The sequence below is a fragment of the Heterocephalus glaber genome, unplaced genomic scaffold (assembly GCF_053883595.1).
Source record: "Heterocephalus glaber isolate CG9 unplaced genomic scaffold, H.glaber_assembly_v1.0 deba00001531, whole genome shotgun sequence".
NCBI classification, from domain to species: domain Eukaryota; kingdom Metazoa; phylum Chordata; class Mammalia; order Rodentia; family Bathyergidae; genus Heterocephalus; species Heterocephalus glaber.
Window position 1 is genome coordinate 15,433,318 of NW_028258329.1, and position 1,153,433 is coordinate 16,586,750.

Consider the following 1,153,433-nt stretch of genomic DNA (forward strand, 5'->3'; position numbering starts at 1 on the left):
AACTTGTTAAAAGTTACGCACCTAAAATTGGGACCTGGTTATGAACCTAAGTCATCTGATTCCAGAGATTTTGCTCTTAGCTACTATGCTATCATATTATGGATACTTACTACTATAGCACTGTGATTAGTACGTGTACCTGGAGCAGATGATTGAATGAATGTGTCACAAGTTGGAGCGTGCCCTTGTCCTTAGAGCCCCTCCCCAGTGAAGCCACACCCCTCCCTGGTTTAGCATTTGGTTTCTGTAGTTCTGGCTTGCAGTCTTTCTGCCTTCATTGAAACAGAAGGAAGCACCTAAATGGATGGCCGTGATGGCTGTTATCTCTATTCCTCTGCAACCCTACTCGGGAGAGCCTGATCCGAGGAGGAGCCCTTGGGTCAACTTGATTGTGACCTGATACTTAGCTTTGGGGTTCAGAAGCCATGAGTGTCTGGGCTGGCCCTGTTACAAAGGTCTGATGGACATCCTGTACCTGTCAGCACTGTAGCTCAGCCTACTGATGAGACTGGAGTGGGGAGGTTGGTTTGCCTTGGCTTTCCCTAAAGAACTTTGTTGGGTGTCCATGCCTGCAAAGTCCTGAGGAGATGCTGAGTAGAGCTGGCCCTTTGCCTCTCAGGGCTAAGGATATGGTAATCTTTGAGCTGCCTTTTCTGATGAGGTTAGGAACACTGGCCTGCATGCTTGTCCAGAAGCGGGACTTTTGGCTTTCACTGGAGGCCACTGGAACTCAAATATGTGCCTAGAACTGTGCTGGGTGTTATAGTGCTAGAGGGACCCACTGGCCCTTGAAAGGCTTACAGCCTAATGCAGAGGTGACAATATAGACTAATGACTATAATATCTTATAACTACTACTTTCTTATACATGAATGTGCTTTGGAGACATATAAAAGGTGTATTTAATTCTGCCAGTAGACAGAGTGGTGTTAGAGCATGCTGCCAAAAGAAGAAGACATGGTTTCATGTGAAGTAGAGTAAGCACAACTCTTGCACAGTAGCGCACATACAGTAGTTTAAAAATAGCAACTTGGCAAACAGTGGGCATTCAATGAGCAGATGTCATTGTGATCATGTGTCTTCATGATCATGAAGTGGCATCTAGTGGCATCCCTAGATCTAGAAGAATGAATGAAAGATCTTTGGGGCAGAATCAGGAAAGGACTCAGTACTCTTTCTTTAAAAGGACAAAAATATTATTCCCAAGGAATTAGTTTAGGAAAAGTATTTTCAAAATCAGTAAATTAGGAAATTGGAGAGTTGAGAAGACACTGATCTTAGAAGAGATTTGGTTATGGTAATTTATACTAACTATGTGGATTTGATGAATTATTTTCTTCTTCACAAGCTCTTTTAAAAAAATAATTTGTAAATGCAGAAATATGAACTATGTGGTATCCAAATGCCCTTCCTATAACAGAACCTTCAGTCTCTGCAACGTTCCATTCATAATCTCTTGCGATCAATACAATATTATCAGCTATGTGTATAAGTGGAAAATTATTTCAGAGTCAGGAGAAAAAGCAGTCAATATAAACCAACTCTGAGATACTGAAGTCAGTGGACTAGAGCTTTAAAATATCTATTTTAAATATGTTGAAGATGGACGTAATGAACGAACCGTAGATAATAGCAACAGAAGAATACAATGAATATTGTGTAACTAAAAATTGAAATATCTGGAATTTAAAAAATTGGTAAATGGGTATTATATCACATTGGAGATGACAAATAAGTGAACTTGGAAAATGAATAGAAATTGTCAAATCTGAAAAAAACAGAAAAAGTCCCCTAAATAAATAGAACCTTAGGAACTATGTTAAGTGATCTAATATATATTTATTGTAATCCAAGAAAAGGAGGAGAAAAACTGGATCAAAGAACTCGCTGAATCTGCCAAAAGTCAAAGAGAAAGAAAATTAAAAGCAGTGAGGGAAAAACAACATATCACATATTGGGAGCATAAAATATGATATCTAACTTCTGTTTAAAGAAAATGGAGACAAGGGGTTGGGAATGTAGCTCAGTGACAAAACACATGCCTAACACGTGCAAGGCCCTGGGTTTGAGCCCCAGCACAGCTACAGTGAGAGAGGCAGAGAGAGGGAGAGATGAATGAGGGCAGAGAGCAGGGAGGGGAGAAGGCGATAAATAGGATGTCATCTTTAAGGTACTGAAAGACTGTCAATCCCAAATTCTGTAGTCTTTAAAAGGATGGCCAAATGAATACATTTACCAAGAAATAAAAATTGGGAGTATTTGTTGCCAGTAGATTTTGAGTTCAGGGATGCTAAAAGAATTATTTTTTCAGACTGAAGGGAGATGAGTCCTGCTGGTAGAAACATCTTCGGGGAGGGTGACAGGCACTTGTGGCAGTAACTATGAGAGTAGATGTGAAAAATGATATGGTTTTTCTCATAATTTCTTTCATGGGCACATAGCTGTCTTAAGAAAAATCAATATTGTGTGGGGTTTATAACTGTATGTATGTCAATCTCATAAAAAAGGCAGACAGAGAAGGCAAATCAAGCTATTTTGTTATGCGGTTATTATATTATACTTGAAGTTTTACTATATAAACTCCAACTAGACTGTGATAAGTGAGGGATGCATAATGTAATCCTTTGAGCTAGCACTAAAATATAGCATATGGAGGTAGACTGAAAAGTCAGTAGCAGAATTAAAATGGAATACTAAAACAAAATTTGATTAACTCTAAAGAAGACAAAAAAGGAGAAAGAGAGTACCTAAGAGCTGATAAGACAAACAAGGAATCAATACCAAAACCATAAATCTAAACCAGATGTATTAGCAGTCACCTTAAATTTAAATAACTTGACCACTGAAATTAAATAGCAGAGGTTGTCAAACTGGATGAAAACATAAATCTTGGGCCGGGGATTTAGCCCAATGGTTCCGTCGCCTGCCTTGCAAGTGCAAGGACCTGAGTTCGATCCCCGGTACCAAACCCCCCCCCCAAAAAAAACATAAGTCTTCACTAAATTCCTTGCATAAGAAATGACTTTATGTGTAAGACCCAGATAGACTGAAAGTAAGGTGAAAGAAGATGTACCATGTAAACCACAAGCATAATAAAAATAAAAAATTATAAATCTGGAGTGGCTATGTTAATATTAGACAAAATAGACTTTAAGATAAAAGCATTACCAGAGCCAGTGAGGGACATTTCAGTATGACAAAGGAGCAATTCATCAGGAGGACATAGCAATCATAAATGTATATTTGTCTAATAATAGAGCTTAAAAGTACCTGAAGCCAAAATGGACAGAACTAACGGGAGAGATAGATAAATGCAGAATCAAACTATACATACACAACTTGTTTTAGTCTATTCAGGCTGATACAACTGAATACCAGAAATTGGGCGAGCTCAACAGGTACTTATTTCCTATAGTCCTGGAGGGCAGAAGTCCAATATCAAGGAGCTGGGAGGTTCAGGGCCAGCCAAGGCCCTCTTCCTGGTTCACAGACATCTGACTTCTAGCTGTGTCCTTGCAAAACAAAAGGAACTTTAGATGGTAGAGAGGTGGGGAATTGCGTGGTGCCAGTGTGTTTGATATAGGAGCAGGGCAAGCATGATTAAGGGAAGAAGGACATATCAGCTGCCCCAAACCCACCGCAATGGTCTGGGGAGCTGTATCCCTCTCACATGACTTTGCATCCCAGGATTCTCTGTAGGTCCTGAAGGATCTGGACCTTGGTTTGCATCATCAAGGAGGAAGAATATTCCAAGACTGTGGAGGAGAATATCACCAGTGCCCTGTATAATAGACTGAGATTAATAGAAAAGAAAAAGCAGAATGATGAGTGTCTGAACCTCAGACAGGTATGAACTAAAGACTGATCAGTAATTTGGAGCTCAACAGGTAGAATGTATCCTGATGACAGGGGAAGCTATTTTATTACTATTGAACCCCAAATTTATGCCAGAAATGAGTCCCTTGTGACATTCAGCAAGGATTCATACACCTCTTTTGTCCACTCTGAGCCCTAGAATTGAATAGCCAGATTACAGAATGGCCCAGATATGACAATATTTGAATAGTTCTTTGAATGTTTATCAGTTTAAAAATCGACAGCTCATTTTCAAGCAATATAGAATTTAAAAACATACTGATATATAGCACACTATATAGAGAATAAAGTAATTTTGCTCTCTCCTATCTTAATCTATTTAGGTGGCTATAACAAAGTATCTTAGGCTGAGTGGTTTGTAATCAACAGAAATGTATTTCTTACAGCTCAAGAGGCAAGGAAGTCTAAGACTTGGTGTCTGTTGAGGGGCCACTTTCTGGTTCATAAATGGTGCTTTTTATCCGTGTCCTCTGGTGGTGGAAGGAGTGAGGAATCTCTTTGGGGTCGCCTTAATAAGGACACTAATGCCATTCATGCAGACTTCACCCCCATGACCTAATCATCTCCCAAGACCCTACCTCCAGAACCATCACCTTGGGGTTGGGGTTCCACAGGTGAACTTTAGGGGGAGGCAGTCATGCAGACCGCAGCACTCCCCATTCGAGGGTAGCCTCCCCAACTAGTGCAGTTGAGAGAAAGGGCTTGATTTTGGTGCTGCTGAGAGATCCTCTCCCTGCCTCTCTTTTTTTGTGTCCCGTGTTAGTCTTGTTGCAAGCTCTGGCTGTGGTGGAGATAGCTATGCTGCTTCTGGCTCCTCACCTCTAATCCTTGTGTTCATTCTTTCCCAAAGGGCAGAATCCTCAGTGATAGCTAACCTGTGCCTCCTGCAGTGGGGCTCAGCTGCAGCTCCCTGTCCAGCCCCTGCCCTGGGAGGCTATGCTGTGGTTCTGCATCTCCAACCTGAATGAGACTGAACATCTCTTTGCTTTGTCTGGAACCTCAGCTCTGTGGACTTGCAGCTGCTCATGTGCCTTGGTGACAGGCATTTGTTCCAGAGATGCTTGGGAATGACCGGAACTCCAAGGATTTTCCTTGTTGGGCAGAAACACTATGTCACTTTCCCCTCCTACTACATTCTAACACTACTCAGTACTTTCCTACTCACTCATCTCCTTACATCAACCCCTCTCACATTTATAGTCAGATCCCATATCTGAAGATTCAACCAACCACAGATTGAAAATATTTTTAAAAAATTGCTCCTATACTGAACATGTACAGACTTTTCCCCTTGGTATTATTCCCCAAACAATATAGAATAACTACTATTTTCATTATTAAATAGTATTATAAGTTATGTAGAGATGATTTCAACTATATGGGAGGATGTGCATAGGTTCTATTGCAAATACTGTTGTCATTTTATATAAGGAACTTGAGCATCTTTGGTTTTGGTATCTGCAGGGGGTCCTCCAACCAACCTCCCTAGGATATCAAGGGAGGACTGTTTTTGTTCATTTAATCTTCACTTGTTTGAGGTAGATTTTATTGAATCTATAACAGTGGCAATAATAATGGCATAATAATGTCAGTAACAGCTGTGTTTATTAAGTGCTTACTAGGTATCAGGCACTGTGATAAGAGCATCGTGTTTCTTCAGTTAGCCTTCTCTGCAGCTTATAAGTAGACATTATTACTTCCATTCAACAGATGAGAAAATAGAGGCATGGTGAGCAAAAGTTAGAACCTAAGAGAAGAGAAGGACATGTCAGAAGGGCTGGTGCCAGGAGTATTGGCAGAGAAGCTCTATGCTTTCATACCTGCCCTTCGCCAAACATACCTACATTTGTGAGCATTAAGTCACTGCATCCTAGAAAGCCCAGTGAGCATCCCTGGAGGCTACATGCCCCTCCTCCCTGCAGGTCTCTCCCCTGTGATCTGTGAAGATTTCCATTCTCAGGAAAGAAATCTCATTTGGGATTTATGAATCTAAATTTATTGAAAATTTCCATGCCAGGGACATTTGCACCTTCAGTCTTTTCTGTCAATGAGGAGCACAGGCTAAACGGGGTGATGGATCTCAAATTCCTGTGTGACGGCTTCATGTAAATTAACCTTTGTTTTCTCATCTGGACATGGGAATAATGTCTGACCCACAGGACTAGAACAAGGACCAAATTAGATAATGCACACAAAGCAGTAGCTCTCCTACTTTCCATCTACTCTTCTGCTCTGCTTTCCACTCCCTTAGGAACTTCACGCATTAGAGAAAGATGGAGGAACTCTTTGGGGGCAAAGAGACAGTCAGTTAGCTGTGAAGTCATAGAAAGGCAGCCCCACTGTACTTAGTGGGAGGTTTGGGATATGTGTCTCCGGCAAGTATGCGTATTTGTTGCTAGAGATGGACATGGAGAAGACAAGGAAACAAAAGAACTAGAGCAGAAAATGGAAAGGTTATAGTTAGACTGATCACACAAATGTGCTTGGATAAATCTTTCTACTAATCAGCTTAACATGTATATTAGGGAAGGAGATGTTGGGTATTATTAAGTGAGATTTGGTCTCACAATCAAATTAGGGTGAAGATTATCTGAGCCAAATATTAAACAGGAAGCTTGGTGTAATGTGAACCTTCCATAAATTTAGTTGTTAACCTCCGTACCTTGGGATTTTTGCTGTGTCTGGGTGCCATGTGTACTAAGATTCCTTTAATCTTTCCTTAACATCAACCCATCTCTAAACTTTATAGTCCATCATGATAAACAATATCTAGGAAAATATTTAGTTTTTGTTTTTTTTGAGACAAAATACCTATGGCTATGTAGTTTGGGCTGGCCTTGAACTCACTATTTACCCCAGTCTGGCCTCAAACTCATAGCGATCCTCCTCCCTCAGCCTTCCAAGTCCTAGGATTACAGGTGTGTGCCACCACATCCAGCCAAGGAAAACGTATTTTTGGTGCTAATTATATATTTTTCTAGCAAAAGTTGAAATAAAACCTACCTATTCAAATTTTTACAGTGGGAAAAGTGACTTTGTTTCAGCTTTGCCATCGCTTGACTGTGTGGCCTGGGGTAAGTGAGTACCTTTCTCTGTCTCTTCACCTTGTGAATTTGCAGAACTCAGGGCCTATAAGAGTCACCCTGTCTTGGAATACCCCCTGCCACTTTGGACAAAGTGATGTTCGTTCTCGCTGGGCACCACTGATGATGAGCAGTAACCCTGCGTGGCAGCCTAAGCCCAGTGCACTTTGGCGCCTGGCCTAGATCAGGTCCTTTCACTGGGCTTCTCATGGGTGCTGGTTAGACCTTTCGGCCCCATCCTTCCTCCACATGCCTGTCCTATACTGGTGAGTGCTCCAGTGTGTCTCCAGAGGCTGAGCACTGTCGGGCAGGGTGGGGTTCTCCTCTGTTGCAGTTCTGACACTTCCGTGAGTGATGTCCATTGTTACAGTATCAGAGCTCTCGTTGACAGGCGTGTCTTCTGTGCCCCTTCACAGGTGAGACCTTTGTTCAGTCTTGCTGCCCTCTTGGTTACAGAAACAAGATTTATCCCCCTTTGAAAGGTGATGATATGGGATTGGAGTGACACTTTGGGGATATAGGGCCACGGGGGCAACTCATGAGCCTCACCTCAAGCTTTGTCCATGTTTAATACTGTTCGTCAAGGCTCCCAACCTCATTTTCCCACAGTTGGTGTTGAGGACTTGGGGGTAGAACTTCTACTTGGCTTTGTTGTATTTCACCATAGAGGATCTGGTCTGTTACTCAAGGCTGCTGAAATCCTTTTGAATTCCAACTACATCATCTTGCAGAGTTCAATCTTTTCAACTGGTGTCATCAGAAAACCTGATAAGCATGTAGCCTTTATTTTTTATACAAGTCATTGATAAAAATGATGAAAAGGAAAGAGTCAGGGGACTGAATACCCCTGATGCTGTTAGAAAACACTCTCTGCATTAGTGTCAGTTCATTAATTCCCACTCTTTGGGTAGTGGCAGTGGCATGGCTGGGGGAGGGGGTCTGCTCTGGGCAGCACATTTTTCTCTATATCTCATTTTTAAATTTTCTGTTTAAATAGATTAACATACAGTATTCAGAAATGTCGGAGGGTGGCAAATTGAAGGACTTCCCCAAGCTGCACAAACTCCAGCTAAGCCACTGGGTGGTACCATCCTACTAGCTATTAAATCCTCCTAGTATATAGGCTTGCACTTATCTCTGTATCTTTTTTTTCCCTTAAATTCTTTTATTGGTACATTTTAGGTATACAAGATGTTTACATTTATCATTGGGTGCTTGTACCTGTACATGATGTATCTTGGCTCTTATTTTTCCCCCCATTACCTGTGAGCCTTTCCCTATTTACATAGACTTCATTTCCATTTTTTTTTCTTTTCTCATAATTTTTCCTTTCCCTTCTTTCCTTTCCCCTTCCCCTCTCACTACCCCTACACCTTTGGACCTTTTAATATTTCAAATTATCATTATTCATTTTAATCATTTTAACCCTTATTTACACTTTCAGTTTCTCAGACTAGAGAAACTATTCGGTATTTATACACGTGTATCCTATTTATTTCACTTAAGAGTATGGCCTCAAATGCATCCATTTAGCTATAAATGTCTCCAGTTTCTCATTCTTTATGGCTGAGTAGTATTCCATTTTATAAAAAAAACACATCTTCTTTATCCAGTTTCCAGTTGATGGGCACTTGGGCTGTTTCCAAGCTTTAGCTATTACAAACTGTGCTGCTGTAAACATGGGTGCGCATATGGCACTATGGTATGATTCTTTTAATTCTTTTGGGAAGATTCCCAGGAGGGGAATAGCTGGGTCAAATGGGACCTCTAGTCCTAGTTCTTTGAGGTATCTCCATACTGACTTCCACAGTGGTTGCACCAGTCTGCACTCTCACCAACAATGGAGAAGGATTCCTTTCTCCCCACATCCCCGCCAGCATTTGTTATTGGTTGATTTCTTGTTAGCAGCCATTCTTTCTGGGGTGACGTGGAATATTATCTCTGTATCTTATTCACAAGATATAGGAAAGAAAGATTGGCCCTTGCTCCCGTCTCCCTGCCAGTACCCTTCAGCTCTTGGAACATCCTGCCTGATAAGAGCCTGTTTACCTGAGGCCTTGGGCCATGCCAACAGGCTCTTCTAACTGGGATATATGGTAGGTTTCTTGGGCCACATGATATCAACTTGACCTCTGGAGAGGCTGGAGAATAAGGTCTGCCATGTTGGGATCCATCAGATCTGCATGATCCACCCCCAGTATGAACCCTGGATAGGAGCTTCAGGTGAGCTCCCTTCATCAGCAGTGCTCTGCCTGTATCACATACATCATTGCCGAAGAAGTAAGTGTTGTGACCACAACTCTATCAGGAGAGGACAACTGGGAACTCATGCTTGGTCCCTTTTGGACTCTGTTCCACACATCTCTTCACTCCACTGAGTGCTATCCTTTACCCTTCTGCTGTTAACCACCGTAACTGTGAGTACTAAGGCTTTTCAGAGTTCTAGAAGTCGCTCCAGCACATCAGTGAACCAGAGGGTGGTTCTTAGGATGGCTGAACTACAACAGGAATCTCAATGTTACATTAAATGTGTCTTTCTTTGAAATCAGAGTACAGTTCTCTCTGGTTTTCTGCTCTTTGATTTCCTTAAACATCTCCTGGAAAAGATACCCTGTGAAACAAGTAGGTAGTCCTTTCTCTGCCTCACGAAGCAGGCTCCTCCCTGTCCTGCCCAAGAGACTCACCTTCCCCCTTGGCTGCCCATGTGGTTTAACAAGTGCTCATTCCAGTGCACTTTTGGGGAAGATACCATATTATCCAGGAGAATTCCAAGCTTGGGTTTCAGCTCCTACTTTTTAGTGAAGTGTCTTCCAAAACTGAAATGTTATCTGGGGAAGAGCATTCCACCCTACTATCATCCATTTACACATTTATTAGTTTATACATTCATTCACCCAAGTGAATCAGTCCACAAATGGAGCCAGGCTGGCAGTAAGAGTGAAGTTTGGATGAGGGGACTGTTGGGGCTTTCCCTGTGCATGAGGGAGGGTGAAGAAGGTTGTTCCAGACTGGGGATCAGGGATCTATCGAGGCATGAGGGGAACAGTGTTGAAGGTTTGATGGAGAGCTGACAACAAGGCAGATCTGCACCCTGATTTTTGTTAGGAAATCAGAGGGTGAAGACCCACTCTCTATTCCTTGTCTGGTATCCTTGGGACAAGTGGGCAGTGACTTTCCAGAGATGGAGATTCTCCTGGGGTGAAGGGAAGTGCAACCAAGCTGGGCATGTGAGGCAGGAGTGTCCACAAAGAAAGAAGGAGCCCACTCTCTACCTTATTGCACAAGGGGTTTAGGGAAAACCATGTTCTTGGCACTGCAAGGGGAAAGGTGTCACTAAGTAGAAGAGAATTATCCCTTTAAGGATAAGGTTTTATTTTACCTCTGTCCCATATTATTCCTGTGAGTTGAACCAAGACATCATTTAAAGTGGAGACAGTTTTACTTCAGTAAGGGTGATGCCAATGCCTTTGGTTCTCTCCTCAGAGGTCATTTTTGTGACTTCACATGATAAGGGTGTTTTTATCTTTAAATCATTTGTAGGTATATATTGGGAAAGAGGTTTTGTTTTTCCTTCTGACTCTGCTTTTCCTTCATCCTCCACTTGAAGACCAAAGGGTGATCAGACCTTAACATAACGACATGGGACAGTTCAATCTTCCCTGTCCCCACACCTTAGAAGACCACAGAACCCATGCCCCAATAAGCCCCACCCTCTCACAGAAGGCAGAGATCTTAAGGGGATCTATTTGTACCCTCTTGTCACCACAAGTGTTATGAGGTGTAGAGACACAGGAGCCATCAGTTCCCAAATGGGTGATCTTCACATTTAAAGCCACTAAAAATGGAAGTGTCTTGAGGTCAGGAATCACAGGAATGTGTCCTTGAATTGAGATTTTGGCCACACCTGACCTCTGACTCAGGGATTCGGGACACTTAAGCCACATAAGATCTGGAAATGCAAACTCTCTTTTCTCAATGGTGCCATAACTCAACTTGGGCAGCCTTTGGCCTGATGCTTTGTATGCCAGGAAGGCTCCCAGCTCTGCAGAGGGTATTGCCTGGGAGCTCTGTCCCCCGGTACCAGAAGCTCTTTAGCTTTCCGTTACTTTGCCCAATATGTTTGCAGGGCAGTGTAATGGTTAGGGTCTGTGTATGAGCATGAGCTTGACTGTTTAAGTCCTACCACATGCTCTTAAACATTGTGTTCATTGGTTTCCTCCTTTGGAAAGTATCAGTGGTAATAATAAAACCTACTTCTATGGGTTATTATGAAAATGAAAAGATTTTATAAGGGACATGGTCCATAAGAAAATACCCACAGTAGTTATTCTCCTTCTCAGCCACAGCTCCTAACCCTAAGCCTGGATTCTCAGGGGACCGTGGACTCCTGTGCCCCGAACTGCCACAGTTGTGCAAGTACTCTTGAGTCTCCTGTTACAACTCGGAGCCGGCAACAGACCAAAATAAAGGGGTTGGGGGGGGCAGCGGGGAGGGCAGAGCCAGCCTCAGGAGGGAGTCTGACCAGGTCAGCTGGGAATGCCTGTCAGCAGTCCAGGGTGGCTTCTCTTCTGCCTGGCTCCTGCGTGGCCTGAGGTGAGTGAATGACTCATGCCGGTGCCCTCCCCACCCCTGTGCCCAAATGCTCAGCTCTCCCCCGGGCTGGGGCTCACCTAATCCCCACAGTGGGAGTCGGGGGGCATCTGCGCCTGTGCAGAGGTCTAGGGTTGCACAGTGGTGACTTAACACTCTGAAGCATGTGCAGCTGAGGCCTCTGTGCAGCTGAGGCAGGCAGCGAGGTCACACTGGCAGCCGCTCCCTCTCCAGCCCCGATCTGGCCTCAGGCAGCCGGTGCCCTTGGACCGAGAAAGGGATGGCCGAACAAGAAGGCAGTGGGCTGCAGGTCCTGCTGAGTACGCTTCAGGTAGGAAGGGGTAGAGAGGGCACAGGACCTGGTGGGCTGGGTCTTTGCCCAGTTGGCTAGTGTTGGAGTCATGCACACGCTCTCCCCTCCGGCAGCCAGTGTCCCTGTTTGCTAACTAGGCAATTGAACAGGAGTCGGCTTTCACCGTGAAGCTGACCTAAGTGATGCTAAGGTGTTTAAATATTGAACACGACAATGTTGATGATTGCTCTGCTTAAATTATTGAACCCAGTGGGATCAGAGGCTCTGGCTAAAAGATCCAGCTTTGCTAGAGGTGGAAAAGATGGGGATAAAAAAGCTTGTCTGGAAAATGAAGGAGACATATTATAGCCACCCCCAGACAAGGCTACAGATCTGCTGGGAGCTTGTAGAACTATCTGGGAGGAAAGGGAACCTGGGGGAAGGGACTCCCCTGGGCTGCTGCTAAATGGCTCTATTATGGCACTTCCAAAATGTATCTGGGTCAGAATGGCCCAGAATGCTTGCTAACAGTGCACATTCTCAGGTAGAGTCTGGCCAGAAGTCATCTGAATCACCAGGTGGAGGAGCCTGGGAATCTGCATTTCCCTGGTGATTCTATTCACTGCTAATTTTGAGAATCTTTGCTCTAGAGGAGTGTTTTGCAATCTTGTCTGCACTTTGGAATCACCAGGAGAGAGCTAAAAAATCCTGATGCATGGGAGTCACCTCCAAAGATCTGGATTTAGTTGTCCAGGGAACAACCTGAGCATTTGAAGTACGAAAATCCTGAAGGTGTCTTAATGTGTAGCTAAAGTTGAGGACCACTGCCCTACAGACTGGAGAAGATGCTTATCTGCATTCAGAAGATATCAGAGCTCAAAGAGGCCCAAGGGATCTTCTGCTGCAAGATTTCTAAACCTGAAGTTTGTGCATGGGGATCACAAAATGATGGGCTTCATGAACCCTTGCCCCAATTTAGAATGTGAACTTTTTGCACTTATGTTCATTTTTTCCTGTTGTGAAAAGCTTCCTTAATTTTCCTGTATCACAGGATCTCTAAAGAGATCTATTTTTCTAAAAGTTTAAGAACTAATAAACCCAGCTTTCAGGTGTATGGGTATACAGACAAGGAAACGAAGTTTTACAAGTGAAGTAGGTTCCTCAGTGTGATCTGACTGTTTAATAGAGTAACTTGGGCTAGCATTCAAGAACTTCAAAATCCAATTCACTTAGTGTCTTTTCACTCTTTTTATCTGGTGCATGCAAAGAAAGACTGCATCTGAGTCAGGGGTGTTGAAGGTGAGACTACATCTCAAAACAAGTTTGCAAAATACGTCTTCTGGGTGTATGATTTGAGAGTCAGGTGTAACAAGTTAACATTCTGAGTGTCTTTCTAATTTCCGAACAGTTGTGTGGAAACCCTGATTAACTGTGATGAAACAACTGGAAGCTTGTAATAAACAGAATTTCCTTTGAACTAGCTTTTTAGGAAAAGAGTACTGAAGGGCCTGGGATTTAGCTCAGTGGTGCTGCCTCCTGCCTCACAAGCGCAAGGTCCTGAGTTCGATCCCCAGTACCAAAACAAACAAACAAACAAAAACAAACGTACTGCAGAAAGTTGGCAGTAGGGGTTTAGTGAAAATGAATGTCCTGAACTTGGCCTGGAAGTTGCTTCCCACCACAGGGGATTTAGAATGGATATTTAGAATGATCACTCCAGGGTACTGCAAGATTCTCAATTATCAAAGAAAGATTTAATTATGTTCAGCAGGTGCTACTTAGTTCCCAATGAACCAGAATATTAAAATAGCAGCAACATACTTCTTGTGTATACTCCACATGATCAGAATTTGGTTGTAGAATTGACTTAGGTTCCCAGCTTGGTCCCAGCAATGTGCCTCCATGAATCCTATTTCTCTCTCCATAAAAGTCAGAACTCTGAAACACTTCAAAAAACAGAACTCAGAGCATGCATTTTTTGGAATAATCTTTTATGGTGGGGTTGATGCCTTTTTCCCACTCTCACTCCTCGTGGACTTTAAACTGGTGGAGCCCACAGAGCTAAGAGGCACTGGTTGAAACATTCTTCATCGGGGGGGGGGGGCGTGTCTTGAAGATTTTACCAATTCAGACAAGTCACTCTCTCCTTGTGCATAAAGATGAACAGAAAGCTGTGTGCTGGTTTCCAAACCCCAGGGGAAGATGACGGAAAAGTTTGAACAGAATTCCATCTTACAAGTCCTCTACATCGTTGCCCAGGGAGGATGAAAGAGAATAGAGGGCCAGAAAGAGCAAGCTCGGTTGACAAATATCCCTATGACATGATCATAGAAGTCTCCTCCCTTGAGAATGTCATCATTTCTGTCTCTTTGAGAGTCACAAGGAAATAGCAGTTTTTACGCTCATTATCTTCTCCTGCACAGTGGAGGAGGAATGGTTTTTTTCTACCTTATATTTGGCTTGAACATGTAAGAATCAGTTTTCTATCAAGACATTTTCCCTGCTCCTGGCCTTGGCAACTTGGGTTTGAGGCAGAAAATCAGATAGGTTCACAGATGTCTGGGTGAAGGGGTGGCAGCCACAGTATAGGTGTGAGAGGCAGATGGACTAGGTCTAGCCCCATTTCTGCCTCTTGCCAGCTGTTCATCCTTAGGCAAGACCTGCCACTTCCCTAAGCCTCCATTTATATATCTATAAAAAGGGAACAATAAAAGTAGCTTCCTAAGCACTTTGTATGAGGATTAAGAGAATACATTTAAAAAACGCTTGTAAACTATAAATGGCTATTTAAGTGACTGTAGTTTTCATATTTCCCTGGTTGAGCACACAGCAGAAGAACTGGAAACACTTGCCTACACTTTTCATCAGCCTGGCCTGATTTTTTCCTGGGTGGACTCCAATATACTTGGAAAAAAGGAAGGTGTCTCATTCTGTCCTGCTCTCGTCTCTCCATGTGGTTTGAGCTAATGGGGAAGATGGGGAATTGCCAGGGGAGCAGGATATGGGCTCCATGCCACTTCTGACTCTGAGCCCTTATCCAGCAGGATCCCACAAAATGCCAATTAAGTTCCTTATTGAAACATGAAAAATGTATCATTATTAGGTCAGCTTTGGCACTCTCTGGGCTGGGATATGGGCACATTTTTGCTGTTTGCATTCATACTTTATTATTTTATGTTATAACTGCTCAAACTGAATCCCAGCTCTGCATCTTTGCCAAAATGTGCATAGCTGACTCCTTTTCTCAACTTGGGTTCCAATATCATCATCTATTATGGATTGTGAATAAGACTTCAGGATGTGAGGTTTCCTGTCTCGAGTTAACATCGACCTTAGATAATAGAAAACCTGGGCTGTGGCAAGCAGTTCACTTATTCCCTTGGACTTGATCCTCCAAAGATTATTTTCAAGACAAGAAGTGATTTTGGCCCCTGGGTTGCACAAGGGGATGGGTGGAAAAATGACGACTGATATGTTTCATTCATAGCACTTAGGAGTTTTGTTTCCAAAACATGTGCTTGATAATTTCCCGTGTAAAACCCTCCATGGAGGATGTGGGGATGTCCATCTATTGTATGTATCCATAGGCCAGATGGAGCGGAAACTGAACTTTCCCCTTGGACAAATGCAGGGAAGAATTTTCCTTTTAGGTAGCAAACACTACATAAACTTTCCAAAGCTCACTAAGATTCCTCCCTGGTGAAGTTTGAGGCTTTCTGGGTTTGTTGGAGACTCTTATATCAACTGTAACACAAAGATGGACTCTATATTAGTCAGTTTTCTGTCACTGGGAGCAGATACTGGACATACACAACTTCAACCAGAAAAGGTTTGTTTTGGCTCATAGTCGCAGAGGTTTTAGTCCATGGTTGGCTGGCTCCAAGGCAGAAATGACATGGCAGATGGGGATAGTGGAAGAAAGTTGCTCAACTGATGGGACTCAGGAAGCTGAGAGACAAGGAGGGAAAGAGCCGGGGGGGGGGGAAGGGGCCAGGGACAAAAATACATCTTTCTAGGTCACACTCTAGTGACCCGACTGCTCCAATCAGGCCTCATTACCTGACAGCACATTCAGCTATGAACTTATCAATAGATTAATTCACTGATGAGGTCAGTGCCCTCATGATCTAGTTGCCTTCCAAAAGCTCCCCCTTTGAACACATGAGGCTTTGAGGGATGCATTTTTTGATTCAAACTGAAACAGAAGCAGACCGAAATCTGTTTTTAATTTTGAGTCTCAGGAGAAGCAAAAAAAGAAAAACTCATAAGGACAAGCACCAAATTGAAAAAGGAAAAAAAAAAACTATCAAGAAATAACATTTGAGCTGGGTGTTATGGTACACACCTTTAGTCTTAGCTACTTGGGAGGCTGAGTCAGGAGGATTGCAAATTTGAGGCCATCTTGGAAAGTCTCAACCAAAACCAAAACCAAGAAAACCAGTTGGGAATGTAGTTTAGTGTTCGCTGGATTCAACCCCCAGTATTAGAGAAGAAAACAAAACAAAGCAAAGTCCATCAGTACCTAAGGAAAGATTGTGCTAGTCAGACTGGATGGTGAGGGGGGTGATGGTGGTGCCTAGGGGCACACTGAGCTGGAAGTGGGGAGAAGTCTTCACTTAGTACTTTTCCCAAGACTTTGTTGTTTACACAGTTTCTTAAATTCATTGGACTTAAAGATTGGAGAAAATGAACGATTTTTATGGGTGCACTTTTGACCAAACTCATCTCCATTACTTCCTGTTGCTCTGTCTGCCACTTGTGGACAAGATATGGCTGGCTGTCATATGGGTGAGGAGACTGATTGTCAAGGGAAGATTAAGCTGCTCAGGGCTCTGACAGAAACTTGGTAAAGCCCTAGACAGGGGCTGAGAATCAGGTCTTGTCACTAAAAAACCTTTCCAAGAGCCTGTGTTTCTGTGACTGAGAGTATACCTATTTATTTTTTTTTTGAGGGCATTACCTTGATCTTACTGAACCTGAGGATTAGAGGAATATGAATTCTCTACAACAGAGGGAAGCTTATATAGAACTTAGATTGTCTTCTGTGTTGTGATTTTGTGTGTGGGTAAATAACTCCTGGCAAAGAAAGGTAATACTTTTGATTTGGGTCCATTGGATAGTCTCAATATTCATCCATCCATCCATCCATCCACAGCTTTATCTGCACTAGAAGACATTGAGAGGACTATTGTATGAGATGATATGCTGGAAGAGCAGGGTCTCTGGTATAGCTTCTCAAAACTTGTGTGACTCAGGTCACACATCTGCATACTGGGAATTGTAACACTCACAGGTTTATGACAAGAGAAAGTGCATGTGAAGAGGTATGCACAGTGGCACATGCTCAATAAAAAGCAGCAATGATTATAATTTAACACGGTCCTTGCTCAAGAAAACGCAGTGTTAAAGTACAAAGGTAAGAAGATAAAAATATTTGTAAAAGGGCTGGGGATTTAGCTCAGTGGTTCTGCCACTTGCCTCACAAACGCAAGGTCCAGAGTTTGATCCCTGGTACCAAAAAAAAAAAAAAATTTTTAAAAGTAAGTTTGCAAATAATGAATGCTGTGGTTAAAAGCAAACATCAAAAGAGAATTCTATAGAAGAGAGTGGGGCTGGACTGAGTTGAAGTTTAGGGATTGGGAGCAGAGAGTTCTGAAAACTTTCCTTTCTGTTGTTTTAATTTGAAAGAAATACGTGTTATTTTATATGTAGCCTTCAAATATTCTTGCATCAAAGCAGTTCTGATAGAATGGCTGAATTAAAACAATCAGAGCTGGGTCAGAAAGTCCCATCCCCATGTGAGAACAGAGCAGTTGGCATTTCCAACTCCTGAGCTCAGATTCTGCATCTGACTATCTCCCTGAACACCACCTCTGCAGGGCAAAGGGGGAAGCACAAGGGCCAGCACTGCTTTGAGGTGTAATTGGAAATTTGGCACTGCCGATGATGTGCTGAGGCAAATGGCCAGCAGACAGACCCACACCCACAGCAGAAATTGTAACCTGGCAACATTTACTCTGCAATTTACCCAGTTTCTAAAAGTGGAACTGATCTTATGAGAGCCAAAGACAGTTTCAGTTTGAGCCTTGGGAGTTGGGGAGGTATGCTAACAGGAAGAAACCTTGAGCCAGGTTACCTCTTACTGTATCTGCTATCATGGGACAGGCAGTGTGAAACAAATAGACCGGGCACTCTTTCATATTTCAGAAATGGGTGCATGGAAATGCATCCTCTTGGGTATGACTTATATATCCTTCTGCCAGACCTGAAATGAAGGAAGTAGAGGGTTTGTGCGATCTGTGCCTTTTCACCGAACAAATAGTGCATGGTTCTTTCAAAGCGACAGATCTGAAAATCAGGTGCTTGTCAGAGAAAAGTGTGGTGTGAGAAAAGAAAGATGTCAAGAGAAGAGATGTCAGGGATGAAAGAATGAATATAAAAGATGTGAAAGAACGGCATAGAGTATTTACTCAATGTATGGTCTTCTCTCTTTTCCTCCTCCTTTTTTCACTCTCTCTTTTATGGATAGCTTGTCATAAACTGACTACATCCATGTGTCCAGCACCCAGAGGAAGTAATAGTGACCTTTCAGTACCCCTAAGTACTCTCTCCTGTCCACTGCCAGTCCCAACTTCCCCAGTATTACCACTAATCTGATTTCTACTACCGCAATACAGGTCTGCATGTTTTGCATTTCATATAAATACAGTAAGTCCTTTAGCTCCTTTTCCTCAACATTGCGAGATTTTTCCGAGTTTTTAAATGTAGTTGAAGATTTTTTTTTTTGTGGTACCAGGGATCGAACCCAGGACCTTGCACTCACGAGGCAGGCGTGGTGCCACGGAGCTAAATCTCATCACTGAGTAGCAGACCCTTGTGTGATTATACCATGATTTCTTTATCCAATTTAGAGTTGATGATATTTGGGGTGGTTTCCAGTTTGGGGCTATAACAAAATCACACTGCTGTGAACATCCCAGTACACGTCTTTATTAATATATGTGAGCATGTCTGTTGGGCATGTACCTAGTAGTGAATTTCATAGTCATAGGATATTTATTTGCTCAGCTTTAGTAGATAATAACAAGAAGCTTTCAAAAGTGATTGCTATAAAACAAATACCTACTTGCCACATACACATAATTAGTTTGAGAAAAGCTCTGGATGATCCACATCTTTGCCAAAATTTGCTTAATACAAGTGTTGGCTGAATGTGGTTTGAGGTGCTTTGCCTGGAGGGACTCTGCAGGATTCATGTCTTACGTGTTCAGTTCCCCATACTTGGTCCCTTTCATATTCCTGGTTGAACAACAACTCACATTTATTAAACAGTTGCTGCAAGTCAGGAACTGTGCAAACTCCTCTACAGGCATCAGCTCATTTAATCTCTACAGTATTCTTATGAGGCAGGTAATATTATCATCCACAGTTTAAAGTTCTGAAATGGGAGTTTGGAGTGGTTAATGAATTTCCTGAAGTCACAGAGTGAGCAAATGGCATAGCTGGAATCTGAGCAGCAGGAGCCTCATGCCAGCAAAAGTGCCCTCAGCAGCAGGTGTATTAACTCTTCAAGGAAACAGACGAGTGCTGAGAAGATTCTGAATAGATCGCCCCAGGTGCAGGTACCTGTTGGGGCAGATGGAGTCTCCCACTTGGCAGATCTGGGGAGGCTGGCACTGTCCCCACAGGCTGAGAGGACTGGCCCACTGGGTGGAGAAGAGGTGCCCACAGCAGGGACCAGCAAACTCTTTGGGTAAGAGACCAAGGAGCAAGATTTTTAGACTTCACAGTATCTCTGTTGCAGCTAGATCTTGGCACCTCAATCTGCATGCAATTGGATGGGCATAGCTGTAGTTTACTAAAACTTTCTTGATAAAAACAGGCAGTGGGGCTGGGGATTTAGCTCAGTGGTTCCGCCGCCTGCCTCACAAGTGCAAGGTCCCGAGTTCGATCCCTGGTACCAAAAAACAACAACAAAAACAAAAACAGGCTGTGAGTTAGACTTGATCCATGAGCCGTAGTTGCTGACCCAACCTTGGAGCACCAGGCCTGAAGCCTGGTGTAAAGGTGGGAGATGGGGTGGCACACTGGGGGCCAATTGCTGCTGCAGACTGCCAAGTGGGAACTGCCGGGAGTGTCTTCCATCCCAGGCTGCCTTTCTGGCAAAGGAACAGATCACACCATGCCTCTGTGTATCCTGGGTCCTCTCAGACAAAGTCTTGCAGGCCCCGGAATACATAGGTGTGTCAGGGTCTTCTGCTGCCCTTGTGGTCCTGGGTGTCAGTAGAGATGTTACCTGTCCCTGTCAGCTCCCTGGTATGGGCTTTCTGGGCGTTTTAGCAGCATTGACCAGCCTTTTGGGTGACTGGTCTGTAGGTACTGCAGTCTGTGTTAACAGCACCACCAACACAAGAATGTGCTCAAGCCAGCACTTCTGAACTGGGTTCTGAGGAACAGTAGTGTTTCCTAGGATGCCAGTGGAGGTGGTCCACTCAAGAAAAGGTAGAAGGGACGGATAGATTTGAAATGTCAGGGTAGATATATGTATTAGATTTCCTTACTGAAGGATCCTCAGCCTTCTAAAATCTTCAGACATTTATATCTTTCAGCTTTCAGTTTAAGTGTATTTTACTCAGAGTGGACTTCTCTGATAGCATGATTGGCTATCCCATCACTGTATGTCACACCTGTGTCATCTACCTCTGCATATTCCCTAATACTTATTTTGGTGCCACTTCCTTTTTTTTTGTCTTAAATTCTTTTATTGGTACATTGTAGGTATACAACACAATTGCATTTCTCATTGGGAACTTGTACCTTTACATGATGCATCTTGGTTCTTATTTTTTCCCCATTCCTAGCCCTCCCTTTACCCCCTCCACCCTTCTCTATTTACAAAGACTTTATTTCCATTTTTTCCATTTCTCAGCATTTTTCCTTTCTCTTTTTCCTTCCCCCTTCCCTCCCACTTACCCTACCCCTTTGGACCTTTTCTTCCTATTTTGCATTATCAATTATTCATTCTAATCATTGGTACATTTTAGGTATACAACATAATGACATTCATCATTGGAAATTTGCACCTTTACATAATCTCTCTTGGTTCTTATTTTTCACCCTTGCCCAGCTCTCCCTTCAACCCCTCCAATCCTCCCTATTTACAAAGACTTTGTTGCTATTTTTCCATTTTCTCATATTAATTCCATTCCGTTCTTTCCTTTCCCCTACCCCTCCCACTTCCTTCCCCTTTGCCCTTTTTCTTCCTATTTCACATTACCTATTATACATTTTAGTCCTTATTTACACTTTCAGTTTCTCACACCAGAGAAACTATTCAGTATTTATACATGTGTGTCCTATTTATTTCACTTAAGAATATCACCTCAGTGTGCATCCACTTAGCTATAAATGTCTCTAATTTCTCATTTTTTTTATGTCTGAGTAGTACTCCATTTTATAAAAAAACCCACATTTTCTTTATCCAGTCTCCAGTTGATGGACATTTGGGCTGTTTCCAAGTTTTAGCTATCACAAACTGTGCTGCTATGAACATGGGCACACATATATCACTGTGGTATGAGTCTTTTAATTCTATGGGAAAGATCCCCAGCAGTGGAATAGCGGAGTCAAATGGGACTTCCAGTCCTAGTTCTTTGAGGTATCTCCATACTGATTTCCACAGTGGTTGCATCAGTCCCACCAGCAGTGGAGCAGGGTTCCTCTTTCCCCACAGCCCCGCCAGCATTTGTTATTGGTTGATTTCATGATAGCCATTCTTTCTGGAGTGAGGTGGAGTCTCAGCATTGTTTTCATTTGCATCTCTTGAATGACCAGTGATGTTAAACATTTTTTCATGTATTTATTTGCTATTTCTACTTCTTTGTCTGAGAAATGTCTGTTCATTTCAGATGTCCATTTTCGGATTGGGTCTTTAAATTTGGGAGGTCTGATCTTTTTAAGTTCTTTATAGATTTGAGATAGTAGACCTTTGTCTGAGGAAAAGCAGGTGAAGATTTTTTCCCACATTGTGGGTAAAAATGTGGGAAACCCGCATTGTGGGTTGTCTCTTCACACTGCTGGTGGTTTCTCATGCTGTGCAGAAGCCTTTTAATAAGAAGAGATCCCACTTGTTGATTGTTTGTCCTAGTTCATGGGCAACTGAGGTTTTGTTCATAAAATCTTTCCCTACACCAATGTCTTCAAGAGTTCTACCTAATCTCTGTTCCAACTGGTTCAGAGTTTCTATTTTAATATTTAGATCTTTAATAAATTTCGATTTTAGTTTAGTGCATGGCAAGACATATAGGTCTAGTTTTAATCTTTGGCAAGTTGAAACCCAATTTTTCCAGCACCATTTATTAAAGAGGCTATCTTTCCTCCAGTGAGGGTGTTTGGCTCCTTTATCGAACATGAGATGGCTGAGTGTGTCTGCATTGTTTCTGCATCTTCTAAACTGTTCCACTGGCTCTCAGGTCTGTTTCTTTGCCAGTACCATGCTGTTTTTATCACAGTAGCTTTGAAGTATAGTTGCAGGATGGGGATTGTGATACCCCCTGCCACGTCTCTGTTACCTAGAATTGCTTTTGCTATTCTGGGTCTCTTCTTGTTCCAAATGAGTTTTTGGATTGTTTTCTCAAGGTCCATGAAGTATGCTGCTGGGATTTGAATCAGGATTGCATTGAATCTATATAGAAGTTTTGGAATTATGGCCATTTTCACTATGTTGATCCTTCCTACCCAGGAGCAGAGGATGTCTGTTCATTTTTTGATATCATCTTCAATCTCTCCTTTCAAAGTGCTATAGTTTTCAGAGATGAGGTCTTTGATTTCTTTCATTAGGTTGATTCCTAGGTATTTCAGTTTTTTGGATGCTATCGTGAAAGGCATTGTTTGCCCTGTTTCTGTCTCAGTGAGTCTGTCATTCGTGTAGAGGAAAGCTATTAATTTTTGTGTGTTGAACTTGTAACCAGCTACTTGACTGAATTTGGTTATTAAGTCTAGAAGACTTTTGGTGGAGTTCTTGGGGTCTTCTATATAGAGTATCATGTCATCTGCAAATAATGACAATTTGACTTCTTCATTTCCTATCTTTATTCCTTTTATTTCTTTCTCTTGTCTAATTGCCGTGGCTAATGTTTCCAGAACTATATTGAAAAAGAGTGGTGATAGTGGACATCCTTGTCTTATTCTTGATTTTAGTGTGAAGGATTTCAGTTTTTGACCATTTAGTATGCTATTGGCTGTTGGTTTTTCATAGATGGCTTCTATCAGTTTGAGGTAGAGACCATCTATTCCAATTTTTTGTAGGATTTTTATCATAAATGCATGTTGGATTTTGTCAAATGCTTTTTCTGCATCTATGGAGATAATCATATGGTTTTTGTCCTTGGCTCTATTGATATATTGTGTTACATTGATGGATTTGCAAATGGTGAACCATCCCTGCATCCCTGGGATGAATCCCACTTGATCAGGGTGTATGATCTTCTTGATGATCTTCTGCATTCCATTTGCCAGTATCTTATTAAGGATTTTTGCATCTATGTTCATTAGTGAGATTGGCCTATAATTCTCCTTTTCGGTTGGGTCTTTCCCTGCTTTTGGGATCAAGGTGATGCTTGCTTCCAGGAATAAATTTGGGAGTATTGCTTCCTTTTCAATTTCATTGAAGAGTTTCAACAGTAGTGGCAGCAGTTCCTCTCTAAATGTGTTGTAGAATTCAGCAGTGAAGCCATCAGGGCCCGGGCTTTCCTTAGTTGATAAGTTTTCAATTTCATTGGTTGATATTGGGTTGTTTAGAATTTTTAGGTCTTCTTTGCTCAACTTTGGTAATTTATATGTATCTAGGAATCTGTCCATTTCTTCTGTGTTGTCCATCTTATTGGTGTATAGGTTCTGGAAGTAGGTATTGATGATCCTCTGGATTTCTGCTGGGTCTGTTGTGATTTCACCCTTTTGATTCCTAATTGCATGGATTTGGGCCTTTTCTTTCCTTTTTCTGACAAGGTTGGCTAAGGGTTTGTCAATTTTGTTTATTCTTTCAAAGAACCAACTCTTGGCTTCATTGATTTTTTGTATTGTTCTCTTAGTCTCCATTGCATTGATTTCTCCTCTGATCTTTATAATTTCCTCCCTTGTAGGAGCTTTGGGTTTGTCCTGTTCTTCTTTTTCTAGAAGCTTGAGGTTCATCATCAGGTTGTTTAATTGGGCTCATTCTGTTTTCCTAATATGCATGTTCACTGCTATGAATTTCCCTCGTAAGACAGCTCTCACTGTGTCCCATAGATTCTGATATGTTGTACTGTCATTATCATTTAATTGAAGGAACTGTCTGATTTCTTCTTTAATTTTCTCTGTGACCCATTGGTTATTCAGAAATGTGTTGTTCAATTTCCACATGTTTATGAAATTTTTCTAGTTTCTTTTTCTATTAATCTCCAATTTCATCGCACTACAGTCCGATAATATTCAGGGGATAACTTCAATTCCTTTGCACTTACTTAAACATATTCTATGTGTGAGTATGTGGTCTATTTTGGAGAATGAGCCATATGCAGCTCAGAAGAATGTGTATTCTGATTTTGTGGGGTGGAAGACTCTGTAAATATCTGTTAAGTTCATTTGTTCCAGAGTTGGATTGAGTTCTAGTATTTCATTACTTATTTTTAGTCTAGTTGATCTATCTATTTGTTACAGTGGGGTGTTGAGGTCCTCCATTACAATTGTATTAGTGCATATATGACTTTTCATGTCTGTTAGTGTTTGTTTTATATATTTGGGTGCACTAGTGTTTGGTGTATAGATATTTATGATTGTCATCTCTTCCTTTTGGATTGTTCCCTTTACAAGGATGTGGTGTCTTTCTTTGCCTCTCTTTATCAGTGTTGGTTTGAAATCCACTTGATCTGCAAAGAGGATAGCTACTCCTGCTTTTTTTCAGGTTCCTGTCGCATGGAGTATTTTTTTCCACCCTTTAACTTTCAGTCTATGAGTTTCCTTTTGAATTAAGTGTGTTTCTTGTATGCAGCATATTGTTGGATTTTGCTTCTTGACCAATTCTGCCAGTCTCTTTCTTTTGATTGGTGAATTGAGACCATTAACATTGATGGTTATCACTGAAATGTATTGAGCTGTCATTGCCATGACTTTTTCTTTTTGTTGGGTTCTCCCCCTTTACATTTAACTTCTTGTCATGCCAGATGGGTTCATTCTGCTTTGCTTCCTGGGGTTGTGATCCTCAATGTCTGTTCCTAGGATATTGTGTAAAATTCTTTGGAGTGCTGGTTTGGTATTCATGAAGTTCCTAAGGTGCTCTTTGTCACGAAAGTATCTTATTTCTCCATCCATTTTGAAAGATAGTTTTGCAGGGTACATCAATCTGGGTTGGAGGCTGTTTTCTTTTAGGGCTTGGAATATGTCACTCCAAGCTCTTCTTGCCTTGATGGTTTGTGTTGAGAAGTCTGCTGTGATTCTGATGGGCTTTCCTTTGTATATGATTTGTTTCTTTTCTCTAACTGCTTGTAGAACTTTGTTCTTCTGTTGTGTTTCTGGAATCTTCACAATTATATGCCTATGTGTAGATTTTTTTTTGATCAAGGCTATTTGGAGTCCTATATGCCTCACTTATCTGTATGTCAAGTTCTTTTCCCCTACTTGGGAAGTTTTCTGCCATTACTTCTGTGCAGAGTTTTTTTTTATGTCATCTGCACTCTCTCCTATTTCTTCATTGACTCCAATCAGTCTTATGTTATTCTTCTTTGCATCATCTAGCAGCTGCTGGATTGATTTCCCATGTTCCCTTATAATTCTGAAGCAATTTTTCTTTTCCTGGTCATTAATTGCAATCTTATCTTCTATATCTGAAATTCTGTCCTCACATTGGCTCATTCTGCTGTGTAGACTTTCAATGGAGTTTTCATCTCCTGGAAATCTATTTACATTTGTTTTATGGATTTCATTTGTTTCCTATCTTGGGATTCCATCATGTTCCGCAGCTCCTCTCTAGATTTATTAATCATGTCTTGCACTAGGAGCACTATTTCTCCTGTTATCTGAGAAATTATTTCTGATTTCATTTTTTCCAGATCCCCTTTTGTTGCCAGTTTAGTGGGTCCAGGTGGTTGAGTAGCAGAGTGTTCTATCTCCTTTCCCTTTGGGGTTGCTGTAGGTGATCTGGGAGTCTGGTTTTGAGACTTCTTTACTTGTTTTCTCATTTTGACTGGTGGGGCAGGGAGGGTGCTGTTGGTGCCTGTGTGGCTCACCTCCTCTGAGCTGTTAGAGGTGAGACAGGGGCCAGGAGCGGCAGTAAGGATGGTGGCCCGGAAGCCCCTTCCTCTGGTCTGGGAGCGGCATGAGGGATGGTGGCCGGGAAGCCCCTTCCTTCTGACCAGGAGCAGTGGGAGGGCAGCTCAGAAGCCCTTTCCTCTGGACTGGAATGGCAGGATGGATCAGTGCCACTTCCTTTTTGCCCATCAGGGTCAGAAGCTCATCTTTCTTGTTCAATCTTTATTCTCACTATTTAAAACACTAGGACACAGTAGGTGTTTAACAAATGTTTGTTGATTGACCAGTAAAATGTGTAGTATAATAATAAGTTAGGGATATAGTTTTATAGTGTTTCTAAATCATCCTGGAAATAGGATACATTTTGGGACAAAAACCCACCTGGCTATTAGGAATCCTTGAAACACATTTAGAAAACAGTGATTTTAGACTGATGCCACCTTTCATGCCTGTTAGTTTGTGAGGGCTCACTTTCTCTTTGTCTGGAAATGGACCTTGGAATGTCGAAACTGTTCTGATGTGAATCAATTTGAAATCAGTCCTTTGGACAGCTAGGCTCATTCCTCTGCACAGTAAATTCCACCAACTAATGACTCTGTAACCTGTCTGTAGGCCTTGTGTTCTTCCCCTTACTCAACTGGGAGAGAAAATATAAGCAACAGATGTGGAGGTTTAGAGAAAGAGTCTTTTTTGAGGCTTAAGGGAGACACTGATTCTGTTAAGGAAGCCATATAACGAGAAGTCCAGATTTAGCTCCCAGTTTCAGATTAAAGGCAGGGTCAGATTTTAGAGTCAGGGTATCTGATGGACCTTGTCCTAGGAGACTTAGAGAAAGGCAGCTTTGTCAATAGATGGTCAGTAATGAATTTTCCCTCACCCTTACCCACCCCAACTTCCAGCCCCCCAAAACATGTGTCCACATCTCTCTAATCTCCAGGTCTCACCAACCAATGTAAACTCAGTGCCCTACATTTCTGACCCTGGAGCATCCTTATCCCAGCCCTCTAAGGACAGAATTGATCCATGGCAGCTCCTGAAAGGACAGTGCAGATATCTTTTACCTTTCACGATAGCTAGATAGAGGCTATAAGCAAATCTCATTTTCTCCTTGACATTCACTATTCAATCATAAAATATATATTATATGTCCTAAAGGAAAAAAGTGCTGCAGCTGACAGGTGAATGTTTGGAGAGAGGATAAAGGGTAAGATGATAATATCTGAAGGAAGATGGCCATTATGATTCAGGGAGGATTTTTGCCATGAGCCTGTCATATTTGTTGAGCACTTACTGTGCCAGGAAGTATTCTAAGCATTTTCCATGCATCTTTTCTCATGTATTTCCCACAACAATCCTGAGGTAGGAACAACTTTCATTCCCATTTTACAGACAGGGAACACAAAGCACTTGACCAAGGTAGTGCAGCTTTAAGGAGCAGTGTTAAGATTTGAACTCTGGCACAACCTGATTCCAGCTTTTATTATACTCTTCAGGCTGCAGCATCCCTTTTTCATTGAACTGTCCTTTCTCCACTTATCTTAGTTTTCTAATAAAAGTAACACAAGCTCATCATTTAAAAAATTAATATGTAATTATCAATTGTAGGAAGTAAAGATCATTCTTATTAAACTGTACTCCCTAAACCAACTTTATAAGATTTGTTGTTTTAGATGTTCGTTTTAGATGTTCATACCCATATATTTCAGTAACTTATACCTATGTCACTATCATTTCAAAGGACTATTGTGCAGTTAGCTTTTCCTACATATCAATGCGACTGAACATTTTAAAGCCATCACACACAGACCCAGTTCAATCTTTTGTTATATAGTAGCTTAGTATACGGATGTACTATATTTTAAATACATAGAAGTATATTTTCTTCAGCGTGTCAGTTGATTTTGCTGATGTTCCTTATTTTTGGATGTTATGTGTGTTGCATTTTAATAGCTTTATCAACTATTTCTTTCATAGATAATTTTTGGCTGCAAGAATTTTCCCTTGTGATTTAACTCTTATACTTAATAATTAAATTTCCGATGAAATTTTCTTTCTTTTTCTTAAGCCCTGTTGCTTTCATAGAGCTCTAGTATACCACAGTTCTCTAGCATGTATCAACAGTAACAAATTTATAGCCTTTAAATTTCTTTCTCTGGAAGGTGTCATTCCTGTTCCTGCTGTATGATAACATTTTGAAGTTTTATATCTGATCTAAATGTTTATTTAAAGTGAACATATGAAAGTTTCTTGGCTGAGTTTCAAGAGGCCAGAGGTGATTTTGGATACTGCCTTTGACTTTCTGTTTGACTTAAATCTTCTAGGTCAGCGTCTTCTGTGTATTGATGTTTTTCAGACTCTTTCAGTGCTAGGAGATTTGTCCAGTGATATCGTCTATTTCATTGATGTATTGTGAATCTCTTGTTACTGTTTATTCATGTATTGAATGCCTCTATGCGAGATGCTGTACTAGGTAGAGGGTGGCAATTTCTCAGAATCTTATCAGTCAGACACTTTTCTACCAGTATTCTTCCCAGTGTGGATGTGTAGTGTCAGGAATAAAGAGATATAGAATGCTGTGCTCACTCATGGTGCCCTGTACTCCATGGACAGTCTCCACTGCGGTGACCAGCTGAGGACATGGAATCATCCTTTCTCCACACCTGTGGGGAAGATCTGAAGTGCCAACAGCTGTAACACATCCAGTTTAACCTATGGACCTATGTCAATTCTTACATTGTCTTTTTTTAAACTACAAAAGAATGGTTCTTAGTCTTTTAATTCTTCCAGACCCTATGGGGAGGAGGGTCACAGATCTCCTTTGAAAGCTAAAGGCACTTCACCTAGATAAGTATGCACACAAACTTGTGAAAAGTTTTAGGGTTAATAGTGTTTCACTTTCTCCAGGTCTTTACTTGGGTTTTGTCTCATGGAATGAAACTACTCAAGGTTAAAGTTCTAATTAAATAAGGGAAATCTTACTATCCTGTTCAAATGTGATAAATTCCTTATCCCTCTAAACAGGATATGATATTCTTTTTATCTCCACATCCCAACTTGGTCTTGAATAGCTTTCATCTTTGGTGTATACTTACATGAAAATCAAAAGTAGCTTGGATTAATCATCTGAAACATTATATTTCAGAAAAAACCTTTTCTTTTCTTTCTTTTTTTAAATATTTTATTTTATTGGTACATTTAGATTGACCTTTATAGCAAACCTTTGTCTGAGGAATAGTTGGTGAAAATTTTTTCCTACATTGTGGGTTCTCTCTTCACACTGCTGGTGGTTTCTCTTACTATGCAGAAGCTTTTTAATAAGAAGAGATCCCACCTGTTGATTGTTTGTGGTAGTTCATGGGCAACTGAGGTTTTGTTCATAAAATCTTTTCCTGTACCAATGTCTTCAAGAGTTCTACCTAACCTCTCTTCCAGTCAGTTCAGCATTTCTATTTTAATATTTACATCTTTAATCCATTTTGATTTTAATTTAGTGGATGGTGAGAGATATAGTTCTAGCTTTAATCTTTGGCAAGTTGAAACCCAATTTTTCCAGCACCATTTAATAAAGAGGCTATCTTTCCTCCAGTGAGGGTATTTGGCTCCTTTATCAAAGATAAGATGGCTGAGTGTGTCTGTCATTGTTTCTGCATCTTCTAATCTGTTCCACTGGTCCTCAGGTCTGTTTCTTTGCCAGTACCATGCTGTTTTTATCACAGTAGCTTTGAAGTATAGTTGCAGGATGGGGATTGTGATACCCCCTGCCACGTCTCTGTTACCTAGAATTGCTTGTTTTCTCAAGGTCCATGAAGTATGCTGCTGGGATTTGAATCAGGATTGCATTGAATCTATATAGAAGTTTTGGAATTATGGCCATTTTCACTATGTTGATCCTTCCTACCCAGGAGCAGGGGATGTCTGTTCATTTTTTGATATCATCTTCAATCTCTCCTTTCAAAGTGCTATAGTTTTCAGAGATGAGGTCTTTGATTTCTTTCATTAGGTTGATTCCTAGGTATTTCAGTTTTTTGGATGCTATCGTGAAAGGCATTGTTTGCCCTGTTTCTGTCTCAGTGAGTCTGTCATTCGTGTAGAGGAAAGCTATTGATTTTTGTGTGTTGACCTTGTAACCAGCTACTTGACTGAATTTGGTTATTAAGTCTAGAAGACTTTTGGTGGAGTTCTTGGGGTCTTCTATATAGAGTATCATGTCATCTGCAAATAATGACAATTTGACTTCTTCATTTCCTATCTTTATTCCTTTTATTTCTTTCTCTTGTCTAATTGCCGTGGCTAATGTTTCCAGAACTATATTGAAAAAGAGTGGTGATAGTGGACATCCTTGTCTTATTCTTGATTTTAGTGTGAAGGATTTCAGTTTTTGACCATTTAGTATGCTATTGGCTGTTGGTTTTTCATAGATGGCTTCTATCAGTTTGAGGTAGAGACCGTCTATTTCAATATTTTGTTGGGTTTTATCATAAATGAGTGTTAGATTTTGTCAAATGCTTTTTCTGCATCAACTGAGATGATCATGGTTTTTTTTGTGTATATGTTTTAAAGATTAAATTTATTTCAAAAGTATGTATGAATGGGTGAGGCATGACTAAAGCATTTACAGAGAATTTTTCAAATAAATCATTTCAATACCTGCCTCTTTATAGGATAACAGTAGCATTATTATGGTAGTATTTATTTTATTTTTGTTAAAATTAGTTATTTTCAAGATTGATTATTACTAACAAATAATGAGTTTTAGTACAAGTAGAGTATCCTTTATCCAAAAAACTTTTGCCCAGCCAGGCATGGTGGTGCTCACCTTCTAATCCCAGTACTTGGCAGGCTGAGGCAGGAGGATTGCTGAGAGATTGAGGCAAGCCTGATCTACTGTGGAGTGAGTTCAAGGCCATTCTGAACTGCACAACAAGACCCTGTCTCAAAAAACCAAACCAAACAAACAGTAAAAATTTGGGACCAGAAGTATTTTGGAATATGTACATATACAGAATGTGAGTTTTTTGGATGGAACCTCAGTGTAAGCATGAAATTCATTTATGTTTCATAAATACCTTATGTACATAACCCAGAGGCAAAAATATAGTATTTTTCATGATGTTGCACATAAATTATATTTGTGTAGTGTGCAATTTTCCACTTGAATACTCAAAGTACTCAAAGTTTTGGATTTTAGAGCATTTTAGGTTTTTGAATTAGAGATGTTATGCCAGGTGTGGTCCCAGCACTCAGGAGGCTAAGGTAGGAGGACTGCTACAAGTTTGGGGCCAGCCTGAATTACACAGTGAGCTACATAGCTACATAGTGCAAGTTCAAGGCCAGCCTACAATGCGAGACCCTGTCTTTAAAGAAAGAAAGAAAGAAAGAAAAAAAAAAAAGAATTAGAGATAGTAAGTCTGTACTATGTGAAGGCAAGGTAGGAATAGGATTTTTTTTGGTGTATGTATATGTGCTGGGAATTGAATCCAGGGCCTTCACATCGAGGTACATTCTTGGTGTAATTTATAAGAAGCCTTTTCTGATAATCCCAGTGGATGGTGTCCCTCCCTCCTCTGAGTAGCACCCAAACATGTATTCCTCTCAAGTCATCTGTGCCTTGGTTGGTTGTAGATGTAATTGTTCTTCATCTATTCAAACTGTTTTTAGGCATTGAGAGTCCCCAAATAAATGACATGGTCTTTGTCCTCCCAGAGGTGAGAGGGATCAGATGTATTTGAAAAATCTCCTAAAAATTGAAGACTGTCTTCTAGATAAGCATAGGTATGCACTTAAGTATTGAAGTCCCAGAAGATTTGCCTATAGTTTGATTAAGAATCTGTGCCATGTGATTATTTGGGTAAATATATGAATAAATAATTATGAGGTATTATTGTAAGTGAAGACATAAAACAAGCCCAGTATACTTTTGGAAGAAGAGAGATCTCAAACAATTTCTAACCTTTCATGAACTTCTGCTCCTGAGTAGTGACCAATTAGATAATTCAGAGAATTTTTTTGCAATAATTAAAAATACAGATAAAGTATAAATATTTTTTCTAAAAACGTAAGTGTTCTAAGGAGATAATGAGCTTGTAATGGCTTGAGGTCAGAAGAGGTGAGCAACACAGGGAAAAGAGCAAAACTCTGGCACTTTTACCTTTGTCTCAGTCCTTTTTTTTTGTGGTTATAACAATATCAGAGCCTGGGTAACAGAAATTTATTGGCTCTCATTTTTGGAGGCTAGGAAGTTGAAGACAGGGACCAACATGTGGCAAGGAGCTTCTTTTCTTTCCTCTCTCTCTCTCTGTCTCTCTCTCTCTCTCTCTCTGTGTCATAACATGGTGGAAAGCATCATGTGGCAGAGAGAGAGAAAGAGGAAGAAGGGGAGGGGAAGAAGGGGAGGGGAAGCAGGGGAGGGAGGGAAGGATTTATAAGGGAGAGCAGAACTCATCTTTTTATAAGAACTCATCTTTTTATAAGGAACTCACTCCCCCAATGACAATGGCATTAAGCCACTCATGAATTCAAAGCCTTCACAGCCTAATCACCTCTGAGAGAACCACCCTCAGCAATGTTGTGTTGGGGATTAAGTTTCTTTTGTTTTGTTTTGTTTTTCTGGTACTGGGGATCGAACTCGGGGGGATTAAATTTCTAACACATGCTTTTTGAGGCATTTACTGTTTTGGAATGTGGGCTGGAAAGTTTGATTTTTGTATTTGTTGGCCTTTGCACATCTAGAAGAACAAGAGTTAAAATATAGGGGTTGCCAAGAATGGGCTCCTGTTACTCCCGATCCCAGGCTGAGAGGAAGGTCTGCTGGGTAGATGTAAAGGTGGACCATATGTAGAGCTTTATGTAGAGCTGTTCTTCAACCATCGGATTAGCTCCCTACATTTTAAGATTTGAAAAAGTCTTCTCGGTTTCCCAAGGATACTGAGTACCTGGTAATAGCAAATTAAAATCCACGTTGGTGGAAGAAAATATCACATTAGGCCCTATATTAATTCTACAAATAATGTGAAAACTTGGCATCATGGGAAATAAATTCATACAGGTAAACACCAGATGATAGACATGACAGAATTGGATCCACCAGTACTCCAGAAACTGGAATTAACTACTAGTCACAGAAAATAAGAGTTTTGATTACTATAGTTGAAGAGATAAAAGCTAATTTTGAATATTTGGCAGTGACTTATAATCTCTAAAAAGTGATATAGTACATTTGCAAAGGAACTAAATAGGAGTTTTTGAACTGAAAAATTAAATAACCAAAATGAACAACTCAATGGATAAATTTAATTGCAGATTAGACTTGGCTAAAGAAATAATAGATTCATAAGTTTCATAAGAAACTATCCAGAATGAAGCAGATAAAGTTAAAAGTATTGAACATGCTAAAAGGCAGGTTAGATTCATAGAGGACAAAGTGAGAAGGTCTCACTGTGTTTAATTGCAGTTCTGAAAGAAGAGGAAAGAATGAGGCACAACAATATTTGATCCAGAAGTCTGTTTATGAGGCTTGTTTATGTGTCTTCTCATTTCCATGGGGGTGTGTGTGTGCTTCTGGTGCCCACGTGGCTCACCTTCTCTGTCCTAGGAGCTTGGGATGGTGGTGGGGGAGCTTCCTTCCGGGTGCTGGCACAACAATATTTAAAGCAATAATGAGAGCTCTAGCCCTTCAATACATTGTTAATTCTTTAGTAATATCAAAATTTAGCACTCAAGTCTACATTCCCTGAGATACCTAGCAGGACATGGTGAAGTATCTGTTGAATTTGTTATGTGGGGAAACTTCCCTGTTAGGTCCTATTCTGTTTTACATTTTTGGTATTATATCACAGTTCTTTTAGCATAGTATACTTTAAAAACTAATCTTCTAATAGATGTGAATTCCTATCTGATGTGGCTATACATTCAAATATCCAAATCTCTGTATTTGGAGCTGTCATTTCAAAAATTAGATCTAAATCTACAGTTGACAGTATAGAAGTTTAAGCCCTACTTTATAATCTTGATGATTCAGTTTTGATAAAAAAATACATCTCCTTAAACTCATATTTGTTACTTAGGATTACACTCTGTTTTGTTTCTTGATGTGAAAAGTTTTACGGCAGCCTTTTACAGTGACTTACAAAATTCTAATCTGGTCACTGAAAATTAAAATGTTGATATTTATTTGCATTTGGCCCATTTTATTAATGACCTAGTATTCTGATAAATAACTTTATATTTTCCTTTGAAACAGAGAGGAAACATGATATTTTGTAGGTTCCCTGGGAAACAGATCCTAAGACAAATACACAGGGAGTTTAGTGGGGAGTTTAATGGGGAGAGCTGAATTCATACATGGGAAATGGTAGAAGCAGGACCAGGCAGAGGGAGGATTGATCTGAAAAGTAATCACAACAAAGGCTCCAGGTGGCCCCTCAGGGAGCTGTGGCATGGGTTGTCCTTCAGCAAGGGCTCATCGTCCAGCAAGGGAGTTTAAATGATATATTTCCTCCCTGTGACACTGATGACCTTCATGGGGTCAGGTCTGCTTGGGGTATAGGACACGACCACTGTGATTTGTTCTACCCCATTAGCATTTCTAAATGGGTAAGGGTTTTTCCGCACTAACTACCAACTCTCCAGCTCACTAGACAGCAGTGGATGCTCTATAGTTTAATTCAACTCCGATGCTGACTACCTGGAGTTAACATCAGAGGCCACAAGTTAAAGGCTAAGTTCCACAAGTCTGCCCCCATTTCAGATGCCAGTTATAAGTTCCAGACTATAAGAATTTTGGACAGATTGCCTGTAAATTAAGTAGCTCCCACAACCTTCCCTTTCAGGTTTGATAAATTTGCTGGAGTGGCCCACAGAACTCAGGAGAGCACTTTATTTGCATTTGCCAATTTATTATAGAGGCTCTCAACAAAGAGCCAGATAGGAAGTACATAAGGTGAGGTCTGCAAGGGTCCTGAGTGCTGCGCATCTGTCCCGGGGAGTTATGATGTACTACCCTTCCAGCGTGGGGCCGTGTTTGCCAACTGAAAGCTCTCAGACCCCTATCATTTAGGGCCCATCATGTAGACAAGGCTGATTAAATCACTGGCCATTGGTTATTAGCTCAATCCCCAGCCCCTTACTCCCTAGTAATTGGAAGATGAGATTGAAAAATGTCAGTCCACTTATCATGCCATAATCTTTCTGGTAACTAGCCTCCATCCAGAAGCTATCTAGGGGCTGCTACTCATCCCATTAATTTCCAAGGGTCTAAGGAGCTCTTGTGTCAGGAACCAGAGAAAAGACCAAATACAACTAAAACTGTTCCTATTACCTCATGACTCAGGAAATTAAAAGGGTTTAGGAGCTCTGCCAGGAACTTGGGGTGAACAGCAGATATATATTTATTATTATATTACAGTATGACATGACCTTGGAGAATTTCTTTACCTGACAACAGTTCTTTAGAGGGGACACTACTAAGAGCTATTAACCACTAATATTCTTTCTGGATGGAGGGACAAAGGGGAGGCTATGGATGTACACAACTGCATCCACTACACATGTTTACTGATAAGGCTGGCCGTCCTGAGAATTTGGTTCCAATCCTGGCTTCACTGCTAAATGAAACTGTGATGATGCTGGGCAAGCCATATGCCTCTCTTTGTCATGGTGTCCTTGTTCGTGAAATAGGAGTTGTGGTTTAGATCTAGAATGTCCTCCAGAAATCTCATTTGTTCATAGATGGCGGTATGGGAAGGTGAATACATCATGGGGGCACTAAACTCTTCAGTGGGGTGATCCATCGATGAGTTCATAGCTAAATGTGCTGTTAGGAGGTAGGTACTGGCTGAAAGAGGTATGTCACTGGGGTGTGCTCTTGGAGGGTATATCTCCCTTTCCCAGTTCCTTCCTCTACCCTCTGCTTCCTGGATGCCATGGCTTGAACAACTTCTTCTACCATGCCCTTCCACCATGCCATTTCTGCCTTGGTACCACCTGCCTAGGAGCTGAATCCTCCAAAACCATGGGCCAAATTAAATCGTCCTTTAAGTTCTGGGTGTTGCATATTTTGTTCCAGCAGTAGGAAAGCTAACCAATACATACAGGATAGGAATGAGATCAGTTTTTCTTAAACGTTAGTTACTTGCATGGCACTTCATGATTTTTTTTGGTCTTTTTTTTCATCAACTATATGGTTTATTTGATATTATTTTTCCAGGAAATTTATTTTAACTTTATTTAAGGTGAAACTTTATAAAGCTGTAAGTATAGCAACAGCACTTAGCATAAATAGAAAGCAGCTACAAAATAAATGTAATGTAAACAATGTAATGTTATTAATGTCCAGCTAGATACTGTGGCTTATGAGGTCTCCAAGCCTACCTTCTGTTTTCTAAAAAGATTAGCAAATATTATAGAAGCATTGTATAGAAAATATAATAAAACGAAGACTTGAACAGCCATTTCCCAAAAGAAGAATAAACACTTTACTGAGAATAAACATTTTTCTCTATGTGACTCAGTGATATTTAATGCTGTATCTCTTGTGGCATCTAAATCCAGGTCGTATACTCTCTGAAGGAGGTTTCTGACCTTTCAAGAAAATATTGGATTATGTAGTCTTTAGGGTAAAATTATATTGTTCCATGAATCTATCTATCTTTATGTGAGAGAAGTGTTGGGGAGAAGATATGAATTATATATATATTATATAATATATATATCGTATGTCTATTAGTTTGGGTACTAGCCAGAAGCTTGAGGACTTAAATTTATTGGATGGGGTTTTATATTTGAAGTGAGCCATGATGACTAACAGAGCATTTTAATTCTCCCAGTATCACTGGAGGAAGGAGCTTTTCACAGCAGACAGACGTGGTCTGGTCCGAAGGGCATGGACCAGAGGGCATGGTCCTGGCTGGTCCAAAGGGCTTGCTCTATGACAGTGATGGTGAACCTTAGAGACCTCATGGCCAAATTGCAACCCAAACCCACTTATTTATCACAAAGTGCTAACACAGGAATTAAAACTGAATACTGAGGTTTTAGTTTAGAAACAACAACTCAGACACTTGGCTCATGTGAGGACAGAGGGCGCTGTGTGCCCACTGCTGCACACACGCCATAGGTTTGTCACCACTGCTCTATGATCTTATCAGTGCAAGCCTATCACTGTCTTGTCATATGTCTTTTCCTTGCTGAAAAGAGATTAGCCCATGAATCCTGGGACATTCAAACATTAATAGGAGGGACATAGAAAATTCTTCTTTCTTCTCATGATCTTCCTAGAAGACACCAGACCCTGTTCTGATTCATCAGAACCTGCTGGCTTCATGCTGTACTTCTTTTACCTCTGTATAGACATGGTTCACAACCAGGAGCAGAATTTTGTTTCCTTCCTTTTTATTTTATTAAAGAAGTGAACAGATAATATTATATAGCATGATGTTTTCAAGTATACAAACACCATGGAATGGTTAATATAACTAATTAATAAATGTGTCACCTCACACAGTTACTTTTATGAAAAGAGCACAGAATACCCATTTTTATACTTTTCAAAAATATACTGGCATTGTTCTCTATGTACACTAGATCTCTTGAAGTTTATTTCTCCTATCTAACTGTAATTATGTATTCTCTGATCTGTCTCTTTACTCAGACCCAACTACCTCAGCCTCTGATAAGCACCATTATAATCTCTACTTCTTTGAGAATAACTGTTTTTTAGATTCCACATGTAAGTAGAACCATATAATATTAGCTTTTCTGTGCCTGAATTATTTCATTTGACATAATTGTCTTTCAGTTCCATCCATGTTGTCACAAATGACAGGATTTCACTTTTTATGGCCAGATAGTATTCATATATATCACACTTTGGAAATTCATTTATTCATTCATTAGTGAACCCCTAGGTTGATTCTATATATTGGCTATTGTGAATAATGTTGTAATGAACACGGGAATGCTTATCTCTCTTTGATATCTGATTTAATTTATTTGAAGAAATACCCAGTAGTGGGATTGCTGAACTATATAGCAATTCTACTTAGAATTTTTTGAGAAACCTCTATGTTGTTTTTGACAGTGGTTGTACTAATTTACTTTTCCATCAACAGTATGCATATATTTCCTTTATCTCATTACCTCACAAATTCATTATCTGTTGTATTTTTTGATAGTTGTATTGATTAGTGCTCCTGTGGTTGGGACAACATATCTGACACCCGCAATATAAAGCGGGAGAGGCTTATTTTGGTTCATGGTTTCAGAGATTTCAGTACATGGTTGGCTGGCTCCAAGGCAGAGACATCATGCAGAAGGGGAGGGTGGAACAAAGTTATTCGCTTCTTGGTGTTCAGGAAGCAGAGCACCAGACAAGAAGGGTTGCAGGTAGCAGATATAGTCCTCAGGATCACACCCTCAAGATCCACAGATATACTCAGAATCGTGCTTTATTTATCTGTCAAGCCAATAAAGTTGACAACCAAGATTAACCATCACCATAGGGATGAGTTATCTCAAGTGATATCCAATTTTGGTTTGGTTTGGATTTTTCTGATGGTTAGTGATACTGAGAATTTTTCAGATGTCTGTTGGCCATTTGCATATCTTCTTTTGAGAAATGTCTATTCATGCTTTGCCTATTTTTAATTTCCTTTTGCTATTGGATTGTTTGAATTTGTTATATAGTTTAGATATTAACTCCTTGTTAAATCTATAATGAGTGGACCTTGAATCTTCTCTAGAATTTCAGCTCCATTCCAAGCTTTACTAGGGTTATTATATCTGATCATTATTCAGCAATACTGGATACTTCAGCTCAGTCTTGGCATCTTTTAATCCTTCAACGTTAGGACTTTTAGCATGGCATTTCCTGCTAAACTCACTTAATCTAGGTAAGCAGGGGATGACTAGAATTCTATGTCAGTACCAATTTGCTCCCCATTAGTAAATTAGGATGACATACACAAATTTCTATACTTGGGGCTGGCAAGTGTGTGCACTCACCTTCATGGGGATATCATTTCTAATTCAGTTGGATCTGTATTTTGAATATTCCTGAGGAATTGAGACCCTGAGGCAAAACCCTCTATCATAAAACCAGTTGATGTTAATATATACAAAATGATGATAATGTCAATCTAGTAGCAGAAAAAGAAAAAGGTGATGGGGAAGAGGATGTGCAAAAGAGGAGGGGGAAAGGGAGGGCAGGAGGGGGAATAGCCTTTTATTGAGTATTTACCATGTTCCCAGTCCTAGGTAGCTTTTCACAGGGGCAGGGTCAATAGTCTTTATAAATGGTCTCTATGTGATGAGTGGATCCTAAGGTTTAAAGCTGAGGTGGAATTGAATAAGCTAGCATCTCACTTTCTTTCATACTAATCCAACTTCAGTTCTTTTCTGTGGCTCTTTGCATTTTTTCTTGGGGTATAGTTTTTGGGGTCAATTCAACAAGGACTGTGAAAGCGATTTAGTGTTACAGGTATAGTTTTATTTGGTGTTCTTTAAAAGTCACATGGACTATCTAATGTTGCGCTAGCATTTATAGAGTGGCTGCTGTCTTAAGTCTCTTTCTCATCATATCCCATCTGAGAATCATTTTTCTCTTTGCGTCTAAATGTCTTGCTCACCATGCTGTTATGTAATTCTGTAAATGGCACAAGGACAGAATTTACATGAACAATAATGTTCAAATAAATGTGTGCTCAGTCTTATGTGTGACCAGCTTCTCTGGTGTATTATAACCCCGTGTTCTATTTGTTAAGAGCTTGGATATACAGAGAAAATAGAGTGGGTCAACATCCAGTGAATGTGGTGCTTACATTACATGTGCTTGGTTTTGTAAGATTTGATTCATAAAATTGTTGTAAAGAAAGCTACCCCCCTCCATTATTTATAACAGAATTCATAACAGCATTGTATGGACCCAAGGTAGCCATGGTCAAAGCAGTTTTCATGCCTGAGATGCTGAGGGTGCATATTGAAAGTGTCTAGTATAATGCGGACCTTTGCACCTACCTTGAGTCCTGATCATATGTAGGAAACCTGCATCTGATTCTGGAATAATACAACCTCTTTCACTTGAGTCCAATGGTAGTCAACCAGTGGCAAGTCTGTCTCACAGGGGGCATTTGGCAATAACCAGAGACAATGTTGATTGCCTCAGTTTCAGGGGATGTTATTGGCTAAGCATTTCACTGCTTAACACTCTAATGCTGCTAAGTGTCCTACAATATGCAGACCATGTTCCCTCAATAAGGAAGTATCCAGTCTAAAATGTCATAGGCCCAAGGTTGAGAGCTCTGTTGCTATAGTTTGAGACTTATTTGTCCCTAATTGTTCATGCTGGAAGTGTGGTCTCCAGTGTAATGATATTGAAAGATGATGAGACCTTTAACAGGTGAGGCCTACTGGGAGGTGATTAGAGCATGGTCAACCTCATGTCTCAGGGACTGGGGTAGGTCTCACAGAAGCGAATGAGTTCTTGAGACAGTGTGTTGTTGTATATCAAGATTGGTATTTTTGGCTGTCTTGCTTCCTCTCTCACCACTTGACCTCTCTTACACACACTCCCACTACATCGTGTTGCCTACCACGAGGCCCTCACCAGAAGGCAATCATGGTGCCATGCTCTTGGACTTCCAAAACTATGAATTAAATAAACTTCTTTTCCTTACAAAGTTCTCAGTTTTAAGTATTTTGTTATGGCAACACAAAATGGACTAAGACACCTGCTGCATTCAGTCCCCCCTAGGCTGAAATTTAAAATGGCATAATACATGATAGCACAGTATAATTTTGTACAAATACTGTAATATTTTCTCTGAGAAAGATAAGGATGCTGTACTAGCTAATTCTTGGAGTTGGTCCTAGAAGGGTCACACTAGTGGACCTCAGGACAAACATTTTCTCTCCAGAGCCATCTCTTTCTCACTCCCTGCTGGCAGTGTGCTTTTGAGCCCTGAGAACCAATTGGCAGTGATCAATGTGATTTGCTTTGATGTATTCCTGAGGCTAGAGGAATTGTGGAACTATGTGAGTGACACATGCTTGGAAGCAAAGAGTATTATAATTCACAAAAAGGAGAAGGAAACCAATTAGAGTTGATTAAAAAACAAAACACACAGTGGGAAGCATTCAGGGCCCCCAGTCAATCAGCAAGCTGATGTATGCCACCGAGATCCGGGAATTATAAAAATGAAGATGGACGTGACACCCTGCCTTTTACAAGTGCATGGGAGATCAGAGGGCAAGGTGAAAGAGGAGAATTTTACAAACAGCTGTGCTTCTCTATGATTTCTATTTTGTTCTTATTTTTCTGCAACATTGCTAAAGACAGTAGAGCTTAATTTTAATCTGTAGTGGATAAGCTTTGGCTTTAGCTCCAGAGAGAGCTAATTCGAATCCTAGTTCTACTGCATACTAACTATGTACTCTCAGGCAAGTTGCTTAGCCTCTTTTAGTATCTGTGTCCTCATCTGCAAAATGAGGAAATTATATTTACCTGTCCTGCAGTTGTGAGTGTGGTAGCACACCTTGGCACATACTGGAAGCTTGATACTTGTTGGCCTGCCCCTTTTCCTCACTGTGGCTGATGCAAAGTCAAATCTCTCCATCCTCCTGGAATGCTGAGCTTCTCAGAACAGCTTTCTTAGAAGTATTTAGGAAGATCTTCAGATTGCAAGCTATACTCTAAAATTCGTCAGTGGTGACAGAATAATGAACCATTGTCTTCTCACATTTTTACACATTCTGTCCTCTTTCTTCAATGGTAGTGGCAATAAGTGGAGAAATGGGGAGAAAGAAGATGGCAAACACTTGCTCCAATTCTCCTCTATGGGTTAAGATTAAGAATCTCTAGGATCACACTGGCTGCTTTTTTGTTCTTGGGACACTTCAAAGCCTTGTGGGTCCAATATAATAGCACTTCACTTTTTACAACTCATTTCTTTGGGAAGATTGGCTGTCTTAAAGCAGAATTGAGATGCATGGGAAAAGCCCAAATTGCTGCTATGCTGTAAAATCCATAGCACTGTTAAGGAGAGTTCCATGCTACCACAACCAGGTTATCTTCTTGTCTTTTGTATGCAATTAAAGGATCTAATTTTCAGTCCAGTTGTCTCACTGGGATCAGCAGAATAAAGTCCTGGGAAGACACTAAGGGTTAACTCCTTTAACAAAAGCAAGAAGTGGCAGCTCTGCCTGAGCAGGGGCTTAAGTTTACACAATGAACATAATATAATTGTTCATAATAATGAGCATTCATTCTAAGAATGGTGAATGATTTTTCTCTTCAAAAAATCTCTCTCTCTCTCTCTCTCTCTCTCTCTCTCTCTCTACCTACCTATCTACTTAGAGATAGTTTTATTCCTCAAAGACAGCAGCTAGCCTCATCTTTGAGGGGTGATTTGTGCTCCAGCCTGTAGGAGATCAGAATGATCCTATCAGAGCAGGACATCCATGTACCTTAACCTAGGAAACCAGGGGCCCTGAACCTCATTATTAATTTGTTTTATGTGGATACATCTATGTGTTTTAATTTCCCTTCTTGTAAAGGGAAATACATGGAGGTTAAGAGAGATGACTGGAAACTTCTTAGAGATCTTTTGCTAATCAGGAATAGGAGGATGTATAAGTGAGAATGTCGAATTTGGGATCCTTCTTTTTTGATTAAAGATCTTCTGGCTATAATAGGACTGCATGAGAAAATAAAATGAAATGAAAAGAGATAGTTTACCTAACTATAGCTTGCCGGTGTACTTATTGTTACTATTGATACATAATAATATATAAATGATAACCAGAGGTGGACCTAGATTTTGTAGGGCCTGAAGCTTATACAATTTTGAATCTGTCTTTAAGGAAGAGAATATAAAACAGCAAACACAAAATTAAGTATGAGTGGGGATATTTATCGAGAATAAGAAACCTTTAAAAAGTAATGGTTTCTTAAAAGCTAACAAATACCACAAGCTTCACAGAATCAGAAAAATAACATTTTTAAATTGACTTCCTGGCATTTCTTTATAATGTTTTTTTTTGTATCTATGTTAGTTGAATATTCTTTGATTGCCCTATTCATATGACATTTTATAATGCCATTTTCTATAGTAACTATAAGGATAAATCAACCTCCCCTCCAGCATGGTTGATCAAAATTTAATTTTTGCTATTGATAATTAAAGGAAAATTTCTTCCAGGTTTATAACTTGTATTTTAGTAATGTCAGGTAAACATTTAGAATGATTGTCAATTTTGAGAAAACTTGTGTCAAGTTTCTTTTAAAAGAACTTTCGAAGAACATTTCCTAGAGCAGCCTCTGTCTCTTTCCATTGTGTGCCCCATTTCTCCTCTTTTACTCATGTCTAGTGCTGGAACCTGTAGATGTGTCCCCATAACAGTACCTTCATGTCAGAATGTTGGGGAGGTCTCCACAGGTGTAAACACTTCTGAAGCCATGGTTGCAACTGCTGAGGAGCAGTGCCCTTAGGCACTAAACTTCCTGCAAATCATAGAATAAATCCTGCTCAATCCAGGTTAAATGGATCTTTGACTCAACTCTGTCACCCAAATAGGAGTCCTCATTGTGATCAGAATACTTCCCTCTTACAAGTTATACAAAACTATATGTTTATGTAAACACATTTTTGAAGAAAATCCATAGACATGAGGGGCTCCAAGCATTAAGCTGCTTGAAATTCATGGAAAATCTACCTCTGATAGTAATAGATAACACTGAGGAAAGAATTAGTAGGTTTGGGTTATTAGTTTGCTCAGGAACTAGCAGTTTGATCTAAAGTTAGCCAGTTCCTTTGTTATGGAACTGTATTTCTCATCTTCTAAGTGAGAAGTTTGAACTTGGGCATGTGTAAGGTTCTCCTGACACAGCAGTGTGTGTTTCTAAGAACTGGTCAGTGTTGATGGAGAAAGGTAGGAAGACATTGTCATTGCATCAAGGACTGTCCCTCTTCTAAGAGAGGACTGCTAAGCAAAAAAACTCCATGTTTTCCCAACACAGCCAAGCTATGAAAACTCTGCACCACTGAGAATTGCTACAATTACAGATTGTGACAGACCTATCTTTTATTTTCCCAGGAGCGAGACATGACTAGTGAACTGAGCTGTCTGAATGACTTACCCAGACATTCGTCTTCTGCAAGCCATCAGGGAGAGAATTGTTTTAGGGACAGCAGGGCTCAGGCAAATTCCCTAGCTGGTCCTGAGTGCTTCCTGGCTCCCATTTTTGAGGACCCCAAGAAATCAAATCAGGATGTATATTTAGGAGGATTCCTTCTGCATCTCTTGGCCTTTATGTAATCCTTTTCCTTCACTGGATAAATAGGAAGTGGTAGAAAGGTGGATGGTGGACTGGTTGTTCCTGGGCAATATGTACTTTGACTCCTATGCTGGGGAAATCCTGGGAAAAGCCAAAGTTCTGGGGTGTGTGTGTGTGTGTGTGTGTGTGTGTGTGTGTGTGTGTGTACATATGCATATTGCATGTGCAACCAAAAATAAATGAATCTTCTGGGGATAGTTTCTAGAGAGGAAATGTTTTCTGAAAATCTATAGGCAATTTGAACTTGGATGTCAAGATAGAGATGTGAAGGCCTTTTTCCTTTCTAAGCCCAGAGACTGACACATAAGTGAGGAACAAGCATTGTTAAATCCAAAGCCTCATGGTGGCTGGCCTTGGCCAGCTATTTTTAATATGAGAGAGATAGAAGTGTTCAGGAAAGAAATAAACATTTGAATTACATTTTGAATGCCCAGGAGGAGTTTCTAGGAGATCAAATTGGGCAAGGGACTGTGGAAAGGGCAAAAGTTAAGCTTTACGTGTGTCTGCTGACACAGAGATTAAGGATGACAGTAATGTGACCATTCCAGACCATATTCTTTGCCTTTATCCATATATATACATGCTTAAAAAACAAACAAACAAACAAACAAACCTGGGCATGTGATAAATTCTGCACACTTAATAGTATCACATGAATATCTATTAGCATTAATAAAATGTTCTACAACATCATCATTATCAATGATTGAATATTATTCCATTGTGTTATAGCAATTTATTTAATCTTAGACATTTAGAATATTTTCAGTTTCTCACAATTAGCAACAGTGATGAAGTGATAAAGATCCTTGCAAATAGATGTTTGTCTCCATCTCTTGGGAATAATTGCAGTAGAATTGTTGGGTCAAAGGGTCTGTACATTTTAAAGGCTTTTGATTAAGTATTTCTAAATTGCTCATCCAGAAAAGTTGCAGCAATTTACATTCTCTTCAGCAGTGTAGGAGAATGCCCATTTCCTCTCACTCTCACCAGGGCTGAATTTTTATCATGCTTTTAAATCTTTGCCCATTTGAGAGGGGAAAGATGGTAATTCATTATAATTTGCATTTCTTTGATTACTAAAGTGATTGAACATTTTTTATAAGCCTCTTAGCCATTTGGATTTCTGTTTTTGTAAATTGCCTGTTTATTTCTTTTGGGCAAGAGAATCTTTAGGAAATTCTCCTGGAACTTGCTAGGATCAGATTCTCAAATATTATTTTTGTTTTTATACTTCAGAAACATGTCTCTCATTAGAAAAATGCAGAAACAGAAGGAGAAAATGGTGTTTCTGTTAGCAAGAGGTAAGTCTGTCAGCAATGGGGCCAAGGACAGATTTTAGGCTTTTTCCCTCAAATCTAGTTCTAGCCTCAGAAGCTTCTCAATTTCTGTTAATGGCCCTCTAGTACCTCATAACACTTTTTATAGAAAGTTTACCAAAGGCTGTCTTATAGTCCAGATATTTGAGAACCTACATTTCTATGCCGTAGTCCAGGTTTTAAGCTCCTAAGAGGTAAAGAAAGTTTCTTCCTCACCCTTTTAATGTCCTGCTGCACCTAACATGGTAGTTTGTCCATAAAAGGTGCTCACTAATATGGACACAGAAGTAATGTCGGTTCCCAGACATGCCATTTTCTTATGAGATAATTTTGAGTCTTTTAGCCTTGTTCAGCCTTGATGAGTAGTCTTAGAAAACTGACTCAACTTTCCCTTCTCATTCTCCATGCCCCAAAGGAAAAACATAGTATTTGTTTATAAGGCATTATATGTTACCCTGGTTCTTTGAAAACATTGAGAATTATTACAGAGCCAAGGAACAATTAAAAGCATGCCACACACAAGTCATTAGCTACATTTAAAAGAAAAATGTGTGTTACTGCTGACATTTCAAGAACTATAGTTGCTAATAGCTGAGGCTTAACAAATTGAAATTATTTACAAACTTGGTTAGAAGAAAAATCCAGTAACTGTTTCTAGTCTTGTTGAGCAATCCAATTAAGGAACTCTTTATATATAACATGTTTGCCACTTCCCCATTTTAAATATTATAATGGTGCTGTTTTAAATCTTCAAATGGTTATTTGATGATGGTTCTGTATCTTTAGCTTTCACCTCATTGAGGGAGTGCCTTTTACTAAATATTATCAGGGGTCCAGGAGAAAGAGCTTGAAGGCACCATTTTCAACCAAATCTGTGGGAATCTCAGTCTTCCACCCCAGGCTGCTGGTGTGTATTATCAGCAGGAGTCACTTCCTGTTGCTGATTCAGTGTAGCTCCTGGAGCCCTGCATTTGTGACAAATAATAAAACGTAAGTCCTTATGGTTCTAATGTTGACTTGACTCTGAGATGACTTAGGTATCTCACTTCTGTATGGGAGTTCCATTCCAAAGCTTGATCTTTAAAACAAGGAGAAGTTTGGCAGATTCAGGAAAGGCCTTGTCTTTTCACCACTCTCCCACCTGAATCCTGTTGAAGTTGTATACATTGGTGGATTAGGGATTCCATATAATGGAATGTGGACAGCTAAATAACTTTGTGCTAGCTGAGCTTGGTACAAATGATAACTCATACCATACTTAGTCACATCCGAACTGTTTAAATATGTGCCAACTCCTGCTCTGTCTCCTGTGCATACCACTACTGAGGTCTTTAAGCGTGTCAGTTTCACAGTTAGCAGCAATTCAAACTTATACACTTGTGATTTGTTTGCTTACTACTGACCAAACCAAAAGAGGCCATTTATTTTGGTGAAAAGGAGGAAGGCTTTATTTAAAGTTAGCTCCAAGGAGGTAAAGTGTCTCATTTGCTTCAGATCATCATTTTGGCATGTCCAGGTATGCAGGGGTCTTTTATGGCAAGGAGCACAAGGAATGGGGAATATGATGAGACAACAGACATTTCCAGGCTTACTTTATCCATTTCCACCCTCTTTAGCTTCTTCTGTTTCTTGTGGAAAGGCAACCAAGCTCCAGTTTCCTGGGACATCATCTACATATTCTGTCCCTTTCATCTGGGCTGAGGAGAGGACAGAGTGGCATTTGTGCTCAAGGCATGGTAGTTTAGAGAAATTATTTGTCTCTAAAAGATAGCCAAATTTCACTTTGTCATTCCAGTTACAAATTCACTTGGAGCCTAGTTTTAGTGGGAGCTATAACTGAAGTGACTCAAGCTCTCAATTAATTTGGGTCTTTTGTTGGAATGTTTTTATTGATCTCCATGATACTCTTTAATGTGATAAGAATAGGAAAATTGTGGCTGTTTTGAAGTTAAATGTTCACCATTGGGGTACAGATAAACATTTGCCTGGCACATCAAATAAGAAAGACCTAAGGTCACATCTCAATTGTTAAAGAACAGCTACTGCTATCTCAAAATGACACAGTTAGAGTACTTTGGTTTCCTTAAAAGTAGCTTTCTTGAAGAATGTTTAATTCTTTAACTGGTTGTGTGCTGTCCATCTTGCTGCTAATCCCTTGGTCCAGGTGGGCACCAGAAAGTCACGGTGGCAAATTGAGACTGTGAAGATGTAATTTTCACAGTGGACTCTACTCCATCTAGTGTGGACCTGCCTGTTAGACACAGTGCCACTAGGTTGTGCTAGAGTATAAACATAGCACGGATATGCATCTCCTGGTAAATTCTCACTTTATTGGCTATTTCTTTCATTCTTTACTGTTTTTAAAGACATAAATCATTTCTCTGTGGCTTGGAAGGATATATCAGAAACATCACAATGATCACTTTTCTTTGAGGAAAAGGACCTTTGAGTGACACTATTGTGATTTTGTAAAAGGCCTGAAGTGGCGATAAACTGAGATTATTTACACTTCTGCTTAGATATCACTTAATCACCTTGCAACCTCCAGTGCCCTGGGTTGATGACCACTGCTTCTCCCCAGTTTTTCACCAGCTCCTCAATTTCTGCCTTTCAATCCTGGAAAGCTTAAGGGTGCAGCTTGGGTTCCTTTCTCTTCTTTTCTCTGGACACTCTCCTATGGCATCTTTCTCTGCTACATACCATTTGCATACCACGGGGCAATGATGCCCCACCTGTATCTCTAATCCTATTTTTTGTCCATAAAACTCTAAACTTGTTTATTCAGGATGACAAAACATTCCAGAGTTCTGGGACCATTATGATTTATACCTGCTATCCTAATGTAATTACTAGTAACACGCCATTTCTCTCTCAAAAGGTTCGAGTTTTGTCACTATGCCTCTGGCAGTTTGACATCTTCATTTGCATATATTATAGGCATTCCAATTGTTATGCTGGAAACTAAGACCTTGATTTTCTATTTCTATTCTTTCTTCCCGATTAATAGCATCAATATCCACAAGTTGCATAAGCCACTTATCTAGGACTTCATTTTTTATTATTTTATTTCTCTTAGCTGATCAATTAATAAGCCTTATGAGCTCTATATTCAAAATATATTTCAAATTGATCTAATTCTATCTCTTCTATTACAATTCTAGTCCAAGCCACAATCATTTCTTTTTTGAATACACCTTTAAAGTCCCATCTCCACGTATAGTAATCAGGTTGATATTTAAATTAGATCTTGTCTCTCATACCTGAAATCCTCTTACTGGAAAGAAAGCAAATAATTTGGAACAATAATAAAATTAACTACACCACTAAAATGAATGAAGAGCCTAGAATTTATTGTCATTGTGCTGTATTGTTTTCATAGGTTCTCTCATTTAATATAAACTTCACTTGTTTTGTGGGTATTATTCTATATTATTACAACTAAAACAAAACAAAAACCAATGACCAACAACAAAAAAGCAAGGCTCATAAGGGTTAAAATACTTTGCTTGTGAAGCTAGTGTTAGAATTTGATTTGAATCTTAGTTCTCTCTGGCGCTAAATACCACTAAATGTTGGTTTTTTTTCTAGTCATTTTGTTGGTGTGATGGTTAATTTATGTGTCACCTTGATTGGGTTAAGAGATACCCAGAAGTTAGTTAAGCAGCGTTTCTGAGTGTGTTGATGAGAGTCCTTCTGGATGAGATTAGCATTTGAATCAGTAGGCTGAGTAAAGCAAATTCACTTTCTCCAATGTGAGTGGACATCATCCAACCTGTTCAGGCCCTAAATTGAACATAAAGGCCAAGGAAGGGTGAATTTATTCTCTCTTCTTGAACTGGGACATTGAGCTCCTGCTTTGGCCTTTGGACTCTGGGAATGACATCTGTGCAGCTCCTCAAACCTGTGCCCCATGTTCTCAAGCCTTCAGGTTCAGCTGGGAATTACACCATCAGTTCTTGGACTTCACACCTGGATTGAGTTAGGTTACTGGCTCCCCTAGTTCTCTAGCTTGAACATGGCAGCTCATGGGACTTCTTGGCCTTCATAACCTCATGAAACAATTCCCATAATAACATAATCCTTTGTCTGTCTCTATATATTTATAGATAGATATAGATATATAGATATTAGTTCTCATTCTCTGGAGAGTCCTAATAGTTGGCAACCTGTGATCCTTCTTCATCGGATGTCAAGAACACTTTCTTATAGGTTTTTGCGTTACCCGGGCCATTTGCTTAATGATTTATCAATTGTCTTCATTACAGTCTTACTGTAGATGTTCCCTGTGACTGTATTGATTAGAACGATGTGGCAATGGGAAGTGAATTTTTTCTCACCTAAAGAAATCTGGAGGTAAGTCATCCTAGGGCCCCACAGTTGGGACTATGGCTCTCCTTCAGTCCTGACGCTGTGATACATGGTTGCCTTTTAAAAGATCAAGATCACTCTATGTTCCAACACGACTTCTAGGAATCACTACAAAAGCTAATCTATTGCTGAGGAAGAAGGAGAGTAACAAGCAGTTTTTGCCATAGTGACTGGCTTTGTTTTCCATCATTTTTCATTATTTGAGTTTTTTGTGCTAGTGAGAATTTGAGTATATTAAGAACGAAGCATAGAATAAGACTGATTTGGCATCAGATTTATCTAGCTATAATTTACCATTTTATCTGTGACAAAATTTGTTGAGCAATGTGCTAGATATTTTACACAATCATCTTTAAATCTCTCTAACACACTCCTAAAGTAGACATTATTTCTATTTTACAGATGGGGAATCTAAAAGTCAGAATATGTTTTAATACATTTCAAATAATGCATAATGCATAATGATTAAACTTCACATGGCACATGGAAATATTAAAAACTTATTTATTCTATTTTTAATCGAAAGTTTCCTTCTTACCTTTCACATGGGATATGCAGTCCTACATTTTTTCCGTGTCCTCTCTAGATTTATTAATCATGTTTTGCACCATGAGCAAAATCTTTGCTGTTATCTGAGTAATTATTTCTGATTTCATTTTTCCCAGATCCTCTTTTGTTGCCAGTTCAGAGAGTCCAGGTGGTTGAGTATCAGATTGTTCCATCTAGTTTCCTTCTGGCGTTGCTGTAGGTGATCTGGAAGTCCATTTTTGAGGCTTGTTTATGTGTTTTCTCATTTCCACAGGGCGGGGGCATGCTTCTGGCGCCCACGTGGCTCACCTTCTCTGCCCTAGGAGCTTGGGATGGCAGCAGGGGAGCTTCCTTCTGGGTTCTGGGACCGGCTCAGCTTCTCTGCCCTAGGAGCCTGGGATGGAGGCGGGGACCTTCCTTCCGGGTGCTGGGACCGGCTGAGTTTCTCTCAGTCCTAGATTTTTTCCATTACCAAGGTTTTCACAGACAACACAAGCTTCATGAGATCAGAGATGATAGGAGATTATTATGGGGCATTAAGAAGTCATACACAAGGTTCAAATCCAACTCTAGAATCTTCTGATTTAGTGCGTTTGGAAGGGCCTGGGAATTTGTACTTTGGAAAGTTGATGTGTATTTCCATGGGTGAGCTTCTGGCACAAAATTTCTTTCTAGGAATGCCAGCTGTTCTTAATTTGGTATCTTCTTTTTGGATTGAAAAGTCTATGTCTATTCTTATGTTTGTGCTGTCATACTGAACAGCCAACTCCAAATTTCTTGTCATATTGACATTGTTACCACACTCCTGGAGAATGTCAATATAATTTTTATTCTGAAAAACTCTTAAGAATTCTTTCTCTCAGGAACTGGCTCTCCCCTTTTTCTTGGTGTGCTCAGTTGCATTTTTCAAGGTGGCAATTGGGCTTATAGGACTAGCTCTTACTGGAGGTGCTAAGAAGTTCTGGTTCATCTTGCTTTTCCTAAGGCTGGTGGGGAGAATGAAGAGGAAACTACAAAGAGTCCAAATTTGCAGGTTGGATTTCAAAGAATAAAAATAATATTCAGGGCGTAATTCCTCTATGTTTATGCTCACAAAAGGCTGTCTTTGCAAGAACTCTGCAGCTTCCCATACTCTGTTGGCCCTCTACAAATCAGCACCAATGACAACATTGTAATTATGCTTCAAAAACAAAGGCAGTGAGAAGTTGCATCTTGAATATCCTTTATTTGTTTGCTCTAGGAGTGCTGGTTTAAGTTCAGCATTGGAGAATAGATACTCTCCAATAAATATATATAAAAATATATTCATCACAACCTGAAACCCAGTGTCTAACTTTTTTTGTCATATCTATTATGAATGAGAATGCATCCCTGGAGGATTGGACATTAAAGGAAGTGATGGAGCAGGAAATGGGAATGCTCTTGGATCGGTTCACAGTGCAGTTAAGAATGGTTTGGAGGCCTAGCTAGAGCTTTTGTGAGGATAGAAGGCAAATTTACTAACTGTGAACCTCTTAATTTCTCATGTACTCTGTATAAAGCAACTGTTATAAAAAATGGTGGATCTCTTAGTTTTGGCATGATAATAGCAACTCCAAGTTTTAGCACCCCGTATTTGCTAGGCAAGATAACAGGGACTTTATAGTCAAGACACCTGGTTCTCACAGTAAGATTATGAGATGAGTATAGTGTAATAGTCCAAGAGTGTTTGAGAAAGTATACAATGTGTTGCATAGCCAGTAAGTGACAGAACCAAGATCTAAACTTACATGGTGCAGTATCCTTGCTCTTATCTTTAGCTGGCACCACACCTTTGGCTTAATAAAGGTTCATTTGATCGAAAGTAACAGGAGCCTGGTCCTGGATTCTAGAAAACCCAATTTAGACCACACTTTGAGTTTAGTAAAACTAATATAACTCAACCCTAGTTTACACATAATAAAAGAATTTATTATGGAGTTACAAATGCTTCTCACTAGAACCTAAAGTGGGTCCTAAATTAACCGGAATTAGCACTTAGGTTCAGGTAGGACTGATGCAGCTTTTATCATTGCTTTTCTGTTTATCTCAGTTCATTTTTCCTTCTTACTACAGATGAACTTCTTCTGGCTACTTCTGTTAACTCTTGCATATAGTACAACGTATGTTTCTGAGTTTAACATGATACAGTCAGCCACTCAGAGAGAGATGTGAGCCTCAGCAGTCCTAAGAAGTGGAGGCCCAGCTTAAACAAGCTGTCCATCCCTGTACTCATCATTGGGGGCCCATGTGGGCCAATTAAGCTGCTTAAATATGGCTGCACCCACAGTGGCCAGGTTAGAAAAGAAGTTGCCCACAATCTATTCTCAGTGTCAGTTCCAGACATCCATTAACTACTGACAAATCAACTAGATTTTCTGTCATTCATATACACACTTTTTTCATCCACTCATCTATTCATTCAATTACTTTTTTCAGCATACCTAACACAAGATATCAGGCCTTAAATATAGAGGCCTCCCCATTGTCTACAAAATAAAATTTAAACTTCCTATCAAGGCCTTCTTTCTCAGATCATTTTTCGCCTCCTCTGCATATCCTTGAGGCTCTTGGAAACTTGCAATGCTTTTTCACCTTGTTTATTTGATAAATGAATGTCTCCTTGCTTTAAGGCAAAGTTCCAGTATTCTCTCCCCAACCTCTTCTATGTTACTCCCTCCTTGTCCCCAAAGTAAAGGTAAGTAACTCTTCTCTGATATCCCCATAAACCGCAGGGAGTCTATCTTCAGGACGACCATTAACCTACAGGGGATTCTGTGTACTGGTGAGGAAAAGGTGTCCCTCCTGGAGACACTTTGGAAATGCTAGAAAAATATAAGTATGCACATCTACACTTTCTGAGATGATAAATGCACTCTTTCAGACCTGGTGTCACTGAGCAGAGCAAAAGCTGAGTGAGTGAGTGCAGTGCCCGTGAACCACCTCCGCTATAGGACTCTGCGTTTGCCTGTTTGCGTGGCTGCCTTTATGCTGAAGGCACAAATTACATCTCACTAATTGTGTTTTCCTAGTGTCTAGTAGAATTCTCGCTACATTTTTGGTTCTCAATAAATGGGTGTTGAATCAACACAAAAATGAATGAAATATTTGGTGAGGATATTAATTGCTATAGATATCACTTGTATGTATGTGTGTTTTCTACACCAAGGACATTAGAAACTTTTGAGCTCATGTGTTTTCCACTATCCACTTCACTCTCCTCTTACATTCTTGTTTAATTTTATGAGTTTTTATTATAGAAGTCAATGGTCATTTTGAAAAAATTAGAAAATTGAATAAGTGAAAATAATTTGTAATCCTATTTCTCAGGAGTGACAACTATTAACATCTACTTTTCCAGATATTTTTATAAGCAAAAAATGTACATTGATGTGGGTTATTTTAAAAACAAATTTGATCATTCTCCTTAAATAATGGTTAGACAAGTGTATACATTTATAAATTATAAAGGAATAGCCAGGACTACCAAGGACTTGAGTTAAGATTAGAGTTTCACAGCCCAAATGCCCATCAACTGGAGACTGGATAAAGAAAATCTGGTTTTTTAATAAAATGGAGTACTACTCAGCCATAAAAAATGAGAAATTAGAGACATTTATAGCTAAGTGGATGCACATTGAGGCAATACTCTTAAGTGAAATAAATAGGACACACATGTGTAAATACCATATAGTTTCTCTGGTGTGAGAAACTGAAAGTGTAAATAAGGACTAAAATGTATAATAGGTAATGTGAAATAGGAAGAAAAGGGGCAAAGGGGAAGGAAGTGGGAGGGCTAGGGGAAGGGATAGAAGGGAATGGGATTAATATGAGAAAATGGAAAAATAGGAACAAAATCTTTGTAAGTAGGGAGGAATGGAGGGGTTGAAGGGAGGGCTGGGCAAGGGTGAAAAATAAGAACCAAGAGAGACTATGTAAAGGTGCAAATTTCCAATGATGAATGTCATTATATTGTATACCTAAAATGTACCAATGATTAGAATGAATAATCGATAATGTAAAATAGGAAGAAAAGGTCCAAAGGGGTAGAGGTAGTGGGAGGGGCAGGGGAAAGGAAAGAAGGGAAAGGAAAAAATGATGAGAAATGGAAAAAATGGAAATAAAGTCTTTGTAAATAGGGAAGGGTGGACGGCATGAAGGGAGGGCTAGGAATGGGGAAAAAATAAGAACCAAGATACATTATATAAAGGTACAATTCCCAATGAGAAATGTAATTGTGTTGTATACCTACAATGTACCAATAAAAGAATTTAATACAAAAAAAAAAGATTAGAGTTTCAAACAGTGGTGCAAGCTGCTTTGGGAGATGCTGAGTTCTAGGATGTATTAAAAGAAGATTAGAAGATTCCTTATTTACATGTTATATAGGTGAATCATGCACATGACAATAGATTAAGGAGTTAAAGTCTGAGATTCTGATCCATTTGGATTCTCATGAATTTTAAGGGGAGCCCTTGTTTGCAAAAGTGTCTGCTGTGTTGAGAGCCAGGAATATGAAGTGTTCCACAGTCCTGTTTCAAGCAGCATAAAACTCAATGGCATCCTCTCAGAGATTAATCTTGAAACACACTCTTAGGCTTACTTATACTTCTCAAGTTGACAGATGAGTTTTCATTGCACAATGTGTTATAGTCCAGAGATGCCTAATGTAGTCATTGTGTAATTAGCATTAAATTAGTTATGAGATAAAATGAAACAAATTTGGCTTTTTGAAAATGGGGACTTTCAGACAAGGCCAGACTCAAGGGAAAGAAAGCCAGAGAACATTTCAACTAAAAAAGCAACTTGTTTTGCAAAAGGAAGTTGGAAAATTATAGCCCATCATACCTAATTAGTGCACACATTTGTGTTTGAATGCATCCTCTTCTTCCAAGGAACTGTCTCCAAGTTCCTTCCCCTTCACCTCTCAGCAGCCAGAATCCACTGCTGATGGCAAAGCAGTCATTGGAATAACATGATATTGTCCATTTCCTAACACGGTTGCAGGAGGTACTGACAGATTGAGTTTGTACAGCATCCTGTTCCAAGCAAAGTAATGGGTATGTGATTGTGAAAAATAGGATGGAAGAGAACATAGATACTCTCATGAAAGCTGAACGCATTGAACATATTTCTCCCTCAGATTCCAAAATTGCTTTCAAGGATATAAAAAATGTATATAGATGTTACTCCTACAAGAGGAGGAGCTTATTTCCATCCTTTCTCTCTAAGGGTAGGCTAGACTTGCTTCCAAAAGACAGTACAGATAGGGAAAAATAGGAACTTCACACTGAAGAAACATGACAAACATCACTTTATCCAAGTAATAAACCAAGTGATGGCATCATTGTTAACACATGGTTATCATGTACCCTTGATACATGATGGGAAGGATTCATCATTTCTGAAGACCCATAACCACAGTAATAAAAGGAGAAACAAAATTAGACAAATCCAGATTGGGAGCCATTCTACTGGATATCTTTTCACTATTATTCAAAACTGTAATGGTCATGAAAAGAAAATGAATAAGGACCTGTCACAGACCAGAGGAGACTAAGGAGACATAAAAATTGCAGTGCAATGGGTACCCTGGATGAAACATTGGAATAGAATGAGAACATTAGTAGAAAAGCTGGTAAAGCCCAACAAAGTTTAGCCTAGGGTTTAGTTAACAGTAATGTACGTGTGTTGGTTCTTTTTTTCTTGTTGCTGAGACAAAATACCTGGCACCCACAAGTTAAAGGAGGAAAGGTTTATTTAGCTCACAGTTTGTAGAGGTTTCAATTCATAATTGGCTGGCTCCAAAGCAGGGTGGCACATGGCAGAGGGGTGTCACAGCGGAAAAACAGTTCACGACACCCACACGGTAGCAAAAGCAACAAGGGAACCAACAAGCCACTTTAACAGCATCTTTTTGCCCCTTTTATACTCTATCTAGGCTACAGGGATTAGGATGGTGTCAAACTAAATTACTGATTTAGTAATCACACGCCCTTAGTCCCAGCATCATATATTCTAGATTTAGCCACCTCTTATTTTTTTTTTTTGAAAAAAAAAGCTTCACTTCATTTGCATGAGGCTTTGGGGGGACATCTAAACACAAGCCATAACAGTATGAATGTCAGTCTCTTAGCTTTAAAAAAATTTGTTTTGCAAATTTTAGGGGTTGGACCCAGGATTTCATGCATGTGCTCTACCACTGAGCTACACGTCCAGCTCTAGTTTTCTATTTGTGACAAATGCACAAGCCTATTGAAAGATTCAACAATGAGAAAACAGGGTGATGGATGTCTAGGGATTTTTCTGTGCTCTTGATATAACTTTTCTGTCAACTTGAAATTATTTGAAATTAAAAAATTCTCTACAAAATGTCAAAAACTCTTTTTCTCTGTGCAAATTTATCTTCCACTTTCTTTAATGAACTTGGTCCATGCCTCAATACTGACCCATCAGATGATTTCAAGGAAACTGGGCTTTTGAATATATTTCTTCAGAGTAAATGGTTAAAGTGGTAATTCATCATCAAATACTTGACAATTGACCATGGAGACTGAAAATCAGAAGAAGGTCATAATGCTTAACCTAATTATGTATAAAGTTACTCACAAGAGTCTATATAATGACATGGCAAAATAATTACTCGTGGTAGATGGGCATAAAACTGATTGATCTTAAAATGGTAGACTTTATTTTGTGGAGAAATTAATAAAAGGTGCTTCAGAACTAACTTTGCCAAGCAGCCCTCAAAGTGTAATGCAGTCTTTGTAGCATCTCTGATTAATGGCTCTTTGCTTCTGCTTATCTGGCCAACTCATATTTGCCAGGTGAGGGAGAATTTTGGTTTTCAGTCATTTTGAATCTGTGTTGATTTTATATGATTTGTTGACTGCCCTAAAGAGGTTGAGAATCAAAACTTAAGACAGAGCCAGAAATAATCCATACGATTTTTCAAAGAGGTTTTCACCCTGAAATTGGTATAACCATGGCTCACCAAAAGAACTGTTTCAGCCCAGGGATTTAGCTCAGTGGCACTGCACCTGCCTTGCAAGTGCGAGCTCCTGAGTTTGATCCCCGGTACCAAAAAGAACTGTTTCTTCTGTTTGGAAAGAACCTCCTCACTGTCCATCTCTATTAACTGTATTTCTACAGTGAAGTCTTTCAAATTATGTTTTCCTTTCCTCTCACACCTTTCCCTGAATGCCCATTAACCACACTCATACACTGAATCCAGTCTGGACTTGGCTGTGATGACTTATGAATATGTTTGTGTCCCTTTTGGCTTGTTGTGCAGCTGTGTTGAGAATCCCCATACTGATGGCATCCTTAAAGTCCCTCTCATATATGGCTCAGTGTATTAATGATTATGAAATAGTTTACATAAACAACTGAATGCATGGATAGAATGACAGATAAATGGACAGTCTGTCAAACAGTCATGACTCTCCATGATCATACTCCTTGGTGAATTTCTCATCTCATCCTTTTTCAACTTAAGCAAAAAGATGCCACTAGATCTCTGAGTATTGGTGTTGCATCCAAGTCTTGCAGATTTACTGGAAAGATCAATGTCAAAACAACTTCAAGCATCATGAAATATATTTGATAACTCAACATAAAGCTGAATTACAGAAAGGAGAAATGAAACAAAGTTGTCTCCTTCATTGGGAGCACTGAACTGAGAGCTTATTGAGTCCCTCCTTAGTCCTTGGAATTCATCCCTAGCAATTAGGTGAGAGAGTTGCCCAATGTTCTCTTTATGGATTAAGTGATCCTACACAAGCGCAGAAAATTTTCTGTACTATTAAAATTGTGACTTAACTAGCTAATTGCCAAACATTCAGTGACTTAGTTGCTGAATCTTTTAATAGACTATTCCTTCCTGTGTCCTCTTATAATCTTTGACCCTTAAAGCTTTGCTCCATAGTGAAACTTCCACCTCCACCCTTTGATCCTCTTTTTTCTGTCATGATTCTCATTTATTTCACCCTGTACCTCTCATTGATTTTATAACCCAGCCTGACGACATTGATTTTGTGGAATCCTCTCTTTTTTTTGAGTATAGTCTACAGAGAAGACAAAATACATCCGCTTTTATTCAGCATTATCTACATAAAAAAGACCTTATTCTTACCTTTTCCCTCTACTTCATGAAAAATAGTCTGGGTGTTTGAGGAATGTGGTGTGAAACTATCTACAACCAAGAGGAATCTACTTCAAGCAGGCATGGTATCCCTGACAGAGTTCTAGGATGTGTCTTTGTAGCATAGGATAGAATATTCACATTTTCAAAGTGTTATCTAGCATATTCATAAATAGATAATAGCATCTATGTGAAATATTTGGTGAGAAACAAGACTTCTCTGGGACAATGCTTTACAAAACACTCTCATCCATACTTGTTACCTAGTCATGATTAAATTTTAACACTTCATTCACTAAAGAAGGGGCCATTGGAATCTATAATAGATATACAGATGAAAAATATGTTTAACTAATTTTTTGATTCTTGGATGTTCTGGAAGTGAAGTTATAGGGGATTTGGAAAGATGAATAGGATCCTTAATTTATTTCCCAAACTGCTTTCTGTTTAGCTCTTTCATTGTAGTTATAATTAATATAACAAATCTTACAATTGTCATTGCAGCTGGCCACGTAGCACTGAGATTCCTGGATATACTTGGTAGGAAACATTTTGCTTTGAAGATGAGAACTGTTAGGGTGGAAATTACAGTTGAGGTCCCTCAGAAGTGCTTGGTAAGTGTCAGCTGGTCCAGGAAGCTCAGGATATGTCTTGAAATACTTGTGAGATGCACCTTATGAGCTGAGGAGGTCATGCCACACACACAGGATGGGCAATCTCTTTTCATAGAAATTAAAGATGAATACTGACGAATGTTTTACTGAGATACTCACCAGGAATCTGGCTTTCAAACAATGGACTAACTCTAGGAATTTTTCAGGTCTGATCTTGGCACATTTGATCTTAGCAATTAAGATTGTATTTATGAAGGAACTCAGTCAGAAATAAAGGCTTTGTGTTTTCAACCTTGGTCATAAATTGTTCGATAAGCTCACTCTTTCTTGCTACCTTTTGAAGTTTTATATATAATATTTTTCTTATTTCTGAGATTGAGAGTTTTATTCCTCTTGAAAGGTGTGACTGATAGCAGAAGCAATCTCTCATGAAAAAAGTGCCTCCTCAGATAGGAAACAAACTGGAAAATTGTCTTAATGGGAGGATGGGAAATCTAATGTCTCCTGATCTCTCTTGTGTTGATCTACAGATTGATGAGTGCAGACACAAGGGAAGGTGATCCCGGGTGGTAAGGGAAGGATGGACTTTGCCAGAAGGTGGCTGGCCAAGGGCAGGCGGGAAGTCATACGTTTTGGGAAACCCAATGTGGAAAATGAGGAAATTCTACTATGTCAGAGCCAAATCAGCTATCTACCCAACCAATTTCCTCTTCTTTAACACAACAGTGAGGCTACATATTCTAGCCTCTCATTGTTAGGTATGATATGACAATTTTGGTCAGTTAAATGAGATCAGAGATATATATCATTTCTGGACCCAACTTGCAAAACCTGCTATGAGAGATCTTACATGTTTTCTGTTCACTTGAGGCAGATGATCTTGAACTTGGAGGGTATATGGGAAAAAAGGAGCCACAAGACAGAAGGGACATGGGTCCCAGAATAACTGCTTGCAGAAGTGCTGCCAATCCATCAATAAGAACACAGTAATACCCCTGTTCACAAATGCTTTTGTTTTCAAACAATTTGGTCCACAAACAAAAGCATTCAGCCAAAATTTTATTGCAAACTGCATCAGGTGACAAACATGACTATAGCTGTCTTCCCAACACAAACACAAATGCAGCCATCTTCCCCAAAGTCATAAAATAAATTAAGTTCATAAATCAAGGTACTACTGTATATCTTTTGCACTTTACATGAATTGGAAAAATCCTCTTTTTGTTATTGGGATATGTTTTTGTATTTATAGAAGCAATACAGTGAATACTGCTGCTCAGTGCCATTCAACCAAAAGGAAGGCTCCTAGAAACTTTGTGGTTTATTTTTATCCATCTTATTCACTGGATCTGGCATGGTGCAACCCCTGGTCTCAAAGTCAAAATGACCTTAAAAGGTATAACATCTGGAATTAATTTAGGACACTGAGGTAGTTAGAGTATTGCAACTAAAGACAGTCTTGAAAGATGACTTCCAGAACTGCCTCAGAAAGTGGCAAGAACAATGGGATAACTATATTCAAATTGAGCGGGAATGTTGTGAGGGGGATAATGGTAATGTGTCTTTTATTATAATAATTAAAAAATTAAACAGTCACTATATTTTTCAGTCACACCTTGTGTGTGTTATCATGCATTCCAAATTCAGTTTTTATAAATAAAAAATTTAATGCTTTTTATTGATCTACTGTTGAGATTGGTTTGTATCCTACTCATTATTGCTGTTTAAGAAATTATCTCAGGCTCAGTGGCTTAATGAAACAATTTAAGTTTTCGCACAATTTGATGGGTCATGCATTTGGAAAGAACTCAGCAAAGCAGTTCTTGTCTGGTATCTCTATGTGGTTGCTGTCAGAAATTGGCTAACAGTCAATGTGAATGGATCCCATTTCACCTGATGGCTAACTTTGATGTCTACTGCTCTTTCCATGGGGTTTGGGCTTCCTTATTGCATGGCTGACTTAGGTTCATCAGTCCTTTTATGTGGACACTTAGGGCTTCAGATGTCAGTGGCCCTATGCCTATTACTTAGTACTCAAACTCCTCCCTCAAATTGCATTACTTTTTATGACCTACCTTTGAAAGTTCAACTGTGTTACTTCTGTTGCATTGTACTCAGTGATAAGAGAGTTACTAAGGTTGGCCAAGAGTCAGGGTAAGGAGCATAGATCCCACCTTTTGATGGTAGACATGACAAAGCATTTGTAGATGTGTCATAAAATTGCAACACTTTGGATTCCATGTGAAAAAATGTTTCCATCAAAGAAATACTAATTTGGTTATTTTAGAATTTCCTAATGTTTTCCAAACCCGCCAGATTTCAAAACCCAGTTCATAAAATACAAAGAAAGGTTACTCTTGGTCATAAGAAAATTATTCAACTTCTCTTGGTTTCACTTTCCTCATTAATACAATAGGAATAATCATATCTACATTGTAAGGTGAGGATTTTATTTGGAGAAGTAAGTAATACATCATGTCTGAAACGGATTATGTGGGATGACAATTCATATCCTGATGCCTATTTCTTAACCCTCAAATCTTACAGAATATTGATGAAAAACAGCTTTTTCAGATTGTGTTAAGGAAGGCCTTTAGCTGCTAACCTAATGATGGTACCCAGGTGGTAGAGATGACAGGAGACCTTGAAATGGGACCTTTCTGTAGTAACTCAAGGGTTAGACTTTTCCTTCATCATAGTTCTGCTTTAGATCAGCTTGCTAAGAATTGGTTGGATAGAGAACCTAGAAAAGGGGATCTCTCAGTGTTTTTGGAATGGAGGTGCCTGAGAAGAGATTGGTTCAGTGGCCTTCCATAGGCAGGGTTGAGCTTTTCAGTGGTCATTATATTTTAGAGGTGGTGGTTTCAGAGAGGGTCGAGGCAGTGAGCACCAGCTGCTGGTTGAAACAGGTAAGTGGCAACTCACTCCCTCAAGGTTGGTGCTGAGCCTTGGGAGGTAGTCATTTGAAAGTGTTATTTACTTGCTGTGTTTAGAATCCATTCAGACAAGATGAAAACTGTTTGGCATCTCTTTTCAGTAATCCTTAATTCTGACCTGCAAGTTTTGTGTCAACTGTGCTTTGGAGAGACATCACAGCCTTTCTAGAATAGAGAGGGAGCCTGATTTCAAATGAATGTCATTTAAAAGTAATCAGAGAACATTTTAGGGATAGGATGCTGTTGATTGCTGTCATTATTATTATTATTATTATTATTATTATTATTATTACTGGTAGATTTTACTGTTTACCAGGTGACAGCAAGTGTCCTGGGCATTGTTTATGAAGCATAGGATTCCAAATTGGTTCTGCTGGAGGAGGATGTGATCTCACTCTCTTTATGTTTGTTTATTTTTCCTCTGTCTCCTTAAGAGTATTCTGCTAAATTGGGAACATTGTGACCTGAATGGAAAATTGATCCAGGAAAACATATCTCCAGTGACGTTCAGGTCCGTTTTTAGCATATTCACCTTTTGTCTAGGTGGTCATGACACATATTTATTTATCAACATTTTGTTGAATATTTATTCTGACTCAGGGAGTGAGATAAGCACTTCTGCATCTGTTACAGTCTTTCTAACCCATGTATACTTGTTATGGTTGAGATCTAAAATGTCCCCCAAAAGTCTCATGTGTTCAGAGGTGGAGCTTTTGGAAGGGATTGGGTCATAGATTAGTCCATTGATGAGTTCATAACTGAATGTGCTGTTAGGAGGTAGGGCTTGGTTGGAGGATGTGTATCAGTGGAGGCATGACCTGGAAAGGTATATTCTTGTTCCAGGCTTCTTCCTGCTTTTCTCTCTCTTTTTTTTTTTTATTAAATTCTTTTATTGGTACATTGTAGGTATACAACACAATTACATTTCTCATTGGGAATTGTACCTTTATATAATGCATCTTTGTTCTTATTTTTTTCCCCATTCCTAGCCCTCCCTTCACCCCTCCACCTTTCCCTATTTACAAAGACTTTATTTCCATTTCTCATCATTTTTCCTTTCCCTTCTTTCCTTTCCCCTGTCCCTCCCACTACCCCTACCCCTTTGGACCTTTTCTTCCTATTTTGCGTTATCGATTATTCATTCTAATAATTGGTACATTTTAGGTATACAATATAATGACATTCATCATTGGAAATTTGCACCTTTACATAGTCTCTCTTAGTTCTTATTTTTCACCCTTGCCCAGCCCTCCCTTCAACCCCTCCATTCCTCCCTATTTACAGAGATTTTGTTCCTATTTTTCCATTTTCTCATATTAATCCCATTCCCTTCTATTGTTTCCCCAGCCCTCCCACTTCCTTCCCCTTTGTCCCTTTTCTTCCTATTTCACATTACCTATTATACATTTTAGTCCTTATTTACACTTTCAGTTTCTCACAGCAGAGAAACTATTCAGTATTTATACATATGTGTCCTATTTATTTCACCTAAGAGTATCGCCTCAATGTGCATCCACTTAGCTGTAAATGTCTCTAATTTCTCATTTTTTATGGCTGAGTAGTACTCCATTTTATTAAAAAACCACATTTTCTTTATCCAGTCTCCAGTTGATGGGCATTTGGGTTGTTTCCAAGTTTTAGCTATCACAAACTGTGCTGCTGTGAACATGGGTGAACATATATCACTGTGGTATGATTCTTTTAATTCTTTGGGGAAGATCCCCAGCAGTGGAATAGCGGGGTCAAATGGAACTTCCAGTCCTAGTTCTTTGAGGTATCTCCATACTGATTTCCACAGTGGTTGCACCAGTCTACACTCCCACCAGCAGTGGAGCAGGGTTCCTCTTTCCCCACAGCCCTTTTCTCATTCATGTCAAATATATAACTATGTTTTATTCTCAAGTGGAGCAGTAAACCTAGGCATTAATCACCAGATGCAATTTTACATGTGTTTGCCTGCCCAGTTAACTTGGAAGCTCTGTGAGAATAAGGATTGTTTATATTTAAGCAAGCCATGGTAGTCTCAGCACTTAGCACAGTACCTGGGACAAAGTAAATACTAAACAAATACTTGCTAAATAAAAATGGACCACATTCTGTCTTTACCTCATGCTGGACCATGGACTCACTTTTCAACTAGGAGTGAATTACTTAAGAACCATGATATAATTAGGACATTTGTGAAACTCTGGGGCATGAGAATTATGAGTAAATATACTCATGAAGTTGTTCATTTTAAAGGTTCCATCTAAGACACGGTAGCCAAAAAATATTATATATCATTTATTTTATTTTTAAACATTTAGTTGTAAAACTACATTACCCATCACCCTGCTTCTGTAATTATGGCATGGTAAATATTTCTTTGCTCCTATTTCCACTCAACCACATCATATTGAGACAAATGTCATTTCATTTTATTCCTAGATCTTTCAGTTTATATTATTTTCAAACACCTCTTTCTTAAGAACTAACTTCACCCTTGACAGGAGATGCTTTTCCTTCTACCTAAACTAAATTTCTGATAATGTAGTTAGGGCCTGTTTCCTCTTGTGTTAAGAGAGTATGGCTGGTCACCAGTTTTAGTATTATCATTATTTCTAGTAATTGAAACTTGTGATTAGTGCTCCCTTCAGTCATTCATTACTAACTCCAAATTTAATAATGTCTTTTATTTAACCAATGAGTGTGTCCAAACTGCATAACTGGAAGAACAAATTTATTTTGGCAATATGGTTTTCTTGGTCTATGAACTGTGTCCTGTGCTCTTGGCTCATGCATTTGGAAGAGGTTCTGTTCTTCAGAGACAGAATTAAAAATTCATGGGCTACTTCTTTCAATTTGTGGGAACAGAACATTCTATTTGTGTGATACCAGGAGGGCTACTGCAAGTGGGATGGGAATGGATTGTCTTTTCCCAGTCCAGTAAAATTTGGTAAAATGAGGGCTAAATTTGTGGAGAAAATTGAGGAAAGGGGCATAGGAGGTTTCTTTTCCCTCCGCTTGAACACCATGATGATATAGTGTCTCTATTTATAAACACAATGCCTGGCAAATAGTAGGCATTCATTATTTGTTTGCTTAATTACTAGAGTGACAGAATATTGAGCAAGGCATCTTATAAATTTCTATGAAATATTCTCACTGGGACATACTTTAAGGTAAATTTTGGCATCAAGGAAAAGAGGATAGCAATGCTCTGATAGATTGGTTGTTAAGTTTCCATTCCATTCCATTCCACTGCATTCCATCTCATTCTGTCCCATTCTATCCCATCCCATCACATTCTATAGTTTCCTGAATGGCTACTCTGTGCAAGCCCCCATGATAGATTCTGGGATATTAAGAGGAAGGTGTCAAAATTTTTAACCCAAAGGAGCTCATAATCTAAAGGGAATGTGGAACATTAAATATGCTGCAAATTCTTTTCTACTCTGTCAGTTGAGTGGTGGAGTCTAACACCCCTCCAGTTGAATCTAGATGGCACTAGTGACTTGATTAACCAGTAGTGTGCAGGAGGAGAGAAATCAAATGAATCCTTGCAACTTCTATCCAGTTCTTTTAGAATACTTGTTCTGGGGCTGGGGATTTAGCTCAATGGTTTCGCCGCCTGCTGCGCAAGCACAAGGACCCGAGTTCCATCCCCAGTACCAAAAAAAAAAAAAAAAGAATACTTGTTCTAGGGGAAGCCAGCTGTCACACAAGAAGTTCAAGTACCTCAAGACTTTCAGGATGGAAAGGACATGTGTGGGCATTCTGGTTAATAGTATAAGGTGATCCTAGTCCTCGGGCCGTCTCTGCCACACCACAAGACATGTGAGTGAAACCATCGTAGACCCTCTAGACCAGTGCCTTTGTCAGCTGAATGCCACTTCTTGGCCTCACTTGATACCATAGAAAACAGAAGTATATCCCAGTCAAGCCATGCCCTAAATCTCCACCCAGAAAATCAAGAAATATAATGAAAAGGTTATTATTTTAAGCCATTAAGTTTTAGGGCAATTTGTTACCAGTAAACAACCAGAACAAGAGAGTAAGAAAATAACCAGAATCTAAGAAAAATTCTAATAAAAAGTATGTATAAAGTGTTGTTAGAAAACAAATGTAAAGTAAATAATTCTATTGATGGAGAAGCCAGGCATTATACCACATGCAAGGGCCCCATCATGCCACAGTCTGTGTGAATGACACTCTTTGGAGTTATGTGTTCCCCAGGGTCTGCAGATGTACGTGGCTATTGAGTAGTGGGTGCTAGGAGGCAAGTTAGCTGCAAAAACTATATAGAAGGAGAATTGGAACAGGGCATTGAAATACACTTTAAAAAAGGAGGAGAAATTATACTTAAACAGTGGCATCTGTATGAGCAAAGTATTGGCCCAGGCATCCATGATGCCCTTGGGCTCAGTGTAGTTGGTATGTTCAGCACTGGGATGAGAGGAGGGGCTAGAGCTGTACCTCCAAGGCAGAGTGATGTGAAGGATCTTATTTTTATGCCATGTCAGGAGTCAGGAGGAAGGCAACAGGGAGACATAGAAGATTTAAAGCAAGGGAGTGACAAATTTGAAACAGTATATGAGAAAATTGCAATTCAAAACCCCACTATCTGTGAAAGACGCTGTTTGCTCTTCCAACTGCTTGCCTCTCTCTGAAAGCTTGGCAGATCCATTTTTTATAGGAAAGTCTTAAACAACAGGGGATCAGTCAATGATTCATTTAAAAAGATCATTAAAGGAAAATTGAGGAACATCACATCCTGCCTTCTTTAATTGCTCATTTATTATTACTGTGGGTGAGATAACGGCTTTCTGTTAGTCTTCTAAATAGTGTAAAATATTTATTGGAAATATAGCAGTGTATAAATTAATGCCAGTTGAGGCTTTGTGGGGCATTTTTTCTCCATTGATAGCTATAATTTTTACTTAAAAACAATACTGTGCTGATGCATTCTGGCTCCAGGCTGAGTGAGAGCATTACGAACTCAATATCTGTATAAAGACACTATCTCTTCTTTGAAATGACAGGCTTGTCTTGGTGGACTGACTGTATGGTTTGTGAAATCAATTTCTTTTCTGTTAAGACTATAATGCTTTGGAAGAGGGCATGCGATGGTGTCAAATTCCCTTTTTAAAAATCTGTCACACCTAATGTTTTTGGGTTTGCTTTGTGGTTGTGTGTGTGTGTGTGTGTGTGTGTGTGTGTAATTTTTCTGGAGAAAATTTATTTTCAGAATTCCCTAGCACACTTCCACTTAGTTTTTTTCCTGATCTGGACTCACATCCTTCTACACCAATCATAAGAAAGACTTAGAACAGATGGACCATGGTACATTCCCTGGGCAGGGGAGAGGAACTGCACCCTCCATCAGCACTGGCCTGTCAGTCTTTGAAGCAACTGGAGGCAACTACAGAGGAATGGTTAATGTGCGAGCAGCATGTATGGCTGGTCACAGGTCATACTAAGGGCTGGTAATTTAGTGGGTATCATATGGCTGGTTCTGTATCCCATTGACAGATATGAGAGAAGCATGTAAGACAATACTGTTCTCAGAGAATATTAGTGGGCATTGCAATAAAGCAGCAATTCCTTAGGGGAAGAAATTAATTCAGTAAGATATACAGATTGTTTGTTACATCTTAGGAGATGTCAATACAGAGATGAATAAGATCTAGTTCTTTTTTTTCTCATTAAATGTTTTAATGGGTCTCAAAATTCTGTGAGAGATTTTTGGTCAAGTTGTTTCCATTAGAAAGTGTTGATTTAAAAAACTAATAACTTAGGGGGCCGGGGATTTAGCTCAGTGCCCCTGCACCTGCCTCACAAGTGCAAGGTCCTGCATTCAATCCCTGGTACCAGAAAAAAAAAAAACGAGAAAAAAACCCTAATAATTTAAAACTGACACACACACACACACACACACACACACAAAACGGTCCACAAAACATTCTCCTTTCCTTCTGAAGGTTTGATGATGTATTGTTATCATTAACCAGTTTTTCACTAGTAAACTTAAATAGCCAGTTGGGAGAAACAATTCCAAAACCTGACATCCACCACTGGGGTGGCAGCTGTTAGGGCAAATATGCATTCAGCCTTCTGAGCTTTCTGGGCAGACTTGGTGACCTTGCCAGAGTCGGCAGCTTTCTTGTCCACTTCTTTGATGACATCCACAAAGATCTAGTTCTTGCCCACAGGAATTCCCAATTCCTTTCCCCACCTGCTTTCTTCAGTTCAGGGATAATGGATGCAGATTCATCCTCCAGCATCACCATGCTCTGCCATGCATCCCTCTGAGCACACAGGGATGCAGCATTTTAACAACTTTTCCCCCCTTCCTACTGAGGTGGGTTCTTTTTTTTTAAATTTTATTTTATTGGTACAATTAAGGTTTGAAATATAATGACATTCATCATTGGAAATTTGTAGCTTTACATAATCTCTCTTGGTTCTTATTTTTCCCTCTTCCCCTGCCCTCCCTTCAACCCCTCCATCCCTCCCTATTTACAAAGACTTTGTTTCCATTTTTTCATTTTCTCATATTAATTCCATTCCCTTCTTCCCTTTTCCCTACCCTTCCCACTTTGCCTTCCCCTTTGCCCCTTTTCTTCCTATTTCACATTATCTATTATACCATTTAGTCCTTATTGACACTTCAAGTTTCTCACACTAGCGAAACTATTCAGTATTTACACATGTGTGTCCTATTTATTTCACTTAAGAGTATCGCCTCAATGTGCATCCATTTAGCAATAAACATCTCTAATTTATCATTTTTTGTGCCTGAGTAGTACTCCATTTTATTTAAAAAAACACATCTTCTCTATCCAGTCTACAGTTGATGGGCATTTGGGCTGTTTCCAAGTTTTAGCTATTACAAACTGTGCTGCTATGAACATGGGTGCATGTATATCACTGTGGTATGATACTTTTAATTCTTTGGGGAAGATACTGAGCAGGGGAATAGCTGGGTCAAAAGGGACTTCCAGTCCTAGTTCTTTAAGGTATCTCCATACTGATTTCCACAGTGGTTGCACCAGTCTACACTCCCACCCACCAGCAGTGGAGCAGGGTTCCTCTTTCCCCACAGCCCCACCAGCATTTATTATTGGTTGATTTCTTGATAGCAGCCATTCTTTCTGGGGTGAGGTGGAATCTCAGCATTGTTTTCATCTGCATCTCTCAAATGACCAGTGATGTTGAACACTTTTTGATATGTTTATTTGGCATTTCTACTTCTTTGTCTGAGAAATGTCTGTTCATTTCAGATGTCCATTTTCGGATTGGGTCTTTAAATTTGGGAGGTCTGATTTTTTCAAATTCTTTATAGATTCGAGATAGTAGACCTTTGTCTGAGGAAGAGCAGGTGAAGATTTTTTCCCACATTGTGGGTTGTCTCTTCACACTGCTGGTGGTTTCTCTTGCTGTGCAGAAGCCTTTTAATAAGAAGAGATCCCATTTGTTGATTGTTTGTGCTAGTTCACGGGCAACTGAGGTTTTGTTCATAAAATTTTTTCCTACACTGATGTCTTTAAGAGTTCTACCTAACCTCTGTTCCAGGCGATTCAGCTTTTCTATTTTAATATTTAGATCTTTTATCCATTTTGATTTTAGTTTAGTGCATGGTGAGAGATATAGGTCTGGTTTTAATCTTTGGCAAGTTGAAACCCAATTTTTCCAGCACCATTTATTAAAGAGGCTATCTTTCCTCCAGTGAGTGTTTGGCTCCTTCATTGAAGATGAGATGACTGAGTATGTCTGAAGTTGTTTCTGCATCTTTTAATCTGTTCCACTGGTCCTCAGGTCTGTTTCTTTCTCATTACCATGCTCTTTTTATCACATTATCTTTGTAGTATAGTTTAAAGTTTGAGATTTTGATACCTCCTGCCATGTCTTTGTTACCTAGAATTGCTTTTGCTATTCTGGGTCTCTTCTTATTCCAAATGAATTTTTGGATTGTTTTCTCAAGGTCTGAGAAGTAAGCTTCTGGGATTTCAATTGGGATTGCATTGAATCTATATAGCAGTTTTGGAAGTATGGCCATTTTCACTATATTGATCCTTCCTACCCAGGAGCAGGGGATGTCTTTCCATTTTCTGATATCATTTTCAAGCTCTCTTTTCAGAGTGCTATAGTTTTCAGAGAAGGGGTCTTTGATTTCTTTAGTTAGGTTGATTCCTAGGTATTTCAATTTTTTGGATGCTATTGTGAAAGGAATTATTTGCCCTATTTATCTCTCAGTGAGTCTGTTGTTCCTGAAGAGAAAAGCTATTGATTTTTGTGTGCTGATCTTCGATCAAGCTATTCTACTGAATTTGGTTATTACGTCTAGAAGACTTTTTGGTGGAGTTCTTGCGATCTTCTATATATAGAATCATGTCAGCTTCATGACAGTAATGACAAAATAATGACGATTTGACTTCTTCATTTCCTATCTTAATTCCTTTTATTTCTTTCTCTTCTCTAATTGCCATGGCTAATGTTTCCAGAAGTATAATGAACAAGAGTGGTGATAGTGGACGTCCTTGTTTTGTTCCTGATTTTAGTGTGAAGGATTTCAGTTTTTGAGCATTTAATATGATATTGGCTGTTGGTTTTTCATAGATGGCTTTTATCAGATTGAGGTAGAGACTGTCTATTCCAATTTTTTGTAGGGTTTTTATCATAAATGCATGTTGGATTTTGTCAAATGCTTTTTCTGCATCTATTATGGTTTTTGTCCTTGGCTCTATTGATATAGTGTATTATATTGATTGATTTGCATGTGGTAAACCATCCCTTAATTCCTGGGATGAATCCCACTTGATCAGGGTATGTGATCTTCTGCATTCTATTTGTCACTATCTCATTAAGGATTTTTGCATCTTGTTCTTTAGTGAGATTGGCCTATAGTTGTCTTTTTCGGTTGGGTCTTTCTTTGTTTTGGGGATCAAGGTGATGCTTGTTTCCAGGAATGAATTTGGGAGTATTGCTTCCCTTTCAATTTCATTGAAGAGTTTAAACAGTAGTGGCAGTATTTCCTCTCTAAATGTCTTGTAGAATTCAGCAGTGAAGCCATCAGGACCTGGGCTTTTCTTATTTGGTAAGTTTTTAATTACATTTTCAATTTCATTGGTTGATATTGGGTTGTTTAGAACTTTTAGGTCTTCTTTATTCAACTTTGGGAATTCATACCTATCTAGGAATCTGTCTGTTTCTTCTGTGTTTTCCGTCTTATTGGCGTAGAGGTTCTGGAAGTAGGTATTGATGATCCTCTGGATTTCTGCTGGGTCCTTTGTAATTTCACCCTTTTGATTTCTAATTGCTTGGATTTGGGCCTTTTCTTTACTTTTTCTGATAAAGTTGGCTAAGGGTTTGTCAATTTTGTTGATTCTTTCGAAGAACCAACTCTTGGCTTCATTGATTTTTTTGTATCGTTCTCTTAGTCTCCATTGCATTGATTTCTGCTCTGATCTTTATAATTTCCTCCCTTGTATGAGCTTTGGGTTTGACTTGCTCTTCTTTATCTAGAAGCTTGAGGTTAAGCATCAGGTTGTTTAATTGAGCTTGCTCTGTTTTCCTAATATGTGCATTCACTGCTATGAATTTCCCTCGTAAGACTGCTTTCATTGTGTCCCATAGATTCCGATATGTTGTATTGTCATTGTCATTTAATTGAAGGAACTGTCTGATTTCTTCTTTAATTTCCTCTGTGACCCATTGGTTATTCAGACGTGTGTTGTTCAGTTTCCATGTGTTTACGTAATTTTTGCAGTTTCTTTTTCTATGGATCTCCAATTTCATCACACTATGGTCTGATAATATACAGGGGATAACTTCAATTCTTTTGCCCTTACTTAAACACATTCTATGAGTGAGTTTGTGGTCTATTTTGGAGAACAACCCGGGTGCGGCTGAAAAGAATGTGTATTCTGATTTCGTGGGGTGGAACACTCTGTAAACATATGTTAAGTTCTTTTGTTCAAGAGTTGAGTTCCAGTATTTCATTGCTTATTTTTTGTCTAGTTGATCTATCTATTTGTGACAGTGGGGTATTGAAGTCCCCTACTACTATTGTATTAGTGCATATATGACTTTTCATGTCTGTTAGTATCATTTTTATATAGTTGGGCACACTAGTGTTTGGTGCATAGACATTTATGATTGTCATCTCTTCCTTTTGGATTGTTCCCTTTACAAGGATGCAGTGTCCTTCTTTGTCTCTCTTAATCAGTGTTGGTTTGAAATCCACTTGATCTGCAAAGAGGATAGCTACTCCTGCTTTTTTTCAGGTTCCCTTTGCATGACGTATTACTTTCCACCCTCTAACTTTGAGTCTATGAGTTTCTTTTTGAATTAAGTGTGTTTCTTGTATTTAGCATATTGTTGTATTTTGCTTCTTGACCCATTCTGCCAGTCTATTTCTTTTGATTGGTGAATTGAGACCATTAACATTGATGGTTATAACTGTTACGTATTGAGTTATTATTGTCATGACTTTTTCTTTTTGTTGGATTCTCGCCCTTTGCTTTTAATTTCTTGTCATGCCTGGTGGATTCATTCTGCTGTGTTTCCTGGGGTTGTGATCCTCATTGTCTTTTCCTAGGATATTATCTAAAATTTTTTGGAGTGCTGGTTTGGTATTCACAAAGTTCCTAAGGTGCTCTTTGTCATGAAAGTATCTTATTTCTCCTTCAATTTTGAAAGATAGTTTTGCAGGGTACATCAATCTGGGTTGGAGGCTGTTTTCTTTTAGGGCTTGGAATATGTCACTCCAATTTCTTCCTGCCTTGATGGTTTGTGTTGAGAAGTCTGCTGTGATTCTGATGGGCTTTCCTTTTTATGTGATTTTTTTCTTTTCTCGCACTGCTTGTAGAATTTTGTTCTTTGGTTGGGTTTGTGGAATCTTAACAATTATATGCCTATGTGTGGATTTTTTTGACCAAGGCTAGTTGGAGTCCTATATTCCTTACTTATCTGTATGTCAAGTTCTTTCCCCCTGCTTGGGATGTTTTCTGCCATTACTTCTGTGAACATTTTTTTAAAAGTTATCTGCACTCTCTCCTGTTTCTTCTTTGACTCCAAGCAGTCTCATGTTATTTTTCTTTGCATTGTCTAGCAGCTGCTGGATTCATTTCTCATGGTCCCCTACAATTTTGAAGCAATTTTTCTTTTCTTGGTCACTAATTGCAATCATATCTTCTATATCTGAAATTCTGTCCTCACATTGGCTCATTTTGCTGCGTAGACTTTCAATGGAGTTTTTAATCTCCTGGAAGTCTGTTTGTATCTGTTTTATGGTTTCCATTTGTTTCCTATGTTGGGATTCCATCATGTTCCTCAGCTCCTCTATTTTTTTATCTGTTTCTTCTCTAGATTTATTAATCATATCTTACACTATGAGCACAATCTCTGCTGTTATCTGAGAAATTATTTCTGATTTCATTTTTCCCAGAATCCAGGTGATTGAGTATCAGAGTGTTCCATCTCCTTTCCCTTTTGGGTTGCTGTAGGTGATCTGGATGTCTGGTTTTGAGACTTGTTTACATGTCTTCTCATTTTGATGAGGGTGTGTCCTGTTGGCACCCATATGGCTCAACTCCTCTGGGCTGGGAGTGGTGGAACTGTGCCCTGAAAGCCCCTTCCTCTGGCTTGGGAACAGTGGAACACTGGCCCGGAAGCACCTTCCTCTATGCTGGGAGTGGTGGAACCTGGTGGGTTATTTCATCCCTTATGGACTTGGCTGGTTATATTCTCCTTCTGGGATTCTTCCAAGCATCCCTGTTTACCTTTGCTACAGGCCCTCCCGTTTGAGTTCCTACCTGCCTACCAGCTGCCCAGCTCAGCCAGGCCTGGAGCCTCATCACAGCAGATTGTGTTTTAATCAGTTTGTAGCCTTGCAGCTTAGTCTGGTGTCTGGAACACAGATGAATTCCAGTGGATGCTTGCAGGATGTATGCATTAATAATTGAATTAAAGGAAATGAAATCTGGATCTTTTATTCCCCTTCAATCAGTTTCTGTCTTATTAGTATTTCAGTTTCCCCTTTCTCTTTTTCTCACCTCTATCTTATCTCTTATTTTCCTTGCTTTTTTATTTTCCTTTCCTTATTATTCATAATAAGCAAGGGATGAATACAGCATTTTAAAAGTTACACAACATTTACACAGCCTTGCAAAAAGTCTTTTATCTCCTCTCTTCACAGAAAGATGAGATGTATCTGTGAGATGTACCCGGCCATAAATGTCAGTGTTGGCTATGAAAGAAACATTTCAGGGACTGTGTTTTTCTACTGTGTCTCATCTCTGGGGCCACTTTCAAAAGGCTATAGTCTTGCAAACTCAGAATGATAGATCAGTTTCTTGGCCACCCTTGGGTTCCTGTTTCCATCCTTTGGTGGACTAAGGAGTGGAAGGTACCAGCATTGTGTATATGGTGGAGATTGGAGGGAGACATGGATTTGGAAATATGGAGAATAATACTGTACCTTCTGTTAATATTCAGTACAACTCTGATGAGAGGCGTTAGCATAGTGCATGTTGAGATTGGCCTTGTTAGGCCAAAGCTCCTGGTGAAAAAGATGTCAGAGGATATTCAAATCTTCTTCCTCAGTAAGTGCCTAGGGATCTCAACAGAGCTTATCCCACCCAGAATAGAAATTATTGAGTTCCATTTTGATATTAATCTGTCATGAACTTTTTGCATTAGTTTAATATTAAGATATTTATCTTTATTCTTGTCGGATTTTTTTGCAGTTCCCTTACATTTAGTGGTGAGGTAAGTCACCTTGGTGGAATATGTCTTCCTGGAAGATCTTAAGCTCTGGAATGAAGAAGTCTTTCTGGAAAATCTTTTTTTTCTTAAATTCTTTTATTGGTGCATTTTAGGTAAACAGTACATTTACATTTATCACTCAGAACTTGTACCTTTACATAATGTGTCTTAGTTCTTATTTTTTCTTATTCCCCTGCCCTCCCTTCTTCCTGGAAAATCTTAAGCTCCAGAATGAAGAAAGTATATGCACTACTTTGTTTTGTGGGAGCTGTTGGACTTCATGGATCCCTTCATGTTCTTTTTGGTTCAGTTTGGTTCCATTTAACAAACATTTATTGTACATTTTCTCTGGCACATCCCTGTGCCAGGTACCAGATCAGAGATATGCACAAAACTTAGTCCTTTGTTTAAAATTTTTAATCTCCAGTGGGCATGGATTGCATCTTGATTCCAAAAGCAGGTATTAAGTGTGGTGTCAGAGCTACAATCAGAGTGATGGGAAGACAGAAAGGATCCTAGACCCAGCTTGTGGATGGGGTGCAGATCTTGGGGGACATCATACATTTGAAGCATGAACCATCACTGACCTTTGAAGTCTTTGAAGCAGATAAGGAGCATAAATCTTACTAATGGGAAGATTAAGACTTTGCTTGAAATACTATACCACTGTAAAAAGATCTTACCATGCAAGGACCATTGGTATAGGTATTGGGATACTATTGGTCTAGTTCGACTGGCTTTTATTTCTGTCTTTGCTGTATGGATTGACTCAGGGGGTTTGGCAATTCCTCCCACCCTCTGAACTCAGGTTTCCATCTATATAACAAGGGTAGAGTGTCAAGTATTGCACAGATTCCTTAGAACATTACCCTAATATGGTTTGGTGTTACCTGGGGCTTCTCTCAAGAAAATCAAATTTCATCCATTCTGCCAAGCAAGTATTTGCATCAGAACATTTTGGTGAATTTCAGATTTTACCCTGTGCCTTGAATTTAAAGCCAATTCAAGCCTACTTCAATAAAAGATCTGTACCACCTTGTCCCATAAAGCTCCTTTTCTTGCTGTTTCTGTGTTGGTCATTGTGCATCTTGCTGATGTAACTACAGGACTGATCCTCAGAGAGGGGTCCTGAGGGCTAAATATGGAGGAATACCTCCTGAGACCCCTACCTCAGGCATCCCACTCTCTGTTATTACTTAAGAAGAGCTCCCTTTGCCCATCCTTTCACTTAGGGAGTCTTCCTCAGTCGAAGAAAGCATAGCCCTGCTTCTTTGATTCACACCACCTCCTTCCACTTGAGTTCCTTCTTAAAATGGCTACCTGTCTTCTCATTGCAGAGCTCCTCAGACAAAGCATCCATCCTGACCATCCTCCAGCTCCTTGGAAATTTGCTCTCTGTTGGTGAGTAGACTTTACTCTCATCTAATGATATGGTGGCTGTGTCTGTTCCAGGAATCTGTTTGGCTGGGATTGCTGTAGCTCAAGTGTCTGATGAAAGATAAAGTCACCAGCCTATGCTTTCACTTTGAAGGGATGAGATATGGAATATACTTGGGCTCTTCAGTCTTGTCACCTATCCTACAATGACTGAAACTTAGGAAGAAATTAGTGGCTGGGTAGTTATTCTAACAGTTTCTCATCTGTAAGACCAAGGATCTCCAGAGACCTGCATCTACCTTTCAGTGCTCCTCAGAGAGGGCTGCCCCTGAAAGGTTCTGTCTCTCCCCTTCTGTTCCCTTTGGTGGGGATCTAGGGATTGACAGCATCCTTGAATATGGCAGGTGGAAAGAGGAATATGAGGCAGAAATTGGACTTTGAAGTTTGGTAAGTCATAAGGTGACAGAATTGAGTACTTTGGAATCAACTGGGTTAGCTAGAGTAGTCAGCAATATTTGCACAAATGTGGAATAGCAAGAATGAATGATACACCAAAGCTAGAGCCTCAAGGGTCCCATCATGTTGGGTTTTTTTTTTGTCAGCTATGCTGCCCACCACTGGCAGGGCAACTTCCCTGCAAATTTTTTTTACTGAAATACCCTCTGGAGGTGAAGTCACTTATCTCCTGATATAATGCTGTTCCTGGCTTTTCCAAAGGTATCTGAATCTCAGAATTAAACCTTGGAGCTCTTCCTCTGATACAGATGGTAATTCATCCCTCCCTGTCTCCCTGCCTCACTGTCTCCCTGTTTTCCTCCCTCTCTCCCTCCCTCCCTTCCCTCCTTCCTTCCTTCCTTCCTTCCTTCCTTCCTTCCTTCCTTCCTTCCTTCTTCCCTTCCTCCCTCCTTTGCCCCATCTCTCCCTCCCTTCTTTTCATTAGGATGAAAAAAATCAGAGAATCTTCTTTGGTAAGGTTCCACTTTGTTGCCTACCTTGGTTAGGTCAACCAGGACCCTTCCCAAGTTGCGATGTGATCACTACTTTTCAGCTCATCCTTGAGTGAGGGGGAAGTCTCTGTTCAGAATTTTTAGGTAGAAAGAAAGATCAATATTTCAACCTTGGCCCAGATGCTCTTCAAAATTTGTTAGGTAGGACAATCAGACATTCATTTCTTAAGGGATTATTCCAGAGGTTTCCATATTTGCCTTCCATCAGTCACTGAAGGTCAGCATCAGAAAAATCATTATGCCATCAATAAAATTATTCTAAATAAGCTATCATCCCAGTGCCTTCTACTAATGATTCAAACCTACAACAGAAAGACATTAAGCACATGGTGATGTGTAAGCTTATTCATAAACATGTACATACATATGCACAAACATCAGTGAAGACTCAACAGGTTCTTTGAGAAATGGATTCTAGGCTCCACTTCTTACAATGGCCGCAGTTGAATACATCTAGGTTCTTAAATATTGTTTTATTTCTCCATTTTATATTTCCTTCCCCTTACCTGATACTGTAACTTTAACAAAGGTTGCCTCAAGAACTACTTAAATTTGTTTTCTGGTTCTGAACCAATCTTTGCTCAAACTCTTGCTGTTAGGTCCAAGGTCTGTTCTAAGGAAAATGAGGCTTATCACTTATGGTTCATCTGTTCTCTGGTTTTCCCCAGGCACAGACCGGAGGATTCACTACCTGATCAGCAAGGGTGGCAGTGAAGCCCTCCTGCAGACCCTGTTGGATACTGCAAGGACACCTTCTCCTGACTATGAAATTCTCCTGCCTCTCTTCAGGCTGCTGGCCAAAGTTGGCCTCAGAGGTACCCACACTCCAAGACCCAAAGGCAACTGAAAGGGCACTTTTGGAGCTGTCAGCATGAGAGTTATTTGGGAAGCTCTTGTAGGAAGCAGCAGGGAGGCCCTGCTTCCTTGCTAGTGATGAGTAGGCCAGCCCCATAGAGAAGTAAATGTTTTGACCTAGATGTCAGCTACTCCAACGTACGTGGTTTAGGACAGAAGCCAGAGCAGGCATGGACTAGATGGGCGTAGTCACATAAGTGAATAAAAGAGGAGCTACCCCACTGCAGTTTTTAATCATTTTAAAAAATAAGTGAAACATTTTTACAATTGCATCTTATATGAAGTCATATATATATATATATTTTTTTCTAAAATTCTTTTATTGGTACATTTTAGGTATACAGTACATTTACATTTATCATTGGGTGCTTGTACCTGAACATGATGTATCTTGGTTCTTATTTTTTCCCCATTACCTGTGCACCCTTCACCCCCTCAACCCTTTCCTATTTACATAGACTTTGTTTCCTCTTAAGTGAAATAAATAGGACACACATATGTAATACCAAATAGTTTCTCTAGTGTGAGAAACTGAAAGTGTAAATAAGGATTAAAATGAGTAATTGTTAATTTAAAATAGGAAGAAAAGGTCCAAAGGGATAGGGGAAGTGGGAGGGGAAGGGGAAAGGAAAGGAGGGAAAGGAAAAATTATGAGGGAAGAGAAAAATGAAGTTTTATATATGTTGACTCATTGTTCTGGAAGCCAGAAATCCAAAGTCAAGGAACTAGCTTTGTCATTTTTGTTTCTGGAGCCTCTGTGGGAGAGTCTGTTCTATGCTTCTCTCCCAGCTTCTGGTAGTTGCCAGAATCTTTGATGTTTCTTGTGTTGCAGTTGCATCTCTCTAGCCTCTGCCTCCATTTTTCAGGGGGTGCTCTCCTCTGTGTGTCTGTGCATGTTCTTTCCTCTTCATGTAGGGACATCAGAAGTTTAGATTTGGAGCCCATTCTATTCTGTATACCCTCACCTTAACTAATTAAATCTAGAAAGATCCCATTTCCAACTAAGATAAGATTCTGAGGTTCTGAGTGGACCTAAATTTAGGGGAACACTATCCATTCAATCTACTACAAAAGTCACATAGAACTAGAGGTTCCTTAGTTGAGGAGGACTAGGGGGAAGGCTTAGAGCGTTCTCCAGTTATATTCCATGGTCATTTCTCTTTCGCTGTGAAGGCTCCAAAACACCTCTCTAAAGCTCTGGAACTTCTTGGAGTACAGTTAAAAAACCCGGGCACTTAGCTCATGCAAATACTGCAAACTTGTTGTAGCAGTTAAGCTTGTATTGTGTGTTGGGTTCCCCAACAGGTCAGAGAAGCTCAGACACTCTGAAAACCAGACCTCCCGATGTTCACTGTCAGTAGCTGTAGCCAAGAGCCCAAAGGCTCAGGGGCATTCTTTCCTTTTAGTATTGTCTCTACTTTGAGTCCATTCAATATTCTATAGACGTTGACTGAGAAATGAGCATCAGCTCACACCTGCATGAGGATGTCCCAGAAAAAACCAATACGGCCTACCTAGCGAACATTCACCAGCTACTCACTCACTATACATCTACCAAGGCCAAATGCTGTTCTAGGCACTGAGAACACCACAGGAGAGTTAAGGAGCCTTCTCTTACAGAGCTCGCATTCCAAATGGGGCAGCCAACAAGTCAGCAAATAATTACCTGGATGTTAGCAGACTATGATGAGTGGCATAAGGAAGAGAAAGTGAGGCTACACTAAGATGGCATCGTCAGGGACAGGTGACATTTGAGCTGAAAGCTGAAGAACAAGAGAGAGGAAGTCAGCAAAGTAAGAGTAGGTCAAGAAACTCTAGGAAAAGACAGTAGAGATTGATATATGCTCTGGTCATAAACAGTCCAAGCTGGGAAGTCAGATCTATGTTTCAAGTGTAGCTCTGACACTGACTAGCTGTGTGACATTGGCAAGTTTCTTAAACTCTCTGAACCATTATGGCCCATGTATAAAAGGGAGGTACAGGGCCGGGGATTTAACCCAGTGGTGCCGCTGCCTCGCAAGCACAAGGTCCTGAGTTCAATCCCCAGTACCACAAAAAAGGGAGGTACAATATTTAATTGTAGGGTTGCTGTGAAATTAAGGGTGTATTATATGTCATGTGCCAAGCATGTGGGGCCAGAGGTCTGACAAATAAAAGTCATCTAGGTGCTGCAGGAGAGAGATGGTAGATACATCTGGGCAGTGGTTTCCAAGTTGTTGCTCTTGACATTGCTTTAATAATCATGTCACTGCAGTTTCTGCCATCAAGAGGTCATGGTTCTTGGAATTGGTATTAAAACTGCCATGGGCTGACTTGAGCAGAAGAGAAGTAAGTTTGGCTGCTCATGATTACAATTGGGTAGATATTTCTTTTCTCAGAAAGGATGGGTCATGTAAGTTTATTTATAATCTTGTTGCTGATGTCCTTTAGGCCCAGAGGTAAAATTGGTAAAATCATGTTTAGCATATTATCTCTTGCAGTGAATTTTAACTTGCAGTGAATTTTTTAAAGTGAATGTTATTGTGTATGTTTGCGATTTACAACATGACATTTTGGGGTAATGTAGATAGTAAAATCATTACTATAGTGAAGCAGATTAATATATCTGTCATTTTACATAGTTATACATTATATATTTTTAGTTACAAGAGGAGCTAAAATCCACATATTGAACAAAAATCCTTGATACAATACAATTTTATTAACTTTATCCTCATGTTGTATATTATGTTTACACTCGTTCATCCTACATATTTGCTACTTTGTACCTTTGACCTACCCTCCCCATTTTTTCTCCCCAATCCTCCCTCTGTCAATAAGTGTTTAATTCTCTATCTCTGTGTATCTGAGTTATTACCTCACAAGGTTGAGGGTGGCTATTACCAAAAAGACAAGAAGTAACAAATGTTGGTGAGGAGTCAGGTGTGGTGGTGTGTGCCTGTATTCTCAGCTATTCGAAAGTCTGAGGCAGAGGATTGCAAGTTTCAGGCCAGCTTGGATAACTTAGGGAGACCCTGCCTCAGAATAGAAATAGACAGACAGATAGACAGACAGACAGACAGACAGATAAATGAATGGGCTGGAGATGTAGCTTAGAGCTCTTTGATTTCAGTGCTAAATATGGAAAAAGTGTTAGAGGTGTGAAAGGAAAGAAAATCTTGCACATTGTTATTGGAAAGGCAGATTGGTGATTTTTACAGCCATTTTGAAAAACAGTATAGAAAATCCCAAAGAAATTAGAAATAGGACTACCTTCTGACTCAGCAATCATTCTTCCGGGTATACGTACATTCTCAAAGGAGATGAAATCATTAATCACCAATTTATAAAGATATGTGCATTCCCATGTTTGCAGCATTATTTATAATAGCCAAATATGTAAACAACATAAGCATCCACTGATGGATGGATGGATGGATAGGGAGAAAATAGTATATATACATGATGGGGTATTATTCAATTTTAAAAAAGAATGAAATCCCATCATTTGCCACAACATGTATATTATGCTAAACGAAATAAGCAAAACACAGAAAGAGAAATATTGCACTTAATAATAGCAATGCATTTCTGAGAAAATGACCACGATGATATGGGAATCACACTTTGGAAAGGATGCAGTGTGACTGGATACATCACCTAGCATCACAGTGGAAGCAAGGAGCATAGACCAAAGGATGCTTTCCCCCTGTTTTAAAGCTTATTTTTAATTATTAAAATAATGATGACTAATTCACAATACTCAGTGTCAGGTTTTTTGGAGCAATAATTTAGAGATGTATGAGGGAAAACTTTTATTTTCTTAAAATACGTTTTGTTTTTCATTGGGAAAATTCTGTGTCATACGGAAGAATGAGCCCTTATCTACCTAAAACTTCTCTAACTGTTGTTAACATTTTACCTTGGGCTGGGGGTATAGCTCAGCAGTGGAGCACTTGCCCACTATATGTGAGACCCTAGGTTTGTCATATTTTCTTCACCTATTTATTTTTATTTGAAATATTTTAAAGAAAATTACAGCTAATAGTTTGCTCCAAAATCCTTTTGAGTGCACTTCTTTGAAAAGAGCCATTTTCCTACATAAGCACAAACCATTATCTCAAATTTAATAGAATTAACAATACCTAATGTGTGCTTATTCCAGTTTCTCCCAATGTTTCCAACAGTCTTTTACAGATATATTAGAGTCAGAGTTCTAATCAAAGTTCATGCATTACATTTGAATGTTATGTTATTTAAGTGTTCTTAATTCTAGAGTTATTGTGTAGGAAGAAATTGATGCCCAGTTAAACTGGAATTTATGCACGAGGACAACCAGAAACATCTTTAGGTATAAGGACTTGAAAGTCGTACAGTGCACAAGTCTTCATGTAAAATAGGTGTATACAGGATGAGCTCTTCTGATTCATTTGTTCCACTGGGAACATGTTTTGCAGTATTTTTTAGTAGGTCTTTGGCTATGATTAACCTTCCTCTACCATCTTCCTTTTCTGTACTCCAAACATGTTGCAGTCATCAGAATCAATGTGAAATCCAACTAAGAGAGATTTATTTGTGTTCCTAGATAAAAAAATTGGGCAGAAGGCACTGGAATTGGAAGCACTTGATGTGACACTGATCTTGGCCAGGAAAAACCTGTCCCATAGCCACAACCTTCTACACTGTCTTTGGGCTCTGCGTGTGTTTGCCTCCAGTGGTAAGTGACTATTGTGGCCTCTACGGTGGCTTCCAGACCTGGGCTAGAAATTATGTGAGAGTCTGGTGGGAATGACGGTGCTGGTGGGGAATATATGTGGTTCCAGCTAGATAAGTAAAGGAGCTTGACAATCCAGAGGGTGTGGAGGCAAGAAGTTATTTTTTCATTTCCTTAACCTGGTAAAATGCTTGAGCCAGCTCATGGAGATGGACTTTGATGTTGGTTTTCCTTGTGGCCCACATATTACAGCACTCTGGGTTTCTCTGTTAGTACCACCAAGTGAAAAAGACCTACAGCAGGGGAAAGGAAGCTTTTCTTCATTCATTATGATATTGAAGGGACAGTTTTGCTGTGTGTTACACCTGTCAAGAATTACCCTTGCACCATAAATCTTACTAGAGCCCTGAAGCTACTCATTGATAACAACAATTTTACCAATTTTTTCACTTGTTTTTATCTCATTATCCTTCTCAAAAGAGTCTTTGATAACAACAATTTTACCAATTTTTTCACTTGTTTTTATCTCATTATCCTTCTCAAAAGAGTCTTTCAGGTGACTGCTGAGGTACATAGCGGCACATAGGTTGATACTTATTTACCATTTCCTGATTTGGATTATTTCTGATTAACATACCAATCCTGTACTTAGACCCACAATTTTATAGCTAAGAGAAAAAAGCTGCTTGGAAGAGTTAAATAATTGCTTGAATTTATACAGATAAAAATTCATGAAGGCTGAATTTTTAACTCCAAAAGTCATGTTAATTCTAGTCCATATGGAGACATTTTTATTAATAGATTAGATTCTATACCTCCTACCTCACATATAATAAGTACAGAATTTTTCTTCCCTTTCTCTAGCTCCCTTCTTATAGAATGAAAGTGACAATTATTTAGATCTAATATACTCTGTAGGAAAAAGAATCTGAGAAGATCTGAATTTGATTCTATTTTTTATGAGTCACGAAACATGGGTACTTAATTTGTTTAACCTCAGTTTCTTCCCTTGTAAAATTATAGTGGCAATAATTACTACTATTAACCTGCTTGGTATGTCATAACAAAATACTACTATCTGTGGTTTAAACAACAGAAATTAATTTTCTCACAGTACTGAAGGCTGAATGTCCGAGATTCAAGATTTTGGCAGGTTTGGTTTCTTCTGAAGCTTTTCCTCTTGGTCTCAGGAAGATTGTTGTCTTTTCTTTCACATGATCTTTTCTCCCTGCATGTGTGACTTGGTGTCACTTTTTGTGCTCCAAATGTCCTCTTTTGATGAGGGCACAGGTCAGATTAGGTTATGGTCTTCCCCAATGGCCTCATTTTAACTTAGGTAAAAGTGTGGGGTACAATTTAGTCCATTGCAAAGCTCGTAGAGTTGGTTGATGGGATAAATAAGACAACATTTCTGGGTGTGACAACTATATAACAGCTACTCAGTGCTAGTTTTGTTTCCTGCTCTGCTTTCTCTAGTCTTTTGAAGTAATATGAAGCTTACATATTAGGAGAGTAAATAGATGACTATTTTTCTAGCTATCCTAAAGCCTATTAAAATAATCTGATTTTCATTGGTGAATTCTATTTATAAGCATGGAGAGCTCCAGAAAGAGGAAGTCTTTCTAGAGAATAATGAGATAGATTCTTGATTCCTTGTTTACCAGCAAAGCCTTTTCTCACTCATCTCATATGTAGGAACCAGTAAGTCAGAGAATTGGAGAATCTGAATGGATCTGTAAAAATGTATCCCTAATAAAGGAAAAGAGGAACCATGGCTTCGTACAATGGGTAACTCTCATTAAGGAATAGCCAGAAGGTGTGCCACCCCTGTTTGGAGCTTGCCAATAGAACAAGATTTGAAGTGTCTCATAGTTTCCTAGACAATAATGGGGCTAACAGCTTGCCTTCCTTACTATATGATGATTATGGTTATCTAGAATAATACCTTTGGCCAGAACTACAAGAAGTCCTGGGATTTGCCTATAGGTTTGAAAAGGTGGCCATTTGGCTTATATTTCAGACCTACATTTATTATACCAACTGTTTCATAAGGTATTTTTAAAAAATGTAATGTCACTGTCTATACAGGGATTTTACCGATGAGAGGCAAACAGAGTTCAAGAAGCCTGTGGATTTCTGTCTCTTTGGTGAATTGTTAGTCACTGCTGACTGTTCCAGTAAGCTTTCTGAACAGCTCCTATCTTCAGAGGAGTTGGCTGGAACTGTAATGGGCCTAAGATAGACAATGAGCCCTTTTTTAGCAGTGCCCAGATGGCCGATGGGGATGTTTACAGAGTGCCAGTGCCCAACCTTGGATAGCCATCCAGGAAAGGTGAACTCAGTGAAGATATCTTATTGTCATCTTCTCTCAGTTCCAAATATAAAGTCTTCCATGTGAGAATTTGTGCTCTTAAAATGATCCCCTCCTTAACTCTACTTAACATTGAAACTTTGTTAAATTATCTGCCAAGAGTTTGCTCTAGCATGTTTTCCTAATTTAGAAATAAGGACTGAGTCAGTTGCCACAAGAGTGGAAGATTGATGGGCATGACTAGAATGCCAAACCCCACATTTTGATACAGGAAATTACTGTGTGTACCCTCCTCGGGTGGGGCATATGCATAGAGGCTGATCCAGGAACATGTGCTCTTTGTAATGCCTAAGTCCGCAGCCTCAGTCTATCCGGAGGACTGTCCTGGGATGGATTATAGTACAGCCTCCAGATTTCCATTTAGCTTCCTTTTCCAAGGCTCAGAGCAAGCCAGTATAAGCTACCCTTGTTTCTCTCTTTGTGTCTTTAATACCTCTTACACCCACTCACTTTTCCCAGAGCGAGGCTGGCCCAAAGCACAGAGCCTTCCTAGGTTTTCTGTCTCAGAAAGGCCCGCACTGTGGAGGAAACAGTCACCTTGAAAGATAACACTCCTTCCTTCTTCCACTGAACGTTTTGCCCCCACTAGACTGTGGTTTCCTCTTGCTTCTTCTCTCTTTTTTTGCTACTGGGGATTGAACTCGGGACCTTGTGCTTGAGAGGCAGGCCCCAGAATCCTCTTGCTTTTTGATGTGACCCGAGCTTTTCTTAAAGTAAGCTGATCAAAGTGGACTATTGGGGATATTGGAAAGAAGTGAGGGCATTCTTAGAGATAAGAGTGGCCCTGAAGGTTTTATCTGGCAAGATATTCCTTAGAGATTTTTTCTATCATTCAGATCTACAACTTTATTTTTTATTACCATCCAATGGGCAAAAATAGGAATCTTTCCCAGAGGAGTTATCCCTGAGCTGGGCAACTGATTGCCCCTTTGGCTTTCTGACAGAGGCAAAGTCAAATCATTGCCTTGGCCATGGAAGATCTATGAAGTAAAGTTGAAGGGAACTTGCAACCAAGGTGGGAAAGAAAGGCAGGTAATTCTTAGATTGCCCCTTATAGTTATTTGTGTTGGTGTTTTATTTTTAGTGGAATATGATAATCCTCTTAAAGTTTTAAAGAAGTTGGTCCAAGTTTTATTAACCCATCCACTTGTGGCAACTACAACTGCTGTGCTTTTGTTTTTCTCAGTCAAAACAGGAGCCATGTTGGGGATTAATGGAGCGATGGAGCTGCTTTTCAAGGTCATTACTCCTTATACCCGAAAGCGCACACAAACAATCAGGTACAGTCACCTTCATAGTACTTCTACTTCTTTGTAACAGATAGGGAGATGAGATGAGCCCACATGTTTTCATGATATTTCCAGTCTGGTCTGGTGATGACTTCCCTCTTGTTGATATGGCACAATGACTGCATCTCATCTCTGCTTTCATCCATACCCACCCATAAGTCATTTCCTCTCATCTTCATAACGACCCCAAATGAGTGCATTATTATCCTCATTTTCAGATGAGGAAGCTAAAATATGGTGAAGACTTTATCCAAGGTCACACTGCTTGGAAATGGCAGAGTTGAGATTTGAATCCAGATCTCCTAGATTCAACATTCCAGGGTTTTTTATTTGTTTGTTATTTGGAGCCTTCAGGTATATTCTTTCCTTACAACAGTTAATGAGACAGTCTAGAAGTGACAGTGTCACCAAAGAATCAGCCAGTTAAACTTCTCGTATGAGTTCTGGGACTTATAATAGTCCATCATGGGTTGAATGGAGGTCTTGATATGTATTTTTATGACTGGGAAATGAAACAGCCTATTCTCTCTGCTTCTGCTTGCTAGAGTAGAGTGAATCATCAAGTTAAAAAGGGAGATGGTTACACATAAAGGCTTTAGAGATATTCAGAACCATTAAGATCCATCATTTGTGGGAGTGACTCAGTGAGGACCTTGAAAGAATATTAGAAGAAATTCAGCCAATTTCTAAGCTATATGAGGTCATTTGGCAAGCAGCATTTCTATGCCCAGCCCTGATATTCTCTGTGTCCCAGCATCCATCTTAGGCTCATATTCCACCTGATTATTTTTCTCTTGGGTCAGTGCAGTTATGCCATTATCATCCATTCTCACCTGCAGCTTTCTACACCAGTGTTTCCTGGGGTGAAATACATTACATCTCAGCCAAAAATAAATTCCCAAATAAATTGAGAAGTCCTGGGATAAACAAAATTAGGTAGGTTTCTTTTACCATCAAACTCTGCGGGGCCTTTTATGAGACTAACATATTAAGAATATATAAGGTGATCATGTTCCAAATCTTATTTGCCTGGGGGACTACTTATTTTAGAGACCACTTTTTTTTGAGAAGTTTAAATATTTCATTTTAGAAATCTCTCCTCTAAGGTACAAATTTATTACAAAATAGAATTCAGCTAAATCTCACAAAAGACCTCATCTACTAGGTATAAAACTTCAGGGTAACAAATAAAGGGACAAAAACTCACAAACCTTTATTTTTCTCTAGTTATACTTTATTTTTTGTCTTAAATTTATACTTATATCAAAAATATAAATTGATGTTTCAACAGAATGTAAGTCAGATTAGTGATTCTTTGGTTCATTGGGTGTTTTCCCTTCTCTACCCCTCTTCCCAGGGCACACTTATGTTCTAAGAAGCTATGGTGGTTCTAAATATTGATTCAAAAGCACAGTTTGTTCTTAATCATCTTGTGTCTATTTGGATAAGACTTGGATATGTCTCATTTTTATCATGGTGTACAGGCTTTTGTTGCTGACATTTTCAGTCCCGACATGTCTTTTGGTAACAACTCAATGAACTTCGTATTTCTGTACTATTCCTAAGACTTCTTCTAATCTGATGCTGTCATAATGCAGATGTTCAGAAGCTCAAGAATATCTGGTCTCTTTGTTACATTTTATGAAAATCTATATGATGTTTACTGGGCTCATTCCTATATTAGTCTCATTCAGTTATCTCCTTTTTATTACTTGGGTACCATGTTGTTTGGATGGTTTCACTAGAAAGCCCTACCTGGCTCACCTTGGGTATCAAGTTAGTAGGCCCCTTTTTTTCTTGGATTTTGATAATTTTGATTATCTTCCCCTTTCAGGTTAAGTGTGGAGGAACAAAGCAACAAAGCACATGACTTTTCTTCTCAGAGACTCCCACAAGTTATCGTCTCCATCGTTTTCTTTTCTTTCTACAAAGGGAGTCAAATTCAGGCACAGATCTAATCAAGGTGGCACAGAAAAATGGGAGAGAATGCTAGGGAATCCCGGGAGTGGATTGCTTCCCACAAGAAAAGGAACCTTCCAGAGTCTTCAGGTGTATTTCTGCATGGCCAGTTTGTCTTGTAAACTTTGGGCAAGATAATTCTCCTTCTTTAGTCAAATGCCAAATTAAAACCAAACCTTCATAGAGGAAAGGACTTTTCACCAACCACTTCAACATAGCCATCATCACCATGGTATTTATTACCCAGAACAGGTACCCAGAACTGGGCTAAGCTCTTAGCACGCATTCTCTCATTTGAGCCTCTGCTCTCCTCTGTGAGTTAGGTGATATTACTTGTTCCCAAATTTACGGGAAAAAAATTGAAGCTGAGAGAAGTTTAAGTAACCTGCTGCGATTTAAGTGAAAGAGCTAGGATTTAAACCCTGCCTGATACACAAACCTCAGCTTTTAAAGCACCACTAGAGTTTCTTACACAGTCTATTTCCAGCATTTTATTTCTAAAACCACCATATGTAAGACAATCATAAGCAGTTAAAGTTTGCTTAAATTTCTTTCACCGTCTAAATGGCTCATACCCATGGAACAATTTGCTTAATGATAGGGAATCTTTCTCCTCAGTTGAATGGCTATTTCCTCTCAAAGGCTAAATATCTATTCCCTCTGCCTTTGAATTCTTTCCCAAGCTACCTGTCTTCTACCTTACCCCTACTTCCCAACAGAAAGATAAGAACAAAGTTGTTGAATACAACTGCTGTTGGAGCCCCCTCTAGGCAATTCCCTGGACAGTCATTTAACTTTTCTTAACTGAACTTTAACATTTCTCAAAGCATGGTATCAAGTTTCACCCTTTGGTATTGTTGTGGGCATTAAAAAATAATATCTAAAGCTTTGTGAGCTTTGAAATGCTCAAGTATTATCACTCATCATTAATATAGATATTAGATAACTGGCTGCCTGACCCAGATCAGGTAGTAGAAGCTGCAGTAGAATATGGAGATGGGAACTTTCTGTCAGTTTCCATCTCTTCTCATAAGCCCGTGCTCCAGATAGTAATTAAGACGTACCCAAGTGAATTCTGCTCAACTTCACTGGGATGTCAGAATCTGTGGGCTTGAGGGGGTCTTCCAGAAAGAGGATGAAATAACACATCAAGGGATGTGAATAGCCTTATCATCCTCCAAATGCTCCCAAGTTATGAGAAAGTTATTCCAGAATGTCTTTGAAGGAGTGGATGCCCAATGTGATGTCTCTATGACTCCTCCCTCCCATGGAGATTAAACCTGCTCTACTTCTCTAGCATGAATCTAAAATTAGATGTGCAGCTGTCCTCCAATCTCCAGATAGTACTCAGAGTAAGATTTATGACAGAAGGTCTAACCCTATACCTATCAGAAAGGAAGGGCATGTGGCACCATGCCCCTAGTACTCTGAGACACTGTGCCAACCTTCACCCACTGGGGAGGCAGCAATTCCAGGCCTCCTTCATTTCCATGGTGCCCACCATGCTGGTGCACTTTTACCATCATGTGCTCATGGGGGTTTGTGTCTGTTCCTTTCCTTCAGTTCCCCTGTCCACTGATCAGGTCTGAGCAGCTGTGGTCACCCTTGGATTGCTATGACAGCCCTCTAACTGCTGTCCCTTGACTTCAAAGCTGTTAAGAGTATGTGTCAGATGGAGTCTTCTCTCCTCAATGGTTCTCTAGAACTTCATACTTGACACTGTATAGTGTGGGCCTGTTGTATTCTCTCCTCCCTCAATTTTATACTTCCAAAAGGTAGAAATCAGAGTGCGTTTATCTTGCTGTTCTCCATAGAGCCAGGTGCCTAGAATATGATAGACTCTTAATTAAATTCAAAGGAAATATTTTTTTTAAATTGGCACATAATAATTGTACATATTTATAGGCAACAATGTGATAATTTGATACATGTCTACAACGTGTAATGATCAGGTCAGGGTAATTGGCATTTCCATTTCCTAAAACTGGAACATTTTGTGAACTTTGTTTCATGTGTCATCATTTTGTGGAGGCCATTGCTAGTTTTCTCTATATCCTTCCAATTTTATTACACACGTTGCCAAAATGTGCACCAAAATACTTATTTTAATTAAAAATGTTTTTGGAGAGTTAATTATATACTGATTAGTAAAACCCAGCATTTACTGAGTAGGTACTGTACAAGGCACTTCATATTTATTATCTCTTTTTTCCTTGATCTGAAGATGGCTCCACATATGAGGTCGTGCAGTATCTAAATATTTCTAAAAAGTCAGCAGCTCCATGGAGAACTCTATGGTGCAAAGGACTGAGGTGTCTCTGGTAGAAAAGTCATTTAGGAACAGAAAAGCAGCAACCATAATTTGAACGGGCGCGAAGTTTTACTTACTGGAGGGAAGGAAAGCTTCAGGGTCTTTTGTCTTATTTAGAGTTGTCTGGGGAGCCAAAAGAGTGGCAGAAAGGAAAGATCTGAATGTGAAGGGTATGTGGGGGGAAGCATTCACAATAAAACCTTGCCTTCAATTTGAAATTGACTGTCTGTATTTGGTTTGTTAATTGGTTCAGCTGAGGCTTTAGACTTTTCTGGTTGTATTTTTCATAGCAATAGGGAGGAGAGAATGACACTGGGTCAAAGTGTGCCACCTCTTGCTAGCTTGCTCTACTGTGGACAGGCTTGTTTATCTGTATAAAGCTGTCTTTGAGCTGTCCACACTCATTAAGTAGGAAAATTTATTGAGGCAAAGACAGGTGACTTGACTGTGAATGACTTAACTTGTGACTTTAGAAGCACTGTGTTTGCTTTAGGTCTCAACACTCTCTGCTAGGACCTGTCCCCATGTTCCCTTGTATCCAGCATGGGTCTTTGTGTTTTGGCAATAATGGCCATTTCCACTGGCCATCCACTTAAACTTTCCCAAAGCATAGCCACATCCTCTCTGATTCTGTTGGATCCTCACACCATAATATTTAATCCAACTTTAAAGGTGGGTTATCAGATGTTATCAGTGTACAATTTCTCTTGGGACTTTAAACTCTGCTTGCCTTTCCCCCTAAATATCAAAGTCAATCAGAAATGAGTTGGATTTTCCTTGAAAAAGCTCATTGTTGAACTTCATTGTATTCTCTGATCTTTGCAGTACATTCAACTTGGGATATTCCACAGGCTGAGATGGTTCCTCCATCCCTCACCTGCATTGTCTCCAGAGCTTCCCCAGGAACTCAGAAAGTCAGGAAGTGTGTAGTTCAGGGCTGTCCTGGTCTCACTTTGACAGAGGATGGCATCTTTAATACCAACCCTCCATGTCCTCACAGGTAGCCAGCATGGTTTTCATGTGGTGATTTATCTCTCCAGGCTCTGGGGCTACTGGGCCCTAAACTGTGATGGACTTGTGGGGAAAAGAGGCTGTGTGCTCCAGAAAGCCTGGGCTTAAACACCATGGCAACATGAGGAAGTGGATGTGTTTGGTCTCTAGCTGACATCACAGGCAAATTGTTCAGCTCAGTCTCCATTGGCTGTCCCACCAGCTCTCTGTGCTTAGAATAGTGTTAGGTGATCATCTGCCTTCAGAGGTCTGATTTGCCAGGCCTCTCTGGCATTTGAGCTTTCCCTGAGTGAGGATTACTGGGCATTGCTTCATTGGCAGCTATTTATGGTGATTTCATCTTCAATTTATGAGATGGAAAAAATATCCTGCTCCTCTTCTCCTTCTCCCCAAATTACTGTCCTTTTCCAAAGCCAGGGTTCCTGGGATTTCTCTAAACATTACACCGTTCCACTTTATTTGATCATGGTAGCTGATAGATGAGTGAAGACTGCCAGAGCTAATGGTTTCTCTGTGATCATTAGAAATTGGGTAACTTAGCTACATTGTCACCATGACAGTGGCATCCATGTTACAAGAAACAGAGTTTTCTGTTTCTCAAAATAGTTACTGAATCCTTCCCTGAGTGTTCTTTTCCCCCAACCCCTATTAAGGGTGCTGTGATTCTCCCTTCAACAGCTAGACTCTGTGGTCTTCCAAGGTGCCGGTTTGCATTGGGGGTTCAGAAGCTGTGTGCTCCAGACCACCTGGAATAAAACACTTGGAAGAGAAATGATAGCAACAAAAATTCCACCCCAGCTTCATAAGTGGGGTTATTGGGAATGTGCACCATGAACTCAATTTAACTGACAAAGTGACTATGGCATCTGTAACTTGACTCCAAGCCTGTAGCTGATAGTTGAATGAATAGTTTCCAGTATGAATTAAACATTGGCAACTAGGCTTAATGTTTGAAATCCCCTTTATCTTTTTGAGAAGCCAAGGCTGTCTCTCTGATTAAGGCCAATTATTAATATTCAAATCATAGGACCTGAAGTTGGAAGGTTCCAAGGAGTCTTCTTCTATCCATCTATTTCATCTTAAAGTGGAGGTCACTGAAACCCACATGTCTTCAGTCACTTTCCTTATCACTGGGAGAAAATATCCAATACCCACAGCTTAAAGGAGGGAAGGTTTATTTTGGCTCATAGTTTTAGAAGTTTCAGTCCATATTTGGCAGGCCAGAACACAGAAGCAGCATGGTGGAAGGGTCTGGGCAAAAGAAAGCCACTCTTCTCATGGTGGCTAGGAAGCAGAGAGAGAAGTGAGGAGCTAGGAAGGGAGATATACCTCCTTCTAGGTCACTCCTCTAGGGACCCATTTCTGCCAACCAGAACTCACCTCTTTATAGCAAGTCAGCTATATCACCCCCATGATTCAGTCACCCCAAATCTCTGCCTATGAGCACATGAGGCCATTGTGGGACATTCTTGATCTAAGCCATAACAACAGAGAAGCTGAACCAAGTTCTCTATCATAACCTCACAACACTATCCATTACTGTAAGATGCCCTACTGCATAATGCAGAACAGATATGCCTTGGGTTTAGACTTTTGTTTGACAACATCCAATGTACTTGTCCAGTGGTAGGCATTGGAGAGTTTAAAACAACAAAAGGTGGGTCTTGTCCCCAACTTGCCAACAGTCTTTGCAACAATACAATGCTGTGTGATTGGAAGGTTCTCCATTCTGATCCCATCCTGGCCTTGTGAAATGGGCCAGCTTCCTGTCCTGCAGAAATGTCCTCACATTCCTTTTTCAGAAATGCCCTGAGAGCTGTGCAAGCAGGGTATGTGGTTGAAAATCTTCCTTGAAATGTACAAAGTATTCCTTTAGTGCCTGAGAAGGCCTTGGTCTGGCACTACCATCCAGAAAGGGGACTGAGTCCTTATTTCTTCTATTTGAGGTGCACCTGAATGAATTGACATGGACCAGATGTTGTGAGGAGGAGGAGGAGGAGCTCTAGAACTCACATGTCCTGAGATATTCTGGTCAGTCTTTGATATAGACAAAACTGAGAACACAGAACTCCCTGTAGTCCCAGCTCCCAGTCAAGGGCACAGTATATTTCTCAGAGGGTTAGGATATCAGCATTCCCTATTCTGTCTCCCCAGTACATGTTAAAGAGGCTGGATTCTTAAACCTAAGAGAAAGAGGATCCCCTTTTCTACTCATTTCCATTTGTGGTATCAAGGCTCTAACCGGGGGCTGATGTACTGAAAGTACAGGAGCATGGGGCTGGCAATATGGTTCAGTGGAAAAGTACTTCCCTAGCATGCCTGAGGCCTTAGGTTCAAACCTCAGTATGACTAAAATATATATATATATATATATATATATATATATATATATATATATATAAAATGAAAAATGAAAGTACAGGAACAATGTTCAACTCTCTGTCCTGTTCATAACATGGAGGTTCTGTGTCAGGGTAAAGCTTAGAAGACTAGAGGCTAGGCCTACCACTGTCCCACCATTAAGTTGGCCTGGCAAGCAGATCTTTCCCACGGCTGGTATGGTATTTTTGCCCTCAGAATGACGTGTGGTGGGGCAGTGAGAATAAGGAGTGATGTGCTGATATTGGATAGATGAAATGGTTTGCATAGGTGGAAAAGGCAAATCAAACCTTTCTGGATCCTACATATGTTGTGTGGCTTTCTGTGCACCACTTCCTTCTGGTGAGGTTCCTTTACAGAAATTATTTCCATCTTTATCTGCTGAAGTCTGAATTGCCTTGTAGAGTCCCTCCCCGCAAACAACCCCTTTTCTTCTAGAAAAGAGGCAGATTTTTAGCAACTTTCTCTTGGCATAGAAGTTAATCTCTGAGCACAGCCTGACTCAGCTAGGAGCTTTTACAAAGAAGTTTTTAATCTTCCTTTAAATCACACTTTCCTTGCAATATCGTAAATACCCACAAATAACCTTGAGAAGTGTTTGAAAAATTGGAAGGAAGCACAGAAACACTCTTATCAGGAGGCACACTCTTGACCTTCATCCTTTACTTGGAGGGAACTGGTCTTTCTGGTAGGCCATGACTACATTTTTAAAGGGTTGATTCCACACTTAGCCACAACAGATTAAAAAGCAAATGGGGGAAGTCCCTTCCTTGTGGGGCTGTGAATGGGTGTAATTTCTGGAGATGAGCTTGTTTAGCAAAGAAAAGCCAATTCAATTAGCTGGAAAGGAAAAGGCCCCAAGGAAACCATGATGCAGATGTATAGTCATTGAAAGCTAGCTGCTTTTAAGAGTGTAGGCAGAGATGGCAGGAAGAGGACAGGTTGAAGGCTTTCTGCTCAAATTCATTACAGTGCTATTTTTTGTTTGTTTCGTTTTGGTTCTGGGAATTGAACTTGGGTCCTTGAGCTTGCGCAGCAGGTGGCAAAACCACTGAGCTAAATCCCCGGCCCCAGTGCTATGTTAATATTAGATCTCTATGTGATTATTGGTTATAGTCAACTGAGTTAATGAGAAAAATGGCTAGAGAACAGTAGAGGTGGATTATTATTAAATTAGGTAGGAGTTTCTTTCAGATGGTGCATAATAGGTATTCATAAGTGCTAGTTATATTAATAAATATTATTTTGGTTTTCCTGAGATTCACTCTTTTAACTATTCATTTATTCACTCCGTAATATTGCATTTTTTGTTATTACAGAAATGTGTTAGCTTTGAGATGAAAAGATACAGTCCTTGTCCTTGAAGAGCTTATAGACACACACATACACATTGACATGTAAATGAATAAAATAAATGCTATCAGTGGAATATTCAAGATAGAGGATCTCAATCTACTCAGGAAGTGGCAGAGAGGAAGTCACTGGAAAGGCAATGTTTAGTTTGAAATAGGGAGGGGGTTTCCCAGATGCTAAATTTATAAAGGGAGGATCTTCGGTCAGAGGCACAGCAGCTGTGGACACACACACAGTAATTTAATGTATGGTTGGAATATGTTGCAAGGACACGAAGGCAGGAAGCTCATCCATATTGATTTGGAACACTCTGATACCTTGGGAGACAATAAAAGCATGGAAATATATAATTCACAGGAATAAAAAATTTGGTAAACTCATAAAAATATTCAACTTTCCAGTGATCAGGAGAAATACAACTTAGATCAAGACACCAATTTCACGAATCAGAGTATCAAGGATTTTGAAAGATGATAATATTTATTGTTGGTGTGCATTTAATAAGATGGGCACTTATGTGCTATTGGGGTTGTAGATGGATAAAACCATCCAAAAACAATAGAGTGAGATATACCGAGATAAGAAAAAAGTTCTTATATCTTACCTTAATATTTTTCACTTTTTGAATCTGTCCTACAAAATCATTGTGGAAAGTGCATGAAGATTTATATGCAAAAGTATCAATCACAGTGTTATTTATAATTGGAAATATAATCAATCAAACTTCAGTAACAGGGAATGCTTGGCAAAAGTGATATATTTATGCATCATATTATATAGCAGCACACAAAAAATAGACTAGGAATGATGTTTATCATGGGAAATACCTTATGTTAAAATATTGACTAGAAAAAATAAGGTTCAAAATTCATGTAAAAATATGCATGGAACTGCTTCAGGCCGACATGGAAAACCTGGTGTTAGATTTGTCTTTTCTCTTGAAAAAGACAGACTAAGGATGCAATATATGAAACAAAGTTTTTAAAGATATCTAGCAATAATGGATAGTGATTTTTGAAACATGAATCCTACAATTATTTTGATTTATTGTCTTAAGAATTTCTAGGTTGCAGTACCAGGGAGGTGGGGTGGGGAGGGACCCAGGTGCAGCCCAGCTGATTGCCCAGGTTAAGGAAACAGAATTGAGGATACAAGTGTGAGGTCTGGAGAGGTATAGAATTTATAGAGTATTGGAAGTAAAAGAGCTGAATTGTTAGAAGAGAAGAGAGGAGAGGAGAGGAGAGGAAAGGAGAGAAGGGAGAGGAGGGGAGGGAGGCCAGATATAATGAATTGTGGAGATTTTCAGAAATTCTCCCTCAAGTTTCTAGCTGGATTGACCTGTGCATGGTGATGGGCAAAAGACCCAAAGCCAGGTAAAGAAGACCTTAAGAGAATGGAGGGAACCGTGTCTTGCACACACATGGGAATAATGTTTGATTCTCTAAGGTGGACTGGAAAACCTCATGATTCATGAGGCATTGGGTTAGTACATAGAAGGGTCTTGACTCAGTAGTGAGCACTAGTTAGCTCTAGACTGACCTCTGTTCTGGTCCTAAGAATTGTTAAAAACAAGACATGGTAGGATGAGATTGTTGTAAAGTAACAAGTCAAAGCCTCTAAATACTTAGAATAATATAAAAATATTCCACACTCAACACAATAAAAATCACATCTAGAATCCACCAAAAAATTAGTAGGCATGCAAATAAACAGAAAAATACTACTCATACATTATTCAATGAAAACCAGTACAGAATTGATATAGATATAGAATTATCAAGCAAGAACATTAAAAATTATTCTAACTATATTCAGTATGTTCAAAAATTAAGTAAAGGCACAGAAGACATAAAAAAAGACCCAAATTTAACTTCTTGAAATAAGATCTACAGTGTGCAAGAGCTAAGTATACCAGATTGAGTTAAGGAAAATTAGCCATGTGAGAAGAATAGCTCAACATTGCTTCTCGGCCTTTTGGCTAAGATCAAGTGAAGAATAGCTAAACATGAAGATAAAGTAACAGGAAGTTTCCAAAGTGAAACACAGTGGAGAAGGATGAACAGGAAGAGAAGAGAAAATATGGGGCAACCTCAAGCATCCCAATATGCACATAATTAAAGACACTGGAGAAAGGAAAAAGAGGTGAGGACAGAAAAAATTTGTGTTTACAGGAACCAAGGTAGGAGTCCAACAGATTTCTGTTTGGAAACAATGTAAGGGAAAAAATGGTACAGCAGAATTTTTAACGTATGCCATTTCACACTCAATGCAAATAGCTTTCCTGATGGAATATAGATTTTTCAAACATAAAAAGTTAAAAGAATTTATCAACAGAAGACTCATAAAAAGAAATGCTAAAAGAAAACTTTAGGGAAAAGAAAAATGATATCAGTTGGAAAGATGTATCTGCTCAAAAGACTAAGTTGTGCCAGAAATAGTAAGCACTTGAGTAAATATATTTGATTTTTAGTTTATTATGTTAGTCTCTTCGAAAGATAAGTAAAAAAATCACAAATTTAGTCTGGAAGATACATCCCTTGTGAAGTTAAGATATAAAATAATAAAGGCATAAAGGGCAGGCGGAATGAAGCAAAAGCTTTCTCTTGTAATTTTCTCATGTATGAGATGGTATAACCCTCAAAACTGGGTTGTGATGAATTAAAATGTGTACTAAAGCAGCCACTAAAATGAGTAAGGGAAGAGTACAGCTAATAAGTCAACACAATAAATGGAACAAAAACATGCAATTCATCCAAAAGAAGTTAGAAAAGAAGAAAAGATTATTGAGGAACAGATATTACAAATAGATAATAAATAGTTGAGATGATAAACTTCACCCGTGTCCATCAGATGTAAAAAGTTTAAGTACTCCATTTAAATGACAGTGACTACCATATCAGTAAACAAACAACAACCATCTATATGATGCATACAAGAAATACAGTTTAAATATAAAGAAACAAGTAGGTCAAAAGTAAAAAGATGTGCCAAGCTAATACTAATCAAAAGCTAGACTATCTTACTAATATTAGCAAAGAATATTGCCAAGAGTACAGAAAGTAATTTCATAATGATAAAGGGTCAGTTTATCCAGAAGACAAAGAGCTCTGTTTAGGCATCTAATAACAAAGCTTCAAACTAATCAAAGTAAATCTGATACAAGTACCAGGAGAAATAAATATACCCATGATTATAGCTGGAGATTTTTAATAATCCTTTTTCAATAATTGATAGAATAATCAGAGGGAAAATCAGTAAGGATATAGAAGATTTAAATAACATTATCAAGCATAATGATGTAATTAATATTCATAGAATACCCTTTGGCAAAAGAATATGAATTTTTTTCAAGAGCACATTAAATACTTGCTAAGATAAAGAATATTATGGGCCATAAAACCAGTCATGATGAATTTTTAATAATTCAGGTGATATAAAGTGTGTTCTTAGACCACAGTGGAATTAAATCATAAATCAACAACGGAAAGGTTTCTGAAAGAACCCCCCAAATTTTGGAAATTAAATCAACAACAAACAAAATAAGAGAAAAATAGATTTAATCAAAAGCTGATTCTGCCAGATGTGGTAGTGCTAGCTACTTGTGGGTCTGAGCAGAAGGATCTCAGTTTTGAGGCCAGCTTGGGCAATTTAGCCAGTAAATAAAAAGAGATTAGAGTATAACTACATGATAGAGCACTTGCCCATCATGTTTGAAGCCCTGAGTTCAACCCCTAGTACCACAATCACCCCCCCCCAAAAAAAGGCTGATTCTTTTAGATAAATAAAATTTCTAAAATCCCTGTTTTGACTGACAAGGAATAAAGAGAAGGCATAAATTACTAGGAATGAGAGAGAAAATTGCTAAAGTCTTATGGATATACAAAGAATCATTAAGAAATATTATTATCAACTGTGCCAGTGAATTTGACAACTTATTTGAAGTGAAAAATTCTTTGATGGATTTAACTGTCAAAGTTCACTCAGGAAGAAAAAGGCAACCTAAACAGCCCCATAAAGGAAAGCCCGGGATTAGATGGCTTCACTAGCAAATTCTATCAAATATTTAAAGACTAAGTAATTTTATATAAACTCTTACAAAAAATTAAAAAGAAGTGCTCCAAGTTTATTCTAGGAAGCCAGCATTATCCTGATACCAAAAGCAAGCAAAGACTTTACCAGGAAGGAAAACTACCAACTAAAATCTCTTATGAACAGAGATGCAAATATTCTTAATTCAGTTTTAGCAAATTGATATCAACAATGTATTTAAAGATGAAGACAAAGTGGGATTTATCCCAGGAATACAAGATTCCTTTAACATGAAAATTTCATTAGATAAAATTATCATAAAAAATTGATGTGTGACCGGGGATTTAGCTCAGTGGTTCTGGCGCAAGCTCAAGGTCCTGAGTTCAATTCCCAGTACCAAAAAAATTCATATGTCTATCAACAGATGAGTGGATAAATAAAATGTATTTATACACAGTGGAGTACCACTCTGCCATAAAAAGAATAAACTTGAATCATATGTAGGAAAATGGGTGCACCATAAATCCATAATGTCAAGTGAAATAAATCAGGCATACAAGCTTAAAAATAATATAGTTTCTCTTATATGAAAAACCCAAAGTATAAATAAATCACAGGGCAAAATAAAAAAATCAACATTAGGAAATTGGGAGCTAGATCTTTAGCAGATAGAAAGGTTACTAAGAAATGAAGGGAGGGAGAAGAGGTATGGGAAGGGGACATAAAAAGAAATAAAATGTGTCATGTGCATGTACCAACTATCCACAATGCATGTATTCATGATGTACTGCAAATATGCACTAACAAAATAAAATTTAAAAAACTCAGCAACATAGAATTATCTCAGTAAACCCATAAAAAACATTTGACAAAATCCACTGTTTACTGATAAATATTCAACACATTTGAAATAGAAAGGAAATTTCTCAATAAATCACATCTATGAAAAAACCATCCAGTTAAATCATACTCCATTGATGAAAAACTAAATTCTTCTGCACTGAGATCAGAAGCAAACTTAGAATATATACTTTCTCTAATTCTCAAGATTCTGGTCACTGATATTAGGCAGGAAAAATAAAAGACAACAAAATGGGTAAAAAAGATGTCAAACTCTATCTGGAGATAATTGTCTATGCAGAAATGCTGATGGAATCTACAAACATAAAGCCTGCAAGAATAAGTAAGTTAGTGTACCAAGGTTCCAGGATACAAGATTAATATACAAAGGAAGATCATATTCTTACATAGTACAGCAAACTATTGGAAAATAAAAATTAAAAATACAGTTTATAAAAGCATTAAATATATGAATGCTTAAGGATAAGTCTGACAAAAGTTGCAAAAGACCTATAAAATGCAAAATATGTAACATTGCCGAAGCAAATTATATAAAGACTAAGTAGAGATAGAGTTCATGGCTGAGAAAACTCAATATTGTTAAAATGTCAATTTTCCTTAAATTGATCTATAGATTTAATGCTTCAATGCATTCTCAGTCAAAATTGTGAGGGCCTTTTTGGGGGGCAGAATCTATAAATTGGTTTAGAAATTCATTTGGACTTGTAAGTATAAGTGATCTTCCTGCCTCAACTTCACCACGTAGCTGGGATTACAGGTGTAAGGCACCAAGCCTGGCTCTTGGATTGTATTTTTGGATAAAGAGTGAGGTAGAAATCCAACTCTAATATTTTTCCATGTTGCTAGCCAATTATCTCAAAACCCTTTTTCTCTCTAAATTGGTACTGTCACTTTTGTCTTATACTAAATAATCATATTTAGTACTATTTCTGAAGTCTCAGTTCTTTATTGATCTTTATCTTACCATGGATCAATACCAAATTGTTTTAATATATGCTTTTTGTTTATTAGTATTTTATGTTTATCAACATCTATCTTTCTAAATATGATCCAATTTTTAATGCTTCAGGCACAGAAATGAATGTATATGTGCTAGGATACAACAACAACAACAAAAAGAATTTCATTTGAAAATAAAAATATTTAGAATAGCTGAAGCAGTTTTGCAAAAGAAGATCAAAGTTGGAGGAGTAACCTAATTTCAAGACGTATTATAAACATGCAGTAGTCAAGACAGTAATGTTAAGACTGACTAATAGATTAATGGATTAGAAAAGACAGTTCAGAAACACCCACACATATGTGGACAATTAATTTTTGCATAGGTCAGTTCAATAGAGAAGCAATTGCTCAATAGATGGTACTTGGAAAACTGGAAATTCATGTGCAAAAGATAAATTTCAGCTTATACTTTATGCCATAAGATTAACATGAAATGGGTAACAAACATAAATGTGCATCCTATAGTTACAAAATTTCTGGAAGAAAATATAAGGGAAAACCTTTGTGACTTTGGGTAAGCAAAACATCCTAAGCACAGTATATAAAACAAGAAATCTATAAATTGTACTTTGTCAATATTGAAAACTTCTGAACCACAGAAAGACCTATTAAGACAATGAAAATACATGCCATAGGCTCAGGGACAATATTAGTCAATAATGCATCTCATAAAGGAGCTTTATCTTGAATACATAAAGCATTTAAAATTAAATAATAAGAAAACAATCCACTTAAAAGAGTTGAATAGATATGTCACTAAAGGAGATATAGACATGGTAAATATGCATATAAAATATGATCAATGTGATAATTTATTTTATAATATGAAAATTAAAACTAAATGGAAATGGTTGCAGTATTATGTATGCTAAAATTTATTTGGCTCGAGATACATGCATTGAACCTAAAACATTATCATTGATAAGCAGATTGGGCAGTTGTTCATTCAGAAAGGAATTGAAGAGGAGTCTGGACAGATGAAATAGATTTAACTCTTTAGTGTGAAGGATGAAGAATGAAGAGATTGCAACAGAGGAGTGTTATCTGAACAGAGAAAGAAGCAAAGCGTTAGGATATACATAGAAACAAGAAACAGACTGCTTGGGTTGAGAAAATAAATAGTTGGGTATTAATATAAGGCAAAGCTAGAGGTGAATGATAACAGGAGAGAAAAATCATGAACCAATCCGTATCTTATATGTTATCTTCTTTCTATTTTCCTTTCCTACCCTTCCCTTCTCTTTTTCAACTTAGCTTTTTTCTTTTATTTCACATTTTAGGCAAATTTCTTGTGTTTGTTTTTAACCTGAAGAATTCAGTTTGCCTCTACATCCTGTCTGCTGTTGCTTGCCTCCAACAAAGTATCAGACTCATAACTATATATTTCACGTATATATTCAATTTGTTATATTTAGGTTTATGGCCTCATGACAGTGTGCTTTTGTGTCATTAGCATAAATGTCCTCCAGAATATTCCTAAGCATGCAAATTAGGCATTTTGGGAATTAATCTCCTTTTTCTAAGTTACATTTACTTTGCTTCAAATGGAGTTACCCATTGAGTGTTAAAAAGTTGATTAACTCCTTTTTGTGAACTGAAGAATAGTTTTCTTTGCTATTTCAGCCTTACAGAGGCAACTCTGGTTTTTTTTTTTTGGTACTGGGGATCAAACTCAGAACCTTGTGCTGCCAAGGCAGGCACCAGAACCACTGAGCTAAATCCCTGGCTCTGTTTTCTTTCAGTATTAATTTGTAATTAGAAACAGTTCTGTTGGATTATGTTGGACATTGGAACAGGTTTCTACGTAGATATTTTGTAGCAGGATCTTCAGGGGTCAATTTAAAGGAAGACAAAAGGAGACCCTCATAGTTACTATTTTATCAGCTTGCATGTGGCATCCTGGAGAAGGAATATAGAAATAAATGTATAGCCATAGCAACAGATTTGCTATTTTTTCAGCATCCCTGATATGATGCTACCCATCAGAACTAATTCTCTGGAGTCTCAGATGCAGGTGTATGAAAGGGGAAGGTTATGCTTGTCCTGAAGGTTCTCACATCATTTCACCCTGAGTTCTCATTTCTCTGAGGTAAAATGTTTGCCCAAGTGTTTATTAGGGCCTCTGCTCTGCCTCTGTGACTAGAGATTCTCCTAAACATTTTTCTTTGGGATATCCCATTCTATTTCTCAGTGCTGCTAACATTTTTGAAGTTTGAATATTTCTGCAATATGTTGGGATGAACTATTTTAGACACTGTGACATACCAATAAGTTAAAAATATTTTAGGATCTTCAAATGTTTTATGCAGATGGGAAAGTATAGGGTGCTCAACCCAAATCTGCCTTGATAAATAGATGGTGAATCCAAACTAGATTGATTTCCTACTACACAAGAAGTAGGTAGAAGAGCTCAAGTAAGATTCCAGGTCTCTTGTCTTACCAGGTAGTTCATTTCTGCTACACCATTCTGTCGAATGGTAGGTTTCTTCCCCTCAGTATTATTTAAAAACAAATAATTAAATGGCTAGGATAAAACATGTGCAGTGGACAGTTTTACTAGAGCCCAAGGGCTCTAAAGAGGAAAGAGGCAGCCTCAAGCCTCTGTATTGGTGAAGTTGAAATAATTGATCTTTGAAAATGACCCACCCTAATCACAGTAATCATCACACATAATAAAATCTTATTTTCTATGACATGTTTCAGGTCAAATGAATCCCTCCAAAATGCTTTTCAGAGTTAATATCAAGATCCCCCAATTATAGGATGCCATTATGGAGTTAAATAATACAGTTGCAGAACTGAAATTTAAAACGGGAAGAGAAAAAGCAGAAAATGATCGGGAAATAGTAATAGTGGAAAGCAATGTTTCTGAAACAAGATCAGGAGTCAGTGAGGCAAAGAAACATGAAAGGCTGTTCCAGATGGCACCAAGCCACTAACCCTGAGCATGTGTAACCCACCATCATCTCTTGGTAACCATGGGTCTTATGGCTCCAGATTGCCACATCCGCAAGCTGGCACATTTCCTTAAGATGAGTGTTATCACGTCTTATTTATAAACATGCTCTTTCCAAAAAACTCCAACAAAATACCTTTTAAGGATTTCAATTTGCTATTTTTTCTTTCTGTTTTCTGGAGAATTCAAATACTAACTTCTTAAGTTTTATTTCCGAAGAGAAGAAATATTCACTCCAAGTAGTGATATTCTATTAGTGTTCTTTTTCTGATCAGAGTTGCTGGCAAAGGCTGAAGTGAGTTCCTTGACCAATTGGTCATAGGGTCAGTAATGACTGTTTCTTTTAAGGCTCAAAGTTTGGGAGGCAACTGTTCAGAGACTTGATTTTCCATGAAATGTTATACACACTTTAATCTTGTATTTTAAAAATTTGTTTCAAAAGGGCAAATAGCTAACAAAATGGAGTTCCAAAATCATGTCTGGTTTCTCAAAAAGGTGATGCTAAAATAAAAAAAATTTTTTTCTGACTCTGAAACTTATCCTGTAAGGAATGGTTGTAGAGTGGTGCCTCGTGGCAAGAACTGGTTTATTAGTGTCTTGGTCTTGAAAAATTGAATTTACTTAGACATTTGGAAGATGGCACATTTGTCATGCCCCACGATGGGTTTAAAAATATCAGACATTCCAACATAAATCTTTGGCCTTTATGTTATGGTCAATAAAAGGAAAAATGGAGGGACATTAATGACACTATAAAGATTGATCTATTTGCTACTGATACCCCAGGCTTTCCAAGCCACCATTTCAAGTGTAGTGTTAAGTGTGAGGGCAAGCTTGCCATGGACAGTCAAAATGTTTGTGGTGAGAATGATATTTTATTCTCAAAGGCCATCTGACATCGTACTATGTAGTCACTACAAGGGCCTTGCATAAGAAAGTCTCACAGCGGGTATCAGTACTACAGACTTTCAAAAACTTGAATCATCAGTCATAAGAAAAGTGGAACATTAGTTAGGCTCCCAAGATATGACAGCAGTTTTCCTGTACATTATATTATTTAATTTTTACAGTATCACTGTGAGGTTGGCATTTGTGGCAACATTTTACAAATGAGGAATTATAATCTGGAGATATTTAGCAGCATGTCGAAAGTCATGCCAGGATGAAGATTCAAGTTAAAGTATCTGACTTGAAGTACTATACTCTTTTTATTGAATAGTGCAAACAGGTTGTGCTTATGTGTATCTAATTTGAGGATCACTAATCTATTACCAGTACGAATGCTATTTCAAATACTTGTAAAGCTAAAAGACTTGCATTTGCATCTTCCTTTGTGCTTCTAAACAAAAGTATCCAAACTGTTGCAAACTCACACATACATCCACATCTACATATCAGTCAGCAAGATCTTAGGTAGGATTAACAATAAAAAAAGGGTATGGAGGAAAGAAAGACATTGCTATACATGTTTGAAGCCTGATTTCTTCAACACCTTTTCTAAAAACTGGGAGATCCTTTTTTCTTGTTTGCAAATGAATCCTTACACGGAACTCCAAAAGCCAATATAGATAATAAAAGCTACCCTGTTGGAAGGAGTAGTTGACAATCTGCCTTTGCCCTTTTGCTGAGACATCTCTACCTAATCAAATTCTCTGGGACTCTGAGACTTGAATGAACAATATTGAAAGCCCTCTGATATATTAAAAATAATATTACATTAGAAGTCATGAATTTGGATTCATGCATTGAGTTCCATTTTCAAGATAATTTCTTGATGATGCTGACCCTCAATTTCCACATTTCAGAAATAAGTGCAATAATCTTTGTCCTATGGGGCTGTTACAAGATTTGAATGGGACGAGGCATTAAAAGAGCCCCGAACAATGGATTAAATTTAGTAAGTCTCAATAAATAATATTACATTTCATTCCTCATTCTAAATTCCTCAAAGACTTTCTTTAAAATTGTCAGAATTATATGCAGTTCATATGTGACTAAAACTTTCACTGCTCAACAAGTGCCGTCCTGCAAGGCATAGTCAATCTTGTCTTCTGGTTTTCAAATGCACTCATGTTGCCATTATTTCCAATGGTGGGGATCATGTCCAGAGTCTCCCATGTACTAGACAAGCACACTGCCATTGAGTTACACCCCAGGCCCAGATTGCCATTTGTATTTACCATTTCCCCATTTGCTCCAAAAGCGACTGTATTTTAGATTGCACCAGCTCCCTGTCACTTCAACTGGAAATAAAGGGTCATCCATATGCCAGAAGCCTTATGGCATTTCTAATAAAGAGAATACTGCTGAGTCCAGATTGAGGGAAAGATGCAAGGTCCATCTCACCATCCCCATCTTCAGTCCACTAATGTGGGAAGAGAGCTGTTAAAATGAAAGGAGATAAAGGACAGATGGAGATGAAATATTTTTAAAAAAATTATTAATGGTGAAATTTAAGTCACCCCAAAACTGGAGAACTGAGATAGATTGGTAGAATGGAAATTGGTGATAATAAACTCGTCTTATGTGTGGGAGGAATCAATAATTACATTTTAAAAATGTGTTGCAAGTTTCATATTTTCTTTTTAAAAAAGTAATACATATATAATGAATATTTTCTGTAATTCTCCTCTCCTGAGATAACTTCTCTGAATAGTTTCTTGTAATGCTTTCAGATTATTTTATGCATACACCAACATGCACATATTTGTAATATATATTATTACTCCTATTATTTCACAAAAACAGCTCCTAAAACTATTATTATTGTACTGCACTTTTTATTTAATGATACATTCTAAGTACTTTCAGAATGAGGTAATAAACATCTCTTGCTGTCTTTTTAAAAAAAAGTTGAGGTAAAATTCTCATAACATAAAATTAACCATTTTAAAGTGTGCAATTTTGTGGCATTTACTATATTCTCAAACCCACCTCTATCTAGTTTGGAAATGTTCTCATCACCTCAAAAAGAAAACACCATAACGAGTAAGCAGTTATTCCGACCCAAACTTTTCTGGCCCCTGGCAATTACAAATTTGGTTTCTGTCTGTTTACCTATGCTGAATATTTTATATAGGTGAAAACATTTAGCATGTGGCCTTTTTCTATCTAGCTCTTTTCAATTAACACACTCTTTTCATGGTTCATCCATACTGTTGCATGTATTAGCGTTTCATTTCTTCTTATGGCCGAAGGATATTTTTCATTGTATGTATATAACACACTTTGTGTGTCCGTTCAGCAGTTGAATTGATGAACATGGGTTATTTCTACCTTTTGACTATTGTGAGTAGTGTAGCTATGAATATAGGTGTACATGGATTTGTTTGGTGACCTGAGTCCAATACTTTCGGCTATATACCTAGGAGTGAAATTGTTGGGCTAACTTTTTGAAGAACCACCAAACTCTTTCCCACAGTAGTTGTACCCTGTCATATTGATCCCTAGAACTTTGTGAGGGTTCCATCCATTTCTTCACATCTTTGCCAACACTAGCTGTGTTCCGCTTTTTAAATTTAGTTATCCTAATCTATGTAAAGTACATTCCCATTATGGCTAACAGCGTTGAGCAGTTTTTCATGTACTTCCAGGTCTCTTTGTATATTGTCATTGTTTGGAAAAAGCTCTGTTCAATTTCTTTACCCATTTTTATGTAATTATGTTGTTTGTCTTTTTGTTATTGATCCTGCCACCCTTTTAAAATGGGTGTGAAGTATTCAGTGGTGGGCTCTATTTGTATTCCAGTCTAAAATCAAGACTTTTTTTCCATGAAAAAGAGGAATACATGCTGGGAGAATAAGCAACCAATGTTTCACACCAGTAGGAAAATGCATAAGACAAGATTCTCTGAGGAGCCCTAGGGCAAGTTTGTCATGACCCTGCAGAATAATAACTCTGTGGCTCAAACTCATAAGTTTTACCTAATATTTTTCTTTCCCTGAATGGGAAGTCATTACACATAGCTGCTGGAGAGAGGTGAGTGGAAGGGAAAAATGAACTCCCAGGGCTGATGATTTCTGTCAGGTTCCCTCTTTTTTAAGAGCCATGATCTCAAGCTCAAGGTTTTCCCCATGTGACTAGTATATCTTCTTACCCAGGTGAAATGAACTCTGTTAACAGATTTTTAAAATAGATCCCTAAAGAAAGGGGGACTAATCATCCCAGTTTGACTGTGACAATCCTGGTTTTGGCACTGAAAATCTCCTGTCCTAGGAAGTTCCACCATGAGATGTGAATAGCCTTGATTTCTACAAAGGCACGTAGGAAGTTTTGGGGCCAGGAGAGTACAAAATACAATACTGCAAACCTCAAAACAGGGGCTGAAAGCAATCATGTTTTTAGTGTCAAGTGTATATGACATAGATGGATTCATGGATAAATGGATACGATCTGAGGTTGCCACTGTGCCCTTTGACTGCTGATGTTGGCCACATGATTTGTGGTCTACAGCAGTAGGCTTCCCATCATTGCACTACTCTTTGTGATGTGATTTAAGTGTGCAACTTAAGTGCATAGTAAATATGAACACCAACAATCTATCTTTCTAAGTTTACTTTTAAATGTCATATTATGACTAGACTTTCTATGAGTTCATATCATAAAAGGAGAGTGATCACAATACCAATGCTAGCATCATTCAGACATCACTGAAAAAGAAAGCTCAGTGGCTGTATAATTTTAATGACAGATGGAAGGGCACAGACTACTGGATTAGAGTGGTAAATGAAAACCAAACGTACTGCACACTATGCAGAAATGAACAGCATTGTGGGAAAGCTGGAGAAAGCATGGGAAAGCACATGAGGCAACTGAATCTCACAGGTCTGGGATGAGACAGGCAAGTACTGGCAAGATAATTTAAAGCTTTCATCTCCCTAAGGGCACCAGTACTTGATGGGACACAGTGGTCACTGAAATAGTGTGAGCAGACTGCATGAATAAATACACCTTGATCATATTGTTTCTTGGAATATTCTGAGAAACCAAGTAAAGTTATATTTCCTGCTTCAGAGGTTGCAATTGAAATATCTAGCAGTTAAAAAAAGGGAAAATTTTGATAATTGATATGTTAGCCTCTCACATATTAGAGCCAATTCTATTGGTTTTTATTAGTAACCACACTTCCTGCTATGTGAAGTAATGTGGCAGGAATAAAATTTCCCCCACCTTTTAGATTTGAAAAATGGATCTTCAAGCCATCTTGATTTCTAAGATTTTCATAAAGCTACAAAAAGCATAAAACAAAAGATTTTTGATAATTTCATTCAAATATGAACTGGACTTTGCTAATCTATCTCTATATGTTTGGTGCATAAAATGAATGTAAAGTTTGACAAATTTTAGTTAGACTATAAATTTTGTAAATTTTGATAAATTCTAGTTAGTCTATACCTTTTTCTTTTTCTCAATAAAATGCAAATATTTTACTTGTTAAAAGTTCCACATACTCTATATAGGACACTGTACACACAAAAGGGTGTGATTTGTTTAATTATGGTATTGGGGATTTCTTAAGAGTTGTGGTCACGACAGGTCCCAGCACAGATGAGGCCTCTGGGTGGGTGTGTCATGGCTCCCAGCCCAGAGGAGGCTTCTAGGTCAGTGTGCAAAGGCTCCCAGCCAGGAGGAGGCCTCTGGGTAGGCGTGCTGTGGCTCCAAGCCTGGAGGAGGCTTCTGGGTAGGTGTGCCACAGCTCCCAGCACAGAGGAGGCCTCTGGGTTGATGTGCCATGGCTCCCAGCCTAGAGGAGGCTTCCAGGTCAGTGTACCACAGCTCTTAGCCAGGAGGAGGCTTCCAGGTACGTGTGCTGTGGCTCCCAGCCTGGAGGAGGCTTCTGGGTAAGTGTGACATGGCTCCCAGTCAGGATGAGGCTTCTGGGTAGGCATGCCACGGCTCCCTCCCAGCACAGAGGAGGTGAGCCACGTGGGCACCAGGAACACCTTCCCCACCACCACGACCCCACCCCCATAAAAATGAGAAGACACGTAAACAAGCCTCAGAACCAGACTTCCAGATCACCTACAGCAACCCCAAAGGGAAAGGAGATGGAACACTCTGATACTGAACCACCTGGACTCCCTGAACCAGCAAAGAAAGAGGATTTGGAAGTCAGAAATAACTTCACACATAACAGCAAAGATTGTGCCCATAGTGCAAGACATGATTAATGAATCTAGAGCGGATACAGATAAAAAAATAGAGGAGCTGAGGAACATGATGGAATCCTAACACAGGAAACAAATTGAATACATGAAACAGATACAAACAGATTTCCAGGAGATTAAAAACTCCATTGAAAGTCTATGCAGCAGAATGAGCCAATGTGAAGACAGAATTTCAGATATAGAAGATAAGATTGCAACTAGTGATCAGGAAAAGAAAAAATTCTTTAAAATTGTAAGGGACTATGAGGAATCAATCCAGCAGCTGCTAGATGATGCAAAGAAAAATAACATAAGACTGATTGGAGTCAAAGAAGAAACAGGAGAGAGTGCAGATGACATAAAAGCCTTGTTCACAGAAGTGTTGGCAGAAAACTTCTCAAGGAGGGGAAAAGAACTTGACATAAAGATAAGCAAGGCATATAGGACTCCAACTAGCCTTGATAAAAAAAAATCTACACAAAGGCATATAATTGTTAAGATTCCAGAAACCCAACAGAAGAACAAAATTCTACAAGCAGTTAGAGAAAAGAAACAAGTCACATACAAAGGAAAGCCCATTAGAATCACAGCAGACTTCTCAATGTAAGCCCTCAAGGCAAGAAGAGCTTGGAGTGATGTTTCAAGACCCAAAGGAAAACAACCTCCAACCCAGATTGATGTACCCTGCAAAACTATCTTTCAAAATTGATGGAGAAATAAGATACTTTCATGACAAAGAGCACCTTAGGAACTTTGTGAATACCAAACCAACACTCCAAAAAATTTTACACAAAATCCTATGAAAAGACAGCGAGGATCACAACCCCAGGAAGCCCAGCAGAATGAATCCACTGGGCATGACAAGAAAATAAATGCAAAGGGGGAGAGTCTAACAAAAAGAAAAAGTCAAGACAATGGTAACTCAATATGTATCAGTTATAACCATCAATGTTAATGGTCTCAATTCACCAATCAAAAGAAATAGACTGGCAGAATGGGTCAAGAAGCAAGATCCAACAATATGCTGCATATAAGAAACACACTTAATTTAAAAAGAAACTCATAGACTTAAAGTTAAAGGGTGGAAAACAATACTCCATGTGACAGGAACCCGAAACAAAGCAGGACTACCTATCCTCTTTACAGACCAAGTGGGTTTCAAACCCAGACTGATTAAGAGAGACAAAGAAGGATACTATATCCTTGTAAAGGGAACAATCCAAGAGGAAGAGATGACAATCATAAATATCTATGCACCAAACACTAGTGCACCCAAATATATAAAACAAATACTAATGGATATGAAAAACCATATAAGCACTAATGCAATAGTATTTGGGGACTTCAACACCCCACTGTCACAAATAGATAGATCAACTAGAAAAAAAACAAGCAAGGAAATACTAGAAGTCAATCAAACTCTTGAACAAATGAACTTAACAGATGTTTACAGAGTGTTTCACCCCACAAAATCTGAATACACATTCTTTTCAGCTGCACATGGGTCGTTCTCCAAAATAGACCATATACTCACTCATAGAACATATTTAGGTAAGTACAAAGGAATTGAAGTTATCCCCTGTATGTTATCAGACCATAGTGCGATGAAATTGGAGATCCAAAGCAAAAGAAATGCAAAATCTTCATAAACACCTGGAAATCGAACAACACACTTCTGAATAACCACTGCGTCACAGAGGAAATTAAAGAAGAAATCAGACAGGTTCTTCAATTAAATGACAATGGCAGTACAACATATTGGAATCTATGGGATACAATGAAAGCAGTCTTATGAGGGAAATTCACAGCAGTGAATACTCATATTAGGAAAACAGAGCAAGCCCAATTAAACAACCTGATGCTGAACCTCAAGCTTCTAGAAAGAGAAGAGCAGGACAAAACCAAAGCTCATACAAGGGAGGAAATTATAAAGATCAGGGCAGAAATCAACGCAATGGAGACTAAGAGAACGATACAAAAAATCAATGAAGCCAAGAGTTGGTTCTTAGAAAGAATCAACAAAATTGACAAACCCTTAGCCAACCTTATCAGAAAAAGGAAAGGAAAGGCCCAAATCCATGCAATTAGGAATGAAAAGGGTGAAATTACAAAAGACCCAGCAGAAATGCAGAGGATCATCAATACCTACTTCCAGAACCTATACGCCAATAAGATGGGCACCACAGAAGAAATGGACAGTTTCCTAGATACATATGAATTACCAAAGTTGAATGAAGAAGACCTAAAAATTCTAAACAACCCAATATCAATCAATGAAATTGAAAAAGTAATTAAAAACTTACCATCCAAGAAAAGCCCAAGTCCTTATGGCTTCACTGCTGAATTCTACAAGGCATTTAGAGAGGAACTGCTGCCACTACTGTTTAAACTCTTCAATGAAATGGAAAGGGAAGCAATACTCCCAAATTCATTCCTGGAAGCAAGCATCACCTTGATCCCCAAAGCAGAGAAAGACCCAACTGAAAAACAGAACTATAGGTCAACCTCACTAATGAACATAGATGCAAAAATCCTTAATAAGATACTGGCAAACAGAATGCAGAGGATCATCAAGAAGATCATAACACACTGATCAAGTGGAATTCATCCCAGGGATGCAGGGATGGTTCAACATACACAAATCAATCAGTGTAATACACTATATCAATAGAGCCAGGGACAAAAACCATATGATCATCTCAATAGATGCAGAAAAAGCATTTGACAAAATCCAACATGCATTTATGATAAAAACCCTACAAAAAATTGGAATAGATGGTCTCTACCTCAATCTGATAAAAGCCATCTATGAAAAACCAACAGCCAATATCATACTAAATGGTCAAAAACTGAAATCCTTCACATTAAAATCAGGAACAAGACAAGGATGTCCACTATCACCTCTCCTGTTCATTATAGTTTTGGAAATATTAGCCACAGCAATTAGACAAGAGAAAGAAATAAAAGGAATAAAGATAGGAATTGAAGAAGTCTAATTATCAGTATTTGCAGATGACACGATACTCTATATCAAAGACCCCAAGAACTCCACCAAAAATCTTCTAGACTTAATAACCAAATTCAGTAGAGTAACTGGATACAAGGTCAACACACAAAAATCAATAGCTTTCCTCTACATGAACAACGGACTCACTGAGACAGAAATAGGGCAAACAATTCCTTTCACAATAGCATCCAAAAACTGAAATAACTAGGATTCAACCTAATAAAAGAAATCAAAGACCTCTTCTCTGAAAACTATAGCTATATTTTTTTTGAAAAAAGAGATTGAAGGGGATATCAGAAAATGGAAAGACATCCCTTGCTCCTGCGTAGGAAGGATCAATATAGTGAAAATGTCCATACTTCCAAAATTGCTATATAGATTCAGTGCAATCCCAATTGAAATCCCAGCAGCATACTTCATGGACCTTGAAAAAATAATCCAAAAATTCATTTGGAACAAGAAGAGACCCAAAATAGCAATTGCAATTCTAGGTTATAGAGACATGGCAGGGGGTATTACAACCCCCAACTTGAAACTATACTACAAAGCTAGTGTGATAAAAACAGCATGGTACTGGCAATGAAACAGACCTGAGGACCAGTGGAACAGATTAGAAGATGCAGAAACAACTTCAGACACACTCAGCCATCTCATCTTTGACAAAGGAGCCAAACATCCTCATTGGAGGAAAGATAGTCTCTTTAATAAATAGTGCTGGAGAAATTGAGTTTCAAGTTGCCACAGATTAAAACTGGACCTGTATCTCTCACTATGGACTAAACTAAAATAAAAATGGATTAAAAATCTAAATATTGGAACAGAAACACTGAACCAGCTGGAGCAGAGATTAGGTAGAACTCTTGAAGACATTTGGGTAGCAAAAGACTTTATGAACAAAACCTCAGTTGCCCGTGAACTAGCACAAACAATAAACAAGTGGGATCTCTTCTTACTAAAAAGCTTCTGCACAGCAAGAGAAACCACTAGCAGTGTGAAGAGACAACCCACAACATGGGAAAAAATTTTCACCAGTGGTCCCTTACACAAAGGTCTACTATGTTGAATCTATAAAGAACTTAAAAAAATCAGATCCCCCAAATTTAAAGACCCAATCAAAAAATGGGCATCTGAAATGAACAGACATTTCTCAGACAAAGAATCAGAAATGGCAAATAAACATATGAAAAACTGTTCAACATCACTGGTCATTCAAGAGATGCAAATGAAAACAATGCTGAGATTCCACCTCACTCCAGAAAGAATGGCTGCTATCAAGAAGTCAATCAATAACAAATGCAGGCAGGGCTGTGTGGAAAGAGGAACCCTGCTCCACTGCTGGTAGGAGTGTAGACTGGTGCAACCACTGTGGAAATCAGTATGGAGATACCTCAAAGAACTAGGACTGGAAGCCCTATTTGACCCAGCTATTCCCCTGTTGGGTATCTTCCCCAAAGAATTAAAAGAATCATACCACAGTGATAAATGTGCACCCATGTTCATAGCAGCACAATTTGTAAGAGCTAAAACCTGGAAGCCGCCCAAATGCCTATCAACTGGAGATTGGATCAAGAAAATGTGTTTTTTAAATAAAATGGAGTACTACTCAGCCATCAAAATGAGAAAGTAGATCCATTTACTGTTAAATGGATGCACAGTGAGGCGATACTCTTAAGTGAAATAAATAGGACACACATGTGTAAATACCGAATAGTTTCTCTGGTGTGAGAAACTGCAAGTGTAAATAGGGACTAAAAGGTATAAAAGATAAGGTGAAATATGAAGAAAAGGGGCAAAGGGGAAGGGGAAGTGGGAGGAGTAGGGGAAAGGAAAGAAGGGAATGGAATTAATATGAGAAAAGGAAAAAAGGAAACAAAATCTTTGTAAATAGGGAGGAATGGAGGGGTTGAGGGGAGGGCAGGGGAAGTGCGACAAAATAAGAACCAAGAGAGTATGTAAAGGTGCAAATCTCCACTGATAAATGTCATTATATTGTATAACTAAAATGTACCATTAAAAGGATATACAACAACAAAGAAAGAGTTGTGGTCACCTTTAACTTTCCTCAAAAAATGCAGAAGCAACTAATAGAATTTTTTACTTTATAAAAATGGGAGGGGTGCTGAGTGCCAATGCCGTACACCTGTAATCTCAGCTACTTGGAGGCTGAACGAGGAGGATAGCAAGTTCAGGGGCAGTCTGGGCAATTTAGTGACTTAGTGAGACCCCCTCTCAATACAAAATAAAAAAAGGGCTGGAGATGTAGCTCAGTGGGAAGGATCTAGGTTCAGTGTCTAGTTCTGGGAGGAAAAGGGACCGAGCGATAGCGTTGTAGACATTTGCCTCTAAGGCAGTACAACTTGATGACGCTGTTGCTGTTCCTAGAAAAGATATCAAAAACATTGATCTGCTGCAAAGCACTTTCAAAGTGTGAGAAAAGAATCCCCTTTAGGGCCAGGGAATTAGCTCAGTGGTTCTGCTGCCTGCCTTGCAAGCACAAGGTCCTGAGTTTGATCCCTGGAACCAAAACAACAACAACAACAACAACACCACCACCACCACCTTAAAGAATCCCTTTTAATTTTAAACTACATTGAAGATCAGAATTGGGAAAAACATTATTGTAAAGCAGAGATTTACATGCAGTTTAGCCAAGCTGTTCAGTGATCTTTGAAGGGTTATTAAGGATCCAAAAAAAAGGATGAAAGGACCACTGCTGAATCATTTTAGGTTGTGACACTTATATGGCAAAACAAAACAAAATAAAACAAACCAAAACAAAGATTTAGGATATCCTGAAGTTTTAAAAATGGGACTGCTTTAAAATTCAAAAAGAGTCAATTGGGAAGGACAGCTAAATTAATCGTTTTTTCTGTTTCTTCACTTAATGTTACTCATTTGGAATTCAACTTTGATTTCACAAGTTCAGATTATTTCTGTATTTTAAAACCATTTTTGAGATGGGTTTAAATTTGAAATGTTTAAAATCATAGGCATTTTAGACATGAAGAACCTATATATGAATTTCAAAATGCAGAGGACCTGATGGATAGACAACTCACTGGTCCACCACAGCAAGCCTGAGAATACAGAGTGTATTACATTTTTGAATGAAAGCTAATTCCTACAAGTCTACCTGATGTTGTAAATAAATAAAAAGTGATGACCACGGTAACAGCAATAGCATCAACAAAACCCACAAAAAATGGAAGAAATGGTATTAACATCAGATACAATAGAACTAAAGAGAAAAACACATTAAAGGGGACAAGGAATTATTTATATTGAAAATAAAATATACCAAGTATATTAGTACCCTATGACAAAACTGTAAAATATGTGAGGCTAAACTAACAGTCTAACCAGAAGACTATGGCTATTTCTTCAGACTCCTTTTAAAATGCAAGAAATCAAATAGATACAAAATTATTTCAAAAGAGGACTTGAATAATAGAACCAATAAAATGAAAATAAAAGTCACAGAAGGATGATCCTGCTCAAAAAAGTTGAATTATGCATTTTTCACATGTATATAAGTCACAGGAATTTACTCTGTATATAAGTGCCTATGTCACCTTTGATATTGAGCACTGAATATGAATTTCTGTCTCACATATGAGAGAGATAAAATTATTAGAATTAAGGAAAAAATGATCATTTATGGACAACAGTATTATCCACTTGAGAAATCCACATTCATAGTTACTGGACAAGCTATTGCTAATCACCTTTCTGTTATGGTAACAAAATAGAGATAGTTAACTAATAAAGAGAAAAGGTTTGTTTATTTTAACTCACATTTTTGGAGGCTTCAGTTCATGGTTGGTTGAACCCTTTGTTTTGATCCTGTGGCAAGGTGGGACATCAGGATAGTAGCCCATAGTGGAACAAAACTATTCAGCTTCATTAGCAGGGAGCAAAAGAGAGAGAGGATGAGACCATTGTGCCACAAAGCCTTTCATAGACACACCCCTAATAAAGTAAAGATCTTCCAGTATGCCCTGCCTCTCAAGCAGTTCAACACCTCCCAAAAGCACCGCCCTGGGGGCCACACTCTTAACACACACGTCTTTGAGGGACATGAAAGATCTAAACTGCAGTCAATTTGGGGATTTATTTTAGGGCTGCTTTGAGTCATAAGATGAATATATGGAAATTGATTTATCCCATTGAGCAAAAATAATCAATTCAAAAATAATAGTGGAAAAAAGACAGTTTACTTCACCTTGTAATAAAGTGACCAAATACCTGATCTGGTAACCATCTGTATCTACAATGAAGATGCATCCATGCGGTGTGTCTCTCCTTGGTGCAGGATTGTCCTGGCTGTTCACATGGCATCCAGGGGAGTTTTACCACAAAAAGTGTGCTTTTAATGTTTCTGTAATTCTTCTTTTTCTATGGTTCCATTGTAACAAGTTTTCTCCTAAATTTATCAATGTATTCAAGCCATTTACACCCAAATCTTCTTGAGTTAGAAGCCTTTCATTAAAGATCAAATTTGTATCTCTGTTGGAAACTTTTCTGTTACTTTAAAATATATATATATATACATACATATATATGTATATATATGTATGTATATATATGTGTGTGTGTGTATACACACACACACACACACACACACACACACACACATATATATATATATATATATATACACACTCATAAAAAGAAAAGCCCATCAGAATCACAGCAGACTTCTCAACACAAACCATCAAGGCAAGAAGAGCTTGGAGTGACATATTCCAAGCCCTAAAAGAAAACAGCCTCCAACCCAGATTGATGTACCCTGCAAAACTATCTTTCAAAATTGATGGAGAAATAAGATACTTTCATGACAAAGAGAACCTTAGGAACTTCGTGAATGCCAAACCAGCACTCCAAAGAATTTTACACAGTATTCTAGGAACAGACATTGAGGATCATAACCCCAGGAAGCAAAGCAGAATGAACCCATCTGGCATGACAAGAAATTAAATGTAAAGGGGGAGAACCCAACCAAAAGAAAAAGTCATGGCAATAACAAGTCAATACGTTTTAGTTATAACCATCAATGTTAATGGTCTCAATTCACCAATCAAAAGAAATAGACTGGCAGAATGGGTCAAGAAGCAAAATCCAACAATATGCTGCATACAAGAAACACACTTCATTCAAAAGGAAACTCATAGACTGAAAGTTAAAGGGTGGAAAACAATACTCCATGTGACAGGAACCCAAAGAAAAGCAGGAGAAGCTATCTTCTTTGCAGATCAAGTAGATTTCAAACCAACACTGATGAAGAGAGACGAAGAAGGACACTACATCCTTGTAAAGGGAACAATCCAAGAGGAAGAGATGACAATCATAAATATCTATGCACCAAACACTAGTGCGCCCAACTATATGAAATAAATACTAACAGACATGAAAAGTCATATATGCACTAATACAATTGTAGTGGGGGACCTCAACACCCCACTGTCACAAATAGATAGATCAATTAGACTCAAAATAAGTAATGAAATACTAGAACTCAATCGAACTCTTGAACAAATGAACTTAACAGATGTTTACAGAGTTTTCCACCCCACAAAATCAGAATACACATTCTTCTCAGCTGCACATGGGTCATTCTCAAAAATAGACCACATACTCACACATAGAACATGTTTAAGTAAGTGCAAAGGAATTGAAGTTATCCCTTGTATATTATCAGACCATAGTGTGATGAAATTGGAGATCCATAGCAAAAGAAACTGGAAAAATTTCGTAAACACGTGGAAATTGAACAACACACTTCTGAATAACCAATGGATCACAGAGGAAATTAAAGAAGAAATCAGACAGTCCCTTCAAATAAATAACAATGACAGTACAACATATCAGAATCTATGGGACACAATGAAAGCAGTCTTAGGAGGGAAATTCATAGTATTGAATACGCATATTAGGAAAACAGAATGAGCCCAATTAAACAAGCTGATGCTGAACCTCAAGCTTCTAGAAAAACAAGAACAGGACAATGCCAGAGCTCATACAAAGGAGGAAATTATAAAGATCAGAGGAGAAATCAATGCAATGGAAACTAAGAGAATGATACAAAAAATCAATGAAGCCAAGAGTTGGTTCTTCGAAAGAATCAACAAAATTGACAAACCCTTAGCCAACCTTGTCAGAAAAAGGAAAGAAAAGACCCAAATCCTCCAATTAGGAATGAAAAGGGTGAAATGACAACAGACCCAGCAGAAATCCAGAGGATCATCAATACCTACTTCCAGAACCTGTATGACAATAAGATGGAAAACACAGAAGAAATGGACAGCTTCCTAGACACATATGAATTACCAAAGTTGAATGAAGAAGACCTAAAAATTCTGAACAACCCAATATCAGTCAATGAAATTGAAAAGGTAATTAAAAACATATCAACTAAGAAAAGCCTGGGCCCTGATAGCTTCACTGCTGAATTCTACAAGACATTTAGAGAGGAACTACTGCCGCTACTGTTTAAACTCTTCAATGAAATTGAAAGGGAAGCAATACTCCCAAATTCATTCCTGGAAGCAAGCATCACCTTGATCCCCAAAGCAGACAAAGACTCAACCAAAAAGGAGAACTATAGGCCAATCTCACTAATGAACATAGATGCAAAAATCCTTAATAAGATACTGGCAAATAGAATGCAGAAGATCATCAAGAAGATCATACACCCTGATCAAGTGGGATTCATCCCAGGGATGCAGGGATGGTTCAATATGTGAAAATCAATTAATGTAATACACTATATCAATAGAGCCAAGGACAAAAACCATATGATTATCTCCATAGATGCAGAAAAAGCATTGACAAAATCCAACATGCATTTATGATAAAAATCGTACAAAAAATTGGAATAGATGGTCTCTACCTCAAACTGATAGAAGCCATCTATGAAAAACCAACAGCCAATATCATACTAAATGGTCAAAAACTGAAATCCTTCACACTCAAATCAGGAACAAGACAAGGACGTCCACTATCACCACTCTTGTTCAGTATAGTTCTGGAAACATTAGCCATGGCAATTAGACAAGAGAAAGAAATAAAAGGAATAAAGATAAGAAATGAAGAAGTCAAACTGTCATTATTTGCAGATGACATGATACTCTACATAGAAGACCCCAAGAACTCCACCAAAAGTCTTGTAGACTTAATAACCAAATTCAGTCAAGTAGCTGGTTACAAGGTCAACACACAAAAATCAATAGCTTTCCTCTACACAAATGACAGACTCACTGAGAAAGAAATAAGGCAAATAATTCCTTTCACAATAGCATCCAAAAAACTGAAATACCTAGGAATCAACCTAATGAAAGAAATCAAAGACCTCTTCTCTGAAAACTATGGCACTCTGAAAAGAGAGATTAAAGATGATATCAGAAAATGAACAGACATCCCCTGCTCCTGGGTAGGAAGGATTAATATAGTGAAAATGGCCATACTTCCAAAACTGCTATATAGATTTAATGCAATTCCAATTGAGATCCCAGCAGCATACTTCATGGACCTTGAGAAAACAATCCAAAAATTCATTTGGAACAAGAAGAGACCTAGAATAACAAAATCAATTCTAGGTAACAGAGACCTGGCAGGGGGTATCACAATCCCCAACCTGCAACTATATGACAAAGCTACTGTGATAAAAGCAGCATGGTACTGGCAAAGAAACAGACTTGAGGACCAGTGGAACAGATTAGAAGATGCAGAAACAATGCCAGACACACTCAGCCATCTCATCTTCGATAAAGGAGCCAAACACCCTCACTGGAGGAAAGATAGCCTCTTTAATAAATGGTGCTGGAAAAATTGGGCTTCAACTTGCCAAAGATTAAAACTATACCTATATCTCTCACCATGCACTAAATCAAAATCAAAATGAATTAAAGATCTAAATATTAAAATAGAAACTCTGAACCAGTTGGAACAGAGGTTAGGTAGAACCCTTGAAGACATCGGTGTAGGGAAAGATTTTACGAACAAAACCTCAGTTGCCCATGAACTAGGACAAACAATCAACATGTGGGATCTCTTCTTATTAAAAAGCTTCTGCACAGCAAGAGAAACCACCAGCAGTGTGAAGAGACAACCCACAATGTGGGAAAAAATCTTCACCTGCTCTTCCTCAGACAAAGGTCTACTATCTTGAATCTATAAAGAACTTAAAAAGATCAGACCTCCCAAATTTAAAGACCCAATCCAAAAATGGGCATCTGAAATGAACAGACATTTCTCACACAAAGAAGTAGAAATAGCAAATAAATACATGAAAAAATGTTTAACATCACTGGTCATTCGAGAGATGCAAATGAAAACAACACTGAGATTCCACTTCACTCCAGAAAGAATGGCTGCTATCATGAAATCAAGCAGTAACAAATCCTGGCAGGGCTGTGGGGAAAAAGGAACTCTGCTGCACTGCTGGTGGGAATGTAGACTGGTGCAAGCACTGTGGAAATCAGTATGGAGATACCTCAGAGAACTAGGACTGGAAGTCCCATTTGACCCCACTATTCCACTGCTGGGTATCTTCCCCAAAGAATTAAAAGAATCATACCACAGTGATATATGTGTGCCTATGTTCATAGCAGCACAGTTTGTGATAGCTAAAACTTGGAAGCAGCCCAAATGCCCATCAACTGGAGACTGGATAAAGAAAATCTGGTTTTTTAATAAAATGGAGTTCTACTCAGCCATAAAAAATGAGAAATTAGAGACATTTATAGCTAAGTGGATGCACATTGAGGCAATACTCTAAAGTGAAATAAATTGGACACCATGTATAAATTCCTAATATTTTCTCTGGTGTGAGAAACTGAAAGTGTAAATAAGGACTAAAATGTATAATAGGTAATGTGAAATAGGAAGAAAAGGGGCAAAGGGGAAGGAAGTGGGAGGGCTAGGGGAAAGGATAGAAGGGAATGGGATTAATATGAGAAAATGGAAAAATAGGAACAAAATCTTTGTAAATAGGGAAGACTGGAGGGGTTGAAGGGAGGGCTGGGCAAGGGTGAAAAATAAGAACCAAGAGAGACTATGTAGAGGTGCAAATTTCCAGTGATGAATGCCATTATATTGTGTACCTAAGGTGTTCCAATGATTAGAATGAATAATCGATAATGCAAAATAGGAAGAAAAGGTCCAAAGGTGTAGGGGTAGTGGGAGGGGCAGCGAAAGGAAAGAAGGGAAAGGAAAAATGCTAAGAAATGGAAAAAATGGAAATAAAGTCTTTGTAAATAGGGAAGGGAGCACTAGGAATGGGGAAAAAATAAGAACCAAGATGCATTATGTAAAGGTACAATTCCCAATGAGAAATGTAATTGTGTTGTATACCTACAATGTACTAATAAAAGAATTCAATTAAAAAAATATATAGACCAATGTTATCTAATATTGGGGAATTAACTGATTTTATTTATAATAAAATGCAAGTATGAATTTATACTTGATAGCATGTAATTAGATTATTTGTAATAATTATATGTAATAAAGCATTTTATGATTTAATTCATATAATTTCACCTAGAATTAAAATACTCATTCAGTGTGCACACATATGCTTATATCTATATTCATACATTTTATCTGTCACATGAGTTATTTTAACCAAATGCTCATCTGAATTTTGGTAAGGGTGTGATTAAACAGTTCTGATCCTAGTTCAGAGTTGTCAATATGAATTAAAGCCATAAAAGAATTTAATTCCTTTGATCTAAGAATTATATTTTTAAAACCCTTCTTAAATGATTTGAGATTTATATACATGACAAAATTGCTTCTAATAGTAAAATAGTAGAAGTAATTTAAAATTTGAACAGCAGAATACTGAAGTAAATAATGGTATGTACATAACATTTAACATTATGTAGTCATTAAAAAATAGTATTTTAGGAAAATATTTGCAGCACCTAGGATAATGCTAAAATATATTGTTAGGTGAAAAATACAGATATAGCTTATAAAACAGCATATAGAGTATGATACATTATATATACATATGATCTTAGCATTCTATCTGTTATATATCTATTCCAGTCATCTATCTATTGAAAGGTATCATCATAAATACCAGAAATGGATTTTAACTTTAATTTTTTTTCATATTTTCTTTAGTTAAATTTTTTTAGTCTTAATTCTAGTATAGTAGGTTTAGCCACATAATTATGAATATGGAAATAATACCTTGATTCATTAGTATGTGTGATTGTATCAGCTAAGGTGATGGGTGTTGCTGGAAACTTTGTGTCCTCTTTTTCCCCTACATGGAACTTCCCTTCCTAGTTCTATTTAGAAGTGTCCCTGAGAAGAAAGTGGCTTGGTGCCTTATTGTTGCTCTGCTTCCCCACAGCATTCTTTTTACAAGCGAGAAAATGCCCACATGAAAGTCTAACGGGCCTGTTAGAGAAAAGCATCAAAATGGAGGCTTGTGGCCTCTTGAATGAAAAACTTTTCATTTCTCTGGAGATTGGATGATGTAAAAGAGCTCATTTAGCCATTTTTTTTCCCTAATAGTTGGCACACTGAAGGTGTCATTGAAACTCATTTATATCTTTTTCCTGTCTAGACTGTGCAGCCCATTTAGGATGACACTTCCTCTCCATTCTGAGAAGCTTTTACTTAATGCCAGACTTGGTGATCCTGAGGTTTGCTTGTAGGTACAGAGTGGGAGATTGGCTTCATTGGGTCTCTCATTCAGGGCTGTGGAAGACCTGACAAATGGAGAAATGGACAGACATTGGAAGAAGAACCCCTGTTTCTTAACAGTGTGGAGGAGCTCAGTGTGTAGAAAGTGGTGCCTAAAGCAATTTCTTAAGGTTCCCTAGTTCCAGATAATTTTAGCCAGATTTCAAAAGCTATCCAAAACCTTTTAATTTCAGAATATTTTCTGTGTTTATTCTAACTGTTCTCCTATCATAAACACAAAAGCTTTTTGCATTAAACAATCACACTAATTGGAAGTGACACAGCCTATCTGGCTAGCCTGTGAGGCCAAAGGAGAGGCATAAGGGGGAATTCCTGAGTTCAGCTTCCAAGTTTTCTATCTGGGAATGAGACTGTCAGGCACAGGGTAGGATCTTTCAGAGTTACACATTCTCTTGTGAAGAATTCTGTCCTGATACTGGCTCTTGACTTTCCTGTTTTTTATTTCTTCCTTTCACTCCTACTCATATCCTGTTGAAACAACTCATTTTGTTCTTATCCTGCCCTGGGGTTTGCTTATGAGTGCAAATCAGAAGTACATCTGCACTTTCTCAGAAAACTGGTCATTTGGCTGGGCCTCTTTATAATTAGATTTTTCAAAAACCTCTCTCCTCATATATCAATTATTCCACTTCCTTAATCATCTTTTTCAGTGTTCTCCATAATCCTACTCATTTGTCAAGCTGTCTTGGTCTAGGCTTCAGCATTTGCAAAGAAAGAATGGTACATATCCATGGAGCCCAAGTTCTCCTTGACTACAGTCTTGGGACTTTTTTCTCCTATATTTTCCCTTTTGATCCTCACTTGCCTTGCCACATCATAATATTGACTTCAGCACCTGATTCAGAAGATTATTCAATTTGATGTGCTTTTAGATTTCTGTGATGATGATTTTAGAAACAGAGTGTTCTGGAAATAGATGCTTTCTGTCTGTGAACTTGTGTATTGGAAAACATATTTTTGAATCATGAACCAGGTTTACAACTAATTAATCTATAATAACCTCAGTGATGCTCCATACACAAGATAAATCATGGAGTGAATTTTTGATCCTGTGTTGAGTAGTTAGTGTGAGGGGAAGATATGCTGGCATTCAGGCACACAATAGGCAAACTTCTGTTTCAATGGGAGTGTCAGAGAATGGAAATTTACACTCTGGTGACTGAATCATGGTCCCAATCCCATCAAATTCAGCACAAAAGGAAAAAGCTAGCAAGGTCTTAGGTAAAAGACATATACAAGGAAAGATATATTTCTACAATTTGTCATTTAGGTCTTTCTGCAGAATCTGATGGAAATATGTTGTCTTTTGACATGTTCTCTTCACTTGTAGACATTATTTTATGATGAGCATAAATTTATTCTTTTATTATAGTCACTAAGCATGAGAGATTCACTTCTTCAATTGATCTATGAGGGTTTTTAAATGCTTAACTCACTCATATATTCATTCTTTCATCATGCATTTGTTGACAGCTTACTATAGGCCAGGTACTGTGTGGGCACTGGGAATGAAGTGCTGCCTAGAAATGGATAAGGTCTCTGTCTTCTGGTTTTTATAGATTGACAGGAAAGACAGATGTTAATCATAACACCCCACAAATACTTATAGATTCACAGTGGTGGTAACTGCTGACTGAAAGGTACCTTGGCATGTGGGGAGGATGTTTTGGAGTTTAGTTGAGTTTGCTTGTAGTCATTTGGGACCAACGTAGACCCACATGTACAAGTGTGCCCTGTATGTTCTTACAATGCTGTAGTGTTTATTTTTCATAGGGTTTTGGTATGATTTTTTGCACTTAACACATATTTAACATTGTTTAGCGTATGTCAGTGTGAGTGCTCGTGTCACAAGCCAGGAAGCAGAGAATGAGAAAATGGGCTGGGTCCCACAACCTCTTTTTGAGGGCACACTCCCAATGACCTAGAAGACCTCATTTCTTAAAGATCCACAATCCTTCTTAATACTGCCACTCTGGGGACCAAGTTTTTTCATATGTACCTTTGGAGAACAATTATTCAGACTGTAGTAGCCTGCAAACATAATCCCTTTACCAAAATGATGTCTGGAAAGATTTTTAAGAATTATCTGTCTGTCTGTCTGTCTGTCTGTCTGTCTGTCTATCTATCTCAATCCTCTGACTTGCTAGTATCCCACATGTTCAGATTAAAGTGATATTTGACTCTAAATGTGATGGAAAATCTGGCATCCTTTCACTTTCAGTGTTCACCAATTCATGTTCCCATGACAGGTTTTAGTAAAGACCTGGGGCAAAAAGCAGTTGTGATGATAATTACAACATAGAAAAGAGTTATATATAGAAAAGAATTGGTATTGGATAATCAAGACATTAGAAGATTCTCAATTATTTTTTCCTGGAGCCAGGGATGTAGCTCAGTGGTTCTGCCACTTGCCTCAATCATTTCTTCCCGTAGGGAATACTTGGTGTTTTTCCTTCAACTCAGACTGTTATTTTCCAGTATTTCTAAGTCTATCCCAGCTCTGTCCTGGGTGTATCTTTCAACAGATATTCTCTTGTTATAGATAATAGAACTGAGGTGAAGATAAAAGGATTCCATGATTAGATAAATTTTGAGAACTCTTGTCCAAATTCAACAGGATTTTTTTCAACCATAGACTGCATCAGATTCTTTAATACGTTAATACATGTTGGAAATTTCCAAAACAGTGATGTTAAAAGTCTACAAAAGAACTAAAATAAATATTTCTCAGAAATTATATTATTTGTGACTGGCCAACCCAGTATACACTGACTTAAATGATTTGGACAAGAAGAATTCTTTTTTGTTTGCTTTTAAAATTTTTGCTGCTGGAAATCAAACTTAGGGCCTTGCACAATGCAAGTTCTCTACCACTGGGCTACAACCCAGTCCCAAAGTTCTTCTCTTTTTATACTATTGAGTTCTGTTGTAGTGTAGACTTTAAAATTGATTGATTTAGTAACTTTGTTGATGGTGTCTAAGGTCTAGGTTTTTTTCCATCTCTTCCTCTGTTGTGATCAGTGTTGATTTAATACTCTGGCTGCTGGAAAGATGGCTGTAGTAGGTTCACCCCTCAAAGCTAGAATGATAGCATTCTTAAGAAAACAGGTGACCATTTCCTCCTAGAAGTCTTTTTTTAGGTAAGAAGAGACTTGTCCCAAAATCCCTTAACAGATTGTTTCTCATGTATATCTGGCCAGAATTGGGTATTAACCTTATCCCTAAATTAATCAATAGCAAGATAAATGGATGAACTCTTTGTTAAGCATCTGGGTGGTAAGCATAGGGTGGGCAGATACCAGCATAAAATTGAGGTCCTGTTTGGAAGGAGTTTTGGGCAAAAAACTAGGCAGGCTGCTAACAATGTTTTCTAGAGAAACACATTGCTATGGATAGAATTATGTCCCTCCAAAATACATATGTTGAAATCCTGTCTCAGTATTATTAGTATATTTGTAGAGAGGGTCTTAGGTTATTAAGTTTAACTGAAGTTACAAAGGTGGGACACTAATCCTATAGAACTGGTGAGCTTATAAGAAGATGAAGGGATCTCCCCAAACACACTAAGTAAAAGCTAGGTGAAGACATAGCTAGAAGCCAGCTGTTTGCAAGCTAGGAAACCGGTCCTCTCCAGAAATCAACCATGCAGAACTTCCACCCTCCAAATTTGTGAGGAAATCGATTTCTGCTGTTTAAGTCACCCAGTTTTTGATATTTTATTTTGGCAGCCTAAGCATACCACTGTAATAAATACCAAAAATATGGAAGCAACTTTGGAAGTGGGTGATAGAAGGAGGTTGGAGGAGTTTGGAGGTGAATGCTTAAAAAGCCTATGTTGCTGTGAAGGAACAGTTGATACAGATACAGACATTACATATGATTCCAGTGAAGGCTCAGAAAGAAAAGACAATTGGAGAGAAAGCCTCCATCTTCACAGAGAAAACATCACCATGGACAGGATGTTAGTAGAAATGTGAATGTCAACGGCTTTTTCTGTGAGGTCTCAGATAGAAATAAGGAACACATTATTGGAAACTGGGGGCAAGGTGATACTTGTTAAGTGACAAAGAACTTGGCTAAATTGCATTATAGGGGAAGGTAAAACTAGAGGTGATGAATTTAGATAAATTGGCTCAAGAGATTTTTAAAAAATGTGTTGAAGGTGTTACTTGGTTCATCTTGCACAAAATTTAGTACTATATGAGAGGATACAGGTAAAATGACAAAGGAACAGTTAAGCAAAAGGAGTCAGAATTGAAGATCTGATAAATCTTCAGGCTGCTTTCACTTTGGCTTCAAAGGGTGAGTCACCTCTGCTGTCTGGGGTGTCTTACTGTGGTTACACAAGCAGACAAATACACCAGTGTGATAAAAATTTAAGATAATACAGAAATCTCTAGAATAAAAAGATGAAGTGTTCCTCCTCTCTGCCAATTCCAGCCCGAGAGATGCTGTTAAAAACAACTTACAGTGCATGTTTTAGTCTTTTTAATACTTACCAAATATATGCATATGTTTCTCTGTCTGTGTGTCAAACTGTGTGTACACACTTTTTTGTTGTTTACTTTAGAATATTTACAGCAAGATTTTACTTGAAGCAGGTTGTTTCTTTCTTTTTAACACAATACAGAGCCCTGTGTTATTCCTTTTGTGTAGATGCATCAGGCAGATGTGTTACAGTTTTTTCAACCGTTGCAGGATGGGAGGATGTTGTGTGAAGTGGTTCCCACACTTGTCTGAAAAGACCTTATCTTGGGATTTCTTTCTACCTCAATACTCTTTTGGACCTGCTAACCCAGAAGTAATGTTCTCCATGCCTGCTTTTTGTCCTAAAAGAAGACTTAACTTCTTGAGGCTCTTAGAGTTGAGTCTTTGGCCATTGCAGAGTACATCTGGCTGATGGTTCCCAAAGGACATGATAATGTAGGGCATTATTAATAGCCATGCTCCATGCTCTGGGTAGTCATCATCTAGCCCTGTGCATGAAACACCCTGCCTTCTTAGTCTTTTGTGGACCAGGGTCTTTGTTTTTTGCTCATGACCCTGTGCTATTATAGAAACTGTGACATTGCCCAATGGATACATTTTGGGTGAACTCTCCTAACTACATGGATGGCTTGAATAGTGTAAATCTGATTAGTGAATTTATAGGCAGGGTTTTAGCAACACAAAAGATTCTGCCCTCCTTAGGAAAATTTTAAAAATTTGCCTTGTGTTTATAAGGAAAATTGCTTCTCATAATTTATATTACTTGAATCTAATATGTTTATCAACAAACACTCTGCAAATGTACAAAACTCACCCTGGCAAAGCCATTTAATCTTTAATCTCATTTAATCCTATCAATGGGATTGTTAAAATAAACATGGGTGATTCTAACATGCTTGGGAGTTTACACAACTCTCTCATTTGCAAGAGTGTTTATCATAGACAAGTGATGGCCTTCGTTTGAGGTCTGGATTGATTTCCAACAGAAAGATTATTCTGTAAATATAAATCCCATACAAATGTTGTTAATTGGCACACACGTATCTCAAGTTTTATTGACTGAGTTGTTTGAATGTCTAGTTGCTGTATTTTGGAAGATTTGTCAATTCAATTCTTTAAAAGTTAAAACAATTTAATTTTTTATTTCTTCATTTTTAAAAGCATATTTTGGTTTGGATTCATTTTAAGTGACAGTATATATACCTAGAGACAGTGTATATACCAGAGACTTAAGAGTTTTAATGCGCATCTTGTTCTACCATCCTTGGAACATCGTGAATATTCAGTGAATTCCATTGACTCTCAATCCACTGAAAAATTAGGGAAAATCTTCCATTATGTCGGGGGTAACATTCTGGACTCCTTAAAATAGCAAAAGTTCAATGTTCTTATTTCCTACCATGTTTCTGAGAACCCAGGAAACAGGGAAGTATGTGGGCAAGTAGGAATTTGCTAGATGGGAAAGAACAAAGGGAAGAGACCCAGAGGACTTCCCATTGAAGCTGGCAGAGTGGTGCAAGACTGTAATATGTGTGCAAGACTGTGTGTGTGTGTGGGTGTGTGTTGTGGGGTTAGGTAGCACAGTGTATTTGCAGCTCTAAGGGAGATTATGGCTAATGTTGGACTTCATTAATAGTAAATCTCGCCCTTTAAATGAGCAGAGTGGGCATTTTTTCTCAAGTCCTCTTGTTATTTGAATTTAACAAGATCTTAATTTCCAAGGGATAAACTGTTCAAGAATTCTGGGAATTATAGACATAAATTCGGTCAATCTAGGAATGAGCCCCAAGCCACTGTGAGCCTTTGAGATGGACAGAAATGAATAACTGCTCCTCCTGCCTGGAATCTCAGGATCCAGATTAGACAGAGTGCCCCCAGAACTCAAGCATCTCTTTCAATTTTAATTAAGAAAGAGGGATCTTTATGAAATCTTTGTTTGGAGTTCCAGTAGTCATGGCACCACTGAAAAGCATCATTGAGGGTCTTGAGCATTTGGCCTGAAAGAATAATGTCCTAGGAGTCCTTCTATTGTTTCTTCAGGGGAAAGCCCCTTGGTCAAATCTAGGGAGCACTACAGCCTAGGTCAGTGTTTTGCAAGTGCAATTCCTGAACCAGCAGAACCCGGAAGTTGCTAGAAGTTCAGTTTCTCAGGTCTCACCTCCAACCTCCTGAGTCTGACACCATGGGGCTGGGGCCCAGCACCGCATTTTAACAAGCCTTCAGGAATTCTGTGCACACTTACTGTTCTGTGACTGGTGGTGAACTTTCCTGGTGCTTTTCTGTGTGCTGCCAAGTGAAGGAGCACTTTATAGATCTGTCACATCCTCTTCTCTAATGACCTGTGCAATTTTTTTGAAGAGGGATGAATAACTAATCAGAATATCCAATGACAAGTTTTCCTTGATAATTTTTTTTATTGTGGTAGAATACTATATGTAACACACAAAATTGACCATCTGAACCATTTTTAAGCATGCAATTCAGTGGCATTTATTACATCCACAGTGTTGTAGAACCACCACCAGTATTTCCCAAACTTTCTTATTACCCCAAACAAAACTCTGTAACATTAAACAATAATTCCCCACTGCCCTTCCCCTTACCCCCTGGTAACCTTGAATCTACTTTCTTTCTCTTTCCATTTCCCCACTGCAGGTAGCTTACATAAGCGGAATGAGTCACACAATATTTGCCTTTGTGAATGACAACATTTTGATGTGCTGGTTGAACTAGAGCCAGAAGGTGCTAAGCTTTGGTACGATATAGGAGCCCTATTACATCTCAACCAAACAGACCAAATAAGAGTCAGGCTTTCTTTTGCTTTGCTTTTAGCTGGAGCTAAATCAGATACATTTGTATTTATTCAATTAATTGAAAAATGTCTACTGGGTGCCTGTTTTGTCTTGTGCATTGATGCTGGATATCATATCTTTCCCTTTGTGCTGTCAGATGTTTTAAAAGTAGATGATATCATACGTATATCCAACTAATGTGTGATGAAGCAATTATTCTACTATAATCATCTAGCAAAGATTCTGGTAAATATATTTTTCATGTATATGCTTAATTATATACTTTACCCTTACATTTGTATATATGATAGTGTAGAAGTATAGTTGTACCTTCATTTATATTGAATTTTATGAATAATTTAAGGAAGGTAATGTTTATCGTAAGTGTTAATTTGAAAGTCACACCTCTAAGCAGAGAATCCTGTTTGTGAGAGCTTATTGCAATTCCAATCTGTTCCTTTCTTCCCAGACCTTAGCATTTTCTGTTGATACTAGGGATTCTCAAAAGCTTTTGCTTGAGTCTTTATCCTGACGGTGTTGCCTGTGGATTTGGAAGAAATTCAGAACCATTTCCCTCTTTGCAGAATTGCTGCGTATGCCAAGTCAGGCAGGGTGAGGTCCTGGCCTTAATTACAGAGTTTGCTACTGGTCCCCATCACAAGCAGTAGCCATCCTTTCTCCCTGCTGGGTGTTACTAACCAAGCCAGCCTGAGGTTGGGGCTTCAGTTTCTCTTACATCAATTTCTGTGATTGATGGTGGCTCCCACAAGCTGTGTTTGACAGCATCTGCATAGAGCTGGGTATGTGTATGTGTTTCTTTTTCTTTTCCTTTCCAGAAAGAAATGGACAAATTCCATGCTGGGCACAGGATCTGGTTCAACCTTTCTACCGTATGTTCCTGGTATTTCTTTTCTTTCACAACCATGCAGGAGCCATCTCAGTTTCCACTTCTGTTTTTCCCTCTGTCCCTTGATAACACCTTGATAACAGTGATTAGCAAAATCCATGTGTTATCCATTTCCCTTGGCCACCTGGCAGTGTGTGTGTGTGTGTGTGTGTGTGTGTGTGTGTGTACGTTTTGGTGCCCATGCATGTAATTTTATCCATCCTTCTGTTCCCTCTCAAGTCAGGCAGGAGGGTGGGATTATACCAGATGGTATTGTGGGCATCTGTGCTCATGGGCAACATGTCCAATCCCTTGTAAAGGTCCTCTTTCTTTGTGCACCTGCTGTTTAGCTTCTTTCCTTTTCTTTTTGACTTTATGTTTCTGCTGCAATATCCCTGCCTCCCACTGGCCACTGTAGCAAGGTTCTAGGATTAACTTCTAGGGCCACTTTCATATTTATTTTGAAAACTCCCTGAAGAAATTCTCTGACCCTAGTGCTCAATGTGGTCTGGATAGTAGAGATCAAGTACATGACTTTGGGTACAGACAGATGCCAGACAGGTTCTAGCACTGCTTCTTTCTAAATGTGGCATGTTAACTTACCTTTCATGACTGAGTGACTGAGCTAATATTACTTTTCACAGCAATCTTTCATAAAGTCCTGTAAGCTCTATGTGCAAAATATATCCATGTTCTTCTAAAAATCACTCTAGCTGGACCCTAAAGAATAGTTTGAAGAGGGTCTCAAGAAGACAGGGGTACCTCAGCACTGGGACTATTGATTAGGTGAGAGATGATTTCTATTTATTTAAATCTAATTTTTTCAAAAAATAATGTTTTCTAGTTTTCATTTAAAAGCTTTGGATTTCCTTTTTTCAAATTCATTACCAAGAGCTGTGTGTGTTTTGCTACTATGATAAATGGGATTAAAAAATACATTTTGCTAAAGTTTCAAACTATAGCTAATTTTTGCATATTGATCTTTGTTATTGCCAAATTACAAATTTTGTTTATTATTTCTAATAGTTTTTAACAGATTCTTTACAAATTTTCTCTATCTGAAATCATGCCATCTGCAAATAGTTTTACTGCTTTTACATGTCATGTATGTATGTATGTATGTATTATTTATGTTTAAATGCTCTTGTTAGAACCTCGAGTACAATGTTGAACAGAGGTGGTGGAATGGATATTTTTATCCTGTTCCTGATCTTAGGGGAAAAGCATTCTGTCTTTGTTCATTAAATATCATGGCAGATGTGAGTCTTTTGTAACCACTGTTAAGAAAGTGTCCTTTTATTTCAGCTTGCAAAATGATTTTTTTAATGAACATGTGATAGATTTTGTCATTTTTTCCCCTGTATTTATTGAGTTGATCATATAGGGTTTTAAAATTTCTTTGTTCAGTTATTATGGTGGATTATTACATTGGTTGATTTTTAGATGTCAAACCAACCTTGCATTCCTGGACTGAATTCCACTTGGTCATTGCATATAATCCTCTGCATGTGCCCTGTGTTTAGTTTGGTCCACATCTTCACATAACTTTTTACTGGTTTCTGGCTTCTATGCTTGTCCTCTTAGAGACTTTTAAAATAGTATTTTAGCCAGAGTAATTTTCTTCAAACATGTTAGATATTTTCTCAAAATCCAGTAGTGACTCCTTCACGAAGCATGAATAAAAGTCCTTACAAAGCTTATCTGGTCCTATTTAAATGACACCTGCTACTGTTCACCTCAAGTTCTACTGCTGTGCTTGTCCGCTCATCCTCTTGGCCTGGGCATCTCTGTCCAAATTGCTATTCCATGGCTAGGTCAGGCCAATTGTCAACTTACAGTGTCTGCAGTGGCTGTCTTCTCAGCTCAGCATGTGCTTCTTCCTGATATTTGCACAATTCCCTCCTCTTCTTCACATATCTGTTCAGATATTGCCTTCTCAGTGCAGCCTACTTTTAGTAGGCAACCAAGCTTTAAGAACTTGTGCATTCCCTCCACACAGTTCATTTCCTTACCTCATTTTTTTCTTTTTGTCATAGCATTTACTACATTTTAGAATACTAATATAGTATATTTTTCAAAGTGACTATTGTCTATTAACTATTTTATTCATCCCAAATCCCCCAAATAAATAGCTCTTTGAATGCAAGAATATTTGGTCATCATTCTGCCCTGGCAGGTAGTCAATGCTCAATAAATATTTATCAAATTAACAAATAACATATATAAAGTTCTTAGACAATCTCCTAAGTTATGGAAAAGGTTCAGCAAATATTTGATGGCATTATGAGCTCAAAAACAAGTAAGTAGTGGGGATAGAATTATTACAAAATGTGCTTACTGTTTTTCTGGAACTTGCAGACTGCAAGAAGAGACATATTCATAAAACAATCACACAAACTGAGTGAATAATTATGAATAGTGCAATGAGGAAAAGGGGGAAATTAAAAGGATAAATGTAACTGACAAAGGACTAGTGGTCAAGGAACTCTTTCCTGAAGAAGTGACACCTAAGTTAAGATGGAAAGGGTGAGATATGAAGTAAACGAGAAGGGGGTTCCAGAGCATTTGAGGCTGCAACATTATCAAGAACCAAGGATAAATGAAGGGAACATGTTCCAGGCCTTGGAGGAAGGACAGAGAAGCAGAAGGTGAGAGAGCAAGAGAGAGCATTTTGAGATGAGGCTGGAAAGAAAATAGCTGACAGACTTAAGAGGATTTATTGGTCTGTGCTTCAGGTTTGGATTTTTATCCAAGTGCAAGAATGAGTGTGGGGTAGAAATGTGAAGGTATCTTCATCCATTGTTCCTCTTGAGATGATCACTCCAGTTGCCGCCTGAAGTACATTTTATAGGGACTTAGAATTGCTGTGGATTGATTTGTTATGTGGGTGTGGCAGCAGTTAAATAAGAGATATTTGAGTGTCTTTAATTTATTCTACTTTTTTGCTTAACTGTACTTTTAAGTATACCTACAATGATTCTGAGTTAATATGTATTTATTATACAGGAAATTAAAATGTACATTTCAAGACAGTGACCAGTAACTCTAGAAGCCACATTTTCTTTTTCAGTGAAGTGCTAGACATGCTTAGGTGATGACAGTAGTGATCACAAGGAATGGACACCTTAAGAACTCTCTGAAGTTAAAATGGGAGTGTTTGTGTGGAAGGTGATGTCAAGATAGTAAGGGCAAGTAAGGTGGAGGACCCATGCTCCCAGAAAACAGTAGCTCCGTTCTCTGGGAAAGGTTATTAGTTTTTTTAGGAGAAGGTGAGAATCCTGCAGTGGATAACTGATTTGTTTTTTTGGTTTTTTTTGCTTAAATTATTTTATTTGTATGTTTTAGGTATACAGTACGTTTACATTTATCATTGGGTACTTCTACCTGTTCATGATGTATCTTGGTTCTTACTTTTTCTCCATTCCCTGTCATCCCTTCACCCCCTCCACCCTTCCCTATTTACAAAGTCTTTGTTTCCATTTTTTCCTTTTCTCATAATTTTTCCTTTCCCCTCCCCCTCCCACTTCCCCTACACCTTTGGACCTTTTCTTCCTATTTCAAATTATCAATTATTCGTTTTAATAATTTTAATCATTATTTACACTTTCAGTTTCTCACACAAGAGAAACTATTTGGTATTTACACGTGTGTCCTATTTATTTCACTTAAGAGTATGGCCTCAATATGCATCCATTTAGCTATAAATGTCTCTGGTTTCTTGTTCTTTATGGCTGAGTAGTACTGCATTTTATAAAGAAAAACCACATCTTCTTTCTCCAGTTTCCAGTTGATGGGCACTTGGGATGTTTCCAAGCTTTAGCTATTACAAACTGTGCTGCTGTAAACATGGGTGCACATATATCACTGTGGTATGTTTCTTTTAATTCTTTGGGGAAGATCCCCAGCAGGGGAATAGATGGGTCAAATGGGACCGCTAGTTCTAGTTCTTTGAGGTATCTCTATACTGATTTCTACAGTGGTTGCACCAGTCTACACTCTCACCAACATGGAGAAGGGTTCCTTTCTCACCACACCCCCGCCAGCATGTTATTGGTTGATTTCATGATAGCAGCCATTCTTTCTGCATCTCTCGAATGACCAGTGATGTTGAACATTTTTTCATATGTTTATTTGCTGCTTTTACTTCTTTGTGTGAGAAATGTCTGTTCATTTCAGATGCCCAGTTTTGAATTGGGTCTTTAAATTTGAGGGTCTGATTTTCTTCAGTTCTTTATATATTCTTTTTTTAAAATATTATTTTATTGGTACATTTTAGGTATACAATATAATGACATTCATCAGTGGAAATTTGCACCTTTACATAATCTCTCTTGGTTCTTATTTTTCCCCCTTCCCCTGCCCTCCCTTCAATCCCTCCATCCCTCCCTATTTACAAAGATTTTGTTTCCATTTTTTCATTTTCTCATATTAATTCCATTCCCTTCTTTCCTTTCCTCTACCCCTCCCACTTCTCCTTCCCCTCTGCCCCTTTTCTTCCTATTTCACATTATCTATTATAACTTTTAGTCCTTATTTACACTTTCAGTTTCTCACACCAGAGAAACTATTTGGTATTTAAACATGTGTGTCCTGTTTATTTCACTTAAGAGTATCACCTCAATGTGCATCCACTTAGCTATAAATGTCTATAGCTATAAAATTTCTCATTTTTTATGGCTGAGTAGTACTCCATTTTATTAACAAAAACACATTTTCTTTATCCAGTCTCCAGTTGATGGGCTGCTTCCAAGTTATAGCTATTACAGATTGTGCTGCTATGAACATGGGTACACATATATCACTGTGGTATGATTCTTTTCATTCTTTGGGGAAGATCCCCAGCAGGGGAATAGCTGGGTCAAATGGGACTTCCAGTCCTAGTTCTTTGAGGTATCTCCATACTGATTTCCACAGTGGTTTCAACAGTCTACACTCCTACCAGCAGTGGAGCAGGGTTCCTCTTTCCCAACAGCCCCACCAGCATTTATTATTGGTTGATTTCATGATAGCAGCCATTCTTTCTGGAGTGAGATGGAATCTCAGCATTGTTTTCATTTGCATCTCTCAAATGACCAGTGATGTTGAGCATTTTTTCATATGTTTATTTGCTATTTCTACTTCTTTGTCTGAGAAATATCTGTTCATTTGAGATGCCCATTTTTTGATTGGATCTTTAAATTTGGGGGGTCTGATTTTTTTAAGTTCTTTATAGATTCTATAAATAAGTAGACTTTTGTCTGAGGAACAGCAGGTGAAGATTTTTTCCCACATTGTGGGTTGTCTCTTCATACTGTTGGTGGTTTCTCTTGCTTTGCAGAAGCTTTTTTTAATGAAATGAGGTCCCAGTTGTTGATTTTGTTCATGAAGTCTTTTCCTATGCCAATGTCTTCAAGAGTTCTACCTAACTTATCTTCCAGCAAGTTTAGTGTTTCTATTTTAATATTTAGATCTTTAATCCACTTCAATCTTAGTTTAGTGCATGGTGATAGATAGGGGTCTAGTTTTAATCTTTGGCAGGTTGAAATCCAAGTTTTCCAACACCATTTATTAAATAGGTTATCTTTCCTCCAGTGAGGGTGTTTGGCTCCTTTGTCAAAGAGGAGGTGGCTGAATATGTCTGGAGTTGTTTCTACATCTTCTAATCTATTCTACTGATCCTCGGGTCTGTTTCTTTGGCAGTACCATGCTATTTTCATCACATTAGCTTTGTAGTATAGTTTCAAGTTGGGGATTGTGATACCCCCTGCCATATCTCTGTTGCCTTGAATTGCTTTTGCTATTCTAGGTCTCTCCTGGTTCCAAATAAATTTTTGGATTGTTTTCTCTAGTTCTGTGAAATATATTGTTGGAATTTCAATTGGCATTGCATTGAATCTATGTAGCAGTTTTGGAAGTATGGCCTTTTTCACTATATTGGTTCTTTCTACCCAGGAACAAGGGGTGTCTTTCCATTTTCTTATATCCTCTTCAATCTCTTTTTTCAGAGTGCTATAGTTTTTCATGTAGAGGTCTTTTGCTTCCTTTGTTAGATTGATTCCTAGATATTTCATTTTTTTAGATGCTATTGTGAAAGGAATTATTTCCCTAATTTCTCACTCAGTGAATCTGTTATTTGTGTATAAGCAGGCTATTGTTTTTTGAGTGCTGATCTTGTATCCATCTACTCTACTGAATCTGTAAATTAAGTCTAGAAGTCTTTTGGTGGAGTTTTTTGGGTCTTCTATGTAAAATATCTTATCATCAGCCAATAATGACAGTTTAACTTCTTCCTTTCCTATCTTTATTCCTTTTATTTCTTTCTCTTTTCTAAAATTCTGTGGCTAATGTTTCCAGAACCATATTGAACAGGAGTGGTGATAGTGGGCATCCTTGTCTTGTTCCTGATTTTAGAGTGAAAGTTTTCAGTTTTTGACCATTTAGTATTATGTTGGCTATTGGTTTTTCATAAATAGCCTTAATCAGGTTGAGATAAAGACCTTCTATTTCAACTTTCTGTAGGGTTTTTTTTTTTTTTATCATGAATGGGTGTTGGATTTTGTCAAATGCTTTTTCTGCATCTATTGAGATGATCATATGGTTTTTGTCCTTGGCTCTGTTAATACAGTGTATTACATTTATTGATTTATGTATGTTGAGCCATTCTTGCATCCCTGGGAAAAATCGAACTTGGTCAGGGTGTATGATCTTCTTGATGACCCTCTGTATTCTTTTTGCTAGTATCTTGTTGAGGATTTTTACATGTATGTGGATTAAGGTGATTGGCCTATAGTTCTCTTTTTTGGTTGGATCCTTCTCTGCTTTGGGGATCAAGGTGATGCTTGCTTCCAGGAATGAATTTGGGAGTATTGCTTCCCTTTCAATTTCATTGAAGGGTTTAAATAGTAGTGGCAGTAGAATTCAGTAGAATTCTAAATGTCTTGTAGAATTCAGCAGTGAAGCCATCAGGACCTGGGCTTTTCTTAGTTGGTAAGTTTTTAATTACTTTTTCTATTTCATTGATTGATATTGGGTTGTTTAAAATTTTTAGGTCTTCTTCATTCAACTTTGGTGATTCATACATACGTAGGAATCTGTTCATTTCTTCTGTGTTTTCCATTTTGTTAGAGTATGGGTCCCTTTTTTTTTTTTTTGGTTCTGGGGATAGAACTTGGATCCTTGTGCTTGTGCAGCAGGTGGCAAAACCACTGAGCTAAATCCCTGGCCCTGAGTACAGGTTCTTGAAGTAGGTATTGATGACCCTCTGGATTTCTGCTGGATCTGGTGTGACTTCATCCTTTTTGTTCTTAATTGCATGGATTTGAGCCTTTTCTTTCCTTTTTTTGATAAGGTTGGCTAAAGGTTTATCAATTTTATTTATTCTTTTGAAAAACCAACTCTTTGATTCATTACTTTTCTGTATTGCTCTCTTAGTGTCCATTGCATTGATTTCTGCTCTGATCTTTATAATTTCCTCTCTTGTATGAGCTTTGGGTTTGTTATGCTCTTCTTTTTCTAGGAGCTTGAGGTTCAGCTTTAGGTTGTTTATTTGAGCCCTCTCTGTTTTCCTAAAATGGGCATTCACTGCTATGACTTTCCCTCATAGAGCTGCTTTCATTTGTCCCATCAAATCCTGTATGTTGTACTGACATTATCATTTAGTTGTAGAAACTGTCTAATTTCTTTTTTAATTTCCTCTGTGGCCCACTGGTTGTTCAGGAGGGTGTTATTCAATTTCCATGTGTTTGTGGGGATTTTGCAGTTTCTTATGCTATTGACCTCCAATTTTATTGCACTATGGTCTGATCATATACAGGGGGTAAGTTCACTTCTTTTGCATTTACTTAAACATGCCATATAAGCTAGCATGTGGTCTATTTTAGAGAATGACCTGTGTGCAGCCAAAAAGAATGTATATTCTGATTTTGTGGGGTGGAACACTCTGTAAACATCTATTAAATCCATTTGTTCAATAGCTTGGTTCAGTTCTAGAATTTTGTTGTTGATTTTTTTGTCTAGATGATCTGTCTATTTGTGATAGTGGGGTATTGAGGTTCCCCATTACAATTGTATTTGTGCTTATTTGGTTTCTCATGTCCATTAATATTTGTTTTGTATAGTTGGGGACATTGTATTTGGTGCATATATATTTATGATTGTCATGTCTTCCTCTTGGATTGTTCCCTTCACAAAGATGTAGTGTCCTTCTTTGTCTCTCTTAATTAGTTTTGGTTTGAAATCTACTTTGTCTGCAAATAACATTGCTACCCCTGCTTTTTTCTGGGTTCTTGTCATGTGGAGAACTGTTTTCCTTCTTTTTACTTCCAGTCTATGAATTTCTTTTTGAGTTAGGTGTGTTTCTTGTATACAGCATACTGTTGGATTTTGCTTCTGAATCCATTCTGCCAGTCTGTTTCATTTCATTGGTGAATTTAGGCCATTAACATTGATGGTTATAATTGATAGATATCGACTCATCCTTGTCATGATGTTTTACTGTTGTTGGCTCTTTTATTTCTTGTCTCCCCCCACTTTCCCTTTAGTTTCTTGCCTTGCCTTGTGGCTTCCCTCAGTTGGGCTTCATGGAGTTCTGATCTTCATTGCCTTTTTCTAGGATATTGTTTAGAATTGTTTGGAGGGCTGGTTTGGTGTTTATGCAATTTCTCAGGTGTTGTTTGTCATGGACGCATCTAATTTCCCCATCGATTTTGAATGATAATTTTGCAGGATACAACAGTCTAGGCTGGAGGTTATCTTCTTTTAGGGCTTGAAATACTTCACTTCAGGCTCTCCATGACTTGAGGGTTTGTGTTGAGAAGTCTGCTGTGATTCTGATGGGCTTTCCTTTTTAGGCGATTTGTTTCTTTTCTCTAACTCTTTGTAGGATTTTGTTCTTCTGTTGGGTTTCTAGGATCTTGAAAATTATATGTCTAGGTGTAGATTTTTTTTATTGTGGCTAGTTGGAGTTCTATATGCCTCACTTATCTGTATGTCCAATTCTTCACCTCTGTCTGGGAAGTTTTGTACTATTACTTCTGTGAACAATTTTTTATGTCAATTGTACTTTGTCCTGTTTTTTCATGGACTCCTATCAGTGTATGTTATTCTTCTGCATCATCTAGCAGCTGCTGGATTGATTTCTCCTGGTCCCTTACTATTTTTAAGAAGAGCCTGTTTTCATGGTCACTAACCGCAATCTTGTCTTCTATATCTCATATTCTATCTTCACATTCCCTTAATGTGCTGTGAATACTTTCAATGGAGTTATTAATCTCCTGCATATCTGTTTAAATCCATTTTATGGATTCCATTTCTTTCTTATGTTGCATGATCATGGTTTCCATTTCTTTCTTATGCTGGGCATTCATGGCTTCCAACATATTTCTGAACTCATCTGTTTTTTTAATGTTTCTGTTCTAGAGCCTCTAATCATGTCTTTCACTCTGCTCACCATCTCTGTAGTTATCTGGGAGATTATTTGTCTTTTGAATTTTTCTAGAGTCTCATTCATCTGTTTTGTTACTTCCTGTGCTATTGGTTCAGGGTGTCCAGGTGGTTGATTATCAGACTTTTCAACCTCGTTTCCCTCAGAATTTACATTTTGTGGGGTGGAAGTCTGAGTTTGTGCCTTACTTAAATGTCTTCTCATTTTTGTTTTTGCTACTGTCCTTGGTTTAATTCTTGGGTTGATATTTCAAAATTGCTTATTGTACGTATCTTTGTTGCTTGTATTTAGAACTCTTTTGGAATGATTGCTTCTCAGAAGTGTCTTCCGTATATAGCTGGTCTTTAGGTTTTGAGTCTCTAATGACTCTGAGTCTATCTCATTTCATTATACCAGGAAGGACAACTGATTAGATCAATCACAACACCTTTGCCCAGGTGATACAGTCAGCAACACCATAGCATCAAGTCCAGCTTAGAAAATGACAATTTGTGTTAGTTATTAATCTATCCCTTTCACTGTGTGAAGTAAATCAAAATTGAGGACCAACCCAACATATGTTTACAGTGAATAAACTCTTCAATATAGTAAATTTACCGTTTGGAATGGGGAGTTAGAAGGAGTTGGGGAGGAGCGATAGGTAGGTAGAAGGATAGGGAAAGGTTAGCAGTGAGGCCAGAGGACACAGGGAGATCACCCAAACTCTATGAAACTGTTGAAGAGAACAGGAAAAGACGATAAAAGAACAAAGATGAGAACAGAACTACCTAACAGCAATAGGGAGGCTAGAAACTGTGTTTACTTTACTTTAAAATGAATGACAATTGAAAGAAAGAAAAAGAGAAGAAAAGAAAAATAAAGAAGAAATTGGAATTAGGGCCAGAACAGGAACAAAAAGGGAGATGAAGAACAATGTAGGACAGTGAGAGAGCAAGGGAGGGAGGGAGGGAGGGAGGGAGAGAGAGAGAGAGAGAGAGAGAGAGAGAGAGAGAGAAAGAAAATGGAAAAGAAAGAAAAAAGAAGAGAAAAATAAAAATTTGAAAAGAGTAGAAAAAGAAAAACCTAAAAATTAAACTTAAAAATAAGAGCAAAGATATTTTGAAAATGACAAAAAGTAAAAATGAAGGGCCTCCTTCAGGGTATGTCTCTGCTGTCACAATAGACAATGTGGGCAACAGTGTGCAGATATAAGGATATAAGTCAGTGAGTCTCAGGAAAACAGTAGCATAGCTGTGAGATTCAGGCATATTTCTGGCTGCAAGTCTCAAGTTGAGCTCACTGTCCTCCTGCAGGGTTGAACTCTGCAAGATTCTACTGTAGGTTACAGCTGCCCTTCCCCTGAAGATAGTTCAGGTTCCAATGGGAGGTAATGATCTCTCTGACTTACCAAGTATGGTGGTCTGGCGTGCCTTTATTGCTGAGATTCTCTTCACTTTTCCAGTGGGCTTAAGTTTTCATCAAGGAGCATGAGAGAGGCCCTCTTTCTGTTGTTCACTTCTGCTCTATCTTCTGTATCTCAGAACAATGGCCTTTATGACCCCCTGTGCCTCTTTAGTGTGGAACCAGGTAGGGACACAGCCTGGAGGCCAGAGGTGGGGTGGGGGGTAGGTTTACATGGCCAAGGTCCTCACCGTCTGCTGGCTGGTCCTGAATAACTGATATTGGTGACTATTGGTATATCTAAGCCATCTGAGCCATAGAATATTTAAGTCTCATGAGATAGTGTGGCCATTTTGCTTCTCCAGTGTACCCAGGGATAGGAATCCAGTGTTTCCTAGGGACCTCTTCTGAATGGCAGGTGATGACCCTGTAGATTACTGCTTACAACCACATCTACAGATATGAACCTGCTCCCTCATTCAGTTGTTTTTCTACCTTCCACAATACAGTGATGCCATTTAAATTATCACTTTGTTTCAGGGCATAGGGTAGGTTTTTAATTTAATTTTTGCTTTTTCTCATCCTGCGCAACATCCATCAATTGGATCTTATTATATCCACTTTCTGGAGAAAGGACTTCAGAGATTCAGAAAGATCAAGTAAATCTGGAACCCAAGACCATAAAAGAGGCTGCTCTAAGCTTAAAACCTAAGCCTCTTTCTAGCTCAGCAAGTTCAATCTGGCACTCAAAGAGCTTTGTGACTTGCTGCTAATGGAGTTCTCTGTCCTTGTCTCCATCACCACCATTGCAGGTCTACATCCATTCAAATTGCAGCCAAGCTATGCCACATCAAACCCAAAGTCAGGCAGTGAGTTTAAGATGCCCAATTTGGTTCCCTAGCTCTGTGATGTTTTAATCCCATGACCTTGTACCAATCTTGAACTGTATGGCATTAATCTTGAACCTTGAACTGTGTGGCATTAATCTTAAGGGTTAAGAAGTTGCACTGAGAGGTACTTTAGATACCTTCTGGAATTCTGTTGAAAGTGAAGAGGAAGTTAAGAACATTAAATTTAGAGAGAGGCGAAGTAGACTTCTATCTCAGTGCGCCTCTGGCTAGCTGCTGGACCTTGGGTGGGTTATTTATTCTTTGTGAACTTCATTGTTGCCATTTATAAAACAGGACTAGTAATTTTAACTTCTGTTATTCCTATAAAGTTATAATATGATATATAATGCTGTATATAGGACACTTGGTATTTATAGATGGGGGCTCCCTGTTTTCAGTTTCATTAATTGATGACATATATTTGTTCTTGTTTTGATCTTATGTGTGTACTACATCCTAATAACTTTACAAGATTTTTTTTTCTAAAAGAAAGCATTTACAGCACATTCCCAAGTAGCACATATAAATATGCATGCATGTTGAAATAAGTTTCTTATCTCACTGCTAGTCTTTGTGATGTGAAATGACTCTGGTACATCTGATTCCATTCCATTTTATTTTATTTTATTTTATTTTATATTATTTTTGGAGCTGGCCAAAACCTATGAAATTGATTTTACAATCCATTATTAGGTAACAATTTGGTGTTTGGAAAACATTGGGCTAGAAAATCTAGGGACTTTCATTTTTCAGAACTGAGCAGCCCCTAAGGCTACTCTTCCTTTTCTCACTGCATATCTTGCTTCCTCTAGGGTTTTCCTTCTCTCTGATGGTGATGTTTTCTTAGGCCAGCCCATCTCTTGCTCTTGATTGACTTTCTGTATAGGTATCATCTGCATCTACTACCATGGCTACAATGATTATTGCAACTACAGTAATTTGTAAATATGTATCCCCAAGTCTGGGTATCCTCCAGAATTCTGTACAAATGCTTTCAATAGCATCCTGGACACTTTCAAGTGGATTTCATATAGGGGGATTATTGTCTCAGACTAAGCATGTACCAAATAAAAATCTCATTTTCTCCAAACAACACAACTTCCCTCCTTAGTATACTCATGTCTTTCTCATTCTTTTATTTACTTAGTCTGAATATTTCAGGTCATCACTGACTCCTTGTTTTCCTTTGCCCTCCATAACTAATCTTTCATCCAATCTTGTTAATTCTTTACTCAACCTTCCTTTTACTAATCACCTTAGCTTTCCTTCTTTGACATTATATTACCTTGATTAAAAAAATACTGATGTCTTATTACCTAGAGCCTCGAATGTGAACTCTTTAGAATACTAGACTTTGGCCTCAAATCTTATCTTCATCATTGGTCTAAATATGTCCTTTGTTACGCTAAACATTGATCCTCCAATTATGACCTATAAAGAAATATATTTTTCTATTGTCTTAGGAATCAGCTTCTATTATGTGACTAATGTAACACTGAGCATGTCATATAATGCCATGTTATATTTATGTTATATTGTCATATTATTTGGTACTTTCTAGAGGTGGAAGATATAGGAGTCACCTTGTGAGTCCCACTCAACAACTTAAAAGTAATCCAGCCACACTGATGCTGTCTTCTAAACTAGTGGTCTCCAACATTTTTGGCACCAGCGACTGGTTTCCTGGAAGATAGTTTTTCTAGGGATGGGAGTCAGGGGGATGGTTTTGGGATGATTCACATGCATTATATTTATTGTCCACTTTCTTTCTGTTATCATTACATTATGCACTTTGTTTCTATTATTATTACATTAGATTCTCTTAAGGAGCCTCAACCTAGATCCCTCACATGTGCAGTTCACAGTAGGGTTTGTGCTCACTCCTCTGAAAATCTAATTCTGCTGCTGATCTGACAGGAGGCAGAGCTCAGGCAGTGATGCCAGGAAGAGGAGCAGCTGTAAATATAGATGAAGCTTCCTTTGCTTGTGTGTGGCTCACCTCTTGCTGAGCAGCCCAGTTCCTAACAGAGCTTGGACCAGCACTGGTCTGTGGCTGGGGGTTTCATATTCCCAAACTTTAACATGCATATGAATGATATATTAGAATAATAAGAATTCTCATTCAACACTGTAGGAGGGGGGCTTGAGATGTTACATTTCTAGTTGGTTTTCAGGGAATGTGAGCCTCCTGCTAAGAGGCTCTAAGTAGCAAGACTCTAAGCCTCCCTTCAACCCATCTCTTCCCCCTGGCACTGGGTGGGAGCTCTCCTAACTAGTCTGCCTACTGCCTATGCTTCCCACTGTGGATCTGTCTCTCATGAGCCTTACATTTATTGTGCTGTTGGCTGGTGAATGGGCACCTCATCTGTCAGCTTCCCATTTGCAGATGAAAGTCCTTGCAAATCAGGAATACCAGCTTATTAACCATTTCAGACCTGGCTAGTGATTCAAAAATGGGATAGGTGCCTCGCTTGGAGCATCCTCATTCTTTTCTGTTTTCATGGTTGTTTTCTTAATTATTTTCTTAATTAATTTGGCTGTTCTACTTTTTCCCAAAATACTGATTTTCTTTTTATCCCAGCCCCAGCCCCAGCCCCAGCCCCACCTAAGCCCTATATATTGTGGAACTTGGATTTTTCAGATTCTGTTGGATTCCCATCAATGTCTGGATTATATTTCTTCTTAAAGAGAAACAATCTACTGTTGCCAAATATTGATGGGCTTATAAGAGTAGGACTGCAGAAGCTGAAAGTTGCTTAGAGGAAAATGGCTATGAGCAATCAATGAAGTTGTCCCTCAGTTGAAGCTGACCTGGCCTTCACTATGAATGCCTGTGTTGGTTATACCTGGACTGGGGTGTTATCCCAGCTGTGAATTTGCACTGTATTTCTGTTTTCTTTTTATTCATTCATTTGTCTTCTTTTTACTGCTGGCTCTCTTGTTCAGTATTACATAATACAGCACAAAGAGAACCATCTTTCTCTGCCCAAGCAGAGGCAAGTGTAGTGCCAGTTAGAAGTTCTGGGAATAGTGTGTGTGGGGGAAGTAAAGGGGGGCATGAGATTCCTGGTCTTGGGGATATAGTTCTGCTCACCTGACTGTGTAATCTCAGAGGGGACCTGTTTCTCCAATCCTCAGGTGTGGTGGGAACAGATCACTGTTAAATACACTTTAAGGTTGAGTCATGAGGGTCATATATAATGTATCTATTTTTTAAAAAAGCTAACAGAATTCTCCTAAAATCACACCAAATTTCTCTCAAAGCTAGTGAAATTTTCTTCTTACCTCCATGTAAGTGTCCTAGTTCATTTTCTGTTGCTATAGCAAAATACCTGAGAATGATTCATTCGTAAATAATAGAGGTTTATTTAATTCATGGGATTAAAGACTGGGAAATCGAGGAGTATGGCCCTGGCATCTTCCTGGCATTGGATAACAGCTTTGTTCCTGCATCATAAAATGGCCGAAGATATTGATAGTGAGACAGAGTAAGTGTGCTAGCTCCCTCTTCTTACATAGGTCTCTCTCCCTCCTTTTGTACAGCCACTAATGCCATCATGGTGGCCCTCCCTTCATGACCTGATCTAATCTCAGTTACCTCAGAAAGACCCAACCTCTGAATATGATTAGCTTCTGAATTTTGGAACTCAGTTTCCAACTCACAAACTTTTGGAAGAAACATTCAAACCATAGCAGTAAGTCTTTATGTTCCTTCCCATGTTTAGGAAATGACTTAAAGGATCATTTGGAGGTGGGTCAGAAGGTATTTTTATTCCCATTTGCCTCTTTTTGCTGCAAATTATGAGGTTCCTTCATGGGAGAAAGCAATGCGTTTGGAGGAAAATCTCCCACATAACTACTGTAAGGCAACAGCCCCTCTCTCTAGTGTTGTACGTTTTCTAGTGTGTCATAAGGGGCATGAATGTTTCAAGAGGTTGCACTGCACTGCTGCATTTTCTAAGCCTCTAAATCCCACTGCCTTCGAACCTACCCTCCAGAGTTCCCACCTGTTTCTAAGTACAAATCAAGAAACTGACAAGAGCTCTCTCTGAATGGTATGAGCAACAGACAAAGGATGCTGTGCTGGCAAGTTGGTGAAGGTGGGAGGCAAAGGGCAACGGGTTGGGGAGATTTCCAGCAGCAACAGAATGGACCTCTGGGACCCATTTGCAAGATGGACACTTCACTCTCTGCAGTTCCTGCATATCTGCCTCTTTAATGGCCAGTGATGGGATCAATAGAATGCCTGCTACCTGGTTAATAATGGGCCTGTTAGGTGGCACAGATGAGCACCCTGGCTGTGGGATCTATGGGCTGACAAAAAAGACCATTGAACATTGACTTTTCACTTTTCTCTCTCTTTCCCCAGGGCAGCCACAGAAGTTTTGGCAGTATTGCTGAAATCCAGTAAGCATCTCTTTTGAAAAGTGGTTATTTCTTTCTCCTGTGATTTTAGTGAAAGGTGCTCTTTTGTCTCCATGGCTCGTTTCTGACCTAAAAGGAAGCAAAGCCATGTCCTGGATCTTTGGGATGAGATGGAGAATATTACGGTTGTTCCATGTACATGGCTGCAAGGAGAGAGTGCATATCTCTCCATGTGGACATGTCCACACACAATGCCACCAAGACAACTGACTTTAAAGGGGGAATGTTGTTCACTGGGGCCCTGGGGACACCCCAGCTCCTGCTGAGTTAGTCAGCAGCCCTTAAGAATTGTTGAAATAGACTCCAGTTTCCTGTGGTATTGTCCAGGAAAAGAAAAGGTTAGGACTGGATAGGTAGCAGATTTTTGCATTTGTTTCCCAACTCAGCTCATACATTCTTGGGCTGGTAGAGTGCTGAGAATTGCTAGGACAATGTGGATGTTGATAACAAATTTATACTAAAAGTTGGCTTTTTCCTCAGTTACTAGAGTGATTGAAAAAGATTTGCTCTGGGGGTTGGAGCAATTGTGAGGATTTTGGTGTATAGCCCTGCCCTAATTATGTTGGGAGTCAATTTCACCTGTGCAATACAATAGAAGGCACGATGCACTTGGGAGTGGAGATGTGTTATCTTAATGGTCTTATTTTTTCATTTCCCCCATTTCTTCATCTATTTTAATTTGGCATCTTGGAAAAGAGCTGCTTCAATTGTGATATTTATTTCTCTATAGGAAGCCTGAGGCCTGTAGGTAATTGGTGAACTTTAATAAAACTTACAAATAAATAAATATAAACAAATAAAAATAAAAACACCCCCCAGTCACACATCTTTGAGTCTTCCCAGCTCAGCTTTGGCAGGGAAAAACTTGATGATTCACAGGGAGAGAGTCCTGAGAGGTGAGTGAGGCCAACTTACCCTCTATACACGCACTTTGTTTTGGCCTTAAGCTTACAGTTGAGGTTCCTGAAGTAAAGGTATTTAGGATGTGTAAAATTCTGAAAGTAGTCACATGCCACTTAATTGCCTTGCTAACAGACATGCTGTACCGGCCCAGGAGACAATAGCCAGTGTAGATATAGATTGACTCAGGCTTCAGCCACCTAGCCAGGTTTCCAACACACTGGCCATGCTTAGCAAGCTGAGCATGTTGTGCAGGAAGCTCAGCATTTAGAATTTCTAGCTTCTGCTCTCCCTGTAAAGCTTATCTCAGACATTGCCTCCTACAAAAATCCTTTCCCTGGTTTCAAGACTGGGTGGATGAGCCTCCTTCACTCTCCCCTAAGGTTTCCCATCTTAGCCTTGATTGTACTGTATTGAAGTCACTGTTGCTGGGTTTAAATTACAAAGTCTGTCATGGATTTGGGAAGGAGTAGTAATGGCATACCAGGTAGTTACCATGTTTGTGCTATCAGCATATCCACAGTCCTGCCTGGCAAATAGGTTCTGGGAGCAGACAGCAATGTTCCAGGTAGGCTAGGATTGCTGTGGGGATATGAATGTCATGAAGGTTTCTAGTTGCTTTACAGTGTCTACATGTCATGATAGTTAAGACCTGACATGGAATGTCTTTCAATTTGGATCCCTCAGTGAATTCAGATCAGTTGAACATAAATGCAGAAAGTCAGTTTCTGTGTCATATTCAAAACCTCACCATCTGGCTTTGATATCTGGAAAGTTTATGTAAACCTTTAGCTTCTGAAAGCACATTTCTTTCAGCTGGTGATTATTCTGGCCTTGATATTTGCTTGTCCCTTAGTACAGAAGTCAGAGCAATTATAGTAGATATCTGTAGCTACATTGCAAAAGGAGAGCATTCCCCAGGGTAAATAAAGCTAGAACAAAATATCTACTACCTAGGGGGCAGTCAGTGTTCCTGTAGCAGTAAACACTAGGATGGAGTTGGGAAACTGAGGTCAACAAAACCCTATCAATTTGTAACTGGCTGGAGTCAATTCCCAGTTGTGACATAGAAAACAGGACTGAAGGAACGGGGCCACAGTGGTAACAGAAAGAAAGGCAGAGAGCCCTGGACAGCATTAGGAAGGTCTCGTTAGTTTGCTTTGGCTCTCTCTTCTATCAAGCAGAAACTGCATGAACAGCCAGTGGAGTTATGGATGGTAGGAAGCGAGAGATGAACCATAAGACATATCTGATCTGTTTTCCTTCTTGAGCATAGAAGGCAAGATTAGCTTGGATATTCTAGGCCTCTTTTCCAATTGCCTCAGCAATTCGGGACTCTACAAATTGAAACATCATTGCTCATTCAAGGATCTTTTCTGTATCTGTTTTGGATTAGAATGGTCTAATCCCACACCTTTCCTAGGATCAATCCTGTTCTCTCCACTTACACATGCTCAAATCCTACCCTAAATTTCCCTGTACTGATAGCTTGGCTCTTTTGTGCTTCTTTCTTTCCAAACCACTTAACTTTTTATTACCAAAATATAATAAAGCTTTGATTAAGAAATAGTGCTATTTCTATTGCAGGTAATTTTTTTCTCCAATAAATCAGTACAGTCTGTTGTCCTTTGTCTTTGTCTTTCTTGCTTCCTACCCCCCCCATTCATTTTGTTTCTCTTGCCTCTATCAGTATCTCTCTACCTCTTTTTTCTCATCCTTTTCTCCTTTTTAAACTGCCCCTCCACCTCTTCCTTTTTTTCTTGTTCCCTAACTTCCCTTCTACATGAATTAGGCATAAATACATTTTTGAAAGTCTGTGGCCCGGGAAGTGGCATGTAAAGGAGGTGCGACAGCAATGCCTGATTTGTGCTGGCTCCAGGAATGAATCTTGAAACAATGTCGTGGCATTAACCTTGCTGCCTAGATTTCAAAGTCATAGTTTTGCAGCAAGAAAACCTTCGATTCAGGCCTTAAATCTTAATAAAGGAATGATGAGTCTACTTCAGACCACCCTTCAATTTAAGGATTAGCATTTAAAGAAATCTTCAATTTTGCAAAAGTTTGAGCAAGAGGAGAGGGGTGGGGAAAGGAGAGCAAGTTAGCAAAGGAAGGGAGGTGGAGAAGAAAGGAGGAAGGGAGGGATGCAGGGGAGCTAATGGGGAGCTTGGCAGGAAGATGAGACTTCTTGAGGATCCCTAGTTAATTCTTCATCTGGCTCAATCACATGGACACCCAGCAACTGGGAGGGCCTTCGACACATCAAGAGCTGTGATCAGGAGCAGACAGCCTGTGCTCTCCACGGTCATTGGCAGTAGCCTGGCAATCAGCAATTCAGACTGCAGGATGTGTTTGTCAGATGGTTGCTCTACTGCAAAATGTCAAAGGGGCCATTTTTGAAATACACCAAAGCAAGATCTTTATAGGCATCCTGGGAGCTCTGAGGAGGTTTTTTGACTCTGATCTTGTGACTATACACAAGTACCAGTGGATCCGTGCAGCCTTCGTTGGACTTAATGTATGTTCCATGCTCTCCCCAGCTGTCACCTGCCCTCCTAGCTTCAGGGGCTTTAACCTGCCCTGTCAAGGGTGGCACCTTCCAGAGTTCTCCCCACATAGTGTGTTTCCTTTTTTTAGTTTCCAGGTGAGGGCCACAAGTCAGACTATCAGAGCTGCAAAAGATCTTGAGATTTCCTAGTGTGGTGACATTCAAACATTTGTTTTGTTTTTTATGTTTCTTTATTTTTATTTGATAAATTGTACATATTTACAGTGTACACCAGGATGTTTTAAAATATGTTCACACCATAGAATGGCTAAATCAAGCTAATTGGCATGTGCATTTTTTGAGTAGAGAGCAGCCAGCTATGTCCATCTAGCCCCCTTGATTCTTCCCAGGTGGCCTGGGAGCTGCATTGACAGAAACAGGGCTCCTGAGAAGCCAGGAGAGCACTGCTCTTACTTCACCTCTTCTCATCTTCACAGGAGGAAACTGAGGACCAGAGAGAGGAAATGACCTACTCAGATCTCTGAAACTGTGAATGTTCTGTGCCTGGCTGCCACAAAATCTTAGATCAAAGCCAAAATACCTCTTGTCAGGGTATTTGATTAGTATCCCAACCCTACCTCTGCCCAGTGTTGGGTGCCCTGCAAACCTTTTCATAGAAGCCAACATTTATGCTTCAAAGAACTAACCATGCTGTAAGCGATGATCATGTATTTTTGCATATATAATGTTATATATTGTATATAATTATTATATGTATTACATGTAATTATATGTTATAGACAATACATATATATTATATATAATACATATATACACATGCATATTTTTTCTTACTGGGCATACCTCCACAGGTGCTGGGATCCCTACTGTACCCGTCATACCTCACATTGAACTATGCCAAGAGGAGCTACTAACGCATTAATGTTAACTAAAGGAAGATCCTGGTTTTCTGACTTAAGCCTACCTCATTGGCTTTCACTGTGCCTTAGGAAAGAGGGCAGCCTAATTTCCATCCCTAGAAAGAATCAAAATTCTGGTACAAGTATAGATCTGATGTCACTTCTTCCACTATACCTTCCAAAGAAGCCTGCAGTGTATTTCAGTGATGAACCAAAAATCTGTCTCAAATAATATTGATAGATTTTTGCATTTGTCACACTGGGATGGAGTGCTGTGATCAACTTTGTATGAATGCAGCATAGCAAGCTACATTCATCAGACTGTTGGTTTGAAATGACAACACAAATATCTGCCATTTATTGAGTTCTTAGTATGTCAGGCACTATACATACATTTAGCCCATCAAGGAGATATTGTAATCCTATTTTACAGGTGGAGGAACTGAAGTTTGGAAAGATTAAGTACACTTCACAGTGAGTAGGCTGCAGTGCTTACCTGCCAGCCCTTAGATCCTTGGGGCTCTGCCTTGTGCTGTACCAAGAAGAGACTACGTTTATTTAGCCCAAAGAAGACATGACCAAATGTTGCAAGGAAGCTAAACAATACTGTCTAAGTATTAGAAAGATTCTGTTGGAAGGGGTTATCTGTCATTTAGGTTAGAAGAGAGCATTTCACAGACTCTGTGTAAGATTTGAGAGGAACAGCAAAAGATACCCAAACATCATCATGGCTCTGTGAGGAGCCAGTATTTGCTGTGAAGCTGAGCGTCAGGCCAGGCTGATGAATGACGGGGTGAGGAGGAGGAAGGAGCAGGAACAGGAAAGATTACAGACTCCCATTATGTCATATCACAAATCGTTTCTTTTTTGTTCTTGGCTCAGAGTTCAGTCCTCCCTGCCAAATATTTATGTCTTTTGCGTAAGTGCACAAGCGATTTTAAGAAGTTTATACTAAAAGGATGTAACCTATGCCCCATTGTGTCCCTTCTCCTCCCCCTCTGACTAACCCAGTAGATTGAGTGGGCTGACTAGGGAGGACTGGGTTGCAGACAGCAGCATGTGTAGTTCCTATTTCTGCCATGTGGTGGTGCTATTCTTTTAGTTATCTTGGCTCTTCCAGTCCAATATTTATTTTTGGTGAGTAATTTGTTTATTGGGAGGTTATTTTAATCTAATTTTGGCCATATTTGCTATTCCACACTATCTGTGCTTCCCAGCGTTAGCAGCTTGCATTTCTTGAAGGAAATTAGCTGAAGATGGTCTCAGAGGTATTTGCTTAGCCATTATTTAAGGGAGTTGGGAGGAGGCAGGGTGAGTGGAGCCTGGGGTTAGAACAGCCAATGGAATTTGTTGCATTCCCAGTGCTGTTAGCATGATTGAGTGGAATTTACAGAGGGCTGGGAGCATCCAGGGCAGCTTTTTGAGAGTTGGCTCTGGTTAACAGCAGCAAATCTTATAGTTACTTCTCCTCATCTCCTTCTCACCCTGTGATAATAACGTGTCATCTTCCTCACTTGGTCTGGAAGAATGATCATAGCTGATAATTATGGAGCACCAGCACTTGCTGGACACTTTGCGTGCAATATTTCATTGAGTTCTCATTATAACTGTTTATATAGTAATTATATTATCTCCATTTTATATACAAGAAAGATGTAGTTTGGGGTAAGCTAATGACTTGCCAAGTTGCCACAAATGGTAAGTGGAAAATTGTAGGTTGAGGTCAGTTCTGATCATATCCAAGCTGGAAATCTTTGTATTTCAAAGGTTAATCCTGCCCACTAAAGGGAGTCAGGAACATGGACGTTGAGTTCACCCTTTGATTGTGATCTTGAACTAGTCTTTTTGCTATTGCACTTTATTTCAGTTTGGTTTTCCTTAAATGAGGGGGGTATGCTAGATAAGGAATTTGAGCATTCTTTAGTAGCAGAAGTGTTATTTTCTTGGGTGCAGGGTCTTGTTATACAATCTGGGATGGTCTCGAATTCACTCTGTAGCCCAGCTGTGATCCTCCAGCTTCAGCCTCCAAAGAGCTAGAATTACAGGCATGCACCACCATCCCCAGCAGATATTTTTTAAAATCTTGAAATCCTGTATGGAAATTACACCTATATCAGGGAAGTACAATAGGGGCAGAGGAGGGAGATTCCAATTAATGACATCTTAGCTTTTTCCCCTTTCCTTGGCTCTGGATAGACACTGAGAAACTCTCAGGAAAGTTCCTGAGGGGCCAGAAGAAATTAAGTTTGAAAACTTCTGAAAAGGATATTTCCATAGGATCTTTCCAGAGCCCAGTCTGTTGTTTGTTGTTATAATAAAAAAAATAGATTCACCCTGCCTTTGAGAAGTTTGAAGTACTGCATATGCCATATTTTATGATGTAGTAGAATTATGAAAGAGCTAGTGAAGTTTGACCTAGAGAAAGATCGAGAATTCACTGTTCATCCTCAAGCCTTAGAGGAGTAATTTTGGGGTCTCTTGGGACTAGCGAACCTAATTATACAATTGAACTGAATTTGATTAAATGCTGAGGGTCAGATTCCAGGATTATACTGGTGGGCAGTCGAGCAGGGTGGTGAACCACCTTCACAAGCTGGTCAGGTTGTTTAGGGATGCACACACTGTGTTTAAGTGAACTTGTGGATTGTAGTGGTGAATTTTTCCTGCTTTACACAAAACTATGGCTAGAAAAAATATGATCCTCTTGTGATCATAACCAGTGCTGGTTCTTATATCCATACAGGATGCTGTCTTTTATTCAGGTGATGCTGTTAAGACCTAGTTCTGCCTCCAAGTCTTTCTCTTGGTCTAATTATGTGTCTGTAGGTCTGGGCAGTGGCATTCTTTTGATAACAGCGTAAATGTGTCCAAAGAAGCTCAGGCCTAGGTATGAGAGTGGTGTGTGTTTGCTGTAAGCACAAACTCTGAAAGGGCAAGCCTTAGTGGAGAACAGTATTTGCACAGTGGTTACTATGCAGGCTCTCATCAAACTGTGCTGGATCAAATTGTGTCCACCATGGGGAAGGTTCCTTGGTCACCCTGGGCTGCACCTGTCTTATCTGTAATTAAGATAATCAGTAACATCTAATCAAGGTGATGTGCATGGGAGTATTGTGCTGGATCTTAGTTAATCTCTGTAAAGACTTATACTTACCTTAGTCTTGCCACCATTTGAAAATCCTGGGTGTTTCAGGAATTGACACAAGGACATACAGCCTGTTGAAATTTAAATTAGCCTCATAAGAGCTCCTCTGTGTGTTGAATGACACTTGGCTATTTTCAGTGTTTGTCTTTCTCCTAGAAGCTTTTCTGAAAAAGGGCCAGATGATAAATATTTTAGGGTTTATAGACCACACAATTCCTGTTACAGCTACTCACTCTGCCTGAAGTGGGCAAATGCAGCTATACACAGTACATAAAGGAATAGCTATGGCTGTGTTCCCATAAAATTTTACAAAATCAGGCTGTGGGAAGTTTTCTGAACCCATTTTACACTGTGTGAGCCACAACCCCAGAGACTCTGTCCCATTAATCCTTATTTCTTAAACCATTAACTTGAATGTGTTTTATACAGTGGACACTCAGAGGAAGTTAGCTGTATGAACAAAATAATAAGCGATTATATGGAGATTCAGCTCTGTTCAGTTGATCCACATGCACTTATTTTGTTTTAATTCTAGGAAGTCAAAGGTTAACTCTCAGGGCTGCTGAGTAGTAAACCTTACACTTTAGAATTTGTATCATCCTGGCATAATTGATGACTGTCTATGGATTGACAAAGTATCACAAAGATTTAAAGAGATAGACAAAAAGATAAACATCTCTTTGCTCTGAAGGTACACAGTGGCTTCCTTATTGCATTCAGGTTTGACTGGACAATTATTTATTTGTGTCAAGAAGTACATCAGGTGTTTCCTTCAGACTTCTAAAAATAGCAGGTTACAAAGCACCTTCCCATATATTGTCTATTCAGTCTCCACCATAGTCCTGTAATATAGACAAATATTTAACTATTCTATTGCTGTGTTTTTTTCTCATCACAAGTAATTTTGTCTCTAAGGAATTATTTAGCAAGATCTGGGGACATTTTTGGTTGTCCCATCTGTGGCAGAGGTGCTTCTGGCATCTACTGAGTAGAGGCCAGGCTGTTGTTAAACTTCCTACAGTGTCCAGGACACCCTCACAACAAATTATATACAGGGCCAAATGTCTTTAGTGTGAGACTGAAGAAACAGTGTTGTAGAGAGAGGCTACAAAGGTTCAGCATGGCTGGCTCACCTTCCCATGGCTGTGTAATTTGGACTTGATGTATTGAGCTGAAAATCTATCTCTTCATTTCATTCCAGCAGGTTTGCAAGCTCCCCAACCATTTTAAAAAAGAAATAAATTGTTTACTTTTTAATAATATCCTTTGCAGAGTCACTACATATAAATGATGACAGTGAACCTGCTCTGGTGATGGTGAGGGCTACAGACCTCTCTCAACCTCTTCCTTAGCCCCTTTCCCAGGGCACACAGGATGGCAACTCCTTTCTTAATAGAGCAAGACACATAGAACCCCAGACCGCTCTTGGCACCTAGCCTTCTGGATTTCCAGAGGCATTACAATTTTTGAATAGGAATGAAGTATCCAAGTGGTAAGGATCAGGTTGTCCCCAATGTTGTCAAGGTGATAGGAAAGAGCATGGAAAAATCAAGAGCTATAAGAGTCAAGGTGCAAGGTGCATGTACGAGGTTCAAGGTTCTGGGATTTCCTAGTGATGTGCTCTTAGATGACATAAGGCCAAGGCCAGCAGGCTAAGGGTGCAGAAGCTTTTGCTCCTTGCCTCCTTCTTGCACTCTCGGGGCTTGGAGGCAGTGTACAGTATGGACTAATTCAGATGCAGAGTTTTCAATACCATACAGATTTGTTTTCCTGCAGCCCAGATTGCCTGGCTGCAGTCTGGCCTCAGTCAGGTGGTGCCATGACAGACAGGTGCCTCACATATCAATTGACAGCGTAAGGCAGGTGGAGATGTGTCTGTGTTTCTCCTTCCTGGTGTAAATCCTAGCTTTCTTCTTTAAGTGTCATTCTCTGATGAGTTGACAGTGGAAACAGCAGAGTAAAACCCAGCAGAAGGCATTTTTAGGGATCCAGAAGAAACAGTGACTTTTCTTGAGTTTTTGCTTCTTCCTCTACCAAGAGTCTAGGCTCAAAACAAAAGAAAACTCCTATACACATTTCTAGGCAAAAACAATCATTCCAAAGGGGTTTCTTGCACAAATGCCAAAACAAATAAGAGCAAGAGAGTGAGAAAATCTGGGTCTTATGTGTTCCCTCACTTTGCACAACTTACCCCCGGGATAGATCTCAAAGAGTTGAGGTGCCCATTCTGAACCCTGACTGCTTTTCCAGTTGTCTTCTACTGCTTTTGCCTCACTTATGAGACCAGGGTTTTGCTCCTGGACTTTTTATTATTTGCACTCTCTAACTTTTGATGTTTTCATTTACTGTGCCCTCTCGATTTCAAGAATTTCCTGGCTTTCATTTTCTGCTTTTGGTCTCTCAAGTTTCAGCTCCAGTGCCTCATCTGCAAAGGTCTTCCCTGATCACCTAGTCTCAACCAGCCACCCCACTTAGTCACTTCAGCATCACTGTTGTATTTGCACTTGTCACTGTCTGAAATTACCTTGTTTATTTTTCTTTGTGGTGTGCCTGCTTACTCTCTGTATCTCCCAACATCTTCATGGCTGCCACATGCAAGCCTCATAAGAGTTGAGACTTTGATTTGTTTTCTGCTGTATCCTCAGTGCCTGTGCCACTGCCTGGCACACATTGGCACATCATGGAGTCTAAAAAAATGTCTGTTGTTGAATGGATGAATGGTGGCGCCTTGGGTTTGGGTGTGTGAGCATGGTTTCAGTCTGTAATTTACTGTTAGTAGCAGCAAAATCTGACTTTCAGGACAAAGGCCTCTCTTTATTTGCATATACAGTACAAACCTTCTGAGAGGATACTTATTGCTAAGAATCAGCTCATTTTAGAGGATTTTCAAAGTACCAATATTGAAAAACTAATTATATATCCTTTTACCCAAGATACCAGCTGTAAAATGCACTGATTTCAATGTGCCACTAAGAGGGAAACACCATCATTGGTAAAACCTCCTTAATTCTGGGAAAAAATTGCCTTAGAATGAATAAAATATGACACAAGATTGATTCACTGTATGGGATGCAGAATATTGAACTGCAGGGGTATTGAGCCATTCCCTTTGTAAGTGTAGCATTGCTGTCTCAGACCTTGCACTAAATAGTGTACCCTCAAAGGCAGGAGGAAGAGCAGGATGTGTGGATCCTAAGGCTTTCATGAGAGTAGAGAAATTCCTCTGGTTTGGGAATATGTCTGCGGAAGTTCCTAGATGCCGTTGATTTAAAAACAAGTAGATGAGTCTCGATTTAAAACCATACTATGAGGTGTAATCTCTTACTCAGCCACTATTTCTGGAGCTTGGGGAAAAAGCATTTTTAATTTTATAAAGGCAGTCAATGGGAAAACAAGATTTGCTCAAAGGCAGTGTTTACTTTATAGCCAAGTTTACTGAAATGTATCTACTTTACAAAGAGAAAAAAAATACCTGTAAACTAATTGAGTATCGTTATTCTTATTCAAGCTAATGATAATTGGGTATAATTTCCATTTTGGATGACATTAACATTAGTTATGTTTCAGTATGTATCTCTCAGCTCCACTGCTCCTCCTCTGAGTAGGAGCCACTGCAGCAGCTGCTAGGGGAGGCAGAGGGGTGACAGATGACTTGCTCTGTCCTCTCTCCGGGCCTGACTTCTGGGCTGGCCTCCCAGAATCACTGGCTGGATGTTCACAAGGCCCCACATGTGGCCTCTTGTGACCCGAAAGATCATAGGCCATTTATTCGAGTCCAAACCTTCTGAGTTTCCTACTAAAAATCCACATCTCACCACAATTTGGGGTACTGGGAAGAAGCAAGGGAGATGGAGAAAAGGGTTGTCTGAAAGGCACTCATGCCAAGACCCCCAGGCTGTGTCTATTTTGCTAGTTTTATCTCCATAAGCCTTTCAGAAATCTTTTGCAAGCTGGTTTTAGTGGTAAGAGTTAAGTGTGTGTATCTGGATGCAGAAAAACATGAACTATGCTAACTGGCTTCAAGGGCTTTGGGGATAAGATGGGATGTAAGCTTTGAAGTCAGATGGAGGATTCTATCTGAATCCTCGAGTTGTAGTTTTATAAGCTCTGTGGACTTAAATAAGCTGTTTAACTTCTCTTGGTCTGTGCATCTTCATCTGTAAAAGAGAAAAATAATGCTTATCTCAGAGCACTTCTATGAGACAAATGAGATGATCCATGTAAAATAATACAGCCTGGTGCTAGGTACATAGGGCGCATTCAGTAAATAAACACTCACAGTTGTAGCAACTGGCATCATGATGGGAACATAGGCAGTTCCTTGTTCTTGTAATATGATTTAGAAGCCTTGGCAGAAGGTTACCTTGTCCAGAAATATCATTTTATTTTCTCGTAGTTCTAGTTAGGATGTCCAAGATCAAGGTGTTGGAATCTGATGTCTGTGGAGAGCCACCTCTGCTTTCACACGGCAGAAGGCAACAGGGCAAGCTTGCTGAAGCCTCCTGTATAAAGGCCTAATCCTTTTGGTGAGGAGGAGCCTTTGTGGCCAAACCAACTCTTATAGGCTCAACCTATTAATGCTATCGGTAGCACCTGAATTTTGGAGGGGCCCTACTCAAACTATATCTCTAAGTAATTTCATCAAAGTGACATAACTAGTCAATGGTAAAGCCAAAGTTCCAATCAATAGTTACAGAATCCTGCAGCTCCTGTTCTTGCATGAGGCTGCAAAAGGAATTTGTTCCTGTCCCGAGTGTGTGGCATTTTGCGGTGCATAATAATACAGAGGATACTGGAATCATAAACAGATGGTGCTGATCTGAAGGAAGATAATTTTCATGGGCAACAGGTATTGAGTGCTTATTTTGCACTAGGCACTGAGCTTTCTATGCATTATCTCATTTAATCCTCTCATGAGGCCCATGAAGAAGATGTGAATTTTGTATTTGCAGATACAAGATTGAGTAATAGGGGTGTGAAGTACCATGTTCAAGGTAGAGTGTAGTAGAGCCCCTGGCCCTGGGCAAGATTTCAGAAAGGCAGCTGGCAGAAAGCTAAGGGGTCTGTCCACGGATCAGGCCCAGCAGAGCAGGGCAGCGTCCATGCTGTTGGTGAAGATCACTGTAGAGGTCCACTCTAATTTGTATGCCTTGTGCCTGAAGTGGGGCTATTTGTGTCCATCCATTCCTCTGCTGCAGGGTCCCACATTTCCTCTGCTGAAGGTCATCATTTCACCCTAAAAGGAATGATGCAATTTCCAGTTATGGGAAATGAATTGCAGTGATGACAACTTCTTTAGTTTTGCCAAATAAAATGGGCATAGTGGCTAATCACTGGTATAAAAATCTGTGAGAACAAGTATTTCTCCCCACCAGCTGTCACTGTGCCTCAAGTTCCCCAGGAGAAATTCACTCCTTTGAGTTTTGAAGGGTTTCTGGCTTTCCTATTTAGAAGACAAATACTGTATCTCTATAAAGATAGTTCTGTTCTCCAGTGCCTTCAGGGGGTAGGCAGGTAATTCGCTTTTGAAGGAGATGGGGGAAGACAAAAAAATTGAGTTAGTTGCTATAGTAACCTGTGGAGCTGATCACCCAGTCCTTGTGCATAAACACTAACAAAAGGCACAGCCAAAAGTCTAGGGGCCACAAGTCTATGGGCTACTAATTTGTAACTGCAGTCATAGGATCACACCCCTACTTCCTGCTTGATTATGAAGGTGTCTTGTAGAATATGCAGGAAATAAAAATTGTAGAAATCTAAACAAGCAGATAAAATCAATACTCACCTCCTCCATTAAGTGCTATTGATATATTGGCACATACCCTTCCGGTCATTTTAAAAATTTGTTTTTCTTTTTACCTAGTATAAAAATCTGCATCCACAGGGAAGGCTTGAAAGAAGAAAATTTGAACTTCAGTTAGAAATACTTGTGGTTAAAATTAGGCTATCACTAGACCACATTTCAGATTTGGAATTAGCTACATATAAGGCCCTCAGAGGACATAACCTGGGGAGAGAAGACATATAGGAAAGGCTGAACTGGAGGTGAAGAAAAAATAAATTCCCTGTTATTCATGGATTTGCAGAGGAAAGCAGATCAAAGACTTTCGGAGGAGGCTGGCAGTGAGTGCTAGGTGAGGCTTAGGGGTCCCCAGGAAGCAGGGAGAGTGCTATGAGGTGGGGTAGGTGTTAGGGATGAATAGTTAAAATTAGAGGCCCGGGGAACCCATCCTACTCCAGCTTTCAAACAGGTTAGAAAATACCAATCTACTTAGGAAAAAAATTTCCCCAAGAAGTTTTAGGAAGAAGCCATTTACATAGCGTGATTACTGAGGAGCGGGCCTGTTCTGAAGAGGGCTAGGGTACCTGGAGCTCCCCGCAAACTCTGAGCTCCCCCATAACAGGATTCCAAAACTCACGTTTTCACCTTGATATTTCCCTTGCTCTGAGAAGCAGTGTTTTCTTCTCAAGTCTTCCAGAACTCCGCTAGGTTGCCGATCACAGCAACCCTCATTTCATTCTCCACATTTGCTCCTTCTCAGTTTGATGCATCTCTTCTTGGCTGGTGTTAGATCTGTATTGACTTTTACACAACTTCCCGAGCCGTTTGCAGAGGAGGATTGACTGATGTGGGGTCAGGGAGGAAGGGGGTTTAGCAATTTCAGATGTTAGTAAACATGTCAGCTTGGTGGGGATTAACAGGAAAGTCATGAATAAAATCATTGGGATTTGATAAGGGATTTTTTCTCAGACAATTATAGATTATTTTTTCATTACCCCCTTTTCCTCATCCCCCCAAAAAGAGAGAGAGAGAGTGTAATGGATGGTCATTAGGATAACACATTGTCATTCTCATATCCTTAAAATAGATAAAAGACAAAAGTCCTTAACTTGCACTTCCCACAGGGCCCTTGGGCATCATATTTGCCTTTGTGGCTCCTTTTCAGCAGCTGATACTTTCCTTTAATGCCTCCTACTTAATCCTCAATTTTCTTTTAAGCATCAGATATTGGATAGGTTGGAACATCATTTAGACAGTAAAGAATTCTAGTGCTTTGTAGCTGGGACCAGCCAAGAAGAGAAATATTTTTGATACAGAAGAATAATTCATTAAAGGAGGTAATGAAGGCAATTTAAGCCTTCCACAAACACATCACTGAGTGCATAAAGCTCATCACTCTCAGTTCAGGGTCATGGCTGAATGGAATATTGTAAGAAGAAATAGTGTATAAAAATCAGCTACACAATGGGTCAGAAATTTCAGAGGAGCTCAGTGAGGCTCGACAACTTAGAATTTTATAAACAAGCAAAAAATATTTCATTAATATTATGTGAAAATCCCTCTGGAATAAAACATTGAATTTCTATGTGTTTTTTTTCCACTCATGTACACTTACATAGTCTTAAGAGCAAATCTGACTTTGAGGTGAAATTTTGCTTATCTGATTATAGCTCAGGGCTCCTCTCTCACACACATGGTACCAGAAACTCAAATTGTCTCATAAATGTGAATGGTTTGGATAATGGAGAAATGGAGCACTGAGACAGCAGAGCTGAAAGATCTGGGTATTTATGTCCAAACTTAGCCAGTTGGAGCCCTAAAGTGCACTCAGTTTGTGTGAGTCCAGGTGACCTGTTGGATAGGTCTGAACTGGCCAGTCATTCAGGGAGGTGAATCTGAGCAATAGGTATCTTGGGCAGTTCTTGCTCTATATTTCTTCAAAGATAATTTAAACCACATCTTTAAAAAATTAGATCCCTAAGATAGAGTTTCACGGGAGGCCTCCACCAGGAATATTAGTGTGACACAGGGAGATCATGGTGTTCAAGATGTCAAGGGGACCCTGAAAGCTCTTGGTTATGACTTCTCATCAGATATAAAGAAGTTCCGTATGAGATCCCACTGGGTGGACTCCTGACCTCTCCCCACATATTTTCAGTGGAGTCCATCCTCTTGTTGAGTAGCATGATCTGTGGAGACTTCCTTTCCTGGCCTGAGCCAATTCATTCTGTTGTGATTTTTTTCTAATTTGGTCTTATTTGGTCATAAGCCAGGACAGCCACTCTGTAGGAGACTGCTATCCAGGGTGATGTGTCAGGTGAGGCTCAGAGGGAGCAGCACAAACTGATGTACTTTATACTCACAGATTCTAGAGAGAAGAGGGTGCCCATGAAAGTTCATGAAATTCCAACAGGGGTTTAACCAAAGATGGAGAGAAAGAGATCACATGAGACCAGGCCTTTGTTCAGGTCCTTGGGTTTTCCCTATAGTGGTTGTGGGTTGGCTAGTTTAAATTAACATTCATGAAGTGAGGACTTATTTACTGACTCTGACGTTGGCCATTAGATTCCATCCTGGCTGGTGGCTGTGAAATGGGCTGGGCTTTGGTCTGTGGGTCGAGGAGTGAGTAGGTCATATCTCAACAACACCTGGGGAGCAGAAGTTTCCATAAGGCCAAAGGCCATGGTGTACAAAGGATTTCAAGGAATTTAAGTTAGGCAAATGAATGCTGAGGCAGAAAGTATATTAAACAAAATTGTGACACCTGCTGGGTTCAGGTCAGCAAACCCTGTTAGAGAGTGGAATAAAGACCCTAGTGACAAAATGTATTTGTCGGGGAGCCGGGGTTCTTCACTCAGATGGATTGAAGTGAACTGATTCAAACCCTCAGATATATTGAGGAATAACAAAGGCATAGAGTTTTGCTGAGTGCAGATGTTTGTTTCAGGTAGGAAGGCAGGCAGGCAAGGCATGGTGACAGTTTGGCTGAATAATTCACTTTTATCTGATTGTCCTCTTCGGTGCTTTCTTGTTTTTCTAGTAAGGTCTAACTGTGCTCAAACTGGCAAAACATCCTGTTTTCAAGATGTTTGGACTCCTCAGAGTTAGGAGGCTTCAGCCTCCCGTGTCAAGTAGAGCAGATATCAACCTGCGGAGTGTTGCAAGGAACTCCACAGACAGCAACACATCTGAACACAACAGCCTTTCAGATGTTGTGTCTCACTCAATCTTCTTCCCTGAGCCTTGTTTGCTCAGTGGATCTCTAGATCTATTGAGATTCGGGGAAGAAGAGTAGGAATCTAAGGGTAATCTCTCTATGTCTGTGTCTCTGTCCCCTTCCCCAACACTTATTTTTTTCCCAGATAATAATTTACACATATTCACATACTCCTATTTCAAATTTTCTCAAAACAAAGGCATTTTTTACATAACCATAGCTTATCAAAATCTGAAGATAAACATTGACACAATATTAGAAGCTAATCTGCAGACCTTATTCAAATTTTAGCAGTTGTCCCACGAATGCCTTTTATAGCAAGAGGAAAATTTGTTTTCTGGCATGGCACTAAGTTATAATTATATATTGTACTTAGGTGTTATGTCTTTTAGTCTCTTTAGCCCCAATTCCTGTCTTTTTTCCTTGCCTTTTATGACCTTGACATTTGTGAAGAATATAGGTGAGATATTTTGTAGCGTACCCCTCACTTTAGGTTTGCTGATTTGCCTTATAATTTTATTCAGGTTATGCATTTTTGGCAAGAATACCATGGAAATGATGCTATGTCTTTCTCAGTATATCTTTTTGGGGACACATTGCAACTGTCCCATTACTAGTGATGCTGACTTCGATCCATTTGTTAAGATGACATCTGCTAGTATTATATACTGGACAGTTACTTACTATTCTCTTTATAATTTACAAATACTTTGTAGGAGACACTCTGAGACAGGTGTGCCCTGGGGAGCCTGTGATTGACATGGCTTGTTCTCTTTGTCTTCAGGGTCGAACAGCCGGAGGGCAGTGAACAGAGGCTATGTCACCAGCTTGCTCAGGCTGCATCAGAACTGGCACACCCATGACACAACCAACACCTATGTGCTGATCCGCCGGGGGCTCCTGCTGTGCCTCAAGTGCATCACCACCATCTGGTCTGGCAGGGAGGCCTTCCTGGCCGCCCAGGGCATGGAGACCCTCTTCAGCATCACACAGGTAGTCAGCATGGGATCCCTTCTGCAGCTGGGTCTTGACAGCTGGATGATTCCTGAAGGCTGGTGCTCAGGAATTGTCCTGAACAGAGCTAGCAAAACTTCAATACATTTCTTGTTGCTTATGATTGCAGGTATTCTGGACTCAAATCCTCATTCACTGAGGATGAGCCTCATTGATTATGAATTAATTCTTCGTTTATTCCATGAATATTTACTGAACATTCCCAGAAGTGCAGAATAGTGTGTTGATTAAAAGTATGGATACTGGGGCCGGGGATTTAGCTCAGTGGTCCCGGCACCTGCCTCGCAAGCGCAAGGTCCCTAGTTTGATCCTTGTTACCAAAAAAAAAAAAAAAGTATGGATACTAAAGTTAGCCTAGTAGATACAGTTTCCAACCTCAGTGCCCTCAGCTATGAAACTCTTGAGAAGTCATCCCCTAAGCCTGAAGTTTCTTCTTCTGAAAAAGTAGAGATAAAACATCTAGGTTGTTGTGTGAACTAAATAAGTTAATGCACTCAGAAAAGCTTCTGGCATATTTTAACTATTTTTTCTGCATGAACAGTCATTGAGATAATTAGTATTGGGAATCTAGTGATGAATATAACAGACAAGGTTTTTTATCTTATGGGACAAACAGCCTTGCAAGAGATCTAGAGACATTAAGTTAACAAAGAATCTGGGGAAGAAGATAATTTCACATTACTCCATGAGATCCAGTAAGGTAAGGGTGGCTCCCCTAGGTGGAGGGAGAAGATGATCTTCCAGAGAGGTCAAATCCTCTCTGAGCAGGTGGTATCTGAGCTAGAACCTGGATTACTGAAGGAGCTGGTCATGACAAGTTTAAGGGCAAGAGCATCACAGACAAAGGGAGCAGGACCTGCAAGGGCTGCTACTTACCTGCACCTCAGTGAAATATTTATGGTCCAGGGCTACCAGGATTTCAGCTCACATCATGAATTCCTTAATTACACTTATGTGGTGTTAATTTAGATAGCATCATTGAAGGCTACATATACCCTCTCTGTTGACAGGAGTTTCCTAATATCATCCTCTGCTCATTTTCACCTGTGCGGTTTCCTCTTGTCTTCCTGTTTGCCAATCTCTGTTTGCACTGCTCCTCTCTGGACACTCTCCAGTTTTTCTCTGAGTAACTCCGCAGGTAATGAAGCAGCCAGCCAGAGTGCTGCCCCAACCCTGGTGTCTGAGGACTCTTCTTCTCATTTAAAAAATGGCTTTTTTTCCCCTCCTAAACAATGACATAATACTGTGCTGCAAACCAGTATCTAATTTTCTGTGTGCTATCACCTCTGGGTTTCTCTCCATCCTTACAGCTTTCAGAGCTTCTCAGTCATGAAATAGCTGTATTTTACATTCTGTATTTCTCAATGAAGCAGTGCTTTGAATTTTTCTAAGCTTCCCCATGATTTATAAGCATGTGGTCCTGCACGTCTCTAATTTCTCTCAGTCCCTGTGAAATACTCCCCTGTATTGCTAATATTGAGCAACCTTGTTTGGCCTGTCTGCTTCACCCAGTGCCTCTGCCCTTTGCATTATTGGCTGTTTCTTTGTTCTGTGATAAAAGACAATTAAAGGGACAATAAAAGAAGAAGTCAGTGATCTCAGAGGGGCATATCTATGGTACAAATATAATGAAGAAAATATTAAGTGAAGCCTAGGCATTTGAGAAGCTGCAAGCCTATATTCAGGTTCAGAAGCAATTCCTCAGCAGGTCAATGAAGACCTCAAACTGTTAAATTAAGGAAATTTACGAGAAGCTCCCAAGCTCCAGTTACTGTTGGGAATAGAAGCTGGATGTAATTGGAGGCAGAATCTGCATTTTATAGTAAGGTTTGTGCAATTCATGTTATATTCTCTGTTGATATTACATGAAACATAAGCCTAGGAGTGTTGGCTCAGTAAACTGGCCATAATACACTAAGGTTGTCACATGGAGGAGTGTGCAGAAAGTGTGAGTGACAGCTTCAAGGGTTGAATCTCTCACCTTCACTACTCCCCCTTTTGCTTTTAGTCTTGTAAGTAATGTGTTCTCCCAGAGGAGATGTTATCAAGTTCATGTGCAGAGTCTGATATTTGCCATTGTTCATTTTTTTTTTTTTTTTTTGGAAAATGTTCCTTTCAGGTGCAAGATATGCTGCTTTGGCTCAGAAACCAAATGGCCCATTACTGTCTCCTGGCAGAATCACAGCCAGTGCTGAGTAACCTCCTATACCTTGGCAGACTGCTTTGAGACAGAAGCCCTAGCAGTTGTGCTGGAGTTTGAGCTACCCATCATCCCTCCTCCCTCTTTTTCTAGGGAAGGCACGGGAGCCACTGATTGGCCACCTGGGAACCTTGGATCTGGTGATGCTGTTTCAAACTCTTTGCAAATGCTGCTGCTGCTAATGATGATGACAATGATGGTGATGACAATAATAATGAAACAGTAGCAGTAAAAGAAGAGGAGGAGGAAGGAGAGGAGGAAGAGGAGAAGATATTGCTTTATATTAAACTCTTACATGGCCCAAGGCTAATATAGGGATTTATACAGTATTCAGTTTTGACATTCTAAAAAACTTTTGAGGTAGGCTGTATTATCATCCTCATTTTGTAGATGAGGAAACCAATACACAAAAGTGTTTAGTAATTTGTCTAATTTCACAAAGCCAGGCTTCAAATCTGGTGGTCTTAAGCGAGAGTCCATGCTAGGAGTTTTTCAAGTTGAGCACATGTCAGTGTCATCTTCAGGGCTCCTTCAAATGAGCCTGCTGGGCTCCATCCTCACAGTTTCTGCCTCAGAGGGTCTGGGGTGGCACATGAGAACTTGTAGGTCTAACAAGTTCCTTAGTGATGCTGCTGTTGCTGGTCTGGAAATCACAATTTGCCAATCGCTTATGATGTAATTACAAGCCTACTGGGCATGAAATTGAGAAAATCCTGTCTTTCCTACAGCCTTTGTCCATCCTGTTGTTCCTTGTCTTTCTGCTGAGGGCACTGCATACAGCACCTCTCTCTTGATGAGCCCAGCTCTTTGCTCCCTGGCTCATAATTCTTGTAGAGATCCTCTAAACATCCCCTAAACATCCAAAGGCTAGGATTGTTCATAAGACAGTGAGGACACTGTGTTCTGTGTTGAAATCTTGTTGGCACTTTGCATGAAGAAGGAGAAAAGATGATAACTTGAGTGTAAAGTTAAAAGAAAAAAGAGAAACCCTACAGGAATTCCCTGAAATTGCATGAGGTAGTTATCCATTTGGAGAAATAGGTAATCACAGAAGGAATAATCTTATATGAAACATTCAGATAAAGGGACCACTCTTTAGGGCTACAACAGCTTAAGAGACCTAAAAATTGCTCAAATTGGTGGTTTTCAAACTTGAGCAGTCATCAGAATCCCTAAGAAGTTAAAACAGATAGCTACCCCCTTGGTCAGTCAGAGGTGAGGCACAGGATTCTGCATTTCTCATACGAACTTAGGTAACATTGACACTACTGGTGTGGGGACCTCACCTTGAGAATCATTAGCATAAGCAGTCACGTAATCTTTTAAAAGTCACAATAGCCACCATTTGCCCAGAGAGAGGTGCTTCAGGGCAAGCCTCAATTTTAATTCATCTGGATTCTCTTTGCCCACAAGGAGTAGTCTCCACAGTGGGGATGTCACCAACTTGGAATCTGGAGCTACTTACCTGGAGGTCAGGTCAGACTGAGATCATTTATTTACTCAGTAAATCTTTTCTGAGTCTTACTTTTTGAAGGTGTTGGGGCTAAGGTTATATAGATAATTCAGAGCTGAAAGTGATAGAGGAAGCAAACCCCCTTCAGGAAGTTTAGTATCCTATAGGGAAAAGCAGATTAGGATAATGACAGTGAGTGGGATGTAAGTGTAGAACTGGCAAAGCCATGAAGAGAGGAAGGAGAGCCCTGCTTAGTCCTGGCTGAATGGAGAGGCTTCCACAAGGAAGTCCTATTTCAGTGAGGCCAGGAGAATGCCTTTTGGGGTGTACACTGTTCAGGAAAGCAGAAGGAAGTGGTCTTTTGTCACAGATGGAGAGGGAGACAGTGTAATCCTACTGGGACAACTAAGATACTGTGGAGAGTGAAACAGAATGAATGAGAGTGAATCAGAAGGTCCCAAACCAGGAACATTTCCATGGAAGACATTGCTAAATTGGAGCTATACCATTTCTGCCCTGGGCCTTAAACTTTACCCACCTATGTTCAAAGAGACCTGAAAGGAGAAGGGAGAGAAGGTCTGCCCCAGGCTGGGGTCAGAGCACGATTCTTCTGGCCTGAGACCTGAATGATAAAAACGAACCAGTGAAGGGCTGTAGACAAGGGGTCTAGGAAGACAGAAATAAACAAATGCAAAGGCAATCAGGTGTAGGGGGAATCAAGATGGAGAAAACTCATGAAACAGAGAAGTTGGTGTGGCAGAAACTTGATGGATAAAAGGGGGAAGACATGAAATGGAATTGGAGACAGAAATGGGGAGAGCCCATTGAGAGCTTCTTGAAACATGATTAGGCATCAAGTTTTATTTCCATCACATTTCTATGCAGTGACAAAAAGGGAGAAGAGGGAGAGCAAAAGAAGACCAGATTGCCATGAGTTTTCTAGGCCTTGAAAATAAATGTGGATTTTATTTCTACTAGGTTTTAAGCAGAAGAGTGTCCTGATATGATATATGTCTTTTATTTTTGAATTAAGGAATTTTTAAATTGCAGTAAGATACATATTTGTACAGTTAAATAGTTAAGTATATTATTGTACAGCCATCATTACCACTTACCCATCTCCAGAACCCTTCTCATATTGTCAAATTGAAACTCTTTTCCCATTAAATTGATTTATGTTTTAAAAGAACCTTCCTTCTAGAGGAGATGATCAAAGGGCATAAACAGAAAGAGAGAGTATTAAGAGGGTAAGAGGAAGAGTTAGATTATTTGTAGTTGTTCAGGTTGGAGATGCCAATAGTATCAACTACTTAGAAATAGAACTGGAAATCCAGGGCTTCTGACTTCTGACTCTAAGTTGGAATCCTATTCCATTATAATGCCTCACTTTGTCATTGTGAGGATCATTACTAGGACTCTGGCCTGAGTAGCAGTGGATTTGCTTGCATATTCTTATGATACTGTAATGAACCTAATGATGCCTCTGATATCCCACTAACTAACACTTGCTGAGGCCCATTAGACACCTTGCCTACTTTAACACATTTACTTCACATTCAGTTTTATTAGAGAGGCCCTGCTATCATCTCCATTTTGCAGATGAGGAAACTGGGGCACAGCGTTACATAGTTATACCTTCTGCCCATGATTTGAATCCAGGTGGTCAGGCTCCAGGTTCTGAGGTATTTATTGTCTGTTACTTGGTCCTGCCTATGTATTATAGAAGTAGGGTTTTTATGCATGTGTGTTCTATTTATTTCACTTAAGAGTATGGCCTCAATATGCATCCATTTAGCTATAAATGTCTCTAGTTTCTCATTCTTTATGGCTGAGAAGTACTCCATTTTATAAAGAAAAAACCCACATCTTTATTTTTCAGTTTCCAGTTGATGGACACTTGGGCTGTTTCCAAGCTTTAGCTACTATAAACTGTGCCACTATAAACATGGGTGTGCATATATCACTGATTCTTTTAATTCTTTTGGGAAGATACCCAGCAGGGGAATAGCTGGGTCAAATGGGACCTCTAGCCCTAGTTCTTTGAGGTATCTCCATACTGATTTCCACAGTGGCTGTACCAGTCTGCACTCCCACCAACAATGGAGAAGGGTTCCTTTCTCAAGAACAATTGATAGTTTGTAATAGGAAGAAAAGGTCCAAAGGGGTAGGGGAAGTGGGAGGGAAGGGGAAAGGAAAGAAGGGAAAGGAAAAATTATGAGAAAAGGAAAAAATGGAAACAAAGTCTTTGTAAATAGGGAAGGGTGGGCAAGGAATGGGGAAAAGATAAGAACCAAGATGCATCATATAGAGGTACAAGTACCCAGTGATAAATGTAAATGTATTGTATACCTAAAATGTACCAATAAAAGAATTTAAGCGAAAAAAAAAAGACGTAGGGTATTTATTATCCCAAAGCTAATTCAGAGAGGGTAATTGTGAGAAAACACTGAATGTTTTAAGAACTTTCATATTTTATCATCTTTTCCAAGTAATGGATATATGACTGGGTGTAATGGGAGAAAGTAACCTAAAAATCTTTGCCCCCAATTCTGAGACATTTGTCCACAGGGATCCTATTTCTCAGAGATTTTTCATGTTATGATACTTACAACAATATCAACCCTGCAGTTATAGGAGATTTAAAGCAAATGCTCTCTTAAATTTTGCATTCTGGGCACCTCAGTTACCCCATTCTTGTTCTAGTCCTGCACAGCCTCTATACATTCGTCTTGAGAGAATGATGACAAGTAGACCTAAGGATTTCTATTACTTTGTATTTGGTTAGGTTTCCTGTCATCAGCACAATCTACTTGTCACCCACAATTTGAAAGAGAAAAGGTTTGTTTTTAGCTCATGGCTCCAGAGGTTTCCATCCATGGTCAACTGGCTACAGGTAGAATGAACGTGATGAACTGGCTTGGTGATGAAAAAATTCTGAATTCATGGCATCCAGAAATCAGAGAGAATGATAAGAGACAGAAAGAAGCTAGGACCTGATATAGCCCCATGCTCTCATGATCCACTTCTAATAGCTCATTCAGCCATGAACTCATCAATGGGTTAACTCACTGATGAGGTTAGGGTCCTCATAATTCCATCACCTCTCCCAGAGTCTCTTAATCCAGTCAAATTGACAGTCAAGATTAACCAGCATATTTTGTGTTTTTTTCAGCTTTCCATTACTGTGACAGAATACTAGAGAAAATCACCTTATAAGAAGGAAAGTTTGATTTTGGCCCAGAGTTTTATTTTGGTTTCAGAGGTCTTAATCCATGGTTGCTTGACCCTGTTGCTTTTGGGCCTGTGGAAGGGTAGAGCGTTGCAATGCCAGCATATTGCAGAGGACACTTCTCACCTCATGACGGTTGGGAGGCAAAAAGGAGAGAAAGGAAGTGGCCAGGGTCCCAGCATCCCATTCAAGGGCACTTCCCTAATAATCTAACTGTCTTCCACTAGGACCCACCTTGTAGAGATTTCACTTTCTAGCAGGGAGATGAGCTGATGAACAAACCTTCAGTATTCCTTTGGGGAATGTTTAAGATCCAAAACAGTATCTTGTATCATCATTGAATGATGAAAAAGCCGACGACAGAGGATGATTTTAAAGGAGCGTCAAAAGGATATCCTTAATGAATGGTTTGAAAAGAACCCCTATCCTGGTATAGATACCAGAGACTATCTGGCCAAAGTAATTGGCATCTCAGAGTTTCAAATTCTGACTTGGTTTCAGAACCAGAGAACAAGGTGCAAATGACGAGAGTATAAATGTAACTTTGGGAAATCTCAAACCCAGGTACAAGACAAGCCTCACTTCAAGCAGGAAGAAACCAGACAAATCAGGACAAATGTCACAGGATCTCAAATCAAAGCCCTAATTCAAGCCTATGATAAGAATCATTTCCCTGGAATTGCTACCAGGAAAAAACTGGCTAAACAAACAGGCATTCCAGATGAGAAAATTGTGGTCCAAACTTCTGAAAATCCATTTCATCTATTTGCTGGAACCCAATAGCACTGTGTATATATAATCCTCACACCTCCTCAACTAACTCCTGTCAACCAAGGTCATTCAGGAAAAGGCATAATCTTGAATCTGGATCCACAAGTTGGTGATTGTCCATGACCATGACAACTTTTCAGAGAAGGTTTTCAGGTTTTTCCACGTGAATGAAGTTCACCATAGCCTCAAGTTTAGGAAAATCTCATAGCTTTGATCCAGGTCTTCTCTCCATGGATGCAAAATCAGTGTGATACAGAAAGAACAATGAGCACATTGAGTTGTGGAGTGAGCCAAATACAAGAAGCAGCACAAACCAATTGAAACCCAAAGGGAATATTTATTTTTAATTTTATTAAGATGATTGGCCCAGAGTCCCCCAGTGAGGTCCTCTCTTTAGGGATGGTGGAGTTGGAAGAGGCTCCTTTAATCTTCTACGGGGATGAACCCTTTCCAGATGTGGAGAGCTCTCACACAAAGAACCAGAACTCCTGCACCTCTCTGCAATATCCATTCCATCAACTCCACAAAACTAATGGCCAGGACTGAGGCCTCTGAAGGAAGGGGAAAGAAAGTCACATCTGATGTAAGGAGGACTTTCTGTTTGTCACCTTTGTCCTCTTGTAACATTACTATGGATAGGGAGTTAAATGTAAATGGAAGCATGGAGAACACATTGGAGAAGGAGCTGGTGCACTCTGACTACTGCTCTTATTTTGATATGTTCCTCTTGGCAGATATCCAGTTTAAAGTGCTGATCCTTGCAAATGTTGTGTGAAGACAGAGCCACTGGGGGGTAATAACATTGAGGACAGGCTTCCAGGCCAACGTTCCACTGCTCCCAGCCCAGAGGAAGAGGCTTCTGGGCCACCATTCCACCACTCCCAGCCCAGAGGAAGGGGCTTCTGGGTCACTTTTCCACCACTCCCAGCACAGAAGTAGAGGCTTCTGGGCCGCCATTCCACTGATCCCAGCTCAGAGGTAGGGGCTTCTGGGCTGCCTTTCCACCACTCCCAGCCTAGAGGAAGGGGCTTCCGGGCCACCATTCCACCACTCCCAGCCCAGAGCAAGGGGCTTCCAGGCTGCCATTACACTGCTCCCAGTGCAGAGGAGGTGAGCTGTGCAGGCACCAACAGCACCACCCCCCCTGCACTGAAATGAAAAAACACATAAACAAGTCTCAAAATGAGACTTCCAGATCACCTACAGCAACCCCAAAGGGAAAGGAACAGGAGCACTCTGATAGTCAACCACCTAGACTCCCTGAACTGGCAACAAAAGAGGATCTGGAGAAAATGAAATCAGAAATAATTTCTCAGATGACAGCAGAGATTGTGCCCATAGTGCAAAACATGATTAATAAATCTAGTGTGGGGACAGATAAAAAAATAGAGGAGCTGAGGAACAGGATGGAATCCCAGCATAGGAAACAAATGGAATCTGTAAAACAGATACAAACAGATATCCAGGAGATTAAAAACTCCACTGAAAGTCTACACAGCAGAACGAGCCAATGTGAGGACAGAATTTCAGATGTAGAAGATATGATTGCAATTAGTGACCAGGATAAGAAAAATTGTTTCAAAATTGTAAGGGACCATGAGAAATCAATCCAGCACCTGCTAGATGATGCAAAGAAGAATAGCATAAGACTGATTGGAGTCAAAGAAGAAACAGGAGAGAGTGCAGATGACATTAAAAAACTGTTTACAGAAGTAATGGCAGAAAACTTCCCAAGCAGAGGAAAAGAATTTTACATATGGATAAATGAGGCATATAGGACTCCAAATAGCCTTGATCAAAAAAATCTACACATAGGCATATAATTGTTAAGATTCCAGAAACTCAACAGAAGAACAAAGTTCTACAAGCAGTTAGAGAAAAGAAACAAATCATATACAAAGGAAAGCCCATCAGAATCACAGCAGACTTCTCAACACAAACCATCAAGGCAAGAAGAGCTTGGAATGATGGATTCTAACCCCTAAAGGAAAACAGCCTCCAACCCAGATTGATGTACCCTGCAAAACTATCTTTCAAGATTGATGGAGAAATAAGGTACTTTCATGACAAAGAGCACCTTAGGGACTTCATGAATACCAAACCAGCACTCCAAAAAATTTTAGATAATATCCTAGGAACAGCAATGAGGATCACAACCTCACGAAGCACAGCAGAATGAATCCTTTGGGCACGACAAGAAATTAAATGTAAAGGGGGAGATTCCAACAAAAAGAAAAAGTCATGACAATGATAAGTCAACATGTATAAGTTATTACAGTCAATGTTAATGGTCTCAATTCACCAATCAAAAGAAATAGACTGGCAGAATGGGTCAAGAAGCAAAATACAACAATATGCTGCATAGAAGAAACACACTTAATTTAAAAAAAATTCATAGATTGAAAGTTAAAGAGTGGAAAACAATACTTCATGGGATGGGAACCTGAAAAAAATGCAGAAGTAGCTATCCTCTTTTTAGATCAAGTAGATTTCAAACCAACACTGATTAAGAGAGACAAAGAAGGACACTATGTCCTTGTAAAGGGAACAATCCAACAGGAAGAGATGACAATCATAAATATCTATGCACCAAACACTACTGCACCCAATTATATAAAACAAATACTAATGGACATGAAAAGTCATATATGCACTAATACAATAGTAGTGGGGGACCTCAATACCCCACTGTCACAAATAGATAGATCAACTAGATAAAAGGTAATGAAATACTAGAACTCAATCAAACTCTTGAACAAAAGAACTTAACAGATATTTACAGAGTGTTCCACCCCATCAAATCAGAATGCAGATTCTTTTCATCTGCACATGGGTCATTCTCCAAAATAGACCACATACTCATTCATAGAACATGTTTAAGTAAGTGCAAAGGAATTGAAGTTATCCCCTGTATATTATCAGACCATAGTGCGATGAAATTGGAGATCAATAGCAAAAGAAACCACAAAAATTACATAAACACATGGAAATTGAACAACACACTTCTGAATAACCAATTGGTCACAGAGTAAATTAAAGAAATCAGACAGTTCCTACAATTAAATGACAATGAAAGGACAACATATCAGAATCTATGGGACACAATGAAAGCAGTCTTATGAGGGAAATTCATAGCAGTGAATACGCATATTAGGAAAACAGAGCAAGCCCAATTAAACAACATGATGCTGAATCTCAAGTTTCTAGAAAAAGAAGAGCAGCAGAAACCCAAAGGTCACACAAGGGAGGAAATTATAAAGGTCAGAGCAGAAATTAATTCAATGGAGACTAAGAACAATACCAAAAAATTAATGAAGCCAAAAGGTGGTTCTTTGAAAGAATAAACAAAATTGATAAACCCTTAGCCAACCTTATCAGAAAAAGGGAAGAAAAGGTCCAAATCCATGCATTAGGAATGAAAAGTGTGAAATTACAACAGATCCAGCAGAAACCCAGAGGATCGTCAATGCCTACTTTGAGAACCTATGTGCCAATAAGATGGAAAACACAGAAGAAATGGACAGATTCCTAGCTAGGTAACAGAGACATGGCAGGGGGTATCACAATCCCCAACTTGAAACTATACTACAAAGCTACTGTGATAAAAACAGCATGGTACTGGCAAGGAAACAGGCCTGAGGACCAGTGGAATAGATTAGAAGATGCCAAAACAACTCCAGACACAGTCAGTCATCTCATCTTTGATAAAGGAGCCAAACACCCTCACTGGAGGAAAGATAGCCTCTTTAATAAATAGTGCTGGAAAAATTGGGTTTCAGCTTGCCAAAGATTAAGACTAGACCTATATCTCTTGCCATGCACTAAACTAAAATCAAAATGGATTAAAGATCTAAATATTAAAATAGAAACGCTGAACTGGGTGGAACAGAGTTTAGGTAGAACTCTTGAAGACATTGGTGTAGGAAAAGATTTTATGAAGAAAGCCTCAGTTGCCCGTGAACTAGCACAAACAATCAACAAGTGGGATCTCTTCTTATTAAAAAGCTTCTGCCCAGCAAGAGAAACCACCAACAGTGTGAAGAGACAACCCACAATGTGGGAAAAAATCTTCACCTGCTTTTCCCCAGAAAAAGGCCTACTATCTTGAATCTATAAAGAACTTTAAAAGATCAGACCACCCAAATTTAAAGTCCCAATCTAAAAATGGGCATCTGAAATGAACAGACATTTCTCAGACAAGGAAGTAGAAATAGCATATAAACATATGAAAAAGTGTTCAACATCACTGGTCATTTGAGAGATGCAAATGAAAACAACCCTGAGATTCCACCTCACCCCAGAAAGAATGGCTGCTATCATGAAATCAATAACAAATGCTGGCAGGGCTGTGGGGAAAGAGGGATCCTGCTCCACTGCTGGTGGGAGTGTAGACTGGTGCAACCACTGTGGAAATCAGTATGGAGATACTTCAAAGAACTAGGACTAGAGGTCCCATTTGACCCCGCCATTCCCCTGCTGGGTATCTTCCCCAAAGAATTAGAAGAATCATACCATAGTGATATATGTGTACCCATGTTCATAGCATCACATTTTGTAATAGCTAAAACTTGGAAACAGCCCAAATGCCCATTAACTGGAGACTGGCTAAAGAAAATGTGTTTTTTTTATAAAATGGAGTACTACTCAGGCATAAAAAATTGGAAATTAGAGACATTTGTAGCTAAATGGATGCACATTGAGGCGATACTCTTAAGTGAAATAAATAGGACACACATATGTAAATGCCAAATAGTTTCTCTAGTGTGAGAAACTAAAAGTGTAAATAGGACTAAATCGTATAATAGATAATGTGAAATAGGAAGAAAAGGGGCAAAGGGGAAGGGGAAGTGGGAGGGGTAGGGGAAAGAAGGGAATGGAATCAATATGAGAAAATAAAAAAAAATAGAAACAATGTCTTTGTAAATAGGGAGGGATGGAGGGGTTGAAGGGAGGCCAGGGGAAGGGGGAAAAATAAGAACCAAGAGAGATTATGTAAAGGTGCAAATTTCCAATGATGAATGTCATTATATTGTATACCTAAATTGTACCAATAAAATAAAATAAAAACACTGAGAAAGTTGGCTTATGTATATTTTGGAGCCATTTAGGTAGCTTGGATTCATGGTTAAATTTTTATTAAGATTTTTTTCTGTGTTTGTTCATGTGGAGCTACATGTGATATGGGCCTGAAGGTACCATAGTGTGGCAGCATCATAGACATTCATGTGCCTTGTGGTGGGTACTCAGCCTTTGCTACCTCTGCTGCTGTGACTTATTGACCTCTGAGCTTGCTGCACCCTTTAGCAGTATCAAACTGGAGGCTCATACTAGTCAAACTTCTCTACCAACTCAGTACATAAAACATTTCCTAAGAAACTAAAGAAAATGGTAGTCTTTTTGCCAAAGAGATACTGAACTATACTCAACTCTTTCTCTCAATTTAGTAAACTTGTTCTTACACTTTTTACAGTGTCTGAAAAAAGAAGGATCTTGTCATGTTCCATCAGTATCAAAATGTTACATCTGCAAACCCAATTTTTCTTTGTTTTGGCAGATACCAAGAGGGATCAACACTGTGGGCTTTTGAGACAAGGCATGCTATTTAATTTCAGTACAAGGGATTCACCTAGTCTTTTCTTCTGATTTTGTGTTTTATCTTTTTCCTTTTATTTTTCTCTTAAATACAGCTGAACGAGAAAAGCAAGACTTCCATCAATTCAGCTACTCATTCTCCAACTTAGGCAATAATTCACAATGATATATGGATGGATGCAGAAAGGTGTCCCCCTTCCCTTTACCCAGCTGTCCAGGGCAATGTCTTTCCTTGGGTGCAACATCTCTTGAAATAATTTTAACTCTAATAGCAGACTAAATTTCATTTCACTGTCATATGAGCAATGAACGAGAAATAAAAATGCAAATTCTACATTAGACCACGTTCAAATGAGACATTCCACATTAATGCTGTTTACTGTCCATTTAGGTTGTGTGCAGTTCACTACCTGAAATAATTTACAGCCAATGGTCTGTGCACAGATGTCAGTGTCTGATAACATTTTCCCTTTGCTCAGAACTGTCTGGACAATGAGAGCATGGAGCCTGTCATCTCAGCTGTGCTTCAGATCCTGAGGCAATGCTACCCCAAGAGTCCCCTTCCCTTGGTCACAGCCTGCAGTGCCTATGCCTTCCTGGTTCCTGGGAGCATCCCCTCTGCACCCCCCTGTGACCCAGCAGAAGGTAAAATAAGTAGACAGCCTGAGCTTTGAGTTTCACATTTTAAAAATAGGTCAGAAGAATGCACATAAAAGTAGTTTTACAGGTCAACCATGATCGTCTAATAAGCCAATTAGAGACACAAATGAACAAGCAGTTTTCTATAAACAGGGCAAACAAATGCCAAGATCACCTATTTTGTCCTTAATTATTAACTGTTGCCATTTTGCTTGGTAGCTATAGAATGCCTGTACAGTCATCTCAGCCAATTAAAAAAATCTATTCACAATTCTGTGAGCGAGCATCTCTACTGTACTGACTGGTGGTGGAATTAATTTGCCCAAGGATAAAGCTGAAATAAAACTTTTGCTATTTACAACCCCATGTTTCTCATATTAGGATATTTGAAAGTATGACTATTTAACCTCCAGGAAGATCTTAAGGTCAAAAGATTCCAATGCCTATCAGCCCTGTCTTTCTACCATGAAACAGGTTTTCCACAGGAACAATTTTTCCCACAATAGCATTGAATGCTTTATAAAGACACTGGATGACTTTTGTCCCAAATACATTTTTTAATTTAAAAATTGGGGACTCAAGCTAGGTAGTATCTAAGTTATAGAAAATTGGCATACATATAATCTCTAAACTTTGGCAATGTCAGTTGCATAAATACTTCCAAATTCTGTGGGAGGAAAACCAGAGTAACATTTGCATTCAGTGTGACAGTCCATGAGACTTCACGATACAGTGTGCTCAGTACCTGTTTGCACACCCTTTACACGTAGTAGGAGGCATCATCAGAGTGTGTTTGTGTAGGGCTACTGTACACTTAATGTGTTCCTTATTTGTGAGAAAAAAAAATATCCACACCTGTGTGATGAGAGTCTAATTCCCGGGCAAAGAAAACCCTCATTTATTTAATATCCTTTCTTCCCATCCAGAGGATTTTGAAGATGATGGTGATGAGGAGATGGACAAAGACTCAGATTTGGAAGATGCAAAAGAGCAAGTAGGTGCAGCAGCTCTTGCTTGCAATGATCTCCATATTCATACCATGCCAAGGAGAGAGAATAGCACTTCCTGGTTTGCCAAAGCCCAGGGTAAATTTTTAAGGATTTACTTTAGCAGTGTCACTCCAGAGATGTTTAAGAAATGCAACTAGTGCCATTGATTTCCCAGATGACATTTTCATCCTGAAAGATCTAGTACATTGTCTCTGTAAAGTCAGAGCTATCAATTATTAAGACTCTAATATTCCATCAGGATGAGCTTTATGTAGACACTTAATGCTGAAGGTTGGTATACTTAGTAAATGTATGTGAGCCCATGAAAAGATTTTCTAGAAAAATTTCTACTAGAGCTCACCGGTCTTCATAAGTCACTCTTCTTACCTGGCCCTTCTACACAGAGATATGGCATTGTTCTCCTGAGTTGCAAAGTATACAACCTGGCCAATAATGAAAGGATTGTCCTTGGTCCCTATCCCATAATAGCTTGTGTTATAGGACAGAGGTCAGGAAGTTTTCTATAAAAGGTCACCTAACAGTTGTTGTAGGTTTCGTATGCCATGTAGTCTTTGTCATGACTATCCAAATTGCTGTGGAAGCATAAAAGTGGCTACGGACAATGCATGAATGATTGGGTATGGCTGTGTCCCAATGGAATAGGCAGTAGGACATAGTTTGCTCACTGCTTTTCAACATGGGGAGGCTAAAGCTTTTCAACACTATTGGCATTTCTTATTTGCTGGGGGCTGTCTTGTGCACTGTAAGATGTTTAGCAGCACTCCTGACCTCTATCCACTAGCTAATAGTAACATCCACCCATTGTCCTTGATTAGTGAACTAAAAACATCTCCAGGAATTACCAAAATCATCTCTAGTCAAGAACCACTGGCTTTGAATAATGATAATTTGTCTATCCATTATGATTTTGTCTTATTTTTTGTTGATATGCTTGGATTTGGGAAATGTCTTCAAATTATAGTTCCCTGATTTTGTCGTCTGTTAGATGAAACTAAAAAGTAAATCCTACTTTTTATCACTTTGCAGGGGACGAAAAGCAAATTTAAAAACATTTTCCCTTCCATCCTGCCTTCCTTCTTTCCTTCCCTTACTTTCATCTCTCCCTCCTTTCCTCCCTCTTTCTTCCTTCCCTCCCTCCCTAGAGACAAAGAAACTTTTTTTATGTATTTAAACACAATAAATTTCTTCTTTTATGAATTGCTAAAATCTAGTTCAAGCACCATGCTTCTTACCAGGGTCTCTTAGGAGAATTTGTTCTTTGGTTCTTCTGGCTTCTGGTGGTTGCCTCTGTATTTGGGGTTTATGTATAAATTGCTCCAGTTTCCTTCTGTGGTTATGTTGCTTTCTTCATTTCATGTATTCTTCCTATACCTTTCTTTCTCTCTCTCTTTCTTTCTTTCTTTCTTTCTTTCTTTCTTTCTTTCTTTCTTTCTTTCTTTCTTTCTTTCTTTCTTTCTTTCTTTCTTTCTTTCTTTCTTTCTTTCTTTCTTTCTTTCTTCCCCATTAAGTTCATTGGTACATTTTAGGTATAAAATACAGTCACATTCATCACTGGGATCTTGTACCTTTACATGAGCATCTTGGTTCTTATTTTTTTCCCCTTCCCCTGCCCTCCCTTCAGCCCCTCCACCCTTCCCTATTTGCAAAGACTTTGTTTCCATTTTTTTCCTTTTCTCATATTTTTTCTTTTCCCTTCTTTTCTTTCCCCTACCCCTCCCACTTCCCCTGCACCTTTAGACCTTTTCTTCCTATTACACAATATCAATTATACATTTTTAAAATTACAGTATCAAGATCTAGGGGACATTACCAAAGATTTTACAGAATTTAAAAGGATATAGAAAGCATATTACAAAAATTTTTTTGGAAATAAATTTGACATCTTCTAAGAAGTACCTTCGAAGACAAATTAATGAAACTAACTCTGGTGGAAATATAAAATTTGAATAGCACCTATTAAAGAAAGTATATTCCTAGCTTGAAAACCTAACTATATGACAACAACAGGCTCATTACATTTTAACTAATACATTATATCAAACAATTAAAGCAGAAAAAAGAAGGAACACTTCTCCCTTCATTTTAGGAGCTCAACATTGTGCTAATCCTAAAAGTGGATAAAGATAATAGAAGAAAAATGTATGAGCATAGATAGAAATTTGTTTTACAAAACAAACTATTAGAAGTCAGATCTGGCAGTATGCAGAAAGTGGTTTTTTCATAGGGGTGGCAGTGTTGGTTCAGCATTGGAAGATCCATCCCCAAAAGTCATCATTTTAACAGAGGAAAGGAAAAAGCCATATGATCCTGTCCCTAGTTGGAGAAAACGTATTAGACTAAATTCTACAGCTGTTCATGGTAAAAGCTATCAGGAGACTAGAAGTAGAACAGAACCTTCTCAGCAGCTCAGAGACATGAACTCCATACTTCCAGCAAAAACGCCTTGTATGAATGGAGAAGATACAATGCTTTCTCTCTAAGGTGGGGAACAAGGGCAGATATGCCTACTCTTCATCTGTCCATTAAACTTTGAAACATAGGCCTAAACCAAAATAGTCTTGCAATAAAATGACACAATTAGGATAGGATTGGCAAGGTCGAAGCAAAATCTTTATATGTAGATGAAATGATCATCTACAGAGAAAATACTAAGAAATCTCTAGGAGCCTCTAGAACTTGTATTGGAATTTAACAGGATTAGAAAACACAAGGTATATATAAAAATTCAGGTCTATGTATACTTGCTAAAAATGAAGAATTGGATATTGAAATTCAAAAGTTATGTAGGAGTACAAAGGACTTAGAAAAGTAAAAAGAAAAAGAAAATAAACATAGTTGGAAGATGTTTAGTACCTAATTTTAAGACTTCGTCTAAAGCTACAGTAGTCAAGGCAGTGTTGGTGTAAGGAAAGACATATAGATCATCTGAATAAAACGGAGAATCTAGAAATAAAACCACAGATATATGGTCTACTGAGTTTTGACAGATTATTTAACATTAACATTTTATAGACTATAAACTCAATTCAAGAGCAGAGAAAAAGATAGTGTTTTCAGCAAATGGAACTAGAACACCTGGTATCTGTATATAAAAAATTAACCTCAACCCTTTATTTCCATACATAAAAATAACTTGAAGGGATCTATGAACCTAAATATGAAAGCCTAAAAGTATAAAACTTTAAGAAGGAATTATAAGGGAAAATGTTTATGAATTTAGGGTAGGCAAGAACTTCCTAGGATACAAAAACTATGATGTATAAAAGCAAAAAATTGATAAATGAGATTCCATCAAAATTTAGAACTTTAAATGACATCATTAAAATGAAAAGTAGTCCTTAAACAGACCATATTTACAATGCATCTAACCTATGACCAGAATATATAAAGAACTCTTACAGCTCATTAATAAACAACCCAATTAAAAAGTAGACATAAGAAGATGATAAATAGCCAGTATAGCATGAGGAAAGGTGTGCAATTCTAGAATCAGAAAAATACTAATCAGTACAATAAGAAGATTGAATTATACACTCATTAGGGAGATGAAGTTAAAAGTTTTAAAAGCCTTGTCATGACTTTTTCTTTTTGTTGGATTTCCCCCTTTGCATTTAATTTCTCACACCCAATGGATTCATTCTGCTGGCCTTCCTGTGGTTGTGATCCTCATTGTCTTTTCCTAGGATATTGTCTAAAATTTTTTGGAGTGTTGGTTTGGTATTCATGAAGTTCCTGAGGTGCTCTTTATCATGAAAGTATCTTATTTCTTCATCAATTTTGAAAGATAATTTTTCAGGGTACATCAATCTGGGATCGAAGGTATTGTCCTTTAGGGCTTGAAATATGTCACTCCAAGCTCTTCTTGCCTTGAGGGTTTGCATTGAGAAGTCTGCTGTGATTCTGATGGGCTTTCCTTTGTATGTGATTTGTTTTTCTCTCACTGCTTGTAGAATTTTGTTCTTCTGTTGGGTTTCTGGAATCCTAACTATCATATGCCTATGTGTAGATTTTTTTTTGATCAAGGCTAGTTGGAGTCCTATATACCTCACTTATCCATTTGTCAAGTTCTTTTCCCCACTTGGGAAGTTTTCTGCCATCACTTCTGTGAACAGTTTTTTTATGTCATCTGCACTCTCTCCTGTTTCTTCATTGATTCCAATCAGTCTTATGTTATTCTTCTTTGCATCATCTAGCAGCTGCTGGATTGATTTCTTGTGTTCCCTTACAATTTTAAAGCAATTTTTCTTTTCCTGGTCACTAATTGCAATCTTTTCTTCTATATCTGAAATTCTGTCCTCACATTGGTTCATTCTGCTGCGTAAACTTTCGATGGAGTTTTTAATCTCCTGGAAATCTATTTGTATCTGTTTTATGGATTCCATTTGTTTCCTATGTTGGGATTCCATCAGGTTCCTCAGCTCCTCTATTTTTTTTTAATCTGTGTCCTCTGTAGATTTATTAATCACGTCTCGCACTATGGGCACAATCTCTGCTGTTGTGTGAGAAATTATTTCTGATTTCTTTTTTTCCAGATCCTCTTTTGTTGCCAGTTCAGGGAGTCCAGGTGGTTGAGTATCAGATTGTTCCATCTCATTTCCCTTTGGGGTTGCTTTAGGTGATCTGGAAGTCTGTTTTTGAGGCTTGTTTGTGTCTTCTCATTTCCATGGTGGTGGTGAGGGAGTGCTGCTGGCTCCCATGCGGCTCACCTCCTCTGCCCTGGGAGTGGTGGAATGGCAGCCTGGGAACCTCCTCCTGGTTTCTGGGATTGGCTCACCTCCTCTGCCCTGGGAGCAGTGGAATCAAGAAAGAGCCTTTTAAATTCTCTATTGTGATAATCACTCACCTTGCTGCTGGTGGTGGCAGACATTTAAGGACTATCTCTTAGCCATATCTCTGGGCTCAGACTATTGAAAGTTTGGTGCTCTCAGGGTTTTGTTGATAAATAGGATCATTTCTGAAGTCAACAGTAGCAAATTGGTTCTTTGTGGTGGCTAAGTGACACAGGCCTATGGAGTATGTGCCAAATTATTTGAATAATACTGGGCTGCTATAGCCATTCATCACTGCCATTTCCCTTTCCTTTTGCTTGCTTTTTGATAACTGAATGTCTGATGTAGTGACATTCACCTCTTGTATCTGATGTGGAGGGACAAGGCGTATGGCAGTGCCTGACTTCACACAGCGTGGAAAGGAGGCCTCTCCTGATACACTCCTTGGTGCTCACTCCACAGAGGATGGTGGGGCAGGGTGTGATGTAACCTAAGCAGATATACAAACCCAGCTGGAAATGAAGCACAAGACAAATTGGTAAGGACCTGGGAATGATTCATCAAAAGCCTTCAAGCCAGGCAGAGAATGAGAAGTCAGTGTGAGAGAATGATTTGTAGAGAAATCGAGGGACCATCAGAGCCAGGGCTTGACTCTTGGGATGGCAAGAGCAGGGGTATGCGTACTGCAGCACCTTGGCTTTCCCTGGTGAACCCTGGAGCTTTTGCTTCCAGGGATGTGGACCTTCTCACGGAAGGTCACAGAACTAACCTAGGCCTTGAACCACTGGCATTTTCATTTGAAAATCTCAACTAATAATTGGGAGCAACCTCTTAGCAAGAATGACTAAAAGGAATTTTTATCTGTAAAAGAGTCTTAATAATGGAATGCTGAATCCAATGATTTGATTGAAAACTGTCAAGGTCAACATAAGAAAAGACAAATTCATAACAAATAGAGACAAATGAAGGCTATGTTTTTTCTTCATGTACACAAATAGTAGATCTGGGTAAACTGAAGAAGGGTATACACAGTGAATTCAAGCTCTCTCTTCCTTCTGCCTTTCCTTTCTTGCCTCTCTCCCTTCTTTTTACATTTATTCTATCAGTTACTTTCTTGTATATGATCCATGTGCAATACTCTGAGTTCTTGGGGAATATGATACAAAAACAAACATAGTTTTTATCTTCAAAGAGTTCACAGTCTAGTGAATCCAGGAGCTGTCCCTGTTAAAGTTCTAATTAGCACCTTCAGACTTGAACTGAAATATGAGGTGATAAAAGACAATAACGAAGAGGTCCAAACTAAGAAGCAAGGACGAGAAAGCACTCTTTGCATTGGTGGTAGGTATCAAGATCCTAGATGGTGAAGGATTGTCTGGGTTACTGTAAGGACACAGAAGCAGGTCCATCTATAGACAAGTATAAATGTACTTAAAAGAAATACACAAACTCAGCTGAGATCCTAGAGATACTGAAACTAAGCTCCAGACCTCTGAAGACCAGAAACAAGTTTCTGTCACAACTAATCTGCTTTGCTTTGTACCAAGAAAGCAGCCATTGAGAATCTGGAAAAGAAGCACATGACAAATGACTGGGTCTGATCTGTTAGTGTTCCAATAAAACTTTATTTTTAAAAACAAGCATAGAGACATAGTTTGCTAAGCTCTGCTAAATGGGTCACATAGCCACATGTGGAATTAAATAGGCTGCACCTCATGGGTTACTCCTTTGCCCTAGACATACCAGTTGGAATAGTCCCTTACTCTCTGGTGGGGGCACTCTTCCAGTGGCTAGCCATATTGCATTTCAACTGAGACTACCTTGGGCCATGGCTGGAGGAAAGCAGGAACTGATAGGTGAAGCTGGAAAGGACAAGAGTTGTAGCTATGGAGTTTGGATCTGGAGTTTACTGAATCTGAAAATACCATTAAACCATGAGATTTATTTTTCTTTTAATTTGAAATTTGGAGGAATATTATGTAAGATGGATAGAATATTACATTTTCTTTTTTTCCCTTGATCAGAAATAGAAGCATTTATTTTCCACATTTATTTGATATAGGTCTTCAGGACCACCAGGTGTTTCCTTATCTAACCAAATATACTTCTAAAACATAAAGTAGTCTTTCTCCCCTATTTCAGCAAGGGAAATTTATCTGGGGTATGGAAAGATGGAGAGACTTTACTCTGATTCTGGTTGTATTTTCTCTGTAAGACTCTACAGCTCTTAAAAAACACACATATGTTCAGAGGAGAGCCACCAGGATCATTAAACTATTACATGATGATAATGTAGAAGAAAAAAAGAAAAGGACTTGGATTATTTGCCTATGTTGAGAAAAGACTGGTCTTACTTGGTAAATTTTTAAATGTACAGAGATAAAAGTGTAGCAGGAGAATACAAACTATTCCCTAGGACCTGTAAGGATTCTTATAATTTCTCTGCTGCTTCTTCTCAAATCTCTTCTTCTACACTCTTCCTCTTGGGCTCTATGTTTCAGTCAACTTCTTTTTGTAAGCAAATTTAAACTGTTCCTTCTGCTACTGATAATTCTTTCATAGTTGGCTCTTTTTGTCATTTAGGTCTTGTTATGCCAATGTTATCACTGTATGAGGACTTTCAGGTTACCCAGTCCCATACTTCACCCTCAGTCACAATCACACACCCTTTTTCATAATTTCCAGAGCTGTCACTGTTGGAAATGGCCTTATTCATTTGTTTATTATTAACTCTCTTCCTCCTCTCACAAGAAGGCACATTCCATAAGAGCATGCATCTTTGCCTGTTCTGTTGTCACTGATTCCTCAGTATTTAGAAGAATACTTATTCACAGTAGTTGCTCATTAAATGTTTCTGAGAAGAGTGAAGGAACTAAATAGGAAGGGTAGTTAGGTGAACAGGGATGATAATTACAATGAAGTTAATGATAGCAGTGCGTAAGATAAAGAATTTCTTTTATCAAGATTTACTGTTAACATGGTTTATCTCATTTTATATAAATTATTACTTATTTCTGATGAGAGCTGATAAATACTGACATAAATGCTGACAAAAGTAATATATCTTCTTTGTATTTTAAAAATATAATCTAGTATAATAAATTCTCCAGTGGCTAGGCTAGCATTATAATCTGAAGTCAAGAAAACCTGTCCTGTAATTCTGACTAAGCAAATATGAGTAGTGTCTTGATGCCTTCCAGTGGAGATTTTGTGATTGTCAGCTGTTCTTTGAATATTTCATTGTAGGATGATGACTTGGAAATTGACATGGAAAAGCTGAACTTCAGACCTGGTCTTGACCGACCTGAAGAGGAACTAAAGCAATATGAGGCCTTGTGTCATGAGCTCTCCTATGGCTTTGAGGTAGGACCTAGGCTGTGATTCTGCTCCTTGGTGAGGAGGCATGGTGGGTTCTTTGCTGAACCTGGGAGGCCAAACAGAGGTGTCTAGATGGAAAGCATTGTATTGTTAGTAGCATGCTTCTGGGATCCTTCTGAGGGAAAAGCAGAAAGCCAAGAAAAAAGGTGAGAAAAGTGGTCAATCTAGGATGCATTCAGGGGTCCTACAGTCTGACACGTAGGGTGTAATTAGAAGGCGGGTGCACATTACTACATATGGGCTGTTAGGCAAGGTCCCCTGCTCCATGAACTGAAAAGCAAGTGAAAATTTTGACAATTTGATCATTCTCTCACCCAAGTGGGAAAGTTATCATACATAAATTTCTAAAGTTGGTTCTCCTCATTTCAGGCTTTCTTTATTAGTAGAAATAGCCTGGGAACCTTAGACCCAGTGATGGTATTCCAGTGCCTAGTTGCTGCTTGCTGCTGTTGCTACTAACAAGATTTTAGACTTGCTTTTTGATCTCCATTATTTTCTCATGGCCCTTAAGAAGAAATGAGTTCAGTCATATCAAAGGGTAGCTAGTCATGTGTAGAAAGGAGTTGACAAGTATAGTAAAAGCTTCTGTGAAGGAAATTTTAGTTCAGTACAAGGAGGACTTAAAAAACAATTAGAATTATCATAAAGAATAGGAATATCTTAGGGCACAGTGAAGGGTAGGGGTTTCAATGAGGCCCTTGTAAATGTAGATTGAACCAAAGTGTAACTTAGTGAGGGGGGCAAGGGGGGTTTCAGAAAGCATGCATGAACTGTACAGAGTTGTACTAGACCCACCCAAATCCCCTTCCACACACAAGTTTGTGTGATTCTGCCATTAATTTGACTCTTGAAGGTTAGTTAATCTTTACTTGGATGATCATGCAAAAAACTGTCCAGTTCATAGGATTTATGTTTAGCTCTGTGTCCAGAGAGTGAGGACAGGGATCGAATTGTATTCTTTACCTGGAAGGAAACACTGACATATTCTTTTCCACTTTAAACCCAAAGGAACTGGAGTCCAAACTTGGAAATGATTTGAACTTTGAAGGCATTCAATCTGCCAATCACCACCACATTCCAACTGCTGCCTCCCCAAAGCAGCATTGCTTGAATAAGGACCAAAGCTTCCAGGGGAAAGAAAGAGAAGATACAATCCAGACTTCTCTTCTGAGCATGGTGAAGATGGAGAGGTCCACTGCATATCTGACCTCCAAAAAAAGACCTGGCATGAACACATACCACAATACACATCCCAATGGTCTTGGGATAGATGCTCTTGAAAATGGTATCTCTGATATGCAGGATTTTCTGGAAGAGGACATAGAAGCCATTTCTTGCCCAAAGATGAATGCCTCCTTTTCCAATCCTACGAGGCCCAGAGAAACTGTTGAAGTAATAGATAAGCTTCTGCACACACATCCCAAGCATATTCCCTTCCATGACCCTTATCTTTATACTGCCAAAGCCAGAAGAACCAGATCTGTGGTGGATTTCAAGATGATAGCATTTCCTGATTTCTGGGGACACTGTCCACCTCCCTTTTCCCAGTCCATGTTGGAACGCAAACGTGGAGTTCAAAGGTGACAGTGCAGATTTCAGAGCTACCAAAACTACAAACTTACCTCCCTCCTGAGACATTTAAGAATCAAGTGTGGGGTGGTGGTAGGCATTTGTTTTCCAACAAAGATTTCCTTGGATGATTCTGATATAACCCCTTGCCTCATATCCATTGCAAATCACAACAGGGAAAGATCATGTAGTTTTTACAAATACTGGGATCTTTCTTCAAAGGAAGGTTTTCAGAAGAAGCAGGAACTATTTGGGAATCTCTTGGTTGTGACAAATTTGTATCTGAATTTTTGATAACCGAGAGGAGGTGGTGTACTTCCATTCTACAGCCCCAATCTTACAGACCCTGGCTTGATTTACAGAATGGTTTTACTGCATCAGTAAGAAGGGGTCAAGAAAAATTAAACATTTTCTCCAGGGCAGAAATACTGAATGATAGGTTATTTCCAGAATGCAGGAAGGAAAGATCTTGTCTTTGACTCAGCTTAATGAGATTAAAAGGAAAACTAATAAAGCTAAGGAAAAAAGTGTTGCCTGAAGGAAAAAAATGGGTTGCATATACTAAGTCAATAGAACAAAGCATGGAGACCATAAAGTTTCATTAACTTATTCCATATCTTCAGAAAATTGCCCTGTCACTATCAGATACGAAGTCCCAGGAACTGCTCCAACATAGGCACTTGGCTGACATCTCTTTATTCATCCTCTGTACATGAACTACCATGCTCAGATTCCTGAGAAACATATAATACTTCAGAGGTTGTTCTAGCACAGATTTATCCCCACATAGAACATCCTTCCTCCCTGTCCAGGCTTCATATCCACTTCACCATCACCATTCTTCCATCCCACCCTCATGGGCTTGATCAGAAATTCAAGAAGGGTATTGACAGACCTCTTAAGAATCCTTCCTCTCTCTTGTTTAAGTCTCTCAGATATTGTTGTTCCTCAGACAGAAAACTGACCTCAGCCTTTTGGAGCAGATATAGCATAAGGAATATAAATGGAACAAGAGTAAAAAGGCTTATTAGAGCCTTCCAACCCTTCAAGATGCAAATAATCAATAGTCTTAATGTCTCTCTCAAAACTGCCTCAATGCAAAGGACTCTGATATTAATACTACTAGAAAGGTTATAGTACCCTAGCTCAAATGCTCTTGAAAAAACTCATCCAAGCCAGGAATCCTCTAACTAAAAATATAACATCTTTGGTTTCTCTATTTCTACTGCACAGTATAGTTTTATTTCTTAATCAAGAAGAGAAGGAGGAAGGACAATGTTGTTTAAACCCTCTGATCCCAAGATTGGGACATTGTTAAACTCTCAGTTTTGGTATTTCACTGATGACTTCCAAGGCCCTTTTCAGGATATCATAAGATGAGTATGAGGACAGTACTTAAAAGTGTTTCACAGAGAGTGAGGACAACACTTAAAATGTTTCCACTTTTCTTTTTCAGGATCAAGATAATCGAAGATGTCCGGAGGCTCATCCAGCCAAGTGATGTTATAAACAGAGTCGTCTTTAGTTTGGATGAGCCTTGGTAGGTGATGGCGTTCATCCATGCAGTGGGAGGCTTGGAGAATTCTGTCAATGGAACAAAGATGGGAGTGTTTCATCTTAGTAATCCATTCCTACACCTAAAAACAGCATGATGACCATTCAGATTAAAGATTTTTAAGAGAAAGCTTGTCTTTAAGAAAAGTCAAACTGTGTGCAAGAATAGCAATAAGACATGTTCACATGTTCTCTGTTTCATTGTAGGCCTTTGGAAGATACTGCTTCCAATTGCCTAAGGTTCTTCTCCAAGTTTGAGTCAGGAAATCTTCGGAAAGCCATCCAAGTGCATGAGTAAGTAAGGAAAACCACAGGAGGTAGCCCTGGGAGCTGTAGAAAGCAGGTTATGATAATCTCTTCCTCATTTTTTGTTCTGTGAACTCACATTGGTGGCTTGACATCAGCCACAAAGAGAATATATACATCAAGAAAATGGCAAGTGGTACCAATGGAGGCTTTCCCTCTCCAGTCAGTTAAGCATTTATCAGCATACCACTAGGGAACATAATGGCCCAGTCACAGCAAGGTGAACTGTTCACTAGAAGTATAAACACGGCTTATATTCCCACATTTAGATGTGAGTGCACTTTGACCGGGCCATTTATACTTCCACTGATGCCAAGGTTGGTGCTATTGACATAGTAGGTAGGGTACAGTGTTCCCTATTTTACCTCCCATGTCTGTTGATCCTATAGCTGTACACTGAGGTAAAAATAGTCTCAGAGCTTCCATCTTTAATTCCAGGGAATACTCAGTGCTGTGCCTCTTTGGAAAAACCTACCAATGAGTTCTTATTAATAAAAAAGGATTTCGTAGATAAGGAAAAACTAGTGACACACAAACTAAAAGGAAGGAGATAAGTTTTTCCAGTAGCAGAAGAGACTGCAGTTCTCATAAAGTTATACATAATTTGTTTACTTATAGCACAGTGAACTATATTTCCCATACACCAAAAGGCAAGATACACAACGCATCTTTTATAGGTGAACTTCTGATAACCACGCCCAGGACAGTTAATGGGGTAGTAGCCACCCCTTTGTAACCACAAGATTGAGCAAGGTGCCCAACTAACTCCATGCCTTTATTGTCTTACCCATAATATGAAGATAATCATAGCACCTACTTCATCGGTGTTTTATGAAAGTTAAATACCACATAGAAAGTTCTTAGAGTAGTATCTGGCACATAGTAAGCACTCAATCAATGTGAGGTCTACATATTTACCATGACTAGAGCTCAGAACTTTGTATAACTCTGACTTGTTTAATATCCACCCAAGGTGTCATTTTTGAAGTTTTCTTTTTTTGGGGAGGGTGAGAGGTGATTTTTTTTTTGTGTGTGTGCATGAAACCTTTCAAGGAAGCCCAGCATGTAAGACAGAGACAGACACAAATTGAACTTGTTGGGCTAAAGAAGGGAAAGGCAGTCATATCAAAATTCCATTTCATCCCGTTTCTCTTTCTGTTGTCAGTTCATCTTCTACTTCTTCCTATGGATCCTATTTTCATTATTCCTTCTCTTTAGAGTCATGTTCAAAGGATTTGGGAGACAATGCTTGATTAAAAGTCTTCTGCCCAGACACTTATCAGTCCAGGATATGCCTAAGCTGCTGGCCAGTTCACATGTCTTTCTCTCTAAATCTGCATTTGAACAGATAGCCTAAACTAATCAGGTATGGTCAGGGTAACAGAATCAAATGACAGAAAACAAAGCTATTTATTGTTAAAAAAACCTTTATAACCACTTTTTAGAAAGTGTACTGTGGCAATAGTTGATACTTTGAGGGTCACAGACTTTCCAGAATTATTCTTACAAGTGCTTCTCGGTGTGTTATGCTTTATTCATTGCACAGTGAGCTAAATGGTTAGAGTGTGGTCCTTATAGCCAAAGTGTGAAGGTCAGGACTCTGTCAATCAGCTCTATTCTCCTCTTGTCAGTCTTATACCAAGCCCTCTCTTTCCATAGTAAATGACCACATAGACTATAAAAGCTCATTTTTCAGGGCTTTTGAGTGGAGAGTGTTAATGGATTAGGGCAAAAACGTTGCCTTTTTTAGAAGAGCAATTCAAAGAGGATACCAAGAAGATGGGACAATAATATTTGAAAATGAGATTATCTGATAATAATATTTAAGACAAAACTGCCTTGAAAATTGTGTTGCTAGAGCCAGAAAATTAATTACCTTGGAAACATAGCAACTGAGAAGGGACAGACAAGAGCCTCTTGGGGTGCTGGAATTGTTCTCTACTAAATAGTGGTTACAAAGGTGCATCCAGATGCAAATAAATTAATTGAGTTATACATTTACAGTTTGTGCACTTACTGCACATAAGTTGTATCTCACTCAAAAAAAAAAATCAAAACCTACAAACCTTCCATTGCTAGTGTGGTTCATGTTTGTGGCTTTGTTAGGGGATTTATATCACTTATACTGTTTAATCTTTACAAACACAAGTTTAGGCGCTCCACTATACATGTGAGGAAACTGAGGCTCAAAAGTAATGTTCAGAATCAAACAGTAGTGGCATATTCAAACCAGATGTGATTGAACTATCTTGGGATATATCACACCTGCAATCTTCTAGCTGGAAGTTTGATGAAAAGATACCCTTCCATTGTGTCAGTGATTCTTCTAATACTAAGGCCACTCTCTCTTCCCAAATTTCCAAAGCCCGTGTCCAATATTATGAGATGAGAACAATAACTGTACTTTGTCATCCACTGGAGATCCTGCATCTTGGATCTGTAATCCAGAACTTGAGACCCATAGATTCTCATTTGCTCTAAAGTCTTTCCAGATAGCCCTCTTACTTGCTTCTGCCTTTGCAGGTTTGAGTATGACTTGCTGGTCAATGCTGATGTGAACAGTGCCCAGCACCAGCAGTGGTTCTACTTCAAAGTGAGCGGCATGAGGACTGCCATCCCCTACCGCTTCAACATCATCAACTGTGAGAAGCCCAACAGTCAGTTCAATTATGGTATGAACTCATGGGGATTAGGGGCTTTCTGAACAATTACAAGGTGTTATCACTTCTTGACTATCTTACTGTAAGAGTCCTTGCTTGGGATCCCAGAAAGTTTGAAGTTAGACTGACACATTTTGGTTCCACAGTGGCAAGAGAGTGGCCAACTCATACCATGCTGTGCTATGGTGGTGGTGGGGGAGGGAGCTGGGGACTCTCACTCTACCATAGAATGTTAATAGCACACATACCCTCCCACTATGTCCTCATTCCCTTGCTCCACCTCGAACTATTGAGCTTAGTGAGTGCTATCATTTTTTTTTTCTTTTCTCCATGTCTTAAATCTCACACAAGCAAATGTATTGACCAGTTTGTTACAAGATAGGAGAATAGTAAAATCCAACTGGACAACACTGCTTTACACTCTCAGAAAACTCCAGGGAAATTTTAAATTCTCCTCAATACTTGTGATCCATTTTGAAGGAGACATTCCAGAGATAAAGACCGACCAGCAGCCCATATTTACTTCGACTATTTCTATTCCTGGGAAATTCTTGTGTTATTGATAACTCATGTGATAATTTATTGGGTGGCTTTGAATAGGGAATAAGTATTCCCACATATCTAGGTCAGAGTACAAGATACTACCTCTATTTCATACTAAGTAAATTCTTGTTACAGTGGAAAGAGAAAATGTGAACCTTGATTTTTGTATTCACTTTATATGGCTTTGTTGTCACAAACTTGGTGATTTAAAACAAGACAAATTTATTCTTTTACACTGCTGGGGCTTAGCGGTCTAAATCAGTTTCACTGGGATGAAGTTAAGGTGTTAGCAGGGTTCTATTTCCTTGAGATTCCAGGGGAAAATCTATTTGTTTTTCTTTTCCAGTTGCTAGAGTGACATTCTTTGACTCCTGGTTCCTTCCTCCATCCTTGAAGCCAGCAATATAACATCTTCATATCTCTGTCTAACTCAGTCATGTGGCTTCTCCACAGTTCTCAGATCTCCCTTTGCCTTTCCTTTTTAAAGACGTGACTGCAATTGGGGCCAACAGGATAATCTCCTCATCTCAAAATACTAAGCTTAATCACACCTTCAAAGTCTTTTTGGCCATGTACAGTTGACCTTCACAGTTGCCAAGGATTAAGACTTGGATATCTTTGGGGACCATTATTTAGCCTATGACAACTCTCTTTCTGGTTTCTCTTTCCTTCATAGATTAAGTTCTGCTTTGATTTTATATAGGGATGCAACCAACCCTCTATTCCGTGAAGGAGGCCCTCTTTGGCAGATCCACCTGGATACGGACAGGCCATGACATCTGTTATTACAAGTAAGTTACAGCCTTGTTAGTTTCTTTTTCTCTGCCTCATTATTCCTATTCAATTTCTTGCTCTTCTGTATTAAGCATCAGCAATCTGTGTTTGTCCACCATACTTGTTACTCTATCCCAATGGCAAAAGTCTTCCCTTCAGAAGTATAAATGTTAATTGGGACTCACAGAAAACCCCAAGAAATCACTTTTGATTTGATGGAAAATGGCTTCCCTTCATTTATGCACATTAAAACTGTTAGACCTTGTTAAATATTCAAAGTTATATAGGCTCAAGCTCTGATTTATACATCAAGCCTTAATTTTTTACCAGTCTCCATTGGAAACAATGAACAAAAGGTCTGAGATTATCTGGTCTGTTCATATTCACCTGGGGTTCAGTTTTCTAAAGTAGAAGGGAGTGAATATGTGACAAATATACCTAAGTAACTCTTCTACAACAAGATAGTTTTATGGAAAAATTTAAGAAGGAAATGTTGCAATATCCATCTTCAGTCTTCATTTGATCAGTAGCCAATTTTATCAATTTATCCTGCAAATTTCTAATGAAATTTAAATTATCTATATTTTTATGAAACAAATAGATTCCAGAACCATGAATTGCTTATGTGTGCATTTTGCTTCGGTGGAAAATAAAATTCAAATACATAAGAAAAAGGATAGGAATTGTTAGAACAGGTAGAATACATGTAATTCATTATCAGCTCATTGCTAGTTTGCTATAAAAACTAATAGCCTAGTACTTATTTTCTTGGATAAAGTATCCTTATCTGTTTCTAAGATTACAAAAGTCCCCTAAAAAGCTATTATCAGACATTCCAGAATTTAGGATTGTTATCATTATCAAAAAGAAGGAGGGTATGCACACTTAATGCCTCTTGGCTTTTGAGACTGTGAGGATGGTATTGATAGGAAAGGTCAGGGATCTTGTTACTGGCTTAGATAAAAGCAGAAATCACCATAGAGATAATGACAGTCCATAGAACACAGAGCTGGGTTGACTAACAGTCTGTAATAAAAGAGTTGGCAGTCTTTAGTCTTTGATGCGTTAAGATATGAATTCTATCTTAATACTATTTTCATATATTCTTTAGTCAGAGCAAAATAGTACGATTTTGTGGGGTTTCCAGTCACCCAAATGGCAATTCTTCTCTGGCCCTCTTATCTCCAAACTGTTAGGGCTCTCTATATGGTCCAAAGAGATTTAGATTAAAAATTATCACAACATTGTAGAATTCACAATTTCAGGAAAAGAAACTATGCAACCCTAAACATGAACCTGGGTAAGTCAAGAATTTTAACTTTTTGTTTCCTCTGAAAATAGTTACTGTTATAAATGTGAAAGACCCAGCTTTAAATTCCACTTGGATCTGGAATTTAGTAAGAGATTAGACAAACATAGTATTTCACATCCTGTCCTGATAGTTCACAGCTTTCCCTGGAGGGTGCTCCTCTTGGAACTGGGGAATAAGGAGCGACCTCAAGGGGACTAGGTGTCAAGAGAAGGAAGAAACCACACATCCAAAAGCACAGCCCAGGCCTAAGGGAAGCCAATGTTAATAGCTTTTAGATTCATTAACAAGACAATTGTTATGTGATTAAAGAGCAACAGAGGGGTAAAATGAAAACCATGCATGTATAATGTAATTCATTTTTCATATTCCAGCAATGAATACAACTGAGATGAACTGATAAGATTTCTCCATTGTAATGCAGTTTGTTTTACAATACTTCACCACATTATATTAACATATTTCCATATAATATGATGTAAAAACAGGATAGATATGTGTAATCTCTATTCACCCACAAATCAGAACACCTCTTACTTACTATTATAAAATGGCTTTTATTATAAAATACCTTTCTTGCTATGTGCTTACTCATCACAATTATTGAGTTGGCTTTAGGCAGCTTCTTCACTTTATTCCTGGTTTTATATTAATTTGGGAGAACATTACCTCCTTATTTCCTTGTTCCCTATCTGCCAGCAGAAATTCAGAAGCTGTATTGCTATTATGCTGTTACAGTCCCAGGCTTAATGTTATAGGTTAAGGGAGTGATTGGGTGCTCACTGTGGGGAGAAATGTGAATCATGGTACCTGGGTATCAGTATGAAAGATGGCAGGAAAGATGACACTCAGAAGGAAAGGGATTGGAAGTTGACAGCAATGAGGAAGAATTGTAAAGGTGGGCTGATTACTTTGTGGGGCCAACTGTCATCAGTTAGAAGTAGTCCCCAAATTATTTTGATAGTGTGCCACTAGTTGTCAACAAGATACTGTCTGACTTACTATTATAGATTATTTTGTAAACTTTTAAAAATAAATGATTCCTCCATGACCATACTAAAATTATGTAGACTAGAAAACGTGCCCAAAATGAATTTTAAATGATGAAAAATATGAAACAAATAATAGTTTTTGATAGCTCAGGCCACACTATGCCTTTTCAGTGGAGTTCACCATTAAAAATATAGTTATAATGAGTTTTGTGGATAATTTTGAAAAGCTATAGTGAACATCCCGGGTCTAATTAGATTATTTTTACACAAGTGAGTGTTACTGAGAAAAAGCTGGTACTGAAGGTAGGGTACAGGAAGGTACAGCATAGTATTCTCTTTTCTTGGTCATTTGTGCTTATAATTTAATATCCTTATTAATTGATGGCTTCTAAGTAGAATGTTAAAAACACTATCTATATTAAGAGGTTTAGTTTAATTTAATTTTGCTATGAATCCAGCAAAATAAGCTTCTGTAAACTTAAGTACCTTGACAGAAGCTAAATACAAAAGAAGGAAGAAGGGATAAGTTATTCCTGGTCCCCCTAATTAAACCTCCTCTGCATTCATTGAAACTTAACTATCTGACATATGAAAATAGTTGATGCATTTTTTTTTTTTTTTTTTTTTTTTGGTACCAGGGATTGAACTCAGGTCCTTGTGATTGCAAGGCAGGTGGCGTAACCACTGAGCTAAATCCCCGGCCCTAGTTGAAGCATTATTTAATGCATTTTCATAATCCATCCCTGGAATACAGCAGGGAAGAATGGATACAACCGCTGCCCTGTAATCGTGCTTGTTTTGTCATTATTCATCCTGTAAGGTTGATGTGGATTGCATAAAGGCAGTTGTGTTAATCTTAATATTAAATGTGACAATTTAGTTTTTTCTTATTACCTAGATAATTAAAAATGTAAGAGGAAATGCAAATGTTTTCTCCCTGTGCATAACTGACATCCTGCCCCCCTCCTGGAGGATCTCCTACTCCTTCTCTCCTGCCCACATCTTCCACTCAGCTTGAAGACCACTTGGCTAGAAAATAAAAAGCGACCCTCAAATGGAAGAACATAAATGAACAGGCCCATTTTTCCATGCCTTTTATAAAACTAAGCAAGGGCAGATTCTGTTTCTGTTTCATTTGCTTTCCCACTGCCTGCTTCTTCTCCCTCTAACAGACACAGCCTCACACCTTTTTGAATTCTTCCTGGCTCTGATGTAAATTTGGTGATGAAGGGCAGAGGGAGGGAGCCGCACACTCTGAGTGGCCATGTAATACACAGCGGCTGATCTCTTCTGACATTTATCTCTGCTTGTGAGAGGAGATGGAACAGCTCACTCATGAAGATGAATGTCATACAAGAGCTCGGCCATCATGCATCCTTCCGCGAGATCTCAGGAGAGAGATTTGGTGCTGTATAGAATATTAGATGCTGTGACGCAGGGAAACCTGGTGATGCCAGCGCTGCCCTCCCTTATTAGATCTTGTTAAGTGAAATGATGTTAAACAGGTCGTCATCATTGCAAGATTCTCTAATTCACTCTCTGCCTTGGCATTTGCTAATTTCAGGAACACACAGGAAAAAAATGACTCCTCAGCATATTTTAAGGTACAAATGGTAATAGATTGAGTTCATAACTATGTGTTTGTGTACTTTGCTCCTTGCTTCATTGAAGACTTTATGAGCACAAAAGGGCAGATCTTTCCAAAGATAAATGGTTCACAGAAGGGGAACCCATAGGGAACTTCTTAACTGTGGAGCGGCTGGCTCTATCCACCCAGCTTGTCTGTGATCTAAGATGAGTTATTCAGCTTCCAGCCAATCTGAAAGCATACTTTTTTTTTTTTTTTGGCCAATTTTTTTTTTTCATATGGAGAAGTAGATTGAGAAGTGAAAGTTTTTGGAAACAAATTTCCACTAGTCATTCACAGCATGACTTTGGGCAAATCATTCCATCTCCTCTCATCCTTAGATTCTCTGTCTGTAAAATGGACACAGTAATGATGAGTTTACCTAACAGAGCTCTTCTGAAGATCAAATGATAGGAGATGAATCATTGGAAAGCTCAGAATAGTGACTGTGTGTAGCAGGTATTCAATAAATGCTAATGATTATAATTGATAATTAGTAGAAACATCTTAGTGACATTACCAATGATAGAAAGAATAGTAGTCTATCAATTTCACTATCTCTTATTTGAATTATTTCACATTTCTTCTGTTATTTTAGAATCTAAATTTATAGGTAGTCTTGACTTATGAAGACCAAAACTTCAGTTTCTTAGATGCTGAAGTGGGCCAAAAGATTTCTTGTCTTTTGATCCCATTTCTAAAAGGCAGGTGATATGATGAAAAAAAATCTTAATTTCAGAGCTTACCTCATACCCGGGATTGAATCCAGTTTACTATACTTGTGTGAAATTGTTCATGGCACTTAATATTGAGACTTATAATGTTCTTGTCTGTAGAACATGTATAACAATACTGTACTTACCTCGAAAGGATGTCATAAAGATTAGATGTAAAATATGGTAAATATCCTAATTATTATTCTTGGAGTCTTAAATGTGTTTATTCTACAAGCTTTAACTGAATGCTGTTATGTCCAGGCAAGATACAAAAATGCCTAGCATAACAATACACAAATGAATAACCATGATCCTTGCTATAAAGTGTTGGCAGCAAGGGAAACACATAGGTGATAAGAGCTATGTGAAAAGGGAATATCAAGGAAGGCTTCCTGAAAGAGGAAACATTTAAGCCTTGAGGTAACAAGAGGACTCAGCTAAATGAAGAAGAGGGAAATGACTTTCTATGTAAAAGAAGAATATGAGAAGCCTCTAAAATATGAAGGATCAATGTTACTTCTTTGCAGACATCCCTCAGTGTGTTGACCATCATAATTGAGGAAACAAAAAATAACTTGTTGACGGATCTCACTCTGACAAAGACCAATTGATTTGTTATAAGCCAAGTGTTTCCCTTTGGAGATTTAGCAAATGTTTCACCTTAAAGATGATGATATTGGGAAAGGTTGAAGATCTCCAAAGAAGTCAGTTTATCTGGGGATAGAGCCATCTCATGCACAGCTCCTGCTACAATATGGCCACAAGAAGACTCCACTGGGGAAATTCGATGTCTGCTTCAGGTTCAGCTGGAGTTTAGGCCCCAGACTAGGGCTGTAACTGAATCTCTGTTAGTCGAAACTCAGTTTTAATGAGGTGACATCCAATTTCTTAAATTCTAGCGGTGTGCAACCATTCAGCTACAGGGATTCATACACTAGGTATATGGGTGGGCTGGGGTGTGAAAAGGCAGATTTTTCATATAGTCAAAACCACCACACTTGTACACTTACCTTCAATCAGTAGGGCCATGGAAGCTCAAAAGGTAAGAATTAGCCCATTTTATTTCTCTTTATATTTCACTATAGCTCTTCTTTCCTCAGAGTCCAGGTTTGTTTTGAATGTGGAGGGAAGATCAGGATAAATACAGAGATTTTATTGTCTCACTTTTTCTCTCTTTCTTGCTCTCTTCTGTGATTGAGTTTGCATAGGGTGAATCTGCTTAATAGTGTCCTTAATTGTGCAGTGGGGAAGCTAAAATGAAGCAAAGACCACACCAGTAAGATCACCATCACTGGCCCTATGAGCATTGTCTTAGTTACTTTTCTCTCATTGCTGAGACAAAATACCAAAGATCCAAAGTTAAAGGGGGGAAGGATTATTTATTTTACAGTTTGTGGAAGTTTCAGTCCATAATTGGCTGGCTCCAAGGCAGGGTGGCATGGCAGATAGGCATTGAAAAAGAGAAACAGTTCATGGTGGGCAGAAGTTAAAAAAGCAAGCAAGGGAGAAGACAAGCCTCTTTCTGTCTCTTATATTGTATCCAGGGTACTGGAATTAAGGCAGTGGCAAACCAATCTCACACCCTTAATCCCAGCATCACACACTTCAGATTTAGCCACCTCTGAAAAAGCCCCATCTGTGACCATATGAGACTTTGGGGGTACATCTAAACACAAACCATAATAGGCATCTATTATTTCTGAGTCAAAATGCAGATTCTTTCTCCACCATTTGAGGGTGAGGAACCTGGCAATAATGAGGCACTAGATGTGTGTTTCCACCTGCCTTTATATCCACAAATGTTTGTGTGTGCATGTACTCAAATGTATATGCTCACAGATGAAGCACCCTTTCATGCTTTGATTGGCTGTCCCCAGGTCATTTTATTTCATTAGCTTTTCTACTGCAAGGAGCTGTAATGGACTAGAATGTGCGGTTCACCTAGGAATAAACTGAGTATGTCTTTGTGATGGAGCCTTTACAAGTGAAGCCAGAAAGCCAATGAAAGATGGAGTATACGTGTCTTGCATGATTTATAAGCTGTCAAGTGCTTTGCATATTTTCTAATAAGCACAGTCTTGGATTTTGGAAAAACTTCAGAACTTTGAAGAAATTTGTAAAAAGTAGATCCAATTAGGTATCAAGATTTACAAGTGTGATCAAGAAATGCAGTGAATGTTTAACTTTTAAAAAATTAGTACAATAAAAGACACATTGCCATTAATCTCCCTCCAAAAAATTCCCCCTTGGCTTCTCCTGGTTCCTCTCGGAGCAGAGACGGCCAATGGCGGATTTCGATACCTACGACGGGCCTACATCAGCTTCGCGGCGGCAGAGGATCCCGCGGGAGCGCTGGCAGCCACGGTTCCCGTAGCCAGAAGGAGCTGCCCACAGAGCCCCCTACACAGCCTATGTACGAAACCTCCTTTTTAATACAGTTCAGGGTGACATAGACGCTATCTTTAAGGCTATCTTTAAGGATCTCAGCATAAGGAGTGTACAGCTAGTCAGAGACAAAGACACAGACAAGTTCAAAGGATTCTGCTATGTAGAATTCGATGAAGTGGACTCCCTAAAGGAAGCCCTGACCTACGATGGTGCACTGTTTGGTGATCGGTCACTTGGTGTGGACACTGCAGAAGGCAGAAAACAAGATAAAGGTGGCTTTGGATTCAGGAAAGGTGGACCAGATGACAGAGGTTATAGGGATGACTACCGAGGAGGCCAGGCCAAGGAGGCAGCCGCCCAGGGGACCGGCGAGCAGGCCCTCCCATGGGGAGTCGCTTCCGAGACGCCCCCCACTGCGCGCGCGGCTCCAACATGGACTTCCGAGAACCCACAGAAGAGGAACGAGCCAGAGACCAGGGCTCCAGCTCAAACCTCGGACCATGGCAACGCCCCTCAACTGAGCAGCCAACCCCAACTCCGCCATCTTCGGGGGAGCCCGGCCCAGAGAGGAAGTCCTTAACAAGGAACAAGAATGAGCGCGCAGTGGGGAATGGGGTGTGGGGAGTTAGAGCAAGACCCCAGCCTGAGGGCCTTGGACCGGCCGCCCCGCAGTCACCATTCCTGCGCCTGACACTGTCCTTCCTACAGTGGAAACAGAGCTTGTGAATGCATGTCAGCTGTTAACAAGTGGTTTTTAGTACATCCTTGGCTTTGCTGTTTCTAGTGCCTGTTTCGTGCTTTTTTTCCCCTTCTCTGTCCTCATTTTCCTCTGTCCTCCTTCCCTCTTGCTTCCGTGTCTTTGCACCACGAGGTGTCTAGAGGAGGAGTGAGGGCCGCCACGTGGGAGGGGCAGGCCCAGGTGCTGCTTGCTTTGGTTCTTCTCCTTTGCCTTCTCTTTTTATTTTCGACATGGGCCAGACTTGATTTTCTCAGTGCTTCTCTTCTGACCCGCATGCTGAGTTCTGTGCTGCCATGGTTTCTGGGAAAAAGCAGAAGTTGCTGGCAAGTTGGCCAGCTCCTTGTTTGTATCCAGCTGTGATCAGCATGCAGAATTGGAAACACCTCGTATTGGAAATAAGGAAAAATTTCTGTTGAGCCTTGAAGCTTCCTCCCACTTTTGTGGTCCTGCTTCTAGGGTGTCCTGGTGCCATCAGCTGTCCCTGGGGATGGGACAGGCAGAGTAGTTGCAAGGCCCTGGGGAAGAGTGACGATTGTGTTGGTGGTGCTCCTCACCTGTTAACCAGGGGCTGTGTGTTCATACAGCTTGCTGTGCTCTCCCGAGACTGTGTCCAGATAGCTCCCTGCTGCCAAGGCATTAGGGGCTCCCCTGTGCTGACTGGTGTGGCTGCCTAGTGGCTCATGTCATTACCTTGGGGCTTGGGTGCTATGGGGACTGGGTGGTGGTGCTGCTGCACTGGGCTGACACAGTGATGTGGACATGGCCTTCCCCACATCCCTGTTGTCTGCCGGTGTCTTCCTCTGTGCGTCTGTTCTCCCAAAAGTAGCCTGATGAGACTGCTTCCCACTGCCCTGTGAACCCGTAGTGGAAATGGCCTCGAAACTGGCACTTTATTTCCCATGAGTATTGGAAGTTTTCCCATGCTGAGCTGTCTGGACCCTTACTGACTGCAGAGGACCATAGATGTTCAGGCTGGCCACCTTGTCTCTGGAACGGTCTTGCTCATGTGCAGTAGTTGGTGCTCACCTGGGAAGGTGTTGGGCAGCAATTTTTGAGCTCAGATTCCTGTGTGTGAGCAGATGGGAAATCCTTTAGTGCCTGAGTCTCAGTCTGCTGCTAGAGCCCCGGGGAAGGGAGACCCAGTCAGGATGGCTGGAAGGCCAAGGGGACAACAGTGTAGTTGTTTGGCTTGGGGTTCCCCACTAGCTGTCATTCTCGGCCTCTCTGATTTGTCTCCGTTGCAAGGTCTCAGCAACTTACAGAACTGGCACTTCTCCCCTCTGCCTGTCATCTTCTCTGCTTCTGAGATAAGAACCATTTGTGTAACACCAACCCCTAATTTAAGAAAGACATGCATTATGTGGTTGTAACAAACCCGATGCTTTGAGATGACCCATACACATCCTCAATGCAGAAAGATCAAGAGCAAAACAAATCCATCCAAATGGCTGAGCACCCAGCTGGCTTCCAGATTCCAGGGTGGAATTCCAAACACAACACATTCAGCTGTATGACAGAAAGTAAATCTATGGATATGGTATTTTGTGAATGATCTTTTAAATAAAAGAAAAACCTTACATAAAAAAAAAATTCCCCCTTACTTCTAACACACTTACCCTGTCATTCTTGCTACTTTCTAAAGGAGTTTTGGAAATTCTTTTTCATGAGTGTCTTTTATGAGGTATGATCAGAAATACAGTGAGTACTGCCACTAAGTTCCATCCATCAGAAAGTCAGGCTTGCAAAAAATTACAGTGTGACCTCAGCCACTTTATTCACTAGATTTGGCACCATATGACTTCTGGCTTTTCCCCATAGTCAAAATGACCATGAAGGGTAAACATTTTGAATGAATTAAGGACATCAAGGCAGCCATTACAGTGCAAGTAAAGAAACTCATGAAAGAGAATTTCCAGAACTGCTATAGGAAGTGGCAAGAACTACGGAGTAAATGCACTTGAAGTGAAGGCCAGTATTTTGAGGGGTATAATAACAATGTGGCTTTTACTGTAATACATTTTAAAAAATTTAAACATTCCTCATATTTTTAATTTTTATTTCTATAAGCACAAAGGATATTGTTTTTATTAATGTGATGTTGAGAAGTTGGTGGGATAGTTGCTTAGGGCATAGGTTGTCGTGGATATCTTTTTTCCCTAGAATGCCATTGGCTTCAGGTTGCCATGTTGACAAAAGCTGAGGCAGGTGAAACATGTCTCACAGTTGGAGGGATCACTGGCTTCTCTTATTTCTGTCCCTGATTTTATGAAAATTAAAGTCCATTTTCTTTTGGTTCCATTATTATATGCTTTTTTTTTTTTTCTGGTGGGGGAAAGCACAAAGGTAGCAAAAAGGCAGAAAAGAATAACCTATAACCTATGATTTTTATATTTTACAAGATATACACCAGAGTAGCAGTCTATTTCTCTCCTACTTCCACTTTCCCCCTAATAAAACCAAAAGTACAATAGGCTAGTGAGCCAAATCTGTGTGTGTTCAAAGGTGGAATTGCATCGTTCGGTGTCTGGGTATATTTTGCATTATAATGCAGCCTTACTGCTAACATTTCCCTGGAAAGTTTGCACAGCTGTCTCAGTGTCAACAGCCAGGGCAGGAACACAGCTGGCAGCATGTGGAGAAAATATTGTTTGGAATGTTCTTCTGGGTGCAGTTTTCTTTGATACAGTTCTCTTAAGTATCAAGACTGGTCCTTCATCTTTGACAAAAGTCACAGTGCATTATCAAGCTTTAAGATGCTGAACTACATTTGGGTGACAAATACATTCCTTTGGAAAGAAAGTATTGTATAGTAGAAAGAACAAAAGATCTCAGCTTGAGCCCTGTTTCCATCACTTGTCTTTTTTGTTATTAACTTTATTGGTACATTTTAGAAATAGATTATGATCACATTCATTATTGGGAATTTGTACCTGTACATGATATATCTTACCTTAGGCAAAGTAATTTTTCTGTTTTCATTTCTTTATCCACACAGTGGATATTGCAATAATAACATAAGATAACATATATTAAGGATGGAGGTGAGACTCATTGTTTAGTATTGATCACTAGTAAAATCCATTTGGCAGTTGCAGGGAAAGGAAGGAGCTGCATCTTATGTGGCCTGGGACAGACAGGGATCAGAGGAACCCAAATTTGGGTAATGAAGTGATGTCTGCAGTTGAATCCCAGGACACACAGAATTATTTACATTTTCTTCTATATTCTAGCTCAATGACTGCAACCTTCATTTTCAGACATGGAAGGAAGGGCCCATGGCATATTTGCCACAATCGGGAAGCAGGTGGGCCAGGCTTATGGACTGCTGAGCCACCTTGTGACCTCACTGTGAGTTCACTTGCACATTTCTCTGGTTCCTAAATTTCACACACAAAAGTGGTTTGAGTTAAGCCTGCTTTGCTAGTGTACAACACACAGGGTTTATAACATCTAGGACACTGTGTGACTTTCCCCTCATCCCTCCCTTATTCTTTTCTCCTCTTTTCTATAGAAATCATTATCGCCAGAGTGCAGCTGCCATGGGTGGAGCATCTGGGAAGTGCTATTACACTCTCACCTTTGCCGTCACCTTCCCACACAGTGAAGATGTCTGCTACCTGGCTTACCACTATCCCTACACATACACAGCCCTCATGGTAACTTCCCTCTAACACTGTTATCCTAGCTGAACAGGGTGGGGGTGGAGGGTTCCCTCAGGTTTTCCTGAGAATATTCTGGAGACCCTGGCATCCTGGGTGGGTGGGTGGAGGGGAACTATTTCCTTCCTTAAGGGGGCTAGGTTTTGTTGGCACTGACTTGTGTAGCTTTCTTTCTCCTTCCCTGGACAGAGCAGAGGCTGAGTCATGCCCACATTCTTCTGAAGGCCCTGGATATCTACAGGTTTGGTGTGGGAGGCAGGGGGTTTTCTTAGGCGGGGGCTTTTCTTGCCATTAAGAAGTCCTCAAGTTTGGGCTGGGGTTTAGCTTAGTGGTGCTGCGCCTGCTTTGCAAGTGCAAGGGCAAGATCCTGAGTTTGATGCCTGGTGGTGGTGGTTGGGGGAGGTCCTCAAGTTAAGCATGAAGCAGTCAGATCAACTTTGAATTGGGAGCAAACCATGCAGCTAAGCTGCGTTGCAAATTAAAGGGCTCTTCCTGGGGGAAATGGAGCAGAAGACAGGAAGGAGACAGCTGGAAAACTCCCTGGTCTGTGAGCAAGCAACTATTGCAAATTGTCTGGTGGTTTTCCTGGCCAAGGACCAGAGGCTGCTAGAAGGATCCAGGGAGAAAAGGCAGAGAAGAAAAAAAAAATACTGAATTACTGACCTCTTTTGATCTTTTTATGAGAAGTATAGCAGAAGCCAGTCTATACTCACAGTTAGCATTCTTGCATTCTGTAAGGCTCTATTAAAAATTCAGGAGAAAATTTTGAGTAAACAGTCTGCTTAAACCATGTAGTTTTCTATCATTTGAAAAAGTTGGCAAACTATTGCTTTCCCCTAGCTATTTCCTGGGTATCTCAAGGATTAATGAGCTACAGTATCTTCTCCAAAGTATTTTCATCCTCTGTGTTAATGTAAAATGTTATTAGCATATTTATAATAATATGTGTATATGATTATATATATCGCTTAGCCTGAAGGATGAGCATTTTTATTTTAAGACTGTGATATGGAATTGGGAAAAGTAATAACCATGAACATCTTTCCCTTCAAAAGGAATGCTCAGGTACAAGTGGAAGTTTTTCTCATTGAGCAGGCTCGTCTTAAACCACTTGGCTAACCACTCCATGAAAGTGCATCTGTCCTTCTCTCCATATGTTGTCTTGCCTAAAGAAAGTCTTTATTGGTTTCCAGATTGCAAAAGATACCCAATTAGTATTATTTGTGTATCACATGTACAAAGCTTGAGAAGTTAATCCAAGAAATGTGCATCATACGCTACGCTGAAACAAGCAATGTTTGTTACAAAACATTTTTTTTGCCTTTTGGGATGTAGAACAGGCAAGAGTCACGATCTCCTTCCACAGCTGTTTTGACGGTCTCTGTTGTGAAATGCTGTACATGAAAAGTCTACTGGGAAAGGGGATTCTTTTTTGAATATGTGTTTGTCTTTTCCACTGGAGAAAGGGACTGTGGGTCCACGAAACTCTTCTTTTCATTCATTAGAGTATGTTGGACCCTGATGACATTCTTGGTGGCAGCTAATATAAAACACAATTCAAAAGGTTTGAGAAGTTATCTAATTCACCCTTCACATTTATCGATGTAAAAATCTGAAGCCCGAAAGTTCCATATCCAGCTAGCAGCCAAGCAAGGAAAAGCTCGCTGGCCTTTGATGTCAATTCCTGTGGCCTTTCTACTTACTGCGGAAGTGTAGAATAAATTCAGATGAATTTCTGCTCTGCGGTCAGCTCAGTGTCCTCCCTTATAACAACATAGAGTAGCTACTAAAATGCAGTCAAGTTTTATATAAGTACATGTAGCCATAAGTTATTTGATGATACAGACATCTCTGATGGCAGAGTTAAAATCATCACCCATGGTTTTTATGTGAAATGCTGAGTACTATGGTGTGATTCAGCTGAGGGGTATAGATTCTTATCAAACATGGTCAGCTCTTTTTCTATGATGCTCTGATGGGCTCTTGCTAGATGCCTAAAAGCTGGTTCAAAGTCTGTAACCCTTGCAACCTGGCCTCAGCCACACTTGGATGCCCACTTAATTTTTGGAGATTTGGATGGAGCACGGGTCTAAAATTTACAATTGCTGAATAATGCTGTAATAAGTTGATTCAGTGGAATCAATGGGGAAACAATTTCTTCTTGAAAAGAGACAAAAACACAAGGAAAGTGAACCCTCTCAGTCACTTAGTCTCATTGAGACGGTGAGAGAGGTCTTGTTAGTTGATTTTATTGGCTTGGTACTTAGCCTATTGACTATGAAAGTTGGAGTAGAGTTAATGAGAAAGAGAGGCAGGAAAAGAGAAACCTTCTTATTTCTCCTAAGTGAGCAGACCAGGGTTAGAAGGACAATTTGTACTTGAAAGTGAAGGATGCATATCCTCAATTTTAGGTTTTACATTTCCAATAACTCATGGTCATAGTCTTCTCTAGGTTTAAGACAATAATTGATTCTGTGACTTCTCTTGAAGTAGCCTTCCTCTGCCATGGATAGAATGAGTACAATCTGTAATGCATGCTAGTCATTTTATTTTTTTGGATGTGTCCTAAGGAGAAACAGTTTCTCTTCCAAAACATCAGTGATAAATTAAATGTGAATGATACCCCAAGGGCAGAATTAACTGAGGTTATCCTGAGGGGTGGAAAATACATTTCTATGTGGAATTCACAATTTGTAAATCTCTCATTATATGGATTATGTTTAATAATCACAGACATTTTTATAGCAGAGGACTTGTTATGCTGGATGTTTTTCACCGTGAATATAATTTGAAACTTTAAAAATTGTATTATTCTCTTACAATAAGAGAATTACTATTTGGTTCTTTCAAATTGATATCTTCCAGATGCTTGCCAGCAATTCTGTTGGATAATTGTCCAAATTATAGCATTAAAATAAACCTGAAAGAGATACAATATTATTATAATTCTCAAGCAAACAAAAGGAGTTATATTTCAGTCAGCCATATCAGAATATCAGTAATTGTAATGACTGTCAAAGTGTTGTTTGTTTTGCTTGCTAAAGACTGGGATTATGTTTTGGGTTATCTCTAGGTAGCCAGTGGTAGTCTTTTAAAATGGGGCCCCAAGACATTTTCTGATGGATATTGTAGGAGGCAAGGAAACAAGATCTCACTGAAAACTTACAACTGCATACACTGGAAAGAGGCACGAAAAGTGGCTATAAGTAGGGTTGGGAGAACTTAGAGCTTTTAAAGGATAGAGCAGGGCTTTGCACCAGACCCACTGTGGAAGATGTTACCACAGTTATCTTCTGAGATGAGAAATGGAGTGTGGTGTAGGGAAAGAAAGGGAGAGCAGGAGGGAAGAGGAGAGAAGAGGGATGTTATATATTCAATGTCTTACAAAGGACTCAGAATAAACAGAGTTGGAGAAGTGTCAGACGGAAATGTTGACTTGTACGTGGTAGATCAGAGACGCAGTGAGTAATCCATAAATCAGTGTTGTCAGGTAATCAATAGTCAGAGACCCATCCTCGTATGGGTGCAATAGAGGGCCTTGATACTGAGGAGGTGAACTTGAAGACCCATCCTGAAGGAGCCAAGATGTGGATGAATGGTGAAATCTTCCGCCACAAGGACATCCAAATTCCAGGGTCTTGAGTACAATGTAAGAACAAGCTCTGGAGTCAGACAGGCCTGGGTTGGAGCCCTGCCTCTGTGTTTCCTTACTCTGTAGTCGTGGGCAAGGTGTTTAGTTATTTCTCTCTTCCTTGATTCTAACCTGTAGAATGGAACATAAAGATAGTTATTATACAGGCTATTCTAAAGATGAAATGATTAATACATGGAAAGTATTAGTAAAGTGCCCACATCTGTGCCTACATCTAGTAAACAATAGATGATAAACATTAGAGCATTTACTCTTTCCTTTATGATGATGTATGGTAATTTTCTCTGTAAGACTGATTGGATATACATTCCATAATTCACACTAAAATTAATAGTATATAAAAATCCAAATAAAAGACTAAAGAAATAAGAGTTACTGATGATTTCCTTAGGGTGACTGATTATGATTATTTTTTCTTTACACGCTTTTCTAAATAATCAGTAATAAAACTTTATTTTTTAATGGATAAAGGATAATAAGATTCTCTTTTCTTTATAATTGGCAAATCTGTAAGCTGATACTTAGAGATTTACTGTTCCTCTCATTCTTAAAATAAGTCCTAGGTGTTGTAGGATGTACCTCAGTATATAGCACTTTGCTGGTATGCACTAGGTGCTGGGTTGTAGCCCTAGCACTGCCAAAAAGAAAAAGAAAACTCAATCAAACAAAGCTAGTCTTTTTAAGTTAGGGAGAGTGGTATTGTCATTATCAGACTGGAACAGTTAGAGAAAGTTGATTGGAACAAACTTCTAGCATGTTCTGTAGCTTTTATTGCACTTATAGGTGTTTTTGTTATTTGTTCTTCTGTGATGAGACGTCTTCAAATGTCTGAGGAGAGTATTTACGTAACAACTAAGATCAATGTAGCGCACAAATAAAATAGGCCATCTCCTTAGGTTTGGGCTTTCTTTTAAATTAGGGGAACAGAGAGTGCAGTACTTTAGGGGATAACAGTAAGAAATGAATGATTTTGAAGTGTATAGCACTTCCCACTTTTAACAGTAGCCATCCATCAGGGTAACCTGCTGAGGTCTGGGTAAGTCTTTCATGGAAGTTTTAAAGGAGTAGCCGCTAAAGGACAGGGAGACAGAGGACTCCCATGGAGAGACACAGGGTGAGGCTGCAGGCTAAGTTTATCAGCTGGATATCTTTCACAGACAGAATTTTCTTTGAAGAAGTCAACTTCTCCAGGGGTTGCCACAATTGAATTGAACTCATTCCCAGTTTCATAAAGAACCCACCCCTGTGGCTTCCACAGGGCCTTAATTACAATTGCTTGGCACATGCACGCAGAGGCTCTGCTTCTTCCATCAACGATCCTAACAATATCCAATTAGGCAGAGCCTTTCTAAACCAAAGTGGGAGCATTTCACCTGGAGATCATTCCTAGGAAAATAAGATAGTCATTTTTCCAAAAGGAAATCCAACAGAAGTTCATAATTGGTCTACTTCCAGCAGTCTTCTGTGTGAGTGGAGCCCAAATAATGTCCTCAGTGTGGAAGTGTTCTACATTTAGTACAATTTTTGGTGTCAAGTCCAATGGAAGTGAGATTTCAACGTGGGGTTCAGGGAGATGCTACAGGAAAAACTTTGGTTTGCAGAAAATGAGCTTAAGCTAAAAGATATTAAGCATTTATTGAGTTCTAATGCTATTAATCAATTATAAATGTAGCAATAAAACATTAACTGAGAGTTTATGGGGAAGAAGACTTTCAAACCACTTGTTTCTGCATATGTGGCTAGGGAACACATTAAACTTTGCTGGGTTGGACAGCATCCATGGGCACAGTGATGCTTTTGACTTTTTTCTTCTTTTAGTTAGTGGTGCTTGATGACTTCCATAGGCAAACATGCTGCAGGGGTTTTTTGTTTGTTTGTTTGGTTTTTGTTTTTGGTATTGCTCCATAACAGGTACCAAAGAGCTGTGGCCTATTTGTAACATCACAGAATAAAGTGTTTTCTTGTGAAGACTCAATTCTTTTTTTTTCCCATTAAGTTTATTGATACATTTTAGGTATAAAATACAATTACATTCATCATTGGGATCTTGTACCATTACATGAGTATCTTGGTTCTTATTTTATCCCCTTCCCCTGCCCTCCCTTCATCCCCCTCCTTCCCTATTTGCAAAGACTATGTTTCCATTTTTTCCTTTTCTCATATTTTTTCTTTTTCCTTTTTTTCTTTCCCCTACCCCTCCCACTTCCCCTGCTCCTTTAGACCTTTTCTTCTTATTACAAAATATCAATTATACATTTTAAAAATTACAATATCAAGATCTAGGAGACATTACCAAAGATTTTACAGAATTTAAAAGGATATAGAAAGCATATTTCAAAAATCTTTTTTGAAATAAATTTGACAACTTCTAAGAAGTACCTTGGAAGACAAATTAATGAAACTAACTCTGGAGGAAATATAAAATTTGAATAGCACCTATTAAAGAAAGTATATTCCTAGCTTGAAAACCTACCTATATGACAACAGCAGCCTCATATACATTTTAACTGATAAATTATATCAAACAATTAAAGCAGAAAAAAGAAGGAACACTTCTCCCCTCATTTTAGGAAATCAACATTGTACTAATTCTAAAACTGGATAAAGATAATAGAAGAAAAAAGTATGAACAGAGATAGAATTTGTTTAACAAAACAAACTCTTAGAAGTCAGATCTGGCAGTATGTAGAAAGTGGTTTTGTCATAGGGATGGCAGTGTTGGTTCAGCATTGGAAGATCCACCCCCAAAAGTCATCATTTTAACAGAGGAAAGGAAAAAGCCATGTGATCCTGTCCCTGGTTGGAGAAAAAGTATTGGACTAAATTCTACAGCTGTTCATGGTAAAAGCTATCAGGAGACTAGAAGTGAAAAAGAACATTCTCAACAGATTAAAGACATGTACTCCATACTTCCAGTGAGAATGCCTTATATGAATGGAGAAGATACAATGCTTTCTCCTTAAGGTGGGGAACAAAGGCAGATATGCTTACTCTTTATCTGTCCATTAAACTTTGAAACCTAGGCCCAACCAAAATAGTCTGGCAATAAAATGACACAATTTGGATAGGATTGGCAAGGTAGAAGCAAAATCTTTATATGTAGATGAAACGATCACCTACAGAGAAAATATTAAGAAATCTCTAGGAGCCCCTAGAACTTGTATTTGAATTTAGCAGGATTATAAAACATAAGGTATATATAAAATTCAGGCCTGTGTATACTTACTATAAATGAAGAATTGGATATTGAAATTTAAAAGTTATGTAGAAGTACAAAGAACCTAGAAAAGTTAAAAAAAAGACAAAAAACAGTGTTGGAAGATGTTTAGTCCCTAATTTTAAGACTTCTTCTAAAGCTACAGTAATCAAGGCAGTGTTGGTGTAAGGAAAGACATATAGATCATTGGAATAAAACAGAGAATCTAGAAATAGAACCACACATATATGGTCAACTGAGTTATGAAAGATTATTTAACATTAACATTTTATAGACTATAAACTCAATTCAAGAACAGAGAAAAAGATAGTGTTTTCAGCAAATGGAACTAGAACACCTGGTATCTGTATATAAAAAATTAACCTCAACCCTTTATTTCCATACATAAAAATAACTCGAAAGGATCTATGAACCTAAATATGAAAGCCTAAAAGTATAAAACTTTAAGAAGGAATTATAAGGGAAAATGTTTATGAATTTAGGGTAGGCAAGAACTTCCTAGGATACAAAAAACATGATGTATATAAGCAAAAAATTGATAAATGAGATTCCATCAAAATTTAGAACTTTAAATGACATCATTAAAATGAAAAGTAGTCCTTAAACAGACCATATTTACAATGCATATAACCTATGCCCAGAAGATGTAAAGAACTCTTACAGCTCATTAATGGACAACCCAATTAAGAAGTAGACACAAGAAGATGATAAATAGCCAGTATAGCATGAGGAAAGGTGTGCAATTCTAGAATCAGAAAAATACTAATCAGTACAATAAGAAGATTGAATTATACACTCATTAGGGAGATGAAGTTAAAAGTTTTAAAAGCCTTGTTATGACTTTTTCTTTTTGTTGGATTCTCCCCTTTTGTGTTTAATTTGTCATGCCCAATGGATTCATTCTGCTGGGTTTCCTGGGGTTGTGATTCTCATTGTCTTTTCCTAGGGTATTGTCTAAAATTTTTTGGAGTGCCGGTTTGGTATTCAATAAGTTCCTGAGGTGCTCTTTATCCATGGAAGTATCATATTTCTCCATCAATTTTGAAAGATAATTTTGCAGGGTACATCAATCTGTGTTGGAGACTGTTTTCCCTTAGGGCTGGAAATACATCACTCCAAGCTCTTCTTGCCTTGAGAAGTCAGCTGTGATTCTGATGGGCTTTCCTTTGTATGTGATTTGTTTCTTTTCTCTCACTGCTTGTAGAATTTTGTTCTTCTGTTGGATTTCTGGAATCCTAACTATTATATGCCTATATGTAGATTTTTTTTTTATCATGGCTAGTTGGAGTCTTATATGCCTCACTTATCTGTTTGTCAAGTTCTTTCCCCCTGGTTGGGAAGTTTTCTGCCATCACTTCTGTGAATAGTTTTTTTTTATGTCATCTGCACTCTCTCCTCTTTCTTCATTGACTCCAATCAGTCTTATGTTATTCTTCTTTGCATTGTCTAGCAGCTGCTGGATTGATTTCCCGTGTTCCCTTTTAATTTTAAAGCAATTTTTCTTTTCCTGGTCACTAACTGTAATCTTATTTTCTATATCTGAAATTCTATCCTCATATTGGTTCCTTCTGCTGTGCAGACTTTCGATGGAGTTTTTAATCTCCTGGAAATCTGTTTGCATCTGTTTTATGGATTCCATTTGTTTCCTATGTTGGGATTCCATCATGTTCCTCAGCTCATCTATTTTTTTGTCTGTGTCCTCTCTAGATTTATTAATCTTGTCTTGCACTATGAGCACAATCTTTGCTGTTATCTGAGAAATTATTTCTGATTTCATTTTTCCCAGATCCTCTTTTGTTGCCAGTTCAGAGAGTCCAGGTGGTTGAGTATCAGATTGTTCCATCTTGTTTCCCTTTGGAGTTGCTGTAGGTCATCTGGAAGTCTGTTTTTGAGGCTTCTTTACATGTCTTCTCATTTCCATGGGGTGGGAGGGGGATGCTTCTGGTGCCCACGAGGCTCACCTTCTCTGTCCTAGGAGCGTGGGATGGTAGCGGGGGAGCTTCCTTCTGGTTGCTGGGACCAGCTCAGCTTCTCTGCCCTAGGAGCTTGGGATGGTGGTTGGGGAGCTTCCTTCTTGGTGCTAGGACTGGCTCAGCTTCTCTCAGAAGACTCAATTCTTAAGCAGGCTGTCCACCATCACACTAACACCCCCTCAGTATGAACTCTTGTGGCCATAGTAAAATGTGAAATAAATAGCAATGAGCAAGGGGTGACAGTGGGGAGGAGAAAGAAAGAGATTAAGTTCATAGAGGCAAATTTGTAAGGTACTGTTTTCCAAAGCCTGTTCTGTAGCACTCCAGTTTCCAGAGATCTTTAGAGAAAAAGTGTTTAATGGCCATATTAATTCATGAAGCACTGTCTGCTAGTTTTTCTCCTAAGCATTCACAATGTATATTGGCATATTAAAAACTAAGAGAAACCCTACCATCATAATATATCCTCATTTTATTAACTTTCCACTTTCCAAATGGTTTGGTACAGATTTCTTGCCTTCTCTCTCACCCCACCCCTACCCCAGCACTTATTGACATCTTGCAGGATGCCTTTGGAGAATGCTGCATCATTTTTCTTTTTTAATTTTGGAGCCTGAGATCTTGATAGGAGTTATGAAGCAAGATCTACTTAGTCTAGATTTCCATAAAAAGCATCATAACAGCAGATTTCACCAGAAATGTATGAAAGTGATAAAATGTAATTTGTTCATGATCACAATGAATATAATCGAAATCTAACATTATCCATTATCTGTAACTAATTTCTGCTTTCTAAGATGCCTTGGAAACACTACTGGTAGGGTGGAGACATTTCCATTCTTGTTCTGGAACACCCAGGTGCCCTCCTCTTATATGAGTGTTTTAATTAATAATTTAAGATTAATTTTCTCTTCAACTTGTACTAAAATCATTTTTTTTACTTGTCTGGTTTCTTTTATTGTCAGAAAATATGGTTTGTACAACTTCTCCTTTTTAAAAAGCATATAGTGAATTTTTAACAATATATGATAATTTTCGTTATACTTTTATGAGTTTTTGAGGAAAATATAATAAAAGATGCTCTCTTTAAAGACAAAGTTTGACATACATCTAAACAATAGCATTAAAATGTTCTGTGTCATTTTTTTGAGTACTGTGATGCTTTCTTAAAACTTCCCATTCTTACAATAATTTGTCACCTTCTGCTGTTTTGTGTTATGCATTTTAATCCCATGTTATTGGATTCTTAAGATTTATGGGTTTTATATGTTCATTGTGAATCATGCCATTTATCTAAATAAGATTTAAAAATTCCATTTAATGTACTTGATCCTGAATATGACTTTGTCATATATTACTGTTGCCATGCCTGCTTTAATTTATGTTTGCTTATCCTTTTAGTTTCAATATTTCTCCCTTAAAATGCTTGAATAGAGGCAAGTAAAATGAAAAAATAATATAGAAGTGCTTCTCATAGTCAGTAGGCCTCTTTAATCTTATTTCTTAGAGACAACATGCACTGGAATTTAAAAAATGTAATCTGAAGTTTTTTTGTCATTTAATAAGACTCATTAAATTGTTTATACTTTTAGCCATTTTTATTACTCCTGTCCTTTTGCTTTTATGCTCTTTTTGATGCTTTGTTAATGTCTTTCTTTTCTTTCATTTTCTTATGCAACATGGTCTATATTTCTTTGAGTTTTTCCCTCAAGTATTTATTACTCTACTAGTGCCTCCCTTTGGGTTCCTAAAAACAGCATACTTGAACTTATGTTTCTCCATCAACAACAGCAGCTAACATGGAGTGTGTCTTACATGACACATCCTTTCTGCATCCATTATATAACTAAATTATACAACTATGAGTTATGTAATGGTATGTTTATACTCATTTTAAAGGCAAGAAAACTGAGTCATAAAGAGCTTAAATAAAGAATTTCCATAGCCTTCCCAGAATCCACAGCCAGAATGTTACCTCAGGCAGTTTGACAAACATCTCCCCTCTTCCTTAGCCTTCTTGCTCTTCTGCCTTTCTGTTTCCAAGAATTAAGTACTATTATTATATCTTTTCAAGTTGAAACAGTTAACATTTTGTTTCAATTTATCCTTCCTCACATATCTCTCTAATTTCACTTTTAAACTGTGATGACATCAAATTTTGACAATATGTACTTTATTCCTAAATAATTTATGTTTGCTTTATTCAATAACCATATTTTAAATATTCATTTAGACTTAACTGAATTTTTATTAAAATCCTCTTACATTATTCTTTAGCTTGATTTTGGGGCAACTGACATATGTGTCCAAGTCATTATTTTCAATAGAGAAAAGATGATATGTTTTCTGGGCTTTTGCATATCTGAACATGAGTGCTACATTTATTTTTGAATAAAAACTTGGCTAATATAGGTGTATAGGATTATAATCCTTTCTCCTTTCAAACCCTAGGCATTGCTCCCTTTCCTCTGGCATGTAGTGTTGCTGAAGGAAGTGTGAGCCAAGAATGGCTTATTTTTGTGTACAGATATACTTACAGTAGGTGTATTTACAAACACACTCACAGGGCCTCCCCCTTGGGAACATGCAAGCCCTATTCTGCTCAAAGAACAGTGGTGTTGGGTTTAGAATGAATCAGCCGCATAAGCCTAGGCTTTCTTGAGAATGAAATTCATAAAGAATATAGAAAGAATACAGGGATGGCAGAAGCCAGCAACACAGCACGCATACAGAAGGTTTAGTCAAGGTCATTGGACTCCCAAGCACATGTTACTTTGTTCCAGTCACTCTTCCTAAAGGAATTGTGTGGTCATGAGAGATGATACTCTCTAAATGTGGACCATCTCAACCTAGAAAAGCTATCAACCCTGAAGGTCCTTCAGCCCTAGCTACCAGAACCTTTCGTGATGTGTGTTTATGCATGTTCAATTTAGCTACAGTGTCTCCTCACAGGCATGTGGCCACCTCCCAATTTCTAGCATGGGCACATCTGTCAATACTTGGGACTTGTTACTCTGAGAATAATCAAAATGATGCAGTACACAGGTCACACACATAAACATCAGCTAAATTCTCATTTATCTTGAACCTAGGAGAGATAGTCTCCTTATAAGTCTGAAGTTGAAAGCATGGACATCTTTGGGGGATCATAATTCTGCCCACTACGTCTGTAGTAAATCTTTCCCACACGTAAACACTTCCTCTGCCTTTTGAGGGAGCTACACTCTTGTTCATAAGATATTTGTGAATGTTTTATAAATATTTTCGTAAGATTGTATCTGCTTTTGTCGCATTTATGTAGTAGGCTTACTAAGTGCAGAGGAACAAGTTGAGTAGTTTTTCCTTGGCCCCATTAATACCTCGATGAAAACTTTAAATCATGAGCTGGGAGGATAATTTCTGTGTGCTGATGTTCCACTGCAGAAGGATGGCTCTCCCTGCCTGGTTACTGAAGCCAGTGTAAGCAGGTGGCTGTGGCTGGGTGTGCAGAGGCTAAGCAGGGAAATCTCTGCTTGTTTATGACTAGTTCCAGTGTTCAAGTTAGGGAAAATGGCTTAAGAGGTCTGAAGGATTGTTTAACAGATGTCCTGGTTTCAATAGCTATTCCATTTTTCCAATTATTCTGTGTTTCTAATGAGCATTTAAATGGGGAGGTATGGTATGGAAACGTCAGTTGTTGGTAGTTAGCTGCTGTGTTAATTCAGCCATCCCCCAGGGTCAGATGCTTTTGACTTTCTCCAGTGTGATCACAACTCTCCTTTATTGCATGGTCCTGTTGTACTCTGTGCTGGTGAAGCTCTGTCTCAGCTCCCAGTGCTTTGGTTATGCTCTGTCTTCAAGGTAACCACCACACCCTTTATGTGCCTATGTGTGGGAAGTGTGCTTTGTGTCCTTGCTTCTGGCTTTCAATGATGGTTCCTGTTCAACCTTCCTAAACTTCTAGGCAGCAGGAATGGACACTATTTATTTATTTATTTATTTATGGTACTGGAGATTGAATGCAGGGACTTCACAGTGAGCTACATCTCCAGTCCTTTTCTTTTCTTTTCCTTTCTCTTTCTTTCTTTCTTTCTTTCTTTCTTTCTTTCTTTCTTTCTTTCTTTCTTTCTTTCTTTCTCTTTTTAAAATAAATTTTGAGACAAGGTTTTGCGAAGTCCCTAACTTGCATAGGATGGGCTTGAACTTGGGATCTTCCTGTCTCAGCTGCAGAGAGTGCTAGGATTACAGGCATGTGCCACCTTGCCCAGCTATTTTTTTTTTCCCATACCGGGGATTGAACTCAGGTCCTTGTGCTTGCACAGCAGGCAGCAAAACCACTGAGCTAAATCCCCGGCCCCATGCCCAGGTATTAATAGACCCCTTTTAATCACTCAATGCCTAATATCACACAGATCTAAGTACAAAACTACTTATAAACCATAAGGATTTAAGCAATGTGAGCTGTTATTGCTCTTCACTATTATTCTTATATAAAATATTGATAATATACATTCTTGCTTTACTTCTCCTCCAGACTCACCTTGAGATCTTGGAAAAAAGTATCAATCCCAGGAAAATCTACTTCCGGCAGGCCACTCTCTGCCAGACACTGGGTGGGAATCCATGTCCACTGGTGACCATCACAGCCATGCCTGAGTCTAATTGTGCTGACCATCTGGAGCAGTTCCGTGAGTAAAACAGGCATCTTTTATTGGAAGATTTGCTTGGGGGAGGAACCTCTACAATTTTGGGAGCACTCTGTCCCTTTGAGATTGAAGCTCCATGGAGAGTTGGGTACTTATCTGTTTTTTTATAGAAATACAGTCCTAATTCTTCTTGTTATGATACTCAGGATAAATATTAATGTTGCTTTGTTGTTAGAGAGAAAATAAATTGCAAACAATCAGGAAGATGAAATGATGTGCTGGAATAGAAAGCAGATAACTAGTGACATTCACTTCCTTTCTGAAAACAGAACCAGGACTCTGAATCATTTTTTCCAACCTCTAATCCAGGGAATTTTCTCATTATGCTCATTGCTGTTAAATTACTCTCAGTCAGTCAAGGTATGGAAAGAAAGCGGATTCTTTGAGGCGTGCAGAAGAATCCTCTTGATGACCCTAATACTAGGATTTGAAGGGTTGAGGGTGTGAAGGAAGCTCTAGCTATGAACTGTGAAACCAAACTAAAGCCAAACTAAGTACACACACACACACACACACAAGTACAGACACACGCACGCACACACACACAATACAGTGCACAATACAGCATAAGTATGACCTCCTTGTCATCCACAAGCTTTTGTAAATGGCTCTGGACAGAACTCTAGACCTTAGCTAGGTAAGAGAAACTAAAGTGAATGAGGAATGCTTTGCAATGCAAGGAAATTTGGAAGATGGAAGAAAAGACTGGAGAATAAAAACCCAGCTAATTTATCCCCGGAAGATACCGCCTAACTTGATGAGGTGGTAATGGCATTCAAGTGACTCTTTGGTGGCTACAAAATGTAATTTCTTTTTTTTAGTTTGGTACCAGGGATCAAACTCGGGTCTTTGTGCTTGCGTGGCAGGCGGTGAAACCACTGAGCTAAATCCCCGGCCCCAACAAAATGTAATTTCTTACACCCCATCACATCTGACAATGGATGCTTAACAACCTGGCTAATCAACAACCGATTATCCCGTCTGAATTAATGAGGCCCTAAAATACTTTAATGAATAATAAGGGGTTTTTCAAAAATTCTCTTATGTGTTTTATACATTTAAGAGCAATTTCTCTAACAGTCACAGAGCTCCACCTGGCAGATAAAAAACTGCTTGGGAGTTAGAGATAGTAACCCTTCCAGGACTATCTTCCTTGAACAATCATTTATTTAAGACAGTGGATACATATAAATTTGTTTTCCAAGTTCTGCTTCTACGGAGGAGGAGAGAAGAACCCCAATGTGTAATTGTGAGATGGAAGTACTTGTGCTTTTGCATTTTTATTTATTCTGATATTGTTGCTTTTGCTGACATTATAGTTACAGAGATCATTCTTATTTTGAGGAGAGGACTTGAAACACAGGCAAGGCCCATACATAATTTGGTACTCCAAGAAGCAGTTCAGTTAAAAAAAGAGAGACAGAAAGGAAAGTTCCCTTAGTACCCCTTTATATAAATCAAAGGAGGCCAGTGTTTGCTTGCTGTCTGTATGCTTAGTTATAATAAATGTATACTTACACATCATTGTGGGTGTTTGGTTTTTCTCTTTTCTCTTAAACATGTGGTAATATGTCAGCCATTGTTCATCTCTGAAGGTACTGGGGTAGGAGCAGGGACCTGTGGTGGTCAGATGAATGATGTTCATTGTTTTTAATCACTTGCAATGAAACCAAGGCTGTGATCCAGGTGAAAGGACCAATAAGGGCTGTCTTCATAGTTGCGTCACTTGTACAGTTGCACAGGTTCCCTACTTAGAGGAGCAGGCACTTTGTTTAATGTTCTGTGATAGTCACCTTAAAATTATTTTAAAAATTTTTACTAGGTTATTTATGGCAACATGGATAGAACTGGAGGACGTTATGTTAACATGAAATAAGATGGGCACAGAAAGATAAGTATCACAATCACACTTATTGTGAGAAACTAAAAAGGGGATCTAGTAGAAGTAGAGACCAGAATAATACTGCAATTGCCAGGGGCTGGGAAGGGTGGTGTGGGGAGATGGAGAGGAGGTCTAGTGGGTACTTGCGTGCAGTTGAGGAGGAGGAATAGCATCTAATGTTCTGTAGCACAGTAAGATCGAGAGTTTATAATTATTAGTAAGTAAAATGTCAACAATTAATTATATAATTCAAAATAGGTAGTAGGGAGGATTTGGGGCATATTCAGTGATAAATGTCAGAGGCACAGGATATGCCAATTACTGACTTGTATTAGAATTTTATACTGAGCTCCATAAATTAGCTGTCAATTAAAACTTACAGTATTAGATTAAAAAGTAAAAGACTTGAAGAAAAAATAATTTTTTTCCTTAAATCCTTTTATTGGTACATTTTAGGTGTACAGTACATTTACATTTATCATTGGGTGTTTGTACCTGTACATGATGTATCTTGGTTCTTATTTTTTCCCCCATTACCTGTGCGCCCTTCATCCCTCCACCCTTCCCTATTTACATAGATTTCATTTCCATTTTTTTTCTTTTCTCATAATTTTTCCTTTCTTTTCTTTCCTTCCCCTTCCCCTCCCACCACCCCTACCCCTTTGGACCTTTTCCTATTTCAAAGTATCAATTATTTGTTATTAATCCTTGTAATCCTTATTTATACTTTCAGTTTCTCACACTAGAGAAACTAATCAGTATTTACACGTGTGTCCTATTTATTTCACTTAAGAGTATGGCCTCAATATGCATCCATTTAGCTATAAGTGACTAGTTTCTCATTCTTTATGGCTGAATAGTACTCCATTTTATATAAAAAATAAGTTTTTAAAAGGGTCCCTGCATTTTCATTTTGCACTGTTCCCTACCAGTTATGTAGCTGGTCCTGAGAGTGCCTGAAGGTTAGACAGCCAGAACGTGGGAAGCCCGGTGCCCTTCCATACTACCATCCTCTTTCTGAGTCATAGAAGAAGAATTCTAACCCATTTGTCCCCTTCACTGACAATCTTATTTGTGTGGACTATGTGGCTGATAGCTATCTTTTACTATAGCGATTACTTTTAGGAATGCTCATATTATGGTTTAGATCTAGAACGTCTCCCACAAGTCTCAAGTGTTCACAAGGGTTCATGGGGCACTGTATCATCAGGAGATTGAACCATTTATACGTTCACACCTAATGTGCTGTTAAGGGTGGGCCTGCTTGGAAGAAGTATGTCACTGGAGGTATGCCTTTGGAGGGTGTATCTCCCTGTGGGGCTCCTTCCTTCTCTCTCTGTTTCCTGGCCACCGTGACATGAGCAGCTTTCTTCTACCAGGCCCTTCTACTTTGCCTTGAAACCAGCTGACCATCGGCTGGAACCCCAAAACTGTAAGCAAAATTCAACCTCTTCTTTAAGTTGTGGGTGTTGGATATTTTATCCCAGCAGTAGGAAAGTGACTAATAAACTTCATTTTAAGGACAGATAAGTAGGGGCTGAGGGAGGTTAAATACCATAATTGATGGTGGTGCCGGATTCTAAACCTTGTTATTCTAATGTCAGAGTCTACATACACAACAGATGTGCTGATTCCATCACTATGTTCAGCATCAACATTCTGGCTTTACTCTGTGAGCCAGGACTTCCTCTAGTAAGGCTGTGGATTTAGCTCAGTGGTGCCGCACCTGCCTGGCAAGTACAAGGTCCTGAGTTCAATTCTTGGTATCAAAAATCTTCCTCTAGAGCTTACTTGTTAGAGAAGTGCATGTTAAATGGACCACAAATGTCATGTTCTCTTACTGCTCACAATGAAGTTTATTCTCCTTTTTTTATCTATCAGAAGCATTTTCATGGTGGCTATTTCAGGCACTAGGCCAGGAAGGGAGAGAAAAGATTCTTCTGGCCCTAAGGTCTTTCCTAAGACCCTCAGAGGCTTGCAAAAAGCTGGAGATCTGGGGGCACAGCCTCAGCCTGAATATATAATAAAAAATTTACAGAGCAATTTGGAATATATGCAGGAACACATGGCATTGCCCTGTTCCTAAAATAAAGAAGCCAGCATAATATAAACACCACCTACTCTCCAAAGTACAATAGCCATGCCTATAATTTAGAAGTAAAACCATTAACTTCCTTTGAGCCCCAGAACATGATGTGCTGATTTGTGTTGAACTTGACACATGAATTAGCAGCTCAAGATATTCCTAACACCAGGCTGCCCTGTAGATGAGCTTAAATTGTCTTACCTGCATCTTCCTCCTAGGGACTGGCTTAGCTTTGGTCAGGTGTGAGATGTTGAACTGTGATACGGCCAGTTTCTGATTCGTTGGCTGCCAGTCACCTCTCATAAAGAAGGAATGTGGTTCCAAAGGACTTTCCTTCCACTTTGTTGAATTATCACTTGAGCCTTATTTTAGAAACCCATGAAATAAAAGCACGGCCACAGGGCTGAGGGACAATGCCCCTGATCAGGGCTGCTTTCCTTGGTGGTTTGTCTAAAGTCCCAGACCTGGAAATTATGGAGGACAACTTATTGATTACTTTTTGTTCTTCCTAGGGTCTGTGCTGCAGAGAATCTCCCAGAAGCATTTATTTGGTTTGATTTATTTTCCAAAAGCATTTTCATTTAAAAAAGTTATTTTCTCAGAAACATTTAGCTATACTTTGTGATAAATATGTTTCCAGTACAGTAGTCACCAGATTTGCTGGCTATAAACTTTATCATTGCTTGGAAAACTGAGGATGAGGCCTTCTTTGCAGTGCTCCCAAGAGAGAGGGCTCCCTACTTCACACCTGGAGAATTGAGCCCTCAAGGCCAAGATGTTGGACCTTCAGGAGTTACACTACCCTTTTCCTGGGACAAGGAATAGGATGTTCTTGGGCAAAGTGTCACTGAAGCAATTATGAAAGAGCTAGGTTTGAGGGGAAGCTGATAATAAAAGTGAGTGATTACCAAGTGCATGGTGTTGGATGCCTATAATCCCAGCACTCTGGGAAGTGGAAGCAAGAGGATCATAAGTTGGAGCCCAGCCCAGGTAATTTAATGACTTAGCGAGACCCTGTCTCAAAAAACCCCCCCAAACAAACAATAAAACAAAACCCCCAAAACAAGGTGCTGAGGGGTGTAGCTCAATGTGAAGGCCCTGGGTTCAATCCCCAGTACTGAAAAAAAGGATAAACATCTCATTCTATTCTTCATTGGTTACTAGAGTTCTGGCATAATTACCTTAGCATATTTAAATTAATTAACACATTATATGTTATTAATTAGCAGACTCTTTGAATATACAGTTTGATTAGCAGACTCTTTGAATATACAGTTTCCAGGTAGAGTGGAGATGTTATCTGTAGTCTGTCTATTCTTCTGAAATAATGGAAGAGTGAGTGTGTGTGTATGTGTGTGTGTTCTGCTTTCTTGGATTTGAACTGAGAGAAGATGCTAAATTTATAAGCCAAATGAGAAAGCGGTTCAGAGTAGAGAAAGTAAAGAAAGCCTTTGGGGTCATTATTCATCTAAATTCTAGTAAAAGTAGACAGTAATATTGAAGGTCATTATTTTCCCAGGTCTGGAGCGGAGAGTGGGTCTACATTATTGTAGACTCAGCCATTCCTCAAACCATTCTTGCTTTCTGCCTCTTCTTGAACACAATGTGCTGCCTTTGTAGGGAAATTAATCTTAAAACCTTTGGATCTCCCTGTACTAGTTGTGTTTATCTCCATTTTTCAGATGGCCACTTAAGGAAAGTACATCACTGGTCTTGGTGCAGTAAGTGGTCACTGAGGAAGGAGTCTCCAGGTCTCTACCCCACATTCCCATTTATCCTGCACTTCAGGCTGTGCCTCCCCTGAAAATTTCCCCTGAAATACACACAATCAAAACACAATGCTTATCGAAGACCATTGTTTTGTTAACTTTCTCATTTTCTCCACATTTCCCATAAAAAATCACATTATAAGTGGCCATTTCTGCCCAGAGAAAGGTGAGTCTTGTTTCAGTTTGAAGACCTGCATCTCTGTGACAGGTGCTTAATTTTCTTCAGGAGTTTTTTTTTGTTTTTGTTTTGCCAAATTGGACATCCATGTCCTCAACTACTACCGCCATATTGCCTTGATTGTCCTTAAGAGTGATCTGAAAGGAGGAACTAATTTGGGAAAATATTCCGAGGGAAAATGTCATTCTCTTATTAGAAACACACTTATTCTCAAAGTGAATAGTCCCTACCTGCTCATCGAGTGGTGAAAACAACAAAGGTGGATAGGAGGGGGTGGAGCTGCTATTTTTGCAACCTGAGACACCTTCACCCTGCGTTTATTACAACTTAAAAGAGCAGAGCATAACCTTTCTACATCTCTGGAGGTGAGATAATCTCACTCTGCTGCTACAGACTCCCATGGCTCACACACTGTTCTTTCCAGGGGGTCTAAGGTGGGGGAAAGCTAAGGCTGCATTTGTAGTTGTTAAAGAATTCCTTTCTTTTTTCTTTTTCTTAAAAACATTCTTACAAAAGCAATGTTCTATTCAGCCTGCCATTATGCTAAAAGCTTTTCCTTAGGAGACAATAGCTGTTCTCAGAAAAAAGATTTACATGAGGTCCCCAGGGTGTAATGAGCTACCACACAGGCACCTGCCTGGGGTTGGGAGTTGTCACTTGTAAGTGGTATTAAATTAGGATGGAGTGGAAAAATACACAGTTACAGAATTCCCCTTTTGGCTTCTTTGCAAATCATTTTCCATCCTACTGGCCTTTGTCTCTTTTTGAGACACCTGATCAGATGCCAAGAACAGAGCTTTCTGTTGGGGGGAGTTAGTAAGTGACAACCATGGTCCAAGTAAAACAGGAAACTCAAGTGAAGTGAAAACGTCGCACTCTTGGAAACTTCTCCCACAGGCATGTAGGGCCAAGTAATACTATGGGATCACTGAATTTAAGTCCTTAAAAATCCATGAAGTCGGGCTGGGGATTTAGCTCAGAGGTTCCACCTCCTGCCTCGAAAGCACAAGGTCCCAATTTCGAACTCCAGTACCACCCCCTAAAAAAATCCATGAAGTCTATCAAGTTCAAATCTCTGTTACTAGTGGGGGACTGGGCTCAGAGAAAGGAGCTGACTGGTGTGGGTAAGCTAGCCAGCTGGTGGTAGAGGTAGCTACAGACCTCAGGCTTGTGATCTCCTGGTTAAGCCATCTTTTTTTTTCTTTTTCTTTTTTTCACTGGTGCTGACAAATATTTGAGCTAAAAAAAATTAAGTGTAAGAGGATAATGTCATCTCTCCATGGAAATCTTAAAAAAAAAAAGGAGTTGGAATTAGAGAAATTTAACTGTACCCTTTCCTTGCCTTGGGATTTCCATCTCTTCAGGCAACCAGGGCAAGATATCACAGTAGAAATTAGGAATACAAAGATAAATATCACTTAATCCTATCAAATTCTGTCAACAAAGCATTCATGATCTACATTGTGTGTGTGTGTATGTATGTAAGTCATATAAACAGGTTATTATAGTGCAGCAAGTTATCCTATGACAGAGTTCTGAAAACCCTGCAGTGAAAGCACAGAGAAGAGAGGATTTATCTGTGTGGTAAAATCAAAGGGGGATTTCTATCTGTGAAGGTAACCTGCATCAACCCCATATGCATGGAGTTCTCATATTAACAGAGCTTTGCTTTCAAGGCAACCTCAGTTGGGAATCCAAAACCTATTTGAAGAACAATCTGAAATTTTCTTGCGAATTCATGAAAAGAAAGGACTATAAAGCACATCCAAACTATCTTAAATTTGTTTTTCCTCATCTTTCTTACTATTCTAGATTTGTTCACACATGGGTAGTGATTCACAACAATGTCATTATTTCAATATGAACCCCTCAGAACCCCATGACATTTTGATGGGTTGGATATCTCCTTTCTCCTTTATAGTTTGGCTTTGTGACTTTTAAAAGGAAGGCCAAGAATTCTTCCTCCTTCCATGGCTGGTGGTGGTGGTATGGAAATTGTAAAACCTAATAATTTAATAGTTTGCTTTATACTGTGTCACAAAGTATGATATATGATATGTCATGTAAGTACTTTACTCTTACAAAGTTTTACATATTGTTTGGTCCTCATAGTTGCTTTGCAAATTAAGGAAGAAAATAATTATTGTGCCCATATGATGGATTCAGTGCAAATGCCATTGGATCTGCATTTTGAAGTCAGATTTTTATGTTTGGAAAAACAGAGGGACTGTTTTGAGGTAGAAAAACAGTATGAGCTGTACTTGGGCTGGGAAAAGGAGTCTTTCCATGCTCATTGTTATGTATTCAGACAGTCTCTGTGTTCCAGGTAAAAGTAGGAGAAATAATGCCCTTCAAAAATAACACTACCTGATACTAGAAGCTCCCCGAAGTTTAGGTGGAGACAGCTCCTTCTTCATAGCCTACGTAGCATCCACTGGACAATCCATGCCTCCATGGTCCAGATGCTTTCTCTGTCAGGGTCTCCATGAGCAAGACACAAAAACCTAACCCAAACTTTGCATTTGTTTTCTCTGAGGGGTGGACCATTACCAGCCTCCCAGTTCCCCCAAAAGATAAACTCAGAATACAGGGCTGTGCTAAGCAGACGAAGCAATACATATACAGTATTTCTTGTAAGATTCACAATATGACCATGAGTTTGTTTTTAAAACTGTTTTGATTTTAAAACTGTTTTGTCTATTTATTAGATGATTTGGCTTTTTCTAACAGATTTATAAGGAACTATTTGCATATGTGAAGTATTCTTTGTTGAACACCAGTTCACTCATTTAGCCAATATTTGTTGAGTATTGATCATTGGTACTAAACACAGAAGATATTTTCTTCTAGTCAGTTGCTTCTTTTTAAATTTGTCAATTTTGGGGGCTTACATTTTTTTTTTTTGGTACCAGGAATTGAACTCAGGACCTTGTGCTTGCGAGGCAGGCAGTGGAACCACTGAGCTAAATCTTTGGGGGCTTAATTTTCATGGAGTCTAATATAGCAGTTCTTTTCTTAATACTTGTGGGTATAATGTGGTAGAGGACAGATATTATGTCAAAGATAATCCAAATAGGAGTGGATAAAAGTGATTTATGCATGGTTGCATAGCTATTGAATGTGGAGTCAGAAATCAGAGTTCATGTTTTTTCAAATCAGATAAAGAGACTTATTTTGAATATAATACCAAAAATTCATATAAGGTAAAATTTTAGATAAAGGAACAACAAAATTAACATCTGTGTAGATGGTGTCTATGTTAAAAAGTACATCACCTATATATATATTTCAGCCCCCTATAGGAGTTTCTCAATGGTGTCTACTATTATTGCCTTAGAATAACTACCATCCTGAATTCTGAGTTAAATGATCTTTTGTTTTCTTCATATATTTAAATGACATATTTACATATCTCTGACACTTTACTGTTGAGTTTGCCTGTTTGGAGCTATACATGAACAGAAGCACACTGTATAACTATATAAATAAGTTGTTCATTTTGTTACCAATATTTTTTAGATTGAACCATGTTGACATGGTTGGGTTGACATCTGAGTTATTCATTTTCCATTGCTCTATAATTTGATGTATGAATTTAATTCAGTTTTTCTTCCTATAATTCATAACTTGAAGTCCTAACACCAATATGGTTATATTTCAAGTGAAGAAGCAATTAAATTTAAATGAATTTGTCAGGGTGGGGCCTTGATAGGGTTATTATTAATCCTATTAATAATAATTATTAAGAAAGGATAATTAATCTTATAAGAAGGGGCAGCAGAGTTTACTCCTCTCTTTCTGCCAGATGGGGCTACAGAGGAAAGGTAAATTTTGCAAGCAAGAAGAGGCCCTCTAGACCTGATCATGCTGGCACATTGATTTCAGACTGACATCCTCCAGAACTGCAAGAATATGTATTTATTGTTTAAGCTCCCCTGTCTATGGTATTTCTTCTAGGGGTTTTACCTTTCAGTCTTTAATCTGCTTTGAGCTAAATTTTTGCAAAAAGTGTGAAATAAGGGTCTAATTTCATTCTCTTCCATGTGGATATCCAGTTTTGTGAATATCATTTATTGAATAACTGTCCTTTCCTCAGTGTGTGCTCCTGAAAATGTAGTTAAAGATCACTTGACTATAAATTCATAGATTTATTTCTGGGCTTTCATTTGTATTCTGTTGATTTTTGAGTTGGTTCAGTTCTTATGTCAATTCCATGCTGTTTTGACTAATGTAGCTTGGTAGTATACTTTGAAATCAGGTATTTTGATGCCTTCAGTTTTGTTTCTCAAGATTTCCTTTGACAATTTTAGATCTTCTATGGTTCTATATGAATTTTAGACACTTTTTTTATTTCTGTTTGAAATGTCATTGTTTAAAAGAGATTTTACCAAATCTCTAGATTGTTTTGGATAGTATAGACTTTTTGAAAATTATCTTTTAAGTAATGAACATGGCATACTTATTCATTTATCTGAGTCTTACTCAATTTATTTCATTAATATTGTATAGTTTTCAATGTATGGAACTTTCACCTTCTTTGTTAAATCTATTCCTAAGTACTTTATTTATATTTTTTTGATGTTATTGCAAATTGAATTTTTCAATTTGTTTTTCAAACAGTTGTTAGTGTATGGAAATGGTACTGATTTTGTATCTTGTAACTTTATTGAATTTATTAGTTTTAACAGTTTTGGTTGGAATCTTCATGGTTTTCTGTATATACGAACATGTGATCTACAAACAGTGACGGAGCCAGCCATCACTAGACGAACAGTACCTGAGGAGAGGGGTGAGGATTAAGAAAAACAACACAAATTCCGGAGAAAAGAAAAGGAGAGGGGAGGGAGAGCCTTTTCCCTTCCCGCTTTATTGAGCCTTTTATATATCCCTCTTCCTCTCCCACAGCCTCCCTCCCTTCCTCCCCTCATGACCTGGTGACTCATTGTTTTTACTGAGAAAAGGTCAAGTATATCTTTACAATTCCAGGAATGTTACTTCTTGTCTAGCAGACATACAAATTCTTATTATTTTCTTTAACAGTCGACATCCTTGTTTTTGTACCAGTTTCATATCCTGGCTCATTATATTCTTATCTGACTCAAGAATCTCAAGAGGCTCAGGAGTCTTTCAGGGTTGTTTCAACCCTTCGCTCTCCACAAAACAGAGGCAATTTTACTTCTTTCTTTCCAATTTTCATGTGTTTTATTTCTTTTTCTTGCACAATTGCTCTGGCTAGGACTTCCAGTACTGTGCTGAAAAACTTTTCACTTTTGGATATGATGTTAGCTAAGGGCCTGTCATATAGGACCTTTGTTATGTCGATGCACATTCTGTATGTAACTTTTTTTAATCATGAAAGGATGTTAGATCTTGTCAATTGCACTTTCTGCATCTATTGTAATGATAAGATTTTTATTTCCCATTCTTTTAATGTCATGTACCATATTTATTGATGTGTGAGGTATGCTACACTTAGTGTTAATGCTGTGTATCACATTTATTGTAGCACATTGAATCCCACTTGCACATGATGTGATCATTCTAAGGTGCTGTTGAATTCAGTTTGCTAGTATTTTGTTGAGAATATTTGCGTCTATGTTCATCAGGGATGTTGGCCTGAAATTTTGTTTGCTTGTAGAACTCTTGTCTGACTTTGATATCAAGGTAATTCTGGGAGAATTTGAGAAAAACTAGAGTTAATTCTTCTTTCAATATTTGGTAGAGTTCTCTAATGAAGCCTTCAGGTCTTCAGCTTTTCTTTATTGGGGGATTTTTAATTACAGAGTCATTTTCCTTACATGTTATCTGTCTGTTTCAGTTTTTTATTTTATTATTTAGTCTTGTTAGGTTGCTTGTTTCTAGGAATTTATCTGTTTGTTTGAAGTTAACCAGTGTGTTGGTACATAATTATTCAGAGTAGTCTCTTATGATCCCTGAAGTTCTGTGGTATCAAGTAAAAAGCCTCTTGTTTCATTTACGATTTTATGGGGTTCTTATGTTTTTCTTACTCTGCTAATGGTCTATCAGTTTCACAGTTTGAAAAATCAACTCTTTGTTGCATCGATCCAGAAATTTTTGGTGGGCTGTCTGTGATCTGGGGGTAGGCTTGCTGCTGGAGTTCTGGGCAGGTGCCTGGTATGTAGTCAGAAGCATATGCCTCTGGAGGCTGTAATTTTGGGGCACATCTGGAGCTAGGGCCCGGTGGGACAGGCCTGTATCTTAAGTCTGTAGGGACCAGCCTGGTACAGGGGTCTCCTGATGTAACTGTCCGCTGTGTCTCAGGGAACTGGCCCAGAGTCTTAGTCTATGGGAGCAGACTTATTGTCTAGGTCAGTGGTGGCGAACCTGTGGGATGAGCACCACAGTGGGCTGTTTGCATCATTGAAAGTTCTAAAAGGTTTGCCATCCCTGGCCTAGGTCATCTGAGAAAGGCCTAGACCAATAGTGGCAACAATGTGTGCAACAGCGGGCAAGCAGAGTCCTCTCTGTTGGCACATGAGCCAAGTTGCCCCAGAAGCTGTTTTGTTCTTAGCTCAGCATTGAGGTTTAATTGCAGTGTTGATACTTTGCAATAAATAAGTGGGTTTTGGTTGCCATTTGGGGACTCTCCATTGCTGGCTGATACCTTGAGTCTTGTGCTGCCTAGAGTTGTGAGGACTGGCCTGGAGCCTGGGGCTAGAGTCCAACCTGGAAAAACACCTGTACTTTCTCTCAGTAGTCATTTGGAGTGCTATTATATTGGGATGGGTATAGTCCCTACCTCGGATTTGTAAGGACCACATTTGGTGGTGAATTTAAATATATGTGAAGACTTGCATATTTTATAAATTCCTAGGGATTGATATTGAGATAAAATGTTAGTTTTTGCTTTCCCTTCTATGAATCGAGATGGAAGAGCCTTTGAGGTCTCAGCTTCATACATAGGTCTCCCTCCTATTGGATGCCTTGTAATGAACAAGTCCCATTCTTCCCTCCTGGCTCCCTGTGCTCCTAGCAACCTTCAAAGCAGAAGCACAAGGTTTCCAAGATTTTGTTGAAACCCTCAGGGGAACATGTGCTTTAATGCTTCAGTTTTGGGTTGCTTTGGTTTTATTTTGTTTTTGGCATCTACATATTTTTTAAGACCAATTCAGCAATGCATTAAAATGATTTTTTAAAAAATATTTTACTTTGGTAATTTTTTTGTTTCATTTGAAAGATTGTTCAGGTTATTTAGTTTACTATTCTTCATGAAATGGAAGTTCTTATCCCTTGATTTTCTCACTTTACATGCTGCTTCATTCTGTGAGAAAAGAAAAGTCTATTTTAAAATTTTACTATAATGAATAATATGAATTTGAAAGTTTGTTTGCAATTTGAAACTGTATATATACTATTCTATATTTAGAAATAATATTATTCCTGTTGAAAAGAAAACATATTCTCTTATGTTTTTTGGAACAATTCTTTTTTCCCCTAGCAGACAGTAAGAATTGTAGTGAAGAACTATTTTGGAATTTCTCAATTAAGATTACAACCAAGGACTACATTTTATTTAGAGCTTTCTAACTTCTTTGACATGAGGGACACTAGATTAAATGTGGTTTTGTTTTATTTTATTTTTGGTGGGTAATATGAGTGACTTATCCTGAAACACCTTTTGTCTCTGGTTTCAGTCACCCACTGCCATTCTTCCAACATCACCACCAGAAACCTCAAAAGATAGATTATTAATCCCCTCCCCACATTTTGATCTGTGAGGCTTGCTTGAGTTACTTGCTGCTATGGAAGGAGCTTATTCCTTTGTAGCCGGTAGAGATTCTCTTGGTTCCAGGGTAGAGTTTTCTAAATTGTAATTTACAGATTAGATGCACTTAGATAACTGGGACAATGAATGATTCTTGGCATAGCTGATCAGTACTTCTCATACTCTCCAAAGCCAGGGTAGAATAGTGTAGTAGAACCTAAAGATAGCTAGCTATTTTTCTATAAGGAATGTTCGTGACCTAGAAGTATCCTTCATTCTATTCTGTGATGAGTGATTACGCAGCAGACTTCCTCTCACCACACACACACACACACACACACGCACACACACACACACAATACATGCAGTCCCTTTGCAAGCCTGATTTGCAAGATGCTGAGATAAGGGTAGACTTTCACATCTCTCTTTTTCACGCAAGGATTGGACAAAGTAGAAGAAACTCAATATGAAGGAAATGGCAATTATCAGTTGGTTTGCCATGGTTTCCCACTGATGTTCTTTCAAATAAGGTTATAGAGAGGAAGATTTTTGGCCAAATGGGCTTTTGTAAAGAGGAGCCTCTTGAGACCATAGCTGGGAGCTCACATCATTGACTCTAGTTGCAAGAGAGATTCAGGAATACAGGTTGTGAGCCGAGTCATTGTGCAGATTAACTGCCCAAAGTATGATTATTAAAATGTATGCTCATGGTCACCTTGGTAATGATTGAGTGATCAGGTTCTACCCCGACCAGCTGTGTGCAAGTATTCCCTTTCCTGAGCACAAGATGATTACATAAAAAGCTCAAATGCCACAGCTCAGAGGAAATCAATGTTGCCTTGACTGTGTCTTGTGACTCTCCAAGACTCAGTGAGCTTTGAGTCCAGGTGGCAGCTCTGGATTTTTGACATCCCAGAATTTTGTAGGACAAAGGCATCCTCAGCATATAGCAATGCACACCCCATTTAGAAGTTGCTAATGGCGAATATGATGGGGCAAATCCCTAGTTAGAAATACCAGCAGGGCTCCCTGTATCTCAGGATACTTTGACAGAACTGTCACTGCCTCCCCTCAGGCAGGATCATTGGGCTGGAATACTGAGCAAAAACATTTTGTTCCATGTTCAACATAAATAACTCCATCATTAGCAATGTTATAAGTCAAAGGAAGAACTGAATGTCAAAAGATATGGATTTATGCATCTTTGTAAATGATGAGTAATTCTGAAAACTTTCAGCTGCAGGAGAAGCAGCTTTTACCTTCTGGAAGATACTGTTTGAAAATCCCAGAGTTGAAGGGGTATGCTTCTCTGGTTTTTAGTGACTGAAGCTTAATTTGAGGCTTTGAAAACATTTTAGTCTGAGAAAGCGATGGTGGACTCCTGAATTTGAATCATGGTTTATCTTAGTATTTTGCAGGGCTTTTTCATGTTTTTTGAGGCTCAGTTTCTGTCTTTAAAAGTGGAAGATTGAAAGTAACTATTTGTTTAAAGCTATGATGTAGCTGATGTCTATTAAGATTTTCAACTCTTAACAAAAGCAAAGAATTCCTATATACCAAATGGCACTCTGACAACTCTTTATGCAAACAGCATTTATTCCTTATGATTGAAAAGAAATGTCACCAGGTGTCATGGCAGTTTCTTGAGTTGTTATGAAAAGCAAGAATCCTTATCTTAATTTCTTTTCAATCAATAACAATTTCTAATTCACAAGGAATAGAAGAGCAGAGTGAAAACTGTCCTCTTTTGAAGGAAGCTGTGATGTAATGATTGGTGGGCAACTTGGATAGTTTAATTAAGCACTTTGATTAAATCAATAGGTATCCAACAGTTCAGTCTGGCAATCAGCTTAATCTCATTAACTGTTGTTCAGGCCCCAATAATTGATTAATAATACATTATCATTTATGAATTATTGACTTCAAGTTATTATAATTGTGCCTGCTTTGTTCATAGCACCTGCTGCCACGTTAATTATAAAATCCTCAAGCACTTTTCCTGGAATAACTTTAGAGATAAAGCTGATGGGGTTTTTAATAAAGCAAGATTATCTTAGTTCACAGCCAGTCAGAATGAGCAAGGTTTTCTCAATCCTATATTGTTCGTTAAGAGAGTGTAGGCGTTTAGCATTTTTTTTTCAACTGAGGCTGGAAGAATTAAAAAATAGAGTTGGAGTTCAATGGCAAGCCCTAGTAAATGATTTGGGTGATCTGAGTCATAAGCCTCCAACTCTCAATTGTTAGTGGATTTGCTTTATTGAGGTTATCAAGCAAGACTGGTGGGGATGGCATCTTACCTAAAAAGGAAGGGTGATTTTATTGTCAGTTTTCTAGGGAAAGAGTAGCTTCCCAGAAAGGGAAATAGAATTGGTAATGTGAAAGATGATCCTCAGTCTTTAGAGAAGAATATAAAATTATTCCAAGAAAAGCCACCTATTATATGCTATTTTCTGAATCAGGCACAGACTATAGAAACATGGTTCCTGCCTTCTTGATGCTTCTAGGGCAACTGTCTTTGAGGTTTGACTATGTTCCCACCAGTATTTAGGAATTCTAGTAGAGCATCAGAGTTCTCCTGGGTAGATATAGGATGGGTACTATTCAGGAAAATGCCCATTAGAAAGGCCAGGTGGAAGAAGCATAGTCCCCTCCCTCCCCAGCCAGGTTAGGTCCTCTGTATGTTGTTTACCTCATCTAGTTCCATTTAGATATTTTTTTAAGTTTAGTAAAATCTTGCTTCAGAGCCCAAGGTTGGTCTCAGCTGTTCCAGAAGAGCCAAATCAGGAGTTAGGAAAGAGTCCACCTAAAAGGAGGGGATGGTGTCCTAATAAACTCTCATTTGATGGCCAGGGGGAAGGGTAAAATTTAAGTAGCAGAACCCATTTGGAGAAGTCCTACAGACTCTTCTGAGAGAGTGACTCTCTTTTCGTGGCTATTCTTGGAGAACCTGGGCTTGATTATATTGAAGATACCCTGGGAGTGATCTGATCTGCACTCAAATGCTATTTCTCACAGAATCCAGGTAGACTTGTAGAAGTGTTGACTATTGGGAAAACTCTTTGAGCCCCCATTTCTTCATCTGTAGAATGAGACCAGTACTGTTTTTCTTCTATGACTATGGTAAAGGTGAAAAGAATTGGGGCCATTATAAACCAGAGTGCTAGGCACACAGCAAAAGTTCAATAAAAAAAATAGTGGTCTTCCTCTTTTTTACTCATATAATGTGGACACACTGCAGCTAGCATCTACCTTCAAGGGGGCAGTGGTCAAAGAGGAGAAATAACTTTTCTTATTTGTAATCTCAGACAATACCAGTGGACAGGAAGTAGCAAACACTACAAAACATCCCTTCTCAGCCTAAGCTACAGAAGAAGGAAGAGCTTGTCTATATTTAACTCACAGAGTTAAGGACACTTTTCAGCAGAGATTAATGCACTATGTTATTCGTGTTGCCCCAGTGAACCTAATTTTAGCTTGAACAAAGGATTTCCTTCTTTCCTTTACCTATTCCTTCATACCTAGCATCACTACTTCACAAGAATGGATTTATAATGGGTGTCTGAAAGGGTCCCATTATAGTAGTAGAAAGAGTTTAGATGAAATTACAGGGAGAAGTGTCCTGAGGATACTAAGAGATTGGGAAAGCAATCTTTTAATAGATTTGACTACTGTTTTTGAGTTGAAATAAATCCCAACTCATCTTGGAGTGAAAAGCTCCTCCAGAGACGCCATCTAATTCCCTAGAACTTTATTTTAGGAGTTATTTGACAACTTGATTTATTTGGGTTATGCTTGATTTATTTTTTTGCTAGATTTTCTATCTTACTCTCAGAGGACCCACACTCATCCATGCTGAAATGTGGAAGTGTAAGCAGTCACAGGTAAGGAGGAGAGAGTATTCTGAAGCCTGACTGCTCTGATTGTCTCAGCAGCTCTCCCCTTAGTAACTTGGTTCCTCCTCTGAGAAGTACGGAGACTGATCAGAGTGTAGGTGGTCCTGTTGCATATGATTTGGGTATTGCTGGCTTCCCTGACTTTTGGAAGTGTGCGCTTCCTAACTGACTAGATTTTGTCTGTAAAGTTGGGGAGCACATTTCTGGAAAGAAAGAATCAGGTCAGAGAATCTGGAAGTGACAGCATCTTGGTTTTCATTGGATCCCAATTCTTGTTTTTGTCAATTGTGCCGAGCATGCCATCTGAGCTCCACATTGTGAATCTTGACTTTGTCTCCTCACTGTATCCTCCTCCACGACTTCAGTTGGATACTTTGTCTTGATTCTTGGTTCCTGGTCCTTCCATCCTTGTTGGGGTAACGTAGCCCAGTGAGAAGCTGTCTTGTGTAGGATGATAGTGAAAGCTCATACTGGGACTGTTAGGAATATGAGCTGTCCTGAGGACAAACATACGTTAACCTCTGTGACATCATTCAGGGTTGCTATATTCATTCATGACATTTATAAGCATGCATTTTGCTACCTCTTTCCTTGCATTTGTTTCTTGCTTCTTCTCCATTCTTCACTTCCAAAGAGATTTGAATTAATTCGAGATCTCAGTACACAATGGAAATTCCAGAAAAATACTTTAATCAACCTAGTTTCTAGCTCATCTGTTTCCATAACAACCTTTTATTTTTTTCCCCTTAAATTCTTTTATTGGTACATTTTAGCTACACAATACATTTACATTTATAATTAGGGACTTGTACCTTTACATGATGTATCCTGGTTCTTATTTTTTCCCCATTCCCCACCTTCCCTTCACCTCCTCCATCCCTCCCTATTTACAAAGACTTTGTTTCCATTTTTTCCATTTCTGATAATTTTTCCTTTCCCTTCTTTAGTTTCCCCTACCCCTCCCACTTTCCCTACCCCTTTGGACCTTTTCTTCCTATTTTGAATTATCAATTATTCATTTTAATCATTGGTAAATTTTAGGTATACAATATAATGACATTCATCATTCAAAATTTGCACCTTTACGTAATCTCTCTTGGTTCTTATTTTTCCCCCTTCCCCTGCCCTTCCTTCAACCCCTCCATCCCTCCCTATTTACAAAGACTTTGTTTCCATTTTTTTCATTTTCTCATATTAATTCCATTCCCCTCTTTCCTTTCCCCTACCCCTCCCACTTCCCCTTCCCCTTTGCACCTTTTCTTCCTCTTTCACATTATCTATTATAACTTTTAGTCCTTATTTACACTTTCAGTTTCTCACACCAGAGAAAACATTTGGTATTTGCACATGTGTCCTATTTATTTCACTTAAGAGTATCACCTCAATGTGCATCTATTTAGCTATAAATGTCTCTAATTTCTCATTTTTTGTGGCTGAGTAATATTCCATTTTATAAAAAACCCACATTTTTTTAATCCAGTCTCCAGTAGATGGGCATTTGCCCCGCTTCCAAGTTTTAGCTCTTACAAATTGTGCTATGAACATGGGTACACATATATGACTGTGGTATGAGTCTTTTAATTCTTTGGGGAAGATCCTCAGCAGGGGAATAGCTGAGTCAAATGGGACTTCCAGTCCTAGTTCTTTGAGGTATCTCCATACTGATTTTTGCAGTGGTTGCACCAGTCTACACTCCCACCAGCAGTGGAGCAGGGTTCCTCTTTCCCGCCAGCATTTATTATTGGTTGATTTCATGATAGCAGCCATTCTTTCTGGAGTTAGGTAGAATCTCAGCATTGTTTTCATTTGAATCTCTCGAATGACCAGTGATGTTGAACATTTTTTTCATATGTTTATTTGCTATTTCTATGTCTTTGTGTGAGAAATGTCTGTTCATTTCAGATGCCCATTTTCAGATTGGGTCTTTAAATTTGGGAGGTCTGATTTTTTTAAGTTCTTTATAGATATGAGATAGCAGACCTGTGTCTGAGGAATGGCTGGTGAAAATTTTTTCCCACATTGTGGGTTGTCTCTTCACACTGCTGGTGGTTTCTCTTACTGTGCAGAAGCTTTTTAATAAGAAGTGATCCCACTTGTTGATTGTGTTAATTCACGGGCAACTAAGGTTTTGTTCATAAAATCTTTTCCTACACCAGTATCTTCAAGAGTTTTACCTAACCTCTGTTCGAGCCAGTTCAGCGTTTCTATTTTAATATTCAGATATTTAATCCATTTTGATTTTAATTTAGTGCATGGTGAGAGATATAGTTCTAGTTTTAATCTTTGGCAAGTTGAAACCCAATTTTTCCAGCACCATTTATTAAAGAGGCTATCTTTCCTCCAGTGAGGATGTTATGGCTCCTTTGTCAAAGATGAGATGGCTGAGTGTGTCTGGAGTTGTTTCTGCATCTTCTAATCTGTTCCAATGGTCGTCAGATCTGTTTCTTTGCCAGTACCATGCTGTTTTTATCACAGTAGGTTTGTAGTATAGTTTCTAGGTGGGGATTGTGATACCCCCTGCCATGTCTCTGTTACTTAGAATTGCTTTTGCTATTTTGGGTCTCTTCTTGTTCCAAATGAATTTTTGGATTGTTTTCTCAAGGCCCATGAAGTACGCTGCTGGGATTTCAATTGGGATTTCACTGAATCTATATAGTAGCCTTGGAAATATGGCCATTTTCACTCTGTTGATCCTTCCTACCCAGGAACAGGGGATGTCTTTCCATTTTCTGATATCATCTTCAGTGTCTCTTTTCAGAGAGCTATAGTTTTCAGGGAAAAGGTCTTTGATTTCTTTCGTTAGGTTGATTCCTAGGTATTTCAGTTTTTTTGGATGCTATTGTGAAAGGAATTATTTGCCCTGTTTCTGTCTCAGTCAGTCTGTTGTTCATGTAGAGGAAAGCTATTGATTTTTGTGTGTTGACCTTGTATCCAGCTACTCTACTGAATTTGCTTATTAAGTGTAGAACAATTTGGTGGAGTTCTTGGGGTCTTCTATATAGAGTATCATGTCATCTGCAAATACTGACAATTTGACTTCTTCATTTTCTATCTTTATTACTTTAATTTCTTTCTCTTTTCTAACTGCCATGGCTAATGTTTGCAAAACTATATTGAACAGGAGTAGTGGTAGTGGACATCCTTGTCTTGTTCCTGATTTTAGTGTGAAGGATTTCAGTGTTTGACCATTTAGTATGATATTGGCTGTTGGTTTTTCATAGATGGCTTTTATCAGATTGAGGTAGAGACTATCTATTCCAATTTTTGCAGGATTTTTATCATAAATGCGTGTTGGATTTTGTCAAACAGTTTTTTTGCATCTATGGAGACAGTCATATGGTTTTTGTCCTTGGCTCAATTGATATAGTGTATTACATTGATTGCTTTGCATATATTGAACTATATCCCTGCATCCCTGGGATGAATCCCACTTGGTATGATCTTCTTGATGATCTTTTGCATTCTATTTGCCAATATCTTATTAAGGATTTTTGCATCTATGTTCCTTAGTGAGAGTGGCGTATAGTTCTCTTTTTCGTTTGTGTCTTTCTCTGCTTTGGGGATCAAGGTGATGCTTGCTTCCAGGAATGAATTTGGGAGTATTGCTTCCCTTTCAATTTCATTGAGGAATTTAAACAGTAGTGGCAGCAGTTCCTCTCTAAATGTCTTGTAGAATTCAGCCGTGAAGTCATCACGACCCGAGCCTTTCTTAGTTGGTAAGTTTTTAGTTATGTTTTCAATTTCATTGGTTGATATTGGGTTGTTTAGGTCTTCTTCGTTCAACTTTGGTAATTCATATGTATCTAGGAATCTGTCCATTTCTTCTGTGTTTTTCATCTTATTGACATATAGGTTCTGGAAGTAGGTATTGGTGATCCTCTGGATTTCTTCTGGGTCTGTTGTAATTTCACCCTTTTCATTCCTAATTGCATGGATTTGTGCCTTTTCTTTCCTTTTTCTGGTGAGGTTGGCTAAGGGTTTGTCAATTTTTGTTTATTCTTTTGAAGAACCAAGTCTTGGCTTCATTGATTTGTTGTATCATTCTCTTAGTCTCCATTGAATTGATTTCTGCTCTGATCTTCATAATTTCCTCCCCTGTATGAGCTTTGGGTTTGTCCTGCTCTTCTTTTTCTAAAAGCTTGAGGTTCAGCATCAGGTTGTTTAATTGGGCTCTCTCTGTTTTCCTAATATGAGTGTTCACTGCTATGAATTTTCCCGTAAGGACTGCTTTCATTATTTCCCATAGATTCCGATATGTTGTATTGTCATTGTCATTTAATTGGAGGATCTGTCTGATTTCTTCTTTAATTTCCTCTGTGACCCATTGGTTATTCAGAAGTGTGTTGTTCAGTTTCCATGTGTTTATGAAATATTTGCAGTTTCTTTTGCTATGGACCTCCAGTTTCATCACACTATGATCTGATAATATACAGGGGATAACTTCAATTCCTTTGCACTTACTTAAACATGTTCTGTGAGTGAGTATGTTGTCTATTTTGGAGAACAGCCTGTGTGTAGCTGAAAAGAATGTATATTCTGATTTTGTGGGGGTGGAACACTGTAAACATTTGTTAAGTTCATTTGTTCCAGAGTTCGATTGAGTTCTAGTATTTCATTACTTATTTTTTGTCCAGTTGATCTATTTGTGACAGTGGGGTATTGAGGTCCCCCACTACAATTGTATTAGTGCACATATGACTTTTCATGTCCGTTAGTATTTGTTTTATATAGTTGGGCACACTAGTGTTTGGTGCATAGATATTTATGATTGTCATCTCTTCCTGTTGGATTGTTCCCTTTACAAGGACATAGTGTCCTTCTTTGTCTCTCTTAATCAGTGTTGGTTTGAAATCAACTTGATCTGCAAAGAAGATAGCTGCTCCTGCTTTTTTTTGGGTTCCCATCGCATTCAGTATTGTTTTCCACCCTTTAAATTTCAGTCTATGAGTTCCATTTTGAATTAAGTGTGTCTCTTTTATGCAGCATATTGTTGGATTTTGCTTCTTGACCCATTCTGCCAGTCTATTTCTTTTGATTGGTGAATTGAGGCTATTAACATTGATGGTTATAACTGATACATATTGAGTTATCATTGCCATGACTTTTTCTTTTTGTTGGGTTCTCCCCTTTTACATTTAATTTCTTGTCATGCCAGATGGGTTCATTGTGCTCTGCTTCCTGTGGTTGTGATCCTCATTGTTTGTTCCTAGGATATTGTCTAAAATTTTTTGGAGTGCTGGTTTGGTATTCATGAAGTTCCTAAGGTGCTTCTTTGTCATGAAAGTATCTTATTTCTCCATCAATTTTGAAAGATAGTTTTGCAGGGTACATCAATCTGGGTTGGAGGCTGTTTTCCTTTAGTACTTGGAATACATCACTCCAAGCTCTTCTTGCCTTGATGGTTTGCATTGAGAAGTCTGCTGTGATTCTAATGGGCTTTCCTGTGTATGTGATTTGTTTTTCTCTCACTGCCTGTAGAAGTTTGTTCTTCTGTCGGATTTCTGGAATCCTAACTATCATATGCCTATGTGTAGTTTTTTTTTTTGATCAAGGCTAGCTGGAGTCCTATATGCCTCATTTATCTGTATGTCAAGTTCTTTTCCCCTCCTCGGGAAGTTTTCTGCCATCACTTCTGTGAACAATTTTTTTTATGTCATCTGCACTCTCTCCTGTTTCATCAATTCCAATCAGTCTTATGTTATTCATCTTTGCATCGTCTAGCAGCTGCTGGATTGATTTCTCGTGTTCTCTTACAATTTTAAAGCAATTTTTCTTTTCCTGGTCACTAATTTCAATCTTATCTTCTATATCTGAAATTCTATCCTCACATTGGTTTATTCTGCTGTGTAGACTTTCGATGGAGGTTTTAATCTCCTGGATATCTGTTTGTATCTGTTTTATGGATTCCATTTGTTTCCTATATTGGGATTCCATCATATTCCTCAGCTCCTCTCTAGATTTATTAATCATGACTTGCACTAGGAGCGCAATCTCTGCTGATATCTGAGAAATTATTTTTGATTTCATTTTTTTATAGATCCTCTTTTGTTTCTAGTTCAAGGAGTCCAGGTGGTTGAGTATCAGAGTGTTCCATCTCCTTTCCCTTTGAGGTTGCTGTAGGTGATCTGGAAGTCTGGTTTTGAGACTTGTTTACGTGTCTTCTCATTTTGATGGTGGGGGTGCTTTTGGTACCTGCAAGACTCACCTCCTCTGAGCCTGCAGTGGTGGAACAGTGGTTTGGAATCCCCTACCTCTTGGCTTGGAGTGGTGGAATGGCGGCCCAGAAGCCCCTTCCTGTGGGCTGGGAGTGGTAGAATGGTGCTTTGGTAGCCCTCTCCTCTGGGATGGGAGTGGTGGAACCACCAGTGTCCCTCTTCCAAGTTCCAAAATCGTCCTGGGAGATCCGTGTGCTGTCTCTTTTACTCCATGTTTGTCTGACAGATAGGTTCACCTGTGGATCCCATTCATATCCACGTTGAGCAGCAAATGTAGGGAAAGGGAAAGCGTATGTTACTAGAACCTCTACATCAGGTCCTAGTCTCCTGTGAGCCAAAATAGCTCAAGGCAAATTAACTTAATAGACAGAAAAGATAGAAAAAATAAGAGTTAGAGGAGAAGCTGAGCTTTCGGACTGATCAGTGCTGCTCTGGGCAGCAAGGAGCCATAACAACCTTTTATGATGTCACAATCAGATGTGGATGACTTGAGGTGGGAATTAGGTGGCAAGAGAGCAGAGGGACTTTTGGAAAAAAAAGGAAAGCACAAAAATACTCTTTCTACATAGAGATCTCCTTGGTAAAAAGAAAGATGGAGAGATAAATAAAGAAGCATTGAGAATCATTTCCAAACAGCATCAGAGAAATTAGAGATGGCAATTAGCAACATTTGTGAGCAGTGTTTGTTTCCTTTCAGGCGTTATGAATGATGAATCTGCAGGACTCTCTTGGGATGATAAACAACATGCATGATGAGGAAATTAAAACTTGAAGAGGTTAAGGAATTTTCCAGGGACTGTGAAGCAAGCCTGGGAAGTTTTGAGGGGATGATTGAGATGATATTAATAATGCAATAAACAGGCATCAATAAACTTTTTTTGTAAAAGGCAAAATAGTAAATATTTTAGGCTTTGTGGGCCATATGGTCTCTTTCTTAACTAATCAACTCTGATTTTATCACACTAACTCAGCCAAAGACAATATATAAAAAAATGGAGGTACAGTGTTCCAGTAAAGCTTTATTTAAAAAATAGGAGATGGATGAGATTAAATACAAGACATCCTTAAAATAGAGAATGATAGAATGTGCTTTAAATGTAAAAGTGCTTGATGATAGAATTGATACTAGACCCATCTCTGAAACTTACCGGCTCTTCTATTATGGTGTCATGATTGAAAAGATTACATGTGTTCTGAGGTTGCAACTTTTTCATTTATTTAACATTCGCTGTGGATGTACTTCATGAAATAATCTGTTCTGGACTATTGAAGTATAGCAGTGAACAAATCTGTCATCCAGAGTTCTAATTAGCTATGCTAGCTGGGGAAAACAACTAACCAAAGACAGCTCTATTTTCTCTTTTGGAGATCTTAATTTTAATCATGAGCCATATTAAATGTGCACAATAATCTATAATATTTATATGGAGGACATAGAAATAAAGTAAATATCCATTTGCCTGTCATTCATGTTAAGAATAATACATCACTAATACTAAGAAGTTCCATGTGTGTCTATCCAAGGACAGCTTCATAATATTGTTATTTCCCATGGCTTAACCGCATATAAATATTTAAGAAAAATGTATATACATAATTTTTCCTCCTTGATTTTTAAGAATATTTGAGTCATAATATCTTCTGATATGCATCTTTCACTCAATATTTTCTTGCCATTCATCCGTGGAAATGTATGCAGCTATTGATAGAGTCTGAGGCCAAAGATCACGAGGGCCAAGTCTGAAGTCAAGTGTTATGAGATTTCTGAACTGGATGCAGCACAAAATAATGGAGAATCATTGAGCTTTACCAAAGAGGAATTATGGAGGGCATTTATAGGATTTGGAAGGTGGAGTAGGTCATAGATTGTCTTGGCAAGGATTGGTCAGAATTTGTAAGCCAGGGAGTTGATCTTAACTTTAGAAAACATGAGTCCATTTAGAGATTCTGCCAGATCAGGTAGTAGTTTTATTTTGGAATATATGGTTTTGGATAAAGTTGTATTAAAGGAGTTTGAGCTTAGAGGGTGATTGATGATGCATATGGTGGCTCAGCTGGCTACAGTTTTTCTTGTGTGTTAAGGTGCATTTTAAATGGTATATTTTACAAGTTGTTTAAATGATCCATTCTCCCCTTATGCCTTACTGTAAGGAGGGACATTAAAACAAATAAATAATAGTTTATTTTCATTGCTATATAATAGTCTGCTAAATGAGTGTATCACATTTGCTAATTGATTCTTTTGTCAATAATACTTGAATATTTGCTGTTGTAATAGTTGGTTCTGTGCTGTGATTAAATATTTCCCTGAGCCAGCTGTATACCTAGAAGGGAATGACAGGATCTAGGAGTAGGTAGATGCTCAACATTACCAGAAAAACCCAGCCAATTCTGGAGTGGTTATACAAAGTTACCTTCCTGCCAGTTATGGGTGAGAGTAATTTCATATCCTAGCTAACTTTGTAATTCATCAAGGTTTCTAAATTTTGCCAGTCTGATCAGTCTACAGTATGATTGAAAAGTATGGTGTATGTTTAAATTTTTAAAAATAATTACAGTAACAGATGCATGACCATTACTTCTCAGAATACTCACCCTTGCTCTGAAACCCACCCTCCCATTATTCTTTTTTTTAAAATTAATTTTATTGGTACATTTAAGGTATACAGTATAATGACCTTCATCATTAGAGATATGCACCTTTATATAATCTCTCTTGGTTCTTATTTTTCCCCCTTCCCCTGCCCTCCCTTCAACCCCTCCATCCCTCTGCATTTACAAAGACTTTGTTTCCATTTTTTTGTTTTCTCATATAAATTCCATTGCCTTCTTTCCTTTCCCCTACCCCTCCCACTTCCCCTTTCCCTTTTCCCCTTTTCTTCCTATTTCTCATTATCTCTTATAACTTTTAGTCCTCATTTACTTTCAGTTTCTCACACTAGAAAAACTATTCAGTATTTATACGTCCTATTTATTTCACTTAAGAGTATCACCTCAATGTGCATCCACTTAGCTATAAATGTCTCTAATTTTTCATTTTTTATCGCTGAGTAGTACTCCACTTTATAAAAAAAAAGCCTCATTATTCTGGCCACTTTATGAAGCAGTTCTGGAAGATCTGTTTTATATCTTAGTTGTGCTATCATGGCTGCCTTAATGCCCTGAACTGCTTCAAAATGTTTAGCTTTTGTGGTCCTTTTGACTTTGTGGAAGAGCCAGAAGTCGCATGGTGGCAGATCTGGTGAACTAGGTGAATGAGGACACACTGTAATATTTTTATGAGCCCACCTTTCCATTGGATAATTCTTAGCAGCAACATTCATCTTATATTTTGGTCATACCTTGTAGAGATACTCCAGAAAGAGAACTTCCAGAACTGCTTCAGAAAGTGGTAAGAACAATGGGATAAGTGTGTTCAAAGTCAGTGGGACTATTTTCAGCAAAATTAATGGCAATGTGTCTTTATTGTAATAATTTTAAAAATTAGATATTCATTGTATATTTTGATCACACCTTGTAAGCCATTTTTATAGGCGTGTGGGTCCATTTATGGTATCTTAATTCTAATATGTTGTTTTAGTTGTCCATTTGTGCATCCATGTTATGCTAATTTAATTTTTATCACTTTAAATAAATTTTTGGTACCTGATGGGAAAACCTTGTACTTTTTTTGCCTGTTTATAAGTGTTTTTAACTATTCTTGAGCATTTTTATTTCTAAAGAAGTTTTACTATCAGGGATTCAAATCAAAAATATAAAACACCTACTGGGATTTATTTATTGAAAATATATATATATACATGTGGAAAAAATGATATTTCAATGATATGGAGTACTCCTACCTAGGAAAGTTCCAAGAACATGTTATATTTACCTATTTAGGTGTGATATTTTAATATTTTCATAAAGTTTTATGCTTTATGATTTTTGTATAAATAGCTTGCTTACACATCCTAATTTTATTCTTAGATAATCTACATATTCGTGGGCTATCATAAATAATTTATTCTCTTTGAAAATGATACCTACAATGTATAGAGAAAGAAGATTGACTTTTCTATACCAATTTTGTTTTTAGAAAATCATGTATGGTAGTTTTAAAATGTAAATAATTTTCTACACATTATTTTCAGCTTTCCATGTAGATAATAATATCATCTATAAATGGCAGGCTCTTCCCTTTTGTTTCTAAGTGTTATATTACTTATTTTCACTAATTTTTAATACAGTGAGAATAATGTTTAGTTGCAGAAATAGTGACAGTGGGTATCTTTGTACTGACTCTGATCTTAAATACCTTATAATTACTAAGTATGACATTTACTGTAGGGTTTGTGTGTGTGTGTGTGTGTGTGTGTGTCTGTATGTATTCACTTCTGAGGTTAAGAAGGTGTCTTTCAAGTTCCCATTTGCTAAAATATTTTTAATATAAATGGTTATTGAATTTTATTAGATGTTTCTTCCCGTATCTATTATGGTTATCAGAGAGTTTTTCTTCTTTAATCTGTTGTTGAGATAAATCACATTAATTGATTTTCTAATATTAAACACACTTTTGGAATAAACCTATTTGTCATAATATATTGTATTTTTAGCAAGTGCTTGATTAAATTTGTGCTTATTTTGTTTAGGATTTGCATATATGCATGTATATTCATGATTGTAAGAGGCTTGTAATTTTCCTTTTTATTTTTATTATCTTTGTTTGCTATGGGTATTAAGGGTGCAGTTACACCTTAAAATGAGATTGAAGAAATATTTTTTTTCAAGAATATTCCTAGAAAAGTTTATGCTGCTTTAGAATGATCTGTCCCTCATATTTTGGGAGAGGATTTTCCTGTATAGCTCTCTGGTTCTTGTGTTTTCTTGTGAGAAGTTTACAACTTACTGATTCAACTCCTTCAATGATTATTTTTTATGGTTTTCCTACATATATGTGAGACAAGCTTGACAAGCTGTCTTCCCCTCTTTATTTCTAAATAATCATAGTTTTAAAATTGTTCAAATAACATTGACTTTATTTCTTTTCATTCTTTTGGTTTTTCTCAATTTTTAGTTTTTATTACTATATGTTTGCAGTACATATGATTACATTCCTTGTAGGGTGTTTGTACATTTACATAACATATCTTAAGTTTTTTTCATTCCTTTCTCTTTCCCTCTCTCCCTTCCCTCTGTCTCTTCATCCTCCTCCCTCTGGCCAAATATCTATTCCCTATTTCCTACTATCTATCTTTTATTCTCCTCTTTATTTATATTTTGGGTTTCTCAGATGAGAGAAACCATATGATATTTAAGCTAGTGTATCTGATTTATTTCATTTAATCTGTTTTAAGTTCTTCAGTTTGTGTAGTGATGTCTTTACTATCATTATCAATGTTTATACCTTTTCCGATGTAAACATCGAATTCAATCCATTTCCCTTTCGCTTGATACCAATGGCATTTCTGTGTGCTATTTTCATTTTATTTAATTAGCTTTTTCTAATATTCATTATAGTTCATTTTCAACCCATGAATTATTCAGCATCTTCTTTTAAAATTTTCAAATATGTGAAAAGTTTCTAATATCAAATTTTACCTATTTGATGTCTGTTATAAATTAATTTTATTATTAACAAAAAACATTATCTGCTTTTTGCTCATCTTTTGATATTGTTCAGCTTGCTTTTATGGCTTGATGTATGATTGATTTTTGTAAACATCTTATATGCATGGAAGGAACATGAATTCTTCAACTATTGGTTGCATTGCTTTCCACATGTTTTAGACCAAATGTGAATTTGTGATGTTTGAATCTTTTGTGTCTTTGTTGAATTCCTTTTTAAAAATTCATTGTTTATTGGTGCATTTTAGGTATACAATATGATGACATTCATCATTGAGAATTTGTACCTTTACATGATATATCTTGGTTCTTATTTTTTTCCCCATTCCTCTGTCCTCACTTCAACCTTTCCACCCCTCTCTATTTACAAAGGATTTGTTTTCATTTTTTCTTTTCTCATATTTATTCCTTTCCCTTCTTTCCTTTCCCCTCTACTGTCCTCTTTCCCTTCCCCTTTGGACTTTTTCTTTCTATTTCACTTTATCTATTATACATTTTGATCTTTATTTACACTTTCAGAGTGGAACACTCTGTAAACATCTGTTAAGTCCATTTGTTCAAGAGTTTGGTTGAGTTCTAGTATTTCCTTGTTTATTTTTTGTCTAGTTCATCTATTTGTGACAGTGGGTACTGAGGTCCCTCACTACTATTGTATTAGTGCTTATTTGATTTTTCATGTCCATTAATATTTGTTTTAAATAGTACTGTGCACTAGTATTTGGTGCATATATATTTATGATTGTCATCTCTTTCTCTTGCATTGTTCCTTTACAAGGATGTAGTGGCTTTCTTTGTCTCTCTTAATTAGCGTTGGTTTGAAATCCATTTGATCTGCAAATGGAATAGCTAGTCATGTTTTTTTTCGGGTTCCTGCTGCAAGGAGTATTGTTTTCCACCCTTTAACTTTCAGTCTATGAGTTTCTTTTTGAATTAAGTGTGTTTCTTATATGCAGCATATTGTTGGATCTTATTCCATTCCGCCAGTCTGTTTCTTTTGATTGGTGAATTGAGACCATGGTCATTGATGGTCATAACTGATATGTATTGACTTATCCTTTGCATGACCTTTTCCTCTTGTTGGATTCTCGCCCTTTGCATTTAATTTTCTGTCTTGCCTATTGCATTCATTCTGCTGGGCTTTGTAGGGTTGTGACCCTCATTTTCTTCTTCTAGGATACTGTTTAGTTTTTTAGAGTACTGGTTTGGTATTCATTTTTTTCATTTTTTATTCATTTGATATTCATTTTTATAATACTGCTTTGGTATTCTTGAAGTTCCTAAGGTGTTCTTTGTCACGAAAGTATCTTATTTCTCGACTGATTTTGAAAGATAGTTTTGCAGGATACATCAATCTGGATTGAAGGTTGTTCTCTTTGGAGGCTTGAAATACCATACTCTAGGCTCTTCTTGCCTTGAGGGTTAGGGTTGAGAAGTCTGCTGTGATTCTGATGGGCTTTCCTCTGTATATGATTTGTTTCTTTTCTCTAACTGCTTGTAGTATTTTGTTCTTCTGTTGGGTTTCTGGAAACTTGACTATTATTTGCCTAGCTGTAGATATTTTTGATCTTGGCTAATTGGAGTCTGATATGCCTCACTTATCTACATGTCAGTTTCTTTTCCCTTGCTTGGGAAGTTTTCTGCCATTACTTCTGTAAACAGTTTTTTTAAATGTCATTTGCACTGTCACCTATTTCTTCATTGACTCCTATCAGTCCGTCTTATGTTATTCTTCTTTGCATCATCTAGCAGCAGCTGCTGCATTGATTTCTCATGGCTCCTTGCTATTTTTTTCCCCATTAAGTTTATTGGTACATTTTAGGTATAAAATACAATTACATTCATCATTGGGATCTTGTACCATTACATGAGTCTCTTGGTTCTTTTTTTTCCCCCTTCCCTTGCCCTCCCTTCACCCCCTCCACCCTACCCTATTTGCAAAGATTTTGTTTCCATTTTTTTCTTTTCTCCTATTTTTTCTTTACCCTTTTTTTCTTTTCCCCTACCTCTCCCACTTCCTCTGCTCCTTTAGAACTTTTCTTCCTATTACACAATATCAATTATACATTTTTAAAATTACAATACCAAGGTCTAGGAGACATTACCACAGATTTTACAGAATTTAAAAGGATATAGAAAGCATATTTCAAAAATCTTTTTTGAAATAAATTTGACAACTTCTAAGAAATACTTTGGAAGACAAATTAATGAAACTAACTCTGGAGGAAATATAAAATTTGAATAGCACCTATTAAAGAAAGTATAATCCTAGCTTGAAAAACTACCTATATATCAACAGCAGGCTCATATACATTTTAACTGATAAATTATGTCAAACAATTATAGCAGAAAAAAGAAGGAGCACTTCTCCCCTCATTTTAGGAATTCAACATTGTGCTTAATCCTAAAACTGGATAAAGAAAATAGAAGAAAACAGTATGAACAGAGATAGAAATTTGTTTAACAAAACAAACTATTGGAAGTCAGATCTGGCAGTATGTAGAAAGTGGTTTTGTCATAGGGATGGCAGTGTTGGTTCAGCATTGGAAGATCCACCCCCAAAAGTCATCATTTTGACAGAGGAAAGGAAAAAGCCATATGATCCTGTCACTAGTTGGAGAAAATGTATTGGACTAAATTCTACAGCTGTTCATGGTAAGAGCTATCAGGAGACTAGAAGTAGAACAGAACCTTCTCAACAGATTAAGTGAGAACACCTTATATGAATGGAGGAGATACAATGCTTTCTCCTTAAGGTGGGGAACAAGGGCATATATGCTTACTCTTTATTTGTCCATTAAACTTTGAAACCTAGGCCCAACCAAAATAGTCTGGCAATAAAATGACACAATTTGGATAGGATTGGCAAGGTAGAAACAAACTCTTTATCTGTAGATAAAATGATCATCTGCAGAGAAAATATTAAGAAATTTCTAAGAGCCCCTAGAACTTGTATTTGAATTTAGCAGTATTATAAAACACAAGGTATATATAAAAATTCAGGTCTGTATATACTTGCTATAAATGAAGAATTGGATATTGAAATTTATTTATTTATATATTTTTCACTTTATTAAATTCTTTTATTGGTACATTGTAGGTATACAACACAATTACATTTCTCATTGGGAATTGTACCTTTACATAATGCATCTTGTTTCTTATTTTTCTCCGTTCCTAGCCCTCCCTTCACGCCCTCCACCCTTCCATATTTACAAAGACTTTATTTACATTTTTTCCATTTCTCATCATTTTTCCTTTCCCTTCTTTCCTTTCTCCTGCACCTCCCACTATCCCTACCCCTTTGGACCTTTTCTTCCTATTTTGCATTATTGATTATTCATTCTAATAATTGGTACATTTTAGGAATACAATATAATGATATTCATCATTGGAAATTTGCACCTTTACATAGTCTCTCTTGGTTCTTATTTTTCACCCTTGCCCAGCCTTCCCTTCAACTCCTCCATTCCTCCCTATTTACAAAGATTTTGCTCTTATTTTTCCATTTTCTCATATTAATCCCATTCCCTTCTATCCTTTCTGCTAGCCCTCCCACTTCCTTCCCCTTTGCCCCTTTTCTTCCTATTTCACATTACTGACTATACATTTAGTCCTTAGTTACACTTTCAGCTTCTCACACCAGAGAAACTATTCAGTATTATACATGAGTGTCCTATTTATTTCACTTAAGAGTATTGCCTCAATGTGCACCACTTAGCTATAAATGTCTCTAATTTCTCATTTTTTATGGCTGAGTAGTACTCAGTTTTATAAAAAAATCCACACTTTCTTTATCCAGTCTCCAGTTGATGGGCATTTGGGCTGTTTCCAAGTTTTAGCTATCACAAACTGTGCTGCTATGAACATGGGTGCACATATATCACTTTGGTATGATTCTTTTAATTCTTTGGGGAAGATCCCCAGCAGTGGACTAGTGGGATCAAATGGGACTTCCAGTCCTAGTTCTTTGAGGTATCGCCATACTGATTTCCACAGTGCTTGCACCAGTCTACACTCCCACCAGCAGTGGAGCAGGGTTCCTCTTTCCCCAGAGCCCAGCTAGCATTTGTTATTGGTTGATTTCATGATAGCAGCCATTCTTTCTGGAGTGAAGTGGAATCTCAGTGTTGTTTTCATGTGCATCTCTTGAATGACCAGTGATGTTGCATATTTTTTCATGTATTTATTTGCTATTTCTACTTCTTTGTCTGAGAAATGTCTATTCATTTCAGATGCCCATTTTCAGATTGGGTCTTTAAATTTGAGAGGTCTGATCTTTTAAAGTTCTTTATAGATTCAAGATAGTAGACCTTTGTCTGAGGAAGAGCAGGTGAAGATTTTTTCTCACATTGCGGGTTGTCTCTTCACACTGCTGATTGTTTCCCTTTCTGTGCGGAAGCTTTTTAATAAGAAGAGATCCCACTTGTTGATTGTTTGTGCTAGTTCATGGGCAACTGAGGTTTTGTTCATAAAATCTTTTCCTACACTGATGTGTTCAAGAGTTCTACCTAACCTCTGTTCCAACTGGTTCAGCGTTTCTATTTTAATATTTAGATCTTTAATCCGTTTCGATTTTAGTTTAGTGAATGATGAGAGATATAGGTCTAGCTTTAATCTTTGGAAGTTGAAGCACAATTTTTCCAGCACCATTTATTAAAGAGGCTATCTTTCCTCCAGTGAGGGTATTTGGCTCCTTTGTGAAAAATGAGATGGATGAGTGTGTCTGGTGTTGTTTCTGCATCTTCTAATCTGTTCCACTGGTCCTCAGGTCTCTTTGTTTGCCAGTACCATGCTGTTTATATCAAAGTAGCTTTGTAGTATAGTCGGAGGTTGGGGATTGTGATACCCCCTGCCATGTCTCTCTTACCTAGAATTGCTTTTGCTATTCTGGGTCTCTTCTCCTTCCAAATGAATTTTTGGATTGTTTTCTCAAGGTCCATGAAGTATGCTGCTGGGATTTCAATTGGAATTTCATTGACTCTATATAGCAGTTTTGGAAGTATGGCCATTTTCACTATATTAATCCTTCCTACCCAGGAGCAGGGGATGTCTGTCCATTTTCTGATATCATCTTCAATCTCTCTTTTCAGAGTGCCATAGTTTTCAGAGAAGAGGTCTTTGATTTCTTTCATTAGGTTGATTCCTAGGTATTTCAGTTTTTTGGATGCTATTGTGAAAGGAATTATTTGCCCTATTTCTCTCTCAGTGAGTCTGTCATTTGTGTGGAGGAAAGCTATTGATTTTTGTGTGTTGACCTTGTAACCAGCTACTTGACTGAATTTGGTTATTAAGTCTAGAAGACTTTTGGTGGAGTTCTGGGGGTCTTCTATATAGAGTATCATATCATCTGCAAATAATGACAATTTGATTTCTTCATTTCCTATCTTTATTCCTTTAATTTTTTCTCTTGTCTAATTGCCATGGCTAATGTTTCCAGAACTTTATTGAACAAGAGTGGTGATAGTGGACATCCTTGTCTTGTTCCTGATTTGAGTGCGAAGGATTTCAGTTTTTGACCATTTAGTATGCTATTGGCTGTTGGTTTTTCATAGGTGGCTTCTTTCAGTTTGAGGTAGAGACCATCTATTTCAATTTTTTGTAGGATTTATATCATAAATGCATGTTGGATTTTGTCATATGCTTTTTCTGCATCTATGGAGATAATCATATGGTTTTTTTTCCTTGGCTCTATTGATATAGTGTATTACATTGATTGATTTGCGTATATTAAACCATCCTTGCATCCCTGGGATGAATCCCGCTTGATCAGGGTGTGTGATCTTCTTGATGGTCTTCTGCATTCTATTTGCCATTATCTTATTAAGGATTTTTGCATCTATGTTCATTAGAGAGATTGGCCTATAGTTCTCCTTTTCAGTTGGGTCTTTCTCTGCTTTGGGGATCAAGGTAATGCTTGCTTCTAGGAATGAATTTGGGAATATTGCTTCCTTTTCAATTTCATTGAAGAGTTTAAACAGTAGTGGCAGCACTTCCTCTCTAAATGTCTTGTAGAATTCAGCAGTGAAGCCATCAGGGCCCGGGCTTTTCTTAGTTGATATGTTTTTAATTACATTTTCAATTTCATTGGTTGATATTGGGTTGTTTAGAATTTTTAGGTCTTCTTCGTTCAACTTTGGTAATTCATATGTGTCTAGGAATCTTTCCATTTCTTCCGTGTTGTCCATCTTATTGTCATATAGGTTCTGGAAGTAGGTATTGATGATCCTCTGGATTTCTGCTGGGTCCGTTGTAATTTCATCCTATTCACTCCTAATTGCATGGATTTGGGCCTTTTCTTTCCTTTTTCTGATAAGGTTGGCTAAGGGTTTGTCAATTTTGTTGATTGTTTTGAAGAACCAACTCTTGGCTTCATTGATTTTTTGTATCGTTCTCTTAGTCTCCATTGCATTGATTTCTCCCCTGATCTTTATAATTTCCTCCCTTGTATGAGCTCTGGGGTTGTCCTGTTCTTGTTTTTCTAGAAGCTTGAGGTGCAGCATCAGGTTGTTTAATTGGGCTCGTTCTGTTTTCCTAATATGTGTATTCACTGCTCTGAATTTCTCTTATAAGACTGCTTTCATTGTGTCCCATAGATTCCGATATGTTGAATTGTCATTGTCATTTAATTGAAGGAACTCTCTGATTTCTTCTTTAATTTCCTTTGTGACCCACTGGTTATTCAGAAATGTGTTGTTCAATTTCGCGTGTTTATGAAATTTTTCCAGTTTCTTTTGCTATGGATCTCCAATTTCATCACACTATGGTCTGTTAATATACAGGGGATAACTTCAATTCCTTTACACTTACTTAAACATGTTCTATGAGTGAGTATGTGGTCTATTTTTGAGAATGACCCATGTGCAGCTGAAAAGAATGTGTGTTCTGATTTTGTGGGGTGAAAGACTCTGTAAACATCTGTTAAGTTCATTTGTTCCAGAGTTCAATTGAGTTCTAGTATTTCCTTACTTATTTTTTGTCTATTTGATCTATCTATTTGTGACAGTGGAGTGTTGAGGTCCCCCACTACAATTGTATTAGTGCATATATGACTTTTCGTGTCCGTTAGTATTTATTTCATATAGTTGGGCTCACTAGTGTTTGGTGCATGGATATTTATGATTGTCATCTCTTCCTCTTGGATTCTTCCATTTACAAGGATGTAGTGTCCTTCTTCATCTCTCTTAATCAGTGTTGGTTTGAAATCTACTTGATCTGCAAAGAGGATAGCTACTCCTGCTTTTTTTTGGGTTCCTGTCACATGCAGTATTGTTTTCCACCCTTTAACTTTCAGTCTATGAGTTTCCTTTTGAATTAAGTGTGTTTCTTGTATGCAGCATATTGTTGGATTTTGCTTCTTGACCGATTCTGCCAGTCTATTTCTTTTGATTGGTGAATTGAGACCATTAACATTGGTGGTTATAACTGAAACTTATTGCCTTGTCATTGCCATGACTTTTTCTTTTTGTTGGGTTCTCCTCCTTTACATTAATTTCTTGTCATGCCAGATGGGTTCATTCTGCTTTGCTTCCTGGGGTTGTGGTCCTCAATATCTGTTCCTATGATATTGTGTAAAATTCTTTGGAGTGCTGGTTTGGTATTCACGAAGTTCCTAAGGTGGTCTTTGTCATGAAAGTATCTTATTTCTCCATCAATTTTGAAAGATAGTTTTGCAGGGTACATCAATCTGGGTTGGAGGCTGTTTTCTTTAAGGGCTTAGAGTATGTCACTCCAAGCTCTTCTTGCCTTGATGGTTTGTGTTGTGAAGTCTGCTGTGATTCTGGTGGGCTTTCCTTTGTATGTGATTTGTTTCTTTTCTCTAACTGCTTGTAGAACTTTGTTCTTCTGTTGTGTTTCTGGAATCTTCACAATTATATGCCTATGTGTAGATTTTTTTGATCAAGGCTATTTGGAGTCCTATATGCCTCACTTATCTGTATGTTAAGCTCTTTTCCCCTGCTTTGCAAGTTTTCTGGCATTGTTTCTGTGAAGAGATTTTTTATGTCATCTCCATTCTCTCCTGTTTCTTCATTGACTCCAGTCAGTCTTATGGTATTCTTCTTTGCATCATCTAGCAGCTGCTGGATTGATTTCTCATGTTCCCTTATAATTTTGAAGCAATTTTTCTTTTCCTGGTCACTAATTGCAATCTTATCTTCTATATCTGAAATTCTGTCCTCATATTGGCTCATTCTGCTTTGTAGACTTTCAATAAAGTTTTTCATGTCCTGGAAATCTATTTGCATCTGTTTTATGGATTCCATTTGTTTCCTATGTTGGGATTCCATCATGCTCCTGAGCTCCTCTCTAGATTTATTAATCATGTCTTGCACTAGGGGCTCAATTTCTTCTGTTATCTGATAAATTATTTCTGATTTCACTTTTTCCAGATCCCCTTTTGTTGCCAGTTTAGTGGGTCCAGGTGGTTCAGTATCAGAGTGTTCCATCTCATTTCCCTTTGGGGTTGCTGTAGGTGATCTGGGAGTCTGGTTTTGAGACTTATTTACATGTTTTCTCATTTCAACTCTGGGGAGCATTTTGGCACCTGCACGGATTACCTCCTCTGAGTTGGGAGAGGTGTGACAGGACCTGGGAGCAGCGGTAGGGATGGTGGCCCAAAAGCCCTTGCCTGTGGGCTGAGAACAGGCAGAGGCATGGTGACCGGGAAGCCCCTTCCTCTGGTCCAGGAGCAGTGGGATGATGGCTCAGAATCCCCTACCTCTGGGCTGGGAGTGGTGGGCGAGATGGCGTCCTGGAAGCCCCTTCCTCTGGGCCAGGAGTGGCGGGACCGAAGGTGGCCCAAAAGCCCTTTCCTCTGGGCTGGGAGCAGTGGGAGGGATGGTGGCCGGGATGCCCCTTCCTCTGGTCCAGGAGCAGTGGGATGGTATCTCAGAAGCCTGTACCTCTGGTCCGGGAGCAGTGAGACTCAGTACTGTAGTCTGTTCTTCTGATGTCCTCTGGGTCTTTGTAGTTTGGAACCAGGTGTCTGTGCAGAGGAGTGGGGGGTGGGTCCAGTGGATTGTTGCTGGGGCACGGGCTGATTCAGCGTGTTCCATGTGACTCGGGACCTCGTTAGGGCATGTGCAGACCTTCCTGTCTGCAGCGGGCTGACTGGGCATGTTCCACGGGACTCGGGACCTTGGTAGGGTGTGCACAGACCTGCCTGTCTGTCTGCACTGGATACTGAAATTCAAATGTTATGTAGGAATACAAAGGACCTAGAAAAGTTAAAACAAAGACAAAAAACAGTGTTCGAAGATGTTTAGTACCTAATTTTGAGACTTGTTCTAAAGCTGCAGTAGTCAAGGCAGTGTTGATATAAGGAAAAACATATAGATCATTGGAATAAAACAGAGAATCTAGAAATAGAAACACACATATATGGTCCACTGAGTTATGAAAGATTATTTAACATTAACATTTCATAGAATATAAACTCAATTCAAGAGCCGAGGAAGAGATAGTGTTTTCAGCAAACGGCACTAGAACACCTGGTATCCGTATATAAAATTTAACCTCAACCCTTTATTTCCGTACATGAAAATAACTTGAAGGGATTGATCTATGAACCTAAATATGAAAGCCTAAAAGTATAAAATTTTAAGAAGAAATTATAAGGTAAAACGTTTATGAATTCAGGGTAGGCAAGAACTTCCTTGGATACAAAAAACATGGTGTATAAAAGAAAAAAAATTGATAAATGAGATTCCATCAAAATTTAGAACTTTAAATGACATCATTAAAATGAAAAGTAGTCCTTATCAGACCATATTTACAATGCATATAACCTATGCCCAGAAGATATAAAGAACTCTTACAGCTCATTAATAGACAACCCAATTAAAAAGTAGACATAAGAAGATGATAAATAGCTAGTTTAGCACAAGGAAAGGTGTGCAACTCTAGAATCAGAAAAATATTAATCAGTACAATAACAAGATTGAATTATGCACTCATTAGGAAGATGAAGTTAGAAGTTTTAAAAGCCTTGTCATGACTTTTTCTTTTTGTTGGATTCTCCCCCTATGCATTTAATTTGTCATGCCCAATGGATTCATTCTGCTGGGTTTCCTGGGGTTGTGATTCTCATTGTCTTTTCCTAGGGTATGCTCTAAAAGTTTTTGGAGTGTCGGTTTGGTATTCATGAAGTTCCTGAGGTGCTCTTTATCATGAAAGTATCTTATTTCTCCATCAATTTTGAAAGATAGTTTTGCAGGGTACATCAATCTGGGTTGGAGGCTGTTTTCCTTTAGGGCTTGAAATACATCACTCCAAGCTCTTCTTGCCTTGAGAAGTCTGCTGTGATTCTGATGGGCTTTCCTTTGTATGTGATTTGTTTCTTTTCTCTCACTGCTTGTAGAATTTTGTTCTTCTGTTGGATTTCTGGAATCCTAACTATTATATGCCTATGTGAAGTTATTTTTGATCAAGGCTAGCTGGAGTCCTATATGCCTCACTTATCTGTATGTCAAGTTCTTTTCCCCTGCTTGGGAAGTTTACTGCCATCACTTCTGTGAACAGTTTTTTATGTCATCTGCGCTCTCTCCTCTTTCTTCATTGACTCCAATCAGTCTTATGTTATTCTTCTTTGTATCATCTAGCAGCTGCTGGATTGATTTCTCGTGTTCCCTTACAATTTTAAAGCAATTTTTCTTTTCCTGATCTCTAGTTGCAATCTCATTTTCTCTATCTGAAATTCTATCCTCACATTGGTTCATTGTGCTGTGTTGACTTTTGATGGAGTTTTTAATCTTCTGGAAATCTGTTTGCATCTGTTTTATGGATTCCATTTGTTTCCTATGTTGAGATTCCATCATGTTCCTCAGATCCTCTATTTTTTTATCTGTGTCCTCTCTAAATTTATTAATCATGTCTTGCACCATGAGCACAATTTTTGCTGTTATCTGGGTAATTATTTCTGATTTCATTTTTCCCAGATCCTCTTTTGTTGCCAGTTCAGAGAGTCCAGGTTTTTGAGTATCAGATTGTTCCATCTTGTTTCCCTTTGGGGTTGCTGTAGGTGATCAGGACGTCTGTTTTTGAGGCTTGTTTACATGTCTTCTCATTTCCACAGGGGTGGCGGTGCTTCTGGCACCCGCACAGCTCACCTTCTCTGCCCTAGGAGTGTGGGATGGTGGTGGGAGAGCTTCCTTCTGGTTCTGGCACCGACTCATCTTCTCTGCCCTAGGAGCTTGGAATGGTGGTGGGGGAGCTTCCTTCTGGGTGCTGGGACCAGCTCAGCTTCTGTACCCTAGGAGTATGGGATGGCGGTGGTGGAGCTTCCTTCCAGGTTAGTTCCTTGCTATTTTTAAGAAATCTTTCTTTTCTTAGTCACTAATCACACTCCTGTCTTCTACATATCTAATGTTCTGTCTTCACATTGGGTCATTCTGCTGCATGAACTTTCAATGGAACTTTTAATCCCTGGACATCTGTTTGCATCTGCTTTATGGATTCCATTTGTTCCTAGGCTGGGGTGCTGTCATGTTCCTCAGCTCTATTTTTTTTTTTTTAATCTATGTCTGCTCTAGAGTTGTTAATCTTGTCTTTCAGTATGAACACAATCTCTGTTGTTACCTGAGAAATTATTTCAGATTTTATTTTTTCCAGATCCTCTTTCATTGCCAGTTCAGGGAGTCCAGGTGGTTGAGTTTCAGATTTTTCCATCTCATTGTCCCTTGAGTTTGCCTTTGGTGATCTGGAAATTTGGTTTTGAGTCTTTTTTAGATGTCTTCTCATTTCAACCAGTGCAGTCTGCTGCACCTTTATTGAGGTGACTCTGTTGTCCTATTGGGGTTCAATTTTCAACAAGCCTCAGAGAGGCCCTCTCTCTGCTACTCACAACTGTAGCAGTTCCTGGGTTCTGAATGATGGCCTTCTGGATCTCTGCTCTGGGCTGTTTTCTGGGTGGGATTCTGGTTGGGGCCTGCATGTACTTAGGATGGTATCTGGGAGGACCTTTGGCCAGGGCCTGTGTGCCCAATCTACTGATGTCTGGGCAGGGCCCTGGTGGGGGCCTGCACACCCAAGCCACTGTTGTCCAGGTGGGCTTCTGGCTGAGGTCTGCACATACTTATTGATGGTGTCTGGATGGGCCTATTGACTTCTTTTTTGACTGCTTAATCTAATAGTGCAGAGAATTGTGTTAAATTTTTTGTTACAAAATCAAGTGTTAATTTTTCCTTAGTTAATAAATTTTCCTTATGTCTAAACTGTTTTTAGGAGCATTTTCATGTATAATTATTAGATATCTTGATTAATTGAAATACTTGTCATTATGTAGTGATCTTCTTTATATTAAACCCCTGAAAAGTTACTTTGTCTGATATTAATATTTCTTTTTTCTTTTTTTTTTTTTTTTGGTATGGCAGACTGAACTCAACACCTTACATTTGCAAGGCAGATGGCAGAACCACTGAGCTAATATTTCTATTTTAACCTTTGGCATACCAACATTTGCCTGATATATCAATTTTAATAGTGTGGATCTGTGAAAGATTGTAAGGTATGACTGGATGACATAACATGTGTTTAAATTTTAAAAATTACAGTAAAATACACATTTTACTACCAATGTCTCTTAAAATGCTCCCTCTTGCTTCAAACAAATTTATCCCATCATTCTTGTCCCTTTCTGAAAGTCCTTTCTTGAGTGTCTTTAGTTGCTCTTTTGTGGCTTCATTGGTGTTTTGAATCAGTTTAAAATGTTTAGTTTCATGGTCATTTTGTCTTTGAGGAGGAGCCAGAGGTTGGACAGTGCTTTATCTAGTGAATAAGGTGCATGAGGGCATGCTGTAATGTTTCAACTAGCTTGCCTTTCCATTGGATGGCACTCTGAGGCAGCATTTACTTCACTTTTGATCATGCTTCATAAAGACACTCATGGAAGAAGACTTCTAGAACTGCTTCAGACAATTCAGGGTAATGGGATATTTTTGTGTTTTTGTGTCTGTGTGTGTAGAAGGAGAGTATTTTGGGGGCGATTCATGGCAATGTTTCTTTTACTGTTACAAATTAAAAAAAAAATTAAAATATCCACCATATTTTTCAATTATCTTTAGTATTTTTAAATGTTAGTTTCTGCTCATTTTCATTGGTACTATTTTGGTATTAGCACAATTTTTGAATTATTGATTGCTAAGTTGTCAATTTTCTTGTAGTATTTAGGAGAACACTTTATCCCTTGGATTAAGGTTTCTCTTGAGAGAATTTGTTCCACGAGTCACACAGCAGCATGCTTAGCATGAGTATACTTTATACTTTAAGATAAATTCATGACTTGCTGGCTTTCAATCTTCATTGACAGAGTGCATTTGAATTGAAATCCAACTTGAGGTTGTACATAGATACTTTCCCAGAGCAGCACGAAAGTCAAATCAGGTGATATTTTTTGGTGTCCCCTTTGTGAAAGACTTTTGTCCTATATGTATGTATCGGCCTTTTGGGTACCAATTTTTTTTGTGGTTTTCTGTAAAATTTCCTACTTTGACTGTACTTCATGCTTCTTCTCCTATCTCCTTGGTCCTGTGCTGTTGTAAAGCTAAACTCAAGTTCTCTAGGGGTTGGCAGAAAACTCTCAGGGCTAAAGTGGAATTCAATATTCACTTATTTTCAAAGTTTACTAGTTTTACTTTGCTTTGGAGCACAGAACTTTTTTTTTTTTGTACCGGGGGATTGAACTCAGGATCTTGCGCTTCCCAGGCAAGCGGCAGAACCACTGAGCTAAATCCCTGGCCGAGAACATTTTCTTTCTAAAGCTTTCTCGATTATGCCTTGGAATTTATCCGTTCTTTCAGTTGCATTTGTGGGGGAGGTTGAATGAAGATGTACCAACTATCAAATTGCCAGAAATAGCAGAGATTGAAGAATATTTTTCATACTTTACTCTCTGTATGGCTGTGAGGACAAGCAAAGGGATATATGACAAAGAGCATTCAAAATAATAAAGTGCTTGTCTTTTCCATATTTATGTAAACACTTGAATAACATTAGAAATTGATGTAAAGCATGTCAGGTAGTGTCATGCTTGGAAAGAAAATCAAATCAACTTACTTCATTCTAAGGTGGTTGTATGAGCCTTAATGTTGCCCATAGTTATGTTAAAAAACTATGTGTTAAAATTCTATCCACTGTCATGAGAAATAATCATTTGATTGACAGATGATGCTAAAGATGATCTGCATAGAGGCAAAGGTTCTAGAAGTTAGCTGCCAGTGCAACATCCTGTGTGACCCTTTGTGCAGAATGTGTTTAGGTCTTTGGGTTTTATTGTGACAGTCCCCATATCATAGGTATAGAGCTAGACATTAAATGGCTAATTCCTCAGACTCCTTCTTGCTTGGCAATCTTTACATTTAACATCAGAAATATGACCTCAGAAACTATTCCTTTTACACTACTAAAGTTATGGATTAGCGGTGCTCAGTTTTGAACAGTATTTCTCAAACTCAGAGGATCCACTGCTTATCTCTCTTCCTAATCTTTTTCCTTTTCCCTGGGAAGCCTGATATAGCTTTCATTTTGGAAGGGATGTAACTTAGGTATTAATCTCTATGCTGTACCATTGTGCTTCCCAGCACTATATATAATGGCTGTGAAGTGCACAGAGAATATTGTCCAATAATTTCTACAGTAGGATGTTTCTTGTGCTATAAAAATAGAATAAAAAGCATGTCTCATCAAATCATTCATTTACTAATTCAAAAATAATTTAGAGTCAGGCACTAGACTTGTTGGTAGGGATACAGTGATGATTAAGATACAATTCTCATCCTTAAAACATTAATGAGTTTTCTGAAGAAGTACACAGTAGTGTGTTTAAGCATAGTAAACACTATGGTGGAAGTTTATACAAATTAGAGATGAAGTATAAAGAAGGGAAGTGAAAACTATAACTGGGGATAAAGGGAGGAAGTCAAACAAGACTTGAAAGCACTAGTGATGCTGGCAATATGGCATGGAAGTCATGTGGGCCTTCCCTACTGTGGTCATAGGGACAAGGTCCTTTGTAGGTTGAGAGATCAGAATGAGCAAAAGTCCACTAGTATGAGGCAGCTGTGAACATTTCACAGACGACAATCATTAATTCATACATTATTATTTCACTCAAGAATTCATTTTGTATTGACATTTACTAGGTGATGGGTGACTATATCAGGTGTGTGTGTAGTTTCTGTATTTTTGACTTTTTAGGCAGATTCAGACTAAAGGTAGACAGGCACCCAAGAAGTAAACAAACAGTTCAATAAGTGGATACTCACACAATGTGATAATAGCTATAAAGAAGTAGGTTATATTTACACATGTGTGTCCTATTTATTTCTTCTCTGGTGTGAGAAACTGAAAGTGTAAATAAGGATTAAAATGATTAAAACAAATAATTGATAATTTGAAATAGGAAGAAAATGTCCAAAAGGGTAGAGGAAGTGGGAGGGGAAGGGGAAAGGAAGGAAGGGAAAGGAAAAATTATAAGAAAAGGAAAAAATGGAAACAAAGTCTTTGTAAATAGGGAAGGGTGGAGAGGGTGAAGGAAGGACTGGAAATGGGGAAAAATAAGAACCAAGATACATCATGTACAGGTACAAGTACCCAGTGATAAATGTAAATGTATTGTATACCTAAAATGTACCAATAAAAGAATTTAAGGGAAAAAAAAGAAGTAGGTAGTAGTGATGAAGAATAAGGTGAGGTGATGGTGAAAATCATGTAGTCAAGATGACTTCTTTGAAAAGACAATATTTAAGGCAATACCCCAACAATTACAATTTGCCATTTGAGAAGGGGTGTAGTGGAGTGGAATGTGGGCAAGAGGGTGAGAGGATTAGAGGGCAGAGCAACTAGCAGGGGAAAAGGACATGTAGCAGGGATGAATTTTGTGTGTTCCAAGAAGAAAAACGAATCTGAGGTGACTGGAATGAATGATAGAGCGTAGTAGTAAAGGACACTGGAGATATGGGCAAAGGAGAGCTCTTGAAGGCATTGCAGACCAGGTTAAGTAGTTGTTTTGATTTTATCCTATAGTCAGTGGATAACCTGGAAAGGATTTGTGATTTTTAAAAATGTTATTGAGCATTAGAATTTTAATAGCATTACTTTTCCTGTCGGAGGGCAGGGTATATTACAGTGCTTGATGGCTAGAAAAAGACAAAGAGGTAGTGAAGTGATTTTTGTTACAGTGTAAACAGGAAATAATGAGTATACATTATCAGGGGAAGAAATGAGCAGCGTTTGAAAGAGAAAAGAGGAATGTTTGCTGCTAACATGGGTGATAGATTGGTGGCAGTACTTTTTTTTTGAATCTCTTAATTCATAAGAAGGAGCAAGTTTGCACGGGGAGGCAAATGAATTACTCTTAAATGGGTGACCTTGGTAGTCTGGAGAGTGTGGTAGAAAAGCCTGCAGGTGGACAATCAGTTCCATTTGGAGCTTATGAGCGCAATCAGGACTCGAATTAGAGATGAATGCATGTTTGACTCAGCCTCTCCTTTTCCATAATTTGCTAACCTATGTGTTGGGGAATTGGTTTCACACCTGGGGAGTCTATCTATGCTGCCAGACTGGCATTGCTATGTCACTAAGCTGGCCAGTCCCCAGCCCATTGCAGCACAGCCTTCTCCCAGCCTCCTGACAAAATGAGCAGGAACAGCTAATGCTCCTTTTCTTAATACCTCTTGGTTTGTTTTCACTAGGTAACACACTGGAATGCAGTGGAAATGAAAGCTACTCTTTTTCTGATAGGTTGCATAGATCTTGTAGGAGGTGCAGTGCTTGCGTGTGTGTGTGTGTGTGTGTGTGTGTGTGTGTGTGTAAGATGGAAAGGGAGCAGATGCTACTGGTCTATCTGGTTTGGTTGTTCTCTTGCTTCCTCATACTTAACAGCTATAGATTTAAATCTTGGAAAGAATGGTACCTTGCAGGAATGATCCCTTTCTTAGAAACTTCTTAGTTTCTTCCAATTTTTTCCAGAATCTTCTATTCTCAACCTTGCTGGATTGGGATGGCCAATTGGATGTGCTGGTCAATTTTCTTCTATCCCTGAGGAATAGAAGAAAGCTTAAGATCACAAACTGTTTGTATCATGGCATTAGAGACCAGTGAGTTCTTATTTGATGAATTTGTGAGATTCCAAACACTAGGTAATGATCTTGCTCTTACCATATGATAGTTTGACATGTTATTCTTTACTGTGGATGCTGAAAGGTACAGTACTTGGAGTCATTATTATTCTCTAACAATGATGCTTATTCTTAGGATGCAGAAATACTAGTCTGAATGCAAATGTCACTGAGAGTTCAGTTTTGCTTACTTATTTGAAGAAGTGCTAGAAGCACATAAGAGACAATGAATCTTCAGCATATGTGCTCAGAAGTATTTGTATACTTAGTGTGTGCTTATGTTTTCCTTGAGTGTCAGCTGATTTTCTGTACATGAACCATTGAGAGCATATGGCAGTTTGAGGTGAGTCACAGGAAGTTCAGCCAAGTCTGTTAATTGCCAAAAGAGACAGGTATAAAGCTCAGAAAAGAGTCAGAATGCATCTACAAATGAACCATAGACAGGTGTGACTTGCCTAATGACTTGTTCACAGAAAAAGCACAGCCATTCTAACTTATTTACATTCCTTTCTTATGATATGAGGAGCTCAGCAGCTGCCAAATAGGGGGTGAGGTGTGTTCTCCCAAGGAGCTGCAGCCTGTGTGTTTTAAAGGGAAGGATAGGCTTAATCTCTTGCTGTCATAGTTATATGGGATGAAATTAACTATGTGAGCTTAACTGAGTCTTTGTTGTGAAACCTCAGCTATCTCTTTTTGTAAAGATAAGGCTCATAATACATAAATTTCTATTATCGTAAAGACCAAATGAGCCTAAAATTTAAAGCATTGAATTTAAATGGTTCTAGGCATGTGAGATGTAATTGAAATATATGGTGAATGTTTAAATGTAAAAATATTACAGTAAAAGACAGAATGCCATTAGTCCCCCCTCAAAATAATCTACCTCACTTCAAACACATTTATTCTGTCATCCTTGTGACTTTCTGAAGCAGTTCTGAGAGCTCTCTTCCATGAGTTTTAATTGCTGAGGCTGTCTTGGTGTCCTAATCAATTCAGTGTTTATCATTTATGGTCATTTTGACTTTGGGGAAAGGCCAGAAGTTGCACAGTGCCAGATCAAGTGAATAAGGTGGATGAGGACACACTATAAAATTTTTACCAGCTTTCCTTTCTGTTGGTTATCACTCAGCAGCAGCATTCACCGTATATATTTTTTAAATCACGCCTTGTAAAGACACTCATGGAAGAGGACTTCCTGAAGTGCTTCAGAAAGTGGTAAGGACAATGGGATAAGTGTATTTGAAGGGAGAGGGTGTATTTTGAGGGGATTAATGGCAATGTATTGTTGATTACAATAAATTCTTTAAAATTTAAACATTCCTACTGGTTTTTTAAAATCACATTTCCTATTTGTTCTACTTTCCTGCCCCATCCACAGAGCTTTGGGCTTCTGAGCATGGGAGACAACATTAAAACTTATTGTGGTTCTCTCACAACAAAAGCAAACCCTATGGGATCAAAGTATTGCAACTGAACAATTATACGTACATCAAGTGAACACCATGGGAGGGAGGGAGAGAGAAAGGGAGAGAATGACAAAGTAAGTATAAATGTTGAGATGGAGGGGTTCTAGGTGAAAGTACAGAGAAATCCTTTGAACTATTGTGGCAGCTTTTCTGTACATCTGACTTTATTGCAAAACAAAACTTTAAAAAGTTCATAATTTAAAAGGAAACCTATCCAAGAATAAAAGAGAGGGAAATGCCTGGTGTCAGAAATAAAATGGAAATAGCCATCCTGGCTGGTGAACTTGTGAGACATGTAGCTCTAAACACAGACCCATCTGAGGAGACGGTAGGGTGGGCAGTGCCCCTAATGTTTGTTTTCGGCAAGATCAAGGGCAACAGGCTGTGGGGCTGGTAAGAGCGTTTCCTCCAGTGATGGCGAAATTAGAAGCATCTGCCCTCTATCTTAGAGAAGAAAAATGGAAGGTTCTTCTCTCAGACTGGAAAGAAAAAGCTCTCCTGAGAGACACTGAAGAGATCTGCCTGAAGTGCATAAGACTAGCCTTGTATGAAGGAATCACACAAATTAACTTAAAGGTAGGTTCTGGTTTAACTCATCTTCTACTTGGAAGAAGGCACTGTACAGCCCTTCTTCAGCAGTGCTTTCAGGACCAAGGCACCCTGGCTTCTGACTGCTGAACATGAGCTGCTGGTAGAAATTACACCCAACACAAGGAATTAATGTACCACAAGTCACCAAAATCAGGAATATTAGCCTCTACAGAAGGGAGATGACAGAATGGTCTGAGAGATGCTTCAAATTCTGTACATTTACAATCACCAACAAAATGAAGATATGAATAAAAATCATAAAGACAGAATAAGAAATTATAAAAATCAATAGTCATAGAGAAAGAGCTGGACACCAGGAGAGAAAGACTGAGACATGGAAGACACAAGGAAAATATCTAGGCAGCTTCAGAAGGAGAACAGAGGAAATGTCTTAACTATACAGACTGAAAATTTATGAATGAAATGAATCCTTAAATTGAAGATAAGAATAACTTTGCACTTGGACACACTAGATTGAAACTGTGGAACACTAAACACAGAAGGAAATTCTTAGAAGCAACCACAGAGAAAATGCATAAAATGACATTGTACTTGATAATTGTTTTCTCTAAGTCAAAAGATCAGATGTTAAGTTTGAAAAAGCTGCCGGAGGAAAAGGAGAAAAAGAAAGAGAGAGGAAAATGTAAGAAATGAAAGACGGGAGCAGTTATAATGGTGTTCAGTGGGGTGTCACAACACTTAAATTCAGGAGACTCTGCTTCTAGGTCTGTCATTTACTATCTGTGAGACTTCAGCTAAATTACTTACTTTCTCTGATTAAGAACATACATGGGATACTTTCCAGCTTCGTTTTTGTTTCAGTAAGCTTCCACCATCAGCCATTAGCTCATCTTTGTTTTTTCTATATCCTCAGCCCTTTATTTTTTATTTCTAGATAGGGTCTCACTAAGCTTCCCAGATAGTGCTTGAACTTGCAATCCTCCTGCTTCAGCCTCCCAGAGTGCTGGGATTACACCCAGTAGCTCATCTTGCAAAATGATTGTTATTTTCAACCACAAGATCCCAGTGTGCCTAGGTTATGGAAGTAATGACACATAAAGGAAGGGAACATGAGTTCAGCTTGCCATCTAGCAGGGAGGAAGGGTGGAGAAGTCCAAGAGTCTGGAAGAAGCTAAGAAAACGCCTTCATTTGCCATGTCAGAACATCTAAGGTGCTTGGGGCATGATGGAAGCCTTGACACCAGCTCAGGACTGGTTTGCTGAGGGTAGAGGTGTCCAGTTCATCTCTCAGGCCTCTGCTTCTTACTGCAGCTGCTCCAGGCTCCTTCCTTAAAATTACGTTTTGCTCTGTGGGGTTGGATTCTGTTTCTAGAAGTCTTAAACATACTTCCATTTTGAGTTGCTAATCATCACTCTCTGTAACTTGCAAGAGACACCCCAGAGGTTTTGCTGATTCAAGTAGAACAGAATATAAACTTATTATGGGGTATAAAGCATGAGAGAATCCAACTGAAACAAGTTCACAAAATAAATTGCATTTAGAGCTAAATGAATAATCTTTCCCACTTCTTGGGCAGCAGGGACAAGGCACTTGTGTAGAATAACAACTATCTGGTGTCTGCGGCATGGAGAGAGGACAGGGGATTTAGTCTGTGCAGGGCTGCTCGACTGGCTGTATGCTGTCCAACACTGGTCCACGGTTTATACCAAGATGAGAACAGCAAGGCTTTGATGATACATTTTCTGGGCTCTTGATGATAGACACAAAACTATCCCACAATACCCTAAAGCAGGAGAACTCTGAAGAATCCGTTGTCTCAATTCAAGCAAGAAATAGTGATGACTTTGAACAAAACAGTGGAAGTAAGGAGGTGGTTGTATTTTGGACCCAGTTTGAAGGCATAGCAAGAGATTTTCTGGATGGATTGGACAAGGATTTGCAAGAAAGTCATCAAGGGTGCCTTGTGGGATAACAGTTTGGATGGGCTGCCAAGACTGGAGCCAGGGAGAGCAGTGCTGATCCTGTTCTCAGTCATCCTGTATACTAGCGCTTTCAGCACTAAAACTGTTGAGAAGAGGCACCCTTGCCTTGTTCCCAATCTTAGGAGGAAAGCATTGTCCTTCTCTGCTATGGTTTGGATGTGGTCCCTCTAAAATTCAAGTATTGACAATATAATAATATTAAGTGGTGGGGTGTTCAAGAGGTGATTAGGCCATGAGAGTTTGTCTCTTGTGAAGGGATCAGGTGCCATTCTAAAGGGGCTTGAGAGAAGGAGGTCATCTCTTCTTGTCCTATGGCTCCTGCCATGTGAGGACACAATGTTGGAGGAACCATCTTCAAAGCAGATGACATCCTTCACTAGACAACTGAATCTACCAGTGCCTTAATCTTGGATTTCTTAGCACCCAGAACTGTGAGAAAATATATTTCTCTTCTCTGTAAATTACCCAGCCTGTGATATTCTGATGTAGTAGCACAAAGACTAAAACAACCATTATGTATAATGTTAGCCTTAGGTTTGTTTGTAGATGATAACTATCAAGTTGACAGTGTCCTCCTCTATTTCTGTTTCTCTGAACATTTTAAAAACCATGAATAAGTACTGAATTTCATTAAATGCTTTTGTGGCATTAATCGATATGATACGTGATTTTTTTTCTTGAGCTAGTAATATGGTGGATTATATTGCTTGATACTTAATTCTTGAAGGATATTTTCACTAGATATAGGATTTTTGAGTTGAAAGAGCTTTTCTTTTTTTCCCTAAATTCTTTTATTGATACATTTTAAGTATACAATGCATTTACATTCATCACTGGGGACTTGTACCTTTACATAAGGTATCTTGGTTCTTATTTTTTCCCCCTTCCCCTGCCCTCCCTTCAACCCCTCCACTGCTTCCTATTTACAGAGGCTTTGTTTCCATTTTTTTCCTTTTCTCATATTTTTTCCTTTCCCTTCTTTCCTTTCCCCTACCCCTTCCACTTCCCCTTACCCCTTTGGACCTTTTCTTCCTATTTCATATTATCAAATATTCATTTTAATCCTTACTTACACTTTTAGTTTTTCACACCAGGGAAACTATTTGGTATTTACACATGTGTATCCTATTAATGAAAGATCTTTTCTTTCAGCACTTTGGAAAATACTATGCCTTGTCTTTTTATCTCTTTGTTTTTTAGATCCACTATAATTCATATAGTTTTCCCTACAGTTAGAATGTTTGTTGCTTTGAGGAAATCTTTTCTCTTCAGTTTTCATAAGTTTATGTGTGTCTTAATATATGTCTTTTTGTATTTGTCCTATTTGGAATTTGCTTAGCCTCTTAAATCTATAGGTTGGTGTCTTTGTCCAACTTTGGGAAGATTTCAGTCATTATTTTTTGTAAGATTTTTTCAGCCCTGCATTAATTCTCTCTTAATTCTGAGACTCTAATTATAAGATTGTTAGACCTTTAATTGTATCTCACAGTCCTGTGAATGCCTGTTCATTTATTTCAGAGTATTTTTTGTGTTGTTTATACTGGGTAATTTGTATTTTTTTCTATCATCAAGTTAACTGATTCTTTTCTCTATATCTTTCATGCTACTATTTAGATTACTAATTATTTTTTTATTTCAATAAGTTTTATCTTTTAGTTCTGTAATTTCTATTTGGCCCCTTTTTACATCATCTATTTGTTGTGACTTTTTAATTTTGACTTGCTTTAAGTGTGTTCATCATTGCTTATAAAGCATTGTTATACTGGCTGTATAAAAATTTTGTCAGAATTCTGACATCTCTGTCTTCTCATTGTTAGCTTCTATCAACTGTCCTTTTTCAGGACTATCTTTCTGGTTTTTGTATAGTGAGTGATTTTTGATTGAAATCTGGATGTTTTTAGCTTTTGTGTATGACTGTGGATGTTATTTAAACCTTCACTTTTAGGTAGTGTAGTAGGTTGAATATTTTTCCTCCAAAATTTTTCTCCACCTGGAACCTCAGAATTTAACTTTATTTGGAAAAAGTCCCTTTCCAGATGTAATCAGTTATAGGTCTTGAGATAAAATCATCCTGCATTTAGGGTAGATCCTGCATGGTATATGTATACATCAAGAAAAAGCTAAGGAGAGACATACAGAAGCCCTGAAAGCAGAGCCCTGGGTAGGAGCTGTGCTGCTGCAAGCCAAAGAACACCTGGAGGCACCAGATGCTGGGTGAAGCAAGGAAGGATTTTCCCTGGAAACTTCAGAATAACCAAGGTTCTGCCAGCATCTTGATAGAGATATCTAGCTTACAACAGTCTGAAAGGACACATTTCTGTTCATTTAAGCCACCAAATTATTAGAAATTTGTTGCGGTTGACTCCATGATGAGGACTGGGCTTGATACTACTAGGAAGTAGAAGTCCTGATCTCACTGAGACTCCTCTGTTCTCCCCCACCCCCACCCAGCAGGGAGGGTGAGGCAGTGCAAAGCCCTGTCACTGCTGGGGTGGGAAGTAGGGGCCCAGGCTTCTCACATGGTCTCCCCCATGCAGTGGCTGCCCTAGCTGGCCTCTGTGAGCAAACGCTGTGGCCACAACCAGCTGAGATGTCTCACTGGGGCCTGACCAGTGTAGAAGTCTAGATGCCCCAGTTTTAGGGTAGTGCTATTTTGCAAGAGGTTTTTCTCTTGTGAGGCTCTTTAACTAGACACAGCAGGCTTTTGTTGGAGTGTTTTCTCTGTCTGTGACCATTGGTGTTTACAGGTTGCAGACTTGCTCAGTTACAAATTTGGAGAATAGGACTCAGAAAGAAAACTCTGTCCTTACTTGGGTCCTGAAATCCCTAGCTCGTTCATACTCTGATTTCCACTTTTAAGAGCTATCTTACATTTATGGACCAGAAATTCGAGCTGTACTTAGTGAGAAGAATAGGGAAGTGTACAATAACTGTATAGCCCCAGAAGTGGAAATGTTCAGCTGTTTTAAAAAAATTGCTCATAACTTTATTCTTGACAAGTTGTAGGCTTATTGCTCTGTACCTTTTCCTTGTGAGCATTGTTCCCAGGCCCCACAGAAAACTAGGGAATCCCATTAGATTAGACCTCTAATTATGAGGTATAGACCAATCAAGTTGCCTAAACTCAATAGGGCCATGAACCTTAATGGAATTAGGATCAGAAATTTCCTTTGTCCTTCTCCTTTTCTTGTGTGTAGGCCAGTAGAGCCATTTCTTTAAGGACAAAGGGATATTAATACTAATGTTTAAAAAGAGAAGATCCATTTTAAATTTTTTTGGCCATAGAATTTCTCAAAAAGGCCAGTCCTTCCAGTGTGAATATGATATTATTCAACTTACATGAATGCTTTCATGAGCCCAGATATTAACATAAGTAATTACTTCTTGAAATGTTGGCTTGAGATAGGCGGTGGGGTAGGGCCTTCCTCTTCTAAGGCTTTCTCATTCTAATGAAAGTTACTGTAGTCCACAAGCCCCGGCTTGTTCTCCACTGGGTGTGTTTCTCACCTTGTTATCTAATGTCCCTTGTGTAACTGCCACTTCTCTATCTGCCCAGTGCCTGCTGTGTTCATGAGCATTGTCTGGGCTTTTCATAGGGTGGGTGAGTGGGAGATGGCTGGAGTTGTGGTCACTTCTGTATCCACTACACAAAGTTGTTTGACTCAGATCTCAGTTATGTTCCTGGATTTGTGTATGTTGGCACAGCTTCCCCCAGAAGTATATATTGTGAGTCACAAACTATGTATTAAGCCTTTTTTCTATCTTTGAGGATGACTAAGAAAATACTTATCCAATAACTGATTGTGAGATGAATTAAAGAGGAGATCAAGAAAATCTGGCCTAACAGTAATACAGATTGAGAATTATGGTTTCATTCTATTAGGCTACATCTAGCCATCTGTCCACCCATCCCTCCATTCAACAAACACATAGAAGTGTGCTGCATATTAGGTATGTTACTAAGCATAGTAGAGATTTCAAAGTTAAGAATGAGACAGGGTGACATCGTGGTTAAAAATTTAAACTTCAGGATTAGAAAGATCTGAATTTGGATCTCTCTCAGATTGGGCATGTTACTTTGTGAAACTTAGCTTCTCTGAACCTTAATTTCCTCATCTTCATGTTTGCTATGATAATAAAATGAAATAACAAGTGTATATATTATCTAGAGCAAGTAGATACACAAATCATATTTTTCTGCCTCAGGGGAGTTGTATATGTATATATATATATATAGTTATAGTTATAACATAGATATGTTCTATATGTTTTATATATGTTAGAAGTAATTAGAAAAGGATATATATGTTCAAAGTAAATAGAAGATTTTTAGAATTTACTGTAAAAGTAGCATTTTGTGAATTCAGAGGAAGCTTATCAAACTTGCAATTGATTGTGTAATTGAAATTTAGTTGTACCATCATGTACCCATCAGATTCCTGTAACACAGGTAAATGGTCTACACAAAATTAGAGGCAGACTTGAAGATAGAGATAAATTTTAAGAATTTTTTTTGCATACTGAATATTTTAATATTACACATTTCAGTAGTTCATGTCTACTTCCTAGCCATGGAGTGTCTTCTGTGGGAAGGTTAATCTTTATGGTTTATATCAATGGACTGAAGTGGTTTTGTTTGGATTGGACAATTGAAGGTGATGCAGAAGACTGGATCAAGGGAAGAGAGTGATATCAGGTAATTTACTAGTGTCCTCCTTGGCTATGGTTAAACCCTTCCACTGAGGTCATGGCTTTTGAGAAGCTCTCGTCTTCATAGCACTGCCCTCTCTAGGCACCAGTAATGACTTCCTCTCCTTTGTCTTCAGGCAAATAGTGGTTGCAGCTGGCCCCACCAGCTGGATCCTATACCATCCCTTGCTTATTCCCACAGTTTCATGTAATGTTTCCTGCCAGCACTGTGATACCTTGGTCTGCTCAGAAACGATTCTTACTTCTTCATCTCTCTCTTTTTTTTTTTTTTGGTACTGGGGATTGAACTCGGGTCCTTGTGCTTGTGCAGCAGGCGACAAAACCACTGAGCTAAATCCCCGGCCCTCCAACTTCTTCATCTCTTCACAGAATGTGTGCTTCTTGGTAGGTTTGGCCAATCCAGACTCCGGGAGGTCATGGTGTTTCAGCAAAGAGTAAATTAAAGGGGAATTAAAGGCTTTTCATAGAAGAAGAAGAGAAAGGGAAGGGCTTGGAAACTTTTTCTTCTCAAGTGAATTCAGTAGGGAAATCTGCACCAACTTTTCCAGTGCCTGTGGGTTCTTGGTTTCTTTCATTTCACAGAAATCCATCTCCTTCTCTCAAATGTGACCAAAAGGCCCTGCAGTTGCTGCTGCTTGCAGGGCTTTTAATCACCTGTGTGAATGTTTGATAGGGCTATGAAATATGGCTCCTGAAGGCCTCCGAACTGCCTTTTCCCTTCCTCAAATGGTGAATAATCATTGAACTGCTTCACAGTTTCTGATATGAAGTTCAAATCAAGCCATGAAAAAACCCATATTTCACTAGGTAGCATATTTTTGGTTCCTAGCAGTAAATTTTCCTCACTCTCACCGTGCTGTGGGACACATTTGGAAAGGTCAGATTGGCACTGTGTAAATTAACCAGAGGACCATTGCAGTTGAGTGAAATCTATCGTAAATGTGTATTGATGGGCATTACATGGGATTGGGGGCAAGGCTTATGGGCCTGGGTGATTTGGACAAAAAAGGAAAATTGTATCATTGGCCTTAGAATCACTGTTATTGTCATGCTGAGTGATCACTGGAGCGGTGGGATGGGAAAATGACAGTGGCATTCATTTCCCAACTTCCTTTGGGAGGTGAGTATTGACATCCTGCCAAGGATGGAGCTGATAGCTCAGTGTCATGAGCCTGTATCCTTTCAAGTATGAGCAGCACTGCCATATTGCTCCAAACCAAAGAGTACATTTTCCCTTGTCTGTTTGAGTGGAGCCTCCTGGAGTTGTGCAGTTTACAGGGTGTACTATCATAGAGGGTATCCCTGAGTTCCACCACAACAGATCTGGAAGGAGGCAACACGTCCAGTGCTTTAGAATGAGGGCTCTGAGATTAGATGGACCTAGGTTGAATCATAGATTTTCTGCTTGTTAGCTGTATGACCTATGACACATCTTTTAATTTTTCTGAGCCTCTTTGAGTCCTCATTTTAAAAAATAATGATAATAACAATATTTTTATGTGTGATTTTGATTAAGAAATCAGATAATACAAATTAGGCACTTTGCGCAGTGTGATAAACAATTTCCAAATGTTACTTATTAATGTTCTTATTATTTCAAATGTAGGCTCTTAATGGAGCCATAGACCCCAATGAGGCCAAAGATGATAGTGTGGAATGGGAGAGCTTGGAAGGGAACCCAATTTGCCATGCTTTGGTCAGAGTTCTTAGTTCATACTGGACTCATATTCCATCCTTAGTCATATAACACTTTTGGTGCACACAGAACAACATAATTTTCCCAAATGACCTAATCAATTCATTCGTTTATTTCAAGTATGTGAGTTGAATACATTCTCTTTCTTAGACACTGTTTTAGGCTCTGGGAAGCATCAGGGAACAGACAACAACATATCATATCTGAAAGCCTTTACACAGCCCCTACCTACCTGCTTGAGCATTATTATTAATGACCTAGTTTAACTTGCAAGAAATGTATAATTAGGAGAGGAAGAGGAAGAAGGAAGGGACAGAAGAGAGGGCAGAGCGAAGAAAGAGGGAACACTTGGAGATGTTTTTATGGTTAATAAAGTTAGAACCTCTAGTCTGAGGCTTTGACTCTTTGCTCCTTTCGTGGAGACTCTGGTGCTGCCAAGCCATCCCATTGGTGTTTGCCTCCTACAGTTTGTGCCTCCAACAATCAGTCAGTCAGCAACAATTTATTATCCACTTACTGTGTTCTAGGCACTGTACAAGGCACAAGGAATATACCATGGTGAACACAGCAGACATTTACAGTTTAATAATGAGAACAAAAATTAAGGAAGATTCAAAGTGATTACTCAAATCAAAACAAATGTACAAATAAGCACAGAGTTCTCCTGTGCTTATAACTAGGGGGAAACAGTCAAAGGAAGTTTTCCTGTGGGAGTTGAATTTGACTGAGACTTGAGAGATGACCAAGAGTTACAGATGGAGGAAAGGTGGAAGGAAAGCAGCTTCTGATAATTATAACCTTTCCTCAAAGATAGAAATGATTAGCCTTTTCTCAGAGCACTCTTTCCACTCAAGGGGCTGATTGGTCTATAAATGTTTGCTGAGTGACAGAATGAGTAGATGGATACAGCATCATCTTCACTGAGTGAATGAATAAAGTCCTGCATTGGAAAAATTCCTGATAGATGCTCTGGATTAGGGTAACTGGCATCTCAGTGGGTTGAGGAGGGGGTGTTCATCACTATTTTGACCTCATGACCCTCTTCTTCTTGAGCTTTGGTTGATGTAGTTTCTTTCTTGAACCCCTCCTCTTTTACTGGACACAAATAGCTCCTTTTTTTTTTTTTTTTCAAAAATCACTTAAATGATGCAGAATGTAATCTCATTCTTTATGGTCCAGGAAGATTGCCTATCTGGAAATCTTGCACATAGAAGGAAAGGAATGGGGAACTTCTGAAAATGGTGCTTAAATTGGTCATTGCTTAACACCCTACAAGAAGCTTGAGCAAACATTACCTCTATTGGAATCAGTGATAATGATGTGCTATACAGCAAGACTCTGCCTTTGAGTCCAAGTCCTGGGTGTTTTTTGTTTATCTAGCTTAGGCCAAGTTGGAAGGCAATGAAAAATTACCCCATTTGGTGCCTCATTTACACAGTATGGATCTTGGTGGAGCTTAGAGGATTTTATTAATAATAGCATCTGATAGTTTATTGGACATGTGGTACCCAATTACTGGATTTGACAGTACAAGGTATATATTAATGACTTATTAAGGTTGACCTGGCCGGCAGTTGATCACTAATGAGGCAGACTTGCTTGCATCTAGGCAAAATAAGATTTTGAAACTCTTTTAGCCAGCCCTGCATGAGTGCCTTAGGAGAAGTGATCTACTAAATGAGTGATAAATATTTCATGGAGAACATTTTACAGGACCCATTTTACTAATTTTTTTTAAAGAATAACTAGATGATTACTAGAAAATCCCAGTTGGCAGTTGCCTTTGGTGTTCAGTTCTTGATGTGCAGGCTTGGCACAAGCGACTGCAGTCATTAAGAGCTTTATCTTGCTATCTACATCAACGGTGTTGGGAATTTTATCCTGGGATGAGTTCATCACCAGCAAACTTTTTGGGTTCATAGAGAAAAAGCGTATTTTATACATGTGTTTCAAATGTCACAAGAAATGAACTAATTCTGACTACAACTATGATTACTCACTGATGCAAAGGTGAAATAGTTTTCCTTCCTTTTAGCCTTGGATTAAATAAATAATGCTTTCCTAAAGGTATTGCATGTATATTTTCTACAAAAATACTCTGGACCTGTCTTACAAATTTCAATTTTCCATCTGACCCCTTTCCTCGTTATATTAATGGATTTCACCTAATTGAATTGGATGCCACGACTGACAAGTGTTCATTCTGAATTTGAGCTCCATATCCCCAAGAAGGCATTTTCTCAGTAACACTTAGCAAAGTGATCTCTATCAAACCACTGGTGCAGTTAGAATTTAATTTGCTCTATCAGCTGCCATTGTCATGCTACTTAACCTTAAAAAAAGTAATTTTCCTCAAGAGTTCATAATTCCTTTTACATTTCTTCTTTTTCCCCCCTCACTGTATGAATTCAATAAACTCTTAAAAGAGAAAAGACTGGGCAAGAGCCATTCTTCAGAAGGTGACAGGGAAGGAGTAAGCTTGTTTTGTCCTCTTCTTTTTTATCTCACCTCTATATATCTTTCACCCATCAGCTAGAATCTGATCTTTAACCTATCAGCTGTAATGTGATGCTTCCCTCAGCAACTCTCCTGTCCATGGTAGCTGAAGCATGCCTGTATGGAAGAAAGATGAAGAGCAAAGAGCAGCTTTGAAAAGCCAGAGAAACCATTAGCCACTACTACAGAGTTGATATCTTTGCTTAATATGTAGCCCCCACTAATTGTTCCCTGTTCTCTTCTATGTAGAGCACTGGTTCTCAATTATGGATGCTTTTTTTCCCCTCCAGGGTACTTTTTCTGCTGTCTGGAGACAGTTTCGATGATCACCACTTGTGGTGGAAGTGGTGAGGCGGATGATGTAGTGTGTGGAGGCCAGTCCTGGGTTGAATAGTGCCCCCTATTCATGTTCACTCAAAATGTATGCAGGTGAGCTCATTTGGAAACAGAATCTTTGCAGATATGATGAAGTTAGAATGAGGTTATACTGGATTAGCTTAGTTCCTAGTCCCATCACTGGTGTCCTTAGAAGAGGGAAATTGGTGTCGTCTTCTGTGAGAAGAGACAAGTGAAGGGGAGATGGCCATGTGAAGACGCAGGCAGAGACTGGGGTTATACTGCTACAAGCCTTTGAATATCAGAGACTGTCAGGGACCACTCAAAGCTGGAAGAGGCAGGGAAGGCTCTTTCCTAGAGCCTTAGGAGGGAGCATGGCTTGCTGATATATATCTTGCTTTTGGACCTTTAGTCTCTCTGAAACCATGAGAAATAAATTTTGTTATTTTAGATCTCTTGATTTGTGTGGAAACAAATCTCTAGGAAAATAATAAGTCAGGGATAAACAAAACAGAGATACTGCTTACCACTCTACAGTACACAGGACAGCCACGTATGACAAAGAATTACACAATCCAAAATGTGGATGATGATGAGTTTGAGAAGCCCTTTTCAGAGCTTAGGTCTTTAACATTCATTTAACTCTTTATTATACATACTTTATATATACTTGTGATTGCAGTCTTTCACGTGATTCCTATGTATTACTTAACTTTTTGGTTGTTTTGTGTTGACACATCAACTAACTTGTTGACTTTGAGAAGGCAAGGGGCACACGTTTGCTTCTTTGATTCCTCTAAAAATAATCTGTGTACATACACTAAGAACTCAAAACATACCATTGAAAAAATGAACAAAGCTGTCAGCATGTGATTCCCTTACAGCAGACCTATCCCCATTCATGTCTCTGGAGCATATTCTGAAGTATTGAGGTTGTATTTTCCCAAGGTGTGATTGATGCTCCCAAAGTCTGAGAAGTCTTTGTGGGACCTGTTAACTCAGAAGAGAAGGCCGGATGAGACTGAGATGTAGAGAAAGGTGGAAGGTGGAAGAATGGTTCAATTTTCACTTCTTTGGGCAACTCACATTTTTCTCTCTGAACTTCAATTTTCTCTTTTATAAAATGGCAATAGGGACATGGAGTTGTTGTGAAGATCAAGCAGGTTATAACATAAAGAGTCTGACAAAGGCATGCAAAAACTTTACTTTTCTCATATAAAAACTGGGATAAGCATCTTCTTCTGTTTCATGAATGTGTCACATACTCATATTATGCTGTGTGCCTGGGATTTTTTTTGCCAATAGCAGTAGTAAACTATGATGATCTACTGCTTAGTCCCTAGCACACATCTGGAGTGTGTTAGAATTAATAGTGATGTCTACAGCCATAGAATAGAGAGAAGCTGGTGAGCATGGTGTCAGGATTTTCAGATGGAGCTGAGTTAATTGGTCTCAGAAGTATGATTCTCAAAGCTAGAGCATGGAAATGTTAAATTAAATGGGAAATATATTGAAATATGAAATGGCCATCCAGAAGATCTCAAATCCTCCTTTGTTTTGTAAGTTGATTTTTTTTTTTTTTGGAGACAGGGTCTCACGATGTAGCCCAGGCTGGCCTCAAACTCAGCGATCCTCCTGTCTTAGCCTCCTGAGTCCTGGGATTACATATGTGTGCTACCATGCCTGGCTATTTCTCTTTAGTGCTTATATTAGAAATTTATACTCTGCCAGGTTCTATGTAGGACTGTCCATGCCCTCATGTAAATGCTGTGATGGAAAAATATGCTAACCCGTAAAAAAGTTTTCAGTAGAATATTTCAAAGAAAAGAAAATCAAACATTAAGTGCATTTAAGTGATATCCACATGAATAATTCTTTGTATCCAAGATCAGAATTTGGACAAGACAAAGCCAAAATTATAGTTTCCTTATGAGTAAAGCATAATCTTCATATTTATGCCAGGCCTGCCATACAGGGAATTTATGTTGACAGCCCATCTGTAAACATTGTCCACCGTTGCTGGAGGACCAGTGGTACCACTGAAGGTTGAAGACACACAATACAGGAGACTTGCTTTTGGAAAACCTTGATTCGATCACTCAGGTTATGTGGCATCTTATATCTGATCATGTGCGGACATTGAGTGTGCCACTTCCACACTTTTTAAAGGGTTGGTAAAATATAATCTCATCTTATTGGTGGTCATCATTGAGAACTTCTTAAGGGCTTTTCTTTTGCCAAGATGGTATAAGAGCAGATATTTTACCATTAGAGGAATAAAGATAGCTTCCAACTACCCTACCAAATTAATAGATATTTAGAGTCTAATACTTCATGTAAAATTTCACGGTTTTTAGATTTCTGTAATTGTATATGCACAAGAGTCAAATATAAGATATTTCATATGAAGTTTAGTGAAGAGCAAGGCACAAGTGACTTAGGGATCCTTTATTATCCTTTTCTTACCCTTTCTGCCTTATCTCGAAGCTGAGTCCATTTATGATACCAGAGCTATTTTCATATTTTCTTTTTGGTTAATCAGGTTTCAATAAAAAACACAGGAACTGTGTGCTTTGAGTCTTGAATCTCTATTGAAAGTGAATTCCGCTCTATCAGGAACATGCCTTACAGTCCTGTTCAGGTACTCCTACTTCTATAAGAGGCAGTGCCCACCTCGCGGATGATATTGCAACCTCTGGTAGCTGGGCATTCACTTGCCCTGAGAAGCCAGGTCTTCCTTCTTAAGCTGTTCTTGAGAAGCTAAGCTGACCAGCGGAAGACTGAGTTTCTGTTTCTCAAAGCCATTTCTGGACACAGATGAAGGGGCACAATGGAGGTGTGAACTGTGGCACCTCACATCACCAAAGCAAAGATACAGGGGAAGGTTTGATATGCTGGAGGTAAATGCTGACCACCTGCAAACAAGGTACAGGAGGAAGATTTCAAAAAATTGCTTACCACTCCTCCTTTTTGTTGATGACTTGGAGATGTATGGTGGCTCTTTGTACCCTGTTTCTAGAATACCAACATCTTGACTTATTCTTGGAAAACTGTGAGTCAACATGATAAAATAATGTACTCATTGCCTATCATTTTTCCTTGTCTCCTTTTACTTTTTCTTTAGTATTTAGACCCATGGAGGGCAACTTTAAAAATATTAGCACTTTAATTCTTATGTGAAGCTCTATTTACTAAAGACCTCCGGCTAAGATAACCTCTTAAGATGGGGGAAAAAGTAGTCTAGTAGTTCTAAAAGGATCATTCATGGAATTCTGTTCTATCAGCATGTCAGAAAAATGTAAAATTTTTCTTTTAATATAGAAACATTAAAAGAGATATGTTAAAAATTTAACAAAACATGTTAAAAATTAAGAGATATGATAAAAAATAAAAAGATGTTAAAAATGTTAAAAAGTCTGTCATTTTCATGAAGTATCTGTTGAAGAATATATAAGTTGAAAGAAATTCAGAGGGATGAGAAACGGTTAATCAAAAATTTCATTGTGATTTCCAATTACTTCTTTGTTCAACGATATGTTATCCATTGTAGTTTATCCACCATGCTTTGTAGAAAATCTGAGTAGGAAAATTTGGTTGGTTTGGCAGTAGGCTGTTGTAAATACTCAGGGTGTGCCAGAAAAAAGAGTAATACAGAGTTTCATAAGATTTTATTTGTGAAATTAAATTGGCGAAGATCAGGACAGCCTTACAGCTTCAATCTGGTTTTATGCCTATAAACAGGGAACATCAATACAGAGCAACGTTCTTAACTGTGAGGACATATCTTGTTGGTGGCAGCTGAGGTCAGCTCTAGGTCAAGCTTCATTTACTAATGAAAAGATAAGACTGTATAGAACATTAACAAAACCTATCACAATTCTAAAGTAAAAGGTCTTTCTTTGGCAGGAGAATGAAATAAATACCGTTCTTATTTCCTCACATTTAGAAAGCTTTGCCAATTATTTTGGAGTGTGTATTTTTATGATAAAATCATTTGATGAATAAGGGAAATAATGCAAGTGGCAGAGAAATGCAGGTATAAAAGATGTTTATCTTGGAAACTACAAAACTGATCACCTGGATGAGTCATTGGAATTTGATTTTTAAAAAGGAGGGTAAAATACGCAAACAGTCACAGAGGAAAGATTTGATGGGAAAGAGTACTCAACAATGGAATCCAGATTTTGAGGGCAGTATGGGAGTTTAATTAGAAGCATGGACCAGATGTCTGAACAAACATTTGAGAGATGAGAGTCATATGAGAACCAGACCATTGCCTTGTATTGGATGATAAGAAACTATAGCAGTGGTTGTTGCTGTGATGAACTTAATGTATCCTTGATAAAAGCAGCTACTCTTTTCTTTCTTGCTTGGCTCAAGACAGAGTGTACTGATACATCACAGAACAATCCTGCAATTCTACTGAGTGTAGCTCTGTGCAGGACACTAATATGGCAGATGATTTGCACCTAACTTCTCTATTGTGTTGCATGACTAAATGCAGGCACTGAAAAGTATAGCTGTTATGACTTCCCTCTGCTTGAGCAGGGGCTATGCTCAGACCTGGCACCTGTAGAATAGGACCTTTCCTTTCTTCCAGAAGTTGCTCTAGGAGGAGAAGTCAAGCAGACTCACTGTTAAGGTAAAATTGCTCTCAGGTGGGGTTCAGGTAGATGTAGTAGTAATAAAGAGGTTCATTTGATGATTTGGACATTGCAGAGATATAAGGAGAGCTCCATGGAGGGCCAGCACTGTGTGATGATTGACAGTATGATAATCCTACATCTAATGTTAGAAGGTTGAAAGATGGATCCTTATTAATAGATGAGATACAAAGACATGTTTTTAATTTCTTGGGTAATAGATGGACAAAGGAGCATGGTCCACTCATGTTGGTTGGTATATGTGCTGCAGAAGTGAACTCTCATGTTGGTTGGATTGCAGCATTCGTCTTTTATCTTTGTCATTGTCAGAAATTGGTCAGGGACAGAATGTGGATGATGAAGGTTAACTGATGGTTATATAATGTAAAGTTTACAAGGAGGAAAAAGGTGGATAAAAGAGAGACAGACTGTTGTACATAATTCAGAGTCAGTTAATATTCATGACACATCAGTTGAAGTTTAGGATATAAAGATATTCAGGTGATGGTTTGATTGTGGAGGTCAAAGATCTCTCTGTTCTAATTCCTTGCTTTTGAGAATGGGTTTTACTGTACATAGCAGAGGTTATGGACCTTACAGTAGGGAGGTTCTCCTGGATTATTAAAGTGGGTCCGTCTAATCACCTGAGCTTTTAAAGCCAGAGAGTTCTCTGTGACTGAATCAGATGTGGTAGAAAAGGAGGCAGAAGAGGTGTAGCGAGGAGAAGCCAGAAAGACCAGAACCTACAGTTGCTGATCTGAACATGGAGGAAGGAAACTAAGAAGGTCTCAGATGATAGAAGGCAAGGAAATGGCACCTCAGCCCCAAACTAACATGGAACTGAAGTCTGCCAACAACCTGAGTAAGATTGGAAGAAGACTCTACCAGACCCTCCAAATTAGAGCCTTGGACAAGTTATGCTTTTTTTTTTGTTTTTCCTGATGATACCTGTATTTAACTTCTAAACCATAGAACTGTGGCAAAAATGGACATTATTTTTAAGCTTCTAACTGTATAGTAATTGGTAATGACAGGAATACAAAATGAATGCATTCATACATCCATGTTTACATAGATGTATGTATCTGTATTTGTTTTTCTTTTTTAATTAATTTTATTGGTACATTTTAGGTATACAATATAATGACATTCATTATTTGAAATTTGCACCTTTGCATAATCTCTCTTGGTTCTTATTTTTCCTCCTTCCCCTGCCCTCCCTTCAACCCCTCCATCCCCCCTATTTACAAAGACTTTGTTTCCATTTTTTCATCTTCTCATATTATTTCCATTCCCTTCTTTCCTTTCCCCTATCCCTCCCACTTCCCCTTCCCCTTTGCCTCTTTTCTTCCTATTTCACATTATCTATTGTACCTTTTAGACCTTATTTACACTTTCAGTTTCGCACACTAGAGAAACTATTCAGTATTTACACGTGTGTCTTATTTATTTCACTTAAGAGCATCGCCTCAATGTGCATCCATTTAGTTACAGATGTCTCTAATTTCTCATTGTTTCATTTTTTATGGCTGAGTAGTACTTCATTTTAGGGAAAAAAAAACACATTTTCTTTATCCAGTCTCCAGTTGATGGGCAATTGGGCTGCTTCCACGTTTTAGCTATTACAAACTGTGCTGCTATGAACATGGGGGCACATATATCACTGTGGTATGATTCTTTTCATTCTTTGGGGAAGATCTCCAGCAGGGGACTAGCTGGGTCAAATGAGACTTCCAGTCCTAGTTCTTTGAGGTATCTCCATACTGATTTCCACAGTGGTTGCACCAGTCTACACTCCCACCAGCAGTGGAGCAAGGGTCCTCTTCCCCCACAGCCCCGCCAGCATTTGTTGTTGGTTGATTTCTGGAGTGAGGTGGAATCTCAGCATTGTTTTCATTTGCATCTCTTGAATGACCAGTGATGTTGAACATTTTTTTCATATGTTTATTTGCCATTTCTACTAATTTGTCTGAGAAATGTCTGTTCAATTCAGATGCTCATTTTTGGATTGGGTCTTTAAATTTGGGAGGTCTGATTTTTTTAAGTTCTTTATAGATTATAGATAGTAGACCTGTCTGAGGAATAGCAGTTGAAAATTTTTCCCACATTGTGGGTTGTCTCTTTACTCTGTTTGTGGTTTCTTTTACTGTGGAGAAGCTTTTTTAATAAAAAGAGATCCCACTTGTTGATTGTTTGTGCTAGTTACAGGCAACTGAGGTTTTGTTCATAAAATCTTTTCCTACACCAATATCTTCAAGAGTTCTACCTAACCTCTTTTCCAGCTGATTCAGCATTTCTATTTTAATATTTAGATCTTTAACCCACTTTGATTTTAGTTTAGTGCATGGTGAGAGATATAGTTCTAGTTTTAACCTTTGGCAAGTTGAAACCCAGTTATTCCAGCACCATTTATTAAAGAGGCTATCTTTCTTCCAGGGAGGGTTTTTGACTCCTTTGTTGAAGATGAGGTGGCTGAGTGTGTCTGGAGTTCTTTCAGCATCTTCTAATCTGTTCCACGGGTCCTCAGGTCTATTTCTTTTCCAGTACCATGCTGTTTTATCACAGTAGCTTTGTAGTATAGTTTCAAGTTGGGGATTGTGATACCCCCAGGCATGTCTCTTTTGCCTAGGATTGCTTTTGCTATTCTGGGTCTCTTGTTCCAAATGAATTTTGGGATTGTTTTGTCAAGGTCTGTGAAGTATACTGCTGGGATTTCAATTGGGATTGCATTGAATCTATATAGCAGTTTTGAAAGTATGGCCATTTTCACTGTTGATTCTTCCTACTCAGGAGCAAGGGATGTCTTTCCTTTTTCTGATGTCATCTTCAGTCTCTCTTTTCAGAGTGCTATATTTTCAGAGAAGAGGTCGTTGTTTTCTTTTGTTAGGTTGATTCCTAGGTATTTCAGTTTCTTGGATGCTATTGTGAAAGGAATTGTTTGCCCTATTTCTGTCTCAGTGAGTCTGTTGTTCGTGTAGAGGAAAGCTATTGATTTTTGTGTGTTGACATTGTATCCAGCTACTTTACTGAACTTGGTTATTTTTATTTATTTATTTTTTTTGGTACCGGGGATTGAACTCAGGTCCTTGCGTTTGCAAGGCAGGCAGCGGAACTGCTGAGCTAAATCCCCAGGCCCGTGAACTTGGTTATTAAGTCTAGAAGTCTTTTGGTGGAGTTCTTGGGGTCTTCTTTATACAGTATCATGTCATCTGCAAATAATGACAATTTGACTTCTTTGTTTCCTATCTTTATTCCTTTTATTTTTTCTCTTGTCTAATTGCTGTGCCTAATGATTCCAAGAGTATATTGAACAGGAGGGGTGATAGTGGCCATCCTTGTCTTGTTCCTGATTTTAGTGTGAAGGATTTCAGCTTTTGACCATTTAGTATGATATTGGCTGTTGGTTTTTCATAGATGCCTTTTATCAGATTGAGGTAGAGACCATCTATTCTGATTTTTTAAGGATTTTTATCATAAATGTGTGTTGGAGTTTGTCAAATGTTTGTTCTGCATCTATTGAGATAATCATATGGTTTTTGTCCTTGGCTCTATAGATATAAGATATAGTGTATTACATTGATTGATTTGTGTATGTTGGACCATCCCTGCCTCCCTGGGATGAACCCCACTCGGTCTGGGTGAATGATCTTCTTCTTCTTCTTTTTTTTTTTTTTTTTGGTAACGGGGATCAAACTTGGGTCCTTGCGCTTGTGCAGCCGGCAGCAAAACCACTGAGTTAAATCCCCGACCCAGATCTTCTTGATGATCTTCTGCATTCTATTTGCCAATATCTTACTAAGGATTTTTGCATCTATGCTCATTATTGAGATTGGCCTATAGTTCTCTTTTTCAGTTGGGTCTTTCTCTGCTTTGGGGATCAAGGTTATGCTGTCTTCTAGGAATGAATTCAGGAGTATTGCTTCCCTTTCAATTTCATTGAAGATTTTAAATAGCAGTGGCAATAATTCCTCTCTAAATGTCTTGTAGAATTCAGCAGTGAAGCTATCAGGGCCCGGGCTTTTCTTAGTTGGTAAGTTTTTAATTATGTTTTCAATTTCATTGATTGATATTGTGTTGTTTAGAAATTTTAGGTCTTCTTCGTTCAGCTTTGGTAATTCATACGTATTTAGGAATCTGTCCATTTCTTCTGTGTTTTTCATCTTATTGGCGTAGAGGTTCTCAAAGTAAGTATTGATGATCCTCTGGATTTCTGATGGTTCTATTGTAATTTTATCCTTTTCATTCCTAATTGCATGGATTTGGACCTTTTCTTTCCTTTTTCTGATAAGGTTGGCTAAGGGTTTGTCAACTTTGTTTATTCTTTCAAAGAACCAACTCTTGGCTTCATTGTTTTTTTGTGTTATTGTCTTAGTCTCCATTGCATTGATTTCTGCCCTGATCTTTATAATTTCCTCCCTTGTATGAGCTTTGGGTTTGTCCAGCTCTTCTTTTTCTAGAAGCTTGAGGTTGAGCATCAGGTTGTTCTATTGGGATCACTCTGTTTTCCTAAAATAAGTATTCACTTCTATGAATTTCCCTCATATGACTGTTTTCATTGTGTCCTGTATTTTCCGATGTGTTGTATTGTCATTGTCATTTAATTGTGGGAACTGTCTGATTTTCTTTAATTTCCTCTGTGACCCATTGATTATTCAGACATGTGTTGTTCAATTTCCATGTGTTCATGAAATTCTTGTGGTTACTTTTGCTATTGATTTCCAATTTCATTGCATTATGGTCTGATAATATACAGGGGATAACTTCAATTCCTTCGCACTTACTTAAACATGTTCTATGAGTGAGTATGTGGTCTATTTTGGAGAAGGACCTGTGTGCAGCTGAGAAGAATGTGTATTCTGATTTTGTGGGGTGGAACACTTTGTAAACATCTGTTAAGTTCATTTGTTCAAGAGTTTGGTTGAGGTCTGGTATTTTGTTGCTTATTTTTTGTCTACTTGATCTATCTATTTGTGACAGTGGTGTATTGAGGTCCCCCACTACTATTGTCTTAGTGCTTATTTGATTTTTCATGTCTGTTAGTATTTGTTTTATGTACTTTTCACACTAGTGTTTGGTGCATATATGTTTATGATTGTCATCTCTTCCTCTTGGATTGTTCCCTTTACAAGGATGTAGTGTCCTTTTTTGTATCTCTTAATCAGTGTTGGTTTGAAATCCACTTGATCTGCAAAGAGGATAGCCACTCCTGCTTTTTATTGTTTTCTATCCTTTAACTTTCAGTCTATGAGTTTCTTTTTTAATTAAATGTGTTTCTTGTATGCAGCATATTGTTGGTTCTTGCTTCTTGACCCATTTTGCCAGTCTTTTTCTTTTGATTGGTGAATTAAAACTGTTAGCACTGATGGCCATAACTGATAAATATTGACTTATAGTTGTCATGACTTTTTCTTTCTTTTGGATTCTCTCCCTTTGCATTTAATTTCTTGTCATGCCTGATGGATTCATTCTGCTGGGCTTCCTGGGGTTGTTATCCTCTTTGTCTTTTCCTAGGATATTGTCTAAAATTTTGGAGTGTTGGTTTGGTATTCATGAAGTTCCTAAATTGGTTTTTGTCATGAAAGTATCTTATTTCTCCATCAATTTTGAAAGATAGTTTTGCAGGGTACATCAATCTGGGTTGGAGAGTGTTTTCCTTTAGGGCTTGGAATATGTCACTCCAAGCTCTTCTTGCCTTTATGGTTTGTGTTGAGAAGTCTGCTGTGATTCTTATGGGCTTTCCTTTGTATGTGACTTGTTTCTTTTCTCTAATTGCTTGTAGAATTTTGTTTTTCTGTTGGTTTTCTGGAATCTTAACTATTCTATGCCTATGTGTAGAATTTTTTTGATCAAGGCTATTTGGAGTCCTATATGCCTCACTTATCTGTATGTCAAGTTCTTTTCCCTTGCTTGGGAAGTTTTCTGCAATCACTTCTGTGAACATTTTTTTATGTTGTCTGCAATCTCTCCTGTTTCTTCCTTGACTTTGATCAGTCTTACATTATTCCTCTTTGCATCATCTAGCAGCTGCTGGATTGATTTCTTGTGGTCCCTTAGTATTTTAAAGAAATTTTTCTTTTCACAGTCACTGATTGCAATCTTATCTCCTATATCTGAAATTCTTTCCTCACATTGACTCATTCTGCTGTATAAACTTTCAGTGCGGCTTTTACTCTCCTGGAAATCCATTTGCATCTGTTTTATGGATTCCATTTGTTTCCTATGTTGGGATTCCATCACGTTCCTCAGCTCCTCTTTTTTTTAATCTGTGTCCTCTAGACTTATTAATCATGTGTTGCACTATGTGCACAATGTCTGCTGTTATCTGAGAAATTATTTCTGATTTCATTTTTTCCAGATCCTCTTTTGTTGCCAGTCAGGGAGTTCAGGTGTTTGAGTATCAGATTGTTCCATCTTGTTTTCCTTTGGTGTTTCTTTAGGTGATCTGGGAGTGTGGTTTTGAGACTTGTGTACATATCTTCTCATTTCAAAGTGGGGTGTTGGGATGTGTGCTGCTGGTACTGCATGGCTCACCCCCTCAGTGCTGCGGGTAGTGGTACAGCGCCATGGAAGGTTCACCTCCTCTGTGCTGGGGACAGCTCTGATCCTCTGCACTGGGGTGTGGTGGTCCAGTGGCCCAGAAGGTTCACCTCCTCTGCCTATGTATCTATATTTTTAAAAACTGTGTGTACATATGCAGATAAGTATCATAAAATACATAAATCATATTAGAGAAAATAGAGAGTTCAAAGGCCTGATATATGCATCTCTATGGTTAAATGTTCTGCTCTTTGGTCTGCATTTAGACCATGTTTTACTTCTTCCATGTAAATTAGAGAGGAGTGCCACATGGGAGAGTGTCATACAGTATATTTTGGAAAGGAGATGACTCATAAAAATTGTCAGAAATTCAAACTCAGCTTCAGTTTTCACTCACACGTTTACCAAATTTGACAAATGTTCTGGCTAGTATATATGCTTGCATGAGCATTTATTTGCACATAGTGTATATAGATGAAGACATATAATTATCATTTTAAAACAATTTTACAGTGTATTAAGATTAAAACTGGAAATTGGCCCTGCTAGAACACTGTGATCTCCACTTCTTGTGGACTAGGGCATAGTATGTAAAAGACATGAGGCGATGGTTTCTGTGAACACTGGGCCTGTCCTGATCCCATACTGACTTATCTTGGAGATTTTCCTTATTTGTGTGTCCCCATGTTTTGAAAGCTCACCCCTGAGTTTTTCCAGAGAAAACAGCTCCCGTCTTTTGCTTTTCAAACATTCTGATCATAAAAATTTAATGAAGCAGTCATGGGAATGACCATTCTGCCTACTTGGTTTTTTTTCAATCCCAGCCTGGGATAGACAGCCTCCCAGGCAGCTGGGTTATGTGTGTACACTTCTTATGCAGCCAACACAGCTATCTTCTGAGCTTTAAAGCATTGTGTGGGTACTGAAAAATTCTAATTTATGGTAAGCAAGAGCTGGATTGACAGAAAGCCTAGGAGCAGAGGGATGGGCTGATGGGTGAGTCTGGAAGGGGAGATGGAAAAAATAATAAGAATTATAGAAACTGATTGGGAATAGAATCAAAGACATTAAGAAAAACTTTTAGGAGGCAAAGAAGAAAGGACAATGATAGAATAGTTTGGAAAATCTATTTGGATTCTTATCTAGGAAAATAGACTTGATATATTTTTCTTTGTTAGAGAATGAGGAAAAGGAAAGAAAGAAAACAGCCCAGGGAATCAAATGTCTTCCTGCAAGGCAGTAAAAGTCCAAACCTTGAGTTTATGTCTTAAGAAGCAATAAGGATATCCCTAGTTTTTCTAAAGATGAGAGAAAAATAAGAAGTCAGCTTGCTTTTCCCAGAATAGAATCTAGGTGGAATCTAGCTTGAAATCTTAGGGTGGAACATATTTAGATTCAATACACACCCTATGCTGTGTGTTTCCCGTGAGCCTGGCGACTGGCATAACCTTTTGACCCAAGAATTGTACAAGGAGGGATACAATTCCCAAGGTCAGTGTTTTAAAGCAGAGCAAGAGCTAGGGCCAGCTTTACCAAGGGCATATGAGGAGGGATTCCTTTTGGTGATATTCCTGGCATTTAGCTTTGTAGCCTCTCCTGTGAAGAATGATGGTGACTTAAAATGGTGCAGATTCTCATTTTGGGTTTAAGTCAGCTGAATCCCACATAGGTACCACAATTGTCCACACCATTCGACCTATGTACTCTCTATTTTCTCAAGTTTTGAAACCTAATTTCTATTGCATTGTTTCCTGAGGATAACTTTTGTGTGTGTGTGTGTGTGTGTGTTGTGTTGTGTTTGGGGGGACACAGATGTTGAAACTTCCATTTAAATGTTGGAGTGAGAGGATATTTGAATACTCAGAGGATGTTTTAGTTAGAGCCAAGAGGCCAAGTGGGACTCGCTTTATCTTCAGATATATGTTGAAAAGTCAGGTACAAGAAGGATTTTTCTACAATCCTTGCGGTCCCAGAAGGTAGATACAGGATTAAGATACAGTCATCACGGGACTGTTTATTCTTTGCAAGATAAGAAAGAACTTCCTTGCCATTTGAACAGTCCAAACTACTATTAGCTAATTTATGTGATAATTAATGCTAAGTCTTCTGAAATAATTAAGTCAAAGCTGAATGATTATTTGGTTGGGATGCTGTACAGAGAATTATAGAATTGGTGCAAGAGTGGAATGGGTTTGTGCCTGATAACTCCAATATTTTTAAAAACATTTTTAAGAAATATTTTTGAGACGGAATCTCATGTAGTTCAGACAGACTGTCCTTGAACTCACTATGTAGCTCAGGCTGGCTTCAAACTCACAGTGATCCTCCTGCCTTAGCCATCTGAGTGCTGGGATTACAGGTGTGTGCCACTATGTGTGGCTTGATAACCCAAATCTTGAAAATTATTGGTCCCCTCAAAATTAAGAATATTCCACTGTACTTCTTTAGTTTTCATTCACTATTTTTAAAAAATTGTATTTTACTAGTATATATTTGTGATACATACAGATTACATTTGTTTCAGGGGATTAGTTCATGTATATATAATATATCATGTCTGTATATAAAATCTTTTAAAAAATTTATATATTAATTGGTACATTTCAGGTACACAGTACATTTACATTTATCATTGGGTGTTTGTACCAGAACATGATGTACCTTAGTTCTTATTTTTTTCCCCATTACCTGTGCTCCCTTCACCCCTACCACCCTTCCCTATTTACATAGACTTTGTTTCCATTTTTTTTTCTTTCTCATAATTTTTCCTTTCCTTTCTTCCCTTTCCCCTTCCCCTCCAGCCACCCCTCCACCTTTGGACCTTTTCCTATTTCAAATTATCAATTATTTGTTTTAATCATTTTCATCCTTATTTACATATAAAATCTTGATCATTTTTATTTCTTTCCCATCTCTCCCTTCCCCTTTCCCCTCTTCTGCAAATCCCCTTCTCCACCTCCAAAAGGTCTATCCCTCTGTGTCCTATCATCTCCCTTGTAGTTTAGTCTGTATTTATATTCTAGTTTCTCATGTAAAAGAAATCATGTAATATTTAACCTCGCATGTCTGGTTTATTTCACTTAACATTATTATAGTCTCAAGATGTATCCATTTTCTTACAGGTGACTCAGATTTATCCTTCATGGCTATTAGTACTCCACTGTGCATATATACTGTATGTTTTTTATTTTTTTAAAAAATTCTTTTATTGGTACATTGTAGGTATACAATACAATTACATTTCTCACTGGGAATTGTACCTTTACATAATGCATCTTGGTTCTTATTTTTTCCCCATTCCTAGCCCTCTCTTCACCCCCTCCACCCTTCCCTAATTACAAAGACTTTATTTCCATTATTTCCATTTTATATCATTTTTCCTTTCCCTTCTTTCCTTTCCCCTCCACCTCCCACTAGCCTACCCCTTTGGACCTTTTCTTCCTATTTTACATTTTCGATTCTTCATTCAAATCATTGGTACATTTTAGGTATACAATATAATGACATTCATCATTGGAAATTTGCACCTTTACATAGTCTCTCTTGGTTCTTATTTTTCACCCTTGCCCAGCCCTCCCTTCAACCCCTCCATTCCTTCCTATTTACAGAGATTTTGTTCCTATTTTTCCATTTTCTCATATTAATCCCATTCCCTTCTATCCTTTCCCCTAGCCCTCCCACTTCCTTCCCCTTTGCCCCTTTTCTTCCTATTTCACATTACCTATTATACATTTTAGTCCTCATTTACACTTTCAGTTTCTCACACCAGAGAAACTATTCAGTATTTACACATGTGTGTCCTATTTATTTCACTTAAGAGTATTGCCTCAATGTGCATCCACTTAGCTATAAATGTCTCTAATTTCTCATTTTTTATGGCTGAGTAGTACTCCATTTTATAAAAAAACCCACATTTTCTTTATCCAGTCTCCAGTTGATGGGTATTTGGGTTGTTTCTAAGTTTTAGCTATCACAAACTGTGCTGCTTTGAACATGGGTGCACATATATCACTGTGGTATGATTCTTTTAATTCTTTGGGGAAGGTCCCCAGCAGTGGAATAGCAGGGTCAAATGGGACTTCCAGTCCTAGTTCTTTGAGGTATCTCCATATTGATTTCCACAGTGCTTGCACCAGTCTACACTCCCACCAGCAGTGGAGCAGGGTTCCTCTTTCCCCAGAGCCCCGCTAGCATTTGTTATCGGTCGGATGATTTCATGATAGCAGCCATTCTTTCTGGAGTGAAGTATAATCTCAGCTTTGTTTTCATTTGCATCTCTCGAATGACCCGTGATGTTGAACATTTTTTCATGTATTTATTTGCTATTTCTACTTCTTTGTCTGAGAAATGTCTGTTCATTTCAGATGCCCATTTTCAGATTGGGTCTTTAAATTTGGGAGGCCTGATCTTTTTAAGTTCTTTATAGATTCAAAATAGTAGATCTTTGTCTGAGGAATAGCAGGTGAAGATTTTTCCCCACATTGTGGGTTGTCTCTTCACACTGCTGGTGGTTTCTCTTGTTGTGTAGAAGCCTTTTAATAAGAAGAGATCCCACTTGTTGATTGTTTGTGCTAGTTCATGGGCAACTGAGGTTTTGTTCATAAAATCTTTTCCTACACCAATGTCTTCAAGGGTTCTACCTAACCTCTGTTCCAACTGGTCCAGAGTTTCTATTTTAATATTTAGATCTTTAATTCATTTTGATTTTGATTTAGTGCATGGTGAGAGATATAGGTCTAGTTTTAATCTTTGGCAAGTTGAAACCCAATTTTTCCAGCACCATTTATTAAAGAGGCTATCTTTCCTCCAGTGAGGGTGTTTTGGCTCCTTTATCAAAGATGAGATGGCTGAGTGTGTCTGGCATTGCTTTTGCATCTTCTAATCTGTGCCACTGGTCCTCAGGCCTGTTTCTTTGCCAGTACCATGCTGTTACTATCATAGTAGCTTTGTAGTAGAGTTGCAGGTTGGGGATTGTGATAGCCCCTGCCATGTCTCTATTACCTAGAATTGCTTTTGCTATTCTGGGTCTCTTCTTGTTCCAAATGAGTTTTTGGATTGTTTTCTCAAGGTCCATGAAGTATGCTGCTGGGATTTCAATTGGAATTGCATTAAAACTATACAGTAGTTTTGGAAGTATGGCCATTTTCACTATATTAATCCTTCCTACCCAGGAGCAGGGGATGTCTGTCCATTTTCTGATATCATCTTTCATCACTCTTTTCAGAGTGCCATAGTTTTCAGAGAAGAGGTCCTTGATTTCTTTCGTTAGGATGATTCCTAGGTATTTCAATTTTTTGGATGCTATTGTGAAAGGAATTATTTGCCCTATTTCTCTCTCAGTGAGTCTGTCATTTGTGTAGAGGAAAGCTATTGATTTTTGTGTGTTGACCTTGTATCCAGCTACTTGACTGAATTTGGTTATTAAGTCTAGAAGACTTTTGGTGGAGTTCTTGGGGTCTTCTATGTAGAGTATCATGTCATCTGCAAATAATGACAGTTTGACTTCTTCATTACCTATCTTTATTCCTTTTATTTCTTCCTCTTGTCTAATTGCCATGGCTAATGTTTCCAAAAGTATATTGAACAAGAGTGGTGATAGTGGACATCCTTGTCTTGTTCCTGATTTTAGTGTGAAGGATTTCAGTGTTTGACCATTTAGTGTGATATTGGCTGTTGGTTTTTCATAGATGGCTTCTACCAGTTTGAGGTAGAGACCATCTATTCCAATTTTTTGTAGGGTTTTTATCATAAATGCATGTTGGATTTTGTCAATGCTTTTTCTGTGTCTATGGAGATAATCATATGGTTTTTGTCCTTGGCTCTATTGATATAGTGTATTACATTGATTGATTTTCATATATTGAACCATCCCTGCATCCCTGAGATGAATCCCACTTGATCAGGGTGTATGATCTTCTTGATGATCTTCTGCATTCTGTTTGCCATTATCTTATTAAGGATTTTTGCATCTATGTTTATTAGTGAGATTGGCCTATAGTTGTCTTTTTCGGTTGGGTCTTTCTCTGCTTTTGGGATCAAGGTGATGCTTGCTTCCAGGAATGAATTTGGGAGTATTGCTTCCCTTTCAATTTCATTGAAGAGTTTAAACAGTAGTGGCAGCAGTTCCTCTCTAAATGTCTTGTAGAATTCAACAGTGACGCCATCAGGGCCCGGGCTTTTCTTAGTTGATAAGTTTTTAATTACATTTTCAATTTCATTGGTTGATATTGGGTTGTTCAGAATTTTTAGGTCTTCTTTGTTCAACTTTGGTAATTCATATGTATCTAGGAATCTGTCCATTTCTTCTGTGTTGTCCATGTTATTGGCGTATAGGTTCTTGAAGTAGGTATTGATGATCCTCTGGATTTCTGCTGGGTCTGTTGTGATTTCACCCTTTTCATTCCTAATTGTGTGGATTTGGGCATTTTCTTTCCTTTTTCTGACAAGGTTGGCTAAGGGTTTGTCAATTTTGTTGATTGTTTTGAAGAACCAACTCTTGGCTTCATTGATTTTTTTGTATCGTTCTCTTAGTCTCCATTGCATTGATTTCTCCTCTGATCTTTATAATTTCCTCCCTTGTATGAGCTCTGGGGTTGTCCTGTTCTTGTTTTTCTAGAAGCTTGAGGTGCAGCATCAGGTTGTTTAATTGGGCTCATTCTGTTTTCCTAATATGTGTATTCACTGCTATGAATTTCCTTCATAAGACAGCTTTCATTGTGTCCCATAGATTCTGATATGTTGATTTGTCATTGTCATTTAATTGAAGGAATTGTCTGATTTCTTCTTTAATTTCCTCTGTGACCCACTGGTTATTCAGAAGTGTGTTATTCAATTTCCACGTGTTTATGAAATTTTTTATTTCTTTTGCTATGGATCTCCAATTTCATCGCACTATGGTCTGATAATATACAGGGGATAACTTTAATTCCTTTGCACTTAAACATCTTCCATGTATGAGTATGTGATCTATTTTTGAGAATGGACCATGTGCAGCTGAGAAGAATGTGTATTCTGATTTTGTGGGGTGGAAGACTCTGTAAACATCTGTTAAGTTCATTTGTTCCAGAGTTCAATTGAGTTCTAGTATTTCATTACTTATTTTGAGTCTAGTTGATCTATCTATTTGTGACAGTGGGGTGTTGAGGTTCCCCACTACAATTGTATTAGTGCATATATGACTTTTCATGTCCGTCAGTATTTGTTTTATATAGTTGGGTGCACTAGTGTTTGGTGCATAGATATTTATGATTGTCATCTCTTCCTCTTGGATTCTTCCCTTTACAAGGATGTAGTGTCCTTCTTCATCTCTCTTAATCAGTGTTGGTTTGAAATCTACTTGGTCTGCCAAGAGGATAGCTACTCCTGCTTTTTTTCGGGTTCCCGTCGCATGCAGTATTGTTTTCCACCCTTGAACTTTCAGTCTTAGTTTCCTTTTGAATTAAGTGTGTTTCTTGTATGCAGCATATTGTTGGATTTTGCTTCTTGACCCATTCTGCCAGTCTATTTCTTTTGATTGGTGAATTGAGACCATTAACGTTGATGGTTATAACTGAAACATTTTGCCTTGTCATTGCCATGACTTTTTCTTTTTGTTGGGTTCTCGTCCTTTACATTTAATTTCTTGTCATGCCAGATGGGTTCATTCTGCTTTGCTTCCTGGGGTTGTGATCCTCAGTGTCTGTTCCTATGATATTGTGTAAAATTCTTTGGAGTGCTGGTTTGGTATTCACGGAGTTCCTAAGGTGGTCTTTGTCATGAAAGTATCTTATTTCTCCATCCATTTTGAAAGATAGTTTTGCAGGGTACATCAGTCTGGGTTGGAGGCTGTTTTCTTTCAGGGCTTGGAATATGTCACTCCAAGCTCTTCTTGCCTTGATGGTTTGTGTTGTGAAGTCTGCTGTGATTCTGATGGGCTTTCCTTTGTATGTGATTTGTTTCTTTTCTCTAACTGCTTGTAGAACTTTGTTCTTCTGTTGAGTTTCTGGAATCTTCACAATTATATGCCTATGTGTAGATTTTTTTTGATCAAGGCTATTTGGAGTCCTATATGCCTCACTTATCTGTATCTCAAACTCTTTTCCCCTGCTTGGGAAGTTTTCTGCCATTATTTCTGTGAAGAGATTTTTTTTATGTCATCTGCACTCTCTCCTATTTCTTCATTGACTCCAATCAGTCTTATGTTATTCTTCTTTGCATCATCTAGCAGCTGCTGGATTGATTTCTTGTGTTCCCTTATAATTTTGAAGTGATTTTCCTTTTCCTGGTCACTAATTGTAATCTCATCTTCTATATCTGAAATTTTGTCCTCACATTGACTCATTCTGTTGTGTATACTTTCAATGGAGTTTTTCATGTCCTGGAAATCTATTTGCATTTGTTTTATGGATTCTATTTGTTTCCTATTTTGGGATTCCATCATGTTCCTGAGCTCCTCTCTAGATTTATTAATCATGTCTTCCATTAGGGGCACAATTTCTCCTGTTATCTGATAAATTATTTCTGATTTCATTTTTTCCAGATCCCCTTTTGTTGCCAGTTCAGTGGGTTCAGGTGGTTGAGTATCAGAGTGTTCCATCTCATTTCCCCGGGGTTGCTGTAGATGATCTGGAAGTCTGGTTTTGAGACTTATTTACCTGTTTTCTCATTTCGACTGGCGGGAGGCAGGGGGCTGTTGGCACCTGCACATATTACCTCCTCTGAGCTGGGAGAGGTGGGACAGGGGCTGGGAGCAGCAGTAGGGATGGTGGCCGGGAAGCCCCTTCCTCTGGACCAGGAGCAGTGGGAGGGTGGCTCAGAAGCCCCTACCTCTGGACCGGGAGCAGTGGGACTTAGTACCATGGTCTGGTGGTCCAGTGTCCTCTGGCTCTTTGTAGTGTGGAACCAGGTGGGTGTGCAGGAGAGCCGGGCGGGGCGGGTATGTGTGTCCAGTAGATTGTTGCTGGGGCGCGGGCTTATTCGGCATGCTCCAGGTGACTTGGGACCTTGGTAGGGCGTGCACAGACCTGCCTGTCTGCAGCCTGCTGATTCAGCGTGTTCTGCGGGACCGGGGACCCCAGTAGGGCACGCGCAGTCCTGCATGTCTGCAGCGTGCCAACTGGACTCAGCGTGCTCTGTGGGACTTGGGACCTTGGCACGGAGTGCACAGATCTGCCTGTCTGCAGAGGGCTGATTCAGTGTCCTCCACATGAGTCAGGACCTTGGTAGGAGGTGCGCAGACCTGCCTGTCTGCAGTGGGTTGACTGGGCGTCTTCTGCACGACTCAGGACCTCGGTAGGGCGTGCTTATATGTTTTTTATTAATTCATCTATGGATGGGCATCTAGGCTGTTTCCGTAATTGAGCTAGTGTGAAAGGCACTGCTATCTACTCTCGCTTTTACATTTTGGTCTCATTGAAAGAAAAAAACCCAAACCTGTGGTTAATAAAGACTGACCTCCCTGGGCTCAATCACCTATTTTACTTTCCATTTTGATGTACTCATCAATTTAACTCCTTTTCTTCTTTACCTTTCTGACATCTTCTCCAGGAGCACTTTCTTTGCTTTAACATGCCTTGTGCTTTTCTACACTAAAATTCCTTAACTCTGCTATTCCACTCTGAATCATTTCATGAAATAAGAAGTTGTTGAGCCTTGATACTTCCACTTTTCCAACTTATCTCACTCCTTAAACTCAACATCTCTTTTTTTCCTCTAGCATTTTTGGGGTATCCTTAACAAACAAAACTTGAATATAATGTATTTAAGATATCCCATATTTTTGCAGTGCTTAGGATTGAACTCAGGACTTAGGACACAGTAGCCAAATGTTCTACCATTGATATACATCCTTATCCCTCCACATGATGTTTTGACATGTGGATATATTGTGAAAAGCAATTACTATAATCAGTCTAATTAACATATCCATCACATCTCATGGTTATGATTTTTGTGATAACACTTAAAGTGAATATCCTCAGCAAATTTCATATATACAGTATAGTGCAGTATTATTAACTATAGTCACCATGCTTGTACATTAGAGCTCCAAAACTTATTTCTTTCTCTCAATCAAGCATTTGTACCCTTTGATCAACTTCTTATTTTTTCCAAACTCCACCCATGACCACCACCATTTTATTGTCTGCTTCTATGAGTTCAACATTTTAAGATGCCATATGGAGTTGAGACCATTCTGTGTCTTATTTCAGTTAAGATATCCTTTTAGTTCATGCACATTATCACAAAAGGTAGATTTTTATCTTTTTAAGCTGACTAATATTTCTGTTTTATATATGTATCATATTTTCTTTATTTGTTCATCCATCAAGGGACACTTAAGCTGGTTCAATGCCTTGGAAATTATGAATTATCCTGCAGTAATGTGCTGGTGCAAATGAGATACAGATTTCATTTTGCTTGGTTATAAACCCAGAAGTGGATGTGATAGAATATTTAGTAATTTTATTTTTAATTCTTTGAGGAACCATCATGCCATATTTCATAATCACTGTGCCAATTTACACTCCCCAAGAATCTTGTACAAGGGTTTCCTTTTCCTCTACACCCTTGCCAAGATGTATTATCAATGTCATTTTGTTAATACTCATTCTAACAAGTATAAAGGTACACCTCATTGCAGTTTTAATTTGCATTTATCTGATGATTTTTAGTGCTGACTGCTTTTTCACATACCTGTTAAGCATTTGTATGTCTTACTTTGAGAAATAACTTTTCAGGTGTGTAGGCTATTTAGTCAGGTTTTTTTTTTCCTATTGAGTGTTTCATATATATTTTGGATATTAACCACTTATATGATATATAGTTTGGAAATATTTTCTTTCACTCTGCACATATTTTTTTTCATTTTGTTGACTATTCCTTTGTTATGCAGGATATTTCTATTTTGAAGTAATCCCACTTGTCTTATTTTTGCTTTACTTGCCTATGGCCAAAATTCATATGAAACCATAAAAGACCCTGAATAGCCAAATTAATCTTAAGAAGATCAAAGCTGAAGGCATCACCTTTTCAGAGTTCAAAATCTACTATAAATTATAGTTATCAATAAATATGGTACAGTTTTGGTTTTTGGAGGTGTTGTTATGATTCCATACATAGCTGACCATTGAACAACATGGCTTTGAACTTCATAGGACTTCTTACATACAGATTTTTTTATGAGATTTGTGACAATTTGTTAAAACAGATGTACCATGTAGCCTAGAAATACCCCCCAACATGAGAAAATGTTTGGTATGGCATGAATACCTAAAGTAGATGTAGATAGTGGTCTATTTCATAGTTTATTAATATAAAATATACACAAATCTATTATAAAATGTTAAACATTTATCAAAACACATGGGCAAACATTTAAAGAGCATACATGGGCCATTCATAGTCATGAGAGATATAAAAAAATATAAATAATATATATATATAAATCAAATATAAATCATACCTGTGTAAAATTAACTGTAGTCCATATTTAACTATTTTAGTATTTTTATTCCTATTTCCTGTTGCTATTAAGGTGAGCTCATGTGTTGTAAGTGTCTGCTAAAAACATCACATGATGCTAATCATCTCCACATGAACTGTTCATCTTTCCGGGAAATTGTGTATTGCAGGAAAAGCGATCTCTTGCCATTCTTGAATATCTTTAACCACATGTAATTCATACTACATATAAAATATGTGTTAATGTGTTGTTTATCTTTTTGGTAAGTCTTCTGGTCAAGATCAGGCTACTAGTCATTCAGTTTTATACATAGATTTCCAATTATGTGGAGGTCAGCACCTCTAACCCGTATGTTGTTCAAGGTTCAACTGTATTTGTAATCCCTAATTTTCTTATGGTTATTGACTTCTAGTCTCATTGTGTGTAGAAAAGGCAGATGACATAATTTCAATATTGAATTTGTTAAGATTTTTTAAATCTCTTACTCGTATGTGATCTGTCCTACACAACATTCCACGTACAAGTGAGAAGACTTCATACTCTTCTGACTGAGTGTTCTGTTAGACTTATTTGGTCCATAGTGTCGCTCAGTTCTGCTTTTTTCTTTATTGATATTCATTTGGGTGATCTGTTCAGTAGAGACTGTGCAGTATAGAAGTCTCCTATTATACTGGTATCTATTTCCTCCTTCAGATTTGTGAATGTTTGCTTTATATATTTAGATATTTCATGCTGGGTGAATATATCATTGCCATCCTTATAATTTTTCTGTTGCATTCACCCTCTCTTCATTATATAATAAACTTCTCCCTTTTGCATTCTTCAGGACCCTTTTCTGCAGGTGATGCTCTCCCTCAATTGCCTTGACTTCTATGGCAGTACCATCCTGTTCTCTGTTGCCTTACATTTCTGAACTGGTTTCCCAGGGAGCAGTATCCTTTCATTGTCCCTCACTGTATTTTTTCCCCTCAATTATGTTATATGCACACTTAGTTTCAGCCATAAACCTGTATGCAAATGGCTCTCAGAGATATTAACTTAAGCTTTAGCTTCTCTTTCCAATTACTGATTCATATTTCCAAATGCCCGCTGAAGAGCTCTCCTTGGTTCCCACAAGTACCTCGGAGTCAGCATGGTGAAAACACAATGGATAACTGTCCTCCCCACTTCTAATTAGCTTCCCCACTCCCTCTTTAATTGCTCTTCATGATACCATCATTATTCACATGATTCAGACTCAAAATTTTATAATCAGAGTTGATTCTTTCTCTCATTCCATAATCAGTGCCCACCTTTTTATCCTACCTACGATTTCTTTCACATAAATGTCCTCCTTTTGTCTTCCTCCTATCTCTACTTTAGGTCCTCATGTGAGGTTTTACAATTCCCTGATCTATAGTCTGTCTGTCTGGATACTCTGTTCTCTTCACGCATATGGTACTTAGTCTGGAATCATCATTCTCTTTTGTAAGCACCATCAATGGTTTCTCTCACTAAAAAAATTAAATAAATCTGAAATTCAGGGCTCTCTGCAATATAGGACCCAACTCTACATATCTCATCTACCACTAATAACATTACTTAATGTGTGTGACTTTTCTTTGTTTGCTAGACATTGTGCTAATTGACCCTATGAAGTATGTACTATTATAATAACATCGATTATGTACCAAGGTCACAGAGTTAGTAAACATTTGAGCCTACATGGGGTGATTCTTAAACTCATATTCCCTTTGAGTATAAGTTATCCTGTTGACTTACTGCCTACTTTGTATTACAGACAGCTTTAATGTAGAATTTTAATGTATCTTCTGTTGAGAGCTGTTCTATCTTCCTGATTGAAATATATATATATATATATATATATATATATTTTTTTTTTTTTTTAATGTGGTACCAGGGATCGAACTTGGGTCTTTGCGCTTGCGCAGCAGGCAGCGAAACCACTCAGCTAAATCCCTAGCCCTGAAATATAGTTTTTACGGATTTTGTATTTTAAAAATATCTTCTCTCCTACAGACTCTTTACTGATCCCTCCTCACATTTGAAACTCCACATTATTTACTTTGTACTTTTGTATATAACTTCATTAAAATATTTTATAGAAATGTGCATGCCTAGGTTCCCAAATCTGATATTAATTATCTCCTTAAAGTTGGAGATCATTTGTCAATAATCTTTTACTTCAGTTACTTAGAAGACCATGTTGTCTAAAACATGGTTGAATCTTCCTTTAAGTTGAATTGGCTTCTAGCACATTAAATAGATGTAAGATTTTGTCTTAATTTAGCACAGAGTACTTTGTATGCTTTTGTGATGATTTCTTCAAGCATTAGAGTTTAGACAAACTCAATAGAGCTTTGTCTTAGTTACTTTTTTGTGACACAATACTCAATACCTACAACTTAATAAAGGAGGAAAGGTTTACTTTGGCTTAGAGGTTTCAGTCCATAGTCGGCTGGCTTTAAGGCAGGGCAGTATGGCAGAGGGGCATGGCAGAGGTGGCTTGCATATGGCACAGCAGTGGAGCAGAGAGAGATCAGGGAGGAGGGAAAGAGATACACACTTCCAGTCTATGCCCCTAAGGACCTACCTACTCCAACCAGGCTTTGCCTCCCAAATCACATTTAGCTATAAACTCATCAGTGGACTGATCCAATGATGAGCATCTCCACGATCCAGTCACATCTGCAAAGTCCCTCCTGTAAGTGCATGAGGTTTTAGAAGGACATTTAGATATAAACTATAACAAACCTCATTGATTTATACCTGTCATCAATTTACTTACATTTCAAGAGCTGCCATTACAAGTGAAGGGGAAAAAAGAGTCTCATTTCTAGGAGAGATGAGTGATAACTAAAAGAAGTCTATTTTTGGAAAAAAAATCCTTAAAAATTGGCTAATTAAATTTAGCAGCCTAATTTTGACCTCCTAAATCAGACAGAATAGATTCATCTCAACTATTCAAGTCCATGTATAATAGCCTGAGCCTTTTCTATAGAGAAGGTTGTTTTGAAGAAATGATTTCGAGGTTTCTGTTTAAAATTCTCTTGATCCTTAAATGTTGTATTGGGAACATAGACAGTAAGGAGGTGATGAGAACTTGGTTACCTATTGTAGCTCTCCATGTCTCTGTTACCCAACATGCTGGAATGCAGTCTCCTGTCTGCAGCGATGGATGGAAGCCGACTGTCTGGGCAGCCCTGCTTCACGGGGTGGGTGACGGGGTTTCCCCCTCGTAGGTGGAACTTGTTCTTGCACTCTCTTCCCTCTGCATCCATTTTCGTCTTTGTAAAGCTGCCTGAGATTATTCACATTTCTGATATTTTTCTTTATCCTCTTTTCTCACTCAGCGCTTTGATTTTCTCTCAAACATACCTGCTATTTGTCAGTTCTGTTTTCTAAGAGCCTTTAAGTTTGTTTGGTATATGATGAATAAAATTTTTAAAAAATGTTTTGTGGCAGAACATTTCTGGGGCACAGGAGTGATAAATATCAAATCAAGTGCAGGCTAGAAATTTAATTTTCTCTATCAGGGCCAATCTGTGCTTCATTTTATCCTGACAAAAATTGATATTTTATCCCTGTGATAATGGAAGACTCTGATTGCAGTACCTTTTCATAATTTAAAAAAAAATCCCCTTTCTTTCCCTTGAGAAACTTGAATCAAAGCAGAAGAGATTCTGTGCACATTGTACAGAAAGTTACCTTATATTTCTTCACTCCTTTGTGTCCCCAGACCTGGCAGTAAGTATTTCCATAAAGTCGCTCAGGTTCTGGATTTAATGTGTTGCTTTCAGGCTTTTATCTCTGGTTATCCTCGAGAAATTTATCTAGTAAATGCAGTGACACATCTTTCTCCCTGCCTTCTTTATTCGGCCCCATTTCTTAAATGAAGGAGGGCTTGTGATGATGTCTAAAAACTAACCTTTTAAGTTAACTCACTAGACTTTGGTTAAGATTAGAGAGGGACAAAGCAATACTTATTTAACCAATACTCATAAAGGACTTACTCTGAGTCAAGTAGTGTTCCAAGGAATCTTCAGTACCAATTAAAAGTCCTATGATGCCAGTCCTGTTTTTAGATTCACTTCACAGTTGAGGAAACTGAGGCATAGTGAGGTTAATCAATGTGATTAGTTACTAACAAGTGGTAATGCTAGAATAGAATGCAGGCAGCCTACCAGATCTGTGCTCTGCAACAGTCACCATGCTGCTTGTGCATGGAATTATTCAGGTGAGTGTTTACCCATCATAGCATCCTCCATCTCAAGTAGAGTAGGAAATATGTGGGCTTATGAAAATTGAAAGTCCTGGGAAAGGAATTCTTCAGGTCTAAATGACCTCTTCAGTCCAAAGATGGAAACAGGTTCATTAGAATTCAACCTTTTACCTAGGTCAGCCGTACCCCACTGTTTAATGAGACTACTTTTTAGGCATGGCATTTGTACATAGAAATTTTCTTCACCCTTAGAGATCCAGGTTTATATTTTACCATCCAGCAACCCCAGTGTGACGAGAGAGCATCTTTGCTGGGGGATTGAGACAAGTCTTAGAGCTGCCTCTTTGCAGAGTGTTGTAGGGGCCAGTTTTTATTCAGGCACTCTGGTGGGGAGGGATGATGATAGAACATGCAGCTTTTTCAGGCTTGAAACCCAGTTTTCAGGTCCTGTGAACATGTGGACTGGAAATGGGAAGGCAGTGTTTCACCAAAGAAAGTCACATTTTCATTAACAGAAGAAAGAGGATAGATAGGGAGGATCAGACAAAGTCAAGGTAACATTCATGGAATGTTACGTCCAGCCTCCTCTTCCCATATTTAGAAACACTATCTAAGAAAAGGCTTTTAGGACATTTCTTCAGCCTGCAAACAAATGACACTGATAGGTGAAGCGGAAAAAGCAACAGCAAAAGAATGAAAAGAACATAGGCTCCAAAATAAGTGTGGACCACAATGGGTTAGAAGTTCCAATACTGATCTGGACTACATCAGTACCTCCTGAGCTCTGAGGATGAAAGGAGATTTCAGCACTTTATCCCAGGCTAGTTCTACTGAAAGTGCTCTACATGAGTTAGGGTCTACAGCCAGGCTCACTGCTTGATGTCAGAAGCTAGAGCTGGATTCTTTCTGCCTGACACAAAGGAAAGTACCCTAAAAAAAATCACTGCTGACCCGTGCTTGGGGATTAGGCTTTTCTGTTATCTATGGGCTTAGGATGCCAGGAACATAATGATACTATGAGGAAAGCCACAAAGATTCCACAATTCTAGTAGCTCCATGCATCAGAGATTCTCAGAAGGTTCTGGACTGGGGATCTGGAGGTGAAAGGAAACAAATGATGGATAGACAGTCAAGCACAGGGGAAGAGAAGGAGAGAAACACACATAAACACCAAGAAAAACCAAAATGAGTATATAAATACAATTCTAAAATACATGATAAGAAAGATAGCCACCCAAACCAATAATAAAACCAACATACTCAAAGTGATAAATGAAAGAATAATGCCAAATAGGAAGTATAAGAACATATGAAATGTAACAAAATGACAGAAATGGAACAAGACTAGGTGGCTGTGAGAAATAACTAATAAGAAAGCTACACAATGAAAATATATATAGTATGTATATACATTTTTCTTGGAATCTGTCATTGGATTCAGGATCTTGCACTTGCCAGGCAGAAGTGGTGCCACTGAACTACATCCTCACCCCTTACATATGGTATATTTTTAAAAAAGTAAATGAGAGAAATTGAATCCTAGATACAGTTGGAAGGAGACTTAATGAATTGGAAGAAATCTACTCATAAAGCAGCACAAGAAAGAGAAAATACAGTGGACCCTTGACTTACGAACTCGATTGGTTCATGAGGGCTTGTTATAATTCAAGTTAGTTGTAAGTCAAGACTATTTTTCCCATAAGAAATAATGGAAATACCCATAATGTGTTCTGGACCTCCCAAAGCATTCCTTAACTAACCTTTCCATAATAAAAGAGTTGTATAATGTGCATAAATTTACCAGAAACACCAATAATTTTCTTAGTATATTCACCAAAAAGTTATAAAATGACCTAGTTTATCAAAAAGAACAATTTCATACTGTACTCACCATTCAAGTTGACATTTTTGGCTTGCTGGAAAGAAGAATGAAATGGAAGGTTATTGTTTGGAAGGATAATCTCCTTCTTTAAGAACATCAGGAATCTGGCTCTCTGGTGTCTTTTCTCACCATGAGAGAGTCTATAGTCCACTAGGACCTGCTTCTGGCTCAATAGGTCTCAACCTTTTCAGAACTAAAAACTAGTCTAAGGTTGTTTCTGTCATTTCTTTAACACAGTTCAGTAGTATAGATATAGGGGGAAGCGATGTAACTCCCAAACCTGCTAGGTGTCCAAAATGCAAGATGGTGTTCTCTAAAATTGAAGAATAAATTCTAGGCACAATGGAGGTTAACAGTAGGAAAAATTTATTGAGAAAAAGAAAACTTCTGTCTAAGAGAGATAGGAGGGGAACTGGAAAGTGGGTTGCTCAGGACCCTATTTCCCAAGGGGTTTTAATGGAACAAAGCCATGAGGTAAGGCGGGTTCGAGGTGGGACAAAACTATAAGACCTAGTGGAAAATTACAAAGCGGGTATGAGGTGGGACAAAACCATGACCAACCAATAAGATTACAAGTACAGTCACCCATGTAATATTGATTAAATGGGGATCAAATAGCAAAACAAGTCACAAGGAATTTCCCATTTAGAATATCAATCATCACTGCTATCTGTCTCTAAGGGAAGTAGTACCTCTTTTCCTTTTTTATAATGCTAACCAGTAAATGTGCCTTAATTGTTCTCTATGTTGGCTCCTCCTCACTGTGTTGGCTCCTTAAGGGCTGGAGCCTTGAGGGTGACCCTGTCTAACTGCCTATAAGATAATCTAATTAACTTACCTATCTACAATAGCATGACATGACATTGTTATTAACCAAGTGAATGCAACAATTGCCTTTTCTCTGTCTCAATGAGTCTTCTCTACAAATGTTTGTAGCTCAATCCATTTTTTCAGGATTTCCTTTATTTCAGAAGAACTTTGCTGCACTGACTGTTGATACTCCTCTTCCTCTTCAGAAATCTCCTCAGTTGCTATTCTCTGTTGCTCAGCCAGAAGTTGCTGAAGTTCCTCTGTAGACAGTTCCTCTGAGTGTTTCTCCACCAGTTCCTCAACATCACCACCGTCTATTCGCAAGCCTATGGACTTTGCTATAGTGAGTGTCATCAACCATAGAGTCAACTGATGGCTCAGACTGCTGTACACAGCCCTCAAAGTCTCTCTCCTGCATAATTTTAGGCCACACTTTCTTCCAGGCAGATCTCAGTGTCCTTAGAGAGACATTAGCCCAGGATTTTTCAGTTAACCCCACACAGGAAAGGATGTTGTAATATTCCTTCCAGAACTCTTTAAGGATTAAATCTGTGTCTAAGACCATCTGAAAACACTTCACAAACAGTTCCTTGGTGTAGAGCTTCTTAAAGTTAGCTATTTCCTGCTGGTCCATAGACTGTAGTAGAGGAGTTGTATTAGATGGGAGGAACTCCACTGAGAACCATGGGAATTTTTCAGCCAGTTCTTCTTCCAAATCTTGTGGGTGAACAGGAGCATTGTCCATGATGAGGGAAGCCTTGAGTGGTAAACCTGTGTCCTCTAGATATTTCTTTACAGTAGGACAGACAGCCTCCCTGATACACTCAAGAAAAATTATTCTTGTTACCCAGGCTTTTGTGTTAGATCACCACATGACCCCTATCCTATTGTTCATGACTTTATGTTTTCTGAACAGTAGGTGTTTCAGAGTGATAAACTGAGAGAGGCTTTATCTTGAGATCACCACTTGCATTGGCATGTAGCAATAAGGTTAGCCTGTTTTTCATAGGCTTCTGGCCTGGCAGTTTCTTCTCTTCTGGGTAATGTGTGTTTTCCTGGGCATTTTATTCCAGAAAAGGCCAGTTTCATCACAATTGAAAACTTGATTAGAGCAAAAGCCGTTTCTCTGTGTCATCATTTTGAAATGGTGTATGTAATTTTCAGTATCCCTTTTATCAGCACTGGCTACTTTCATCATGCCTAGTTATGCTATGTACCCGAGTTCTCACTTTAAAATGGTGAACCTCCCCCTTTACCCACATGAAATGTTTCACCATTATCACTTGTTGATGGATTAACCTTTATGAGATCTGCATTTATAGCTAGCCCTAGATTTTTCACAAATTATAGTCTCAGGCTATAGCCTGTCATATGCCTTTTGTTTATCCACACTAATCATAGCCTTTCTACCTCATCTAACACTGTTGATTGTGACTTACTAATTTGAGTAACACCTTAAGCAACACTAGTTTCCTTATACAAATCTTTTCTCTGTAAGATTTTCAAGATGGTGGATTTTGACATGCTGTACCTATTAGTGAGATTGGTCAGATGAAAGTCACGTTCATATTTTTCCACAATTTCCTTCTTCTTTTCAATTGTGATTGCTTTACCTTCCCTTCTTTCCTTAGCTTCTTTTCTAGCCTTTTTGGGGCCATTTTGATAGCAATAATTGTAGCAATTATATAAAGCACTGACTGAAATCACATTCACAAACATGCACACCTGGGCTCAGACTGATGCTTATGTATGCTTACATACCCTTTTCTGGCATGGGGAGTCTTTGTTTATGAACACACAAGAGGCTGGCATTTGGGTTGTAACTTGAGACTTTGGTCATAAGTTAAATTCTAGAGGTAACCCAAGTTGTTAATTGTGAGGCCAATTGTAACTCGAGGGTCCACTGTATCTCTCTGCAAGAACAGTTAGAGACAGGGAGGATATTATTGGGAACATTAGTCTATTAGAACTTCCAGCCAGAATGGAGGGAATAGTAGAGAAAAACAAGAAATAATAGCCGAGAATTTGAACAGGCAAAAGGAGACTAGAGTCTTTCTAAAGTGTACTTTGACATCCAAACAGGAGAAATGAAGATTAATCCCCACACAGAAATACTATGTTGAAACAGCAATCTAAAGATGATCACTGAAAAAGACAAAAATGTACACTTTTGATATTAATAGAGAAAAAAGACAGCAGAATATACAAACCTACATCAAGTTAAATATAGATCAGAAATTGGGGGAAAGAAAGAAAGAGTTTTTGGTAAACAAAACAATTTGTTTGAAATTAGTATATATAATTGTCAATAATAGCAATAAGTATAACTGGACTAAAGTAAATTATTTTTGTCTGACATTAAGAGGTTTTTAATGAAATCTATAAGAGAGAATCTTAAGATACTAATAAGAGAAAAACTTAAGACAACCCTTCAAGAAAGTTCTTAAATATAACCTATAGCAAGCTTGTGCAGTAATAATAGTATCAAATGAAAAAAGAGTTTAAAGAAAAACATATTAATAGGGATAAATAGGCTACTACATACCAAAAGCATAACTCTCTCTATATTATAGAACAGAGTCATTTATAAAATGAATTAGACAAATCTATATACACTATGATTAAATATATCATATTAGAACATATGAGTTCTATAATCAAAAAATAGATGTACAAAATCTAGCCATACCTATGGCACATGTGCCTCAGAGGGCTGTTCGTATCATCGAAAGCTCTAAAAGGTTTGCCATCACCGCTCTAGATCACAAAAGAGGAATCCTTAGGCAATTTTTTCAGAATCAATAACAGGTTTTACGAGCAGAAGGCAATTTAATTTCACATCAATCATAAAAATACTTGGAAACTTAATTCTTCATTAGGAAATCACCTTGGAATTTCAAAATGTCATGAACTAAAGGACAATAAAAATACTACCTATGAAAACATATGGAGTGCAGCTAAATTGGTAATTAGAACAATTTTTCTGCACATTAAACTGGTATTGGGCACCCTGGATAATTTCTCATGTGGCTTGGGCTGGAGATTCACTCCAGCAGCTACCTGAATGGTCTCATGAATATTGTTCCATTTTCTAGGCTGCTTCTCATTACTGCACTAGTCCCATTTTGAATGGTGAGATAAGTGGCACTTGCCCAGAATCCAGTCTTTGATCCCCAGCATGACCTGACTTATAGTCTTTTGTTCCTACCTCTCTGCTCATGGCACTGCTCCATCTGCCTTCTCATTAGTTAATGGTGACCTTGCCTAATCCCTTCTCCTTTCTCCACTAGCAATAAACTCTTTTAGGGAATAGGTCTTTATATCCTCCATGCTATGAGAGGGACTGTGTATGCTAGTTGTACAGTAAGCATCGAGTACCAAATTGATCACAGAGGGCACATATGGATTGTCCCTCAGCATGGGCTGTTGGGCCTATGGGTCTGGAATTCAGAGTAGAGCTTAAGGCTGGAGAACTGACTTTGAGAGTCATCGGCATTCAGTAGTCTTTATGGCTTGGTAGTTGGAGAAGATCATTTTGGGCACTGACCAGTGACAAGCACACATGAATGGTGCATAGGGTTAGGAGAAGGGACTAGCAAGGAGTTTTGAGGAAAGCACCTGAAGAGATACAAGGGATGAGCACTGTGGGTATGTGGAAACCTGGAGAAAAGTGTGTTTTAAGGAGAAGTCAGCTGTGCCCCATGCAGCTGGAAGGCAAAGAATAATGAGATTAGCCAGGAGTCTACTAGGATAAAAGCAGTGACAGCCACTGGGGACAAAAGCAGGATCAGTTTCAAGGAAGTGATCAGATACTAGATTGCAGTGAGCTGTGTGCATCTGCATGACTCGGTGCATTGAGTCCCCTCTATCTGGAAGGTCTTTCTCTCTACCCTGAAGTCCTAGCCCACAGTAACCCTTCCTCTGTGTGTATTTTAGTATACAATGGTACCATGGTTCATAAACACTTTTGTTTGTGAACAATTTGGTTCACAAAAAGAAGTGTTTGGCAAAATTTTGTTTTTGTTTGCAAACTCTGCATCTGGTGATGAACACAACCACAGCCATCTTTTTTTGCACAAACACAAAGGTGGCCATTTTCCCAAGAATTGATGAAAGAATTAAGTTTGTGAACTGAGGCACCACTGTATTTATCAGTTTTCCTGTTGCTGGACATAATAATATGCAACACTCACAACTTAAACGAGAAGTTTGATTTGGCTCACAGTTTCAAGGTTTTCAGTGCATGGTTGATTGGCTCTAAGGCAAAAACATGATGGTGGAAGGGTATGGTGAAGCAAGATTACTTAGCTGATGGCAACTGGGAAGCAGAGCAGGGGAAACAGTGCCCAAGAGGAAGGGATGAGAGATCAGATATAGACCCTAAGGTCACACCTCCGTGACTCACCCAGACACACTCAGAAGAGTACTCCACCAATCTCCTGGGTTCCTCCCAAGCCAATTCAGTTGACACAAACAAGCCTGTCTCTCTCCATATATAGAGATACACTATTCAGGTATAAAACCTATCACAGAGCATATACTATGCATAAGATATATGTATATAAAACATACACACAGATATGGATTTTTACTACATATAACACATCATAATTATCTATTTGTTGACCTTCATATCTGTTCTGGTCAGAACTGTGAGTTTTGGAGGTCAAGATCCATATCCCTCACCCCTGCTCCTTTAGGAGGCAGATTCCCACACTATGCAGAAGGCTGTTATTTTCCTTCTAATAGGAAAGCATTCTTGCCAGGTGGGGGTGGCAGAAGGGAGGTGGTTGGTGAGGGGAGTGGCAAAGGCCACTAGTACTGCCTTTTTCACCTTCCCTCATCACAGCATATGGATCTGTTTTGCATAGCTCATTTAGGTGTGGTAGAAAAGCAGAGAGAGTCTTTGTGCCTGAGGGGTCAGCAGAAGGAAGGGGTTACGGAGCTTCATCTGAGTAACTCCAGTCTGTATCTCAGACCACAACTATGTCCACTCTTGGGGAGGGTTCAAGGCATGTTTGGGATATTATTCATGCTCCACTGAAATTTCTCAGCCAAGAGCAATGTGATTGGGTCCATAGCTGTGGGAGCTTTTTAATCCTGATCAAATGTGGCCTGGGGTTGGACAGGGATGGCTGATGGTGCAGGTCCTGACCTTGAGCTACACCTGTGCACCTTGTGAAGTGAGTTCTGTACTGGCTCCATATTGTGCTTTTCTAGAATTTGGGATGAGAATGTCCCAATTCAGTTAAGAGTAGCACCCATCCAATTAGTCTACCTCTTGGTGTCAAATGTAACACTAATTAAGATCTGGTGTAGTTTTTCTTTTTTTGTTCTTTCTTCAATTCCCTCTCCCCTTTATTCTATCCATTTTTTCCCTCCACGTCTTCTCTTTATATAGTAATTGTCTCCCTTTCTGTCTTTTTGCCTGCCTTATTTTTTCTCCCATTCATCCTCTGCATCTCCCCTTCACACATGCACACATATTGATATAAATGCAAATATGTGTCCTTCTGTGCATTCAGGTTTGAAATTCAGACTTTCGGCTCTTTCTCTATTGGTTATAAATTTTCCTTTGCATTGTTAGAGGAATCAACATGTGAGAAACCATCTCCCTAGGGGAGGAGACAGCTCTCTCAGTGGCCCTCACACTCAGTCTGCCTGGATGGAACTTTGCTCCCGCAAAGGTTTCTCTGGAGAAATTTATAATCCGAGGACCAGGGTTCATGGGCCTTGATTCATAAGGAATCAAGCTAGTCATGCTGAGGCATGGGTCTCTCCTGCCCTTGCTGCTCTTGGAGACTGGGGAATCCAGCTGCTACTGGGTGTTGAAGGTAGCATTTGGATTCCAGAAAAGTAAATTTTAGTTAAAGCTTTGGACAGAACTTATCTGATCTCCTAGCCCCTCCTTTCCTTTTGTCTTCCTTCCTTCCTTTCTTTTTCTTTCTTTTCTTTTCCTTTTTACATCCTCTCTGGCATGTAATTAAATGGTCAAAACAATCTGAAAATTTGAAACTGTTCCACATCTCTTTCAAATAGCATGCAGTCTAATGGGCCATTACTTTTACAAATATACCTCATAGACCCTCACCTAATTAACTCATTGTGGTTTAATCAACACATCCTTAGAAAAAGTTTGGTGATATTCTGTTTGAAACTCTGCAGATTACATTTTTATGTGCAATTTGCTGTACAAGTGTATGCTTCTTATAATGTAATTAATTACTTCTCCAGAAAGGCCCTGGCACATTTCCAACATTCAGAAGCTCTGGTCCCCTGAGCAGAGATATCACCTTGACGTGCTGGGGCCATCCAAGCAGTGACATACATGAATGGAAATGAGCAGGAGAGGGATGGAGATTATACTAGGCCAGTACCAGGACTTTGGCTGTCCTGGGCGTGGGTGTTGGAAAGTACTGTATTGTCACAGTCTGCAGATCTGAGAAGGGGAAGGAACAGTAGGCAGGTAGGTGGACAGGAGTCCAGGAAAGCAGGCAGTGCAAGGAGATTCAGGCCAGAAGACCAGGCAAAGGCGAAATGAAGTCCCAGGAGGAGATTCTGGGTATAACAAGGTCAGGGGCCCTTGAACAAAGACAGAGTAACAGAAGAGCTATAGACAAGGAACACCATGCAGGGAACCGCAGGGTTTAAATTTGTGTGTTACTTACAAGGCATTTCTCCACGAGCTTAATTTTTTATTTTAGTACTGGGGACTAAACCCAGAGTCTTTGCGCTGAATTACTTTCTCACTTTTTAATTTTGAGGCAAAGTCTTATAAAATCTCTAAGTTGTCCAGGCTGAGCTCAAACTCAGGTTTCTCCTGCTTCAGCCTCCCAGAGAGAGTGTTGGGATTATAGGTGTGAGCCATCATGCCTGGCTTCCATGAGCATGATTAACATTTGTCAGCAACTTATTTTGCTTAAAGTGGAGCCAGTAAATCCTTTTATTAGGGCAGGATTAAGTGAAATTATGTGTGTAAAGTTCTAGTACAGGGTTGCTGTTAATAACTGAAAATTAACTCCTTCTCAGCCTCAGCAAGGCCCTGTGGCATGAGCTATAGGAATGGAGCTGACTCTCAGCAGGTGGGCAATTTCTATAGGTCTCCTACCTCAGCCTGACTTGGTTTCATGCAGAGACAAATTAAATCCAGAGTGCTCATTTGCCTTGGTGAAGGTCCTAGCAATTGTTAGAAGCAAAACCAGAAATAGAACTCAGCTCTTCTAAATTCTAATTCATAGGCCTCTCCAAGTAAGCATGTAAACAATGAAATCAATTGACAATTTGAATGGAATAAGGCTTGTATCTTGATGAGGAAACATCTGTTAATTTATGACACACCCTATGAAGAAAAGTGTAATTTTGTGTTCCAGGGATGCATTTTTAGGGATGCCCTAGAGATCTGCATGTTTGACTTTAATGATTACATTTATATAAATATCATAAAAGTAATAGAACATGGAAGGCAATGAATAGAGGCAGGCAGCACCTTCTTTAGGGCATGTGGCTTGCTGTGTTTATATACTGGAGGTGATGGATCATTTTGATTTATCCACTTTCCCATCCTAGTGCCCCTGGCAATGACCACAGTGATTGGAGTTAGAAAAAAATTTGAGGGATGGAGTAAGCTATGTTGCCTGTCTTAAACTGTAAGCTTAAGATCACCAGTCACACACTTGCCTTGTGTATCTGGAGGGTGGGAGGAGACTCTTGGAGTCCTTTCGACTGCCAACTTGCTCCTATGTTACTTTGTCCGATGGGACTATCCATTTGGAAACATGACAGGGCTAAATTAAGCAGGCAGTATTTGGTAGGCAGGCTTTCTGAGTTAGAATCTGGCCCTTAGTACTTGCTTTCTGTATGACCTGGGGCCAGGGGCTTAAGTATTCTAAGCTTCTGTTTTCTGATCTGTGAAATGGTATTTACAGGGGCACCTTCATCCTGAGTTAGTTTTAGGATAATTTCTGTTAAAGCAAGCATCAGTGGACACATAGTCAGCAATGGACACAGTAAATGCTTTGCAATGTGTTATCTGGTCCAGAAGTTGCTGATTCTTGGCTTCCCTTTGTGGAATTCACTATATCTTCTCCCTCTTCTGTCACTTTGGACTTCTTCCCTTGTCTTCTGACCAAACTCATAGCAATGTGTCTTTGTAGTTTCATCCCTGTGAAATCATATGTGGGAATAGATTTGCCTTGAAAGATACAAAATTTATGATCCTGAATTGCACCATCACTTTAAATTCCTTGAACTCTACTTTTCTTATGTCTTGTTGGCCTTTTCATCAATCTGAAGTACCTGAACAGTGTCTGACACAAGATTGTGTGTAATATGTGTTGACCACATAAATGAATAGATATGTGTTACTATGCAATGAAGATGAATCTCTGCAATAGCCTTGAGGTAACCCTAAAGCTGATTACTCCAGACTCTATTTCCTTCTCTGTGTTATTCCTCTACTTTATAGTTTATTTGGTAGAAGACTTCAGTGCGGGAGCTACAGATGGAAAAGTAGTGGAACAATGCCATAATCAGCAAGGAACTGTGCTTGTTTCAGCTCTTCCCAGTGGCAGGGCAGGGTGCATGTTGAGAATGAACAGGTGGAATCATATTTGACTCATTCACTTGCTGAGAGTCTATTTAAACCAGGTGGCCACACTGTTCCGGATAAGGAAGCAGTAGGTCCTGATGAAGTTGAATCTGAGCAGGCATTTTTCTAGAGTGGCTTGTGGCTATGTGGGCAGATGAAGAACAGAATTATGCTAAGGAGGGGCCAACTTTTAATTGAGAATGTGGTAAGTGTTTTAACCCTGAATGCTAAATGCAGGGCTCATGAGACAAATGTCAAAATCTTATCAGAAGGAGGTCCTGATATAAGAATCAGGGAAGATTGGCAGCTGAATGAGAACTGGATCAGTGGTTGGGAGATTTGTTACCTAATTAGCTGAATTTCAAAGTCTGGAGGAATAGCCTCACCATTGCTCTCACCCTGAGAAAACCTGCAAGTTAGGAGGTTTTCCTAAACCACCTTTAGATTCAATAATTTGTTGGAGGACTATACAACTCATAGGAATTGATTATATTCTTAGTAATAATTTATGATAGGGAAGAATGCAAATGAGAACCAAGCAAAAGAAGAGACACAGGGCAGAGGGCAAAAGGGGCTGAAATGTGGAGATTCTTCTCATGTTTTTCCTGTGGGATCCTAGATGGCTTTACCCCCTCCCCTCTATGACATGTGATAATATGAACACAGAATTATGAACTGGGTGATGGTACCCAAGACTTCAGTATCCAGAGGTTTTACTGAGGACATTGAGGAGTACTCAGGAGCCCCAGAGGGGCTCAACTCTACACTAGCCATGGAGCTTACTTTCAGTCTCCAGCCCCTTACAGGAGCTGGGCTGATATCTGTAGTCTCCAGTTCCTCTACTCTAAGTTGGGGACTGATGGGGCACAGCCCAAACTCCCATTTTAAATTACGTTGCTAGACAACCTTGTGGCTAAGCCCCCAGGCAAATATACTTCTATCAGGCAGGACATGTTAGGGACTCAGAGATTACTTGCAAGCAACCAAATGCAAAGGCCATACTTCTCTTTGGGAAGGTTTAATTCTTCACTACACAGTTGTTAATTCTTAAATTCCCATTTTCTGAAATCACTCACTGAATGGTGGCACATGGGGATGATATAGATCTAGACCACATTATCTTATGCACTTTTCTATATAGGAAAGCCAGAGAGAGTGGCCAGGATAATATTGGCTGGGGTTTTCTGACTTAACCTAATATGGCAGAATTACCATGGATCCAGCCTAAGCCTTTGTTTTGTAGTTTCCAAAACTATAATCTCATGCATTGATCTGGGCCGACAGAATTATGTAGACCAAGGTAAAAAAGCTGGTTTTAAAAACCACAATCAGGGCCAGGGATTTAGTTTAGTGATTCTGCTGCCTGCCTCACAAGCGCAAGGACCCCAGTTCGATCCCCGGTACCAAAAAAATCAAACAAACCCACAATCATATTAATATATAATGAAATATATACACTCACATAGGCTCATGTCTTTACCAAGGCTCAGAAGGGGTCTTCCATATACGGTGGCCCAGTATATTTAGTTGATCTACTCAGGACACCAAAGTAGACCCTGGAAGACAGCTTGGTCAGTGCAGCTTCAGTAAAAAAGGAGCTAAGTGTTAAAGATGTGGTAATTCTCATGGCTTGATGGACTGGCCTTCCCTAATATTTTGGGCCTAAAATAACTATACCAGACTCCTAAAATGAGCGGACCATTTTTCCTGGTCAGTGTTGACAAGTCCTGATTTTGCAGCACTCCATTTTCATTATTTCTTATCAGGTCCCAAAGGCTTCTCTCATTACATTATTTTATATTACAATTTACAAGCTTATTTTGTATAAGTGATCTCAGCATAACTGGTTCCCGGCATGTTAATCTCACTGAAAAGCTAGCTGTAAATCATCATGCAGAGCACAAGCTGCCTTGTGCTTGTGGGGAGGGGTGTCTGTCATGCTTCCTATTTCCTTGGACCCAGAGGTTCTGTCCTACCCTATACCATGACTCCAGGGCCTGGGCATTTGGGGGCCAACTCTGAGTCCTTTATCCTCATTCTCTGTGGCTGTGTTTGTAGGTGTAATTTCCTGTAGGAGAAACACTCATAAATATATCTCTTGCTACTGCCCTCTCCTTCTTTCCATGGTAGGATAGAGACCATGAAAAGGCAAGAAACAAATAAATAAATAAATTGTTGTTTCTGGAAAGTTCTGGTATAATATGCAGGCATTATAAACTGAGGCTTCATGGTCCACTTTGTCTATGGACCAACTTTGCTCCTTTGGATCACAGGGTAGTATGTGTTTGAATGATACAAATACATAACTCTGCATAATTCAGCAAAAAGAGAGGCACACTTCAGTTTAAAATACAGTATTGTCATCTTTTCAGAGCTGGAGTCACCTTAATGTGCTGTCTGCCTCACTCAGGCAAACTTTAAAATAATATCATATTTCACAAAACCCTATTAAACTGTCACATAAATTTCCCTTATTTCCTTTTTCCATCAATGCTGATTACCATGGAAGATATTTCTGTGTCAGTGGAAGTTTTTTCCTTTCCCATCAGCCTCCTCTTCTTACCTAGTTCTTTTTGGGGTTTGTCCTCAGCAGTGTTTTAGAGAACCATTTGACTCCCTAGAATAGAAGGAAATGCAGCAACCTGCCAAGGTTGGAGTTTCACATAAATGCTGAATAGATTAAACTTACAACTGGGCTATTTTGAGAGAAATGCTGATTTCACAGAACCTTGAAAATAGTTAACATTTATTGAGCACTTACTATGTGTCTGGTCCAGGCTAAGCTCCTTAGGCCATCTCCTTTTGTTCTTATAACCTTTGAGCTCTTGTTCTTAAGCAGCAAGGATACTGCCTCACCAAAAGGGAACAGAATTACTATAATATTATTATCACATCAATTAAAATAGCTACAGTAATAGCTACTCTTCTCAATTCCTATCTTTTTATATTTGTATTTTAGAGAAAACTTTTAAGAGTAGAATTTGAGTGATTCTCCTTTGAACTAGATTTGGCTATACCATTAATTCATTCACTGGATTTATTATAGTCTGAATAATAATATAATTCTTAATAATAACGTCAATAACTATTAAATTAATTGCATTTATTGAGTAATGTGGGCCATATATTTTGTAAAAGGCCTGGCATGCATTATCATATTTAATTTCAATAATGAGATAGATACCATATTTTTTCCCCAGTTTGTAATAAGGCCCAGAACCTCAGAGAACAGTAATCTCCCTTTATCCATACAGGATATGTTCCAAGACCCCTATTAATCCCTGAAACCATGGATAATACTGAATATTATATATACTTACATATGTTTCTTCCAAAACATACATTCTTATGATAAAATTTAGTTTATAAATTAGGCATCGTAAGAGGTTAACAACAACAATATAAGATAATTACAACAATATACTGCAATAAAAATTATATAAATGTGGTTTTTATTCTCTTGGAAGAATCAACACAAATATTTTCATACCACTGTCATTGAAACCGTGGGAAGCAAAACTGGATGGTGTGTGTGTGTGGGGCTGTGCTTCAGTGATTAGTCCTGAGGCAGTGAGGAGCTAAGATTCTAACCCAAGTTTGAATCCAGAGACATCACGGACACAGGACATATTGATTGGAACAGTTTATTTGGTTTGCTTTACAAAACATCAGAGCTATGTTCAAGTGCTTTGCAGCAAAGCTGTCCCCTCTTACCCCCATAGCCGTGTCTCTCTTCAGAAACAACTTCGAGGATTCTGTTTAAAAAGATTCACAGCAGAGTGCTTCCAAATTGAGAGCTCTCAAAGTAAATTTAAGTGATAGCTTGATTTATAAAATATCCATTTACATGCCATCTGTAAGGCCCACCTCTGGCACAATCCTCTGGTACAGCCTAGGGGATTGTTCGAAACCAAGACACTAGTAGGATGTCACTTGGCCTGTATTGAATGGCTTCCTGGGAACTTTTAAATCCATATGCTGCTCCAGAAAAACTCACGACCAAAGAAGCTCCCATGATGGAATCTTAATATTTCTCCCTCCCTTCCTCCCTCCCTTTTATCCACTACTTGTCTGCATCTTTTGCTCTGTTTCTTTGGTGTTGTCTGTCTGTCTTTCTGTCTCTAACCCTTGAAAAAGAAAAGAAGTACTGCATTAATTTCCAAGGCTGGCCATGCACAGGCATGGTTTAGAAGTCTACCTATTAGGCTTCAACTTTGAAACTGTGTCCTTTTTAGACTCGTGTCCTCATGTGAATCCACTATGGAGCCATGTCTCTTAATAGCTACACAAGGGAACTTTTAAAATTCTTGCTTTTATTTCTGGCTTGATTCTAAAACAGGGTGCTATCTCCCTTATTAGTGTCTTATATTCGTCTAAACCACATTATTTATAAAGAGCTTGTTGTACTAGTCATTGTCCTGGTTCTTAATCCCTATGGAGACAAAATTGAATTAAAGGTACATACTCAGGGCCACTTTAAGATCTTTTTAGATTTGAGACACGCTACAGGTTGGAGAACTCATCAGTAAGGTCAAACTATATGGTGAATATTTAAATTAAAAAATTACCACAGAAAAGACACATTGCCACTAATCTCCCATGGCCCCTATCACTTTGAACACACTTATCCCATTGTTCTAGCCACTTTCTGAAGTGGTCCTAGAAGTCCTCTTTCCTGAATGTTATTATAAAGTATGATTAAAATATGGTGGATGAGACTGCCTAGTGCTCTCCAATGGAAATTCAGGGTTGTAAAAGCATTATGTTGTGTCTTCATCCACGTTATTCACTGGACCTAGCACTATGCAACTTCTGGCTCTACCTCAAATTCAAAATGACCATGAAAACTAACTATTTTGAATTGATTGAGGACATTAAGGCAGCCATGACAATGCATCGAAAGACACTCATGAAAGAGCTTCCAGAACTGCTGCAGAATGTGGCAAGATCAAGAGATAAGTGTATTTGAAGTAACGGGGAGTATTTTGAGGGGGAATTAATGGCAGTGTATCTTTTACTGCAATAAATTAAAAAAAACTTAAACATTCACTATTTTTGGTCACATGCTATATGTCATATTAAACACAATAAAATGCAATCACATCCCACTTTGAATGACTTTTTAAATTATTGAATTTGAGTTAGTTTAATATTTGCTTTTCAGTTAGTTGGCTATTAGTGTTCTGCAATTTATAGGTGGCTGTGACTCTAACTTCCATTGTATTCAAGTATTCTTGTGAAGTAAGGAAATGTCACCTACAAATTGCTTTCAAAGGCAATGAAATTTTTATGAATACTAAATTTAACAATTAATGAAGTTGACATAATTTTCTATTTTTCGGACAATTAAACATTTATTTAAATTTGATAATTTCTTTTTGTATTTTGGAGCCTATACATTTTTTTTTTGAGACCTCAAATATTTTTCAGACTCTTATAAAGCATGCTGGCTCCAGGCATTGTGACTTGGGGTGAAGGACTTGGCATGTTCTCCCTACCTTGAGGTTTGTTCTAGCTAGAGACAGATAAGAAAATTAAGAAGTGCAAGGCAGATCTTTGTGTGGTCTTCAAAGATCTAGGCTGTGGCAGAAATCTGATCCAGATGGCATAGAAGAAAGATTTGGAAATATTTAAATCAAATTCTGAAGGAGGTAAGAAGAAAGTCTACCCTGGAATGGATAAATCCTGAGCTGAATTTGAAGTCTACTCAGCCTGGTTAAGAATAGAAGTGGGCCAAGGTATTCTAACAGAAGGAAGAAACAGTGCAAAGACAGAGTACGTTGAACTAGGGGACCACATATTGTATAGTATTTTCCTCTTATCCATGCAGAGTATGTTGCAGGACCCACAGTGCATGCTGGAAACTACAGATAGTGTCAAACCCTATATAGACTGTGTTTTATCCTATGCGTGTTGACCTGTGAATTATATATGATTTTAACATATAAAGTAGGCATAATAAGAGATTAACAACAATAATAAGGTAAGAAAACTATAGCAATCTACTGTAATAGAAGCTATTTGAAACTTATGAATTATTTCTGGAATTTTCTATCTAGTACTTTTGGAGCACGGTTGACCACAGGTATTTGAAGCCGTGGGAAGTGAACTGTGTGGACACATGTGCGATGCCCATGGGTTGCGGCATAGGGAGAGTGACCCCATTGGGAGAGCAGATAATGAAAGGCTTGTGCTTCAACAAGAAGTCTTAATTGTATCTTTGAGCAGCTGAGAGTCACTAAATATTTTGAAAGAGCAGATTGGGAAACATCTAAAAAGGTGTTTGGAGGCAGAAATGATAGGATTTTCCACCTCTGTGCATGTGGGGTGCCTCTGAGATGTGAGACATCCCCTTTATTGGATGATTTCACTGGAGAGATGGTGATGCTATGCACCTTCCCTGTGTCAGGCCCTTTGGGCCCAGGAAGATCTGTCCATGTGCAGGGGAACACACCTCTGGGCTGATGTCTCAGGCCGCTGCTGCTGATGCCCCACAGACCAGCAAAGGAAAAAAAAAACATTAAAGAGAGGTGCCCAGGAAAAAGTCTTTGATCTTGTTAGGAGCCTAGTTTGGAAGCAGCAAAAGTTGTTACCTGTGGGTCTCAATTTCCCATTTTCAGACATAAATGAGTCACTAATATTCTCCACCAGACTCTTGGACCAGACCCGCCATCCATATACTCTGCTGGTTCCACGCATCCTAGGAGCTTTCCACCTGCCAAAGGCTCTTTCTTGTTGCTCAGTCATCTGTGAATATATCTAATTCCGAGGGTGAATACATTTAAATGGCTTAAACATAAAAGGCAGGTTGCCAAGCAACTGGGAATCAGAAATACCCTTGTCAGGTTATGTAAGTGAAGGACTGGCTGCCACCACTAGAGTCATTTTGATTGCAGCAGCAGTAGTAATAACAATCCGTATTCTATTTAAATTTTTTCTCTTACTTCTTTCCTTGCTCCCTCTATCTCTTGTTGTAACTAGTACCTCAGCCTTATTTTAAGATATAATAATTCTGTTTAAAGTAGCATCTGTCTGTCACTGGTCTTAGTTCTAGTCTGTAGTGTAAATAAGCAGTAAGGACTTTCCTTTATTCCTGAAACAACTCTAGGCTCTCCCAAACAACCTGTACTATGATAACCCTTGCAAGAGTAAAAATTTCCACAACCCAGAGCAAGTGACGCAGCTATTGAAATTTCCAGGCACAATTTCAGTTTTAAATTGTTCTGCTCCAGTGTCAGGGAGTGACATATGTTTTGGGGCTTCAGACTCTTAAATTTTCTCCTCCTACTTTATTGGGCCTTATGGCTCAGAACCATAATTTATTCACTGTGCTGTTCTCACTTGTTTTTGCTGCTATATAGATCTCATTTGTGTGAACTAGCTGGGACTGGACAGGGTTTGCAGGGAACTTAAGGTCTCAGAAAGATGCTGCCCTGTTGGAAGAGAAAGAATCATCCTATTTGCTTATTTCAAAGCAATTCATTGCATATGAGTTCATGTGTTCTTCCCCTAAGTCTTTTCATCTTCCTTGTGCCCTTTGTCTTGGTCATTTTCCTAGTTGCTGAGACAAAATACCCTATGCCTGCAACTTAAAGGAGGAGGTTTGTTTTGGAACATGTTTCAGTACATAGCTGGCAGGCTCCAAATCATGAATGCATGGTGGAAAGACCCAGGTGGGGGAAAGGTGCTCACCTCATGCAGCCAGGAAGCAGAGAGTGAGAGTACAGGGAGGAGCTGGAGAAAGCAGGTATACCCATCTAGGTTGTGCCCCTGGTAACCCACCTCTTCTGATCTGACCCCACTTCCTAACACCACGTTAGCTATAATTCCCCCATAATCTAGCCACCCTCCAAAGGCCCCACCTCTGAGTACATAAGGCTCTTGGGAGACATCTAGGTGTAAACTATGACACCCTTGTTCACTGTTGTATCATAACATGCTACAACAGAATTGCTTGTGTAGCCTCTGTGACACTACAGGGTCAGAAACTTTGCTCCTGGAGTAAACTGACTTTGGAATCTGTAGTCTACTCTCTTAATGACTTTGCTTTCTTTTTCTGTTCAAATACTTTTTTTTATCAGATAATGTGAGAAAGAGTGTAGCAATAAACTGTATGTGACTGGAAAACAGAATTATCGATTGATTTCAAAGTTCTCTGAATGATGTCAGTAGTTTTCTCTTTCTTTAAGCTTCTCATCTTTTGGTGTCTTACAATGTACTGAAATCTGGTGAAGTGTAATGGTGGGATGTGCTGGGACCATGCAAAGATTCTCTTCCAGCTCATACTAATTTTATTTCTCACAGTTGCTGTTATACATAGATTCTGTTGACATAGTGCTCAGACCAGGAGCTATAAAAGGAGATTCTATGAGTCTTGGCCATGCCTTCCATAAGGCGCTCCTTCAGAGACAGCCAGTATGGACTCAGCCTCATGCCCAGAGGCCATTAGATGCCTGAGCCTTCCTGAGACCCCTTGGAGGAACCCAGTTAATGCTTTCTTCTGGCAGCACTAACTCTACAAGGGAGCTGTGGGTGCAGAGGAGCCAGTAGTGTGGGACAAGTGAGTCAGTAAGTCTGAGGCACAGTTGCAAACCTCCCTGAGAACAGCTCATAGACTGGTGGGGCGGGCACACAGCATCTGTGTGCAATTTCCCTGATGCAATTACACACTTCTCCCAAGTGACTGTTGTTTCTGTGTGTAGTAAATTCTTAAACCCAATCTAAATACTGTATTATTATGCTGTATATATTATGTATCATTATAGCACAGATGTATTATTTTTATTCCCAACATATTATAATATAACACAATCTCCAGAAAAATCTGTACAGTTTGATGCAGATGAGGAAATGCAGATGAATTTGCTCATATTTATGCAGAATCTAAAATTGTTATCTCAGCCTCGATTATACCACTTCCTCTTGGTTATCTAGAAATTGCCTAGGAATAGATTTGCTGATTTTCTTTTCATTTATGCCCATTATGTAACCCCACTTTCTTACAGTTTAGACAGAAGAGTGTGAAATTACTCTTAGCAAAAAAATGTGAATGTGTAGTATTTGGAAATTGGATTGTTTCATGAGAAGTAAAGTGATAGAACAGAATGTTTTGTTTTTTGGGAAAACACTTTGTTCTTTTATCCATTTTCTCAATGTCTCAACTATATGCCATTGAGGTACAATAAACTTACTATTAAATGTGGTGAAAAGTTACAGTTACAGGGATGGTAGAAGGTCTAGGTTCTCATTGTTCAATATACGCACTAGTGTTATGGTTTACGTATCTAGAATGTCACCCCAGATTCTCATGTGCTCAGAGGCAGAGCTTTTGGAAGGTGATTGGATCATGGAGGGACTAGTTGCTGTGTGTGGTTAGGAGGTGGGTTCTGTTTCGAGGCAGGTCACCTTCCTGCCTGGCTCCTCCCTCTCTCTCTGGTTCCTGGCTGCCAGACGATGAGCAGCTGTCCTCTGCCCAGACCCTCCCACCGTGTCCTTCTTGCTTTGGAGCCAGCCAAACATGGATTTGTGAGTCAAAATAAACTTCTCTTTAAGTTGTGGGTGTTGAGTATTACATCCCAACAAAAGGGAAAGTGATTAAGATGAGTAACCATAAATCACATGAAGCTAATGAGCAATTACAAATGATTAGTCCAAATTGAGATGCGCTGCAAATGTAAAATAAATTCCTGTCTTCTGATGTCTTGAGTACAAAAAAGTGAGAAATATCTCATTAATTGTTTTTCGTATTGTTTGCCTAGTGAAATGGTAATATTTTGTATCTGAGTTAAATACATTGTATTATTAAAATTAATTTCCATTTTTTTTTAATTTTCAAAAATGTAGCTGCAAAAATATACCCAGGTGGCTTGCATTACATCTCTGTTGGACAGCGAGAACTTTGTTTCTCAGAAGTGTAAACTCGTGGATCAATAATGTCACCACCAACTGGGAGCTAGGTAGAGATGCAGAATCTTGGACTGCCTGAGACTTGTTGGAACAGAATTTGCCTTTAATAAGATCTGGAGAGGGTGAACTTGGACACTGCAGTTTGAGAAATACTGTACTAGCTGAGGGGCATTTCTTCAGGCCCTAACTTTTTTTTAACTACCAATTGAGAAAGTTTTCTTCTTAGATACTGACTCCTCCAAGAGCCTTCTTTTCTAAAGTGATGACCCCAGCCCTCCTTTGTCAGTCTCCATTTTTTCCCTTTCCTTTATTTTTCTTCATAACACTTACTGTTTGTCTTTTGTACTAGAAGGTAAACCCCATCACATTGGATGAGACTTTGACTCTGTCACCTCACAGTTCCAGTTATAGTTCTGTTGAACTACAACAGATCAATACCTATCTTTTGAGTGAATGAATGAGTGAATACATTTTGACAAAACTGGGCACAGAGGAGTTAAGTACAATAGCTGATCACAGTTAAGTACACTCATCTACTCAGCAAACAGTTCCTGAATGATGCCATTGTGCACAGCTTTAGGAGCAGAGAAATAAGGTACCAAAAACAGTTGTAGAACTTGAAGAGACCAAATGTGAATATGGATTTTAGGACCACATGGTGAGTTGTGAGTAGCTGTATAGATCATGTGCCATGGGATCTAGGGGAAAGGAGCTGTCCTCCCTGCCAGGAAGAGTTGAGGAAAGCTTCGGAATGAAGGGCTTAAGAGTTTCCTGGGAAGAAAAGTGTGATGAAAAGGAATGAGCATGGTGTATTTTGGAAAGAATAAAAAGCAGAATGAAGAAAACTGGACTCCGGAGTGACAGGAAATGTGACTGTAGACACGGGCTGGGGTTACTCAGTGTGGATTTTCAAGGAGGACTCTATAAGGGGTATAGATTCTACTATGTTTTGTTATGCAGACGGTGATCCAGTCAAGTTTGGGTTTTTGTTTATTAATATTTTTTAAAAAACCATGAAAGCCACTATGTAGCTGGACTGGTGTAAGGAAGAGGTTGTGGGCAGAAAGTAGAAAAGAGCGAGAGTTGCGTGTTTGAGAGAAGAGAAATGAGAGGTGGGCAGGCCCTTGAGGTCCTTGGCATTCTTGAGAAATCAGCTTTATTTCAAGATTTTCTTCCCTGCTGAGTGTATTACTTATAACCTGTGAAGAAGTTTAGAAGGTTTAAGAAAAAGGCTTCTGGATTTCTAATAGGACATTCATGATTCCTTAATCAATTTTCACAGCTCATCAGCTTCAGAGGGCCTGGGTCAGCCTTGGTCTCCATGCCCTCCTCCCAGTAAGGGTAGCAGGGCATGAGAATCTCTTTTCCCCCTCTTCTGTTAGTGCATAAACTCCACATCTCTTTATGAAGAAAATTCTTCACAGAAAAATTTAGAGCTCTTCAGACTCTGACACTTGGGGGGAAACAGAAATCACTTTTCAGACTTTAGGAGAAAATCAGAATGCAAAATTTTGGGAGGGACAGGTCCTCGGTCCACTTGCCACTTGGAGGAGCTTAGGGATAAGGATGGGGAATTTGCCACGAACCTAAAATTTTACTTCAGCATTAGTAGAAACTTGAGAAGTACATTTTGGAAGCCACAAGTTGGTCAATTTCTTATTCTGGTGGCATATGGGTTAGAAAGATAGACCATGCTTAAGAGTTTGTACAAGAGGCCCTATGAGCAGAAGGACCCTGCTCACCTGGGAAGGAATCATGGCCCAGAGGTTAGATGCAAGACAGACCCAGTCTACCCTTGATTTCTCTGGAGTTGATTGATAGCACTGACTATCTATACTTTCTTTTTTTCTGCTATGACCTGACCTTTAACCAGTTCCTTACTCATTAGCATTTACATATAAATATTAGAAAAAGAGAAGAGAGATGTAATTTTGATTCCTGGTTGCAGCTCTATTGAAACAGTACAAAAGACTATAATAGAATTAAAAGGGATGAAACTTTGGGCTAAAAAGCTTAATTTTCATCTACTGTATTTCACATTGCCTTTGATAATCATGAATTTAGTGCTACGAAGACCAAAGAGAGCCTTCTTTATAGAGATTTCAAAAGATTTTAATTTTCTCAAGTTCATTCAATTAGTAACAGGCAGATCCAGACCTTAAACCTTTCTCAAGATTCATAATTTATATGGTGCTTGTTTCCATCCCCACTTATGATGTTTTGTTTCAATAGGATTCATTTTGGCCTTCCTCTTACATATACATGCACAGGATTTTACAAGATAAAATGAAGAGAATATTGGATTTTGAATCACAACACTTGAGTTTTTCTCTTGCTTTCTGTCTTTTCTAGACATATAAACAAGAAGGGGATAATACCTATCTTGCCTACTTCACAGATTTTTTCCTATGTACTAAAGAAATAATGTAGGTGAAAGTGGCTTTAGAGCTGCAAGGTGCAATGGAAATGTCATGAATGGGTTGATATGTAATCCCACACATTTCAATGGAGCTAGCCAAAATTATTTGTTAATCTGTCAGATATCCACCATAACATGACACGGATTTGAAAGACTCTTTTGATTCTGCAGTATTGAAGAAATTCAGCCTCAGACATTAGAAATGCATTAGGAGTGAGTGATACAACCTTTGGAGAGAAGGAAATCGTACTATGTACAAAAAATGAAGTAGGATTGTCTCCCCGAGAATCAATAGAAAATATTCTTTAAAAGAGTGTAAGACAGTTCAATAACTTGGAAATTCTGATGAAAATTATTTTCCCTTCTCTTTGAAAACAAGTATAAAAACCACATATAACAAAAACCAAACAAGTAAATTTTATTATTTTTGGAATATAAGGAGACACATTTCTAGGTACTTTTAAAGTCTGTTAAATTCAGTCAACTTTTAAGATCTGTTAAATGCAGGATTCCAGTGGAAGGAACATGGAGAGAAGTGAAAAATGGAGGTTTGTCAGTAGGAGTGATACAATTCTATGCCTTCCAAAAATATTTTTCAAAACTAAAGATAAAATGAGTTCATTTTCAGACTGGCAAAAAGGGAGAATATTCATTACTAGCACACCTAGAGTCATTTTTAGACAAAAGGAAAATGAAACCTGGTAGAAGTCTGTAGGTGCAATAAGGAGTGAAGAATTAAAAAGATAAAGGTGATTTAATCTAAATTAATATTGACTTTATAACAAAATAGATGCAAATGTTTTGTAGGTTTTAAGATACATTGTGGAAATTATAACATAATAGATTATATTATACTATGAAAAGTCAAGGACGCATTTTATAACCTCTAGGGTAACCAACTACAGAAGAACAAAACGATACATAACGACTAAGCTAATTGAGGAGACAAAGGAACAATGGGATAAAAACTAGCCAATCAATCTAAATGAAGGTAAGAGAGAAAAGAAAATCGATCATGCAATAGTTAGGACAAATGGAGAGCAAATAATAAAATGATAACATTAAACCCATGTATGTCATCAATTACAACAAATGTAAATTGACTGAATGCTCCAATTGAAAGAAAACAAAAGAATGTCAGACTGGATAAAATACCGTATCTAACTACATGGTGCATTGAATAACAAATACTGTACCTGCTGCAAGGTTGGAGTATAGTTGAAAGTAAAGGAATGAAAGAAGATATACATTTCAAATACTAATCAAACAAAAGCCTGCCCAGGCATATTATTTCACAGAAAAGAGACATAAAAGCAAAATGCCTTAGGAGAAGTAGACTTTATAGTGATAAAAAGTTCAGTTAATCAGGGAAATGTTAAGAATTCTAAGTCTGTATACAGTTAACCCTGTAGCCTTAAAATAAAGAACTGACAACAATATAAGAAGAAATAGGCAAATGTACAATAGTCTTTGGAGATTTTTCATACACATTTCTCAGAACAAGTAGACATAGTATCAGTAAGGATAGAGGAAATAGAACAATATGACTAAACAACTTAACTTTTGTAATGACATTGTGTAATGACATTTTGGTAAATGAATGTGCTGCACCAATGAACTCAGTTTCTTCTAAGTTCTTTTTTGTAAAAGGACAAAAATATTAAAACAAAAAAAAGTGCAAGGAAGGAAAAATAAAAATTAGTGACAGAAATTAATGAAAGAAAAAAATAGTTATGAAATAAAAACCCTTTTGATACTGATCAAGAAAAAAAAAACTCTCAGAAAGAAAAATAAAGACTATCACCAGTGACCCTTAAATGGAATAAGGCAAGTTTAAAGATAACTTTGTGCCAAGAAATTAGAAAATTTAAGTTAAAATGCTCAATTTTAGCATAGCATAATTACCAAACTGACAAAAGTAGAACTAGAAAATCTAAATTGTTGAATTTCTTAGTATGCAATTTGAATGTTTTAAAATAATTTGAATTTTTTATTATATAATTGGGTTACTGTTAAATTGTCTGGTGACCTCACCAGAGAATTTTACTGTATATGTAAGGAAGAAATACTTCTAATCTTGAAAAATTTTCCACAGAAAAGTAAAAAAAGTAGTGGTTTCCAACTCGTCATAACACTGATACCTAACTCTGACAAGAATATTGAAAAAAGAAAAATTGTAGGATTATCACTCTTATGAGACTTAGATGCAGACATCCTAAAGAAACAACTGAATCCAGAATTATATAGAAAGATAATATATCAAAATCTAATTGATTTTATTCCAGGAAAGTGATGTTGACATAAACTGAAGAAAAAAATCAGTCAGTGTTGAAACAAAATTATGTCTAAGATTTGTTTCAAAATAATCTTGTGAGAGGTGGAGTGTGAGTGGGAGTATAAATGAAACAGAATGGCTCTGAATTAATAATTGTGTTTTTTGTAACTGAGTGATAAATACATTTGTGTACATTTAAAACTTACATAAAGGAAGTAAAAATAAAAAAATCCATCTGATTTTATTATCTGATTACATTATAAGATAAAGGAGAAACCCTTGTATTCATTTCAGTAGAAACTGAAAATATTCCTTGAAATAATCTGGTATAATTTAAATTTAACACTCTTAGGAAGGGCCTGGGATTGAGCTCTGTGGGTAGAGCATGCATGAAGCCCAGGGCTTGATCCCCAGCACTGAGGAGAAAGTGTCCTCTGAGGAGAGTGATGGAAGGGAACTTTCTTTATCTGATAAAGGATACTTTCAAAAGTCTTAATAGTGAAATGGTTAGTTTTCTTTCTACACTGGGAACAGGAGACAGATTGCCTTACCACCACTTTTGTTCAGTATTGTACTAGAGTCTAGCTTGTGTAACAAGCTGGAGTTTTTTGTCCTTACTATTTTCATATTTTGGGCCACAAAATTTATTCTCTGAGAGACTGCCCCACGCACAGTAGTGTGTTTGGCAGCATCCCTGGCCTCTGCTCAGTAGAGGACAGCAGCATTCTACCCCCTAATGTGACAACCAAAGTCACATTTTACATGGGCAAACTTACCCGGGATGGGGAGGTTAAAATTCTCTCCCACTGAGAACTAAAAAAAAAAAAAAGAAAAAGAAAAACATACTTTAAGATTTGAAAAGGAAAAATGAAACTTACTGTTTGCAGAAAATTGGATGCATTAGAAAATCCTCAAGGATACCATGAGGGGAGAAATATGGATTTTATCCTTTACACCACACCATACGTATAAGACCTAATGTAAGTGATCTAAAGGTTAAAAAGGACTCAAATATTAGAAAGGAAAATCCTTGTCAAATTGAGTTAGATAAAGATTTTAAAATGGGATGAAACTGTCCATACCATAAAAGAAAAGAGATTGGATAAATTTGATGTTTTCAAAATTGAAAAAGAAAAGTTTTGTGCTTCAAAATGCACAGTCAAAATGAAAAGCCAAGTTAAGGAATTGGAGGAAAAACTTGCTAAATGCGTATCTATTAAAGAACTTTATTTAAAAAATATAAAAAGCTCTTCAAATTTAATAATAGGATGAAAACTGATTTTAAAATGGGCAAAAGATATGAACAAACATTTCACTTATGAAGGCACACAAGTGGCTAAAAAGCACACTAAAATGTTCCTGTCATTAGTCATTAGGGAAAAACAAATTAAAAGATTTAGATGCTACTATCTAAGTATTAGGATACCCAAAATTAAAAAGTAAGGATGATATAAAAGGTAAGTCAACATATGGGTCAGTTAGAATTCAATCCCTGAAATAAACAGATTAAAGAAGGAGAAGTTTGTTTTGGCTCATGTTTTTTAGAAATTTTAGTCCATAGTTGGCTGGCTCCGGGCCAGAAGTTGCATGGGTGAAGAGCCTGCCACAAAGGAGACCTGCTCACATCATGGTGAAGGACGAAATCCAGAGGGGAAATACCTCCTAGAGGGTATATAAATACACCCAAGCCACCAGTGACCAGCCTCTTCTTGCAGCCCCACCTCCTAACATCACATTAAGCTACACTGCCCCCATAATTTAATCACCTTTCAAAAGCTCGGCATTAGAGTACATGAGACTCTTGGGGGACTTCTAGACATAAACCATAACGGCTCTCCTGGCCGTTTCTTCTATCTTTTAATTCCAGTCTTTTGCTATTCAGCTCCAGTGCGACTGCCCATCCAATGACACCTTTCACCATGATTCCTGTGGTGCTCCCATAGCTTCCAAGATTGCTTCCAGGTCCTGCTTGTGCCATAAAAGCCTGTAGAAGCAGGTAGAGACTTGGCTTTGTAGCTGCTGCTGCTGCTGCTGCTGCTTCTTCTTCTTCTTCTTCTTCTTCTTCTTCTTCTTCTTCTTCTTCTTCTTCTTCTTCTTCTTCTTCTTCTTCCTCTTCCTCCTCCTCCTCCTCCTCCTCCTCCTCCTCCTCCTCCTCCTCCTCCTCCTCCTCCTCCTCCTCCTCCTCCTCCTCCTCCTCCTCCTCCTCCTCCTCCTCCTCCTCCTCCTCCTCCTCCTCCTCCTCCTCCTCCTCCTCCTCCTCCTCCTCCTTCGATTTTGTACCACATAATCTCTGCAGTTTGCAAATAGAATCTACTTAGGCTTTTTCTTCTACCACTTTCCTTTCTTTTCTTCTCTGGGAAGCACTTATTTAAACAGGACAAACTAGATCAAATGCTATCTCTCATGTGAAAATTCACTTTTCTATGCTTCCTCTTCTTTGGTGCCCTAACTGAAGATATCTCACCTTTATAAAAATTGACAAGTGATTATTATTCACCGAAAAGGTAAATATTTCAGATAGAAGTAAAAAGGACAAAAAATTGCTCTGGCACTGCCACTCATAGGTAGGTCTCTATGTACAGGTACCTTTAAAATAATCTTGTAACTACCTACTTGTGGGGTTCTGCGATCCAGCTCGCTTTCCTTTTTTTGACTATTTTGTCACAGATATATGTTCTTGTGTCAGCAGGAAGAGATGTGTCACTTTTAACAGCTGAATATTATTCTGTTTTATGTATCACTTCTTTAGTTCACTTTCTGTGGATGCGCATTTAAGTCATTTCCAGTTGTGTGCAATATTATAAATAATGCCATAATGGGTATTCCACTGTGATTTGAAAATGTCTTGACAAATGTCTCTCATCACACTGGATGGTAATTATCTATGGGCCTGTCTTTCCCACCAGACAATTATTAGTACCTGGAGGGTGGAAATCATTATTTCTTTTGGAATCTTCACTATCCTGCAGATATTCAGCAGGTGTTCAATATACACTGTAGAAAGAAAGGAGGAATAAAGGAATGGATGTTAATATAATTTGGTGCACATGTATATCATCACATGTCTTTAGTTTTTGCTCAAATTTTCGCTGGCCTATAGTTTGTTATTTTTTAGGCATTATTAAATTCCTTGCTTGTTTCTAATTTCTTTATAGATGTCATTACCACTGACATAAATTCAATGTTATTTTAATATTCAGAATATGGTCAAATCGTGACTCCTTCATAGCTTGTGGTAGTCTCTGGAATAGATTTTTTGAATTGTGGAGAAATAGTCTAAATGCTGGTACCTGGCAGTATTTGCTCATCCCTAAGCAGAGATATGTTACTAGGACTTCAGTTGTCAATTACAAGAAGAGAACCACACGCTATGTGTGTTGCACACTATTTTCAGCTGTTATCTATTGTAAGTTCTCTGGAGCACTGTTTGCTGCTACAACTGAATGGTCTCATAAGTTTAATTCACAAATATGACCACAAAATTGTCTTAAATCACAGAAGGAAAAAGAGTAAAACCAACTCAAAAAGGCTGAAATGCTGCTTATGTCTTCATTAGAACCCACCATTTTTCCCATTTGTTTCTTTGGGATGCTAAAAGAGCCTTTTGGTCTTGCAGTGTGTTGCAAAAGAGCATAACATCAACCTGACTCTCCAAAGGAAAGAAGCACACTGTTGATGTCTCTGTAAGAGCTTGCATTTGGCTTATTGACTAATGTACTGCATTGTGGTTGGCATATAAGGCAGTGGAAGCCAAGTGGCTCAGACAATAACAGTGTTCAGTGGGTGTCAAAAATTTACAAGAGCTTAAGCTATTTTTTATTTCTTCTTATCGGGCCAGAAGCACTTACTATTGTTGTCCAATATGTTGCAAATGTACATAGTTCAAAATGCACAAAGAGAGTGATATGCAATTATAGAACTGAAAATAGGCTACTGATTGGGTACAAATTCATCAAGCCTCTTTCTTTCTCAACAAGCTTTTCTTGGACACAGCTTGGCTTGGAAGGAGTGAAAGCGACTGTTAGCAAATGACACAGTGGAAAAGTTGACCTCTTGCGATTTCAGCTCTGCTCAGTTAGCTGTGTATCTGCTCTACCCCAACATGTGTATTCACAAACTTTCAGTTGGTAAATCGTTAGTCTTACATGAAGAACACCTAATTTTCTATGGAGTGAATATTTATATTCCCTTGAAATTTAAACTCCAAAGTGATGGTATTAGGAAGTGGAGCCTTTTGGAGGTGCCTAGGTCATCAGGATAGAGTCCTCACGAGTGAAATTAGTGTCTGCATAAGAGACCCTGAAGACCTTCCTTGTTCCCTCTGCCATGTGAAGACACAAGCAACTGGGAATCAGAAAGAAGGCTCTCATCAAACACCAAATCTGTCAGTACCTTGATCATGGACTTCTCGGTTTCCAGAACTATAAGCAATATGTTTCTGTTATTTGTAAACCATATAGTCTGTGGTGTTCTATTACAGCAACTTGGATAAATTAAGAAAATCCAGTGCTTAATTTCTTCAGAAACTTACATAATTCATCTCAGGTGGAAAATAGTGAGGCAGGAGTTGGAACCCTGAAAATGTCACTCTAAAAGTTATTCCCTAATCACCATGCCAAACTGTCTCTGATTAGGAAAATATATTATCTACAATAATGTCAGAATTATTTTTCTAAAGCACAAGCATTGGCTTGTCTTTTTCCCAATGAAAAGTTTCATCAAGTCACCTTTTCTTAAAGCAGCAGTCCTCAGCTGTTTTTTTCTGGAACATTCATAACAAATATCATTCCCTTTCACCTCATTGTTTTGTGCCTGTTTCTCACCCATCCAGAGAATGATCCAGTTGCATGTCATGCAAGGTAATGTTATTGTAGGGATGCTTTAAAACCTGACTTCATATGCTAGAGTTTTATAGCATGTAGCAGAAGTATGATCACAGTGGGCTAGAGGTATAACAACTTACTGTGTTCAAATGTCCAGAAGTATTATAGAAGCCAGTAAAGGTGTGTATAATTGCTTAAGAAATTTATCAAGAATCCTGGCTCTTTCTACCTTTATGGTCACCATGCTTAACATACTTAGCAAGACTTCTATTCTTTAGGTGGCTCTCTCACCTGAAGATATCATATCTATAAGCAAGACAGGAAAATGAAATAAAGGAAAAGGACACAAAAAAATAAAACCAAGTAGGCATTTGTAAGGTGATGCCATCCTTTTTAATAAGCTTTAGAGAGACTCACCTTGTTTACCATTTACATCTCATTGGCCTTGTCTACCTACAAGAGGTTCAGTGAAACTGAGTATTTTAATCTGAATAAAGTCCCCACCCAACTCAGGGATCTAGTAGTTTAAGGACTGAAAAAGTGATGGACAGCCAGCCAGCAGTTTGTCCTCTATATAATGTAAGCCAACATTTGCATTTTTATTGACCATTGATGATTCTGAATTGGATTCCACTACTGATCACAGGATACTAGTGACATGCTGACTCCATTGTTGAGGACATCTGAACTACAGGAAATATCTAAATCCCTAAAGAGAATATATAAGGTAGGGGTCTTACCAGTTTGACACCAGCCTTTGTAAATTCCTGTTTCACCATCTCAAGCCCTTTGCTTCAGTCACACATAACTTATCTTTTTTAAATGCATTGATTCTCTTTGCCCTGTATTTTTTGCACATATCTTTTTCTCTGCTTAAAAGATCCTTTTCACCTTCTCTGTCTGGTAAGATGATACTTACTCTGCAAGGCCCAGAATACCATCACAGCTCTGGAAATGTCCTTATCTTTCTCTGTCAGATCTATTTTGGGTGCTGTATATACACCTCCCTAGCTCACTTGTCCTTATTTGCTTGCATATATGTCACTGCTGACAAATGCTATGGCCTCTTAGAAGACAAGGACTATAATTTATTCAATTTTTTTCTACCCAGTGCCTCCTGCAATTCCTGGAATATGTTCAAGATACCTGGTTAAGTAAAACACAACTGAATATTATCTCTGGTATAGAGATGACCTACAAGGAGTTGAAGCGAACTGCTCTCACCATAGAAAAATGCATTGACCAATGTCCCTTAAATCTAGATCTCAGTAAATTAATGACTGTCAGCAAAAATGTGGAAGAAACAGATAGATTTTTTCTTTTGGTCTTGGTGATAATCTTAATATAACTCAGTAATTTAAATGTTCATTATTTATATCTACTATTATCTCTTCTTTAGCTCTCTTATTTATAGTTATTGTGTTTTTCTTTGCACATAATTTGATACACAGTTTGTGTTCTGAGAAATCTATTTTTCAGAGTAGAAAAGAAAAGTTTAATGCAAAAATTTGAACTCTTTGGAAAAATGATTAGCTTATTGACTTTTCAGTTGTTTTAGCAGCTGCAATATTTATACTTTGCAAATACCTAGTGATTGTCATTAGAGCAAGTTTAGGAGTAATAAAGAAACTGCATGAGGATACAGAAGGGAAAGAGTGAGGTGCAAACGCAGAATTGGACAAAGGGTTATGGTAGACATGGTGAATTCCTGTTATGATGCTGCCCTTCTCCCTGCTTCTTCTCTGAGTGTATTGGGGACACATATCATTACTCAATCAAAACACTTTTATACTTGAGCCCAGATATGGTCTTAGATTACATCTCAATGTTATGTTGCTCCAGGTATGTTACATCAACAAAGGCAGGAAGATGAGCATATCCTTCAGTTATCAATGCACCCTCCCTAAGCTGTAGTCAGGTCAATAACTTCTCTCTGATGCTTCCCTTTGCAAAATAAGGAAAGTATTGTGATCTAAGACAGAGTTTGCAGGTACTGTATTTCACTCTTCTGTCATGTGTCTGGGTGAGCAGTGGGGTCTGTATTTTATTATCATAACACTCCTGACACACCACTTCTGTTCCTGCCTAAGGAACAAGAGAGACCATCCTTCTCATAGACTATGAGTGAAGATGAGGTAGCTGATGTATTGAATGACAAAAAAAGTGGTGAGCACTTTATAGTCATATCTTTTTGCTTTTTAACAACCACTTGGTGTTATTATTATTGTCCCCATTTTACAGGTAAGTAAATAGCCTCAGAGAAAATTGCCTAAATTTCACAGCTGGCAAATGATGAGGATATGATTCAATCTCAGATCCGTGACATCCAACATCATGCTTATGGACTCTGGAAAGTTAATTGATTTAAAATCTACTTGCCTTTTTTTTTCTCATGACGCTAAGTGCTTCTACTTTAGATAGAATCCTTTAGCTTTTATTTTATACTCTCTTAGTTTGTAGACTATGAAGGCAGATGGAAAATGAATAAATTCAAATCAGATATGTATTAGAAACAATCAACCTATTTAGATTTTCATGTCCATCAGGTATAATTCTGGCCCTTGGAGTCTATCTTGATGGAAATGGAAATCGTATTTAGGTTTCATCTTCTTTGTCTTCTTTTCTGCAGGACATCGTCCATATCAGGTGATCACTGCCCGAGCTCACCCTGGAGAGAGCAATGCCAGTTGGGTGATGAAGGGCACCTTGGAGTTCCTCGTCAGCAGTGACCCTGTGGCGAGGCTCTTGAGGGAAAACTTCATTTTCAAGATCATCCCTATGCTAAATCCAGATGGAGTCATCAATGGCAAGTATGTTACATACTGGGCTTGACAAGACCAGCATTTATGTTACCATAGTAATACATTGTTCTTTTACCCATGAGGTGTGTTTGGAGAGGCATTGGTACCTGCAAGAATATTTTTTTCCTTGATATTTGATAAAAATATTTTTTGATATTTGGTAAAAATTACAGTGTATTCTCCATAAATATTTATGTCAGTTTCATGATTTCTTTGAATAGAAAGATAAAGGCCATTAGTGGCAGAAAACATGATCTAGTCCAACACTTTTTTTCAGAAGGGGAGAACTGGTGTCCAGGATACTCAAACAACTGCCCAAGTCACATGGTGGGTTAGTGGCAAATTTAGGACTCAAACTGATTTTTTTCGCAGCTAAGACCAATGCATTCATATTTACTTTTTAATGTGTATTGCAGAGAAATCTTTATTCTCAATTGTATTTTACTGGATTCTAGGGTCACCTAAAATAAGGGTGTCACTCTAGCTGAACAGAATATCAACTAAAGAAAAGGTTGGAGTCTTTCTTTTCCTTTCTCAGCCTCTGCATGCCGTTGGAATGTATGATGGGAAGGATGATTGCTTTGTCCAGTGAGGTCTGTTGGAAAGGGTCAGCATTCTCAAAGTTTGGGAGGTAAGGCCCAAATGAGGTCTCCAAGGTCAGAAGGCTAGTGAGTGGGGGTGGCAGGAGTAACATTCACCAATACCTGTCTCAGACCTGCAGAGAGAGTCAAGCCCTTTCCTGTGCTAATACATGGTTCTTTGTACTGTAAAAATAGAGATTGTATCCTATGGAAAAACAAATATTGGAGACACAGAAAATATTGAGAGAAAAACAAATTTCAAAAGCTATAAATTAAAAATTTTATTTAGATTTTAAAACATCAGTAGTAAATAAGCATAAACACAAGTTTAGAAGGTTGAGAAAAGAGCAGTATTAAAATGATAAAATGGAAGAGATAAAATGAGAATTATTAAGAAATACTACCAAGGAAATCAAAACTTTAAAGAGATAAAATGACATAAATGAGAATAATTTAATAAAGATGAAATAGTTAATTTCTTTAAAAAAGAAATTAAATGTTTAACAACTCAGAATAGATTAGTTTCAAAAGATAAGCACAAAATGAAATTAGGTAAATTAAAAAGGTAAAAATTGGGCCGGGGATTTAGCTCAGTGGTTTCGCCACCTGCTGCGCAAGCTCAAGGACCCGAGTTCGATCCCAGGTACCCCCCCCCAAAAAAAGATAAAAATCATAAGTATGATAAAATATAAAGAGAGGAACAGCATAAATTTGAAATGATGAAATATGTTTTCATGGCAAATACAAAGGTGCAGATCATAAAAATAAAGTTATAAAGTATAAAAAAAGTAAGAGCCCGAGATAAGCAAGGCATTATGTCAGTTATTATTTTGTATGAAAATTGAGGGCAAAGTCATGGGAAAGAGAGCAAGATCCCTTCTTGGTGACTGATCTTCAAACAAGTGTGGGGACAGAGAAGCCAAATCTGTCACCACGGAGTATCAGTCAGGCCTCTAGTAGCAGTTAGGCTTCTGGGACCTTAGGCTGGATAAGGCCCTACAGCGGTGTCCTCTCTGATTGCACAGAACTCTTCTGATTCTTGCTGTGTGCCCTTTAACTCTGGAGAACAAATCTAGGACATCAGAGAGTGGCCTCTCCCTGCTGGAGTGGCCAAAGATTTTACTAGTGAGCTTTTCCCATCTAGATGGATGGAAAACAGCTAAGCAAGGCATCTCGAGGGACATGATCCCATTTCGACATTTTCTCATCCAAGTTGGCTCTTTACTGAAGTCTGTCCTTCCAGTGAATTGTCTGGAGTGTAGCAGAGTGTGGAAAGAGCACTGCATTGGGAGTTGTAACTCTAATTGGGAAATCTGGCTCTTCCCCTGACCTTCTCAGTTTTCTCCTCTGTTGGAAGAGGAAGACAATGTGCTCCCTGTTGACCTTTCTGGGAAAAGGTCTCATAAACCCAAGACAATATTAAAGCTCAGGGATTAAGTACTAAAGTTTCTTCCATTTTAAATACTCACACCTCCAGATCAGAGGCTTGCTCCAGGTCTTTGGTTTAAAGGTTAATGTGGTCTCTAGTCACTGAGGATCCTCTTGGCTGGGACACACATTATTTCCAGCTCACAGCTGGTTGCTCTGTGCTCTCAAATGGCAGGCCAGCTTCTTCTCAGTGACACTGGCATTCATCATCATTACTATTATTTATTATGACTCAAATTACCCTTTTCATTTATATAGCATCTTTCATCATGGAGCTCCAGGCACTTTGTAGATCCCTTGGATACTCAAAACAGTTTTGGCTGAAAGGGACTTGGAAATCACAATGTTATTCCACTGATAGGAAAGTTTGCAAGTCGTAGAATATCATTAGGGAAAGACTTGAGGGGGCCATGAATCTGTTGTATTTCACAGTAAAAGTGCTTAAAAGTCTCAATTCTTGAACCTTTCTTAGAAGATACATAACGTGGTTTATCTAACTTCCACTTGAGATATTTTTGTGATTGGAATTCCATTTTAGGGTATGCCCATTCCAGGTGGATTTATGTTGCAATATGCTTTAATCTTTGCCCTTTGAGCCTCACCTATTTTAGGCAGCCTTCTCATGGGGCACCCCATGGGTAAAATCACATTACCCTCATAAAGGCCTGACCTTTCCCCTGTTAAATCCTCTCCAGATTGATGCAGCTCACCTACGTGTTATTTATAGGATGTTATTTCTGATGTTCTCAACTTCACTGATTTTCTCTGGACATACTGTTATTAACAGGCTTCTTAAAAGTGACAAAACTGCCTGTGTACTGTCTGACCAGTAAGAGACATTCGTTACACAAAGACTAGAAAATTTAAAGCTAAACTTGGCACATCACCTACTATAACATATTTTTCTATCACAAGTAATCATAGGCCTCTATTGAACTTGCATGAGTGTGTAAAAGTAGAGTCGTTTCTTTTTGTGGTGATGGTGATGGAGCCTTTGAGGATAGCTGGGAGATTTTCATAACAATGGTCAGGGACACAAAGCCAGGATTTTCTAGCAAAAATACAGTGGGTCTGTCCAAACCCAGGATCTCTTAGCAATGCACAACTGAACAGGAAAACAAAATACAAAGATGGATGATGATGATGTTAACTTCCAAAAGAAACAGTTTACATCTTGCTTACCTGTAATTTGTATTGAATTGGGCTGACTTCTTAGTGAATCAGAAGAACCACTGTAGTGGCTCCTCAACTGTTATAATTCTTCCCGAGGTGAGGTGAAATAGAATGAGGAGTTAACAAATTGGGTTAGAAAAGAAATGATATTGGTGGCTTGTTAAGAGTAGGAAGTGAGGAGAAGGCAGCCGACTTCAGAGCAGCTCCAAATGTAGACATCAAGTGTAAATGGGAACAAGAGAAGGAAAAGAACAAGTCAAACATAATTCCCATTTTTAAATCTTTGGTTATTGGGTGGTGGTGACAACATAATTTTTATAAAGCCAACATACAGCCTAACATTTTATTCACAAGAGAATCAGAACATATTGATTCTTAGAGCATATACAACTCTGCAAACTTGATTATCTTCTTCTAAGGCCGGCATGCACAGACAGAAAAAACCAGCAAAGAGCAAAGGACCTACCACAAGTAAACACATCAAGGTATTAAGAAGTAAGAGCTGAATGCACTAGAGGGAACAAATCAAACTATAAAAATCATATCTACAAGCTTAAGAATCTGGGACCATTTAAAGTTAGTGCCAATAGACTTTTATTCTGGTAAGGGTTGTGAAGGCTTTATATTACTACAAGGAGAAATCCTACAGGCTTTACCTTAAAAAATTATTCAGTGGCTTTCTTTGGGCTGAGAAATAACCTAGTTCTTTTACATATATTGTCATATTTAATTGTCACTATGACACAACAAATGTAGATTTTCTTCTGTGTAATTTATAGATAATAAAACTTGAGCACACAGGGATTAAATCCTGGGTGCAGTTTGAATAGTTGCTGTTCCAGATCTGGAACTAGAACTTGTGTCTGACCTACACTTCTTTGCTGTAGAGAATTAAGGATATTAGAACAAAATAGTCTTCAAATATTCTAGTGTGTTGGGGGGCTTCTATACATTATTTAGTTCTAGTCCTTCAAAGGATAAGGAAATGGAGACAAAATGAGTTATTCAAATAGTATCACTAGTTTAGGGCAGAAATGGCATGAGAAATTGTGTAGATAATTAAAACACACATGCAGACATGAGTATGTACACATGTGCACCTGTGCCCAGGGTTAGGAATAGCTTCTGAGTGAGCTGGGATTTGTACCCAGACTAATTCCAGAAACCTTGTTCATTTTAGTCTACCAGATTTTCCCCACTTTCGATACATGTACAAATAGCGTTTAGGCCCCATCAGCAGATAGGCTCTGAAATCAGTCTTGTTAACCCAGACCTTTATATTCAGGGAGTTCAGGATGAGCCAAGGCATAGCCATCCTCAGTTTTCTGCCTTTTTGGATGGGGATGAATGAATTAGTTCATCTTTGGTTCTCCTTCATGAAATCTGAATTCTGAGTGTGCCTGTGGCCTTGACACCCTACCTGATCCTGCCACCTTTCTCCATTAGAGAATATATCCTTCCCTGTTTCTGCCTGCTTTTGGCTGTGCACACCATCCAGCTGACTGAATATTTATCATCAGGGAGCTCACCTTCCACTGGCTATTATGTGGTATTTTCACATAACTCTTCGGAGTCATAGAGGATTCAGGTCATCCCATTGGGCTCACTTTACCTTTGGACTGGTCATGTCTCTGCCTTCCCATTTGATCTGAACTCTAGTTTTAATGTATTTAGTTTCTACAATATAATAAAATGCAGTAGGGTGTCTCAAATTTTGGGATTTCACAGATCAGTTGCATTTAAATAGGCAGAGGAATGAGTAATACATATATGTGCGGTTTTTAAAAAAAATTCAAACAAGTAAGAATGGAAGATATTCTCTGAGCATCCAAACAACAGACTGGTGAGAAATCAACTTCAGTTTTTGCTTAGGCTGCCTTCTTGCCCACATGGGACAATGAAAGTAACCCAGGGAATGTGATGCTGGGTCATGGCACTGTACCTACTTACTATTTGCTCTATGATACATTATGCTGGTGGCCATAAAGACTTCTGTGGATAGGGAGCAGTATCTAGTCTTCCAGCAGGTTGGTTATTCCTATTGTCAACCATCTTAAGCAGGGAAAATCAGGGAACAGTAAAAGATGCTGAGGCCCTTCAGGCAAAGAGAAGATTCTCCCAAGTTTTAAATTAGAAAGACCTTGATCTAACTAGAGGCTTTGCAGGGGCTATAAAGGGCAGATGGCTTGTGTCATGTGGAAGACTAAAAGAGGCAGTCCCTTAACTGGGCACTTGAAAATAAGCATGGCTGTCCTGATTATCAGGCTTAATTTTCTTTGAGAAGTTATCTTCTAGTATATCATTGACTGTTGTGTGTTAATAAACCTTCCGGTCTTGTTTCAGCTATGCTATTAAGATTTAAAGAAACTACCAGTGCACAAGATCGGTGATAGGAAGAAGTCATACTTGGTGAAATTTCTAAGGGAACATCGAGTAATAAGTGCAAGGTCTAACACATTTTGAGAGTTGTACTCAGTAAAATCGAGGCATTGAAAAGATTAAAAAACTTTATGGTTTTCTAATGATAAGAAATGATATATTCAGGATACCAGGTGTTTCAAAAGCTGAGAGTTAACAAACACAGGAGAGTAACCCACACAGATAGGAGAAGTCTGGTAGTTGAGAAAGGGTCTGTTTAGGAAACGAAGAACTGAAGAAGCAGGTTTCATCTCTAAGGAGGCAGGAAGCAAAGGGAAGAGGTGGAGCTCCCAGAACCAAGGGTCACGGAGGCCTCTACAAGATGGGTGCTTGGAACTCTGAGAAGGGAGCTGACCTGTCTGAGGCTTCTGGGGATGAGGGGGCACAAACTGGAGAGTGCATAAGTCCATGGTGGTCTGTGGTCAGGTGGCAAGAGGATGGCCTGGTCTCTTCTGCAAGCTGTTCCCGCCATACTAACTGGAAACGGGAAACAGAAGGTGGCCCTTTCTCCCTTCTTCCGCCTTTCCATCTTTCTCTAGTGCCTTTCATTGGCAGAACTCACTGAGAAGACAACTGGAAAGGGATTCTGAGCACTGTGATTTGTTGACTTTGACAATAGGGGAAAAGAAGCACAAGGTGTCTAACTACTGAATGTCCAATATGTACTATTTTGGTAATTTGTGTTTTAGAAAAACAAAATGGTTTTATTTTTTCCAATGGAAAAATGTTATATCCTTAAGGTAGAAAATTCAGCATGTATACTTTTAGGAAAAGCTTAAAGAAGAAAGTTAAAAACATTCAAATGTACGACTACTGTGTCACATAATTCCAAGAGGGATCATTCGCATTATAATCTGTTGTCATTATATAATGCTTCAAGAATTTTGCTAATCCAGAGGATCCTCTTGAGTCTCAGAGAAAAACGCTTAGCAATTTGGAGAGGTTTCTTTAGCCATTTGTCTGTAAATTGACAGCTTCAGGTATATCAGCTATTTCTTTGGATATAGCTGTATATCCATATCTATCAGAACTTTTCAAAAGACAGTATATTTGTTGGTGTAATTTTTAAAACATTCAACATCTTCTTATGGCAAAGAATGCAAATGATATCACAAATATAATATTGCAATCTTATAGTACTGATGGACTGTAATTAATTGAAAAAATTCTTCATTATAAATAATAGACAGATGAGCATTCTTGTTATATTCTTAGTGAATTTCTCTGGCTCTTTCCTTAAGATAAATTTCCAAGTTAGTCAGTTGAATCATATGTATTATATAGATCTAGATAGAGTATTTGTTGTTTTTTGTGTGTTTCTAAATTCTTTAGAAAGGGAAATTTTTTATTAGTATATGCTTGTGATACATAGTAATTACATTCATCTTAGGGAATTGGTACATACACATATCACATCTCAGTCATTTTTACTTCCCCTTGCCTTCCCTAACCTGCCATATTCCTTCATCTCCACATCCCTTTCCCATCTTCACAAAATCTACCTCCCTGTTTCCTATCATCTGTGTTTTATTTTGCTCTTTAAATTATTTATATTTTGAGTTTCTCATACAAGACAAACCGTGTGATGTTTAACCTCTGTGTCTGATTTATATATCTTAACATTGTGGTTTCAAGGAATATCTATCTTCCTACAAATGACTCAAATTTATCCTTCTTTATGGCTAAATAACATTCCACTATGTATCTATACTATATTTTTTATCCATTCATCTGCTGATGGGTCCATAGGCTGCTTCAAATATTTAGCTGTTATGCATTGTGCTGCTATAAACATGAGTATGCATTTATCTAAAAAAATACTGGCGAGGTTGTGGAGAAAAAGGAACCCTTCTATGTCATTGTTGTGAATGTAGACTAATACAACCTCCATGGAAATTAGTACACAGACCCTGCTCCCCCCCGCCCCCCCACCAGTTAAAAAATATAAATTCCATTTGACTCAGCTATACCCCTTTCAGCCATATTCCCCCAATGAATTGAAGACATCGTATATTGTGCTTGATGCATGTTATTGCCAGACTTCCCTCTGAAAAATTTACAAATTTATATTCTTCCAACCAATGGGTGATAGTGGTGGCTCCCTATGCCCTTGTTAACACTGCACAGTACCAACCTTTTCATTTTTTGCCAATCTGATAGGATAATCATGCTTTAATTTTTTTTATACTTATAACTTCTGATAACTACATCTACATGAAAAGGTCCATATTTTACTTACATTTTGCAGTAAGAATCAAAACTGAACCAAAAGAAAATTTAGTGTTATGCTCAAGGTCTGTCACATATCTTACAAGTTTCAGAGTCAGAAATTAAATTCAATATTCCCCTTCTTGGAAACATCCTTGGTAAGTTTTAGCATCGAACATGAGAATTGGACAATGGCTAATATCTGTTTGCTAAGTCTCACTCTGGGTACGCCTGATCTTTTTGGACGTCTCTTAAAATGTGTCTCTCAGGTAAGGTCCTTCCAGGCCAGAGGAAGAGCTCTAAAAGGCTTTAAAAGAACTTCTGTTAGATATGAACATACAGTATATTCATCCATCCACTCATTTGATTCATTGAATCATTCATTCATAATTTAAAAAATATTAGTGTGAACAAATTGTATTGATATACTTTCCAATAATGTTTTACTATATATTAAACTTGGAGAGAAAATTTGTATCCAACCCATTAGAAGTACAATCTTCACAGCACCTGTGCAATCAAAATTACTTAGCATTCTCTATCTTCCCCTTTTTTAGTCCTCATTCATGTTATCTGGCATGAGAGAACCTGGTTTTGTGCCCGAGTAGTCTCCTACAGGCTTAATAAGCTTGAGTTCTACAGATTCTTTCAGGCAGAGAAGGCTCATGTGGGGAGTGATTCCCTCTTTTATCAGTTTGCTGGGTCCATATTTGACTTCTGTATGCCTGCTTGCCTGTATGCCTGTGGGTGTGAGTTCTTCAAATCCCCCATTAAAATCTCGAGGGCAGAGAACCAAGGCTGTCTGCAGGAGGAGAGGAGGGACAGGAAGAAGCAGACCAGGCAGGCTGTTAGATGGTCACCCTCACAGAAGGTGGCTCTCTGTCTCTGTCTCCTTCTCCATCTGTAGGTCTCTATCTCCCTGTCTGTTTCTTTTTCCTCTTTCTGTAACTCAGCAAGAGATTATGTCTTCCTCTCTGAAGGCTTAGTTATGAGCTGAAGAGCCTGCAGGAGAATGTTTTACATGCTCTGTGGCCTCTGGGGAGATGTGATGGAGTACATATTTTCTGTAGAAATGATCCTGGGGACATGACATGAGAGTTGTCCTCCCTTCTCGTGGTCCTGCTCCAAGTGTCTTTTGCAGAGGAGCCCAGGACAATTCCAGGTTCAGAGGCTACACAAAGATTGCAGTCTCTTAACTGTGAAAGCTGAACCTGTCCCACTCAACTGCTCCTTCAGTGTAAGACTCAACTGCCCTTCCTGGAAGCAGGAAGTACTGAAATGTGCAATCATGTACTTTTTATTTAGATTTTTGTGTGTGTTATTTTGTACTATCTGGAGCATAGCAGAGTTAGCAATGGATGGAATTTTTTTGCTTTATTTATTTTTAAGAAAAAAGATATTTTGGACATAGAGCAAAAGGTTCAATGTTTGGATGAGAATGTCATTCTGGATTCTGATGCTACCCTGTTTGTGTATCTCTGTTAATGGGCTTTGAAGGGAGGTGGACAAAGATTATGCAATCTCTTTCTTTTTGCTTTACTTTCTTTGTATTTAAAAATTGGAAAAATTGTTATTCTGATCCAGTTGGAGGAAGTATAATTTTCTCCATCTAATTCTCGCCCTCAATGGAAAATAAATGGGGATAGAAATAGCATTCCGTTTTGAATTTTAAGACATTTTCCTAGACAAAAAGTGACCATTTATAGGAACATTTTATCTTACATCTTTTTTTACAATTTTATAAAATGAGAGACAGAGATGTATTTAAATTAAAGGAAAAAGATGCAGACATAACTTGTTTTCTGCTTTTAATTCTTTCTTTGTAAATGCATGTCAGTAATTCTCAAGTAATGGTCCCATGGGAATTTTCAGGATATTTGTGCCATCTCTTCTGGCAGGTGGAAAGAGAAAGAGAACATGGCGTTTGATGGATGCAATGGCCAGATCTCTGTATAGAAAGGACAGGAGAGTGTGGGTGTTAAGACAATTGAGGATCCTCTGGCTCTGGAAGGAAATGCAACTCACTCAATCTTGCTGATGAACTTGTTCATGGAGATCCAAATGGAAATCATTTGCTCTGGGAACCCTCAAGGTCCGGCTGCTAAGTCATTAACAGAGTACTACATGATTGGGGGAGCTGGGGCTGGGTTCTGGGGGTGCATTCCCCACAGCTTCCTCCCTCACTCCCATTCCCACCACTGCTTCATGCAGAGATGAGTCTGGCACTTGAGGACTCCATTTGCCTTCCTCAGATACTGCAGTTCCTAATAAATATTACTATTTATTATTCGCAAATTTAGGGTTATTAATTATATCAGCATAAACCTAATTTATGCCATCATAAACAGCAATAATAAATGCTGCCAAATGCTAATGCCCAATTCTTGCCAACTGTGCCTGTGGTTGATGGGTTCCCCCCTCACTTCCCAGAAGCATTAAATTAAAAATGATTCAATGTTGCAGAATCATCGATCAGCTTGGAGCTGAGGTTCTTGGAAAAATGGGCTTGATTTGTTAAATGCTTTGCTCCTTCATTGGCCTGGCAACTTCTCATGTCTGACTGCATTCCAGCATTTCTCCTTCTCTTTCCTCTCCCCCTTCAGCTCTGCTAGAAGAGGAAGAAATGGGGGCAGGGAAGCAAGGGATGGAGGAAAGAACATGCAAATTTATTCAACTTTCCATTTTTTCCTTAGACATCTCTCTACTTAGTGTTCACATTCCTAGCACTTTCTTTCAACATACACTTAGAAGTCTTTATAAAGCAAACTCTTGGGTACAATATAGATTTGCTATTTCTCAGTTCTCATCACATCTACCGTGTATTTAGTGATGTATGTTACATGGCTCTCTAAAATATATAAAATTCTGTAACTGGAAAATGGGAAGCACAGCCGACAACCCTTGCCAGAACTCAGGATGTCTTTTTTTATTGTTACTTAATCTCAGGGGTCTTCTGCTTTTGTGAAGGGAAAGAAAGCCTGTCCCTTTGTTATCAGAGCTGTAATAAGACCTCATTGCCTTTCTCAAGGGGAACAATTTGTACTTTTCTTTCATTTTCCTGGGTCTTGTTTTCTTTTTGTCAGTGATGCTTGGGATAGTGGTATTGTACAAAGGATTCTGACCAGGTGATTAGAAGATTCTTGTTAAGGTCAAAATTGGCTCCTTTCCGGCTGTGTGGCTTTGGACAAGTTACTTAACCTCTCTTCTGCTGTTTTTTTTAGCTAAGTGAGGAGGTCCTAAGCTCTAGCCACTGTATTATTCTTGATTAGTATCATTGTCAAGTAACAGCACTCTGACACTATTAGCCACTGTATGAGTCCTTCTACTGTGCTCTGATTTCTGAATTTCAGTGGTAGGCCATCAACACTTTTCTCAATGGCCAGGCCAAGCCAGGTTAATGATCTTTTTGCTTTATACGTCTCAGTTTCTCATAGAGATCCAGGATAGGCCATCACAATGGGATAGAAGTTTTGCAGGGGGGTGGTTGAGGTCAAAGGCGAGAAAGGGATGAAAAAAGGGATTGGGATGTGTCCTGCACATGTCCCTAATTCCACACAAGGAATGTAAACATTATGCATGCAAACATGTACACAGAAAGAGAAGGGGATGAGGAGATGGTGGAAGGGCAAGGGAGGGGAGGGACAGGGGAAGAAAAAAGGAATTAAGATGTGTTATGTACATGTACCAACTCCCCACATTAATGTAAACGTTATGTGGTACAAACACATCCTAACAACAACAACAAACAAAAACAAAAACAAAAAACCCAGAGAGGCAGTAGAACTGAATAAATTGTACCAAAACTACAGGAATAAAAAAGGCTTATTTCTGGGAAGTTCAGTAATACCTTTTTTCCCTCTTCGTGCTTACTCTTTAAATAGATTTATAGTAGTGGGCCCACTGAAGTGTACTAAAACCCAGGCTCCTTGCCTTTAGAAGCCAGCATGTAATTAGCCCTTTCCATCAAGGCATATCCAAGAGCTTCCAGGTCCCTGGCAATGAGTTGTAGCTGTGGTCAGCCTGGAGATTGACTCCCAGGTATACCCAAACTTCAGTGAGGGCAAGAGCCCAGGTGACTGGAAAAGTGCGCCCCCGCAGGAGCCAGAAGGAATCGCACCTCCATGACCTGGCAGAGAAACTGTCTAGAGCCTTACACTTTCCAGTTAAGAGACTTTCTGCGTAGCAGCCAGAGTTTACAAGCAGAAAAGCCAACAGCAGCACATAAACTTTGGTAATGCAGATCCATGCTCCTTGCCCTGAAGTCTAGGTTGCCTTTTCCTTGGTTATTTATCTCTTGGAGTCACCTAGCCCTTTTGAATTATTAGGCTTATTCCTTCATGGCCCAGATTCCTTCTTGCAGATAGGCTCTCATACATCTTCACTCCACAGGAAACACTTTTTTCTCTATTTATAGCTTCTCTCTGCTCCCCACCCTTTTCCCTGGCCCAATAATGGCCAAGGAGATAAATAACAAACATAACTCTTTTTGCCTATTATTTTTTGTTACTCTGCAAGTAATATATATAATAACATGGAAACAAATCTTATTACTAAAGTAATTATAATAAAAAATAACTGAGAGTTGAGTTTAAGGAAGGGGGCATGTCACGGGAGTGATTGCAGCAGGGTTTTAGAAATTTAATTTACTAGCGTATGTCTCTGCGGCTCTGTTGATGTTCCGCTTAGGAAATTGTGTCTAATTAGGGAGTCGTTGTTATTGAGCTAAGATGCTTGCTGCTAGCTGACTTATGCCATGGGTATTTAAAGGGGGAAATTGGCCAAGGGATCCCTGGAGAAATCTCCTTATCAGCAGCCCTATGTGGGAAACAGCAGCATTTAGCATGTTAAGTTGGATCATCCTCAAAGCCTGGGAACTGTAAAGAACTACTTGGCATCCTTCCCTCTGTCTGCAGATAAACTTCCCTTTAACTCATCTCTACAGATGTGAATTCAGCCCTTTATCTGCGGTTCTCCAAGTGCAGTTCACAGTGCATGCCTTAGTAAAATATGCCAGTACTGATCAGTCATAGAGTCAAAATATTTTTCCATATAGCCAATTTCATTTTATCCACAAGCAATTTATGTCCATTTGTTCTTGTATGGTCTGCAGTAGAAATGTGGAACAGTAATTTTTTCATAAGTGATTGTTGTCCTATGTATGATAGTCACCTAAGTCCTTTTGCTATTGACTCACTTCTTTTTCTTCTTGATCCTAAATCATGTATACTCTGTTTGATCCTGGCACATGGTATTTTAATTATAGTATAACTGTAATTGTTTGGTTCCCTTAACCTGCTCCAAGTCACTTTTGAGTGTGGAAGGCAGACAAGCCATGACATAATAGCTTAATTTGGCCTCTTAGCATTGTTCATCAACATCAGTATAACATTGTTACGCGCTTGTGTTTAGATGTCCCGCCAAAGCCTCGTTCGGATGAGGTGAAGCTTTCTTTTTCAGAGGTGGCTGAATCTAGAGTGCATGATGCTGGGATTAAGGGTGTGTGATTACTAAACCACTACATCTGAGTGATTGGTTTGGCACCACCCTAATCCCAGTAGTCTGGATGGGATAAAAGGGGCAGAAAGACTCTGTGAAGGTCCTGTGTTGCCATGGAGTGTTGCCCCTCTGCCCCCTGCCTTGGAGCCAGCCGATGGACTAAAATCTCTATGAACCATGAGCTAAATAAACCTTTCCTCTTTAACTCTGGGTGCTGGGTATTTTGTCTCAGCAGTGAGAGAAAAGTAACTAACCCAACATCAAGCACACTTATTAATTTAATGTGTGGCTTTGTGTTCTTCTCAGTTGTAGGAAAGTGCTTTCATCTACATATTTGAAATCTAGGAAAAATACATTGTAGACACAGATACTACAGCACATCTTCCCCCATCACCACTGTCAAGTACAAAAACAAGGCAAATATTAATTGAGCATTCCAATGCCCAAGAATGCTAAAATTTACATATATTATCTTTAATCCTCACAACAGTGCTCTGTGGTATTAATGACATTAATGAGACAACCGGTATTTTAATAGCAAATTGAGTAGCCAGGTACATACAGAATACAGATAATAATTGAGTAAAGAAGTTACTGATTCTTGTTTTCTTTTGTATGTAGATGTGACTCTAGTACTTGCCCATATACGACATTATATTTTATGCAAAACTAGAAGTTATAGAATTCTAGAATGTTAATATTGAAAGGCATCTTATATGTCCACAAATATGATCCTAATCTTTCATTTTGAAGAAAAAAAACCTAGTAAAGCAATTAAGTTCTTAAATCCTCACAGTGAGTTGAATTTAGCAGCTAAGCCCAACAATTTCTGCTGCTAAATGGTTATACATACAAGGATAACATATTTGCAACCTCTGCAGACATTTATGTATATTCTTATGCATAATGTTATGGCATCTGGGCCCATAAAACAAAGATAACTACTTCATTATGGCAGAAAATGTGAGGAACTCTGTGTGAAATGGATCGAATGTCAGAAACTTCATAGCCTGTCCAAGATGGCTTCTCAGAGGGGTCAGTGTCGGATGGATTTTTAAAAGGTGAAGCAGAAGATGCTAGGAAGAAGAGCAACAGTACCTTTAGGCCAGCATTTCCCGAGCCAGTTTTGAGGGATACTAAGAAATGTGCTAATAGGCATTTCACATAAGAGGGTGTTATAGTTGAAAAGGGTCAGGAAATCTTGGTCAATCAGACTTTAAAAAAATTACAGACTATGGCAGTGCTATTGAAATACTAAAATGCTTTCCAAAATGAGGTAAAAGATGTAGGATTTCCCAAATTTATTTGAACAGGATCACACTGGTAGGTCTATGCCTAGAATATAAGTAACCTTAGTGATTCTCCAACTTGGGGACTGTTGCTCCAGCATTTCAACTGAGATACAGACATAGAACAAAGCCTACTCATCAAGAAGCACATTGGCACAGTGCCTAAGAACAGAGACTGGAGCAGAATCGCTGGGGTTTGCCACTTATTAGCCATGTAGCTTTGTACAAGAAACCTGCCGTGGGTTGGATTATTTGGAAAACAGACTCTGAGATGATTTGCTGCCAGACATTAATTGTGTTTTGTTCTTCAGAATGACCCCTGTGAGGGAATGAGAGAAGCTATGTAGGGTACAGTTGATTTGTGATGTAGTTGTCATTATAGAGGCCTAAGATGATCCATGGGGACCTCTGCAAATAAGATGTGGTATCAATGTCCTAATTAAATCAAGAAGACTGAGCCTGTCATTTTTACCTTTTACCAGTAATCAGTCCTTGAATACGGGCTCCTAGAAAGGAATGTAGTCCTAGGCAAGGGAGATCTCTTTGGCTGATGGCGTTTATTAGTATAGGGTTCAGTCACGATTCTCAGTAGCCAATAGAAGCTGAGTTAGATCTGAGTTATTTGGCCTACAGGGTTGTGCTGATGGATATAGCACAGCATCCTCATTGCTTCAGTTTCCCCTTCTGTGAAATGGAGATGATAATATTAGCTTCTTTGCAGGGTCATTATAAATTAAATGAGTTATAATATAATGTGTCTGATATTTAGTAGTGCTCTGTAATTGATAAAGTAATTAAGATAAAATACAAATTGAGATACAGACTAGATATTAATTATGGAATTCATAGGACAGTGAAAACTGGAAGAACAAAGAAAATATGTTCTTCATTCTTAGTGAATTAAAAACAAGTTTAGAGCCTATATATTACCATATTTTTACCCCGGTAGAACTCATCACAGTCTTTATTTAGGCATGCACGAAGAAGCTCCTACTTCTTTTTCTGGTGTGTACTTTTCTTTTTTTTTTTTTGGTATTGGGGTTTGAATTCGGGTCCTTGCGCTTGTGCAGCAGGTGGTGAAATCACTGCGCTAAATCCTCTGCCTGTGTATACTTTTGTTAATAATGTAAATGTCTGTGATGAAAGTGGCCCACTCCTTCAAGAAGATACCTCCTCAAACAGTTCATGGATTTATTAAAACAAGTAAAGAAAATTCAGTCCAGGCCAAAATGTAAGTTGAATAAAGACTACAGATATTGTCAAGTTCCTAAGAAGGTCATTGTGATTTCGACTTGATCAAAAGGGAACTGTATTTGTGGAAGAGATGGGCCATGTTAATATGACATCAGAAGATTTGATGCTAGTGTAATTTGAGATCAAATTTTTCCCTAAGTGCAATGTTAAGATGCCCAAAGCTTGGACCGTATTTTCCAATGTTAAGACAAAGATTTCCAGTGTTTGTGAGTCCTGATTAGGCTGGGCCTCTTTCCAGAAAGAAACTATGGAACATTAATGCTCACCATTTGTGCTAGTAACCATGGAAACTCAGACAGCAAGACTCCCTTCAACAATAATCAAGGCCATTGTAGTCCATCTGATCTAAAGTGAGGAAGACTTTTAAAAATGTAATTCAGCATCTAGCTATTAATCTAGCCATCTTGACACTGAGTTATTGGGTATTCTAATTCAGTGGATTTGACCACTGAGAGAACTAGCCTAATGCATATAATGCAAGGGACTTCCTCTCAAAAATAGTGTATTCTGTTTGGGTAGTTCATTTAAAGGCATTGAATAGCATAAAATAGATTATATATTCAAAAAATTCAGAATAATTTCATTAAACATTGTCTTTCATTGTATGGAAGAAAGGCTTAGAGATTAGGTATTACTCATAAAAATTTACCCAGTTTCCTAGAATTGATGAAATCAAGTCAAAAAATAATTGACATTTTCATCCTACTAATATTTCTATGAATGCTGTTTCTCTTGTACAAGAAATATATGCCTATTATTCCAGAAACAAAAACAGTGTGAGTTACAGATGAATATATTTCTGTTTGCTCAGCAATTTGATTGCATCAAGAGATGCCTAGACAGGTGATTGGATTATAAGAGTGTTGACCTCATCAATGAACTAACCCATTGATGAGTTTGTAGCTGAGTGGGCTATGAGGAGTTGGGGCCTACTTGGAGGAAGTATGTCACTAGGGAGATGCCTTTGAAGTTGTATATTTTTTCAGGATCTTTTCCTTTCTCTATTTCCTGGCTCTGATAAGGTAAGCATCCCTTTTCCACCATGCCTTTCCCCTCAATGTTTCTGTCTGGAATCTGCCAGCCATGGACTGAAGTTTCTGAAACAATGACCCAAGTTTAACTTCTCTTCCTTTAAGTTGTTTTCTTAAGGAATTAGGTCACAGCAATGAAAAAATGACTAATTCACTTAGAGAACTTAGCAGCTAGTCCAGCTTCCCATCCTGTGCCATTTATGCCATGAAACCAAAATGCCTATAGTATAGTATATCCCTGCTATATGGGACTTAATTATTCTCACAGAAACTCATTTCATTATTGAAAGTCCTATTAGGTAGTCATCTCTTGAACCATGTTCAAATGTCTATCCTCCAAGCTTCTACCCTTGTTGCCATATAGAATAAGTTGAATCTCTCCTTTTCAGGCTTTGATATAATTCAAAACTGCCTTCCTGTCACATTTATGAGTTCTTCTTTCTCCAGGTTAAGCATCTTCAACTGCTTATCTTGTGCTACAGTTTTGATTTCTTCTGTTGTGATGTTTATTATCTGAATTATCTCACTCATTAGTTCAATAAGTGTTTGTAGACCATCTCCTATGTGAGAGACATTGGTAAAACTATAGATATAATGGCAAACAGATCAAGCAGTTCACAGAATACAGGTGGAAATATAGAGAATTGAAAACAGTGTAATAGTACTCTTATAAGTGATCTGATGGCTCTTAGTTGTAGACAAGCCTAGAGAAAGGATACTTAATTAGTCCTTAGGTCCAGGAAGGTGTCTTCCCAAGGTGTCTATATTGCATGTAAAGGAAGAGACAGCCAGCAGCAGTGTGTGGGGGGCAATAGAGGCAAGGATGTGTGAGAGCTTTCTTCAGGAGAAGGTAGCAGGTTCAGGAGTCCAGGAATATCCACTTCTTTATTATAGTGGGACTTCTAGATGCCCAGATGAGCACCACTGTTATCATTCTGAAAATGCTAATGCTGTTTCTGAAGCCCAAAGTCATGCTTTCTTCAGCTCTTTTGATGACTTAATCATACTGCAAACTCATTTTCCATTTATTGTCAAGTAAAGTCCCTATGTCTTTTTTATATATTAATTGTCATTAACTTCAGTGTTTCCTGCTGCATCACCACCATGCAGTTGATTTGGGTAGATTAAGTGCTTGAATTCACATTTATCCCAATTTCATCTGATTGTATTCCATTCTTGGGAGAACACTTTGGATCTCTAATCTGCCATCCATTTCATTTGTCTGTCTTCTAATTTACATGGAGTCTTCAGAACTGACATGCGTTTCTTTTTATCTTTTTACCATGTCATTGATACATCTGTTGAACTTGAGTGATCCAAGGACAGTATACTAGAAGACATATCACCCAAAATATTAATCCATTTAGTTACAATCACTCACCCACTTTCTTGTGTATTTTGATGCTGCCATTGAGACCATCTTTCCGTTTATAACTTGCAAGGATATCTTGTGAGACTTTTGCAAATTCCTCAGTGAAGGCCTATTCAACCTTGTCTTTTTATCTAATAATCTGTCAAAGTGTAAAATGAAATGGTGTGGGCACAGCTGGAATGATTCACTATGTCATTCTTGGTGATAGGCACTGATTTCTCTGCTTTCTTTTTCTAAGGGACCCTGAACATCTTTGTTAATATGTTCCAGAATTTTGCTGAAGATCCATGTTGAGCTCACTAGTTTCATCCCCTCTCCCCGCTTTTTTTTTTAAGAAATGGAGGGGCATTAACTCTAACTTTTAGGACTTTGCCAAATGACTGACATTGACTCAAGGTAAGGGTATAGTCAGCTAAAGTCTTGGGAGAGTGGATGACAGATTCCAGCTCCTGACTTAGGATAATTCAGACTCCTGGAGGCACCTGTCATTATTGGGATCTCACAGCCAGTAGTGTTCTTTGATCCCATTCATTCATGCTTGTCAGGATGATTTAGTCTAGGGATGTGAGAAATGCAATTTTTCTGACCTTAGTCCACTGACCTGATTATGTTATACATGGGTCAAAATCATTGTAGCTTAGGTATTTTAATCTAGAAAATTCTTTATGACACTAAGCAAGTCATTTTGTTTCCATTGACTTAATGCTGTGTAATACCAACAGAGTTACCTAATGATTATGAGTAGATATATTATAAAAATAGAATATTTTTGATAGTATGATACATGAAAAATATGTCCTGCATATCTTGGGTACCTTTTAATGTAAAAATGTATCCACATGTGGTAGTGTGAAAGAAATAAATAGCAAAATGTTGGACTATTAATATAACTTCAGAAGCAACTTAGAGCCAATGGTTCCTGTATAGTGTGAGAAACATTTTCAACGAATCATATTTCCTTCTCCAGTTAAAAAGTAGTAATTTATATCACTGATTTTCAAATGTGGTTAATCATCACAATGCCCTAGGAGTGTTCTAAAAGCATAAAGTCTGGGGCCACTCCCTTACAGTTTGTTTTAGATTCATGAGTATGTTAAGGGGCTCGAGAGTTTGTATTATTAAAATAGTATGCAACTTCAAAGCAGTTCAGCTGTATACTACTTATCTACATAATCTTTTGTTAGGTATTGTGAAAAGTTTTCAGTATGGACAAAGGCATATATATGTAAAATATATTACATATAAGCGTTATATAAGTGTTAGCCTGTATAGAAAGGAGAGAGGGAGAGAAAGAGAGAACACATGGAGAGAACTCACCCAAAGAAACAGAGAAAGAAGCCATCCCCATGTGAGAAGCAGAAAACATTCTTTTCAAAGCATCAACTAGAGTAGAGATGATTTCCGTGCATTTCTGTTGCACAGTAGGACATATGTAGCAGAATATGTGTAGTAGAAAATAGGAATTGAGGTAGAAATAAAGCTAGCTAAGGCTATGTTTTTAGAACTTGAATGTTAAAGATTTGTAAACAGAAAGACTGAAAATTTTCTGAAGTTCATGTAAAAGCCCTCATGCAAACAAATGTCAACTGTCACAGGCAGGGGTAGAAAGGTTAATGAGCCATCTAGAACTACACCAAAGAAGTGTTTCTGACAGGTCTATGACAGAGAAAATTTCCTTAGCCAGCTCTGTCAAAGGATGTTACCTTTTCATTTGTGAGTGGGGATGGAAGGTCAATCCAATATGAAGACTGTATTATTGTATATATGGGATATACTTTGTACCATCAGTTTAAGTGAGCCTTAAAGGAAGTATTATGTGGTGCCATAGTGTGGGTTCATTCACACATTAACAACCTGTATAATCCCTTTGCTCCTAACTAAAAGGGTTCCTTCAGTTAATATCAATCTGAGTCAGACAAAACCAGCTGACAACCAAACCTCAAACACGGTGGTTAGAGTGAGAGTGGGAATGCACTGTGCCTGTGCTAAAAGCAGCCTAAGGAGGCCTGTCTGCTCTGAGAATACAGCAGAATACAAATGCCAACCTCTGTGGATTATCTCCCAACACTGCCCAAGTGCGGTTTCCAAGCTATTTATTATGGTTGCTTTGTTAGTATTTTGTGTTTATTTTACTTAGATTGGGTCAGACGGAGATCACTCAAGGAAATGCATTCACTTGATATTTTTTCTCATCACTGAATGACTTTTTGGCTAAATTACTGTGATACACATTGGATAAAAATATTTTTCATGGGCACAAGGAGAAAAAAGGACAGTTCATAGAATGAAATTATAAAAACTTCATTTTATAAGGGTGATGACAAATGTGCTAGACCTTTTTGTAATATCCATAACCAGGGAACAGAAATTGCCCAAGTATGAATATTAGAGTCTTTCATAAGGTATTTTAGTACATACTGGGTGTCATTAATTAGGCAATATTTCTATGAGTTTAAAACTAGGACATCTCCAGAGTCCTAAATGACATTTCCAGCTTTATGCTGCCATTCAGTGTCTTTTATGTTGTCTTATTTTTTCAGTCTGTTTTAAGTGTTGAGACCTATAGTTTATAATAAAAGATGTTCTTCAATTTTAAAATGTTTTTTCTCCCTGGAAAAGCAGCCTCTTGGCATTTAGCAAGAGTAGCCATTCATGAGGTTTTGATCATTCATACCAGTTTTCTCAGGGAAACACTAGTTTTTATCTGGTTTCCTGGTGTAACAATTTGGTTTAATTTCTAAACTCTAGATAATATATTATATGGCAATGTTTAATGTGGTTAATGCAGTTATTGCTTATTTGACTTCAACATTAGTGGTTTTTGTGCATGATTGGGTCTGTTCTTTCCAGTTACTTCTTCTTTAGGAATTAAAACATGTGCGCCCAAACTCATCTTGGGATCCAGACATGGTAATGAAAGTGGGCAAAACATAAGGACAAGTACCTTCCTTTTTTCTTTCATATTCTTGACCATTTAGAGAGAAATAACACAAAATGATATGTAAATTAAGTAGTCCTTCAAGTATCTTTTCCTCCATTTAGTAGATGATGAGACTGAGATTCAGAGCTAGTGTAGTGCTTATAGGCAGGGGATGGCTTGTTTCTTAGACAACATGTTTTCCAGTTTGATCAGTGTTTTTAAAACCCCATTAAATGGGAAGGATCTCAGAAACTAAGCTGAAATGAAGGTGGCATTTTACACAGATCCAAATTAATCTGTGGACATTTGGAACCCTCATCAAGGACAGCTTTGGGTGAAAGACCATAAATCAAAGAGAATACCTGCTGCTCTTAGTGCTACCTGCATTACCTTAGATTGAAGAACCGTTCCCACAATAGCACAGTTAGATATTCAAAAGCAGGAGAAATATATTAAGAAAAAATACCCTAGGCCATACCCAAATCTTCCCTTTGATATTCTCTATTTTGCTTTTAATTTTGTATTCTATACACACTGAGTTCTTTAAGTGCTACATTGGGAAGTAATCTACTTCTTAGTATCCCAGTTGTCTATTGGACAGAATCTAGATGATATATTTTGTGTTTTGTGCTTGTTATTTTGTGAGCTGATATGAGTTCTACTTTTCCCAGTAAGAAAAAAATCCGTAGCAGGGAAGATTATGATTAAAATGAAATAATTAACACATTGACCATTGGGATTCAGTCATGAAGATGAAGTAACAGAGTTCACAGAATAATATTTGAAGGTCATTAGCAGTAACTTGGATTCCCAACTTCTTGGAATTAGAGATGAAGTAAGTCTTCTCGAATGCATAGGGATACATGAGATCTCTTCTGACCTGTGACTGGGTAACATTGCCCCTTTGGAGACTCATGATCTCATCTCTTACAGAAAGAAAATAATGATAATTGATAGGTTCATCACTCAGGAGTTCCTGATTCCGTGATATATTCCTGAAGAGCCCATGTGTTTGAGACTAAGACCATGGACAAATGAGCTCTGAGAGACAGGATAGATACAAGAGTGAAAATGTGGCTGCTGGCTTCATAGAGAATGTACAGAAACATGTAGACAATGCCTTCCCATTCCCTGGCCCCCCACCAAAGGAAACCCATTCCTAAGTTCATTGAGAATCTTAAGTCTGGAATAGAAAGAAGTGTCTGTTTGTTGGAAAGTTCCTGTTATTTTCTGGGTGGTAGGAAGTTAGATAAGCACTTGTATCTCTAAGCACCAGTTTAAACCTTGTCAAATGTAGGAGCTTTGACTCTGCCTTTCTCCAGGGCCAGCCTTGTGGCCAAGTTACGTGGGGTGGGTCTGTTGTATACAAGGAGATTGAGAGACCAAGATTCTGCCTTGGCTACATGTGTGTATGATAAATAGAAAAGAATAGCAAAGCTCTGATTTTTCTTTGAAAGTAAAAGTTTAAAAAAATGCTTTGAGCATAATAGACTGTCAAGCATGTTATCAAACTTAAAAATTATAGCTGGGCCCAGCAGACTCACAGTGTAAATTTGACAGATAGGGCAACAGCCAAGTGCTCCACAAATGCTGCCGAGGATCATAACTTCAATTCACCTCTGAGGAATCACCAGGAAAGGTCTGTTCTCCCAGATATGTGTGGCCCTGTAATTTCAGGCTCTGTTCTCACCATGAGGGTGAAAACAACCTTGAACCATGTCTACATTTTTCATTTTATTTCAAGCAAATGAATTCCTTTCTGGACATGTTTGTGAAATCAGGCATCCTTCTTGCCATTGCCTTTGACCTTTGCTGCTTATAATGTCAAGATAGCCACAGACATAAATAAAAAGGAACCTAATAAAAATTCATTGTTGCAGCAAATAACAGGAATATATTGACTTTGATAACTATTCCTTACCGTGGCTCAATTGCAACATTTTGTACAGAGTTTCTCTTTGACTTAGCCAAACTTTGAATTTCCCAGACATTGCAAATCAAAGCATAATATCAGTGTTATTTTACTACCTTCATATCTGTTTCAGTTGTGATATATAGAATAACACAGGATTTGTTCAGCACCCAGAGGCAGAATTCAGGGATGAACGTGTGTGTGTGTGTGTGTGTGTGTGTGTGTGTGTGTGTGTTTCCCCTTGCTAGTCACTGTTCTAAGTCTTATAGAAGCAGAGACACAGTCTTGTCCTCATAAACACACAATGAGACCTAGTAGAGCTAACTAGGACACACCGGACACATATTTTATTTATTTATTTATTTATTTATTTGGTACTGGGGATCGAACTCGGGACCTTGCACTTGCGAGGCAGGAAGCAGAACCACTGAGCTAAATCCCTGGCCCCAGACACATATTTTAATAGATGCATCAGTAAGTTGTATGGCAACATCGAGACACAAAGAGAATTAACTTTGCTTCAGAGGAACAATGTAAGTATCACAATTTGCAAGTGATAATTGCAGTAGTAATTAAGGACAGCTTTGAAAGAATGAGGACTTCATAGAACTTTCAAGGAAGTAAAGTTGTATTATAGTTTAACTGTGATACACACATACTCACATGATTGATAGGATTGTTAACCTGGGTGTTTACTATGTAACAGGAATGGTGCCAAGCATTTGATATTACAAAATTCCATGTAATTTTTCTGGGAGGGGCCATATTAAGATGTCATATTTAGATAAGGAAACTGGGACTCAGAGAGGTTAAGTAACTTCGGTTTTCATAGCTGTCAAGTGATAGAGCTAAGATTTGAACCTACAGTGCCTAGCTCTGAAATGTCAATATTTTAAAAGGTCTCTTTGCTTGTAATCAAAGTCCTTATAATTAGCTAAGCCTATTAGATAGAGTTCCCACATTGAACTTCACTTTCCAGAACTGAAAGTTACACCACAAGAAAAGAGAGTACTGCCACTCTTGGCATCTGGGGAATCTGCTGTGTTCAGTGTTAACTTCACTATTCAAGTGATCATGGCTAAGTTACATAAAATCAAATAGCCTTTTCTTCTCATTTGTAGATGAATAGAACCATCCCTCCATAGTGAAGTATTTAGCTGAGTGAAAGGAAACGATACATGTGAGTGATCAGCATAGCACAATTTATGGAACATAATATGGTGTCCATGAGAGTATAAATTACTATCTAAGTTTCCCAGTAATTTGTGAGAGAAAAATTCAAGGCATCTCAATTTTTGCATAAAGCTGTTTACAATTTTTGCCCTTGTTTCTGTAGGAGAAAGTAAAAGCACTATGTGTTAAATATTTCTGTAACTCAGACTGACCTTCACACTAATTAATCTTAGTTAATAAGGTCTTATTTTGCTTTATTACTGATGGTGAGTGTTTATGAAATGGCTGACAAGCCATAGGAGTCCACATGCATTTTAAAATACTAAGGGTTACTTGATAGACTCTATCAGTTTTTGGACTGCATTGTGGTCATTTTATAGGAACTCTACTAGAGTGCTAGTGGTGTCATTCCCTCTTTGACTCCCCTGATCCTACCTTCTGTGACTCCCCTCAATTGAGGCTGTCCTTATGCAGGGCAGACAGTTTTAAATAACATCAAATGATTCCGCTCCTTCTAGCAGAACAGAACCTTCCAAGGCTCTTGGGCCGTGTGCTGGTAACTTTGATGGGTCTGAAACTCTTTTCCCACCAGCTAGCCCTTGAGTCCAGGTATTTACCTCCTATCTTCCCGTTCTTTCATCTAGGTAGGGCCCTCATTGATTCAGCCCTGCCAGTTTCCAGAACCAGACTTCACCTTTGAACCTCAGGAATCTGTTTCCTGAAAACATAGCTCACAGGTTTGAGTCCAGCTTGGACCAGAATCCAACTTCTCCAACAAACAACAATGTATGTGTCAAATTGCAGTTGATGTAAACCAGTGTTGATAGCTTCTTCTTAAGCAAAGTTCATCCTTTATTCAGATGTTTTCAGTTTTTAGTGTATTTCCTTTTTCTGCCCCAGGTTTCTACTCATGATCCTAACTCCATTTAGTCATCGTATTTCCTTAGTCTCCTCCAGATGGTAGCAGATTCTTGGACTTTCTTGAACTTTCTTGGACTTTCCTTTTTTTTTTTTTTTAGTTCTTTTATTGGTACATTTTAGGTATACAATTCATTTACATTTATCATTGGGTGTTTGTACCTGTACATGATATATCTTGGTTCTTATTTTTTTTCCCTCATTACCTGTGCACCCTTCACCCCCTCTGCCCTTCCCTATTTACATAGATTTCATTTCCATTTTTTTTCTTTTCTCATAGTTTTTCCTTTCCTTCTTTTCCGTTCCCCTTCCCCTACCTTCACTTCTTCGTCATTGAACCTTTTTTCCTATTTCAAATTATCAATTATTCATTTTAATCATTTTAACTCTTGTTTACACTATCAGTTTCTCACACTAGTGAAACTATTCAGTATTTACACATACGTGTCCTATTTATTTCACTTAAGAGTATGGCCTCTATATGCATCCATTTAGCTATAAATGACTCTAGTTTTTCATTCTTTATGGCTGAGTAGTACTCCATTTTATAAAAAAAAAACACATCTTCTTTATCCAGTTTCCAGTTGATGGGCAGTTGGGCTGCTTCCAAGCTTTAGCTATTACAAACTGTGCTGCTATGAACATGGGTGCATATATATCACTGTGGTATGATTCTTTTAATTCTTTTGGGAAGATAACCATCAGGGGAATAGCTGGGTCAAATGGGACCTCTAGTCCTAGTTCTTTGAGGTATCTTCATACTGACTTCCACAGTGGTTGCACTCCCACCAGTCTGCACTCCCACCAGCAATGGAGAAGGGTTCCTTTCTCCCCACAACCCCACCAGCATTTGTTATTGGTTGATTTCTTGATAGCAGCCATTCTTTCCGGGGTGAGGTGGAATCTCAGTGTTGTTTTCATTTGCATCTCTCGAATGACGAGTGATGTTGAACATTTTTTCATATATTTGTTTGCTGCTTTTACTTCCGTATCTGAGAAATGTCTGTTTATTTCAGATGCCCATTTTTGAATTGGGTATTTGAATTTGGGGGGTCTGATTATTTTCAATTCTTTATATATTCTAGATAGTAGTCCTTTGTCTGAGGTACAGCTACTAAAAATTTTTTCCCATATTGTAGGTTGTCTGTTAGCTCTGTTGGCCGTTTCTTTTGCAGTGCAGAAGCTTTTTAATAAGATGAGATCCCAGTTATTGATTCTTTCTGCTAGTTCCTGTGCTGCTGAGGTTTTGTTCATGAAGCCTTTTCCTATGCCAGTGTCTTCAAGAGTTCTACCTAACTTATCTTCCAGCAAGTTTAGTGTTTCTGTCTTGATATTTATATCTTTAATCCACTTCAATCTTAGTTTAGTGCATGGTAATAGGTATGGGTCTAGTTTTAATCTTTGGCAGGTTGAAATCCAGTTTTTCCAACTCCATTTATTAAATAGGCTGTCTTTCCTCCAATGATGGTGGTTGGCTCCTTTCTCAAAGATGAGGTGACTGAGCATGTCTGGAGTTGTTTCTGCATCTTCTAATCTATTCCACTGATCCTCAGGTCTGTTTCTTTGCCAGTACCATGCTGATTTTATCACAGTAGCTTTGTAGTATAGTTTCAAGTTGGGGATTGTGATACCCCCAGCCATGTCTCTGTTGCTTAGAATTGCTTTAGCTATTCTAAGTCTCTTCTGGTTCCAAGTGAATTTTTGAATTGTTTTCTCTAGTTCTGTGAAGTATATTGTTGAAATTTCAATTGGCATTGCATTGAATCTATATAGTAGTTTTGGAAGTATGGCCATTTTCACTATATTTGTTCTTGCTACCCAGGAGTAGGGGATGTCTTTCCATTTTCTTGTATCCTCTTTGATCTCTTTTTTCAGAGTGCTGTAGTTTTCAGTGTAGAGGTCTTTTCCTTCCTTTGTTAGACTGATTCCTAGATATTTCATTTTTTTGTATGCTATTATAAAAGGAATTGTTTCCCTAATTTCTCTCTCAGTGAGTCTGTTATTTATGTATAAGAAGGCTATTGTTTTTTCAGTGTTGGCCTTCTATCCAGCTACTCTACTGAATCTGTCAATTAAGTCTAGAAGTCTTTTGGCAGAGTTTTTTGGGTCTTCTATGTAAAGTATCATATCATCAGCAAATAATGACAGTTTAACTTCTTCTTTTCCTATCTTTATTCCTTTTATTTCTTTCTCTTTTCTAATTGCTGTGACTAATGTTTCCAGAACTATATCACCACCAAAGGAGTGGTGATAGTGGGCATCCTTGTCTTGTTCCTGATTTTAGTGTGAAAGTTTTCTGTTTTTGACCATTTAGTATGATGTTGGCTGTTGGTTTTTCATAGATAGCCTTAATCAGGTTTATAAAGACCTTCTATTCCAATTTTCTGTAGGGTTTTTATCATGAATGGGTGCTGGATTTTGTCAAATTGTAGTGTGGAACCAGGTGGCTGTAGAGAGGAATGGGGGGGGGCTGGGGTGGTGTCCAGTGGATTGCTGCTGGGGCATGGGATGATTTGTTGGGTTCTGCATGACTGGCGACATTGCTAAGGCTTCCGCAGACCTTCCTGTCTGCAGCAGGCTGATTCGGTGCATTCCGCGCCACTCTCTTGGACTTTCTTGATGACCTTGAAATTTTTGTGGAGGCCTGGTCAGGTGTTTTGTAGAATTTCCCTTAATTGAACTTTGTCTAATGTCTGTCTCATAATTAAGCTTGGCTATTATGCTTTCTAATGGAAAGAACCACGGGGATCATGTGACATTTTCTCCATATTCTATTAAAGGTACATATATCCATGTCACTTGTCACTATTGATGTTGGCCTTGCTGAGGTAGTGTTTTTCAAGTTTCTTCACTATGAAGTTACTCTTTTCTTACCCATTTTATACTGTACTCTCTCTGACCCATTTTTTTCACTTAAATAATGTCGAGTCACCACCCAACATAGTAGAGAGAAGGAAGAGCTTAGACAAAATTCTAAAGCAGGCAGAGAGTCCGAAAACCAGAAGATATTCTGCTGAGTTTAGTTTTTTGCCCCGGGTGTACTGGTATGAAACACTGGTGGAAGTATTCTTCATCTTGAGAACAATGAGGAGCAGCCTCTGGCACATGGTTGGAAGGCAGTGTATATCAGCACAGGGTGGTCACACTCACTGGCGCAGTCCCCGTCCCCAGATTCTACCGAGTTGTAAGGGGCCATTTTAGAGGTATAGGCTTGGTGACCATGTGAGGGGCAGCTTTCATGTTTAATATTCTGGGATCAAAGTGACTAAGGGTGACTCAGGTATGCACAGTCAGCACCTGCTGCTGGGCTAAGGATAATGGTCAGCAACCTGACAGGATGGAGGAGGAGCTGTCCAGCTGGCCTCAGAGAGTTGAGGATTCTTGGTGAATTTCTTCACAGAAGATGAAACTCCTTTTGCTCTTTTTTTGGCCGTTGTCCACCTGTTTAAAAGGTGGGTGGAGAAGATTTGAAAGAATCAGTATAGTGTCTTTCTAAATGAGCTCGTTTAGCTCTTTGTAGAAGGAGAAGATAGCAGCTGCTGTCCAAGGCTGTTCCCTGGATATTAAGTTTGTGTTTATCGTGGAAGGTCAGAATAAAATAGACAAAGGAGCACATCATCTGAAGAAATTAGTCGCTCCAGTTTCTCCTCCCTGACTCAACAGATCAGCAACTGTGTGTGTGATTCACATTTCTTAGAGAGAGCAGTTTAATTGTTGGAACCTCTTCATTTTACACATCATATGAGTGTGTCTCCTGAATATTTTGGCATGTACTGTGCGGTAATTGTCACCTCCAGAAAGGACATCTCTCAGACTAATCTGTTAGTGAAAATACCTACTACTCTCCAAGTTTCAGACTTTTTCTGTTAGATTGGAAAATTCATCAATCTATCCAGTAATACAATCCAGAAACCAAAATCGAGTGAATGAGGGAAAAGAAGTTGGGACTATACAGAAATCTTCCTTGGATAACTATCTTTCTTCACAGTCTGCTAGTAGGGATATGTGTCTAGCGTCCTTTACTCTGAGAAACAGTGGTTTACAGAAACAGAAGTTATTAGGATCCAGTAAGAAAGGTTTTCTTGAATGTATTCATTCTATCTTTCAAAGAAGTGTACCTGCATGGACTTCTAGTTGATCAAGGCAGTGGAAGAATTACAAGAATCTTAAGACCTGTCTACACCTACAATCAGTCCTTTCTTCATGGCTGATACATTTTATCATTCATTTACCTAGTAATTTTGGCTGTAAGAAAATGGAATATAAGTATTTATGTGACCAAACTTACCTTTCTGTTGTCTATACTGACTATCTGTGTTAATCACCATGGTTAAACCAGCTGTCCTCATAAGTAGAGTTTTATGAGTCTCATTTCCTTTGACCTTTAGTCTAACAACCCATTTATTGGACACTGTGTGTCTAAAAAGTGAAAAAAGTCTACTTGCTTTACACCAAATTCAATAATATCTGACCTTGCTCTTCAGCTGTAGAGTATATTGTTTGGATCATGAAATTGATGAGGCGAAGAGAAGAGATGCTCTCAGGAAAATAACTGAAATGCAGAGAGCACAGCAAAAGCTTCATAGAGCAGTACACTTACATTTAAATTAACTGATGCTAATTTATTTACTTATTATATTTATGGGATGCACCCATTGCTTATTAGCCCCTGGATACATTTTAAGAAGATCATAAAAAGAGACACTCCTTGTCATTATGGCTAATTAACATTCAAATTGACTAACTAACATTTAAGCTCTAAGAATAAAATCGGTCATGGGCTGGTCAACATTTTCATCAAATGTCCTTAAATAGAATCCATTAGTTGGTACCCACTCCTCTACTTTTCTACCTGCTGCCAAAATATCTGGCACCAGATAATAACAAAATTGATCAGGGGAACTATATCATTACCGTTTCAGCAATTAATAGCCAATGTGTTTCTGGGCTCATACAAGATGGTATGCAAAACTTGACTGAATGAACATGGCTTCTTGCCAGAAGAAGTTTATAGTCAGCTGTAATCGATGCAAAAGAGGTGAACACATAACACGTAGGGTTTGTATTGTTCTGGATTTGTTTTGCTTACACAGCTACAGCAATTACCAAACCTTATAAATTAGGCTGTGTGTCCAATAGTAAGTTTTCCTGATTGAATATATATGCCCACAGATCCTTGTACTATTGTAAATTCATTCAGTTGAAGCATAAACAGAACAGAGAGAAAAACCGGACAACTCAGATGGTTCTCTTCATAATTTGTAGAAGAATTGCAAGGGAAGGAATTCACTTTTCAGTCATTAACCTACCCAAGTAAATCTCTATATAAACACATATGAGTCCCATATTAAAAATATGTCCACATCACATTCTTTTATTCCTTCTCCATTTATGTTCTTGATTTTTTCCTGTCATATTTTCAGCTCCCTGAGTTGAGGTTATGCTGAGGCAGTTGGGGGCTGTAGAGCCCAAGCAAGGGGGAGATCAGTGGTGAGTTATGAAGATTTCCTACTAAGTAATGTGGGAACCAGAACTATCACTGAATGAGAGTCAGTATTTTCATTTTCAATGGACTTTTGGTAAATTTACATTTTTAAGCAAATTTAAATTTTAATCCTAATCTAAATCCTACATTTTTAATTCATGAAGTGTTCTCCATTTATTTTTCCAATAGTCATTTTCATGTGAATCAGAAGTTAAGCCTCATTGCAGATGTATGGGTCTGTGTCATTTTATGAAGACTCAGTGGGCTTCCTTTAGAATTTGAAACATCTAAAGTTAAATGTCAAGCTAGCCATTAACCTAGTGTAGATAATAGGCAAATGAAACGGGTTCTGAAACCAGAATTCTGAAACTTCCCACTGGTTGACAAATTTGGGCACATTTGTTAAACTCTCTGTGGCTGAGATTCCTTTCAGTAAAGATGTGAAGTCAATGGAACTTATCAACTAAATGACATAATCAAGTAAACACTAATGCTGCACCTAGTGTATAATAATAAATGCTCACCAAATTTAAAGCCATTGTTATGATAGCTAATTATCAATATCATAACAATATAATAATAATGACTTAACAACTATATTGGTTTCTTTTTTAACTAAGATTGATTCTCACACAAAAAACCATCAGTCTAAGGAAACACTGAAATGGAGTTTCCTTACACTAAAATGGCATTTTGGGATAAGAACATTGGAATTTAACTTTCAAGTGCTTTCCTTTGTCCCCTTTGCTAGCCTATTTCTTACTGAACTTCTTAATTCTAAGCCTTGGGTACTTAAGGACAATTACTGGATTATCATCACTCTCCATTATGGCAGAGAGAAAGGGTATAGGGAAGGTTCCAGTAGCATCCTATCGGGACTAAGTTTGGCGAAGTTCTATATTCTGCCCAGACTACTAATTAGTGGCATCAGATGGGTTGATGGGAAATGGAAAGGCTCCTGGAAATGATGTACCAAAGAAGAGATTCAAAATAAGCAACTAGAATAGGTAAATATGGAGAAAGATAAAATTAACCGGAGAAAATAAATGTAACAATGGGAGAAGTGTGTGGGAACAATGTTTTTATTAAGAATGATGGTGTTGTCCAGGATTAGCTTCACGTGTAAGAAGAGTTTGGGGAAATTCTAGCTATTTCCAACAATTCAATGGGTATTTAATGAGTTCCTGCTAACTGACAAGCACTCTGCTCAGTATCATGTGAAGAGTGATGAAGACTAGAACATGACCTTGGCTGCAATGGCAGTTGTACTAAGTTAATGGGAAGAATTATATCAGCAATAATTAATATTAGTTGACAATCATGATCTCAAAAGTATTATTTTACAAATAAGCAGAACAACAGCTTTTAATAAGGCATAGGTATCCAAAGTTAATTAGTTTAATAGATCAGCTAAGGAAAGACTAGAAAAAAGATATGAATAGTTTCTCAGAGAATGCCTGAGGACCTGCTTGTCACTCTGGTAAATAGCTATGGGGGAATAAAGAATAAATATTCACCAAGTTAGGACTTGTAATATTTCTCAAGACTCTACAGCTTATAAAAATAAAACAAATTGGCCCTGCCAGATCTTATAAAAGTATCATCCTGCAGAAGGTCCGAAGAGTTTTTTTTTTTTAAACATCAAACAACTCTGAATTTCTCAGGAATTTTCCATTGAAACCATCTTACAACAGTCTTTGCCCTGGTTACTGTTACCAGAGAGGATAACAGTATTTTTTAATCATTTTATTATTTTTAAAAATAATTTTATAAAGTATTTCAACTTGAGAACAATGAGTGTATGTATTAAGGTATGGATTAGAGAGGCTAAAGAAAAACATTGATAATATATGCTGTTGGCAAGTATTGAATAAAATGCTAAGTGTTTTGGTGCTTTGACTGAAACTCTCCTCCCTAAGGGATACTGTTTATGCCAATTATCCTGGCTTTTGGAGGAGCACTCAGCTAGTGATCTGCTACTTCCTCTCCCCATGGAGGAAGGAGTGAAGGATGTAAATCATTGGGGAGGCATTGCTTCTTCTCTGGGTCTTCACTGTTATCATTAGAAGACACCATGATTATGACTATGTTTATGAGCATCATGATTTCACAAGTGAGAGGGAGATGCAGTTGCTTCTTCAAAGTCTAGTGATCTCAAGGAACTATTGAATCCTGTCCTTATTCCTTATTTTCCCCATGCTCATGTCATCTCTCCAACTCAGCTGGCCCCTGCTACCCATTCTGTCGCAAGCTGAGCTGATCCTCATGCTGGTTAGTGACTAACATGTCTGCCTGTTTTACAAGAGCATCAACAACTTCAGCTCACACCGACTGAACACTTTGGGGTGGAGCTTCGGGGTCTTGTGATAAAAAGCTAAAAAAGTGCAGCTCTTCCTCTGAGGTGCTCTCAATTCTTTATTTGTTACTCTCACCCTTCTGTTCACAGAATGGGCAGCTGTGTAGGTAGTTCAAGCTATCTGAGATCAAATCCAGCCTCTCCCAGTTGCCAATCACATCATTGGAGTACATACATAAATCAGCCAGGCCTCAGGTTCCTTGCTTATACATTGGGAAATACAATAGATGGATTGTGAAAGTAAGCTAACCTAGATAACCTGCTTTGCATAAAATCTGGCACAAAATACTTAATACAACCAAGTTCTTATTATATCATTATTTTCTCTGGGCACATGCTCTGAGCAGATTGGAAGAGTCTTTTGTGTAGGAATTTGCTCTGTCTCTCTCCCTTCCTTTTTTTTTTTTAAATTTATGTTAAATTCTTTCATTGGTACATTTTAGGTATACAACACAATTACATTTCTCATTGGGAATTGTACCTTTACATAATGCATCTTGGTTCTTATTTTTTCCCCATTCCTAGCCCTCCCTTCATGCCCTCCACCCTTCCCTATTTACAAAGACTTTATTTCCATTTTTTCCATTTCTTAGCATGTTTCCTTTCCCTTCTTTCCTTTCCCCTGCCCCTCTCACTACCCCTACCCCTTTGGATCTTTTCTTCCTATCTTGCATTATCGATTATTCATTCTAACCCTTGGTACATTTTAGGTATACAATATAATGACATTCATCATTGGAAATTTGCACCTTTACATAATCTCTCTTGGTTCTTATTTTTCACCCTTGCCCAGCCCTCCCTTCAACCCCTCCATTCCTCCCTATTTACAAAGATTTTGTTCCTATTTTTCCATTTTCTCATATTAATCCCATTCCCTTGTATCCTTTTCCCTATCTCTCCCACTTCCTTCCCCTTTGCCCCTTTTCTTCCTATTTCACATTACCTATTATACATTTTAGTCCTTATTTAAACTTTCAGTTTCTCACACCAGAGAAACTATTTGGTATTTATACATATGTGTCCTATTTATTTCACTTAAGCATATTGCCTCAATGTGCATCCACTTAGCTATCAGGAATGAGCCCACCTCTCCCTTCTACACCATCCATGCTTACCAGATTTAGCAAATAAAAATTCAGGGGATTGAGTTAAATTTGAATTTCAGGTAAACCTATAAATTTTTAGTGTATGTTTCATGTAATCTGTAATAGGATATTCTTATTCTAACAATTTCTTTATTGTTTATCTACAGGTAAAATTTAACTGACAGTGTATTTAAAAAATTTTTTTTTCTAAGTTCTTTTATTGGTACATTTTAGGTACACAATTCATTTACATTTATCATTGGGTGTTTGTCCCTGTACATGATGTATCTTGGTTCTTATTTTTTCTGCATTACCTGTGCACCCTTCACCCCCTCTGCCCTTCCCTATTTACATAGACATCATTTCCATTTTTTTTCTTTTCTCATAGTTTTTCCTTTCCCCTTCCCCTCCCTTCACTCCATCATTGGACTTTTTTTCCTATTTCAAATTATCAATTATTCATTTTAATCATTTTAACCCTTGTTTACACTATCAGTTTCTCACACCAGAGAAACTGTTCAGTCTTTACTCGTGTGTCCTATTTATTTCACTTAAGAGTATTGCCTCTATATGCATCCATTTAGCTATAAATGACTCTAGTTTTTCATTCTCTATGGCTGAGTAGTTCACCATTTTATAAAAAAACCACATCTTCTTTATCCATTTTCCAATTGATGGGCATTTGGGCTGCTTCCAAGCTTTAGCTATTACAAACTGTGCCGCTATGAACATGGGTGCACATATATCACTGTGGTATGATTCTTTTAATTCTTTGGGAAAATACCCATCAGGGGAATAGCTGGGTCAAATGGGACCTCTAGTCCTAGTTCTTTGAGGTATCTCCATACTGATTTCCACAGTGGTCACACCAGTCAACAGTGTGTATTTTATTTAGCCAGTTCTCTTCCATCTCTACTCCCTTTGCCTTCCAAACCCTCTCTGCAATTTAAAATCTTGCTTACAGGTGGCAAACTCAAATGTCTACAGTGGCCAGGGTGGAAGTGCTAGTGTAAGAGTTCCAGTGAGGTGCCACAAGTGCGCTGTGCCCACAGTGTGGCTACAGGTTGGTGATTCCATGTGCTAATGTGAGCTTCATGTTCTCAGATGTTCCCAGACTTCAAGAGTAATTGGAAATTCAAAACATTAAGTATGCATTATGTGTGAAATTTAGCTTGAACCTAGCCAAGCACTTAAAAAATAATTCATGGGTCACAGTTTGAAAACTTTGGCCAGGATAATTACATCCCCCCTCATTGTGACTTTCTCAGATATCCCATGCTAGAGGTGGCATCTTTTACCTGTACTCTGTGGGTGGCTCCATTCTTATGGCATTTCACTGATACTCTGTATGGTAGATGTTGATTTTTTTCCATGTAGACTATAAAGTCTCAGATAGTAGGGACAGTGTTCATTATTTATTCTCTAGAGCTTAGTATTTATCACATTGTCAGTTGAAGGAATGAATGTATAAATGAGTAATTACATCTCATCTTTGCAGGACTCAGTTATTATCAACAGGGTCAATAATAGGAGTAAGAAAAGGACAATACTGAGGAAAGCACAAAATCTCTACTTTTTCAAACCATGACCAGGCATCAGGAGCTTGATCCCATCCTGATGTTTGCTTGTGCTTCTCCTTCCCATATATTTTCTTCAGGTTTCATGAAATGAGTGAATTCCTTCTTATTCCCACAGCAGTCCTTTCTCAGGCCTCATTTACTCAAGCAGCCGACAGACAGCACAGAGGCTATAGAAACAGAAGCATGCCCTGGTTAATAAGGGAAGATCCTATGTCAGCATTCACAGCCCTGTAGATCTTTGAGGAACTTCAGTAGGTGCCCTATCCAGCTTTATCTCTGGAGTTTCAATAGTAAATCTTGCTCTTCGTAGAAATTAATTTTAAGTTCTTCAATATTAATAACAACATTAAGGACCAGTATAATAAAAGTTTATTGACTAATTTTCTACCATAATTTGTCTGTGATTCCTGGGCAGCCATATTATATTTTTATGAAATGGAACCACTATGTTCATAGGCTGCATAATAATGATAATGAAAGAGCAAATGATACTTTGAAAATCATTCACTGGGAGCTGAGTCTTTGGGTTAGGAACTTAATGCTACTTTCATGGAAGATGCATATAATAATTTAAAAAATATAATAAGGGAATCCTCCCAACTGGAGAAATGCTGAGGAGTACATAATATACTCATGATTCATTTGTATAGTATTTGACTGTGCTTAGAAGTAGATATTTTTGTAAAAGTTTTTTAGATCGTAGAAAAGGAGATGTTGAGCTAATGATCAAGGACCTCCTATCAAGAACAATATTGATATGCATGATTTTTCTACCCCTGCCATGGGATGGAGAATAGTAATGATAACAGGAAATCAACAGTGAATGAGACTTAACCACTTTATTTACTTCAGGCACTGTGCTAAGCATTTTATAGATATGATTTTGTTTATTCTTCATAACTTCCCATGAAGTTAGTTTTCAAATTATTTTATTTTATTGTGGTACTGGGGATCAAACTCAGGACCTTGTGCTTGCCAGGCAGGTGCAGTGCCACGAGTTACATCCCCAGCAGTTTTCATATTAGATAAGGAAATGGTTCCACTATTTTCCCCAACACACATAGCTAGAGAATGACATTATTTATTCCCATCCCAAGATGGAGCATTGACCCTCTGGGCATTTAATGTAGTCTTCTGCTATGCAACTGTGGCATGGATGGAATAACAGTGGGAGGCCAGGAGCAGCAGTCAACTCCAAAGCTTTCTCTTAGGTGAGAGTTGAATGAAAGGGGTCTAGTCAGAGTAAAATGCCTTTTATCAGGACAAGAGATGCCAAGAGATAAGTGAAACAGACATCAGAACCAGAATCAGGTGTGGAGAACAAGATCACAAAATGCTAAGATCAAACAAAGTGGCAGGAATGGACATTGAGGTCAAATTCATAAATTAGAGTGAGGATCAGGACAAATGGAATTAAGATCTCATCTTTAAAGTTACAGGTGCAGTTGATGAACGAGGTCAGCACCCATCCATCTGACTATAGGGACTCAAGACAGACAACCTGCTCAGGTCTAGCAGATGAAGCCTTCCGGGCAAAGAACTGTTTCATAAGGGCTATTCAGTGTTGCTACTGTGTCATGTGACTCTGTTTGAAGTAGCCCTGAGAGTGCTGGCTGTTCATATAGCAAATTTGGATGTCTGGATATGATTTCCATTGATCATTGAAGAGCCTTTTACATTGGTGGAGTTCACATCTGACTTTTCATATTGACCTCATCTTTCACCTTTGGAGCTAAATGGTAAACATCTCATACTATGGAAAGGAAAACGAATCTCCTGTGTCTCTATCCAATTTCGGTTCCCACAGGCTTATGGCCTTTTGAACAGGGAAGAACACACACAGAGGACTGCTTCTAAAGGCTAATTCTGTTTAATAAGTGACTCTGAGGGCCATAGAAAATGATGTAAAGGGAGGTGTGCCAACACTGTAGCATTGCTTTTAGGAATCTCTCAAGGATCTGTGCCAATAGGCCCATTCAAGCCTTCCTTATATCCCCTACAGAGACTAAATGATTCATACTTGTACATATAAACATTGTACTCATGTTATTGAAAGGGATTTGGCAGCTTTCCTTCCCAGGAGCTATTGCCAACCAAAGGGTCAGTTCACTGGGATGAATGTAATAATGATGGAGTGGGCGGAGGGAGTGAAATCAATCTTCTATTTGAGATGACCACCGAGAAGAAAGAAGACTGGCATGGACACCAGTGCAGCAGCTCAGTGTCCATTTCCTAGGTTCTGGAGTGAGATCATTCCTGGGACAGATCAGGATCATGACAAGTTAAGGAAATTTTAAGTCATACTTCAAAGGCTTCAAGAATGCCAAAAGGAAAGTGGCTATATCCACAGGGACAGGGGCAGATGGTGACACAACAAATCACTTTTGGTGCATTAAGGTTATAGCACTCTCAAGGACTGAGAAGGGGACACAGATCCAAGGTAGAAGCAGAGCTGGGTCAAGATAACTGTTGTGTACAACCAGGATGTTGTGCCTGTTTTCACTGGGTATCAACCCACAGGGTGTAGTGCTCAGCTAGGTTTAAAGTCACATGGTCAAAAAAAAAAAATCCCTGGTTTTGGATCTGCTGGAGCAGGCTGAGAATGGAGGAGATGATGTTTCCTTCCATCCCAAAGTACACCTAGGGCTACAATATAATTGAATGAGCATGATGTTCAGAATCAGACAGAGGAGGTGTAATGTTCTGATTGTATTCCTTGCCACTGTGCAACTTTGTGCATCTATGCATCCTGCCTAGACATCACTTTATCATTTATAAATGCATACAATCATATTTACTTCACAGAGATTTAAAAAAATTAAATGGTGATGTAAAACACAGAGCCTGACTCAAAGCACATTTTCAGTATGGTTTTTAATAAGAAGAAAGCGGAGAAGGAGGAGGATAAAGAAGGTAAAGGAAAAGGAGAAGAAAGGAAAGGGGAAAAAGAAAGATAAGGAGAAGGAGAAGAGAAGAGAAGGTCATTTTAGATCTTTCATAGTTCCAAGCCACTTTCTCTTCCTTCAGGCCACCATTATGGCCTTAGGAAATACAGCCTGGTAAATGGGACCAGTGCAAGACCAGAGGCTGCCTCCCCTCTCCCCAGGCCTTCATGGTCCCTCTACAGTGAGGTGCCCTCTCGGGGAAAAGAGGGAGGGCAGAAAAAAGCTCTAACAGAAAGTTAAATTCTGAATTGATTCAGTTTTTTTCCCCTCAACCAAATTGTTTTAATCCCTCAAAGCAATTTAAACCAGAAGAAATTGAGATACCTGAAATTGAAAATTTAAGATTTTTCTTAATTGGAATGGGAACTCATGTATAAAAGCCACATTGTCTTTGCATGTGTGAGTTGTACTGTCAGAAAATATGTAAGTCTGCTCTGTGAGTGTTATAATAGGTTAACAAAATACTTATTTTGAAAATTCAAAGTGTTCTCAAGTCCAAAACTTTCTGAGCATGGACATGATGCCTGAAGTGAAAAATCCCACATGTCACCTCATGTGGGAGAGTCATAGGTGAAACACAAGTGCACTAAAAAGATCGAATCAAATTACCTCCTGGCTATAAAGTATATATAACACATAAATTGATTTTGTGTTCAGACACGAGTCCCATTCCCAAGATATCTCATTATGTATCAGTAAATATTTCAAAATCAGAAAAACAATCCAAAATCTGAAACAGTTCTGCTCCTAAGTATTTCAGATACTCAACTTGTTTTACTGTGTCACCCTATTTGCTTCCACGGGAGTGGGTGTTGCCTGAACCAAAGACCTCAGAAGTCACGAACAATCACATTGGTATCAGCCTGACTTGGAATTCATCACCCAGGAGAGTGACCCTTTGGCCAACTGACAGTAGTAGCAAGTTTGTCAGCAGATATATAGAGAAAGAAATCCATAGTGTGTGAACTTCTGATATTCTTTGGTGCTCACAAAGATATGACTTGTTGCTATGGTGTTATTTCTGGGATGATGGGTTGTAATAAAAATACCTTGAAACTCTATTGCTTCAGCTGAAGCAGGAGCAGCCATAAGTGAAGGGTTGGTCTGGGGGACTTCTTCTCGCTGATGCAGTAAATTCTTCTCTTTGGGGACACAGCAAGGCACTCCTGTGTCAGTTTGGATTTATAGAATTTCACTACTGAATGTACCTCGTTGTCAAGCATGGCAGACACTGTACTCTGAAGGAAATAAGCAAATGCCTTCCAGGCAGTGTGGTAATGTAGTGCAGCCTGTATTTTCTATCTCCTACTCCAGACTTACCTTCCCATTATCTTCCAATATGGAGCACAATTCTGTGGTTGATTTTTCCCTCCATTTGACCTCGGATGAGTTCATTCATCCATTTATCAGGAATAGGAACCAGTTGAAACAAATAAATAAGCTGGAAATAAGTGAGACCTCAGCATCCTAAACCCCTCCATTGAGCTGTGACTCATGAACTACAGCACATTGTATTAAACTATTTCTTTTTGATGCACTGGGGCTGCGTAAATCCGACAGTGACATATGGGAAAGGGCCTGTTAGCAGGATTGAGGCTGCTGTGTGATAAATGACACAATATGTCAAAGAACATCTGTTATTCATCATACTGGCTTTCTCAGAATACTTGGAATGGGGGAGTGGAGGAGGAGAGGGCAAAAATAGAGAAAAGAAGGAGCTGGAGGAGCTGGAGGAAAAAAAGGAGTCTGAAGAAGACAGGGGAGAAGAAGAGGAGGAGGAAGAGAAAGATGAGGAGGAGTGAAAAGTAAGAGGAGGAGAAAGAGGTGGAGGAGGAGAAGTGAAGAGGAGGAAGCAGATGAGGAAGAAGAGGTGGAAGAGGAGTGGAAAGGAGGAGAAGGAAGAGGTAGAGGGAAAAGAGGAAGAGATACCGATAGAGTGAAGTTGAAAGGGGGTTGAGGAAGCAAGATCACACACAGATGAAAGAAGGTAAGAAAAGAACCTGTTAAACTTGGGAAAGCAAAAATGATTCAGGAAGATGAGCCAAAGCAAATCCCTCCTGCAACCTGCCATTCTCCTGGCTCTTTCGTTTCTCTTCCCCTTTATGTTACTCTTTTTAATTTAATTGGTTGAGCCTATTAAACCATCATGTAAGCAAGTGAGGATTGGAACTGGTTCTTCCTTTCATTCTCTAGTCACAGGACTGTGGTATTGGGAAAGATTTCTCTAAGGCCAGGAAAACTGAATTAAACTGTCTGCAAATGCCCTGGCATGGCAAGCTGTGAATTGCCCAAGTGAATGTTCTGAAGCCTGTGTTTGAGAGCAGGTTTTGTGCCAGGAAGTAACTTTCACTTTGGATTTCTTAGCATTTTGTCCTTCTAATGTTCCTATCATAGCTTTGCAAATACCTGTCTTCCCTATCTGAGTGAAAAGTTTCTGATTATTTTTTGTCATCAGAGGAAACTTCTGTGTATTGGATTTTTCTTTGTGATATTTGCAACTCTTTCACGTTGGGGCTGGCGAACCCAGGAAGATAAATAGATTCCTGCTCTCTTCAAAGATGCAACTCCCCATCATGCTAAGAGAATAAATCTGTATTAGTGAGTCTGAAAGATCAGAATCAGACATCCCTGGAGTTCAGATGCTTTTATTTCAGACAAACTTGGCAGAAGAAATGCTTATTGAAAATAATTACACTTTCGTATTTACAGTCACTTTCTTTGGCTCTCCTATTTCCAGGTATTACTTTGTATCTTTTTAATGTACATCTGGTTTAGTTTTTCTGTGCTACAGAAGTAGAGAAAGGGATAGAAAGAAGTAAGATACTTTGATTTTCCAACCTGTATCACTTAGATAGGTTTTATAAAATGCAGGTCACAAGCTCAAGAGAACGATTCTTATTTAGAAGTTTTGAGATAGAGGCCACACATCTGATTTTGAAAATAGTTAATTTGTTGAGAGCATTGTGAATGTTTTGATGCATTGGTTTCAGCCTCAACTGTATTTAATACTCTCTGTATATAATACCTGTCCCTTCTCCACTATTACACCATTCAATACAAAACAGTATATCATATTAACTAGAACTACTGCAAAAGACTCTTGAGATGTGAGCCCTTCAATTGCAGTGGATATTATGTTTTCTATAGCCAGGAAAAGCTTTGAGCTGTTAGAAGCTACTGTGTGTAGCCTGAGAGAGAAGCAGAGATCATAGATAGGCGAGTGGACAGACGAAGAGAAATTGGATCTTTGATGAATTGATTGAGCTTCTTGATCAGTTTTGTCTGACTTGAAATCTATGTCTGGATGTTTCAGTAACAGCCAAAGTGTTTAAGCCGAGATTAGTTGGGTTTTAAATCACTCAAAACCAAAACAGCTCCAACTGAAATGAGTAGCCAAGGTTAGGAAACTACTTTAAATCTCCTTCTAAGTAATTAGAAAATAGAAAATTAGCGTCAACTAAACACTAGATATTAATAATACTTATTCAGTACCTGCCAGGGTCATGCACTATTTAAGGCCCAGCACGGAATATGAGCTTTTAAGAAGCCCAGTTCTTATCCCCAAGGAACTTATTGAGAGAAAGAGAGGGCAATATACCTTAAAATGAATCTAAATTTATATATGACAGAATAAAACTATAAAAAATTAAATGCACTCAGTACATGAAAGGATCAGAGGAGAAAAAGGCCAAGCGTACACTAAGCTGGAGAAATTAAAGCTACCTAGAAGAAGTAGCACTTGAATTTCTTTCTTTTGGCTTCTGAGAGCCATCTAGCCATCATCATTTACTAAAATAGGCTCCTATATCCTCTCTTGGGCTATTGCATAACTCCTGTGTCCAAAAAGAAGAAAGGAAAGAGATCATGTCTGTTTGAGTAGTCATCGTTGCTCATGAGTTAAACAAGCTGACACCACTGAGTGAAGAACAATGTGTAAGAGTCTGGTACAAAGAGGAGACTGAATTACTGATATGAAATTCTTGAATTTGAACATCTGACTTCCCATTGTTTGGCAGCTGAGGAACAGTTGTGAATTTTTAACAGTAGCCTATCTGGGAACATTAAAGTGGATGATGCGTCTATGGTGCATTAGAAGAATGGATAGTCTCTCAATTTCCCAGGTTAAAACTTTTCCAGTCTTTGATTAAATGTAGAGGCCCTCGGACTAGTAGGGAGAGCCCTGGGGCCAGGTAATCACAAGGTGACTTAGCAGCTGACGGTCGTGGAGAGTAAAAGAGAGGAGGGATGCAGATGTTGGTGCCATTAAAATTTGCCTCAAAAGAGTTATGGGAGAAGAAATATAATTTCTTGTGGGAGAAGAAAGATAATTTCTTGTAGGAGAAGAAGTGTAATCCTTTAATTTAAAATATTTTGAATTTAATTGGCTGGCAAGTCATCTGTGAGGCGATCGCTCCGGCATGTACATGGGAATATAGGGTATGGTACACCAAAGTGAAACTGAGGCTACAGATGGGGGGTTTAACATAGAAAATTAAAGCTATAAGAAATAGATAAAAGGGGAAGGGGAATTAGGAGGGATAGGGGAAGGGAAAGGAATAATGAGAAAAGGAAAAAACAGAAGCACAGTCTTTGTAAATAGGAGGGGTGGAGGGGTGGAAGGGAGGGCAGGGGAATGGGGGAAAAAATAACCAAGATACATCATGTAAAGATACAAATTCCCAGTGATGAATGTCACCATATTGTATACCTAAAATGTGCCACTAAACTTAATGAATTTAAAAAAAGAAGTAGATAAAACAATAGAATATAATGATGGAAGATGTAAAGATGGATGATAAAGCATGAAGAAATTTCTGGGATGAAGGGAAGAAATGGTACTAAAAATTAAATATAGTTTAGTCACAAATAAAATAGTAATAACAAAAATAACAAGCCACAGTGATAATAACTAAGTAACTAAGTGCTAGGCACTGTGCCGTAAACTCTCCAGAAATAGGTCTTGGAAAGATTAAGGGTAGTTTTCATCTAAGCAAAGAAGAAAGGATCAGAAGACAGAGGTAATTACTGAACAATTGAGGCAACTGACCTGGTTTTCTTTGACATGAGTGTGAGAGAGACCTTCAACTGGCAGTTTAATGGTATGCTTGAGAAACATACTGAACATGGTTGAAAGCTTGTGCTACAGTGATAGAAAGCCTAGAGTCATTAGCTGGGCATTCTTGGTCAAATTGCCCAGTTTTTTTCCCCTGAAAATGTGAATACTTATCTTATCAGCTCATTAGAAGGATTAAATAATGAAGTGTTTATAAAGTATTTAGACCTCCACTGATATAGTGGTCAACATAAGAGGTCTTTGAAGAGCATGGGGAAGGTAGGAGGTCACAGCTGTGAGTAGACAACAAAACTCTTCCAGAAGGCCAGTTAGGGGAGCCTCCTGGTATCACCGAGGTAGACGGTGGGATATTGTGGAAGTGTTCATGAGCAGAGCTGCTAAGAAATGGCATTTTGGAGAACCACACTTTGGTTTGCTGTTATCAGTGACATCTATAACTCTTTATATGGAGAACTAAGCTGCAAATGAATCCCGTATCTCTTTCACTGGCCTATTTTCAAAAATCAACAATGAGATTATGGCATTTCAGCATATCCTTCTGTGTGTCATGTACTCATCAACCCACAGTCCTCCATAACAGCTTATTCCAGAAGCTCACAAATGATCATGTCACCCATGCTCAGTGACTTTGGACTCTGAATGTCAGCATGATGAAAATCAGTTCTCTATATGTCTAAATAAATGGATTGTTCAGCTATTTCCCCAGACACATGGATCATTTCATGATGAATCTGGCTGCTAGAGATCTAATGCAATAGTGTTCATCCTTGGCTATTCAGTAGCTGCTGCCAGAAGAATTTCTTTTTTCTCCACCATTTTCTCCTTTTGTTATATCTCTAACCCGGGTAGAGTGCATTCAAATTTCTAGGAATGAGGGTGAATGTATATATTTATTAAGCCTTCTGGGTGATTAAGGTTTATAGTCAGTGGTAAAAAATCACAAAATTAAGAGGAATAGTCTTCTAAAAGTGGAAGGGATTTGGTTTTCATTTGATTGTTCTAGAACAATCAAATTTGAGGCCATTGCTTCTCATTTCCTAGATTAAGTCTATAAAAAGTTTAAACATTATTCATCCTATTTGTTCACACTAGAGGGATACCTGTTGAATATATAAAGCCTGTTTTATTATTGTGACCTTTATTTGGGAATACAGTAAAATAATAGATTTTGCATCAGAGATACCTACATTCAAATTCTAGTTCAACAGTCTTTCAGGGTCTTATTTCATTTTCTTTAAGCCTCATCTTTAACACGCATGTGATGCCATGTCACATGTCTGTGGTTAGGATTAAAAGGGATACTGCATACAAACTTCTTTGGCTTACTACCCGGGCATGGAATATACTTTCAACAGTATCTGTTATTAATAGCTATTTAATTATACATATTAGTTACTGATTAGCCTATAAATTTTCTTATTGTATTATACTTATAATATTAATAAGTCAAAATTAGTATTTTTCCCTGAGGCTTTTTATTAAATAATAAAATCTATTAAGGTATGTTTTAATGAATAGTCATCATTTATTTGAAATGTCAGTTTACAGACACCCACACAATATGAACAGACATCCACAAAGACATTAGTTATTGATGAATTCTATTTTGAGGTTGATCACTGAATTTTGTCGTGGCTTCAGATCACATTTTTACCATAACTGGACTGGTTGGATCCTTCTGTACCTACCCATTAAACTTTTGGAATATGTGATTTTCTCAGCATGTTTGTGGCATCTGGCATTGCTACTTTGTGCTTTCATTGCTAGTAATGCATGCTAAGGAAAGAAAGGCAACAAATGAGGGCAGAGAAAGAGAAAGGTCTTTGTTACTTTTCCAGTGTGTGAGGATGCAAACTTTCCTTTCACTTCATGTATACCCATCTTAGTTGTTAGAAATAGGTACTTGTGGGCGTGAAATTGTGTTGGGATTCCCCTTCAGCTGATCTCTCTGAAACCAGTTGATTAGGTTTCTGGCTTCTTATTTAGTTAATACTTCGTTACATATGTGGTCACTTGTCTAACCTCTGGCCAAAAAGGGCCTGGACTTCTGATTAAGAGTTATTTAAAATCTGCATACTATGGGGGAGGAGCTAACGCCTCCGAAGGAAAATCCAGTTGCTGCTAGTAAAAAGAGAAATAAGCAGCAGAAGTCTCACATTTACACATGCTGTCTTCCATTACTTATCAAAGACAAATCATCTCAATGTCTTTCACATGTCTCCTATTTTCTCTAGGCTTTGACCACCTTTCTTCTAGCTTTCTTTTCCTTTCAACCTAATATTTTTCACATATATGTAAGATTAAACTCCCTAAAAAAAGCATATTTACCATATTTTAAAAGCTTCAGTGACTTCAAACCTTTACTAGATGTGTTAGCTTTTCTTTGCTGTGACCAAATATCTGAGATAATCAACTTTGAGAAGGAGATATTTACTTCAGCTCATGATGTCAGAAGTTTCAGTCCATAGCTGTCTACCCCTAGGGCCGAAACATCATGGTGGAAAGTCATGGCAACCAGGAAGCAGAGGGCAGGGGAAGAGCCAGAAAGGAAGGAGAAAGGAACCAATGAAGTCCCCAGATTCAGTCCCCCATGATTCACTTCTTCCAAGTAGGTCCCACCTCTCTTAGTAGCCCATTCAGTTTTGAACTCATTAATGGGATAATGGATTGATGAGCTTTGTGCCCTCACAATCCAATCACCTCTCTAAGAATTCTTAATCCAAATTAGTTGACAGTCAAGAGTAACCATCACAACTGGCTGAAGTTTGAACTCCTCTGCCTGGCATTGAGGGCTTTACATTTATCTTTTACTGACATTTATGATTTTGTTGTTAGAAAATTTCTACTTGAATTAGTTTCTCAGTGAATTGGATCTTACATCCTAAAGACAGCCACCTCAGATTGGTGGAAAAGTCTTATTCTGGCCAGAGTGGTTTCTCATGCATACATCCTAAAGACTCATTACAAATTTTAGAAATGATCTGAGCATAATCTTTAGACTCATCTCCTATTATTTCTGGAATTATCCCCACCTCTTATCATGGGTGTGCACTATATGCCTATCATGTTGAAAAACTCACGTGTCTGGGTTGGTCAAGTGGTCACACTCATCTCCATCTGTATACCCTGTTCTCTTCCTACAGTGTTCTTCCACAGTCTCTGTCTAAGATGTACATCTATCATCTGTGTGCATGCCTCAGGGACACTTTCCCTGACCTCTCTTGATGGGTGTAAGATGCCTCTCATTTGTACTCCATAATGCACTGTACACTTTCTTATGACACTGTGATGTGAAGATGCATTTACTGTTCCTGTCTCAGCAACACCGGAATGGTTTCATGGCAGAATCAAGCCTTTATCTCCTGTACCTGGGACACACTTAGTCAATGTGGGAGCTCAAGGGTGGCAGCCGCCTTACCTGTCCTGCTATACCTTCCCACAGCCTAGTGCACAAAGGAAGGTGAGGTACAAACAGGCATTCAGTAAACAAATCCTTCAGTAGCTCCATTTAAGTATTCTTATTGCAACAACCATATTCTTACTGAAAAAATGAAAGTTTCTTTAAGATGTGACCTCTGCCACTTTTCTGCCCTTATCGTCTCTCCCTCTCTCCCTCCCTCTCTCTCTCTCTCTCTCTCTCTCTCTCTCATCCACCCATGCTGTGTCTAAACAGACTGCTGTCTGCCACGTGCCATCCATATCCTAATCTCATTCTCTTTTAGGGGCTGTTCCCTCCGCCTGGAATGCTCTTCTCCTGAGGTTGGAACAGCTCATTCTGCCCAAATATATCTGCTCTAATGCCACCTTATTAGAGAGGCTTCCCCTGATCATTTAACAGTGTGATGTGCTCCCCACACAGCACTCCCTGTATCACTTACACTTGTTACTCATTTCAACAACTTAGTCCTGACGGACATGATCCACGTTTAGTTGTGTTTATTATAGTTTCTCCTCTCTTTTTAAGGTAGTTCCAGGAGGATAGGGACTTTGTCTTCTCTTGCTGTCTTCTCAGCTTCTAGAACAGTGTCTAGCACATGGTAGACACTCAGCCACTACCTGTTACCTAAATTCCTACGTGCTAAAGAAATAGAAGGATGTACGGGGACACAAACCATGCAAAATGACTCTCTTTGGTATTGAATACAGGTAGTTATTCCCTCAGCCATCCATATTCCCTTTTCCACACAGACAGATATCTAAATTAAATATAGATACATCTTCCTGAATCTCCAAATCCAGTAAAGGCACGATGGTATTAATAATATAAAATACATCATGTCTGGCATCATTTTGGGAAGGACACTGGGAGAGGAGAAGTGAGGATCTGAGCACTTCTCCCTACAGCAATCCCATGCCCTGCTTAGTAATATTTTGATATCTTGATAGAGGCATTTTATCCAAGAAAACAGGCTGATGTTTACCTAGGATTGCTTGAATTTACTACTGCAGTTACCAGCAAAAAGCTGTCAGGGTTTAGAGGTTTTTCATCTGTAGAAAGCTGATCAATTTATTTTATTAGTATCTTTTCCAGTGTCTGACCCTAAAATAACTGATTTCGGTGTTTACATTCTTAAAAATGAGCTAATGAAGAGGGCTCAGCAGTTACAGCTGAACCCTGGATGTCTGAGCAAACCCAAGTAAGCACAACAGCAATATCATTTAAAAAAGAAAAACAGCCTAACTCATAGGAAAATCATTTTTGTCTAGTATTTTTCAAACTGTCTTATTAATTTTTGTGATTAGATAATTAGTTGAAATAATTAGGTAATTATTTGGAGTTTCTCTTTCTATTTTACTCTACCTTAGTAGTTAATAGATTTAATTTGCCTTGTAAAGGATAGTTTGCTATCATCACTTTCTTATATTTCTACATTTCCCTCATACATCTGTGATATTTTTTCTCATTTTCTTCAGTCAGTACTGAGGGTTGTTTTTCTGATTTCTGAATCTGTGCAGAAAGCCTTGGAAAAGTTCCTTGACTTGCACAGAGATAAGGGATGTGGTGGCTCCCGAGTCTGGTGCCTGCCTGCATGAAGACCCCTTATCCTTGTCACCAGCACTGCTGTCCAAGAATGAAGCACACTGTTGGCAGGGCTCTAGACCGATCAGAGCTTTCTTTCTCTGTTGCTGAGAGTGTAATAAGGTCCATCCACTCTGGAACACAGCTTTTGAAATTTCTGTAAATCAAAAAGAAAACACTTTTTGGATATTCATTAATCCCACTCTTATTTTAATGTAAACATATGTCTGCATGAATTTTCATAGCAGCTGTACTAATAATCAACCCAAACTGCAATCTCCCTAAATATTTCTTAAAAAGTGAATGAATAACAAATTGTCACATACCCATGCAATGGAATACCAACGAAAAGAAATAAAATATTAATACATGCTACAACATGGATGAATCTCACATATATTGTGCAGAGTGAAAGCAACCACAGAGACAAAGAAACTGTGTACTGAATAATTCTATTTTTGCAAAACTGAATAGGAAAAACTCATTTATGATAGATTGATGTTTTCCTCAAAAATGAGAATATTCGCTACAAAGGGAAATGAAGGAAGCTTTGAGGTGATGAATGTGTTCCATATCTTGATTGTGATGGTGATTACTTGGATGCGTACATGTGAAAATGCATTAAACTGTACCCATTAAATGGGTATGCATAAATTATATATAAATTAAACCTCAATAACATTGATATAAAATAAAAAAATAAAACGGTCATGTTTAAAGTCTGTTTCCATCCATATCCATTACATGTCAAACACTCTGTCCAAAGAGAACTCTTGCCTCCCTGAAATTCTATTGACCTTTTGCTCATCTGGAGATTTTTAGAAAACTTTATTAAATTAGTATGAAAAACAAGCTGTGAGTTCAGGACCCAGTTCTGCTAGATTCTTCCTCAGAGGTCTCAGGAATAGCAACAAATGATGAAGGCAGTGAAAATGGTGAGTATTTGATTGCCTGAAATACCTGGCAGATTAGTTCTTAGCATACTGTTGGTGTATGAGGCACATCATAAATATTTATTTAATAACAGAACAAACAATAGCAGTGTTACAAATGTATCATCATTTTTTCACCATTTTATAGGTAAGGAGGCTGAGGTCAGAGAGGTTAAGTGAGTTTTCAGAATCTCTGAGTTAACAATTGGTAAAACCAGGTTCCAGGCCCAGGTCCCTAGTATTAGGTTTTCCATTAAATTAAATTTTGATTTAATATAAGATATACTACTTTTCAATTGGTTGCTCTTATATAAAATTTTTATGCTTGTATCTAAACCAGAGGCCTATATAAATAATCAAATAATTTAAAATATGTGAATATTCTTTGTAGACTTTTAAGCTTTGCAGAAATGTAAGAAAGTAATATGACTCAGTATAGTATTTTGATTTCTTTTTTTCTATCATACTAAGTGTTAATAGTTTGCTTTTTTGTGTAGTTTTGGGGGGTTGAATCAAGAGTTTATCAGTACTAGGCACGAATTCTACCACTGAGATATACCCTCAGTCTTCCCCATGCACTCTTTTAAGTGTAATATTGTGTCACTTAATTATCACAAAAATTCTGAGGTAGCCATCATCATCATCATTGTCATCTATTTTTTCTTCATCTCCATGTTTAGGTGAGGCTTGAGGTTCATACAGGTTTTCCAAGAGTCATAGAGATAGAACCAGGATTTGAATTATCTAGGTTCAAATCCCTCATATGCATTGCCTTTTATTTTCCCACCCACCATCTATCCATCCATCCATCCATCCATCCATCCATCCATCTATCCATCTTCAGAGCAATAGCTCTCAGAGCTTTTCCTTATAACACATATGATAAATAATGTTTCAGTGATACCTTCACCTCATTATATTTCATGTGGATGGGACCATACAGATGAACATACTATTGCAGATAGGTAAGTTAATTAGATATCTTGTGTGAAGTTAGACAGGACCAGCCCTTCTCCAGGAGCCAACACAGCAAGGAGCCAACATGGAGGACAATCAAGACACATTCACTGAAGGCCAGAACTGTAAAAAGAGAGAAACCACACACCCTTGTGCTTCCCCTGGGGATAAATAGCAGTGATTGATATTCTAAATAGGTATCAATCACCTGGGTGGGGGGGTCAGGGTCTTAACCCAGCCTTTCCAGGAAATATACCTGATCCCCATTCTTACTGAAAATCCTCCTAGGCTTGCTATGTGATTTGCTCCCCCATTTGACCCCCATTTAATCAATATTACCTGGGTGACTTATTGGTTTTAATCTTATTGGTTGGTCATGTTTTTGTCCCACCTCATGCCCACCTTGTAAATTTCCAGTGGGTCTTATAGTTTTGTCCCATTTTGTACCCACCTCACCACATGGCTTTGCTGTATGAAACATCTTTGAAAGGTGGGGTGAGAGGGCAACCCACTTTCCAGTACCCCTTCTGTCTCTCTTAGGCTGAAGCTTTCTTTCTCTCAATAAATTTTTCCCACTCTTAGCCTCCATTGTTCCTAGAATTCATTCTTCAATTTTAGAGAACATGAACTTGTGTTTTGGATATCTAGTAGGTTTGAGAGTTATGTCTCTTCCCCCTATATCAATACTGCAAGTTATGCAAAATTTTCTGAGTCAGTTGAGACTTTAACTCATTTCTTACACAATTTAGTAATTGTTGGTATAGACCAAAATGACAAACAAAACAAAAAATTAATTTGTATTTTACTTTTGCCAACCTGAGTTAGATAGTTTTAACATTAGTAATTCATATCTCACTTAGCTGATTAACTGAAAAAATACAATGAGCTAACTTCTCCAGAGAGACATTTTGTGTCTCATCTATACTGTTTTTTCCTTATTCTATTAAAATTTTTGGGCCAAATTGAGCAAGGGATGGATCATTGTGTTCTGAATGTTCAATGCAGTGTTTAAAGGGTTTATGCCCAGCTGTTCATTAGTGCTCTTCATGAGGAACAAGCAGTGTTGGCATAGTAGATTGTGGTGTCTTTGAGAGCTGCTAAGAAGAACCAGTGAGTAGTATGATATTAAAGGTGAAGGTCTCACGGGCCGGGGATTTAGCTCACTGGTCCCACCACCTGTCTTGCAAGCACAAGGACCCGAGTTCGATTCCCAGTACCATAAAAGGAAAAAAAAAGGTGAAGGTCTCAGAAGTTCAAAGTGGTTTATTCTATGTGTTGACATGCATGTCTGTAGGCTGGATCTCGCATTTCTGTCAAGGCTCCCAAATAATAAGTTCAGAGAAGGGTCTGGTCAAAATCACAGCTTGGTTAAGAGGTTTCAGTGAGGAAACTGTGATTGTGCATTCCTCTAGAGCAAAAAAAAAATGTAATGAGTCTTATGACAGTTTTGTAAGAAGGGAATTGTTGCATTTTTATATGTGTCAGTATTAGTTTTACCTGATTGGTTTTATAAAACAGAGTATGCTTATAATGCTTTCACCTTTAAACTTTATAACCACCACCATTGTGTTAAGCGGGGGTATGGCCAACATGTGGTTGTCAAGGGGTTCCTTGTTCTCTGAAAACTCATGTATTTCTTATTATATATATCATATCATATATGTATATAGTAATGAATATATGAGAGAGATATATAGTAATATATATGAGAGAGATATATAGTAATATATATAAGAATATATACTGTTAAGGAAAATGTAAAATAACTGCTTGTTTTGTTCTGCTTCTGTAACTTGCTTGCTCTGCTTCCCAGAATAACAATACCAGAAGTTTCATCCACCATAAGCTTGCAGGCACGTAGCACTAGATAAGGAAAAGTCTGCAATGTTGTCTAACCACAACCCCCACCTAAGTGAGGCCAGAAGTCCACACCAAGATAACAGTCGCCATGCCTCACGAGCAAAAGTACACGTAAACCCTAAGCTTTCTGTAAATCACATGACTAGACCTAGTTTAAAGTATAAATATAAGCTTCCAATGTAATCCAGGTTCAGTCCTTGAAAGCATGTTCCTGTGGGGCTGGCCTGCTAGCAAATAAATTTTGTTCTTTTACCCCTGCTTCTCTGTCTCCTGTGAGTTTTTCCAGTTACTCCTAGCAAAATCCACAACAATACTATGCTTTATCTTGTTAGCAAATGAAATGGACAAAATCCCTTTAATCATGGAGCCTAGCTAAAGTACCTCATGTGTTTTTATTTGTGGGAAAAAAATTACAAAATGAACAGAAGAAAAATATCCCTTCATTCCATATCTGTGGATTTTCTAAAATATATTTTCACGTGCTTCTCATTATAAATGTAAAAATTCCTTTATTAAAGGGTGAAACCTAGCAAAATTATTTTGTGTATTAGATATATAGCAAGCTATTTTTTTGGTAAGAATTTATCAAAATCTTCTTATTAGTTATTGGGATTCTACAGTTTTGATCTGGAATGTCTCCCAAAGCCCATGTGAGAAAGCCTTGAGATATCAGTTTTATAAATTACATTTCTCTGAATAATTGTATATGAGCAATAATGCTCTTCTTGTACCATTGGAGAGATGAGAACTTTGGCACTATTGGTAAGTGGTGGAACCTTTAAGAGGTGGGGCCTAGTGGGAAGACTTCAGATTATTGGAGGCTGTCCTTGAAGGGGTCAGTGGGACCCAAGCGCCTTCCTTCCCTTTCTTTATTTTCCCTTGGTCATGAAGTGAGCAGTTTTGTTTCATCATACCTTCTGCCACAGTGTGTTACCTTGCACCAGGCCCAAAACAATGAGCATAGCCAGTAGACTGAAACTTTGAAACTGAGCCAACATGAACCTTTTCTCTTTATAAGGTGCTTATCTCAGGTTATTGTTACAGTAACATAAAGCTAACTAACACATAAGCTGTAGTTGACACATTAAGGTCTTTCATTCTGTCAGGTGAAGAAGAGGATTGCTCAACAGATTTCTGGCAGCCTTCTTTCCTAAGACCTTAACCAGGAATAGTACTAACAGCTGATATCTGTCTCTGCTTTCTGAAGAAAGCAAGAAATCCAGGGAATACTCAACATCACAATGATCATCATAAAGTTGTATTAATTTATTCTGGGGAATTCTAGAGTCAGGAAACTATGTTTAGAGTGTCCTGTCTCTAGAGGAAAGTGCTCTCCCCCTGCTTCAAACTTCATCCCTTGTAGAAAGACTTTAGGCCCAATAATCTTGAAATTATACAAGATTAGAAGTGTTTTGGGGAACACTTCCAGAATATGTCTTCCTAATAGTCATATTGTGAAGGATGATGCAGGTTTATTGGCTCAGAGGAAGCCAAAGGATTTTATAAATTATCCACTTTGAAAATAGATTTCAAAATAGAGGTTTATATTCTGCCAGGAGCAAAAAAAGAGCAATGTTAGAAACACATGCTAGAGCCGTTGCATCTCATGAGTACTTAGAGACTGCCCCGGGGCTGCTATTAGTGATGCTCCGGTGCTTCCATGTGAGGTCCTCAGTCTCCTCCATCTTCTAGTGCTTTAATCTCAGGGATAGTCTAGTGTCAAGGGAATAAAAGTGGGAACCATGAGGGTTGGACGGGGAGAAAAAAATAATTCTCCTTTTTTTTTTGAAAATAGGTTGCCCCTTCTTTTGCCACTTTAAAAAATAAGCTAAATCAACACAATAACGCAGTTTAGATAGCATAGTCTGAATTGGTTCAAGTGATGTGGTTACACAACAATCTCAAGAAATGTATGGAACTCCATCCAGGTTTTTCCACATTTGGGAAATGATTTTCTCCATAGAAAGCAAGAAGTAGTCATATCTTCAAGAAGTTGACTACAAAATAAAAATAATTATAATTAATTTTATTATATGAAACATGAAATTATAATTAATACATCATGTCATATATAATATATATATTATGATGTGTTATAATAATTTACATTCATGTACCAATTATTAAAATAATCATTTTGCATGATTTCTAATTCATATTTCTCTTAATAATTGTATGGAACAGTACCTTCATTGTCCTGTTTAAGAGACAAGAACAATGAGGCAGAGAGAGGTCATTCAGCTCACTAAGAGTACACTGTCCTGAAGTGTATTTTTGCAGGGTTACTATCTTAGGTTGCAGACCATGGATAGAATTTTTAGTTTTAAATGGAGTTGTCATATGTATAGGTACTGACGTATGACAAGATACTAAGAAGAAAATGAGACTATAAAAAAACAGAAATTTCATCTGATTTGGAGTGCAGATAAGTAGACATGTTAAGGTCCCTTTGAGCATGGCTCAGTGAAAGTATTTGTGAATTAATTTTACATAATATTATTTGTTAATCACTAATGTAGATCTGTACTCGCCTCTTGCTTAAAAGGTTAGTAAAGTCTCATACATATTCTCAAACAAACCACTACTCCTCAGTGTAGCTGACTACAAATTATAATTTGACCTTAGAGAACTGCAATATCTGCTACTCTCTAGCCTCCCCCGCCTTCTTGGCTTCCCTGGTGTCCATTTGTGTTGGCATGTGGCTTTTGCCCTCTTAGCCTGTGTGAGTATAACAGGCTCCCTTGAATAATGCCTGCCTCAAGTTCAGTAACTGTGTATTGTTATTTCCAGCATCATTTCGTATTTATGGAGCATGTGCTGATTTGGTAAGATGAATAAAATTGCACTTCTGTATTTCTACTTTTTCTCTGGTCTCATTTCATTTTGACCTGGGAATGTAGGCTCCAATATTTGAGAAAATCTGAGGCCACAACCGGTGATGAATGTTCATTTGTCCTCAAGATTGAGACTGTCATAATAGTGCCACTTTCCATAACTTTCACCTTGCCTCAAAACATGCGGCAATGAAATCATTATAATATGCTCATGTCAAAAATTGAAAATAAATTTTCCAATTCTCATGTCCATATGTAGTTTGGGTGAGAGGGAAGATTTAGGGATAAAAATTTGAGATCTGATATAATTTTGTCCAGTTTAAGTCTTCATTCTATTATATAATCTTACTTCCTTTTTAAAAAAGTTTTATTTTATTGGTACATTTTAGGTATACAATATAATGACATTCATCACTGGAAATTTGTACCTTTACATAATCTCTCTTGGTTCTTATTCTCCCCCCTTCCCTTGCCTTCCCTTCAACCCCTCCATCCCTCCCTATTTACAAAGACTTTGTTTCCATTTTTTCATTTTCTCTTATTAATTCCATTCCCTTCTTTCCTTTCCCCTACCCCTCCCACTTCCCCTTTTCCTTTGCCCCTTTTCTTCCTATTTCACATTATCTATTTTTTCTATTATCTATTATCTATTATCTCTTTTAGTCCTTATTTACACTTTCAGTTTCTCACACTAGAGAAACTATTAGGTATTTACACGTTTGTCCTATTTATTTCACTTAAGAGTATCGCCTCAATGTGCATCCATTTAGCTATAAATGTCTCTAATTTCTCATTTTTTATGGCTGAGTAGTACTCCATTTTATTTAAAAACCACATTTTCTTTATCCAGTCTTTAGTTGATGGGCATTTGGGCTGCTTCCAAGTTTTAGCTATTATAAATTGTGCTGCTATGAACATGGATACACATATATCACTATGGTATGATTCTTTTAATTCTTTGGGCTTACTTCCTTCTTTAGAAAGGACTCCTTAAGTGGAATCAGCTTACATAACTGCAGTGCCCAGTGACTGACTTCCTACATGAAGTAAAACTCAGAGAATTTTAAAATGAGGAAAGGATTTAGGATCAAGGGTTTAACATAATAAATGAGAAAATCTTCTTGCTTTAGCTGTAGATAAAGAGCTCAAAAGTTGAACCATTTTTGGGTCAAGGCCAAGTCAGATTCAGGAATAAAGGAGTGTTTATTGGACACTCAATTCAATTCAGTCTCCTGCATTTAGGTGTTAGTTGCAGCTGCTTAAACATTAAGGGACAAAATTGTGCCACTATAAATGTGAAGGGTGCTTGTTAAACACACAGCTTCCCAGGTGTCTCCTCTGAAGACTGAGATTCAGAGTCTGGGAAAGCAGATGGGACTTGGCATGTTCAGAAATCATCCTAAGAAATACTTAACCTTAGGGAAATCTGAGGTGCTCTGTGGAGACAAAAGGTGTCACTGGTAGAGTTCATTGGACTTCTTTCAATTTTTCTGTGGATGCTTGTGTCTTTTTTTTTTTTTTTCAGTCCCTTCTTGCTAGTTCTGCATCATTGATTCTTGATTGTGTACTACCACAACTCCCACCTTTAACAGCTGCTCACCATCCTGCCTTTTGGGTCATGGCCACTCACTAGTTCCTCTCACTAACCTTGCATTTTGACCCATTCTATTAAATTCATATGAGAGAATGGGCAGTTTGACGGTCAGACAGAATGCTTTCCACCCCAGAAGTTGAAGACGACATGTTACATTCTTGTTTGTATTGGATGTATACCGAGCAAGTGTATTCTAGCAAACCTGGGCCAGGATCCTCTAAGGGGCCTCATAAACCAGCCCTGATGATCCTGCTGCAATTGGCCTGAAAGGCATCCTGGGCTTCATGGACTTTAAAGGCCCCAGGTGCCTCCCAGGCATGAGAACCACATTTCTAAGAAGTCCGTGCAGCCACTGTAGTCATCTTCAGGAGAGAGGGCTGAGTTTAGAAGCCATCTTTGAAGTAACCAACCAAAGTAGCATATTGCTCCCCCAAAGTCTCTTTCCTAGGAAAGAAGAATTTGCAGTAAAACCCTTTTATGCCTAGCCACCATTCTTCCTTGAACCCCATCTGAGAAGAGCGCATTACAATATCTCATATTTATATAGCACTTGTCTCCCTGGAGGACGTGTACCATGCAGATCTGTTTAAGATCTTATTAATCCTCACAGACTTTTATTTAAGATTTCACAAGAGTACCACACTAATACATAATTGCTGCTGAAAACACTATTTTAAATATATATATGTGCCATAGGATTTTCCAGCTTAATATTTCTATCCCATAAGTATTCTTGTATATAGGTGTGTATCTGAGCATATATAAAGCACATAGAATACCTATAACATATATAAAATACACTCAAATGTGCTTGCATTTATCAATATTTCTTTTCAACACCTTCTTTTAATCTTTACTGTTTTATTTTTTCTTCTTCTTTCCCTTTGCAAAAATGTTCATCTCTGTTTATTGCGGAAACTCCCGTGCCTACACTTTTGGTTAGTTTGCTTAGCGTGCTTGCTTATTTCTCACATGCTCGTGTTAACAGGTGCCTCATGTGATCAGACTGGTACAGCAGTTCTAGAATGTCTGCCATTCAGCCTCTCCCCACTTTACCCAGGCCATACAAGTCTTCACTCTGCGATCTTCCTTTTTCCTTGACAATTACTTACAATCTCTGAGTATCTCCTGCAGTTGAGCAGTAGAAAATGACAACTTTGCCTCCTCATGTCTATTTCAAAAGGTAGCATCATGCAGGCATTAAGAATGCATGCCTGGGGGAGACAGATCTGGATTCCAATTCTATACTTTCTAAGTATATGAACTTTCTGAGCCTCTGTTGCTCAGGTGTTGTGGGGATTAATTAAGATAAGCATGCACTAAATGTTGGGCATCATCTGGGGCCTGAGTGATCAATAAATGCTGCCCTTTTGCTATCAGCAGTCCTTGTGACACAGCATGCCTGCAAGTCTCAGCCCAAGCTTTCCCTCTTTTAAATTCTTTCCTAAGTACTACAGGTAGACTTCAGGACTGTTCCTTTACTGCATCATTTCTGCTTGTTTATAACTTCTGTACAAACATTCTTTTACTTCCTTTTATTAGCATCTTTCTAACCCTTAGATTATAAATTCTCAAAGACATAGTTGTGACTTGAGTCCTTATGTCTCCAATGCCAGACATGCAAGTATTTTATAAAAGTATGAGGACATTTAAGGAAATCACTACCTATGCGTACTTGAATAATTAGTGTGAGGCCTTAGACAAACACTGGGTTTTTCCATCTGCCACAATAGAAGACAGCATTGGACAAGGCATTCAGGTCCTGAGCTAACTTGTCCTACTGCTTTTAAATTGGACCTTTTAGCAGACCTGCAACATCTGTAGTTTTCAGTGTACAGATATTTGTCTTCTTCGATCTTTAGTTGAATTATTTCTGTTATTTATTGTTTTATGTTTTATTATTTGGATTGTTTTCCTTTTCAAACAGTTCTTCATTAGTATTACTAATGTATGTATGTCTATTTTATATTTTGCAACTTATTCAGTTTATGAGCACTAACATTTTTTGATGGAATCTTCAGGATTTTGTGTACATAAGAACATGTTTTATTCCAACAGGGATATTTTCATTTCTATCTTTCCTATTTGAATGCCTTTTTTTCTTACCAATTAAATTATTAATTATTAATTATTAAATTATTGAGTCCTGTAAACAATGAGCAGCTCAGTTAAGCTCAGCATGCATTTTCTTAGCTGGTACAGCTGGAATCTTCATCACAGGCACTTGGTTCCCTCATTTTGGGTCAGGTTAATTCCAAGAGCCAGTCACCTTCCCCACAGAGGGTCTTGAGACATCTGTTATGGACATGCCTCCAAGTTTGCTTATCATTTCTTTTCTGAGGTGATAATCATTTCATGACTGGTGAAGAGTCTTCAATGAGCTCATTATCAGCACTTGTTGACCAATAATAATGAAGGGCTTCTATTCTGATCAGGTCTGATTTGGGCCAAACACTCACTAATTAGGCTCCTGTGCTTCTTTCAAATTGTAGTGTTCATGTTGATGACATTTTCTTTCATCACCAAGGAATAATGAGCAGGGTTTGTAAATTCCTTAGCTAATAATGTAGTGATTATAGTAATGAAAGAGTACTTTGTTCAATAGATATGAGGGGAGTGTGGAGGAATTAGGGAAGATGAATTATCAGTCTTCAGACTGAATGGAAACAGATCCTTTTGTGTCCCCTCCTTGAGTCTACTTCAGCTAAATGAATTGGGGAAGGCAGCATGGACTGTGATTGATTTTTCCTTTAATGATGTATAATGGACAAATAAACTTTGTATATATTTGTGGTGTACAACACGAGGTCTTGATATATGTGTATAATTTCATTGACAATAATATAATATGTATTTTCTTTGTAAATGAGATCCACAATCAAGCTAATTACATATCCATCACTTCACATGGTTATTTATTAATTTTCCTGGTGAGAACATTTATGATCTACTCTGTAAGCAATTTTTCTGTCATCCAGAGCATTATTAAAAAGCTCCTACTCTGATTTCTTCTAATAATTTGACAGTTTCAAGTCTTTACTTCTTTAATCCATTTTGAGATGATTTTTGTAAATGCTGAGGTCCAGTTTTATTCTTCTGCATGTGGACATCCAGTTTTCCCAACCATGTTTATTGAAGAGACTGTTCTTCCCCCTTTTATGTTCTTGACACTTTCGTTGAAGATCAATTGACTATAACTACATGGATTTATTTCTGGGCATTGTGGTCCATTGATCTGTGTGTCTATTTATACTGTATTCATATCATAAACATAAGACCACGCCATTCTGATTAGTGTAGATTTGTACCTAGGTGTGATGCCTCCAGCTTTGTTCTTTATATGCAACATTATTTGGGATCTTTTGTGTTTCCATATGAATTTTAGACCTTTTTCTATTTTTCTGCAAAATGCCATTGAAATTTTGGTAGGATTACCCTGATCTGTAGATCACTTTGGGTAGTGTAGACATGTTAGTAATATTAATTACTCAATACATGAACAGAGGAAGTCTTTTTACTTATTTGTGTCTTCAGTATCTTTCACCATTTTTTTGTAGTTTTCAGTGTATAGCTATTTTAGTCTTCTTTGATCTTTAGATAAATTATTTCTAAATTTTTTATTTTTTATGTTATTGTTAGATTGTTTTCCTTTTCAAATAGGTCTTCATTAGTATTACTAATGTATGTATGTCTATTTTATATTCTGCAACTTTAGTTTGTGAGCACTAACACTTTTTGGTGGAATCTTTAGAATTTTGTGTATATAAGAACGTATTTTATTTAAACAGAAATATTTTTATTTCTCTCTTTCCTATTTGAGTGCTTTTTTTTGCTTGCCAATTACTCCGATAAGGACCTCCAGTAAATTTTGAAAGAAGTACTGAGAATGAACTTCTGTGTCTTGTCTCTAATCTTAGAGGAAAATCTTTCACCTTTTTACTGTTAGTATGATGTTAACTGTAGGCTTCTCACATGTGGCCTTTATTATGTTGAGATTAATTTCTTCTATAACTCACCTATTGAGAGTTTTTAAAAATTTTTTAAATTTTTTTTTGTTGTTTTTTTTCGCTTACTGGAGACTGTCATTTATTTTTGGTAAATGCTGTCCATGAATACACACACTTACTCCTACAGAACAGTCCATAGCACTTAAGTCTTGGAAACAGGTGACAATTGAAAAAAGAATGTAACAATTCCCAGGTCCTTTAATAATTTAATTCAGATCCCTAAGGCTGTAAGACCTTAAGGTCTCCAGGTCTGGCTGTGTCCCAGCAAGAACTGGGGGCTGTTACACAGTGTAGATCAAACAGAGCAAACCCCAGACAGTCCAAGAACTTCCTTACTTGATCATCCATGCCTCCTTTGTGGCAGGCAGCCTATTTTTCCTATAATGAGTGACTTAAAATAAGGTGGATAAAAATTTCACACTGAGGCACACAACAGTGAAAAAACACTATTCAAACATGCCCCCTGAGCCTCAGTTTCTCCTCTTGTCAAAGGAAAGCACTGCGGGAGAGTTGGTGTCACAGGCAAATCATTCCATGGAGGGCCAGGGAGTGAATTAGTTCTCTCCCACTAACCCCAGCAAGAGGGAGGGTGAGGTGGCAGGGCTGCTGAGGTGACCGAGGGTGGGATGGGGCGGCGGCCAACATGGTTGCCAAGAGGGCATGTTGAAGGTTTTTATCATGAAAGGCTGCTGAATTTTCTAACTGCTTTTTTTGCATATGTTGAGATGACCTTGTGACTTTATCCTTCCTTCTTTTAACATGGTATACCACATTTACTGATTGATTCATGATAAGCAATACTTGAATCCCAGGAATGAATCCCATTGAATCGCAGTGTTTGATACTTTTAATGTGCTGTTGAATTTAGTTTTGTATTTGTTGAGGTTTTCTGTATGTACATTCATCAGGGATATTAGTCTGTAGTTTTCTTTCCTTGAAGTGTTGTATGTGGCTTTGGTACCAGAGTAATGTTGGCCTTGTTAAATGAATTTGGAAGTATTCCCCCCTGTTTATTTTTTAGCATCTGATTCTTTTTGGTAGCACTGTGGATTGAGGCCATGGAGTGCTGGGGTATATCCCCAGCCCTTTTTACAGTTTTATTTTGAGACAAGGTGTCACTAAGTTGTCCTAAGTTGGACATGCAATCTTTCTTCCTTAGTCTCCCAAGCAGCTAGGATTACAGTTGCATACCATGGTGTCCAGCATAATTAATATTTTTAAATCAGGTATTTGGTGAGGATAGACAGTTACAGTGGTGGCGGCTTCTCTTTGTCAATTCTCCCCTCTTTAAGGCATCCCATTGTTTCTATATTCAAAGGAGTATGTTTACCACTGTAGTGTAGAGGGGAAACTGGGGACCAGTTTAAGGACAATGTAGTCAATTGAATGGTGACCCTTCAAAAGATATATGTTTATGTATGTCTCAACTCTAAAAACCAGTGAATGTGATTGTTTTGAAAGTTTTGCAGATGTGATCAAGTTAAGTTCTGAAGATGTGATTATTATAGATTAGCTGAGTGGATTATAAATCCAGTGACAAAAGAGAAGACACACAGGTAAAGACCAGTGGAGACATGCAGAGACCAGAGCAATTCAGCTTTGTGCCAAGGAATGCCTGGGGTCATCAGAGACTAGGTGAAGGCAGGAAGGATCTTTGCTAGAAGCTCTGGAGAGAACACAGCTACTGATACTTTGATCTCAGACTTAGGGCATCAGAATTGGGAGTTTTTGTTGTTTAAGATACCAAGTTTCCAGTAATTTGTCCTGGCAGCCCTAGGATACTAGCACAGGTGACTAGAAGATTTATATCAGGGAGGGAAAGAGGTAGAGTTAAAGTTTAGAATCTATTAACTAGGCTACAATGTCCTTTCTGATATGTGATTGGTTAGCACTGTGGTTTAGATCAACAATGTCCCCACAATGGTCTCATGTGCTTGTAACATGGAGCTTCTGGAAGAGAAGTGAATCACAGGGACACCGTAGCTGACGGCTGCTAAGAGATGGGATCTGGTTGGAAGAAGCGGATCACCTGGGGCATGACATGGAAGGGCTTATCTCCCTTTGTTCTCTCTCTGCTTCCTGGCCTCCATGACAGGAGCAGCTTTCCTCTGCTGGGCCCCTCTGCCATGCCAATTCTTCCTTGGAGCCAGCTGACCATGAACTGTGACCATGACCCCAAATAAACCTCTCCTCTAAGTTTTGGGTGTCCAATATTTTTGTCCAGTGATGAGGAAATTGACTAAGACACTCAGTTGAAAGCTTCACTTATCAGTTATTCAGTAATTTATTAAATAATTATATGCTGACTTCCTTCTATGCTCTAGCCTCCCTGGTAGGCAGATGCATTTTTTAATATTAAACAATTATGATAAAGTCGTTGCATTTTCTAACATTAAACAGTTTCACAGTTAATGGAAGGGGACTATTACAGTATGTTTGTTAAATTTTATCTGACTATACATATTTTAATTGAATAAAATGCTAATTGGTGAACATTTAGAAACTATAGAGAGAAAAAATAATAAAATAAATATAACCCACAACCCAACATCATGATGTAATCACAGTAAATATTTTAATGGATTTCCTTTCACCTGGTTTATAGAGTTGTACTTATGAGAAAATATGAATAATGTATCCAACTCCTCTAATGTTACATTGTTTCCCTACAAAATAAGATGTTTCTTTAGAATACCATTATAACATTTTTACAAGTCCTTTTTGGAGGAAACTTTTCTCAAGTTTTGGAGCACTGAAGTTCCACTTCAATTTCTTGTATACAGTAAGAAAGATCTGCAACCTGGGTGTTTATTTTGGGAGCCCAGGTGAAGGCTCAATTGATGCAACCTGGGAGGCATCAGGGAAGGGATGAATGAGATGAGGATGAGGCCCCTCACAGGACAATTCTGAGTATCCAGGATAATCCAGGTAAACATTTTTAGTTAGGTGCCTAAGAGGATCTATCTATTTTCATTACCTTTACCTATTTATCAGCTTTGATTTTGAACGAATAAAAACAAAAGTAAAAAATGTGCAGAGAACAGCACCAAATGGCCTATAGCTTTACTTTTGTGAGTTAACTACTGCTATTATTTATTTATTTATTTATTTTTGCATGACTTTCATTATTTGGATATTCCCAGTACTTAGGATTGAACCTAGCGCCTTCATGCTGAGCTACATCTGCAGCCCTTTTTTCTTTCTTATTTTGAGAAAGGGCCTTGCTAAGTCACTGAATCACCCAGGCGGGGCTTGTGCTCCTCCTGCCTCAGGCTCTCATGTGTTACCACACACAGCATGTATATTTTTGCTTGCCTTTTTTTCAAAGAACATATAGTACACACTTCATGTTAATCTATTTTCCCTTATATCAAAACTATTCTTCTGAAATATCATTCTAACAGCAATATTGTAAGTATTTTGATGCCAGAATGGAAAATACTTTATTTGATTACAATAGTTTACTGAATTGTGATGTCCATGTTTGTGGCATGATCATATTGTTGGAATTTTGATTGCTTCTAGTTTCTCAATCTTTAGAACGATGCCATGAACACAACTGTGACCAAGAATGATACACATGATTGATTATTACCTCAGCATAAATTTTTATATTAGAATGGCTGGATCAAGTCTCTGGACATTTTTCTTGCTTTTGATAGGTTGTGCTAAAATTCCGTTTGGAATATTGTTTTGATTTGCACTTCTACACGAAATGTGCTAGGATACCTGTGTCCTAGATGACTAATCTGAATTTCATAAGAAAGAATATGTGTTGCTAGACTATAGGTAATAACATTGAACTATAACTGGGATTCATACTAAGTGAGATTTTAGGTGTTTACGCTCCCCCTCTAGCTCCACCACACACAAAGGGTAAGTGTATTCTTCCACTTTCTCTTTGCTGGGACACAATTCCTGACATACACAACTTAGAGGAGAAAATGGATTGCTTGGCTCATGATTTCAGAGGTTCTATTCCATGGTTAAGTGGTTCCATTGCTGTGGCTCTGAGGTGAAACTGACCATCATGGCAGAGGAGTGTGGAGGAGCAAAGCTGTTCATTTCACTGGAGCCCAGAAGCAGAGCACAGGGAAGCAGCACAGAGTGCCAGCAGGAGATCGACTCTCAGAGTCACAGCCCCCATGACCCACTTCCAGTCAGGGCTGGGCTACTCAGGGTGCATTCAGCTGTGAGCACCAGTGGGTTAATCCACCGATGAGTGAAGCAGCCCGATGAACCAGCCACCTCTCCAGGAATCTCTTCAGTCAAGCAGACAATTAAGTCTAACTGGCATGGTAACTATGTGAGATAATGGTATTTTAATTTGTTTCATTCTAGTAACCATTTTTGCTATTGTTACATATTCTATAACATCATGTTCTATGCCATATATATACACAATATTGGTTAAAAACAATAAGAGTATATTGCCAACATTCAGTGACTTCCCCTTTTAATACTGATACCAGAGTTCAGGTTTGTGGCTGTCTTTGTTATGCTAATGGAATTTATGGTGAAAATTTTATTAAGATAATTTGTGCTATAAGTAATTCAGTTAGATTCAATTTTATAAGCATTCATTGAGCAATAGTTGTGAGCATGGTGCTATTTGTGTCTGGTCCTATGCAAAGATGAATGTGATGAGATTCTTTAAAAAATTATGGGTAAAACCTACATAGGCCTATGAATAAATACATATACAGAAGAAAGGGAAGAGACTCACCTAGAGAGGAAGATAAGATCATGTTTTCTTGAAAGGCCTAATGTAGAGACTAGCATACAAGATTAGGCAGGATTTTTAGAGATGGAGATGAGAAGGCAGTAAGATGAGAATGAAGAAACAATATGAGGTCTAAAAGCCTAGGAATATTAAGATAGTGGTAAGCAGTCTAGTGTGGTTGAAGCCTAGGAAGATTGTGAATGGTTTTAACTATTATAATAAGAACTTTGAAGTGTATGCTAATGGAAAATATATTACCTGGATGTTCCTTTTTTTTGTTGTTGTTCATCCTGCCATTTAATGCTGGTGCCTAACTTTTGTAGTAGAATTTATAAGTCAAAAGGGAGGTTACATTATAGAAGAAGAAGAAGAAGAGGAGGAGGAGGAGGAGGAGGAGGAGGAAGAGGAAGGAGGATGAACAAGAGGAGGAGGAGAAAAAGAGGAAAAGGAAGCAGCAGAAAATGGAATAAAATAATTTCTATGAAATGTAAGAAGCATAACATCGAAAGGACACTGAGGACAAAGAAGAAGTCAGTCTTCTCAATCCTTTGACACGTTTAGAGAGCTTCTTGATGGTTTTTTGTCAATAAGGATAACCACTGCTCATGGAGAACCCATGACATGCTGGGAACTTTCCTGATTTTTTGCTTAATGTTTTAACCTTTTCTTCACCCTGTATTAAACAATTTAAGTGGGTATTTTAAACCAAAGTTTATAGATAAAGAAGTCAAGTTCTGGTAAGGTCATGTGACTTTTCCCAGATTACATTAGTTTTTAATTAATAAGCTTGGAATCAATTTCCTTCCGGGTCCCATGTCCTCACTACTCCACTATACTGACTATGTGGACTGTATGAAGAGGACTTTCTAGGTTCCCCTACTAAGTCATATATCTAAGCCCCAGTGCATTTTGAGCTTGAGTTGACATATATAACGAATTCCCACCATCATTACCTGTTTTGCACTTCATTTTCTGCAGATTTTGCTAACCATCATCTTAGAACTAGACAGAACTTTAGATGCCATCTAGTTCATTTTTTACTCTCTTGAGAGCCCAATCCAACATCTCTGATAGATATTTTCCACTTCAAACTTTACTGAAGTAGAGACACTGCCTTAGACTTGAATTTAATATAGCTGAGAAGTGGAATGGAAAACAGAAAGTCATTTTTGTCTCTAGAGAGGTTCATCATTGAATAGGAAAAGTAATGTATAGATGCTGTGAGAGATAAATCCAGTCATTTGTTCTGTTGTTTGCAGGCTTACCCTTCTTCCACAATTTAGAAACCTCTGTGCTAAAGAAGGAGAAGCAGTGTATTCCCGACCCATGATTTAACCTACTTTGGTGATCTATTTATAATCTTTCTGGGCTCCTCGGAGGAAAGAAGCAATATGAATATAAAATAATAACAAGCTAACCTTCAAGCACTTTCTGAATGCCCAGGTGTGGTTTGAGGCCTAATGAATTTGCGTTAGTGAAATATTCCAAGATCCCAGTTGAAGAGAACTGGAGAGTGCAAATGGTTATTAATTATTATTAATATCGACTCTTGCCCAGAGCCATGGAGATTGATGGCTTCTGCTGTGTTTTATTCCCAAGAGTGTAGCTGCAGGTGCCAGTCCAGTGGACAATTAATATCTAATCCCTTAGAAGCATTAGCTCTACATTGGCTAAAAAACCTTTTTCTTCTCCTAGTTTTTTTCTTTTCAGTACTGAGAATCAAACCTAGGACCTTTGCACTGTACTACCTACATTCCCAGTGCTCTCTCTCTCTCTCTCTCTCTCTCTCTCTCTCTTTCTTTCTTTCTTGACATGTTCTTGCTAAATTATACAGGCTGGGATTGAACTTGCAGTTATCTAACCTCAGCCTGCCATAGTGCTGGCATTACAGGCATGCAACACCATGATCAGCTACTCTTGTTTTATATTGAGAAGCAATGCAAACGAACTGCTGAATTTGTGTCACCTACATATAAGAACAGGAAAAGGGGGAAATGTCCTTTTGGTTTATCCAATGCACACCTTGGATACATTGTATCTTATGGGTATGATCTTGCCACCTGGAATGTCCACAGTGGACCTAAATATAATAATGATAAACTACATTTTTTACTTACTTTATTTCATATGATCTTAACTATTACAACAAAAGCTTCATCAGCCAAGCAAAAATATAGTTCTTTTCTGTTTCTTGCTTGCCCCAAGGAGCATGCGGGAAAAGTTGATAGCTGCTTCATTCTGCCTCAACCATTGCCTATTGTCATTGTCTGAGAAGTGCAATGGAAAGATTTGGGCAGATGGAATGGTTCAAGTGCATCCCAACAATGATTACAGAAAAGGTTTATTGGTTTTTGAGATACAAACATCTAGCTGTTAAAGTAAACAAACTTCCACATCCCTACAATTATGGCTTGCCAATGCAGATGTGGCTCAAACAAATCCCAGCTCATCTTGAATGCCGTTATGATCTCTCTAAATGAGGTTTCTTGCTATCTTAGCCAGAAAAGGAGCAATGGGTATTCGGCTGAATGATCTTGTGACAATGTCCTCCCTGCTTTCCAGTCTGTGTTTGAAGGACATTTCCAATTAGGTTAATGAGGACCTGATGATTCAGTGCTGAAATGAGTGTGTTTGCGTCTCACCTTGTGTCTATCCATGAAGACCCATTCTCTTCCTCTGCCAGCCAATCACAGTCTGCCAGCGCAACATCTGGCTTGCACAGCTGCCAAGACAGGAAGCATACTTTCTGTCCCCTTTAGCATGTAACAAGTGTGTGTAATTGAGAACCTGTAATTTCAGGAATGCACAGACTTTGGCAGAAACAGTGAGGGGAAGCCAAGAAAGAAGAAGGAAGCAGAGCAGGCTCTGTGTGACTTTTGAAGGCATTTGAAGTGGTAGAAAGAATTGTGCAGGGAAGAGCACTGAAACATTTTCTGATGTGCATCTGCAGAGGGAGTTATTGTAACATGTGTGCACAAGGTCCCTTGTGTCATTTTTTAATTAGACAAAAGTTAGGAAAATATCTCACCAAAATGAATGTAAGGGTACGTTTATGAATCTGAGAGGCATTGGTTTGATTCTATAACTAAACCTCTCTGGAGCCAAATGTCATTCTAAAGGAGATTGTGCTGATTTAGGATAGAAACCTGGGTTACTTATTCTACATTTTGGTGCAGTCTGGTTTACCCTGAGCCTGAGCGTCATTGTATGCTTCGCACTCTGAAATGCTATCACCCGAGTTGGAGATATTTTAAAGTGGGTGGGAATGGGGACTGCTATCAATCCATTCTGCATTGTTTCAAGAGCTTCCAGAGCTTCTTTCTTTTCTCTTGGGATATATTTACTCAAAAATGTGTATCTGTGTGCAGAGATGGATTCTGTGGAGTTGCTCTTAGACCAAAGTTTTGGGTGAGGCCATATCAGAATCACTGGAAGTGATTGAAAACATTTTACAAAGTTCCCTATATTGCCCTAAATCTGCTTTACTTCCTCCATAATCCCCACCTTATTTAGTACTATTGCATTTGTGATTTTCACCTCCTAATGACTTGTAAAGCTTTTGAGCTGCTTACTAACTTGGACGCTCAAATCTTCTTGGAGAACTCCTTGTGAAGAAAAGCAGAACACATGGAAGGTCAACTGCAAAACAAGAGGAAAAGGGCGCTGCTCGTAAGTGTCACAGCCAAAGCATCTTGAGCAAGGTGCTTGCTGATGATCCTGCAAACATATTGATAATCCTGTCAAATTCTTGCCTAGGCTTGGTGATAACATGCTTGAGCTAAGCACAAGAAAATAGCACTATTCTGGAAAATTGAGACTATGGATTAGTATTTCATAATACATCATTTATAGTATAGCAGTTAGTATCCATCCAACCAGTGTTTACTGAATGTCAACACTTTGTTAGGAAGTAACGCTCTAACAGTGAACAAGACAGACATAGTCCTAGTGGAAAAAATAGTAAGTGTTCTGAAGTTCATAGCAGGGGTTTCTAATGGAGAATAATTGCCCTTTGAGGGGAAATGTATGAGCTAATTCGTGAAGGGTGATGAGAAGGCAGACAGGGCAACATGTGGTCTGGTCAGCTTGTCCAAGGGCCCTGAGGTGGAAGGTAATTTGGCATGTTTAAAGGACTAAAGAAAACAAGAGTAGCAGCAAATATTAGTATGTGCCTTGAGTTGAGTTGTCTGGGAAGCAGAGTCTGAGCAGATTTGTGAGGAGAAAGCCTCCTGGTATGTTCTTGGGCTCCTGTGGAGAGCAAAGAAAGAAGAATTGGGCAGAAGAAGAAGTTCATCTCCGAGGAAGTAGCAACAGGAGCTTCAGCTGATTCCTCAGGGTGCTTTGCCACTGAGATGCCTTTCAGAGCCTGGAGGCATGGGGCCTGCGCCTTTGTTCCTCTGCATAGATAGATGTATCAGTTGCTCACAGGAAACGGGCCTGAACTTGGGTAGGGCAAGTTTTGGGGACTGAAAGTGTTTTCCAGTGAATAACCTAAATAAGAACTCTTGCCATCACCCCTCCTGGCAGCTGGGGGCATGTGGATCTCAGTACCGAAAGGGGGAATCTAGGTGACTTCTGACAGTGTCCACTGTGGCGAGGGACAGAGAAATCATCACGATCTGAGGCTGGGCTGTGGGACAGGGCTGATGTGCAAGAGCTTGCAGGTCATGGGAAGAGGTTCGAGTTTATTTTAAGAGCAACAAAGAGACATTGGAAGGGGTTTGAACAGAGTTTCACTGATTCAGTGTGGCTCGTCAGTGTCAGTTCTCCTTTGATATTTATACAGCAGAGATAAACACATAAGGAAAAGGGAGATCACATCATATACTCATTTGGAGAATAGACAAGTAGGCCTTCTAAGGATTACATTTCTCAAATTTTCACAGTTAATACTTTTGTGGAAGAAATATTCCATTCCAAATATGTTTGAATCTAACATTTAAAAATTTTCTAGCATAATCAACTAAAATGTACTTAATAACAGAAACCATGCAGCATCTATAGATTTTTTTTCCCCTCTCTTTCTTCCTCTCCCTCTCCCTGGTTTAATGATGAACACACACTAGGAAATCACACTTCTAGTCTCCAAGAGAAGGCTAACTTTTCTGATGACAAATTAGCAGGAACACAGGAGTGCAGAGCTCCAGGGGAGAAAGAGTGGTGTCATGCTCAGAGCTTTGAAATCGGTCCCTCCTCTTGTCCAGATCCCAAGGACTATCTCTATTGACTGGTGTCCTTGGGTAGTTTCGAAGTTTGGATTGATTTTAGGTTGGGGTTGGTGAAGGGTTTTCAGAGAAAGGAAGTTTGAGCCAATAGCAGAGAATTCTAGGCTGTAGTAAGGTGAAAATGCTCCTCTCTTTTCCACCACAGAGTGAAAATAAGAATTGACCCATCTAAAAAAGCACAGATAAATGCAGGTTCCTTTCTCTCCATTTTCAGTGAAGGAATCTCTCTAAAGTTCTTAGCTTATGTCCTTTGTGCTCTGTAAAACTACTTGAAGGTATTCTTAAATTACTGGCTATAAAGGTAGATTAAGAATTAGTTTTGAATGAGTGAATGTGCACCACAGAATTAAAATTAGATACAGTTTAATATGTATCAGAATTTGGAAAACTATCTTATGAGATACATGGGGCCCCTCATCTTTGTTTGTGTGTCCTGTGAGCTGAGGATAGCTTTGACATTTAATATTACTGAACAGAAATCAGAAAAAGAACATTTTGTGACACATAAAATTCTAAGCTGGATGTGGTAGCACATGCCAGTAATCCTAGTACTCGGGAGGCTGAGGCAAGAGGATCTCCTTGATTTAGAGGCCAGCCTGGACTACATAGTGTGTTCAAGGCCAACCTGAACTACATAGTTATACCCTTCTCAAAACCTTCCCCCCACAATTCAAATGTCAGTGTCCATTACTATAGTTTTGTTGGAACATGGGCATGCTTATTCATTTACAAATTTTATGTGACTGATTCTGTACTGCAATGCAGAGCTCAAGAGTACAACAGACTGTATAGCAAACAAAATTTATAATTCTTTTTCTCCAGCCCTTTGACAGAGAGTTTCTTTGACCTGTTACATCTACAAAAATATGCAATATAGCATTTGAGTATTGACCATAATGTCTTTTTAAAATTCAGATGTGACTTCCAGCACTAGTCCTCAAACTTTGCATACATATCATTGAGGATTTTGTTAAAATGCAGATATGACTTTAGTAGGTCTGCCATGAGCCCTGAGATTGTGCATTTATAAACAACTCTGGGTGGTGCTGATGCTAGTGGTCCCTAGACCATGCATTGAGTAGCAATAGCTTACAAGATGCTCCATCCCTCTTTTTCTGGACTCTTCAGGGTTTGCTACAGCTTTTGTCCATGCTGGCATTGCTCCAGTCCTTACAGTACAGTGAAGTGATAGAGAAGATGATGTGAGGTACACATGTGGGCTCTACCACCTTCCCTCTGGGTGAATTTGGGAGCATTCCTTGAATTGTTTGTATCTTAGTTCTCTTTGGGAACATTTAGAAAATTAAGTTCTAATACTGTAGTTGTGAGGGTTAAAAGTGTAAAATCCACATAAGTTGATAGTAACAGGCCTGGCACATAAGGGATACTTAATTATTAACTATTGGATACTTGAGCAGTTAGTGCTAAGAAATCTATTACTTTCTTATTCTGCAGTTGCTTATAGTATCTGATGTTTAAGTTAAAGTTGTATTTGGGGAAGATTTTTCTGTCCTTCAGAATGTGCTCTACAAAATTTCTATCATATTGTATTCTTTACAGAATCATATTTCTATTTCTACTGATTACAGCATTCCTCTTTTTGCTTCTCTTTTTCATTGACTTGTTTACCATTTCACCAGAAAGAGTTTATAATTTTGTATTTCATCTAAAAATGTAGCTCTCAGATTCGATCAAAGCTGCAAGAGTATGTCTTGGGCAGCATGCAAAATGATATGATATCCCCTGAGCAACCCCACTAAAGCCAGAGATTTAGATCTCAATGCTTGACACCCATGTTCTTTCTTTTTTAAAATTAATTTTATTGGTATATTTTAGGTATACGATATAATGACATTCATCATTGGAAATTTGCACCTTTACATAATCTCTCTTGGTTCTTATTTTTTCCCCTTCCCCTGCCCTCCCTTCAACCCCTCCACCGCTCCCTATCTACAAAGACTTACACCCATTTTCAAACAACTTTCAAATATTTACAACATTTTAAAGTCCATTATAATGAATGGACAAGAAACATTTATTATTTTTTACACTTCCATGGCCTAAGCCTGTGGTCTTTGCCTTCTTTTTGGCGATGAATCTTTTGAAGAAATCTGATGAAATCATTGATCTCTCCCCAGAAGAATGCACAATGGCGACATTCTGTACAAAGAAATTCTGGAGGCCCTTAACCTATTTAATGTTGAAAGTTCATGGATGTTAAGAATTCTCATCTTTTTAGTGGGTAGGGTTTGAGCTTTGTTTCTTAGCATATATGCATATCTATGCTTTTCACTTCAACCTGGTTGTCTTTCAGCCATTTCTGGTTCAAAGTAACCAGAACTCAAATTCCTTTACTTCCTTAGGGAGCATGGCCCTAGGGGACAGAAAGCACTCCCTGTAATTCAGGTGACATTGAATAAGTGCCATGGGTCTCCATTCCTGCTTTTCTGTAAAGCAGTGGTAATAATGTCTTTTCCAGAAAAATTGTGGGAACCAGGATGTTCTGCCCAGGTTCTGTAAGTCTAATCCTGAACTTGGAAGCAGATTCCCCCACCTTTAGGAGGCTTGGAACAAGATTACAGATCTTTTTCTCCAGAAAGTCTTCCTGAACTTTAAGGCTGGCTCAGTCTTTTTTTCTCTGTTCCCATTGTGCTGTGTATACATCTGTCTTACTTGTTTTATCAGTCTCTTTCCTATCAAACAGTAAAATATTCATGGAAGAGGACTAATGTGATCATTCTTGTATAATCAAATCTTGGTCTTATTCCTGGTTAATAATATGCATTTTTATGAGACAGGCTCTCACTATGTTGCACAGGCTGGCCTCAAGCTCATCGGCTCAGGTGATCTTCCTGCTTCAGCCCATCAGCCTCCCGCGTATTTGAAATACAGGCATATACCACATTGCCCAGCTTATAAAAAATACGGTCATACCTCGGTACTTGTTGGCTTCAGGAGCCTTCAAATCTGATATATTCATTCGCATTTTGACCACAAAAAAAAAATGTTTCAGCACTGGACCTTTGCGTCCGTGTCTTGGCAGCTTGTGAATAGTGCTAAACCCCTACATATTCATTATTACTGTCTTGAACTGATGTGCATTTTGAGTGTTAATCATAGGTCACAAAAAAGTTAAAATGATACTATAAAGTCTAAAAGGCTTATATTAGCCCAGTAAAACTTGAAAATTCTGGGCAACTTTCAGGAATTATTTCTAATTATATTATTTCTTATAGAAAATTTTTGTTTCACATTTGTCAATTCTGGCACTCATCAAGAGTTCCAGAAGAAATTAATGAAAAGTACTGACATCTCATTATATTTGCAAAACATGAGATAGCATTTGCAAAATGCTTCATGCCTCCTGCCCACTAGTGAACAAATGAATACCCTTCTCCTGATGTGTTAACCTGTATTCATGAATACAAACTAAACATGAGAGCCAGTATGAACCAGGGCTATCCATTATCCCTATATCTAATCAATTATCAAATCTTAGAGGTTTTGCCTCTTTAATATCCTTCTTTCATTTCCATTCTTGCTTGATTTAAATGTTCACCATATCTACGTGGATTATAATACTAATCTACTGACCAACTGGGATTTTTTGTTTGTTAGTTTTTCCTCTGGTTTTCCATTTGGTATTTCCACCAGAGATATTTTCTTTTGATTTTAAAACAGATATGAATGTATTAGCCCTTATTTAGTGCTCAGCAACTCAGTTTTATGTGATTATTTCTAAGTCCATATCAAACCCACTTTGCTGACAGAAAGAAGTATTTCTCAATCTTTTCCTCAGATTTGTTCAAATATACATTCCTTTTGCAAAATATTTCGATTTGAAAGACTTAAGGGAGCCAGAGAATCTGCATACAACCCCCTTCTCCAGCAATCCTGAGTAATTCTGTTTCAGGTAGTCTGTAGAACCACTCTGGACAAATCCTGGACTGAAAGTCTTTGGAATCGTATCCTCAGAACATGACTTCACTTTCTTCTTCTCTTTCCCCCTCTCTTTTTCCCCCATATATTAGATCTTTTGGAGGTCATAACTGTGCAGCAGCTATGGAGCTGAGCATTGGCATCACATATGTTTGTGTTAAAATTTAAGTTCTTCCATCTACTTTTATGTGAACCTCAGTCAAGGTGCTTCAGTTCTGTGCACCTTAGTCTCTTCAGCTTAATTTGGAAATAATTATATAAGCCTATCTGACAATTTTGTACTAAATGTTAAATGATCATAAAGCATGCATAGTTCATGGTGCAATGTCTGGCACATTATATGTCTCCCATAAGGACACTTATTGCTTGTCATGACTCCTGCTCTATGCAGCGCATTTTCATTTTTCATTTCTTTGTTTGTACTGTCCCTTTTGCCCAGTTTGCTTTTTTCTTATACTTCTATATTCTCCTCAGTCCAAGGCCATAATGCACTCCTCTTCTAAAACTCTTTTCTAACTCATCACACCCTGCGCATCCTCTACTTAGGCAGAAGCCATCATTCCTTACTTGTGCTTTGTCCATCACACCATCACAACTGTTGTCACATTTCATTATGGCTACCTGTACATTGGCCTTACTGGCAGGAGGGTGAGCTCTGTCTCATGCAGCTTTGGAACCTCTGCAGCAGGTGGAGTCTGCTTCCCAGAGTAGCCTGCGACAGCCGTCTGTTGCAAGACTGAAAGAGAAACACAGGCGCTGTGATGAGAGAAGAACTTGAGCATCACTATGAGACTGCTGATGTTATGTCACATAGACTTACAATTATATATATATATTTACAATTAAATTGTTTTATTCAGTGATATTTGGTAGTATACTCAAATGTAAATGAAGCTATCATCAAGGTCTGTATTTGAAAACAGTTATTACCTCCAAAAGAAACTGTATACTTAAGCTATCAACTCCTCAATCCTAGAGCAAGCACTAATCTACCTTTTGTCTCTATATATGTCTTTTCAGACATTTCCATATACGTGAATCATATAACATGTGGTGTTTTGAAACTGGCTTCTTTCATTTAGCATAATAGTTTCAAGATTCATCCATAGCCATAGTGTAGCACACATGAGTACTTCATTCCTTTTTATGAATGCATAACATTCCATTTTATGGGTGTACCATATGGGTTTGTCCATTCATCAGTTGATGAACATTTGAGATGTTTCTACCTGAGTAACAATGTCACCAACATTCATGTACAAGTTTTATTTTCTTGACCTCATTCCTATAACTGAGATATTTGTCCATATAGTCAGCCCTCAGAATCCCTGGGAGGTTTCTCCAGGACACCTCCCCTCACCCACCCATTGCCCACAGAAGACAAAGTCTGTGGATGTTCAGAATCCCTTATACAGAATGGCATAGTATTTGCATGTAACCTACATATCCCTTCTTGTACACTTTGACTCATCTCTAGATTAATTATAATACCTATTACAATGCTATAGTGTACTGTCTAAGGAATAATCACGGAAAAAAGAAAGAATGTACACATTTGGTACAGATGGAACCATGCTAGGCTTAACTACATAGTACAAAGGTGAGTGAGGACAGAACCCAAACAAGTGCTGGAGAGAGTCAGAACCAATGCAGCCAGAGGCTAGGGCAGGGTGTGCCGCACATCACTGCACTGGTGTGGACTGAGCATAGTGCTTGGTGCGCAGAAAATTCACACTTTGCTTTTGGCAACTTTCTCAAGTTTTCAAAATGTTTTTTATTTGGATTTGGAAGCTGGAAACAAAGGGCTGATTGTAACATTGCTTCCAAGTGTCTTGTGGGATCCAAATGTTCTCTCTCTCTCCCCTATGTCTTCTTGCTTGGGGACATTTGAGTCTCAGTCGTGTCTGTCTGGTTTTACCCTGCTCTTGTCCGTGCACCTTTTAATCAGCTTGGTCTCTGTACATAGATTCCTGCTGATCTTTGGCCATACCTTTCCCTAGTGCCTAGTTCTCAATTCGAGTCTTGCATGCCAATCCTACCTGTATACTTTCCACATTCTCCTATTTACACAACCTGCTTGATACTTATCATCTTTTCAGGACTGAATGGATCTGAAGCTCCCTTGCTATGAAGTTAGCCAGGATCCACAGTCTGTTAGTGTTCTGTGGCTCTAAGAACTGTGCCAACTCTTACTTACTTTGATCTTCAGTTGTTTCTGACCATCCAGACCTGACACAAGAAGAAGTATTGAGAGGTTAGGGCACAAGGGGGTGACTCAGGTGCAACATTTATCCACAAACAAACTCAGTCTACCTGAAATCTCTTTCCTTACTGTAACTCCTTGCTAGATAAAGGCGCTTCCTTTCTCCATGGGCAGCTGGTCCTCAGCTACACAGAAAAGGAAGTAGAGTCCTGACTGGGAGGTGCTGACAGCACAGTTGACAGCATTGCCTGTGCAAAGAATGATGGTGAAAATCGTAAATAAGTGTCATGATGCTACAGACTCATCAGGAACATCTTTATACTGGGTTGGATCAAGGGAGAATATGGGTTTCATAAAGGCACTTCTTAAAACCCAGATGTCCTTGGTAATGAAATGAGCTAAAAATTTGAAAAGGCCTCGTAATTTATTTTTTAAAAGGAAAGTGGCTTCTATCTAAAGAGAAATGAAATCTCAGTTGGCAAGGAGGCCCGGACCTGTGCCAGACAGAAAGCCTAATGCATTTAAGTAGCCCTTCAATTTCATCTATAAAGGATCCAACTGTATGACTGACATTATTTTTCCTGAATTTGTCCAAAAATGCCACCCTAAGTGTTGAATATTGAATTCACCCTTTCTTTAAGAAGCCAAACTTATTTATTGGAAATTAAGTCTCTGAACTGGTGACCTTTGGAACCTAAGGGAGACCAGAGGGCCGCCTTACAGAATACCACATTTAAACCCAAATATTCATGGAGATAATTCTGGTTTGCAGTCTGTTTCACATAAAGGCCACTCAGCAGTATCTGGATGTATTTTAAGTTCTTCTCATTTGCTTTCAGATTTCACCTGACTAGAAAAAACAGTAAGAACACGAAACATCATTAACTCATCCTGGACTTTTTCCTTAGTCCCCAATTTGGTTTCCGGTCATATTGGCACACAATTTTAGTTGTGGTGTTTCAGCTAAACAACAGCTGGGAGTTGACAGCAACCCAGCTGCAGCCTGCTAGCACAAACACTTGAGCTCCTAAATGTACAAAAATGATGAAATGACTAGACATATAGGTTTCTAATTGCAGCCAGGATTCTGCAGCTGGGAAGTCACCTGAAGATATATATTCTGTGTTGTAATCCAGCAATCATGCACTTCACCCCAACTGAAAACATTTCCCTTCCTTCCCACCCCCAAGATTGCTGCCAAAACATGAAGTCCTGTTCCAGCTCCCAAATCGTCGTCCTCTTCTCATTAGAAGCTGACCCTATTCCAGTCTGGTAAATCCGGCCAGGGATTGAGGCAGGGAGATACATCAGTTGAAGTTTGAGGACATGATGATAAGGTAATGCTGGGAAATAGGACTCAGATGCAGCAGGTCTAAGATGGGATTTGTGAGATCACAAAGATGTTCCCCCAATCCAGCACCATCTGCAACACCATACATACAATTCAGGCCAGAGACTCTTGTTTCTGCTCTTTGGCTTTCTGACATGTACCCCTCCATTCCCACTTTACCCTCTCTCCTTTTAACTTTTCTCCCCTCACATACATTCCTTCTTCTCTTCAGACAACTGCTACAACATCCCACCTCTCTGAAGGGCCTCTTGGGCTTCCCTCTTAGCTCCTCTCCCAAGCCTTGAGAGGGCCACCCTCGTAGTTGCAGAAATTTCCCTTATGTCAAACAAACATCCATCCTTCTGTCTCTATAGTTCATCCCCCAAGGATTAGTTTTTGATAGTGGGAAAAACCAAGCATTTGTGTTTTTCTCCTTGAAATCTGGTTTCCAAAAAAGACTTAGCACTGTACTGTGGATTTATAAATTTGAGCAATAGATCTCTTTGTTTTTTCATTTCCTTGGGGTCTTAAAAGCACTGGGGCTGCAGGACCTGGGGAAAATGATGTGTAATAAAAGAGACCAAGAAAGGGAGCTACATCTGGGATGGAGTTAGTCATCATCTGGGTATAGGGCTAGGCCCATGGTGTTACACTGCCTTGCCTCAATGGCTGTTTTGTGCTAAACCAAGTTCTCCTTATGAGAAGGAGTCTTCTATTTATACCTCTAGGTTCTCACACAGTGCCAATTTGATGCACAGGTTAAAAGTGCTTGGACAAAGCACGGTATCATGATGCATATCTGCAGTCACAGCACTCTGGGAGTCTGAGGCAAGAGGATTGCAGTTTCAAGTCCAGCCTGGGCAACTTAGGAAGACACTCTCTTCTCTCTTTCTATCTGTCTCTGTCTCTCTCTCTCTATATAAAATCTTTCTATATAATCTCTATATATGTGTGTATATGTCCTGGAGATATAGCTCAGTGGAAAGGCCTTGGGCTCAATCCCCAGTACTACCAATAGTGATGATGATGATAATAATAATAATAATAGTAATAATAATAAAGTGCTTGGATAATGAACCCTATGAATGGATGTACTCCACTCAAATCTGGTTAGATCTGTTTGTTCTCATGATATCATCTTATATTTGTCAGGTTTTCCAAAGTGTTTCTACAAGTATAGTCTTATTTGACTATTAGTGAGTTGTCATTTTTTCCTGCACTTTCATTAATGAGCCAGAAAGTATAAAATAAACAACTAATTTGAAGCTGAGAATTTAACTAGAAGGAGCAATAGTATATACAATGGGTATATCTCCTTCTTTCTGATGTTTTGGGATCTAGATCAGAGGTTTGTAAACCATGATGCACTAAACCACAGATCATATCCAAATCTGCTCTATGCTCTATTTTGGTAAACAAAGTTTATTGTGCCACAGTCACTACATCTTATCTGTGGCAGCTTTGTCACTATAGCAGTAGAAGTGAGTAGTCAAGAGACATAATCGCACATGCAAAGCTAAAGATTCTTCCTGTCTGCCCTCTGACAGAACAAGTTTGTTGACTGTGGTCTACATTAAGCAGCATTCACCCAGGAGTGGTCATATAGCACTTTTAAGGATGTCAAAGAAACTAGGAAAATTCTATCTGCCTTTGGAACTCCTCTTGATAGCTGGATGATATTTTCTGATCAGTGATCTAAATAATGCTGGTTTAAAAAGAATGATCAGGCATAAAAGGGAGAAAGTACATACAGACCAACACAGTACCATCCTCTCCAGTGAGTGCATGGATGAAGACCACTGGAGCACCCAGGGCTTTCCTTGTGTTATCTCAGAAGGCTCAGCAAGATGCACTTCCAAGCATCCTTTGTTCAGTCAGGCAGCAGCTGTGAGGTCCCACAGTGCCACCCCAGCCTCCCTCCTTATCTCATGCTTTCTGTTAGCTTCACACATGAGAAGTCACTCCAGATGCGACTCTGCTACAAGTAACATAATTAGAATGGGTGTCTGTTGTCATGCTTTCATAATCTGGGGAGTGGGTGCAGGCTGCCTTTGCTGAGAACTTAATTTTTCCCCAGTGGATCCATGAGTAGACTGAACATATGGAACCTCTCACACCTGTAGGCATTTTAGCAATTTCCTCTGATGAATCCATTTGTAACCCTCTGCTCAGTTCCAAAGCGTTCCTTACTTTGTGTGTGTGTGTGTGTGTGTGTGTGTGTGTGTGGTGTGTTTGTAGCCTCTGAAAGATTTTGTCATTCACAGGGCTATCAGGAAGGTTTTGGATTTGGATAATATTTTACTGTGATAAATTGGGATGGATTTTTCTACAGGCATATACTTTTTATTTATTTGCATGGCAACATTAATATTTTAGAACAAGTCCAATGTGAAGATTTACAGCTTGTCTTCATCTTGACAACTGCCATTTAGCTGTACTGTTTTTATCCCTGAGTTGCACATAGGGAAACTGATTGTAAACTGGTTAAATGACATCATGATTCAAGTGAAATCATGCAAATAAAGAAAATGCTGTTTATGAAAACCAACTTGTTTTGATTTATATCTAAACTCATAGGTGGGGCTTTGGGGAAGTGATTAGATCCTGGGTGTGTGATATTCATCACTATGAGGAGTTTATGGCTAAATATGATTTGGGGCGTGTAGCCTGGTCAGAGGAGGTGGGTCACTGGGGGTGTGGCCTACAAGGGTTTATGTCTCCTTCCCTCCTCTCTTGATCACTCTGTTTCCCTATGCCATGTAGTGAGCTGTTCCTCTTCTGCCATGCTCTCTGTCATGGCATCCTGCCTTAGAGTCAGTTGAGACTATGGACTGAAATCTCCACAAACTCTGAGTTAAAATAATCTTCTCTTCCTTTAAATTATGGATATCAGGTATTGTGTCTCAGCAATGAGGTGACAAAGACACACTTTCTACATTAAAACAGCATATACTTTGGAATCACAGGTCTACCACTTCCAGGCTCCAAGTCTCTGGTTGATTTTCTCTGTAACTTCTCTGAGCCTTATCCTTTTCCTCTGGAATATCTGGGTAATGACAGCATTACCATCCTCACTGAATTCACTTTTCTTCTATTCAGTTGGACAGAATTCTACTGTCCAGATTCTTCCCCAGAACTGTGCTTATACAAATGTGGAATCCTTAAGAGGTTATAGTGTGTTGGTCAGGCATATGCAAGGATGCTTTCACTATAGTTTGGTATAGATCATAAAGTGGGTAACCCATGTTCTGCAGGGATCCAAAGAAGGATATTTTGCTCACTCTGTATGTCAGTGAAACTTTCTCCAAAGCATGATACTTGAGCTGTATTTTGTACCAAGGTCATTAAATTAAGGTAGAAGAGAAAGTTTGTTTAAATGGTGGCCATAGTATGAGAGAAAGCAAGAGGGTATAAAACTGTATGTGATACATGTGGAAAATTTGGAAATGTTTAGCAGTAGTTCACCACAGAAATGTGGGCACTGGCACATGTGGCTGAGAATGCATATAGGAACCAGATCATTCAGGGGCTTATGAGCCTGATTTTATCCAAACAGCTCTGGGGATTCCATGAAGCTTTCAACAGGGTTGTGAAACAGCAATCACTGCAGTTTTGTTTAAACACTGGTTATTGTGTGGCAAATGGAAGCATTAGTCCAAGAACGTCACGTTTTAAAGCTAAGAGATCACTCTTGTAGCTTCTTGGGAAAGCTATAGAAAGACCAGATTTGTGACAGAAGAGACAGAGAGAAGGGGTGTACATTGTAGAAATAGTAAATAAATCACTAGGGGTAGAGAGATTGATTGGTTGTAGCGTGTGAAGAGGCATATATATCTGCTGATGATTAAACTAGCATTGTCCAAACTGTAGAACATGAGACATAGTTAAAATATCTTTACTTATGATTAAAATATATTTTATGAGGATATGCTTTAGGCTAAATTCTCTGTGTATATGTGTCGGGGGAATATAGAAAACAGAAGGGAAATCATATTTATTTCAAAAATGATTTTATTTTGGATACTGGCCACATAGTGCATGCTGATTTTTTTTTTTTGGTTCTTACAACAGCTCTTTAAGTTATATTTTAGATTCATTTTGGAAGAGGGATGAAGACTAAGAGATGACAAATTATCTGCCCTCAAAGTGCTCATAGGCTAATGGGGGGAATTTGCATAAATGGGGGAGGATTTGCATAAATAGAATTATAACTTACTATGAAAATACTATAAAGGTCAACAGGGAATGGTGCAAGTATGTAGAAGAAAAGTACCGAGTTGTATTTGGGAAAATCTGCAGAGGATGTAGTATCTGTAAGGTGAGTAGGGATTGTCTGTGAGACAAGAGGGAACAAGCAAAGGAAACACATGTTCAAAACATGAAGGATTATGTGCTGGAAACAGCACATGCTTCAGGGTGGCTGATGAAGCAGGAAGAGGAGAAGCTGAGAATGAAGCTGTAGGACATGCTAAAACAGAGTCTTCTGTTAATGGAAACAGAAAACCATGGATGGCTTTTAAGTAAGTGTGTGTTAAGAGAAAACATGCACATAAGAAAGGCCATTTGGATGGCAATGGCTCTGAGAGAGGGTGAAAAGATTAGGAGAAGGCAATTTTTAGGTCAGAGATGGAAGAAGCTTGGTCTAATATGGCAGAAGTGGAGATGAAGCAGGAAGAACATTTAGGAGGGAGAGGGAGAGTGGGAGGAGGTATAAATGTTGCTCAATTTGTTTTTAGGAGCTGGGTAGATAGTAAACTCAAAGAGACTATAGGAAGTGGAATGTTTGGGGTGGGAGAACTTGAGGGATGCAAATGGAGAGATATTAGGAAGGGGGATGAACTGGCAATGTCAATGGTGAGGGAAAGAAAGAAATTAAGGATGTCCAGATCATGACAAAGGAGGAAGGCATCATTTAAAGAGCAGGCAAGCTTTTGTTAGGTTACAGCCCCATAACAGACAGGTAAGTGTCTTGAACCTACATTTCATTTGTGATGCTAAAGTCTTTTCTAATGTTTCCAAGATGCCTGAGGCTTACGTTCTCATGATCTCCTGTTGCACACTCTTTTGTAATACTGTGGAGTTTCACATAATATTTATCCACATGTGAAACTGTTTCCTTTAGTAATTACTTTGAAACACCCGGAGAAATATTTGTGAACATTTCAGACTCCACCAAAGAGCTCATTTTCACCTTGAATATCATGAAAAAAAGCTCAAAATTTACTTATTTTATAGCGTGTGCTCAAAAATTCCCTTGGCTTTTCCCTTCTCCTAATGGATTTGGCTTTATGTCAGTACTTGACTTCTCATTCCATTCGTTCTCCTTTTTTTAAAAAATCCCAATCATTAATCCCTTTTTCAGAGTCAGATTGGTCCCACCAGCAAGTAGAGTTTTGGTCCCTTTGCAAGCAGAGTATTTTCATCTCTGAATGCTTTATGCTAGCTTTTCTCCCCTTATGACTTTGGAGCAGGGGGTGAGGGGCAGGGGGTGCATTACCCTCCCCTCCAAATATTTATCAGGAGTGTTTTTCTTCAAAGATAATTCAGTTATTGGCTATCAAGGAATTACAGTTTATCCACTTTATTATACGGTATATGCAAGCACAAATGGAGAGGTGTCATGTTTGTAATGGAGGATGTCCTATTTTATTTTAGAAAAATTTCATTTGATATGTCTTTGGGATGTTAAGTTTACTCAAATAATTGTAGCTGATCTCCATCCTCCCAGAAGATTCTGCCTGTAAGACTGGAATTTTGTAGGTGGTTATGTCCTTTTTCTTACGTTCTCACCTAAAGGGAATTGATGCCCTAATGTCATTTGTCCCACTCATTGGTCCTTCCTGTGCTGATTTTGTGTATTCTGCAGGTTAAGATTATACCTGGTTTGTGTGTCAGCCATGGGCTAAGGAGTTCAGTTTGTCCTAGTGGATTATTAGTGAGAATGACACTGTAGGTCTAATATGTAGGTTCCATAGTTCACACAGTTGAAACCCTCATTTCTATCACTGCAGGCTGCCCAGCTCAGAGTTCCATGTCACTGATCACAAAGTTAAACAGGTATGATCCTGAGAAACCTACAACCACCATGGGACTGTCAGCCTGCCTCTGTACCAGTGCATTCATTTGCCATGAAAAATCTTCTTTAGATAGTATTAGAGTTTTTGCCTAATTTGTATGACTGATACAATAATATCAGGACCATTTTATTTGTAATAAAAACTAGCTTATGTCAAAAAGAGAATCAATGTTCACAAATCAGAAAAATTCAAGGGAACACTGAAGTTCTCTCCTCTATTGATTTCTCCCTTTCCACCTCTCCCATTTCTGTTTTCTAGATATGGTTTCCAGATGGTAGAAAAGATAATCATCAGTAGCTTTAGCTTTCAATGTACATAATTTTAGGACAAGTTCACTCCTCTGAGGTATTTTCAATACAAGTTATTGATATCCCAGCAGCATACTTCACAGACCTGTAGAAAACAATCCAAAAATTCATTTGGAAAAGAAGAGACCTAGAATACCAAAAGCAATACTAGGCAATAAAGACAAGGTGGGGGTATCACAATCCCCAACTTGAAACTATACTACAAAGCTACTTTGATAAAAACAGCATGGTACTGAGCAAAGAAACAGACCTGAGGACCAGTGGAACAGATTAGGAGATGCAGAAACAACGCCAGACACACTCAGCCACCTCATCTTCCACAAAGGAGCCAAACACCCTCACTGAAGGAAAGATGGCCTCTTTAATAAATGGTGCTGGAAAAATTGGGTTTCAACTTGCCAAAGATTAAAACTAGAACTATAGCTCTCACCATGCACTAAACTAAAATCGAAATGGATTAAGGATCTAAATATTAAAATAGAAACACTGAATCACCTGGAACAGAGATTAGGTAGGACTCTTGAACACATTGGTGTAGGAAAAGATTTTATGAACAAAACCTCAGTTGCTCATGAACTAGCACAATCAACAAGTGGGGATCTCTTCTTGTTAAAAAGCTTCTGCACTGCAAGAGAAACCACCAACAATGTGAAGAGACAACCCACAATGTGGGAAAAAATCTTCACCTGCTCTTCCTCAGACAAAGGTCTACTATCTCAAATCTATAAAGAATTTAAAAAGATCAGACTTCCCAAATTTAAAGACCCAATCTGAAAATGGGCATCTGAAATGAACAGACATTTCTCAGACAAAGAAGTGGAAATAGCAAATAAACATATGAAAAAATGTTCAACATCACTGGTCATTCGAGAGATGCAAATTAAAACAAGGCTGAGATTCCACCTTACTCCAGAAAGAGTGGCTGCTACCATGAAATCAACCAATAACAAATGCTGGCGGGGCTGTGGGGAAAGAGGAACCCTGCTCCACTGCTGGTGGGAATGTAGATTAGTGCAACCACTGTGGAAATCAGTATGGAGAGATCTCAAAGAACTAGGGCTGGAAGTCCCATTTGACCCAGCTATTCTTCTGCTGGGTATCTTCCCCAAAGAATGAAAAGAATCATACCACAGTGATATATGTGTACCCATGTTAATAGCACAATTTGTAATAGCTAAAACTTGGAAACAGCCCAAATGCCCATCAACTGGAGACTGGATAAAGAAAATGTGGTTTTTAAAAAATAAAATGGAGTACTACTTAGCCTTAAAAATGGGAAATTAGAGACATCTGTAGCTAAATGGATGCATTTTGAGGTGATACTCTGAAGTGAAATAAACAGGACACACATGTGTAAATACCAATAGTTTCTCTAGTGTGGGAAACTGAAAGTGTAAATAAGGACTAAAAGGTATAATAGATAATGTGAAATAGGAAGAAAAGGGGCAAAGGGGAAGGAGAAGTGGGAGGGGTAGAGGAAAGGAAAGAAGGGAATGGAATTAATATGAGAAAATAAAAAAAAGGAAACAAAGTCTTTGTAAATAGGGAGGGATGGAGGGGTTGAAGGGAGGGCAGGGGAAGAGGGAAGAATAAGAACCAAGAGAGATTATGTAAAGGTGAAAATTTCCAAAGATGAATGTCATTATAATGTATACCTAAATTGTACCAATAAAATAAAATTTTTAAAAATGCAAATGTATTCCATCCTTTGGAGCACTAATCTTTGAAAAATAAGCCTCAAGAATTATCATTTTATATAGGTATGCCAACAACAATTACTACTCATCTGTTTATTTAAAAATAATTTAAACATACAGTAATGCACAGTGCTTGATGTAAGGAACATTCTTTTTTTTGCTTAAATTCTTTTATTGGTACATTTTAGGTATACAGTATGTTTACATTTATCATTGGGTGCTTGTACCTGTACATGATGTATCTTGGTTCTTATTTTTTCCCCATTACCTGTACACCCTTCACCCCTCCACCCTTCCCTATTTACATGGACTTCGTTTCCATTTTTTTTTCTTTGCTCATAATTTTTCCTTTCCCTTCTTTCCTTTTCCCATCTACTCCCACCACCCCTACCCCTTTGGACCTTTTCCTATTTCAAAGTATCAATTATTAGTTATTAATCCTTTTAATTACAAGGCAATTCTAAAGGCTTCTTAACCACGTGCACCGGTATTGTCCCAGCAATGAATCCACTTCTCTGTACCAAAATCTGTCTCAGTTAGGGTTTATGATAAGAACAGATTAAAGGTATAGATATACAGATATGGATATATAAAGGATATATGATATATAAGGCATTTACAAAGTCAGCTTACCATGGCCACCTGCAGATCAGGAGTGGAAGAATGCAAAAGGCCAACTGTGTGCCAAAGAGTCAGAGGATCTAGTTAAAATTCGAAGGCCTGTAGCTTATTGCAGAGTCCTGTTGGTGTCTATATTGGGGTAGCCAGAGGGTTTGAGCTTTAAGGCTGGAAGTATGAAGACAGATGTTCAAAAGAGATGGAGAAAACTGGAGCTCCTTTAAAGAAACAAAAAAGATGTGTCTTCCTTCTTTCTTTGCTTTTTTTATTCTATCTAGGTTATAAGCCTTTGTTGGTACCACCCACATGTAGGTTCTATCTTCTCTCCTCAGTAAGTCAGTCATCCAAACACACCCAGAGCTGTGTTAAACTAATCTACTAGGTGTTTCTTATTCAAATTGGCACCACAATGATCAGAAATATACACATAGAAAAGAGCGCATGACAGAAATGAGTTTTCACAAAATGAACATTCATGTAACTCCCGTACAAAACTAAGGCATTTTCAGTCTTTCAGAATTACAAAGCATGAATGCATTCAAAAATACATTTTTCTCCAGCTTTATTGAGACATAGTTGATAAAGAAAATTGAATGTATTTATGGCATACAACAATGATGGCAACATAAAATGATCTTTTGATATACGGAGAAATAAGTATCAAAATATAAAATGAATCTTTAATTTTGTTTCTTATGTTATCTAAAGTCATGTAACATCTCTATACTTTCCTAAATAAAATGAGTACATTTGCAGAACAAAGTTAATAATCACTCTCATTTTCCTTGATATTATTTTAATATCACATATTTGAAACAAACTATTTTGTATCCTGTAGTTACATAAATTTAACATTTGCATCTCACTTCCTTTGCTTTTTTTCTTACTAAAGTACATCTTTTTGTAGTTTTTCATTACCAATTTATGAGAAATAAACTCTAAATTTGTTTTGTCTGAAAACATTTTACTTCATATTCACTTGAACGATACATTATCTGGATACTATATTCTAACTTGACAATTGTTTTCTTCAGCCTTGAGATTTTTCTCCCATCTTCAGTTGTTTTTCTCTTATCTTCATTTTATCTTCAGTTGTTTTTACTAACGTTAAATCTACTCAATGAAGGAAATGTATCTTTCCTATTTGATAATTTTTTAGACCATTTCTTTTCTTTTTACTGTAATATTTCCTCCTGTTTTCAGCACGATACCTCACTCTTTCCCTAGCTGCACCTGGTGCCCTTATGTTTGGAATGTGAATTGGTGAATACATCCTGGTGGCTAGCATTGGAAGCATAACGACATTGCTCAGTTTTAAAAGATGGAGAATGAAATCTGAGAACCTGATTGCTTGTCATACAGATTTTCAGCAAATCCTTCTGTATCTGGAAACTTTCTTTACGTCTCACATTCCTGGTGCACCCAATCCCTGACCTAGTCTCATCTAAATTAGCTTGCCTCCTTTTGGCATTGAAGTTTGGAAGGTATCTCAGCTGCTAAGTCACGTATAGATAGACCATCTGCTTTCAGTCTGCCAGTATTTAGATATTTCTTCTCTATTGTCATCTCCTTTCTTATTTTATTTGTGTTTGAAGGCTTATAAATATTTTTAAATCCTTTACAGTAACTTTCGTGCGGGATCCCTGGAGGTTTAATGGATGAATGCATATATTGAATCTTCTATGTTTAAACAAAAATCCTTTCCATTAAGATTTTACAGACCTTGGAAATTCTATTAACAGAAGATAGAGTCCTTCATTTCATAATTAGAAATATCCCAGGGAGACATAACACATTAACTTATAATTATAAATGGCTGTTACGCTTTCCTTTTTTATAATTGACTCCCAATTCAGAATTAATTGCTTCCATATCCATGCTTTATCTTCTTCACATCTTTATGGGTTTTGGTTGTCAGACCTCAGTTACTAGACTGGATTAATCTGGATTGTGTCTTATGCACTTTTGCATTTGAGGATATTTAGTATCTGTCACAGTGCCTGGTATAAAAAGTTTGCTAAATAAATCCTTCTTCAATAAAATTGAATAGTTTAGAATCTGAATTTACACAGAAATATTCAGTTATGACAAGAGCATTTTTCACCCCTTGATGAGAAATTTGAACCAGATGTTCACTATGTTACCCAACTTTTCTCCTAGATTTATCACATGATTTGATGGATTATTTGGTTTAGAAAATTGGTTGTAAGAAGATTAAAACTTCAAGTAAGGATAAAATAACTCTCATTTTGCATTTATGTAATGCTTTTATTGGTTAAAAAGCTTTCATAACCATGATTACAAAGAAAACCTTTCCCAAATTCTTATACTTATTGAGAATTGCAAAATTTATTTTATTTTTTCTTTATTCTTTCAGAGAATACAAGACTGGAAGGAATAATCATTAATTTGAGAAAATAAAAGAATATTTCTTTACTTAATGTTGTTCTATTTAAAAGTGTAAGGAACAAAGGTTCAAACTTGGACAGGGCTTCTTTGAGGGACAGGAAGACATTCATGGATCACATACCAGTTGCCAAAGTACAGGCTTGAATTTTCCATATTCCTTTGTGCCTAAGGAATACAACCTTGAGGCAGTTAACACATCTCTGTTTTCTGAACAGAAATAGAAAGGGCTTGGGCAAACATATTGTCTTCAGGAATGGCAAATGTGTTGCCTAGAGAGAGACACAACTTTCCACCCAAATTTGTTAGGAAATGACTCCATCTTTAAGCTTATCTCCTCTAAGAAATTAAGTGGTAAAGGGAGCTTTCCTAATACATATCAAACAGTTATTATTTATTAGAAATGGCTGAGCACAATTATGGGTTTCCTAGAACTTTATAGCTACACAGATATTTGAAAAACAAGTTATCAGCACAGGGAGCTGTAATTAATTTTGCCTTGCTATTGTTAAATTCTGAGAATTTTTAGTCTCTCCTCAATGAAGCAGGAAGCCTAGGGATTTGGGCTGGGTTGGGGTTCCAGGAGAGTGGAATGGTATGGGTCTGAAGAAGGGTGGGTTCCGTGCCTATAAAATTCAGAAGAAGGTGAAATAAAACAAGGAAATCTCAGCTTAAATAAGGAAATGTTTTAAAAGGTGAGAAAAATGTTCCAGAGCATGAATCTGATCTATACAAAGGATTACTACAAGGTAATTGCCTGGTTGGAACTTTAGAAAGTGCTGATTCAGACTGAGAAGAATGATTGTACTTTGAATGGAAATTATTTATCGGGAATGTCAACATAGAAGGCACTCTACATTCATTGATATTACAGTTCAATTCTGAACTAGTCCCATAGAATGAGCTTTTAGAGTTGTATTTAGGTAGCAAGAGGTGAGTGTTTTGAATGCATTAAAGGAAGTTAAAGTTGTAAATAAATCATTCTGCCATCTTAAAGTGCCAACAAGGTGTTCAGTGAAAGTAGTGGCCTGGTTAGCAGTCAGCAGACGCAAATTTTAAGTTTGCAGCAGATACCCTCCATTGTGATGTAAATGGAGGGGAGCAGAAGAAAATTACTCCCTCTCAGAGAAATCAAATAAATTATCATCTTATCATAATACTGGGGATGAGACCTGCGAATATTTAGTAGCGTTTCAACAGTGACTTTCTAGGTTGTGGAAAGAGCTTGTCAATGTCTCATCTGAGCTATTTTTACATAAGCTGTAAGACAGAAGAGGCATTTCGGGTTTGTGGCTGTGCGGACTTACCAGATGAAAGAGACAATGGAAGAAAGTGGTTCCTGTTTCCTTCTCTGATGTGTAAAGTGAAAACCCACCAGAAAGCTGGGATTCAGAGTCAGCCCAGGAAACTCCTTTTACACGCATATCTTGGTAGAGGGAGTCTTTGACCATGTCTCAAGGTTTCCTGAAGAACACTAGGTTTTAGAGAACTTACTAACAAATTCTGGTTTACTTCTGGAAATGACAATTGAAGATTCACACAAAAGACTGGGAAGTTAAGAACAGGTTATTCCATTTTCCAGTACTTACACATGGTGAAAGAGTGACATCTTAGCAATTAAGAGGATGATTAATGTAGCATTCCAGAATATGGAACCTACTTTTTACAATTTTTGTGATTTAAAAAATAGGGATATAATTCACTTAACTGTACCATTCAGCCATTTTGAATGTAAAATTAAGTGGTTTTTAATATATTCGCAAAGTGGTATGATCATTCCCATTATCTAATTCCAGTACATTTTCATTACCCCAAAAGAAAGCCATTAGCAATCACTGCCCATTTTCCCCTTCTCTTAGCCCCTGGCAATTGTTAATGTACTTTCTGTCTCTATGGATTTTCCTATTCTGAACATTTTATATAAATACTATCATAAAGTCTATGCTCTTTTATGTCTGCCTTCTTTCACTCAGCATAATATTTTTAAGGTTCATCTTGTTGAATGTGTTAGTACTTTACTCTTTCCCATGGCTCAATAATATTACACCGTGTGGGTATACAGCATTTTTTTATCCTTCCATCAGTCCACAGACATTTGGCTTGTTTCCACTGTTTGGCTCCATGAACAACCATTGACTTTGCTATTGTTTTTCTACTCTCTATTTCATTTATTTCTTTTCTAATCTTTACTTATTCCTCTCTTGCTTTGGGTTTAATTTTCTCTTCATTTCATTTCCTGAAGTGAAAGTTCAGTTTACTGTTTTGAGAGTTTTCTTCTTTTTAAAAAACAGGCACTTGAGAACATGTATTTTTCTTCAAGAGTTGCTTCACTATAGTCTGTAAGTTTTGATATGCTCTGCTTTTATTTTCATTCATGTGAAAGAATTTTCTAGGTTTTCTTTTCATTTCTTCTTCGGCCCATTGATTATTTAGGACTATATTTAATTTTTTGTGTTTGTGAGTTTCCTAAATTTCCTTCTGCTATTTATTCCTAATTTCATTCACTCTTTTTCAAATTATAATTTCCTTTATTCAGATCTTGTGGGTGGTAGCATTATGAGTTTTTCAGTATCTTTTTTTTATTCACTAAGTTTATTGGTACATTAGGTATACAATATGATGGCATTTATCATTGGGAATTTGTACCTGTACATGATGTATCTTGCTTCTTACTTTTTCCTCCTTCCCCTGCCCTCCCTTCAACCCCTTTCCTCCCTATTTACAAAGAATTTATTTCCATTTTTTCCTTTTCTCATATTTTTTCCTTTCCATTCTTTCCTTTCTCCTACCCCTTCCCCACTTCCCCTTCCTCTTCCTCTTTGGACCTTTTCTTCCTATTTCATATTATTTATTATAAATTTTAATCCTCATTTACACTTTCAGTTTCTCACACCAGAGAAATGGTTTGGTATTTATACACGTGTGTTCTATTCATTCTTAATTAAAGAAATGCTTTGCATGATTTAAATTTTTTAAATGAACTCATACTTGTGTTGTGGCTTATCATGTGGTATATCATGAAGAATGCTCTATATGATTAGAGAAGAATATGTCTATCTTACTGTTGTTGGACCAAGGATTCTATAGATATCTAATAATTAAGTTGCTTCATATAGTGTTATGCAAGTCTTATGTTTCCTTTTCATCTTCTGTCTAGTGGCTCTACTCATTACTGAAAGTGGGAAAATTGAAATATCCAACTATTATTGTTGAATTGCTTATTTCTTGATTCACTTCTGTCAGGAGGGTTTCCTTCACATATTACGGTGCATTGTTGTTAGATTCGTATGTGGTCCTAATTATCACAGCTTCTTTAGTTGACCCTTTACCTTTATATGTTTTTCTTTGTCTTTTGTAATAGTTTTGAATTGTATTTTTTCTAATAATAACATGGCCTCTCTCTCTCTCTCTCTTGCTTTCTCTCTCTCTCTCTCTCTCTCTCTCTCTCACACACACACACACACACACACACACACACACTGTTTGCTTGGTATATCTTTCCCTGTACTTTTCTGATTAACTTATTATGTCTTTGAATTCATAGTATATTACTTATAACTACCTTATAATTGAGACATAATTTTTTATTCTTCTAATCTGAATCTTTAGATTAAATGTTAATCCATTTATTTTTCATGTAATTACTGATAAAGAATTTGATATGTCATTTTCTATTTTTCTATATTTCTATGTCTTTTTTGTTGTTTGTCCATTCTTCCATTTCTATTGTCATTTGTATAAATAAATATTATCTTGTGTACTGTTTAAACTTGTTTTCATTCATTTTACGATAAATTGTTAGTTCTTTTCTGTTTGGCCTGGGGGTTATAATTGATATATCTTATATATAAATCTACTTCAGAGTAGTACAATTACAATAACGTAACAATTTGCTTTACATGGGTTTATTCTTTCCCCAACCCTTGTATATTATCAAAATGCATCTTTTTACATTGTATGCATATCAACACAGTTTACAATTATTGAATTGCAATTCTCTTTTAAATCAGAAAAAAAAGTTACAACACAGAACATTTATATTGTGTATTACACTTACCTACGTAGTTACTTTTTTGAGTTATTGCTTTTCTATGTGTATACTTATTACTGTCTGATGTCCTTTCATTTCAACTTGAAAAACCTTCTTTTAGTATTTGTTGTACAGAAAGTCTTTTAGGAATGATATGTAGTTTTGTTTTGTTTTGTTTCCTCATACTATCTAGATTTCTCTTTCCTGTTTTAAAGGCATAAGGATACTACTCTTGCCTAGTTACAGAATTCTTCGTTGGTCTTTTTCCACCACTATGTTGAATATATCATCACACTGACTCTGGTCTCCATTGTTTCTGATGAAAAGATCAGTTATCTATCAGTTATATCTATGTAATATAGCATTAGTTAATTCTCTCTTGCAGTTTTCAAAGTTCTTTTGTCTTTTGGCATTTTGATTTTGATATGGCTATGTGTTCACTGTATTTATTTGTATTGGAGTTTGATGAGTTTCTTGGATTGACAGATTAAAGTTTTTCACAAAATTTGCAAATTTTGGAGGCATTATATCTTCAGATATTCATTGTCTCTTTTTCTTTCTCTTCCTTTCCTCTCCTGAAATTCCTATTGTGTGTGTGTGTATGTATTACTATTTTGTATATATATAAATTCCTATTTTTGATATATATTTCTATTTTGTATATATATACTAAGAATATATTTACATATACATATCTATATACATCTATATACATATAGATATGTATATTTTATATGTATATATATAAAATAGGATGCTTGATAGTGTTCCAGTAGTCTCTTGGTTTATGTTTTTAATTTTATCTCTTTCTGTTTATGAAGCTGGAAATATCAATCAACCTTTCTTAACATCACTGAATAGTTTTTCTTTCTGTTTATCTTTTTTGTTGAGGACCTCCGGTGAATTATTCATTTTAGCTACTTAACACTTTTCAACCTCAGAGTTTCTATTGGTTTATTTTATATATTTTGTATCTCTTCAGTGATAGTCTCTATTTGTTGAGACATCATTCTCATACTTTCCTTTAGTTCTTCGAACCTGTTTTTTTAGGTCTTTGAGTACATATATATAATAAGTGATTTAAGTCTTGGTCATTAGGTCCAACATTTGTGTTTCCACAGGGCTGGATTCTGTTAACTGCTTTATTTCCTGTGTGTAGGCCATATATATATATATATATTTTATGTCTCATTTTTTAATGAAAAGTCAAAATTTTAAATACGTGATATTGCAGTCTTGGAAATCACTTTCTTCCCCTCCTCCAGTTTTCTTTGTTGTTTGCTTACTGACTTATTAAACTAATTCTGTGAAGCCTATGCTCTTTGTCATGTGTGACCCTTGAAGTTTCCGCTTGGCTAGCTTAGTGTTCCTCTAGTGATTCGACAAGTGTTCTTAGTTGCCTGGAAGTGATTAGTCTGGTAGCTTTTGCTGGGCACTTTGTGTGTATTTGAGGACTCTTAACACTGAGTCAGGGAATTTGTAACTCTTCCTTAATCTCCACTTCCTGTTTGTGCACAGCTTTGAGGTTAGTGACAGGTGAGAACGTGGGGCCTTTTCTGGTCTTTCCAGAGCATGCACACAGTGCTATGCATGCATAGTCTTAGAAGTACTTTAGAAACGCCTTGCAGACGTTTCTTTGCTCATGATCAACTTTTAATTCTAAGTTTTGTGGTGTACCCATTATTTGCCCAACTATTATCCACTGCCTCAGCCATGATGTTCAACAGTTACCTCTGATTTTTTTTTTTTTTTTGACAAACGGCTCTGGGATAAAGTCGGTTTTCACTCAGCAAACTTTGAGTTAGGTCAAATAAAGATCAGTGTTGCGATTCTTTTTGCCTGTGAAAAGAGCTAACACTCATCCAGTGACTTCTCAACAAAACAACCTTAATTGAAGAGTCTTGACACAAGTTGCAAGACACCACTAATTGGATTTCACTTGCCATCTGCTACACAATACCTAACAGCCCAGTAAAATATAAATTCAGAACAAATGACAGGGGGAAGGGAGAAAAAAAGACTTAATTGTAGTTATCCAATCTGGACACTTTGAGGATGGGGGAAAATAGTATCTAGAAGATTATTTCTTTTCCTGGGCTAAAAGGATCAAATGTGTATATTTAATTTCATAAAGGTTTATTTTTGGTTTTCTCACCTTGGAAAGATAGAAAGCAGGCATCATCTCATGTAGGATAATTTTACCTATGGAATGTTATTATGACAAATATCTTCTTTGATAAAGATATAAAATTCATATTAACTATGTTTAGATTAAAGTGTACATTTAAGTTTAAAATATTCAGCAGATCAAAGAAAACTTTTTTCTGATCCATTAGACCTCCCTATAAAGATATTTTGATCTCTCATATTGCTAAAATGACTCCCTGAATAAAAGGATGCAACCAAGGTAAGTATGATAAAACCTGATTTTCTCCTTGGAACTTAATAGAAATAAATGAAAATGAAGTATCTTAAAATTTTCTAATGCAATATCTTTGAGAAAGCTAGACCACTGAAAAAGATTGAACAAATTGAGTGTCATCAAGAGATATAGTAAATCTTTAAATTAAAAAAAATTACATTAAAAGGCATATTGCCATTACTGCCCCCTCAGAATAATGGCCCTGGCTTTGAGCACACCTGTCCCATTATTCTTGCCACTTTCTGAGACAGTTCTGGAAGTCCTCTTGTATAAGTGTCTTTTTGTGGCTGGCTTGATGTCCTAAATCAATTCAAATTATTTCCAGCAATTTTTGTCAGATGAAAACATTACAGGGTGTCCTCTTCCACCTTATTCACTGTACCTAGCATTCTGTGACTTTTGGCTTTTCTTCAGTCAAAATGACCATGAAAGGTAAAATTTTGAATTGATTTAGAATATCAAGGCACTCACAATAGTATTACTAAAAACACTCAGGAAAGAAGCCTTCCAAAACTGCTTCAGAAAGTGGCAAGAAATCTGGGATAAGTGTGTTCAAAATGAGAGGGAGTATTCTGTGGGGAATTTATGACAATGTGCCTTTTGTTGTAATAAATTGTTTTTGAATTTAAACATTCACTGTATTTTTGATCATACCATGAATTTGTCATGAGAAAGGTGGGAATCTGATCATTTAAGGGAGGAAGTATTAATACCATTCCCTACTCAGCCATATGTGTCCTAAAAATAAAATATATTCTGACCATAACAACATGCATTTCAGAAACTAAACATTAGACCATTCATTCATTCATTCATTCATTCTCTATGGAAAAATCAGTGCTGTGAGCCATGAATTATTTTTGTTGCTGAGGATACAATTGGTTGCAAAACAGATAAGGTACATGTCATCATTGAGCCTATAACTCTCTAGAGGATGAGAACACATAAAGATAGATACGTAATACAATGATAAATACTGTTAAGTGCAATAAAGAAAATAATATATCTGAGAGAATAGAGGGTAATCAGCAGGGGGAGGCAGGGAAAGAGCCTCCCTGTTAAGATGATATTCAGCAGTACCATGGATATCTAGGGGACGATATTATCAGTTAAATGGAACAATAATACAAATACCCTGGGGCAGAGTGCGCTCTAAAAAAAAATCAGTGAGGATTGAGTGAAGAGACACAGAGAAGGGGAAAACAGTAGTAGATGGTTTAAAGAGGTGCTTGAGACCAGTTCATATAGGACTTTCTAGAATGTATCCCATTCTAGACTGGGTTTGATCAGAGAAATAAGAGCATCTTAGACTACCCTATGTAGACCCTATGTACCCTATGTACACTACATAGACTACCCTATGTAGTCTATGTAGACTAGACCACAATAGCAATATACCACAATAGCTTAGGGATAGGTGGGAATGGAAGCAGTTAAGAGTCCCCTGTAGTGATCCAGTAAGAGATGATGGTGTCAAATGAAAACATTACAGGTTATCCTCATCCACCTTATTCACTGTACCTAGAATTCTGAGACTTTTGAGTAGTAGTGCAAAGGTGCTGAGCTGTAGTTGGTTTTCAAGTATGTTTCAGAGTCTGTAATGTTTGCCTTTGAGTGGGATTAGATGTGTAAGATAAAGATGCATCAAAGAAGAGAAGGCCTTTGACGCAGGCAACCAAATGGATGTGGAGCCATTTACTAGAACAGACAAAAGATAGTATCCAATAGTTTCTTGCCTGTTTATGAAGCCTGAGAATGGTTATTCGGTTTTTAAATTCCTGGATTTATTTGTGAATGTAGGGTTTGCTGAACAGCACAATGGGCTGCTGAAGATTTGGATTAGGTTCAAGCCAATACAAAAGTTTTCCTGCAACAGAATTGTATTGAATTTGTTGAGAAACTAGGCACAAATGATGAGAAAGAACAAGGAATCAGCAGGAAATGATGTTTTAGGTACAGAAATTTCCAGCCTTCCTCCAGGCTACTTATTGTCATTTGATGAAAAATCTGGGTTTGAATTCTTGTTTAAAAATATGACTATAAATAGTTACATAAACCCTCTGAACATATTAAGTTTCTTCAAACATGAAATGAGATGGGTTTGAAGTCCAAATGATAAATACAACCTTTCCCCCCTTATTTTTATTTTATTCTCATGAATGTCTCAAGAAAATCCAATATTGATGATCTAATTTGTCTCTAATCTTTTATATGACAAGTATTTATTGAGATCCATTAAATATAGAGCATGGTAAAGAGCAATTGAGGCAGATTTAATAAACATATTAGATGAAGTACTAGTCACAATGATCTATAATCTAAATCTGTATTGTAGTTAAGTAAAAGCTCAGGACAGTATTTGATGGTGGCGCAAATGTGAATGCTAAGAAGAATTGTTTTTAAAAATGCAAACATTTGTTGGCATTGATTATGTGGCATTTTGCTAAGTGCTTTGCTGTGTTATATAAATTAATTCTAAGAAACAAACAAGCATCATCTCGTGTGTTAGATATTAATATTACCCTTAGAAATTGAACATTAGCAAATTACTACAACACATGTTAGAACCAGATTTGAATGCACATATGCTGACGCTAGTGATACATATGTGAACTTTCTGCCATTTTATTTTCTGAAAGAGTTTAGATATTGGAGAAGTTACTATGCATAATATGGTAATAAAAAAAAATAACACAAAAGCTCCAACAAGTTCCAGGGCTTTAAAAGGTTCCTGAAAGTTTAAGAAAGAAAAACAGCAGAAAAGTATTGAGACTTCAGACATGGCTCTATGATCAGTCGAGAAAATTTGAGGGTTGGGAGATCATAGAATGTCCTGGAAGCAGAGGTAAATCTTTCTGGCTTGTAGGGCTGGGTTTGTTTTGGTCAGTAATAAAAGACTAAGTTGGACTGGTGGGCCCAGACTAGTTTTAGAAAGGCTTTAATTGAGTCACATTACTTTACATGTTCTCCTTAGATGATCGGAAGCTATGGAAGAATTTGAAAATTGGGTTGGGATTATGTCACACTGGTGAAGGAGAAACCTTATGAGAGTTAGGAGATGAGAAAACCAGTAAGGTGAGAAGGTGATTGATGCAGTCCAGACCTGAGGTGACAAGGCTTGTACAATTTTATTTTCTTTATGAATTTGTGTTTCAAAGTATAAACTTTAGAGCCTACTTCCTCTCCCCTTTCTCCCTCTCTCCCTCTCTCTTTCTTCTAGCTTGTCTTTACTTAGAACTACAGAGTTTTGAATGACAAGGACTCCTTATGTAAATATCAAATATTCTAATATTCTTTTCCTTTAAACAAATGGCAACTGTGAGCCAAGCCAAGTTAAGGAACATTCTTAAGATTACATAGAAATAAGAGTCAAAATCAAGACTCAACCTCACTTTGTTTTCTGACTTCTCTGCAGTATCATATAATGTGCTATCATCTGATGGCACTTCAGCTATCAATATTGCCTTTCCACTTTCTCCAGCTAAATCTTCAAGAAGAAGGAGCTTCAGAATTCCAGGATGACTACTTCCATTCTTTTACCTTGAATGGTATTGGCAGCCAGCATTGCTTTCAGGGACATGGTGAATGCTTCTCAGCTACTAAAAGGCCCAATCATCAGAAATTATTTTTTTGTGATGTTCATTGCTCCAAGAGACTCATAGAAATTTTATTATAACCCAGAGTTAAGTACAGTAACATCCTCTGGAGAAAGCAGAAGAATCACCTTCCTACCTTTATAGTTAGCAGGGAAGGGAAGAGTTGTTATTCTCTAGAGACACTCTTTGGTTTGATGAACTCATCAGGGAGATGTAAATGTCCATTCTGCTTTCTGGTCCATAAGGAAACATTATCTTTATATAAGAGAAGCCTCAAAGGCACAGAAAAAGGGAACAAGTAAAGATCTTTGAATTCTTTTCCCCAAGGAAAAGAAATAAGGGGCCTCCTGGGTTACTAAAGGACCCTACTTTCTGAGCTTTTAGGAGGAGGTCTCAGCTATAAATTGTCAATTTTTGCATGATGGCTAGGAGAACAGAACTCTCTTTACAACTTTATACAAAATGTTTATTTTTCTTGGTGATAATGGGTTTGAGCTTTCCATGAAACTTTTCTTTTAAAGGTTTGTCTCCAGCACGGAAAATACAGTGAAGTTTAGTGTAAAGCAGACTACAGCAGCACAGACTAGGTCCCAGCTGAGAGGGAAATGATCAGGAGTAATCAATATACCACAATTAAATCTGTTGAATTGACAGAGGGGGAAAAACTCTACAGTTTTAATTTAGATATTGACTGTCCACAGAAGAAATTTTCTGGCAGCAGTAGAATGGGGAGTTGAATTTCATTTATTCCTTAGATAAAGATGAATTAGTTGCCTGTCACATGGTGATCACTGCTGTGTTGGTGCTGAGAAATGAACAGAGAAGACAGATGTGAGATCTGCCTTGAGCTTCCTCTTGATAATAATTCTGGGAGTATAAATTCCTGGGAATGTCTGTACACTGTCGTCATCCTCAGGATATGAATAGTATCTGGCACGTAGTAGGTGTTTTGGTTGAATGATAATTATTTAGTGGACTAGTGAATAATATGTGCTTTTATATGACATTTGTCTCTTGAGTATCATTTTATACTTTACATCAGCTTGTCAAATATCAAGGGGACTATTAGGGTTACATATAAGCAAACTGGAGACACAGATGTCAAAAGATTTCTAAGGCTCGTGGTCATGTCACAGATTTGGACTCACAGGCCATCAATTTTTAAAATACCAAGCAGTAAAATTCTTTCTTCAAACAAAATTTGACTCCAAAAGTCTAACGTACAAACTCCATAAAAGCTGGGCTGCACGGATCCCTATGGATATGGGAGGCTGAGACTTTCCACTCTGTATTTTTCTTCATCTTTCCTCCCTTGCGGGTGCAAGATTGATCATACTGATAAGGCGATGAATATTTTCGGGCATTTTATAAATCACCCTCATCTGTGTTACGAAGTGTACTTGAACTCAGAAACTAATATGGCTATGTTACCTGAAGCAAGTTATGTAACCTCTCTAAATCTCTATCTCCTCACTTGAAAAATGGGAATTACAAATACAAATGTGTACGAGGTTGTGAAGACAAATGGAGGTAGTCCACAAGAGCAACCAATCAAAGGCATGGTATGACAGCAGAGCTCAGTGATGGGAGCTGGGCAAGAGGAGGTGATGGTGGGAGGAGGAGGAGGAGGAGGAGGACGGGGAGGAGGAGGAGGAGGAGGACCTTTTGCCATGTGGCCTGAAGCCAAAGAATGAAATAAATCTTATTTATTTTCACATGGTGGTAGGAACTTTCAGTATTAAATGAAAAATAATTCTCCATTTTATTTTATATCACAACCATGACGCCTAAGGAAGTAAATGTTGAGAGTGATGAGTTTTTGTGGTTTCAGAAAACATTTATTTTGCATCTCAATTGGTTTTAACAAAAATTTATTGAGTACAATTCATTTAGGGTATTTAAAAGTAGACAATTAAATGCCAGTTTACTCATGATAAAATACACTTATTCTGTAATTTCTGAGGGCCAGGTGCCCTGTCAGGCTCTGAGAGTCAGAAAGGGATGAGCCACTATTTTGTCTTCAAAGGATGAAACTTTGGGGGAAGAATAAATTACAATAATGTAAAATAATTCTGTGGCGGACGTATTCTCAGACTACTTTTATAAAAGTAGAGACTGTCCAGACTTCTAGTTATTTTGCCTGTCTGAGCTTTTGGTTTAGTATATTTCTAAGATCAGGGTCATAGGGAAATAGAACTCCCTGGATTCTTAAATGTTGACTAAAAATTTTTACCATTTTATATAGAAAGACAAATTTTGCTATATATAAAATCTGTGTCTCACATTTTTTCTTTAAATAACATGCTTAATACTTGGAACATTTGTATTCTATTTTCTTCTGAAGCATTTTTTAAAAATATGGATAATCTAAGTTTTCCTTTGTAAGTCACATTCTCTTCTTATCTATACTTTTAATGAATGAGTTTATTTTTGTTAAAATCCAGAAATTTACTGAATTATGTCTCAGTGTTGGTTGTTCTGGATCAGTCTTCTCAGATACAAAAAACACTACTTTATAAACAGTTTTGAATTTAAAATTATGTAATGAGAGTTTCGTTAGCATAGATTTTAGTATTTGTTCTGGTCCTAGGTTTCACTTTTCTTTTTGGGGAATTATTACTATTTGTATGTTGGAAGTTCTTTGCCTATTTTAGATATTTGTCACTTTGTCTCAAAATCTTTCATTTTCTTTGCAAAAAAAGTCTTTCATTTCACATATTTTTCTATCAGGGCATTATTTGTCTTCTTTACTCATTCATGCGTTCTTTCTAGATCAGGTTTACAAAATGATATTTCCTTTTTCTAATTTCTTCAGTTTGGTCACCTCACTTCTGAGTTTTCCTACTGCTAACTTATGAGATATAGTTTTCAAACACTATTGTAAATGTGTAAATTAAAAAACATTCACAATAAGGGACACATTGTCATTAGTGCTCCTCCAAATACTCCTCCCTTACTTTGAGTATGTTTATTTCATCATCTTGCCAATTTCTGAAGCAGTTATGGAAGTATTTTTTTGTGAGTGTCCTTAGTTGCATTGTCTGGCTGCCTTGGTGTCATGATTTGCTTCAGAACATTTGCCTTTTATGGTCATTTTTACTTTGAGGAAGAGCCATAAATCAAACAGAGCCAGAGATCCCATGAATAATACAGATGAGGACTCCCTGTAATGTTTTTATTTGACAAAAGTAGTCAAAATATTTTGAATCATTTCAGGATATTATAGCAGCCTCAGAAGTACAGTCACAAGAGTATTTCCAGAACTGCTTCAGAAGGTGGGATAAGCGTGCTCAGTGTGAGAGTATTTTGGAGGTTAATGGCAGTGTGTCTTTTATTATAATAAATTTTTAAAACTTAAATACTCAACATGTTTTTGTCTACATTTTGCATGTTGTATATTCTTGAATTCTTGAATTCTTTGTTTTTTCAGTTTATGTCTTTTAAAACATTCTTATGAGAAGGGGAACAAGGAAGGTGCAGGGGAGAAAGGAAAGAAGGGACAGGAACAAAAAAGAAAATATAAGGAAAAATGGAAACAAAGCTTTTGTATATAAGGAGGGGAAGAGGAGTTGAAGGGAGGGTGGATGAAAAAAAAAAAGACAAAGCAAGATTTATCAGGTACTGGTAAAATTTCCCTATGATGAATGTTACCATTATGTATATCTTAAATGTACTGATAAATGTTTTACTTTAAAAACTCTTTAATGTGAATTTTGAAGTAATTTATGCTTTTCACAAAAGTTACAAACATAATGCAAAACAATTTTATATCTTTCACCCACTTTCCTCAAATACTATCATCTTAAATATCTGTAGAACAGTGATTTAAACCAGGAAATTAACATCAATATAGTAGTGTTAATTATTCTACGTACATTATTTATATATCCATAATTGTCTCAATAATGTTTTCTTCCAGGATCACAGTATTGTATTAACTCAGGTTTTTTTAATCCCTTCCCAATTTTTTTTTTTTTTTTGGTTGTGAAATAGTTGAAGAGTACTGCTCAGTTATTTGAAGAAAATTCCTTGATTTGGGGGCCATCTGGTGTTCCCTCTTGATAAGGTAGTGGCTCTGTACTTTGGGCAAGAATCCCACCCACCCAGGCCATGTGCCATTCTCAGTAGGTGATTTTAAAACACTGCATCTGCGCATGTCTTACTAAAGGTGGCGCTAACTTTGAGTGCTTGACAAGGGTGGCGTCTGCGAAGCTTCTCCACTGCGAAGTATCTTGTAGGGAAATACTCTGAGTTAATGTAAATGTTCCGTCACTTGTCATACACTGACCCACTAATTTTGGCAACCATTGATGATACTTGTTTGCAACAATATTTACTGTGATGTTTGCCAGATGGTAATTTAAAAAATTTTCCTCACTCCTTCTATATTTTCTAATTGAAATTACACTGAAATGAATATTCCTTTTCTCTACTCATTTATTTATATCAATATAAATTTGGAAAAATTTAATTTATTCTGTGGATTATATTACTATTCCTATTTATTGTCAAATTATTACCCTATTTGTCCACATGATTCTTTGTGTCATTTCAACATGTCCCCATTATATTTGAGTGCTTCCTTACTTTCTGGAAGCACAGTTTTTTCTAGGCTGATATTCTTCTCTCTCTGCCTCACCTCTTGAACCAGCCATTTATCAAAGAAGCCTTGATTCCTTTGATTAGATACGTTTCTTACTACTAAGGTGTTATTGTTTTTAGGTCTTTCCAACAGACTAAGCTAGGAGTTAGATGTGCATACACATACACACACAGCCTATTTCTTTAACTATTTCTGTATACAAAACTGTGAGATCATGTTGATACTCCTGATTACAGTACAACATCACAGATCACAGAATTAATGCTTTATTTGTAACTCCTTTCTATAACAGCAAGAAACCTGGCTGTCATTAATCATAATTGATTTAGTTTTTTTCAATTGGAATACACATAATATAGTTATAGAATTGCTAGCTCAGAATTGCATACTGCCATGAAACCAAATCTATATACTGCTCTTTTGTCTTTAGCTTTACAATTTGGAGCTAAAATTTTGTTTTCTATTGTTGCTTAGGTCAGTTCTCACTTTTGCAATGTTGTTTATTGATTACAGAGTTTTTAAAAAAATTTATAAATGTTTGTAATCTATTTAGGTTCTATTCATGGTTCTCTAATGTTTGACTGTATTTGTTTATTCATATAAATATGTGGAACATTAACAAAATTTTAAAAATTGGAACTGTATAAAGAGGTATGCTGTGAGAAATGTCACTTGCCTTCATCCTTTCTACCCTATCCTATCCATCTATTCTTCTTTTTTTCCCCTTAAATTCTTTTTTTGGGAATATCCATCTATTCTTTACACTTTATTTCCACTCCCCTCCTGTAGAAATCTTATCAGTTTCTGATCGTATATTTTTTTATCTTGTGTTTTTTGTACAAATGGATAGATGCATGCATATTTTCTATCTTTTCATTCTGACATACGTTTTAAAAAAATGACCTAACAATATATCCTGAAAATAACCATTTTATATCAGTTTGTAGAAATCTTTTACTTTAAAAAAAGTTGTTCAATGATACTTTATTTTGTGAATGCACTGACTTTTTCAACTACTTTATCACATGGAAATTTACTTCTATATCTAATGTCTTTCCCTGTTAGCTTCCTGAATTCTCTTATTATTTAATTATTGATTTTTAGGGTTTTCCACATACACTGTCATATTACCTACAAATAAACGTGTCTTCATGTTTTTACCAATTTATATGCATCTAATTGATGTCTCATTTCTGTTTATTAAATAATGCTTCTAGTTACATGTTGCATAATTGTGAAGGTAGTGACTTTCTTTACCTTGTGCTTAATCCTTTGGAAGTTCCACTGGTGATTCTACATTGATCAGGAGGCTTCCCTTAAGACTTGTAGAGCTCCTGTCCCTTGGGGTGTGTGTGTGTGTGTGTGTGTGTGTGTGTGTGTGTGTTTGTCTTTGTGTCACACATACAGTATCCATCAATACTTATTTGCTTCATTGTCTTTATGAAGAATTATTTTTGAATTTTTTCAACTATATTTTTTCTGTTAAGGAAAGAATAATTTGTTCTTGATTTTAAAAATATTTCTTGTATAATTTTTCATTCTGACCACTTTCATGAAGTTTAATAAAATATTAAAAATACCAGAAATCTAGTAAGTCACTCTCACTCATATCTGGTGAATAACGGTAAGTGTTGTGTAATGTCAGCCAGTTGCAATGGATGAAGGTTGGGAGAGTGGCCTCAGAATTGGTGGGACAGCCTAATGTTTCATTGTTCACATACATGTGTCTTTGGCAAACTCTTCACAGATAGCTATTGGTTCTGAGACAGATCTTCAGAAACTTCTACCTCAGAACACTGACAGTTTCAGTGAAAACATGTCTACTTGCATTTCATAAGGGATCAGATGCTGAGTGAAAATGTGAATTGAGTGATTATATATTCTTGACTGATGCAACTGCTATTGCAGGGCTTCTCTATTTGCAGCAGGCTGGCCCACCCCTTAATCTGTCCTGAGCTGCTTTCAGCTGAAATTGTCCCATCTTGTGATCTTTAGAATTGTCCCATTGGATATAGGAATTGGATATAGGACTGATGCTATGAAATAAGACTTGCCAAAATAATGAACAAAATACATTTTAATGATAACTCAGTATTGGTTTTCAGGTTAAAATACACAAGAGACAAACATAATAGTGAAAATAATGGGATGGGGAGGGTGTGTGTGTGTGTGTGTGTGTGTGTGTGTGTGTGTGTGTGTCCAAATGATCCAGAGGGATCTCAGGCCACAAAGAGCAACCACTTTAGATTTTGACTGACCTAGGTTCTTATGTTGGTTTTGGGTAATTTCTTCAACAAAGATGCCAGTAGAAGCTGTAGTCAATTCTTTCAGTCATCTTTTAAAGACTTCAGCTTTCCCATTCCTGGGCTCTGCAGTGATCAGGCTTCTGGAAACTTATTTCTGGGTTCCTGGAGGTGTTGAAGAATACCTGAGTTTGGTCTATTTCTCTGTTCTTGATTTTTGACTCTTGAGCATTTTGAGTGACAAAAATACCCTGAATCTAATAATTTGTCCCTGTCAATCCTGGTTGTGTGAGCTTTAGAACAACTATGGCCTTAAAATGAAGCTGTCTTTTGTTTTTCCTTTCTTCCTTTTGCCCATCTAAGCAACGCTTATTTGGAAAGCTCTGGGTGCACTGTCTAGCCAATAGTGCCCCATGCTGTGCTGTCATGTTTTGTGAAGCTTTCATGAATGCTTTTGCCTTTATAGATATTCTCCCCTTGCACCCGGGCTGCCTCTGGTTCTGTGGATGTGCAGTGAATGGTGAAGCCGTTTGCTAAATCTCAAACACATTGCCTCTCTTCAGGTGCCAGAGCTTGCTGTGCTGGGGAATCTAATATTATCAAGCCTGACTCATTCATTTGGTCTGATGGTACCATTTCTCCATTTTGCAGTCATGGATAGATGGGGGATTTTTGATTTATACTTTTTTTTCTGACTGCAGCTTTATAATTTCCCTTTTAGGAAGTTACTCAATTTCCCTCTCTCTTTCTCCTACTCATGGTGCATTGTTTGCTTCAAGGGCCCTGGTAGTTCAGGGTCAGCTTGGTCCTTAGTTCGAATATTTGGTTCCCTTTCTCTGGGTGATCTCTGTTCTTAGCAGATAAATAAGATCTATAGCTACTGTTAAATGAATAGATTTTTAATGACATTATGACTGTTTGGGCTTTAGTCAGGATATCAGGCATTCAAGCTTATTTGGTGACCTCTCTTAGGGCACAACTGAGTCACTTTTTCACAATTTCAGTTGAGATACTCTTGTTTGGTCAAAAAACAGCCATACTTTTGGATTTTAGGGATGTCCTCATTTAAGAAAAAATATGTGTCACCCAAACCTCAGATTTAAAGGTTACAAGCTTAAGGGGCCGGGGATTTAGCTCAGTGGTTCTGCCCCCTGCCTCGCAAGCACAAGGACCTGAGTTCGATCCCCAGTACCAAAAAAAAAAAAAAAAGATTACAAGCTTCTTAGAAATAGTCTGTAAATGCCCAACAAACAGTGTATGTGAAACTATGGGCAGTGAAGCTGCCTAAGCCTAAGCGGATTGTTCAAGTCTCACCTAAAAACATTCAAACCTAGTGCAAAACATTTAGGCTCACTTTTGGTCAGGGATCCTGGCTCTGTGAAACCTCCCAGAGTTAGGGATCCTGACCAGGGTATCAGATATTGCTTTGCATTTGCTAAGAGGTATCCTGAGATGCAGGAATTTCAAGGCTAAAACTGCAATATCCCTGGACTATATGGTTGGTTGGGCACCCTATGGCGAGCACACTTTGTGAACAAAAGCTTTAACTGAAATAAAACAGTATTTTCTTTGAAGCTTTAAAAGTGAGGAGGATTATTTGATCAAATGACTTCACCTGTGGGGGTAAAAAGACGTGTATTCTTTTTTCCTTGTAAAATACTCTTGTTTGGTCAATATTCAGTGGGGAAAAGAATAATGATCACTACTTATTTTTTCTTATAAGCAAAGCAGGACGTCAAAGTCTATTTGAGGAATGACCCCTTTCCAGAAATTATAGGCACTGAATTTATTGCCAGTCATTTGTCCCTGTCCATCTGCTAATTCTCTCCACATTGAAGGAGCAGCTGTCATTGCAGAAATGTTACAGTAGATAATAAGATGGGATGCATTTCATCTTTAAATCTGTAAAACAAATCCCTGAGAAGCACAGCGGCAGTTCTTCAGACTACACAAATCTATGATATTATTAACATAAAATGCCTAGTGGATTTGGAGATTGGAAGCAAACAAATTTTCTTTAAAAAGAAAAGTTCTCCAGTTGGGGTAGTACGTATTGCAATAATCTGAAACTGCACTGATAGAGGAACTACCAAAGCCATAGGAACACACTTCAAAATCACAGCCACACATAGACTCTTTAATGCAAATATAAACCTATGGGACTTCAAAAATCCACGCAAGCTTTCTATACCAAAGGAGTGATTCATTGCCTCCACCCTTGCAAAAGAACCAACCAAATAAAACTTTCTCAAAACTAACAGCTTCCCTAACTTCCCTATGTCTTTCATTGGCCCAATTTCTCTCCGATTGTACTCGGATAACCTTAAATGTTGTCCTCTCTTTGGCAGTTAATGGCGCAAATTCCAGTCAGCAATTTCTATTGTTTATTTGCTTGAATTTTTTTTCTTTAATGAATTCTTTTCTGCTTAGTTCTACTGGCTGCAACCTTGAACGTGCTGAAGTCACCTCGTGCTTAAAACAGACCATAGCCTCTTCTCTCAGTTCTCTAGCCAGGCATCTTCTCTATTCTATTTAACCTGCATATAACTACTTGGTTGTTCTTCATAGGGAAAAAGATGAGGACAAAGTAAGGAAAGGGTGAACAGTGTTGATATTGTGCTGTGCATCCCAGACCATTATAAACACAGGTGAAGATATAGATACAGATGCTGATGTGGATATGGTCATGAACATAGACATAGGAAGATAGAGAGTTATAAAAATATTTATTAATAAAGCAGATATCATTTCACTTGGCCCTCAAGATGCTCCTGGAAGATAGGCTAAACATACTTACATTTTGCCCATATGAAAATATTGACTCTCAAAGAGGCCCCCAGATCTTATAACTGAAATGAACTGAAAGTTGGAAATAAGGTCTTCTTAACCAGTCTTTTGGTTGTAGCACAATTTTTTTTTTCTGTTTTGAAGAAATGTGATATAGAGTTGTATTTCTCCTGTGTGGTAGCCTATAGGTCTTCCCTATGGAGGTATTACTCTTTAACTTGGACTCTATAAATACAAAGCACAGGGAAATAAGAAGTAAAGAGAGTTTGTGCAGAATTGCTGGCTACTGGACACATATAATGCTTCCATTTTCATTTACACAAACATAAATGGTTTTAAAGGACCTCAAATGATTTCATAACAGGCAGTGTTCCAAAAAAAAAACCAAAAAACAAAAAACAAAACTTCAGTGTTGATGAGAATCCAGGTCACGGCAAAGAGAACATTCAGCAGTTAAAGAGAATCCTGAGTCTTTCAGATATTATGACTGTAAAACACCCTGATCTGAGAAAAAAATAGCTAATCAATTTAAGAACAGTGAACATGCTTAGGAGCAGGTCTGGGTTGCCCACCCCTTTCTATTTCTGTTGACATTAAAGATCTGCTTCATATTTTATCTCCATCCTTGGTCACCAGGCAAAATAGAAAAAAAACCCATGTCTATATGTCATTCCCAGTAAAAATAGGAGAGGAGAAAAAAAGCACAAGAAAAGCCACAGAGGATAATGCACAAAACCTACCATTTCTCTAGTCAAAATATTTTAATGGTGGAACCAAGATAAATGATTAAGGATTTTCCATTTCTCAGGAGTTGTAAGAGGGGGCTAACAAGCAGCAGGAAGCTAATATTTAGAGATAATTTTGGAACATGGAAATGAAAAAGTGATGAAAGGAGGTGGCTAAACCTTCTCTCTTCCTCCCTCCTCCAAGATATATTGAAAATTCTCTGGTTTGCAAATAGGAAATATTATCAGATTCTGCATTTAAATGCTAATGCATTTATTTATTCCAAATTATTGACTCAATACCAAATTTGACAGAGTTCCTATATTAGAGTTTTGATGTTTACCAGGAGGCTGTCTTGGTCCCCAGAAAGCTCCCAGTCCTTTCTGTTTAATGGGAAAGTTGGGGATTGTGATACCTCCAGCCATGTCTCTGTTGCCTAGAATTGCTTTTGCTATTCTAGGTCTCTTCTGGTTCCAAATGAATTTTTGGATTGTTTTCTCTAGTTCTGTGAAGTATATTTTTGGGATTTCAATTGGCATTGCATTAAATCTATATAGTAGTTTTGGAAGTATGTCCATTTTCTATATATTGGTTCTTTCTACCCAGGAACAAGGGATGTCTTTCCATTTTCTTATATTCTCCTAGATCTCCTTTTTCAGAGTGCTGTAGTTTTCAGTGTAGAGTTCTTTTGTTTCCTTTGTTAGGTTGATTCCTAAGTACTTCATCTTTTTGGATGCTATTATAAAAGGAATTGTTTCCCTAATTTCTCTCTCAGTGAGTCTGTTATTTGTGTATAAGAAGGCTATTGCTTTTTGAGTGTTGACCTTGTATCCAGCTACTCTACCGAATCTGTCAATTAGGTTTAGAAGTCTTTTGGTGGAGTTTTTTGTGTCTTCTATGTAAAGTATCGTATCATCAGCAAATAATGACCATGTCTTTATTGGGGTGCCATAATATCAACCATGCAGAGTTATTAGGACAGATGGAAATAATCATAAATAGTATGCTTAATATTGAGCTCACCTTAATTAGTTGTAGAACTGAAGGCCCCAGAGAGTAATGTACTGAGTTTGGTCTTTATGGATGTGTATAGTACAGAACTACACTTCCCAAAGTTTGTCTTAGAACTGTGACCACCCAGTATCACATCAAGCATGGCTTCTAGTTCTTTTTGGAGCTGAGAATAATCATGTCACTTTGGGAGCTTAAAGGACAGATCTGCAGCTTTCTGGACATCTGGAACTAGTGCCAACTGGACAGAAGTCAGAGGGAAGTTGGACTCATTAGTTTAATTGTTTGTCTTGTTGAGTTTTATTTTCTCAAGCTATTTTCTTCAAAATCTGTATTTACTTGCTTATTGTCTGTGGTTGCAGTCACAGATGCTCACTGAGAGGGGAGGATTTGAACAGACAGTGGCTTGCTCCCAAAGCCCATCTCCAGCCAACGATTTACCATGCCAAAGGACTCCTCCACTACCTGAACAGCATTGGCCGGGGGCCTGTGGTGAGTTACTTCCTTCTATTTCCACTCCTTCCTGGCTCCTTCTACCCCAGGAGGCAAATTATCCTCTGTCAAGGCAAGAATACCAGACAAAAACCAAAGACTGATGTCTGACAAGCTGTAATGTGGGTTGTATTTGTTTCTCACCCTGCCATATCAAACTACCACAACCTGGTGGCTTGGAACAACAGAAACTTATTATCTCACATTTCTAGTGGCTAGAAGCCTGAAACCAAAGTGTTGCAAGGCCATTTTCACACAGTGGCTCTAGAGAAGAATCCTTTTTTGCTTCTTTTGCTTGTGATGGTTGCCAACTTCCTTAATGTGCCTTGGTTTGTGGCAACTGAACTCTAATCTCTGCTTCTGCCTTCACAATGCCATCTTCTCCCTGTATTAGTGTCCAAATTTCCCTCTTCTTCAAAGGATACAATCACTGGATAGGGCCCACTCTAATTCACTATGGCTTCTTCCTACCTTTATTACACTTCCAGAGACCTATTTCCAAATAAGGTATTGAGAAGGGCTGGGGATTTAGCTTAGTGGTGCCGTTGCCTGCCTTGCAAGCACAAGGTCCTGAGTTCAATCCCTGGTACTCAAAATAAAAAAATACATGAAGAGGGGAGATGTTAAGTGTTTCCACCTGCCTCACAAGCACAAGGTCTCGAGTTTGATCCCCGGTACCAAAAAAAAAAGCAAAAAAAAAAAACCCCAAGAAAATAATGCTTGCTACCTCTGGGCCAGGGATTTAACTCAGTGGTTCCGCCACCTGCCTCACAAGCGCAAGGTCCCAAGTTCGATCCCCAGTACAAAAACAAAACAAAACAAAAAACCCAACCAAATAAGGATTGAGGATTAGAACTTTAACATATCTTTTTGGGGGACATAATTCATCCTACAGTATAATTAAACTATTGGTTCAATATTCATTCCATTTCCTAGGTCTTAAATTTTGTTTTGTTTTGAACAAGAAGGAAAATGTACATAGCATTAGTGTTTGGAAAAAATCATCTAGATGTTCAAATTCATGTTGAACTAATACTTATCAAATTCAAAAGATGACTCTGGCAATTTTCTAGGTGCTTTTATATCTAGGCTTTTCTTTTGGGCCTCTAGTTTGGGGCAAAGCAGACTATGTGAAGCCAGAGGTCTTGGCTCAAATTAAGAAAGAGGAAATGACAGCCAAGCAACCATATGGAAATGCTTATTCATTAACTACAAACTGTGAAAACACCTGTCTGAAAAGATGTGGAGGGACATATGTCCAAATTTAGAGTCCTTTTCTAACCCAAGAAAATTAACATGGAGTGGAGAAAATTTCAAATTGGCCAATTTAGTCATCTATATCCTTAACCACTTTGTAACCATCTTGTATGTGAACAAATCGAAGTACTTTTAATGCAGGTTTGTTGAAAAGTGAATGAGTTTATAACATAGACTCTTATTTAAATCTCAAAAGAGAACAACAAGGCCAGTGATTTTGCTGAGATCACTTGAAATTGTATGGCAGCATTGGGAATTGGTTTTGATATGTTCTTCTGTCTGGAATGCAGCCTCTCTTCATTATTCACTCATTGAAAGAATGTGTCCATTGTTTCCAGCACTATCCTCAGGTTCAATGATTCTCCAGAAGGGCCTAATTATATACTCATAATTACAGTTTATTCCAGTGGAAAAATACAATCAGCAAAGGCAAAAGGCTTATGGTGGTGTGCAGGTGGGAGCAGTTGGGAGTGTCCAGGCGTCCCCCGCCAGAGGACGTGTGGGGACAGTGCTTCATCTCCAGCAGACTTGTAATGCCAACAGGGACTCTCATCAGAGTCTTGGCGTCCTTTTAAATGATTATCATTTTAATTGTACCTATTTATGTGGGGCAATTGGTAATTTGATACATGTATATAATATGAATAATAATCAAATGAGGGTAGTTAGCATTCCCACCTCCTGAAACATTTATGAAAACACTTTTTTTGGAAATCACATAGACACAGAAAGACAAATGTTACAAGTTTCCTCTCATGTAAATGCCAGGAAAGGCAATCTGGTGTAAAATAGTGATTACTAGAGGCTGGCAAGTTTGGAAGGAGGAGGGATAGAAGAATGCTGAGTAATAGGTAACAAAACACTGCAAGATAGAAATATTAAATTCTAGTATTCTTCATTAGAGTGGGATGACTGCAGTTCATAATAACTTATTATATATTTTATAAATAACTATCCAAAAAGAACTTGTTTTTGCCAAACAGTATAATTATAAAGAGATGAAAATATTAATTACTCTGATTTGATCACTACACATGGTATACATGTAATTGAAACATCATACTCTATAAATAAGTCCACGATTTTACTAGGGGTCAGTGGGTACCTCACATGGCTGATTCTAGTTACACAACCTATAGCCCAATATCTCCACCAGAAATCACATTGTTAACATCAAATATATGGCATGGTCCATGTTCTTAGCTCAAAAAAAGACACACGTATACAATAGATTATTCCAAAGGTGTAAAGTATATCTCTCAGGAGACAGTCAAGGGGCAGAATGTTCTTTGAAATGTGCAAGGTTTGAATATTGCAGACTTGCTGAATTAACTTCTTTTTGCAAAAGAACAAAGCAAAAATTTCCCCTTTATAATCCTGGCTTTATATTGGTTAAAATGTGCAATATTCTTATGTAGACTGTAATGCCTTTCATTCTAGAAAGCACCATAATTCCTGATGTTGATCTCTGGGAGCAAGCCCTGGCCAGTCTCATGGTTGAAAGCTGGAGAAAGGATGTCTCTGAGCAGGAAGATTTAACTGCCAGGCAGAGTGAGAAAAAGAGATTTAGAAGGAAAGATTTCCCTAACTGATACACATTTATACACACACACACACACACACACACACACACACACACACACACTAAACTCACAACAAGACAGGATTCCTTTCTGCTCTGACAATCTAATTGAAGAGCAGAACATTTATTTTAAAGCGTGACAGGTGAAAGGCTTATATAAAAATATAAATAAACATTAATTAGCTGTAAACATGACAGGCACAGACTTGTTTCCTGCTGGGACCATCTGAGAGGTGGGTGAGAAACAGCTGAGTACTAAATGCTATTCACCATGTTACAAAGCTCTCTAATGGGCTCAACATCGCCTTTCAGTTACCTACAAGGCTATGTTTAACTAGCCTCCTGCTGCAGCAGAATCACTGCCACTTCCTCCATACTGGGGCCTGTCCCAGTCCTGGGAAGATTTCCACTAGGTCCAGATTGACTTCTTGGCTATATGGTTGGAGATTAACAGCAACTCTGCCCAGCTGTCAGCTCTTAGGAAAATGTTTGCTGAAGCACGGGGGAGCCAATTGATGGTGGCTGGAAAGTTCTACCTGTTCTACCTGTTATTCAGGCATTTGCATGTTGGAGGATAGATTAATAGGAACTCCAGGACCAATGAGAATGTGGGACAGAGAGCAAGCAGTACCCTGGTACTGTTTGGGTTGCTAAAGACCAGACAAGCTATTCCACTTATAGCAGCATGGCAATATTTCCAATTGTCCATGCGTCCTTTCATCCCTCCATTCATCCACCCCCCCCAACTATCTGGACAATCATCCACTTGACCATTCATTTACAAGGTTTGTGTGTAATCACTGTACTGGATGCCAGGGATGCAAAAGCAACTTTAAAAAAGATGGTCCTTTTCTTTCAGGACAATCTCACTTCATTTTGGTAGAGAGTACCATCAGTTCTACGAAGAAAATAATTTGGTACAGACTAGTTATAACTGTAACAAAGCCTTGTGTGGAACACAAATGGGATTTTGTTGGAACACAAATGAGGAACTGAGTTATTTTATTTCAAGCTTTTGGAAAGGCCAGAGGCTGGAAATCCCATTTCAGCTATATCTGAAGTTTGAGTTAGAATGTCCCTTGTTTTTTTCTCCTAGTAAAGCAGATAAATATTCTTTCCTCCAAGGGTCTACAGACATGATTATGATCTCTTGGGTCTTCTGCATTGTGAAATTGGAGAGCCAATGAAATTTCTGTTCTTGGAGTCACTGGATGGGCAAACAAAAGGAAGCTTTTCAACTGGCATCAGAGAGTTATCTGATGTCACATACTTTCCTATGACCTTTATTCCAATTTTCTTGAACTAGATCTTCTTTGTTAGAGACCAAATGTAGAACTCAAAAGTTCAGACATAGAATAAATGTTAATATATGCATATGGAATATCCATAACCAAACTCAAAACTCAAACAAAACAAAACCTATGAACTACTGAGACCTTCAGTACCATGAATAAATTTCAGAAATATTATATTGAGTGACAGAAATTGAGCATTAAAAATTACATATCCCATGTTCATATGTATGACAGTTCAAGACCAGTAGAGGTAATTTATGACAGTAGAAATTAGAACAGATTTTGCCTCTGGGAAGGTGCATCAATGATAGAAATCAAGAGGGAACTTTTTTGGTTGGTAGAAATATTTTATGTCTTTTTGTAAGTACTGAGGACTGAACCCAGACCTTTTGCACTGAGCTACATCCCTCACCCTTCTATTTTTCATGTTGAGACAAGCACTCACCACCTTCCTCTGATGGGAAGCAAACTTGTGATCCTGCTGCCTCAGCCTTCCAGAGAACTGGGATTACAGATGAGCATCACCTTGCTGGTTTATTCTACATCTTGATTGAAGAGTTAGTCACCACCGAAACTCATTGATCTATAAAATCAGGATCTGTGCTTTTTTATTATAAGTACGCATTTACCTAAATACATAAAATTAAAAATAAATAAACCAAAGCAAGTTTATAGAGTTTTAAAATGCAAGTGAGAATGAAAGGAAGCTGCCTAAAACAAGACTGCCAGCTCAGAAGCATGCGAGTCAAGTGGAAGAGGATATCTTTACCAGGAGGCAGCAGGAAGTGTGGAAGAAGATTGTCTAGGAATCAGAAAGACCCAGCCAGGGAGAAGTCAAGTCAGCAGGGATGCCTAAACAAGCAGACAGGCTCTGCAGTCAAGTTGCAGGCTGCACTGACTTGATTTCTCTTTGTGAGGCTCCCATGGAAGGGCTGGAGGTCAAGGGGTTGCCGGAGAACAGTGCTGCCAGGGGAAGACAGTTCTCTGGCTGCAACAGGCTCTGGGAAGGTGGTGACAGCCTCCTCAGAGCTGCCATACTGCAACTGGCCTGGCTCTCGAGATGCTATGAAGACTTGGGGCCTCAGAATTAGGAGAGCTATCGATTCCCATCCTCTTGGCTCTTGCTATGCGAGTGCATGTTGGTAAAGGGATTCAGTGTGCTTTGAAGAGCTCATTGATTTCCATTTACAACTCTCACAAACAGGGCTGGCTTCTGCCAAGGGACAGGGTGAGCATAGTTTGTTTATTTTTTTTCTTTCTTTTTTCTGGGACCCAATAGAATAGAATTTTTAGCTACTTAAATGATTTTTCTGGTCTCATTCTATCCCTCTGGCATATGTTTTTAGTTAATCGGCTTATTTTAAAAGAAACACAAAAGGATAGGGGAAAAGAAGATGACGTGTCCTTTTCTAAACTTTTGTTTCCCAGGACCTCAGGATGCTCTGCCTACCTGGTTTATGTTATCTGTGCCACATTCCTCAGAAGCGGCAGAAGAACAAATGCTATTTTTCCTTGTTTTCATTGACTTGGGATAAGGTACTAAGTCTAGAACTTTCTTCTTTTGCATATCCTGAGTGGGGAAAAAAAATGTCCAAACTTTCCTATTACATCAGAGAATGCCCATGGAGTCCTAGGTGAAAAAAATTTAAATTTCATTCTGTATTATTTTATTTACAATTCTTTCATTTGTGAGTTGAGATTAAATAATGCTTCTCTAACATATCAAAAGTATGTTTGGGTATATACTTTTACTGATACAGATAATCTACTTTTAAGTGAATGGTTACATTTTCTGGGATAAACTCCAGCTGAAAAGCAAAGGGCATGTTTTGTTTTCTCTTGCTAATGTCTTCAGACTACCTTCTATACACCCCTAGGGCTGCAGATCTGGAGCCCTCCAAATACCACAGGGAGGGCTAGTCTGATTTTTCAAAGAGCTATAAACAAATCCTTTACTTTTAATTTTCATGGGATAGAGTGAAGTGAGCAAATGGGGTGCAGAGAAAATGGGAGGGAAGTTGCCTGGACCAGTTCTTCCCCTTTAGCCTGTGTGAAGGTGCCATTGTTGAGAGCAGGAAGAGATGGCAGGAGGAGAAGGGATGAGGAAGAAGGGGGCAAGAATGGTGTGGAGTCAGGACCAGATGTACTAGTTTTGCTGTGAGGCTGTGCTCTGTGTAGGAAGCTCAGCCATCAAAGCAGGGTCTTCAGATGAAGATCCAGAAAGGACTTGCAAGTGCTTTATCTGTCCAAGGTGTACTTTCAAGGAGAACAGATCTAGGGGGTGATGCAGGGTAGCAATGAGCACGGCCAGAGGTATGAGACACAGGCCTGAATTCTAAAGCCATAAACTAAGGCCACCCAGAGTGAAGCAGCCTGGGGAATAAAAGCACATAGTGATCCTCAAAGATAGCAATGCATATGTGAAAACTGAGGCAAAGCTGAGACAAGTCTCCTCACACTCACAGGAAGGCATCATGGTGGGTGCTCACATTCTTCAGTCTCAGTTTTACTCAGAGAATTTAGAAATCTGGTATAAGTCAAAAAGACTAGTTTTGATCCCACCTTCCACTGAAGAGAGAGGCACCAGTAACCCATCTGTCCTGATAGGACTGGACACACAAAGTGGATGCAGTAATAATTTTTCTTGAGAGCATCTGTACCTGCTGCTGAGTGAGACGAATGGCAAGGGCCTCATTCAGACAAATGGGTTGCAGGGCCTGTGTATGGAGGTGGCATCAAGAGGCTGCTTCTTCTCTACAGTGTCTATAAATAGGAAGAGGGACTGTTCTCCCTCCTGAGGCACCTGCAGGAACTCATCACAGAATTTCCTCTTAGGTCATTGACCTTACTGTTCATAGCTGGCTGGCTGGAGAAAGTGACTAGAAAAGAGCTAAAACAAGACCTCAGGGTGAGCCCGGTAATTCACTCTCAGTTTTACTAATTGCTAGTCTTGCTCCATTGCTTTTCACCATTGGTGGATTCGATGTTTTTTTAATGTTTTATTTTGGAAAATTTGGAACCAGACCAATCAGACGGAATGTGTTGAGAGTGAACATGTTGCTTTGTGAATCAGTAGCCAAGGACAAGTTGCTTAATGTCCTATAACCTTAGTAGAAGTTAAATGTCATCTGTAAAATTTGGAACATCCCTCTTTTAGGACATTTATACTGATTATAGATGTGTGTGAAATCTTAGCATGGTGACTGGCACATATCAGATGTTCAAATAAATAGCAGGCATTATAATTAGTGTGACTTACTAGAAGGGTAATAGATACAAAATAATGCCACATACTAGATTGTCCTTTTTGTATTAATTTATGTGGGCTTTTTCAATTAAATCTTTTAGAGAGACATCATGATACATAATATTGGGATGGCAGAAAATCTCCTCTGGCACTTTAAAGCATACATGTTACAGGTTTCACTAGGAGCAGGCTCATAAACAGTTAATTATTGGCTGAGTTTAATGTGAAAAATTTAACCACACACTTGCTGTTGGGGGGTTTAAAATTCATCCCTAAGTGAAGGCTGCTTTCTAAGGCACCTATGGAACCTTGGCCCATGATGACCCAATTTAAGTGAAGCTGCTTGTCATGGGAAAGAGAAGAGAGTGTTAAAGTGCCTTTCAGGTAGTTACAAGCATAAATTTTGCACATGTCCCCTGTGGTTAACCTTAACTAGATGTTGCTAATATAAATCAGATGAAATCTTTACTAATGTGAAAGTATAGTTGGCCCTCTATATCTGTGGGGTTCTCATCCATAGATTCAACTAAAGATTGAGAATATTTGGAAAAAAGGTAATTTGTACTGCATACGTACAGACATTTTTTCCAGTCATTATTCCCTATACAATTCTGTATAATAACTATTTACAAACCATCTGCATTGTATTAAGTGTTATAAGTAATCTAGAGATGATTTAAGGTATTTGGGAGGATGAGCTTAGGCTATATGCAAACCATATACCATTTTATATGAGTCTTGAATATTCATGGGTTTTGGTACCTGTGGGAGGTTCTGAAACTGACCCTTTGCAGAGAAGGGATGACACTATGTGGCCAATGAAATAACTGGGAAATGCAGTCATGTAATCTTGTAACATGCCACCAGTATCATTTCCCTCATATAGATGTTTGCTCCACTCAGGAAATTAGGCTGAATGCTATCTGCACAATATTGCACACAAGTGGAATCTCCAGGGCTTTCATGAGCCTTGGTTGCTTTAATTGGACGTGTCACTCTTTGGAGTTTCCATCTCATTCTCCAAAATTTGCCTCCTCCTAGCTCCAGACTTGCCTTCATTTTCCTGTGACAATGGTATAAATAATGCAGAGGTCTCACTGTTGGGACGGAGGAATGAGACCCAGATGTCAGGAATGGAAAACACAGCAACTCAAAGCTGGCAAAGCAAGAGCAGTAAACACAATCAGGGATAGGTGAACCGTGAGGAGCTGGGGAATGGTTAAGAGACCTGTGTGTGAAATAGGGGTAACCTCTTGAACAAGGGACCCAATTAGCTTTCTCAGGAACTAGAATGGGACCAAGGGAGGCAGAGGAAAGATGGAGAAGGTGCCTGAGGAGCATAGCAATGATCAGCTTCTTTGCTGAGCAAGAAATGATAGAACTCACGTTTGCATGAATTAAATTCACCTTGCAATTTAGCTCAGACAAGAATTCACTGGAAAAGTTCCTAGGGAGATTCCTAAGTGCTTGATTTCAAAATCACAATTCGATCTACGCCATATACTTGGCTGATGAAGAAACTGAGACACAGAATCACTTTTGCCAAGGGTCAAAAGTTCAAAATTAAACACTCCAACTCCAGCAAAACTAAATGACACCCTGCAAAACCTTCAAATGCACGTCTATTCCTGTGTTCCTTTCCTTGGGGAAAAGCACAATCATTGCCTATTCACTTGCTTCCAAAATTCTTCTTAACCTCTTCTTCCTCTCTAAGCCACCTAGATTGCAAATCACCCTGTCTCTACAGATTTCTATCTGCTGCTTTCAGCTATGCCTTTGTCATCTCTCTTGCCTGGTCTCAGTCTCTCCAATCCTTTCTTAACAAACTTGATGTGATGATCTGATTATGCTTCTTCTCTTCCTTGCTCAAATACTGTGAAGACTCCTTGGCCACCTGCAGGAAAATGTCAAACATCCTGTCATGATCAACAGGTGCATTAATGATCTGCCCACTGCCCCATTTCTATAGGTGTGAAGATCCTTTCTTTTTATAATCTATGCTTTTATTTGGAATTGTTGCAGTTGCTCCAGTGCACAGTTGTTCTTTATTTTACGTTGGTTTGTAAGAGCCATCTTAGGCTTAACCCTCCTTGTGCATCTCAGGACCACAACCTTGCATTCCTTCTGGGTTTCGTTTATTTGAAGCACAGTGGGGCCACTTCACTCTAGAAGTGTGCAACATACCCTTAATTGGGTTCCCAGAGAACTTGTACTTATCTCTACTTTACCTCTCCTCTTAGTGTAATACACTGACCTGTGGGCTTGTGGGACCATTCCAACAAAATAGCTCCTGGATTAGGCTATGCAGAAATGAAAAATGTGTACAAACATTGGCTCTGGATTAGTGCAAGTCAGGGTTCAAATATTTACTCACATACTTAATCGCAGCGCAAACCTGTGCAAGTTACTTGTTTTATCTGAAATTTGAGGTTGCTATGTACAAAATGGGAATAATAATAGTATCTACTTCATTATGACATAATCTGTAGTATTATGTGTGATGCAAGTTTTAGCACACTATCCCATAATTGTATAATTTTTATAATATATATTTTTATGTAAATTTGTAGTAGCACAGTATCTAGAGCTTTGCAAATCCCCCATAAATTAACTGTCCTCATTACTTTTCCTGTTGTTATGGAGAGCAGTACTGTGTTATATTAAGCTTTTAATTTTTCCAGTCACGTAGCAGGCATGCAGCAAATATTTGTTGAATCAATTGATGAATAAGCAAGATAGGGCTGTTTAACCTGTGCACACTGGAGTGCCCTGACAGGACACATTTTCTACCAACCTGATACAGAATTTTACTAGAAGAAAATATCAGTATTAAATCTTCAAGTAAAAATGAAAAGCTTCCTCAACCAAAATAACTTCATAATTTGTCTGGTAATTGCCCCCTGCCGTTGGAAGAAACACATGTTTCTGATAATGAACAGGCATTTATTTTTGGGACATCGTTTGAGCAAGAAGCAGAACAATATCTCCATTCCCTTCACTCTGAATCTTCAGAGGCCACTAGAACTCCTAGGGCTTAGTAGTGTTCATTCCCACAGGCAAATAGGTCTATAATTTGTCATTTACCTCAGCTTTCAGAATCTGTAAGGATCAGGAGGAAATAAAGTCTCTTTTCTCCTGCTGAATTCAGCATTTAAGGGGCATGTCACCAAATAGACATAGTTTCTTGCTTTATTGAGAAATTTGTTGCTAGGACACAGTCTTAATTTGTTTGCACACTTTTCATAGGAATGATGGGTGTTTATTCACCTAGAGAAACCTAGGTGTAAGAGATAAAGGTTGTTGGAAAATTCATGACAGTAGAGAATATCCAAAGTGTCAGAAAGATGGGAATGTGCACTATACAGGAGAGCTCTAAAGACCCACTCTCCTCTAAGGCAGTGAGAAATACACTAGTGAGAGGAGGTCTGTAGCAGACACCACCATTGAGCTGAATTCTTTGATTTTCATAGAGATTATGGAATCTCAGTGTGGCAGAGACCAAGGGGGTAGCACTTAACCACTGCTACGGTTTCTGTTTAAAATGTTCCCCCCAAATATCTTGTGTTTTGAGGTGGGGCCTCATCAGAAGAGGTTGGTCCCAGAGGGTGTGACCTGGAAGGGTGTATTCTTTTCCCTGGCTCTTCCTTTCTCCCTTGTTTCCTGGCTACTATGGGGTGAGCAGTCTTCCTTCACCAGGTCCTTCCACCAGGCCATTTCTCTCTTGGAGACATGCTACAATGGCCCTCTAAAGCATGAGCCAAGATAAACCTCTCCTCCTTTAAGATGTGGATGTCAAGAATTTTGAAAGGAACGGGAAAGCTGACTAATACAACCTCCAAAGGCAAGATTGACACATTCACCTTCATATCTTTCTCTATCCTTGATAATACTGTTGTTCTGATGTCTACTTTGTCTGATGATAGAGCTGTGCCACCTTTCTTTTGTTTAGTATTTGAGTCACATGTATTTTCATGTATTTTTAGTTTTAACCTATGTTTTAGATTTAAAATGAATTTGTTGTAGACAGTATACATTGAATCTCACTTATTTATCCTGATTATCTTTTAATTACTGAGTTTTGACCATTCATATTTAATGAGATTATTTATATGTTTCAGTTGAAATCTGTCGTTTTGCAGGCTATTTCATATTTGTTTCATCTGTTCTTAGATTTTCCTGTCTTTTCTGATTTGTTCATGTATGCTTTAAGGGCTTCACCACAATAGTTCCAATTTATTTATTTCATATTTTGTGCTATTATGTTGATACATTTACTTTTACATATGCTATCATCCTATGTTGCTACTATTAGATTGTCAGCTACATTTTAGAGAAATTAAGATCAAGAAAAAAAGAAAACTATTTCCTTTTACCTTCATGTGTTTCATTTTTATGCTTTTGCAATGCAGTGATTCAAAGAGAGTGTGATGTTTTGAAATCAAACCAATCATTGGGCTTTCAAACTTCTACAACAGGAATCAGCAAGTATAGATTCTTGGCCTTAAAATTGGCCTGCATTTTCGGATTCTCCAATGTCCTTTCCATGTGTGGCGAGAAAGACAATGGAAAAGCAAGCACCTCTCAAGGAAGAGCAAGAGCTATGGGGAAAAAAATATTGGAGAACTGTTGATAGGGAGCAAAACTGGGGCCTAATCAACCAACTGTCCCTACCCTCGGGGTGTAAGAACCCTCAGGTCTATCTGGTAGCACTTCATTATTGTTGTCAACAAGTGACTTCAGTGTACCTCCTATGCATGCCTTCTAAGCTTGAAGTTTATTGGGGATTTTGTTTCCTTTTTCCAGCCTTGGATGTAGGTAAGCTGAAGGCAGAAGGCTTTCCTGTTTTGTTGAGCGGTCCCGAGAAGGCACATACAGAATATAGAAACTATAATGAGATCTTAGCCAGAAAGTCTGATACTGTGACAGGAAAGGACTCTGGCATATTTTTCTTGGGGAGGAGGTTTATGTGTTTTATATGTGCAATGGAGGGAAGCATATCTATTTAGACTAAAGGGACACATGATTTTAGCACTTAGATTTTGTTGGATAACAAGCCACCCTCAAATGAAACTATGTCCTATTTCTATTGATTCTGGATGATTTCTCTGGTCTGTGCCATGTTGGCACAGCAGAGTGGTGTAAAATGTGCCTAGCATCAGCCAAGTTAGTGGCTGGTCTGTGCTTGTTCACATGGCAATTGTTTCAGAGTTCCCAGGGACATTACAACAACAAATCCAGTGGAAGTGCTTTATTAGCCTCAGCTCACATCACATTTGTCTATTCTCATTGACCAAAAGATGTCACATAGTTAAGTTCAGATTCAAACTATGAAGAAATATCTTCCCCCTCTTGATATTGATGGAGCATAGGCCATTGGAAAAGACCTTGCATACGGGGATGTTAAGAATTTGTGGTCAAACGAGTCATTTGTAGCAAATGGATGCATCTTGAAACCATAATGTTATCTGAAATAAATCAGACACTCAAGTTTAAATATCAAATTGCTCTTTTAGAAACCCAGAGTAAAAATGAAGAGCAAAATAAAAGATAGATAATAGAAAGTAGGGAGATAGATGTCTCTCAAAGGGGAAGGGGATCAACAGATGAGTGGGGAGTGGGGACAGGGAAGAGATAAGAGATGAAGAAAAGGAGTTGGGATGTGTTATGTATGTGTACAATCCACACAAGGAATGTAAACATCATGTATTGCAAACATGTCCAAAATGAAAAAGGAAGGAGATCAAGGGATGGGAAGAAGGGAGAGGGAGGGAAGGGGAAGAGGATGAAAAAAGGAGTTAAGATGTGTTACGTACATGCACCAACTTCCTAAAAGGAATGCAAACATGTACTACACACGCACTAATAATCCAAAAAAATAATTTGTAGTCATCTTTTAAATTCTCAGAAATTATTAACAGGTCATTTTGTAGCAATAAGATTTTATATCATTGTCCTTTGTCATGTGATTTACACAGCAAAGTATAGAAGGAATACATCCCCCCTGGCATTGATAAGATTGGCCATTTGACTTTCTTTGACCAATGAATAATGAGCAAATTTGAGGTTTATTTTGCTTCTTTAGTAGCTTTCCAGTCATCCCATAATTCTACCTTTGACATTTTTTTTCTTTGCCACAAAAATGGCATATTCCAAGTTAGTATTCCTTATTTAGTTGGATCATAGAATGAAGTCATGCAAAGCAGCATCACAGGTGGGTGATCTATCACATGAATAAAAAACACAAACCTTTTGGGGGGCAATCCATTGAGTTTTAGGGGTCATTCTTCACCACATCAAAACTTAGGGAGAACTTATAGTGATTTATTAATTTCTCTTTTGTATATTTAATCTATTACTTTAAAATGCATTTTCCTTGTTGACTTTTTAGATTATTCAAACCTCTCATATATATTTTAAAATGTCCTTGTTTCTATTTTCTCTTTCGGCTTTGACCCTTCTCCTCCCAATCACAGTAAATTTCTCAAAAAAGATATTCACGGCTCATATTCCCTCATATTCTGTTCACTCCTCAGATCCCTCCAGTCTATAGTCTTCCCTGATAGCTCTACTAATATAACTCTTGTAGAAATTACCCACCACCCTCATGTAGCTAGCTTTTCTGAGTAAACAGTATCCATCCGAGAAACTGACACTTCAAACATTTGAAAAACCAGCAAATCTGACCTGGATTTTTTTTTCTCCTTTTTTTCTGTTGTAGGTCTTCTGTGATTTTCATGGTCACTCCCAAAAGAAGAATGTGTTCATTTATGGCTGCAGTGTCAAGGAAACCTTATGGCAAGCAAACTGTACCGTGGGTGCACCTGCTCTCTTGGAGGACATCAGCTACAGGGCAAGTTACTGGGGGACCTGATGTGAAGCACTGTGTGACCATAGTATGACCTTTGAGACTGGGTACCACCAGTTTTTTCTAAATAAGCATTTTAAAGATTTTAACAATAGGATAGTAATACAGGCAGGATAAAGACTTGAATGACTTCTTCACAGATTGACTTATTTCCTGGTTGTTTTGCTTTTACTTTGTATATGAATAAAGGGCACAGAAATTGGAGACAGGAAATCTTATTTTAGTGCCTGGCTTTGCAATTAGTAAGAAGAATGTGATGATGAGTCATTAGCATTACCTCTCTCAACTACCATGTTCTCATCTGTAAAATGAAGATAGTAAAAATATTGGAAGGAACACATTAATACTGAATCCAAAATAACTTTAAATAAATATGAAGGGATAAACAAATTTAAGGCCTTAGACTATCCATATCCTTCTATGTGAGTATTCCATAAAAGCAGGGCAGTAATCCATTGACCTAATTCAATTTTTATCTGGATTCCAGTTAGTAGAGCTCCAGTATTGCTTCCTGAACCATGTAGGAAGTTAAGGAACTGTGAAAAAGGGAGGACTTTTTTTTATTAGAATAGATAAGATAAGCTCTTGCTTACTGAACAGAAGGAAGAGGTAGAATAGTCAAAGTTGTCTGAACACAACATGAAAACTGGTCATTGTTTCAGATTTATATAGGAAAGAGGAAAATTAAGATGCCACCTCCCTCTTCTAAATCTTTTATGATTTTAAGTGTATCATTTTACTGTGTACAGAATAGATTCATCTACAAGTTTACTAATACTGTAGTATTAAAAGAGGCAAAAATCCACCAAACTACTGTTTCACCTGGAAATACTGTCCTTGTTTCCTCAGTTTCTCTCCATTCTTCTTTACTATGACCACTGGAAATAGGCTCCTGTGATCAGTACAGCTACCCAGAGACCATTATAGCAGAATTAACAGCTTATCCTCAATGACCTATTTTCTCTAAGGCTTAGCCAGAGTAATAGTAATATATTTCAGAAAGCTTAACTGCCTTTTATTAGGAAACTAGTTAAGTAAACCCAAATATTTATCTGGGAAGCTCATGCTGACTTCTATAAAATTATTTCTTTTATATATAACTTGAACTAAAAAAAAACTCTATTATTTAACCTTAAATATGGAGTCCTTTACTGCTTCTTTGAGATTATTTAATTTTAAATATGTGTTCTTTACTGCTCCTTTCCCAACACAAGGTAACAGTACTCATGGATAATTCTATATCCTGATGGAGCTTAGAAAAAACAGAACCTTAAGAAATCTCTTTACAAAGCTGGCATGGAATAGGGCAGAGCCTAAGCATTACAGTCAATTATAGAATGAGTTCTTATCCTATATTTCAATTTTTGTATATTACTTATGTTGTTTAACTAATAAATTCAACAAATATTTTGAGGTCCAGTTTAGCATCAGGTAAGGTAATGACGGAGGTATATGCATGATAGTTCCTACCTGTGAAAGTAAGCACAGGAGTATTTATTAGAAATGCTGTTAAAAGATTAATCTATCTGGACACTAATATTCACTTATATGATCCATTATTTGAGGTAGACTATTTGCCTAAATCTCAGTTTTCTCCTTTGTGAGATGAGGAAGTCAAAGTTTATGTGTACTTTATGAAATAGAGTTCATTGATGATCTAGGGCTCTTCAGAGGTGGTTCATGGGCTACTCTAAGATATGTGAAAGAAACATCCCTCACTTTCAGCTGAACTTTACTTCTGGTGTTCTGCCTATGTGTAGCGCCTTTTATCACTGTTACTCTAAATCTAGGCACAGTGATCTGTAAATAATGACTTTGATTATGGTGATTTCTCCGAAATGTTTTATCTTTGTACAAATGGATTTTTCCAGAATAGAGAGGACTCATTTATTTTATTGTTGAAGAAATAGACCCAGGTCAGGGTGTTTATTTAAGTTAATGTTATAGTCATAATACATATGTAGAAATATCAACAATACATTTTATTATCTGCATATACACGTAAGTGCTTATGTATAGATGAAATGAATGAAATCAATGATGCAAGAGTCAGGAAGGAGGAATTATGCTTATTTTATTAATTAATAGGTACACTACCTGTAAAGTAGTACACTAATATTTGAAATTAGGCTTAGATTAGTTGCATATATATATTATAAACTTAGGGCAATTACTAGGAATGGGAAAATAGAGTTGATTTTCTAAAAAAAAAAAATAGAATCACAAAATTTTCAATTTAACTTGCAAAAAGCATAAAAAGAGGGCATGACAGAAGTAGGAACCAAAGACAAGGACAACAAATTGAAAATAGCAACAAATATGATAGATATTAACCCAATAATACCAATAATCACTTTGAACCTCAATGGTAACATGCATCAAGTTTAAAACAGACTGTCAAAGCGAATTAAAAAATAAGACCCAACTATATGATGTGGAAGAAACCTGCTTTAAATATGGACATATACATTAAAAGCAATGTATGGAAAAAGATATATGATGCTAGCACTAATTAAAACAAAGTAAGGGTAGTTACATTAATTCAGACAGCAGCAGGAAAATTATCAAAGATAAGAAGGGTACTAATGATAACAAAGCCAATTCTCTAAGAAAACATAACAATCCTTAGTATGTATGTGTCTAATAGTATCAAAATAAATAAGGCAAAAAATTAAAAACCTCCAAAGAGAAGTGGATGAATCCACTATTATCAATGGAAATTTCAAAACCCCTCTGTCAGAAATAGATCCAGCAGGAAGAAAATCCGGATATATTTGAGTTCAACAAATACCGTCAACTAACTAGCCATTATTGACATCTACATACTATCTTATCCAACAACAGAATACACATTCTTCTCCAGCTCACATGAAACATTCAGCAAGGTAGATTGCATTATGGGCCATTAAACACACCTTAAACATAAATAAAAGAAATTAAGTTCTCAAACACAATAGAATTAAGCTAGATATCAGCAGAATGGTAAAGTTTCAAAACACATGGAAATTAAACAACACACTTGTAAATAAGACATAAGGCAGAGGAGAAATCTCAAATTAGAAAATATTTTAGAAAATGTACTTTATCAAAATTGGTGAAGTTTAGAGGACTGAATGATTGTGTTAGAATACTCTAAAACCAGTTATTTGTGTTTGCACCTTAAGAAACTAGAAAGAGAACAAAGTAAACCTCAAGTAAGCAGAAGAAAAGAAAACCTTAAAAGTTAGGACAGTTCCAAACATCATGTTATACACATTAAATATACACAATTTTTACTTGTCAAAAACTTTGGAATATAAATCAATGAAATGGAAAACAGGAAATCTAAAGAGAAGGTGGAACCCAAAGCTACAAAATCTAAAAGAATATTGAAAATATATGTAGGCTAAGTAGGGTAAAAAAGGGAGAGGAAGAGCACACAAATTACTAGTTTTGGGAATGAAACAGATTTCATGGGCATTAAATGGATAATAAAGGAACACTATGAACAATATTATACCCACAAATTTGATAACCTACATGAAATGGACCAACTCCTTGAAGACACAAACTACTAAAGCTCATACAGGAAGAAATAGATAATTGGAACAGGCCTCTATTTATGAAAGGCATTAGATCAATAAATTATTCATAGCTTTGATAAACAATAAACACTAGAGTCAGATGAACTTATTGTTAAATTTTAAAACCATTTAAGGAAGAAATTCTACCACTTCTCTACAGTCTCTTTCAGCATATTGAGATTGAGGAAATACATCCTAACTCATTCTATGAGGTTAGCATTAGCCCATCAACAAAACCAGATATAAGACAATAAGACATTTGAAGGAAAGAAAACAACAAATTAATATCTGTCATGAGCATAGATGCAAAAATCTTCAAGAAAATATTAGTAAATCAGGTCCAACATTGTATAATAAAGAGTTATACATAATGACCTAATTTTACACCCTAATATCGCATTTGAAAATTGATTAAAATAACCCACATTATCAACAAGCTAAAGAAGAAAAATTGCATGATCATATAAAAAGCATTTGATAAAACTCAGTATCCATTCATAATAGAAACCCTCAAAAATGAAGAGTAGATCTCTCTTTCTCAACTTGGTAAACAGCATCTACAAAATTCTACATCATAGTTAATGGTCAGAAACCAGAAGCTTTCTCATTAAATTAGGAACAAAGCAAGGATATTCCCCAACCATTCCTTTTCAACTTCTTTCTAGAAGTTGTAGCAATGAAATAAGACAAGAAAAAGAAATAAAGACATACTGATTGTGAAGAGGAAAATAAAATTGCTTTTGTATTTTTTCTTGGGTTCCTGAATTAACAGTAATGAAAAGGTTGCAGCACAGTAGGATAATATAAAATTAATGTATAATACAAGGATAATATATACATTAATATAGATTTCAATTGCTTTTCTCCACCACCAATGAAAAAGTAGAATTTAAAATTAAAAATGCAGTACTATTTACATTAGTACCCCCTAAAATAAAATACTTTGGTATAAATCTGACAAAGTATACATAAGATCTGAATGAGGAAAAAGTATAATTTGATCAACAAAATCAAAGCTAGAGAGATATTCATTGTTATAGATAGAATGACTCAGTATTGCAAAAATATCAATTCTTCTGAACTTGATCTATAGATTCAATGCAATTCTATTCAAAATTTCAGCAAATTATTTTGTAGGTATCAATAAGCAGATTATGGTGAGACAAATGACTCATAATAGGCAATACAACATAAAAGAGAAAACAGTTTGAAGGACTGATGATACAGTCTGACTTCAAGACTTACTGCATTGTCAAGACAGTATGCATTGGTGTAATAAAAAACAAATAAACCAGTGGAGCACAAGAAAGACATAAGAAACGACCCACATATAAGGAATGATTGAAACATACGATGACCCTTTAAATTAAAATAAAAACTTGTTACAGTAAAAGACACATTGTGGGGCCGGGGATTTAGCTCAGTGGTTCCACTGGCTGCCTTACAAGTGCAAGGTCCCAAGTTCGATCCCTGGTACCAAAAAAAAATAAAAGAAAAAGATACATTGCCAAGAACAATGAGATACCTGGGGTGGGGGTATTTTAAGTTTTTGAAAGAGAATAATAACAATGTATTTTTACTGTAGTAAATTCTTTTATTTGAATGTTCACTGTAGTTTTTGATCTCGCCCCACTGATCAATCTTATGGGAATTTCTGTCAAGTAACACATTACAGTGTCCTTTTCCACTTATTCACAACATCTACTGTTGTGGTACTTCTGACTTCTTCCCCAAAATCAAAATGATCATGAAAGTCAAATGTTTTGAATGGATTCAGGACATCCAGGCAGCTACTACAGTGCAACTGAAGACACAAAATGGCTTTCAGAACTGCTTCTGGAAATGGCAAAAATGATACAATAAGTGTTTTTGAAGTGAGAGGAAATAGTTTGAGAGATATTAATGGCAATATGTCTACTGTAATACTTTGAAAAACTTAATCACTCACCCTACTTTTTGATCACGACTAGTAAGTATATTCCACTGATCTTTGACAAAGGATAAAAGGCAATAAAATTAAACAAATTTAGTCTCTTCAGCAAATGGTGTGGAACAAAACATCCACAACAAAACAAAGAAGAAAAAAACTAGACACAGACTTCATACTGTCATAATAGTTAACTCATAGTAGATCTCAGACCTAAGTGTTCAACAAAAAAACTATAAAATTCCTAGAAGAAAACATAGGAGAAAATCTATGTGACTTTGGGCTTGTCAATGACTTTTTAGATATGGCACCCCACTCACAAATGATATAAAAGAAATAATTGATAACCTGAAATTTATTAAAATCATTTTTTATTTGAAAAAGATATTGTCAAGAAAATGAAAAGATTAGTCACACACAGAAAAATAATATTTGCAAAAGATTTATTAAAGGACTTATCTAGAACTCAGAATTTATATAAAGAATTTTAGAAACTCAACAATAAGAAAACAAGCAACCTGATTAAAAAATATGCTAAAAATCTTAAAGGATACTTCACCAAAGTTGATAGGCAGATGACAAACAAGCATGTGAAAAGATGCTGACATCACACATCAAAAGGAAATGCAGATTAAAATAACAATATGATAGCACTATACAACCACAAAAATCTGAAACACTGACAACAGCAAATTCTGCCCAGGATATGGCACAGTTGAAACTCATTCACTGTTGGTGGGAATGCAAGAAGGTACAGTCTCTTTGGAATCCAGTTTGGTGCTTTCTTACAAAGCTAAACGTGCTCTTACCATACAAACCAGTGATTACACTCCTTGGTATTTACCTAGGGATTGAAAACTTATGTCCACACAAAACCTGCAGAGTTGTTAATAACAGTTTCATTCACAATTGCTAATACTTGGTTGCAATCAAGATAACCTTCAGTATGTGAATGGATAAATAAACTGGAACACATAAAGACAATGAAATATTATTTGATACTAAAAATAAATGAGCTATCAAGAAATGAAAAAGACTGAAGTAATCTTAAAGGATATTAATAAATAATAGAAGGCAATGCGAAAAGTAGTATGATTTCAGTGACATTACAGAAAAGATAAAATCATGAAAAATCAATGGTTTCCGGGGGTGTGGGGGAAAGGAAGGAAGGAGAGTGTGTGGAGGGTGAGGGGCTGGATAGTGGAGCACGGGGGATTTTAGGGCAGCAAAACTATTCTGTCTGATGTTGGAATGGGTTGATGTTACTGCCCTTTTGTCCAACCCCAGGGAATGTACATGCCATGAATGGACCCTGGGCTTTGGACGACAATGACATGTTCATGCACGTTCAGCTATTACAACAAAGGGAACATGCTGCTGTCAGCTGTTGATCCTGGGACAGTTTCATGCAGGAGCATGGGGCATATGGGATATCTCTGTACCTTCTTTCAGTTTTGCTTGAAACCTAACTAGGCCTCCCCTTAGAAAATGAAGTCTTTTTTAAAATATAGAAACCACAAAAGAAATAATCATAGTGTGATGAAAAAGGAGAGTTCATTTAAATCATATGAGTAAACTTTTTGTAAAATACTGATTAATTAAAGCTACTTCCTGGTATTCTCAATCACCTCATTTACAATATATGTAAATAGTTCCCCAAGAATTTGGACTAGCAGATTCTATTCATTTCAGTGAATAATTATGAGGTACCCTCTATAAGCCAAATACTTATCAATGTGCAGAGATTTTCTTGTCAATAAAATACAGAAATGCATTCACGAAACTTCCAAGCTGAAGAGAAGATATTAAACAACTAATAAATATATAATAATTTGTGATTATGATGAACACTTTGAAAGAAAAATGGGGTGAGGGGGAATCACAGGGAATGACATTATTGGCTATGATGAAATTAATTTGGAGACAATTTAGAAACACAACTCAATTTTTTAAATGATCTGTAGGTGTGGAGGCTATGTGGAATTTATAGATCACAGCAAATTATATTAATTATGTCATTGTATAGTAATATATTACATAATCTGCTATATAATTAATGATTATATAATGTTATTAACAGTTATATTAAACATGAAGATAAATACCAGAGAGATTAAGAGATTTGTTCAATATTCTAGAAATTATCAAAATTTCATTGCTTTAAAAACAGCTCATTCATAATGAACTCATACTTCACTCTTTTTTTCCCATAAATTTTTCAAAAGCCTGAAGTTTCACTGTTTTGTTATCTAAGACACATAATTTTCTGTCATGTGCTATTTTGTACATTGTCAATATTGGAGTGAGATACCTCTTGTTAATGTCACAAAAGTTCTGGGTCTGCCTAAGCTCAGAATTTCTGCTGACCGAAGGACCATGTGTCCTATCAACTCTGAGTCATTGCCCCACTGGGGCCAGGTCCAGTGGCTGCAAGCCCTGTCTCTGTCAATCACAGTGCCAAGAGTCTACAGATGTCTTCTACATGGAGATTAAGTGGTCATAAATAAAGCATTTTTACTCCCAGAAAAGGTGGGATATATAAACCCAGAGAGGATGGAGTTTTAGGAGCTTTATAATTGATCCAGCTTCAGATTTATGACTTAGAAAATGAGACTAAAAAATTTATTTTGGCAACTGGATGCTCATAGGAAACAAGAGAGCTTTATGTGGGCTCTTGCTCAAGAATCTTCAGTGGCCCCTATGACCTCCTGAGCTGAGTGAACAACTCAGTCTGACTCTGCTACAAAGCAGTGGAGCTGGATGGAGTCACTGTAAATTTCAGGCCCCTGTGGTTCTGTGACTTTTCATATGCTCAACTCAGCAAAATATGGGGCCAAATGTGTGTGTGCAGCAGAGGTCCACAGTGATGCAGAAAAGTGGAATCAAAAGATGATGGCCTCCGGAGTTGTCCAGGTTGGCATTTGGACCTCATGCTAGCCACTTTGTAGTTGTGGGACTAGAGCTATTTATTCTAAGCCTCTGTTTCTTTATATTCAAAATGATAAAAATGTATCTATTTCTTATGGTTAATATATCATTCTCTGTAGCATATATTAAGTATTTGATATATAGAGATGCTTAATAAATGTCAAGAACCTTTTCATAATGAAAATTCCTAATCACCCACAGCCCATCATAGTTTGATTTTTCTTTTTATCATAGACTCTTCCCAAAATTCTTGATAAGCTAGCACCTGCATTCACAATGAGCAGCTGCAGCTTTCTGGTGGAGAAATCTCGAGCCTCTACTGCCCGGGTGGTGGTGTGGAGAGAGGTGGGTGTGTCTAGAAGCTACACCATGGAGACCAGCTACTGTGGCTGCAATCGGGGCCCCTATAAGGTATGTGAGGTTGCACACCCCACTCCCACCCCCATGGTTCCTGCTCAGGAGACTTACACAGAAATGGGGAGCTATAACAGACCCCTTATCCCTACTTTCTCACTTTGAAGGATAAGAAGGCTCCAAGTAGAATCTAGTCCTGCCCCTTTGCCTTGAAGAGCTGATTCAGTGTTTGCATCTTCTCTGTGTACCCTAGAAGGAATGTGTGCTTGTCTTCCAGTTCAGTTCTTCCATCAGATGGGCCCAAGCAGCAAGCATCAAGGAGCCTCCCTTTGACCTGCATTCCCTACTTTTGCAAAATTTCTTCTTGCCTGACTCTGTGATATGCATGGAAAACTGTTGTCTTTTATAACAAGTGGACTAGTCCCGTATGCACCATGCAGGGCATAGATCATCTATGGATATTGTCAATACATTTATGTGTCATATTTGTCTTGTGTGTCAATCTAAATCAACAGCTCTCTGCGTTACCCTGTTGCCACCAGAGCACAGAAATGTGTACATGGCATAGTCTCCCAGAATGAGTGGGTCTGGAAGTCATGCACTAGTGTTGAGGGAAAGTGCTCTTATATAAATCATGTTCTTTCTACAGCTATATTAACAGCATGAGCAGCTGGATAGCTGCTGTAGCAGGCTGTTCTGGCTGCTCTTCCCATTCCCCCATAGAGAAATATAAATAAGGGACACTGTGACAGTGCCAGGGTAATAGACTCTTTTGAATTTCTTAGGCAAGCTGACAGTCTACTCCTTGGTGATTTCCATTCAGCCCTATGAATACCTGGACCTCACCAGCATTCAAGCTCATTGTGTTGGCTTTGATAGTCTCATGGAGCAGCCAGGAAAGACTTGGAATCTATGCAATCCCTAGCTTGTAGGAATCTGTTAGCTATCAAAGGGAGTGTGGGAGGGACAGGCAATGAACATTTATCTGACTTCCCACCTGGTCAGAGATTTTTGACACTAGGCCACTGAACTGTTCGTTTCGACCACTTAATTCTGACAAAAAGCATCTAAACAGTGCTTCAAATAATTATTTTGTTACTGGATGAATGTTATTAGACTGAATTAATCATATTTATTCACATTAATGCAGATGCAGAAGAACTGAGATCATTAAATAAATATTAAAAGACTTTACCTTTCCACTTAGAATAATGCTGAAAGTGTCTTTGTCCCCTTGAACTTATGAATTTCACATGTCAAATGCAGAGGGTAATTCAGGTTCCTTTCCTTTGTACCACAAAAGAGTTTTTGTAACCATTTACTTGAATGTCCTTGAGATTATTTCATCAGGAGCCTGTTCACTGTTGGCATTCTAAACATTCAAGGCTTCAGAAAGCTAAGCATGGAATATTGTACTGCCAAGGCTTTACAGTTATAGGTTCTGCCTCTCTAGCTTCAAGCCTCTGTTTGGAAAGCAGTGTCAGTCATTTATTTAAAAGACATTCGATGCAACCTTTTACAGATTTATCAGATTGGCGACTTAACATTGACTTTGTTTCTCCAAGTGCCAATTCAGACTAACAGTTTCTAGTCACATAAATATCACTGCCATTCATGATAAATCATCTGGGGACTCCAAGTCCTTTGAATTTTTTGAAAGCTAAATGGCTCATAGGCCAGGCCCGCATCAACTCTCCATCTTCCATACAACACAGATAATGACTACTAGAAATGACTAAGAATAAAAGAGGCCCATCCAGGGCTGGGGATTTAGCTCAGTGGCACCATGCCTGCCTCGCAAGCACAGGATCCTGAGTTCAGTCCCCTGTACCAAAAAAAAAAAAAAAAAAAAAAGAAGAGGCCCACCCAATGGGATGGGTTTCAGATATCAATGCTGCATTTATCTCATGAAATTTTCCACATGGCTTTTGCACGGGGGTCTCTAGAAGGAAGAATGGAGAGAGAACTGGCTAGAGAAAAGCCTAACAGTGCCAGACCTGGTTTTGGTTTAAAAATTCCATTATGTATATGAAACACCTCTCTAAATGGGTTGTTTTCCCCCTTCCCTTTGTTTTCCCTGCCCCGACAAACACTATTGAGGAACTGAGCAGAATTGTAGACAGTGAGTGAAGGGGTGGTGACTAATTTTACATATGAGAGGGTCCACCCTACAAGGGAAAGAAGCGAGCCCAGAATTGGGTGTTTTGGTGATTTTGCTTGAGGTATATAATAAAGTCTATGAGCTATAAAGCAGTATAGAAATTTCCATCCTGAACATATTGCAAATGAGTTTTGTACATTGGGAAGCTGTGTCCCAGTTGGGTCTTGAGGTTATTATTCTAAGGTCATCTTTCCATTTTTTGTTTAGCATTACCATTTATCCAAAAAATGGAGGACACTTAAATACACCCACGAGGGGCATTCCTTCCTTCCTTCATAAGAATATAAATATTTTTGCAGTTTCTCTGGTTAACATGGCTTTAAAGTAGTTCCAATCATTTCTCCCCCAGCACCCTAAGTACCTGATTTGTTAGTAGTGAAATGAAATATCATTTCTTACAGTGACATTTATGTTGGAACTACATTAAAGAACATAAGCTATTACCTTCAAATAATTATTATGAATATGGTATTTTCCCTTCTATTTTCCAGTCTATAGCTGGCTAATTTAAAAAAATTCCTCTGCTTTTATTTCTTTGAGATACAGTCTGTGCTGCTAGTCATACACTGAAATCCATAATTTGTATTTAATGTGGAAGTCCCACCCATTGAGAGATTTACTTTACCTATTAGTGACTGGCCCAGAGTTATTGAGGCTGTTCAGGGGGAAGCCAAAATGGAATGATGCATCGTCTGGGAGTTCATTTTTTAGAGGTGTCCAGTCTTTGTGGACAGCTGTGTGTTTCACACGAGTGATTGTGACCTGGGGTTGCATACATGGTGTGTTTGCACATACAAAGACATGCGATGGGGCCCTGTGTGATGCTAGTGGCTTAGGAGGGTAATGCTAGCACTCCCACCCAAGCAGGCTGTCGGCTCACTTCTTGGCAATGCTACTAACTTGTGGGATGGCAAAGTGGACTTAGTCAGAGGAAGGATGGAAGATGGGTGACTCAGCTGAGGTTCGAGGAGTGATTCAACCAGTATTTAAATCCCCTACCTGCAAACTGCATTCTTTGCATTGGAGACCCCACAAATGATCCATCTTCCTAAACACACACAGAGGGTTATGTCTAGCTAAAATCTAAGTATTTATTATGATGTTAAGGCCCTTTACAATCTATTTTTTTAACACTCAATGCTTAGTGTAGTATAGAGTAGGTATTAGAAATGTATAATGACGGATAAATGAATCAGTAAACGAACAAATTAATGAATGGCCATTTCCAGGCAGTGAAATGTTTATCCTCTATGACCAGGGGTAACTAAAAAGAAAAAAGGATCACTGTGGTCCAAATGTAATCAGGAGTCATTCCAAAGAACAGTTTTTAAGAGTGATTGGACTGCATGGAAATGGGCAACATGTGGGTGAAAGAGGGAAGACATGGAATGCAGTGCTGAGACCCTTCAGATCTGTCACTGTGTGCATGATTTGAGAGCATCTAATGGATTCTTTTCCAGAGTATGGTGTTTCTAACCCAGGTGTGAAATCTCCCATGGCCCCATTCTAGTAACAGATGATGATTGGGCAGAAAGCTTCATCTATACACGTGGTAGATGCTGCTGTTCACCCTCTAGGTTCTCCTTCAGGATCCAGGTTTCCATGGATGCTCACGGCTGTGTCTATCACCAAGCATTGCTCATTGCTCGAGGAAGTCCCTGGCGAGAGCTGGACTTCTCCTACAGAGCTTCCTGCATCCAATAGCTGATTTAGGTGGGGTGCAAAGACCTGGCCTTCTTGCTTCAGGTGGGACAATTCCAAAGGGCCTTTTCAATGCTCAAACTCCCTGCAGTATCAGCTGGGGCCTCTGTTGCAATTGCACTGTTGCTCAATTTCTCCCTCATTCTGTTTTCCTACCACTCACAGGTGTTCCCGTGAGCACTCTCCAAAAGTCTTTCCACATGCAAATCTCAGAGCCTGAGAGGATGCTTTTTGGGGAAAGTATCTTGTAACACTATTTCATAATGGCTTAGATTAGAAGACATAGATGTTGGAACTCGGCACTTAAACTGTTGAAGATGGATTGATAGGGATGAATTTCGTGCAGAAAATTAAGTTATCTGAACTCAGCATTCAAGGCTCCCAGTGTTTGTTCATTCAGACTCTGCTTGGCTTTGTTTTTGGTGAAATGAAGGCCCCATTTGACTAGAGTTTGCAGCTTGGGGAAGGGATTCTGGCACAGATTCAGAATAGAGGCTGGGCATGTTATTTTTGTAGGACCACAAATGACCACAAACTAGTTGGCTTAAAAAACATAAATTTGTTTTCTCACAGGTATAGAGCCTAGAAGGCTGAAAGCCAGGTATTAGCAGGGCTGTGTTCTCTCTAAAGGGTCTAGGGGAAATACTATTGCTTGCTTTTCTTAACTGCTGGTATTGCCAAGGATCCTTGATATCCTTGGGCTTGTAAATGTACAACTCCAACCTCTGCCTTTGATCTCACGTGGACTTCTCCACTGTGTGCCTTGTCCATTTCTTCTTCCCTTCTTAAAAGGATACAAGTCATGTTGCAGTAAGGGTCTATCTTACTCTAGTATGATCTCAACTAATTCCATCTGCTGCAATCCTATTTCAGAATAGATCGAATTTTGAAGTTCTGTGAAAGAGATGAATTTGGGAGAGGCACTATTCAACGTAGATATCTGGGACAAAACACCAAATACAGTACACCTAGGCCCAAGAATTAAGGGAAGAATTTTATTCCTGTCTTTATATTGCCATACTTTGAAGCCCTGCGTTTATCTTTCACAGGTCTTATAGTCTTTCCAACTTATGACCAGGAAAATAAGTTTTCTTGGAGCTTCTTAAAAAACATGTTTGAGAGTCATGACATGTGTGATGAGAGCTGATTAATGCTGCTTGAGTATTATAATACACAATATTTAAGTAGAAAGAATGATAGTAAACACACATGTGCATTAAACCTTTATCATATATTGCATTACTCCTTATCTGATGCTGCGTATTAGAGCACTACCATCAGTTTTACCCTTGTAATCCCTATTTTACAAATGAGCTTACTGAGTCTAAGAGGTTAAATCACTTGCTCATGGTCACTGAGCTAGTAAGTTTTAGAGCTGGGATTTGAAGACAGGTGGGTTGAATACTGGAATATTTGCTTCTGACTGATTGGGGAAAGGAGTCCTGAGCTTCAGCAACAGGAATCTCAGCTTCTGCATTTGCCCACCATTAAGTACAAGGTATAATCACAAAAAGTGTGGATGGTTAACTAAAAATACATTACAGTAAAAGACATATTGCTATTAACCCTTCCTAAAATACTACTCTCCCTCTCTCTTCAAACACACTTATGCCCCCCTATCCCTGCTACTTTCTGAAGCAGTTCTGGAAGTTCTTTTTCCTGAATGTCATTTTGTGGCAGCCTCAATATCCTGATTTGATTCAAAGCGTTTCGAACAATTTCTGTCAAATGAAAACATTACAATGTATCCTCATCCATCTTATTCATTGGATCCATCATTATGAGACTTCTTTCTCTTCCCCAAAGTGAAAATGGCCATGACAGGTAAACATTTTGAATTGATTCAGGATATCAATAATGCATCTAAGGACCCTCAAGAAAGAGGACTTCCGGAACTGCTTCAGAAAGTGGCAAGAATGATAGGATAAGTGAGATAGAAGTGAAAAAAGAGGAATATTTTGAGGGAAATTAATGGTAATGTATCTTTTACTCTCATCACTACATTTTTTGATCATATCTGGTAGATCTGTGGCCATTGATGGATATGGTTTCTGTCAGACTGTGCTTGACAAGAGCTGACTTTACTGGGTATCTGAGAGGTTTATGTATTCACCTATACCAAGGTGATCGAGCACAATGAAAATCTTTGTGACTTGTTATGAGTATGCACATGCATATTTTTTAAAGGAGAAAATTCTCTTCTTCAGTTACCAAATTTGCCAACTGTTAGGTGACTGTCACTGTTTTCTTTCTCCTCCCTTTCATTCTATCCTGGCTGCCCACTCTCCACCTCTCCAGAGTAAAAGAAAAGACAGGGGAAGGAAGAATATAACTCATATGAACTGGAAGCTTTCACAAGCAGAAGATATGAGGGGAGCAGAATATTTATTAAAACCAATTTAAGCTTATAGTACATAACCTCCTATATTGCTTAATATACTCATTTCACTTCCTTGTGACTTTTCTCCTTGTCCCATCAGAGACCCGTTGCTCTCTCACAATTCTTTGAACTTGCACAGGGTGGATGGAAGATTTTCTCTTCCAAAATGTCCTAGAGCTGTAGAATCGTCTTTGTACCAGGTACACTTAAGTACACACATACATACACACACACACACACACACACACACACACAAACATATTGTCTTGGTTACTTTCTCATTGATGAGACAAAATACCCAACACCCACAAGCTAAAAGAGAAAAGGTTCATTTTAGTTCACATTTTGTAGAGGTTTCACTGCATAGTTAGTAGGCTTCAAGGCTGGGAAGCCTGGCAGAGGGGCACAGCATGAAAGAAACAGTCCATGACAGGGCAGGAAAGAGGCAGCAAGCAGCAGCATCAAGCCTTCCTTTTTATTTTAACCAAGCCAGGCTTCAGGCTGAGTGGTGCCACCCACATCCAAGGTGGGCCTTCACATTATCCACACCCAGAATTATACCAAACCAATCAGTGGGCTAATTTAGTTACCACATACCCTAAATGCAGCCACCTCTGAAAAGTCCCACCTATGAGCTCATGAGATTTGGGAGAACATCTAGATACAGGCTATAACATATTACACATATGTTTTATGTTTTATAACATGGTATATATATGATGCATCATATACACATGTATATACCACATATATAACATACATGAGTGATGTATAACATGTTTATATATCAGGTATATCTATATATATATCAATGGTTCTCAATCCTTGATATGTAAGGTGTAGCTTGTTTAGTGTAGGTTTCTGTGATAGATGCAGAGTTCCAAAGAGAGCACTACATTTCAGTCATGACCTTGCAATAGTTCTTGACCTCTGTGAGTTTTAGTGATAAATATGTTGTTCCTAATAGTTCTTATTTTAGGAAGATGTTGTAAAGATAGAATGAGCTACTGCCTGTAAACCATTTATCACCATTTTCATAGTGAATACCCACTACCTGTTAAAACTTAATACCAATTTACCCTTTGCATTATTAGTGATGATAATTATTAATGGTGATTTTCTTTTTCTGCTTGAAATAAAGACACTTAGACTCCAACTTTTAACTGTAATCATCTTATTCAAACCTTTTAAATAAATACCTTTGGGGTTGGAGGTAAGGTATAGAATTTTATAAACTAATTTGTAACCAAAGTTGAATACCACATATTTTGGCTTTTATAGTAACTGATGACCATATATCTATATTTATAAACTTACCTACACCAAAGCAACTTCTGTTTGTATAATTTAGAGACATTTTTATTATTTACCATATGTTCTATCAATGAAACTTCTTATACAGCATAATGTATATTATAGCCAATTCATGTGTGAATCCTGCAAAAAGGTAGGATTTGTGAGGAGAATTTGTGAGCCTCCTTCTAGGCACAGAGAAGGAAGGAGTGAAGAGTGAGAGTCAGGATGGGGAACAGGTTTAAATTTCTCCAAAGTTTGCTGAATTTAAAAGCCTACTGTGATCATGTCCTCAACTGAAGAATATCTCTTGAGTTACTATTCTCAAGTGCCTTTCTTCTTCTGTAGGCAGCCAAGTATGCAGATTTAGCTCATTTTGGCCTTCAAATGAAGAAGGGATATTTTATTTTCCTTAATGTAATCTGAGAAATATTATCCAGTAACCTAATCTGAGGAAATTTTGAGGACCCCCTCTAATTTTAATGTGGACTAGAATCCCCCAAGGAGCTTAACCAGTGCAGATTTCTGAGATGTGTGTCTAGAGATTTCTTGGTTTTGGATATGGCCCAGGTATCTGCATTTCATCAAGTCTTCCTGGACATTCAGAACTTGGTGACCCAGGGGCCCACTTTTCAGAGAGTGACCAGGATGCCCAGAAAAGATGTAAAAGCAATTTGGTTTTGAAATTGGCTTTTATTTTTATTCTCTTGGTTCTGATTCTCTTTAGATTTCAGAGAAATTTTTCTCATAAAGTCTTAAATTTGCCTGTCTCTACTTTTTTTCTTTATCTGTGCTTTTAAGTAACTAGATTAGTTCTTAAAAACTGCCTAATATCCCAATGTGAATTTGTAGATGATTTGGTTTCTTTGTTCATTTTTCCTAGCTTCTGTAACACTCTAGGTCAGGGTTTGTTAAGTTGATGTCTTTGAAAAATTTTCTTATGTGAACTTATATAGTCATACAAAATTATTTTTTTGGCTAAGTGTATGTTTTCCTTGGGAGAGTACCCGTAGCCTTAAAGATATTCTTAAAGGGGTGTGTAACTCAAAAAGAGATTCATAGCTCATGTTTATAGAATCCAAGATCACTTGAAAGCCCTTCACAGCTTTCTAGTTTCTAGAAGTGCTTGGTTTGATTTTGTAAAAATCAAGCAGAGTGTATAAACTGCTGAATATTTCCTCCTACATATCAATTAGTGCAAGAACAATGATAAATCTCCTTGAGTGTGTATTGGGTTAACTTTTGTCTAAATCTTCTCTGATTACATGGGACACTAATGTTCTCAAGAATGCTCTTGTGCACAGTGGAGATTTAGCCCTAGTATTTGTTAGAAAAGCAGAAACTTAGGCCTCACTGCTGGATCAGAATCTTCATTTTAACTCCAAAGTTACTGGGAACTCCAGTAACTTTGAGCAGCTATTGATTTAGAGTACCCCTGGTCATGAGAGTCCAAGGGAGATTAAAAAGGTTCAGGGGGTCAAGTAAAAGAAGTTGGAGTGTGCTGTTTTGATAGGTCAAAGGTAATGCTCCCAGAGTATTCTTTATTATCTAAAGTGAGATGTCATATATGAATATGATTTGAAAGTTGAAAGTAGTCCCAAATATGAGACATTTTGTTGATCTCTACTAACATTTTAATGTTACATGAGCTTTTTGTTTTTTCACCCACATTTTCTAACAGCCTTCCCCTCTCTAAAGCTTAGAAATGAGGACAGTTTTTCAAATGCTTGTTTTGCCATTGGACTGTCACTTCATTCCTTTATAGATAACAAATATGAAATCTCAATGCTAACCCATCATTTTGGTTGAAGATTATTTGAACCATTTATGTCAAGACTCTCCCCTTTGTTTTTAACTGTGCTTCAAGTGTGGCCTCATTCTTTGTTTTAAAAAACTGCTTTCTATGTGCTCTCAAAGCACATCATGAGTAGTTTATTAACTCAACAAAGGCTTGACAATGTAGAGAAATATCATCCTCATTCTGTAGCCCTCAGTTTCACAGTATCTGTCAGCATTTTAATAGAGTATTAAAAGGAATTAAGTAAAAATCAGAAGGCAGAGATGTTAATAAGGTTGTCAGCAGGGGCCTTTCCTGGGATTACTGAAGCACTGGCAGCCTTGAATTTTAAATGTCCATTATAGAAAATAACTCCTTGTATCAAAAATAAGGAAAGAATCTGACACTTGGAATAATCCCATAAGCCTCAAATGACCTCTGATTCGTTAAAAATAATTTGGCTTCAAATGCCCAAGAAGAAGAAAATATGTTTTATCTCTATGAATCTTGCTCTCCCCATGTGATCATTGTAAATGCAATAAGCCAGATACCCTTAAGGAGCAGAAATTTAAAACCAAAGAAAGCACCAGGATAAGCCAGGGTTTTATTTAGGTTGTACCATAGGGAAATAGGATTGGTCCAAATTTGCATGCTTTTCATTGGCCCTTGGTGCATGACTGAGCCCTTGGAGGAGCATCGACATACAGATACGCTGAGAAAGGAAGAGTCCAGATCTGAAGACCTCCACCAGGAGGTCTCGAAAATGGAGTGAACCCTAAGCCACCTTACCTCCTTGAATAGGAGGGGCAGGTGAAGGTTCAAGTCCTCAAGCCAATTCTTTGACATTCTTCACAATATCTTCATTTCAGTAGAACATGGTTAATGATTTCTATCTTTAAAAGAAGTGATTCTTCTTGTATGCCTGTGTTTCTTGAATGTAAATGAATAGTAATACTTTAGTAGACTTTGAACTCTGTTGTTAGAAGGCAGGCATCAGATATATTATATAAATTCATGGTTCATGAAATAAATGGTTTCATCAATCAACATATATGTATTAGGTGTCTACTTTGTTTGACCTGAAGTTAATGACTGCAGATATATAGAAAACTAAAAACACTTAACCGAGGCCAGATATGTGGTCATGGCATCTTTACTCTTCATTCATTCATCATTTAAGAAACAGGTTTTTTAAAATCCACAATATGTTAAGTGCCAAGAATATGACAGAGAGTGGAACTGACAGTTTCCTGAGCTCCCAGAGTTTATAGTTCAGCCAGAGAGGCAGATAATTAAATAAGCAAGAACAGCAGTGAATGGTATGGAAAAATGTAGGTACCGTAAAAGAACACAGAAAAGAGATGATGATTTAGGATTTGAGTAAATGTTGGTTTATTTCAACATAAATTAGCCACAAGTTGTGTGTGTGTGTAAAATTGAATAGATAACATCTGGTAACATAGAAGATAATTGTTTGAAAGTAGGATAGGGTCAGGAAGTTCTTGCTTTTCTTTTGATCCCAGTTTTCTTTCATCCTTCTTCTGTCTCATTTCATATTTCTAAATTTCACAGTAAAAGTCCATACTGGGGGTGTGCATCCCGCTGCATCTGAGAGCGCCTAGGTTCTCAAGCACCTCATGCTGCTCTTTGCTCCAGCGTGCTGTCCTCGAGATCCCACCCCACGTACTGCAGGGATTTCTATGGAACACACAGTTAGCTGTGCCTTGCTGAAGGCAAACAGAATCAGAAAGATAAAAAAAGGTTTCAAAATCCTTCTTAGACTGATAAATAATAGTGAAATTTTAACTAGTTACTAATTACAGTGTTCCAAATGAAATCCTGACTAGATACCCCCAAGTGTTCCTGAAAATAACAGAAATCACAATAATAAAGTACCTTCCCTTTTCACAGTGTTTTATAATTTACAAGACAGTTACATAAACTTTGTTATCCCAAATGAGCTGGAAAACTATCATTGACTAAACTTGGTAGAAGATGGAAATGAAAGGTGAGGAAAATGCATGAGGGACGTGGAATGGAAAGTAATGCAGAATCCAGCGTTGCTACACTGGTTAAAGCTGTCAGAGGTCTGCTCAGCTCTGTGGGATGCTTCTAGAGTGTCACATGCAGGGAAGAAGGAAGAAGGAAAAAGCAGTTACCTGTGTCCTGTGTGCCACATCACCTTCCTGGTTCCTGTAGGCAAGGTGTGTACACAGAGGATTGAAATCGCTTGTTCAGTTTGTACCATCCAACCTGTCCTACTGCTCCTCATCCAAGCTGAGGGTGCTAGAGAAGCCAGACAATCTGGATGTGATGCTGTTTGGGCTGGTTGTACATACAGTAGCGGCACACAAGGAGCTCCTAGCAGGAGTGTGGCTGGCAACGCAGGCCAGAATTCTGAGGCCTAAACAGAGTTGTTGGTGACACCTCAAGCAAAGCTCACCACAAGGAGCCAAGGAACTGACGTCACTGAGAGAATCTGAGGAGGCTCCTAAAATATATTCTCTACAGTTTCCAAGAAAATCTTAATATTTTAATTATAAAAATTACAGCAAAAATTGACAATGTCCAACAAAAATATACATCATCTTTGACCCTGAAGTTTTATTTCCAGAAATTTCATCCCAGTAGTACACAAAACATACATGTACATGGATGTCATTACTTACTAATGCTGAAAAAGTAGAAATAATTTCAAATTCCCTTCTATAGAGGATTAGTGAAATAAATCACTGTCAGTTTGAACAATGGATGACATAGACAGGAAAAGGAAGAATGTAATTGATATTCACATGGCCTTTAGTACTTCTATCCACTAGCTTCATCATTTATTGAGTCCTTTATTGACATTTATTTTGAGTGTATTCTTCTTTAACCTTTAATATAGTCATCAAGAAAGGGCCAATGATTGTATTTCCTCCAGTCAATGTGTGTAAAGCACTTGTTGTTGTATCTGACACAAACAGTAGCTAATCTTCATCTTTACCATCATCTTTACCATCACCTACTCTCTCACTTATGTACTGTTATGCTTAGTCTACTAATATGAAACTCAAGATAGAGAAAATCCCAGTGGCATTCCCTATCCCCGACCACTAGTTAGTGGTATTCCTTAAGTTTACTGCTTTGTTTCATGTTGATGAAATTTTCAGATGTCTCATAGCTGTGACAAGCAGTTATTGCATTACATGGCAAAATTTGTATCTAAAAAGATCTTAGCAAAATGGGAAGTCTGGGAAAAATCTGAAGAAGAGGAACTTATTGTGGATAATTGGGGAGACCTACATTTGTTTAAAACAAAACCACTGAACTTCAAGAAAGTTTATAAAAATATTTAAGGATTTTTACTTGTTTTTACTTATAATGTGAATCAAATGTGAACTATGACTTAACAGTGTGAATATGACATTAGATTATATTAAAATTATCATAATGCCAAAAATGAGAATGCTTTTTTTTACTTTCTCCAATTCGGTATAATTGCACTGAGAAAAATGTCATCTGTTTGGTAATATGATTCAATTTTCAGACACTTGTGGAAGAACTGTGCTATAAGTAAGCAATAGTCAGATTTTTAAAAAACCCTTATGAGTCATCTTAAAGAGGATGGAACTTATTTTAAAGATAACAGGAGTCCACTGATATGATTTAAGGAGAAGAAGATGATAAGGATCATAATTGTCATTTAAACATCCACGTGGTGGGCCAGAGATTTAGCTCAATGGTTCTGCCTCCTGCTTCACAAGCACAAGGTCCTGATTTCAATCCCTGGTATCAAAAAAAAAACCCCACAAAAGACAAAAAACAAACAAAAACAATCCACGAGGTGAATGGGTCAGGTGCAGGGAGACCAGTCAGAAGGCTATTGTAAAGCTCATAGCCAAAAGAAGGGCAGAAAACAGGAGCAACACATCCAAGAGATCCTCAAGAGTTGGAATTTCCTGGATGTGTTAATGAGCTGGTTGAGGTTGTGAGGGATAAAGAAGTAGGAAGTCTACAAGTCTGCAATGGCTTCCACACCTCTGGAATGGATCTGATGTTGGAAATGTAAGAAGGTAAGTTGTTTTAAGGTCATATTTGGATAATCATATGTATCAAGAAGTGAAGTATTCACAGACAAACTGTCAACTTTGAATATTAAGAAAGAAACTAAAGCAGCAAAATGGGCTGCTTGATAGCTAAACTCTGTGGCCAGTTCCTTCTGTGTTATTCTGGAATCTGCAATCAAACCGTGAATGGAAGAGAATGTGAAATTGCTGAGTTAACCTTAGAGAGACTTTCCAACATGCACTCATTACTGCTGGGACACAACTGACCTTATCCTTGCTGCAGCCTAATTTAAATTCTAATGCTTATTCTTCTGTGCACTCCAAAATTCATATTATAGGTTTCCTTTTTGCTAGGAACTTCCTAGAAATGCAAGTCTGTACTTTTGGTATTATTTTGCATTGGAAAAAGGTACTCTGAGCCAAATTGAACCCTCCCTCCCCTAATATATGACAAAGAGTATGGCCCATAAACACATTCATTGTTATTTTGCCATTTTGATGCTTCTTTCTGGACTTTTACACATGCATGTATTTGTAAGACTGGTAACCAATATGTACATACATTTGTAGATCATTAAATTTTTAATTAGCATTGTATAATGAGAATTCTTCATATAGCTCTGAAGATTTCATGCTTAAAATGATTGTATTTTGGTCCAACATTACATTGACTACTCTATAATTTCCTTAAAATTGTTGACATTTTGGTTGCATCAAAACTTTTTACTATACTATGAATCCTTAGGAGGAAGGTCTTCATGTGTACACTTTTATACACTCACTACCAATATTTTCGATTAATGGGATATAGCTCTGAAAGCATAACAGCTAGGTCAAAGTTTTGGAAAAATGATGGAAGCCAAAATTGCAAAATATTATTCATCCAATCAAACCTGGCTTGGCCTTGGCTTCTTGGTCATTGTCAGTATGAGATGTTGGATTTACACTTGAGCTTTTTAGTTTATCCATTGTTATGGCTTATGTCAAAGGATTAGTCCCCAATGCAGCAGTTTTCAGAGAGGGACAATTTGAGAGGTAATTGAATCAAGAGGGCTCTAACTTCATCCATGCTTTAATTCACTGATGGATTCATTGCATAATGGGCTATTAGGAGGTAGTGGAGACTTGAAGAGGTAGCACCTAGTTAGAGGAAGTAGGTCATGGGGCATGCCTTTAAAATTATAATTTGTCCCCAGCCTCTTCCTCTTTATTTGCTTCCTGGCCACCAGGAGATGAACAATTTTCCTCCACCATGCCTTTCTGCCACAAAATTCTGCCTCACCACGGGCCTACAACAACAGAGCCAGTTAACTATGTCCTGAAATCCCTGAAAGCATGATCCAAAATAAGCCTTTCCTCCTTTAAATATATTTTTTCAGATATTTTTATAGCAATCAAAAACTGTCTAACACACTCATCTAGCACATTAAACTAAATGATCAGGCAACTCAATAGAGAGAACAGTGGAGTGACCACTTTTATTTTAAATATTTTTCTCAAATTCTATCATCTCTTATCTTTAATAGGTTCCTTTTTCACTCCCCATCCCCAGATCAGCTAATGTCAAGTTCTAATAGCAACATTTCTTACGTGTTTCCTCATTCAGATTTATACCATAGACATGATTTGGCTTTACCTCTTATGAAATAGTATTCTAAAGAGGCCATTGCAACCACTATCAGATTGACTTCCAAATTACATTGTTGTTTTAGCAGTCATTTGAAATCTCATTTACCACAGGCATCCATTGCCAGTGACCATAACAAATCAATTTCTGCATCCCAACACTCCTCAGACACTCTTCAGTCACCCACCACTGGCTTGAGCACAGCTGTAGTGATCAAACCCCACATAAAACCTGGGAACAAAGTCTTCTTCCACGAATCTCCCTGAAATATCTACTTCCTCACTGGCCCAATACAGGCACAGAAATAAAACCACTTTTAGTCTTGGTCCCGAAATATTACAGAAATTGTCAGGGAAAGTGGTGAAATGGAAAACAACAAGCTTCTTCTCTTTATCAAGGATACATGCAATGAATTTTATTTGGATCACAAAATTCTCATCTAATAACAATGAGTATATAGTTATGCATGATAGTTTGCATGATACACTAAAAGAATTACTGAAACATGATCTCTCTAACTTGGAGTTTGTCAATATCAATCAGTACTATTGACATATTGGACTGATAATTATTTTGTTATTTTGTATTACCCAGCTGTTGACAGAGAATAGTTGGGTAACATGTTCGAGACCATATAGAGAATAAGAAAGTTGGTTTTCATATTGTAGGATGTGTAGTAGTAACCTAACCTTTACCCACAGGACGCCAGTAACACCCCCAGAGTTGTGAGTTAAAACTGTATATTGATAACACCAGTTGTCCTTGTCAAAATCACTATTGAGAACCATTGCTTAGTTATAAATGTTTAGTTTCCCAGGTCCCCATTTGGAGTCTTGATTTCCATATCAGAAAAATCAGCAGATAGAACTGGATAATGCCCAGTTAGAGTTTCCAACTCTAAAGGTATTTTAACATACCTCAACGTGTTTCATAAACTGTAATAGTGGAATCTTTCATGTCCCAGATTCTTGTAGGTTCTGAACTTTAAAAATTATAGTGCTTTGCAACTATTTTTAAGGAGCTTCATGAATTTATGAGCTAGGAAATGTAAACATTTTGGACTATCACGTTCTCTGAGACAGGAAAAAATTTTAGAGATTAAAATTGAAAATTAGATTTCTGCTCATGTCCCAAAGTTTGGAGATTGGAGGCAGACTAAAGTCATGATGGAGATGAGATGAACAGCAGTAAAAGCTAACTAAAGCTAAGAGTAAAATAAAAGAGGCCAAACAAACAGATTTCAAGCCTATATGTATGTGTGTGTGTGTGTGTGTGTGTGTGTGTGTGTGTGTGTATATATATATATATATGTCTTTAAACTGATAAAGATCTATAAATATTCGGAGAGTCCAAGAAATGTTTTTCTCAGAGCCCGTGATTCTTTTGAAAGCCTTTTTTTTTGAGACAGTATCTCACTATGTAGTTCAGGCTGGCCTCCAACTCACGGCAGTCCTCCTGACTCAGGCTCCCAATTTCTGGGATTAGAGGCATGTGCCACCATGCCCAGCAAATTTTTTTCCCTTGTTTCCTTTTTAAAACTTTTTATTTTATCTATTTATTTTTTCCCAGTATCAGCAATCAAACTCAGGACCTTGTGCTTACCAGTCAGGCATAGCTCCACTGAGTTAAATTCCCAGCCCCTGAAAGCCTTTTTTCATCTCCTGGGTACTTACATTTTGCAAATACTGAAGACCAAGTGTGAAATTCATGAATTGCTTTCAGAGTAGATTGAAAGGAATGATTACCAAATCCACAACAATGTTGAGATACTGGGGCTCAGAAATTCTAGGCTGATTATGAGGGTGAGGCAGGAAGAAGGTGGTTAAGAATAGTAAGCCACACTCTGTATTCTGCTATCGTTATGTGGATAAAGTGTTCTAATAGTCCATGTTGGTTTGGACATAGAAAAAATAGGAAAGGCTATTGTCTTTCTTCCTCATTCCTCCTTCCTTCCCTCCTTCCTTCCCCAACCTCTACTTTCTCACTATGTCTCTTTACTCTCCTAATGTGTAATTGTGTAATTCAGAAGTTACTCAAGTAGAACAATTTCTATGGATCATGTAGTAAGCTTTCATGACTGTGAATGACAACAGGCAATGTTTTTTAAATATTTGTCATGAGGTTACTTAACTTGGCCTTGATTATATAAGAAATTAGAATATTTATTAGCACTTGCTATGTGTTTTTTATGTTTGCATGTGTTTGATTAACTTTCAACATAAATCTCTAAAGTAGTTTTAACTTTTGTCATCTACCTTTTTGGATAAGGAAATTATGGCAGAGATCAGTTGGATAACATGTCCCAAATCACACAGAGACTAAGATGAAAGAGGCAGGATTCGAACCCAGACAGACTCATGCCTTGAGTCCTGTTCTTTTACTGCTCTACATACCACTTCATGGAACACACTAGATGTGGGCTCTCAGTTCACTCTCACCACTACCTTATTAATGTAGACATTAATTTTATCTTAATTCTACAGATGAGAAAATTGAGGTACAGAAAAGTTAAATAATTTATCTAAAGTCAAATAGAAATGAAATGAGGAATCAGGGATTCAAACTAAGTTGTATTGCTGGTCATCTTTGTTCTGTCTTGTTCTCTTTTGCCTCCTTGTGAAGAGCTACAAAGATATGATGTACCAGGCAGTGACACCATGAGGTGGATGGAATTAAAGCCACACACATGGCAGTATACTTTATTTGCTTGGAGAAGGAAGATACTATATTTGGCTTCATGGGGATGTTAAAGAAGGTTCATAGAGCGGTGGGATCAAATATAGACCTAAGTTTATAGGCAGAAGTGGAGATTTCCTGAAAGAAGGAACAATACCAGTAAAGGCAGACAGTCCAGCAGTGCGTGATGTGGGCTGGGAATGCTGTTGCTCAGTTAGTCATTGCATTTATGGTCATGAGGGGGCACCTTTTGCTGCAATAGGTGTGCTAAGGATTTTCAGCTGAGGATTTCCTTGGAAGTGCAAACTCAGGAAAACTCAGAAATCAGAAATACATGTTTGAGACAGAAGGAGATATGAACATATTGCCTAAAGTCAGTAGTCATGGACAACCTCAAAAGTGAGCATGAAAGGGAAGATGCTGACAGAACCAGCATGGGAATCTTACAGCAGTAGCTGAGTTGGGAAAAGTGGGGACCCACTGAATAATATTAACAAAGTAAGAATTGATAGTCAGTAAGGAGTGTGTAGCTCTTCTACAGGTCTAGATAGCTCCTGTCCTTTTGACACCATCCTTTAATTGATTTGTCTATATATTTATATAAATCTTTGTCATTCTAAATATGAATCTATCTACTAAATGTAAATATAATGTTTGTTTAATTGCCCAATTATTTACATTTAGAAATAATAAAGTTCATGAAGATAATTTTAAAATTCTGCATTACATCTTCATTAATACATCATGATATTTGACTTCCGAGTGAGCTTGGGTCAGTTGCTTTACCAAAAGGGAGTATAATGTCTTCAATGATGGAGAATAAAGAGTCTGAGCTCCACGGCTCCTGCTGCTTGAGAGTGTTATCAAAGTTGGTCTCTGCCAGTTATCACGGACAGGGGAGTTCCAGCCAATAGAAATCCTGCAGGCCCAAACAATGGGTCTCACTCCTCTCTCGCCCTCCACCAAGAGAAAATTGGCAGCAGTACCCCTAAGAACAGGCCTGCTTGCTGGGCCTGCATGAGAGATATTACCACAGGGAATGCTAGGATCTGTCAGATCAGGCTTTTCAACATTTTTAATAAGCCTAAAGCTCACATACACACAGAACTCATTTGCCTGGGGTCAAACATCACAGCAGTCGCAACCTGATCAAATGCAGCCCCTGGAGCGCGTGTCAGGCCCTCTGAGATGGGCACAGCAGTCTTCCCTCCCAAGCAGAGCTGGATTCCTGCTATCTTCTGTTTGCCCTCCAACTAAGCTTTCCTTTCAGTGCCTCCTCTCAGGCAAGAGTTAAACCCGAGCCTGTGAAGAAGCAGCAAGAACTGAACAAAGACCCATATTTGTTCATAGTGAGTTTCTCTGAGAAGAAGCAAGTGGCTTTTGCTTTTAGTGAAACCTTTTTCATTCTTTTATTGCAAATATGTGTTATCATTGTTCACAGAGAAAACTGAGAATGTGCTATCAAGAAAAGATACAAAAAAGCATCAAACATTCTCCACCCATGTATACACTTTTACTGTTTTCGTATCTTTCCAATTATACACAAACATTTATTTTATATATATATATATATATACACAATTACTGAATATATAGGCATATAAGGAGAAATTCTAAAAAATATGAATAACTTGCAATTGATCTCTTAAAATCTATCATTTTTGGTAATTTTTTACACTAGGATGAATTGCTGATTACCTGAATTTGCAAATAGTTCTCATTTTATGACAGTTATTTTATAATGCTTCCTTTCTAGATCTCCTTACAGTCATTCTGCCTCTTTTTTTGGTCTGTTTTTACCCATTTGTCCATATATTTTTCTGAATCATTTGAAAGTAATTTATAGATACCATGTCCTTTTGGCATGTATTTCTATGTTCATTTTCTAAAATGAAGAACATTTTATTATATACTACCGTAAAATTATCAAAGGCTAAAATAAATATTGCTACAATAATATCATAATGAAATATTTATCAATTATCCCAATTAACTATGTTGTGACTAAATTTTGCTTGTTTTATATGTAATCCAATATTACTCATCACATTTTCTTCAGTCTCTTTAGTTTACTTAAACTAGAACATTTTCTCCTTTACTGATCTCTCTCAAGTTTGACATTTTTGAAAATTTCCCTCAGTTTGACTCTATCTGGTTATTTCCTCTTTGTTAGAGTGAGTTCATGTATGTTTGGCAGATGTACCACAAAGGTAAAGTTGGTTCTTCCTAATGCATCTAATCAAGAGTTCATCCTAATAGTAGAGATGTTAAGTTTGATCATATGACTATGGTGTTGTATGTTAGGTTTCTCAACTATAAAGTTGCTATTGTACCCCATTGTAATAAATAATTTTCCTCTGGGGAAATACTTCAAGACCATGTAAATGTCCTATTTCTTATCAAACCACTAGATTAACATTCCTTTAGCGATTTTTAACTCCATCATTACTTCATGTTTATTACTTAGCCTTCTATGACTAAAAGAAATTCCTCTTCCCCTCCCTTCCTCCATCAATTCATCATTAGCATGGAATAATGAATTGTTCAATAGATTATAGTCTATCAGTGTCACTTATTTCACTCAAATGGCCCCAAATATAGCCAAAGGGAGCCTGTTTCTCCTTTTGACATGTCCCCATCATTCTGTGATGTCTTCTTAAGTTTCTGATAACCACAAAATATGCCTCATTTATTTTGTACTTTCTCACTTCTACCCGTGGAATGAACTTTTAGTCCAAGAAACCTTGGCTCTTTTTATTGGACACAATTATTTAAAGACAAAGATCTGTGTACTAGGTGTGCTCATTGCTACTCATGTGCCTTATCAACACATCCTAGAGATAGGAGGTATATGCAGTACATATACAGTCATAAGAACATAACTCCAACTTACTACTAATCACTACATCCTTATCTTCTTCTTTTTCATATTTTAACTGTCTTTTCCAAAATGAGGAGTGAAACACCTAAAGAGATAATCATTGAGCATTATGTCTTTGCACTGTTCAGTTAACGGGTAAATTGTATTCACCAATATTGAAATCAACTTTATTGATGTTTAAAATGTACCAACTTTACCTGTATTATATGACAAGTTTTGTCAAAGTATATACCATTGAAACAACCAACCATGATCAGAACATAAAATATTTTCAACATCCACAAGATTTTCCTCATTCTACCTTGTAGTCAATCCTCCACGTGAAACTCTAAGCAACCACTGATCTCCTTTTTTTACCACTGTATATTTTATTTCTTTCTAGAATTTCATTCAAATAAATCATAAAATATGCACTTGTATTTCTACCTCTTTTTCTCAGTATGTTTCTGAGATTCTTTGTCTGTGTAATTTGTATTTTGCAATGATAAACCAACCTTGCATTCCTGACATATGCCATATTTTTTTCATAATTTATTATGTTTGTGTATGCTTCTAGAGTCATTTTACAAATATTTTCTTAAAGAGTTTTGCATACAGCTGGAATTATAGCTATATGATACAACACTTGCCACACTTCCCCAAGGACCTGGATTTAATCCCCAGTAACATCTCCCCCTCCTTCCACAAGCCATGTGTGTTTTTGCTATTGAGGTATATTTGGCTATATTTTCCTTTCTGATAATCTTTGTCACTCTTTGTGCTCAGGGTAATGTTGGCTCTGGAAGATGTGGAAAATTTCCCCCTTACATTTCATTAAACAGCTTGGAGAGCACCAGTTCTATTTATTCCTCAAATCATTGATAGATTTCCCCAGTGAAATCACCTGGGCCTGGGACTTTTTAAATGGAAATTATGTTGATAAGGATGTAATATGATTTTTAATCTCTCTCCAGTGCTTTCAAGTATTTTTGTTTTTAATCTATTCACATAATTTAGTCCAATGTTGAAAATTGTTACTTGGAAAAGGTTAGTGTAATACTTACTGCTCCTTCATTACCAGAAGTAGAACAAATTAAAATATTTCTTTAAAATCAAGCATATATTTGAACATACATCTACATCAGTGAAAACATGTGCATGCTGCAGTGTATTTCATTTTATATATGTATGGCAACTTATTTCTATACCTGTATACTTATATTTTTTCTACAGACCCACTCTGTTGCAGACTTTGTCCCTATTGTGATGACATTGGAAGAGTCAAAGTCATTAGCTAACTCCACTTTGGCAAGTGGAGGATTTTGCAAATCTGAAAGAAAGTCCTTATTACTTACTTCCCTGATCCATCAGCAGCATTTGACTAAGTTGATCACTGTTTGCTGCTTTTCTCATTTGGTGTCCAAGACACCACATTGTCTTGATTTTCCCTTATTTCTCTGACAGCTGCTTGCTGATGTCTTTTGCTGATTCCATTTCCTATTTCTAAACCCTTAATATTAAAAGAACCTAGATCTCTGTTCTTGGTCATCTTCTTTATACCCTCAGTTGTGTGGCGCTCTCAAAAGTTTAAGTCCCATCTCTAACTTGTTTATTCCAAATTTATGTTTCTAGCTCAGATCTTTGTTTTATCCCCAGATTCAGTAATATGACAGGCATCTAAAACTTTTCATATTCCACACTGCACTCTCCAAAACTGTCCTCTCTCACAGCCTTTTTAATTTCACTTGGTTTCAATTCTATCTTTCTATTTATGCAGTACAAGATCCTTAGAGTCAACTGATTTCCTCTGTCTTTTACATTTGACTTTCCATTCCTAATAAATTAAGTCTTACCACTTTTTATTATGATATTATATCATCAACTAATCACTACTCATCCTCCAACTCTCATACCTATCTGAGTTAGAGTCACCATAATTTATGGCCTGGATTACTTCAAAAAAAAAAAACAAAAAACACTAAAGCTATTCTCAACTCATTAATAATCGAATCTTTTTTTTCCTTAAATTCTTTTATTGGTACATTTTAGGTATACAATATGTTTACATTAATCACAAGTAATTGATAATTTGAAATAGGAAGAAAAGGTCCAAAGGGGAGAGGTGGTGGGAGGGGAAGGAGAAAGGAAAGAGGGGAAAGGAAAAATTGTGAGAAAAGAAAAAAATAGAATCTTTTCAAAACATAAGTTCCAAGTTTCATTCCTTCACTCAAAATACTGCAGTGTTTCTTCAATTTATTCAGATTAAAATTCCAAGTTCTTATACTAGTAGAGAGTTCCCTACATGGTCTGCCACCTCTAGCGCATCTCTTTTTCATTCACTCTTCCAGCCACTGTATAGTTTTCTTATAATGTCTGGTACACTCCTGCTTTATGGTTTTGCCCTAACCATTCCTCCTTTTGCCAGAGATACAGTTGGCTAACTACTACCTTAAATTCATCACTCAACTCATCCTTTCCAATAGTGTGCCTTGACCAGCTTGTTGAAAAACTGAAACACCTCACCTTCACCTTCAGAGTTCCTAATTCTGTTTACTCTGCTATATTGACTATGGTGGAGTTTTACTTTTGGAGGGGAGTAATTGTACTTCCACTTTATTTTTGTTTAATTTTTATCTGTACTGGCACTGTACATGTTTACAGTACATAATGATTATATTTCTTGTGCCAAGGAGGTTTTAACTTGATTGGCTTTGGGATCTTTTCCAGAGATTGGGGGAGCACATTGCTAGGTGTGTCAAGGTGAGTCATAGAGGCATGGCATTGGACTCTATTTGTAGTCCCTTCCTTATCCTTTCTGTGGCTCTACTTCCCTGCTGCCATAAATGAACCAGCTTTGCTCCACCATGTTCTTCTGAAGTGATTTTTTTTTTTACCATGGACCCAAACAACCATGGAATAAAAACATGACAAATTAAATCTTTTTTCCTTTAGATTGTTGGTATAGGGTATTGTGTCTCAGTAATTAAAAGGTGACTAATACACAAATTTGGTTCTAAAGAAGTGTGGCTGATGCCCTGACAATAACTGACCATGTGGTTTCAAAGGTTTTGGAACTGGTTTGTGGGAGTTTGGAAAGGTTGAGCGATGCAGACTAGAGAAGTCTTAGAATGCTATAAGCAGAATGTAATGGGTGATTCTGGTGAAAGCTCAGAAGACCAGAAGAATGCTTGTAGGAATGCAGACAGTAAAGATCAGAATCAGGGGGTTTCAGCTAGGAATAAGACTGAGTTGGTAGTTGGCTGAGAGGCTGTGTGTGTTCTACTCTACAGGAAATTTGTGTACATTTTTCCCATGTCCTGGGACTTTTCATGAGACTGAGAACAAAGGCAGTTGACTAAGTAATGTAGTGGAGCAAATTTCAAGACAGCCTAACATTCAGGCTGTGGCATAGGGAATAATGGCTGTCTTTAGTCAGATTTAATGAGAATTGGAAACAAAAAGAAGAGCAGAAAAATTTAAATTTTGGGCCAGAATAAACTGTATAAAATTTGGGCCAAATGAGATGTAGCTACTGAAAAGATTAGCACTATTTAAAAGAAACCAAGCACTTTGTACAGGGACAAGAAGAAAGATGCCTTGAAGGCATCTCAGGAATCAGGAAGATCCCACCCATCACAGGTTCAGGAGTGCAAAAGTGTCATTTTTCTTCCGTGAAGAGTCCCTGCGAGCCCTGCTGGAGAAAGACCTCCTAGGTAATTGGTTTCCTGGGGTTTGCTTCACTTTCCTCAGCTCTCCAAATACTCAGAGGTCACCGCACCCATGCCCCAAGGGGGCCTGAGTACTGCTTTCACTGATAATAGACCTTAAAGTTGTCCATGTGGTGCTGGTTTTACTGGCCTACAGGATGCAATATTTGGGGGGGGGGGTAGGCAAGCTTCAACCCAGATTTCAAAGGAAAGCCTCGAAACCCAAACAAAAAGCCTCTGCCAGGGCTTTGGGAGCTTGGAGCTTTGGGAGTGAAGTCAGAGATCAGTGGATATCCCAGGAAGTGTGAGATCCCAGTAATATGGAATATCTGCTGAGGAAAGCTGCAGGCTTTGAATGGAGCTAGCCCAAAGGAGAGGCTATATGGGCTGCAACCAGAAAGGCTGTATGGTTGGGGCTACACAAGCACTTTGAAACTCACATTTTAATACCCTGAGCCCTCGATGCCAAATGCAGTAGTCCTTATTAATATGTACCCTGCTGGTTGTGTGTTTGTGTGTGTGTGTGTGTGTGTGTGTTGAGACAGGGTCTTGCTATGTAGTTTAGGCTGGCCTTGAACTCACTATGTAGCTCAGACTTATCTCAACCTCAGAGTAAACCTCCTGCCTTAGCCTCCCTCATGCTTGGATTACAAGTCTGCACCAACACACCCGGTTTGGGTTTTGGTCTTGTTTTGGCCATTGTACCTTGGGATTATGTGATGTTTTTATTTTTTAGAAAATTTTACAGGTAAGTTTGCCTAGAGTCTCAGAATAGACTTGGATTTGTACTTTTTGAAAAAATGCCAAAACTATTGAGACTTTAGAGAAGCAATTATTGCATTTACTTATAAAGTTGATATTGTCTTTATTTGGAAATTATATGTGGTGTAAGGAGACATTTGGGTAGGAAGTTGAAAAGGAGGTGGAATTTGGCAGTTATGATTGGTTTGCAACTTGATTGACTTTGGGATCTGACCAAGTGATTGGTGGAGCACATTTCTAAGTGTGCCTGTGTAGTTCATGAAAACATAGGCTTGGGATCTATTTCTGGTCCCTCACCCATTCCCCTTTGGCACTTTTCCTCTGCTCTGCTTCTGGCCACTATGAATGAAGCAGCTCTGCTCCTCAGTGCCCTTCCACCATGAAGTCTTTGCCTTGGAGCCAGTCAATCATGGAATGAAACAATGACCAAGTAAACCTCTTCCCCTTTAAATTGTGGGTCTTAAGTATTGTGTCTCAGTGATGAGAAAATTAATGTACTTGCTTTCCTTTTTCCTTTTCCCATATTGCTCATCAACTTCTAAAGCTATAAAATTTGCTTATTATAAGTATTATTTACTGTCTGTATTCTTGCTAAAATTTAATCTTCAACAGTAGGAATCTGTGTTCTTGACTCACTAGTGTATCATACACTTATAGTATGAATGAATGCACAGTAGATGTGCAATAAATTCATATTTATTGAATTGTTTAGACAGCTTGTTCCCAATTTCTACTGCAAGATGGGAACTTGCAGTTCTACTACTATCTATTGTGTGGCCATCTGTTTATTCACCTATCCACCCATGGATCAATTCATCCATCCCTTCATTTATCATAGATTGACATCTGCCTAGCTACTATCTTCTATCTCTCTGTCTTCAAGCACTTACTCCACGTTAGGAAAAATATATTAATTTTAAAAGGCAATTCATGGTGATATGTAGGAGGCACTCTTACCAACTTGAAAAAAACTGGTTCTTAGATCCCAAGCCTATGCTTTCTTAATTTGCAAGTTGATTTTTTTTTTCCCATGAAGTGTATTGGTACATTTTCGGTATAAAATACAGTTACATTCATCATTGGGATCTTGTACCATTACATGGGTTCTTTGGTTCTTTTTTTTCCCCCTCCCCTTGCCCTCCCTTCACCCCCTCCACTCATCCCTATTTGCAAAGACTTTGTTTCCATTTTTTTCCTTTTCTCATATTTTTTCTTTTCCCTTTTTTCCTCTTCCCTACCCCTCCCACTTCCCCTGCTCCTTTAGACCTTTTCTTCCTGTTACACAATATCAATTATACATTTTTAAAATTACAATATCAAGATCTAGGAGACATTACCACAGATTGTACAGAATTTAAAAGGATATAGAAAGCATATTTCAAAAATCTTTTTTGAAATAAATTTGACAACTTCTAAGAAGTACCTTGGAAGACAAATTAATGAAACTAACTCTGGAGGAAATATAAAATTTGAATAGCACCTATTAAAGAAAGTATATTCCTAGCTTGAAAACCTACCTATATGAGAACAGCAGGATCATGTACATTTTAACTGATAAATTATATCAAACAATTAAAGCAGAAAAAAGAAGGAACACTTCTCCCCTCATTTTAGGAACTCAACATCGTGCTAATTCTAAAAGTGGATAAAGATAATAGAAGAAAAAAGTATGAACATAGATAGAAATTTGTTTAACAAAACAAACTATTAGAAGTCAGATCTGGCAGTATGTGGAAAGTGGTTTTGTTATAGGGATGGCAGTGTTGGTTCAGCATTGGAAGATCCATCCCCAAAAGTCATCATTTTAACAGAGGAAAGGAAAAAGGCATACGATCCTGTCACTAGTTGGAGAAAAAGTATTGGACTAAATTCTACAGCTGTTCATGGTAAAAGCTATCAGGAGACCAGAAATAGAACAGGACCTTCTCAACAGATTAAAGACATGTACTTCATACTTCCAGTGAGAATGCTTTATATGAATGGAGAAGATACAATGCTTTCTCCTTAAGGTGGGGAACAAGGGCAGATATGCTTACTCTTTATCTGTGCATTAAACTTTGAAACCTAGGCCCCACCAAAATAGTCTGGCAATAAAATGACACAATTTGAATAGGATTGGCAAGGTAGAAGCAAAATCTTTATATGTAGATGAAATGATCATCTACAGAGAAAATACTAAGAAATCTCAAGGAGCTCCTAGGACTTGTATTTGAATTTAGCAGGATTAGAAAACACAAGGTATATATAAAAATTCAGGTCTGTGTATACTTGCTATAAATGAAGAATTGGATATTGAAATTTAAGTTATGTAGGAGTACAAAGGACCTAGAAAAATTTTAAAAAAACAGTGTTGGAAGATGTTTAGTACCTAATTTTAAGACTTCTTCTAAAGCTACAGTAATCAAGGCAGTGTTGATGAAAGGAAAGACATATAGATAATTGGAATAAAACAGAGAATCTAGAAATAGAACCACACATATATGGTCCACTGAGTTTTGAAAGATTATTTAACATTAGCATTTTTTAGAATATAAACTCAATTCAAGAGCCGAGGAAGAGATAGTGTTTTCAGCAAACAGTACTAGAACACCTGGTATCCGTATATAAAAAATTAACCTCAACCCTTTTTTTCCATACATGAAAATAACTTGAAGGGATCTCTGAACCTAAATAAGAAAGCCTAAAAGTATAAAAGTTTAAGAAGAAATTACAAGGGAAAATGTTTATGAATTCAGGGTAGGCAAGAACTACCTAGGATACAAAAGACATGATGTATAAAAGAAAAAAAATTGATAAATGAGATTCCATCAAAATTTAGAACTTTAAATGACATCATTAAAATGAAAAGTAGTCCTTAAACAGACCATATTTACAATGCATATAACCTATGAACAGAATATATAAAGAATTCTTAGAGCTCATTAATAGACAACCCAATTAAAAAGTAGACCTAAGAAGATGATAAATAGCCAGTATAGCACAAGGAATGGTGTGCAACTCTAGAATCAGAAAAATACTAATCAGTACAATAACAAGATTGAATTATGCACTCATTAGGGAAATGAAGTTCAAAGTTTTAAAAGCCTTGTCATGACTTTTTCTTTTTGTTGGATTTTCCCCCTTTGCATTTAATTTGTCACGCCCAATGGATTCATTCTGCTGGGTTTCCTGGGGTTGTGATCCTCATTGTCTTTTCCTAGGGTATTGTCTAAATTTTTTTGGAGTGCCGGTTTGATATTCATGAAGTTCCTGAGGTACTCTTTATCATGAAAGCATCTTATTTCTCCATCAATTTTGAAAGATAGTTTTGCAGGGTACATCAATCTGAGTTGGAGGCTGTTTTCCTTTAGGGCTTGAAATACATCACTCCAAGCTCTTCTTGCCTTGAGGGTTTGCATTGGGAAGTCTGCTGTGATTCTGATGAGCTTTCCTTTGTATGTGATTTGTTTCTTTTCTCTCCTGCTTGTAGAATTTTGTTCTTCTGTTGGCTTCTGGAATCCTAACTATTACATGCCTATGTGTAGATTTTTTTGATCAAGGCTATTTGGAGTCCTATATGCCTCAGTTATCTGTATGTCAAGTTCTTTCCCCCTGCTTGGGAAGTTTTCTGCCATCACTTCTGTGAACAATTTTTTTATGTCATCTCCACTCTCTCCTGTTTCTTCATTGACTCTAATCAGTCTTATGTTATTCTTCTTTGCATCATCTAGCAGCTGCTGGATTGATTTCTCATGTTCCTTTATAATTTTAAAGCAATTTTTCTTTTCCTGGTCACTAATTGCAATCTTTTCTTCTATATCTGAAATTCTATCCTCACATTGGTTCATTCTTCTGTGCAGACTTTCGATGGAGTTTTTAATCTCCTGGAAATCTGTTTGCATCTGTTTTATGGATTCCATTTGTTTCCTATGTTGGGATTCCATCATGTTCCTCAGATCCTCTATTTTTTTAATCTGTGTCCTCTCTAGATTTATTAATCATGTCTTGCACTATGAGCACAATCTTTGCTGTTATCTGAATAATTATTTCTGATTTCATTTTTCTCAGATCCTCTTTTGTTGCCAGTTCAGAGGGTCCAGGTGTTTGAGTATCAGATTGTTCCATCTCGTATCCCTTTGGGGTTGCTGTAGGTGATCCAGAAGTCTGTTTTTGAGACTTGTTTACTTGTCTTCTCATTTCCACTGGGGGGGGTGGGGTGCTTCTGGCACCCACATGGCTCACCTTCTCTGCCCTAGGGGCTTGGGATGGCAGTGGGGGAGCTTCCTTCTGGGTGCTGGGACTGGCTCAGCTTCTCTATCCTAGGAGCTTGGGATGGTGGCGGGGGAGCTTCCTTCCAGGTTCTGGGACCGGCTCACCTTCTCTGCTCTAGGAGCTTGGGATCTGCAAGTTGATTGTTAAAGTATGATAGCTTGAAATTGGCCATGGTAAGATTATTTATACCAAAAAAATTGGGAAATGCTATAAATCAGAGTTTTTTGACCCTCTATCATCTCTGGTTCAAAGCCAATTTACCTGAATATCATTGGAAATGGAAGACTTATATGCCAGCATGAAGTTAAACTTTTAAATATAGCATATAGAACTCAATATGATAGTTAAGGAGTGCTCTTACTGTATTTGTATTTTGCTTAAATAATGAATGTATAAATTAGAAAAGGCACAAGCTAATTATTCAGAGCTTGCTATAGCAAGAATTTCAGCTATCATTGTCTATGTTTGGGGTCTCACAGGGAGTCAGGTAACTGAAATGCTTTAGAGGAAAAGGGGAAAGCCTCAGGTGCCCTCATTAGAGGTTCTTGGCTTGGGCAAGTGGGATAAATATAAATGAAGCTACTTTTATGATGGATTTGGAAGAATATTTGGCTTTCTCTAGTTTCCCTGAGTTATATAGGGAGAGGAAACAAAAATAGGGAAGTTGGCCACTATTAACGCAGTCTTGCTCAGCACAGGATGGCTGGTTCAGAATTTGTGGGATAGCTTTCTGGGCTTCTTATGAGAATCAGAGTTCTATTGTCATGTTATCTAGCCATTTTCAATTTATACATTCAGCGTATTCATCTGAATACCTCAAATCCTTTGGGAAATGAGATAAGAGATGGATAAATGGGTTAATACCTGTATGGATATATGATTTGGTGAACTGATATTCCTTTGGGTAAATTCCTACAGGTGGTGATAGCTTCATGTTTCAAGATGACCTAGTAAGCTATCAAATCCTAGTGTTGCCTGTAACTTTACCTAACATCTATGTACCTCTTCTCCAGCTGGAGTCTCATATGGATAACCAGCAACCCAGTCTAATATGCCTTCTAAATTCTGCTGTAAGCAATGAAATCCAGTTGGTTGTCAGTAAATCAGACAATAATGATCTAGAACTTGTTGTACATTTCATAGTTAAGGTTCAGTACATGCTACATATATCTATGAATATGTTTTTCATCATATATGCCTCATACCATGTTGAAAGTAAAACTAGTAGAAATACCAGGTGAATTATATGTAATTTATAATATAATGGCAATTGAATGGGCAATACATTGGCTACCAAAACAATGATTTGCCATTTTTGTCAGATTTAATTTGTATTTCTTCCACAATACTAAAAAAGTGATTGTTTCTTTCTAAATATTAACTGATTTGAGCATTCATACAGTACTGTGTTTAGTTCTGGATAACCTTAGGGAATAATGACAACAAACTTGTATGGGTTCAGAGGAAATTCACAAATTGATGAGGAGTTTTGAAATTATGGGTATATCACATGTCACTGCTAGAACTATTACTCTAAATTGTCATTATTACTCCTTTTAACTATTATACTTGAATTTGTCCGTAGTGCACTAAACCTTGTACACATATGGAGTCTTCTAGAAATACAAATGTGCCCAGACAGGTGGCATGATTAAAGTATCAAAATATGTGTCATGAAGTACCCTAAATGTTCTAAAAGATTTTTCTAAAGGTCCATATGGTATGTGGTTTTCTGCTCTTTGCATTGCGACAATCCATCTTTCAAGACACCTACGAACACACCTCACAGGCTATGTTCTGGAATAAGTCATCCTCTGGAAATATTGAGGTGGCACTCAGTCTGCTTTCTGCTTTCCTACTGAAGTCACCTAAGGTGGGGACAGTAGAAAAGACACCTGTAGTCTGGGATCTGGATCCTAGGAAAGGAAGCTGGACTGAAAAAGTGTGTGGTTGGGGAGCACGGCTGTACCTATCTGTGCTCTCACTCCCAAAGCAATACTTGAGTTACTTTTTAGCTCAGCAATGTCACACTCCTGTATTAGACTATGGAGAGCTGATGCTAATTTAATCAAGGCAGAGGAAGAAGTCTGTAATGGTATTTCCTGGAAGTTCTCACATTCTCTAAGGGTCTTGAGCCTGTTTGACTTCATTTGTAATTTTTATAGACTTCTCCTTTTGTGAATATCTCCTGGACATTAAAATACCCTAGGATTGATGGTAACTGAAACCGTTCTGTACCATCTGCTTATTTGCCTTAACCTTCAGCCAAACACTACGGGTTGAACAGCCTGATAGGATGGCCCATCATCTAAATAGAAAGAGGGAATCATATGGGAAAGAATTCAGCTTGCTGAAAGCCCTTCTGATTACCAGGGGTTACATAGATTTGATTAAAGATGATCAGATTCTTCCATAGAGACCTAGCATTCAACTAAGCACTACTAAATATTTGAGCTAGTAATTGTGAAAGTGAACTAGGCTAAATAATATTTGATTTTTTATTTTAACATGTTTACTTTTCTATGTATGCATTGATTATGCTAATAACACAATTAATTTTCATGAATTGTAAGAACTTTGAGTTAGAATTGAGGGCTTGAAAACAGGTAGTAGAAAGATGTGGCTGTAAAGTTATGCCTGAGTAGTGCTTCAGTTAGACCTAGGTAAATTAATTAATTCAACAAATGAACAAATACACACTTTATATTAAAAGTTGAGCAAGGTGCTCTTTGTCTCTGGAAAGATAGACATATTTTTCCCCATCTAATTAATACCTAAGAATAAGGTACGAATAATATGTTGTAGGTACAAAAGGAAAGAAAAGGAGACATGTTAGCTGGTGTTTTAGGCAAAATCATTGGCCATGACATATTACAATTAATAGGAGTTTTAATTTCTCAAATCTTTATATTCACTATGTCATTTTATTTTGAGTTGGCTTAGGCTAAATGATAATAATTCACCATTTAGTAGATATAGAAATGGAGACATGGTAGGGTAAATAATGTGCTAAAAGTCAAATAGCTAGCTAACAAGTGGACTGAGGCCAGAGCCCAGGCATCTCAGCTTAACCACATGCTTTTCCCCACTTTGCCCCTCCAAACTCATGAATGCTCTTCATTCAGTCTGTCATTAGTAGTTATCTGTGTCTTGATTCTTCCCTCCCTTCTATCTTTTCCTCCTTTCTATTCTTTCTTGTAGCCTTTCTTTGCTTTCTGTTTTTCTTTGTAATACCATGTCATTAGTAGACATTGCTTATCTCTTTGTCAAAGTAAGTCTAACCCTCACTCATTAACAGTAATTCTGAACTTTTTGATAATATATTGCATGTGGCATGTTGGGATTGGTATAAAAACATCTCTCCTTTATACAAACAATTATTCTAAGGATTAAACATGATCACTACGTGAAGTGCTCAGTACAACCCTGGTAGCTGCTACTGTTTCTGTTGTTGCTTTGCTCACCAATTAATTATGAAGTTATAATTTTAAGAAGACAAAACTCTATCCTCACTTCAAAAGGCAAGAATTAGAGTCACAGAATATATAGCCCTTATCTGGGATCAAACTCAGGTATTCTATCTTTCAGTTATGGCTATTTCTGGGCAGATTTCAATCAACTCTAATATTTTCCCAGAAATGGGAAATATTTTTAATAGACTGAAAAATATAACTAGAACATAGATTCTCTAGTTACCACTGTGTTTGTGGAATCATAATCAGAATTTACTGAAATGGATGGCCTTTATTTTATCAACAATGTGGAAAATTATTTAGAGATCCAACCTTGACAGGGGGAATGTTTTCAGAAACTCAAAATGAGAATTCTGAAATTAAATGCATTAGTAGAAAAAAGAGGTCAGGCCCTGAGCTTAGAGAGACTTCAGTTATTGCTTTGGTCTCTTGGAGTTGACATCAAAAGCTTTCCTTCCTTGTGGAATTTTAGGATCCTGGCTCCTCCACCAGTGGAGCCATGAAGGTTGCCTTCTCAATAGTGACACATCTTAAATCAGGCCTCTCACTCTGGCTGCTGACATGATGTTGGGTGTAGACCTGTCTTGTAATTGAAGATGAGGCCTCATGCCAAGCAGTTTAATTACAGTACAGTAAACAGCAAAGTCAGAATGAAGGCAGGACAGGTCAACATCCATTTGGAATGTGTGGCACTTCCTGGTATCACACAATCAGGGGAGACGGTTTCTGTTTCTCCTTAGAACTGAAAGATACAGTACTTCTTCCATATTCACCCATCCCTGTCATCCTTTTCTCTAAGCTATTGTATAGACTCTCTTGGCTATTGCTTTCCAAATACAGGTTTCTTCAGTACAGCAGAATGTTTAACTCTAAGAAACCCATTTTCTGATGTGTATTTATTTTAATATCTTACTTTATGTATTAATTATGCTGCTTTTTGGGAAATAGTTAGAAACTGACTTAGGAATAGGGATATAGTATCCATTTAAGACTTCTCTTAACATTGTTGTTTTCCCTCTCTGTCTGTGGCATCTGGGCACTTGGCTAAAGGTTTGCTGTAATGCTGCAAAGATGCATGTTTCCTGTCTCCCTGAGGCAGCTCTAATACCCATCCATTTTGGTTCCAAAGTGGGCATCCTGCCTAAGAATGGGATAAAACTGGCACAATACCTAACAGAAAATGAATCATTTTCAGAAAATGTGGTGGATTCCGACCCCTTCCTTCTCTTCCCACCCCCTCCATCTGGAATAGAAGAGATCCAGACAAATTTGGAAGTTGCCAAAGTTTAATTACTTCTACTGAAAGTGCCAAAAAATGTGAAAGCATATCCTTTAGTGGAAGGAACCCAGAGGGCCCTACGGACATTTCCAGGAGTCTGTTTGCCATTTTTTTTTTCTCTTTTCTTCTTTAGCCCCTGAATAGCAGATTTCTACTTTTCCTTTCCAAGAAGAATGAGAACAGATTGTCCCTTGGAGACTCAAAAGGGTGTTTCAGAGTCTGCCACTGGAGGTAGAACTATTGAACCCTCCCTAAATATTTCTGCATGAAGATGCACATAATCTGAAACTTGGGGCAGGAATTTACTTACACCATTAGCTCACCAGGCCAACTACATGCCCGTAGGAATTGCATTAAATGACCTCCATCTTTGACTAACTCATTGGAGGTCGCCTCAGCAAATAGTAAGATGGGTGATGTTTTTCTTTTTGAGTTGAAGAGGAAATGAAAACTCAGTGAACAAGCAAGGAAACAAAAATTGGAAAATCATAATATGAAACAGTAGGCAATTAGGTGACAGCATTCTCACTGAAAAACAGTTACGAGCTGCTTACCATGTATCAGCTCCATAGACATTTCTGTGCCTCATTTTAAGTATTTCTCATGACAACCTTCTGAATAAGAGGTAATGTTCCTATTGAATAGATTCAGAGAAAGCTAAGATTTTATCATGATTATGGGACTTGGCTGAAGTCACCCAACAAATAAAGAGAAGAACTCAAAATTCTGTCAGTGTTTTCTGAACCCAAGACCAGGCAATATTACAGTATTTACTTCTGAGTTGACTTGCAGTTACATTGGGACTGAACAAGCTTGTGAATCTCCTATGTTTTATGTGCCTTTTCTCCTCTTGTGACATATTTGCTTGAGCTATATCCTCAGCCCTTTTTATTTTTTGAGATAGGATCTCATAAGTCATCATGTTGCCCATGATAGGCTCAAACTTAGAACTCTCCTGCTTCAGCCTTCCAGAATGCTAGGATTATAGTGTTCAGGAACATGCATAGCCCTTGTGTTTTACTTTTTAATAATACCTGTACACTTGGACTGGCATCTGCTAACCCCAAAAGGAAGAGGAAGCAAAATTCACTTCCCTACTTGTTATTAGTTTGGGTTGACAGGTGAATAAATTTAATAATTAAAATTGTGTGAAATAATTATGAATTTCAATGATTGGTATTTTCTTCTTTTCTTTCATATCAAGCCATTAAAACTGGCAGCATATGGAAAATAATTTTATTTCAAGAAGAATTTGGAGGTTGATTCACATAAACAGCATTGCTTGAAAGAAGTAAAGTTAGTACAAATTATTCATAAAAGTATTAAATATTAACAAAATAAATTTAATTATCTTTCAGCTTTTGGTAACAAGCCTTTTCTTGCTAAGTAAAGGAAAGTCCTTTTCATTATGAATGGGACATTGTAGATTTTCTGTCTTGTAGGTGACTTTTTAAATAGCAGGAGAAGCTTTATCTTTCTTTTTTTTTTTTGCTTTATCTTTCTTAAAATCTGTGAAGTCAACATGTTTTGCTTTGTGATTTCTGATGTCTCTCTTATTACACAACTCTGTGCAGCAGCTGAAAAATCATCCTTTGTTACAATGCAGGGCCTAAGCGCTCATGAGCTTCCTCTACATTGGGGCAGATTGGTGTGGAGAGAGACGTGGCAACTTAGGCATAGGAAGCCAGTTGGAGTTTCTATTTCAAGGCCCTTTTTCTTTTCAAGTCTTTGACATACCTGCCTAATTCTTAACATCATATGAAATATAGAGATTGCCCTTAAAGGTAAAACACTGATTTTGCTAGTCCAATATCAGTCTCCAGTTAAAATCACATTGGTTTTGCTTTTGAAGAATAGGGCAAAAGTTCATATTGTCCTTGTCTGTGCATGGGTGATGAGCGTATTTTGGGCTGGAATAAGGTCAGCAGTGTAAGTGGCACGAGTGGAGAGGAAAAGGGACAATGTGACAAGGGATTCTAATTACTGAGTTAATCAATTCATATAATAAGACTAAGGTCGGAGAATTGCCTAATGGCATGCTTGAGGGAGTGACAGTATTCCTTCTACTACCTCCTTGGAAACACAGCCAAATTTGCAATGACATATACTGTTGAATGTCTTTTTGTATGCTTATTTTCCATTTATATAGCGTCTTTGGAAAGATATCTTTTCAGGTCTTTTCCCTTTTTAAATACTGGTTTGTGTTCTCATTGTTAATTTTAAGATGTGCTTTGCTTTTTGGTTTCTCATACTTCAGTGGGAATGTCCTATACACAAACAATTATAAAAAACTTGTGTTTCTCAAAGCGAAGTAAGCTAAATGTAGGCTATGCATGAACATATTGTCAGAGGTTTAAAAATAATTGTTCTTTGAGATTATGTCTATGCATTATGTGAAAATCATCCACTGAATTAGCTGGAGGACCACTTTATAACCAAGTACTACCACCCAATTTCTCCATCTGCGTTTGATTTAGTATTTAATACCTTGTGATGACACACATTAACAGAATTTATTTTTAATGCAATATTTTTAAAACCAAGGTCCTGCTAATATGTAGTATATTATTTGGGATTTAGGATATTTTATGTCTCTAATCATAGGTGAGAAACAGCAGAAATTTAACTTCAAATCTTTGGTTTCAAAATATAATAATCTGTACTGGGGAGGAGTATAAGGGGAGGAGTTTTGGCTAGAGAGAGGCTTGGGTTAGGATCAAAGCAAGGTGCCAAGTCTGCTCTTTGTCCTTTTCTCCTGATTTATTTTTCAGTCTCTAATTTTTTTAAAAAATTAGTAGGACATGTTTACCATACATGAAGTTTACATTCCTTGTGTGGAGTCTGTACATGTACGTAACACATCTTAATTCCTTTTTTCATCCCCCTTCCCTCCCCTCCCTCTCCCTTCCTCTGATCCCTTGATTCCCTTACGATTTGAGAAAAATCTATCTTTTACCTTGCTCTTCATTTGTATTTTGGGTTTCTCATATAAGAGAAACCATGTGATATTTAAACTTGTGTGTCTGATTTACTTTAGTTAATGTTATGGTCTCAAGATGCTTCCAATTTCCTACAGATAACTAATATGTCTCTTTTATGGCACAGTAGTATTCCACTGTGTGCAAATAACATTTTTTCATTATCCAAGCTCACATTATAAAAAAAGAGGAATAAAAGAACAAGAAAGAGGGCCGGAGATTTAGCTCAGTGGTTTTGCTGCCTGCTGCGCAAGTGCAAGGACCCGAGTTCGATCCCTGGTACAAAAAAAAAAAAAAAGAACAAGAAAGAGTTTTTATCTCAGCACAGCCTTGTTTTCTTTTTGCTTTATTGATAATCCTCTCTAGCCTCAAATGTAGCTCAGACTATATAGTCTTCAACTTGTGCTTGAGAATTAAGGTGCTTGGTTTCAGAGAAGTGCAAGGAAGGGGTAGATGCACATAGGGGCCTGAAACTGCCATATTGAGAGACCGCTGTGCATGACTGATGCTGAGCTGCAGGGTTGCCCAGGAGGGCACCTGGCAGATACCTACAGGCATCTGTGTAGGATGTTAGTAACAAATGGGACAACCTTGCCTGTTGAAAAGTGCAGCTGTGATTCCTCTTCCATTGGCTGTTGCATGCTGGAATGTGGAGTCAGGTCAGGTCTTGTTTTTCAAAGGAATCTGAGAATCTGATTTTGATATGATCCCAATTTCTGAATGTTGTCAATGGATTACTGTCTTTTAAAAAAGACCTCTGTGAGCTTTATAAAATATATCTGTGGATGAGACCCAGCCTGCCCTGGGGACTCTGGTTGGTGAGTTTTGCTATGTGTGAGTTCACTTTGCTATCGATTTGCTGATATGAAGTTGCACTTTGACGATCACAAGGTGACTATGCAGAAAATGTAAGCACTCAATATTTGTATTTGAACATATATTTAGGTCAACACCTCCTGCACAATGTCACACTTCCACTCTGTATGTTTGTTAATCTGGCACATGAACTCACAGAGAGAGAGAGATACGATCTTGTGCTGCCTTTGTGTGGTTGAAGATTTGTAACACTGGCCTTCCTCTTACAGAGCACTGCATCTTGAGCTCTGTGAAGCAGGTAGAGATGAAAGGAGGGTACATAGGAGACCAGCATAAAGGAACAACTCAGAGCGGAAATCTTAGATATCCATAGCTCTGTGGAAGATCAGTGTGGCCACCTGAGGAAAACTGCGGAGGGCAGAGAAGTGTGGTGTTGGAGCCAGTGCACTCTTCATTTCCTGCTTTATATACAAGTTAAAAATAATGACAGTATGGAGTAAAGGTATCCATAGGATAGGCTGTGTGGAGTTCTAGGAGTTGATTTGTGTTTATAGTTGTCCTCATCTCTTTATACTGTTTTACTCTCTACAGTTTTAGTTACCCACAGTCAATGGCAATAAAATCCCAAAAGTATTAATACTGGTTTTGACTATTACAAGAGAGAGACCACATTCACCTACCTTTTATTATTGCTTATATTTTCTAGTTGTTCTATTTGAATATTACTAATTGTTGTTAAACTCTAACTATACCTAATTTGTAAGTTAAACGTGTTATAGGTGTGCTTGCGTAGGAGAAAACAGTATAGACAGCATTGGTACTATCTGCAATTTCCAACATCCACTACATGTCTTCAACATACTCCCCATGGGTAAGAAAGGATTATTGTACCTTTTCTTGGTCTTGACACTACCTTGGTGGCTTTGAAATAGAGCTCAGAATGGAACATACTGTATTTTCTCTCCCAAATACCTCATTCTCATGCAAAGCTTCTCAGATAAAAAAGACATTTATTCTCATAAGTGCCTTGACATAGTAAAAAGGGATCTTGTGAGCATTGTTACCACAATAGTCATATGAACAGTGAATGCACTCTCAAAAAGACAGATTGAAGGAATATTTGCAAATGACATGCTCTTATAGGAAAAAAAATATGATAATGCAAAACAAAACCACTAGGAACATAGCAGAGACTAGAAAAATTTATCAATATTTCCCTCTATTACTTTTTTAAATGCCAACCATTTGCTGAGTTTTCACATTCTTTTACCAAATTCTATTTCAAATTTCCACTGGCTTTGATTATACCCATTTTATAGATAAGGCCATTTTATAGACAAGCATGTCACTTGTATAACTTCACAGAACAAATAAATGGCAGAAATATAGATCCAAACAACCTCTCCTATTATGGCACAAAAATTGAAAACATTTTGGAACACAAAATATCATTTTCTGTTAGGGATGTAATTAGAATACTGGGTTAATAACTGTGTGATCTCTACATTATTATTATTATTATTATTATTATTTTTTTTTTTTTGGTACCAGGCATTGAATTCAGGACCTTGCATTTGTGAGGCAGGTGTGGCATGACTGAGCTAAATCCCTGGCCCTCTACATTTTTTATAGCATAGTCAGTTCAGTTGAAGACTGTCATTACATCTCTTTTGCCACAATACAACTGTGGTTGTCATGTGCGTGGGTAACCTAGTTTCAGGGTGTCATACTGTTGGATTAATTTTAAACCATTCCAACATGACAGCTGGGAGAATAAGGAAAGGTTAGTCAACCCACTGTGTTTTTCTGGTTCCTATGATACTAAACAAAAATTTAAGATCAAGCAACATTGAAGTCTTAAGGAAAAATGTATTAAGGCAGGTAGTGGATTGATTGACATGTCTACCTTGGACCCTGGTTTCTGAAGACTTTTTCTGGGGTGTAAATGAAACATGTTTAATCATGATGGCTAAGAAAACTAGCCTGTGGCTGGTCACTAGTCTGTTCTGGGACAAAGATATAAACTGACGAAGATTTCTAGGCTAACTAGATAATCTAGTTCATTTAAGCTTCAGCCACCCAGAGCAGCATCTTAGTTTTGTTGCTGATACTGTCTGCCAGTGTTCAGAGTGAGAAATGCCTAAATCTATTCCATTCTCAGAAAATCTGTGAGGGAAAGAAAGGATTATTTCTATTGGAAGGTTTGAATGTAAAGCTATGCCTCACACTCTTGATAGTCCAAGACAGGCCAAAGTTCAAAATCAGCTCTTATTCCATTCTACTAATCATGTTTTTCTTCATTTCCTTCCATCCTCTTGCTTTTTACATTTTATTAAATAGTTGTAGAGGCCTTGATAAAAAGGCGGACATTTTTCAATGATCTCAACCAGTGATTTTCCAAGTGTGGCCTTGGCCCAGCAGTCTCAGGATTACCTAGGAACTTATTAGAAAGGCATACTCTCAGATCCACTCCTGGTATGCAGAATCAGAAATTCTGGGGTTGGTTCAACAATCTATGTCTTAACAAGTCCTCCAAGTGATACTGATGCATGTCCACATTTGGTAGCTTCCAATTTGGTCATGGAAACCACATCAAATCATTGGTTCATGGTAAATTACGTGATACAGGTATACAGAAGGTGTGTGAGAAAACAAACGAACATAAAATCAAAATCAATACTTAGGAATTTCTATGGCCCTTTATATTCACTGTCTTTATTGTCCAAAGATTGTCATCTGCATATTTGAATATTTGTGATATGTGTCCCTACTAAGTTAGCACATATTCCAGCCATCAGTTATCTGTAACACAAACCAGGAGAAACTGTAACTCCTGTTGGAAGATTTTTCAATGTAGGGAATATGAAATATTCCTTTAATATTTTAATCCATTGGGAAGCCATTCGATTTTTCTAAGGCACAAAATTTGAACTTAACCCAAAATCAAAAAACACAGATAGAAAGGAATATTTATCAATCTAGGGAGCAAAGAGTTAATCTCAGATGCTTCAAGATTTTAGTATAATTTAGAACAGGATGTGGAAATTTTTGCCAATTTGATACAGCTTTTTCTGCCAATATAATCCCCCCCCCGGTAATCTAATCAGAAAGCCAATTTACATTTCAGTGAGATTTTTATTATCATTATATTATTTTTTAAACATGATATTCTGCAGGCAACAGCAGCCAGAGAAAGTGGTTCTCATTAGGAGAGCAAGCCCATTTGTAAGGCCCTGTGAAATTAGCAGCTCCATGAGAAAGCCTCAGAAAGGGAGAGTTTACTGTAAACTCAGGGTGCGTCAACAGAAGGCCAAGACTGCCAAGAAGTTTAATTTGATCTTGTGCTGCATGCCTAAGCCACTGATGTTTAAAACCAGCTGCAGGCTGGGAGGGCTTCCTCAGCAGAAATCAGGACACACCTGAAGCATTGCTTTCTTACTTCATGTCCTGCTCTTTAAAAGACTGGAACAAGTAAGCCCCACATTTCCAACCCAAATGAAACTCTATTTAGTTTCTTTGTCTAGTAAGTGTAACGGAAATGAAGAACTATCATGACCAGCTAGGAATAAAATCTCCACAGTTTTCTACTTCTGAAAAAGTTATATAGTGCCTCTAAGAGATTGTGCCTTTGATCTATAGCAGAATCCTTCACCTCCTTGAGTCTAAATATGCAAAAAGAAGCTCCTGAAGGGTGATAGAATATGCCAACCAAAATAAGCCACTTTGGCATAAGGATTATTTTGAGCTAAAGTTGCTTTTTAAAAAAGCCAGTAGGTAGAAAAAGGGGACTCTGACTCTACCTATTCTCTTCCTGAAACCAGATAACACACCCATATGGAGATCCCTTCCCTGTATCTGAAAGAGACACTCTTATCATCAAGGACAAGGAGTTGAGACAGAGAATTCTGTACAAACAGACCTTGTTAAATAATTCTTACCTTCCTTCAGCTTCACCTTGGGTTTACTTACTTTTCCATAATTCCCAGTCTTTGTTCAATCCATTTAAACACATTTAGATTTTTGCCACTTTTTTAGGTTTTCCTCTCCTTTTAAGGGTTTCCATGTCAGGTAAAACTTACCTATGTGCTTTTCTCCTGTTAATCTGTTTTATGTCAATTTAATTTTCAGGCCAACCAAAAGCAGAGGTAAAATTCTGCCTCCACAGCACCCCCTAAATCTTGTGAGTGAAGGACTTGAAGTATTCTTTGCCCAAGTAACTGCCCAAATATCTGACCCAGGAGGTCTCTCCTGACCTTCGGATTTTAAAGAGATTTTTGTTATGGTTTAGATCTAAAAGTCTCATGTGTTCAGAGCTGGGCTTTTTGGAAGGTGATTGAATCATGGGAGTGCTGTACTTATCAGGAGATTAATCCATTGATGAGTTCATGCCTGGATATGGGATTAGGAGGTGGGCCAGGGAGAGACTTGCGCCAACATGTGCATTGAGGGCCTCTCCTCTGGCATTTCCAGATCTCTGTGCTACCTGGCTGCCATGGGTCGGGGGGCTTTCCTCTGCCAGGCCGTTCTACCATACCATTGAATCCACCTGAATATGGACTGAAACTTCCCAAACCATGAGCCAAAGTAAATCCTTCTTCCTTTACGTCTCGGGTGTCAAGTATTTCATCCTAGCAACAGAAAAGCTGATGCACCCTCTCCCTTTACCCCTTTACTAGGCGTTATTCTTCTCCCTAACATGCCACAGTACCTCCCAATATGTATTATTTCTGTTTTCTCTGTATCTTTTCAACCAGATGGGGACTTACCTGATGTGTTTTATCCCACAGCACTTTTTTTAAAATTTATTTTTTAGTTCTTTTATTAGTACATTTTAGGTATACAATTCATTTACATTTATCATTGGGTGTTTGTACCTGTACATGATATATCTTGGTTCTTATTTTCTTTCCCCCATTACCTGTGCACCTTTCACCCCCTCCACCCTTCCCTATTTACATAGATTTCATTTCCATTTATTTTTTCTTTTCTCATAGTTTTTCCTTTCCCTCTTTTCCTTTCCCCTTCCCCTCCATTCACTCCTTCATCTTTGGACCTTTTTTCATATTTCAGATTATCAATTATTCATTTGACAAAATCCAGCACCCATTCATGATAAAAACCCTACAGAAAATTGGAAGAGAAGGTTTTTATCTCAACCTGATTAAGGCTATCTATGAAAAACCAACAGCCAACATCATACTAAATGGTCAAAAACTGAAAACTTTGACTCTAAAATCAGGAAAAAGACAAGGATGCCCACTATCACCACTCCTGTTCAATATAGTTCTGGAAACATTAGCCACAACAATTAGAAAAGAGAAAGAAATAAAAGGAATAAAGATAGGAAAAGAAGAAGTTAAACTGTCATTATTTGCTGATGATATGATACTTTACATAGAAGACCCAAAAAAACTCCGCCAAAAGACTTCTAGACTTAATTGACAGATTCAGTAGAGTAGCTGGATACAAGGTCAACACTCAGAAAACAATAGCCTTCTTGTACACAAATAATAGACTCACTGAGAGAGAAATTAGGGAAACAATTCCTTTTATAATAGCCTCCATAAAATGAAATATCTAGGAATCAATCTAACAAAGGAAGCAAAAGACCTCTACACTGAAAACTACAGCACTCTGAAAAAAGAGATCGAAGAGGATACAAGAAAATGGAAAGACATCCCTTGCTCCTGGGTAGCAAGAACCAATATAGTGAAAATGGCCCTACTTCTAAAACTGCTATATAGATTTAATGCAATGCCAATTGAAATTCCAACAATATACTTCACAGAACTAGAGAAAACAATCTAAAAATTCATTTGGAACCAGAAGAGACTTAGAATAGCTAAAGCAATTCTAGGCAACAGAGACATGGCTGGGTGTAACACAATCCCCAACTTGAAACTATACTACAAAGCTACTGTGATAAAATCAGCATGGTACTGGCAAAGGAACAGACCTGAGGATCAATGGAATAGATTAGAAGATGCAGAAACAACTCCAGACATGCTCAGCCACCTCATCTTTGACAAAGGAGCCAACCACCCTCATTGGAGGAAAGATAGACTATTTAATAAATAGTGTTGGAAAAACTGGATTTCAACCTGCCAAAGATTAAAACTAGACCCATACTTATCACCATGCACTAAACTAAGATTGAAGTGGATTCAAGATATAAATATTAAGACAGAAACACTAAACTTGCTGGAAGATAAGTTAGGTGGAACTCTTGAAGACATTGGCATAGGAAAAGACTTCATGAACAAAACCTCAGTAGCACGGGAACTAGCACAAAGAATCAACAACAGGGATTTCATCTTATTAAAATGCTTCTGCACTGCAAAAGAAACCACCAACAGAGCTAACAGACAACCTACAATATGGGAAAAAATTTTTAGCAGCTGTACCTCAGACAAAGGACTACTATCTAGAATATATAAAGAACTGAAAAAAATCAGAGCCCCCAAATTCAAAGACCCAATTCAAAAATGGGCATCTGAAATGAACAGTCTTTTCTCAGACAAGGAAGCAAAAGCAGCAAACAAATATATGAAAAAATATTCAACATCACTGGTCATTCGAGAGATGCAGATGAAAACAACACTGAGATTCCACCTCACCCCAGAAAGAATGGCTTCTATAAAGAAATCAACCAATAACAAATGCTAGCAGGGTTGTGAGGAGAAAGGAACCCTTCTCCATTGCTGGTGGGAGTACAGACTGGTGCAACCATTGTGGAAATCAGTACGGAGATACCTCAAAAAACTAGGACTAGAGGTCGATTTGACCCAGCTATTCCTCTGCTGGGTACCTTTCCCAAAGAATTAAAAGAATCATACCACAGCGATATATGTGCACCCATGTTCATAGCAGCACAGTTTGTAATAGCGAAAGCTTGGAAGCAGCTGAAGTGCCCATCAACTGGAGACTGGATAAAGAAGATGTGTTTTTTTTATAAAATGGAGTACTACTCAGACATAAAGAATGAAAAACTAGACTTCATTTATAGCTAAATGCCTACAGCAGTTTTTAATGCATAGTAATTCATTGGTATTTATTGGAAAACAAAATTTTGAAAAATGAAATGGGAAGAATGTTTTTTTTCTGCATAAATAGTAGGTGAGAAAAAAATGGCTGGTGATGGCGTAGGGTGAACTGTATGAGTCTCTCTCTTTCTCTCTCTCTCTCTCAGCAAATCAATGAAATGTGGTATGTACCATGCTTAGGCTGTTGTCAGTTTGGAAACAAAGAAAAAAATTTCAATTTGAACAGTTAAGGAAAAGGACTAAGGAGAAGCTTGTGGATTTTCAACAAATCCTGTTTGGACTACCAGGGTGATGGGACTTGGGTTGACATCTGGACAGCTGGGGTGGGTGCCAAGACATTCTGTAGTACGTTAGAAAGCTCAAAACAACTCAAAGACACTGAGTTAGAAATGTGAGTTTCTCGCTAAGTAGAGAGGTCAAAGCAAAAAAATAAGTTAACATATCAAGAACATGATGACTTTTGGGGGTGGATCTTCCAATGCTGAACCAACACTGCCATCCCTATAACAAAACCACTTTCTACATACTGCCACATCTGACTTCTAATAGTTTGTTTTGTTAAACAAATTTCTATCTATGTTCATACTTTAGTCTTCTATTATCTTTATCCAGTTTTACGATTGGCACAATGTTGATTTCCTAAAATGAGGGGAGAAGTGTTCCTTCTTTTTTCTGCTTTAATTGTTTGATATAATTAATCAGTTAAAATGTATATGAGCCTGCTGTTGTCATATAGGTAAGTTTTCAAGCTAGGAATATACTTTCTTTAGTAGGTGCTATTCAAATTTTATATTTCCTCCAGAGTTAGTTTCATTAATTTGTCTTCCAAGGTACTTCTTAGAAGCTTTCAAATTTATTTCAAAAAAGATTTTTGTAATATGCTTTCTATATCCTTTTAAATTCTGTACAATCTGTGGTAATGTCTCCTAGATCTTGATATTGTAATTTTAAAAATGTATAATTGATATTGTGTAACAGGAAGAAAAGGTCTAAAGGAGCAGGGGAAGTGGGAGGGGTAGCAGAAAGGAAAAAAGTGAAAAGAAAAAATATGAGAAAAGGAAAAACATGGAAACAAAGTCTTTGCAAATAGGGAAGGCTGGAGGGGGTGAAGGGAGGGCAGGGGAAGGGGAAAAAAATAAGAACCAAGATACTCATGTAGTGGAACAAGATCCCAATGATGAATGTAACTGTATTTTATACAGTTACATTCATGTACCAATAAACTTAATGGGGAAAAAAAAAAGAAAAAAAAAAGAACATGGATAATAATTCTGGAAGCAGGCAGACACTCAAGAAGATATTTTTATAAAATGCACGTTTAATTAATAAAGGTGAAAATTGGGGGAGCATACAGTATATCTTAAGGGGGATCCAATAAATAAAATGTATCAACAGGAAAGAGAAAGTATTCTCTTTTTTTGTACTAGGGATCGAACTTGGGACCTTGCGCTTGTGAGGCAGGCGAGAAAATATTCTTAAGGTAGTAGAAGCTGTAAAACCAAAGAAAAGAATGTCAGGAGGTCAGGGGGGAGATTAACCTGATTAGAATATCAATTAATAAAATACAGTAGTGGTTAATGGAAAATGGTTATTAGATTTGATAATGATCACCATTAGATAAGCGTCTGTAGAGGCTGGGACTGCATGCATGGCAGAGGGTTGAATGATAAATGGAAAATGAGGAAGGAGTGAGCCAGTAACAATGCCTGACCAATGAGTAAACATAAAACTAGACACCTCTGGTCTTACTTCATCATTGATTTGACCCTTGTAAAGCTGTATTGTATGTTTACATAGACAAGTCATTTAATATTTCTCAAAAGTCAAATATTTGGGAACATTTTCGTATTTTGTTTCATATGACAAAATATTCAGTTGACTCATGAGTTTTTACTCATCATTCTTAAATTTGCAACATTTATAGATTTATATGTCCTTTCTCTGTCTCTCATTTTGCCCATGCATTTTCCAATTATACATTAATAAAGTTGATTTAAAAAGAAGCCAAAGAAAAGAAAAAAACAATGTAACAGCACAGTCACGGACCCTTAGCTCATAGTAAATGTTGTGAAAAAAGACCTTTACTACTTGGTCTATCTCTTCTGCCTCTTTTGTCACCAAGATCAATTGCTTATTGGTAGGGTCAAACTTGTGTTGTAATCTTTCACTATTAACAAACATTATAGTCACCTTTGTAGTTTAAAGGCTGCCTTCTTTAGTAATCATTCTCTGCTCAAAGTATCTCTCGGTCCTTTCTTATGCTTTGGCAGGCTACCTTTATCCTGACCTAACCTTTGATCTGTGATTTCTAATTGTATTCTGTAAGGGGTCCTGCTTTTACACAATTTATTGACCTTGTAATGGGAATTTGGGCTCATATCATTTGACAGAATTGATGTTTCCTGCAATCTGATGGCTGTTTGGATTTCAGAGTTGATAGTCAACAACAATATTCCTGTGACCTTTTAGAGCCACTGTTTTCTTTTGCTTTAAAGACGAGACACATGAGATTTGAAAGAATTGCCCAAACTGGCTTTGACAGTGCGGTAAATGATGCCTCTGACTAAAGTCAGACAGGGTTTACATTAAAAATATAGAACTCTCTTAAGAGATCTGAGCATGAAATTCTCCTCATGTGATGATTAACTTTGTGTATGTAGCTATCAATGAGCTCTTAAAATTGGAACTACAGTAGTATTGCTAATATAGTTGATGAGAAATTGGTATTCTCAACATCACAACCCCAGGTGTGTTTTATATATTAGTTGGAACTGTATAAAATTGCTGTTTCATAGATGAAAAAAATCAATTATGTGAATTGCTTATGGTTTAACTTTATACAGCTATATTGAGAGGTTATCTCAAAATGCAAGTGCTTGACAATAGAACTGTGATAGAGATTTCCTGTAGGTCAAACATTTTAAATATTTTATTTAATCAGAATATTTCTGTGAGGTAGAAATTGATTGACCACTACATTACGCTTCTACCTAAGACTTACCATCTCTCATTGTATATCTTAGAAACTAAGGACTTCCTGGAAAATTTGATAAAGGGGACCAATCATTAACAACAAACAGAGCTACCCTTCAATGTCAAACATAGAGGATGCTGGGTTTGTTGTCAGAGAAGGGAATTTAAATGATGAAACATGAAGCATAAAAAACATGTTTGCCTAGTCTCTCTTTAAATCACTGCAATTTGGGTTAAGACCTAAGAACTTCTTTGTGCCATGGTTTTACAATTTTCAAATTGTTAGGATTAAGTTAATATGACTTAAGGAATCCTTCTCTGTCTGTATATGGCTCATTACATTTATGATGACACAGGCACCTCTAGTAAGGTAACACAGAAAGTGATATTAAAACATTTTTCTCCAGGTTTGGTTCTAGGAAAAAAACCTCATCAGACTCACCTTAGGATTTTATTAAAATATAGATTTCTGGCTCCAGCCCAGTAGCTACTGAATGAGAATCCTTAGGGATAGACCCAGGGAATCTGCTTTTTAACTGGCTTTTCCAATAGCCAGGCATTTAGTTAGTGCTGTATAAATGAATGTTAATATTGTACTGTGAGTACTGCCAATAAATCTTAGGTACCTCAAATTTGAGAACAATTAAGCCAATGAGTGTGGTAAAAAGAAGACACATATTTATTACAGTGTGTCATCTCTTGATCTCCTGGAATCTCTTGTAAAAAGCATTGGTGTTTAAGAGCTCTGTTTCATCCCCTAACTGATTCTCTGTGGGTTCAGCTGAATCAGGAACTTCTCTCCTTTGTCGGACACTCTGACACACACACCCTTCCCTTGCACTACAAGTCTTGCTCTGAGAACAAACGTCAACAGTGTTATTATAGATCATTTGGTTCCTTAAAGAATTTTTAATCTGACATTTTTGTTGTCAGAAAGTTTTTGGTTCCTTCTATAATTAGAGTCTTCAGGGATCTGTGACCAGGGGAAGCACTGAAGTAATTCAAACCCCTTCATTCATTCACTTAAAAACTAAAATATACATATTAAATGCTTACTGTACAGGAAGCACCATATTCTGCTCAAGAGATATTTATTATCCATGTAGTGTCAATATATAGGTATCAATATATAGGTACTCAATATATAATTTTTAATGGATGTGATACTTTCTTCATGAAGCCTATGATGTCTTCAAATTTATCAATAACAACTGCACTTGGTGTGTGGCTTTGTATCAAAGATGACCTGCTAATGAAGGACCTCTTAACGGCTAACTCCTAACTTCCAGTTCTCCCATTTCTCCATATTTCTCTCTCTTCTTTAATATCCTAAAACAAAATGAAAAGTTCAGTGGAAATTGATAAAGTTCAGCTTTCATTAGCTTTGGATATCACTGTTCCTTGGAGAGAGAAATCACATTTTTGGGTGACCTTTTTAGTTAATTCACAGCTGAGAGAAAATCACCCCTCCTACACTTTCTATTCATCAGTAATTCGACTTGCTTGTCAGCATGGTCGTATTGGGTGGGCTGCCCTGTGGGGATGAACAGATGCAGAATATAGCTGTCATTCTGTTGACCTCACAGACCCAGACCCTGGCTGTGGAAGCCAGGAGGAAAAAAAAAAAAAGAAATCAGTAAGCAGCATTTCAGATGATGACAAACACTAAATTAGAGATCAACATCTCTGATGTTGACGCTCATCGATGACGTGAAGGCTCCCGAAAGGAGAGAATATTCAGACTGAGACTTCACTGTTATATGACCAGGCTTTAAGGGAAGGGAGGAAAGAGGCTATTTTTGATAGTGGGTGCAGCATATGTAACATAAGTGAGATGTAGATACACATACATAGAAATCAGGCAAACTGTTGATTTCTACAATGGTCTGTTTCTGTAGAGTTAAGACTCTGCTATCAGAATCCAGTCTTTCCTGATCAAGGGTTTTCCAGACTTGCCAATATTAGCCTCAAAGCTATTCTTCCAGACAAGCTGGGTCAGGCTTGACCTCAGAGTGTTTTTTATTAAAACTGTGTGGTCTCCAGTAATATCACTTATTTGTGAGTTTCCCAGATGGAAAAGTTATGCCAAATTGATGGTGTCAGGTACAATTCCCATAAATAGAAGATGAAAGGAAAGATCTATGAGGTCATATCGAGTCTGTCTCTGGAGGACCAGGGCAGGAGGATTACGGGATGTATTTATTTTCTAGCACTCTGTCCAGCTCAGACTTACATGTTTACATTTGTATAGCACCTTTCCTCAAAGGAAATGACTTCACTCATGGAACAGTGAAAGGTCACTTGAAATTTGAGTTACACAGAGATGCAATAAACTTCACCCTGTCAGGAAGTTTGCACTGAGACTCTGTGAATGCTCCTTGGTGAATTGCAGCCCATCACTCCCACTTACTCGCTTGCATGCATGTGATTCTCAAAGCTATTCCAGGCTTGCTGCTTGCAGGCCTCTCTCATCTCCTCCCAGACAGCTCCCATGGCTTCCCCAGTGACCTTGATTATCACCTCGTCAAGTATACATATTTAATGCTTTTAATCTGTCCCCAGAAATCAATCTGTCCTCTACTAGCCCTGCTTTTGTTTAACCCTTTCATCAGTTCCCTGCCTTGCTATGGTACATTTCCACTTTTGGTTTGAAGTGACTTAGAAATAATCTATCCTTTCATTAGAGCCTCGTAAAAAGAGACTTTGCAACCTGCCAGTTAAGTGATTTTTCCCCTTCTGAAGCTGAACTTCGAAATGATATTAGCTCTCGGTTTTGTTACTATAGCATTGCATGACTGATCTAAATCTGATTCGCTGCCTGCATGTCTCTCTTCAGGACTCTTTTTCAAGTCTCCTCTGTGCTTTGAATATTTCCCTTCAAAGGGAGCGGCTGCTTTTTCCCTCCAGTTAAATCTCTCTTTATTATTTTCTGCTCTTGTTGCTACTGCTGCTAAGTTCCTCTGCATCTCTTTGCTTTCTTTCCTGGCATTTGCAACCCTTTCAATTTAGAATCACCTGAGACTTTCCTTCATGTGAGGTCTTCTTTGCACATTGGCTATGAATATAGTTGATGATACGACCAAAGGTAACAACCATACTTGCAGATTTCATTTGGTTATCGGTCTCTGCTTTTAAATCTTTCTATATTGATACAATGTTGCCTCTATGCTATGTGTGGAATTCAGAATAGTCATCTGTGATAGTGGAATGGGCACAGGCTTGGGATTCAATAGATCCATGTTCAAATCCTTGTTCTGGCATTTATCGGGATGCCTTGGTCAGAGTTCTGTGGAGGAAGAGAAGCCATAGGGGATTTGTGAGATTGGTTTATAGAATCAGAGGTTAGATAGTCCACGGTGGCCATCTGTATGCTGGAGAGCCAGAAGATCCTGTAGCTGCTTAGTCCAAGAAGCTGCCAGCAGACCCAGGCTGAAGGTCTGGAAGCTCCCTGTTCATCTGTGTGTTGCAAAGCTAGAGCTGGAGCCTGATGTTCACAGGTGATAAAAGCAGCAAAAGACAGACCTGCTTAAACAAATTCAAGCTTGCAAGTGTAGGCTGACTTCCTCCTTTTCCTTTCCATTCCATTCAGAATGTAAGCCTAGGACTGTCCACCCACAAACAGCGAAGGTCATTCCTCCACCACTTTGCTGGCTACATGCCAGTCTTCTCAGGAACCAGGCCCGCAGACTCACCAGAAGTGTGCTTTACTAGTCTTTCATTTTTTTCTTTACTAGTCTCTTATTCCAATCAAGTTAACAATTAAGATTAACCTTCCCCCTGAGCACACTTGTGAGTGCAGCACTATGGCAGGCTGAGGATTGCAGGTTCTACCCTAGCCTGGGCAGTTAGTGACTTAGCAAGGCACTGACTCAAAATAAAAAATAAGGAAAAGGGCTGGGGATGTAACTCAGTAGGAAGGCTCTGGTTCAATACTCAGTACTGCAAAAAAAAAAAAAGATTAACTATCACATAGCCCAAGATTTTGTACTAGTTAAATAGGGTTGCTTTAACAAATTATTGCAAAGGAAGTGTTACAGATCTGGTGTTTCTCTCCTAGCTTCTGATGGTTGCCTACAAGCCATGATGTTTGTTGGCTGTGGATGCACTTCTCCAACTTCTGCCTCCATTTCCCTGTGTCTCTCCTTTTGTTGTAAATGACACTAGTCATTGTATTTAAGGTTAACTTAAAACCAGTATATTATAATTTTGAAATCCTTAGTTACAGACAAGAATTTTTTACAAGTAGTTCCATTCACAAGTACTGGGGGTTAGGATTTTGGCCTGTCTTTCTGGAAATACTATCCAATCCATTACTACTTTAATCATGTTAATTTTTGTCTCTGAGCCTTTATTTTCTTCCCTGTAAATTAGGATTAATGTTGCTGACCAGAAAAATTGTTGAGAGAAATAAATGCTAAGACGTTTGCAGAGCCCCTCACATCATAAGTCAGTGATCAGGACATTTGAATTTTCTTTTCCAACATTTCTCCTTTTGAGAGACACTTTAGGAAACAGATATGATTTTACTTTGGACTTGAACATTGGTTTCACTCATCTAGTGCTGCATCACTATATAAAATTTAGAAAGATTTCTTTCTCTTATTATTTCTGCAAGACAAAGTTAGAAGTTTTAGAGAGGAAGGGGTTTAGACAACCCCCAGCAGGCCTAATTTTTTTCATTCAATAAATACTTAATGAGCAATTAACAAGTAAATTCTGACCAGAGTACAAAAAAAAACAAAAAACCCTCAGTTTTTATAAGAGTTATACTATTGACAGTAGCATTGTTTATATGTTATATAATTCTAGGTAGCTGTGAATAAAATGCAAAAATATTGAAAGAGGATAGAAATTGTGAGTTTTGGAATAATAACAATCAAGGTGAGGTGAATTTTTTTTAAATTTGTTTTTGTGCTATGGATTGAACTCAGCCAGAATCTTTATAGTGAGTTATATCCCTAGTCCTTTGTATTGTGAGACAAGGTCTCTCTAAGTTGCTGAGCTTCCTAGGATGGGCTCAAACTTATGCCCCACACTCCTGGAGTAGTGGGATTTCAGGTGTGTGTCACCATGCCTGGCTTCAGATTGGTTGTTAAGGAAGTGAGGATCACCCCATGCAAAGTGCTGGGGAATACACATTCTAAGCAGAAGGGACAACAAATGCAAAGGCCTTGAGGCAGAAGGAGGAAAAGTCGGACAGCCAAGATCTATAAGGCAGGAGCATGTGGGGCAGAATTTGAAGAAGAAGGTGAAAGCCAGATTATGGAGAGCCTGGCAAACCAGGATTGGGACTGGGCCACCATGAGTGCTGGGTGGGATTCACTGTGGCTGGCAGAGTAGAGTGTCCAAGGGCACTGGCTGCAGTGGACTGTAAGGCACAGAGCACTGTGACCTGAGATCACCATGGCTGATCTTCTGGAGGCAGGGCGCTTGCCTAGAGTACACAGGACATTTCCTTCCTTTCCCAGTTCTAAGCTATTTCTACAACCACCCTCTTTACCCACTATGAAAACTGTTCTTTAACCATGGTCTATCACTAACTCTGGATGCTTGTTCTTGCTCTCTATTTTATTTTATTTTTATTATCTGTTAGAAGTAGACAGTAATACCCCAACTTATTTCTAGGGACCTACAGAAGAAGTGACAAAAGATGCAGGGAGTCTATTAGTTCCTCCGTTCCAAGCAACATGATAGTACTTTTAAAAATAGTTTTATAAAATTCCTAATCCTGTTAAGTGAGTCTGCTTACATGGAGGAACTCCTTTATGCCTATGCTGCTGTTGCTTCTACTCTCTATTCAGTGAAACTAAACTCCGGTGAGCTTTGTTGGGAAGCTCACCTAGAAGACAGAACACAGATATAATCTCACCCCAGTCTCAGGAACAATTTTGCTAAATTACTTTAGTAAAATATCTTTTCTTAAAGAATAAAAGCAAGCATGGAAACATAAAATAGAGGTACTCCCAAAAGAGAACCACAGAGATTGAGAATACTCCTAGGAAGAGAGGCACGGTGAAAGAAGCTGAACAAAGCCCTGAAAAGTCTAAGAAAGCACAAACATGTGAATAACTGTATCATTATTTCACCACTAATTTTCCTGTGTCAGTGCTTGCATGCTAAATTTTGTCCTCTAAATGTCTCTAGGCTGACATGGGAAGGTATGGCTTCAAGTTTGCATGGTTGGCAAGTGACAGTCAAGAGCAGGTCAAATCCAAAATTTTATGTGGAAAGTACAAGATTAACTAATATTGATAGATCAAAGGTAATAATGCAGTGTATGATACTTATTAGCCTTTGGTCAACATTCAGTAACATTTGGTGATCACCTGCAGTATACAGTGCCCTTGATGAGTTGAGTAGGGCTCTGCGGAGAGCAAGACATGGCCTCTGTCTTCCAGAAATGTTCAGTATTGATTCTGAATCATTTCCTGTGGCCTTCACTTCTTCAGTCCTTTCTATCTGATCTCTCTTGGGGTTGTTCTGAATTAATTCAGGTCCAAAAGGTTACAAATAAATCTAATTAAGGTGGAAGTGGGGTCAGATGGTAGAAGAGCAGCAAGCATGAGCTGCATCCCAAGGCTAACCGCCCCCCAAACTCAGGTGAGCAACCCTCCTTTCCCCTGTGGTCTGCACTCTTTGTTTTCTTGAGGAACACTGCTGTAATGAGCCCACCTGGCCACAGGATGTCACAACTACCCCAGGGACTCCTGGACACATTTGGTAGGCAAGGTCGTAAAGGTCAGATACCAGCAGCTTGTAGCCACCTCTTCTGCCAACATCACCAAGGGAGTAAGCCCTGAGTCAGCCTAGCTGCTGTAGAAGTCAGCCAGGTGGCAGTGGCCATCAAGGGCCTCCAGAACTGCTCACCTGGCCTTGCCTGGTTCCTTGTGAGTCAGGAGGGAATCTAGATCCTGAAGGTCCCATGAGTGCCATGAGGACCTGGGTAGGGCTTCACATTTGCTCTGAATTGGCTTCCTTATACCCTCCAGGACCAAGTTTGTAGCTAGATGAAGATTTGGTCATTTCTTTGGAGAAACACCGGGCAGGAAGTCTTAGACAATGATTTTGGCATTACTTCTTTAAGTAGGTGACCTGCTAAAATCTACACAGCTGCATTTTGGTTTCTTCACCTGTAATATAAAAGTAGATTCTGTCGACTTCAAACTATTAAGGAAGGAATACCCTGTCTTATTTTGCTAGACATTTCAATTTCATTGTCTTATTTGGCCCTGAAAGATAGCATCCAAGATAGGAGGAATTAGCCCCTTGTAACAGATACAGAAACTGAGCCTTTGTGAGACTAGGAAAGGATAATTAAGCAGCAATATGGAAAAACTTTTAATTCAGACTTGTCTATATTCATTCCATGATAATTAGGGTATTAATTTACAAACCATACACAGACTCCTATGAACTGTGTTTAAAACATGATGAGAAGAAAGACACAGAGAATATATCTGAATAAGACTTAAGAAAGGTAGATTCTGGATCTACCCTCTGTGATAGAAGCTAAGAAGGATTATCTGTGAATCAAATGTTAGATACAAAATTGGATCAAGTATGGTAGGTAAAGGATTAATGAAGGAAGTAAAACAAATTTCAATTACATTCAACCAATATTTATTGAGATTTTCCCTTGTGAATGTTATTGATTAGAGCACCAAAAGACATCCAAACCTTGAGACAACTGATAATCCAGCCATGCCAACATCCAATTGCAAATAAGAGTGAAAAAAGGCCAGGAAAGAACAAAATACTGCCCAAATTCAATAGGGAACCACATCCCATGGGTGGAACTAGAGAAGCACCATAGAGAAAGTGTTATTAAGAGTAGAATGATATCAACAGGTGATAAGACAAATGAGCCAGCTGGAAGGAAAAGACAGGAACAGAAGTGAAGAAAGAGCTGAATTTTGAAAACGAGAAGGTCTGTTTTGATGAAATTCATGGAGCATTTAAAAGATATATGCCCAGAAAAGTTTATTTGGAGTTATATTATAGAGAGCCTTCCTAATTGAAGACAATTCTGAGTTTGCTGGTAATGAAGGAATTCAGAATTAATCTGGTAACCATGTGAATGAAAATGGGATGTTAGTGACACCAAGGTATGAACGTGGCCATAAATTAAATACTGATTCTGGGGGTTTTGAAGAAAGCCAAAATGGCTGAGATTTAAAGCCTCAGTGGAAAAATGAAATACCATTCAGGTAAACAAAGGAAAACAATTAGAAGGAGTGACAACATTTCAGAAAATAATTAACAGGAGTGGGGTATAAAGAGAAAAGATGTGTGTACAAATGAAACATTGGGGAGAACTTATTTGACAGAGTGAAACTGAGAAAGTAAAGCTGATAAAACCACAGGCTGAGGCATAGGTAAAGGAAGCAAGTTCCTAAAAGGAAGATGCAGGGTCCTTAGGTTTAGGCACTTCTCAGGATTAAGGAGGGCTGAGGCAATGCCTCCCACATTGCTCATGAGAAAATCACTGATGAGTGTGACTTTTAGCATCACTGTCATTTCCTCTGAGCATAGAATCTCTGTGTTTATCAATATAGCCGAAGTATTCAACACAGCATCCCTTCCATGAAATGCATTCAGTGAATGTTTGGTGAATAGAGAAAGAAAAACACAGATATAGTGATTTTTCAGAGAGCTGTAGGCATACAAAGTTGGCAATGGGGTGGTGGTTTCTAAGTGTTATTGACATCCATTGTCTTTCAAAAAAATTATAAGAGTCAGACAGAAGGCGGTTCCGCGCTGTGAGGTCCTTCTCAGCTGGGAGCACATCTCAGTCATCTTAGACTTGTTATGAAGATTTTTTGGTCCCATGCATAGAGTTTCTGACTCTACGTTGGAAGAGAGGTTCCCCACTTTTCATTCCAGCAAGTTCTTGGATGGTATTGATGTCACTGGTCCATATCAATACTTTGAAAACTGCTGAGATAATAAAATACCTGGAGATGTTTAGTTAGAACACATAGGTGGAATCCCAACTATTGCTCTTAGTTGTTTTTAAGTTTAGGTTTCTCTTGATGCCTATTTCCTCATATACAAGAAGGGTCTTACCTACAATATAGAGCTGATAGGAGTGTTAAGTGAGACCTATCTCATGGTTTATGCCTAAAATATGTTTGTTGATTTCAAATATATTTTTCTTGAATTTTTTCTTAATTTTATTTATTTGTAATATTTTCAAGTTTGTTGAAGTGTAATTGACAAAAAATCTTAGACTGAATATTCAAGGTATACAGTGTGATGTTCTGATATATACATATACATGGTGAAATGGTTAGCACAACCACAGTAATTAACATATTCATCATCCCACATAGGAAGCCACTGAATTTTAGAACTGTGAGTTTGTACTCTTTGACCAACCTCAGCCCGTTTCTCCCACCTCCAATCCCGTAGTAACTGCCATTCTTCTCAATTTCTATGAACTTGAATTTTTTTAACATTACATTAAAAAAAAAATTTTAAGACAAGGTCCAGGCTTAGTAGTCCATGTTGGCCTCTAATTCAAGATCATCCTGCCTCATCCTGCTAGGACTTCCAATAAATATTTTTAATAAGGCAGAGATTGGTTGGAACTTGAGAAGGTGGTAAGAAGGAGAAAAGTATTTTTATTTTGATTATTTAAGAAATAGAAAGATCTGTGCCTTGTTGTGGGCAATTCTCAATCTATGACCCATCTGGAATAGTAGGGCTTTTTTCCAGAGCTCACGTAAATCTTGTGACTACATGCACGCCCATCAGTCAGTCTGTGTGTATGAACAGACATGCACAACCTGAAGGCCAGCTTTTTCATTCAGCTTGTACAGTCAATGGTAGTGCCCAAAGTCCACACATTAAGAAGAAGAGTAAAGTGAAGCACCTTTGAATCTGACATAGATGCATAATTTGATTCCAATGAAAATGGAGATGAGACTGCAGCTAGATAACCATCAGTTTGGCCCAGGTTACAAAGGTTTAATTCTTTTATGTTTGCATTTAGAAATCTTTATAGCACTGAATTCCCAGCCATTTCTGAATAAATCCATGCAACATTGAAACAAATGCTAAAAGAACAGAAAAAAATTCTCAGAATTTCCCATCCATTTATAGTGAGTTGACAGATATTGCATTGGTTTCATTTCAGGTTCTAATCAATTTATTACTAGGGGGGTTGGGAGTAGGAGTAGAGCAAACAGATGAAAAGGAACAATTTGTATGGGTCTTCTGGTCATTACTCTTCTGTTACAGCTCTCATTAAGAAAACTAATTTGCATTGCATTAATAAATACAGGAATAGTCGCAACAACCACAGAAGATGGTAGTGCAATTGCATATGCATTGCTGCTATTTGCTGGTTAAATCCCATATCTGTAATTCTGAAATTTGATGTTTTAAGGGGGACAACAAAGGTTTTTTTTATAAGAATCCTCTTTCTATTTCATCAAGATGCCAGTAATAGGGTGAGCAGGAATTGGTATTTCTATGCAGGTGCAGTGACTGTGCCTGTGCCTTCTTGATTCCTTCATGGATCATGAATCTAGTTGCTTTGCATCCTAATCTTGCGTTCCTTTGTCCTATTGGCAGGACTGTAGCCCCAGCAGGGACAGAGAGAACCCTGCTCTATAATAGCTTTGGGGAAACCCAGATCTAATCAATCATATCACAAAACTACCAGAAAATCCCAAAAATGACTTTTCCATTGACAGTGGAATGAACTAGAGACTTAGAATACAAATAAAGGCTAACTGGGTTCTATCTCAGACTCAGAGGAGAATAGTAGGGCTGAAGTGGAGAGGAGGGAGTGCTGTGTTTCTCAAATGTTAATGTGTGTAGAAATTGCCAGGGGATTTTGTTCAAAAGAAGACTGTGATTCCACAACCTCCCATGGATGCAGAGGTTCTTGGTCCATGAATCACACTTTTCTTGCTTTGGCCAGTGATGAGTTTCAGCTTCTTCCTTCTAAGGACAACTCGAGCTTTGCTCAGATAGCTCCAATGGGCCACATAGGTTTTGTTTCAAAGTAAAAGAAAATTAATCAGTAGTGTTGAAATCATATAGAGAAACCCCTTGATTTCTTCCCTCACAATGTAGATGCCAGAAAGGGAATTAAAAAGTATTGTGTGGTAGTGCAGTGGGATTTTCCACATTGTTTATTCTAATCTTAGTGTTATGGTTTAGATCTAAAATGCCCCTCAAAAGACTCATATGTTTAGAGGTGAGGCTTTTGGAAGATGATCTGGTCACGGGGGTGCTATACTCAACAATGGGTTAATCCACTGATGAGTTCGTAGGTGAATGTGCTGTTAGGAGTTTAGCCCTGGATGAAGGAGGTGAGTCCCTGGGGGTGTGCCTTTGGAGGATGTATGTCTCTGTCTCTGTTTTTCCCTCACTCTACTTTCTGGCTGATGTAGATGAGCTGCTTTCTTCCACCATGCGGTTCTACTGTGCAGTTCTTGGTTTGGAGTGAGCTAATATTGGACTAAACTTTCTAAAACTCTGAGCCAAAATAAACCTCTCCTCCTTGTTATGAGTGTCAAGTATATTGTCCCAGCAATGTAAATGTGACTAATACACTTAGTTATTACATTTTATAGGTGGCTTCCTGTGTCACAGGATCCTGGGAAGAAGTAGGGAAAGAATTTGGGCAGAATAAAAGGAGTCACAACCATTGAGCACTCCTTATGTTGAACTTAAAATATAAAAACAAAAAAAATTTTAGATTTTAATCTTAGTGACTGCCTTAAGGGATCACTGCTATCATATATCAAAGATTAAGGAACTCAGATTGTGAGAGATTTAGATTTAGTAATTTTCTTAGAGTCAAGTTTATCAAGAAAAGTAAGAGCCTACATTCCTTTATTTATAAAAATCCTGTTTCTGATTTCTAATTCTCTGAGATCTGCTGTTTGACTTGAGGCTTACTACCATCTTTTATGTATTGCTTGCACTACTTCCCATGAGAAGTATGTGGCATCCTGAGTGCCCAACCCTCCTGGGAAGACGAGCATATTGCTGGATTGCAGGTTTTCCGTTTTTTTTTTTTTTTTTTTTTTTTTTAAGTGTGGGAAACATTTATTGACAGAAAGAAAGCTTCAGTCTAAGAGAGACAGAAGGGGGACCGGAAAGTGGGTTGCCCACTCAACCCAACTTCTCAAAGGTGTTTTATGGGACAAATCCATGAGATGAGGCAGGTTCAAGGTGGGACAAAACTATAGTCAACTAGTGAGATTACAAGGAGAGTCACTTAGGTTATAGTGATCCAATGAGAAATCACAAGGTGGACAAAACTATGAACAACCAATAAGATTATGACAAGCATTGTAATATTGATAAAATGGGGACCCATTGGGGAAACAAGTCATGTAGCAAGTGTGCAAGGAATGAGCAAGAATTTTCAGTGGTAAGGGGTAGGTCAGGGATCTTTCTTGAAAAATCTTGGTCCCCCACCCAGGAGATTGATACCTATTTAGAATATCAATCACTCCTATTCATCCTTAGGAGAAGCACATGGGTGTAGTAGTTTCTGTTCTTCTACAATGCTGGCCTTCAGTGAATCTGTCTTGATTTTCCTCCATGTTGGCTCCTCATGCACTGTTTGCCTCCAAGATATCTAATTAACATAACTATCTACAATATTTATTCCCTCCTCTGAAGAAGTTACCCCTACCTGCTATGAGGGGGAAAAAGGTGAAGACCATTCTGGCAACTTCCAGCTGCAGAGGGTCATAGTTGTGATCAGCAGTCAGTTACTCTACAGAGTCTATCCAAAGGCCCTCAATAGGTGCCAGACATTGTCATCTTGGGTAGGCTTATAGCTTTGAGTCTGGAGCAGACAAAGCCAAACAAACAGTTATTTTAAGAAACTTATTATTTGGGCCAAATAATAAGGTCAGCAGGATTGTTATGAATATAGTCAACAATAGCCTCCCAAGAAGAGGGTAAGGAGAAGGTTCAAGGGACTTCAGAATCCTACATAGAAGTTGTATTGTAGTTTAGTGGTTATGAGCTATTTCCAAGGTCGATCTGGTGGATTCTGATAAAAGACATCTAGCATATTTGTCATTGGTTCCATTTGTATGACCGCTTGGAGTTTGGCAGCCTGTAAGCAAGAATAAATGAAATTTTTAAGAAATTAGAGCATGTATAATCTAAGCATGAGCACTAGAATGGAAGGGGAAAGAGTCACACGTAGGAACTGAAAGTGATTGTGTAGGTTTCCTGGTTTTACAAATAGTTCCCAAGGCTTTTTGAGACGCTTGAGGCCCCAGTGGCTACTCTCACACTCTGGTACTGGATCTGTTCTTTCTCAGTGGGATAGAGAGCTTCTTTCTATTGCGGCTGCCTCCACCCTATCTTGCTGACATTTGCATAAGCTACAAGTCTTCCTTTTGTTCCCAGGTGGGTTCCCTTCTTTCCTAGTTGTTGTTGTTGTTGTTGTGTGTGTGTGTGTGTGTGTGTGTGTATGTGTGTGTGTGTGGTACTGGGGATTGAACTGAGGAACTTGCACTTGTCAGGCAGGTGCAGTGCCACTGAGCTACATCCCTAGCCCTTTTCCTAGTTGTTTTAAAAGCTAACAAATCAAGACCATTTAAAATTTATAGTTTCACTCCTGACAAAAGAGGTCCTTAGGTATACACAGCCCAAACCATTCACATTCCTCAGACACAGCTTCTGGGTGACTGGGCAATATTCTCCCACTTCCATACTCATAGCCATGACAATAGCTAAATCTCAACATACTCAGCTGCACAAGACCTTCTTTCTTTATGTTTCCAACTTGCATGTGATATTCTTTGTGTGAGGTTGCCTAGAAGTAAAGGAATCTGAACAAATATATTAACCACTGCTTTTAAGATGCATGCATGGCAGTAGAGATGTCTTCTGTAAGCATATTTTGTCAAATCAGGTTGCAAAAAAGCTTTACTAATGCTACTGGGGTTTTGTTTTTGTTTTTGTTTTTCCTTTACCTTTCTTGTCATGAAGAATTTTTGCTCCAAACTAACCATGCTTGGATCACGTGAATGTTTCAATTATTAACCAAAAATCCTACAACAAACTTAAAAGCATTACTTGAAGAAAAATTGTATAAAATTTTTAAAATGTTACGAACATTGTGAAAAGTAACATTAGGTACACATACATAATCTTTATATTGTATGGCAGTATCAGACATCAGATGTATTGGAGTAAAAAAAAAATCCAATAAAAATCAAGAAAATATCTGAAAAATAAGTAGATAGAAAATATAGATTTTCCAATCTCTATTTAATACTTACAAAGAGGTACAGGTCCAAAAAAGAAAAGCTGGGTCGTATAAAAATGAATTGTTGGAACTTTGGTGAATCATTAGCTTTCATGGCTTCTTATACACACATTGATTATTGTGTATATCTTAAGATACATTTAATGAGTTTTTTTGTTTGATTGAATCATGACTTTTTAAATGGAATATGGTCATACTTTCAATTTAAAAGAAAAAAATCTATATGAAGAGGACATTGTTTATATAATAATGTAGACTGTGACATCTTACATCAGGATTGTCTTTTGTGTATTTCATATATTGGAAAGTACTTAGTAAAATGCTTTATATATTGCATTTTTTTTAATTTTCATGTCATATACCCTAAACATATTCTTTCTATATACACTATATATGCATATGTATATATAGTATGTGTATGTGGATATGATTTATAAATAATCCAGCACACATAAATGAGGTGAACGACCAAATGTAAAATCAAATGTGTTTGGAGTGCAAATCAAAACCATTAAAGATACTACTTCACATGAACTACAGTGGCTACAATAAAAACACTGACAATAACAAGTACTAACAAAGACATAGAGAGATCGGAGCCCTTTACTCTGTTGGAGAGAGTGAAAGCTGATGGAGTCACTTTGGAAAGCAGTGTGGCAATTCTGTAAATGCGTGTGACCCAATAATTCCACCCTTGGGTGTATATACATATATAAATATATAAATATATAAATATATATATATATATGCAAGAGGAATTAAAACATCCACACAAGAACTGCTACATGGATTTTCACAGAAGCACTTTCTTAACAGCTAAAAATGTAGAAACAAGCCCAATACCCCCAAATGGGTGCAATAATAAAAGAAACATGATATGTCCATTGAATAGACTTCATGAAAAGGAGTAAGGTATGCTGCAACATGGAGGAATTTGAAAAAATTATACTAAGTGAAAGAAGCCAGACATGAAAGGTCCATATTAAATAATTCCATTTACAGGAAATGTCCAGAAAAGGCAAATACCTAGAGATAGGAAATAGTGTTTTTCTCGAATTGAGCAAAGAGAAAATGAGGAGTAGCTGCAAATGGGTGTGGAGTTTCTTGGTGAGATGATGAAAATATTCAAATATTAAATAAGGATGAGGGTTGTACAACTCTGAGTGTACTAAAAACACTTATTTGTACATTTTAAAAGATGAATTTTATAATTTTATAAATTGGTTCTCCATAAAACTGTCACATAAAAAGAAAAATGTTTGAAAACCACTGTTTTGCATACATTTCAAACAAGTTGGTTGTAGCCAATATAACTGAGAAGACCATAGCAATAAAAATATTCAGTTCCATTTGCACTAAGTTGCCACACTTTTTTCTTTCTTTTAAGTAGCCTGGTCTCCAAAAGATGCTTTTCTTTAAGTTATCTCTGTGAGCATTGATGTAATAAGAGATGGCATGTTCCATTTTGCATTCTCTCATGTTGGTTTAAAAGGGATGTTATTTAGTATATACTGAGAAATTAGGACATGCTGGAAAAACAATCAAAATGTTCTTTACATTAGAGGGAAAGCAATTTTATTGGATATTCAATGATATGCTCCTATTTAAGTGACTGCTGAAAAAGAGACTAATAAGTGGTTTCATGTTTTCTTTTATTTAAACCTAAAATGCCCAGAGATAACCCATAATTCCTTTTCTTGTCCTATTTTTGTTAGCAATGAATACAGCTTTTTTTTCTCTCTCTTCTTATCTGTGACTAATTATCAAGGGCAAAGTCCGGTTGGCTTGTTATTGAGGTTGCTGTGGAGGGAACTTGGGTAGATGGCATTGTTATAACCCACTGATTGAAGGTTAATGTAACAGACTCAGTCTAATAAACAGTGTTACTGCCAGTCACGTCACTTAAGGACTCAAGTGTGTGTGAGAGTTGCTCTGAGCTCTTATTCTAGGAAAAGTAGGTGCACTGCGGTTAGGAGTAAATTTGATGGGTTTTTGATAAGAAAAACATTATATATTATAAGTATACAAATAGTGAATATTTATTTAGAATGACAAAAGACATAAATCACATAGGTAAAAATGCTACCAAATTATGATCTGAATTCCAGAAACATAATTCATTTCAAATATTGTCTCATTTCTTTTTGTCTCCGTGTCAAATGCTATTGAATGTGTTTGTAACAAGATAGAATTCTTTCTCCTAAATTTTGTGTCACAATATTGAAAGCCAGCATAGTCTGCATTAATAGTAGGAATATTAGTAGTATCATTAATAATAATTAGTAGAATTATTAGAAGCTCTTCCTACATTGGAATGGTAACAGTGATTTAACTGTACATAAGAATCAGTATGAACCACATGCATGGATAACATTAACACTGAACTAACTATATTCCCAACACAATTTCTCCTGACTATGATGCCCAAAACAGTCATAATACCACTTGACCACACCATTTGGGGACAATTTGATGGTGATAATGAGAAACTGGCAATGTCAGAGGTGAGAAAGGTCAGTTTTAATCCATTGCTATTAAAATATTAATTTCTAAACAGTACATAGTACCCCATAAATATACATAATCTCTATGCTTTTACAAGCTATGATCAAAGCATATGGTCATGTTTAAATTTTTTTTTTAAATTTTCACAGCAAAAGACATATTGACATTAATCCCCTTCAAAATACTCCCCCCTCATTTCAAAAACAATTATTCCATTATTCTTGTCACTTTCTGAAGCAGTTCTGGAAGTCTTCTTTCCTGAGTGTCTTTGGTGACACTGTCATAGCTGCCTTAATGTCCTGAATCAACTCAAAACATTTACATTTCATGCATTTTTTTTTAATTTGGGGAAGAATCAGAAGCCATATGGTAACAGTTCCATCTCAATGTGGTTGAGGAAAACCATAATAATTTTACTTGACAGAATTTACTTAGAAGTTTTGAATCAATTTAGGACATTCAGACAGCCACAAAATGATATTCATGGAAAAAACACTTCCAGAACTACTTCAGAAAGTGGCAAGAATGAAGGGATAATGTGTTTGAAGCAAGAGGAAGCATTTTTAGGGTGATTAATGGTAATGTATCTTTTACCATAATAGTTTTTATTTAAATTTAAAATTTCTCTGTATTTGTGATCATATTCCATATATATCACTTAAAATAAGTTAAATTTAAGATAAAGAAAAATTACCCATTTATGCAAATTTTCCAATAATAGAGCCCCAAAAGGAGTATTAGCAAAGGGCCCTTAAACTTCAGCTTCCTTATTTTCAAGATAAATATATCTTCACTGATTTCGCTCATGAAGGTCATTTTATATATGCTCATTCAAATGACTCCATTTTCACCATTTCATCTAGATAATCAATATAGTAATAATAAGTATTCAGGATATTTCAAAACATTCCAATTTAAACCAGAGGAAAGGCAGTGTGACAGAAAGGTATTCTTTAATTTATCAAGATATTTTTCTTAGAATATCTGCCACCTTTAAAAAAATACCTATTACTGAGAGATGAAAACTTCTTCCCCTTATAAAATACATTTTTGAAACAAATTCATTGTAATGTCCTCACTGTGAGAGTATTATTAGTTTACTGAATCATTGTGAGTCAGAAGCTTTAAATCTTTTCATACTAGTTTATAGTAAACTTATATCATCACTAGTATAAATCTAGAGAGGCGGGAAAAGACCAACCTGTGCAATATATTTAGCTGAAACCCTGAGGAACCATCTCTGATGACCTATAAGGCACAATTCAGTTCCTTCATCATTCAATACTTATTTATTAGTGCCAATTATATTTAGGGATCTTGTTGGACTTAAGGAAGGTTGAGAGATTTATAAGACACAAAACTTGTCCTCTAGGATCTAAAAAATTTAAGCATTATCAGACACAAGTAGTTGTAATAAAAACGCTGGGTAGATACAAAGTGCGGGGAAAATTCCAAAGAATGTTGTGACCACACAGATATTTATTTGAAAATAGAAGGGCAAACAAAATATACTTGGGGGTTTATATTTTAGTGAGGAAGTAGAACATTGAATAATTCAAGACACAAGTGCATACGTAATTATAAATTGTGATGTGTTAATGGAAATTAGATCCAAGAGGCATTCATGAGGGTGCTGGTTAAGACAGGCGGGTCATGGAAAGTCTGAGAGGGTGATGTGAAAGGGAGAATTGAGAATTGAGTAGGAGGGGTGTAGAACACGCGTGATGGCTTGTAATACTGATGCAGGGGGAAAAATACAAGCAAGCAGGGCTGTGAGGCAGGACAGAGCTCAGGCAAAAGGAAGGTGAAAGTGGCTGGGCTGTGGTGAGAAAGAGTGGCAGGAGTTGTTTACAGAGGAGGGGAAGAGGATAAATAAACCCTGAAAGAACTACTTAGATTCAAGTCGAATTCTGTGCCGTGGGAATCTTTTGAAGCTACAAAAATATTACTTTTTCTTTTGGGTGCATGCTAGGGATCAAACCCAGGAGAATTCTATCACTGAGCTACATCCCCCACAAGAAAAAGGAAAGTAGTACTTTTGCATGATACATACAATAGAATGGAAATAGTACAGGTCAAGAATCTCTAATTGGAAAACCCAAAATCCAAAATCTTGAAATTTTGGAGTGCCCTACATGATACCACTGTGGAAAATTTTACCCTTGACCTCATGTAAAAACAGGATGGAGTGAAAATGTAGGCACCCTAAATATATTATATGAAATTACCTTCAGGCTATGTGTAGTAGATATACATAAAACATAAGTGAATTTCATGTTTAGACTTGAACACCATTCCCAAGATGTCATGTTATACATACGCACATATTCAAAAACCTAAAATCCAAAACCCATCTGGTCCCAAGCAATTTGGATAAGAAATATTGAACCTGTATTTGCAAGAAGTTATTAAGGTCATCAGGGATTAGAAGATAGTGGATTGGGATAGGGCAGAAGCAAAGATGTTTAGGAGTAAGAGGTGACCAGATTTCTCATATAGAATAGGCAGCACATGGGTATAGGTTTAGAAGAAAGACAATAAAGAGTATTCCAGACTGTTTGTTTTTATTTTATAATCTTACACAGTGTTGTAAGACTGTAAGATAGATCTCTGAGCTTCTAGGCAGGCTTTCTGCTTGATCTGTGTCTTTTACAGCATCAAGCATGCAGAGGTCCATTAAGAAATACTAATATACAATTTGTAGTACTATGTAGAAGAAACCCAGATCCTCAGGGTTCCTTGATTTTTTGTTGTTATTGTTGTTGTTGTTGTTGTTTCTATTATGGTATATTTGCCTCCCAGGCAAGACTTCAGAGGAAGAACAGAAAAATACACCCATCATACCTTGCAGTTAAGGACTACTTAACATTCTCTCTTTTGTTGTTTTCATGTTTGCAGTAGATAATGAATACAGTCCTTGGGGGAAGTTGGTGCACATTCATAACATATCTTAGTTCTTTTTTCATCCCCTTCCGGTCCCATTCCTCACCTCTCCTTCCATCTCTTGACCCCCTTCGCATTGAGAAAAATCTATCTCCCTGCCTTTTATTATCTTTTATCTTGCTCTTTACATATATTTGGGCTCTCATATAACAGAAACCATGTAGTATTACGCTTGTGTGTCTGATTTGTTTCACTTAATATTATGGTCTCAAGGTGCATCCATTTTTCTACAAATGACAGAAATGTGTCCTTCTTTATGGCAGAGTAGTACTCTCTTATGTATAAATACTATATTCTTTATCCACTTACTGTTGATGGACACATAGGCTCCTTTCAAGATGTAGTTGTTATGAACTGTGTTGCTATAAACATGGGCATGCTTGTTTCACTGCAATATGATATAGTGGTACCTCCATTCAGGAAGATTTTTGTTTGAAAACAATTTGGTTCACAAACAGAGGTGTTTGGCAGAATTTTGTTTTTCTTTGCAAACTTTGCATTGTGTGACAAACACAAACATGGCCATCTTTTCCAAAATAGAACAAATCAAACTCATGAATCAAAGTATCACTGTATCTTTAACTCTTTTGGGAAGATACTTAGAAGGGGACTATCTGGGTCAAATGGAATTTTTGTTTTAGTTTTCTGAAAAATTTCCATAGTAGTTGTACTAATTTACATTCTCACCAACAATGTAAAATATTTCCTTTTATCCTACAGCCTTAGCAGCATTTGTTGTAATTTGATTTCTCCATGATGGCCATTCTTTCTGGGATAAGATGTAATCTCAGGGTACTTTCAGTTTACATTTCTCTAATGGGCAGAAATGTTGAACATTTTTTCAGGTACAGGTATTTATTGGTCATCTGTAATTCTTCCTTGGAGAAGTGCTATGCATATAAGTTGCCCATTTAATTATGTCTTTTATTTTGGGGTGTGCAATTATTACCTTTCTTTATATATTCTAAACACTAGTGCTCTGTCTGTCTGAGGAACAGCTGGCAAATGTTTTTTTCATGCTGTTGGCTGACTCTTCACTCTTTTGGTTGTTTTCTCTATTGTGAAGAAGCCTTTTAATTTGATACAGTTTCAGTTGTTCATTAATGGTACTATATCTTGTCTCATTGGTTCCTTTTCAGAAAGTTTTTGCCTAGACCTATATCTCTAAGAATTTACCTGTTTTATCTTTCACTACATTGTTCGTTTTAATATTTAGATCTTTGACCTAACTGATTTTAGTTCAGTACATGGTGAGAAATGTGTGCCTACATTCAGTCTTCTGCATGTGAATAACCAATTTTTCCCAGGGTCATTTATTAAATAGGCTATAGATCAAATAGCTGAATGTGCCTGGGGTTATTTCTGCATCTTCTTTAATGTTTACCTGATCCATGGTTTTATTGTTCTTTGTTTGCCACTACCAAACTGCTTTTATCACTGTAGCTTTTTCTTTTTTTTGCTTAAATTCTTTTATTGGTACATTTTAGGTATACATTATGTTTACATTTACCATTGGGTGCTTGTACCTGTACATGATGTATCTTGGTTCTTATTTTTCCCCCATTCCCTGTGCTTCCTTCATCCCCTCCACCCTTCCCTATTTACAAAAACTTTGTTTCCATGTGTTCTTTTTCTCATAATTTTTCCTCCCTTCTTTCCATTCCCCTTCCCCTCCCACTTCCCCTACCCTTTTGGACCTTTTCTTCCTATTTCAAATTATCAATTAATTGTTTTAATCACTTTAATCCTTATTTACACTTTCAGTTTCTCACATTAAAGAAACTATTGTTATTTACACATGTCCTATTTATTTCACCTAAGAGTATGGCCTCAATTTGCATCCATTTAGCTATAAATGTCTCTAGTTTCTCATTCTCCATTTTATAAAAAAAACACATCTTCTTCATCCAGTTTCCAATTGATGGGCACTTGGGCTGTTTCCAAGCTTTAGCTATTACAAACTGTGTCACAATAAACATGGGTACACATATATCTCTGTGGTATGATGCTTTTAATTCTTTTGGGAAGATACCCAGCAGGGGAATAGCTGGGTCAAATGGGACCCCTAGTCCTAGTTCTTTGAGGTATCTCCATACTGATTTCCACAGTGGTTGCACCAGTCTGCACTCCCACCAACAATGGAGAAGGGTTCCTTTCTCCCCACACCCCTGTCAGCAGTCAGCATTTGTTATTGGTTGATTTCTTGATAGCAGCCATTCTTTCTGGGGTGAGGTGGAATCTCAGTGTTGTTTTCATCTGCATCTTTTGAATGACCCGTGATGTTGAACATTTTTTCATATGTTTATTTGCTGCTTTTACTTGTTTGTCCTAGAAAGGTCTGTTCATTTTGGATGCCCATTTTTGAATTTGGTCTTTAAATTTGGGGGGTCTGATTCTTTTCAGTCCTTTATATATTCTAGATAGTAGTCCTTTGTTTGAAGTACAGCTGCTAAAATTTTTTTCCCACATTGTAGGTTGTCTGTTAGCTCTGTTGGTGGTTTCTTTTGCAGTGCAGAAGTTTTTAATAAGATGAGATCCCAGTTATTTATTCTTTGTGCTAGTTCCCATGTTACTGAGGTTTTGTTCATGAAGTCTTTTCCTATGCCAATGTCTTCAAGAGTTCTACCTAATTTATCTTCCAGAAAGTTTAGTGTTTCTGTCTTAATAGTTAGATCTTTAATTCACTTTGATCTTAGTTTAGTGCATGATGAGAGGTATGGGTCTAGTTTTAATCTTTGGCAGGTTGAAATCCAGTTTTTCCAACACCATTTATTAAAAAGGCTATCTTTCCTCCAATGAGGGTGGTTGCTCCTTTGTCAAAGATAAGGTGACTGAGTATGTCTGGAGTTGTTTCTGCATCTTCTAATCTATCCCACTGATCCTTTGCCAGTACCATGCTGATTTTATCACAGTAGCTTTGTAGTATAGTTTCAAGTTGGGGATTGTGATACCACCAGTCATGTCTCTGTTGCCTAGAATTGCTTTTGCTATTCTAGGTCTCTTCTGGTTCCAAATGAATTTTTGCATTGTTTTCTCTAGTTCTTGAAGTATATTGTTGGAATTTCAATCAGCATTGCATTAAATCTATATAGTAGTTTTGGAAGTATGTCCATTTTCAATATATTGGTTCTTGCTACCCAGGAACAAGGGATGTCTTTCCATTTTCTTATATCCTCTTCAATCTGTTTTTACAGAGTGCTACAGTTTTCAATGTACAGGTCTTTTGCTTGCTTTGTTAGACTGATTCCTAGATATATCATTTTTTTGGATGCTATTGTAAAAGAAATTGTTTCCCTAATTTCTCTTTCAGTGAGTCTGTTATTTGTGTATAAGAAGGCTATTGTTCTTTTGAGTTTTGACCTTGTATCCTGCTACTCTACTGAATCTGTCAATTATGTGTAGAAGTCTTTTGGAAGAGTTTTATTGGATCTTCTATGTAAAGTATCATATCATCAGCAAATAATGACAATTTAACTTCTTCATTTCCTGTTTTATTCCTTTTATTTCTTTCTCTTTTCTAATTGCTGTGGCTAATGTTCTCAGAACTATATTGAACAAGAGTGGTCAGATTGGGCATTCTTGTCTTGTTCCTGATTTTAACGTGAAAGTTTTCAGTTTTTGACCATTTAGTATGATGTTGGCTGTTGTTTTTTCGTAGATAGCCTTAATCAGGTTAAGATAAAGACCGTCTCTTCCAGTTTTCTGTAGCGTTTTTATCATGAATGGGTGTTGAATTTTGTCGAATGCTTTTTCTGCATCTATTGAGATGATCATATGGTTTTTGTCCTTTGCTGTGTTAATATAATCACTGTACCTTTATGATATAACTTTAAATCTGAGACTGTGATGCTTTCTGATTTGCTTTTGTTGGCTAGGATTACCTTTGCTACTCTAGATCTGTTCTGGTTCCATATGAATTTTAGGATTATTTTACCTAGTTCTTTAAGGAATGCTGTTGGTATTTTGATTGAGATTATATTAAATCTGTATGGCAGCCTTATTTTGACTGTATTGATTCTATCTCTCCAGAAACACTGTATGACTTTCCATTTTCTAATGTCCTCTTCAATCTCTTTTTCCAGCATACTTTAGTTTTTGTTGTACAGGGCTTTCATGTCCTATGTTAGATTAATTTCCTAGTACTTAATTTTTCTTGATATTATTATGAATGTTATTGTTTAGCTAATTTCTTTTGAAAGTTGATTATTGGTGAATAGGAATGCTATTGATTTTTTTGCATTTATTTTTTATCCTGCTACATTACTAAAATTGGTTATTATCTCTAGGAACCTTTTGGTGGAAGTTCTTGCATCTTCTATGTGAAGGATCATGTCATTTGCAAATAGTAATTTAACCTATTCTGTACCTATACAAATCTCTTTCATTTCTTTCTTTTGTCTGATTGCTCTCTCTGATATTTTGAGTACTGTGTTGGACAGCAATAGTGATAGTAGACATCCTTGCCTTGTTTCTGATTTTAGAGGGGAAGCTTTCTGTTTCCCCTCATTTATTATAATGTTGGTGGTAGGTTGTCATAAATGGCCTTCAATATAAGTTCCTTCTAAACCCATTTTTAAGGGTTTTTATCATGACTGTATATTAGATTTTATCAAAGGAATTTTCTGCATTTATTTAGATGATCATGTGAGTTTTTGTCTTTGTTTTTATTTATGTGATGTACTACATTTAATGATTTCTGTATTTTGAGCCATCCCACATAATCATGATGTGTGATCTTTTTAATGACTTCTTGCATTGTATTTACCAGTATTTTAAAAGGATTTTTGCATCTATGTTCATTAAAGAAATTTACCTCTAGTTCTCTTTTTTGATTGGATCCTGTGTGGTTTGCAATCAGTGCAATGCTATCTTCCAGGAATGACTTTGGGAATACTCCTCTTTTAATTTCATTAAAGTTTTTGAGTATTGGTATTAGAAATGAATCCATTTGGACCTGTAATTTTCTTTCTTTTATTTTTTTTTTCTAAATTTGGCTAAGGATATGTCTATTTTGTTTACTCCCCTGAAGAATCACCTTTTCAATTCATTTATTCTCTGCTTTTATTTTAGTCTCAATTTCATTGATTTCTGCTCCAATCTTTATAATATCATTATTTGTATTAGATTTGGAATGTTCTTATTTTTCTATGACCTTGAAGTGCCTTATGTAGTTATTTATTTGGGTTCACTGCATTTTTCAAATGTGGAATTTACAGCTATAAACTTCCCTTGTAGGAGTGCTTTCATTGTGCCTGATAAGTTCTGGTATTTTGTACTGACATTGTAGTTCGATGTAATAACATCAAAGACAAATTGGATATTGACCTTCCCTAAGAGCCAATAATGTATGCATGTTAACCATTGGAAAAAGATCTATAATTATAGTATAAGCACTATAAAACCAAATATTGATTCACAGCAAATACTGAGTAGAGCAACTTTCCTTTTACTCACCCTATAATGATATTCAACAGTAACAGCAAAGAGTTAGCCAACTAAAGATTCATATGGCTTAATGGTTATACTACTAAAATAGAGGGGGCAGGAAACTAGAGAATAAAAAATTGAAATGAATGAGAAATTGAAAAATTAATCAATGGAAGAAGGAGAGGAAAGTGCGATAGGAGATGGAATCCTATTAAGGAGTAAAAGGAAATGAACAATGTTAGATGGCCATAACAGTAAAGAATGAACAAGAAAAAAAGAATCGAGAAAACTGAGAGCAAAATAAGGAAGAAAAAGGAAAGAATCTTTAAAGAAGAAAAGAGAAGAGATAAAAAGGACAAAAGAAATCCAGCACCCTAAATCCATGAAGGAAAAACAAAGAGCAGAAGAGGGAGATGGAAAGGGAGAGGGAGAGAGAATGAGTAAAGAAAAAATTTATTTGTGTGTTTGAATGAGTGGTTTCTTTCCAGGATCTATAGCCTTAGAATCCAGCAAGGCACAATTTTCTCCACCTAGCTCTATGCCCTGTGAGTTTGTGAAGTGCCCTCCCTACTCCAGAGCCCCTCTGTTTAGCTCAGACTGTGGCAGCCATCCAAACCAACGTGTCCTTGTTCACACTGGTTGATGGGAAAAGCAATCAGCCCTCTGATCTCTGTTGGATGTAGGCCATGAAGTTGGGCTAGAGCAGACAGCTGGATTTAATGCCATCAGTTTCAGGTCCAGTCTCTTATGAAAGCCACACTCACTGGGCCTGGTTTCTCACTATGGAGTACAGGGCCCATATCCCTCTGGCCTGAGCTTAAACTTCTCAAGGGGTCCATGTCTAGCCTGGACCATCTTTGAGGCTGTTTCTCCTAGCTGTCTTTTACTCAGTCACTGTGGGTGGGTAACACCAGAAACCCTGGAGTGGAACTGCACTGTGGCTCAGTCTTGAACAACTTCTTTCCAAAACGGAACCTTATTAAACTGTCTCTGCAATTTGACAAGCACTGCATTGTTTTTTTTCTCTAACTCTGCCCTGCAGGGAAGGAGTCACTTTAAGAGAAAAACACCATGTTGATTTTGTAGTTTACAGTAGGGTGGACTTTTCCTGGGGCTAGCCCAGCTGATCAGATCTGTACTTTCTCCTCATGTTCCTGGGTTACCATCTATCCCCACATGTGGGCCTTGTCCATGATTAGGAGGATTGGTTAGTTGGCACCTCTTTTACCCCATACTATGGGAATATGAAACAGAGAGTCTGATTGGATTTGGTAGAATGTTGTGGCCTGGGTGCAGAATCCATGGCATGGAGTTGGTCAAGGACTAACATCTACAGCTGCTGCAACATCTGCTAACATTGTCTTTCAAAAAACACACGCCAAAGACACAGAACTGTTCCTGCTCTCTTGAATGAATTTGGCTACGGTGACCACTTGAAAAGGGCCATTTCAAAAGGTAGCACGGTAGCCTTACTGAGATAAAGATACACTGTAATGCAGCTGTCAATACCAGTGTTTTGCAAAGTTTTCAGATATGTGTGACTTTAAAATGCCCTAAAACGCACCTTGAACTTTTCCACAAACATTTCAGTGAGAATGGCATCTGTTGCATTTTAATGGTCTACAAAGGAAGTGATGCTGTGGAATTCCACTTCCATCTGCATCACCTAGCCCTTCTCAGGAATGAGAAGGATGTGTTGCAGGTGTGATCATGTAGTTCCTTTAGTTTGTGGGGAGGCAGGTTGGTAATGAATATTGTTGTTGCTCTGGCATGCGTAATGGACTTGGGATGGCCATGGCAGAAACAGCACTTCCTCTTCCCAGAGACCAATTTTAGCCCTGGAATTGGTTCTTCACATTCAGCTTCAGTATTTAAGAAGAAATCCAAGTGAATACCTGAAATGGGGGGAAGAGCAAGACGATGGAGAAGATACATATGAGAAAAAAAGATGGAAGAGGTAAGTGTATGGCTGTTAGTCGTATTGCTGAGTAACAAATTATATCAAAACTCAGGTGTAAAACAATATACCTAATATTTTATAGTTTCTGTGGGTCAGAGTCAGGGCTGGGCTTAGTTAAGTTCTGCTTTCAGGGCCTCTCACAAGTCGTCACCAAAGTATTGCTTTGTCTGTAATCATGTCAAGGTTCAGTGTGGTAAAGACCCACTTTCAAGGTCACTTTGGTTGACAGCAGGAATGTTTTCTCTGCTGGCTGTTGAATGAAGGCCATTCTGTATTCCTTGTTGTGTGCATCTCCTACTTCCCTGATGTGGCAGCCCATTGTATCTGTCTGTCTAGCAAATGAAGAGGCAATGGAGAGCGTGCAAAGCAGGCAGAAGTCACATTTGTTGCACTCTTCACATAGAGTTGACATCTCCCCACCTCTGCTGTGTTCCATTGATTAGAAGCTCATCACTAGTTTTAGCCCACATGCAGGAAGAGGGCGTTACACCAGGGCACATACACAGGAGATGGAGAACATTGAGGGTTATGCTAAATGTCTGTCTACCCGAAAACCTTAGCTTAGATAACAAATTTGAAACTGTTGTGGCATAGTTAAGGAAGACCAGGAGCTTCATTGATAAGTCTCTTTGGCAAGTACTTTCCTCTCTAAATAGAAACAGCATTATTCTAGGATTCAACTCTGATCTAGGATGAGATTAATGTGCTCAGAAAAAGTCTGGTGACCAAATTTGATTTTTCCTTGACTTGTTACTTAATTCTGTTTCTGAAGCATCATGGAGAACATGTATATTCTATGCTATTCTACTCTGAACATCCCACTTCCCCCCATATACTTAATTCATACATTGTACCATGGTTGTTTTAAAACTACTTTCCTCCTTCCCCCACCCCCCATCAACTTCCAGAACTCTCATCCTTTCTTCCAACTCCAGATGACAAAACTCTAGAGAAAACTTGGGGTATAGTACAGAGATACTCCAGGATACTGCTGATTCTTCTTTGAAGAGTGGAAGGGGAAACAAACTGAGCTGGCAAAGCAGGTTCTCTTTAGCAGGCAGGGAAGGGGGAAGGCTGAGAAACTCGCATATATTAATATTTTCACTCTCATCACGTAACATTTATTGGGTGCAGGTTTTATCACTCTAACCAGACTGCAAACTTCTTGAAAGCACTTTCTTATCTACTGCTTTCCTGTATTACTCAACAGCATATGTTGGGCTGGGAACGGATGAATGGATGGCATGTATGCTGTCACATTTCTGCCAGTGGATTGCTGTGATTGAAAGAGATAATGTGTCTGAAAGTGCTCTGTAAATTGCGACACTCTATATACATGTCACTCTTATTATTGTTTTGATCATCACCATAATCATCCTCTAGAGCATCTTTTATGCACCGTCTGGAAAAATAGTCCTTTTCCTAGATAGATACTCCATCTAGACCATTAGGATTTGAGCTCGGAAAATAAACAAAAATTTTCCAAAAGTACACTTATGTACCATTCCTTTGCCTTTAAAATCCAGAATTATAAATATAAGTGTGGGGCTCTCACATATTAAAGCATACGTGTTTGTATGTTACATGTGTTTCTTTTCTTTTTTTTTTAAATTCTTTTATTGGTACATTGTAGGTATACAACACAATTACATTTCTCATTGGGAATTGTACCTTTACATAATGCATCTTGTTTCTTATTTTTTCCCCATTCCTAGCCCTCCCTTCACCCCCTCCACCCTTCCCTATATACAAAGACTTTATTTCCATTTTTTCCATTTCTCATCATTTTTTCCTTTCCCTTCTTTCCTTTCCCCTGTCCCTCCCACTACCCCTATCCCTTTGGACCTTTTCTTCCTATTTTACATTATCAATTATTCATTCTAATCATTGGTACATTTTAGGGATACAACATAATGACATTCATCATTGGAAATTTGCACCTTTACATAGTCTCTCTTGCTTCTTGTTTTTCACCCAGACCTCCCTTCAACCCCTCCAGTCCTCCCTATTTACAAAGATTTTGTTCCTATTTTTCCATTTTCTCCTATTAATCCCATACCCTTCTATCCTTTCCCCTAGCCCTCCCACTTCCTTCCCCTTTGCCCCTTTTCTTCCTATTTCACATTACCTATTATACATTTAGTCCTTATTTACACTTTCAGTTTCTCACACCAGAGAAACTATTCGGTATTTACACATGTGTGTCCTATTTATTTCACTTAAGAGTATTCTCTCAATGTGCATCCACTTAGCTATAAATGTCTCTAATTTCTCATTTTTTATGGCTGAGTAGTACTCCATTTTATAAAAAAACCACATTTTCTTTATCCAGTCTCCAGTTGATGGGCATTGGGGCTGTTTCCAAGTTTTAGCTATTAAAAACTGCACTGCTATGAACATGGGTGCACATATATCACTGTGGTATGATTCTTTTAATTCTTTGGGGAAGATCCCCAGCAGTGGAATAGCAGGGTCAAATGGGACTTCCAGTCCTATTCCCTCTTTGAGGTATCTCCATACTGATTTCCACAGTGCTTGCATCAGTCTACACTCCCACCAGCAGTGGAGCAGGGTTCTTCTTTCCCCACAGCCCCGCCAGCATTTGTTATTGGTTGATTTCATGATAGCAGCCATTCTTTCTGGAGTGAAGTGGAATCTCAGTATTGTTTTCATTTGCATCTCTTGAATGACCAGTGATGTTGAACATTTTTTCATGTATTTATTTGCTATTTCTACTTCTTTGTCTGAGAAATGTCTGTTCATTTCAGATGCCCATTTTTGGATTGGGTCTTTAAATTTAGGAGGTTTAATCTTTTTAAGTTCTTTATAGATTTGAGATAGTAGACCTTTGTCTGAGGAAGAGCAGGTGAAGATTTTTTCCCACATTGTGGGTTGTCTCTTCACACTGCTGGTGGTTTCTCTTGCTGTGCAGAAGCCTTTTAATAAGAAGAGATCCCACTTGTTGATTGTTTGTGCTAGCTCACGGGCAACTGAGGTTTTGTTCATAAAATCTTTTCCTACACCAATGTCTTCAAGGGTTCTACCTAACCTCTGTTCCAACTGGTTCAGAGTTTCTATTTTAATATTTAGATCTTTAATCCACTTTGATTTTAGTTTAGTACATGGTGAGAGATACAGGTCTAGTTTTAATCTTTGGCAAGTTGAAGCCCAATTTTTAGAGCACCACTTATTAAAGAGGCTATCTTTCCTCCAGTGAGGGTGTTTGGCTCCTTTGTTGAAGATGAGATGGCTGAGTGTGTCTGGCATTGTTTCTGCATCTTCTAATCTGTTCCACTGGTCCTCAAGTCTGTTTCTTTGCCAGTACCATGCTGTTTTTATCACAGTAGCTTTGTAGTATAGTTGCAGATTGGGGATTGTGATACCCCTTGCCATGTCTCTGTTACCTAGAATTGCTTTTGCTATTCTCGGTCTCTTCTTATTCCAAATGAATTTTTGGATTGTTTTCTTGAGGTCTATGAAGTATGCTGTGGGATCTCAATTGGAATTGCATTAAATCTATATAGCAGTTTGGGAAGTATGGCCATTTTCACTATATTAAACCTTCCAACCAGGAGCAGGGGATGTCTGTCCATTTTCTGATATCATCTTCCATCTCTCTTTTCAGAGGGCCATCGTTTTCAGAGAAGAGGTCTTTGATTTCTTTTGTTAGGATGATTCCTAGGTATTTCAGTTTTTTGGATGCTATTGTGAAAGGAATTATTTGCCCTACTTCTCTCTCAGTGAGTCTGTCATTTGTGTAGAGGAAAGCTATTGATTTTTATGTGTTGACCTTATAAGCAGCTACTTGACTGAATTTGGTTATTAAGTCTAGAAGACTTTTGGTGAAGTTCTTGGAGTCTTCTATATAGAGTATCATGTCATCTGCAAATAATGACAGTTTGACTTCTTCATTACCTATCTTTATTCCTTTTATTTCTTTCTCTTGTCTAATTGCCGTGGCTAATGTTTCCAGAACTATATTGAACAACAGTGGTGATAGTGGACATCCTTGTCTTGTTCCTGATTTGAGTGCGAAGGATTTCAGTTTTTGACCATTTAGTATGATATTGGCTGTTGGTTTTTCATAGATGGCTTCTATCAGTTTGAGGTAGAGACCATCTATTCCATTTTTTTGTAGGGTTTTTATCATAAATGCATGTTGGATTTTGTCAAATGCTTTTTCTGCATCTATGGAGATAATCATATGGTTTTTGTCCTTGGCTCTATTGATATAGTGTATTACATTGATTGATTTGTGTATGTTGAACCATCCCTGCATCCCTGGGATGAATCCCACTTGATCAGGGTGTTTGATCTTCTTGATGATCTTCTGCATTCTGTTTGCCAGTATCTTATTAAGGATTTTTGCATCTATGTTCATTAGTGAGATTGGCCTATAGTTCTCTTTTTCAGTTGTGTCTTTCTCTGCTTTGGGGATCAAGGTGATGCTTGCTTCCAGGAATGAATTTGGGAATATTGCTTCCCTTTGAATTTCATTGAAGAGTTTAAACAGTAGTGGCAGCAGTTCCTCTCTAAATGTCTTGTAGAATTCAGCAGTGAAGCAATCAGGGCCCAGGCTTTTCTTAGTTGATAAGTTTTTAATTACATTTTCAATTTCATTGGTTGATATTGGGTTGTTCAGAATTTTTATGTCTTCTTCGTTCAACTTTGGTAGTTCATATGTATCTAGGAATCTGTCCATTTCTTCTGTGTTGTCCATCTTATTGGCATATAGGTTCTGGAAGTAGGTATTGATGATCCTCTGGATTTCTGCTGAGTCTGTTGTAATTTCACCCTTTTCATTCCTAATTGCATGGATTTGGACCTTTTCTTTCCTTTTTCTGACAAGGTTGGCTAAAGGTTTGTCAATGTTGTTGATTCTTTCGAAGAACCAACTCTTGGCTTCATTGATGTTTTGTATCGTTCTCTTAGTCTCCATTGCATTGATTTCTCCTCTGATCTTTATAATTTCCTCCCTTGTATGAGCTTTGGGGTTGTCCTGCTCTTCTTCTTCTAGAAGCTTGAGGTTCAGCATCAGGTTGTTTAATTGGGCTTGTTCTGTTTTCCTAATATGTGTATTCACTGCTATGAATTTCCCTCATAAGACAGCTTTCATTGTGTCCCATAGATTCCGATATGTTGTATTGTCATTGTCATTTAATTGAAGGAACTGTCTGATTTCTTCTTTAATTTCCTCTGTGACCCATTGGTTATTCAGAAGTGTGGTGTTCAATTTCCACATGTTTATGAAATTTTTTGAGTTTCTTTTGCTATGGATCTCCAATTTCATCACACTATGGTCTGATAATATACAGGGGATAAATTCAATCTCTTTGGACTTACTTAAACATGTTCTATGTGTGAGTATGTGGTCTATTTTTGAGAATGACCCATGTGCAGCTGAGAAGAATGTGTATTCTGATTTTGTGGGGTGGAAGACTCTGTAAACATCTGTTAAGTTCATTTGTTCAAGAGTTGGATTGAGTTCTAGTATTTCATTACTTATTTTTAGTCTAGTTGATCTATCTATTTGTGACAGTGCGGTGTTGAGGTCCCCCACTACAATTGTATTAGTGCATATATGACTTTTCATGTCTGTTAGTAATTGTTTTATATAGTTGGGTGCATTAGTGTTTGGTGCATAGATATTTATGATTGTCATCTCTTCCTCTTGGATTCTTCCATTTACAAGGATGTAGTGTCCTTCTTCATCTCTCTTAATCAGTGTTGGTTTGAAATCTACTTGATCTGCAAAGAGGATAGCTAGTCCTGCTTTTTTTCGGGTTCCTGTCTCATGGAGTATTGTTTTCCACCCTTTAACTTCCAGTCTATGAGTTTCCTTTTGAATTAAGTGTGTTTCTTGTATGCAGCATATTGTTGGATTTTGCTTCTTGACCCATTCTGCCAGTCTATTTCTTTTGATTGGTGAATTGAGACCATTAACGTTGATGGTTATAACTGAAACATATTGACTTGTCATTGCCATGACTTTTTCTTTTTGTTGGGTTCTCCCCCTTTACATTTAATTTCTTGTCATGCCAGATGGGTTCATTCTGCTTTGCTTCCTGGGGTTGTGATCCTCAATGTCTGTTCCTAGGATATTGTGTAAAATTCTTTGGAGTGCTGGTTTGGTATTCATGAAGTTCCTAAGGTTCTCTTTGTCATGAAAGTATCTTATTTCTCCATCCATTTTCAAAGATAGTTTTGCAGGGTACATCAACCTGGGTTGGAGGTTGTTTTCTTTTAGGGCTTGGAATATGTCACTCCAAGCTCTTCTTGCCTTGATGGTTTGTGTTGAGAAGTCTGCTGTGATTCTGATGGGCTTTCCTTTGTATGTGATTTGTTTCTTTTCTCTGACTGCTTGGAGAACTTTGTTCTTCTGCTGTGTATCTGGAATCTGAACAATTATATGCCTATGTGTAGATTTTTTTGATCAAGGCTATTTGGAGTCCTATATGCCTCACTTATCTGTATGTCAAGCTCTTTTCCCCTGCTTGGGAAGTTTTCTGCCATTATTTCTGTGAAGAGATTTTTTATGTCATCTGCACTCTCTCCTGTTTCTTCATTGAGCCCAATCAGTCTTATGTTATTCTTTTTTGCATCATCTAGCATCTGCTGGATTGATTTCTCATGTTCCCTTATAATTTTGAAGCAATTTTTCTTTTCCTGGTCACTAATTGCAATCTTATCTTCTATATCTGAAATTCTGTCCTTACATTGGCTCATTCTGCTGTGTAGACATTCAATGGAGTTTTTAATGTCCTGGAAATCTATTTGCATCTGTTTTATGGATTCCATTTGTTTCTTATGTTGGGATTCCATCATGTTCCTCATCTCCTCTCTAGATTTATTAATCATGTCTTGCACTAGGGCCACAATTTCTCCTGTTATCTGATAAATTATTTTTGATTTCATTTTTTCCAGATCCCCTTTTGTTGCCAGTTCAGTGGGTCCAGGTGGTTGAGTATCAGAGTGTTCCATCTCATTTCCCTTTGGGGTTGCTGTAGGTGATGGTGATCTGGAAGTCTGGTTTTGAGAGTTATTTACATGTTTTCTCATTTCGACTGGGGCAGGGGGCTGTTAACACCTGCACAGATTACCTCCTCTGAGGTGGGTGAGGTGGGACAGGGGCCGGGAGCAGCGGTAGGGATGGTGACCCAAAAGCCCTTTCCTGTGGGCTGGGAGCAGCCAGAGGGATGGTGGCTGGGAAACCCCTTCCTCTGGACCATGAGCAGTGGGATGGTGGCTCAGAAGCCCCTTCCTCTGGGCCAGGCACAGCGGGACAGAAGGTGGACCAAAAGCCCTTTCCTCTGGGCTGGGAGCAGGGGGAGGGTTGGTGACCGGGAAGCCCCTTCCTCTGAACCAAGAGCAGAGGGATGATGGCTCAGAAGCCCCTACCTCTGGGCCGGGAACAGTGGGACTCAGTACCTTGGTCTGGTGGTCTCGTGTCCTCTGCGTCTTTGTAGTGTGGAATCAGGTGGCTGCCTGTCTGCAGTGGGGTGATTCGGTGTCTTCTGCGTGACTCAGGACCTCGGTAGGGCGTGCACAGACCTGCCTGTCTGCAGCGGGCTTATTCGGCGTGGGTTCCGTGCGACTGGGGACCTTGGTAGGGTGTGGGCAGACCTGCCTGTCTGCAGCGAGGTCTACATTTGTTTCTGATTATGAAAGCAATCAGTTTTGTATAAAATTTGAAAATTGAACTGAGATTATAAACTAGAAGAAAACTGTTGATATTTTGCCATTTTTTTCAGTCTTAAATACGCATGTGTATATAGATTAATTTATAAATACACACAGGTATCTATGTATAGTTATGTGTATAAAGAGTTTGTATCTTCCTGCATTTACAGTCTAACATGAGCAATTTCCTGTCATTAAATGCAATCAAAAATATTTCCTTTATTACGTAATTCTTTCAAATATATGCAATAACAAGGTTAACCATTTCTCTAAATTTTGGACATTTACATTTCTACCTCTTCCCTTATGATGTTCCAAAAAGTACTGTGTAATAATTGCCTATATTACTGGTTGTTCCATAGGAAATATAAAATTTGAATTATTAGAACAACAGTATGACCTTTTAAAATATTTTACCAATTTGGCAAACCATATTTCCAGAAAATATTTGGCAGCTTGCATTTTTCCATGATTTTAGAAGAGCATCCCTCACCTCTCACCTCACTGTGTTACTTAGTATTGTTTAAAAATTTCTGCTTATTTGAAAGGAAAATAGTTTTTTGTTTCTATCTTTTAATCACTGAGGTTGATTTCTTTTATGTGTGTTTTTTATCCATTTATATTTGTTTGTTCATGAGTGATTTATTCATGACTTTTCCAAAGTAAATCATTCGTACCTTTTGTTTATGATATTACAATAATTTCCTAGTTTTTGTTGGCCTTCAAAATTTGGTAAAGGATATTCTTGACATTTAAATATATTAACTTCTTGTGTAGTATTTATTAGATCTATTGTATCTATTCAACTATTTTTACAAAACTATTAACCATTATCATATATGTATTCTTATTATAAAATATTTCTTATACACACACGAATAAACAAAAATATAAAACATATATACAAAGAACATGTAGAATATTTGTGTGCTGTCTTGTGATCACATAAACCCCCTGGATCCCAACAGGAGTGGGTTCCATTGCTTGTCAGTTTCCCGTTCCTTTCCTGGCTGTGGCACTGTCCTGTAGCTCCCCACCACAAGCACCACGCTGACTTCACCATCATCATTTTCTTCATAAGTTTTCAAATTGTATGCATTCAATATCTAACCAATGTACAGTTTCTTTTTTCTTGCCTTTTCATTTTATATACATGCAACCACACAGTGTGACATTTTCCCGTCATTTCTTTTTTTCACCTGACAACCTACAGTTTCGAATCGCTCCTGTTAATAAATGTCACTATACTCATTTTTCACCGCAATAGTGAATATACTACAGTTATATATTTCACTCTTAATGGATATTTGGGTTGTGTTCAGCTTCTTGTTTTTCCCCAAGATACAGATAATAATGCTTTGAACATTGTTGTACATGACATGTCTCTGTGCAAAACTGCAAAATTGTCTCCAGAGAATATACTGAAGATTCTAATTGTTGAGTTCTAGCATATAGATGTTATATTTAACTTCTTGAGTGAATGCTAAACTGCTTCTCAAAGTGGTTATTCTGGCTTTCCTTTCTTTTGGCAATAGGCAAAGCTTCCCACTTAAAAAATAATATTCAGCATTGCTGACTTTTTACGTTTGCATGGTGGATATGAAGTATTATTTCAGTGTGATTTTAATGATATTTTTTCTTATTTCTAAAGGAGATTAAGTGCATTGCAGTTATTTAAGTCATTCATATTTTCTCCCTGAGAAATGTTTGTTTAGATTCTCTGCCTATTTTTCTTTTTGTGAAAACATTTTTTTCTAATTGAATCCCAGAGCTCTTTTCTATTTCTATATTTTATATTTTTAATAATTGCTACATGTATAGTCTTGTTTATGGCTTGATTTTTTTTACTCTTATAATTTATAGTCTATTTTGATTGATGAACTGAAGTTATTAAATTTTCATAGGCAGATTTATGCATTCTTGGCTTTATAATCTGTTCTTTTTCTATTTTATTTTCAAAAACCTTCATTATCCTTTATGGTTTGAACTCTGACATTTAAAGCAGAACTAATTATTCTTTAAGCTATCAGGGAAGGATTTGATTCTATTTCCTTGTCCATATGGATAAGCAATTGTATCCGAACTTTACATTGTTCCCCAGTGTCTGTGTGATAAGAAAATGTGTTCCTCTATCAATTTGTATCGTTTCTCTTCTGTTCTCTATTTTTTTCTTTTCATATAACTGTCAGATACCTCACCCTCACCACAACTCATTGTCTGAACTGCCACTGACCAATAGAAATATGTGAGGCTACAAATGAAAGCCATATTAGGTTAATTTCTAATGTTCCATGTAGCACTATAGGGTAATGATAGTTGGCAGCATTTGATTGGATATTTTAAAATAGCCAGTAGAGAGGATTCTGAAAGCTTTGAGCACAAAGAAATAACAAGTGTCTGAGCTAACAGGTATACAAATTACCCTTATCTAATGATTTCAAATTTTATACATGTCCTGAAATATCACGTTGTACCTCATCAATATGTACAATAATTACATGTCAATAGAGCCACTATAAAAAAGTGAAGTGAAGAAATAGTGAAATTAATTTAATTTTATTGTATTCACTGTATTAAAATTATAGTATTTTAACATGTATTCAACCTAAAATTCTTAAGATATTTATACTTTTATAGCATGTCTTCAAACTATTTTATACTTTATACTCTTTTACATTTACAGAACATCTCAATTTGGACTTGGCCACAGATTAAGTGCCCAAGAGCTATGTGTGAATAGTACTATGATATAACTATCGTGTGACTTCATAATTAGCCTCAATGTCTGGTGGTCCTGCTCATCCACTCTGATTTTCTTCTTAAACAGTTTGCATGGTCTTTCCATTTTAAAATAAATTTTGAGTAGGTTTGTCATGTTTCATTTTTAAAATTGAAATTTCAATTGAAATCACATATGCCCAATTTCTGAACCCTAGCATCTAAATTTTTCAATGTATTATTTTGATGATACTTTTTTTAAAATTAGCTTTTAAAAATCATTTCATACTGCTTATTTGTCTAGGATTATTCTAAGTCCTTTACAAATATTAATGTGTTCATTCTCTTTAATAGGTTTAGAAGGTTGATGCATTATTTTCCTCCCTGTCCAGGTAAAGAAACTGCCAGGAGCAGAATTAATATTTAGAATGAGGCTTTCTGTCTCCCATACTTTACTTAACAGGATAATATAAAGATATTTATGCGGATATCTGTATAGTCAGTCATTTTATTTCTTCTTTCCAAAATATATCTTTTAGTTTTATGTCTTTACTGCATTATGCAAAATTCAAGGAATGTTTTAGAGATAGCTCTTCAATATTAAGACCTAAAAGAACATATTGTATCATCAGCTATTTTTGCAGTGATGCTGTGTAACAAATCATTCTATCAGTCAATGACTTAAACAACACACATTAATTCTCAAGCTCATGGATCTACTGGGCATTTGTGCTTTAGGCTTCATTGAGCAGCTCTGCTTCAGCCAGTTGACTTCAAGCCAGGTCCACACGTCTCTTCTTATTATGAGGCTTGCTTTTGTTTTCATAGCAATGGTGAAGTGCACGAGTCAGGTAGTCACACCATACAAGCAACTTAAAGACTCTGTATGCCTCATGCCCAATAATGTCCCATTGGCCAAAGCAACGCTTAGAGCTCACTCCTCATAAGGTAGGGAAATGTATTTGAACTCTTAGTGGTACTATAAAATCATGTGGGTAAAAGTATGCACATAAGCTGTATAAATCTGTGTTTAGGAGAGTGAAAAATTTGGAGCAATAATGAGGTATGCTATGCTTCCTAAAGTGAAATATAAATTTTTCTTAATATCTACACTTAGTTATGGATCTCATTTTTTATGGTTAATAGTTGAGAGCTAATATTTCATGGGTTTAAAATTAAAACATTTAAGAATTGTTAAAATATGGTAATTGATATTATATTGAGAATTGTTTTCTTTCAATATTTTATCAGTAAGAGTGATATTGGCTGTTAAAGTTTAAAAATGGAAAATTTTTATCAAACTGCAAAGTTCTAATATTTCTAATTTATAAAAGATTCAATCAACATACTATATTTGTCTTTTAAATTTAGTGTGGTGATTTTATTTTAAAATGTACTTATTGTTATGAAATTCATTGATATTTAAAATTGCTAAAATTAAACCTCTTTATAATCCTAGCATAAATCATGTTTAGCAATGGTGAGTTATCATTTGCACTCTATTTAGTAAACTTTAACTTAGGATTCCACATCTATGCATATTGCTTTGTTTGTTCAGTTTTATGATCTGAGTTGTACTGCCTTCTCCAAGAGTACTGGGTTGCTAGCATCATTTGCTGTGCTCTAAGAGAGTGATTTCATTTTATTTTATTTTTATATTTCACACAGGAGGAAAACTAAGTCATTTTTTTCTTTACATGTTTATGTGCTTATATACTAGGATAGTGAAGAGATTAGGTGGGCTTTGGCTTTAGAATTTCTTTGAATCCATGAAAAAGACATCAATGATTTGGTTTCTTTTTGCATAACCATTCTGCCTTCTGAGGTCATAGATTTTTCAGGCCAGCTTCCTGAATGAGCCACAATGTCTGCAGCAATTCTGGACATCAAAATGCATAGCACAAAAGAAAGGACTGGTTTCTTAGAAGCTCTCACAAAGGGGAAGTCCATCGAAAATCTCCTCTTATATTTTATTGTTTCAAATTGAGTCATATGCACTTTCGCAATAATGAAAGAACTCTTGTCCTAAGCAGTTAAAAGGATCAGAGCCCCAACCTGGAAGTAATGGAAGGACCACTAGTTTGCAGGGCTACTGAGAGTCAGAGATGGATAGATAGATTGTTGGGCAGTCGACCTCAATATTAAATAAAATGGTTTAACAATTGAAAGTATTCACTTTTAAAACCAATTTGATTTCCACAACCAATTTATCTTCCAAAACCAATTGGTTTTCCAATGTACCTGAATATAATTTTGTTTTTTCATGTTTCTTGATCTATTTCAGCATCTTCACTCTTACTGAATTCATTTTGTAATTAGTATTTATTGCATGCCTGTAATCACAACTACTCAGGAGGCTGAGGCAGTAACTAGTAAATTCAAGGCCAGCTTGGGTAATTTATCAAGACCATGTCTCAAAATAATATGTACAAAGAAGCTTGGGGATCTACCTTAGTGGTAACCATGGGTTCAATCTCCAGTACTGAAAAAAAAGAGCAATTTTCAGTTTTTTATAATAAAGTTAAATATATATCTATTCACACACTTTGTTAATTAAATTAACTCAAACATTACTATCCATATGCATTTATTTTACCATGGAGGTAGAGACCTAGTACAACTCTAATTATATTTCTCTTAATTTCTTAATTCATGATAGTTTACCAAATAATTGCTCAATTAAATAATTTCATAAGTAATATGTAAGCACACACTCATGCACTCAGCATCTAGGTCAAGACATCCTCACATTTCTGTCCAGTCAGTCACCCCTACAGCTAACTTATATCCTTGATTCTAATAGCATAAATAAGTTTTGTCCATTTTTATAAGGTGTCATATCGGGAATCTTCCATTCAACATTCTATTTATGGGAATTCTCCATATGTTTTATGTGGAACATTCCAAGTAAAACTTGCCTGAACTCTTAAAATTTCTAAAATCATGAAAGACCAAAAAGCGTACAAATGAAAAACTGAAGGACTAGTGTGGATTAAGGGAGAAGCTCCAAAAACCAAATAGACAATTAAACTGGAAACGTTTGAATGTGAACTGTGAATTAGTTAATATAGCTCAGTGGCATCCTAAATCTTTGAGCATGAAATCATGCTGTGGTTGTATAGAAGAGTGTCTTGTTCTTAGAAGATGGCATGGTGCCTTTAAGAGTCAAATGCTGTGGGGTCTGCAAGTTATTTTAAAACAGTCATATATGTACACTGTGTGTGTGTGTGTGTGTGTGTGTGTGAGAGAGAGAGAGAGAGAGAGAGAAAAGAAAACAGGAAAATGTGTCAAAATGTTAAAAACTGGTGAAGGATCTATAGATGTCTGTTGTGTTTTTATCTCAGTTTTTTTGTGAACATGAAATTTTTTAAATAAAAAAATTAGGAAAAATAATTATGCATTGCCATTTAATCCTAGTTGCCCAATATTTGTGAAAACCAAGGCTAGTGGGAACTCAGTAAATTGCCTAGTGTGACCCTGACAGTCCTGGGTTCAAGCCCTGTGACATCTCCTGTGCCTCTTCCATGAAAGCCACTAGAGCACTGTCGATTGATGGTTGAGAAAGGTAAAAATTACCAGTCATGCTAGAATTTTATAGTGGATTTGGTCTTGGGTGATGAGCTAATCACATGCTATAATCTTTAAAATGTCAGGAGGGATCAAGTATTCCGTACAACTTCATGGAGTAAGAGTTTGCAGAGTCTGAATTCCAGTCTTAGCTTTCTGATTTTTAAATCAACATATTTTCAGTGCCTCACTGATTGGAATGTATGAACAGGAAGTTTTCTGGATCATGGAATATTAGGACAACATAGTTTTTAAAAAAAACAAAAACAGAAAACAAACCCAACCCAAACAAACAGCCATCCAGGTCCTCAGTTTGCTTTTCAGGTTTATGTTTGACTTCTGACCAATGTCAATCAAGGATTGGTTTTTGCTTAGTTGGAACATTTTATGTGATTCCTCTTAATGTCTAACATTCTCGCTGTCTTTCCTGGCTGGGTTGGGAGAGGCAACTTGGCATGGAGCAAAATTTTGTAGTGTTTATTTCTCTGCCTTACATCAACAGTTTGCTGAATCATTTATTTTTTCCTTCTGAGAGAGTTTCAGTGCCTTTAGGCACAGCCTCAGGGAAGGAGGAGATTATCAAGGTGTCGAGCATTATGGGTAATTCTGGGAAAAGAGTTCTGCTGAGAGCCATGCTGGCTTGCATGGCAGCAGTAAAAGCCCCTACCAGAAGGCTTCCTTATGTCTGATTTTCTTAATTTCATTTGAGTGTCTATTAGAAGGCTTCCTGGAAAAAGGTATGGTGGGCCCTAGACAGTCCTCTTGAACTTAAGAGTACTTTCTAGTCTTCTTTAGTTTCTTTTCATGGAAAAAATTTTGTTTTCAATTTCTTTTTTTGTATTATCCCTATCTTTCTGCTTACTTTTGCTTGGCTCCTTGTCTAGCTCGAGAGGAAAGGGATGCTTCTAGTGTTCCTTTTTCACACTTTGAGCCCCAGTATTAGCTCAGGCATTTGTTTATTTATTTATTATCAATTAGTCATTAATTCATTTGTTTATTCACTCGTTGATTTTTGAAGTTAATGAGCACCCTTCTGCAATAGTATACTCTTTTTTTCCAATAGTACCCTGTATGATGTGCTCTGGGCTGGCACTCAGCAAGCCACAATCTCGATCTCTTGCTGCTGGTTAGTCCTTGGCTGTATTATTTCTATCACTAAATGAAGAATGCTGATAAATGAGAAGTTTCTGCTTTCTAGTAAGTGGCAAATAGTTGGGTTTTATTTGTTCATTCATAAATTAAATATAAAAAATATATTTAAAAAGAAACACTTGAAAAATCAATGCTTAATTATCCAGGGATTGTTATTGTCCCATTTAAAAACTAATCAAAGGGCCAGGGATTTAGCTCAGTGGTTTCACCGCCTGCCATGCAAGCACTAGGACCTGAGTTTGATCCCTGGTACCAAAAATAAAGTAATTAATTAAAACTAATCAAAGTATTCCCTTATGCTGATATTTGTGACTTTATGTATTTGAACACAGAGCCTTGTCTTATGAATTCTTCTTCAGCTCAGACAACCAAGACTAACCTTTTAAAACCCATTTTCAAAAGATAAACATGTAAGTCCTACAAATCAATTGAATTATGTAGTATTAAATGTTTATTATTTAGTTGCACTAGAAGTGGAATTAGGAGGTTGAAAATAAATCTTAGTTTCAAAGTCACTTTTTACTATATGGGTAACAAAATGATGCATTAAAGACAATTTGTAAAATAAGAAATGTTGAAAGCATAAAAACAATCACCAAAAATACATAATTAAAAAAATATCCATCTATTTGTATCTATATTGATCTACATCTAATTATGTTTTGTACTGGGAAGTGAATCCTGGGCCTTGGTACTGAGCTACATCCCCTGTCCCTCACCCTTTAAACTTTTATTTTGAGACAGGGTCTCAGTAAGTTGCTAAGTTGCCCAGGCTGGGCTTCAACTTGTGCCTCAGTTTCACAGAGTGCTGGGATTATAGGTGTGTGCCACTGTACTTGCCTGCTATATATGTTAGTTATCAAATATGTTTATTACATACTACATATCAGCCATTTTTTTAAAGGCCAAGACTGCATAAAGAAAAAAATAAACTAATAAAAATGCTTGTTTTCATGTACCTTATATTATGTACAATTTTCAATATATAATATATAATAAACATATGAACCATATTAATTACTAGAATTTGGTGAGTGTCATAAAAAGAATTGAAGGGAAAGTGTGTTTGGAATTTCCTGGATGTAAGTTGGGGGCATCGATGGTAAAGTGATATATATGTGATAATTTGAAAATGTGAGAAGTAAAAGATGCAGTTATCTGATGGAAGATTATTCCAGAGAGAGAGTCAGTGCAAAAATAGGAATATGCTGGCATTTCTTAGAGACAGCAAGGTGACTAGTGTAACTCACATTATACATAACAAAGCAGTAGGAAGTAGTTGGGGAGTTGGGTTATATTAGTGTCTTTTAGGCCAAGATACAGATTTTGGATTTTTCTCTGAGAGAAATAGAATCTAGTGACATCACCTGAGTGAGATTTTGAAGATCTCAGACTTACTGCCATTTTAAGCATACTATTTATGATCTATTTAGGAGGAGAAGAGAGAAGCTGGGATCAGAAAGGATAGGTAGGAAATGGTTGCAATTAGCCTAGTGCACGCTAGTGGTGTCATGTGCAGGGTGACCAACCTGAGAGTCATGTCAGGCAGATCCTAGATATTTTTTCAAGATATAGACACTTTGTGATGGATTGAATATGGTGAATATAAGAAAGAATAAAAATCATGGAGGATTCCTAGATTTTTGGTCTAAGTCATTGGAAGGATGGAGTTGACATCACTGAGATGAAGTAAACTGTAGATATAATAGACTGGAGTAAGTTGAGAGAATGGAGGTTGAGTTTTGTAAATGTTTAACAATGTGAAATTTTGATTAAACATCTAAACGGTGATGTCAAGTAGATATATAATGAATGAGGAACTCAAAGTAAAGGTCTGAATATAAATTTGACTTAGCCCTGGGCAATTTATCCTTTATAGTTCTGGTGGAGAAACCAACAGAGAAGACTGAGGGATGAAGCAGAAGAAAGACCAGGAGATAAACTAGGAGGATAGTGTCCTGGAAGCTCCTGAAGGATTATTCAGTGAAAAATGAGTGATTCTTGGTAACAAGTAAGATAAAGTATTGAATAATATAAAATGGTGATGACTCTACCATGAGATGTTTTATGAACACGATGAGTGTGATAGCATAAAAGAGAAATGAATGTTTTGGCATAAAGTGGAACAGAGAAATGGGGCCGTATTTAGAGGGAAGGGTAATTTTGAGACCTCTATACCCCTTTAAGATGAATAAGTAATACCATCTTCATATGTTGAGGGGAATGGTCTAGAAAGGAAACACTAATGTAGAAGGAAGGCAAGAACTGCTGGATGAATGTTCTTGCATGGGAAAGAGGAGAAAGAATCTGATGTATGTATGGAAGGATTGACACAGAGATTCATGGGTAACATGAATTCATATGGATTCATTCAGGAAGACAAAGTATATAGAAATGGGTTCTGAAAGATGAGTAGAGGGTTCATGAGAGCTTTTGGAAGACCTTTGATTGCTTTAGTTTTGTCAGTGAAATTGGAAGCAAGATCACTGAGTGAGTATAAGGATGAGGGAAGAATTGCTGGAGGCCTCAGTAAAAAAGAAAAAGAAAAAATAATTCATTGGGAAATTGGAAGAATAAATGAGCAAGGCAAACCTACTGTGATAATTTGGCAGCTTAGGAGTTCACTAAATATTTTTGATCTTGAATGAGAAATGACATGGTCAGCAGAGTGATGTGTTTTCTTTATTTAACTGTTTGAGTAATTTGGAACCAGGTGTAGTATGGGTGGTAAGAAAATGGGAGCCAAGAATGTATGTAAGAGTGTGGTTATGTTGACTGGGTGTAGCATTTAAACCGAGTAAAGGGAAATAGAGATATTCACAATTAACATTTTATTACATTTCCTTTAGTCTTTTTTTGTGCACGGGATAAATTGGATTTTTTCTTTATTGCATAATAACAATTACTATGGATTGCTCCCTTTCATTCAACATTCTTCTGTGATTTTTAACACTATATTTTCCCAGAGGCTAGGGTGTACCTGTCTTTTTTTAAAGGGCATTTAGTTCTGTGAAAAAAGATTGCCAGCTTTCTTTAAATTTTATCATCTCTGATTCTTAGATAGTAATAGACCCCTTTACTCACTTTTAGCTTTCATAGCCACCTAGAAGAAAATTATGTTTTCCAGCTTATTTGTAGGGCCATGTGACAATCTTTGGCCCATCATATCAAAGCAGAAGTGGCCTGTCAGTCATCAGAAAGCATAACCTTGACAACAGAAACTATATAAATTTATGTGGTCAAAGGACCCTGGGTCTCTGACACCACGGGGTAGCACTGCTAGCTAGAATGACTTTGGGAGAGAAATAACTTCTTTTATAAGCCAGTGTTATTGTGGGTTTTTTAGGACTTACAGATAAAGTATAGTCATCTCATAATACAAAAATCTAACACCTTTTTTTCTATCAAATGTCATATTTCTTGTTTTATTTTGTTGTTTTGGTCCATATGAGACTATCTGAAAATGAGATCGAAATAAAAGGGTATTATTTTTAAAAGAGAAGAGGAAAATATCCAAATTTAATGAGTATAAAGATGTCTAAAAGGTATCCATTTGTGAACTTCTGATACCTGTCATTGAATCACAGGTTGGCAAGCACACTATCTAGACTCTTTTTTGCAAAGGTCCCTCCTGTCTCAGGCCTATGAATTCTGAATACAAGTGTAATTATCTGTAGCCTGCAGCTAGTTTCACCTGTGCTGCTCTCTGGCAAGGACAAATGCCAAATAGGTCTGATTTGGGGATTTCATTGACTTCACAGTTCATTGGCAGAGCAGTGATTCTTGAAAAACCCTGTAGTCAGTGAATCCATTAGCGCTTTTTGGTTCAATTCCTCAAACTGGCTGGCTTCTGAGAAGGAAAATCTGATACTACTCAAGGAAATGTCTGCAAGACTCCAGCTATTCCCTATATCTCTCCAACATCAAACTTAATTAAGTAGTTTTCAAATTTTAATAGGCATAAAATCTTGATATAAATGCGCTCATCTGGCCATAGTTTCTGAGGAGCTGACTTTGTGGTACTGGTGAAGAGGCTCAGGTAATTCATTACTAATCATTGTCACCTTGTGACTCTGATGTACACATTGCAGTGTTCACATTATGCGAATTTGTGCAGATACCTTTGTGGTTCTTGCTTTAAATAATTTTATGTAATTTGCCAGCATTTCCAAGGCTCATGCAGAATGAAAATATCACTTATTTTTTTAGAGATAATTTGAAGAACGTTAGATTCTGGTTATAATTTCTCTTACTGAAGAAACACATGAGAAAGTGATATGTTTTTCTCTTGCCATGTGAATTTGAAATTATATAGATCTTACTATAACCCTAACACTTCTACTTACCAGCTAAGTGATTTGGACAAAACTCATGTCCTCCTCCCTCACAATGCACTGTGGGTAGCTGTTATGGGAACGCCTTTCCTGGCTCCTAACACACTGACATTAATTAGTGAATGACACTGTTCTTGTTTTCCTGCCCTCTCTTTCTTCTCATTTTCTTAGTTACCTGAAACCTCTTGACACCTCGGTTTATTGTTAATCGATTCTATCTATTGATCTTCCCAAGAGTTTTGATATCTCACTAAACCTGCCACTGAGCATGCCAACTCTTCACACTGAGTTCAGTTGATTTCCTGAATGTCTGATAAAATATTGTCTTCTTTAGTCCCCTGCCTGCTAATCAGTTCTGGTTGCTGCATCTGAGGCTCTTTCTCTTGAGCTGTAGCTCTCAAACAGTTGTCTTACCTCTACCAACATAGAGCATCATTAAGATGAAGGTACTGGACTGGGGGTGTTGCTCAGTGTTAGACCACTTTCTTGCCTTTGTGAGGCTATAGATTTGATACCCTGGACTGAAAAATAAAAGAGCAAAATCAAAAAGTCAGGGTAGTTTTTGTTTATTTTTCTCCAATTCAACTGCACTCTGGGTGTTTAGAATAATTCATTGTCTGAGACAGTCTTAACAAATGGATAACCTTCACTATCCTTATCTGTTTTTCTCTGATATAATAAAATAAAAACTTCTGCCCAAACAGAAATTCTGCCACCTGCACTAAAGTCAAGTGCACTTAAATTTAAGTGTCATTTGGGGGTTCAAAAATTGACAGAGAAGATTTAGAGGCAAACCAGTTCCACTCCTGTGTCTGCTTCAACTCCAGCTACACAGGGAACATCAGCAGCTGTGACTTGTCTCCTATTTAGTGAAATCAATGTCTGTTTTCTTGGTTCATACAGAAAAGCATGGGGATATCTGCCTCTTAATTTTGTTGTTGGTGTTGTTGAAAATCCAAAGATAAGAACCAGGCTTTAATGTTGGAGGACAGAATAGAAAGGACTGTTTTTCTAGAAACCAGAGGGTTTTTTCTTTTCTCTTTTTTTACCTTACTGGTTTACAGCTTCTAGAAAGATGTTCCAAGGATCAATATTAGCACACTGAGACATGTCTTAACTGCTCTACATTTCACAGCTATGCATATTCCCGCCTCAGGCTGCAGATCCAAGCATTGTTGGAATAAGGCCTGCACAGCACAATAGTCCACTGACTACCCATTTGCTTCTCTTTTCTTATAAATCTCTTAACTTTAATTTCTGGGACCCAAGTGGGACACTTGGAAGGGTGAAGTTAGTTAAAATTATGTTTAGTATTTTCTGTCTGAAATTTCATGACTAACTACATTAAGTCTCTCCAGGACTTGTACACATAAACACACACATTTAGTTTGTGTAAAGCAGTGATTATGAACAATGAGCAGTTTTGCTCCTAATCTCAACACACACACACACACACACACACACACACACACCACACTTGACAATATCTGGAGACAATGGAACTGACTCAAATGGCTATGGATGCAGCTAGTGTCTGTGGGTACGGGCCATGCATGTTGCTGCATATTCTGCAATGCACAGGCCAGTCCCTGAAGCAAAGGCTTTTCTGGTCCAAATGTTAATAGTACTGGTATAGAGGATACCTGCTATAGAGCCTAACATAAGTATTAATCCATCCATGACAATGCATGTCCATTTTATTTTTTGAAAAATAGGTTTACCCATCAACCAATTAGGATATTGCTAAGAAGGCTTTTGGCATTGTCCTTCCAACCTCTTCAACTGCAACCAAAATGAGTTAAATCAGCCCCAATAGTCAGGGGATCCTGTTTCACAAATAAGGAATAGTTAACTCTGGTTTGGTGGGCTCCCTCCACTCCTATTCAATAACCTCCCCTTAAATTCTCATCTGTAATACCATGCTCTTTAGTGGCTGCTCATTTCCCCTTTGCTTGCCACCTGGAGGGTAAGGTGCAGGCTTCTTCACAAATCTTATAATACTGCAAAGCCCATTCTCTCTGTATTATTATTATCCTCAAGGCCTAGCAGGATTTTTTGTGTTCAGGCAAATAAACATGCTACCAATAATCCAATAAAACCTTTACAGATATTGGAAATAAACCATAGCGACGAGCAGTACCCAATCTATAACTGCGTGCTGCTTTTTTATAAACCCTACACTTGAGTACTGAAAGCAATACAAATCAAAGCTAATAAAAGCACCAAGGTTTTACCCTTATTGTTCCTAATGGGTTGATTCACCCTACCTGTGCTGCTCCCTGAGTGAGCACATGGAAGAGATACAAGCGGCAAAGCCAGGATGAAGAGAGAGGAACTAATTTCAACTATGTCTTTAATCATGATGACTTTCCACGTTGGTGCTATATAGCAGGAGACAAATAAGTGCCATCACCTTCAGCCTGAAATAGCCATTGTCTGATACTCCCAGAGGAGAGCACAAAACAAAGTTAAATCCTGGAGCTTCCCCCACCCCCTTTTGCGGCTATTATTTCCCAGCTCTTAACTTTATAAGGGAGCTACAATTAGTTTTTGCTATAAATGAAAACAGATGAGAGCAGATGAATGTGAATTGCTTGATAAAAAGCTTGCCCCAAAGAAGAGGTAAGGGAAACCACAGTTCAAAGGTTTGTCTCTTCACAGGAAAAGGTTTATCTTTGGCAGGGTGACGGCAGGGTTTGGCTGATAATCAAAGTACCAGGATTTTATTCTGAGCCACAAGTTCAGATGTCTCTATGGGCCAAGTAGATTACATAAATGAGTGTGAAAAAGAGGAGGCGGAGGGGGAAAAGAATGAAAGGGTCTTTGACCATCTGGATATGTAGTTGTCCTTTGGCCTCTGCAGAGGATACCAAAATCAAGTTCATTGTGTAAAATGGTGTAGTAATAACATTCAACCTATGTACACCCCCCCCCCCCGTGTACTTTTAATTATCTCTAGATTACTTATAAGACCTAATGCAATGTAAATGCTACATAAATAGTTGCTGTATTGTTTGGGGAATAATGATAAAACATTCTAGGCATAAGTCACTCCAATAGTCCCAGTCCAGGCATAGTTAAATCTAAGAATTCAGAACCCATGGATACAGAATACAGAGGGTTGACTGGGTATCAATGGGCTGGATCTGTGTATGGCCTCCTCACTCTTTGTGCAGAGCTTTTCACTCAATGTATCCTTGAAAATAAGCAGTTAAAAATGTCCACTTACTCTAGGGCCTGATCAAGGCTTTGTAGTACACATTGTAGTCGTCTTTAACTTTCTTTTTCAGAACTCACATGCACCACAAGGGAGGGGATGGCAGGATTCCTGGCACTATGCTGGCATCCCCTTTCTTTTCAACCACTTGGGGAACTGTGGTCATTGACCTCCCACTCCCTTTCATGGTAAGACTTTCCCGACGACTGGGCTTTTCCCACCGGCCAGCAACGGAGAAACAAAGATTATGCACAGCCTTTCCTTTACTAAGGATTTTGGTAATCATCAAAATCAGATGAGAGCTTCATATAGCAACAGGCACCAAGGGTTTGCCACCAGATCTGAAATCTCAGCAAGGTTTTGCTCTGTTGCAATGTAACATCTCAACTGCTTCTACTTTTCAGAGCAGTGTTGTAGAGAAGCAGTTGAATGACTTCTGTTAACTAAGAACTTATACTCAGAGCCTTTCAGGAAAGGGGGGTGCACCCATACATAAAGGAGTTACAGGAAGAACTTATTAGATCAATTGGTACAGTCACTCTAGGTACATCTAAGGGGACAATGCTGAGACTGATCCCAATCCCTGGAAGTATATTCTTCCCTGGGAAATACAGGTGCATAGGGAAAGCAAACCAGTCTTCCTTACATTTCTCTTTGAATTATGACCATCTATTACCAATTGTCTTCTCACTATTTTCTAACAGTTGGAACATCACCGAGTTCACAGAGTACAGAAACTGGACTAGTCAATTGACTCTAGGTTATGTTCAATTACCCACTCAGTGCAGATGTCCTCACTAGTATTTGATGAAAAAAATGAAAACACATAGAAAAACGGTGTTTAAATTTCTCCCAACTAGCATTCTGCAGTAGATAATTGACATCTTCTTTCCTCTTCCCTTTTTTGCCTTCCTCTCTTCTTCAAAGTTTGTTAATCATCTTATGTTGCACGTAATTCTGTTCACATCTAACTCCTAGAAAGAAGATCCCTCACCTTCAAGTGAACATGCATTGGCTAGAAAAACATTGAGCTGTGGTGAAAAATAGGATGAATGTTTAAATTTTTAAAAGAAAGTGTTACAATAAAAGAGACATTGCCATTAATCCTTTCCAAATATTTCCCATTGCTTCAAATACACTTATTGCATCATTCTTGCCACTTTTTAAAGCAGTTCTGGAAATCCTGTGTCGTGAGTGTCTTTAATTGTGCTTTTGTGGATTCCTTGATGTCCTGAATCTATTTATGTTATTTACCTTTTATGGTCATTTTGACGTTGGGAAAGAGCAAGAAGTTGCACAGTGCCAGAACCAGTGAACAAAGTGAAGGACTCACCATGTTGTTAGGAGCCTGCCGTTCCACTAGGTGGCACTGGGCAGCAGCATTCTTCATATTTATGCTCATACCTCGTAAAGACACTCATGAAAGAGGACTTCCAGAATTGCTTCAGAAAGTGGCAAGAACAATTGGATAAGTGTATTAGAGGTCAAGGGAGTACTTTAAGAGAGATTAATGACAATGTTTCTTTTATTGTGATGCATTTTTAAATTTAAACGTTTTCATATATTTTGAATAGCCCTTGTACACAGTTTAGAAAATTTGCAATAGTATGTATGTGTCATTTAACGTTCAAAGAATGTTCTTGCTGTGGTGACTTTTTTTTTTGGTACTGGGGATTGAACTCAGGACCTTGCGCTTGTGAGGCAGGCGGCTGAACCACTGAGCTAAATCCCTGGCCCATTGCTGTGGTGACTTTTAACAGGGAAATCACTTTGAACATGTGGTAAGCAAATGCTTCAAAAAGGTATACAATTTATACCATAGGAGAAATAATTGGGTGAGGATTAAGCAGAGGGATTAGGGGTAGACATTATGAGGAAAATCTGGCTGTGGGCATAGGGGTGATGGTTTGGCTTGTGCAACAGATTCTTTCTGTTATCAAATGTGGTTTAATAGTAAGACTGAAAGACAGTTCAAACATGGGGCAGGCTAGATTGATCCTGGAATCAACTTCTTCATCCATAAAATTGAGGAAATAATGCTTATCCCAGCTGAGTTGCTATAAATAAGTAGAATAAGTAAGGATATATTATAGGAGAATAAATCATAGCACCAGGCACTTTTTCTGCACCCTCAGCATAATATAGCAAAAGATAAAGGTTTTTGATGAGTTTGAACACTTTTCCACTGGCCTTTGATGGTGAAAGCTGTGACTTCTAGCAAGTTCTCACACTGTGCTCATGAACTATTCAGCCATTTTACAACTGGGAGAGGTTGAAAAACTGTATAATTATTAAATTTTACTTAACTTGAAATTTCAATTAATTTGAAATTTCAGTTAATTTGAGTTTGCCAAGAATTTCTAGAAAGAAAGAGTACACTAACAAGTTGAATAGTATTTTAAAAGTTCATAAGGATCATCCTGGGGCTTTAGGGGGTGTTTGCATTTTTTAGAATGGCTTTACCCCTAATATAATATACTGTTCTAAAGGAAGAAACCTGTCACTTACTGATATTCTAATTACAAATCACACTTGTTCCTTTATTGAAATGGAGTGTCTAGTGGGCCTCAGTATATTCAGACATTGGCAACAAATTTCTAAATACTTTGTGTATCAAAAATATCTCTTAAAATATAGCAAGTTCTGATTTGACCATTTATCCTGTAACCTGTGTCCTCTTTGTGTCTTGCTTATTGGAAATCTCTCTATTTTTCTCACCACAGCTCTTGTGGAGTTATTCCTTCACTAGTCCCTGAGCACCCATATTCTCATTGCTTAACCTGTCCTGGCCAAAGGTGAAAATGAGGGGCCTGCAGTATGGAAGGCTGGAAATGGAGAGGAGCTAACTGATCTTTGTAGTGAGAAATTTAGCCTTATGCTTTTGTATCTCTGTTTAGTAAACAAATGCTCTTTTTGGCACTTTTCCTTTTCAGCCAACATTAGAAAGGGCTTTTGCCTCTGAGGAGCCCTACCTAAAAGACAGAATACAGAAGAAAGAGGTGGAAAAATTTCACATCTCTCAAAAGGTTTGAAACACAAACTGAGGATCATTTATATGTGGCCAACTTTTAATGTTTTCTCTCCCATCCTTTATGAAATTTTAATTTTTTCTTTGCCTTTGCTTTTACCTACTTTTCCAGCATTCTACTTTGCCCCAGCCCTATGTTCATTCTCTGACCCTAATTCATTTGTTTTGAAGATCACTGGATTTCTTGCATGCCAACTCATTGCTGCTTTTAAAATCCTCACCCTTCTCATTTATCAATTGATTTCATTTGTTGATATGCTCATCTACCTATCCCATCCCTTCCACTAATCCCTAAGCAGCTTGAGGTCTCCCGTAAAAGCTGACATGGAACAAAGCTGACCTGCACAAACTCAAGTTGAGTCCCTTTTCCAGCTCCGGTAAAAGTTGTTTTCCTCCTGCTTCTTGTCATGAGTTTTCCTCACTTCATGATAATTTCTGTTTAGTATTCTGAAGTACCATTCTCTGATGGCATTAGGAGGAAATCAGACTGTCAATTTATTTATACCCAGCCTCAGGATAGATCCACTATGCATGCATAAAACTATTGAGAAGCAGAAAATACTCTGTGCGTATACATATTGGCTGGAGGTGATTTTACAGTGGAAATCCTTTGCCTTGAGGGTTGGAAAAGTGACTAATGGTAGAATAAAAAGATATCAGAGAAAGAGTTGGTGTTACTTAAGGAGGTCACTTTTTCAAACTAGCAGTTTATAGTTTCCCCCAGAAATGCCATGTCTTACATTTATAATCACTCTATTCTTTTTACATATGGACTTGCTTGCCCAAAACTTAATATGGTGACCAGAACTCAGTTTTCTGTGTGAAAGATGCATGTATGTTCCCCTGTGGACCACAGATATGTGACTTGTGGTATAGGGAGACAAGAAATGGATACTTTACCCAAGATAATCCCCTAGCATGTTAAAGGAACAACAACCATAACATAGGAGAGGAAATGCTCTCTAGCAGTCTTAATCAGCCATGCAGAATAGTTTCATTTGCTCATGTCAGGAAAAAGGGAGATGAGAAGACCCTTGAATGGGAAATTACAAACAACAGCCAGCTTTTGAGTCAGAAAGTAACCACACCCACTGTGTGAGACTGAATTTTTCTTCCTCTTTGAGCTGGCCTTGGGACACTGAAGGATCTAGAAGAGTAGTAAAATAAGTTGGAAGGTGTTAATGCCTCACACCTCTTTCTCCAAACCTCATTTCCTCTGAAACTGCCTTTCCATTTCCTGTGCTGATTAGGGGAAGCCTTGCCTCTGAAGAGATTAAAACGATTTATTTATGTATTTTCTGGAATTTTTCTAATTTTATATTCTATTACATAAGAGTTAGTTGTCATGAAATCTGCTTATGGATTCTGCCAGGAGCATCAGGAAGACTATTTCCAGTAGGTAAATCTGGAGGAAATTAGCTTGGGACATCACCCCAAGCACCATAAAGTTTCAAGGATGGTTAAGATAATATTACTTTCATACAAGCAGGACACATTATGGCTGGCTGTTTGTACTATGTGTAAAGCAAAATTAACTGTTTACAAAGACAGAAGTGAGCCAGGACTTTTTAATTAAGAAAATTCTCTGCCTAGTTTATTTCTTACCCTGACTCCCCAGCCCTATCCTTAGGAAGTTTACTTTCAGATTCCTGATTATTTTTCTCCAGAATTTACCTGTTCTATGTCTCATTCCTTCCAGCTCCAAACTTCTACTGAATGGTTATAGCAAAATATGTTAATAAGCATTGTGAAAATTGGTGTTCTTTCATTTATTAACAGGTATAATTTAGGAAATAATTAGTAAAAGGAATTCTACTAGTTGTCAGACTGGTGGGTGAGATGATTTGAAGCAGAGATATTTTTGGTTTATATCAAGTAAGACCTTGCTCAAGACTGGGACTCTGAAGGTAAAGGTGCTGCCATCTACACCTGTAGGTGTGTCTGGCACAGCCTCATCTCCATACCCTAAAGCAAGGTTTTCTCTCCTCTGTACAGAATTAGCTGTCTTCTCTGCAGAATGTTAGCATCGTGCTCCTATCTTCTGCTATTTACTGCTGCACCTTGGACTTCTAAGTCTTTCCTTGACAATGAATCCCAGTTCTTTGCCAACAACAGACTGTAACCTGAACACAACCCCTTACATAAAAATGAAATAGCTAAATGAGGTTGGAGACAGACAGGAAGAAAACAGGACTTGATTAGAAAGAGTTCATTAAAAAATAAAACATGTCTCCCTGTTTGAAGGAAACAAAGTCGGCTAACAAGTTTTCTGGTTTGTGGGGTATCCAGCTGTTCCCTCCTCAGTGCTTGGGTATCAAAGCCAGCTGGGTAGGCCTGCAGTAGGACTGTTTGCTCTGTTGCCAGAGCAATTACAGCCTGGCAGTGCTCAGGTCTGTTACTGTTTTTATTACTGTTTTTACTTCTCTGCTTATGGATACTGAAGACCTCCAAACAGGCACAAACCTTGGGGAATCATGAAGCCACAAGCACACTTTTGTAGCCACTGCTTGGTGACTCTTGGATTGATTTGAATTTAGCATATTCCCTGTATCTGATAAGCAGAACTAAATATATTTAGATTTTACAACCACAGGAAAGAGGGTTTCCTGCAGAAAAATGTTAGGTTTCTACTATAGGAAGGAGAACCTGACAGGAGTGTACTATCTTCATTTTCTTCGAAAAGATCGACCACCCTTATTAGTGGACCAGGGCTTCCTTCCTGCGTCCAGGCTGAGATGAATATTCAAAGTAGAACTGTCTGAGGGACAGGCTTGAATCCTAGACAATGGATTCTGCCATTACTTTGCACACAGCAATAAGAATTTTCATAAATAAATTTATGAAACAAACAAACGAATATATTTTCCCTACAGAATAATCAGACTACTTTGCATTCTTATTGTGTGCATTTATACATAACATCATATTTTGAAATCTTCTTGCAATTGGATAGGTGTCTTTGGGTGAGACAAAGCAAAATCTTAGAAAGATGAGGTAATTTTAAAAGAATAATGGTATTAATAATCCAACACTATCAATACAATTTTCTCATTGATTTTTTAGTGCAAACATTTATAAAATAATTATTATTTCTTAATTTACTTATTGACTCAATATAAGAATTTTACACTGCAATATTATTGCTTTTAAGCTTTGAATTATGATTTTTCTCTGCATTTGGTCAGGCCTCATTTACCAAACTTAATATAAAGTTGTTACCTTGCTTTTGGTCAAATATTATCTTTTGGATCATAACAGCAAAATCTAGGCAGACAGAAATCTGCAGACCCTAATCACACTAGACCCTCTTCCCATTTACATTATCTTCTCTGTACTCTGTTCTTCTCCAAGTATTGGTCAAGCAAAACCTGAAGAAATATAATTAAAAGGGAAAGTTTTAATGACAAGGGATGCTCACAACTTGATTGCATATAGGGACCTGGCAGGTTACATAAATACAGGAAATGGGGGAAGTGTGAAGCAGTAATATTGAGCTGCTTACTCTGTTACACCTGCTTAAGTGTACCACCTTTAAAACTCTGGAAAGGGGCAAGGTAAGTGGCTAGCCAAAATATGTCTGTAGATACACATGTTCCAAAGTCCAGCATTGGCCACAGAAGTTATTTTTCCTTTGGACATCTTTGACTATTAATTGTGGGTGGTTATATCAACTTGATGGCATTAATAAAAGAATTTAAGCAAAGAAAAAAACCACACAAAAACCAAAAACAAAACAAAACAAAAGGAAATGCCTCACAGATGAGGGAAGCATACTTCTGGTTGGGGGTCATGAAGGTGCGATGGTGGGTACTATTCGTTTCCTCTCTGACACTGTCCCCTGCTGTTGTACTTCTTTACTGCTAATACTAAACAACTTTGCTCTGCAACATCCTTCTGCCATGATGTTCCTGACTTGGAGTCAGGCAACCATAGAGTAAACCTTTGAAACTGTGAGCCTCTCCTCCTTTAATTTGTGGGTGTCAGGTATTGTGTCTCATTGCTGACAAAGTTGACTAATGCAGACATCAAAAATGTTTCCCAGTTTATTGAAGTCCTCACCTCCCTAACAGGCTGTAAAATCCATAAGGATTAACATCTTTTCCTATCCCTTTTGATGATCCTTTAAATACCTGCCCAGGACTAAATTCACACTCTGTGCCAAACACTGTGGCACAGACATATAAATGAAGCCAGATATATAAATCATCCTTGGGAGCTGGGACTATGCTTCTCTCAGCTCAGTTCCTTAATAAATATATCAGTTAAATGAATGAGTGGACAATAGACTCTCATAGCCATTTACTGATGATGATAATGTTGGCCCAGCCCTACTATGACTTTCACAAAACCCTGTAATTGTTCTTGAAATCAATGACATCTCCAAAAGAGAAGGCTATGCACAAATTTACATGCAATTTGAGGAGAATTATCAACTGTTCACAGATTCATACTGGTCAGTGAAATCTAATTTAAAAACTTATTTGTAAGAGCAAGAAAATGTTCCCTAAATATCTGTGGTCTGGGGTTCTGCGTGATGTTGCTGAGGTTTCATCAGAGCACAGTATACCCCAAGAAGCCCTCTGGACCCTTTGATAATCACATTGCTCCATATCACTTCTTGACCAACTTTTCTGATGAATGAAATAAATCTTTCTTTTGGGTCAGCCTCTCTACTTCAAGCTTTGAATTTTCTTTCTTCAATTTAACTTCTATTTTCCATATAAATTATACACACCAGGAGTACTATGTTTTATCTCAGCTCCCTCACCAACTTGAATTATATAGAGAAATCAAATCTCTAGCCTCCCTTGAATATCAAATTGAACAGGAAAAATCAGAGAAAAGTAAAAATTTCACTGGGAAGAAAGAAAATCAAAACTAAGCAGAGATGAGTGGCAGATACAGATATAGCTATATATATATATATATATATATATATATATATATACACACACACACACATATTTGTGATCTGTACTGGTCCTGCTATGCCTCTGAATTTGATGTTGCATGTGGTATGAAGTGTCTGAAATAAGCCACATTTATGGAACACACACTCTGCATCAGTGCAGGTTATGTGTACTTTTTGTCTCATTTAATCTTCATAGAAGTGCTTCAGTAGTAGGGAATATTTTCCCATTTCTGAAGGATGACGTTGAACGTGAAGGCGTTATATACCTGAATGTGGTCATAAGTGGCAGAGTTGAGATTGAGATCCTAAGAGCTAATTACCAACATGTTTTGTTTGCTTTATGCAAAGTAGAGGCCCTGTTTGGGAGCATACTCGGGAACAGTCTAACTCAAAGTATCTGTTGATCCATCCGTCAAGAACTGGGATTCTTGGGAATTTTGCCCAGGGCCCAGGACCTGGCCAGGGGCTGGGAATTTAGCTCAGTGGTTCTACCACCTGCCTCACAAGCACAAGGTCCCAAGTTCAATCCCCGGTACCAAAAGAAAAAAACAAACCTCAAGGGCCAGGGATTTAGCTCAATGGTTCTGGCACCTGCCTCACAAGAACTGTTGCCTATTGGTTACAAAGATGGTATCAGGAGCTTGTAACAGCATATAAATGAACACAAGTGCAATGCTTCTTTCATAATCAGTTAAACTAAAAAAAAGTGCCTAGTTATATGATTGATTTACCTTCTGGCTCAAGCTTATTTCATGAAAGACACATGTTCATAAACATTTCACAGACAAATGCTAATCTGCAAATCACACCTTGAGAAGCATTGGCTTTGACTGTGATGATATTCTCATCCTGAAGAAACTGGCAGCCATCCGATATGAACTTTGAAGGTATGTGTAAGGGAACCACTTTCTTGATGTGCATCATATGTATGGGAAAGTAGGGAGCTGGGGCTTAGTGTCAATGCTATTCCACCTTTTTGAAAATAATTTTGAATTTGTCACACTCTCCTCATCTGCCAAGGAGACTGGGTCCACTTGAATGGGATGACGTGGGGCCTGGAAGTCTGGAGAAGGGTTATGATTGACACTGCACTGGTTTGCATGACTCAGCCCATCCTAGTCGCTAAGAAATTATAAAACTTTCAAACCTGTGGTTCAATAGACACTGTTCTGTTCATGGCCACCAAATGAAGTCCCTGTCATCCTGTTCTCCCCCTTTTCTCCTCCATGATCCTGAACAACCTTATTGAGATTCAAAAACTAAACTCTTAGAGCCTAGCAAAACAGAATTGGGCTCCATTGCTATGACCAGCATTTGTTCTAACTGATCAATCCTTTTTCAGTTGAGCTTTTCAAAAAGATGGCTGTAAGCCATGAGCATTATGGGCAGAGCAATCACTTCACCCTTCTCCAATCAGTAATGCTAGAAAGAAAGTCCAAATTAGGTCTGTGGGAGCCCACCAAGAATGAGCACTAGAGGGATTACACCTTGGCCATCCTGTAAAATGGCCTTGGGCAGGTTTCAGAAGCCAAAGGATAGAGCTAAGAGATCAAAGGGTCAGAGAAAGTGAGTGGAGGGGCCAGTGGGTGGCGAAAGAGGGAGGTCCCATGGTGCTGCCCAATACTGGGCTTGTGCATGTCCTTGTGCCATATCTGGAGAGACTCATGGCTGCTTACTGGAGCCACGAGGAAGGGAATGGGGAGGCTGGAAAGCAAGGCTTTTCAGGTACATAACCTGTGAGAAAGAATGACCTTCAGATCTCAGAGAGATTCTGGAAAACAAAAATGCGAAGTTTAAAGCCTTGTGTATTGAAAAGGACATGTGCTAGTCAGGGAACTATTTTTATCACCCCAGCTCTACAGATACTTAACAATATAACCTTGCCCATAGAACTGCCAGTTTATGCAACTGTAAATGGACATAAGCTTGTTCACTCTCTAGGCTACCTAACAATAGAGTTTCTGATTCACACTTACCTCATATCTATGCTTCACAAAGACATGGAGAGGTAATCACAGAGGACCTTACTGTCTACTGTGCAGTCATTCATGAGAGGGATAATTTAACCTATAAGGCACTGGAGGGTCCAGCATGGGAATGAAGGACACATTTGAAATCCAGCTCACACCCTGAGCTTTGCTGGTCCAATGAATCCATGGCCTTTTTGCAGCTACTAAAGAAACAATTGTCAGTAAGGGACGAGGAAGCTTGGGCTGAAAGGACAGACACAGAGGGAGCTTTGTACAGAGGAGACCATCAGATGGAGGCTGGCAGAGACACTAACACGCTCTGTGATTGATTCAGTCCCCAGCATGAAAGCATTAGAGTCCATTTGATGAGGTCGATAAGTGGGGATGCAGCAGAGCCCATCACCAACCCTCTTTCTTCTCTGCAACCTATTAGGGTTCTCAGATCTGCATGGCTGGATTGGCTCAGTTTTAACTTCTCTGCTGGGTGCATGTCCAGGCAGGGGATATGCAAACTTAATTCAAGTTCAGAGCCTCTCCAAACCTGTTTCAAATTCTGAAGTTACTTTCTCTTTACTCAAACTGACACTTTATAAAGGATCTGAGTGTGTTTGTAAGGACAATACCAAGGGAATGAGGTGTTTCATTGCTATTTCTTTTTTTGAAAATTTTTTTATTGGTACATTTTAGGTATATGATATGTTTACATTTATCATTGGGTGCTTGTACCTGTACATGATGTATCTTAGTGCTTATTTTTTCCCCCATTACCTGTGCACACTTCAAACCCTCCACCCTTCCCTGTTTACATAGATTTCATTTCCATTTTTTTTCTTTTCTCATAATTTTTTCTTTTCCTTCTTCCCTTTTCCCTTCCCCTCCAACTACCCCTACACCTTTGGACCTTTTCCTATTTCAAATTATCAATTATTCGTTTTAATCATTTTAATCATTATTTACACTTTCAGTTTCTCACACTAGAGAAAATATTCTGTATTTACACATGTGTATCCTATTTATTTCACTTAAGAGTATGACCTCAATATGCATCAATTTAGCTATAAATGTCTCTAGTTTCTCATTATTTATGGCTGAGTAGTATTCCATTTTATAAAAAAAACCCCACACCTTCTTTATCCAGTTTCCAGTTGATGGGCACTTAGGCTGTTTCCAAGCTTTAGCTATTACAAACTGTGCTGCTATAAACATGGGTGCACATATGTTGGTATGGTATGATTCTTTAATTCTTTGGGGAAGATACCCAGCAGGGGAATAGCTGGGTCAAATGGGACCTCTAGTCCTAGTTCTTGGAGGTATCTCCATACTGATTTTCCCAGTGGTCGCACCAGTCTGCACTCCCACCAACAATGGAGAAGGGTTCCTTTCTCTCCACACCCCCACCAGCTTTGTTATTGGTTGATTTCTTGATAGCAGCCATTCTTTCTGGGTGAGGTGCAATCTCAGTGTTGTTTTCATCTGCATCTCTCGAATGACCAGTGATGTTGAACATTTTTTCACATATTTATTTGGTGCTTTTACTTCTTTGTCTGAGAAATGTCTGTTCATTTCAGATGCTCATTTTTGAATTGGGTCTTTGAATTTGGGGGGTTTGATTTTTTTCAGTTCTTTATATATTCTTGATAGTAGACCTTTGTCTGAGGTACAGCTGCTAAATTTTATTCCCCAGATTGTAGGTTGTCTCTTAGCTCTGTTGGTGGTTTCTCTTGCAGTGCAGAAGCTTTTTAATAAGATGAGATTTCAGTTGTTGATTCTCTGTGCTAGTTCTCGCGTTACTGAAGTTTTGTTCATAAAGTCTTTTCCTATGCCAATGTCTTCAAGAGTTCTACCTAACTTATCTTCCAGCAAGTTTAGTGTTTCTGACTTAATGTTTAGATCTTTAATCCACTTTGATCTTAGTTTAGTGCATGGTGAAAAGTACGGTTCTAGTTTTAAACTTTGGCAGGTTGAAATCCAGTTTTTCCAACACCATTTATTAAATAGGCTATCTTTCCTCCAGTGAAGGTGGTTGGCTTCTTTGTCAAAGATGAGGTGGCTGAGTATGTTTGGAGTTGTTTCTGCATCTTCTAATCTATTCCACGGATCCTCAGGTCTGTTTCTTTGTCAGTATCATGCTGGTTTTTTTCTATCACAGTAGCTTTGTAGTATAGTTTCAACTTGGGGATTGTGATACCACCAGCCATGTCTCTGTGGCCTAGAATTGCTTTTGCTATTCTAGGTCTCTTCTGGTTCCAAATGAATTTTTGCCTTGTTTTCTCTAGTTCTGTAAAGTATATTGTTGGAATTTCAATCGGTATTGCTTTAAATCTATATAGTAGTTTTGGAAGTATGGCCATTTTCGCTATATTGGTTCTTCCTAGCCAGGAACAAGGGATATCTTTCCATTTTCTTATATCCTCCTTGATCACCTTTTTCAAAGTACTATAGTTTTTAGTGTAGAGGTCTTTTGCTTCCTTTGTTAGGTTGATTCCTAGATATTTCATTTTTTTGGATGCCATTGTAAATGGAATTGTTTCCCCAATTTCTCTCTCAATGGGTCTGCTATTTGCGTATAAGAAGGCTATTGTTTTTTGAGTTTTGACCTTGTATCCAGCTACTCTACTGAATCTGTCAATTAGGTCTAGAAGACTTTTGACTGAGTTTTTTGGGTATTCTATGTAAAGTATCATATCATCAGCAAATAATGACAGTTTCACTTTTTCCTTTCCTATCTTTATTCCTTTTCTTTCTTTCTCTTGTCTAATTGCTATGGCTAACGTTTCCAGAACAATATCGAACAGGAGTGGTGATAGTGGGCATCCTTGTCTTGTTCCTGATTTTAGCATGAAAGTTTTCAGTTTTTGACCATTTAGTATGATGTTGGCTGTTGGTTTTTCATAAATAGCCTTAATCAGGTTGAGATAAAGACCTTCTATTCCAATTTTCTGTAGTGTTTTTATCATGAATGGGTGCTGGATTTTGTCAAATGCCTTTTCTGCATCTATTGAGATGATCATATGGTTTTTGTCCTTGACTCTGTTAATATAGCGTATTACATTTATTGATATTCGAATGTTCAACCATCCTTGCATCCGTGGAATAAATCTGACTTGGTCAGGGTGTATGATCTTCTTGATTACCCTCTGTATTCTGTTTGCCACTATCATGTTGAGGATTTTTGCATCTATGTTCATTAGGGAGATTGGCCTGTAGTCCTCTTTTTGGGTTGAGTCTCTCCCTGGTTTTGGAATCAGAGTAACACTTGCTTCCAGGAATGAATTTGGAAGCCTTGTTTCCCTTTAAATTTCCTTGATGAGTTTAAAGAATAATGGCAATAGTTCTTCTTTAAATGTCTTGTAGAATGCATCAGTGAAGCCACAGGACCTGGGCTTTTTCTTGCTGGTAAATTTTTTATTACATTTTCAATTTCACTCGTTGTTATTGGGGTGTTTAGAATTTCTGTATCTTCTTCATTTAACTTTGGAAATTCATATGTATCTAGGAATCTGTTCATTTCTTCTGTGTTTCCAATTTTATTAGAGTATACATTCTCAAAGTAGGTATTGCTGATCCTCTGGATTTCTGCTGGTTCTGTTGTGACTTCACATTTTTCATTCTTAATTGCATGGACTTGGGCATTTTCTTTCCTTTTTTTTGATAAATTTGGCTAAAGCTTTATCGATTTTATTTATTCTTTTAAAAAAACAACTCTTTGATTCATTAATTTTTTGTATCATTCTCTTAGTCTCCACTGCATTGATTTCTACTCTGATCTTTATAATTTCCTTTCTTGCATGAGCTTTGGTTTGTTATGCTCTTCTTTTTCTAGGAGCTTGAGGTTCTGAATTAGGTTGTTTAACTGAGTTCTCTCTGTTTTCGTAATACGGGCATTCACTGCTATGAATTTCCCATGTAGAACTGCTTTCATTGTGTCCCATAGATTCCTGTATGTTGTACTGGCATTATCATTTACTTGTAGAAACTGTCTAGTTTCTTCTTTAATTTCCTCTATGACCCATTGGTTGTTCAGGAGGGTGTTATTCAATTTCCCTGTGTTTGTGGGAGTTTTGTGGTTTCTTATGTTATTGATCTCCGATTTTATTGCACTGTGGTCTGATAATATACAGGGGGGTAACTTCAGTTCTTTTAGATTTACTTAGACATGTTCTATGAGCTAGCATGTGATCTATTTTGGAGAATGTGTGCAGCTGAAAAGAATGTGTATTCTGATTTTGTGGAGGTGGAACACTCTGTAAACATCTATTAAGTCCAATTGTTCAAAAGCTTGGTTCACTTCTAGAATTTCGTTGTTAATTTTTTGTCTAGATGATCTGACTCTATCACTTCTCAGCCTTTTGGCTAGGATTAAGTGTAGATGATCTGTCTATTTGTGATAGTATGGTACTGAGGCCCCTCACTACAATTGTATTAGTGCTTATTTGGTTTTTCATGTTCATTAATATTTGTTTTGTATAGTTGGGGCATTTGTATTTGGTGCATATATATTTAGGATTGTCATCTCTTCCTCTTGGATTGTTCCCTTCACAAGGATTTAGTGACCATCTTTGTCTTTCTTAAATAGTTTTGGTTTGAAATCTACTTTGTCTGCATACAAGATTGCTACCCCTGCTTTTTTCTGGGTTCCTGTCATGCAAAGAACTGATTTCCATCCTTTTACTTTCAGTCTATGAATTTCCTTTTGAGTTAGGTGTGTTTTTGTATTTAGCATATTGCTGGATTTTGCTTCTTAATCCATTCTGCCAGTCTATTTCTTTTGATTGGTGAATTGAGGCCATTAGCATTGATAGTTATAATTGATAGATACTGACTCATCCTTGTCATGATGTTTTACTGTTGTTGGCTCTTTTATTTATTATTTTTTCCCCCTTTCCCTTTAGTGTCTTACCTTGCCTGGTGGCTTCCCTCTGTTAGATCTCATGTAGTTGTGACCTTCATTATCTTTTTCTAGGATATTGCTTTGAATTTTTGGAGTGCTGGTTTGGGGTTCACGAAATTTCTCAGGTGTTGTTTGTCATATAAGTATCTAATTTCCCCATGGATTTTGAAAGATAATTTTGCAGGATACAACAGTCTAGTTTGGAAGTTATTTTCTTTTAGGGCTTGAAATACTTCACTCCAGGCTCTCCTTGATTTGAGGGTTTGTGTTGAGAAGTCTGCTGTGATTCTGACGGGCTTTCCTTTGTAGGTGATTTGTTTCTTTTCTCTAACTGCCTGTAGGATTTTGTTCTTCTGCTGGGTTTCTGGGACCTTGACTATTATATATCTAGGTGTAGATTTTTTTTTTTTTATCATGGTAGTTGGCGTTCTATAGGCCTCACTTATCTGTATGTCCAATTCTCCACCTCTGTCTGGGAAATTTTCTACTATTACTTCTGAGAACAGTTTTTTTTATGTCAATTGTACTTTCTCCTGTTTCTTTGTGGACTCCTATCCATCTTATGTGGTTCTTCTTTGCATCATCTAGCAGCTGCTGGATTGATTTCTCTTGGTCCCTTACTATTTTCAAGAAATCTCTGTTTTCATGGTCCTTCACTGCCATCTTGTATATCTCATATTCTTTCTTCAGATTCCCTTAATCTCCTCTGCATACTTTCAATGGAGTTTTTAATCTCCTGAATATCTTTTTGAATGTGTTTCATGGATTCCATTTCTTTCTTATGTTGGGCAATCATGGTTTCCATTTCTTTCTTATGCTGGGCATTCGTGGGTTACAGCAAGTTTCTGAGCTCATCTATTTTTTTATCTGTTTCTGTTCTAGAGCCTCTAATCATGTATTTCTCTCTGCTCACCATCTCTGTAGTTATCTAGGAGATTATTTCTGCTTTGAATTTTTCTAGAGCCCCATTCATCTGCTTTGTTACTTCCTGTGCTATCAGTTTAGGGTGTTCGGATGGTTGATTATCAGACATTTCTACCTCATTTTCCCCAGAATTTGCCTTTAGGGGGCTGAAAGTCTGAGTTTGTGACTTGTTTAAATGTCTTCTCATTTTTGTTTTTGATACTGTCCTGGGTTGATACTTTAAAGTTGCTTATTGTAAGTATCTTTGTTAATGTATGTAGAACCCTTATGGAATGATTGCTTCTCAGAGGTGTCTTCCAGATATAGCTGGTCTTTAGATTTTGAGTCTCTAATGGCTCTGAGGCCATCTCATTTTCATTATACCAGGAAGGACCACTGACTAGATCAATCACAACACCTTAGGCCAAGTGATACAACTAGCAACACAATAGCACCAAGTATCTCTCAGAAAATGACAAGTTGTGGTAGTTATTAATCTATCACCTTTAACTGTATGAATTAAATCAAAATCAAGGACCAACCCAACATGTGTTTATAGTGAATAAACTCTTCACTATAGCAATTTTACCCTTTGGAATGGGGAGTTAGAAGGAGTTGGGAGGGGAGGGATAGGTAGGTTGAAGGATAGGGGGAGGTTAGCAGTGAGGCCAGAGGACACAGGTGAGAGAAGGAAATAGAAGAAGAAAAGAAAAATAAAGAAGAAATATGAATTAGGGCCAGAACAGGAACACAAAGGGAAATGAAGAACAATGTGGGACACCAAGGGGGTAAGGGAGAGAGAGAGAGACAGAAAAGAGAAAAGAAAGCAAAAAGAGACTCCGAATCAGCAGACAGGCAGGTCTGTGCACCCCCTACCGAGGTCCTGAGTCACACAGAAGACACCGAATCACCCCACTGCAGACAGGCAGCCACCTGATTCCACATTACAAAGGCACAGAGGATACCAGACCACCAGACCAAGGTACTAAGTCCCACTGTTCCCGGCCCAGAGGTAGGGGCTTCTGAGCCATCATCCCATTGCTCCTGGTCCAGAGGAAGGGGCTTTTGGGCCACCTTCTGTCCTGCTGCTCCTGGCCCAGAGGAAGGGGCTTCTGGGCCACCATCCCTCCCACGGCTCCCGGCCCAGAGGGAGGGGCTTCTGAGCCACCATCCCACTGCTTCTGGTCCAGAGGAAGGGGTTACCCAGCCACCATCCCTCTGGCTGCTCCCAGCCAACAGGAAAGGGCTTTTGGGTCACCATCCCTACCGCTGCTCCCGGCCCCTGTCCCACCTCACCCACCTCAGGGGAGGTAATCTGTGCAGGCGCTGACAGCCCCCTGCCCTAGTCAAAATGAGAAAACATGTAAATAAGTCTCAAAACCAGACTTCTAGATCACCTACAGCATCCCCAAAGGGAAATGAGATGGAACACTCTGATACTCAACAACCTGGACCCACTGAACTGGCAACAAAAGGGGATCTGGAAAAAATGAAATCAGAAATAATTTCTCAGATAACAGGAGGAATTGTGGCCCTAGTGCAAGACATGATTAATAAATCTAGAGAGGAGATGAGGAACATGATGGAATCCCAACATAAGAAACAAATGGAATCCATAAAACAGATGCAAATAGATTTCCAGGACATGAAAAACTCCATTGAAAGTCTACACAGCAGAATGAGCCAATGTGAGGACAGAATTTCAGATATAGAAGATAAGATTGCAATTAGTGACCAGGAAAAGAAAAATTGCTTCAAAATTATAAGGGAACATGAGAAATCAATCCAGCAGCTGCTAGATGATGCAAAAAAGAATAACATAAGACTGATTGGGCTCAATGAAGAAACAGGAGAGAGTGCAGATGACATAAAAAACCTCTTCACAGAAATAATGGCAGAAAACTTCCCAAGCAGGGGAAAAGAGCTTGACATACAGATAAGTGAGGCATATAGGACTCCAAATAGCCTTGATCAAAAAAATCTACACATAGGCATATAATTGTTCAGATTCCAGAATCACAACAGAAGAACAAATTCTCCAAGCAGTCAGAGAAAAGAAACAAATCACATACAAAGGAAAGCCCATCAGAATCACAGCAGACTTCTCAACACAAACCATCAAGGCAAGAAGAGCTTGGAGTGACATATTCCAAGCCCTAAATAAAACAGCCTCCAACCCAGATTGATGTACGCTGCAAAACTATCTTTGAAAATGGATGGAGAAATAAGATACTTTCATGACAAAGAGAACCTTAGGAACTTCATGAATACCAAACCAGCACTCCAAAGAATTTTACACAATATCCTAGGAACAGACATGGAGGATCACAACCCCAGGAAGCAAAGCAGAATGAACCCGTCTGGCATGACAAGAAATTAAATGTTAAGGGGGAGAATCTACCAAAAGAAAAAGTCACGGCAATGACAAGTCAATATGTTTCAGTTATAACCATCAACGTTAATGGTCTCAATTCACCAATCAAAAGAAATAGACTGGCAGAATGGGTCAAGAAGCAAAATCCAACAATATGCTGCATACAAGAAACACACTTAATTCAAAAGGAAACTCATAGACTGAAAGTTAAAGGGTGGAAAACAATACTGCATGCGACAGGAAGCCGAAAAAAAGCAAGAGTAGCTATCCTCTTGGAAGATCAAGTAGATTTCAAACCAACACTGATGAAGAGAGATGAAGAATGACACTACATCCTTGTAAAGGGAAGAATCCAAGAGGAAGAGATGACAATCATAAATATCTATGCACCAAACACTAATGCACCCAACTATATAAAACAAATACTAACGGACATGAAAAGTCATATATGCACTAATACAATTGTAGTGGGGGACCTCAACACCCCTCTGTCACAAATAGATCAACTAGACTAAAAATAAGTAATGAAATACTAGAACTCAATCAAACTCTTGAACAAATGAACTTAACAGATGTTTACAGAGTCTTCCACCCCACAAAATCAGAATACACATTCTTCTCAGCTGCACATGGGTCATTCTCAAAAATAGACCACATACTCACACATAGAACATGTTTAAGTAAGTCCAAAGGAATTGAAGTTATCCCCTGTATGTTATCAGACCATAGTGCGATGAAATTGGAGATCTATAGCAAAAGAAACTCAAAAAATTTCATAAACACGTGGAAATTGAACACCACACTTCTGAATAACCAATGGGTCACAGAGGAAATTAAAGAAGAAATGAGACAGTTCCTTCAATTAAATGACAGTGACAATACAACATATTGGAATCTATGGAACACAATGAAAGCAGTCTTATGAGGGAAATTCATAGCAGTGAGTACGCATATTAGGAAAACAGAACGAGCCCAATTAAACAACCTGATGCTGAACCTCAAGCTTCTAGAAGAAGAAGAGCAGGAAAACCCCAAAGCTCATACAAGGGAGGAAATTATAAAGATCAGAGGAGAAATCAATGCAATGGAGACTAAGAGAACGATACAAAAAATCAATGAAGCCAAGAGTTGGTGCTTTGAAAGAATCAACAACATTGACAAACCTTTAGTCAACCTTGTCAGAAAAAGGAAAGAAAAGGCCCAAATCCATGCAATTAGGAATGAAAAGGGTGAAATTACAACAGACTCAGCAGAAATCCAGAGGATCATCAATACCTACTTCCAGAACCTATATGCCAATAAGATGGACAACACAGAAGAAATGGACAGATTCCTAGATACATATGAACTACCAAAGTTGAACAAAGAAGACCTAAAAATTCTGAACAACCCAATATCAACCAATGAAATTGAAAATGTAATTAAAAACTTATCAACTAAGAAAAGCCCAGGCCCTGATTGCTTCACTGCTGAATTCTACAAGACATTTAGAGAAGAACTGCTGCCACTACTGTTTAAACTCTTCAATGAAATGGAAAGGGAAGCAATACTCCCAAATTCATTCCTGGAATCAAGCATCACCTTGATCCCCAAAGCAGAGAAAGACACAACTGAAAAAGAGAACTATAGACCAATCCAACTAATGAACATAGATGCAAAAATCCTTAATAAGATACTGGCAAATAGAATGCAGAAGATCATCAAGAAGGTCAAACACCCTGATCAAGTGGGATTCATCCCAGGGATGCAAGGATGGTTCAATATATGCAAATCAATCAATGTAATACACTATATCAATAGAGCCAAGGACAAAAACCATATGATTATCTCCATAGATGCAGAAAAAGCATTTGACAAAACCCAACATGCATTTATGATAAAAACCCTACAAAAAATTGGAATAGATGGTCTCTATCTCAAAATGATAGAAGCCATCTATGAAAAACCAACAGCCAATATCATACTAAATGGTCAAAAACTGAAATCCTTCACACTAAAATCAGGAACAAGACAAGGATGTCCACTATCACCACTCTTGTTCAATATAGTTCTGGAAACATTAGCCATGGCAATTAGACAAGAGAAAGAAATAAAAGGAATAAAGATAGGTAATGAAGAAGTCAAACTGTCATTATTTGCAGATGACATGATACTCTATATAGAAGACTCCAAGAACTCCACCAAAAGTCTTCTAGACTTAATAACCAAATTCAGTCAAGTAGCTGCTTATAAGGTCAACACACAAAAATCAATAGCTTTCCTCTACACAAATGACAGACTCACTGAGAGAGAAGTAGGGCAAATAATTCCTTTCACAATAGCATCCAAAAAACTGAAATACCTAGGAATCATCCTAACAAAACAAATCAAAGACCTCTTCTCTGAAAACGATGGCCCTCTGAAAAGAGAGATTGAAGATGATATCAGAAAATGGACAGACATCCCCTGCTCCTGGTTGGAAGGTTTAATATAGTGAAAATGGCCATACTTCCCAAACTGCTATATAGATTTAATGCAATTCCAATTGAGATCCCACAGCATACTTCATAGACCTCAAGAAAACAATCCAAAAATTCATTTGGAATAAGAAGAGACCGAGAATAGCAAAAGCAATTCTAGGTAACAGAGACATGGCAAGGGGTATCACAATCCCCAATCTGCAACTATACTACAAAGCTACTGTGATAAAAACAGAATGGTACTGGCAAAGAAACAGACTTGAGGACCAGTGGAACAGATTAGAAGATGCAGAAACAATGCCAGACACACTCAGCCATCTCATCTTCAACAAAGGAGCCAAACACCCTCACTGGAGGAAAGATAGCCTCTTTAATAAATGGTGCTCTAAAAATTGGGCTTCAAAGATTAAAACTAGACCTGTATCTCTCACTGTGTAATAAACTAAAATCAAAGTGGATTAAAGATCTAAATATTAAAATAGAAACTCTGAACCAGTTGGAACAGAGGTTAGGTAGAACCCTTGAAGACATCGGTGTAGGAAAAGATTTTATGAACAAAACCTCAGTTGCCTGTGAACTAGCACAAACAATCAACAAATGGGATCTCTTCTTATTAAAAGGCTTCTGCACAGCAAGAGAAACCACCAGCAGTGTGAAGAGACAACCCACAATGTGGGGAAAAATCTTCACCTGCTCTTCCTCAGACAAAGGTCTACTATCTCAAATCTATAAAGAATTAAAAAAGATCAGACCTCCCAAATTTAAAGACTCAATCCAAAAATGGGCATGTGAAATGAACAGACATTTCTCAGAAAAAGAAATAGAAATAGCAAATAAATACATGAAAAAATGTTCAACATCACTGGTCATTCAAGAGATGCAAATGAAAACAACGCTGAGATTCCACTTCACTTCAGAAAGAATGGCTGCTATCATGAAATCAACCAATAACAAATGCTGGCGGGGCTGTAGGGAAAGAAGAACCCTGCTCCACTGCTGGTGGGAGTGTAGACTGATGCAAGCATTGTGAAAATCTGTATGGAGATACCTCAAAGAACTAGGACTGGAAATCCCATTTGACCCCACTATTCCACTTCTGGGGATCTTCCCCAAAGAATTAAGAGAATCATACCACAGTGATATATGTGCACCCATGTTCATAGCAGCGCAGTTTGTAATAGCTAAAACTTGGAAACAGCCCAAATGCCCGTCAACTGGAGACTGGATACAGAAAATGTGGTTTTTTTATAAAATGGAGTACTACTCAGCCATAAAAAATGAGAAATTAGAGACATTTATAGCTCAGTGGATGCACATTGAAGCAATACTCTTAAGTGAAATAAATAGGACACACATGTGTAAATACCAAATAGTTTCTCTGGTATGAGACACTGAAAGTGTAAATAAGGACTAAATGTATAATAGGTAATGTGAAATAGGAAGAAAAGGGGCAAAGGGGAAGGAAGTGGGAGGGCTAGGGGAAAGGATAGAAGGGAATGGGATTAATAGGAGAAAATGGAAAAATAGGAACAAAATCTTTGTAAATAGGGAGGAATGGAGGGGTTGAAGGGGGGCTTGGCAAGGGTGAAAAATAAGAACCAAGAGAGACTATGTAAAGGTGCAAATTTCCAATGATGAATGTCATTATATTGTATACCTAAAATGTACCAATGAGTAGAATGAATAATCGATAATGTAAAGTAGGAATAAAAGGTCCAAAGGGGTAGGAGTAGTGGGAGGCACAGGGGAAAGGAAAGAAGGGAAAGGAAAAAATGATGAGAAATGGAAAAAATGGAAATAAAGTCTTTGTAAATAGGGAAGGGTGGAGGGCATGAAGGGAGGGCTAGGAATGGGGAAAAAATAAGAACCAAGATGCATTATATAAAGGTACAATTCCCAATGAGAAATGCAATTGTGTTGTATACCTACAATGTACCAATAAAAGAATTTAATACAAAAAAAAAAGAAAGCAATAAGAGAAAAATAAAAATTTTGGAAGAATAGAAAAAGGAGGAAAAAAATTGAAAATAAGAGCCAAAAAAGTGGTAATTTCAAAAATAACAAATAAAAGATAAAAATGAAGGGACTCCCTTAAGGTATGCGTCTTCTGTCACAATAGACAATGTTGGCAGCAGTGTGCAGTTATAAATCAATGAATCTCAGTAAGCCGGTCACAGACCCATGAGATTCAGGCAGATTTCTGGCTGCAAGTCCCAAGTTGAGCTCCCTGTCCTCCTGCAGGGTTGAACTGTGCAAGGTTCTACTGCAGGTTCCAGCTGCCCTTCCCCTGAAGATAGTCCAGGTTCTGATGGGAAGTGATGATCCCTCCAACTTACCAAGCATAGTGGTCTGGTGTGCCTTTACTGCAGAGATTCTCTTCCCCTTTCCAGTGGGCTTCAGTTATCATCAGGAAGCCTGAGAGAGCTCCTGTCTCTCTCATTCACATCTGCAGCTCAGGACAATGGCCTTTATGTCTCCCTGAGCTTCTGTAGCTACACAGCCAAGAGGCTGGAGGCTGCCGGGAGGGCTCTGTTGTTGTAGGCGCCCGAGCGGCTCCACGGGCGGCTGGTGGGCATGCCCGGGGGTCCTTACCAGCTCTTGGTCGCAGGTAGACGTAGCCAGACAGATAGAGCTGGGCTCACTCAGTCCTCTCATTGCTATTTCTTTACTAAATCTCAACTGACAAATGGTTGGACCAAACGGGAAAATAGCACAGATCTAGTGGCCCCCGAAGAAGTGAGGGGGAACTAGGTAGGGGTCGCCAGGTAGAGCATGTGAGCAAAAAGACCAGAGACTAGTTGCACTGGACAGCCTGCTTTTGCCTGGGTCATCACCACATACTTGAAATAATTTAAATTTGACAAGTGTAAATGTTAATGTTTAATCTTTTGTACAACCTTGAAATCTCATATTGTAGCATTATCAAATAACATGTTAATATATAACAGAAAATAATGATTGAAGAGAGGGGAGGGGAACGGGGAAAAAAAGAAGCAAGCTGTATCATGTACAAGTACAAATTCCCTATGATGAATGCTATTATTTTGTATATCTAAAATATACCAATAAAAAAAGACTTGAAAAAATAATGTTAATTTAGATGAACTACTTTTTTCATCTTTATATGCATTGCTTAAGGAAATATGAATGGCAATAGCAGTTACTTATTTTTCATGAGGCAAACCAATAGGACAAATACACAATGAAAATATTTACATCATATAACCTCAACATGTATTTCTAACCTCTGATAACATTTTAATATATATCATTAAAAATTTTTAAATAAAATTGGGACCAGGATTGATGTAATGTGCTGTAGTGTACTTCTTGTGTTTTAACATTATATCATGATTATTTTCCTATGGTATTGCTTATTTGAAACATAACCTGATTTTAATATTTTATGATATGAATACATTCAAATTTATATGACTAATGATGTACTGGTGTACATTTAGGATTTTCTGTATTGATCATCTTATTACTATTTTCTTGAAACTAATTCCAGAAATTTAAATTCTGAAGGCTTTTGAGATGATTTCTCAATTGTTCTTTGGAAATACCATAGTGATACATACTTCACCCAATAACGGATGATAATAACAGAGCTGACTTCCAGTTCTTTGTCAGCAGACCATCAGAATTTTGAGGATGAGGGTAAATCTGGGCGGAGAAGTAACTCATGTTATTTTATTGTTCTACTGATTTTCATTTAAATCAATGGAAGTTAATTTTTCCTTCATTGCAATTATGTTTATTTTGTTGTTTCTATTTTAGTTTGTGATATTTCAGGTTATTCAAACATCTTATAATTTCATTCCTTTGATCATCACTATTTCCCTTTGTAGTTTTTTTTCCCTTTGAGATATACATTGAAAGACTTCTCCTGCTTGGAGATGATAAAACAAATGAATCTATGTGTTTTATTATTCAAGTTTTTGAACACTTAATCTTTTAATCAAAAAGAAGTAATTTTTATATCTGTGCTAATATTTTTGCTTAAATATTAATGCATTGCTTTAGCTTTATTTCCATCATGGAACATTTCCTGTTAACATCAAAGTCACATTTATCATATGCAATCATTTACATTTTTCTGAATCTTTTATGCCTTTTATGGTCTCCCTTTGATGAGTCCTCCATGTTTTGCATCAATACCATGAGACTTAAAGACTTACCTCAGAGGTACTGTGGGTTTGGTTCTAGACCACTGAAATAAAACAGTTATTTCAATAAAGTGAATCATACAACTGTTTTGGTTTTCCAGTGCATGGAAAATTACATTATACTTTAGGGTATTAAGTATGCAATAGTATTACTTCTAAAAGAACATATACTTAAATTAAAAATGCTTTAATGCTAAAATTGCTAATGATTATTTGAGCTTTTGAACAAATGGTACCAATAGACTTGCTGAACACAAAACCCTATGACCCTTAAACTTGTAAAAAAATGCAATATTTATGAAGAACAATAAAGCAAAGCATAATAAATGAGGTATTCCTGTACTTAAGTAGCAAGGTTTTTCTATCTGTAAGGGGGAAAAAGGCCATATTTTTCAGTCTTTATTCCAGAATCATTCTGGAATATTTTTTACACATTCTAAAGTACAGGTAGTTTGCCAAACCTGAAAATTGTCATTGGTGTTTTGATTTCCTATGCTTCTATGGACTAACATGAGGAGAATTGATACTGCATGGTGTTGGGCTTACTTTCCCAGAAATATAGCCAATTTCTTCATTTGCCTAAATTTTCCTTGTTATTTCTTGCTGAAGCCCTAGAATACATCATATAACCATTGGATATCTATTACTAATTCCATTCTTACATATTTTACAGTCAGATTGCTATTGTGAGTGGAATTTTTATTATACTTAATAATATATTTGGTGGTTTATAGAAAGAAAATTGATTTTTGCATATTTAATTTGTAACCTTGCCTGCTTCCTTAACACTTGCATTATATCTAATAGATTTTATGTTTTAATTGATTCTGCTGTTTTATTTTAGTATATAATCAGCCTTCAAATAATGATGATATGATTTCTCCCTTTCTAATATGTATGACTCAACTTTTCTTATTGAATTGTCTAAAACTTTCCAAATAATAATGTTGAGACTTGGCTATAGGTTAGGGCATAGCAATTACAGTCAAGTATGAATATAATTATTGGTTTAATATCAGCATGTGCTATTGTTAGTGATGATAACAAATATTTTATAATGTGTAATGGGTGAAGTATTACTTTAAATTATATATAATGTATATTATATGTATTATACATATTATATATATTCACTGAATTATTTGAGGAGCTCCATGAGCTACATATAATTATGTTATTTCCATTGTACAGACAAGTCAACCGAGGCAGTAAAAGATCAGATGATTTCCTTTAGATCATAGGGTCAAAAGTGGCAGCACTAGGACTGAACCGCAACAGTTTGGGCTCCAGAGGTATTTTTACACCCATTATACACACTATCCTTTCAGGGTATACAGTGTTCCTCTGGGCTTATTCTGCAACTTGTATCAGATATGTGTGCATTCATTCAGAGGTTACCTTCTCTTTTTTGCTTTTGATTTCTTGCTGTATTATCATCTATAGTGGAATTCCTTATGAAACTATCTCCATGACATTCATGACATTCTTTTTTTTTCATTAAGTTTATTGGTACATTTTAGGCATACAATACAGTTACATTCATAATTGGTAACTTGGGGCCAGGGATTTAGCTCAGTGGTTGCGCCACCTGCCTTGCAAGTTCAAGGACCCAAGTTCGATCTCTGGTACCAAAAAACAAACAAACAATAATTGGTAACTTGTATGTTTACATGATGTATCTTGGTTCTTATTTTTTCCCCATTCCTCTGACCTTCCTTCATCCCCTCTATCCCTCCTTATTTGCAGAGACTTTGTTTCCATTTTTTTCCTTTCCTCATATTTTTTCCTTTCCCTTCTTTCCTTTTGCCTACCCTTTCCAGTTCCCATACCCCTTTAGACTTTTTCTTCCTATTTCACATTATCAATTATACAATTTGATCCTTATTCACATTGTTAGTTTCTCACACCAGAGAAACTATTCGGTATTTACACGTGTGTCCTATTTATTTCACTTAAGAGTATGGCCTCAGTGTGCATCCACTTAGCTATAAATGTCTCTAGTTTCTCATTTTTTATGACATTCTTAAGGAAATACTCCCTAGATCATATTGAATAATTCCTTTTGTGTATTTCTTTTTTTTGAACATAAGCAACTTTTTCTTTGATTAGTATATGTACCTATACCTATATCTAGCTATCTGTCATCTATTTATCTATCAAATTAGGTTGCTGTTTTATTCTTACATTGGAATGATCTATTTTTTATATTATACTAATATCTTAAGAGAAGTTAAAACACTTCTTATTGGTGTGTGGTTTGATTCTGCTGCTTTCTCTTCTTTGAGTTTATCTTCTTGGGGACTTAACACATAAATAACATTTTGGGGGCACAAATATTTTTTCTGTAAAAGTCTGAGCATCTTGCTTCATTGTCTTTAATTTTAATAATGTGATCAAATCTTGGGTTATTTAATTTGGTTATTTTATAGGTATCCTGATACTTCTTCCTCGATTATATCCCATATATTTGGTGAGCTTGTCTAATCTGTAGACTGAGATATTTCCCAGAACACAAGTAAGTTACTCTTTTCCTTTCCCTCATCCTTCCGTTCCTCCTCTTGGCTTCTGTTATGACAGTCACACTGTCTGAATGTGAAGCTTGAAATGGAGCTATATCATTTTTTCTTAATGTGTCCCCAAGTCCTTATGTATCTATCTGTCTCATTATTTTAATCTATTTTCCCTTTGATATTGGGAAATGTCTTTAAGTTGGCTTCTATGTAATGGATTTTATTTTCTGTATTGAATAGTCTGTTAATGGTCTCCACTTTCTTTTAATTTAGAAGTTGCCATTTTCCATCTCAATTGTGGAGTCTTCTAAATTCTTATTGTTCCTTTATAATGCTTTTTGTTGTACTTTCTGAGAATAAAAACAAATTTCCCAGACTTTTTTCCCGTTTCTGGCAGTAAATCTATTTCATGAAAAGCGATACTGATTTGGTATCTTCAGAGTGTCTTCCTTTGAACTGCAATATTTTTAACTGCACCTATTTTTCATAGGTTAAGATCTTCTCTATGTGTATGTTTACAGAAGGTGTTCCATGATGCTGGATTTTACAGAAAAGAAATAGACTTTGCCAGGGGTTACTGTAGGTCTTTAGGTGCTGACACTGATTCCTGTTCACTTTATACCTGATTTTGGTGACAAAAGCAGTGAACTATGCAAGGCTTGAAGATTGATTGGAGATCACCACACAAAACGAGGATCTTCAGATATGACAGGAACTGTCAATGGAGTAAGAAAATCACAATCTTCAAAGGGACAAAATGGGGACACTTGACCATCTTGACCAGGACAAAAAAATGTCAAAGTCTTCATTCATAATTCAGGATCCTAACCCTCCTTAAGCGGGGTGGGCGCCACAATTAAAAAGTACAATATAGCTGAGAATTCCTCACATCAAAATTTTAGTGAATAGTGATCACTTATCTACAATGTCCCTAAATATCCAAGGAAGGAAAACACATTTTCTAACTGGAGGAAAAAGCTTTAAAACCCATTTGCAGCGACTTTCTTCAAAGTTAAAATAATTAGTGTAGGATTAAAAAAAATAACAAAATAATTGACCAAACAAGTGTACATTATTGACACTGTGTTTACCAGAAAAATCAAACTACTGAATAATGCCCAGTAAACTGCATATGAAGGACAAATTAGGCACTGTTTATTAGGTACATGATTATAAAATAATCATATTTCCAATTATTTCAGAAGCAGTTTTGAGATGGATGATTTAAGGAGCAGATTCAATGCAATTGAAGAGAGAATTACTGGAAAGGAACGTTGATATGAAAAAATATTTTAGTGCATTTATTGTAATGAAAGGAAGAAATAGAGTACACGAGAGTAAGGTAAAGCAGTGTATAGGATGCAGTGAAAAATAGACTACATAACTTCAAAAGTAGTTCACTTTTGATTTCCTTGTCAGAGAATAAGAAAGATCAGTATTCAAAAGGACAATGAATTGTATTTATCTAGACTTGCACAAAACATCAATGATACTGCCAGTAAATTTCAAGTATGTAAAAGAAATGAAAATACATCTGAATTTTCTACATAGGGTCAAAGACAAATAGAAGATCTTACAGTGGCTAAGGGGAATTTTACCATCAATTTATTGGCACGTATTAGTTTTTAAAACATTTTTGTAGGTAGCAGTGATTTCTTAAAGCTTTTAGTATGTGGACATTCTTTTTGATAAGAGCTCTATCTCCTTCAACATTTGTGTCTTATTTGCAAATCCTACCAATGATTTATGAGTGTCTGGGGTTGGGGATTTGGGGGTAACTACCTCTGGTTTCAATAATAACTCTTCACCATATATTGCATCATTACATGATTTTATCTTGCTTTAACTATCATAAAAGCATGAGCATTTTCCATATTGCAAAAAATGGTTGTTATAATTATTCTTTTAATGGCTTCATTATATCCCATCAAATTTATTCCATTATAATTTCCTTAGTGCTTCCTCCTTTATTAGACATTTAGAGTTTTATTTCTCTCAAATTTTGATAATTATATATAACACTGACATAATTTACATTTTTATGTATATGGCTTCAATTTTATTTTCAATCAGTTCATTAGGAATATATCCCTGAAGTGACATTACCGTGTCAGATGTTATTGAACAATTTCCCAAAAGGTCTGAATCAATATAAACTTCCACCAGGCGTTTTGACATCCGCAGCTTTGGGAATAAAGGAAGCCAGCACTAAATATTATCAGTTTGAATATATGTTTATCAATTTTCTGGGTGTAAGAGAGCTTTTTTATTTAAATACTTGAACACTTTTCCCACATTTGTTTATTAATTAATTTTCCTCTTTTTCCCAGTAATTATCAGCACTTAGTCTATTTATCTTTTCAGACCCTATTTCTTATCAATACATAACCAATGTTCTTTTCTTTGCGGTGGATTTTCAAGAAAACTTAAAAAAAAATTGTCAGTGGATTCTGTTTCTTACTACCACCCACAGATAAGGACTTACATTTTCTAGCAGCACTGGCATCAGAATACCGGTGTGGCAGACTCTGTTGACTGACCTGGATACATACAATTTTTTCTCTCCTACCTTCCTCTTTTTACAGAGTTGAAAAGCTAAATTTTCCAGTTATATGACTACCATAAAGCTAGAAGTGGCTCATCTATATAGTTCTGGCTAGTAAAACATATGTAAAAGTATGCTGGTGCCCTATTCCCCTATTTTCTCTTTCTCCTCTTTTGAGTGATGAAGTGCTGGTTGGAGCACAGGGACCACTTTTCAACATGATATGAAAATCAAGAAAGTAGCAGATGGCATGGCCCTGATTTTAAATTGCTAGAATCATGCTGTGAACCTTCTACCTCCCCACCAAATTATTATGAGTACAAGGTCTAATTCTGTTTGTTGAAGTCACTGTAGTCATTTTGTTACTTTCTGTCAAAAAAAAAAAAAAATCCAACAACCTACCCTAATTCATCAGATCTGTGTGAGGTGGAAATTGGATTTCTGTTTCATTACACTCACTTTTAAAATAACCCAGAGCCTGCTTTATTTATAACCTCGGTACTGAGGTTATAAGTTTATTTAATTATAGCTTTATTTATAACCTTGGTAAGTAAGTATGTGATAACTGACCAAAAATCAAAATTTCTAAATGTTTTTCACCATTTGCTACATCACACCAAGTGATAGAGATGAATATATTGGAGCAAAAATGAAATAAAATAAATTTAAATTCTCATGAAACTTGACAATGACAGAACATAATTTGAAGGCACTCATGAACTCTTTACCCAGAGGAGTCAAGTTCTCCTTGACAAATGAAATGTGCATCTGAAAGACAATCCATCCATGCCTCTCTATATTCACCCAGAAATAGCCATTATTTATCAATTTATCATATATAGAGAATGTGCCATATAACAGACATGTGCTCCAAGACACAGATATAAAATTAAAAGAGAATCAGATACTGTCATTCCATGCCCCTAAGGAGATTATATTAAGGGTTTGCAGTGGGAAGAGGTCATTCATATAAACAAAACTATATATATATATATATATATATATATATATATATATATATATATATATACATATTTGGTACCGGGATCGAACTCAGGGCCTTGAGCTTGCGAGGCAGGTGGTGGAACCACTGAGCTAAATCCCCAGCCCAAAACCAATATTTCTGACAATGTGTGAGAGTAAAAAGAATAGAATAGTAAAGAGAAAATAATAGAGGATAAAATGAACTGCCCAAGTTCCCATGGCCCATAAAGTGATACAAGTTCTCTTAGAGGTTTTCTGAACTAGTCTTTTTATTATTTACCAGCCTTTGCCTGAAATAAGTGTGCCAACACCGGGAATACAAAAATATTTCCATACTATAAAATGCTACCACTTATCTGTTGTGATACTGAAATGGACTGGTATGAAGGAATTGCCCATTACCTGTCGGTATGAAGTATGCTATGAGACTTTTTTCCCCCAGGACTTGCCCCTCCTTTGATTTCTACAGAGCACTTATTGTGCAGTTTGCTGGGTATTGGAGTTCCACGTGTGAATGAGGAGCTACCTGAGGCCGTGGGGGTGGAGTCTTCCTCATATTCTTTTTTTTTTTTCGGTGCTGGGGATTGAACTCAGGACCTCGTGCTTATGAGGCAGGCATGGTGTCACTGAGCTAAATCCCCGGCCCACTCATAGTCTTTTTGTTGACCTGACTTTGCCTCCACCAGTGAGATAGCTGACAGAGCAGGAAGGTAGGACCTTCATTTCCTTTCTCTGGACCAAGAAGAGAAGCCTTAATTAAATTCAGTTAGGAAGAGCTTACAGCTTCAGCACAGCCAAAGAGATGCCAGGTTTCTTTTTCCCTTTAAGAAGTAATTTTTTCTATTGACTTCCGAAAACAATTTGATCAACATCTGGCTTTCCCCTTGAACTGAGGCTGTTTACGGAGGAGTAGACTCCCCCTAACTCTGAAATAATGGCTCTTTTCTTCAGAAATAGGTGTCAAGGCATGCAGCAAATCAAATTTTCAAGCAGCTGTTATAAACTTGAGGACTTTCCACTTCTTTTTATGATTTTACCTAGAAATTCTTTTGTGAGGCTTCTGATTTCACAGTTTGGAATTTGATTTTTCCTTGGAATACTTATGACCACTCTTAAAATTTTTACTGCCCCACCCTTGTCCTCTATGTCACTATCATTTCAATGTGGAAATGTATTTTTTAAATTGACTCATAATAGTTGTACAGCTATTTATTTATTTTGAAACAGGGTCTTGCTCTGTAGTTCAGGCTGGCCTTGTACCTACTATGTAGCCCAGGCTGGCCTTGAACTTGCAGTGAGTGATTCTTCTGCCTCAGTCTCCCAAGTGCTGGGATTAGAGGTGTTCGCCACCATGCCCTGCTTAGTCATACATGTTTATAGGCCACAATGTAGTGTGTATTTTGGTAAATGTGTATGATCATCGAAGTAAGATAATTCTATCCATTGCATCAAATATTTATCATTTATTTGTATTGAGAAAATTCAATATCCTTTCTTTTACCTATTATGATGAATTTATAGCTATATCATTAAAATATACTATACAATATAATAGTATAATATTTTAAAAAATAATAATCTACTATTGATTATTTTTTATTTCAGTGAAAAGTAATTTGTAAACATGAAGAATTTAGGACCATACTGAATTCTTTCACATTAAACATTTTTATTAGGAAGACAGAACGAGAAACTGAGCTAAGAGGCATTAATATTATGCCCATTTTGAAACACTTATGATGAAATGCTTATGTGTATGTAGGAGAGATTTATTATCCCACTTTACAGATGAAGAAATCAAGGGTAATAAAGTTCAATAAATCCAAGATCATGCTATCAGAAAACAGTGAAACCATGATTCAAACCCAGTTCTGATCTAATTTCTACCTTACCATGCATTCAAGTCTCTCTGAGTCTATGTGTAGAATTTTATAGTGGGGTTGTCTAGCCAGAATACACTTACTAGATTCTATAATTACTAGCTTCTAGGACTTGGCCCTTTACTTAGTTTTATGTGTCGGAATTTCCTAGTCTGTTGAATGGAGAAAATAAAAATGTTTACCTCAAAAACTTTGATAAGGAGTCACTGACTTAATGCATGGGAAAGAGCTTAGAACAGTGTTGAGCATACAGTAAATGTTCGATGAAATTGTGTTAATTGGTAGTATTAGCTCTTACTCATGGATCATACCAGAGAGATGTCTCAGTTTTGCTTTTACTCATTATTTCATTATAGACAAAAAGATAGTTTTAAATAAATACTTTGTTTTGCTTTTAGTTTTCAGTTTCCATATTTGTACTTGAATTATTTTCCCTACTCTTGTCCGTTGATTGATTACTTTAGGTGAAGTATAGAGTACATCTTGGTAAGATTGTTTATAATCTTTGTTTCACCAGGAAACCTTTTTTAGCAATATAGATAGAAACAGTGCTGCTTTCACTGCAGTGGAGGGTAGTGACTGATTCCTGGCCCTAAATCTGTCCCTATCTTTTATTATCCATGGGGAACCCTGCATGTCTACCTGACACAGGCTGAAAGTTACCAATCCACAAATGCTCAACAATACACACCGAACAGTAAGAGACAAGTACTATTCTCAATTTATGTGGTCGACCTGTGTCTTGTTCTTCCTTCCGATCTCAAACTCCCTCCTCTCAGTCCCCATTCCACAGCGACTGGTGACTGTTCTGTTTAACTGGCAGGGTCTCCAGTTCCGCACCAGTGAGTTGGAAGAGATGGGAGCCATGTTCTGCTTGGGCCTCCTCATCCTGGAGCTCAAATCTGTAAGCTGCAGCCATCAGCTCCTGACTCAAGCTGCAGCTCTGCTGAATGCTGAGGAAGACACTCTGGACCACCACCTCCAGGGTAAGACACTTACTAAGGGGCTGGGGATTTAGCTCAGTGGTGCCACCGCTTGCCTCACAAGTGCAAGGTCCTGAGTTCGATCCCCAGTAAAAAAAAAAAAAAAAAAAAAAAAAAAATGGTCACTGGGGCCTGGCAAATTTGGACCTTTGTGCTACCATTGTAGCATTTCTTGGCAGTGCAAGCTAGGTGAGTCAACGAGGTCTTTGCCAGACAAAAAGTATGGAAGAGCTGCGGAATGAAAGTAGGTTCAGTTGTGCTCTCTGGAAAGCCAGATCAGGATACATTTTACTTTCTGCTGAAGACAAGGACATGCTGCCTGCTTGTACTAATCATGTATTTTTAAATAATGTGTTATTTATAGATATTATAATAAGATGGATCATGTTGGCACACATACACATTTATTTGCAAGTTATGTGTTTATATAAGTACAGATAGGATTTTGAGCTATTATACAGTTAAAAATGACAGTATCACTGCAAATATCTAGGCATCTGGGGATAAGAAATGTTTTAATCATCCTATTCTCAAACAGGATTGTACACTTCCTTCTCAGAAACTGAGGAGAAGCATCAGGAGATGATTAACTGTTGGCTCAGAGAGCCTGAGCACATGGCAGGGAAAGGCTGGGGCTCTGAGAACTGTGAGGATCACTGGTGAGTCAAGGGATGGAGAAGCATTCTCCAAATAAACCATATGATGATGCCTTTACCATAAACAAATATTTTAGGCTTGACACAAACAAATTCAAGGGCTAAGAGGGAAGAAGTAATGGCCTTGTGGGAGGAGAGAGAATCCGGAGAGGCCAGAGGAATCAAAGAAGTCTAACCCATCACCTCTACTTTGAGCACCAGGACTGAGAGAGAATTCAGTGTCTGCTGGTAACCAAGGAGGCAGCTTATCATGTGCTTCACATTCAGAAGCAGAGAGAGCACACCATCAATACCAAGGCCAGTTTATTTCTGGCTCATTTTCAATAATTTTTCTCCTGCCACTGTTAGGCTGCTATTCCCATTTAACTTCCCACCAAATGAGCAGTTGAGCCTAGGAAGATCTAACAGTTACATTAATACTGCTTAGGAAGGCCCTGGTTTCTCCGAGAATTAATTACCTAAATGTAGTAATTAATTGCTCATCACAACAGGCTATAGATCATAGACTACGGACTTATGTAAATCTGACCTCCTTCCTCCCTAGAGATGCTGTTGCTGATTTCCTTGTTACCCCCGCCCTATGGTGAAGATTGAACATTGAACCTAGGGATACACTACCACAGCTACATCCCCAGCCCTTTTCAATTTTCCTTGAGATAGGTTCTCACTAAGTCAATAAATTGCCCAGGCTGAGCATGAACTTGTGATTCTCCTGCCTCAGTTTCCCGGATAGCTGAGATTTTAGATGTGCATCATCACATTCAGCTGACTTCTTTAGTTTTGACATCACAACCACGTCTATCTGCCCCTTCTCCATTCAACGCCCCTCACTCTCTGAAGGCTTGGTGTGTTTGGCATTGTCATGGTGTTTTCAGACTCTCTAACAGCAAGTGCCTCCACCTCCCAGGATATATATTTCAGGGGGTCTTTTCATCTTTTCCTCTGCGAAATTGTCTTGGGTGCTGGCACATCTGAATTTCCATTCTTTGCTTTTTTCCTCTCTCTCCTCCACTGCTCATTGAGGGAAGATTGAGCAGAATTGGCATTGCTTGCTTTCCCTGAATTGATTGTGCCCATCTGTTTGATCCAATGCAGTGAGGATTAGTTGCTTGTAAACTGGAACAAGAAGAGATCTATCAAAGAAATGTCTTTTCTAATTCAAGTCTAAAGAATTCAGTGTCAGGCTTCAACTACAGTGGCTGCTATGTGGGTTATCATAAGAAGACAGTTTTATCTGTCCCTACCCTAGCATCCCACTCAACTCTCAATTTTTCAGGTACAGTCAGTCCAAGGACACTGAGACTAGAGATCCTGTCATGACCTCTAAGGGCAGCATAACTGGAAATAGGACGTCATTAATATGTTTGTTTTGAATAGATGCAAATGGAATGTAGGATGCATAGAGTTTGGTGTAAGGGAGAAAGAGAGAAATTATTTTTTGCAGATTTGTATCACAATATATTTTCCTAATCATTATGAAACAATTGACCAAAACAAATTTTAGTTCCTGCTTAGAGGATCTTAAGACTACATTGTTGAGAAGAAAGATCACCTTGAATATTTCTTGATCATAAAAATATGAGCCAATGAATTTATACTCATTAAAAGAGAACAGAAGGGAAATTAATAAAATCAAATCTATTAACTTGATACCAGCAACAGGCTGCTTGAATCTATTTGCTCAGTTTCCAATGAATAGAGTTAAATGCTGAAATACAATAATCAGCAGATCAGATCTCAGGAATTTAATGAGCATCAGGATTCTTATTAAAATACAGAGCATAACTAATGTTGGTCAGTACTTTAACTCTCCATATGTTTTAGAGAGGCCTTTGCCACCCACCCTCTTTTGTCTCTTGCCTCTCCCTTCAGCATAACAGGGTTTCTCCTCTTTCAGAAAGATTCTGTTTTGTTGTTGAAGGAATTACTAGAGAAAAGGTGTGTGAGTATGGGGGAGTAGGTGGTGGGGACTCCCCTCTAAGGCATAAATGCAAGCATATGTACATATCTGAGTCTCCCAGGGTGTGCAGACAGCAGCAACCCTGAGAGTGACCTGCTGGGAAGACAAAATGTGTGTGCGCGCTGTGGACATCATGTTTTCTGACAATAGGTTTCATGCCTCATTTACCATAAAAACAATTAGAGTGTAGTCAACATCCACAGAGGAACTTACCATTTTTCATGAGCAGAACCGGTGGATGTTTGCCCAGTGAAATGAAGTACAAGCTCTCTGCTTTGGGTTTTCTTTTAAATAGTCCTCTTCTTCCCTGCTGCTCATTTGAGAAATGTCTACAGACACGTTACAGCATATTTTCATCTTCGTTCCTTTCCTCTTCTTTTCTCCTTCCTTTCAATCTTATCCCTGGAATGTGTGCACTGCAGGAATGCTAAGCTGCTGCTTCTGGGGGTGTCGTTTATCCAGTGTGATGGGTCTTTTGCAAAGTCATTTAATGGTTTTGCCGAGTCAGCTCCTGTTCATCTCGATTTGTGTCCCTCCATTGCCTCTCCCGCTTCTCAGCCAAGCAGCCCTCTCTCCATGTGTCCCTCCATTAGTAATAAGAGAAAGTGCAGATCTCAGTGTTGCACTGCAGTAATAGCTCGGTATCCCATGTATTTTCCCAAATTACAGAGTTGGTGCTTGTCTGGGCTCCCCTGGACATCTACATAGGCTAGCGTGTTTGGTTGTCTTTGGTTTTGATGGGACAACAATAAAAAAAACACCAAAATTTCACATAAACCTTAGAGAAAACACATGCAATTTTTAAATTAAAAAGATGATTGTTTTAATTTTTTAAAAATGCAGTTTTATTCTTCTAAATGAGTAAATAGTATTTGGAAGACGTACAAAGAAAGCACCCATATTCTAATTATCCAGGTAACCACTGTCAAGATTTATGATTTATTTACATAGTTTAATTTGTTTCACACTTTTTATTATTGAATCATTTTGCATTTTAGAACGATACACCCTTTATCATTGTTTAGTATTGTCACATACGTGATGTAATGCCACTATGTAAGTAGAATATATGTGTGTATACCTTGGTATACTTTTAGTTTTATATTCTGTTCCATTTTCTGCCTGCTAGGAGTACATAGTTTTTAATATTACATCCTTTTTACTTAGATATATGACATTGCAAGCATTACCTCATTTGTAATTGTTTAAAAATGTGCTTTCCTACATTCTCTTTATTTTCACTGATGACTTCTATGAGTTGTTAACTGTCAATCTTGACCCATTGGGATTTTTATTTTAGTTGTATTAAAATGATATAATCTCTGGCCTATTGGCCATTTACTCATACTACTTTTTCAAAATTGCACTTTTTCTGCACTTATTCAGGTCTTTGATGTTCAATAAGTGTTTTAGGGATTCTTTCTGGATCTTTTCTTAATAATGCATCAAAAACTTTAATGTTGTGAATTTTCTTGTTTACTGAGGAAAAAAAATGTCTTTTCATTATATGTTTCTAAATTGTTGTCTTAGTTTTATAGAGAATTTTTGGATTCATTTTATATTTATTAGTAACTTCACTGAATTCTTTGGTCATACCTGAAATTTTTTCCATGGATTTTTCTATGTATTTTTTTCCTTTCAATGCATTTACAATTTTTGAAAATTCTTCACCTTTTTTTATCATATTTATGACTTTGGCTAGGCTTTTGAGAATAATATTTAAGGATTATTATTCCATGACCATCCTCTCTAAGAACCTAACTTCAAAATAAGAATGACTCTCAGTGTCTGACAATTAAATGAAATGCCTGCTGGCTTGATATTCATGTTCAGTATCTTCTTTATTCATTATTATTTTTTCTTAGATTATTAATTTAATTAAATAAGAATGGATGATGTTTTTATTGAAACAAATAGATGTCTAGAAGAAATGGTTATTTTTTTCTGTTAAGAACAACTTCAGTTATGTTAGTAGATTTCCTGATATTCAGCTATATTTGAATTTTGAAGAAAAAGATATTTGGCTGTGATCTGAAAGATTACTTTGACACAGAGGTTAATGTTACATGCTGGGGATTGAGTTTTATGCCTGTAATTACAAGTGAGAGAGGTCTGGGCTTGGTCTCTATCATTCTGTGATTTGGATGGAAACCTTTAAACTCTCAAAATCATATCTGTCCTGTTTATTTGAAACAAAAATATAATTTTTCTACTTTTTATTTTACGTGTAAGAATGATTCATGACACTTAAATTATCTGATAATCATATTCAGGTCTTTTAAAATTCAGTTTTATGTTTACTTGTATTTCTCATTCTAACCATTGTACACAGTCAGGTTCTCATTCTTGTTTCTCATCTCACATTTTGCCACAGAGGACCTTAGTAAAAGATTTTCTCTGTTATAGGGAAAGAAAATCAGTAGTATCTTTTTTACGTATAATTAATACACACACACACACACACACACACACGTATATATAATTCTTTTCCTTTTCCTTAGAAAGTCCACCTTTCCTACCTAGATTTCTTGGGTGACTTTAAAACATTTTGTCCATGACTACATTTAGTCAGTACTTAATTTTGCAGTATTCAGCCTATTTTTTCTTATATATATTACCCTATTTTTCTCTGCCTTAATAGTTGTAGTAGTTTCTTTTTTTTATTAATATAAATTTGTTTTCTACCACATTAGAAATATTAAATATATTCCCTCTCTCTCTCTCTCTCTCTCTCTCTCTCTCTCTCTCTGTCAGTTTAGATCTTTTAATTGATTTTGAATTTGGGTGCCCCATTGCTTTGGGACAGGTCTCATATACAACGTAACAGTGATTCCACTCCAAGTCTTCATTTTTCTTCTCTGGGAGTCTGCTTTCTAACCTCTATCTTCTTTTCTCCTTTCTTCATTTTTACCTCTTTCTCCAAACTTAGCAAATTCTTCAAGTTTATCTAAAGCTTAGTAAACTTCACAAATCCAACTGTGTCCATTATGGATTCTTCTCCTTGCTGACAATGTATTTCAATTTCAGAGCTTTTACATGTAAGTTTTATGGCACCTATTTCCTCAATTCCCATCAGTTTCTTTTATTCATGTTTGAATGTATAGCTAGTTCTCATCCATTTGGATCTTTTATCATCATTTATTGTATTTTTTTCATGTTTCTCCAACATGGGATTAACATGGGTTATTTGCTGTTGTCCTGTGTTCTAGAGGCTGCCTGTTTCCCAAGGTACACCATTGTCCTGCTGCTGAGTGAGGCCCTGTTTCCTGTCCAGTTCAAAATCTTTTCCAGTTCTTGATCATTATGAGTTTTTTCCTTTTTCTCTCTTCCAACTTCTTTTTAATCATTTTTTGCCTATTCATCTTTGAATCATGGAGCACTATCAAACCTTGTGGTTGTTCAATAATCATGAGTTTAGATGATCTTAAAAACCCCTCTTGTCTAGCTGAATGTAGATAATTCCTCTTTTTTTTATAGGAAGTAACCTAACTGAAGCGGCTTTTTCTTCAAGGATTCATGGCATTTTGACTTTTTTCCCAGAGAACAGAATTGGGGCGATTTTAGTAAGAAAGTTAAGGAGAAAGGCATGGAAAAGTAAAAGAGGATGGAAAATGATAGAACAATGGCAAAATGAGAAATCTGAGATTGGGAAAGTGGTCCCCTAAAAGGCAGCATTTTATCAAAGCAATGGATGGAGGCTCAATGGAAGCTACAGCTTTCAAATTAACACTGTTTCCATCAATTCCAAATTAACTGTAATTATATGGCAATTCTGGGGATTCTTAGTTTCATTCTGTAGTTGCAGGCTAAAAATTCTACATAAAGCAAAGCGTTGGAATGGAATTCAGCCTAAGGGTGTTTAGTTATTGTATTGGATGATGCCTTAACATGTTAACTGGCTCCCAATCTCTTCAGAAAAAATGAACTGATCAGCTATGAAAGAGTGCTAATCTTAGATTGTGGAAACAACAACAAAACCCTTGTCCCATTAGCAGTGAGTGAAAGACAAAATCGTATGTTTAAAGTAAAATTTTATGCAGATTCTTTTAAAATAAATAAATTAAAATAATGAAAATCTAATGTTAGTGTGTCTGAGCGGAAAGAGGTTTAATAACATCATACAGCTATCTGTAAATTGGTTTACTTTCCTCTGGAGGGTAGTTTGGCAATTTGCAAGAAAGTTCATAAAATCTCTCAGTTGATCTTGAGTTTCCAGCTTGGAGAATATATCTCAAGAAAATAAACATAACTGAATATAAGTTTTAATATGTAGATATTTATAGAAATTATGCATATATCCCCAGACAATTTTGAATAACTCAAATTCCTAGTGTTATAAAAAGAAAAATAAGATATATTGCTGATTAATTTTCCAGAATATATAAAACCATAAAAATAAAGAGCATGTCCATAAATAGATCAAATAATATTGATGTAAAACATTCATTAGGGCCTTAGCATGAACTAGATGTTCTGCAAAGTATGGTGTAAGTATTATCTCACTTAATCATATAAATGATCCAATATGGTAACTGCTATTATTAGCATTCTTTCACAAACAAGGAAATTTTTATGGAGGATAAGACATTTGTCAGATGTCAGCAATCTAGTGAGAGATTGCTGGCTTTTAAATCTACTACTGCCTAACTCAAGTCATCATTTATTATAATCTGTCTTTCAAGTGATAAATAATAGCATAAGTGGGATAATTCTTGGTAGGCACCTGCTGATTGTGACTTTAGCAAGATGCAGAAACACAGAAAGAGGTGAGGAAAATATTAAATGTATAATGTAAACTAATTTAATCATATTCATTTCTTTACTCTGTACGGTGTGTAAAAGTATGAGTTGGAGGCATATGTATATACATATGTTTGCATGCAAATTTTAAAATTAGAATGACCTGGGCTTTTTTTGGCCCATAAATATTTCTTTATTCTCTTAATACAAATCAGAAAAGATCAGTGTCCACCACCATAACTTGAATGCATGGAGCTAACAACTGAAAGGTGAAAAAGATTATAGACAGAGAAGAGTAAAATGCATTTTCTTCCTGTTGCATTTGCTATTTGCAAAATGTTTCTACCTCATAACAACCATGAAAGTTCGTCTAAACAAATTCTTATTTCACAAGTGAGTCCATGGGAGCTCAGGGAGTCTAAGTGATTCTCCAGGTGTACTTAAGTGATTTACTCATTGCCAGTCTAAGCTGAGGATCTCATTTGACTCTGCTTCAGGCTCAGCCAAATGAAAGGCTGGTCTCTTGCCTATGAAACTATAAATATCTGAAAATAGAATAGGTTAGCAGCCCCTGGAAAAGCATTGAATCGAGAAACTCACTCTTTGCACTTTCTGTATCAACTGCAGCTTTTGCAACCCTTGTCTTTTATTATTGTTAATTCTAAAAATGGAAGACAAATAAAATCTTTGAAGCTTCCCCAAACAGGAGAGGTTGTTTTTATTTAAGAAGGTTTCAAATGACCTGACATGGCAGGTCAAGTTAATTCAATGAACTTTTATCAATTTTTAGAGCACTTGTTCTTTTCTCTTTATGCTCATGTGCTTTTTCTTTCATTCTTTACTAAGTGCCCCATAATATCTGTGGCCCTTATGAAAGAACCAGCCCTTCAGTACTAGGGTTTAAAGCCATTTGGCCCAGGAGAGTTAATTTACCAGATGTGACAGAGGAAAAAACAAAGCAAAACTGTAGATATAGTACCAAAGGCAAGGGAGAAAGGAAGGAAGGAAGGGATGGAAGCCACTGCTCAGAAGAAAGGTCATGCTATTAAAAATAGGAGATCCTTAAGGTAATAAAGAGAATCACAGAAATTTTACAATTTTGATTTATATAACCCTGAACTTGGACATCTCTGATCCGTAAGGAAGAGAGTGGCTCTTAATTTTCTGGGAACGTTTCTATTGCTTTGTATGATTCTTTTACTCTTACCTATTGCCAAGTTCCTCTTTCAGGAGGGAAGTAAGTAGACAGGAAATATTGTCATAGCATAGTGCTGATCATGGACATGGACCTTAGATTCCTGTTTAGCCTATTTCTGCCCATAACAACCTCTGCGACTCTGGGGAGGTAGCTTATCTTGTTTATTCTCAGATTTATTAGCTTTAAAATTCAATATCTCTAAATTCCTTTTGGTTCTCAAACCATATGTTTATTCTCAAAGCTCCAGGCACAGATCTTCAAATTACCGCATGGGCAGTAAGTTTGAAATCCTGAATTCAAGATACAAAGGCAGGCAGTTGAATTATGCCAAATTGCACAAAGCTCCTATTTGATAGAATCAAAATTAAATTTTGTCTTGATCCTTGTGAGAAAAAACTGAAGGCACAGAAGCTTAATAATGCATAGGTAACAGAAAGGCTTTATAAACAAAAGAGCGAAAGAGAGAGGAAAATAAAGAGATATGTTTAGAACTGGATGACCCAGACTTTGTGGAAATAGCATGTTAAGGGAAGGATGTCAAACCAATATCCAACGTAAAAAGGAGAATCTAGGGTAAGATCACTCATTATAAGGGGGCACAAATGTGCCTAATAAGAATCTCAGTATGTACTGTGTTCTATTTTGGAAGTGAATGCTTTAGCAAGAAGGAAGCATGCTTTACCTCTGTTTAGTCACTTAACATTTTTTAGGCATATCTATCCAATTGAGACTTCAAATATTTCCTAGTATGGGGAGAAAAGTCTTCAGCCATATGATAGCTCATCACTGACCTACTGATTCTGTTTGTGGTGAGAGATTAGCCTATTAGAAAATGGAGATAACAGCATAAGCCACTATTGTTTCAGTACAATGGAAATGGAAACTAAATTAGAGCCAATATGTTTATGATGACTTGGCATCCATCATTCTGTTATGTGGCTTTGAATCAGGGATGCTCCCTGCTTCCCGAAGCTTTTCCAGTGGGTAAAGAAAGAAACACAACAAAGAGAGAGAATAATGATAATAAAATGCCATGTTCCATAAGGATAGATAAAAAGTTGATGTGTTGCTTCAGGCAAGCCTGAGGAAGTAACTATCATCATCATCATCATTAAATTGTTATTGTATGGATGAATGAAAGGAAATCTAGGATGCTAAATGATGAGAGTCAAGTTGCTATTCTGTGGCTTATCAGTAATTCAAACAGGTAAGTGAATTCATGTTGCTTCTCTTTTTCTCTGAAACATATTCAAATTTTCCTAAAATTATATTCATAAGACATTTTCTAATATAAACTGTAAAAATTAGGTAAAAAACAATCTATATAAATTGATACTCTTCAGCAAAGAGCTGGGTCCTTTGAGTTTAGTACAGAGATCAAGTTCACTACAGCATGTACCATGGTAGGGAATCATACATGCAAAGGAGTCCAAACTTTCTAAACCTTTCACCCACTAAACATTCTGGTCCTGAAGCAAAACTAGCTGACTTTGTTGTTGTTCTTTTTCATATCCTTAATGACTTGGGGACAACCTAGAGAAAGCTGAAGTCTCTCTTACTTCATTTCCCACTGTAATCAAATGATGTACAATTATCCCTTAGGCCTACTTAATACAGCTATTGACTGTTCACCTTAGAAAAGAGTGATTTTTTGAAAAACGAAAGTTGGGTTCACCCTATCAATGATGTGCTCAGGACCTAGATGTGATTTGTTTTCCAATATTAGCCTTAGATTAACCACTAGGCATTATTGGAGTGGAGGAAAGAGACCCCTGAGAATTGGGTATATTCATTGGATAAGCAAGAGTTAATTCACTGCACCAATAATAACTAGTGTCTATTGATTGCTTAGCATATGCTAAACAGTATTTTAAGTTTGTATTCATATGAACATTTTAGTACTCCATAATTTTTCTAAGATGTAAATATTATTGTCCCTATTTCACAGAAATGAAATTGAGGCACTCAGCATTTACATACCTTGCCTCAAGTCTTGCAATACCAAGTGATGGAGTTGGGCTTTGAAACGTGGCAGCCAGTCTCTAGGACCAGAGTGCTCAATCATTTTGACACTTTCAACAGTGGGCGTGGTTTTGTAAAATTACTTAGTCTTGTATTTCTAACTGGTCCACATCATTCTCATTCCAGTTTCTGACAGGAAAACAAACTGTTCTTTGTGAATTTCAAGTGAGGGCGATATAGCAATGGGAAGAGAGACCTGTAAAGCCATGGTAAAAGCTATTGGGATAGAGATAAGGACTTTGTGGTTGATTATCCTTCAGTGCCAAACTACGCTGATTTCAAGAGCTAGTTCAGGGCTGATGTGGATCTCAAGAACTCCAGGATATTCTTGCCAACCCCTCCATCTGCAGGGTCTCCAGGAGAGCTTCCAAAGGAACTATGAGCACTTCTCTTTGTGTCCCACAGTTAGGAGGAAGATGACTGCTCAAAAATGATCTGAAAACTGATGAAATCCCTACATCCATTATCAGCCCATCCATCTACCACTAAATCCCCCAGAAATAATGACCTTCATTCTACTTCCAAATCTGATGGATTGACAATCTGTAACCAGGAAGCATGAGGAGGCAGAGAAGTGATATAATTATTATATAGCTGTGTACTATGAAATATTTTAAAGTAGTCACAAATGATTTTGAAAAACTGTGGCATGCAAGCAGAAAAATTTATGACTGCCAAACAGAGATGTGAATGCTACAAGGATAAAGAGTAGGCAAAATTCATTTTGAAAACTACCATGGCGTACAATGATGGCAATTCTTAAGTCTGCACATTTTTTGGAGTTCCTAGGGAACAGATAATTATTATAATAATTTTAATTTTTATAACTCTTAACTATTTTTAAAAATCTTTATTTCTGTTTATAGCAACTATCCAAGAGTTGTTCAGTAGAAACTGGAATAGTGAGAGAGGGAGCCACATAGACACATGGGCATCCAGGTCTGTACAGTTCTCCTAGCTACAACAGAGCTACAACAGATTAGTGGTTACTAACCCCATGGGCAACACTGAATTTGTGTCTTCCCAACACTCCAACTTTGTTACTTATAGCAATGAGAATGAGGTAAGGAATATTAAATTTCCTAAAGAAATTGTAATATGTAAAACTAAGGTTAGCAGAAATAAAACATATCTGGTATATGTCATGTGTAAATGTGGCTGAAGGGAAGATACACTTGGTGTTGCAGATGATTAATGCTCCATGAGGGAGATCTTCTATAGTCCTGGTGTGTTTATTTCTTTACTCGATAAAGAATGATATTCAGATGGAGGAGGAGGATGTAGAGGAGGAAGATGAAGAAGAGCTCTGAAAAAGGAGAAGGGACCAAGGACTAGAAAAGAAGGGAAGAGGAAAATAGAACAAACTTTCCCTGAAGGAACAGAGGTCAAAGAGAGGTTGAACTTATCTAAAGGAATTTAGAGTTTCCAGAATGAATAAATTGGAATGCAATTCTGAAATAATATGCCATTTTGGTTCTCTAACTTCTCTCTGAGATCTTTGAGAAGACATGTTTCCAAATTAAGGTTGAGCAAATATCCTTTTTATGTACAAAACTGATGAAGCAAAAGCCAACCAATCAACCAGTCAACCAACAAACAAAACCTGATGAAGCAGAATAGGAGTTTTATCAAGTTCTTTAAAAAACGGGCACCAGAAGAAGCTACTAACCATTCCCTATGAAAAAAAATCTTCTAATGAATCTGATTTTATTGTAGCGCTACTGAGATACAATTGCTATATGATAAACTGCATGCATCTAAAATGCTAATTTGGTAAGTTTTGATGTGCATATATGTGCTCATGAAACCATCGCCACATTCAAAACTATAACCATCCGCATCATTCTCCCAGCATCCTTGCATCTTCTTGTCATCCATTCCTCACTCAACCCCAGTATTCCCAGGAAGTCGCTGATTGCCTTCTATCCTTCAATGTTGGTCTGCTATTTTAGAATTTTATATAAGTTGAGCCATACAACATGTACTTTTTTTTCTTTAATACTTTCTTTTTCACTGAACATAATGGTATTGAGATCTGACCATGTACTAATATAATTGTTTTTATACATTACTAACCAGTATGTTGAAGAAATGCAGAAGAAAATTTTTATATAGATTTCAATTGATACTCTGGTTTTTTAACAGCCTAGATGGTACTGTCCTGACTTAATTTTTTTCCCTAGTTGTTCACTCTGCCTTGTCTGCATTTCCTGTTGATGGTCACATAGCTGGCTCCTCTTTGACATTTAACTCTCAGTATAGATGTCATAATCTCAGCTTAAGTTTCAGCAAGACTTTCATGACCACATTGTGGACAGTAGCATTCTTCATCTCTATCACTATAACATCTCTAATTTAGTGTTATCTGTCTCCCTCTGGCAGAAGGTCCAATTTATAAAATAAGCCTGTATCTACTTTGCTTAAAACTGAATCCCTTATATGTCGAACAGTGTCTGATGCATACAAAGTCATCAGTCAATAAAGGAATAAATAAGTCTTTGCCAAATTTTTCATCATATGTTTATGGAAACATATAAAGACTTAAAAGTAGCAAAATAGTATAATTATTATGAGTTGAAGAAATACATTCAAAGTATACTGAGTAATGGATATTTATAAGCCTGGATGGGGATTTATATACACAGTTTTACTCTAAGTCCCATCCCATTGAACAATTTGTATATATTAAAAGAAAAGCTTAGCTATAACTATAGAATCAATGATTATCACTTTCTGTATAACAAGATACTACATAGCATAATGATATTGATATTCTAAAATGAAATTACATATTAAAATGACAGATAAAACTGAAAAGATGAAACTGACGTAGAATAAATTTTACTTTAAAGAGCTCCTAACTAAGAGTATACCACCTTAGAAGAATACACAGTTACTTTTTTGAAAATTTTAACTAGCAGTGAGCTTTATAAGGCTTAAGTGCTAAACTTCACGAAGTCCTAATGAGAGCTCAGTGGCTTTATTGGAATTATAAAGTCCAGCATGAAGTAAGGAAAGATTTAATCCCAGCACATTAGCATGCATCTGTATTCCCAGCTACTTAAGAGGTTAAGGCAAGGAAATATCTTGAGCCCAGGAGTTCAAGATCAGTCTGGACAAAATAGTGAGACCCTGTCTCAAAAAAGAAATTAAAGAAAGATGAGGAAAAGAAAGGAAAGGAAGGAAAGGTAGAATAAATTATGATATAAAGAAAAAAGTAGAAAAATATTTCCTTGTGCTTTGCTTACTTTTCTTTGCTTGACACAAAACCTGTATTGTGATAGTTTATTCCTGGGCTACAAAAATGGAAATAGGGCCAGTGAGTTGAAATAGTAAAGAGCAAGTAGTATATAAGGAATGGGAGGAGTAGATAAGAGTCCATCTTGTTAGTTGTCTTCAAATAGTTTCCTAATGGAAAGAAATTAAAAGTAGCCTCAACTATTAGCAATGAATTAGTATTTATTAATCTCCAATACTACAGTGTTTGTGAATAAAGGTCAGAATTACCCTAATACAGAATAGTCTCTTACTGACTTTAGGTACATACAGCATCTGTAAAAGGCTTTGCAGAACAGCCTTAAAATGTGAATTGCTACTTGTAGATTGCATATTTAAGGTCTGTACCTCCTCTGAAGTATACATTTAAATATACCATAAATCATAATGTTAATTGAGAAATACCTTCAGTTTTATTTAATTCATCTGGGGTGAGATTTAGCCCATTCATCTTTCAAAACAGGTGGAACCTTGTTTTTCCCCAAATACTTATTCATACAAGTAACCCACTGGAGTAGTAGTTTTGACGAGTGGTAAGGAGTTGGTATTTGTTTGAGTGAGAATTTGTCTTTCACCATTAGGGTGGTGAAAGAGAACTTTTTAAACCTAGAGAACATTAGTTGTGGTAGGGTGCTGGTAACTCATGTTTATGGAGCTGGTTTATTAAAGTCTTAGTCACTACAAAAAATTATTCCTTGTTCTCCATTTCCATTCAGTCTGGTGGTTTGTGTAATGCTTGCTGAGCACGCACTGTCTACCGGCATGGGTGCTGAATTCTGGGGCTCTTGAATTTCTCTCAGCAATCTTGTTTGTACAAAGAAACTGCAGGTGATAAGATAAGCTTGCCCAATTAATTTACTTAGAAATTCTATTTTTTAAAATTGTATTATTCCCAGGGAAAAGCATTATTTATTGCTATATCCTTTTTTGTAGAGCCATTTAATTCAAATTGTAAGAGACACAAAACAAAGTAATCCATATTAAGTAGTAGTTTGCATATTTTGGGGTAATTCTCTCTATTAACAAGAAGGGAGACAAAGGAGGAACAAGGACATATTTGTTACGTGAGGGGGAAACAAAACTGTTTCTAAATAATATGGTTGTGTGCTATAGTCCCAGAGGTATTGATGGCTCCTTATAAGGCAAAAGAACATTTCAGTTAAAGTTTGCAACCAAAACACAAGGCTAATTACAAAATATTCTTTTGTCCCTCAGCAAACTGCAGGGGGCAAGAGCGAGCTTGTATAAGCTCCAAGAGTGTAGATTTATCTGGGTGCTATACTCTCACATGTGTCTTTTAAATCTTCCAACTTGTGATTATTATTTTTCAGCACTGAATTAGTGAATCATTTTACATAGTGTCATTATGTAAAATAAAATGATACTTTGTTTCTCTGCTTCGACCAATTACTGGGTGGAGAAAATTGGACTCCAGAAAGGCACATGTGTGCATAGTTTGGCAGATTACAGGAAAGCCTTGTAAAGTGCTCCCAGATGTTTGCTGAGAAAGAGGGAAAATGCCAGGAATGAGGAGCAAATTGAGGTGGGTTTCATTGTAAAATCTATTAATGTAAAAACTAAGGGAAGAAATATCATAGACATGAAATCCCTCTGAAAAGGTCAGTAGTGATAGAATTTTACTATATTAAGCCAATTTTCTCATTTTTCTTTGCCCCCTTTGCCTGAGGTGATTGTAGGAAACATTAAGGATTAATTCATAATAAATGGCACATTGACTGTGAACCACTCATATTTCCCAAATAAGGGCCACAGAATTGTATGTGACTGACATCCAGCCTGGGTGCTTTTTTGTTCAAATGGCTGACCCTCACATCCCATTATCAACATCTAAGGTGATTCCTCATAAGCCTTTTGTCATTCAAAACTTGAAGCATTATAATTACAGTCCCCTGACTTCAAAGTGCACTTGGTGGCCGTGTCCTTCTCTTGGTGTGAGGTTTCTTAAGCTTGATGGCAGCAAAGCCAGATGAAGTCTGAGTGGCCTCCTTTGAGTTCAGAGATCTTTCCTGAGTCAGCCCATGACACAGCATCAAACTGATAGACACAGGAGAAGAGCAGCTGAGAACAATACTCCAGGAAGGGACTGTTTACAAAGGCAAGATTAAGGGAAGCAATAAAGGACGGTGAAGTCCCTGGGAATAGCGACAGTGGAAGATAAGATCATTGTTAATGAGGCAGAATGTGCAACCAGGAAGAGTCACCCTGATAGCTATTTCTATGCAAGAAATGCTGACCACTGGAAACGGTAGCCTTAGCAAAGTAATGTAACCATTGCCAAACAATGGCTTCACAAAGAAGGAGACTGGGAAATTAGTTTCACACTTCTTTCTCTTGTCAATTCTATCTCCTGATTATGCCACAATTTGACTGAACCCAGCCAGTAGCCCAAGGCAAGGCAGGATGTTTGCAGCAGTCCTTGGGTTTGGCTGCCTAGAGCTGGGTTCAGAGAAATGATGAGAACCTGAGAAACAGAGCTGGGGGAAGGGAAATGGAGACCATCCAGCACATTCTGCATGCTAGTTCATTTGTTCTTTGACACAGAATCTAAAATGATTAGCTTTCCTTTTAGAAACAAGGCGGTTCCAAATGGTGAAACAGTTTGCCCCAGTTTAAAAAATGTCTCTGACTTCAAACTCCATTTTCCTTTCCTGCCACTTCTGCCCACATGCCACATGAAGTACATGCTGCTACTTCTACTCCATCCTACAGCTTCCAGTGATGATGGTTAGGGGAGAAAATCCATGGAAGAATGAAGAGGTATGGTTAGATCAAATCTCTTCTGTGTGTAGTGCTGGATTTTATTTTCAAAACAAGGAGAACCATGATCAATATAAGAAACAAACCACAACTGCTCAGACACGGAAGTTCAGGCTTACTGGTCTCTCCCTATTCTCTATCTATTGCTGTTCTTCTAGGACAGTGATGGTGAACCTTTTAGAGCTTTCAATGATAACAAACGGCCTGCTGTGGGATCTGTGCCATAGATTTTCCACCATGGCTCTAGGATGCCTAAAAAGACAATCGGATTTGAGCCAAAGGTTCTGAGCAAGCCCTGCAATGTCATTCTGGGAAAGTACTGTCATTAATGAAGTGGATTTGGAAGGTACATGGTAAAGGTTGTAGACAAATCATGCCTGAACAGTTATAGATTTATTTAATATATTCTTTTCTGTATATGTAATTTAGGCTTCTTGTGGACTCCACTTAGAAAGATGAGACAAAAAAATCTCAGTTTTAAAGACCTCCCCGAAAGACTTCACAACTTTCTTTAGAAATAATAAAGTTGAGAAGTCAAGGAATTGAATCACAAAAAGGAGGAAGATAAACGTCAACATTAACTTTTCTTTCTTATTTTTTACTTTGATTTTTTTTCTTTTATCATTAAATAATTTCAGCCTTGAAAACTGACCAATCATCCATCTATTTTCATTGAGACTTCTCAAATGTTAATAATTTCTTACATTTGTGCTTTTTCACTTTCATATAAGCACACCCTCACAAACACCTGCAATACCCACACACTAATTTTTGAGTCATTTGAGACTAGGTTGCAGATATAATGCAACTTAGCTTCTTAATATCCTAAAACAAAGATATTTCCACATACAAGCAAAGCATAATTATAGAAATCAATGGTAACTGATACTGTAAAAATAATGTACAAGGTTCACTCAACATTTTCAATTGTTCTAGTAATGATGAAAGAGAAAAAAGTCTTGGGGGTAGGATCCAACAAAAATTGTAAGAGTCATTTAGTTGTCAAATCTCTTGAGTCTCCTTTACTCTAGAATGGTTCCTTGATTTTATTTGGCCTTTCATTAACCTTACTTCAAAAAAAAAGTTTCAAGACAGTTATTTTGAAGACTCTCATTTTCAGTTTTTCTGATGTTTTCTTCATGCTCAAATTCAAGTTAAACACTTTTAACAAGAATACCACAGGAATGGTGTTTTGTATCTGTCTCAGTGCTTCTTATCAAAAAAAGCACATGGTGTATATTTATCTCCATATAGATATGTTTTAAGTAGTGCCTGTTCAACATCACCATTATGGCACTTGTATTTCCCTTTGTGATTAACAAGTATCTTGTGGAAAGATGCCCCAAAACTCTGTAAGTATTCCATTTTTCATGAAATGTTCATTTACAAATTTTAACCTTCATTGACTTTTTGCCTAAAAATATTATTATGGTAAATATCGAATGATTATTTTTCACTTCCATTATTTCCCCCACATTTATTAGTTGGTATTTGTTTTTTTTTTTTTTTTTAGTACTGGGGATCTAACTCATAACCTTCTGCTTTTGAGTCAGGCATGCTGCCGCTGAGCTAAATCCCCAGCTAGTTGGTATTTATTAAAAGAAGAAGCTATCCTCCACTTGTACACTTATTTATCTCTGTAGATTCACAGAATACTAATTTTATTCAGTGAGTTACAGTCTATTATTATGTCAGTTATTTTGGTTCTCACGTTATCCTAAATTTGGATAGTGGGAAATTTCTTCATATGACTCCTGTATTTTTTGACATACCTCCATTATTCCTTGAGCAAGTTTTTATTTTCTGGTGCAGAAATACATTCTAGATTTATCTTCTACTTTCCCTGACCCTGACCTGATTCCAGTGATCTCGGGAATCACTCATTTTTGTGAAGACGCCTGGTGCTTTAGATGGAGATGTTGTTTAGCAACCAAGGTCTAGGTGTTAGGTGTGCATGTGACTTTTCAGCATATTGAACTAATACACATGTCCTTGTAGTGCTTTCCTTGGAAAAGGTGTAACCATTTGACATTAACACCCTTCTAAGTTATCATCAGAACCTGAAGTTTGTTAGCTGGGGAAAATTGGGACTAAGAAAACACAAATGGTACCCCAGGATATGGGCAAGAATTCTGCTCCCTGGCATTCAACTTTTTCCTCAAAGACACCTAATTTCCTTCTCTCTTGCTTCATTATTTTCAAGGGAAGTTCTACATGAGATCTAATTCATCACCAAGAACCTGGACAGCTTCAAAATTCAGCTTCAGGTTTAGGCTATGTTGATTTATCCAAATGAATATATTAGTGTTTAGGGTCATGCTCATCTGGGCTTTGTGCACAGTTCGAGTGAATAGAGGAACAGGGTCAGCAGTCTCCAGAACACTGCGGGAGGCAGGGATTTGAATATCCTTTCTGACCTCACCAAGGCAATGAAGTGCAGAGAGCTCCAAACCTAGGTCTCACATTCATTCCCCTGATGAACTCCAGGCGCATATTAACAGTTTAACTTTGTTAAGAAAGTGTCAGCTCACCTCATTTGCATTCCATTACCCACAATGCTCTTTAATTTTGCGCATACTTTGAAAAGCAAATGATGACATTTTCCTAGGAGGATTTCTACCTGTGTGCTCTTTATAAGGTAAAGAAGTGCAGTAATTATCAGTGAAGAGGGGAAAAGAGAGGGTGTATTTTTCACATTTGGTACTTGTAGAAAGTTCGTGTGTGTGTGTGCGTGTGTGTGTGTGTGTGCACGCGCGCGCCTTGGGAGGCTCTGCTGGGAAGGGGAGGTAGAAGATGAAAGGGAAATGATGTATCTGGTTGTACGTGTTCATAATTCTGAACCTAGAATATCAATAATTCTGAAAATCCTTCATAAATAGGTGCAAGAACCCACATCAGACATTGGGCACGTTAAGAATCGTCTAAGTAGAACTGTGCTCTGTGCTAAGGCATACATCATCAGACATTTGGGTAAATCAAGACTAGGCGTGAAACAGCAAGAAGCTTGTACTCATGGATTGACATTTGGCTTGTTTTGTGAATGGTTTGAAGAAGAGTTGGGGAGAAGAACAGGTGAAAAAAAGCAACTATGATGGTAAAACACAAGTCTCTCCTCTTTCCTCTCTGCCTTTCCCATCCTTTCCCTTGCTTTGATTAACCACAATTAACTATCACCAAATCCTATTACCTTTTTTCTGATCCATAGCTCATATTAAGCAAATTCAAATATTACAGTGTGTTGGAATGATACATAGAAATAAGTTAAATGAGATTTCTTTATTAGTTTTGAATAATAAATAAACTACCACAGATATAAGATTAGTAGAATAAAAGAAAGAACTGACAGGGAATATAAATGTTGTACATATAATCATCCCCTGTGGACTAATAAAATATTTACTTTCATAGGTTACCAGAGTGGAGCTATAGGAAAGCAGGATTCATCTGTGTTGTTTATTCAGTTTTATGAACTCGGTCTCTACATACTCAATAAAATCAAAAGGACTCAATAAAATCAGAAGGACAAACAAATCAAAGCATTTGGGTGCTTTGTTGTCATTTATTTCCATCTTTTCTCCTTTTCAAAATTATGCTTGATCCCACGTCTTCCTTTCCCATCCATTTCTAACTCACTGCACCATAACTTTCAACAGGGCCACCATGCTGCTGCCACTGTCACTTTCTTTTTTTAAAAATTAAGTTTATTGGTACATTTTAGGTATACAGTACAGTTACATTCATCATTGGGATCTTGTACCTTTACAAGATATATCTTGGTTCTTATTATTTCCCCATTCCCCTGCCCTCCCTTCACCCCCTCCACCCTTCCTTCCCTATTTACAAAGATCTTGTTTCCATTTTTTCCTTTTGTCATAGTTTTTCCTTTCCTTTCTTTACTTTCCCCTCCCACTTCCCCTACTCCTTTAGACCTTTTCTTCCTAATTCACAATATCAATTATAAAATTTGATCCATATTTACTTTTAATTTTTCACACTAAAGAAACTATTCAATATTTACACATGTGTGTCCTATTTATTTCACTTAAGAGTATGGCCTCAATGTGCATCCACTTAGCTATAAATGTCTCTAGTTTCTCATTCTTTATGCTTGAGTAATACTCCATTTTATATGAAAAAAAATATCTTCTTTATCCAGTCTCCAGTTCATGGACACTTGGGCTGTTTCCGTGTTTTAGCTATTACAAACTGTGCCACCATATACATGAGTGCGCATATATTACTGTGGTATGATTCTTTTAATTCTTTTGGGAAGATATCCAGCAGAGGAATAGCTAGTATTTAGGGACTTCAAATCCGAGTTTTTTGAAGTATCTCCATACTGATTTCCATAGTGGTTGCACCAATCTGCACTCCCACCAACAATGAAGAAGAAATCCTTTCTCCCCATACCCCCGCCACCATTTGTTATTCGTTGAGTTCTTGATAGCAGCCATTCTTTCTGGGGTGAGATGGAATCTCAGTGTTTTCATCTGCATCTCTCAAATGACCAGTGATGTTGAACATTTTTTTATATTATTTGCTGCTTTTACTTCTTTGTCCTAGAAATGTCTGTTCATTTCAGATGCCCATTTTTTAATTGGGTTGTTATTTGGTACAAGAAGGCTATTGAGTTTTGACTGTTGACCTTTTATCCAGCTACTCTACTGTATCTGACAATTAAGTCTAGAAGTCTTTTGGCAGAGTTTTTTGGGTCATCTATGTAGAGTATCATATTGTTAGCAAATAATGACAGTTTAACTTCTTCCTTTCCTATCTTTATTCCTTTTCTTTCTTTCTTGTGTCTAATTGCTGTGACTAATGTTTCCAGAACTATATTGAACAGGAGTAGTGAGAGTGGGCATGCTTGTATTGTTCCTGATTTTAGTGTGAAAGTTTTCAGTTTTTGACCATTTAGTATGGCTGTTGGTTTTTCATAGATAGCCTTAATTAGGTTGAGATAAAGACCATCTATTCCAATTTTCTGCAGGGTTTTTATCATGAATCGGTGTTGAATTTTGTTGAATGCTTTTTCTGCATCTATTGAGATGATCATATGGTTTTTGTCCTTGACTGTGTTAATATAGTGTATTACATTTATTTATTTACATATGTTGAACCATCCTTGCATCCCTGGGATAAATCTGACATGGTCAGGATTTATGATCTTCTTGATGACCCTCTGTTTGCCAGTATCTTATTGAGGATTTTTGCATCTATGTTCATTAGGGAGATTGGACTGTGGTTCTCTTTTTCTGTTGGGTCTTTCTCTGCTTTGGGAATCAAGATGATGCTTGATTCCAGGAATGAATTTGAGAGTATTGCCTCTCTTTTAATTTCACTGAAGAGTTTAAAGAGTAGTGGCAGTAGTTCCTCTCTAAATGTCTTGTAGAATTGAGCAGTGAAGCCATCAGGACCTGGGCATTTCTTTGCTGGTATATTTTTAATTATGTTTTCAATTACATTGATTGATATTTGGGCATTTAGAATTTTTATATCTTCTTCTTTCAACTTTGGTAATTCATACATATCTAGGAATCTGTCCATTTCTTCTGTGTTGTCTATTTTATTAGATTTTTATTAGATTTTTTCTATTTTATTAGGTTCTCAAAGTAGGTATTGATCCTCTGGATTTCTGGTGGATCTGTTGTGACTTCACCTTTTTCATTCCTAATTGCAGGGATTTGAGCTTTTTCTTTCCTTTTTCTGATAAGGTTGGCTAAGGGTTTATCAATTTTATTTATTCTTTAGAAAAACCAACTCTTCTATTCATTGATTTTTTTGTCTCATTTTCTTAGACTCCATTGCTTTGAATTGTGCTCTGATCTTTATAATTTCCTCCCTTGTATGAGCTTTGGATTTGTCTTGCTCTTCTTTTTTAGGAGCTTAAGATTCACCATTAGGTTGTTTATTTGAGCTCACTCTGTTTCTTATGCTATTGATCACCAGTTTAATTGCACTATGGTCTGATAATATACATGGGATAACTTCAGTTCCTTTGCATTTACTTAAACATGTTCTATGAGCTAGCATGTGGTCTATTTTGGAATATTGACCCATGTGCAACTGCAAAAATGTATATCCGATTTTGTGGGGTGGAACACTCTGTAGATGTCTCTTAAGTCCATTTGTTCAAAAGCTTGGCTCAGTTCTAGTATTTTGTTGTTGATTTTTTGTCTAGATGATGTGTCTATTTGTGTCAGTGGGGTACTGAGGTCCTCCACTACAACTGTATTAGTGCTTATTTGGTTTTTCATGTTCCTTAATATTTGTTTGTATAGTTGGGGGCATTAGTATTTGGTGCATATATATTTATGATTGTCATCTCTTCCTCTTGGATTGTTCCCTTTACAAGGATATAATGACCTTCTTTGTATTTCTTAAGTAGTTTTGGTTTGAAACTTACTTAGTCTGCAAATAAGATAGCTACCCCTGCTTTTCTCCGGGTTCCTGTCAAATGAAAAACTGGAAAATCCTTTCACTTTCAGTCTATGTATTTCTTTTTGAACTAGGTGTGTTTCTTGTATACAGCGTATTGTTGGATTTTGCCTCTTAATCCATTCTGCCAGTCTGTATCTTTTTATTGGTGTGTTGAGGCTATTAACGTTGATGGTTGTAATTGATATGTACTGACTTACCATTGTCATGTTATTTTCCCATTGTTGATTCTTTTTTTTCCCTCCCTCTCTTTTTAATTTCTTGCCTTGCTTGATGGATTTGCTCTGTTGGGCCTCATGGAGTTGTGACTTTCAGTATCTTTTTGTAGGATATTGTTTAGAATTGTTTGGAATGCTGGTTTGGTATTCATGAAGTTTCTCAGGTGTTCTTTGTCATGGAAATATCTTATTTCCCCATCAAAGATAGTTTTGTAGGATACATCAGTCTAGGTTGGAGGTTGGTTTTTTTTTAGGGCTTGAAATACCTCCCCCCAGGATCTCCTTGATTTGATTCTTTGTGTTGAAAAGTCTCCTGTGATCCTGATGGGCTTTCCTTTGCATGTGATTTGTTTCTTTTCTCTGACTGCTTGTAATATTTTATCCTTCTGTTGGGTTTCTGGGATCTTGATTATTATATGTCTAGGTGTAGATTTTTTTGATCATGGCTATTTGGAGTCCTATATGCCTCACTTAGCTGTATGTCATATTAATTTGCTCTGTTTGGGAATTTTTCTGTCATTAGTTCTGTGAACAGATTTTTTTATGTCATTTGTACTTTCTCCTGCTTTTTCATGGACTCTTATCAGTCTTATCTTTTTCCTCTTTGTGTCATGTAGGAGCTGTTGGATTGATTTCTCATGGTCCCTTACTAGTTTTAAGAGATCTCTCTTTTCATGGTCACTGACCACCATCCTGTCTTCTATATCTGATATTCTGTCTTCAGATTGGCTCAATCTGCTGTGTATGATTTCAATAGAGCTTTTAATCTCCTGGATATCTGTTTGAATCTGTTTCATGGATTCCATTTCTTTCACATGTTGGGCATTCATGGTTTCCATCATGGTCCTTAACTCATGTATTTCTTTTATCTGTTTCTGTTCTAGAGTCTCTAATCATGTCTTTCATTCTGCCCACCATCTCTGGAGTTATCTGGGAAAGTATTTCTGTTTTGAATTTTTCTAGAGCCTCATTCTTCTGTTTTGTTACTTTCTGTTCTATCAGTTCAGGGTGTCCAGGTGGTTCATTATTAGAGTTTTGCACCTTATTTCCCCCAGAGTTTGCCCTTGGTGAGCTGGAAGTCTGCAATTGTGTCTAGCTTAAATGTCTTCTCATTTCTATTTTTGTTGTTGTTACTGTCCTTGGTTTAGTTCCTGGGTTGATATTTTGATATTGCTTATTGTAGGTATCTTTGTTGCTTGTATTTAGAACCCTCATGAAATGACTGCTTCTCAGAGGTGTCTTCCAGATATAGCTGCTCTTTAGGTTTTGAGTCTCTAATGACTCTGAGGCTATCTCATTTTCATTATACCAGGAAGGACAACTGATTAGATCAATCCCAACACCTTTGGCCAAGCGATACAATCAGCAATAACAATAGTATAAAGTACAACTTAGAAAATGATAATTTGTGGTAGTTATTAATCTATCACCTTTAACCATGTGAATTAAATCAAAATCGAGAACTAGCACAAGATATGTTTATAGTGAATAAACACTTCAATATAGCAACTTTACCCTTTGGCATGGGAACTTACAAGAAGTTGGGGAGGGAGGGATAGATAGGTAGAAGGATATGGAAAGGTTAGAAGTGAGGTCAGAGGACACAGGAAGATCACGCAAACTCTAGGGAACTGTTGAAGACAAGAGCAAAAGACAGAATGAAAGAACAAAAACAAGAACAGAACAACCTATCAGCAGTAGGGAAGCTAGTAACTGTATTCACTTTCCTTTGAAACTAATGACAATCAGGGAAGGAAAAAGAGAGAAGAAAAGAAAAAGACAGAAGAAATCTGAATTAGGGCTGGAACCAGAACAAAAAGTGTGATGAAGAACAATGTAGGAGGGTGAGAGAGTGAGAGAAAGAGAGAGAGAAAAGAAAAAGAAGAAAGAAAAAATTTGAAAAGAATAGAAAAAATTAATTAAAAATAATAGAAAAAAATAATTTTGAAAATAAAAATAAAAATGAAGGGCCTCCTTTAGGGTATGTCTCTGTTATCACAATAGAAAACATGGGCAGCAGTGTGCAGATCTAAGTCAACTAGTCCCAGCAAGCCAGCAGCAGAACCCTGAGATTCAGGCAGATTTCTGGCTGCAAGTCCCAAGTTGAGCTCCCTGTCTTTCTGCTGGGTTGAACTCTGCAATGTTCTACTGCAGGTTCCAGCTGCCCTTCCCCTGAAGATAGTCCAGGTTCTGACAGAGGGTGGTTATCCCTCCAGCTTACCAACTATGGTGGTCTGGTGTGCCTTTATTGCAGAATTCTCTTCACTTTTCCAGTGGGCTTCAGTTTTCATCAAGGAGCCTGAGAGAGGCCCTCTCTCTGTTGTTCACTTCTGCTCTTCCTTCTGGAGCTCAGGACAATGGCCTTTATGACCCCTTGTGTCTCTGGGGCGTGGACCCAGGTACAGGAGCAACCAGGAGGCGAGAGGCGGGGTTGGGGGTGGGGGTTGCTGGGGTGGTGCAGCTGGAAGGCTCCAGGTGGCTCTGTTCCTCACTGGTAAGCCCCTGGCTGCTTGATTTGTGTTTTGCTAATGGCTAAAGATGATGAACATTTTTTATGTATTTATTGACCATTTGCACTTATTATGTACTTACCCATTTCTTTTGAAAAGTGTCTATTCAGTTAGTTTGCCCAGTTTTGGTTGAATCATTGGTTTTTCCCAGGTTAAGTTTTTTTGAATTCTTTGTATGTTATAGGTATTAGTCCTCTGTCAGAAGAGTAGCTGGCAAATATTTTTTCTAGATTCTATACATTGCCTCTTCACTTTGTTGGTTGTTTCCTGTGCTTTGTGCTGTATAGAAGGTTTTCAAATTGATGTAATCCCACTTTTTGATTCTTGATATTATTTTATGTACTGTTGGGTTTCTATTCAGGAAGTCCTTATCTGTGTCTCTGTCTTCAGGTGTTATCTTCCTTGTGTTATCTTCCAGCAGGTTCAGTTTCCATTTTTGTATCTAAGATCCATTTTGATTTGATTTTATTACAGAGTGAGAGATATAGATCAAGTTTCAATGTTCTGCATGTAGATAGCCACTTTTCCTAGCACTGTTTGATAAAGTGGCTATCTTTTCTCCAATGTATGTTTTTGGCCCATTTATCAAAGATCAGATGGCTGTAGGGACACTGGTTTGAAGAAAGTGTTTCTAGGAGCTGTGTTGAAAGACTCTTATCAATGGATGGAAGGGTGATAGTGGATCAGTGTATCTAAATTCATAGTGGTAATACTTTTCTGTTTCAATTCTTCTTCTTTTCTTTGCATGGATAGGTAGATATATCTGAAGTAAACAGGTTGCCTAATCTAAGTTTCAATACTGTTTCTGCTTCTTATGTACATGTGACAGTGGTAAGTTTAACCTGATCCATATGACCTGATCTTATCTGTGACTATCTTCTAAACAGATCATGTGATTTTATATGAGTTGTTTACACATTTGAGTTTTCTAATACATAAAATGAGAATAATAAATATAATACTACTTCATAGAGCTGTTGTAATGATTAAGTTAGGAAATATATTTAAAGAGTTTAGAACTCTACTACAAAGTAAGGAAGCACATGTGACTACTACTCTATGACCTTATGTTTTCCTACTTGTGGAATGACCGTAATAAATATTTTAAAATTCATAGAATTATTATGAAAATCAAGTTAAATTGGCCATGTAAAGTGCTCTGTGCTTGGTGAGCTTCCCTAACTTGTTGGGTGAATTACTGTGAAATATATTTATCATTTAATTAAACAACCCAGCCACTTAGCTTATCCCTCAGTAGAGCACTGCTAATGATTAAGGGGCTAGAAGCATCATGTAGCCTTAAAAAATATTTTATTCCAAGTCATATATTGCTTAATTTATACTCATAATATGCTCTTGGTTGGTGACAGGAAGCATATGGAACATTGATGTGTTGATACATTGAGCACTAGATATTTAAAATGCATTCATTGGATCAAAATTCTCACAAAGTGCATCAAGGTGTCTTTCATGTTTTGAAAGACCATGTGAAAATAAGAAAATTCAGTGGTTATTACATTCAATTTGAATTCCATTTTGGGACAATAAGCACTATCCTCAAAAGCAACATGATGTGTTATATGTGAAGAAGTGCTTGCAAATGGAATACAGAAGCCATCCCTCCTACCTCATCTTCTGGAAAGAAAGTAAGATGAATAGGAAAGGTTTAATTTCAGGTTGAAATCATGCATCAAATAACTTGTGCCAATTATTAAATTAAAAATAATAAAATCTATCCATGTGACTTTTGAATACTATTGAATATTATGATGCATTGACTTTGTATTAAATATAGCATACCTTACTGATTAAGGATAAAATATTTTAGCTCAACTTACTTTTTATTGTCACAATACAATCATTACAATTTATTTTGAGAGATCCTAAGTTGTCTTTTCAAAATTTTAAGACTATAAAATGAATTTGTGGGACAGGTGCTGGTTAAAGCTTTGTTTAACCAAAAAATCAAAGAGACAGAACGCAGTCTTAGGCCTAGGCTGTTAATTTTTGGGGAAATTTGGAATATAAGCCTTTTGAGTTTGAGAATAGCACTTAATCATAGTAAACACTGTTAACCCTCTTATCTAAACATAGTGAACATCTTCTTCCAGAAAGCCTTAAGTTTGTTTTGTGGAACTTACAGAATGCTCTCAAAGTTCCCTAGGGCACATAATTTATTCTACAATAAACTTCTTAAAATTTAATATGTGGTCTACACAGTCAGTGAGCATACTTGCCACCTCCCTACCTATCATCCTAACATGATGATCTTCTCCTTATGAGAGAAACACATCTCATTGTTCATTGTAAAAGTTCCCAGTGTCTTTACTGTCGTTTGTCTTTGAAGATTTCACAAAATAAGTGGAGCACAACTTTAGAAAACACTACTTAATTTGTTTGACTTTTCTCAACCTCAGTTACTTGATCTATAAAATAACTATTTTCCTTTGGAGAGGATAAAAAGGAGATTAGAGTGGGAAATGTAGTCAAATGGGATAAATGATAGATATAGTAAGAAAGAGACCTTGTATGCTCTGATGGTGACAGAGTGCCATGAACCAAGGAATATTTAACTCAAATCTCTGTTCTTGAGCTGAAGGTCAGTATGTGCCTTTCTCTAGCTTTACTGGCTTCCTTCTACAGCCTGTCAGGGAATGTCACACAGCATGTATCCAACATCTGGGGATTCTTTTCTTTTCCTTGGCTCTATTTCTATGCTCATAACAAAATATCAGCTTTACATCTGTGAATGACACCATAAGAAGGGACAAAACACTAATCCCAGACAATACTTGAGAAATGGGAATAAAAATAAATCCAGATATATGGTCATTTGTTTTTCTCAACACTGATTTTTACTCAGTGAATTGGAGCTATCTCTGGAAGTATTCCTTCCCAGTAAGGGAAGAGAAAAGAACATGTTTCCATAAAACCACAAAGCTGTGGTCTTCTTTTAATTTTTTTTAAATCAGCTCTGAAAAGGAAGCATTAAACAAAACACCTGTATATGGCATCACTACACTCCACTCCTCATAAATGCTAAACATTATAGAAATATAATTGTGTATTACTGTACACGCCTTCCTCTAATTTCTGTAAATTGGAAAAGAAGTTACGTCAAATGGGTAGAATTTATAGAAACTGCACCAAAAAGAAAAAAATGCCCTGCAAGTTTAAAGAAAATCTGCTCTGGATTTTTTGTATAAAATTTTGAGGCAATGTTGAATAAAGAATGTGTTAAATTTTTTTGCATTGAAAATCCCGTAGGGCTAGGGATTGAGCTCAGGGATTCTGCCATCTGCCTCACAAGTGGAAGGTCCTGAGTTCAATCTCAAGTATCAAAAAAATAAAAAGAAAAAAACCTGTTCTGTTTCCTCAAAGGCTATTACTATGAAATCCTCTGATATTTTTTTTCAAGTAGAAGTTAAAATTCAACCTTTTTTAAATTAAAGATAAAGAAGTAGATATGTGTAGGGGCCATATTTGATTGGACCATGGGAGCCTATTCTTTTGGAAATCCAGGTAAAAAACAGTGGGTTAGTAAATGGAAGTGGGAAGTCCAACATAAATAACGATTCTTCTATTACTCAGGTTCAAAACTTTGACATTCTACTTAATTTATTCACATAACCTATTCACATCCTGCTTTTCTTTTTTAGTCAGTAGTCAAAATTTGTCAATTTCATTCTTAATATTTTTAATGCTAATCTTTTCAATGGCATAGGCAATAACATGTGTAGACTGCTATGGAATTAATTGTGCTTCCCCATGCCTACGTTGGTGTCCTAACACCCAATGTATTTGTCTTTGAAAATAGGGACCATTTTGGAAATAATTAATGTATATCTGAAGTCCTAAGCATAGGACCCTGATCTGTTAGGATTAGTGTCTCCAGTCTCCAGATCTGGTGAGAAAATACTGTTTAAGCCACCCTATGATATTTGTTATGGCACCCTGATCTGTCCAAGATAACCCTAACTACAGTATTCTAAGATCAATGCTGTTATATTTTATGCTAGATTTCAATAAAGCCTCATAAAAGCCCTATGAATATAATTTTTTTATAGATTAAGGCTTTAGGGTTCTAAGAAGTTAGATTATTTCGTTCCAGCCCTCAGAGCCAAAGATAGAATGAGAATTTGAGTCTTACTCTACTTTGAATATATGCTTTCTTTATGCTACTCCTGACATTATTTCCCTAGGTCAGTCCCCTTGTTCAGTGCCTTACCTCATTTACACCTCTCTTACAGCTATTTGGCCTCTTGTTAATTCTTGTTAATTTTATACTCTTACCAAGTCCCAATAAATCCATTTTTTACTTTGCTTGCATTGCATAAGCTCACTTAATGAGCTTGTGTCCCCCCAAACTCTAAACCTGTCTTTTAATGTGTGTTCAAAATTAGAGTCCAGTTAATTCAATTGCATTACTACTCTCGAGTCTCAAATATCCAATTTCTAATTCACCTCACTACAGCAAGATCATACTACATTCTTGTCTTTGTGATTTTATCTTTGGTAAAGATTAAATGTCTTGGAAAAAAGCTTTCCTTTCCCATCTATACCAAGAAATTCTATGCATATGAGGCCAAGGTCAATACAATCAATTACATAAAACTTTTCTTATGAAAACATATAGTGAATGCTTAGAATTCCTCCATATTTTTACAATTTATTCATTTTCTTTACTATTTGATTGTGTGTTATTCCCTGGTTAAGAGAATTTCCAATAAGAAAAGAAAAGAAAAATCTCCCCAGGCACATGTTCAAATCTCCAACCAACTAATCAACAAATAAACCTACTAATCAATAAATATGTACTAAACACTATGATCCTTGTTTTAAAAAATAGAAATTGGTTAAGGGTACATTTTTTCTCTTGAGTGTATTTCATAGCTTAGCCCAATAGTCCAGACAATCAAAAGGTGGAACAAATTATTGAACACAAAAAGGGGTATTGCTCCTGTGTGCTCAAAGAAAAAGGAGTATCCGACACAATATCATCTTTGATCATCAGTAACACACAATAAATTCTTAGTAACACGAAGAAGGGATTATTTGATAGAAGCTACATGGATGTTGGACAAAATTGTGTTTAAATATTATCTCCATCCTTTTCCTCATTTTGTTCCCTCAGAAAGTCACTTACATTTTCCAAACCATAGTTTCCCCATTTAAAACTCTCACCACAGACTCTGCCTCATAGTAAATGCTTAAAAACTATGTTTGGTCTCCTAGTTGCTATTTGTAGGCACTAGAAATCATTAGTAGAGAATCTTATCATTCCTTCACTCTTACACTTTCAGTGTCTTATGCTGCCTCTGCCTCAACTTTTCCTTTAAGGAGGAGAAATATATGTAACTGTTTCTAAAGCACAGCCAGATTCCTAGCCTGGCTTTGGATGAGGAGAAGAGGAATAAAAAACTTGGAAGAAATTTGCTAGAACTAAGGTTTTCATGAATATAAATCTATATGCAATCATTTTTCATCATACTCATCATCCCTTATAGGAAGAGATACATTTGTTGAACTTCAAGAGAAAAATGAGACAGCCAGTTGTATAGATGCATTACAATGATTTGGAAAGGGTATGATTAGATGAAACATCAGGTATTGATAGATTATATCTTGGAGTGGTACACTTGATTAGAGAAGCCATCATTTCACTTAGTAACACCTATTAAACCTATTTTTAAGTCTTTTGAATCAAGAGATATAATAGAGATTATAAAACTGGAAGTAAAATCCCATTATTTTTTAAATAAAGCATGAAAGACTGTCAACCAAGGTAGTTCTATTATTTTCAATGGGAGAATAATTTGAGCTGATACTTAAGGTGCTGCTCAGCATTACATTTGGATGAGTGCAATTTAATTGCTGGGAGGCAGCATAGTCTTGTGAAAATAAATCATGTCAAACACATTTGATTACTTTTAAAAATTAAATTTCTATTGGACTAGCTGGAAAAGGAAACAAGTAAATTCAATAGAACTAGATTTTTTAAAATAGTCATCTAGCAACATTCCTTATCAGTGTTACACACATGGTTAGGTTTCAGGTAGGCTTAGGAGTCAGTAGTCAAGTGGTAATAGACAATGGACACCAGAGTTGAAAGTCTAGAAGGAAATACAGCAATCCTTTGGAATCCTCTGTGGCAAAGCACAAAATACTAAGAGTGGATGGCTGTAGAGTTGCCAGTAACTGACTTTGTGACAAGTAACAACTTTCTTAACCTCAATTTTCTCATCTATGAAATAATGATCATAATATTTTCTCCTAGAGCTGCTGAGAAGAGCAAACTACATAGTTTTAAAAAAATATATCTCCAAGCCTGATCAATAGCATGTATCTATGTGATTTTTTCCCACTATTCACAGAGACTCCTTACTATAGAATGACTTCCCCTGCTCACATAGGACTCTGGGTCATTTTGAGATGGGATTGCCTCAATAGCCTGCCAAGACTCAGGGTAATACTAAGGTTCAAGATGTGCTGTGTTCTCTTGCCCTCAGTACCTTGTATGTGTTTCAAGTGTTTCCTCCAATAAACACCTGTTCAAGAGATCAGTACCACAAAACTCAGCTTAGTCCTTTGGAAACAAGAATCTTGAGAAACCTTAAAGTCTTTGAGAGAATCTTAAGATAAAAGGTCCAACAAGATCAATGAAAGCCTTTTAGGAATTCATTTCTGCAGCACCCTACACTCTGCTGAGATAAGGGCTAGAAGTTTCACATAGACCCTTTTCTGTTACAGTTGTAGGCATAGTCCTGGCATTATGGAATATTTTCCATATTTATTTCATTAGTCTTCTTCCTTTTTTTCTATCTTTCTTTTAATAGGAATGTAGATAGACCCTATAGCAATAACATTATTTTCTTTTTCTATCAGTTTTATTGCTGTATTCCAGAGTTGTTAGTTCCTACTATTTCTAGTTCATGTAAAGTTGCCAGGTCCTTGTAGGCACCCAAATAAATATATGTTGAATGAATTAATGGCTGATAAAATTACACAGGGGTCTACAAACTATGGACTGCTGTTCAAGTCCAGCCTGCAGTGTACCGATTGCACACAAATACGGCCATGCTCATTTATTTATTTATTTACTATGATTGATTTCCTGATGCAGTGACAGAGTATATGGGCTTAGAGCCACAGGGTCTATATATTTACCATCTGGCAAAGAGATTACCCACCCCTGTTTGAGAAGATAGGTATCAATTAATGTGATATCATCATCGTCGTCATCAAATGTCTTATGTAGACCAGATATATTAGGTGCTTTTGTTTGCTCTCTTACTAGCTTTTGCAAGATGGGTCTTATTACTGCTATCTGGCAAAAACTGACACTCAGAGAAGTCACTTCTACAAGGGCAAAGAGCTGAGTGGTATCTGAGCTTAAATTCACCCTTGCCCTCTGCCTCCACCCTGTCTGATTCCAAAGCTTTGGATCTTTATAAAAATTTAAGCTGTGAGCATTTTTACTACTGGCATGTCCAGTGAGCATAAGAAAGTCATTTAAGTTGTTATTGTTTCTGTTTCTTTGTTCTTTATGGATTTAGATGAGGACTAATTTCAAAAAACAAAAATGAACAGAAGGCAAAAAAAGCAAAAATTAAAATTTCCTAACCTAGTTTTGTAAATTTGTTTACCACAAATGTTTACTCTGTTATTTTTTTCTCAATTTATTTATTTTTATTTTATTTTATTTTATTTTTTGGTACTGAGGATTGAACTCGGGTCTTTGCACTTGTGAGGCAGGCACCAGAACCACTGAGCTAAATCCCCGGCCCCTCAATTTGTTTATTTTTAGAGCAAGGAATTAGAAGGGCAGTGTGAACTCTTTTTTTGGTATTTACTACTGATATTAAAATATAGCAAATTGAGATGGAAATAGTTCACAGGAGAAATTCTGAAAGATTAAGCAATTGGGCTTCAAAGTGGAAATATGAAATTTAATGTGGCTAATTGATGCACTTGGGTAGAAATAATGCCCAGACTAAGTACAATTTAAATGATGCTCAATTAGGTAATATGGCAGAGAAAAAAAGATCTGTATGTACTTCAGGAATGAACATTTACAGTTAGGGTTCAGTGTGCTGCAGTGATGCTGAGAGCTAAACACTGTCAGCTGTGTGCAGAGAGCCATTCTGTTAGTCCTGGGACGTGTGCTTTTTGTGAGGCACTGATTAAAATGCATCAAGGCATCTGGTCCAATTCTGGATTCATTAGGTAACAAAAAAGATGGGAAGTCCATTTCCAGGAGCAAGAAATGACTGCCAAGAGTTTAAAGGCTGTTCAGTTGGGGAAGATAGCAGCAAGAGGTGGAGTTGAAGCCAGAACTTTTGAAGAAAATTCTCACAGAAGGACTGGTATGGGGCTCTGTCATCACCAGCCTCATTCCATAGTGTCTGCTCCCCATCTTTCCAGGGCCACAGCTCTGTGCTCATCAGATGGCTTCAGCCTTGTTTGCATGGCCAGATTCTCACAAGTGCCACCTAACTACATAACAGTGTTCATATTACAACCCAGACATGCAGAGGGTACGGCTGTCCTTGTGTGTCTCTTTCCCCACTAGAAAACAAGCTTGTTGAGTTTGGCATCTGTCTTGATTATATGGTCATTGCTGGACACAACACCCCCATTCCTGCTATAAAGAATCTTATTTCTGCCCTTTTACTTTCACCTTTTTCTTCTCTGAAAGAAGAAAGGAGGCTAAGTATAGCTTGTCATTAATTATGAAAGAGATCAGGAAAGGATGAAGATAGAAAATTCAGGCACTGTGTTTATAGACTTTTTACAAGGGAAAGATTGTTGGGGATGGAGGAGAAGAGGACACTGAAATTAGAGGAAAGAGTACATTACAAAACACTGTAGTGGATTGTGAATGAGGCTTGTGTAATTTCTAAAAGGCGTAAGTACATATTTAAGTTGATTTTTAATCTATTATGGCTACTGAAGTATATTTCTTTAAACATAATCCACTCTTGGTCTGGACTGCATGGTCTTTAGAATTATTACGTTGGAATTATAATGTTAGAATTACAATGTTAGAATTACATTGGTATCCCTGGTGCCCATAGAGTGCTAGACAAATTGTGATGATTAAACCATGTTTTGAATAAATGAATGAACAAGAAGGAAAAGAACCGAGTGATACGAACGAGAGTTATCTGAAGAGGACAGAGCTGTGCTCCAAACACTCTTCAAAGTGTTTCAGTTCTGCATAATAAATTAGTTGTGGGAGCCCAGAGAATCTCACTCAGGGCACAGAACTCACTGAGAGATGAGCCATGAGCTCCTTCTGCCCAGCTATAAGACACAAGAGCTGAAGTGCATAGATTAGAGAATGTTTCTCCCTCCAGCCTTTTCCTCTTCCCTCCCTTCCTCTCTTCCCTTCTTCCTTTCCTTCACCAAGGAATAACTAAAAGAAATTCACTAGAATGAAATTAATCATGGCAGAGCTATAAAGTAGATATAAATTAGTAGTGAGTTTACTAATTAATTAGCACTAGCCTACATTTAGCATGCAGTCATTAGAGCAAAATTATGCAGTGTGCTCTGAATGTTTTTCCTTGAATTCACACACAAACTTGGAGCCATGGGCAATGGGAGGGAAGCATAACCATGTTGATAGATTGCTTAATTTTTACTTTTCCTGGTCAACAAATTTACATTGAACATCAGCTATGAGGCAAAGGAGTTATAAATATGATTGCCATAACCATGTCCTCTGAAGATCATAGATATCGGCAGGAGATTATATATATATATATATATATATATATATATATATATATATATATACACACACACACATATCTATCTACCTATCTATCTAGTTATGAGGCAAAGGGAAGGGGCCCAAGAAATACAACTCATGAGCCACTGGGCTCCAGAGGAGGGTACAAACACATTTCATTGTGACAGTGATAAAGGAGTTCAAGGCTTGGGTGATATTGGAATCAGAACTTGAAAGTCAAGTGCAGTTAAATGTCAGTGGGCTGAGATGAAAAGGATGAGCAGTGAGAGTAGAAGATGGAGATAGGAATCACAGCACTTTATTTCAGCCAATAATAATGTAGGTCATGTATGGAATTGCAGCAGTGTAGACTCTGAGCAATTTGGGGTAATGCCTGCCTTATCACACTTGTTGGTGCGTATAGATAACCAAGAGCCTGAGTGGAGCAAGGCATGAGCGAGCGATGGGATCTGAATGAAACTACTAAGATTCAAATGGTCAAGAACAGCTTGTAGACCCCAAGTACCCAGAACAGAGCAGGCATAGGTCAGTTCTCACAACAAAGTCCCCTGCTGTAAAACAAGTCATGACCTTGTTGTCAACAATCCTCTGAAAGCTTGCATAAAGAGAAAAACCTCTTACTGATGCTTCTGGGCTTGTCTGTGTCCTTGTCTTCCAAGACATGAACTATCCTCTTGGGGAAAATAGCAGAAGCCTGTGTGTGAGGGACCCCTGCTCAGCATCCTTTTATTTGGGAGCTTCCCTGTCCGATGTCGCCCAGCAGGCATGCAATCAGGCTGCATTCTGAGTGTTTTCAGTGGTGCGTTCACCACTTTAAACTTCTGGATTATTGAAATTTAGGGTCGCTCAATTAAAGTTAAGTAGTTTAATGATCTTCCCTGTGACCTTGCCTCCACAACCCACCATGCATTTCTGCACCCCTAGCTCTTTTGCTGGTCCCAACTTGGGAATGTAATCTGGTTTCAGGAAGAGAAGACAAGGAAATTGACCTGACCCAGAAACTTAACTGATGTAAGCTTGTAATACCTAATGCTCAGAATGGAGCTGTCCTGCTAGTTCTGAAGACAGAGAATGAGGGGAAAAATAGTCCAACTCCTGCACAGTGAATTAGTGGCAGAGACCTGTGCACCTGTTATTGTTGCTGCTCACTATTCCTAGAAAGCCAATTATCCTTATCACACAACAAAGCCACGTGGAAAATGGCTCTCACAAATTGCTCCTTGGCATTCAGCTTGTACACCTCTCACAGCTGCAATCTGTGCTCTTTCTGAAGAAGAGTGTAAACCAGAGTCTTTCATTCTGAAGAGTGTCAATTCATGGTTCTTTAACTGATAATTGACTCCTATCATTTTCTTGGTGATTTGTATTTACTTTAGTTTTCTTTGGGTCCCCAGCAAACAGAATTATTACTGGTTGATATGGAGCTGATAATTAAATATGAAAATGATATTAATGCTATTTTCTGAAGTCTTCTGGGGAAAATATAGCTTGGTAGACCTATTGATCTATTTGCAAAGTTGTGATGCTATATACAAATGTCCAGAAGAATTTAAGAGAACAGAAAGGAAAAGAAAGGTGAACACAGAAAAAATATGTTTCATGAGTTTTAAATGATCAATTTGTGATTCTTTAAGTTGAAATCAGTTGTTTTTCTCTACTGCATTCTAACGTGCTGGTTTGTTAATCGTAGTGAAAATCTTTATTTGAAGTATCTACTTAAAATATAGTTTAAGAGTAATTTTTATTTATCTGCTTGTCTTCTGAAGTACATTATTTTTAAAGATTGTCACTAACTTTGATGTGCTTGTGCATATTGATAATGAAATCCTTATTATATCTCCTATGGTGTTAGTGGTACCTATGGTAATGTATCCTCTCTATAGATATGTGAAAGATTTCCCTCCATTTCTGGCCCAGGTCTTTCTCAACAGGATTGTAGTGATATGCTGCAGGGATTGTCAAGCACTTGACCCAGTCCATTTTTAAGTTAACAGTGCTGTACAGGGAGAAGCTGAAAAGCCAGTGAAGTGTAGCAGGATCCCACAAAGGGCTTCATTTTATAGTGTGTAGATTAACTTCTTTCTCAGGCCTAGGTATAGTATGTATCACCTTCATTTCATGTGACATTCTTTCCAGTTTGATTTATAGCTGAGCTGAATGTATCATTGAAAAATCACTTTTTATAGTTCTATAGCTCAGAAGATCTCAGAGAATTATTAAAGATAAACAAAAACACTTGGAACAGCTCCCAGAGCAGAGGAGGCTTCTGGGTCATCGTGCCACAGCTCCCAGTGCAGAGGAGGCTTCCGGGTCAGCATGCAACAGCTCTCAGCAGAGAGGAGGTCAGCCTCACGGGCGCCAGCAGCAACCCCCCACCCCACTGAAATGAGAAGACACATAAACATGTCTCAGAACCAGACTTCCAGATCACTTACAGCAACCCCAAAGGGAAATGAGATGGAACACTCTGATACTCAACCACCTGGACTTCCTGAACTAGCAATGAAAGAGGATCTGGAAAAAATTAAATCAGAAATAATTTCACACATAACAGCAGAGATTGCACCCATAGTGCAAGACATAATAAATAAATCTAGAGAGGATACAGATAAAAAAAATAGAGGAGCTGAGGAAACTGATGGAATCCCAACATAGGAAACAAATGGAATCCATAAAAGAGATGCAAACAGATTTCCAGGAGATTAAAAACTCCATTAAAGTCCATGCAGCAGAATGAGCCAATGTGAAGACAGAATTTCAGATATAGAAGAAAAGATTGCAACTAGTGACTAGGAAAAGAAAAATTGCTTTAAAATTGTAAGGGACCATGAAAAATCAATCCAGCAGCTGCTAGACGATGCAAAGAAGAATAACATAAGACTGATTGGAGTCAATGAAGAAACAGGAGAGAGTGCAGATGACATAAAAAAAACTCTTTGGAGAAGTAATGGCAGAAAACTTCCCAAGCAGGGGAAAAGAACTTGACATACAGATAAGTGAGGCATGTAGGACTCCAAATAGCCTTGATCAAAAAAAATCTACACATAGGCATATAATTGTTAAGATTTCAGAAGCTCAACAGAAGAACAAAGTTCTACAAGCAGTTAGAGAAAAGAAACAAATCACATACAAAGGAAAGTCCATCAGAATCACAGTAAACTTCTCAACACAAACACTCAAGGCAAGAAGAGGTTGGAGTGATGTATTTCAAGCCCTAAAGGAAAACAACCAACCCAGATTGATGTACCCTGCAAAACTATGTTTCAAAATTGATGGTGAAATAAGATACTTTTATGACAAAGAGCACCTTAGGAACTTCATGAATACCAAACCAGCACTCCAAAAAATTTTAGATAAAATCCTAGGAAAATACAAGGAGGATCACAACCCCAGGAAGCACAGCAGAATAAATCCATGGGGCATGACAAGAAATTAAAAGCAAAGGGGGAGAATCCAACAAAAAGAAAAAGTCATGACAATGATAAGTCAATACGTATCAATTATAACCATCAATGTTAATGGTCTCACCTCACCAATCAAAAGAAATAGACTGGCAGAATGGGTAAAGAAGCAAGATCCAACTATATGCTGCATACAAGAACCACACTTAATTCAAAAAGAAACTCATAGACTGAAAGTTAAAGGGTGGAAAACAATACTCCATGCAACAGGTACCTGAAAAAAAAAGCAGGATTCGCTATCCTCTTTGCAGATCAAGTAGATTTCAAACCCACACTGATTAAGAGAGACAAAGAAGGACACTAGATCCTTGTAAAGGGGATAATCCTATAGGAAGAGAGGACAATCATAAATATCTATGTGCCAAAACTAGTGTGCCCAACTATATAAAACAAATACTAACAGACATGAAAAATCATTTAAGCACTAATACAATTGTAGTGGGGGACCTCAATACCCCATTGTCACAAATAAATAGATCAACTAGACAAAAAACAAACAATGAAATATTAGAACTCAATCAAATTCTTGAACAAGTGAACTTAACAGATGTTTACAGCGTTCCACCCCACAAAATCAGAATACACATTCTTTTTAGCTGCACACGAGTGGTTCTCAAAAATAGACCACATACTCACTCATAGAGCGTATTTAGGTAAGTACAAAGAATTGAAGTTATCCTCTGTATATTATCAGACTACAGTGTGATGAAATTGGAGATCAATAGCAAAAGAAATTGCAAAAATTTCATAAACACATGAAAATTAAACAACACACTTCTGAATAACCAATGGGTCACAGAGGAAATTAAAGAAGAAATCAGACAGTTCCTTCAATTAAATGACAGTGACAATACAACATATCGGAATCTTTGGGACACAATGAAAGCAGTCTTATGAGGGAAATTCATAGCAGTGAATACGCATATTAGGAAAACAGAATGAGCCCAATTAAACAACCTGATGCTGAACCTCAAGCTTCTAGAAGAAGAAGATCAGGACAACCCCAAAGCTCATACAAGGGAGGAAATTATAAAGATCAGAGGAGAAATCAATGCAATGGAGACTAAGAGAACAATACAAAAAATCAATGAAGCCAAGAGTTGGTTCTTTGAAAGAATAAACAAAATTGACAAAGCCTTAGCCAACCTTATCAGAAAAAAGAAAGAAAAGGCCCAAATCCATGCAATTAGGAATGAAAAGGACAAAATTACCACAGACCCAGCAGAAATCCAAAGGATCATCAATAACTACTTTGAGAAACTGTACTCTAATAAAATAGAAAACACAGAAGAAATGGACAGATTCCTAGATATGTATCAATTAACAAAGTTGAATAAAGAAGACCTAAAACTTCTAAACAACCCAATATTAATCAATGAAATTGAAAATGTAATTAAAACCTTACCTACTAAGAAAAGCCCAGGTCCTGTTGGCTCTGCTTAATTCTACAAGACATTTAGAGAGGAACTACTGCTACTACTGTTTAAACACTTCAGTGAAATTGAAAGGGAAACAACAGTCCCAAATTAGTTCCTGGAAGCAAGATTCCCAAAGCAGAGAAAGACCCAACCGAAAAAGAGAACTATAGGCCAATCTCACTAATGAACATAGATGCAAAAATCCTTAATAAGACGCTGGGAAATAGAATGCAGAAGATTATCAAGAAGATAATACTCCCTGACCATGTGGGATTCATCCCAGGGATGCAGGGATGGTTCAACATACCCAAATCAATCAATGCAATACATTATATCAATAGAGCCAAGGAAAAAACCACATGATCATCTCATTAGATACAGAAAAAGCATTTGACAAAAGTCCAACACACATTTATGACAAAAACCCTACAAAAAATTGGAATAGATAGTCTCTTCCTCAATCTGAGAAAAGCCCTCTATGAAAAACCAACAGCTAATATCATACTAAATGGTCAAAACCTGAAATCCTTCACACTAAAATCAGGAACAAGAAAAGGATGTCCACTACCACCACTCCTGTTCAATATAGTTTTGGAAACATTAGCCCCAGCAATTAGACAAGAGAAAGAAATAAAAGGAATAGAAATAGGAAATGAAGAAGTCAAATTGTCATTATTTGCAGATGACATGATTATCTATAAGAAGACCCCAAGAACTCCACCAAAATTGTTCTAGACTTAATAACCAAATACAGTGAAGTAGCTGGATAAAAGGTCAACACACAAAAATCAATAGCTATCCTCTACACGAACAACAGACCCACTGAGACAGAAATAGGGCAAACAGTTCCTTTCACAATAGCATCCAAAAACCTGAAATAGCTAGGAATCAACCTAACAAAAGAAATCAAAGACCTCTTCTCTGAAAAGTATAGCACTTTGAAAAGAGAGATTGAAGATGATATCAGAAAATGGAAAGACATCCCTTGCTCCAGGTTAGGAAGGATCAACAGAGTGAAAATGGCCATACTTCCAAAACTGCTATATAGATTCAATGTAATCCCAATTGAAATTCCAGCAGAATACTTCATGGACCTTGATAAAACAATCCAAAAATTCAATTGGAATAGGAAGAGACCTAGAATAGCAAAAGCAATTCTAGGCAAGAGAGACATGGCAGGGGGTATCACAATCCCCAACTTGAAACTATACTACAAAGCTACTGTGATAAAACAGCATGGTACTGGCAAAGAAACAGACCTGAGGACTAGTGGAACAGATTAGAAGATGCACAAACAACGCCAGACACACTCAGCCATCTCATCTTCAACAAAGGAGCCAAACACCCTCACTGGAGGAAAGATAGCCTCTTTAATAAATGGTGCTGGAGAAATTGGGTTTCTACTTGCCAAAGACTAAAACAGACCTATATCTCTCACCATGCACTAAACTAAAATCAAAATGGATTAAAGATCTAAATATTAAAACAGAAACACTGAACCGGCTAGAAGAGAGGTTAGGTGGAACTCTTGAAGACATTGGTGTAGGAAAAGATTTTATGAACAAAACATCACTTGCCTGTGAACCACAACAATCAACAAGTGGGATCTCTTGTTACTAAAAAGTTTCTGCACAGCAAGAGAAACCACCAGCAGTGTGAAGAGACACTCCACCATGTGGGAAAAAATTTCCACCAGTATTCAAAGGTCTACTATCTCAACTCTATAAACAACTTTAAAAAATCAGACCTCCCAAATTTAAATACCCAATTCAAAAATGGGCATCTGAAATGAATAGACATTTGTCATATAAAGAAGTAGAAATGGCAAGTAAACATATGAAAAAATGTTCAACATCGCTGGTCATTCAAGAGATGCAAATGAAAACAATGCTGAGATTCCACCTCACCCCAGAAAGAATGGCTATTATCAAGAAATCAACCAATAACAAATGCTGGCGGGGCTGTGGGGAAAGAAGAGCCCTGTTCCACTGCTAGTGGGAGTGCAGACTGGTGCAACCACTGTGGAAATCAGTATGGAGATACCTCAAAGATCTAGGACTGAAAGTCCCATTTGACCCAGCTATTCCCCTGCTGGGTATCTTCCCAAAAGAATTAAAAGAATCATACCACAGTGATATATGTACGCCCATGTTCATAGCAGCACAGTTTGTACTAGCTAAAACTTGGAAACAGCCCAATGCCCATCAACTGGAAACTAGATAAAGAAAACAAGTGGTTTTTTAAAATAAAATGGAGTACTACTCAGTCATCAAAATGAGAAATTAGAGACATTTATTGCTAAATAAATGCACATTGAGGAGATAGTATTAAGTGAAGTAATAGGACCCACATGTGTAAATACTGAATAGTTTCTCTAGTGTGAGAAACTGAAAGTGTAAATAAGGACTAAAATGTATAATAGATATTGTGAAATAGAAAGAAAAGGGGCAAAGCAGAAGGAGAAGTTGGAGGGGTAGGGGAAAGGAAAGAAGGGAATGGGATTAATATGAGAAAATGAAAAAAAGAAAACAAAGTCTTTGTAAATAGCGAGGGATGGAGGGGTTGAAGGGAGTGCAGGGGAAAGGGGAAAAAATAAGAACCAAGAGAGTATGTAAAGGTGCAAATTTCCAATGATGAATGTCATATTGAATACCTAAAATGAACCAATAAAACGATATACAGTTAAAAAAAAAACACTTGGAAAGGAGAAAGTAGACAGGACAAGTAGTCCCCCAAAAGGCTCATGGATATCTCCAGCAAATACTCAACATTCAAATTCAAGAAGATAAATGACTCTTTTATTTGAAGCTAGGTAGGCATTTGATTTAGGAGCTTGTAACATGAATTTCACTCACAGAAAGATGTTATTGCTAATATTTGGAAGATTCACAAGCCAATTTTTTTTTTACTTTACTTTAAGATCATTAGATTTTAGTTAAAGCATCAGGACTTCATTGGTAGAATGAGGGGCATATACCTAAATGTACTGGGTATGTTAAGAGCTTGTAAGCAAATATTGACTCTAGGGCCTGAATTAGAATCCTAGTCCTGCCATTTATTATGTATGATTTGGAACAATTTGTTTTATCACTCTATGCGTCAGAAGTTTTTGTTTTTTGCTTTTACCTGTAAGGCAGGGATATGATAATATAACTAACCCAAAGAATATTTTGTGAATTAATCCGTGTAAAATGCCTTAGGAAATTGCCTGGCATATGGTAATTAGACAATTAGTTAATATTAGTATTAAGCCAAGATGGAAAAACACCTGAAGTGACAAAAGAGTTCAGAGATAAAGATGGAAAGAATCACAGGGGAAGCTTCAGAAAGGCTTGGCAGGAAGAATTTGAGATGAAATATGATAAGAGCTGGGAGCCATGGGAAGTAGTGGATGGAATTTCTAAATGAAAAGTTTTAGTTTCTATTTCATAACCTTCATTCCTGCAAAATAAATGTTCATATATCAAGGCCAACAACAATGGGATAATATAGTCAACAAGGAACTTTTGAAGTTCTTCTGCTTACTCTATTGAACCCAGAGGAGAAGACACTAGTGAGTGGATTTTTAGGCTAAGCAATGAAGTGGCATATGATCTCACAAGGAAGGACTCCAAAGGAACAGACACTATGTTTCTGTGGATCTCTGTGGACATAGTTGAGTACACTCAGTCCCTTGATAATGCCCTTACTGAAACCCCTTGTTTTGAGCTTCTCAACCTGTTTTCTGTAGTCTTTTTCCAGAACTGGATCTGTGTTTCCTCTGATCAGTTCCTGTTGCAGGGGTCTTTCTCCTCTCACCTATTAGTAGTCTTCAGAAGAAAGGGATACAGCGTAGTAGCCACCTTGATGATAGCATACTTGGAATAACCCAACTCATTATAGGAACAGGGAAAGGTGTGAACAAAGCAGCCAGGGATACAGTCATGGAAATCAGGGTGATGAGGGTTCACTGGAAACTACCCTCTGGTGGTAACACAGGGGCAAACAAGGCAGCTTACAAAAAGGGACAATCAGAAGAACAAACTACACCCAAGACTGGAGGGAGATAGATGCATTCAATGAAAAAGGGTGTGCCTAGTTAGAATTGTGAAAGGAAAACAGCTTGAAAAATCTGAGGCAAAACCAATGGTCAGAGAAGGGCCAGGAAGCCATGTAACTGTAGGAGGCCAGGGAATGAGAGACTGCTTTATTTTTGTAAATCTGTCTTTTAAACAGGAAAACAAATGATGCAAGATCTTTGGGGTAGGGGGATGGGAATAATTGTGATTATTATTTGAATATGAAATTATTTCTATCTTCCCCATTCCCCTCCCCACTTCAATTACTCATTTCTGCATAAATAGGGTGAAAATCCCTGTATCTAATACTCTAAAAAGACTCTGCTCCTAGGCTGACTGCTTAATGAAATAAACCACCTATACCCTGACATTTCTTTCTTCCCACCAGTAGTTTCCCTTTTCCCTCCAAAGAGAAAACAAACCAAAACTTCATGAGAATGACTTGCTTGGAAACAGCATCAATATTTAGTAAGTGATGGAACATATGTAATGAGAAAAACTCTGTAAACATTTGAGAATACAGGAATAATGATCAGCAAGACAAATTATATGTCTGTAAGGGAGAAATCATGCCCCGCTTGCTTGATAAGTTGTTCTTCTCCCAATCAAATCACAAGAACAGCAGTGGGGAAAGTCAGCCACCGTTAGAGAGAAAACAATTCTATTTATTTTTAGGCCTACATTGCCCCAGATCTCTCCTACCCTCCAAGCATTTTACATACACCAAGTTAATTAGTACCAATTCAGAGTAGGCATGTGTGCTAAAAATGGAGTGGCAAGAAATCCATCAATCTTGGAAAAAGCCAAAGCATCCTTAGAGTGATGATTGAAATTTTCATCAGGAATAAAGCCTTCTTTGCCCTCTTTTCTGTGCATAAGGAGTGTAGTAAACTTCCCAGTAAAACCAGACACCGTTTGGAAACTTGTCTTTCAGATCACCAGACTTCATTCACCTGCTCATTTGCTCTTCCCAATCTACCTTTGTCCTCTCTCCCTTCCTTCATCAATTTGTTTTTATATTCAGTAACAATATTAAGGTATAATGGAGAGTACAAGTATTTTGAATTCAGCCAGTTTCTTTTGGAATCTCATATTAGTCAGATTTCATTTACTTTAAAAACGCTTGAGATAATCAACTGAAAAGAGGGAAAGTTTATTTTTGTCTCAAAATTTGGAGGTGTCAGTCCATGGCCAACTGATCATGTTGCTTTGAGCCCGTGTTGGCACCCCATATCTTTTATCTATCTTACACCCTTAAATGTTCATATTAGGCTTAAGCAGCAAAGCCTGAGGTCTTGGGTTCAAGCCCTGAAACAGCCCAAGTTTAGAAGCTAGATGATTACAGATTATCAAATCAGTATGGCTAGTGTTGACTTTTCCCCAGAGCCCCACATTTACATGGCCAGTTGCCTCTGGGACTGCTTCCTTTGGATAACTCAGACTTAACCTGATGGTTTTGTCAATCTCCCAATCCTTTACCTGTTCTTTCTCTGCTTTTTAACATGGATAATTAATAGTGCTACGTAGCAAATTGCAAAACTCAAAACCTTGGGATATCTTTGATTGCTTCTCTTCCATTATGTTTCTTTTTCTCTTATTTCTGTATCAAAGTACATTTTATGAAATGTGTTTATTTTGAATGTATGGGTGTTGTCAAGTATTCATTCCCTCCTCCTCTGTGAATGATTAACCGAGCTCACTCCTTGCAATAGAACTTATGGACCACTTATAAGAGAAGATTCCTTCCCCAGATAAGAAGCCACTTGGCAATATGTGTTCATGAGTAGGATATGTGACCAATACCTCAACTGTGGTCCATTGCTGTGTAGGCACTACAGTGGACAATAAGTGCCTGAAACCATTGTTGCCAAACAAGTATGGTGGAAAGGAAGGAAGCAATGCAATTAAGAATGAATGTCAAGGATGACTATAATGATGAGTCCTGGAAAATCAGCTGGATAAAAAAAGGACCTGTAGACATAAAAAAGATGTAGTACAGCTATAAAGAGATAGAACCTGTGGAGTAAAGGTTCTGGAAGAACCTGGGAATTGTTAGACTCAAGATTCTATGTGGTAGATGCCAAAAGATAAAAGATGTTTGAAAATGAGATAATGGATGGGTGGGATGAATAAGTTACAAAAAGTCTTGGGTATGACCATGGAGGTGAATGGCTGAGATCTATAACAAAGTCATTGGAAATAAATAAATCAAGTAAATAAGGAGCAATGAGACTTTCGGGATCACTCATGTGGATATTGAAGTGATAAAATATTTAAGAAAGAAGAGGAATGACTTGAAGTATGTAGGTGATTGTACAGAGAGAGGTAGGAATAGTGGAGGTGTAGTCTCTTGAAATGGTCATCAAAAGAGCTAGGGAATGGGGATAAAAACAAAGCATAGTGACTTAAAGGTGACAATGAAGAATAGAGAAGATATTACTTCACCTTTAAAGTCAGTGGTATACAGGGTATGCAAGAAAAAGCAAGTACTATTTAACAACGATGCAAGGGAAGTGGTATGTTTGAAAGCCAGCCAATAGACCCAAATGTTAAGTGTGCGTTGAATAATTAGTGAATGAATGACTGTTCTTAGTTTCTTATTAAATTTCCACTACGTGATAGGATAAGAGAGAACAAAATGGCTGGGGATTTAGCTCAGTGGTTCTGGCTCCTGCTTCATAAGCCCAAGGTCCCGAGTTTGATACCAGGTACCAAAAAGGGGGGGGGTAAGTTATTTCATTGAGAAGGCTCATGGGAGCACTTGATCTCCTACACAGTGTCCCTGATCATGACAATTTAATGTAACAAATACACAAAGACATGTTCTAGGTGTTATGGGGTCACAGAAACTCTTCCATGGTGGTATAAACCCCTACAGAAAGTTTTCTGAAAAAAAGAATGGTTTAAAGACAGATTAAATAGTTGCTCTGAGATCAGCTTAGCTGAGACAGTAGCATAAGTGGAGATTCAACCAGATGAGAGAGCATCTCGGGCACAAGACCTGGCCTAAGAGTGTGGTAGCCTCTCTTGTCCATGTTGTATCAGGAGACAGTGGCTTGTGTTGACTCCCATCCTGAGTGTATCTCATCTGTGCCTGTGTGGACAACAGTGGTAATTTTTCCCATGGACCCTTTCTCTTCTTAGGCTGATACACTAGTTTAGAAATGTTTCTCATAACAACAATTATCTATTTCCCTCTTGTCAGAGCATAGGGTGATTGGAGCCATCACCAAGTCAAAGAGCAAGATGACATGTTGAATTGTGTTCTGGTGATACCAGAATGTGTGCACAGCAGGCAGTCATGTGTTACCATTCTGGATATTTAGCCTTAAGACCAAAGGCACAAACATTCACCTGTGAGTCTTGTGTATTTCACTAGAAGTCCTCCAGATATAGCTGGGGCTGGAGGAAGAATATCCTGAACCCTGATCTCTTGAAGGAATCATCTACATCTTATTCTCACTGTATTCCCTTTGCCAAGTTCAGCATCTATAACAGAGTATGGACTAAAAGAATAAAACAAAACAAAAAAGCATTTGATGGTATCCTGTCCAGTGATCCTGAGGAGCAGAGAGATAAGAGAAATCATTCAGCAATAGTTTAATGAAATATAATAGTGATAGCTTAGAATAAAGTGTGGTTTGTGGCTTTAAAGACTTCTAAACATACTATAATTCAGTATATCCTGTAAGTCATTAAGTAATATGGGATGCCTATCAAGTTTTTTCACCTAGGAAAAAAGTCTCCCTTTTCCCTCTTAAAAGTATGGGGAAGAAAAGGTATCTCAATTGCTAAGTAAGAGAATCAAGGCCACAAGATAAAATTAGCCAAGTCAGGACTGGATCTTTACTTTTCTGGTCTGTCCTTCAGACTAGGACCAATACCTTGAAATGACATTGTGTTTTGGCAAGAAGAAAGTTGAGGCCAATTTGGGCTGCATTAGAGTCCGATTGCCAAAATAGGACGCTTAGAGGAGAGGGAACCATGAAATCAGGTAAAACCAGGCCCAAAGATCAGCTCTGGTTCCTTGAACTGCGTAACTGTAGTTAATGTAATACGCTCTGTAAGGATGCATTTCTCTATATCAAGAGGGCACTTACAACTGAGCCATGAGGTTTTGGTTTAGGATTGTGCAAGGTGATATACGTATGTAGTGTTTGTCACCTGCCTTCAGCAGGGAACAGTGGCGATGTGGTTTTTCTCATGGCTGAATATGAGTGGGCCACTCCACTCTTGGTACCTTGGCAGGGCTAACACTGCAATTGGTGTGCAGAAGCTTTTCACTTTGTTGTAATCTCATTTGCAATCTATTTTTGCTTTTGTTTCTTGAGCTTTTGGGATCTTATCCAAAAACATCATTGCCTATCCCAACAACTTGATGTGTTTCCCTATGTTTTCTTCTAGTAGTTTCATAGTTTTGGGTCTTGTATTTAGGTTTTTGATTCATGTTGAGTTTATTTTTATATAAGGAGCCAGTAGGGAAAACAGTATAGAGTTCTTCAAAAAACTAAAAATACAACTACCATTTGAGCTAACAATTCCACTGCTGGGTATATATCCAAAGGATATCAGCATTCCAAAAAATCTGCCCATATTTATTGCAGCATTAGTCACAATTGCTAAGAAATCAACCTAGGTGTCCATCAACAGATGAGTTGATGAAAAGGTCATGTGTGCATACATGTGTGCACACATACACACACACACACACACACACACACAAGTATTACTCAGCCACAAAGAAGAATGAAATACTGTCCTTTGGAGAAAAATGGGTGGAATTGGAGGACAGGTTAATTCCAATAGGCTAGACACAAAAATAAAAGTATCACATGTTCCCTTTCATGCATGGAAGCTAGAACATGTTGACCTGAGTGTCAAAATGTAGAATGGAGATTATTAGAGGTTGAGGAGATGGTGGGCCTGTGGGTAGGTAAAGAGAGGCTGGATTTATTCAGTGGATGCCATATGCATGAGTTGAAATATCACACTGAATCCCATTAATATATAAAATTAATGCATGATAATCAAAAATAAAAAAATATTAAAAAGAAAGAATGCACTGGGGAGAAAAGGATTTAATATGCAGAACAGGGTTTGCTTTTCTTGTGCATTGTCTTGAGTCAAGAGAAGGAAAAGAAAATGTCAGGCAGAATTTGGGAGGATGAGGATACTAATGACAATGACACTAAGCCAAAAGGAGCAAAACTGATGGAACAATGAATGGGCTCATGGGGAATGTTCTTGCACCATTAAAATGTTCTTCAGATGAAAAAGGAAGGTGTGAGACATCATGCCATACTTAGGAACCTTCCATACCACAAGGGTGGCACTAAATTAAGATTTAAGAAGACTCTCACGGCCCAGAGCCTGGTGAATGTGTGAATGTGGAAGTGTCAGATGCCAGTGTCAAGCATTAATGTGGAGGCTGGGAAAGACTATTTTACTCTAAAGGAGGTGTCTTGAGAAGAAGATATCATTTAAAAAATTTACATTTCCATTTAGTTCTCATTTCTTATGGCCCTGGCAATGGAACATCAGTTAATGAGAATGCTCCTTACTGGAGAGAAGAATGACATGGATGTAGAACTTCCCCAGGATCCTGTTCTCATTTCCAATTATAAAGAAACTAATGTTTTTGAGATTCAGTGCATTGCCAAATTAAAAACTAAGAAATATCATCATTGATAAGTGCAAAGGAAACTAGAAAAGTAAAACAAAATTTGACTAATACAAATGAGATATTTTGTATGGGGCATAAGCTTTATTCTGATTTCCCAACTTAAGAATACATGGAGATGCTGGGGATTTAGCTCAGTGGTTTTGCCACCTGCTGCACAAGCGCAAGGACCCAAGTTCGATCCCCAGTACCAAAAAAAAAAAAAAAAAGAATACATGGAGAAATCAATTTATGTATTCAGAGAAGCCTTGAATGTTAAACTACTAAGGCCCAAGAGATGAAGTCTATGCCTTTATTTTATAGATGAAAGGGCTGAGGTCTAGAATGAAGATCATTCACTGAGCTTACCAGGCAATATCTGAACAGGTGTACTTAGGATGACAAAACCTATATATATAAACTCCTACAGAGAATTACTCTGTACTCATAAGCAAGGCTTTTGCAAAAGGCAAGTTTTTAAATATTATTTTCCGGTATGAAAAATATAGAAATATTTTGTTCAGACCTTATTTCAAACATATACATTGAAGTGACTATAGTCTGGGTTCCAAAGGCATAAGCCAAGTAGATAATCCTCTCCATCTGGGAAACCTGAGCCCGAGAAAGCATGTGACAATCACTGAACTTGAGAGGATGTACCTGTTTCACAGATGGGATAAATGAGGCCCAGAGAAGCTAAGTAACTGCACCAAAGTTACAGGGGAACTAAATGGTGCAGGGGGACCTGAGACCTTTGGAGTCCTCCTGCAGACTTCTTCCTATTCTATCATGTGGGATCATCTACATATAAACAAACTAGAGTTAGAAAAATTAGTTCCTTTCCATTTGCACAAGGAGTTGAACTTCTGAAGACATTTTCTTCTCAAATGGAATCATGGTTCTTTTTGGCAAATTATCCAGAACTGCCAAGAGTTCCTATAGGAAAGTGAAATCCTAGGCCTTACCCAGACAGGGGATCACAACTGGTATTACCAGAGCCAACTTTCTGTCCTCCAGACTCTTTTAGCTACCTTGTTACTCAGAGCTGAGTGGAGCCGTACTGAGCATAAAGCTGAAGGAAAGATCTTGTTGTTTATTTCTAATTTTGATATATGGTAATTGTGGATTTTTTGCATCAATTTTTATTTAAGAAAATTGAGTTAAGATATTGATTATTGTTTCTTTCTGCCTCCTTAAATTTTATACCTGAAGTTCTAGATTTGAGAGAATTCATGCTTTTCTTCACCTATTTTAGCCTATGTAAAAATTGAGATTAAAATGGGTACATAGCTGGGCATGGTGGTGCACACCTATGATCCAAGCACTTGGGAATCTGAGACAGGAGGATTGCTGCGAGTTTGATTTGCTGGGTTATACAGCGAGTGCAAGGCCTGGGTTACATAGTAAGACCCTGTCTCAAAAACTAAAAACTAAATAATAAAATAAAATGGGTACCGTCCATCCATTTTTCCCTTTGTTTTTGTTTTTTGAGATAGGGTTTCTCTGTGTAGGTCCAGGCCAAGGTTGAATTCTTCACATAGCTCTGGTTGGCCTGGACTTTATGATCCTCTTGCCTCAGCCTCCTGGGTACTGGAATTACAGGTTTGTACCACCACATTCCACCCATTTTCTCGATGATTCTAACCTGTATGTGTGGATTCAGTTTGCATTAGGAGATGGACTCATATAGCCATTCGCACAGGTAAGATTTTTTGTGTTTTATTCTTTGATATATCCAGAGCTTAGTACATTTAGATTGTAGGACAATTAATATTCCTTAGTCAAATAAATGATTGCAGCAAAACTCCATAGCTCTTAGTGTTTCTAACTGCTAACATTTTATCTAAATTTCCTTTAAAAGAGTTTTTCACTGCCTTAACCAATTTCCTGGAAAAGAACTCTCTGTCTTGGCTGGCCCCTAGAGAATTCTAAGTAGATAAAATAACAATGGTAGTTTCAAACAAGCCACTATTAATGTTAGGTCTAATGGATGAATAGCATAAATGTGTTCAACTGTTTTCTAAGATCGTCACTTTGTTATCATCATTAAGCTTCAGAACATTTAATTTTGGATCTGTGACTTTTTTCCCTTCCACTCTCTCAGCCTCATTTTAGACACAATTCTAGGTCCCCCTGGTTTGCTCATGTTTCTGTACATAAAATTCTTCATTTATCATCTGGCCATAGAAATAGTTAGCACAAACAGTTCAGTAAGGATTAAATAAGAATGCATAAGAATGGGCTTTAGATGTGGTAAAGATAACACAAATTTAAGAGTGTATAATTACTAATTCCATGCTAAAGCAAAAAACTTCCAATGCATTGTTATAGATAAAGAAATTCCAGAGTCGAAAAGAGAAAGATAAGATTATATGTCCTAAATTATTGAATTAGGTTCATAGCCTTTCCAGACTGTTAATGGACTACCTTGGGTTCTTCTTTCTTACACTGACCAAAAAGAAGATTAATGTATGTAAAAAATGTCACTTGGGAATAAGTTCATCAGGGTGGGGATAGGGAACACCTTGTCTGATTCTCTTTACTCTCATATCCACATCCAGCACTCTTAGATCCTAAGATCAAAAATTTCACCTCCATCATTGAAAGTAGAACATGCCATCAAGGAGCCCCAAATCATGCTTGATCATTCTGCCTCTTCCATCATCACCAGCAATAAACACTCAGCTTTGGGATTTTAGCTGATAGCTTAGAGGATGATTTGCCAGCCAGCAAAGTTCCCAGCTTTTTTTTTTTTTTTCCTGGGGTTCTTTCAGATTCTAAAAGGTTAACAGGAAGATTTTCTCTTGGTTTACTTTTGCCCTTCTCTAATGCTGGAAGATGAGTCTTGAAAGTGAGCAGGAGGTAAAAAATACAGAGAGATGTTATCATTTTCACATGGGTATTTTTTCCTAAGACTGACTTCCATTGAGCTGGAATTCATTAAGCTGAGGTGATCCAGAGTAGCCTGCATTTTGGCAGCAGTTATGGAAGCCAGGGATTGGGCATCTCTTGGGGTAGTAGCCTTAGAAATGTACCCCTGGGCACTATCTTGGCCACTATTCATTATATATTTATGGAAGTAAGAAAATCCTAACATCTACCATCTGTGAGCTGGGGAATGAAGAAAACCCATGGTATGAACCAGTCTGAGTCCAAATCCTGATCATCGCTGAAAAGGTGGGGCAGGGCATGTTCCAGGACAGTCTGCATACCTGAGAATCAGGAAATCAGGAGTGCTACTCTTTAAAGATAAAAAGGTGTATGTTTCAACTCAAACAGAATGACTGAGGGTGAGTTCATTCTTCCTCTATCTTTTTGTTCTATCTGGGCCCTCAACAGATTGGATGTTGCCCACTTTCCATAGATAAAGGCCATGTTTATTCACTCTAAAGGATCACATGCTAATCTCTTCCAGAAACACCTTTACTCACATACCCAGAAATGATGCTTTTCCAGCTATCTGGGCATCTTTTAGCTCTGACAAGTAGACATATAAGGTTAACCACTATAAATGAAAGTATTCAAGCAACATTTAAAATATGACCTGGCACTTACTAAAACATTAACTACTATTATTAAAAGTCTGGAAGTTTGTTCTTTTTTACAGTATAACTAACACACATTGATTATTTACTATGTAGAAATCATAGTACTAATAACTCCATATTTGCTCTCAATAGTATTATAGGGTGCTGTCTTTAGCCAACTCAAATGAAGACAGTGAGATAGAGAAAGTACAAGAATATTTCCCCAAATCTTACAATCAGTAAATGACACATTTAGTACTTCTACCTGGTTGTAACTTTCTTTATCTTCCATGAAACCTCATTTGGGGAAGGAAAAAGTTCTTAGCACAAGGTATATATATAGCTACAGCTCTCTCTATGCATATATTACTGTTGATGAGACCAGGGAATCCTTCTTGCCATTCTGTAATTAAACCTCTTCACCCTTGTCTCGGACCAAGACTTTGCCAATGTCTCCTTACAGATTGAGGAGTTTGATCCCCAATGATATCCCAATGAGACAGAAAATTATTTTTATACTTTGTGCTAGACACTCCTCTAACAGTTAGCAAATTTTTTAATTGCTCAGCAACCCTGATACATACTGACAGGTACATTCATTTAGACTCAAGATATTTAGGTTCTTAGAGGTTCTGAAACTTGCTCAAGGTCATATAGATAGCTGTAAGTACAGCCAGGTTTGAAAAGCAGGCTTATGTGACTCTAACATATATTTCTGATGTAATATGACCCTGAGTGGGATGTTCCAATAAGAAAGATGACTAGAGTGGTAATGGAACATAATTCAAGTTAGGAAGAGGTATGGCATGATGAGTTTTATGCAGTTTATGTCAGGGAGTGACAAGATCTTCAGTCATGGAAGATGCAGAATCTGGAATGAAGACTTACTTGAAGAAGAGGTGACAAGTAAGGGGATTTCAGTTGGACAAAAGATGTATGGCTATGCCTTGAACCTGAAAAACGTAGAAGTTGAGAGATGGAGGGAAAGCTGTGTAAAAACGAGCATTACATCTAGGATGCTAGTTTGCCCACCTGCTCAGAGCTACAACCAGCCTGTCCTTCCCTGTAGAGTCCGTGTCACTCTTGGTTTCTTTGCTCCTTGATTTAAGTGACCTCAGGGAGAAAGGGGCTTAGACAATACTGATTCTGGGATGGGGCTGGACAAGTCCTTCCCACTGGCTGCTGCTTCAGCTTTCTGTTGTTCTTGGATTAATCCTCTGTAGAACAAGATAAGACCAAAACTCAAGACTTTCTTACATTTCCACTGTTGTTCCCTGAGCCGAACACACTAAAGAATGGGTGGAAAATCACGAAGGGAACAGAATGGGTGAGGCATGACTAAAGGAGAGGAAAACCATAGCTCTTCCTGCCCCACAAGTCAGGAGTATTTTCCACCAGGTTCCCAGTTTTGTTGTGTTCATGATTTGCTGTATTTGCAGATGTCCCACTCAATGTGAAATAAGGACGTCGTTCCTTAGCTTATAATTAAGTTAAACCTGTTACACACAAACTTAAGAAAATACATTCATGCTGAATGGGCAGATTTAAGAAGAAAATGCATATATGTAATTGTTAGGACAACTTGATATAGATACGCACTTACCTCCTACTCCTATTCCACTTTTTACAAGTATCTTCTATTTTTATTTCTTTAGACACAAAGTTTGAGGTTGTTTGTGTATGTGTGTGTATGTTTATGGTTATATGTATGGTATATGTATGTACCACAAACCGTGTGTGTGTGTGTGTGTGTGTGTGTGTGTGTGTGAGCATATGTATACCTACATATTTATCTCTGGATGTTTTAGAATGTCTTATTTTGTCAAATGAAACTAAACTGAAAAATGTGTAACAGTGCTTGGTACAGGTGTGCTACATTTTTAAATGGAAATGGACTTCACTTGTGGCCTGGCATGTAGTGAGTGGGCCGTGAAAAATAGCAGGGGTGCATTATGTCACAGGTATGGTTGCTAGAATTTCAATAAAGAAGGGAGGATAAATGACTTTCATGATTCATTTTGCTGTTGGTCCTCATTGCTCATTCATTTAATTGCAGAGCAAATATTCATGAAGGTACGCACATGTGCATGGTGCAATATTGGGCAATGAGAATACAAAGACTACTGCGCTAAATTTATGACCTTAGACAATCAGGGGAGATAGATATTAATTATTAATAGATAAAATTCATTGCACACCTATATTGTGCAGGATATTCTTCCTCCAGTTTTTAAACTATGTTGTCTCCTTTTTAAAACACATAACTGTATGCATAGGTTCAATTATCAACTTTTTGCAGATAAGGAAAGTGAGACTTACAGAACTTGTACAGTTTTCTCAGTGTCACTAAAGTGATGTGATCTCACTGGTGTCTAAGGCCATTGTCCTATAATGTCACAGCTAATACCTTGCTCGTGTTGTGAAATCATTTGTCTATTCCAGTGGCCATATACACGCCAGGTTATCCATTATTCTTCTCATTGCTCATGTAAAATTGGGCACTGTCTCCATGGCAATGAGTGCATGTTGGAAAGGATACTTAGGCTTACATGTAATACCTGGCTTACAGACATGCTTATGGGTCCTTTCTTCTTCTTTATCTTCTTTCTTTAGCATTCCTAAACTCCTAGTTCAAGACAGTATCATACAGTTGACACTATTGTATAGTATTCTGGGTCCTTGGTTGTTTCTGGAATGTATATCTTTTTCTCAGAATCCAAATTCTCTGGAGGCAAAGATCACAGCTGGTAACATTTCTGTCTTTTATCATAATATTTACTAGACATTTGTGTGCCCTATACTTTGTGGATGTTGTATGTAAAAGAAGCTGTATTGGGCTGGGAATTTAGCTTAGCGTCCATGTGCCTGGCTGGCAAGCACAAGGTCCTGAGTTTGATTCCAGATACCTCCCTCCACAAAAGAAGCTTTTTTTGTTGTGTCTGGTCTTCAAAAGCTAACAAAGAAGACAGACATGGGAAAAGTAGTTGAAACCTTGAAATGAATAGTACAAACATAGGAAATGAGTGATTTAAGAACTAGAGAACAGGGGCAAAAATGTAGCTGGGAAAATAGTAGAGTCTTGCAGGGTTTTATGGTGAAGGTGAAATGGAAGCTGGACATTAAAAGGGAAGGGAATTTTATGGAGCTGAGAAAGAGCAGATGTGATTTCCTGACATGGGATCATCACCTTTTCCACACTGGTGTGCTGAGAGCAATAAGGACAGTAAGTTGTTTTGAGTGCTTTCAACATATTATTTCTCGTTATCACATCTCTATGAAATAAAGCTTCATTTTTCTAAACCATTATTTCACAGATAACAACACTTAAGTTCAAACACCTAACAAAGTGCCTATTACATCTCAGCTTGTGAGAGTAGGAGTGAGACTTGGGAGCCAACATCTTCCCCCCGTAACCACCACTCTGAGCAGAAGGAACTGACACAAGGCCCTAGAGGGCTATGCTTCAAAATAGAGTAGAAAGAAGATCTGAAGAGATCTTATGGAAAATAGGTTTCCACTTTCAACTACAGGGGATTTCCTGGCTTCCCTTATTCAGTACATATCACTGTCCATATATAGCTCTAGCAATAGAATCTCGCCTTATGGGATAGGAAATGGGGATCTGAAGTCAAAATGAATTTGTGGACTCTGAGTTACACAAGAAAAATAGTTGTCTGTACTGCAGACCTTCTCAGAGCCTTTTATATGCTAGTTGAAGCTCCAAAAGTTATGTGGGCAGATGATTTGCACGTGAAACCATTGCTCCTTAACTTTAAAAAAATTTTCCCAAAGGGTTAATTAGCATTAGCATTATTCTATAAGAAGGATTAGAAATGTCAGAGTAACAGGTGAAAATCATAATTTTTTCCTCTTCAAAAGACTCAAATCCCACCCCTTACACTAACTTACTCTATCATGTCCTACAACTCACTTACCTACGCTTAGGATAAAGACTTACCCTGGAACTTGGGAAGTGCCAGAAATGGCAACCATTATCATTATTGTTCCTATTACTATCACTTTCAAATCTCTAGTGCATCTGAGATGAAGGGAGGATGGAGAGATAATTACTACTCCCTAAACTGTTCATCTCTACCACAGTATGGTAGGGAGGGCTGGACATCAAGAGGGTTTTGTGACACTAAGTTTATAAGCACCCTCCCCTGTGCAGCAGGGTGGCCTAATGAATAATTGAGTCCTGCTACAAGGGAAAGCCTTATGGTTTTCTGATACTGTGTGTGTTTGCAGCTGGCTAGTTCTGATAACACTCTTAAATAACCTTTTTCACCTTTAAAGCCGGATACATTCACCTCCTGTTTACTGTTGCAGGATTCTATAGCTATAAAAATAACCTACTTTAAAGAGGCAATACAATTTTTTTTAAAAAAGGAATAAAAGTGCCCAGGCTAGCGCCTCAGTAATTTAGAGAATAGACTCCCAGTCAGTGTGTTTCATTCACTATGGCCCAAATGGTTTTCCTCCAGTGAAAAGCTGGATAATTTTGTCTCTTTCATTATAAAATCTAAAGAATAAAATTCTCTGTAGAGATCCTCTGTATGGAGATTACCCCAGACCTTCTAACTAGATTCACGCTGCATCTAGTTAGCTGGGAGACCATTGTCTGAGCTTTTGCATATGTGAATTAGAAAGACGAATGTATTTATTACTATGACTCACCCACCCAGAAAGTTCTACAATTCTTGACATATAACTGTTGCTAGGAAAACCCCACACAATTGTCTAGGGATTTGATGGAAGGAATAGTATTGAGAATCCTGCTACCATCCAGGTAGATTCATGTTGACCCAGTTGTTCCTGATGTTAAGCAGACTTATGTCTAACTGGGGACATGACCAGAACTGGCTAGAGTCAGTCACTGTGAAGGTAAGTGGTGATCATGGCACACACATTGCAATTGCTCATAGCATATTAGTGGGTAGATTACAGCAATTTGGAAATGGGTCCATGGGAAGCTGAGAGAGGGAGTGCTGGCCAGATGGAGAAAGAGAAGGTGTTTCATGCAAGAGCAAGGAGTTGGCTTAAGTTGCTCAAGTAAAAAACAAGTTTTAATGCAAAGATAAGGTGATGTTTGTGTTTCAAGTAGAAGAGGCAATCCAAGCACTTTTTAGGCAAATAGACATGGGACTAGAATACCTCAGGATCCGATCCGGAGGTGAGACCTTCCCCAGGTGTCAGAAGATACACAATTGATAGTACCTTCTCAAGCATACTTACTCATCCTCCTTCCTCTTGGAAGACAAATAGCCAGCATTCTCTGTTGGAGAAAAGAGAATATACACATTGCTTATTATTTTTCTTGCTTGGTACCCCATCCAAATGGCAGCTTTATCTTCTAATAGAAAAAAAAATCTCCTCTGTATGTGGATAGAGCCCTACACAATATTTTACACTAGCCAGCTTCTTGATTGCTTCCTCCTGGGTTATGCAAAAAGGTTTGTCAACTCCACACAGGGGTAAGATCACGCAGTATGGATAACATTGTATTACAGGGCATGGAGGCAGGACATTTGTGCAGTATGTCATAGTAGGGTAGGGAAAATGATGGTCAGGGGATTGAGGGCATAAAGAGAATTGCCTTGTCAGGGTGGACAGTGGTCTAAGGAAAAGCCAGAAAGGAAAATTTCAACAAGATAAGTCAAGGGTTTGAACTTTAAGCAAGTGATGACTGATTACAAAGAATACTGAAAAAGTCAATAAACAGGATGAGAAAGTGTTGAATATGATAGTACTGACAATGTTTAAATCTGGAACAGTGATAAGACATCACAATTCTGCAAGTGGGTGGGGTCTCATAAACTTTTATATCATCAGCCAATCAACAAACCATGTGAAAAAAAATTTATATGCTCTTCTAATTGACCTTCAGAGAAAGAATTGGGTTCTTTTGGAACATTGCAACATCATCCCTTGATGGAAAATGGCCTAGACACATGTACAAATTTGGCCTTGATATCTTCTAGTGGGCATTTTTCTAACTTTCCCTTGTTTTAGCTATTCAAACTGAAAAACAAAGGCTGAAGTGCTTGCATTAAAGAGATGTTTTAAAGAGTAACGCAATTTGCCTAGTATGGTGCCTAGTGCCTGGTAGATGTTTCACAAATGCTAACTCCATTTCCCTCTCGTAATCTTTGAATCTAGTTTCATGCTAATTCTCCACTTAGTTTTTATTTTTTATCCACTGAGTTTTTTTAAACCATGGGCGGTTTATTACCCATGTCAGGCTAAACATGATGAAATGAGAGGAGGGCTGAGAGACTGGCAATGACTGTGAGCCAGCACAGAGGCATCCAGCCTTCCATGCTCGCTGATGACACGGGTGTACGTTTTATTGGGCAGAAATAAAGACAAGTGACCCACACTGCAAAGTGCCAATCGTGCCAGGGCTTCTTTCCCTGAGGATTTCCATTTTGCTCTTTTTATGAGCCCCTACAAATGGAATCAGACTGCATGGCCTTTCCAGACACTTTGAAGGGGAACATTGATTAAAATGAGTTACAGATGAAATAATGCCCTCTGCTTTTGTGGAGTCCCCTTGTAAAGAAATAAATGACAGGAGTGACTAGGCCCTTCCAACTTACTTCTGCAAAAGTTCAAAGTTGTTTTGCTGGTAGTTGGATTTTACCCTATTTGACAAAGATACTTTCTTTGGCTTGTTGTTCCTCTGGGCTTAGAACACCACGGTACCTGACGTGGGATTCGTGGGAGCAAGCAGAGTCATCTTCCCTTCATCTTCTGCTTGCCTGCAGTTTTGGCAATGGCCCCTGCCTCTCCAGTCCTCTCCTGCATGACAGCTTTTCCAAACATCTTCCCATCTTACCACAGAGAGGGGACAGGCATTTTCCCCCTGTGCTGTCTTCATCTCTCTGATAACATCAGGGTAAATATGAATCTTCTTATGCAGATTAAATGGTCCCTGCTGCTCTCTCTGCTTTGGTCTGTTAGTCTCCAAATTAAATTCTGCATTGGAAGGAGCCAGAAGCATACAGGTTGCTTTGTTCAGAAAATAATGAGTGAGCCAAAATGAAAATCCACGCACTTTGATGCTTGTTATATGGATAAATTCCACAGACGTGGTGGAGAAAATAATAGCACATACAATTTATTTGAAACATTTTTATTTTATTTTCTAACACCCAGTCTTAAGTTGTGCATAGAGAAAGACTCACTAATTATTACCTGGATGAATGGAGGCATTTTGAGGAGTCCTAAGGATATTTATCATGGACTGTATTAAAGGTTTGTACACTTGATTCATCCAAATACATCAAGCTATATTCCTTTTTAAAAAAAGTTTTATTTATTGTAATAGATTTATTAAGATATAATTTACAAATCATAAAATGCACCAATTTACGTGTATTATCATTGGTGGTGCAATTATTTTTAAGCCAAATTTGTCTTGATGAAAGGAAGAAAAATGTCTCTCTGATTGATGCTGTAGGGGAGGTTAAACATTACCAACAAAACTACAGCTCCACTAGGTTCCTGGAAAAATTGCTTTCAGCAGATCCACCCCCTGGTCTCGATCCTTGCAGGTTTTCAGAACCTCCTGGCCTGCTTCTCATTACAGTCCTGGGAAGCTGACAGGAGTGTGCCTGCTACTGTCAGGTTGTGAGATGAAGGAAAGGCAGAGGCCATATGTTGGCTCTCCAACTCTATACCCTGGAGAGCTCCTATCCCATTAACCCAATGGATCTCAATTACAGGAATTATAGGAATGTGCCCCAAGTACAGATTCCTATGCTCTGTCTCCAGAATGCCTGGTTCAAGAGGGTAAGAATGTGCCCAAGAAATTTGCATTTTAAACAAACTCCCCAGCAGATTGTGAAGCAGGTGGTCCCTGAAACATATGACTCTGGTTGTCCATATAGCAACATCTGAATGGTTATGGGTCAGAAATGTGGGCTGTGCTGGTCTAATTCTAGTTGTCTCTGCCTAACATGGACACACACACACACACACACACAATTTTTGATAAAAAACCAAGCTAATATCTAATATGAATACATTAGGGAGTATAATTTAGAAGTAAAATAAATCTGGATATATATATATATATATATATATATATATATATATATATATATATATATCTCCAAAGGGCCTATACCCCTGCTGGGAATGGAATAGAGATTTGAGTCTAATCTAACACACACAAAAAACATTTCCAGTGACTCATGGTCTCTAGCCAGCTTAGTTAAGGCAAGACTTCCTAGTGACAGGCATAATTAGCTTTGGAAGTAAAAGTTGAAATAGGAACTGAGGACACTAGCTGAGGAGCCCACTTTACATATTTATATTTTCTGCCAGGGCCCTGCATTGTGCTTCCTGTTCAGGGTTAAATTTGCCTTTATAGTTAGTCTCAGCCTCCCCTGTTCTCACAGAGCTCCTGCTGTACCAAGAGAGGTATGAAAAAAGGCCAAGTGATCAGCTATTGAACCTACAAGAAATATCTCCTCCCAGTGACCTTCCTAGATAATGAGCAGATAAAATAAAGGGAATAAATCAAAGGAACTTTCAGGGAACTGGGGCAATAATGCTGGAGTCCTGGACCATCAATTCTGAAGCAAAGGGCAGAGGCAATGTTCCTTAGAAATCAACATTAGACGAAGGCAAGATGGGAGGCAATCACCTCCAAAGGAAAAGGGTTAAAATAGATGAACTCGAATCATCCCCAACCCACTGAGCCCTAGGAATCATCTAGGAGGAAAATCACAACTTCATGAGATGTCTCACTTGCTCGTATTTTTCTGTCAATTTAATTTGAGAAACAGAGCGCTCATCTTTGTCTTTAGATCATTATAATTTATTTTTGGTGTGAAATCAGTGCTAGACATGGTAGCCAGATGGACGTTACTCGCCAGACCTCTCTTGATTTGCAGGGTGGGTCTGTCCTGGCCCTTTGGTCCTTAAGTGAAAACAATGGTCCCTCTGAAAGACACCCATTAAACTTGGGGATAAAAGTGGGATCAGCAAGGATCAGGGGCCAGGAAGACCACGGAGTAAAGACAACATCTGGGATATTTCTTGGCATAGACCTATTTCTGATTTCCTGATATATCTGTCTGTATCATGAAAATACATCAGTAAAAAAGGTGAGAGTTTGTTTAATTCAACCTATGGAGAACAATCATATACATCATTTTGTTATTAATAACTGCTATTTACAAAGGTCTCACTATGTGTTGGGCATTGGGCTACATCTTTCTAAATATATCAATTTTTAAGGAAGGGCAATCATATCCCTATTTTGAAGATGAATATTAGAAGCTATGAGTTTCAGTGATCTTCTCTGGTACACACAAGTGTGAAAAATACTAAGTGAGGCATGTTTTACATAGGTCCATTCTTTTAAGCATATTTTTATTCCACATGAAAGACACCAGTAAATCATCTACAAAGGAGCTGTGGAAAAGTGGGAACTGCCACTCAGATTTCTGGACCTTGTATAGGAAACATCCTTTTGAACTAAAATCTTGTCTCATACAAGGCAGGATAGAGATTTTAGCATTTTAAAATATTAGGCGATGCTAAGTATAATGTCACATTTCAGAGATTTCATTTAAACACTCCCTCCTTTTTAGTACTGTGTATTGTGGGAATTTAAACTGGAACCTTCCCATTGAACTACACTGCACCCCTTTTCAGTTTTTTTTTATTCTGAGACAGGATCTTGCTAAGTTACTAAGTTGTCTAGACTAGGCTAGAATTGAAAATTCTCCTGCCTCAGCCTCTCAGGGTTCTGGGATTACAGACATGGGCCAGTATAGCACATGTGATCCCTCCTCCTTCATTTTACCCATATAGAAACTGAAATCTAGGGGTGGAGATTTAGCTCAGTGGTTCCACTGCCTGTCCTGGAGGTGCAAGGACCCGAGTTTGATCCCCGGTACCAAAAAGAAAAGAAAATAAAAGAAGAGAAAAGAAAAGAAAAGAAAAGAAAAGAAAAGAAGAGAAGAGAAACTGAAATCTAGAGGAGGAAGTGCCTTGTTCAAGATGAGCCAAATTGTTCTTCAGCTCTGTGATCTTTATGTCTTTTCTTTAACTGTTAGCAGTGAGACATCTTTTATTTATCTTGTTAATTGGAACATTTTGTTTAAGATGATAAGGTCCATTTAGCTCATCTTTCCCATGGTGCTTGGAGAACTCGAGGTACTTTGTCTCATGGCAGCAGTGGGCAATGGATTTGGGACAGGAACTCATAATCCTATGCCCCCAGGGGCATCAGAATGTGTCTCCTTATTTCTCTCCAGGATCACTTGACATTTCTTTCTGGATTGGAGCATAGGGCTCTCAGTCTCTTTTGTAGTGCTAACAAGCCAAGGCAATGCAGGACAGTGGCCACACTGGGACCATTTTGAGGCTCTCCATGGCTTCTTCTCTCACTCAGTCCTTTATCCCAATAATGAACATGCTTCCAACTCTTTTCTATCTTTCCTGAAGTTTGTTTGCCACACTGTAGCCAAGGACAGCTTTCTAAAAACACCAAGCTGTGTTCCATTCCTAATGGAAAGATGGAGTTAAATCCTACTGTATATCCTTAGTAAAACTTATGCTGGACCCTGGGAGACTTGATTCTTCTGTGTTCTTTACATCCATCCATGTTGAAGTGGTCTTAGTCCCTCAAACATGGCATAGCATCTCTTGCCTCTGGGCCACTAACTTGCTGTTCCCTTTGTCTAAACCTTCTCTGGAAGTCAGACCAAGCCCTAGTCATTGTCAGTTTCTCAGTATAAGCATCACTTCTCTTAAGAATTTCATCCTTGCCTCTTATCATATGCTCAGTACATACCTTGCACACACCCCTGGCCAAGACTTATCACGTGGTATTGTAATTCCCTAAATGTGCACATGGCCTCCACCAATAGACTGTGAGCTCACTGGGCAGGGAACCATGTTTGTTTGAGTTAGTTAAGATATATTTCCAGTGCTTAGGTCAAGGCCCAACACAAAGCAGTACCAAAAATTACATGCTAAATGGAGAAGCACTTAGTGGATATTTTGTCAATGAATCTTGTCTTTTCTGTAATAGACTTTATGCCAGCTACTGTGTTGGATGATGGTAATTAATTGGAAAATACTTCTGCATTCTCCTTCCGTAAACATGGACTCCAAGGGAGAGCAGGAAGAAATCATGACCTATATTTGGAGCCCATGCTCTCCTAGAAGGGGAAGAAACAAAGTACTCCCTCTGGTGTTCTGGGCTGCCTTGCTGGCAAAGTGTCATACCTCTCCACTTCCAATTTCCATTACACTAATAAACATGCCACTTAATTGCTGAGTTACTGAACATTAAGTTTTCATGTGATCTCATCTACTCCCTAATAGTTAACCAATAGCAGAAAGTGATCTATGATTGAAAACAATTAGGTTACCATGTAATAAGGTCTCTTACATTTTTTTTCTTATAGAACTTACCAGAATTTGTAGGTGTATTGTGCATGTGTGTGAGACTATATATTTGTGAAGTTGCTGGTGTGCTTGTCAATTGACTAAAGAAAAAGTAGGAGTTAGAGGGAATGCAGAAGTTTTTTTTTTTTTTTTGTACCAGGGATCAAACTTGGGACCTTGTGCTTGTGAGGCAGGCTGTGGCACCACTGAGCTAAATCCCCGGCCCATGAATGCAGAAATTTTGTCTTATCTAGAAAAATATCTAACGAATGGTTTATAAAAATATTTAAAAGAAAATAATAATGGCTCATGTCTCCATTGTCTACAGAATTCCTAATGACATCATGTAGTTTAAAGCAATACCTGTGTGCCTTTAGACAATTTAAATGGTAGATAAAAATAATACCCAGAAAATTTATAAAAATGTGTGAAAATTACAAAATGTATTAAAAAGGTAAAAAGTCCAAAGAACATGAAACAAGATCTCATTCTAAAGGTACTTATTCCTAATACTCTCTCAAGATACTTGCAGTAATGGGTTTCTGCTCAACTCTATGTGTATAAATATTAAAAATAGAGGATCATGAGTCTGAAAATATAAATTACACAATGTTCCAAAATCTGAAAGTTCTTGAGCACTAACATGAAGCTGCAAGTGGAAAATTCCACACCTGCCTCATACAATGGATTGCACTTCAAATGCAGATGTTCTAAAAATATTGTATATTATTAACTTTGGTCTGTGTGTATAAGGTGAATCCAAAATGTAAATGAATTTCATGTGTAGATTTGGGTCCCATCCCCAGGATATCTAATTATGTATATATAAATATTCCAAAATTTGAAAAAATCAAAAATCTAAAGTACTTTTAGCCCCAAACATTTTGCATAAGGGATGCTCAACCTCTAATACAAAAAGGAGTCATACTATATATGCTGTTATATATATATATATATATATTTTTTTTTTTTAACTGAACAATAGAGCCTGTACTTTATTTTAGACAACACACAGAACACTCCCTTGCTCTTTTCAATAGTTGTGTAGTGTTCTGTCTTATGGCTAGACCCTCATTTAGTTAATATGTTGCCAATAATGTGTTTTATATCCCAGTTTATGTTTTTGTTGCAGTTGCTGTTCTTTGTTTTTTCTTGGAAGAATAAAACTGGCAGAAACATTCATGGACGTTCTGCCTCTAGTATAACTATAAAATACGTGTTAAGCAATGGGATTGCTGGTAATGTAGAGAAGTATTTTACATTTCATTAAATTCTGCTGAATCACTCCTCAAGTCACACTGATCAGTATGGAAACAGACTCATTTCTTTCTAGCAATGTTGTGCTAGTAGGTGAAAAATCGTATCTCATGTTTTCATCTAAATATCTTTATAAGTGAAATTGCACAAGTTTTGCTTATTTATTGGTACCTGTTTTTTTGCAGGGGCGTAAGATGTTCAACCATAAATCATAAGTCTTATTTATTTACTTATTTATTAACAAATCCCAAACCCACACAGGCTGCACAGACAATGGTAAGATCCATTTAGAGAATGAACATAGTTTAATCACAGATCCCTAAATTTTAGTGATGCTCATTAAAGGTCTGATACTCTATTTACAAATGACTTTCACATATTAATCTAAGTTGTTCTGTAATAATCTTTACTAGGCAGCACTTTATTACCTTGTTTCAATTTGTCCTGTGTATGGAATAAATTAACTTTCACCTCCTGCCATTCTGTAAATCACAGGCCTGTCCCAATGGCCCATCTCAGTAGGTGTTACTGTACCATAGGTGGATGTTCTAGAACTTCTACTAATCTCTTTGTAGGCAACTCGGCCAGGGTGAGGACCAAAGGCTCACTGATGCCCTCAGCTTATGCAATGGTTTGTTCCATTAGCTCAAAACTCTGCAACTACCACCATCTATTTTAATATTGCTGATTTTCTGCTTATCCATCTTCCCAGTCTCATTGGAACCAGTATTTATAGCCTGTGGCTTTGTGGTATTCTGGGTGCTGAAGCAAAACAGATGTGTTCCTGAAATGGGTCTTAATCCATCCAGGTTTGTAGGGCAAGATCATTCATCTTTTTATCTAGTACAAAAGGAATTTGCAGGCACTTCCCTGGGTTATGGATTTGATTCAAAAGATTTGGTAATAAGATAGGTAGGCAGGTTTCTTCCCTTGCTGCCACCACTTTCCAGCTGCCACTATTCCAGTGAGAATGCAAAAGTTCAGTAACTCAGCCCTATTCTTCCTTGAAACTCTGCGCCATGTCCAGGTATAAGAGGCCAGGCAAGTGCCCTCTTCAATGACTCTCTCTCCCCACCCCCATCCCCTTTGACTAGTATTCTGACATTAAGAATGACAGCCTTACCTCACCCTCAGAGGAACACCTTGGGAATCACCTTTTTGGGAGAAATAAAAAAGAGAATTGAAACTCTCTGTAGTCCAACCCTTTCATTATGTTTCACTAATAAGAGGAGTGATTATGTTTGAGATATTTGCTTAATGAGTGCAGTTTTAAATAAAAAGTCAAGGACACATGATTAAATGAGGGACAGCTAATGGACCAGAATATTACAATAGTCACATGGAAAATGTCTTAAATAATTAATAATAATTTATCTTTCTTTCCTTCTTCCCCTTTTTAATCAATCCTTCCCAAAATATAGTATTGTTATAAGAGAATATTCTATTTGCTCCTCCCTGACAATTCTGTTTTTATTTTGGACTGATACATCAAAACATAAAAATTGTACATATTTATAGGGTACCATGTGGTGTCTTGATACATGTATATATTGTGTAGTATTTAAATCAGAGTAGACATAACTTTCTTTTCAAGTATTTGTCATTTCTTTATGGTGAAAATATTGAACATCCTCTCATATAGCTTCTTGAAATATACAGTACATTATTGTTGTCTGTAGTCACCCTACTGTGCAAAAGCACCCTAGAACTTCTTGCTCTTCTCTAACTGCAACTTAGTACCTACTGATCAACCTTTCCACATTCCTGTCTCCCTATAGCCTTCTTTTAACATCACATTTTCTGTGAACCTATTGCTCATCTACATAAATCGCCTAAGAAGAGACTAAATCTATTTAGAGCATGTGTATTTATATTGTTTGGATCCTATATTATGCATATGACTATATTACATGATCTCAGCCTGGACCTGGGCAGCCTTAGATCCAGGCCTCTTCTTATTCTCTCTCCAAGGCCTGTATTTGCTGAGGACTGTGGCCCATCATGGGATACCAGATCCATTTTCAGGTCAGCTTGAAGGAGTTTCCTTTTCAGATAATGGCTTAAAGATACAAAGGAGGAATCTGGGGCAGAAATCAAGGCTGTTCATCTCCTTGCAAAGTATATCTAGACCTAAACAGAGCAGAGCAATGGTGACCCCCGTCTTCCCTCACACCAATTGTCCGCCTTCAGCTCTGGATGTCAGAACCCTGTGCACTGACCATCTGAAGTGCAAGTCTCTCTCTCATTTAGATGCAGTTCTCCTGTAACCCACTGTCCTCTCAAGACCTCTTGCTCCTTAAAGCTACACATAAGCAACTTGAGATTGAGAACTGCGATCCTTCCACATCTCCTGAGCCCCAAACAACCAGATCTTAGGGGAGTCATGTTGAGACTCTTACTGCAAACTCTAGGCTATGACTGCTATTGCTCTGTTCCACGAAAGGGAGACATAAATCAGGAAAACTACACCAAGGATTTAGTTTCAGCAAAATAACAGCATCTATTGCTCTAAATTGTAATGGTTAATTCAAATTTTATTAGTTTTCTGGCATAAGAGCTCTAAATATAATATCATGCTTCATGTTTACGCAGATTTAAATACTTATTTTTAAAATTAAGTCTTCAGATTTAAAGTGATCTGTGCTTACTCTATGTTTGAGAAACATAGCCTTAATTAATATATATTGCCATTCATCATTTCCTGTGTGTATGTCTTGCTTGCCCAGTGAGATTATAGGATACTTGAAGGCTGATCCTGTGACTCACATGATTTTTGAAACCCCAGGGAACCAGAACTTTAAGTGATGCTCCAACAGTATTGATTGGTGAATGGTTCCATCACAGCTGGGCTCCAGTACCTGGGGTTTTCCTTTGCTCTGCAGCTTTTAAAGGATGGAGGGAGTTGTGCACAGGTGGGGTTCTTGGAAAGAGGAGAGCATGTGTTTCAATTCGGCTGCATCTGTTTTTGGGTCCAATGGGCTCCTGACCCCATGGATCCCTGGCAGTTTCCTGCAGACTTTGATGTTCATGCCCTTTACCCCCACAACTGGCCAAGTGGTGCACATAGTGAAAGCATCAGCCCAGCCTCTCCTCTCTGACATCTTTCATTCTGATGTTCCCGTGTGGCTGTGCAGTTTTCTTGCTCCTGCTAGCACTAATACCTCTGCATAAAGTGGTTTCTTTGTTCCTTCCTTTTATCCTTTTGTATTCCCCCTTTGTCACCACTGACCTTTTAGCCTGCATGCTTTGCCAAGCTCGAGAGAAAATCCAATCTGTCCTTTGACCTGGCAACCATGGCTCATTCTCATTCCTCTCTCTCTCTCTCTCTCTCTCTCTCTCTCTCCTTGTCTCTTATATCCCTCTCTTCCTCTCCGCCTTTTTTATTTCATTTTCTTTCCTATAGCACATTTGGAGCCTCAGCAGCCAAAGAGAATGAGGAGTGTATGATGTGCAGTTTGAGATTTATCAGAAAACTTCATTGAAAAATGATGACATGGGAAATTGTATCATATATATGGCACCAGATGGGGAAAATATTTCCACAAGATGATGGAATTTTATACTCCTGCATGCTATATGAAAAAGACAAAAATGAAAAAGGAAAGGAAGGAGGAAGATAAAGGAAGGCAAATAAAAGTGGGGATGGATGACCTAATGCTTTTGGCTGCCTCTCTAGGAAATATAGAGAAGCCAGTGCAACCTGTTCAAAATTAAAACGAAAACACTCAATACACTATAGAAGAAGGGAAATTGTGGGAAATTCTATCCTATGTTTCATTTTCAGTCAAAGTTAAGGTTACCACAGAGTAGCAGAGAAACTAGGAGCACTAAGGGTCTAAGCCAGGGCAAGCCTTCTCTGTTATTGGACTCAGAGTGGGCAAAAAGTACAGAAAAAATAGAAACGTGAGAATAAATAAGATCATCTGTCTTCTCCAAGGGTCAGTGGGAACAAATGTTATTTCTTAAGGCCCTTTTATGCTTTTTAGAGATCGAGTATCCTTTCTTTTCCATTGCCCTCAGAATTCCCCTCCTGAGGATTTCTCCCTACTGCCCATCCACTGTAGGCATCTATGTGTCCTTGGCCCATGGTGTTACTTTGTGAGCAGGTGGAGCAAGCACCTCACATTCTTCCCAGGGCACAATTTGCTCATGTGTTGAGAGTAGACATTGAGTCCTTTGGTTTTAGCTCTCATCCCTTCCACACTACTGCTTGACTGGCTATTGCACAGAGCAGCTGTTCACTGTTGTTACCTGACTTCACTGTGGGCAGAACTTCTTGCTTCATCCTTAATAAGGAAGGCTGAAAAATGTGTAAGCTTCAGGAAGAACACAACTGGACTGATTCCTGAGAGCTGACTCCTATAGGAATATCCACTGGAATGACAAGGAAAGGAGGTGCCAGAGAAGGGATTTTTCTATACTTTTAGTCAGGAGCCCAGGTCTGTGGTTCTCCCATTGGATCTCTGTTGGGAGAAGTACGCCCCTACATGCATCACAAAATACTGTAATGGTAGTAGGGTCAATTGGAAGTTGTCATGATGCCTTGAAGATGGAAAGGGTAATACTTGTATTTCATGCCAGGGACCAAGCCTTAAAAACATCCTGAAATATGCAGAAAAGATCCACACAAAATAATGTGTCTCCAAAAAATTCTAGTACTGCTCCCTTTAAAAACAGAAGAAAGAAAAACTATGTAGCCAATTTCTCATAAAATCCCCAGGCTCTAGATGTGATTTTCTCTGAATTTTCAAATCCCTTTTCACACATGGACTTTCTAAAGGAATTACTATATGCTGGGCACTGGGACACATCAATAGGCAATGGACACAGTGCCTGCTTGTCTATAATGGGCAGGTGAGAGACATAGAAAATAGCGGAGACCCTGCCCCTCCATGCCATATGTGTTTCAGAAGGGAAGGGCAGGTCTTGTAGGGAGGGCTGGGAAGGGTTTGGCCTCAACTGAAGGAATCATGGAAGGTTTCCCACAGGAAGCAATTCCAGACAATGTTTAAGGACGAGGAGCAATTCTGAAGATGAGAGAGTGAAGATACAGGGAAACCTGTCCAACCTGTAGAAGAGGGAGAGGAGAGGTGTTTTGGAAAACATGGATCTGATAACCCCCAGGTGCACTATGGGAAGGAAGGGTGTTCAATAAAGCTGAATCTTGAAGTGTAGACAGAAGAGAATTGCTCAAACTATAAAAGTAAACAAACCCATTTTATAAATAATGGTAAGGAATTTAGACTTTATCAAGAAGCCACGTAAAGGTTTTATGCAAGAATATTTGTAACTTAGATGTCGACTTCTGGCCGTAGTTTGGCTAAAGGTGTTGATCCAATCTGAATCCAGTAAACATGTGTTTTTGTTTTTTCTCCCCATCCTCTTTGCTTATTCTATTTGCAACTAATTTTGCAATAGCAGCTTCCCAGAGACTGTCATAAATTGGGTTTGGAAAAGTGTTCATTAGATAGAGAGCTTATCTGTCAGATTTGTCCTGCATTTATAAATTCAGGTCATCTCTGGATGCTTAGGCAAGTTTTATTAATGGGTATTCTTAGAGGCTGTCTTTTTCAAGTTACATCGAGAATGTATGCTCTTTCTTGCTATTTCTTGTGTAAGCTTGATGCTGTTATTCTTGCTTAATCTAAGCACCCAGAGAGTATTCTGGTATTCTAGTTCTCACACATGAAGACCTCATTCCCTTCCTTAGCTATCAACCTTAATGTCCTACTGTGAATGAGAAGTGTGACCTACTTTTTACTGAGCAACTGCTAACATGAAAAGTACTTAGTGTTGCCATTTCTTTTGATCTTCCCAATGGCACTGTTGGGAAGGATTTATTACTTCTAATTTTACGGAGGAGAATGCCAAGTCTCAGCAGGGTTAAGTGACTTGTCCAAGAATTACATAGCTCTCTGGAAGGCCCATGAGAAACAAAAGAAAGTGGATATGTTTGGTTTAAATGACAAATGGTCTAGCCTTTCCACACTTGTCATTTTTTTCTTTTGTGAGGTTGTCTTACCAATGTCCTCCCAATCCTTGGGTTTTCTTTAAAATTTTTTTTGTGTGTGTGTCTCTCTGCAGAGTACTCTTATCTGGCCCATTATGCCTCTCTGTAAGGTGGTTTGTGGTTTTGAGTCTTGAACCATGAGTGTTTCTGCTATGGACTAATCTTTGTTCTCTTGCCATAGTGCAGCAGAAAATAAATGCAGATTTAAATGTCAGACACCGGATTTTCTTTCTGACTCAAATTGAAGGGTAAGACAGGAGGTTCTGGGCACTTCATTACACTTTAAGGAGCCTTTTGTGGTTCTGTGCCTGATGCATGGATTAGCAATTCTTCCTGTTAAACTATGGGTGATCTTTAAGGCCAGCAATCATCAGGACTTCTGAAGTGCTATTTTTATATTTAGTCTCAATCCATACTGGTAAACCTCACAGATTCTCAATACTGGGAAAACCCAAGCTCCGCAATATCCTTCAAAGCCCACCATGACCCACTCCCCTGTACCTCCCCTGTCCCTTCCATACCATGATACCCACTGTTTCGTGTGCTCCATCTTCCCAGCCTTCCTTTCACTCCTCAGGCTTTTTAAGTTCCCTCCTGTCACAAGGTCCGCCATGATTTCTTTGCCAGGAAACCTCTTATCAACCCTGGAGTCAATATCTGCTCATTGTTTTCCTAATTAGTGGCTACTCTCTGAAAAAAGTATTTTAGAGCCTTTAGAATAGTCCAGGCTACTGTATGCATGCATTCCATAGTACCATGTATCATACCATGTAAATATTTATTTATATTAGTTGTTTTTATTTGATCGCTGTCTATATCACTTCTTAGATTATAAGGTTGATAATGATAGGGACTAAATCTGCTTGCAAACATCATAGTAGTCCCAGTGACTGGCACTTGCTTGCAGGTTGGGCATCTGTTGAAAGTTTGAATGAATCCTCTGGATTGTGCTATAGAGAACAGAATTGTCACTTGAAATGTTCTGATCCAGTTCCATTGACTCACTCCATTTAGAATTTCAAGAAATATCACATAAGGATGGGGAATATTTTCATGTCTAATATAGATTCCTGTGAGTCAAAGGAATTTTGATTTATATTGTCTTATAAACTTAAATATTCAGATCAGTTCACAACTCCATTTCAAAATATTATAGGGTTCATATTTAATTCTAAACTCTTAATTCTAATGGGATTTATTTATGCTTACCAAGATTTGTTATTAGGAAAAGATAAATGTAAAAGAAGAAAATGTTCAAGTAATTATATGCAACAATGGTTATAACCCCACCACTAGTACCAGACTTGTTCAGATCCAAAACTGTTTTGTAGGTGCATGATTTGTCCAAATTAGTTTCTCTGTAAGTGTCTTTCTCCACTTGCATAATGAAAGTAATAATAGCAATTTCCAAAAGGTTGATAAGAATTAAAGAAGAAAATGTAGGAAAAGTGCATAGCATATTGTTAGGGATCAAGTTAATGTTCAATAAATGTTAGCTTTTATATATGTAAGGGATTACTATTATTAATATATTAAAACATTAAAATATTAATTGTTTTAGCTTTCCCTTCCAAATTACAAAATCATTTTTCTCTTATAACACTTGGTAAGATAGCCATTGTCAGAAAGTCGTGATTTGAGATGACATCTAGACATTCGTTGGAATATCTGGATATGGAATACTGACAGATGTTAAAATCTTTGACAGGAAATAAGCAAGTAGATCTTGTTAGGGAAGGGAAACTCACGATGACTGTACATTCTTCTCTGTGATTTCCATGTGATTCTAATTTCTCTTTGCCCACAATGGAAGCATTTATCATAATCATTTTTTTCAATCACAAACATTCCGCATTGTTTTTGGGTACTATGGTAGTCTCATAACCTCTCCCAGAGCAGAAGGAAGGCAGACACTCTGGCATTTGGAAAAATGAGGTGTGCAGTTATTTTTAGACTGGCTGAAATAGCAGCAGCAGGTTTCCATTTATATGAACTGTAGGAACCTTCTCCTATGTCTGGGACAAGGTAATGACTTCTATGAAGCAATGACTTTGCCATCATAAACTTTACCTTGGTGGTGATTACCTGCCTCTTTAGTGGTCTTTGTATTGTGCTATTTTGTCTTTTTAGTATTAAGAGAATGAGGCCCTGGTTGTTCTTTACATTTTGTCATTTCTTTCTTCTTGGGCTAGAAGAAAATGAGAAGCAGAGGCAGACTACCTCTCATGGCTAAATTGTTCATGGCTAATAAAACTGCAGGAACTGTACCTAGAGTGTCTTCCATAAATCAGCCCTGGGGAGAATTAGGTGCTGAGAGAAGGAGGAACGATGTTTAATCATCACTTGTAGGAAATCATTAGCTGCACACCCTCCTTCTGCTACTTGCCCATTTGTCATTTGCCAAATGCTAGTTTTCCCCTAGACCATTAACATTTCTCAACGACTTTCTAAATGCAGAGAAAAAACACAGAAGGGGTGAAGAATGGGGGGACATTATGGAAGCCCACAACTGAGAGATGTCTCTGCCTCTTGCTCCTGCTCTTGTGAATGTAAATAGACCAACATAAGAACAAGATGATCGATCATCAGGCTAGCCAGCTGCTGCTGCATGAGCTAAAAAAAGCCTTCGCCTCTTGTTCTACCCTGTGCAAAAATAAATAATGGAATCTCCTCCTAGATATCTTTCCTTTGGCAATGCGAGAAACAGCTTTGTCTTTCCTTCATTATCATAAACTCATGTTAGACAAGGAAAAGAAGAACCTTGGGTAGTTAATGGAGTACTATCAACTTTAAGAAATTAATTTATTTACCCAAAATACACCCTGCCCAATTCTATAGAGGGAAAGCCACAACTTGAGATTCTATAGCATCTAATAGAGAATCAAATGGGAAGTTTGCTAAAATTGAACTGGCTTACTGTCCACATAGATTGGCAGACACCTTCGAAAGATTGATCCAAAGGTGACATGTAGACAGACATCTGTGTTGAGAAATTTAGAGAAGGAAGGAGGATTATATTTGTCTTTTCTCCTGAAATACATTTTTGATGCTAATACTTGTATACAAGGCAATTTTAGGGACCTTTTTTAGACAAGTACCTCAAATGTTTGTCTCTACTGGTTTCTTTAATTATGTTTGATCATGGATCTTAGCACCTTTCTATTCCCATTTACAATCTTACCAACAAGACAACGAAAGATAGTAAAGTAACAGGAAGTTTATTGAGGACTTTCTATATGTCCTGTACTATGGTAAAACTCCTGATATACACTAAAGGTACCACTGCACCAGGAATGAAGGATTACTATTCTAATGGTACTGTGAAAAACTTGGTGTGACTGATAATGTTTTCCTATTTCATGGCCTTTAGCTAGGGCAAGATCCAAGTTCTAAGGAGGCTGAAAGTCATATGGTTGGAGGAGTCCTTTAAAAAAAATAGGATGAATTGGGTGTAGTGCCACATGCTTACAATTCCAGTACTTTTTGAGGCTGGGGCAAGAGGATCACAAGTTTGAGCCCAGTCTGGGCAAGCTAGCAACTTAGGGAAACCCTGTCTTGAAAAATAAAAAGACTATAAATGTAGGTTTAGGGCTGCTGAAGAGGCATGTGAAAGTGAGGGTTCTGTAGATGAAGCCTTTTCAGCTCCCTGGTAAGTCTGTCCTGTTCACTTAGGAGTGGAAGAAGCCAATCTAACCCAGGTTTCCCTGACAATTTGAATACACATGTGAAACAGTAAAGTGTAATTTTAATATCCCAATAGTCTTCGGGGAAAAGATTTTGGAAGGCTTGGGGGAGGGTGAAAAATTAATCATGAGCTATCTCTCTGGCTCAGGAATGATTACTGGTTCCTGTAAAGTTCTGAGGGAAGATACCATCAATGGTGGGCTCTGAACAACTTTATAAGAGAGCTAAGTCCCTTAAGAGGAGGTAGCAAATGGGAATCAGGAGTACTGACTTTTATCCCTGGTTCTATCACTTATGAGCCATGTAACTTTAGGGAAGCTACATTTTATTTCTTTAGCTATAAAAAGACAGCTTAGCTGTAGCTTGGGAATTTTGTGCTTCTAACTGAAGAATGTATTAATTTCCTCATATCTTTGGAGTTCTTTCTTGTTGGATATTTATGGAAAAGTTGAGCATGTTTTAAACAGTGAAAAGTGCAGAGAGAAGGAAAGAGATTGTTTGGCTCAGGGTGGTGGATGGAGACAGAAAAAGGGCACATGAAAAACATCACAGTAATAAAAGTGGGCCTAGTATCTAATCACATGAAATTCAGGGTTGTGTTATTGTGTCTAAATGAAAAGCTAGGTTCAGCAGTAGAAGATGGGAACAGTCACTGATCCCATGATGTTTGAATTCCCAATATTGTTGGTGCATTTTTGTTCAGAGTTACATTCCTTTGCCTGGTCTCCATCTACAATAACAACAGTAATGACAACTGTAATAGTAACTCTGTAGATATTTATGGGCTGCAAGGTTTGGTTTTGTATCCATAGACAATCAAAAAGTGGCTTACTTAGGCAATCTCCCAAATATGTTCCCTTAAGAAAAATGTTTGGAGTATTTGCAAGTTTTTAGGGTCACTGAAAAACTATTTAACTTCGCAACATGGCTGAGAACATCTTATCCTTGATACGTTGAAGTAAGAAATATTAGTAATGCTGATTATTTTACTCAGCAAACTAGAAAAAATAAAAAATTCGAATTTTAATTGCAAATGAATATATGTATATTTAAAGAGGATAGGGAAATAAATGAAGTGGGTAAAATTCTGTGGGGAATATCTAGGCAGTCTTAGGATTTTGGAAATTGTAAGCCCTGTTTCTTCTTATTTACTTTGAGTATATGATGTTCCTTTGTTGTTGATGGATGTGAATGCTAACAAAACTCTTACTTTTACTGGTCAGTTATATTGTCACTCTTTGATGAATAGACCCAAAGTGAAGTGCGGGACAGATATATTTGGGCATTGGTAGGAAAAGGGCTGGATGCAAATGAGTTTGTCTGATGGGAAAAGATAGAAAGAAAACAAGAAGCTGTCATGCCCTTTCTGATCACTCTGGGGAGTAAGAATGAGAGGATGGATTAGAAAGTTAGTCCTACTGCTTCTGCTTGAGGCTGTTGAGCTTTATACATGCTTCCAGAAACAAACCAGGGATGGCAGAGGAGTTGAGGTAAAGGGAGAAAGAAACAAGATAGTCCAGGCAGCTGTGAGGATAAGTACAAGTTGATAAAATATGAGCTGGTTGAAGGGAAGGGGAAAGGGAAGAAGGGAAAGGAAAAACTATAAGAAAAGAAAAAAATGGAAATGAAATCTAGTAAATAGGGAAGGGTGGAGGGGGTGAAGGGTGCACAGGTAATGGGGAAAAAATAAGAACCAAGATACATCATGTACAGGTACAAGCACCCAATGATAAATGGGAATGTATTGTATACCTAAAATGTACCAATAAAAGAATTTTTTCAAAAAAATATGAGCTGGTTAAGGATGCAGCCATATGCACTAAAAGTGTAAAAGTAATAAGGAAACAGAAACATCCTTTTGTCAGATAAATTACTAGGAAGGCAAAACAGGAATGAGATAGAGTAATTAGTAAAAGTATTTAAATAAATATGTCTAGTGCTCTCTCTCTCTCTCTGTGTATGTGTTTGTGTATAAAGAGATCTGAAACAAAGATGTAAAATGCTAAAATGAATTAAATCTATACAATGGACACATGAATGCCAATTATAAATCCTCTATACATTTTTATCTTTAAATTATTTGTACAATAAAATTATAACTAAATGTACTGTTTATAATGTATAAGAAAAGTATTAACAGAGTCATGGATTTGTAATTTACTCTGCAGACTTCACTTTAAAGCTTACATTTCTTAAGGCTACTATGCCTCAGTTGTTAAGATCATTAATAAATGTCATGATCTAGCCATTTTATCATCATGAAGCTTATTTACAAGCTTGTAGGTGAAGATAAAGATTATTTCTTAATGCTAGTATGGGCCACCTTTGAGCTGGGCAAATGCACATTATTCAGAAAACACTTGATTAATCTCTACTGTGATGAATTTATTTCTAGGCAGTGATAAAGAATATTGATCTCCTTTAATCAGTGTGCCCTAGGATGCCTTTGATTCCCCAAGAAAGGTATTACCATTGCATGTGGAAGATGGGAAGGGTGGTGGGTTTGTGTTTTGTGGGACAGAGGACTAAAAATCTTGGCAGGAACCACTGGGTATATTTTATGACTAGAATGAAGCTTAACCAGTTCTACCTCATATCATGATGCTTAGGATTGTGTGTATGAGTTTCCATATTTTAAGATGAAACAGACCCAGAAGCAGGAAAGTTTCCAACAGTGAAGATTCCCTGTAGCCTGTTCCTTTGCCCTTTCCCCCTGCAATGGATACGTATTTTTCCAACAAATAATCCTCATGTTCCTAATAAGCGCCATGCACTGTGATGGACACTAGAAACATGGAGATATGCTAGCCCCAGATATCTTCATCAAGCCCCGCACAGTCTAATGAGAAAGAGAAGCAGGTCAACAGACAGCTGCAAACCTGACTGGTGATCTCTGAGGTTAGAGTCAGTGTACCGCAGCAGGCCAGGTGGGAGCATCCATCCTCACCCCTGGTGGGTCCAAGGAGATAGTTTGGAGCGATTGTAACCTGCAAGAGCAATAGCTTTTAGCTAACTGAAATAGATGGGAAGTATGCTCCACACTGTGGGAACAGTATTTACAAATCTCTGGGAATTTAAAAGGGTGATACAAGATAGGAAAATTCTTTCCAGTCCTGGCTTGCTGTTCAAGTATTTTGAGGAGGGGAGTGACCCCATACCCGTTTTTTTTTTTTTTTTCTTAATCTCTCAACTGGCAGTGTAGATGTTGATTTATTGGAAGATGAATCTTAAGACTAAAAGCTGTCTGTGTCTGGGAAATAATTTATAGGCAAAGGAGAGAAAAAATGTGACCAGAATTATTGGGATGCAATATGACACAGAGTGTGTTCAGTGGATTGAGCTAGGCAGAGTCTCTAGGCTATTTCTAGGAAGGGAGGAGCTGAAGTAGCTTAGTGAACAATTATTTGCTTTAAAGGACTTTTAGCTCTTTAGTAATAATATTTGTTTAATTTTTCATAACAACAATAATCAATACTTATTGAATATAATTGTTGTCCCACTTTACAGATAAAGCATAAATTGTCAAATAATTTTCCAAGGTCACACAGCCAGCAAGGTGGCAGAATTGGAGCCATGATTCAGACCCAGGCATCAGCTCCTAGAGATCCTATGACTGCCTTCTAGATTAAAATAACTTTATGTCCCCATTTTCATAACCATTCAGCTATATCTTCTTTTTGTTAAAGGTAGTGAGGTTTTATTTATTAAAAGTAGGAAAAGAAACAGGCTCTGTAGAGGACTTTGGGCCAAGTAAAAGTAGGAAAGAAAGTACACTCTATACCATGAGAGCAGACTACTGTGAAAGAAAGAATACAGTGGCCTTGACTTTTTTTTCTCGATTGTCTACATGCTATTTGGAATTTGTTTCCTTTACACTCATCATTTTGTGAAACTATTCATGGCATGACCTGAAAATTTTATGAGTCTAAAGCTGTGTCCCAGACAAGTTAATAATTAATGTTTTCACTAAATGTATTGATAAGGAAACCATTTCATTCAACATTTTTTATTTCATCTTAGACTTATCAATTATAAGAGAAGCAAAATTTATATGGACAGATAGCCTTATAAGGATTTTTCTAATATAAAGGAAGAAGTCATAGTGATTTATATTATGATGCAAGGATTCCCTTATTCATTTATTCATCTATTTTTTTCATTTGTCGCATATTTACCGAATGCCAACTACTGTATATGTTTGGCCTTGATTATGGATTAGTAATACAAGGCAAAAAGATACAGTACAAATCCTCAAAGATCTCTTGGTCATTTGAGCTTAACCAAATTCCTCTTTTTGCTCCTGTCCATAATGGGGCAGATAGGGAAATAAGAAGCAGGAAATCTCCACAGTAGAGGCTCTGTTTCATTTAGTTAGTCAAACCATGACTATAAAATCAGGTGATTAGAGATCATGGGTCTCTTATTTTTACAATTCCTTTTTTGCTTTTTAAGAAATATTTTGGAAAATAGAATCTCAACACTGTACACACACACACACACACACACACACGCAGCCACACACATGCACGCTTAACTTGCCTTGAGACACTTTAAGTCAATCTGTAGATATTCTTTTTAAAACCTGGCAGAGAAGAGGAAAAAACTATAGCTGTGGTGTAAGGATCTAGGCTAAGTTAGTAAAAGGGGAGTTATGGCTGCGTCTGGATGTCACCCCAAAGTGAGGTGGCTGGATCTGGAGTGTATGAGGCTAGGATTGATTCATGGTGCAGTGCTAGGCTCAAAGGCACTAGGATTAAGGGTGTGAGTGCTTCCTGCCCTAAGTAATCTGAATAAGATAAAAGGGACAGAAAGACACTGTTAAGGTCCCTTGTTGCTTTTTCTATGCCATAAACTGCTGCCCCTCAGCCGTGTGCCACTCTGCCTTGGAGCCAGCCAATTATGGACTGAAACTTCTACAAATTGTGAGCTAAATAAACCTTTTCCCCTTTAATTTTGAGTGTTGGTATTTTGTCTCAGCAGTGAGAAAAGTAACTAAGACAAGGTCCCTTGTTGTTTTGCTACCTTTTGCCCACCGTGAACTTTCTCTTCTGCTATTCTGCTTTGGAGCCAGCCAACTACAGACAGAAACCTCTATAAACTGTGAGCTAAATAAATCATTCCTCACTAACTTTGGGCATTGAGCATTTTGTCTCAGCAACAAGAGACATTTGGTAACTAAGACAAGGGGCTATAGTAAAATTTTAGTAGGGGATTTATGTTATATTAAATAATAATTATGTTTCACTGACAGAGTATTCACTTTTGTCTAATGTTTACTTGCCCTGAACTTTGTTTAAAGACATATCAACCTACATTACCAACATTTTAAAAACGTAATTAGTGATATAAGTAAAATTCAAGTTTTAAACAATACTGCATATAGGTGCATGCTGAAAACTATGGACCTAGATTCTCCAAAATTAACCTTTGGCCCTCAGCTCCACTCATCAGCTATGCACATGTTCTGATGCTGTGTCCACAAAAGCAGGAACAGGGACAAATTAGCTTCTGTCTTCTCCCATTATAAATTATTCTAAGATAATTAAAACTGAAGTAGGGAAAGATAATCTTTTTCATTTCTGGTTGTTTGAGTTCCTCTGCCTATGGAACCGTTAACTTTCTATTATTATTAGGTCCCTAATAATAAATCCAGAGAAGACATGGTTTTAGTTTCAGGAAATAACAAATATTCCCCAGGCAAATAACCAGAGAATATCAGACCTTGAACAATAGTGTCTTTTGAGCTCCAAACAGTTTTAGATTTATTTTCCCAGTTGAATTTCTGCTCTGAACAATTAGCCATTTCTTTATTAATAATCCCATTTTATAGTTGAGAAAACTGAGATTTGTTTTGAGATTTTTCTCAACATCACATTGCTTATCAGTATAAGAGAAGAAGTTTTAAAGTCAGATTTTCATGTGTCATGTCCAGTGCTATTTCTTTTCATTCTTATCAGCATCATTCTGTAAAGCTTGCTATATAGTCTCTGATAAGACAGCAACACTGAGAAGTCAAACAAGCTTGTGCTCTGATCTAATGTGAGAGCTTGCATAACTCAGTCTTTTTGGATCTTGCTTTTCTTGGTTGAACTGTGGAAATCATGAGTTGATCAGGATCAGACAGAGCTACTCACAGAGGAGAAAAGAGCCTCTTTAAACTGCTTTCATTTATAAAGAAAGAGCTCATCACTACAAGGCAATAGCCTTGATTATGTAGTTTCAGGCCTGGCACACCCTCAACCCCACCACTACACCAGGGCCAAAGCAGTGAATGTGACAGCATCATGTTTTCAATGCTAGGAGTGTGCTAGACACCACTGTGCAGCTCCCAAGTTTTGCCCAGTCTAACTTTGTACCTTGAGCTTCTCTTCTAGTTTAATTATACCACAACTCTTCAGGCATAAACATCTCTATAACCTCCCCATAGCAAATAAAACAAAATAAAATAGTAAAGGAAAATGAAATAAAATAACATCAAACTATTATTATGATGGCTTGCTTTGTGAATCCAGATTTTAGTTACCTTCCTTACCTTACACCACTCTTTTCTTTTATAACTGTCCTCTAGCTGCATTGGCTTTGTGTACATTTTTCAGACATTACAAATTTGCTCTTATTTGTCCTTGATATGCCTTTCCAAATGACCTTTAGAAGCCTCACCCTTCAGACCAGCTCCATAGCCACCAATATATAGTCAGGCAATATTGTACAGCCTCTCAGCAACCTCCTGCTCCTCCAGAGGTCCCTCCCTACTGCATCATATTCTGGGATTTTCTTCACAGAAGTTGTCACCATATACACACAGCTTTTTAACATTACAATTTTTTATTATTTACTCATCCCCTGGAATATAACTTCCATCAAATCAGGGACCTCTTCTATCTAAGTTTTTGCTATGTCCCAAATGCTTAGAGAAATCTCTGAAGTACAAGATGTGATCAAACAATATGGTGAATATTTAAATAAAAAATTATTATAGTAAAAGTCACATTGCCAGGAATCCTCCCCAAAATATTCCTTGTCACTTTGAACCTACTTATCCCATCATTCTTGCAACTTTTTAAAGCAATTTTGCAAGTCTTCCTTCAAGTCCTTTCATGGCTACCTAAGTGTCCCGAATCAATTCAAAAAATTTACAACAATTTCTGTGGAATACAAATATTATAGTGTGCCTTCATCCATCTTGTTCCCTGGATGTGGCACCATGCAAAATTTAGCTTTTACCCAAAGTCAAAATGGTCATGAAGAGTAAATGTTTTGAATTGATTTGGGACATCAAATTATCCATGACAGACAGTACAACTAAACTCTCATGAAAGAGGATTTCTGGAACTCTTTCAGAAAATGGCAAGAATGATGGGATAAATGTCTTCAAAGCAAGGGCAAGTATTTTAAGGGGATTAATGGCAATGTGTCTTTTACCGTAATACATTTTTAAAAATTAAACTTTCACTGTATTTTTATCACACCTCACATAACAGGTACTCTATAAAATTCAAAATTCAAGGAACAGTAACTGTTGACTCCCTGAGTGTTTGAAAACTTAAAAAATTTAGAACATGGTGTCAGGTCTAATGTTGCAAAGAGTGAGACTTTAAACTACTTATCAGTTAACATGATGTGTGTGAATCAGAGACAAAAACTGTTTATTACTCATCACAGAAGAAACAGCCAGAGCAGTATCTCGTATCAGTTCTATGTCTAATCCCTGGGGGCAGTGAAGGCTTAATTGTACCTGTACACCCTGTACATACTGTAGGGTTCATTACATGAGAAAAACTTGGAGCTAGAGCTGTTTATGGATTATCCAGAAGCAGAGAGAGAGAGAGAGAGAGAGAGAGAGAGAGAGAGAGAGAGAGAGAGACAGAGAGAGACAGAGAGAGAGAGAGAGAGAGAGAGAGAGAGAGAGAGAGAGAGAGAGAGAGAGAGACAGAGAGACAGAGAGAGACAGAGAGAGAGAGAGAGAGAGAGAGAGAGTGAGTCAGGCAGACATCTGAGGAGAGACTTCATTTTCACCCTGGAATATAAACAAGTATTCCCTGGTAAGGGAAGGAGAGACTTACTCTGGGCCATCTCTGGAAAGGGACAAATCTTTATTCTCTCTTGTTATGTCTTCTTATGTAAACATTCCTAATTTGGCTCTAAATACCTTTACTCAGAGGTCCACAGACCCTGTATAAACATCTATGAACATACACTTGTCATGTTATTAACTCTGAGTCACATTTGGTTTTACCTTCTGTGAACAATCCTGTTGAGAAACTCTGACAACTTCACATCATCCAGTTGGACTGGTGTCCTCTCCCAGCCAGACACAGAGGAGCTTGGACACCAGCATCTGAGTCTGAGAACGCTTCTTCATTCACTATCCCCATTACATTGATAGCATTCCTTGTATTTTACTAGCAAGGCTTCAGCTCAAGTAATGAAGTTCAGCAGAAATTTGGAATGCAAAGCTTCTTCAGAGAAATGTTTGGGATGAGTTAGTTTCCTTCCTTCTCATCTTCTCATTGCCACTTTTTCAGATTACTAATGCAAATCTGTAGAGTGCTTCCAGGAAAAGCAGACTGAAAGGCTTAAAGATGTATATATCCCAGAACAAGGGACCAGTTTTACAGAAAGCATTAAGGAGATTCTGCTGGACTCTTTAACCCAAGTTAAAGGCTTTCATTTCAACTCTATAATACCATATATTGACTCCTTAGCTCTGCAACAGGATTAAAATATTCACCCTTTTCACTCATGTTCCTTCTTTCTTTTAGGCCCTATTCTTCCTTTCCTATTTATTTTATGAGGGGATAAATAAAATAAAAACAAAGAAATTGGCAGAATATTGGGCATGTGTCTGGCCCTGGGGATGAATAAGATAAGGACTTGTCTTGTGAAGCTCACTATCTCATGGAAACATGTAAAAATAAATAATTATAATAGGGAAGTGCTTCTTTCCTCAGGTTGATTCATGCATCTCCAGCCATCAGGAGACATTTAGCAATGTCTGGACAAATTTTTGGTTGCTGTGAATGGAGAAAGAGTGGCTTGCTAATAGTATATAGTGGGTAGAGGATCAGGATGCTGCTAAACATCTTATAATTCATTGGACAGTTTCCAACAATAAACAATTAGCAAATACAAAATGTCAATATTGCTGAGATTTAGAAATCATTCTTTAGAATAGTAACAAGCATGTACAAGAAAGCAAGAGGTACTTATTGCACAGGTGGAAAGTTTAATAACTTAATGAAGGATGGATGAACTGATCAAAAAAGCTTATCTAAAAAGCTAACTATTAAAGGTAATTAGGTGTTCTTTAAGTAGACATTGTGGGTACTGCAGTACAAAGATCCTTTAAAAGTTGAGGCACAGAACATTGATTTTATACCAGAGAAGCTTTTCCCCAAGAATACTGGGGACCACTGAGAAACAGTTCATAGGAAGAAAGCACAATGAGGCTAGGGATCTGTTTTCTTTTGAAGCTTTTGAGAGTACTTGGTCTGAAATCTGGTGAGAACACATTTTCCTAGAGTAATAACACTTCTACCATGTTCAAACACCTACTCTGTGCTGGGACAGGGAGGGAGACTGGCCAGCTTTTTCAAGCCCATGCTCTTCTATTACATATGCAGCTATGTCGTATATCTCAATTACATGTGTGGTCAGATGGAGCCATGTGCATGGATGTGGACATGGAGTGTTGCCAGGAGCAAAGTGTCCCACCCAGGAGTCATTCATTAGAGTTTCCAGTGTGTGGACTTCACTCTCCTTTTCATCTACTGTTTGCAAACAAAGGACAGTAAGGCCCCAGAAAGAATGAAAAATGGAGGAAATACCACAAACCCACTGGACTTTCATCTGAGCAAAAATTAAAGTTTTATGGTATTCAGCCACTGGAATATCAGAGTTCAACTGTTATCATAGCACATGCTACCGTAAATAATCTAGATAATACTTTAGTGACATTATCCTCAATCTTTTCAACAGTCTTTTAACAGAGATGTCATTCTCCATATTTTCAACATAAGGAAGAAGGACGCCAAGTGTCTAAGAAACTTAAGCTAGTAAGTGGAGAGGATCAAGAATCAAATGTGTGCCCTTCCCTACATGGGAAAGCTATGCACTTCTCTCTCTACAGCAGTTTTGAATGACTGTGGGTGACTTTTCTGAGGCAGAGCTTCTCTATGGATATTTATATCCTTCTAAATCTATTCTAATTTGGGGAGAACAGGGAAATGGCTTTCCCCACATATTTCCATGCCTGATTTAGTATGCCAGTGTAGCACTCTCATCACCTAAAACATTTAGCCTAGTGTACAGTAAGAGGTAACATGGTCAATAATTAGATAGTGAGTTGCATAAGGGATACCTTTCTTGGCAGACACTGAGATAGAGAAAAAAGAAAATCTTCACAAATGTGGTTGTTTGTCATTTTCCTTACTTTTTTTGTCTTCAGTGAACTGAGCATGTACATGAAACAAAGGACCACTCTGCCTCTCTCAGCTCCTGGAAGCTACATTACATTTCCCATTCAGAGAGTTTATTGATCCCTAAGGCTACTGGAAGCAGTGTTGCTAGTAGCTAGACAGAGTCATTCAAGGGAATGGGTGTTTATACGTAGCAGCCCTGGGAATCTCTGGAAGCTCTCATGTGAATAAGGATGAGTGAGAGCCTGAAGAGGGCAGCATAAACATCTTTGATAGGGCACATACTAGAAAAAAACGGGAGGAAGACCAACCAGTGTGGCTGGATCTTAGAGTCAAGGGCATGAGGCTTGGTAGACACTGTAGTGGCCTTGAGCTTTCAGCTGGTTTAGCATCTCTTGGGAAACCACCTCCCTCTCCTCTATTCCTAGACCTTAAGTTAAGTTGGAGCAGAGAACCAACTACTCTTTCCAGTGTAGGACAACTAATCTATCCTTGAGCCATTATTTCATTCCATCCTCATCTCCTGCTGCTGTCTCCAGCCACTGTGAGATTATAGGAACAGGCATGTGACCTCGGCAGCTCCATGACAGTGAGCCCTAGGATGATAGTGGTGCTGCCATGGGAAAGTCCTCTGTGATGGCAGACATATCTACCTATTAGAGCCAATGCATTTGCTTGTGCTGTGTAAGTTAGTTTGAGTTTGAGTTTCCTCATTTGTAGCCCAAAGCTATACAAATAGTCTGTGTTCTTCTAGGCCAGGTTAAAGATTTGGACCTCTTTCTTAGGAGCATTAAGAAATAATTGAGATATTTGTGCATGAAAGAGATATGTTCAAGTTTGAAATAGAACCTCAGAAATAGGACCACTGGCATGTAAGAGAATATAATATAGAGGCTCAGAAATGATGTGAATAGATTAGTTATGGGGTATTTATGACAATCTAGGTAACTAAGAACATGGTTTCAGTGCTGAAGACCAGAATCAACAAAGTACAAGATAAAGAGATAGTAAGATGTAATCAGTAATGAGTGTGTTAATAAATTACAAATGGAAAAATGAGATAAAAGATGTCAGTAAGAATCAGTCCTAAATTTCAGCTTGGAAAAGTGGTTTAATTGAAGAATTTTTCAAGGAAAAATAGAGAAATCCACAAGAATAATAAATTTGGAGGGGCTTTCAGGATCATAAGTTCATTTAAAAATGTATTATATTTGTGATGCCTTTGACACTTGCATTTAGAAAGTTGAATTGGGCAAGTGGAGAATTAAGTCTGGATTTCAGAAAAGTGCTCAACACAGGAGCTGTACATTTGAAAGTATGTGTGCTTTGGTGGTAATTTCATTCATGAAAATGGATGAAATCACAGCGTAAATGTTTAAAGGTGAGGTGAGAAGAGGGCTTGGGTTGTGCCTTGAGTAACTCCAATATTCATGGATTAGATAGAAAAGAATGAGTTGGAAAATGATGATAGAGAAAGGGCAAACAGATAGGTAGGAGGAAAGCAAGGAGGCTTTTGTGTCAATTGAGACGGGAGGAAAGTGTTTGAGGATGTGAGAGTCAGCAATGCTGATTGCTGTTGACAGATCCAATTAGCTGAGAACTTAAAAATGGTTCAAGTTGAGCACTATGCATGGCATTGGTGACCTTAGTCACTATTTTAATAGTGTGATCAGAGCAAAAGCCAGATGGCTTTAGTTGAGAAATGAGTGAGGAGGGAGGAAATGTAGATGAATTATCATAAACAGCCCTTCCAAACCAGAAAGCTTTTCATGTGTAAAAATGAATACCAGCAGCTAGAAATATACTTGATAAATAGAGGTTTGAGGTTAGATTAGGCTGTGTTTCTCAGAATGAAGTACACCATTATATTTGGCTTTTAATCCAAGGTTTAGCTCTATTTAACCCACATGTATTGAGCATATACACCTTGTACTGGCCCCGAGTTTCAGACTTAAACAGGAGTTGGTTCTTGGCTTTGAGGAACTAATCATCTAAATGGGAACAAAAACTGGCAAAGATAATATTCTAATTCAATGAAAATTCAAATGAAAATTCTAATTCAATGAAAATGCAGAGATGGCTTATAGAAGAGGACCTCCTGAGGAGAACAGAGAAGGCCTGCCTGGAGAAGTAAAAGCTGAACCAAGTCTTGAATGATATATTTAAATTATTCTTCTTGGAATCTATTCCATACATGGAGCCAACATGCAAAAATGGATGTCAGTACAATTAGTCTACACACACCCAGTGGACTACATATGCAGAAAACCAGAAGCCCGACTCACCAGACTCCTGATGTGGCCTAAATGCCACTAGTTGCCTCTGCATCTGCTGAAAAAGTTAAAGGCAGAGCATGTAGATGTGTAGAAATGATTCTCTCCTAGACTTTTTATCTCCATGGGGTTTCAAAATGAAACGTACCAGCTCTACAGGGAAGCCTCTGACAGATGGGAGCCTATTTAACAAACCATGCAAAATGTGTAGATTGGCTCCATGAAGGGCAGCACAGCCACAGAAATGTATTCTCAGAGACGTGGGTGTTGGTGAGCCCCAATGACCCACATTCAGAAATATTTGCCTATTAATTAGGGCAGGTGGTATCATCCCAGAAGGCTTTGCTTAGCAACTGTAACCAAAAGCATCTGCAACTTCAGTCCCAGGAAAGAACTTCAAGTGTGAGAAATTAGAGCGGTGTGTACAGTTGCAAGAGAAAACTATGAAGCTGAGGCAGATTTATTTGTGTCTGTGCCCTTGTTTTGCCTCAGAGAAATCAGGAGTGTCTGACACCCCACATGTACCTATCATGGAATCACTCTCTTCTCACTAACTTCAAACCTCTGTGTGGCCTTTTCATTTAGCATGTGACTACTAATGTTGAAACTATGTCTCCAGTAAGGATATCGAAATATGGTTTAGCATTATCACAGGAGAGGCAGGGCATAGAAAAAGGACAATAATGCCTCTCATTGGTTTACTTTGGTTTCATTCACTCATGGATGAAATGCTTTTTAACATTTTTTATATGCTGGAGATGAAATACTGAACAAAACAGTACTCACCTTAAAATTTTTAAATCTGTGGAATTTTGTTTTATTGAGAGATCACTAAATCATTGCTACAATTGATAATACTAAGTGTAGAAGTCCTGGGAAGAAGTAGGTAGTCTGGTATTTCAGAGGTCATGAAAGTTGAATGGAGGAGGTAAAATGTCATCAAAATTAAGATTCATATTGGAGAAACAGGGAAGGACGGTGTTCTGTGAAGTGCTAAGAACATAAATCAAGGACAGGAGAATCACAGAGCAGATTTGTTACATGACTACCTCATTATTGCTTGGGGAGATAGAGGGCTGAGATAGAAGTATAAGAAAACAAATGGAGAAGATAAGAGAGAGAGGAGATGGAGAGATACTCAGGGGTCCTGTCATGAAGGTTTCAAATGCCACCCTGAGGAGTTGTCTCTTGGGTAGCCATAGAATAGTTTTAACTGGAAAGGAGGCATACTCATCTTGACTGTGCTTTGGGAAACATTCATTAATGCATGTGTATCCAAGCCATACTTGTAAAGCCCCTATTACATGCTAGACACTACTAGGAACGCAGTAGTTTTCAAAACAGGCACAATCCCTGACCTTGTAGAGCTTATAGGTAAGACAGACAGAAGACAAATGATATGAAGGATCTGTGGGATGTCAGTATGGGATGTAGAGGAAAAGAAGCTAGAGACAGGGCAGGAGCTAGCATTCTGTGACAGTATCCCACACAGAAGATGATTGTGGCTTAATTCTGGGCAGAGAGCAGAGTTGAGAGCAATGGAATGATTGCAGAGATGGTCCTGAGGTCAAGGTCATAGGACACTCTGAATCTATGAAGAATGGGTGAGTGACCTGGGATATCATGGTGACCATAAACTTCGCTTGAACAAATAATGTGATCAGGTTCAGTCTGCTCCACAAACAAAGTGAACCTACTCAATCATTACAATACCACAGGTCCATTTTACAGTTGAATTCTACAGGGGTGGAGGATGACACAGAAATTCAAGTTGGCAACACTGTTTGAAGAGAGTTGTCAATATCTCTTACTTCCAGCAGAAGATCATTTGGCATAGCTAGTTTCTGAGAAGCTGACATGAAAAAGTCTTAGCACAGGTTAAGATTAAAACATCTATTTAAAATTTCATATTTGGGCCTTTTGGGGGGCCAGAGTTCCTGCAGTGGCAGATATTTTTTGGATTTTTAACTCAAAACAGTTTTTCCAAGGATATTACTATATTTTTATTAAAATTACATGAAATTTTAATTACAGGTATTTCAAAAACAAAATATGCAGACAATAATATAACAGATACCTTTGCACCCATAATCACTAATATTAAATAAAGTTACCTTTGTGTCCTATTTGCTTAAGGTCTGTTCTAAAGCATTTAAGCTCAATGAATGCATCATTGCTGTCTTCATCAACCTTACTATCTTAGAAAGCAACCACGAGTGAACATCATCCCATATATGAGCTCTTCTACATTTACTAAATATATATGTATTCCCAAACAACATACAGTTTTAAATACAAACTACCTAAATTGCACATTAATCATTTTCCAACTTGTCTTCCTTATTCAACATGTTGCTCTTGATAATAAAAGGGATTCAGTTCATTCATTCAGACAGCTATATAGATCCCATTGCATGAGTGACTTCAGTGGATAGTCCATTTTCTCCACTGAGAAATAGTAACTTCCCTGTGTCCTTCTCCTTGGATAAACTTTCTCTGTGCCAATGATTGAGAGACAGAATTGCTGGGTTGCATCCTCGTTAAAGCTCGGTGATATCCATGTATTATGGTTTAGATGTAAATGTCCCCAAAAGCCTCATGCTCTCATAGGCAGGGCTTTTAGAAGGTGATTGGATTATAAGGACATTATAGCTGATTTGCTTTAAGGAGGTGGGGCCTGGTCAGAAGAGGCGGGTCACTGGTGTGGGACCTGCAAGGTTATAGCTTGCTTCTTACCTCCTCCCTTGACTCTGATTCCTGCCTGCCATGCTATGAGCAGCGCTCCTCCAATATGCCCCTCAGCCACACTGTTTCTTCTTTAGACCCTGCTAACACTGGCCTGAAATGTAAGCAAAACTAAGCCTCTCTTCTTTCAAGTTGTGTGTGCTGGGTATTCTGTCCCATCAATGAGGAGAGTGACTAAGACACCATCTAGTAGTTACAATTTGACAGTGCTGAAGTAAGATGAAACCTTATTGTCTTTATCTACCTTTTTCTGATTATCATTGTGAATGAATATCCCCTCTCTTATATTTCATTATCCATTTGAGTCTATTTTGCTATGAGTCATTTATCACTATACTTTGTGTGCACTTTTCTATTTCTTCTCTTTTTGTTTTATTCTCTCTTCTTATTGATTTGTAGAAGTTTGTTCTATATCCTAAGTATCAGTTCTTTTTTCCAGAGTTAGAATATATTCCTCCAGTTTGTAACATGTCTTTTCATTTTTATGATAAACTATTTTTATTTATGGAAAGGGATTTTTGTTTGTTTGCTTTATTTAATATGCAATGAAATATGTGTACAGGTTTTCCCACTTAGATTTTATGTGCCTTTTGTACTCTTGAAGAAATCGTTGCCTAACCAAACACAATACAGTTTGTTTTTCTTCCATAGTTTCTTCCAAAAGTCTTAGAAGATTGCTTTTCACATTTAGTCATTTCATCTACCTGAAATTTATTTTTGCATGTAGGAAAAAGTAGGGTTCTAATTCTGTCTCTTTCCATATGAACAGTCAGGTACCAGTCTCTGCATCATCATTTAAATCTTTTAAAAGATACTTTTCTCATGTGCAAGCTTTCAGGTATAGAAAAGTCCTCCGTTATTCTAAATTCTTTTCCTGTGATTTATTTTCTATTCCTGCATATGCATTATCCAGATTAGAGTATTAATAGTTAAGTAATATTTGTTATTAAATACAAATAAATATATATTAATGTATTATGGAATTATGTTAAAATATTTCAAGTATCAATCTGTAACATGCTCCACTTTCTTGTATTTTCTTCTCAGTAAAGTTACCTCTTCAACCTATTTATCCTCCCTTTTAAACAACCCCTTAGTCATTGTTTGAGTTTTGATTTCCAAAGGAATTTTAGAATCTACTTGTCTATGTTCAGAAAAATCCATGTAGCTTTTATTATAGTTACATTGAATTTGCAGGTTAATTTTGAGAAATATTTATTGTCTTTATGACAATGCAATTACCATCCACGTTTTTTCATTTATGGGATATACTCCCAGTCTTTCAATGAAAATTTACATTCAGACTATGGAAGTTTTCTACAATTAAGAACATATTTGGGATAAGTTTTGTTCTCAATATTATTGCATATTTCCACCTGAAAGCAGCCATGTGAACTCTTTTCTGCTTCTTTTAATTTTTATTGAAGTATAACAAAGATATAGAAAAGTGAACAAATCATAATGTTGCATCTTGTTTACAAAGGGATAATGACCAAAAAAACTCTCAACCAAAAAGAGAAAAGATAGAAAAGGTAGAAGTTGAAAGAAAATATCATATATGTCCTAGAAGAAAAAGAGAATATTATGCTAATTCCTGAAGTCCTCTGCAGTCCTTTTTAAGTCATTACCCTTTGGGAGCTGCGGGGGGTCTTCCATTATTTTTGCTATTAAACACCTTTGAATAGTTTGCCTTTTATAAAATGTTATACAATGGAATCATAATACACTCTGTATTACTTGAGTCCAACATTTTTCTGCAGACATGGGATTTGTAAATCCATTTATATTGTTGCAGAAAACTGTAGCCTATTTGTTTTGATTGTAAATACTACCTGCTATAGTCTAAACATTGGTGTCTGCCTCCAAATTGTATGTTAAATCCCAATCACCAATATGATGATATAAGAGCTGAAGCCTTTGAGTGGTGATGGGATCTTGAGGATGGAGCCCTCATAAATAAGATTAATGACCCTTTCAAAGAGACTAGGGGAGCTTAGTTTCCTCTTTTGTCATGAGAGGATGCCAGAAAAAGATACCATCTGTGAGCTGGAAACTGAGCCCTCACCAGACACTAGATCTGCTACTGCATTGATATCAGACTTCCAGAAAGTGAGAATTAGCTTCTTGTTGGTTATAAGTCACTTAGTTTATGATATTTGTCATAGCAGCCTAAACTGTCTGAGATAATGTTCTACTGTCTTTTTATGTATTCACCCATTGAATGTATTTATCCACTTGAGTAGTTTATCTGTTTGGTTATTTATCCATTTGGATAGTTTCTGGGAAAGAACCACTGTAAGTAATGCTTCTAGGAACCTTATTTACCTGATTTTTGATGAAAATTTGTATGCTATTATTTTAGTATAAATTTAGATGTGGGAGTAATGAATCAGAGGTTACACATATATTTAACTCATAGTAAATCTGCCAAAAAAGTTTTTAACACTGTTTAGAGAATTCTGATGTTCTTCATTACCAGTTCTTGGTGTTGCTTTTCATTTTTATTGATTTATTCTAATAGGAGAATAGAGAGATTTCATTCTGGCCTAATTTGCATTTTTCAGATGACTAATGAAATAGAACATTCCATCTTTATATTTTATTATCAATGTGGGTATATTCTTTTGTGAGAAAACTTCAAATTTTTGTTCATTGTTCTATTGGTTGTGTTTTTCTGATTGATTTAGAGAAGTGTATGTGTTTGAACACATAACCAAGATACATTTTCTCATTCCCTTATAAGAATATTTTGATGGGAATATATCCATAATCTAATGTAAATCATCTTTTTTACTTATGGGTAGTGTTGTCTCTTATTTACAAAAACTTAGCCTGTTCTGTGTTTGTGAATTTATTCTTCTGTGTGTTCTGAAAGCCTTATTGTCTTGCCTCTTACATTTAGGCCTATGATCTGTGCTGAGTTATTTTTGTATCACTATGGTGTAGGGGTCAAATACATTTTGTTCTTGCTCATAAGAACTTATTGAAAAGGCCATTATTGAGAAGACCATTCTTGCCCTTATTGCACTGCTGTGGCACTTTTGACAAAACAATACAACAAACAAACAAAACAAAACAACTCACTTGACTATACATGTTATACCTGTCTGAATTCCATTCTGTTTCATGAATGTGTTTAGTGACCATAAGGACACTTAATGAATACAGATTTATAACAGGTCTTGATATCTTATTGGGTATATCCTTTCTTTTTATTTTCTTCTTCCAAATTGCTTTGCCTATTTTCTTTTTGCTTTGCCTATTTTTGATCATTAAGACTTTCACATAAAAACATAGAATCACCTTGTAAACTTCCACCAAAAATCACAGTCTGGAATCCTCACTCTCACTGTCTTCAAACAATAGACAAATTTGGGGGAGAATTTGCAACATGACAATGAGAAATCTTCCCTTCTATAAACAAAATATCTTCCTAATTAATAGATCTTCTTAACTTCTTTCAATAATATTTAAAATTGCTCAGTTTAAAATTACTGTATAGTTTTAAGTTACTCATACATATTTAAGATTTTATGATACTATTATAAATAATATCTTTTAAAGCTGTGAATTCTCTATTGCTTCATCTGTCATTTGGATAAAATATGGATATTTTCCAAGCTGACCATCTCTGTCTTTACCTGACACATTTAGTCTATTTACATTACTGATACGTGTTAATTTATTTTCTCTCACCTTATTTTGAATTTTCAACTTTTCATACTCTATCTTCTCTTTTATCCTCATATTTTTTGCCTTCCAGAAAATTAATCACTTTTATTTATTCCCACTTTCAACCTTCCTGCTTTGAAAAACACACATTATGTCGCTATTCTTTTATAGATTTTCCTCAATATTTCAATGTAATACCTCCTTTGTGGGAGTTGAAATGAGAATTTAGTAGCAATAATGAGAAATGCATTCTGAGTGCAAGAACCATGATAGGTGCTCAGAAAAGATTAATTATCATTATGAGTATTTCTTAGGCTTTTAGAAATGTTACCCAGATACAAAGATCATCATTTTTCCTCAGTCCCTTTCTTTGTGTACCTCTACATCTTTCCAGGACTAAATAGCAGCAACCAGCCTATTCAAAAGGACATTGGTATCTGAGTTATCTCATCATAAGATCAAAATTGAGTCATTGAGAGCAAAAGGGGCAGCTTTATACACCCTGACTTCCAGACAGTGACAACTTAGCTTCAAGTGTGCCAGACTAGGAGATGAAACATGCTCTTGCCATTGTGCCTAAATGGGATTTGCTGAAAGTTGATTGTGGTGATACTCTGAACATACTTCTGAATAAGCACAAAGGGTTTGGTTCTACTCTTTTAAAAAATTAGGGTTGCTTTAGGTATTAACAGAGTTGTGTTTTTCAGTTTCCATTGCAAGATTTTCCTGGCTCTTTGTGCTCTTCTCTCAGTCACAATTCTTGTTTTCTGTCTCTGAGGCTCAGTTATGGATCTCATTTATGATATTTTTAATACACAAAAAGTATTACTCAAACACCACCATCTCACACCCTATTCATTCAAATGTTAGTCTTAATATAATCTGGGGATTAAAGTATATTCATTTGTCAATAGTGTTTCACATTTTGCCTCTTTTAAATAATTCACAGCTTTGACTCTCAAGAGGCCTTGATACATTTCAAACTTCTCATGTTTTTTTTTTAATTTGAAGATTATTTGGTAATAACCTTTACAAAGCAGTGGGCAGTAAGTACTACCTTCTGAATGTAATGCCATTTGGCTGTGTTATAACTGGTAGATATGATCACTTGTTTCAAAATATATATATTTTTTCTCCTATGAATATAGACAGGTAGACAGGATAATTCAGGAATAAACCCTACAGGAGAGATCATGGAATTTCATTGCATCTAATTTTAAAAAATGTGTGTGATGGGGCCAGGGATTTAGCTGCCTGTCTTGCAAGCGCAAGGTCCCGAGTTCAATCCCTGGCACCAAAAAACCCCCCAGAAAAACAAAAAGAAAAAAAAATGTGTGAATATGATCTCTTCTGAAATTGGAAGCAAGATCCAAAACCAATACTATTCTACCTTGAAGTTGGTGTTTGAAAGATATGATGATAATGGTGGTTGCAAACTATTTGTGAGTGGAGATAATTTTGAGTCATAATTCAACTCATAACAATCTATGTTTTCACTTGACATTACAGTTCATAAGTCGAATTCAGGGTTCACCAAGGTGGTCACAGTTGGCAGTGGACAAAAAGAAAAACCAACGCAGCCCTCAAAAACACTTTTATAAATATTGAGATCCACTAAAACTTTGCCTCACCGTGGGAAAAAAGAAACATTTCATCCTTGTGAAAGTCGACAGTGAAATGTTTTAGAACATAGAGACAGTGGGGAAATTTCTGCCAAATTTGACAAGCCCCAAATTTAACTGCTTCCCATATCTGTTTTTCTCAAGTTGTTTTTTTTTATATTTTATTAGTACGTGTTTGTAGTACATAATGACTACATTCCTCTACTGGAGTTGGAGCCTATGCATAACATGTCCTAATTCTTTTTGCATCCCCTTCCCTTCCTTCTGGCCTCCTCCATATCTTGGTCTCCTTGTCTTTTACAAAAGATCTGTCTCCCTGTTTCCTATTATCTACCTTTTATTTTCCTCTTTATTTATGTCTTGGGTTTCTCATATAAGAGAAAGCATGCGATATTTAAGCTTATGTGTCTAATTCATTTAACTTAGCATTATGATCTCAAGGTCTAGCCATTTTCCTACCAATTATTCAAGTTTATCCTTTATCACAAAGTAGTAATCCATTATGTATAAATACAAACTTTTTTATGCATTCACCTGTTGATGAACACACAGGCTGCTTCCAAGATATAGCTGTTATGAGTTGTGCTGCTATAAACGTGAGCATGCATGTATCACTGTAATATGATGCTTTAACTCTTTCAGGAATATACCTGAAAAGTGGATAGCAGGATCAAATGGAATTTCTAGTTTTAGTCATTAAAGGAATCTCCACACTGTTTTCTGTAGAGGTTGGACTAATTTACATTCCCACCAGCAATGCAGAAGGGTTCCTTTTTCCCTGTACCTTTTCCAAAATTTGTTATTTTAATATTTTATTGATATTATGATGATAGCTATACTTGAAAAAATGTTCAACATCTCTGACCATTAGAGAAATGCAAATTAAAACAACACTGAGATTTCATCTTACTCCATGCCAATTTTTGAGTGAAGCAACTTAGTTTTGGCATGTAGTAACCAAACTCTTTTGCTATGTTTTTGTTTGTTTGTTTGTTGTGAGTTCCATTCCCTCATTGATATTTATAATTAGTTTAGAGGTGGAGCAAAAGATCTAGGTCCTGGAGAAATCCAAATACAGAAATTCCTTCATTTCTTCTAAATTGTTTGTCCTTTCCAGCTATTATAAAGTCATTATTTCACTGAATGAAGTCACTGTTTTAATAATTGTCCCCTGCCCATGTCCCTACTGGTATCTACCTACTGTATGTCCATTCTCCTATGATGAGTCCTAAGCCTATATTTTCTGCTGTTTTCTTTCTTATATTCCTGTTCTATAGTTAAAGTGGATTAGGTGCTGGGGGATTTTTTAATATCTGGAGCTCTCTAGAAAGAAAGTTCATTGAGTGAAACTTTTCATTTTAATGTGCCCCCACCCTACCTTAGGAGTAGAAAGTTTGTTCCATACTTCATAGCATGAGAACAGACATATATGAGTGTGTCTCATGCATGGAAACCTGGTCTTGTCTCCAAGGTGAGGATACCATAGACTTTCTTAATATCTCTGTCATAAAATCCTATTAGAGGATTCTACTATGAGAGTCTACGAGACTCTAACCTACTTCACTAGGAAAATTAAACTTTTCATTCATCCAGAATCAATGTTGGGTTAGAGGTAAGAATGTGGATTTTGAGGTTTCAGTGAAGGGAGATTGAATTCCTGCCCTAATATTTACTTACTGTGCAACTTTTCAGACTCTTAACCCAAGTCCCCCATCTGTAACATGTAACTAATAATAACAGTAACAATAATGATGATACTTGTCATAAAGTAATGTTAATTTTAAATAAGATAATGTATATAAAATGTTTAGGATACAGCTGGACCATTGTAAGCTCTTAATGCCATCTTAAATGTTAATAATAATATTAATAATGTTGGAGCAGAGACAGTACTGTTCCCCACAGGGGCAACCTACTGATGGAATACAGGAAAAGCATAGCCAGAAAGTCAATTTGCTTTGCGAACTGGTCAACTGAAAACAGGAGATATAGTCATGCAAATTCCAGAAATAATAGCTCACATTTATTTCAGCTTGCCAGAGCATATTCACTGCCCTACTGGTTTTCAGATTTTGTTGTGAATAAAAGTCACTTGGTAGCTTTTCACCAGTGCAGGGACAGAGGACTCATCTTAGGAGACTTTACCTGCCCTAGGATCCAGGAATCTGCTTTCTAGGGACCTTCGATGTTTTTATTGCCCATACATTAAAGATGGTTGTGCTGGACTTGGATTGGGCTGACTTTACTGCAGGAAAGAGCTTACTTTATTTTATACTTTCTGATCAGTATGAGAGCTCCAGGGCAAAGACAATTAACTGTAGCTTTTTGTGCTTTATGAATGACCCATAGTCAGGTAAGGCAGCCTGCTTTGGGATGTAGAATACTCTGGAATGCTGCAGTTTTCAGTAGATATAGCCAGAGAGTCCCTTCTAGGTATCAAGATCCTTTCAGTCTAGTACATTGGCCAAATAAAGTCTGATATCATTTAAACAGGTGCTCTTTTTACTATCTTTCCAGCTTTAATGTAAATAGAATGTATTCTGTATGAAAAGATTATTTAAAATTAGCTTATCAATTCTTCTTACCTTTCCAAGTGCCTTTTCAGTTTCCAGTCTTACAAATACTACTAATAATTATTATCATCCTACATTAAAGGGAAGATAAAGTCCCATAGGGCAAATGACTTGTGATTTCAGGTGGAATCACATTTTGTAAAGGACACAATCACCCCTTCTTATCTGTGAGATTAAGGAAGCAGAGGCAGAAGGAGAACTGGGGCCCAGCTTGGGAAGCACATTCAGGTTGTTTTTAGCAAGGGAAATAGGTGGCTAGGTGGGAGGTTCAGGGAGAGAATTAGAAGGATGCATAATTTAGGTTAGTGTTTCAAAAACCTGGCTGACCATCAGAATATTTTAGAAAAATTTTTTATTCACTCAGTCTGGGGTTAGGCATAGGGATCTGTGGATTTTAAAGAGTCAGTAATAGCCATGATGATTAGTCAGTTTGGGGAACCACAGATAGCAATAATCAACCACAAACTAGGAGGCAAACACAAAGTATTATTCAAAGCCCCGGGAGAACAGTCATAGGCACCTGAGAGCTCTTCCCAGTGGGGTACAGAAGGTAGGGGCTCGTGTCTCAGTTCAGTGACCACAGATTAGATTTTTAGCACATTTCAATGCTTATTTATTTTTAAACATGCTTTATGAGTCTTTCTGCTTCTTCCATTTTATTTCAGTGTTTGTCTATGTTGAATTACAAGGATCATAAGTAGTCTCAGCCGTTTAATTTAATATTCTTGTAGCCTAAACACATTACCAGTTATTCATTTGTTAATAAATATTGTGCTGCACTGAACACTCTTGCCCATACCTCCTTGCTCTGTTCTTTATTCCAGAATGGAGGCTGTCAGGCCATGCGGTCTGTCCAGCATCTAGAAAATACCAAATTGGTCTACAAGTGTCTGTACTCATTTATATTCTTAGCAATCATGTATGAAATTCCTTAATAGTTCAGCCCCTTGTCATTAATTGGTGCTGTTTTCTTTTCTACTTCTACTAATTGAATATTTGGTGTTTTAAAAAATTATTTTTATTGTATATATTCAAGGTGTACAACATGAATTTTTGGTGTACATTAATGCACTGGATTTTTATTATAAGGCAGCATATCCATTATCCTCCATATTTACCTTATTGTGTGATCACATCACTTAAATTTTTTTCTTTTGGTAAATGTTCAGAATAAAACAGAATATAATTAACTATAGTCTTCAGGTTGTATATTAGATCTCTAGACTCATTCATACAATATAGCTGTAGCTTTGAATCCTTCAATCTACTCACCCCATAAAGTCTCCCCCATTACCACTGGTAGTCATTGTTTGACCTTCTATCTCTACATATTTTACTTCTTTGTATTACTGGGAAATTAATCCAGAACCTTCACAATCAGCTACATCCCCAGACCTATCTTACATTTTACTTTGAGACAAAGTCTAAATCACTAAGTTGGCCAGGTTGAGCTCAAACTCACAATCCTCCTGTCTCTGCCTCCAGAGTGCTGGGATTACAGGTGTGTACTACTACAATATCCAGCTTATATTTAATTTTTAAAGATTCTCCACATAAATGAAATCATTTGGTATTTGTCTTTCTGTGTCTGAGTTACTTCACAGAGCATAACGTCTTCTAGGTTTATCTATATTGTCACCATATCTTGGCTATTCTGAATAGTGCTACAGTGAGTATGGGGGTAGGAAAAGAAATATCTGTGAGGTTCTAATTTCATTCTTTGAGGTACATACCCAGCAGAGAGATTTCTGGATTATGTCGATTATTTGGCTATTTACATTTTCTTGATGACTAATGAAGGTGAGATACTTAAGTTACCTTTTCCAAAAGAATTTCCTACTAACATACTGTATTTTATTTGTAATTCTCCTTCTTTAATGTTGACCTAAAGGGATTCTTTGTATAATATAGATAATAATTCTTTCTGTTTTAATTGTAAGGAAATTGTGCTTCTTCAAACTGTACAGTCTTTTTGTGTGGCTACTTTCCCAGATGTAAAAGGCCAATTAATGGAGCAAAAACATGGATTTCAAATTTCTGGGAAATGGGAAGATGAGGAAATAGGAGATGCTGACCAGTTTCTAAGACCAGAAGGTAGAGAACAGGACCACGAGGTATATGGCATTTGAAGCAGTGGCTTTTCCCTTGAAAGAACCTACATGCTTTCTTTGGTGTATTGCTTATGAGCTCTTGCAGCACTTTTGCCATGGAAAAAATATCAATATAAATAAATGAAAGAATAAATGACTCTGTTGTTCTTCAGCAAAGACTCAGTGTGCACATACTATATTTCAGCTTGTATACCAAGTTGCCACTGTTACACATGAGTATGACACAGAACTTGACCTTCAGGGGTCCTCTGTATTGTCAGAAGACCCATCTCTAAAGAAGCCATTGCAAGACAGTGTGGTAAGATCTTTAATTAAGTTAAGTCCAGGATAATATTAGAGCCATTAATTTTTTGTTTGTGAAGTAGTTATTGAGCATCTATGATGGGGACTAGGGATATGTCAGTGAACAAGAGAAGCAAGACCATCGGAACTTATATTTTAAAGAGGTGAATTAGTCATAAATAATAACTAATATGTAAAATCACTGCCATGAATTAGTAATCAGGACATGAATGAATTCATTAGCAAAATAATTCAAAAATGATAATTGCTTGGCTGAACATATTTTCCAATGCATACTGTGAAGGAAATTGTGGAAAGTAGCTCTATCTCAGTTGGCAGGGCCAGAGAAGGCCTCTTTGAGGCTTCTCAGTTGAGCTGAGATGTCTGTGATGGGAAGGAACCAGGAATATGAAATCTGGAAGAATATTCCAGCCAAAAGGAAGATCAAGTGCCAGGCTCCAAGGCATTCATAGGTTGAGATTCATGGACAAGCAGAAACCCCTGGGGAGGGAAGGATGTCCAGCAGCAGAGTTCAAGGTTGAGGAGAGCTCTGCAAAGTAAGTCACAATGACACCATATGAAAGGATGCAGACTAAGCTAAAAAGCATGGCACCTGGAGGAAATAACACAAAGTGTGCTGTGCACATAATTCCATCAGTCTAGCAATTAGAGTCAGAAACCTGCAGCTCTGCATAATGCTTGAGCTCAGCCCCACTGCAAGCACACTTGTGTCTGGAACCTTCAGAAGCTCCAAGTTAGTCAAGAGACCACGTGACATAGCACAGGGAGGATGCGAATATGACCGAATGCAAACTGTGATTGTCAAGTGGGTTAAGATGGTGAGGTAGGGATCATCTAAGAAGCCAATTTCAGCCCCATTTTCTACCACTGAAACTTCCACCTTGCCTTTGGTAGTTATTTCCACGATCTTTAAACTTTCTTTCATAGTTATTTTGTTCAGGTTTATAGATAATCCAATTGTGGGGGACATAAAGTGAAATAAAAATGGACCTGATCGTGTTCTCTCATAGAGCTAAGAGGGAAGCTGGAAATGAGCTTTAAATTATACCTGAAGGTCAATGACCCATGCAGCCTATGCAAAACTCCCATCCAGTTCTGCCAACCTGAATTGCCACTGTGCCCATTTCCATGGCTTTCAAACATCATCCGCTCTAGGTGGTGTTTTTGAACACATGTAAGTTTTAGCAGTCTTTGTAAGACTCCGAACCCTCCCTCTGCTTTTGAATGAGTACTGCTGTTCACTGGACCAGGTGAGTGCTGCTGATGGTAGGGTATATAAAATAGTTTACCCATTTCTGGCAGTAGCCCTGACAGTTTGTCTTCTTAATTTGGACAGTACAGCTCTTCACTCTTCCTAAATGACTTCAATCATTTGAATAGTTTTCAGTGATGAAAACAATCACCAGGAAACTGGAAGACACCACACCTTTAATCAGTAACACACCATCAGTATTGATTTTCTCTATCTTTGCTTCTTTTCTTATCTTATTTCTTAAAGTTCAGAATGATTTCAAAATAAGGATGTTTTTGTTATTACTTTCAGTGCTGCTGATGAATCGTTATTACTTAATTCTCATCTTAGTGATGTCAAAACCTTCTGAAGAGACTACACAGAGCTGCTTTTTCACTTGACAATCATTTTCCCATCATAAAGCTTACAGATGCTTAAGGTTGGGACAGGACCATCTTTCTTCAGAAGAAAGACACTGCAGAGGTTTTCCCATCAACATGTCCAGGTGACATTGTCAATCTAAGGGAAGGAATGCATAGTACAGTATTTCAGCAGTGGAATAGGGAGGAGAACCAGAGGGATATTTTTTGTCCTTTAGACACACACACACACACACACACACACACACACACACACACCCCTGTACTGTATTTTAATCAGAGTGTGATCTTTCTCAGAGCTTGATAGATAGCTCTACAGAATCTTCAGTCTGGTGCCCTGAAGCAAACTTGGTACTTGAGCCTGTTTTCTAGAATATGAAGTCATCAAAATGACCACTCAGACTTTTATTTTTAGAGATCTTGTGCTTTCCAATGTATTTTCTAGAACATAATTTCTATTAATACCAAGGAACAGCATAGCAGGAGGATATATAAGAGGCTAGAGCTTCAGCAGTTCACTCTCATTATTGCTCCCTCTCTCTCTTGTACAACATAAAGTTCATCCAGCATACTTTCAATTTAATTCAATAAGTATTTAGGAAATATATAACACTTTTGTGTGGTAGCAGCCCTTTTAACATACTGTATGGCTTCTGTAACTCATAGGAAACAATTTCATGAAAACAGTTGTAATAAGTCCCAAGCACTGAAAAAGAATAAGTAAATTGTAAGATACATAGACAAAATGACAAAAATGATCTGTGTTGCAAATGACAGGCAGGAGAATGATCAGTTTCTGTCAGCGCTTCCAAAAATCTTAGATCAAGCTTTGAGTAATTTTATTTTGCTTGAGATCTCTCCCCATGGCTTTCAGATGGTCATCTACTTATGTCCCCACATAGTTTTTATTCTGTATTGTTCTCACTTCCGGAGAGCTGGTTTCTCTTTTTATAAGACACAAGTCATTTGAATTTAAGTCTTCACTCATGAATTATTTAATCTTTTACTTCCAAGAAGGAGCTATCTTGAAAAATGGTCACACGGGGGTTTAGAACTTTAAGAAAATGAAAGCAAAAGAAAAATTAGCATTTGAAGATAGAAAAACTGTACTTGGAAAGACATGAAGACAAATCTCATTAGGCTGTTTTCATGTCATTTGTCTGGAAAGCACATGAACCTAAAATGATCTGCTTCTGAAAATGAACCCTCCCCATGTGCCCCCATCAGACTGGATGATGATCTGGTCACTTTTGTGAGCAACACAGATCTGAAGTTAGGGTACCAAGGAAGGTTCGGCAAAGTGCAACACCAAATGTAGTTACTATATGACTCTTAATCCATCCACTTACTGTTTATATGGCATTGGTAAGTACCCAAACTTCCTAACTTCCACTGTTGCCAGTTAGAGATGCTCTTAATTTATATGGTTACATCAGAATTACAATAATAATTCATGCTAAAGAACTCACTCATAGTAGATGCTTGGTAAATGGTAATTTCTAGCCGTAGACAGGAAAGATAGCCATAATAGCTTTGGCCTCTTGTCAAACTCATCTTTCACTAGATGAGTAGTCAGCTGGAATTTGACGGGAGAGATTGTCTCTACTTCTATACTAGTTGTTCACAAGCTACTGTTACTGAAGATGGTTTGTCTACCTCCATTTCTCACCTAAATCTTTAATCCAACCAGCAGTCATTGCATTATTTTCTCTGAATTTTGTCATAGCATTGTTTAAATTCGGATCCAAACTTTCCTAGTTTCTAACACACTTTCTTGTCCGACACCATATTTGATTTTATAGACTTGCATGTTTTATTGACTTGTATGATACCATATCTGACTCTGGTCATACTTAGTCTGAAATAAATATATCCTAATGTTGAGTGCTATGTAGATTTACAACCTGTCTGCTGAGCGTTAGATCAGAGGGTCCATTACCTTTGTCTTTCCCTCAGAATTATAAAGGATGCTTGCTCAGTTCTTTCCTTTGCAGTTACCTTCCCACTTCATACTCTGTTTCAATTGATCTGAGCAGATTCTGAAATACTGCTTATTAGCAATGAGCACCTAGGTTATTCTGTTGAAACAGTGTGTTGTCTTATACTTGGAACACCTAATGTAGAATGAAAACTGTCCAGATGGTAAGAGCAGAAATAGAATGAAGATGTCAAGCAAGGAATGAACATGGTCTTCTTAGGAAGGAAGCTATCAGGATTGGCCTAAAATATCTTTATTGGGAGTATTACATGAGTTGTGTTTATAATATAGGTCCAGGTTATGAAATAACTTTTAGACAAATAAAGATGCTAAATAGACTTTGGAATTATTACCCACCCTACCTAAATCTACCAATTCTAGACCTTTGTAATAATTCTCATATTAACATTTAACAACATTCAGAGATTACAATGCATAAATTTAGAGAATTGAAAGGTATATTTTCATGATTATTAATAATATTATCAACTATATATATTTGTTTATTCCATCATCAAGCCAGTCCTAAATGCAAATGTGGTGCATATATATAATACCTATATTATATATACATAATATATAATACCTATATAAGTATTTGCACTTCTGTGTCACTTTTTAACTTAAAACATTAAGACAGTAACCATACGTAATATTTTCATTTAACAATATCCTTAACAGATAGAAAGAAGTTGATAGAACATCCCCTCTTTATAAGAGTTTTAATAGTTATAAAAATGTCATAATACAGTATATATGATGAGAATTACAAAAGCACTGTGAAATGTTATCATGTACTTGACCTACCCCAACACACACTTTAGGTATGGGAAATCTGAGGTTCGAAGAATGGATTAACTTGACAAAAAGATCATTTGAAAAGACTAATGTAAGTCTAGACATATAAATCAGTGGACCAGAAGTGAGAATCCAGTAGTAAACCCATTCACCTATGGTAAATTGATTTTTGTTGGGAGTTCCAAAACTATTAAGTTGGGAAAAGAAGAGTCTTTTCAAAAAACTACTGGGAAAGTACATATTCATATGGAACAGAAATGAATTTGGACCCTTACCACTCCCTATTTACAAACATTATCAAAAAACTAATCATAGAACTAAGTATAAGAGCTAAAACTATAAAATTTGTGAAATAAAACATAGGTGTAATTTTTTATGACCTTAGGTTTGGTGATGGTTTCTTAAATATGACACCAAAACCACAACAGACAAAGAAAAAATAGATAATTTGGATGAAATCAAAATTAAAAATTTTTGTGTATCAAAGAGTACTCTCAAGAAAGTAAAATAATCCATAGTGGGTGAAAATATTTGTAAATCATACAAGTGCTAATGGGCCTAATGTATTTAGCTCAGCAGCACCTTGCCTGCCTGGCAAATGCAAGGTCCTGATTTCCATTCCTGGTACTGGAAAACAGCAATAACATATAACTGATAATGATCTAGTATCTCAAATATATAACAACTCAACAACAAAAATACAACTCAATTTAAAAGTAGGCACAGTATAAAGGTTTATCATAAAACTAAAAATAAATATTCCATATGTTCCAGTTCCCTACTTTGCATATATAACCCAAGAAAATGAAGTCAGCATATCAAAGAGATATCAACATAAGATGTTGAACATCTTTATGTTGAACATAAAGATGTTCAACAATCATTAGTTATTAAATAAATGCAAATTAATCCTCAGTGAAATACCAGTCTACATGCACTAAGGTGACTGTAATAAAAAATAAGGAAAGGTAAATGTATTGGTGAGGGTATAGAGAAATTGGAACCTTTATACATTCCTGTTGTGAATGCAAAATGGTGTATCTACTACCCAAAGAAGTTTTGTGGTTACTCAAATCATTAAACATAAGATACAGCAATTCTCTAGGAATATACCAAGTATTCAAAACATGTGTTTAGAAAAACCTTGTATATGAATGTCTCTTATCAGCAGCATTTTTAGTAGTCAAATCATGAAAGCAATTCAAATGTCCATAGACTGATGAATAGATAAAAATAATGTAATATGCTTGTGCAATGGAATATTATTCAATCAAAAACAGGCAGGAAGTACTGATGTAGCATAGATGAAAGTTAAAAACATTATGCTAAGAGAATGAAGCCAGCCAGAAGATACCACATATTATATAATTTTATTTTTATGGAATGGCCAAAATAGGGAAATCCATAGTGAATAAAAGCAGATTAGTGATTACCAGAGGTTGAGCAGAAGAGAAAATGATGAATAATGTTGATGAGTATGGATATTCGGGGTGGGCATGTGCAAATGTTCTAGAGTTAGGTCATGGTGGATGATTACATGGCATTGTGAATGTAATGAAAGCTACTTGATTATAAACTTTACAATCGTTACATGTTGTGAATTTTACTTCAGTGGAAAAAAGCACATAGAGCTTCATGTTTACTTTTCTATGCCAATGCACTGTTCCTCCACCGCTGTGGTCAATGATTTCCAAAATCAGGCCAGCCCTTAGACCTATACCATGTGACTTTCTGTAAAGCAGAGGTTTGGCTTATTACTTGGTTAGCTGAGTGGACAAAGCTCTAGTCGTTCAACCCTGAACACAGGTCTGTCTGAACACAGGCAACTGAGCAGATAATTTTGTAGATTCTCTAGTTCTGTAGGAAGTGTCCAAAGTGGATATAACAAGCTAACTATGTGATCAGATGACAGAAAGACCCTAATTAGAAGGACACCCATGGACCAGCACCTGTAAAAGAGAAGAAACTTGCCAAAGTGAGCAAGGGTAGATGCCACACATGGAAGGCAAGCAGGTGAGCAGCTTAAGTCCCTGGTGTGGAGGACAATCTTGTAATGGTGAGCTCAAGAGGATGCCTATCAAAATTTGAAATTTAGTCTGTATTGCTCTAATGGAGACCAGGTCCAGCTCTGATACTCCTGGTGCTATCAGAATCCTGAGTTTAATTTCCAGATCATCAATTGCCATTGACTGTCTGCTCTTGCATGGATCCCTATGTGAGGACAAGGGGAAATGGGGGAAGACAAATTATTGCCTGGCTGAAGGTTGAATGGCAGAGGGGTGTTGTGGTATCTGGCAGCCAATCTTTATAAAGCCTTCTGGGCAGAGGAGCTAGACTTTTGTGATATGCTCAGGCTCAGAAATGTCCATTCTTTATATCATGGAATTCTCTATGCTCCCTAAGGCTCCAAGTAAATCAGCTGGGGAGCACGAACCTGCAGTTGGTTGTTTGAAATGTATCTCCAGTGTGATGTTTGGGAGCTCAACTTTCCCATCCAAAAGGGACCTACCATAGGCATCTAACTGGGAACCAGCCTTCTTTCTGCTCAGTCTTATGGCTCAAAAGGATTGCCCAGTGGCACACAAGCAAAAAAGCACTTGACTTACTTCCTGAGGATATTGTCATCTTATCTTGGAGTAAGAAATCTTCATTTGTCTATCATGCTCCTACGTAGTAGCTCTTTTTTTTTTTTTTTTTTTTTTTTTTTGTGGTAACCGGGATCGAACTCGGGTCCTTGCACTTGTGAGGCAGGCCGTGGAACTGCTGAGCTAAACCCCCGGCCAAAGTAGTTTTTGTTTTTTTGTTTGTTTGTTTGCTTTTTGATACCGGGGATCAAACTCGGGACCTTGCGCATGCGCGGCAGGCGCCCGAACCACTGAGCTGAATCCCCTGCCCTGTAGTAGTTCTTTCCCTATGTAAACTGACCAGATGTCCACATCAACTCTATGAAAAATCTATTGTTTTTATTGTCTCCAAGATAACATGCATAAACTGGTGCTCAGAGGAATCAATAGGTTGCCCAATGGGATCATACATACAAAAGTTTAACTGTGAGAATCAGCATTCTCCTCCTATTCTTCCTGGTCCCAGATGCCACATCTGCACCACCTTATTCTGGAGAATGTAAAGGCATACAATGGCTGACTGCTCATTTGTTCTGTCACAAAAGTAAATGCCACTGGGCTTTGAACATAATACACTCTGTTCCTTCACTTTTGTCATAAAGGATCATCCCTAAGCCCCCAAAGCCCACAAGTGATTGCTACTCTGAAATCTGAAGTTGTTGGCCTCAATCTATCCTTTGGCACCAAGTTAGAGCCAGGGTCAAACAATGAAAACTCTCACTTGCCTCTTTGCACCACCATCCAAAATGCTTCTGACCAAATGCAGCCATACACAGGACATTGCAAAAATCTTTATAATGGACAACGATTCAGTTACACCTTCAGAGTTCTACAGTTGTGGCTTATGTCACTTAGGTGTTCATGCACCACTGAAGTGACTTTGTTTGGCTCTAAAGTGAATGTCAGCAAATTGACTCAAGGGCAAAACCTAGTGTTCTACCTGCTTTTTGGTAAATAAACTTTTTTGTTTCTGGCCTGGGAATTGAGCTCAGGGTCTTCATACTGAGCTATATCTCCAGCCTTTTTAATTTTTTCTTTTTACCTTGAGATAACATCTTATTAAGTTGCCCAGTTGCCTGGCTGGGCTCAAATTTGTAATCTTCCTGCCACAGCTTCCCAGAGTGTTGGAATTACAGGCTTGTTCCACTGTACCAGCTCTAAATAAACTTTTATTGAAACATATTAGATTTATTTATTTGCATGGTTATTTTTTTACCATATTAAAAAGAGAGTTGAATGGTTGCATCAGAGTCTATGGTCCACATATGTAAAATATTACTATCTAGCTTTTTAGCAACAAAGTTTTTCAAGCCCTGATTTATGAGTCAGGAAGAAAGGACCAAGTATGGTTTTCTCACTAACCAGCTTATTTCCCAGAATCAATCATGATGAACTCTGTGGGACTGAGCTAGCTGAAGTGCCTCCAAGAGGCAGGCCAGAGGTTTCGAACATAGACATCAGACAACTCTGAGTTCAAATTTTAACAACTATCTGGTGGTGCACACTTAGAGAAGTTACTTAGTTGCTCTGGGTTCCCTCATCTGTGAAGCGCACATGAAACTCTTACCTTTCAGAATTGTTTCACGTTCAAATTAGATGAGATAATTGAAGACTTCACCTCATGCCAGGCACCTCTTGGTTTCAGGAAATATTTCTTATGTGACTCTCAAAGGGCTGCATCTGGAGAACATGAAGATTTCAGTTTAACTGGCATTTTGAGGCATGCACAGGAGCTCACTGTTCTCAAGCTGTGCCAGGATGGCAGGTTGGTCTTTCTGTCCTCTGATGAGTGGCCCATAGCAGGCTGTGCCTTGATGCTCTAAGAGTGAAATGGAAAAAGTCATTTCAAAACAGGATCAGAACGGTCTCTTCTCTCCCTTTCCTCATTTGTGTTTCTCAAGCCAGGACCAGTTATCCTGCAGGCATCTCAACTCGCTTGCTCTGATAAATAAAAAATGTACCAGGCAATTGGTAATTGCTGGTAGCTGCCTCCCTATTGATCTCTCCTTTGGCTCAAACATCTCAGATTACTGAGTGATTTTTCCAGCTAATCACCAATGATGGATCAGGACAAAGAGGCCTCATTTAAATATTTCTGTGGACAAATGGCAGAGTGTGTACAAGAGAATAAATCAGTACATATGTGTGGGCTAGGATCTGTACAGATACAGGATCTTATAAGTTGCCCAGGCTGGCCTTGAACTTGCCATCCTCCTGCCTTAGTCTCCAGAGCTGCTGAGAATACAACTGTTTGCTGCCGTACCCACTTATTTTCTTTTGGTTGATGTGTTTTTGTTCTTGCTATTGTTGTAAGCAAACTTTATGAATAGGAGGATTTTGGTTATGAGGATTTGGATAAAAGCTGGTTTATTTGACAATCTTCATTTACATCCTGGGGGAAAATAAACAGTAATTATTTTTCACTGGAGATGAGTCTTCCATTTGAGAGTCTTTCCATTTCTTCTGTACTGAAGTGTTTTACTAGCACTTGATACCTGGGTATGAACCAGATTCAAATCCTACCGATTTTGAGTGCTCTCTCTGGTTCCTTTTGCTAGTATCTGAATACAATTATGACTTTCCAGAGCCTCTTCTTATAGACTGAAGTTTGTAGGCAGTTTTTCTCCTCAATATTAAATTTATCTATCTTTTATTTTAAATGTGCAGGAGCACATATAAAGGGCCATTCCAACTTGTGTGCAAATAGGGTAAGTGTTAGCATACTATCTCAGCCTAAGAAAGTTCCAAAACGTACTATCCTCTATTCTTTTCACTTGGATAATTCATGAACTCAAATATTGTACAAACATTGCTTTCTTTGCATAAATACAGAAGTTTTATTATACTCCTCGTGTTGTATATTGTATCTCTATGCTCCTTCATCTTATATATCTTCTACTTTATATGCTCTGACCTACATCTCTCCATTTCCTCTCCATCTCAGGTAACTACTGTTTTATTTTTTAGCACTGTAGACTTCATAACAAACTTATGAAGAGAGAAGGCATATTTTTTCCATTAAGTGTATTGGTACATTTTAGATATACAATACAGTTACATTGATCACTGGGATCTTGTTCCTTTACATGATGTATCTTGGTTCTTATTTTTTCCCCATTCTCCTGTCCTCCCTTCACCCCCTCCACCCTTACCTATTTACAAAGACTTTGTTTCCATGTTTTTCCTTTTCTCATATTGAAAAGCCATATTTTGATTAATGGTTTCCTAAATTTCAGTCCATCATCAGCTGACTCCATTGTTTTCAGTTTGTCATGACAACCGAACATGGCAGAAGTGTACAGTGGAACAAAATCACTTACTTCAATGGCCAGAAAGTGAAATAGAAAGAGAAGTAGACAGGAGTCCTACAATCCGTTTCTAAGGCATACTGCCAGTGATGTGAAGACCACCCAATAGGCTTCAACTGATAAAGTTTCTGCAGCCTTTCCATAGTACCACCTTGGGAACCAAAAGTTCAATATATAGGTCTTTGGGGAGGCTTCCAGATATAAACTGTAGCAACTATAGATTGGAACAGGTATTATGGAAAGATAAATATGGAGACTTCTAAAGAAATTAAAAGTGGAACTACTGTATGACCGAGAAATCGCTCTTTTGAGCATATTCCAAAAAGAAATGAAATCACCACCTTTTAAAGATATATGATTTTATTTTTTAAATATCCTTAGCTGTTTTCAGAGATGAGTTTCTCTGAAAAAACTGGCACTTAATCCAATTGAATTAGCTAAATTTTAGGATTGTTATGTTAGAGGAGTCTAGCAGGCTCCATGGAGTTGAGGAAATAAAACAAGAACTTTGAACCTCATTTCTGTTTTTAGTTGATTTAAGACAAAAAATGAAGCTTGAACCTTGTCATCATGAGTATGTAAGCCATTTTGCAATTCTCAGCTAAAAAGTGCTAGGGAATTGCATATAAAACTAATCATTACCTTGTAATGAAATGGTTCTGCAAATTACTGCTTAATAATACTTGAAGTCATCAAAAAGTTCAAAGATTAATTTCCATGTAACTGGCAGTGTTTAGATCGGAAAATTATAGTTCCAGTGAAGAACAGGAAATATCCATATAATTATTCAGGTATGAAATGCAGCTTAATATATTCTGGAATCTGGGCTTCTCAAAATAGTCTGTTTCTTTTGAGAACATCAGGCTGTTTTTCACTTTCTCATTTCTCCTCATAGAAGAGCCAATATCATGCTTGTTTACTACTCTGTGTCTGATGGCCACTTCCGCTTTAGTAAACACCTGCACCCACCATGAAATAATATCATTTGATAGGCTATTATTTTTTGTCATGGATTCTGGCAATTAACAGGCACATGTCATTCACACACATTATTTGGGGACGTTTTTGTGGGTCATGGGTGACAAAAAGCATGACACAAAACTAAAAAATGTAAAAAGGTTTCAAATTTATTAACGTGCCATATGAACAGGATGTTTGAACTTTATCTTTCCAGCTTTTCCACAACCTTTCAAATACTACATTTTAGAAGACAAGTGATGACAAGTTCCCAGAATTCTCACTGGGCGATTTTGGGTGTAGTGAAGTCTGAACTCTGGACCCCAGGAATCCACTTTAGAAATATATTCAGTGTGCAATACCTTTCCCCAAGTATTTTCAAATACACCTTCCTCACACCACATACTTGATTTACAAGTTTGGCTTAGAAAGTTGGTCTTTTATGCTTTTAGGGGATTTTTGAAAAGTAAGACATAATTTGAAGATTGAATTTGGCAAGCTGTGTCAAGTTTAAGAAGGAGCCATATGCTAGCAACTCACCTCCACCTGGCAAGTTTGTTTCAGAACAATTTTGGCATGCTGTCTACCCTATTTGAAAATATTTGCGGTACAGATTCCTACCTGGTTGAAAAAGAAGGTCACTTACAAAGAGTGCAGTGGAAAGCAAGAGACTAGAGGAAGACTGGCCAGAAAAGGAGAGCTGAGTTCTCTCATGGAAGACGGTGACATCAGAAGAAGCAGAGGCTGAGCTGGTTGCCGTAGGTGACATTTTAAGAGTGAGATAAGTGAAATAGCAGGTAAACTCTTCGGAGACCTTTTATTTTTGAAGGAAATGTCTCCAACAGAGGCCCATTGAGAATGAAATAAGAGTCTCTTCTTAAACATGCTTGTCCACAGACAGAAACTAGAACTTTCAAATCAGTGTTTCTTTAAGTTCAATCTTCAAAATGATACTCACATTCACCACCTCAAAGATCCAAAGATTTCTTTTGCTTCTAGTGGTAAACATAAGTCTTTACATTTTTTTTTCTAAATTCTACTTGGGAACAAAACACTTTATTGAAAAAATCTTGGGGAGAAGCAGAAAACAAATGAGCATATTTTTCTGCAGCATAAAACAATGGATAATTTTCCCTTGGTACATCAATATGCACAAACGCTTATAAAACCCTCACAAATTCACTCATGCCTTGTTTTTCTAAACCTGCTGTTATGTCATTTCATGGTGAGTCACTGCTATTCTATTCAATCTGCCTGCTCACCACGGTCTTCATTCACATTAGATCACACAGTATTTCTCTTTGTAAGATAGTTCCTTCTTCAGAGCTCTCATAATGGATAATGTTGCATTCCCAAGAATTTCTTCTGGCATATGTCCATATCTATATTTGTGTCTCTAATTATCTCACTATGTATGTTATCTCCATATCTATATTTATCTGTTTACCTATTATCTATCTCTATATCTACAGCTGTATGTATCTATCTCTATGTGGAGATCTGTTTCTATATCTATCTGTCTCTGTATTTATGTATCACCTGTCTCTTTCTCTACATCTATCTTTATATCTGTCTGTGTCTAGACATATCTATATAATCTGGATTTTTTAGCCCCTACTGTGGAGATCTCTCCATTACAGAAGACGTTTAAAGTCTCTAACAATACATTTTACATGAAGACTTGATGGATTTCTGATTAAACTGTTGGGGATTCTCTAGAAAAAAATCAACAACTTGAAAAGATTTTTGCTGTAGTTATTACACATGCCCTTTAAAGAGAGCCACAGAGGAATCTGCAGATAGTAGAGGCTTAAAGGGAATGAGACTCAAAAATCTGGTCAGTTTATGCAAAAGATGAGAAATGTTCATAACCTGCCAACAACCCAGTGATGTTATTAAAATTTGGAAGAACTAAACTTTATTTCCTTTGGAGATTAAACAGCTCCCTAAATGATGGGAATAAATTCTGGAAATGTTTTTTTAAAGTGAGGAATTTAAGTTTGCCAAGTTCTTTTTGTGGCTGTAGAGGGAGGCCAGGTTTATGAGTTTTATTGTATACTTCTGTAAGGTCAGAATGAGGCGTGATTGAGACCTCTGGGGTAGGCAACGTTCAAGCAACTGATGAAGAGTTTATTGCCATCTGGGTGCAGACGAGCCAAGGGAGAAAAGACCATTGGCACCAAGAGGAGGGTGCATGTGGTTGATATGTAAGAGTTTAGATAGGGGAGGGGGCACTGGTTGAGAGAATGGAAATTTTCTAGAGTCCCATGGGTGATGGGCCTGGGGCTGGCTGATAAACAGGGCCATGGTAGGAGCAGCAGGGGGCCGGTGGGTACAGCAAGTCTCTTGTAGTTTTCATAGAATCAGCTAAGTGGGGTGGCTGGTGGCTTTCTGCTATCACTATGCTCCTGTGGATGTGGGTAGCAGGTCCCCTTGGAGGGGTTTCCCTTCTCGCTGGGTGGGGGTCCAACTCAGGGGACCTGTCAACTTCCATATAAAGAACCAGTGGGCAGAAAGTTTTATTTAAGTTTCACTCAACTGTGAATCACATACTTTTTATACTTAGGATCACTATTTTCATTCTCAGTGAGCCAGATACATTTGTAACAAGTATTTCAAATTGTTCAGTTTTCATTAAAGAGATTTGTAGTATTCATTTGGATGGAGGTTATGTCTCCCTAATTCACTATTTTATCCTGGTTCTTAGCACAAAGGCTTGCTCTTGGCAGGGGCCCAATAGCTATTTCTTGTCTGATGCAATTTCAGTGGATAAATGCCCAAGACATGCATTCTTGCAGTCACAAAATGAACCACATTTCAATTTTGGAGACCCCAATGTGGTAATACAATTGTACTTCTTTTATTTAAGTCTAGCATATACTTCATATTCAATAATTTAAGTTAACACATTAAAATATATTAAGAGATTCCATTTTCTCTAAGGTAGGTATTGGCAATATATGTATCATTGTTTCTGACCTCAGTGTGTACACAGTCCAATGTGAAAGACAAATTAATAAATGAATAATCTCACTATTGTATTGAAAGTACAATTGATGGAGCTATGGGAAATGGAAGCGGAGTGAGGACTAAGTATAAGCAGTTAAGACCAGACACATCTAGATTTAAATTATGACTCAGTCATTCATTCACTAATTATAACACATCATTTTGTCCCTTTACCTCAGTACTTCAGTATCTTCATTTATACACAGAAAGTACTAAAGCACTTAGCATAGGAATGTTACAAAGTTTTGATGACATGTGGCATATGAAAAGGTTACCGCAGTATTTGACTCATTATTTGGATGATTATTACTGTTAATCTGAAACCAAGGATAGTTTTGTAGTGAAGTGATTCTTTGGTGTTTGCTTTATAGGAAGCCCCATCCAAATGAGGAGGCAGTGGTACAATGAAGACTAGATTTGTTTGCCATACAAGCTTATAGCACCACTATGCATAACAATGGTATTTAGTCCATCTCATTTTAGGAGATTAGTTCCAACTCTAGAATCTCCTGGAGGATCCTTTCATACCTTTCAATTTATTTCTATCTTTCTTCTGAGTTTTATTTAACCTTATGGCTAGTATAGTAGTACTGCTATTGCTTCTTTTTTATTATATTTTTATCCATATGTATTTGTAGTACATCATGATTACATCCATCATGGGGAATTGGTACCTGTATATGACATTTCTCAATTCCTTTTATTTTAACTCTCTCTCCTCCTCTGCCTCCCCTTCCTGTACCTCTTGGACCCCTTCTCTTATTTATACATGCTTGTAATAAATTATGATCACATTCATGGTAATGACTTGGTGCATGTACACAGCACTTTATACTCCCCTCTTTAAATTTCCTTTCCCTCCCCTCCTTCCCTCTTTCTGTTCCCTTTCCATATGCCAAAGATCCATCTCACTATTTCATGCTATCTATTCTTACTTTTCACTAAGAGAAACAATGTGATATTTAAGCTGGCACATTTGATTTACTTCACTTAATATTATGGTCTCAAGGTGCAAAGATTTTCCTACAAATGCTTAGGTTTATCCTTCTTTGCGACAGAGTAGTATTTCACATGTATAGATACTACATTTTCTTTATCCATTCATCTGTTGATGGACATTTAGACAGCTTTCAAGGTGTAGCTATTATGATTCATGCTGTTATAAATGTGGGTACGCATAGATCACTTTAATATGTCTTTAACACTTTTGGGAAGATACCTAATAGAGGAATAGGTAGTTCAAGTGGAATTTCTGGTTTTAGTTTTCTGAAGAGTCTCCATACTGATTTCCATAGTGATTGTACCTGTTTACACTTTCACCAACAGTGAAGAAGTGTTCCATTTTTGGAGTGAGATTTCGATAAAGGGAAATTTTAACGTAGAAGCATTGAATGGGTAAGAATGGAAAAACTTACAATGATATCTTTAGCTGGGCATGACTGTGCCCTCTGAAAGACATTTTAAAATGTGTGGAAACATTTTGGGATGCCCTAACTTGTGGGAGTAGGTAGTATGCTTCTGATATCCAGTGGGTAGAAGTCAAGGATGCTGCTAAACAACCTTCAACTCATGGGACAGCCCTTCACAATAAAAAATTATCAGATTCAACATAGCATTAGTTCTACAGCTGAGGAAAATGTGGCACAGCAAAAGATGTTGAAAACACAGGTGTGGTGTTTATAACATGTCAATCTTCTGATAGCTTGGCAAGTAGATTACAGGTAAAGAGATATGAAAGCCATCACCTCCTAAGAAAACAATGCTAACTTTGGGCTAAAGGACCAAGGGACCCTGGGAAAGGACTGAAAATTCAGTACTTTGATATTTAAAGTTAAAAATGAATATAAAGGATGGGAAAAAGCAGCATAGTTTCTACTGAGTGTCATTTATACATTAGTGAGTCTGAGAAAGGGTGAAGCAGACTTCCACATATTAAACTCATGTTCTGTGATATCTTTAGATATCTAATATTAATTGCAATAAACAACATCAGGTAAGCAGTATTATTTACTTTGTAAAATTTGCATTCTCAGATATGCAACTGGCTAATGACAGAATCAGAGTTTAATTCAGAACTCTGTGGTTCATTTGTAAGTTATGAGTTTTCTTCTTTAGGTGGTTTTCTGTTTTAAGCAATGTAGGAAGTAAGAACAAAACTTAACCAAAATAAAAAATAATAACAACTACAAAAACAAAAAGAAATCTGGTCTTGGAAAAGATGCAAAACTGAAGGAAGCAAAGCCAAATGCTGATACTCTGTCTGTGTCTTGATTGCAATTTAATGTGATCCTAAACTGGAAGACAAGCAATGCTAGTTCTCTGGGCTTTGGCCCAAAGCATACCTCACACAGCCTGCAGCATGCTGTTTTCTCTTGCACAGAAATACCTAGACCACTGTTCTTAATGAAGATATAACCAGGAACAGGAACGGACACATGAAGAAGTGGGATGGAGGGCAAAGATCTAGGTTCTTAAGCTTGCATGGAAGGAAAGTCCTACAGAATCTTAGTATCCAGTATCCAAGTACCAAAACCACTTCAGAAGAATTATTTTTCAAGCTCACTCTCCATAAAGGAAAGAGGCATTGACATCCAGAAGCCATAGAACTGAACCAACAGCTCAGAGCTAAGACAGGAAAACTGTAGATTTTCCAGCAAAGGAAGTACTGCTTAGATCCATCAGAGAGAAAGCGTGATCCCATGGGAAAGGCTGAGGGACTCCCAAAGCTGGGCTTCTAGTGCATATGAGATAAAATAATTGCAAAAGCCTCAAGTGGTCTTTTCTGGCCCCAGGAGATAATTGGAGAGCTGAGCAGAGCTGTCTAACCCATGGGCCAATGAGAAATTATAACAATCCATTATTTTTACAAAAGGGGAAAAATTTTTTCTTTTTTTCTCTTGCACAAAATGAATTTTATGTCTGTAAGGAGCTATCAGACAAATAGACCCTAGAGGGTGAAGTTTTCTATTAACTCACAAAATAGTGACTTAACTGAGCAAATGCGGCGTTGGGCTTTCCTTTATGAATTCCTCCAGCGTGTCTTCAACTTTTTCCAAGAGCCAACACCTCTCCTTGTCCAGAATCATCACTTAACATGAGAAAAGAGTTCCTCAGTGGTGAGGACCACTCAGAGTCTGAACCCCTGTGCTGAGTCTGCCAAAAGGGAGCTAGTTAAAAATGTGTAGAACACTGTGGTGTAAACCTGTGCTCATTAGGAAGAGGGCTGGAATTGTACTTCAGAAGATAAGATTAGGATTTGCCTGGAATAGTTTTTAGCTGTTATGAAGACATGTGGACCTAATCCTTCCCCTTGGGGTTAGTGAGACATACTCATTGATTTTTCTCACTGCTGTTTGAATGCCTAGCCCCATGATTTTTCACTTGTAAGAACTATGTTCTTTTAAACTAAATGCTAATTTTGCTCTAAATTCACAGGAAAGTCATCACTGGCAGCCTTTTCATAACCAAATATAGCACACTGTAGCTTTTGTAACCCAATTGCAATCCCCCAAAGTCCATTCGTACTACAAATAAGTCCTAATTAGTTTGTGACAGAAACAGGAAAAATAATCAGAACATTCTATAACACTGAAATTTGTGTTTTGCAGCAGCCCAAACTCCAGAAAATACCAGTAGGGTCTACGTTGATCTCAGGGGCACTTTATCCAAAGAATTCTTCCTGCCAAGAATGCATCGGCGCAAAAGGCCTGCAATATTCATACCTAAGCCCCACTTACTGGGGTCCTGTTGGGGATGAGAGATTGAAGGAAGGAAGGGTGGAACGTCTCTAGATCATGAAGATATATTCCAGAGATTTGGAGTGAACTGCTCCTCTGGGACAATTCATTGTCACAGAATTTTTATTATTCCATGATTCAGATGATGAGAACATAGTCAGGCTGAGGGTCAATGAGGTTGAACTAGAAACTGGAAAGATCCCCATCTCATTCCCCCTAACTGACCCCAGCAGATCAATCATAAGGAAACTGGGAGAGAACCAAGCTCTCAACAAGAGGAAGCAAGACTTAGGGTAGGAGAAGTAGGGAAAAACTTACTTTAAAAATGGCTTCACAGAACTGAAGCTTCGGAAAGATCAATCAAGCTGTTAACAACATTTGAACATGTGTTCTGAGCCTGGAAATCTCAAGGGATAGGCTTCAGCTTAGCTTCACATTCTGTGATGGTGCGGTAGTCAAAGACAGGGAGCTGATTTGTCCGAATGCCAATTCTAACACTTCTCGTGAGAACTGAACTAAAGTACTAAAATCTTCTTGCGTTGTCTTCCTTATTTGTAAAATAGGAGTAACAGGAGCACCTATCTCAGATGATTATTGAAGGTGAATTGAGAAAATTTGTCTACAAAAGCACTTATAACACTACTGCTACATATAAAAGCAATACATAAGTGCTCATTGTTAGTTTTTATTATAGTATGTAAAATTCATAATATATTCAATTATACAGGATGTTTTATTGTGCATAAATATTATAATTAAGAATTATGTATTTTATTTACCGCTTACAATATTCTATTAAATTGTAACAAGTTCTATAATTGACCTATTATATCTATTACATATTATATATTAATGTTTATTAGTGGCTTATCTGCACAACATCTCTGAAGATAAATTTGTTTTATATCTAGAATTTTTAATCAAAATTTGGAATTGTTTTTTAGATTTTCTGTGAAAAAATTTCACATAATCTGGCTCTGTCATGTCCTAGCTATGCTACTTTGGTAAACATTTGGAAGTCCCAGTTTCTTGATGTTGAAAACAGTGCTGAGTAGGGATTTATTTAAGATATTGCAGATCTGCACTGATCTGCTGAGTTGAGTATACAATGCCTGAGTTACAAGCGGCCAAATTACCAACTTGATCTTGCAAATAGGTAAAGTCTGGGAGAACTGGAGCCCTTGGCTGGTTGTCTCTGACAAGACTGGTCTTACACCAGTGTGCCCTAAAAATATTATAATTTCCTCTGAGTTCATGATGAAAACCTTGTGCAGAACTGAGAAAGACACTGCATCTGAAGCATTGAGTACTAGGCCAGGTACATGGCAGTTGAAACAAAAATGTTCATTCTGTGGTTACAGAGGGCAGAAGTGACATAGAATAAGAAGGAAAGGGAGGACTTTTCTTTTGCTTTGGTTATTTTTTTTCTTGTACAAGTGGAATTGGATTTGGTAATAACCTTACTACTTTGAGACTAGCCACCACATGGGTTACAAGTGTTGTCATGTATCTTCTAAGTTCTGGCACTGTGGGCAGGGTGTTGATTTTGGACCCAGGAAACTAGTGTAACCAACTGTCCCACTGTGCTAAGAACAAAGGGCTCTCCAGGACATAAAATGTCTATGCTTTTAAGAGAATCCTAACTTTAACTATATGATTTGATGATTCTGAGCCACATTTTTCTATTGTGAAATGGGAAGAACTCAGCCAGACTTGTAGGTATTTTTTGTTATACAGGAAACTATATGAAATACACGAAATACAAGAAATATACAACAAACATTATACCTGTTCTGCTCTACCCCCAGCCCAGGTGGAGGCATGGGAGTATGGGGTCTATGTAAAAGCTGCAAGCTATAGAAAATTATACAGCTTCAATTTTATCATCTGTAAAATAAAAATAACAATATTATCCTTGATGGGTAAGAGGTTACGTTTTAATAAAAACTTATTCCATTATTATCCCAACAATTATTAGGTTATTTTCTTCCCTTCCATTTCTGCTTCCATTTCTTTCTTCCATTAAATTTTAAATCCTTAAATTTTATATAGAAAGTCCATGCTGAGAAAGAAAGATCCTAAACTTTGATGGAGCCATGGTATTATCAGTATTTCTCCATTCAGGGAGTGGTGCTCCTCTACACTGCCCATGCCCCGCCCATGGGGAGGATGGTTTCTCTCCATGGCATGTGAAGAGGATCCACAGCACAGCTCTCACAGACATCAAAGAGCTGGCCAAGATTTCATTAGCATCTCATTGATCTGACATGGCAGATAAGCTCTTCTTTCTAAAGCCCATTAATCTCCTTCATCCTTAATAATGGCCCATAGGAACTAAAGGAAGAACAAAAAGATGGCTATAAGCCTCTTTCACATTTGGTTAAATGAAAAACTGATTGTTTTATACTAAATTTTATGATCCCTCTCTTCTTCTTTCCCTCCTGACTTCTCTTCCTCCCTTCATCCTTCCCTTTCTCTTCTTCTGTTCCTTCCTTCCTATCCTCCTGCATTTATCCTTCCTCTATCTGTGTCTCCCAACCTTTCTGCCTCCCTAATGCTCTCTACTTTTCCATTTTTTTTTAGTTTCTATTCTCATCTGGATCATAGTCTCTTTATTACTCCTAATTCTTTTTGATTCATTTTAGTTATCTCTGTCCTTATCATCAGAATTGTAGATAGTCTTTTTGCATAATTCATTCAATTATGCACTAAACAGCTATTTATTGATCACCCATGTCAAATACTTTGTGAGATAATTATGAAGGGAAAAGATTAAATCTTATGGTTTCTCTCAGAAAATGCTGTTTTTATTCAAAATTACATATGATTATCAAAAGAAAGAGGAGTTTGGTGCATATACTGTCTCATTTCATTCTCATCCATGTAAGGATTAGAGAAAATAATTAACTTGCCCAAGGTCACTAGCTAGAAAGTGACAGATTCATGATTCAATCTAAGACCTGTTTCAGTAAAGTGCAGTGGTTCATTCTAATTTGGGTCTGCAGTGAAATAATTCCTATAGTTCTTCTGATTTTTATTCTTTTAGAAGTGGTTACTTAAAAGTTTTTACTAAGATAAGATATGAGATTGGGAGAGTTTTGCTTTGTATTTATTTTGCCTGTGTGTGTGTTCAAAGCAGACCCTGTCCTAAAAGGTTACATTCTAAAAGCCAGCTCCAGGCTCACTCCTTTACCCCAAACTTTCACCCCAAACCCTCGCATATGCCCATTCTGAGACATTCCATAACCAGGATTATTTTTTGCCTGTCAAACTCTGTAGAGATATTATCTCATTTTCTTTAATCCTTGTTCCCTGAAATTAGTTAATTTGATATATGCTACCTTGTGTGTTAGCTCATGAGTGTCTTCTAGTGTCAATGTCACCTCATTCTGCTAGAACATCCTGAAGACATTGTCTTAATCTCAAATGTACTGCTGGAGAGATTAAGGCAGTCTTCCAGAATTATGGGAAGATTGTGTAAACTTGGGGAATTTCCAATCATATTGGGCTATCTTCTAGAAATATTTAGATCTATTTGACTTAAATGAGTGGTATTTAACAGACCCAGTAAAGTACAACAGTTTGGTAGACCACAAATTTCCTATGTCATGTTAAAATTTAGGCCACTCGGGAAGATTGGAGAACTTCAAAGAGGACAAACAGCTATTGAGCTGATTTGGTGCTTCCTTGGTATGAGTTTTGTATGTTTTTGGCTGGGGAAAACTCTATTGGATCATTAACTTTTAACAAAAGATGATTAAATTATTAGCTCTGACACAAAATATTTGGAATGGAAAACATTATTTTAAAGCCCATTAAAATATCACATTAATTCATTCTTGAGTTCACTAGAGATTTGGCAGTCCTGGTCAGTATGTCTCAAATGAATTCAAACATGGAAGAGTTGAAGGAAAGGGAGACAGAAACAGAGACAGAGAGAAAAAGACAGACAGAGAGGGAGGGGGGCGATATCAATTTTCCTTTTTCTCAGGACTGTGTAGATTTTTCAGTTCCTCATTGAGAGAATAAAACATAAGTAGATTTTCTGCTGCATCAAGTGAAAGAGAAAGACAAGCATCCACCCCTGATCATATAATCTTCCTAGGCGTTGGAGTAGTAGTTGTTCCCTTTCAGTGAGTAGAGGATCTTCTCATCTGGCATTTAGCTGTAATGTGATCAAAGGTTTTCCTGCTTGTCTTCAACATTTGACTCACAGGAAGTGACTCTTTAGCTTCTAGGTCCAAAGATATGAAATTGCCCCCCCCCCAGCTTTCATGTATCTTTCTCTAACCCTTGTTAATCAGCACCCCTAAAGGGCCCCATTACTGATAATATTTAAATAGTGACAGGATAATACAGTAAGAAATAAACTGTGGGGAATATTACAGTACTGGCAGCATGAAATGACCTAAATTCATTTCTAAAGTCTGTGTCTCCACTATTTTTTTTTAATTGATTACTCCCGTTGTTCACTGTGAGTTCAGATTTCTCTTTGTCCTGAAGTTTGTGAGTGGCCAGCATGTAGATTTCTCTACCACTGTTTTTCTTTCTTTACTATAGATGTGTTCTTCCACTCCAGAGTTTGTCTCTAAAATGTTAATTTGCTCAACAATTGTGATTGCATTGCTTCTGCGTACTGGACATGGTGCATGGTGCTGGTAGACTTGAGTGCCACTTTAAGCAGCTTTCAGTTTCAAACAGAAATTGCTCCCATAGGGCTTTATGAACACACAAGGAGGAAGTGTATCCTTTGCCTATGGTCCCAGAGGATACAACAAATGAGTCAAATCTAAAGGGTTTGATTATTGCTTACAAATCAGAAGTAGCAAGGAAGATTATTAGAGGAGAAATATGATGTGCAAATATATGGGCAATTCTTGTAACATTAATGGGAGCTGAAGGAATTCAGTATGTATTTGTGTATGAGGGTCAGGTGAGTGGTAGTAAAGAATGAACATCAAGAACAGCTGAAGAAAAGATAAAATCTTGTGCAATATGCTAAGGAACTTGGCCAATGCCCCGTAGTTAGGGAAAAAACCATAGAAAATATTTTATCAGAACTGAGTTTTAAAAAGATCATTCTAATGGAATAGAAGAGTGAAACTCAGAAAGGATGGAGCTGGGGATAATAGTCAGGAGGCTACCAGAAAAACCTTAACTATAAAAATAAACAGAGTAATGGAATATGAGCCTACAGATACAACTGAGGTTCTGTCTATAGATACCTTTCTCTTTAGTCCCCTGACTAACTTTCCTGACTCTCTCCTGGTAACTTTCATTTAAAGTTAAAAACAATTCCTGGTGATGAACAAATATATTCCCTGCATTCCATCACATTTTCTTACTTCATGGCCATATATACAGAGATCTTCTAATTTTATTTCTGATTTATTAATTTCAATCGAATGTTTAAGTCAATGGCTTTTCTATTAATTAACGATCACAGAATCTTCTTAGTCCTCTAGGACTTTAGAGACTTCATTCTCAATTTCCATCATCTTAGAAATACCACTAGGTCACAAAAGCAAACAGAATATTATAGGTTGGTATAAAATGTGACAGTGATTTTGAGTGAGTCTTTTAAAATGAATACAGTAACTCCTGTCATGGAATTGGAGATGAATTATAGAAATACAGGTCATGTTTCAATCTCACAGCCCATTTCATGTCCACCTTGTATACAAAGTCCATATGAATTGGCTATGGTCATGTGCAAGTACAAACCAAAGCTCAGTCTGTTTAACTTGGGAAAGCAGAGGGAAATACCTGCCTTCCTCACCTCTCACCTTGAGCAATATAAGAGAAAATACTTTGAGAACTTTAAAATGATTCTCACATTAAAATGGCTTTGACTGTAATGCCTAAGAAAAGAAGGTAACTGATTAGTAATAGATCTAAGACAAAAAGGTTTTAACTCCTGTGAGTCTCCTGAACCTCTGCCTACCCTAGTATAGCAATGTGTTCACTTACCTTTTTTTGTATTTCTCTATATGTACATTACTTGGTTTCAAAAAGGACCAGTTCTCAATTCTTTCTCTTGCTATAACTAACTAAATTTCATATGTGTAAAATGTTATAGTGCTTTTGTAATTCTGACTCCTCTATGTGATGTTTAGAATGCTTTAGTGAAGCAGTTTGATGAAATTTACTTTAGAAGAATCTACAAAGAAAAAAAAAAGACTTTCCTAGACTATTTCTTTAACTAAAGGAATCACCTACAGAGTTCTTTAGAAAGATTTTTAAAAATGTTTATTAGAGTCTTTTTTCTCTCTTTCCTCAACTTTTCTCTTGATTTTATATTTTCATGTGAGTGAAAATTGTCTCTTGTCTTTCTGGTTCACTTCAATATTCTTTTGCTTTGTCTTTCATTCTCTCCTACCCTCTTCTCCAGTTTCAAAAGGCTTGGGTGATCCTCCTTTGTCTTCCAGCCTTGCCTCTAATATATGTCCCTTCATTTATCTCTATGCTTTGTTTCTTACTCCTCTTCAGTCCCCCCCCCACCAAAATAAAACCACTCCATTAAGGGAAAACTCATTGCATACAAGTTTCTAGTTATATTGGATTTTGTTATATAACTGTAGATCTTCTTCCTATGGTTAAAGGGACTAAATTAATCGTTACCACAGTTTGTCAGTTCCTAAGCAATGCCTGATACTATTGTTATGTCTAATTGTACTACTTTAGCCAGGATGTCATATCTGTTATAATCAGTTGTTTTCCCTTGTATGACAACACTGCAATTGTCTGGGGTCATAACCATCACTATAGTCCAGTATCAAAGGACTGTGTGCTAAGCAGAATAGATAGCAACTTCTCATCCTTAATAAATTGGGAAGGTAGGAGCTTAGGACAGACACAATGACCAAGAACCACATGTACCCAGAAGACATCTCTGAGGAATAGACATTTCCTAAGGAAGCCTCATTACTAATGATAAAGCTATCTGCCATGAGAAATTTATAAGCATCAACATAGGAAACAAAATAAAAATTTTTTAAAATAGAAAATGACAAGGCGCAGAAGCAAAATGCAATATCAGATTTCCAGCCCACTCAGGACAAGTTCAGGAGACAAAAAGATAAAGGAAATCAGAAGCCACTCACCTGCATTTTCTGAAATGATAGCAGCAGAAGGAAAAAATAGATGCATGAGTCTATAAAGAAAATAATCTCTTAGGTAAAAAATAAGTGATGGTCAAAATGAAGGACATCATCAGTGAATCTAGAGAAAAAGAGAGAAGCTTAAGAAAATGATGGAAACAAGGAATGCCCAACAGAGGAAAGAAATGGAACCCATGAAACAGATTCAAACAGATATCTAAGAGATTAAAAATTCCATTGAAAGTACAGACAACTGATTGAATGAAAGTAAGGACAGAATATCAGATTTAGAAGACAGGATTGTGGTTAGTGACCACAAAAAGAATGATATCTTAAAAATTGCAAGGGACCATGAAAAAATCAATCCAACAGCTGCAAGATGATGAAAAGAACAACATAAGATTAATTGGAGTCAATGAGAAAGCCAGAGAGACAGTACAAATGCCCTAAAAATCTTTTTCACAGAAGTAATGGCAGAAAACTTCCCAAACATGAAAAAAAAATTGACATACAAATAAGTGAGGCATATAGAACTCTAATTAGCCATGATCAAAATAAATCCATGGAAGGCATATCATTATCAAGATCTCAAAAATTCAGCACAAGAGAACGTTATTAAAAGCTGTTAGAAAAAAAAAACAAATCACCTATAAAGGAAAGCCCATCAGAATCACAGCAGACATCTCAATGCAAACATTTAAGTCAAGGAGAACTTACAGTGAAGTATTTCAGGTCCTAAAAGAAAACAATCTCCAACCCAGATTGTTGTACTGCAAAACCATCTTTCAAAATCAGTGGAGTAATAAGATACTTGCATGACACAGAATAACTGAAGATATTCATGATCACCAAACCAGCTCTCCAAACTGTTCTGAAGAAAATTGTAGAAAGAGAAAACAAAGACCATAATTCACAAAACACCAATAGAAAGAAGACAGTAGGCAAGGCAAGCAATTATTTGGAAGGAAAATACAGGGAACCAATGGCAGGAAAATATGACAAGGGTAACCCAATACATATCAGTTACAACTATCAATACAAATGGTCTCAATTCAACAACAATCAAAAGAAACAGAATGACAGAATGGATTAAGAAACAAGATCCAATATGCTGCATATAAGAAACACACTTAACTCAAAAAGAAATTCATAGACTGAAAGTCAAAGGATGGAAAACAATACTCCATGCAACACGAACCTGGAAAAAAGCAGGGGTAGCTATTTTATTTGCAGACAATGAACTTCAAGCCGAGACTGATCAAAAGAGACAAAGAAGGTTACTACATACTTTTTAAGGGAAAACTCCACAAAGAAGAGATAACAATTATAAATATATATGCAAAAAATACCATTCTACTCAACTATTTTAAACAAATATTAATGAACATAAAAATCTAATAATCACTAATAAAATTGTAATGGGGACCTTAATACAACATTGTTACAATTAGACTGATAAATTAGAACAAAAAAAATAAGCAAAGAAATATCAGAACTGAACCAAACCTGTGAACAATTGGACTTAGTCGATGCCTACAAAGTGTTCCACCCCACAACATCAGAATACACATTCTTCTCAGCTACACATGGAATGTTCTCTAAAATAGACCACATAGTAGCTATAAAACATGCTTAAGTGAATGCAAAGGAGTTGAAATTATCCCATGCATATTATCTGACCATAGTGTAATGAAATTAGAAATCAACGACAATAGAAACCAAAAAAAAGCCCTCTGTAAACACATGGAAATTAAATAACACCGTCATGAACAAACAATACTCACAGATGAAATGAAAGAAGAAATTAAACAGTATCTACAATTAGATGATAATGCAGTACAACATACTGGAACTAATGGGACGCAATGAAAACAGTCTTAATAGGGAAATTTGTAGTGGTGAATTCTCATATCAAGAAAACAGAACAAGCTCAAATAAACAACCTAGTGTTGAACCTCACACTTTTAGATAAAGAAGAACAAGTCAAGTGCAGAGCTCCTACGAGAGAAGAAATTCTAAAGATCATAGCAGAAATTAATGCAATTGAGACTAAGAAAATACTAAGAACCAATGAATCATAAGGAAAATAGAACAAAGAATCAACAACTTGGATCTTATCTTATAAAAAAGTCTTTGCACAGCAAAAGAAATCAACAACAGAGTGAAAACACAACCCAGAGTTGGAAAAAATTTTAGCCAGTTGTTTTTCTGACAAAGAACTAATTATTTAGAAGGTATAAATAATTGAAAAAAATCAGAACCTCCCAATTTAAAGACCCAGTCCCAAAATGGGTATCTGAGATGAATACACACGTCTCAGATGAAGAAGTACAAATGGCAAATAAATATATGCAAAACGTTCAACATCACTGGTGTTCAAGAGATGCAAATTAAAAGCTGAGATTCCATCTTACCTCAGAAAGAATGGCTGTGATGAAGAAATCAACCAATAACAAATGCTTGTGGGGTTATGGGGAAAAGGAACCCTTCTCCACTGTTGGTGGGAGTGTAGACTGGTGCAACCACTGTGGAAATCAGTATAGAGATTCCTCAAAAAACCAGGATTAGAGGTCCCCTTTGACCTAACTATTCCCCTTCTGGGTATCTTCCCAAAAGAATTAAAAGCATCATACCACAATGATATGTGTGCACCCATGTTTGTAACAGCACAATTTGTAATAGCTAGGTCTTGGAAACAATCCAAATGCCCATCAACAAATGAACAGATAAAAAAGATACGGGTTTTTCATATAATGGAGTTCTACCCAGCCATAAAGAAGGATAAATTTGAGACATTTCTAGGTAAATGGATGTATCTTGAGAACATACTCTTAAGTAAAATAAATCAAACATGCATGTGTAAATACCACATTGTCTCTCTAGTATGAGAAACTGAAAATGTAAATAAGGACCAAAATGTATAATAGATATTGTGAAATAGGAAGAAATTTTTCAAAATAATACCAAGTGTTAGGTACTTTGTTAATAATTAAAATATTTTACATGAATAAAGTATAGTTTTCTTAGGAGATAAGTTGAGAGATAGATTAGCAATTGAAAGTATAGTCTTTTAAGATCATGTTACACAGTGTTTACCATTGTTATTCTCTAATTATTTTGTTGTGAAATTTTAGTTTTTAATAGATGTGCTTTTATATTTTCTTTATTAACATTTACTTGTATTACATTAAAATAAAAAATAGCATACATCTAAAAAGTAAATAATCTTATTAGGACATGTTTGCAGTATATAATGATCACATTTACCATGGTGAGTTGATGAATGTACATAACACATCTTACTTCTCTTTTTTCTTTTCCTTCTCTTCTATTCCCTCCTGCCTTCCTCCATCTCTTAGTACCCTTCCCATTTGCAATGGATCTATTGCTCTGTTTTTTATCTTTTATTTTGCTCTATAATTTATTTATATTTTGGGTCTTTCTTTTTTTTTTCCCTTAAATTCTTTTATTGGGACACTTTAGGTATACAGTACATTTCCATTTATCATTGGGTGCTTGTACCTGTACATGTTGTAGCTTGGTTCTTATTTTTTCCCCATTCCCTGCCCTCCCTTCACCACCCTCACCCTTCCCTATTAACATAGGAAGAAAAGGTCCAAAGGGGTAGGGGTGGTGGGAGGGGAAGGGAAAAGGAAAAAAGGGAAAGGAAAAATGCTGAGAAATGGAAAAAATGGAAATGAAGTTTTGGGTTTTTCTTAAAAGAGAAATCTTGCAATATTTGAGCTGGTATGTCTGATTTATTTCACTTAACTTTATGGTTTCAAGATGTACCCACTTTTCCTGCAAACGACACATTGATCCTTCTTTATAGCAGAGTAGTACTCCATTATGTATAAATACCACACTTTATTTGCCTATTCATTTGTTGATGGACATATTGGCTGCTTCCAAGATTTAGCTATTATGAGTTCTGTTGCTGTAAACATAGGCATACATGTATCTATGTAATATGATGTCTTTAACTCTTTCAGGAACATATCTATCACTATGTACTAAGCTAAGGTAAAAATGTATCAAAGATTTAAATATTAAAAAGTTTTATATACAAGTTCTATGACATGCCTCCTTCATTAGGATGTCATTAATTTTTTAATGATTAAAAATCAACACATTAGTTAAGGTAAACTGACAAGTGATTCTGATATGTGCTTCCATCTAGTGCTTGAGCCTCAGTTTCCATGTTATATATTCAAAGACTGCAGCCAATGACATGTATAACATGTAAAAATCTCCCCCATCTCTACCCCCTGCCTTACAAGCATGATTCTGTATACCATTGACAACACACAGCATGGAAACCCATCCAGATCCACAGTTATCTCACAAGTTATATTATACCATGCTGGATGTAAAAATGAGTACACTGCTCTTTCTCCCACAAGTTATTCCAGGAGTGTGTGGGGCATGTGAAGAAGTAAGTGTAATGAGGCTTTGGTATTTGCAGTGAAATATATATGTAAAAGCCCAGAATACACACACACACACACACACACACATATGTGTGGTGTGTGTGTGTGTGTGTGTGTGTGTGTGTGTGTAGAAACCCTATTCACAAATAGCATTTTGTTGGAGGTGGGTAGGAAATAAAAGGCTTTATAGTGGAAACAGTATTTGAGCAGGATTTGAAGAATAAGTGAGAATTGTCTGAACAGAAGAAGGTGAGTTGAGCCAGTGGAAGCTGAGGAGAGCAAGCAGCTGGTGAGAGAGGAGAGAAGGAAGGGCGATATTCCAATGAAAGGATGGAGTTCATGCTGAGAATCAGACATAGCCTTGAGCACAGACCTTCTGGTTAATGGGATTAATGAGGAAGCAAAGATGAGGAGGTGAGGGTGTGAGCATTTGTGATAGGGAGCTGGCCGGGGCCAGTCCAGGGCTTCAGGACACAGCTACTGGCTCTAGTATGGTATTCTCAATATGCGCCATGGGTCCCAACTCACATTTTTTTTCTAGTGATATTTTACAAATACATATATAAACCCAAGTAATGAGCCTCCTAATAACATTTCTGAGCCACAAAAAATTTTCTGAAAGTGATTCTATGAGAGTGGTTCTATCACATTCCCTCCTATCTTCTTTATGTAAAAAGAGTCACGTTTTTTCTGGAACACTTTTCTTTGCTGTGTCAAAAAGTAGATAATTCTGCCCACTCTTTGCTGTCTTCCAAAGCAGAAAATATGAAGAGCTCTTATCCTAATGCTTCCTCTGACCACCAAACCTCTTATAAAGATCTTCTGGAGTTCTTGCTTGGGTCTCATTTCTTGTGGGCAGGAGGATAACTGTTCTGAAGAAATCTGTTAATAATGACAAACTCTCAGTTATAGCAGAAAAAATAAAGAGAGAGAGAGAGAGAGAGAGAGAGAGAGAGAGAGAGAAATAAGCAGAGCTTTCAAAGCAAAATGAAGATCCAAGCATGGATACAAGATAATCATCTAATTATCTAAATCCTACGAACTCTGTTCTTGTAAGAGTTAGGGGGAAACATTACCTCCCTTACCACCTGCAGCTGGTCCTGCACCTTCACTGGACATAGTTCACTGGACATAGATAGAAACCACACTTATGACCATGACACTGAATCTAGATGGTGTCTGACCTGGCCTGATGTTTCTAAGTAAGGACTGTACCCACAGAGGAGGGCACAGTGAACAGCAACTATTCTTATGCTACTTATATACAGAGGTGCTCATCCATAGAAATACCTAGATCATTGAAACCCAGCCTGTAGCTCCAAAGGAATGTTACCCATATTCTAGGAGGTAGAAGAGTGGAAGAGGATAAAGTATTAGAGTAGCTGTTAGGGCTCTGGAGTTTGGATGACTTGTTTCAAGTCTAATTACAGTGTCACTGTTAATATCTAAATTCCACTAGAGCAAGATCTATGTTTGTTTAATCACCCTTATAGCCCAACATGCACCATGGAAAACACAATAAATTCTTGCTGGTGTCTTTAAGAAGTTAATTCTTAGAATAATTTAGTTTCTTTCAGCCTTATTTTCCTCTACTATAAAATGGAGGTAGAAAATACCTACTATGTTCACGTGAAGATTCCTTCACGATGTTTAAAGGCATTGACATTCCTAACAAACTACCTAGTTTGTTAGTAGTAGTAATTTGCAAATAAGTGTTGGTTGGCTTTTCTCTTTTCCTATTGTGTCCCCTATGTAATTTATGTAGAATAAGCAGAGGATCGGGTGGCATTTGGTCACAAGTATATCTCTGAGGAAAAATTATGGAACAGCATAAAATAATATTTTGTGTGCTGGTAAATAAGTGACATTTATTTTTGGGGTAATTGACTGAGAAACTTCTTTATATTTCTGTCTCCTCACAGTAATGATTTAAAAAACTAGCATTCAGCAGAGATTTACGGACATTTCATTTATTGAGTGATTTAGGATATATGTGCATCTCTTATACTTTCAATTTTAAAATTGGGCATATTTAAAACAAATAAGTTTGCTGATATTAAATGATCTGAGATAGATTAGTGAATAGGAATTTAGGTGACATTGTCCACTTCCAATTTCTCGCGTGGTGTTGGTGCTCTTTTCAACATATTCCAAGACATTCATTCTTACTGCAAGGAATTGGATGTATATAGGTGTAAGAGAGATTAAATGGGATGATCATTTTTGGCAAACTGTTCATATTTAGAAAGTGATGGAAACAAAAAGAGTCAAATCAGGATCCTAACACTGAAAATAACTCCAAGTTATCAGATGTTATAGAAATGGGCAAGATACTTAATTGCAGTTTTAAGAAGATTAACTGGAACAAAAAGGAAACAAGCACCCAGGAAATATTAGCATAGTTCATATTTGAGTGTACTGTTTTGGACTAAGAAGGAGATCATGCATATCAAAACTTTGATAAAGACTTGGAAAGAAAAGTAAAATGCATGGGGTGTTTCAGGGTTGGCCCAGATTTGTGAGGCAACAAGAATATTTATAGCAGTGGAGAATTCTGCAAAGGATATTCGGTGAATGGAATGGTGAGGGAGCAAAACAGAAACTTTGTCATTTATGTTTTATACCTATAGACGATGAAGTAGGAGAACAAGCAATGTGCAATGATTTCAAGTGGTGGTGAGTACTTTCCACTCTACACCAGTTATATGGAGTGGGCTCACAGTAAGAAGACAAGGAATGAAGATATATATTAGGTGTCAGTCACACACACAAAAAATGGTTCCTCCAAAAAGAATTAAAGAGAAGACACAGTATTAAAAACTGTGGACTGGGAACACCCACCCACAAGACAGAGAGAAAAACTGTGTTGTAATAAATGGAATGGAAAGGTCCTATTCACAAAGGTAAAAGGACCAAGAGAGACTGCTGTCACATCACAGAAGTCAAGATAAAGAAAAAGTCAAGAAAGCAGGGTGGGCAGCTGGGATCCACAGCAGAACAGACAAGAAGCATGGGGGGCCAGGAAAGACACATTTGCACCCTGCTATTTTCTTTGAATGCCTAGATTCTTTAATGCCACTGTGGCTTTCAAAAAGGCTCTTTAGTTGACAGGTGACACAGACACCAAAGCAATAGCAGGAGGATGGGTTAAAAGGAAAACAGAAGCATAGCTATAGAACATTCACCTGGAAGTTTGGCTGTGAAGAGAAGGTGACAAGTAAAAATGGTGAGTAGGGTCATTTAAAAATCATTTCAGGATCAGAAGAAAATATACTGTATTTGAAGGCAAGTCTGTTGAGGTGGAAAGTCTGGAAATACTAAAATCAAATCCTACTACATTAAGGCAGTAAAAGTCCCTTAGGAGACAGAGACCAGACTGACAGTGGAAAAACTTGCCCCCTCTCTGAGAAAAGGGAGGCAGGGGTAAGTGACAACATGTCTTTTACCTTCAAAACAACTTCACAACTTCTAAGGACTATACATACAGCTTTTCAGTTAAACATTTTGTTCTTAGGTCATTAAATCTTTCCAGACAGTCTTTAAGGAAAGTAGTATTATCTTCATCTTATAGTATATAAATAAGGTCTCCAAGCAGGTAAGAAAATTATTCCAGATTCTATACCAGGGAGAGACAGAATTGTGCCAAAAACTCAGACCTCCTAATTCAAAACAAGAAGTAGTGGTCAAGCCTTCTCCATGCTGATCACATTTGTCTCACTACGTTGAAATATGAATAAAAGAAGATGAGAATGACTTTGTTGGATAGTGTTAGGCTTTGAAATAAGGTGTGTGTGTTTTCATATGTATAGTATGTTATGCATTGAATTGTGTCCCCTGAAAAGATAATGTTGAAACCCTAATCACCTGCTGCCTGTGAATATGACCTTATTTAAAAAATAGGATCTTTGCAAATGTAATTAAGGCTAATTAATTAATATGTTAGTTAAGATGAAGTCATGCTTGAGTACAGAAGAGTTTTAATCTAATTTAACTGTATTCTTAGAAGAGACACAAAGACAGACATTATTATGGCTTGTGTCTAGATGTCCCATCAAAGCCTTATGTGGTCATAGGTGCATCTTTTCAGAGGTGGCTGGATCTAGACTGTGTCATGCTGAGATTAAGGATGTAATGGTGGAATTGATTCCTGATGTGATGCTAGGTTTAAGGGTACCCCATCCTGGATGTGAATGATAACTTCCCTAAAGATGAGTGCCTGTCTGCTTGTTGCTTGTCACTTGCTGGCTACTTCACTCCCTTCCTGCCTTCTGCCCACCATGAATTGTTTATCATCTGTGATGCCCATCTGCCATGCCACCCTGTTTTGGAGCCAGCCAGTTATGGACAGAAACTTCTACAAACTGTGAGGTACAATAAACCTTTCCTCCTTTAACTTTGGGTGTTGGGTGTTTTGTCTCAACAACAAGAAAAGTAACTAAGACAGAATTTAATTAAGGCACACATACAGGAGAAAAAAATCACCTCTGTGATGATGGAGACCAAGATCAATGTAATACATATGGAAACCAAGTAATACCAAGCATTTCCAGGCAAAGCAACGAAGAATTCTCCTCTACGGGTTTCAGAGGAAACATGACTCTGCTGATGCCTTGACTTCAGACTTTGAACTCCCAAAACTAAGAGACAAAACATTTCTGTTGTTTTAAATCACTAATTTGTGACATTTTGTTATAGAAAACTTAAAAATTATAAAGAAGGTAATTTGGAAGGAAATTACCTAGATAAGTTTGGTGAAAACATAAGCAAAATTTAGAAGATATAAATGACCAAGGTGGATGGTAAATGTTGAAGTTCATGGGAAAGATGGGCCTGGAGTACATGTAGTAGGCTAGTGGTATAAGCTTGTAGCTAAACTCAGTAATTTTGATTCTAGACACTGATGGGTTCATATTATTGTCCTGCCTCTTTTAGGCTGGGACACACTTAGACTTTTATTTAAGGATTTTAAGGTTATGTTTAGTTATTTGCAAAAGGGATACAATAATTCCTATGCCTTTGGATTATTATGAAGATTAAATGGCATGAGACATGTCAAGTGTTCACCATAGTGCCTTTTAGTGCTCAATAAATTTAGGTGAGTTGGTAGTGGTTGCAATAGTTACAATTTTTGTTTATGTTCTTCCCATTATATATTCCCTTTTTCTAGCACCAATTCTGTCTGGAAATGCAGGGAGTAGAAAAACAAAATGATGAAGCAAAATCCAATGTGGGAACCCTTAATTTGTTTGTTTGTCAAAAGTGCCATGATGCTAAGGAAAGTGGTACTAATAGTAGTATTGGTTGTAGTAATCATAATAGAAGAAAGAATAAATAGATGATGATTATGAAATATAGTTTTATTAAGTAATTGCTATACTCTTGAAATTCTCTTTGTACTTTGAGTATTAATAAAATGTGAAATATATTAGAAAGGATAATATTGGATTTGGAATCCAAGAGTGAAAAAGAATTCAGTTGAGACAAAGAACAATATTTTAGTCTCAGACCTCACATAATTCCAGGCAACAGAGAGGTTATAGATTATAAGATTGAGTGTAGAAAAGGTAATAGATAAAAACAATAAGTGTTGAAGGAAAGCACTCAAAATGACTCATCTGTGTAACAGAACCATACATTAAATTCATGAGTTTCTGTCCTTTTTTGTGATGTCTATGTATACCAATGAGTGGTGTAAAAAGGAAAGAATGTTGTCAGTATTAATGACAATATAGTTATTTTTAAACACTTACTCTTTTCCTATATCAGTATTAAGGGTGTTGTGGGCATTATTTTGCATAAACTTAAATCAACTCTCACAGATAAGGTTGCACACATCTCTGAAGTTGCACTCAACTTCATATCTCTGGAACCTCTGACTATTTGTCCTATTCCACTTGCCTCTGAAACCTCTAATTATGCATGAACTCCAACCAGTGTCCCCTAAGTACAACTCAGACACACTGTAGCTCATACCTGTGCTGCTTACCACTCAGCTCCTACCCTGAGCTTCCTGATAATCCCTGAGATGTGACCTTCACAGGACCTGTTCAGTGACCTTGTGTGAAGAGCTTTGAAGTACAGCAAAGTAGCTTTGCGCAGTGGCAGAATCGCAGCCAATGATGTTTATCTGAGGCACGATTATTGCTAATTGAAGTACAGGAAAGTGAATGTCATTTGGGGTGAACCTATGACAATTAAGAAATGATAGGGATATATCATATATAAGTCCCTATCTCTGGACTTATTTTACTTTGATGAAATTTCTTTATAAGACTTCTCAGTGGAGAACTTGCTACATTACAGTAACTGGTTGTTCCTGATCATAAGGGTAGGCAGTGACACACCAGCTTATCCTTTCTCTTTCTCTGTCCCCTAACTCTTTCCCTAATTCTTTCTTTGCTATTACTTTTCTAAACAAATTAGCAGTAAGGATTCACTGGAGAACCTAGGCTTAGACAATGGTCCCAGATTGTTGAAGATGTCTGTTTTGGAGTAGCATCACCATCTCTATGGCATTCATTTTCCATAGTTAGGATGAGGCTCAGGTGGAAGATAAAACATGGGATATATTTGGTTGTGGCAGTGGAACACAGTGGACATATGGACAAATATGAGCATTGTGGAGATAGCTGTCTTTGGGGAACAACATTGGTAGCCTTGACAATAGGAAATGATAGACTCAAAGCAGTCAACTGCCAGTTTAAGTCATGCTGTGAAACCTGGAGTGCCTTATAACAGGTTTTAATGAAAGTTTTATCTTCTTTTAACTGTAAGGCATACAGTACTACAAAAATCAGGTACAGAGTCTATTAGAAGAAAAAAAGAGCTGCAAATGAACCTAAATGTTCCTTTCAATAAGTTGTCTTTAAATCCTAGGGACTTGATAGAAAAAGAGTGGGGCATTAACCTGGAATAGGGACGTTATTAAATATGCCTGTGACTGTTTAAGTACCATATTCTCCTCAATTTCTTAGTCCAGCAAAAATAACCCTTTCTACCTGCTGTAGAACAGCCTGCAGTAGTTTCACCTGCAGAGGGAGGCTTGCAAGATAATACTTATACTCTCCAAAATCTTCCATTGACTTCAGGCCAGTAAATTAGGTTTTCGCACAGGTGAATTATAGAAGCACAGACTTGCTTCATGGCAATATAGCTTACATGAAAAAGATTTTCAGATCTTGCTAATGTATTTGGGTAGGAAACAGGAGTGCATCTTAGTAGGTGAATTGGGATAGGAGCAGGAAAATGTAAGGCTGAACAATGGTTAATTATTTGGCATAGGTGCAGTCATTTGAATACCTGGATTTAATGTTCTATCAAGGATACATAGAGAGGGCAAGGAATTTAGCTCAGTGATTCTGCCACCTGCCTCGAAAGCAGAAGGACCTGAGTTCGATCCCCAGTACCAAAAAAAAAAAAGGATACATAGAGAAGATTCTAAAAGTCTGCTGAGTGACCCACAACAACAGGTTAAAGGAGAAAAAAAAATCATCATTATACAATTGATAAAAAAACTTTTGATAAATTTAATACCCACTAATGATAAGATTTCTCAAAGAATTAGGAATGGAAGAGAATTACCTTATCAAAAACAATAATCTATAAAAGAAGGTACAGCTAGCTTCATACTTAATAGTGAATGTGTGAATGCTTGAGAACAAGGCAAGGACATCACTATTGCTATTCAATGTAAGAGGGGAAACTCTAGGAACACAATCAGATGACAAATGAAAATGAAAGAAATGAATTAAGAAGAAAGAAATGAAACTGTCTTTACCTGAAGATAACATGACTGTAAACATAGAAAATTCCATGGAATTTACCCCATCCTATCCCCTCAAAATCCTCAAATTAATAATTGAATTAATTATACAATGCAGTATATGCTCACAAAAGCCTATACCCTAGAAATAAATACAGTAAAGAATGAAATCTAAAACATAACCCTCTGTATAATTGCTCTAAAGGACATAAAAAACCTAGACAAATGTTTACAAAATCACATACAAGAACAGTATGCTGGAAATTACATAATATTGATGAGAAAAATCAAAGAAGTTCCAAATTAATGGGAAAACAGTGTTCATGGATTAGATAACTTCATATAGTAAAGCTGACAGTTCTCCATCAATTGATCTATAAGTGTAATGAAATCCCTATCAAAATCCTGGAAAGATTTTTTTGTGGATATAGATAAGCTTATTTGAAAATTTATATGGAATAGTATACATCTTAGCATATTCAAAATAATCTTGACAAAAGAATAAAGTAGAAGGAATCATTCTGTCCAATATTTAGGCTTACTTTGTAGCTGTAAGCAGGACAGTGTGAAACTGTCAAAGAGATCAATGGAACAGAACAGAAAACCCAGAAAAAGATCCACTTAAATGTACTCAACTGATTTTGACAAAAATGTAAAAGCAACTGAATGGTAGAAACCTTTGTAACCAATGCTATGCCCATAAGCCAAAAAAAAAAAAAACAAAAAAAACCCTCACACTTTATTCAAAAATTAACTTGACACTAAAAGCATGATCCATAATATGAAAGATTCATAAGCAGAACTTCTTCAAACTTCAACACTTTTGTTTTGTGGAAGACTTGTAAAAGGATTGAAAGATAAATCTCAAACTGGGAAAAATATTTCTAATCCACATGTCTGGCAACAAACTTAGTATCTGATATACATTACATATAAAACATACATACACTATATATCTATGGTATAATTAAAAATATGGTGAATGTTAAAAAAATTATTACGGGGCTGGTAATTTAGCTCAGTGGTTTTGCCACCTGCTGCTCAAGTGCAAGAACCCGAGTTTAATCCCTGGTACAAAAAAAAAGTCATTACAGTAAAAGATGCATTGCTGTTAATCTTCCTCAGAATACTCCCCCTTGCTTCAAACTGACTTACACCATCATCCTTGCCATTTTCTGAAGCAGTTCTGGACGTCCTCTTTCCTCTCTTTAGTTGTGCTGTCCTAGCTGCCTTGATGTCCTGAACTCTCAAAACATTTATGTTCCATGGTCATTTTGACTTTGGGGAAGGGCCCTAATTCATGTGGTGCCAGATCCAGTGAATCAGGTGGGTGAGGACACACTGCAATGTTTCTGTAAACCTGCTTTTCTATTATATGGCACTCAGCAGCAGAATTCATTGAAGTTTTTTTTTCCATTAAGTTTATTGGTACATTTTGGGTATATAATACAGTTACATTCATCATTGGGATCTTGTACCTTTACATGATGTATCTTGGTTCTTATTTTTCCCCATTCCCCTGTCCTCCCTTCACCCCCTCCCTATGATCATTCCTAATAAAGAGGCAGCAGTATGTGTGTGTGTGTGTGTGTGTGTGTGTGAACTTGCACAGCATAAACTCTCACATGCATAAAATCCCACAGCTCAACATTTAAAAATAACATACTATTCGATTATTAAAATTGATAAAACATATGAAAAGACATTTTATCAAAGGGAGAATAGAGATGGCAAAGAAGCACATAAAAATCTTCAGCATTATAAGCCATCTGAGAAATTTTTTAGTAAGTAGGGACAACACCAAATGCTGAGGAGTTTGCAAAGAAACTGAACTAATCATGAACTGATTACCTATTTCTACCAGAAATATGATAGTGGATGGATAGATAAGATGGTAGTAGATTCACAGGCAGTTGTGAGAAATAATACAAAGAGATTCCAGGTAACTCTTACCTACACTGGTAACTTGTTGTAAAATAATATAATATTACAGTCAGAATATTCACATTGATACAATCTACTGATCTTATCAGATTTTTCCAGTTTTGCTTTCTTTATTTGTATGTGTGTGTGTGTGTGTGTGTGTGTGTGTGTACATGTGTGCATGTGTACAAAAGAAAAGTAAGAATTTGCAGGGTATCTCCACAAAGTGTCTAGACATAAAGCCCAGTACTAGTGAGATAGAGATCCTTTCGTAGAATGTTGAGAATGAGTCAGTGGACTCAAAACAATGGAAATATTAGAATGGATTATAAAATGTCTGAAACAAACCATCTAACCATACTTCTAAAGTTTCCAGACAATACTACTTTCAGTAAGTCTCAAAGTTGATCTGCACCACAGTCTCCAGGTGGATTTGCTAAACAAGTTTCTAGTCCCAATATCTAAAGTCTCACTTTATTAGGCTTAAAATTCAGAGTTCTAAAATTCATATTTCAAAAATCTCCCAGGTATGCTTTGTCTTACTGTTTTAGGTTCCACACTTTGTACTAAGCAGTAAGAAATGCATCAGGGAGGAGGCAGCTCCAGCATCTCAGAGAAGTTCAGTGGTTGCTGTACTCTACAGATGTGGTTTGAGAAGGGGAGATATTGGCTACCTAATATAAAAGGCGATGATGAGACTCCAGACTGGCTGAGAGCAAGATATCACTTAGCTATCGGAGGAAAGGAAGATACATAACTGTGATTAATTACTGTCATGGGTAGGAGGTCAGGTGTGACAGTCTAGATTATCTTGATTGCCTCCACTGATTTGCATCAGTGTCTGAGATCAAGTTGCCTTTGGATAAAAGGTGAAGCCCTACCCTATGAGGAAGGGCCCTACAAATCCATCTAAGGTAGATGTGGTAAGGATCCCTTTGGTTCATCTCAAGGGCACCTGGGTCAGGATTATATTATCCATGAGAATTAGGAACTACCCAGACTATTTGAGGACTTTTGGATGAGTCTTCTGACCAAAAACTAATACCAAGTGACCTGAAATGCCTTCACAATCCTCCAGTTAATGTTGAGATATAGGGAAGTCAGCTATCAAAAAGACTTTGGTTCAGGCTCATCTCATAATGAATCTAATGGGTACGTTAACGTAGCTTGTGTTATTTTCTTGGATCCTGAATGCATGATTGACACATATTTCCTTGGCAGCTGGCTATATTGATTACCTGATATTTGAAGTAATAGCTGTCATGTTGAGAAGTTAGAGCCCTCATGATCCAGTCATCTTGCAAAAGCCCCACTCTGAATACTGTTGCATAGGGTTCTAAGCCTTCTACACAGGATCTTTTCAGGGACGATCCTGATCCAAATCATAAAAGCATATTCTTTTCTTTGTTTGAGCACATGTTCAGAATGAACAAGACATAGTACTTTGTTTCCAGGTATACAGATATAGGAATCAATGTGTGACAGCAGAATTTATACCTCTTGTCCTCACTTCCTATGACCAATTATTGAATTTGTGTTTACTCCCCCCACATATTCAGCCTCTACTTATAAATGCCCTAGTTCTCAAGGAAGAAGTGTTGTGAAGGGGGCGCATTTAGTTTTCCACTGATTTTAAAGCTACAAGCCTTATAGGCTCATTTTGGATTTACACTTGTTAGAATAGAAAGCAAGCAATCAAGCAAGAATGGGCTACTGTATTAGAAGGGTTGATTGATTTTGGTCACTGTGAGGTGCTATGGAAACTTCTACACACTTGGGAGAGAAAGGTCTGTGTCTGGATCACAGGAGATTCACTAGATCATCTCTGCGAGCATCTCTACCCAATGACAAAGACAAAGCATCTGTAGATCTGTAGCAGTAATGGCATTCCAATAATAGATGCAAGACCGCTAAGGCTCAGACACTTTTAGGATGAAATTCTAGGTCATATTACCAGGCAAGCAGTCAAGACCAGCTCAAGTGCTGCTTTAGTATGAAAAAAAACATAAAGAAAGGAAGAGGAGAGGAGAGATCATGAGTATCAGTCTTAGGACCACCTATGTCATCAGGGAATTTCTCTTGTTTTATGAACTTTTTGTCTTAAGCCTTCGCAGAGTTAATAGCTACCATAAGCTAAAGGGATCTCTATGAATTATTGAAGTTTGCCTAGTCCTCTAAGGAATGAAATTAGTATTTGATCATAAAATTGAAGGACCTCTGTATTGTGATGGACAAGAACAGTAAGAAGACATGCATGAATCTGGAGTATGCTATAAGATGCCTATTACATATCATCTCAGATCCTTTGGGCACCATCTGTCTCTATACTGCTCGTTTGGGCCAGTTACAACTAGATAACCAGCACTTCATGGACTGTGACCTCTCCACACATGGATGCAACCCAGTAGCCTTTGCCTCGTGCCCATTCTATTGCTTTCCACCCTGTAGCTTCTGTATTTGCAGTAAGGCACAAGAGGTCAGACGACTTGTGAGGCAGTCGATTCTCTTTGGGAGAAAATCTATGGGATATGGAATCCATGATAAATTCTGTCTCTTTCCTTCACTATGAACTGCATTGGGAAACAGTACTTCTTATGACCTTTCTGAATACAGTCTCACAATATTTATTAATCTCTTGAGCTTGCCACCAAGCAGTGATTAGTTTAGTAATTCACTCATCCTCCCTTTTCACTCCCCTTTTCCTTGACTTTCTTACTTCCCTAGGATTATAGTTTCTTGTTAATTAGTAGCCTCAGGGTCTTCATTCTGGGTAGTCCAAGCTAAAATAGTGTATACTATTTTCATTTCTATTTGAGAGAAATAGAATAAGTTAAACAGCTTGCTGAAGGTCACATATCTAAGTCCTTCACACCTAGGTCTGTCTGGCTTACAATCTGGTTCTTAATTAATGGATTTAATAGAAGACAGACATGATCTAGTTGCTGAAAAAAGCTGGGCTGGCAAAAATCAGTCCTATAGACTAAGCAGAATAGTTTGAATGTTAAAAGTCCTGAACTATGATCATGAGATGCAAGATGATAATTCATGAGTGGGAGTAAAGGTTGCTTTTTTGTGTGATATAGACCAGAGCAGTGCAGTGAAAGCATTCTCTGAGGAACGTGTGAGGTGTCTTTGGTGAGAAGATTTTTTAAAGTCAGGAGAAAGAGAGACAAAGAGGTAGGAGTAGAAGAAAAAAAATAAGATGTGGTCACAGGATGAAGGAATTTCTCTAACGTGTTAGTTGGTGAAATACTTGGCTGGATATGAGTTGTGAATAGAGGGGATGTGAACAGAAAGTTGATAAGCACTAGGATACAAATGACTAGTGAGACCTTGGCAGGGAGCAAAGGGAGTGAGGCCTTACCTTGCAAGACTACAGGTATAGCACAGATAATGGAAGCTGGATTTGAATTCATGAATAGGAGTATATATGCTCGATTTCTAACAATTCATATCAAGAAAAGTCAGTCTTCTTTCACATAACTCTGTGGGCCAGATCCCACACACAAAGTGAAGGAAGAACAATTTTATAAACATCTTTGATCAGATAAGCTATTGAGCAAGAATGTGCTGCTGCTCTTATCTAATTTCTGAACTACAGTCTTACAAAATATACCATGTCCTTAAAAACATGAGAGGTAGAAGCTCGATTTTAAACTACTAAGCAGAGATTACCTGTTTTTAAAAATCTGGAAAGTAGTATTGAAATAAAAATATGTGCACTGAATTTAAAATCTTGGGTACTATGTTCTGAAGTCCAATAGTTAATTTGACCCCATGAATCAACCTCAAAATAGAAACTGATGCAAACAAGGAGGATTTTAGAGAAAGTCAATGATTTAAGACTTAGGAAAACAAAGAACCACTTCTCAGGAGACCCAGATTTTAGTAGAAGCAACTATTTCAAAAGTCATAGCATTTAAAACACCAGTTTACACTAACACCTCATTCTAAATAAAACAATGAAATGAATATATGAAATACTCTAGATAAGCCAGCAATATGCAACAGCATATCTATCTACTCTATCTTTCTGTCACCTACCACTAATCCCTCCAAGAGTCCACTCTCACATGTGTATCTTTTAAAGAGTCCAGTTAAATTAGGATATCATTTCCTTCAAAATATGAAAATTCTTTCCTTTGCATTAGAAATAAAATCCATTTTGTATTCCTGTCTTAATGACCTGTCTCTAGTCTACTTCTCTCCATACTGATCTAACCATGTGTTCCAACCATAATAGTGTTTTTTCTCTTTTTTTCTTAAGTGTTTTGAAGAAGCTTCCTCATAAAGAAGTCTCAGCTAAAGGATCCATCTCAGAGGGAATCTCTTCAATTTCCAAAATAGCCATAGCCATTTCATATATGTCTTGTTCCTATGAACTCTGCTGCTTTATTCCCTGTATTTTAATTTTCATAATATGAGGATCTTTAGTTTACATCCTTATATATTCATTTTTTACCATTTTATACTGCTTATGATCTCCAAAAAAGCAAGAACAAGTCTTGTCATGTTCACGTTTATGTCTAGCCTAGCACCTGAAACTCCTTCTCCAAACAAATATTATTAAATGATTGAATAAATGAACTAAATAATGCATAAAATAAGTATTCTTATGTATTTCACAGTTTGTACACTCTTAACATCTCTTCAATGAATACAACTTTCATTAAATACTGAGCCAAAAGTTTTCAGTGCCAAAGAGCTGAGAATGTTCTTTTACCAATTGGTTACTTTGTGAGTCATTTGTTTTCTTTAACTTACATATTGTTTTAATTTTTATTTTATTAACATGTGTTCAATATCAATAGGGTTGATTGATATTTTAATGCAAACATACAACATACATAGGATCAAATAATTATCATTCATATGAAAAAAATTATCAAACTATAGCCCCTAGACCAAAATATGCACTCCCCATGGTTTTATAAATAAAGTTTTATTGGAATACAGCCTTGCTCACTTGCTTACATATTTTCTATGGCAGCCTTTGTGTCACAAAGCTGTGGAAGAAACAATGTGACTCTCAATGTTGAAAATATTTACTATTGGATTCTTTATAGAGAAAAGTTTACTGACCTTGGCACAAGGCAGTATATATTCAAAGATGAAAACTATGTGAGAAACAATGCTGCAAAATAAGAAAGGGAAATGAGAGGATTGACTGATGTTTTCTTTGGGTAAAATCTAGGAAATTTGACAGTGATCATATTGGAAGTATATACTCAAATGGTGTTGGATTGAAGCATGAGAGAGGCATCCACATTTCAGAGGGTAGGTCAGAAATGAGAAGTCTACTGGCTGAAGAATAAACTTCCCTTATAAGCTAGCTCTGTATTCTTTTGCTACAAGACATAGTTCTCTTCTCTTCCACTTTACATGGGAGTTCCTACTCCTACCTCTGTTAGAGTCTCCTGTCTGTGAAATCTGAAGTGTAGGGAACACTGCCATCTTCAAGATGAATGGTTTCCTCCATTGAATTACAATTACAAGTTTTAGTCAGTTCATTATTCCATCTAGTTTTTGGGTCCTGACAGTTACATGTAGAAACTAATTGAATTGGCTTTACCTCAAGGCATTCCCGTAAGATCTTACCTTGCTATGTGGGAATTTTTTTGGCTCACTGACCAATTTAGCCTTAATTTCCCTGTTCCAACATAAAAACAATTATTTTCCTATTTGTCCTCTGGAATATTTTACATTCTTTTCCTATCCTTTTTCTATTCTTTCCATTATTTCCATTCTTTTCCTATTCTTTTTCTATTTCACATTTTATGGAACACAGTGTTCTCTATATAAAGGGACAAATCACTGACCTATAATTTAGTGTGTTACACACTAAGCTTCTTCTATAAGAAGCTATAGAGGAGTTTCACAGTAAACCCTTATTCTTTTTCATAGCCTCCTTCTAAATTAATTAGAAAAAAATGTATAGAAGGGGTGGGTATTAAACTGTATTAATCAACAACCTCTTTTTTTCCTTTCTGGTATTTTATATTTTGGGCTACGAAAGATACTGCCTAGTAACAATATTTGGTTGGTTGGCTATGGTGAAATTATTCTCGAATGTTCACCATAGTCTATGCCAGGTCTTTAGGTTTTTGACTGCTTCACTAGCTTACATCAAATTCACAGAGTTTTACTTGGTGAAGAAACTAAAATGTAAGTTTATTCAATCACTATGATCATTGTAACAGCCAGAACTATATACATGAGAAGACTAATTATAATCCAAAGTTTTAGTGAGTGTAGAATTTAGGTGGAGGAAGGACAGATGCTGGCTGGAACATTACATCACTGGCATTGGATACCCACCGCAGGTACATCCATCTCCCATTAAGAGTTTCATTATCAAAGGACAAGAAAACTACACCGTGGATCAGAGAAACTAATCCTCTGAAAAGTGCCACATGAGTACTCCCAATACCAGCTTCTCTGATACTGATTTTCTACATATACTCTGTTGAAATAGTTCTGCTTCAGTTATTGTCATACAATCAATTATTCTATCAAGTCTTACTCTTTCTACTCTTTGCCAAAGGGACACTCACCCTCAGATGATGATTTCTGCATATTTCCTGTTTGATTCATTGCATGTTAAATTTATTAGTTTGACTCCTAAAGCTCTGCAGTAGCTCACTGCTGTCTTACATGCTATCAGTATGAAGCAGGGTTTCTAAACCTTGGTATTACTGACACTGGGGACCAGATTATATTTTGTCATGTGGATCATAGGATGTTTAGCAGCATTCTTAACTCCTACCCACTATAAATTAATAGCAACCCCTACTCTACCCTCAAAATTATAACAAATAAATATGTTTCTTTGCACTGCCAAATGTCTCTTGAGAATCAAAATTGCCTCTTGTTTGAAATCCCCTGATATCGGATAGTTAGGTTTAGTAAGAGAAGAACTTGATTCTGGTCAAGATTTAGGGACAAAGCATTCATGCAAGTAAAGCTGGACTTCTAGAAAGTCTCCTTATCAGAGTAAGTGTGTTTATAAAAATCAGTTCATAGCTCAGATTACTTCTCATGAACCAAATATGCTTAAATATTTCTCTAGTTTGGATGTGAAATGTCCCCAAATGCCCATGTGTTAAAAATTGGTACTCAGTCCTGCCATGGGACAGTGGTGGAACCTTTAGAAGGCAGGGCCTTCTGGCAGGAAGTTGACTCATTGGTGGTGGCCTCATGAAGGGGATATTAAGACCCTGCCTCCCCTACCTCTGCCTCTCATGCGGTGAATAGGCCCCTGATATGTGTCCCCACCATGATGCACTGAGCTGCCACAGGCCCAAGGCAACAGGGCCAAGTGATGATGGACTCAAACCTTTCAAACTGAATCAAAATAAATCTTGCCTCCATTTAACTGATTACATCAATTATTTTGTCACAAAGATAACTAATGCAACAATATTTCCTAGCAAGTCACCATTTTCTCATATCCATTTGGGCAGATGTTTTAGAATATCTAAGTAAAGAATTTTGCTCAGTTATATAGAGCATTACATTTTTAGTGGGAGAGAAAAGTACTTCAAAATTTGAAGTCTGCCTAATGTATATCAATATACATGACTGACTTCAACTGTGAAACCTATTGTGCATTTCAATTTCTATGGGTCCTTCAAATCTTTAGGTCCATCATTACAGTCCTTAGGATTCCAGATACTGACATTAGAATCTCTTAGAATTACAGACAAAAACTCATGTAGACTTATTATGACTAAAGTCTACTATTCTCCTTACCATGGAGCTTCTTTAATGAAGACTTAGTTTTAAAGAAATGAGTTTAGCCTATAGGAATCTCAGTTAACCAAGTCACATTTTTGTTTTACTTTGCAGTATTAGAACTACTTTACTTTTAACTTTTTATCTCTTTAAATACATTTCCAAGTATCTATCTTAAAAACCTTAGGGTTTTGAATTTCTGAAGTTTCAGGAAATCCTCTTCAGACATATGCCTGATATGTGTTACTAGTTTTCCCAGCCTTTGTATACTGCTTTCCAACTCTGGTTGGGTTGGGAACTCTGATAGTCATTGAATGCCTACCTCTCTGGAGGAAGCTTCCATTATCCTACTTGAAGCTTTGTTGTTCATTGAACATCACTTGGTCCTGGCTGAAGGTTCATCTTCAATTCACTTGCCTCTTTATTGCCACTGCTTATCTTTACTGGTACGCTAAAGGGAAAAATCACATCCATGAACTTTGGGGTTAGATGCCCAGAAAGAGCCTTTGGCTTCAGGAAAATTGTTTTCTACCCTGATAGACTCCCTGAAATAAGACACTATTAGGAGACTGGCTGCTTACTCTAAACTGTGAAGAGGTGAATATATAGAGAGTAAAATTCAAACAAGTTTCTCACAAAATTGCCTACCTTATACGCTACAAGTCACTTAGCCATCTTTTATTTTGTCCTGTTGTGTCATAGAAGAAGAATACTTCACCTAGAAGTCCAATAGAGGTTTGAAGTAGACTCTCAAAAATAGAAATAAATATAATCTGAAAGATGGAAACTATTTATTGGAAGCTCCTCTGCATGGATAAATTCATTTTGTTTGTTTTAGACATAAGCAATTTGCTTTGGTCCCTGCTCTGCTCCTACAGTACTCTGCATTTTACATACCATCGCATGGGCATTTTCATCAGACTAACTGTTCTCCTCATGCCATTTTAATTTCTGGAGTGAATAGAGCATGCAATGCATACCTTGGTGTAACATAACATAGTGCCTGGGCCAAATCAACACTTGTGAATATTAAATCTTCCTTTATTGGTATTTACTCTAATTTCCCATTGCTCAATTATCATATTGTTTTCAAAGGCACAATTAATTGTTATAGAAAAGCTGGGTAAACTCATCTAAAAGGTAACAGTTTCCTTAGCTTTTGTCAACTATGAATACAGCTGCTATTAAAACATCCATTTTTAGGTTTGGGTTTTTGAGTGAACATGAGTTTTTAATTTCTTTTGAGTTACCAATTAGTGTAATTGCTTGGTTAGATGGTAAAAATATATTTAGTTTATAAGAATCAGCCAAACTCTCTTCCAAAGTGGTTGTACCATTTTTTATTACCACCAGCAACGAATAATGGTCTCCATCCTCAACATATTTGGTAGTGTTCCAGATTTTTCCCATTTTAATAGGTATGTAGTGGTACCTTAACTTGTTTTAATGTACATTTCCTTGATGACATATGATGTGGAGCATCTTGCCATATCCTTATTTGCCATCTGGGTATATTCTTTGGTGAAATATCTATTAGCCCTATTTTTAATTGGGTGGTTTGTGTTTTTATTGTCAAGTTTTCAGAGTTCTTTATATATTTGGGATTATCCTTTATCAGATGTGTCTTTGGCACATATTTTCTACAAGACTATGGTTTGTCCTTTAATTCTATTGATGTTGTATTCGCACAACAGACTTCTTTAGTTATTTCTTTTATGCAATGTGCTTTTGGTATTGAATCTTTTTAGAAAATTTGTTTCCTTATCCAAATGACTTCTAACTTTTCACTTATGTTATTTCTAGGAACTTTATAGTTTTGCATTTTACGTGTAAGTGTATGATCCATTTTGAGTTGATTTTTTTGAAGGATTTAATATTTGTCTCTGTATTAAATTTTGCGTGTATATTTCCAGTTGTTCCAGCATTATCTGTTGAAGGCTGTCTTTGCTTCTTGGTCAAAAATTAGTTGACTGTGTTTACATGGGTATATTTATGGGTTCTCTAATTTGCTCTATTGATCTAATTGTCTGTTCTTTCACCAATAGGACATAGCCACTATTACTATAGTTTTGTAGTATTTTTTGAAGGAATGTAGTGTCAGTATTCCAAAAATCTTATTTTTCTCTTTCACTGTTGTTTTGAATATTCTAAGTTTTTTGGCCTCCCCATATAAACTTTAGCATCAGTTTGTCAATATCTATAAAATAATTTGCTATGATTTTGGTTTAGATTGCATTAAATCTATAAATCGTTTGGAATAACTAATACCTTGACAATATTTGTCCTCCTATCCGTGAATACAGAATATTAGGATATCTATTTTTCATTTCTTCTTTGATTTTGTTCATCAGAGTCCCCACCACCACCACCACACTGACATGGGATTTGAACCTAGGGCTTTATCACTGAGCTACACCTATCATGTAGATCTTCTTGACATATTTTATTAGTTTGATTCTCATATGTAAATGGAGTTGTGCTTTTAATTTCAGATTCTACTTTCTTGTTGCTAGAAAGTACTGAGTGACTTTTGTATATTAATCTTGTATGTTACAAAGCTTTGCTATAATCACTTATTAGTTACAGGGCTTTTTCTTGATTCTTTCAGATAATACACATAGTTGGTCATGCCATCTGAGAATAAAGACAACTTTATGTCTTCCTTCCTATTCTATTTTAATTCATTTTTTGTCTTAAAGTGTTAGCTAGAACTTTCAGTGTAATGATTAAAAGGAGTGGTGATGGGCATCTTTGAATTGCACTTATTGTTAGTGGGAAAGATTTCAGTTTCTCATCATTATCCTGTATTGCTACCTGACTGAGAGTATTTTTTTAAACTATGAATGGTATTATATTTTTTCAAATGCTCTTTCTGAATCTATTAATGCTATCATGTGATTATTCTATTTTTCTTTTTTATGTGATGGGTTGCATTGATTGATTTTCAAATGTCAAACCAGTCTTATGTACTTAGGGTAAACCTCACTTGGTTGTTGTCTATAAATCTTTTTGTATATTGTTAGATTTGAACTGCTAACATTTTGTTGAGAATTTTTGCATTTTTGTTCATAAGAGTTATTGATCTGTTGCTGTCTTTACTTCTAATGTCTTTGATTTTTGTATTAGGTTAACGATGGTCTCAGAATTAGGCAGGTTCTGCTAGTGTCTCTGAAAGAGATTCCAGTAAATTGATACCATTTCATAAACGCTTGGGCTTCAGTGTTTCTCTCTAAGTTAGACTCTTACAAAACATCAGCAGGGTGGTCTCTAGTTAACTAGTTTCTCCAAGGGCAGGTCTTGTTAAGAAGAACTGAGTGCTCTCACATTTCATGATGGCTCCCTTTCCTCTATCCCTGCTAGAAGCACAGGGAATTTTTACTAGAAGAACTTGGTCCGGTTTTTTGGAGGTAAATCTCAAAAAACTGGGGGACACCTGTGTGAGTTTCCCTGGAGTTTTTTTTTTTTAACTCTAAGTTGAACACTGTGAGCTTTCAACATTTCATCAATTGCAATATAGTTTCACTGCAAGACCTGGAATTGTTTCTTGCACTATATTCTACCTGCGAGTCTCTGATTTTTTTTTTTTGGTTAAATTCTTTTATTGGTACATTTTTGGTATACATACAATACGTTTACATTTATCATTGGGTGCTTGTACTTGTACATGATGTATCTTGGTTCTTATTTTTTCCCCATTCCCTGTGCTCCCTTCACCCCTCCACCCTTCCCTATTTACAAAGACTTTGTTTCCATTTTTTCCTTTTCTCATAATTTTTTCTTTCCCTTCTTTCCTTTCCCCTTCCCGTCCCACTTCCCCTACCGCTTTGGACCTTTTCTTCCTATTTCAAATTATCAGTTATTCATTTTAATCATTTTAATCCTTATTTACACTTTCAATTTCTCACACTACAGAAACTATTTGGTATTTACACATGTGTGTCCTATTTATTTCACTTCTGATCTTTTAAGCTGAGGCTCTCTATATTCATCTTTCGGTCTTCCCAATCTTAGGGGCAATGGTTTTCCCAATGTCCTCACCTCTCCTTCAGCTCTTAGAAGAGTTGTTGATTTTTTAAGTCTGTTCAGCTTTTTACTTGTTGTTGTTCCAAGGCATGTGGTATCACGGTACAGCAAAATATACTATCTCTATGGTATTAATAAATTCTGCCTCTACCATTGAAGAGATACTTCTTTGACTTGTGCTTTGGGCTTTTGTTAAAATGAGGACAATTTAACCATAATGTCCTTAGTTCACTAAGCCTTAATAAAAGACACAACCTAAGATATTATGTCCAAATATATGTTCTATCTTCAGAGATACCATCTCATTTTCAGTCTTACCTGCTGTTTACGTATCTCTTCTTCCTCTCATTTACTTTGTTTGAATAAACTATTCCTTTTCTTTTTGTTCCACCCAGCCCATGCTCCAATCACACTAGTTCTCCAAAAGTAGTTTTTTAAAAACCATCCCAAATAGGAGGTGCACATTTCTTACATTGCAATTCACAAACAGCACTCAAAGCCTATCAGAAAAAAAGGTATCTACTGAGAATAAAACTACAAGATCACATCTTTCCAGAAATATTTCTTAAATGTAGTTTGTGCTAAGAAAAAGGTCTAAGCGAGACCAGTGATGTTATCCTTGGGAAGAGCAGAACACAGAGGACTGGGGATGGTATTTGTCTATACTGAGACCCTACAAGAGGCTCTCCATTACCTTGGCAGTTCCCTTTTTACAGCAAGGAAATTGGCCAGACAGATAAAATAGAAGTATTGCTGAGATGACCTAAACATATATCATTCTTTCTGAGTTGACTGGATTCTTTCCAGAAGATTTTGTTAGCAAAAAAAGAGAAAGGAGATGAAATGTCAGAAGGCAGAGGCAGAGAAGGAAAATAACACATTAGGTGGAAAGCTGTATTTGGAGGAATGCAAGCCCTGTAGACACATGCTGAATGCAAGTGAGGATTTCAGAAATGATGTGCCTTGGTGTTAATCTTGAAGGGCCTATGGATGTTTTCAAATGTATTTTAGAAATTTATTATATTTACAATTGTTAACCGATCTGTCTCTGGAACTTGACATTTTCAGTACACATATCATGGTTTAGATTCTAGAGTCTGATAAATTAGGTTTACATACTAGCCTTATCACTTAATAGATATGGGACTTGAGCAAGTAATTTAATTATTCTAACTGAAACAAATTTATTAACAGAGCTTCACTAATTCATATTAGTTACTCAATAAAAAGACAAGACAGACAAGATAAGGCAGACTGATGTATGGGTGGATGGGTACAATAATTTGAAACTGTGGATCTAAGAGAAGAAAAAAATATACAATTTGAATTCTTACATAGAGGAAACAGATTTGGTTATTTTGGCTGTTAACAGTGGAAAAGAATTCAAGTGTTCATTCTCCAGGAGGAGCATGAAATCTCATCTATCAATATGAACAAAATAAGTACAACTCTATGTGCCTTGAGTGTTTGGGCTTTTAGGAAGTGGAAGGCTTTTATTGAAGGGTGGCACAGAAATCACCCAAGAATGTTGTTCTGGATTCTGAGCTCCTCAGATAGATCGATTTCACTCTAATGAATCAGTCCTTTGAAACAGGCACCTCTTCCTCAGCTCTGTGGCTAGGAAAAGCCCAGCCAAGCTGTGGGGCCGATCCTTTTCCATTTCAGTGGAATTAGGAGTTTGTCTTCCTCTGAGTTAGAAATGGGCTGGCAGAAGAAATGATACGGGAGCATCCCATAGGGTGCTCTGGAGGATCAGCCAATCTAACCATTGATGAAGAGTCTAGAGGGGCTCATTATGTAGGAAAATGTTCTTCTTTGTAGCAGAAAGGTGAGGACTATGCTTCATGTTCGTGAGCTGATTATTTGGCTCATTCCAATTAGTACTGAATCCAAATGGAATAGTGTATTTTTCTATAATTCTTCCAATTATCCAAGTATTCTCTGGGAGAACACGTTCTTTCCTTCCAACTGAAAGCAGAGAATTCAGCTCAGCTATGAGGCCTGTTGATTAATGCCACTGAATTAGTGATGCTTGTGATTTGGTCAGATGTGTAGCCTTCTTTGCCAGCATGCAATTGCCTTTAGAGAGCCTGTACTCCCTTTCCTTTGCTTCCTTAATGACCTCATTAGACAATGAATCTGATCTGGAAAATGCTTATAAGTCTCCCAGCCTGTGTAATTGCACCCAAGATGGCATTTAGGCTCTTATAAACAGGTCAGATACCATCATTTGTGGTGGGCAAGGGAGGATTTTGGAGTGGTTTCTGAGCAAAGAGCAACAGGTCCTGACAGTGTGCCTCTAACTCAGAGCTACAGATGAGTAAACAGTAACAGCATCCTTAATGGACAACAGCAAAAAACGGGAGAGGCCTGAAGAGTGTACATCTCTATTCACTACAGCCCAACATTCCTGACAGGGTTCTTCAAAGGAGGAGCACATTGAATCAGCAAAACTTCATTTAGCCTTGGCAGCTTGATGGCCCTGTTGTGGAGAGAGTGCCAGATGTCCCAGCAGCAAGAGCAATACAGTTTGAATGCAGTGAGCACTGGAGCCAGGCCTCATTTTTAATTTATTTTACAATGATTCACAAATAGTGAAGTATCAGGATCTTTTTTTTTCTTAAATTCTTTTATTGGTACATTTTAGGTATACAACACATTTACATTTCTCATTGGGAACTTGTACCTTTAACTGATGCTTCTTAGTTCTTATTTTTTCCCCATTCCTAGCCTTCCCTTCACCCCCTCCACCCTTCCGTACTTACAAAGACTTTGTTTCCATTTTTTCCATTTCTCATCATTTTTCCTTTCCCTTCTTTCCTTTCCCCTGCCCCTCCCACTACCCCTACCCTTTTGGACCTTTTCTTCCTATTTGGCATTATTGATTATTCATTCTAATCATTGGTACATTTTAGGTATACAATATAATGACATTCATCATTGGAAATTTGCGCCTTTACATAATCTCTCTTGGTTCTTATTTTTCACCCTTGCCCAGCCCTCCCTTCAACCCCTGCATTCCTCCCTATTCACAAAGATTTTGTTTCCATTTTTCCATTTTCTCATATTCATTCCGTTCCCTTCTTTCCTTTCCCCTACCTCTCCCCCTTCCTTCCCCTTTGCCCCTTTTCTTCGTATTTCACATTACCTATTATAGTTTTAGTCCTTATTTACACTTTCAGTTTCTCACACCAGAGGAACTATTCAGTATTTATACATGTGTATCCTATTTATTTCACTTAAGAGTATCGCCTCAATGTGCATCCATTTAGCTAAAAATGTCTCTAATTTCTCTTTTTTATGGCTGAGTAGTACTCCATTTTATAAAAAAAAAACACATTTTCTTTATCCAGTCTGCAGTTGATGAGCAATTGTGCTGTTTCCAAGTTTTAGCTATTACAAATTGTGCTGCAATGAACATGGGTGCACATATATCACTGTGGTATGATACTTTTAATTCTTTAGGGAAGATCCCCAGTAGTAGAATAGCAGGGTCAAATGGGACTTCCAGTCCTAGTTCTTTGAGGTATCTCCATACTGATTTCCACAGTGGTTGCACCAGTCTACACTCCCACCAGCAGTGGAGCAGAGTTCCTCTTTCCCCACAGCCCTGCCAGCATTTGTTATTGGTTGATTTCCTGATAGCAGCCATTCTTTCTGGGGTGAGGTGGAATCTCAGCGTTGTTTTCACTTCCATCTCTCAAATGACCAATGATGTTGAGCATTTTTCCATGTATTTATTTGCTATTTCTACTTCTTTGTCTGAGAAATGTCTATCCATTTCAGATGCCCAGTTTTGGATTGAGTCTTTAAATTTGGGAGGTCTGATCTTTTCAAGTTTGTTATAGATTCGAGATAGTAGACCTTTGTCTGAGGAAGAGCAGGGGAAGATTTTTTCCCACATTGTGAGTTGTCTCTTCACACTGCTGGTGGTTTCTCTTGCTGTGCAGAAGCTTTTTAATGGGAAGAGATCCCACTTGTAGATAGTTTTTGCTAGTTCATGTGAAACTGAGGTTTTGTTCATAAAATCTTTTCCTACACAATGTCTTCAAGAGTTCTACCTAACCTCTGTTCCAGCTGCTTCAGCGTTTCTGCTTTAATATTTACATCTTTAATCCATTTTGACTTTAGTTTTGTGCATGGTGAGAGATATAGGCATAGTTTTAATCTTTGGCAAGTTGAAACCCAAGTTTTAGAGCACCATTTATTAAAGAGGCTATCTTTCCTCCAGTGAGGGTGTTTGGCACCTTTGTTAAACATGAGGTGGCTGAGTATGTCTGGCATTGTTTCTGCATCTTCTAATCTGTTCCACTGGTCCTCAAGCCTGTTTCTTCACCAGTACCATGCTGTTTTTAACACAGTAGCTTTGTAGTATAGTTTCAAGTTGGGGATTGTGATACCCCGTGCCATGTCTCTGTTACCTAGAATTGCTTTTGCTATTCTGAGTCTCTTCTTGTTCGAAATAAATTTTTGGATTGTTTTCTCAAGGTCTGTAAAGTATGCTGCTGGGATCTTAATTGGAATTGCATTGAATCTATATAGCAGTTTTGGAAGTATGGCCATTTTCACTACATTAATCCTTCCTACCCAGGAGCAGGGGATGTCTGTCCATTTTCTGATATCATCTTCAATCTCTCTTTTCAGAGTGCTATACTTTTCAGAGAAGAGGTCTTTGATTTCCTTTGTTAGGTTGATTCCTGGGTATTTCAGTTTTTTGGATGCTATTGTGAAAGGAATTATTTGCCCTATTTCTCTCTCAGTGAGTCTGTCATTGGTGTAGAGGAAAGCTATTGATTTTTGTGTGTTGAACTTATAAGCAGCTACTTGACTGAATATGGTTATTAAGTCTAGAAGACTTTTGGTGGAATTCTTGGGGTCTTCCATATACAGTATCATGTCATCTGCAAAAAATGACAATTTGACTTCTTCATTTCCTGTCTTTATTCCTTTTATTTCTTTCTCTTGTCTAATTGCTCTGGCCAATGTTTCCAAAACTATATTGAACAAGAGTGGTGATAGTGAACATCCTTGTCTTGTACCTGATTTTAGTGTGAAGGATTTCAGTTTTTGACCATTTAGTATGATATTAGCTGTTGGTTTTTCATAGATGGCTTTTGTCAGTTTGAGGTAGAGACCATCTATTCCAATTTTTTGTAGGGTTTTTATCATAAATGCATGTTGGGTTTTGTCAAATGCTTTTTCTGCATCTATGAAGATAATCATATGGTTTTTGTCCTTGGCTCTATTGATATAGTGTATTACATTGATTGATTTGTGTATGTTGAACCATCCCTGCATCCCTGGGATGAATCCCACTTGATCAGGGTGTATGATCTTATTGATAATCTTCTGCATGCTATTTGCCAGCATCTTATTAAGGAATTTTGCATCTATGTTCATTAGTGAGATTGGCCTATAGTTCTCCTTTTCAGTTGGGTCTTTCTCTGCATTGTGGATCAAGGTGATGCTTGCTTCCAGGAAAGAATTTGGGAGTATTGCTTCCCTTTCAATTTCATTGAAGAGTTTAAACAGTAGTGGCAGTATTTCCTCTCTAAATGTCTTGTAGAATGCAGCAGTGAAGCCATCAGGGCCTGGGCTTTTCTTAGTTGGTAAGTTTTTTATTATGTTTTCAATTTCATTGGCTGATATTGGGTTGTTTAGATATTTTAGGTCTTCTTCATTCAACTTTGGTAATTCATATGTATCTAGGAATCTGTCCATTCCTTCTGTGTTGTCCATCTTATTGTCATATAGGTTCTGGAAGTAGGTATTGATGATCCTCTGGATTTCTGCTGGGTCTGTTGTAATTTCAGCCTTTTGATTCCTAATTGCATGGATTTGGGCCTTTTCTTTCCCTTTTCTGATAAGGTTGGCTAAGGGTTTGTCAATTTTGTTGATTCTTTCGAAGAACCAATTTGGCTTCATTGATTTTTTTGTATTGTTCTCTTAGTCTCCATTGCATTGATTTCTCCTCTGATCTTTATAATTTCCTCCCTTGTATGAGCTTTCGGGTTGTCCTGCTCTTCTTTTTCTAGAAGCTTGAGGTTCAGCATCAGGTTGTTTATTTGGGGTCACTCTGTTTTCCTAATATGTGTAGTCACTGCTATGAATTTCCCTCGTCAGACTGCTTTCATTGTGTCCCATAGATTCCGATATGTTGTATTGTCATTGTCATTTACTTGAAGGAGCTGTCTGATTTCTTCTTTAATTCCCTCTGTGACCAATTGGTTATTCAGATGTGTTTTGTTCAATTTCCATGTGTTTATGAAATTTTTCAAGTTTCTTTTGCTATGGATCTCCAATTTCATCACACTATGGTCTGATAATATACAGGGGATAACTTCAATTCCTTTGCACTTACTTATACATGTTCTATGTGTGAGTATGTGGTCTATTTTGGAGAATGACCCATGTACAGTTGAGAAGAATGTGTATTCTGATTTTGTGGGGTGGAAGACTCTGTAAACATCTATTAAGTTCATTTGTTCAAGAGTTCAATTGAGTCCTAGTATTTCACTACTTATTTTTTGCCTAGTTGACCTATTTGTGACAGTGAGGTGTTGAGGTCCCCCACTACAATTTTATTAGTGCATATATGACTTTTCATGTCCATTAGTATTTGTTTTATATAGTTGGGTGCACTAGTGTTTGGTGCATAGATATTTATGATTGTCATCTCTTCCTTTTGGATTGTTCCCTTTAAAAGGATGTAGTGTCCTTCTTTGTTTCTCTTAATCAGTGTTGGTTTTAAATCTACTTGATCTGCAAAGAGGATAGCTACTCCTGCATTTTTTTTGGTTCCCGTTGCATGAAGTATTGTTTTCCACCCTTTAACTTTCAGTCTATGAGTTTCATTTTGAATCAAGTGTGTTTCTTGTATGCAGCATATTGTTGGATTTTGCTTCTTGACCCATTCTGCCAGTCTATTTCTTTTGATTGGTGAATTGAGACCATTAACATTGATGGTTATAACTGCAATGTATTGACTTGTCATTACCATGACGTTTTCTTTTTGTTGGGTTCTCGCCCTTTGCATTTAATTTCTTGTCATGCCAGATGGGTTCACTGTGCTTTGCTTCCTGGGGTTGTGATCCTCAATGTCTGTTCCTAGGATATTGTGTAAAATTCTTTGGAGTGCTGGTTTGTTATTCATGAAGTTCCTAAGGTGCTCCTTGTCATGAAAGTATCTTAATTCTCCATCAATTTTGAAAGATAATTTTACAGTGTACATCAATCTGGGTTGGAGGTTGTTTTCTTTTAGGGCTTGGAATATGTTACTCCAAGCTCTTCTTGCCTTGATGGTTTGTGTTGAGAAGTCTGCTGTGATTCTGATGGGCTTTCCTTTGTATGTGATTTGTTTCTTTTCTCTAACTGCTTGTAGAACTTTGTTCTTCTGTTGAGTTTCTGGAATCTTAACAATTATATGCCTATGTGTAGATTTTTTTTTTTTTTGCTCAAGGCTATTTGGAGTCCTATATGCCTCACTTATTTGTATGTCAAGTTCTTTTCCCCTGCTTGGGAAGTTTTCTGCCATCACTTCTGTGAAAAGTTTTTTATGTCATCTACACTCTCTCTTGTTTCTTCTTTGACTCCAGTCAGTCTTATGTTACTCTTCTTTGCACCATCTAGCAGCTGCTGGATTGATTTCTCATGTTCCCTTACAATTTTGAAGCAATTTTTCTTTTCCTGGTCACTAATTGCAATCTTATCTTCTGTATCTGAAATTCTGTCCTCTCATTGGCTCATTCTGCTGTGTAGACTTTCAGTGGAGTTTTTCATCTCCTGCAAATGTATTTGCATCTGTTTTATGGATTCCATTTGTTTCCTATGTTGGGATTCCATCATGTTCCTTGGCTCCTCTCTAGATTTATTAATCATGTCTTGCACTAGGGGCACAATCTCTCCTGTTATCTGAGAAATTATTTCTGATTTCATTTTTTCCACATCCTCTTTTGTTGCCAGTTCAGTGGGTCCAGGTCCTTCAATATCAGAGTGTTCCATCTCATTTCCCTTTGGAGCTTGCTTTAGGTGATCTGAACGTGTGGTTTTGAGACTTATTTACATGTCTTCCCATTTCGACCTGGGGAAGTGGCGGGGGGCAGTGCTGTTGGCACCCATGTGGCTCACCTCCTCTGAGCTGAGAGAGGTGGAACAGTGGCTCAGAAGTCCCTTCCTCTGGGCCAGGAGCTGTGGGACAGTGGCTCAGAAGCCCCTACCTCTGGGCCGGGAGCGGCCAGACAGATGGTGACCTGGAAGCCCCTCCCTTTGGGCAGGAGCAGTGGGATAGCAACTCAGAAACCCCTTCTTCTGGCTGGGAATGGCAGGATGGATGGCTGCCCAAAAGCCCTTTCCTCTGGGCTGGGCTGAAATATCAGGATCTTAAGGAATGGAGGAAGGGTATCAGTAGGGGTGAAAACAGTGGTGGAAGTTGGATTCGATACTAGCTTTCATGTAGGGATATCTGATGAGCCTATAACACAGGAAAATTAATCAAGTCGAAAATGAGGGGTTTTTTGTTTATTTGTTCTATCCTCTTTTAATGATACTTAAACAACTTTTTTTGCATAACAAGTTTATTTTTTTAAAGGCATATAGACAAAACAAAGTAAACATTTAAATGGATTTTTATCTTCTGCCCTAAAATTGTTCCATTAAGTGTCAGTCTCTAAACATTTTGAGTTCAGTAATCATCATCTTCATCAGAGTCCATTACTTTTCTTCTGTTGAATTTAACCGTTGTTTTCTTTTCTGTTTATTGGCTTACTTTTTCAAGGATTTCTTTTAAACCTTGTTCTGAGACCTTCCCACTTAGCTGTCCATACTTTGCTATCTGTATAAGGTAATTCTCTACTGCTTTCATTTTTTCAGGCTTTACAAGTGCTAAGTTACTTAACCTGGCCTGGGCTGATTGATCCAGAACTTGCACTAAGTTACTGTTTCTCATTTCTGCTTCCCTGTGCTTTGCTTCCTGTTATGCTGCATCATTAGGATCCCCATGTTTTGTCTGCAGCTCAGCCAGCCTCTGCTTCCTCAGCGCCACCAGCTCCTCATCTACCATGGCGTGACCATCGTGGAATAGCAGTAGTAGCCACTATGTTGTTCTATCCTTCTTATGATACTATTCAGAAGAAGGCTTCCCAAACATTATCCCCCAGGTTGGGGAACAAAGCAACTGAAAATGATGAAATATTTTCCTTTCTCCTTCAAACCTTAAATTTCTGGACTGACTGAATTAATGTCTCCTAACTAAGCTCTACAGCTAGCCCCTGACCTCATGAAGCATATACTGAAGATATTTCTTAACAGCTCTCTTGAGAGATGATTTACATGCTACAAAGATCCATCCACAGTAAGTGTCAGGGTCAATGGTTCTCAGCAAATCGTGGAATTTTGGAATTGTCACTATAATCTACTTTTAGAATATCATCATTGTCCCAGTTTTCCCTGTGCCAACAGAATTCAATCCTGTTCCCCTTCTGCCCAGTCCCAGCCCAGACAAGAACTAACCTCTCTTTTACTACAGATTTTTTTTCCCTAGAAGCCTTGTACACATAGAATCATATAATACACGGTCTCTTGCATCTGGCTTTTTCCTCACAACATATTTTTGAGATTTATTTATTGTGTAGTGTGTGTCAGCATTTGGTTCCTTTTAGATGGCTGAGTAGTATTCTGCTGTGTAGATATATGATACCACATTTCATTTATTCATTCATAATTGATAGATATATAGACTGTTTCCATTTTGTGGATATTATGTATATAATGTTGCTGTGAATATCTATCTTCAAGTTGCTTTATGGGTCTGTTCAAATTTTACTAAGAGTAGAATTGCTGAGTATGGTAAGAATGTTTTTAACTATGTGATGTGTGTGCGCATGTGTGTGTGCATGTGAGCAGTACTCAGGACTGAACCCAAGACCTTTACACTAAGCTACATCCTCAGCCCTTTCTTAAAATTTTGAGATAGGGTCTCATTGAATTGCTAAGTTGCCCAAGTTAGGCTGGAACTTGTGATCCTCCTGCCTCAGCATTTCAGAATGCTGGATTCCAGGCATGTACCACCACACCCAGCAAAAATGTTTTAAATTTTTAAGTAATTCCCACACTGTTTCAAATGGCTGCACATTTTACAGTTCTATAAGCAGGGTGTGAGGCTTCCAGTTTCCCTACGTCCTTGTCAGCATTTGTCATAGCCTGTCTAGTCTGGCTGTTCTAGTGCGTGTGTAGGGGCGTCTCCTTATGTTTTGGGTGTGCATTTCCCTAATGACTGATGATACTGAGGATCTTTTCTTGCACACCCTAGTTGTTCATATATTTCTTTGGTGAAATATCTTTTCAAATATTTGGCTTATTTCTTAAACAGTTGTTTTTTAAACTAGTTATTGGTGATTTTCAAGAGTTCTTCATAATTTTCAAATGTTGACTTTCAGTTTGTAGCTTGTATTTTTATTTTTTAATGACATCTTTTGATGTACCAAACCTTTGATTTGGATGATATCCAAAACAATGATTTTTAATCTTATAAATCATGTATTGGAATTACACTTAAGAAATTTTTGCCTATCCAAATACTTAGAAAATTTCCCCTAAATTGTCATCTCATATAATGAAGTTTTAATTCTTATATTTAGGACAGTGTGTTAATTTATGCATATGGAATGAGGTTAAAAGTGTAAGTTGATTTTATTTACTTATGTATTTTAGACATGGATATCAATAGTCACAGAGTCATTTGTTGACACCCCCCCCATGAAACCACATTTTTATCAAAAATCACTTAACCATTACTTATTCTGGAACTTTAATCCTGTTTGATTGGCTGAAATCCCTATACTTAATTTATTTGTTATAAATGTATTTAGATTTTCTATTTCTTCTCTAATCAGACTTGTTAAATTCTATATTTCTAAGAAAGTGTCCATTTTATTTAAATTCTTAGTGTATCTTTGCTGTGGAATATCTATTAATTTTTAAACCTTTTTTAATTCCTGATTTTGGTAATTTTTTCTTCCCCCTTACCTTCCTCTTTTCTGTTGTTCATAAGTCTAGATGTTTGCTAATGTTCTGATCTTTACAAAAGAATGAACTTTTGATGTCAATGATTTACTGTTTTGTTTTATTTTTTCTATTTTAATCATAGAAAACTATTGATTTCTCTGCTTGATTATAGTTTGGTCTATTTTATTTATTTTTCTCATTTGTTACAGTAGAAGTTTAAGGTATTAACTTAAAATCTCCTGCTTTTCCAATGTAGTTGTTTAAAGCTACAAATTCACTTTAAGCATTGGTTTAGCGGCATCTTCTAAATATGGATATTTCATGTTTTCCTTTTCAAGCAGTTAAAAATACTATTTTTTCTTATGATTTATTTCTTTATACAAGTTATTCCTGTTTTTTGAATTTCTAAATATTTGCAGAATAATCTTCACACCAATTTTTGTTTTGTTTTGTTTTGTTTTGCTGTGTTTTGAATTTCTGATTTAATTCTGTCTTGGTCAGACAACATACATTATATAATTTCATTTCTTTTAAATTTGTTGAAACTTGTTTTACCATTCTAGCATATGATCTTTCCTGAAATTTTCTTATGGAATTCTGGGAATTGCACACTCTTACCGGGAACTCCATATTCTAAAAAGAAATGTGTGTTTTGCAGTCATTGGGAGAACAGTGCTATGTCCACCAACTACGGTGGTTGGTGGACAGTATTGCTTAGGTCTTCTGCATCTTTGCTTATTTTCAATTTAGTTGTCCTATCCATTACTGGGAATGAAATTGATGTCTTCAAATATTATTGGGACTTGTCGATTTTTCTTGTCACTTTTGCAATTTTGCTTCATTTGTTTTGGAGCTATGTTAACTGCTTATATAATATATCTGTAATTATTATATCTTTTCAGTGAACTGGTATTTTTATTGTTATTAAATATTCCTCATTGTTTTTAATATTGTCCTTAAACAATATGGTTGATATTACTATAATCAATCCAGCTCTTTTTGGAGTATACATGTTTTCTATCTTTTTACTTTCATATTTTATCTTAAAACAACTACCCCAGGTCTCTTATGGTTATCATATTTTTATACCTTTTTACTTAAATTGTATTTGTGCTTTTTAATCTAAAGTATCCCCTGTAGAAAAGTTACAGTTTGATTTTAACTTTTTCGTATCCAGTCTGAAGTTTCTGGCTTTTGATTGGAAAGTATTATCCATTCACATTTACTGTAACTGTTTTTACCTCAGAATTACATCTAACATTTTACTCTTTGTGTTTGATTTGTCTCTAGCCTTTTTGTTGTTGTTCTTTTATTGATCCTTTGCTGTCTTTGTTTTTACATAGTTAGATAATTTTTATTCCATTGTTGGCTATGTTAAAAGTTATTTTATTAGTGGTTGGACTAAAGGTTAAAATTACAATACAGATTTTAACTTACAATAACCTGATTTAGATTGAATACTGATATAATATAGAAACTTGCTACAAAATTTCATACCATCTTTTGTTCTGTTACTGTTATTTATGTTACACCTATATATTAAAAGTCCAAACAGTGCTGTAATTATTTTATTAAACATTCTACTTTAAAGTTAAGAGAAGAAAATAGAAAAATGTGTGCATGTGCATATTCTTTTATATTTACATATATCCTTAGCTTTTCTAGCCTTTATTTCTTCCTCTGGATTTGAGTTACCACCTGGTGTCATTTTCTAACAACATAAATGAATTTTTTTTTATTATATGGCACGTCAGCTAGAAAACGCTATTTTAGGCTTTGATTGTCTATGTGTTTTATCTTCATTTCTAAAGGATACTTTTCTTGGATGGCTGACATCTTTTCATTGGTTTGTTTTGCTATCATTGCTATGACCACGTCATTTCACTACATTGTAACTTCCATTGTTTCTGACAAGAAGTCAACCAATAGTTTGTTTTTTTCTTCATTTGTGCATAAGGAGAATTTCCTTTTATGTTTAGCTATGAAGATTTCATTACACTATGTCTAGATGTGGATCTCTTTGTATTAATCTTTCTTGGAATTTTAGATTAATATCAAATTTGAGAAGTATGTATTCACTATATTTTCATAAGATTTTTTGACCTCTCTTCTTCTGGAGGTCCCATGATGTATATATTGATTTCCTTTAATTATTTATCCACAATTACTTTTCTTCTCTGTTATTCAAATTGGATAATTTTGATTTTTTATGTTTAAATTTACTGATATTTTCTTTTGACATAGCAATTCAGCTATCAGGTCTCTATAAGGAAATTTTTTAGTTTGTGTATTCTTGAACTCCAGAATTTACATATGGCTCTTTTTACAATTTCTGTAGCTTTGTAGAAATGCTCTATACATCTTGAATCACTGTTATCTTATTTTCCTTTAATTGTTTCTACATAGTTACCTTTAATCCTTGGGTAAAAAGTTCAAATATTGGTCAACTCAAAGACAGTTGCTATTCACTGCATTTTCTGCTTTTTTTCTGAGAATGAATTGCATATTCCTCTTCTTTTTAATGTTTCATAATTTTGTGGAAAGATACAAAATTTTAGAAAATATATTGTTCTCACTCTTACTTTTGATGTCTTGTCCACAAATTTTTGTTTTTGCTGCCTTTGTTTTGTTTTTAGTAACTTTAGTAACCATTGTTTGGGGCTTACTTTGGCTAAATCATAGAATCATTTTCCACCATGGTACTTAAGTGCTGTTGTTTCTATTCCATTTTTATAAGTCTTTGTTTTATGTTGTATATGGCTTTCTATGAATGTCACTGTTCTGGATAGCTTAGTGATCAAATGATGTTTGAGAGGATGTCCTCAAACATCTCCAACTCTACCCTCTACCAATGGATCCATATATATGATGGGGAATCTCTTTGGAGTTTCAACATGATGTTCCTTTTCATCTATTTTTGTCATATTGTATCAAGGCTTCTGATATCTTGACATATCTTTGGTCACTAACATCCCTTTTAAAATGTAGTCACCAGAGTGGCCTCTATGCCTATCAACAGATGAATGCATCAAAACACTGTGGACTACTACTCTGCCATAATAAAGGATAAATTTGAGTACTTTGTAGGAAAATGGATGCATCTTTTAGTTGATAATGGTAAGTGTAATAAATTATACACTGTAGGTTAAAGATGATGGGAAACAGTGAGGTAGACTATATGGAATGAAAAGGGGATCTGGAGATGAAGGAAGACAGGAGGAAGAGTAGGGGAAAGGGAAGTGAAAAGGATCAAGATGTGATATATGTATGTGCCAATTCTCCACAATGAATTTATTCATTAGGTATCACAAACCTATGCTAATTAATTGTTTTTAAAAATAAGTAAGTAAAAATTAAAATAAAATGTAGTCTCCAGATTTGAACACAATATACAGGTTTTGTCTCATTCTTTCAAGTACTTTAACTTACTTCTGTAAAATAGACTGTGTCATCCTATATTAAACAGGGAACAGTGAAAGCCAAGCTTTCAAGAGACTTTGTTTTGATACAGACTGAGGATCCGTAGTGGGAAAACAGTGAGAAAATCCATTGAAGTAGATTTGCATGGGAGGAATTTGGGATGAAGGCGATAGAGGAGATTATAATAATAATATTAATAAAACCAATATGTCTTCAGCATTTTCTGTGTTCTAGAGACTATTTTAGTGCTTTACAAATTGCCACTCCTTTAATCCTCACAATGGAAATCAACTACAGCGATCAACCCCACTACAATCAAACAGTAAGTGAAAGGCTGAGCTGGAGTTTGTGTGGATACTCTGGATTCAGAGCTACATGCCCATTGAAAATGCTGTGCTACTCATTATCTAGCCAGAGGTGCTTTCTCATTGGAAGATAATCTGAGAATCTCTTGTTTCCATTGCCAGGTCTGAAGGAGACAGAACAAAGATTACTGGTATAAAATTTTAAATGAGTGCAATTTACAGCACATTTTAGTGTTGCATGGCTCCAGTTTACATAGATTTCTCTGCTTTGCCTCAGCAAATTGCAAGTCTCAAGGAAGAGTCCCTAAGAAGCAGTTTCTCTGGCTGTAGAAACAGGCAGGCTGCTATGCACATTGGGAGTACATTCGGCATAATAAGTAGCCATTCTCTCCAGTAGAATGGTTGCACACAAATCAGCATGGGGCTGGGGAATTCAAATCAGAATTTCTCACATCCGCTGAATCTGAGGGCATTTGCTAAGTAGAACAAGAGGTCATGAAACTAAGATGGTGGCTTCCAATATTTTGGGGGGTCAATCTTATGCAAATTACAAGGAAAGTATGGGAATAGCAAGTTATGTGAGAATACAATTGCACAAATCTGTATAGACTTCATTTCAGATGATAATGGAATTACATCTGGAACGAAGAAAGTAGAAACTCTGGGCAATCTTATCCCTGAGCTCCATAAGTAACAGACATGACACAGGTTATGCAGGCTTTGTGGCTGTGACCTCTGGGAGCTGTTTCTATTATCTTCTGAGTCCAGAGCCTCATTTTGAGCAGTCTGTGCTGCTAGCATTCAGAACGGCAAGGTTTTTCCTGCCTCAGCAGCACTGTGCTTGCCTCAGAATGGCCTTCTGTCTACAGCATGCTTTCATTTCTATGAAAAGACACAGAACAGGTTGTTTTTTGTGATCTTTTTAAAACAATGCGATCAACAAATATGGTGAATGTTGAAACTTAAACATTTTTTTATTACAAGAAGAGACAAATTGCCATTAATCTCCCTCAGGGTACTCCCCCTCATTTTGAACACACTTATCCCATTGTTCTTGCCATTTTCTGAAACAGTTCTGGATGTCGTCTTTCATGAGTCTTTGGTTGCACTGTTGTGGCTGCCTCAATGTCGTCAATCAAGTAAATATTTCCTTTTCATGGTCTTTTGACTTTAGGGAAGGGTCAGAAGTTGCATGGTGCCAGATCCCACAAATAAGGTGGATGAGGACACATTATGAAGCTTTTGAAATTGTCATCAATGGTAGATCAATTAGAGATAATCAAAACTATGGTAACTTAAATTTTAAAAATTTATTATAGTAAAAGACACATTGCCACTAATTTTCCTCAAAATACTTCCCCTTGCTCAAAACACAAGTATGCGATTTTCTTTGGGAATATGTCTTTTACTATAATAAGGTTTAAAAATATTAAATATTCATTGTATTTTTCAATCACAAGTTGTACAATTTTGAAAAGAAAGAATATGTTGTTTCATGATTTTCCTTCTAGTCATACTGGCCTAAGAGACATCAATGCCATTGCTCTGTAGTTTCCATGACCTAAATTTATCCTTCTCTGTTCTAGTGTGATGTTCAATCTTGATCAGTCCTGGCTGCTCAACATAAAGGATAGCTTTGCTCAGGCTGTACAAGTGTAAAACACCTATTCAGTGTAGGCTGAAATGTACTGCTGTTATGGCCTGTGTTTAGATGTCCCTCTAAAGCCTCATGCAGTCATGGGTGGTGGTTTTTCTGAGGTAGCTGGATCTAGAGTGTGGGATGCTGGAATTGATTCATGGTGCTAAGCTAGGGCGCTAGGATTAAGGGTGTGAGTGCTACCCGTCCTAAATGGTCTGGATAGCATAAAAGGGGAAGAAAGATGCTGTTAAGGCCTCTTGCTTGCTTTTGATGTCTTCTGCTTGCCTTGAAATATTTCTCCTCTGCGGTGCCCCTCTGCCAAGCCACCCTGCCTTGGAGCCAGCTGATTATGGACTGAAACCTCCACAAACTGTGAACTAAATAAACCTTCCCATTTTAACTTTGGGTGTTGGGTATTTTGTCTTAGCAAGGACAGAAAAGTAACTAAGACAACTGCTAACTAGATTCCAAAGGAGCAGTCTTTATTGAGGCTTAAGAAGTAGCAGGGTGTTACCATTCTTGTTGCCTAAGGGCATGAACATTACTTATTCATTCTCTCATTCATTATTTTATTAAATAGTGACTGCACATGACTGGATTAAATGTTGGAGGAATTATCAATATGCAGAGGGCATGTTCGTTGCTTTATTTGACTTCCCAATCTTATCTCTGTCACTTCAGTGCTCTTCACTCACGTCCTGCAGTACCCATCATATATCATTATTATGAACAGATTTTAATTAAATTTTACCAAAGAACCATGGACCTGATTGCCCTCATGCCACAAATTCCCCACCAGCTATGTCACCTCTGTCTGTTGTATGAATCCTTTCAGATCATATATTCTCTATCAAAACCCATCTTCTTTTTCTGTCTTTTCCTCTATGCTCTGCTAAGCATATTTATTAAAATACAGAAAAAATACTGTTATGATTACTTAAATTCTCTGTGGTCATTTCCCTTACCTATAAAATGGAAGTGAAGTGTGCCTCATATATTGTTGTAAAGTTTAAATATGAAAGTTTGTAAAATGACACATTCTACATAGCAAGTGCTCATCAATTACTCCTTTCAACATGCAATTATTCCAAAACATAAAAAGAAAAAGTCTTTTTTAATCAATAACATTAATAACAGGTAATGTTTACAGTAATTGAATACTGCGTGAAACATCTCATTAATTAGTGCTGTACCTATTAGTAAGGAAAATAGGCTAAACAAAACTAGTAATAGTTTCCTGGCATCATCTCTAAAATGTATTTGAAAGGATTTAAGGGCCAGTTGTTGAACAGACTAGACTTACAAGGTTCTTTGGACCATCTAATTAAAGGTGAATGATGTCACATATTGGAGCAATGGAAAGATCATCTACTCTTATCCCTTTTTAGTGCTTTCCTGATACCATCACCCTCCTGTACTATTCTGGGAATGAAAGCAAGAAGTAGAGGAAAGGAATTCAGGATATAAAACCCTGGGAGAAAATTAAGAGTTGGACCTGTGGGTCTCTGGCTCCTGAGACTTTAAATCCTGGGGATTTGGGGCAGGGGCTGATTGTATCTCACATGTAAGTGGGCTAGAACTGGCTTATGCTGTCCACTTAACCCTGTAAGAAAGGGCTGAAGACAGATCTGATAGGGACAACTGGAAGGTCCATTAGCTGGTCCAGGAGACAGCATCGGTATTCTGCTGTGGGCACTGAGAACTGGAGATGCAGTTGAAGGGATAAGCTACGTATTGGACCTGTCTGGGAAGATAGAAAGTAAAACTTGCTATCTTCCCAGAACTTGTTTAAAACTCCTTTAAAAATGAGCAGGTTTCTCTGACCAAATCTGCCAGGATTACTTCTGCCTGTTTCATGGGCCCTTCTAATTCTCCTGTTCTCAGGGTCTCCACAGTGCAAACTAGCTTGATAAATTAAACTAGAGGATCAGTAGGGGCAGTGGTAGGAAAGAAAAGCAGGGCAACAACTCAGACCTGGATCAGGGAGGGAGGGGAACACTGAACAGTGGGGTCTGTGACCAGCTCTCAGGCATGGAGGACATGGGAGCCATTCTGAAAGGGTTGCTGCTGTGGCCCTCAGAGATTTGTCTTCACACAGAAATAGGGAGGCGTGGGAAGAGTAGACTCATTTTAGTAAATGGCTTGCCTGCAGCAATGATAGGTTTTATGTTTTGTTACTAAGTGCTGAAAAGGCTGGCTTATCTGCTTTGCTTACAATTGCCACAAAACTTATTCCAAGGGCCTACTTCATGAACACTGTTGAATGGCTAAATCAATAGTTGATCATTTCCTCAGTCTCCTAAAGCACCTTACAATGTTTGACACTACCTGGAATCTCTGTCCCACATCCAATCTACAGTGCACCACTTAGACTATGTGAAATGAAGAACACATAGCTGCTCTCCCAATATTCTTATATATATTGCAGATAGATTATCCTCATTAAAAATATCCTTTCTCCATTCCTAGAGGTTTTAAATACCCCAGGTCTTGCTTCACAGCAGAAGGCTTAGGATTGAATACTCCAGGTCAGCATCCAATGTAGCACCCATCGTAGCATCCTGTGAACCCATTTTCTGGAAGCAGGGAAGAGAGAAAAGATTGGGTGCTGTGGAGTCAATTCCATACGTATAAAGCAGCTTCCCTATTGAGTTTTGAATCGGTGGTTTTCGGGCCTAGATGCACATTAGAATCACCTGGGAAATTTTACTGTGCAAACACCACAATCAGGACCAATTAAATCAGAATCTATGGGTCTGAGGCTCAGACTTGGTCATTTTTAAAGTTCCCCAGACACATCATATTATGGTCAGACTTGGAAGCCAGTGAGTTTTTGAACTTTGCTGCAATTAAGATCATACATGGAAGAATAAAAAATCTCAAAGTTTAGACCACACCCTATAGCAATTAAATTAGAATCTCTGGGGTAGAAACAAAGTATCAATGTTTTTACAAATCCCTGATCCTAATGAGAAGCCAAGTTTGAAAACCCATATTTGAGGCAAAGGTGAGGGTGAGTATGCCTTTACTGTGCTGAACCACTGCCATTTGCTAGTTGAATGTCAGTTAAAAGCAGTGGCTCAGAGGTTTGACCAAGACTGTATCGCTTGCTTTTTGCTCATCCAAGGTCCAGCATGAGCAGTTATGAAAGCAGTGGAGAGCAAATTACCTTATTTTTATATCAAGATTCGTAGGCATCAGAAATAACAGAAATAAGGCCGGGGATTTAGCTCAGTGGTTTCGCCACCTGCTGTGCAAGCACAAGGACCTGAGTTCGATCCCTGGTACCAAAAAAAAAAAAAAAAAAAAAAAGAAATAACAGAAATAAAATTAGCTACTATTACTTTAGTGCCAAATCCTCACAGCATCATTGAGAAGTAGATAACACTATTCTAATTTTAGAGATGAGAAAGTTAATGTTTAAAGAAATTATGGAACTTGCCCAAGGTTGTACAGGGCATCAGAGCTGGAAATAGGATCTGGACTATGGTATAATAACATCAAAACCCAAGCTCTACTTACTACACTTGACTTCCTTAATTTTATAAGAGCCATACTGAAATATAATTTACATATTATAAAATTCACCTGTTTAAAGTGTACAATGGCTTGTAGAAATTTTACATATTTGTGCAGGCATCACCACATCTCATTTTAAAACATTTCCATCATTTCTAAATGATCCCTTGTGCCCATTTATTTGAACAGTGGCTTTTAAAGAACAGTGGAGTTAGAAATATGAAAACTTGGAATTTTATTCCCAGCCCTGTCATGTATATAGTGCTCTGACCTTGAAGAATTCTTTAACCTCTCTGGGTCCTAGGTTTTTTTTTTAATTATTCGCTTAGAGATAATAATCTCTGCCAGAGGATAAAGGTCAAATAAAGTATTGCATAGGGAAGTGCTCTATAATTAAGAGCTATAAAAGTGGAAAGTACTGCATTTTTAAAACTGCCAAAAATCATTTTGTACCTTTTCAGTGTCTTGGATCTGAAACAGAACTCAGAAAATTGCCATAACACAAGTTTAGCTGTCTCTCCCTTCTTGTCTATTTATCCCCTTAAGGCTTCTCATCACACTCCTTTGGAAGTCCCCAACATGTACCAGCCACCTTAGCTGGTGACATTGTGCCTCCCTTCTGAGCCCTGGAATGGCAGTTGATATTCAGGCCAGTGTGGCTCAGAGCTCAGTGTGGCCTGATATTCGGGCCAGTGTGGGCTCTTAGGGCTCCACCATCCCTGGCAGGAGCCTGAGGTTTCCATATGCCCCCGTAATGACTAGTTGTCAGGGAGATGCATGGTGTCCTTTCAGCAGGAGAACACAAACGAATGAGGTGGACCATGGTATTTCTCTGGCTCCTTAATTAGCACTCTGATGGGTGACAAAAGGCCCAACTGGATGTGTTCCATCACTGCCAGAGGAGAGTCAAGCCAAAGGATTATCACGTTTATCTAGGTCCCGAATAAATAGTCAACCTTGAGCCCAGCATCACATGCATCTTAATTGCTTTTTATTTCCATTAGTTTTAATCTTTGAGCCAGTTTTCAACCTTTGTGGAATTTGGACTAGAGACCATTTTAAGACCATACCTTCTGAAAAAAAAAAAAGAGTACACCTTCTTCAGCCTTATGATTTATTTTAGCTAAGAAGATCAATAAATGTTCTCTGGGATGTGAATAAAGCCTAAATTTTCACATAATAGCTTACCTGTCCCTCTTTTTGTATTATTTGCCTCTTATCTTCCATATAGATAAAACACCTACAAGTTCTCAGACTTTGCACCCAGCATCTCACTGTCATAACTACTTCGTGATGACTCTCATGCAATGTTATATTGATTTGCATCCCTAATTGCCCCTGATTTTTTTTTTTTTTTTTTTTTTTGGTACCGGGGATCAAACTCCTTGCGCTTGCAAGGCAGGCGCTGGAACCACTGTGCTAAATCCCCTGCCCCGACCCTGATCTTTCTGTTCACTTTTTTCATGGGTTTCGTAGTATCCTATGTAGTGTGATTTGCCAATCCCCCTTATAACTGTGTCCTAATTTGATGGACCATCTGCCACAAAAAGAAGATGAGAGATTTGTCTTCTATTCAAAGGCAGATAGAAATGGGAAAGAAAGACATAGCATCTTACCATGGTGCTCTTGTTACATCATCTTCACTTTTTCCCTGATAAGGGTCCAGGTCTAAGTCTTAAATTCAACACATGGCTTAATTCACTTGTTCATGTTGTAACTGCCCCATTTATACTTTAGAAGAACGAATTATGTAAATTCAGTGGAAGTTTTCATCATTATACTGAAAATTTGTTTTTACAACTATTTATTGGGTAAATATTACTTATGAAACACAGGTCCAGGCACTCAGAGGTCAAAAAGCCCCAATAAACAAAAGACTCAAGAGCTTACTATCAGGCCACGAAGGGCTATAGGACTGTATGTTCATGAGTATAGAGGCATTTCTATGAGTGCTTCTTGAGTTCTAAGATGTGAGTCTTTGCACCAAAGAGTTAGAGGGCTAAGCCACTCAACTATAGTTCCCTCTGTTCCCAACTCCCATTGGGCCTCTGGAGCCAGTGATCCATGTGGGACAAGTGGAGCTTCATCCTCCTGAGCAGCAGCCAGATTTCACTGTCTTCAGCCACAGTGAGAAGCAGGAATAGACAGCTGCACAGGGAAAGGCAGTGGTGATATAAATACATGTTTAATTGCACATCAATTACAATTACTTACAAGGCTGCATTTATTTAAATGCAGTGTAATTAGAGGAAAAACCTTGATTTAATCATAACCTTATCAAACACAGATCCCTTCATCTTCCTGTGCTCGTGCATTCTGTGTTTCCCTCTGTGCCAATTCTAAAATGAGGGGAGATGGTGGAATCCATGTAGGGCAGAGGCCCTTATCAAGTGACCTCTCATCCTGCAGGACCCCTGCTCAGGAGCTGCAGAGCTGTTCATCCTGTTCTTTTCTCTAAGAGCTCACTTTGAGAGGGACTGATTAGCTCCAATGACTTATTGGAAATATATCTCATCCCTGATGGCAGGCTTCATAACCCAGGAGCCCAAGATTAGTAAGGACATTACATAGGTTCAGCCTCCAGAGATAAATTACCTCTTGGAATATGCCTTCTCATAGTCCCTATATCTGATTTCCCATCACTGTTGGTGGAACCCAGCTTGACATTGCTGCAGAGGGGTGGACAGCAGGCAGGCAGACTGTCTTTCACAGTCAGCCCCAGGCTGTTTTTATCCACCTCCTTCTCTTCTTCATTGTCTTCTTCCTTCCCGGTCCAGCCTCCCTGAGATGCTTTCTGTGAATTTTTGAAGGAAAGTGCCCACTTTCTCCGAGTGTGGGTAGAAGCAAAGCTGTGACAGTACAAACACCCTCAATTACTTGGGGGGTTGGGTGAGAGTCTTTTTCTTGAGTGACTTTCTCCATGGTTACCAGGAAATAAAGTAGAAGCCAAATTCATGCTCATTTTATGGACTGGAAAGTAGAGGTCTAGATCTAAAACATGACTCCAGCAAAGACAGACACTAGAAAAGCCAGGCAAATATTTGTGTAAAGTGCTTATTCTGTTCATGATTAATTTGCTCATTCACAGTCTTACCTCTTGCTCTTTCTACCAAACAGAAAATGAGCACATTTATGGACGTTATGCACATTTATGCTAAATAGTGTGCATTGAGCACTCCCCGTGGTCATGTGTTGTGCTTCATAGAAGAAGGTCATGTGCTCACTGTTCCTATTTCCATTCGACAGATCAAAAAACTGATGTTCAGCGAAGTTAGTTACCTGGTCTGAGATTATGTTAGCAATGGAACAGTCACTGTTGTCTGTGAGAATCAAACTCAGAGTCAGACATTGCACTGTGCACATTAGGTGTTTTGTTTCATCATGTTTTCACAACAACACTATGAACTAGACACTATTATGCTCACTTTGCAAATAAGGAAAATGAGCTCAGAGAGGTAAAGCTAATGGCAGAGGTTTTCACATCTGGAGTGTGGAAGTTAAGTCCTGGGCCCAAAACTGCTCTTGGTTTCTTCTGTGTCCCCCTCCTACTCATCCGAGGGCCCTGTACCTCCCAACCCCCACCCGTCATCTAGCTGGACAACCTAGAAACCCAGTCATCATGCTGGAAACTTCCTTCACCTGTCACTGAATCTATCAGCCATCCTTATACACTTAATATATCCAGTACCTCTCCAATACGCCCTTGTTCCCCCTTCCACCATGGCCAGCATGCTGTCCAAGCCACTGTTATCTTTTAGTTGTACTTTAGGAACTACTGTCTAACTGGTCATCCTGTTTCTCCTGTCCAGTACTTACATGTTAACCAGTGGAGTTAGATCATGAAAATATGGTGCCCGTCTCATTTTCCAGAGTATCTCAGGCACTCAGTGTGGCAGTGCGTCCTCAAAGAGGCTCAGTTGATGCTTCCTGACATATGAGTATATATACTCAATCCAGTCTAGAATATATGTCTTAATTTTTTATGTCTGGTTTCTTTCTTATTTCATAATTTCTTCACCACAGCCCACAACTGACCCTCTTCTTTTGCAAATGTTTTCTGGGAACTGCACTCTTGAGATTGTGCTTTTATTCTAAGTCTTTGCCAAGAATGTTTCTTCTTCCCAGTTCCCCTTCTTCTCTCGGCCCAGTAACACCTTACAGCCACTACACACAGGCCTGGGTCCCCCAAGCTACTTTGGCACATCAGATCTGAGCCCTTGCTTGTGGTGCAATATCTATAGCACAGATTTCAAAGTAAACCCCAGGAGGGAGACATGTTATTTAGTGTGATATGAGGGAATAACAAGGAAAAGTGCAAAAATACAGAATGAAAGTGGAGAGATAATTGCTCAAAAGAAGATGGTAAAGAAAAGGATTGAAAAACCAGACTTAGCAGAAGGCCTCTTAAAACTCCATTCAGTGGGGGCTAGGGGAACATCTTTGGAGGCAGTTTACTAGCCCAAACCATTATTCCCGTAAGACTGTCAGATGCAGTGCTAAATCCTGGGCTGGAGATAAATGGGAACCAGATTATGATCTCAGGGAGCTCCCAGGTTATAGTCTGCTGTTGTGTTTGTGCATCTTGGCACGCATATATATATATATAATATATATAATAAGGTGGTTATGACAGACCTCAAATATGATTCTATGCAGAATCTAGGCCTCTATGTCTCCCTTACGATGCCAGGTACTCAATTATAATACTTGTAATTGTAATATTTTTAAACCTTTAAGTAATAAATGAAAACTCACAGAGAAGAGTCAGAATCTCAGAGAGGTTGATTATCTTCCTTAAGGCCACATGGCTTCCAGGTGGTAAAACAAAGACTTAACACTAAGCCAGTACTCATCATTTCCCTGTTTGGTTGTGCTTCCCTATGATTAGGGAAAGCAAGTTTTCAGACCAGGGCAAACTTAACCCTGATTATTTTATTGGAAAACATTTCATAGAGTTAATATTGGAGTCTAGCTGGGACAAATCACTGGATGAGTGTTTCCAGCATAACTGGTCATCCTGAATGTCAGAAGCAGCTCCAGCCACACCCAAGCAAGTCTCTTCGCACAGAGAATGCTAGTAGACATTTCCACTCATACAGGAAATGTTCACTGGCCCACATTGAGCATCCATGTGCCTGGAAATAGAGTGCAAAAATGAACAGTTCAAAGAAAAGCAAATCTCCCTTTTTAGTAGAGTCCTTACAGAGAGGCTAGTTTTGGGTGAGAGTGGCCTTTAGCCCCTTTCATGAAAATTCATCTCCCATGAAGAGTCATTGTTTATAAATCTGTGTAACTTGAGAAGCAATCTTTTGGGTTCAAACAGCACTGCTATCAAAGCTTTTGGTTTCTGGTAAAATGTTCTGCTATCTAGACAGATTTCATTCTTTTGGTGTGCTGTGGGTTAGAGCTTGTGAGGAGAAGCTCAGCCATCCACACCAGGTCTCTGGATGTCACTTAGACCTTACAAGGATACAGAACCTGGCAGAAAGTACACAAGAAGGATGCATGTGTGTAACGGAAGATGTGGAGGTAAGGATGCAAGTATGGAAGGCAAATACATCTTCATCATCTTGCTGCTCTATGAATAATGAAATGATTTAGCATCAGATGTACTTGATTCCACATTCCATCTCCAGTGATTACTTACTGTGTGAACCTAGAAAGTTTAAAGACGTTCTCTGAGTTCAGTATTGCTACATATAATGTGGGATGATTAGACTTTCCACCAAGGACCACAGGATTAAATATGAAGTAGAAGCTATTTGAACATATTCAAATATCAGCTTCTGAGTGTTGCCTGTTTCTGGTCTGACCCCCCAAATTTCTTTTTGCTGTACCTTACTGCTTGATTTGGAGGCTGAGTATCCTAAAGCCTTAAAAACCTAGGTTATTCATTCACCTAGTGTGAAATTTACACCAGTTACTCAGCCTTTCCGGGCCCCAAATTTGTGTTTGTAAAGGACACGGTGAAGTCCACCCTTGTGCCATATGTCTAGGACTACAGGTGACTCGTGCACCTCTGAGCTCAGCCTCCAGCGCACAGTGAGTTCTCAATGCACTCCAGCCATTATTACTGATTATCAAAGCCATACTGACAGAATCATCCCTCCTTTCTTCCTTTTCTGTTAGCAATGTGGTTTTTCTCTTTCTGGGATTTTTTAATTATATCATCTTGAGAATGTTTTTTATTTAATATTAATAACTACATTATACACACATTGTACACAATATTTATATTATGCACACATATACATATATGGTTTCTCCCCTTTTTCTACCATCTGAGAAGTGTGAAAGTGTTAAGTGCAGACAGTAATAAAACAAAACCTGTTCATTAAGGCCTGACTTAGGAACAATTGAGAAGGACATTAGGAGTGTTGGCACTATAGGACTACAAATTGTGGTTTGGTACTTGTTTCCATAACACAGATTTCTGTTCAACAACTGATCCCAAGAGCTTTATATTTGGTAGTTTCTACCATCATTGTTCTTTCTTTCTTGTCATCTATATGGAGGGAGTGGAGAGAGAGGGGGCAGGAAGAGGAGAGAGAGAGAGAGGGAAAGAGAGGGAAAGAAAATGCAGACACACATGTGTTTTAGATAAGCATACTCTTCTATGGGTCTCAAAAGTTTTACTGGCCTGTCACTTACAGCAGGAAAAAAAATCTGTGCTCTGCTTGTATCTCTTGTGGGCAGCTAGTGATAAAGAGGTAGCAGCAGAGGTTGTTCAAGGAGCTCCTCTATTACTTGTACTTAGAGTCTCTGTCTCTTGCTCTTCCAGCAAGCCCATTCAGGGTTAGTGGGGAGATGGGAAGATGCATCAGTCTTCTTCTGCCCTTAGGGAAGTCAATGGGATTCCAAAAGATGAGGATTCTTACTAGCGGACTCGGGTCCTATTTATTTTATTGGGTGGATGGAAAAGTGATTAGGAAAAAACCCTATGCTTCTCCAAGACCTCAGACGCTCCTGAAGGGCACTGTTCCTAAATTTCCTCTAGGGAATTTTGATCCCCACTGAAGGTATACATTTTCTCCTCCATTTCATTCACTGGCATCTATTATTCATCAACCATAGAGAGTAACAGACTGTTTGGGTACAACTGAGAAAATCCAAGTGAACTAGGTATAATTCTTCCTCTCGGGGAGTTTGAAGTCAAGCAGCTATGACTGATGATTTTCTTGTATTGAGCACATGCTTTGATGTGCCAAGGACTGTCTTAAGACCAGTTTCTCATTTAATTCTCATAAGACTCAGCGGTAGGCAATATGGTCCCCATTATGTTCACACTAAAAATTAAGCTTTTATTAACTAACTTTTCTGACACTGTGATAGGATACTCAATTCCAACAACTTAAAGGAGTAGAGATTTTATTCAGCCCATGGTCCGCTGCCTCCAAAGCAGGAACATCCTAGTGGGAGAGCATGTAAGAACAAAGCTCCTTAGCTCGTGGTGGCTATGAAACAGAGCAGGGAAACAGTGCCAAAAAGGAAAGGATAAGGTACCAGATATAGACCCCATGGTTACCTCTCCATGACCCACCCAGGCACATCCAGAAATGTTCTTTACCAATCCCTTGGGCACCCCCCAAGCCAATCAAGTGGGTAATTATATTACAAACATTAAAGAGGTTTAAACATTCTCTCAAGTATAAGGAGGCTTTGAAGCTATAATATCAGTGTTGAAAGCCTGACTTTAATAGTTACTATCGATGTGACCCTGGACAAGTTTCTAGACTTCTATGTTACACAGTTTCCCTTTTCTACAGTTGACTAACAATGCTGTCTACTTGTGAAATTTGCTGTAAGGGTCAAATAAGATAGTATATATCAAATATTTAGTTTTGTGTGATATAACATATAGTGAGCATACCAGAAATGTTTTTTATTATAGCTTCATCACTGACCCTAGTGTAGCATCCTTCCTCCTCGGGGGGAAAATGATGTATTTGCAATGGCCAACTCTAAAACATTCTCTTGCACTTTTAAGTTAGGTTAAATATTGGAGTAATCAACAAGATCAAACTAACTAAATAGTGATTATACACAAAAAATAAATATAATGTAACTTCAAAGACAGCTGTAGCTCATAGTCAGGTTAGCTCTATACTGCCTGGTACTGTTCTATATGTTAAGGATACAGTAATGGGACTTATATGGTACTTTGAATCCAAAAACTAGGTTTAGAATCTTACTTCCTGCCTCTCCTGCTTTTGCATTCTTGTCCAAATTACCAAAATGTATGGTGCTTAGTTTTCTCATTTTAAGAAATTAGAGTAAAAACAATATTCACTTCTTAGAAATATCTTGGGATTAAATAATATGTAAAGTACAAATTATAATCTCTATATGGAGTAAGTGTTTAAGAAACAGCCCAAGTGCCCACCAACTCGAAACTGGATAAAGAAGATGTGGGGTTTTTTTATAAAATGGAGTACTACTCAGCCACAAAGAATGAGAAACTAGAGACACTTATAGCTAAATGGATGCATATTGAGGCCATACTCTTAAGTGAAATAAATAGGACACACATGTGTAAATACCGAATAGTTTCTCTAGTGTGAGAAACTGAAAGTATAAATAAGGATTAAAATGATTAAAATGAATAATTGATAATTTGAAATATTAAAAGGTCCAAACATGTAGGGGTGGTGGGAGGGGAAGGGGAAAGGAAAGAAGGGAAAGGAAAAATTATGAGGAAAGAAAAAAAATGGAAATGAAATCTATGTAAATAGGGAAAGGTGGAGGGGGTGAAGGGTGCACAAATAATAGGGAAAAAATAAGAACCAAGATTCATCATGTACAGGTACAAGCACCCAATGATAAATGTAAAGATATTGTATACCTAAAGTATACCAATAAAACAATTTTAAGAAAAGAAAGGTACTTTATATAAGTAAGTCCTTGAGAATATGAGTTGCACAGGCAAAACACATAACACCCTAAAAGAACACCAACACTAGAAAATGTGTACTATATTACTAATCAGATCTTACAGATGAAGTGACTTAGTTTACAAAATTGGCCTAAAGGAACACATCCGTAAAATTGACTGTGGGATATGACCCTTGGGAAATCCAAAGTGAATGGTTTGTCATCATTTATCCATAGGTCACTGTTAGATAACAGTAGTTATTGGTTGTGCAGAGAATGTTCACACATGAAGGCATTTGTGGGATGGTCAGGAAAAGAAAGAGAAAAGGTGAATATGAAAAACACACTACATAAGGAAAAGAGCCTCACAGTGATAGGGCTGGACATGGCAAACAGAAAAACCCGTAGTTGCTGATGGATGTGGGGGAAAAGTCATGGATGGATGGACAAATGATTTGCCAACATGTTTACAGTGGATGGAATTAACAGTCAAAGAGAAGCACGTGCTGCCATTTGGCAGGAGGTAAATTACTGTACCCACTAGTTAGAGATTTGAAAACAATTAGGGAGACAGATTCTAGGCATATAAATAGAAGCCACATGTGGATATATGTGCGCTGTGCAGTGATAGATAACACCACAGATAAATACTGGAGCTCGAAAGGCACATAAAGACTGTGGATAAATTATTCCTATAAATAAGTATTGCTCATAGATATTTCAGATGCTTCTCTATTTATGAGCATTTGACATTCACCCCTCAGGAATTGCATATTTCCTCATCAAAAGCAGAAGTGCTGTGAAGCCAGTAAGTAGGTTTCTGATTAGAGCTTTAAACATTCACACCATGTTAGCAGCCACAACCATGACTTCGGCTCTAACTCCAAGTGCTTCAGACCTCAAGGCATCTCATTTAAGGCATGCCCAGGATACTGCAGTTAATAGCTGCACAGGAGAGCTCGGCATCAATGCTAGGTGACTCAACTCAGTTTTGTTTGAAAATAAATGCCCTCTTGGAACGCTGTCCATTGTAGAGAGGGAGAAGGAAAGGGGAAATAAGTAGAATAAAGATATGACATGTAAAGCACCCAATAAACTAAATGCATGTAAATATTTTATGTCATAAACATGAGATAAGATCATAATGACAAGAAGGAAAATTGGAAAAAGGGACTTGGAGGATAAAGGGAGGTGGGGGAAAGGGAAAAGGTATTAAAAAAAGAATCAAGCTCTATTATGCACATGTACCCACTCTCCAAGATGATCACAATCTGCATGTACTACAAACGTACTAATAAAAAAAATGCCCTCATTGTCCTTTGCTATGATAAGAAAAGTAATTTACCACCTCCTACCTGAGAGCAAGGTTTCGGTTTGTGTATTATTTATTCGACAATATTCCCCCTGTGAAGGGCCAGAATTTCGTATTTTAAATTTTGGGAAACTCTGTAGGATCATGAGAATGTCACAGTAATAGTGTCAGGAATGAGATCTATCTATGCAATGCTTTCTCAAGGAGAACACATAGATTTTCTCATGAGATGGACCAGCAACTTACTGTGTGATTCTGAACAAGTCACATCCCTCATTTTCTTCAGCTTAAGAATGGAAGATAATAACTATTTCATAGGTCTGTTCTGAGAATTGTGTTTGTATATGTATATAAAATATGTATATAAAATACTCTAAAAGCCTCTATCCTGGCGTATGGCAGGATTTCAACAAAAAGTAATGGCTGTTTTTATGGACAGAGAGCAGAGCAGTGAAGTCCTGCCACCTTCCCTCATGCAGGCATCATGGTGTGGTCTGCATCTCTCCCTATGTAGAGGACACAGCTTTGCAGGCAAGCCAAGAACCCATGGCACAGACAATGGCTAAATGCTCTTTCATCTTAAGTTGTATATAGAAAAGAATTTATGCCCTACATCAGCCGGAGAAACTTGAAAGAATAATCCAAGCACCTGAGCCTACAGCTGTGAACTGCATAGATGACATTGCCAAACAGCACCTTGATTTCTAATTATTATTTCTGTTCTTCTTTGACTTATGACAAAACACATTGAGGCCTTTAGCTTTCTTGTCTTCTAAAAGAAAGTAAGGGAAAAGAAAAACATGTATTGAAGGCTTATTATACACTGGCATCATTCTAAGTACTGTTTTCATTAGTTCTCATACACTGTCAACAATTATATGAATTAAGGTACTTCTAATAACCACATTTTATAGATGAGTAAATGGATTTGTAGTTTGAGTAACTTGGCATGGTCATGGGTGTCAGCATTGGAAGTGAATCCTGGTCTACTACCCCAGACCTGCAGTCATCCTACTCTATAAACCTGCTTTACAGAATCCAGGTCTTGAACTCACTGAAGCCTTAAGTTCCCATTTTATCTCAAATTCATTGGCTATTTAAAAGAATATGTTAGGGAAAGAAGACATTAGGAAATAATCAGTCACTGACATACACTTAGTAGAGCATTCAAAAACCCATGGGTTCAAAGTACCTACCAGGTATGTAGTGTCAGGAGTCACAATGGGCACGTGACAAAACAGCAGGCCACCCTAGATTTCACACCACTGTGCTTGGGGTGTCTGTGAAAGTGTGGTTTGGAGACTGCCCATTCTGAAATAGTCAGTGCTTGTGGTTGGATATGATGTTTTTTAAAAAGCCATAAAATCTCATCATATTTTCACAGCACTTATCAGAATCTGAAAATATTATATTTTTGTACTTGTTTGTTGCCTTCTACCCCTTTTCTACTGCAACAGAAATATTTTCTGTCCCTGGAGCAGCAGTCTTGCTTACATGTTTATTGCGGAATCCTCTGTACCCTTGACAGTGTGGGTACACTGTGGAAGTTATGTAAATAGCTGTTGAGTGAACAGCGAAAGAACATAACAATGAATGCTAGAATAAGACTATCTTCTCCCTGAAGTTTAGAAAATGCTTGCAGATATAATATTCCATTTCATATTCATCAACATCCCCAAGAGAGAGTGAAACCACACTCCTCATTTTACAGCAGAGGAATCAAAAAAATCAAAGAATTTATTGGATTATCCACAGTCAGATATGTAGGATTCCAATCCTTTTGAAACAAAGTCCCATATTTTATATCATACCACATTGTAAATGAATTTATGATAACATTGCAAAGATATCCCTTAACCAAACTGAGCACATCAGAAGCATAGGACCATGACATAAGTGGACCAGAGGTAAGCATAGGTAGAAAGAATCAATTTCTATCTCCTCAGTTCTGTGATGCTCCTAAAGAAATTTCAGAATGTGAATGGTTGAGGCAGATGGCAAGTTTAGATAAACTGCATTTAGGTTTCCTAAAAACTCAATGTAACGAAGAAAAAGTCCCATGTACCTAGACCTAACCAACACATTTCCTTTCTAAAACACAACTTTAGCTTGACCACAAAACCCTTGTCACAGCAGGTCATGACTCAGCTGTGTGTTGTGTTCTGTTTCATCAGCACCTCCTTTCCCCTTGGTTCCCCATCTGAAATGGATGGAGTCTGCTTTAGCCTTCCTGGCTTCAGACCCTAGGCCTGTCTGCTCTGTGCAGCTTTGGGGCAAATTACTTAAGCTTCCTTGGTTTCATCTCTTCATGGAGTGATGAGGAGGTTAAATGTTTTAATATATATGAAGCGCTAATTCTAGCTCTGGCCTGTAGCCAAGTGTTTGGTAACTCCTAACCACTGTCATTATCATTTTCCCTGTTAATACATATTCTAATACCAGATGACTTTGTCTCAGCCATCTTGCTTTCCCCCATACTGGACTGTGAGAGACATATCTGCCATGTACCCTGCCATCCTTTTTAGCTCCCTTCTAAATTCTCAAACCACAATTTACATTTACTGTAACTCCACATATGAAAAGGAGGCCATTTCCCTTCTCATGACCAAAATATAACTCAAAATAAACATTCCATTGAAAGAATTAGAGCATCATCCCGACAAAGGAATGGTAATAGACTTTTTCATAGTGTTAACTCTGTACTCATGTACTATTCCTGAACTGACAGTTTGACCTATATCCTACCCACCCATGCTGCCAACAATATTTGTTTCATATCAACATGATATCAATCATACACTTAAAAATATGTGCAAGCTGAGATCTTATTTTGGCAGACAGAACCAAGTTGTGTTAGTAGTGACCCATTTCTTGCATAACTCTTTCAGAGAATAATTATTGAGCACTTATTGTTTGCCAGAGAAGACATTCTGCTAGGATGCTACCCCTGATCTCAAGAAAGTCATTGCAGAAAAATATTTATTTTAGAAACACACACACATACATACAAACATACACACACATATACAGGAGAGAGAGAGAGAGAGAGAGAGAGAGAGAGAGAGAGAGAGAGAGAGAGAGAGAGAGAGAGAATTTACAGTGCAGAAAGTGCTGTCATAGAAGTCAGCTTGGTCTACTGTGTCTCCATCCAACACTGACTGCAGAAATCAGTAAAACTTCCCAGAATAAAAGATAGCAAGATATCAGAAAAGTATTTGGAAGATTGGATAAAAGTTAGATGAGATGTCATACACCTCCCATTTGATAAAATAAAGTCTGTAAAGGCACAAAGTGAGAGGGCAAGTTGCTCTTGGGGACACCTGCCATGCCATTATGCCTGTGATGTAGAGTTTGGGAGTGGAGCAAGTGATGAGGGAGACAGGGGTCCTGTCACACAACACTTGCATCTCATGCTCGGAAAATTTAATCTATCTCAATTTGTTGGTGGGATGGGGAAGTTCTGTCTCAAACCCTTAAATGGTAGTTGCAATTATAGAATTCATTACAGTTGTAATTGACCTGCAGTATTCTTTGCCCACTTTGGTCACAGCATAACACTCCTGTTTAGACCATGCTGAAATGCTAGCACTTCTTTTTTCTGCCTGCTAACTGTTGCTAACTGTTGCTGTTGGCATTATTCTAACTGTGTGTTTTATAAATGAACTCATCCACCACGTAGGTGAAAATAGAAGAATTTTCTGAATTTGTGTGGTATGTATTTTCAGTTACTGATCATTCCAAAAATGGGGTGGGGGTTTCTTTGTGGGCAAATGTGAAAACAATTTTAAAACCTGAATTTGGGTGCCATATTCCTTTGACATCTTTAATTTTATTTTCAGTAATGAGCTTTGATATTTTGGTGAAAAGTTAAATATGTTTAAGTAGGGACATATCATGAAAGGGAACCTATGAGAGGGGCTAGAATCATAAAACCTGAAAAATAAAATTGCAAAATGCACATGGACTAGGAGGAGCTTTTGGTGGTAGGTATTTTAAGTTCAATTTTATTTTTTACAGAATTGAACAAAAATAAATAGGTGCTCAAAAATGTAAGTATATGCATTGGTGTAAATGCCGAAGAATACAATTTAAATGTAATTTAAAGTAGGAAATGGATTGAGTTTAAAGATTTGAGGCATTAATTTATCTCCTGAGATGCACATTTCTACATTTTCCATGAATGCCAAATGTACAGATCCCTGTCAATCTAATGGTTTTTTTTTAATAACAAGGAGGAAAGAAAATGGTAAAAATTACAGAAAAGATGAGCACTTATCTTGATGTTTCATAAAAGTCTGAAGAAGGCAAATTATTCTCCTGGGGGTGCTGTGCAAGAAATATAAGATATGTTTTATAATTTGTCAAAATAAAAAATTACAAATGTGGCTAATCTTGTAAATGATCAAGAAGGAAATTTAGGATACACCATCAGGTTAGGTTAAAGAATATCAAGCAATAAGTAAAATTGAAACAATAAATATACACAGTAGTTAAATGAACAGGTGTATGCATGAAGTGTTAAATATGTTTAATGAATCAACACTAAAAAGCTTTAGACACTGTGGGCTCTTTATATGAGACAGTAACTGAATGGCACCAGCTAATCACGCCACCCAAGACTGCAGCCACCTGGGTCTTTCACCGTCACAAATTTTGTTTGTAATGCAATTATCAAACACTTTATAACTTTTCTCCATAGCACTGAGCTCCAGGGCTCTTTTCAGTTTCAGTGCCAGGACTCTGAGAAAGGAGAGACCACCTACCCGAGAAAATATTAAACATGACACATGGTCAAGTGTCATAGAGCTCACAGTACTTTAAAATCTGGTGGCCACTAATGCTTTCAAAATGGAGGTAAGTCAAACATGATAGCCACTATGTCAGAGAAACCTGACAAAGGAGAGGGTTAGAGAAAGGGGATCAAGAAAAGTGGAGAGGGGAAGAGGAGAGAAGGTATATAATAGCGGGTGTGTAGGATCTAAGTGTGTCCTATGTATGGAAAAAAATAACACGGTGCAACCCGCTACTCTGTATAATAAACATGCACTAATAAAATAATTGTAAAAACTACATATATGTAAAGGAATCAAAATGAGGGTGATGCAAGGACCTGTGACTTTATAGAACCATGTTAAATTGATTCCCGCTCATCCTGGGAGTACATTAAAGGGAGAAAATCTCCATTCCGTGCCTTCACACTGCCTGGTTTGTATCTGGGCTTATGTTCAACAAAGCTGCTAAAAAGTAGGGCCGGAGAAGCATTAATAATAGATATGGGTGGGGTGATATAAATCAATGGAATGGTGACAGGAAATGGACACTGAGAAACTAAAAAGCAATATCAAAATAGGGAGAAATAAAGTAGCAAAATTATGTATTAATTAAACAGCCTGTGTTTTTATTGGAAAATAATGAAAGACAGTGACATACATCCCCACCTTGGCTCTGAATTTAGGAAATTCCAATTTTCAGGCTCTAAATCACACAGCTTCAAGGACCAAGCAAAGGCACCATTTTTGAAAGAATTTTTAGAGCATTTTTATCCTAGCTATCAACTGCCTTGGTGGCAGGGTGATAAATGCTTCTGAATCTGACTTAAGCTGACTAAACTCTATGAAATCACACTCAAATGACTACTGTGCTAATAGTCAATTCTCCAGTTCTTCACTAGAGAAATCATAGAAGTATGTCAGGAAAGACCCTGGTACAGGGCTGATAACTGGGACACAGATATCTTTATGTCTTCCCAGGGGTCAGTATGATGACTATCCCTTGAATGCAGGATGGTGTGGACACAAATATTCAGGAGAGACTAGAAATTCCATCCTCACCTCCTCTCTACCCCAGAGCACTTGAATGTCCTTAGCTTAGTAACCATGTCCACTTTCAGGGTTTTTGCTTCCTTCTTTGCCAGTGAATTCACAGACATTTTAGTCTAAGGTGTGGTAAAGCTGAATGAGACTCTAATTTTCAAATTGCTCTGAAAAGGGCTCTAAACATGGTCCAAAAATCATGAGGAGGACACTTCCTAGGATGGGTAGCGTAGATTTGGTATGTGAACAGAGCCTGGGGTAGGAAAAAGGACTGTCAAAACTTATCTTACTTAACACATTTTCCTACTACTACTACTACTAATAATAACCACCCCTACTACCTCCAACATTACAAAGGTGGCTGCATACTAGACCCTGTGCTAAACATTTTGCATACTTATGCAAAGTAAGTATGGCCAAAAGTCTAAGCTCAGTCATCTCTTGAGAACCTTCTTAGCTCTGCAGCAATATTAAATTGATTCCTCACTTTCTCAGGAAGTTCAGGAAAGGACAAGCATCATTTTGTGACTTGACAGTGCCTGGCTGATGACCTGGGGTCATGTCCAATACAGCAGGAATACAGGCCATCCCACTGCCCACAAGGGCTTGCTTTGAGACAGCTGCAGCACAATCACATTTTTCTACTCTTGCTCCTGCATTCCTGCACTCTTGGTCAGAGAACTGGATCTCCCTCACTGGTAAGAGACTTGCATTTATAATCAAACAGTATAACCTATGTGGTTAAATTGTATTAACAGAAAAGGAAGTTTCGGAAAGAGAACCAATTTATAGTCATTAATATCCAATACTTTCTATGGAATAAGTGCAGTAGTCATTCTCTGTCTTATTTTTTATCCTCTGTTTACAAAGAAGAAATTTGAAGCTTATAGAATTTAAGTCACATGTTGAAGGTCAAATAGTGAGTGAGTGAGTGGTAGAGTCCGGCTTTAAGCTTTTCCATTATTCCCTTCTGCCTCAGAAAGAATATTTAAAGAAGAATTCATACACTGCATCTAACTGTGGCAAGCAAAATGGAAAGCATATCTTTAAAAAAGAAAAAGGAAACAAAATATAACGAAAGCCCTTTCGCTCTGACATTTAAACACCACCAGTGTGAAAACAGGGATGGAAACTGTACACATGCTTACAAGAGCAAAAATATTTCTGGGAGCCTTGGGATTTATTTCAGACATATTTCAAATAGATATATGGAAATAATGAAAGGAAAGGAGGGGAAAAATCATCTGATGAATATGTGAGTAGGAGAAACCAAGAGGAAAAAAGATACTGTGTAATCGTAGCCCTGATTCCTTCTGGGATAAACCAGGGATGCTGGTGTTGTCTGTACTGCAGGGAAAACATCAGATGTACCGAGATTACTATTTCATCAAAATGTTATTGGATCTGATATTTTAGTTTGGCCAGTTGGCTGCAGAAAGACTGGAAGTTTCTAAACAGTTTTTTACTGAAGTGAATATCTAAAGTATGGATTCCCGTACATGTTGTTGCCCTGACAAAGAGACTATAAGTTGCCTTTGGATACTAGAAGCTAACTAGCTAGGAATAATAATTTTGACCTAGCTCCTAGCACCTGTCTTAACCCATCTCATACTTTGTTCTTGCAACTTTCCATTAAATTAGACAAACCTGCTTGAGTGACTTAGCAGGAAAGCCAGATTGAGAAACTGAAACAGGGAACCCCATTGTCAATTCACTACTTTCCTCATTGTTCCCCTCCTCCTGTATCTTCTTTCTTGATCTGTGGGTTGAGGGTGGAGACAAAAGAGAAAAAGGTTTTATGCCCATGGTCCACAGGGACATCCATCTCATCCTTCTCTCTGCTCTAGGACCCAGTGAGTCACAAGGAATATCTTTTTGCCAAGACATTCAAGAGGATTGGACTTGACCAACCTCAACCTGCCAGCCTCACCACTGCTATAATTGGAATCTCAGATATATTCATCAAATAGGCCCCCCAAAGCCCCTTGCCTTGCCATATGTAGTGGTGATGTCAGAGCTCTGTAGACTGAACAAAACACTTCTCTCCATTTTTTTCTTCCTTCTTACAGGCTCTTGGGACAAATGCTCCCCTTCCTGCTGTCCAGCTCTTCAGGGATCCCATCCTTCTACCTGCTCTTGTCTCTTTTTCTCCCTGTTTACTAAATTTTGTGATGTCTAACTGCCTCAGTGCCACAAAATAAGGGCCATGGTGCTTCTTCCAATAGTTGGATTCTTTGGCCCATCTTCATGTTTTATTCTGATATTACACCAGACTTTTGGGTAATCTTTACCTCTATGCTCTTCAAAATTGCAACCACCTCTGACTTCCTTCTGTGTGTAAAGCCCAGACTCACAGAACTCTTTCCTAGGGAACTCCATACCTTCGCTTATGCCAAAAGAGATTTCTGACACTTGCACGTTCTCAAGTGAAATGATAATTAGTCAGATTGTTATTTGAATGATTGCCATATGATGCATTTAGCTTGAACATACAACTCAACTTAGAGAATACATTGGTGTATATTTTCACATCTGATACTGCTAACCACTCTGTGCTATGCATATTTTGATTTTCTTTATTCAGAAGAGAAAATGGTTTAACTGATGTTGAAATAAACTTCTCAAATGCATATTGATCAACAGAGACATGTCTAAAATTCAAAGAGTGGGTTCCAAAGCCATCATGCAGTCTGGTGAACTTGTGGGCACTCTATCAAGACAAATGCAATAATTAGACTGCTGGAACAGAAGAATGGCTTGTTTGAATCACAAACAGTATCTGTGAATTCCCACAAAGTCCCCTTGCATTTTTCTCCTTCATAGAATTTTGTTGGTGTCAAATTAGGCAGCATTGCCACCTTTTCAGGTGAAAACAAAAAGGAGATGGACTGATATGACCAAGACAACTCCACTGGAGAAATGAAAATGGATGCCTCAAGTTCTGAGTCCAAGGCCGAATTTTCCTCATTCATCCATTGACATATTATATCCTGTTGCTAATTGTACTATAAGCCTGTTAACTATTACTGCTGATAAAACAGAAAACTATATAGAAGTATTTTTGTCAGTTACAAATAGCTGATCAGCAAGCCTTGTTTATTTAATTTTCACTACTTAATCAGCAGTTCAGTCAGCATGCCAGTTGTATATACACAGCTGATTTGAAGACACTCATTCTCAAACCTGCAGATATTGTGCACCACACCTCATTTCCTCTCCACCTATCATCAGCCCGCAACCACTGTGACTACCAGACAGGCCATTTCTAATTAGAGAGGGATCTGGCATTTGTCTTTGTGGATACATTCTTTAAGTTCCAATTTGCTGCCAAAACCTAGGTCTCCACAGATAGGAAAAAAGTATTTTGCACGGGTTTCTTTTCAAACGTGAAGTTTTCATCTCTGCAAGAGCAATTAATTTTCCCTGCTTAAAATGACAGGGAAAACCCTTATCTTTGCTTTTCATTCTAAGAGCTCAGAAACAACAGTGTGGGACCAAAGGCATGTTGATCTTTCTTGTTTCCCTGCTGAGGCACAAGGGTTGATTTCTGAATAAAATTTTCAGTATTCTATGAAGGAGTTAGGAATCTGGTTAGTTACTAAGGAGTGCCACAGGATATTAATAATGATGATAAAAATTTTAAGAATCCACTTTTGTTCAATGCTTTCAAAGGTGTTTGAAAAGTCTCCATTCCACAGTGTTAATAAGGTCCAAATGTCCACTTATCCTCTCTGCTATGGTCTAAATGTGTTTTCCACCCCCCAAATTCATTCATTCATTTCTCTCTCTCTCTCTGACTCTCTCTTTCTGCCTCCCCACCCCCCTTCTTTCCTTCCTCTACTTGGGGATGAAGGTGCACTGGACCTTTGAGTGGTGATTAAGGAGAGTAAAGCCATCATGAACGGGGTGAATACCTTCGTGAAAAAGAGATTCCATACCTTTTCCTCAAGTGGGGACATGGAAAGAAGTTGTCATATGTGACAACAAGCCTTCCAACAGAAACTAAATCTGCTGACAAATTGATCTTGGACTTCTCAGTCTCCAGAACTGTGTGAAATAAATTTCCATTGCTTGTGGATGACTTGGTTTATGGTATGTTGTTATAGAATCCCAGATGAACTGAGATACTACCTCTTTCTATGGTGATACTTTTTTCTTTTGCCAGGGTAATGAAAACTACCACATTCAATTCAAAGCACAATGATCCTTACGATCTTATAACAACAGTAAATCTAGAAGAAAATACAGGACTTAAAAGCAAGAGCAAGACTAAGACTTGGCTCTATTGCTTATTAAGCCTGAGAATCGTTTGCCCTTGTGTTCTCAGTTTTCTACAATGGGAACATTACTTCCTCTAACCACTGGACAGATACGAGGTGAGGGTCGTGTCAGATAAGAATATGCAAGTGCTTTGTTAATCATGAAATCCAGTATAACTCCATGCATTATTTTTTAAAACTTCCTTTCGAGGAACCACAACTTGCTAAGATTTTCCAACCCATTACACAGGGCATGGTAACTGTTCTAAGAATTTCTTAAATAAAAGGAAAAGAAAATTAAAAACCTAACTTAGGGGGCCAGGGATTTAGCTCAGTGGTTCCAGTGCCTGCCTTGCAAGCCCAAGGTCCCGAGTTTGATCCCCCAAACAAACAATCTAACTTAGACAGGAAGGTGTTTAGGAAAATCATGATGCTATGTTTCTCAACTTCAATTTCCTTGTGTTAAAAATGTAGCAAAAATACCTGCCCTGGACTTGTGGAGTTTATGGGCATATGTATTTTATACATATCTATAAATGCCCCAGAGGCAGTAACTGACACACACAAGTACCATATTAATGTCAGTTCCTTCTCCTGCATGGTTCAGTACCTCACTTAATCTGGCTTGCTCCTGCTTTGAGAAAAGTCCCTGGTCGTTACTGAAGGAATAGTGCAGTGGGTACTTGGGTCTCTGTCACAGAAGCTGGGAAATAGCAGCTGCCACTCTAGTGCCAGATTACTCAAGGTCACATGTATTACTCTGTGTGGGAGTACTTCTTTTCCACAGGGAGAAGAAGTAGGGATAGTGTTTGAACCCTCGCTGACCTAGGGTAACTTTTAGAACAGAATTTTTCAGTTTTTAAAAATGCAACCCACATTATGAAGTACATTTGATGCAGTGACCTTATATGTACAAACATGCACATATATAATCACAGACACAATTTAATCAAATAACCCCTACTTTTACTATCACCAATATATGCTGCTTTGTAAACTACTCGTTCTACCATCTCTAGAAATAGAATTTTATGAAACATTAGTTGCTAGCAGTCCAACAATTTTAAAATGTTGCTTTAGAGGGTCCCCATCATGATATCTAGCCTCACAACTCCATTAGCCACTCCCTAAAATGTCCCTGTCTAGTAAATGACAAAGGCAACTTTTATTTACAGTTCAGAAAACAAAAAGTCATACAAAAGATCATAACCAGGATGGTGGGATTAAAAGAGATTTTTAAAACACAGAGTCAACAAATTAAATGCAAGTTGTTATTTCTCAGATGTTTTGTTAACAAGCCCCAAAGAAAAAGCCCCACAGTTTTTCTTTACGGTAAATGCTTAGAATTCTTTAAGAGCAATAAAAATGTGAGACCCATTTTAGGCCTCCCCATGCCCTGCTCAAGGCAACCACTTCATCAAGCTTTGGTGCTGTCACCATAAATAAGATCCAGGTCTTACAAAATGCCTGCTACCTGGGTGGAGCCCAGAGCCAAAACATATCTCCATATCCAGCGTGTGATGGACAAATGCGTCGGTTTGACAAATGTGTCCCTTTTCCTGAGACAGAGTGTTCTTTGCTGCAAGGTATTTGTAGTTTCAATTTTTGCATTTCAAGAGAAGAGTCCCTAGAAGAGGAGCAGATGAGTGAGCAGTTGGAATCAGCATCAAGTGGCATAGCTTTCTCTTTAGTGTCTGACTTGCATCTGTTCAACTACGTTTGTTTTATTAATGCTTACTGGCCTAAAGCTACTGCCACAATGTTAAAGATGCATTGACATATAGATTTGTTTTCTATGAGAGTGATTGCATAAGATATTGAACCCATGGCTTCCTTCCAACCTTCTGGTCTCCATGTTTGAAGGCTGGATTAAAGGAAGAGATCAGAAAGAGACTATCAAGGGGGTTACGGTTAAGAATTGGATAGAAATGAATGCTGAGATATCTCCTTACTTCAACAGGAGATCTGACTTCCTCTTTATCATCCCTCAATCCCCAACCATGAGACAATACGTATAGATCCTCAAGTAATTGGTGAAGAAGGAAACGAAGTAGTCCCTTGACTCTTGAACGTCTTAGCAGCACTGTCAAACAAAATGCAGAATTTTATTTGTCATAACTGCTCAGGGTCCTTTTATCACTAAATACAAGACAGTGTAGTCAACTCCCTTTTAATCTAAACCAGCATTTTTAACTCAAGATATGGAAGCATTGTGCATTTAGATTCAGTTCCTAGGAAACTGTCTTCTGGGATTGCAGTGATTATCAAGTCACCATGCAAGAGGCCTGTACACAGAGATGAGAGCAGTGAAGGAGGCAGAGCTTACACACAAGGGAAGGCTGGGCCAAATGGGAATCTGATCCACCATTCAGGTTGTAACTCTAGGCCTAACAGGGAATCAGAGGAGACCAGGGCAGGCAGAAGCCAGGTTGCACCAGTGGATCCCTCAGAACCACAAATCTGGGAACCTGGATATGAAGCTGCTGTGGATTTCCAGAAATGTACACAGGCCAGATGCTCCAGATGTGAGAAAACCAACTCCAAAGTGATCTCATTTTCTAGTAGACAGAGTCCCACCTTGCCATCTGTTCTGGGTCAGAAAGAAAAATACTAAGTCTGTGGTTGACCAGCTGGCGCCTTTTATGTATGAATATGTGCTTTGGAGGCTCCTTGAGCTTCAGTTTCCTCACTTCTAAAATGAAATAATAACCTCAATCTTTAGGGTCATTAAGAAGTTTGGTCAAATGCGAACTAGTCATGCAGTATCATACCTGGACAATAGTAACAACAACAATAGTAATAATAACAATAGGAATGCACTCAATTTTCTGCTTATTAATATTAATTTCCCATTCCAGGACTAGGAGAGAGCATTCAAAAAATAATTCTACCCATTCATCTCACTACTCAAGCACATAGGAGATAAAGTATATTGGCCAATTGTCAAATCCCAAACACATTTCTGTTCAAATGTGCAAAAACCCCATATCCAATGCCCTGCTCCTCTCTGTTCCTCTTCCCCAAGAGCTGGTCTGATTCACTTCTAAAAACACACATTTATATATTTCAAAATGAAGTCATTTCTGTTATGGCAATCCTTACTTTCATCTCTTTTCTGTGTTGACGTTGAAGAAAAACAAAAACACAAGAAGTGTAAACTATTTCCATCCTGATGCAAAAAATCATACAACAGAAGAACTGATTTCTACATGGTGTTTGGCTGCTGGGTGAAGCTACATACAAAGGCACATCCTGTCCTGAGACTTAGGAGACAGAATGAACTTGTTTTCATTGCATAGATTATGACTTGTGATTAGACTTTTGTCCTAGAGCAGGATAAAGCAAATTTCTGTAAATAGCAAATATTTTGGGCTTTGCAGGCCATGCACTCTGTTGTAACAAACTATGATATCCTAGTAATACAAAACCAACCATAGAAAGAAAATACGTGAATGAGAAAGCATGGATGTATTCCACCAAAAACACTTTATTTAAAAACAAACAGTGAGTGGGCTATATTTGTTCTACAGAGAGTAGTTGGCTGATACTTATTTCTAGAGTCAGTCATTTTGTTCTATAAGGCCACCTCTCTTTCCATGAGACCGCTTGTACATGACCCAGTGCTGGTGTCCCTCACTACTATTCCTCCTTTCTATTTTGTATGTCTTTCTCTTACCTTTCATTTTTCCCCTTCTTTAACTTTAGCTTCATTTTTATTTTCTTTACGTTTTATTAGTACATGTTGGCAATACATGAAGTTTACATTAGTCTTAGGGAGTAAGTACATGCACATAGCATTACCTTGATTCTTTTTATACCCCTTCCCCTCCCCTCTCATGCCTCCTCCCATCTGTAGATCCCTTTTCCCATTTTCATTATGTTTGTTAATTTTATTATTTTTATTTATATTTATGGAATATAATGTTTGAATTCGTAGTGAGCATTGGTGCATGTACGTGACATATCAATTTCATTTTATCTGTATTTATTAAAAAGAAAAACCTCTTGCTCTCTATATTGTCCTGCAATCTGTCCACTGCTGGACTCCTTTAAGGCTCTATTTTTGAGAGTTTGTAAAAATTTTCCTACAGTGACTTAGACATCATAGGTGCGTAGTCAATGTCAGCCATGAACTCATTAAACTGGGATATTTTGCTTTGTTTTCTGAATCGATTCCACCTGCAGTCTCCACAGCAGCTGTGTCTCAGGAACTCCTCACTGATGTGTTTAGACCTTGCATCGCTGAATGAACAGCTGCAGAGTTCAAGGACATTTCACAGCCAGGCCTGGCCAGCCCCTTCCATGGCACAGAAAGGAAGAATGCTTTTCATGAGGGTTCTGGACTGAAAGGTTCCACCGAAGAGTGGATCTGTCAGGCTTCTTTTCTACATCCTTGCCCACTCCCACTTGTTTCTGTCTTTGACTCCAATCTCTTCCAGAAGAAGAGCTCCTTCTTCCTGTTTTGCAAAATGATTGGCTTTCAATTAAAGCTGGTCTTGTTGGCTGACCATTGTCAATGCAGGGCTGAGGTAAATGTCTGAATTCAAAGGTCCCTGGGGTAGCAGCTGCTCTAATTACTAAAGGCCCTTGAAGGAGACATTTGGCCACCCCATGTGGTCTTTTCCTTGGGCAAGAATTTACCTGCCGAGTGTGCAGAGTTAGATGCCTGCTGTGACTTTGGCTCCAGAGAGGCTCTCCTCCTGGACCTGGCCCAAGTCCAGCTTGCTCCTTTTCTCCTAAGGTAAGACATTTCCTCTCCCACATCTCCTTGGCCTCTTGCTAATTTCACTGATGCACCAAAGCATCCATTTCTAATCTGGCCAAATCAATTACAAATGTTACAGATTGTAATTACCCAAGGAACTCCGAAAACTAATTAATCCACAATCCTCATAATAAATTGCACCTTTCCACTGGCTTTATGTTCCAGAAAACTATTTTCCAAGGAGGCAGAGAGCCTGGCTCAGTTCTGCCAGGGATGGCCATGAAGCTGCTCTTTCTTTGGCTTTGCTGTGAGTTTGTGGGTGTTTTTCAGAAGTGGCCGGGGGCACAGTGCCAGGGCTCTGGGCGACAGCCACATCTTGTTTTGCCACTTTGGAAGAGGTTATCAGAGTATCCATGTGGCCCTGTCCTGTCATTTTGCCACAAAGAGAAACTTCAGTTTACTTAGAACATATCTGAGGGAGCAGACAATGGAGAGCAAATGATAGATGCAGCAGGTGAGGAGAAGGGAAAGAGAAACAACTAGTTTTTCTAGATGTGGACCCTAGTGAAGCTGGGCAAAGACGAGAGGGCTTAACAGAGGATCCTTCAATGAGAAAGGAAATACAAAAGCAGACTTTTAATTTTTTCTTTTGTCCTTTTCCACAAACTAACAATAGATCTAGAATCTCTGAGCTGGTTGAGTCTCTGCTGCAGGTACCCATAAAGGTTTTCCTTGACCTAAGTGAATTTGGAAAGCAAAGGCTAACAATATATCAATAATAGAGCAGGAAATTAGCGCATTTACAGAACTTGCATTCTCTGAGTTGAAGACCCTTCACCTAAAGCTGGCATTCCTGTGAAGTGTTATGCAAAACCTTTAGTATAATTATCAGGTCAAAAGGAGAAACAGGGAAGTAAACCTGTAAACATTTCAAGCATGGAGTCTGGGAATGGAGAAAAACAGAAATAATTTGCAGGAGAGCCAAGGATGGTTGAAAGAAGGAAAATTTTTTTTGAATCTCATTAAGAAAGAGTAGGTTCCTATGGTGGTTAACTGGGGAGTAGTGGCATTCTTGTGTGTTTATGTGTGCACAGATGGAGTATGTCTTTGGCAGTATGTGCAGATACATGTGTGCCCCTGAGTTTGTATGTGTGGAGTATGGCTATGAATCATGTCCACTTGTGTGCATTATGTGGATGTGGGTATAATTTTGAGTTAATAGATGTGTCTGCATGCCTGTATTTGTGCATGTATAGGTGTGCATTGGTATGTGCAACTATGTGGTGGTGTACATGCATGCATATGCCTGTGGGTTTGCATTTACATATCTGTGTGTGCATGCACACGTGTGTGCATATGTATGTTTGCATGTGTTTAGATGAGTGTGAATTTATGTTTGGATATGCACACATGCATTTAAGGATGCAGTTGTTTGCATGTGCCTCTGTGTACATTTTGGGGAATATGCCTGTGTATAGATGTGAGTGTGTATATGTGTGCATTTGTGTATGTTAATATGTGTTAACATATATATGAGACTGTACATGTGGCCATGTACCAATGCTAGTGCAAGTGCCTCTGTGTGTATTTGTGTGTGCTTTTGTTTTGTGCAGGTGGGTTTAGATGTGTGTATCTATGCAAACATGTGAGTATATATATGTGTGCCAGTAGGTGTACATATGTGCACTTGTGATTGTAAGGGCATGGTATGGGCATGTTTTCATATATATGGGGGTGTACTTGTGCACTCTCCTATGTGTATGTGTGCACACACAGAAGCATAAACACACACTAGATCAGGGATCAGCCCCAATATAGTTCTGCAGTGCCCAGTTCTACTTCCCTGTCTCAGCCCACACCGTTCTTGCTGTGACTGCCCTTTGAACTGACTGCCTGCAGGACCCAGAGAGCAGGCTGCATGGGCAGGCAGTGTGTGCTTCCCTTGCACAACAGCACCTGGCTCTGAGCATGGCTCCAGATTAAACATCTGCCCCGTGTAGGAGCTGCACCACACTGATGAGTCCTGGAGGAGGAATGTGTGTGAGGGCAGGCAGTTCTCATCTTTCCTCCTTTCTCACTAGTAGTGCTTATTCCATTTCGCAACTCTGGGAGTCTGTGTTTTGTCATTTTTTTTTGTATGTTTGTTTTTAAAACAGAAATCCATTTCTTGAATTAATACAGAATCCAACATGAGATATAAAATTTACCTTATAGAAATGCGAAGAAATTATTATTTCAAAAATGTTTATTTTGGAAGAAACTTTACCTCATGGAACGTTCTCAGTTTCTTTCCTGAAAATTCCAGCATCCCCCTGATGATTCTCACTTTCTCACCCCTTATGTCCACTTGGTTATTCATTATTTTGGCTTTGGAGATGATTCAGAAACATACTCATCCTCTCTCTCCTAGCCACTGCTTTATGAAGACAATCATGCTTTCTTGCCTGTATCACTATGAGAAAATCCTACCTTGTTTCTCTTCTCCATTTTCCGCAATTCCTTCTCCGTGCCTAGTCAAATGAGCTTTCAATAGAGAGAGCAAATTGTACCAGTGAATGTTTCAATTTTTAAAAATTACAGTAAAAGATACTTTGCCACTAATTCTCCTCAAAATACCACCCCCCCCCAATACATTTATGCTATCATTCTTGATACTTTCTTAAATAGTTCTGGAAGTCCTCTTTCCTGAGCATCTTTAGTTATGTTGTTGTGGCTACCTTGATATCCTGAATTCATTCAAAATGTCAGTGCCAGATCTGGTGAGTAAGGTGGATGAAGACACATTGTAATGTTTTTACAACCCTGCCTTTCTATTGGATGGCACTCAGAAGCAGCATTCACCCTATTTTTTTTAGCACACTTCACAAAGACACTTGCAAAAGAGGACTTCCAGAACTGCTTCAGGAAGTGGCAAGAATGCTGGGATAAGTATGTTCAGAGTAACTGGTCCCCTACTGTAATAAATTTTTTATTTAAATATTCACAAAGTTACACTTGGTATGAAGTTCAAAGACAGGAAACTGATAGTATCCAATGCCTCTTGACCTGGAAAGACTATGAATTCACCTTGATACCATTCTAACTCACACATCTGGTTGAACTTCCATGACAACAGTTTGTGAGGGGAGCATGCTATACTCCTTTCTTAGTCATTTCTCCAGAGTTTAATAAGAATATTGTGTTAATTAGCTTTCTGTTACTGTGATAAAATGCCTGAGGTATTCAAAGTAAGAAGCAAAGGTATATTTTGGCTCATGGTTTCAGAGGATTTAGTCTCTGAAAGCTTGGCCTCTTGCTTTGGACCTGTGATAGGAGAGTGCATGAGGGCTGGAACATGTAGCAGAGGGAGCTGATTTACCCTATCAGCCAGGAAAGGAAGAGAGGAAGAGGAAGGGACCCATAATCCCCTTCAAGGGCAAGCCCCAATCATTCATCTCCTTCCTCTGGGCTCCATCTCCTAGAGGTTCTGCTCCCTCCCAATAGCACAATGGTTTGAGGACAAGGGCCTTAAGCCTTTGGGGTCATTTCATATCCAAACTATAAGTACAGGGTGGTGTTGCAGAACTTCATTTCCCAAGGAAGCTATTTGCTAGATAACAGACAGCAAAAAGCAGACATATACCATAGGAATGCAGTATTTAAATGAAGCAGTAAAATATGACTGTGTGAACACATTTACTACCTCCCTGCATTGTTGTTTGAATTAGTTTCTTTCTGAAGTCAGTGCACAATTTCTTCCCGTATAGAATTGCCCATAAAATCTGTTTTTTTCTGGTGCTACTATTTACCAAGTGACCTTGAACAAACCACCCATCTTTTCAAGCTTACTTTTCTCATGTCAAAATTAGGGATATGAATAGTAGGTAACTCCCAGTCAAATGAGCTTTTCTGAAAATTAAATTAATGATAGACACAAAGTGTTAAATGTGGTGACTGGAACTTACTAAGGTCTCCCTGCATTTGAATCTACATTATTCTTCTGGAACAATGCAGGGGCAACTCTTTTAGAATCAACCTTCTCTGTTCTCTTTGGTTCTTTAGCAAAATGGCAACTCTCTGGAGTCATTTTCTCTGAATTCTCCTAAGTTTGAGAGGGGGGAAATCCTGTTGAAATCTGTGATAATTAACTTGATAAAGACTTATAAATCTATTAATCTGACGCTGGCAAAACAGAAGGGACGGTTGAGGGGAAGGGAAGAAAGACAAATTGAGGTATGTTACACAGATGTACCAATTTCCTACAATAAATATAATTATTATGTGCTCCCAACATATACTCATAAAAATTTTAGAGAAAGGAAAAATAGAAAAGAAAAAGAATTTATAGGACCTTAATGGTAATCATTCCCCCCTTTGTTTTGTTTCTTTACATACTTCCTCTTAATATGTTACCAGGATTGAGCAAATTTTAAAGAAATTTCCTAAATTTGAGTGTTTATCAGAAATGTGGATTTGAATCTGACTTTAATCAAGTTGTTGAAAGGTTTTTTTTGGTAGTTAGTCTTCTTCACTTCATTTTATGAGAAAATATTGGTATCGCACTAAGTTTTTAAATAGCACATGTAATTATAGCCTCATTAATAGATGCCAAATATTATCATTTAATACATTGCTCTAATTAATTATGTTTTAAATTAAACATCTAATTTCTAAGTTATATTTAAATAATTAAGTCTAATGCTAATGAAATAGAGTGTACTCCAGCATCTTCTGTATAAATGTAAAATAAAATGACCTATAAAATCAAGTCTGATTTCCTTTACTTTCCTGAAGCAGTGCTCTCTGCTGCTTCCCTTTTCCTCCCTGGCTTCTGGTCTCAACAGGAACCACATAGAGCCTTTGCTTCCCACTGTGCCAGGACTCTATACCTCTTACTCTTCAGCCTGGGGTGCTCTTTCCTCACTGCCTGAGTTAAGAGTTCACATGTCCCCCCTGGGGAACCATCCCTTCTATTGCTAATGAATTCACTGGTTCCATCAGCTGGGTACACTGCTTGTGCCCTGGCTACAGCATTCACTCAACAGTGCAGTAAATGAGCTCATCCATCCCCTATCCCACTACCGAATTATCAGAATTTTCTGTCCACTTACAGCCTGTAGCAAGGGGTGTATGAAAGGGGTTCATGCAGGTACATGAAGAGTTGTTTGTTTTCCCTCCCTTCTTCTAAATGAATGAATGCATAACTACACCAAAGGAAAACTGTAGACAAATAATCAATATTTGTTGAATGGACAGATTAAATTATTAGTAACTTTAAGGATTTTAGTTAGTTTAGGATTTATATGGCCTAGGAATGTAGCATAATAAATCAGAACCAGAATACTTACATGATAAAAATCAAAAGTTAAAAACATACTACAGAGCAATGCCACTGAGTTAAGTGAGGTAATTTATTTAAAGTATACAGGAAATGCCTCTCTGTAAGCTCTCAGATACAGTAGACATGTTTTATTGTGCTTCTTACTCTTGTTAGTGCTTCATTGCTGAATAATTAGTAAATGAACAAAACTACCTAATAGAACATATGCTACCCGATAATACTAAAGCATCTATTTAACAATGCTGTTTCTGTTTGTGTTAAAGGGACTTTGGGAATAAATTATAACACTTTAATTATATATAATGTATAAAATAACTTTACATATACGCATGATGTTATTTGTTATAATTCTTATAGTGGAGCATTACAACTTTGTTAAATGATATTAATTTACTTCTTCCTCTATGCCAAATTACTCTGATACATTATGAATCAAATTAAATTGTACTATAATATATTACATAATATATTTTATTATGTTTGCAATAAATTATAACAGCTCCTCCTACTATGACAAACTTTCTCTGACTTGCTTCTGAGAGACTGCTCACATTTTCTAATGTCCTGTCGTAGTTATTATCCTCAGGGACTACCTTTTGCTGGATTAATATTCTGATATACAAATAAAGCTCATAATCATCTTTTAACATTATAACCTTTTATTCTAGCCCAATTTCAGATGTGCCTTTTTAAATGCTCAAATCAAAATGTTTCCTTGAAGGTCAACAGTCATGTTTATAGTAAAATTGATTTTTTTCAGTTAATTCTCCATTAATTAAACTACTTTAGTATTGAATGTGGGATAAATTAAAATTAGTTTATCAGGGTTAGGGGAACTTCTCCCAGAAGGTACTGTTAGCTTCCTCTCCTACATATTATGTAAAGACTAGATTTCTCAGAAATTGTCTTAGACAGCATGGGAGTGGATTTAAACAGTTTACATCACCTAACAGATCATATGTTGATTATTTACCCACATAGCACAAAGGAGTGCCACTCTTTATGCCACATAATATCTCATAAGCATATCTACTCCAACCTTGCTTCACTTATCTAGTGATTTCCCAAAATGATGATTTGGGGATTTACACCCATGGACACTGCTTGATGAGCGCATAACTTCATTGTCAGGAAAAATGTGTGTGATAAAACAGATAACCTATAGATAACAGTAAGTGTGTTACTTCTAACTAAAATAGAATATGACATCCATCAAATTGTGGTTTTACCCCAGTGTCCATGGAGGAGCTACCATAACTGGCTCTGTGCTTTGAAATGAAGAGCCTTCTTTCCTTCCTACAACTGAGATCAAAATTCATTGCTTTGTAAACTACTCAGAATCCCAGGGTGTTTGGGAAGGCAAGGAGATTTGATTTTGTTCTTACAACAAAAAGGCCTGTGTAAAGAATTCTTTTAGTCTCTAACAATAGCAACACTAAATCCTTTTATCTGAAACCTGAGAGCCTGATAGAAACATAGAATTTGGAAGACAGTTCCCAAGATAACAAAATAGAGTCTTTAAAAATAGTGTTGCTGATTTTTGTGGGGTTTTTTTGCTTATCAGCTTTCAAACATTTATCCCATCCCTCAAGTTTTGGACTTCTATCCATCTCTGATTTCTTCATCTTAAGAGGAAATAGCTTGTTGTTACCTTTCATATGAAGGAAGAAGTGAAATAGAAGATAAAATAAAAGAGAACATGCAGTAAAATACAACACAAATATCTTCTTATGACAACTGAATCAAAATTTCATGTAAAATTGCCAATTAACTTAAAGTTTTAGCAAATGACATTATAAAGAAATGTACCATTCTAGCATTTGTCAATTTTGCTGATTCAAACTTTAAGGACTGAATTCTCTTAAGCAACTCCACCCCTTCAATTTCTGTGTATGGCAAGTGAAAAGCAACAGACCTATTTGCTTATCCCTAACCTGCAGGCAGTGTCTATTTTTTATGAGTTTTCTTTGAAAAAATAGTTCTCTTTGGTATCCTTTATTTGTTTTGGACATTTTCTTTGTATAGACAGAAAGGGCTAAAACTATGAAGGTTAAATGTACAAAACATGTTTCTGAGCTCTACAAGGAAATATAGTGAATAAATGCACTAAAATCAAATGAGCAATTATTTCTAACCCACAAAATCATGAACATTTTTATGGAGGGAATAATATTTGGAGTTTATTTTAAAATACAGCAATTAGCTGTGATGAGAAGTGTATCATTCTAGGTAAAGCCTTTGTGGACCAAGTCAGAGAAACACCAAACCTGAGGTGTATTTGAGGAAGAGTGAGAGTCCAGGCTAACTTTAATGGAAGGATTAGGTAAAAGAATGTGGTTGAACACTTGGAGGAAGAAATAAATAGAGATCAGATCATGGGAGCTTCCTTTTCTCACCAGGTATCTATTGAGAAGTATCTAAAATAGAAGATGATTACATACAAAACCTGTCCAAATGGGTAGAGCAGCAGACTAGGGTTACTGAGGGGGCTTTCCTACCATTGATATTTAAGTTATTTATCCTAAGGAAATTTCAGTTATATGGAGAGAGTCTATTTGATAAAAGTGATTTATTAAAGCAAAGAGAAATAGTAAGATACATATATTTAAAGATTTGTGTCTATAGTTTTATCTGTCCTACCAATCAATCATTCTATCATTTTATCCATCTATCATTTTACCTATCATTCTATCTCTCTATCTCTCTATCTCTCTGTCTCTGTTAGTCAGCTTTACATCACTGTGACGAAATACTTGAGACAATCAAATTAAGGAGGAAAGGTTTATTTTAGCTCATGGTTTCAGAGGGCCCAGTCCATGGCTGTTGGTCTCGTCACTTTGTGACTGTAATGCAGCAGCGTATCATGGTGGGCACACATGGTAGAGAAAGCAGCTCACCTTGTAATGGCCCAGAAGCTAAAAAGAGAGAGGAAGGAACCAGAGTCCCTGTGTCCCTTTGTAAGAAGGAGGGCCTTACCAAACGCTCCGAGGAGCTGACTGCAGCGAAGAACACCCAGGAAGGAACACACCGGACAAGTTGGAAAGTAAAACAGACCTTTATTAGTCTGGCCAGATGGCACTCCCAAAGCAAAGTAGCTAAGAGAGGCAGCTGGCTCAAGAGTCCAAGGCTGTTTTTATAGGGGGTTGTAGGGGAAGTTAATGAGCAGAACTTACAGAAAAAGGATCAAACGTTAGTGGTCAGCAGAAATGTTGGTGGTCAGCAGATGTTTGCCGATTGTTCTGCAGGTAGCTGGGTCCGGAACATCAGTTTCGGACAAACAAGGAGTTGAGTACTTTACTTTGGAACTCTATGTTTGTTACAGGTTTTATCTTGTGTCCCAGAACTAACAAGCATTTTTAACCATTAACTCACATTCAATCACAGTTAGGGCTAGGGGAGTTTTATGATTACAAAGTCATGCAGTCCCACACCTTCAGGGATATTCCCCAGGGACCCAACTTCCTTCCACTGGGCCCCACCCCTGAAAGAGTCCACCATCTTCATTGCTAAGGGGCCAGGCTGTGGATCAAACCTTCAACATGTGGGCTTTCAGGCCCATTCCAGATTCAAACTCTTGTGCTGTTTATCTTGATTTTCACTCTAGTCTCTCCCATCATATGAATCATAAAATTCATCTTTCCAGATAGGAACCTCATTGTTTGTCACTCACCTACCTGTAGAGCCACCTGTGAGACTCACCAGTGTTGCTGTCTAGTTCACCCCTGCTCCTTCAGTATTGCTTCAGCATCTCCCTTCATCTCATGTTAGATTTTACTTGCTAATATGTGTAGGCCCTTTGAGTTTAGTGAGGAGAAGGAGGTGTTTGGAAAAGCATGATTTCCATCTGAATCAAAGCATTTCAAGGCATTAGGTACAGCTGTGATGGAGATAAGCCCCTCACATCCTACTTTAACATTACTATTCTGTTCACTTTGAACTCCAGACATTGTTCTAATCATTCTAACAAGATTTCCTTTTAGCTACAGATCGTCCAACTAGGGGTAAATATCTCAAAGGGTAGAGTGAAGTTTACGAATCTCCTTATAATATCAAAAGACTTCCAAAATTCTCCAGTGGAGTAAGTATGATTAGAGGAAGGAAAGAAGGAAGGAAGAAAGGGAGGAAGGAAGGAAGGAAGGAGGGAGGGAGGCATAGTCCCCCTCAGGATCCTCTGGATAAAGAGAGATTGTCACATAGAGGCATTTACAATGATGTGTCTACATCCCAGCAAGCTTTAATTTACTTTCTACTTAGTCTAAACCCTTTGAAGAAGGATGAAAGGAAATGAACCAAAGTTGATGGGGCTAGGTTACAGTATCTCACCACCTGGCCTTCCTCTACATGCTAAGGATAAGAAAGAGGGCATGAATCTTGTGGGACCATCAAATAATTAGAAAATAGGATTCCTTTTGTTTGGGTCCAAGGAGATAAATGACTTGAATCCCTAGGAGCACCAGAGGAGAAAAAACCAACATGGTACATGTAGGAGCCATTCTCTTATCTGAGGCTTTCCCAGAGAGACATTCTAAGCAACATTCATCCTAACAAGCCAGTTCACTGCATCTGATTTTGTCAGAAATGACCTAGTTGGCAACAGCTGACTTCAGAGATAATAAAACAGCATTGGGCTGCACACAGGAAATTAATATTCAAGAGACTGGAGTTCTCCTCATAAACAAAAAGCAACAACAAACAAACCTCGCTAATATATGTGGACATAGATCTAAAAAATAATCACGTCTTCATTTTGAAGATAGCATTGATGTTGAAATTCAAACTATTTATTGTTTGTAAGTTCCATCAGGCAGAATTATATCTGAGAATTATAAGACTCGACATCTCAAAGAGAGAGGATGATAACCAAATGGTATCAAATGGAATTCTCTGCAGATGAGAGGCAGTGGGGTGGTTCTAAATTCTAGCATAATGGGATCTCCCAGTCACTTTCTCAGGGCTGTCAATTGACTCTAGACATTTGCCTTCTATTCCCTACTCATGGACTCAAGCTACTTTAAAGCACATTCTTAGTATCTCCAGCACTACTATTTGCATGTCTTTTGTGAGCCATTATGAGTCGAAACTGTTAATCAGAACATCAAATAATGTCAAAAAGAGAAAACTGTGGAGGAGTTAGAAAATGAGCACTTTTAGAATAAGAAAAGTGCAGAATGGCATTCTACATTCATTGGTTGGGTGCAATAGATGGTGTTCGTTTCTGGTGTAAGACTAACAATATATATGTATTTATAACAATAAGAGTTTCATAGCAGACAAGTGCAGAGCGGTTTGTAAAGAGGCATGTCTATAAAATTGTAAGTCAGAAAATAAATGCAGAGATTAATTATCTTTTAACTTTCCAAAGATCAAAACCTATGCTTATTAAACTTTAATAATTTCTTTCCTCTTCACTGAGAAATCACTCTCAACTTTTCCCATTTCATAGTTCATGTTTATTGTTGCTTAGTTTATATCCCATAGCCAAATTTATTTCTTTGTGGCTTTAAAGCATATGAGAAAGGAAAGTCTTTCTAATATAAAATTGCAGTGGTGATACCACTTAGTAGAGAGAAGGCTATACCACAAATTAAACAAAAATCTAAGTGGTTTCAGAAAATACACACTTCTTTCCAGATTTTCTGATTTCTTCTCCAGCAATGAGAAAATTCTATCTTGCAAGTTTCAGAATTGGGGTTGGGGGGTGGTGTTGGTGGGGATGGAGGTGGCAGTGGTGGTGGTGTATGTGATGAGTTTTAAAGAAGTTTATTTGGGGGATGCACAATCACAATTTGATGGTCCCATGACCTTCTATGGCGTTTTTCTTGCCTGAAAATTTGCATTGTACCACACACTCCAGTGCTGGAGGGTTGTACCAAATGGTAAAATACCTTACCTGTACTCAACTATACTGTAGCTTTGTAATGGTACCCATGGCTATCTAGTAGAATGTATCTAGAACCAACAAGAAAACACAGTGAAAATGATAGAAACAGGGATAGGAATGAGTACCTTTTGTACACTGACAGTAACAGCCGGTCATTCATTTCTAAACTGAAAAATTGGCTTGCCCTTAAACACTGTCCCAGTAGGGACAAGTGGCTTTGGGTCATCAGGACATTCATTTAGGTATCTCTGTGGCATAGGATGTGGATACCTATGTGGATCAGTCAACTTCTCTTGCTTCCTTAGCTACAGAGTATTCCCAACCATGCACACCAAACCTCAGCTCCACTGTAACACTGAGCAAGTTTAAAGAGAAAAGCCTGAGCTTTTTTCTGTGGTCTGGCTTCATGGAGCTTCAACTTTATTAGACAAATAAAGTACATGTCTGAAACATCAGTGGGCCACTCAGTATTGAAAAGTCTTCTAGCAGACAATCATTAAAATGTTAGCTATTGACTTCTGTCCATAATGAACCAGCATGTTACGTATCTTTTCTTTTGGGTTACTTAGCACACTTCTCACACGTTACGAGGATATAAGATAGAAGCTTGTACTACTGAATTGCTTAAGCGGATTTCATTAAGCATCTCCCACAGAATCTCTCTTTTGTTCTCATTCGTTTTCTTTCTAACCCACTCTCTTCTGTTCACTTCCCCTTTTATTCTCTATTTCTATTCTGATGAAGTCTGTACCACAACTCTCCAGACCATCCTCAATACATTATTCAATAAGAAGTCAAACATATTATTTCCCTGACTTGTGTGAGAATGACAATGGGTTTCTACTAGACCTCTAGGTCGCATGACAGAGTCCATGACCTTGATTTTGGCTGAATTAATGCCTCATCCTAGTTCCTCCCACACAAGACAAACTGCATGCATAAATATTTGTTGATTGAATTGTGGGATACAGGAACCCTTGGTCTTAATTGATTATTGTACATCTTTTATGTCATGGGCAGCTTTAGGCTATTGAAAAAAACATGTCTAATCCTCTGAGGTCTCTCTTTTGCCAACTGCAAGATAGGAAGAGTAAGATCTACCCTGTAGATTTGTTTGCTTGCTTGTTTCTATTTTAAGTAAGGTGAGAACAGAGGCAAAGCGCTTGGCATCCAGTAGATTAGCAGTGCGGACTTTCTGCCCTTTCTCAAGTGTTTCATTACTGGAGTTAAGTAAAAGTACAAGGAAATAATAAATTGTGTCCTTTCTTTTAAAAGTGTTGAATCAGTGACAGACTTTGTGATGGCGTGAAGAACCTGACAAACAAAACCCTAGGGAGCCGTGCTAATTGTTCTGGGTGATGACAGTGGAATTTTCTTAGTGGGCACAATCAGCATGTCTTTAGGTGTGTACAAGTTGTCTAATGAGCCTCTGGTGCTGCTTCACTGGGGCACGGCATTGACACAACTCTACTTCTGAAGGAAAAAAAAAAATAGAGAATCAAGGAGGAAGAGGACGAGGTGAAGTACCATGTCCAAATACTCTCCCACTCCTGAGACTCAGCCTGCCCTGGGAAATCAGAGCTGCTCTTTTCCAGTCTACAAAAGATGAGATGCAGAGTTGCATTTCATTGGAAAAAGGCGTTTGGTGGTGTTCAGCTTTTTAAAGAGGGAGAAGGGTGATAGGCAGCTGGGGAAAGCATGTTGGATAAATATGAGTGTCTGGAATTTTAAAAGTGTTCTCCTCTTGCTTCTCAGTAGGTGGCTGCCTCTTGAGGTCTGGCATCTGTCCAAGTCTTAAGCATTACCTCAGCATTTCAAGAGAAAACAAATGCAAAAAGAATCCACAAAGCTGTGTTTTAAGCAGCGTCAACATCAAGCAACCCCACAGGCTCCGTTTTGTTCACCCTGTTAGCATGCAAAATTATCTTGCGCTATAGAAAGCTGTCTTTCCCCAACCAAGAAAACAAACAAAACAAAAAAAGCAGAACTAATTAAGATCGTCATATCTCAATAAATATGCAAATGAAAAATCAAAACAAAGAAATTCTATTTATCACATCATAAAGTTGCAAATTGCTGTACAGGCTGGCTTGGAAGAACTGCCAGGGATAGAGTTCTTAATGGCTCTGCTTAGAGACTCTTTGAGAGCTCCATTTATAGGTTTATATTTGAGGATGAAGGTGATGATCTTGCCAGGTTAAGAATATTTTCATGCTTTCCCTTCAATTGCCATGAAGAGGAAAGGCGGATAAAATTTCTTTTGACCTATGTGTGAGGTTTTGTTTAAGAAATGTGCTCCTATTTATATCATGGTAAGAAGAATGTTGGTTTTACATTTTACAGCTGAAGAACAATGAGTCTCACAGAAGGTAAATTTCTGTTTTTCCCTTGGTATTTTAAGCCGGGATTCAAACCCACAATTTCTTATCTGGTTCTAAGTTTATGTTTTGTTTCTGATTTACATTTTTACCCCCAGAGTACCATATTACTCCCTGGCTCCACTCACAGGGCCTTTGTCTACTGGATATCAAAGTGTCCAGGTGAAAAGGAGAGATTAAATAGACACATTTTCTCCAGGTCTGGGTGTAAAAGTCAATCCTATCAGTGGAGCACAGTTTGGTTTCTCTGTTTATATTTGATTTCCATTTGAAATGGTGATTCTTCTTGAATTTATCATCTTTGGAAAATAAGGAGAGGTAGAGAGAAGGAGGAAGAAAAAGGAGGAGGGGTTATGAAAAGGAGGAAAAGAGAAAGAGACAGAGAGACAAAGAGAATGTCCTAATTTTGCTGAAGTTATTGCAACCCATCCTCACCAGGTGTATTTCATTCAGGGGGAGCTAACTCTATGAGGTACAGAGGAAACAACTCCTAATGAGGTTAGTGGTTCCATTTTAGAAACTTTAGTCTCTGACATGTAGAATGCTGGCTTTAGAATCACTTTCCCTCTGGACTGGTATTCTGGTCTGCTAAAAAGAACATCAGGGTGAGAGGCACTTTGGATGGAACAAATAGTTAATGAGATGAGTCTGTCTCTGTATCTCTTCACTATTCCTGACTGCCCTGGACACAAGGCAGTGCAACTAGTACCCTTGCAATTAGCACAAGGTCAACACACATAGAATGACTTATTCCCATGAGCAGTCCTGTTAGACAGGATGTAAGCAGCATGGTGAAGAGAGTGGTCAAACCAAGTGCCTGAACAAATGAAAACAGACCAGGCTTGCTAAGGTTCCAGGGGAAGATTTCAAAACAAAGGTGGATGCAGGCTTTGTCTTCAAGATGGGAGGAATTGGCTGGAGTGTCAATGACATTTTTATTGCATTTTGCTAAACTTTTGCAATTTTGTTCAAAGAATATAAGATAATGGGCTGAGTAGTGGTAGGATGTGGGTAACGAATCTAAACCCATGGTAGGGACACCTGCCAACTGTGGTTTGTTGTTCTGCCCATCTCTTTTCTTCCTTTCTTCTTTCCCCCTTCCTTTCTGTCTCTCTCCTTTCCTTCCTTCTTTGCTCCCTCTTTCTTTTTATTCTCTTATTACTTTCCTCATCTTTTCTTTCTCTACCTATTCTCCCTTTATCTTTCTAGACCTACCTTTATTTTTTTTTTAGATTGAAAACATTTTAATCTTCATTTTACCCCACTAAATAATCATTTTGGCTTTAAGGAAAATTTAGAAAATATTGATAAGAAATAAATATAATATATCTTTAGTCACCCTTTTCTTATCTCCTAAATATAATCATTGTTGTATGACAGGAGTATTTTTCCAGTCATTTATCCAACATGTTTAGTATTCTTTTTTCACAAAATTATCTCTTGAAATCTCATTTCTTCCTTATGAGTTCAAATTGCTTCTTATTGAAGTAAATTCTTTAGTAGCTCTTTTGGTGATGATATGTGTGTTGCAACTATTTCACTCTCCATCAAGAGAAGCAAAGGCTGTTTTCTTTGATTTGTGTATTTTTTTTTCTGGTTTGTGATTCATTTTTCTCTCAGCATTTTCAAGACATTATTGTTTTTTTGCTGGCTTTAGCTTTATTATTATACCTTTAAAATTAAACTTTTTAACTTGGAATAATTATAGACTTACAAAAACTTTGTGAATATGCTACAGGAAGTTCTCTCATATACTTTCTCTATTTGATTTTTTTAAATTAGAAAATATATTGTTGATATAAATATTATTTAAGTAGAATTTGTATTGCTCTCACATTTTTAAAAAATACTCTTTTTTATTGATGCCTAATTTGACACGTTTAATTATGGATGTCACTTTTTCCTAAAATTTCCACCTTCCTAGAGTATTTCTTCGACTCGAGAACTATAACTTTTTAACTATATCCTTTCTGAACACTCCCTCTTACTGTGTTTCCAGAATTTATTCTAATTCTATAATCAATTTCAAAAAGTTGTATGATTTTTTGTAACAAATAATTGTTACATTATTTCAATTTTGTGGGTATCTGTTTTTGCTGCTCTTTGTATCTGCTGCTTTTTGTTCAAAGTAGATTATTTCCTTGCATGATTCACAGTTCATTTTTATGTGTGCACCTTCTGCCGACTGTATCTTTCCCTCCCATGCAAACTTCAAATACACTGCCCTTTGAAAAAAATTTCTCCTTTGTAGTTAAATATTTGTTTCCGATGGGAGCCCCAGGAATCTAACAAGAATCATCCCGTTTGAGATGCACTTTGTAATTTTAGACCCCAAATCTTTAATCTGCATTTTCTGTCCTCTCTCTCTCTAAGCATCTATTTCTTGTCTCATTACTGAAAGTCTATTGATACTTTTACTTAGTCTATTGATACTTTTACTAGCTTTGTAACATTTATCTTCTGTTATAGAAAGACTGTTTCCAGAGTAGTATTTAACATAATGCTGTGCTCATCAACACTTTTTCCATCATTTCATTCTTGTTTCTGAGATCTCCATTTTGATCATCTTTGGGCTGTCTGGACTTTCTCAAATTTTTGCCCATCCATTGTCTGCACTCTCCTAAGGAAAAGCAAATGGCCATTTATTTTCTGAGGTCTTTCCTTTGTGACAATATCTTATTTTGCAAAAACAATGTGGCTTTTATAAAGCAAGTTGATCAGATTTTAACTTTTTTTTGATATTCTGGAATTGAATTCTTCCTTCCCACACTAAAGAACATTAAAAATCAGGCATTTAGAAGACATATTTTTGTACTTGCATTCTTACGTATTTTTTTCTTTCATCTTGAAGTTCAAACTTGCACAATTCATGGATCTAAGCACACTGGCTGACACAAAAGAAGGTACTTGGTGTTGCAAAATTGATTAAAGGAGTAAGATCATATCTTGCTGTGGATAATTTAGGTTTTATTTCTTGTGTCTGATGTATGCCTTTGATCTTCAACTTTAAGTCTTTCTATATTTGAGAATTTTTTCTACTATATCTTTGAACTATGTATTTTACCATTACATTGTTCTTTTCTTGTTTTATTTTCATATTTATTATCTTCTTTCACAATATTTTATTTTTAAATTATAATTTTATCAGGTGCATTGGCTCCATTTTATTTTTCTTTTCATATCTGTTACTTTTTTTATCTTTTAGATTTGTCCAGTGTGTTCTCTATGAATTTCATTAGTTTCTTTCCCAGTAGTTTCTATCTTAATTTGTGTTGCTTCAAGTGTGATTATGATTTCCACAATTTTAATCACTTTCAATTGCTTTTTTGAACTACAAAGGTTACTCTTCTCACCTTTTATCTTTGCTCTCCTACTAGATGCTGAATAAATGATGAATAAATTATGATATGAATGATGAACAAAATACCAAGGAAGAACTGTGACAACATTTATTAAGGCTCCAAAATAAATTAAATTTCTGAAACTTGAGATTTAGTATTTTTTCTATACTGTTATGCTAACCAAAAGGTAGCTTCAAATTTTTAATTTTTAAAAATATGTAATTGACAAATAATAATTGTATATATTTATGAGTTGTGTCAATTCTTGATTTATCCTCACCTCAATTTTACCTCAAATGAAGACAATTCTGAATTAGTTGTGTGTCATGGAGAAAAGGTCATGAGTTTACCTTCCTTCAGGCCTACCACACACCCTGTATTTCTGTAATAAATTGTTTCCTCATGACTATATTTCTCACATCAAATTTTCCCCCAAGAAACTGAAATTCCTCAGAGAAAATATTTTTCAGTTTTCTCTTCAGAAGATTCTCTCTTTCAGAGGATTCATTGCTTTACCTGCTTGAACACTAGGGAGTGATTTATCATTGCTTAATATTTTCTGTTTAAAATATTCATACATTTAACATATAGTTTTCATAGTCCATTGTTTGAGTCTGAGGTTAAGGTCACTTCCTAGTTTTAGTATATTTGAAATGATTCTTCTTGCTTTCATTTTGTTATTTTTTGGAGGACTCGGGTAAGAAAATAGAAGGTATGTGCAGTTCTACAATAACGTATCAGGATATTTTGCTTCTATATTCCTCCCTTGATTAAAAAAATGCTAAAATTAACATGCTGGTACATAAAATAAGTCCCCCTGTTCATACTTTTCTCTAACTGATGTTGCATAAATGAGTGAAAGACTGAATCTTTTCTAAAGCTTTTAAAGCATATTTGTCACACTGCTCTCCAAAAGATCACACCACTTTTCAAAATTTACTGCTTACTTGAGCCCTTTCTAGTGAGATTCTTAATCCTCTTGTATTTCTTGTATGAATTGTATATGTAAACGAGGACATCCTATAATTTTAATTATACTTATTTTATATTAGGACTTCCTTTTAATTTTTCCTTAACTTTTACTTATATTTCTGTCCCTGTTTGTTTAATGTATCATTTCTCCTCATATTGCCAATCTTTTTCCACCAGTGAAGACTTTGTTTCATTAGGTTCTAAAAGCTCTTTAACTATTAGTGATAATAACCATTTGATAGCTTTGCAGATTTGCAGAATTTTCTCTGTTCTTACATATCTTCGAACATTTTAATCAGATTTTAGATTTCTGTGTTGCAAATATTCTTTTATGGAGTTCTATTGTCTTTGTGTCAAATATAGAATTCTTTTAATATTTTTATAGATTTCCTAAACACATTCATGCTATGAAGAATTATTTTTTATCATGATATATGGTGGGGGTATGACTTGATTTCAAGACAAAATTGGTGCAGATATTCTGTTTGAAGAATCACACCTCTCTAACAACGTAATTACTTCTATACACAATGGAATCTTCATTTCAGATTTTTATTTTATTCCACTATCTGAATATTCCTCAACAAAATTTTTTATTACATTGTATCACACTTTATTAGCTGCCCTTACAAAACAGCTATTAAAATTCCTTAATGTCATAACCACTTCTTTGAATACTTTTTCTTTTTATTTAATTATGTATTTTGTGAATAATTTGTTCTATATAACAATTTCATAAATTCATACAAGTGGTAAAATATTCACTACAAAATAATTTTCTTTGTATTTAATTTTAGCATTCCCAGAGATATTTGTTATTTTTTCATGTAGCCTACAATTTCGTATTAATTTTGTGAGTAAATAGTCTACATATAGTACCTTGATTCTGTTGTGAATGAAATTTTCTAAACTCGAAGTTTTGATTATTTTATGGTTAAACAGCAAAACTATTAAGATTTATATTTGTATTCAACTTGCATCCTTTAGCTCTTGTTGTTTCTGAAATGTTCTTATAATTGATTCTCTTCTGTTTCCCAAGTACACAGTAGAGGCATCAATAACTTAATAGTATTATTCTTCTCTTTTGATATGATATTTAATATCCTGGCTTTTCCTTGACAGATTTTATTGGATTGAATGTCCAGAAAAAAGATAATTAATGTTGGTGTTACTTGAAGGGAGAATCTTGGTATTGAATTTAAACTGAATGCTTGTGATTTTTCTGGATGATTATATTATTGGTATTTTGATTGAATTAAATATCTAGTTTAATTGTAGAAAACTGACAAATTTACAAGATTGGCTTTTTATTGTCATTGATGCTTTCCATCATCTTTTTTTTGGAGGGGGGAGTTCTATTCCTAGATATTTTCTTTCTTTATCACTGTAATCTTTAATCAGAATTTTCTCTTCTCATTTTCTTTTACTTTACATTTTCTTTATTTCTCACAGTTTACTTTCTTTTACTCATTTCTGGTCAGCCAAGCTTCCTCGAGTCTTAGGCATTTTAATCAGTGGTTCTCAATCAAAGCAGCTCAACCCTTGGGACATTTGACAAACATCTGGAGATGTTTTTGGTTATTATACTCAGGACAGAAGACCTGCTTCTAGCAGGCAGGGGCCAGGGATTCTGCCAGCCATCCTACAGTGCACAGGACAGTGCCCGAGTAAAGAATGATCTTGCTCCAAAGGGTACTCAGGCTGAGGTTGAGTGCCCTTGCTGTGGGTGGTGCGGCACCGAGTGCATTCTCTGGCCTCCTTTACCCACAGACTGGTGGTGTGAAGGAACTGTACAGTGATAAACACAAAGTGGACTAACAAATGTTACAGGATAACTCTGGATTCTTAGGATGCAAGAGAACTCAGATAAAGCAATTAAGAAATATCTGAGTTAGACTTTAAAGAAATTGGATTTTTATTGACAAGGAAGGAGAAAGGCTGGACACAGGCATGAGAAGGACATGCCCACAAAAAGCACAATATTATCTAAAGGCAGAAAAACAAGTTTTCCTATCACAACATGGAAGAACTATACATCACAGGATAAGATGAATGACACTATAAGGTTAATTGTCATAGAAGTTTAGTGATAGGAAAGGCCCAAGAGGGGAACCCAGGTAACTCCTGCATTTGCTTAGAAAGCCTGGAAAGACTGAGTTTGAGATTTCATGTCTCCTCCTCCCTAGTATAGTTAAGAACTTTGTAAGCCAATTTAATACCTTTCCTTTACTTAAGCCTTAAGTCATTTTTTATGGTAAAAACAGTTGGCCCTCTGTATCTGTGGATATCTACATCCCAAATTGAACCAACTTCAATGCAAATTTAAATATTTAAATTTTAATTTAAATAGTGAACATGTACAGATTTTTTTCCTAATCAGTGTTAACTAAACAATACAGTATAACAACTATTACGTAGCATTTAAACTGTTGGGGATTATAAGTAATCTAGAGATGATTTAAAGTATACAGAAGAATATGTATGGCTCATATGAAAATAGGACACTTTCACAGAAGACATTTGAGTGTCTTAATTTTAGTATCTGTGGGGGTTCTGGGACATATTGCCTGGGAATACCAAGGGATGACTATATCATGATTGTCACCTGACATATCAAGATACTGATCTGAGCATTGATATGCAAGTCTTTAATGAGTTAGGGACCTTGTCCAGTGCTGTATGCTGTTAGTGATAGTCAATATTTAGGACTCAACGCAATGGATATTTTTCATTTTCACATGTAAATTCACCTAGAGATGATTGTTGTTACTACAGTACTGCACACTACTAGGAAGGAACCAAAAAGTAGTATTACAAGGGATGGTTTCTTCCAAAATTTGCATTGTTTTAACCTAGTCAACTCTGACTAAATCAAACAATTTCTACCATCCAGAATCAATGTGAGATTCTAAAATCAGTGAAATTGTAAGCATCCCAAGATCACCAAGATTTTTTGAGGACTTATATTTAGTATTATTTTAAATTTTTTATTTTGTATATTTTCTTCATTTTAGTTATTCTTTTGATACTGTTTCTGTGTAGGCTGAAAGGAAACTCTTGATTGTTCAAATGTACACATTACTTAAGTATTTCATTTTTTCTGCATTGCAAAACCAGCTCACTTCACCAGTTATCTGGGTCACTGATCAAGTTTTCATTGTAGGAAAAAAACAAAAAACATGAAAGACATAGGAAAAAATATGTTCAGTTATCTTTAGTTATTTAAATTTTAGATATTGACAAAGTATTAGGAAATCTAAAATGAGTCTGAAATATAAAATCCAAATCAAATGACTTGGTTTCCTCATTGGTGTCCTTTTCCTGTCTCTGAGTAGAGAAACACTTTTCTTGTAATGGAGTGCAATGAATTCATTCATTCTTCAACTCGTTTGTTTGAAAATAACTTTCAAGGTTATACTCCATGCCAGGCACTGAGGCTACAGACCCTAAGACCCACTTCAAGGAGGAGACAGTCTGGCAAAGATGATTCTTACATCTAATGTAATAATAGGAACATTCTGAAGGTAATTTGGAAGCTCAGGGATAGGATGGATGAGTTCAAACATGCAGAAGAAAGAAGAGCCAGAGAAGACTCCTCCTGATTCTCAGAGATAGTAAGGTGGACAGATAGGAACTCCCCCCACAGCCTGGACAAGCCACGGCGGGGGGGGGGGGAACAGGTAGAGCATCACGTTCAGGAAATGCATGTAGGTAATCAAATCTGGAACATGTTGGATGCAAGGACAGCTAGAAAGAGTTGAGGCTGAAGATTCAGGAGGCTAAGAGCAGGAAGGGTCTCATATGATCCTATTTATAAATTTGTATATGGGTTGAAGAAGATGTGGTAGCAATGTGTAAATAGGGTAGAACATGAAAAATAGTCTTTCAGATAAATCATTAGAAATCTCTAATAAAAAGGCAAATGTACAAAACATTAAGAGAAAATAAGAACATAAACCAATAGAATTTAATGCCCACTGTAGTGTGGCAAGTAAAGGGCTTGAGATTTTTGAGTTGCCTGTTTAAATGTCTTCATGGTTTTAAATATATTTATGGGAATAGTCAGATTGAGCATTTTAATTTTTTTAATTAAAATTTTTATTAGTACTTTTTTGGAGTACATACTGATTCCATTCCTCATGGGGAATTGGTATATAACAACACATGGTAATTCTTTTACTTCTCCTTATCTCCCCTCCTTTACCCCCTCCAAAGTTTTATATTTTTACTTTTGACTTTTTAACTCTTTAAAATTTTTGGCTTTTGAAATAATTATAGACTCTGAGAAAGATGCAAAGATACTACAGTATCCTGAATATCCTTCAGGCAGTTTCCCCCAGTGGTAACATCTTATTAAGGCAGTGCAATGTGGAACTGGGAAACGAACGTTAGCATGGAGCATGTGTGTACTTCCGTGCTTACCTCACAGTTTAGACTCACGTAACCACCACTGCCATCCAGACATAAAGCTTTTCTGTCACTGCAAAGGTCTTTCACCCTGTTGACAATTAATTGGCTCTCTAGCTCCATAATTGTGTCATCCTGGGAATTCTGTAAATGAATCATACAGCATATGATCCTTTGAAATCAGCCTTTTCTCCTTGGATCATTATTCCCACAAGATTCATTCATGTTATATAATCCAAGATTTATTCATTATTCATCAATAGTTCATTCTGCTTTATGGTCCAGTAGTATAAAATGCATCCAACACAATGTGTTTAATTATTCACCAATTTTAGAACATTTTGTTTGTTTTGGGATTTATTACAGATAAATCTGCAAGGAACAATATGTACAAGTTTTAGCATGGACATAGGTATTTATTTCTCTGGGATAAATGACAAAAGGGTAATTTCTGGATTTATGCAAAGTGTATATTCATTTTTAAATATTTACCTGCTATTTTCGAGAACAACTGTAAATTCTCATCAATAATGTATTGGAAATCTAGGTCTTTCACAAGCTCTCCAGCATTTGGCATTATGATTATTTTTTATTTTATCTCTTTTTGTAGGGGTGTACTGATACTTTCTAATAGTATTAATTTAAATTTCTCTAATGGCTAGTGTGGATAAACATCTTTTTATGTATTTAATTGACATCTGTATATCTTCTTCATGGAAATGTTTCTTCATGTCATTTTAATATTTTCTAAATAGACATTTTTATAGTTGTTTTGAGAATTGTTTACAAATTCCAGGTATCAGTCCTTTATAAGATAAATGTTTTGAAATTATTTTTTCACAGTTAGTAACTTATTTTTCATCTTCTTAATGAAGTCTTACAAAAATTTATTTTGGATAAAATCCAGTATATTGTTTTTTCTCTTATGAATCATGTTGATGATGTCATTTCTAAGATGTCTTTGTCTGGCCCTAGACCTCAATGACATTTTCCTAAAAGTTCTATTGTTTTATGTTTTATATTTAAACTTATAATCCATTTAGATATAACTTTGTATGAAGTTTGAGATTTTGGTAAAGGTTAATTTTCTTTTTCATTTATTTTTATTAGTATATGTTTGCGGTATATGATATTTACATTTCTTATAGGGACTTGGTACATGTACATAACAAATCTCAATTCTGTTTTTCATCCTCCTCTTCCCCCTTCCCTAATATCCAGTTGCTCCAACACCTTTGTTGAAGGTGTTTCCCCATTGAATTGCTTTTGCATTTTTGTCAAAAATCGGTTGGCCTTACTTGTGTTGATCTATTTCTGTGTTTTCTGCCCGTACTGATGTATGTGTCTGTCACTTTCCCAGCACCATGCTATACTGATTACTATTTCCATGTAAGTCTTAACATTGAGGAAAGAAATTTCTCCTACTTTAGTCTTATTTTCACACTTGATTTAGCTACTTCTTGATCCATTTCCTTTTCATATAAATTTCAAATTAGAATAATCCTATCTAAATAAATAAAACTTATTTTGAAGTTTTGTTAGAAATTGTGTTAAACTTGAATGTCAGTTTTGGGATAGAGGTCATCTTTACTGTGTCGAATCTTCTAGGCCCTATATGTTTTTCCATTTATGTAAGTTTTCCATGGTCAACTGTTGTTTTTAGCCTAGAAGTCTGAACTACAAGTTGTGATAAAAGAAAACAGTGAATGCTTAATTTAAAAAATTATAGTAAAGGACACATTGTCATTAATCCCCCTGAAAATATATCTGTTCATTTGGAACACACTTATCCCCCAATTCTTGCCATTTTCTGAAGCAGTTTATGTTTAAAGCAATCTCTGCCAAATAAAAACATGATTGAATCATTGCAATGATTGTCAAATAAAAACAACATGGTGTCTCTTCATCCACCTTATTCACCATCTGCTATCATGACATCTGGCTCTTCCCCAAGGTCAAAATTCCTGTGCTACCAAGACAGCATAAGTAATACACAAAAGAGCACTTCAGTTTTCATGTTCATTAGACTTATGGACTTACCAATCTTGCATATCTACTATTTCGTATGCTTTGACCTGCATCTACTCATATGACAAAGGAAACAATTTTTGTTTTACATCACCAAAATGCACTAGCACAGTAATTAAGGTATAATTCCTGTATAAAACCTTGGAAAATTAAAATAAACCTTCTGAACAAAAGCTTTTGACAAAGAAAATAAGAAAAATGTAGTTCCCAAAAGATGTCTCACAATATAGTTTTCTTATATATACACCCCTGTTACATTTTCAATTTGGCAACCTTTCATTGTATGTCTACTGTGTTCTCAAAGCTTCCTAGGCATTCTACAGAAAAAAGTAGATATGAAAGTGGCCAAGCAATGGAATTAATTCACTACCTGACTACTGTCAAATTTAGTATCAAAATAAATTAAGTGAATATGTAAAGATCAATATTTAGAGGAAAGCACCTCAATTACAATGAGTTAAATTGAAAATGTAATAGAAAATTTACCAACAAAGAAAAGCCAAGGTCCTGATGGCTTCAAGACATTTAAAGAAGAACTGTCACCATTACTCTTTAAACTTATCAGGGAAATTGAAAGGGAAGCAAGGCTTCCAAATTCATTCCTGGAATCAAATGTTATTTTGATACCAAAACCAGGGAAAGACACAACCCAAAAAGAGAAGTACAGGCTAATCTCCGTAATGAACATAGATGCAAAAATCCTCAACTGGACACTGGCAAACAGAATACAGAGAGTCATCAAAAAGATCATACACCCTGACTAAATCGGATCTATCCCAGGGATGCAAGGATGGTTCAACATATGTAAATCAATAAATGCAATACACTATATTAACAGAGTCAAGGACAAAAACCACATGATCATCTCAATAGATGCAGAAAAGGCATTTGACAAACACCCATTCATGATAAAAACCCTACAGAAAATTGGAATAGAAGGTCTTTATCTCAACCTGATTAAGGCTATCTATGAAAAACCAACAGCCAACATCATACTAAATGGTCAAAAACTGAAGACTTTCACTCTAAAATCAGGAACAAGACAAGGATGTTCACTATCACCACTCCTGTTCAATATAGCTCTGGAAACATTAGCCACAGCAATTAGAAAAGAGAAAGAAATAAAAGGAATAAAGATAGGAAAGGAAGAAGTTAAATTGTCATTATTTGCTGATGATATGATACTTTACATAGAAGACCCAAAAACCTCCACCAAAGGACTTCTAGACTTAATTGACAGATTCAGTAGAGTAGCTGGATACAAGGTCAACACTCAAAAAACAATAGCCTTCTTATACACAAATGGCAGACTCACTGAGAGAGAAATTAGGGAACTAATTCCTTTTACAATAGCATCCCAAAAAATGAAATATCTAGAAATCAATCTAACAAAGGAAGCAAAAGACCTCTACACTGAAAACTACAGTACTCTTAAAAAGGAGATTGAGGAGGATACAAGAAAATGGAAAGACATCCCTTTTTCCTGGGTAGGAAGAATCAATATAGTGAAAATGACCATACTTCTAAAAGTACTATATAGATTTTTTTTTTTTGGTACCTGGGATCGGACTCAGGTCCTTGCGCTTGCGCAGCAGGTGGCAAAACCACTGAGCTAAATCCCTGGCCCACTACTATATAGATTTAATACAATACTGATTGAAATTCCAACAATATACTTCACAGAACTAGAGAAAATAATCCAAAACTTCATTTGGAACCAGAAGAGACCTAGAATAGCAAAAGCAAGTCTAGGCAATGGAGACATGGCTGAGGGTATGGGAATCCCCAAATTGAAACTATACTACAAAGCTACTGTGATAAAAACAACATGGTACTGGCAAAGAAACAGACCCAAGGATCAGTGGAATAGTTTAGAAGATGCAGAAACAACTCCAGACATACTCAGCCACCTCATCTTTGATAAAGGAGCCAACTACCCTCAGTGGAGCCTATTTGATAAATGGTGTTGGAAAAACTGGATTTCAGCCTGCCAAAGCTTAAAACTAGACCCATACCTATCACCATGCACTAAACTAAGATCAAAGTGGATTCAAGATATAAATATTAAGACAGAAACACTAAACTTCCTGGAAGATAAGTTAGGTAGAAGTCTTGAAGACATTGGCATAGGAAAAGACTTTATGAACAAAACCTCAGTACAGTGGGAACTAGCACAAAGAATCAACACCTAGGATCTCATCTTATTAAAAAGATTCTGCACTGCAACAGAAATGACCAACAGAGCTAAGAGACAACCTACAATCTGGGAAAAAAATTTTTAGCAGCTGTACCTCAGACAAAGGAATACTATCTAGAATATATAAAGAAGTGAAAAAAATCAGACCCCTCAAATTCAAAGACCTAATTCAAAATGGGCATCTGAAATGAACAGACGTTTCTCAGACAAAGAAGTAAAAACAGCAAATAAATACATGAAAAAATGTTCAACATCACTGGTCATTCGAGAGATGCAGATGAAAACAACACTGAGATTCCACCTCACCCCAGAAAGAATGGCTGCTATTAAGAAATCAACCAATAACAAATGCTGGTGGGGGTGTGGAGAGAAAGGAACCCTTCTCCATTGTTGGCGGGAGTGCAGACTGGTGCAACCACTGTGGAAATCAGTATGGAGATACCTCAAAGAACTAGGATTAGAGGTCCCATTTGACCCAGCTATTCTCCTATTGGGTATCTTTCCCAAAGAATTAAAAGAATCATACCACAGTGATATATGTGCACCTGTATTTATAGCGGCACAGTTTGTAATAGCTAAGGTTTGGAAACAGCTCAAGTGCCCATCCACTGGAAACTGGATAAAGAAGATGTGTTTTTTTAATAAAATGGAGTACTACTCAGCCATAAAGAATGACAAACTAGAGTCATTTATAGCTAAATGGATGCATATTGAGGCCATACTCTTAAGTGAAATAAATAGGACACACGTGTAAATACTGAATAGTATCTCTAGTTTGAGAAACTGAAAGTGTAAATAAGGATGAAAATGATTAAAATGAATAATTGATTATTTGAAATAGGAAAAGGTCCAAAGGGGTAGGGGTGGCAGGAGGGGAAGGGGAAAAGGAAGAAAGGAAAGGAAAAATTATGAGAAAGAAAAAAATATAGAAACAAATTCTATGTAAATAGGGAAGGGTGGTGGGGGTGAAGGGCGCATAGGTAATGGGGGAAAAATAAGAACTGAGATAAATCATGTACAGGTACAAACACCCAAAGATGAATGTAAATGTATTATATACCTAAAATGTACCAATTAATATATAAATAAATGAATAAAATGGGCATCTGAAATGAACAGACATTTCTCTGACAAAGAAGTAAAAGCAGCAAATAAATACATGAAAAAATGTTCAACATCACTGGTCATTCGAGAGATGCAGATGAAAACAACACTGAGATTCCACCTCACCCCAGAAAGAATGGGTCCTATCAAGAAATCAACCAATAACAAATGCTGGCGGGGGTGTGGAGAGAAAGGAACCCTTCTCCATTATTGGTGGGAGTGCAGACTGGTGCAACCACTGTGGAAATCAGTGTGGAGATACCTCAAAGAACTAGGGCTAGAGTTTCCATTTGACCCAGCTATTCCCCTGCTGGGTATCTTCCCAAAAGAATTAAAAGAATCATACCACAGAGATATATGTGCACCCATGTTTATAGAAGCACAGTTTGTAATAGCTAAAGCTTGGAAACAGCCCAAGTGCCCATCAACTGGAGACTGGATAAAAAAAATGTGTTTTTTTTTTTTTTTTTTTTTTTATAAAATAGAGTGCCTACCCAGCCATAAAGAATGAGAAACTGGAGATATTTATAGTGAAATGGAAGCATATTGAGGCCATACTCATAAGTGAAATAAATAGAACACACATGTGTAAATACGGAATATTTTCTCTAGTGTGAGAAACTGAAAGTGTAAATAACTATTAAAATGATTAAAATGAATAATTGATAATTTGAAATAGGAAGGTAAGGTCCAAAGTGGGTAGGGGTTGTGGGAGGGGAATGGGAAAGGAAAGGAGGGAAAGGAAAAATTATGATAAAAGAAAAAAAAAATGGAAACAAAGTCTATATAAATAGGAAGGGTGCACAGGGTGAAGGGAGCAAAGGGAATGGGGAAAAAAATAAGAACCAAGATACATCATGTACAGGTACAAGCACCCAATGATAAATGTAAATTGTTTACCTCAAATGTACCAATAAAAGAATTTAACGGAACAAATATTTAGAGTAGAATGTTTTCAGTAAGAGAGAAATTTATTTAAAGTCATTTGGCTCAGGCATGGTGGCACAAGATTGTAATCCAAGCATTTAGGAGGCTAAGGCAGGAGGATCCCTGGGAGTTCAAGGCCAGCCTGGGCAATGGGCAACACAGCAAGACCTTATCTCAAAAAAAAAAAAAAAAAAAGTCATTTAGCAGAAATGCAGATGAGCTTTTGAAAAAAAAAAAAAAGATATGCCTTATTTGTTTGATTATTGAGGGGCTGGAATATCTATATATATCTATAGATAGATAGATAGATAGATAGATAGATAGATAGATAGATAGATAGAAGTCAATTGCATGAGTAAAGGTGGGAAAACATAAATTTGGTATGTTTGAATGACTGCTATAAGAACATTTATCAACTTGGTTGTAGGGAAAAGTTCCAGGCTTCTCAATGACTGTAGTAGACTGAAAGACAGGAACTGATCAGGGTCTGACTGGTGGTTTGTATTTCTAGGCTTCTGCCAAAGGGACTCTGGACCCACTGAATACTCACACTGCATTAAGAAGCAGTAAAGAGTCATTGCAGTTCCTGAATTTGGAAGTGACATAATACAAATCACATTCTGAGACATTATTAGCAGTGCCAATTTGGATGGTTTCAGTAGGTATTGCAGTAACCCAGGTGTGAAACAACAAATTTAAATGCATACTCTCCTTTCACACCATGCTTTACCAGCTTTAGCATCTGAGCAGAGCCATGGAATTAAACTTTGTTGATTGCTTTCATTTCATAGAGCACTCTACTAGACAACAGCCATGTGTTTTCTCACTTAGTATTCACCTAAACTCTTGAGGTATTTATTATTGCCATTCTATGAGATCAAGGTTTGTTCTTTTTTTTCCCCAAAAAATCTCACTGCTGCAATTTAAAGCCAGACTCTCAACAGTGCATGGCAACATCACCTCTATGCCTGCCATGGCTGCAAGTGAGTTTCAGACACTCAAGGTCTTGCTGATTTGAAATTGTGTTACAGCTGGGGCAGCTCTTACCTTCCTTCATCCAACTACTTTATTATCCACAATTCAGCTTGTAAAATATGATGTCAATTTAATGCTGTGGTGCTGTGGAAATATGATTCATATTTCTTCCCCTTCTCCATTCAGATAGTATCCCAGCAGAGCTCCTGGTTTGGGTACAAGGGGTCTGGAGAGCACAGAACAGCTCCCATCCGTCAGTAGACAATTAAGAAACTGGCCTCTGATTCATTTCCCGAGCTAACATGTAACCATGCTGCTGATTACCCATTTTCATTGTTTATGGCGAGGCAGGTGGATGAACAGCTCTCCCTGATTTATGAAGTGCTTGTCTTCTATAAATCACACAGTAGAAACCCAGCATGCTACTAATCCTAATTGGTTAAGTCCTAAGTAGGGAGTGATTAGAAAGTCTTAGGGAAAGAAGGTATCTTATGCAAATGAGGAAGATATATAGCTCCATGGGAGAAAATTCCTCCTGCTCATAATATGTAGCAGTCTTTGGTTGATTCCTATTGCCCCCTTTTGTCTCTACCTGATCACCCCCCACTGATCTTCAATTTGTTGCTAAATTTTGAGGGGAGGAGTGGATAGTGGACATGCATAGAGTGGAAACAGAATGCTTTGTCCTCACTCTCTCATTTTTTAATTTCAACCTGCATTAACTTTCGAATTCCAATATACCACTCATCATGATAAAGGAGAACTATGCATTATGCCTCACAGTGCTGTTTGTGAAAATGGGAAGCATGAAGGCTTTGAGTTTTATGTACCCCAAATACATTCCTGTTCTTCCTGAGAGTAGATGGAATGACATTTCCAGACACCCAGTGACAGCCTTCTGAGCTTGTTCACTAACTGTAGGACACCTGAATATGTGAGTCTACCCACATCTTGTGATTGGAAATCTGATTGGCCTAAAAATGCAGTGTGTTACCAAAGAAAGGAAGGAGCCCATGGATCTCATATGATCTTCTCCTCAACCCAAGGCAATGGTCAAGTACACAGGGATGTCTGTATGCAACTCGTTTAAAAAAGCAACAAGACTTGAGATTACAACCCAGGGAGCAAGAATTCCATCCTCTTGTTCCAGGTAACTGCAAGTATTTTTCCTTTTGGCTAACTTCTCTTTCAATTTCCTCCTCCTTTTTCTCTATCTTCCTCTTTCTATTTTCCTTCCCCCTTGGTACTTTCCCCATCTTTCTGTTTTTCTCCATGCATTGGGAACCCATGGCAGGTGCAGCAGGACCAACGTCTCCGACCTAGATGATGAGCCAGCCTGCATGGAAGAGGTTGACTACACTTCAGATGGCAGCTCAGACCAGGATGAGAGCATCCTTGAGCTGGACCGGCAGATCCAGGCATGTGCCTTCAATCAGGATGAGGGAGAAGAAGAGGAGGGGACAAGGCAGAGAAGAAACACCATCCTGTAATCCTGAGGTTCATAGAAACTCTGTTTCCAGTCACTGGACTCAGACACACACAGCGTGAAATGGCCTGTGTGAGCTCCTGATTTCATTCTAGTTCTACTATGCATAGAGTCTGGTTACTTCTCGATTATAACATTTTTCTACACTGCTGTACTGCCCTTGGAGCCTATACATGCTGCCGTTGCAATTAGAATGGGACTCCATGGTATGGGATTACCATGGGGCCTCTCCAGACAGCACTGAGCTCCCCTGCATTCCTGTGCTTGAAGCTGAAGCTGGCTGGAAGCAGAGGAGTGGGCTTTCTTCCTGGTTTCTCAATCAGAAATCTATATGCCTTTAAATTGTTCCATATATGAGTGTTACATCAACCATAGCATCTGAGCTTTCCAGCACCAACATAAGCCACTGAAACTCTGAGGGTCCTGGAAGGGTCAGAAAGTATTGGATGATTGAACATAGAAGGCTGTGCAGTCAGGTAATTGCAAATATCATCCTGCAGGTCTGTAACAGTATACATTTTATGGATTTGGTAGAGGCCAGAAGCTCGGTTAGATTCTATGGAATAAGACATGATCACTGGTCCTCGCAAATTTCAAAACCCTACATATTCAGGCCATTAAACACACTCGGGAAGACAGCGTGATACCCTGGAAAATGCATTCATTTCAGAATCAGACAGACAAATGAGGTTTGTATCCTGGATCTGGCATTGCCTGTTATGAAAATGTAGGCAAGTAATTGGATCTCTCCAAACTTCAGAGTTTTTATGCATCCAGTAAGAATGAGTGTATGTATACCATGAAGTTATCCCAAAGATGAAATGAGATATAAAAGTGTGCAGCTTGGCACATGCTACACAATAGTGTTGGCTTTTTCCCCTCCACAACACAAAGGTATTATATGTAAGTAGTCTCACAGTTACACACAAAAAAATGTTCTCTGGGGCCACATGATTGAGAAATATTCTTTCTCGAAGGGATCTGGAAAGGAAGTTACATGGAGGAAGAGCCTAGGTGAGTGAATGGCTTGAGAGTCTGTGTGCAGAAGGAAGCATCTCAGAAACATGATTGCTGAGGTTAGGGAGGTAGATAGAAGGGGGACAATGATGAGGAGTATATTCTAAGTCAAATACGAGTCTGTTCAATGCCATATGTATTTAATCAGGATTGGATTTGGCTATGAGAGATGGAAAATTCAAAATACTAGTAGCTTTGGCAAGGTATAAGTTTTCTTTCATACAGAATTTCACATGTACAGAGGCCAGAGCTGGTACCTTGGCTGCATTATGTCAGAGACCCAGCTTCTAGTCCTCTAGCTCTGCCGTGTGTTGCTTCTATTCTTGACCTAGAATTGCTGCAAAAGCATCAGCTTTTCTCTCTGCATCCCAGAGAGCAGCAAAAAGAATACCAAAAAAGAACATGTTTCCTACTTTGGAAAAAATCTATGCATGGTATTTGTGCTTGATCCCACCAACCAGAAAGTTGTCCAATGACCACAGGTAACTGCAGGGGAGGTCCGAAAATATAGCCTTTATCTGAGATGGGCCCAGCTGAAATTTAAAGTTTTAATGCTAAGGGAATTGGAAATAAAATAGTGTATACTGGGTGATCACGTACTTGAAAAAGAGAGTTTGCCTAGCATACCACCACCCAAAGAGTTTTGGAAGCTTTAAAATAATTCCAGAGAATATGTATAGTGTTCGTTTGCTCTGATCAGCAGAAAGATACAGAGCAAAAGTTTGCCATAGTTTAAGCATAAGACATAAGAGAAAAGCATGTGTGTTGTGATTTTGATTTAGGGAATTGATATTATTACTTGATATTACTTGATATTATATTATCTCTGCTGTTTCCTATTCTTTTTCAGAGTTTCTTGGTGTAGCTCAGAAATTACACACCTATCCTTCATATTAAGACATTCAGATTTCTATGACATACACAAGAGGTTTGAAGGAAATAACAAATCTGAATTCAGATCCCAAAGTAACAGCATCTTTTAACTTCTCCTTTATACATTTTTGCCAATTTTGAATAGAGAAATACATAATGCTCCTGGTTCTCCATTGCTTTGAGGAGTTATGAAAAAAATATTGCTGAAATGTAAATGCTGGAAAGGGGGTGGGAACAATACTAACTCGCTATCAGCAAGTAATACCTCAGCCCAAATTAATTTATGAGATTAATTTGTGATCAACTAGCACAGTTATGAGAAAAAAGGGAGAAAAGCAGGTGAGTTTCAATATAGAAACTTCTGAAAAAATCAGACACTTGGAACACTTATTGATTTATCTATACAACAAAGGTATATTAATTGCCCACTGTGTGTCCTGCACTTTTTTAAGCTCTAAGAATTTAGAGAAAGAAGATTTACTATGAACTCAAGTTACTGTAACTTGATAAGTAAGAATAGCAAGTATTTTATTTTAAGATAGGGACATATAACATTATGGGAATCTGAAAATGATAATATGGAAAACCCTTAAGATTGTGGTGGCAAAAGTCTACTAGAAGATGAAAATGTAGATGACATGTTCAGAAGTTTCAGGCAGGACATGTTAAGAAATAGAGAAAGCTTGAATAGAGGACCTGTGGTAAGGTTAGGACATGGACTAAAATGTTCAGTGTTACTAGTTTAAAGAATATAGTTGTATATTGAGAAACAAGGAAAATAGCAAGAGATTAAGTAGAAAAACTAGATACTAGATAGCAATCAGATGTAACAATATTTGCTATGCCCTGAGGAAGGAGTTGAACTTAATTCCCAGCGTGGTAGGGGAGAACTACAAAACTTTTCAGCAGTGGCATGTCTAGAACTACGCACAATACTAGCACACGTGTCAGCACCATAGTCCCAACCTGTTCGTAGCCTAGAGTCTGGCACTCTTGCCAGGCTGGTTGTTGACTACCGTGAGGCTACTGCTGGGTGTGGCATTTTGATACCTGAAGAACAATATTTACAGCGAGGTAAAGATTATGGTGCCATGCTGGTTGTTGGAGACCAACAAGCTACTGGATTGGAAAGGACCCCTGCAAGCCAGAGGCATGTCGGGAAAAGGAAGCATAAGGAGAAGTATATACGGATAAGCACACTCTTATTGCCCCCTCCATTCACACACACTACTTGTTGAGCCACACAACACCGTAAGTATACCAATTGCTTTTTAGAACCATTTTTCAGGTTTCTGTTGCTTCTGCTGAGCTTCTCTTCTCCGATTACCCTATTTGAGGCAATGAAAACCCGTTCAGATTCACCTTTCTCCTTTTATAAACACCAAAGCCAACTTACACAACCTGTCTTCTGTGCACCATTGTATTATTTATACATCTATTTAGCAGCACACTTTCCAGCTTCTATACACTGTATACCCTCACCCCAGGCAGTAGTGAGTAATGAGCTCTAAAATGCATGAACCTGCTATTATTTTGGGATCCCTCTTCCCACCACGCAAACTTTCTGACATGTTGAAGGTATTCAGGAAAATGTGTCCCCTGCTTGACTCCCAGCTTCCAAACTAGACATCTAATATCTTAATATCTCATACATTTCCTTGCCTTTCTCCAATTTTCTATCTTCAATCAGAGTTTGTGTTATATGAAAGAAAAATAGTTTCATGAAAAGGGCATCTTGCAAAGGTACAGAACCTCCCCAGCAGGCAGTTGCCATGGAAGGCTGCTTCCAGAGTGAGGCCAGCTTAAGAAGGATCCGGTGGCCTTGTCCTCACTGGTGTAACGCAGACACTTGGACTGAGCAGTGACAATGGAGCAAAGGCGCCTCTAAGTTTCCCTGGTGGCTGCCGCATTCATCCGGGTGCTCTGGACCATGCAGTCACTTTGGTGGGAACTGGCTGGGTGGCTCCGTGTGCCTTGTACCAACTTGACTGCTTGGGTGCTTTGCTTCTTGCAATCCCACCAGCGAGTATCAGCATCCAAGGATTCCATCCACTGGCTCCAGGTTCTCTTAAGCCTCCAGAGAAAAGGATTCAGAGTCATAAAGAACATTTGAGATTAACCTGGTCCCTGAGCTACAAGCACACATTGAGGGCTGCCAACACCAATAAAGTCACATTAAACTCCCAACCACAGGAGAAATTCTCACATGCAGCTTCCATTCATTAGCCTGGAGACTTAGCTGTAGAGTTGATTTCATGTTCCAAGAGAAGAGGCTTCTATGAAATGCCTGACATAAGTCATCCTTGTTAGGAATTAGCACAGTGACCCACGTGGTGGATCTGGACATTTGGGTTAGCATTAGAGTGATGGATTTATTTTGCCCCGCTGGTACCCCTCACCCCTGCTCCCAAAAGCTTCCATCTTCCAAAGATGCATAGACAGTAGACTGCTCCTCACCACAAGAGTTTTGGTCTAGAGCTGCTGCTATCTGCCGAACAAGGTCCTCTTTTGTTTGTGTTGGAATTTGGCTACATGAATGCCCTCTTGATTCTTGATTTTTAAAACGTGTTGTTTAGATAAAAATGAGTGGTAAAAAGGACTTTTGAAATAAAAATGGATTGGATTGCATCTTTTCAGTGCCTAGTGATAAAAAGATAATTTTGTATGTAATGTAAAAAGCATCTACTTCATACATGCCAGCACAGTGAGGCTGAAATTGAACTTAAACTCCCTACCACATCTTCCTCCCCAGCACACACACATACACACACAGAGAAAGAGTACTTATAGGGCTTTAGGCAAGAGAACAAAGAGTGAGAGAAGTTTTATCATCAGCCTCATGTTTATAAAGGCAGGAGGTGGTGAGGGGATGATTTTAGGTCATACTCTCACACAGAAACAGAGATCTTCAGAGTATAAGGAGAGGTTCATCTCTCATCATCATGACATAAACTAGTCTCCAAATGTTTTGCATATTCTAGGCTTATTTGGGTCACAAAATAAAATGGGTTTAGACTCCTTGGCAGAGAACACATTCTGTGAGAAAATTACTGAATTAACTACATCTAGGTCTTATGACACAAAGGCAGCCACACAAAGGAGGGCATTGGACTGTTAATATACCTGAAGCAAACTGACTCTTCTACATAGGAGGATTTCCATGATCCTTTATGGTTTTTGAGGCCTTGAGGGGTTAAAATTATTTCTTGGGAAGAAACAAGTATAATGACCAACTCCACAACAAAATCATAAAATTTAAGCACGATTCTTTGGAGCAGTCTAGCAGAAGTGTTTGAATGTGACTGTGGTCTTTGGGGGCAAGATAAGACACAGCACCAAGGTCAGTTCTGTAGTAACCGGGAAGAAATGCGAAGAAGCCAAGAAACCAACAGTTCTGCCATCCAAGTGTCCAGCATGTGGAGGTTACATAGATAATATTCTTGGAGAGAATATCAACAGGCCCCACCCACACTCCAAACTAAAGAGGATGTTATTTTAGAAGGTATCATGGGAGAAAATATCTGCCTGCAACCCTTCTCTCTGCTCATACAATTACATAATCACTCACTTAACTCTCATTCCCTTTCTGTGGGATAGATTGGGATTGCGATGATTGCCATCTTCAAAATGAAGCTCAGCTATACTTCTAGTGACAATTTCAGTGAAGAATGAAAGTGGAATTTGTTCCCAGAGAAGTCTGACTTCTCCATGCATGATTGTTCCAGTATCCCAAAGGAGGTGACATAAATAGTACCACAGGAATGGGCAATTACAGCTAACATTAGTAAATATGAATATTACTATCTATAACTGCCTTAGACTATTGTTCATATTGCCATGTTTATCACTGACAACCCAGACCTACCTGAGGCAATCCCTCTTGTTATGATCATTTCATAGGTGAAAGTACTGGGTAACAATGAAGGTAAGGACATATGTAAAATGATGCATCTAGTGTGACATTTAATTATGATTAGCAACTTGACTGGATTAAGAGACACCTAGGAGATTATTAAAGCATACTTCTTGGTGTGTCTTTGGGGGTGTTTCCAAAGATGACTGGCATGTAGGCCAGCAAATTCAGTGAGGAAATATCCACACCTGATTGTGGGTTGCACCATCCAATAGTCTGAGGACCTAGATGGAACAGAAAGAGGAAGCAGGAGAAAGCTATCCCATACTTGCAAGCTCCATTCTGGTTGCCTCTTTTGCTGGTGTCATTGCCTGAGGATATCAGGCTCTCATTTCTTCAGCCTTCAATGCAGACTCACACCAGGACCCTCCAGGGAACTTCCAGGCCTTCAGACTCAGATTGGCACTGCATCTTTAATCCCTCTTGTTCTAAACTTCCAGTTTCTTGAACTGAGGAATTACTGAATCCTCTGGCTCCCCACTTTGCAGACAGCCAATAAAGTCCATTTATTCTGTTCCTCCAGAGAACTATGATCCATACAGTTAGTAAGAACCTTGACTTTACTATAGAGAATCTGCTTCCTAAACACATCAAGGGAAAATGCCTTTCTTCAAAGAACCTCTAAGAACCTTTTTGAGGCCATAGAACACCTCTGTCTCTGGGAATGTATGTTGTTTTCAATATTTAACCCAAATATAAACAACTTGTTCTAAATGTCTCAACAGGTTCAAAGTCAGACTTTCATTATCTCCTCCCATTTTCACTAAACTCTTCCTCCAAGGTCCTGGACTTGACCATGTCAATGGGAATCTGTGTTCCCTGATGCTCAGCCCAGGTCCAAACTAGAAACTCAGCTCTTTACTAGAAGGATGAAGCTGCCAGTGTTTTCTAGTCTGACCCTTAGCTTTAATTTGAATCTATCCACAGCTTCCTCCACTTGGGGCATTTTTCACCTAGATTTTAGCAATGGTTTCCTCTCATTCTTCTAACCTTTGGTTTCGCCTCCTTCCAACTCTTTGAGCAGCAAAATGGCATTTGGAATGAAAAAGAATTTCTGTACCTGCTGCTTACATCTGTTAGAGGCTTCCTATGGTCCCAGGGATAAATGTGAACAGACGCTGGACTTGAACACCACCTGATTTAGTCTCTGGTTATGTTTTTGGTCTCCTTTCTTAATACAAATCCCTGCATCATGTGCTTATATGCACTCTTCTCCAAGAACATGGTTTGCTTCTAAGACCCCACATCTTAAAGAACTTCTATCAGTTTTTGTTGCATGGCATTTCCTGTGAGTTCTCTCCTCCCACCAGAGTAGGGTTTTTTTGCAGAACAAAGATGATGTTGTTCATTGCTCCATCCTGAGAACCTAGCACCTGGCCCATGACATAGTGGGCCTTCATTAAATATGTGTTGAATGGAGCTGGGGATTTAGCTCAATGGTACCACGTCTGCCTTGCAAGCGCAAGGTCCTGAGTTCAATCCCTGGTGTAAAAAAAATAACGTGTTGAATGATTGAGATCTTAATTTCCACTGCAACCTCTCCTAAGAATGACCTCTTACCCATTGCCTCAGTAACTTATTAAGCATGGATAGTGGTTGCTGCAGCAAAGTGGGACATGTATGTGTCTAGCTGACTCAGTGTAGTAAGGAATCATCCAGGAAAAGTCTCCCTCAGCCCTTTGCTGCCATGCCTCCTGCTCTGTAATTTTCCAGAATCAGCTTCGTTTTTCCTCCAAATGGCCTGTAGAGGTCAGAAAAGGCCCTTGGTTTCCAATCACCAACTGTTCTCTGCCTCTATTAGCATTCACCCCTGGTGTGTATAATTAAGCAAGCCTAGGCTGGGCACATAGGAACGGAAATGCATTGACTTTAATAAAACAGAGTGTAAAACAACTTTAGATTGACTCCAGCCTTGTTTATTCTTGCACACTTGTAATTCTGCTTTGGTATATTCCCCATCAAAGACAGCATTGTCCTGGGAGCTGAAGCATGTCCCTTCATTGCTACTGCAGTCAGTCTGAGGAGGCGAGGGGCACCAGCTTGCTGTTCCTGGCTTACAGCGAAAAAAATAAAATAAAAATGTGTATTTCTTAAAGAAAAACAATAACAAATAGAAGAGTATGTTGGCACAATGAGAGGAGCTCCTATGGAGGTTCTGGTCTTTTTTTAAGAACTTTCAGAGTCAAGAAAAAAATATGTAAATAATAAAAATGGAAGAGACACTGGTGAAATTTAAGAAATGATTATTTTGTTTCACAGGTGATATTGGCTAATGCACAGAAAGAGCATTACACCAGAATCCTTCAAGGTTTAGGATCTGGTTCTGTAATTTAATGAATGACTTTGGTATAACCCTTCCCTTTTGAGTCTCAGTTTCTCCTTTTGGGAGGAAGGGCTGGATCTGATGAAAGGTAAGTCACTTATATTTCCCATAGCCATCCGCACTGCACTGGCCAGCCCTCAGAGAAGGCCACGGGACTGAGCTGGCCAGGAGTGTGAAGAGGCAGCGTGAGGTGGCTATACTGGCGCTCTGTCTCTGCAGGGACTGAGGCCAGGCCAGCACAATGATCCTTTCAGAGCTGAGAGCCATGCCATTGACACCCTGCCAATGCCCAGCAGAATAAAAGCTTCCGAAATCAGGGCTAAAAATAAATAATAAAATGAAGTGACAACATAAACAGGAAGGCCTAAAGGAGAAGGGGGATGAATTGAGTCAGCAGACTTGGGGGTGGGGTGATGAAGAACCTAATTCATTTTCACCTGCGTTTATAGGTCCGTTGGGTGGCTGGACTGAAAAATTGAAAGCAGTAAAATGGGAGTTTGCTGCTGTCCTCAGAGATGATCGAAGAGAGGTGAGGCTACTCTCTGTGGCCCATTTCCTTAGCACTGTGCGGTTGGCCCCTTCCTCTTTGCTGACTCTTTGTTGGTTGTTCAGAGAGAGAGCTCTTACACAGTCCTGCTCCTGTCCCCAGGCCTCCTCCTGGGCCTGGGCCAGCTGCCCTCACCGACCTTGTCTCTCAGCATTTGGGCCCCGGCTTCCTCTCTGCTTCTTTGTACATGCTCAGGATTTCAATCCAAAGGACGTTCAAATCTGGCACTTTGGAACAGGATGTGTGCAACAGGGTCAGGGAAAGGGAGCTGGTAGTTATTAAACACGCTTAATTCTCTAAGCAGTGTGCACTTTCAGGCAGCATGTGGGAGATAAGTGTCACTTAGCAACTACAGGATGGGAAAACGTAGCAATCACCTTCACAAACCCTATTCAGCTTCTTCAAGGTCTCATAATTTCCAAAGGTACAAATCCAAACCAGATGGAGACTTCACTTCACGAGGCAGTTTCAAGAATGTTGGGACATGCAAATGTGAACACTGTCGGGGTGAATGAGGAATTGCAGCTCTGTTTGCCTTAGACAGAGAATTGGAGGTGCACATTGGCAGAAGAGGACAAGGGTGGAGAGAAAGGAGGCAGCTTCCAGCATGACCTGAGGTCAAGGAGAAAAGGGCATCTGAGGAATTTTGAGTCCTAAAGAAGTGCCATCTATTATTTAGTTTTGTTTACTGTTCTGTGGATTCTCATCTCATTCTAGCTCCATTCCCTGAAACCTTCAGTAAAAATGTACTACTGGGGCTGAGGATGGAGCTCCGTATTGGAGCTTTTTCAGAGCATGCATGAGGCCCTGTTTCTACAGAACTGGAAAATGAAATAAGATAAAAAATAAAATAAACTACTACCTCCAAATGGCAGGGTTGTAGTATTTTTAATAAATGGAGTATGAGATTGTTTATTTTGGGTAAAAATATAAAGAGAGGCAACCAAGAGAATTCAATGGAAGGAAAACAATTGAAAAATTCATTTCTAGAACAGTTCATTTTATTTGGACATTTTAAGAAAATGGTGATACTAATAAAGGCAACTGAGCACTTAGCATCAACCTTGGACTGAGTGTTTCTTATTCACAAAACCTTTGTTGGTTAAGTCACTACTGTTATCCACATTTTATAAATGAGGAAAAGTGTCTGAGAGCTATTTAGTAGATTGTGCAAACTAAGTGGCTGGGAGGGAAGCACTGAGCATGTCTGCTCTTCCTACTTCCCCAGGTTGTAATCTGTCTGAAAAGGATGTGGTCTTCAGAGCATGGAGATCTGTGTGTGTGTGTGTGTGTGTGTGTGTGTGTGTGTCTTGAAGCAAATTTGCCTTCTACTTTCTTTTTAAAATTCAGTTACAAATGGATCTGTAATTTTCAGCATCCTATTTTCAAGTTTAGTCAAAACTCATTCTTCCCCCTTGTACCTATTAATCTTTTTTTGTACCTATTAATCTTAAGTTTGCTCAGATTTCCTTCCATATTTCTGGAGGAAAATGCTGGGTGACATTTTGAAGAAATCTCCCAATGAGCTGATGGTGGTATGTTGCTATGTACTTGGGGAATGTGTGAAGCACATTGTACATTTCCCCCTTTAATGAATGTTCAAAAAAATTTAAAAGAAGAATTTCAAACAGAGGCTAATTAAATTATCATAGAAGAAAATGGCCCTGGACAAAATCAGAGTGGTTTGAGACAAGCAGAATTTCCCCTAGGGTGCCTGCTGTGGATCGGAAATTTATTTTTCCTAGGTGTCTATTTATCATGTCCCTGAGCATGCTGAACAATATCATGTGTTACCCTGGTGACTACAACTCTGTCAGTGTCCTGTTTTGCAGCTGGCCTGGCATAGGGATGAGAGGGATTCATAGCACCCTTACACCCAGAGATCTGAAAGGAGACACTTTGTTACTTAGTTTCAACTGATCCTCAATTTACTGTATGAAGCTGGGATCTCTTATTTCAAAGTCCTAAAAATCACTGCTTTTCCATGTTGCTTAACTTCTACTTACAAGTCAGTCTTCTAAGTGAGCCAGCCACTTCACAAAGGGCACTCAGAAAAGAGAAACAGGAGAAATAGGACTTGGTCTCGCACCTTCTCTACATGTCTTCTTTCCTTGTAGTCCCCCATGAGGCATTAATATTCCAAAAACACAGTTCACCCGAGTCCTGCTTTTCTTTTTCTGAATATTTTTGTTCCTGTTGGGTTTTTAATTGTTGTTTGCTCATTTGTTTGCACCTCATGTGAAGTGCCTATATGATGACAGAGTTAAAGACATTTGACATTGCAAAGAAAAAGATAACGGAAAACAGACTGATGCCAATATTCAAATCTTTGGGAATGTCAATGCTTAGCTGTCCATTTCCTGATTTCTCATCTCTCTCTGTTTCTCCATCCCTCTTTTCTCCTTCCCTCTTTTCTCTCTTCCTCTCCTTCCCCTTTTCCCTCTTTTTCTTTCTCTCACTCCTAAAGAAAATATCCTATATAAGTAAACAAGAGGTGGAGTCTTTAAGGAAACTAATGTAGTGCTCAGTGTTAAGAGCAGAGATTTTGTGGTCAGAGGAATATTATAAATAGAAGTGATGGTGGTAAGTGGTCTCGTGCTGCTTTTTAATCGGTATCATAATACCTTGAGCCAGACAGTATGGGGAAGAGGTTAGAGACAGATGTCTGTAGCCTAGGAGGAACCTTGGGTGAGGCAGGGGAGAAAGGGCAGGTGGGCCTGCCTCTGGGACTCAGGAATGAAGGGTAACCCCATTGACACAATCAGTGTGTGTGTGCCTTTGCTTTATATTACTGCAAAACAAATTAGCACACATTTAGTAGCATAAAGCAATATGCACCTATTTTCTTGCAGTTCTGTGAGTCAGATGCACAGAGGACTCCCCTGGCTTCTCTGTTCAAAGTGCCTCACAAAAGAAAGTATCAGCCTGCTTGAGCTCCCATCTGGAGTTTCATTGTAGGAATCTGCTTCCAAGCTCAGGAGAGCTCTTAAATGAATTCTGTTCCTTGTGGGTGTAGGATTGAGCTCCTCTTTCCCTTGAAGTCTGTTCTCAGCAACTAGCAGCTGCTCACATTCCTTAGCATGTGGAAATTCATTGGCATCCCAAAGCCAACAGCAGCCTGCTGAAGCACCTCTCCCCTGGAATCTCTGACTCTGTCTACTACAAGGTGGGAAAATGCTCTCTTTTAATAGGCTGGTGTCACCTACATACCACACATTACACAGTGTGGGTGGACCCACACTGATAATCTCCCTCTTGTCATATAGCATGGCATCACCACAGAGTGAAATCTTATCATAGTCACAGGTCCCATCCACTATCAAAAGAGGAGGGGATTATATAAGAGCAAAGTTTATCAGGGTTATTTTTATAATTTTACTTCCCAACCACAGTAATATTAGCAAATACTACATAATACTTCCTGTTGGACAGAGACAGTCTTAGTGTTTTGCAGTCATTATCTCACTGAATTTTCACAACTGTACAAGGTGGGTACTATTATTGTCCTCATTTTATGTTTGAGGAAGTTGGAGAGAAAATAGCTAGTCAGTGGTTGAGTTGGGATTTGAACCCAGGTTTGTGCTAAATTTCTTAACCATAACTCCAAGAGTCTATCTATAAACATGGTCTTGCCAGGCATGATGACGCATGCATATAATGTCAGCACTCTAAGAGGCTGAGGAAGGACAATCTCAAGTTCCAGCCCACCCTTGGCCATTTGATGACCTAGCGAGACCCTGTCTCAAAGAAAAAAGTTAAAAAGTGAAAAACACTGGAGATGTAGCTCAATGCAGAGGCCCTGTGTTCAATCTCCAGTAGGACAAAAAAGAAGTGCTGTCCCTGACTTAGTGTTTACCTTCTTTCTGTCCAACCTCAGAAGTGAGCATGGGGCTTGGATGTGTGCAGTTGGACAGGAGAGGGTGGAGGTAGATGGTGGGAGAGCAGCAAAGGTTCAGACTGCCTGTGGCTCAGGCTTTAATCTCAAGACCACGTTTGACATGTCTTCCTCTCCTGGTTTCCCCATCTAGAATTCAACATCTTAGCTAGCTATAAAGAGAACACATTTCCTTAGTGTTCCCCTACCTCAAGTATCCCTCAGGAGCCACGGATGATGTCTGACATGCTCAAGGCACAGTGATGTTGTCCTTAGCCAGATGCACCTGCCACACCTCCGCCCACCTGAGGGGAAGGCTATGCTGTCCAGCTGATCCAGACTATACCCAAAATGTCATAACTGACTGGTGCCTACCCCATAAGGACCTAATTGAAAACTTCTATGCTCAGCTCATGGGGAAACTCAGTTAATTTTTTTCATTTCTCAATCTTCCATCAACTAGGTGAAATTATACTAATTTAGGTAGGAAGTAAAGATATATCCTTGAAGAAGCAACTAATTTAGAATCAGAAAAGTAGCAAGGAAAAAGGATAATAAATATGAAACACAGTTTATTTCAATACTATTATTTCATACTGCCTTGATATAATTAGTAATAGTACTGGTATAAGAAATCCACCAATGAAACCACAGTGAGAAATATAGTTCGAAAAGCATAATTAAAGGCAAAACCTATAAATAAAGAAGCAACTAAACAGAAGGCAGAAAACTAACAACATTTAATAACTGTAGTTATATGTTTAAGTGCTATATATTGCATCACTATATGACAGAATATCAAGCATGATCAAAAAGGGAATCTAAAACTATTTTTCATTCATTATCCAAAACTAAGTGAAAAGATTTGTAATGAAGCAATCTAGGTGGAAAAGAAGAAATGAAAAAAGATTTTTACAAAGCAATTACCAAAGAGAAGAATTAAAATGCAAAAACTGAGGTGCAGAATACATGATTGAGACAGAAGGACAAGCTGGTATATAGACCCATGAGAAACATTAGTCAGTTTATTGTCAAAGCTGCTGTAAAAAGCCTTGAGCAGGAGGAGACTTTCAACCTGACTGGGAAAATGTGTTCAAAGAAGAAAGAGGAGATGTAAAGTGCAAAAGGTTCCCATCCCAGCACTGTCCCAGGAGGACCTCCAACATAGGGGGTCTGGGGTCAAGGTGGAGGAATGCACATGGCGGGTGCAGACACGTCAGGATGTGAGGATGTGCCGGACTAACCCATCTCCCTCATCCTTTATCTCCCCCATACATCAGATAACTTTGAAAACATGATGAATCGGGAGAAGGGCTAACTAGATCTGTTGAATTATATGGGTTTAGGACAGATTAAAGTGGATTGGAAAGACAGTCTCCTTCAGTTGTCCGCTGGATGCATCATTTTGACATTCGAGGTCCTCTGGGGTGGTGCTAACCCTGCCTGCTTTTTCTAGGCTGTCTGCAAAATCACAGGGCCTGGAGCCCACTTCTCAGGCAGAGTTGACTCTTCACCATCTCCAAAGCCTCCTGCATGTTCTCATCTCTTCACATTTTCTTGCCCTTCCTTCCTCCCTTTAAAGAGCAATTCAAATCTCAAAATTTCCCCTGATATAAATATCTTCTACAACTCCTGCTGTCTCTGTTTGTCCATTTATGACCTCTTAAAGCATTCAGTATGCAATTAACCATATCCACTCACCCTCAGTTAATTGGCCATTTATCTCTTTAATTGTGGTTTGATAGCTCAGGCGTGCCCATCATATCTCTGCAAGAACACTATTTACTCCTTGAAAGGAGGATTGTCATTTATCATAATATTGTTCAATATTTTGTACCTTCTAAGTTCAGTGTGTTTACCTGTATTATTATTTCACAAAATGCTCACTTCATTAAACTTCATGTTAAGTGTTATGGTCCTCATTGCACAGACTATGTCTAGAGAAGCCAAAAATATCTACCTTAAGTCATACAGCTTATAAGTGGCAAAATCAAGGCTTGGAATCATGTGTGTCGGACACAATCCTCTACTTTCCCTATGATGAAAGTAGAGCCTTGATGATGTCATTACATCCTCTGCAGTCATCACTGTAGATAATACACCAAAATAAAATGCTTGTAACATGTACACATACAAAAAAGATTCTCCATGAAATGTTTCAATTATATTACTTCATTTGTGTACAGATTTCATGTTACAGTAGAATTTACAAATTAAATTGAAGGCCTAGGTAGAAAGCATATTCACATGTGCTCACGTGTACATCATTTTCTCACACAGACATGCATGTGTTCACACCATAATAGTTCAGCTGAGAAGTGTTGCACTTCTTCCTACCTGAAAGGATATTGCTATTCCAATGGTGCAGTGGGTAGTCTTCATTGACAAGACAGGGTCAACATTTAATCCCATTTTGGGGAGAAAGGTGTGAATCTTAACAGGATGCTTTAAGGCTCAGTTGTATTGCAAGGTTGCCCAGAGCCTATCGATCAGGTGTATTGCCAGCATATTACTTTGAAATAGGCCCCTGTTAGTTGTAATATTAGCTTTGAAGGGCTCCTCTATTGAAAAGCTAAATGTCAGTTCCTCCGTTAATCCTGATCCTGGAAAGCATAATGGATGGGAAGGGTGCTAGCAGGCATATTGTTTGTTCAGGTTCTGTGCTTGTTCTTTATTCAGCACAGAGATGCATGACAGAGGCCTAGAAAGTAGACAGGCAACTGGGAAAGATACCAGACTCAGATTGTTCCTAGGTTACACAGGCAACTTTACTTCTTGGCACTAGAGGCTCTCCATGTGCATGATGAGAATCATAGAATTTCCCTATAGTGTCGTTCTCAAACATCAGCCACATAAAGGGTACCTGGGTGGTTTGTTAAAACACAGATAACTCTGCTCCTGGAGACTGATTCAGCAGTTAGTGATGAAGTCTGATATAACAGGTTTCCCTGGTGACATTGATGTTGCTTTACTAGGAATCACACTTGGGGAATCACTATCCTAACCAGCACCATGTGTGATCATAGAGCACAGAAACATCATATTCCTTTAAGGAGATGTAGTATAACACCTATAATTAGGAATCAAAACTAAATACTCAATTCCACTTCACTTGTAATACTCTACCATATCTCAGAGAATGTAAAGAACTTCTCTGTATTATACAGGTGCTCAGGCTGTTTTATGTAGGGTAAGTAGCTGTCCACTGAATAGTGCTGAGATGATTCCTAGAACTTTCACTCCTTTCTTGAAAGGAAAGTTAAACAAGAAGAGACCAGAGAAAACATAAAATTTCCAATATAGGATGGAAGGAAAACATTAATCTCTGATTCATCTCTCCTCCTTTCTTTCCATTTCTTTAAATTTCTGTCTTCTACTTTCCTCACGTATTTCCTCCCTGTTACTTTATTCCCTTTTCCTTTAGGTCTATGTCCCGCTCTTAATTCCTCCCTTTCTCCTACCCATGGAAAAGAAGTCAGCCCAGAAAAGTATGGTCCACATTGGCAAATTTCATCTTCAAATTTGTTGCTTCTTACATTGTCCTCAGTATGTGTATCTTTTCTGAACAAAATAAATGCCATTATTGCTGATCCTAGAAATTTGTTAGATTTTGAGCCATACAGGCCAATCAAGATGCTTAAGAGTGGTATTGACTTCTTCTGAATACTGTCCCCATATTTAATATGTGCATGATCCTCTAAGGGTCTCAGTATGAAGGGGCTGCTATGGTGGCCAAGATCTCATGACCATGAGCATATAGATCTGACTCCTGATCCAAAAGGAGCTAGCCAACTCATAGCCATTCCTCATGAAGTGACTCATTGTGAAAGCTCTAACTGGAGCGCCAAATACTGCACTGTGACTTTCCAAACCAATTGAAGAGTTTAGATTTGAGAAATATATGGAACAATTATGAAAAGCAGTCAAAATAACAGAAGTAGAGGCACAATTCTGCATGCTCATTAAAGCAATTATCTGAAGGATTAGATGCTCCAAGTCAACCACCATCAGAATTTCTATACACTATGAGAACAGCAGTTGAACTTTTAGAACTACAGTATTGATTGGAATAAAATTTCTGTCACTAGGAGGCCTGCTTTTATATTATTACAATAAACTGCTGGAGATAAACTAAGAATCTCTGTCCATTACGCATTAAAGAAGCTTGATTTACACGTAATAAAGTTATTTTAGATTAATAATTAGGCAGAAAGCTATAATAAGTGCTAAAGGATCAAAAGTACAATATTAGTAGTTCTGATGGGTAACAGCCATTGGAAAAAAATTCATATGTTAATGTACTAAACATACCAGTCTTGTGTCTATCTGCCTATCAAAGACCTCTAGGGGTTATTGTTCCTCTCAAAGCAGCTGATAGGCGGTAGAAGGCCAAAACCAAGGTAATGATTTTGTGCATTACATCACCTCATGAGTAAACTACTTCATGAGTAACTACTTCAGAGAGAGTAGATTCACAGTCTAATATGTGTGTTTCTGTGTGTGTGTGTGTGTGTGTGTGTGTAAACAGTAAGCTCTGTCTCCATATGTTCTACATCCTTAAATTCAACTGATCATGGATTGAAAATATTCAGGAGAATTATATTATATTTGTACTGAGCATATACAGACTTTTTCTTGTAATTATTTCCTAAACATTCCAGTATAACAACTATTTACAATGACTTAGATATCATGAGTAAATCAGAGATGATTCAGGATATACAGGCGGATTTGCATACATTATATGCATTTATTAAGCCATTTTAAACAAGGGATTCAAGCATCTACAGATTTTGGTGTCTGAGAGGGGTCCTAGAACTAATTCTTGTGGGTACTGAGGGACAATTACATACATACAAACATACATGCATACTTATATACATGTGTGCATTTTATTCTATATAGTAATTTCTTAGAAAATAAAAATAAATAAAACAAAGAAGGAGAAGTTAATCCAATTAGATCCCTGTAAGAACCATTTACACTAAGAATATCAAGATAATGATTTTATGTAGCTCAGAGAAAGGTTTTGAAGAGCCACAAGGCCATTGAGACCATGGATGATGCTATACTAACTGAAGTTATAAAGACACTGAGCCCCTGCTTTGGCAGAATCTATGATGTAAAGGAAAGAGACTGGAGCAAGGGCAAGAGCCAGTCCTGGGCAGAGGCACAGAACGATGCAAAGACTGAGAGCAAGGGCTTGGTGGGGGTGTGGACCAGGAAGGACTTGACTCCAAGGATGCTTTATTGCAGGATCACCCATCTGATTTTCTTCAATTTTGTAGTCATTCTGTAGCAGTCTAATGTTTGGGTAAGCAGAGAAGCAAAGGTGTTAGTAATTTGGCTCTTGTGAATCTCAGCAATCCATGGCCCAGCTTTCTTTTGGCATTTTTCTTCTCTACCGTGCCTGCCTGTCCAAGAAAACATGCCATAAATCTAGGTATTTGTCTTGCCCCAAGGGCTAATAAAAGAGGCACAAATAAATGGCAAAGAACAGTATAGTCAGTGCCTCACTCCTCCCCACGCCACAGAATGTAACAAACACTCCTGGAACAGGAGGTAGGAGGTGGTCCATTTGAATTGCTGATAGTGTGACTACAGGCAAATCACCCACCCCTCTCTAAATTGAATGCAAAACTTTGTCCTATGAACCATATAGGGCAGATCTGAGCAGACAAAAGTGTTGCAAGTGACAATCTATTGAACATTATCCTCCAAAGTGAAGAGATCAGCCTGAGAAGGGGAGAAAGGGAAGATGGTTGGGAACAGCTAGTGAGGGAGGGTTCCACGCTCCTGGGGGCACTGTTTTGGGAGAGCTGTTTAATCTATAATTACAACAAAGCAAGGGTAGCCCTCTGAGATGCTTACTTAGAGGCAGTCATCTCACTTTGATCCCTGTGCTTAGTAAATATTTTCTCTTTTGGTACATAATTTCCTTCAAAAAAATAATGATTGCTGACAAATAAATGAAAGAAAACACATTTGTATGCTATGTGTTAGCTGTCTATTTCAGGATTTTGGGTATTTATGAAATAAAACAATAACAAAGGATTTACTCAAGATAATTTCACAAGTATTTTCATAGGCAACAACATAAAAAATTGTTAAATTTTGTCATAAAAAGTATAGCAATAAAATGATTAGTGGTGTGTTCCTGTTGCAGTTTTTATTGATCATTTTCATGTTTAGGAGAATTTTTCATTTGATTCATTCTGAAACTTAAAAAAAGTGTATGAGTGTGGTGAGGGGGGAGGACTTTGGGTGGAAACACATTGAATTCTATTGGGACATATTTTCCTAGAGTTATTTGCTTCTTAAAACAAGCCAGTATCATCATTTATAACCATAACCCTAAGGCATCATGGTTGCCTAAATATATAAACAAAATGAAATGTACAATTTGCAGGATCTTAAGTTGAGTACTTTAAAAAGCTGGAATGATTTAGGGGAAGACATGCAGTAAAAAAAAATGTGATGCTATCTAGCAGTGTTTATTAAATGCCTATTTGTGGTTCTGTTTGGTATTCTAAAGAACAAGATAAATGTAATTCTGGACTCACAGATTTATAAAGCTGGAAGGAATTAAAAAGATATCTTATCTAGCTTGTTCCTGTACAGATGGAAGAACTGGGACTAAAAGAGATTAGTTCCTGAGGGTACTCAGCTAGCTAGAGACAGGGTCCATCCCAACTTCTCCAAAATCTAGCTCTACTCTTCCCTGGAACACATGCACAGAAACAATGAAATAATTGCTAAATGTTATATTACAATGGACCTAAGTATTAACTTTAGGTTCTGTGAATACACTGAAAAGTGCAGAAAGGGTATTCAGGCATTACTGAAGTTATTTGATTAATATCGACAGTCCAGATTTTTGGTTTCTAAAATGGATTTCTGTGCGGGTAAGGATCTGATCCGATAGTTTGTAGGTCCTACGTGAGAACAGTGCATGGAAATGCCTCCCTTATCTTCTTGCTATGTGGATTTGCCCTGAAGTAGAGGCCAGAGAATTGTTAGCAAAAAGAACTGCTGAGAATAAATCAAATCACCAGTCTTTAGAGGAAAACAATCAATTAGATCACATCCACTCAGCCCCATGGGCAAGGGCAGGATTGCTCCTTCTGTGTTGGTTCTGAGTGTTGTATTTTTTCCAAAATTGCTTCACAGTGACATCAGCTATGGAACACTCATTCTCCTGCTGCACTCTTTGCCATATAATAGCCCATTATGAAGGTTTTGCTGATGGCAGAAATTAACCTTTTAGAGAAATTTCTTTCCATTAAGTGTAGTTACATGAATCCAGACTGATTTCTTTCTGATGGGAAGATATTTTAGTCAGCATTTAAATGCTTATAAAAATGTTCTGGGCTTGATTGTGTATGAGAGCCTTCCTGATGGAAACAGCATTATTAGGCAGCTATGGTCTCCATGGTGATTTTTTTAAGGCCAAGTTTGAATCAATCTTCTAAATATTGAGGTAAAATCTGTGAATGTGCAGTTGAGTAAATAATAATAGAATTATCAACAATGTAGAATTATCTTTAATTCTGGCATTTGCTACTTTCCACAAACTAGTCTATAACTGACCTTCAGACCAGTTTTTATGACCTTAGCAGGCTCTCCTGTCATATTTGATCCGCCTGCTTTTCTGTGTTTTTGTTTCCTTTCACTCTATCACTTGCTGTGTGTTTCATTCCTTTGAGTGGCTCTATGCCACCCAATCATTAGTCCCTTCTTAATCCATCTCTTCACAATCTCTTACATCTTACAGGATTAGTATTTATGCACACTTCTTGGCCCTAGGAATTGCTACAATGAGAAGAACTCTGGTTTGGAGATAAATCTTGGAAGAGATTTCTAAGTCTACCAAAAGCAATTCTAGTGCTTTATTTTTTCTTGAATTTCAGTTTTTCCATAGGATGAGTGAACAAGTTGGACTAAATCATCTCCAATATCCTTCACCAAAAGATCCCACGATGAACCTCAGTTATAGAGACAAAGTAACACTGTCATCAAACTGGATTGATCTGCTATATTTTTAATAGAGTTTTTAAAATAAGGTTTAAAAAAATCTATTAACTCTTTAAATCTGTGCTCAAAGGTCAGAATTATGATAAGCAGCAGCTGTGAACTAGTGAGAAGAACTGAGTTCACCTCTAAAAGGATACTTACCATGCAGCCTGGAAATGCTGTTAACCAAATGTTTCCAGTGGTGGAGTTTGGGGATAAAATGATTTATTCCTTATGATATCTCTAAGTGTCCAGAAAATTGTTAACACAAGAAAAATTTTAATGGTTCTTTAATGGCCAAGAATAAATACATGTTTAGGATCGTCCATTTAAAACAATACAGCAGAGTGTATGAATCTTCACCCACTTCCCTACATGTAGATTCAAGAGGAGAACGAAGAAGCTTGTATTTTTATGCTTTTCTGTGTCTTCTCTTTGCTTTTCTCTTCCTTTTTAAACCACAGATGGGTTAAAAAGCAAGTAACAAAAGAAGCAAATATCATCTGAAGTCTTGTACATTTTTTCTTCAGGTGATGTATAGCTAAAATAAATATTTATTTACTGTCTACTAAGTTGTAAGTTGAGGGGTCAGTACAGTGTCACATATAAGATTGCAGCCCCTGGAGTCAGCTAATACAGTACTTAGGAGTGCCTACCTCACCGTTAGCTTACAATAAGTGTTACTTCTTAACAGTATTGTCATTTATCATTCATTACGTGCTGTGCACCAGACAGAAGGTTGGGAAAATAGCAAAGTCCCTGTCTCCATTGATGGCCAAAATGAACCCTATATATATTCATAAGTATTTTTCAAGTACTATGTTTGAGAAAAGAGAGTAAAGTGTAGCGGCTCTTCTGTAGAGTTCTCTTGGATCCACCACAACACATTTCCTGTTTGTGCTATAATAAATTGGACAAACATAGGGTTTAGGTTAAAATGTAATGGGCATGGAATAAATGGATGCCTCAGCCTCAGTCACACTGGTCTTGACCTATTTTATAATTCTTCAGATTGAACAAAGTTTCCTTTTATTATTGGTGGGAAAATAAAATGTGTCTGGTTTTCTTCCAGACCCCTCCCTCTGCCCACTTTCAGGACCCATGGATCCTGCCCTTCCCTGGGCCCTGGTCATGTCTCCTGTGATGCCAGAGATCAATTAAAGTCAGTATTTTCCAAGTTATTTGGTCAAGACAATAATATGAGCACTGGAAGTCACCACTGGGGGATATGATATGGTTGCACATGTGACATTGAAATTAATTATACCCAGGAACCCACTGGCTGTGCTGTAAGGCATTAGATTTCCTGGGTGAAAACGATGGACGTAGAAGAAGTAAAGAAAATAAGAGTGAGTTCTAGGCCTGGAGTGCTAGCCAGTGGGACAACATACTGGCTGCTGCCTTAGAGGTAATGCTCTGTGGAGGTGAGCTGCATGCATGACCTTGTTGTTTTCTCCTTCTTCCCTCCTTAAAAACACTGCCAACCATGCCACCTTAAGCAGCTCAGCACAGTGGTCTCTGGTTCAGACCTATTTCTCTGTTTCCTATGCTCCATTTGCAGCCCTTTAAGAAGAGAGCTTATAAAAGCATAAAAAGTCCATGTTCATGTTTAGCCAATGTCACATCTGACTCAAAATGAAATCTTGTTCTTGTCATGCCAGGGGATTGCAGAGAGAACCACATTGAGGATCGAGAGCAGGGTAACTCAAGGGGACCATTTTATGTGAGTTTTAAAGGGCAGTTATGATTAGAAGTATGACTGTAAAAATGGCATTTCAGTGTTCCAAATGTATTCCCCCTGGTGACTCTCACGTCAAACTCACTTTAGTTTACAAATATAAACAAAAGATTCCCAATTGCAGCTGTGGGGAGTTCAGCAAAAGTCTAGAATAAAACAGCATGAAGCCCTGTCCTCTGCAGCTTTTGAAGGCCCTGGCCACCAGCAGGGAAGGCAGTGGGAGCCAGCTGCACAGGCAGAGGCAGTGAAGGGTGGTATGACAGGCAGGCTGCTCAGCAGACACAGCCCTGTGCCTGGTGCCTAGACCTCAGATCTCTACTGTGCCATTTAATTTGGAGCATCTCAGCCACCATTCCCAGAGCTCAGCTTTGCCAGTGAGTACATTTGGAAGACAGTAAAGTAATCAGCAAACTATAAACAGAGCAACTTGTGTGTGTCTGTGTTTGTGCACATATGTGAATGTGAGAAGAAGACAAAGAAAAGGAGAGCAAACAAGAGAGAAAGAAATAGGGAAAAAAAAACAAGAGAAAAAAAAGCATGCAGTATATGCCAGGGATTGCATTTGGTTGTGGAAATGCTAGCCTCTGTGCACTGTGGCAAATGAGCTGTTATCTTTTGTTTGCTACCAAGTTCTCAGATCTACTTGACAAAGGAGTAAGGATTCCATACCATAACACATACAGCTAACACTGGGCAATGTCAGCAGGAAAATCCTTCCACCTGGGAAGCAATGCAAGTCACACCTTGCATAGTCCCTGGGGATCCCATTCCTTCTATAACCTGGTCCCCTGACAAAGGCCAAAGCATGCATAAACTTCAAGGCCAAATTGCACGAAGTAAGGAAAGTAGACCTGAGAGAAAGAGAGTGAGACTAGAGTATTGAATTAAAAAGGTATGGCCAAATCAGTGGGCTACCCATCAAGTGTCTCACTGTTCCTTGGTATGAGACACCCCACATTTCAGGGATGCAGCAACATACCCAATCCAACACATGACTACTCAGAGACAATCCTCATAAATTTGATTCCTAGCTTCTTAGTCACTTTTAAATCTTTGGGAAGACTTGAAACTCATGGAAATCTGTTGAAAAGAGTATGGGAAGAAGTGAGTTGTGAAAGTGTCTGCCTTCCTAATTAAAGAAAAAAATGATGGGGCTGCCTCTTACCTAGTCTTCTATCTTGTACATGGTTATGGTGGCTAGGGCTGCAACAGCTTGCTTCCAGAAGACTATAGCACAAAATGGCAAGGACTTAATATGCTTGAGCCACTGAAATGTTGCTAGTTATTGCCTACCTTTGCTCTTGAGGGAGAAAAGCAAAGCCTTGTTCTTCAAAGTCTCTTTGATCTATTACAGGCAGCTCCACATAATTTTACCGGATATAAAGACAGGAATAGGACTACTGCAGCTCCCTGGAGGAGACTCAGCTGTTTCAAACACCTAGACCAAGATTCATAATAAAATCAAGACTGACCCCAAGTCAGTATCACTATTGGGGTTGAGGAGAGCAAGGCATGACCTTTTGAAGCATCATACAGAGCTCTCGGGATGGGTGGCCATTAAAGTTGAAGCACCTAGAAAGTCTTTTGAATCTGACAGGCTAGTTCAGGGTATACAAAATGAAAATTGGGTGCTGGTAAAGGTTAATTGGCCCAATGAGAAAAATTGAGCTTTCCAATTTTTACTGGAGAATTGCACTAATGCAAACAAATACCTGTTTCCCCAAGGACCTTGGGGCATGAATCACTTTCATGCAGAAGAGGAACTCCAATGTTGTCTTCCTATAAGAAGCCCTCAAGGTGACTTATATTCCCTGCTTATTCTTAATGCCTCTGTGTTTCCATTCTACTTCTTGCAATGCCTGATCTTGTTACACCTGATTTTGGCTCCACACAGTCTGTCAGTATAGTTACCTCACCTTGAAGTCTTATACGGCATCTCCTATAGGTATGCTGCTTTATGAGACTTCGGTCACAATTTTCTTTCTCTATCAGCTGCTTTCTCTGCGTTCTTCAGGAGCACCAGAGTGGGAACTCGTGGAGTCCTGGAAGGTAGAAGAAAGTCAGAAGAAGGTGCTCTCATCAGTTGGGCAGAATTCTAAAGGCTTCCAGAGGCAACAGAGTAGAGTTCCTAATGGATGGCTTTGGATTTGTCTATCTTGCTTTAAAACGCATTTTCCTTTTGAGAAACTTATATATTTTGAGCTCTTTATTAATCAATACAGTGCAGATAATAATAATACAGACCTCATAGAGCTGTCATTTTTAGCTAGATGACTCATCAAAGCCTTTTGAATAGTTTTCAATATGTAGTGAGTATTCAAGAAACCCACTCTGTGGTAGTGATGAGAAGACAGTTACTTTTATCAGCAAGTATTCCATATTGTTTATGCTGGGCATTTGAAGTACAGAGCTGCTCACCAACAATGGTCCCTGCCTTCAAGGATCTTATAATATGTAAGAGAAAATCAGAAGATAAGCCATATTTTTGTTATTATATGTGCTATGATTTGAATTTAAAAACAAAGTGCTAAGTAGCTTGTAATTTCCTTACAAGGAAAACAGGAAATGGACAAGACTAGAGGATATATTTAGGGAGCACAAACTCTTTGTTATGATGTCTTTTGGTCAGTAAATATACTGATTATCTCCTCTTCCATGTGTAGCAGATATTTATTTTTCTTCAGGTATACAACCTAACATTCAACCTGGTTGGTGCGTTGTATTCTGGTCATTTCAGGAAAAAGAAACCACACAGTAATTTTAGCAGGGAAGCTGTAATTCAAAGAACTATTAACTATAATGGGGGATTGTAGGAATCAAGGATTGGGTAGTGTGATGTCTATCAAAAGAATGGTGGAAAATAAAGGAATAACTGATATTCAGATCAGATCTTACTGGAAATGTGCCTTCTGAATTTGCTAGAAGACTATCCTCAAGGAAGGCTGCTCAAAAGGAGACATCTTACTGGAGGTACTCTAGTAAAAAATGTTCAGAGGGGATGGCAGGCACATTGCTGGAGGCTGGGAGCTGCCACCTGCCTTGCCCTGCCACTGGATGATGCAGAAGAAGCTGCATTCCATCCAGCAGCAGGTTTAGGAAGCACACCAGGAACATGCTGTGAAACCATGTTTCTCCTGGAATCTCTCTCCAGTGCCTGCTACTGCATCAATTAAAGAAGGAAAATTTATTAAGAGTCCAGATTCATTTTCCCAGGGCAGTGATCAAAGGGTGAATTTGGAGCAAACAGTTAATCAGTGGAGAAATGGCACAGTTTCAGTGGGGTGACACACAGCCTTCTCTCCATTCAGACAGAAGGGTCAACTCTGGATCCAGAGACCTTGGAACCAGCATGTTACTCTCCTCCTTCATTCCCTTCATGTACAACACACACACACACACACACACACACACACACACACACATATCTGCATGCATACAGACACTTAGAGCACTGTGGTGTGACCAGAATGGGGGTAGCTGCAGGGAACACTCCCATTTGCATTTGGAAGAGAGCTGGGTGGGGAGGCTATAGCAGTCACTGCTCATAGTGGTTGTGTAGGAAGACAAAGATCAACTCCTCTCCCCAGGTGAGGCAGAGATCCAGACCAGCTTCGATTCTGCTCTCCTACGGGTCTCACCTCCCCATTTCTTCTGTGCACACTGGCTCTGCTGTCTGGGCATTTTTTCTAAGGGTTCTGGACTTGTTTCCAAACTGACACATTTTAGTGCTAAGCTTGGGACTTCTTAGATATTTCATTCCCTTCAAACATTTGAATTTTGATTCCTTTGTTTTCAGCTCTGTGTGCCAGTAACTACACACAGATGTCCTAAGAGGGTTAGGTTTTAGAGCCATCACATAACTTTCATTGTTGCCCTCACACCTCCCTCTCAACTTAATTAAAGCCATCTTAACACTCAGTCTGATCTTTGCCCTGAATCATTTTATCCTACTGGGAATTTTTCATTCAAAGCCCCCTTCAATCCTACTCTTAATTGTTTGGGTTTCAGAGACGAGTTTCCCAAGCCTTCAAGGCTCTAGTTTGCTGAATATTTTCCATTTCATTCCAATTTAACTGTGGTTGCAAACAGGCTAATTATTTATTGAGCTCCTATCTTTCCTGTAATATCTTCTCAATTTACCAGTGATAGTTAATACTTCACTAATAACAAGTGTTTTCAATCTTTTCCTCTATGCTACAGCCACTTTACACCTGTTCTCACTGTTTTCTTTGCTAAATGGAGTTCACTAACTTCTCAGCCTCCAGCAGCTTTCTGCTTAACTTCATGTCCAATGTTACACGTAGTTTTTACATCAGTATCATACTTTTAGAACCCATATTCACATTAAGCAGGATAATTTACACTTCCTGTTGCAATACACATAACCCTAAAATCTCAGTGATTTAACAGAGTAAATGATTATTTCCCATTTAATCCAAGTCTGATATAATTTGAACAAGCCTCTTCTATCTCAAAATTACACATTTGGACCATACAACCTTCAAGATTAGCATAGCAAAGGGGATATAAAACCGCAATTCTGGGAAAAATTTGTATATGTTTTAAACAGCAGGGTAAAAGCTGTGGGAAGAGATTATAAAACATCAATATGTAAAAAAATTAAGCATATAAAACAATACACATAGTTTCTATTTATTGTTGAATTCCTAAAGTAACACAAAGCACTCTACTCCTAGCCCATTGGCAAGAAACAGTCATAGGCCCAACTCTAACTGTGGAAGAGATGGAGAAATACAGGCAGCAGGTAGAATAACACGGTGCAAAACAAAGGGAAATCTAACAAAAGAGCTGGTGAAAGTAAGATACAGACAAAGAGTGAAGGCAAGTGTGTTCTAGGCTAGAGCCCAGTATGTGAAGAATACCTGGTGACATTTGGGGAAGATACTGGCCTGAGGCAAGGAATTAAATGACTATCATTCTTCTCTCTCTCTCTGTCTCTCTGTCTCTCTCTCTCTCTCTCTCTGTCTTTCTCTCTTTCTTTTCCTTCTTTATCATTTCTGGAGATCAAAACCCAGGCCTTGTGCACTAGGAAAGTGCTCTGTCACTGAGCTACAACCTCAGTTCATTTCCAAAATCATTATTGGTGACGGAAAGATATGTTACTAACTGGACATCTTTTGCTCAGGAATTCCCTAATATTGTGGTCATATAGGAATCATAGTAGGCCTGAAATAGAAACAGGCAAACATATAGGCTTTGAAATGTTCCCACGGTATGTATTATGTAATCTGAATATTTTATATGTTTTCATTTTCAGAGATGAATATAGTTTATATTAGTTAAAAAACAAGTATTATTAATCATTATCTTTTACACAGAAATTCCATTTAAAATTTTTTGAAGTGGATTATTATGAATCACCAAAATAGAGTAAAATATAATGTATTACCAAACTGGGATACTTTTGAAAGTGAAAGATTATACTATAAATGCTTATAGTGAGAAGCTGGATATGTAGCTCAATGTTAGAGCACTTGCTTAGCATTTGTGAGGTCCGGTGACTGATACCCCCACCAAAACAAACAAACAAACACACAAACAAAATATTTACAGCAGGATGGCAAGTATAAATTACTTCTATCTTGGGCAAAGAAGCGATGACCATGTCTGGTCATCATGTACACAGGCATCATGAAATTTGTCACATCACTTTATTATATCAAATAAATAAATAATAATGGAAAATCTGTATTATTATAATGTAAAATGATGACCTGGTAGGCAGCTGATAGAATGATGTTAGAAATATTTTTATACCATGAAAAGAGTTCATAATAAAGCAAGATGTGAAAAAAAGAACAATTTAGAAATGTATTTCCATTCATTATGTGTGGGTGCAAGAAAGTAATAGGAAACCTACTACAACCTATTAAAACATTTTCAAGAATTTCATTGGATGATATATAATTCCTGCTGCTATAACATAATACCCTCGACTGAGACTGAATAATTCATTTCTTACAGTTCTGGAGCCTGGGACGTCCAAACCCAAGGAACCAGCAGATTCGATATCTGCGAGAATTTGCCCTGTGCTCTGTCCTTGCCTCATTGTGTTTTGACAGGGTGGGAGGGATAAATGCTCTGCCCTCACATGGCAGAAGGGGGAAAGGCAGCTCCTTTCAAGCTATTTTAGAAAGCACAAATCCCAGTCATAAGGGTGGAGTCTTCAATATATAGATTTTCCAAAACCTCTGCCCCCTAGTAATTCTATGTTGGGAATTAGGTTCTTTCAAGTTTTGAAGGAACACAAACATTCTTTTTTCTCTCTCTCCCTCCTTCTTTTCCTTCCTATCATATGTTCTAGTCTGATTCTTTCTTACTAGTCAAAAGTCTGGGGAGTCTGTATTTTTAAAAGTTCCTTTTGAACGCTTCAAGATTTTTACAAGTGGATTCAGCTGAAGAGAAGGCCGGAGACAAAAAATAAAAATTCTTCCCAAATGTATAGCACTTTCACATTAAAGTGCCTTCATGTGCATTATCTGATTTGATCTACTCAACAGTAGACAGGTATTATAATTCTTGTTTTACAGCTTCAGAGTCAGAATTTCTGAAAGATTAACTTAATTGCCCAAAGTCAAACAGATATTTGAGGTAGAATTGGAATTACTATTCCTGTCTCCCATATCCAAGTTCAATTTTCTTTCAAAGGTAGCTTCTTAAGTCATTCTATATTGTTAGGTTGTGACCCAAAATTTCATTCTGGACAGTAGTAAAGGGATGATATTTGAGTAATAAGCGCTTGGGAGTCTGCCTTGAAACTTTATGTGCACAAGTGATGTGTTTGGAATACTGGGTCTTGCTTATCTCTAGAAAATTAAAAGAACACTGAAATTAATAAAAATTCAAATTCCATCACCATGCATTGAGTACTGGATTTAAAAGATAAAACATTTAGTATATTTTTCGTTGGTAGAATTCATTCCAATATGTTTATAAAGTTCATAATATTTATTTTGTTTCCTTTCACATAGCAACATGTGAAATCATAGCCTTTCATACATTTATTAGTGAATTTGCTGTCATTATTAATGCTGAGATATCATGCAGATGGTAACAGAGATTATGGGGAATGAATGAAGTTAGGTATCATTTTGACCCTCAGCATATCCTCTGCTTGTGACTCAGAAATCACTGCGCTTTGAGTTCTTTGGAGCACCCACTGAAGAGATGGCAATACTCTATGCCAAGCCTCCAAGCCAAACAAGGAACACAAAATTATTTGGCTAGAACCACAAACTTCACCCACTGTTGTTTTTTTGGAAATTAAATGTTAAATTTGGGAAGAGTAGCAGCAAATATTTGCTTATACAACAGAACAGAAAGCTGCCTAGCTCCTGGTGACTAAGCATACTTTTGGATTTGAGTACCTATGTCATTTAATATTTAACCAATTGCCTTGAATGATCACAGAACTGAGAGATAGTTACATGAACATAATTTCTAGCTCTGAAGTCTGACAACCTAGTCTCATTTATCTGACCTAAATTTATATTGTTGATGTTTAATATTTACAATACCTTTAAAATTTACATCAGGTGTTTAATAAATTGTTTAGGCAGATTTTATGTCAGATGGTTCATATTTTATGTTGTTTTTAGACTCAATCATTTGCTGATAAAATGCAAAACATTAAAAAGTTTGCCTGACATATCATCAATTGAGAAGGGAGAGAATTGGTGAAGTAATTCTAAGAATTTTATTTTTACTACTTTGCTTGAAAACTTATAAGTTTTGCTGCAATTTTTTTACCAAATAGAAAACAAATTAAAATAGATTTTATTTTTACAAAACTGAAGGGAAGAAAGCTTTATAAAATAACTTTATGAATACTTGGATTGTGCGAAATCCAGGATTAAAATTCTAGCTGCACCATACAGCAGTTGAATAACTTAGGGCAAGTTAGTCTAGTATCTTTATTTTATTCTACATTTAAAAAAATACTTAAAAGAAGTTTTTATGAGGATTATATGGAAAAATATACAAAATGTCTCATAAAGAAAAAGTACTAAGGGCTGGGATTTAGCTCAGTGGTTCTGCCACCTGCCTCGCATGCTCAAGGTCCCAAGTTCGATCCCCAATACCAAAAAAAAAAAAGGAACAAGTATTAAATTTTCTATTAAAATATAGCATTGAATGTACTATAAGTTGTGATGACAGACTTTAAGGGAAATGTAATCATTTATTTTAAAGTACATTTTCCCTTTCTTTTTTAATTCGTTAAGTTTATTGGTACATTTTAGGTATACAATAGGACATTCATTATTGGGAATTTGTACTACATGATATATCTTGGTTCTTATTTTTTTCCCATTCCCCTGCCCTCTCTTCAACTCCTCCACCCCTCCATATTTACAAAGACTTTTTTTCATTTTTTTCTTTTCTCATATTTATTCCTTTCCCTTCTTTCCTTTCCCCTCCCCTGTCCTCTTCCCCTTACCCTTTGGACCTTTTCTTCCTATTTCACATTATCTATTATACATTTTGATCCTCATTTACAGTTTCAGTTTCTCACACCAAAGAAACTGTTTGATATTTACAAAATCAGATCTCCCAAATTTAAGGACCCAATCCAAAAATGGGCATCTGAAATAGCAGACATTTCTCAGACAAAGAAGTAGAAACAGTAAATAAACACGAAAACGTGTTCCACATTTCTGGTAATTTGAGAGATGCAAATAAAAACAACACTGAGATTCTACCTCACTCCAGAAAGAATGGCTGCTGGCAAGGGAACAACCAATAACAAATGGTGGCAGGGCTGTGGGGAAAGAGGAACCCTGCTCCACTGCTGGTGGGAGTGTAGACTGGTGCAAGCACTGTGGAAATCAGTATGGAGAACCTCAAAAAACTAGGATTATAAGTCCCGTTTGACCCAGCTATTCCCCTGCTGGGTATTTTCCCAAAGGAATTGAAAGAATCATACCACAATGATATATGCACACTCATGTTTACAGCGGCACAGTTTGTAATAGCTAAAACTTGGAAATAGCCCAATTGCCCATCAACTGGAGACTGCATAAAGAATATGTGTGTTTTTTTTTAATAAAGTGGAGTACTACTCATCCATAAAGAATGAGAGACTAGAGACATTTATAGCTAAATGGATGGACGTTGAGGCCATACTCTAAAGTAAATTTTCCCTTTCTAAATTATCTACATGATTTTTCTTTCAAAATAATATGATGCTAATTTTGTCATAGACCTCAAAAAATGAAATAAGGACTTCCTCATCTGCAACATGGTGGGATATAGTAGCCTGCAAAGATGCAAGAAGAGAATAAAGAGTCAGGGCAGTAAACCCATGACCCTGAGTCACCTTCAATGTGTAATTGGAGGGGATTTAGGGTAAATAGATAACCATATAATATGTTAAAAACTGGTACAGAGATTAAATAAATAAATGAAATTTAGAAAACACCAAGGAAAGTACAGGATGCTTTGTCGTTGTCGTCATTGTTGTTCTTTATTTTTTGAGACAGAGACTCGCTGTGTAGTTCAGGCTGGTCTTGAACTCACTCTGTAGCAATCCTCCTGCTTCAGTCTCCTGAGAGCTAGGATTACAGGAGCTACCACACTTAACATAGAACAATGCTTTTATATGGTAGGTTTGAAAAAAAAAAACAAAAGAAATACAGTATGTTGTGGTTTGTATCTTGATGTCCTCCCAATGCTTAATGCTGTCATATGAGGGGCTTTTCAGAGGTGGCTGAATCTAGGGTGTGTGCTGCTGAGATCAAGGATGTGATGCTGAGACTGATTCACAGTGTGATGGTAGGATGAAGGCTGCCCCACCCTGGATTTGAGTGCCACCAGCTCTAAAGGTAGATAGCCTGAATAAAATATAAGGGACAAAAATAAGGTTCCTGCTTGTCACTTAGCCTTTGCTGATTTGCTTCTTCATTGCTTTGTCACCTTCTGCCTTCCATGTGCTTTTTCTTCTCTGCAATGGCAAACTGCCATGCCACCCTGACTTGGTACCAACCATGAACTGAAACCACTACAAACTGTGAGTCAAATAAACCTTTCCTCCTTTAACTTTGGGTGTCAGATATGTTGTATCAGCAACAGTAAAAAGTAACTAAGACACAGTACTTTTAGATGTCCAAATTAGCCATTAAAATTAAAACTTTAATGGGCATTTTAAAAATGTAGATATATCTTGGGTAAGAATTAGCAAATTAAAAGACAGAGCTAGGGATTTTTAATGTTGAAAAACTACAAAGAAAGGCTAAAACCCACAAAAGGAGGCACTTCTGTCATACATTTTCTCTTTGACAGCCATTGTGGCACATACAGGCACCTAAAGGATTGCATTTCTGGGTTGCTTCAAGAGTGTGTGTAATCATGTGACTAGTTTCAGCCAGTGGTAATGAATGCATTTGTAAGTATCTCCTCTAAAGTAAACTTTTAATTGCCAGGGCATTCTCTTTGAAGGCCAACAATATCCCTTAGCTAGGATCCTCTGTGACTACAACATACAGAATCACTCTGATGAATTAAAATTATATGTAGTATGAAAAAGGCATGAATTGAATTAATCTGTGATGTTTCAGATCACAAAGATTAGAGGGGCTTGTTTGGTTAGTTTAAGTTAGCCCAGTGATTGACAAACTTAGACTCATATTATTGCAAGTAAAATATCACTGGAACACAGTGCAGCCTTTTAGTTATGTAATGTCGACAACAGCTTCCTGTGCCTTTAGAGCAGAGGTGAATAGCAGTGACGAGGACTCAGGCTCTACAAAGCCTAAAATGTCTGTCCCTTTAAGAAGACATTTGGTAATCTCTCACTTAAACCTGAACTCTACAATTCAGAATTAGAACAAAATCTACCCAAAAATCTTGCGCAAGTTCCAACCAACAAGTGATACTTTAGAACAAAAGGAAGAGAAATATTGTAAATAATTACGGCAAGGAATTTTCTTAAATTAAAAAAATAATGACTTTGAGATTTCTGTTTCTTTAGATTAGAACACACCGATGTTCCTGTTAGAAAAAAATTATAAAAACAATATTAAAATTGTAAAGACACAAATATCAGAGGTCAAGATCCCAGAAAGGGGGAAATTGTGGAAAAGTATGCCTCAGGTAGAAGGCCCCTACTCAGACTTAAAGGAACGAAGAAAAACTTTACAACTCATAAATAGAAAGGCAGTCGTAGATGTTGTAGGCAGTCAAATAATCAAAAGAAAGTTGGCCTCATTACATGGATAACAGACTCTAAGGCAAAAAATACTGAAGAAAAAGGGAAACCACATGATTAGAAAGGTCATTAAATTTTTTGTTTATAATAATGCTTTGAAATATATGTAGTAAATATTTGAAAGTACTAAAATAAGAAATAAAGTCCACATCAGAGTGAAGACATTAACGCACTATACTCAGTAATTGATAGAAAAAATTTAAAAATCAAGAGAAGCTCAACAAGATTCCTGAGTTATTTGACACATACAGAACCCTACTTATATTAAATGATAGGAAAATACATATTTTTCCGGGTACAAGGTATATGTCAAAAATAATCTTAAACTGAGTCTTGAAGCAAGTTTAGCAAATTCTGGCAGTGAGTATGTTCAAAGTAGTCTTCGAATCACAATGGAGTCAAGCTATAAATCAATAACAAAAGCCAAATTTTGTGTTCTTTATGTAAGTCTGGAGTCATCCAGGAACTAGAAAACATTATCAGTCAAATGATAATAAAAGTGTTTTCTTTCAAAACATGGATGATAAAATTAAATTTCTGTGTAGAGGAGGAGGGTGCTAAGGAAAAGATAACTTTAAAACCTCAGGAAAGAACAGCCAATTAAACACAAAAGAGTTACAATAATGAAGTAGAAAAGTAGGACAGGCTAAGGAATAGAAAAGTGTAAAATAGAGAACATGAATAATTTCAAATTTGGATTTGTGAAAGAATAATTTAATTCACAGAATTCAACCAAGAGATAAATACTAATATTAATAATAGTAAAAGGGCACTTCATAAATTTTATAAATACAAGAAAAAAGGAGGAAGATATTATAAATAAGACAGGAAAGAAATAACCATAACCACAAAGAAAAAATATTTTCAGGTTAATCTTTACTAAAATTTAACATGCCTCATTTATTACAAGAAGCCATTTAAGTTTGAGCAGGGAAAGTCTAAGTAGGAGAAAATATTTGCAATATAAACATTCAACAAAGGACTCAGGATGAATATATAAAGAGGACTTCCAACAATTAATAAGAGGGACATGGATAATGCAAATGAAGTTGGACAATATCCCTGAAGTGGAAATTCAGAGGAAGTTACGAAAATGCCTAACAAACATATAAAAATGTATTCAACATCATTAATCATTAGTGAAATGTAAAAAAAACACAATTCCATAGCACTATACATGCCCTAAAAATGGGGAAGAATGATGATTCAACATGGTTGAGAGGTGGGCGAAGTGGATGAGGTGCCTGTCATGGAGAATTTAGGAATACAGTTATTCGAAGCTGATCAACTACAGAGCTCTGCACAACCCTGAAAGTGGATTTTTATGCCCCAGGCATCTCATTCTGAAGGATGTGTCCTTCAGTGCAGAAGTTGATGACACTGAGCATCTGCCTAACGTGGTGTCTGCTCTCCTTGTTCCAATTGTCTCACTGTGTTCCTGGCTGGTGTTGAGTATTGGTGAAGACACTGAGCTAGTGAAAGTGCTGACTGGCACTGCTCCCTTGGGAAACTCTGTGGTGTAGTCTGCTAAACATGTGTCTGCATACTTTGTGTCACAGCTGCTCCACTTCATTGATTCCACTCCAAGAGATTAAAACAAATGGGTTATTACTAAAACAACAGACACGGAAGTCTACAGCTCTGGGTCAGTCAGTTCTTTGTTGCTGGAATAAAATATCTCAAATAATTTAAATGGGAGAAAAATTTATTTTAGCTCATGGCTTCAGAGGTTTTGGTCCCTAGTCCCTTGGCCCTGTTGCTTTGGACTTGCAGCAGTGCTGCACATTTTGGTGGGAAATCGCAGCAGAGGAGGCCCGTTCACTCCATAGCAGCCAGGAAACAGAGAGAAAGAAGGGACTGGCACGCTAATATCTTTTTCAAAGGTGCATCTCCAATGACACAGCCTCCTCCCATTCGGCTCCAACTCTTAAGGCTAGTCAGTTCCCAACAGCATCCCCAGTTGGGCGCCAAGCCTTCAGCACACAGGCCTTGGGTGACACGTAAGATCAAAGCCATGACACTACACATATCAGAATACAAATTCTGAAACAAGGTGAGAATTCAAGAATGGAAAATAAAAAAGAGCAAATCCAAATAGAGTAGAACGACAAGATAATACATGTGAGGAAATAGGAAAAAAATGAAGAAATTAAAAAAAATTAAAAAGCTTGATTTGTAAAAGACAAGGGAAAGAAATTTTTGACAGACCTGATTACGAAAAAGGAGCATTAAAATAAATACTGAATGTAAAGCAGATATAATGATAAAATTAACACCGGTTTTTAAAGTGTTGAAAAGGTACTATTAAGTGCACATGATTAAAGACAGAAAATTACAAGAAAGTAATTAATTTCTGAAAATATATTAACAGCCAGATTTTGAAGAGGAAAAATTAAAAATCAATTAGGCTATATTTTAATATATTGAAATGGAATTCTAAGTCTTTACTCCATACACAAAAAGGTTTCAGAAAATGTTAACAGTATATCCAAAATGCGAAGATCAGTTTAAAATTCATTAACATAGAAGTTATTTAAGCCATGGAAAAATAGTTAACTTCATGTACTGCTGGTGGGAATGAGACCTCAGGCCCCTCAGATGCCACACTTGGTGAAGATAGTCACCCTTCATTCACACATCTTACGTACAAAAGAAAGATTGTTCCTCAAACTGACGGCATTTTGTATGCCATATTCATAGTGCATAAGCTTCATTTTACCATTAAGATTTGAGAAAGAGAACAGAGAGATAAAATAAATAAAGGGACTTGAAGTGAGAGAAGGCAAGGGGAGGAAAGGAGCAGGATAAAAAAGAGAGGAAGGGCCGGGGATTTAGCTCAGTGGTTCCAGCACCTGCCTCGCAAGCGCAAGGTCCCCAGTACCAAAAAGAAAGAAAGAAAGAAATAAGAGAGGGAAGAGAAAGTGAAAGACTAAATCTCTTCAATGATTTGGGCAAGCCAGCAGGCTGGAGATTCAGGAATAAGCTAGTGCTACAGTCTTGAGCCCAAAGCCTGAAAATTGAGGCAGATTTGTTATCTTGCAGCCTGGAAATAGAGTTTATTTTTCCTTAGGAAATTTGAATCTTTGCTCGTCAACCCATTGAATGAGGCCCATCTATGTCCCTATCAGGTAGGATAGTTTGCTTTAGCTAAAGCCAATTGATTTTAAGTGTTAATCACAACTAAAAAAAATATTTTCACAGAAATAGATGACCACAACTGGCCACTGTTGTCTAGTTGTCATGTGAAATTAACCATCACATATTATCAAGATGAACACTATTGTGCAATCACAAGTAATAGACGCCATTTTCACAGAACAATCCAGCACTAGCGGGCTCTGCACTTTGGTTCCCCTTGGCACAGAGTGGCTACCAAAGAACAGACCTGATCAAAGACAAAGCCAACTTCCTGGAGAAGAGGTAAGCCTAGGAAAGTTGGCTGCTTCAAGGAGGAATAATAGAAAACCTCACACTTGTATATGAGTTTTACCCAGAGAGTGAATTCTTTATGGCAAGACAGAGTTTGAGAGGAAATCATGTGCAGTGCCTGCCATATTGTGAAAGAGAATATAATCACTCCTCTTTCAGACTGAGGCAGTTTTCCTTGTGGAAGTCTTCACTTCCTTCGTTAGGTTAGTACCTCAGCATTTGATTTTTCTTGATGCTATTGTGAATGATATTTTCCCAATTTTTTCTCAGTGAGTTTATTAGTAGTGTATAGGAGTGTTGTCTATGTGTGTTGATTTTGTATCCTACTGTATTGATGAATTTGGTTATTGGGGAGTCTTTTCAGTCTTGTAAATAGAGGATCATGTCATCTGCAAATAGCGATACTTTGACTTTTTCCTTACCTACATGCATCGTTTTTATTTCTTTCTCTTGTCTGATTGCTCTGGCTAATGTTTCAAGGACTATGTAGAACTGGAGTGGTGATAATGGATATTCTTGTCTTGTTCCTGATTTTAGAGGGAAAGCTTTCCATTTTTCTCTATTTTGTCAGAAAAAAAAGAAGGGAAGAAAAAATGGAAATAGAGCTTTTCTAAATGGAAATGGGTCCAAGAATTGGAACAGGGAAGTATGGGAGGGATAGGGAACAAAGTAAAGAATTAAAATGTGTTACATACATGTACCAACTGCTCACAACAAATGTAGTTATTGTCTTCTGCAAACATGTAGTTATAATAAAGAGAACAATAAAAAGTATTGTTATATGTCCCTCAGAATTGAAGAGCATTCATTGAACCTGCCAAATATATCTACTAAAATCCTCCAGAAAATTTAATGCCTTGAAGTTGAGCCAACACTTCTAATGTTGTCACACTGAGGCAGAGTTACAGGCACTAACACTGAAGAAATTTAAGTATAATTTAAGTATAAGTGCAAAGTATAATCTTTTGAATAAAGAAATTACTCAGTATTCTAAGGTGACAGATGTATGCCTACACAAAAGAGTCTAAAGGAATCTATAGAAAAAGTACTCTACACACACACACACACACACACTCACACACACACATATTTCAGTAAAGTTGTCGGATTAATGTATAATATAAAGTAAAATATCCACAGGTAAATTTATCACATTCATATATAGCAATGGCAAACAGTAAAATAGGTCACTGAAAAGATCACTTTTCAAACAGCAAAAACAAACCAGGTAATAATCCTGTATTTTACAGAAATATGAATGCTCTTTTGGGGAAAAAATATAAAACTTAATTAAACAGCTTCTAAAAAGAACATAGTAAATGTAAATCTATACGATAATAAGGAGGAAGTGTCAATATAATAAACTCTTAATCCTTAACATATGAATCCATAAGTTAAATGTAAACTCAAGAAAATTATTAAAAGAGGCTGTCTCGGAATTCAAGAGCCTAATCTTAAAATTCATAGGAAAGAATAAAATGTCAAGAAAATCCAATTTAATTCTGGGAAAAATATGATAGAATGGGATTTTCCTCTATCTTGTAGGATGTTTAGGAGCATTTTTTATTTCTGCCTCTCTGTTGAGAAGATTATGCTGTCAAATATCCCCTAAAGACCACTGAATTAAAATAATTAAAACCATTTGATGTTAGCGGAGGTATAGACTAGAACACTAATTACAAAAAGGAAGAAACAAGAAACAAATTCATATTCATGGAAATTGAACATATATAGAAAGGCTAGCATAAGTTAATGGAGCAAAGCTCATTACAGGGGATTGCATCAATTAGCTATTTATACAAAATGATAAGTAAAATGGAATTCTAACCTATATACAAATAAATCTTTGATTAATTAAAGAACTAAATGTAATGAAGTGATTGCAAAATTAAAACAATTTGCGATGAATCCATCCTTGAAAATCTTCACAAATACATTCATATATTTAAGAAGATATTGTCGCTCTTTGTAACAATAAAAACATTCAACTATTTTGTCCATCAAGACAAGTTTTATTTTTGACTCAATGAAATACTATGTGCCTGTTAATATGAATTAAGTGGATATAAAATATCATGTGAATAAATCTCAAAAATATCATACCAAGGGAAGAAAACAAGTTGCAAATATGCATACAGTAAGATATCAGATATTTAAAATGATAAAAAAATCAAAAAATAATATACCACATATTGTCTATAGTTGTCTATATATTAAGTATCAAGAACACCCCAAGTGTAAATTTTTATCCATCTAAGAAGGGAAGAGGGCAATGAAAGAATGTGAAATTTTAATTACAGATACACCTGAATTAGTAATTTTAGCAAAAAAACCAAGCAAACATGGCGACATTTTTAAAGTTGTAAGATATTTGATCAAGCATAAAATATATTCTTTTTTCATGTTTTATACTTTGAAATGTGTTGATAATAGAACTGTAAGCTATTGCTCATTATTTATCTTTTCCTTAATTAAATATAGTTTTAATGTCTGGGGACAAAATTAGACCTACTTCTAAATACTAAAATATTTATAAGTGCTTCTAAGTCCTGTCATGTTCCTAAGAATTTTAATGCATGTTTTACATTTGCCTCTCTCCCCTGCAGAAGTGGCCCCATGTGGGCAGAGGAATGGTCTTTGATTTTACCATCAGAGGGTCTACGTTCCTCAATATGGACTAACAATATGAATTTTTTCTTTCTTTGTGTGTGTTTATTTGTACGTGACTGTGTGTGTGCATATGTGTGTGTGTGTATTACTAGGGATTGAACTCAGGACCTTCTCACTGTGCTACATCCCCAGACTTTTCTTATATTTTTAATTTTGAGAAAGGGCTTCACTCAGTTGCTAAGTTCCCTGAACCTGGCTCAAACTTGCAATCTTCCTGCCTCAGCCTTCCTGAGTGCTAGGATTATAGGCTTGCACCACCATACCTAGCTTCCTTCTCATTTTGGAGACTTCTTGCTTATGAAATCAACACACATACACACACACACACACACACACACACACACTCAAAGCCATTTTTGTTTTTCTTTGCAACTTGTAACCAAGGACAAATTAAAATTTAAGTTCCATATTTCAGGTAACTGATAAATCTAACCATATTTTTCCTTGCTTATAAATGAGCTTCTCTCTTTTTTTTCTCACACTTTTCTTCCTTTTCTCACCTCAACACATTCATTCATCTCTGTTCTCATTTGCTTTAATGACCTTTCACCAGCCTTATCGTTTTCTTCTCAAGCCAAAATAATGATGCACATTATTCTTATCTGAGTCTTTCCTCACTCTTGTATTTCCAGAATGGATTTATCTTAGCCAGTGGATCATTGATTGGATGTTTACACAGCCACACTGGAGCTTTATCTCTCTGTTCCTTTGTCTTGTTCAGGGGAAATGGGCTTAGCTCTTCTTTAATTATGTCATCTCAAGATGCACAAGAACTCTTTTTTCACGTTTGGGCAAAATATAGAGTGAATAATATCTCAAATTTTTTTTCAATAATTCAACTGAAACTCTCTTACTTCGTTAAGTTTTTCATATTAAACTTAAAGCAAAGAAAAAATACACAGTAATATCATTTTGCTTTCTATAGAGTTTGGCTCAATACCTCTTAGTCATTGGGTAGATGCTGACATAAGACTAGAGTTGATGTCTCAGTTTTTTTCTAACATGGAGCTTCTTCTATATCTGATATCCTTTCAAGCACTTATAACTGTATTTCATAGCTTCTTTTACCTTATGTTATCTTCCCATTAAGGTTTGTAACTTATAGGCAATTCAATATTACTTAGATGTATATATTATCTGGGTGAAATGAATGAAATCCATAGGTCTTGATATATTTCTCCAGTACCCAAGTCAAGTTTGATTTGGGATTGATAAGAGTCATTGTCAAAAAGTTAAAAAAAAACAAGTGTGTTAAGGATATAGAGAAACTAGACTACTTGCATACTTGGTGGGAATATTAGTAGTACGATTGTTATAGAAACCATATGGAGGCCCCTCAAAAATTAAAAATATAACTACCAGTAATCCCACTGCTTTCTAGATATCAGAAGGAAATAATATTGCCATCTCAAAGAATATCAGCACTTCCATTGCAGTATTATTCATACTGGCCAAGATAGAAAAACAGCTGAAGCATCCATCAATGAATGAGAAAAAAAAAGAAAATGTGAGATAGACAGATAGATAGATGATAGATAGATAGATAGATAGATGATAGAATATTATTCAGTCACAACAAGAAGGGAATTCTTATCATTATTTCACATGAAGATGTATATACAGTTATGTGGTACTCCTTAAATATATAAATTTTTATTTATTAATTACATTATCATACCTCACTAAAGCACTAAAGCTGGACATATACATATATATATATAAATATATATATGTATATATATATATAGAGAGAGAGAGAGAGAGACAGACAGAGGGACAGACAGAGAGAGAGAGAGAGATCCATGACCTCTCTAATGAATACTTATAAATCTATCCAGGGCCTGAGACCTCCCCACCACCACTCCCCATTGAGAAAACCAGTGATGTTCACACTGAAGCTCTAGTATGGGGTTCCTAAAAACTTGGGCCATATAATTGTCCCCCTATCAACATGAGACTAAAATAGTCTCTGCTGAGCATTCCTGGAGAGAGCAGGCAAGGCAAACGAACAGCCATCATTATTTAGAAGGATCAGAAACCAACATTACAGTGTACTGTATGGAAAGACTTATTGTGAGGGTAAATCATCACCTGCATTATTTCTCACCATAGGACACTAAAAAAATCACTGGTGATGTGTTAGTGTGTCCTTATTTACAGTCACATGATGTTACCAATTTCTATTCCAAATTGCAAATTCAATTCTCAGATTCAATTATCCTGGAGACGGCCAACCAATAAGCTTAACAGTGTTTGAAAAGGAAGACAAGTTGCACTGAGTTTTATAGACACATATGTAGCTACAATACCAGTAAATGTAAGCTTCAGCAATTTCTTTTAAAGACAGCTTCTGGGTACATACTGGGATAGGAGTAGAGGAGAGGATTTTGGTGGTGAAACATAAGATGAATTCCTAGATGTATGTGTTATAGGGACAAAATTTCAACATGATGCTGGGTGAGACAAGTTCTTGATGGTCATTCATAACACATCTGAGATTCCAAAACATCTTAAATTTCATTTTACTTTGTTTATCTAGCATTCTTCATGTTCATTTCACCACAAAAGACTTTCCTTGGGAATTCTTATTAACAACTCTTAAAACATTTGTTCATAGAGAATCACTTTGAAACACAGTGATGCAGCATAAATAGATCTCAAGTTGTTGATTATGTATCATTGGAAAAAAGACCCGTATCTCAAGATATTCTCTTTCCTTGAAAAGTCACAGAAATCCAGAAGACATATTTTGAGGCAGACCTATTTAGGACCTTGCTATTTAATGTGGGACAACAACACTGATACCTCCTTGGAACTTCTTAGAAATGGGGAAATTCGTCCCATCTCACAGCATTTGAGTGAGAATCTTGCATCATTTCCATGATCTCGGGGTGATCACCATGTACAAAACATCTGAGAAAGACTGTTTCATAAAACTTTTATTTCTGAAGTATATGGATTCCATACATCTCTGCATACAAATTGGAAAATATGTACTAAAACTGGTATCATTAAAGTTAATGGCATTTTTCATAATGTGAACATCAAACAATTAACTGCAATGTGTACAAATTATATTAAAATATCATAACAGTCTTGAATAAGACATCAGTTTAAAGTAGCACATACCAACATCAGAGGACAAAAATAGCAGATTCAGCATACACCAGAAATCAGGAGAATGGAAATGACATGCACAAAGCTAAAACAAATTCATGCCCCCGACTCTCTCCTCTAAGTTTTATCAGCACATGGCTGTATTACATAATGATTACATTCATCGTGAGGTGTTGGTATTTGTACATTGCACATCTTCATTCTTTCTGTGCCCCTTTCCCTTTCACCCTCCAAAATATCCCTCCATTACTGGGGCCCCTTACCATTTGCAAAAGATCTATCTCCCTGTTTTCTATCTTTTATTTTGTTCTTTAATTCATTTATACTTTGGCTTTCTCATATAAGGAAAACTCATTTGCTTCTGAAAAGAAAAAGGCATATATAGATATGTTATATACAGAATCTTTGTTTCATTCATGCTCTTATAAGAGGGTTAAATGTCAAGTCTAGAAATATTCTAATAGTTTGAAAATACATATCTTAACATTTATTCATTTAAGATTATTTAAATCACTTCAAAATTGCCTTCTTTGGATCAGTGCTGTCCTCTGATCAGTAAGATATATAATTCAATGGAAGAACACAAAATTTAGTAATTAGATGACTATAAAAGATTTGCTGCATTGAAAATGTAGTACAAAGTTATAGCAAGGAATTCAGTTAGTATGGAATGTTCCATACATATGACAAATATCAGCTGCCAGAATACGACTAAAACAAAGCATGTGGAAGAAAGTTTCAGGCCAAGTCTTAATTTTGGCAAGAGAGTGAAGAATTTTTGATAAAATATTGTATTCTCTCTTTTTTGCAAAACGGTGCCTACTGATATGGCTCACATTGAGAGGTGAGAAGGGTCCTTTCTTGAGCATGTAGGGAAAGAATCACCCAAGACAGTTTAGCACAGTGACAGTGACAGTGGATATGGAGTCAGAAAGAAGGCCTAGATTCTCTGCATCTTTAAAGGATTACTGTCTCTTTGACCTATAAGGAAATTAATCTCCAAACTTCATAATTGAGGCCCAGGTTTGTATAACAGTAATAATAGGCCCTGTCTGTCTCCTTGGATTAATGTCAACTTTACATGGAATATTCAGTTTTAAAAGATGAGCAACAGCAGGCTTCAAACATCAAGTTGATTGCTCCAAAGCACATATACAATTGCTTACATAGTGCTTTATAATGGATAGAAATAACCGATGGTGATTATCCTATAGGAAAATACACACAGTATAATGTTCCCTTGTAATTTTTCTATTGAATTCAAAATTTTGAAAGCAAGTGACAGGTGATATTAAAGTGACAAACTTTAGTCTGATTTCTAGTTAAGCCTTGGCATAGAAATGAGAGAATGCAGGCTCATTCAACTTACCTGCCACAACTCTTACCTTACACTATGCTGATGGCTTAAATATTTCTGTGACTATCTTTGTCCATTCCGGGTTCTGTACTAAATACCATTGACTGGCTAATTTATAAGCTACTAAATTTATTTCTCATAGTTTTGGAAGCTGGAAAGTCTAAGATCAAGGTGCCAACAGAAGTGGTAGTTTAATGAGGGCTCATTCTACGTAGAGATTTCTTGCTGCTTCCTGACTTAGTAGAAGGGCCAAGTAAGCAGCATTGGGACACCATTGCCATTTATGATGTCAGAGTCCTTGTGGCTTAGTCTTCTCTTAAAGGCTCCACTTTCTAATACCATGAGGTTAAATGCCAATTTTTGAAGAGATAGAAACTTTCAGACCATACTACCTGTCCTTCCCCTCTTTTTGTTCTTCACAAATGCAAAATACGTTCATTCATTCTATCTCCATAGCCCCAGAGTCTTGACTCATTCCAGCACTAGTTCAAAATTTGAAAGCTCCAGGTCTAATTTAAATGAGGTATGGGTAAGATTCAAGGTATGATTCATTATGAAAAAAAATCTCCCTGTTGTGATTTTATGACATCAAGTAAATTATGTGCTTCAAACATAACAATGATGGGACAGGCATAGGATAAATATTTTCATTCCAAAAATGGAGAAATAGGAAAGATGAAAGGGGTAGTAGGTCTTGAATAAGTGCCAAACCCAATGGAGACTATAATGCTAAACCTTAAGGGTGGAGAATAATCTGTTATGTGATGTTTTGCCTTCCAGTTTCTCTGGGGCAAAGTTTGGGACCTGAGGGGTCTGGAAAGGCCTACTCCAATGGCTTTGCTGACTGGAGCATAGCCTCCATCATTCATAGGCTGGCAACTAATATTTGTACCTCTCCCAGGCTGCAGTTGCGTTCTGGTGGCTCCACAGGTCTGGGATGGCAGGGTGCCCACACTGGCATGGCTCCAATAAGATTGCCTTCATGGGGAATCTTTAAGTTAGCCCTGCCTATGCAGCAGTTCTCTACCTGTTCTCTAGCCTCTCTAGGGCATCCTTCAAAATTTAGGTATAGGTAGCTATGGTCTTACAGCTTGTGCCATCTGCAGGCCAGTGGGCCACCAAGGCTTGCTGTTTGTGTCCTCCAGAAATATGAGTCAGACCACACCTGGGCCCACTTGCATCACACCTGGAGCAACAGAGAGGTGCTGTCCTAGAATATGAAGATAAGAAACTTGAGGAAGTATTAAGCAGCAAGCATTAAGTTTCCTCAGGTACCAGAAGCTCTTCTTTTTTAACCCCTGTATGTAGTTTTTTAAATTAAGTTTCCTTATACAATTTAGATATACGTAATGATCACATTCATCATAGGGAATTTGTATCTATACATAACATATATGTATATCTTTATTCCTCTTTTTTTCCCTTTCCCCTCCCCTCCCTTCAACCCCTCTTCTTCTCTTTATGTACAAAGCTTTGTTTCCATTTCCATTTTATCCTTCTTTTCTCATTTTTCCCTTACTTTCTTTCCTCTTCCTTCCTCCCTAGTTCCCCTTTCCTTTTGAACAATGTCTATATTTTCCTACTTCACAACGTCTATTGTATGTTTTGGTCCTTATTTACACTTTCATTTTCTTACACCAAAGAGACAATGCCATATTTACACATGAGTGTCCAATTTGTTTCACTTAAGAGTATGGCCTCAAGGTGTATCCATTTACCTAGAAATGTCTCAAGCTTATCCTTTTTTATAGCTGAGCAGTACTCCGTTATATTAAAAATATTTTTTATCCATTCATCAGTTGATGAGCAGTTTTAGCTGTTAAAAACTATACTTTTATAAACATGGGTACACGTATATCACTGTGGTATGATGTTTTTAATTCTTTTGAGAAGATACCCAGAAGGGGAATAGTTGGGTCGAATGGGACCTCTAATCCTAGTTTTATGAAGAATCTCCACAATGATTTCCAGAATGGTTGCACCAGTCTATAGTCCCACCAACAGTGGAGATGGGTTCCTTTTTCCCCACAGCCCAGCCAGCATTTATAGTTGGTTGATTTCTTGATAATAGCCATTCTTAGACCCCTGACTCTCACCATGCACTAAATTAAAATAAAAATGGATCAAAGATCTAAATATCAAAAGAGAAACACTTAATCTGCTGGAAGAGAGAATAGGTGCAACTCTTAAAGACACAGGTGTAGGCAATGACTTCATGAACAAAAACCTGATCAGATGGAAAATACTACAGAGAATCAACAACTGGTATCTCATATTATTAAAAAGCTTCTTCACAGAAAAAGAAATCAGCAATAGAGTGAAAAGACAACCCACAGAGTGGGAAAAAACTTTAGCCAGTTGTCCCTCAGACAAAGGACTAATATCTAGAACATATAAAGAACTGAAAGAAATCAGATGCCCACCTCAAATTTAAAGACCTGATCCAAAAATGGGCATCTGAGATGAATACATACTTCTCAGATGAAGAAGTAAAAATGGCAAATAAATATATGAAAAAGTGTTTAACATTAATTGGCATTTGAGAGATGCAAAATTAAAACTGCTGAGATTCTATCTCACTCCAGAAAGAATAGCTATTATCAGAAACTCTTCTCTTGAGGCTCTTCTTTTCCCCAGGTCTTAGTGCTCTGGACCTGTGAGGGGACTGTTCAGCCATTGATCTGACCACTGATACTGGGGCCATTCATCCATGATCTTGATGCATAGCATCTGGCAACCTTCTATCCATACTAATCCACTTATCAATATGTGGCTTGGGCACATCTTGAATATGCTCTTTTTCTTTCTTCAGTACATGCACAAGATGAGAAATTTCCAAGTGTTTAAATTCTGCTTCCCTTTTGATTATAAATTCCATCTTTAATTCATTTCTCTCTTCTCACATTTTGCTCCAAGGCTGACAAGAAAAGCCATATGCACCCTTGAAACTGCTTAGATACTTTTTTCAGCTAAAAATCCTATTTCTTTACTTAAAATCCCTTTCTTGCACAAAACACTAGGAAAAAAACCTTATGCAGCCATGTTTTTGCCTTTTTATGAAAGAAGCATTAGTGGCTAGGCAGGAACTTTCAGGGTCCATTACTGTGTCCATGTGAAGGAAGAGGCTACATCCCTTTTCAAATGAATGTTAACATTCCCTCAAGCTATTCTTTTGTCTCGCATAAGGCCATCCATAGAGAACCACAAGGAACCAGCCAAAATAGCTGAATCACTCAGACTCCCTCTTACAAGAGACCTACAGTAATTGTGTTCATTGCCTGCTCATTATAATATTAAATACCCCCACCAGGAGTTGTTCCTCCTGGCCAGTTTTGAACCTGTGAAGCAAGATCTGACTCTAACTGAGCATGCTCAGGGATGTGCCTGCCTCTACATGTGATGTGAAATCTCTCCATATGATCATGCATGAATTTCCCCATTGAAGCCCCTTGCTTTCTTTGGAGAGACACCACTTTGAGAGGTATCTCCAGTGCTTTCCTTTACCTATACAATAAAGCCCTCTTCTCTCTCTTATCCCTAGTTTGTGCTTATTGGCTTTGAACTCACCAAGCAGTAAACTCACATGATGAGCTACGGAATCATCTTTCTTCCGGCCTCCAACAAAGTGTTCCTTATTTTTGCCTCAGATTTCATCAAAATAGCCTTACTATTAAGATTCCACCTACATTCTGTTCACAACCGCTAAAGTAATCTTTGGAAAGATGAAGGCTTTCTTTGAAGCTCTCTTGTTCTTCTGAACCCTCACTAGAATTGTCCTTAATACTCTGTTTATGGCTGTGTAGGCTCTTCCAAGCATGCAAATTCCCTACCATGTGCCAGACCAGAGCAGTATGGATACGTACCTTTGTACTTGGGTGTTCATCTTTAATTCCACACATACAAGTATCATTACCAGTCTATATGTAGATATTTCTGCATGCGTGTCAGTCAGCTCTGACAAACAACTTCTAAGCAGAACAGTTTATTTTGGCTTGGTGTTTCAGAGATGTTAGTCTATGTCAACCAGCTCCACCACTTTAGACCAGTGACAAGGCAAGACTATCATGACAGAAGGGCATGACAGACAAAAGGTGCTTAGTTCATGGTGGCCAGGAAGCAGAAAGAATAGAGAAGAAAGAGCCAGAGAGAAAAAGGCCAAGGACAAGATATAGTCACCAAGATCATTCCTCATCTCAATGCCTTCAACCAGGCCCCACTTCCTAATAGCCTATTTAAAAATAAAAACTGATTAATCCACTGATTTGATGAGATATGAGCCCTCATCCTCTGGTCTCCTCTGTAGGCCTCAAGTCTGAAGCCATCCATTGGAAATCAAGCTTTCAATTCATGATCCTTTTGAGGGACACTCTAGGGGCAAACCACAAGAATAGGACTATGAAGATAAGTATATATGTCCTTGAGAATTCATTAGTTGATTGAATTTGTATATATTTATAAATAGGTAATAAAGAACATTTAAGACACAATGTTATTTCCCAACTAAGAAGCTGATGTACAGTTCCTTTTCTCAGGAAATTGGAAAGAATGCAATGAAAATTAACTTTGAAGAAAACAAAAAATAAACAATTATTCACATACTGCCTTTTACATATATATATATATATATATATATATATATATATATATGGCTTAAATTCTTTTATTGGTACATTTTAGGTATACAATACGTTTACATTTATCATTGGGTGCTTGTACCTGTACATGATGTATCTTAGTTCTTAGTTTTTCCCCATTACATGTGCACCCTTCCCTATTTACAAAGACTTTGTTACCAGTTTTTTCTTTTCTCATAGTTTTTCCTTTCCCTTCATTCCTTTCCCCTACCCCTCCCACTTCCATTACCCCTTTGGACTTTTTCTTCCTATTTCAAATTACCAATTATTCATTTTAATACTTATTTACACTTTCAGTTTTTCACACTAGAGAAACTATTTGGTATTTACATATGTGCGTCCTATTTATTTCACTGAAGAGTATAGCCTCAATATGCATCCATTTAGCTATTAATGTCTCTAGTTTCTCATTCTTTATGACTGAGTAGTACTGCATTTTATAAAAAAAAAAAAATCTTCTTTTTCCAGTTTCCAGTGGATGGGCACTCAGGTTGTTTCAAAGCTTTACCATTACAAACTATGCTGCTATAAATATGAGTGCACATATATCACTGTGGTATGATTCTTTTAATTCTTTTTGGAAGATACCTAGCAGGGGAATAGCTGGGTCAAATGGGACCTCTAGTCCTACTTCTTTGAGGTATTTCCTTACTTATTTCCACAGTGGTTGCACCAGTCTGCACTCCCACCAATAATGGAGAAGGATTCCTTTCTCCCCACACCCCCACTAGCATTTGTTATTGGTTGATTTCTTGTTAGCAGCCATTCTTTCTGGGGTGAGGTGGAATCTCAGTGTTGTTTTCATCTGCATCTCTCGAATGACCAGTGATGTTGAACATTTTTTCATGTGTTTATTTGCTGCTTTTACTTCTTTGTCTGAGAAATGTCTGTTCATTTCAGATGCCCATTTTTGAATTGTGTCTTTGAATTTGGGTGGTCTGATTTTTTTTCATTTCTTTATATATTCTCGATAGTAGTCCTTTGTCTGAGGTACAGCTGCTAAAATTTTTTTCCCAGATTGTAGGTTGTCTATTAGCTCTGGTGCTGGTTTCTCTTCCAGTATAGAAGCTTTTAAATAAGATGAGATCCCGGTTGTTGATTCTTTGTGATAGTTCCTGTGCTATGTTATGTTTATAAAGTCTTTTCTTATGGCAATGGCTATGTCTTCAGGAGTTCTACCTAACTTATCTTCCAGAAAGTTTAGTGTTTCTGTGTTAATATTTAGATCTTTAATCCACTTTGATCTTTGTTTAGTGCATGGTGATAGATAGGGGTCTAGTTTTAATTTTTGGCAGGTTGAAATCCAGTTTTTCCAACACCGTTTATTAAATAGGCTATCTTTCATCCAGTGGGAGTGGTTGGCTCCTTTGTCAAAGAGGAGGTGGCTGAGTATGTCTGGAGTTGTTTCTACATCTTCTAACCTATTCCATGGATCCTTGGGTCTATTTCTTTGCCAGTACCATGCTGTTTTTATCACAGTAGTTTTGTAGTATAGTTTCAAATTAGGGATTGTGATACTCCCTGCTATGTCTCTGTTGCCTAGAATTGCTTTTGCTATTCTAGGTCTCTTCTGGCTCGAAATAAATTTTTGGATTTTTTTCTCTAGTTCTGTGAAGTATATTGTCGAGATTTCAATTGGCATTGCTTTAAATCTATATAGTAGTTTTGGAAGTATGGCCACTTTCACTACATTGGTTCTTCCTACCCAGAAGCAAGGGATGTCTTTCCATTTCTTATGTCCTCTTCGATCTCTTTTTTCAGAGTGCTATAGTCTTCAATGTAGTGGTCTTTTGCTTCCTTTGTTAGATTGCTTCCTAGGTATTTCATTTTTTTTGGTGCTATTGTAAAAGTAATTGTTTCCCTAATTTCTCTCTCAGTGAGTCTGTTATTTGTGTATAAGAAGGCTATTGTTGTTTGAGTGTTGGCCTTGTATCCAGCTACTCTACTGAATCTGTCAATTAAATCTAGAAGTCTTTTGATGGAGTTTTTTGGGTCTTCTATGTAAAGTATCATATTTCAGCAAATAATGACATTTTAACTTCTTCCTTTCCTATCTTTGTCAATCCTTTTTATTTCTTTCTCTTTTCTAATTCCTTTTGTATTGAACTATCCCTCGATATGTTAGGACTCTTCACAGTTGATTTATTTCATATTCAGGAGAAAATAGAATGAGATGTAAAGGTGAAACCATAAGGACCACAAAAGTCCACCTGATAAATTTGGTAGTTTATTCTACTAACTGTAGAGCAAGTGGCACTAGTGCCAAGGCAATGTTTGAAATATTGGATGCAGCTTCTGTTAGTCAGTTTTCCACTTCTACAATGAAATGCCTGAGATAATTAACTTATATAAGGAGAAAAGGTTTATTTGGCCAATGATTCAGAGTGTTCAAGATCAGGTGGCACCATTGCTTTAGGCTTCTGGTGAAGGGCCACATGCCAACTGCAGAGAGTGCATTTCAGAGGACCACTCCTATCGAGAGCCAAGAAACAGACAGAAAGAAGATTACACAGGGCTCCCAAAATCTCCTTTAAGGGAACACTCCCAAAGATCTAAGGCCCTCCTCTAAGTCCTCTTCTCCTAAGAGCCCACCTGCCAATAGCACTGCCCTTGGCACCAAGCCTTTACCACATGGGCCTTTTGGGGACACTCAACATCCAGACCATAGAACAGCTCTTCTTTCCAGCCATCAGAACAATTTCAGAATGAGATCTCAAGCTGTCAGGATGCAGAAAAACGGAAATAATCTGATCCAAATTCATAGTACTAATAATAGTATCAAATCTTTATATAGTACTTACTATGGGTCGGTATGATTTGAAGAATTTTAGAATTCATTATTTTCTGTTATTATTTGTAGATCTCCAATTTTATTTAAGGTGTATATGATCTCCTCTAAATCAGTAAGTGTAGCAACTAAATGAAGTCTATTTTAAGAGATCCACTGAGAGAGGAATTCAGGTTCAAAAGTGTTGGGGTAGCAAGATGACCAGGACACAGTGGTGGAGCAATGATTTGAATTCAGGCATAGTACATTCAAAGTGCCTTTATTTTCCAAGCTTATTCTCCAAACTCCCATTTTGCTGCTTTGTTTTGATTTGGTAACACAGAAAATTGGATCAGACAGGTAACCCTTGTAAGGGAGGAAAACCACAAAATGATCCACGGAATTCCACATGTTCTCACTATACTTCATCTCCACATGTGCATTGGATGGAGATTACCTGAAATGTTTCCAACACATTTCTGAACTACAGAGCATTCTACTCTAGGACATTTCCAACCCAATTAGGATGCTCAGGTACCAAAGATGAGCATGGCTCACTTTATCTTTCAGCTTTAGCTCCATTTCCATGAACATGGGAAACTGAATCATCTTATGCTGATGTAGAGGCGATGCAGAATGCCTGTTATCTGCAAGCTTGGGAAAAGTATTTTTATGACATTTCCTGGGTATATTTTTACTTGTAGCTCTTTTCCATGACATGTGGTGAGATGATGACTACCATTTAAGTGTGCTCTTAGCACTTTGGTCTAAATATCATAGTACAAGAATGAATGGCACATCCATGACAGTCACCAGTTTACATACATGCTAAGTCTTGTTTCACTTGTACTATTTATTCCTATTAACCCAAGTGTGTGAATGTGGGAGAAAAAGAAAATATGAACTGTGTAAGAAAGGTAAAAGGAATCACTGCTATCTCAGCATCTATTGTGTTATTAAGAAAGTAAAATATATGGTTTCTGTTATCTGGTTAACTTAAATTACTTAGGTTAGTATACTTCCTTCTCAGTTCAAAGATCAAAACCATCTGGAAACTTCTCAGTTTCCTTTATTCTCACCCTTTGGTCAATTGCATTAACTAGTTATAATACTTTTTTGTCGCCCTGGATAATACCTCAGAATTCTTCCTAACATGTCAGAAAGCCACTGATAGTAGATGATTATCACTTTATAAAGCTTATTTGCCAAATCTGTCATAGTTCACTGATGTGAAGAGAAGTTTTGCATATACAATTATTTGGCTCTCTTAAAATAGATTGAATGAAAAAAAGGTAAATTTCTTGCAACACCAAGGAGGTAGAGGTGTCTTGGATGTAATTCCAGACAAAGCAATATATTTCAGCAAAGCTTAGATGATAAATGGCTTACTATGGAAAATGTACTTGTTTCCAATAAAACATTTTTATTTATTGAGTGTATCACATTTATAAACTCTAAGTTGAAAAAGGAATCTTATCATTGAACTTTTACCATGTGAGTGTTATTGTTGAGGTTATCATCATTTTATACATGAGTACCCCAATCTCTTAGTCAGATGCCCTTAAATATTTGAATTATAAGACTCATTTGCATTGCTTTGATTCTGCTATCATGAAACAGTTGTATATTTTTTTGCTCCCTTGCTTCTACTAATCATGCTATGTGAGTATCCTGTTTTACAAAAGCTAGATTTCATGCCTGGATTCAACGTTAATCTATTGCAATTCCAATTTCTTTAATTCCCTTCCTCTTTGCTGGGTCACAACCCTTGTCATCACAACTTAAAGGAAGGGAGATTTCTTTTGGCTCACGATTTTAGTCCATGATTGGCTGACTCCAAGGCAGAAACAGGATGGCAGAAGGACATGGCAAAATAAAGGATGCTCAACATCCTTTGATTATCCTTTAGCCAGGAAGCAGAGAGCAAAGGGAGAGTTGGGGATAAGAATACATCCATCTAGGTCATACCCCCAGTGACCACCCCCAGCCTACTCCTTCTTCTAACAGCACATTCAGTTACTAAACTGAAGTGGATGGATTCACTGATGAGTATAGCACCCCCGTGATCCAGCTGCCCCCCCCATGAAAATTTGGGGAGATGTTTTAGATTTAAACTATAACATCATTAAAAATTTAGTGTTGCACAATTATACAAGATATTTCCCTCAAACTATTTTTTTTTCTCTGACTACAGCAGATCTAGGGTGTCAATAGACTCCATATAAAACCAACCCGTGTTACTTTCCATCACTGTGGCCAAAGAGCTGAAAGAACCAACATAGAGGAGGAAATGTTTATTTTGGTTTATGGTCTCAGTTAATGTCCAGCTGGTTTCATTGCTGTGGGTGAGATGAGAAAGGCAAGCAAAGGAAAGCTGCTTACTTTATGGCAGGCAGGGAGAAGAGAAGATGAGAGAGCCAGAGACAAAGGGGAGTTGTCCCCAAGGCCACGATCCTAAGGTCCACTCTTCCTAACTAGATTGAATCTGTTTCCACCACCTCCCCAAAACACCATCAGATTATGATCTCATGGATGTATTAACTCAAGGTGAAGTTAGAGCCCTCATGCAAGTCCCACCTCTGATGACATGAGACTTTTGGGAGTCATTTTAAATCAAAACCATAACACCTCCTGTTCCTTTCCTTATAATCTAGGCTTAGGGCATATAGCTGAGTGGTTCAGAAAAAAGAATTGGGGTCAGAAAAACGAGATTTCTGTAACTCTGATTATCTGACCTTTGGTGAACCTCAAAACTTTGGTCAGACTCAAGATATTGCTTGAGATGTGGTAGCGATAGTTTGTATTATCATGCCATAATGATGAATAGATGTATTTAGAGGTTCCATTAGTTAGCACTTAGTGTATATTAGCTACTGTCATTATTCCTTCTTTATAGTTCTCATGACATTAAATTCCCATATGGAGAATATGGAGACATGTGAATAGTATCTTATCTCTAATGATTTTATGCCCACGAGATCTACACTTACTTTTGTGACTTAACTGTTGCTAGTTGCTATACCATCAACAGTTGAAGCGTCTTGATGGTGAGAGATCTACTTTACATATTATTACTTAAAAAGATATTTCAACTATGGTAGCAATTTCAGCTGACTTAATATCATTTGAAAGTCACTCAGTGTCAGAAAACGCACGTTTTCATGAGGGAAATTGTCCTCCAAAGATTTCTCATGTCAAGTTGGCCTAGCACAATCAGGAAAAAGCACAAGTTGGCTATCAATCATTCAAGGGGATTCATTAGGCACCCAAAAAGGAATAATATAGTACTAAGTATTGTGCAAAGTGAATCTCACAGACAGAGCCTCGGTAATATAGTACTTTCTCTTCTCCAGGGAGAAAGAAAAAGAAGCTTTATGCTTTGTGAGAAATGGTATGTTTTGGAAAAAGCATTCTCTAAAATGTTGAGAGAACTAGGTTTTTACCATATTTGTTCTTTAGCAATTCACTTTACATCTCTGTGTCTGTCTCTTCATTGAAAAGTAGAATTATAAAATTTGCCTACCTCCCAGCATTCTAAATGCTTTGAAAACTTCTGCAACATGCCATGCATATTTACATATCACTTTTCTGCAACAACTGTTTTAATTAAAAAGCGATCAGAACAAAGACGACCTGAGCAATAATAACTAATTATAAGTATCAATTTGGAGACTAGGGATTTATCTCAGGGGTAGAGTGTACTTAAAGCTCCGGGCTCCGTTCTCATCACTGACAAAAAAAAAAATCAATCAAGTAAAGTGGGGTGCAGTAAGAATTATTCCATGTTGGTCAGAGGTAACAACTTAGTAAGTTGAGAACAAAAATGTCATACTTTGCGGAGGATTTTTTTTGGGGGGTGGGGGGTACCGGGGATCGAACTCATATCCTTGCGCTTGCGCAGCAGGCGGCGAAACCACTGAACTAAATCCCCGGGCCTGTGGAGGATATTTTGTAGCCCCTTTGTAGGGATATGAAATAGAATAATTTGCAGAAGGAGAATTGGAAACTTTTTATGCTTTTCAAGAGTTTTTTAGGGAAATAAGTGGCCGCTAAAACACGTGGCTCTTGGGTAACACCTGGATTTATTTTTAATCATTTTAAAGGTTCTAGAGACAGGACCAAGAAGACACCTGCAACCAGGGAGCGTTTGACCGCAATGATAACATACAAATGCTTCAGTAGCTTCCTGTGGCTTTTAGGATACAGACTCTTCATCCATCTCTACCACACTCAATTCTCTCCATACCCCAACCCGTTGCTTGCAATTTTGTAATGCTTCGGCTTGAGAGGCTTTTGCAAATGGTGATGCTGTAAGACCCTCTTTCCTTACTGTTTCATGTAATTAAGCTGCCCTCCTCCTGCATCTTCACTTCTTCAGGGAAGCATCCACAAAGCCTCCAAACTAAGTCAGATACCAAGTTGTCAGTTTTCAAAACCATCTGGTCAGTTCTCTACTTACTTATCCAAAGTGCTTAAAGTCATGGAATTTGTATATGATTGTCCGGCCCCGCTGCTCTGTTAGGCTGCAAGCCCCATAACACAGAAGCAGTTTTACTTGACACCTAATAAAATGTCAGCAGCTGCTCAATAATAATTGCCAAATGTACAAATGAATAACTGAGTAAATGAAAAAGGAAGCCGTGGACTTTAAAATTATAAATTATAGATTTTTTATTTTATTGGTTACATATATTTAATGTAGAAAATTTCAAAAGAGTAAAATATGTTATTTCTGTCATAAAAATAATCCATTGTTTTTAATTCACAATTTTACTGATCATTTATTCATATATTAATAAAGTACATTATTTATGGTATTATCATATATTATAATAATATATGCATGCTTGAATAACTATAGTATATGACTAATCACATACAAATATGTATACACCTGTAATTTTGGATTACTGGGTATATAGTGTTCATAAATCTGCTTATAACTTAGAAATATACTTGAAAATGTTTCAAGTTATTAAATGTTCTTCACTGAAATCATTTTAATAGCTAAGCAGTGTGTTTTTTCACATATCTAAATTTATTTATTTAGTTGTTTATTGTTGGCATTTGGGTTATCTAAAATTTTTTATTATAAAATAATAAAATTGAAAAAATAATTTTTTTGCTAAACTTTGCAATCCTTTTTCTGAGGATAAGTTTCTAAACATAGAATTACTGAGTCTAATAGCTTAGAGCATACTGTCAAATTATTCTTAAAGGGAAACTGATTCCAAAGCTTTCTCCCACTAGTAAGAATATCTAGTCACATGCATCTTGACAATATTATATTTATTATTTCAAATGCTTCCAAGTTGGTACACAAAGTTTATATTTTATTTCAATTTTTATATTTTTTATTTTCAGAAGAATTGAATTTATACATGAACATGTATATACATGAGCATATATACTTGTTTATATATGCATATTTGTCATTTTACAAATAGCTCATGTTATATGTATATCTATTGCTTTCTTCATTTGAGATGTTTTGTCTTTTTTCTTAGTGATATATATATACATATATATATAACTTTACATATATTTCAAATATTCTGAGACTATATTTACAGTGAATTATATTTTCAAAATTTGTTGGTGCCTTGTAATTTTGAATTATTAGTTTGTTATATATATATTCCCCCCAAAAGTGTTTACACACTTTAAGGAAAGAAAAATAGTATGATGTTTTCTCAGCAGATGGTGTTACCCTTGTATGGGGAACCATAGAGGATGTTGTAATTCACAGAAAATCCACTACACTCCCGGTCTTTAGAGAAGGAATTAACAATGAATGTGCAGCCATCTCAATGACCAAGGTTACTCAAGTAGCAGTTTACCATACTAGTAAATGTCTGGAAGCAAATGCCCACCACTTTAAACACTTCATGTAATTGTAGAGGCCAAAGGTAACTTCTATTAATCATATGATGTCTCAATAAATTTAGTATGAAAATATTTATACAAGTTTTTCTTTTCTTGAGGTATGTATATACATTTTTGGCAGACTCTCTCTATATATATTTGAAATATATATAGTTGAAATATATTGTTTTATTATTCTCTTGCATTTTATGCTGTGTATGTGTTTTACATTTTAATAAATATGTCAAATTTATGTAAGATTTTGTTCAACGTTTTGGCTAAGTAAATTTTTAGTTCCATCAAATATCACTGTTACAAAAATCCATTCTTTTCTTGGTATGCCACTCTTAACACATTGGGATTATGTGTATATATATATGTATATATATATATATTTGACTTCTATGATCTATGATTCTGATGTCAGAAAAGTACCTTTACTAATGTAATCTCATTATATGCTATAATATGGGGCAAGCTCATTATTCCTTTTTTAATTAAAGCTATTTTTTCTTTCACTATTGTGATACATTTATTTTTATAGATAAAAGGAATTCATCACATTTCATTGCACTTGTCATTGTATTTTTAAATTAAAGATTAGATTTGTACCTTTATTCAAATCTTTTCTTTGTCTCCAAAAAGCTTTTCATTTTCCTTCTTAACCCCTACACATTATTTGTTAAGTTTATTACTGAATATTCAATCTCTGTTCTTGCCATTATGGATGAGAATTTTACTTGTCATTACATTTTTTTTCTAACTAATATAAAAATAAAAAAAAATTGGGTTTTATGAATTTAATATGTAATGAATGACAACTTTTAAAGTTTATTTAGAATTTATTTTCTTGCCAATAGATTATAAATTTGTTTAGCTTTACTTTCAGCTCTGGTCTGGTATCCTATTTTTGTATGGTTATTTCTGATACTATTTTCTCATCTTATTGCTTATGTAAGAAGTTTCATATCAATATTAATAAGTGAGCAAATAAGACAATTTTTAAATTTAAGAGTAATGCCTTTCATGCTTTATACTGTTTGATTTGAGTCTGCAGATCTATCTATCTATCTATCTAATGATTTGGATGAAAAGTTCTATTCTTGATTTACAAAGATATTATAAATAGAAATATTTGCAAAGTCTTATCAAAGTTATTTACTTTTTTTAAACCAAAATTATTTTCTAAGTCATCACGTTTTCAAGACTATCACTGTAATTTGTTTTATAAAATGCATTTTCTAGAGAAATGCAGTATTATTTCAAAATGAATGTTAACCTTTTGGCTTATTTATAAATGTCTATGAATAATTCCTTTGGCCAAATTCAGTCTATTACCAAACTCTCTTGGGTGCTAGCCTTACATGTAAGTTAACAGAAGAATATTTTCATATCTGAAATGCTATAGGCAGACTTGCAGGTAAAGTAAGAAAAAGAACTGAGACTCTTTGAATAGAAATAGAACTTTTTTCTAGTGCAGGTAAGTCGTGTTGGCAGATTTAATCCAAAGGGATTGTCAGTTTCGGTAATGGGCAAAGATTAATAATGATCATAAGTAGCCTCAAGTCCTAAACGTAAGATATAAATCAAATTTAGCAATGAGTAATATTCAGATTAACAACTCCTAAATGATGTCTATGAGCAACAGAGTGTGATTTACTAGACTGGGGGGTCTAAGGACCAGGTCCAGTCTCCAGAGCAAGGTAATACAAACAGAACTTATTAAAGGAAGACTGGTGTTTAAAGGACAAAATTACAAAAAAATGTAGTTTTACAGGTTTTTTTTTTATTATAGGGTCTTTGTGTTGCCTAGGGTGACCTCGAATTCCTGGACTCAAGTGATCCTCCTTCCTCAGCCTCCTGAGGAGCTGGGATTACAAGTGCACACCATTGTTCCTGGCTCAAGGTTCATAGCTCCTAATTGACTATATTTGCATCTCTTAAATCAGGCAACAGTCTGGATCAAAAATAGTTCAGAATACCTCATTCCATCATACCAGGTGGATAACCAGAGAAAGGGAAGTGACATACAGAAAATGGAAGCGAGGTATAGGGACAGCCTGATTGGTGGGTGACAGCTTGCATCTGCCTTATTATGGTTTGAACTATTAGCCCCCTATGATTGGCTGAAACTCATCTACGTGTTACAAGAGTGGGCTGCAGTCTGTTTAGGCATCAAATTAGGTTACACTTCTCTACTAACACAAAAACTTTTAGGGTAAACGAAATTTACATGGAAGCAGCTTTAGGCCAAAATTACAACTGGTAACTCTAAAAACTTACAGATGTGGGACCAACATACGAATCGGAGCAGAAATCTAGCTCCGAAAAGGGATCCCAGTGAGGAAATACACATGTGATCACTGAAACCCCAACAATCACTCCAGCACTTCTGGGGTCAGGCTGTGACTTAGACATCTGAGAAGGACTCAGCAGTTGCTCTAAATCAGTGTTTGCCAGTCACTGGAAGACACAAATAATGCCTCTCAGACTGGCAGAGACACCCAGCCTCTTAGCACTTCCAGTTTTCAGGCCATTTCCTTTCTACTTGAAAATAGCCCAATGAATCCAGTAAGGGAGAACTCATGAGAGGGGGAGGATTGAAGCAGAAAGCTGACAGAAATAATCTAATGAGTTCTTGATTTTCAAATTCACACTCAAACTGAAGTAAGATGATATGTTTGTGTGGACTAGTCCAGAACTAGTGCAGACAATAGCTTCAGTAAACCTCTATTGTGCTCATTAGCATGGAACTGTATGAAAATTACAATCCTAATCGTAACGCTTAGTGTTGCTTTCATCTAACCTACCATTAAAACCAAATAATTTCTATAAATTTTGACCACTTGGCCTTGAACTATTAAAATGCTAAAGGCATGTCTATCTGAGCAATTCAATTATAAACCATGAATAAGCCTCTATTTAAGAAAATTCCATTGTGGCAATAAGGGGAATAGAGAGTAAGATGAACATAAATTCAAGTATACCTTATTCTAATATAATGAGCATCTATAATTATAAATCATGAGTGTTTCTCCAAATCATAAAATTACCTTACTGTTTAATATAAGATGCAATTTTAGAGTGATTGTTTACTCATAATTATTTGAAAATACAAGTGAGAAAGTCAATAATTAGGAATAGTAGAGTTGCACTTTTTTGAAAACCTGTTAGAGTGAGGTACCTGTCTTGTCTCCTTCCTACACACATCTTGTTACTGAACACAATACCTACACACTGTGGTGAGTACAAAACCAATAACCATGAGCAAGAGATAAGAGTGAAAAAAGATTCATTAGTTGTACCAAGTAAGAAGAGCACCAAGGATGACTCCCAAAGCAGGGTCTGCATAAATAAAACAGCAAGGGAATTTTACCAAGAGATGTAAATGTATTTATACTAGAGAGATTTGTCGACTCATGGAGGCAGGTGTATCCTTTCACATGCACAATTTGAGATCATGCATCTCCATGCGTGTTTAAAAATTGCAGATGGGATCTCATCTGGGGTAGAGAATTTAGATTATAATGAGGTTATACTGAGCAAAGTTGACTTTCAGTCACCTAGAAACGCGGTTGGGTGACAGTCCTCCTTCTTTGGAGGACCTTATCTGAAACAAAAAACAACTTGAAGGGATCTTAGCAATCAACATGAGAGGCAGCAGATTCTTCCTCACAAATACAGGTTCTTAACCTTAAAAGTTCTTGTCTAGCAACAATCTGTGTTTTCTCCGCCAAACCTTACTATGAGAGAAAAATCTACTAAGGCATTTTTTTGCTGGGATCCCTTAAGAAACTTTCTAAGGGATTTCTCATTTTCTTTTCTCTTCTTCTCAGATGCCTTTATCCTCAAATATGGTTTGATAAAATATGGCAGGGGAGAAGCTTCTTTGAAGAAAGAAATCTTCAATATCTTATTTGTTTTACTCTCAATCCCTAATCCATCACTCTCCTAGAGCAGTTCAGCTCAATAATTAGATCCTGTCTTCAACCAGAAGTGGAGTTTAAGCCACTGAGTTTAGACAACATCCTTTAAGGAACTGGTAGGTATCAGAATTTAGCCACTTATTCATATGGGATACCCAGGAGTTAGAGCTTCTGGTTGATTGCTTCTGTGTGTGTGTGTTTGCACAGGCATGTGTGTTACTGTTGTTTTAAACTATATTTAATGGGCTATTTGAAAGGGAGATTTTTGTCATCTGGGGGAGCATTCCCAAAAAAACCCAAAACAATTGGCTGCTGCTGTGTATGAATGTCAATGTCAGTTTCACACTGAAAAGGGGCTGCAAAAATTGTAAGGGGGAAATGATCCAGAAAATTCTGTTAAAGTAGTTTTCCTCTGAAATCAAATCCTCTGACAATGATATTTAAAATGGAACATCCATTTCTCTCAGGTCGTAAACTTCTGAGTTGTGAGATAAAACAGAGATATGAAAGTGATTTGTTTAGAAAGATATGCCTCTTTTATTTTTCTCATAAATGGACATAAATATATTTCCACCAGTCATACATAATGCAATATTAGCACTATTCTAAATAGTCTTGCATCTCATGCTTTTCCAAGAAATACTGAATTCTTACCCGTCTGTGATAGGAATATTATTTAAAATTCAAAATTATATCACATATTATTCAAACTGCTGGGATTATATAGGTCCCCAATTTAGGAAAGAGTTCCATTTCAGTAGAATTGTTCATAAATCAGGTTCATCTGTAAGGTGATAAAATAAGTCTTATACAGCATACCTGTGACAGTTTGCAACTTGATTGTTTGTAATTTGGGACTAACTGTAATTTATTTATCTAATGAGTATTTAAGCTTTTTTCAAATTATTAACTATTATAGTTACAGAGCTTCCCTTATGAGTAAACCATTGTTTACATCTGTTACTGTCTCCTTAGTATATATCTCACAATATTATTTACTTGGCTAAATCAAATATATATTTAAAATATGTTAGTATACTTTATAATGTTCTTTCCAGAAAGATTTTTATGAAGTTTCATCTCATTTAATGCATTGGAGAATGTCACTCTTTCTGTATTCTGTACAACACCATCGTCATTATTATGCAGTTTGTCCAACTTTTTTCATTAATATGCATTTCATTAGTTAAGTAAGAAATGTCTTTATGCTTCTATTTTATGAATATTTTGCTCACATTCTTTGTCCAAGATATTGGGATTGCTGTTTTCCTCCCGACTTATAATAATTCTTTATATAATTTATATATATTCATATAAATATTATATATTGCATATAATTTATATTTCTTTATATACATATAGTATAAATATTTGTCATGGTTTAGGAATATTGGTACATTTTAGGTGTAGGAAGGTGGGAAATTTTGAAACTTTCAGAATAGTTACACTTCCTGTGAGTTTGAAATGATTGTTCTTGTTTGAATCAACATTTTTCTTTTGAAGTCTTTAAGAACATATCAGCTTCTATTGAACTGGCTCCTAAGCCAAAAAAAATTGAAAGTTGTAGTATTTCAACTTGACTTGAGTAAGAATCACCTTTCAAATCAGTAAAGTTCTGGTTGTGTTTGTGGACAATTGATATGCAAGCTAGGAAACTGATGGGGAAGACCTCCCCTGATATGAGTGGACCCGACCAATAGGCCTATAGCCTGGGCAGAATAAAAAGGGAAAGAAAAAGGAAGTGTTCCTTTTTCTGGAGGAGCTCTTATCTTTGCCATTCCTTTGAAACACTGGTATCCAGTTCCAGTTCTTCAGCCTTTTAGCACAGATTCTTCAGCCTTTCAAAGCAGAATCTTAAGCCTTCTGACACAGACCGCACACCAGGGAATCTGCAGTGAGCTTCCAGCCCTGCAACTTTTGACTGCTCCTGAATCATTTCCTCTTCAGGACCAGTGCACAGAGGGCTATTTTGGATTTTCCTGCCTCTGATCCCACAAATGGCTTTATATCGTCCATGTATAATCCTGTAAACCTACATAATAAATCGCTAATAAATTACATATATATATATATATATATATATGTTTATTGATTTTCTTCCTCTAGAGAACCTTAAGTAACACAAAAGTTGTTTGTGGACAAGAGAATATCTATTTCCAGTTCAAACCTTTAGTCTTGTGAAGCCGCCTGAACTGAGTTTTGTCAGAGGAGGCACATTTTCAGCATTTGCAAATTTATCAGAAGGATGCAAATTTTCATTCATCAGAAAGGATGCCACTTTGTAGGACTAGAAAAATCCCCTAATTGTCTACTTCCTTCATTTCCTTTGTTCTCTTTTGAATGATTATTTTTAAATTATAAGGTGAAATATTCAAGTCAAACCAAATACATAAGGATAGAATGAACACTCATGTAATATATTTAGCTTAACAAATAATTATCACCAAAGATTGAAGACCCATTATATCTCATGTTGATCTCATTCTTCTTAATGCTGTAGCCAACTAGAAAAAATTACTGGCTCAGGAAAAGTTTATCATTGCTAAGAACTTTTAAAAATTTAATTATGTAGGTATATAATCCTATATAATATGTAGATAGGTTTAAATTTTTAAAATATGCATATTTTGAACTTCATTAAATATAGAACATTTATTTTAATCTATAATTATGTTCTGAAGTTCAACCATGTTGATGTTCATTTTACTGCTAAAGAATATTCCACTGTATAATATAGATATTTAGCTTATACTTCCTGTTTACTTCTATTTAAAAAATTGCTATTATAAATACTGCTGATAGAAACATTTTTATATATATTTCAGTACCCCTAGAACTTTTTATCTCTGTCAGATTATGTCTATTTTTCACTTTAATGAAATTATTTTTCAAGGTGTTTCTACAAATTTAAATTCTCATCCTCCATTTGCTATTATCATATATTTCTGTTAGTGATGCTCTGATTGTAATAATTAGCATGATTTTATGGTTTAAATTAATATATTTCAGGATTATTATTGAATTGAACTTCTTTTTGTATGCATATTTTCTTTATATTTCTTTTTTTTTTTTTTTTTTTTGGTATCGGGGATTGAACTTGGGACCTTGAGCTTGCAAGTCAGGCGCCAGAACCACTGAGCTAAATCCCCAGCCCTACATTTCCTTCTTTTTAATTGCTTACAAATATATCTTGCCCAATTTTTACTGAGGTACTTATCTTTTATTATTAGCTTGTAGTGTTTTTAAATATAATCAGTATTTTAATCTTTGCCACCTATATGCATGGCATTTATCTCCCTGACCCTGACTTCATTATGAAATAGTCTTTCCACATAAAGTGTAGATATTAAATATATATAAAGGTTAAAATGTAAGAAATTAAAAATCCTTGTGCCAAATACCATCAATGCTTTTGAATCCTTCTACATGCCCTTTCATGTTTCCTAACTTTATTGACCACTCTTTTGCGTTTTCTAAAACTCAACTTTATTGAGGCACATTAAAATGCACATTTATTCTATTTTTTCTTGGTACATGTTTGTAGTACGTAATGATTACATTCATCTTGTGAAGTTGGTACACTTACACGGTACATCTTAATTTAGATACTTTATTCATTAAGTTTATTGGTATATTTTAGATAGGCAATATGATGACATTCATCATTGGGAATTTGTACCTTTACATGATATATCTTGGTTCTTATTTTTTTCCCCATTCCCCTGGCCTCCTTTCAACCCCTCCACCCCTCCCTATTTACAAAGACTTTGTTTCTGTTTTTTCCTTTTCTCATATTTAGCAAGGGAGAGGAATTAATTTAGATTTTTATCCATTTTCCCTCCTCTCCCTTCCCCTCCCGACATCTCTTAACCCTTTCATACACACACACACACACACACACACACACACACACAATGGCATGCACACAACACTTTACAATTTCCTCCTTTTTTGGCTCTTTTCCTCCTCCCTCCTCCTCTTGATTCCCTTTTTCATATACTAAAGATATATCTCACTATCCTATTACTTGTCTTTTATTTTGAAGTTAATTTATGTTGTGGGTTTCTCATATATGTAAAACCATGAGTATATACAGATGGCTCCCCATATATGATGATTTGACTAAGTATATTTCAACTTTACAATGCTGCAAATATACACCCATACAATCATTCTGTCTTTCACCTTCGCTACATTATTCAATAAACAAATGAGATATTCACTTCCCTATGACTGGATTTTGAGGTAGATGGTTTTTCACAATATTAGGTCAACATTCTGAAGACACTTAAGGTAGGATAGGTTGAGCTATGTTTTTCAGTCAGTTAAGTGTATTAAATGAATTTGAATTTTGGTACTTTTAAATTTCACCTTATCAAGGCATAACCCCATCCGAATTCAAGGAACATCTGTTTAACAGTAATAAAAATATAGGACAAGTCCAATGCCCCAGAGTATTCCTGTGTGTTCTTTTGCTAACCATCATCTTCAAACAAGTGACTTAGTTTTACGTAGATATACATGATATGCAACTACTCAGTGTCTGGCTTCTTTCTAGCAACATACTGTTTATGAGATTTGTCTATGTGTATTGCCTTCTTAGTTATGTGTAATATTCTATTGTATTTAAAAGTATGCAGACCTATATTTTTGTTGCAGTACAAGTGAGTTTTTCTATACTTTATGTATGTACAAGTATATACATATACTTTGTGTGGCCGTATGCTTTTTTATCTTTTGGATAGATACCCAGGAAAGAAATTGTTGGGTTGAATAGTAAGTCTATATTTGACTTCAGAATATGTTCAACATGTTCATACACATATTATATTCCTACCAGAAATGAATGAATGTTGCAAATATTCCATATTTATTAAGTAGCTTTAGTTCAGCATTTTGTTTTGTTTTACTTCTAGCTATTGTAATTTTAATTTGCATTCCTTGGGGACTAATTATGTTGAGTATCTTTTATTTGTTTATTGGCCATTCAGATATATTCTTTGCAATGTATCTATTAATATATTTTATTCATTTTTCAAATTGGATTGTTTTCTAATGGTGCTAATTTTCCATATGTGTTGAAATAAAATGTATATATACTAAAGAGCACAATTTAAATTGCATAATTTGGTGCATTTTGACATATGAATATATTTACAAAATCACCACCCCCCAAATTAAATAGAACACATCTATTTGCCTCTACTTCTGTCTGCTCATAGGTACCTGATGATGTGCTTTTTTCATATACATTAGTTTGCATTTTCTAGATTTTATATAACCAGAAACATGCAGTTTTATTTTTAATTTCTTTCAGATAGCATCATTCACTCATCAAGATTCATCCATGTTGTTGAATGTTTTAGTAGTGTACTTACTGCTTTATTTTGTAAAATAGTATAGCAATGCATAGATACGATAAGTTGGTTTTAATCATTCTATTACAGCTGAGCATTTGTATTACATCTGAGTTTTGCTTGTTGTAAAAAGGCTGCTATAAACAGTAGTGTATAAGTCTATGTGTGGGCACCTATTTTCATTTCTCTTGGATAAATATCTACTAATGGATAGCCAGTTCATATGGTAGGTTAAGTTAAACATAATCAGAAATTACCTGTTGCTTTTCTCATACTTGTATCATTTTACACTCCTATCAGCAATATGGGACAATTTCAGTTGCTCGATATCTCACTAGCATTTGGCCTCATCAGCCTTTTTAATTTTGGCAAGCTAATGTGTATGGAGTGACATCGTATTATGGTTTTAATTTGCTTTCCCCTAATGACTAATGTTGCAGAGTAGCTTTTCTTATGCTTATTTGCCATCTCTAAAACTTCTTTGACAATGTGTCTTTTCAAGATTTTGCCCATTTTATACTGAGTTGTTTGTGTTCTCATTTTGCATTTGTAAGTATTTTTTTGGTTACAGTTTTATGAGATTTTTGGCCAACATTCACTCCCATTCTATGGCTTGCCTTTTCATTAAACCAATGGTGTCTTTCAAAGAGGAAACACATTTCAAATTCAATGAAATCCAATCTATCAACTTTTTCTTTTACCATTCATGTTGTTGTTGTATCTAAGCTGTCAATATTTCCCCTATGTTTGTTATCAGAAATTCCATAGCTTTAACTTGTACATTTAATCTTATATTTCCAGTTCATTTTTATATGTAATATGAGTTAAGTATTGATGTTTATTTTTTCCATATGGATATTGATTGTTCCAGCATCATATATTAAAAATATAATAAAAATTCTTGCATTTCTTCTATTGCCCACATACATTTTATGAATATCAATTGACCATATATGTTAAATCTACTTCTGTTCTCTTAGTTTGTTCCACGGGGGGACATGTGTATATATACATCCATTTGTACTTTTGCCAATATCATACTTTCTTGATTATTTTCTAATAAGTTTGAAATCAAATGAGTTTCCAATTTTGCTTTATTTCAAAATTATTTTGGCTATTGTATGGCCACTGCATGTTCCTACGTCCTTTAACATTTTCATTTTTTATGGTAGGAAGAAGAGAAAGAACTAGAAAAAGAGGAGGAAGAGGAAGAAGAAACTTGGTGAAATTCATACTGGAATTTTGTTGTTCCTTAGGTTAGTTTGAAAGACTAGATATCTTAATTATATCAAATCTACCAATACATGAACATAATGTATGTTTCACATTTTATTTTTATTTTATTCAATTAATTTTCGAAATGTTTTGTAATTTTCATTGTCCAAGTCTTATACCTCTTTTGTTAAAGTTATCCTTAAGTGTTTTATGTTTGATTCATGACATTGTCAATAGTGATCAGCAATATTATTTGCATGACATTTACAACTGTTAATGCTAATATATAAAATAACAACTGATTTTTGTATACTTTTTTTGGGGGGGTATCGGGGATCGAACTCAGGATCTTGCACCTGCGAGGCAGGTGGCAGAATAACTGAGCTAAATCCCCAGCACTGTATAATGACTTTCTAAACTACCCACCCTGATAAATTCATGTGTTCTAGTAAATTTTTGTAGATTTCTAGGATTTTCTCACCTACAAAAAAGACAGTTAAAATTCTTTTCAAATTGTATGGTTTTTACTTTGTTGCTTTGTTGTTTAATAGAAATTTTAGGATTTGATTATTTTTTCATACTAGCAATTATGTAAATTTAAAGAAATTTCACTTCTAATTTTTCTTTGTTAAAAGTTTTTAAACATTAATAGCTGCTGAAATTTCTTAACTGCTCCTGCATCTATTGGATGATCATGTTTCCTCTGCTTTATTTAATAAAACTGGTGGTATGCATTTCTCCAAATTATAATCAATCTTTAAATCTTTAATTTTGTAATATTTTTGGACCATTAGATTTTAATCTTATAGTGCATGTGTTTATCGTGAGTGATTATATATTTATTATCTTATGTTACTGGAAACTTGTCAATATAGTGTAACAAAATTTCTTTTCCCTGCTCACAATTATGTTTGTAAGGTACCATTCATTTATGTGAAGATTAGGATTAAAATGGTCTAATCTCCTGCAAAGTATATTTGGTTTGGTTACACTTGTTGTTATTACAAAATTCTTCATAATGAATATTCTTATGCAAATCTCCTTTTACATATGTGAAAGTTTTCGATTTTATATTCCTGAGTGGAATTACTAGATAAAATATCCTGCATCTGACTAAATTTGATGAACAAAGAGATAGGAAATAAATCGAAGGCCACACAATAATAAAGATTCCTCATTGGCTTTACGAGATAAGGTCAACTTATTTTATGAAGTGGTTCTGCCAATGTATTATATTCACACAAGTAAATAAGATTACTGGTTGTTTTATACCCACAACTCTTAGTGCTACCCATCTGCCTTTTTATATTTTTGTCAGTTTGGTGCATGCAAACTAGTGTTTGTATGTTATGGTTTAGACATAGAATGTCCCTCAAAAGCCTTATGTGTTTAGAGGTGGGGGTTTTAGAATGTGATTGGATCACAGGGGTGCTATTTTCATCAGTGGATTATCTACTGAAGAGTTTAGAGCTCAATGTGCTGGCAGGAGGTGGGGTCTGAGCTGAGGAGGCAGACCACTGTGGGTGTGACCTGGAAGGGTATATTCAGTCCCAGGCTCCTCCCTTCTCTCTGTGCTTCCCAGTTGCCATGCTGTCATCCACAGACCTTCCTACTATGCCTTTCTTACCCTGAGTATGGATTGAACCCTGTAACACTCAGTGAAATCAAAATTAACCTCTCCTTTAAGAGGTTGGTGTCAGGAATTGTATCCAGTGATGGGAAAAAATGACTAAGAGAGTAGGTCATATATATAGATAGATACATTTTAGGTATACAATTCATTTACATTTATCATTGGGTGTTTGTACCTGAACATGATGTATCTTAGTTCTTATTTTTTCCACATTCCTTGTGCTCCCTTCACCCGCTCCACCCTTCCCTGTTTACACAGAGTTTGATTCCATTTTTTTCTTTCTCGTAATTTTTCCTTTCCCTTCTTTCCTTTCCCCTTCCCCTCCCATCACCCCCACACCCGTTTACCTTTTCCTATTTAAAATTATCAGTTATTCATTTTAATCATTTTCATCCTTATTTACACTTTCAGTTTCTCACACTAGAGAAACTATTCCGTATTTACACGTGTGTCCTATTTATTTCACTTAAGAGTATGGCCTCAATATGCATCCATTTAGCTATAAATGTCTCTAGTTTCTCATTCTTTATGGCTGAGTAGTGCTCCATTTTATAAAAAAAAACACATCTTCTTTATCCAGTTTCCAGTTAATGGAACTTGGGCTGTTTCCAAGCTTTAGCTATTACAAACTGTGCTGCTATAAACATAGGTGCACATATATCACTGTGGTATGATTCTTTTAATTCCTTGGGGAAGATACCCAGTAGGGGAATACCTGGGTCAAATGGGACCTGTAGTCCTAGTTCTTTCATCAGGTATCTCCATGCTGATTTCCACAGTGGTTGCACCAGTCTGCACTCCCACCAACAATGGAGAAGGGTTCCTTTCTCTCCACACCCCCGCCAGCATTTGTTATTGGTTGATTTCTTGAGCAGCCATTCTTTGTGGGGTGAGGTGGAATCTCAGTGTTGTTTTTATTTGCATCTTTAGAATGACCAGTGATGTTTAACATTTTTTTCATATATTTATTTGCTGTTTTTACTTCTTTGAGAAATGTCTATTCATTTCAGATGCCCATTTTTGAATTGGGTCTTTGAATTTGAGGTGTCTGAATTTTTTCAATTCTTTATATATTCTCAAGAGTAGACCTTTGTCTGAGGTACAGCTGCTAAAATTTTCTTCCCACATTGTAGGTTATCTCTTAGCTCTGTTCGTAGTTTCTCTTGCAGTGCAGAAGCTTTTTAATATGATGAGATCCCAGTTGTTGATTCTTTGTGCTAGCTCCTGTGCTACTGAAGATGCAGTATGCCAATGTCATCAAGAGTTCTACCTAACTTATCTTCCAGAAAGTTTAGTGTTTCTGTCTTGATATTTAGATTTTTAATCCATTTCAATCTTAGTTTATTGGATGGTGATAGGTATGGGTCTAGTTTTAATCTTTGGCAGGTTGAAATCTAGTTTTTCCAACACCATTTATTAAATAGGCTATTTTTCCTCCACTGGGAGTAGTTGGCTCCTTTGTCAAAGATGAGGTGGCTGAGTATGTCTGGAGTTGTTTCTGCATCTTCTAATCTATTCCACTGATCTTCTGGTCTGTTTCTTTGTCAGTACCATGATGTTTTTATCACAGTAGCTTTGTAGTATGGTTTCAAGTTGGGGATTGTGATACCCCCAGCCATGTCTCTGTTGCCTAGAATTGGTTTGATATTCTAGGTTTCATCTGTTTCCAAATGTATTTTCGGATTGTTTTCTCTAGTTCTGTGAAGTATATTGTTGGAATTTCACTTGCCATTGCATTAAATCTATATAGTAGTTTTGGAAGTATGGCTATTTTCATTATATAGGTTCTTCCTACCCAGGAATAAGGGATGTCTTTCCATTTTCTTATCTCCTCTTTGATCTCCTTCTTCAGAGTGCTGTAGTTTTCAGTGTAGAGGGCTTTTTCTTCCTTTTTTTCCTAGATACTTCAGCTTTCTAGATGCTATTGTAAAAGGAATTATTTCCTAAATTTCTCTCTCAATGGGTCTGCTATTTGCGTATAAGAAGGCCATTGTTTTTTGAGTGTTGACCTTGTATCCAGCTACTCTACTGAATCTGTCAATTAGGTCTAGAAGACTTTTGACCAAGTTTTTTGGATCTTGTATGTAAAGTATCATATCATCAGCAAATAATGACAGTTTAACTTCTTCATTTCCTATCTTTATTCATTTTATTTCTTTCTCTTTTCTAATTGCTATGGCTAATGTTGCCAGAACAATACTGAACAGGAGTGGTGATAGTGGATATCCTTGTCTTGCTCCTGATTTTAGAGTGAAAGTCTTCAGTTTTTGACCATTTAGTATGATGTTGGCTGTTGGTTTTTCATAGATAGCCTTAATCGGGTTGAGATAAAGACCTTCTATTCCAATTTTCTATAGCATTTTTGTCATGAATGGGTGTTGGATTTTGTCAAATGCTTTTTCTGCATCTATTGAGATGATCATGTGGTTTTTGTCCTTGACTCTGTTAATATAGTGTGTTACATTTATTGATTTATGGATGTTGAACCATCCTTGCATCCCTGGGATAAATCTGACTTGGTCAGGGTGTATAATCTTGATGACCCTCTGTATTCTGTTTGCCAGTATCTTGTTGAGGATTTTTCATCTATGTTTATTAGGGAGATTAGTCTGTATTTCTCTTTTTGGGTTGGGTCTTTCCCTGGTTTTGGAATCAAAGTAACACTGGCTTCCAGGAATGAATTTGGAAGCCTTGCTTCCCTTTCAATTTCCTTGGTGAGTTTAAAGAGTAATGGTGATAGTTCTTTAAATGTCTTGTAGAATTCAACAGTGAAGCCATCAGGACCTGGGTTTTCTTTGTTAGTAAATTTTCTACTATATTTTCAATTTCTCTCATTGTTATTGGGGTTTTAGAATTTCTGTATCTTCTTCATTTAATTTTGGCAATTTGTATGTATCTAGGAATCTGCCCATTTCTTCTGTGTTTTCTATTTTGTTAGAGTACAGATTCGCAAAATAGGTATTGATGATCCTCTGGATTTCTGCTGGATCTGTTGCGGCTTCACCTTTTTCATTCTTAATTGCATGGATTTGAGCCTTTTCTTTCCTTTTTATGATAAGGTTGGCTAAAAGTTTATCAATTTTATTTATTCTTTCAAAAAACCAACTTTTTGATTCATTGATTTTTTTGTATCATTCTCTTAGTCTCCATTGCATTGATTTCTGCTTGGATCTTTATAATTTCCTTTCCTGTATGCGATTTGGGTTTGTTATTCTCTTCTTTTTCTAGGAGCTTGTGGTTCTGCATTAGGTTATTTAACTGAGTTCTCTCTGTTGTCCTAATATGGGCATTCACTGCTATGAATTTCCCACTTAGAGCTGCTTTCATTGTGTTCCACAGGTTTCTGTATGTTGTGCTGGCATTATCGTTTACTTGTAGAAACTGTCTAATTTCTTCTTTAATTTCCTCTGTCACCCATTGGTTGTTCAGGAGGGTGTTATTCAATTTCCATATGTTTGTGGGAGTTTTGCAGTTTTTTATGTTATTGATCTCCAATTTTATTGCACTACAGTCTGATAATATACAGGAGATAACTTCGATTTTTTACATTTACTTTGATATGTCCTATGAGCTATCATGTGATCTATTTTGGAGAATGATCCTCTGTAGCTGAAAAGAATGTGTATTCTGATTTTGTGGGGTGGAGCACGCTGTAAACATCTATTGAGTCCATTTGTTCATTAGCTTGGTTTAGTTCTAGAATTTAATTAATTTTTTTTCTAGTTGATCTGTCTATTTGTGATAGAGGGGTGTTGAGGTCTCCCAGTACAATTGTATTGGTGCTTATCTGGTTTTTCATGTCCATTAATATTTGTTTTGTATAGTTGGGGGCATTCGTATTTGGTGCATATATATTTAGGATTGTCATCTCTTCCTCTTGGATTGTTCCCTTCACAAGGATGCAGTGACCATCTTTGTCTCTCTTAATTAGTTTTGGTTTGAAATCTACTTTGTCTGCAAATAAGATTGCTATGCCTCCTTTTTTCTAGGTTTCTGTCTCTTGGAGAATTGTTTTCCATCCTTTGACTTTCAGTCTATGAATTTCTTTTTGAGTTAGGTGTGTTTCTTGTATACAGCATATTGCTAAGTTTTGCTTCTTAATCCATCCTGTCAGTCTATTTCTTTTGACTGGTGAATTGAGGCCATTAACATTGATAGTTATAATTGACAGATATTGACTCATCCTTGTCATGATGTTTTACTCTTGTTGGCTCTTTTAGTTGTTATTTTTCCCGCTTTCCCTTTAGTGTCTTACCTTGCGTGTTGCCTTCTCTCTATTGGGCCTCATGGAGTAGTGACCTTCATTATATTTTTCTAGGATATTGCTTAAAATTGTTTGGAGTTCTGGTTTGGTGTTCATGAAATTTCTCAGGTGTTCTTTGTTGTGAAAGTATCTAATTTACCCATCAATTTTGAAAGATAATTTTGTGAGACACAACAGTCTAGGTTGGAAATTATTTTCTTTTAGGGCTTGAAATACTTCACTCCAGGCTCTCCTTGATTGGAGGGTTTGTGTTGAGAAATCTTCCATGATTCTGATGGGCTTTCCTTTGTAGGTGATTTGTTTCTTTTCTCTAACTGCCTGTAGAATTTTGTTCTTCTGTTGGTTTTCTGGAATCTTGACTATTATACGTCTAAGTGTAGATTTTTTTTTGGTCATGGCTAGTTGGAGTTCTATATGCCTCAATTATCTGTATGTCCAATGTCTACCTCTGTCTGGGAAGTTTTCTGCTATTACTTCTGTGAACAATTTTTTTTTATGTCAATTGCACTTTCTCCTGTTTTTTCATGGACTCCTATGAGTCTTATGTTATTTTTCTTTGCATCATCTAGCAGCTGTTGGGTTGATTTCTCATGATCCCTTACTATCTTTAAGAAATCTCTGTTTTCATGGTCCTTAGCTGCAATCCTGTCTTCTATATGTGATATTCTGTCTTTGGATTCTCTTGCTCTCATGCTTTCAATGAAGTTTTTAATCTCCTGAATATCTGTTTGAATCTGTTTCATGGATTCCATTTCTTTCTTATGTTGGGCAATCATGTTTTCCATTTCTTTCTTATGCTGGGCATTCATGGCTTCCAGCATGTTTCTGATCTCATCTATTTTCTTATCTGTTTCTGCTCTAGAGTCTCTAATCATATCTTTCACTCTGCTCACCCTCTCTGTATTTATCTGGGAGATTATTTCTGTTTTGAAATTTTCTAGAGCCTCATGCTTCTGCTTTGTTCCTTCCTGTGCTATCAGTTCAGGGTGTTCAAGAGGTTGCCTATCAGACTTTTCCACCTCATTTTCCCCAGAATTTCCTTTTTGTGGCATGGAACCCTGCATTTGTGCCTTGCTTAAGTGTCTTCTCATTTTTGGTTTTAGTGCTGTCCTTGGTTTAATTCCTGGGTTGATACTTCAAAATTGCTTAATGTAGGTATCTTTGTTGCTTGTGTTTAAAACCCTTGTGGAATGATTGCTTTTTAGAGGTGTCTTCCAGATATAGCTTGTGTTTGGGTTTTGAGACTCTAATGACTCTGAGGCTATTTTATTTTACTTATACCAGGAAAGAAAACTAATTAGATCAATCACAACATGTTAGCCCAAATGACACAATCAGCAATACCATAGCATCAAGTGCAGCTTAGAAAATGACAATTTGTGGTAGTTATTAATCTATCACATTTAACTATGTGAATTAAATTAAAACCGAGGACCAACCCAACATAAGCTTATAATGAATAAACTCTTTAATATAGCATCTTTCCCTTTCAGGGTGGGGAGTTAGAAGGATTTGGGGAGGGAGGGACAGGTAGAAAGATCAGAAAAGATTAGCGGTGAAGCCAGAAGACACAAGAAGATCATACAAACTCTAAGAATTTATTAAAGGCAAGAGAAAAAGGCAGAATGAAAGAACAAAGATGTGAATAGAATCACCTAACAGCAACAGGGAGGGTAGATACCGTATTTACTTTCCTTTAAACCTAATGATAATCAAGAGAAGAAAAAAGAGAAGAAAAAAAAAATGAAGGAGAAATCCAAATTCAGTGCAGAAAGGAACAAATGGGGAGATGAAGAGCAATGTGGGGTAGTAAGAGAATGAGTGAGAGAGAGGGAGAGAGAAAGAAAAGATAAAATAAAGAAAAGTAAAAATTGAAGAGTAGAAAAAAATAAAAATTAAGAATTAAAAATAAGAGAAAAAGATTATTTTTCTTTTTTGCAAATAGCAAAAAATAAAAATTATGGGCTTCCTTCAGGGTATGTCTCTGCTGTCACAGTAGGCAACGTAGGAATCTGTGTTCACATATGAGTCAGTGAGCCTCAGCAAGGCAGCAGCAGACCAAGTACAGTGGTCTGATGTGCCTTTGTGGTAGATTCTCTTTATTTTTCTGCTGAGCTTCAATTTTCATCCAGGAGCCTGAGAAACCCTCTTTCTGTTACTAACTTCTGCTCTATCTTGTGGCGCTCAGGACAAGGGTCTTTATAATCCCCTGTACCTCAGTAATGTGAGACCAGGTAGCAGAAAAGCCAGAAGGCCAGAGGCGCGGTGGTGGGGGGTGGAGTGGGACTGGGCCTGGGAGGCGCCCGAGGGGCTAAGGGGACCTCACTGTGGCGGGGACAGGCGGGCTGGGGCGGGACAGCCAGGGAGCTTCATGCTGCTTTTCTCACTGGCTTTGCTGGCTGGTCGCAGCTGGGAGAGCGTTGGATGGGGCTAAGACAGTATGTCTTAGTTTTGCGGGTTTATTTATTGGTAAATAAATATGAACATTCCTTTATAATTTTTTGCCTATTTGTGTTTTGTTTATCTGGCTTGAAATAACTATTCATATCTATTTTATGTAGAATACAATGACATCTAATTTTATAGATTAATTTGGGGAGATTTATATTTTTATAATAGTGAGTAAACCTATTAAAAACACATTTTGCCTTACTTAATGCCATTAAAAAATTTATCATTCTCTACATATCTCTTTTGTTAGATTTCTCTCCAGGTTATTCAGTTTTTAGTATTTTGTCAGTGCATATAGTACATTAATATTATGCTGTGTATTTCACATGTGCAAGAATGCATCTTATTTTATATTTTGATCTTATATACAATATCCTCAGAATCACTTATTAAAGGATAAATTTAATAATTTGACTGTGGAGCCCCATGCTTCCATTTTATATATATATATATATATATATATATATATATATATTAATATTAACCTCAATTTGATGGTATTTTGGAGTGGCACCATTTATGACAGGTATTTATTTGCTTTGGTATTTTTTCTTACTTTACCAAAGAGGGCTTCCAACAAAATATTAAAAAAAAGTAATACAACAAGTATTTTCTTGTTTGTGGTTTTTTAAAGCAGCACTTTAAGCTCTGATGAGTTTTGAGGAAATAATTTTTATTAGTTTAGGGAGTTTCTTTCTATCCTGTATATAGTAAAGATTTTATTATTATAAAAAGTAGGTGATAATCTTTTACCAATGATTTTCCTTTCTCTGAAAAAATAATAAAGATTTTCTCTTTTAATCTGTGTATTTGGAAAATTATTATTTTTAAAAATTAATCCATTGAATTTCTTTCTTCATTCAACAAATATTTAATTGCTTACTTAGAGTTGGTTATTTTGCTATTATCTGGTGATAAGGATATAGCAATTAACAAAGAATAATGACTAAACCTTCATTTTATATATACATATACACACTAAACAAATTTATACTTATGTAATATGGCATATGAAACTACATTTTGATTAAAAATTAAAACTTTGGTGGGTGCTATTTTAAAGATGTTTAAGAATGTTCTAACTGAAATATAACATTTAGTAAGAGATTGGAAGAAAATGAGAAAGTAACTTATGTGGACTTATTCAGGAAGAACTTTCCAGGCAAAGGAAATAGTATATGCAAAGGCCCTGCAGCCGAAACATGGAGAACAAGTTGGCAGGACTACTGGGAAGCCTTGCCAACCCTGGGAATGTTAATAAAGTCAAAGAGACTGAACATGTCTGATCATATAGGTCCCGAATAATGAAATGCTTCATTACAGGGTCAGAATTTTGGCTTTTTTTCTAAAGAAGTTAAGACCCTGGAGACGTTAAGCATGAGGATTCACTGGCTTCTTTGTAGAAGAGAGAGTAAAAGAAGGGGGAAAAGTAAGCAATCAAGCAATTAGGAGATTCCTGAAAAACTCCAGATGAGAAAGAATGGTGGTCTACATAACAAAGAAAGCTCTGACTTCTGGACATACAATTGATATTTAACAACAAATACTTCTGTATTTACTATTTTTCAGACGTTGTTCTAAGTGTTCCATAAATATCTACTTATCTCACTAGTTCGCAGCAATATTAAAAGACAGACACTGTTACTACATTTATTTATTTAGAGAAAATGAGGTGGAAAAGGGGAAACTCCTGCACCTGTCTAAAGAGGCTCATGGTGAACTGGAAGCAAAATATTTACCTGTGAAGGTGGCCAGAGCTAGGTGTCTGTGTCCCCAGGAGCAGGAGCAGAAAGGTTTTTTAGTGTGCAAAAAATGAAGAGGGGCACTTCAGGCTACCTGGGGAGTTTAGTTTAAATACCTGTGGCTCTGGGATGTGATTCTGAGGGTGGAAATTACCCTCTCTGGAAAGGACACGAGGAGTCTTCATTATGGATATTACTGCAGATGGAGGAGGATCATACAGTTTATTCTTTTGCCGCTGTTGACATTACATTAAAAAAGGGGTGCCTGTTTTCTGAGTCTGAGAGGCACAGACCAAAAGGGGAAAGAAGTAGAGCACCCAGATTCTTATGTATTCTCTTACCCTGCTGACACTGAATGATGAGTTCTTAATGCTTAAAAGCTCCATGTGAACTTTCAAAGCTTGAATGGTAGAAATCTCTTTCTCGTCTTGTCTTTGTTTTCATTTTCTTGATATTTGTATTTTAATAAGGCTCTGTGCAGTGCTAGCATGATGGCCCAGAAGACCAAGTTATTATACTTAACAGGAAATCGTGAGTCATGTGATTCTCAGTCTCCTGCAGCATCTTAGCTGCTTACACATGCTTGGTCGTTTTCATCCTCTCCTCAGGCATGAAGACCTACCAGTCCCTCCTGGTGTTTATTTCAGATTTAGACTTAGTATTTTAAAAATAGTTTTCAAAATTCTTAAGAAACCAGCTTACAATTCACATATAAACACATGCATATATTTGGATTACATATTTTAATTTGCATTATATGAGTTATGCTTATAGTATATAATTATATTTTGTGAGGTTGCATGTATACTCATATTTGATGTAATAATTGTCATACACAAAATTGAGGATTTTTCAAAGCCATGGAGCACATAAAATGGATGATCACATCTCTAAATCTTGGTGTATAATTATGATTTGCGGTATTTGGGACGATCAGGGTGGTTGCTGAAAAATAAAATCTAAATGTTAGGAAAGCGCTAGATCAGAATGTAGAGTAGGGAAACGCAAGTATTAGTGGTTCAGATCAGCTGATATACAAATACCTATGAAACACCTTCTGTGGGTAGAAAACTATATCAGGTGCTGTGCTGTGAGGTAAATAGTGTTATAATAAACGTCTCCTGCTCGGCAGGAGTTTACATTAGAGTTAGCACGATAAGAGACCTATACCTAATGACAAATGAAAGCAACGTAGAGCGAATTCCATGAGGATGACCTAAGCATTAAGACAATTTCAGTGAAGGAAAAAATGAGTGGTTATTGTGGATCAGGGAAAGCTTTGAAGAGGAAGTAGAATTTGTGCTTGAGTATGAATACTGCACGTTTTATACAGACAGAGCTGGGCAGGGATTCATGGCTGTTTGGGCTTGCATGAATTCTTTGCCATTAGCCCACAGTTCTACTTATGGTTTCCCCATTTATTCTGGTCGATAGCAGTTCACTCCATAATCCTCAGGGATATTCAGAATCCGAATCTCAGATTTACTTATTGCAAGGAGTTAGAATAGAGTCTTTGCTGAAAAGCTCTTACTGTCTTAGCTCTGAGCAAAATTATGAGTGTTAACTTTGTTTTTCTCTGTATCTTTCCTGTACTAAATACATATTAAATATTCAGCAAATGTTCGGTTTATACTAGATTCCCATTTCACTTGAAATTTTTTACATTCTACTACCATTCTCCAGTAAGCCACACCATTTGACCTATTGTACTGAACACAAAACTGGATAGACTATTAGACTTATATCTCAGTGACCTGTCACCTGCTGGAACTAGAGTCCCTTCCTGTCCACCAGCTATAATGCATAGTTCTTGGCATTACACCCAACTTTAGAGCCATCATCCTCATTTAGGGTGGCCTGCCATGAAAGGCAGAGGGCCACATGTACAAGATGTTGCAACCCTGGGTTTGAATTTTCCTTGACAACTATGCTTGCATATGATTTCCAGAAAGAGGGCACAGAAGAGAGAGGAGAAAATATTTGAAGACACAATAGAAGAAAATTCCTCTGACCTGAGTGATAGTACTTTGCTAGTAGTGTCTCTAAGTATGGTAAATATACTTTGCTACAATTAAGTTTTTATTTTTTTGAGGTGCTGAAGATTGAACCCTGGGCCTCTTACATGCTAAATAATCGCTCTACCACTGCACTACATCCCCAGCCCTGCTACAATTAAGTTCTTTCTTATTCTAATTTTAACAATTTTTCCTCTTGGATTTGAATTTTATGTGTTTTTTCTCATAAGGATAGATTGACTCACATGTTTGGGGATTCCTAGTTATCTAAGATGATCTGTATTAATCCATCTGGCTAGAAAGTGATTCTGATTGTATAATACCACTATCATCTTGAAATTATTTGAAATCTCATGAGAAAACAGCACTTTTTAAAGATCCTCTTCTTCATCTGGTTGAGTTTACTATTTTACTGTCTTCATTATGTTTTATCTTTTAAGGGGTTTTATCAGGTTTACACTTTCTATAAACTTAGTGATTATGACATGGGTTGATGAAGTCCCTCTCCGCTTTCCAACATTACAATGTAGTTTTCATTTATTTATTCATTTATTACCTTATCTTTCTTTGATGTGTATATGTATAGAAATGTGAACATATAGGGAAATAACGATGAATTTTTGTAAAGTGTACCCTTGTAGAGCCAGTTCAACAAGCAGATCCTTGCCAGGTACTGCAAAACTGATTTTCTGCACCTTTCCTGACATTAGCCTCTCTCCTCAAGGGTGGCCACTATCTTACCTTGATTGATAATGCTATATTAATTTTGCCCGTTTTGTATTTTGTGTAAGCAGGATACTACAGTATGTACATTTTGTGTCTACCTTTGCATTCTGTCTCAGTTGTGGAGCTTCATTCATGTTGTTCCATGTAGCTGTGCTCTCTTTGTTCTCATTGTTCTGTAGAATTCCATTACATGCTATTAACTGAATTACTTTCTATCTTTGCCGGAAATTTGGATAATGTGTAATTTGGGATTATTATGATTAGGGTTACTATGAATATATTAATACATATGTTATGGACATATGTATAAACTTCAGTTAAACATAGGACTAGGAATAGAATTACTGGTTCTGATTTAGCTTATTATTAAATATTTGTCTTCATTTTAATAGGCTTAAGAACGTACAAAAACTAAATATACTGTAGCTTGCAGTCTTATATTTGAAAACCTAATGTGTGATTTTGCCTGATAAGAATCACTTACATTCAGTATCAGTGCTATTATTCACATGTTTAAAATTATTGATTGATCCAGAAAGAGGAAACTTTGAGTTCATCACTACTAACAACAATAGAATTTGTAAATACTGAAGATTTCATTTTATTCTCTTTTAATAATTCAATGTATATTTTGCTTTAAACATAAGAAAGCCATGTACGGAAACTATCCATTGTTAAACTTGTTTTTGTAGAATCTTGAACTTAATCATCTCTCAAAAGCTGCAATTGAAAAGAAAAAAATTCAAAACAGGAAAAAGAGAACTCTACTGACAATTTTTTTCTTTCTTGTTGTTATGATTCACATTTATTCAATTATGTGCCTATGAATAAAGTTAGTCCTGCATCCACTAACCTTCTGAACTTAAATGATTTGTATGTGATCTAATCATATTCCTGGGTCCCAAGGCACTCTGGAGTCTAACTGTGCATGTCTCTCTCTTATTTCCATACATTGTGTCTCCGAGATAACCAAATGCATGGCCAACTTCCCTAATTAGAGCCACCAGGTCCCTGTGGCCTCCTGCCAGTGCCCTCTTTTCCCTGCATCATTTCAGTTTTGTGCTGCTGTGTTTTTCCATCCCTCTCTGTGAAGTATCCTCTCCTTCAATTTCCCCTGCCTCTGAGGAGGCTGCTTCAACATTTGTTTATATATCAAAATAATTGAAGACTAAATTAATTCTCAGCTTCAATTTAGCAAGTTCTTTTTCAATTCTTAGGACTTTTTATTTCCTTTTCAGACTTTGGACTTTTGCAACCAGCAAGGGCTTTGAAAATAGAAAGAGAAGAATAGATATTGATTGATCAGTTGACAGACTATCTCCTCTAGGCTTAGTCTATGATTTTATGATTGAATGACTTGCTATGATTTTTTTCTCATGGGTTCCCAATATCTGATTATTACATTACATAAAAAGATACATTAAGCTTGTTTATAAAGCCCATGCTCTTAATATTTATGCTTCTTTTATATGAGACTTAGTAGAAGAACCAATATAAACTCCGAATGAAGTGTTCTTTAATGACAAAAAACATATTTCACATCTCTTTATATATGAAAAACCCAATATATTGGCTAAGATTTAGCAGAAGTTCCTTTCCACCCATATTTTATGCATATATTCTTCATATTTAACAATGGTAGTTTGCATTTAATATATATTAACATTATATGTGCACAAAAATAAATATATTAACAAAAAGGCAAAAATTGTACAAACATTAAAATATATAAAATATAAGTATATTTTTCTCTATACAGATCTGTGTGTATGTGTGAAGAAACAGAAAAAAAGGAGGGGGGAGAGAGAGAGAGAGAGAGAGAGAGAACAATTCTATAAAATCTTATGGCAAGACTTTGTTGAAAGTTGTGGTCAACAGCTTCTAAGATGGCCCCGAAGCATCTCCCCTCTTACAGGGTATGAATGCTCTGTGTAATCCTTTTCCCTTGAGAATGGCCTAGCTTAATGATTTGCTTTTCAGTAATAAAATATACTGAAGGTATTGGGATGTCACTAGTGGTTACAGAAGATTGAAACTTCCACATTTCTAGTAGATTCCCTCAATTGACTGTCTCTCTGGCTTCAATGAAATGAGATACTTTCTTTTCTTTCTCTCTCCCTTCCTTCCCTTCCTTCCTTCCTTCCTTTCTTTCTTCCCGGGATCAAACTCAGAACCTTGTGCTTGAGGCAGGCGCAGAGCCACTGAGATAAATACCCAGCCCCGAAAGCTGTTTCCTTGAGAGGACCTGAAGGGAAAAGCACTGAGAAGCCTGTGACCAGCAGCATCTAGTCCCATTAGTGACATAACTATTATGTCCCATTAGTGACATAGTCCCTTGTGTGACCATTAGTCCCACAACCTTTTCAGATATGGGTTATTCTGGCCACTACCCTCAGCTGCAAGTGGGTTGTTCTTCAGCTGAGCCTTTGGATGAAACAACAGTCCTCCCCAGGACTTCAATCATAGCCAACTAAAAACCTAGAAATACATGATCTACAGAAGTGGGAGAAGTGGGAGAAAATAATGGAGAATTGCTTTAAGTAGTATAAGTTTCTCGTAATTTGCTATGTAGCTACAGATTACACTGTAAGATCACATTTGTGAAGTGCATATTCAATACTTAAAATGGAATGGACAACTCAGGTAAAAAAAAAACTCTTGGGGCTTATCAATCATTCTGCCAGGAGAAGCTCTGGCTTGAATGTAGGAATGACTTCAAATAGCAAACTTGGAGGGGAAAATGTTCAGAGAGATCAGCCTAACTTTCCCAAGGTTGCATAGAAGAAAACATTCTAAACATGAATACAGTCTATGAAAAATAAAATGAGATGAAAGGATGGGTTTTCACAGGTTGGGGATGAGATAGAGTATTGAGGTTTTGGTAGAAAGGATTCCAGTGTCCCCTTAATATAGTAAGAAATGAAATAATCCAAGAAAGAAATAAGCCATGGTCCATTCAAGTAATATGTTAGGGAGGTAGAAAATCACTGTAAACTCTCTCAAGAAATACTCAGTCAACAAATGAGTTTACACAAAGGGTTAAATAACAAACCACAGAAAATTAAATTTTGAAGTTTTTGCTGGTCACTTGAAATATGTAACATATTTTTTCTAGGAAAACAATGCTGTACATGGCTAGCAAGTTTCTAAGTCAGCTAGAATTATACCTAACAATAATGCAGCTGAAATACTACACATTTGTAATGAAAATAACAGCACACCAGATGCTTAAATTGACACACATTATGTATAATGGCAAAATGAACCCTGATAATATAAAAAATGAATTTCTTAACAAAAATATTTTCTCAAGAATATTAGTTTTAATAGAAAATTTCTGAGGATTTTGGACTTTGGCAAGACCTTTAAAATTGATGATCATGTAGAATTGAGGATTTAGCTCAGTAGTTCTGACGCCTGCCTCACAAGCACAAGGTCCTGAGTTTGATTCCGGGTACAAAAAAAAAATAGATATGATGGGGTTCTGGTGTTATTTAAAATTTTACTACAAAATATCCTACTTTTTCTTGAAGGGAATATATTGATAGCTCTAGTCTTGTCCATAATAGACAAGAAAAGGGACAGAGAGTGTGAGTAGATTTTGTTTTGGGATAACTAAATAAGAAGTTGGAAGGGAGAATATAAGACAGAAAATAATTAAGAAAATAACTGAATACCATAAAGTCATAAAATTCTTGCTGGTGGAAGAATCAGCTCAGTTAGATGTATAAGTGAATCAACCACAGGAGCAAATAGGAATGCAGACTCTGCAAATTACCTCTGTGTATGCTTACTCACTTCCAGTGTCTATGATTTCTCATTTGAAAATAAAGATTATAATATGTGTTTCCATTTTAAATGTCCTAATGTATGTCCTAATGTAGGTGTAATTCCTTACAGCCTGACTGCCATGGCACTGAACTTTGAATGATGTTTTTGAATATAAAGCTGAATCTATACAATCTTTTGAGGAGAAAAAATGGAAGTCATACACCAAAATATTTGGATTATCCTTTTCTCAAGATAGAGTGCTCTAGTAAGGGAAGGTGAAAAGGTTAATTTTAGGTATCAATTTGACCAGTAGGGTTAGATAGATAGCTGAGTATACAGTATTTCTACGTGAGTCCACACTTCCAATCATTTGAGGGCCCAGATGGGACCAAACAGCAGATGAAGGGTGAATTCATTCTCTCTGGAGCTGGGATAGCCTCACAGGCCCTTGCTCACCACACCTTCAGATACTTCATCCTTGGACTCTATGACTGGCCTCTCTGTTCATGTTAGCTTTTCATCTCTATGACAGCAAACTGGAGAATTACAATTTAAAGAACAAAGATTAATTCAGCTCCCAGTTTCAGAAGCTTCAGTTCATGTTCACTTGACTCCACTGCATCTGGTCTCATGGTAAGATGAGACATCACATAGAGAGCATGTGGCGGTGCCAAGTGGTACAGTAAAGCAGCTCAGTTCATGGCACACAGAAAGGAGAGAGAGAGAGAGAGAGAGAGAGAGAGAGAGAGAGAGGAGGAGAGGGGGGGCCAGGGACAAAATATATCCTTCAAAGACATGCCCACAGTAACATAGCACTCCGTAGGCATCCCCTCCCAGAGTTTCCACCTCCTAGAGTTCCCCCCTCCCAATAGCACCATCAGTTGGGGACCAAGCTTTCAACCTATGAGCATTTGGTGGACATTTATGATCCCATCTTTACCATTGCTCTTCCCACTGACTCACACTCTAGGTTCTCAGGCCTTTGAACTTGGACTGGAAATTATACTTTTGCCTTCTCCAGCTTGCAGATGGTCTCATGTGGGACCATAATTGCATGACCTAGTTTCCCTAATAAATCCTATCTGGCTGTCTATCCATGCATGCCATTCCATACCATTCCATGCCATCCCATCCTGCCCCATTCCATTCTATTGCAACCCTCTTTCTCTGTGGAGAATCCTTACTAATATAGCTAGGGAGTAAGGAAGATCAAATATATCACAGTCTAGCAAATGCCCACCCAACCCCTTTCACTTTCCTATAAATACAAATAAACTACATGTTGTGAACACCGTGCACAGATAAAAGGCCATATGAACACTTCTTGCAATTAAATAGTCAATGGCAGTGATTTATCACTTGAAGTTCAGTGACAAATTGAACAAAAAAGGTACCAGTTGGGGCCATTCTCACCTGTGTGGAAGGAAAGCCATCCCATGATAAAGAGCAGAGTCCCTGAATGGCTATGGGGAGTGGAGGCCCAGCCCCAAATTATCTGTATTGGACTGGGGCATGGATGGTAAAGAGACTTGGGCTGTATTAATTCATTGAGAGTTTGAAATTATAGTAACAGCTAGGATCATTTATAAGTAGGATATAAATGGGAACATTATGTAAATAATGACTGAATTTATATATGAAGTTTAAGTTTAGATTTAGAGAACAGATAAATTACTTGGTAATTCTGTATATCTCAAAAATACTCCCTTTGTATCCCTGCCAGTGGTCTGCTTCATGCATAATTTCATGTGTATAGTCATTATATATGAAAGGAGTTGCTGCATACTGCCCAAATGGACTCCACCATAATGGATTCCCAGAGGAGATGAGATGCTTGTCAATTGGAGAGGGATTTATTTTGTAGTCAACAAAGTGCAAGAGTGTATTTTCAGAGATATTTGCTTAGGAGCTCACAATTTAAACTTGCAGCATTGGCTTAGCCACTCACTTGAAGTAACAAAAGTTGCTTCTGTTGAAGATATAATATTCAGAATACCCATTGTGTATATTTTTTCCAATTAATTTGACTTTAATTACTTTGCATAGAATCTATAAAAGAGTCATCAAAGTTTTCAAGATGAGAACAAGCTGGTACATATTCTATTCACTTTCCATAGAGCTATCTCCCCATGAAACTTTTAGAAAAAAAAAACAATAGCCTATTTAATTTTCTTCTGTTGAGGTTTATAAAAGATCCAATAGAGGCTACTATCTCTAATTTTTAATAGAGATAGCTCTATTTAGAAATATAAATGCTGAAAAAGAGAACAGGCTCAGGAATGCAGTTTTAAATCAAGGTGACCTTTCATATCCATTTCTTCTAGTGCTTCTGTGTGTGTGTGTGGATGGGCACACACACACACACACACACACACAAATTCATACATACACATTTGCAAGACTGTATTATTGTTCAGCCCAGGCAAGGTTAAACATTCAGAATGGTATAGTATCATAAAGCCCATGTCTTGATTTTTCCCACTTCCCTATTAAGTATTTTTCTTTTTAAAAGGATTATGCATGTGAAATGTTTTAAAAAATGTACTTAAATTCAATTATGGAATATATGGTTCAAAGGGGCAAAGAGTGAAAATACAACACTCAGTAAGGCATGACAGTTTAACTTGAAGGAAATTGTTTACAGTTAGCTGGTGAGAAGGAATTATGTACACAAGATAATGAATGGGGTTTGAGAAGTAAGAGAAGTAATGCTAGATGTGACCTGGGCTGTACCCTACCATTTCCTCCATTATTCTACCAGCGTTAAAATTGGGAAGAGCTACTTGCAAATCAAATCTAATTCTAAACATATCCAGTAGGGCCAATGGAAAAAAATATTTTTAGCATTTGAAGCTATACAGTAGACCAGATGGGGAGCTAGTAGCTAAATAAAAAGTGAAACCTGAAATTAAAAACCCATCAAAATCCAGCAGTTCAGTATGGCTGGAGTATATTCTTACCTAGAAGGAAGCGATTGCCCTTGAGGGCATCTCAAATCTCTTTCCAACCCTGCACCTTGATACTATAAGATTCTGGGGTGGAACATAATTGGGTGAATATTTTGCCTTTGATTTGAAATTCGTAATCTTCAATCCTTTCCTGGATGCTGTTCTTACAATGCTTATTTTCTAACCAGAGCTACTTACACCTACTTCATAATACTTTTGGGTTCTTTCCTGTAGCCTGAATTAGTTTAATGTTTCTGACAATGAATTTCCAAGTAATTGAAATGGCTTCACTCCATGATATGTCTCTCAGGGCACTCTTGGAAATTAAATGTTACTTCTCAACAGTTATTTGCTTACTTCATCCTCATTCTATTAAATAATCATTAAAAAACTTTCAAATTTAAATATGCATGTTTTGTTATCTGAAAGGTCTGGTAGGATGGAGAGACTGGATGAAAGTAGGCGAAGTACATGGTCTCTTTGCTTTTTCTCAGTGGATTTTCCATCCACATTTGAGTACATCACAAGTCATGAACTTTATGGAACTTACTGCTCCATCCTCATTGGGGCCTTAGTTTATTTGAAATAGATATAGCAGAAATTGCTTCTATTTAGAGGTAGTTTAAATATTTTGACACCATTGAAAATACCTAAACTACTTACAGAAAAGCAGTAAACTAATTTTTCTTTTGTTTTCAATGAATTTTCCACAGGTTTCTTAGCATAGATTCTAGTGGAAAAGAGGTAGGCAGGGTCCCAAAATCTATGCGGGTGATATTGTCTTTATAATTAGACACTTTATGTGGATCTAGTTATCAAACTGTCTTGCTTTTCATTGTGAGAGTGCTTTCCTTCTTGAAGGGTTGTAGACTTTGGAATGAAGAACATTACACTCATTTGAGATATTAAATGACTTGTTCCAGTTTAACAAAACAGACTCCTGCTGAATTTCCAGTTCAATTATTCCAGAGCCTCCTTGGGTAGCAGAAGTCATAGGCTTCAGACATAGATACACTTGGATTCTGGGAGTTAGCCACTTTACAAATTAATAGCATTTGGGCTTCAAGTCCCTGAAAACCAAAATGAAGTCAACCTTACAGGGTTGTTATGGGTATAAAATCACCTTTAATGTACTCAAAATACAATTGATAATAAGAAAAGGTCATTATATTGTCTTTATTTTCACATCAATATTTCCAGCATACTGCTTGGTTCAATGCCAGCACTTGTGATACAAGTGAAGCAATGTTGTTCAGAAAACCTTTAATTTATTGCTTCTATTTGACCATTCCATGTGGCATATTTTCTTCAGCAAAAGTACAATATATGGATCTGATAGTTTCACAACGAAAACCAGGTGTATTAGCTAACAGAAAAGAGGCAATTTGCACTCTTATCCCAATTTTCCCTCTCTAATTCTGCTGTGTGATGTGAGGCAAGCGAGTACATTTTTCCATTTCTTTGGGGAGAAAGAGCAGAGGGTTTTATCTGCAAAATCAAGGCTATGCCAGTGTAATTATTTCCAAGAGGCAAGTGAGAGTGAGTGCAATATTGTCCCTTAAGTACTTGGCATTCCTTGGAAGAAAACATGATGTAATTGGACTTTACTAACTTGGATGAAAATGTATCCTAGAGCTATAAAATGTTTCTCTACAACATTAGATCTAGGCAAGTTATTAGGATTACCTCTTAAGAAGCATTCGGATTAACGGATCTGTGATTATAAAGTCCATTACAAAGGCACAATCAGAAGAAGGATGCAGAGAAGGTACAGAAAGTACAGAAAATCCCACTGATTTCTCAGTGCTTTACATATGTGAATATTTTAGGCAGAGAAGTTCTTTTATCACTTGAATTGCTGGGCTCAGAAAGGGAATGTATAAGCTCTAAGAAAGCTTGCCCTACAGGATTTCCACATCCTTATTTCCCCTGTATCATGCATTAGAAATCTGACATACCAGTGCATAGGTGAGAGCAACGATATGGAAATGAAACCTCTTGGGTCAGCTCCCACTAAGCTAGGTCACTGTACAACACCCATTCAGCAAACATTGAGCATATTCAGTATTAGGTATTAGAGAGAGAAAAACAAATGAAATAGGATTCTCAGCCTATGTTGATATGGTCTGTTGGAGAAGATGAGATATTGCATACAAGTATATTTATTTATCTCCTAAAGCTTTCTATGGCTGATTTCCTACAGTGGATTATTCTTATTCAATTATAGATATTCATTTAATCTCATTCTCCATCTCTAACCCCTCCTCCATTGCTATTGATGGATCTAGGGATGGAATTGTGGGTTTAGGCCAATTTGGAATATTGAAACAGTAGAAATGACATTTTAGAGCCTTCAGGAGGAAAAAAAAAAACCTTTTTGGTCTTCAGAGAACATTCTCACATGCATGAGATGAACCAGCCACAGAATGATGGTAAAGCTAGTAAGCACAGAGAATAAAAAAGGAAGGAAAATGTATGCTGAATGATATAGACAGAATTTTGAATCAGACTGAAGCTTTCTTTTTCTGCTTTTTGGACCCATGTTTTCTTAGCCCATTGCAAACTAAATTTTCACTAACTTGCAGCCCAAACTATTCTAACTAAACACTGGGATTACCTTTATGATAACTGCTTCCATTGAAAAACTGGAAATATATTGTAAGGTCTGTTATAATAAACTCATTGAGGCAGGACACTGTATTTCTTGTTCCCTTTTGTATCTGTATTGCATTCTGGGGTACTTGCTTTATATACACTCACTATGGGGTTTTTTTGCATTTTTTAATTTTTTAAAATGAATTTTATTGATACATTTTAGGTATACAATATAATGACATTGGTCACTGGAAATTTGCACCTTTACATAATCTCTCTTGGTTCTTATTTTTCCCCATTCCCCTGCCCTCTCTTCAACCTCTCCATCCCTCCCTATTTAGAAAGACTTTGTTTCTGTTTTTTCATTTTCCCATATTAATTCCATTTCCATCTTTCCTTTCCCCTACCTCTCCCACTTCCCCCTCCCCTTTGCCCCTTTTCTTCCTATTTCACATTATCTATTATACCTTTTAGTCCTTATTTACACTTTCAGTTTCTCACACCAGAGAAACTATTCGGTATTTACACGTGTGTCCTATTTATTTCACTTAAGAGTATCGCCTCAATGTGCATCCAATTAGCTATAAGTATGTCTAATTTCTCATTTTTTTATGGCTGAGGAGTGCTCCATGTTATAAAAAACCCCCACATTTTCTTTATCCAGTCTCCAGTTGATGGGCAATTGGGCTGCTTCCAAGTTTTAGCTATTATAAATTGTGCTTCTTTGAACATGGGTGTGCATATATCACTGTGGTATGATTCTTTTAATACTTTGTGGAAGATCCCCAGCAGGGGAATAGCTGGGTCAAATGGAACTTCCAGTCCTAGTTCTGTGAGGTATCTCCATACTGAATTCCACAGTGGTTGCACCAGTCTACACTCCTAGGAACAGTGGGGCAGAGTTCCTCTTTTCCCACAGCCCCCTCCAGCATTTGTTACTAGTTGATTTCATGATAGCAGCCATTCTTTCTGGAGTGAGGTGGAATCTCTGGGTTGTTTTCATTTGCATCCCTCAAATGACCAGTGATGTCGAACATTTTTTCATGTATTTATTTGCTATTTCTACTTGTTTGTCTGAGAAATGTCTGTTCATTTCAGATGCCCATTTTTGGATTGAGTCTTTAAATTTTGGAGGTCTCATTTTTCAAGTTCTTTATAGATTCTAGATAGTAGACTTTTGTCTGAGGAGCAGCAGGTGAAAATTTTTCCCATATTGTGGATTTTCTCATCACAATGTTGGTGGTTTCTTTTGCAGTGCAGAAGCTTTTTAATAAGAAGAGACCCCACTTGTTCATTGTTTGTGCTAGTTCACAGGCAAATAATGTTTTGTTCAGAAAATTTTTTTGATTGTTGTGGTTCATGGGCAACTGAGGTTTTGTTTATAAAATCTTTTCCTACACCAATGTCTTCAAGAGTTCTACCTAACCTCTGTTCCAGCTGGTTCAGTGTTTCTGTTTTAATATTTAGATCTTTAATCCACTTTGATTTTAGTTTAGTGCATGATGAGAGATATAGGTCTAGTTTTAGTCATTGACAAGTAGAAACCCAATTTCTCCAGCACCATTTATTAAAGAGGCTATCTTTCCTCCAGCGAGGGTGTTTGGCTCCTTTGTCAAAGATGAGGTGGCTGAGTGTGTCTGGAGTTGTTTCTGCATCTTCTAATCTTTTCCTCTGGTCCTCAGGTCTGCTTTTTTGCCAGTACCATGCTGTTTTTATTACAGTAGCTTTGTAGTATACTTTCAAGTTGGAGATTGTGATACCCCCTGCCATGTCTCTCTTGCCTTGAATTGCTTTTGCTATTCTAGGTCTCTTCTTGTTCTGAATGAATTTTTGAATTTTTTTCTCAAGGTCTGTGAAGTATGCTACTGGAATTTCAATTGGGATTGCATTGAATCTACATAGCACTTTTGGAAGTATGGCCATTTTCACTGTTGATTGTTCCTACGGAGGAGGAAGGGATGTCTTTGCATTTTCCGATAAGATCTTCAATCTCTCTTTTCAGAGTGCTATAATTTTCAGAGAAGAGGTCCCGAGTTTTTCTTAGTTGGTAAGTTTTTAATTATATCTTCAATTTCATTGATTGATATTAGGTTGTTTAGAAATTTTTATCTTCTTCATTCAACTTTAGTAATTCATACTTATCTAGGAATCTGTCCATTTCTTCTGTGTTTTCCATCTTATTGGCATAGAGATGCTCAAAGTATTTATTGATGATCCTCTGGATTTCTGCCGGGTCTGTTGTAATTTCACCCTTTTCATTCCTAATTGCATGGATTTGGGCCTTTTCTTTCCTTTTTATGATAAGGTTGGCTAAGGGTTTTTCAATTTTGTTTATTCTTTCAAAGAACCAACTCTTGGGTTCACTGATTTTTTGTATCATTCTGTTAGTCTCCATTGCATTGATTTCTGCTCTGATCTTTATAATTTCTTCCCTTTTATGAGCTTTGGATTTGTTCTGCTTTTCTTTTTCTAGAAGCTTGTGGTTTAGCATCAGGTTTTTTAATTGGGCTCACTCTGTTTTCCTAATATGAGTATTCACTCTGATGAATTTCCCTTGTAAGATTGCTTTCATTGTGTACCATAGATTCAGGTATGTTGTATTGTCATTGCCATTTAATTGTAGGAACTATCTGATTTCTTCTTTAATTTCATCTGTGACCCATTGGTTATTCAAAAGTGTGTTGTTCAGTTTCCATGTGTTTATGAAATTCTTGTGATTTCTTTTGTTATTTATCTTCAATTTCATCACACTATAGTCTGATAATATACAGGGAATAAATTCAGTTACTTTGCACTTACTGAAACATGTTCTGCAAGAGAGTATGTTGTCTATTTTGGAGAACAACCTATGTGCAGCCGAAAAGAATGTGTATTCCGATTTTGTGGGGTGGAACATTCTGTAAATATCTGTTACATTCATTTGTTCAAGAGTTTGATTGAGTTCTCATATTCCATTGCTTATTTTTTTCTAGTTGATCTACCTATTTGTGACAGTGGGGTATTGAAGTCCCCCACTACTATTGTATTAGTGCTTATGTGATTTTTTCATGTCTATTAGTATTTGTTTTATATAAATGGGTGCACTAGTGTTTGGTACATAGATATTTATGATTGTCATCTCTTCCTCTTGGATTATTCCCTTTACAAGGATGTAGTGTCCTTCTTTGTCTCTCTTAATCAGTATTGGATTGAAATCCACTTGATCTGCAAAGAGGATAGCTACTCCTGCTTTTTTTCAGGTTCCTGTCACATGGAGTATTGTTTTTCACCTTTTCACTTTCAGTCTATGAGTTTCCTTTTGAATTAAGTGTGTTTCTTGTATGCAGCATATTGTTGGATCTTGCTTCTTGATGCATTCTGCCAGTCTTTTTCTTTTGATTGGTGAATTGAGACCATTAACATTGATGGTTATAACTGATACATATTGACTTATCTTTGTCATGACGTTTTCTTTTTTCTGCATTCTCCCCCTTTGCTTTAATTTCTTGTCATGCCTAATCAATTCATTTTGCTGGGCTTCCTGGGGTTGTGATCCTCATTGTCTTTTCCCAGGATATTGTCTAAAATCTTTGGAGTTCTGGTTTGGTATTCATGAAGTTCTTCAGGTGCTCCTTGTCAAGAAAGTATCTTATTTTTCATCAATTTTTAAAGATAGTTTTGCAGATTACTTCAATCTGGGATGGAGGATGTTTTTCTTTAGGGCTTGAAATATGCCACTATGACCTCTTTTTGCCTTGAGGGTTTGTGTTGAGAAGTCTGCTGTGATTCTGATGGGCTTTCCTTTGTATGTGATTTGTTTCTTTTCTCTAACTGCTTGTAGAATTTTGTTCTTCTGTTGGGTTCCTGGCATCTTAACAATTATATGCCTATGTGTAGATTTTTTTTTTGATCAAGGCTCTTTGGAGTCCTATATGCCTCACTTATCTGTATGTCAAGTTCTTTTCCCCTCCTTGAGAAGTTTTCTGCCATCACTTCTGTGAACCCTTTTTTTTATGTTGTCTGCACTCTCTCCTGTTTCTTCATTGACTACAATCAGTCTCATGTTATTCTTCTTTGCATCACTTAGCAGATGCTGGACTGATTTCTCATGGTCCCTTACTATTTTAAAGAAATTTTTCTTTTCCTGGTCACCAACTGCCATCTTATCCTCTATATCTGAAATTCTGTCCTCACATTGGTTCATTCTGCTGTCTAAACTTTCAATGAAGTTTTTAATCTCCTGGAAATCTGTTTGCATCTGTTTTATAGATTCCATTCGTTTCTTATGTTGGGATTCCATCATGTTCCTCAGCTTCTCTATTTTTTTTTATCTGCATCCTCTGTAGATTTATTAATCATGTCTTGCACTATGGACACAATCTCTGATGTTATCTAAGAAATTATTTCTGATTTAATTTTTTTCCAGATCCTCTTTCATTGCCAGTTCAGGGAGTCCAGGTGGTTGAGTATCAGATTGTTCCATCTCATTTCCCTTTGGGGTTGCTTTAGGCGATCTGGAAGTCTGGTTTTGAAACTCGTTTATGTGTCTTCACATTTTAAGGGGGGTGGGGTGGTGCTGGCGCCTAAGCGTCTCTGCTCCATGGCACTGGGGTGGTGATATGGGGCCCAGAAGGCTCCTTCTCTGCACTGGGGGCATCTCTGCTCCTCAGTGCTATGGGCAGTGGTATGGTGCCCTGGAGGGCTCACTTCCTCCTCAATGCTGGAGGTGGCTCTGTTCCTTGGTGCTGGGGGCCTCTATGGTTATTGCATAAATGAGTTGAATTAAAATTTTCAACTGTCCACTTTCCCACAAAGATTTTAAAGATTAATTCTATGTGTAATGTGGATAATACTTTAACTATAAGTATGATAATTTCAATAATATTAATGTTTTGAATTTACCTAATTTTTTCATGTTTTCTAATCAGCCACTCATTCAACAAATACTTATTAGGTATTTTCTAAGTGTTCAATGCTATTCTAGGCATTGAGAATAAAGAATTAAACAAAAAACCCATCCTTTCATAACATTACATTCTTGTGTAATTCTCTCAGTTAATTCAAGCATAATTCTCCACAATTAGTAAATGAGAACAATGAATTTATATTTTTATAAAGTTAACTAATTTTTCCAAATTTCTACACAGAAGTCCCATAACTTCAAGCACAATGACTAACATATTTAGAAAATAGGTGACACTTTATAAATCTTCCTTCAAATGGGAACACATTTTACCTCCCATGTGTCCAGCTCATCAGGGTCCGTGAAAATATATCTAAAACATATACAATATTATACGTGTCTTTTAAAAAAACTTTATTTCTACATCTCTGTACTTCCCTACCTAGTATACCTCCGTACATAAGAAAACACAAACTTTCTAAAATTATACTACCCATTAACTTCCAGAATCTAGATCAATAGTTAGACAGAATTAATAGTATTCAGTAAATATATGTTTCATAAATGAATCAAAAATCATTAAAGCCTTCAACATAGGCAATTTCCTATATATGTATTGTAAATGTCTCTTTCCAAAAACTCATACTTGAAATAGTGCCTCTCTTCTTTGTTCAGAGAGCTGTGAGTGATTTTCCTGACCACAGGGGCTCAGTGTCCTTTAGATACTACTGAAACAACTCATTTATCTAGAAATCACTTTCCAGGAGCACCATTCATTTAAATGTAGACCAAAACCAGAAACCAAGAATTAGATGAATTTAAGCAGCCCAAAGAGATGCCTCTACTTCATGTATGCTTTGATTTGCTAACACTTTAAACTTTGCATTGTTTTTAGACTCTCTTCACAGAACCTGCACTCTATATAATGATGAGAATAACAACAACAACAGCAAGACTAACAACAATAGAGAAGGTAGCCGCTCCTTTGTGAACACTTATCTACAATATGTTATTTCATCCTCCTACAAACCCTACCAGATGAATGTTATCATTATAGCCACTTTATAATGAGAAAACTGAGACATAGAGTGTTTATTTTTCATTGTCAAAAAGATAATCAAGGTAGAAACAAAACATTCCGGTGTGTGCATTTTTTTTCTCAGATTTAATCTTTGCCCTCAAATATCAGATTTCCTAACAATAGCTTACAAATGGATGGAGGCATAAAAAAGATACATATACATTTATGCTCCCCACTCACCACACAGACACACACATGTACAAAACAAAAATGCACAGCTTCTCTGAAATTTTATTATATAGACAAACAACCCTCCAATACTCAATGTCTTCTAAGAGAGTAAATTAATTAAAATATATAAAGATAATTCTGAATAAATAAAATAAAATCCAGTGATTCCTTTTCTCCAAGGATAAGTGGAAGAGACATCTGTACAGAATTTTAAAAATGTGTCTAAGTAAAATAACTAAAACTAAAAGTTTGAGAACTTAACATAAATGATAGCATCTAGAAAACTTGCTTACATTACATAACTAATGTGTAGCTGTAACTGATGTTATGATTACCACTATAACATTATGCATCTATTGCATATGTGTGACAGTATTTTAGCACAATAGTATGAATTTGGAAATCTATGGTGGATATATAGTATACACAAGGTTATCCAAGTGAATACATAAAAAATAATAAAGAACAGCTGATTTTGTCCTAAAAAATCAAGCCAAAATCAATGTTGAGTGTCAATGACTAAGGAAAGAAGGGAAAGGAAAAAATATGAGAGATGGAAAAAATGGAAAGTCTTTGTAAATAGGGAGGGGTGGAGGGGCTGAAGGGAGGGCAGGGAAAGGAGAAAAAATAAGAACCAAGATGTATCATGTAATGGTACAAATTCTCAGTGATGAATGTCATCATATTGTCTACTTAAAATGTACCAATAAACTTAATAAACAAAATGCAATGGTTTTAAGAGCCAAATACCTAGGTATTATTTTTATCTACATGGAAGCCACATGAACAAACAAGTATTCCTGATTGAATATTAGTGATAAAAGTAGATGTTATTTTTTCTTCATTCTATTAACCACCCTGTACATGGACATAGATTGCAACACTAACAAAATCTCTGAAATCAACATGGAAGAATAATCAAAATCAGTTTTGGTACCATGGCAAATAACTGAGGCAAGCAGAGAGAGAGCAATGCTGTTTAGGAAAGCCCAGAAAATTATTCCTGGTGCCTCATGGACATAAACTCAGCTGTATTGAGCATCTTAACTTTTTTCTGTATCTTTTTTTTTTCCAATGATAGGGGTAGGACCCAGAACCTCAGCACTGCTAGCTAAGTGCTCTACCACTGACCTACACCCCCAGCCCTCTATTTATTTCCAAGTAAATTTACTTATGAAATTATATTGCTCAATCCATTGGATAAACTAGGCAATTTACTATCTCCTCATGAATAAAATCTATTTGCTCCCTTGAAAAACACTGCCAATCCCTTCTTTACTGGGTGTATTTTTCCCAATTATCAGTGTCTTTGACTTCTATCACTCTAGTCAGAGATGCTGGGTTACTGCCTCATCCACTATATGCAACTCTCCATGGGTGAGAGGTACTTCTCTGTCTTTTGTCACTACAGAAAAAAAGGGCAGACAGATGATAGCACAAGGTCTCACTTTTTGGTGCAATTGGCACTACAGAGGAGAGTGACACTGATTTGTTTTCAACTATAGGCAAATATTTGTTGTTATTTTTTAAAAAATGATTTTTTATTTTCAAGCAAAGTATTTGCTTACTTCTTCAGTTTCTACTATAATACCTTGGCCTTTCTGTAAACCAGGAAAAACTCAACCTTCCTCATCTTTTTGTATATCAGCTTTGTGCATGGACAGAAGCAACTTTCCAGACATTTTCTGGTATTGCTAAAATTTTGTCTGCCCCACACCCCCCCCGTCTCTCTCAACATTTGTGCTCTGATGTAACCATAATTACCAACTGGGGAATTAGTCAGTGACAAAATGAGAGAAAAGAGACATATTAATAGGATAGAGATATTTCTCATGGAAAATATGCATTTGCACCCAAGAGTAATAAATGGCTCCCCATCGTAATGAGAAAACATAGTACAACCTTAACTGAAAATAAAAACTTCAGTCTTGATTTCAAATAACATTTTTCAAACATAAAGAAATGGTTTTTTACTTTGTCTCATATTTGTTGCCTTCCAGGTTCTTACCTCAAGTTCTATTTTTTTTCCAAAATTTTCTGTTTTGTTGTGCTTACTTTAGCATCCTTTAGCACATTGTTTTGACATCATTGTAGTTGTTGTTTTGATGCTTTGTTCTGCTTTCGCCAGAGCTGGAGCTGGAAATTCTTCCATATTTAATGAGAAACGTCCTATAAGTCCGAAGGTATTTAGGCAGCTAGTCAAAGATGACCATTGCCTGGCACACATGATCTGTAGAAGTCTATATATGGCATTTAAAGAGGGAAGTCTTAAAATAGTCTCCTGAAAACTGGAAATTATTTTTCAGATGAAGTTGATCTTTTTCAAAGAAAGTTATTTTTCTTAGTTGCTAAAGAATGGACTTTTCACAATTTAATAGCATTCTTCAGATTCCAGTCACTACTTTTGTCTCATTCGAAAGCCTCATTGAAGAGGTATTGATTCAGATATTTCAGTTGTACATCTCTGTAGTCTCTGTAGCTCCAAACAAGGTTCTCTACAGCAAAAGAGAATGTGTCTCAACAGGAATTATGACTTTTTACCAAAATGTATGCCAAGTGTCATTTAAAGAAATTTCCATTTGCCAAGGCAAGTTCTCCAGAAACAGAACTTCAGATGAAGAGTCACTTGCAAGTAATCTAGGAAGGGAATGTTCACAGGATAAATCGGTGTAAGAATGGGAGAATTAAGACAGGGAAGGAGTAGAAGCTAAATTGGGGCATGACTTCAGGTGAATTTTAATCTCCTAATATTGTGGGGAAACACAAATGTAGTTTGCACCTCACAGTTTGTCAAAACCCAAAGAGAGGGGCTGGGTGTTCTTGATCATATAAAGTTTGTCTTGTGAATGTTGGTCCCAGGCTTGTCGAGAAACCAGTCTATAGTAATCAAAGGACAGGTATTTATAAAGGACTGCAGGTACAGATGCACAAGACCTGGAGATAAATGTGTAGATATGATAAAGGGAACCCAAGGCAAGCTTGGAACACTGACTTTTATATCACATCTGTCTCATGATATTAAATGCAATTTCTATGTTGTTCATTCTATGTCAAAATAGAATGTACTGTGTACTATGAATGTGTTTCAATACTGTCCAAAAAAGATAATGTAAGCTTAATATATAATTTTAAATATCTAATAGCTATGATTAAAAACTAAGAAAAGTGAAATTGATTTTAATACTTTATTTTATGCAATATAGCCAGATATACAATTGATAAATTAATGAGATATTTTACATCCTGCTTTTGTGCTTAATTTTAAAATTCCAATGTATATTTTGTATGTATCATACATCTCAATTTAGTTCCATTTCAAGTTTTCAATAAAGCAAGTGAGTTTTGGGGCTACTGCATTGGGCAACATAGTTTTAGTTGATTTTTTGAGGAATCTTTTTGAACTTTTAACAAGAGGTACAACCAGAAAAAGTAAAGTGCTCTTGTTAAAACAAATTGTCTATATATTATATACTCTAAGTGTGAAACTAGAATTTTTGAACCATCTTTCTTTTTGTGTAAATATTCCACCTCCACCCACAAGGGGGCCTGCTATGGTTAGCTTTGTACAATGTGATTATTCAGTTGGATATCATTCATTAGAATATGATGGATTTGACCCAGAGGAGGCCAAACTTTCTCACTTTCTGAAGGATTTGGTGCATTCCCACTGGCTTTTCCAATCCAAATTCCAGCACCTTCTGCAGCTTGACTTCATTACTGCCCTTGGCTCTACTGAAATATGGCTATAAATTAAAGAAATATTTCATTTTTATTGAGATGTTTCCAATGGAAAGAATCTTAAATCATAATGACAACTGGTACCCCAAGAAAGGAGGCAATGTGAATCTAACTGTGCACAGAAAAGGACAATGAATCTTGCCAATGCTGGAATGGAAGACCAACAGACCATAAAATGACATTAATGTTCACTGCTTTGAGGCCTAGACTAACAAATTTCATTGATCAGAATTTAGGGGACATGGATACAATATAGGAAGATATTTTGTCATAATGTATAATTCTACTTTGGAAACACCAGAAAGGGCAACAGACCAAGAAAACAGGATGATAACCTTGTTGGAAAGAAATAAAGGAAATCAGTATTTATCCTTTTTTGCCCTGGAGTTTATTCTTAACATACCAGACCCAATGATTCTTTTGAAATGCAAATTAAATCATAGTACTCTCCCTAAAATATTCAACTGTTTCTTAAGTGAGATATCATTAACAGTAAAAGTCAAAGTCATAACAATGGGATCTGCCATCTAAATAGATCTTGGGCATCATCTCCTACTACTCTTCTTAAGGCCAAACAGAACCCTTTGTTCTTCCTCACCTAAGCCAAGCATTCATCCACCTTGGAGCCTTTCCACTGACTGAACCTTTACCTCAACTGAACCTTTACCTCAACTTGCTGACTTTCATCGTCGTATTCACATTGCCCAAATATCCCCTTTCAGTTAGGTCTACCCTGCCCGTTCTCTTAGAATTGAAATTCCTCCTCTTGGCACTGTTATTCAGACCTTTTTACTCTACTTAGTTTTCTTACTCTACTTAGTTGCACCTTACACAATGCATATTTGAAATGTGCATTTAGCATATTTAGTTGATAGTATATTTTTTAAAATCTCCCCCCACTAAAATGTAAGCTCAGTTAGGTCAGGAACATACTATCATTAATGAATAAACTTATACTGTATATACAGGAACCATAGCTTCTCTATATAAGGAAATGAAGATGCAATGGTCAGTTTTTCTATAAAAGCAGAGAGAAAGCATTGCCCGAAGGCTTGCAGTACAAGAAATGTTTAAAGAGTTTCTTCATACTGAAGAAAAATTGTGCCAGATGAAAATGTGGATGTATAGAAAACAGTGGAGGCCTAGGGATAACAAGTATGTGGGAAGTTGTAAGCTTATTTTTTGTGGTGTAATTTTTTTTGAGTAATATTTTATATTTGAAGTAAAAACAGTTACTGTATTGTGAGGCTTATAACAAATATAACAACATAAAGTAACAAAATTGGATAACAGCTCAAAAAACAGCTGAGGAATAAGCTGCTATAAATTCCTTGCAATGAATATGAAGTAATGTATAGTATTTTTTGAATGCACCATGTAATGACATAAAGAGCAATATTTTAAACAAAAAACAACCACTAAATATTAAATGTAAAATTATGTACATCTAATAAGCAAAAATATCAAAATATACTCAGATAACCCCCCAAAATTCTGTAAAGAATGAGAAAAGGAATAAATTATTAATAAGATAATAAGAAAATAAATAGTTGGGTAATGAATTTAAATATTTATATAGCAACATTTGAATATGTTTAAATATTCCATTCAGATGCTGAGATTATCAATCTAGATTTTAAAACATAATGATGCTGTCAACAAGAAAGCAAGTTTAACTGTAGGAATTAGTAATAAATAGACACATAAATGTACAGAACAGAAGAGAAAGAACAAGTATATACCAGTAAAGATGTCACCAATACATGGTAAAGGGGAATAGGTAATTTTTTAAAGATGATGTTGAAAATATTAACTGTTGACATGAAAAAAAGACAACCAAACACGAATTCTTACTTCAAACAATACACACACACATGCATGTGCACACAGAAAAAAAGAATCAAATGGAAAAGCTAAATTATAAACTTTATAGAAAATTTATTAAAGAAAAGAAAATCTTTGGAAAATTTAGATAACCAGAGATTTCTTAGCCAGAAGTCAATAAAAATTAATTATAACAAATAAAATTAATGAATCCAAACTGAAATCTTTTCTTTTTGAAATATCCCAAAGCTATAAAATGAGAAAATTAAAGTATTTGTAGTTGAAATATGATTTGTATCCAAAATATAGGAAAGCGCTGAACATTCAATAACGTAAGAGAAAAATAATACATGGTCAAAAAAGTAAACTTCTGTTTTGTTAAAGCAGAATATGAAGGGTTAACATGTACATGAAACATTGATAGAATTGGAGTCTTGATTATCCCACAAAAGCCTGAATTCTGAAAGCTTGATTTCCAGCTTGAGATACTGGAAGGTGCTGAACCCTTTAGGAGGTGGGGTTTACCAGAAGGAATTTAGGTAAACTGGAGATATGACTTTGGGGGTGCTACTGGGGTTGCAGCCCCTTCTTCTTTCTCTCTTTTTCTTTTCCTTCTTCTTTCTCTTTTTGCTTCCTATCCACCATGGGTGGAATAGGCCTTCTCTGCAATGAGTTCACACTGTGATACTCTGTACTATCACATGTGTAAAATAGCAGAGCCAAGTTGCCATGGATTGAAACCTTTGAAATATGAGCCAAAACAAACCTTTCCTCCTTGTAAGATGATTATCTCAAGCATTTTGTCTGAGTAGTGGAAAGCTAACTATCACAAATGTGGTCAGTATTGTTAATCATTATAAACACACAAATTAAACTAATGTTTTACCATGACATGCCCACTAAAATGCCCAAAATTTAAAGAACCTATTGTATCAATTGTTGGCAAGGATATGGAGCCACTATAACTGTCAAACATTGCTGGTAGAAATGTAAAATGGTACAGTTATTACTATCCCACTGAATAATTCTTCCACTTCTAGGTATTTACCAAGAATAAATGAAAATATAAGATAACAAGGTTTGCACATGAATATTCATGGCAACTTTATTCACAACAGGCAAGAAAGGGAAACAATTCAACAAATGTACATCAACAGGTGCAAAAATAAATGAGTTGTATTCTACATAATCAAATGCTGCCTGACAATGAAAAGAAATTAACTGCCAATATATGGAAAAACATGTGTAAATCTCAAATGATTGCACTTTCAAAGAAGCCAGACACCACAGTGTACATTCTATATGATATAATTTATATAAAAGTCTATAGTAAGCAAAACCAATTTATAAGTGGTATGAAAGATCAAATCTCATCTAGACTGGGAATTGTTTGTCAGGGGAAGACACTGGAAGAGGGCATGAGGGAAGTTTTTGTGAAAGAGTGGTGAAAGTGTTATTTACATTAATTGTGTTGGTATTTAACTTTGGGTATACATTTGCCAAACCTAATTAAACTACACATATAAAATTTTATTTTATGTAAATAAATATGCTTCAATGAAATCAATTGAAAAATATAAGAATAAAGTGGATATTTAGGAACTTTGACAAAAATTAGCTTTCTTTTGCTCAAATCAACTAAGACTAGCTTGCATGGACTCCTGAGACCTGGGGATAGGAGATCACATAAATGAGATGCAATTAAGAAAATTAGAAAGCGATTTGGTAATATATTTATAAAGCCTTTAAACTACATTGTAGATTTTGTGGTCCATGTGACAGGAGTTTACCTAAGGCAAGAGAAGGATTTGTTTCCTAATCAAAACAGTAGCTGAGACACACTGGAGCACACTACAAGTCAAAGAGGGACCAGCAGACTTATCAGAAAGAAAACGGACCAGCAGACTTATCAGAAAGAAAACAGACCAGACTTCCTATTAGAGAGAAGGAAGATTATAGAAGGGAACTATAGTACTCTTTGATCTGTCACATCAAAAGCTTTTGGTCACCACTTCCATGTGAATTTTCATAAGACCTCAGACTTGTTTTACTAACAGAGTACAGCAAAAGCAGTTCTGGGAAATTTCCAAGGTTGCCCTATACAGTTAACCAGGTTTGGTCTCCACTTCTGAATGCTTCTTCTTTGAAGACACACATTATATAGAAGATATGACTATCAAAAACCACCATAATATGAGGAAGCTCAACCTATCCAGAAAGAAAGAGAGGGGCCATATGAGAAGCATGACAACTGGACACATGAGAAGAGACTTCTCCTATCTCCCAATCAACCCAGACACTAGCTGAATGTAGGTAAGTAAATGATTCAAGCCAAAGCCATATGGAACAGAACTACAAAGCTCTGCAAATTCCTCACCCATATAAGAAAATAAAATAGGGTGGTAAATCACTATGTTTTGGAGTTCTTTGTTTTGCAGTCATAGCTATATAAAATTGAAATCATTACCTAGAAATGAGGTGCCACCATAGCAAATTTGTAAGATATGTGACACTGACATTGGGCTTTAGTGAAGTTTAAGTACCTAAGGGGTAATGAGATGCCAGATGCTAGAATGTCATGAAGAGATGATAAATAGAGATTGGGGGAAAAGCTTTTCATGTTTTGTGGTAGCAGAACATTTGGCAATGTTGTCATCTTTGGTAATAGAAAATAGAATTTACTTCAGTCAATTTGTACATCTATCTGAGGAGATCTCCAGGTTGAATATTGTGTCAACTGACTTTCCCTAGCTGCATTTGATATGTACAGGCAGAAGGTGATGAATTTAGGATGAGGATTATATCCAGGACTCTGTAAGTAAAAAGTGACCTTGGGGTCAAGGTAAAATAAAAAATGAAGGTACAAGGTCCTTATTAAGAGTTCAGAAAGACTTAATGTCTCTTGTAGACTTAGCTAAGTCAAAGGACTTCTAAGAACCTTAAAGGTGTTGTATCACAGCAGCTCAAAGTGAAATGTAATTTGTCTGGAAGATAGTCGAGGGTATAGCTTCTGAAGGACGAAATAAATAGTGATATGATTCATAGAAAACCTATAGATTTTTTTAAATCTAATGATATTGGTGGAATCACTAGCAACTTGGACTAAAAGGGACCAAGACAGTTCAAAATGGCTAGAGACTCCTGACCTATACACAGGAAACAGTCTGAGAAGACCACTTAAGGAAGAACATAGGCTGCTTTTCATATTTAAAAGAAAAGATGATGCAGGGAACAGTACCAGCAGCTTAGAGGACAGAACCAATACACACATGTGCCCATGTAGACTTCTACAAAGCAGTGGCCAATATGAATTTTTCTTTTTCTATTTAATTCCTTTTTGCATGGGTGCATCCATCACAGATGCTGTATTTCTATGTCTATTTCTGTGTCACACCATGGGGTGTTTGGAATCAATTTACAAGTCTTCAGATGGAGAAAATGTATATTCTCTGAGTTAACCTTGAAGAACAATGTACAACAACCTTCATCTATACTTGTGTCTAATTTAAAAGACACTACCTTGGCCCTCAATTCCAAGATATTTGGCTTCCATGGGACAGTGAGTGAGTCTGTTTCATATGCAAGAAGAGTGTGAATTGTTATGACCCAGAAGGACAGATTGTTATTCTCTGTTACTTGGGTCAACCCCAGTCAGTCCTACATGCTGTTGATATCCATGGCTGTGTACCCTTTTCTTCAACAGAACTTAAACTAGAGTAAAGCAAAATTGGCACCTAGGATACAGAATTCATGACTGCCTTCACTCAGAGTTTTTCCTAGGGCACCTTCCTTGTCTCCCATTAGTCCTGATCGGAGACTTGCTTTAACAAATTGAATGTGTTAAAAGTGACACTGGCCTGTTCTGGGCCTGGGCTTCGTGAATGCCTGAGAGCTGTTGCTTTTGTGTACTTAGGAGCTTCGGGCACCCATGCAAGGGGCCCAGCCATGCTACTGTGGACAGCACATGCAGAGACAAAGTGGGCTCTTCACATGGGATAGGAAAGGCTTTGAGACTGCAGGACGGGGAAAGATGCCCAGTGACGCTAGCATCCCAGCTGAGCCTAGCTCCCAACTGACCTGCCAGCTGAATATAGTCACAGGAACAATCACTGGTGAGCCCAGCTGAGCCCAGCACACAAATTAGAATCATGGGCAAATAAAATGGTGGTTGTTTTAAGCCACTAAGTTTTAGTGTGTTTATTAGGCAACAATAGAGAACCAGAACAGAAACAATTCTTGTCTGCTTTGGATGCTCTGATAGCTTAAGCAGCTGATGATATAAATCGTCACGGGGATGACAGAGAAAAGAATAACACAGAGCTAGCAGCTGGAGGATTGGAAACATCTATGAGACTTCTTTGCAGATTCCCAGAGGAGGGTGGGCTGAAGGCTTGGATATTCAATAGTCATGGGGTCAAAGACTAGAAATATTGCCTTACATTGAGTCACTGTTTTGCACCAATCAGGTTTGGCCTGGAGGCTATTCATCTAATAGTCCTATATACATGCAAGTTGGTGTTGTTAAACATAGCACAAAAGAAAGATAAAAACACAGGGCACAGGTCTCTGACTGGTTCATCCAGCAGAGATCACTTAGATCACTTAGAGCCTCTGCAAACAGACTCATCAGCAAACAGGCATAGACCCTGAGAGATTTAGCACAATAAGCAAGGACACCATTTCTCTGTATCAAATGTCTCAGCACATATGTATAGCTATAGTGCATAAGACATTAGGACCCTTGAGCCAACATAAGCATAACCCAGGCAGTCTGCAATATTCAGGCTTTGGGGACTCACTTCTCTCCTGCTGTGTTTATATGCCTGTTTCTAGAAGCATTGTGCAAATTATAGGACCTGGGGAATCTAAACAGTAAGTGAATGTAAATGAATGTGGCCTCCCAGGAAATAAAAATACAGGCTCGTTATTTTGTTTTTCAATCCAGAAAGGAACACACTTTGAAATAGCAGTTTCTGGCAAGAATAAAATAATAATAATAATGATAGCTCTGCCCAAGTCAATTTTCTACAAGTGGCAACATCTGATAGGAGCTGGCAAAGTAAGGGAACATCAGCCTATCTGAAGCACAGCAACCTCCAGGGAACTTGTCACGAATCTATCACCATTCGGCCTTTTGCCAAAAGTATTTACTCAGCTTCTTCAGCCCATGTGGTGGTAGGGGCACAATTGTAACCCTGATATAGGCCCAAAATGTATTGCATCAGGGTAGGTAATATATAAGATGATGTAAAACTGTTCCATGTTAAATATTTCCAAATCAGCCAATTTCCTTGATCTTTAAAAATATTTGCAAAGCACTGCAGTGATAGAAACGTTTTTCTGTCTTTAAAATGCATAGGGCAGATTCATCTTGGAGATGGCTATGCTTTAGAATATTTTATGCATGCCATTTCTGGAGGCTATAGGTTCTTAGAGGACTTAACACACCATTCCAGAAATGTTTTCTTCGTTTGCTCAACTACCTAAGTAACTTTCCTGGGTTCCTTGCTACAGGAAGTTCAAGTTCACAGGAGATCCTGCTGAGCTGGAGTCTCTTATACAGTCTCTACCCTTCGAAATCTCTGTTTAGAAATCACTTCCCCAACTGACCCAACCAGACTATCTTATTAATATTAAAATTTGCTCCTTAACATCTTGTTTTGCCTATACTCCTTATCCTACTCTATTAAAATATCAATGAATTATTTTTTGCTAACTGCTGATGGAACACAAGCTATGTAAGGACAGAGGTCTTGTTTTTTTTTATTTTACAGATGAATCCTGGTATCTAGGAGAGTGACTGCAGCTCAATAAACATATTTGAAATAAATAAACAAATATGTGCATCTTTGGTAAGGCCCTTTATTTCTGTGATATAGAAATCTCATCTTCTGAATAAAAATGATCTAGTCTTTATAACTAATACAATAAAAAATGGTTCCATGCAAATCCAGTTCATGTCTGCACCTCTCTGCCTCTCTCTCTCTCTCTGAATATCCAATGAATATCCTCATAAATAGCAACATAATATTTCAGTTCCTTGATTTACAACATAGAGATATTATCCAAGCTGTCTGTTTGCATAGCACGCACCTGCTTATAAAGATTGAATTGATACAATTCATTCACATATTTGTTGAGTATAAATTAAGAGCCTACTGTGTACCAGTCAGTGAGTTTAGTCTGTTAATACAGAAATAAATCAATTGTTGGTTATGTATCCCGCAAAATTCACAATATAGTACAAGATAAAGATGTGCAAATATATATAGCAATGAGAGAATCCAATGTGTACTCAAAGGAGGCAGGTGGAAATGCGGAAGAAGCAAAGAGAAAGAAGCCACATGCTTTGCTTGTTTCAAAAGAGGTAAAATATGAACTGCTTCTTGGAGGATGAATAGGAAGTCCAGAGAAAAAGTATCCTAGCACAGTACACCCTATGTGAAAGAGGATGGGCTGTTCAAAGAACACTGGACATAAGGAATGGAAAATGGTGCTTTGTGGAATATTGAAGTGCTTGACAAAGGTCAGTTCTTCATCAGTAAAAAAGGAAAAGTCCCATCCAAATTTTTGGTCATAGGAACCACAATGCTTTTCACGAGGATTCACTGAAATATAAAGTATTGTCTACAGCTAAATCTGATTATGACATACCTCATATGGATGTATGTTTTCCCTAGGTAGCTCCATGATCACAGTTTAATAGGTACATTAATTAAACATGGTTATGATACCTGCAAACACTAATGATTAATAATATCATCTAGAACATGCTCATTGGCAAGCTTTCTTGCATATGTATAGACATATTAACATATATTCTACATGTTTAATGTGTAATATACATATATTTTAAAGAGCATGTACATTTAGGGAAAAAAAAGTTGGTGTTTGTCCAGTGTGAAGTTTGAGAGTGGTTGGTATATCAATAAAGATGATATAAAATGTGATTCAGCTCTAACACTTGGTACCGCATGGCTCAGCAGGACTTTGATTTCACTTGGCTGGCTAGCAGAGGACAATTTCCTCTTACATATTTCCCACTGCACTTTTTGTTGATGTCTTGGACATGTCCAGCAGTTTCCAGTGGTTCTTCCCTTTATCAGATATGATCTTCCTCCTGATGCCCACATGCATTGGGGCTTCATCTACTGTCATCTCAATAAAGCTTAACTTAACCGTGCTTTCTAAAACAGAAAATCTTCCCCTCTTTCACTGTCTCATGGCATCTCCTTTTGGGTTCTGACAGTCCCAATTATCCCTTCTGTCATTTATTTATTTATTTATTTATTTATTTATTTATTTGCCAGGGGTCGAACTCAGGACCTTCCACTTGCGCGGCAGGCGTGGTGCCACTAAGCTAAATCCTCTGCCCCAACTATTTTTTTTTTTTAACCACAGCAGTATTTTTCAAATGATGTGCTTGGAGCATTGCTTCCAGGTCCTTTGGAGAGGAAGGGTGAGGGTAGTTGAACAGACGAGGTCTAATGCTCCAGCATGTATTTTAATCTAGCTCCTCTTTTATAATTTCTATATTCTTTGACCTCGCGGAATGGATCAGTTGAATACTTTGGGGCATTATAAGGTTAGAAAATGATTGCTGGAAAACAAAGCATGCCAAACTAAATTCAGGACATTTGGATGTTAGTCCTGTATCTTTTATAGACAAATGTCCTGCTCTTATATTTTACCCCTAAGATTGCAGACAAAATAATAGTCCCTTGGCTCTATTTAAATAAAGTTTTGCTGTAACCCTGAATAGTGAACTATGTTCCCTGCTGCTGCAGAAAAAAAAATGTGGTTCACCGGGGATTTAGCTCAGTGGTGCCACGGCCTGCTCTGCAAGGGCAAAGACACAAGTTCGATCCCTGGTACCAAAAAAACAAAAACAAAACAAAAAGATGTGGTTGTTCACAAATATGTTAATTATATGAGACAGAAACAAGAGCAAGAACTGACTTTAGGTCTGAGGAGATGCATTCATAAATCAAGAACGATATTCACACAGGGACCTGGTATTTAAACATAAATGCAAATATAGTAATGAAAAATATAGTAAATACAGCCTACATGCCATAAGGTAAGTAGAAAGGTCAGTTATGGCTACTTGGAAACAAATATAAGACATTCTATGGATTTTTGGAATCCAAACCGAAGGGTTCAGCATTTCAATTTCCAATGTTTATCTGGTAGGTAGTGAAGTAATATTATGTGGTAAAAGTTATGCTTTGAGACTCGTCTTGCAAATATACCTTCCCACATCAGCAAAGCTTTAGGAAATTTGGACCACTTTGTACTTGTGCTTTTCATATCAAAAACAACAGCAGCTTCTCTTTAGAATGTGCAATTTCAAAGGAAATTGGATATCTTTTGACACACCCACAGGATTCCTGACAGCAGCTGTCATGGACATCCTACTCCCAGTCTTGAGCACATCATGATAAATATGAGCCTGCTCTTGCTGAAAGGTCAAAAGAGAAATCAATGCAAAGTAACTTGAAACAGTATAGAAGCTCCCTATATTTGTAATGTGCTGGAAAAAAGGTCCTATCAACCTCTACTAAGCTTCATTTCCCCCTTATGATCATTTACTTATTTTGAAAGATTAAGGATAGAACTCCTGTCAGAAGTGATTTATCTTGATGATGTCACATAACTAATTCTAGTCCAAATGGTTTGATGCTTGAAAGTTGGTTGGATTGTGGTTTATTTTTGCATTGAGAAGAGCAAAATATTTTTTTTAAATAAATGGGACCTTATGGAATCTTACTAAGAGCTTAGCTTCCTAATTCAGAAACTAATGAAAAACGCTAAATTTTAGATATTAATATCATAAATTGAATATCTGACTTCCCAGATTATATTCTATTAGAAACAATTTTAGGACTGAGTATATGACTCTGCTTGATTAAACATCATAAAAGCAGTTGAGTTATGGTCTAAATACACAAAGGAGAAGACAAAAAATTAGATTGACATGCATCAATTTTAAAATTAAAGTCACTCTAGGATGGCTACAAAATATGTGCCTAGAAAATTATACCTAGAAACTGAAATGAAAGAACATGGAAATAAAACATTGAAATGCTGTAGTATTAAAGACAAAATAGTAAGTTCCATTACAGTCTGAGATATTAATGCCAACTAGAATAACAAACACAGATGAAAATTTAAAAATGCAGAAGAAAAATATGGTCCTAAAATCATACTCAGAACCTCAAATAGTTAAATTATTAAACTAGAAAAGTGAAAATAAACTTTGCAAGTAATATGTCTCTTCCCCAAAAAACGTGACAAATGTAATAAATTGCAAAATTAACACTCAAAATCAATACTAATATTACAAATGTGAAAAAAGATAAATAAATGCAAATATTAGCTTTTTTATAGTACACTCTAAGAGGAGGCAATTTTTTTCCAAAGAAAATTAAGCAAAATTAAGGAAATTAAAAATACAAAAATTCATTTACAAGCAATGGAACACAAATATGGGAGAAACTTAACAGATTAGTACTATTACATAAATGACACTGAAAGCAACATATAGTGGACTATTTTTTATTCTTTGTCTTAGCATAGAAGAGTTAGCAAATTTATTAAAATGGAAGAAATTGAACATGTTATTAAGGACTTCTAAAATTCTTGGTTCATAGAACTATAATTTCTATAAAATCAATAAGGATCATATAATGCTCAAGCATTCTAAATATTTCTGTATTTTGGAAAGAAATTATTTTCTTCTTAATTAAATTCATAAATCAAATATAATTCTCATAATAAATTGTGAAGATCTCTCAAAAAAACCCAAAGGCTAATTTTTTTAGGAATAGAAATGCAAAATATATTAGTAATACATTTGTAATCCAAACTAGCATGCTAAAATAATAATATACAATTAAATAAGTTTATACATGAATGTGAGGCTCATCCAACAGAAGAATATATATTAAAATAACGTATCACTTTAATAAACAGTGAACATACAAGTAGATTTTAAGAATAATTTAAGAAAATTTTATATCAATTCTCTAAATTCAATAACATAAAAAGTAGGGTTTGAGCAAGCTGTAAGTAGAAATATACTAACTTTCTATGATGTAGATTTCAAAGTTCCTGATATCAATATAAGTAAAGTTTACAATATATATTATAATACATAATGTGCACTATATATGTCTACATTACGTTTTCTTAAAATTATTAAACTGTTTTTTTCTAGAATTTACAGTGAGTAAAATTTCAAAAATCATTAAAAATAATATGAGTTACAATAGGGGACATTTAAAAAAATATTTATTTATAGACAATGACTTTTTGCCTAAAGTAAAAAAAGAGGAAAACTATTATAAGGAGTGAAAATTTTATATATACTTAGTAAATATATAAAGTTAAATTTCTTCTAGGTATTAATAGTAGTTATAAGATCAATAACAGACCATTAGACACTTAAAAGCCACACACACATACACATTTCATCATTAAAAAATTGGGCCACTTGAATATGAAAGTGAAATAAATCATATAGGTAATAGAAAAAAATCCTTAAAGAAAAATTTTAATAAGAAGGGCCAAATAACAAATTACGGAAAAATTATGATTTACTATTATGTGATATAAATTTAATAATCACAGAATAATTAAAATATAATCCTTTAAATTGAAAGTTGGTTGGGAAGATAAATATTCTTTTTTATTTCTAGAATATTTGGCAACAGACAAAGTATGGAATATTTGAGAACTCAGTTAAAACTGACAACTCATCAGGTGTATAACATCCACACAGTAGTTTTTAAGGAAAAAAGTTTTTAAATGTGAGTAGAGAATTGTGATGGTTAATTTTAGATCTCATCATGACTGGGTTGAGGGTTATTCAAATGGCTAGAAAAACATTGTTTCTGGGTATGTCTGTGAGGAGGTTTCAGAAAAGAGATTAGCATTTGAATAAATAGACTGAGTAAAAAACATCTACCCAGGAAAGAGGGGCTCAGGTAGAGCAGAAGGCCAGGCAAAGGTGACTTCACCCTGCTGGCCTGGCTCAGACATCTTCTTCTTCTACCTCAGACATCAGAGGTTCCAGTTCTCCAGCCTTGGGACTGGGGCCTTACTCTACCCTCACCCTCCAGTCCTCAGCATTTCTGGAATCTGAGTCTTATACCACCAGCTCTCTTAGATTGCAGGTCTTTGAACTCATACTGAATTACACTGCTGGATTTCCTGTTTCTCCACCTTTCAAATGATATATCCAGAGACTTCTTTGAATTTATAATGCATAAGCCATTTCCATAAAAAATCCCTTCACCTACATCTACATATCTGTATTTGTATCTGTATTTATATATCTATCCATATGTATACGTGCATGTACATGTATCTCTACAACTATTTACATCTGTATCTATCTGTATTGACGTCATTCTCTGGGAAACCTTGAGTAATACAAGAACCCAGTAAGTAAATGAAAAGAATAATTATATCCAAAGTTTAAGAAAGAAAGATGTTTCAGTTTGCAAAAAATCCAAGAACCAAGTCAAATGAATGAAAGGCTACAGCTCTGCAAAGAAAGACAGAAAAAAAGTGTTTCCAAATGTCAGAGTAACAACCAAGCAAACAAACAGCAAAACAAAGCAAAATATTTTTCCTTACAAAGGAAAAATATCAAAGGCCTAAGTTGTCTCTTCAGTAGCACTCTATGCCTGAAAACAAGGAAGTAAAATCTTCAAAGCTTAAAAGGAAAACAATTTTGAACTTAGAATTCAACATCTATGAGAAGTACAAGTTGAATGTGAATGCAAATGTAAAATATGTTCAAATATGCAAGAAGTGGAAAAAGATTTTCATATACTTATTCTTAAAAATATCTTGAAGTAAATTTTATCCAAAGTGAAAAGAATACAAGGAAATCTAAGATGTAAATTTGGAAAAAGCAAATTTTTTGACAGTACAATGGAATCATATCAGAAGTGCAATGAAAATAAATCACAAAACTTTAAATATTCAGCTGTACAAAAATTAAAAATCAGTCCAACCTACCAGAGGAAATGAATGAAACTGAAAATAATGTCTCTCCTAAAATGATGGATTTAGCCCATTTGTTATTTTTTAATTTTAAAAATGAAATTCATTTTTAAATGATACATAAAAACAAAATGTACATAATAATGCTGTTTTGAAACATGCATGTATTGTGTGATGTTTAAATGTGTTTCAATATACCTACCTACTGAAAGATTTAAGTTTTTATAGCAAATCTTTGAAAACATGGTCTAGCTTTACTTTAAAAGTAGTTTTAAGTAGTTAAATTTCAAAGTGCTGAATTTTTATCTATTAAACACTACCACCACCATCATAACAGCAAAAAAAGAATAACAAATTTTCTAAAAAGAAAACACCAAATATGAATGTCATAAATCAAGTGCAAAGAAACTCAAATTGAATGTTATTCTTTTCATTAATATTACTTTACACCTTTTTTCTGTATATGCAGGTCTTTTTAGAACTGTTTTGGAATACTTTCTAAAAATGTCTATTGGTCTTTTCAATGAGTTTGCAAAAGAAAAATATATAAGTTGGTTGAGAATTTTACTTGAAAAAACTTACCCTTATTTCTCAGGACTCGATATATCAAAATTTTTTGATCTCAAAAATTACTGAATAAGCATACTTTGCCTTCACAAATGGTACATTAACAATTTTATATATTGAACTAGCTTCACCTTCCTAGGGAAAATTCTATTTCATCTACTTTTTAGATGTCAAACATCTAGGTTCAAGAAGGATAATGTTTCATAATTTTCTCTCTTCTCAGACTGTCTTTGATTGGTTTGGGCATTAAAGTAATGCACAAAAATGTGAGTTGGGAGGTTTTTTCACCTTTTCTATTTTCTGGACAAATTAGAGTACAATTGGTATTACTTAAGTAGTTGGTAGACTTTACCAATGGAGCTATCCAGGACAGAAATTGTCATTGTCAAAACATTTCAATTTCAAATTGAATTCATTGAATAGATATTAGTCTATTTAGATTATCTTTATGAGTGTGCTTGGCACTTTATGTGCATTTTAAGAAACTGATTCATTTCAATTAAGAGGTCAAGTTTATGTGAATACCTAAAGTTATGTCATTTCCTTATTGTCTATTTAATGCATGTAGTATCTGCAGTGATGTTAGTTATTTTATTCTTGATAATGGTAATAGTGTCTTTTTATCTTAGACAATATTGGATAACACGCAAATATGATTCTTTGGCAGAACAGGCTTTTAGTTGTATTCATCTTCTGATCCTTGCTCTATTTCTTATTTAATTATTTAATGCTCTAACTTAGTATTTTATTAATTCTGGTTTCTTTGGTTTTAATTATTCCTCTTTTTCTAGTTTCTTTAGGTGAAAGCTTACCTCATTGTTTTTGAGGCACTAATTCTTTTCTGATATAAGATTTTAGTGCTATTAGCTTTTTGCTCAGCACTGATTTAACTGCATCCCGAACTTTTTAGTATATTGTTTTTCATTTTTAATCAGTTAAAATGTTTATTAATTTCCCCAAAATGATTTTCATTTTGACCCAAGGGATATTTAATTTACTTTCTAAATATTTAGAGATGTTTTAAACGGTTATTTAATATTCATTTAGTTTAATCCCATTATGGTTCAAGAACATACTTAGTATAATGTCAGCTAATTTCAATTACACAGCATTGAGTGTTGACCTAGAATATATTCTTCTTGACAAAAGTTTCATGTACCCTTGAAACAAATGAGCAAACTGCTATTATTGGACAGTGTTTTGAGTAGTGTTTTTTTTTGGCCTTGTTCCCTTCTTTCAGATGAAATAGATTTTCACTGATGTCCAAAAGGCAAAAGCATAGAATCTAAGATGTTTGTTCAATAGAGGACACAAGATGTAAGGGTTCATCTGAGTTTTCTTTCTTTCCTACACTGCTTTTCTTTTTCTTTCTCAGAATGATTCAAGAAAAGGTGTGAATTTTCAGAATGCCTAGGGTTATTGTTGTTTTATTTGGATGAAATTCTGCTCTTTTTAACTTTGGATATCCTAAGCTAAATCTGTAAAAATTATATACTTATGGCAAAGATAATAAGATTATAACTTTTGAAGGAGCCTAGTGCCATGGTATAACAATATTCTAAAATTGATAAATATAAGGAATATAAATTCACATGCAATTGGTGGTTGAAAAACAGAAACTACAGTTGTTAAATTTTATAGCATTTTAAATGTATTTAGTTAAGTGAAACAAAAATGTTTTTGATGAAACTAATGTTGAAATAAAAGGTATGTTAATATGACAGTGATGTACTATTTACTTCTAATCATATTTTAGAAATAATTGAGCCTTTGTAAAGCTACTTAGGAAAATGAAGCACCATGGTCTATAATGTTATCAAATATTTTAAAAATATTTAGACAAACATAAATATTTACTACATATGGAAAATGCAAATAAATTCTGCACATAAAAATCAGAATAATGTTACTTTAGGTAAAGTCTGAAAGTTCAACAAAAGGAAGGTAGAATATAATGGAGAGAGTATGTGAAATTTAGATACATATTCTAAATTTTTCTAAAACTTTGTGGGGTAGCAGAGACATTTCTTATATCACTCCCCCTACTATTTTATACATTCATAATGCTTCAAAATACAAAAGAAAGTAAGAAGGAAAAAAGAAATAGGTGCAAATGGCCTAAAAGAAGCAGAGAAATTGGCTGCATTGTGATATATGAGATATAAATATAGTTAAGAGAAATTCAAAGTGAAGGGCCTGGGAAACCACTCTATGACTTTATATAGGACAATGAGAGAAAAGTGTCCACTTGAATATACATTATATACTACAAAGCCTAAAAGTCAGCCTCCAGTTGGTTCAACCCCAGATTGGTAGTCCATTACTGATCTAACATCAAATAATAATTTCAAGGATACATTCCCCAAAACAAGAGAATATCACCCAGAGATTCAGTATACATACCATATAACATTTCCTCCATATTCAACATCTACCATTCTTCTAAAAATAACCAGGATGTCCAAGAAAATGGACCAAGAGAAAAACTAGAGTATAAACATACCCACAGCCACTAGGAATGAACTTAAATAACTTTTAAAATGTTTAAAACTGGATCCCAGATTTGAAAAATTTCACTATATAACACATAATCACATATTACTTGATAAATACATATTCATGTATGTGCATATCTTGAAAATATCAATATCTAAAAATAAGAATATTATAGATGTGATCATTGCTCTTTTTCTCCTTTTTTTGTCTTCTAATACAATGGATTCTCTAATCCTCTTTTTCCTTGTCTTCTACTGCTATTATTTTGCTTCTTTTTGGTGAAGTGAGCAGGCAATCCTGACTGAAGAGACAGATCATCAAGGCTGAAGAATATGCTGGACTAGCTGAGTTTGTTGGGCTAATAAGGCAGCCAGGATTGGGAGACAGATTTTGGGAAGTGATGAACTGACTGTGACCAAGGAAATAGCCAAATATCGCAGGGTCTGTAATTTCAGACACAAATGTATACAGGTAATATCTTTTGTTGGATGTGAATTTGTAATTTTATAAATTAAAAAAAAAATTAATGGTGACAAACCAAGATAGTTGTTAGCTTTGCGAAAGGAGCCAGTGACTAGAGGTGTTAAAAAATGCTTTTGGCAGTTTCTACTCCCTCATCTGGATAGTGAATTATGTAATTGTGTGCCTTTGTGTGTGTGTGTGTGTGTGTGTGTGTGTCTGTGTCTGTGTATAAAATCTCATTAAACTAAACATTCAGCATTTGTTATTTTTAAAGACAATTTACATTGCAGTAAAAGTTTACTTGAAACACAAATTCTGATGTGAGCTTTTACAAATAAATTAGAATTAGTAAACAAAAATAAGGCAGAGAGAATTATATACTTGGCAGTGTGAGCATAGATTGGGAAGCAAAGCATGGAATGGAGCATGTGAAAATTATAAGCAATTCCACAAATGAGCTGTAAACATTGTGGCAGGAATTGATGGAAATGAAGCTAAAAGAGCAGGCAAAGAGAAGCACATAAAGGGACTTGAATATTCCTACAATACTAAGAATGTCAGCTTAGGAAATAGGGAACAGGGAAAGTTTAACACAGGAGGAAATTAAGGGAAAAGGAAATCCTAGAATAGTGTTTTACAAAATGGTGTCATTCCAACAAGCAAGGTTAAAATACAAAATTTAGGATTTGGGAAACTGTGAGAAAAAAAGTCTGGGTGGCACGTATTAATCCCATTTATTTCATGCAGTGGTTAAACAAATGTAATAATGTTAACACCAAAGTATAAATTCTTTTAACCTTGACAATTTAAAACTCATAATGTAATTTAAAAATTTTTGTTGTTATGGATAGTAAAAGGTTGGGGGATAACATAAGAATAATGCCTTCTTAACTTTTATTTGATAGAATTGGAATTAATAGATTATTAAGGATTTTATATATATTATAAAGGCATTGGCAATAATATAAGGAATGAAGTCTCTAAATATTGCAGACTATCAAAACTACAACCCAAATCTTACACACAAAGAAAAAAAAACAAGTCAGAGAATATTGTCGATACTATAAGAAACATTAAGAACAAATAGAATAACATAAATGACAGAATTCAGGACAAAAATATCTGTCTGTTATAGCAACAAATGTCAGTGGGATAAAGTAACCTATTAAAAGCAAAACACTTAGATGATATCAAAATATAAAACCTAACCACATGCTATATGTATGAGATATATCTGAATCTGACTCAGAAGCTTTGACAATACAAACACTGAAACCACACCAGGCTAAAACAAAATAATAAATCAGAGGTCACTATAGCAATATCAGAATATATCACATCCAAGACAATAATTAAATCACAAAAATAATAAAGGGTAGTGACAGAGGGAAAACTGGGTGCTCCTGCACCTTCAGGCACCAAAGAATAAAACATCAGAATGTATAACCAAGAATTTCAGCAATGAAAGGAGAACAAATGAAAAAGTTTATGTAGCAGAGTTTATTATCTTTCTCATAATATGATTAACCCAAAAATACATTTAAAAGTTACATAAAGAATGGTAGGTGCAATTAAAATAGCAGTCCCAACAAAGAGATTAAATTAAGGTCTTCCCCACTGTACACATGGTAGGAAACTTCTTTTTAAGTGCCTAGGAAACATTTATGAACATTGAGCTGGTATTGAGCCATAAAAAAGCCCTCAATAAATTCACAAATAAAAACTACATGCATCATATTATCTAAATAAGTTATATAGAAATTATTAATTACTTCCCAAACAGAAACCAAAAATTTAACATCACTTTTAAAAACTTTAAGAAATCTGTGTGCAATAGACACTCTGTTAAAGAATCTTTGTGATAAAAGGAAATCACATTTCATAGTCTATGAAGGAATCATGAAATAACTATCCATCAGGAAGTCAACAGACTTACCTGAATGTTAACTCTCTCCCCAGAATCATTTCTAGTATTAAAAATGAATCAAAATCATAAATGAGATGAAAGGGTAACAACAAATTGAAGGCAAGTCCTGAGAATTTAAAGGAAAGCATTAAAAATAGTAGAAAGTATGAGCAATATTTTTTAAATATAGAACATGAAAATTCAGAAAAGAAAAAAAGAGAAAGCACAAATACCACAAACTGGAAGTGACTTGAGGTGACAACTAAAGACAGGAGGCCTGAGGGCATTTTGGGCCCAGATCCCAGCAGCATCAGTGAAGATCCCAGAAGTCTCTGATTGCTGTGGAGGCTGTTGCTGCCCAGATCTCAAGTCTGAGAAACTGAATTCCATATGATTTCTGCTGGTTCGGCAAGGGAGACCTGAACAAGTCACTCCCACATCTCCACCAGAGGACCCAGATAAAGCCAAGCTGTTATCCTCAGAAGCACAAACCACCAAGGAACAATGGAAGCCACAGCATGAAACTTGTTCTATACAAATTCCCACCCATGTTTACCTCATCAGCTTTCAGGAGCCCAGTTTTCTCTGGTCTTTTATGACAATGAGACCTTTCTTCCTTATATCCAGTCTGGTCCAATACCCTATACATGCCCAGCTCAAACCCTTCTACTAGATTCTCTAGATATTCCAATTTGAGATTGAATGGGCTCTCAAGTCTCCACACTCTAGGATGTGCTCACCAGCATCTGGTTCTAATTAAAAACTGGCCTCCAAGGAGGAAATTTATTTTTCTGTCACCATCTTGATCTTTAATGTCAACTGGAATTGAGAGAATTGGGACTCTGGACCACACACACTTTGGAGGACTATAATGCACTTATTAGAAATATAAATTTATAAATGAACACATGGAGAATTGAGTCTCTTGGGATACAGCACACAGGGCTTGCTCCAACAAGTCAAAACCCTAAAAATCCATTCTCATGACTCACATGGCTGGAGCCCCAGGGAAATGCTTCTCCAACTCTCTCTTATCCTGTGTCTTATAAACAAAATTCAACAACGTTGAAAGTGCTATTAAGTTCGTAGGCTGCACCACTGCATACAACAAAAATGGACACTGTTTCAGAATCTAGGGAGCATTTGAGGGGTATAAATTTTAAAAAATGAAAAGTCAATTTAACTTTTCAAATATGTTTCTTATTACAGCAAAAGAATGCATTGTTTTTTTCCATAACGTCTCATTACAAGAAAACAAGTTTTTGTAAAGGAGTTTGTAATTTCCCAGTAGTCTTGAGTGTGTCTATTTCTAGTATTTCTTTTTAATTCTTTTTCTCCTCCACCCTAACCATATCTATTCTCCAGTCTTCCACATGGCAGTAAACTTCATCATTATGCACCCAATTCCAAACACTAAAATCTGAGAATAATTTTACGTCTTTTCATAACCTCAGTTTTTCAGATGTAACAAGCCATTTCTTTATTCTTTTGATGATATTTGTCTAGTCCTTCACTCCCATTTTCATACCTCTGTTTTTTTTTTTTTTAACTGCTGCTTCTCCTACACTTTCCAATCCTTTTTTCCTCTGGGCTCTCGAGGTCTGTGGTCTAGAATTAATAGCCAGTCAGAAGACAGAGATAAATAAATGAAGTTAAAAACTGATCTTCTGAAATGGAAAGACATCCCCTGTTCCTGGGTAGGAAGAACCAATGTAGTGAAAATGGCCATACTTCTAAAACTGCTATATAGATTCAATGCAATCCCGATTGAAATCCGAACAATATATTTCACAGAGCTAGAGAAAACAATCCAAAAATTCATTTGGAACCAGAAGAGACCTAGAATAGCAAAAGCAATTCTAGGCAACAGAGATATGGCAGGGGTTATCACAATCTCCAACTTGAAATTATACTACAAAGCCACTGTGATAAAAAAGCATGGTAATGGCAAAGAAACAGACCTGAGGATCAGTGGAATACGTTAGAAGATGTAGAAACAACTACAGATATACTCAGCCACCTCTTTTTTGACAAAGGAGCCAAACACCCTCACTGGAAGAAAGATAGCCTATTTAATAAATGGTGTTGGAAAAACTGGATTTCAATTTGCTGAAGATTAAAACTAAACCCCCATATTTCACCATGCATTAAAGTAAAATTGAAGTGAATTAAAGATCTAAATATTAAAACAGAAACACTAAACTTGCTGGAAAATAAGTTACGCAAAACTCTCTAAGACACTGGTATAGAAAAAGACTTTATAAACAAATCCTCGGTTGCACGGGAACTAGCACAAAGAATCAACAACTGGGATATCATCTTATTAAAAAGCATCTGCACTGCAAGAGAAACCACCAACAGAGCTAAGAGACAACCTACAATGTGGGAAGAAATTTTTAGCAGCTGTACCTTAGACAAAGGACTACTATCTAGAATATATAAAGAACTCAAAAAAATCAGACCCCCCCAAATATAAAGACCCAATTAAAAATCGGCATCTGAAATGAACAGACATTTCTCAGACAAAGAAGTAAAAGCAGCAAATAAACCTATGAAAAAGTGTTCAACATCACTGGTCATTCGAGACATGCACGTGAAAACAACATTGAGATTCCACCTCACCTCAGAAAGAATGGCTGCTACCAAGAAATCAACCAATAAAAAATGCTGGTGGGGGTGTGGGGAGAAAGGGACCCTTCTTCATTGTTGGTGGGAGTGCAGACTGGTGCAAGCACTGTGGAAATCAGTATGGAAATGCCTCAAACAACTAGGATTAGAAGTCCCATTTGATCCAGCTATTCCTCTGCTGGGTATCTTCCCAAAAGAATTAATCATACCACAGTGATATATGTTCACCCTTGTTTATAGCAGCACAGTTTGTAATATCTAAAACTGGGAAACAGCCCAATTGCCCATCAATGGGATACTGGATAAAGAAGATATATTTTTTTAATAAAATGGAGTACTACTCAGCCATAAAGAATGATAAACTAGAGACATTTATAGCTAAGTGGATGCATATTGAGGCCATACTCTTAAGTGAAATAAATAGGACACACATGTGTGAATAATGAATAGTTTCTCTGGTGTGAAAAACTAAAAGTTTAAATAAGGATCAAAATGTATAATTGTTATGAAAATAGGAAGGATATGAAATAGGAAGAAAAGGTCTAAAGAGTTAGGGATAGTGGAAAGTAAAGAAGAGAAAAGAAAAAATATGAGAGAGAAAAAATTTAAACAAAGTCTTTGTAAATAGGGAAGGACGGAGTGGGTGAAGGGAGGGCAGGGGAATGGGGAAAAAAATAAGAACCAAGATACATCATGTAAAGGTACAAGATCCCAATGATGAATGTAACTGTGTTGTATACCTAAATGTACCAATAAACTTAATGGAAAAATACCCCTGATCTTTTGAAAAATAATAGACCAATATTCATAAATGATTTCTCAGTGGGATCTTATATTACATTAATAAAATGACCCATACTACCAGGAAAAAGTAGATGTGTCATTATTAGGAATTCTATTGCCTAAATTATTCACGATTATCTCTATGCAAATCACTATTATGGTTTAGATCTAAAATGTCCCCACAAAAGTATCATGTGTTTCAAAATGAGGCTTACCAAAAGTGATTGCATCATGAGGGCACTATATTCATCAGTGGCTTAATTGATTCATGAGTTTATAGCTGAGTGTGCTGTTAGGAGATGAGGTTGGTTGGAGGACGTGTCTTTGGGGATGTGGCTTTGAAGTCTCTCTCTGTGTCTCTCTGTCTCTCTCTCTCTCTCTCTCTCTGGCTTTTCCTGCTCTTTCTGCTTCCTGGCTACCATGGGTTAAGCAGCTTTTTTCCTCTAAGCTCTTCCACTATGACACTTCTGCCTTGGAGCCACCTAACTCTGAACTAAACTCTCTGAAACCATGAGTCCAATAAACCTCTCCTTTAAGATGTGGGTGTGAAATGTCAGGTATTTTGTCCTAGCAATGGGAAAGGTGACAAATAGGACCACAATGTTATTGATAAAAGTAAACATTTATTCATCATTTTTTTCTAATTCTATTTTCAATACAGTATTACCTTGGTTCATAAATGCTTCTGCTTGCACACAATTTGGTTTGCAAACAGAAGTGTTCAACAAAATTTTGATCCCATTCGTGAACTCCACATTAGATGACAAACACAACCACAGCCCTTTTACCCATATGAACACAAATGTGGCCATTTTCTAGATCTGCTTTACAAAATGTCAAGAATGATGAAATGTGTTCAAAGATAGAGTATTTTGAGATGGATTAATTGAAGTATGCTTTTATACTGTAATAAAATGTTTTAAATTTAAACATTCACTGTGTTTTTATCACACCTTGAAAATAATTAAATAATATCATTTGTATATTTTTATTTATGCATATGTGTACATTTATATTCTCTCTATATATACTATATATACACAGATGTGTGTATTTATACATATATATATATTTATACTACTCTGTAGATGAACTTTTTTTCGTCTATTTAATTGCTTTCTTCTTCCTTTTTCCCTCTCTTTCCACTTTATCTTCCCTACCAAGTAACCCAGTGGTGAAATTAACATATATGTACTTCCATATTTTGTCCCTGGCTATGTAATTATATGCAAACATACAATCAATATATACCCATAGAATCATACGTATACATAAATCTATATATGCAAAGAATCGATTATAAATAATTCATTGACATTATTTAATAAATATGTCTTTATAATATGTAAAATTTAAAAAATATATTATTTCTCTTCTTCATCAAAATACCTGGTGAGAGTTCCTCCACATCAACTAGTATATCTCGGAGGCATTTTCTTTCTCATAAAATAGTTTGTGGTGTAGATAATCCATATTATATGTATTCTATAATTAAATTCATATTGTTCTCTTATTTTGTCACCATGAACTTTTTGTCACCATAAAATATCTGTATACCCACAAAATATCCCTATATACAAATTATCTGCATATACCTGTAGAAAGTTTTCTGGGAAACAAATTTTGAGTGCCTGACAGTTTCTATAAGAGGCTAATTGAGCACTGAGCAATGCTCCCAGAAACAAAAAAGTGTAAGGAATAAAAGAACCAGGGTTGGGCAGAAGGAAGCTGTATTTCCTTACAATTGTACTCACACCTCCAGGATTTGGGGCAGGTCCAGAGTGGGCTAGTTGCTCAGTTTTCCTGATTGAGGTCAAATAGGAAAGTACATGGGTTTGTGTTGTGGATGCTGTCCCTAGAGAGGAGTCATAACTTGGATACACAGCTTCTTTTTGCTGAGAACAGTTCCTGGAAAGCAACTTGCTAGGGAGACACTGCAGAGTTTTTGCCTCTTATGAACTTAGCTAAGATGGAATTGGATTTGCAGAATTCCCTTCCCTGTATTGAATTCTCTCCTTTAGCGATGGGCAAACAACAATGTAGCAGGAGACATGGAAATCAGAAGTAACTGAGTAGCCGTAATCTTATATCGGAAAGTCAGTATAGGGAGCCAGGCACTGGAAACTTGTGCACCTTTGTGCTACTCTACTGACTCACCAGATGAATTAGTGAATTGTATCCACTATTCCCCCCACTCCCACCACACCTACTGGTTTGGTGTCTTTAAATCTTATGCAAGTGACTGTGCAGGTCCACGATGACAGGCACCACGTTCTCCTGCAGGTCCTTCCTGGCACTGAGGGGTAGGTGGTGGGAGACCTGGACTCCAGTTTATCTTCATGCATTGCACATCACTTTCTCAGTTCCAACATGTTGTTCCCCTGTGCATGCCCATCTTTGCTTTCTATCTGCTGGTATGATTCTCCTATCTGGACTTCAGATCCAACATCAGAAGTAGAGTACCAGATATAGCCACTACCCACTCTCATTGTGTTAGTTCTGGTACCTATAATACATTACTTATTCTATATTACCCATCACACATCTGCTTCTCTAATAAAACACAATGACACAATACCTTTCACATCTGGTGAATGAGTGACCCTTTCCTGTTGGGAAGATGTTCGTGGTGGACCACAGGGCCCTTTACAGAAATAGAGGTTAATTGCAGTGAACCTGAGCACCAGGATAAAGATGACTGGATTAAAGAATAGATGTGTTTAAAAATAAGCCAAATTGCTTCCCCCAAAAGCTGTAATAATTCACATTGCCACAATGAACACAAGAATCTTTTATATGCTTCCTGCACAATACTTGATGCTATTATTCCTCTCAAGCTTCATCAGTGTGATACTTATGACAAGATATCTTCTTATGATTTAAATTTGCATTCCTCTCTTAGCAAGAGCATTTCGGTCCCTCATGTTTGTCAAGCATTTGAATATATTACTTTGTGAATTGTTTGTGCTTTTGTCTATCTTTTCCGTTGGCTTCTGTGTATTCTTCTGGTGAATTTGTAAATTTTCTTTGAACATTATAGACACTGGCCACCCTTAATCTGTTATTCATATAAAAATAATTTTGTAACAATCTATTTTTACATTCATTTGACTTTGATGTTATCTGTTTGACCATTAATATTGTATTTTTACATTGGAATGTTTATTTCACTGGGAATTCCTTTGGGAAATGCTATAAAATAAAAATTCAAATTGATTTTCTTCTGATAGTATACTTTACTTCTACTATTTATTAAATAATTAAGCCTTTTCAACTGACATGATAAGTCAATTTTATATCTTAGGATGTGTTTATATACATATATGTGGATTTATTTAATTTTGCCAATAAAATGCAAGAAACTAGAAATATTAAATATTCAATAAATTTAAAATATTGTAATATAAACCTATTTGTAAATATTTAATGTGGTATGACAAATGAAATCAAACACAGTGTTAATAAATGAAATATAAGAAGTGTTACCATTAAAAATCAAGAATATGTAAAGCAATTTTTACATAAATTATTTAGAAAGTGAGAATTCATGTGGTAAGAAAGAAGTTAAAACATCAAGCATCAAAAAGGAAGCAAATTTATATGCATATGATATGATTGCATACTTTGAAAGACAATCAACTGAAAAGATATTTTAATAGTAAGAATTTTATAGATTGACCGATTAAAAAATTAATATATAAAAAAATCAATAGCTTTCTAGACAGAAACAGTAAAATCAGAAAATCAAGTGCAGGAAAAATCCCACTTATGAGAGCAACAAAAAAGATAAACTGTCTAAGAATAAACTAGAAAAATGCTCGGTGTCTGTTGGAAGAAAATGATAAAACTCTTCTGAGAGGCATAAAAGAATATTTGAAGAAATAGAAAAGACATATTTCTTATATATACAAAGATTCAATAGTGTGAAGATGTTAATTCTTTCCAACTTTATCAGTTCATTGGAAATTTCAGGTATTCCAAGGGGGTGGAAAAGTCCTAGGGCCCCGGAATGAGGAGAATGGAAGGAGTAGATACAGCAGGGAGTGATGATCATTATTTGCTTCTATGCTTAGGGACTGTATTATTATCCCTAATTATACTTGATTCTCTGCTTATGTGTAGTAAGAAATACTCTTACATACTTACACATTTTTATGTTTATACTTTTTGATGAATTTGGTAGGCTAACTCCTTAGGAAATTATAGCAAGTTCGCTTTTAGGGTCAGCTGTATAGAGGGAGTCCTTGTGAAACAAAGCATGCCTTTGAGAAAGCCCCACAAATAATAAAAGTGAAAATAATTAATTAGTTTATAAATGGAACCTTCAAACAATGTATAAGCACTCAGTTCACTTTGATGTTAATCTGTTAATATATTCACCACACTGTATTGCCCTTTTCTTATTAGATGTCTAACTAAACCAGGCATTGGCAAATAATGGTCTATGGGCCAGTTACAGCCGGCTGGCCACTTATTTTTGTAAATAAAGTTTTCTCGAAACACAGCCACACCCATTCATTTGCTTATGGTTGCTTTCACACTGCATTCAGAGTTGAGTAATTGAAACAGAAATCATAAGGCTCACAAAACTGGAAACATTTACTCTCTGACACTTGAGGAAAAAATGTTACTGACCCTTATTCATGCTTGTAAAATCTTAAGGGGAAGCCTTCTCAGCATACTCAGACTTTGTTCAAAAACAATTTTTGTGTGCTAATGAACTGATGGAGTATTCATTCAAGTTTTTATACAGAATCTTACATCTTTCCTTACATGCTCACTTATGTTTACTTATGTGTTTGTGCACCTATTTTTAATGAAAGAAGGAGTATGGGAAAGATATGAGAAGGACAGCCAAACACAATAGGCCAGAAATAGATAAAGGCTGAGGTTGGGATATGAGGAAAAGATTGAAAACAAGAAAGTGATTATAAAAGACTGTAAATGTGTATACATGAGGGTAGGATGAATATAGGGGATTAACAAAGAATCAACAATAGTAAAATCTCCTAAAATCAAAGGCTTCGAGTTTATATGTGCTGTTGATCCTTTATAATAGTTTCAATTCCCTTTCCAAGTAAAAGTTAAGCCTTATAACTTTTTGTTTCCAAATAAGTGGAAACGTTTTACTTGATTTTATGCCCGTATCTATCATCACTGTAATGGAGCCACCATTATACTTTTCCTGGGTTCTGCAGTGGCCCCCCAGGTGGACCTTCTGTGATCATGAATAGTCAGGATGCTTTGGGGTAATCATAAGAGGCAGTCTTGCTCTAATGAGCTAAAGATAAAGAGAATTTGTCATGTTGCTTAATTAAAAGTTTTAGCAAGAGTTCAGCCTTCTTTCAGGCATGATTGTATCAGGAAGTAGTTCTTTCATTTTGCAGTCTTCCTCCAGTGATGGTTACCAGCACAACCCAAACCTTATCTTTCCTCATTCACTTCTAGAGGTGGGAAAGCATATCTTGTTCGTCATCTAAGGATCAAAAGTCACAAGCTTTGAGACAATTGAATTGATCTGAACCAACAGCCCTGGTATAAGAAAATAGGTCACACTAACATGGCTTTCCATTTTCAATATTGTAAAGGTGCTTAAAAGTAGGGTTGGTGAAGAAAACATAAATAGTGTGGAGCAGTGGTTCTCAGAGTCAAGTATGCATCCTACTCTTCTGGAGGGCTTGATGAAGTGTAGATTGCTGGGTTTCTCTCAGCATTTCTGGTCCATGGAGTCTTGGTTAAGGCATGAGGCTCTGCACCTCCAGAAAATTTTGAGGAAAGCTAAAAGTTTTGTGACAGGTTTTGGGCCTTGCAATTACTAATGTGCAAAAAGATTTATCCAAAATCTTTTCCCAAGCCACAGAAAGTCTGAGAAACAAGTACAGTCCTACTTTGTTCAAAGAGATCATAAGTATATTAAGCATAAAACTGTCTAATAATTTTATTTTGCAGACAGGGAGCTTGGAGTTCTGGCGTGGTTGAATGAGGGCTGAGGTATTTGTCTATTTTAAGTTTTGGTGTGGATTTGCATTCTCATTACTGGGAAGCTTTTAGCTCTTGAAGTTTCCTCAAGGTCTCTGGTTTAAGAAAAAAAAAAAGAATATTTTAATCACTTCTGAAAAAGAAAACAAAAAGTTTACAGAGTATCCATCAAGTGGATCATTAAGTCCTTTTGAATCTCATACACTTAAAGAGCTGAACTGAAGAATCAACTGGAAATTAAAATCAGGAAACTAAGGAAGTACTCAGTTCATGTGTCCTCGTGCCCCTTGCTTCCATTCGCAGGGCAACCTGAATGATAATGAGACCCATATTAATAATAACAAAAGCTACCATTCACAGATGGTTAAAAATGAAAAGATCAACTCTGAGTTGTACTAGCTCTGTCAGGAGTTGGTGTTAATACAAAGGCCAGCTGCTCTGAATCCCCTCAGCCGTGAGAAGGCACAGCAGATCTCATGAGAGAAATGTAACTGAAGAACACCTGTCCCTGACCCTGGACATCCTGTAGGTGACAAAAAGACATTTTTTTTTTTTTCTTTTCTAAATTTTTTTCTATGGTGCTGGGGCATTTAAATCTAATTTATCAAGTTGTCCCAGTTTCCTCTGAGATCACAAATGTGATATTCTTTTATACATCTTTCTTTGGATGCTGACTTCTAATGAACTATCTTTAGTCATCTCCTGCTGCCAGAACAAAGTACCATTAACTGGGTGGCTTCTAAACATCAGGGATTTATTTCTCACAATTCTGTAGGCTAAGAAGTCCAAGATTCATTAAGATATCATTCAGGGTGTTTCCCAGGGAGGGCCTTCCTCTTGACTGGCAGGCAGCCCTTCTGCTATGTCCTTTGCTAGTTGATGCTGAAGGAGGAAGAGGCAGAAGGAAAGGAGAGAAGAAGAAGAAGAAGTGAGAGGGAGAGAAGTAGAGAGAGAGAGAGAGAGAGAAAGAGAGAAAACTCAAAATGTCTCCTGTTTCCTTTTGTTGCAAGGTACTAATCCCAACCTGAGGCTGCACCCTTGTGACATCATCGGATCCTACTTACTTCCAAAAGCACCACCTGCAGATACAGCTGCATTGGGAGTTAAAGCTTCAGGATATGAATTGGAGGAGAAACAAACATACCTGTACAGTGTTTATAATGCTGACTCGATTTGATTATGTAGCAAGCTCCTTCCTTACAAGTAGAATAAGAGAAAAAAAAGCCTGACCTGTTAATGCTAATCCTATTTGAGGAAAGAAGTTAAAATTTGCCCTCTGGGTTTTCCCACATGAGAAGGCTCCACTAATTGATAATTGTAATTATGGACACCTTTCAGCACCAAGGGTAGAGAAGCTTCTGCAAAATCCTTCTGCATTTCAAATCCAGGCAGGGGATATAAACAAAAGATAGGCAAGGCCCAGTTCCAAGGGAACCAGCCAGAGGAAGGCTTCCTCCTTAGGCTGTCAGCCAAGTGGCTGCCTTTGTCACAGAAAGGAGAAATTTTGAATTATAGACTCTGTGCCTCCCAGCCAAGGCTGCCCCATATGGACCTTTCTCTTGTTGCTTTCTGATTATGTTAGATTCCTGTTAAACACGCTGAGTTCAGAAGCTCTTGTGAAAGGAGAGAAAGCATGCAGGTGAGTAAACTGTGCATAAAGGTTCAGTGCAGAAGTGATGCCTCCTACTAGATAGCATGCACCCAAAGGCATTTTTGAGGTACAGCCATGCTTAAATATTTTGGTAGAATAATAATAAGAAGAATCTTGCATAATTTGTAAAAGCAAATGAACATGTAATCCAATTTAAGGAGCAACAGTGAATTTAGAATTATAATGGCCCCACACTTCACAAATGGGGATGTTTGAATTGTGTAATTCCTCCTGTGGGGCATTCTGGGGTCATGGGCTTGTGAAGACATCCAAATGTACTAAGAGAAAATGCTGTCAAAGGTCTGCTCAGCAATAAGGAAGGTGATTGATATCCAGCACATACATGCACACACACATTGCAGCCAGAGTAATCTTGTCAATTGGGAATCAGAGCATGGCACACAGATGAGTAATAAGGTACCAAAGGCTCAGTTGTGGTTAAAACTCAATTCAGACTCAGCCACAAGCTATGTGATGTGGGGAAACCCCATCCTTCTCCATGTCTTTGTTTTAAGAAGCATCTCTGGGACTCTATGTTGCCAGAGCACTAAATAGTTACTGTATCCCAGATAATGTACTAGAAGCTTTTAAAAATATGTCACTATCATTTCACTTAATCCATACAGAAACCCTGCATGGCTAGGGATATTATCCCCATTTTATAGATAAGAAATGTTAGCATGGGCGGATAAACTATTTGGTTGAAGTTACATTGCTGAGTAGAGAACATGATTCAGTCATGTAACACATTATGATTCCATGCTCAGCTTGTCCTGTACACTACTCAAGGCATAAGACTCTTCGCTATCTTGTGGAATTATAATATTGTAGGCAGAGGTAGTTATTAATCAACTGAGTAAATTATACCAATAAAATAACAACTCTGGTAAGCATTGTGACTAATATTAGGAAATATATTTGGAAGTTACTTAATCTGAGAGATGTGAAAAGGAAGTGATATTTGAGATAAAATCTGGTGATTGATAGAAGTTAACCAAGTGAAAGGCAGAAGATAAATATGCCACTTGGATGAAATAGCACGTGCAAAGGCCCTGGGTTTGACAAGACCAGAGGAGTTAAAGGAGGAAAAATTATAGATTTCCTTTCAGGTCACATAAGGCTTTGGTGATTATTTTATGAACAATCAGAGGACTGTAAATATTGGATTGATACATGATGATACCATGAACAGATTTTCATTTTGAATTAAGTAGCTAGCTACAATACAGGGCAAAGCAGTTTACTTCAATATAATAAGGAAAGATTGTAGTAGTTTGGACCAGGTAAGTGGATATTCAGATGGGAAGAAAGACATTTTAGTGTGAACATCAAGGCTTAGAAAGTAATTCCATCTGCATGTAAGAAGGATGTTCTTAATGCTCACAACTACTTGTTCTTTTGTACAGTTGATGGAAAGTGATGGAATTCACTGAAAAGGAAGAGCCAGAAATGCACTGGTGATTATAACACCCCCATAATCTAGTCACCTTTCCAGGAATTTCTGAAGCCAGTCATGTTGACAATATAGACTGACATAGTCACCTTACGCTGGTGCTGCCTCAGAGATATCCAAGGGAAGGGACCGAACATCTGAAAGGCTACCCCTGGGTTTCTTGCACAGTCAATGGATTTGCTGTTACTCGCTGATGTAGGAGACTATGAAAATAACAGGTAGTTTGTCTGCCCGTAAAGCCCACTGAGAATATAGCTGTCAAATTCAGAGAAGGGGAAAGAGTTGTAGGTAAGGCATTGAGAATTACCAGCCTACAGATATCATATGAAGTCAGATTTGTGGATCAGATTGCCTGGAGGTAATATTGTGGTTTCACCAGGCTCTAGACCATTTTGATTAGAAACCAAGCACAGTCACTTACTAACATGTGGACTTGACATGATTAAGCTTTGCCTGAACTCTCACAGTCTTACTGTGTCTATGAAATGAGTTAAGTATTTAGGTGGTTAGAATAATAGGCAAAGCTGGATTTTTACTAATTCCTTTAAAAGATAAAATGAGAAGCATGTCTGAGGTCAAATTTTGGCAGACATTAACACTGAATTTCTGAGTAGAGGAGTCTAATTTTGACACAGGAATGGAAAAGAAGTGCAAGAATCAGTGATTGTCCTAGAAGCCAGATTAAGAATTTTATGAATGAAGAAGGATGAGTTGGGTCAAGTAGTGCGGCTCAGTTCCAGGAAAGAAACTCAACTTAATGTTGTTGCCTGGATTTCACACTGAGGAGGCCCTAGGGGAGACTACAAACATCTATTCATCTGAAGGTTAGAGACAGAGCCCAGTTACAGTGTGAAGAGGAGAATGCAGGATAAGGAAATGAGGACAACAATTCCTGGGAGAATGTTTCTTACTAGAAAGGGAATGATAACATAGATCGATCGAGGGAAGTTATCTCTCTCTCTCACTCTCTTGTCTGTCTCTGTCTCTGCCTCTCTCTGATGTAGAACCTAAATTTTCTATTGTCATGAAAAAATTGTTATATAAGAATATCTTGTATATAACATTAATTGTTTTATAACAGTATCTTCTTATTGTTTCACAGGTCCCTAGGTCAGAAGTCTGGGTGGGCTCAGTTGAGTTCTCATCTCAGTGTCCTATAAATTTGAAATCAATGGGTAAGCCAGTTTAGACTCTGATTTGGAATTTTGGAGGAATGAAAGGTCTTCAGATTTCATTCAACTTGATGGCAGAATTCATTTCCCTATGGTTGTAGGACTATGGTTCTTATGCTCTGAAGTTTTACTGGGATAAACATATTGGGAACTTACATAACTTTTTAAAAGACAAGTCCATCCATATGCTTTCCATGCTTTCTAATTGAATTACTTGAATTTTTGTTATCTCATGGTAAGATTTTTTACTGTATATTCAATATACAAATGCCTTATCAGTTATATAGTTTTCAAATATTTTCCCTTTTTCTTTGTGCTCTCTTCATTTTCTTTATCTTCATGAAGCATGGGTATATATATTTAATATAGATGAAATCCAAAGTATCTATTTTTAAAATTTTGTCACTTGTGATTTTTAATTTCTCTCTAAGAAACCATTGCCTAAATCAAAATCATGAAAATTTAACCTTATGTTTTCTTTTAAGAGTTTTATAGGTTCCATTTTACACATAGGGCTTTAAAATATTTTGAATTATACTTTGCATATGACATGAGGTAAGGGTCCAATTTTATTCTCTTTTGTAGATATTCAGTTTTTTCAGCTGCATTTCTTGGAATGATCTTTGTTTCCTCTCATTTAATTATTTTGACTTTTTTTTGAAAACTAATTGACGAGAAATATAATAGTTTGTCTCTAGACTTTAATTTTTATTTATGGCTCTTAGCCTAGTATAATTACTATACTTTATTATTATTTTATTTTTGCAGTAATAATTTGAAATAGGAAAAAAAGTTCCAAAGAGGTAGGGGTGAAGGGAGGGGAAGGGGAAAGGAAAGAAGGGAAAGGAAAAATTATGAGAAAAGAAAAAAAAATAGAAATGATGTCTATGTAAAGAGGGAAGGGTGGAGGGGGTGAAAGGCGCACAGGTAATGGGGAAAAAATAAGAACCAAGATACATCATGTACAGGTACAAGCACCCAATGATAAATGTAAATGTATTGTATACTTAAAATGTACCAATAAAAGAACTCAAGAATAAAAAAAAAGAATTGGAATCTTTCCATTTTGTTCTTTCTCAATATTGATTTGCCTAGTTTGAGTTTCTTGCATTTCAGTATCAATTTTAAGGAAAGTTTGTCAATAATTAAGGGGGGGCATCCAAGATTTTGCTAGGAATTGTGTTGAATCTGTTGATCATTATAAATGCCTTCCAATCCATTGCAAGATATATCATCATTCAATTAGGTCTCTCTTAATTTTTCACAACATCTTATAGTTATCAACATTTAATTCTTATACTACTTTTTATCCCTATATATTTTATTTTGTATTTTTTGTTTGTTTGTTTGTTCTGTTTTTGGTACCAGGGATTAAACTCAGGACCTTGCACTTGTGAGGCAGGCACTGGAACCACTGAGCTAAATCCCCAGCCCTTATTTTGTATTTTAACTTTAGTGGAAATTTTTTAAAAAGTAGAAATGTTTTTTTATTTCACTCTCTGATTATGTATTGCTAAGTTACAGAAATACTAATCTCTCGCTCTTTCTCTCTCTTTCTTATTATGTTGCTTAAGTTGGTCTCAAACTTAAGCTCAAATGACCTATATTTTCTTGTGAATTGTATATAGTGATAATTTTACCTCTTGTTTTCCAATTAAGATTCCTTTTATTTCTTTGTATTGCCTGATTACCCTGGCTAGACCTTCCAACACAATGTCAAATAAGAGTGATGAGAGGAGACAGCTTTGCTTTGTGGGAGTCTTAGAGAGAAAACATTCAGTTTTTCACTATTAATTATAATGTTTCCCTTCTATTCCTAGAACATTGACTACTTTTGTCAGTAAAGGATATTGGCTTTTGTGGAATTATTTTCCTCCATTTAATGAAATGATTATATAGTTTTTGTTCTTTGCTCTATGAACATGTTGCCAATTCTCATACATTAAACCAGGCTTGTAGTCTTAAAACAAATCCCATTTTGCCACAGTGCTTCTGGATTCATGTTAGCAGTATTTTACTGAGGTTTTGGCATCCATATCCCTAAGGAATATTAATCTGTTCTTGTCTTTGCTTGGAATTTTTGTGTCTGGTTCTGGTATTATGATAACATTGACTCATAGTATGAACTGGGACTAGCAAGGCCCTGGTTAGCCTGGCATATCTTATCAGCAACTCCCATGAGCTCGAATTTTCTTTCCTTGAAATGGAATCCTATGGTTGTTCCCATACATTGATGTGATTTATCAAGGTCCTAGTTCAGTATGGTCTCAGTATCTTGGTGTCCACTTGGACTACTTCTTCTGACTGTAGGCTGCACTGCCCTCCTGTAATCCTTCGCCAGCTGTATCATCCATCATTGCTAGAGTATCACATGGAAGTATACTCTAAAGCCTCTGGGAAGGTAGGTCACAGGCGATAATTGATCTGAATTTCTTTAACCTTTTTTAACCTAGGTTAATCCAGTTGATCCAGACCAGGCACTGAAAACAAAAGAATCACTAAGGTTAAAGAACAGCATTTATCTTGTCATGGCTTGTGAAACAGTCAGATGTAATTAGAGTGCTGTTGAAACCTACAAAAATGTGTAGAACCTGGTAAGGCCAGAGGAAATGGAAGAAATCAGGCCACACCTCTTTAGCAAAGAAACTAGAAAAAAAGATTATACATCAGTGCTAAAGAGTCTCATTAGACCCCGTTCCAAGGTTGTGGTCAGTTAGGATGGAATTACTTAGGGGAAGTGTACTCTGACTTTAAATGGCTCATTAGGTAAAATCATCTCCAAAGTACAGAAAAGGTAAATAGCTATATGAGTAAGAACAGAGATCCTATGAGGTTAAGATACAGCAGCCAACGCTAACAGTTCAGGTTTTGAACACATCAGACCATGCTGAAATTAGGGACACAGGAATCCTGAGTATTCACTTTTTTATTTTTTATAGTGGGGTCTTAGCCAAGTGCTCTACCACTGAGCTACATCCCTGGTTCTTTATACGTTTTTTAAATTTATTCATTTATTGGTACCTGTATTGATCTCAGGACCTTGTGCTAACAAGGCAGGTGGTGGCATCATTGAGCTAAGTCCCTGGCCCTGAGTATACTCACTTTAAAAGGGATTGCTTTTCTGAATGTTTCTGCTTAAGAATTCTATGAGAAATATCTTTACTTATCTCTAGGTTCTAGAAAGACATGTTTACTTGCCATATCCTTAATTGTATTTAATTTTTAAAAGCAAGACTTTAAATATTATACATCTAATTTTTCTTCTTTTTTCACCTCCGTGTTTCTCATTGTAGAAGCTATTTATTATTTTCATCTGGGGAGTAGAGATATGAAGAAAAAAGTAAACATAACTTTACCTCCACTCTCTTTTTGTCTGTGATCTCTTTAGTAGTTTTGGTGTAAAATTTGCTATTTCAAAGATGATTTTTTGTGGGTTTTTTTTTTTTTTTGGTAGCAGGGATCGAACTTGGGATCTTGTGCTTGCAAGGCAGGTGCCGGAACCACTGAGCTAAATCCCCAGCCCTCAAAGAGGATTTTTTGATGACCTCAATTAGAGATTTTGAAGTTTAAAATGAAAGTTATCCTATTTCCCATTCCATTTAGGAAATCATAAAAAAAACAAGAACACCATTAGCTCTGAACTCACATGTTAAGGTCTACATTTGGATCTTTCCATGTTTATTTGTGTAATAAAGTTACTGGATCAGGGTTTTTAAGAATGTCATATGTACAACAAAAACCCAAACCTACCCCCACCCCCCGTGATCCATTTAAACTCCCTGAGGAGCTGAACCACTTAGTTTAAAGAATGAGAATTAGAGAAACAGTCTAGTTGCCCTGTTAATTATTAAAGTGAAGGGTACACTACACCTAAAGATAAAATGTCTAGGAGAATTTTTAAATCCCCTACTAATAAGAGGAAACATATAGACATTTGAACAACTAAATCTTAATTAAGACCTTGGCAAAGAGCTGTTAAAGCTGGGTAAAGAAAAATTAAATACAAATTAACTGTAAGAAGTAGTATGTCTGAATGACATTTGTGGAATTTTCTAATTTATGAAATAAATTCATTTCAGTTTAAGGAGAATGTAAATTGAGAAGGGTGAAGAAACAATGTTATGTTTCCAGGTAATTCTCACAAATAATTACACTATTTCCCACCAGGAATTAAAAGTAGGGCAGAACTGGAAAAATATAGTTAAACAATGTGGAATTTTTGAGGTATGTTTCCAAGATTGTCATTCTTTAAGGCATATGACAGTTTAAAATCCTATAAACAAGCCACCATTGGAGGAAAGAAATATAAATTTCACTAGTGGGGTCAGAATTGCTAATTTTTTTTTTCAGTAAGTCTTCACTACATCTTGCATGATATTGACAATGATCCAAACAGGTTCAAAATGGTCTGTAGACAATGTGACAACACTGCAGGTTGTGGTACATTCTGAGCAAGCATCACTGAGTTGCAAAGATAGAGAAGGTTATTAGGCCACCGTGGTCAGCACTGTCAGAGGCACTGTGGTGCAGTGCTTAGGGGAGTAAGGTCTATCAGTAGCCTGCTTGGGTTTGAAACCTGACTCTCCTTCCTTACTGTGTAGCTCTGGGAAATTCACTCAAGGGTTGTGCCCTCCATTTCTGCCATATAGAACATATGTAATAGTAACACCCAGGTCATGAGAAAAAGTTTAGCACAATGCATGGAATATATAGTTGCTCTCAGAATATCAGCAATCATGATGGTTATTGGGGTCATGCGAATACATGCACAGAGCTATCCAGAGAGAGACTCCCTTTGTTTGACTCACTGTCAACTGCACTGCTCTTCAATGTTTGGTTTTGTTGTTCACTTATTCATCTCTAGGGAGTGGTGATACTCAGTGATGACCGCATTTTGTTTCCAGACACTGTTTCTTGTGTGAATTAGGGTCACTGACAGCAAATAGTTAGATGAGTCCAGATCCTAGAGAGAAAGAGCTAGGACTGGAAAAAATTTGAAAACTTTCAAGACCTTAATCAAATGGGCTGAGCTTTTAGAAAGAGCCGCTATCCCACCCAGAGAAGCAGACAGGAAATCAGGAAAGTAGGCTAGGTTAATATGCAGACAAGAAGAACTGCATCAGTGGGAAAGGTGGTGCATCAGTCAGCAATGCTGACTCTGGGACAAAATACCCAACACCGGAAATTTAAGGATGAGAGTTAGAATTTGGCTCACAGTTTCAAGGATTCAGTCCATGATCGACTAGCTCCAATGCAGAAATATGCCCGAAGAACATAGTGGAGCCACTTTATAGTGGCTGGGAAACAGAGCAAGGAAACAGATACGGGGAGAAATATACCCTCCAAAGTCATGCTCACAGTGTCACCACTTCCTAACAGCACATTCACCTATGAACATCAATGGATTAATTGGATTAACAATTAAGTTTAATTGGCACAAGATACAAATTTTTGGATATCAGATGGACATCCACTAATCCTCAAGTGAACTAGATATTAGGATGTGCCTTGCAGGGCATTCAAGGGTCTGTCCTGCTATGTCTGTAGAATTCCTACCCAACAGGCCTTTGTTTTATGTCATGTCATCAAGCCTGCCACAGCTGGCAGGACAATGAATGAGCTCTTACCTGAAGACAGATGTCTACAGTCAGGCCCAGTGTCCCATTGTGGCAGGTAATCCCGGAGAAGATTCTAGAAACAACTGTTCTGCCAGTTTTAAGATGTGAAAGCTAATCTAATAGCAGGAAGACAAGAATGGGGTTGTGCATGTCAAGGAAGCTTAGCAACCAGCGGATCTGCAGGGTATAGACAAATGGTTGTGTAATAAGTGTGTGATGAGAAACAGTAAGTAGTGTTTCCACCTGTGACTTGGAGGTAAGTAAACATTTATGTCATGTTCAGTCTATTATGTCACAATGTTTTGAAAAAGTATAATATATATTAACAAGAATTACCCTTAAATTCAAGTTTTTAAAAAATAAATTTGAAAATTTCACAATATACAATGCATTCTGTAAAACTTAACTATCCAGAATATTCTTTCTTTGATATTTTGGTATGGCTAAGATGTAGCTATTATTAAAAGTAGTGACAATGAATAAATGGATGATTTTAAGAATATTTGTTTTCTGATGATGTTTCAGAGAGGTGAAATTAAGAAACCAAACAATTGGTTATTGATTAATAGATTATTAGAAATGCAAAGAAAGGAAAAGTAAGAATTTTTTAAGTTTTTATTTTTTATTAGTACATGTTTGCATTATGTAATGATTACCTTCATTTTGTGGTGCTGGTAGATATATCTTGGTTCTTATTTTTTCCCATTTCCCTTCCTTCTCTTCACTCCTCCAGCCCTCCTTACTTACAAAAGCTTTGTTTCCACTTTTTCCTTCTTTTCTCATTTTGTCTTTCTCTTCCTTTCTTTCTCAAGCCCCCCTCCCTAGTTGCCCTTTGCATGTGAACATTTTCTTCCTATTTCACAATATCTATTGTACATTTTGGTCCTCATTTACAGTTTCAGTTTCGCCTACCAGAGAAAAAATGCAGTATTTACACGTGTGTATGATTTATTTCACTTAAAATTATAATCTCAAGATACATCCATTTAGTTATAAATGTCTCAAGTTTATCTTTCTTTATGACTGAGTAGTACTCTATTGTATATACAATTGCATATTGTATATATACATTGTATATATGTATGCATGTATATATATGTATTTACATACAATGTATATATACATTATATATAAAATGGAGTACTACTCACCCCCACTTCATTTTATCTTTCTCCTATTTTGATCTTTATTTATTTATACTTTATGGTTCTCATATAAGAGAAAATGTGGTATTTAATGCTGTGTGTCTGATTTATTTCACTTAACATTATAGTTTCAAGTTTCATCTATTTGCCTACAAATTACTCAAATTTATTTTTCAGTATGGCAGAGTAGTACTCCATTGTGTATAAATACCACATTTTCTTTATCCATTCATCTATTGACAGACATATAGGCTGCTCTCAAGATTTAGCTATTACGAACTGTGCTGCTATAAACGTGGGTATGCATGTATCACTGAAATACGATGTCTTTATTTCCTTCAGGAAGATATCTAAAAGGAGAATAGCTGGGGTCAAATGGAATTTTTACTTCAATTTTGTTAGAAATCTGCATAATGATTTCCATAGTGGTTACACCTTTTACATTCCCACCAGCAATATAGAAGAATTTTTTTGCCCCTGCAGCCCCTCCTGCATTTGCTATTATTTGATTTCTGGATGATAGCTATTCTTTTCTAGAGTAAGATGCAATCTCAGTGTTGTTTTATCTCTCTAGTGGTTAGTGATGTTGCACATCTTTCCATGTATTTATTGATCATTTGTACTTCTTTTGAGAAATGTCTATTAATTTCAGTTGGCCATTTTTTGACTGGGTCTTCTATTTTGTGGGGTCTAATTTTTGAGTTCGTTATGCATCCTACATATTAGCCCTCTGTCTGAGGAATGAAAAATGTTTTCCCATCTTGTGGTTTGTATTTTCATGCTGTTGGTTGTTTCTTTTGCTGTGCAGAAACTTTTTAATTTAATTTGGTCCCATTTGTTGATTCTTGGTAGTATTTCTTGTGCCACTGTAGTTTTGTTAAGAAAGTCCTTGCTTATGTCTTCAAACATTTTACCTAATTTATCTTCCTGCAGATTGAGTGTTTCTGTTTTAACATTTAAATCTTTTATCCATTTTGATTTTAGTTTAGTACATGATGATACATAAGGGTTTAAATTTAATCCTGTGGATGTAGATACCCAATTTCCCCAGCCCTATTTATTAAAGAGGCTGTCTTTCTTCCAGTATATGTTTTTGACCCTTTAGTCAAAGACCAAATAGGTGGATGTGCCTGGAATTGTTTCTGCTTCCTGTATTCTGTTCCATTATTTCACATGTCTCTATTTGTGCCAGTACCATGCTGGTGCCTTTGGGGATTTTTTGTTTGTTTGCTTGTTTTTCTGATGTGAGCATTAACAGCCAAAAACTTCCCTCCTAGGACTAGAAGTTAGGAACATTAAAAATTGCCTCTTACAAGCAATGTTTATCTATTTATACTTAAATCTCCTCATTGTTCACAAGAAATAGACATCAATATTTCTAGATGTGAACATCTATTCATCTATTGCAGCTATGTATTACTGAAACAAATTACCTAAAACTTAGTGGTTTAACAAATTCTTTGCTATGATCTCTCATGGCTTTGTGGGTTGCCTGTGCTCAGCTAATTGGTTCTCGCTTGGTCTTTTTTCCATGTGGTTGGGGCTGCAGTCATCTGAAGGTTCCATGGAGCTGGACACCCAACTGGTATCATTATGCACACATGTAATGTCTGAGAAAGGTGGCTTAAGCAGGGGCCTGGCTGGATTTCTCTCTCTGTTTTTGCCTGTCTGTCTCTCTCCCCAAGTGTCCTGTTCAGATGTTGAGCCTGAGCTTCCTAACAGAACGGTGGTATGATTGTGGTCAGACATTCTATGGTGGCTGGCATCCTCCAGTCTAGGCATTGAATAGTCCGGAAGACCTGAGCTACAAGGTTTCCTATATCTTGCCCTTGGAATTCTGGGTATGTCACTTCTCTTGATAAAGAAGTTCATGAAATCCATCCCAGATAAAAGAGGAAATTAATTAGACCTCATCTGTCATTGAGGAGAGTATTAAGATACAAACAGATTTCCAAGAGATTAAAAACTCCATCGAAAGTCTGTGCAGCAAAATGAACCAATGTGAGGATAGAATTTCACATATAGAAGATAAGATTGCAATTAGTGAGGAGGAAAAGAAAAATTGCTTTAAAATTGTAAGGGAACATGAGAAATCAATCCAGCAGCTGCTAGATGATGCAAAGAAGAATACCATAAGACTGATTGGAGTCAATGAAGAAACAGGAGAGAGTGCAGATGACATCAAAAAACTGTTCACAGAAGTGATGGCAGAAAACTTCCTAAGGAGGGGAAAAGAATTTGACATACAGATAAGTGAGGCATATAGGACTCCAGCTAGCCTCAATCAAAAAAAAATCTACACATAGGCATATAATAATTAGGATTCCAGAGAAGAGTATTAAGAGGCCTATGGCAATCTTTTAAAAATTCATATATTGTAACACAGTTTATATAATGATGAAATATTGGTATACCATACAGCAATCTCCATTTTATCACATTTCAGGTAAAGGAGCCCTAGAGCGCATCTTATTTTGCTGATGAAGTAAATGAGTCCCAGTCAGGCAAAATTAAGTTATGTAATTTACAACATTATCTAGGAATTTTCCAATTTGTAAGGCTATTCAGTATTGATTGGTTCAAAAACAAGAAACTTCTGGAAGAAAGGAGTAAAATCAACTGACTTGAAACAACTCAACACAAAACACTATCAAAAATTCTTCAGGGAGGTCTCCTGAGCAGGTTGTATAGTCTAGGATTTGTAAGGCCCTAAAATCTAATGGCCATGGCAGGACAGAAAGCCACATTCTGTTCTTTCTATACAGTCACCAGGTGGCTGAGATGACAAACAGATGGGCAAATCCCAGAGAGTAGACCAAGTCATACATCTGGGATGTTGACATGTCAGGGGTGAAAAGTCCTTGTGTTTGTAGTAGCAGAAAGCTCTGTGTAAATCTTATGTTCTTCTCTCTGCACTGAGAAGCATGAAAAAAAAATACTCCACTAATCTGTGAGAATTCAGGAGGAAATCCTATAGCAAGCATCATCATGTGATCAAAAGAGAAGACAGGAGGGACAGAACCTCAGAATTTTTGTGTTTAATATCTATAAGAGGTCATACATGAGCCAGTTTTGGAGGAAACCAGGAGAGGTGATTGGAAAATATACCCTAGAAAATGGGGAGAAAAATGTGACTGGTTTTTTTTCCAATGGTGATAATGAGAAATTAGACCAGAAATCATTGCAAAAAGCCATCCCTACAAAAACATTTTATATAAAAAATAATAAGAACAGAACAAATTTAGTTAGCTAATTATCACATGCATTTCACATCAGCCCCAAAGCAACCAGAAACCATTAGCAATACACCCTGCTGGTCTCATCTAGCAGGGAACCAATGGGAACAAACCTGGAACTGGCTTCAGCAGAAATGAATCCACCATATTCAAAAGATAACAATCACCATGAGCCTCCCTTTGTGATCTGCACTATGTGGTGAGTCCCCCCCTGGAGTTTTGGGGAACAGGGAAAATCTTCATCTTCACCTCTTTCTGGTTCCCCCAGATTGTTGGAGGTGCAAGGTGAATCAGTTTACACAGATGAGTTCATCTCATTAGTAACAGAGCAAACACTCACAGTCCCCATCTTCTCTTTCCCATAGGCTTTACAACCTACACACAGCTCTGTCTGTTCTTGTCAAGGTATGAGGTCAGGAAATTCTTTTCCCGCTATGTATATATCTGTACCTAGATCATGTAATTAGCAACTTTGTCCACTTGTCAAACCTTCATCTTCATTCATACATTCATTTAAAATAATCATTATTATCTTATTTAGGCCATTAGGCAATTAGGAATGAGACAAATAATCTCCATATTTAATGGGTAGTCATAATATAATGCATAAGAGAAAAATATCTAAAATTACAGTGCACTGTATTGCATTATGTCATGGAAACTGTATAAAAAATACCTTAGCAAAAGACAGATAAAGCAAAGCTTCAGAAAAGTTTAATATGAAAACCTAAGGAAGCGAAGACATAAACAAGCAGCAGATGACAAACAGCATAGACAAAACACAAAAATTTATAATTACAAATATTCTGCATGCTCAGAGCTGAACTCATATGGGGCTGCTGGAGACAGAATCAAGTTCATATATGGTACTCCTAGCTGGTTCACAAACCAGCATCTTCACTAGCACCTTCACTAGCCTCTGGTGGCTCTTTAGAAATGCAAACTCAAGCTTCACCCCAGAACTGCTCAGTCTGAAGCTGCATTGTTACCAGATCCTAAATGACCTGCAAGTGTGTTAGAATTTGAGAAGCACCAGCCCACAGCATACAGTAACTTACAGGTTAGTTGGAAAATGATGAAAATAGAAACAAATACATACATATAGCTTCTGAACACTGATAGACACGAACCTACCAGGAAGCAGCAGGGTATATAATTGCATCTGAAGATCTTCAGAATTCTGCCATTCTTGTGTTCCCCACAAGAGATTGTGTTTAACAGATTAGCAGAATTGTCATGGTTTTAGATGAGTTTGACCATATAGTTTCCTCACTGGTTAAAGTATTCAGCAGGACATTGTTTTGATATGTTTTCATTCCTGGTATTTTCTTTTAAATTCAGGCCTCTTTTCTATTTAAAATAGACTTCGCAGGATCCACTGCCTCAAAATAGAGATATAACAGCAGAATCCAGGAAATAAAGAAGTCAATTCTAGGATTTTGAGTTTTAAGATAGATTTTGAAAGGATTTGGGATTTGGAGAATATAAGCTTTTATCTTCAAAATTCTGAGCTACAAAGACTCAGAACCATAAACTTCAGCTATCCATGGTGGATTGAGAAGAAGGAATGAAATCATGAATTGGTTTATGTGAATATAGAGACTAAGAAGTACCATGATCTGTTACCTGTAGGCTGGAGGCCCAGGAAAACTATTTGAAGATCAAAGGCATAAGAACAAAGGAAACTGATAGTACCTGTCTCAGTCCAAGTTCACAGACCTGACAACAAAATCTCTGATGTGCAAATGCAGGAGAAAATGAATTTAAACATTTAAACAGAGAGCAAATTTGCCCTTCCTCTTCCTCTTCCCTCTCCTTTGCCTTTTGTTCTGTTTGAGTCTCCAGATTAGATGGTGCCTCCCCACGTTGGTAAAGGCAAATCATCTTGACTCAGTCTACCAATTTAAATGCTCCTACCTTCCAGAAATACCCATAAAAACACATTCAGAATTGGGCAATTGGAATGAATAGACAATTCTCAGAAAGAGAAGAACAAATGGCCAATGGGTACATGGAAACATACTCAGCATCTCGGGCCATTTGAAAAAATAAAAATCCAAACAATACTGTAATTTAATCTTATCCAGAAAGAAAGGCTATCATCAAACACTCAAGAAACAGCAAAAGAGTTAAGATATCCCGTGTTTATAGCAGGACATCTCAGGATAGATAAATCATGGAGGAGGTCTATATGTCTATCAATAAATGAACAGACAAAGAAAATGTGGTATGTATACACAATAGAGTACTACTCAACCATAAAAATGAATAAATTTGAGTTATTTGTGGGGAAATGATAGTACCTTGATACCATAATGCTAAGTGAAATAAATCATATGCTGAAAATTAAATATTCCACAGTTTCTATTATATGATAAACCTAAAGTAGAAATAATTTTAAAAAGCAAAAGAAAAGATCGATGATATGAAGCAGGGTGGTAGACTTTGTGGAGTTGGGAAGGGAATCTGGAAATGGGGCAAGATGAGACGAAAGGGGAAGTGAGAAGGATCAAGATGGGACAGGTATAGGTACACATTCCCCACAATCAGTGTATTTAAAATGTATCACAAACATATACTAATATTTTTAATGTCAAAATCAGAAAAAAGAGAAACGATATTTTGTTAGGCGGCATGTTTCAGCATTGCTGACACAGAGAATGAGCCATACAGAGGAGAGGCTTGGTGCTTGCTTTCAGAGTGAGCAGCAGTATCTACATGCACCAATGATAGGAGGCGCAGTCCTCCTCCCTCTCTAGCAAAGTCTGGATCTGACAACTGCACCCGTACAATAAGTAGGATGTGACCCAGTTCATTAAGACAACCCAAGTCTATTAAATGTCCACAAACCTATCATTTAAGTATTAATAAACCTATTACATTAAATGTGTCTATCAAAATGGGGAGGTGAGACATGCAAGATTCTACTTTAAAAGGGAAAAAGATGCTTTTCCCACTAGGTAATGTGACGTGAGCATCACTGCTGTGGACACTTGTGCCTGGAGAGCAGCACCAGGCCCATGATGATGAGAATGAATATGGGTGACTCATTCCTTCAGTGTATCCTGCCATTCTGGCAAACCAGCTGCAATTCTTTCCATTTTTATCCCTCTTAAGAGAGCATACAGTGGAGAAAAAGGCAAAGTGATGCTATTATAAAGGTGATATTGCATCTTCTTCACTTTAAAATTCCTTCATCACAGAGGATTTTTTTTTTACCATTTATTAGTATCAAATGCTAGAGAACACACCCCAAAATTGATTGATTCAAACATGTATCCTCATGCTGAAATGGGGATCCACTGGGCTACCAGGACATTTATTTAATATGCAGATCATCATAAAATTGAAACCAGACCATGTCTCACCCAGAATCTTTAGAAAATTTTTTCTCACTCAAAATGTGTGTCTTCCATGAAGACAGAGAAAGACCGAGTCTTAGCATCCTGGTGTGTCACTAAATGAAGGTCTGAAATGCTGGAGCACTGAAAGCATTTGGACAGCGGTCCAGACTGATTTGGGTTTGCTTGCTAATTTGATTCCTCTTACTTGCTATGTAACCTTGCACTACTGACCTAATTTTTTCTGAACATGACTTTTTAGTCTCGAAAATTTTCATTAAATGTCAGATTCTTCTACTAATATTATGTAATTACAGGTAAAATGTTTATGATGTTCTATATTAGAATGTAGTAGTTGCTATAGAAAGACAGAAGTCTAGATGGTAAGAGGATTGGAGGCTGTAAAGATTTGCAATTCAAACAAGACAGTTGGGTAGGCTTCACTGAGAGAACGTGATGACGGTCGCCATGTGGATATTTGAAAAAAGAGTGTTGTAGACAGAAGCATGTCTATTGTAAAGGTCCTCAGACAGAACAAGAGTGAGGAGGCTGGAGTGCTGGAGTGGAGTCTGAGACAGACAGGCAGAGGTCCAAAAGAGAACAAGGCATAGAGAGACAGATGCACAGCTTGACTGTTCCCAGGACAAGAGACCATGTTGGCCTGGGATTTTCTGCTCCCAGATGGAGAAGAGGAGTCCTCTGCTGAGAACAGTCATCCGACTCTACCTGTGCCAAGATTCTGCAGAATCAGGGTCTCAGCTGCACTGTGACTGAGCCTTTTTATCCCTGTCCAGCAGTGGATCTGTGAAGTCACACCTCAGGAAGGGGAGGGAGATGCTTGTGGCCTTGGACCCTTACTCAGAATTCCTCTGCATTGAGACAAATGTCCATGTGGATTCATGTGTGGGAAGCAGTTCTCTGAAAGAGGGAAAGCCCAAGCCAAGAAGGAAGAAATGAAGTGATGGCTTGAATGGTGTGTTAACAAGACAAGATGATTCAAAAGAACGGCAGTGGACTTGTCAGCTATAGTCCTGGGAAGCCTACTTTACTCCCTCAAGTCTCATTCTCTTTTCTAATGGTGTAGGGTTGGCAGTCACCAAGATGCTCCCAGCCCACAGAGTTTCTGCCAGGGCAGGCACTGTGTCATAGGTCTTTGCTCTGGCAGTTCAAGGGTGTCAGTTCATGTTCTGGGCTAAGCATGGCAGCTGCTGTGGGCTGACATTTTTCACTTTCAAAACTCACATGTAGATGTTCTAACCTCAATATCTGTGACTGTATTTGGAAATAAGATCTTTAAAGAAGTCATTATTTGGACATCAGTTCTGGGTTTAGCTGCTTCCCACAGCCAGCTTTATTTGCCCCTTGTGGGTTTGTCCCTTTTGGTTTTCTGTCAAGGAATCCTGATATCCTTTCACTTAGAGCCTAGGGAAAACCAGGGCAGCCCCATAATACCAATTAAATTGGTCTGTGATGGTCAGCTATCCAAGGTGACTCCCATCAGGGCCCTCTGGATGAAACAGTGGTGATGAGCTGTCTTTTCCTTCTAAATAATAGAAAGTATGGGCAATATTTTAAAGCAGTCATGGATCATGAAGCAATATTATAAAAATAATAGCAGTGTTAAATAAAAAAGAAGAAAATCACAACATTTCAGTCCCACAGCAAATTAATTATTCATTTTCCATGTCTTCTACACATAAATAGTTTAAACTTGTAATCATGGAATAGAATTTTATATTCTGCTTTTCTCACATCCTAATAGATATATTTTTCTTTGTTGATGTGTAATCTTAATTCTTACTTTTAATGGGTTCTTAATTATCGTAGTTTTTTTTTTTCTACTGCTTTATCAGAATACTACAAACTGAGTAATTTACAAAAAAAAGCCCCCAAAATTAACTTATTAAAGTCTTGGAGGCTGGAAATCTCAAGGTTGAGAGGTCCACATATGGTAAGAACTTTCCTATCTTGTTATGCCATGGTAAAAAGCAGAAGGTAGGGGAGACAGAGAGAGAGAGAGAGAGAGAGAGAGAGAGAGAGAGAGATTGTGATTGAGATTCTCTTGCCATTCACGGGACAGAGTTGTCACCACATAATCACATTTTAAGGTCCTACCTCTTAACATGGTTGCACTAGGAATTAAATTTCCAATACATGAACATTAGAAGACATATCCAAGTGATAGCAATAATATTATATCTAAATGGATGTTCCTTGTTTTAAGTATCTTGTTGGACATTCAGGCTATTTTAAAATTCACCATTCTTTGGAATAATAAGTGACTATCTTTCTAAAAACACTGTTGTTTTATCTATTGGGACAATTTTCTTAAGAAATTTCCAAGGAGGAAATTAATTCAAAATATCTGAGCATTTTTATAATGTTAAAAGCACATTAAATTTTCAAAAGACTTTGCTAATAGGTACTTTCTGTAGCAATGTGCCCATATGTTAGTTTCATTTCAACTTTATCAGAAATTGATGTTACAGTTATTTTTTCATTTTCACTTCTCAACAAAAGTGGACCAGCAATAAGTGGACCTTATTTTTGTTTTGGTCATAATTCCTTGATCAGAAAGGTCTATTGTAGACTTACCCAAATTTGAATTTATATTTATACTAAGAGCTAAATAAAGTCTTGGCAGGGAAAAATGAATATTCATTACTCACTATCTCCAGATAATTTACAGGACTTTAAACTCACTATTTTCTAACCTTCATGACAACCTGTGATTATTTCACAGACAAGTCGCTTGAGACTCTCCTTGGTTACGGAACTTGTCCAGAGTCACAGGTCTTGTAGGAAACAGAGGTGAAATAAAACTCGGAGCTGCATCCAGCACTGAACTGACTGACACTGTTAGAATGGATTTATAGATCTCACGCACTGCCGTTTAAATTCACACCAGGCCAGAAGCTGAAACTGATCTGTGCGACGTTAAAATAGAACATCTGGACCAGAACTCACACATTCAGATGCTGTGAGTCTGGGGTATGGCCTAGAAGTCTGCATTTCCATCTAACAGCCTCGAAAATTCTCATTGTCAGGGGAGATTTTCATTTTCATTTGGCACTAATTTCCCACTCTGAGCTTCAGAATCACCTGGAGAAGTTTATAAGACATAGGAATCTCAGAATCATGTTGCAGATCTGTGGAATAGAACCATACAATGTGGGCTTCAAAAGAATCTGCTTTCACATGCTCTTCGGGGCATATTACAAAGCAGCCACACATAGCACCTCTGTAGCAGTGAGATCTCACTGCAACTATTCTTTGGATCTATGCCAATGGATCCTGTATTATGTGACAGACTTTTATAAGTATCCTTAAAAGAATTCTCTGGAGTGTGATGCCACAGGGTCTGTGTACCCAATAACCAAGTCTGCTTGCCTTTTCAGAGTCTACCTGAGGATCACCGTATGAATTTTGAAGACCTTTAAAAACCTTTAATTTACAATTTAACATACTTCTTAGGTAAATTCATGCATCTTAGTTCATATATGTTAATATTTTATTTCTTTCTGCTGCCAAAAAGTGACATCTTTTCTTATGACAAAGGATGGTTCTGAAATACTTTCTTTATAAAACCCCCAGTAATTGTTATATTCACACTTCAGATGGAGAGCCAGTGATAAGGTTTTAATTTGAATTAATAGGATAATTACCAGGTGACAAACGAGTGCCAAATAATGTGACGAATGGCTTTGTGAGAGAGTTCTTGGTTTGACAAAGGGCTGCTTTTGGGTGTGCAGTTTGAATTCTGAACCTCAGAAATATTTCCCAGACTTCTGATGGAATTTATATTTAAACATACAATACAACCTTGCCATTTCTCTGGATATTTTAGAGAGTCAGGTTTAAACTCTCCAGTGAAATCTTTGTATAATTCGTCAAGCTTTGTTGAGCCAGCTTCACTGCCACCTTGACCTTGTTGATACCCCCAAGTGCAGCCTCCTGAAAATGGAGCGACAGAGTCGCTAATCTACATCTTGCCTCCCCAAATCACCCCTGTGTTCCCCAAGGCATTTCACATGTGCTACTGTGATCACATGTTTTTCATTCCTGTTAAACTGTGAGCTTCATCAGCTGCAAAGGCTGTGCCTTAATACTTTAGCTGATAATAATGGCAAAATATCTGGAACACTTCACAGATTTTGAGTCATCATAATGCCATGGGTACTGTTGCTAACATCTATTAGGCATATTTCTGGAAAAAGAAAAATGCAACCAAGGAAAGCAAAACATTTGCCAGAGTCAATGAATAGTAAATGTCAGAATTTGGATTTGAATTTAGAAAGATCTGACTCCAAAACCTGATGTATATTCCCTGTGTCTGTATCACAGGAATAACTTTACCCATAGTAGGCACACAGTATATAGGGGTAATAATTACTCTGTGTTAAGTGCGAACATTCATCAAGGGTCTACTCCTTGTTGACCACTGTGCTTGGCTCTGCACAGGTATTGCCAAGCTCCTCATGCATATGACCTATCCCCAGTATCTAACCACCACAGTTCTGTTTGGGGCTTGGCTGTGCACATGGTGGCCTCTTATGAGCACAGGCCTAGGAGGGACTGGCTCTATCCCCTAGGGTTCTGGCTGGCATTTCAGTAAAGCATGAGGGTTTGGTTTCCTGAATTCTCATTTCTTTCTTCTCTTCCTGACTTTCCCACTCCCCACACCTGACCTGCACTTTATAATAGGTCTCTTTGTTTACCTTTACCTTTTCCTTTCCAACTACCACCTGAATCTCCTTAGCACAAATGAAATAAAGGGCACCTCCGTGTGCCTCTCAGTAAACATAGCTCTCATTCACAGTCACTTGCTGCCCTGTGTCTACCATGCACCTTCTCCGTTCTTCCCTCAAACACAGGTAAAACAGTGGTTGGGATAATACTGTGCTGCCTGTAGTCACAGAACCATCTCATCTTTTATTATTTTATAACTTTGGGCAATAAATAATAAATGGCCTCAGTTGTCTCATCCCTGGGACTGGGAATAACAATCACCATTCTGGATTAACTAGGCTAGTGGAGAGTTAAGTGAGTTAATATATGTACTGAGTTAAAACAGTCTCATAACAAGATCTCCAAGAGTGTTAGCTCTCCCCTCACATACTCACTCCTCCTCTTCATGCATCTCTATTCCAGTTGCTCAATAGATTGTGTCCTTTGTACACTGTCATTCTTCTCTGTTCCCTTTCTTACTCTTCAGTATTATCTTTCCTTCCTTTTACCTTTTACTTTTCTTTGCCAGGTCCACTTTGTATTTCTTGTTAGTCCGTTATCTCTGAGACCACATAGGAATATGTTTACAGATGTGTGTGTTCATAATGAATACACAGTGATCAGTCCAGTGGAAATGTAAAAGGTTCAGTTAATTTCATGGTTTGTTTTTAACAAAATGGATGGTTTTAAAGATTGAATTAATAGAATCAATGTGTAAGTACCATTTTATAAAATGTTATAGTTTCATACAAGTGAATATGTTTTTAGCACGTGTGTGTGTGTGTGTGTGTGTGTGTGTGTGTGTGTTCTGCAAGGCTGATATTTACCTGCACTGTCAATAAACATCAAGTCTACTGAGTCCTCTGTGAATCCCAGTGGGAGAGATACTCAATGTCTTTGGCCTCACCTGTTACATTTGAACAACTCTGATAAGTCTACTACACCATGGTATTTGGGGAAATATTCTGTTGATATTAAAGGATTAATGGAGTCAGAGTAGAAGACTATTTTTGCTCTTGCTTTTCTCTGCATTCTTCAGGAATCTGTAGTAAGTATCATCATTCCCAAGGAGTTATTGTCTCTTGTTATACATCATAACATATATGTGTGTCTTCAATGTTCCTTTTCTACAGGATTATCTATCTTTCTCCTGGAATAAACCTGTGTAGTTAGGAAAGTTGGATGACTACTGAGAGGCATTGGGAATGTATTCAGAAATATAAAATTATTATAATTTGGCACATTGCCATCAAGCATTCTTCAGTAGTTGAAGATTTAGGCTGAGGTTGGTGAGATTTTAGATGATGAGATGTCAGAGAAGATGATGAAACACAGAGAAAAAATAAAACATCAGAAGCCTGTTTTCTGGCCTGCTTAATTATGGAAATTGGGTCATTTGACTATTTGGAGAGAGTTAAATTGGAAAGAGACTGGAAAAAATATTGGACTGTTGAGTAGGGCTTCTTGTATAAGTTTTTGTAAAGTTTTTGCCTCCTGTGGGAGAGAAAACCTTTTAGATTGATATCCTGAATGAAAAATTCTCCTAAAATCTTGTGGTTTAATCCAGTCCATGCCATTTCTATATTCTACCAGGAGCTATGGCTGTCTGTATAGAGATATCCAAGGATGGCAATAAAATGAAACTGTGGGAGTTGAATTTGTTCATTTGAGATCTGAGCATCTATTCAACCCACTTGCAGGCATGGTTCAAGTGTGGTCCTGTCACCCAACACCAGGACTAGAGCATATGATCCATGTCTCAGCCAATCAATTGCAGCACATTCACCTTGATATGATAAAATTCTAACTCAAACAGAGCACATGAAATACAATTAAAGTTTTTCTGGGATCTTAGGGAAAATGTTGCTCAATTCCATCTGTGAAATCTTGAAGGAGGTCAAAAGCTGCTCCTACTTTCTTTGAATCTCAGGAGGAGAACTTGTAAACTGAAAAGGAAAGAGTACTTCTAAAGTCATTCTTGAAAGCTAGCATTACTCTCATTTCAAATCCAGACAAGGATCCAGCCAATAAAGATAACTACAGGCCAATCTCTTTACTGAACATTGATAGAAAAATCCTCAACAAGGTACTGGCAAACGAAATGCAAAAAATTATTAAAAAGATGATACATCATGACTAAGTAAGCTTCATCTCAGGAATACAAGGATGGTTCAATATATGCAAATAGCATAAACAGAAGCAAGGACAAAAGCCACATGATCATATCAATAGGTGCAGAAAAGGTCTTTGACAAACTCCCACATCCATTCATGACAAAAATTCTAGAGAAAATTGGTGTAGAAGGACTTTATCTCAATATCATAAAAGCCACTTATGAGAAAACTTCTGCCAACATCATATTAAATGGCAAAAACTGAAAGCTTTCCCTCTAAAATCAGGAATAAGAAAAGGGTTTCCACTATCATGACTTCTGTTCAACACAGTACTCCAAACATTAACCAGAATCAGATAAGAGAAAGAAATAAAAGAGATATGTATAGGAAAGTAAGAAGTCAAATTATCATTATTTGACGATCACATGATTCTCTACACAGAAGGTCCAAAAAATTCTGTAAAAGACTTTGAGAATTAACAACCAAATTCAGCAATGTAGCACTGTACAAAATCAATACATAAAAATATTGTTCCTGTACACCAATAGTGAACACACTGAGAAAGAAATTAAGAACAATATCATTCATAATAGAATCAAGAAAAATTAAATACCTAAGAATTAACTTAGCCAAGGAAGTGAAAGAACTCTACAATGAAAACTATAGTATCTTGAAAAAAGAGATCCAGGAGAACAACAGAATATGGAAAGACATCCCCTGTTCTTGGACAAATAACATTAACATGGTCAAAATGACAAAATTGCAAAAACCGATGTACAAGTTTAATGCAATCCCAATCAAAATACCAACAGCATTCCTCACTGAACTAAAAAATTAAAAAGATAAATCCTAAAATTCTTATGGAACAAGAAGAGACAGAATAGCAAAAGCAATCTTGAGTAACCAGAGCAAAGCAGGAAGCATCACAATCCTAGATTTGAAGTTATATTACAAAGCTACATGAAAAAAACAACATGGCACTGGCACAAAAATAGACATGTTAATCAATGGATAGAATAGGGCATGCAGAAACAACCCCAAACATACTCAGCATGTTGATATTTCACAAAGGAAAAACATACACTTGAGGATAGCTGAGCATGGTGATGTAGTCTTATAATCCCAGCACTCAGGGGCTGAAGCAGGAGGATCACTGTAAGTTTGAGGCCAGCCTAGGCTACTTGAGTCTAAGGCCAGTCTCAACTACATAGCAGCAACCTGTCTCAAAAATAAATAAATACATAAATAAATAGAGAAAAGATGGCCTCTTTAATAAGTGGTGCCAGGAAAATTTGCTATCTACATGCAGAGAATTGAATCTAGACCTACTGTCTTACCACGTACTAAACCAAATCATAATAAGCCAAAGATCTGAATGTGAAAAGAGAAACACTTAATCTGCTGGAAGATAAATTAGGTAAAACTCTTGAGGACCTAGGTGCAGGCAACAACTTTCTGTACAGAACCCCCCAGTAGCACAAGAAATAGTACCAAGCATAAACAAATAGGATCATGTCAAATTAAAAACCTTCTGCACAGCAAATAAAACAACCAATACAGTAAAGATACAACCTATAGAATGGGTAAAAATTTTTTGCCAGGTATTTCTCAGGCAGAGGACTAATATCTAGAATATATAAAGAACTCCAAAAAATTAGACCCACCAAAATGAAAGATGCAATCAAAATTTGGGCAGCTGAAATGAATAGGCATTTCTCAGAAGAAGTTCAAACAACCAATACATACATGAGAAAATAGTCAACATTGCTGGCCATCAGAGATTCAAATTAAAACAACACTGAGGTTTTGTCTCATTCCAGAAAGAATGGCTATCATCAAAAAAAAAAACAAAAAACAAATAATAACAAGTGCTAGCAGTGCTGTGGGGAAAACGAATCCTTTTACATTGTTGGTGGAAATGGAAACTCCTGCAACTACTGTGGAAATTAGTATGAAGATTCCTCAAAAAACTGAAACTAAAAATTACATTTGAACCAGCAAGTCTTCTAGTTATCCTGCTGAAACAGTTAAAGATAGCATATTACAATGATCCATGCATTCCTATATTTATATAGTAATACCTCGGTTCATGAACGCTTCTGTTTATGAACAATTCAGTTTGTGTATAGAAGTATTTGGCAGGGCGGGGGATTTAGCTCAGTGGTTCCGGCACCTGTCTCACAAGCCCAAGGTTCCAAGTTCCATCTCCGGTACCAGAAAAAAAAAAATTTATTTGGGGCTGGGGATTTAGCTCAGTGGTTCTGCTGCCTGCCTTGCCAGTGCAAGGACCCAAGTTCAATCTCCAGTACCCCTCCCCCCAAAAAAAGAAGTGTTTGGCAATATTTTGCTGCTGTTGGAGAACTTTGCATTGGATTATGAACATAAATGCGGCCATCTTCCCTGCACAAAGATGAATGCAACCATCTCTCCTGTTCTGATGTGTGGTTTGGCTTCCTCTAGTTGAAATTGCAGTTGCAGACAGACCTATGCATACTTGCTGTGAAATTTTTCTGTGTGCTTTCAGGACATACAATACTGTACAGTATTACTCAATCACAAAGAGTGCAGAGTAAGCATAGTGGTAAAAAGTAAGTGCAGAGCAGTAATTAAAGTGATCAGAATGTGTAGAGCAATATTGAAGGTACCAAGGAAGTGCAGAGCAAGAATGGTAGGAATAAAGGTTTGAAGAAAATAACCATTGAATTACAGAAAGAAATTGTAGAAAAGCATGAATATGGTATTCATGCACCTGCTCTGGCCTATAAGTATAAGATGATGAAATTGACAATCTCAACTATTTTGAAGAATAAAGATTCTATCAAAGGAGCTGATGTGGCAAAAAGAGTAATGATGTTAACCAACCCAAGGACACTGCCCTGGAAGAGGTTGAAAAGCTTTTGTTACTGTGGTTGAATGAGAGACAACTTGAAGGTGATAGTGTTAGTGAAGCTATGATCTGTGAAAAAGCCAGAAATTTGCACAGCAATTTACTGCAAGAGATCCCCTCTACCAGTGCAACAAGTGATGACTGTAAAGCCAGTAGAGGATGGTTTGATAAATTCCACAAGAGAGTTGGTGTCCACAGTGTGATAAGACATAGTGAGGCTTCCAGGTCTGACAAGACCATGGCAGAAACCTACAAGAAAGAATTCACGGAATTCATGAAGCCAGAAGGATACATTGCTCAACAAATATTCAACTGTGATGAAACAGGGCTCTTCTGAAATAAGATGCTGAATAAAATCTATATCACGCAAGAGGGAAAGCCCCTACCGAGGAACAAGCCCATGAAGACAGACTGACCCTTTTACTGTGTGTGAAAATAAGCACTTATCTGAAGATGAAGCCACTACTGGCTGTGCCATTCCCAGATCCCTCATGCATTCAGGGAGTAGACTGTGAACAAGGCCAGGTTGCCTGTCATGTGGAGGGCCAATGTGAAAGCTTGGGTCACAGGGGTATTGTTGAATGTCCCAGAACAACCTCTAGCCTTGGTGGATGATATGGATGATGAGTATGACTTCATAAATGTCAAGTTCTCCCCCATAACACAACACCTCTTTTGCAGCCCATGGGCCAGCAAAGTGGTCTGCAACTTCAAAGGGCTATATACAAAACAATCTTCTCCAGGTGTTTAATGTCACTGAAGAGATGTCCTTGACTCTGGAAGAGTTCTGGGAGAAGCGGTTCTATGTCCTCAACTGCATTAACCCCAATGACCAAGCCTGGGAAGGCATTACGTAACAGACTTTAAACTCAGCTTGGAGGAAACTGGCTAGAACATGTCACTAAATGTGACTTTAAAGGGTATGATGCACAGGTAGTGGAGGAGAGTGTCAATGGGACAGAGTATGGGTCTGGAAGTCGATGGTCCAGAAATAGACCAACCGGTGCAGACCCAAGGAGGAGCTGACCATGGAAGAACTTGCTGAATTCCAGAGTGAACATCAGAAGGTGCTCCTTGAGGAGTGTTCCACGGAGGAAGAGGAAGACAGGGAGAAGGTTAACAGTGATGTGGCAAAATCCTCTGGGAAAAATGGAGCCTGTGCCAGGATTTCCTCGAGAAGGACCACCCCAACGTAAGTGTAATGAATAGAGTGTTGAATCGGATGAACGATAATATGGTTTCTCATTTCTGGAGGGTTATGAAGTACAGGAAAAATAAATGACATTAGACAGATTTTTTATAGAAACTGACCCTTAAGCTAAGATACAAAGAAGAGAGGAAACATCATAAAGAGATGCCCTTCTAGAGAGCACCCTCCCTCCAAACAATACCCTTCTTCCCACCCACCTTCCTGTCCTCCAAGCCAGAAGTCATCTCAAGTGAGGTTAGTGTTCTCTCTCTTCATACTGTTCTGTTCTGTGCTGTACTTTGCTTCATTTTTGTGGTTAAAAAAATACATATGGTTCTGAATATATTAACCATATTTACATTGAACTTTATGGGAAAATGTGATTCAGTTCACAACCAATTAGGTTTGCAACCTGAATTGTGGAATGAATTAAGTTTTTACACTGAAGTACCACTGTAGCTACACAATTCATAATAGTTAATTCTTGGAAGGGGCCTATATGTCCATCAACAGATGAATGGATAAAGAAAATGTGGAATTTCTACACAAGGGAGTACTACTCTGCCATAAAGAAAGATAATTTGGAGAAAAATGGATGGGCCTTGAGATCATAATGTTAAGTGAAATAAATCAGGCATATGGGCTTAAATACCACATGGTTTCAAGTATGTGAGAAACCTGAACTATAAAGAGCGAAATAAAAGATAACGAAATAAGGAGCTTTTGTTTAATTGAAAAAGGGATCAACAGATGGAGGGTGGACATAGCAAGGAGAGCAAAAGGGGATGAAAAAATAATCAAGATGGGTTGTGTATGTGTGCCAACTCCCCCTAAGAAATATAGTCAGTATGTGCCACAAACTTGTACTAATAAAAAATAAAACAAAAAAAGGAAAACTTGTTTGAAAGTTTCAGCCACAAAGAGGAGAAAGATTGAAAGAGAAACAAAAGAAAAGTCATGTCCAAGCTGTGGGGTTATTTTATTCTTTTACAGGAGAAGGGGAAAACTAACTGGCTATGATTATGTAGTTCACTGCACGATAATGTTCTAACCACACACAAGGAGGACCAATAAAATTTGTGCTGAGTTGTATGAGACAGATCCTCTCAATACTCCTGACTTTGGAAGCTGCAGCATCCATTTTACAAGGCAATGTACATATGTTTGGTGTGATTTCTCTCACTTTTCCTTTCCTGTATGACATTCTTTTGATCTTGTGCTGGAATATGATCTTGTGTAGAAATATGCTTCCTCAAGGAGCTTTAGGAGGTCATGGATATCTAGAAAATGGTCTCCTCCATTACACTTCTGGAGTTCATAGTTTGTAAATATATATACTTGGTCAATTTTAACCACTTTTTAATTAATCGATAAAAGGTACTAATATTCATAAATCACTTCATAGGTATTTTTCTGAAAATGTGTTGAGATACTTTATTTGCATGAGTACATGACCAAGATCAATAAATACTGAGAGTGTTAGAGACAGAAAGTACGTGTCACAGCTGTAATTACAGTTGGCAAGGGTAGAAGATGAGGCTTGGAAGAAATTTTGTAAAGATTTTATCCCTATGATGTATAGGAAATGAGATGTGAGACTATGAACAATGAGATGGCACTTCATGGACCTGACAGGCACCCCCTGAAAGGCTTTTCACTTGTGAGTCAGCAACCAGTGAAGGGCAACGGGGCTTCAATGAATGGGAGACCTGTTAGATACTTTGTGTAGTCACCTTGGCATGGTTAATGTGCTTTTGTTCTTATTAACTAAAATCCATATGATAAAGGACAATTCAGTTGCAATTCAAGTGAAGTTTGGAGGGAAGTAGTTATTAAACAGAGTTCTGCATAGACAGCTACCCTTTCCCGAAAATCTGCCTTGAATCAGCAATTCCTAGTACATGAGAAAGAAATACAGGGAGACAATAGGGGAATAAAAAGAGTAAAAGAGAAAAAAGATTAAATTAGATAAAAGCATTGAAGATGCTAAAAATTATTTGTGTTTAATGTGTGCCAGATACCTATGCCAGTCAACTATACGTGACTAACCTTGTTTATTGTTATAGTGACTAGGTAGTCAGTCCTAGTTTTAGAGAATTTACATAAATTATTTGATTGGCCAGAACTGATGAATGTATTCTGTCACTTATGGTGCATGACTAGACTTTGCTACTTGCATCTTATACAATTTTCTATAACATTGCACACTACCTCAGAAGTGTACAATTGTGCTAAGGTTTGAATGCAAGTCCTCTCCAAAATTCATGATAAAGTCTGTTCTCCTGGTTCTGATATTAACAGGAGAGGACTAGGGAAATAATTAAGGGGTTGAGGGCCCCCTTATGAATAGATCAGTGTCTTACAGAATTGCTTCAGGGAATAAACTTAGGTCCTTTTTGTTCTTCTGTCCTTTCTACCACATGAGGACTTAACATTTGTCCCCATCCATCCCCCTGCAGGGGATGCAGCACAAATGCCATCTTGGAAGCAGAGACCAGGCCCCTCCTAGACCCCGAACCTGCTGGTGCCTTGGTCTTGGACTTCTCTGCCTCTAGAACTATGAGAAATACATTTCTGTTCTTATAAATTACTCAGTCTGTGATATTTTTCTTAAAGCAACACAGAGTAAAAGAGACAGCCTTCCTAAATCATGCAGGAAGAAAGAACTGAAATATGTTTTTGAACTTAAATATACAGTCCTCTTCACTTATTCATGGTTTTACTTTAGACAGTTTCAGTTACCCAGTGTAAAATATAGTCTCAAAATCTTAAATGGAAAATTCCAGAAATAAACAGTTCATAAATTTTACATATACAGCATTCTGAGTTGCATGATAAAATCTTACTCTAACTCTGTCCTTCATGGTATGGGAATCATCCCTGTGCAATGTATCCATGCTGTATGTGCTACCTGCCCATTGTCACTTAGTGGTCTTCTCCATATCAAATTGGCTGCCCTGGCAGTGCTTGTATTCAAATTATCTTTAGGCAGTAGACTCACACCATGCCACAATGCCTACGTGGTTGACCTCACTTTGTCTCATCATGTCAGTACCATCTCACCTTACATCATCACAAGGGGCGGGGGGGCAATGCAGTATAGTCTTCCCTCCATGTCCATAGGGAATGAATGGTTCTAGGACCCATGCAGATATCACTATCCTCAGATGGTCAATTATGTTTTTATAATGGGGTACATTATTTGCATTTAACCTATTCAAATCTTCCTTCATACTTTAAATCATCTCTTTATTACTTATGCTTAATGCATTGTAAATGTTCTGTAAAGAATACACAAGATAAATATGTATGTGCTCAGTACAGACACAAGTTTTTAATAGTTTCAATCTGTGGTTGGTTAATGCAGTGGATGCAGAAGCTGTGGGCTTGGATGACTGACTGTTCAAAAGATGATGAGGGAGGGAGGAGTAAAGAGAGACAGAGAGAGATCACATGCCTGTAGTTTATCACAGAATACTGTTATAATAGTTCTGTTTCATTTGTTATTGCTAATCTTTTTCTTGCCTGATTTATAAACTTTATCATATATGTATACATATAAAACTGTATGTGTTTGATGTTATCCACAGTTTCAGGCATTCACTGGGAGTCTTGGATCATATTCCTTGTGAAACAGAACGGTTTCAAAATCAGAATTAGCTACCATTTTGGTTACTAGAAGTCTGTATGATCATGTTTGTTGAAGATCTTGAATGAAGCTGACTGTGCGATTCAATCTCAGGCCACTCCTAGTAAGAATGAAGGCAAAGCTCTGGAAATGGGAAGATTTTATTGTCAGTTACTGGGTTATTTGGCTTATTTTACATGATATATAGTATTGATCCACTTCTAAAGCTTTATATCAGCTTGATAATATGCACATAGGCATCTATTTAAAGAAGACAGCCACTATTTCTTAGGCAATTATTCTTTGGTGGCACAATGATTTAGAGAATCTCGTCAAAGTATTATTGAAATCCTTTACCCATGTTTAAAGTGTTATTGAAACACAGAACTTACGGAGCTTAAGGAAAAGCCTAGATGTTAATAAAAAGGAACATTAACTTGGTGACACTACTACAGATACATTATCTAGAGCCATTTCTGTACTTTGGAACATAGATTTAACTCCTCTTGCAGCTGGTCTTGCCTCCAAACTCATCCTCTTGCCAGACAAGTGGTATTGGACAAGAGCCATTGTTTTGCTTGACAATCTCTCACCCATGTGACATCCATTCCATCATTGTCTCAGTTTTTCAACCACTCATTCATTCACTCACCAAATAGACACTGAGTGCCTATTGTGTCACAAAAACTGTTTTGCAGAAAGTTTCACCCTGAATCAAGAAGAGAGAGAGGATACAAATTACAAATGACACATTGTGATGATGAAAACACTTATTGACATGGGTAAACTATGCACCCTCATTCAGATGTTCATTCATTCAGAACTTACAAATTCTGAGAAGTGTACAGCCTCCCTCAGATGTTCCTAATCATGTTAGTATGCAAAGGAACCAACTCAGAACTGAAACTACTGGAGAAATATACAGCTGTCTGTCCAAAAATTTTTGTTATATTAAATCTCCCTCTTCCTCTTATTTACACTTATTTACACTTTAAAATTTAGAATCATAGCAAAGTACAAAGATAGTAAAAAAGAATCTTATTTAAAATTCTGAGGTAACCACTCGTATCACTTTGATCTTTAGCTTTTTAGTCTTGAGTCTTTCGGGCAACATATAAACATATAAAATGTAAAGATACATAGAAACAGGCATATATATGTGTATATACATTATGTATGTGTACATATATATACATATATATGTATTTCTGCCAAAAAGCACATCATGCGTAGCATTTTATATTCACATATTTAGTAATTATGAGAAATTTCCATGTTCTTTTATAACATGATATTCAGTAGCATGAATATCCTATTATTGAATATTTGTTTCTATCTTTTTCTGTGGCACTGAACATTGAACCCAGGGTCTTTGTGCTGAACTATATCCCTGGCATCTATCCATCTATCTATCTATCTATCTATCTATCTATCTATCTATCTATGTTTTTAAGTTGGGCTCAAGTTTGTGATTCTACTACCTCATCCTCTCACTGTGCTGGGATTACAGGTGTGCACCACCATGCTTGGCTTGAACCTTTGATGTTGTAAATTATAAGGATGTATCAGTCAGCTTTTGCTAAAGTCATTCTGGTTAACAAACCATATAAAACCCAGTGACTCAAAATAATCACCTTTGTTTTCATGGATCTACTGTTTAGCTATGGCACCTCTTGCTCCTCTTGCAGGTATACAATTCAGGGTTTTCTCTATGTGACCCTCATCTTCCTCAACCACTAGACTCCCTGGAGGATACTATTTTTATGCCAACAGCCAGACAAGCTTCAGTTTGAAAACAGGTCCCAAACCCTTGTCATTACATCTACCTATAAATAATTGCCCAGAGCAAATCACATAACCAATCTCTCAGTACACTCCAAATTTATAAAGAGAAATTCCAAGAAAGTAAAAGGCTTGAATAATTTGATGATGGAAGGATATAGAGCAAGAGAGCCATCTGTCACAATGAGAATGAACATTCTTGAATGTATAACTTTGTGTATATATCTTTTACAATGGTGTTTCTTCAGGATTATTTCCTACAAGTCTGATGGACAATCTGCTTTCACTGACCCATATTAATGTTTCTAATTCATCTGCATCACATGTTTTCAAGTGTAGAAATACACTGTACAGTTAAATTTCAAGTGAATTAAGAAGTTAATCCAGGTAATTTCAGGCTTTCTGATACTCTCTTCTGCTTCCCTGACTCTTCATCTACTTGATGACATCGCATCTCAGTTTTTATCTTTCCTCTGGCTCTCTTGGTTAATTATCTTAGAGGTCCTTGCTTTGCCTCTTTAGTAAACATCATCACTACTAATTGGGACATACATTCGTCATTTGCCTTTCAGCATCAAGCAGCATTACCTTGGGGAAAAGCTTTGTCAGTACACTCTCCTCAGCCTTGCAGAATGGACAGACCTTTCTGGTTCCAAGCTTAACCTAAGGTGGAAGAAGGAGAACAATCTGAGACCAATGGTTTCATTCTCTCCATTTAGTTCTAGTTTCCCTGATTATTTGTCAACACTTATAATTAATCATAATTTCTTCATCTTCACTGAATATAAGTAGACTACTTGAAAACCTTTCAATAGATAAGCTGGTTAAAGGAAGTAATAGATGGGTAATCAGGATTTTTTTCTATATATCATAAGAGTTCTAGATCAATGGTCTCCAAACTTGAACATGCATGATGATATTCCAGAGATGTCTTACAAAGATAGGTTAGATTTAGCTCTGTATCTCTACTGTCAAAATTATGGTTTGATTATACAAGGAGATACCCCAAAATTGTCATTTTTAATAAAATGCTTTTGGAGGAATAAAATTTAGACCATTTCTTAAGAAACTTCTGGAAATTGTTGTTTTTAATCCTGCTGTACATTTATAAATATAGGAAGCTTTTTTATAATGCCATGGTCTCTATTCCACCACAAAGGTTTGTACTTAATTTATTTTGGATTGGACTCAAACAATAGTACTTTACAAAGATCCTCTTATAGAAATTTTAATATGTAGACTATAGAAGTACTATTGTAAACTCAAATTTTTGCAGAGAGTTAATGGGTATTGTTATGCTTATCACACACACAATCAAATACACATGTGCCCTTTAAATATTGTATTCTGTAGTTTTCTCCCTCCTCCCTGGAAGAAGAGAAAGACCGTTTATTGTTAATCAAAACAATGCAAGATGTATGAAAGAATTTTTTAACAAAGGAACATTTTTTTAATTAAAATTGCTGCTTGGGAATTCTGGCTTTTACTCTGACATATAAAGGTTCAAGTGGTCATCAGTTCCATTCTTTTATTATGAAAAATCTGGAAGATCTGAAAATCAATTGACTTTCTTGGAATTTCAGAGAATTAAGGCTATAGGAAAAATGACCATCCTGAAAGCTAAAGAAATGGGAACATGCAGAAAGATAGAGGCACTAGAACTGTTCTCAAAGCAGAAGCTCCTGTTGTCACATGCTGGAAGGACCACTGTGATCAGGAGTTCACGCAGCAGGCCTGACATTTCCATCCTTACCACCTGCTTGCAAGGTGGCCTATGATAGTGTTTGAGATCTTGGATTTAGGAGGGTTCCCACCATTTTCATAACTGACATCGTGGATCACTGACATTAAACTGCTTGGCATATACAAACCATGTGGCATAGTGTGAACACCTGTCTTTCTTTGGGGAATCTGTAATATAAGTATTGCTATTCAGAGAGTAATTCCAATCGAAACTTGAGGCACAGAATCCCTCATGAGAATTTAATGTTTTCTGGTGAGATAATAGTTAGTAATCGTTGTTACAGCTCACTGTTATAGGAAGTAAGAGCATGAGGCATTCTCCTCTGAGGAGCTATAGCCTGTTTTCAAACAGACACAGATTTTCCCTCTACATTTTCTTGTTTACCTCTACTGACTACACGTTCTATCATTGGCTGTAGAAAATTATAGCTGCAAGTATGGTATTTTGAGTCCCATGGGTCTTCCCACTAAATTGTGGAAGCTAGGGTGAGTGTCAAGGACCTCCAAAAGAAACAATTTAATAGGAAATTTGGTGAAGAGTAGAAGGTTGATTGTACATGAAAATGAAGCACTTTTGAAAACCACTGCCTTGGCAGGATTTCCACACTTTCATGGCTTTATCTACAGGAAATTCAGCCAGTTCTCACAGTGAAGTTTTGAGAAAGAGAATCTTCTTGTTGTGATGGGGAGAGGACATGGAGAATAATCATTGTGAATTATACGCAGGGCCTTTTATATTACAAACTCCCACTCTCTTGGGGAAAGTCTTTGCCAGAGACTTTTACCAGGAAGACAATTCCTCCCATCAAGTCCGTTCAAGCCTTCCTCTTTTCCCAAAGGAGGGAAATAAGCAAAAGAGGACAGAACTTCTAGGAAATGGATTGAAAACAGTGCCAACACAGGAGGTGTGTGGGAAGAGGGGAATCTATACCACTGGAGAGACAACTATGGAGAACCCAGCCCCAAGACAGAGGCCCACAAGAAGACTATAATTCAATAGCAAGCTCATAGACTGCTCCCAATCTTCCAATCTGACCACTACGTGAAGAGGTCTACCTTATAAATACAAAGGATTATGCCTGAATCTGACAAGGTAAAAGCTCTAATAATTACTTAGAGGAGCACAAGGTCATAAAGGAATGAAAGTAAGCTTACTATAAGAACATGTAGCCTCTAACAACTACAGCTACACTCAGTATGAAACCCAGCCCAGCTCTTAACCAGATTGACAAATATCTTCTCATTGCAGTCTTATTTATCTCAGTGACTGCTATAAACCAAACCTATCTAAAGAGACAAAGTAATCACCAGAACTAGATTTAGATATCACACAGTGTTAAAGTTATTAGTTAGGTATTTTAAAATTAGCAAGATTGAATTGTTAAGTATTATAATGGAAAAAAATGTAACTATGCAAGAAAAAATAGGTAATGTAAGAATAGACATGGAAATGCAGAAAAAGAATTGAGTAGCAAACAAAAAGATGTTTTGATGTGCTCATCCACAGACAACAGAGGGAAGAATCTGACCTCAAAGATTAGTGGCTAAAATTTTTGCCAAACTGAAATGCAAAGAAAATGAGTAAGGAAAACAAAATAGGCATTTCAAGAATTCTGGAACAATTTCACAGGAAGTGACACGTGTATTTGAATGAAAGAATGAAAAATATAGAATGGAGCAGAAGAAATATTTGAAATAACTTCCCAAAATTAATGAGGCATATTAAGACAAAGATCAGGAACCTCAGGATAAATATCCCCCCACACATACACATCCACGTCTAGTCACACCATGGTTGAAAGCTAGAGATAGGGAGAAAATTTTTAGAGAGAAATATGTTTACTTATAGAAGAATGAGGATAAGAATTATGGCCCACTTCCCATCAGAAATCATCTAAGGAAAAGAGAGTGGAGTGCAGTGTTTAAAGTATACAGTTATATAAAGGGTAAATAAAGGTTTATTTAGAAAAATAAAAGTTGGCCAAAGTCTTCATAGATAGATTTCCTTGCAATGATATACACAGTTTTTTTGTCACAGAAAAAAATGACGTAGTTTAAATATTTGGATCTCCATAAAGAATGGAAAAACATGAAAAAAGAATAAATGAAAGTTAAAGGAAATTTTTATTTTTCTTATTATTCATGGATCAGGGAGATTACTCTTTGAAGTAATAGAATCAATATGTTGGGTTGTTATAGCATGTAGATAAATAAAGTGAGCGACAATATCACAAGTGTGAGAAGGAGCATTTGTGAACAACATGTGATAAGTCACCTACAAAACACGAGACGCAATATAGTGTTATTTGAAGTAGAATCATATTTATTATAGATGTGTACTAAGATAACCAGTAACATTTTAAAGCAAATATAACAGATCTGCTAAGAGTTAAAATGGAATTTTATAAAATGTTCAAATAGAACTAGAGGCACGTAAAAGAAGAAGAAATAAAAATAAAAATGCAGTGAATAGGAAATAATTCAAAAGCAATCACTTTAAATCTGAATAATATAAACTTACCAATTTAAAGAAAGATCTGTCCAAATGGATAAAAATTAAAACCCAATTCTTAGTTTCTCTACAAGAAACTCATAAAGACTAACATAAATTAAAAATAAAGGAACAGAGAGAGATATACCATGCTGATACTAATCAGAATAAAGCTGAAGTAGCTATGTTAATTACAGAAAAAGCTGAATTTAGAGCAAAGAGACCTTGCGGGATAAAGAAGGCATACTATATGCTACGTTTTGGATCTCCCAATGGCTCCTGTGTTCAGAGATGGAGCTTTGAGAAAGTGATTGGCTGAGAAGGGCTCTATCATCCTCAGTGAATCAATACATTGATGGTTCAGTTTGATGGCATTATTGTAAAGTGACAGAAACAGAAAGTGGCATCTACCTCAAAGGAGTGGGTATTGGGAGCATGGTCTAGGTCTTTCCCCCAGCCTCTTCCTCTCTGGCTCTTGCTCTCTCTCACTCCCTTCCTTCTCCCATAGCTGAGCAGCTTCTCTCCACTACCCTCTTCCGCCATGATGTTTTTGCCTCAACACAGGCCTAAAAGCAATACAAATACCGGATCAAGGATTGAAAACTGAAACCAAGCGCCATGATAAATCTTCCTTCCTTTTAAGTTGTTTTTTTGGGTATTTTTCACACCAATGAAAAGCTGAGTAACACTGTACAATGATAAAAAGGTCAATTCTTCATTAATATAGAACATTGCAGAAGTATGCGTACCTAATAACAGAATTTCAAAATACATGAAGCAAAAACTGATAAAACTGAAAAATAAATAAATCCACTATTATAGTTAAAGACTTCTACATAGTTTGCTAGTAATTGATATGTCAACAGGCAGAAAATAAAGATACAGATGACTGGGTAGCACTATCAATCAACTTGATCCAATTGACATTTAAAGAACACTTCATCCAACCATACCAGCATACACATTTTTTCAAGCTCACATTGAACATTCACCAAAATAGAATACATTCTGGACCATAAGGCACAACATAACAGATGTCCAAAATAAAAATCATGCAAAATATGTTCCCAGACCACAATGGTATTAAACTACAAATCAATGACAGAAAGAAACCTGGAAAAGTATCAAATGTTTGAGAATTAAACAAGGTATTTCTAAATAACATATGAGCCAAAAAAAAGAATTTCCAAGAGAAATTAAAAAATATTTTTAACAGAGAGAAAATGAAAATTCAACTTGTTTAAATTTTTTTTTTTTTTTTTTTTTTGGTACCGGGGATTGAACTCGGGTCCTTGCGCTTGCGCAGCAGGCGGCGAAACCACTGAGCTAAATCCCCGGCCCAACTTTTTAAAATTTATGGGCCAGCAAAAATAGAGTTTGAAAGGAAATTTATAGCATCAAATATATACATTGGAACACAAAGGAGATTGAAAATCAACAACTCTAAGCTGTCATATTAGGAAACTAGAGAGAGAATAAAAATTTAGGGATAAAGCAAAGAGCAGAAGAAAACAATAAATGAACACTAATCAATAAAACTTAAAATAGAAGGATAATATAGACAATCAAAGAAATTGAAAGCTATTTTTTGAAAAGATGAATAAAACTGAGAAACATCAGATTTGGCTAACCAGTGAACAAAGACGAGATACAATTTACCAGTATTGTAAATTAATGAGAAGTTATAAATTCTGACTCCATGGATATTGAAGGGGTAATATAAGAATACCATGAATGGATCTATAAACATTAGCACTATATCTAATTAAAAATTGAATTTATAATTAATATTCCAAAAATTAAAATACCAGGGCCATTCCCTGGGGTATTCTAATAATACTTAGGAAAGAAATGATATCAACTCTCCATAATAGCTTCCAAAAAATAAGAGCTGAAAGAAAACCTCTAACTCATTTTATGAGGCTAGCATGACCCTAATGCTACCAAAACTTGAACATAAAAATAAAAATTACAGACTACCCGTTTCTTTCATAAACATAGACACAAAAATCCTTTAAAGTAGCAAATTAACTCCAACCATGTTGGAAGAGAGTTGTTCAACACGGTGCCCTGGAATTTATTCTAGCTTTGCAAAATTAGTCCAACATCAAAAAATAAATCAACATAATTTACAATTTTAACAGGCTAAAAAAGAAAAATCATATGATCAAATCAATTGATACTGAAAAAGCATTTGAAAAAAATTCAATACTTGATAAAAATTCTTAGTACACCAGGAGTACAGGAAGCTTCTTCAATTTGGTTGAGAATATTTATCGAAAACCTACTGCTAAGCTCATGGTTAATGGTGAGAGAAAGGAAGTATTTTCCCTAAGACTGGGAACATGGCAAGAATGTTCTCCTATCACCATTATTTAAATTTTCATGGAATTTTAGTTAATGTAGTGAGACAGAGAAAAATAATTATGAAACATATATAGATTGGGACAGAAGCAATAAAAGTGTTTACCAATGACAAGATTGTCACTTCAGAAAATTCCAAAAAATCTACATTAATAATCTTGGAACCAATAAGTAAAAATAGTAAGATTATAGGATACAAGGTTAAGGTAGAAGTTGATTGCTTTCAAATATTCAAATATTGAATGAAATGCTGAAAAGGTATAAAATCATAGGATTCTCACTGTCTCTTTCAAAGACTTACCATAGAACTACAGGGGCAGTGTAGAATTGGAGGAAAAGTAGCCAACTGATTGACCCAAACAGAAGAGAGAGCCCAGAAATGGATGCACATAAGTATAGTAAACATATCCTTGGGGTAATGGAGCAGAGAAAAGTCACTGAAAAAAGGACAGTCTTTCTAACAAAAGGTGTTGGAGCAGTTAGATCTTCATATGTGAGAAAGAAAGAAAGAAAGAGAAAGAGAGAAAGAGAGAGAGAGAGAAAGAAACAGAGAGAAAGAAAGAACTTGGATCTTACGTCTGACCAAAAATTAATTCAAACTGGAGCATAGACTTAATGTAAAATGCAAATCTATGAAATTTGTTTAAGAAAACACAGGAGAAAAATATAAATGATATTGAGTTTGGTGGTAAGTTTTCTGGAACAACCAAAATATGATTCACAAAAGAAAAAAACTGGTAAGTGGTACTTTATTTAAATTATGAACTCTGCCCTGGGAAAGACAGTCAAAAGAAGGAAAAGAAAAGACGCAGAATGGGAAAATGTATTTGTAAAATACCTATCTCTTAAGTGACTTCTACCCCAAACAAAACAAAACCTCTTAGCTGAGCTTGGAATCTCACACACACCGGTAATTGGGCATGTAATCTGGTAGCCTGAAGCAGGAGAATCACAATTTAGTGATTTAGGTAAAGCCTCAAAAGTCTCAAAAGACTTTTTTTTTTTTTTAGCTAGTCTCAAAAAAAAAAAAAAAAAAAAGTAGGGGAGGGTGGCTGATGATGTAGCTTAGTGCCAAGGCCCTGAGTTTAATGTCAGTACTGCAATAAATAAATAAATAAAATTTAAAATTAAAAACCTCTTAATATTCAACACTAAGAAAATAAAATATTTCGATTTTTTTCAACAGACAAAAGATCTAATACATGTGTCAAATATGAAAAATGGTTCAACATCATTGGTCCTTTGAGACATGTAAATTAAAATAATAAAATCCCACTATACGTTTAGTGGAATGACTAAAATTCAAAAACTTGCAATATCAACTACTGAATTGGAGCAAAACAAAAGGCTCATTCATTGCTGGTAGAAACTGAAAATGGCACTGCCATTTGGGAAATTGGTTTCTTACAAAGCTAAATATTAGTCTAATCATAAAACCTTGGAATTATGCACTGAGATATTTACCCATTTAACTTTAAAACTGATATCCTCAGAATAGTTATATGTGAATAGAAGCTGTATTCAGATTGACAAATAATTGGAAGCAACAAGGATGTCTTTGAATAGGTGAATGGATAAATAAATAATTTTAATTATGATATATCCCTGGACTGGAAAATTAGTCAATAACATGAGCTAGCCAAGCCACAGAAAACAAGGCTGACATTTATACGCATAATGATAGGTGAATAAATGATACTCGGTAGGGCCTATTATATAATTCCAGTTACACAACATAATGTAAAAGACAAAACAATAAAGATGGTAAATAGATCAATAGTTACAAGGGGTATAATATGAAGAGTGAATTATAATGTATGCAAAATATAAAAAATTAGAAAACCATTAAGGAATTTGAGGATCTCAGGATGGAAGTCAGACTGTGTCACAAGAATCTAACTGTGTTGCAAATATATGCAAAGATCTCACTGGAGGTGGGGTGGGGTTTTAACCTAAGTAACTTCAGAAACTGGTGGAGCCTGTAGGGCTAAGAGTAAGAGGGTTTAGACAGAGCAACATGCTCTAACTGATAAAATCATTTCCCATGGAAATATGGGTTAATAATTCTGAAACCCATACAAATAATGCTAACATTAAAGTAAACAAAAGGTAGGTCGTGGAAGGCAGATATCTCACTATTGGAATAGTTTACAGATAAATGGATGAAGCTAAAATAAACTATGCAATTGAACTGCATTAGAGTTGGTATGAGCTCACATTTAGCTCAGTATAATAGAGATAGTTACATAATAAATATTTGCACATATGTATGTAAACACAGTTAGCATCCGCATCTCTATTTCACTCCTGTGCCTGCTGAGGAAGCCCCCCCCAGGAGCACCATTTCAAATGCTGCTCTTCAATAAAAGGAGGTAGAGCTACTTGGAATGACAGCTGAGTCAGAGATTAGGACTGGAAATCTTCAAGATGAACCTGGAGCATCTTGTAACAGAAAGTAAAGTAGTACTGAAAAAAAAAAATTGCACACACACACACACACACACACAAAGATGGGGAAATATAAAATGTGTACAGAAGACAAGCTGAAGAGCTTCCAGTACCCAAAGATGGAACAAGCTGAGCAACAAAATTATGTGGTATTAGATTAAAACCCAAAGCATAAATAAATATTTAGTGCATCCATACTTATGTAAATCAATGATTGAATAACCAAATAAATAAGAGATTAAATAATTAGCAGAAGTGGAAAACAGACAACTCTCCCATATCGAAATATTCTAAATAATTTATGTAGATACTTCCCCTTCATGGATGTGGAACATAAATTCTCATTCTTTAAGTGTTGATTCTACAGAATGATTTCCTTCCAAAAAGTACAATGTAACAAGGAGTAAAACAGAGTAATTCTGCAGCGGAGAAATTGACAAGCCTTACTTTACCCAGGTGATTAATGTCAGTGTCCATAGTGGTAAGTCAGGTAGATGATGGGATGAAAATGGCAGTTTACCTCTGTACTCTTTTTTCATAAAACGTAAATCTTCTGCCCCCCAAACAACAGAAAAATCCTAAATGAGGGATATGCTACAAAGCACCTGACCACCAATCCTCAAAACTGTCAAGCTCATCAAAAACAAGGGATGTCTGAGAAACTGTCAGAACTAAGTGGATCCTAAGGAGACAGGACAAAATGTCTTGGGGCATTCTGGTTGGGCATAGGATGCTAGGTAAAAACTAATCTGAATAAATGTATGAAAATTAGTTAATTTTTAAAAAATTTTTTGTATCAGGAATCAAACTCAGGACCTTACACTTGCCAGGCAGTCATGGCACCACTGAGCTACATCCCTGGCCCTCTTAGGTAATTTTTTAAAAAAACATTTTTCAATCACACTATGACTGAGTGCCTACTTATGACATTCATTTATTTTTACTTAGTTGCATTATTAGCTGTGAATTAACTTAGTCCATATTTTGCTACTTTACAACACTGGAGACAAGCAGTACTTTAAGTACACTATGGAAACACACAATACAGGAAAACAAAGCCCTTTTAACCTGCCACTTGAATTCTACAGTGTAAACCGATTTGATGCTTCATGGAATTCAGCCCTCAGTTAGATCTGGGAATGGAGACTTTCTGCAGCTGTCCTGGTGAATACTTTTTTGCTCTTGGCAGATCTATAGAATCTGACTAGGGCTTGGACCTGGCTATAACCTAGTATATCTGCTCCAGAAAGCAGAATTTCTTTTTCAGAATTTTAATTTCTGAGCTAATACTGGTTTTCCCTCCTGTGTTTGGAGACTTACCTCTCAGCTATGCAGGTTAATTTAACCAGAGCAATTAATTTTTTTCTGGGCAGCATTTAATGCAAACAATTCATTCTGTAAGTGATAGCGTGTTGCTTGGAATATTAATATACTAATCCCCCCTTATCCAAGGGCATATGTCTCAAGATCTCTGTGGATACCTGGATTTGCAGACCGTACCAAGCTCTGTATTTTATTCCCTACACACATGCCTATCATAAACTTTAATTCATAATGTAGGCTCAGTAAAAGACTAACAATAAGTAATAATAAGTAGAACAATCATAGCAATATACTATAATTAATGTTATATGAATATAATCTCTGTTTCAATACATCTTACTGTTCTGAACTCACCCTTCATCCATTTAGGGTGCTGTAGGATGATAAAATGACTACTACAGGATGAGATGAAATGAGGTGAATGGCATAGGCATTGTGACACTACCTTAGGCTACCTCAGTGAGGATGACTACAGCACAAGCTGAGATACCATGGCAATCAATCAGGTAACCTAGTGATGAGCAGGTGGGTAACCTTTCCAGTGTGAGTATCCTGTGCAAAGGCTTGATTCACATGCCTGACAGGATGAAGTAGTACTGCACATCATTTTATCACACTGTCCAGTGTGCAATTTAAAATATATGAATTGTGTATTTCTGGAAATTTCCATTTAATGTTTTTGGTTGTGGCTGACTGCAGGTAACTAAAACTACAGAAAGAGTGAAATAAAGGATAAGAGAGGACTGTGGCAAGAATCTTAGAAGTTTATGTTGTATTTTCTTCCTTAGAAAATTCAAATACATTCATTCATTTGATAAATATTTATTGAGCACTGACTATATTCAAAATAATCCAAGTAACATTGGGATCTCTTAAAGTGAAAACTCCCTAGTGTTTTTAATATAGTTGAAGAGGCAAAAAATAAACTGACCAAAATTTTCTAACTCCAGGCTTCTTCCTAAAAAGACCAGGTCATGCTGGCTTGAATGATTCTGAAAAGGCTGTGAGTGGTCACATTCATCTCTAGAGACCCCCAGGATCCTGATAAGTAGGACTAATAGAAGATGGTACCCCAAGAAGAGTGAATGGAATGGAAAGTCACAGATTATGGTGAGGATTTTGGAAGACAGAAATTGGAGCTACCTGCTCTAATAGGGTTGTGGAAGAAAGACCGCATTACAGAGACTGTGAATGCAAAGCAGAAGAGCTTAAACTTTACGTGGAAAGCAATGAGGAGTTTCTGAAAAAAGCCGTTTATGATCATAAAAGTGCCACAATCAGAGTTGTAGTTGTGAAAATCATTCTGGCATCAAAATGCAAACAGTTGGGAAAGAAATTTGGAGGTTGCCAATCTATAGTCTAAGGTGAGAGCCTAAATTAAGTGGGAAATGTGGGCTGTGGGATCGGGAAGGAGAAACATTAATATGGAAGACAAAAAGTTTTTGAAAAGGAGGTTTGAGCCTGGGTGACTGGATTGCTTGTGTTGCTATCATCAGAAATAAGACACAGAGGAGAATTTGGACTGCAGAGGAAAAGAGAACATGTGCACATAGGTCCTGAAGCCTGACACCTGGTTGATCATCGTTGCTAGTTAATTTTTCCCCAACTAATTTTCACGAGAAACATTAGTGCAGTTAAAGAAGAGCTATATACACAACTTTTTCCTCATCTGTCCACATTTGAAATCAGTGATCATGAATAATTGCAACATATCTCACTGAATATATCCATTGCCTCCAAAGGAGCACATCTCTCAGGGCCAGTAGCCAGTAATGATTCCTCAAATCATTAGGCAGTAGGATGTCCAAGAGATACTCCTCTAGTTCTATGTGGGATCTGAACTCCTCATTGCAAAATTCCAACTCTTAATGATTGTCAGTTGCTTGAATGCAGGGAGCACCCCTTGACTTTTGTTCCATAGATACTTCACAGCAAAATCATGAGATGAAAAATGGAAAGTTACTTGCTTTTCTAAGGTTGCCAGACCAACCAGCTGATTTGGAAGAAAGATGCTTCTCCTACATCCTTCCTCCTGCTTCCCCAAGTGGAATTTATAGGAAAGGAGAGTGAGATGACAGTCCCAATGGTCTAAGGTATAGACAAAAAGGCTGGCTGGAAGAATTGTTCTTTAAAGGTTGATGTTTTATTTCTAGAAGAATTGTGATCATTTGTCTTGTGTTCACTATAGTTTCGTGTACATCCCTGGAGTATCCATACCTCTGTTTATGAGCATGAGTAGATGTCCTGTTTTCAGAAGCAGACAGTGTGGAAGATCAGATCTGACATATATGTACCAAGCTCACCCAAGGAAAGATGGGAATTCAAACTCCAGCTGAACTTATAAACATTGGGCCACTAACAGGAACTGAGATATATGGACCCTACAATATAACCTGTTCTTCCTTACATTTTAGTGGAGAGAAATACCAAGGCCTTTGGAGACTGACTGATCAATCTTGAAATAATCAAAGCCTTGCTATTTGGAACAAGTAACTCAAACTTTCCCTAACTCCATTAACATTTTTTTCCATCCAAATATGAAAAATGGGCTCATTCATTATTTATCATCTTCCTATTTGATATTTCACCTGCTGCCAACAGAGCAAAGGCCAGCCAAGTTTTCCCTGAGGCTAGCCCAGAGGCAAATGATCCCAGCAAAGCAGATTCACACCCAGGGAAGCAGATGGATGACCTTTCTCTTGCATGCTCTCCAGACTGGAGAACAGATAGCCAAACTCTTTGGGTGGCCCAGCCTTTTGCTTCCATAAATTAAAATATATATTTTCCGACTGATAGTCTGTTTCTCAAAAACACCAATCACACATTTGTCAAACACCATCTTTCCTGCATTATGCCAGAGCAGCCAGCTTTTCTGTTATCTGAGATTCCTAACATGATACCCCCTCCCTTCTAGCCGACCTTCCCTCAAAATAACTTGGTGTGAACTTTCTTCCATTGCTTTCTTTCCTCTTCCTATGCAGCCATGTGTTTGAAATATGTTTTAGATATTGTCACATCTCATATTTTAAATATCACGAGGACAGGCCAATTCTATGATATTTTAAGTGCCCTCATTATGAAACATATGGCCAGAGGGGTAGGGAAAGGGAGGTGGGGAAAGAAATATGGCAAATGTAATATTTTCCCAAGGGGGGAGGTATGACCTGCAAGATGCAAAAATCTATGTGTACCACTACTGATTCCATCTGTTTCCATTCAAATTATCATTTTGAAATTATGACTTTTTTGCATATGCCATAATGTATAGGATTTAAGGGCCAAAACACATTACACTGTTTGCAACCAACTGATCCAGTTGCTGTCAAAGCTGTGGTAATTTTAAGAAGAAGAGAGTCAAGAAAAACAAAGATTATATTATATGTGTTGTGTTCTCATTTTTATTTCTTTTTAAAATAGAGGTATTGTTCTGACAGAGATAGTGAGAGGGCAGTCATTGACAATATCATTCATTCACTTGTTAGCTCACTCATTTATTCTCATTCACCAGCTAGTTAATATAATTCATGAATTATACACAATGTCTGGAGATGAGGATCCAGAAAAGAAAACACAGTGACCAGACTGTTAAAATATGAATGATAAAGCCAATTGTAAAAGTTAATACTTCACGTTTGTGACAGGAGTACTTCAATATTTTCAGGAGAAGGGATGACTGTTCAGTGATAGGGGAAATAAAAACCCTTTAAAGGAGGCCACTCCAAATGTGATTTAAAAATTCAGTAGGCTTTCTCCATGCAAAGTGGATGCTGATATTCCCAGGCTTTGGAACAAAATATGAACAGACACACAAGTCCCAGTGAGCACTGGCTACAAAGAATTCATTATGGTTGGAACACAGAAGGTCAGAAATACAAAGCTGAAGATGAAGAGAGCAGTTGCAGCATTTCCTGAGGAACTTCATGCTCTTGAGATCTGACAAGTACATTAACAGCAAACACCTGGATTCCTACCGGAAAGACAAATTACCTTTGTTTGAACAATATCCTCATTAACACTTAGCGTAGAAAACAACTGCAGGAGTTTATATGTCAGACAAGGCAAGCCTCTCAGAGAAGCAGTTAAGCCATTAAGCAAGATGCAGAGAATAAGTCCATTTATTGGCCTGGCAATAGTGTAGAAGAATAGGGAAGAGGGTGGGGCCAGTGGCTTCTGGCTACACACTTCAAAGGCACAGGGTCAACAATAGAGCTCCAAGGGTCAGATGGAACAAAAAAGACTTTTGCAGAGAAGACTAATATTCAATTTTTCTCTTGGTCCTAGGCAAATATGTTCTCTCTGGATCTCCAAACTCATTTTTCAACTATTTTATAAAGTTTCAAACAATTTTGTATCTTTTCATGATTTAGTTAAGTGCTGTTTGAGGAGAATTAGCAAGGGCTGAATGTTCTTGTCCAAAACAGTATGACACACTGAAGAAATCGGGGTTTACCAAGCAAGCAAGACCCAATATATACCTTCCAGAAAAATAAACGAAACTATGGTATGAATGGGCTTTGAATTACAATGGGTTGTGTAAATGAAATTTTGAGCCAATACCACTCAAATTTGAGGTAGAAGAAGAATCCTAGTTGTCATATAGGTTGCACATGAGCAAAGATTTAACTGATAACTAGAGTTAGGAGTAAATACAAGAAGATGACATAGTCCTTTTTAGTACTACAGAACTAATCATAAATCTGGAGAGACATTCGTATGAAAAAGAGCAGTGAGGAAACCAATTAGCAGCATTTATCTTTAGTGGGGCCACCTGGCCAGTTTTCTCTCTGACACCCTAGATTTTTTTATAAAAGCTAACCATCAGCAGATGAAAATTTTACATGATTCTTCACTGTATTCTCTTTTCCTTCACTTTGCTTTATTCTGTTTTGTTTTCCTTATGCTATATTGTGCATTGTGTGACATCAAAGAATTCTGTGGATGTGTAGCCTTTGAATTCCTCAATTCTATGCTGTATGTTCCCAGGAGCTGACCAAAAATCAATTAACTTGTATAATTATTATTTTTTTTTGTGCCGAGGATTGAACTCGGGTCCTTGCACTTGCACAGCAGGTGGTGAAACCACTGAGCTAAATCCCCAGCCCTGTATAATTATTTTTAAATGTTTGCTGAATTAATAAATGTAATGTGAATGTCTATGGATTGATAAATACTAGTTTTCCCAAAGAAAATATCCAAGATATATTTTCCGTGGATATCTTTAATATTAGGAGATTCAGACATCTAATTCTTATACTTCTCTTCTGCATAACTAGGCTAGAGTTAGGGTTAAAATGGTCAGATGATCACCAATAAAATCGGTCTTTAGCAAACTCATCAGAATTTTTGTTTGCCCAGTGCTTATTTTTAGGCATTTAATAAGTTATTATTTCATCTGATCCTTACTACACCCCTGGGAAGTGGAAAATGTCATTTTTATTTTCTGATGAGGTTGTTTCAGCCTACTGAATAATCTCTGGAATTTACACACAAATCCTTGGATTGTGCATTGTCACTGGATTGAGGGTGATGGAAGGAAAGTTTTGAGGCCACTTCTCATTGATTGACTGTATAATTGAACTTAGGCAGATCATTTGCTTAATAGATACAACCTCTAACCAATTTTCCCAAAGCTACTCCTTCACTTGTTTATTCTGCCACTCATACATTCAGATACATTTCTGTGCCTACACTTTGCCAGGTACTATTCTAAAATATGAGAGATAAAACAGTAAGCAAAGCTAAGGTTGTGTGTTGAGACTTACTCTGGTACCTGCTAGTATATGAGAATCTATGCTCCCCAAGTGAGAGGCAGTGTGGTACAATAGGACAACATGGACTTCAGATATGACTCCTAGGTTCAAGTTCTGCTTCACTACCTATTATCAGGTGGGAGGAAAACAAGTCACTGCATGTCTCAAGTTTTATCTGTAGAATGGTGCTCCCAACACCCAGTGGTGGGATAGTGAGATAGACATGGCATTGTCAGGGTGCAGAGCTGGGGGCCAGTATGAAGCAAGTGCACAGCACAGCTCTGTAACCCTGGTGCCTCCTTTCTGAGGAGCTACAGGATTCTCCTTTGCAATCCACTTGTTACCTGTTGAGTTCCAGCCTTTATGTCTGTTGTCTCATGCAACCACACTACCCCATCTTTCCCCATCTGGGATTCACTCATCATTCAGCATTTAGAGGAATGTTGTGAAAATACAAACTTGATCTCACTGCTCTTTTTTTTTTTAGTACCAGGAATAGAACACAGGACCTTGTGCTTGTGAGGCAGGCACCAGAACCACTGAGCTAAATCCCTGGCCCAACCACTGCCCTTTTAATTACAACCCTTCAATACTGTCTTAGTTAGTTTTTCTTATAGCTGAGACAAAATACCCAGCACCCAATGTTAAAGGAGAACAGATTTATTTGGCTCACAGTTTATAGAGGTTTCAGTCCATAGTCGGCTGGCTCCAAGGCAGGGTAGGATGACAGAGGGGCATTGCTGATGGGAAACAGTTCATGGCAATGCAGGGCAGGCAGAAGGCAGACAGTAGCATGCCAGCCAACAAATGACAAGTGACAAAGGACAAGTGGCAACAGCAGTTTCTTCCTGTCCCTTTATATTCTAGCTAGGCTACTCCCCCCCCCCCCCAGGGCAGGTAGCACTCACAACAAGAACTATACCAAACTAGTCTGTGGACTATTTCAGTCATCACACACCCTCAATCCCAGCATTACACACTCTAGATTCAACCACCTCTGAAAAGCCCCGTCTATGACCGCCTAAGGTTTTGGGGGGCATCTAGATACAAGCTATAACAAATATTTTCCCATATTCTTGGAATAAAATTTAAATAACTCATGACCTGTGGCCCGTTTCTTGCCTGTCAGGCTATGCTGTCTCTGTCCTCCTCATCTTGGCTCATGTGGCTTTGCACCCTTCTGCCCAGCTTCTATTATTCAGAATGTCAATTCTTTCTACCTTAGGATCTGTACATTGTTCTGCCTTCTGCCAGGAATACAATGGTCTCTAGATCCTTCTCTAACTGGCTCCTAGCAAAATACCATCTATTCCCAGTGTCATGCACTCACCTCACAATCTTAATTACCCCCCTTTTCTTTTTGTTTGTTTCTTTGTTTTGGCAGTGCTGTAGATTGAGCCAGGAGCTTCCACATGCTTCCCTCCACAAGTGTTCAACCACTGAGTTACATCCCCAGCCCACCTAAGCCCCAATTCTTAGTCACTATCATATTTTTTTTTACCATCTAAAGTTATTTATGTATTAATATTTATTTTCTGGCCCAATACACAATTGAAAACCAAGAAACCTCTGTCTGATTCACTCCTGTGTCTCAAGCATGTAGGATACTCCCTGAGACATAAATGATCTTCAGTAAATATTTTTGAAAGACCATTTAAAGGAAGTTTCTCATTTTGAATACCTTCCCCCTGATGCTAGACAAGATTTCATTCTAGCTTGGCTAAATTCAAGGCAAACTTAGCTTTAACTCTCTTCAAAAATACACCATTATGCTAGTTAAAAAGAATAGGCAGACATAACTGTCTCCAAAAAGCTCCCACAAGCAAGTGCACTCTCTTATTAAAAGCGGCCTCTTTGGGCCTTGCTGTGGGCAGCTGTTTCATAAGGATGAGTGGGTGGCCTGATTATAGAGGCATTCTCCATAAGCAAGTTTCCAAAAAGGCTCACAAGATGTTCAGCCTCAATTACAGATTACCATCCACCTTCCTTCTCTCCTCCTTTCTGCCCTCTCTCGGCATGTCTGCAAGAGATGTCAGGGCTGTCATACCATTGCCAACAAATTACTTCCTTTGCCTCCTCCTCATTGCCCTTCATTCCTCACCATCATAATTAGCATCTTGCTAATAAGTCAAATGAGTGGGTACAGTGAAGTGGGCTGCTCCATTTGGCTGCCTCCCTGTGTCCTGGCATGGAGTGAATGGGAAATAGGGATAATAGGGCTGCTGCAGCCCCTGACACGCCCTGGGAAGCCTGCTAATGATTTTCTCTTCAGTGGCTGTTGCTCAGAGGGCTTGCAGCACAGGAAACCTGGTGGAGGAAGGCAGAGCCATGGCTTCATTGGCATCCCTAGGGTCTTTCCCCTTGACCATAGCTGACCTCCCCAAACCCACAGAAAGTTGAACCAGATCCTTCAAACCTGGAAAAAAAGAACTCCGCTTGTCTGATGCTGCCTTTTCTTCTGGGGCCCAAGCTCACACTTGCAGGCACATTTCCTAGCAAACATGGCCCTTTCCACATGTCTCTGCCTTCCTGTGATCCAGATACTCAGTTGAGTTAGCAACCAGCAATTCTTGGCTGACAAATCATCATTCTAGATTGGATGAAGGATTCTGGAACAGAAAGGCAGCAGCATATGAGGAGCCTTTCCTCCATCAGACTGGGCAGCAAACAAGCCAGGAGGACCACAAGACTTAAAAGACACAGTCTTCACTAATTCAAGTGCCTTTGTAATGCATTAGAAGGAGCATCTCAGCAACAGCACAAGGAATGCCAAATGCTTAAAGTAAAATAGCGCGGCAATTGGTGTCATGGTTCTTAACTTCATTTTAAGTACAGAGTGTGGACAGGGGCAAAACCAGGGTGACATTGGAGTGGAGATGGTGTAGCTCTGCTCCAATGGTAGTCAAGAAAGGGTCCAGATGAAACTATCATGGGAAGAAAATGCCAGTGAATAGGCGCCAACTTGATTTCAGTAACCAGGGTTTGTTTGGTTGCTTTCTTCTTTTCCTTCCTCAGCACAACTGAGCTTTTGCACAGTGGCTTCTCTTATCTTGTGAATTTCTCCCCAGTGCATTTTAAATATTATCTGTCCTAGGTTATTAAGCATTAGGAATGTAGCAAAAGGTACAGGTCACATATGCTCCATCTTTGATCATGCAGACTCCAGGATCCTAGAGAAAATGAAGAAAAAATTACCAGGAAACAACCTAGATAGCTTCATTGTGCCACACTTTCCTTTCTGTCCTGGGACCAGAGGGAGCGATGTTAACACTTTTCTTGCCTATAGTGTGCAAAATGAAAGAGAGAAGGTGGGATTGAACATAGCATCCTTTACCTATCGGAAATGAAGGCCTGAAGATCAGAGTAGATGAGTAGAAAGTTCAAATTCAGAATATTCTTAAAGAAATCAACATTATAACCTGACCTCTAGCATAAATTAATGTTAGAGTATATGCTTCTAAAATATAGGCTGAAGTACTGATTAAGAGTAGAGCATTTGCTCCTGATTGAGCTATCTTTTTGGTGGCTGCCTCAGGTATTTACTTATAGATCTCATGGATCCTAATTATGGATCCAACTGCATCTTTATCCCTAAGGACAAGAGATATATTCAAGAGCATCATCAGGTGGCAAGTGGCACCGTGCTGCATTTCAGGAGCCAAAATGCCAGACTAATGCTGATTATTTTGGAGATGCTTCAGCAGTTTCCATGTGGCTTCCTGCTATACCTCTTTTTAAATTACATCTCTGTTTATTTGACCCAGTTTTCCACCAATACCTGGGATTTTTCATTAACTCTAATTTGTTGAACTGATCAAAAACCTTATAATTCTTGCCAATTGCCATTTTCCATAAAGCTACAAGCTGGTCTCTAGTATAAATTAATGTTAGAATATACTCTCCTAAAATATATACCTGTATATCTATATCTATATATCAGATCCATGGTGTAGTTCCCCTTGCTTTTCTATTATGCATATTTCCAAAGAACTTTTCCTTTTTGGTCACTTCAGTCCAATCCCAGGAGGCCTCATGTCCAAGTCTACTCTTTCTCTAACAAGACAGTAAGACTTATAACTAATGCATAGGTTTTACCTTGAAAGAATATCACTTGAAACATGGCTCTGGCCTAAGGGTAATCAACATTTTTGATCTTAACTCAGATGAGGACACAAATGGTCAAATCAACCTGTGCATGACAAAGAACTGAGAAGGAGAACTAAAAAGGGATCTAAGAAGTGTTCCCAAACCTCCAACTGGGCTGAACATAAGATGATGAAATTTTACAAGCAGAAATGTAAATTTAAAATTAAAACCACCAACAATTGCACACATGAATAATTTGGGGGAATTTATCAATAACATATGTGAAAAAGACACAAGGGTTTTAATTGACTTGAAGCTCAGTATGACTCAACTGTATGATGTATTTGCCAAAATATTACTGCAGTCTTCAGCAAGAACAGAAATGGAATGGACTCTTAAGAACAAGAGGCAACTATCCCACTCCATTCTGAGCCAGAGAAATCATACCTGGGGCACTGAATTGAGGTCTGGGAATCACTCTGGTGGTAGAGGGGACTGGATCCATGTTATAGAAAGAATGACTGAAGGAATTCAAAGTCCAAGTAGAAGGAGGTTTGATGAGAGTCTTAAAACATACAAAGAGTTTCTGTATGAGAGGAAAATCACAGTTCTCCCATGCAATTCTATCCAGGAAAAATGGAGCAGAGTCTAAGATCAATATAAAAGGGACATGCTATCACTTCACAGGTACTATTTAAAATTTTTTAATTGATACATGAAACTTGTACATATCTATCATAGGTAATATGTTGTTTTTAAAATATATGTGCATTGGGAATGGCTTAGCATGTTCTTAAATGAAATAAATTGCATTATAAGAAAAAGAGTTGTCAATCAACAAATTGAACAGATGTTCTATGAGTACCTGTTGAGCTTTGCAGAGGAGACTCACGCCTTCAGTGAATCAGGGACGCACAAGATGAAAGGTAGCATGGGATATGTGTGTCATATAAGTCCATACAACTTACACATTGTTGGGAATCATTTGTTGTGTTTTTTATGATTTTCTCATCTTCATGCCTAAAGGGGAACCTCTGTGATGCCAGAAGCTATGTCCTCATTACGTACTTTTCCTAATTTCCCCCTTTGTCTGTCCAGTGTGACTTAGAAATGAACTTAAAAGGACTATGTACTAATTAATATCTGGCCATGTTAATCTATGTAGTTAATATTTTCTTCAACTGATGTATAAAAACACGTGTCAGTCCAGCTTACTCATGAATGTCAAATTCCTGCCCTTTCATATTATACTTAATATTCTACAATTCTAGTAATCCATCATTTATTTATTTTATTTGAAAGCACCAATGTTCTATCTTCCAAGATATCCCATTCTGCGTAATATAGATATTCAGGGAAATCTTGCTGTGCCTAAGGGATCCCTATGGGAATCAAAGGGAGAGGATTTTTAAGATCCTTTTCATTTTGGTCATTCTATGAATCTAGTCTTGTGGACTGCATTAGGAGTTTTGATTATTTTGTCTTTTTCATATACTCCCTTCATCTCTTTCCTTCTGTGTTCCTTCAATGACTTTGAGCATCAGCACTGAGATGAGTTTGTTAGCATCAGATTCTGAGCATTGCATCTCAAGAACTCTTAAAGATTAAATATGTAGAGAATTATAAATATTTGAAATACCCTGGGGCTGCTGTCTATACTGTCTTTAAACAGATCTTTTTGATCTAGTATCTTTTATTTGCTTGCTTGTCTGCAGACTTTTTCCCCTGTAAGAGCATCAAAACCTATGCAGTCTTTCAGGACAGTGAAAGACCCTGAAGACTGTCATAGCAACCTAACTTTCTGTCCTTCATACTTACTCATGTTCTAGGAAAGGGATGATATATTCATCAGCTCTGATACATCAACCAAGTACAATACTCAGATTTCCTGTCTAAGCCTGCAGTCTTACCTGTGAGCTATGGAATGGCATGGACTCTGGTTTAAGCTTTGTTACTCATTCAATTAGGAAAGACTCATAACCTTGTTGGATTCCCATTTTCAAAGATGATGACCCATATGCTCCACAAATATTTATTGTTCATCTTTCTTACACAACTTTAATTCATGATCTATCATAATAAAATTTTTATCATTATAGTTTGGCTACAAAGATACTTTTAGTAGACACTGCTTCTCATGACACTTAAATATCCAAAGGATTACTACACAGAAGGGTTCTATTTATTATGTGTTTATTAAAATATTTCATATTTTTCCTTCATTGATTGCTTCATTTCTTCCTTACTTTTATTCTTCCTTTTTTCTTTTTCATTTTATATTTTCCAAAAATGGTTTCAGATGGAAAAAAAAAAGCAAAAAAGAAAAGTGAAGTTTAAATAAAGACATTAAGGCAAAAAGAAAAATTGGATGAGCTCAAATAAATGCCCAATAGAGTATACACATATAACATATGAAAAACAAAGCACACCAGGTATATAGTAATAAAATGCATTTATGTGTCATTTAATGATGAGGGTATGTTCTGAGAAATGCTATCATTAGGTGATTTCATTGATGTGCAAACATCATAGAGTGTACTTACAAAATTTATGACAGCTGTGATGTTACTAGGCGATATAATCTTATGGGATTACTGTTGGGTGTACAATTTGTCATTGACTGAAATATCATTAGGCAGCACATAACTATATGTATGTACGAGAGCTGTCAGTGCACTAAATGCTTAGCAAATGTCTGCCGTTCTTTTTAGACTATTGTGTTATTTCATAATGCCAAGGAAAGGAAGAAAAATAAGGAAATATTTCAACCTGTCTAAAAGTTCAAAACCCATTGACCAGGAGAAATATGTCCACTCCTGGTACTGGGACCAAAGAGAAATGAAAGAAGACTGTGGAGGTTTGTAGAAATGATTCTTAACAAAATTTTACAAAATATACAACACTAGCTTGGGAAGGGATATTTCTTTTTGTATTTCTCCAAGTAGCTTTGGTTATGATGTCAAATACTGCTTCATTTCTAGGTCCTTATGTGGTAAAGATGGATGGTGGGGAACAAAAGAGATGAGGGAGAAGAATAGAAACAAGGCTCTCTGATTGTCCTCCTTAACAAAAGAATGGATCTTCAATAACAGGAGGACTAGATCAATTGTACATCTTCAGACAAGTCTCCATACACTTAGAGACCCAGTCTTTCTCATAAGCTCAGTAGAGTTTTTGGCAATTTTTGATGGTTCATGAGTAGATTAAGGTTATAATATCTGATAAGTGCCAAACTACCATTATTTCTAATTAAATACAGTCCTAAGACTAGTGAAGATTGGATTAAGATAAATCTTTTGATAAAAATGATTATGAGTAAGTACCTATTGTTTGTTGATATTTCACATACAAAATTTCTAAAATTTATAACAACTCCTCAAGAGTAATATTGTGTAAAACAGAGGAATATAAAATGCTTTTGTCCAACATCACAGTATGTAGAGGGATTAGAATTCAGAGTTGTGCCTTGTGTAGGTCAATAAAACCACAAATAACTGCTCAGCAGTGAATGCTTAGGATCCATCTTGACTAACTCTTTGAGATAAATATTTATTATGTCTCTGGATTTTTTAACCATTAGTCTCCATTCAAATATTTATACTGCGCCTTTATGATAAATATATGATTTTAACATGAATTGAAGATCCCTCTTCCTAATTTTACAAACCCTGTTCAGACCTCAGCATAACATAACACGTAGCTCTAGTCTGGTTTAATCCAAATTCAAAGGAGAGGTACTTTTGCATCTGATTAGGTCAAGGTTTAAGAGAAGCAAATGTTTATGTTTAGTTTGCCCCAACAGAGAAAAGAGCTAACTTCCTTTATTTTCTTTAATTTGTCATGTTTTTATGGTCATTCATTTTCACTTCCTCAGGATGGGTCAAGAAAATGTCTCCTAATGTCATCAGAACATGTCGTGGCTAGAAATCAGGATAATGGCCCTGACACACAGCCACATTAGCCATCCTGTAATGTGCTGATCGAAGTCTGTCTTACATTTCTTCTACATCCAATATCTATGTCACTGACACATTTATTTTTTATAGTTTTCTTTTTACTTTTGAGGTTAATGGTTAGGCAACTATACCAATGCTATATTTGATGAGCAAAATAGAGAAAACCAAAAGTGGAACTTAGAAGATAAAAATCTACTATAATTCACCTCCATATTATTGTCTATATATTTGTGGAGATGTGTCTAGTCTTTTTCTCTCTGTGTGTATAAAAGCACAAATACACATAAAATGTACATTTTTATTATAAGGGAGTGTAAAATTCACAGAAAATAAAATGTGAATTCTTATTTTTCCATCACATTTTCTAAGCATATTTATGCTAAGTGAAATAACCAGACACACAGAGAAAATCTTGCATGATCTAATTTATATGTGGAAATTTAAAAATAACCAAAAAGCCCAAACAACAAAAAACCAAACAAGGGTGACATATATAGAGATGGAAAATAAAACAGTGTTCATCATAGATTGAGGTAGGGAGTAAGAAGGAATGAACTGGGGACATGTAGATAAAAGGATACAAAAAGCAGATTTGTATAATCAACAAGTCTAGAGATTTAATGTACAATATAAATACTACAGTTAGTAAAATTATATTATATTAGATATTTCCATTAAATAAGACTCTTTTAGCTGTTCTTATCAAAAAAGTAACTATGTTAGACCATAGAAAATTATCACAATAGCTACTATTTCATTATTTGTATGTATCCTATAGCATCATATTATAAATCACAAATCAACTATAAAATTGAATTAAAATTTAAGTTTATTGGAATTTTGTAAAGCATATTTTAAACTCATGAATAATATTCCAATGTTTAGATTATAATTTATTCAATTATTCAAGATAAGTGCATATTCATGTTTTCAATTTTTCACTATGTAAAATAGTGCTGAAATGAGCCTTGTTTTTAATAATATACAATGTTGTACATTAAATCATTTCATCCTCAGCAAAAATCGAGTTACTAAGTAAGATCTTGAGTTAATTAGGTCAATAGAACATGGAAGAAATTTCAACATAAAGGAAATAGTGTGCAATGGTCCAGTGGCAGGAATGAGACAAAGCTAATATTTAAAAATGAAATAATGGAAAAGAACATGAAGAAGAGTACAGTGGGTGGAAAAAGTGACAAAGAGAAACCAGAGAAAGTAGCAAGAGTCAGAATATGCCTTGGTCTTAATCTTAAAATTGTAAAAAGAAAATCTATTGAAATTTCATTTCAAAAAATGCATTTGGAAGATGGAACCTAAAATAATCTGTGCTAGAAGTTCTTCACCTGCAGTGCAGCGTATAGACTGAAGTACCATGTTCATGAATAGAACAGTTAGGAGACTGTTGCCACCATGTAGGTAGGAAATAATCACAGCTTGGTGTAGAATCCTAAAAACAAAAGGTAAAAATTGGATGCATTCAAGGGATAGTTAGGTGATATAATTAAATTTCAGGACTTTGAGGTAGGTGGGTATGGGATGAGAGGAAGGGTAAATATGTTTACAAGATTGACTCTCAGATTTTTGACTTCCTAAAGTAATGCCATCATTCATGAGATAAGAAATACTGGAAGAGGGACGTTCTTGGTAGGTGGAACTCTTGTGGCATCTGTGTATACATAAATATAAGTCAGGAAATTGTACAAGCAATCTAGGCTTGAAGTGAACATTTGCTTGTCACTGGCATGTAATCATTGTGAAAGAATGAAGTGAATAAAATGCCTAAGAATATAGTATGCAACAAGAAAAATACATCGGAACAAGTGCTAAAGTGTAAGAGCTGCAAAGCTGAAAGAAAATAGAAGCCAGAAAACTAGCAAGAACACTATAAAGTATGAAAACAGGATAATAAGAAATAATGAATTAACTATTTAGTTCTATCTAATGTGTGCTTTTGATTTTAATGTATAAATTCCAAGTCAATGACTTAGCATGTTAAAATGACTTTATAAAAGAATTTAGGAGAACTCAGGCACTAGCTATTTTTTGGCAAGTAATTGAAGATAGTTTTATGAATTTTAACTTGTCAAAGAAATTTTTTATTAATGGCACAAAACATCCACTCTTGCAGAGATGAGAAAATGGCTTGGGAGTCAGAAAATGAAAGTCATTCCACCAGGAGATTTCCACAAATGCAAAATAAATGTGAAGGCCAAATGAAGTGAATGAAGGTGTCCACCTGTTATTTCCTTCCAACTGTACTGGATTTGGCATTGCAAAGAATATACCCAGTAAAGGGGATTTTTCTTAGATAAGCTTGAGTCCAAATTAAAAGAACAGCATAGGGTCTCCAAAGAATGGAGGCTTGCTGAAAGCCACACTGAGCTGTAAAGCAACAGAAGCCACTGAAATACTGAGATAGCATTTGAGAAAGAGGGTGAAAAGTGTGCTGGAACCAACACTGGAAAGACTTTGAGGAGGACAACATTCCCATCAGTATGTGTCTGTTATTTGGTTACTTTGATTCTCCTTAATGTTTAACCATTTACTAGTCTAATTATTTAAATACAGGATGACCAAAAATTGCGTATCTCTTCATTAATTTTTATAAGAAAACAAGAAATATGAAAGTGACAATTTTATCAAATTTATTCAATAATTTTCTCATGTATGTTATGTCTTAAAACACTCAAATCACAACACAATGTTACTATCTGGACAATAGTATCTAGTCTCTTTCTGAATTCTCTTTTCCATTATTATCCTTCTTTGAACAACACACATTACACTGTCATGTTGGCCTTTCCTTGTTTTATATGGCTGGGATAATTTCAATAAAATGTCTACCCACTAAATGTTATGGTGAAGATATTGATGATGGGCATCCTGGTTGACATTTTGCTATCCCATATTTTTCAATTATTGGTCTATTAGACCTACCTAAATTGTAAATAACTTTTTGAAGACTCTTGTTTTGAGTAAATAACAAACAAGTTCCATATTGCTTGGTCCAGAAGGTGCATAAAAATTGTATAATATTATTTTTCTTTGCTTCTTGTTAACAGGATAGCTTGTTAGATATTGGCCAACTCTGTCAACACCACTAATAGAATTATTATAATCATTGACCACTATTGGAATTTTTGAAGTTTCATTTCTTCTTTCAAGATCTATCTTTTCTATATTATGAATAGTTGACTATAAGATGTCTTTTTTGTTTTTCCATTTCATTATATAGACTTTTCCTCTCTGATATGCTAACATCTCTCCCCTTTTCAGTTTTTTTCTTTTCCAGATCTTTTGGTGCTTGCTTCCTATTCTGTCTCAGTGTTCTAAATGTGACTGTTTTATATTGCAAAAGAGTATCACTAAGATCTGGAAAAGTATACAAATTAAATCCAGTGTTCTTATGCTGAGAGTTTTTATAGACTGTAGTACAAAATTATAGATTGCGTTTCACGAATTAGTAAAAGAAAATAGCAAGAATTTACTATTAGATTTCCCTAGAAACAGACATCAAAGGTGAATACAACATTCTAAATTTAAAATTATGCAAAAAATAGTCAATATAAACAAATACACAGCCGTACGAGTGTATCTCCTGCAAATAAGAATCAACTGGTTAAAATGGCACTGGCCGAAGCAACACTGGGGGATAGTCAGTATATAAACAAATGTGCTGCCTGAGTGATGCTCAGGTAAACTGTTAAGTGATTGAAAATTAAACCTCAAGGCCGAAGAACTCTGAGTTTGCTTTTGAAACCAGCTAAAAATGATGAATTCTGAATAGCAAAAATTATTCCCTAAAATACTTCCAATGTTGAAACTAAAAACTATCAAAAGATGTAAGTGGTAGCCTCTATAAAATGAAAAGTCAAGGGGACTAAGTTTAATGAGTCCATAAATTCATGCTGGAATCATGAGATCCTAGGAGAAAACTGATGTGGTGGTGAATATTCGTAGAGTGTTTTGGAGTACCTACTATGTGCCACATTTATTAGTTACTCAGCAGGAATTTAACCTAATGTTCAGGCTCTTATAACAGAATATTGTTCCCCTTTCTGGTGTGTTTTATATTGGTTTGTACATTTCTTCATTCATTTATCACAGTTTTATTGAATGTCTCCTATGTTTCAGGCACTGTGGATGTAACTGTGAACAAAATTGCACATGGTTCTTATCCTCATGATTTAAATTCGTAACATTTTTACTCTTCGATTTCTGAGGACATTTGTTTGCATAGGATGCCTGGATTTATCTGTGTTGGCAGTTTAAAATCCTTTTCAATACAGTGTTAGAGATCAGTAACTCTCCTGAATACATTCCATAAAATATTCCTGAATAAAATCATCTTTCCTGAAGAGCTCCTTGGGACAAAGGTCTAACATAACCCAGTCTATGTGTTTTCCCTTTCCTAATCTCTTTCGTCTGCTCTGTTATCGCTTAGAAGTGGCCCTGAAAGTGGCCCTCAAAAATATGAAAGCACACGTTAAAGATTTCGCTGCCAACCTGCAATGGCTCTGGTAAGTGGGGAATCTTTTGGAGGAAGGGCCTAGAGGAAGGAAGATGGGTGACTGGGTGTCTGCCCTTGAAGGGGATCTCAGGACCCTCACCCTACCTGTCTCTTTCTTTGCTTCTGGCCACCAAGGCAAAACATGCCTTCTCTGCCACACTCCCTTGACATGATGTACTGTGACACCACAGGCCCAGAGCAGCAGAGTCAACCACCATCCACTGAAACCTCTGAAACTGTGAGGCAAAATACAACTTTCCTCTTCATAAGTTGATTATCTCAGGTATTTTGTCACAGTGAGGGGAAGCTAAAACATCCCCAAACCTGCAATTTCCCAAAGATGTATGTCTCCTTCAGTCTGAAGTCATCAGGGCATCTAGGGGACACGGTAGTCATTTCTGCAGTTCTTGGCCTAATGGTCTTCTTGGTGAGTGAATTAGCATATAACACGGTATATCTAAAATCCAATTGCATTTTAGTTATTCTGTCTAGACATAAATTGAGTTATTCTGAATCCACACATTAATTGGACATAAGATGAATTTAGTTTTGAGTGGTTGTTTTAAATTCTCTCTGCTTAACTATCCTCCACCTCATTTTGCTAAGAAGTAGGGTTTCTTTTCACAGATTCACACTGCTACCTGCAGTTGAACTAGAGTTCTCATTTTACAGGTTCTCTCTGCACACAACTTACATTTCAGACTATCCTCTTCTCACCCCTGCTCTTCTAGATACAATTTATCTTTGATTTAGTGTTCTGACATTTCTACATCTGAACCCTTAATATGTGCAGCCATGCATGAAAAATAAACAAAATGGTTTCTGTTTCAGTTTCAAGGGATGATTTAAAGGATAAATTATGCCCAATCAGAATCGAGTGAAGGTCACTCACTGAAATGATTTTCAGAGTGGTTGGCAAATACCTTGATAAAAATCATACCACCCAGTATTCTGACTTCTACAAATCTATTCAAAATATACTGAATATAATGCAAAATAATGTGTTCGTAACACTATTTGGTGAAATCTTGAGATATATCAAATGATTGTACTGAAAACTTTTCAAATGCTCATTATGGGAACTGGGGAAATAAAACATGGTATCTTCACAGAATGGAAATAGAAGCAAATTTTTAAAATTTGCTTTTTAAAATTTTACTTACACACATGTACACACTCATACACAATATATATGTATTGAGAGAGAGAGAGAAGCAAAGACAGAGACATAGACAGAGGAAGAGGTAGAGTGAATATATTAGTCAGAGTTCTCCAGAGAAATAGAACTGATAGAATACTCATAGTTCCATGTGGGTGTTTTATTAGATTAGCTTACACGATTGGAGAAGAGTCTCACAATAGTACAACAGTCCTTCCTGCAGGCTGGAGAGCCAAGGAAATGGGTAGCTCAGTTTAAGAACACAGAAACCTAAGAGCATGAGAGAAAGAAGCCAGTGGTGCAGCTTCATCTGAGGCCAAACCCTTGAGAGCCCTCTGGAGGCCACTGTTGAAGTCTATGTTCAAAAACTGAGCAACCTGGAGTCTGATGTTGATGGGTAACAGTAGCAGAAAGGATACACCCACTTGAATAAACTCAAGCATGTGTGGATGTGAGTTTCTTCTGTCTACTTTTTCATTCCACCCAGGCACCCTGGCCACATTCAGAGCAGGTCTTCCCCTCTGAGTTTGGGGACCCAAAAATAAACTCTGCAGCACAGGCCAAGGGGAAGAACTACCTCAAGCGTATCCCCTCTCCACTCCTCTTTTTTAACATACAATGAAAGAAAAGGATACATTTCAGGTTGCGAGTCCAGGAGAGATGGAGGTCTAATCCACTGAAGTTTAGAGATCTTCTGTCTCGCTGTTGCAGAGGGTGCTAAGATGTGCATTGCTGGCAGGGATGGTACTCCATACAACACTTTTGGAAAGTGTTTTGGCAATATTACCAAGAACCTTAAAACTCCTTTGATCCGTTAATTCCACTTCTGGAAAGCAATCCTAAAGAATTAGCTCACGATTCACATAAAAGCTTATGAACATGAATGCAGATCAAAACTCATACATAATACAAAATTATAGAAAATAATTTGAACATTTGCCAAGTAAGGAAATATTTGAAAATATTATTGGAATAATATACAAACTTTTAGATTATGATTGCATAAATGGGTAGTGAACCATGCAAGGCAGAAAAGAAATGTATGTGTGGAATTCAAGGATGGACTATAAATGTGATTTGTTTTTTAAATCATAGGTACACTATACTCGAAGTAATGGAAGCCATCAAGTACTTTAATGTTAAATACATTTATTCTTCCACACCTGAAGGTTACTTATCCACAAATTCAACAAACATAAATAGAAAATAGTGAAAAAATACATATATACTGAATATGTATACACTTTTCCTCTTGTCATTACTCCCTAAATTATACAGTGTAGCAACCACTTAAATAGCTTTTGCAGTGTGTTAATTATTATAAATAATCTAGAGATGATTTAAAACATATGAAAAGATACGCATGCATATTAAGCATTAAGTTGCAAGTATTAAGTTGTTTTATATAAAGGATTTCAGCATTCTCAGGTTTTGAATTTTGCAGGAGGGTATTGAAACTGATTCCTCAATGCCCACCAAGGGACAACTGTACTCAGTCATTAGAGTGAATTACCGAATGCTGTTACATTATGTTAAAATAAAAGTACCTAAAAATCTAAAGTTAATTCGGGGTACTTTTTGTCCTGACGAGCATGCCTAGAAAATGTGCAAGGGAGAACTTTGGTATTGGGAAGAGATGAAGTTAAAAAGACAACATGGATTTTAGGTACTATCCAAGTGTGCATGCATGTGTGTGTGTGTGTATACATGTGTGTATGTGTGTATATGTATTTTGTCTGAATGTGTTACCACATATGATAAAAAATAAAAAGAATAAAAGAGCCTAAAGAATCCTAATGTGTAAGAATTTTCTTTTAAATTTTGCTAATGTGTAAATATGGGCAGCCTGAGGTGGTAAACCACCAGTCATGGTGCCAATCAGCAGTGGAGTGGATTCTCTTGTTTTCTTCAAGATGTTGGGATAAGATACTTAAGTCTTTTAAGTCTCAGTTTCCCTCTAGATAGCTAATATCTTCCCTGCATGACCCATTTGTTGATTTGGGGTGTTCAAGGAATATGTGGAAGAAAGTCATACACTTAACAATCATAAGCCTGCATTTAAAATAAAAACATTTTTTTAAGTGCCAGAAATAAGGAAATTTTCAAAAAATAATAACATTAGAATTCAACCAAATAAGAAATTGTTTATGTCAACATTAAAAACAGTGCTCAATTTCATAAATTATATCATCCATTACTGTATAAGTCTGTTTTTCATTACTAAAACAAAATACCTTCATATGAAAGACATGGCAGGCTACTTCACAAAGGAGGGTCTTGTTTTGGCATGATTCTGGAAGTGCAGGATGCATGGTCTATATGTATGACAGCTTTCTTGCTAGCAGAATGCAAAGTCCTTGGAAAGTGTCCCATGGCAAGAGAAAGGGAGCATGTGTTTGTATATGTATCTATCTGGTCTTCTTTTTTCTTTCTTCTTCAGATTTTGAGTTTTATTAAAATAAAGTTTAGCAAACAATATGCAAAAACAAATTTCTTAAGAATTATGGCTTTGAAAAGCACAATATAGTCAAATCTAATACATTTTTGTCAGTATCAAAAAGATAATAGAATTGAATCATGTTATTAGAATTTCATTTTCTACCTATAAACAGAAGCAGAACAAGTACAAATAGACAAGAGTGCAGCCATTGGTTTGGTCTTTATCATCTTCAGATAAAATATTTTGTTAAGAGAATGGGGGTAGGTACACACATTTAGTTTAAATAATTATAATCCTATCCTAATTTAAAATAAATGAATTTTCAACCGGGTCAAAAAGAATATCACTTGCCCAACCATTATCAATAGTCCCTACAGCCTTTGTCTTACTAGTTACATCTTTTCTTGATCTCTGAATATAAATGTGTGTCCTCATAACCATCTCTCTCTGTCTCTCTCTCTCTCTCTCTCAGCCCCGCCCCATCTTCCTCTGCTTCTTCCCCTACCTCCCAACACTTACTTTTTTGAAAAATCAAGTTCCTTTTCATGCCACTTATTTATCTTTGAAAATCCAGGTTCCTTTTCCTGTTGTGTTTTCATATTTTGAATGGACTATATGGTGTCATTTAGCATGTTCTTTCCTCTGTAAATGTCAAGTGTTCATCAGGTTCGTGTTTCATTTTTTCCTACATAAATACATGTTTATACTTAACACCTCAAGAGTCACATAATATCCTGTTGACTTCTTTTTATGATGTTAATATTTACCAATAGGTTTGAGGTTTTCACTTCAATCCATCCATTGTAAATTCATCTCTCATTGTTAACAGCCATGCATGATCACTGTTTAGATTTATTATCATATTAAGGGATGGGAAAATTGTAATGTTCTACAATTCCTTTTGTCTAATCACCTGTTAGATTCTTCTGTAAAGAATTTTGTAGTCCTCAACTATTAAATTAACCTGAAACATAATAGGTGGAGTAAACCCAGAATTAATGCTTAAATTCCCCTTTCCTCATTTTTTTTTCACTATCCATTTTCAAAAATTCCCTAACAATTCCTTAAAGTGATCAGTGAGAATTTTTATGTGGCATTATGAATTTAAGAATGAAAGTTCTAATCTGTTATAGTCAAATTTCCTTTAGTGCCATAATTGTTCATTCTTTTGGCAGTGAGAAATCTTTCATATTTATAAAAATAAATTAAAACATAATGCAAAACAAAATTAAACAAAACCAAAGGATCCAACTTCTTTTTTCAATACAATTCAATAGACATTAATAGCTTTCTTGTTTTCTGATAAATATACTTTATTTGTACTTATACATCTTATGTTCTACACATAAAATAAATCCTACCACAAACCTTATAGGTTTAAGTGGGAAATAGTGTTAGTAGATATAACAGTTTTTGAAACCAAAAGAGATTATATTGCCAATGATTATTATTATCTTTGAAGACCATTATTTTTATACAGTCACTTTGCACAGAAATGGTTTCATTCAACACTGCTCACATTTGGAGGCTGAAGTCACAGACTTCTGCTTTTTAATCCTCTTAATTCTTTTGATCGGCTGGCTGGTTAAAAATAAAAGAAGTAAGAATCTGGTACACAGGAAGCAATGATGTTCTGATGCAGTTTCCTTTAATTAGGCAATTATAGAGTTGGCTTGCTCGACCTCCATTGCAAATACTTCCGTGCATGGCTGTGGTGGTGTCTGGTTCAAGGAACACCTTGTCTTGGATGGATGCTTGTCCAAATCAAGTTTAGTTCTGAACTGCTCTTTGGGGCAGTATTTAAAAGTTGCTCATCGAAGAAGTGAAACAATGTGGAAACCAAAGCCCTGTTTCTTTTAGAAGGCCAAGTGTCGATTTGCATTTCCTCTGGTCCCTTTCCTATTTCTATCCAGGAAAATAAAACATGACTGGTGCTTTAAAAAAGAGACACACGGCTTAAAAACACAGTGTGACCCGAGAGAAATATGACTTGTGATTTAAACTCCCTATTCTCCTTTTTAAATTTTTTAAAAATTTTTATACCATTTACAAAGGATCTTTGAGCTGGAGTAGCAGATAGAAAATTTCCATTAAAGCTTGTCTATTGGGAGAAACAAGCGAGCTTTGAGTTTTGGGTCACCATATGCATTCATATATCCAGGAATTCATTCATTCATGCAATAGCCATAGTTATCTATTTTTCATTATATGCCATTATGATGCTAGTTATAAATGACTTAAAACTTAAAAACTCCTCACAATTCTAATAGCTAAAAATTTCAAACTTAAAGGAAATGCTAACTCATTTGTGATTAACTCCAATATAAAACCTTTTAGAAGAACAAACAGCTTTTACTCCTGTCACTGTGAAAACATCATGAAAAATAAACAAACAATGTAAAAATGTCAAGCACATTACAAACCACTAAGAATATCTTGGTTAGATAATTACAATACCAATTTTGTGGCATTTTTTAACCAACAAGAGTTCATCAGCAGTGCATGATTTTTAAAAATGAACTTTTTCTTTCACTTCTATATTGTTTCCACCCAGAGAACAGATCGTAATGATTTTCTTCTTAATCCTGTCTTTGGGAAAATATCACAAAATCCAATGCAAGTTTGTACATTGCAAAGAATTGTGAAGTGTTAGAACTTGGTGATCCAGAGATGATGAAAGTTTCTGTATCCCTTTGACTTGCTGCGTTTGGGCTTGTTCATGTAAATGTCTTGACTTCATCTTTATGCCTTAGAAGGCCGGCTGCTATGGTTCAGGTGTGGTTTAAACCTCATGGGTTCATGCTGAACAGGTTTGTTGGTAAAAGGTAGTGGAACTTTTAAGAGACAGGGCCCTGAGGGAGGCCATCCCTGGCCTATCCTCTTTCTCTGGTTTTCATCTCAACATATGATCTCCCCTCTCAGATATGTTTCCATGATGAAGCTATCCAACACCATGATGCCATCCACTATCTGGTCCACTCCATGCCTGAGCTCATCCTGGTGCTACACCCTTGAACCTCCAAAACCGAGAGCTAAATAAAACTCTTTTCCTTATAAAGTTATCTAATCTCAGGTATTTCATTATAATTATGGAAAATAGACTAACGTACTAATTGTTAGATGTTGGCTTTGGAACCTGAGCAGCAGGAGCAATTTTAACTGTGGAGATTATTCTCTCTGTGAGGTTTAGGCCTATCTTGCCAGAGTACCTAATTCTCCAGTGGATAACTTTCGGGTAATCCTTTCTGGTTCTCTTCTCAGGTCTTTGCTATGGCCCAACAACTCTAAGGATGTTCGTAAAAATGAAAGGATCCCATCCCCATTCCAAAATTATCCACACTACAATTTAGATGAGTCCTATTATGACCTTGACAGTATTAATCATCACTGTGTCTTCAAGTGTTAACAGGATTTGGCACACAATAGGTATTTAGTCAGTATTTTCAGATTGGAAAATAAGAGAATATATTCATACTTTTTTCCACTTTATGGACTTGATGGCTTTGACCGAATTTTCCACACGGACAAGTGCAGGTCACCAGGAAAAGCAGCTGATTTCAGAGTGCAGAGGTTTCCTTAAAATCTCACTCTCATTGATCAAGTTCCTAACAAATGTTTGGAATAATTGATGGGATAGTTCTAGTTTTGAATGCCTTTCTTGGTAAAAGTGGGCTTTTTTTCTTCTTTCTATTATGAGTAAAAATCAAAATCTCCACAGATTAAACAGTTCCAGGCACATTGACCTTCCATCTGTCCTTGACAAAACCAGGCTCTTTCTTGTTTTTGAGGTTTTACCTTTACATTTTCTTCTATTCAGAATATTTCCCTAGCTTTTTGCCTATTTTACTCTTGTTCATGCAGGTCTCCCTCAAATGTAATCTCTTCCAACAAAGTCAGTACTTGATCTGGTATCCATCTGAATCATATTCCAATCACTACTTAAAGCTTAACTCTGTCTTTTTATAGAAATTACCCACATAATATTTCTTAATTGCTACTGAATCCCAGTTCTTAGCATATGCAAGACATACAGCACAAAATTATGATTAGTTGTTACATCCTCTATTAAATGGGTCAATTTAAGAAATAGGTCATGTGGCCTTCAATATGCCCTCCTATCTTTAGATTTCTTGATAACCTGATGCACTAAGTACTGTTCAACTAGTAGTACTTAGTAATAGTACTAATAGTACTTAGTGCATCAGGCTGTCTTTTACTAAGTACTATTTAACGTTTCTACTTAAAAGAGGCTTCCTGTGGCAGTGTCTGAGTATCTGAGCTGATGGGGTGTGAAAGGCCCCAAGGTAATGATCCTTGATAATCAAATGTAGCTAGCTCATTTATAGGTTGAGAACTTGAGAAGAAACATGAATTGCTGCCCATTTTACCAAATGTTAGAAACCTCATTGGTGAAAAATTGGCCTCATTCAGAAGGCTATACTGATCAGCAAGATTTACCAACCACTGTCTGAAGTCTGAAGTAGAAATTCCTACAAACAACAGCAGATTGACAATGAAATACTGATCTGGGTTGCACATTGCAGGGTAGCTTTGTCCATTTCTTCCTGAAGGGTGGAGCCTCCTCGGGATCTGGATTGGCATCTTCCTCCCAAGCTTTTTCCTTTCTTTTTTTTTGTTTTTGTCTGTAGAAGTTGCTTGTGATGCTAATTTGGTACTGTGTGGAAAGTAAGACTACTTCTAATTTTCTCTGGACCTTCAGGATATGTCTTTTATTATTCTCTTTCTCTCATCTCCTTTCCTTACATATGACTTTTAAAATGAGATAGCATGATTGAGAAAAAGCCTTGTGAAAGGTAAACTTTGAAATCAATCCATGAAGCTAGCCCAACAACAACACTCATGGTTCAAAAATGATTTTGCCAGACAGCTCACTATTACTCATGGGAAAGACCACTTCCTTTGCCCCCTCCCTGTCCATGGCTCTCTGAACTCTGCGTGGATAGGACAAGTTTGCATCATGTCATATAGTGTTGCCTTTCTATACAAGGGCTAATCTAAGAGCCCTGATGACTCAGTTTCCCACACACACCTTTTTTTAAGCACACATAATAGATAAGTCACAGACATCAGAAATATATATTATCACCAACCATCATCCTTCACGTCTTTTGGAATTTTCTGCTTCTTTTGACACCTGGATAATTTGTCATCTAAGAATAGTGAGATGCATTACGTCTCAGAAGCCAGTATAAGATGGAGTGAGGGATTTTAGTCCTTAATCTGTTATGTTCTGAGCAGGAAGGGTAAAAGGAACCTGCTTAAACATATGAATTAATCCATAGCCAAAACCAGGCGTCCCTTTCCTTATATTACAATGTCGCTGGATACATGATCAGACACCAGAGGGTTGGGCATTCTTACAATACCTCAACAGTGCTGGAATCTGCAACATGGTACTAAGGAAGTTAAAGTTTGAATGTAACCACTTTATTTAAAAGGGTTTTCTTTAATTGAAATGAAATAGGGTTGAAGTGAACATGATTTTGTGACCATTTTCTTGAATTATAGATGCAACATGCATTGGTAGAATTGTGTGATGGTCTTTTGTGGTACTTATTTTTTACATATCCAAGCCTCTGTATGTATCTGCATAGACAAAGAAAAAACAAACTCCTGCATTACTTTTGTTGAAAGTTTCCAGGACTTCGTGTCTGCTCCTGAGCTTTGTTTTAAGTATGTATATCCTTTGCTTGTATTTTGTATTAAAAAAATAAGAAAAAGAACCCCTTATTGATGAGCCTGTTGGCATTGTCCCCTTTGTTTTTCTCTTTGGGGACATTTGAAGCAAGTTATTGTTTTTCTGTATCTTTTTTTCCTTTTGTAAACTTTTTTCTGTTTTGTTTAAACATAGCTTTATAAAAGGGCTTTTATACCCACCCCCCAAAAAAAGGTGGAATGATGGGTACTGACCTTGTGGTGCCATTGGAACCTGAGTTTGTCTCCATAACTATAAAAACTCTTCCCTCTTCTAGCCCAATAAAGAAAGGATTGGCGGGCGGGGGGGGGGTGTCACACAGTCCAGTTTTAAAATTTTGTTCTGGCATTTATTAACAAAGACAAGTTTATCTTTTTGATAAATAATTTCCATGGCTTAAAAATAAAATTATAATCTATACATAACAAAATCACTTTTAAAAGATTAAATTACCAGTGGAATATTATTTTAGGCCCTTCACTGCGTCTCATTTTCCTAATCTAGAAAATAGGGAATGTTGGTTGGCTATGATCTTCCATATTCTATCTGCAAGTAAAAGTTACTTTCTTATCCTTCAGGATCACAAGTTAGAAAATAAACATGTGCTATGTGTTTAGATGTGTCTATACAAAAAGTAGTTACAGTCTTTACCAAGTGGTTTTAAAGTTGTGAACTGGAAATGATGAGACAAAGTGTTTCAAACTGTTAAATATGCCCACCATAGGAACAAAGTCGATAAAGCTGTAAATTAAACTGGATCTTTCTCTGAATTAAGAAAAGGTAGGCATATGACTCAGGGATGCATTTCTGCAAAGCTCAGAAGTGAATGAGATTGGAGGTATAGTGAAAGGCAAGTAGGTATGCAAAGTTTCATGGGGATGAGGCTATCTTACCAAAAGACTTAGGAGCACCTACCATGACATGGAGTTACTGTTAAGAGCTAACCTGATCTAAAGATTCCTGTATCTCTGTTTAAAGAATGCATTTTCCTAATTCCTTGATAAGTACAAGGGTCACATTAGAGATATACACCAAATGTTACAAATGTTTATGTTCTTCTTAAGATCATTTCAAAGCTTTGACATTTATATCTAAAAATGGCAGTACTAACTTCTTATTTCAGGTAGGATCTAATGGGTCACAACAGACCAGTATTTTTATTGCAGTGACTAAGAGGGAAAAATATTAATCACAAAAATATTTTAACCACATTAGAGATCTATTGAAGAAAAAGAAACTAGAAAAATCTAAAAAAGGAAAAAAAATTAGATTTTAGATCACCAATGTTTGCTCTCCCAGGGCTCTTTTCTGACCCCAAGTAAAGGTTGGATTGGACTAGTCTCTTCTAGAAGAAACCAGTGAAAGCCGTGGTTGGTTATATGATACGAGCTTGATGGATTGGAAACTAAAGGAATCCCAAAGAATGGTCAATTTTCATCATGTAGAAGCCATTGAATTTTGGCAGAGTGGGAGACTGGACATTTCATCTGTCTTCTAAATGGCAAAAGGCAATGACAAACAGAATCAAACATTTTACCAGGCCATGTCTCTGTAGATAGAAAGCATGTGACTGCTGTCTCTGTAGGTAGATTACACAAATACATGTTTTACTCCTCAACAAATCTGCTGGACTTTCCCATGGGTGGGATGAGAGGTTAAAGAGATAAGCTTATAATTTCAGGAGGCGAAGGAATAGAGAGCTATGTGGCTAGAGATATAGAGGACTGTATGTGAGGCCCTAGGTTCCATTCCCAGCACCACATATACACACCTATACATCCCCACACAATAACAATCTGAAGGCTACATTAAGTATTAAGTCTTCAGTTCAGAGGAGACAAACACCTACCAGAGTCTCTATCCAAAGTCCAGAGAACCAAGACTAAGTAGAACCAACTGAAAGTAGACGGGGTCTCACCAAATCTCCATCCTGCTCTGAGTCAAAGAAATCTCTGCTCAGAAGGAAATAATCAGTTCCTCATCTTCTCTGTCTAAAAGAGGAAAGAGGAAAGATAAAACCTTCTTTCATAGAAAATAACACTATTTGGGTCTTCTAAAGTTATTTTACAGTAATATCCAGCATTCAATTAAAAAATTAGATCTTAGAAGCAAAACAAAAATTCTTTGATAATAATTCATGAAAAATAATTCATCAATAATAATGATAACTGTTGAAAAAAGAGACCTACAGGTAACCTAGATATTTCAGTAGAAAAGGAGTTTAAACACTTATAACAAAATGTTAATTTATATTTAAAACTACCAAAAATTGATGAATGAAGATACAAGATATCAACAAAGAATTGTAATTATTACAAAAAATTTGAGTAGACATTATGAACTAAGATACAATATATTAAGAACTCATTAAATGGAACACCAGTTAGCCATTACTGCCTGGCCAACTACCTTCAAATCTTAGCATTTAAAATAATTACTTGTTCTTTCTTATTGTTTTATGGGTCAGGAATTCTGAAAACCTGAATTTGTCTCAACTGAGCTTGACTGACCAAGCCCATGCATTCACAGTAAGCTGGTCGATGGGCTAAAAGCAGGTTACTTTAGGATATATTTCTGGACATTTCATCTCTGCTCCATGAGTCAGGCTCTCATTCTAGGAGCTGCTCCAAGAAGTGACAAAGATTCAAAATAGAGGGGAAGTGTTTAAGTGCTTTTGACCTAGGGGAGAGAACACACACAATGTCACTTTCATTGCCTTTGGTGAGTAAGTTCCACACTGGTCTTCCTTGTGGAAGAGGAGAGAACAGAATCACACTGCAGAAGAATACTGAAGAACATATGGAGCAAGGAGGATTGGATACTACGGCCACATTCACCTTCAATCTTTCACAGAAGAGTTTACATCTGACCAGACACAACAGAAGACAGCATCAATAAACTTGAAGGAAGGTCAATTGAAAATGTTAAAACTGTAATAGAGAAAACAAGAATCAAAGAATAAGCAGAACAGCAAAGAAGAAATACATAGGACACACAGAAATGATCTGAACATACGTGTTTTAAAGTCTCAGAAGAAAGGAAAAGAGACAATGGACAGGTTGTATTGGAACAGATGACTATCAGTGAGTTTTCAAAATTATGAAACTTATAAACGCACACACTCAAGATCAACAAACATCAGGCAGGATAAAAACAATGAATCATACCAAGTTATGTCAAACTTTTGAATACTAAAATCAAAGATAAATTTCCATTGTATTCATTAACAACAAACTATAAGAAAAATTTTAATTCCATTTACAATAGAACCAAAACTTAAATATCTAAAAATAAACCTAATAAAATATGAGTAATATATTTAAATTGAAATTTGAGAAATTTCAAGTAAGATTAAAAAGACTTAAAGAGATACATCATGCTTAGGAATTAGAAGATTAAATGCTAAGATATCAATTTTCCCAAATGAATTCCTAGAATTAATCAAATCCCACATTGCTTATGTGTAATTAACAAGGTGATTTAAAGGATATATAAATATTCAAATAACCTAGAATACACAGACAATCTTAAAGAAGAAACCAAAGCTGGTATTTTTCTACCATCAAATTCTAATATTTGCTACAATTATTAACTATGATATATTAGTGTAAGTACAGACAAGTATCACAATGGAACAGAGAATCTGGAGACAAACTTGCCCATATTTAGTTATGTCCCTTACAATAGGCATGCTGATACAATTTTGTATATAAATAATGATCTTTTAAATAAATAAGTTGGAGTAATTGAAAAGCTAAATGGGAAGAATAATGAAATTGAACCCTACTTTATACAATTCAGAAATTCTACACTCAACTATTGAAGATATATTATAGATCTGAATATTGAAGAAAACATAGGAGACTCTTCTTGTGTCTTTATTAGTAAATCGTAAACAAGAGAGAAGTATAAATCAAATAATTAATTGCAGTTAAATAATATTAATGACTGATTATCAGAAGACATTATTACAAATGTGAATAGGTACATCATAAATTAGGCTAAGGTTTTTGGGTACTTGTATTAAGGACTTAAACAATAAATAAGAAACTACAAATCATAATGAAAAGACCAAATACCCTATCAATATATAGAAAAATAATTTAGCAGGCAGTTAACAAAAGAAGATATCTAAATGGTCAATGTGTATATATAATGTTAGATCATTACTTATTAAGGGAGTGTAAGTCAAAACTACAATGAAGAAAAAAACACTGATTGGAATGGACATGGAACAACTGGAATATTTTTAGCTATACTGAGGATTGAACCCAGAGTCTTGTTCATGCTAGGCTAGTGCTCTACCACTGAGCTATACACATAGACCTTCATAATTGTTTAAAATTTTGAGACAGAGTCTCACTATTTAGCCTACACTGGCCTTGAACTTCTATTCTATTGCCTCAGCCTCCCAAGGAACCAGTATTGTAGAGATTTACCACTACACCCAGCTTCAGGAAGTTTCATATGTCATGAATTGGTAAAAATAATTTGGATAACTGATAGTATCCATACAAGTCAAACAGTGGCTTCACCTGTGAATCATTGATTCTACTCATTATATTCCCAAGAAAAATATCAATGGATGAGCCCAAAAGAAGAAATATTCAACAATGTTCATTATCCAATTCTGGAAATAATTCCAATGTCCAGCAAAAGAAAAATGGAAAAATAAATTGCTTTTTAATCATTTGGCAGAATATTCTCTATCTGGCAATAGAAAGAGACCTACTATTGATACATGCAGTAACGTAGATGACTCTCACAGTGATAATGATTTGCAGAAAAAACCCCCAGCAGAAATCATATTGTATCATTCCATATATATGACATTTAAGAACAGAGAAAACAAGTCTATAGTGATAGAAACCTAAATAAAGGTTATTTGTCAGCAGAAGGCAGACAAATTATTCACTGTAAAACAGCACTGGGAATCCTGTGAGCTCTGGGGATGATCTTATTTTTCATCTTTGTTGTTACATAATTGCATTTGTATATAAACATTCCTTAAGGTATATACCTTAATGTGTGAACTTTATTATTTATTATTATATCTCATTGAAAATAATAACTATGCATCAACAGTGGCATTTCAGATTATTTAACACATGCAATGATCAGGATTGGTCTTCTAAGTATTCTATCTGATGTCCTGGAACCTAGAGTAACTAGTTCAAGAAGACCAAGTAGAAGCATCAGCCTCCACCTTTGCTTGGGATAGCATAAATGAAATAAACATACATCATGCCAAAAGCAATGACCTAGGAAAAGAAGGATGCCTATAGTAGTAGTTCTAATTTGAGAGGATTTAAAAAATTCACTCCACATCAGCATAGACCTGAATCCATTAAAATCAAAGTACTAGAGTTTCAGATCTTTTCCAAATAGCCAACTTTAACTGGTCAAAGACAGCATCTGTTGACTTGGAGTATGACATGAAATGCTATTGCTTGGAGATGCTGTAGGGAGTCAATTTTAATATTTCATGCAAGACTAAAATAATTCATGATATTTAGAGAATGTGGAATTAACCTTGATTTGGGAATCAGGGTATTTATAATATAAACTTTACTTTGATATTCAAACCAAATACATGATCTTCGCCTATTTACATCTCCTTTGAGCCTAATACTGCTCTCTTTTAAAACACAGAAACAATTTTTTAATGTTTTTCTACACAGAAGTATTTTCTAATTTTTTTACTATAAATATAAATTAAAAGACTATTCTGATGGATACTCAGGTGGCCTCAGGACTGCCCTTTGGCCTCCAGTTTTGTCCTTCATGCTCCTCTGAGACCCACTGGAGACAGCTGAAAACCACTGGGAATAGATAATGCCCAGCCCTGGTATTCTAGGATGAAAGGGAAATTTCAAAAGCATTGCCAAAATAGGCTCACTCATCACTTTGAATTTTAGTCAGTAATTCTGTTTCAGCCACTATGCTCAGAAGAGGTGATGTTATTCCTTTTCATGTTCGTAGAGATCCCTGGTTGTAGTCTGCAGCTACCTTGTGGTTCACAGGGGAGGCTGCACAGAAAAAGAAAGGCTGTAACAGAAGATGGAAATTGGTCTTAGCAGGCTGCCATCATACTTCTCTCCCTCTTCTTTGCACCCTCTCCTCTAAATCTTGGTGCATCACCTCCTCAGGGTCCCCCTGGATGCTCAATTGCAGCTCTACCCATGTGTGTGCATTTCCTCTCATGGGCCTAATTAATTTTCTGCTAGCAGAGCTTTGCTAACAATATTGGCTCTGAAACCAGGTATAAAAGGTATAGTGCAAGGAACTTTGGACCCAGACATCCTGAACGTTGGCTTTGCTACATGGTCTTGGCAGTAAGTATATTTCTCTGAGCCATTTTCAACAGTAGTAAAATGTGAATAAGAAGCCTTTGTAGAATGGCATATGAACAAAGTTAGTATATATGAAGTATATCCATTTCCTTCACAATACATTTTGGTCAAGCACAGACTGTATATGACAGCAGTTCACTAAGATTATAATGAAGCTGAAAAGTTCCTATCACCTGCTGATATCATAGCCATCTCAACATTGTAGTGCAATGTGCTACTCCCACATTCTGGTGATGCTGAAGTAAACAAGTCTACTACACTGCCAGTTATTTGAAAATCTAGCACATTGATTATGTATAATGCATAATAGAATGGTGCCTTGTTTCATGATCTTAATTCTTTCCAAGATTTCAGTTGCAAACTGAACTGGATGAGAACCAAGTCAAAATTCCTTATAAAGTCAACATTGAATCTAACCATTGAATTTGATTCAGTTCTCATCCAATTTGGTTTGTGACCAGAATCATAGAAAGAATTAAATTCATGAACAGAGGTACCATTATATTTGATAATGATAAATAATCATGTTACTGCTTTAGTAATTACTTTTTGTGTTCATTTTAGAGTGTATGGTTTCTACTTATTAAAAAATGTTGTAAAATAGGATGTCATGTTATGCTGGGAGCACTTCCATATATCCCATACCCAGGGGTCATGTGGGGTGTTTGGACTGGACCATCTAGGTTTATGTGAGTACATTGTATGATGTTCAGGCGATGATGAAATCATCTAATATGCATCTCTCAGAATGTATCCCTATTGTTCAGTGATGCATGACTGTACTTTATATCTTATCTGGCAATGCATGCATTTAAATAATGAGAGCTATAATAGATTAAATGTACTTACACTAACTTGTGCAGCTGGGTCATCTTAACCTTTCCAGGGTATTATATAGTAGGGAGAATATTGGACCTTGGCAGCCATGGTATTCTACAGTATGGAAAAATAATTCTGTAGGTGTGGAAGTTTGCTAATAGGGCTTTTAACTTTAAGATTCCCTTTTACCTTTAAGGACTGTGAAGAGAGGGTAACTGTTATAATGCTAGATTGTCATCAGGCAGATTCCTGAGAAGCTCCAGTGGAAAGCTTGACTTGTGGTGGGTGGTGAACTTCATCAGACCACCATGAATTCCCCTGCCATCTTTTTGCTCCATTTGTAATAATCCAGGAATATGGAAATAAAGACTCTTCTCACCTGCATAACTGTTCTCCAGGGATTCTTGAAATCCATTACCAATTCCTGTTTCTCAGAACCTAGAGAGGGAAAAGTTATCCAATGGAGGTTGTGTTTTCCTGACCTTAACTTTTTTTCTGACACTAAGGTGGAAGAAAGGAAGCAGTGTCTTGTTAATGCATTTTAATAATCAACAAATATATGCTTAACATTTGTGAGTTAATCTTTTTTTTCTTTTTTTTTCCCCCATTAACTTTATTGGTACATTTTAGATATAAAATACAGTTACATTCATCTTTGGGATCTTGTACCATTACATGAGTATCTTGGTTCTTATTTTTTTTCCCCTTCCCTTGCCCTCCCTTCACCCCCTCCACCCCTCCCTACTTGCAAAGACTTTGTTTCCATTTTTTTTCCTCTTCTCATAGTTTTTCCTTTCCCTTTTTTCCCTTCCCCTACCCCTCCAAATTACCCTGCTCTTTTATATCTTTTCTTCCTGTAATACAATATCAGTTATACATTTTTTAAATTACAATATGAAGATCTAGGAGACATTACCACAGGTTTTACAGAATTTAAAAGGATATAGAAAACATATTACAAAAATCTATTTTGAAATAAATTTGACAACTTCTAAGAAGTAACTTGGAAGACAAATTAATGAAACTAACTCTGAAGGAAACATAAAATTTGAATAGCACCTATTAAAGAAAGTATATTCCTAGCTTGAAAACCTACCTATATGACTACAGCAGGATCATAAACATTTTAACTGATAAATTATATCAAACAATTAAAGCAGAAAAAAGAAGGAACATTTCTCCCCTCATTTTAGGAACTCAACACTGTGCTAATCCTAAAACTGGATAAAAATAATAGAAGAAAAAAGTATGAACATAGATAGAAATTTGTTTAACAAAACAAACTATTAGGAGTCAGATCTGGCAGTATGTAGAAAGCGGTTTTATCATAGGGGTGGCAGTGTTGGTTCAGCATTGGAAGATTCACCCCTCAAAAGTCATCATTTTAACAGAGAAAAGGAAAAAGCCATATGATCCTGTCACTAGTTGGAGAAAAAGTATTGGACTAAATTCTACAGCTGTTCATGATAAATGCTATCAGGAGACTAGAAGTAGAACAGAAACTTCTCAACAGATTAAAGACATGTACTCCATAGTTCCAGGGAGAATGCCTTATATGAATGGAGAAGATACAATGCTTTCTCCTTAAGGTGGGGAACAAGGGCAGATATGCTTACTCTTTATCTGTCCATTAAACTTTGAAACCTAGTCCCCACCATCTTGATTGTCATGTTAATTGCCTTGAGAACCTCCTAGGGGATTAATGAAGCACACTTCTGGGCCAGGGTGTGTCTGAGAGGGTCATGGGGGTGTGATCTTCAGGACTATATCTAGTCCTTGGTGCCTTCCTCTCTGGTATTCTTCCCCTGAGCTCTGCTTCCTGGCTGCCATGACCTTCTGCATGATGTTCTTGCCTTGAGACCAGCTCACCATGGACTGAAACCTCTGAAATTGTGAGCCCAAATAAAACTCTCCTACTTTAAATTGTGAATGCCCTGTATTTTGTTCCAGCAAAGGGAAAGCTGACCAATACAACATCTACTAAACAAATATGCCATGAGTATGTATATCACTCATGTAGCAAATCATGATGCTTGACAAAGAATGTGGTGAATCAATAAAAAGGTGGCAGATATACCTAGCGGAATATATTCAGTCTAAGAAAAAATGAAATCCTGTCACTTGCAGCAAAATGGATAGTTTTGTAGTACATTAAGAGAAATAAACCAGAATCAGAAAGACAAGTACTGAATGTTCTCTCTTATATGTAGAAAAAATTATTTAAAGCCACCCTGAATATAGATTACTAGAGGTTGGAAGGGTGGGAGGGGGGGTAGATTAAAAGAGGTTAGAGTTGTTCTGCACACTTTGTACGTGTTGAAATACCTTACTGGACTCCATTAACAGGTATAATTCATACATGATACTAAAAATAAAGTTAAAGTTAAAAAAATACAGTACCTATAAATAAAAGAAGAAGGAAATTCTTCCAGGAGGAGAAATGGGTCTCTAATTTGAATACTAAAAGCAAACAGTCCAGAAGGATGAGTAAGTGAGAGTCATGTGGAGAGTTGAAAGCTTAAAATAAAGGACAAGTTGCCTTTAGCTCTACTGATTAAGAACCTGTAGCTATATCAGAGAAACCTAGATAATCTTTGAGAGCTCAGGAAGAGTATGGGCAATGTCAAAGACTAAAGAGATGTGTAATAAGGGAGAAAGGTAGCATTCATTAAGAACCTATAGCAGAGCAGTTGTTTCCACATTCTTGATCTCAGAACAATCCTTTTTAGAAGGAGGAATCTGAGGATCAATGAATCTAAGTGACTGCCTGAAGGAATACAGCAAGTAAAGAGTTACGTTAGCATTTTAAGTCAGATCTGTATACTTACAAAACTCATGAATTTTCATTGATATCTTCCTCGTGCATTCACGTGCTCCTTCATCCATTCAATCAACCATACCTGACAACAGAGTTAGCTTGGCAAATTAGGAAGGCACCAGCCAGCTCACTGTCTGGCAGGAGAGAGAGAGCCAAAATCAAATAAACTAATAAAAATAATTAATTATGGTGGGTCCTATAAAGGAAGCAAGTAGCATGATGAAATAAAGAATAAAGGTGCTTTGAATGGATTACTTTAGAGAGAGGGATCAGATGTGTCCTCTAAGAGAAGGTGAGATCAACATGGAAAGCTACAGGGTGGAAATGAACCAGTCAAGCAAAGGTCGGGGAACAGAACATCACTATGTTGCCTTCCCACACATAGGCAAGTCAAGGTCAAATAGGTTGAAATTCTGCAATGTGCTTGGGAGCATTGAAAAAAAGACTGTAGAAAACTATACTGCTATCCTGATAAAAAACTATGCCAAATTCTTTCTTTCCTCTTTTTTCTCCTTTCTTTCATTCTCTCTTCCTTCCTGTTTCTCTCTTCCTTTTTCTTTCCCTTCCTTCCTTCTTTTTCCTTTCTTCTTTTCAGTTTATTGTAGTATGCTGAAAAATGATATAACCATTTAATCTCAACTATATGAATGCATTGGACAGACTCATGATACATTCACAAAAATAGTGAAGACTAAGAAGTTGTAACATTTATATGAAAATAAAATTCCTCGAGCATCCATATTAAGACATACGGGTTGGCTATGAACATAGAGAAAAGGTTTCTGAAGGACAGATGTGAGCTGAAACTTCAGCCTTGTTTTGATTAATATATTCATCTAAGAGTTGGATAGAAACAGGTAGATATGTTCAAACACTTACTGTGTATGGCTAGATTATATTAGTGACAAAAAATTCAAAATGCCTTAGCATTGTTGCCCTCTGTCAATCTCCCCAAATATGGATAAGTTTAAAAATATAAGAATTCTTATGTTTATATTAAAAGTGATTGATTTTCCAAATGCAGATGTGAGAAGACTGATTTGAAGGCAGGACTTACGAATTCTGGGAGTCAGAGCCCTCTGAAGAAAATGAGCTTTGCCAAGCGGGGAAGTGAAAGTCTGTGTGGCTATACCACAGAGCAGTCTGCAGTCTGCAGAGGGAGCCTGCTCCACTGACCTGGTTCCAAGGGTCTGAGCATCACTCTTTGGAGGAATACAAAAAAGACATAATTGGTCAAGAGGAGCGCACATTTGGCCCCAGACATTTAATTATATTTATGCCATTTCTCTTTAGTGCATATATGCCTTCTGCCCCTTTTAACTGTAACATTCTGCCTTCTGCATTTTGCATGGTTGGATCATTCTGGACTGTAGGTTTAGACACAAATAAAACCTCCTCACAGTGTTTCTCTAACCACATTAGTGACATTAACCACAGTACTCTGCCTACCCCACCACCTGATCATGCTTCCTCCCTATTATGTTTTCTCCATTTTACATTTTCCTCTCTGAAATTATCTCTTTTTTTTGTTTAAGTGTTAAAATTAGAAGAATTTCTAATTTCCCCAAAAATGGAAGGATGAAGGAAAGAATTTGATTATCTTGCTTCTCCTTATATATACCACATAGAAGTACTCAGAAAAAATTTATTTGAAAACAAATCCTATAAAGAATGACTAAAGGGAGTGGCTAAATTTAAACTAGACTAAAGGGTGAGAGCAGAGCTGTCTGGAAATATGTGATGCACCATCCTGTGAAACAAAGGATAACGTAGCATAGGAGTTAATCTAGGTGCACATTTAGAATCATTAATTAGATTTGGGCTCAAAATTAGGAGGAGCTTTCTGCTTATTTGACTAGTTTGCCATCAGTCCAAACAACATGATGGTATGGTAGGTCACAAGGAATGCAAACAACTAGAAATTGCATGGTTGTGAATTTGAGGTATAGATCACAGCCTTGAATAGGTGGGAAGCTGAACTAAATAGTATCTAAAGTCATGTTAACTGAAAGAGTACCTGGGTCTCTAGCACTGGAAAAAAACTGGAAGAGGCTTTTTCTTTGTTGTGCCATTGAAGCAAGGAGGAACTCAGAGCCTGGAGATGATACTAGGGTGAAGCTCAGGACCAAGCAGAGCTCATTTCACCATGAGGTTTATATTTCATCTCTCATGGTACTAGTTTCACAAGCACACAGAGAAGGAAAAAACATAAAAGAATGAATGACGGGAAGTGTCTCATTTATGAAACCAGGATTCTAACATTCTGTTCAGTAAAGACCCTAATTATTAATTAATAAGACAATTTCCCTAAGAGACATTATTTACCAGATTGGTTGTGTTAATGAGGATGTTTTGCATCCAGTTTCATGCACTGCAATGAGCATTTTTATCCTGAAAGGAACAAACCTTCCCTACATAATAAAAGCTCTTATTAACAGCAAACTTCTGGTAAATAATTCCTAATTCATAAAGGGAAGATGCTTGTTCTGCTATTTATCTTCCAGGCAAATGTGAAACTTTAAAGTGTGCATTTAACACCAGACAATCCTCATCAAATGCTCCAGGGACTCTATTTCCATCTTCCAATGATTTCCAAGGTCCACAAAGCAGAACTCACCACTGAAGCTGTCAACCCAGATTGACCCCAGCTGGTTATTGTTTTGTTTACTATTATTTAGACACTTCCAAAACATACTCAGTTGAGTAATTCTCATACAACATTTTGTGTGAATTCCTTGTACTCAGCATTGAAATAAGCTAGTGGAGTCATCATTTGCATCTAAGTGTCTAAACATTCAGGTCTACTTTGAGGCAACACTTTTGACCCCTTTCTCTCCTAATTAGTTGACAAGTCACTCATATCTGGTGTCCATCTCTTATCTCACCTCCATAGCAAAAATTCCAATGCACAAGCTTTAGAAACTCAGCCATTACAGGGGCTGGGGATTTAGCTCAGTGGTTCAGCTGCCTGCCTTGCAAGTGAAAGGATGCGAGTTTGATCCCCGGTACCAAAAAAACTCAGCCATTTCATCTGGCTGCCATCATCCCCTTGATAAAAATATGTCCCCCAAACTGTGATTCAAAATTAGTAAATTGGAAAGCTGATTTTAGTTCTTGTGTCTCTCCCTTCAATATATCTTCTTTAGTATAAATATTCCTTCCTCACAGCAGCAGGCATTTCCTATTGTCTTTCTCATTTTCTCAACCCAGAAGTTAAGGTTATATTTTTGTCTTAACAGGTAATTTTTCTATTTTTCCCTGTTACAAGCCTAATTCTTTTCTAAAATCTCATTTCTAATCTCATTTCTGCCCTAAGAGAACATCAGCTATAGCACTGCAAGAAGCATATTTCTTATCACTTCCCCAGACACCCAACGACTGTTTCATACAGTAGAGAGGAGGCACAGTACACTATAAGCACATGAGCTACAGTCATTTGCATTCGGGCTCAGATTCCAGATTTTCTGCTTACTTTCGACAAGAACATGAGCAAGTGATTTTTGCATCTCGAAGGGTTCACATCCTCACATGCAAAAGTAGGATAATAATAGCCCTGATTTGAACAGTCGATGAGGCCAGTGCACAAGTTCGTGAATACAAAGTGCTGAGTATACCACCTGATACATAGTAAGCACTCAGGAATGTCTAGCTATTGGTATTATTTTGATTAATGATAACACCATTACCCATACTGTTAGCAGTGGTGCAGACAATCTGGCATCTATTTCTTACAGTATTGCTGTTGATGTTGGGATGAATCAGAGATTCTGTAGCTTTCTAACAGGGCTGCCACCTTCCAACTCTTCCAATTTCCCATCCAGTTCACTGTTTTCAGAACCACTGCAACTGTTTTGCTTACAGACCTCTCTGGTTATTTAACTCTTCCAATTCTGATGGCTTTTAAAAGCTCACCAAATAATAATTGATTTTCTTATGATAATATTTATGTTTCTCTAAAGCTTCAAAACACCCTTGGCCTCACAACTTCTAGCATAAGAGGAAAGAAGCAATTTAGTGATTCAGTCTAGTGGTCATTCATAAGAACCCACAGACAGAAGGGTAGGCACTCCACTGGGATTGAGGGAGACATAGCATTGTTTTCAGATTGAGACTGTCACAGCTCTTCTGTCATCATAGAACTTCACTTCCAGAAGATAAAAAAATACTAACTAGAAGGAGATCTCTTAAACTGTTATACATTGACAAATAATTTAGAAAAATATTGTGACATTAAAAAAAGAATATACATGAATAGCATCCATTGCAGACAGGCTTTGAAATTTGCTAACAAAGGCAAGGTTGATATCCTTCAATGCTGAGTGTCACAGATCAGTTTCTTTATACTCTTATGCCACAGGGTTCCCCTTTCTTGGTGATCACAAATGTGTCAGGAGTGATACAAATTTTTAAATACCTATGGTAAAATGTGCTAGTATTAGCCCTGCATGGTGGCACCTGCCTGTAATTACAGCACTTTGAGAGGCTGAGGCAAGAAGATCATAAATTTCAGCCTAGCCCAGTCAACTTAGTGACTTAGCAAGAAACAATGAATTCTAGCCTAAGTCTGGAGTGAGAAGGATGAGGACTCTGAGGTTAAATGAGGCGGAATTTTCTGTTCTCAGACCATGTCTGTACTTTGGGGGCTGCTGTGATCTAGCATTCTCTGACACTCATCAGAATTGCACTCATTCATTCTGGCCTTCTGCCTGATCATTGGCTTCAGTGAGATGTAAAGGTCATATAGACACCAAAAAGAAGGTTGTAGGAAATTAGGAACTGGGGCCGTCGATTCTTTTTTGATGATCATCTTTCCTGACAACTTCTTACACCTCATATTAGAAGCCCTAAAGGGTCTGTTGCTTATACTTACCCTCACATATGTTCCTTTGAATTCTCTGTTGCATTCATTCTCCACCTGGAGGCAACATTTCGTTCATCTGTATATATCCGTCTACTGTTCGCTTCGTCTGTGGGTCCAGCTGGTTATTTTTAATGACTCATCATGACTATCTGCAAACTCCTTAAGAAAGAGATCACGCCTTTCCCTGAGTTCCTCACCTCCTAATCATTAATAATTCCTAGACAATGAACTGATTTCAGTCTGCTCAGCTTTATTCCTGAAGCCAGTAGATTTATTTATCAGGAAATAATCCAAAAGCTGCTTTGCCAAGCTGCAGAGGCATTTGGACCAAGTAATGGAAGAACTCAGTTTGTTAAAGGCACAGATTTGATCTTTGGGACGTGCACCCTTCCTTAGTATCCATTAGACCTAACCAAGCTGTTATCTGTTCCTTTCCCCTTTGAGGAGCTCTGAGTCTTTGCATCCATTCAGAATATTACTGTCTGCGAAGGAGTCTTGTCTGATACATCAAGTCTTTGCAGTAGTGTCTGTTAACTCACAATTCACAGGAACTTGGTATTTGTTCATGTTCATTTTATCTTTGTCTGAATCTGAGACACAGAAATTTGCCCCCACCTCAGTCTTGAGAGCTAAAGTTTCTGTGGCTGAGGGCACAATGCTTGAGTTGTCTGATTCCCCTTGTGAGGTATAAGTCTTTTCCTCATTTCTCACTTCTAGCTTTTTTCTGCCTCTCCAATCTCCAAACAATAGCTCTGTTTCATTGCTAATAATCCTTTCACTAGTGCCAACCCTAGATACACATAGCACTTTGTATGTGGTAGGTGCTCACACAATTTATGACATAGAGTTGACTTGCAAACTGCAATATTAGTGCTGAAAAAATTTTATTTCATTCTGTTAAAATCATCTGACCTAGTTGTATAATTAATTAAGAAATAGTCTGTCATTTAATACAGTAAGATATGTTTGAAGAGAAATCCCTTGACTTCCCAGGAGGAAATGAAATCATCTAACTTATTACCAAAATGAATGTCTGCATCTCCCTCAAGGAAATGATTATGTGACTGGCCCTTGATTTCCCTGGGGTGAAAATGAAGTTTGATTCCCCTGGTCATAGAACAGTAGTGTTCCCATCCCACCACCTACACACTTCCTTACTCCTACTGTGTTCCTCTGGGACACTAGGTCAACTGCCACGGGGCAGTCTTCAACCTAGAGCAGACTAGAGCTAGTTTCCAGCCAGTGGACAAATTCCAAATCCTCTTCCAAAGAAAGCACTCTTTAGGCTTGCACTGATGTCAACAAAGGACTCTGAGAGGAACAGCTTTTCAAGCCAGTGTCTTTAAATTACCAGTCTGACCAGCCTGGTCTCTAGGGCCTGCATAAATTGCTGGGTAGAAAAACCATACAGGGTTTATAACAGCCTCATACAGCTGGAAGAAATCTAAGATGTCAACTAATTGTGGGATATATATATATATATATATATATACACATACATATATATATACACATACATATATATATACACACATACATACATATATATATATATATATATATATATATTTTACAATAGCACCCATTGGTTAAATGAAATATTCAGTAGAACATAGATACAGAGAAGAGATAGGGAGACAGATAGGGAGCTACTCTTTTTAAACATCTACTTTCTTTCCTTTCCCTCATCCCTTTGCTGGCCCCAAGCTTTTCTTCACACCCTAGTGGTCTCTAGACCATTGTGTAAAGGATGCTGAGGGAGTCCAATACCATCACTGTTCCTTGATGGTTTCATTAGGAGTTTGCATTCAAATACTGTACATTCAAACATATAAATACTATGTTATTCTTGGTCATGAATTCCTAGGTTGTCTGAAACAGGAACATTATATTGTGGTTTCTTTGGATTTTTTTTTCTTTCCCCACTTAATATAAACTCAGTCTAGTCTAATGAGGTCAAAGGTAAAAATATCTTAGTAGCTATCATTTTGTAATCTCAATATCAAGGCTTTGATCCCCACTTGTGCCTGCCACCCTTACCCCTGCATTTTCACTCGATAGGTTGGTCTTTAACTGTAGAAAGTAAGTGAAAGTTCCTTAGGTGTGTGAGAATTTATAAAAGCTAACACAAAGTTGCATGGTTGGATTGTAATCATTTCTTTTGTTGTAACGCACTTCTGTCTTCCAGCATTGGAGATGCTGACTGGGGAAGGCCATTGCCAAGTTTCTCAGACTTGTTCAGTTTACTTTCGGATGATGATGAGCTCAGCTGATTAGATGCTTGCATGTGTAATATCAGCATTCAACTTCACTGTAGCCTTTGGAACAGAAAATTGTAGGCAGAAGGCAGCAAGTCACTTTGACATAATAACTACTATAATCTCTTCCAGAAGCACATCTCATCAGTACCAAAAAAAAAAAAAAAAGAGTGACCAATGAGTAATCCCACAACATTTTTGTGTTATATGACATTAGCACTCACTCATTTACAGATGAGAATCAGCCAGGCTCTTTTCTGCAGCCTCCTGTAGTCACCTAAGTATGGCATAGAGTGTGTGCTATCACTTCTTTCTAGATACATCATCCTAACCTTCTTTCATGCCATGCACCATGGCAAAGATTGCTGAACGCCCTTTCTTCAGACATTTCCATAAGAGAAGGTAGCTGAGGATGGGAGGTAGCTTGGGGAATGAGTGTAGAGAGAAAGAGTATTAAGATGTGACAGTGTTTTTTCCTCCAGACAACTGGTTTCCTTCTATCTTTTTTATAATTAACTTTATTGGTACATTTTAGGTATACATTATGATCACATTCACCTATGAGAATTGCTACCTGTACATGATGTATCTTATTTCTTGTTTTTTCCCATTCCTCTTCAGTTTCTTCCACCCCTCCACCCCTTCCTATTTACAAAAGCTTTGTTTCCATTTTTTCCTTCTTTTCTCATTTTTTTCTTTCCCTTCTTTCCTTTCCTCCACACCCCACTTCCCCTTCCCCTTTGAACTTTTGCTTTTATTTCACATTATCTATTATACATTTTGGTCCTCATTTACACTTTCAGTTTTGTCTCTCAACAGAAATGACTCTAAACAAACAGTGATTCTTCAGATGGTGTCCTTTCTACTTGGCCAATTGGCATGGTACATTCAAGTGAATCTGTTGAGAGTTTCCCATTTATTAAGTGTTATACAGGACCTTACTGCTCTGGACAGGCCTTCACAGCAATATCATTTTGTTATGCTCATAAGAACCTACAATGCCACTATAATTTTAATTCTGAGAACACAAAACAATCTTCTATCACTGGAATTATCTATATAAGGTAGTATCCTATTTTCCAGAACCAAATGACTCCTCTCCCACCCACTCCTACTAAATGACTTCAATTATACCCTGAGGGCCTATTCCTCCTCTTCTCCAAATAGACTGTGGACAGTGACTCACCTGTTTGTCTTGCCAAAGAAATCAGGAGGTTAGAGCAAAATTCAAGTGAAATAAAAGGGTAAGGGTAACTGTTAATTCTGCTAAGTCAACTTTATTGGATTAAGAAACACCTAGCAGATCAGTAAAGCACACTCCTCTGAGGAGGTGTGTCTGGTTGTGTCTTGGACATGTGACCTTGAGATCTATATATGGTCTCACACTCTATATATGATCCCACAATCTATATATGGTGCCACTCTCTGGCAATCTTCCCCTGCTCTGCTTCCCAACCACCACGACATACTTGTGTCCTGGTGTCTCTGCCTTGATGATGGAAATCTTTGACTGAAATGGTGAGTAAATTAAGCCTCTCCTTCCTCCTTTAATTTGCAGGTATCAGGCACCTAATGATGGGAAAGGTAACTAATACAGTAAGAGGTAATTCAGAACGTACAGAATCAGAGAGATTCCGTGGGATCATTGAAATCGTGGAAGATTTTAAAATTTTATTATGACTGAGGTAGGCTCTCTACAATTATAAACAGAAAAGCAATTCTTGCTTCTGCAATGTGAATAACTGAAAAAGAGGCTAAAGCCAGAGATGAAATCTGCAATTTGGACATCTCATCCTGATCACGAAGATCCCAACATGTGGAGAGCTTTCAGAGTCAGGTGGTTCTCTAGGTCAGTAGAGCTGATGTTACACATCCCATTCTTCTCTTCTTGTTCATGCAGGTGAGGTGAGATCTAAGGATGAGTTCTGGGTTACTTAGGCCCTTGGATCAGTCAGACAAAGCTCTGGCCCTTCTGTTGTTCCCATCAAAGACCTATGCCTAGGTGGTGAAGTACAAAGAGTGTTCACTATAGACAAGAGCTGCTCCTGTATGTCAGTGAAGTTATTAGAACTTACTCTGAAGCGTGAGTTGCTTTTGTGTTTCCAAAAGGGAACTGCATGTAGCAATTGGGCTCTAGGGCCTGAGAATCCTTTAGTTTCCCTGAGACTCATACTGAAACCCACCTCACTACTTCAGTGACATCATTGAGAAAATCCAGTACAATGCTTCATAATCTGTCAATTAATCTGTAATTTAAAAGAAACTTAATGAGAAAAAAGAGAGTAACCCTAATACTTGCATTTATACACCCATCCTTTCCTCACAATAGTTTATTGAGTACCAACTGTATCTCAAGCAGTGTTCTAAGAGTGAGAATGCAGCTATGAACAGTAAAACTAAGAAAAGAGAAACAGGAAACAAGTGTACAAGGAATAAGATAATTTAAGGTAATATCATGAAAGATTCCAAATAGGCCATCAAGTCCTTATGACATTAACTAGGGAGGAGACAGAGTCAGCCTGAGGGGCACTACCTGGGTCAGCATTTGGGGGAAATGGTGTGTGGGCTCAACCTGGAAGGCCAAGAAAAAGCCAGACTTGCCAAGATCTGCAGTGACAGAAGTCCATATAGCTGCCCCAAATGGTCACACTCATATCTGAGGAAGTTAACTTTCCCAGAGACATGAGTGTTGTAGATGGATGTACTAGGCTGATGGAACCATAACTAGCAATTAGAGCAGCAAAAATACACAGCCAATTCTTTTTTGAGCAAGGCCAAGAAGAAAAGTAGGATTTGTGATAGTTGGGCTTAGGATGGCAATCTCTGAATTGTCCTCATAGCTGCCAACTTCCAAAGGGTCTGTGCTGCCAGGTAGTGACCCACTGCACAGGCCCTAGCTCCTAGTATTGTGCTCATTCAATACCAGCTACTGCAGTCATTCCTTACTCTGAGATGTTACCACAGATGCTATCAGAGCATCAGATGTGGACTGTGGTAATGGATAGGTCCAGTTCTGACAGATAGGGAAACTCCCCATGGTCCCCAGACTCCATCTCCTCAGATCCTTTGAGGTGAGTTGATATCTGAGATTACAGAAGAGAAAGAATATTGTTTATTCTTACTACTGCAGGCATTGTGCATTTTTCACATAGGGTTTTTCCTGTTAATGAAAGATTAACATTTTACTTAAATGGCAATAATAGAATAATAACAACAAAATACATGCTTAGTTTATGTACTTATGGTCTATAAGGGATGTGTGTGTGTGTGTGTGTGTGTAGGTGTGTCTGCACGTGCACACATGTGTGTGGTGGATTATGTTCAACCATGTGGGATAGAAACATTTCTATGAGGAGTGACAATCTACTTCCTCGCCTTTTCCATCTTAAGTTAAATTGCTCTTAATGGCTCAGGACCATCTTTAAAATTTGAGGATTTTCTACAGTGCACAATAGGGATCCTCGCTACCAGATGTTTGGATAGAAATAATCTTCTTACTGCCTTGTTTTTCCTTGGCTCTTAAATTTTCCTGACTATCTTCACTGTGGTTAAGATCTAGAGTCCCCCAGAAGTCTTACGTGTTCAGGGGTGGGGCTCCTGGAAGGTGATTGGACGATGAGGCAGCTCTACTCAGCAGTTCCTGGCTAAATGTGCTGTTAAGAGGTGTGGCTTTGTTATTAAAGATGTGTCACGGGGTCGTGCCTTTGCAGAGTATATTTCCCTCTCTGGTTCCTTCCTTCTTTCTGTTTTCTGACTACCACAAGAGGAGCAGCTTTCCTCTGCTGTGCCTATCTACCATGATGTTCCTGCCTTGGAGCCTGCCAGTCATGAACTGGATCCCTAAAATGGTGAGTAAAATTAAACTTTTCTTCTTTTAAGCTGTGGGTGTCAGGTGTTGTGTCTCATTGGTGGAATATCTGACTAATATAGTCACCTTCTTGGCTTCACTTCTTCTTACCATACAGTAATTTTAGCAATGGCATCACTATTTCCCACCCTCCACCCAATCCCATCCTCCACTCAAACTCTTCTAATCTGCTCTAGCTTTGGTCATTGGAATTGTGTGCAAAATTAATCTAGCTTTTTCTTTTAAATAAGTGAAGTCTTGAAACAAAGTTCTGTGAATAAAATATGTATGATTTTGAAATAAGCACTGTGATAGATACTTTGTCATGGTTTGGCTTTTAAGCCTATAGTTTAAAAGCTTCCAAATAAATGGGAAGTCAGGTTCAGAGAAAAAGTTTAAATGTTTAAATAACCTAAGGAGATTATTAGATGGTGATGATGATGATGATACTTTTAATGACCTTTTAGTGTATTTAAACTTTTAGTGGCAGCCTGGTAGTTGTAAATAACATCAGATCTGATATTGTGTTTTAGTACCATGGAAAGGACATTGGACTACAAGTCATAAAAATCAATCCCAGTCTTAGTTTGTCACTAAATGCTTATGTGCTGCTGTGAATGTCATCTAGCTTTCCTTTGCAAGGTATATCAACCCTAAAACAGGTCAGATCATAAGAACTGATTGCCTTCACAAAGTTGCTTTGAGAATGAACTAGAAATGAATGTGGAAAACTTGAAAAAATGAAAAGGACCACATTCATAAAATGCATGTTTGGTGTTAATTATTTTTTCAGTCTCTGTCCTAATTTCTTCCATCATAGTGACTACAGAAACCAAATTATTAAGATGACAGCCAAACCAAAAACAAAAATCCATAGCAGTTAAATCAATGAAACAACTGGAAATCATCAGGAAAAAAATGCTACTTGTAAACAAAGTGATTATTTGATTGTAAATGAGTAGTATAAAACTTGACATAATTGTGCCATTTTAAAATAATATTTTAGAAGATTTCAACTTATTAAAATGCTACTGATTAGCATACTGGACTAGAAATTATGATAACTGGGTCTTTACATTGATTTTTAAAAGAAAATTACTATCATCCTTGGCAGTTCACTTCTCTGTGGATCTGATTTTTCTAGAGGTTGAAGGTGTTATGACATCATCCCTTAAATCTTTTCAGTCTTGCTTCTTCCAGGATGTAAAATAAGAGGGGGAGCAAGACACTCTTTGTCTAGAACAAGGTGCTCTCTTCTGCAGAGAAACTGAGAATAATCCTGGACATCATAGAATAGCTTAATATAACCATAACTCTGTTCATGGAACAAAAAGTATCATCCACAGATCACGAGCTTCTGGAAGGGAGATTCTGGGTCCTGTGCATTAAAATGGTAATATCTTGACACTACATCAGCCTTTATCAGTAAACACTATCACTAAACATTACAACTAAGTTTTTTTATGACTCTTCCTTCCATTCTCTGTTGGTCATTGATCTATTAGGAGCACAGCAGGTAAAATGTGGGCAGGCCCCCACTTAGCATATCTTCAATTGGTACTCCAGAATGGTTGACACAATTGCACCCCCATGTATGATGGACTCATGTCTACTGGTGTGTTCACTACTTTGGGAATCATGGTACCATTCCCTGGAAACATCCACAATTGCTTCATTTTGGACCATCTGCTAGCCATGTACTGGTTGCTGCCTTAATCAGGTCTCTAACTTCTTTTCTTATGCCTTTAATCTCCTTATGTAAGTTTTAAATTCATGCAGGAGAAAATACAGGCAATGAAGTTTAAGTTATTTAATTGATTTAATTTTTTACAAATGACAAAATGAGTACCAACTAAATTGTTGGCTAGTGCTAAGGGAGGATCATGCCAACAGGTGTTCATTAATTTAAAGGAACATCTGACCCTGTGCTTTGATCTCTAAGTTGAATCTCCATTTCCAAGGAAGATCTCAGATGTCCTAGGTTCTATCAAGCACTGTCCTTTCCCAGGAAGAAGGTTCGCCTCAAAACCTCTCAGCTCCATACTGCTAGTGAAAATGCACATCCACAGAAAAAGTTATGGCCTTCAAAGGCCAAGATAATAAAATCAGAAGAGGAGCTCTGATTCAGGATAACCACCCTGAATCACTGTCTGCTGAGTGATTTATGGCTGGGTTAGGCAGCTGTAGATACTCACTATTTTGGTGCTGATTCAGAAACATGCTTGGACACAATATAGGAATCCAGAGTTGCTGGGAATATTAATCAAATTTAAGCAAGCCATTTTAGTTAATCTCATCAGGCCTTCATAATGAGGCCATTGTTTTAGGAAAGCAGAAATTATACACTTGCTAGCACCTGTGCTGTAACATCTCAGACATTGCTATTTGATGCTAGTCCTCTTTCACAGACATTCCTTCTCAAAGTAGTGCTCCAAACAACCACTTACTAGTCAAGCAGAATACACATGTGAAGTTCATATTTGAGATCTATGATATAGGGGAGGATTGCTTAAATGGAAACAAGGGGAAGCCCGTAGCAGAATTGATGTTGTAGGAAATAGTTAGCAACTAACCTTCTGAAAAAAGTGTTGGCGGGAGTAGGAAGAGTCGATGGGTGGTGGCATTTGCCAATTTCTGTGGTGTAAATATTCCCACTGCAGTCACTTCACACTAAAATCATATCAACTAGCTTGAAAATTTCTAAAAAAGTTTGCAAGTAGTTCCTATAGAATCCCTTCCAAGCCAGTTCCAGCACATTTCTTATAGTCATCTCCTTCCTGGTTAAGGTGTAGTGGGATACGTTAATCAATGGAATTGAATATAAAAAAATGAGTATATAGGGATGCCCTATTTTCCAGTCCCCCTCTGTCTTTCTTAGACAGAAGCTATCTTTCTCTCAATAAATTTTTCCTACTCTTAAAAAAATGAGTATATAACTATCTAAATGGTTATTTAATGGTACTGGGTAGCTAGTCTGAAGTTTTCATTAGACATTTGGTGAGTTCATGATCCAAAATGCGTTAAGAACCACTAACTAGATGGTATTATCTATAGCAGATATTACAAGCAACAGCTGGCTCAATTTTTTCAAATATTAGAAAGATCACTCTGCTTCCCACCCCTTGTACCTAGACAAAGCCATATAACTAATTTTGGAGATACTTAAAAACAAGTGGCACCTCTCACCCAAAGCAAAATTGCACAATTTTAATATGTCTTTCTAGGTCTCTGGGTGACAGAGTCTTTGCCAATCCATAATCAATAAATCATGGCAACAAATACAACTTATATTATTAAGATATGAGAACTGTGTTCCTATAGCAAAATCTAAACTACCCTGAAGACAATTGATAAGGTGCTTTCTAAATCTTAAAGAATATAACCCTAATGTTCTGGGATACCACAGTGGAAATTTTCAAAGGATTTATTAATTTATGAAAAATCCTTTCTTGAAACAGCTCTGCTTTCAGATGGGACCTGAAGCCCACAATCCATACTTAGATTATTTTTCTCTCTTCACTGTTCACGATTTTCTTCACTTTTTCTGGCAGCTAGACTCTGTCATGAAGGCCATTGGTTACTATCTATTGAGGGATGACATTACATGTTCTCTATTTTTAGGAAACATTTTCAATGTACATCAGCCTATATCAGTAGCAAACTTGATGAGTGTTACTTATAAAATGTCCAAAAGTTGAGGAACTAAGTAGACCTAGCTATAGGTGTAGATGAGAGAGGCAGCTATTTCTGCTTTAATTTTGAGAGACATCAAGAATGCTCCCTGGAACCAAATATCTTCCCAATGAGTTTGTAACTCAGCCTGAATTTCTAGAGTTAGAACTTAATTTCTTTGGCCAAATAAGCATCACACTAGAAAATATAAATTCCCAACAGAGCAAGATGACATGAGCCTGTTGTCCAAGCTACTCAAGAGGCTGAGACAGGAGGATTGCTTGAACTCAAGAGTTTGAGACCAGCCTTGGCAACATAGTGAGAGCTCATCTCAATCAATCACAGTCAATCAAGCAATCAGTCATCAATTTGAGAAGTGCATAAATCAGTTCTCAGTCACTCTCATCATTCTTAGGAATGGCAATACTTGAGCGAATTCCTTCATAAAATTGGAGTGCGAGCAAAGTATTGAAGAACTGGAAAAGAGAAATAAGTGTAAAGGGAAAGGGGCTCATTTGGGAGCAAGAACATTGCCTGGGAAAACCACCTGCAGATCTCTGAGCAATGAGTGAATCAGTAAAACAAAGTCTATATAAATAGGCAGGGGTGGAGGGGTTGAAGGGAGGGCAAGGGAAGGGGGAAAAATAAGAACCAGGATAGATTGTGTAAAGGTGCAAATTCCCAATGATGAATGTCATTATATTGTATACCTAAAATGTACCAATATAATTAATAAAAAAACAAAGTACAATCATTACTGACATTTTACATGTCATTGATATTTTTACAATGACTCTTGCTCATTTACATGAGAAAATGAGTGGAATTCAGAGATGCGTAGCAAACCCAGCTTTTAAGTGAAGATGATTGATTTAAATCCAGGATACTAGTGGTGATGATGGTAGTATTTATTTCAAATAAAGGGTATTTTCCCTTTCGGTTTGTTCTACCTCTAAAATGTAGAGACAATTTTATTTTACCAGACTTAATTTTATCCAGAAAGCACAGAGCATAATGTTTTAGGAAGGAATGTCAGAAGCAACAGGTCTGAGTGTGACAGAGAGCTAGCTATGATTAAAGAATAGCCTGGAACTGACTGGGCTCCTCACTCTGGTCTGAGTATAGGAGAAGAGAGCCCAAAGGTACCAAAGAAGAGGCTGAGTATTGTATAATGTTAAACTTGCAGCCATCTATCCTATCCACCTAGTTATGCATTTGACTTTTTCAGGCAACAAATATCTCTGGCCTTCCCACTATGCCAAACCATTTCCTGTGTACAGAGGTAGAGAAAATAGGCTCTAACCTTCTGAAGGTTATAGTGTGGAGAGAGAAAGAGCAAATGAAAAATGCATAAACAAAATGCCTTTATTCCAAATGCTATGAAAGAGAAAATAATATCAGTTTTATCCATGAAATCTTCCAATCCATAGGTGGAATAAGGCAGATGTGTTAGATGAGAGCAAAGTATTAAAGAAGTGGAACTTCTATAAGAGAAATTAGTTTTTCTTTAGTTGAATTGGAGTCATGTCAACTTTCCTGGGCAGGAATTTAAATTTTGAAGTGTGGTACTTTTGTGTTCAAAGAGATAAGTTCTAATGGTAGATTAAGTTATCAGCTCACAGGGATCTACAAGACATGGTGATTTAACCTCACTGGGTCATCCCCAACTGCACCTCACCAAGTTCAGAAAACCTCATAGATAAGAGGATGCAGAGCAGGCAAAACCAACCTGGTCACAGTGATAAACACTGGAGTCCTGTAGCAGGAATTTTAAGCTTGGGTCTCTTATGGGGTTGTCTTTATATTATTCACCTGAGCACCAGACAGAACAAAACAAATGAAAAAATAACAAATACCAGAGATTTGGCCCAATGGGGAACAGTGATAGATTCTGCTTGTGTGAACAAGCTAGACAAGAAAGTAAAATGTGTGTAAGATTGTGTTCGAAAACAGTTAGAAAGGGTGAGTTACAAGTGATCAGAAAAATGGAGTGTATTAGTAGACGTTTCCAACCCTGGGACAACTGACTCACAACTTAATGGAGGAGAGATTTAATTTGGCTCATGATTTCTGGGGATTCAGGCCATGGTCAGTTAACTCCAATGGAGGAATATAATATTGGAAAGCTAAGGTGAAACAAAGATGCTTATTTCATGGCAGCCAGCAAGCAGAGCAGAGGAACAATAGAGAGGAAGGGGCAAAAGACTAGACAAACACCCTCACCTTCATTATCCACACCTTCATTATGCCACACCTTCATTATCTACCCAGACATACACAGAAGAATGTTCTAGCAATTCCCTAAGTAGGTTTCCAAAGCCAATCAAGTTGGCAATCCACCCTAACCACCACACAGGGTAATTAATAGCGGGTGTGTGCCTGCAATCTTTTCCTATTCCCTATGTAATGATATGACAGAGTTCAAATGTGAGTGCGAGCCTACAATGAGTCTGGTATTATTTTATTGTTAGGCCACATTAAGTGTCCACTGATGGTCAAAGATTTTAAATAGCACTTGAGACAGAGCAAGATCATATACTCCTGCAGCAAAAAAACACTAGGAGGCTCATCATATCTCCTTTATTTTCCAATTCCTAGCCCCATACACAGCCAAAAGCTTTCCATTTAGGCATCATTGAAGACATTTCTCTAGGATCTCTCATGTTGACCTTACCTTGAGTTTCTTGGGAGTTTTGATTATACCTTTTAAGTTGGCCATGAAGAGCATCCTAAATAAGGATTTGAAAACTAGAAGATGACATGAAGGAAGTGTTAGAATATTGGCTATGACACTGCTCTCACAAATCAAATATAAGCCTTCAAATATAAGCTTGACTAATTTCTATGAGAGCTTTGGTCAATTACTTAAACTGTATATCAGTCAGGATCTAACTGGGATTTAAACACCACATAAATATTTAAGCCAAAGAAATTTAATTCCGGATTTGCACAGGTGATGAGAGAGCTTAGAAGTCTCATAGCGGATAATCAGCAAGGCAGACAATAGCAGTAGCAAGAATCTCTGCTCTAAGAACAGAGGGAGCAGAGGGAGGGAGGAGTAATATTCAGCTTGAAGACTAGGAGCTGGCACATGGCAGATCTTTCTGATAATTGATGAAAGCAAAAGAAAAGGTGCAGCCATAGCAAGAGACCTGGGGTAGAAGTGGATGGGATAGAAGTATCCTGGTCTTTTTCCTTCCTACCCCTCCCCAAGTTCTCATCAGTGCCTGCAAATGACCAAACTAGGCCAGAACCTAGTGTCATAGAAGCCTAGAAAGCACAAGCCAAAGAGATCAGCTGCCCTGTAATATAAAACTTGGTCCAATGTGGGCAGTCCATCATAAGGTCAATATTGCTAGTCACTGTCAACAAAGATTGAAAGTGTAACCAGTAGTATGTTGGTAGATTTTTCACAACTGACTCTTTTGGAGAGAAGTCCTGTTCTGTAATATTAATACACCATTATAGCTAATTGAAAATTACTAATGCAAGGGAATTGAACACAGCTCTGGGAAGATTGATGCATGCCCATGTTGTATAAGCTGACTCCAGCACAACACAGAAAGTAAATGTATGAAAAACACAATAAACATACAGTACCCATAGTTGAAAATTATAGAGAAATGGGTTTTTGGCTCTGTTTAACAGCCATTTCTCAGATTAGGACTCTACCTCATTTGATTATTCAAATTAATTATCCCCTGGGGATGATCAACTAGATAATTGATTATTATTTACATATATTTTGGAGGTAATCTGTATGAGGTAGATCATGATGGTTTGTGTGTTTTCCAGAGACATGAATCTCAAATCTTCTGCCTTATCTTGGGGCAAATTTGTAACCCTTGGCCCTTATGAAGCCTTTTGTTTGTCAGTGGAAATATATCAGCCCTTAATACCTGAATTCTCAGTAAGGATTATTTTGCAATTTATTTTTGGTGCAAATGATATCTCCATTCTATCTTGATGCGTCCTCTTTTCCTGCCTTTAGTGTCTATCTTGCTGTCCCTTTCCACGTCTCTCATTCTATTTGTCATCTAGTCAAGGAACAAAGCAAGGGGAAACTGGCAGAGCTCCTCATAGCCACTGATGTGTATCATGCTTGGGTTTCTGATTTGCTGATTTCTGTGATTATGCAAAAATACTACAGTCAACACTAGACCAGTCCATTCTTCTAAAGAGCTCTCCACAGACTCCTTGAGTTACTATTGCTTTCATCGATGTAGGAGGCAATCTCTTGAGCACACATTGATTCTTGTACTTTAATGTGGCATTGGCAGGTAAGGAAACATGCTAGAGAGAAGGCTCCCTGTAGTTTTGGTTTTTGCACATATAGATTTAACCTACAACAGATGGAGAATATTTAGAAAAATAACATCTATTGAACATGTACCTGATTTTTTATTGTTATTGTATCCAAAACAATGTAACAGATATTTACTTAGCACTTAAATTGTGTTAGATGTTATAAGTAATCTAGTGATAAACTAATGTATTTAGGAAGATATGCTTAGCTTGTGTGTAAATACACACAAGAGACTTGAGCATCTGCAGATTTTTGGTCTCCATGGGGAGGCCCTGGAACCAATTTCCAATGGATATTAGGGAACAACTGTATGATCATGGTGTCCAACAATGCAAACATTTTAACATTTATCTAAATTTGTACAAGTAAAATAGCCTTGGCAAAGTGTGCCTTTTTAATTTTCCCATCTGCCTATCTATTTCTGTATAATCAGTCATATGTTATTCCATTTATTCATTTTCACTTTCATAAATATTGAAGAATACATGCAAGGGCCAGTGGACTTGATAAGGAAAAGAAAGCAACTCTTTTGCTATGATGCCTTTAAGATGTTTCTAGTCTAGGAGAATGAATGACAAAGAGAAGGGACCATCATATTCAGTGTTATCAGTGTTAACCAAGGTTAAGCCTGAGGTGTTCTAGGAGCAGTAAGGTAAGTCAGTCAGGGCTATAACTCAGAAGAAATGACTAAATAAAGATCTGATTTGCATACAAAGGATTGTGATGAGGAAGAAAAGAATAATATGGGCAAAGTCAATAGATTATATAAAACCCTGCAATTAAATTAAAAAGAATCAGTTAATTCTATATCTCACCAGGTACTGGATTTACTTTCCTACCTGAAACAACCTCAAAGACATGAAAAATTCTGGTTTCCAAGTCTCTGGACTTCAAGCAGCAGAGGGCAATAACCCCTGAGAAACAGAGCCAGCTTCTCTCCTGGAAAGAATTTCTGCAAAGGAAAAGAGAAATAGGTAGAGAGAAGAGGACTCCTGACTAAGAAAACAGCTATGAATCCAGAGCAAATGACATGGGCAAAGTCCAGAGGAGAATGTAACTCCAAGGAGAAACCAAGAGGAGGGAGAAACACAGAAAGCTTTTCTTAAATGTGAGCAGGTTATTGGTTAGTATATGTGCTGGAGAAACTAGTCAATCAGGAGCAAAGAACACAAAACAAAACGCCCCTCAGAATGAAACAAAGGAACAAACAAAACAACCAATAAAAAACAGTGAATTTAATCAAGTATGTGTCAAAAATATTAAAAATAAATTGTGTTTGTGCTGCATGTACACAGGCTTTTCATTTCTTATTATTCCCTAAACAATACAGTATAACAACGATTTACATAGCAGTTATATTGCTCTAAGTGTTTGAAGTAATTTAGACATCATTTATAATATACAGGAAGATGTGCTGTGTTATATACAAATACTACTTCAGTTTATAAGGGATTTGAGGATTTCTGAATTTTAGTGCCCACTGAAAGGGGGTGTGTGGTGTAAGGCCCTGGATCAAAAGTGCTGGGGATACTGAGAGATGATGATACATTAGTGAATCATACCCTCAGTGCTCTCCCGGGGTCATAAATTTTACCTGTTCCCAAAAGCCAGGTGGGAAAGCACCATATTTACTAGAACATTCAATAGACTACACATTATCTCCTATATTCAGTAGTGAAGAATAAGCTAGCTCTAGAATAAATCTCACTATAGTCATTCCTAACAAATGGTAAAAACAAGGTCTACAAAGATAAAACTGTGTCTAGGTAACTTAACTACATCCAGAAGAAAGTAAAAAAATATTTATAGAAACATAAACATATCCACACCCAATTTGACAAAATTCAAAATATCTTGCTTCCAATAAAATATTAATCAAGTCTAATGCAGAAATCATGACCTATAATGGGGAGAAAATCAATCAATCAATCAAACTTGATGCGGAACAGGGGCAAATGTTAGAACCAGAGCAAAGGACTTAAGTAGTTGTAGTCCATATGCCCTAAATTTCTAACACTTAAAATGAAAGATAATTTTATAAAGGACCCAAATCAAACTCCTCATACGACTACTAAATTGAATAAAATAAAAAAATATTGTGGATAAGACTAGTGGCACATATGAAATAAGAGCTGATAGAAAAAAATTATTAAACTCTAGGATAAGCTTAACATATATAATTGGAATCATTAAGAAAGAGTAGGCTAGGGTTAGAGACAGAATATTTAAATAAAATTAGTGAAAACTTCTCAAATGGTACCTGGATGTGCACTTTCAAATAATTTAATATTTTAAAAGAAAATTGAATGTTTAAATAAAAATAACAGTGTAGTGGGGGACATAAATGTGTGTGTGAGTGTGTGTGTGTGTGTGTGTGTGCTTGAAAATAATGTCCCAATTCCAGGAAGGAGAAAATTGAGGTATACTATTGCTACTATTGTGAAGCCATTTTACTGTACATTAGGTGGCAAAATATCACTTGAAAGTAAAGTTACAAAAGCTATGTATCATCACCCCTTAAGTGATGATTAAAATAAAAGTATTAGAGTCAATGAATGAACAAAGGAAACAAAAATAACCATGAAAAAGCCCATACAAAAGGTCAAAAATAGAACAAAAAACAGTTGGAATAAGTAGAACAAAAGTTGCAAGATGATAAGATTTAAACTTATTTTCACCAATAATAATATTATGCTTAAATAAGGTAAGCACACCAAATAAAACCCAGGGATCATTGAATTTGTTTAAAAAATAATAAATTTTAAAATGCATCTGTTCCTTAAAAACACATTTTAAATATAAATATACAAATGGATGAAAGGATGAAAAAGATATACAATTCTGCTTCAAAGAAAAGTAGAAATTTTATAATAATAAACAGGCATAAAAGATTTCATAGAAAGGATATGACCACAGACCAAGAAGTTCAGAAATTTTATAGTGATGAAGATTTTCAATTCATTAAGAAGACATAACCATCCTAAATATTTTTAGAACATGAAGAAAAAATAGGCAAATCTGCCATTTGCAGTCAGAAATTTCACCACTTCTCTTAGTAATTAGTAGAATGATAGACAAAATATTTGGTAAGGTTATTAAACATTCAAATAACACTACCAACTAATTAATCTAATCAACATTTGTAGAACACTCTATTAACAACAGCAAAAATATTTTTGAAGCAAACAGAGTATTTAAGAGCATAGACTACTCCATGCTACAAAGTAAGTCTCAATACATATAAGCAATAATTTAATTTGCACAACTGGAGTGGAATTTATTGAGATGCAATTAACAAAATTTTCTGGGAAATTCTTAAATATATGAAAATTAAATAAAATACTTCTGAATAACTCTTGGGTTAAAGATAGCAAAATAGGAAGTAGAGTCATTTACTGGATAAGAATAAAAACAATAATACTTGGAGAAAATTTTTGACTTCAACTGAAAAAAATAGAAAGAATTCTAAGCAACTATATAGAAACTAGAAATATAGTATCAAATTAATTTCAAAAAAGACAAGAAAAGAAACAATAAAAACAGCATAAATAAGTGAAGGAGAAAACAGAAAATTGACTGAGAACATCAAGAATAAAATGAGATCGATCAATAAATTGACATAATTGTAGCCCAACTTATCAAGGAAGAACTCATATCAATATTATGAATGAGAGGGGTGGCCTCACTACAGTTTTTACAGGTAAAAAAATAATATTGAGTGAATATAATACCATGAATAAATTTGATAACTCAGATGGCATGAAGAAATTGCTGAAAAGACACAAATTATCTAGGCACCCTCAAAAAGAAATAGAAAGCTTAAATAGCACCATATTATTTAAAGAAACTGAATGTGTAAATATCTACTATCCTCTTTCCTTGCTTCCCTAAAAGAACACCCTGTACTTCTGTGCCTTCAATGGTAAACTTTACTGAACACTTAAGGATGAAATAATATTCATGCTTCAAAATCTCTTCAAGAAAACCAAACAGGAAGGGGTCTTCTGGGACTAATTCTATGAGGCCAGCTTTGCTCTTAAACCCAAAGCAGACAAAGAGATTACAAAAAAAAAAAAGAGAGAGATTGATGTTTTTCATATATGGAAAGAAAAATTTCTAAATAAAGTTTTTGCAACCAAGCCAATCATATATACAAATTATAACATATCGTGACCAAAGGGGATTCATTGCTAGGAAAGCAACATTTTAAAAAAAATCATTGCAATATGCTATATTAAGGAGCTAAAAAGCAGCATAGTCATCTTTGTAAACACAGAAAAGCATTTGAGTAGAATCAAGTGAACATAAAAACACATCTCAGAAAATCATAAGTAGAAGAAAACTGTCTCAATATGATAATGGAAATTTATAAGACAAACAGGATCTATAACCAATATCATCTAAATTAGTGAAAGACTGAATTGTTTCTCCTATGATCAGGAACAAGTCAGGAATGTCCTTTCCCTTTCTACTCAGCATTTTATTAGAGGTAATATACAGTATAATAGCCAAGAAAAAGAAATAAAAGGTATCAAGCTGAGAAAGAAGAAATGACACTTTTTTCTTAAGAGATAATGTTTGTCTCTGTACAAAATCTAGCAGAATCTTCAAAATCATCATTATAACTCATTTTTGACTTGGAAATATGAATGATGAGACCAATATTAATGAGTCAATTGTGTTTTGATATAAAACAAAATATAGGAAGAAAAGGTCCAAAGGGGTAGGGGTAGTGGGAGGGGCAGGGGAAAGGAAAGCAGGGAAAGGAAAAATGATGAGAAATGGAAAAAATGGAAATAAAGTCTTTGTAAATAGGGAAGGGTGGAGGGCATGAAGGGAGGGCTAGGAATGGGGAAAAAATAAGAACCAAGATGCATTATGTAAAGGTACAATTCCCAATGAGAAATGTAATTGTGTTGTATGCCTACAATGTACCAATAAAAGAATTTAATACAAAAAATATGAATTTTGTAATTTAGGAAAATAATACAGTACATTGAAAACATGACATAGGGATGAATCTGATGAAAATCTTCAAAACCTACAAACCAAAATTACAAGACTTTGCTGAGAGAAATTAAAAGAAAATCTTAGTTCACTATTAGGAAACTTCAATTTACTACAATGAAATATCCAAGGAAACTAACTTATAAAGAGGAAATGTTTATTTAGGCCAGATGTCCAGACATTCAAGTCCAACATCAGGCAGCCATTTTGATTTGTGCTTTTGGTGAGAGTGCCAGATAGTGATGTTAGGGAGTATGTGCCAGAGAAACTGTCACATCTTAGACCAGGAAGTGGACAGACTGAAAGAGTAGGGACCCACAATCCCTTTCAAGTGACCCGAGGACCTCCCTGTAAGTCTCACCTTTTAAAGGTTTCACAGCACTTACAAATAGCATCATCCTGGGCTAACATTTGGACATTTGGGGGCACTTCTTATTTAATCTACAGTCATTCTGTTATATACAATACTGATGAGTCAGAATCACCCAAAGTATAATCCATAAAATTTAAATAATCAGCATTATAAACTGAAAGCTTGTGTCTCCCCCAAATTCATATATTGAATCCTTAAACCCCAGTGGGACTTTATTTGCAGATGGAACCTCTATGATTAATTAGTAATTAACTAGTAATTATAGTTAAATGAGGTTGTAAGAGTCAGATCCTGATCCAATAAAATCAGTTTCCTGATCAGAAGAGACAGTAGAGAGTACTCTCACTTTTCTCCTCTCTGAACATACTCATTAAGGAGAGGTCATGTGAACAGCTTGAGAAAAGAGAGGCAAACTCAAGGGAAGGGTCCGCACCAGATACCAAACCTGCTGGCACCTTGAATTTGGGCTTCCAGTCTCCAGATTGATGAGAAAATAAATGTTGCATGAACCACTTAATCTGGAACTCTTAATAAAAGTAGTCCAAACAGACCAAGATAAGGGGTAAATTGGACTTTATCAAAATTAACTATTTCTCATCATCACCATACCTCAGTTAATAAAATGAATGAAAAGCCATAGGAGAAAATATTGTCTGATCATATATTTGACAAAGAAGTATAAAGAGTAGTATATTAAGAATTACTACAACTCAAAAATAACAAATAACAGTGAAAAATAGATAAAATATTTCAAAAGATATTTCACAAGAAAGAGATTTGGTATGGTAAATAAATACATTTAAAGATGCTCAATATAATTCATCATTAGGAAAATTCAAATGAATTCTACAATGTAGTATCAATACACTGCTATTAGAAGATGGAAAATTTAAAATATTGGCAATGTCAGGTGCTAACTTGGCAGAGATGTTGAGGAACTGGAACTCTGACACTGGCAATGAGAATGTAAAATGGTTAAACCACTTTGGAAAACAGCTTGTTAGGTTCTTAAGAAATTGAACACATAACATGAAATCATAAAGAAGTAGAATGGGCCCCTAAGCAAACAGGAATACTGCCCTGATAAAAAGGCATGAACTTGCACACATATTTGTGAATTCAGTGGTAAGATGAAATCAAAGATAAAGGTGACAATTCTGCAAAAGTTCCCAGCAAACCACCAGAACTGGGAGAAAAATGTAGAACAGATTCTCGAAATCCTCAGAAGGAATTAATGCTCCTTGATCTTCAAACTTCTAACTTCAGGAACTATGATACTACATTTATGTTGTTTACTACCAAAAAGTGTATGGAACATAAAGTCAATATGCATATACTGTACGATCCAGCCATTCCACTTATAATTGTTTAAACCAAGAGAAATGAGAGAATCTGTCCCAAGATTTTTAAGCAAATGTTCTTCACAGCTTCATCATTAATATCCCCAAAGTAGAAACAACCAAAGAATGAATCAACAAATAATGGTATGTCCCAACAATTGAATACTATCTGTAACAAAAATGGAGTGAAAAACACATATATACAACCACATGGGGGAAATAATAAATAACTACACTGAGTGAAAGAAGTGAAACAAAAAGTACAAACTGTCTATGTATGCATTAATATGAAACTCTAGAAAATTCAAAGCATTCTATAGTGACAAGAAGAGAAGTGGTCTCTCAGTTTGAGGAGGAAGGGTGGTCAGGAGCAAATAAAGAGCAGGAGAAAGCTTTTCAAGATGATTGATGTGTTCACTATCTGTGATGGTTTCAGAGGGATATACTTATGTCAAAATGTATCAAATTGCACATTTTAAATATGTATACTTTATTGCATGTAAATTATACCTCAATAAAGCTGCTTACAGAGAGAAAGAAAATTGACCCGAAAGTCTTGCTGTTTAGCATGGCAGGTGGCACAGTCCATGCCAATGGGTTATAGAAGAGTAAGAATTGAAAAAGAATTCAAGCCAGAAAGAGCAAAGGTCTTCTAAACTGTGGGGAAGAATTTGTACTTACTCTTAGCTGGGTGTGGTGTCACACGCCTGTAATCCCAGCACTGAGGAGGCTGAGGTAGGAGGATCATTGTGAATTTGAGGACAGCCTGGGCTACATAATGAGTTAAAGGCAGCCTGAACTATATAGTAAGACTGTGTCTCAAAGCAAGAACAAGAACAATAACAAGAACAGCAACAATGAAAACAACAAAGAAATTGTGGTTACTCCTAAATCCCTGGGCATTTAAAAAAATGAGTATGTGTGTTTCTGTAAAGTTAACTTAGGCATTCTATTTCTGTTGATTTTGATATTGTCTCACCAAAGTTACTAAGTCAAAACAAACCTAACAATAATAAACTGCCCTTCTCCAACTACACAGTAAGCACCATAACCTGTTTGAGGCACTGATGAAGATTGACATACTCAAGGCCGACCAATAATAATGAGAGGTATTTCTATGGCTAGTCCTGGAAAATGTCCTCTTCATAATTCATTTGCTACAGAGACAGCTAAATCAGTGTGATTTTTTCCCCTGACTACTTCTCTTCTCTTCCCCATGAACAGAAAACCTTTAGCTTTAAGAACTCCGCAGTAGTCTTAAATCCTGCACAATGTGTTTTTTGCATAACCTGAGCTGATCTAAATCTCTTTTGAAACACGGTTTTCTCATACAAGAAAAAGGATAATGACACAGGCCTCACAGTGTTGGAGAGAGGATATTAAGCTACAACATATGTAAACCCCCCAGCAGAGAAATGCAGACAGACTTGAGGTTCATTTCCTCTAGTTGGCTTTCATCTCTTCCTATCTTTCTTCCTTGTAGGTGTATTTCTACCAGATGATGAGATCAGGATATCAGATTTTATTCCTCAGGTACAAATTTAGCTGGGTGTAAATCCATGACCCCTTCATAAGAACCATTGTTTAATTTAAAAAATACATATAGAAAACTAAGGATGTCATTATGAGGAAGATAGATTCAAACTTGGCCTGGGGAGGAGCCCTAACCTAGGCTGTGTTTTAATCAACACAGCCAGCATTTTCAAAACAAGGCCAAATTCTTGTGACACATAATACAAAATTTATGAACTTACTGAAACTGATTTATAAACTGATAAACCATATAAAGCTGGTTGCAAAATAACCAGAGGGTAAAATTGAAGTTTTATTAAAATGACCTCAATCATTTTATCTCATACCTATGCTGGATAAATAGCTACTTTTGTAGGATCTGTGAACATGAGGGAGCTTCCACCCCATGTTTGGAATGCATGACGCACCAGATTTAGAAGAAAGTCATCCCAGGAAATGAGACTCATACCAAAATGAATTTAACAATCTTTTTTTGTGTTTAGTTTCTCCTAGACTCTGAGATGCATGAGCAATAAAAACATGTTCCCTCTGGAGGGGCCTTCAATACAATGGAGAAGAAAAACATATTAACACAAGGAGTGGTGAAGGTACAGGGTACTGAGGAAGCATAAAAGAGTAGTCAGGGGAAGAGGGTCAATATTTACATTCCACTAATAAGCAAATTTTCTGAATTTAGGATTCATTCATTCATTCATTCATTCTACAAATATTATGTTTCTGCTACACAGCAGGAATAGTGATAAGCATTGAATAATAGGATCCAAATCTTTTTTCCATTGAATCCACTCATTACATGCTTACTCTTCTTTCTCACCAGCTAAACAAAGTTCCTGGAGAATAGAGACTGTTTGTGCTTACCCAGCAATAAAGTACTGTTATTTTTATTGTTCAATATTTACTGAAATAATATAAGATCAATTCTAATGAACTGGCTTTGTTAAAAGATAGAAGGGAATAAATAGAAAGCTCTCAAGGTACTGAAAAAAAATATCTTCATGATCCTTGAACCTTCAGGGGATCCTCTGTTTCCAAGGTGGGCAAGTTCATTGCTGTTGCTCAGCCATAAAGAATGTGACTTGTGTAAATGTCTAATATATAGATTTCTGCCCAAATCCCTCTGCCAAATGTGTTTACAGTCTACCATGGGAAATAAGGTGTATTGGGTAGAATCTAGGGCTTTATTAAAAGTCTAAGGTTGTAGGGCCAGGGATTTAGCTTAGTGGTTTCGCTGCCTGCTGCGCAAGCACAAGGACCTGAGTTTGATACCCGGTACCGAAAAAAAAAAAAAAAAAAAAAAGTTTAAGGTTGTGAATAACAATATTCATACATATTTTAAATTCCCAGTTCAGAAAACATTTTATTTTAAAGCAATACAAGTAGATATTAGTAAATAAAATATTAAAACTACTCCTCCTAATTGTGTAAAAAATAAAATAAAAATTTATAATATGACAATGTATAATTATAAAAAATTTATAATTAGAGATAATCAATGGTTAATATACTGCTTATCATGAACTTAAAAGAATGGCCAATATATTGCTCAGAGTACAAGTCATAAACAAAACAAAGACTCTTTACAAAGAAGAAACAAACAAATAAAAAGATGAAATGTTTTTCAATGGACAAAAGAGGCTAGGAGTACAAATAAAGCAAATCAGTATTTATCTTAAGATATTTTGGAAACAATAGATAATATAGATACATAGATATATAGATATACAGTTTCTCATAAAAGAGAAGAGAAATCACGCAATATTTAACCTTGTCTGACTTACTTCACTTAGTATTATGTTCTTAAATTGCATGTATTTGCTTATGAATGCCTCAAATTTATCTTTCTTTATGGCAGCATAGTACTCCATTGTCATTGTCCATAAATACTACATTTTCTTTATCCATTCATCTGTTGATAGACATATATGATTTTTCAAAGATGTAGCTATCATAAATTGTACTGATATAAACATAGGTATGCATGTATCTCAATAATATGAAGACTTTAACAGGCACGTGAATCAATGGAACAGAATAGAGGAAGCAGAAATAACCCCAGGCAATTCAGATATTTTATCTTGACAAAGGAGCAAAAGACATACACTGAAGGAAAGGTAGCTTCTTTAATAAATAGTGCTGGGAAATTGGCTATCCACATGCAGAAGCTTGAGTCTTGACCCATATATTATAGCATGTACTAAACTAAAATCAAAATAGATCAAAGATCTAAATGTTAAAACATAAACATTTAATCTGCTGGAAGATAAATTAGGTGAAACTCTTGAAGACATAGGAGTAGGCAAGGACTTTCTGAACAGAACTGCAAAGGCATGAGAAATAAAAGAGTCCACAAATGGGATATCAAATTAAAAAGCTTCTGCACAGCAAAGCAAACAACCAAGAGAGTGAAGAAACAACCTATAGAATGGAAAAATTGTTTGCCAGCCATTCATCATACAGAGGACTAACATCTACAATATATTTAAAAAACCCTCAAAATTAAACCCTTCAAAATGAAAGACTAAATCGAATTTTGGAGAACTAAAATGAATAGACACTTCTCAGAAGAAGAAGTACAGATGGCCAATAAACACATGAAGTAATGTTCAACTTTGGGAGCTATTAGAGAAATGCAAAGAGAAATGTTGAGATACCATCGTGCCCCAGGAAGCATGGCTGTCATAATGAAATCAAATAATAACAAATGCTGCTGAGGATGTCAGGAAAAAATAACTCTTTCTATCTTGTTGGTGGGAATGCAAACTAGTACAACCACTATGGAAATCAGTGTGGAGATTCCTCAATAAATTAAAATAGAAATTCCATTTGATCCAGCTATCACCCTTTGGGTTCTGTCCAGAAATATTTCTTACACTGTCAGTCCAGCCATGCCAGTATCTCTGAACACATCTTGCTACCTATCACAATAAAAAAATTTTGACATTAGAGGAAAAAAGATCATTATTAGAAATGTAGTCCCAGTGGCTTTGTATACATCTCCCATTCTACCACAACAGCTTTTTGATGTGAATTTTTTTTTCAGGCTTGCAAATTGAAAAAATGAAATGAAAAACACAGAACATTACACAAATCCAAGGTAGAAAAACTAGGGTTTATGGTCAAATCTGGTTTATTTCAAAGGCCACAAGTTTCTACCACCCTAGATGGAGCTCAGAAAAGTCTTCTATTTCTTTTTACTTCATAACAGTGGTCTAGACAATTGGTTACCCAAAGTCTGCTCAACTCTTTCCCTTATCTGGTTACCAGATCTTACATGCCAGAGAAGAGGCACCATTTAGACCATAATTGAATCATTCTAATTCTTACTTCTCAACATTCAGATATTTATGTTCTACTTTCAGAATTATTCATCACTTTTTAGCACTTAATTGTAAATTTTTAAAAGTTTATTCCCCAAAGGCATTTTATATTATAAACACTAACAATAGTAATATACTTATTAAGAGATCATAGTGAGTTCAAATCCCATATCTTCCATTTATTAGCTGTGTGATCTCAGATAACTGACTTTACTTCTCTGCTTCAGATTTGTCAACTGTAAAAGAAATAATAGTAGCTCAACTGACATGGTTACCATGGAGACTAGATTAAAACATGGAAATTGCAACAGTGCCCTTTACAGAATAAACATTCAACAACTGTTTCCTACTCTAATAATAAGTGGGAAACTGAAAGCATCATCTAGAAACCAAAAGTAGCCATGTATGTCAGTACTATGAAAATAAGCTATTGCTATTAAATTTTGCCAAGGTAGCCTTCTCTTCATGAAGGCAACAGACCTCAAGTCACTCTTTTTTTGTTAAAAGGAAGTATTGGTAGATTTCCAAGGGTAGTTAAAGATTAGCATCAAACAGATTCTTTCCCTTTGTTATCACGACAAGGATTAAAGGTCATTGAAAGGAAAGTAATTTTCTGTACATGGTTCAGTGGCATTTACTTTCTTATCCAGGCATCACCTGAAAACTAAAGTACTGAAAGCTGGATGTGAACTACATGGTCAAAAAGACATATGGTGATTTGCTGTAATGTACAGAGGGAATTAGGCTTAGTTCAGGATCTCATAAAAAATAGCCAGGGTGATTTAACACCCACTATTTCAGACAGTTCTGAAGGTTGAAAAGTTTAGGATAATCGTGCTAGTACCACTGGGTTCTAGTGAGGGCTTGATTTGTGGTTTGCAGATAGCCTTATGATTGCTGTATCCACATATGCACATAAGCAGCCAAGATCTATGGTGTCTCTTTTTATAAGAGCACTAAACCTTTTCATGAGTGTTCCACCCAATGAGGTTGTTACCTTCCAAATTACCCATTTTTAACACCATGGAAATGGTGGAACAGAGTTTTAATATATAAATTTTGTTGGAGACACATTCAGTACATTAATAGCTCCCTTGTCTCTTCACTAATCCAACTTCTACTTCTGAGATAAAATTGTCATTGCCCATCTCCATCCCAAGAGACTTTGAGAATTGCTGGATATTTATTCTGCATCACACATTCCAAAGAGTAGGGGTGGGATTTTAGACACAGATTTTATTCCATATTTGTCCCAGATTCACATAGGAGGTGGTTCTTCTAAAGGAAGAAAAAATGTTGTTATGGAGAGGGGAGGAACCCTGCCTGATAGTATAGATACTTCTGACGGTCATGGTCTGCTCTAAAGAGACTCAGACTGTTGAAATATGCAAAGCAGTTTGGTTTAAGATACAAACTTGGGTGTCAAGACACTAACACTCTCCACCAGCACATACTTCACCCAGGAGACCTTGGAAGGAAGCACTGGCAGGAACTAGAAAGCCTACAGGCTAAGTCTGTCATCAGATCTGGGATCCACACCAGCTGAAATTCCAAGGATCCATAGAGGGTTGGGATTTGGATGAAGAGAAACCCTAGCAACTGTCTACAAGAAAAATGCATTAACATTTCTCTTTCCACTTTGCATTCATTTACTAACACCAAACAAATGAAAACAAGCTATTGAGCACCTCCCATATGGATATATTTTTGTGAGCCATCACACTATGCTTGTGTCTCCACAGTCCTATGGCTCAAAAAATGATACCTGTATAATAACTATGGTTCATGATATGAAGTAATAAAGGTAATAAAACAATAGAAGGAAGCTATAAAGTAGGTTTATATAGGGGATAAATCATTTCCAACCACTGCACCTGTACTTCTAAGAATGATAACATTTGGACAATTAAAGTTAGAAGAATGGGCAGAATAGAATGGAGAAGGAGTGGAAACCCAGGCCTACAAGAAATATAAGGCATATTCTTGGAATGCTTGGTGGTCAGAGAAAACTAGAATCTGGAAGAGAACTTAATGAAGTCGGTGGAATTGGTTGGGGCCAGTTAACGGAGAGGTTTGAAGGACTAGCTAAGGAGTGTCAGGTCCCAAAGGCAAAATGCATCCTGCCCTAAACCTTGCCAAGGAATTCAGTATGTGAGACATCAAGGAGTCTTTCAGGTTGCCTCAGCATTCCACCAGCTCCAGACATAGCATCTCTGTGTAGCATGTTTCCTCCATCATTCATTGCCTGCAGCCACCCTCTCTAGCCACCTGGATATCACCCCAGGATTTTGAGGTGATGCAAATCCTGGTAGAGATCTGGAAGCCCAGTATAACTCAGAGGGCTCAAATGACTTGCTTGAGTGGTCAAGATATCTTCCCTATAGCTAGAAGTGGGGGCTTGGGAAGATGACTGGGGGGAAGAAGGGACTCTTGAGTGCTCCTGACATCCCCTGTCATTAGTACATGGCTGAATGTCACAGTTCTGCAGCTCAACATCATGGAGCACATTTCTCTCTTTTTCCTCTTCTTCTCTGGGACCCACATGATCACCTCTGGGTGAGATGCCCCCTACCACACGAGCAGGAGTTAGAGCAGCTGTGGCCCTCTCATCAGCAAGATTGTGAGGATTCATTGTCATTTTATCACTCCTGTCATGTCTGCTTTTTTTCTCTCTGTGTTATTCTATTACTGTGGGTGAAATTGATTGCTGTGACCAAGCAGGCATCTAAATATGATCCATTTTTCCTCCCTCGCTCCAGTTCCTTTGAGGCCTTTCCTTCCAACCATGGCTTTCTTTGCTCAACAGCCTTCCCCTGTGGTGACACATTAGGAGAAAAGAAAACTCATTTGAAACAATTTACCAGGTGACTCAGCAATCCGTGTTCTAACCACTGGGCAAGGCTGGAGCCAGAAAACAGGCAATCAGTGATGAGACTGAAGCTCTCCATTGCGCCTTCTATTTACTGCTTTCTGGAATTGTTCCTGTCCCTGGAGATGGGCGGGGTGGGGGGAGAAGGCTCAGAAATAGGATCTGCAGAGTAGGCTTCTGATGGGTTGTCCCCAGGTGGTTTGGAGAGACGGGCATTGAGGAGAAAGCAGAGTGGTAGATATTGTGTAAGGTATCATCTTGCCATGTTCCATTGTTGCTGAGTATGTGCTGGACAAATTGGCTTCTGAGGTGCTGAATATTGTAAGCCTTGGATTCCCACTGAGCCTTGAACTTGACTCCTCTGAGCTCTCATCTCACAGTTTTTTGGGGGTTTTTTTTGAGCATTACTTCCAAGTCTGCACTGTGAGATGGAAGGGGCCAGGTGGGATTGGGTGGGGATAGAAAAATCATTACATACAAATATTAATGAGGATATTTAAGAGCATCATGATCAGATAAACAAGGTGTGAAGGAAACCCAAAGGAAATGAGGATGGTAAGGGAAGGAGATTTAAACACAGTGGGTACCACCATGGGACTCATGGTAGGTATTTAATTCTTGGTGGATCACAGACATCAACTAAAATATGCCTGAGCACATGACTCATGGTTTTCCATTGATTAATATTGCTCAGCCCACAGCATCTGCAGAACTGGCCCCCAACCCAATTAGCTTAATCTGAAAGACACATACTGGTATTCATTTGCCTATATTAAGTCTGAAGCTCTAAGTTTTTTGTAACACCTAGAACATAATAAACATTTTAAATTGCAACCTGTAAGAAAATATGTTTTAATGTTCCAACCTAAAAAATTAATTCTCTCTAGACTGGTACATTTCAGAAATAAACCTTCAAGATAGAGTTTGCTTTTAAGTTCCCATGTTTTATCACTTGGGAAAATTGACAGTATTCTTTTATTTTAATTTATCTTTTCAGTAAATCTGGTCCCAATGGGCAGACAGTGCTTAAGTTTGGGGAATGTCAGCAGACGTGACTGTTTCCAGCAGGGCTTACCTTGTACAACATAGACTAGTCAATCTTCTTAGATGCCTAGTGCGAATGAGACCAAATTTCACAAAACTCTGGAGTGTCCATTTGGATCCTGTGAGTCAATGAGTCTGCATTGTACTGTGTCATAGAACAATAAGTTTGCCCCTTCCAAAACCCAAATCTTCCACAGAGCTGTTAAAATTACCTGACTTCCTGCCCTTTTGTCTTCTCTTCCCCACTCAGCTTCTTTCAAGCAATCTTTTTGTCTTCATCTATGAGATCTGATTTCCATATGTACTAAGAATTATGTGTGCTCTGAATCAGAAAATTATAAACTCAGCCCAATCAGGTCTCTTCCTGTCTTTGTTCTTCAACCTTACAAGCTTCATTCTGCCCTTTACCATGGTGTCTTGTTGTAGTCCTGATTCCCCTTTGGTCTTCTATCAGCTTTTGAATCTCCCCAGCTTCCTGGACAGACTTGCTTCCTATGTTCACTCCCCCTTCTATCCACCTCAGCCGACACATTATCAGTCCTTTGATGTCAGCCCCTGACTAGCTTTCTGGAACCTCTGCACATGCAGGAGAATGGAGACTTTGGCTGCTTTTAGTTCTCTTTTACTAACCTGACAAAATAAATATTGATTGAATGACCGAACACATGATGAATAAATGCCCTTCCTTCTGATGAGCCCCTTACCAGAGCCTGTGCGTCCATTCCAGATGTTGCTCCAGTGCCTGGGAAACTTTCCCATTCCCAGTGAGTTGGACCCTTGATGACTGCTCAGTCTGCTCTCACCAAGCAGTGAGAACTTTGAAATTTTGCTTGTCTGTGTGTCCTGTAGCTTGGAAGCCTGAGCTTCTAAATGCAGCCTTGGAGAAAAGAGAAACCACTTTGTTTTTTGGTTGGCAGAAAGAAAGTTTCTCTTCTCTCTGAATCCCAAGGAAGGAAGGATTTAATGTTTCTTAACTCTGCAAATCTGGCCTCACTGCAACACTGAAACCTGATTCCAATGTATTTTGCAAAACTACTCAAGGCTACTTCTCTGGTTCTTAAACCATGTCAAGAGAGACACTCAGGCCATGGGGCTGGGGTTGGGGGGTTTTGGTAATAAGTTTCTCCGTTTTAAATCTGATTTTGCCACCTTAGCTATGTGAGATTTTAGATAAGTTACCAAATCTTTTTGAGCATCCATTTTCTTGTCTCAATGTGGTGATGCTAATTCCTTGCCTCTAGCCTTGTTGAGTGAAGATTAAATGGCCTGGCTGATGAAAAAGTTTCTAGAATAATACTGGCATTCATGACAGATTTATTCTCCTCTAATACCTCCAAGAGTTGTTAATTTGGTTCCCCAGAGCAATAAGAAACCTGCAAACTCTCTTATCCTAAACTTCAGATACTGAGCTCTCTTTTCCTAAGTTCCTTAAACCCATATACAAAAATTGTAGAAACCACTTCTTTCATAGTCAATGTTCCCTTGACCCTAGCATTAGGATCTTTTGCTATTTCAATTGCCATATAATTCTTCAGCTGAGGAAATTCAGTGAAAATAATCACAATGTGACTCACAAGTTCAAGTCTAGTGCTCAGAAAGCTATAAGAGATTTGGCATAGGGAAATGGTTAATCTATACTTCAAGATATGCTAGACCTTTACATCCAAAACAGTCTGATCCCAAATTTCATACACTGGAATATGCAACGACATCATATATCAAATGTAAAGTCTAGTTTATTCCCAAATTTGCTAACACACTTCAAATGTTCATAGTTTTTCCATTCTTAGAGAAGTTTCCACCCCCTGGAGAGCTCAGAGTTCGGCAAGAATACATGGAATAAAATCTTATGATGGGTCCTGGTACAATCTTACAGCCAATAACTCACCACTGTCACTTCAAGAGTATGTGAGGTGGGCTCTGACTGTGCTGGAAGGACTGGTCAGTTCCACTCACTGGGCTCATTCTGTGCACTCTGATGGGAGGTCATGACTTACCCTGCACTTTGGATGCAATCCAATCCCATTCCCTGACTGCAGGCTTTATTGCTCATAATAACGTGACCTTTCTTGGCATTGTTGTCAGCTTTTCTTGTTCTCCTAGAAATTTCACTTAACCTCATATGGTTTCCACTTTATCTTAACTTGCATAATCCTTGACTTTTGTAACCAATTTCTCCTTTCTGAAATATTTTCTTCTTTCAAAGTTCTTATGTATTTCCTCAGAGTCAATTTAACAGTTCTCATGATTGTCTTTCATAGTCCATACTTGTCAAAATATGTGGTAATTTAGGAGTTTCTGTATGTTTCCATCTGTCTCCAAACTGGGAGATATTTCATTCTTTTTCTAGCCCTGAGCACATTCATTCAACTGGACACACAAGTTGAATGAACGAATAACTACGAAAACGAAACCACTGGATCTTGGCCCCAGAGGATCTAGTGCTTTAGGTCTAGGGCAGGGTTAGAGAACTTTTCTAACAATTTTCTGAAAGTACTTGAGTTGGTTCTCTTGTAGAGCCATGTTTTGAGACCTTCCTCTCTAAGGTGTATCTGCACATTTATACCTTTTTCAGGTACTGTCCTTGACAACGCCACAGCAATTTTATAATGCTTATTTGCTTCCAGGTTCTTTTTACAAATTGCTGTTCCACTAGGTTGAAATGGTAACCACAGCAGTAAGTGGAGCTCAATCCTGGAGATCAGTGCAAGGATATTTATTCTATGTGTGGGAAATACTTAAGTATCAAAGATGAAAGGGAAAGAAAAGAGATACATCAAGAATTTGAAAATAGAATACACAAAGAAAAAGAGAAATACTTTTTTAAAAAATCTAGTGTTTAGATGCTCATTAAAGCATAAGGTTTGCTTCCTCCTACCTTCCCTTCAAAATCCATAAGGTAAAAAATACAATCACAACAGGTGCCAACCTATGAGAGAATGTATCTTATCTCTACTATCAGAAAATGGGTTAGCTAAAAAAAAAAAAGCTTCTGCTCATACTCAGTCTACTTCAAAAACCACAAGACTAGTGAGCCAGGAAGGAGGCCTAGGTTGTCACTATTCCGGCATCAGATACTTGGTGTGAGGGCCAGCAAACAGGAAGCCTGAGCATCATGCCATTCGCCTCCACACCTAAGGGCCGTTATCTTGTCTACCTCTGCATCCACTTGGTGTGAAGAGTGGAGAGCATGCAAGGAAGCAGTAAAAGGGCATCACTGAATGTGTCAGAGCAGGGGAAGTCAGAACTAGAGTGCACGTGCAAGGCTGCAATTTTATACATCTTTTCTTATAAAAGATCAGATGCAGGAGGCTTCAAGTGGTCCTACCTTGCTCCAGTAAAACTGCATTAGATTAATACTTATGAGAATCTGTATGTCTCTTCAGGTGACATATTTAGGTGACATCTATTTTTCCCTTTGCTTGTATATGAAGGTGTCCCTAGATTGACAGGAAAAAATGTATCACAATGAATAAACGCATGCAGTTGATTGAAAGACTCCAATTCTAAAGAGCACTCTCCTCAATGAATAACAAGTAAACTGAGCCAAAATGAAATGCTTTTCTAACAGTGTGAGAACACATGGAATGAAAAATGCAGAGTAAAATCAAATTTATTAAAAAAACTCAAGCAAATAAAAGGAGTTTTTGCTGTATTGTTGTAGAATATGTTCATTAGCGTCTGTAATTAAAGCCAAAAATCATGAATTCTATGGTAGAGATACAGAGATAAATTTGGCTAAGATACAATCTGCAGTAAAAAGAAAGTATACAGAAAGATTTTAAATAGTAAGGAAAATTTGTGATGTAATTAAACTGACAACACTACATAGGAACAGTTAAGTATAAAATTAACACGGTAGAAAATTAAAGCAATAATGTGAATGATAAAGTAAAGATCTAAGAATGAATGGAGAAAATGTTAAAAGCTAAAATGTGTAAGAGAAAATAAGTTGATATAAGAACAAACAGATATATATTTTATTTAAATTATTCAGTTATTTTCTTTGACTCTTAGGCTATAAACTACATATGTGCTAAAGACTATTTATATGTTGTTCACTATTATTTATCTAGCACTTAATCACTAATGATTTTAAGGAATATTAAGAATAATAGAAAATGAAGATGCATATATTAAAAGATGGCATCATCAAGAGAGAGCCAGAATAATCAAACAAAATCAATCATCAAAAACATGCCAGAAGAAAAAATTTTAAGTTGAAAAAAGAAAAAACTTTCCTAATCCAATTTACTGACAAACAAAATGAAGAAAATTTAACACATTAATAAAAAATTCATAAAGATAAAGCAAGTCAATATAATTTTAGTCACGGGAAAATTAAACTGTTATCTGACTTTTTGTTTATGACATTGTCATCTGACAATAAATTTCAAATAAATTTTACAAGAACAGTTGTTGCTACCCAATAATTCTGTATCTATTTAATTTTTATGCATGATTATAAGAAACTTTTTTTCAGATATGTACAGGACCAGAAAATAGTTTATACTAAAAAAAAATTGCTCTTAGAGGTACATCAAGGATCTGTGAAAAAACCCAGCAATAATAACTCAGTGGTGTAGTGGTTTATTGATTTTAATTAATATTCACAAGGAAATATTTATTGATTATTTCTATGATTTTTTTCCTTTTCTAATTCACCAATTTTCACTACTATCTGTGTGAGGTGTTTAATCAACTCATTGAATATATTTTATTTTTCTAATTTGAATATATAGAATTGATTTAAATTCAGTTACTCTTTTTGTAATAATATAAAAACTCTGAAGCTATGAATCATCTCTATGTATGATTTAATTGAACCCCGCACATTTTAATATGTAATGATTTCATTGTTATATTCTTAATTTTCAATAATTATAGAACTTGATTTCCTATGTATATCTAATAAATTAAAAGTTAGCTGAATATATTGTTTATACTTTTTAAAATATAAATTTCACTTTTTAGAGAAATTTTAGATTTATCACAAAGCTTAACAGAAGATTCAGAGATTTCCCATAAGTAACCTTTAGGCTTCCACATGTGGAATCTCCTTCTTTATCCATATCTGACTCATATATAGTACATATTTTACATTTTTCTTTTTCTTTCTGTTTTTTTTTTTTGAGGCAGGGTCTTGCTATGTGGTTCAGGCTGGCCTTGAACTCTATGTAGTCTTAGCCTCAAACTTGCAATGATCCTCCTGTCTCAGACTCCTGACTCTTGGGATTATAGGCATGTGCTACCATGCCTGGCATATTTTACAATTCATGAGCATCTGCTGACATACAATTATCACCCAAAGTCCATTGTTTGCATTAAGACTAGCTTTTGGAATTGTACTATGGCAGTCTGTCTGTCTTTTTTTCTTGGTACAAGGAACTGAAGCCAGTGCCTCATGTCATGCTGTTATGGTTCAGGTCTAAATTGTCTCCCAAAAGCCTCATGTGTTCAGCACTGGGGTTGTGGAAGGTGATTAGATCATGGGGGAGCTATACTCAACAGTGAATTAATGTGCTTTTGGGAGGTGGAGCTTCTTTGGAGGAGCTTGTTCCCTGGTGGCATGACATGGAAGGGTGTGCTTTTGTTCCAGCTTCTCTCTTTTTGTTTTCCTCCACCATGCCCTTCTGTTATGTTGTTTCTACCTTGGAGCTAGCCAGCCATGGACTGAATCCTCTGAAACAGTGAGGCAAAATAAGCTTCTCCTCATTTAAGTTGTGGTTGTCAACTATTTCATCCCAGAGATGAGAAAGTGACTGAGACATATGGTAAACATTCACAGTACCATTGAGCTACACTCACAGTCCCTATAACTTTTTTTTTTACATACAATTTTTTAATTATAGTCATGTAGTATTTTGTATGATTTAGAAAATACTAATATCATCTTTATAGTCTAATATATAGACTTTATAAATAAGTTTTACAAGTATGCTTGATGGCCATGGGCCATCCTCTGCTCAGGCCCTAATATGTCCATGACCAGAAAGAAAAGTTTTGACATGAGAAGAGAGCCAAAATGAGAAAGGGCATAAAATCTTCCTTGACTGTACTGAGTCTATTTCTCATTACCACTCATGAGAAATTCTTTAAACAGCTCTCAGATCATTCTTATTAGCAATGCCGTAGAGAAAAAAAGATGTACCAATAGAAATGCATTAAGAGAGCTGATTTAAGTATAATATCCATACCTAGATCATATCTCCTCTCAGTGGTCACTACAACCAATTAGATGAAATCATCTGTTTCCTATTGACAAATGCTAGTTTCTCCTTTTTTTTAGTTTTGAGTATTCTGCTTAGTTTAACAATCATAAATTAATTCACAATCATTTATTAAAAAATTTTGAAGTCCTATAAGCTTTAGTTATGATTCAAGTTACCTGTTCCTGTGGGATTTGCCTGCTGAAAGGAGTAAGAATGTAGTATGTCTACAGGGTTTTCTGACCTTCTTCTGGTCCACACACATCCATCTTGGAGCACCATACCTCACACATTTCCCTAGATACAAAGCAGATGGGCATTTACCAGAAGATGATTCCAAGTCTGCTTTACTGAAAAGTACATTCTCCCAAGCAGTGCTTTCTTTCTATGACCTTCAAAGGTTGTGGCAGGCTGCACCACTCATCACCACCCCTGCCCCAAGTAATGCTTTTTATTGCAGAATCAGTGGTCATACTGTCACCTTGCTATTTAGACACTTCTGCAATAGTGTACTCATCCTCACTGTGAAGGTTCATTTCTCCAGAAGGGTTTAATGTGGACTCTACCAATGACTTACTCTGACGCTTTGCTATGGGACTGCCTTATGCTGCAGGCTGGTGATCCCTTCATTAAAATCTTTCTGCTGGGATAAGTGTTCCCTATGCCTGTGTTGGGCAGCAGACAGGACCTGAGAAGCACTATTGCTCCTTCAGAATGAGAAATCCTGCTGTTTCTCGAGGTTCACTACATTAGTTCTAAATTCTTCCTTGCTAGATTTGCTGGGAAACATAAATGCTGACTCTCTCCCCAACCTCCCTCCCTTCTCCAAGTCCCTTTCAGTGCTATACTAATTCATTTAAATTTACTGCGTAAGACATAAAATGCCACAGAACTAAAAGAAATTTCTACTAAAGTTTCTAAAGCAGATTGAATTGGCATAAACATTTGGTCAGAAAGTAGGCTGCGGCATAGAGACAGTATCTGCCCTGGTAACTTCCAGAATGTCCTGGGCCCTCTTCCTGACATATCAAAACCTACAAAGGCAGCATCTCTCTCATATTAACTTAATATGATGCCTGCTTCCCAAACCAGTGGCTTTGACAAAACTGATCTAGCAAGACCTCTACCTATTTGGGAGATAAGATTTATTCTGTGTTGGCAAAGTGTTAGGCCTGCAATGGGAGAATCTGTGTGTTATGAAGATATTCTAGTACATTTTCTCTCATATCCAAACAAATACAGACATAAATAAAATATTTCAGTGCTCAAATAAGAAAAAAATACTTTAGAAATAACCTAATAAGTGACAAAAGCACCAGTTTGGAAGTTTGAATACTGACTCTTGTACATAGGAATTGAGTTACCTTGGTTTTAATGAACTTGTTTGAAGGTCAGATTCTTCAGTCTCCCAATATACAGAAGATATATTCTTGATGGCTATGAAGATTAAAAGTGCATGTATAAAATATCTAGAACCATGCCTGACTTATGGTTGTCTCAGAGGGGTAATTCATGTTATGACTGAATGAAAGTAGAACATTTTCCTATTTCAAACAATATTTATGATGAATCCTTGGTCCTATTCTTTTCCTTACAGATCTAGTAACTTTAGCCTTTTGATTTAAAATATCTCACTAATTAAAAGAGTATAAAGATGCTCTAAAGAGAAATATCATTGTTTCTCTCTCCTTATTTCCAGTTTCTGGCTAAGGATTCTCCTCTCTCTCTCTCTCTCTCTCTCTCTCTCTCTCTCTGCATTGGAGATCAAACTCAGGACCTTTTGCTTGTGAGTCAGGCACGATCCCACTGAGGTAAATCCCCAGCCCTAGGATATGCCTCTTTTATATGTACAACCTACCTGGGCTTTATCAGATCTTAAATAGGAAATATAGAAGAAAATATATGTGTCAGGCAACTCCACTATTTTTCCTAAGCTGGCTTCCATTATCCTTCTATTGATACTCATTTCTTGATTCTCTTCAGTGATCATTTTTCTTACTTTCTCATTGTAGTTGGTCATGTTGTGGCTGAAGGGTTGGCACACAAGCTTTCTGTGGCCAATTAGAGCCTAATACTTCCTTAGTATTTTTTCATAAATGGACTCATTGACTAGTCCAACCCAATGAGATTCAAAACAGGGCTATTGTCAGAAGTATCAGGGTTGTGAAGTAGTAGAAGTCTATCACTGCTAGCAGCCCTCTTGCTACCATGAAATGAGGCCAGACTGTGTGGAGGTTGTGAGGCCTTTAGGAAATAGGGTCTACTTGGAGTTCTTTAGGTCATGGGGGGGCGGTGCCTCAACTGTGAGACCCTGGTCTCTTCTTCTTCCTCTCTTTCTGCCTCCTGGCTCATGAGGTGAGTGGCTTTCTACTCCACCTACTTTCTCCATTATGTGCTGCCTTTGCAGAGGCAAAGTGAGGACATACTCAGTGTTAGAATGCAAACATAAATTAAAATAAACCATTTCTGTTTATAAGTTAACTGCCTTAAGTGTTCTATGAGAGTAACGCAAAACTAACTAGCATACCTACCCTGGGCTGGATTTTTTTTCATTTCAATTCAAAGGTTCACTGACATATGAGGTTTGTTCAGGTTTTTTTAAGGCTGAAATCTATACAGTAAAAATGTCCTTTTTAAAGAAAAGAACACAAAACAATGAAAAGAAAATAAGATAGTAATTATTTAAAACTTGAAAAAAATAAGAAATATAAATTGTAAAGTGTTAACAAATATGCCAAAACTTACAAACCCATCTTTAAAAAAACCTGTTTGCATTCATTGTTTTTATAATGCTTTATTTTCTTCTCATAAGACAACTCTTTTAGTGTCATGTTTTAGAAAGACAATAGAGTTCATGTATTCTCTGCTAGTTAATACAATTTTTTCTTTTGAAATTTTAACTGTTTCAAAATTTTTCTTAAATTTTCAAACCATTGTTTGTTATTGTCACCATGTGGGTTATTGTTAAGATAGTGAAAACTGGTAATAGAATGTTTTCACTCATAAATTTTAAGTTTTTAAAGTCTTTCAATTTTTCTGTTATAATGAATTTCCTTGAATATTACTAGAGTTTCTGCCACTTACTTTCCATTTTGTCCTAATTATTGTTGAATTATAATGATATCTTCATTATAATGATATAACAGGGTTTTATGTTATCTTTGTCAATGACAATATTTCATTTCACATTAGCAAGAAAACTTTATTTTCCAATATGGTCACAGGATTCATTTCTCTTCATTAACTGTGCTATCTAACAGTTACAGTCATATTTGTGGTGAGTTTATAAATGCATATGGCATATTATTAGTTATAGTCTCAGTGAAAGAACTTCTGTTTTGACTAGGTATGGAAAAAAATCTTACTTTAATCATACATATCTGGTGATTAGAATAATATTTCTCTAACTAGCTTCTGGCTCCATACATATAAAGCCTCATTTCTCCTTTGTCACACTATCGTATTTTTTTCTGGCTCCTTTTATTTTATTTTACTTATTTGTTTTTTGGTATATTTTGATCTTAAGCACTTTGGGATCAGATTGCAATGATCCTTAGTCCTACTCCTTTCCGCCATAATGCTGAGTCAGCATAGCGAATAGGAAAGAGGTCTCTAGAAGCCATTCCTATCCTGAGCTGTCTAACAGTCCTTTAACTATAGGAAGGGTTACAAACAACAATTATATCTCTCTAAACCCAACCTAATCTTATCTGAATCCTCAAAGGGCCTGTGGCCAGTCTGGTGCTATCCAGCATGAGGAAATGCATTGCAAGGGAGGGCATCAGAAGAAGACATGATGACATTGTTCACCGGATATGTGTTGAATTGCTTATTTTTGTAAATTTTTCAAAAATATTTAATCAAGTTGAAGCATCACAGGCCACCTCTTAGAGTTTTAGAAGGAGCTCCTGTAAGTGGAAGACACTAAATCTTATACTTCATTACCTTCACTAAATGTTTACCTTTGCGGACATAATATGATTTGAGGGCCCTAGAAAATTAAGGAGTTTCTAGTTACACCTCTCAGGCCATTTTCACACATAAGGAATCAAAAACATTATTTGCCCTCTGACTGTAATAGCTTAGGAGAAACCCTAAACAATAACACCAAATAAAAGGCATAGCCAACGTGGCATCCTGATTATGCCCTCATGACTGCTTAAACATCAATGCAATACCGTTAACTTTTGTAACGTCATAATGCATCAAATGTTATCCTTAGATATATTCTGGATTGAAGGCAATTCTGATAGTCATTTATGGGAAAATTAAGAGAATTTCCCTCTTTGAGAACCTCAAAAGATTAGACTTCCTTGTCTAAACACTTTAGATATTTCCTTATTTTCTTTCTAGACCCTGGGTTGTATTCTGAGGGATTGAGTGACTTACGTGTCACCCTGAAAATTAATGAAAGACCTTGTGTCATACAAGATCAATGCTAATAATAGGGGATTTGTTTCTATTGTTTTTTTTTTTCTTTTGGTACCAGGGATTGAACTCAGGACCTTGCACTTTCGAGGATGGCGCCAAAACCACTGAGCTAAATCCCTGGCCTTAATAATAGGGGATTTGAAGGAGCTTTTTCCTAGGTCAGAGTAAGTCACAGGCCAAGAGAGATTTATGCTGATTTAACCAGTGAGGAGAAATTGAGGATTAGATTTTCAATTTGAGAAATCAAATGGAGCCTGGGGGATTTAATGGTCCACTCTGCATGTGCCTTGCTGGTTACCAGCAATGGCTAGATCTGCATGTTATGTGGAAATATGGAGAGTGAGTGAATCTTGATAATTCCCAATTCACCTAATCAGATTATCTCCTTGTCTGAGTGCAAACTGACAGGTGGAAGACAGGCCTGTTACTACAGTGCATTTATTCGGGGGTCCAATGTCCTCCCCCAGTTTGTCCTCCAAATGGCTCTTTGGAGAAAGAAGTTAATGAGCACATAGCTGAAGGGCTGGGCTCTGCACTTGGCAGGGCCTGGTGTCATTTTGGCAAAAGTTTTTAATTACATTTTCAATTTCATTGGCTGATATTGGGTTGTTTAGAATTTTTAGGTCTTCTTCATTCAACTTTGGTAATTCATATGTATCTAGCAATCTGTCCATTTCTTCTGTGTTTTCAATCTTATTGGCGTATAGTTTCTGGAAATAGGTATTGATGTTCCGCTGGATTTCTGCTGGGTCTGTTGTAATTTCACCCTTTCATTCCTAATTACATGGATTTGGGCCTTTTCTTTCCTTTTTCTGATAAGGTTGGCTAAGGGTTTGTCAATTTTCTTCATTCTTTCAAAAAACCAACTCTTGGCTTCATTGATTTTTTTGTATCATTCTCTTAGTCTCCATTGCATTGATTTCTCCTCTGAGCTTTATAATTTCTTCCCTTGTATGAGCTTTGGGTTTGTTCTGCTCTTCTTTTTCTAGAAGTTTGAGGTTCAGCATGAGGTTGTTTAATTGGGCTCCTTCTGTTTTCCTAATATGCGTATTCACTGCAATGAATTTCCCTTGTAAGACTGCTTTCATTGTGTCCCATAGATTCTGGAATGTTGTATTGTCATTGTCATTTAATTGAAGGAACTGTCTGATTTCTTCTTTAATTCCCTCTGTGACCCATTGGTTATTCAGAAGTGTGTTGTTCAATTTCCACGTGTTTATGAAATTTTTTGAGTTTCTTTTGCTATGGATCTCCAATTTCATCACACTATGGTCTGATAATATACAGGGGACAACTTCAATTCCTTTGCACTTACCTTAACATGTTCTATGCATGAGTATGTGGTCTATTTTTGAGAATTACCCATGTTCAGCTGAGAAGAATGTGTATTCTGATTTTGTGGGTTGGAATACTCTGTAAACATCTGTTAAGTTCATTTGTTCAAGAGTTCGATTGAGTTCTAGTATTTCATTACTTACTTTTTGTTTAGTTGATCTATATTTTGTGACACTGGTATGTTGAGGTCCCCCACTACAATTGTATTAGTTCATATATGTCTTTTCATGTCTGTTAGTATTTGTTTTATATAGTTGGGTGCTCTATTGTTTGGTGCATAGATATTTATGATTGTCATCACTTCCTGTTGGATTGTTTCTTTTACAAGGATGTAGTGTCCTTCTTTGTCTCTCTTAATCAGTATTGGTTTGAAATCTACTTGATCTGCCAAGAGGATAGCTACTCTTGCTTTTTTTCAGGTTCCCATTGCATGGCATATTGTTTTCCACCCTTTAACTTTCAGTCTATGAGTTTCCTTTTCAATGAAGTGTGTTTCTTATATGCAGCATATTGTTGGATTTTGCTTCTTGACCCATTCTGCCAGCCTATTTCTTTTGATTGGTGAATTGAGACTATTAAAGTTGATGGTTATAACTGAAAGATATTGACTTATCATTGCCATGACTTTTTCTTTTTTTTGGGTTCTCCTCCTTTACATTTAATTTCTTGCCATGCCAGATGGGTTCATTCTGCTTTGCTTCCTGGGGTTGTGATCCCCAATGTCTGTTCCTAGGATATTGTGCAAAACTTTTTGGAGTGCTGGTTTGGTATTCACGAAGTTCCTAAGGTGCTCTTTGTCATGAAAGTATCTTATTTCTCCACCCATTTTGAAAGATAGTTTTGCAGGGTACATCAATCTGGGTTGGAGGCTGTTTTCCTTTAGGGCTTGGAATATGTCACTCCAAGCTCTTCTTGCCTTGATGGTTTGTGTTGAGAAGTCTGCTGTGATTCTGATGGGCTTTCCTTTGTATGTGATTTGTTTCTTTTCTCTAACTGCTTGTAGAACTTTGTTCTTCTGTTGTGTTTCTGGAATCTTAACAATTATATGCCTATGTGTAGATTTTCTTTTATCAAGGCTATTTGGAGTTCTGTATGCCTCACTTATCTGTATGTCAATTTCTTTTCCCCTGCTTGGGAAGTTTTCTGCCATTACTTCTATGAAGAGTATGAAGAGTTTTTTTTTTTTTGTATGTCATCTGCACTCTCTCCTGTTTCTTCATTGACTCCAATCAGTCTTATGTTATTCTTCTTTGCATCATCTAGCAGCTGCTGTTTTGATTTCTCATGTTCTCTTATAATTTTGAAGCAATTTTTCTTTTCCTGGTCATTAATTGCAATCTTATCTTCTATATCTGAAATTCTGTCCTCACATTAGCTCATTCTGTTGTGTAGACTTTCAATAGAGTTTTTGATCTCCTGGAAATCTGTTTGCATCTGTTTTATGGATTCCATTTGTTTCCTATGTTGGGATTCCATCATGTTCCTCAGCTCCTCTCTAAATTTATTAATCATGTCTTGCACTAGGAGCATTATCTCTCCTGTTATCTGAGAAATTATTTCTGATTTCATTTTTTCCAGATCCCCTTTTGTTGCCAGCTCAGTGCATCCAGGTGTTTAAGTATCAGAGTGTTCCATCTCATTTCCCTTTGGGGTTGCTGTAGGTGATCTGGAAGTTTGGTTTTGAGACCTATTTACATGTTTTCTCATTTTGACTGTCGGGGCAGGGTGGGTGCTGTTGGCACCCACATGGCTCACTTCCTCTGAGCTGGGAGAGGTGGGACAGGGGCCAGGAGTGGCAGTAGGGATGGTGGCCCAGAAGCCCCTTCCTCTGGGCCAGGAGTGGTGGGACAGACAGCAGCCCAAAATCCCTTTCCTCTGGGCTGGGAGTGGTGGGATGGATGGAGGCCCAAAGCCCTTTCCTCTGGGCTTCCTTTGTTAGCTTGATTCATAGATATTTCATTTTTTGGATGTTATTGTAAAAGGAATTTTTCCCCTAATTTCTCTCACAGTGAGTCTGTTATTTGTGTAGAAGAAGGCTATTTTTTTTTTGAGTGTTGACCTTGTATCCAGCTACTCTACTGAATCTGTCAGTTAAGTCTAGAAGTCTTTTGGTGGAGTTTTTTTGGGTCTTCTATGTAAAGTATCATATCATCAGCAAATAATGACTGTTTAACTTCTTCCTTTCTTATCTTTATTTCTTTTTCTTGTCTAATTGCTGTGGCTAATGTTTCCAGAACTATATTGAACAGCAGTGGTGATAGTGAACATCTTTGTCTTGTTCCTGATTGTAGCATGGAAGTTTTCAGATTTTGACCATTTAGTATGATGTTGGCTATTGGTTTTTCATAGATAGCCTTAATCAGGCTGAGATAAAAACCTTCTATTCCAATTTGCTGTAGAGTTTTGACCATGAATGAGTGTTGAATTTTTCCAAATTGCTTTAAAGAGGATAGTTTAAGATTAATTCCATTATTTTTTTAATTGCTGGCCATTTTCTTGCCTATTTTTACTTGAACAAGAAGCTATATGTACCCTAACAGTGACTGATAGGAGAGGAATACAGAACAAAGCAATGTTTTTCATCATTTAAATTCACCCTATTTACAACCTCATTATCTCTTAACTCAGATCAAGCTTTGGAAATACTTCATTTCCTCAACCACTACTGTATCTGTAAGCTCTAGACTTCTATATCATAAATATTGAAGTCTCTGCTTATTTAAGAATAGATGAGTGTGAGCGTATTGTAAAAAAGGCAACATGAGAGGTTTCCTTATTGTCCTCTGTTTGGAAATTCAATCCTGGACCCTTTGCTATCCCATGAAAAGAATCAAGTGTCCTTACAATTTTGAGTTCTTTCCAGAAGATGTGCCATCATCTTCCATCATCAAAGCCTAAGTGGTTTCCATGGCAACCTCCTCCACAAACCCATCAATTTTTCTGGCAATACCATTTCATTCTGGCCCAGGGACCACATTAGAGTCTAAAAAGAAATATAATAAGACTCTCAAAAATGAAGTTAGGAAAATATCAACAGGCAAAAAAAAAAAAAATAGAATGAAATAAATCCACATAGCTCAACAATACTCTGAGTTTAGTAAGATGGAGAGGAGAAAACTTTCCCAGGCAGTTGTGGGTTCAGGGTATTAAGGAAGATTTGAAATACAGAAATAAAAAGGGGAGGATAGAAGTAGGGAAGAGCTAGCTGCAGAAAGCAGAGATGGTACAGCGTGTTGGGAGCAGCTGGCTGCTTCTTGCCTTTTCTTCTCCTATAAGCATACAGTCACCTGCACTGAAATAGAATTAAGCTAAAGCTGAAAATGATGTTTCCAGTAGAAAAAGCTGTCTCTTGCAGAGTTCAGAGAAGAGTTGGGCACAGTGCCAAGTGCTTATGAAGCAATTTTGGAAGGTTCTGCCTGAAAGGCCGGAGTCCCTGTCCCTCCATCACTTGCAGCCCTTTACAACCATTCACATACTAGGAGATCAGGATCTTATGGTGCAAGTCAAAATGTGAAGTGGCTTGGGCAGTATCTATTGATCGTATCCTACACAGCTCTATTTCTAATACCATCTTGACTTTTGCCAGGACTCATTGTGATAAATGGCATTGTTTCTCTATAGCCTTGGTGAAGATTCGTCCCTCATTTTCTGAATCTTAATTCTATTCCTTCTTCTATACTATCCTGTGTATTTTTTTTTTCTTTTGGTTAAGGTTGTGAGTGTTAATCTCATTGTTATAAACTCTTTAGTGGCAAGGAAAATGAGTCTTGTCTCCCCCATAGCACAAACGGAAACAGATCATTCTATAGTTTCCCAGGGACTGGAATTTGTGTGATCTGCACCGAGGTGGGAATAGGTTCTAGTATTTGGATGAAGTTCCTGCCTGTCTTTAATCAATCCGCCAGTTAGTGGTCAGGAAGAACAGCAAAGAAACTTGGACACAGGTGCTTTGATCTCTACTAGAAATCTGATTCCTCTGTTCTGATCTCAAGAAATTGTAGAGAAAGATTAGTTTCTGGGGAAGATTACTTTTTCCCCCTGTGGAATTGCCAGAAAAAAGGTTTTTTAATTTATTTATTTACTTTTTTATTTTTTTGCTTAAATTCTTTTATTGGTACATTTTAGGTATAGAATACATTTGCATTTATCATTGGGTGCTTGTACCTGTACATGATGTATCTTGGTTCTTATTTTTTCCCCATTACCTGTGCGCCCTTCACCCCTCCACCCTTCCCTATTTACATACTTCATTTCCATTTTTTTTTCTTTTCTCATAATTTCTAGTTTCCAGTCTTCCCTTTCCTCTTTGAAATGGGGAAAAGTTTTTTTTTAATATATACAAATAAAGGGTTTCCTTATAGAAATAAGGGGACTACTTCTTTTAAAAGAAGCAAAAGAAACCAAAAGTCCAGAGCAAAAAATAAATGGAATCTTCAGAGAACCAGAGAGCATATGGTGAGAGTTTGACAAACTATCCCCAGGGTGGAATTAGTTAGGACAGATTGGATAATTCCAGACTAAAAAACAACTTCAAAATATTATGGCTTAAAACAATAGCATTTATTTTCTGTCATGGTACTAACCATCATGTGTTGGCTGGGGGCTTTGCTCTGCACCAACTTTACTCAAGACCAAGGCTGATACAACACAGCTATTTTGCAAGGCTGTGTGTAGCTGTGGTAGAGAGAAAAGAAAGCTCCATTGGGTCTCACACTCTCCAGGGGCAGAATCAATGGTTCCTTCTGCATGGAGCCTACTGGCTAAACCTGGTCACATGATTCTGTCTGATTCCAGAAAGTGTGAGAGAGATCTTTCTTCCCACATGTCTGCACATAGAGAGGTGAAAATGTTGGATGAATTATACTAATGCCTATCACAAGGAGAAAACTTTGAAGGACATTTGGGGTTTATAGTTTTATGTTTGATGTCTTTTATTTTCTTCTCAGAATTAGTAAAAATTCCAGTAAAAAACAGTCTGTACCTACCTGCCTCTGGTCACTCTCCAAACACTGCTTGCTAATCCATGAACCACATGAGAAAAATTCATCACTCATTCATTCTTTCTTCAACAGATATTTATTAATTTCTATGCTAAGCCCTGTGTAAGACACTGTGATTTAAAAAAAAAAAGTGTGTAAGAAATTTCACCTGCTCATGATTCTTCCTGATCTATGGTAACCCCATTATCACAATCTACCCTATATTTTCAGCTAAATGCTATTAGGTGTCAACTGTGGCCCAGATTAATAGAATTCATTTTGTACTTCTGGAGACAAAGTGATTTGAGCTGCTGTATCCTCTCTGAAAGGATCTACCCTCTTTATTCTGCCTTATTTCTTCCATTTTCCTGGCTCCACCTCCACTAGTATTAACTAGTTCTTACTTTTTCACTGTGAGATACAATTTACCTCTATCTGAATCAATTTACACTTCATTTCCTTGCCTACCTGACATTACATCCCATAGTTGTTTATCAATCACAGCCAGAATGGATTCTGCCTCTTCATAATTTATCTTCTTTTATGAGAGTTACCTCTGAATTCCTCCGAAATACCTGTGAAAATAGGAGTTGGGCCCTGGTTGATATATCAATCCTTCAGGAATCACAATCAAGAAATCACAGGAATTTCTTGTGCATCACAGGAATCACAATAAAGACAAGCTCAAGAATATAGGTCAGGCCAAGATATAAAATGCTAACAAAGTACCTAGATGTTAAACTTCAAATCAAGAGATTAACATTCATTGAAGGAATATCTATCCTGACCCTTGATGGAAGATATTCCTACACCAAAGACAGATTGGTTTTACTCCTATGGGTAAGAAGGGAACCTTGATAAATTCAATCCACTGTGAAATGCAAATCTAATTAATTCACTAATGGATTTTAGAAAGTACAATCAAGAAACAGTTTGCCAAGTCAACATTTTCCAGACCAGAAGTTGCCAAATGCAAATCCGTTTTCTCTTCTATAAAAAGCAGAATTTCACATTTGGTGGCAGTGGTGAACCCAGGTAAAGACTACATTTCCCAGCCACTTACAGCCAGGTGTAGCCATGTGACTGAGTTCTGGCACAAGATATTTGGCCAAAGCTGGCAATGCTGCCCTCATATTCACCTGAATTCTTCAATGCTTCCAAAGTCAAAGATTTGCCCCTCTGTACCTGGGATGTCTTTGCCTAGAACTGTGGGTGGCCACTTTCTGCATGAGACAAATTGTAAGTACCACTTGAAACAATCAAGAGCAGCTCTCAGCCAGTTGCTCTCTGGGATTAGTAGGCAAATGCTCTGACTTCTTCACCTTTGGTTGGGGTAATTTAAAGTTGCATATTTTGTGCCTTTGCCTAGAATTCCTTTACCAATTATGGTCCAATTGTTCACTTCAATTTCTGACTTACTGGGAAACCATCTTTGGACTATTTTCTAAAACATAGATGTGATGTTTGCAGCTCTGCATCCTCTTGGGACATCAGGATGATGCTCATAGCTATGTAAGTGGATCAACAGGAGGTGCAAAATCCCCAGAGCCCCTTGAGTGTCTAGAATGAGACATGTCTTCCCACCTCCAGAACCATTCAATATGAAGAAGTAAACTTCTGTCCTATTAAAATGACAGTTACTTTATTTCCAACACTAACCCAAACTTACGTACACGTATATACACACTTATATTCATATATTTATATATAGGCATACATATGTACATGTACATATGTATATATATATATATATATATATATATACACACACACACACAGAGAGAAAAAAATAGAAAAGAAATACATATTGCTTCTTTGAAATGCACTTTAGAAGTCATTCATGAATCTGAAAATAATCACTACACTATAAGAATGGTTCATTCAGGGAAATAGTTCCCTGGGCTGTGACACCTAGAGCCAGTCTTTAAGAACCTTACAACCTCCAAGGATCCCCCTTCTGCATGCCTGAGCCCAGCTCCACCCAGCATAGTTGCACCTGCTGTACTTGCAGGTGCAGCAAAATGGTTTCTATCCTGCCTCCCAGATGCATTGGACTCTTCTGCCCCATCCTTAGGTATCCTGTCTTAATTTCTACTCAAGCCTTAGTATGAAAATCAGGTAGTATTAGAAAAAAATCACAGCACAAATGTTAACTATTTTTCTTCAATATTGTCCTGTTTCCATATTGTTTGTTTCTTAGGGTCAGCCCCATAAGATGAAGTTGGTATCTTGCATTTGTACTAAAAGCTGATTACAATGGAGAAACTATGGGAAAGATGCTGTTTCAGGGAGTTCCATCTAGAGAATATCAATGGAGAAGGTGATAATTTGTGCACATATCCTCTGCTTTGGGGAGAGATCCTAGTATGTTACCTTTGCCTCCAGGCACAGGACTTTCAGAGCTCCAAAAGAGAATAACCCATGGAAAACCTATGGCCACTTTCACATTAGACTAATGACTTACCAGATTGTCCATCTCAACTCTTCCTTCATCTCCATGTCCTAGATACAGAGATGAAGCCAAAACATTCATAGGACAGATTAGTGGAAAGGGTGTTGTCTCTGCTCCTGCCCAACCAAGGCTGCCAGCCAGATGTTATTCTTTCTGACACTATAGTTTTCTACTTATAGCAGCAGGAGGATCTCTAATTGCAGAAGGGCACAGAAGTTGCCTCTAAGTCAGAGAATGTTTGATCTTCTGACCCATTATAGTTGACGCTTCCTAACGTTTATTCCCCAGAGGCTTCAAACTTGTCTTTGAGAAAATACGGAAACAGTCAGATGAGTCTTTTTCATATACCTTAGTGTGCTGAGTACTAGCCTAGTCACTTCCTATGGTATCTAATGTTGAACAGCCCAGTGAAAGGTGGGCATTTTTATCCTGCTTTATATTGAGACAATGGATAGATGCCAAGAGAAGGATTGAGTGTGAACCACAGTCTGAAAAATCCAACTGATGCTCATTAATATCTAGGCTTTTAACTTCACTGTAACTTTATCCTCCCTATGAGTTCTGGGTCCCTGATTTGAACCCAGTTATGCTTCTGATAAGGAAATAGAGCTTCCAGTGTCTTATCCACACTCCCCATGGGATACTTCCTACTCTGTCCTTAGATGTGGAAAATACAAAGAGAACTACTAACAGATAAGAGATCTTTGTTCTAAGGGGCTGACAGAAGCAGGGTGGGTGGGTTTTAGAGACTGAGACTGAGCAGAAAACCTAAGACTTTGAGGAAAATGTCCAAAGACTTCACGTGACTTTTAGTTTACTAGCCTACAGAAGTATCTGCTTCAATATTTTACCACAAATTTTGATTTTGCCCGCTGCCTAAATTTTTCAGTGGCTCTCTTAAACTGTGGGATATGTCTCTACACTTCTGTCTAAAGTTGGCTTTGGTGAGACCCTGGCTTATAGTGCTACTGCCTTTTCTCTTAGAGGGGTATCTCTATTGTATACCTGCCAAAATACAGGTTAATGGAATACCATTAACAACTATAACAACTTTGTTTTCTTTTTCAGTACTGGGGACCAAACTCAAAAGCAAGGACATCATAATATCACATTCTTTATCCCTTCTAGATCATATTCCTTTCACTTCAGCTATAGTCATGAGCTCTATAACAGTGCCTCAGTCAACAATGGATCTGATGGTCTCATAAGATCATAACTATGCTAAACATTTTTTATTACCTCATATGTTTACTTTAACTTTTCCACGTTAAGTATGTTCAGATACACAAATACACTGTTACAATTGCCTCCAGTCTTCACTGCAGTAAAGGTCTGTATCCTAGAAGCAGCCGGCTATGGCATATGGTCTAACTATGCAGCAGGCTGGACCATCTACTTCTGCATAAGTGCATTTTCTGGTGTTGCCACAGTGAAAAAATTGTCTAAGGATGAATTTCTCAAAAAATATCCCTGTTATGAAGCAATGTCTGTCTGATTATTTTTATAAATCACTCCTCTGGTAGCTAGTCCCCAAGATGGCTCCAGCAACCTCTGACGTGCCCTTGTGTGAGCCCTCCTATATTGTATCGGGTTAGTCTGTGTGTCTAAGAGAATGTGGAAGAGGGTTGATAGTATGTCACTTCCCAGGGTGGGATATAAGTGGCTTCTCTCTCTCTCTTCATCCCTGTCTCTGTGTTTGATTGTGTTTGTTTGTGTGGGGTGGTGTATTTGTGTCTCTTCTTCATCATTTGTTTTAGAGGAAGTCCACTGCCACATCATGAGTTGCATTGTAGAGAAGCCTAGGTCATAAGGAATTGAGTCCTCCAGCCAATGTCCAGAGAGAAGAGAAAATCAGGCTGCTTGCTAACAGCCACATGGGGGAGGTTGGAAGGATCTTGCAGAACAGGCCCTCATACTAATGGAACAACCAAAGCCAACTTCTTGAGCAGAGCTTCATGAGAGACTTTCAGCTCCAATCAGCCAGCTGAGCTGCTCTCTGAAACTGCACAACATGAATGGTCGTTTGAAGCCATCATATTTTGGAATAATTTTTACACAGCATTAGATAGCTAACATATTCCATTGCTCAACACATACTTATTTATTCAGTTTCTACTATCTCAAGAATTTTATAGCTATTTAAATGGTTACTACATCCAGCTAATTCTTCTTACTTACAGAGAGGAACATACTGAATTTTTAATTCTTTTTGTCCTTAGCAGTTGACTTTTCTTTCTCTTTTATAATGTATTTTTATTGTTAATTGACCCAAAGTAGTTATACACATCTATAGGGCACAGTGTGATATTTTCTTACATGTGCACAAGGTGTAGTGATCAGATCAGGTAATTGGCACATCCATCAGTTCAGACATTTATCATTTCTTTGTGCTAGGAACATTCAAAATCCTCTTTACTTACTATTTGGAAATATTCGGTTAATAGTTGTCAACTATAATTATCTGACTGTGCTATGTTCTTTCAAGTTTCTAAACAAAGTACTTTTTCTTGCTTCCAGCCATACCATATTTCTAGCTCATTTTCATTATGGGACACTTTCTTTCTCCCCCCTACCCACTTCCTGCTAACCATCTCCAAAGCATGCACTGCTTACATTTAATTTCTTCTGAGATAAACATTCCTGGTAACTTGACCAGAATAGGAATCTGCCAGCATGATCTTTTATGGCAAATACTTTGTCAAATTCTTTTGTTTGGTTGTCATCTTTTCCCTTGGTCTATCAGCTCCTGGACTGTAGTCCCACTGTCTGCTGACTAACCCACCCAGCATAGTGGCAGGCAGAAAGTAGGCAAGAGGTGTGTGTGTGTGTGTGTGTGTGTGTGTGTGTGTGTGTGTCTATCTGATAGATAGACAGATAAATAACTGAGTAAATTCTGTAAGCATGAGTATTTCCTACATGGTCACAACTCACTGGACTGGACTGAGGCTCAGCTTGTACATGCATCCCATCTATGCTTTGGGATATAATCTCTATCCCACTGCTCCATACTGAACAGTAAATAGCTTTTGTGTACTCTTTGACCAGATTAAGATCCAGTTTAGAAGCCTCATGATGATCCAGGCAAAGATAAACAAGAGCAGAATTTTGACTATCAGAGAGTTAAAAAACAATTTGACAACAAGGGCACTAGTCTTCAAGAAAACCTAGGGAAGCTATTGATCTCACCTGGGTTGTTTTGTTATTTTCAAAGGGGCAAGAACTCTTAAGGATGGAACTCTGGATGAAATTTTCATAAATACTAGGGTGGCACTCAACAGAATTGCACGAGTTTTTCAGGATTTCAGCGTAAAAATCCGTAGCACTTCTCAGGAGGTCCCGTCTGACCAATGACATGTTTTTCCTTGACCCCTTAGGTTGCACTGGAGTTCATATAGCTGCAGAAAAATGCTGTTAATGGATTTTCTTCCCCATCTTTAAGTTTTATCTTCCCTTAAGTACCAAAATAAGAGTGGTATTTTAAAGTCATTTGTCCAAAAAGAGAAAGTTCTGTCAATGTGCCAGGCACTTAACATTTGTACGCCAGGGGTTTGGCGCAGTCTGTGGTGCTGGTAAATAAGCTTAAGATTCATTTGCATCTATTTTGGCTTTAACCTGCAGCCTAGACAGAGGTGACCTCTTACTGTACTTCTCTTGCTGCTGAATGGCAATGGAGAGAAAGAGGGGCAGGCCCAAGATTGCAGATCTGATCTCAGCCTTGAGGTATGCTCATGTAGAAACACATATTGTCACACTGGAGCTTTGAAAGAAAAAACAGAGAATTTCTCTGCCCCTCTCCTCCTTTTGCTTCAATGAATCATAGATTTTCATGCTACCATCACTGGGAAGATGGACTTTTTCCCTCCACATTTTGTGAAATACACTGAAACCTATTTTTCTTTTGTGCCCACTTGAGCCAGCTCCTAGCTCATTGTGCCTATAACTGAGTACAGAGTTAAAATATCGTGTAAGGAGGAAGTTTGTTTCATTTTGCTTTTTTTCTCCTCACAGCATCTTGGACTTTTCGCTCTGCTTTTTTTCTTTCCCTTAAAAAAGGAAGCAATGTTTACAATCCTTCAAATTTCAAGGAAAAGCCTTTGAAATGAAAGGAAAAAAATATTTTAAACCTTGGCGTTTAGTGTCCATATAGAATCTATTCATAGTGAACAATTAATGCAGAGCTGGCACCAGTGCTAGAGAAACAGAGCAGCCCAGATTCCCAGGATGCTGAGCGATTCCCAGGATGATGGCTGGTCTCACATTGAAGGGCTCAATTATATCATTGTCAGGAAGATGGCATAGGAACAAGAGCTAAGAGTCACACATATTCAGGTATTTTCAGCTGCTAGTGCAGGTGGAGCGGTACATAAAGCACACAGCTAAGCAAGTAACATGTAAATTATGACTATATATTAACATGTGCTGATTTGGTCACTATAATCCTGTGTTCTGACTTTTTTGGAGTAAATATCAATACAAAAGGTTAAATTTTTATTTCCCCTAACAGTAAACATATGCACTCAATTTCCAAGATAATTCATTTACTTTAATACAAAAGTGAAAGTGACAAAAGCCAGCCTAATAAGCTCTATAGCCACTGAAAATTGAACAAGATCTATACTGGCCTAGAGTGTTTGTATGGTAGCTCACAAACAGTCTGCTCCCATAAGGAACTGGGAAATTATGGTCACTATCACACCATAGCTGTGCATAGTGGCACGGTTCTGTAATCCCAGCACTCTGGAAAGCTGAAGCAGGAGGATTGCAAGTTCAAGCCCAGCTTAGGCAAACTGACAAGACTCTGTCTCAAAAATAAATAAATGAATAAATAAATAAGAAAAGGTAAATATACAAAGGGCTGGGACGTAGCTCAAGGTGAAGACCTTGGGTTCATTTTACTGGTATCACAAAAAATTACAACCTAAAAGAGAAAAAAATTTAATTATGAAATAAATATTATGATCAGTGATATTATGATATGTCAGTCAGTGCTTAGGGAACTGAGGATGTACCAGTAGTCAAGTATTTTCTGTAGCTCTTCCGAATTTGCTAAGTAGAGCATAGAAACATGTAATTATTCTGCAGTACATTAAGGTCTCTGATACACAAAAGGAAGAAGCAAGAGGTTAATGGAGACTCTAGAGGGTTAGGTGGCATTATGGTGGAGGTTTTGACCAAACAGAGACCTGAATATGAACCAATACAGACAAATAAATAATAAGAAGGAAACTTCCTTTTGATGTTTCTTTCGTTGCCTCAGATAATCTAGTAATGCCTGTGCCTCATCCTTCATAATAAGAAATCCAACAGAGCCATAGAGTAAGAGCTTCCCCCCCCCCCAGTTATACGGCTTCTTGTCCACTGTCTTTACAAATGGGAGAGAAAAATGCAGACTTGGGTGTGTTTCTTCTCAATTCTGAACTATGAGGAAAATACTGTTATGGTTTATATCTAAACATTGTATGTTATGAACATGAGCTAATAATAATAATAACAACAACAAGGAAAATGGGGAAAGGGGATTTTGAGACAGGGAGGGAAATGGATGGGAAGGGAACTAAGAAAATAAACAAGCTGTGATATGTACATGTGCCAGCTCTGCAAGATGAATATAAACATCATGTACTATAAACATGTACTAATAAAATTAAAAAATTTAAATGTCTTGCAAAAGTCTCCTGTGTGTGGAAGGTGACTGGATGATGGGGTATCGTACTCGTCAGTTGGTTTATCCATTAATGAATTCACAGTTTATGTGCTGTTAGGTCAGACCCGGTTAGAGGTGGGTCACTGGGGTGTAGCTTGGAAGGATGTATTCTTGTCCCCATTTCCTCCTTTCTCTCTGCTTTCTTGCTCTCATAGGATGAGCAGCTGTCTTCTGCCTAGGCCATTCCACCATGCTATTTGTGCCTAGTCCTGAAACCCTGAGCCAAAACAAACATCTTCTCCTCTAAGTGGTGGTGTCAAATAGATTGTCCCAGTGATGGGAAATTGACAGAAGCAAGTGTCTACTTTTGCCCAGTATGGGATGAAGAGGTCTAAGAAAGGCTTCATCTCACCCAGCGGGTGTTCCTTGGGAAGGTATCCTTGAACACCAGGAATGCTGCTGTGGCTATAGTGTGAGAGATGTTGTTTGTAGCATTATTCATATGGGAACCAGCCCTGCTTTTCATAGTTTTCTTGAGGATCTGAACTTTAATCAGACCCTGCTATCAATTTCCAAGTGTTTTCACCTGCTTTTGCCCTGTAGTGATGTGCTCCTTCCTCCTTTCCTCCACAGTCAGGGACCTTACTCTATCACCTACTTCACATGGATCAGTGACAGTATTATCTTTCCATGGATGCTGTAATAAATTACTGAAAATATTTAGTGGATTCAACCAGCAATTGTTTATTATTCCATAGCTCTAGGATGGTGTTGGAAGGGAAAAGGAGGACTCACCAGGCTAAAATGGAGTGTCACCATGACTATTCTCCTTACTGCAGGGTCCGGGAACAAATCCATTTCCAAATTCATCCAGATTGTTGGCAGAATCCAGTTCCATGTGGTTGTAGATCTACAGCTCTTGCTCCTTAATAGGTGTTAGCCTAGAGTTGCCCTCAGGTTCTGAAGTTGGCCTGATTTCCTAGTTAACTGCCTCCTCTATCTTCCAGCCATCAATGCCCACCTGGCCAAATCTTTCTGGTGCTTCAAATCTTCCTGGTTGTCCTGACCTCTTAGGCAGCATCTCTTTGTATGCAGCCTGCATTCAAGAGCCCATGTTTTTCCACTTGAACCTACCCAAATAATCCAGAATAATCTTTCTATTTTAAGGTCAGTAACCTTCATTTTATCTGCAGAGAACTCTTTTTGCCTTGTAAAGTAACCTAGTCACAAGATCACGGGATTAGAGTATGGGCATTTTTGAGAGGTATTTTTATCCCTAACACAGTACCCTATTGTAGAAATCAGATGGTTGAAGCATCCAACCTCTTAAATCTTTCTGAAGTTACAAAAAAGAAGGCACAAAATATGCATGACTTTTTCTCTGGTAATATTTCAAATTTGCAACATGCTTTGGCAAACCATTATGAGGATAAGCAAGATATGTTTGAAAAGCAGCTAGCCTAGAGCCTGGCACATAGTTAGTTCTGAGAATATATTAATTTCCTTCCCCTAGTCTTGCACTTGGCATTCCCAGAGAGAGCACTACAGTGTGACTTTGAAGTTATAAAATTGATCCTACAAGCTGCGCTCACAAATCAGCTTGAAGATTATTATAATTTGAGGCAGACAGAAATACATAACAAATGTAAACTCAGCATCAAGATTCTATCAATCTATTAATTATTGGCACCAGAGTAATTCTCACCTCAAGATCTGAAAACTCACATATTGGCCATTCAGAGAATAATAAGATGTAAGTATTGACTTAATATTGTAAGAGATCAAATTATTAAATTATTATTATTATTATTTTTACCAAATAGCGTATCCTTGACCTCATGTCTTTTAAAATTTAAATATAGCATGTGAGTGACCTGTATCTGCAATTCTGGGGACAACACATATTTTATATTTTGAATCTTTTTCAGATTGTGGAATATTTGTGTGTGTGTGCATAAGAGATTTGAATATGAGATCCAAATCAAAAGATTAAGTTAATTTATGTTTTATGTACACTTTAGACACACAGGCTGAAGGTAATTTTATGTATTACTTTGAATGGTGCACCTGTATTCTGATGTTGACCCATCACATGAGATCAGGTATAGAATTTTTCTATTTGGGGCACCATTTCAGTGCTCTCCAAAGTTTCCAATTTCAGATTAGTGGTGCTCAGCTTGTCCCCCATTGCTAATATGCCCAGGTAAGCTCAATTACCCTTTTCTTTCTTTCTGACTTATCACAATTCTACCAAAGTCTATACCATACATTTTTTAAAAACACAATCACACATATACACACAATCTTTTCATCAATCAATAACAATTTTTTTCTGTAAAAATATCCTTTCCTACAAATACTGTTGTCCATAGTTCATATGTTGATACTACATTATTGGCCTAGAATTCATGTTTGGTTTTTCTCTCTTATCTATCATTTATCCCAGAGCCCAGCCCAAGTGAGATGCAATGATTACGGTGACATGTTATGTCTGTATGACTTTAGCCTCCTAAGTAACTCCTAAAAGTGAAGGGTGATTATTTCTATTTCATCTATATCTTAATTACTATGGAGAAAATCAATAGTGGGCACATAGGCTGCTACGTTGCTTTCTTTCCCTAGTGGCAGGCGTCATCCTTGGTACACATTCCTACTCTATAAGACACAGATACAGATTCATGGTACATTTACAATGCAGCTCTCTAAACAAACAATATTGGCAAAGGCAATGGAACCTACTTATCCAGCCTTACCTAGGGTAACACCTGAGACATTTTCAAATATGTGAACATTCTGGAAAATGAATGAGGAAACTGTCACGGCTAAGAGTCTAAGTAGACACAACTACCAAATGTAATGTGGTAAACTGGACAGAATCCTGGAACAAGAAGGACATTAGGCAAAGAAACTCAAATGCAACCTAGACTTTACTTCATAATTCATCATTGTAACATAATAACAAATGTACTAAACTGCTATAAGCTTTCACTAACATGATGAGTGCAGCTATATGAAAAATGTCTACAGTCTTCACAATAATTCTCTAATTCTAAAGCAGTTTTTAAAATAATAAGGGGTTATTGTAAATATTAAAAAGAAGCACAAAAATGAATAAGTATGGATCTTGAAATCTCAATCCAATATTGTGACTATGAAATAAAAGCAAAACAAAAATTTTTACTAATTATTTTCATTTTGGTAATTGCCTGTGAGTAGTTCTGAACCTTTTCTTTCTAAACTTATGAACAAAAGAGTAAACACATTTGAAAGTTTACTTTTAAAATGTTTTTGAAATTTATTCATGATGCAAAAGTATTTGATTAGGTAGTAATAGTGTACAATTAAAGTTGCATGATGAAAAGTATCTTCTTATACGTGTTCTCATTTCTTTATGCTTTATTGTAAGTTGTAATTTTTGGTAAATATTAGTTGGTAAATAGTATATGCCTAATATTGCAACTGATTAAGTGTGGAATTGTACCACATATGTTTTCATTCAGTTTTACTTTGGTCTATTACCATAGAGCATTTATGCTGCGATTTTCAAGTGCTGTTATCGCTGGAAATCTTGTCCTTTAATTGAGCCAAACTAGCTAAATTTTAGGCATGCAGAAAAAAAAAACTAACAAGAGACAAATAAATTACAAAAACTATCAAGTTATTTTTTAAGAAGAACTTAATTGCAAAATAAAACATCTTTAATTTTAAAACAAAAGTTCAAATTGTGGTATCAGTATTCATCAAGAAGGATGAAAGGAAGAAGATACAGAAAGAACATATCACCTCATTCATAAATCACATTACAGATCATGCTTCTGTCTTTCATTACTTGGTCAACTTCTTTTTGAACATGGAGATTCTAGGCATGCCCTCTCACAAGGCCCATGGATAAAAATTGCATACAAGGCTTGTGGAAGGCGTCTTCATAGGCAGATGTTGCAAAGTTTTGGTGGAGAAGAGCCAAAACTTAGAGAAAAGCCTCTTCTTGCATTAGTCAGGGTCTGACTGGAAATGCTTGAAAGCTCACAAGGAAAGTGGCTCCCTTCAGTTCCACACATGATACAAGTTTGGATGCTACACAAAAGATTCTGATAAGCATCTAGCCATCTGGACTCTAGTCTGAGCCAGACTTCTGAAGTTCCTGAGGTGCATCCATCCATGCTCATTATATTGTAAACAGTGTGGATGAAAAATGCATACCAAACCATTGTAGGAAAATGTCTTGGAACCTATTGTTGGACCCAAATAAATGGGAGAGTTTCTTTTTTGGACAGATGTAGACTGATCCTTTGGTCCACCCATCAAGCACAAGCCAGGAATCTAAGTGATGACCATTCCTCCTCTTTCAGAAAAGCCAAGAATTATAGGCCAGGCACCCTGCCTCTGGGTGAGGGTTTCTGACAATCAGATTTGAAAGCAATCCTCACTCCTTTACAGTGTACATGCAAGAAAATGACCATGTGGGAATGAACTTGGATTTTACCCTCTCTTTTTGCTATGAGAGAGCATTGTCTTACCTCATTAGCACTATTATATCATAGTCACAAATCCTGTCCTCAAGGTCCTGAAATTATCTATTTACATACAGGGAGACAATCACAATTCTTTGTCAATCATAACAGAAAGATGAACAGAGACTGGGGTTCCTTTAAGAAAATAGGATAGAGACAGAAATGCTGGCCTGTCACCTAAAAATGCATGCCCAAATAGGCCCTCATGGGACTAGAAATGTCCCCCAAAGTGGATCACTAATTCATCCAAGGGAGACTGCCATTGTCACCAAGAAAAAAGGTGTTCTCTTTTCCTTCAGACATGATTCATATTTGACATCTGTGATCTCCTGTGTTTCAATTTTTATAAGCTGCTTGGTGCTAGAAGAAATATTAATCCTTTAAAAAGAGAAGTTCAGCATTCTTATTCTTCCCAGCAGCCCAAGTGAATAGTAATAAAACATCTGAACATAGCTGCTCTTATGTTTATACTCCACTCCCAACATCCCCACGCAACTTTGATTTTGACCTCCAGAGTTCCAAATGACACTGCTATATAGAAATGGAAAGGAAGGGGGTCTAGGGAATGATGGAGAGTATAAAGATCAATACTCTATGTTTTTCCATTGAAGAAAGATAAAAGAAATTGATAAGAAAAGAACATCTAAGATAGAAGAGCATATATTTATACATCTGTGCAAGGCTCTGGAGGTACTGATATGCATAAAGTATCATCAGTATCATCCAGGAATTTAGTCTCATGAAAGGGAAAATAAGCAAAGTGATAATCCCAACCTGCTTCTCAAAGTATAATGAAACATCAGAGAAAAACCTTAGCTTTGCCTGAGGGTCTCAGGATAGGTTTCTGGGAACAGATGATGCATAGACCACATAGTGCTTCTGTTTTAGTTATTTTCTTGTTACTGAGGTAAAATACCAACTGGCCACAAGTTAAGGGAGGAAAGGTTTATTTACATCACAGTTTATGGAGGTTTCAGTCCATTACTGGCTGGCTCCAAGGCACGGTGACAGGGCAGTCAGGCATCACAGAGGAGAAACAGTTCATGGTGGTCAGAAGGTACCAAAGCAACACAGCCAACCACAGCTCTTTCTATGTCTTATCCAGGCTACTTTGGGTGGGTAGCACTCATACCCTTAATTCTAGAGCCCTTGAGCCTAGCATTGCACTGTGAGTCAATCCCAGAGTTACAAACTCCAGGTCCAGCCACCTCTGAAAAAGCCCCGCATATGATGGTGTGAGGCTTTGTGGGGACATCTAGACACAAGCCATACCACCTTCTTGACAAAAGACTAGAAAGAACAAAAAAAGGCAGAGTAAGCAGAACAAGTATATTTACCAAGGCATATTTACCAAGGTTGGGTGAAAAGAATGCAAGTTGTTGAACTAGGCCAAATGAAATAAACTCCAGTTTTGTTTTAGAATGTTCTCTCCAAAATGCTTGATGAAGAGATTGAAGGGAAGGCACAGTCTGATGTTGAGGCAGCAGAAAGATACATAGGTTCACCCACTGGGAAGTTAGGCAGCACCTTATTTTGTGAGGTTAGGGATATTTCTCTAGCCCTCCACACAGACACTAGGTCAGCTTCAATCTGACATTCCTATTCATAGCATTTCCCAGAATTATCTGGAATGTTTTTCTAAAATGAAGATTCTTGGAACTCAGTAATTGAGAATGCGATTGTGTTGTTTTACGATTTTCTCAGGATATTCCCACTGACATGAAGACCCAAGAACAACTGCCTATAGTACTATCCACTTTGAATGCAGAATTCCATAATTATTAGGAAGAAATATTGAGTCAATCACTGCAGCCTGACTTTGATTAACATGTAAGTCTCCCAGGAAAGCACTTTCACTGTAGTTGGGAAGGGAGAACTGAGAGACCTGACACAAATACCAAGTACTCACTGTGAAAAGGTTGTCTCCAAAAGGAGTCTCATCTACAGAGCACCTGTAGCAGGCTAGAAAGGAGTGGTATTGTCACACATGATCAGTGAAGGAAAAGAAGAGGCAGAGGGTAATATTGAAAGCATCATCATCTTATGACATAGCACTTCATAGTATATCAAATGCTTACACATTTCTTATCCCCTAGCAGGTGTAGGCCAATGCCATGGCCAGGAGAATCCCTGTGTTACATAAAAGGATGGTTAATAATTAGATATTTTAAGTAACTTACCTATGTTCTCTCCAACTCAAAAAGAAAGACATTGCTAGAATGCATTCATTATTCAGATTAAAAAAAATCTGGATTTCATTTTTTCTTCCAAGTACTCTGTTTTCTATAACATCAATACCCCATTTTCAGCAGCCAATTTTCATCACTTTTATATATTTTTTCTTTTAGAACTAGCAGTAGCCATCTAAAATTGAAGATGTTTGCTCTTTGCATATTTCCATAATAATGATAATAATCATGAGAATGATCATCATAACAAAAATAGCTATCATTTATTGAGTGATTGAAATTGCTGGACACAGTATAAGATGTTTGAAGATAAACTAATTTAATTCACAAAACAACCTGTGTAATACTCAAAATCATCCATATCTCAAAGGCAAAGAAGCAATGTCAGAGAACTCAAGAAACTGATTCTGAGTTCACAGTTCTTTAAAGAGGCTGAGCTGCCAGTGGGAAGGTTTGCCTGACTCATTGCTCAGAACCATTTCCCTTTCTCATGTTAATTTTTCTTCTGGGAAATCATGGGACTGGTTTCCATTTGGAAAACCCATTTTTTTCCAGTTTGGGCCATAAAATGTGAAATACGTTGTTAATGGGAAGGGACCAGTGTAAGATACAAAGTAAGAATAAATTACAAGTTGGTGGCTGCCTGTAAAAGTACTTCAAATGAGGACATGCTCCTGCCAATGGAGGAATTTTATGAAGCCTAGGAACACAGGATGAAGCCACCTGGCCATTGCTCTAGATCTGATCTGTGGAAGAGGGATGTAGCAACCCCTTCCCTGGGTGTTGTCTGCATAGGTACAGAGTAAAATCTCTCCCATACTCCTGTTCACACAGCAGGAAGAGTGCCCTTATTTTAAACTTGTTGCTGCTAATCAGGCACGAAGAATGAGGGGGTGGGGGGACTGGCTGTGGACTGAGTCTCCTGCTGCTGTGCTGGATAGATCTGATGGGAAGATTGCTGCTGGTGAGAGCACCATTTGCACTCTGTAACCTGATTCATCATGTGACTTGGGCTGGGGAAGGTGGATTCTGGGCCCAGTGAGGGGTTGAGCTGGACCATCAGTTATCACTGAAGACCTCCAATTGCATTCTCTGAAACTTGAATTTTGGTTTATCTAACCTTGACTTTGGACCCAAAACATATCATTGCAGAATGCTGGCATATTTCTGAGTTGTCTCTACGAACACTTCCATGTAAATCTGAGTATTTTTAAAATCTTTTTAAATCACAGGTAACAGGAAACATCACAGACTACTGAGACTGGAGATGACTCAGCTAACCTCCTAACTTTCTTTCTCTCTCTCTTTTTCATTTTTCTTTCTTATTTGCTTCATTATTTTTTTTCTTGCTTGCTTGGTCTCTCAGTCTGCTTTTCTTCTGGAGAGTTTGGAAACAGTCATAGACATGGACCCATTAGTAATAGAATGAAGATTAAAATGTAAACCACTTTTGCTATTTTTTTTTTTATTTTTAAATTTTTTTGGTATTAAATTCTTTTATTGGTACATTGTAGGGATACAACACAATTACATTTCTCATTGGGAATTGTACCTTTACATAATGCATCTTGGTTCTTATTTTTTCCCCATTCCTAGCCCTCCCTTCACCCTCTCCACCCTTCCCTATTTACAAAGACTTTATTTCCATTTTTTCCATTTCTCATCATTTTTCCTTTCCCTTCTTTCCTTTCCCTGCCCCTCCCACTACCCCTACCCCTTTGGACCTTTTCTTCCTATTTTGCATTATTGATTATTCATTCTAATCAGTGGTACATTTTAGGTATACAATATAATGACATTCACCATTGGAAATTTGCACCTTTACATAGTCTCTCTCGGTTATTCTTTTTCACCCTTGCCCAGCCCTCCCTTCAACCCCTCCAGTCCTCCCTATTTACAAAGATTTTGTTCCTATTTTTCCATTTTCTCATATTAATCCCATTCCCTTCTATCGTTTCCCCTAGCCCTCCCACTTCCTTCCCCTTTGCCCCTTTTCTTCCTATTTCACATGACCTATTATACATTTAATCCTTATTTACACTTTCAGTTTCTCACACCAGAGAAACTATTCAGTATTTACACATGTGTGTCCTATGTATTGCACTTAAGAGTATCGCCTCAATGTGCATCCACTTAGCTATAAATGTCTCTAATTTCTCATTTTTTATGACTGAGTACTACTCCGTTTTATTTAAAAACCACATTTTCTTTATCCAGTCTCCAGTTGATGGGCATTTGGGCTGTTTCCAAGTTTTAGCTATTACAAACTGTGCTGCTATGAATATGGGTGCACATATATCACTGTGGTATGATTCTTTTAATTCTTTGGAGAAGGTCCCCAGCAGGGGAATAGCGGGTTCAAATGGGACTTCCAGTCCTAGTTCTTTGAGATATCTCCATACTGATTTCCACAGTGGTTGCACCAGTCTACACTCCCACCAGCAGTGGATCAGGGTTCCTCTTTCCCCAGAGCCCCTCCACCATTTGTTATTGGTTGATTTCATGATAGCAGCCATTCTTTCTGGAGTGAAGTGGAATCTCAGTGTTGTTTTCATTTGCATCTCTCGAATGACCAGTGATGTTGAACATTTTTCCATGTATTTATTTGCTATTTCTACTTCTTTGTCTGAGAAATGTCTGTTCATTTCAGATGCCCATTTTTGGATTGGGTCTTTAAATTTGGGAGGTCTGATCTTTTTAAGTTCTTTATAGATTCGAGATAGTAGACCTTTGTCTGAGGAAGAGCAGGTGAAGATTTTTCCCACATTGTGGGTTGTATCTTCACATTGCTGGTGGTTTCTCTTGCTGTTCAGAAGCCTTTTAATAAGAAGAGATCCCATTTGTTGATTGTTTGTGCTAGTTCACGGGCAACTGAGGTTTTGTTCATAAAATCTTTTCCTGCACCGATGTCTTCAAGGGTTCTACCTAACCTCTGTTCCAACTGGTTCAGAGTTTCTATTTTAATATTAAAATCTTTAATCCATTTTGATTTTAGTTTAGTGCACGGTGAGAGATACAGGTCTAGTTTTAATCTTTGGCAAGTTGAAGCCCAATTTTTTCAGTACCATTTATTAAAGAGGCTATCTTTCCTCCAGTGAGGATGTTTGGCTCCTTTGTCGAGGATGAGATGGCTGAGTGTGTCTGGCATTGTTTCTGCATCTTCTAATCTGTTCCCCTGGTCCTCAAGTCTGTTTCTTTGCCAGTACCATGCTGATTTTATCACAGTGGCTTTGTAGTAGAGTTGCAGGTTGGGGATTGTGATACCCCCTGCCATGTCTCTGTTACCTAGAATTGCTTTTGCTATTCTGGGTCTCTTCTTGTTCCAAATGAATTTCTGGATTGTTTTCTCGGGGTCTATGAAGTATACTGCTGGAATCTCAATTGGAATTGCATTAAATCTATATAGCAGTTTTGGAAATATGGCCATTTTCACTATATTAATCCTTCTTACCCAGGAGCAGGGGATGTCTGTCCATTTTCTGATATCATCTTTAATCTCTCTTTTCAGAGTGCCATAGTTTTCAGAGAAGAGTTCTTTGATTTCTTTCATTAGGATGACTCCTAGGTATTTCAGTTTTTTGGATGCTATTGTGAAAGGCATTGTTTGCCCTATTTCTCTCTCAGTGAGTCTGTCATTGGTGTAGAGGAAAGCTATTGATTGTTGTGTGTTGACCTTGTAACCAGCTACTTGACTGAATTTGGTTATTAAGTCTAGAAGACTTTTGGTGGAGTTCTTGGGGTCTTCTATATAGAGTATCATGTCATCTGCAAATAATGACAATTTGATTTCTTCATTACCTATCTTTATTCCTTTTATTTCTTTCTCTTGTCTAATTGCCGTGGCTAATGTTTCCAGAACTATATTGAACAAGAGTGGTGATAGTGGACATCCTTGTCTTGTACCTGATTTTAGTGTGAAGGATTTTTTCAGTTTTTGACCATTTAGTATGAGATTGGCTGTTGGTTTTTCATAGATGGCTTCTATCAGTTTGAGGTAGAGACCATCTATTCCAATTTTTTGTAGGGTTTTTATCATAAATGCATGTTGGATTTTGTCAAATGCTTTTTCTGCATCTATGGAGATAATCACATGGTTTTTGTCCTTGGCTCTATTGATATAGTGTATTACATTGATTGATTTTCATATATTGAACCATCCCTGCATCCCTGGGATGAATCCCACTTGATCAGGGTGTATGATCTTCTTGATAATCTTCTGCATTCTGTTTGCCATTATCTTATTAAGGATTTTTGCATCTATGTTCATTAGTGAGATTGGCCTATAGTTCTCTTTTTCAGTTGGGTCTTTCTCTGCTTTGGGGATCAAGGTGATGCTTGCTTCCAGGAATGAATTTGGGAGTATTGCTTCCCTTTCAATTTCATGGAAGAGTTTAAACAGTAGTGACAGCAGTTCCTCTCTAAATGTCTTGTAGAATTCAGCAGTGAAGCCATCAGGGCCTGGGCTTTTCTTAGTTGATAAGTTTTAATTACATTTTCAGTTTCATTGGTTGATATTGTGTTGCTCAGAATTTTTAAGTCTTCTTTGTTCAACTTTGGTAATTCATATGTATCTAGGAATCTGTCCATTTCTTCTGTGTTGTCCATCTTATTGGCGTATAGGTTCTGGAAGTAGGTATTGATGATCCTCTGGATTTCTGCTGGGTCTGTTGTAATTTCACCCTTTTCATTCCTAATTGCACGGATTTAGGCCTTTTCTTTCCTTTTTCTGACAAGGTTGGCTGAAGGTTTGTCAATTTTGTTGATTCTTTCAAAGAACCAACTCTTGGCTTCATTGATTTTTTTGTATTGTTCTCTTAGTCTCCATTGCATTGATTTCTCCTCTGATCTTTATAATTTTCTTCCTTGTATGAGCTTTGGGGTTGTCCTGCTCTTCTTTTTCTAGAAGCTTGAGGTTCAGCATCAGGCTGTTTAATTGGGCTCATTCTGTTTTCCTAATATGCGTATTCACTGCTTTGAACTTCACTCGTAAGACTGCTGTCATTGTGTCCCATAGATTCTGATATGTTGTATTGTCATTGTCATTTAATTGAAGGAACTGTCTGATTTCTTCTTTAATTCCCTCTGTGACCCATTGGTTATTCAAAAGTGTGTTGTTCAATTTCCAAGTATTTATAAAATTTTTTGAGTTTCATTTGCTATGGATCTCCAATTTCTTTGCACTATGGTCTGATAATATACAGGGGATAACTTCAATTCCTTTGCACTTGCTTAAACATGTTCTATGTGTGAGTTTGTGGTCTATTTTTGAGAATGACTCATGTGCAGCTGAGAAGAATATGTATTCTGATTTTGTGGGGTGGAAGACTCTGTAAACATCTGTTAAGTTCATTTGTTCAAGAGTTTGATTGAGTTCTAATATTTCATTATTTATTTTTAGTTTAGTTGATCTATCTATTTGTGACAGTGGGGTGTTGAGGTCCCCCACTGCAATTGTATTATTGCATATATGACTTTTCATGTCCGTTAGTATTTGTTTTATATAGTTGGGTGCACTAGTGTTTGGTGCATAGATATTTATGATTGTCATCTCTTCCTCTTGGATTGTTCCCTTTACAAGGATGTAGTGTTCTTCTTTGTCTCTCTTAATCAGTGTTGGCTTGGAATCTACTTGATCTGCAAAGAGGATAGCTACTCCTGCTTTTTTTTGGGTTCCTGTCACATGGAGTATTGTTTTCCAGCCTTTAACTTTCAGTCGATGAGTTTCCTTTTAAATTAAGTGTGTTTGTTGTACCCAGCATATTGTTGGATTTTGCTTCTTGACCCATTCTGACAGTCTATTTCTTTTGATTGGTGAATTGAGACCATTAACCTTGATGGTTATAACTGAAACATATTGACTTGTTATTGCCATGACTTTTTCTTTTTGTTGGGTTCTCCCTCTTTACATTTAATTTCTTGTCATGCCAGATAGGTTCATTCTGCTTTGCTTCCTGGGGTTGTGATCCTCAATGTCTGTTCCTAGGATATTGTGTAAAATTCTTTGGAGTGCTGGTTTGGTATTCACGAAGTTCCTAAGGTGCTCTTTGTCATGAAAGTATCTTATTTCTCCACCTATTTTGAAAGATAGTTTTGCAGGGTACATCAATCTGGGTTGGAGGCTGTTTTCTTTTAGGGCTTGGAATATGTCACTCCAAGCTCTTCTTGCCTTGAGGGTTTGTGTTGAGAAGTCTGTTGTGATTCTGATGGGCTTTTCTTTGCATGTGATTTGTTTCTTTTCTCTGACTGCTTGGAGAACTTTGTTCTTCTGTTGTGTTTCTGGAATCTGAACAATTATATGCCTATGTGTAGATTTTTTTTGATCAAGGCTATTTGGAGTCCTATATGCCTCACTTATCTGTATGTCAAGCTCTTTTCCCCTGCTTGGGAAGTTTTCTGCCATTATTTCGGTGAAGAGATTTTTTATGTCATCTCCACTCTCTCCTGTTTCTTCATTGAGCCCAATCAGTCTTATGTTATTCTTCTTTGCATCATCTAGCATCTGCTGGATTGATTTCTCATGTTCCCTTATAATTTTGAAGCAATTTTTCTTTTCCTGGTCACTAATTGCAATCTTATCTTCTTTATCTGAAATTCTGTCCTCACATTGGCTCCTTCTGCTGTGTAGACTTTCAATGGAGTTTTTCATGTCCTGGAAATCTATTTGCATCTGTTTTATGGATTCCATTTGTTTCTTATGTTGGGATTCCATCATGTTCCTGAGCTCCTCTCTAGATTTATTAAACATGTCTTGCACTAGGGGCACAATTTCTCCTGTTATCTGAGAAATTATTTCTGATTTCATTTTTTCCAGATCCCCTTTTGTTGCCAGTTCAGTGGGTCCAGATGGTTGAGTATCAGAGTGTTCCATCTCATTTCCCTTTGGGGTTGCTGTAGGTGATCTGGAAGTCTGGTTTTGAGACTTATTTACATGTTTTCTCATTTCGACTGGGGTGGGGGGTTGTTAGTGCCTGCAGTGATTACTTCCTCTGAGCTGGGTGAGGTGGGACAGGGGTGGGGAGCAGTGGTAGGGATGGTGACCCAAAAGCCCTTTCCTGTGGGCTGAGAGCAGCGGAAGGGATGGTGGCCAGGAATCCCCTTCCTCTGGACCAGGAGCAGTGGGTCAGCGGCTCAGAAACCCCTACCTCTGGGCCGGGAGCAGTAGGACTCAGTACCTTTGTCTGGTGGTGTGGTGTCCTCTGCGTCTTTGTAGCATGGAACCAGGTGGCTGCTTGTCTGCAGCGGGGTGATTCAGTGTCTTCCACGGAACTCAGGACCTAGGTAGGGCATGCACAGACCTTCCTGTGTGCAGTGGTCTGATTCAGCGTATTCTGCCTGACTGGGGACCTCCGTAGAGTGTGGCCTTTTTTGCTATGTTTCTTGATACTGTGTGGACAATCCTTCAGTTCACTATACCTCTGAGTGGTGCTAAAATCTATATTTGACCAGATCACCATTGAATTTGGTGTGTAGAGCCTCTATTGGTGTCAGATATGTCAGAGACAATGAGAACAGTGGTCGTTGAAACAATCATTGTTATGTGCAACCCAGGGAGAGTGGGAAGTTGGCGTTGAGGATCATGAGCTATTACTCAACCGTCATAGGCACTTCAGTCTGAGCTGATGTTATTTTACAACCAATGTTTTTACAACCAACTCTCAGGGAATGTTTGGTTGCTTGGAAACAGAAGCCCATCACTGAATTCATTAATATTCAGCCAGCATGCTTTTATGAGCCATATCATATGAATTTTCTCCTTTAATCCTAATTAACATGTAAATATCATCAAATGAAACATTTTCAAGAATTTATGGACCAGAGTCTACATTTCCAATTTTCTCTTTCTATTCTCAACTTCCCTGTGGATTGGGTTAATTTTCTTGGATTCTTATGCTGATTAAAAAGCTAAGTGAAATAAGGTATATTCTTTATGAAGGAAAGAGGCTAAGGCCAGTATTCTTCAAACTGAGGTGGGGATGGAGGGTGGAATCTACCAATATTTAAGAGAACAATATCACTTAACTCAACTCTGCAGGAGCAAACCTAAAATTCTGGCTAGAGATGAAGGTAGATCTTGTGATCTTGAGCTAAATTTATGATTGTGCTGCTACTTAGATAGTTAAGGTAAGAGATGCCTCAGGTAGCATTGTGTACAAGTGCACACAATTCTTAGACTTTCATTTTAATTCTTTGCTTACTTTAGCCAAAGGTCATTTTTCTGATGGTGTTAGGAGTTGAATGGTTATAACCATTGGAAGGTGTTGAAGCTCTAAACCCCCGTACCTGTTAGTGCCCTGTGATTTAGAAACAGGGTCTTTGCAGATTTAACTTTTCGAATTCAGCCATTAGGGGAAAGGCTGTCCCAAGCTATTATGACTAGTGTCTTCAGAACAAAAGGAGAACAAACACAAAGTCAAACACAGAGAAGAACATGTGACAAGGAGGCAGAGATAGTGATGCATCTACAGTAAAGGATGCCCAGCAATGGTCAACATCAAAAGCAAAGAAAGGAACAGGACAGACTTTCCCTAGAGATTTCAAAGCATATGGCATTGCTAACATCTTTTTTTTATTATTAATTTCTTTTATTGGTACATTTTAGGTATACAACACAATTACATTTCTCATTGGGAATTGTACCTTTACATAATGCATCTTGGTTCTTATTTTTTCCCCATTCCTAGCCCTCCCTTCACCCCCTCCACCCTTCCCTATTTACAAAGACTTTATTTCCATTTTTTCCATTTCTCATCATTTTTCCTTTCCCTTCTTCCCTTTCCCCTGCCCTTCCCACTACCCCTACCCCTTTGGACCTTTTCTTCCTATTTTACATTATCGATTATTCATTCTAATCATTGGTACATTTTAGGTATACAATATAATGACATTCATCATTGGAAATTTGCACCTTTACATAATCTCTCTTGGTTCTTCTTTTTCACCCTTGCCCAGCCCTCCCTTCAACCCCTCCATTCCTCCCTATTTACAAAGATTTTGTTCCTATTTTTCCATTTTCTCATATTAATCCCATTCCCTTCTATCGTTTCCCCTAGCCCTCCCACTTCCTTCCCCTTTGCCCCTTTTCTTCCTATTTCACATTACCTATTATACATTTAATCCTTATTTACACTTTCAGTTTCTCACACCAGAGAAACTATTGACTCCAGACTTCTACCCCCAAACTGTGGAGGAATAAATTCCTCTTTTCTTTATTTTTTTTAGTCACATAGTATATGATGATTTGTTATGGTAGCCCTAGGAACCTAATGCAAATGGAAAATCACCACGTCTTAAATGGTTTAAATATTTGCTTCATGCATAAGTTCTGAATTGTCAAATTTTATAAGAGTCATAACAATAAGGTCTATGACTGAAAGTTCTGGTTCAAACACAGAACAATAAGGTCTATGACTGAAAGTTCTGGTTCAAACACAGAAAAGTGGAAGTACTGTCAAATTTTGGAATCTTTCTGATAAATTTGATTAACAGAGGACACATTAAATCTATTTCCTAACAGGCATATTTAAGATTCAATTTTTGTGACTATAATCCACAGGAAATAAAATCAATTAAAAAGTTGAAAACAAATGAAAAGAACCTGGCTAAGGCATACCTTTGTTTTTATTTTGCATTTCTTTATTGTAAGATTTTTTGATTCCTTAATTAATTCATTTATTTGGTGAATCATTACATATCATTATTTAATAATTTATAAATTGTCCCTTATGAATGCCTACATGATGTTTTACAGATATTTTGTTCACTTTATGTGTGCTTTTACAAATTAGTTATCAATAGTTGACACATATTCACAGCATGAAGGTACTGTAGTCACATAATAGAGACTTAGAGACAGCATATCAGTTACCAAGTTGTTTTCTTTAGTTTCAAAACAGAATAGATTATTCAGCTAGTATGTTCCTATAATTGTCACATTACATGAAGTATACCAATTTCCCAGAAGAATAAACTCCTAAGATGAAATTAACAAGGCTTCACAACTTATAGTTAATCTTATCAGATATAGTTCTTGAAATCTGGAACTTCAAGGCCCTTCTATCAACTTTCTTTGAACACCTGACTCTACTGTCATGGGCTTTGGAGATGTAACATTATGATTGAGGCTGGAGTTCTTGATTTGCCATATGCAGAAACCTTACAATAATGCAATAATAGATGCTACAAATTCTTCATCCAATCTCTTAATGCTAAAAAAATTGTACAAATTTTAAGAATAGCCAGGGAAAAAGTTATATATCAGATGATCAAAGTGAGAGATTGTTACTGCAACATAAGACAGCAATAGAAATATGAGTAGGAAATTATGGCATCAGTGAAATTGCTAGGAAAAGATAATCATATATGCAGCTTCTTAAATCCTCTTCAACAGAGAAGGAAAATGAAATAATTAATTATGACAGAGTTGAAGACATAAATCAACAACAATTGCCACAGGGCAGAATTCCTTTCAAATCTTTTAAATTTCTACATTAATGAAAATATATTATATTATATGATATATCAGTTTTATTATAAATGTAACTATAATATCTTAGCATGGAGCAGAAGATTATTGAGTAAAATGAGTGAAGTAGACATTGTTATTGCTACCCATATTTGAGTCTTTTTCCTTTTGTGGGTAGTGAGAAAGATTTACAAGATTTGTTGTGCATCATGCAACATTTTGGTCAAAGAAAGACCACATGTATGATAGTGGTTCCATAAGATTATAATGGAGCTGAAAAATCCCTACCATGTAGTGATTAGTAGCCATTGTTAACATTGTATCACAATGCATAACTTATGTGTTTGTGGTAATGCTAGTGTAAATAAGCATCCTGCCTTTTCATTCCTATAAAAATATAGCACATGCAAACTGAGCATGGACGTACATGCCTATAATCCCAGCACTCTGGGAGGCTGAGACAAGATGATCTCAAGTTCAAGGTCATCTTGAGCAATTTAGTGACTTAGTGATAAAAAAGAGTAAGAATAGGCTGGGCCCAATCACCTGCACTGTAAAAAAAAAAAAAAAAATGAAATGAATGCATCTTAAAACATTATCCCCTATCTATGAGAAAAGAAAAAAAAATGGAAATGAAATCTATGTAAATAGGGAAGGGTGGAGGGGGTGAAGGGTGCACAGGTAATGGGGGGAAAAAATAAGAACCAAGATATATCATGTACAGGTACAAACACCCAATGATAAATGTAAATGAATTGTATACCTAAAATGTACCAATAAAAGAACTAAAAAAAAATTATCCCCTAATATGCCAGCAGAAGCCATAGAGTCCATATTTATTTTGTCCCTGGATTGTATCACGAGAGTAAATGGAGTGACGGATCTGTGCCATCTAGGGTTTTGAATGTACACTGTATGATGCTCACAGAATGATGAAGTCACCTAGGGACACATTTTTCAGAATATATCCTGGCTGTTAAATGATGCATAAATGTATTTCAATTCCTAGTCCCTCTGAGGACCATTTGATTATATTATGGTCCTTTCACTATTGTCTCAAAAGATTATAAGCAAGGATGATTGCTTAAATCTCTCCTAGGTCAGGCAAGGAAAATTCCTTTCTGACCTTCCACCCATCTCTTTCCCTTCAGTGGTGAATGTAGAAGCAATGAAGTCAGATGAGCAATGTAGATTGGGTCACTATGTCACTAACAGGGTTTAGGCAGGTCTGGAAATAACTCAACATACAGCAAACGTTTTGAGCATTTATCCGTGAAACTATGTCAAACTCGATTGAGATCTGTGGTTTATTGGTTATCACAGCCTTAGTCCAGCCTACATTGACCATATTTGCCTTTTATGTTTATTAGGGCCCTGGCTAACAGAAGTATATGTAGCTAGAACTGGAAAAGGTGGCAGGGGGCACATTTGAACTTCTCCAGTGCACTCTCAATAAGACATAAAACATAAGGCTTAGGAAGGAGTCAGTATGGTGACCAGAGCACGGTGAATCAAGAATGCCAGCCAAGACATGTACACTTCATTCCTTCAGCACTGGGAAGCCTGATGCTGTAAGGGACAGGATTAATCAAAGCTTGACTTTGGGGGATAAGTATTGTGTTTTGGTGTCCATGTTCCAGAACTGAAGCAGAAACAATCTGAGTCCAGGGGAAGATTTAGAAGGCTAGTAACATTGTTTGGGTAATTGTTGATAAGCTCAGGGACCAAAGTGTACAGAAGCTGACAAGAGACTAGAGTGGAGAAAAAAACATCATTATGAAAGTGATAGTCTGCAATAACTGAGTTAAAATGAAGGTGGAAATATGACTGCATATGGGTGTGGTGGTGTTTGCTTGAAATCCCAGAACTCAAGTGGCTGAGGTAGGAGAATCACCATGAGTTCAAGGGCATCCTTGGCTATGGAGTGAGTTCAAGGCCAGCCTGAACTCAACACCCCCCCACCCCGGCAAATAAAATGACTGCAAAGTATGATATCTAAGTTGTAAGGAGTGTTTAACCGACTGGAAAAAACATCAATTGAAAAAGAGGAATCCGCAGAAATGTTTGCCTGATAGGAAGTCTTCACTGCGCTGAGGCCTATCTGATTCTGCTCTTGTGCATACAGAGAGGCTTTTTCCACCTGTGTCATCATCAACGGGGAGAAGGAGGTTGACTGCTGTGGATGATATTTCCATGACCCAAATGTGGAAGTGATGCCACTCTGCTCATAATCTACTTAGTCACATGACCCTGATCAATTGCAGGGTGTGGAAATTAGAAATGCCTATGAGCATCAAAAATCTAGGTATTCACAGGTGTCCACTTATTTTGCTACTGCCTCATGTGTTGTAGAAAGGATAATTCTTAATATCACATTGGTATATTAAAAGACAAAGGAGTCCATAGCCATGTTCATAGTTGCTTATAAAATCTAGAAAATCCAAGGCAAACTAAAATGTATAAAGAAAAATGATAAAAGACATTTTTGGGTAGAAATCTTTAAATCATGTACAGTGGGTTACCTGAATAACTGAATTCACTAGGAGACTACCAACATTCCATTTCCTTTAGCTCTAGGCAAATTTCAAAAAAGTCATCGCATGTGACTCCATGTTTTACTCTTGTGAGGGAATACCTTCTAGCTAACTGTCCAGTCTCATTAAAAGAACGCTCAGAGATCCCTCAAACAATAGCGTAAATGCAGCAGTTGGTTAGTATGGGCAAAACCACAATACTGTGCACTGAAATAGAGTTTTGACCTGAAAGGGTGGGGTTAGGTTAGGTTCTCATTTATTGTGCCAAGTATTTGGCTGTTGTCTTTCAGCTACACATCACCTCTTCTGTGCTAGCACTGCATTGCTAGGGCTGAAAACTGGCAGAATGCAGCACTTTACACACTCCTGGTCTATCTGGCTTTCTTAAATGTCCCCCAAAGTCTCATACATTGAAAGCCAATGGTGCAGTTGGGAAGTGGTCAAATTTTAAAAGGTGGGGTCTAATGTAAGGAACTTAGGTCATTTGGGTTGTGTCCTTGAAGAGGGTATTAGAACCTAGTCCCTTTTTCTCTCTTGTTTTCTGGCTACCATGAGGTAGGAAAATTTGTTCCATCATATGCTCCCTGCCATGATGCTCTGTCTCAACACGAGCCCAGAATGACCATAGACTAAAACCTCTAAAACTGTGAACTAAATAAAATAAAAAAAAAACAACTTTCCTTTAATAAGTTGTTTATCTCAGCTATTTTGTCACTGCAATGGAAAACTAATGTAGTAAGGAAAGGAAGACGTCTCCTGTTCCCAAATGTGGCAGTGTGACAGTTGATTTAGGGGTAGCAGATTCAGATTTCAGCAGTCCAACATGGGAAACATTTTTGTGTGTTCTAGACCTCAAGTTGGCACATCTTCAGTGGAAATGGCCACAAAAGAATAGCTAATAGTGTGTCAATCTTTTAGGCAAGGACCTTCTCATGGATGTACCCAGAACACTGGCAGCTTCCAGTCTCTGAGGATATATATCTCTGCACTTCCAGCTATAGCCATAACCCCTTTCACTCTTGTAGTCTTTCAAGTCCATTGTAACTAATTTGTTCAATTGTATTCTCTCTGTTTGAAGCATCTGAAGAAGATAACAGGGCCCTGACTGATATAATAGAAGCAATTCCATCTCTTAGTTGTAATCAGCAACTTTGTGAATTACTTGGGCATCCTTAGGTAGGATTACCATTTGGCAAAAGGACAAAAAATCTTTTAAAAGTCAGAATGAAACTGAGGGAGAAATAATATGGAGGTCCTTGGGTATCCACTTTTTCATGCCAAAGTTCTGTTTTGTGTTTTGTAAAATAAGTATAATTATAAAATTCTACTTTCATAATGAGTAAAGAGAAGCGATTTTGATGACCACAGTTGAAACACACTATAGATTCAAATAAGCTTATATTAAAATGTTTGATGGATCATACATAAGCTATTAAAAATCACTAACCCTAACTATATTGTTCTATAAAACAAAAATAATAATATTATCATAGTATTAAAATATATTTATTATATTGAAGTCATTCTTAATGACAGTGGATTATGTATTAGCATTAAGAATTAAGTGAGAATAATAATTGCTAACATTTCTTTAGTACTAGCAGAGGCATTCATGAGCTAATGCTTCATCATATGGAATGCTGTAGGTGTTATGCGCATTTTATAGATGCAGAATCTAAGGCTTAGAGAAGATACATATATTGCTCAAGTCAATAAACAAGTCAGTTTGAAGTCACTATTCAAAGCTCTCCAACCTGACTTCCAAATCAGAAATTCAGTCATCATTAAAATAATGCCACCCTCGTGAGTTAAAACTACCTAAGAGGGCATGGCCCATAACAAGGACCTGATCAATAGCAGATGTTACTACCTGATATATTGCTCAGCTTTCCCATACTAGGACTAAACACCTAACACCCATCACTTAAAGAAGAACAAGTCTATTTTGGCTTTCATTTTGGCTTTTAGAGGATTCAGTACAAGGCAGAAACAGCATGGCAAAAGGGCACGACAGAGGAAAAATACCCCATGGCAGCCAGGAAGCAGAGAAAAGGGAGGAGCCAGGGACAAGAGTACAGCCTTCCTGGTCACACCCCCAAGTGACCACCTCCAAATAGGCTCCATCTCTTCACAAAACAATCAGCTATGAACTCATCAGTGAATTAATCCACTGAGGAGTATAGCATGCCATGATCCAATCACCTTCCATACATGTGGAGCTTAGGGGGTAGATTTTATATCAAAAGCATATCATCTTACTATTAGTAATTAGAAGAATCACAGGCTGAGGGCACTCACCACACTCAACCAAGAACATTCAATGCTGCTCAGGTGAGGATGTCAGCCATGACTGGGGCTCCATTATTGAATCTCCCACTGGTCCAGCTTGGTAGTTCCATGTATTATGGCAGGACTGTTGAGCCATAGTGCCCTTCCTTAAAGTAAGCTGGAGGTGCTTCACATTTTCTCTCTGTATACATGCAAAAAACAGGACAAGGAAGACAGAAGATAGACTACCTGAAAACATTAGACAATGTGCCCTCCCTTTGTTCTTACTGTAAGCTGACTTTATCAGCTGGAATAATAGTTAAAATAACTAAATGTTAGAGATAAATTGGAGAAATGACTTGATACCACCACAAAACTGAAACCTTACAAAGCAAAGCAACATTTTTTAACACTTCTGAGATCATTTGAAATGACTTCCTCTTTGAATCTTGGCTAAAAAGTCTGCCTCCTTTTGTTTCCCCTTAAAGTACTTTGTGATATGATAGATGGAGAATGTCATATAAAAATAAATTGGATAGCAGTCTCTCTTATTATCTATGATTCCTTGATCTTCCTACAGAGTTTTTAATAAACATTTGAATTATTTACAGTAATCTACAAAGGCATTTTAATAGTGCATATGGTAGACAGAAGAGAGTGAAAAATGTCTTTGTTTCACTCTGATGGGCCCAATGAACCATGACGCAAATGATTGGCTGCCTCATTTGTAATTATTCATGGTAAAGATCTTCATTCAGTGGCAGAAATTTTCTGGCTTTGGGTCCTAGCGATTATGGGAGCATGAGAGTTATTTGCCACAATCTCACCCGAGGACAAATTGTGCTGCATACAAAGATAGAGAGATGAACTTCATGAAACAAAGGCAGACACCGTCAACTATTAATTCCGGTTGTCATTTCCAGCCACACCCAGAGAGATATCAGCATTTGGATTTTGCTCTTTCCTACCCATAGAGAGACCATGGTGTGGACACTGTGACTGCAACACTGGTATTTGTGTTGAAACAATATAGCCAGATGCTCTTAGCCATGCTACATTCTTTGTGCATGCAAATGGAGCCATGTGTTTTAAGTCATTGGAGATTGTTTGACTGAAAAAGGTGCCTTTAAGCTAACTTGAACTAGACAGCAGTATGTAAACATTTCGGTCTTGGCTAATATCTATGGTCTACTTTGTTCTCCAACTGTCTTCCATTCTGTTTCATCTACTTACCAGTTTTAAAAATTGTATCTTTTATTCTGAGCTCAGTGTCTTTTCCCTGGGGTTTTCTCTCAATGAACCATTTTATTTCTCGAATTTGATTTTCTATTTTCCCTAAGAATTTCAGAATTTTCTCTTTCCTCTAGATCCTATGCTAAAGCTACTTCACTCTCATAGGAGCAAATAACCAGTGGCAACCCTGGGAGTGAGCGAGGATTCAAAAGGACAAATAAATCAGTGGATCTCTCCTACGGGGCATATTAGAGTCACCTGAGATTGTTAAATAAAGTGCTGAGGTTCTCAAGTACAATTTCTAGGGTAAAGTGTGGGCACTGGGTATTTTATAAGAGTTTCATGATGATATTAATACATCATGGGACCGAAAACCATGGATATGCATAACTTAGGGTTTCATCTCTGATGTGGTAAAAAGTTGTTCATCAGCTGTAGGTCATCCGTGTCTAAACAGACCGAATTGACAATGACAAACAGTCCACAATCATGGATCAAACATTGTCCATGCACCACATCTTCCCAGAATCCAGACTTGACCCTGGGAAAGTTTATTTATTTGAGCTATTCTTTTTATGCTTAAGTTGGCTAGATTGGAGTTTCTGCTAGCTACACATTTTACTTGATAATAAAGGGATGGGCAATAAGGGATTAGGCGGGCTTAAGAGTTAGTGTGTATAGGAGCGTGTGTATGTTTGTCTGTGTAAGGGGTATGTGCATGAAGCAGATCATCTATGTAAAGATACTGTAAACCATCACACAGTTCACTGGAGGAAACACTAAAACTGGTGTCTATTTGAGGTGATTTAATGTATGATGACTGACTTTTTCATTACATTGTTATACTTTTGTGACCTCCTGGATACTGTGCGTGTCTATGAAGGGAAAGGAATGGGGGGCATGGTAGAAAATATAATGAAGCTCATTTGTCACAAATTTTATGCTCTCAGAGGACATTTTATCCTGAACAGATATTACAGTGTAGGTGGGAGTTGTGATGGACCAGAGCTTCTGAAATAAAAGTTAGTCAGCATTAAAATATGCTATGAAGTGTTTCCATTAAAGATAAATAAAAGAGATGCAAGAGGAAGCTTACTCGAAGAATCACAGCCATGGGCATGAACATAGGGCTGAGGACGTGCTTAATGGTCCCGATAAACCTAATCTACAGAGGAAAGGAACAGAACTGTGCATTCTCAGTTGCAAGGTTATACACACACAAGGGATTCTATGGAAAGGGAGTAAACCCCAGAGTGCTTGGGCTACCATTTCACCTTGAGTGTCAATGCCTTCAGCTGAAATCGATAATGATGTCTCATGTCTTTTGCTATTACATAAAACACAATTAGAAAAGAATCACAGCATCTTTAATATATTTAGAATACTTCTTGTTTTTCACCAGTGTTTTAAATTTTTCTTATGAGTAATGTCTGTTTACTTATTTACTCTACTAATCTACCTCCTACTGTAAATAGCATCCTATGCATTTCCTGTATATTTTAAAGAAATATAGTATAATATGTATCACTGGGGCAGAGTAAGTGAAAATATGTGAAAAGAAAGAAATGATATTCTTTTTAACTTTTTTAAAAACATTCAGAAACTTACCATATGCAAAGTATTGGAGCATGAGTAAAACATAAAACACACAAAGGGACACATATTATATTCTAGCCTCTGTACTGCATGTTATATGCATGATTTCATTTAATCTTTATAACAAACTAGTGAGGAAGGTACATTAATGCTTATATACAGGTGAAAAATTAAGACATTATTTTTCAGATGATTAGACCCATGTGTTCTCAATTACATTAAATTTTAATAAGCACCTATGATGTGCTAAGTTCATTGTGCATTATACATATTGTAATTAATTAAGTAAAATTCTGTTAGAATTACCATTTTGTTGATGAAAGAAATGAGGCTCAGATAGAATAAAAAACTTCCCAGTCATAGAACAGCAATGTAAATATGTCTGCCTGACTTCAAATCCCATAATTTTTTTTAATCATCAGTTGGTCAATTGGAAGTTGAAGGAAAAATCAGGATAGGAAGAAGGAAGAAGATAAGACATATTTTTTAAAATGAGAAGCTATACATCGCTGCTCATATTGCACATTTTCATGTAGTGCTCCTTGGTGTCTTTCTGAAGTCATTTGTAGCTCTTATTTTGAGAGCCAACTTAAATGTCATTTTGGGAGATTCCTAAGAACTCTTATCCTCAATAAGAGAAATTAGAAGCAAGTAATTTTTTTAAATGATGCAAAATATTTGCAATTAAAAGTAATATTATGGGTGTTCTTTTATTTCTTCTGCATATTTTTAAAATTTTTTAAATTAGTGGACATATATGGCTTTTCAAATAAAAAGAAAAATACTACTTTAGCTTTCTTTTTTTTTTTTTTGGTACCAGGGATCAAACTCGGAACCTTGTGCTTGTGAAGCAGGCACCAGAACCCCTGAGCTAAATCCCTGGCCCGAAAAATACTACTTTAGAAAAAGTGATGGAGATGAGAATCACTCTTATTCCTATACATTTATATATTTCTATGGACCAAGTACAGGAATATCTGGCCTGAGAGGGCCCAAAGATAGTCCTAATCCTCAAATAAAATCATCTTTTAGAAGATAATTATGTGGTACGAGTGTATATGCTACAACAATTTATCATAGTTCCCCAAAACAATGTATGACTTGGACAAGAGAAGCATTATTTTTAGAAGTAAATGACCCCCCAGGGTTTAATTTGGAAAGAGATTATTTTAGAGGTCTCAAGTTTGTTAAACATCTGTCATAGTACATTACCTACTTGTCTACTCAACCAGAAGGAAGACAGAGGGTTAAAAAAGTTGAAAACACTGACAGATTTGAATTTAAACACTTTCTTCCCCTAGTCACTGAAACAAAACATTCATTATCAAATACTGCACTGGTCACACCTTATGGTCTCAGTTGATGATTTCTGTCTTTCTACCTAGCCTCAGTATTTGAGCCTCTATTTGTCCTTAATGAGTCCTTAGGTGACTTCATCTAATCTCATACCTTCAAACTCCATTTCTATGCTGACAGCCACCAGATTCATATCTCAACCTAGACAAAAGAAACTCATATCTCCATGATGTTCAGGCTCTAATATTCAGCTACATGTTTACATCCCCATATGGTTAATTAATATATATTTAATACTTTTACACCTAAAACCAAATGTCTTATTGTTGCTCCAACCTGATCATCCAATAATTTGTCTCATCTCACTTAAGTGCACTCTACAGTTCTGTTTTCTTGTAATCAAACATTGGGGTTAATCTTTGATTCCTCTCTCCATTTCTCATACCACACACCCAATCCCCAGCAAAACCTGCTAGTTTTATCTTCTAAACATAACCAGAGGCCAGCACTTACCAGTACCTCCACTATCACACCACTGACCAATTCACCTTTATCTCCCACCTGGTTAATAACCATATTCTCTGAAGTGTTTTATGTTCTCAATTTTGCTCACCTTAAGTTAATTTCTAACATAGGAGCTAATGCTACTTTTTCAAAATGTAAGTTAAACCACATTCTGACTCTTTTCAAGAGTCACCAATGCCTTTCCATTTTATAAAATGTAAATGAAAACTTTTTTTTTAAATGAAAACTTTTTATGCTGATCTCCCTGATCAAACAAAAGCTAAATCTTCATTACTTCTGTGACCTGCTTACCTTCAACTTCCCCTCCCTTACCCTGGTCCAACTATCTGTTTTTCTTGCTGTAACTGAGGGCACAAGTCCTACTATCCATAATCACCTCAAGAGCTTTGCACTTGCTGTTTTTTGAACCCAGAATATTCTTTCCATAAAACCAATGGCAGAGTTCTCTAACTTATTTGAAAGATAAAAGTAATTTATTTTCTCCAAAGGAAGTTCTTATAAAATGAAATGGACTTAGTAGGTAGATAGTGAATTTTCTAATGAAAAGGGTTCATTCTATGAAAGTAGAGCTCTCAAAATTCTAAACTAAATTGGGCTCATTCAACACCAGTCAGTACTAGAATGATATAGAAACATAAACGGCAAATATGCGTATTTCTTTTCTGTGGACTTGGACTCACGAAAGAACATCCTAGCAGAAAAAATTCACCTGTGTTAATTTTTCCTCAAAGGGCCTTCAACTTACTAATTTTATTGTATTTATTTGTTTATTTATTTATTTATTTATTTTGGTACCAGGGATTGAACTCTGGTCCTTGTGCTTGCGCAGCAGGCTGCGAAACCAGTGAGCTAAATCCCAGGCCCAAGTTTTGTTTATTTGTTTTGGTGCTGGGGATGGAACTTGGGACCTTGCCCTTGTGGAGGCAGGAGACAGAACCACTGAGCTAAATCTCCGGCCCATAATTCACTAATTTTAAATGGAAGCTTTCTTATCAGTGTAATTTCAGTGTTCAATATTATACATTTTAAAAATACAGCATTTTTATTCTTGTTCTTGAATGAATTTTTATATTCCTTTCCAATTTCTATGCTCAAATAACAATATATCTATTATCTATCTGTCTATCTATCTATATTTGTATTATGGAAAAGCAGAGAAATGTATGAAAAATAGTTCAGTAGAGTTGAACTCTTCGAGTAAATTAGTTTAAAAACATACTACACTTAGAATTCAAATGATAACATGCACTCTTGAGTAGCACATGGCTCTTGACCTACTGTATGCAAAGAACTGTGTGCAGGAGACTGTAATATTGATTATGCCCAAAGCAGGCTGTAAGGAGTTAATGCCACAACTGTCTTGTTTATAGAAGTGAGTCCTGCCAAATCCTACATGCTGAGGTCAGAGTAAGTCACACCCAAATCCCATTCCCACAACTAAAACCTTCTAACTAGAAGGAAAATGTAGTAATTACAATGTTAAATTTTGTCAATTCTGTTCTTAATTCAAGAATGCTTTGTCTTGTCTTTACAAGCCTTGCTTTTATTAATTTCCATAGAAACCATATGACTGCATATCCTTGCACATAGTTCTGCCCTTGCACATAGCTCACATTTTTCCCAATGCCTTTGTCAGTTGCACTGGCTTTGGTTGTCCTGGCACCCTGCTTTCTGACTCTCTTAGTGTCTCTTAGTATTTTTTCCTCAGGCCTATATCATACACTGGGCAGGAGACTGGAACCTACTGAAGAGGTTTCCAGTAACATTTCAAGGGTCATTGGTAACTCTGGTCATCACTGATAGTCCTATGAAAAGACGAAGACAAAACTTTAACCTCAAGGAATTTGTAAAGCACTATTGAAACATGTGACTCTTAAATGTAATTAATAGGGTGGAAAGTCCTATAATTAAACTACAAAGAGCTTTAGGCAGAAAGAAAAACATGAAGACAAATTTAATTTAAGTAATAAAATTAAGGGAAAATGTGTGAGGTGACATTGTTTTATGTGGTCTTTGAAGGATAAACTGAACTTCAGCAAGTAGGCATGGAGTAGAGCCAGAAGAGCCTTTCTTTATGTGTTTGTTCATTTATCCATCACACTAAATACTTATTGAAGAACTTCTATATGTCCATAACATATGTTGGATGCAGAAAAAGTATTTCTCACTCAAAAGGAAGAGGACCAACTGAAATACAGAAGCATGAGAAAATTTAGGGGAAAGAAATGAGCTGAGGAATTGGGTTGATGAGAGATGAAAGAGTGATTAGTTGCTAAAATAACATTGGGAGGCTGGAAATCTGACAAAACGGAAATAGTACCTTGTTTCTAAAAGTGTGTGGACTAATTCTATAGCTCTACAGAAGTATCAGTAACTATTAAGTTACTATTATAATAATCAATAGTCTTGAATGGTGAGTTTAAATATTTTGAGTCTATGCAATACAAAGGTTTTTCTTTTTTTCTTTTGGAACAGGAAAATGACATTCTAAGTACTTTTTATAGGAAGAAAAATGCTAATATGCCCCCAAATAAAATAACATTGGGATAATGGGGTTCCACAAACAAATCCTACAAACACCTGCGTAATGGAGTTAATTTTGTTTCTGCTTCAGGGCATTGTTAACCCAGTTAGATATAAAGCAAAACAAGGGAGTACAAGGGAGCATATTTAGTTATATGGCAACTTGCTTTAATGGGATTTTCTCAGACTGTGAAATGTATCTGATGTGCCAAACACGAAAGTCTTTGGACTTGAGTTATGGGATTCTAAAGTGGTTACTTTAGGCTGAATGGTATGGTGATGATCTTTGACCATTTCTCTTCCCTGGCCAATCTTTCTTTGTCATAGCCATCTTCAACATTTTCATTTGCCCAGTAGAGTATGCCTCACATTTCTGGTTTGTACAACAAATCATTGTAAATAAACATATTCCAGGCTCTGTATTTTGTCTTGATGTGTAGACACACTGACTATCCATATTTGTGTATTTTAATATACAAATACATAAATTTAATTTATGTCAGCTGCAGTAACATTATGCTAGATAACCCCATTTGTCCTGAAAGTGTCTATCTTTATTTGCCACCTCCCAGTCTCGCTGCATCTGGCTAGGAATGATTGTTTCTCTACCAAGATTAAAAAGTAGACTACTGCCTGCGTTCATGGCACTGGGTTTATAATGTTCACAAAAGCCAATTTGTTTAGAATGAGAACTTAAGGTCCCTATTCACTCAGGCCTCCTCTATTGTCACAAGGTAGCTTCGGCAAATGCCCATTTGGCCATAAAGAGAAATTCTGAGGTATGTCAGACCTTGAAATTTACCAAATAATATAGCTTTCCAAGAAGCAAAAATCTGCCTTCCATGTAACTTCAACTGTCTTCAAAACTCATTGTTTCCCAGGTGAACTTTGTGACATGTATGTGAACTTGAAAGAGGTTCTGACTAGTGTAACTGAACCTGTGGATGACCAGGAAATGTCCGCTGTGAATACATGTCCAGGCCATGGATACCTATGAAGATGAGAGTTGACTTTCCATTAAAAATACAATAGCAATGTTGAAAAGACAGGCTATAGGGCAGTGAGAAAAGGACAAGAAATCAGTAATTAGAACAAAAAACCCCACAGTTTTCCCTTTTTCCTTTGCTTAGGCCTAGGGATTGGTGATTTGTGAGTCAGCTAGAATTTCACTCTATCTAGGGTGGCTGTGCTAATGCCATAGATGGGAGAGCCAGAGGGATTCCAAAACAGATGGAAGTCAGTTGAGATTGCACCTCAAAATGTACAATTCCCTTGGGCTCACCCTTTATCTTCCTTCACTTTTCTATACTGATACTTCCCCAATTTGTCTTTTGCAAACTCAGCCTCTTTTCTTGAACCTGGTTCACTTATTTAACTACCAACTACACTTAGATGTATCACAGACTTCTGAAACCCAATCTGTCTAAAGTAAATCTCTTGAACTCTTTCCCCCACGTATTCAGCCCAGAACTTCTTCATCTAATTAAATGGCATTACTCTTCACCCAACTGCTCAATCTAAAAGTCTGGGCATCTTTGTCAATTCCTTGTCACCTTAGTATCCCTTTTATAATTCATTTAGCAAATCTTGTCACAGCTGTGTTAGCTATACTGTATTATGAACTTGATCAATTCTTATCACTTCTTCAACTTACCACTTCTTCAACCCTAATCATTTCTTTCCTAGACTGTCCCAAAAGACCTCTGAGTCCTTTGCTTCTGGGTTTGGCATATGGTTTTTATAGTGGCTTATCCAAATGGAGCATCCAGAAAGCTCTGTCTAAAGAGGCAAATCAGATAACACTACTCCCCTGATTCTATCAGGATTTTTAAAAAATATATTGTTTCATTGTGTATGTTTGTGACACATAAAAATTACATTCATTTTGGGAATTGGTACATGTATATATCATGTCTTCATCATTTTCAATCCTTTTACCTTACCTACCCACCATTGACCTTCCTCCTCCTCATCTCATTCCCATCTCTGAACCAGATTTTGGATAAAATTGAAACTCTTTAGCTACATCAACAATGTTGTACATACATGGCTTGATTCCTAATTGTGTTTTCAACAATACCATCTCCTTTCTGCCTCCTGAATTTTACATTTCCTGCTTTAATCTCCCAGACTTTGTCCTCAAGAGGTTCTGAATTCAGGATACTTATATCAATCACTTGGATGTGTGTTCAGATGCCACCTTCTGGGTGGTTATACCTAGAATAATCTCCATTTTCACACTCTGCACTGATCCAACTTCACCTGATATACTTTTTTCTTCCTAGCACTCAAACTACCTGAAATTATATGATCATTTCACTCAATACCCACAGATGTTAAAAGGAATTAATATTAACCTAAGAACAAGACTTTATTTCATTCACTGCCTCTTCTTAAAAATGTATACCAGTGCCCAGTATATAATAAGTGCCTCATACATATTTCATTAAGCAAACACAGTCTAAGGCATTTGGGGCACAATAATATAACTGCCGATTTTCCAGCCACCGTGTGTGTGATGAGTGCATTAAAACAATTTGGAATTTGCTTTCAAGAGACTATTTCTTTATACCATCTTTTAAATTCAGTGCCTATTGTGCATAGTTTTCCATTTAGTTTTTATTCTTTTTAATGAGTACAAATGAAATGAGTGGTCGTGGTCCTTCTTGTTTTGTGTAGCAATCACTCCCTTGAGTGTCAGAATGGAAAATGAGATTCAAATACAATCTTTTTAAAAATCTGGGCCTGAGGGATGTTAACAAAAACACACTGAAGCTGGAATCACATGTCTATTGAGTGCTAGAATAGATGATCCTTAGGGAAAATCCTCAAACATCTGCAGGAATTTTTCCTCTGGATTAGGGGTCAGAACATCCCTGTTATGGTTTTAGCATAAGGTAATCTAAATAAGATTCAAAGTTTAATTAGGCCTCTATGTATGTACTATAATAGATCTAACATATGAAATAAAACATTATCATGTACTTATCTTCTAAAATTCCAGATAAAAAGAAAAATATAAAATGTGCCAATTCTGGAAAACACTTGAGAAAATGACTGAAACTGGAGTGCTTCATCAAAAATTTAAAAAGGGAATGAGAGAGAAGTAATTATATCTACCCCTGCAAAGTAGGAGGAGGATTAAATAAGAAAATACAGAGTCGCACGGAAGATGCTGAATCACCCCGCTGCAGACAGGCAGGTCTGCCCATGCCCTACCGAGGTCCCCAGTCTCATGGAATACACTGAATCAGCCTGCTGCACACAGGAAGGTCTGTGCATGCCCTACCTAGGTCCTGAGTTGAGTGGAAGACACCGATCACCCCGCTGCAGACAAGCAGCCACCTGGTTCCCCACTACAAAGACACAGAGGACACCAGACCAACAGACCAAGGTACTGAGTCCAGCTGTTCCCAGCCCAGAAGTAGAGGCTTCTGAGCCGTTGTCCCACTGCTCCTGGTCCAGAGGAAGGGGTTTCCCGGCCACCATCCCTCCCACTGCTCCCAGCCCACAGGAAAGGGCTTTTGGGTCACCATCCCTCCCGCTGCTCCTGGACCCTGTCCCACCTCACCTAGCTCAGAGGAAGTAATCCATGCAGGCGCTAACAGCCCCCCACCCCAGTCGAAATGAGAAAACATGTAAATAAGTCTCAAAACCAGACTTCCAGATCACCTACAGCAACCCCAAAGGGAAATGAGATGGAACACTCTGATACTCAACCACCTGGACTGGAAAAAATGAAATCAGAAATAATTTCTCAGATAACAGGAGAAATTGTGCCCCTAGTGCAAGACATGTTTAATAAATCTAGAGAGGAGCTCAGGAACATGATGGAATCCCAACATAAGAAACAAATGGAATCCATAAAACAGATGCAAATAGATTTCCAGGACATGAAAAACTCCATTGAAAGTTTACACAGCAGAAGGAGCCAATGTGAGGACAGAATTTCAGATATAAAAGATAAGATTGCAATTAGTGACCAGGAAAAGAAAAATTGCTTCGAAATTATAAGGGAACATGAGAAATCAATCCAGCAGATGCTAGATGATGCAAAGAAGAATAACATAAGACTGATTGGGCTCAATGAAGAAATAGGAGAGAGTGGAGATGACATAAAAAATCTCTTCACAGAAATAACGGCAGAAAACTTCCCAAGCAGGGGAAAAGAGCTTGACATACAGATAAGTGAGGCATATAGGACTCCAAATAGCCTTGATCAAAAAAAATCTACACATAGGCATATAATTGTTCAGATTCCAGAAACACAACAGAAGAACAAAGTTCTCCAAGCAGTCAGAGAAAAGAAACAAATCACATGCAAAGGAAAGCCCATCAGAATCACAACAGACTTCTCAACACAAACTCTCAAGGCAAGAAGAGCTTGGAGTGACATATTCCAAGCCCTAAAAGAAAACAGCCTCCAACCCAGATTGATGTACCCTGCAAAACTATCTTTCAAAATGGGTGGAGAAATAAGATACATTCATGACAAAGAGCATCTTAGGAACTTCGTGAATACCAAACCAGCACTCCAAAGAATTTTACACAATATCCTAGGAACAGACATTGAGGATCACAACCCCAGGAAGCAAAGCAGAATGAACCCATCTGGCATGACAAGAAATTAAATGTAAAGGAGGAGAACCCAACAAAAAGAAAAAGTCATGGCAATGACAAGTCAATATGTTTCAGTTATAACCATCAATTCACCAATCAAAAGAAATAGACTGGCAGAACGGGTCAAGAAGCAAAATCCAACAATATGCTACGTACAAGAAACACACTTAATTCAAAAGGAAACTCATAGACTTAAAGTTGAAGGGTGGAAAACAATACTCCATGCAACAGGAACCCTAAAAAAAGCAGGAGTAGCTATCCTCTTGGCCAATCAAGTAGATTTCAAACCAACACTGATTAAGAGAGAGAAAGAAGGACACTAGATCCTTGTAAAGGGAACAATCCAAGAGGAAGAGATGACAATCATAAATATCTATGCACCAAACACTAGTGCACCCAACTATATAAAACAAATACTAACGGACATGAAAAGTCATATAGGCACTAATGCAATTGTAGTAGGGGACCTCAACACCCCACTGTCACAAATAGATAGATCAACTAGACTCAAAATAAGTAATGAAATACTAGAACTCAATCGAACTCTTGAACAAATGAACTTAACAGATGTTTACAGAGTCTTCCACCCCACAAAATCAGAATACACATTCTTCTCAGCTGCACATGAGTCATTCTCAAAAATAGACCACAAACTCACACATAGAACATGTTTAAGCAAGTGCAAAGGAATTGAAGTTATCCCCTGTATATTATCAGACCATAGTGCAAAGAAATTGGAGATCCATAGCAAATGAAACTCAAAAAATTTCACAAACACATGGAAATTGAACAACACACTTCTGAATAACCAATGCGTCACAGAGGAAATTAAAGAAGAAATCAGACAGTTCCTTCAATTAAATGACAATGACAATACAACATATCGGAATCTATGGGACACAATGACAGCAATCTTACGAGGGAAATTCATAGCAATGAATACAAATATTAGGAAAACAGAACAAGCCCAATTAAACAACCTGATGCTGAACCTCAAGCTTCTAGAAGAAGAAGAGCAGGACAATCCCAAAGGTCATACAAAGGAGGAAATTATAAAGCTCAGAGGAGAAAACAATGCAATGGAGACTAAGAGAATGATACAAAAAAATCAATGAAGCCAAGAGTTGGTTCTTCAAAAGAATTGGTAAAATTGACAAACCTTCAGCCAATCTTGTCAGAAAAAGGAAAGAAAAGGCTCAAATCCATGCAATTAGGAATGAAAAGGGTGAAATTACAACAGACCCAGCAGAAATACAGAAGATCATCAATACCTACTTCCAGAACCTATACGCCAATAAGATGGACAACACAGAAGAAATGGACAGATTCCTAAATACATGTGAATTACCAAAGTTGAACGAAGAAGGCCTAAAAACTCTGAAAAACCCAATATCAACCAATGAAATTGAAAATGTAATTAAAACTTATCAACTAAGAAAAGCCCAGGCCCTGATGGTTTCACTGCTGAATTATACAAGACATTCAGAGAGGAACTGCTGCCACTACTGTTTAAACTCTTCAATGAAATTCAAAGGGAAGCAATACTCCTGAATTCCCTCCTGGAAGCAAGCATCACCTTGATCCCCAAAGCAGAGAAAGACCCAACTGAAAAAGAGAACTATAGGCCAATCTCACTAATGAACATAGATGCAAAAATCCTTAATAAGATACTGGCAAACAGAATGCAGAAGATCATCAAGAAGATCATACACCCTGATCAAGTGGGATTCATCCCAGGGATGCAGGGGTGGTTCAATATATGAAAATCAATCAATGTAATACACTATATCAATAGAGCCAAGGACAAAAACCATATGATTATCTCCATAGATGCAGAAAAAGCATTTGACAAAATCCAACATGCATTTATGATAAAAACCCTACAAAAAATTGGAATAGATGTTCTCTACCTCAAACTGATAGAAGCCATCTATGAAAAACCAACAGCCAATCTCATACTAAATGGTCAAAAACTGAAAAAATCCTTCACACTAAAATCAGGAACAAGAGAAGGATGGCCACTATCACCACTCTTGTTCAATATAGTTCTGGAAACATTAGCCATGGCAATTAGACAACAGAAAGAAATAAAAGGAATAAAGATAGGCAATGAAGAAGTCAAACTGTCATTATTTGCAGATGACATGATACTCTATATAGAAGACCCCAAGAACTCCACCAAAAGTCTTCTAGACTTAATAACCAAATTCAGTCAAGTAGCTGGTTACAAGGTCAACACACAACAATCAATAGCTTTCCTCTACACCAATGACAGACTCACTGAGAGAGAAATAGGGCAAATAATTCCTTTCACAATAGCTTCCAAAAAACTGAAATACCTAGGAGTCATCCTAATGAAAGAAATCAAAGAACTCTTCTCTGAAAACTATGGCACTCTGAAAAGAGAGATTAAAGATGATATCGGAAAATGGACAGACATCCCCTGCTCCTGTGTAGCAAGGATTAATATAGGGAAAATGGCCATACTTCCAAAACTGCTATATAGATTTAATGCAATTCCAATTGAGATTCCAGCAGCATACTTCATAGACCCTGAGAAAACAATCCAGAAATTCATTTGGAACAAGAAGAGACTCAGAATAGCAAAATCAATTCTAGGTAACAGAGACATGGCAGGGGGTATCACAATCCCCAACCTGCAACTATACTACAAAGCTACTGTGATAAAAACAGCATGGTACTGGCAAAGAAACAGACTTGAGGACCAGGGGAACAGATTAGAAGATGCAGAAACAATGCCAGACACACTCAGCCATCTCATCTTCGATAAAGGAGCCAAACATCCTCACTGGAGGAAAGATAGCCTCTTTAATAAATGGTGCTGGAAAACTTGGGCTTCAACTTGCCAAAGATTAAAACTAGACCTGTATCTCTCACCATGCACTAAACTAAAATCAAAATGGATTAAAGATCTAAATATTAAAATAGAAACTCTGAACTAGTTGGAACAGAGGTTAGGTAGAACCCTTGAAGACATTGGTGTAGGAAAAGATTTTATGAACAAAACCTCAGTTGCCCGTGAACTAGCACAAACAATCAACAAATGGGATCTCTTCTTATTAAAGCAAGAGAAACGACCAGCAATGTGAAGAGACAACCCACAATGTGGGAAAAAATCTTCACCTGCTCTTCCTCAGACAAAGGTCTACTATCTCGAATCTATAAAGAACTTAAAAAGATCAGACCTCCCAAATTTAAAGACCCAATCCAAAAATGGGCATCTGAAATGAACAGACATTTCTCAGACAAAGAAGTAGAAATAGCAAATAAATACATGGAAAAATGTTCAACATCACTGGTCATTCAAGAGATGCAAATGAAAACAACGCTGAGATTCCACTTCACTCCAGAAAGAATGGCTGCTATCATGAAATCAACTAATAACAAATGCTAGCAGTGCTCTGGGGAAAGAGGCACCTTGCTCCACTGCTGGTGGGAGTGTAGACTGGTGCAACCACTGTGGAAATCAATGTGGAGATACCTCAAAGAACTAGGACTGGAAATCTCATTTGACCCAGCTATTCGCCTGCTGGGTATCTTCCCCAAAGAATTAAAAGAATCATACCACAGTGATATATGTGCACCCATATTCATAGCAGCACAGTTTGTAATAGCTAAAACTTGGAAACAGCCCAAATCCCCATCAGTCAGAGACTGGATAAAGAAAATGTGTTTTTTTAAATAAAATGGAGTACTACTCAGCCATAAAAAATGAGAAATTAGAGACATTTATAGCTAAGTGGATGCACATTGAGGCCATACTCTTAAGTGAAATAAATAGGACACACATGTTTAAATACTGAATAGTTTCTATGATGTGAGAAACTGAAAGTGTAAATAAGGACTAAATGTATGATAGGTAATGTGAAATAGGAAGAAAAGGGGAAAACGGGAAGGAAATGGGAGGGCTAGGGGAAAGAATAGAAGGGAATGGGATTAATATGAGAAAATGGAAAAATAGGAACAAAATCTTTGTAAATAGGGAGGACTGGAGGGGTTGAAGGGAGGGCTGGGCAAGGGTGAAAAATAAGAACCAAGAGAGACTATGTAAAGGTACAAATTTCCAATGATGAATGTCATTATATTGTATACCTAAAATGTACCAATGATTAGAATGAATAATCGATAATATAAAATAGGAAGAAAAGGTCCAAAGGGGTAGGGGTAGTGGGAGGGGCAGGGGAAAGGAAAAATGATGAGAAATGGAAAAAATGGAAATAAAGTCTTTGTAAATAGGGAAGGGTGGAGGGGGTGAAGGGAGGGCTAAGAATGGGGAAAAAATAAGAACCAAGATGCATTATGTAAAGGTACAATTCCCAATGAGAAATGTAAATGTGTTGTATACCTACAGTGTACCAATAAAAGAATTTAATACAAAAAAAGAAAATACAGACATGAAGGCTTTAGTAACTGTACCATGCTATGCAAGTGTAAGGACTATCAAGTGTCTGATCAGTCAAGAAGACCCACTGACAGCAGAAAAAACCCAGCCTCAATTACCCATGCTCTTTAGTGCAGCTGCACCCTTCCTTGCCTTTGACCCAAGAAAAGGCCAGCTGTGGCACTTTGGAGCAAACATACACCTAAGAGGAAGCAGATGGAAGCTCCAGCCCCAACTCTAGCATTCCTTAATTGTGATTATGCAGGTCTTTCTTATTATCTAACCATGAATATTTGTCTTTAAAATAAGAATCTAAAGTCATAGCTCTATGTGCCTGCCTGTTCCAAATGTATGGCTGTTTACATTTGTTAGAATCATAGCATTTAGCTGTTAACACATAATAAGGTAAGTGGATGTTACAGCCACTCCCTATACCTATACCTATACCTGTACCTCCACTCCATTTGCTTCTTGAAGAGTAAGTTGAGGGAGATCTTTTGAGCAATGGACATAGCAGCAGACTAAGAAATTAGCCTCATTCTGGGCTGAAAAGGTGAATCATGGTTGTGTTGATCAACTGTGGTGGACAGTGATAGACGCACTATGGTCTGAGACAGGCTTTTATTGACCTCCCTACCCCAAGAAACTGGATGTCAAAAGAACAATAAAATTCACCTATGATTCTGATCCTCTCTAGCTTTGCAACAGCTTTATCAAGTCTTTAGCCTTATGAAGGGGATGGCACTCTTCTTTGCATCTGGGTGATTTTGTTTGTTTCAGTAAACCAATCACATAAAATACAAAGATCCAGTAAGGCAACATTAGTTTTTTTAGTTGGTGTCTATACTACTATTGTCCTCTTATATCCACTGCTCTCAAGTGCCAAAGAAAGCTCTTCTTGTTACGCACACACATAAATAATAGAAAGTCATTCGCTTAAAAAATGAAGATTTGTCTCAACCTCAAATATAATAAGTGGAAAATAATCAATTTTTTCCTTTACATATCAGAGATCTCTGGACAGGAGTGAATTGGATAGAGAGCAATTATAGGAAGATTATTCAATTAGTCTGCATGGATTGTTAAAAAATGTGTATATTTAATTTGTTAGAGTTGATACAGCTTACCTAATAGTTAACTTATGTTCATCTAGGCCAGTATTTTCATTCTATTGTAAATTCAACAGTGCTCCACTGAGCATAAATGAAGACAACAGATTTCTGAGTAATTAAGGCCTAAAATCAAAGGAACAAAAAGAACATAAAAAAGAAGAAAGCAGAGTAAAAAAAGAAGGGAGAGGAGGATGAGTGGAGAAAAAAGAGAAGAAATAAAAGGGAGAAGCAAAAGAGGAAGAGAAAGACCAGGTAGAGAAAATTAGGAGGAGGAGTGGGAAAAGATGGGGAGGGAGGAAAAGAAGGGGAAAAGTCTCACTAGAATTTTAGCTTTTTAAACATTATTTTTATTAGTACATGTTTGCAGTGTATAATGACTACATTTATCATGGGAAGTCGGTACATGCACATAACACATCTTAATTGTTTATTTCCCCTTCCTCTCCCCCTCTACCTCCTCCCTCCATCTCTCTCCTGCTCATTTGCAAAACATTTATCCTGTAGCACAGTGGTTAAAAGAGTGCTCTGAGATCAAATACCCTGTACTGGAGTTACACTGAATCACTCAGTATGTACAGCATCAGGAAAAAAACAACAACAACAAAAAAAAACCTTTTGCAACCCACAAAATTTTTACCCATGGAATGTTCAGCAAATACTTAGACAAATATTAGAATAATACTTCTCTTTGAATGTCCATTATGGGCTAGGAAATATGCAACATGTTTCATAAAAATCACCTATTTTGATCTTTATAATAACTTCACAAAGCAAATGTCATTACCTCATTTTGAAGCTAAGGAAACTAAGGACCAAGAGAGATTAAGTCACATGCCTGAGGTCAGCTTAGAGATGTGATTAAAAACATAACAACCATAAGTCTCAAGTCTGTATAATTGATTGTTTTACTCCCATAGTTTAGATCTAAAATGTCCCACAAAGGTCTTGCATGTTCAGACATGGAGTGTTCAAAAGGCAACTGAATCATGGGGGTACTATATTCACCAGCAGATTAATCCATTGATGAGTGTATGGCTGAATGTGTAAGTACAAGGTAAGGCCCTCTCAGGACAGTGGGTCACTCAGGCCATATCTCTTTCTCTTTCTCCCCCCCCCCAACTCTGTCTCTCTCTGATTCTTCTTCACTCTGTTTTCTGGCTGTAACGGGTTGAGCATATTTCCTCTACCAGGCTGTTTCTGCCTTGGAGCCAGCCAATGATAAACTGAACCCTCTGAAACCATAAGCCAAGTAATCATCTCTTCCTTTACGTTGTGAGTGTCAGTTTCTTTGTTCTAGTTACAGAAAAGTTTATTAACACATATACTATATTGTTAAGTTATAATATGGCAACATGAATTAGTTAGAGTGGCTTGAGTTTAATTAATGATTCAGCATTAATGATTCATTATGCCACAGCTATATTTCTTGAATGAGCCTACATCTTATCCCATATTTAAAAGTGTTCAGTAAATGTTTATTGATGGTTTCAATAGAAAATCATTCATTTATATTGCATATAGTGACACCTAATAAATTAATCCATATTTTTGGTATTTTATTATTTACCAAGTACTCTCAAATCAAGGTTTTCTAAAATTTATGTACCTAATTAGTTGAGAAAAAAGAATTTGAGAGGAGATAAAATGACTTGTCTGTGCTTTCCAGTTAAATCTCAGGAAATCAAGACTTGTATTTAGCCTTTCTGATACCCAGGTAAATTAGCTCTAAGCAGTAGAAAGATAAAAGTTCTATTTAATGAAAGTAGATAACTAGTAAATCATTTCAGAGAAAAATTCTGGACCTCAAAAATTTGTTATTACAAAAGAAAATACAAGCAACCCATCTACAAAATCTTGACACTCATTTTAGACAAAACATTTTGTTCCCTATAAATGCATGAAATTCAGTTCAAGTCACTATCAAAAAAACAGTCTGGAAACTTTCATTTTGAGTATTAAGTGGGAGTATATGTGTATCTTGGTTTTAAGTGCAGAATTTTGTGGTATCAAGGGAATTGAATAAATTATATCTCAGAGAACATCATAGACATCCACTTCTCAACTCCTGCTGAGTAGGAATCAGAAAAACCAAGTACATCAAAAATGCAGAAAGTATTCACATTACCTGCACTGCCATTAAGAGATTCCAAATCTGTTTATAAAAAAAGCAAATGAAATATTGCTATTTTGATAATTTTTTTCAAATTGTGCTGAATTCATAATTTTGAAACTATTTTAACTATATGCTAGGACTGAACAAATAAAGGAATATATTATAGACAATGGAATCTTACCATTGGAGGAAAGAAATTACAAATAATGGAGAATGTTAACATGAATACTGTGGGATTGATTTTGAATCAAAATTATCAGTATGAGCCATGTGGTTCATGCTCATAATCCCAGGTCTCTGGGAGGGCAATGAAGGAGGATCACAAGTTTGAATTCATCCTGGACAATTTGGCTACTTAGTGAGACCCTGTCTAAAAATAGAAAATAAAAAATAGCTGAGAAGGTAGTTCAGTGTGAAGGCCTTGGGTTCAATCCCAGGGTCAGTATAAATCCTTTTATAGATACGTAGATAGAGAAATCCAGGCAGATATGGCTATGATATGTGTGTACACATAATGTATCAGTTAGTATATAAACATGTATTTCCCATTTCTATCTGAAGAGAGGGGCTTGAGGTGGTGAGACCTCAGTAGCAATGTGCACACACATTGCTCAGACTTTGGTTACTAAAGACTGTTCTTCAATAGATCAATCAATCAATCAATTAATGAATCAAGAAATGGGCTTAGGGTTCTTTGGAGAATACAGGAAAAAGTCAAGATGAAATGAGAGCATATTGCAACACGTGACATTAAAGAGTTGATTAAAATTTAATAACAGAAAAATAAGATGCATCCAAAGAAAACAGGAGGCAGACATAAGGAACTCCCAAAGATGGGACAATCTGGGGAAACAAAAGTAAATAACAATAGCATCAGATCATAAATCAAAGAATTAGATAAATCTCCAGAAGTCTATAATATATAGCGATACAATAAATAAGTAAGTGGGGGAAATGGGCAGATCTTCCTTACAAAGTATTTTCAAATAAAAAATGCAAACATCACAGTAATAAATCAAACTATGTTCCTTAAACATTTATCAATTGCAAAGGAAAATATAACAACTTCATAGTGTAGAACCCAGCAGAAACCATATTAAGCAAGGAATCAATCATGTCACTAGTAATAAGGCATATTGATTCATGTACCCTGGATAAGACATGGTGTGAAAGTCACATATCTTTCATGGTATTCTTCCTCAAACTCTATAGCCTTAATGTAGCCATGACAAAGGCTCAGAGAAGCCCAAATTGAGGGGCATTCTACAAAGTAGCTAACCAGTACTCTTCAAAAGTGTTAGGGTGATCTCAGACAAGAAAATACAGAAAAATTGTCACAGCTTTTTGGAGACTAAAGAGACATGCAAAATAAATACAGTACAGGATCTTGTAAAGAAAAAAGGACACCAGTAAGAAAACTTGTAATGTTAATAAGGTTTATTAATTTTTTTGTTTTGATTATTGTACCATGGATATATAAGATGTTTTGTTAAGGAAATATTGGTGAAGAATATACAAGAACCTTAGTTTTTTTTTGGGGGGGGGGTTTGGCAGCGGAACCACTGAGCTAACTCCCCCCCAGCCCTGAACCTTGTGTTAGTTATGAAACTCTTCTGGAAGTCTATTTAAAATTTATTTAAAATCACAAATTAAAGAAGCAGAACATTTGAATTTCCCCTAGTAAGTGAGGATATAAAATTTTGGGAACCTTCAAATGAGTCCAAGGGAGAATAAATACGCATAAATGCTTCTAAGGAAAGACCTGGAGATTTTCTGTAATGTTTCACACCCCAAATTGTTACCTTTTAAAAAAATTTGTTCAAATGCAATTCAGTTGTTGCAAGTTGGGCTCCTGAAGATGCACTTTCTGAGATAGAGACCTGTGTGGTGAGTGATTATTTCAGAACTCATAGAAATAAGGCCTAGGGGAGGAAGAAAAAAGAAAATTGGAAACAAGAAAAGTAGGGGAAAAGAAAGAAGGATATGGAATTAATATGAGAAAAAGAAAAACATAAACAAAGTCTTTGTAGATAGGGAGGGGTGGAGGGGTTGAAGGGAGGGCAGAGGAATGGGGAAAAAATAAGAACCAAGATGGATCACGTAAAGGTGCAAATTTCCAATGATGAATGCCATTATATTGTATATCTTAAATGTACCAATATAATTAATTTTTAAAAACAATGAACAGTGATATAATCTCAACAAAGGCTCCAGCTCATCTACAGGAAACTTTGGAGCATGGAAGGACCTTTAAAGTTGTCCAAAGTTGGGACAAGTTTGGCAGTCTTACATACTCTATAGGTTTGTCAGTCACCAGATGGATGCAGTTCACTCCTTGGGCAAGGCAGATGTGGTTTACTTGAGACCATCACAGTTATCATCCTACAGTAGCCCTCTCATCACCCCAGGGGAGTAGACCTTTCTGAAAGAGAATCTAGGGACCACCATAGCATCTACTACATTGGTAATCTCTAATTATAATGTAACTTATGTTTATTCACAACAAATATGTCGGTAATGGTGTTTGTGGAGGTGCAAAAAGCACAACACAATACAACAAAACAAAAAAATTGTACACCACAGGGGACAAATCACATCATAGTAGAGTACTAGAGCTTGGCATAATGGGAACAGATATTACATGTGAGATAGAGAGAGGGAAACCCATCATGATAGGAAAGTGAGAAAGACCCAGTCTCCGAAGAATTTTCAAATCTTCTGAGAATGAACTGTAACTCACATTTGGGATAGGGCTAAAGGAAGTTTATTTGTTTATAGAGGGGAAGGTGGCCCTCCAAGAAGGTTTAAAACCCCAAGGTGCAAGAAAGCGGCACACAATTAGATTATATGAATTTAATAAAAATAATGATGTGGTAGGTCTTCATGCCTCAAAATTGCCCTAATCCTAATATCTGGAGTATATTGTTGCATGTAATATGGAAATAAGGTTTTAGAGGTTAAATTTGCTAATAAGACGATTTTATGACTTTATGATTATTTGAGTGGGCTCAGTGTAACCACAGGGGTCCTTAAAAGTAAAAAGTGGAAGTAGATGAGGAAAGTCTAAGGGAAATATAATATTAAAAACTAGAGAAATGCAATGTAGCTGGCCTTCAAGATGGAAGAATAAGGATACTAGCCAAGAAATATGGGAAATCACTATAAACTGAAAATAGCAGGGAAATGAATTTTCAACTAGCTACTATAGAATGCTGGCTGCTGATATGTTGATTTTAGTCCCCTTCCCCTCCAAAAAAGACTGTTAAACTTACAACCTACTGAAGAGTAAAATACTGTATATGTGTTGTGTAAGGCACTAAATTTGTGACAATTTTTTGCAGTGGCAATAGAAAACTAATGAACATGTTTGGGGATCCAGATTACCTTTTTGAAGCAGCTATGTCTGGTGGGGTAGGTCACAAATTGAAAGAATGCGTCAGCAAAATAAAGTGTGGAGGCTAAAGAGACTGAAAGAAAGAAGTTGAGCAGGCCAACACAATAATGATCAGCACATATTCTGAGAGGTAGTCAATATCATCACAATCTGATATGAACCAAATAGCTGCAGTAAATCTACAAAACCAAATATGCTATTGTTGTGCTTACTTATTTTTCTTGTAGAAGTCAGCAAAAAATGCAGATTGGTATAAGACCAAAGGCAATAAATTGGAAGCTAAAGCTGTCATCTTAATAGATCAGAGAGACAGAGGAATCCAGGAAGATATTAAACTCACACAATTATAGAAAGGTGTTCGATGGAATCAACAAGTCCCTAACACCAAGTGTTTTGCTAAGATTTTGCAAATCTTTGAGGGCTACGGAAGTTACACGTGAAAGAGGATTCTGGGATGTACCCGGAATAGGCCTTCCCACACTGAGAACAATTGCAGTGGCAGAATCTTTCTGATGCAACTGAAACTCTCCAGACCAGTGAAGGCTCGAAATTTCCACAGGAAAGCATGAAGAGTAAATTATGATTAACTTTGGTTTATGTTGGCTTTTAGCATAGCAGTAGGACCCTTTCCCTATTCACCAAACAGGCAGATGTATCTGTGTTCCTTGTGCTGTGCAGAGCCTTCGGGAAGAAAGATGGGTGAAATAGACCCTGTTTTCCATGTATGGGGATCCTGCACTCTAACAGTCACTTACCACTTCAGATCACAGAGGTGCAGACAAAGAAGTGGGTGTCCCCTGTGCTTGCAGTTCCCTTCCTCCAGTGTTGCAAACCCATCTCCTTCTGGCTGACATGACTTCCAGGGCATTGTAAGGGACAATCCACCTCCATCTCCCAATGTTTCTCTTGTTCCTCTTTGTGAGGCAGACACTGAAGACTAGGTTATTGAAAAGCAATTGTACGTACAAAGGAAAGTAAAAGTCACTGCAAGTCCAGGGTAAGGCACAGGCACAGGATCAGAAAAGTCTTGAGAAGTTTATACCTCAGGCTGATGTGTGGCACAGGGGTGCCCTACAATGATCAAAAAACAAAAACAAAAAAGAGCAAAGCCTAAGAAAGGGGAAGAAGCTGATTTCCAGAGTAACCATGTTTCTGCACTCAAATGGCCCATTTTCAAAAACAAAAAAAAGAAAGAAAAGAAAAGAAAGAAAAAGAAAGAAAGAAAGAAAGAAAAAAAAGAAAGAAAGAAAGAAAAGAAAAAACCCACAAGATATACAGAGAAACAGAAAGGCATGACTCACTCAAAAGAAAAAAAAAATCAACCACCAGAAACTGTCCTGATGGGAATCTACTGGACAAAGACAATAAAAGAAAGAATCATCTTAAAGATACTCAAAGAACTAAAGGAAAACATGGAATATATCAAGAAAATGGCATGAGAGCAAAATGGAAAGATAGAAAATCAAAAAGAAACCGAAAACAGATGAGTGAATATTGTCCCAGGAAAAAAAATTGTACTGAAATTCATCTGCTTATAGATTTGTCTCTCCGATTAGTCCATAAACTACTGAAAAGGCAGGGAAACTGTTAGCTGTGGACATCTCCAGTACCTACCACAGGGTTGCCATTGAGAATGCATTCTATAAAATATTACTTCAATCTCTATTGCAGTTACAGTAGAACATTATCCTGAAGAACATAAAGCTGTCTTGTATTTGGTCTGAATTTCAGATCTTTTTTTATAGAATGAGATACTAGTTGCTGATCATTACAATTTGTAAGTTATTGAAGCTGATACTATGTAGAAGACAAAGGACAAGAACTGATGTGTGCATATGTGTGTGCTGGCTGGGTACCTAGATTGAAAGTTTTATTTTAATTAAGGAGGAGGAGGAGAGGAAGAAAGCAGAAGGAGAAGATGAGGGAGAAAGAAGTGAGAGAGGTAGAAAGGGGGAAGCGAAGAAGGTATAAAAAAGAGGAGAGAGGAGAAAAAGAGAGAGAGAGTAAGCATGAAATTAAAAGGTTATTTTAGTCAGAGCCCCCCCCCCCAAAGGCAGATTAGTAACAGCATTGTCTTCACCTCAGCACTGTAGGAATACTTATGCAAAGGGATATGCCTCAGGGTCTAGTTTAGGAATCTATGCATGAAGTATGGCTTCTGTAGTCATCAGAAAACCACACACTCAATTGCAAGGAGATTTCCTTCAAGGCTTTGTGCTTGTGACTATTCAAAAGTAGATCCCTTCAGTTTGCAGTATAGGATTTCCTTCTTCAACCACAGTACTCAAAGCCAAACTCACAGATGCTCCAAAGGGCTATTAGCACAATCGCTCTCTTAACTCAGTTTTCTTTCAAGGAAGATTGGAAGAATTAGTCTGTCTGTTACTCAGGATTTTGTTCACTTACCACTCATTTATCAGAGAAATAGCAAGCACATCCAGCAGAAGGATGGAGAGGACATCCTTGGTATGGGATTATGCATGATCTCATATCCACTAAAATTATTTTTCTGCAGATCACAAATTATTTTTACTGGAAATAAGAAAGAAAGTACATAAGCAATTGAATCAATGGAAGAAACCCATAAACCTCCATGACTTTATAACTCTGGGAAGAGTTTATAGGTTATTAAATAGTAATAAATAGGTAAAAGATTACTGAGTTCTTAGTGATTTACCCTATTGAGAACCTCTTCCCAACTCTGTAACATAATAATGTGCAAAGAAATGCATGACTAATGCTTGAATTAAGAACATTATTTAATATGATTTCAAGATTCTTGAAATCAATAAAATGACTTTAGGCCCCTTTGACAAAAGCAAAAAGGCATCATTGCGTTATTAATATTTAGCAAATTGGAAAACTCTAAATACAGATCTGTGGTTGAGGAAGTGAGGGAATCTTTTTCCCCATCGAGAAGGTTTATATA

General features: G+C 37.4%; 1 protein-coding gene and 4 pseudogenes across 2 annotated transcripts; 3 read left to right on the top strand and 2 right to left on the bottom strand.

The window, feature by feature from the left end:
- The first annotated feature begins 11,674 nt into the window (after positions 1-11,674).
- Positions 11,675-844,276, top strand: Agbl1 (AGBL carboxypeptidase 1). 2 transcript variants are annotated; one of them, XM_021264792.2, is made up of 23 exons: positions 11,691-11,880; positions 76,463-76,526; positions 78,178-78,324; positions 82,929-83,060; positions 86,615-86,708; positions 148,680-148,717; positions 165,969-166,177; positions 179,923-180,088; positions 181,009-181,076; positions 189,108-189,224; positions 190,248-190,819; positions 192,265-192,348; positions 192,570-192,656; positions 195,192-195,340; positions 196,575-196,662; positions 207,928-208,072; positions 221,431-221,584; positions 341,485-341,665; positions 452,865-452,994; positions 467,094-467,225; positions 475,893-476,069; positions 607,027-607,189; positions 835,602-844,276. In XM_021264792.2, exons 1-23 carry the CDS (start codon positions 11,830-11,832, stop codon positions 835,628-835,630), a joined length of 3,177 nt encoding a protein of 1,058 aa, XP_021120451.2. In that variant the 5' UTR covers positions 11,691-11,829; the 3' UTR covers positions 835,631-844,276. The 2 variants fall into 2 exon arrangements, with proteins under 2 accessions (XP_087044486.1, XP_021120451.2); XM_087188360.1 differs by lacking the exon at positions 835,602-844,276 and having other exon boundaries at positions 11,675-11,880; positions 607,027-611,277.
- LOC147824879 (U6 spliceosomal RNA) lies at positions 90,664-90,764 on the bottom strand (annotated as a pseudogene).
- Positions 203,574-204,288, top strand: LOC101722900 (eukaryotic translation initiation factor 4H pseudogene; annotated as a pseudogene).
- On the top strand, positions 744,579-744,645 carry LOC147824880 (U4 spliceosomal RNA; annotated as a pseudogene).
- LOC101722566 (programmed cell death protein 5 pseudogene) lies at positions 768,485-768,991 on the bottom strand (annotated as a pseudogene).
- Positions 844,277-1,153,433: the final 309,157 nt, after the last annotated feature.

Excerpts from the sequence above, each read along its gene's own strand:
- Agbl1 (XM_087188360.1), top strand. The coding sequence starts at position 11,830 with ATGGCCGAACAAGAAGGCAGTGGGCTGCAGGTCCTGCTGAGTACGCTT. Across the intron at positions 11,881-76,462 it reads TCCTGCTGAGTACGCTTCAG|AGCTCCTCAGACAAAGCATC; the intron begins GTAGGAAGGGGT and ends TTCTCATTGCAG. Across the intron at positions 83,061-86,614 it reads GCGTGTGTTTGCCTCCAGTG|TCAAAACAGGAGCCATGTTG; the intron begins GTAAGTGACTAT and ends TGTTTTTCTCAG.